The sequence below is a fragment of the Anopheles merus genome, chromosome 2L (genome assembly GCF_017562075.2).
Source record: "Anopheles merus strain MAF chromosome 2L, AmerM5.1, whole genome shotgun sequence".
NCBI lineage: Eukaryota > Metazoa > Arthropoda > Insecta > Diptera > Culicidae > Anopheles > Anopheles merus.
The window spans coordinates 19,557,508-20,700,626 of NC_054083.1; the positions used below are offsets into that span (position 1 = coordinate 19,557,508).

Below are 1,143,119 nucleotides of genomic sequence, written 5' to 3' on the forward strand. Positions count from 1 at the left end.
TTTTCGCAAAACCTTCTGCGATTTTCGCAAAAGCTCCTGCGATTTTCGCAAAAACTTCTACGATTTTCGCAAAAACTTCTGCGATTTTCGCAAAAACTTCTGCGATTTTCGCATAAATTTCTGCGATTTTCGCAAAAACTTTTGCGATTTTCGCAAAAACTTCTGCGATTTTCGCAAAAACCTGTGATTTTCACAAAAGTTTCGTCTGTGATTTCGCAAAAACTTCTGCGATTTTCGCAAAAACTTCTGCGATTTTCGCAAAAACTTCTGCGATTTTCGCAAACACTTCTGCGATTTTTGCAAAAACTTCGGCGATTTTCGCAAAAATGTCTGCGATTTTGCAAAAACTTCTGCGATGTTCGGTAAAACTTCTGCGATTTTCGCAAAAACTTCTGCGATTTTCGCAAAAAACTTCGGCGATTTTCGCAAAAACTTCGGCGATTTTCGCAAAAACTTCTGCGATTTTCGCAAACACTTCTGCGATGTTCGGAAAAACTTCTGCGATTTTCGCAAAAACCTGTGATTTTCACAAAAAGTTTCGTCTGTGATTTTCGCAAACACTTCTGCGATTTTCGCAAAAACTTCTGCGATTTTCGCAAAAACTTTCTGCGATTTTCGCAAAAACTTCTGCGATTTTCGCAAAAACTTCTGCGATTTTCGCAAAAATGTCTGCGATTTTCGCAAAAACTTCTGCGTTTTTCGCAAAAACTTCTGCGATTTTTGCAAAAACTCCTGTGATTTTCGCAAAAACTTCTGCGATTTTCGCAGAACCTTCTGCGATTTTCGCAGAAACTTCTGCGATTTTCGCAAAAACTTCTGCGATTTTCGCAAAAACTTCTGCGATTTTCGCAAAACTTCTGCGATTTTCGCAAAACCTTCTGCGATTTTCGCAAACACTTCTGCGATTTTCGCAAAAAACTTCGGCGATTTTCGTAAAAATGTCTGCGATGTTCGCAAAAACTTCTGCGATGTTCGGAAAACCTTCTGCGATGTTCGCAAAAACTTCTGCGATTTTCGCAAAAAGTTTCGTCTGCGATTTTCGCAAAAACTTTTGCGATTTTCGCAAAAACTTCTGCGATTTTCGCAAAAACTTCTGCGATTTTCGCAAAATCCTGTGATTTTCACAAAAAGTTTCGTCTGCGATTTTCGCAAAAACTTCTGCGATTTTCGCAAAAACTTCTTCGATTTTCGCAAAAATGTCTGCGATTTTCGCAAAAACTTCGGCGATTTTCGCAAAAACTTCTGCGATTTTCGCAAAAATGTCTGCGATTTTCGCAAAAACTTCTGCGTTTTTCGCACAAACTTCTGCGATTTTCGCAAAAACTCCTGTGATTTTCGCAAAAACTTCTGCGATTTTCGCAGAAACTTCTGCGATTTCGCAAAAACTTCTGCGATTTTCGCAAAAACTTCTGCGATTTTCGCAAAAACTTCTGCGATTTTCGCAAAACCTTCTGCGATTTTCGCAAACACTTCTGCGATTTTCGCAAAAACGTCGGCGATTTTCGTAAAAATGTCTGCGATTTTCGCAAAAACTTCTGCGATGTTCGGAAAAACTTCGGCGATTTTCGCAAAAACTTCTGCGATTTTCGCAAAAACTTCGGCGATTTTCGCAAAAACTTCGGCGATTTTCGCAAAAACTTCTGCGATTTTCGCAAAAACTTCTGCGATTTTCGCAAAAACTTCTGCAATTTTTGCAAAAACTTCTGCGATTTTCGCAAAAACTTCTGCGATTTTCGCAAAAATGTCTGCGATTTTCGCAACAAGTTCTGTGATTTTCGCAAAAACTTCTGCGATTTTCGCAAAAATGTCTGCGATTTTCGCAAAAATGTCTGCGATTTTCGCAAAAATGTCTGCGATTTTCGCAAAAACTTCTGCGATTTTCGCAAAAATGTCTGCGATTTTTGCAAAAACTTCTGCTATGTTCGGAAAAACTTCTGCGATTTTCGCAAAAACTTCTGCGATTTTCGCAAAAACTTCGGCGATTTTCGCAAAAACTTCGGCGATTTTCGCAAAAACTTCTGCGATTTTCGCAAACACTTCTGCGATGTTCGGAAAAACTTCTGCGATTTTCGCACAAACTTCTGCGATTTTCGCAAAAACTTCTGCGATTTTCGCAAAAATGTCTGCGATTTTCGCAACAAGTTCTGTGATTTTCGCATAAACTTCTGCGATTTTCGCAAAAATGTCTGCGATTTTCGCAAAAACTACTGCGATTTTCGCAATAATGTCTGCGATTTTCGCAAAAACTTCTGCGATTTTCGCAAAAACTTCTGCGATTTCCGCAAAAACTTCTGCGATTTTCGCAAAAACTTCTGCGATTTTCGCAAAAACTTCTGCGATTTTCGCAAAAACTTCTGCGATTTTCGCAAAACTTCTGCGATTTTCGCAAAAACTTCTGCGATTTTCGCAAAACCTTCTGCGATTTTCGCAAAAGCTCCTGCGATTTTCGCAAAAACTTCTACGATTTTCGCAAAAACTTCTGCGATTTTCGCAAAAACTTCTGCGATTTTCGCAAAAACTTCTGCGATTTTCGCAAAAACTTTTGCGATTTTCGCAAAAACTTCTGCGATTTTCGCAAAAACCTGTGATTTTCACAAAAAGTTTCGTCTGTGATTTTCGCAAAAACTTCTGCGATTTTCGCAATAACTTCTGCGATTTTCGCAAAAACTTCTGCGATTTTCGCAAAAACTTCTGCGATTTTCGCAAAAACTTCGGCGATTTTCGTAAAAATGTCTGCGATTTTCGCAAAAACTTCTGCGATGTTCGGTAAAACTTCTGCGATTTTCGCAAAAACTTCTGCGATTTTCGCAAAAACTTCGGCGATTTTCGCAAAAACTTCGGCGATTTTCGCAAAAACTTCTGCGATTTTCGCAAACACTTCTGCGATGTTCGGAAAAACTTCTGCGATTTTCGCAAAAACTTTTGCGATTTTCGCAAAAACTTCTGCGATTTTCGCAATAATGTCTGCGATTTTCGCAAAAACTTCTGCGAATTTCGCAAAAACTTCTGCGATTTCGCAAAAACTTCTGCGATTTTCGCAAAAATGTCTGCGATTTTCCCAAACACTTCTGCGATGTTCGCAAAAACTTCTGCGATATTCGCAAAAATGTCAGCGATTTTCGCAAAAACTTCTGCGATTTTCGCAAAAACTTCTGCGATTTTCGCTTAACTTCTGCGATTTTCGCAAAAACTTCTGCGATTTTCGCAAAAACTTCTGCGATTTTCGCAAAAACCCCTTTGATTTTCGCAAAAACTTCTGCAAATTTCGCAAAAACTTCTGCGATTTTCGCAAAAATGTCTGCGATTTTCGCAACAATGTGTGCGAATTTCGCAAAAACTTCTGCGATTTTTGCAAAAACTTCTGTGATTTTCGCAAAAACTCCTGTGATTTTCGCAAAAACTTCTGCGATTTTCGCAGAAACTTCTGCGATTTTCGCAAAAACTTCTGCGATTTTCGCAATAACTTCTGCGATTTTCGCAAAAACTTCTGCGATTTTCGCAAAACCTTCTTCGATTTTCGCAAACACTTCTACGATTTTCGCAAAAACTTCGGCGATTTTCGCAAAAATGTCTGCGATTTTTGCAAAAACTTCTGCGATGTTCGGAAAAACTTGGGCGATTTTCGCAAAAACTTCTGCGATTTTCGCAAAAACTTCGGCGATTTTCGCAAAAACTTCGGCGATTTTCGCAAAAACTTCTGCGATTTTCGCAAAAAACTTCTGCGATTTTCGCAAAAACTTCTGCAATTTTCGCAAAAACTTCTGCGATTTTCGCAAAAACTTCTGCGATTTTCGCAAAATGTCTGCGATTTTCGCAAAACTTCTGCGTTTTTCGCACAAACTTCTGCGATTTTTGCAAAAACCTGTGATTTTCGCAAAAACTTCTGCGATTTTCGCAGAAACTTCTGCGATTTTCGCAAAAACTTCTGCGATTTTCGCAATAACTTCTGCGATTTTCGCAAAAACTTCTGCGATTTTCGCAAAACCTTCTGCGATTTTCGCAAACACTTCTGCGATTTTCGCAAAAACTTCGGCGATTTTCGTAAAAATGTCTGCGATGTTCGCAAAAACTTCTGCGATGTTCGGAAAACCTTCTGCGATGTTCGCAAAAACTTCTGCGATTTTCGCAAAAAGTTTCGTCTGCGATTTTCGCAAAAACTTCTGCGATTTTCGCAAAAACTTCTGCGATTTTCGCAAAAACTTCTGCGATTTTCGCAAAAATGTCTGCGATTTTCGCAAAAACTTCTGCGATTTTCGCAAAAACTTCTGCGATTTTCGCAAAAATGTCTGCGATTTTCGCAAAAACTTCTGCGTTTTTCGCACAAACTTCTGCGATTTTCGCAAAAACTCCTGTGATTTTCGCAAAAACTTCTGCGATTTTCGCAGAAACTTCTGCGATTTTCGCAAAAACTTCTGCGATTTTCGCAATAACTTCTGCGATTTTCGCAAAAACTTCTGCGATTTTCGCAAAACCTTCTGCGATTTTCGCAAACACTTCTGCGATTTTCGCAAAAACTTCGGCGATTTTCGCAAAAATGTCTGCGATTTTCGCAAAAACTTCTGCGATGTTCGGAAAAACTTCGGCGATTTTCGCAAAAACTTCTGCGATTTTCGCAAAAACTTCTGCAATTTTCGCAAAAACTTCTGCGATTTTCGCAAAAACTTCTGCGATTTTCGCAAAAATGTCTGCGATTTTCGCAACAAGTTCTGTGATTTTCGCAAAAACTTCTGCGATTTTCGCAAAAATGTCTGCGATTTTCGCAAAAATGTCTGCGATTTTCACAAAAATGTCTGCGATTTTCGCAAAAACTTCGGCGATTTTCGTAAAAATGTCTGCGATTTTCGCAAAAACTTCTGCTATGTTCGGAAAAACTTCTGCGATTTTCGCAAAAACTTCTGCGATTTTTGCAAAAACTTCGGCGATTTTCGCAAAAACTTCGGCGATTTTCGCAAAAACTTCTGCGATTTTCGCAAAAACTTCTGCGATGTTCGGAAAAACTTCTGCGATTTTCGCAAAAACTTCTGCGATTTTCGCAAAAACTTCTGCGATTTTCGCAAAAATGTCTGCGATTTTCGCAACAAGTTCAGTGATTTTCGCATAAACTTCTGCGATTTTCGCAAAAATGTCTGCGATTTTCGCAAAAACTACTGCGATTTTCGCAATAATGTCTGCGATTTTCGCAAAAACTTCTGCGATTTTCGCAAAAACTTCTGCGATTTTCGCAAAAACTTCTGCGATTTTCGCAAAAACTTCTGCGATTTTCGCAAAAACTTCTGCGATTTCGCAAAACTTCTGCGATTTTCGCAAAAACTTCTGCGATTTTCGCAATAATGTCTGCGATTTTCGCAAAACCTTCTGCGATTTTCGCAAAAATGTCTGCGATTTTCGCAAAAACTACTGCGATTTTCGCAATAATGTCTGCGATTTTCGCAAAAACTTCTGCGATTTTCGCAAAAACTTCTGCGATTTTCGCAAAACTTCTGCGATTTTCGCAAAAAACTTCTGCGATTTTCGCAAAAACTTCTGCGATTTTCGCAAAAACTTCTGCGATTTTCGCAAAAACTTCTGCGATTTTCGCAATAATGTCTGCGATTTTCGCAAAACCTTCTGCGATTTTCGCAAAAACTTCTGCGATTTTCGCAAAAACTTCTGCGATTTTCGCAAAAACTTCGTCTGCGATTTTCGCAAAAACTTCTGCGATTTTCGCAAAAACTTCTTCGATTTTCGCAAAAATGTCTGCGATTTTCGCAAAAACTTCGGCGATTTTCGCAAAAACTTCTGCGATTTTCGCAAAAACTTCTGCGATTTTCGCAAAAAGTTTCGTCTGCGATTTTCGCAAAAACTTTTGCGATTTTCGCAAAAACTTCTGCGATTTTCGCAAAAACTTCTGCGATTTTTGCAAAAATGTCTGCGATTTTCGCAAAAACTTCTGCGATTTTCGCAAAAACTTCTGCGATTTTCGCAAAAATGTCAACGATTTTCGCAAAAATGTCTGCGATTTTCGCAGAAACTTCTGCGATTTTCGCAAAAACTTCTGCGATTCTCGCAAAAACTTCTGCGATTTTCGCAAAAACTTGTGCGATTTTCACAAAAACTTCTGCGATTTGCGCAAAAACTCCTGCGATTTTCGCAAAAACTCCTGCGATTTTCGCAAAACGTTTCTTCTGCGATTTTTGCAAAAAGTTTCTTCCGCGATTTTCGCAAAAAGATTCTTCCGCAATTTTCGCAAAAACTTCTGCGATTTTCGCAAAAACTTCTGCGATTTTCGCAAAAATGTCTGCGATTTTCGCAAAAACTTCTGCGATTTTCGCAAAAACTTTGGCGATTTTCGCAAAAACTTCTACGATTTTCGCAAATACTTCTGCGATTTTCTTAAAAATGTCTGCGATTTTCTCAAAAACTTCTGCGATTTTCGCAAAAACTTCTGCGATTTTCGCAAAAATGTCTGCGATTTTCGCAAAAACTTCGGCGATTTTCGCAAAACCTTCTGCGATGTTCGCAAAAATTTCTGCGATTTTCGCAAAAAGTTTCGTCTGCGATTTTCGCAAAAACTTCTGCGATTTTCGCAAACACTTCTGCGGTTTTTGAAAATAACTTCTGCGATTTTCGCACAAACTTCTGCGATTTTCGCAAAAACTTCTCGGATTTTCGCAAAAACTTATGCGATTGTCGCAAAAATGTCTGCGATTTTCGCAAAAACTTCTGCGATTTTCGCAAAAATGTCTGCGATTTTCGCAAAAATGTCTGCGATTTTCGCAAAACTTCTGCGATTTTCGCAAAAACTTATGCGATTGTCGCAAAAATGTCTGCGATTTTCGCAAAAACTTCTGCGATTTTCGCAAAAATGTCTGCGATTTTCACAAAAATGTCTGCGATTTTCGCAAAAACTTCTGCGATTTTCGCAAAAACTTCGGCGATTTTCGCAAAAACTTCGGCGATTTTCGCAAAAATGTCTGCGATTTTCGCAAAATTTTCTGCGTTTTTCTCAAAAACTTCTGCGTTTTTCGCAATAACTTCTGCGATTGTCGCAAAAACTTCTGCGATCTTCGCAAAAACTTCTGCGATTTTCGCAAAAACTTCTGCGATTTTTGAAAAAAGTTCTGCGATTTTCGCAAAAACTTCTGCGATTTTCGCAAAAACTTCTGCGATTTTCGCAAAAACTTCTGCGATTTTCGCAAAAACTTCTGTGATTTTCGCAAAAACTTCTGCGATTTTCGCAAAAACTTCTGTGATTTTCGCAAAAACTTCTGCGATTTTCGCAAAACCTTCTGCGATTTTCGCAAAAACTTCTGCGATTTTCGCAAAAAGTTTCGTCTGCGATTTTCGCAAAAACTTCTGCGATTTTCGCACAAACTTCTGCGATTTTTGAAAATAACTTCTGCGATTTTCGCACAAACTTCTGCGATTTTCGCAAAAATTCCTGCGATGTTCGGAAAAACTTCTGCGATTTTCGCAAAAACTTCTGCGATTGTCGCAAAAAGTTCTGCAACTGTTGCACAAACTTCTGCGATTGTCGCCAAAACTACTACGATTGTCGCAAAAACGTCTGCGGTTGTCGCAAAAACTTCGGCGATTGTCGCAAAATTTTTTGCCATGGTCGGAGAAAATCTGAATCTGTCTTACCATGGTCGGAATTGGTTTTATTTATACTTAAAATAGGTTTTGAGTTTTGGTTGTTTGGTTTGGGATGTGTTTATGTCGTAATTCAATGTTATTTTTATTTGTAACTATTCATAAATTGATTCATTTGTGTTAGGTGTTTGTCGATGTTTGTCTATGCTGCGGTTTTACTGTATTGCGAAAGAAGGTTTCAACTGCTGTTGCTAGAGAATGGATGTTTTCGTCGCTGAGCTTATAAGTTGCTATGCGTTCTCGGTTCACCTAGTTTGCTGCAGTAACGCCTGATTTGCGTGTTTTCAGTAAGTGTGTCACAATTGTTTTTATATGAACGGTGTGGCCTGAACTCTTCCGGTTGTGTTGTATAACCTGATTTGCTGAATGTGTTATAATGAATGTGTTGAAATAGTGTGATTTGGCTTTCTAAAGTGTGTTACAATTTGTGTATAACTAATACTGTGTATTATAATAAGTTCTGTATTTTAGATATGCTACACTAGACAATCGGGTCAACTCGCCGGTGCTTCTCTCTAAACTCAACTTCTATGTTCCGCCGAGATCGCTCTGAGCTAGATCGCTACATGACGTGGAGCAGCATCGCACACGTTTCGGCTCCTCTGATCCATCTCTTCATATGTGCCATGAGTTCAACGTTATCTGTGATCTATCGGATCCCGACATGTCCCGCGACTAGCTACTAAGTAATATCCATGCCGTGCGTCCTTCCACGTTCTAATTTTATTGACCAATTGACTGAATGTAAACGTTTACACGTATTTTGTGAATGTGTTGTAATGTTAAGTATTGTATTAAATTCTTCGAGGCGATCACGCGGTCCGTTGAATTTTGAATAACTTCTATTTGGCGTAACGTCCTACGCGGACATGCTGGGCTATCCGGGTTTTCAAGACTTAATTCACTACCACGCAACTGGTATGCCTTTGATTGAAGTTTGAACAAATGAACAAATAACATACACTGTGAGTCTTCTCATTCTACATGATACTTTTGATATCCTCTTTGTTACTGATCATCAGAATAACTAGGAAATGAACTTCTTCTTCATCTTCTTTGGCACAACAACGGTTGTCGGTCAAGGCCTGTGACTTATTGTTACCATAGCAGGATAGTCAGTCATACGTATGCGGCCACGGTCTATTCGTGGCTTGAAACCATGACGGACAAGTTGTTAAGTCGTACGAGTTGACGACTGTACCACCATGAATGGCTCATGAACAGAAAATGAACACACCATTGGAAATCCTTGAGGACAATATTATAAAAGATAATTTTCCGACGTCAATCAACGCACCTTTTGCCAAAAGCGTTGCACTTCATCATCCTCCAAACGTACAAAAACTAAATTAATTCCAATCATCATTTTACGCCTCAACATGCTTCACCAATTTCCCTTGGACGCTAACCAATAAAAACGTCCGCGTCATTCGGGACTAGCGCCACGATCCATGGATGCTAATTTTCTCAAATTATAAGTCCTGTCACTTTACCAATAGAGCATCAAGGGTGTCCTTATTTTCGTTGATATTTTAGCACCGAATGTTGAGGGTTAAAGATTCTTTCTTCAATAACTCACACTAACTTACTTCGTGGATATAGAAAACAAATATAGAAAATCTTACGCGCCCCGTGAAAAACGCGCCTATGCTGACCAACGGGCAACCGGGGAGCTACGATTTAATTAGCGATAATTTATGCATCCGCCCCGGTGATGTATGTAGCACGTTTTGGGCCTTTAATTAGGATATTAGGTGTGTCTAATGAAGATATCACTGCCAACGCGAGCAAGCAGCAACGAGACGGACATGATACTGTTCGACGATCGTCAGGTCGTCACCAACAATGCAAACCCGGTGTACCCTTAAGTGCGCGCGTAATTACTTCATTTCTGCGAATTTCACCCCTACCGGTGGAGTATCGCTGCGCTAGCATTTGGCATTGGCAAACGCGTCCTAATGGCAGCATACTGCGGTGCTGAAGGAACGATCGTTGCGTTTGTTTCGTAAAGACTTGATGATTTATGCGAATGGTATAAATTGTCAAACATCCTGTCCCATTACGCCGCTCGTTGCATCGCTGGGCAACGCGCTCGTTGCATATGCATCATCGTGCGCGCGAGCTACAAAAGCACTGGCTCACCATAAATTGTCACCCAGTTAATCAAATGATACTCCTCCTGCGTGGTTTGCCCACCTCCCTACCCATGGGGAAGGAGACTGCAATGGAAGGAGCCGAGAATGATTTCGTTAAAATATTTTCATAATTGCTTTAATGTGGGGCTGCACAGCGTACCGTTACTGTTTGGGTGGAATAAGTGGATAGTTTTTTATTGCTCCCACGTAGGGTGTGTTTATTTAAGTGATTTATTTTTTACTTCATTATCTGCCGACGGGATGCATTACTCAAAAATGTAAATTGAAGAAGGTATAAATGATAAAATTAAAGTTCTTCATCACATAGAAAATATGGCCATGACAACGTTTGCAGCTTAACTTTTTTTTTTCTTTTGAATAAGAAGTAGGTTTTTGATGAAAATAGTTTTCCTACTCAAGTTTAAAACACCATGATGGATAAATATTATGTTACAGTCAGCTAAGCCATGAACAGTTTCAGTTAGCGAGGAAAAATGAAATTATTGAACTCACTAATTACTAAATTCGAATCGTCATTGTACAACACAGATAATTATCTCAAAAATACATTACTACAACTACTACTACTACTACTACTAATACTAGATAACGTTTGCAACTGTTGAACTTGGTATCATGATAAGGCTTTTTTTATGTATAACCATGATTTTTTAAGCCGTTTGCCTTGAAACTATTAACTAAATGTTTTAAGGCTCAAATAATGTTTTCAACGTTTACAAAACTATTTCTAGTATTTAGAATTTTATTTAACTCGTAAAATTCCATTTGAATCATTTAGAATTTGATCTCACAATCTACATAATTTTCAAAATTTCGATTTAATAGCAATACTTTTCAATCAATTCAGAACCACATGCATGGCCTGAAATATTTTAATTAATGACTGCCCTTCCTCCATTCCCAATGCATCCTTATTATGCTTGAAGAGCTGGGATGATATTTTCATGCCCATTTTGTGGGCGCTCAGAAAGCTGCTAAAGAGTTCCGTTCCTCCAGTTTAGTTCCAGCTTGGTTTGAAGTCATCACTGTCTTTTTTTTTTGGTACCCGATTTATATTATTTTTTATGCTACATTTTTTCAGCAACCAAACCGAAATGATTGTGCCACATGTTGACAATCATGAAGCGATCGGGAAGAAATAGTTAGGAATGTAGCGCGGAGAAAATATGGATATGATTTCTTTGGAAACCGTACACCGGCTTCGGGGCATAGCAGAAACCTGCCAGCGACGGCAGTATCGCGAGAATGAGATAAATTATTAGAACAAAATGAAATCAACCAAATCCGGTGCAAAGTAGAGGCAACGAGCGGGAAAAAAGGGAAGGTGCAATGTAAAAAAGTGTAAATATACCTATTAGGAAGAGGACACTCACCCACAAGCGATGCGCAGTGCAGGTTCTAGCAGTGCGATCCAGTTACGACATACCGTGCCGGAGCAAGTCGCTAAAGCAACATAAATTATGCTCCAGCACACGATCAGTGCGCAATGTAGACACGCGGAGCATGGAATGCACGCGTTCGTGCGCGTCGTTACTGTTGATCATAATTATTCAACCTAACTCCATCGTTTTTCGTAGAATTTCGTCCTAATTAGAGCCTGAGTAGGTGATGATCGCTGATCTCAATTATATAATTGGTTCCACGTACAGCATGTGATGTAATATTGTTTTATTCTAGTCAGCACCGCCAGCGCGTTCTATTGCGGGGTAGAGCTGTCGCACAGCGTAATCATAATAAGCATAATTTATGTTGCGAGGTTCAATGCTGTGCAAAAAGCTAACGTGTAAATTATAGCCATGTGATGTCAGAATTTGCACTTTCTGAGGAAGTGAGGTTATTCAAAAAGGTTAAAAAAGTCATTTCAAAACTCAAGTCATGCATAAATTTCTGGGAGCCATCAAAGTTTAAAAATATACGTTACAGTATAAGTACAACATATAAGTAGAGTAAAGCTCCCAAAACTAAGAGCTACTAAAGAAAACGATAACAAAAGCATAAAAATAAAAAAGGTAATTAAAATAAACTTATAACTGAAATTAGTTTATACACTAAATAGTTCAAATCCTTTTCCTCTTGTTAACATAGACCTGCAACCATAAAAAGTCTGAGCCTTCTTAAACCTGGATTAAAACAGATAAATGTTACGATAAAAAAGTAAATGCAAAATTGAAACTTAAAAAGATCAAGAAAATATTGAGGCACACATTTTTCAACATGACAAATATAAATTAATCTATTAAAACTATTATTTTTAATTGTTCAGCTTCTTTATTTTATCTTAAATTGCGTTTATGTTTTACATTTAATTAAAAATCTGAATCCATCATAGTTTCGACGTATTTCGTATTCCTTCCATACCGCGGCGCCTAGATGACTGCTTGCTTAGCCCAGCTGCAGAATTTGGAACAAAAGAATATCCCAAGAAGCAGAAAAAAACAACATCGTTTCTTATGCTACCTCTTCCTCGTTTGCACGAAGGGTTACTGCTTTCCCAACAACGGGTCCGAAAACCACAAACATTGATCCTCATGTTTGTAATTAAACACCACCGACGGAACGATGACATATGAGCACTGTTTTTCTGGATACGGCCGAGTCCTCGATTCGAGTGGCTGGTCGCAATAAACGAACGCACGGTACAAGCGCAACCTAATTATGCAGGACGGCACGGTTCCAAAACGAAGGCGGTTCCAAACGAGCTTTACCGTAACATGGCGAAGGATTGTTGCAGATCACTTTCACGCCTTCGGCCGGAAAACTCTTGCTCCGGAGCTGTTCCTTTTTCTCCGAACACACCCCAATAAATCAGATCGATTAGTGTCGTGCTTGGCGGACGGTTGCCACTTAGTTTTTTGTAAATAATTTAATCCCTTCCGTAACGCATCATTTGGTGTTGGTACAAGGAGAAACATGCTTTTTGGTTTTTTTAATTATTTTAATACGTTCCACTTTTTTCTGCTCAATATAAGTTATAATTCGAAAAATCGTAGCAACACCATCTCGTATCATGTTCATGTTTTGAATTATGCTATGCCTTTACCTCGGAATATTTATAATTTCCTTCTAAACGTAATAGACTGATGAGCATTTATTTGTACCATTATGTCAATGAAGAGTACAAGTCACATTACGTTTTGTTAGTAGTGCCATCGTTCAAGCAGTCAACAGGTTCGTGAAAAGAAATGACCCTCACCACGTCCCTCACACTCCACTTTTCACCGTTATTAGGTTGAACTGACAAGATTTACGATAATAATAAATCAATTAGAAGTGTGGCTGAGCAATACGAAGAGAAACGGATGTAGCCACCAAAGCATCGTAAGTACAGTGTGTGCCATTTTAATAGAATGCGGGGAAACATTCAAGCAAAGTTTAATGTTGAATCAATTTTAGTTAGTTTCTTTATTAAAACCGTATCATATAACATAAATAAACAGACCAAGTAATAATAAAAATAATAATCATTGTTTGTTCTCAATTTTTTTAGTCTACTACAAGAACATCGCCACAAGTGTAAGTGTACAATGAAGCCGTTGTTGAAAATTTGTCGCTTAAAAAGGTTACATGATGGAAGTTTCAAGCGTATTTCAATTGCTGTAGATTAATACGCAAAATTTCTTTTCTTCGAAATGCTTTTTTCATTCAAATATAAATTTAGTCAATAGAATCACATAATAAAAATGTGCTAAACTATGCTGATGCCCAATTTGCGGTGTTGAACGAAAAACTGCTACGAGAAACATTTCGAAAAATATTTTTAAAATCTGTGTTAATCATACAACACCCACTGTTTCCTCGCAGCACACCGAAAAAAGAAAACCGAAGGAAAACTCCAAATAGCGGCACACATTACTCTTGGCGGCGCTACAACACGGCAGGCAAACAGACATTGCGGCAAAACATGCTTTCCGTTGTAACCGCTCATGTTCTCCAATTACACACTGGCGGGATACGTCGTGTATGCGTTTGGGATTTGAAAAATGACTCCGGCAGAGACAATGATGCACTATGCGCGGCAGTGTCAGTGTGTGCGGTACGTTGTGGTACATAAAATGAACCGTGCCGTGCCGATGGCTGGCAAGTTTGTTATATTTTGACGTTTATTTGACATGAATGATCGAACGATCGGAGGATGCGTTAAGTGTGCGTTTAGCAGATATATTTACTAAACATGGGGGAGAATAAATTTGCTAACCGAGAGGGTGGTTCACATGTTCATGATAATTATTACTATTCGTCAAGTGTCGATCAACAATATGCTATAATTAAAATATGTGATATTATCTAACTTCTTCTTCTTCTTCATTGGCACAACAACCGTTGTCAGTCAAGGCCTGCCTGTACCCACTAGTGAAGTGAGCTTGGCTTTTAGTGACTTATTGTTACCATAGCAGGATAGTCAATCCTACGTATGGAGACACGGTCTATTCGATGCTTGAACCCATGACGGACTTGTTGTTAAGTCGTACGAGTTGACGACTGTACCACCAGACCGGCGTTGATATCTAACGGACACTTAATAATTCGAATAAGGACATACAGATGATAGTTTCAAGAAGCTTTAAGACGAAGTAATATCGAAAAGAAGACACCTAGACGCTTTACAAAAACCAGAAACAATGAAAATGTCAACATCTGTACAAAATTCTTGCTTCCCTCACCCCAAATCTCTGATTGATTACAGTACAGAAGTATTCGAAACCATCCCATTAGCGATTATTACTCGTCGAGCCTCCTTCACCAAACAACACACGCTCATTAAAATAGCATCCAACGATCTCACATCTCACTGCTAAAATGCTGTTCGTTTCGTGCTTCCACAAAAATAAAGCTAACAATTTAAACGATCGTTCGCTTTCCCAGACGACGGACCCCAATCAAAAGGAAGCCCGGGCCGCGCTCTCCTTGCGCACATTGGGTGTTGGGCGCAGTGGCTCATCATAACCCACAAATGGCGCCAGATTGTTTTCGAAAAATTCAATGAACCGTACATTTCACACATTCCTCGCCAACGGTTAGGAACCTTTCTCGAGCGAGGATGGGGTGGAAGTGATCACGGTTGGAGCAGTGTTCGGAGAAAGATCTCAAGATCTCAGGGATGACTTTTGTCACACAGATGCCTTACAATGGATGTATATGTGTGTATGTGGCAGTGGGGTTTGTATTTGGGATTCGTTAATTACCTACTCAACAAATCATTGAACGTCAAAACGGCGCGGTCCTTTTGGCCCCGGGAGACATCTCGTTTGCGATGAAGCGTGCAGGTTTTGAATATTAAGCGAAACGGCGAAGAAAGAAAAAACACACACACAAAAAGTCAACACAAGCAGTTCAGTGTTTCTATAATTGGTCGTTGAGAGAATGGCAAAAAATGTATCTTAAAATGACAATACCACCGATCCTTGCACAGGTCCTCCTAAGCGCCCTGATGAGCTACAAATATTTCCATTAGTCCCTAATTTCAAGCGAACACATTTGTCATCGGCCCAGCGGATCGGAAGTAATGCTTCATTTGTGGCTGCGATGACATCACGCTGGTGACTGCTGTATCTGAGTTTGTTTTTTTTTTGTTTATCATGCTCTTGGCTTTTCTAATGATGATTTAAATGTGATTTAATTCTACGTGTCGGCTTGCTTTCGATTCGAAGAATTCCAAAAGTGTCACAAGAACAGATACATTGAGTTATGCATACATTCAAGCGAATGATCTCCAAAATTGTAATAATCAAGTGTTTGTTTGAACAACAAAACACGTAAAATGACTAATGTGCATAAATTTGCAAAGAAATCATTTAAATATTTTCCAAAATCTCAATCCAACTGTGATATTATGAAAACAAGAATGTGATATTATGAAGAAAAAAAAAAGAATGTGATATTATGAAAACAAAAGTTCAAAGAATCCACCCCAAAACATCCACAAACTTTGTTGTTAGCTCATTTAATTGATATGTTGCTGACAACAACGCTGTCATGTGTCAAAACACTACCATTTTACCAACAAATTAAACCCGTCCGTAATACTATCTGCGCCACTACCGATGCAACCCCATTCAAGCTTCAAGGTTCATTGACAAAGGCACCAGCTTCTCCACCCGAACAAAGAAAAAATAAACCCGTTCCCATTTTGTACAATACATGGAAAAGCGGGAAAGGCCGCTTCCCTCCCATCAAGACTCCCTTTCCAAAATAAGCCACTTAGCCAAAAGTCGACGAATGCAATCAATTATGCTCCAATTACCGAACAATTAACGCCTCTGGCCAAGTTGATGCTTTCCGGCGTTGATTAATGTGTGCCGTTTCGGTGTGTAGCAACGCTCGTCGACCAACGGAAAAGCAGTTGGCTGGGGTGGGGGAAAAGGTGTCCTCATCCCGAGCCAAATCGCGTCTTACCAAAAGGAAAAGCAGTCGTAACGATCGTTTGACGCGAAACTGCAAACACCGCAACATCGTCGGCTCGGCGGTCGACTGCAAGAACCATCCCTTCGAACCGATAGGCAGAACTTTGTTTGAGATTAAAAATAAATCTTGCGGTTAATTTATCTTCTCGCTTGCAGTCGGCAAGTCAGAGGCCCTCCACCCAATGCACCCTCGCGTATCGGTGTTTCGGAGACGACAGGAAATGTGGCGTACAGAAAAAAAGGCAAAAAGGCCGTACACCGAGTTATTGGGAAGGAAGAGCTACTTTCTTGAACAAACGTAGCCCTTTTTTTGTTTGCTCAGTGGCGTGGCGGAAAATTGTTGGAATAATTTGTCTTGCTTCGGTTTCCGAGTCGGCTGTTGGTTGCTGGTGGGTTAGACAATGACACTCGATCGTTCGGCAGGTTGTACTAATTTATGTTGCTGCGTGAACCTGTCTGTGACCATTTGCTAATTTGAAGGAATGCGGACGGCGTACGATGAACGGTACTGGCTGCACATCAACAACCTTTGCCGATGATTGAATTTGTGTTACAAATGCCTTTGGTTATGGTTCTCATTTTCATAATTTTTGTCCATCTTTTTATGGGTGGTTTTATGATTTTATTTTATAAAATTTATCTTACTGAAACCGTGAATTGTTAATCATTATAATAAATTGGACTAAAAATATTTTTTTTTAAATATCGTGAAGATATGAAACAAAAGCACAACACGTCATGAGAGAGACATAAAGAAGAAAATGAAATTGAAAATAAAAATACTGTAAAAATGAAAAAAAAAATTTATAAATGATACGGCCAACCAGGCCGTCTTTACGAGAAATTTAAAATAAAATAAAAAAGTTTTTTGATTATTTGATAAGAATGGATTGTAAAGGCCATAAACAAGTTGCGTTAAAATATTTTAATAACATAACATCACATACATAAAAAGAGCCATGAGCTATTTCAGAGTGCTTTTTAAATTAAATAGCATTCAAATATTGAAAGAAGCAAAGGGTAAGTTGATGCTCGCTCTTTGATCGCCCCTTTTTTATAAGTGCTTGTTGTTTAAAGCTAGTTTATTTATTTGTTGTTAATCTCCAAATCAACAGAATGTATCAAAATAAATACAATATTTTCACCGATTTATTGTTTGATTTTAGTATATAGTTTATTCATTTATTTTACCACTAACACCATCATTAAATTGTACCAAACCAGCAACACATGATATCAAAAGTTTAACTTTCTGTTAAATAGCGAGTTAAAGAAACCCATTAGTAGAAATGAATTCTTTTGCGGATTTCAATCATCAACTTCATAAGTGAGAAAGAATTCCCCCCAGGACATAATCATTGCTTAATTAGACACCAACTAAGAGTAACCCCCATTAACTTGTCCTGTTATGATCCGTGTGTTCGACTGTCCTATCCAGTCCCCCTGTCCCACGTTTCCCGAATAATGCCCCGTGTCGTGCAACGTACATTCCTGATGTCTGGCCTGATGATTCAATAAACAGATTTTACCAATTTATTCTCTTACCCCGTACCCAATGCGCCGTGACGTATCGAAGTAAATATCGCCGCAATAAAACCGAACAGATGAGATACTAACGACGAAATCATGCGTTGATAATGTGTGTCTGTGTCCCCGAGTGGGCCACACTTTTCCTCCGCGGAAAATGCGGAGGGAAATTATACGCTCTGAAACCTCCAGTCGTAACCGTGTAGGTACCGAATCTCATTGGAAAAATGTGTGCTCCTCCCGAGTTTTCTTTTGCCTTTCGTACTGTTCGAGAAATTTTCCCCGACCCAGCATCAACGCCGGATAATTAGGCGATGATTTATTGGTGTCGCTTGTACCAGTGAAACGGCGCAGCATCCAACTCGAAGGAAATGATCTTCATGCACGATCAATGGACACGCCCTCTTTCTTCCCGGGACGGAAAACGATGGTCAAAATGCAGTGGTTGTTAATCTATTTTTTTTTTAAGTTCTATTTTGTGTAGATCTGTGTTACATGACTACAAATCATTATTTATCTACATCAACTCTAACCACTTTTTGATATAAACCCCAACGTAAAGTATCTAAAACTGGAAAAATAATCTCAAAATTTACGTAATTTTTTTATGTTTTGTCAATCCTTGAAAAATACTTGACAAACCCTGACTCAAGGGAAAAAAAAATAAAACCAGAGACATACAGATGAGGGTTTCTCTTGTTTGCTTTTCCCTCTTAAATACGCAATCTCTTCAGGACCTTCTCAAACACGCGAACATCCTCGATCGTCACAGAGCGCAAGTGGAAATGCTCTACCATTTTCAAGACGAGTCCATCCCATCCATCGCACAGTCGATCGCGGAAAACTGGTCGAAACGGACGTTGGAGTGCGTTAGCGTGACATATTTAGCGATAGTTTGAAATGTTGTGATGCACTGTGAAACTCTCATATATTGGTGGATGTGTAGGAACTAACCTTTATGTGAAACCTTCATGTTGTGGTGAAAAATGAAACTTTAGTAAAGTATGATAATTATTTTAACCTATGAATGAATAACCTTCAATCAAGTGAAGCAAAAGGATTTGTGATAATTGAGTGCATAAAGTGCTACAACAATCACACCTAGTTTTATGAGTTAACCACTCATGTACTATGAACCATCCCGCCTTCGGTAAGCCGTTAGTGACATCAACCATTACTTCAACGATGGCATCCAGTGTAGTGAACTCTACGCCCTCCTCAATGCACCACGTAGATTCGGTAGCAAACAATCGAGTAAAAAACAGTTTCTCGATCGAACATCTGCTCGCTAAACCAGATCGATCGGGTACAGCATCGACTTCGTCCGCCGCATGCTATCGTGGGATGGATGATCGTGTCGCTAGCTCCTATCCCATCGCTCACCCTGCCCAACTGCACAACAGTATGGTTTATCAAACGTTAATGACTCGCAGTGCGTCGGCAGTTGAGTTTTTGGATGTGAATAAAAATGAAACGAGTGCTGTTCCGTTTGCCGCTGATCGCCCACCGTCGGAACGGGCAGCATCTTCTTCGCCCGAGTCAAGCTGCAATGAGGATACGATGGATAATTGTTCGGAGATCGCTTCCGAAGGAAGTGCTAGTGGTGAGTTTTATTAATTTGTTTAAAAACAGGTTGGGTGTATAGAAGATATCAATCTATACATTTTTCAATTAGATATTAACATAAGGTGTTAAGGTTATCGATGCTCCGATGATTAAAACGATTTTATTGTATTCGCTTTCAATCTAGAAATTTGTCGTCATAGCTAATGTAATGTCGACACGTATAATGTAGGAATTAGTTACGAATTATCATTCTGTATCGTCTACGTTTGGTGGCGTGTGAGGGAATTCCAGCTTGATTATTATGCAATCTAATCCTGCATAATCCTACAGTACATGTACTAGCAATGTACTGGTAAATTCTCGGGTTATTAACAACATGTTCATATTCTAATAGCGATATGTATAGTAGAAAAGATGTACAGTAGGAAGACCTATAATAACGGTCGGCAAAGTCCGCGTGCCAAATGCGACCCGTCACAACGTTCAATTCGGCCCGCGAAAGGATTAGGCTGATTTTGAAAGATGGGGGGAAATTATTGGTAAGCAAATTACTGAAGATCTCATAGTATGACATTTTACTCCATCTTACTCTTTCAACTTCAATAAAAATAAAATGAAATGATGGACCATCAGTTATCAGTTATCAATTTATCTGACATGGCGTTACTTATTCATAAAGCGCTTTGATGGTTACTAAATTCAGGTAGCTACTAATGTTTCAATAATTCAATGACCAATATTTTTTGCGGTGTGAAAAGATGAGCTAATCAAGAAGCGATATTGCTCTTGCCTTGTTATTTTTTACTGTTCACGTTTTTGCCCCTCTGTTGGCAATCCTTAAATGATCAAATATTACAATTAGTTTTAAAAATAGGTATTGCCAATGTTGAACCATGCTTGAATGAAATACAGAAATATAACATTATTATCAATCACATTGCTTGATATCATTGATCTTTTTTTTTTATGTTGTATTACGTACTAATGTAAGCGCAAAAATAAAACCGTATTCTCTTGGCCCGCGGCTTTTGATCATTTGCTAAATTGGCCCTGCATAGAACAACTACTGATGTTGTGAATAAACTGAAAATCTACTTCAGAATCCAGAAAACTAATCGGAAAAAAGGCCAAGCCATGAAAATGATGGTTTCGGTTTTGAAGGATAACCAATAGCTGTTCCATCTCACCGAATGTTGCTCTAAGGAATAATTATTTTCAGAACATTGTCGCGTATCACACAAAGGTCATGCTTGGTAGTCATAGCGCTGGAGAGTAAAAGATTCAGTTATAACTCATTGTTCACCTTCATTGTGAGACACAGTTCTTAAGCTTTTATTTAGAGGTTGCTTGCCTAATCTCGTATATGATCAAGCGGTATGCAACGACCAGTAAATCTAGTGTGACGAAAATTACCCTTGTAGTATTTATTCGTTTAGATGAGTTAAATGTTGCCAACGTTCGAAACAGACAGAGTTATTGAAGTACAGTTAGTAATAAAAACAAAAATAAAGTCATAAAAGATTTTTTGAATCGAGCTAACATCTTTTTAACAATTTCCTTAAATGTGACAACAACATTTGAGTGATTACATTTTAGTGAATAGTAATTTATTCCAATTATGCATTAGAATATTTAAACCCATAATTCTAAGATCTTTGATTCTATAAATTTTTGCTTGAATAAAAAGAAACATTTTCTAAAATAAAATAATAATTTCGTTAAATAACTAAAATAACGTGAAATTAAATTAAAGAATCGATGATATAATGCAATCGTAAAAAACTCAATTGTTTTCGATTAACTCTTGGTAGCTAACTGTTTTTTTTTCTCCATTAAATCGTATAAAAAGAGAATATTATTTGTACAAAAAAGTAAAGAAAATGAGCAATGAGCAGAAGAGATGTATGTTTGTATATTTTTGTATACGGTAGGAACGGACACAACAAACTTAAATCGCAATTCTTGTTTTCTCTCGCAGTTTTTGGATGTACAAACCTATTCAAAAAAAATTGTCACTTAGAATTTTTAGTCAAAAATATTCCTCCGCAAGAAAAATGTGACTATTTTTAGCTACGTCTTTAAATATTTCTCTCAATAACTTATCGCCTACGATCGTTTTTCCCCCATCCATTGACAACCATTCACGTGTACGAACTTCAGTCTCTTCTCCACCTTCCTATCGGCCAATCATCGATGCTAAAGCCAACGCATCGGCATCCGCCTTCTAACATGCAGCCCGAAAACTAACAAACCTGTCGTACTGCTCATCAATCATCGCCAGAGCAGCATTTAATCGTTTTCTAATTGCCTCCAAATACGCCACTTAATTGTCACCGAATGTCGATCAGCGGCTTTAACTGCCCGACGGTAAGGATGTGAGAAATGCCGTCGTCATGGACCGGGCCGAGTCGGTACGTTCGAACGTCGAATGGGTTTTTTTTTCTAACTTTACTTTACTGTGAACTAAAAATATCAACGCAGATATATGTTTTCGTAAACATGAAAAGTTTAAAAGTACGGCTAAAAATACAACTCATATTAGTGGTCACGAAACAGCTCACTAAACTCATACCTGTCATCGTTTAAAATTGTTGCTCATAACTAATTACAGCCATTTTTTCTGCGTGTTTTTTTATCTCTTTTGTAGGAGGACTGGCTGCTCACGATGATAGAAAGAAACGACCACGCACTGCATTTTCTGCGGCTCAGATCAAAGCATTGGAGACGGAGTTTGAGCGCGGCAAGTACCTATCCGTCGCCAAGCGTACCGCACTGGCCAAACAGCTACATCTAACCGAAACTCAAATCAAGATATGGTTCCAAAACCGACGCACCAAGTGGAAACGCAAATATACAGCGGACGTTGAGTCACTCGCCTCACACTACTACTCCCAGCTTGGCATTGGAAGTTTTGCCCGTCCGATGGTCGTTGGGGATCGGTTGTGGTTGTTCAGCCAAACACCGAACGGACCAACGCCCGTCCAATCACTCCTGCTTAATGGTCCACAGCCAGGAGCTGCTGGTGCATCTCATCCAGCACTCGGCATGCAACATCCCGCTGCCATCAGACCTTACCCGACTCTTTCCGGGCCCGTTCCCATGAACGCCGGTCCCAATTTCCCCACACGTCCAGGAATGCCACCGGGAGCGTACCTTTCCAGTATACCCTCGGCGGCAGCAGCTGGACCTGGCGGATTTCTACACAAAATTCCTTCAACATCGCCCCAAAGTCGAATGGCACAACCGCTTGGTTTGAGGCCACTGTCGTCGGGAGAACTCTTGGAAGGGGCCTACTACACTGCAGCTGGAATGCCCGGACCAAAATTTAATCCAAATGAGCTAATCAACGGAGGATTGCTGGCAACGGATGGTAACAGTTCGGGAATAGCCGATCTTGAGCGTGCTTTTGGCAATCCGAGCAATATGATCGAGAGTCTAGCAACGTCCAATCCAACTGAAGCATCGATCGCTGGTGGCGTGCGTACCGGCGGTAAGAAGGGTGCCGATTTGATGAACAACAACGAATGTGCCATTAAGGATGGATTGGCCTCCAGCGAGCAGGATTCGTCGAGTGAAATAGATTGTGAAGAGATTGAGGATGAAGCAATGATTTGACAAGTAGAGTTATTAGAATTATCACGGATAATTTGACCGTGCGAACTAGTGTACAAACACTAACGAAAGTGGTCTAACGAGCCTCGATAATAAAGCATAAAGGGTATTGTTTAAAAGCTGATCTAATCAACATCCAATTAAATGTGCAAAACTTGTTAAAACTCCACAGATTTTTTAAAATAAAGAACAAACTAATCAAACTGATATGAAAAAAATAGAAACGTTTCTATGTTTTAACAAAACTCTTATTATCTTATCCCAAAATCCGCAAGTTACCGTTTAGGATAAACATTGCCGAACCCTGCCTTGATCCACCATATTATTCTCGGGAAGAAAGTGGGCGTGTCTACTGACCGCAAGTGAAGATCATTTTCTCAGAGGATGGCGTGCTGTTTCAAGCAACAAGAGACATCAATAAATCACCGACCAATTAGTTAGTTGGTTGTTCCGTTGCTTGAAAAGGATTTTCCAAAATAATATCGTAAAACGCATAAAACATTGCAATTTTTATTAAAGAGAAGTAGTGCTCATTAAACTGACAATTGCGATCATTCCGAAATGCGATAAGATTTTGCAATTATTATCAATTATTATGCAATTATTGAAGATAAACAAACTGCGAAAAAAGAATGCACTCCATCCATTAATATAAAGTTTATAATATTTGTTTATCAAACATAAAGCAACAACGGCTTTAAACCATATTAAATATCACCTTCATATAAAACAAATGTTAAGTTTCGGTGCACAACTATCTAACTCCCGGAATACAGTAACACAAGAGCTGCGAAGTGCTGATTTATTTACAGAGTTTCACACAGTGTATGTGAGAGTTTATGCTGGCGTAAAGTGTGTACATTTATTTCACAGTGAGTACAGAGTTTCATACAAACGCTTTCCGTTCATTGTTTCTGTTTGCTTTTGGCTCTCCTATTCTCTTTCACGATTTCTTCCTTGCTAATGATTGTTACTATTTTTAGCAATTGTTGCTACACTGATTTATGTTTCGCTCCAATCGAGAGTACCATTTGACACGTACAGTTTCGGTGTTTGATTTCGACTTTTCTTTTTTCTACTATTTAAAAATGCTACCTTACGTCGTGTTTTGCTTATTTACATAGATCATACCATTGCGCTTAGTGTGGGTATCAATGAATGACATTGGAATCCTTTTGCTGCTGACGTACGATTTGTATGTCTCATTGTAAAGATTAGTTCTCTCTCTCTCTCTCTCTCTCTCTCTCTCTCTCTCTCTCTCTCTCTCTCTCTCTCTCTCTCTCTCTCTCTCTCTCTCTCTCTCTCTCTCTCTCTCTCTCTTTGAATTCTATTCCCCACTTTCAGAACATACAATTTCCCAGACACACTACACTGTTCGACAGGACTCCACTGTCCCTAGCCATCCTTTCAATTGTGATGCATTTTTTGCTATCATTTATTTATGTTGTAATTTTTAAAACGTTTCATTACCCAAAATTTCTAAAAGATGGAGCCAAAATGTATTGCTTTTAGGTTTTTTGTTGTTGTCTGGCTAACGGCTGAAACTGCATTCTGGCATTCTTCATGTCGGCTGTGTGGCAAGTGGAGTGGTTCCACACGCACGCATACACGCATCACATACATTCAAAACAAACACTCATTTGACTAGCTGCTGCAGCGCATAAGCAGTGCAGTGGGTGTGCTTTGTATGCACTTTTCTTAAATTCTAACTGTTCTCCTGGGCTTGCATCACAAATCAATGCTCTGTGAATCAGGTCGAGTATCAAAAAGTAGAAGACTTGTTGGTGTTACGCAACTTTGCAAGGAAAAAAGGAACGTACTGTAGATACGATAGCGATAGCAAGGAACTGTGTTGATAGTTGGTGATTGAGTTAGAAAAGAATAACGATACACTTAAACAGGCTGGTGACTGGTTGTTCAGTGGATAGTGCAGTAAGGGTAACGTAATTATTCTAGCATTTCACCTTTCTTCTAGATGTCTATAAAATCGTTTCACTGAAACAAAATATAAAAAATACAAAAAAATCCTAAATGCCCTAACATAAAATGTAATAGTAAGATGGTGATTGTTTCAATCACTTTGCCAGTTCATACAGCGGAATTGAGCGGATTTTTGCCTAGAGTGCGTAACACTAGCGATAAACTTAGCTATTTGCAGGTGTTCAACGCACGGGAATGATTAACACTTTTGCGTATGTGTGTGGATTGCAGTAAAGGCAAAACAATATCAAAACTATTGCAGGGAAGTGAGCAAATGGTGGTTGCTTTTGCTGTTGCATCACTCATACCACCACGTCAGCAATCGATGTGAATTTTGAAATCCATTTTTAAACGTCCCCTACAACATTTACGCTAAAACAAAAAAAAAAAAAAAAAAAAAGGCCACCACGACATCGTGCTGTGTTTCCTCTACCACGCGTGCGGTGTGTGTTGGTGTGTAAGAAAAGTCAGTTCTTCACGGAAGCGAACGCACGTGGAAACAGGTTGCGCAGCAAAACGATAACAATGCTGCGCTGCTAGATCAGGCTGGGCAGTGGAGCGCTCTGTTAACTCCAGGTGAGATCGTAACCCTTCCAGTTTGCACTCGGCGCCAGATACACCCGCTGGCCATTGTAGAAGAACGAAACTACGCCCCGGTAGGCCGTCCGCGGTACGCCGCTCTGTAAACCATTGCGAAATTCAATTGCTTGCGTCAGGTGGCTGGTACAAAGAAAAGACAGCAGGTCGCGCCGGTACTTACCTTAAAATCGTCCATCAGGCCGAGGTTTTTGGTGGCCCGTTTGTACTGCTCTTTGGTGTGGTACGCTATGCGAATCGGCTCACGCGTCATTACCATGCCACGCTTCAGTTCATCCAGCGTTACCACCGGACTCTGGTACACGGTTTTAAGGAACGCATCGTCGTATGCAGACTGGAGGAAGGAAAATGCGAGAGTGAAGAAATGGAGAAACAGATTAATTACACACACTGTTTGCTGAGTGACACAGAGTTATTTGAACGGCAACTCATTTTACCTTCACCAGATAGGAAAGGTTCGTTTTGGTAAAGCTAACAAACTCTTCGCTGAGCTTGATGAACTTTAGATGTTTATCAAAGAATAGACCACTGTAAATACAAAAAATACGTTAATTTCACACACTAATAACACCAAACCACCTAAACGCTGCAAACATACTTCGATACACCAATTTTGCCAAACGTTCTCGTCCGGGGCAGTTCCGGCCGTATGCAAGCCCGCTCCTTGCGTTGCTCCGGCTGACGAATCCAATCATCCCAGAATCTGTAAAAATGATTACAATTGATTACTGAGCGCCCATTATCGCAATCTGTCAGACAAAAGCAACTCACGCTTTCGGCCATTTCGGTTCCAGCTCGTCCCACAGATCTTTCGTCATCATCCATCCCAGCCCGGGGAAGAAATCGGACCGATAGAGCAGATCATGCGCGGTCGTATCAATTAATCCCTCCTTCCCATTGTCGTTCCACGCCGACACACACCACAGCGACTTGTCGCGTTTCAGTATCGGGTAGGTGCCGAGGAAGTACTCGTAAAAATCCGGCGCCACGCTCAGATCGTCCTCGACCAGTATCACCGAATCGAACCCTTGCCCGAAGACGGCCCGAAGCGCCCAGCCGTAGTGACGCGAGATTTTGTAGTACCCCTTGTACTTCTTCTCCTTCGGCGGCACGGGTATGTCCGACTGGTCCGGCTGCTGGATCAGCGTCACCTCGTCCCGGTACGAGAGGATGGTGTTGCGTGTCGCCTCATCGTCACAGTCCTGCGACACGATAATGGGAAACTGTTCCGCGCTCGGTCGATAGCGTATCAGATCGTCCAGACACTTGTTGACGGAGATACGGTTGCACGCGAACACGACCACCGGGATGACGGGGAAGGCCGGATCGTTGTTGAGATAGCGCTGCTGAAACTTGCTCAGCACCCGCTCCACCTCGGGCCGTCCGTCTTCTGCCTCGGGTATGGGGGCGAGCGGTGCCGGCACGCCCAATACATCTTTCCCATCCTCTTCCTCTGCCGGTGGTGCTTGTCGTGCTTTCGGCAGCTCCGCTTCCAGCACAGCCAGGCCGGGAGATTCTTGCGACGGTACAGCCGGGATCGGTTGCGCCGGAACGCTCGATACCTTGTCGGTCCGCCGCAGAATGTTCATAATGTCACGGTACAAATTCTGCCGGCTGTCGGCAAAGCTTTTCAGATTCTGCTCAAAGTCCTGCACCTTTTCCAGCATCAGCTTGTTGCTAGCGAAGGCGGGCCGGGGTCGCGAACCGTCCGTCCCCCGGACGGAGCGCATAAACGCGAGATAAGTCATCAACACCCAGATGACCAACACGCCGACCAGCAGGATCGTCTTACGTGGCCGCATGACGCTCGTTATCGCACTGCTGCTGCTGCTGCTGCTTCGCGAAAATTCAAATTATTCGCACCGAACGTGCGTGCCACTCGACAATAACACACGAGTGATCACTGCACAGGAACAATTCGACTGCACGCGAAAACAAACGCGAAACCTGCACTACATCCGGACGTGCGTGCCCGCCGCAGCTTTCCACACCACAACGCAACGCAGCGCGGAATTGTATTGTTATGCTATCACCACCACCGACCGGCACATGCAATTGTTCCCCTCTATGTTAGCACGGTTCGCGATAGCACTACACGCCGACTGCATGACCACCTTTGCGACGGGCCACTATCATCGCTACACATGTCCGCAACCTGCCATCGGAGCTCGGCATTAGCACAGCTCGGAACGAAACACTTTAGTACACGCACAATTACAAACACACACACGTACACGTACAATCAGTCCGCGAAACGAGGTGTTTCACACGGTGCGACCAAACCCCGTTTCCATTGCGCTTAATTCAATGATAAAATCGCGATTCCAAACGCTGTTTCAGCTGGGGGAAGTAATTTTCTCACAGATTATTTTCCCATTCCGGACCAATACGTGGTTTGTTTACGTTCTGTCAGATTGCGGTGACGTTTGCCACGAGCGAGCTCTGATGTAGGTGATCCATGTGGTAAAGGAGAATTTAACTTATACAGTCGATTCGAAACAAATCTTTTACATCAATTATGAAGACAAATTATCAGTTACAACAATTATCCAAAGCTTGTGGAGGAAACTGCATGATTCCAGATTAATTACAAGGGTGTAACTTAATGTTTTTAATAACTTTAATTTCAATTACGTTTTCCATGAGGATTCGATGAACTTCAAGGGTTAACGCAGCTGTCAGATGTTTGTTGTTAAACAATTCGGTCCGCGAAAAAGGTAAAAAAATATGCGAACAATTTCCCAGTTTTCCTATTGTTTTTCAAACCATTATCAATTTTGATGCAGACAGACAAACTATTTTCTAATAAATATGATGATATATTTCATATTTTATTGCACCCATAGTTTAGTTTTAATTTCTAACACAACATTTTACACAACATTTATCTCCTCCTCGTAAATGCTATCGCCCACAAATCGCTTCTCATACTCAATGCGGCTTCTTTCCCACTCTTTCGGGTGCGCTTTTTTCTTGTGCCCATGCAAGTTGGCGGACGAGTTGAACGTTTTCGGACAGTGCGGACATTTGTACAACGTGCTGCCTGTGTGTATCGTCATGTGCTCCTGCAAATAAAATGCCCAATTAAGTATCTGTCTACGTAAAACTCCACTTCTCGTAAAACTTAAACTTCTTGTTCCATTACCTCCAATGTGAATGCTCGTTTGAAAGCTTTGTAGCAAACGTTGCACTGGTAAGACTTTTGCATCTTGTGCACGAACAGTTTGTGGCTTTTCAGTGCCGTATGCGTGGGTGCGACCTTTCCACAGATCTCGCACACGTTTTGCATTCCGCTCGTTTTGTGTCGATTCAAGTGTTTTCTGAGGCTGCCCTTGTTTTTCAACCTGGAAAGTGACCAATTAAACAGATTTAGTTATTTTACATTTCAATTAACAACTGGCCCTGCTCGTATGCCTACCATCGTTTGCATATGTGGCATTCTACCCGCTCCGTTTCGTACGGATTGTGGCTATCTTTTTGGTGACGGCGCAACGCTTCCCCAGTTTTGTACCACTTTGGACAGGCGTCACACATAAATCCTGGCCCATGGACACGCTTTTTGTGCTGCTGTAGCCGCGTTTCTGATAAGTATCTATAAGAAAAGTAAATGGAAATCATAATTTTTTGTCAGGGAACACACTACATATGCTTACTATTTTTACTTACTCGTTTCCACATTCGGAACATGCGAATTGTAAGCCATTTTCAGCAACGTGCTGCTTTCGATGTCTATTTAGCAGATGCCGCTTGGGGTACACGCGATCACACTGGTCACATTTATAGCTCTCCGTCACTTCTGGCCCGTTAGGCGTCGCATCTTCAGACTCTTCGTGGTGCTCGAATTCGATCACATTGTTAAAGTTTGGTCCTGTTTCGATCTCATCACTTTGTTGGGGAGATTCTTTGGTATTCCGTTCGATTGTAAGAACGACACTTTCCCCACTGACTTCTTCCAAATTCAATTCTTCTGTTTCAATAACAACAGTTTCCGAGTCTGAATCATCTGGAAAGGATTCGTGAATTTCATCTGTTTCTGGGCTTTCCGTGTACGCACACGAATCTTCCGTTGGTAACGGTTCCAGTTTGCTTCCATCGTGTTGATTCTGTTCTTCTGCATGGTGTATTCTTTCTATTAGCTCGTAGAAGGTGTTGAATTCGTCCACCTGCTCCCAGCACGCACTGCATACGTACTTTTGCTGGATGTCCTCTGCAGTGAACCAGAAATGGCGACACAAAACCGAGATCACCTTCGGTTCCAGCTCGCTGCAAAGAGAGTTTGCGTGTTCCTGACTGCTTAAACACAGCAAACAAGGTACCGTTTCAAATAGTTCAATTTTTAAATCCATTCTTTCCACAACACCAGCAGCAAACAAATGTTTGTTTATTTTCACGCTGCTGAAGCGCCCAAATGTCAGGTTGTGACGGTTTTTGACGTTGACGACGAGCGAGGGTTTTTGATCAAATCTTCGTTCAAACGATAGCGTGGATGACATTGCTCTGGATCTTTTTTAGAAGATTTCAGCAAAATATTTGAAATTTGTGTTGTTAAATTAAATTTTAAATTTAAAAATAAGTTTTCATCACGTTAAATGACATGTTGAAACATGTTTATTTTTCCATACCCTTTTCCGTTTGTTAAGTCTGATTGTTTTTGAATTTTGTTTTTACTATCTCGGATTTTTTTTAGTATTTTATCTAAAATATATTTGTTATTGATAATATTGCTTAAGTTTTTCAGATGACATAATACAAAGTCCAAAAGGCCAGAAGAAGTAGAAGCCAGTCTCATGAACTGCAAAAAACCGTTCGTTTTAAAAACGTGTTGTCCAATAGGTTTGCAAAACGGTTCAAACGGTTCAAACGGTTCAGCCTTGCCTAAAGTTCTGTCTGCCCAAAAAAACAAAAATCTGGAGTCAAAGAACTTTACCCATGGCTCATGCACGTCCCACACATGCCTTTGGGATGACGAACGGTTCAGGTAGTGTAGTATGTAGCCCCATTCTAGGTACGATTACCATTCCGCCTTCAGATCATTTCAAACCCGAGACACACCACGATCGTTAGCGAAATGAATGTCTCTCGATTTTCGTTTGCGAATTTCTCCCCAAAAGTTGTATTATTTATAAGGAACTGGCGTAATCTCGGAAGGAGAGACGTGCAACGGAAAACAAAACCAAAGCGTAAAAACTTTGGCAACTCAGCAGAAGAACAAACACAGGAAAGGCACCCGCACTCAGGGTAAGACGCATGAAACAGGAATCGAACCGGAATGGATGGAAACATTAAAAAAAGGAAATGAAAAATAAATTCTACCACACGTCGGGGTGTGATGGTGCGGTTCACACAAACCACCGACCACCGAGCGGAACCCAATGCACAACCAAACAGAGCCAACATTGGTCGGGCAAATTGGCAAATGGTCGCTCAAGAATGCTCACCTAAGCTGGGGTTCTGATAATTTATGCTGACCACACTGGCAACGTGTTAGTATGAGCGTGAGTGAGGGGGGAATTTTTATGCAACAGGTAACGTTGCTTGAGCTTAAACAAACATTAATAATTATGGTGTATGTGTTATGTGTTAAAGGCATCCAGCTTTGGGTTTTCTTCGTAAAAGTATAGATGTCTTATTTCCAGGCTGAATTTTGTACCATGATAAATGACATAATTTTAATTCCTCTTCTGCCCCGGCAGCGCAATGACATCATCAACTTAGCGATCCTCACTGCTTCATGGGCCGTCGTGCTGAATTTGCCTTCTGGGATGTCACTGACGCCGAGCACGTACAAATTAATTCATTAATCATGCTTCCCTACCAACTAACAAAGCCAGCCTAAAGGGCCTACCGCAACTTCTTCCAAGCAAGAGCTGGCAGGCTGATGCTGATTTCCGTTTTGCTATTTCTCTGCCCATTTCAAGAACAGAGCAAGATTTTCGCGCAGATAAGCTAAGCACAATATTTGTTCGTTAGAATGAAAGACACACAAAAGGCATGGGTACGGCGTATGGTACAATTTAAATCATCCTAACCATCCTAAACTGAGATTTGGACGGTTTGATAGCATGCTCTTATGTGATGTGGATATGAAGCAATTCTTGGGATTATTCCAAAAAAACACTTTATTCTTACGCAAAAAAAAAAAACGCAACCGTTATACCGAGGTTAACTTCTCACTGACCTACACTTCGCGCACGTTAATTACTACTTCCCTGATCGCGCCGTCCGCATCTTCCTACAGCAGCATCCGCACGCGAGAAACGGAAAGAAGACGCTTGAACAAAACGCTCAGAACGAGAAAGAAAAAAAGAAGAAGAAGCATAATAATACACATACTTTTATCGTGCACAATTACGCCTAAATGAACTTGCTGCCTCCGAAAGTTCTCCCACATACCTAGAACACTGGGGGGATCAGGGACGGCTGATGCACCGTGACGTAAGCCGAGGGGCACGGTGCTACGGGGGCACACACGTGTACTCGCGCATGAGGCAGCTAGTAGTAACTGTGTTAATAGTGTACTCTTCACGGCCATACGCGAATGTAGGTCTTTCCGGTGTTTTCGGCTTTCCCGGGGGCCATCCCTTGCGTCGTGCAGTTTTCATGTGTGTGTGTGGGCATGTGAATATATATGTATGTTAACCGTTTAATGCATGTTCTAGCGGATCATCCGCGCGAGTGCGATGTAAGACGCAAGATTAAGACCCCGAACCGACCGGCTTCCCGCGTGAGCAACATGAGAAAAACCCATTTCGTCGGTGAACCTTGTTTAACCTACTGTTGTGTACTCTGACCCAGGTAGAGGTGTGCGAGGAGTGTGTTGCAGGGTAGAAGTTCTGGACTTTTTTTTCTAAACCATTCATTTTGCTCTCGTAACTGTCTCGTCCACAGAACGGTAAAGGGTGATTGCCGGGATGACACAGCTGAGTTGTTTGCCGGAGTCATGCACGCGGGGCCATTGCCGGACCTGTTCTAGTTGGTGATTTTATCTGAGCTTAAGGTAGAATGATATCTACTGCCTCATGCGCCAACGTATGTGGCGTACGGGCGGGGAGGGCTATTTGTTTTAGAGCCTCATGAAGTTTCACATTCGCTTCCCCTTCTAGACATGCTGGGGTTCTAAAACCTTGCCTACTGCAAGCCTAACTAACCATGAGAGTGTGCATCGAAGCGACTCCCCCATTACTCACTCAGTCGCGCACTCGCGATCTACCGGGCGGATGTTTCGTATCATTGCTGGGAAATGATGACTCTCTTTACCGATCGCTTGATAATCGTATACCATAATCAAATGAGATAAACTTGAGTGATTGCAAGTTGGGATGTGCAGTTCTAGCCGATCTTTAGCTCCTACAGTGGATTCTTCTTATGCCATTCAGATTCCACTTCGAAATAAATAATAAAATGTTCCGCGCAGCCCATCATACGACTTTCCATGCTGTCAGTGGTTGTCCTTGGTAGTCAACTAAAAAGTTATTTTATATGTTTTTTTTTCTTTCTCTATCTCCCTGCCCATATCGGTACTGTGTGTCCCCCAGTGTTGAAGATCGGAACTGGTTTTCTTCACCCTGCAAGCCAACAGTCCCCCCACAGTTTTGATGATCCGCTCGATCTCACCAAAAGGAGACAGCTGGCCATCGACGAGTCCAGCACTGTATCCTTCGGTGTCCCATTTTGTTCCTTCTCTCTTCTTCTCATTTTCCCCTTCTTCTTCTTCTTCTTATTACTGTCCGATCTCATCGACACACAGAAGTTAAGCTGCGATCTTCGACAGCAACCATAAATTGGTTCTTAAGCCCGCTCGCGCAAAACGCAGCGGCGAACGCGCAGTGCAGCAAAGTGTTCGATTTATTTGCCAACTCGCGTTCTCCAACTGTTGCCGCCTGCCTACATGAATACAACATTCGTCACTGGAACCTGTTGCAGAACAAACAAAACAACAACAACAACAACCAAAACAAGATATGTCCAAAAGTTCATCAACCCTCAAATGCTGCCAGTCGTAGGAGGAATGAGTCACATTGATAAAAAATATTATAATGTCTATATCGCTTTGAAATTACTTTTATACACTTTTTATATGCTTTCTAAGAGTTTTTGTGAACAGTACAAATTTGCTTAAATCTGCTATTTAAATAATTAATTAAAAAAATAATACAAACATTATCATCAATTGAACTAACTGCAAATTTAGATAAAATAAATCGAGAATTTAAAATCTTGGGTATTTATTTGGTTTATTTTCTCTATTGTTATTTTCAAAGAATAATCTCCAAAAAAACGATGCCCCGAAACGATCGTCTCAAAAAGACTACCAAAAACACCAAACAGATCCTTTATTATCGCGCTCCTGCCCAAAAAACTGCACGATCAAGTAGCCCTTGGGAAACGTTGTCTTGCTTGCTCACTCATCCCCCAGCGACACGACGACTTTCCAAAAACCACACCGTTCATGCTGGGCTGGCAACCGCACCGACCAGGGTGCGTGTATATTCCTCGCTTGCCGACGATCTCGTTTCGTTCTTGCTGGTCTTGCGCAGCCCCTCCGATCACGATCACGGCAAGTTCGGGCGCCCGAGCGCACACTACTACTTTGCGCCTTTGCGCGGTCGCACCAACCGCTCAGTACAGCTTGAGTCGTCGACGCTGAGAGGCCGCAGCGCGTTTCGTTTCCCGTCGAAAGGTTGTGTGCACCCGGGGGGTTTACTTCTCATAGATTTATGCTGGGAGAAAAGGGTGGTGGCGCTGGGGGTCTTTTGTGGTTTGCCGTCGTGGTGAAGGCGAAGATTGCGCTTATTGTATTTTCTGCTGCTGCTGCTGCTGCTACTATCATCGTTCGAGGCAGGGTGGAGGGTGGTGAACAGTCAGACGGTGGCGTTACTGTTAGGGGTTGCGATCTTCTCGCACCGTGTGAGTGTAGTGGTGTTATCACATTGTGTGCAACACAACAAAAAAAACAGAAGCGAAAATACGAGAACAAACATTGCGGTATGAACGAAACGCAACGATTGAAGGTCGGGGCGCGGATTTGCTTCTTTTATCCCGACGTTTGGCGTTGTTTGCTGCCGCGGTGGAGTTGAATTTATCAGTGCGAGCCACACGATCGCGATCTTAGGTGTCCCAGTGCGCTGGTGTGTCGTTTTCTTGCTGTGTTAGTTTGAAAGTGTGTTTCTCGGAGACGATTGTTTGCGATTGGCGTGAGTCTATGAGAAGCTTATTCTCATCACATCAGTCGCACATTATCGTAGCTGCGCGATTGTGTGTGTGTGTGTGCAATATTATTGATTGCACTTTGTTGCATACATGCATTTTTCATCGTTTCTAACACTGAAACACACAGTCACAACTGCTACATAACATGTGTTCAATAGTGTTCAATAGTAAACAGTGCAAATGAGTTGTTTTGACAATTTTCTACGCTGCCCAAGGGAGAGAGTAACAGACGAGCACGATAGAAGCTGAGAAATTGCATCAAATAACGCCTTTTTCACCCGCTTTCTTGATCGTGCTTCGCGCTGTTGCAGAGAGTTATTAGAAAGTTTTCCCTCGGGAAGAGCTGCAGCATCCCATTGTGGGGGTTGATTTCTCTTGCAACACAGTTTTACGACAAAGTTTACTGCAAAAACAGTGAACTAATGGTGGGTTTTGAATGATTTGTGTTTTTTAAAGTGAATTCTCCAATGCTTGTTGCTCTTGCGACTGCATTTTTATAGTGTTTTAAACTCATTTTTATACTAATTCATAATTATGCATGATTTATTTCACCACCGCACACGTAAGAGCTTTGCTTACCACATAAAAGGGAAGCAGCAGCAGCAGTAGATGCAAAAATTGCAGCATAAATGCAAATACAAATCCATAAACCGTGATCGCCACATAACAAGTTCCTTGCCCGTGTGTAACAGTGAAATATTTTCCCTATTTTCCAGCCCGTCGTCTCGCTTTTCGTCCAAAGCCCGTCCGCTAAGTGTGCGCAGTAGTAAGTGAGTGAACGTGAAGTAGGCAAAAAAAAACCCAAAATAATTGCCACCCCGAGGCCGCCCTCACCCCGGAGTGTGCTTAGCAGTGTTGCCCTTTCCTTCTAACTGCCCACGTCGTGTCGTGTCGTGGTGCTCGTTGTGTGCATTTGCAGTGTCTCAAAGCGTGTGGTTGTGTGTAACGCCGTATTGCATAACTCACTCACCGGCGTGCGCCCTAAAACCGAGCGCACCTTCGGCTAAAAAGGGTTCGTCGCCGACGCTGCCGCCGCTCGCACAAGCATTGAAATCGTTCGATCGAATTTGGATTTGCGCGATTTGTCCGTCAGTGATTGTGGTGGTGCTGGTTTGTGGTAGTTTTTTAAGTTGGCGTTATGGTAGTGTAGGTGCCCCACAGTGTCACATTTGACGTGATCTCGAGTGATCACCCATTCTATTCGTCTGTTGGCGTGCATTCGATTGTGCCCGTAGCCCAAATTTTGCAACGATTTTCGGTCCCAGACAGAGCTGGTGCGAGCTGGTTGCCAGAAGTGACAGAGTGGGAAGCAAACTGTACACCACAAAAGGCGCGACGATGAAGCTGAAGCTGCTGTACACGCTGGCCAGCATAGCGCTGCTGACCGTGGCCAGCTGTGAAGCGAAAGGTAAGCTGTGCAAAAATGAATTGTCTCTCGGTCGCTTGTCCGCGGTAAGAGAAGTGGTCAACCTTCGTCAAGCAATGAGTAAATGCCGCGCGTAGGAGTACCGAAGTAAAGGCTAATAAGTAATCCAGCGAGGGGCCGTTTATTTTAGTGCTCGTAAAGGTCGAGGACAACTGTAGTGCTGAAAGCGAAACATTACACACCCATTGTGAATTTCTCTCTCTCACGCGCTGACCGATATGCTAAAAATGTTTTGTACTTTGTGGCAATGAAGCTATCTTTTTCGCATATTAAGATATATCATTTTTCTTCAGTAATGGTTTAAGAACACTTTCAACCCCTATTTGCGCCACTCTATCACATTACGGGTTATTCAGATTTTAACAATTTGTCACCAGCTGCAAGAATTTACCTAGCATGCAAGGGCGCACATACCAGCAACCATTCTTCTCGCCCATTGACTCATTACCATACTTGAGCCAAAAATGGAAACTGGTTCGTTCAGTACACGCAGACAGGCGAACGCTCCAGCGACGTGGTTTTTATACCTTCCACAAACTGAAACGCTGTCTCCTGCAAATACCCCGTGATCTTTGGCAAGCAAAGGTTTGTGCGGAGATCAGCGCCGAGCTGGGCATAAATATTGACTCATTGCGCCACGCAAGCCCAAGCCATAAACAACATCGCAAACGTCACGTCCATGTACGGGGAGTCGTTTGTCCGTGAATGAAATTCGGAGTCCACCCAGCGGCCTAATCCGCACGAGCGCTCGAAAACGACCGTACACGCTCAGGCAGCTCGTGAACCGGTTCACCGCGGTGTGCGCGGAGTAAAGAGGCGAGGCAGTCGCGCAACGGCTGCTTAACGCGACAAACATTCGCCGCCACCGACGCAACGGACGATTTTCGGGGGAGGGAGCGACGGAAGGCTAAAAAGGTGTCTAGTGGAGATTAAACAAAGCTCGGCCCCGGAGAGATGGCGTCATCGTCACTTTGGTTAGCTCCGCTGCCGGTTAGAGGTCGAAATGATGGGCTGAAACTGCACTGCACCAACACTCACAACGGGCTCTCCAAAACCGGGAAGCGTGAAGTGGAGTCGCTTCATGCTTGTCGGTGGGGGCAGTACTTCGGTTTCTATTTGTTGTTGCTCAGTGTCAATTGCACACGCGCGCTGTTGCTGTTTGATGACGATCAACTGAACGGTCTGTGACATTGCCTGTGACATCATCCGACCGGAAATGCAAGCTCGTCCCGGATGCGAACGGTCCCTGTGCCGGCAGTTTTGTCTTTTGTCGGGATTTCTTCTTTTATCTGTTTGATTTCACCTCAATCGGGGAGTTGCCTCATCGATGCTCGATGCTGGGTGCTGTCACGTTGCGTTAGATACCGGTTAGATTGCAAATTTCCTTACTGGTTGAATTGGAAATCGGGTTTCTTTTTCCCCATTTGAGTGACTGGAAACTGTGACGCTTTTTATACATTTTTGGCTTCCTTTTTAGTATTGCAATTACACAATCAAAATATAAACCATGTTCAATGAATTAAATGATTTTATCTTTTATGTCATATCACTATAGTTGTGATATAAATTGTTTTGTTTCAAAAATGTTAAATATTATAACTGATGTTTGTATTACCAGATTATTACTATTAAATCTTTAAAAAATTATCCAAAATAAAATAAATTACAAAAGTCAATAACAGCCTAAAATGAAACTCCAAATACCAAATACAAACACGTAAAACAGCCATAAAATAGCACCGATGGACCCTTGAGCAATTTTCCACACATGCTTCTTCGCATTACGCATTTGCTGATCCATTTTCCTACTTACTCACGATGACCCACGGAAATGCACTCTTCAAATGCACTTGGAAAGTGTTCCCACTGCATTTGTCACAAATTCCACACCGCACGCAACCCACCGTGGCCATTCCAGAGCGTCATTCAATGCACCAGATACCAGCGCGGGCCCATCATCGCCCCAGACTGGCTTTGCGCAAAGGGCCAACGTACATCATCGCCTCGAAGGCTGATTTATGGCTTCTAGATTCCATATACGCTGCGGACACGTTCGAACCTCCCCGAAATGCTTCTATCACGGGGCTTGGCGTGGCTGGCTGTCCGAGGCCCCGTCGTCATCGTCGGCTGTGTGGTCGTCGCCGGATGCATAACCGCCATCGTCACGTACCGACGCATCACCGCACTGGAACGGAAATATGGCAGCATGATTTATACCGGCTGGCGCATTATCGCTTCCTTTTCGGTATTCGGCTTTCCGTCCGTTTAGAAAACGCATCTCGCTTCTTTTTTCATACTTCAGTTCATGCAATGCATGCACATACCATCACATCCATTCGCGCCCGTCCATCCATTAGGCGGAGAAGAACATTCTTGCTGCCGGTCGGTGCACACTGGCAAGGAGAGCTTGCCTTCTTTTTATGTTGCACCTCTTTCTTGGAAACAAAACTGCGGCGAACGAAAGGCGACACGCAGTTGAGAGTGAGTGATTTTCCCGTGTGCTTTAGATGCAATTCTGCTTCTAATTCTTTTTTTTTTTTTTTGATGACGTTTGTAAAGTAAAAGCGAATCTCTCATTAGGCTTCTGGCGTTTCCGTTGTTGCACATACGTGGTGTGGGAAGGTTGAGAATGTCTTTTTATTTTTTGCTTCTTTGTAAAATGCATCAAACCTCGACTTTGCGACCCGGACCCGGTGCTGTAATTATGGTTTCGAGAACCTGGCAAACAACCTGTCGATTGTGCCGCTGTCATCAACGACGGTGACACGATTGTGTGCTATGTTTTTGCTAATTATAATCCCTTGCCATGAACAGATCATCTGCAACACACTGCTCCCGGTGTAACACTGTATGTTTAAGCCGATGCTATTTGCTATTAACTTCCTCCTCTGTTCTTTTAATGGACACTTGGCTCGATGGTGCAAAAGGTGCTCTTCCTTTGAGAGATAACACGATGCTGATAGTATTGAATGCAGTGTAAAAACGTGTGACAGTGCGTTGTTTTCAAAGGAAGTAGTTATAGCTTGGCTCTGAAGTATCATTTTCACGCGTTTTTACTACTTATAGTCCAGAGCACCAACAAGTGGACAGAACGCGAATAAGATGTGACGATTCGTGGAAGCAAGTCATTTTGCCGAAGAACTTTCCCATTGGCATCTATTTTACGAAGTATTCTTTCAGGGAAACGAATAATTATGTCGGGATCATTTCTAGGTGATAATCACGATCTTTATGATCACTTGACACGATCAACTAGGGTTAGGTCAACGCTACACTTATATTAAATATACAAGAAACAGCGTTGTTTCCCGTCGCCTGCATAGAACACGAGCGAAGGGTTACTCGCTTGTTATACTGTTGAAGTCATTTATTTCCTTTCAGAGCAATCAAACAAAATTTCGTAGTTTTTCAGCTACACAAAGTATTTTACTTGTTTTTAGTAGTTAAGTTTAGTAGTTAATTTTTTTAATTAACAAAACTAAAAAAATCATTTTCCTTGCATATTTTCAAGTTCTACTACCAATTTAGGTGGTCACCGGGGTCTTGCGCCTCGCGTGATCTAGAGTGTAAAATTACAGCCTCGGTGTGTGGTGCTCGAGAAATGGACATAGCCAAAATAACGTCACTTATAGGCTTATTACTCTGGAGTGGAAGTGGATGTACTAGAGCTCCCCTACAACAACTTGCTCTTCCAAAATTGCGTGGAGGACTAAACCTTCACATTCCAGCCATAAAAGTTCCAGCACTGCTATGTAACCGATATATAACACACAGAGACAGCCTTTGCGTAAGCTCCGAGATAATTAACAACGTAAATGAAGCAAATGTCCCAAGCAGCTATCCATGCCTAAAAACTGTAAAAAAAATATATGATGACTATACCAATTGGATTGGATACCATAATAACGACAAAAAGTCTGACAAAAAGATAACAAAGTCTCTACCAAATCCCAAAGTAGGTTTGGAGACACCAGCAAGAAATTGGCGCAAGGTCTGGCATAACATAAGCAGTCGAAAGCTAAATTCCGAACAAAGATCATACCTATATCTACTGGTGAAAAATAAAATAAAAAATTGTGCCGATCTTTTTCGGCATCACCGCATTACATCACCAACATGCCCACACTGCCCAATGGATGAAACACTCAAACATAAGTTCTCGGTGTGTCACCGATCAAAACCAGCATGGGCATTTTTACAAAGACGTCTTAACGATATCAGTCCCAACAGACAACTATCCTTCGAAGATCTACACATTCCTGAGTTAAGTGGTTTAAGTGCAGCAACTTGTAGTGAAATACTTCGCATATTTTCAAACTATATCATCCACATGATTGGAAACAATGATCCTGTGATTGATTTAGATGTCCTTTCCTGTTGTCTGTTGTAAATAATGTTAAGTAAATAAACACATGTAATAAATATTTTTATAAAAAAAAATCACGTTTGTAAATAATTAGTTGCCTACTTCACTTCGCATCAAACTCCAGCATCAGTGAAAGTGATCACCAATAAAATTCCAATCAAAGGGTGAGGCTGGCTTCCGCAGCGTCGTATGGCTTCTGGCGTTTTGTCTAACCCACACCGCACCACAAAAACCAAACCTCGACACGGCTTCTGTACCTCACTTTCGCTAACGTTTTCCGGCACACCTTCCAAAGGGCGTTAGACCCCTGGTTCCTTTCTCTATTTCCTGCACTACTTTCACTGCAGCCTGAGGCAGCATCGAGCAAACATATCGGAAGACTCTTTCTTTCAGCTTCTCGTGTCATGATGTTAAGGGTTGTTTAAAAAAATCGCCTAGATGTGATCTGCTTGGAGACGGGAAACCGTACTATTCCTTGAAAGCTGCCGCGCTAATGAGCAATTTGAAAGGCTTCGGCAGAGGCTATTCATTTTCCCAAGTGCAGGCGCATACCAGCAGAACGGTACCAATTATTCTGTGCCTGTGTGTGAAGACTCACTTTTTGTTCAGTATCGAATGACATCACAAAAAACGAGCCGCGCACATCACACGGTACAAGGGTGGTGTGCTATCGCTCCAGCAAGCATACGGTTCCTTAGCTGCTTAGCACGAAATTAAGGCAGATGGTATGCGTCATGCAAAACTTTCTCCAGCAACACGAAGATGGTGACGCCGACAACACACACCAGCCCCGAGGTGCAATTGTTCACTTAGCGTTGGAGGTTGAAGGGGCACCAACGACGACGCTGACAGCGTTGAGCGTGAGTTTCTCGGGAATGGGCCGTGGTGCTAACGTGGTGCTTTATACGAAGTGATGACAGCCTCTAGGTGGGATTGGTTTGTCATCTAATGCAGAGTTGATTAGCGTGCAGCGGTCACGGTAATACGTTTTATGGTCAACTCGACCCTTGAAGTTACTAGCACACCAAGTGAGTGTCGGGATGAAAAAATCAACCATAAAGGGTCTTTGGTGTTAAACTCCCTGCGAGTACCCAATGGGAAACGAGTTTTGGAGTCACTCTTAATAACAATTTATCAACTAGATGTGGAACGGTATGTCCCCCTTTTACGCAGAAGAGTTTCAAGCTTTATCTGGCTAAAGCTACGCAAAGAGCACAACATGCGAGCAATCCGTAGAGCATTGTGTACAATTGCAGATACAGGCGCCATTTGTAACTGCATTCCATAGCGAATGGAATTTACAGTGACCTTCAATCCAAGCTTTGCCAAGAAAGGAAATGATACACAATAAATACTGCCCAAGGGATGTCTTTCCAGTTTTTGCATGTACCATCGATGGCTTAGCGTCTGTCTGCTTTCTTTATCCATCTTTTTCCGTTTTCGAGCTGCCAATGACGGTTCGACACCTAACAAGAACGGCACCCGGATGAGTAAACAATACTGACAGCTTCCTCCTTTTGTAAGACACCTTCTCGTGCCTGAAATCTCTTCTCTCTACACCGCTGCCTACAGCTTCGCTATATTAACGGATAATGTGGCTGCGATTAATGCACGCGGATCGGTGTCTGGCTCCATTCAACTGGAAGGACGTGACGTGGGCACTGTCAGAAGCAATTCATTTTTACCCTGCCTTTTGGGATGGGTGCGAAACGGAGCGGCGCAGGAAGATGAGCTCCCACACGGCTAGAACTGTTTGACCGGGGGCAGATCGACTTAAACGCTGCGTGTTTGGATAGAAGTGATGAACCCTGCAGGCGAGTCGACTGATCGACGTGGTGCAACGAGCAGTAGGATGGCTTTGGCTGTCATTACCTTCGATCCGTGGCTCAACCCAGACAAGCTAAGTGGCCTTGTGGGGTAAAAAAACCGTCGTACCTAGGACTCACCGTGTGTTGGTTGAATAGAAGCGTAGGAACCAGGGTTGGTCCGGGTTAGTATAGGCGTCAACAGCAAGCTTCCTTATACGCAAGTCGTTTGACGTTGGCTTTCTAAAAGTTGTCTCGCAGAAGTATCGTTTATTCGGTTTGATAAAATAACTGCCAGTATTTGTAGAATCAATTTCGAATTGTGTTGACTTTGCTCATTGGTTTCAGAAGAACAAAATAACCATGTTTTATTAAAAATTGTTCTTGTTACTTTCCACAAATTCCATACAATTTTTAACCTTTTTTTAACATCCCTGTTTGCAACCAAAGAATTGTTGATCCATTTTCCTACATTATTCAAAACACCTTTGCTCCATTCAGTTCAAACGTCTGTGAATTTCCTATGCAACACACTACAATGCTCATAAACCACAATTGTACCGAGAGCGTTACAAAACAACGCTTTGTCCCGCACGGAAAGTGCATCGGGCTTCGGGATCACAGCTGAAAATCACAGTCTAAAAGAAATACTGCAATCTGAAGCTCACCCGCCCTGGGATCGGGGATATTCACCGGCTATGGCGGGCGGTAATTATCGCGCATAACAATTCAATGCAGCCGATGGTTTCATAATGGCAATGGCAGCCTCTCTGCTTCCCAAGCACTTGCGGAAACCGACCACTGTACCGGCATGGCGTGGTAAAATTTGCCATCTCATGGGAATCAACGACCAATGGTGGCCACAATACCAGGGTTAAAAACCGCCAATGGACCTTACAGAAAGCGTTCGGGAGTATGGTACGAGCAGAATCTGATAAGCACCCCGGGCCAGAGGCGATCTACTTCCATTTTCCATTCGCTAAAGTGCGGGCGAAGGCGTTTCTGATGATGTCGAGGTTGAGACACATTAAAGCATCCTTTTATGGCTGGTTGAATTACAGCACAGTGAGGGTTGCAAATAAACTACAGATTCAACATTATTTAAAGATTTGCAGTTACTTTATTTCAATATAAAATACAGTGTTTCTTTATAACAATACCTCTTAAGCTAATAAAACAGTAGAGTGTTGATTCGTAATGAAGAATAGAAGTAGTTTTGAAACGAGAGCATAAACATTTATAAAATCAATTGTCTCTCTCAATACTCTTGGAATTTATACTACTGCCACAGCATCAATACACACTCCTACTGTAAGTGATGCACCCGTTCAGCAACATCAATGCGATCACGTTGAGTAATGATCGACATCAGCATCGCCTCATGATCATTACGATTTATCGCCATGCACAAGTTCTACCCGCTCCCATCACAGACGATCGTCCAGCACAGAGAAGAATGAGTAAAAGAACGCCAGCAAATAAACTCAACTGTGAGTAATGCACTTCTACGCTCTGCGGCCACCGAAGCTGACGGCTCTGTCCATCTATCCCATCGACAGGCGCGATGATTGAGCAGAAGAAATGTGTAAATTATCATCGTTCCGAGGGGAGCGCAGTTGGTGTGTGCAGTTTGATTTTACGATTAAAAATGTTCTACATCCCCATCGATCGGACGATACTGTGGACCGTTTACGGTCGGCCCTTGATCTGGCGGAAGAGTTTCGGTGAACCAGGAAGCAAGACACCTAAACACTTTGCACTTTTGATCATGAAGACCTGAACAGAGTTTAGCTTCACAACGAACCCCGTCCTGTCGCTGTTTTTCAGCACCGGTTCGTCTCCTTTCGTGCCTTCAAATTGGTTAACGCCCAAATTGACGGCTGCTGGCGTAGATTATCGACGACGGCAATAATGTTTCTGACATTCAGCCGTCCAACCATCGGCGCTCTGGCACGATCACATCAAAGGGAATCGAGCTTGTCGATCGCAGCTGTTGGCAGCGATCGTAATCGGCGTTTTGAAAGTTCATCTTCGCCTAGCCGGCTCACCCAAGAGCGAAACAATTTCGCTCGGATCATCGCTTGAATTTTGCGAAACTTAACAAAAGCATAACATTACCGCGCATCACCTTTTCGTGCGGTTTTGCATTATCGTAACGGTTTGATCGTACCTTCAAGAGGGGAGATGTTTGGACTTTGCAAATTGATAGCTTTCAACACCTGGAAATTGTGGTCGATGTCTCGGAGTCTTTAATAAACGAGACGATGGTTTTGGTCCGAAACAGTATCAAAGCATTGATCTCCTCTCCGTCCGTAGATAAATTCAACCTTACCTGGTTCCAAAACCGGAAATGCAAAATAATGCTGTTATCGCCTACCACAGCAATCTCTGGTCTGGGCTTTTAAAACAAGTTCCTTCCAGCATCGTGTGATATAAAAATAAAACACGCCAATCGTAAGACACCAGTGAGTGCAGAAATAAATCTTTTACGGCGACTGTGCTTGGCCTTCTCCTCTGTCCAGCAAATCGAGGAATGAAGATTGGCTACACATATTAGTTTAACATTTTGATTTTCTCACTCGAAGTGGCCTCCCGTCCAGTCCGTTCCGTGCGGTTCTCCGCTCGAATAAATTAATGCCAATCGCATGTTGCAGGTTTTGCACAAGGTGGCCTTCGACTTGGGTCCATTCGGAAGTTGGTGGCAAGCCGTGTACAAGCCGTGCCTGTCTCCATGCAGTTACAAAGTCTCGCCGGAGATTACCTTCAGGTTCTGTGCCCGCCAGCCGTAATGCGTCCTACGCTCACGGCTGCAAACGCGTTCTTGCTCGAACCTCGGATCGATGGCCGATTGTAAATTTCAATGAACGTTTGCATCGTTCAAGTCAAACCGATGTCACAGGGCAGCAAAGTTGCACAGGCCGAGCAACTGGTTTCTTCGCTTGCCAAGACGGCGGACAGCGTTCTGACGGGAATGGCCGTCGACTGTTTGATCGTTTGAGCGGGCGGTACTGCTTCTGCGCTTGGAAACGGTGGAGTTAGTTTTCATTAACTCATTTCCTAATTAGGAAACCGAACCGGGATTCACGAAGCGAAGGATTATCGCGATCTTACGTGGCAGGTGTACTATTAAAACATGCTTAATTGAAGCCACTGTTATCTAGTGCAGTGCGATCGGACGCAAGTCCACTGTTTGTAATTTACATTTATTTGCAGATTCGCTCGATTGCGCGATGCTCGATAGCGAGTGTGTTGGTTGTTAGAGTTTCCCGGGCGTAATTAATACCAGATATTTTTCATGCCTTCAGCTACTGGTCTTGGTGAAATTTAATAATTCAAATCTGATTTAAAATCCCAGTTCGAACTGTAAGTCTAATCTTTCATGAAATATGTGAATATTAATTAAAAATCAATATTTGATCTTGTATCAGATAAGGTGTTGTGCCCATTTCCTAAGGGGTTGTTTTAAACTGCTACCAGCTCTCGTCAGGGAAATGCCTAATTTATAGACATCTTTTAAGTATTGGTTGAAGAAACCCCCGTTTAGTTAAGCAAAATAGCTGTAGCAGGTCCAGGCAAAAAAAAACTAAAAAGCATAAAATTGATTGCTCCGAAATCTTAAGTAAACCGCTTCGATGAGAGCCGGTTACACCTATCGAAACGCCCCAAAACGGTTGGTTTCATTTTTTGCCACTGTTTGCCAAATTGATCGCCCACACTTCCGGATTTTTGTTTTGGAGAGGGGGGGGGCGGATTGAAATTGGGGTGATTGGTACAGGGCGGAGTACATAAAAGACGGCCAGTTCCTGTCGGAACGCGAATATCCTGGGGCGGGGCCCAGCAGCATGTACGCTTCATGTTCCAATTAATGCGATCTCTTTGCCGCTTTTCCGATCAAGAAGGGAATCAATTAGTTCTGCTAGCAGTAACGAGCTGCAGCCGGCTTATTGTTTTTGTGCATTGAATTTTGACCTAGTTACGGCATTTATGTTGGGGAAAAAAGTAGATGGTAGGAAATATTTCTGATTTTATTTCATGAAAAAAAGAATCAGGAAAATGGGAAAACCAAACGTAGTAATAAAAGGAAAATTTAAATGAGCAATATAATTGAGGGAAATCGAGAAACATATTCAATTATGCACCATTTAAAATATTCAATTTTAGAGCAAATAATATGTAAAACTATAACTAAACTAAATAACTAAAAAGATAAGTTATTGAACAAAAATTGAATAACAAAACCATAGGCTGAAAAACTTACATAGGATTACTTTTAAAAAGTAAATACAAAACTACACCAAAATTAGAGACAAATAAATTAAAAAAATAACCCATTATAATGAGGTACTGAGGTACATTTTCATTCAAGAAAATTAAAAAGAAGAAATGAAAAAGAAGAAAAAGAAGAAAGAAATTAAATTATATACGTATAAGGCAGACAAAACTCATAAGATTCTATTATTTTGAAATTTACTGAGTAAATACACAATTTACTTTAAAATAAACATTGAACTAATTTTGAAAAAGTAAGAACAGTAGAAACATTTCAACAAATTGAAGTAAAACACAAACAACGCCGAAACATACCCTCATAATGAGGTAGTGACAATGGCAATTGCAATCAACATTGTCAATGTTTGCCATAACGAAGAATGGAATGGAAAGAAAGGAACACCTTCCCTCAACATCTCGTATAACCTTGGCCAATAAAAAAAACTGCAACTCGAACTGGAAAGCTACAAAGCAAGAAAAGCAAAAACTCGCACTGAATGCCGTGAGGCAGTGAATTGGTGTGAAACTAATGCAACTACTAGGAGAGTCTCTCCCCTTGTCGGTCTGTCAGTAAATTTGGTCTATTTGGCAGTTGAGAGCTGAAGAGAGGGAGCAGCAAAAAGAAGGTAACCGGCACAATATGTTCCCCTTTCCAAATATCGTACCCACCCCACAGGTGCTTCGTCGACTTGGCGCACGGATGAAACTGAGAACGTTGATGCCACGAGCAGACACAGAACCCCAAAACGTCTTGGTGTGAAAATTCATTTCTCTCCCCCTCCACTCCACCACATCAAAACAAAACCGTAAAACCGTAAAGTGCTCCAAATAGTCATCCGACACGAGCGGCATCAGGCCACTGCCGGGTGCACTATAATTTTGATTCAATTAAAGCCGGTAACGTTTTTCCTAGTTTTCGGCACGTTTTTTCGAGGTCGTTTTCGGTGCTGCTTCGATGTTAGAGGAGTGGATTGGAGGAATCTTTCTACTCAAAATTAAACCAGTTCGCTTTCTTTTGGCGGGTGGCGAGCGATGATGCTGCCGTTGTGCGTGATTTTCCGCCATGCCACTGCCCAAAAACCGGCATGGAAGCAATTTAACTGATCGTCTCTAAGCGCAAATTCGCTTTGTTCAACGAGAGAAGCACATCAATCTCAATGCGCCGGAAGAGGAGGTCGTTGGTAGGACGTAAAATTTCCACACAAATTTTCCGCCCAGCTTTTGCTGCGGTACGGTGGATCGACGGTGCGGCTTTCGGTGTCAGCGTGGGCAGAAAAGAAAATTGGCACAAATTTTTGGCACACTCGGGAGGCGCCACGCATTTTCTAACCACTTTTTGAGCACTTCAAGTGAAGCCGATGGAGGGGTGCTATGGTGAGAAAAGGCCAAAATTTACTATGCAATAGGCCACTGACTGGGAAAGCCACCACATTCTATTGTCCGTGTTAACGTTTGCTTCAGATTGAGTCATCTACAATTCAATCTTCCATGCAGAAGACGGGTGGGAGTTTGATCTACAGAATGGTCCTTCGAGCCGGAATGGTATGCAAATTTGACGTCATTTTACGCACACAACACCGAAAGGTGCGACCATCGGGTGATTTATAGTGTTTTCTTTCCCCAAAAAATAGGAGAAAAAACGCAACCTACTTCACTTAAGCCACCTACCGAAAAGACGAGCTCTTCTTGAAAGTCACCCTTTTTAATGACGAAGCGTGCTTGCTTACCTGCACGTTGAAGGGGGATCGCAGTTGAAAAGGTGATCATCCGCCCTCAATTAAGGCAGCCGGTTTTCCATAAACCCTTTTCCGATTGTACGCTTCTTATCGTGTGATCGTTATCATCAATTAAATGGTAAAAAGAAAAGTCTTGTTTCACTGCTGCTGTTGCTCCTAAAAATCAAGCGCACGAACACAAATTAAGCTATCACAGGGTAGCACAGTGCCCCAGCGAACATACTGCGCCTCATCATCATCATCTTCGTCGTCGTCATAGTCGGTCTCGTACCAGAAGACCTAGAAACATACCCAATTCCATAACATCATTATTGCATTACGAAGCAGCAGAGCGATCCTCAAACGGTCCGCAATCTTCATTAGATACCGCAGCTCTAAATGGAAATCGTATGCCCCCATGGTTATGGCCCTATTCTTGTCGAACCACTTAATACGCGTGGTCTCTCTTTCGAGGGCCCTTGCAACGCTGCTATGTATGGAGAGCCCGGGCTCCTTTCTGCCCGGGTTTGATTGTGCCGATTGGACAGAGCTGTAGCAAAAAGGTTCACGCGGTAGCATCCGACCGGTTTGTCGGGGAGATGCGCCCATCGGGACATTCTTCGGTGGCTTGTCAATCCCTGCGGTCGTTCTTTGGACTCTTCTTCAGGGACCGGGGTGTTTGTTTCTCGTTTTGTTCCACCTTATGCACACACTTGCCGACAGATGCAGAAGCAAAAGGTTTGTCCCGTGTCTTTTATTCCCTATTGCAGATCTTCTCGTGCACACAATGGTACTCATTGGTGTGTGGTACGAGTGGGTTTAGTTGTTGCATTTTAAATAGAAAAATAAAACCAATGCGGTTGGGGGATAGAAATAAATACCTACCTCACCGCAGCCCTTCGTGTACGAGCCTATGCCAGCTCTACCGAAGATTGTGCAGATTATTGGCGATAATAATTGAACGATTTTATGCTCCGGTGAGTGGTTTTCTCTCGGGATTCCCCAGGGAAACTATGCTCGAGATAGAACGTAACAAATGAGTTTGTTGGCCTTGGGCTAAATAAAACAGGTTCTCTGAAGCGAAATACACGAAATTAGAGCTCAAACTAATACTTATCACTTGCCTAAAACAAATAAGAAACATCATTTCGTTTCAAAATCCCATCCCAACACCGTTTCGCTCCCGTGTTTTAAAAGATTAATGAAAACAACAGAAACACAATGGTACTCTCGGAAGCGCCCCCAAAGAATGTTGTCCGATAAACACAATGAATGGCCACAACCTTCCAAAATTGAGCAATCAATATACGATCAAACGGTTGTATAACTGTACAGTTTGCGTCCGTCAGAACCACCATCACCCAGACCCACCACTAAAGAAGCATCATAAATGATCGCGCTCATAATACGTTCAGTGTGCGCTCGCGCATGCACCTTACGCCTTCGCCGCTTGCGTCAGCAGTCCCGTTCCTGGATGCCCGATGGTCGATTATGTATTTTTATTATTGATAGTAATTTAATCAAATCATATCAAAGCAGGACCAGCAGTTGGCCGTGTGCACTCGTGGTGGTTTGCACCGTTAGTACCGCGGCACAACCGTACCATCGAATCCAAAAACCGTGGTGCTAATGAGTGCCTTTACAAAACGAACGCCCTGCTACAAACGGACGGGATATCTAGTGCCAGTGTCTGTTGGCTTTTCGTTTCATTCGAACAGAAACAATCATAATTCCTCAGCTCACACGGTGATGCTTGCCGCTCTGAGTGCGATTAAGGAGTAAAGCGAGACATGATTTATTTCGAATGATCGGTTGCACCTGTTGTGTTCCGATCGTACACACTTGCCACGTACAGAACTTGTACGCCTCATCCCCTCTTTGACCTAATGAGCATCATCCGGCTTGAAGAGGTTGCATACGGCCAGTCACGGTCAGAACTGTTAAATTGATTCTTAACATTTTATTGCTGTCAGTAGCTCCAGCGTAACACTAAAACCCCAACCGAAAGCGGAACGAAATGTGGTTCGATTTGTTGTTAGCTTCTTTTTTGCTCCACTTCTCCTATCGCTCTTCTAGCTTCCAACACTGAAATCTGAAGCCCATCCTATCCGCAGGTGCAATAATTACTTTAGAACATCGTCTAGAGCGTCTTTCATTCGAGAAGGTTGTTCTGGGCTTCTTTAGCTATTTAATGATTAGAAACGGACATCAGTAATAAGTCGACTGCAAGCCGCTAATTCCCGAAAGCCTTGTGAGGAACGGATGCTTGATCCAGGGACTATTTCGATGTCGGGTTTTATTGATCCTCAATCTGAAGACAAAGCATCATTAAAGTGTACCATACCCAAACAACACCCTCCAAACGTCTTCCACAATGTGCTTCTGGAGAATGGAAATAGATGATAATTAAATCAATCCAAACCACGGGCACGGGCGAAGATCGTCTCTCAACCTGTCATGTGCACCCTCAAAACCCTCTCCCATCGGTCAATACCTGCTTGATGAGCGACGAGACCCAACAATAACTAGTCTAATTGCAACGACCGAACCGAATGTCCAAATTCGGTAACTTCGTTATGTTTCAGAAGCGCTGATTTCGAAGGTACTACAAAGCGTACATACTTGCTACCAACGCTTCAGTGAAGCAATTTGTCGAGACTTTCCATTAGGCAGGCATTCAATTAGTTATCTGCGCCTGAAAGCTTTCTGCTGAAACAGACACAGCATTCAATAGAGAGAGAGAGCTTAAAAGCATCGTGTTTTTTTTTCCCTGAAGTCCCCAAACGACGCTAGCTCCAGCTTGGGATAGAATTCATAAGACACTGAACGGTACAATTCTGTGGTCCATCCTACAACTCCCCCTCCTAAATTCATCCAAATGGGTGCGTCAGACCAGCAAACAAAACTGTCCCGCACACATACCTGTTATCTGTCCAGCTGCAGACGGCTGCGGAAGAAGCGACGACAAAAGCTTGTTGGAATTTTATCTTACCAACGCACCACCGTGCCCAATGGCTGCTGCTACCACAAACCATCTCTACTCAATTACACCGCACCCGACACTAATGTATGCCTGAGAAAGTGAGAAAGGGGATGAGCCTAGCTTCCGGAACACTTGCCGCGGTGTCAAGGGACCCAAGAGCTCTCTAAAAGCCGGTAATGAGCCACTAGTAGTAAGTAACAAGCATCGGTGGAAAGTTGTCGCTTCTCAGCTTCCCAAGATGAATGCATCAGCCGACGTTGCCTCTATCTTCCTTCCCTGTTTGTCCAGATCCAGCTAGTCGGTTGTGTTTTGTGTCTTACTAAACGTCCAATGTGCTCAATGATTCTTTTGCTCCCTCTCGCCACTCCTCCTCGTTGTGGTGAGATACCAGAAATTCAATACCCATACAAGGCCAGACGGAGGCCCACCGCCAGCGAGACGCATTTAATCATCCACCTAGTAAGAAACGGCAGGAGCGTCGTTTATAACCAGTGCTAGCGATGTCTTGCAAAGGGGCAAGCAGCAGGCCGGCACCGATGTGCCGAGTGTCTATTGTTTCCAATTAGACGCTGGTTTCGCCTAAATATACACATCTTCTACCAGCTTCCTCTATTGCTGTTGCCGTTCTTTGGCTGCTATACCTTGCCCATTTCACTCACAGTCACAGTTTGTCCCCGATTTTTGTTTCTTTCGTTGTGTTCATCAGCAACAACCAACCTACCCAGCCACGGTGACCAACTTCGGGGTGGTTGTTTTATGGGAAAAGAATGAATTAATTACAATCCAACTTGTCCACCCCGTCCGGGGCCGTGTTGCATCGCTTCCTACAAAACGCCCTAGGCGCAGCGCCTGCAACCCTTTTGTGCCGTTCACTGCTAATGGCGCCGTGCCCGTGCCAGTAAGGCTGGCTAAATTTTCCACCCCGGTATTTGGGTCAGTGGGCAACAGAGGGAGAGAGAGAGACAGAAGGCAAGCAGACCGACGACGATTCGGTGTCCGCACGATCGATTACTCTTTGCTCCTGCTGGCAGGTTCTGCTGCGATTCTGAACGGTTCGGTGTGATGTAATGCCAATTGGCAAGAAACAATGGAACAATATCGGTAACAAACGGAAGGGTTGGGTGTAGCGATCCTTTCACCAACTTGTGGAAGCAATCGCGATCGTTTAATGAATCGAGCGCGACGATTAAGCACGATTTTCGTGAGTCAGATCATCGATTCGGTTGCCGTGTCCGTGTTACATTGTAGTGTAGTGATTTGGTGCGCTTTTGAGCTTAGTTCTCTGTGATTGATTAAGCTACAACACTGAAATTAAAGCATATTGGAGTATTATGGATTTAGAATAAAAAGCATAAATTAAAGCATCCCTTCACGAAAAAGGCATTCAACCAGACAGACTTAGCCATATCTCACCATTCCTCTTCCAGTAATGTCCAAGTCATCTACAACCGCATCCATTGCGCAACATCTTCATTGCGCCCGTTCGGTGTGCGAAATAAAAAGGAACCATTACAATCAAAAAGATAAACCCCCGAGCAAAACGCCGGTACCACCACCAGTTGCGTCTGATTTATGGCATTATCTTTCACTGCCTCTTCACTGCAACCGGGTACACAGGTCCGCGTTTCGTAACGTTTCATTTTCTAACCCTTCATCATTGTGCGGATATGACAGCGATCGCTTTGTAAGATCTCTGTGTCGACGCGACTAGATCGGTAGTGTTTTCCCAAGCCCCAGCTACCTTTTAATTCCCACGGGTTTGCGTACCGGAGTGACCAGTAGCACAGTGGTTTTAGTATCGCGTCTCGAAAAAAATCCAAGTAGAAAAAAGCCGAAACCTTCAAGTGTCGTTCCAATGCTGCGACACTCAGCTCTGCCAGCTGAGTTATCTGATTTTGTACAACAACTTTGAAGGTCCACGTCCACGAGGGAACGTGGCATGAATTTATGCAGCAATAAGGTGGGGTACTGGGTGACATTCGTTGGCAAGACATAGTGTTTTTTTTTTATGATGTATCCCCACCCTTCTTCTTTGTCTGTTTCTTCGTTTTATAATATGTATTAAAATAAAGAATGGCACGCAATCAAACAATGAGCAGGAAAGTTATCTGACCGTACTTTAATGCTGTCATAAAATCGCACTCTTGCGATTCGATAACACTGTACTATACGGTCTTATGGGGACGACATACTGTGTGTGTTATACATTTTTATGACACCCAGTTCGTTGTGTTAATTTTCTTTTTCGTTGCTATTTTTGCACCCTCGATCTCCCACCTCGCCAGCGTGTAACACGATACATGGCGCTCCATAATCAGCAAACGATCGGCAAACGAATGCGATAAAATTAAGTAATTCCACTAGAGCCCAGGAGCGTTATTAGCCAGGACGGGAAAAAACCGAGAAATAGACGAGTTCCCTGTGCACCGTCCCCGGGCACAGCTCTGTCACCATGACCGGACCAACGATGGGGAAGAAAAGGTTGTTCGAATTGAAACACAATTAAATTGACCGATTTCGTTCCAACAACGTCCGTTTGCGCGATACTGTATGTATAATTCATAACGTCCCCAGTACCAGACCCTGGTGGTATCATTGCACTGGGAATGGGTTCAGGTTCAGGTGCCCAATTGCTCCGGTACACTCTTCACCACAGAGCAACTTCTCTTCGCCGGTGAGATACGAGCGGCGATCTTGTTCGTTCGACGCGCGCAACTTTCATCGCGATTCGCGGCGAACGCAAGCACAACAACAACCCGGTAAGCAAATAAAACATATGAACCCATTACGACAACACGACAGCATGCGGACTATCGGTGTGTGTGTGTGAGTGTGTATTTTTTTTGTTTTATACCAAACAACCCGTTCAATTTGTGGACCAATTGAATGCTAATGAATTCGTGATCCCGGTTCCCGGTGCTGAATGGTACATTATTTTACCCTCTTCTTCGTCGTTCTCTTCTGTGGCGCAGGCGAAGGAATTGGATCGAGTATGCTGGGCTCGGAAAGGACTCGGCGTACTTTGTCTGAATGGTCCGTTTGTGGTATGGTTTGGCCGCAATTGAAGCTGGACGCCACATAAATTATATCAGAATCGGAATCATGCGTGTGTTGGGGAGAAATTAAATGGTATATTAAACCGATTCGTTGCAACATTATGGACAATAATGAAATCGAGCATGAAAGCAACGCTGAATAAAAATGTAATTGCGCGTTAAGTTAAAATAAAATTAATGATTACAGTATAACTTTATGCGAAAGTTTTGGAATATCATTAAAGAAACCTTAAATCAACTTAGAAATACATAGCACTTAAGAATCCTTCTCAAAAGCCACTTCAACCCCTTACTATTGTGTTGCTGTTTCTTAACTCTTCTCTGTGCCCCAACCACATGCTCATCCAACAACGGTCACCACTCAAAAGAGGCCATGCACGGCCCGGGCGGCCAATAGCTATGTATTTGCGTATTTTATGATTTATGTTTATTACCGATCGCGCGCCCCCACCCCAGGAATTGGCTGTCCTGCGGGTGGGCACGACCTCGCGCGAGTTCGCCCGTGGTTCCGCCCCGCGAGCAGAGCGATTTGCTCAAACCCCTCCGAGCATAATACATCACGGCGCTGCTGCTGCTGCTCCTGGGAGGGATGGCCAACGCCAAGTCCTATGATTTAAAATACAATGTTGCCAATACAACGTTCCACAGCCCGGGAAGCTTCTGAAGAAGTGCTTTCCAGGCAGCCAAAATAAGAATAAGCGTGCTGTCCTGTGTGGAGCTTATCTGTTACGGGGCGATCTCACCGACCTCTGTTTTAGGTCGTCGCTGCCACGGCACAAACATGAGCCATAATTTTTTGGAATGTGTCTTTCACACACAGCCACAGGCTCTCGAGTAAAGTTAGCATTTCCAATACGAAAACCGTGTCCTCCTAATCTTGCATAGCTGATAGCTCGAATTGTACGTCGCGCATTACCTCCGGCCAACCGGTCAATAAAAGCCGTTCAATATTTTGCATAACGCGTGTTGGTGTAGGGATCAATAAATTCGCCACCGAACAGTTTAACTGTACAGTCTCCGAGCTGTCTGCTTTTATGGGCCACCCCAACTGGCTTGCTGGGTTGTCCTGGAGGTGGAAAACACGAGACCGCGCGGGTGAGCCACTGATGATGCGTTCTGATAGATGCTCGAGCGTTAGTCACGGACTGTGGGATGCAGCAGAACGTATTGCCATGTGTCGAATCGGTCCACTCGTGTGGCTTTCTAATCTCAAAACTCCAACTGTAAGCTCTGTGGAAAAAAAACCGCATCATCTTCAGAACGACAAATTCACGCAAACATCCAGCATAACCTAACGGGAACACGACCATCTTCCCAGCCGCGTAATAGACCGATTCGTCACCAACATTAGCGAAACTCATTACACATTACCGCCACCAGATCGACCTTTTCCCGGGTCTAAAGACGGCTCAGTACAGCCCTGACCTCTGCCTTCCCTCTCCCTTCAATGGAGAGATCATCTTCCGCTTCATCCCTGCCATGTCCCGGTCCATACAGATAATGAGACGCGAACGCGGTGGATAGCTTAATTGCTGAATCGTGCATAAAAACTTCCCCTTATTGCATAATTGCTTATCATCAAACCCGCTCAACTCCTCGTCCAACCACCCACAGCCTACAATACACTTATATGATACACTTCGCTCCGTTCGCACAAACTTCACACATGTGACTTGTGGCAGGATGATCTATCATCCCGGAGGCCGGGCGCTGACTAATGTCTTCATTCGTTCTTGCGGAGTTTCCGGGCGTTCCGGGAGATTAATGTCTCTGCGCGGGAGAAGCAATTGTAACTCGGTGCCCTCTCATCCCACGACCGTTGTCCAAAGACCGTTGTGGGGCTAACTTTTTGTTTTGCTGCGCCACAGATAAACAAACACTAATCGCGTGAAAAGGTGAGAAAAAAAATGCATAATAATAGGGAAGCTCAGGGCAGTTCCTTTCGATCCTTTCCCGACTTGGCAGGAGTTTATGCTTCCACTTAAAGTTGCCAGCCCGTGTCGTGCGGTCTGCTTTAGAACCTCAAATGTGTTGGTGTGTGCACTCGTGTTTCGTCCATTCGTTACGCTATCGCGTGGTGCGGCGCAATGCATTCCTGCGCAGCTGTGCGGCTTGATGCGTGAACCCATCACGATCATGTTTTGCGCACCCGTCTCGTGCGAATTTATGAGCCGAACAAGCACTGCCTGGTGCGTCCAGTGGCGGAGAAAGAAACGATAAGACTGCGCAGCCCACGGGAAGCCAACACGCGTGTGTGTGTGTGTGTTTCTGCTCCTTGGTATGTCGTAGTTCCCGTTCGTGCCGCGATGTACGGGGCTACAAATCTGTACATGGCTCCGTTTGGCTGACAGTGTTGGGGCCAGGTGGTCAGCCACCTTCCTGCGTGCGAGTGTGAACTTACGCCGAGCGCAGGCACCAAGGTCCAGTGACCAACGCCCGGCCAGCACAAGCGTGCCGTCCGACGCATGTCGTCACGCCACGGTGCGCCACGTCGACCGTTCTACCCCGTCTACCGATGCTTCTCTTTTCGTTTTCATTATTTACAGACGATAAAATCTTGTAATTAGAACCGCGATCATGTGGGAAAGCGAAAGAGAGACACATATCGGTGGGTGGCAAGTGGGTAAGGTTTGGTCCGGTCCGGATTCTTGAACTAGAGGCTAGGGGCCCTCATGTGGAGACGAATGATTCCACGCTCGAGCTACAACATCGTTGCTGATGGGTGATGCGAATGAAGACGAGACTCGGGTTTCGTGTGGTCTTATGGTGGGCGCGGACAGTATGTAGGCACACAGGCGCAAGAACGTTGGCCCAACGTGGGGTGAGAAAAATGTTGCATTAAACCCGGCTGAGCCCGCCATTACCGGGGTCCGATGCTTTGCATTGTTGCTCTGTTTGGTGTTGCGGCGGGCCCGTTTTTGCCTTTTGCTACCTTATCACAATTGTCTATCGATTGCTGGCCATATGTTAGCTTCTTCCTTCCCTCCCTCAGTCCCTCCCGGTGGGTTGTTTGGGTTATTGCAATCAATTAAAAACGTATGAATTCTCACAACGCGCAACCACGGTTGCTGCTTGACGGTTGAATATGTTTTCCCTTCATTAGTGCTGAGTGCAGCATGTTTCCCGTATCGCTTTGTTTCTAATTGGTTCTTTTTTCTCCCATTTTTCTTTCATTGTAGGTGAGCAATTCGATTCCGATTGTGGTTTTGTTTTCGGTATTTACATCGGATCCAGTTGAGTTGAGTGGTGGCAGCATCATTGCAAACATCCAAGGAACCCAGCAAAACACATTTTCTATTCTTCAAGAACATCGCAGTAAGCGAACAATTAAAGCCCAGTCAACAAGTTCTATTCCTGCGAACAATTAAACCACAGTTAACAGGTTCTATTCTCCAAAAATGAACTTCTCTAGAATAAGATATCTTTTCCGCCGGTTCTTCACCTCCTTCGAACGAAACTATCCGACCCCGTACAAACTTCTTGCGGGCGAAAAGCGAACCGAGCTGCTGCTGCCCCGTGCACTGCTGCTAGCCCTGTACGGACTGCTCGTGGGCTTCCTCTTCTATCGGCTCGTGCTAGTAAACCTTGACCTTCCCGACACCGTCCGCTTCTACTTCGGCCTTACGGTGGCGGTCGCACTGGGTAAGCGTCAACAATTTCCATACAATAAAACGTCTCACCAACTGGGCGTTTTTTGCTTCTTTTCCTCCACTCGCAGCAGTCGGATGTAGCTTTTCGGCGCAAGCTCGCTGCGTCTGTGCGCTGTGTTGGGTAGGGTTTTTTGGCAAAGCGGGACGCAATCTGCTCAAAACACTTACACTCACCCTCATACTGACCGGTCCAATCGAAAATGCGACCCTGAACGGCCGGGAAGTGGTGCGCGTTCTAACCTGCTCCGCCGAGCTGGCCTTTAATTTGACGCTAACGCGCGTCGATCTGATGACGAAACCGTTTCAAAATGCACTGCTCCAGGGGCGCGATCGGCTGCCGGAGTTGAAGCAAGAGTTTTCCGCGATCGTTTCCATCGTCGAACCTATCGTGCGGGAGGTTGAGCATTCTGGCCGTGGTGGTGGTGGTGATGGAGGAGAAGACGGCTCAGACTCGCTCAGCAGTGAGGAGGAGACTGCGGACGGTGCGGGCATTGATGGGCCGATTCGTTCCGCAGCCGCTTATCAGCAGGCGTACGTGGCCAAGCTTAACGAGCGCTGCCTGGCCCAGCTAGCGACGGGCGTGGACCGGTGCAAGGCGGCGTTCGAGCGGTCGTACGACGAGTGTAGCGAAAGCTTGCCACCGCTCGTCAACACGCTGCTCTGCTGGCCGATGAAGCTGGATGTGGCCTGCAGCTCGGCCGAACTGTTCGGGGTTGGTGCCGTGTGCCGCATGGAGGACGTGCTGGATGAGGATTTCGGCGCAAACTATCGCCTGCTCAAGCAGACCGAACAGCAGCTGACGGGGGGAGTCGGTGGCATCGGGATCGATTATCAGGTGCCGGATTTGCGAAACCATTCCGGTTACATGTAAGTTCCTTTTTTGGGTCATTTTACATGTGGATGAATGCGTACAACCAGGCTCCAAATTTCACCCAGAACCATCAAGAAAGCGTCCAAACAGATGGGGGAAGAATTCAGCAAAAAGAAACACTTCCTCCGCTTGGTGAGCTACTTTGTGCGCAAAGTGTTTGCGTTCATCTTTCTCCGTGTGATATTCAGCTCGGTCCGATACCATAATGCGTACCTTTGGAGGATCACTTTCAACAACTTCTACATAACGGATCAGTTTCGAGCGCTCGACGCTCGCCGTGTGATGGAGAATGGCTTTCCGCTGCTCCCTTTGCGGGCGATCCAGCAATCGGAACTGATTGACACGGGGGCAGGCATTTGGAACAAGCTGGAACTGCGCCACATTGTTGGATCCTTCGCTACGCTGCTGTTTCATTGCCTTTCGACGACCGTTCTGCTGCTGATGGACGCACTGCTGTATGAAACGCTCGACATAGTGGCTCGCCATTCGCGCATTGAGTATCATCAGCAAGGATTCCATGGCGTTAACGTGACGGTGTGTCTTTGGAAAAGGTTTCAAGTGGATCAAAGATTTTTTTTTGGAACATGGTTTATCAGTTCTTCATCCCCAACCAGGTGACCGGTACGGGAGCCCTCGCCGAGCTGGTGCGCAACACTGCCGAAGGATTCCGCACAAACGAACGGTTAGATTTCCACGCCTCGAACGAAGCGTGCCTTCCGCGCCCAGTGCCATTGTCGGGCTGGACCGTCGCCGGCATTTATGGACTGTTCGCGCTGCTGGCCCTTCTCATAACGACCGAAGCGTACGTCCAGCGGGCTCGCCGTCTCATCTGCTCCTTTTTCTATCCTGGCCGCGAGCAGATGCGTACCGCTTACCTGTACAATCGTGTCCTGCGGCAGACGCGCACCCTGCAGGCGACCCTCCCCGGGCGCATCTTACAGTTAGCGGACAGTAGTGGCTCCTGCCGAGTGCTCCCGTTTTGTGACCGGCTCGCCTTGCATCATCCAAACTGGTTCGGCTGGACCCACACCGGTCGACGGTGTGCGGTGTGTCGGGGCGTCGGAGCACCGCAGGAGTGTCAGCGGCCGGACTGCTTCCTTCGCTACTGTGCCGGCTGCTGGCAGGACATCGATCGGCAGTGTGTGGTCTGCGGTGGCCAGCCTGCCGATTGCTCGAACTGTTGCAACCCGCTCGACAATCTGTTGACGGCCTGAAGCAGCGTACCAGACAGACATGACGTGCCGTGACATCCGCTGGCAAGTATTTGACAGCACCGTTACGCACACACACACACGCGCGCAATGTGCCCCTCAGGCCCGTCAAAGTTGGCCGGTACTTGCCACCGGTTGGCTCGTGGCTGGTCCCGTTTGGTCTTTTTGGATCCGGAAGCAATGTTCAAGCATGGAATCTTCCAGCGCGCACACACACAAACATACCGATGCGGTGTGTTGGAAACTCAACGCAGCGTAACGGGCACAGCGGAACGGGCGGGGAAGGGTTTCCCCTTGCCCAGGCGGGATCATGCTACAACACGGTCACTGACTGTGGACCGTGTTGGCCGTCGGCAGCATAATGAACACACACTTAAAATAATCATCCCGAACGAACGCAGCAGCCATACATATACACACACACACATTACATGATCGCGGGCACGGGCGCGCCCGAGCATGCGGGCTGCCTGGTTCGGTCAACTGACCGACTGCCAGGCAGCGGGAAAACAGATCGGGATCAGTAGCCCCGCGCACAATTCGGCCATTCGTAGTGTTGCGATATGATCGCCAGGCTGCTTGGGGAAACGATGATGGTACCCGGCCGGCTGCGCGGAGGGGGATCGTGATGGGCGGCTATGAAATGAGCATCATTACACAGTAGCTTGTTGCATTTCTTCTGGAGAAAGTTTCTTCTAGTTTGGTGCAAATTGTGAATCGTATGGTTGAAATATACAATTTCATTTATAACTAAATATTTAGTCTCTTTCAGTCGTTTTAACTTACAAAAAGAAGTAAATTTGTAAATAAGCTGTTTATCATATGTTTAGATCACATCCAATCACCAACTTCGTTGAATGTTTATTGTTTTGTATCCTTAGTTTAATTTTATTTATCGCATATAATGCCTTATCTTTTATGTATTAATTATCATCTGTTTAGATCAAATAATTTCATTTTCTTAACATGCAGTTACCATTTTATTGACAACGCGAACTTTATGTTTAGACGATCTCGTAGTACACTCGTCAACTCGTACGACTTAACAACATGTCCAACATGGGTTCAAGTCCCGAATTGACCGTTCCCCCATACGTATGTCTGATTATCTTGCTATGGGTAATCAATAAATGACTAAAAGCCAAGCCCAGTAGTAGTACAAGCAGGTCTTGGGCGACAACGGTTGTTGTGCTAAAGAAAAAGAAGAACTTTATGTTCAATAAAAAGGGTATTTTTCTAACATTTCTGTAGCTAACTTCAGAATATAGACGACAGGCATTGCAGGCTGCTTTTGTCGTGAAGTTAATAAGCGGGGACAGCGACCTTCCCTACCAGCTAGAAAAGCTGAATCTTTATGCTCTTTAAAGACATCTTAGGTCACTTGAGCTGCGAAGACCTACGTTCTTAAGATCTGCATATTCCTATAATGCGCATATGAACCAAACGATACAAAGCTTCAACAAATACCAAAGATTCTTTGACTTCAACATTAGTAAAACCCAGTTCAAAACCAATGGTCTCTCGTGTCCTCATTGATAACGTTGTAGCTAAGTTTCTAGATGAATTAAGGATTTATTATACAACTAAGTGTCTCAGCAAGTATATACAAGATACTAAATGACAAATAAACAAACAAATAAACAGCTTTTTGCAAATTACTTACTTACTTACTTATCCGGCACTACAACCGCTTTGCGGTCTTGGCCTGCCTCAGGAGTGTCCGAAACCGCTCACGGTCTCGCGCCTTCGTCTGCCAGTCCGTTATCCCGGCCTTAATGGCGGACGCCACCTTCATTTGGGCCTACCACGCCTCCTCTGTCCTTGTGGACGGCCTAAAAAGACTTTACGGGCTGGGTCGTCCGTTTCCATGCGTATAACATGGCCAGCCCACCGGAGCCTGGCGAGCTTTATACGGTGTACGACAGTGAGGTCGCCGTACATCTCGTATAGCTCGTCATTATAGCGGCTCCTCCATTGTCCTTCCACACATACGGGGCCAAGTATCCTTCTGAGCATCTTCCTCTCGAACGCGGCTAAGAGGGTTTCGTCAGATTTGGACAGTGTCCATGTCTCAGAGGCGTATGTGAGTACTGGTACTATATAGGTACTATATAGTCCCAGCTTCGTCCGTCGCGACAGGTTCTTTGAGGTAAACTGCTTTTTCAGGCTGTAGAATGACCGGTTGGCAGCCAGCATCCTTGCGCGCAACTCAGCTTCCATGCTGTTGTCGTTGCTGACCTTTGACCCAAGATAGGTGAATTGTGGGTAATTGCAATTGTGGTGTAATTTTGCAAATTAGATCTTTGAAATCATAACACTAACAGTTGTGAGTAATAAAATCCATGGATGTGATTGCTAGTCGTAAAATGAGATTAACGTTTCAATTTAGTATTGAATATTTAGACATGATTCAATATAGTAGTCTGTAAAGAAGCAAGAACTTGATATTTTAAACAACATATTTCAATTTACTAGCTTTTTTTGTCAACACCCTGTGAACTGTAAAAGTAAGATAAAAAAATCGTCAGTACAGGAAATAAAAGACTAGAATAACTAATAACAACAGAATACATAAAAAATAAATGGAAATATTAATCAATAGCATTTAATTATCGAAAGGGGAAACTCACGCAGTTCTTTAAGCCATAAATATTATAACAACTTTTTTGCTATTTTAGCTTTAAGTATTTAGCTATTTGGTCATTATTTTCGATTATTTTTTATGGCAGAAAAGTATGCAATTTGCTCCTTTTTTCTTCTGTTTTGTACTAATTTCAATTGTGTTGATTTTGTTTTATAAAACAACAATAGTTCAATCCCGCAACTATGAAATTAGACCAGTCTGACACGTTTTACATTGAGATAACTTTAGCACAAACACTCACTCCCTGGTGGTTTCATTAGGAGCTCGTAAATTGTCAAATTTATATATCACTGCTTCCCATCGCTTGTCATCGGAAGCAGAGGAAAAAAAGACCACCACACATTAAACACAGCCACAACAAACGCTTCATGAATCAACGAAAGCTACTGCGGTCGAAATGAGCTTTTTTCTGCAGCTCTAATTTTAATCCGGTGAGTCGGCGTTGCGTTGCTTCCCTCTACCTTCCCTCCGCATGACAGGAGCGTGTGCAACTTGCTCACACAATTTACGATCTTTTCATTGCTGCCACAACAATGCATAACTGGGTGCTTCCGACGCGCCCGACGAGCGTAAACGGCGGTCGGGCGGCGCATAGAAAGGTCATGGGCGCGCGTTTGGTGAAAGAACTTTCACGCTATGATAAATTTAAACCCACGGCAACTCACTCGGCAAAGTTATGTTGAAAAAATGTTAAATTATGTTAAAAGTGCACCGACATCCATGATGCCCAAATGTGTAGATGCGTCCGTTGAAGCAAACGCCCAACCTTTCGACGGGCGAGTTGAAGGTGTGAACGTGTCCTAACGCACAATCGCAGTCCCCAGCTCATCTCAGTAGGCCAGCAATGCTGTAGTAAGTGTGCGTGTGTGTGTATGTGCTGATGCATGCGGACCTACGATCGATCATACCCCGCACGAGATGATTGCATCGCGAAGAAGTAGTGAGAGAGACGAATGAGAAGGGAAAAGCCGTACAGACGAGCCTCAAATTAACATCGGCCGACTTTTTTGGTTGTTGTTGTTTATTTCCTCGCTGTGTGCGGCTGGTGCTGACGTTGGGTAATGCAAGGGTAAAGCACACCAGTGCAGCCCAGCCAAGGGCAAACTGAACGGGGCTGCAGCCTCCAACGCACCACTGACATGATGGGCTTAAAAATAAAATTCAATTGCTGCGCGTTCCGTTAGCTGTAAGAACTTCCCAGCCGGGGGAAAAATAACACAAGCGGGCCAGCACAACCGGAAGCTTCCAGACGGGACTGCTACCTTCGGGAGTGCCCTATCCCAGTCACTCTTCCTTCCATCCTCCCACGCAAGAACTAGGTTAGTGTGCAAGGAAATGATGCCTGCCTGCCGACGCAATTGCGGAAATCAATCAAAATCAAGTGCCCTAGCCCCAGAAATGATCGCCCGCCCAGATCGACCGGGAGATCACTTGTATCCACCCTCAACAGCTTTTAAAATGCGACCATTGCTGCAGGGTAAATTTGCATTGCACGCTTCCTCTTCTAGCTCGTGATGCAAGGGTGTCGGTTTTTGTGTGGTAAAATGTCGGTCCCGGGACATTTTCTCGCCCGTCGTGGAGGCACAAGCGGACAACAATAAATTTCCATTTAATAAATAATTCAACCCTAACGCTTGTATATGATGAAGCGGACGCTAAACCTTACCTTACTGGGCCATTGCACTCCAAATCGAAGAGACCGGTTGAGGACATGGCTTTAGCCACTCGCAGATCAAAGCTTCGATCAAATCACGATCGATCGCCTTCCCACCGACTATGCTCCCTGCTGCCTTCTGTCTCCCGCTGCTGCAGTTGACCGCAGTTACAGATGTGATCGAATCGGACAAATCTGCATGGCCCGGATGGCTGCAGGCTGTGGTTTTGGTGGACGCGAAACCACAACAGCATTATGCAAGCGTGGCGACGTAATTGCATCGTCGGTTATTTGCGGTGCATGAGCACACACACACACACATTCTGGCGCAAGGACTTCTAGCTTCGGTTATGGGAAGCGACCTAGTGTGCCGCCGGCATGTGGCTTGTGGCATAGATTAGTTTGCATATAGGCAATTTAAATGATTGCCCGCACTGTCGGTAACATTCCCGGTTTGGTTTTCCGGTTGGAAAACAAGAAAAAAAGGCAATGCAAAGATCATTCCCTAGTTTTTTGTTTCAAGTTCCTCTGCTAACCCTGCTGGATGAAATAGCAACGAGCGAACCGATCGAACCTGAATCGAGGCCCACCAGGTTCGTCGCCTATTACCGCGAGTCTTTTGAAATTGGAATTTACGCTGTGCAGCTATTCAACATTACAGCCGAATGCTGTTCGGCTTTTGTACCTTGAATGGAGAGAAGTGCGTGTTGTTCCTGTGCAACGTTCGCAGCCTTTAGGATATTTCCTCGTAAACATTTCATAAAACACACTTTATGTTGCGATGTCGAGCATTCGGTTGCTGCTCTGCAGCATTGTGGGGGGAGACATTTTTCCAATGTTGCAGTGAAGCATTGAGCAAAGCAGCAATTCAATAACATCGCTCCGTAAAATTGTGCACAATAATTTAATGTGACATTAAATTATGGGAGCTTCGATTTCGGTAGTAAATCGCAAAATCAATTAAGGAATACTGGGAACGAGTTACTGCTCGATCTGAAGGAGAAGATGGAGAATGGAGATGATCAACAATAATAGTGATTTAAATAAAATGAGCATGAAGCCGACTTAAGACAATTTAGGACAACGAGATAGTAGATTAGTAGCTCTATAAGAGTTCATTAAATGTATTTAAATATTTTAAAAACTGTACAATGTTTAAAAAATCATTGACTTTATGAGCGAATTCACAATTAGTAAAATGAATTCGTTTTATTTGTTGTGTAGAATCTATTTTTTTGTGTTGTTTTGTATTTGCTCTCTTTCATTGGTTTGCATTTTGCTGCAAATAAAACACAATCATAAACGATTGCAGCACGGCATTGCATCCAAATGTTAAATTACTTATAATTATTTGCACACCTAGCAGATTACAGCAGCATCCGCATCATGTCGCTTTTCCTGATGATGAATGTTGCAGGATAATGATAACGATTACCGGAGCGATAATAGCTTGGCTTCAGCGTAATAAGATAGCTTTCCAGCTTCGTGCTTTTGTGAATCGGAATGAAGTGCTAGAAAAGTCAACATACGCTCGTCCTCTCCCTCAATGAACATACCATTTTACTTCACCACGGTTCGCCAGTGAAAGCATTCCACTGTGAAGAGATTTGCTGCCAGTAAATACAAAACAGCAACCGTTCTAGCTTCACTGCAGCCAGCGTGCATCAGCCTTCCCATCGTACGACACCGTCCGGGCTGTGACCGTGAACTAAATAGATGAATGAGAAAACGATTATTCTTTTCCCCCGCCCAAGGATGCTCGCGGATGGCGCAGCGCGCAGAGCGAAAAAAGCACTGAAATGAATTGCGCCATTAGTAGCACTTTAAATTGCATTTACGCAGTTGCAAAACTTGAGATCGTGACATCTGGTAGACGAGCCCAGGAAAGTGAATCCGCGGACGGAACGAGGTTGCCGTGGCAGGCAATGCTGAGGTAAATTACTTTCGACGCGTCGCATCCAGCCGTGTAACCTTGACGGGGTCAGACAAAGACCCGGGACAGGCCAGAGCGTTGAACGAGAGCGTCTTGATGATTTTACGTGCGGTCTGTCTGCGGGGACAGGACATAAGACACGCACTAGCAAATGGTTGCAATCGCCCACCGTCTTCGGTCACTAATGACGTAATTGCGAATTCTCATTGGTTTCACTTAACAATCTCGTCGGTCGCGCTTGTGTCGTCGTGCGGTCGTGCAGGGAGCTTGAGAACCACTGTCCACAAAGGCTTCTTGCGGCGCTGTGGACCGTAACAATAATAGGAGCCACTATTCATTTCGTTGTTCTATTCTGTTGAAGTTCGAGCAGTGTGTGTGTTGGGGGAAGTATTTTATAAAAAATAAATTTATTCACTGTCAACAACGTGAGCGTAGGGGAAAAAGGCTTACAAAGCAAAGAATGTGCACAACCTACCAGCGTACAGGAAGTTGGATGACATTGAATTATTTCTTTCCGTAAACTGCTGTTATGTTTTAATGAGCACAGCAAAGGCAACGTTTTTCGGTGCCTAGATGATGGTCAGATGGTCTTCCTAGTAATTATTTTTTCCTATTTAGGAACAAGGTGATGTAATGGCATTATTTGGAAGTAACGAAGAGATGAGTTAAAAGACGTAACGTCACGTTTTAAAATTATGACTTATTTCGTATGGAACAGGCAGCTCATAAAGGACGATATAATTCCTGTCAAGGTCTTGTTACAAGATTGTTGAAGAGAATTTTTAAATTTACTTCAATCTTACAATGAACTGTAATTGTTTGGAATCTTTGGAAACTACCATGTCTTCATTTTGTTTGCAGTAATTGTTTTTATAACGGGCTCGTCTTTGTTGCAGCATGTTGTACTTCGGCTCTCGAGTAATCTTGAGAACGATATTTTCTTTCATGAGTCTATGATCATTTTCATTCTTCATTTCTCCAAGTCCATGATCATTTTCTTTCCTAACATGCTGGTTAACCAAACATTATCAACATTCTCTGCATGAAAACTACACAAAGCCACTGTAATGTTTCTCAATAAAAATAGTAAACTAATTAAATCAGACATACTTTCGAATCGTCTATGAAAAAAATCGGAGATCTTATAGTTGAAGATAGATTAAACGCTTTAATAAGCATTGCAAACAATTTCTTATGTTCAATAATGATGTTTTCACCATTTTAGGTGTTATTCCAAAAGCAAATAAATTATACCATTGGCGTACATTGTAGTGCTGCTATTTAATCGCTCTCTCCCCTGCAACACTGCCCAGCATTGAAGCAAACACAAGACAGTACTTCACACACTACCATAAGCCACTGGAAAATCGGGTAAAGCAAACAAAAAGCAACATTTTCCCCCCGACATTCGTTCGACCCTTTTAGCAGCATAAATCTAGCACAAATTGATCAGTAACACTCTTCGCAGACTGGCTTTGGCAAACAAAGCATTACAAAGATATGGAAGAAAAAAAAGAAGCTCACACTCGTCACACACATTTGCGCCATTTTCACACTCTCTAGTATGAATGTGTGCGCGTACTCGCTCGTGGACATAACTCCATCGTAAATCAAGTTCCGCCGTTTTGCCGTTGTTTTTTGTTTGCAGTTCCGCCGATGGACAAGCTCCATCTTCTAGCGGGACGGTTCTACTGCACGCGTACTGGGCTGTCCACACCCAAGAAACGAGGACATCTTCCTCCCCATTACGTCCACACGTTCTGCGCACACACACACACACATATTGACTCCCTTTTCCATTTGCGATTTCCATCAGCGACAACAACAAGCTCGTGAGAAGAAAGGGGAGTAGAGGAAAAACGCGCCAAGAAAGCAAACGCAATCGCTATGCGCTTTATCGTCCGTTCTGGCGTTAGGAACAGTTATCCGCGAGACCAAAACCGGCTCCCTCGCGCGCGCTCTTTCTCTCTTGAATAGGAGAAATAGGGCTCATTTTGTTTGGATGGCCAACGGTCAGCCCTACCGTGCCGCTGCGGTTGGGTTTGTGTGTGTCTATTCTACTTGCCCGCCGGCCCCGGCCCGGGTAGTTGTACCTGTTACGCAAGTCGCGGGACGCAAGCAAGTGCGCTCATTACGCGACACGACTGACCTAGTGATGAGTTTGCTTCAAGCAGGGCCGGGTAACAGCCGGGGATGAGAAGGGCTCGTTAGCTGATAGTGAGATGATAAAATTCCACACTGTGAAGCCATTCAATGGGCTCGGCCCGGAACAGGTACAGTAGAAAATAACAAGGATACAAAAACAAAATATAAAAAATACGATAGGCTCAAGTAAATGCTTATATACGTATGTTTTAATTTTAAATGTTGTATAAATGATACAAACATATTGTGCGCAGTCTTATTAGATTCCATAACGATACGATCTGAAATCCGCAACAAAGTACAAACTCAATTATGTGTTGAAATTCGTTTGTTTATCGCTTCAGTGCTTCCCTTTCATTATTTCATTCATTTATGTTCGTGTTGCTTATCCTATCATCAGAACGATCACTTTAATAAAGGTGCCAAATCGTTTCAAATACATTGATTGTCTAAATTAAATTGAACAAGATCATTCAATTACAACATTTTTTTTCATTATTAAAAGCAATACGATCTGCTCGTTTCAACAGAATAATACTGTTTTAGCATTTTTAAATGTTTAAGCAAATCCTTTTTTTTGCAAAATAAAATGAATTTGTGATGAAGTAATCATCTGATTTCTTCATATCTTCAGTACACTTATGAAAAGTCCTAGAACAGCAATACTCTTAACTAGACTCAACAATCTCTCTCGCACCCAATCTCTAGCAACATTGCCAGCAAAAAACCCTTTAGCCTCCTAGGCGCATCCGAACAGGAACATGTTCTACGCTCTTAACCCCACGAACGGGCCAGGCAATCATTCTTAAGCTCAAGGGCTCACTTCAAGACAAGAGTTTGTACATCGACATCAAGCCCTCTCGGATCCTTTCCCCGTCGAAAGCTTTCAGCATCATCGGTAGTAAGCCACTCATACGATCACAAAGCTAATAAAATACTTTCAACACCATTAACTCACACCCAACGGGACACTTAATCTTTTTACCTTTCCCACCTGCCCGCTCGCGCATGTTTAGAAGCAGTGGAAGATGTAGAGTATCAAGCGTAAACATAAACTACCATTTTGCAGCTGCACTCGTACCGTCAAGAACGTTAGCGCACACTCGACCCGGCCCGGATGCTAAGCAAACATCGGCCCGAATGACAAATGAAGAATCATGAAGCAGCCGGCGGGGCTGCACAGGCGCGTACATGTGGCCGCTTGTGAAATAAAATGAAATAGATTAGCAGCATCCATCCATCGACCCTGTGGCATGTATATGCAGATAGTCGGCACAGAACTACAAACTGTTCTGATTCTTCTATGGTTTTCTTTTGCCTTAGTTTGCTGTTTCTCTCTCTCTCTCTCTCTCTCTCTCTCTCTCTCTCTCTCTCTCTCTCTCTGTGCCATGGTCACAAACGGGCAGCCGATTGGTTCGATCGAAATAAATAGAGAGGTAAAACGTTACTTGTTTAATGAAGTTGTTAGTACCACCCAGGGGCCAGAAGGTTATCCCCCCCCTCTTTACGGAACGGTAAACGTTAAACGGAATACGAGAGCAATTGAACGTTCAGCCTGTTCCGCAGCATCTTCTGAGCACGCATTGCGAAAGTGATGCGTTTGTTGGATCCGTTAAGCAAATAAAACGTGATGAAGGGCCACAGGGCCCGACCAGTACTAAATAGAGTAAGGTTATAATTTTAAAATTATTTGCTATTGCTTCTAATCCCGGTTTTTGTCCGCACTATCCCGGTTTGCCTCTGTAAATGAGATTCTGAACATTCTTTACTCCACATATTTCGCACCTGGATTAGCAGTAATTACAGGCCGGTGGGCTGGCAAATGATCGGAAAGCGACCGTTTTCGTTTCGAAATAAAAGTAAACTAATGAGCCCGGTGAACTTATTATCGCCGCCGTCTGGGTCAACCGTTGTGGCACCGGTTCTGCAATTTAAACGGCAATGGCCACAAACGACAACCTGTCGAGAAATCGTGCCACCGGTTAAGCCATTATCTCATACTTTACGGCCACTAGTGGCCACAAGCATTTGCACTCCGATTATCGCGTCGCACAAAACGGTCGCCAGCTTAATCTACAGTTCCCCGGTAAGCTTACTCTCACCGCGTGTCGATCGATTCCGATTCCACGCCGTAGATTGGGGTTTGATGTTGCTTTTTATTATTGGCATGTCTGACAAGAACACACACACACACACATCGTCTGAGGTCTAATGCAAAAAAATAACATTCACGCGTGTACATTTCCGCCTCTGTTTACTGGTGCTGGCCGGGAGATCCGTCTCGGGGGCAGAAAAGCACGCTGCACGGTCCAACCGGCTTGCCAAGCAACAGGTTGCACAGCAAACGCGTCACGCGTAATAAAGTGGACGTAATTAAGCGACGATTTCGATGGGCACCGGTGTCTTGCGATACATTCGATAGAGGAAATAGTTAGCGTTTGTTCTTTTTTTATTCACCAGTGAAACGATTTTTTTTTATTGACGCTAATCCTAAACCTCTCTCTGTTTAAAACAACGCAGTTTTGTTCCTCTTACCACACTGCCAGCAAAATGCCAACTCGTTTTAAATAAGGGCACAAGCGACAACTTGAAGCAAAACCCGACCGGTAGGAAAGCAAAAGAATGCACTAGAACCTTGTAGCTCGTTAAAATGGTCGAAAGATCGCAAAAAACGGCCATCGCATAACGAAAGACTTCAACGCCCGTGGCAGTGGCGCGTGTGGCGTTTTAGTAAGCGACGAACCTCCAAGCGGGATGGCGCCTACCGTTTAACATTCTAGCGCGCGGCACAGACACGGTCGCGACTGACCTTTATTTTGCCGCTTGACTTTGGCGAGAACTTGGGCAGAATTGTACCGATAGAATAACACGCTTCCTACCTATAACGGTGCCATAAACGAGGTGGGTTTGGGCGAGCGACAGCAAAATAGCGATGGGCACTGAGAGGTTCTCGAGGGGCAAACTGTTGTCACGATTTTTGCTTTCCCTTTCGTTTATTTAATCTCCGGTCGTGGGGAATCCACGGTGTTATGCTAGTTAGCCCGGGCAGGCTAAAGGGTTCTCGCTACCGTTGGAAATGGAAAAGCTCATCAACGCAATAAAGAATTATTATGTCAGATGTAGTACAATTTAAAGCAGAAACCACTTTAATTGCTAAATATATGTTCTAAATGATGAAATGTTTTTATTTCTTTTTCAAATATATACTAAGAAAACCCCTTAAAATATCAACTTGATTAATTTTTAGCTGCACAAAATTTGCCTTCGCTAAAAGCTAAGGGAAAGAAAATCGCCCACCGCTCATCGTAATGTATCGAAGTCCTCCATCATCGCATAAATCCACTCGTCAACAGTTCGATCTACCGCACTCGCCGCCGCTCATAACCGATTGCAACGGCTAATTTGCGCACTTATTGTTAGCGGCAATGATGGTACAAAATTTCCACAAATTTGCCGCGTAATTCACGTTGACCGGTGTGGATTAATCTTAGCCTTGATGGGATGAAAAGACCGCCACAATGCAGGACAAAGCAATCTAAGGGACGCATGTACGTACGATCAGTACCCCTCCTCTCTGCCTTCCTTTTGGAGTTACTGGCAGAGCCAGTGTACTCACTAGGCTACCGCAAGCTTCCCCGTTCAGTACGGTTGCTGTACGGCTAGTGGCCGATTTCTGCCAACACCAATCGATGGTTTATGTCTTAACGCTATTATTCCTTCCTGCCCAGCCCGTCATCGGAGGTGATCGTCGTTACCGTCGCAGTCATCGTCGTCGCCACCGTCTCGGGTAATTAATTCCGATATAGCACACTGCATACCGCGGCGCACATCGAGCACGCGATTCGCAATCATCCAAAGGAAGGAAACGGAAAATTAAACGCTACTCACCGCACCGCAATCGATGTTTCGCGGTCGTTGTGGTGCGTGCTTGAGCTATATTAACTTTTTTTTCACACGCTTTTGCCACACGATTATGAAACGATGGAAGGGTATGAAAGGGTTTAGAAAGAGATTAATCAATGGTGTTAATCGGGCCAGCGATCATCATTAATGCAGTGTAGATTTAGTACTAGTCCGTTTTATTTAGTTTTTTATTCTAATTGAGTTGATTTATTTCACACTCAGGATCGAAGAATGGATTTATCGGTTTGTTATTATCATGCTGCATTCAGTGCACGTTTAATTGTCCGCTTAGAATAACTATAGGATCGTGCTTCTTCTCCTGCCAGGCAATGAAGATCGTTTCGATGCGCTTTTCTGTACCGCGCATCGTGATGGTTTAATAAATTATATCTTGTGTCACAGATTTACGAACGAGCTTGAAACGTGCTGCAAATTTTCAAACCGAATGCCACAAGAACAATGGTCCGCGGTGCTGATCCCCGCTGCAAATGATAATCTCCCCCGGATGGAAACAATGGAGCCTGCCCGGTCACGAAGACCAAAGTGCATACCATGCACCGTCGATTGCATAAAATATCTTATTCCAGCCAGTCTCTAAGCGCTACTATCAATAATCGTCCATTCGAAAGGAAATTGATTGATTATTCTGTGCCGGAATGGGAGAGGCTTCCCTTGCTCTCCCTCCCTATACACCCTCTATCCCTCAGTCTGATGTGAATTTTAGATGCTTTTCTTTTGTTTTTCAATTCTCAAATGTAGAATTTTTGCCGGTCGTTGGATCGGATTGAAAAAACAAAAGGAACAATTCGTGACGTAGATCGTTTAACTGAACTGTGATCTTTCATTGACTATCGAAATGTTTCTAGAAAGGAAGGTGCATGTTTGATTATGATTTGAATTGAAATCGATCGTTCACAATCACGAAATAATGCGCTTTAATTGCAAGTCTGTTGGCCTCAGTATATTTTTAATAATTTGTTTGGTTATTGAACAAAACTTTTTATAAATCCAATCTTTTATCGCAGACATCTTTTACAACAGAACTGTTAACAGAATGTTGAGTTAGACTTAAAACAAATTGTGCATGTGAGCATTATTATGTAAAAAAAAACTCTTGGCAAAATGTTGGATTCTACGACATGATTCACTGTGATGCATTTTTACTAAAGAAAAGTGAATTTAAATCCAAAAATTCAACATAACCGATGCCTAATCATAGAAATTGTGAAAACACTCGCATCATAACACTAAACAAGAGTTATTTATAATTCACTCGCCAAACCACTAATCAGCTGCCAATGATACCTGCTACCCAGTGGAGGTAACCATCTGCTGGCGTTCTTTCTATCCCGAAATTCTAGCACTCTGCTCTTTACCTCCAGCAATGATCCTGCGAATGATCGTTGCGAGCGAAATTCAACGTAACGATTCAATCGCAGCGAATTGAGGCACATAATGATGGGTTTCATTTCGGCCGATGGCCGACCAGAGATCACTGTACCATGATTTTGCAGTTATTACACCTGGACTGGGAATTCTTTACACACTGGAACGTGACGTACCGCTGTCTGCAAGTTAAAGGGCTTACGGCTGTCTGGTTCTGGAGGTTGCTGCCTGCCTCTTCCCGTCTGCACCACCGATGAGAAAACAATCACGTAACATCGAACATGGAAAGCAAGGAGCAATAACCTTTGCCACTGTGCAGCTAATCGTTGCCGCGTTGCCTGTGCGCAAGAAATATCAAACGAACGAAAGAACAAACAGTCTAAACGGTAACAAGCGGCGGCAACCGATGCACACACACGCAATGCAACGCCGAGAATGTGCAGGGGGGGGGGGGGGGGTGTACTGTTGCAGTCGTTCGCTTAAAATTGCCACTGCAATTGATGGAGAGAAAACAGGGGGATCATTTATTTTACAAAACAAAAGTGTGTGTTTTTTCCTGTGAGAAACAAGAGAAGACGATTACCCTTTTTGTTGAATTTTCTTGTTTTAACGCATAATTATTCTTGAGCCGTTATGCAGAGAAACAAATCATACCTTGGTGTTGTTTTAATTGTTTTCTGTAAGTCATATTGTTGAACACCGTTCAAATCAATAAAAAATAATCCCGGTTTCTTCTAGGAAATATTACAAATTTCTTTCTATTTTCATGGGCCCGATCAATGCCCACGATCGGTCAAATGATTCATAATCCAATCATACTTAAAGAAATGAATTCTCCATTTTTGCCATTACAGAGACCCCACAGCATGCTTTCATCGCGGAAAAGCAATAACATTTTATTCGCTTAAATTATAGCTTAAATTTCAGACAGACCCCACCGCTAATCATGGTGCTTGGTGACAGTAAAATATCACCTGTGGCATAACACCCCAACCGGGCGCACCATGGGTGGTAAATCGAACTGTTCATTTCCACCAACCCGCTGCCAAATGCGGCCCAAAGCACCCGTGCAAGCATTGCGTTCGCGAACGGACGTAAGAACCGTTAAAACGACACACGGAAACACTTCTCGCTCGCTCGAATCATGTTGTTCAATTTGTTCTGAACATCTTTCGCACCTTTTTCCACCCCGCCGTTGCTTGGGATAGCGATGCCGAACTTGGGTCGTGCCATTTGCAAACAAATCGCACCATCTCTCCGTTTCGTCGATCGTCGCCGGTGGATTCTTTTTTTTGTTCGAAAACAATTCTCCCATAACCGTTAAGGTGAAGAATCTCGCATCATCATCAACATCATCATGAACGTCACCTCGTGTAGCCGGTTGAAATCGTCCAACGAACGCGGCTCGCGATCGGGAAAAGGGTGTGTGCACCGGTCGGCTCTCACAGCTTACCCTCTAGACCCGCAATATTGGCTGCGTTCTAATGCAAAGCAGCAACGCGCGGACGGAACAGAATCGTTGTCGCATTTGGTGCCCGAACAGATTGGATTGACCCGGAAACGGGCGGGCGGGAGACCACACGATCGATGTGCACGAAGCTAATCACTTTCGACTTGAACGGTTTTATGGGCGATTGTTGTTTGGTTTGGAGCGTTTGGGTGTTCCGTTGCCAGTTTTTGCGACTGGCGGTGCTTTACGTCGGCGACCGGCAGTTGCTTTGTGTACTGGCGATGCACATAACTCGGCGGCTCCCGGATACGTTTGCGACGGCTACGATCCATTGCAGAATCGATGAATATTAATGGCCGAACTGATGTATGAAGTTGTAATGGTCCATAAATTGCGACTGTGTTGTAAGAGTGCTTTTAAGAAATTGGATGGCGATGAAGGCACGTTAAATTTTAGTATTTCGTTTTCAAATTAGTTTGACGGAAATAGATTTATTTCAGACACAACAATATCGATTTGTGTCCAAAACCAAATGTCCTAATCGAAAACTATGCTGATAAACATATTTTAAAACCACATGATTTAAAAAAATGACGTTTTTCGTCTGACTGTTTTTGTTAACACTAGAAATGGCATATGTAAACCAATTTATTACAGTTTATTCATTACTTAAGGCTACGATAAATGTACGAGCACATAAACTCCAATTCCCATCTGCCTTACGTTCCGACAAACTCCAATAATCGTTGATAACGGGCATTTCCCTTCCGTTCCGTTCTGTGCGCACACGGTTCTCGTTCGAACTGAGACAATTACCAACCACGCTGCAGATCAAAACAGAAATATTTTCATAATCACTCCCACACACACATTTCCACTCTGTATAGGCAAAATTCTACCGACGTCATTCACGAAGAATTTAATTCAACGTATTTCCAACCATTCATCCTCCCCCCCCCCCCCCGCCCCCCCCTTTAATCACGTTCTAAGCTTGTTTCGAAGCATAACCATTGGCAGAGAAAGTTCAACGTTTTCCCCTTGCTGGCATCACACGTCATACAGACAACAAAATCGCACAAACAGCTAAATAAATTCTTAAGCAAAACAAGCAAGCTGAAGGCACCAGCCACCTCCCACTCTCCAAGAACGAACTGCGCCTTTGGTCCGCCGGCTTAAGCCGATCTCTGCTGCCTGGGAAAATTCTCAGCAATTTCCATAGCGAGCATAAAACGGGCTCGGAAAGAAGCTTGACCAACTTGGCATAAAAAAAAAACCCCAAGCTCTGCAACGGCAACCAATGAAAACAAAACCATTAACAACCGTTTCTTCACTCTCTCTCTTCTTTAGTTTTACGATTATGGCATGCGTGTGTGTGTGTGAAAGTGTAGAAGGGAGTTTTTTTTATTTTTAAAATTTACCAGCTCTTTGTTTGACCCCTCCGCTATCAGTTAGCGGAAGAGCAGACTGATCGTATCAACCGTATCTCGTTGCAGATGAAGTGGAAATCATTTTCATTTTATTCACCCTTCTTGCAGCGCTCTAAAGAGTAAACAAAAGATGACCTTCTCGTCCTTCCCAAAGGAAACACCGGTACCCCGTAGGGGAGCATTTTGTTTAATTCGTACAACCGAAGGCGAATGCGAGGGAAACACATACTTCGACGACAAATAAAAACGAATACTATATCCCGCTCGCAACAAATGAGATGTTTTTTTCCACACGTCAAGCCATAATGCAAGATGTTTACCGTGACCAAAGGCGTCGTACGGGCGAGATCACAAAACCTATGTTTGACGCTGGCTGGATCGTTGGAAAAATCAACCACCTTCTCCACTATCCTCATGGTTTGGTCAATGACCAGCACCCATTTTGTCTCACCAGCATCACAAGGGATTCGCACATAAAGCTTCAATGCTGGCATTACACCTGGTCTGTTGCTCCACAGTCCGCAATACGGTTCGCCAGCAGCCAATTTTATTTCGCTCGATACGCAGCTGTTTGCAGGTTTGCAGGTGATCTGAAGCAACATTTTACTTCCTTCCCTGTTTGCATATTGGATGCTTGCGTATTGAAAGCGATGGAGGCAAAACAGTAATCGGAAAAGTAGAAAAAACTGCTCCACTCCACCCTTGACTGTGGCTGGGTGGATGATAAAGGCAAGCTAACCAATATCCGCACGATTGGATTGATTAGAGCGCAGACAAAGACGCGATGCCGTTGCGTACCATTATTCGCGCTCCGATGGGGGTAATTTTCAATTACAGACAAGCTAATAAAACCTCACCTAGCTGTAGAGGGAATTACTCTGCTCAGCTGTACTGATTTTCTTTTCCCCTTCGAAGAGCCTTTCATTTGCCAATGATATCTGGCTGGTATATGTGTGTGTTAATGCTTTCAGACAAAGCTCGAATAAAAAATCGGCGTTGAAATGCCTCACAAAATAGGCAAAGCGTGTGTGCAAAAATCCAACGATCGACGAAGCTTGGGACGGTGTAAGCCAGGAGGAAATTAACGTGTGAGGTTAGTGTAAGGAAATTTGGTTGTTTGTATCTGAGTTTAATTTTTTGCCCCTGGTTCTGAAAAGCGTTACCACCTTTGAACCGAACTAACCCGATCATTAAATGGGCGAGAGGTCCAATCTGTAAGTTCTGCAATTGATCAGCCCACTTAACCGATGCGATCGTGCCCATCCAGAGCAGATGTGTTTAAAAAAAAGCAAACAACAGTTTATCGTTGCTAACAACACCAGAAATTCAGTGTAAACAGGCAGCCGCAGGAATGGTCATTATATTATCTGCAATTAATATTCTAATCATGCACATTATAAATACTTCCAACGCGATCAAAATCACTTCGTCATGTCCGATCGGGAGCGCAACGCAGAGAAGGTAATTAGTTTTGCATGGGTTGGATCACCGCACGCCGGGCTGGAGGCGCTACAACACACACAGTGCCATGGTAGACAGCGTGCCATACTCGGTACGCATTGCATAAATTACACGCAATCCACGTCCGCGGGCTAAAGTGTGAGAAGATGCGTTAACGTGGATCTAGTGCGTTCATCTTATCATGCGCTTCATGTGTGTGTGAAACGAGTTGATTGATAAAGTTAGAGCCTCCCTTCGAAGCGTTCTGTTTTGCCGAAGGTCTACACGTTTCTGCCATCGCATAACACAGCACAGCACCAACTCGCACCAACTTATCGTTGGCCGATGGTACAGGGTCGGTTATGATGCACACAGCCCCTTGGCTCATTACTAGTCATGAGCCGATGCGTACCGTAATGACCGGTGTTAATGGTGTGTCGATGCCAGAGCATACCTTCAACGCCCATTAATTCTGCTGGGGCGCCCCATCAAGGGTTAATTTTGCATAATCATGGGATGGGAAAGAGAAGAAGATGCATACTGTTCCAAAAGAAACTGATTTCTCCCATCCAAAGGCGAGGGACAGCTAGTGTAGATTGGTTCAATTTTTGTTCGGCACTCACAGCTTTAAGCAGTGCAATTAATTATGGAAATTTTGCAACATTAATATGGAAGCTTCGGCTATAGAAAGATTCCATCAATCACAAATCCAGTAAAACACACTTGTGAGGTCGACTATAAAATCAGCGTTGGACTCAAAACCACGGACTGGAATTTTCCCATGTATACCACAATCCCATAACGTGCCCGAATCGAAGCTAACGAAACGATCGCGTCGAGGTCAGTGGCGCACGCTCGTTGGCCAGGTATGACCTTTTTTATTTTCTTTTTCCTGATCGACTAATCGGCACGGCGCACACCTCGCGTGCCCGCATGACCGCAGTAGGTTATGCGTTAGAGGTGAAATTGTTAACCGTTGCACGAGATCGATCGATTCGGCACACTCACATAAGCACCAGGTTTCTTCTGTTCAGTAAGCATTGTAAGCACTCGTTTACTGGTGTGCATTTGCATCAAAATAAATCTATTTTAAAGAAACTGTATCAAAAAACTTCAACAGCAAGCGACGAACCGGCAGTGCTTTTAAATCTTTAGTATTTATGTTTTTTTTTAATCAAGTTTAAACATTTATACAAAAATTTTATGTACTCAAAACTATCAAAACTTGTGTATTGTATGCAAACACTTTCTCTCAATTTTATACAAAAATTTTCCCAATCACGGTTAAAAACTCATCGAGCACGGTCGTACAAAGGGTATAGCCAATACGCAGCAGCTTTTCGATCATATCAATGACCTCACCACTCGCGACCGCCGTCATAGCTTACACCCCCCAAAATGCGCTAATCACCTTATCCCAGATTCGCTTTTCGGGTTTCATTTTCCACGGCGCCATACCAACACATATAGGCCACACGGTTGGTCCAGCAGCAGCCGCAGCAGCTCGATCGACCTGGTTAGCTTTGTAAATTATCTCCGATTAACGTGAACGTTGTTCCGATTGCGTTGACGGAGACGAGTCACCTGAGCGCTGACATTGCAGCAATGCCATGTTAATTCCCTTCCTGCTGACGCGCACGTTAATGCAGTTAGTGCTAATCGCAAATAAACGGCAGGAAATGGCCACTTCCGGGCAGTTTTTATTTTGTACGAATGCATCCCAAAATTTCACTTCCGAAGAATCACTTCATCTACTCTCTTTTGGAGGGTTAGATCTTGCCGAAGTAGCAGACAAAGACAAAGGTAACGTCTTTCAGTATTTCAGTGACCTCAAACATAAGCGCAGGGTAATGTGTACCTGCAGATTAGAAATGTTCACGATCGAACTAGACGCTAGACCACCCATTACCGGACACTGCAATTGCTAAAACAAAGGTGCTGCGCTACGTTTCGTCTCCGAAAGTAGTCCACGGTCGGAAACGGCACATTACCATCGCAGACTCGCACCCCGATTGATCGGCTAATCTTGGTCTGGTTTTGAATTGATCCGTCTGCGTGGAGTAGCAGAAACTGGCGAGTGTTTGTGCCGCAATTTCCCTATCACCACCGCAGAGGTCACACTCGATCGATTGCGCGGAAGAAAATGTATTGCAACTGTAGCAAACCATCGAACAAAGCGAAACCCCATGGAAAGAAAACTCATTAGTCAGCAAGGCGTTGGGACGGCGTAAGTTCATTCGATTAACGATTTGATTTACGAGATTACAAATTCTCTCAGCAAATGTGTGAGTGTGTATGTGGGAATAGAAGAAATGGAAACCCTAAACTGATAGGCAACAGCGGACCAGCGGACAGTGGAACTGAAAAGCTGGCAATGCGGGTGGTGATTCCCGATTATGAATCGCAACGGGAAATTAACTATTGTATCTGATTGAAAGTGTTTTTTCTTTCTTTTTTTGAGTGCCATAGTTACTATTAACGAATCCCACATCCAAAGTTCACTTTCCCATGGGGTTGAAAGAACAATTTAATGTTTTTGTATATGATTAGACTGCATATGATGTGAAGAACATTCTTCGAAGAAAAGTTTCTCATTAATTGCTGTTAGATACTTTCATCTTCAACTTTTTTTCGTACTTTTCTTACATTTAAAGAGAGAGTAAATTGTTTTTAGATTAAATTTATCATAATACTTTTTTTCAATTTATTTATAATAAAAATGTTTTCATTAATCATAGTTAAATAAGAAGTTATATAAAGAATGATAAAATATGCTTTTGCCCCACTCAAAGGCAAAATTTAAATACCTTTAAATCAAATTGAATTTTACGATCTCTTACGATAACTTAACGACGACTTATGGCTAAAAAAAAGTCAATTATTACACATAACGTAACAATTTCGTAAAGCTAATGTTTAGAAGAAATGATTTTCCAAAGTAAAAGGAGATATTATGTTGATGGCTGTTTCCGGCATCTAATCGTTTGAATAATGAATTAATAAATCAAACATGAATCATTATTTTAAAATCTCGCCAAGCAACTGAAAAAAGCGATGAAATAAACTGCCACACTAAAATAGCAATCTAACAAATACAAATAAAACCAATCAAGCGCTACAAAACACACGCAAGCATGCAATTACTTTCATTAAAGCTCCTTGTCAGCAACAGATCCACCCTAAAGTGCGCACATAATTACACTCCCCCTTTAATACCACATTATTAATTTCTCACATTAATCTGGCAGTACCGCCAAAGCAAGCAGAAGGCCGCCCCTTACCCTGCTGATGCCGGTAGAAATGTTTTGATCTTTATCTAAACGCCCCACCCTTTCTTTGATCACCATGATTGGTACGTTAGTCCAGTTGGAAGTGGTCCACCAGCAGCAGGAATGAGGCAGCAGCATCAGAAACATTCAACTGCCGCTTTGCATACCTCCCGTCGAGCTACACACGTTCCAGCCCCGATCGAATGGAATCAGAATTGAAGAATGAAAACGAATTAATTTCAATCCTAAATCCGTGTAAGGATCGTTCCCCGCCAGATGGATGGGGTTTTTGGAAAATTAATTTTATCTAATTGCCGCCTTTCCCTTTTTTCTCATACACACACAGACACGGTACCACCGACGCACCGGGCCCGATCAGACGGTTGTAACCTAAATTCCCAGTTCTTTTTTTTGGGTTGTGAAGAAATGATTTGTTTTAATTAAACCAAATCGTATCAGTGAGATCACTCGAGAAAAGAAGGGCACTACGACAATGCAATCTAAAGGTACAAAACACCAGAAGCATTGCCCCCGTTTCCCGTCGAAGAAGCGCGTACTTCTTTCGCGGCCAGAACATAATCTCACTTTTCATTAAGCACCTGTAGTGGGCCGTTCGTTACTGTCTGTCTGTTTTTGAACACGGCCAGTAGGTCCAGCATATCCGATCGGTAACCGGTCCGGTAGACTAACCAATTATCTACCTCAGTTGCAGATCGAATTTTCGAAAGGGCCGTTCCGAGCCGTTCCCAAAAAAACCGTCTGCCGTTTTTGTTCTGCTTTCACTGGCAAAACAATACCGACACCGGCAAGTGCACTTGCCCGACAACCTCGAGATTGATCTAATTTTGTTTTGCTCCCGCAAGCAATTACCGATCGATCGATCGATCGGGTGGTGGGATGGGAGACTGTGGACTAGAAAATAAAATTAAGAGAAAAGCGTTCGATTTTTCCCGCGCTCGTGTGCGGGTGCCCTGATTGCGTAAGTTGAGTTGGTGGTGGTCGTGGATCGAGGATGGCTTCGATGCGTGAGTCCGAGATGCAGCAGTAGCTCGGTTGGCCGGTGTAATCACCGCAGCCCGTAGATTCTGGGGCGTCTGGAGCATAGCGCACGCATCGTATGGCTCCATTTCTGGGACGGCAATGATTGAAGCGTACCGGATTACCGTTTATAGCGAAGCGGGATCAATTTTCCCATCTGGGGCATGTAATTGTTGTCCATAGCGTATTCCGCTGCAAGTAGCAAAGAGGGTGGAAAAGAGCGGTCCATTTTTGGGACATTGCCGGACAGGTTGTACTGAGAAGGGAATGCAGTTGCAGATCATCTGCAGTTGTGCATCGGGTCTGTTATCTGATATTGGTGGCTTAGAGAAACAACAGACTTTGAGGCAACTCATGATGTCGTTTGAAGATATATTCTATCATGATATTTGATGTACGATATGTAGCCACAGTTATAAACGGTTCTAACCAAACAACAAAAACATTTTTTGAGAAGATAATGGTATTTGTGTTTTTTTTTTTCAATAAATTAGAGAATTTTTGGTTTGAACAAAAAGATCACGCATTTAAATACTTAACTATCCTACTTAATCAATTGCCTGAGGTAGTCTGTCAATCATGAAGCACAATATTTAATTACCAAGTACCTCAGCTAACGGTAGCTAAAGACCATCGCACTAATGTGTTACATTTTTTCCCCGATTCTCCCCTCAATGGACAACCCAACACATTCTGAAAAGAAATTGTTATTTTGTGTCCATTTCGGTCCTTTCACTCAGCAGCAGCAAACAACAGCAAATTGTTTCTGGTAAGGTAATGATCGTACCCATCACATATCAGAACATCAAAAGCGCTTGCCCTCATTCCGCGCGCAATGATCGATCGATGCGGTGGCCCCGAAGAGGAATGTTTGGCGTGTCGTGGAAGGCACGCTGCGCGATGACCGATCGATTGTTGATAAGCAGCTTTCCTGAAAAGGACACGGACATGTTTCCCCCATCAACTCCTTTCGACATTAATGCAAAATCGAAACACACCATGAACGACAACAACGAAAAAAAAAATGCAATCTCTCGAACGAATCTGACCTTAAGTGTTGAAAAACCAAACCAAAAAAGGTGATTGGGGTTTCGAAAAATCAATAACACACGCTGGAGTTGAGCATTTTATTTTTGACTACTTTGGTTTGACTTAATTCATGTTTAGCTGAATAAACATCATTTTTCACAATGCACCTCTCTATAGAAGGATTTAAAATAGCTACACCGCTGATCTTCAAAATTCATCAATCATTTCGGGATCGTTATTGATCTCTATTAGAGCCTATTCATGGTTTCACCATGTCGGCATATCTTAGATCTTGGCGTTGTATCGATTTCAAACTCCCACACCGTGAATTGTAACTTATACAAAGTATCATCGCATCGGGCAGTCGAAGCTCTAAATCCTCCAAACCAACATGCCGATTTCCATTTCCCGCGATGAATGTAGATCACACAGCATCTGCACAGCATGACACACAGCCCTGCAGTAACGAAGCACACTATACATTGTGTTCCATACTATTTCGATTCTTACATCCCTCACACCGATGCGTTTCGTGCGCCACAAAGGGTGCATAAATCTTGTTGCTTGCACACATCTGAATCGTACAGTTTAGAGCTTACAAACGGGAGACGTCCGACTACATGGGCACGGGCGTCCCCGTCCTCTAATCACGCAAGCTTCACGGCAATAATAGGCGCCCTGGAACGACTTCCCATTAGCACCTGAACGGCGATAAATACGACCAGCTGCTTGTTGCTCTTTGGCGCAGCATCGAACAGATTCTAGGTTGTCTAACTGCACCGCGGCTAGATGATGATGATGCTGTGGCGTCCGGTGGTGGAAGCAAAGAACATAGAAAATCAAAGCGACGTTGTCATAATTATAAATCTCAACCAACTCTCTCAACACCGTTTACTGTTTACCAAACAACGTTTGTCCGTTTGCCCACTCTCTCGCTCTGTATCAATCGGTCGCTTCCTTTGCTACGTTTGTGCAGGAGAATGCAATTGACGCTAATAACGGGTGACATGACGACTCGCTAACTAATAAATAGACGAGCGGTAAATTATCCGGATCCGTAGGTTCGAGCGGCATTGTAGTTGTGAGATTTAAGCTACCCGTGCCAGCCAGTCGATAAAAGGAAAAGCAAATAGAATTATTAAGCAATCCAGTCTATTGGAAGGAATGTTAACGAAACAGTCATTCTGAGTGTGAGTTAAAATATTATCTTCTCATACATTCTTATCATATATTGTTCTGGAATGTATCGGAATTTATAGTAAACCCAAGAAACGAGCTAGAGCCAATTACTGTCCCTCCGTAGGTCCCTTCTCTCCCCTCCCAAAACCGGTCTGGGAGCGTAGAATCGTGACACGGAAGAATACACCCGATGCACGTTATGCAACCCCAAACCCCACTGTCCCCAGTAATTGGCCAAACGATCAATATCAGCAGTAGCTGTTTAGATTGATTGGCTGACTGGTTGATAAAATGATGATGTTCATGCGTGGCGCTCGTCTCATCGATGCAGTCCACTGGGTCTCGCCTAGCCCCGGGCGATCATGGGAAGAAAATGCCTTCCCCCCAGCTTCCGTTAGAGTGCACCTGTTAGTTTGCCTGCCACCACCTCCTCGACCAAAGAGTGTACAATTTACCCAACCCAAAATAACATTTGTTTTAATGGCCTGTACCTGTGTATGTTTTCCTTCTTCCTTCCGCCCCAGCCACCCACAAGGTAACGTGTGCCGACGAGACGATGCGGGTCGACGTTGCACTGCCGTCGGAGAACTTCTCCAGCGAGGCCGTCTATCTGGACGGTATGAAGGGCTATCCGGATCCGAAGTGTAAGCCCACCATACGGGAGAATCTGGCCGTGTTTGAGCTTTCGCTCACCAACATCTACGATTGCGGTGTGACACGGGTGATCAATCAAATTACGGTACGTACCCGTCGTGTGTGTGTTCCCGTCATTGAGCGCAATGCAAGGGTGGGTGTTTTGCAGATGCTAATCAACACGACGACTTTTGCTTAATTTTTCCTCCACAGGGGAAGAAAGTTTTCTATCATCGGATCATAGTCGAGACCGGGCCGGACACTGGCAAGGAGATCGTGAGCGTAAAGTGCATCACCACCGGGCCGAGCTACAATGTGACGCACGGTATCGTGAAGCGGGATGTGCTGCCCGCCGGCTTCCAGGAACCGGAGTAAGTGTTTAAGCTGTTTTTAATGTATTTTTTTACACCGTTTTACTATATCAACGTTCAATGTAAGGAGCCATCCATAAATAACGTTAGGATAAAAAATGAAGTTAGTTTGAAAATATTAGAGCAGCTATCGAATCATTCATGAGTTACGTGACGCAAAATTATACGCAACCGGTTGGACTCTCTCCTCTCGCAAGGTTGTAGCATGTAAGGATGGAAAAATCTCCCTCTACTCCTCTTCCCTTGTCGCCACTTCTTTGGCCATCTGTTAGTGTCCTGATGTAATCAGGATTGTTTATAAAGTATGCATATTATTTTGCTAGGACTTCAAAATGATCAAGATCCCTTTCGTTGCCGAGTTGTCGAATTCTCCAAAAACTCTACATACTAAATATGTTTAAATGTCTGAGAGTCAGTCAGACAACTGACGTTCCTGTAGATCGGTAGAATCAACAAGTGTTCCAAAACGGCACGATACAATTATAGAAATGTAGCAGAAATGTAACAGCTTGAATTTGACCTTTATTTTTTCGAAACATCCATTCAGAGACAGACTACTTTATAATTTAATGTTAAGAGTCTACTCATATGCCAAGATTTTCTTTAAACAAATTAGTAAAGATATTTAAATCACCACATGTCCATTATAAAATTCGAATGCACATGTATTGTAATAATTGGGTCCTTCTAACCAATTTTTTTCTCAACCAATCTGAATCTAGGGACCACTGCTCTGGGACAAGAAAACCTATGCTTGTAACGAGAGCAAACACATTGATTTATTTTTTTATGCACTAGTCCTGGTTACAGGGTTATGCAAGATAATTTGGCCCGGTTACAGGGATATGCAAGATAATTTCATGTAAATTTACAAGTATAGAATGCGCGCAAAGAATTTTTTTTAAAAGACATCGCCAAATCCTGGTGACTTTTAAAGAACAAATTATGAGAAACTTTATGATCCCATACTGATCCGGCGACTGGTCCCAAACGCATGTTGATTCTAGAATTTTACAGATCTCTTACTGATGAAAGAACTTACTCTAATCCCATCTCAATTGAGCTTGACTCTATACCGGTCCTGAAACTGCTGCCAAAGCCATACCGGCCCTGAAATTGATCCCCATCCCATACCAGAACTTACACTGAATCCATATCGGTTCTGGAACTTATCCTTACCCCGTACAGATTCTGTAACATTTACCTATTGTACTGTAACTGATCCCAAACACATACTGGTCATTGAACTGATTAAGATGTCATATCGATTCCGAAACAGATCATAACCCCATTTTAGGTCCTGATACTGATCTCTTTTTGATTCGGGTCCAAAAATAGTACCTACATCTGTCTCAGTCATGGAACTTTCCAATCCAGTGGTTTCCCTTTTTTGCATTGGGAGGTACCGCAGTATTATCGTCAATTCGGACACTTAATAACATACTCGTCCTGGGTTCAATCCTCGTAAGGACCGTCACCCTAAGCAAGTATTGATGATCCGGCTGCGTAGTACTGATCCGGCTTAACCGACCTATATTCCTATATAACTTTGAGGCTTCCTGAACTGTTTGTTGGACCACTTTCTGGAAAGCTTTCCTAACAAGTCATAGATTACATTCTTTAGCTATGTTTCAGCCAAAAAATAGACCCGTGTATAGAAGCAAGCATAGAAGTATAGTTTTAATAATGTTATTGTTACCTTAATTTATAAGAGATTAAAGCAATCGAAAGGCCGTATATAGGATTGAGCGACTAGTCTATATTAAACATTTTCCTATCGTCTCTTAAGAGCGACTGATGTTGCTGTCATTTTTTTATAGAGTTATTTGACTTCGTGGGTCTTTTGCCTTATTTAAGAGAGATAGACTTTAAATCTTCAAGTCTATAAGACAATGTAAGACAAAGAGTCATAATTAAACAATTATTCACCAGCTCAGGTCACCTAAAGGACAAATTATACTTTAATCACTGTTTGTGTGAAACCTATACCTAACCAAGAGATCACCAAGAACATGCCATGCTTTCATTTATAAACATTTACTGATCCTTGCAATTTCCCTCTCCATCTCTCCTCCTTCACTACAGAGATCTCGAAATAACGACCTCGATCACGGAGAATGCCCCCGAACCGTCGCTCGGTATTGCGATCCGCCAGGGCGACAAGCTGGTATCGGGCGACCTTAACGTTAGCCCCGGGGCTCACCTGCAGATGGAAATTTTCCTCGACAACCGTTCGGCACCAATTTACGGGCTCGGCGTCAACTACATGCTCGTCACAGACACCAAATACCAGGAGGAAACGATCATTTTCAACGGGTAAGCTGGGCCTTAACGCACCTTTGACACTATCCCGCTGACAGCCGAAGGTCATGCCAGTACTTTACCCGCCTAACCTTTTTCCACACTATTCTGCAGCTGCTCGGTTGATCCGTATCTGTTCGAAAACTTCAACACGGTCGACGGTGACCTGCTGGCGGCCAAGTTCCGCGCGTTCAAGTTCCCCGAGTCGACCTACGTCCAGTTCCGCGGCACCGTCAACGTGTGCGTCGATCGGTGCAAGGGTGTAATCTGCAGCAACGGTCAAACGGCGTTCGGACGGCGGAAGCGCGAGATCAGTGCTGCACCGGCCGACCCGAACAAGGTGTACGAAGTCACCATGACTACCTTCATCAAGGTGAACTACGACGAGAATGCAGATCAGAGTATGTTGTGGTGCAGCCGTTGGCGTGAATCCAGTACCTTATTTAAGCTCTCTTTCTTTCTCTCTCTTATTGCAACAGATACCGTGTCGGAGATTGATCAGAAAATTCGCCAGCTGAAGCTCACCAACCAGAAGCTTGCCCGCAACAGCCGTGCCGGCAACGTGTTCGAGAGCATCCACAATGTGCCGGCCCGGACGGCGGATGTGGAGCAGCCGGAAGCAACTACCCTGCCGGCGGACAACGAGAGCGCCAAGGTCGAGGAGACGATCGTGTTCCGCGAGGTTATCACCCGGCAGGAGGAGCAGGAGGACGTATCGTTCGAGAGCGCCAGCGGTAGTTCCCGGCGGACGGGCTGGCAACTGGGCGCCCTGCTTGCCGCACTCTGCACGATCGCACTCGAGATCATTCGCCATTGAAAGTCACGATTTCTCACGCGGTGAGCATGATCTCTCTCGCACACCGGAACCAAACAAGGCAAAAAAAAAGAAGAAAAGTAAAACAAATACGGACTGCCGTGCTCGGCGGGCTGAAGTGGACGAATCGGCGCGAACGACGCTATGTCACACTTCCATTTTGGCCATCGCCGACCGTGGACGGTCCTATGCATTCTGGTGAAACTGGAGACAACACTGGACGCACGGTGCTGTCTCACCGTACGGGGAGGGAATTATTAATTAAAACGTGAGGGTACAACAAGCTGTAAATATTCGATTCCTGTGTAGGCAGTGGCACCGTCGGTGAGAGAGTACACGAGAGCAAACACTGGGGTTCATTCATTTTTTTAGCAGCGGGTTTTCTTTTTTGTAATTTTACGCGACAGTTTACACTAATAGCACAAAATTGAACGCTGAACAAATTAGACACTAATTAACGCTTGACGAGATACTAATAGAAACGCGTGTGTACTGGGAGAATATTTCAGCGCGCGAAACGAAAAGAAAAATTCATTTTACTTGGGCAGTTTAAGAACACGTGAAACGAAAGCAATAGGATTAAAACATACGAAAGTAGCTGGTTGTGTTTGCGAAAAAAAATCAAACACGCAACACGATCGTGCTTTGGGATATAAAGCGTCTGTTCGATGCTGATCGGTATGAACTTGTCGGTAAAAGGTTGCGCTCACGCGTACACGCGCAGCTCTAGCCGCAGTAAGATAAGATAATGCTAGTCTAATTACTGTTTAATTGAGCGGACAAGAACTGACAGGGAAAACGGAAAGCGCCCAATAGGACAGAGGCGCCCAGCGAGCCGATGCGACGATATGGAGGCAATCGAGGCCACTAAAGCCTTCCGCCGCTACACTAACAGGGGGAGAGACAAAGAAATTGCTGATAGTAAAATCCTTAAATGGGACCATGAATCACCGAATCCGCAAATGTGAGGAATAAAATAAAGCATCATTAATAGCATTAACGACCGATAAACAATGTAAAAGGGTGGCCCCGTCGGTGGCCGCCACGCTAACGCCAGCAATAATTGTGAAAATTGTGCGAAAATCTAGGAAAATAAAGCTAACCGTAAAACTAAACTCGTGCTTGTTTATTTTATTTTATTTTTTATTAATGTTAATTTCTCAGCCACGTGAAATTATGATGTAAAAAGGAGCGAAGAGGGAATTGGAAGACGGGAAGGGATAGGTTGATATCGAACAGATCTGAGGCACAATAAAAAGACGAAATTGTTCTTAAAAATGACTCATTGCGAGCAAAACGTGTACGACATATAAATATGTCGAGACGAAAACAATAACGTAAGGTGCGACAAGGAGCATAAAAATGTACACGGGACAGAAGGTAGGGAGCATCGATCGTATGAAACAACTGGCCCGCCACGAAAGAAGCCTAAGCTACCGAGAGGTGGTGCTCCAACTTAGCTAGGCCTTGTAAAGCGCATCTATGCTCATACGAAGGTAGGGGAATAGAGTGATGACCCAGCGACCTACGAAATGCAATCCTTGTAAATCATTTCTAAATTCTCTCATTCCTTTGGACCACAGATACTTGGACAGGAGACCAGATGATATTCCAATACAGAACGGACCCAGCAATAATAAAGGGACTTAGGACAGAATGGATCGCGAATTTCAGTGATTATTGTTATATTTTTGTTTTCTTTCGAAGAACGCTAAGAAACGTTCACGCATTACTTCCTTTAAAAACGATGTGTTCGGAAAGTCCTAGTTTATTTATATTTACTCGTAAACGATTTGCTACCACTTTGTTTCACGACCTTGCTCAAGCGCGCGCCATATCTTTCTCTCCGATCGGCACTCACGCATCGTGCCGAGCGCGCCTTCGCTGACCTCCCGATAGATCGCACACACACTTCGATCTACGCCCGATGAGTGTCCTCGGTAGCGATCTACGGGACCATCAAGTTGGCCCATAACAATTATTATTATTTATTTTCATATTGTCAGACGCCCAAGGTTTCACAATAATATTTCTAACAAACTACGGAAAAATTAACTGTTAAGGATGGGGGATTGATGAAATACATAAGGACTCGAAAAGACGATAGCGAAAACTGGACAAGGGCACGTGGTAGTCGAACATATCATGAACTTGATTAAATGAGGCGCATGCTCTCAAAAACGAATCTTTCTGAGCAAAAGCAGAACGGCGGGAGGGGATGAAATTGGGAGATCTGTCGCGGAGACGACGAGAAGGAACGTAAAGTGTAATAGAGCTGAGGAGCAAGGGAGACCCGATATTGTTGGTAAGTAGGCTGGCGATGAAGTATAACTGCGCTTGTGAATGTCGGGATTTGATTTCCATCAAGCCCAACATACGACAGCGGAGAGAATACGAGGGCACAGGTGCATTATATCCGTGCAGAAATCTACGTATTGCGATACGCGTTCCTGTGCACTCTCTGCCTCTCTAGTCTCTGCATAGTGGTGCCTCCAGCCGGGGTCCACACAACACTAGCGAATTCCAACATAGTACAGTGCCTTCAGGCATAGCGGATCTCTCAGCTCAGAGGCTAGACAAGCAATGAGTTCTAGCATGAATGAGTCTGGTCGTGATGGTGTCATCGAGCCAAACATCAAGGTCCTTAATTGAAGACTCTCTTAATTTATTTATTTATTTATTTATTTCATACACAACCGACGGACCATCGTGTCTAATCGGCAATTATTATTATCTGAGAATTATTATCTGAGTTTGACCAAACAAGCAGTCCCATGTAATTTTTCTGATAGGACGACCAAAAGAGACAACACAACATTTAGGCGGACAAAGCACTAACCCATTAGACGAGCACCAAGTAGAAAAAATATTTAAAAGTGAAGTAATTTACAATCGGCACGATAGATATAACCAAGACATTTATTGGCCCTTATTGATGACATCGTCCTTATGCTCTTTGAAAGACAGATTCTGATCAAATAAGATTCTAAGATCCTTAGACAAAGCCACACAGGAGTATTACAGAGACTGTATACGTGAGATATACATGTAAAGGATTGGAAAAAAGATAACACATAAAAATTTTCGTTACACAGGACTAAGCCGTTAGAAGGACATCATGTAGAGAATTTACAGAGCCAGGATTGAAGGACAAGACAATCAGCTGTAGAGGATACAGGAAAAATAACTTTAACGTCGTTTTCATCTAGCAGAAAGTCGTTAACAGTGAGGATAGAAGTACAGTCATTGAGGAAGAGAATGAACAGTAAGGGACTAAGGAAACTGTCTTGTGGGACACCCTACGGACTAAGACAACATTCAGAGAAAGAGTCACAGACTTTAACTGCATAGAAACGTTGCTCAAGATAAGAGTTGAACCACGACAATATTGAACCACCGAAACCTAGTGTTTGCAGCTAAGCAACTAGTAGAGATAAAGATATATTGTCAGATGTCGCTTTGAAATCGGTGAAGACAGTATCCACTTGTTTTCCACGAGGTTATGATACAAACAAGACGACAAGCACATGAGAATGGAAGACGTTGAGCGATGAGGCATCAAGCCATATCCTAGGCCTATATCCTAGGGGACATTGCACTGAGATCGACAATCATCGAAAGTATAAATACTTTTACAAACGAAACCATTTACATATGCGTACATTTATTCATATCGAAAATTTTGTTAGACAAATTCGAACACACACCACATTAGTTAAAAATGCATTTTCTTTTTGTTTTTCCTCTCTTTCTCTTTCGCTGGTTCAGTGTACGACTGTCTTTCTCTTTCGTTAGATTAAGATCTAAACCAAAACTAAAAGCAAAACTCCCTTTTACATTAAGCTTTTAAAACGAGTACAAGATTTAAACTCTGCTCGTACGTAACTAATAATCCAGATCAACTTTACTGCAACACTGTTCCCTAAATAACGGTTTCGAGTAACGAAGAATTTCGAACAAACTGCAGAAATGAGAGAAAAATGCAGAGCCTATGAATGCAAGCATGTAGGTAATTCCTTTTCTTATATATTTATGATACATAAATGGGGCTAGGAATGGAGGAGAATCCTTTTACTGCTAAATGAAACCAACACATGCACTTCAATATGGCCCTCAAATACGAAAGCTCCTGAGCTTTGCTTTGTTCGGCCTGGGCGGCTCCTTACGCTCAGTTGCAGCTTTCCAACGTGCAAGTGCATTTCAGATACCTTCATATACGGTGCTGTCTCACAGGCATGTTGGTGCAATCGGTGCACACTCGGCTCTCTACCACACAGCTTACAATTAAATATTGTGTGGTGATAAAAAACAAAACCATAAAATGCATTCACTCAACTTGTTTTGCGCTCCTCGGAGATGTATGTTCCGGAATTGCAACGCGGCTCATCGCTACTTCTCTTTCACCTACCTTTAATCTATCTGTTTCTTTTTTTATTATTATTTCTAAAGGCGAGGATTGTGTGTTTGACAAGTAAATCCTCGTGCTGGGAAAATGTATCACCTCTCCCTCCGTTTCTTCTCCTTCACAATAGGAATTGTTACGATTGTTCAAAGTTCCTTGCGTAATACTTTTGCTCACTAAATGATGATTGATTACTGAGTCCGACGATTGTCTGCCGGTTGAAAAAAAAAGATGAAATTTCTGTATACAATGCTCCTCAGAGGAAGGTTACGGTAGTTACAGTAGTTCGAAAACTTCATTGTCCTATCTTTGCGCAATAACTCCACGCTGAATTACACCGAATGGCAATTGCAATGCCATTTATAGTTTGACGCGTTGTTCTTCTACGCGTCGGCAATCATTCCGCTTAGCTAGTAGCGATCGTACGACGACGCCCTGCCGTTGCCATTGCGGCTGCGACTGCGACTGCGGCTTCGACTACGACTGCGCCGGCGACGATCTCGATCTCGGTTGCTCTCCCGTCCACGATCCCGATCACGGTCTCCCCGGTCTCGGTCCCTTTCGCGCTCACGGTCACGATCGCGCTCGCGCTCGCGGCTCAGCGAACGGCCATTCTTCTGCTCGCGCCCATTCACCCGTCGGCTAGAGGCGACCGGGCTGCGGCTGGGCGGCGGCGAATGAGAAGCTTTACGCGCTACCGGAGGAAGCAAACGACGCCGGCTACCGCTTCCGCTGCGTCGCGGACTGCGCGAAATGCTGCGCCGGCCGGGCGACGACCCTCTGGTGCGAACGTCCCGCCGGCCACCCACGGGCGAGCGGCGCACCGGAGACCGCGAACGGGATCGGGACCGGCTGTGCGATCGGCGCCGGTCTGACAGACCCGCCGGCCGCCTGCTTCGTACCGGTGAGCGAGATTTCGATTTCGATCTGGAGCGCGATCGGCGCTCGCGTGGATAGCGCGTTGTCATGTGTCGATTGCCTAAACGGGTGGGACGAACGGGAAAGCCGTTAGCGTGTGTTGGTTCGACTGCGCGATTGAGTAGCTTACGTACCTCTGCCCTTGACTTTCATGCTTGCCAACTCGACCAGCTTTGGATTGATCACCTGCTTTGCCTCCTTCAGTACATCGATCAGATCGCGCGCTTTTGAGGCATTGTTCGGGGTGAAGAACGTGTAGGCTGTGCCAGTGTTATTGCACCGTCCCGTGCGCCCAATGCGATGAATGTAGTCCTCCGAGGTGGTCGGGAAGTCAAAGTTTATTACAAACTTTACGTCGTCTACGTCTGCACAGCATAAAACCGGCGGAAAGGGTGTATCGGTTAAATAGAAAAGGACGAAACAAAGGCTCATTAGTTGGACTGAGTAACGCACATAAAACAAAGCACAAAACAGCAAACAGCCAAACACGCAGTTAAACCCTATCGTTTTCATAAACACAAAAAAAAACAATGAAAGGGAAGGGGCTTTACGTTTCGCCAGTTTCTTTTTTTTGCGTTGCGTAAGGAAGGACTGTACTGCCGCGTCGATGAAGGAGTGTAGTTTAGGATTGTCGACGCGTGGAAAAGTGTAGATGTATGAGCAGAGACGAGATACTAACAAAAGAGAAACAAATACGTTCCTTTCGGGCTGCATGCCACCCGGCAAGGCAAACATAAACAAGGCTAACAGAAAATAATGATAGAGTTGTAATCTTCTTTTTTTTGCTTTTTGTTTTGTGGGACTCTTCTGAAGTGGTTTGAGGGATTTTGGGGAAAGACAAACCCCGGTCTGCTTGTTTTGTTTGCTAATGAACTTAACGGATCAACCTGGATCAATTGGACCACGCTCCGGCGGTTGCATCTAACATTCTCTCAAGCAATTTTCTCACTCGACTTTGTGTGCTGGTGGGCTGGATGCATCGCACACAGCGATGTGCCGGGCGAGGCAGAGCGGAGTAGCCAGCGAGCTCACGTGCTGCTGTTGCCGGCTACTGCTCCACCAACGCAGACGCCGCCTGCCACCGTCGCTGCCTTTGTGTCGCCGTGCTCGTCCGTCGGTGCCGTCGCCGCCGCAGCGACCTGCGAACGCCAACGCTCACCCGTTTCGATCGTTTCACCGAATGGTACGTGGTGACCGAAAAGGTGATTCCAACGACGGAAAAGACATGAAGAAATCTGCCTGGTTGGAGCGGGATCCCTGGCGTGGAGAACTGCCGCACCATTGGCCGAACTGTCGCCGCTACTACTCGCTGCTTGCGTGCGCTGCTCCTCACATTCCATTCCTGTGCGTTCCGCTAGTTTCCCACGATGTAAATGTGCTCATCCTTCGACGATTGATGCAGCTCGCACGCGGAACAGCGGCAGAAGAGACAACCCTGGCAGCGGGACGCAAGCCGTAGTAACTGATGTTGGACCTTGGCAGCTGTAGCAGTAGTAGCAGTAGCAGCAGCAGCGACAGTGCCAACAGCGACAGCGATTCAAGCCCGGAAAGACCAACCGAGCTCACCAATGACATCGACCAGCATGGACGCCAACGCAACTTGTTTGCCAAGCCGCCGGTCACAGCGCCCGCCGAGCATCGATTTGCTGTTGCCGGCCGGTCGGTCGATCGGTCAGTCAGGTCTCTCCTGGGTGGGGCTTCATCGCCGATTCATTGCACTCCGCTAGCACGTCACGCCGACGTGCCCACCATATCCCATGGGTCGCGGCTACACAATCCGGGCCACACACACACACACACGCATGGGAGGACGAGATGGGACGTGTGATGCGCGTACACGGATGCGTGTTCTCTGAATCCTTCCTTCCCAATGAGCCGGAAGTAGCGAGAGACGACACGATTCGGCACGATCGCATCAACAAACGCACCGGCCACGGGCGCGGGATGACCGATGACCGTCACCACACACCTGGCTAACCACCTTTGGCTTTGGTTGGCTATCCTTCTTCCCCTACCAAAAACCGCCAGCCTGTTCTGTGCTCCCGGGCGCTACGGCCGGGTACGGAACGGCCGAACGCTTCTCTTCAAGGCAGACGTGAGTGTGTGCCTCTGGAAGGATAGAAGGGGAGGCCGGGTTTTACTTGTTAGCTATCGTTTTTTTTAAGGTTATGCTTTCAGTACTCGGGAAGAGAAAAGAAGGGAGCAAATAAGTTGCACGAGATTTAAATAATCATAATTAAATGCATGATTTGGTTCGCAGAATATGTCAATTTCTGGATAGAATGTCACTATTCACTATTTTAACACGTCTGGTAATTTACATTAAGAAATTGCATTTTCCGATAGCAAAATTAAAATCTAGGACCTGTTATCCCTGACATTTGACTTACACTTTTTGATTGCACCTCACAGATAATTTTCCAAGATCATGCAATTAAATTTGAGTTATCTTCACGTGATTGAATGACCTCACTTAACTTGGTTTTAACCCTTAATATCACCTAATAACAACCTTTTGGCCACACGAATTCGCAATCACTGTATCAAAAGGGTTAAAATGAAACTACTCACCTAGACCACGTGCTGCCACATCGGTGGCAATCAAAATCGGCGTCCTTCCCGAACGGAATGCTGTAAAACAAATTCAACAAAATGAAATATTAAATTTTGTTCCTCTTATTACGCACTCCATACACCACCGTACAGTTTAATGTAGCATCACGCTCGTTCTGTGATTTGTCGCCATGGATACAGCGGGCTGGCCAACCGTCCCGCTTCACCTTGCGTGTAATATCATCAACGCGCTTCTTCGTCTCGATGAAGATGATCGTTTTGCACTCCTTCTCGGCCATTATCTCGCGCAGCAGTATGCTCAGCTTCGACTCCTTCTCGTACTCCTGGCAAACGTCGATTATCTGCAGGATGTTGTGGTTCGCCGCCAGCTTCAGCGATCCCACATTGATCTGCGCGTAGTCCTTCAGATAGTCCTTCACGAGCCGGGCCACGATGTCGGGCCACGTGGCCGACCACATCAACGTCTGCCGATCGGGACGGATCTGCTCAATGATGGTGCGTATCTGCGGCTCGAACCCCATGTCCAGCATACGATCCGCCTCGTCCAGCACCAGGTACGAGCAGCGGCGCAGGTTCGTCTGGTTGCTCGACAGAAAGTCAATCAGCCGGCCCGGCGTGGCGATCACGATTTCCACCCCGTACTCCAGATCGTCCTGCTGCTTGCGCTTCTTCCCACCGCCAAACAGGCAGGTGTTTTTGTACTTCAGCGCCCGCCCAAAGTCGTCCGCCACCTGTTTGATTTGCTGCGCTAGCTCGCGCGTTGGCGCAAGTATCAGCGCGATCGGTCCGTCGCCACGGCGAAGCCGCGGCTGCTGATCGATGTGTATCAGGGCGGGAATCAGGTAGGACAGTGTTTTACCCGAGCCCGTCTTCGCGATGCCGACCATATCCCGGCCGGACAGTGCAATCGGCCAGCCCTGGGCCTGGATCGGCGTGGGCGTGGTAAAGCCGGCGTACCGCAGCTCGTCAATGATTTCCGCAGGGAAACCGGACTCTTCGAAGGTAAAGATCGGGTCCGGGATGTCGTGGCCCTTGGTGGTGATTTCCTTCGATCGGCGCCATTCGGAGATCTCGCGCTCGGACCGCCGGTACGAAGCCTTGGAACGGTACGGTTCGCGCACGATCGGGTCCAGCTTCACCTGTGACCACTGGACGGGTCGGAGCGTTTGCAGTTTGCCGATTTCGTACCGGCTACCCGCCAGTCCACCACGGCCCCGGGGACTTCTACTTCGACTACGACGCCTGTCGGAGAGCGGAGAGGGAGGGGGAGGGGAAAAACGGGAAAGAATGAAACAATGAATGGTTCACTCAACCGACATCGATGATGACCTTGTGGCATCGGTGGTTCAAGGTGGGTAGGGTCGGGGGTTTTGCAAAATCTTGCACTCCCAGCAGAAGAAGCTTTACAAAAATGCAACACACACACACATATATGCGCGCATCCCGGATGAGGGGTCACAAGATGGCAAAGCAAAAGGTTACAACAATCTACCGTACCTTCCATTGCGGCTCATCCTTTCACGCTGCAAATGCTGCTGGGTTCCGCGTTCCGTTGCTGGTAGGGCGATGAAAGGTACCGAGGCACACACCCCCTTCGTACGCTGTAGGAACAAGTTTTACCGATGGAAAATCCCACAAAATTCCGAGACCGAAATTGTTGGCTTGATTTGCTTGTCTTCTTTTTCTGCTTTCCTTTTCACTTGACGTTTCAGCACAAATCTTGCACGAAATGTTGTGTGCTGCAGCAGCGCGCGTTTATACCACGGTGGCTGTTTCTTGCGGGTTGGAGAACGATTTTAGCGAAATCATTTTTTAGAAATTATATTTGTTTCCTGTTCAAGGCTGCAGCATTGTAGAAACAACTCTTAAAATTTCGCGGTGAAGATTTCAAAAGTATAAATGAAACATAAATAAATTTAATAAAATTATTGTTTGACATTTGTACCAAATCTTCATACGAACGGGTACGTCCAATCGCGAACAAAATGTGTATTTTTGTGATTTTAATAGTTTTGTTCTCATTATTTGAGAGTAAAAATATTAAATGCATTACAAAATACTCAAAATACGTCCTCAATGTATCGAAATATTAGCGATTTTTACAAAACTCTTTCGAGTATCATTTTCTAGCCGTCACATTGACACGGCCGAAAACGCATCATGGCGGTGCAGAACGCATCGTTTGGCTACCTGCCCTTCTTCGGCTACCTTCGGCACGCAGACGGTGGAATTTATTGGAGCTCGCAAAAACCCACAAGAGGCAGAAGCATCAGCACCACGAGAGCAGGAAAGCAAGAACACTGACCGCAGTAGAAAAAGGCTTTTTTCACGGGTACCGTCGCTACCTCTCTGCTTTTAGTTTGCCTGTGGCTGTTTAATTTTTCATCACCAAACACGGCACCGCTTATACTACCCGTGTTACGAGCGCGTGTATGTGCAGGGTGTTGTAAAGCGGCATCATCATCACCATCACCATCGTCTTCGCAGTGCAGGCGGCTCGCGGAAACACCAATTTTCCATTTCCATCGCTCTGTTCCGACGACACAGCGCGTTACGTTTTGTGTGCGGTGAAACGAACGGTGGAAAATGAAGTGAACGTAGTGGCAGCAGCAGTGTTCCCGTTTTCCCTTTACCCACCGTGTACGTCTACGAACACGCATTTCGGTCGTGCATTCACGGGGTGTGTGCGACGGGTGCAGCGCAGAAGAAGTCTCGATTTTGTACACCGCCCCTGCCCTACCTTCCCGTATCGTTCCGTAGTCGCGCGAGCCCAAGCGCGGGGCATGGGTTTGGTCGAGCGAAAGAAAATGTCGGCAAATCGTCATCCCGTCGTCATCGTTCACTGACGGTACCGCAAAGATACCTGGAGCGGGCCCTGGGAGCGGTGCGTCATTCGTCCATTCGTCGCTGCGTGCGTGTTGTGTGTGTGTGTGTGTGTGTTGATCCGCGGAGCATTGTGCTGCTCGGACAGGTCGCTCCCCTGCTTGCCGAGAGCCGTTGATTCCGTGTGGGATTTACGTACCGAAATAAGGGGGACGCGCGCGTGAGTGTGTGTGGTGCGCCAAGTGGTCTTCTTCCTGTTCCGTTCCAATCGTAACTCCACTTCCTCCTCACCTAGAGTCACACGGGCTTCTAGGCGGCGGTGTTGTTGTTGTCGTATTGCTTTGTTACATCGCAGTCACCGGAGAGAAAGCGGGGTACGATGGGGCGGATTGCCAGCTAGTGCAAAGTTGTGCTTCATCATTCCGTGTCACACACAGAAAGTAGCCGCTGCCGTGTGCTTAAGAGTGTGTGTGTGTGTGTGGGCCGTAGAATCGTGTGTGGGTCGTGTGTGTGGGCTGGACGGGTTGGCTTTTGGAGTGGTACACTGTGGCCGTATATTGAGATTTCGTGTGTGTTAGTTCCGTGTGTCTCTCGAGCAACAAAACAACGATCATCGAGTGTTGAAAGTGTGTGTGTGTGTGTGCGTGTGTGTGCGATTGTTTCAAGCATTTTACGATAGTGCTAGTGCGTGCCTGTGTGTGTGTGAGTGTGCACGTCCGATCACCAGGTGGGAGGCGAAGAATTCAGTGTGTTTTGCTAAAAAAATCGGCGAAGAAAGGAAAATAGGGAAAGAAGGAAAAAAAGCACAACAGCAACAAACGCACTCACACCACCAAAGGTCGTGTAAAACAAAGCAGTACACGGTGGAATGCAAAACGTCAGTCCACTGTGTGTAGCAATAGTAACAGCAACAAGCAGCAGCACGACATTGTTTGAAGTGTCCCACTCGGGTAGCGGAAACCCCTTGGCAAACGTGTAAATTCACACAGTGAAGGCATTTAAATACCCGTCTGAAGGCGCTTTCTTTCTTTGTGGTGTACTGCTGCGGGAGAATCGTAAAAAAACAACGGAAAGAGTGCTTCGCGGATTGTCACAGCGAGTCCGAGCGCAGCTGCCCAAGTCTACGTCGAAAGACGGGAAAACCCCCTTCGGTTTCCCTGTGTGCATCAGTGCGTGCGTGCGTGCGTGTGTGAGAGGGGGAAAACACGGTCATATTGTGATCATAATAGGTGACAGGAAAGTAAACGCGCGGCCACGATGAGCAGCGGCAACAGCACAACGAACAACGATGTTAGCAGCAGCGGGGGTGTAGGCGGCAGTGATGGAAGCAGCGGGAGCAGCATCGAAGCCGAATACAACGAAATCGTATCCCGGAGAGGTTGGCCAATGGTGTTCCAGGTAGGTCGGTCGGTTGGTTGATTTGGCTGCCTGCTTGCTTGGATGGTTTTGTTTTCTGTTTTCCGTTCCGAGCCTGATTGCTCGTTTCTTTGCTGGCGTACCTCTTGTTGCACTTTTTTTTTGTTTTACAGCCCGCCAGGAATGTGATTACCGAACACAAACATATATACCGGTACCGCGCGGCTTGGTGTAGGGGCGCAATTGGTCTTCGGGGTCTTTTTATTACATTTTTTTTCTTTACAGTTGCGCTTTACTTTATTTTTGGCTACCCCGTTTTTCTCCTACCAAGTGGTCGCGACTCCGCGAAGTTGTGTCGATCGGTTCCCGGAATGAGTGTAAATGAGAGTGTTGGCCCCGGTTGGCTTAGGTCATGTGCTCTGTGCGCTGTTCGCTGTTCTTCTCTCGTTAAGCTTCCTCGCTTGACGCAAAAAGCGGACGGGTGTGGTGGGCAAGCGAGCACGGGGGAAATTTACAAATTGTCTTTTCGCGGTACTCGAAAAATCGAGGTTTACGGAAAAGGGATGAACATAACAAAAATTAAAAAAAGAAAAGTTTCGCCTTCCCAGCTTCCGGTTTCGTGAGTGGGAAAGAATGTATGGCAATGATTTTGTGGTACGCAGAATATGCCCAATTTCGTGGAAATCTCTAGGGACTTTTATGCCATGATGTAAATTTGGCGCTCTGGCATCTCTCTATCCCTCTCTTTCCCTATCGCTTGCCGTTGTAGTAACTGTGGTTTTATTTCAAACGCTTCGCAGAAGGTGGTTTGTTATCATTAAGGTTGCCTACCCTCAATCTCACACCCCCATCCCGCTCCGCCCTACTCTTCTCTCGGAAAGAGCACGTACATTTACTACGGTTGGATTATGTTAAAATGAAGTGTCTTGTAGTTTGTGTTGCGATGTTTGTTAACAAATTTTGTTCGATGCAAACGATATGGGCGGGGCGGGGAATCACCCACTGCACCGAAATGTGGGCTAAATATGTTTTGCCAAGCTATGTTGGTAAATACATATTTAAACGAAAAATTTAAACAGACGTGTGTACACTGGCAGTGCATGAGTGTTACAGTAAATGCAACAGTAAAGTGCATGTTCCCAGAAAACATTGTTTTTTTTTTTTTAATACAGTCTGTTCCCAAGTTACACGGTTCTGGACACACGCGGATTCGAAGATACGCGGCTTTATAAATTTGACAGATTAAATGTCAAATCAGTACAATTTGCTTCAAGTTCGGTATATATTGCATTTTTGTTAGCAATTTGAAACCGCTTAAAAGCCAGAAATATTTGAATTTTCTACACGAATCTTATCAAATAAATGATGAAGTGTATAAAAGTACTAAACTAAATCAAAAACTCCGAGTAATCAATAGTATTTTAGTAAAAAACATGAAATTCGACTTACGCGGTTATTCGAGTTACGCGGATTTGTCGAAAACGCAGAAACCGCGTAACTCGGGAACAGACTGTACAACAATATCGTGATAACACGAAGTTTTTTTTTGTATCTTTTTTTATTGTGCTAGCGCAGCGGTCGTCAAAGGGGTTGAGGTAAACGGCCAAATTTAATAAATGAACGGGAGCTGCTGGCTAGGGAAAGACGGTTGCAATAAACCGTTTTTTTCCTAAAGTTTTATTATTTTAAAATTTTAGAAATATAATATTTAAATAAAGATACATTGCTTTATACCTCCTCGCAACAGTGTGATCAGTCAAAACTACAAAGCAAGAGATCATTGAACCAAACGCTCTTTGACATTCGTTGTAAAAAGTAACAGTAGACAATAAAGTCTTAAAAAGGAACAATCAGGGTTTTTTTAAATATTCGTTCCTGTTCTTAAATAATCCACTCATTGTCGTTTAGAAACAATGTTAAATGCTGGAATATACTGGAAATTTACCGTTTATTTTGGGCCATAATGATAATTAGTCTGTTAATTCATATTACAATAAACTAAGTTGGAAGAGTTCGAGACGGCATGCAATGTCAAACTGAAAGACGTTCAGTAATGTGTATAGACAAAATGAAACAGGACAAAATGAGCATGCGGGGTAAAGTGGACACTCTATATTTAAGCATTATTTCTCTGCAAAGATAAATTCCAGAGCTCAAAGTGTATTCATTAGAGTGTTCTATGAATAGCATTATAAATTTATATTTATATTAGCATTGTTATTTATAATACCATGTGCTTTGAACAACAAATAACCTAGAAAAAAACAAGATAAAATGTATTATAGAATTGATGTAATTTTTGCTACTTCGAAAGTAAGCTTAAAGCGTTGTAACAGATATGTGTCGAAGTTTTACATGATATATCTTTGAATATATGTTATTTCTATGCTATTTATGTGAAGAAAGCAAGGCAAATGAACGCGTATTTTAACTCATATAACAAAAAATACAACAATGCTTCACGTAGCGCAAAATGGGCCGTCACGTTTGGGGCTAAAATGACAGCTTTAGACATATGGCGCTTAGCGAGGCTATGTTGCAATTTAAATCCATAGATGTAAGAATAATGTAAGAATAACTGTGTTTTGAGGCGAATTCAAAGGAATATTTAGTAAACTGCTTAACATGCTCATTTTGCTCTGCTTTCTCATAAGAATAGCTTCTTCCCATCTTTCAAAATCAGGCAAATCCTGGTGACAAATTCTATAGCATGCCGGGTTTAATGTTGCGGCGGGACGGACTTTGTCGACCGCTGACCTAGAGAGCATACAAGCGCAACAACAGTCGTATATTTTAAATGTCCAAACAATGTGCGCCAGCAGTAATTTATCTGTTTCGGGGAAATCAGACAAGAGCGCTATAGTTGGAGGTTTTCTTGTAAATACCAAAACAAAAATAATACGTTAATTGCGGGTGTTAAACTTTAAAGGCTAACGAAGAAGTGGGACAACATGTTGTGTGATAATTTTGACAAATAAGGTCTTTTTGCAATCTTCTATGATACTGGATCGCTCTTTTGTTCTATTTTGTCACAAAATTTGGCATAATCTTGCTGTTGAGAGTCGTGAAAGTGTGCTGCAAGAGCGAACAAACAAATATTTTTTTTTTACAAACCCTCCGGCTGTAATGTAGGATCAAATCCTCTTCACTTACATATTCACTTACTTGCTATTTGTTGTTTATAACTTCAAAACTTGATGACACTCTAAAAGTACTGTGAACCTAAAACATACAGTGGTTTTCCAGGGTATTACAAATGCATTATTTTCAGTTAGTACACTACGAGTTGCATCATTTTCATTGTTTTTTTTACCGCTGTATTGCACAGTCAACCCATTGATCAGCAGTAAATGTGACCGTCGTGCCTCGGTTTCTTGTACGGGAACATTCAATAAGCAGCAAATAGCAAAATAGACATGCGATCGATCCAATAGCGACAAATGAAGTAATAGAAACGTAGAATTGCTCTATCCGGTACTTGTCGATTAGTCTGATGTGGGCCATTTTTTAGATTACTTGTCATCCTCCTTCAAGATGAATCATTTTCGCTTTCATCTTTTAGTCAGCACTTAAATTGTCTCTCTTCCGGGAATATTGTTTTTTCTCTCACTCTGTCCACTCATTTGCAACGCTTTCACATTTTGTGTTTTACGTTGCGTTTGCCGAACGAGATTTAACACTGTTTCTTCTAATGGACAAAGTTCAAGCTTTGACTAAATAAAAAAAAGATTAAATAAATAATAATAATAAATAAAAAATCGTAAGTGCTGTTTTTGGTGATCTTCTGAAATTTCGCTTCCCTTGTTGATCATACATCTGTTAGTATGTGATTTAGCGTACTTCCTGGCAACAATGTTTCCCTATTTTCCCTTCCAACGCAACAGCTACCCAATTCCTGTTACTGTCCAGGCGGCGTATCTACTCGTGCGATGCTTTTTTGTTGTCTTATATAATATATATAGCTTATGTAAGGTTTTCGCTTCCATGATATCGCTGGCGATAGAATTCCTGGGAAAAAGGACACACCCTAGCCTTGGTGGAGCCACCAATCTCCCGCAACGTGCTACATTCCGGTGTTAATCAGAGTTGGTGTATGTGTGTGTGGTGATGTTTTATCTTTCCTGCTAAAACATATTACGTTTCTTCTCCTCCACGATGAATGTGGAGTCAACGATCATTTAGTGATTTTTAATGCCTTCCCGGAACTGTTATCAGAGACGGTGTGTCGCCCCGGTTTTCGAATGTTTGTTACGTGTGTACCCCCATTCCTCTCGCACCCATTTTCCGTGCACTCTGCTACCCTTTCACCTTCACATTTTATACCCGGAGTGCAGTGTTAGTTGCATATACCCTACTCGATATTGATAACCTTTCGTCGGTGTCGATGGCAAGTGCAACCCAGTTTAGCACTCAGCTATTTGTACACAAACTCACACGCCTGTTTTTGCAGGGGGAAAAATCGATCCATCCGCGCATCGTCGTAGCACAAGCGCGTCTAATCGATTGCGAGAGCTTATTTCCAACGAGTTCTAGCAACGCCGGGGAAAACCATTGATCCATTTTGGGAAACGTATAAACAGCTAAAAAAACACACATTCATTGCTCCTGATTGCCAGGCCTCTGCATCGATTTTCGATACGCGTGTATCAATTTTCCTGGAATCACAGAACGGAATCACTTTTGGGAGGTTTAAATTTATCAGTTTGTCGCTATCCTCCTCCCCACCCTTCTTTCATCCCTGTCCATGAGGCGCGTGTGTGGACGACGTTTGCCAGTCGCCTTCGTCGTCGTTGTCTCTGTTATCCATTCGCTGGACGGCAGGCGAACACATAACATTCGGCTGTCATAAATCGATGCAGACGCTGCGTCTGGGGCGGTGACGGAGACGGCAGTTTCTCATTTACGAAGTGCACTTTTGTTCTTTACTTCAGCGGATCGACACAACGCCCCCCACCCTACGCATCCCTCCGAGTAATCTAGAGCACTAACCGCGGAGAATGCAGCAAATGAACTCTGACGGGCCTTTGTGTCTCTTCTGCGCGGTGCGGTGCTTCCCATTCTTCCTTAGTCATTGTTGCATACAACCCGCGCACATACACACAGACACTTTGGGCGCGTATCGATCGTGTGTTTGGGGGGGTGGAGCAAGGTTGGGATGTTTGTGTCGCGGTAGGAAGAAAGACGACGTATGTTCCCGATGATGTGTGTCCTTCACCTGCTTACTTTGTATTTACACTTCCACGAACTGCTGGCGGGTTGATCGCGCGCGCTGACAGGGTTTTGTTGTGTGTGTGTAATCTTGTTTAATTTGTATCAATATTTCGATCATTCCGCGTATCACGTGCAGAGAGATGGACGAGGGGGAGGGATGTTGTGTAACGGAAGGGATTAATTGCGAAAAAACGCATGACAAATATTTGCGTGTGTGTGTGTGTGTGTGTGTGTGTGTGTGTGTGTGTGTGTGTGTGTGTGTGTGTGTGTGTGTGTGTGTGTGTGTGTGTGTGTGTGTGTGTGTGTGTGTGTGTGTGTGTGTGTGTGTGTGTGTGTGTGTGTGTGTGTGTGTGTGTGTGTGTGTGTGTGTGTGTGTGTGTGTGTGTGTGTGTGTGTGTGTGTGTGTGTGTGTGTGTGTGTGTGTGTGTGTGTGTGTGTGTGTGTGTGTGTGTGTGTGTGTGTGTGTGTGTGTGGTGTGTGTGTGTGTGTGTGTGTGTGTGTGTGTGTGTGTGTGTGTGTGTGTGTGTGTGTGTGTGTGTGTGTGTGGTGTGTGTGTGTGTGTGTGTGTGTGTGTGTGTGTGTGTGTGTGTGTGTGTGTGTGTGTGTGTGTGTGTGTGTGTGTGTGTGTGTGTGTGTGTGTGTGTGTGTGTGTGTGTGTGTGTGTGTGTGTGTGTGTGTGTGTGTGTGTGTGTGTGTGTGTGTGTGTGTGTGTGTGTGTGTGTGTGTGTGTGTGTGTGTGTGTGTGTGTTCGTTTCAGGCAAATGGTACAGAGTGTTTCACGAAAAAAAACCCTAAATTTGGCGAGAACAAACAATATTGCTTGCCGCCATTGATATGATTTGTGAACGATGCTGAAACATTATAAGCTTCCTTTTTTGTAATAATAATATGCTGCTGTTTTAATCGTAGTTTTGCATAAAACACACAGTTAGCAGTGATGTGTCGAAACGGGTGGTTGCTCAATTTTAGGGGGAAAACATACCAAGGGGTAATAATAGGTCAGAACGGTGTTTTGATCGAAAAATTTGGTTATATTAATGTAAAATATGTGATTTAGCGTACTTTCTGGTAACAATGTTTGCAGTAAGCCAATTTCAAATTAATTGAGTTGGATGTAATATTTAGACAATCTTACGTTAAAGCTGTCTCATTTTGAAGTCGATACGTCTCATTTTGAAGTTATACGAAAATCAAATAAGAAAGTCAAGTTTCAAGCTTTTTCGTATTGAATTACAATAATAAGCTTTTTTAGACTTCTTGAGGTTTCAGACATCTACCTTCAGAAGATATTTATTGTTAAACTCACATGTTTAACTTTGCTGTGCTGCGTTTGCTTGAGTTTTTTTGCAACTTATTTTGGCAGTTTGAGTTATAGATACTTGTTCGCTTAAGTCTTTACTACTTGTTTATACGACGTGTTATTATGCTATTCAAGTCTGCTGGAGTAAATCGTATACTTACAAATATAATCGTTACAAAAGAAGAATAAATAAATAAATAGCTGTTCAATTCGTTAGCTGAATTCATTGCTCTGTATGATTGCATTTTTTGAACCATCATTCAATAAAAGCAAATCGCCCAAGGTTGAGCGTTCATTTTCACGGAATAAAACAAAGGTAAATACATACTTCGCTGTAAAACGAGGTTTAATAACACCAGCATATGTCTGCGTTCGGGCCTGCTACTTGCCACCGATAGGATTTACGCTCTCTGTTTCCCCTTGTTTCGCGCCCTGTTTCCTCCCCATTCCCGGGCGGGCGGTGTCTTCCCTTTTTTTCATGTGCACCTTCCGTCGGTGTGTGCGTGAGACAAAGTTCCCTGAAGCGCACAATTTCGAGGAAATAATTAAATTAGCAAGCAGAACGAAGCAGAGAAACGCAAAAATTGACTCACGCAGAGTCGTGTAAGGGGGTAGCTGCATGGGGGTGTTACAGGCTGAGCCGGGAAAGGGGATGTTTCAGCTTGCCCCAGTGTGAGCTCACTTCCGCCGCAAAGTGGCCACAGGCACACACCTTCAGTCCATCGGTTGAAGAATGCTGTGCCTCCATTCTTCCTCTCCCCATCTCCCCCCTCCATCCCATCCACCCATACCCACACTATACTTAGTGTCGTGGCGTGGTGCGGTGTGTGTATGATCGATGTTTAATGACCGTTTGGGAGTTGCTGCTGCTGCTGCCGTTGTTGTGAGCTGAAGAAGCCAGGGTGTGGGGCAGGTTCGTGGGCGATGGGACGTCGCAGGTTCTACTCCGAAGAAAGGTTGACGTGTAGATGTCAACAGCACACACACACACACACACACACACACACACACACACACACACACACACACACACACACCACACACACACACACACACACACACACACACACACACACACACACACACACACACACACACACCACACACACACACACACACACACACACACACACACACACACACACACACACACACACACACACACACACACCACACACACACACACACACACACACACACACACACACACAACACACACACACACACACACACACACACACACACACACACACACACATTGTATGACGTCGATGGTGTGTTGTACGCTGTTACCGAAATTGTGCGCTTTTTTCGCCTTTCCTTCTCCTTCTTCTGTGTTTATGCTTGTGATGAGCGATTTTCCACTTTGTTTACGTAATACATCAAGTGCGTTAACAACACAAACAGCGCTGTTTCGCTTTTTCAACCGACTAAGCATCCCTCCCATAGGCCATGTTCGCCCGGCTGATAATAGAACAGAAAGAATACAGAGAATACGTGGTTTTGACATGAAAATTATTAGATGTCGATTCGTGCGAATTTTTGAACATTATTTTCGCGACTGTATGTTGATGCTGCTGCTGCTGTTCTGCTGAACACGTAACAACACAGGCCGTTGCTTCCATCACTTTCCTGATCGTTTTTAATTTAATCCGTGTTTTATCTTCTGTGACTAGAAGCGTTTGATATTTGTTTCCTTGTGCATGCTTGACATCGATGCCACTATTTTACGATTTTATCCCGGAAAGTTACGCATAGAACATATAATCCCTCCAGTATGTTTGCGCACTTGATTGTTTGCATCTGCTGGCGTTAATTATTCAATCACAACCCAGCAGAGACAACACGACACACCGGCGTGTGGACGATGGAGATTAGTTTAACGTGTTTATCCCATAGGTGTTTACATTGCAGCCCGCTCCGACTGGAACCGCTGACGGAACGTGTAGTTTCATAATTTTCAGAAGAAAACTGTCCCCATCTCCTTGACGAACGGCATGCTCCTGCGAAGACCGGCAGTGCATGGCTCAGTGAGTCAGTGTTGTTTTCGCTTAAAAATTACCACGATGTGCGGTGTGGGACCTTCCTCGGAACGAGACTTTACAATCCTCGGCCCGGCTGATTTACTATAAAGTTATTCGAGTTATTTACTTCCTACGTCACAGCATGCGTCATTATACTTTTGCTGTACGTTAAATTGTATCAACATAGGAGATAAACCACCGGCGGTGGCATGTCTTTTGGTGGTGACCCTTGGCTGCTGCTAGTGGAATGGGCACGAACAACACGTGGGTAACATCCGGGGTTTTTGCCCAACTCGCTTTTCATTCCGTCCCGAGAGGTACTACATGTGGAGAATCAGAAATGTGGGAGCACAACACCTACGAATGTTTCTTCGATATCCATTTAAACTTTGCTTTCAATAAGTAAGAGTTGAATTATCGTTAAAACTTTCATCAATGATTTTCTGAAGGGACTTTGGAAAAAGCCTTTGTTGATAATTTGTGTTAATTAAAATCAGTAGGCAGAAATTCAAACAAGAGGGTTTTTTTAAACATTTCAATAAAAAAAAGCAATATCCCTGTGAGACATGAATATTTTAAACACGGATCATGCAGGCAGATAGTATAAAATTTAAAATTTAATTTGGTGGCTTTAACATTACAATTGGTATATTTTAATATATGAAACTCATTGGATGTAATTATACATGTTTTATATAAAAGCGTTCTGGGACCGCTTATATGCCTATGCCTGCTGTTTGATCTCTCTGTTCTTTCGAACGGCACCGAGTTGTTTCTGTTCGCAGATGACGACACGGCTATTGCATCAAAAGGTAGAATACCAGCAGAACTAAGGCGCGGTGCGCAACGATCTTGCAAGACTATCTTCAGAATAGAAGGTCCTAATTAGCAATACCAAGACACAAGCCAAGTCTCCTAACTTTAGAAGGTGAAATATCTGTGTCTCATCATTGATTACTAACTCCTACATCACCATCACACTAAGGAACTTTCAACACGAATAATAACACTACTGAAGAAATTTTATCCACTATAAACAAAATTGTTGTATATGAGCAGACTATCTTACAAGCGGCAACGTACGGAATTCCTGTGTGACAATGCAGTGCTTACCTAAAACGAATGAAATTGCTTTTTTGCTTTGCAACAAATTGCGAATTCCCCGCGCTGGATGAGAATATCGGCCTCAGCACCATTTTTCCGGGTGCCATGTTGGTGTCATTGGACACTCATTTCGCCGCCAAGGTGTTCATTTTACTGTGTTTTTTTTTTAAACTGTTATACCATGACACTCACAAACAAAATGTTATGCTAGAAAAAATCGATTGTTCCGCATTGTATGGGAATAAAATCCGCTACGCATTGAGCTGCAGAAATTATCGAACATATACAAAATATATAAATACTAAATACTGAACTCGATGGCAATCGAATTTTTGTAGGTGTATGAAACAAATAGCTATACTGTCAGATAACCGTAAGCGTCTATCGAATTTTGAGGTCGTATATGATACTCGAAGAATTATATAATGAAATTGATACTAAACCTCTAACTGAAATGTCTTAAAACCCAACAATCTGAGTTCCTTTTTCTACGGGTTCTTGTTGATGTAAATATTAGTATATAATTTATTTTTCGTTAGGTTAAGCTCGTTAGAGTTAGCAAAGGGGAAAAACTTTGCAATGTTTAAACCTAAAGGAAAAAGCTAAACTGCCTTCAGACAAATTTCAACTTGGCGATGAAAAGCGATGACGCCAAATCTCGCAATTTGCTCATGCCTCATGCTAATGTAAAATACTTATAATAAACTAAATAAAATGCAAATAAAATAATCTAGAGCGAAAGGCCATTGTAATAGCAATTGTGGGAAGATTATTGCGATTTTGATCCCACAGATGCTTTTACAAAATATTTCTATTATAAACATGTTTGCTTATTTGTTAGCAAACTATTCATTTTTTAAATGTGTCGTTATCTCGGATGATCTAATAAGTTTTTAGAAGATTGTGTTGAGATAGATTTTACTTGTTGCATGGCGTGTGGAATTTTATGAGTTTTTTTTAATTTATAATTTTACACCATTATCGTGTAGAAACCACATGCTAAGAAAGCATAATTAGAGTTATCTGAGACAGTAAAGTAGTTTGCTGAAATATCAGCTTGTTTGATCACTGAGAGATCGTAGTCCTCTTTGTATGTTCGTTATCTATTTCGATAAGCCTAATTTACTAAGAAAAAATACAAATTTCCCAGTGTTTACGCTTTACTGAAATTATTAATTACTACAGTGGTGTAAATTGCTTTCACACTTTGCCGACGAAATAGCTGAGAGCAGTGGAGAAGCATTAAGAAAATGTGAAAACCTTTTCCGCCTTTGCCCCATTTCCAGTACAGAAGCAGCGGTGATATGGTGATGATATAGCCACGTGAAAAAGGGGGGAGTAGAAATCAATTTCCTATCAAAAACACTCCCTTCCTCTTAGTTATCACTGTGCTTGAGTGTGCGATATGTGCAAACAAAAACTATTTTCAGGGACCGACCGCGTTGAAGCGTGCTGAACGAAAAAAAAAAATGTATAAAATGCATTCTTTTCCAGCAGCAGACCTTCCTTCCCTCCTTCCTTCTTTTCTGCTACTACCTCGTCTGAAGGTGGTTAGATTGTTTGCGCCAGTGCAGCGGCGAGGAAGTGCGAGCACACAAACTCCATTTCCGAAAAGTAGACCGGATATATGGGCGCGGAATCGGAATGCACAGACGCACCTGTTGCGGGTTGCAGAGCGTGTGTTGTTTATTTGGTTTTGAAATGCAACGTTTCATGAGCGGTTCTTTTTTTCTTAATCCATTTTTCCTGCTTAACTATCGTTGTTGTCGTTTCTGTGCACAGTACCGTTAGTAGTTTTGCACCGTGCGTTGGACGGGAAACGTTGGCCTCGTGATCGGGGCCCGGGGTTCGTCACCACGCTAAAATCCGTCCATTGCGGAAGTTTCGGGTTTAAATGGTACGCGTTGCGACGGCGGAGGGGTACGATTTCGCTGGCGATGCAACTATTACATCGTTTTGTTTTATTTATTTTGCCTTTACAAGGAAGTGGAAGGCAAAAATTCCTATCATCAGGGGGGATATACGGTGGAGCAGGCAGCATTGACAATGCTCGCTAAGGCCGAAATCGTGAAGACGGGGGAGCGTGTCCTTTGTAGAATTATGTGTGATTTGTTGGACCACAAGTTCACAAACAGAAAAATGCAATCATTTTGTATGGATGAAATACAGTTTCTAACTTGGCACAGAGTGCGGAAAGCGCCAAGGATGCGCACGCGGGTTTTACATTAATAAAATTTCAGCTTGATTTACGATTGTTTCTAAACGACAGTTCAATGTTATCGCAAAGTCAGAATGGATGAATTTTAATTTTTTGGAATTTTTGTCGTTAAAAATGAAGGTCGGCCCAATTATTGTGTTGAATCAATTGAAAATAATTAAAATCAAACCGAACAAAAACAAAGAGTCGATCTGTTGCTATTTTCATTCGGCATGTTTTCTGATACATCGACCGGCATGAACTTGACCGTAGAAAACGAAGATAATTAATTGGCTGGATGTATGAATCATTGGACTGCGACCGAGAAACCCATTCATGCTATTTATTTAGCAACTATAGGTAATCATTCAACCTATTTGCATTTCATTGCCAAAACCCAAACCATGTCTTTGACGAATTGGATGACTTACTAGCTATCAAAAATGTGTATTGACTCTGGCCCCCTTTTTGTTAATTATTCATTGGGACTGTGGGACAACCAACTGGGCGGAAATCTTGTACAAATAAATTCACCTGACATCATCCTTATTTGGTTGAATCGAAAGTTTCTATCAATGAAGTTATCAACTACCATGATGAGAGATTTAAATCTCTAATTGAAACTCTAAAGATTCTTAAACCTATACAGATTTATCTAGAAAGATTCATGAATCTCTAAACATTAATCAATCTTTAGAGATTTATGATTTACAAACCATTTAATTATCTCAGAATTATTTAGGAATCTCTGAAACTAATTTTTATATCATTTCATTTCAGCATATATAGGCATTCAAGATCTATTTAGTTTGATCAAGAAAGTCAGTCCTTGCTACAGAGGGACGGTCTATACGAGACTTGATCCCACCGCTGATTTGTTGTTAAGGTGTGCGAGATGGCGACTTTCCCATAGGAAAGTCCCAACAGATTTTAAGTACCTCTTGCATACATTTATGTATCGATTTATGCAACTAAAGAGATTCATGAAACCCTGTAACTGTTTCCATGAATTTCTAGTCTGTTCTCTAAAGATTCATGATTTTCATGGTGATCTTCAGACATTCAACAATCTTTAGAAAATCATGAATTATAAAATTAGAGGGAGATTTATTATTTCATTTCAAAAATTCATTTCTGATAACATGATCATGATCAATATCATGATTATGAATCAGAATTACTCATCTTGAGTACAAGTGTTTGAAATCAGGCTGGACCACTGTGCTGTACTATGGAAACCGTCCGTCCATATTAGTGATGGGAGTTGGGAATCGGACCTACCCGATTCCGATGCCGTGTTCGGAATCAGAATTGACTCCAGAATTTAATTTAGCTCCGGCATGAGAATCAGTTCTTGAATCAAAGTAACAAATTTCAGAAACAGAATTGATCGTTTTCAAGTAAATTAGGATTCTTTGCGGTTATCAATACGTTCGAGACAACGGATTTGGGGGAGCTATATCGAGGGATTAAATTGACGTGACACGGGCGTTGTGGGAATGGTGCGTTAGATGCCGAAACCGACTCCGATTTCGAAGCCGATTCTGATTTCGGAGCCTATACCGATTCCGAAGCCGATTTCGATTCCAGATTCTGTTTCTGATTTCGGAATAGATTCCAAAGCCAATTCCGATTCTGGAAACAATTCCGAATCCGATTCCGAAGCCGATCCCGGAAACTGATTCCGGACCAACTATACGGAATCGATTACAGAAACCTTCGGAGCTAACCGGAATCAATTCCGACGATAATCTCATTTTTCCCATCACTAGTCCATATGCATCTTCAACATAAAGATAGCTCAATCAAAAAATCTTAAACATGAAGCTCAGTATTAAACTCTAAATACTAGGAAGTAGAAGCTTTTTAAAAGTCCCCAAAAATGTTAGAGTGTATGAGGTGCATTAATCTTGAAAAAGTCGCATGACTATCAAAAAAATAGTAATTTCTTCAAATTATACATAATTTATTAAGATTGTTTTGGTATTTGGTCATTGTTCACTAGTGCTAACGATTCATTAGATGAGCTTAGTTTTAAATGTTTCTAAATTATGAATCTATTCTATTTAATCTTATTACTAAACATCGTTATGCAGTTTTGTCGATCCTTTGTGTTTGGTTTAAGTGTTGTTTCAAGAAGAAGCATATCGCTGATCTTGTCCACACTGCTGGATCCCTTATACACCTTAATTAAATATCATTTATTTTTATTTAAAAAAAACTCCAAAATAGAGTTATAGAATTGCTGCTCATCCGTAGCAATTACGCTTATTAACACCCCTTTAATTGAATGAATCCGTTTAATTGCTCTGTTTTTAAATTGTATTTTATTGGGTTTACAACATGCTACATACAGCTTCAACACCGATTTAACCCCCTTCGATGATTGAATTGTCTGCTTCGATGACTTTTGTACCATTTGCGACGGATCAGTTCCATTCCGCTGTTCGCATAATTCGCGGGAAATTGTTTTCGGGTAGGAAAAACGGATAAATGCAATAGCAAAACCCCATGCGGTTACCAATCGTGATCTGATAGATGAAGTTTGACATTTTTGCACCGCTTTCCGCGATTCCCAGACCACCTACTAGCCGCGCCAGCTTTCCACTTTTACTGCGTATGTGTTTGTTACCACAGACCCGGCGAAGCGAGGCAAAACTAAACTAATTAACCTGGCGCCAAGTTGTGAAATTCCTTTTCCACGGAATTTCCACAAATAATAACGTTCGTATCATTTAGGTATGGTTGGCGTTTTTTAACTCGTGCGCGGGCCCCTGAGTAGCTTGTTATTTAAAATGTGTATCATCACCATCGTTCACCACAATTGTCAAGTGTTGTGGCGAAGCTTTTGGTATCGAACAACACATCTCGTGTTCCAATCCAAATGTTTTTAATTTATAGTTTTTGTTTGTGTTGTTGGTGTTGCAGTTATAATTGAAAAGTCAAACAATTCGCTTCCCCTCTCTGGTCTAATGTTTTGAACCGCTGTGGTATTTGTATCTCATACTTGTTGGCGAATGCAACAAAATCGATAGATAATGATAGCAGCAAAACGATTCTTGGATTTTTTTGCCCTCAATTATATAATCCCAAATTCATAAGAATTCAGTCCCATTTGAACTGGTGCTTGGTGGTGCGCAAAGCGATGTTGGGTCAAATTGCAACCAAGTGCCCGATTTTTGCTCTTTTCGCAAAAAGCTAACTTTATTTACATTCCGCTCGTATCGATCTATCAATCGCTTGTGCACCATTTGACAGCTCCGTTATGTTTGTTCTATAATCATTTTTTTTTATTATATTTTTGTTTGTCTGTTGTTTGACATAACATCTATTTATTGCTGTATTTCTTTACAATCTCTTCCCCTACGATTGAAGGATATTCGCGAAAGGAGCGACATTCAGGCGCGGGCGAAAAAGTTTTCCACTGACGAGTCCAAAAAGCTGGAGAACCGGCGACTGAATCGATACCGGGACGTGCTACCGTACGATCATTCCCGAGTGGCCCTGAAGCGTGGCGAAGGCGACTACATCAATGCGAACCTGGTCAAGGTAGGTCTGGTGGGGAGCGGAACTGTTTGCCCTTACAAAACAACGTTCTATGTGGAACAACGTCTAATCGTTTGCTTATAATGCCCTTTCAGATGGAACGTGCTGGGCGAAAGTATATCCTATGCCAGGGACCGCTCCCGCACACGGTCGGGCACTTCTGGATGATGGTGTGGGAGCATGACTCGCGCGCCATCCTGATGTTGAACAAGCTGATCGAACAAACGACCGTCAAATGTCACCAGTACTGGCCGGCCAAGATCGGCGAGAAGCATCGACTCGAGCTGACGGGCGTTCAGCTATCGGTAGTTCATCTGAAGTGTGTGGAGTACAAGAACTTCTGCAAACGAACGTTTAGGTAAGGGCACATGCAGCCGTAGGCAGGAAAATAGGTTGGAAATGGAACAGTTTTGTTAATGTAAGGATTCGATCTTCATTCCAACAGACTGACTGACATGGAGTCGGGCAAGAGTCGCGAAGTGATACAGTTTCACTACACGACTTGGCCGGATTTCGGCATCCCGAGCTCGCCGGTAGCATTCCTGCAGTTTCTGAAGGAGGTGCGCGATTCGGGAACGCTCGACCGGCACGTTGGCCCACCGATTATCCACTGCAGTGCCGGCATCGGGCGTTCGGGAACGTTCTGTTTGGTGGACTGCTGTCTCGTGCTGGTAAGTGTCGGTTGGGTGTGCAGGATTACGGCAACACATTGATGTGACAGTATGCTAACGTACGGTTCCTCTCGATTGTGGTGTGTGCAGGTCGACAAGGAGGGGGAAGATCGAGTGTCCGTTCAAGATGTACTGCTTGAGTTGCGACAGTATCGTATGGGGCTGATTCAAACGCCGGATCAGTTGTACTTCTCGTACCAGGCCATCATCGAAGGCATGAAGCGCATGAATAACTCCGTAAGTACAGCGATGATCTACTCGCCTGGTTTGACTTGAACCATTTTGTTTAAATTATAATGGCATGCCGCAAATCTCGCTCGTCGACGTTCCTTTTCCCACAGTCGTTCGAGGAGTTTGAAGAGCTGACCGTTGTGGCCTCGTCCAGCCAGCAGAACAGCGACCAGGAGGATAACGAGGATACGCCACCGCCGCTGCCGCCACCGCGCACCCACTCGCTGACGTCCAAGCCGCTGCCGGTGATTCCGACGAGCGAGAGCGTCCACGAGGACTTCCTGCTCGGCGGCAGCAATGGCGGCGACCGCGACAAGGTGAACAATCTCGTCAATCTGGAAAAGAGCAAGCAATTTGAGATGGGTGACGAAAACCATCACCACCATCATCACAACAATCACCATCATAAGCGAAGCGACGGCAGCAACAACCACCACAACAACCATCATCACCATCCGTACAGTAATCGGCCGTTGCCGCCGATCGTGCGGGACAGCTCGCTGTACAAAGTGAACGAAATGGATAGCGATGGCGGCGGCGCTGGTAGTGGTGGCGTGGGCAGCAGTGGCAGCGACGGCAGCGACTCCAACGCGATGAGCAGCGAGGACGAGCTGATCGAGGAGAACGATAGCGACATCGGCGAGGAGGAGGAGGAGGAGGACGACGATGAGGCAGAGCTGGAGGAGAAGAACCGCGGCACCATTGGCCGAGACGTTCCGTCCGACAACAGTGATAATGTTAAAAGTTCGCTGCTGGATGAAAGTAGCAGCAGCACGACAACGGCTACGACGACGACGGCGACGGGAGGAGCCAGCAGCACCACCGCCAGCAGTGGAACGTCCACGGGCCTGTCCACCTCGACGTCGGTGTCCACCTCCTCGTCCACGACGGCCAGCGCGATCGGATCGAACAACTCGACGCTGGAGTCGAAGCGGGGCGACTCGAAAGCGGGTGAGGAAGCGTTCAACGCTAACTCGAGCCTTCCGCCGCTGCCGAACGGTGCGCTGGACGATGGTGACGATCCGATCTCCAGCCCGGAGCGCGAATTGTAAGTAAAACAACAACCGCCCTGATTCCTGCTATGTTTAATTCCATGCGGAATGCAAATCTTCACAAAATAACACACAACTAGTTGCGTGTGTAATTTTCTTGCTGAACAGCTGCTTCCTCTTACTCTACGGTTTTCTTCTGTACGTGACATAAAATGCGATGATTTTATTTTTCCTTCTCAACTCCCTTCCGCAGGTCGGAGGGCGCCGAACTGCGACGCCGCAAGCGCATCGAGCGCCAGTCAGCAATGGAGGAGAAAATACGCGAGATCAAGCGCAAGCGGAAAGAGGTGGAAAGCAAGGGATCGCCGAAAAAGCGCAGGTTATTACTGTTTTCCATTGCAGCAGGTGTTTGTTTCAGCGTTCTGTGCGTATATCTTTACACCAAGCAGATGTAAATGTGTGTTGTATCTTGGTGTGTCGAGTGTCGATGCAAACAATGCGTGAAGTGAATGTGTGGAACCCTCCCCCCAGGCTAGCATTAAGACACAGCATCGAGCGACAAGGAGACTTGAAGGGATCGTGAAGGGTGCAGAAATGCTGCAAGCAAAAGCGGACACATATGCACCGACTTAGGGCAAGGAAAAATCATTCCTACATGTTAGCAGGGAGGCAGAAGTAATCAAAATGACTAACGCAGTAAAACTCAACCCGCAACCCGTTAGCCCGCTAGCATATTTGGTGTTGATATAGAATGGGTGGATTGATTGCATACACGCATCTCAATGGCTCAATACGCTGTGCTGGATGGGGAACAGTTTTATAGTCTTTTTTTAATGTTCATTCGCTGTACCCAATCGCGATGAAAGTATGTTGCGGAGAATATGTTCGTATTGCTAATTACGAGCACATTGTGATTGTTTGTGCTGGTACTGAAATGCTGATGGTTTGTTTTTTTTTTTGTTTTTGTTGTCTCGTCCACACTTCGAACAGGCAGTGGAAATGTCTTTTTCACGAACGGCCAATATTTTCTATTTTCCCGAACGGCAAGCACGAAGATATCGCCTTGCTGGAGCTATGAAATGAAATGCTGCAAACTATTACAATTGAAAGAACAACGCGTACCGTGTGTGTGCGTTTGATCGTATGTCACGAAACAGCCACATGAAGCAACAGATGATGCTGAACACATCTAATACGCCAACGCGATTGTTAGCGTCGTTCTGTTTGCCACGTGAAGCAAGAATCTCTACTTGAAAAAATGCATCACCGTTTCGGTGAGGGTGGTGGTTAGTGGTATGCGAAGCATTTCGGTATTTATTGAAGGAAAGTAAGGAGTGCAAAAGCCCGCGACATCTGGTGACAAACGCACGCGGAGAGATCCCTGCTATAGATCACACATTGCCCGTAGTGTGACGAGTGGAAAAATCGATTGATTGTAAATGGTATTAAGGTTTAGTGAAGTAGTATATTATTTTCCTTCCCTTTTGCTTAGTTTAATTGTCGACTGTACTCACATGCTCCTGGTTCATCATTGCCGACCGTAACATGTTGTATCGATTCACATATTTTAATTCATTTGCCTGGTTATTTCACAAGAGTATCAAGCACCCAGGGGTCACTTCGCTCGGTGTCGTATGCAAAGTGATGAGGTACGCACTCGATGCATCGTGCAAGTGACGAAAAAAGCAGAGATGGACGACTGTCGATATAATGATGAGACGAATTTATAATTAGCCAAGCGAACGCGTTGAAACGTATTCACGCCTTCTTCACGCTATACTATGATATCATTTCATTGTACATGATTTCCACACAATAATATAAATAACACATCCCCCTTCTCTGCTGCTGCTGAGCGTAATGTAAGCGGACAAAAGAACTGGATAGAATGGAACGTCAGTGAGACTTTATTAAAGGAATTATTTTTATATGATCCTGTTTCGAGGGAGAGGGCGGACAGCGTTGCTAGAAGTGGTGGTGACCATCTTTCGTGTCCTGTTACAATGCGTTTCTAAGTAGAATTTTGTTATTGTTGTTTTGCATGCATGGGGGCAGTTGATAGTTTTGGCAATTGCTAGAGACGAACAGTTAGAACGTAACCCCGTCGTAATGCAGCGCAGTGTGCATTGTTGTGAGTGTGTGATTACATTAGCAAGTTTTGTGGTGCAAAGTTTCCCTTTCACTTTTGACAAGGAAAAGATAAATGGACACAATATTTAGAGACGACACACACACCAATTCGATTCGCGCTTTGTTTTGCAATTAACTTTAGTCTCTACACCGGGCATAGTTGGACAGAAATACCAGACTTAGGGTATGTGGTTTGATCCATGCACTAAAGGCACGAGTTGTTGCGTTGTGTTTTAATCTTACACTAAATTAATAATTGTTCAGCCCATGCTTAGATGTGCGATGTGTGAAGCGAACCTTACTCAAAAACATATTTGAAAGCGTGCGGCGGGATCGGCATTTGTGAACGATTGTCTGATGATAGTAGAGGATACGAGGGGAGGGTGCAGTTGTATCGAGTATACATATACATGATTACATACACTATATCGTCCATGTTTTTTAGACATATTGAATAGTTTATTTTTTATCCCTTTTCCTGTTTTCTAACAATAACCACCCCGTCTTTTTTATTAGTAGCGGATGAAAATTGTAGAAATGTTTTATAAAATCAGCCACACATACACACCCAGACGCGTATATATACGCGCGAAGAAAGCCAGACGGGGAAAGGTGAACGATAAGGATTTATGAAACATTTTTGCAGTAACAGAGAACAAAACGTAGGCGATCCACAGAAGAAAACATGGCAGTGAACGAGGAAAAGATATGCAAACCATCTAACAGTAATGGATTAGCGAATGGCAGTGAGAAAGTGCGAAAGTGGGACAAAAAACATACTAGGCAGTATACAGTAGAGATACGTGTCTATTATTTTTGTTTATCCTAGAGGAAAAATTGTATAAAAAAACATATATGGTGTAATGGTTGTTGCAGAGTTGTTGTTTTGTGTGCGTGTTGGGAGAAAGAAAGTTGCCATTTTTAGCGTTGAGCATGATATCATCCGTAGTAGGGAGAGGAGATTTGTGTGCATGTTATCGTTTCCGGTTTCAACTAGATCAAGAAGTGTTGGATCCATACTTCCCACCAAGAACGTACCCAATAATGGAGATACAAACAATATGAAAGGCTTAGGCAGACGTCCTCACAGTGCAATGTAAGCAACTACCCACTATCTCTCCCTCCGCCGCTAAGTCTTTAGCTGCGCCGAACGCCGTTATTGATGTTTTATGTTTCTTCTTTTTTCGTTTTAGAATGCCAACGCTCGAAATAACGAAATTTGCGAAACAATAATTGATCCAAGTCCATGCGCGCACGTGTTTGTAAGAGTTTGTGCTTTATACAGCTTTTTCTCTCTATCTCTCTCTCTCTCTCTTGCTCCATCAGTCGGTATTTTTGGTCGATATTGCGCATATTATTACATGCTAGATAGCGTTTGTTTGTTGGCTGCCTTTTACTCCAATTTGGCCAAACCATACACCATCCCCCTATCTGCTTAATAAATGCTCAACATGTGAGATTAACATTGATTGCATCGAATCGCTTCATTAAGCATATCGTAAAAAAAAGAACCTCTAGCACCTGGCTGGCTGGCTGGCTGGCGCGCACCGTTAATGATGATGGACGATGGAGAAGACAGACGGCTTTTGCTATTTTTCCAAGCAACCATTTTCAAAGTTCAACCGCCCTGAGAACGGCTATGGTGAGTGGTGATACGTTTTCCAATGCTGACACACCCACTACGACAGCAATACATACACACACAAACACAACTCCAGCAAAAATAACAACTTAATCAATACAATGCACTAAACGCTAGATGGATCTTAATTGGCAGCGAGAGGAGAGGGTAGATGTTAAGCAGATTTGTTTCTTTGATAAATGTTGCATAAAATACAAAACAGAAAAAAACAGTAAAAATTAACGACAGGAACAATACAAGAATGCAGTTTTTTTTTTTTGGCATCACAAATCCGACAACGATCACGCACCACAAGGAAGAGGGCTTCTTTTACGGCAGTAGAATACTTAAGCTATTTGCACTATGTACACAAGAATACAGAACACAGGTAGGCGCGTAGTAGAAATGTTGTGTAGAAGTAGTTATGGTACGTTTTCATATAAATGGTGGCCACTGTTTGAGTGTGTATGTAATTTATGTTACATGTTTTGTTATTGTTTGAACCGATCGATGTTGTGTAGCTGAAACACATTGTATGCGCTAGTTTGGATGGGCGGCAAGGTTTGAGTAGTGTTAAGCAGCAAGGGACAGGTTTGCGGGTCTGGTGTTGTAATGCTTGTGCTTGTTTAAGGGCATTCTTTGGCGCGTTGGTTGCAAAAACTCTCACACTGAAGCAAAGATACATGCACAGAACAGGAACATAACTATTTGCATGTGTCACATTCTATCTGTTATTTTGGTAGATCAATTTATGGATGTTTTTTCTGTTAATTTTTGCTCCATCAACATAATCAGTAACATTTTTCTTACTATTTTTCATTCCTATCGATTGCAGGAAACAAAAAGAAACAGATAAATGATATTTGGAAATTCCCTGGAAGGTATACTTTATTTGCCACATTTAAAAGACGGTCAGCTATACCCGACACAACAAAATACAGCACGCGCACGCGAGATGCACGGTACAACACTGTCATCTCGTCGTGGGGTGTGTTGGAACACCGCGAAGGAAAGTGCATTCAAAACAATTACTTCAACGTCGGCACATGGTGGACGATTCCTAACACTTGAGAAACGATGTTTCTTCAAGGATAAATCACGCCCGCTGGAAATATCGGATAAATCCGAACAAATATCACCACGTTAACACACACACATATACAACCGTATACACCTTAACAGAAAGCATACCTATGGAATGACGGGTGTACACCGAAGGCAAAAGACTGCTTTTAGCTACGGTAAACTAGAGTAAGTGGGGGATTTTTTTTTGCGGGTATGGGGTGGAATCGTAATAATTAGCCAAGCAAACACAAATGCATCCGAACGTGTCCGTACAATGTCCCAGGGCGTAAAGAATGTCAATTTTTGTGCAACTAAGGGGGGAAAAGATGCATAATCTACTACTATATGCGTAGTGTTTTGTTTGATTTTTGGACAATCTCGCACAATACATTTACAAAAAAACATGACAGTGTATCGAAAGTCGAAGAATGCGATCCTGTACATACAAACACCAAACTTGGGTGCAATAGTTGACACATTCACTGTACGTACTAGTACAAACCATTAAGTTTGGCTACAGTTCCACGCTGCATGCTTGGGGTTATATACTATTCACGATATTGGGTTATTTACTATGGTCGACAAATCATGATATTCGTACTGGGAATATCTCGTGCTGTGTGTGGAGTTTGCGTTAGTTTGCCGATATTTGTTTTGCCAAATTGTTATTACAATCAACAGTTACTCTACAGTACCTTTTGTGGTGTTTGTTAAGTCAGGTTCAGCTGATACGTGTGCGTTATATCAATCAATTTATCTTTGGTCAATTCGTAACAAAACTCTGACGACAAAGCTTTCAGTTGTGCATACTTATTGATGTGTTAAAGTTTGGGGTACCCAATATTTACGGGTACACTCACATACGCAAACATTTGTATAGGTTATTATCACTAGTGCTCACTATTAATTGCCAACATGTAACATGCAAACAATGCAAAAGTTCAAACATTGAAAACAAATCGTAATCAACAATAGACGCAATGGAATTGTATTTCCGTCGTGAGGGTGGTAGTAGGAATGGATCGGTAGTGTTGAGAAATCAACAATTGGCGGAACTCCGCCGAAAAGGAGCGTGAAGGTAGTAACGCGTTTATAAGATACGTACAACAACATTTATAATAAAACTATTGCTCATAAACTCGTGTGCTGATTATTGATGGCTACATAAACTCGATTAGCCGTTGATGTTGGTGAACCAACGGAACGTCCGGTTCAACGATCGTTTCGTTTCGTCGATCAACCTGCAATAACTGCTTTCCGAAATATTTGAATACGTTTACAGTGCTGCGTTCGGCGGTTGACGTTCCGCAGCACCACCAGAGTGACCAGAAATACCGATTTATCTGTATTCCTACCGATTTTTATATGCCTACCGATTCACAGATGACCGCCCTAAAACCACCGACAAACCGACGTGACACTGGTGTTACAAAAGTGTCCCACAGGAAAGTACTGTCATTTACCAGTGAGGCGAACACTTCTGTCAAAGTAAGCTCTGTTCACTGCTGCTTCGATGTAAACAATTTTTCTAAATACAAATTACGAAGGAAGCGTGAGGCAAGATTTTGTAAGAATTATTGGAAAAAACACCCAGGAAAATCATTTTATAAGTTTCTAAATCAATGCAAAAGATGTGAGAAGTACATAAAACAATACGCAATGGAATTTGCAAAGAAAAACAAAAAGGGGGTTTAGCAGTTTCTTCTCTGTGTCAGTGTAGTAAGCGAATCATTATAGAGATGGCGCTAGTGTTTAACGTATTTTCATTTGAAATAAGGAGACAACTTTTGAAGCTCATTTTGTTCGAAGTGTCACGTCGGTTTGTCGGTGCTAAAACTACTGATTTTCCATTTATCCAACCGAAAATCACAGATATTTGATTTTTCAGTCGTTTAAGCTTAATGCTTAATGATGCTGTTTCAAGGATCGCCCAAATAACCAAGATACCGAAAACGTCACCAATTTCTTGTATTACAAATCCAGTTCCATCAAACAAAGCCAAAACCCAATCAGTTTGGTGGGTTAAGCCACACGACCACATAAGCGGCCACTTCAATATTGTTGAAGTCAGTTTTTTATGCACGGGTAATTCATTCGCTCAACATGTTTCACCTGTGTTAAAATGTGATTTAATTATGCAAAGGAAGCAATCAAACGTGTGTGTTTCAATTGGTTTGTTGTGAAACATCCATGCCCCAAGTGCCACAAATCCACTAAACGACCACTAAACGGCTTCTAAACGACTCAAGTTCTCTACCTAAACGGAATATAGAAAGACTTCGTTTAGCAGACGCCAAACGACTCATGCATTCTAAAAATAGCAAAAAAGCTGGTGGCGCTATCTGTTGGTGGGATACCCCAACCAGTTGAGCTTCATCGCTTGGAGGAGAGCTTTCTCATTTCCTCTGTACTGTTGTATGGTTTCGCATTGCAGTTATGCATCGCTAGAACTAGAACGGCGATACGATTGTTTAAATACTAAACTCCAACGGAAACCACCAGCACTGAAGCAAGTGAGATTTGAGCAATGGTCATTGGTGTTGATACCCACGTATCTAACCACACGACCATTTATATAGATTTTTGCTCAGAAAGCTAGAAGGCTATATAGGTCATAATAAAATGCAACTTGTCGAAACACATTGCAAGAAAAGGATAGCAATATAATGATGAGTTGTAATACGCCATCTATTGATCAAACCAATGAAGCTGTGGAGCTTTCATTTTTTTCCTATGGATATTCAATTTTCCAGTCGTTTAAGCTTAATCTGTGGCGCTTGGGGCCCAAGTGCCACAAATCCACTAAACGACCACTAAACGGCTTCTAAACGACTCAAGTTCTCTACCTAAACGGAATATAGAAAGACTTCGTTTAGCAGACGGCAAACGACTCATTCATTCTAAAAATAGCAAAAAAGCTGGTGGCGCTCTCTGTTGGTGGGATACCCCAACCAGTTGAGCTTCATCGCTTGGAGGAGAGCTTTCTCATTTCCTCTGTACTGTTGTATGGTTTCGCATTGAAGTTATGCATCGCTAGAACTAGAACGGCGATACAATTGTTTAATTACTAAACTCCAATGGAAACCACCAGTACTGAAGCAAGTGAGAATTGAGTTATGGTCGTTGGTGTTGATACCCACGTATCTGACCACACGACCATTCACATAGATTTTTGCTCAGAAAGTTATAAGGCTATATAGGTCATTATAAGATGAAACTTGTCGAAACACATTGCAAGAAAAGGATAGCAATATAATGATGAGTTGTAATACGCCATCTATTGATCAAACCAATGAAGCTGTGGAGCTTTCATTTTTTTATATGGATATTCAATTTTCCAGTCGTTTAAGCTTAATCTGTGGCGCTTGGGTGTGTAATATGTGTATATGTGTGTTTGTTTACTTGCGAATGGACTCTTTCCCCAAATAGCCAGAATTGCTTAGTGATCACTAATTGGAAGAAATTATGAGCTGTTGGCTCAAAATTGACGAAGTACTAGATATTGAAGTTATTCAATGGATTTAGTTACGATTTTGTGCACGTTATTTGTTTATATTGCACATTAGCTGGTTGCTGTGAGGCTTTATCCGTCAGATATTTCGCCTGTCAAAAAGTTCATTTCGCTGTATACTTCACCTCATGTAGCCTCGCGGAGAGGAAAGTGAGAACAGGTGTAAGTTTCGAATTTTAACCTACCGAAAACTACCGATAAAATTTTGATGCGCCTACCGAAAACCGCCAAAATTATCTGGCCACACTGAGCACGATTGCCCAGATGACGTTAACGCAAACTGTCAGCGCTGATCCAAAACAAACTCCACAAATCAGCATCGGCTGCAGCAAGTTTGCGATTAAATTTTGCATTTACTTCTCTCGAAACGGGTCCGATTTTAGTCCGATAAAACGTAGACATAAACCATGTTCACCTTGTGGTCACTAGTGGAAGCATCGTTGCTGTTTCTGAACGCAGTGTGTGTCCTCAGCGAGGAACGATTTCTTTCCAAATGTAAGTACAAGGTGCATCATCATCCGACCGTGCGAGGAATACAACTATTCCGGCCAAACCGGTTCATTCGTTTCCTTTTTCGCTCCCTGCAGATGGCTGGGGTATGTCCGCGCAGGTGCAAGGATTTGGAGAGCCAGCCTCGACCAAAGCACAGATCCTGCTGCTCGTACGATCCATACGAACAGTGGCTAAGAGTAAGTGTAGTTCCGTAGCTTCCGTAGCAATGGAGCAAAACGCATTCATCTAATGGGCTAACGTTCTTCTTTGCGTTTATTTACAGTTCCATTAATATTTCTTAACATAGTAGCGATAATGTTTAAATTAATTCTTGGCTGACGAGGCTGCCGGAGTCGCGCCGTCCTTTTTTATGTTGCGTATTGCTGAATGAATAAATATATACCCACTAATGTGTAATCCCCATCAATCTACTGCTTGGCTTTCAGTGACTTAAACTTGTTCTCCAAGCGAATCGAGTACGAATCGAGCTGATATGCGGCCGCCTCCAGCTTGTCCACCGTTGACTCAATGTCATCAATCCTTTGCAGCAGGGGTTTCTACAAAAAATGTGGCACAGGGATTGAAAGAAATAATATATCAGCACTCGCTACTGTTCGATGCTGTTCAGTTGTCTACCCGCCCTTACCAAATCCTCGTACTTCTGGTTCAGTTCTGCGTTTTTCGCAGCGATCGATTGCGACATCTGCCGCATGTCCGCCACCTTGCCCATCATCGCTCGGTTCATGCTTTCAACCAGCTTGTAATCGTCCACCGTTGAGGCCAGCTCGTGCGTAATGTAGTCGCCCGTTTTCTGGAACATTTTTGTCGCCAAGCGGGACAGGTTCGGGTCGTGTGCATCGAACGGCTCGAAGCTGGAGGTTGACGTGGACAGCGTGGGCCCCTTCCGCGGCGAATCGGTAACGCCGTAATCCTCTTCCATGGTTTAGGTTGAAGGCGAAAGTGATGATGGGGGGATTGGGAGGAATATTTCACAGCACAGCACAGCACAAAAATCACGGAGACCACAAAACGACGATGGCCGACTGCGACTGTTTACCAGCGAAGAGGGTGTTGTTATTGTTTACATTCGTTGTTGGGAAGGAATCAACAGCGGTCATTTCGTTAGACATTTTGTTTGAGTAGTTTTATTTAAAAATTGTGAAATAATAAGTAAAATCAATATGTGACCATTCTAAGCATCTGCTTCTTAGACTAAAGAAGTATTGCAGAGCTATTTGCCCCAAAGATCGATAAAAAGTTAACTTCCAGTTGACAGTGAATGTGATCTAAAATGGGCTCGAACAGTTCAAATCGACCGTTAGATCTAAGTCATCAACTTAACCCTATTCCAAGCAACCGGCTACCCGGCTACCCGGGTTTGATTTTGATTGCTTATTTCTCTGATTGTAGGAATCCGATTGAATTGAAATTTGGACTATGTGTGTAATCCACAGCCATCATTCACTGAAAATTTTCGTTGATTTTTTTTGAGTAACCTGTTTTTTATAATAAAATTTTCCAATACCCCTATTCCAGGCAACCGGGCGACTTTGGAAGCATATACCTTTTAATTGCGCAATCCAATATCGATGCAACATTCTGATAAAAATTAAATAAACTAATGCAGTTTCTATAACTGTGCATAGATTGGTTCAATTCGCTACCGTTTTTTAGTTATAGCTTTTCAAAAGTGAAAGGATTTTTTTGGAAAAAAAATCACAAAATGTAAAAAAAATTTTTTTCAGTACTTTAAAAAATTTCACAGTAACATTGCTTTAGTAATTTTGAGAACTGTATGTTTCACGTCTTGTATAAATTTTTCAGAATTTTTCTATGAGCCATTTAAAATTAAAAGGAGTAACCATTTGAATAAAAACCGTTACATCACACCTGTCATAATAATTTTATAAAATGCACATCTGTAAAATGCACATGCAACATAATGCATTGTAAACATTTTTTTGAATTCTTGAATTTTGAATTGAATAGTCAAACATTCTCCATTCCTTACTAAGATTGCCTCGTTGCTTGCCAATATTGGCCAATATGGTGCTGAAATTTGATAATCAGCCATTAGTTATAAGTCAGTAGCGTTAGTCTAATAGGCAGTATTGATATGTAATGTACATTGAAAAACCCTTTGTGTAGAACAATCATTCAACAAACAAACAAAAAAGCTATGCTTGGTTTATAACGATTTTGTTTAAAAACGTGCCGGAATTTTTGTAACAGCATAGCCAACCAGTATTCTAATCAAATTGTAAAGACGAGGAAAGCGATTAAAAGAAGTGTCCAGAAAGCTTCAAAATGATATTTGGTATAAAACATAAATAGATAAACTTATTTTCCGTTAATTGATACAATAGCATTCTTACACGAAGCGAGCCAAATAAACTAATTTACAACTAGGCAAACAAACAGAAAACAAACAGGAATCAGCAGTGTGTGTGTGTGCGTGCAAAATTCCTCCCGGATAACCCAACCACATCGCGAGCGGCCGGATCGGAAAAGCTTTCGCTTGATGGAGCTTTTCCCTTCGGTTCAGGGCGAACATTTTACATGGCATTTTACGAAAACAACCTTCACTTCCCTTTCGAACACACAAACACACATACGTACTCGCGCTTACACTGTGTGCAGTATGCAGCTCGGTGTGTGCAGCATTCATTTGTCATCCTGCTCACGCGCACCAAGCCCGCCCCACCGGTGGCGATGGCTGGCTGGAAGGATACCGACCGTTTCGATGGGACGGTCACTATTTCCTGTTACACAGCTCTCCCCCTCCACCACTAGAGCAAACTGCAAGTGCAGTTCGGTCGGTCGTTCGGTGTTCTGTTGTCTCGGGTGCCCAACGAAACCCGCTCCAACTGTATCCACGTGCAGCGCCGGGATGGTTCGTCCCTTTCGTTTGCGCATCCTGGTCGGGGGTCGATGGTTCCATGCTCGCCTGCCTGGATGCTTCTTTTCCTCATGGTCATTCAGCCCATCGATGGAGAGGGAGTGGGTGCACCGGCGGGGATTATTGTGGGGCGGAAAACGCTGAAACATGGCATCGGGAAGCAAAGCTGAACATACATATATAAACGATGTGCAGTAAGCGCACCGCCAGTCAGTTATACTTTGTAATGCAGTGTTGCAACTAGTGCAGCCCCGTGCTGGCTGCACCGACTGGTTCGTGCAGGTCGTGCCTGCTGTTGGGCGTGTTGTGCTGTGTCTCTGTGTAACTGTGTATGTGTTTGCGAGAGCATCGCTTGCTGCGTTGCTGTGGTGTGTTCGTACATCAATTTTCAAACCACACGTCGGTATCGTGTATCTCACGGCTCAGGTAAGGCGGTTGGATTAATGGTCTGCGTTTAACTGCGCTCACCACGTGGGACGATGGCGATAAAAGTGCACCCGTCCGGGTTGATTTAAAACTGCGCCTTGCTGAGCTAATCCAGATACGAAGCAGGACGCAATACGTGAAAAGCTGTAAATAAGGAGTGGTTCCCAGTGCCAACGGTCACAACTGATTCAATTAACGGTGCAGTATCGCAAAGGGGTTTAAAAATTGATACTACTTTCCCAAAATGCCATCCAATCAGAACCTTGGCATGGCTTGGATTTGTTTTTTTTTGGTGGGAGAGTGGGAGGGACAGTTTTTCCATACGACCGAACACTGCTCGTGATGGGTCAATTGGATGAATTTAAAATTCATGAACCGTTTTGCCCGCTTGCAAGGGAGCATATTTCACACCCACGGGCTTGCTTCCCTTTCCTTTGCAGCCCGAACGCAGCCCCAAGTACCACGCGGGAATGGGTGGTTGGCTTTACAGTGCCTTGCCTTTGGGGACGCTGGCGATTTGCAATAAATTGTGGCACGGAGGGGAAAGAAGAAGAACACTACCCTAGTCTTTGGAGGCGGACATGTTCGCGTGCTGCAGTGCTTATTTTGCTACACGCACATACACAGAAACAAGGGCGTGCATTTGTGAAGTTTTGTGGCTGCTTCAGCGATCTGTAATGAACGGGAATAAATTTCAGGCGGAAGTTTACTTTTTAGCATCATTAGCTTTAGCCCGGGATGGACTTCGTTCGGGGTGGGTTTGCGTGTCCGTCCATCTAGCCCAGTCAATAGATGCTATCCTCCCGGGTGGCTATACGGGAAGAAGTTAATGAGCGCATCCGGATTTCATTAGATAGGGCTAATTTTCACCTATGTAAACTATTTACAGTAAAATTGTTTTGTGGTGTAAGATGGGCAGTTGTATGTGTAGAGTACAAAACACGTAGCTACTTTTTAATATTTTATTTATTTATTTTACCTCAACCTGTCTTTCGTCTAAACATGATTGATTGTTTTTAAACAAGCGAATTAGATAGTTTATCCTATATTTTAATGAATCTCAATAATCATATTAAAATCATTTTTTATAGACCTTTTTAAATCAAATCTAATACTTTAGACCTTTTCAATGACAGTATTTATGTATTAAAATTTATCTTTTAATATTTTTCACTAATCAAATTACTTCAACGTAAGAAAGTCTAGAAACCGGATGGATTGTCTTGTATGATGTATTCTCCATTAAACAATCGAAAATTGGCTTCAGTCTTGATCAGGGTTAAAACAAAAAGAAACAAAACAACATTTTTTGTTAATATGAGTATTTTGTAATAACTTAATTAGCATCAGACCAACATAAGATACATTGAAACTCATAAAGACTGTCAAATAGACCACGTTGGTCGTTACGCCAAAGAGGAGAGAATGAAAACAACAAGAAACCTCAATTAAGGAATGTTTTGTTTTAATCATTTATTTATTTATTTATTTATTTACTTATTTAATTGTTTATTACTAAGCGATGAATTTAGCTATTTTATAATTCAATCCTGGACATGAGACGAGGAATTATTGAATTTCTCAAGTAATATGTTATAATTAAATTTTACTCGCTAAATGTGTATTGTTGTAGGTGATATAAATCAAATATAAAAAAAAAATGGTACAATAGGTTCCTCATTGACCATATAGGGTTTTCCAAGTCAGTTTCGAATGTAAACATTGTTATTCACCGCGTACCGCGTGAGTTTGAAAGTTATTTGTGATGTGTTGAAAATCATGTGTAAGCTTGAACAGCTGTTGAAAAGAATCTTGGATGTGGTGAATACAGGGTTTTTTTTCAAGAAGCTTTCGAATGTGCACATAATTATTCACCGCATCCAAGATGTTTCTCAACAGCTGTCGAATGGTTTATTTGCTTCAAACACATGATTTTTAACACGCAAAAAAAACTGCAAAACTCAATCTATCTTGAGTCGTGTTGAAAATCATGATGAAGATATTAAAAATTATTATGGTGAAAATGAAATATCAGCGTGAAATATCACGCGGTGAATAACGATGTTTACATTCGAAAGTGACTTGTGACCCTGTGATTTAATGAAATGGTTATATACGAGTAAAAGTAATAATTAATAAGTTTTTGCAATTCTAATGAGCAGAACTTCACAATGCGCTAATGTTTAACAAAAAAGTCTCATGGAATTAAAAACAATAAATAAATAAATAAAAATATCAATACACTTAGTTCAAAACCATGTAATAATAATAATAAAATATATTTAATAACGAATAATTCTAAAGCTCTGGCCTCATCGGGTGTATTTTTTTCGCTCAAACCGTTCATCCCTATAATTTGGAACAAATAATATATATTTCGCATTTGAACAGCATCCCGCAAAGCAAGGTAAAAACCAAACACCAAAGCCCTTTCAACAAAAAATAAAGATACCTTCCACCACGAAACGCCAAAACCAAAGAACCGAAGGCTGGCTTTGCACTAATGATACATAAATTGAACGTCTATTGTCCGTTATTCTCTTTACTTTCACTGCACGCCATTAATTAACCTTTTTCTTCATCTTCATTCTTCTGGATGTTCTACTTCTTTGTTTTTCTTTTTGGCAGATTGCACGGCCGCCGGTTTAAATGATACTCACTCCCGAATGCGCCAACCTCCTGGGCACCCATACAAGCTTCCCCTTTCATCATACCATTTTTGAGCCCGCGTTAACGTGCTTTTCTGTGTGTGTGAGTGTGGTTGAATGCATCAGGAGCAAACAAAAAAAGTGTGTATGTGTGTGTGTGTATAAAATCCGCTAGCGTGGAGGAGCTTCCCTTGCGGATCCTTCCCACAGCCGGTTCCGGTTCCGCTACCGTTGCGACAATGTGACTGTGAAGTGGTGGTGGAAGAAAACGTCGTGCAAAAATGAAACGAAGAAAAAAATGCAAACAACCCCAACGCTGCCCGAGCAGGAAGTGACGGTGCCGTAGTGGTAAAGTTGTGTGCACCCTATCATCCACTAACAGTGTCTACTACTGCCACTACTTCTGCCGTGGCGGCTGCTGCTGCTGCTGCTACTGCATCTAACGATAAGTGGAACCTACCATGAGCGTCAAAATCGTTGCATGCGTTAAAGTTTTGCATAGAGCTGGACGTAAAGCTGAGGGACGCGTGCACGACTTTATGCCCTTCAATGTTGTGCAAGTATGTAGAGGTAGAAGCAAAAAAAAAAGAGGAACGAGCACATTCTGGCAAAGGTGGAATTTATTTGGGTACGTGTAAGAAGTGGTTTACTTTTTGGGGTGTAAGTTTGCTTAACGAAAACCTCCGGTGCAAATGGTGAAAGTATGCACCGAATGTAGAAATGTGTTCCCAGACAGTCGACCAGTACGGAACGTACTGCTTATCACTGATTTGCGGCAGGAAAAAGTAAAGCAAGAAGTGTATGTGTGTGTTTTTGTGAAGTTAAAGGTACGAACAAACTGATAAGACTCCCGCAAAGCACGAACGATCATGGGAGCGCTTGTGTGAAGCAATCCAAAAATGCACTACAGTTTTATCAAGCTTAAAGCAAAGTCTTTTAAAAGACCTTACCAATATCAGTGAAGAGTTTGTGTTGCGCTGTGAAAATCCAAACCCATCAGCTCCGTCGATCACCGTGCTGTTGCCTCACACCTTTCAAGTGACACACTCGAGACAACTGCTGCTGATGGGAGTCGTTCTTCACTGCAAAGAAACAACTCCGCAGGCAAGTGTGAGCCATCGGCAATGAGGAACATCTAGATAAAATCCCTTTGCCGGTAAATTAGTCACGTTCGTCCCGTGCGCTCGCACCCGCTTGCTCTCTCTCTCTCTCTCTCTGTATCCCACGCGCGATCCTCTCTCGCTTGCTAAGATGAGATACAGTGCAGCTACGAATGCGTTTCTTGCGTTTCAGAAGGATCTGCTGCGGGGTACGGGTGCCCATTATTAGCACGCCTTTAGCCGCACGTCGCCCGTGCACGCCATAGATCGTAGTATTAGAGCCCACTCGGTTTCGGTGGGTGTTAGCTGATTCGCCGGAGAGAGTTAACAATTTGGCCCCAGACGATGGGCGATGATGTCATATGCATCGACTCGGACGAGGATGAGGAAGCGGATGAGGTACCGGTTAGGACTAGGGAACCGATCGGAAACCGTGCGCATCGGTTTGCGGGTGCACGTGGTCGCACCGGCGGAAGACATCGATGGCAGCGACGCAAAGGTAAGTGTGTGTGGGTGTGTGTGTCATTATTCACGCTCTTAAGGCGTGCTTGAGGCTTGGAAACTGTGACACACTTGGTGGTGGATGGGACGTGAGTGTTGCAACAGGCCGGAAAATGGATGGAGGAAGTGATACGCATTACAGCACTTGGGTGTTTATGAAAAGTGAAGATTTTGTCTCGAAAATAATTGCTTTCAATTTGCACCGTGTGTTGAAAGTACAGCAAACGAGTACATTTGTACGAGGACAATAATTTTAAAAGCTTTTGCAAGGACACAACGGATGTTAAACATTATGTAATATTTTGTTTCGAACCATTTTCCAAAACATTTGTTTGTCTAACTTGAATAGCGCTAAAGGAGCTGCTAATAATTACTAAATAGATGTTGACACTTACTTTCGTGTTTTTACAACTCATTGAATCTTCACAATGGCGTCGTGTGCATGGACGATTACATCGATTGTTCGATTCATCTCCGTCCTCTTATGCAATGGCTTTTATCGAGTTTATTCCATTGTGAAGCGAAGAAAACAGCATGAGGCCATGATTATTCCGCTTGCTTTCTGGTTCTCCACTTCAAGGATAGCGTCTTTTGTTCTAACGTGAGCCATGTTTTCGCTGCAGAATCATGTTTTCGTTTCTCTTGCCCCTTTTCCATGTGCACAAAGAATGTAGAGATGCGAATAATTGTACCAAATGTTACGCATCATGCCATGGCAGTTTTTATTTCGATGCCAGGACGGTCGCTAAGTGACAATTAATACAGACGATTTCATTCAATCCGGTCCCGGTACCGAGTGAAATGCGTTCATGTTGAATGTGAAGTGAATCAAGCGTAATCAATCGGTGACCAATATCAATTAATTTAATTTAAATGTGATTGATGTTGCGATCAACGCATACGATCTACGCTCATATAATTTTATAATTAAATTAAAATAAATACATTACTTAACTTGCAAGCCGATGCAAAATTCAAAATGAAATATAAGAATTGTGTCAAGTCACTAAATTTTGGCTAAATACAGTGGAACCCTCGATCACGAGACTATTCCGTTCCAGTACACTCGTATATGCTAATAAAAATAATATATAGTTATCTGAAAATTTTAGTATCATTATCAATAATAATGAATAAAATACTAACAAAATGGGAAGTTACTTGTAGTTCACTATTTATTTGTCATTGTTTCAGTCTATCATTAAAAAACACGATTAAGATCCATTTCTGTGAGTGTGTACTGCTTTAAGAGTTAGTTCTATATTTACATTTTTTTGGATAATTTTATTATAATCAAATTTACAACACACTTGTACACCACATATGTAGTCATATGAAATTCCTACAAGTTGTAGCAATTGGCAGGGAAAACACTCACTTTCAGGAAAAATTGAATCCAGAGAAACGCACAAGATACACTCTGCCTCCCACAATTATGCGACACTTTTCTTTCTGGTAATAGTGTCATATTCAACTGTTGCTTAGAATCAAAGCTCTTATTTGCTTGAGCGATAATCAAAACCAAATAAATGCTCAATGTTTACCGATCGTGATCTTGATTTTGGCCCTGCCAGAAAAACGCACCAGGAACACAAATGATATTGCTCGTTATGAGAGGTATTAGGCGAGCATTTAGATTTACTTGTTATGCGAAAAACTCGTTATAAGGGGTACTCGTTATGAAGAGCTCCGCTATATGTATATGTATATGTAAATCATATCTAAACTAAAGATGTTAAGTAATGATTTATTAATAAATCTACTGTTAGTTTAGGTAACGAAACGAGTAAATGAAATGATAAAAACACAGTTACTGAGTAATTGTTTCGTTTTTTTTCTGGATAGATTTGAGTTTAAACATTTCTAGCTATATTGTTTGTCACCAAATAGTATGATATATTACCGACTGCATAGTGCAAGTTTATAAAAATCCTCTTATCTGCAGCAAATTTACTGTTATTTCAATTTAGTAGTGATAAATGTCCCACACATCAGCTATAAACAATGTAACACACACACAAACTCCCGCGAAGCAACTACTCTACTAACAATTTCCAGCTCGAATTCAATTTCATTCCAATACCCAACCTCTGCCACCTCAAGGGTTGAGCGCGCGAGAAGCGGGACGCGTTTTCAATCTCACCAATCATGTGTGGCCGTGCGCTGCTCTTCCCGCCTCGCCCCCATGCGTGCGACCTTCACACCAACGACTACCAACGGAGTTTTAGCGCACAGCGCGAGACACACCTTCACTGCACTGCGCCCGTACACACACACTCCGGCGATCCATCGCTGTCAGCTTGTACGCGATTATGTTTCGACGCCAGCGTGTCGCGATGGAGGCGCCACACACTTTAACCGAAGGCTTGCCACCCGATCACCCGCCTCGACCAGCTGATGCAACTTTAAACGACAATGGGAATTTCTTCGTTCTCTTTTTCCCTGCTCTACGGAGGAACCGTCTCTTCCCTTTCATACTATCTCTTCATCGCTATCTCTACCGTTCTATTTTCTGCACACGAAAAAAAGGGAAGCTGTCGTGGTGCTGTCACGCCACACGTTGTGTTCGGGTACGGCATGTCTTCCTGTCTGCTTACATAACCTCAAAGTATCAGCCATGTGGCAGCAGCAGCCGGAATTGGCGCTGCAGAGAGCTGTTCGCATCCTCCCAGACAGTCTCCTTCTCAGTCGGTTCCTGCCTCGGCGCTGCCCTGTCCCTAAGGGAAAGGCTTTTGTCAATTACAATTTCCTATGCTGCAGTTTGGGGAAAAAGAGGCAGGAAGCAGGAGCGTGGCGGGCAGAAAAGTTTGCTGGGTTTTCCGTGGCCCTGGGATTCCCCGCCCGAACGGGACAATCATCTTCTTGGGGAAGACGCTACAAATATTATGTTCCACTTGGGAATTCTAAAGACGGTCGCTTCCTGGATGGTGGCGGAGAATTCGGCTGCTGGCCGGGAGTTATGGCTCGATATTGCAAGTGTGGTTTTTGTTGTATCGCTAGACGGAGCGGGCTCACGTGTGTGTGTGAGTGTGTGATGGGGCATGCGTGGGGTATTAACTTTGAAGGTACGTGGGGTATTAACTATGCAGATGTCTTTGAAATCGTACACGGTTTCATCTAGGAATTTGTTCCTATTTATAGTGCTTGGTTTGAAGGCAGAGAAAAAAATGCTTTTTGTGTTTGAAGTTGAACAAGTAAAGGGTTTTTTAGTTCTGTTTTGATAAACGAAAAGTAAGTTTTACCCTCTTAAAAAATTACTTTGCTGTGCATATATTCAAACCTCAAAATGTTCAAATTTCCGTATTATTTCAATGTAATAAGTGCATTAGCCACTTGTAAAAACTGATTAGGTGTATTCTAAATATAAAATTTGAAAAAAATTGAATTCTGAAATAATACATTCAGTTCTATTGACGAAGTTTTATTTGAAGTAATCAATAACTACAATTTAAATCAACTAATTGTCTGTTGCATGCACGTGTAGCATATCTGCTATACAGAACTTATTACAATACACACTATCAGCTATAGACACATTGTAACACACTTCGGAAAGCCAAATCACACCATTGCGACACGTTCATTATAACACATCAGCAAATCAATCCACACCTTAGCAACACACCCAGACCATACCGTTCATAGAAAAAACAATTGAGACACATTTATCGAAAACAACCGAAACGCGCAACATAAGCAATTCAAGCGTTACTGCGGCAAAGTGGACAAACAGAGAACGCATAGCAACTTATTGCTAAAAGCGCAGTGTAGGCAAAGATCGACGAACGCACTCGTTCTTTGGCTAGAACAGTTGAAACTTTCCAGAACCTTCGTAAAATCACTAAAAACGCAGCATAGGCACATAATGATAGACACCTCACTCCAATAAAATGTATTAATTGTACTTCATATCAATAACCTTTAATTAGGACAAAAACACATTCCAAAACCAAATGTACGAAACCCATTGAGTATAAATAAAACCAATTCCGGCCCTGGCAGGTCAGATTCGTTCGGACTGCCAAGATAGGACGTTACACTTCCTAATACTTCGCCTTCCAACTTATTTCAAGAGTTTAGTTATGTCCCCCTACCCAAGGTAAGGCTTCTAAACTCCAACGTTTCCAGTAAGGGAAACCTCCTAAAGGTTTCTATGATCGCCTGGACGATCAAGTGCTGAAAAGTCCGTTCGATCGATGTATTATTCCACCTCGGCTCATGTCAGTAAAAACTGACCTACCGCGACGCTGTTCGATGTACAGTATGTACCGTACAGGCCACTATCACATTACACACGGCTGACATTTACATTTTTGTCAGAAATCTCTAGTAAATCGTACACTTTATCGTCAGTAAGAAGCTACACCGCTATATATTTGTCGATCTTTTTTGTTTAAGTTAATTATTTTAAATGAATATCTTTATCTTCTTAAGAATAAAACTTAAGTAAACAACCATATCCTTAAAATGGTTTCTTGGAAAAAAACCCTTGATTGCCGGTGAAGTATCATATAACATTTCGGTTTGTCTTTTGAAATTAGCATTGATTCATGAGCAAATCCCTATTATTACTCATTTTAAAATTCTTCAGAAAATACTGAATACCTTAATCGATAGACTTTTTATTGTATGATATCATCGCCTCATGTCATGTATTTGTCATACATGCGGATTATTAAAGGACGAAGTAAGAAGCGAGCGGATTAAGACGATGGAAACCTTGTAAAGTGCACATTATTGTAAATAAAAGTCCTAGCCTGTTCATCTTGAACTATACATTCTGGTCCCCTCGCCAACTCTACAACAGCCACATTTTTGTCTATCATTAGCACAGCCATTAGGCGCTTCCATCACCTGCCATTGCACAGGATGCTGAGAGGTGGGTCACCATTGCAAACAGGATCCACTGTTAGTGAATGTATGAATCTATTTTACAAAACTAAAAGGTGGCTGACCAGCCTAACAAAAAATAATATGGCTGTCTTGATTCAGATATCTTGGAAATACTCTGTTTCTTCCCCATCGATGAAACTCATAAGCAGTGCTGCAAAATGTCATTGTCAATGTTATGGTAATATTTTCGCAACCAATTCTTGGTCAATCACTTGGTCGCGACATTTACTGTTGGTGATCATCACGATAGTCATGGGAAATACTCGGTGGGTGCGAGTGGTCCCTAGTAACAATATGAGCATGAGCCTCACTTCTGATCATCACAGTTGTCTAGGTGAGCTGACTTGAACTTCGTTTCGGTCATGAAAGTTGTTGACTGAAACAGTGGCGTTTGGTAGCACTCGAAAAAAATCATAATTATGTTCAACTTATTAATCAGATTATCGCGTTGAACTCACTTTCATTGAGTATCAGCAAACATCAAACTATCACGGATATGTTCATTGTGGTGATCGTCACGTGATGCTCATAACATGTTGCAGTACTGCTCACAAGTACCATTTTGTGTAATAGACATAAGCTTGTTAAGCAAGCATAACCATTGTAGGCTAACACCATACGAGTAGCCATTTATACCATACTTTATAAAAGCAGGGATAAGCTGATAATACAGGATTTATTTATGGGTTCCCATCAATTTTTGGTAGGTTCCCATATTTTTTTGGTGCGTTCCCACGATTTTTTGGTCGTTTCCAAGAAGTTTTTGGTCCAATAGTATCGATATTCAATCGAAAAATACCAATAAATTATGGGAACGAAACAATAATCTATGGGATACGACCAAAAAATCGTGGGAACGCACCAAAAAATCATGGGAACTGATCAATAAATCATGGGAAACCCTGTAATGTATAAGCCAAATAAGCCGCCACGGATTCTTCTTCTTTGGCACAATAACCGCTGTCGGTCAAGGCCTGCCTGTACCCACTAGTGAAGTGAGCTTGGCTTTCAGTGACTTATTGTTACCATAGCAAGATAGTCAGTCCTACGTATGGGGGCACGGTCTATTCGGAGCTTGAACCCATGACGGGCATGTTGTTAAGTCGTACGAGTTGACGACTGTAGCACCAGACCGGCCGTCACGGATTATCCATCGTTATGTTTTATGCAGATTAGTAATATGTTGTATTTTTATGTCTTCAAAGCAACTCACCACGTGTGGCATCTTTTTAAATACGCTTCTGCAGCGATATGTAAAAGTAATGTGAAGAAAAATGTAATCATAGTTCAAATTCCAACGAAACAATAGTAAAATAAAGCCTTATTGCACTTAGTAAGTATTATTTAAACTGTTACTTATACCATTAAATACATATTTACTTTAAATATGTGTGATTAAAGGCTAATCATCCAATCCAACTCCTCTTTAAATGGAAAATGGTATCACAACTACCAAAACTGATGATGCAAACCAGTTCCGGGCAGCTTGTGGAAGAGAAATAATGCAATAAATTAAAATGCAGCAGAAACGTGCTCTAAAAAACGTTTTCGTTGGTAAAAGTCTGCACACTGGAGGGACAACAATCATGGATGTATTACGGCAAATGTTCTTCAACACCCGATTACACTTTATGAACCCTCTGACATTATTGATTATGCTTTGCACCAATTATTTATATAGTCCCAGTTTTTGTTTTTATTGTCTACACTGCACATTCATCCTTACACTGCCCTTCGTGCAGTGTTTGCCACTTTTTCCATGCTATATTTACTGCACTGGCATTTAACTCCGCCACCAATACTATAAAATACGACTACGTCGATTTGATGAGCAATAATTCTTCTGAGCCCAGCTCAAACCTACCCTTAGGTAGGGCCTGACTTCCGAACAAATACCTCTAGCAACAAAAAAGACGAGGTTAAAGCGTACACAAAGCAAAGAAAACTGCCCGCCGTGATACTCGTAGCTACAATAATCTTATCAATTGTGTACAGTGCTGGCCGGAGCGGTTTCCCCACACCCGATCCGCCCTCGGTAGAAATGTCATTGCCGGCGCGTCAGTCGAAGAAAATGCAATTGATTGTGAGCGACGCGGAAAGTTTTTATTCGTACCCATCGCTAAACCCCGTTCCCGGGCAGTTAGAGCCTGCCTCCACCATCCCCCCTCCCCCCACTCCCATCCTTCAGTAGAAAGTAGTGGCTGGTTGGGCGAATGTAGCGCAGGAAAGACGTCAGCGTCGGCCAATTGTGCACGGTCATGCAACATAAATCAGCATCAGCCCGGTACCTCGGGAAACTCGGCTGACGGGTGGAACCAGCCGTCAGTGATGGGACATACCGGATTGATGCTCCTGATTGTTCACTTGGTAACAGGAGGGGGAGGAAAGGGAAGGATTTTAGGACGCTTTTAGTCGTCGAAGCACTTTGTAGCGGCTAAGCCGGTCCGACGTGCGGGCAGTGGTGCTTGTTTTAATAGCCAGCTATCGTCCTCTAATGTGACTCAGCTTGTATTTGGAGAGTGTTAGTAAGTGAAAGAGACAGCAAGCGAGAGAACACCAACACCACCACAAACACCAAAAAAGCGTCGTAACGAGCGTCGCACTCAACTGTCATCCCGAGTGTAAATAGTGACGAATGGGGTTGAGGTTGATGAGTTGTATTTGATTTTCCCACCTCATCGTCATTAAGATAAATTTCCACCCCACTCTCCCTCCCCACCACACCGCTGTTCGGTGACTTCCGTAGGTAGGTAAATGCGAACCCCTTTTGCACCTTCTGCCAGTGCAAGGGGAGACAACAAAGAGACTTTTTGTGCGGTTTTTGGGGGAGTAGGAACGTGGTCTAGGGGACACATTCGTTCACTCAGCGCGAATCACTCTCGGATCATTGGTCTGCATTCTGGCGTGATAGGTATTTCCGGTGGCCCGATGGGCAATGATTGTGCACTTTCTTGGTGCACTTTTACGGTGCATTCCCGTCCTATTTTCCCTGCCCTTTTGCTCTCGTACGATGCTTATTTTGGTTTTGATCAATAGACTGATTGGAATGGAGGAAGGTAGCGTGAGGGTGGTGATGAGCATCCCTTTCCAAACTCCCGCGCATCCACACACAAACCTCCACTTTATTCACCCGTTTGTGACAGGCATGTCTTGTGAGGGGGTGATTTATGAACAAGTTTACGTTCAACCTAAAACATTATCTTGCCTCCCACCACCCTCTCCGAAATTGCTCCTCTACTCCCCTCCATGACCTCGCTTTGGTGTCCCCGGGATGGGGTGTCTTACCATTGTGACCTTCTTTCTGGACAATATCAAATATTAATGGCTTGTCGAATGCATTTTCTCCTGCACTATTTCTTGCTCTCTCGTGCTCTTGTTCGCTTTCTCACTCTCTTTTTTTCTCACGCTTTCTCTCTCTCTCTCTCTCTCTCTCTCCGTACACATTTTGTGGTGCAGTTTTGGAATAGTCAGCATTTTTGAACCGCAACACAAACGCCAGGAGAATGAACGCTTTCACGACCATCTTTTTTACTTCTTTTATTTTGTTGTGATGCCCTTTACTTTCCAATACAAAGCGGACCGAATCGATGCTAACGATCGTCACAGAACGGGGCGGACTAAAAACGGGAGTTGTTGTTTTTGTTGTTGTTGGTGTTGCAGTTGCACGCCTTTGACTGTGTGCTGCCAACCCAGCTCGCTGCAGAATTAATGTGTGATACAAATAAATCATGAAAGAGGGCAAGCAAGTTTCAATTTTTTATCATTCCATTTCCCAAAAAAACCCCAGCTCGTGTCCATATTCTAATGGCGTTACTTTTTTTTGGGAGACCTTTTTGTTGTTATTGTGCTTTCAACCAAAGTCTGCAGTTGAAGTCGGTCAGCGTCAGCTCGCATCATCGCCGACCGGTACAAAGTAATTGTGCATACGTTAATGGTGAAATCATTTATCAAACAGTCGTTTTTTCTTCCTGATCGCGTTTTTGAGGCAGAAATGGAAAGGGTAAAATTCAACAAACGGTAATTAAAGTAGAAAAAAAGGTAAATACGTAGCAATGAATGTGCTTCAAGAAACGCTTCACCGGGTTCGGTTTTGTTGGCGGTGGGTTTTGTTCATTTTTCATACGCTCAATGGCGGTGTGCATTTGGCTGCTGTTTGTCGCTCATCAGTGTAATTGCTGATGGCGAATCATGGCATTTATTCGTACTACTGGGTGGCTTTTGTGTGGTTTTCGGGTGCATTTACGGTATTTACGTAAAAAAAAGACAATCTATTGATGATTGCCGGTGCGTGTAAGGGCTAATGAAAACCTTCAATCACATCGACACGTCTGTAGTGAGCATTCATCAGCTGTGTAATGATTGTTTTCTTGTAGCTTTTTTCCAACAACAAGGAGGACACATTGGAGGATAAAATAATCTCAATATTGTTTATCAAAAGTCATCAAAGAGTACCGGTTACTTGGCAGAAAAATGCTTGTAATTTATTTTGTATTCTGGTATTTACAAATGCAAAGCAATTAGCCACTTAACACCAATAAACTCGATGATTTTTGATGATAAAATTGTAGTTATCAGTCTTGCCTTCTAAAACCAAAATAATTCGTTTAATTTTTCATAGAAACAACAGCATTTTTCTCTACAAGATAAACACTGAAGAATTGTTCATTGTTCTCACAAATGTGAAAACCACAAAACTATTGTGATCAAAAGTTAACCGTTTGTGCGTTTTTTCTAAATTTTACAAAAGTATGTGTCGGGAAACATTCGGGAATTTATTTTTCATACTTTACCCACTACAATAAGATGTGCATCTTAATCGATACTCATGAACCTGTGAAGTAGATCTCTGACTATTGTATTCAATAAACAGTTTTAAAGGCTATAAATACTGTGTAGAGTCAAAAGAAGAGGTAAAAAGACAACCTTTAAGCCGTATTATCTTATATCTCATAGAAAAGCAATGTAGAGAAAATAAGCAACCACTTTACCTTTTGCGCACCTTTTTTCATAAAATTATAATAATATTGAAATTCAAATACGTTTGTCAAATAGTAGGAATATTGAAATTTATGAAACAAAATACATTAAAAAATTCATAAGAATCGATGTTAAAAAAGGCTTAAAGCAATGTCAGATTGACATATCGGTATTGGAGTACAAAAAATCTATCCATGTCTACCGGTGCACGATATGGATGCAGTCTATGCAATTACCATGTAACACGAACGCGCCCATGTCGATAAAACTGTAAAATGCTAACGGTTAAAACTGCTGCGTTGCGTATGCTTCAAAATCAAATTTCAATAGTAAGCACTAACACACACACACAGCCGTCCTTTTGACAGCAAGCCAAAGCGGTTTACAAACAACAAAGGAACGGCATGAGAAAAGAAAACACTAAAAACCTGCACAAAATTGCAATCTCGCCTTACGCGAACTGAAGGGCAACCATGGCCCGTGCATGGTCATGCAAAAATGTCAATAGCGTTGTCGCTGTTTACTTATTGTTTTCTGTGCTCACGTGACACGTTTGGTTGAATAACGAAAAAAAAAAACCACCAATATTCCAGAGTGCCATGCGGAATACTGCAACAAATTCACAACAAGCCCTGGAAAAAGTCCCACCCCCACCCCTGTAAACTCTTCAACCGTATCTATATCCGTACCTGACCCGGTGCAATCAGTTTCCGGTTAAATAGTTAATAGGAGACGTCCTTTTTAATGTCCTTCTTTTTTGTCAACCATTCCCGGCTTATGTCGTACCCTCTCTATTTACTTCTCTCTCTCTCTCTATCTATCTCTCTCTCTCTCTCTCTCTCTTTCTCTCTCTTTTCCTCTTGCTATCTATTCCCTGTTGTTATACAAAGAGAACGTTGACAAACAAAACGGGCAAACGGCATAATGGCAGTAGGGTAGAATGACAGCAGAGCGAGATAAAAACGACCCTACAGCAGCAGTAGGTTAGCAGGGTGCTGCTGCGAGTCCATGGTTTTGGGGGTCGTTTTTGGGCAGGGGACAAGCAGAAATGAATGGGATCCAATGTCAGCTAAATAGTTTCCGGTTGCATCAAGAAATATTTGCTCCGTTGTATCGCTTTATCCCTGTGCGGTCGTGTCCGGGCACTTGACGCTTCTCTTTTCTCACCGAATCCCAGCGCTACACAATTACGTCTATCTAGACTTATCGTCGGTGCTGGTGTGCGCTATGTGTGTGTGTGTGTTTTTTGTGATATTTTACTCAGTGCTTTTCTCCCACTGGTTTTATGTATTAATTCTCTCTTATTATTCGCCTACGATTGCTCTGCCGCACCATAGCAAAACCCCAATCTTTGACACATTTCTCCAATCCTCCAGGATGGGAGACGATGGGAAATAATCGGCTTGCCGGTCACATTCCAGGAGATATTATTATTGTCCTAGAAGGGATCGTTAAATGCAGCCAGTCCTGCCAACCAGCTAGCCAGCCAACCAGCTCGTGTGAATCGGTAAACTGGAGAAAGGCATGTAACAGTGTACCGAGTGCATTAGCCGACGGACCGAGCGAAGATGTGGTGTGTCTTGCCGACTGGCAGGAAAATGTATACATACCAGAGCAACAGAAGGAGAAAACCGCGGTATTTCATTATCAGCCAGTGCATTTTCAATGTGAGGGCAATGTAGTTCGCTCGTGGAAAATGGCAGAACTATCGTCACCCAGCTGTTAATGCTGTGTCTTTTTTTTTTGCTTCTGCTTTTTCTGTTTACGTAATGCTGGATGATACAATTATCGTCACAGTAGAACATTGTTGACCTTGTCAGTTTATAATGTTCTAAGAGTATAGCAAAAAAGGCGTCAGCTGCGGTTACATGAGGAAGTTGTTGGAGCTATTGTGATTGTTTATTTAGATTTAACAATAAACATGACTTACTTATCAAGACGACCAATAAGTCAGTAGCGTCTTGCTTGCAAATGTTGTCTTACACGTTCACTCTAGCAGACAAATATTTTATTTTAAAATGTCTTCTTCAGCCTGTTGCTACGAGTGTAATAATCGATATTGTATAGCTTGATATACTTTTTTAGAACTGGCTTGTATTTGATGTTTATTGCACAATTTAAATACTAGTCTGTCCTTTCTGGTTTTTCTTTTCCTACTTACCATTTTCGATGGCGCCCTGTACTCGATCAGCTGATCATTTTTGACCAGAATTGAATCTGTTTAGCAATCACTGCCGAACTTTGTCCTAGTTAGTCCAATTTTTGATAATATAACTGTCTCGCATTTGAGGATATCGGTTTTTTCCTTATCTTACTACTGACGCCATCTGCTGTTTTAGTTACAATTCGAGCTATCGTATAGAGCTGGATGTTTTTGTAAATAAAGCCTGTCATAATGCACGAGGTCGTTATCGTGCCAACTGTTCTTTACCATTTTGCTACTGCAGACAGCTTATTTGTTTTTGCAATCACCACGATGGGCAATTTATGTAACAAATAGTATGTTGTTGGGAAGAGTTTAGTATTGATATTATAGAGAAATAGACCTTCGAAAGCCATCATATTATACTATTTCAGCAATCCCTTTTCCAAACGTTAACAATTAATGGGAATGATACAAGAAGCGATGTTAAAAACAGATCTTTCTGAAGATCGGCTCATTTCTTGTTGATACTAAAAGGTGATCTGGATCAATCATTCAATCATTCGTTCCCTGCTAAACCTATGAGTTAATGGCGACTCTGCAGTATGTTCTCTCTCTTTTTTATCCCACTGCTGTTCGTCCTTGAGGGGATGGCTGAGACGAAGCACGAGGCGAAGAGATGCAGCGCTCAACGTTTTAACTAGCGAACGAATAAGAAAGCCAGCTATTTTCGTCATTATCATCATCGTGTGAACTATACAATCGGTAAAGCTACCTCTACACGATAAGTGCAATATAGTCAAGGTGTCAAATTTGATATGAAATTGATACCTCGTACGAGTTCTTGGCTACATGGCTTAATAGATATGGGTGCCATGCAGCCATGCTTTCTCGTTTTGGTATGAATAACGTATATGTAAATTGATAAAAAATCAAAAAAATATGTATGTTCTGCTATCTGGGCAAGAATGGTGACCCGGAAATGATACCTTTCTCACTTCGCCCATTCGATCATTCGCCTATACTTCTCTCAGATAAGCGGTGAACCGAATATTTACAAAACTGATGCATGTTTCATACGCTCTCTTTACAGTTCCAGATCATTTGAACGGATCCAGGACTAATCACACATCTGTAGACTTGAGAGGTGGGGAATTGTATTTGCGAGTACCTGTACCTATGATATCTGCTAAAAATAGTACTAAGAAACACTGGAAAATGTTTTATCCTCTGCATAGCAGAGTTCCTTGAGACTAATGTCTAATCAAGTCATTGAAAGTCAATTACATAAATTAAATAGAAAAGTTTGAACGGATGGGTAGTGACCAGTCGTGCTTTTCAATCTTCGTCGTGGCAATCTTATAGGACCATACCAACACACGCTACGAATTTCTCAGTATTCTAAAGCCATGTGACATAGGATTGGGTGCACAAATGCATGAATAATACTAAGTTTTCTTCTTCTTCTTCTTTGGCACATCAACCGCTGTCGGTCAAGGCCTGCCTGTACCCGCTAGTGAAATGAGCTTGGCTTTCAGTGACTTATTGTTACCATAGCAGGATAGTCAATCCTACGTATGGGGGGTACGGTCTATTCGGGACTTGAACCCATGACGGGCATGTTGTTACGTCGTACGAGTTGACGACTGTTCCACCAGACCGGCCCAAGACTATGTACTTATTTTAAATCCTCTCAAAGCAAGTTATTGGCTCTTCAAGAAGAAGGTTATAAAGGAAAGTACTTACGCTCATTCAAGGATCATTTTGTCCGTTCAAGTAAAATATTTTAAAATTTTCGCCCTAAGTATCATATTAACATATCGTCCACATTGTCAATAAACGATACTTAGGCTTGCAGAACTGGTCTCTTATTTTACTGAATTCGAAGGCATAATGAATCTTCTGGAGAATAAAATCGTTATTTGAGTTTATTTAGAGCATTCCAAAACATCATAAAGCCACTTTTAAGCACAATGACTAAGAGTCACATCTTTCCATTCGACTCAGAGCATCTGATATATTTATCTGATAGGTTTTTTGAACGCACCACACATAAACCTAACTTGTCATTAGATGTAAATGAGAGCTTAGCCTACATTTCAAATGTTGAACTAAACAGTCCCGTGGGAAAACAAAACAAAACCCACATTTTCTTTTCCCCATTTTCTCTGCCTCGGTATTCAGTGGCCAGTGGCTGTGCTTAATGAGTGTCCAGAGCTCTTTACAAAACGATCAAAATGCCGCTAGCCTTGAAGTTCTTGAAGTGCCATCAAACTCCATCAAATGAATTTAACTTGACGCAAACCGGGCAGACAGAGATAACACGCTGCGCTTAGCAAACTGGGGAGAATAGCTATTTGTGTGCAATATTTGCCTTTCATTAAGCTCACACTGAGATCAACCAACGACACAACCAACCGACCCGTGCACAAGATGTAATGGGGTCGGGCTGAGGAGGAGAAGCACCAGCAGCTGCATGTTCATTTTTCAAGTGCAGACAATCCACTCGTGATGATAATCTGCTGGTCTCGAGGGGAGAGAGCAGAGGTGCACTTCCCCGGGCAAAGCGAGGCTTTGTGGCTTTCTGCTTGCACCTCGCCGGGAGATTCCGGTGGGTTTTGTGGTTCGGCTGGAACCGTTTTGCGGTTTGCTGAATGTCAACAGTCCGATGCGGCATTTATTCCGTCGCTTGAAAGGGAAGAGCACGAGAATGAAAAGGCCACACTCACCGAACCTGTCACCCCTTGCCACCTTACGATTCGTTTTCTAGCGTCATTGTGTGACTATAATTTCTGAGCCAGCTACCGGTACAATCGATCGATCGATGCACTGATACTGCACTTGCTTCCTTAAATGGTGCGTGGTTATCTCGTTTCACCAGTGTGTGAGCAGTGAAAACAAACAGAAGCGTACCAAAACTTTGTTCAATCACTCGACCGGTTATGGGGGAACATCTCAAGCTTAGGGCGAACATTCCAACGGTATTGCGGAAACACACAAAATTATTTTTATTCTTTTTGGGCACGAGCAGATAAAAGCATCAATTTAAACGGAATGCAATGGAATTTGAACAGAAGGCAATGATCGTTTTTGGCGGGACAACTGTGTAGCATAACAAGGTAAAAAAGGCACAAAAGTATAACGAAGTTTGGAAGGAGAAGGAAATATGAACGAACGAGCTAGCTTTTTCAGAAGGATTCAGAAGGAAAAGCTTCACCCGTATTGCTGAACGAGCTATTTAAATCTTGGTGAAGTGAACATTTTATTTTCTTCATGGAAATGGCCTCTATTTTAATATGGGCCATGAACTAAACTGGATTCATAAAGGTGTATTGGTGAAGATATTTGCCAAATATAAACCACCAGGCGTCTCCACCTACTTAAAAACAAAATATGCTCATTTTCTGATTTTGAAATTTTGTACAAGTGTATGCGATTTGCAGAAATAGTGAAAAATAGCTATTACTGAAAATATAATCATACAAAGAAACATAGCGTATTATTTGTATATCTGGCAGAGAATTATTTACAACATGAGTTGTACAATCAACCTCTTATTAATTACAACTATCCTTAACGCTAACCATTAGCTAAGGAAAGGCGAAATTTAATTAGTTATTTTGATTTACAGGTTACAAAAGGAAAGAAAAACTTAAATCAACATAAAGAACAATCGGGCTTCTTGAAGAACAATCACTTTGGCAAAGAAAAAATGTTAATGCAAAAAAGAGCTTTTTCGATGGTCACTTGGAATATACCCAAATATGTAAAATTGCTTAAGCAGCCAATTTTGGCAAGCTAAAGATCGCTGCTTTAATTCGCCTTTTGCAGTAGATAAACAGTATCAACGTTCCAGGTCCTTCTAAATATCGCCTAAGCATCTTCCTTATGCCTTGGAGCCGGGGATTATTTTTAATTGTGTTTTATTTTCAAGCAAGGCGTCATCATTGAAATGAACAACACAATTTTTGTTTGATTTATGTGCATGTTTAATTGTGAACTGTAATTGTTCATAACAGAATTTTAAATAATTTAAGGTTGAATCAAAATCACTTCAATTAATATTGCTACTTCAAATAACTAATCTAACTGGAACACATACCACGAGACGGCGTCTGTCTTTCACACTTTCACACACAAGAGTCATCTTGTACCGATGTCATACATTAAAAAGCTATAAAGTTCCACCAAGTTCGGTACACGTTCTTAACAAGCCTTAAAATTCCAACGTCAACTCTACAAATAGTACTAATAAGCCGCAAAGTTCCAAAAAGTACCGTGTGCTTGTTAAAAAGCTGTATTCTACCAAGGGCCGTTTCATCTCTTAATCGCGCAAATCATTTATGGAGGTCGAGCTAGCTATTTAGGATAGCTTAATAAATAAATATTTTCTTATTAAAACCATCACATTTAATTTAGACATAATATATCATCACAGCACGACAGCTGTTTGTTTAAATTTTTGTCAAATTTATGCCCTCTGATGAATTTTTTAACATTTTTGGAACAAATGAATTTTTTTTATAACTTATGATGTTACAAAACTCAAAAACAACGAAAACAATTTTTTCCATTTTACCAGTTTGGTTCAAATCAAAAGCCTTTTTTAATAACGAAGCGTTACTACTCGTGTATAACGACCCCCTTAATACGATTTACCGTTTTGGACCTAACCAGTGGACTTTAGACACGTTAAAATACAATAATTAAAGAACGATAGGACAATATCATGTTTTTAAGTCTACCAGAAATGTTTAGCATTGTTCAAAGTTTTAGTTTACTAATTTTTTATTTCTAAATGCATTTACGTAAATATTGAATTTTTTCTGAAATTTCATTCAAATTAATAACAATAGGAAGCTATGCAATTCGACAAGGTAAAATGATTCCACAAACATTAAAACAAAGTGTAAAATTGTTACTTCTCATAACCAAGAACCAAATACACAGAATAATGTGGTAGGCAATATAAAACCGGTACTACCATCACTACTTTGTTCCGGTTCTTGTATTGTACAACAACTTAATTTGCTATACCATTTCAAATATCAACTTATCTTATCCCTATTTATTAAATATGTATTGAATATCAAATTTATCTTGCCCTAAATAAGCTGTTCCTAAATCATAATTGCAGCCAAATTACTAACTTATATGTTAACTAAATTATACATTTTTGGCGCTAATTTCCCTTCACTTTTCCACAATTCAAGTAGCAAAATTACGTAGCCTCTAATGAGGCAAAATAATTGCTACCAAGCCTTCTGCAGCAGAAGAAGAAAGCAAAAAAAAGGTGATGTACGCTAATTTTGCAAATCATAGAAAATTACAATCGGTACGGTGTGCAAGTGATGATGATTTCCTACGGCCCCTCGTTCACCCCAGTTCAGACGACAGCCAACTACAGGGGTCGTTATGTTTCAATTGCGCACCGGCAGAAAAAAGCGCAAGCTACAAAGACCACTCGACAATGGCAACAGTGAGAGTATATTATTTCCCAGGTAATAGAAATGGCACCAGGCGGAAAAAGTCGAGATAAAAATGGCCCACGTCTTTTTTTCGAGTATTTTTTCCCCTTCTACTTTGCCTCGAGGCTTGCAGAGCCTGGACGGTGTAGCTTTCGTGTACGAGGAATTGGTTACCGTTCAGCCGCAAACTGGTACGAAACCGACCTTGCAGGTGTGCAAATAGCGATGCATCCATCGGACGCCACCGGAATGTTGTGGATTGGTCACGGTTCCTAGAATACGTTCTTCTGTATTCGCTTTTTCTCTTTGCGGTATTGCAGTAGGAAAACTGGAGTGGAGAAATTTCCAGGAAAAAGATGTTGCCGAGTGGAGGAGAATGTGAGATGTATAGAGAAATAATATGGTCTTTGAGCATTCATGTTAGGATGAAGGTGACGGTTGTAAAGAACTACAGAGGATTTCTAGAAGCATTAAAATGTGACTAACAGAACATTCAAAATGATTACTCAACAAACTACATAGAGTTAGTTACGTTGAACAGCTTCAACACAAAGCCATTAGCAAGTTGCAGCCAGTTTCAATTGTTTATTTTATCATCTTTACTGTGGCACAGTGTGCGAAATGGAAAAGCGCGAGTAAAACATGACTGATAAGGATAGAGGATAAAATCCTACCAATTTGCGATTTACCCGAGCTAAGAGCTTAAGCAGCTTATGTTGCTGATCCTCACACATTTTATCCTTTATTTATGTACAGGTCGCAACTGAAGGAATGAACAGCGTTTGAATGCAAAATAGCGAAAATATACAGTTGTTTGGCTAATCAAAACACAACGTAGCTTTCTGTCGTAACATGATTGATACTTAAGCAGCACCCTTCATCTCTAGAACTCTAAACAATTGCTCTCATATTTCCTGCTTTTTTAAATAACCATTACAGCCACTTTTGCTTCGCCTGCATTATTCATCCCCATTATTGTGTATTTCAAGCGATTCTGTCTAACACACCGCACCACACGTACACGCCCATGCATGTGGGCATTGTACTCACCATCATAATGTGTGTGATGGCACACGATGGCAAGGATCGCACGGAAAACAGTTTGATAAGCAGGTAGGAAGCAGGAGTAAGGGAGAGTAAAGGTGTGACCTTTTTATAAATTCCAATTGTGCGCCATTTGCATTTGCACTTGTCAACCATTGCTGTACATGCCAGGTGTCAGACTGTCACATTGTACACGCCCTCCCTTACCCCACATCCAGCACCTCTGTCCCAGACAATCACACCGAGCTGGCAGAGACCCAACACGGCACAGCAGAGAAGACAAAAAACAGGAAATATAAATCGAGAAGCAAGAGCGGGGGAAAAAAACGTTTCCATTTAATGGAAAGCTCGGGAAAGGGATTGATATACCGCACAAGTAGCATAGGCGGGAGTTGGAGGCATTAAACAGTGGGCAAGAGTGTAATGTGCATCTCGCTTATCGTGTTTCGATGCACTTCGATGCATCCTAATCTGATTCACTCGAGATAGTGTGCGTTACATTTAACTTTATCCTGCTGGCTCACGCAGTGCACAGAGCGGACGGACGGTGTCGGTCGGTCAGCTTTAATCGAACGATCGTTTGAAACAGTGAAACCAACCAACCACCCATCGCTATGTGCGCTAGGGCAATTTCAATATATTGCTGTATGCGAGGGTATCAACACTCTCGTGCGATAGCGCCGCGGACCGGCGACCGGAGTGTTGGCAAACAAGCCTGACTGCGTCCGTCTATAATATCGCGAGCGCTTCGCTAACGAGATTATAATAATTATAACAAATTCCACGCCAGCGTAAGCGGACGTCCATTGGCTGTACGATGGCGTATCCGCTTCGATCAAATCGAACGCAACCACGATGGCGAAGAGCGGCCACACAAAGGAAACACTTTCTAACGAGCGCTACAGAAACAGAAAAAAATCCCATCACCCTTGGAGTGCTTGAGTTTGTTTGCAAAGAAAAACGTGAAATGTTCCGCCACGATGGTCACGATGGCCGGTTTCGAAAAATGCAAGACACTTTAGCAAACGATCACCGATTGCTATCGCCACCCGGAAGTACAGGTACAGGTGAGCGATGAAGTTTGATTATCCGTCCTTTCTACCTACAGCTGGCTGCTTATTCAAGCGTGTAAAACCAAAATCTATTACCTCGTCTATTCTTCAGCGTCTCTAGAGTCGGTCTCTTCTTGTTTTGCAGAAAAAGTTACGCAGTCTCTGTTGTGGCATTGCGTTCTTCGCTCTTCACGTAAAACTTACACCCTCAATACGTTTAACGCGCGCCAACCAGTGGCAGTGTTGCGAAATTATTTCCGCTTCATTCGACTGGCTTTAGCCCACGGGTGGCGGAAGTTTTGTTAGCTAGCAAAAGAAAGTTGTTTCGCTTTTGCTGTAAGTTCACCCTTTCTTGGGCAACTAAAATTACGCGCTTTTGATACGCGAAAGGTGCGGAAAAGTATAGCGCAAACTAATTAACTGTTTCTTTGCTCACTCTTCACTGCTTTTTTCCGGTGAGATTTTGTGGCGGTTTGCATTTTTTAAATAAATCTGAACTCAATTATAAAATGAAAAACCCAAACTCTCTCGCCACACCAAACGCATTGTGGTCAGCCGCAGTCAATGCAGGTTTTTAATGAAATTGCATTTTTTACAACCACACGGGACACGGGTCGGCCAGTTTCGTGCCCAAACAAAACCGCCACTTTTGTGACCTGAAAAAGAAAAAAAATAACCCGTGGCATAAGTATGGTGGTTTCTGGTCCGCACGGCCTCGGTGCATGTGTTTTTTAATGTGTCTCGGATGTTCGACTTTGTGCTACACTGTTACAACAGCGACAACTCACTTGGCAGCGTTCGGTGGTTGCTGTGTATGTGGGAGATACGAACCTGTCCACAGCAAACCGCATCCTTGAGCATCTACTCCCAAGCGTGCGAGGGCGTCTCTTCGTACGCTCGTCACACGCCCTGACACGATTGCATCAACCGTAGCAAGGGGGGCTGAAGCTGGGGCCGTGTGCAGTGAGTGTTATTTATGATCCACGCTCACACCCGTCTACAGCCCGACTGCAGCAGCAGAACTGCTGATCGTAAAGTGTTGCGTTTGCACATATCCTTTCAAAGCCCCCCGAAGTAACGGACCAGGTCGCAATACCCGCCACCGTACGTGATAATAAATTTCGCCATCGCAAAGTTATGAGCTTCACGGTGAAATGACTTTGCCCGGTTTGTTCCCGCTACGGCTCTGGGAGCCGTTGCAGCATAACGATCTCCGGCATGTTGGGCTGGGCTGGGTGATGCATCACACAATTATCACGATGCTGCTACACCCCCTTCGGCTGGTATGCTGACTTTTGGTGCAATGCATCGAAATTAAGCTATTCCTAAACTCATTAGCATAATCATAATCATCATCGATCGTGGAAAGCACGTGCGTCGCCGTGAGTGACAGGTTTTTTAATCGATTTGCGCTCATATCGGAATCGGATGTTAGATGAAAGCTTTTGTGTGGGTTAATGTGAATGTTTCCAGTTTTAAAATTAGTTTATTTGTTAAAGTTTTGTATTGTGGTATTCGTAGGTATTTTAAGGTAAGAAGAGCGATGACACAATCACATCAATTAACAAATTTAGAAAATGTTTACATTAAGATTAAATTAATTTTTAAATCAACTTAGAGACTTTAGTTTAAAAAGAAAGAGGAAACATTTCATTTTAAAGCTCTTGTAGATAGACATTTTAACGCCAACGTTTTATGTAGGGGAAGACTCACTAGACATCAGTAGTTTAAAGATTAACGAAATAGTTGAATGGATTACGAAACCATCACATAATAAAGTATTCAGCAAACTACCGGGCTCTAATTCTAGGAATGTGCATGAGCATAGGACATCAGTACGATACGGATAAAACCGTACTGACAAATGGAGTACCAAGATAATTTTCTCTGAATGTTCTTAAGTCAAACGACTTCAAAGGTCAGTATGTGGAAGCAACTGCAAGGCTACTCTTGTGATACTTTCCAATGGCACAACATGAATCTTGCGACCAGAAAAGATGTACAAATATGGTAATTTAAATTTAAAGGAATAATTTAAAGTCTTTATGGGTGAAAACTTTAACTTGATAATTTAACTGGATCTTTAAAATGATGATAATTGATTTTGATTAATTATTAGGTCTAAAATGATTCCGGTTTAATGCCTTCCTAAAAGTTATAAGTTTGTCCGATTTATTTCAAAGTGAATTTGAAACCATTAGTACTTGTACTGAATTTCAATTTTATTTTGGCTGTGTGGTTTAAATAAAAAGATTGTGTTCAAACAAAACAAGTAACACTGGATAAATATCAGGGCATGGTGTACTACTACAGTTTTATAATTTACTTTTTTATACATTTACTGTAATGAAGTACATTTATTACTACCATAATATATTTATTACTATGTTAAACATACAAAATATTCAAATAATAATTAATATAAAACTACCAAAGGATTTACATATTTTTTGTTTGTAATTATCTAATTTTATTTACCTTTTCTAAGATTACAATTCATTTTTTATACTCCTAAATAAATTTCAATAAAATTAAAGTATTTAAACATAATTATAAGGAAACAATCTTTAACGTGCCCATTGAATATGTGATATTTATGAAATTCAGATTCAAGTACGTCCTTTGACGGAAATATGGGAATTAGACGAGTCGCCTGAGATAGTGTATCTTTTAGCAGGGTTGGGCTACAGTCAACATAGGTTGTATTAATAGTCAGACAGAGATGAAGCTTAGTGATATGTTTGCATATGTTGTGTGTTTGTGCGTCGACGAGTGGGTAAATTATTTTGTTAACATTTATTTATTATGTTCAGTCATAACCGCACACGTTTCGGTTTGTCATTAATATTTTAGAATCTAGATTAATAATTCGTCTAGCACAGTTCAGTGAGGGGAAATGAAGCAAAACATAATCGTTATGATTAAATGAGTGTTTAACGAACATATACCTAATTTAACGTCAATGTGATTATGAGGCCAACAGGTGAAAAACGTTGTTAAGTGTTGGCAGTTTTATGTGCTTACTTCATTTAAACGTAACTGTTGTTTTCAATAAACAAAACAACGGAGATAATACAAGAAAACATATATGTATTTCATTGTTGTATATTGTTTTTTTTTTGTATGATATTGATGATGCCGTTTTTTGAAGCGCAATACTTGACATGGATTTAATTACAATCCATCTTTTTAGTCAGTTGCACCATGATGCACGTTGTTAAACCGGACCAGTTTCTATAAAACCAATTTGTATCAGTTTATTCTCGCAACTACAGATCATGAACTCATCCGTTACTTAATACTTGAGCCTGTTCCATGTATTGGCATCTATCCTGTCCATGAATTGCAGACGCTTCGGGGCACAATCAGTTGATATGGGCTGTAATAAATACCCTACCTGGCTTTATTTCATTCGGCCCGTTCCCAAGGCAAATGGAGATAAATCAATAGTGGTTGTCGTGCATTTGCGATACGAACCTTTGGATACAAACAAAACCTCTTTCCGGTTCTTGCTATCTGCCCTCCTCCGCCATTCCCGGACAACGTGCGGAATGTTTTGTAGGAAATTAATATACCTTCGCCTTTGAGCCAGTGATGCACATTGCAGGCGACGAATGCAATTAAAATAATGAAGGTGCTGTGTTGCCTGTGATGCCCTTGCGGCAAGAAGGCGATTTTTGGATAGGATCGATAAAACATCTCAAGCGCCCTGAAAGCCGAACGAAGCGCCAATCGACTCCAGGGCCAGCGGGGAATCAAAGGCGTAATTCTAATTCTTGGTGTTTACAGAGGAAGATCAAAGTTGCATTTAATTTCACTAATGGCTAGCAAAGTATTTTGGAGCTTAATTTATGCGCCCCACTGCGTCTGCTTTCTTCAGACGACGTCATACGCGGCTAACATTGTCGTAAGAATCATTATTTCTGATCTAATGTTCACTGTAGCTGCCAGGGTGCGGTTCTTATTTATCGTATCGGTTTGAATACATTGCCCTTCAACCAAATCATATCTACCGCGAGGTGTTGCTATTCCATGCTTCTTCCACAACAGTGGACAGGCGCGTTGCCTTTTAGCTTGACGACGGTAAAACAAGACACCAAGCGAAAGATGTAAAGGGAAGATTTACCCGCTACAGCCTCACCTACTCAGCTCAGCTTAAACCATTTTGCTGCTCGAATGCACATTTCGCTGCGATAAACACTTCGGTGACGGTACCATAAACATGTTGACACGTTTCATTTGAAATTTAATTAACATTCGCTCTCAGACGGCGGAACATCCGGCATCTGGAGGCACGGGCATTTCGAAGCGATGAGTCCACCAAGTCGTTCGCCATTCTCATCATCTCGATTTTTACTATATCCCACCATTACTGCCCTTTCCCCGGCTGGTGTGACTATCATTCATGTTGCATGGGAAATGTTCACCTACATTTTCTCGACTTTTGACACATTTCATCCTGTTTATGCATAATTCTAGCTCTTTTTTTTTCTCTCTCGCTCTTTCACTTTGGTTGCACAATTCCGGCTTCCTGTCGGACTTCTTTTCATCCTGCTGACAGACTGCAGCAGGCGTGGATCCGTACGGGTTGTGTTTATTTCTTTTCACCATGGAAATATGTGTTCATCCCATCCGGCGGTTTCCGGTGCAATCAAAGGGTGCTTTGATGGTAACGCTGCAGAACTGTACATACAGACCGGCAGAAGGTCGGCTTTGCAAGGTTAGATAAAATTGGATATAGTTTTGTGTATTTTTTGTTTGCTATAGCTTATCTCTGACGCTTTGGATTGGATACTTTGAACTGTCTGATTGTACTCACAAAGCAAACGAGCTGGGGCGATGATTTAGGACAAAACTTGAGGGCTATGAACCGTACTGTACAGTGCACGATGCGCTTTGGTATTCAATCTACGTGGCATAGTTTTTGGAAAGTTGTTCCTTGCTGTATGAAATTATTTTCACTTTGACCAACACTTGTTAAAACAATAGTTTAACCTGTCTACACAATCTTGACAAGTGTGTGGAGTAGCTTTAAACATTTACAACAATTAAATCCTTGACTCCTTGCTATTGATCGAAATTACGAACAGATGGCTACCAGCAACAAAAGGCCAGCAGTGGCTATCGATTTTGAAAACCGATGTACCATGGCGTACCACACACTCTCAACTACAAGAGGTCTCAAAATGCACAAGTGCCAGCCTTCTCTTCTTCGATCGATCGAACGAAGTGGACCAACTTTGCTCAAAACTCTGCACTACAATCTACCCCTGGCTGCCTTGTCGTCTATCTCATCCACTGGTGAAGAGAGAGAGAGAGAGAGAGTGTCTTCGAGAAAGTTTTGGGGCGGAAAGTTGAAAGCAAACTTAAAATTCAACAAAGCGGCTCTTGAGGAAGTTAAATTTAAAGTAAGTCGAATCTCATCTCTGTTCCTTCTTCCGAGCTGATGCTGCAGTGCCATACAGATCCATCATCGCAGAGGTTAGTAGGGTGTGGCTTTTCTGCTCATTTGGATTTATTATCTGTAATGATAATGTAATTAGCTAGCTAAGGAGAAGTGTAATCTAAGACATTTGGTGGCATTTAGGTAAATGTCATTCAGGTAAATGACATATTCAGGGTTTGATTTTTTAAATGTTTATTCGTTTTGAAAATTCTTGTTACTGTCGCTCAATAAATTGATGGTACAGATGCATAGAATTTTCATATTAAGATAAGTTTGAACAGCTTTGTCCTTTTTGAGACAGTAGTGTTGTCATTACCTTTGTTGATTGAATTTATTTTGTGATTTACTCAAATCAAAATAGGTTTTTAAGTGTGTATTTGGGCATATTTTATATGAAAACAAGATAATACAGCATGATATACCCAAATAGCTGAATTAAAGCAGAATTTTGTATGATTTTTTTCCACTGCACATATTGTCATTTTTTGCACATAAATCTACGACCTAGCGAGCTGCCTTTCGTCAATTATCTAGAGTTTTCGCCAGGGTGGGCGATGATATCCATATAGCCATGTTTTAAGATCTACCTTCGATTTTTATCAACTCCTCAGTTTTCGCGACAAAAGTGTTGGAGTAGAGCGTTTGGGATGTTGAACCAGTTCGGGGACTAGGGTGTCCATATCGAAATTACGCCGAAATACGCCTAAAATGGTGGCATCATGTTTTGGCGTCAATGCTTGCCACTGCAAAGCCAGCAGACGCGATTTCTGCTTCCTGATATGTTTTTTCATGTATCCTAGGTTACTATTTCACTGTTTGGCCGGTTGCATCGACCTCTCGGCCAAGCTATCGCAGCAATGTAGCAATGTTGTCCCTCGGTCTTCATGTTCTGCTTTCTTTGGAACCTCAAGTCGCTCAGGGTCGTCAGGGCGATCAGGGCTGTTGTCGAATATATCTTTATATGCCCAAGATGTTTTAGATGTCGGAAGTATATACGACGTCCACCATCTGCCGCACGGCGTCAAATTTTATCTTCTGACTCATGAGATACAACTAATGAAATGGGCAATTAACGTTTCGTTTCTGTCGGTTAAGATAAACCCATGAAAAACGGGGAAAATGTCTATATTTTATGGAAACGTTAGTTATTTTTGGTTTTTATGACCATTACAGAAGTGACCTACGTTGCTCAAACAATCTAAATTATGACCACAAATGTGGTAGTTTTGCCTATTTTATCATAGGTCGATTATTAGAATTCAAACTATGGTGTTGTTTAACATTTGATTGAAATGTGAATCGTTGATCGGGAAGATTATCTATCAAATCAGCCACGCAAACAAACAAACAAACAAAATTTTCAATGAGATTATTTCAACAGAGTTTTATATTTGAATGAATTTATCTACAATACAGAAACTTTCCTTTTCCTTATTTTTAATGTACATCATTCAATAAATCCTTGAACTGATATACTTTTGATTATGTAAATATACGTGCATAAGTTACATCGTTTAATGATTTCTTTAAACCAATGACTAAACTTAACTATTTGTCTGCAGTGAGTTACCCTTACACTGATTACCATTTCTAAAAACTTTTTTTCAGATCGAATTACTAATCAGCTTACTCCATGTGACAATCTCATGCATAATGAAATATCAAGATCATTTCAAATCTGCCCACGACTACCCTTCAAATGTAGGGGCAAATTAATTCAAGCTTAGAAGCCGCATACTGGCTACCAAAGCAAAACAACAGCAGTATGGGATGAATTATGAATATTGTCTGGAATTATATTTGAAACCTTTTTTCCTGATAATATGACACCTAAAGGTTTCTTCCACTTTGTGGAATTCATCTGCAATTCAATAATGTTTTCAACAGTATGTTAGTTGCAAGCTGTTAGTTGACCAAGCAACGTCAATACAGCTGCTATGTGCTCTGTTTTTTAATTTGTCATAAATTTTGTCTTTCTCGTTTTTGCTCCAAAAACTCTGTCCTATGTCCGTTCCGTAACTCTTAGATACGAGCCAAATAACCGTGTCCGTCCTGCTACTGTCCATCGTTCTATCGATCACTTTATCTATCCATCGTTGGTCGTGACAGAATTGGGTTTTTGGGTGATAGTCGTTTACATCCGTGCGCACAGAAGCTACTTGAAATTCTATGGAAACTTCATTTTTTGCTTTACTCTTCCTGCAGCACGCAGCAGTCAGTGCAGCCAGTTGTTGGCGTGTGCATGTATGGCTAGATTGTGGTGCAAAAGCACATCTTTCGCTCGTTCGTTCGTTCGTTCGTACGCTTTCCAGAAAAAAAATCTTAAAAACACGTCCATCGGCTTATCGTGTGGGTAGATTATGTCTACGCTTCTATCGCATCTGTATCGTCTTGCAAAAATAGTAAAAATGGCTTCTTGACAAATAAATCAATCATTTTTCGTCCCGTGACAAAGCTTATTTGGTAGAGTGTGATGGGCCACGGCGAACAAACCTGCCAAACCAAAACCCCAAACAGGGCATCTGACAGGTCGGTTAGCAAACGACTGTCGCAGCAGCAACACCAACACCGGGAAATGACGTACCCATGTTTGAGGATAATATTAAAATTGCATCAATAGCTGTGTCGGTTTAAGCTTCAGCCTTTTCCCCCGTTGTTTTTCCACTCCAACCTTCAATAACTTCTCTTGACAGCTGTTCCCACGAAATGGACTGTAATGTCATATGTTTCGACCCGTTTCCATGTAACAACTTTGCCGCTGGTAAGGATTATATGCATCGAGTTGCGTTTGCAAACCGTTGCAACAGCGGGACTTTTTCTCCTCAATCCGGATAAAAACAGCACAACGAAAAGCTGTGCCTACACACGAACACCCGTCGACAGCATGAGTGGGGAGGGGCCGGTGGCGTACTTTATACGCCCTTTGCAGCGTTTCAGCCAAATAACCATGAGCTTAAAGAGAAAAAAAAGTTAAAATGGCCGTGTGGAGCTAAATTTAAACATAGCCTTTCCATGATAATTGCATCCAATTGGTCTCATTATTTTGTATTTTAGTCTGCACTCGAGCATGAAGTACTGTGTGTGGAAGTGTTTTTGAAAATAGATTTTCGACCCATCATTTTCACTGGTGAGCCCATATGAATATAATTCAATGGAAAAAAAATCCCCAATCATAGCAACGCTAATTGAACTCAATAAGGGGATATTAAGGGAATTATGGTGCTTTTTGTGTGAACACTGTGCACCCGGACAAAGTTTCGTGTGAAGCTTTTCATAGATACGAAAGGGTTACAACATGAATCACAACATGAATACAACCAATTTTGTAGTACAATTTTCAATGGAAACTTACGTTTCTTCTGAATTGATCGCTGCAATTCAAATGGCGTTATTATTTATGACCCAAGGAGACCCCACTTTATCTGTTTGGTGCGCGTTAAACCTTCCTATGGGAAGTCTATTAAATGCATCCCAAGAATCAGCCATAATTAATTGCCATTTTGATGTGTTTCATTAATTTTTATCTTCACATATAAACTTACTTGAACCGTAAGACCTTTTGCTTCGTGTCTTAACGCCCATCGAACGGTAATCCAAAAACTTACAACCATCAATCTTAAACTGGTAGTAATCGTTTCCGTGTCGCCTGTTCGTCCCAACCCCGTACAATGATGGCTGCTTTCGGTTCCTTCCCGAATCGCTGCAGCTCGGTGTTTTGTTGCCTACATACACACGCTTGTTGTTATATCTCCGTCGTTCATCACACATTTTCGAGCAACAATGAAATCAAATTTATTGCCGCCCATCAAAAGCATTCGCACACACACAGACACTTCAGTGCTATTCGATCACAATGCAGGCGACTGCAACGTAGAACGCTAAAGTACGTGAACACATGAGCAAATAGTACACATTAGGGAGAGAAAATCATCACTTCTTACCCATTCCTCTTTTTTGTGGTGCAAAGGTTGGGAAAAACGTGAGTGCAAACACCCGGAATGATGATCATAATCTGAAATTGGAAAATGCATTAGCACGATTCCGCTCTGCTGGAATAATGGCAAAAATAAGACACAGAAAAAAAGGGAAGGGAGAAAATCCGAAATCCCACACCACTACCCATCATTGTCGTCACTGCCATTCGACCCATTGGCGTCTTTCGTTGGCCGTGTTCGTTCCATCACCATCCTTCATTTCACTGTTCGACATCTGCGGGCAGCCAAAAGATGCTTTTTCGAGTCGAGTTCGGGACCCATTCCCGCGAGTGGCTCGGACGGAGTCCCAAGTTAGCTCGCTCCAACATCTCCAGAGCTTTGTTGTTTCGTCCTGCTCCGTGCCGTTCGTCAGTGTTTTGCTTGTATAGTTTATTTCCGACAAGCTTACCGGAACTGTGATTCAATTCCGGCGGTAAAGTACCAACAACAAAACAAGCGCATGGGTGAGGAAAAAACAGAAAAAGAAGGAATAAACGTTTGAATGATATGTTCTCCCTACTTGCCCGTGTGAATCCTGGTGCATCCTTCTTCACATTGTTATCACGGTCGATTTTGATTCTCCGTTTTCGACTGACATTTTCTGCTCTTCCGTTCCCCTGTTAGGACTGTTTGCAAACGTATCAAGTGTTGTTCCTTTTTGTCGTTTGACGAAAAACATTCTCCTTTGTCACCTTGGAAAATGCATTTCGTCCTTGTTTGGTTGTGTGTCTTGTTAGCAGTTTCGCTACAGAGCTTATCCTCATCATTTGTTGTTTTTCGTTGTTTTTGCTGTTGCGACAAAGTATTTATTCCCCACTCAGCGAGCTCAAAGCGGAACCCGTTATCTATCCGTCGTTTTTTAACTTCCTTCCATTTCTTTTATCAAACCTATGCTATTCGTCGTATCGTGCTTGACAGCAAAGGCAAAGCATTGCATGATTAACGATAAGCGAATGTAGCAATATGTACGATCGGTGTGCTTTACATTGTACATTTGTAGCAGCGAACACAAAACTGGCCATTCTTGCTGCACATATGCAGCGGCAAACGCTACCCGACACAACATACCGCAGAGTATGGTGTGGTTTTTTCGTTGATTTCATTACTGGTAACTTTCGAAGCTCACATTGGTGGAGCAGGATGATTTTACAAAATTAATGACTTTTCAACCATTCGTTTCCACGTATTTACTTCAGCATGAAGCTGGTGTGTGAATGGTAACGAATAAACTTCGAATGTGGATTTCATTGTATGTTCTCTCTTCTTTGTTGCTTATGATGCATCGAGTTTGTGTGCTTGTGTGCTCATTATAAGTCACTTACGTGCGCGGAAAAGGGAAATTGCAATTAATTATAATAATTGACTCTGGTCGATACTTGCATTATTTGTGTTGGTTTACTGTTATTCGTCGTAATTTAAACTTTTATTTGAAAACTTCACCAGATGAGTTGGTTAAAGGAAACACGAACAAATTAATTTATTTGCTTGCAGATTTCGTAACAATTCCGTTTTGCAAAAAGTAAAGAGTGTATTATGAAATATTTGAAAGTGGAAGTTTATTAAAACAATATTTATATTTTCTATGTCTGTTTAATGATTTAGGTTAAGTTTAGTCTTATTAATTTCTTAAATATTTTAAAATGATTTTGTATGTTCTCAAATATATCTATCAAAATATATACGAATAGATTAAAACCCTATACTGACTGGCTCGATCCAAAATAAACCGAAATAAATCAGAATCTCAAATTCAAGAGCTGTTTCAAATGAAACTACCTTAAAAGAAACGACAAGATCACAACATTACATCATTTTTCTCCCTCCATACTGGTGACATGCTTTCGGTTACTGCATTTTTTCGGCTCCCTCTACAATACCACCACCCGTACTTGAGCTTTCCGTTGGGTTCCATCATCATCGTTAATAACATTTTACGCCAGCACTGGCAACGACATTTTGCTCGCATGCACCATCCATCTTAGGGCATCGTTTTGGCTGCATGACCTGCGAGGGGATCGGGAATGGCGTTAAGCTTGCGGAAGGTTACAAATTAGCATCGTGCACATTGTCACAAACCAGTGACAAATGATAATTTCGCTTGACGTACGAATTTTCACCAACCATCATTGTGCTGCATTCATTCATTCGTTCATTTTCGGTTTCCACCAAAGTGCCTTTTAACAAAATCAATCCACAATGTCTTCAGCACGGACCCGCTTGCGGCGGAACTAACGACACCTTCCTCCCTTCCTTGCATTCACCGGTGAGTGGAGATGCTGAATACTAAAAGATTGTGAGTTAAACTAATTTTCAACGGTGTGCAACGGTCCGTTAAAAAGTAGCAAAATTGAAAATTGAGTTGAACGCTGTTACAAAAAGGTTGCATTGCGTCACCTTTGTGCAGCCAGCAGTTTGTCATCCGGCAACAGCAAATGTTTATGGAAATGCAAAGTTTGGGATCGTTTGTACGCGGAGCTGCAATTAAATGTGGAAGTATAATTGTGGAGTTCGCGTTGAATTTTTGTGCCTTTTTTCCACCATTCGTAGGTCGTGAAATAAAATAAAAATGGATGACAGACTTTTTTTTTAAACAGTAACAGTGTGCTGACGAATGTTTCTAAAGGAGAAGCGCAGTTTCGGGCGAGTTTAATGCTTGCAACCAGGATTGCCACTTCACTACCGATTGTTTGTGGTGCTGTGTAAGTGACAAAACTTTGCTCAATGGAACTGGCGGTGGTATTTCGTAATGAAGTTTGAATGTTGAGCCACCCGTAAGCGGAACGTTTTCACACTTTTCTTCTCATGCCGGACGCAATCATAATAATATGCTAATAATGTTGCTGGAGCTAGTAAAGCGTTTTTGCTAGAAGTGTTTGCTTGAGCATTACTTGAATCAGCATTTTTAACTTACTGTAGTTACGGTGAGGATTATTTTTCTTGAGAAAATATTTTTGTATTCATTACAGTTCCTTATAACGAGCCAAATTTACGGCTTTTAAAGTACACCTTTCATTGACAAGAACGTTTTATCTTCTTCAATTATGGAAACAATTCAAACATTTCACTTAAAATGAAATTCACTTCTACTCATTCGCAATTTAAAGTTTTCTTTTAAATCTGCGGAAAAACAAGCGTAGTTGGTCTATGATTGAAATAAATGACTTCTTCCTTTAATTTGCTTTAATGTTTGCATCAAAGCTTTAGTGAAATGTATGATTAAGGCGTTCGTTATTGACTAGAAAGATTATTTTAGAACAATGGTTATATTGAACAATTCACCTCAAAGAACCTGCCGCGACGGACGAAGCTGGGACTATATAGTACCTATATAGTTCCGGTACTCACATACGCCTCTGAGACAAGGACACTGTCCAAATCTGACGAAACTCTCTTAGCCGCGTCCGAGAGGAAAATGCTCAGAAGGATACTTGGCCCCGTATGTGTGGAAGGACAATGGAGGAGCCGCTATAATGACGAGCTATACGAGATGTACGGCGACCTCACTGTCGTACACCGTATAAAGCTCGCCAGGCTCCGGTGGGCTGGCCATGTTATACGCATGGAAACGGACGACCCAGCCCGTAAAGTCTTTTTAGGCATTCCATAATGACAGAGGAGGCGCGGTAGGCCCCAAATTGAGATGGCAAGATGGCGTGGAAGCGTCCGCCACTAAGGCCGGGATAACGGACTGGCAGATGAAGGCGCGAGACCGTGAGCGGTTTCGGACACTCCTGAGGCAGGCCAAGACCGCAAAGCGGTTGTAGCGGCGGATAAGTAAGTAAGTAAGGTTATATTGCTAATCACTATAATGATCATTTCATAATGAAACAATTATTTTTAGCGGAATCCTTTGCCTATTTTTAATAAACAGATGTTCTTTGCATATTTCAAGGGAATTAGACTTAGATTGGACTATTTAAACTTAATTTTTAATTTAATAAATTAAATTAAATTTATTTAATTTAAGTTTAATTTTTTACAGAAAAAAAGATGAAAAATGAAATACTACTTTTGTAATATTGACAGCTATGAAAAGGTTAATTTGTTTCAAAGCAGACTTTATATTCTTCTTCTTCTATTTGGCGTAAAGTCCTACGCGGATATGCCGGCCTATACAGGCTTTCGAGACTTAATTCATTACCACGCAGCCGGATAGTCAATCCTTGCTACGTGGGGACCGTCCTAGGCTCTAGGCCTAGGTTCTAGGTTTGAACCCATGACGGGCACCACGGGACTGCCCCAGACTTTATATTATATATATTTAAATATAGTCTTTCCCCGAGTTATGCAACAGTCGAGCGATTTTTTTTTATTTTGACAGTTCATGTGTTCAAATTTTCTCCAATAGTTGTCAAATGCAAAATAAATTACATTTTTGCTTAAAGTTTTAAATCGCTAAAAGGTCAGAATTATTCTATTTTTTAACACGAATTGTAACGAAACACGAATCATATATACAGTAAAGCGAATTTCGTAAAAAAAAAACAGTTTATTAACTAAACTTTGGCTGAAAATGTGAAAATGTCGATTTACGCGAAAATCCGAGTTACGCTGGAACGCATTCACCTCAATTCTCAAAAGAGAAAATACACTATGTTTCTGTTTAAAACGGCATCATTGACCCTTTTGTTGCAGAACTATAAACTCATGGTTATAATCAACCCTTCACTATCACGGTCGTTGAATGGCGGTACGTAAACAAGCAAAATATGAGTTCATTAATAAAGCACCCGTACGCGTACAATGCGCATACGACCATAATTCATGGTTGGAAACAATTCCTCCTGGGCTGTTAAATTCGATTTAGATCTTCGCAGCGCAAAAGCCCACTAGGGGGTCTCTTGTAATGTAACTTCAATTAATTTAATTAATGTGTAGCGCCTCCCAATTTAACAGGTAGGCGTATAGTGGATGCAGTTTATAGTATACCATTGTTCCATGATATATTAGCAAAGCGCTGCATTTAAATCAGGCATTGTATGCCATTATGTGCTTGTATGTGTGTGTGTGTGTTTGTGTGTTGATTTATAAAGCTTTTTCCAAAACATTGCACCCGTAGACCCGGTCCCACACAATAAGGGCACGATCGCACATGTCGACACACGTTGTAATAACATTCGATCGTAAAGTTGTAGGAAGAACGAAACAAAAATAATAAAAAATGGAGTCTATACTGACACGCAACATAACCAACGTACCCGATAATTATAACCAAACGGTGTGCAGGAAGATGCGAAACGCATGTTTCAAAAATGCTGCCGAGATGAGGTGATTGAAAATGGATCCCATACGTTCGCACTTTACCTCCCTGTTGTTGTTGACGTTGTTGAGCAGTATAAAATACGATCGATTTTAACGCAAGACATTGTGATGCATTCTATTAGCTATTGTTTCGCATCAGAAAAGGGTGATGTCGAGGAGCGAGAACATCGGAACGTAACGAATCTATCAACTGTATTTTACTATAACGAACCTTGCTTCGGGTACGAGCATCTCGACATACAAGCGCTCACCAACCACACATGCTTTTCAATATTGCTGCCATAGAAGCAAATTTATGGTAAACATATCTACCATCCCGCTTCCGTATAGATGTTTGCATGTACGGTTTGCAGGCAAAAAACAAAACCCTGTACGCAATGGTGTTTTTTGTTGTGTTTTACCAGTCGTTTGCTATACGATGGAACAACTATTCTCCTATCTGTACACCATGTGCGCATACGTTGGGTGAAAAGCTCGTTCTTGATGCGGTTCATTAATTTAAATATTTCTGCTACTGCTGCTCCCTCTCGGTAGGTCAGATGCACCATGGCAAAGCCACAGAAACAGCAATAATAATAGACGCACTGATTGTGGAGATTTGTGGAAGAAGGTAGATGATGTGTTCACATTAACCTAAAAAAATAAAACAGGGAGCTTTAAAGCTCATGAAAGAACGAATAGCTATTCAAGTGATTTATTACTTTAAATGTGATTAATTTAAACATCGAATAATCTATAATATAATAATATTCGTCGTTTGTGAAGTAACGAAAATACTCTGCACAACTTATGAATAGTTAGAACAGCACCATACGTAAAATTAAAGCAAATAATGTAGAAGAGACGCCATTAACATTATTCAGAAAATAAAAATAGTTCACATCTCGTTTAGTTATTTCTCAACCCTACCTAACACAGCAGAACACAAATGGGGTAAAAAGAACGAAAATACATAACAAATATCAATCGTAAATAAAATTGAAATTGGCTTGGGTAAAAATCCCCTTTTCCTCGCTACGCAGAAAGCTTGCTGCAATAATATTCAATATTTTTCCATCTCAGCTCCAATTCCCTGATGCATTCTTTTCACTCCCCTACGTACCCATTCTATTCTCTTCCCCCCCCCACCCCCAACACACACAAACACCATGCCAAACTGCACCGCAGTGCATCAAACTGCGGGATTATGTTAACTTTATTTTGAGATTTACGAATAAATGCTTTTTACCCGGAAGAAAGCAGAAAGTACGAGCCAAGATGTAAACGAACGAGGAGCATACTCTTGAGCCTGCTGAAAGCTGGGAAATATTCTTCGTACACCTCCAGCCAGTCCCTGGTCTGGCTTATCGTCTCGTACAACCAGTGCAACGAGTTGGCAAGCTGAGTTCGGACTGCACCGGTGCAACGAAACGCCTTCCCTTTCTCGGGGTGTGAAAATGGACAAAGTTTAAGACATGGGGTTATGTTTCTTCTTGCATGGTGGAGAGCATGAGCGTCTTTTGCTTCGGCAGGTGCTGCTAATTCGTACAGCAAACAATCCAACCGGGTAAGCTCACGTAGCTCAGCTTAGCTCTGTTACCACAACACATACATACACACTGCACATCATCATCATCATCATCATCTTACAACTACACGACCCAAACAAAAAAACCGAGTGGATAACCCGGCATGCTGTTGTCTTGTGAAGCGTCATGATTGGATGCAACGTGCCTTAAAATGAGCCAAGAACAAAACGGGGCCAAAATAGACGCTCATTGACAAAGGAGACTCGCCCTCGCCCTTGCGCTGGAGGTGCTGGAGTTACGCTGTCGAGATGCTGCGAAGCGATTGGATTAGATTTCCTACTTTGTGAGGTTTTAAATCAACCACACCAGCTCGGGATATAATTTATCCGTGAAGTATGGTCTCCCTGAAATAGTGATCACGCAGAGAGCAGGAGGGATAGAGTGTGTTAGGAATCAAAATTGAAAACAAACGGAGACTTTGGCTTACGTACACGAACGATTTTCGCTGAGTGTTGTTGGCAGACAGCTAGAAGGAAACAAAGGAAAGAGTTTAAGTGGCTTAGTATTTCAAACATATTTTCCATCGCGTTGGAGATAAGGAAAGTACGTTTACAAGTTTTTGGTGATTTTATTTCCCTTTACGTATGCTGTTCAAAGGTTTCGAACAGTCAGGGTCTCTTGAAATATGTGATAATATTTATTTGAGGCAAACATAGTAACGTTAACTTATGATAAGTAAAGCATGTTGAAAACAATGACGCTAAAAATATATGTGCTTTAATAAAATATAATAATGAAGATTATTTGAAGACATTTTAAAGACATTTTGACAAAGCAAGACATTTTAAATTTTGCTTTACATAAAGAGATTTTATGAAAGATATCAAAAATCAATTAGATAAAGAGCTAAATAAATAATATAATGTTACTATCTTTACACAAACCTAAATGAATGGAGTATAATTTAAGAATAATTGTAACGTTCTTCTTCTTCTTCTTTGGCACAACAACCGATGTCGGCCAAGGCCTGCCTGTACCCACTAGTGAAGTGAGCTTGTCTTTCAGTGACTTATTGTTACCATAGCAGGACAGTCAGTCGTACGTATGGGGGCACGGTCTATTCGGAACTTGAACCCATGACGGGCATGTTGTTAAGTCGTACGAGTTGACGACTGTACCACCAGACCGGCCCAATTGTAACGTTACCTTTAGCAAAACTCTAAAAATTAAAATAATACACAGTGCTAAAAAGACACTTTAAAGAATAATTCAATACCAGAGAGAAGGGATGCAATTACCATAAATTTTACACCTATTCCTTCATCGTTTCAAAATCGGGATGGTACGGGTTGTTACGAAACTTCAATCACCTCGAATACATATCAGCATGCCGTACCGTTTGATGCACTGTTGCATCAAAACCGTTCGTTTGGAAATTTAATACTTCTCACCAAGGTTCTAGGGCGCAAGTAAAACGCAAACAAACGAACGAAATCATTTACTTCTTTATGAAAAGCATTCAAACGTGTCTCAACCTGCTTTCCTGTTACCGTAGGGGAATCTTAGAGGAAATGGTTTTGTACGTTTGGCCACATCATGTCAGGAACGACATTTAAGTTAGAAATTGTTTGGTAAATGGATTTAATGTTAATAAAAATACTCACATTTACTCACACAGGTGCGAAGTGAAATAGTATATTTTTGCTTGCATAATTTCAAAAAGGGGGTTTGATAGCATCGTTGTGCGATGGTGAAGATTATTTCCATTTCCCTGCTCAAGGTGAATATTTGCTCGAGTTCATTATTGCATGGAATGAAATTGAAATCTCTGAACATACTACATGGTGTTGCTCAGCCGTAAACAAATCGTAATACTGAAACTGAGTATGCCTTCAAAGCAAACATTTGGCCGTGGGACTACATTCAGTGGTTTCAGTGATGCAGCAAACAAACACAAACCGAACGATACCCATAATGAACATAGTATAGTAATGATCTTCCAGCACAAAAGACTAGAGTAATGATGGGTCTAAGGAATTTTACACCCAAACGGTTCATTTGTAGCATATAGCATGGATACATTCATTTTGGTTATAATCCTATACTTGAATAGAAGACAACAGTGATTATGGAGAATGCAGAGCGGCTCGGTTGATCAAACATTAATTAACCGATTTGGATAGTATTCACCCGCCAGGTTGACATCTGGCAGGAATCTCACAACTCAATTTGCAACGATTTCATTAACGGCCTTACCCTTAACAAGCAAAATCTCCACCGCTGCTGTGTCACACAAGCGTTAATTCTTCGGCTTCATCGGTTTTTGGCAACGATCTAATGTCAAAAGTACAAACAGTACCAGCTGTAGGTAAGCTCATTAAAATCCACACCAGCAGCGATGGGCAAATCCCATGTAAAACGTACGGGCCCACAGCACTGGAGATAGTTCTCCTTAATGGTGGTGCCCTAGTAGTATTCATCAAATTGGATGCATCATAGCGATGATGCGTGAATGCATTATTTGTACCGCTAGGCAGTAGGGGTGCATTCGATACCGATCTCAAACCCCCTCGGGGAGTCCTCACTGTACTGTACGCTAATGTGTGTGTGTGGTTGAGTGAGTGTGTATCTAATGGCCACAACGCTCACCAGCAGAATCAGTGTACCGATGGGTTTTCTGCATGTAAACATCGGCCCGAGTCTGTGAAGCGGAAGGAGTCGGGTTTACGCATTGCTTGTTGCGGCATCGAAAGCTAGCTACGGTTGGTACTGCATTCCGTTGCACGCCTTGGGGGTGCGAACTGTCGGGGCCAGAGTTGACAGCTAGTTGGACGATTATGGCAGTACATGCCCACAGGGTGTCGTGTTTGGAAATATGTACTGCGTAACCCGCACGCCGCCTCTACCAACGACAACCGATGTCGATGTTTTGAATTCCGGCAGCGGCTGGCTGTTCGGAGTTCAGTGTAGTCAGTGCTCCAAGCCGTTGGAATATGGGGGCCTTCGGATATCTGCTGACGTTGCGTTTGTAGTTGTCACTTTGGCTTCTATGGCGGGTTCCCGGTTTCCCGTTTCCCTGTTGGTTGTGCGGTCAAAATTGCAATTCTTCCCCGGGAGAAAATAGTTCGTTTCATTATGAAAACCCTGCCAATATATCCGCTGGGTTGCGTCTTTGCTAGCTGTTCACTTTGAACTGACGCTAAGCGCCAGGTAACCTCGGCCAGGTCCGGGAAGTTTGATGCCAAGCAGTGCTAGCTGTGCTGGTAGAGCAAGATACCCAGTTACCTAATTAATTGAGATTTGCCTCTCATGTTTGATCTGTGCCAGCCGCTATCTGGTGGTTACATTTTTGCGTTAATGCAGCACTCCCAGAAAACAAGTGAAAGTTAGCACGAGTACGCATACATTCAGATAGATACAATGTGAAACAACTTCCCTATCATAGATGGACAACATCGTGAAGCATTAATGCAGGGCTACACATTTGAAGAGTTTTTTGTTTAGATTTTTTGTTTTTCAGGTATCAGCGAAAACTGTGAATAAAGGAGAAAATTTGATTCGATTTATTTTTAATATCATTATGTGTTATGTTCAATGTCAAACTCACATAAAGACCTGTTCAGATGGAATTCGTCCACTTACTTTTATTTACGTCGATGGTTCGTCGATTCTAAGCGCAAAACCTCCAGTTTTCTCAGCAACTATCCTATAATGGTCAAGAAGGAAGCTCACTGTCTGACATTTGTGGGATTTGAGCAATCTACAATACAATCTAGCAAAAGTTTTTACATGTATGTGGTTATGTTCAATTGTAATAGTTATTACAGAAAAAAAAACAGAATTAGTTTTAGAATTGGAATAGAATTAGAATTATAATGTTTAAAAAAAGTTGCACAATTACTAGGAAAGTCCAACATTGTCCGGGCACAGACTAATCATAACTTCTTTAAAGTTGAGGTTCTTGTTCAAAAATGTTATATTACCAAATCATGATTTAATCATGTCATGTTTTCAACAAATATAAATTCTATTTTTCTAAGAAATTTGCCAGCAAATTGAAGTAATGACAAATCATTGGTATGCAATGCCACAAAACACGTGATTACCAATGAAACAATAAACTAAATACAATAAACAAACTAAAAATTCTAAAGAATTCCTCTATGAACCGAAATACGGCTGGAACCCAAAGGCATGCCAAAGGTTTGTCAAAGTTCTCAGCCTCGTATCCAATAAAGGTCTGGGAGGAAACTCACTGTCCGACATTTGTGATATTTTTGCCATACGCTTTGCCGCCTCCGACCAAGGATCAGAGACAGATTTTGAAAGTGCTTGCGAGCGTACCAGCAGATGTTATGATCCTGAATCTTCCGTCTGTTGATGGCTTAAACCTTCGTTCGCTCCTGGGCCCGACGGGATCTCGCCATCTATTCTGAAGCGTTGCGCTGACTCTATGGCCCCCATTCTGGTCGCAATATTTCGCGAGTTCATAAGCCTGGGCGTCTATTCAACTTGCTAGAAAACTTCGTGGTTAGTTCTCATCCACAAAAAGGGCAACAAATCAAAATCAAATAACTATCGCGGTATTACATCGCTCTGCGTAAGCGCAATAGTATTTGAGTTATTGATATACGAGCCACTGCTTGCTGCAGGTACAAATTACCTCAGTTCATCACAACATGGGTTTGTGCAACCCAAGTGCTCGACTACCACGAACCTCGTCAAAATTGTTAGCCTCTGCCACAGAACCATCGATGCCGGCCTTCAGGTCGATGCCGTGTACACGGACATAAAGGCAGCCTTCGATAGTGTTCCACACTTGGCTTTGCTACTGACCAAGCTGCAGATTCTCGGAATACCGGAAAAGTTGTTGTCCTGAACGCGATCCTACCTCGCCGACCGATCTTACTTCGTGAAAATGGGACCACACACCTCGCGCCGTATCATCGTCTCCTCCGGGGTGCCGCAAGGAAGTAACCTTGGCCCGCTTCTCTTCGTGCTTTATCTGAACGACGCAACCCGGATGCTTCCTCCAGACAGCCACTTGATGTATGCGAATGATGCTAAAATATATCTACTGATTCGCATCAGATCAGATGCGTTTTCAGGCCATGTTGTGCACGTTCCAATCCTGGTGCTTCATAAATGGTTTGGAACTGTGTGTCGAGATTTGCGCGGTGATCACCTTCACGAAAGAGCGAGATCCCCTTCGATACGATTACGCACTAGCCAACTCCATACTTGAGCGTAAAAGCTGTGTCAGGGATATTTTAGTATTCTTTGATACAAAGTTGAGTTTCCATAGACCACTTCGTAACCAAGGGGATCCAGCTGTTAGGTCTGCTTAAGCAACTTACTTTATTTTACATAAACGATCCTATCTCTTGTCAGATGTTGTACTGTTCGTTGGTACGATCGGCAGTGAAGTACTCGTCTGTGGTATGGTGACCTTCGGCAGGACGTTCCCTACTACGATTGGAGTCTATTCAAAGCAAATTTACCCGCTTTGCCCTGCGGTCCTGGGGACTCCGAGGGGAAAACGACTGTCGCTGTACGTTACTAAGCTTATAGACGCTCAAACAACGCAACTGCAACCAGTGGCGGATTTAGGGTATCGGAGGCCCTAAGCGGTAAAAGAAGGTGAGGCCCCCTGTTGGTGACGAGCGAGGGGGTGGGGGGGGATATTGTATTTGGCTTTGTTTCAAACTCATCGTAATGGTTTGCTAGCGAGGGGGGGGGGGGGGTTATGATCCCTCGGCTACCCATAAAGTTAAATTATTTATTTATAAATTAATAATTTAATTCATTTATTTAGGTATTCAACACCTAATCCCTAACTTATTCCCCTAACATCTGTCTTAATTCAGTGCCGCCAAAATTGGAAATTAATAAAATATTCTATTTAAATGTGTTGGTCATAAAATTAAAATCAAAGTGATAAGACCATGTGTTGTAACCGTTGTAGGGTTCCGCCGAACTGTCAGCCAAGCGCATCGCGGATAGGACAAACATAGTTTAAATAGGGAACGAACTGCAGTCTCTGCCCCCTTTCTGTAAAACGAGTTCACCGGGAGAACAAGCCACATAACGCCTAAAATAAAAACTAATTTTTTGGCACCACGCCTAAGCCTAAAAAATTCGGTTATCTTTGTTAGTTTCTAACACCATGTATTTAATTGCCTTGTCATAGAGTAACGGCTCATTGTATCCATATAAGGTATGCCTGCTCTCACCAACAAGCAAGTTATGAGCGAAGAGGTCTCGAAGGCACGTAGATGTTGCTCTTCTCGAAGAAACAACGTCTAATTCGTTTTTTAGACGAATATTCTAGCAACAAATACACATTGATTTACCTTAAAACGGTGTTCGAGCGTCTATAGGCCAAGCAGAAGGCAACGCGAGCGATAACTTGACATGGCTGTAAGTCATCTGAATTGGTCGCATTATAAAGCAAGTCTTAAAAACTTTCGTTGTATTGCCTCTATAGTGTTGAGCATCGTAGTGCAATCCGGGAACCAAAGTACTGAGCAGTACATCACCCAGCACCACACAATACAAGTAAACAACGCAACAACAAGCAACGACATACTTAAGACTTAAGACATAACTACATCATCGGAATTGTCGAAAGATAATACCTAGCGGAGAGGAGATCAGGACCTGGGACGCGTGTGAACGTGGTACGGTTTGGAGTGTTTTGTATGTGTGCCCCATGGAGCAGTTTGCGAAGTGTGAAGTGCTTGGTGTATTGATTGTGAGCTCTACTGCTGTGTGATGTTTGATAGTACTTTTGCTTTTGCGAAAGCTGAACCCATGGGGAAGGGTATATGGCCCAAGGAGGGGGTTTACTGGGTAAGAATCCCATGTCAACACCCGTCCGACAACGGGAGTCTTTCGAAGATTTCCCCTCCTTGTAAAAAAAACACATACACACACGCACGCACACACACACACGCAAACACCCGCACACATGCACGCACACATGCAAATACGCGCGCACGCATCCACGAAAGCGTGCATGCGACCTCATTCAAAGCGCCGGGCGGGGTGGGGGATCGCGACATGATATAGCGCGTGGCCACGGAGGTGAAAAAATGTTGAAATTTTTTTCAACTTTGTCAAAATTGCTTGTCAACTGCAAAAAAGAGCTTTTCTCGTGGCCACACCAAAAACATACACAGGAATGACAAAAAGCTCCAACATCTGAATATCATCGAAAGTTTGTTGAAGAAGCACGAAATAGGTACATAAATCAATTAGAATCATGCATTGTAGCATTATTATCATAGCAATAGGTCACAACTGCGCAAAATAGCTGTTTGTTTACGCTTTTTCACGAACGTCAAATTTTGTCAACTTTTGTCAACTTTATTTCCTGGCTGCTATAGGTTGCAAAATTTTGACAAAAGCTCAAAAAAGTGACAAAAGCCCACGTTTTGAAAAATTTGTCAACATTTTGTCACTCTCATGGCCTTTCGCCTATAAAGTGAACAGTCACTTTCCCCGCGCTGTGTGTGTGCGTGTGTGTGTCGAGACCCGAAAACTCGAGACGGATTTCGGCACATTAAAAAAAAAAACATTTTATTGCCGCTATACACTGTGCTACATGATGCTTAGAAGGTCGTTGAAGCAACAAACAAGTTCAAATTAAAAATATTAGATTAGTGTTAGACGTTCTCCTTCGCTTGTTTGAAATAGGCTTCGTCACCCTCGATTGGCACGGGAATCGAATGGTCTCATCAGCAGCGGCACGAAATAAAATGAACTATCAATAGACCAATAACACTTTAAATCCCTAATCAGCTTCTCTCGCATCGTCTCAAGGTCACACACAAATTAATAAATGCTAACACCCATCAATAACAATGCATAACCGCAATGCACTTGTAAGAATCAACGCATACACCACACAGCTGGCAGCTGGCAGTGCAAGGCACGGCTGAAGCTCAAGTAAGGTAAGGCAGGGGGAAGGAAGAGGGAGAAGAAACGGACCATAAAATGGGCGCCAATATTTTTAAATTTTTCGACCGTTTTTGTTGCTCCGCCGGCTAAAATAGTACGTTCATTTCGCCAACAGAGCGCGCTAAACCTGCGCAGGCCTGCGCGGGAATCGCTGAAGTCCCTGAAGAAAATCTGCTACAAAACACCACACAATTAGCTTGATAGATAAAATCTGATGCTGCGTCCAATTTTTTTTTATTTCGTCGTACGACGAAATCATACGTCCGACGTTATCTATAAAATCCCATATAAAATTTTGACAGGCTTTCCGATAAAATCGCATCCGATGGAGCTCAGACACGGGCTTAAGCTTAGCTGCGCACTCTCAGTTCCGCTATCTGATATGAAATGTTACCTGGACGTAGATAGGACACGCCCACGACTTTTTTCGATGTTTGTTGACATCGTGAGTTTTTGACTGGCAGTGGGAGTTTTTAATGTGTACCTCCCTTACACCTTTCCTTCGCATTTATACACTGCCTCTTTTGGAAATAGCTTGATATTGAACTATGCTTAATGTTGATACACTCGAAATGATCACGATTTCTTATCAGGAACAAAAATTAAATTGATCGTTATGCGAGAATTTACTCGTTAAGAGGGTTATTGGTAGGGAATTTAGATTTGCACGTTACGCGAAAAACACACTATACGGGGTACTCGTTATGAAGGCTGTCACTGTATATACTAATTTGAATAATGCAACAAATGTAGCGATACTTACAAAGGCTTTTGACCCATTAAACGAAAGAATCCGTCAATCAAGATGGCAGGTAATATATGATACAACAGCACTCGTATCAAATTATGAATCCGAAGTTGTGTAATGCCACCACCAGGAGCCCAGATACATTTGTCCAGTGGAATCTCGTCCGATAAAGTTCGACCCATCTCTACGATCTGGGACATGGTTGAATTCCTCAGGTTTGAAATGCAGCAGTTGTAGATAGATAGTTGTCGATTTGGATCACTAGAAAACAAAATTGTTTTATAAATATAAAAGCTTTTACACATACACACACACACACCCACACACACACACACACACAAACATACAAACACACTTATATCTACATATATCTCATATATCATATATCTACATCTATATATATATATATATATATATATATATATATATATATATATATATATATATATATATATATAATATATATAAATATATATATATATATATATATATATATATATATATATATATATATATATATATATATATATATATATATATATACAGTGGCGGATTTAGGGTATCGGGGGCCCTAAGCGGTAAAAGAAGTTGAGGCCCCCTGTTGGTGTCGAGCGAGGGTGAGGGAGGGTATTACACTTGGCTTTGTTTTAAACTCAGCGTGACGGTTTGCTGCCGGGGGGGGGGGGGGGTGTTTGTTCCCTGAACTACTCGGATAGGTTATCAATTTATTTATTAATCAATAATTTAATTTATTAATTTATTATTATTAATTATTTAACACCTAATCCCTGACTTATTCCCCTAACATCTGCCTTAATCTGGTGTCGCCAAAATAGTAAATTAGTAAAATATTCTCTTTAAATGTTGGTCTTTGAATTAAATCAAAGTGATAGGACCGTGTATTGAATTGCCTTGACATAGCTAGTAACGGCTCATTGTATCCATATAAGGTATGTCTGCTCTCACCAACAAGCAAGTTATGAGAGCGAAGAGGTCTCGATGGCACGTAGATGTTGCTATTCTAGAATAAAAAAAGGTCTAATTCGTTTTTAGACGAATACTTTAGCAACAAATACACACTGTTTTACCTTAAAACGGTGTTTGAGCTTCTATAGGCCAAGCAGAAGGCAACGTGAGCGATAATTTGGTATGGTTCTAAGTCCTCCGAATTGGTCACCTTTTAAGGCAAGTCTTGTAAACTTCCGTTTTATTGCCTCTATTGTGTTAATCATCGTAGTAAAATTCGGAAACCAAAGAATTGAGCAATATTCCATGCACGAGCACACCAGTAAACAACGACTTAAGACATAAGACATCATTACATTCACGGAATTGTCTAGCATCTTGTATGCCTTGTTAACAGTGTTGTCAACGTGTAAATGGAAATTTAAACTAGAGTACAGTGTAAACTAGATCACAAACTTTTTGATGACGATCTAACACACTGCCTAACAACGAATAATTATACTTGATGTCTTTTTCAAGTCTAGGAAACGATATAATAAAAAAAATATCAAGCGATAGCTCTAGATCATTTTTAAACACCAAGTATGAGTCTCTTCGTCCATGAGGCCCCTATTGGGCACAGAAGTTTTCGATGAGGCTACTGTACACATTTTTGCATATGCTGGAATTACCATTCACGGGGCCCCTAAATTGACGGGGCCCCCCGCGGCCGCTCAGTCCGCGTACCGTTAAATCCGCCACTGACTGCAACGCACTCGACCACCGGGGCGACTCGCCGGCACTACTTTGTGGGCTTCTTGTTATGTGTCGTGAATTAAATGCTGTCTGTGATCATTACGAACCGCGTCCTCTATCGACTTGACATGACTGTATTAATTTAGGATATTAGAAATTAAGATTGCTTCAAAGGGGCCCCATGTGGTCTGTTGAGTTTTAGCAATAAATAACAAATCCGCACATCAATATTTTAGTTTTTTTTAAATATTTTTCCAATGAAATGTCAATAAAATCCCTTTCATTCTATGTCAAAATAATTTTTCTATGTTCTAGCTTCTGTACTAAGAGACCAGATTCTAAATGAAACGATCCGTAGTATAATTAAGCTGTAGAGATGAGGTGTCAAACCACATTTTAATTTTTTGTTTAATAAAGTTAGCGAATGTCAAGAAAGGTTATAAATACAGTTAAATTATTGCGTAAAATAAGGAATGAGCCCGAAATAATGGCCAACGATATGCTAATCTCAATGCAATAGTTTGCTTACTATTTAATTAGCTTGTTAACTGTTGTATAAAGATGAATTGTTTGACATATTAAATATAACGCACTGCGTTCAAGAAGAACATTAAATTATTACCAGTAGTTTCAGTGCATAACCATGAAATACTTTTCCCACCGTAATGAACATAAAAGCACTGCTAAATGCTTCACCTGCATGCATCTTTTCATGGAAAGCTTTCCACCATTTAACTCTCAGTCTTTATACCCACTAGAAAAACTGTTTGTTTGTTTGTTTGTTTAGCCACGAACTACTGGATAATTCACCGATCGTGCGATATAAGAACATTCCGTATAAACGAATCGAAAACGTCACGCACTCGCTTCCAATGCAAATGCAGTATGCTTGGGGAAACATTTTTCCGCTACTGCTAACCGGGGAACCATTTTGCATGAGCCATGAAGAAAAGCGAGAAGCCAAAAAAAACACTCACACTTTTTAAAGCACATCCGGTTCACGGCCACAAAACTACATTCACATTCAGCTCTTAACTTTATACTGCTAAAAAGTCCTTCATTTGGTTTCCGTCCATGAAGGTAAAATCCACAGTTTGTTCGTTACTTCCCGGAAGCATGCATGCATACATGCCTGCCTGCCTGCCTGCCTGCATGTCTGTTGGCATGCACGGGATTTCTCCTGCTTTTCGTACTCAATCGAAACGATTACGAAATCTAAAGCGATACACGCGACGGGTGTGTTTTAGCACGAGAGCAGTACTATCGCTGCTCGAGTGCACTGTGTGTGTGTATATTTTTTTTATCTTCTTTCTACAATGTTTAACATGCATTATTCTCCCATTTTCATGTATTCGCTGGCATGTTTCTCCGTTGCGGTACCCCGATATAGCGCAAAGAGGAAGAAAAAATGACTTCACTGCTTCGAGCACCAGCAACGGCAAAAACAGCAACGACACACCGCTGGGAAAGCTACTGTATGGACTGCGGTGGCTCAGCTCCGAGATGTACTTCGGTGAATGGGCGGGAAAATCGGGCCCAGATTTTCCCTTCCACGTGGTGGCGCAGCGCGTTCGATCACTCGTGGCAGAGTTTCAACGGTTCGCTGCCATGGGACTGCTTACGATGCCGGAACGCACCGAAGGATGGCGACAAGTGGTGAGATTTTTAGTGCTTCTTCGCACGGTGGGGCTCACCGAAGTGGCACCCAATGAGGATGTTGATCAAGGTTGCCACCATCGAGGGAACGATAATCAGCAGTCAATTGATGGTGTGGGTCGATCGCGAACCAACCACAAATCGAAGGTAAGTGCAAGCAAGAGCAAGGAAGTAACGATTGCTGGAGGGATTATAAGCAACTTGCTTGTGTGTCAAACCATGTTTTGCAACATATTGCGAAGTGTAGCGATGCGAAACGAACATTGATTTTAACAAACCTCAAAAGCTGCCGTTTGTTGCAGGTTATGTTTTATTTTGTCTTTTGCTCTCGGCGCTACAAAATTCAGGCAAAAGTTTTAATTAGTTGCCCCTGCATGTATACATGCTATCCGACTAACAGATCCGTAACAGTGTTCCGAGGAAAATGTGGAGTGAATGTGTGGCTTTTTTTGCGTGTGTATGTGTATGCTGGTTGACTTTCTCGTACAAGCTTATGTGCCTTTTAAACCGACACCACGTACGAGTGGAGTTCCATTAGGATAAATGAAATAGTTGTACATCGTTGGCGCGTAATCGTTTTAACATAGTACGATCAGTATGGGAGAGAATACTACTTACTGCTCGGTTCTGTTGTCGGCAGGAATGGATATTCACACTCGAAAGTGAGAAAACGAAGCACACACTGTGACTTTCTGGATAATCCTTGTACAAGGGATTGCTGTTTTTTTTTTTGTTGGGTTTCCGGTGCAGAGTACGGTGCACTTGAGGATAGTGCTGATGTATCATACATTTTCTATATTGTTAATTAAAATGAGAATGTGTGCTCAACTCTAATGCATTCAATACGTTCTGTGTGTAATGGAGAATTTTGCGGGGTGCCAGTAAAAGCTACATCTGCGTTGCTGGCACTCTTAGTGCTATGAGCTCATGAAGAATAGGGATTGTTCTGCTAAAAGTATTTTTATATCATTTTCATTTGAACAGGGTTATAATAATGCATTTCATTTTAATTGAGGACTTTGTTGTATTAGTTTCTACGCTTTTGAATAACACTCCGCTTATTACACTCCGGCTGTAATATTTTTCTTCTTTGGCACAACAACCGCTGTCGATCAAGACCTGCCAGTACAACTTGTGGTGTTAGGCTTTCAGTGACTTATTTATTACCATAGCAGGATAGACAGTCCTACGATTGGGGCATGGTCTATTCGAGGCTTGAGCCCATGACGGGTATATTGTTAAGTCGTACGAGTTGACGACTGTACCACCAGACCGGCCCAAATACTTCCGGCAGTAATACTAGCAATAATAAAAATCAACAAATTTATCAGTTTAAAATAGGGCTTCTTTCACCAAATTTTCAAATGTAAACGGGGTTTACTAATCATTCATATTTGTATGTAGAAACATACTTTTTGTGTATTTTCTTTGGGAAATATTTTCCCATTTTATTTTATTTTCCAATCCTTTCATTGCTAAAATTCAATTTAGCACAAAATATTCATTACAAGCCGCTATATACATATTTTTTATACTTATACTTCACTTATTTATTCCATTTCCGTTTAATTTAAGTTTTATTGGATGATATTCATATACTGTATAGCCCAACAATGAAATGTTTTCACCTTGGTTTAATACCTGTTCTTACGAAAAGTAACCCGGAAAGCATTCTTCAATTATGACGTTTCGCCGTTACCAACTTTAGGCAAAGGTCCTCTTTTTCATCAACTTGTTTAATCTCGTTCAATGGTCTGGACCAGCGGTCGGCAAAGTCCGGCCCGCGGGCCAAATGCGGCCCGCCGCAACATTCTATCCGGCCCACGAATGGTTTTGACTGATTTTGAAAGATGGGAAGAAACTATTCGTATACAACTTACTAAATATCTTTTGGAATAGCATTTTATTTATTTTATTTTGTTTTATTTTATTTTACATAACTGCTCAGACAGCATTGAATTCTTAACAGCATACCTATTAACTAGACTTATTAAATATTTGCTCGGAGGATGGATCGGAAGGATGGTAAGGAGAGGTGATGGTCAAACAGGTGTGCGCAGGAATTAAACAATCTCACAGCACGTAATAAAGGGTCATTTAAACCAACTGAAGTGCGTCGATTTGGAACAAATAAAGGAGCACGAGGGCGTAAGGAACGAATTGGAACATAGAAATGCAGGGATGAAAGAATGATATGTGAATCCACAGCATTAGATATGAGCGAGGCAACAAACATTATTTGGGAAATGTGACGGCGTTTCTCCAATGAGTCCAGACCCAACAGCTGGCATCTTTGCTCATAGTCCGGTAGGGTATTTGACGTGAAGCCGGGCATTTTGCTGACAATATACCGAGTAAATGATCTCTGCACTCTTTCTATGCGGTCAATCGATGTAAATGAGGTAGGACGCCAAACAACAACACAGTATTCCAAAATCGGTCTTACTAACGAACAATATAACGCTTTTAAACACAGAGGGTCGGTTATGCGGATTGAAAAACGTTTTATCATACCGATTGTTTTACGAGCCTTATTAACGGTAACGTCAATGTGATCGAGGAATGATAACCTGCTATCGAAAGTTACACCAAGATCTTTTACCGAGAGTACATGATTTATTGCTATACCCTCGAAGTTATAAGCAGTCGTAACGGGACAACGAACTCTTTCAACTTTCATTAAAGTACTATGGCATGGCAGGCCTTAACCGTCAACGGTTGTTGAGCCAAAAGAAGAAGAAGAAGACTATGGAATGACGGATCGTTCGGTATGTTTGAACTCATGATCAATATCCCCGTAACTTATACAAGAAAAAATACCTTTTTTCGGCTAGCTGTAGAAAAAAACTAGGAAAGACAATTTCTTTACATGTACATCAATTGGAAAGGTAATTATATAAGCTTATTTGCACAAATTTATCTCAGACTTTGCGAGTTGCCTTTCGTCAGTTATCCCGAATTTTCACCTTGATGGACGAAGGCATCCTAAGTTTTCTCGACAAAATTTTTAGAGAAAAGCTTTTCCATCATGTTGGTCCAGAAGAAATCGATGGAACACATGTGACGGATGTTGTACCAGTTTGCGGACTAAGGTGTCAATATCCAAATTCTGCTAAAATTAACCTAAAATAAAAGCAGTGAGTTTTGGCGTCATTGTTTGCCGCTGCGAAGCCAGAGGACCCGATTTTTGCTTCCTGATATATATGTTCATGTTTCTCAAGAACTATTTCACTGTTTAGCGGGTTGTATCGATCTCTCGGTCCAGATAACGCAGTAATGTAGACCCTTGTCCCTCTGTCTTCATTTTTTGCATCTTTTGGAACCTCAAAAATGAACCTGGGCTTTCTTTCGATGCTTTGATGGTTGCCTAATAGTGCCAAAATGTTGGCAACCAAAACGCCGTAACGTTCTTATGCGACGACAAACTGCTGTACTAAGTCAATTTAAGACGCTACGGGGTGTTATTTGTTGATCGCGCATGTTTCTAAGTTGGTTGGCTCCCTTTTTTGGCCATCATGGTTAGAGTTCGATTGATAGAGGTGTTAAGGTGAGGTGACTGATAGAGGTTTTCTATTGTCTCATGGGATACTACTATTCAAAGTGCAAATATCATGTTGTTAAAGCGGGTAAAGATAACCCTTTGATAAACCCATAAATTTGTCAATTTTCAACCGTCAACCGTTATGTAATTTTATCATTGTTTCAACACGTCAATAAGATTTTCGGAATGAAATAAATCGCATACGAAATTGTATATTCATGAGATACACTAAAGCCTGGTTACAATAATTTTATTTAAAGTTTTGCATGCGACTTTGCGATGGGGAGAGCATTTGACTTTCGCCAACGCAATACATGCAATACAATGTTTTAAATATAGTAAAATAGCTCCATACATTTTCACACGATATTTTTGTAATGTTGTTTTATTCGTTCTTCTTAATTTCACAAAAATCAATTGATTTCTCTTCAAACTATTTGAGCAATATTTTCGATCGTATTTGAAAGCAAAAGTGAACATTTAAAACCCCTGTTGATTTAACGAGAACGACGATCCACACTGTTGCTGTTTACGAGTTCAACAATTGTCAAAGTGCTTTATCATAAGGAATCAGTTATCAATCTATCTGACATGGCATGACTTGTCCATAAAGCCTTTTAATAATTACTGACTCTACGTTTGCTTCGATATTTTTTTTAGCCGTTACGACTTTTGTATCATCCCCGGAATATCTGCAATATTTTTTGCAGCGTGGAAGGATGGAGTCTTCAAGAAGCGATATTGATCCTTTTTTTTTTGTTATTTTTTGACTAATCACATTTTTGGCCATCTATTGCCGATTCTCAAATGATTAAAGATTACAATTAGCTTTTAAAGCAGGTATCATCAATTTTGAACCATGCTTAGATGATATAATTACAGAAAAACAACAATAATACCTAAGAGGTTTCTAAAAGTTTAAATTGTAATAATTTAAGCGCTGATAAAAAACCGCATTCTCCTGGCCCGCGGCACTTGATCATATACTTTATTTGGCCCTTTAACTCAAAAGTTTGCCGACCGCTGGTCTGGACGGTTCTGGGGTACAGTCCTCAGCTCAAATGACTTAACAACAGATCCGTCGTGAGTTTAGGCCTAGAATTGACCGTTACCCTGGAGTTTCTGTATAAGTCTCGAAAGCCCGTATAGGTCGACAAGAACAAGGTCGTAGGACGTTTGGTCAAGTAGAAAAAGCAGAAGAAGAAAAGAATCTTGTTGAATATCACGTCATTGAACTGCTTATTCAGTTATTATTTCATGGGATTGCATGAACTTTTATCGTGAGACTAATATTTCTCGAATTTCGAACATCATTAGACATATAAACAAGTCTGTATAACTATAGAAAGTATGATAATTACGGTAAATTGTGTTTACAAATTCAACTAGATTCAGTTTACAATTCATATCAACAAAGTATCCAATCGACGATTGTGTAACACATGTGAATAACTATTTATAAGAAGTAGAATTCTTCTTCTTCTATTTGGCCTAACGTCCTACGTGGACATGCCGGCCTATACAGGCTTTCGAGACTTAGTTCAATACCACGTAGCCAGATAGCCAGTCCTTACTACGGGAAAACAGTCTATTCCGGGCATGTTATTGAGTCGTTCAAGTTGACAACTGTAACACGGAACCACCCATAGTAGAATTCTATATAATGTAGATATAGCTTCAAAATTCAAACAGTGGGCCCTTTTCCCTTTTCAGATCGTTGGCTGAAATTTCAGATCATTAGATATTTGCATTGTATAGCACCTTTTGGACAGCTATCAAAATGTATATAAGATTTAGGTGGGATTATCTGAAGCTGAATATATTTAGAAGGTTGATTTTTATCGCTTCTGGTTCTGAATGAAGGTTTTAAGAGTGTTGTGTGTATTCGTCAAGCTACCAGAAAACCTGTTTAAGTTTTCACCCGTCTTGTCAAAAAGTGACTTTTATTATACATAACAGGCTATGAGGCCTGGTCTACCTGGTCTACATACAGTTTGATTCTAGATTCCACCACCTGATCTCTTTGATGCACTTTGAAATACATGAAAATACGCCCTTGTTTTGATTTTTTTTCGAGCAGGTACTCGAAGCTAATTCTAGCTTTGAGGGTGAAATAATCTAGGCTGAAAATCGCAAGCTATTTTCGTGTATGATTTTGTATGGAATTTTTACATGATTTGAGTCGCCAAAGGTCAAACTTCATGTAAAAAAGGCTGGCTAATATCGTGAAAGGTCCCAGTATTTTGAATTTCAGGTACTGCAAAATAGACCTTTTATAGAAATGTTGACTGTCTTCTCTCATTATTACTTCCTTCCACCTTCCAAAAACCATATAAAATTAGATGCCACACTTTTTTTGAGTGACTTGTTGTATAAACTTAATACTTAACTCATGAAAACCAGCTTTTTCACCCAGCAAATTCAGCCAAGCAATTACTGAAAACAAAAGTTCAACATGCCAAAACAAGTATAAAATGTCTGCAAATTCTGCAAAACTTTTGCACCCATACGGAATTCAATTATTTTCTTCAAAAACAAAGGACAATAAGACGACGAAAGCTCACCCTCTTTCGTACTACAAAGGAACGTGAGGATGCAATTTGTGAAATTTTCAACAGAAGATCAATAAGCACGGTATTGATACGGTAGCAGTTGCCGGCGGCAGACACTTGCCATTTGTTGAGCGAAATCCGGCGACGGTCTCAAACACGAATGCAACAAATGCTACCATTAGTTTGATTCGATGTGGGACCTCCCAGGCGCACACAGTGGACATCGTTTGGAAATCACACCGCCGTGAACAAATTGATTATATTTAATCCTCCCGCCCTGTTCCGTTTCAAGTTGGCAGCTTCAACAAAGCGACGGTGTGTCCCATCATACTGATGGTAGCACATTGAGCCAACTAAGCTTCGATGCACTTCCTACATTCGGTCGCTCGGTGTCTTGCGTTTCAGTAAACAGAGCAGCAAACTCCTTCGCAGCAAACGAGATCAATTACGCTTAATTGATTGTCATGAATTGGAGCTTAAAATTTTAATGATGCACAGGGAAGGAAGGTGAACCAGGGGGCAGGGCTGGGAGTTTGATGATGTGCTAGTTTGGGTAGCAAATTCCATTATCCTTCATCGGACAGCAAGGCACTGGTCAACACCTTTTCCATTAAGATGAGCAAGCAGGGAGGCGAGACTAAGGTGTGAATTTGGCATGCACAAAACTTGTCTATCATACGAAAACATAAGACAGAGCAGAGAGAGATAGAGGGCAGGATGTGATGCATCAAGAGAGTGGTGCATGGGGATAAGAAAACTATTTCTTTTTTCTACACATTTAATTTAAAAACATTGCAATCTCATCAATTGTTCGTCTTTTCCATCATCGCTTAATCTGGTTTGAGTGCTGTAGCGCAACAGCACAATAACATGCACTACCGAGAAGATGGAAAAGGTTTCCTTTGCCGGAAAAAGAAAATAAAAACAAACTCTTCATGCAACAATGGAGTCGAAGGAATGGAAATATTTCAATTAACCAGATTACGGGTACGGGTGAGCAGCTAGCAAAGGATTCGTGCACCGTAAACGCAAAAGCGAATTAAGCGCCAAAGCCTGAACACCGTGTGCGCGCTCCCTACACACTCCCGGGGCGGCGCTGGTGGTGTTAAGTAATAAACAAATTGCCTTCGTCCCGCATGCTCTTGCGTGCATGGACGCATGACAAACGGGAGCCAAACAGGTAGCACTTGGGAGGCAGAACTTGAAGAAATCCATTGTCCTGTGAATTGACAGCCGGCGTTGTTGAGACACTCAACCGTAGCCGGCAGCGCGTTGCCATCTTCCCCCGTTTTCATTTGCCAATGGAAAATGAATGCAAAACTTCTACCAACGAGGATGTGCTCGCTCGATGCTTCATAGCATTATCGTGTCTGTTTCCAATTATTTGTTCGTCTCAGTAGTTGCAACATTGCTATCGTCGTGCAGGCTCGATGTAGCTTGGATTGCCCGGGCGCAGCAGTTATAATTGATCTCTAAATCTTGTCGGGTTAAGGGAAAAACTGATCCCACCACAAGCATCTGAAACCGGAAAGTGGGTTGACAGTTTGGTAGAGTATCTGAGTATGAAAGGGTTTTAAGCTTATTTTTTTTTCTGGTCCCACCGTTACCGCCTCCCCGCTCCGAAAGGAGTCAAAAGTGTCCGTATGTTTGGTACGGACGGTTCCGGTAGTTTTCATTTACTTCTACAGCCCGGGCCGTCCCAGTCGACTGAGCTGGAAGGTAAAGTTTGTCGGTAACATGAGCCGAATGTGAAATGGAAGGAGATGGTGTCCCGCATCATAAGCTGCTTGCGAGCGCTAGTGTACGAGCGCACTCGATGCAAAGTGTACGCGGGGGGCTTTGTCGTACAAATGCTTCAATTCTGTTTGCAGTCTGCACTGATGCAAACGGAAACATATAGTCGCATACGATCTTACCCCGGTGCTTGGGTTTGTTCAGTTTTGAATGCAATGCATCTGCTACTGCACACTGTGCATCTGTAATGTTTTGCACCCGGGACGTACAGGAATCAAGCGCGATTTCTCGTTTTTTACGTCTCGCTTCGTTGAAACAAGTATGATTTATTCCTTTACGAACCGTTTTTTTTTGTATAGTGCTGAATACAACTATATTGCATTGATTACAAACAGACGAAACGAAAAAAAAATCCCGCGATCCAGAGACTGTTTTAACTGTGGCAAAATACATGCATTGTATTCATTTTCATTTCAATGGCATACATAATTTTTCATTTTAAATGAATGGTGTTAAAATTGGTATGAAATCATGTATCGAAATCGGATTGCCAGACACAACGGCCGCACAATGTTTGGTACTGTAATTAATAGTGGATGGATCTTTCCACTTGTACGCTTGTACTCCGTCGAAAAATGGGTGCTGAGGTAAATGGGTGTATAGGACGTATGCTACGAACTTGCTATTGCACATTGCAAACAATGTTTGCATGTATTTTGGATAAATTTCTAAACCCATCAGTATATTTACCGTAGAATTATCATAAAAATATCCTTTACAATAAATTGTTTTGCATTGTGTTTAACAATCCTAGAAATCGGTATGCGTTTGATAAATATTACAACATGTTACAGTATATCTGCAGGGATAGGTAGACAATGCGCGGGGTTCAGATCTGAATAGCGATTCACAGTGACTACATTTTATATGCATATTATTTACGACATGCAATTCCATGTACTCGGTTTTCAAAGTCGCTTTATAAATAAGTAAAAAAATATATCCAAAAATCTAACATTAAACGTTTCCTTTTTTGTTATTGAAATAAGACAACAACAAAAACTAAAAAATCATAATTTACGACGGAAATGATAAACACGGAAAAACGCATTTATAACTTAAAATATACACACTCCATTGGATACATTTCTTTCCCGTGATGTTGATGAAAGCCTATGATGACAGAAGGCAGTCGTGGGCCGACCAACCTTACTCAACCTCGTGCTCATATTTGTGTGACCAGCAAAATTTGTTGAATATTTGGCTTATAGAGCATCTTTGAGCATCTCGGCTTCATTCGTCTTTATAGATCAGCCAAAGAGAATGAAGAAAACTGTACATCTAACATCACGCTACTAGATGAAGAACACAGTAACTGTTGTATAATGTTAGCAAACCAGAACATATCTAAAAAACGATAATAATCATTTTAGAAGCAAAAAAAAAATCCCTGACATATATGGACAATGTAACTAAAAGTTCTCTGTATAATCCACACGTCTACACAATTATTTATGTCTGTTCGCGTAGTATTTTCAATTTAATCTAAAAGGATTAAGTATTTGATTCAATTTCGATTGACTCACTCACTATGGAATTTGTGTCGAGAAATTTTGTACGTACAGCATTTGTTAATCCTACAACATGCTACATTTCTTCCCAAACCGATAGAGAAAATATCCACCCAAGCGGTAAACATTCTGCACCCATTTTGCCGTCAAATAAATCCACTTCTTCGACAAACCGTCTCATGCTGAAGATGCAGGAACACAGATATACTCACTTAAGTGTGTAGTGCGCGTATAGCGTGTTCTAATTGCCATTTCCTCATCTAATTGCTTGGAGGGAACTGGCGGGCGCTTCGTACCACAGAAGCACCCCGATGCACCGATAGGCGTTCCTTCCCATAGCATGAATATATTACCCTCGACACACTCAGCAGCACACTTGAATTGTGAACCTGTGCCCTGACAACGACGCATCGTTGCATGAGTGCATGTGTTGCTCCTACTTGCACCTTGCATACCCTCGTTCTAGGACAAACGAAACTATTATGCTGCAATTAAATTGTTGATTTATCAACGCTGAGTATAATTTATTTCGTGCGCCACATTCTATATTTACTTCGAAAAACATGTGTACCTTGGCATAGATCAGCAAAGATAGAATTGCTGTTTGAATTTGCAAAATTACCCAACCACACCATGTGTGTCGTTCATTAGGTAAACAAATTACAACACACACTGCTTTCCTAACAATGTGTATTCGATAAATAATCGAAAGTGTTCAACAACACTTGCTAGCGGGCGAGTTAATTGGAAGAAAATGTGTTCATTCTTCATTTGTTGTGAAAACATCGGTACAGGGTACCGTGCGCACACGCGTAAACTTCCCTGATAGGCGGTTTGTTCCTAATGTAATCGATCGGAGAATGTCTACCCGTGGCCAAGTGTTCATAAGATTCAAACCAAACGACTGAGTCTGCTAATGAATTACAACCTTTTGCCATTTATCGAGCTTGTGAGAGGGGCTGTTACCTCCGAGGAAAACTCCTTATCACGATCCTAGGAGGCAGAGATAAAGGGATAGTGCCCTATAAGCGCCGTGACTGTAAAACTACCATCGCAATGAATCTCAAGTTGAAATGAAATTAAAAATTTATCGTCCATGTCGGCCATCTGAGCGAACGAAAGTGTGGAGTGCCTATATGTTTGGATACGATCCAAAAGGAGACGAAATAAAAAGAGACCGCCAAGCGACAAGTGTGTCCGCAAATGCTAGATTGGGCCGTTTGTGTGCATAAAATGTGGGTGAGTTTTCGCCCTCGAGCAATGCGGCGAAATCTTTCCAGCTATAGTCACGGATCTGGCCACTTTCAGGCGGGGTAGTAAGAGCATTGTGGACATTATTCCCGTAATTCAACATCCAATCTGACTACCGAGTCAAAGACCAAGACCGTCCGGCATGACCTAACCGAACCATATGTATAGGGTGGATGGAGCAGGGGGGTTTGGCTCAAAAATCGCAGCCTACGCGGAATGTACAGTTTGCCCCCTCCCCCAGCGGTACGTGTGGAACAGAATGTACGCAAATCCGGATTGTACGCGATGGTATGAAAATGAATAACTCAGACCGGTGGAATCATGACGCTGTGTGCGATCTATCTTCACACAAGGGCTTCTGTACGGCTTTGCTCACCGCTCACCGATGCGCCAGCACCCCCAAAGCTCAACCCCCGGCAATGGGAAAGCCCCCGTTCGTGGGGATAAAAGCGAATTAGAATATGCAAAATATGGACCCACCCAGGACCATACTAGCACGTATTCTATTCCACTTAGGCGAGCAGGCAGGCACCCGAGGCTGTTGCCGCGGTCGCGTTCTGTTCTGCTCTCTTCCGCGCGTAATTAGTGCTAGAACACAGACGACTTCTCGCTCTCGGCTCGGAACTTCCCAGAACCCGGAAGAGCGTAGAAATGTACAAAAAAAAAACGAACGAAGCAAAAACCATCACGTAAGAACTTCTACAACTTGCGGCTCTGCAGGGATAAATCATACCCCCGGTGGTACCGGGTGCATTCGGGCACCGGGTTGTACATTATTTCTTCCTCCTTGTTTTGCTGCAACCATGTCGCGCGGCAGGGCTGGTGGCTGCGTTAGGACTGGTGGTAGGCTTTTGTGGGTTTGCCGTTGGAAAAGTGGAAAAGCATTTTCGATGCACTGAACGTGTATCGGACCGCTGCTACACTGTTTGAGGATGGATGGGTGTGTATGTGTAAAAGGTGTAGTAGGTTATATCGATACGATACGATCGTATGCATGGGAACGGAGCGATGCATATATGCACTTACACGTTCGGTGGGCCGGGCAGGGCCGCCGTTTTGTGCCCGGTTCCACACACTCGTGTGAGTCTAAAATTAGTTTGACATACCATGAATCTTTGATCAGAAGTAGGCGGTGAATCAGAACCTTTGGTGAAGGTTGGTTGTGAATGTCACGAAATTTCTTCTGAACATTTTGTAATTTTAAAGCATACGCTATTTAATTTTCTGTAGACTTTTACACCGTTTTTGAGCCCAAGCAAACAATTTTAAGGTGCTTTTGAGCATTGTTCAACTGTAAGGAATCATTTGACGTCCAACCCATTGAAACCCCTTAGTAATAAATAGGACACTGAACTGAACGATGTGCGATCATTTTCCCTTCTACTTAATTATTGAGATAGAAACTACAAAGATATGTTTACAAAGATTACACTATCTGTGCCTTATTATGTCTAAAATTCTTTGCTGTCTTTATTGTTCTTACTCACAATGAACTTATGTAAGTAATGCATTCCTAGCTCATAACCATCCAATAAATAGGAGTACAAAAATATAGTTTATTAATAAAATAAACAGTCAACACCGATTGCATTACCGAGTGTGACAAATAAATCTAACATTCATTTATACAATAATATGTATCATGTACTGTATGCAGTGACGTATCCTTGGTTGAATACATTCAATCACTCGCTATTTATGGTTTGAGTTTGTACCAGATATTATGCCGATTACCCGTCAAAAAATGGGTATTTGCTAGTAATTAAAAGATCATTCAGAGCTAGTTTCCGTTCAGAGTTTCCGTTAAAACGTTCCTACGAAGGTTTAAATTAAATTATGAAGCAGTTCTTTCGCACCAAAATTCCATCAAACATACAAAGATGAACACATACTGTATCGTAACAACGGAAATCGAAAAGCGGGAAAAAGCATTGCTATATGTTACATAAAAGGAGTTTTCGTATGAGTTGATGCTTTCTTGGAAAATTGGCTCTACTTTTTGTAGCATGCACTCGTTTCTCGGTTGTACTTGGTGCAACGGTTACACGGTGGACCTCGATATTGTTGAAGTGTGAGATTTTGTACAATTATCGGAATCTCACCAATGCTTGCACGCTAGAAATATCTATCGTACAAAATACTTTTGTCACAAAAATATAAAGATACGTCCAATGGAAATAAACTGGTTACAATGTATAAGTGTGTAACATTATCGCAAGCGATTAAAATTTACTGTAATAGAATTTAGATTAAAATAATATAATACAAAGCATTAAAAAATGTTTACCTCAATGAAATTACTTCATTATGCTTTGAAAAATAAATTCAAATAACCAACATCTGGAATGTGAACGATTATATAGTAATTTATTATATGAATGATATAATAGGCATTTGGTGGCTGATATGCTGTATGGCTAAACAAAAATAAAAACCTATTTAAGAGTATTTGCATTGATTGAAATTATGTTCTTGTTTTTTTCTGTCTTATTTAAGCCAAAAGAATAGTACAAATAAACTAACATAAATATTTTTCACATTTCCGTATACAATCCAACGTTTTACGTGAGAAAAAAGGTGTACGATATAAAAAAAAGACTTACCATTCATTAAATCCTGTAAATACTTGAACTAAACTTGAAGGCGACCGCCCCTAGCGACCAGACTATCAATGTTCAATATTGTTTATGCAATCGTTTAAAAGTTTATCCCTCAATCGTTTTCAATATTGTGGAAAGGCATTATCTAAAGCACTTATTAAAATGACCCCCTATGTACACATCTAAATCCTCTTCATACTACTATCAGCTACCTAAATATTTTGTAGTTAGGCCAGCCATAGCAAAAAAATGTATAAATGTTGTGTCTGCAGACACAGAGACACATAAATATACAGTGTTGGACAGAATAAGTACAACTGGTTAAACGTTGCTGGGAAATATGGTGATATTAAGATTTGTTCTGTACCTTCAAACAGTATAAAAGAAGTTTAGTAGGTTATGTAGCCTTCAGAAATCAATATTTCCTATTTTTAATATAAAAAATCTTGCTTTCTTACATTTCATTTATTCGTCTAGCAACGGAATCGTACATCGCTTCATACTACTATCAGCTACCTAAATATTTTGTAGTTAGGCCAGCCATAGCAAAATATGTATAAATTATCTATGTGCAATGTTACAATACATTTTCAATCGAACTTTATTAGGCATGACAATAAATTAACCTTGTTTGATGACCTCAATTTCCAAACCACTCACCCCGTGTAACAGTTAGCTATCCTTAACAAATATTTATCTACATTGCGAAACGTTGCTAATTAACCTCTGGTATTTGATGCATGCAATCTTTCAGACAACCTTGACTCTGCATCTATCCAAAGCGTGCATTCATCTGAAAGCAGCATGCTATTTTCCTGGCGGCTGCCTAACGATGCAAGGATGCCACTTTTTTTCTGAGTGTTTACTGTTATGCACGCACATTAACATAATTATCATTTACACATTCTTCCGTCAAAGTTTACATTCACGGCACGAAATGCCAATTAAATTGGGCACCATCTCGCACGATTGTGTTTGCATGTGGTAATTAATGCTATGCTGTGATTACTTCATAAAGGGCATAAAGGCACGCGTGCCAATGAACGTATCGCGGTGACAATGGTAACGTTTTAATAGGGAATTGTATTATTTTTTAAAAGTAAAGCGTACATTCCTTAAAAATAGTATGTTTTAAGCGAAGCTGTCCAACCGCAACCTGCTTTGTTTGTTAGGTAGAGATGTACGAAACACATACAATACATGCTCTTTTTGTATGCAATATACCACTTATCTTCCCACTTATCCCGTCAACTTCACAACCTCACAAACTCGGTAATGCAATTAATAACCCCGTTCGCTAACGGAATGATAAATAATTTATAACAAAGGTTGCATACCCACGCCCCGATGCACTTCACTTGAGACGAGTGCAATAATAGCGACATATCAAGCTTGCATGAGAAATGGATACAAAATTATCCTGACAGGGAGATTGCTTAGCCTGCGGGCTTCCGGTAGCTCGGGATTTCCAGCTAGCAACTGTGAATGATACAGAAATCTCTGCCGTTAGTCGTTATCTATCATTTTACAAATTCTTGTCCCGACGCCTTCCGAGCTACCCTTTACCGGGGCTGAAAGTGGCGTTCCGAGCCTTGCGCAAGCAAGTGCACCATCATTAATCATAATTATTACATGCATTTACGGTTTTACTTATTTCCTTTCTGTTTCTTTGCACTCTTCTCCTTTTCTTTCCGGTTTTGCTTCGCGTGAAACGTTCGCTTCCAATTCGCCCCACCGCACCCGGTGTCGCCGTACGAATGCATCCGTGTGACGGATCTGCCCCGTACGCTTGGTATCGCGGAACGGGCTCACCACCACATCTTCCCTGTGTCATCTTCCCAGCCCGGCGTTCAGCAATCGGACCGCTTTGCTGCCTGTGATGGTGAAAAAGCGCGACAAACCCGTCGCTACCAGCTGACAGTGATCGATATACTGGCGGACTACATCCGGTTCCGGTGTGAATCGGTGACCGGCCTGCATCCGCCCGTCCAGCCGGCCACGCTGCTGCGGGAGTGTAACCGGATCGTGGGCAGCATGTTCGTAATCTTCGACGGTAGCATGGAGCTGATGGCGCTGACCCTACTGCGCCTGCCGCCGGACCGTCAGCACACACTGCTGCTCTATCCCGTGTTTGAGAACGTTCTTACTCAGGCCGGCACAGCCCCGGCCGACTACGACACCATACCTGGGTACGTCCGGATGCTGCTTTGCTACAAGCGCTGGAAGTCACTCGTGCACGGACGGGACGAAAAAGCTGCCATCGATGCACACGCCATCCGGCTGCTGCCCGGACGCTGTCCAACGGTTCGGCACACCTCCGACCTATGCTTCCTGCGCCTGCTGCCACCTGTACCGCCCGGTCAGCGGGGGGCCGAAACGCGGTAAGTTGTGCTCTCGCGTTGCGGTGCGGTGCGTTTGCGCTCCACCTGTCAGATCAATCAACTTCCAGACGGGAGTGGACACACCGGCTAACTGTTTCCTTCTCCCTCCGCAAAACGCTTCGTAGCTATCTGCTGGTCAACGATCTGTTCAATTTGGAGCACTGCATTGCACAGTTCCGACATCATCATCGTCGCACATCGGTGGGCGGACACACGGGCAGTCGGGACGAATCAACCGCAAAGCAGCAACGCGACAACGGCTCCAATCGTCAGCGGCATCTGGTAAGTGTGCTGGCCTGTGTCCGTTGATGATTGCGTTTGTGTGTGTGTGTCCATTTCAGCACGAGGGGTCCAAGCTGATGACATCATCAATCGATAAGTTAATCCTCTTCATCAAGGCTTTCAGTTCGCCGAGTGACATCTCGCCCGAGTGTGATGAGCGACTCGCACAACCTAAAAACGCGCCAATCGTAGCGTACCTGTCACTTTAGATTCTATCCGAGAGTTTCCGTTTTACTCCCGCGGGGAGAATGGATACAGACTGTTGATATGGGGAGTGTGTGTGTGTGTGTGTGTGAGAGAGAGAGAGAGAGAGGGAGAGAGAGAGAGAGAGAGAGAGAAAGGGATTTATAGTATGTGGATAAGCCGTAACCAAGCGCTCACGGCGTAATTCTTTCGAACGAGGGTGTTTATTTCCTACCCCATCGATTGCTTCAATCTTCTGCCGAGATACTATTGAAACGGTCTTTCTGGGACGGTCCATTCTGTCGCTGGTGCACATAAAACAAAGCAATTTCGAGGCTTGATGCGTTGACTATCAATCTACTTGATATGAGGTGCAACGTGGGAAGCTTTTAGTAAATACCCCCCCACCCGTTGGGATTGTACAGAGGCTCAGACACAGAGACACATAAATATACAGTGTTGGACAGAATAAGTACAACTGGTTAAATGTTGCTGGGAAATATGGTGATATTAATATTTGTTATTTACCTTCAAACAGTATAAAAGAAGTTAATTAGCTTGTCTAGCCTTCAAAAAACAATATTTATTATTTGTTCATAAAAAATCTTGCTTTCTTACATTTCATTTATTCGTCTAGCAACGGAATCGTACATCGTTCATCCGACATATCGTCCTTCTTTTTGACCAGACATGTTCAACTTAGAAATTTCATCCTTTTTAAATAAAAAGCAACATTCCTTAAATTCCATTAACTGTTATTTATTTTTAAATTATTTCACTTACCATTTATTGACTTTTGTTTTGATCAAACAATTCATTTCATTGAACTAATCCATTCATAGCCGTTCATCATCTATATCAAATATGTGAAGCAAACTTCAAATACAGAGATATTAACATAAACTTAATTAAATCTTACTTGTTTGTAAATCTAAACTTGAACTGTTTGTTAAAGTTCATTACCTATAAATTAATCTTATTGCCTATCAACATCATCACTAGTTTTTACGTGATAATTGTGATATTTACTTAGAGAAAATTTAAAATTTAGTTATTTGGGTAAGTAAAACAATAGAATAATATAAAAAGTAATTGAAAAAATAAAACTTTACCTATAAAGTTAAAGGCCCTCGGACCATTTGTTGCTAACATCACATTTCATAAAAGATCACAATGAAAGTACTATGTTCTTTTTTTTTCAAAAGAATAAAGGTCAGATCTACCACACGCAACTTAATTTGAAGAAATGTTTTCATTAATAATAAATAAGAATAATATTTAATCTTTCAAACGCAATTTTTTTTCCAAAAACCTTATTGGTTTTTAAATAAAATTATAGGATCAATTAATATATGCACCTGTTTTCCCAGCATTTACCCTTTGTACATTGATTTTGTCCAAAACTGTACAAGTACATCGTTATCAATGAACGAACTAACCTAGGTGTTGAGCTAGTTAGAACGATTGTTGCTTGTAATTTATGCGCACACAAACCGTGCTCCATATTGCTGTATATTTATTGCTTGGCGAATGTTTGGGCATAGTTCTAGCACAGATAGTTTATTTTTTAAAGCCTTTTTAAACATATCGCGATACATCTCTGTGCAGAGAAGAAAACTATCCCCGACTGCATCGAGCACAGTCGCTTGCGTAGGTGTCGGTGCATATACATACGCCACACGAACGGTGGCGAACAAATCGCGCAAACCATAAATAATGCACACACACGTCCGTACCCCGTTTGCTCCACATTTGCCAAACAAAAACAAAAAGTATATAATGCAGAGCAGCATAGAATGTTCATGTGAAACGATATTTCGTCCCAAAACAATGTGTTCAGCATACGGTTCCGAAACGGTGTACCAAATCGTATGATGCCGGGTACTTATGTCTCTATATTCTATCAACATTCGACTAGCTCTATCACTGCCGAACTAGCCATTAAAATAGCATGTAATGTCGAAACATTGAAGCCATGGAACATGAGTGTAAAATAGAATTCTATAGTCGGTGTTATGTAGAGAGGCGCACTGTTTTAATGACACCTTTATCCGAACGATTCAGTTTGCTCGTCTGGTTTGCGGGGCAAAAACTAATTATAGCAAACCTAAATGGAAATCATTAGAATCAATCACATAATTATTTTTTTAGTACATTTAACTAAACACCTATATTAACACAACCGATGTGTGTCCTTTGATCATATGGCGTCAATTAAAACTTATAACCTATTACCTATCAATTATAACATAAAAATCATATTTTGTCACACATTGTTCGGAAGATTGTGTTCGTTTTGCAACTAGCGTGACGCTCTGCGTGTAAACGGCTTTCCATTTTAATTAACTTCTGATTCAATTGTACTGCTGCAGGGCTTATGAGATTAATGCCATGCGTCAATTCGCTAATACCGCGCACCCACCCTTCATCTGGGAGTGAGGTGGTGCATTAAACGAGTTAAAAAAATCGCCGAAATTGATTTTACAAAGCCATTTGTTTCATTTTTCATCATTGTGTTTGGCCTTTGGCTTAGTGCTTCGGTTTCCTTCCGAACCGCATTGTCACAAACAATGTGCTGGTTGTGATTTTTCATTAAAATGGGAATTTACTTCCATCAGCCAGGCATGAAACTAGCTTCCAGCCAGATGTCCAAAATGGAATGGATGCTTATTTCTGAAATTAACTTTAAGCCTCAGCCACTGATGGAGAGACAAGTTTGCAAACAAATGAATATCTCTTCCAAATTGAGGGACATTATTTTAATTTTCAACGAAAAAAAAAACAACAAACACTCTTGACACAGAAACCATAAAATGGCGGTTTTTGTGTGCTAAATTGCCGTGAAAATAGCGTCCCATCCAAAGTAACGTCCATTAGCCGAAAGTTGTTCATTAAAAATTTAAACTCAAACCTGGTGGAACGTCATCATCATCGAACCTGGATGAGGGTCGATATGCTGCTGCTACTGCTGAATTTTCTGTGGTTTACTATTTCATTAAACAACGATTTCCAATTTGATAGCGCATCTCAACCCATTCGGCGGGCCAGTGATGGAAGAGGAAGCGACGTTGCAAATTAATTCAAATTCATGGGCTGCACGAATGGATGATGTTTGTAATATATTGCAATTAAATATTTTATCAATTATTGTAGTCCCCACCAACCCCAAACAGTATCCAGTATGGAGCCTAATATTGAGCTTCACTCCATGATGATGATGATACGCGAGTTTGTTTTTTTTTTTGTGTTGTTGCTTTATCGATCAAAATAGCTGAGGTTGATAATGTGCAGTGCTAATAGAGCGATTAGTTTAGCATCAAAAGTTGTTGTAGTTGCTGTTGCACTCGATAGCGTTCCTTTTGTGTCGGTATGCGAACAGCGGAACTGTTTCTCGCTTGATTGCTGATTGAATACCATTAGGCTAATCTTCCGCCCCAACTGATGGTACGACCGTTACCATCTACTATCGAACGAGTGCGTTATTTCCCGCAAACGCAACTAATTTCCGGACACTTGACATGTGGCGCAAAATTGAACGCTTGCAACACACAATGGCCTTTGATTGCAATGTAAGAGTGGAACGCAATCACAGCTTTGCCTTGCGGCATGAGCTAAACTCGTGCCAGTGCTTGTCATCGTGCCGCGCGTCCCGCGTGTGGTCATCAACTAATAATACAAACAAAATATGTAATGAAAGGTGTTTAAGCATGGTAAAGAACTACACTCCTGCGTTGCGATAGAAGGATTTGTATCGGCAAACATCCTTCAGCAGTACACGGAACGCAGTATTTGCCTTCGTGTGTTGCACGCCCATCGGTAGTATATCTTCTACTGCCCCTTGTTGTCCCCCCTCCTTACGTAAACCCGAAACATGCATATCCGCTTCAATCAACAGTTGCGTTGCAGCTGCACTTCATCAATCAAACCAGGTTTGGTGCGGTGTACTGTACGGTAGTGGTACGACACACCCAACACTTCTATCAACCAATCAACGCAATTGTGACACGAGTTGCGATTTGCGATACCAATGCGTAAGTAATTAGTTTGTTGAATAAGCGATGCAGCGTGTAGATTTGTACGATTTGAGTAGGGGATTGGTAGTTTGAAAATTAAAATGTTCTGAATGAGGTTTACTAGAAACGCTGGTTAATTTAGATAAGTTTAACGGGTTTTAGGAGAACAGCTTATTAATTATTAAAATTAGAATATGAGAATAGCTATGAACATGGATGTAAAAGTACGTTGCAATTTTAAAAGTTTTGTTTATTCCATACTGAAAAATTCCCGCAATTAGAAAATATGTCAACACCGTTACGTTTGTGTTCGCGTTAAATAATTACCGCTTCGCCGTTTCATAAGCCGTTCATAAGTTCGCGTTCGCGGGTTAAACTTGTAGGGCGCTGGACCGTGCGATGCTCTCGCCTGTCGGCGAAAAGCAATTAGCAAAGTTTACATTGACTCAAATCGACCCCAAAGCAAATCTATTAACAAACGAACGAACAAACTAGTCATACACACACATACACTATCATTAGACGACCCCTTCCAAAAGGACATTAAACACAACTTCAAAAAACCATTCGTACGGTCCAGTTATATGTCACGCAAATCGTTTTACACGGTAGAAGAAATGAAAGACGATAAAATATTTCAATTTTCCATACAACAGAACATTCAAACCAGTTGATAAAAAACGAAGCAAATTCATTATAAACCACAAAGTGATTATTGCCGGTCTTTGATTTGAAATTTTACCGTATTTTTTTTTAATTTACCGCTCAACGACGATTGGAACGGTTGTCAAAGTTTTTTTTTTCTCCTTTTTACGGTTTTCGTGCGTTTTTCATTAAACGATTGCATACCAAGCGGTGCAGTACAGACGCGGAAGAAAACAAACATCCGCAAAAGCAAAAGAAAAACAAACTGAAAGCAAATAAAAGAAATGCCAATAGCACAGCCATCTTCGTTTAACTCATGTTTTTGATGTTTCAATTAATTGCTTCGTTTGTTCCTTTCTCTTTCTCTCTCTGTCTTTAAATCCCTTTTCTCTTTCCCTCATTGTGTCCAATCATCAATTCGTACCTTTGCACATGGCTGAACGCTGTCCATCCGGTGTTCGGGGAAATGTTCCTGCTAACCTTGACGCCTGCCGGATGTGTAAAATCTGTGGATGGGCGTATGGGGGGAAATGCTGGCCCCTGTTTGCACTTCGGCTGTATATGCTTCTGCATCAACACACGCACCACCTCCCTAACCCGGTGGGGATGAAATTAATAAAAAGCAGCAATCGATGGAAATCAGAAGCAATTACATCAATGTGCCGCTGCTGGCCGAGCTGATCGAACGGAAGGGTCAGCTATGGGCTCGAGCCGACGCGGCATGGCTGCAGCAGGAAGCACACTCCATCATCGAGAGCTTGCGATTGATATTTCGCAACCGGGCAGAATTCATCCAACTGACGCTGCTTCGTGTGAAATGCAATCCGGCCGCCGGACCCTCCCTGCTTGGCCCCGTGTTCAAAGCATTTCTCGGCACAACAGCAGCAATGGCGACCGGCACATCAGCAACGACCTCCACCGGCCTGACCATTTATCGATCAAACGATGTGGAAACGTACGGTCGGCTGCTGCTTTGCTATGCCAAGTGGAAGTCACTGTACTGGCGGGAGGAGGGAGCGACCGTCGGCGAGCCCACCGAGTGGGCCGACATCGATGCAGTCGCCCTGACGCAACTGCCGTACGATTTTCCACGTGCCATTTGCCCGCGAGATGCACTGCTGCGACGCATCTTTCCCAGTGGGGCAAAGTGCAACAATGCCGCCAACAACGGTGCAGGTGTGGCGCCAGCCGATGCCAGCAAACGAAACAATGCTACGACCCGGTAAGTAAGCGCTGCCTCGCCCCTTTTTTCAGCCAGCAGGGCGATAGGAAGGAATCATTCCTATTGAATTCTGGGCTAGAAATTTTGTCCAAATCGAACGATAAGGAATCGAGAAGAGGAAGCAAGAGGAGGAAAGCTAATGAAGAAAGATTGTCATGTGTCGGTTTTCTCGTTCGACAGAACGTCGCATCGTTTGTTGGATAATCCAATGAGAACCGAGAAGCAGCAGAGACTTTTGGTCCTTTTTTCTTTCCTAGAATCGATAGCAAGTCCGGCAGCAAAAAAGCAGTTTCCTACCGCACACCGCAGCAGCAAGTAGCTCAGGGGAAGGCAGGGAAAGAAATTGAATTGAATCATGCCCCTTTTTTCTACTTTACTTCTTTTCCAAGCCATTTTCGCCTCGTTGCACCTTCCTTGGTGCATTTGTTACAGATTGATCATAAGACAGCAACTTTGAAACTAGCATAAAAAGGAAGCAATCGATAGGGCTCCCATTTCATGAGCGAATACCGTGGAATACTTTTTGTTTGATATGAGTCAATAAATTTAATCAACGAAGTACACAAAGTTAAATAATACTATTCGCAAAAGCAAATTTAATTCGTGCCACACGTTACCGAACAAGTAACAAAAAGGCCATCGAAGCACTTACCTAAAATAACACAGCAGAGCTTAATTTAAAATGCATTGTGTTAAAACACATTCACGATTAAAAGAGCATTAATTGAAAAAGGCAGCATATAGTGTGATAAAAGATACATAATCGGATCGTTATCGTTTCACGGGCAAACTTTCTCACTATTCTAACGTTAGGTCGGTGTAAATATTACCCCATTTTCTTTCTTCCCTTCCCTAATAGCACTCTCCTTCGAACACTTCCGAAGCGGTCTGATCTGCAGGAGCTATGCTTGAAATTCGCACAGGCGTACCGTTGCGACTCGGATGCATCGTTACCCGTGGAGGAAGCCTCTGTCCAAGAGCGGCAAGCAACGCACACACCAACAGTAAGTTTATCTCTTCTTGCACCCCACTCGGGATGGGTTAGGATTCCCGAAATGTTGCCAAATAGTTCCGCTGGGGTTTTAGGCGTTGGCGAAGTTTGCCAGCGCCACACCTCCTGCGCGCTGCCTGTGTTTTTGTGTATGGAAGAATGTAATTAGAAGCTAGATTTACCTCTTTGCTGAAGGACGACGGGCGTATGTTTCGGGAGCGGCATCAATGTTTTATACCACCCAACATTATCATCCATGTGTGGGGCACGTTGCAATACCCTGGTAATAGACTAGCAGCACACGCGGCAGAACACTCAACAGCTGGCATCGATTCTTTAGTGTGCGATCAAGTGACGTCGCCCGGGGACACGAGGCGAGCTTTGCACAACTATTCCGGTACACATTCTCTCCATAGGCTTTTCCCCAGGTGAAAGTGGATGGGCTTTGCTCGAACTTTTCCACTCAACCTGAGCTGATCTGAACGAGCGCACTGGAATGTTGATAGGCGCGTTGCAGTAGACCCGCATAGGTATTGATATCTGCCCACCTAAAACGAATAGAAGAGAGGAAAACCCATTTTACATGTACGTGAGCCACGTTTGGCAGTTTGTAGTTTTCCATTCTTTCGCAAGAAATGGTATTGCATGCCCCAAGGATATAAAAGTTGCAGATTTTGTTACTATTTTTAGCCGTACGTACAGTCGTTAAGCTTGCACATCGGTACAGTCACGTTCAGTTGTACAGTACGTCAGCTTGTAATTTGATTTGCTATCATTAATTAAGCAGTGTGTAGAATCGATATCGGGTTTTTGTAGAGAATCTTTAATTGAAGATTCGTTATTGATTTTTATAAGATCTCACTTTGGAACCGTTCAGAACAGCCAAAGGAATGTGAAGCATAAATCAGAAGGATTTTAGGATTTCTAAGCATTAGATATATGTTTTCAGCTAAAGTTAATACAGTTCTAGTTACAACTACTATTACAATGCATCATCACACGCCTAAGTAGCAATCGAACTCCTAAGTGGGTCAAATATAAAGGAGCCAGGTATTTGATAACCACATCAATTTTTTATTAAGAACATTCCATTCTTCTCAAAGTTTTAATAGAATTGAAAAAGTTCAAAAGAGATATTTTGGCACTATCTCACACGACTTTAAAACATTCCCCTCGTGGATTCAAGCATAGAATGGATCGTTTCTGGTAGTTCTGCGTGGTACTGGATAAGTTTCAAAAGCCTGTATGAGACGGCATTACCGCATAGGTCGTCACGCGAAATAGAAGAAGAAAAAGCAAACTTGTCTGTACATTTTTTATGTTTAAATATTTCAATATCTAAGTTAGGGCCTGGGCCGGTCTGGTGATACAGCCGGCCAACTTGTACGACTTAACAACATGCCCATCATGGGTTCATGCCCCGAATGGAACGTGCCCCCATACGTAGGACTGTCTATCCTCCTATCTGAGGACATACGTAGGACTGTCTATCCGAGCCCACTAGTGCTACAGGCAGGCCTCGATCGACAGCGGTTCTATGCCAAAGAATAAGAAGATGTTTGAGCCCAAAATGCATGTTTTGGGAAATTTTACAATTCGTTCAAGCGATATTATAGACAACTTCAAATTCTGCACATTATTTTTATCGTGTTCATATTGGTTAATTTGTTTCATATCCAGACTAGAACCTTACCTTTACTTATTTTTACATGATGACACGAACATCAATTTAATAAGTAACTGCCGGTAATAAATTTCGCCATGCATGTCACGACAAAAATATTTTCTCTCTTTCAGTGCACCATCGGTATTATTCCAAGCAATTTGCATCTCACTGTTAATTCCCAATGATCTGGATACTTGTCCTTTGTTCAAGAAGTTATTGACGTGAATCAGTTTTCACTTGGTTGTGAACTTGACAAACACTTCACAAAATTGGTCCGGAATTCGAAACATATTTTTTCATGTTTTAAAACACGTTCAGCCGAATAAAATTGCAATTGAATGCAATAAAAATAATATTTTACATAATGATGACTGGAAAACAACCATATTTGAATGTAACGAATGCCTTGATGGTCGTGCAGAAAAGGGGAGGGAGGGTCATTTAATAACGCAGAAGCAGATTGATTTAATGTAATTTAATTCGTAAGAGTACATTGAATGACAAGAGAATAAAAACCCCTCTGTCCGAATTTCCATCGTGCTGTCAATCTAGCGTCATTCTGCTTCGATGCTGTTCGCAATACCAGTCATAACGTCCGTTATAACGTAATTTGAATGAAAACAATCCAAGCTTTCGAGCAAACAAAGGAAATTTTCAACCATATCTCAAAGGAAAATGTTTCACTCAGTTGAAGCAGGTAATTTATTTACATTTTTATGGAGTTATAAGAGTGTTTTGTTTTGTTTTTTTTTATTCGGTAGGGACGGCTTTGCCGTATTGCTTAAAATTAGAGTACATATAAATTCAGTTTAATCTTTAATGCACGACTGTTGCGAGACATTTCCTTCTCGCAGCTTTAGGAGGGCACCATATCCCGGGTGTGCTCGGACGTTGCAGTCAAAATCCGATCCTTGTCCTTGTCGAGTGGTCCAATAAGAGGGGGCAGAGGTCGAGATCATATGCTTCGTCATTATCCTGTGGAAAAGAAATTTTCCAAGGCTTGCTCGAATTCTTCTGGTTCGTTCTTGTCCGTTGAAGTAGTCCGCTCTTGTCCGTGGGCATTGCAGGGGTCTTAATCCAATCCATATTCCAGGGCTCTTTGGGATGGTTAGTTTGCATCATTCTGCATTCTTGCCTCTGGTAGCAGAGTTGAGGTGCTTTGAGAACTCATGCGGAACTCTTTTTGAATAGTTTATCTTTACAAGGACTTCGTCCATGCAAAGACCTTCTGTCTCAAGCAGTAGCTGACTCAACATCCATACAAACCACGCTCATTCATTCATTCAGTCATACGTACAGTCATTCATCACAAGCAAACTAGCGATTTACAACATGTAGCACAAAGACAAACAGATGGAGTGGGAGTGGGATACATAACTCATTCAGCCAGCCATGCAAGAGCAAGCCGCACGACGATGATACATGACCGCACCCCGCTGCCAAAAACCGCGAAGATGCTACGAGGGAGCAAGTCCCTCCATAGCACCCCGCGATCCATGCCATCGGCGTGAGAGTGCATGACAACGACCAACGACCAACCAATACACAGCCAGCCACAATAGCTCTGTTATAGGAATATTACACAGTTAATCCGTTAGCCCTGCAGAACTCAAAGATGATCCTTAGAAGGCTCCAGTCTGACCCAGCTAGTATATCCCGGATGGGAACACCAGGAGATCTTCCCAGCTTTTCGACTGCATCCAACAAAGTGGGTCGTGCAGCCTCGTATTCCACGCAAGACCATAGAAGATGGTCTATGCCGTGAAATCCAAGGCCGCAGCCACATGCTTTTGTGTCGACCTGTCCTATACGCTGGAGATGTGCACCCAATGCGAAATGATTAGACCTAAGTCTAGACATCATTCGAATGAATGCACGCTCTCCAGAGATGTCGCGGAACCAAGGTTTCAAAGAAACTCTAGGAGAGATCGAGTACAGGAACCTCCCAAGTTCATCCGTGTCCCACAAGCCCTGCCAGCGTGCAATGCAGAAAGCTTGTGGGGCCCGTAAGAACTCGTGAGGGAGGATAGGTCTATCGTAAAAAGACCCTTCCGAAGCACCCTTCTTGGCCAAATGGTCTGCTTTCTCGTTTCCTAAGATGCCGCAATGAGCAGGCAACCATACCAGGGATATTCGAAACGATTTTTCAAACAGGGAGCTTAGGACTTTTAGAATTTCTTTTACAAAATAGTCTGGGCTCTTAATAGCCTTCACGGATTTTAATGCTTCAAGAGCACTTAGGCTGTCAGAAAAAATTACATACTGATCCGCAGGGTATGCACTTATCAACAGTAAGGCATAAAAGATTGCGGCGAGCTCCGCTACATAAACTGAGCATGGTTGGCGTAATTTAAAATATGCTTCGGTACACGTGTTATATACACCAAAACCAATGCCCTGCTCTGATGAGGATCCGTCAGTGTAAAAGTGGTTTACATTTGGTTGGCCATGTCTTTCCACAAAAATGTTGGGAATTGTCATCCAGCGAAGATTATCAGGGATAGTTTTAATTACCTCCCTCAACGAGGTATCTACACTTAAAATGGAACTGTAGGACTCTGGTAAGCTGGCACTACTAATGTTTTGAAAACTACTAGGGTGCACCTGTAGAGAAACAAAATCACGATCGACCTTCATGATTTTGCATTTAGAGCCTATCTCTTGCAGTGTTTTAAAGTTCTCGATTATCAAGGGATTTGATACTGTAGAGCGGACGAAAAGGCGAAGCGATAGTAGCTCAAAACGAAGCTTTAGCGGCATCACTCCGGACATCACTTCGAGTGACATGTTGTGAGTCGACTTAATGCTACCTAGTGCGATTCTAAGACAACGGTACTGAATCCTCTCAAGTCGGATTAGATGCGACTTGGCTGCCCAGTGGAAGCATATGCAACCATACTCCAAGACGGACAGTATCGTTGTCTTATATAGGTTAAGGACGTCTTTGGGATGTGCACCCCACCAGAGTCCGGTAATCGTTGTGAGAAAATTGATTCTTCTTGTACATTTCTGTACCAGATAGTCAATATGTGTCCTCCATACATTTTTGCTATCAAACCAAACCCCTAGGTATCGAAAAGATCTGGCAATGGATATCTTTTTACCATATAAAAAGATATCGACCTTTGGGTCGACCAAATTCAAGCGTCTATTACTCTCAGTGTTGTAAAAGAAAGAGAATATCAGCATTTCCGTTTTCTCTGGAAAACTCGATACCTAGGTTTGTGGCCCACACTTCTAAATTGTTAAGTGTGGTTTGCAAAGGACTTTGAAGGTCGGCGATGTTGTTGCTGGCGACTGATACAACACCGTCGTCCGCCAATTGCCTTAGGTTACAGCCAGGTGCAAGGCATGCATCAATATCGTTCACATAAAAATTATACAACAAGGGGCTCAAACAGGACCCTTGTGGTAGTCCATAGTAACTGACTCTCCGAATTTTCATGTGGCCATTGTCGAAATTCATTGCCTTTTCCGAAAGGAGGTTGAATAAGACGTTATTCAGTCTTGGGGTTAAGCCCGCAGATGATAACTTTTGACACAGAACATTGACTGATACTGAGTCAAAAGCCCCCTTGATGTCAAGAAATACAGATGCCATCATTTCTTTACGAGAATGAGCCATCTCGATTTCGGACACAAGCAGCGCCAAGCAATCGTTGGTACCCTTGCCTTTGCGAAAGCCAAATTGGGTACTTGACAAGAGGCCTTTGGATTCAAGCCAATTGTCCAGTCTAAAAAGAATCATTTTCTCAAATAGTTTTCGCAAGCAAGATAGCATTGCTATCGGTCGATATGAATTATAGTCTGATGCCGGTTTGCCAGGTTTCAACAAGGTGACTACTTTCACTTCTCTCCACTCCAACGGGACGGTGTTAAGCTCCAACATAATGTTGAAAAATCTCAACAGCCGTTTCCTCGCCAGATCTGGCAGATTATGGAGCAATTTGTTCCGAATCAGATCCAGTCCTGGAGACGAATTATTGCTGGAGTACAAAGCAAGCGATAGCTCAACCATTGTGAACGGTGAATCCATTTGCGGATCACTCCCATGAGCACTCTGTTGAAATGGAGGTGCTTGAGCGAAATCAGGGCAGACTTTTTGTGCAAATGGCTCTAGCCATGCCCCAGAAGCCCTTTCGCTCTCGTTTGTTGCTTTGCTGTTGCGCATCCTTTTCACCATGCTCTGAAGCTCCGTTAGCGAAGTGGAAGGCTTGAGGTTTTTGACATACCTCGGCCAGTATGACCTTTTTTTTGCTTTAAGCAAGTTTTTGCACCTACGCTCCAGGCCTCTATAATGGATGTATAGATCCATGGAACCGGTGTCTCTATACCTGGCAAAAGCCTTCCGCTTCGCTGAGAATGCCGCTTTACAATCCGCGTCCCACCAAGGAGTGGGTGGTCTTTTAAAAATCCTTGCCTGGGGGGGCGGCCTCGTTTGGGCACCGAGGGCGCACTCGTTTATCGCCATAACGAGATTTGTGTACTCCTCATTTACGGAGAAACTGGGTTCTACGCGGCTTAGCAAAGCGGTCATTTGGTCGCCGTATTTCGTCCAGTCGATGTTCCTCGTTAAGTCACAATTGACGGGGACTTGATCGACTGTGCGACTCCTCTTGATAATCGAGATCTTTATTGGCAGATGGTCGCTGCCAAGCGGGTCTTGGATTACCTTCCACATAGAATCCAGCCCTAAAGACGATGAACAAAGAGATGGGTCTATTGCGCTGGGTCGTGCCATAGGTGAGGGCACCCTAGTTGCTTCGCCAGAGTTTAAAATCGTCAAACTGTATGTGTCGCAGATATCCCTAATGATTGGTGCACGATTATCGTCATGCGTACAACCCCAATCTGATCCATGGGCGTTAAAGTCGCCCAGGATGAAAAACGGTTGTGGTAGTACCGTTACTGTTTCTGTTTCAAGTTACTGTTTCAAGATCCTTGTTGATCTTCTTTGGGTCCAGATTGGCTCCCGGTGGGATATAAATTGAAGCAATAGAAACGTCAAGATCCCCTAGTTTTGTCTGTATAGCGACGTATTCGATTCCCTCTGGTGTTGGGAGGGGTATTCTGTAGAAGCTGTGACTACTTCGAATACCAATTAACACTCCCCCACCACGCCTATCACTAGCTGGATCATGTCGATCTTGACGAATCATATTATATCCCGGGAAGGTAATATTTTTATCGGGTGAGAGCCAAGTTTCGCTTAGGGCAAATGCGTTACAATTGTGTTGCCCTATCAATACTTTAAAAGAGTCAATTTTTCCCAAAAAATACTTCTACAGTTCCATTGTAGTAAAGTGGTCATTGGAGGCATTAATCATCCAAGCGGACCATCATACTGAGACACGGCCATTTTGATAACCATTGCCTGACCATTCCTCTTAGGAAAGGAAATGCCAAAGGAATTAGCCCGGATAGGGATTCCGGGAGGGAAAGGGAGTATAGGAGGGATTGTAAGATTTCTGTCAGGCTTGGGAGGGATTGCCTGGAGAAGGATCTGGGTTCACTGGGGAAAGCCAGATTGATAGGATTGGGAGGGTTACGGGAAGGTGGACGAGTACGAACATCACGTGGGGGCATGGGACCCTGGGATTGGCGTTGGGTCGCATTAACGTGACGTCGAGGTGCCTTTTTAGGGGGAACAGTTTTGTTTTTCCGGATCCCTTTGATTGACACCCTCGGTGTAATCGATCTTTTCACTCCTGTTAGAGGGGCCAGATTGGGCAACGGTTCATTACCCTCAAGAAGTGAGAGTGTATCGAACGGATTCACTTCTGAGGTTTTCTTCAAAACATCGGCGAATGACCTCTTTGAATTATAAAGGACGGCTTTTTTATGCTCGGCCTGCGTTTTGCGGTACACTGAACAAGTAGACACTTCGTGCCATTCCTGTTTGCAATGAACGCACTTTTGGGTGTCAGCCTTGCATTCTGCCGTAGAATGCGGTCCTTTGCACTTACCGCACCTAACAGAGTTGGTACAGTAAGGCTCGGAATGTCCAATCTGGCTACATTTAGAACAGGTAGCCACCTTTGTAACAAAGGGTCGACGGATGGGTACCCGCAGACCCTCGAAGTACAGCGTGTTCGGCAGTACTGTACCCTCGAAAGTGATCCGGAGTGAGGAAGTCTCACGGAACACCTTCTTTCCGTCAACCATTTTCGAAGCGTACAGTTTTTTCACTTCGAGGACCTTGACACGAGGCGAGGATTGATAAAGGAATGCCCCTTGTCCGTATTGAAGGATATCCTCTAAGGGGTATTCAAAGTCATCTACCACACCGATGACTTCCACCAATCCACCGGGAATATAAACCCGGTAATCCTCCGTATAGTCCGGATCGGCCACAATTGCATTGGCCTGCACTCGGTCCTTTGCGGTACACGCAACTTCTTTGGATGCAGTCGGATGACGTCCAAAATACCCGGGTATTTTTTGTAGATCGATGCTGTGATCGATCTAACGTCAAGCGGCTTGGTACGAGGCATAAAAAAACATTATGTGCCCCGTTAAAAGAAGCATGATACGTTGTGGCCCTTGATTTTAAATTAGCTCTAGCAGAATCATCTCGCGATGTTGAAGCCAAAGGTTCATGTGAAACTTTTTTTTTGGCCATCTGCCCTGGGTCAGAACTTTTGCGCTTCACTGTAATGAAGCCTTCATCGGATTCATCCATGGGCTCCGCCTCCATGGGAGAGCCCTAGCCAACGAATTAACTGTATGGGGAACAAGGATAACAGGATAAGAGCGGAACACTTACCAAGCACGGGACAAATGAGAGGAGAGCCGTACGCACTTGTATCGTCGATGCGCTCAACTCTCTCTAACGGGTAACGCACAGACAATTAAACACACTACACACACTTAACACTGTACAACTTTTACGCACAGCAAGCACAGATCGCTTCACGTTCAACCCAGCGTACGCAAATCTTCGTGGTGTGTATGGTCGGGGTCAGTGGCTTGACTTTGGCCGTAATCATCCACCTGGAGCGCGTATCGATAACGTCCTATTCGCTTCGTGGTTGGCGACAGAATGATAAGAGTGTTTTGTATTTGGTTACAATAGTTGATTTCAATAACCAAGTCCCTATAATACGATGCCTGACACACGCCTCGCAAAAAAGATGTTTTACAGCGACCCTCCGTTGGGCATGAGGTGCAGGGGAGCACAGGAAGTACGTTGGCTAGATAGGTTGAAAAAAAGGATAGACTGCATTGATGAGAAGCTTCAGTCAGTGGTTCAGCATATTGGAATATTATTGTTGAACGATCCGCGGCACAACCACATGCCCTATTGCAAGCAGACCGACAAAATAGAGAAATAGAGCTCGAAAGAGAGAGAGAGAGAGAGAGAGAGAGAGATAGAGAGATAGAGAGAGAGAGAGAGATAGAGAGAGAGAGAGAGAGGGGGGGGGGGGGGAAAGCGAGACAGAGATAGAATGATAAAGATAGAGAGAGAGAGAGAGAGAGAGTGAGAGAGAGAAAGAGAGAGAGAGAATCAGATCAACTTATGTTGAATTGCAGATTTCGAATTCCTGTTAAGCAATCAACAAATTGTGTTACAAGTAACCGTGCCGACAAACCGCGTGCCCTTTATTATGGCATGCAGAATGTAAACAAACAAAAATGACAGGAGATAGTTTTAGACGTTTCGCGTGACAAGGTCGATCTTCGAATTTTCGAACATCTAAGAAAGGGCAACGTTCGCTGCCTAACGCGATGGCGCAACGGCCATCGCGGGTAAAAAAGGATAAATACACCGTGCGCAGGACATACGGTCTCTTCAAAAAGTTAGCGAACGATGGACCGCGTTTTTTAAAACTACTAAAATCTAAACTTGTCTTCTTATAATCGGTCGATCCGTTTTAAATAAAATAAAGATTTGTACGTTAGTGAAAACGGTCGTTAAATCTTGTTCGCCGCCGTCGAGGAGCCGACGGAGTTGCAGTTGTAACAAATTGGTTAAATGAATTGCAGTCACGTGTAAAGTGATTTTTCTATTTTACGTAACGACCTACGTGATCATGCCAGCTTATACAGGTTTTCGAGACTTATTTAGTAACACCCAGCTGAATGGTCAGTCGTTGTTACGGGGGGACGTTTCATAAGAGGTTTGAACCCATGACGGGCATGTTCTAAAGTCGTTTGAGTTGACGACTGTATCATGGGATGCGCCCCTGATTAAACATATTGATTAAAGTAATGGTAAAATAAAGTAATGTGTCTAAACATATTAATGTTAATGCCCGATTGCAACAGTATTCTATTGCGTTGTACGCTAATGTGAATGTTAACGCCATTTCTGCCCACAGAAAATTCAGTTATATCACATGGAACTGTATTATAAATATATAAAATCATTCGTATGATATTTGGAAAACGAGAACATAAATGTTAATAAGAGAAAACCATACAATGTGGTGTGGTGCAAAAATACACATCTACAGTTCGTCTTTAGGTGCATTTTACCGCAATCAATATTAATTTTACACTTTATTGCAACAGTACTTACGGTAAAATGTAGAAAATAAACATCGATAACTACTCTCATAACCAATCGAAAACTCTACACCGGCTAAGCATCCTTATATGTGCTGCGCAGTAAAAACACTAATTGCAAGTGCCTGGCATATAGCTGCTTACGTCCTAGTGCCAGTGATAATTAGAACAAGAGCATCGCATTGCACCAGCCGGCTGCACATGGCACCGCTCTGCGACAGCGGCCGTCACACTCGACCGTCATCGCCAGACACGAACCGTCAATAGCAAAACATTTACTGCACTCGATGCAGATCGACTGTTGACACGACACTTCACCTTCGTTCCGGTCGGCTGAGAATACTACGTGAGTCCCTAACATGCTACACCATCACTTAGAAAGCATAACCAATCCCCACAGCCCCTGCTTAGATAAGTGTCCTCATAGCGATTGTTAAAAACCAAGTACACTTATCGGTCGTCATGGCTACTATCCGGCAGTGAAGGGGTATGTTTTGGGAAGGGGTATGGAAGAGGGGGCCACCGAAACAATGAACGCTCTTTTCGCCTGCTTGATGTGGTCGCATCGACCATTCCGTTCCGGCTTCCGTGCGACCTTGCGCGTAATGTCGGTGTGTTGGACGGTTTTACGTGCACATCATTTGCTTCACTCTGTTTCCCTCCTCCTCTTGAACTGGGTGTTTTTATGGCACACTGCTGCGGCACACGTACGTACGGGTTGCGTCTTCTTCCGTCTCGCTACGCACATAAATATTCATGTGCCCATAAATGGTTCGCTGGGCCGCGACCGCGTCGCAAAACACACAAAAAAAAACCCGAGCAACTTTAAACTTTCCTGTCGCAGTTGCATTCCTTTTTAGTGTAATTCTAGTACTTTTTGTTTAATGGTGTTTTTTTACTCCTTCTTCACTCGCTACGACGCCGTTATGAGAGCAAAGAAGGTGAAAAGTGTCACTACAATTTGTTATGCATAGATGCGCGAGGTTGACCGTGGTTGCCACCCGCACGAGAGATGGAGAAGTTTATGCACGGGAAATTTATGACCAAACCCACCAACCGCACAGCCGACCACCGAATGTGAGCCAAGTGTTTTCCGCCGGTTTGGCATTAGTTTGAATGGTAAAGTTTAAAGTGAAATGAAAATAAAAACAAAACAAAATAAAACTACTTCAATCCAAAGAAACCGGAAAACCCCGAAAACGCCTACACTTGAAGTGAATTGGAAAGATTTTTCCTCTACCATTGGGCAAATAGTAAATTATGGCACAAATAAAGCAACCAAAAACATCACGTTTTTCACTTCAATGGCATTTTTTTGAATTGCTAGCCAGTAGTTGTGGTGGTAAGAACTTGTTTTGCCATAGTGGAAGCAAAGCTTCGTGACCAGATAAGCATAGCATAAGAAAGCGATAGCAATTTCAAGAAACACCAAAACTGAGGGAATACTTTTTCCGGGTTGAGAGATTTATCCTTTGCATAAAATCTGCAGCAGAAAGCATTATAATTGGGAAACTTTTTAAATAAGCCACCTGGGTTCGTGTGTCCTGCTAGGCTTTCTGTTTGATTTATGCGACCAAAAGAACAATTTATCAATAAATAAATTTAAACATTTTTAATTTCATTAATTTTAAATATTAAATTTAAGAATTTGAAGATTTTATATTACATTCAATCAGTTCTGTTCAGTTGCAAACTGATCAAAAATTATTTCAAGCAAACACATAAAATGCTCCTCACATTAGTCACCACTGGCCTGATTTTAGGGATTCTCGTGCCCGAATCGTGTTTTAACGACCATCCAATTCGTCGTGGAATATTTTTTGGAAAGTGTTCTGTACGTGTTTTCATTATATCCAAAATCGTAAAAAAAAACCCTGATACAAACAAGAAAGCAAACAATCTTCGTGCACTTTTCAGCCGTGATTTGAAACGAATTCCTTTACGCATGCACTTACTCGATATTTTCACGTTTTCATCTTTCTCTCGTTTTGTATCTTTTTTCTTCTTTTCCTCCCTGCCTTCCAGACAAGTTCAACCGCATACAAATCACCGTTCAGCAGCACGGAACGGTCACTTCGTCGGCACTTGAGTGCGGACGATATATCCGGTCAGCCTACCGGCCAAGCGGATCCGTGCCCGGCTGAATATCGATCGGAAATGAAACCGATTACTATTCCAGACAGCGACGATGCAGACGAAACGTCCACTGGCGGCAATACCAGCTCGCCGGTTAAAGAAATCGAGCACAATATAGCGGCACAAATTTTACTGCCTTCGCTACGGTCCGCCGCATGCACCGATACGTACACCGCAACTGGAATGGACCGACACTCGCCCAGCATAGCGCCGCCAGATCAGTTCGTTACGGATGCTGCAACACCCCCGCTGACAGTATGGCCAACGTTTGGGGAATGTTTCCTCAATACGCCTCCAGCGACACCACAACACGAACTGCCCCCGGAAGCGGGAGATGAGGAGCAGCAGCAGCAGCAACTCCACCATCATCGTCGAAGTGCGGCAGTCAAAAAGTCGTTTCCAAGTCCGAGCTGGACCCGACTAAAGGGAACAATCCGATCGGTAGGTCGCCGGAAGAAGCGTACAACTGTGACAGGCATCGTCAAACGTGCCCTGGTGAAGGTTTTCGCTCACGATGGATGGTGGAATTTTGCCGACATTCTAGCGGTAAAGATTCGCAGCCCAATCGGGATCATCCAACAGTGCTCATCAATAATGAACATCATTGGTACGGGGGAAGATGCTGTGAGAAACGTGGTCACAAATGACCGTGTGGAGGTTTTGTCGGCTGATGCTGCTGAGCCCTCGAGACTGGAGGTCGCGAGCCGACGATCGTCCAGCAAGGGGGACGATCGTTCGAAGGACGATGCCTTGCTATGCGAACTTATCGATTGTCTCGGTGCAGTTGATACAATGCCTTTCGAGTCAAAACAGGGTTACGTTGATTTTGCCATACTGCCCGACAATCTGGGACACGGTGCAGAACGCAGCCAGTGCGACGTGATGGACGACCAGGCGTCTCCATCGAGTTGCGGTTCGGGCTGCGGTGCCATGTCCCCGCTCTTCGCTGCTGATAGTGATAAATATGTATTGTTGTTCACAGAGCTAGGGCCCGTTTCCTGGCCAATTGTATAGCGTCCTATCCCCACAAACTAGGATAGGATAATAACGATTTGAATGCATCGTTGCGATACGCAGCCATTGTTATATTGTAAGCGGCTGGGCGTCTCCATCGCGGAGAGGTTCGCGCTCCTTGCCACCCTTCTCCACTACCCACGGATCGATAGGTGCTTCCCGGCCGTGACCTACAAACCCCAAGGCGGGCTGAACCTTCGATCCAATCAAAGCTCATCGACTTTCAAGGGCTGTTTGTGTCAATTTCGTCTTTTCAATGCCCACTGACCTCAACCGGTCGGTAATGTACAGATGCACGGAAAGCTGTGACACATCCGTCGAAGCAATTTAGATAAGAAAACGCGGTACGAACGATGGCCTGCCCAAGGTGCGTGTGTATGTGCCAGAGTGTACCAAGTTCGCCAGATTGTAGATGTTAAGAATGTTGCAAATGAAGAGCTAATACTCATGTTCAAATGTCCTTTCTTCACGCTTTTTTCAATTATCTTCAATGTTGTGTCCTGTATGTGTTTTTATGAGCGGCCTACTTACGATACGCCTCGATGTGTTTCAATGTTTGTGAACCAATTAACTCCTTTTCATGCCTTAGCTTAGTGTCACTTTACACTTTAAATATACAAATATAAATTCAATTGGAGAAGAGAAACATTTCACATAACTGAATATAATTAATCTTAGTGTATAACGTGTCTTACTTGAATTCAGTATACATTAAAAACTCATGCCTGTTGTGTTTATACTTAAGAACCAACCGAACACATTCATATGGTTTCGTATGTACTGTGTTTCAATGTGCTCTTAAGACAAGCTATGATCATTTTGTGTCGCATTAATGTTAATGGAAAATGGTTAGTTAAATGTTGAACATAGTTCCCGATAACCAGTTTTTATTCATTTTTGAGAAAATTCACATTTGCCTTCCGGTGCTATTTATTTTATTAAATATTGCATTACATTGCAATTGTCATTGCATGCACATAAAGAAGAATTGAATAATGATTATAGAACATTTTATTTATATTGTATTATCATTTCATTTTTTCCTCATAATTTTATTTTTAAGTTTAGACTTAGAGTAGGATAATCAAACATTAAATAGTATTTGGGACGATTCGAACGATTATGAGAAATATCTACAATGCATGCTGCCTAACAGGTTGGCTGATAAGTCCCCGGTCAAACAAAGAAAAATACATTTTTTTGTCAAAATTCGTTTTTATTATTCAACATAGTTCCCTTCAAGAGCGATACAACGATTATAACGACCTTCCAATTTGTTGATACCATTTTGGTAATACTCCTTCGATTTTGCCTCAAAATAGGCCTCAGTTTCGGCGACCACCTCTTCATTGCAGCCAATTTTTTTCCCTGCGAGCATCCTTTTGAGGTCTGAAAACCAACAAGAAAAAGTCGCTGGGGGCCAGATCTGGAGAAATCTGGTGGGTGGGGAAGCAATTCGAAGCCCAATTCATGAATTTTTGCCATCGTTCTCAATGACTTGTGGCACGGTGCGTTGTCTTGGTGGAACAACACTTTTTTCTTCTTCATATGGGGCCTTGACAAAAGTTGCTTGACAAAAGACGCTCTGTCTCACAAATTAATTGACATACAGACGTCAAATTTTGACACCAATCATTTGAAGGTTGGTACTATATAAAAATAATATGCATTTAATACTAGCGGCGCCATCTATGTGTCAGACCGGGGACTTATCAGCCAACCTGTTAGTAACAGGCAAATTCATTATCCTAGAACTGCTCATTAGAGTCACTTTTGTTTTATTCCCAATAATCAATTTCCTTTTTTGGTTATTATTTTTTTATTGATGATTCGTACGATGGAAAATTTAGTAGATTTTTATAATTGCAATGAAAAGATTTATCGTGAAAATTATGTACATATATCAGTAAGCAAGTATTGTTCTCGGGTCCAATATATTAATGCCTTTAAAAACGCATCAGTAGCTACGCGAATATAAACAAATTAAAAATTTTATTTATTTATTTATTTTTTCCTTTCTTATTTTTAGTAATTCATTCTGGATCTCACTACCTTTCAGAATGGCTAGTTTCATCCTAGTAATATGAAATATATTTCTAAACTTCTGGAGTCGCATTAATGCAACACGTTTGTTATCTTCTCACGTTATGTTCAAATTAGAAATAGTACATAGTTAGGACAGATCGTCATCAAATCTTTAGTCTTAAGATCTCAATCAACCACCATAAAAGAGCATATGTACTCTAGAAGACCACCATCATCACCAATCATGCCTTTGAGTCGTCACCTCCTAACTATCAGCATCATCATGACACCCGGTTGTTTCCTGTGTGCAATGGGCAGGAAGAAAGTTTGCGGTGTACTGGATGCACTACTTTTGCTGACTTTTCAACACATTCCTAACCTCAGGCACACAGGAGGAGCCCGTTGGTGGTTGCATAACGAATTTATCGGTTTCAGCGTGTTTTACGAGTTTCGGTTTCAATGGCCATTGTTGCCCACAGACAGCGAAACTGCTAGCTGGAAGCCAAAGCACTGTATCAGTACAATTGAGGGAAGAGAACCGAAGGCAAGAGAGGTTCAGCAGCAGGTCAGCGAGACGAGCGCTATCACTCTAGCCAACCGGACATCGCTGACCGGACGGCCGGTCTTTACTTACTTCGACTCAACCGCACTACAAATGAGAAAGAAAGAAAGAAAGAAAACACACTTTCACTCACACCCACAAAGTAAACAAGCAAACAAAAAGTGGCAAAGAAAACGATAAGAAATATTGAATGCAAAACGAGTGATTGGGGGTGATGGGAGAAGAGAACAGGAAGTACAGGTGAAATAATATCTAAGGCATACATTCTTAAACAAGGTGAAACCTACTAGGAGGGAGGTTATTGTAACAAGACTTGACAGTAGGCAATAGCAAAAACGATGAGAAACGAAAGCGCACAGCGCACACACTACCGTACCAAAGGTACACCCGGTGCATCGTTGTGCCCTCCCGGTATGATTTCATATAGCAATAGTAAATGACAGTTCCTGTGGCTAACAAACGTATGCCGATTAATGCAAACACACCCGACAGGCTTTGCTAGCAAACTATAGACAGTCCGTTCGTATAGCGCAAACCACAAACCATAGCACAAACACAGCAACCAACCTAACCCCTACAATCAACCAACCACTACTCTTCTACCAGCAATCAACACCGTGCATAACCACGAGCCAAAGTCGGAGCAGAAGCTAAGAAACGGCTAGCTAGTAGAATAAGAATTATTGTACATACTATGAAGTGAAGCACTCCTACGGTCCCTTCCCGTCTCCTTTTCGATGGTTTCACCACTATAGCTAACAGTGACACTGAGATTGTGCGTAGTGTAAGTATATTTGCCGACCCCCGCCCCTGGTACGTGGTATCACTGTTGTGGGGGCAAAAACAGAATTTCTGTACTTTTTTTCCTGCTATCAATCACTAACTGGTGCATAGTAATGCCATAATTCTAACGACCCGATAACCAAATAAAAGCGTATTTGCGTACATATTCATATTTGACGATTGATGTGAAAAACTGCTCGTTGTATGCGTTTTACTTTCGCTTTACACTGCTCAATGGATGAACATTTTTTCTTATATATCACATTGAAATTTGATTTTTTTTATGTAACTTTTGAATAAGAAAATGAATTGATTCCTTAAAACAACTAATGATTGTACATTTGGTATCTGTAATTAGCGGCTTTTATTTTCCCCTTTTGATTCAAAATTGAGTGTTCGTTTTTTGTAGAGAAACAGATATCACTTGCAGCTAATGAAGTATCTTGCTGGGAAACTATACTTCATACAAAAGGGCCTTCTAATTTAAAAGATTTCCTATTAGCTCTATTATCTAAACCAGGGGTCTCCAAAACATTTCAGTTTACGTTCCGGATTGCTTCGCAAATAACGTTGTTACTTGCAATTTTGACGTACCGTTAGCTTATGGAATAAACTTTTGATAAGAAAATATTAACTGAATCAAGTAAAGCTCTTCAGCTTAAACGAAGCTTAATTTCCATTTAAAAAAATACAACAATTAAAAAGGAAAGATTCTTGCGTTTTGTTTTCATCAATATTCAATAAGCCGTTATCTTTTAATTAATTTAAGAACAAATTAATAAAACAAATGAACATTTATTATGTTGTAGAAGTCTATAGTTATGGTTCAATTATGTTATTCATTAAAAGCCTTTCAATAACTTTGTTTTACAAAGCATAAATTGACTACTGTTATTTTAAATCCATTTCCTGGTACAAAGTGTGGTGGAAAACAAAAGGCTAATGCAATGGTCGCAATCTATATGTACATATACAAGTAAGTGTAATTTAACGAAACGAAACCGGAGACCAGCATTCATTCTTTTCGTCTTCTGCCAATGAATAGAAAATATCGTTCGTCTGTTCCATTTCACTACATCTGCTTATGCTTGTCGAGCTTCGACGACTCTTCAAAGCCATCGGATGGTTGAAGAACCCGACTATCCGGAAACACTTTACAGCATCTCCCGTTACATCCGAATCGCGGGAAGCTTGGGAGGAGTGAAAGAAGCTATGCGCACGCAAGGACGAAATTAATTTTCAGTTTGTTCATACCTTTTGTGCTTATACTCATAACATCAGGCGGGGCATGCACCATTCCATCATCCTTTCAGCGTTCAGCGCATCAGGCTTTGGACATTACTGGTGCTACGTGAACGGTGCAGCAAGAAGCCATCCAACGATATGCACGGAGTATAAAGTAAGGAAGGATGTAGAAACTATGATGTGAAGAGCAGATCAGCAATCAAATGGCCACTAACCTACTGCAAGAAGGATTCATTGGGGATGTAGGTAGCAATAAAGCTCAGTCTGCGTGAGTTTTCTTACAATAGATGGCGCTGGAAAGCTTTCCAACCTGGGAGCTTGGAATGTTTAATCACAAATTAAGTTACACTTTTCTTTGGCATTCTTGAAATTAATGAGATAAACGGGGCGGCAAGAAATGCGAGAGAAGGGAACTAGTCATAAAATGTTTGAATTCAATTTAATGAAATAATAACAGCTTTTATTATTTCCATTAACCAATAAAACAATATTCATGTCAATACGGCCTTTTTGGACCGTTCCTGCTGAATAAAAATAAAGCAATATCTATAAAAAATTCTAACATCTAATATTAAAAAAGTAACATAACATTGAAAGAATAAATAAAACAAAATTCAAACCCGTTAACAGCAATCAAATAAGAAAAGCTTCACATTCAACTAAAACGGTTAATGGATGAAACCTGTTGAAAGTCAATCGTAATGTAAACATTCGACTTTGCACTCTCTCCAAGGAGCTTTCTACTCTCAGCGATTACTTCATCTCTTGAAATGAAAATGGTGGCTAAGTAAAAGACAAAAAACATCCAAACGATGCTTACTATCACTGACACACTTACACATAACGCTCGATCCACAACTAAGTAATAAGTGCAACAATAAAACAGCTGTCAGCTTATCAAACACATACAAACACAGTCGGAAGCTTTCGGCCATATCTATCGCTTCGAACGCTCTCCCTCTAAAAGCACACGAAATTACACGCGCTCCCTCTCTACTTCTCTCTTTCTATCTCTGTTTCCGTTACAACACGAATACATTTGCAAGAGCGTGCAGTTTCGTCATTTTCTCCGCTTTGTGGTGTAGAAAGCTTCACACGAGCAGCGTTCGCAACCACACATCCTTCAGTCAGTCCTTAGCTTACGGCCGCTCGTGTCGGACGCGTACTCGTTAGCTTCTCGATATCCCAGTATCGTCTGCTCTCTTCACAGCTGTCAGCTTCCGGTGGGTCAATTAGCTGCGTTTGGGCTAGCAACGTTCCGCCACGTTCCCACCGCACGCGGAACGACCAATAAAGTTGTGTCAGTCGCCGTTTGCTGCCACCAGTGTTTTCAAGCCCACCAGCCTGCTTCGATTGGTTGAGTTGATTGATTGATGTGACGATTTAGTGAGTGAAGTGATTGCTGGTGCCTGTGATTTGTGTGCACTACGCACAAGCAATGGGTGCAATGTAAAACTGTAGTGCGTCATCGGGCGAGCTCCGTGCTTTTGCAGTGCTTTACAAAGTGTGTTTTGTAGCAGTTTAAACATGTGCTCGCAAAGTGTGGCAAACAGGAATGCAAACAATCAATGTGTGCAAACATAATGTGAGTTAATATTTCAACAAAATTATACATAAATTGAGTCTTTAGTGCAAAAAAACCGATTGCTATGGATGATTTTTAGCTCCATTTTTTGCGTCCTCACATTAAAGCTTCCGCACCACGAAGGAAACAGTCGCTACAGCAAGAATCCGGTGCGGTAAAGGTGGTTTCCTTTGTTATTGCCTAGCAAATAAATCAACGCCCTTTATTTAGCGGAGAAAGGTTGTAGCCCTGCTTGCGTCCACCAGCAATCTTGCCTACCCTGACACCGACGCAAACGATGCTCATCATTTGCATTTACAGCGTGTGCAGGAAACAACCGATTGCCGCCAGCCAGCCAAGCTTTGTAGGTCATTGAGCTTTAAGCTATTAATTTCCGCTTCGCCCACCCATCCACTGTCCACTTCGCATCCCTCCCCAGCTACAACGCAACGACGCAAATCACGCGCAACAGACTACTCCGCACGAGACTGACAGAGAAAGGAAGACAGCCGGACCTTTCCGGTTTGACCTTTACCTGCTCCCTGTAACGAGCTCACCCTTCTCCGTCCAAAAATCCTCGCCGACGAGGTTTTATTATGTGTTCCGTTTCGTATTTTCTCCGACCGGTTTGTGGTTTGTGGTGTGGTGTCGCGCCACGGTACAGCAAAGCACAAAGCGCTCGGCACGCGGCCAACAAGTGCTGGAGGCTTCGGTTCTACCGGTCCGGTTCGATTTCGCCGTGATGATAGTGCCGTGTTAACAAGTGCTCTCTGATCGATCTCTCGAACAAATTCAATTACGTGATGTGAAAATAATAAGCAACCGAGCCTTCGGTTATGAGATGAAGCACCGTGGACGCGTGATAGAAAGAGAGAGAGAGAGAGAGAGAGAGAGAGAGAGAGAGAGAGACGGATGTAGAGCGAGCGGGACAGAACAATTCATGCGTCTGGTTTGCGTTCTGTCGCAAGAAAAGTAGTTTTTGATGCGTGTGAGCTTAGAGTGCTCGGCGGGACATCACTAACACACACTAGCGGGGCTGACGGTACATCGTCTTGCAAAACACAGCTCCATCCGCTTGAAACCAAAGGATATTTAATAAAAAGAAAGAGAGAGAACGCGTGGGAGAAAGAGAGAGAGCGAAAGAGAGAGAAATAGAAATCGGCAGCAACAGGGCAGTGAGGATGCATTCGATACCATTACACCGACATTCGACCCCGTCTGGGGGGAAAAGGAAAAAAAAGGATAAACCACTCGATATTATTACTCCCCTTACCGCTCATCTTGTCCACCTCTTTTCACTTTCCCTTCGCCGCAGAACGTAGCAACAATAGCGCGGTCCGCGGTACGATGGTGTGCGTTTTCAATATTCTACACGCGTGTTGCTGTGTGAGTTGTCCGTGTTGCCCCACAGCAAGGAACGCAGGAACGCACGGTCGAAGGATTCTTTTCCGTCCCCAGGCACTAGCAAGGAAATGAAGATATTTGTCAGAAATGGAAATGAAAAAGAACGAAGAAGCAGAAGACCCACCAACAATAAATCGAATCGAATGACCAACGGATATGGATTGCATCGATTCCATGCATTCAGTTCAACCAGGAGGGTTCTGCACAATAAGTCGGTTTTAATACTGCCTTTAAATGAAAATACTGTTCCCGAGGAGCGGATACGTATTTTCATAGCAAATAAAACATAATTAAACCACACTCATTTCTGCATTATTGCTGCGTATCACGTCAACCAGCGAGTTCTTCGTGCAGGAAAAACCTCAAAAAGCTATCGTGTCAACGGAAACTGCACGTACCGCCAGCAGGCACGTGAGGGATGTTTATTTTTTTAGTCCTGGTTACCCTAACATACCAATTCGTGCTCAAATGCATATCACTTTTGCGTGACTGTTGAACGATTTGTTGAAAAGTAGCGAAACAAGGGAAATCATATGACACGTGACAACGTACGGCCGGGTACGATGCGGCAAGGAATGAAATTATTTATGATCGTTTAAGTTCGTCAAGCGTCGTTTATTGATGGGGAAGAATGACTTCGAGGATTGTGCACCACATGTTGTTCCGCGGGACTTTGATTGGTGCTTAGCTCATGAGTGTCCATAGAATTATAATGCGAATCTATATGGGATATATTTTGTATCATTTGACTAGATATGCAACATGACCCAATTTATGCATATTAAGCATCTTATAAAGCATTTCCATTATATCCATGTGAATCGTTGTTCATCCTTACAATTTAATGGATTATTTTAATTATAAAGATCCTTTGTACGCAAATTACTTCCATTTCAAGCGTTTAAAAGATTTTAAAATTCACAAAAATTATGATCCTTTGGTTTGAATTGTTATAACTACAATGCGTTTTTATTTGATATATAATTACGTATGCGTAACCCTGCATTCCGCGTAACCCTGTAACCGCATTCTACATCACCATCACCAACGACATCGGATTTGGGGATCGACATTCGGTTTTGATCGGTATAATAAAGAGGTTATCTCAAACTCACTCCGCTCGACTTGCAATTGGCGCAGCCGGTAGGATGAATTGTTAGAAAACAAACAGTGCTAGTAGGTGATTAATAAAGCTTACACAGTGTGTCCGGATTTGTGCCCCCTATTAGATAGAGGTACATTTTCATCTCCGTGTAACGTTTACAACACGGATGACTTGTGACAACGCCGTTTCCAACATTTCTACAAAATAGAACCAGCTTCTTTTCTCTATTAGAATAGCTGAGAATTGAGGTTAGGATTCAAGCGTGTCCGCACGCATCGCAGGTAAGCAAAATTTCGGTTTTAATCTCTTCGTGCTACGCACACATATGCGTGTATCGTAATAGAGAAAAAAAACTTTTGCTGCGTGCCTCGTGGTAGATACTATCAAATAGGTCTATCCGATTTCATAAACGAGTTGCTCTAGAGGCGCTTATTATTGAAAATAGAGACGCACTATTAAATAGACGTAGCTCTAATTAGTTTTATGTGGAGAAATCCGAATAATATCGCTTCCGATTCGGAACAAGAATCTGAATCCGTAGAATCTGGCGATCTCGCACACATTTCTATACCAATCGCGATCCCTTTAGAGAATTTGTGCATAAGTACAATGGAGCCTAGTGTTAGTGACCCGAATAACCCGCAGGGAAATAGTATGGGTGATACGGCTATAGAATCTTTGCAAAAGCAAATTTTGCAGCTGTCGACGGCACTAAATAATGTCGTTGCTTCACAGCAGCAAAGTGATGCAGCTAGAGTGATGCAAAACCGGTTAGAGCAAGCACAAACCCTTGAAGCGTTTTATCGCATACCGGATCCGATCAAAATTATTCCTAGTTTTGATGGAAATAAAAAACAATTGTTTTCTTGGATACAAACGGTTGAAAATGCACTGAATTTGTTTAAAGATCGTATTGATCCTCTTCTATACGAAGTTTATGTCGATGCAGTAAAAAATAAAATAATAGGAAAGGCAAGAGACATTATTAGCGCTGAGGGAAATCCACAAAACTTCGAAGAAGTAAAGAACATTCTGATAAAATCTCTAGGTGATCGGAAAGATTTGTCTTTCTATATGAGTAAACTATGGCTTAATAAAATGGGAAGTAGACGCATTTCGGAATACTACACCCATACTAAGGAACTTATACAAAAAGTCAAAGTTATTGCTAAACAAAATGAGAAGTACAAATACAGTTGGGACGCTATTAACGAATTTATCGACGAAACAAGCCTGGCTGCATTTGTCGCGGGACTAAACGATTCATTTTATGGTTATGTTCAAGCAGCTCAACTACTCGATCTGGAAAGCACGTATGCTTTTCTTTGCAAATTTGAATCTTTTCCCATGGAACATAAGCGCACTTATCGCCAACAGAGTTCAGGCAATAATGGGAATACAAACAGAGTGCAGGAAAGTTATAATAAAAATGGCACAAGATCATATGATTATAATAGCACCGACCCCTCACAACCTCAAACATCTAAATCATTTTTTCAAGTTCGTTCACCAAACGGCATGGATACATCGACTACTAAAACCAGGTTAACGATAAACAGAAATGAATTCAATAACAATGAAACATTTGACTGCAAACAAAACGACGAGGGCGAAAGCGATAAAATTTTGGTAAATTTTTGGGAGGCAAGTACAAAACATCCTCCAAAGTAGACTATCTTCCTTATATCCTGTGTGAGAATAGTGTTTCAAAAAAGGAAGTAAAATTGTTAATAGACTCAGGATCGAACAAAAATCTCATCAAGAAAGGAATCATCCCCTCCGTTGAATTTTGTGAAGAAACAATGATTAAAAATATAACGGGTGACTATTGTATCAAAACAAAAGGTACAATTAATCTACTTGGTCATCGATTACCTGATCAAACTTATTACGAAATGAACTTTCATAACTTTTTCGATGGTATTCTAGGGTCAGAATATTTAGCAATGACCGGTGGTGTTTTGAACTATAAAAACGAAACACTTACAATAGAAGAAACTTCCTTACCTTTTTTTAAATATATTCCCGCTCAAAAGCTATATAATCATATAGTAACAATAAACACGTTATCAGACGGTGATTGGTTTGTACCAAGCTACCAAGTCCTTTGCAAAAATGCTGTAATTCAACCCGGATTATACCACGCAAACAAGCAAAGAACTGTGTTTATCATTAGCCCATGCAGTTCATTGCCACTTAATGAAAAGGTATTTGGAATAAATGTTAACAATTTTGAAACGATTTCCCCCATACCGCTCCAAGATAACGAAAAACTAGACGAACTAGTAATTGAAAAACTTATTGCAACAGAACATCTTTCATTGCTAGAAAAAAAATATCTATTGAAAACAATTCTAGACAATCAACAAGTTCTGTTGAAAGAAAATGAAAGACTATCTTCAACCTCTATTATAAAGCATAAAATAATCACAAAAGATAATGAGCCTACATACACAAAATCATATAGGTTTCCAAACAGTTTCAAAACAGACGTTGAAAATCAAATTAAAGAAATGCTTGAAGATGGTATCATAACACATTCTAACAGTCCCTTTTCCTCACCAATCTGGGTTGTCCCCAAAAAAATAGATTCATCTGGAAAAAGAAGGGTTAGAGTAGTCATTGACTACCGCAAACTAAATGAGAAGACTATAAACGATAGATACCCTATCCCTCAAATAGAAGAGATCCTTGATAACTTAGGAAACTCAACGTATTTCTCAACTCTCGACCTTAAATCAGGATTCCACCAAATTCAGATGGATCCAGATTATCAGGAAAAAACTGCGTTTTCTACAAGTCAAGGGCATTTCGAGTTCACCAGAATGCCTTTTGGCCTGAAAAACGCTCCAGCAACATTTCAAAGGGCTATGAATCATATCTTGATCGGTTTAATTGGAACAATTTGCTTTGTATACATGGATGATATAATTGTTATTGGAAATAACTTAACATCTCATATTGATAACCTTAATACAGTGCTTAAACGTTTATCAGATTTCAATCTGAAAATCCAACTAAAAAAATGTAATTTTCTAAAGAGAGAAACTGAATTTTTGGGACATATAATTACCTCCGAAGGCGTTAAACCGAACCCAGATTTGATAAAGAAAATCGTTGATTGGAAAGTTCCGTCAACACAAAAAGAGTTGAAACAATTCCTTGGATTAACTGGGTATTACCGAAAGTTTATTCGAGACTACGCGGCAATATCCAAACCATTAACGAAATGTCTAAAGAAAGAAGCAATAGTCGATCATACAAATGATTCATACTTAAAATCATTCAATGATTTGAAAGCAATTATCTCATCAGATCAAGTTTTAGCTTATCCAAATTTTGAATTACCTTTTATTCTTACAACCGACGCAAGTAATCATGCGTTAGGTGCCGTTCTATCGCAAGTGCAAGAAAATCATGAAAGGCCAATCGCATTTGGAAGTAGAACACTGAACAAAACTGAAAGCAATTATTCAACCACCGAAAAAGAGGCTTTAGCGATAATTTGGGCGGTAAGAAAATACAAAGCATATTTGTATGGTAAAAAATTTACTCTCATTACCGATCACAAACCCTTAACGTTCATAAAGACCTCATTTAAAAATTCAAAAATATTAAACTGGAGACTCGAGCTAGAAGATTTCGATTATGACGTAAAATATAAGGAAGGCAAAGGAAACGTAGTAGCTGATGCTTTAAGCCGTTTTTCCGAAGTAAATATGAATGAAACAGATACTTCTTCAAACAACGAAAATAACATATCTAGAAATTTAATAGATAGCTGCTCTACTGTACACTCCGCTGATGATTCTGGCGATTACTTCGTTCATGTGACACATCGCCCAATAAACTATTACAAAAATCAAATCATATTCAAAATATCAGATAGGGAAGAAACCATAAATGAAATCCCTTTTCCGTATTTTCATAGAACAACAATAATAAAAAAAGAATTCAAATCTGATGATATTGTTAGCCTTATCAACAAAATTCACAACGGAAAACAAACAGCAATATACGCACCAACCGAACTATTGCAACTGATCCAAAATACTGTAAAAGAAAAATTTTCGATTAAAGGACACTTCATAATTACAACAAAAACAGTAGAAGACGTTCCAGATACAGATAGGCAAAATTTTCTAATATCAACTGAACACAATAGAGCCCATCGAGGAATTGCAGAAGTAGAGAATAAGCTACGACGTAATTATTTTTTTCCGGGAATGCAGAAATTCATAAAAAAATTTGTAAACAGTTGTGAGATCTGTATGACAGAAAAATACGAACGAAAGCCTTACCATATACAAATATCACCACGGCCAGTCACATGCAAACCATTAGATCGAGTACATATGGACATCTATATAACTAATAATTGCAGTTTCTTGTCTATTGTAGATTCATTTTCAAAACACCTCCAGATGTTCTACTTAAGAAACAAAAATATGGCTCAAGTTCAACAAAAACTCACCAAGTATTTTGCGCTTTATGGAATTCCCAAAGAAATAATAACGGATCATGAAACTACTTTTAGATCTGTACAACTGAGAAATTATCTATCTTCCTTAGGCGTCGTACTGAATTATGCGTCGTGCTCTGAGTCAAACGGACAAGTAGAAAAAACTCACAGCACCATAACAGAAATTTACAATTCCAACAAACATAAATACACTGGATGTGATACAAAATCCATGGTCAGGATATCAGTAGCATTATACAATGACTCGATACACTCATCTACAAAATTCACTCCAAACGAGCTGACATTTAACCAATCTAATGAGCGAAGTGAAGTTCAAATACTAGAAAATGCAAAAAAATTGTTTAAAGAAGCAAAACATAATTTAGATAAAGCTACGAAAAGACAAACATCTAGAAACGAAACTAAGATAAACCCTCCAAATATCGTTGAAAATCAAGACGTTTTTGTAATACCCAACATACGAACAAAAACCCAGGCAAGAGCAATCAAAACAAAAGCATGTCAAATAAAAGAACGAACTTTTGAAAATGTAAGAGGCATCAAAAGACATAAGGGAAAAATTAAACGAATTAAAACAAACTACGAATGAAATAACGAATAGTATTAGGTGATCCTCTAATATTTTTGTCAACAAAAATTTATGAAAAAGATAAATCAGTAAAAATCTTTCATTACTAAGTAAAATTAGTACCAACTGTTAAGGTCTTTGCTAAGATAGGAAATAAGTAGAAATAAGATCGAACTATTATAACGTATTTGAAAAAAAAAGAGAAAGAGAAAAACTTCTAATTGTGAATGCATGCAACGAGCCGAGGACGTCTCTTCTCTACCCCCCAGAGTAATTACGTATGCGTAACCCTGCATTCCGCGTAACCCTGTAACCGCATTCTACATCACCATCACCAACGACATCGGATTTGGGGATCGACATTCGGTTTTGATCGGTATAATAAAGAGGTTATCTCAAACTCACTCCGCTCGACTTGCAATTATATGGAAAACTATTGTAAAATTAAAGCATCTTAAAAACCCTTTTTTCATATATGAGCACAATGCTAAATGCTAATTTATTGATTTTGTTATAGTATACAACAAAATTAACAATTTCACAATTGATACATTTTTATATAAGTTAAGGAGATCACAATTGAGAGGTGGTATATCCTCATTTGAAAGGTACCAACTAACTTCTTCTTCTTCTTTGGCACAACAACCGTTGTCGGTCAAGGCCTGCCTGAACCACTAATGGGCTTGAGTATTAGTGACTTATTGATTACCACATCAAGATAGCCAGTCTTACGTATGGGAGCATGGGCTATTCGAGGCTTAAACCCATGACGGGCATGTTTTTAAGTCGTACGAGTTGACGACAGTACCACGAAACCGGCCCTAGAGGAGACAAACTAACTAGGGTGTGCTAAATTTATGTAAAAATATAGTCGTGTTACTTGAAAGGTAGATCAGAAGGAGATCCTAATGAAATCGTAGCCGGTTGAGTACCATTCCAAGTACTACCAAATCCAACACGAATTGGCGTTTGTTTACATATTTTCTAGACTGAAAATCTGAGGCTAGTGTTACGTATGGATTTTCAGAATGGAACCATAATTTCAGCTTCCAACTGTCCAACTCCATATAAAATAGTTGACTAGTATCATAAAACGCCCCAATCATAGAAAGATGTTAAAAATCAAAACACATTAACACTTTGTCCACCAGCCTGACGTCACAGCTTTTCGAATGAGCACGCAGCGCATGGTAAGAGAGTGATGTTCTGATGAGATTGGTTTTAAATGTAGAAAATGGTTTAAAATATATCATTAAACTGGAATCATGTTTTATCCATTTTTGCAAAAAAAACACGATACTACCAAAAGAAGGAAAAACATACATATGTTTATTTCGCTATAAAACCAGAAACCGTTTCTATTACACTCCGGGAAACAATTCAAATGAAACATTGTCTGATGATAATGATCATGATGATGTGTTTCACCGTATACCCTCGTATACGTCATATATTTACAATGATGAACGTGTTTTCATATGTTTATGATGATGAAAAATATCTAATAACTGATATTGTAATAACGAAATCATAATACAAGTATTAAAACTTCTCACCTAAAGTGGTTGCAATTGCGAATGAATCCATAAATGGCGGACGAATTTCGTTTAGGCGGTTCATTCCAATACTAAGAACGATGACGATAGTTTATTTAATGACTATGTTGTTTTATGTATTTCATTATAATTGCTGAGACGTCAGGATTTCGTTTATTTTTTCATACAACATTACAAAGTTTCCTGTTGTTTCATTGTCAAGAATTAAAATATACAAATAATAAACAACAATTATTAATTCAGATGCAAAATGTCGTTGAAAGATATTTACTCTTCCCCAAAGATGAGGTCGAACGGTTAACCAAACGCTTGTTTGTTTTTCTATAACATCACAATCATTAGTTGATTGTTCAAAGAACCACACAAAAATTTCAGTAGTAAATCATCGAAGTGCTTCGTTCCTATTTTTTCCCAGCAAACCTCACTAGTGACGGCTCGTTCCAATGATCTCAAATGTCATTCCAATCACCTTCGCTGGAACGCAACTCTAGAAAAGCCCTTCCCTTCGTCGTTCGCTTGCAATGCATTGACTAATTTCGCAGAAAATAAGTGAAACGAACGCTCACCCGAAACGTCAACAAACGTGCAAAAGTCTTCCGCTCGCATCATCTCCGTCGGCACGAAGCAGTGTAACATTTTAGCCTCGTGACTTCTTAGCCTCGTGGTGGTAGTGTGGTGGCGATGTTGCAAAGAGGTGCAGCGCGAAGAACCACTCGGGCGGTATTTGCGAAAGAAACATTATTCCACGACCAGCCACACAAAACCCACCACACGCAATGGCCAATGGTGGGCGAAGAAAATGGTATCATGTTATGGTGTATTAATTTCTCCGAAGCACGCAAAACCCCTTTACCTTTACCGTGCACTGGTGTACGGCTCGTGTAATGGGGCGGCGCACACCACGGAAGGAGACGAGCCATCGGAGGATGAGGTTTTATCGATTATTGTGTATCGACGAACCTGATGTTGTGCTTTATGGTCGAGTCCTGTGGGTGGGCGGGGTGCTTGCGAAAGAAAATTGCTTGACTCCATCCAGGTTGGACTTCTTTTCCTTCCTTCTGCGCCCGCAACGGGTGTGTATTTATCGACACTAAAAATAAACTCCTCTTTGTTTTGTGCGCAATTAAACGAACTGTAACATGTGTTTCGGTTACACGATCCTGGCGACCTTTAAATGAGGCAAATGGTGGATGAAAGCGGTCGATTTGCTGTCTGAGCTTCATCATTAGCCTTGTTAATAGAATATATAATTCTTCGAAAGGTACACACAATCAACCGCAATCAGCGAGCGCTTGTGAAGAGTGTGCAATGTAATTATTGAATTCTTTTGCCACCAAATTTATATATAGAATACCATGAACAGTATTGTAATCGAAATATCACACAGCGATAATGTAAAGCATCAGTAATACCACAAACGAAGAGTTACAAGCCACAAACACAGGCACAGCCAGCGCTCTTTGACGGGATATGAAGCGCTAGCAAATATTTGACAAAATTAAGCCATCAACCGTAATAGCTTAGAGCGCCACGAATCGTGCCTATTATCACATCCTACGCCATACAAACACGGCGCTTCTAAAACACAACACCCACTGACACACACACACAAACACAGCTCATCCCTCCATACGGGTTCATACGGAGCGTGAACAAATAAATTACTTACTATTGGGCTGCTTCACTCGTGAAAGGAAGCGAAATAGAAGTGGAAGCAGTTCCCAGTTCCGCTCCCGACCGGAAGGAACCATTCCCATTTCTCCTTGTTGTGCTTGTTTGCCGGATTTGGATGCGCCCGGCACTAGAAAGCCAGAAGCCATTGTGGTAGCAATAGCGGCACGTGGGGGTGGTTGCGGCCACTGTTGAATGGTTGAATGGCGTGGCGACAGCGGGCGAGGGGGGGGGGGAGGTCCGGTGGAGAGGTCGCTCGACAAAACCGGAAGGATATCCTGCTGCTTATGCTCGAGGTCATATTTTACGATTATTATCCCTGGCGGATGCCGGTTTTCGGTGCTGGGGCGTCGTCCTTCAACAAAAAGCCCACGCGCTTCGCCGTTTCGCCTTTGCGATGCTTTCGGCAGATTACCAGCTAAAGACGAACGATCGACTGCGCTGGGACACGGGCGTTAGGGACAATGTACGGTTTTGAGTGGTTTTTGGCGGTGTTTGTTGCTAACCGGTTCCAACCAGCTGTTGCTGGGTGTGTGCGTTTTGGGCGCTTTAAATTGTTTTGATATTAGAGCTTTTTTGCAATACCATATTAAAACCTCCAAAAACATAAAAGTTATATGATAAAGAAAAGAGGGTTTTGCTCAATAAAAATGAATTCATTTAAATTTACAATAAAACGATTATTTTCCCTTAATGGGGGCCTTCACGATTCTAGTTAGTTTTTTGTATGGAGTTTGACAGAACAACATATAAACATATAGTCCAGTTGAATATATAAACATATAATAGTTGAACATATAAACATATAATAGTTGAACATATAAACATATAAAGTGTATATAGTCCAGGTGGTCTCATAGCATTTTTTTATAACCAATTTTGAACATCACTTTTTGACAGAACGAGTGAAAACTTTTGCTCCAAAGAGCTTTCTGGAGGCTTGACGAATACTCAAAACACTCTTAAAATCTTCATTCAGAAGCAGAAGCGATAAAACTCAGCCTTCTAAATTCATACACCTTGGGATAAGCCCACCTGTATATTATACTCACTTAGATAGCTGCTCGAAAACTGCTATACAATGCAAACAGTTGACAGGCTGAAATTTCAGCCTACGAACTTCAAACGGAAAGGGCCCCAATATTAGTTATCTTAAATGATACGAACAGCTACAATCAACTTGCCCGATAATAATCCTACCGTGTAATAATAATCATCCGATAATAATCATATATTGCAATAAGAAAAGCAACCACGAATGGGATCCTTTAAGATATCAGTTTTTAAGGAGTTCGGACGGCTAAAATTGTATGAATTTTGTGCAGTATGAAAATTTGCTTTGTTGTTAGTCGCGAAAGACGGCCAAATATGTTTGTTTACTATCTTCTTTTTATTTAAATTGATCCTTAAACTTGCCAAAAGTATTTTTTTATTATTCTGTAGTAAAAACCTTAATGTAGGTTTCTATTTCAAAGATGAAAGTCTCAATCAACTCAATAATAAAACTGCTAAGATTTTCTATAGAAAACTGAACACTCAAAAACACGGTCTTCGAACAAAGCCGACAGACACTTCACGACTGGATCGAGTTGATATTGCTGGAGAATCAACAGTTTCCGTGGCAACAAACAACGCTCGAAAACAGCCAGTAAAGGACAAAGACATGTAACTGCATTCCAGTCGAGAGCATTGTAATAAACTTGCTGCCACCGTTTCGCGCCCTACAAGTGTTTACACCTGGCAGCATCGCCTCAATAGGGTGAAAGACGCCCGCAGAAACCTATTTTGATTCAAAGTTCCCCTGCATTGAACGAACCTTTTGTTCGTATTAATGAATGGGAAAGAAACAACCCCTCGCTAGCAAATAACAATCGGCTTAGCTAATTGTTTTCCAGCCGACGCTTAAATGCAAAGGCAAATGTTTGCCGGACTTTGTGTTTTCCGAGCCATCCTGGCCACGGGCAAGAACATTAATTTCTCGACTAATTCTTTTGTTCCGCCACTGGTGCAGTGGTGCTCGAGATACATAAAAAAATGTTGTTGCTTTATGTTCCGGCACCAAGCAACGTGTAAAAGAAAAGTTGCATATAATCATTGGTAGTGGTGAATGATTGCCAGGCTCGTGCTACAAAGACACCAATGAATTATGGCATCAAAATGGCAAGCCAATGTGGCAGGGATATGGTAGATAATTGATGTTTTTTTTTTAGGAAAGTGGCCACTCGTTCAGCATGTCATATATAATTCATCAACGATAAGAAAAAGTGTAACGAGGTCACCGTGAGTTGCCGAAATCAATTCTTTCCTTTGTCACTTTAAATGATTGATTTATGAAAATAAGTAATGAATTTCGAATATTAAGCGTTGCTTGTACTATGTTTTATAATGAAAAGTGCTTAAATCATTTTTAATTTAACAAAATCAACTCGAAATATGTTAATTTTTTTCATTGTACAACTTATTGTCAACATTCTATAATAAAGGTTAAATCCATTAAAGCCTTAAACTCTCTGAGGGAACACTTAAACTTCAGACTTATTTTTTTAAGACCATTAAATAGTTCCATAACCAAATGAAGTATGTTTTTATTGGTGCCTTGTTCGCATATGAATGACACACTCCCACGATGCATTATTGAATAGGAATGCATAATTGAACTTAATTGAACAGCGAACGAAATTATCGCTACCAACCATGTGTGCCTCAAGTTTAAAATAAAAAGGGTCTCATGTCACGTACGCCAGAAAACTGTGACATTTGCTTCATTGTGAATTACCACGTAGATAAATAAAAATTTGCACTGATACGTGTGATTGTTACGTTCCACCATGTACGCACTCCAATCAGCCTCGATTTCACGCCATCGGCAAAAGCCCGATGATGCTTCGATGGTTCGACATTCGCCTGGGACATTCCAGGCGATCTCGTTTCTGTAACCTATCCGACCACATCCCTTCGCGGTTTCCGTCAGCATTTCGATGTGCAAAAACTGACCTTTTGAACGGGCAGTGCATACCGTTGGCGTTTGATATGATTTAGTTGACCACCGTGGCCAATCGTCACAAAAGGGCCCGTACACACTCACGCACATCACAAATTGGACGCCACATCACCACGCACACGACTGTGCACAACCGGAAGGGACCGTGAAATTGTATCCTCCACTACACCCCAGGGTAAGGTAAGCAGGATGGAAAGCAAGGACCATATTTTTCATGACATTCTCTCGTACTGCTACGCGCGACTGCCTCCGTTGTGGATGGGAAATATGGCGATCATATCGTGTTGTTTGCACGTTATCCCCGGTAGCGCCAGCATTGGTCGTGTGGATTGTGCAGACGCAGACGAGTGTGAACAATTTTCATGCATCGTTGCAACACAGTGGATGTCACCGTTCGGGATGGCATTTGGGTTGCGCGCGGAATGAGTGCCTCGATTTTCAAATGGATGCCAGTGCAAAAAGCTCCGGGATATGGGGTGATATTTGATTTTGTTTTGTTTGCGATTCCCAAAATAACTCTCCACTCAGCAGTTGTATGGTCGATAGCCGGCGCCGGGGGTTGGTTTGCAGAAAAGCGACGAATTTAAATTCCACGAAACTGTCGTGAAGCTCCACATGCGCTGGAATACCTCACTGAATAACTCTTTAACGGGAAATGTGTGTTTTATAATACGACGTATGCTAGACGGAAAACGTCTTTTCACTGAAATTAAGCACCATTCTAGAGGAATGCGAACTGTTCTACATTATGTCGTCTTTCGGTAATTGTAAGCGCTATCAGTTTATTTGGAAGTAAACTTATATGAAAAATATGCAGATTTTTGCAGCATATAGAACGTAACATAATTTAACATAATTGAACCCTCGAAAACCTCCTTATTATTATTACTATTATTATTATTATTATTATTATTATTATTATTATTATTATTATTTATATTAATATTAATATTAACATTAACATTAACATTAACATTAACATTAATATTAATATTAATATTAATATTGGTATTAATATTAATATTATTATTATTATTATTATTATTATTATTATTATAATATCATTATTATTATTATTATTATTATTATTATTATTATTATTATTATTATATTATTATTATTATATCATTATTATTATTGTTAAAATTAAAATTATAATATATATATATATATATATATATAATATAATATAAAATTATTATTATTATTATTGTTTAGTAAAATTAATAATTTAACAATAATAACAATATAAATCACAATTATAATAGTAATAATAGTAATCAAAATAATTTTTATAATAATAAAATAACAATTTTCATTCTTCTTCTTCTATTTGGCGTAACGTCCTACGCGGACATGCCGGCCTATACAGGCCTTCGAGAATTAATTCATTACCACGTAGCCGGATAGTCAATCCTTGCTACAGGGGGATGGTCCATTCTAGGCTTGAACCCGTGACGGGCATGTTATTGAATCGTTCGAGTTGACGACTGTACAACGGGACCGCCCCAATTTTCATTATTTCATGTAAATGTTTTTTTTTTGTATTTTAATAATTCATATAAAATTTCATTCAACTAACAATATTTCGTATGGTGCATACAAAGGCTTAGAGAAATGCAGAACGAAACGTATATTTCCACAAAAAAAACCTTTTAAAAAACTTGACGTCCTACACACGGTATGTTCTTTTATGTTGGCGCGTTTTATGTAATTTTACGAACGGGGTTTTCAGCGCATAACGTTACAAACTCCATTACGCTTGAATCCCTTCGCTTAGGCGATATGGCGAGGTTGTAAACCTCAGATCGGTGTTCCCACATTCTCGCTAATAATCTATCCTTAACTATGCACGCATCATTTACCCGCAAAATCAACCATAACCTTCCATAAAAGGGTTCGCATCGTAAATAGCATAGCTTAGCAAGCATAACTTCCAGCTAACTAACCACTCGAACGATTTGCCATCTACCTCTGGGGAGTTCGTCATCATCAGTTCTACACGCAATACGCGTTCAATTAATGCACACGGGAAACCAAACCTTTTAGGAATGTTACCGAACTAGTTCGAAAACGTCCCTTGCGACAGGTTGAAGTAAGTATTTCGAACTATTACTCATTTTTCTAATAATGATGTCAATATAGCTAAAAAAAAGTGCGCCGCATAGTTCAACGACAATTATAGGCCACGTGATTTCGACCACGTTTTACGATACAAAACCATCCCCGGCAGGCGTTGTTGCGGAAAACTTGATGGTGTTGTAGTTTTCGTGCAGGTTGTTTTATTCCCTTCCACAATATCTTCTTGCACATTTACCCCAGTCTGAGCTAATATTGCAATCCCTGCGCCCAGGCAGTGCTGCGTGCAAAATTGATCGTAAAAATGCGATATTCGAATACAGCAGTAAAATCGTCCCGCAGCCGTAAAAAAAATCTCTCTCTACGGTGTTGAAATGTTTATTTATATTTATGTTTTTTAATGTCCAACCCGACCAACCAACTTCATACCAATGTGTGTATCGGTTTTCGTACACTGAAGATGCATTACGCACATACACACACTGTACACAACTACATCCGCGTTGCTTTGTGGTTGAATATCACTATAGGTAGGTCATGAAATACGTGACATATCTGGGGTGCCAGTGAAATGGCTATGAAACCAATAACAATCACATGAAATATTTCCATCTTCGTATGTGAAACAACAGATAAAGAGTTTACTTTTCATGTTAAAATGTAAGTTATTCAAAAGCATCATTGTATTTATTATTATTATTGGGGCCCTTCACGATTCTAGTCAGTTTTTTGTATGGAGTTTGACAGTTGGAGGCTGAAATCATGTAAACACTCCATACAAAACCACACAAAAAACTAGCCTGCAATTTTCAGTCTAGATTATTCTAGCCTCAAAGCTAGAATTAGATTCGGGTACCTGCTCGAAAACACAGTGTTGTTTATATTTACTCCAAGGTCCATCAAAGAGATGACGTGGTGGAATCTGGAATCAAAGTGTATGTAGTTCAAGTGGTCTCATAATATGTTTTTTAAAACCAAATTTGAATATCACTTTTTAACAGAATGGGTGAAAACTTTTGTTCAAACAAGCTTTCTTGAGACTTGACGAATACTCAAAACACTCTAAAAATCTTTATTCATAAGCAGAAGCGATAAAAATCAGCCTTCTAAATTCATACACCTTGGGATAAGCCCACCTGTATATTATACACACTTATATAGCTGCCCGAAAACTGCTATACAATGCAAACAGCTGACAGGCTGAAATTTCAGCCTACGAACTTACAACGGAAAGGGCCCCATTAATAGACAATTTAAGATATGAAAGAACGTCATAGTAATTATTATCAACTATTTCCTCGATTTATTCTTGGTGCTATACAATTATATGTGAATGGAATGTAAAAACCTATAAATACCACCACTCAATTAAAACTTTCAAAACACAACACATTTTCGCCTTCTCAACAAACCACAACGCAAACGCAATGATAAACTATTCATCGTCCCAATGGTTATTAATCTTTCAAATGAAGTAAATACCCTCAAAACATCTTGGCAAAAGCTACAGAAAACATCGCAGCCATTTAGCTGCGCGGCCCGAAACTATACGAATGAACGGACGGCGATGAAAGATAATTAAAAAATTTATCACACATCCCCGGCTGCTCCGGGTCAATTTGCCATCGAACCGCCGATCCGTTAATCAAGTTTATAATGATTGATGCCAAACTGGGCGAAAGAATGAAAGCAAAGTGGTTGATGATGCATCAACTGATTTTAATTAATTATTGTTTTGCTTCCATAATAGTAATTACGTAAATTAGTTTTGCGGCTCAACTTTCGTAAGCTTCCCGGGAGCTGGAGCCTTGTTTGGTTATTTATGCATTTCCTGTATTTAAGAATCAATTGCTTATGAATTTGAAATGGTTTCAAGTGGGTTAACTGTTGATAGTAATTCATGTATGATTAATTTTTAGCTTATAAATAATAATCAGGTTGATACTGAGAAACACCAATGTGAAAAACTATGCTCTTACTTCTAAGAGATTTCTTGAAGAGTCTTCCTTTCCAAAAGATTTTAATTTTGATTTGATATTGAAAAAGTCAGAAGAAGCAAAAAAAGTCAAACTTTTGTTCTGTGCATCACTGTGTACGGTTAAAACATTACAGTAGACAAAGTAGAGAAAAATTGTTGAAATTTAATAAGCGTTTTACAGTACGCAGTAGAAATAGCAATCACATGAGCATTCCTCTGGAAAATTCTACGAAAAGTTCAAAGTGATTCCAGCTAGCCTGTAAAATGCAGAAGTTTTTTTTTGTGGAATGCAAATGCTCTTCAGTCCATGAACAGATGTAATCATGATCAAAAGATAAACATTCTACACCTATGTAAGAGTGCTTTAACTCCTAGGCAATTCGTCATAAAAAACAAAACCATGCACATAAAGTAGTTTTCATCTTCAAAATTGTGATGATATGTTCCAACTTTTTTTTACATAACCAGGTCAATGATGCAGCTCAAAACCATGTTACTACTCCTTTTCCTATTTTAAGCGCAATGTAGCACTTAACTTAATAAATTTAAGTATTATTTTTAACTGCTGTTGTTTAATTTAGTATATTTAAATTAACTTTGGTATAAACACTCTGTCATCTATGAGTAATATGTTTTGAATCACAGAACTGTTTACCTCATTTCAACGCCTGATATGTCAAACAAATAAACTAGTTTAAATCGCAAAGCATACCAGAAGAATGTATTTATGTTACTTTGAATCAAATTTGATTACACTCTCTTTACAATTCTATGAAAAATAAAAACACGAAGCAACTTTATTGCATTCAAAACCACAAAAAGCTTTCATTTCGGAATAATCCCCAACACACCAAACGCAGCAGAAGAAAAAGGCAACTTTTTCGCTCTACGCTAACACAGGCGCACTGTCGTGTGAAATTGGGTACACACGCTCCACCCCTAGCCAAGAATTATTCATATAGATAACAAACATGGCTCGTATCCGGCCTTACACGGACAGACAGCGCTATCCTTCACTTTCATCCTAGCTGCAACCCGGACCCGGATGGAAGTCTATTTTTAATACATGAACCGGGTCGAAACCGCCAGTACGATCGAGCTGGTACGTCGGACCGATGCAATAATAATTCATTACAACGCGTTTGCTATTATTACTCCCTCTTTGTGGCACGTTACCCTGCCAGGTGATCGGAGACGATCCGAGTTTAGCGTCTCTACCCGCAAGGCAATAACCGGGCAGCCTTGTTTCACCGCCTTTTCTTACGCTTTAACCTCCTCCCGGTCCAAAATGGTGATTTGATACAGTTTGCGTATCTTCATCCTCACCACCAAAAGAAACCCACGCCGAACTTCGGTTTTTCATCGGCAGTCGTGGTATGGAAAATTTATGCCCCAAGAAAAACGGCCCATCGACCTAGCAGACCGGCGGAAGTGCACAAGAAAAATGGACTAAAAGCTGTGGTGGGGAATAGCAATATCTCGTTCTTTATCATACCGGTCAGAGCAGTGGAGCTTGCCTAACACTCGATTGTGTTCCGGTGAAACACCGCCCTTGTTATTGACAGTCTCAGTCAACCATCGTCCTCGTGAGCTTTTGCGTTTGCGAATTTGCAAAGGCGGAAGGCCCACTGAAACAACTCTTCGTCCTGGGAATCCGGACGATCCTTGGACGATGCAACAAACGCAATTCTTCCTTCGCCCTCTCCCTCCATCTCCGTGATAATCGAAAGCACCGGGAAAGCTAACGATGGCAAACAAGAATAATGCATAAAATATGCAAATCAAAGCACACGAGTTCACTACCTTCGCATTCGATGAGATTTTACAAGCTTCTGTTCGACGCCACAACAGCAGCAACGTAACTCGATGTTCGATGCTGATGGCTTTGTTTGCTCGTGATGGTGCAAGACCGATTTCCTTTTTCGGCACCGATTCGTGCGATGAAGGTAATCATTTTATATTAAAAACGGTCAAATAAGGTAAGAGAGACGGTATGTGGGTCTGAAAGCTCGATAGCTGAGATTATGTTCAATTCAATTACTCACAGGAGAGGAAAGGTTTTATCCAACCAAATTTCGGCTAATTTTATCAAATACCGATTCGGAATCATCGATCATTTTGGATGAACCTTTCCTATTTGAATTATTTATTTTGATGGACGATGTCTTTTACGCTGAAAAATCTTTTAAAATTAAATTGCAATATCTAATATTTATAGTATTGCAGTACTTATTCTCATCTATTACTATTACCCTTAAATCTTCATATATTTACTTCTCTTATTTAATTTCGATTTCTTTAAACAGTCATTTTGTTACGTTCAATCCCGGTCGTGCAAAAAGAAAACTGATTCTTTATAGTCAGGTGATCAATCCTGACTATTCCAGTGGAATGACCAGGACAAAATTGAAATCAACGAAATGTAGGTGAATTCCGCGTTGGGACCGACTTTCGGTGCAATTTATTGCTGCGGAAAAGGTACGTGACATGTTTTCTCGACAATGAAAGCTTAAAGTGGAACAAAAGTAATTCCTTTCCAGCACGTACCACGGGCCTTTACATCGAGGTCACACGTAACAGACATCGTACCCATTTTTGGAAGCTACTTGCCATGTACTTTTCCTGCTCTATTGTTCCACACCATGACGCTGAAAGGATAAATAATGTATTTTTTTTTTTTTGGATGTGAAAGTTACAATAGAAAAACATGATGCATTGCAATTTATTCCGTTATACAATTACAGGTATGTAGGTGAAATACCATATGAATAAAACCTCGAATCAAATCATTATTTAAGTCTGATCTTCTCACATAGGGGTCTCACAAACCCGCACGGCCCTCGCGAGCTTATAATGCGGCTCACGATGACTTTGGAAAAGTTAAAATAAATACTGTATTATTTTGACTTTTTTAACAAAAATTGTATTTTCCTTAGACAAAAATCAAGCTGTAGTAATACGAAGCTGTACAAGTCTCGTTAGTATTTTGTTATGAAAACGAGACTCAAACGTTCACTCATCAGTTAAAGATAGCGTCAAATAGCCCTCAACATAGTTATTTTTTAAACAATTCAGTTTACTTTTGAAAATAGCAATCGATGCACGAGCTTGGTGATATTGCACATAACAATGGATATTACGCTTGGTGATCAACGTATCAACGTTCAACGCAAGTGATTCTAGTTTATTTATCTACCATTGTCTAGGTCACAAAGTTTGCCCTGGTGCACAACAATAACATACAATGCTATTGCATGATATTTGAAGTAAAAATCATTGAACCATAATTCTCGTATCAGAACGATATTTCCACTTCACCAAGCAATCAATAAATTTCGGAGTGAAGACACGACTTTCTCTATGGGTTTCCAGCTATTTCTTTTATAATCTGTTTATTATCAGCAATTGATATCATGAATGTTTGTTTACGACATGGGAGCTGGCCTAAATCGCCAAAGCATTACATAATAAAAATGACGAAATTAATGATAAAATAGTTTGACTTTACGTAAAATTCAATTCCAAAAAGCATCTACTCTATATATCCATAAGAAACTTTACTATAGAGTGTGGAACGAAATTTGAATTTATTTTCAGAGAGCTTAACACAAAAATTAAATGAACGTTAAATACATTTATCGCACTATGCAAGCTGTGCCAAATTTCAATGTTCTATGTGCAATTTATCTTCTGTAGGACAAATAAGTAATATTTTGAACAACTAAATCTAACAACTTTGTACATAGTCAAGCCTTACAATCCTATACACTTAAAATTTAATTGACCACCCTTTTTGTAATATTATTCCCGATTACATTTAAGTAGATTGATGAAAAACAAATGTACTAAACGCACTGTATTCATTAAAACCATGCCAACTATGGAACAAAAAGCAGCAAACAAAAGCCTCCCTATGGTAGAGGAAACTAAAGCTGTATTAATTTACACTTTCCACAATGTTTATTAAGTTTGATACATCCCCAATTTCTGAGCCTGCTTCAAACAACATAAACGTAAACTTCCCTATGATTCTTCATATTTTATTGCTCCCTGTCGACAAACCATTAGTCTAAGTGCTTTTGTAGACAAAAGAGCATACATTCAGTCTACCTAATCACCCGCATACTCCAGACTCAGAATTCCTTCCTGAAGCATTCTCCTCCAGCGGTGTGTAAAAGTGTATACTCACCTCAATAATATTTCTATTTCCAGGCTCCCGTTATGTTATAGAAATGAATGAGAACGATATTTCTTTTCTTCCGCGTACAAATCGCATCCTCTTCAGCCGTAGCAAAAATGAAGACGAACTAAACTTCACTTCACCTGCGAAGAAAAAAAAAGTGTACATCCAGTCAGGATGAAGCGCGATTTATTGCTTCCCGCAAACACAGACAAGACGAAAGTACAGCGAATGACCACCGTTATTAATCGTAGATTACCCCGCGCGACGCAATCGTCTGAGCTTGACCACCTTTGCACCTTTACAAAGCACCTTTGTGTGTGTGTGTGTGTGTGTGGCAAGCAAGCAGGGTGAATAATGATAAACGCAAAATCTTCGCTTCCTAAAAAACGGTTCTTTGATGGTCTTTCCAATTCGTCGGAAACGTTTTATCAAAAGTGAAACCGGAGCCTTCGCGGTGGTCGGAAATGGGCTAACCTATATTTTTCTCGCCCTCGTGGATTATCCCCGCATGGCAAGACAAAGAAAAAAGTTTCACCTTTCAATGTCCGCACACGGTGGCAATGTCCAACAAGAGTATCACATTGCGCGGCATTCGTTGTTCGCGCTTGTTGTTTATTTGGAATGAAACGCAATGAAACATCAAACCCTGCGCGCCGGCGTTCATAATTCTTTGAAGTTAAAAAATACACAATTTGCATATCGTGAGTTTGAGCCAGCGAAGGGAAGGAAATTTATGCCACGGGAACTGTGGGGTGCGTAATATTAGCCGTTGGTAGATGCTAAAATGGGCCCTACGCGGCGTAATTGTTGGACTAATTTTTATAGCTGCAGTTAAAATGGCGATAAAACATAATGAAGGTATTTCTCGGTGATCGTTGAGGCTGTTTTACTCTCTTTGCAGAAATGGAACGTTTTCGTACCGTTGTTGTTGATAACATGTTAACTCTCGGTAAAATAAACTAGAACTAACTCCATGAGTCATTGGAACGAAACTATCCTACAGGAGTGACCAAATGATGGAACAACTTTAGCATACTTTACTCATTTTCGACAACGAATAATCCCACAGTCGTAGTTTTCTGTCCTCAAGCCAAAAGGTATGCCAAAACAATTTCCCCTTTCCCGGAACGGTGAACTGATTCTGGGGGAGTAAAAAGAAAAAAAATACAATACCACGGGTTTATCGGAATGAAATTTATGGCCATCACTTGGGGTTGGTTAGGTTGGAAAATGTGTTGCGAAGATTTATTACGGTATTCTGGTACTGTGTAACCGATTCTTCGTAACGTTGCGATTGGCCGTGCTACCTTTTCGCTCCGGACACGCTCACCCAATTGCAGCCCGAAAATAGCCTACACCAAGATGAATATGTGAAAATTATACCATCAAAAAGCACCACCCTGGAGCAAAACTTTCCTACCACGAGCCACACTGTTCGACCATGCGACCATTTACGAGCAAATGGTTTTTAAAGTTTGATAAATTCTTGGTACGAGAGATGTTCTTGTTTTGGCTCGTTCCTGCAAAAAGGGGCAAAATACGTATACGAGTCCTTGTCAATGCGAGCCTGTCCACTTGCACGGATGTGACGGACGTTGGAAGGAAATGTTGGAATGAATGGTTGGTTGTGGGGCTTTTTTTCTCTCCAATTTTGTCAGCACAACTTTTACCATTTGAAGTTGTACCTAGGAGGAAAGGGATTCAGGAAGGGGAGTAGTCCGTGAAAGTATGCACACATGGTGCACCTAATTACGATACACAGTGTGCTTTTTTTTGCTGGTTCATTTTTTAGGTCAGTAGTCGTTCGGTATGTGTTACACTGTAAAGGAAATGTTGAAGGTGATTCCTTTTAATCAGAGTTTTTGTTGGCAGTTTTTCAAGTATTAAATGATTAAAACGACCATCATACATTTTTATTCCATTTTAGATTTCTATTCAATGAACCCAACTATTTTGTATTGGCATTTACTTGCTATAAGATTGGCATGGTGTGCCGAGCAGGACCATAATATCGTAACGAATTAGGGTGGTCCCGTAGTTCATCAACTCGCACGACTTAACAGCATGCCCGGCGTGGGGTGGTGTGGATTCAATACTAGAATTAACCGTGCCCCATAGCAAGGACTGACTGTCCTGCTGCGTGGTACTGAATAAGTCTCGAAAGCCTGTACATGCCGGCATGACCGCGTAGGGACGATACGCCAAATAGAAGAAGAAGAAGAAGTAGAAGAAGGAGACCATAACGTATTCATGCCAAATTTGAACATTTCCCTCAAGCAAAAATGATATTCATACAGAAATGCTACATATTTGCCAAATGTGATGGAAATTATAAAAAAAACGAATTCGTGTCTATAAAACACACTTGGGCCCATTTGAGTATCCGGGTGAGATCGAGTCCCTATAAACCGGATCAAACGGCGATCCACTATAAAAAGTAAAAATAGTTAGAAACACAGTATTTCGAACAACTTTTCATCAACTGCTTTCCGAAAAGATTCGATGGAGACTGTTGGAAAATGTTTACTTCCCGTAAAAAATGTAAAAACTAATAATATGCCAAAAATTATAGTGGATTATAGTGGAAAATTTCCAGCTTAAAAAGTAAAAAAAAAAATTATATATACGATTTATTGGTAAAACCATCTTATTTTAAAAAGCTATGTTGAATTGAAAATTGTACGTTTAATTTCGATGGTAATGAGCAGCATTATAGACTTTTGCAAATTGCATCGTATTCGTACACCATTTTCACGAATTCATTTCCTTGGTTTTAGTCAATAAGTAAAGTTATTGCGTGTCCAATATACAAAGAAATTTTTTGCATGTAGTCAAATAAAGTTATAGTAATTGATATAGGAATAAGTTGCTGTAAGAAAATAAAATATATTTAAGGAATTCCTGGCCTAATTTTGATGCATACCTGTGGTGTTTAGTTTTAGCTTTGTTGTACCATGTGTAGAGCAAAATTATTTAAGGAAATTACGAAAATAATAATATTTACTATTGACTGAGTATAGACTATAATTTGCAAATTAGTTCGTAGCTAACACCAGTTAGGTCAAAAGTTTCGTATTTTACAAAAAAAAAAACTTCTATATGAAACAAAATTTTAGGTTTTATGTCCGATATTCGACCCGCAGTGTTCATGAGCATCTTCTATCCGGCCTTAGTCCGGCAGCTTAAAAGTCTGCCGACCCCTGATCTAGTGCATTTGCTTGTTTATTGGTTTTATGCTTTCCGAAGTTACTTGTAGCAACTACAGCAAGATGATGGCAAATATTAAAAATCATGATCTACATATAAAACAAAGACAATAAGGAAATATACCATCAAAACACAGATAAACAAGCTGAATAAGCAAACAAAAATTAAACTTTAGTCTTGACCGACTCAACGCAAATCAACGCAGCTGACAAGTCCAGTAAAAAAAGTGTACAAACGGTGTGCAAGTGTGCAAACGACCCGGCTAAGATTCGCACCATCAAAAAGCCATCGACTTGTGGGGCGCAATCTTTTCGTGCGCAATCGACTGCATAATGTAAGAAGTGTAAAAACGTTTCAGCTCCATTATTGTGTTCCCCGGGAACGATGACGCTATCGAAAATCAAACAACAGGGCCATAAGGGACCACAGGGGAGAATGCGGGCGGTTGGTTCACCGGAGTGGTAAAGCTGCTTTCGATCTGTGCCGCGGGGCGTAAAGATTGGGCCACAAAATTTCATAGCCAATCTATAGAAACCGAGCCATTGTGACTTTTGTCCAGCGCGTTACGTTTCGCTTCCCGGGGTTTGGACCGTCCCGGAATGTCGAAGTTGTCGTGCAAGTTGAACAAGGGGCCGAAGACCGCTAAAGCGCATAAAAGATTCAGATCGCTTCTGAAAATAGCAGGTCCAGGTCCAAGAGGATGGACGTCGTCGTGAGAAAGCAGTTAGAAATCACCAGTTGTACTCTGTTAGCAAGTCTCTGCTTGATTTGAAATGATTGCTTCGGAAAAGTGATTGTTTCGGAGAAAAGGTGCAAGATTTTCTCGATTAACAAAGTTTGTTAGTTTTTTTTTCGCGGAAAAACATTATCGGAAGCCTGTCCATCGTTCCGCGGCAGTCTGAAAATAGAAGACAGTACCATATAAAAATGAGTGTAAGCAACTATGGTACTTACAGTCCTTTCATTTAGAAGTTTCAGCAGTAGAATATGCCAAAGTAGCTTTCGTAAACGTCATAAATTTCAGCTTAAAAAGAGTGCATTAAACAATGCTTAATTAATTTCATCCGTTTTCTGTCTCTTTCATCTGGGCAAAGAAGTGCCGCTAGAAGTGCCGTTGATTATCGCTTCACGATCTTCCTGTCCGCTATTCCATTTCATGCAATAAATTCCAACACTTCCAAATGCTGGACGACGGCTGAAGTTCAAACGAGCCACCGAAACGGTTCACAACTCCTTCGCTGCGCTATCTTAATTGCTCTTGTTCCGCACCGACGGTCACCGAGACGCGCGGCTAAATTGTACTGTGTGCAACAACCAACAGAGAGAAAAAACGCCTTAAACCACGTGCTAAACAGCTCACCGACCGCAGCATACCACCCAAGTGTGCCGACAACGCGGACGGCAACAAATGAGGACATTTTGGTTGTGCTTTTCTCGCTTTTCGCGCATCACCGGTTTATGCTTACCGGGGTGCGATGTGCCGTTTCGTCTTACTGACTTTTCTTTGTTGGTTTTCGCAGTATTTGCCGCGGTGATACTGGCGGTGACCTCAATAAGGGTGATGTTCGCTTCGGTTGTAATGACCAAATTTAGATAACGGTTTGCTGTGCTTTTCGACTCGTCTGCACGCCCGGAAGGATCCATAACTTTAAAGCTTAAACGTGCAGATACTCCTGCGACGACAGGTTGCTTGTCCGCTCGGCACTTGCTATCAACAATTGTCGCTCTTGTCTTCCTGAACTTTGCCGTAGAAGGAGCGTTTTTAAGATGAGGGTTTATTGCATGTTGTATTATTTTACATTATGAAAATGTTGAATATGAATTAGAAATATACAAAACGAAAACAGAATTGAACTTGAGCAACAACTTGAATTTGGTCAAATGAATTTCGGTATAATAATGGTACAAAGCCTGTCTGGCTTATGGTAGACCACTCCATCTTAGATATCTTCGACATACTGGTTTACTGGTCAAAAATTGATTCACAAGGAGTTAAACATGATTTCATGATCTTCGCAACAATTATTTACAGTGTCGATTATTTACAATTATTTAGGGCCGGTCTGGTGGTACAGTCGTCAACTCGAACGACTTAACATCATGCCCGTCATGGGTTCAAGCCCCGAATAGACCGTGCTCCCATACGTAGGACTGACTATCCTGCTACGGCAACAAAAAGTCACTGAAAGCCAAGCCCACTTCACTAGTGGTTGACCGGCAGCGGTTGTTGTGCCACAAGAAAAAAAATAAGTGTAAGTTTTACACTGCTTAAGCAGTTTATAGTTCAAGATTTGGTACAGTTTCTTTTATGGAAAACACAAATTACAGGGTTTATAGGGGTATTTTGATTCTAGTGAGAACTGCAACTCATTTTGGATGCCTCGTCTATTGTCTTAAGTTGGTGATTAGTGGTGTTTAGTTGGTGACTTAAGTTGGCAAAGTCGTGTTCGCAACATTATACAACGAGTTGCTGATCAAAACCCACAACTCTAAGGATATTTTTTTAAAACGCTTCTTCATCATTTTGCAAAATCATTTTGCAGCTTTATCAGTTTATTCTGGATTTCATACACAGTTTTTGCACTGCCATTTTTTATTTCAACAACTGTGAAATATATTCACGAAAAGGGGCTGGCTGTGATATTTGGAGGAAATTTGAATAGGAAAATGTACACCTTTATCGCTGGTCGGTTTGCAACTGTATATTCGTTTGTCCTTTTTTTGTATATAATAATTCATGCAGTTCATGATTCATGCAGATCGAGCAGTTTCTAACGTCGAGTAGTTTATAACCTTATCTTAGTTTCCTAACGCTTTGTTTCATGTACAATTCAAATTAAAGTTCGAAAATAATTATTCAAATTCCAACAACAACCTTCTATAATATTCAGCTTCCGTAGATTATTGAATGAAATATATCTTTTCAATATTTTGTTTTAAAACACGAATAATCATGTTATGCCCATTGAACACAAACCCCCCCCCCCCCCCGGTTGAAAACCGCCGCTCTAGAGTCTAGACAATTCAAAAATATTAAATCCGTCATTTTAAATACGTAAAACCCAATTTCAACATTTCCAATTATGTATCAAATGTAGCTGCAAACAACCAATGGCCTTTTTGTTGATTAAAATAAGAAACATTTCAGTTTGTGTCAGTGGAAGTATTCATCAACCGAGATGCATTTTCCATACCTAATTGACAGTTGGTTGCCACTATGTTAGACCAATACGATTTTATAGAAACAATTTTGCGTTCCAAAATCGATTTTATTTTCGCGATCCGGAATAGAAAGAGTCACATAACATTAATTGTATTTAAAAAAAAACGTTTTACGCAGTTAAATACCAGCTAACCTGATCGAACCTACAACTAAGAGGCATTTTTTACAAATTTTAAGTTTCAAAAATAAATAGCATAGTTCGGTTATTTATAAATATATCTCCCAGAAGTAACCTCAGCCAACACACTCCTCTTCTGCTACGAACCCCCATTGCACACGCTAAACCCTGTTACGCAAAATTGAAGCGTTCCCCTCAACGCTATCATTAGTGCCGTTGTGAATTAATGATGTCAGGGAGTTCATTCGTCAACGTTCAAGCACACTGTTGCTTTGTACTCTTTGGAGAATAGTGATACAAAATTGGATGCCATTATCAAGCTGCTACCGTACTGCTGCACATCGTCGCAAATGATATGCATCGTCGTTTTTACTACCCGGTGTAGTACAAAGTTCTAGAGTGCAGAGAGCAAAACGCTTCATTAAAAGCAACCGCTCCCACCACTTCGATGGCGTTGGTCACACGCCTTTTCTAGTTGCTGCCTTGTTTTAAGGGGAGCAAAACAAAAATAGCAACAACGTAGATTGTAGGGCGTTGTCCCCGTTATCGGTGCGAGCGATATCATACTGTCGATTTTGTTACGCCCGATGGTGATGTCACTTGCACACACACTATTCATCAAACCCATGGACGCCTATAATGTTAGATAGCGAGGTGTGTAAACGATCCAACAACAACAACAACAACAACCAGCGCAACAAAAAACTAATAACAATCCCGTTAATAGCCTATCGTATGAATAAAACATTTCGTTTCGTTTCGAAGCGCCACACACCGTCCATCACTTCCGGAGGGCGTGTGATGGGAGAAATTGGGCACGGGACCGGATATCATCATCGAAATAAATTATGTTTTTACCTCACGCGTATGCAGTACCGTCGGGCGAGTGGCACTCCCTCCATCCTACGTTTCTTTCTAACAATAGCTAATCCGACATAAACATTCTAGTAACGTAAAACCATCATTGTTTCGATGGCAGCATCGGAAGTAAAATGCGCAACAGTGAAACAAGCGTTACAAAGGTGATTCGTTATTTCCTCGTTAGAAAACGTGTCCTTTTTCGCTGGACATGATGTTACAAAGATGAAAATAAGACATTTGTTCAATTATATTTTCTTTTTTAACAGCAGTTAAATATTTGAATATAAAATAAGATATGAAAAGGAACATTTTTCAAAAGTCAATTTTTGAAAGAAGAATAAAACATATTTTCGATTTAATATGTTGACGAGTGTCCGACAGGAGTTAGAGTCCTTCCAACTCCAATACGATATAATGTGGTATACTAGTTCTTTCAGTTTTTCAGCTCTGTTTTCTTTATGACATGTTTAATGTTTAAAAAAAATCGTTTCTTTTAAACATTCAGTCTCAATTGTTCGATTAACGGAGTGTGAAGTAAGTTATTCATAGTGGGTGTTTTTGGGAAGGTATCCGCGAAGTTGGCATGTAGCATGTGTATTAGTTTATTTTTGCTGGCGGCTCCCAAAGGTCGGAATCATATTTTTCCCTATTTTCACTCATTTTCTTATTTAAGACTTTCTGGAAATATCGGAAGCTATATATCGGAATACAACTTTCTTCACTTCATTGATGAGGGTACTCTTTAGTTAGGCTTCTGCAAAAATCTGCCCGATATCTTTAAAAATCACGAAAAGCCAAGCACCACAAAAAGGCGTGAATTGTATGATGTACCGATTGGAACTTGGACATCTCTTTTCCTTTAAACCCGCTGTCTTTATTTTAATTGTATTTCCATATATCTTACTTACTTACTTACTTATCCGGCGCTACAACCGCTTTGCGGACGCCTCCACGCCATCTTGCCACCTCAATTTGGGCCTAACACGCCTCCTCTGTCCTTGTGGACGGCATAAAAAGACTTTACGGGCTGGGTCGTCCGTTTCCATGCGTATAACATGGCCAGCCCACCGGAGCCTGGCGAGCTTTATACGCTGTACGACAGTGAGGTCGCCGTACATCTCGTATAGCTCGTCATTATAGCGGCTCCTCCATTGTCCTTCCACACATACGGGGCCAAGTATCCTTCTGAGCACCTTCCATGTCCATGTCTCAGAGGCGTATGTGAGTACTGGTACTATATAGGTACTATATAGTCCCAGCTTCGTCCGTCGCGACAGGTTCTTTGAGGTGAACTGCTTTTTCAGGCTGTAGAATGACCGGTTGGCAGCCAGCATCCTTGCGCGCAACTCAGTTTCCATGCTATTGTCGTTGCTGACCTTTGATCCCAGATAGGTGAATTGTGGCACGACTTCAAAAGTGCGTTCACCTATCTGCACGTCACGCCTACGTAGATTCTGATTATTTGTTGGCGGGCCCGCTGATGTTGCCACCATCAGTTTGGTCTTTGCCTCGTTTATCTGCAATCCGAGGTTCTCTGCCGCCTGCTCGATCCCTTGGTAGGCTTCTGCTACATAGGAGAGCCGCAGACCAATGATGTCTATATCATCAGCGTATGCCAGGATCTGGGTTGACTTATAGAAGATGGTTGCCGTAGTCTCCACCCTCGAGTCACGGATGGCTCTCTCTAGCGCCAGGTTGAATAAGAGACAAGCAAGCCCGTCCCCCTGGCGCAGACCTTTGGTGGTAGCAAAAGGTCCTGAGAGTTTTCCATCCACCCTCACCTGGCATGTGACGTTGGTCATAGTCATTCTAACTAGCCTTATCAGTTTGGCCGGGATTCCAAAAGAGCTCATAGCGTCATACAGTTTTACCCTGGCTATGCTATCGTGCTATGCGGCTGTGAAGTCAATGAAGAGATGGTATGTGTCGTGTCTGTATTCAGCCATCTTCTCCAAGATCTGCCGCATGGTGAAGATCTGATCAGTGGTAGATTTTCCGTTTCGGAATCCTCTTTGATAGTTTCCGACTATCTCTTCGACGTGCGGGGCAAGGCGATCCTGAAGGATCAGGGAGAATATTTTATAGGCGTTATTCAACACCGTAATACCCCTGTAGTTGTTGCAGTCCAACCTATCTCCCTTCTTGTATATGGGGTAGATGATGCCGAGATTCCAATCACAAGGCATCGATTCGCTATCCCACACCTCAGTAACAATTTGATGAATCTCGTTTTCTAGTCGTGCACCTCCATTCTTGACCAGTTCGGCTGCAATTCCGTCGGTTCCGGGTGCCTTGTTATTTTTCAGCCGACGGATAGCCTTTCGTGTTTCTTCTATGCTAGGTGGCAGTAGCATGACACTATCTGCTAGTGGCGCTTCTAGCTGTTCGCTAAACTGGTCATTGAGTAATTCATCAAAGTACTGAGCCCACCGCGAGAGGACCTCTGGCTGGTTACTGACCAGATCTCCATCCTTGTTGCGACAGCAGGTTACCTTAGGTACAACGTTGTTTCGGTGACCTGCTATCGCTTGGTAAAACTTTCGTGTCGGTCCGTACGCCTCTCTGGTTTGCTCGAGTTCCCGCATGTTTTGCTCTTCCAAAGCATGCTTCTTGGAGCGGTGAACTCGTTTCTCTTCGCGTCTGAGCCGTGGATATTCCTCTGCGCATGCCCGCGTTCTATGCCGTTGCTGCATTGCTCGGTATGGAGCATTCTTACGTTCGGTCACTTGTCTGCATTCATCGTCGAACCAGCCAGATTTGGTGTTGCCACGACGTGGTGGGAGTATATTTCTTGCACAGTTTATTATTTTTGTTTTTAGAGCGTTCCACCTCTCGCTCGTAGTTTCGTATCTGTCTTCTGGTAGTAGAGACTCTTCTAAAGCGGTTTTGAATTCCTGTTGGACAGTAATGTCCCTTAGAGAGTCCGTGTTGAGCCGAGGCTGCGTGTTTTCTCCGCCCCCATTGGCGCGGGGGCGGGCGATTCTACAACGTATCACTAAGCCAACCAAGTAGTGATCGGAATCGATATTGGCTCCTCGATATGTTCTGACATTTAACAGACTCGACTGTCGTCGGCGGCTTATTAACACGTGGTCGATCTGGTTGAAGGATTCTCCACCCGGGTGCGCCCATGTAATCTTGTGGATTTTTTTGCGCGCAAATTTGGTACTTCCTACAACCAGATTGTTCGCTGCGGCGAACTGGACCAATCTACTACCATTATCATTACTGTGCTCATGCAGAATGTGATAGCCAGTGTATTGGCGGTACATTGGCTCCCTACCGACTTTTGCGTTGAAGTCCCCCAGGATGATTATGAGGTCACGCCTGGGGCACGCATCTACGATTCTAGCGAGGCGGCCGTAAAAAAGGTCCTTCTCCTCTTCCTCTTTATCTTCGGTAGGGGCGTGAACGTTTATGATGCTTATATTAAAGAATTTGCCTCGCATGCGCAGGGTGCATAGCCTATCGTTTATAGCCTTGAAATCCATGATTGCGGGTTTCAACCGGGGACCTACGGCGAAACCCGTTCTGAGCACGCGGTGGCGGTCGTGGCAGCTGTAGTATATGTCGTAGCAATGCTTACCACGCCTGTTGTGCACACCGTTCCCTAGCCACCGAATCTCTTGTAAAGCTACGAGGTCCATGCTCAGTGTGGCTAGGGCATCATCAAGTTTTTTCAAGGCTCCGGCTTCGTTTAGAGTGCGTACGTTCCATGAGCCCATTTTCAGAGTAGTCCGGGGGCATTGCGTATGGTCGGTATCGGGATGTCCGTTTCGAAAACTTCTGTGGCTTTCCGTAGTCGTTGATTCATGGGACTGGGTGACTGGCCCCGCGCCCACGTGACCGTTTTTTTTAGCGTCGGGTTGCCCCCCCGACGTTCAGGCACCCAGTTTCCCGGGATACCCACCCCCCTCCTGGTTCGCCATGTGCCACCATCCGCCCGAGGGGTTGGGTCAAGCCCGTGTACCCAAGCTTGGATATGTGGTGACACATGTTACCACTCTGCACGACGAGCCTGTATTATCCCTCAATGGGGCTTCGGATCCCATCCCATTACAGAGCATATATGCAGAGCATTCCATATATCTTATTTATACTCAATTAAAGATGGTGGAGTATTTGTGATGAAAAGTTGTAAAAAAGGCTAGGAAAAAATGTAGATACGATTCTAGGTCAAAGAATAAGTCCTTAATTATTTTCGCTGAAAGCAATGCGGTGTAGTGATGGGTGATGGAAAAAAAAAACAAAAAAACAAAAACACAAAATATCTTAATGATATATTTTAGTATAAAAAGGTAGAATTTTATTCACCGCCTAACCCAGCCACCTACCCAGTCAACACCGCTCAACTGCGGCCCGAATATTTTCAAATCTAATCCGGCCCGCGACCCAAAACGGGTTTGACATCACTGGTTTAGATCATATTTAGTTATTGAAAACTCCATAAATTCATAAATTACGTAACACAAAAATGTCCCAAACTCACATCTTACCCCGGAAGGATGCAACGTAAATAACATTTATTTGCAAAATGTTCCTCTTCCTACATTTTTTAAAACTATACAATTTATCCTTCTAAAAAGTTCATCGCTCACTAAAAATGATAAAATTAATTTACTCATGCCTATGCCTAATGGATTGTATTTTTCCTACGAACTGGATTGTAAAATCTCGAACACTTTCTTACCCTTGCGCTGGTTAAAAGAGGATAGGTCCTTGACCGTCATCACACCAAATTTAACTCTCGCCTTTCGTGAAAAAAGGTTTCACTGCTTTCAGCACCTTCGAACCCGCCAACATTAAACAAATAGCTCCACCGTTACCACCGCATGTGTGAGGCTCTCTCTATATTTTTTTGCACAGTTTCGTTTTTCTAAACGAAGGCCAAGAATTATCCAAACGGCAAACGATTTTGTACCGTTTTTTTTCCATCCTCAACAAAATGGATACCAATGTGGTAGGATTACAGGTTGTGGCTATTTGGATTGGGATAGCAAAACTTAACCCCGACGCCTCAGCCCACCCATCCCATCCATCTATTTCGCCATCGATTCCTGACCCACTAAGTTGTACAGCGTCAAAAGAAACCCGTTGACGGCAAGTGCTCAATCATATCCCCCCCCCCCCGTCTTTGTCGTCAGTGGTGCCATCTTCTGGCAAGTCCCACCAAACGAGCGGACCCGAGATGCGTCCGTAAATGGGGTCGCTTATTACGATTACGCTTTGCGCTCACGATCCTCGTGCTGCGTCCGGTCTCGCACCGCTTAGCAGCAAAGCTCTTCCCAAACTCTGCTTTGCAACGATGTCTGTTTGTGTCGTTTTGACCGGGCGAGGGGATGATGTGGAGTGCGAGCGAGAAAATAATTAAATTCGCTCAACGATAAAGCACTCGATGCGTCTTATCGAGATGATGAGGGCCGGATGTCTGATCGGGAAATAAACCACCCCACCCGGAAGGCTTCCATGGATGAGCAGAACGAGGTTTGGCTCAATTTAGAATCGCCCGCTTCGATGGTGGTGCGAAAAAGAGGGGGAAAGATAGAGAGAGATCGAATTGAAACGGGCACGATAATGCATCAGCTCCATGGGAACTGCACCGGTTCGGCTGTGTTTGTTTGCCAATCCTTTAGGGAGCGTGGTTTAATCACACCCACCTGGAGTGGAGTGCCTACCACCCCACAAACAAGCCTGGGTATGCAAATTTAATGAAAAAACTTTTACTTACCAAGCCCATTCAACAGACCACCCATTAATGGAAACGAACAGACGAAAGAAATCAACGGAAAGCGCTTGAGTGCCACTCACCATGGAGACGCCTGGTGGTTTGTACTTCTTAGTGCAACGAAACACTCGCCCAGCCGCGCTCTGGGGCGTTAAAAACAAATAGAAATAGAATAGACGAGGAAAATACACACACACAGCCATAGAGAGCCTGATTCTTTCCAAACCAAATCTTCCCCCTCTCGCATACTTCAGTTCCGGTTGGATTAGAGGAAAACTTTTCCTATTTGCCCTTATCGCAAGCGCATGTTCTCGAGTGTCGATCAACCCACTTTTATCCGTACACTAATTGCACTCTAAAACCTTGGAAGCGCGACGAACGAAACAAACAAAAAACGCCACCTTCAGCCCGCAAAGTGCACACAAATGGAGAAAAATAATCACTCTAATTACCTTTCGAATGAGGTCATTTAGTGCCGGAAAAGGTTTTGCGGTAAATACGTTTTCCACACCAACAACGCAATCCCTATTCAAGGGTGTGTGTGCGTCCGTTTGCGTTTACTGCACATTTCGGTGCACTTCCGGTATTTTTATTAGTTATTTGAACGCGTTTCTGAGCTGAAATTAAAAGTTATCACCCATTCGCTATACCAACACAAAGCGTCTGATTTACGACGATACATCAACAACGCAATATTATTATCAAATACTGTTGAGCGTACCAAGCTTTGTATGAGAGAAGTAAACAGTCCACCACGTACGTACCAACTGCGCGCTCCACTTTTCGTAATACACATTTCCTGTTCGAAGTGTGTCGTCATGGGAGTTTCAGGAAGTTCGTAGAACAGCCCCCAAACTAAACGGGCGCACTCGCCTCGGGGCGTGCAAAACGTGATAAGATAAGAATTGAGGAATGATACACGCGAGAGCACTTACTTGCGTATGCCCAGCACGTCTAGCGGCTGCTGCTTGGAGCGCAACAAAAGAACAAACACACACCCAGCTATACACGTACATCGTTGGGGCAAAGTGTCGTGAAAATCAAACGCACAGTAGTTGGCACAGTGCAGTGCAGACAGACGGACACCATTAGCTGAAGAGCTGGTCGCAAACCACTCAGAACACGAAAGCCCGGGGCCCTCTGCTTCAAAACCAGATACTAAAAGTAATGGAAATGGTCAGTGTTAAAGCCAGCAGGAACGACCACCAGGGGAGAGGGGTACCACCGGATCAAATCGATACCCACGGCTTGAAAACTTATTAATTCATGTGTGTTTTGGAAGGATGGGCGAAAGGTCGGCGACGCGGATGGAATGCTGATGTTGTTTTAGTTTATTGTTTACTGCTTTCTTTACGTTTACCGATTTGTTCGTTGTTGTTAAACGCCATTTCTTGTTGCAAGATACGGGTTTGCATTACATTTTGTTTCCAATCACCACCATTAAGGAAAAAATCCACAAGACTTTGTTTGAACTAGCTTTTTTGGATTTTTTTGGATTTGACAGAATATTACATCTTTTGACAGTTTTAGCAATAGTAACTGCAAAAAGGTTGGTTGTTTTCTTGTAAAAAGGGCGTTTTTAATTCCACAACATCAATAGAAAAACTTAGTAAAAATAAAAACGTAATTTAAACGTTATAATTAAAAATGAGAAAATAATTTTGAATGTTCAATAGCAATATTTTAAACATCAATAATTCATTTTATTCTACAATTGGGTTAATAATACCAACTAATTAAATTCTTTTCTGATATTGTAATGAACTTTACCAGTTTAATTTTAATAATAAGTCAAGCAAGAAAACCATAATTTGTCTTTAGTTTTCCATCCAAGAAATGTGATTTGTTGCGTCCCTTTTTCAATACGCCATCTACGGCCGCGGGGCCATGTAGTTTCTGAACGCTCATTTTCTCAAGCACTCATGAGATCTTTTGAGAAACGTACGTTCTCAAAGTGTGTTAAATCGGCACAAGATCAGTTTAAGAATTTTTGAGAATCTTTGATAATATTGACGATGCATCGATTGGTTATCTGAAATATGAGCAATTGTGCTGTTCGCTTTTCGGAAATTACGTTGGAAATTGTTTTCAATGTTTATAATTGAAAAAGGTTTATAACACTTGCGATCAAAAACTCTAGAGATTCTATTTAAAGATCCAAATAAAGCTTGAGTGGCTTTATCTGTTTCTCAAAATGAGAAAAATTAACGACAACCGCGGGTTAGCGTCTGAGAACAAATTTGGAGTGATTGAGAGACTTAAATGAGTGCTTGAAATTTGTTTCTAGTATGATAAGGAAGTGATATAAGACAAATTAACTTGTACCTCATACATAAGAAATTTGTGTACAGTCTGAACTCATTGGTTGAACGTCGATTCCCTGCCAACTAATGAATATGTACTTTTTAGTGATTTTTGAGATTTTTTTTCAGATGCCGGGGTTTCCATACAAATGCATGATTTTTTATTGAATTGCCAGCCAACTATCGAGCGTTCTACAATTGAATTTTGACTGTTTTCACATTATTTTTAGCATTCAATGTGGTTCCTGAAAATAAATAGTTTATTATGATTAAAGGTACTATGTATCCATTGCATTTTTAATGTTTCATTCAGTTAAACATCAATATGGATGCTTATATGTGCAGCCAAACTAAACTATATGTCAAACTTTAACATTTTCCTACTACATAATAAACTTTCCACCAAAACAAAATGGCATAAAAATATAGAGAAAAAAACAATATTCCCGAGAGATCTTTGGTTGAACGGTTTCTAGACACAGGCATCACTTCCAAGCGATCCGAAGTAATTTCGTTCCTTCGGGGCAAAAATTCAATTGACACCTCACAAACAGACCCCGCCAACATATCCTGCCGCCAGTCCGGCCAGTCAACACACAGCACAAGCAATCATCTGCTGGTTCGGGCCAGAAATTCTTCTATCATCGTTGGAAGCAATCATCTCCCTCCTCAATGCCCACCCAACTTTCGCTCCTTAGTGATTTCCGTTTACACACACCCATCTTCCCATCGAGTATTCCATCCTGCCAAGCGTTATCATTCCTACACGGCTCAAAAGTATCGTAAGAATAAAATTAACTTACCATCAACTACTTCCGATGACGGCTAGTCATCATGTTTCCAAACACTCGCTCACACACACACAGCTTCACGGTGGCCTAATCGATCTAATAAGGTTTAAAATTATTCCCTCTTCCTCTACAGGACCTCCGTTGTGTTGGCCGTGGACAAGGCTGTCGATGTGAAATGCGGGAAAGCAGCAACACACTAACACGGTTAGTGTGACCCACACCCAGCACGAACAACAGAGCCCAGCGTGCTAGACAGGCGAAAGTGCTCAAGTAGAGCGTTTGAGCTTGAACCCAAACCCTCACATCGATAACAAGCGGTCAACGCGGTACGGAAAGCAAACAAAACAAGCAAAAGAAAAACAGGGGAAAAACAATCAAAAGATAAAGAAGAAAACACGTTCGCGCCGGACAAAAAAAACCACGATACCCACTCTTACCACCATGGACAACCTTACGGCCGAGCTGTCAAACTTTACCGCCGCCCCCACGGCGGACGGGTTCGTGGGGCCAGTGACAGCCGGGCAGCTGGCTGGCGCCGTCATGTCAACGCTGCTGGTGCAGCTCGTAACGGCAGCAACAAGTAGTTCCCGGACACCGACAACCTCCTTACCGCCACCCCTGCCCACTGCCGAGCAAGAGCGCGACCATTACTACGACCCAAAGCACACGACCGGACCCACGCCACCGCCGGCAGTGGGACTGAACGAGACCGAGCCTAATTTATGGTTCGTAACCTCGTTAGCTCTCTCTTCCCGATCTCAGCAGCAACAACAGCAGCAGCAACAGCAGCAGCAACAACAGCAGCAACAACATCATCAACAGCATCTGCACCACACGACGACGGGAAGTGGCAGCGGAAGCGACAGCAGCACCGGGCTGGGAGAGGTTTCCCCCGTCACACTTTCCACCGAATGGCCGCGTCTCGCTCGATTACTGCTGCTAGCCTGCCTATCCGTCGTCGGCAGTATCGGCAACGTTTTCATGATATCGTCCGTTATGATAGAAGACCATCTGAAGAAAGCAGGTGGGTATTTATGTGTGTGCGCGCGTGTTTGTTTGATTTCGCAAGGAGCGGATGGGGTTTGCGTTGCTCCTTGCCGCACCACCCACTCTCTAGCGCCCATTCACTAGTTGATCCCAGTCGGCCATGATTTTCAATTAGGTTATTACTTTTACTCCGATTACTTTGGCAAAATACGAAACGAGGAGGAGGTAAGCAACGAAACAGGAGCGAGAGCGTTTCGGATGTCATTTCGGATGAAACTGTCAGGGGCAACATGTCTTAGACTGGGCGGAAACCCGGGGACAACTTGTCTTTAGTGTGACAGTTTGGGAAAGTTAATTTTAGTGCTGCGAAGCACACGATCGAAGTTAAATCGTGCTTTACGCAGATGCTTTTACATTTGCCGGTGGTTTTCAGCAAAAGAAAGGGGACAGCCCGTGGATGTTGAGTGAGATTTTGTGAAATTCCACACCGAGGTCGTGCTATACAGACATAAGTAAATCATCAATATCAAATCATTTGAATAACGATTCCATTTTTCTGATTGATTCATGACATTCGTTTTAGTTCTGCTATGGGTACTACTACCAATCAATCACAGATAGTAGAGCCGCTTCTAGTGGCTACTAAAGTCCTACATTATGAAGATTTTATCTTCGTACAATACAGATTTCTAAGTCACCAGAACATGGTTGTAAAATCACGAATGGATTGAATAACATCATTGATTCAAAACCTTAAGCTTTAACAACATGGTACAACAACATGACTTTTTTGTAACATTGTGTATACTTTATAAGCAGATTTTAAAAAAATGTGTATACAGTGAACCCTCTCTTATTTGACACCTCTCCAATTTGAAAAACCTCTCTTATTTGAACATTTTGCACAGTACCTTGATTTCCAGTACATTTTTGTTTCTCTAACTTGGAAAACCTCTGAAATCTGTGTCACTCTTATTTGAGTATGGTGTTGCCATGGTTATTGAAAGATATATGCTCAAATTAGCGATTCTGTTCGCAGTTTCCTATAGCAACAGTTAAGGCTGCATACTAAATGCTCTGTCTCTTTCTTGTTTGTATGGACCTTTCATTCACTTTAAACCTCTGTAATTTGAAAATCCCTCTTATTAGACAGTCCCATCGCCTCTCAAATAAGAGAGGGTTCACTGTATTTGTAATCAATTTACAACACAAAATAGCTATTACGGATGGCTAACAGAACATTCAAGCTTCTTACCAGTCATTGTCAACAAAATATGGACCTCAATAACATATTTCTGGTACTAAATCTTCCCTTTTTGACTAACAGGCAATAATATTGTGTGCCATGTTTTCTTAGTTTCCGTAACTATGTGTCCCAAACATGATTAATCCATGTTGCAAAACAAGTAAGCAATGGAAAATTTGTTAAAATACTATGATTTTTATTCCGATTTTAAAAGCTTCGAAAGGACTAACGTGCGTCACTACATTAATACCTGTTTTTTCAGTTATTGCCTCCAATTTTCGCTTCAAAATCATCTATATTTAGCTGCAAGCCAATCGTTTTGTTTACACATTTTATAACTGTTTGCAAATAACTGAATTTATGTCATTTTTTTAGACTTTGAAATTCACTCAACGAATAAATTGAATAAACGAATGGAATTTGATATATTATCATTGTCGTGCAAATTTAGAAAATATCAGTAGAATTATTTAAATCACACCATGTGGGTTTGAGAAGACGGGGTTTATATTTATTACCAGAAGGATTACACATACTTACGAAACAAAATCATGTAATCCCTTTTATTAATTCATTAAAACTGCGTTGAGAACTAACGTACCAAAGGTGATTGAGTTGTACAAAATGAGCTCAAAACAACACTTGAAACCTTCTTGCTGCCAACCATTATTTGAGCAAAGGTAGAACCAAAAACTCGATCACGATTCTCAGAAAACACCACCCGCTAACCCAAATCCGAAGGCTTGCGTTTCAGTTTTTCTTCTGTAAAATGGCTCACATTACAAGAACCCGAACCCTTCCCCACCCAAACCACCTACAATCTTCTGCTGAACCCCACAGCTAAATGAAAAACATACACGGAAAGGACGTGATTTCTCTTCAAAGTTAAACTTGTTCCTAGTTCCCATAAGAAATAGTCTATTTGCTTGCCGTTTTTCCCCTTTCTTCTTTCACTATCTCTCTCGCTCTCTCTATTTATTTTTTTAACTACTAGCTCAGATGTCTTGTTCAACGCTTCTACCTTTTAGCAGTGTTTTTGCGCGATTTTCTTCTATTAAAAACTAGTTCTCTTTCCTGACCATTTCAGTATCTGTAGAGAGAGGCTCTAGAGCCTTCACTGCTTCACTGCTAGCAAACATTGTAGCCAAAGATTTGCCACCTCATGGGAAGCAGCAAAATTCTGTTGGGTCTGTTTGATTTTTCTTCGCTCTACCGAGTTCTAGCACCGATAGAAACCGTCAATTCACGTCCAGGGGACTAGGATTGACGTGTGTAGTAGAGAAAAAAAAACTGCTAAAAGTAGAGCAAACATAGTTCAAACAGTTGCTACTTTCTTTTTCCACTTTTTCTCTGTCACTTTTACAAAACATATCGATAAAAACATATTTTTTGCAGCATTTGTCAGTTTTATTTCTTTAGGAACAAATTGGTGATCTTCTAGAGCTCATTCAATATTGATTTTTAAATGAGAAAAGGTATTTTTTACCTCTTTCTTGCAAAGCTCCTTTGTAGGTATTTTTCATAGTCTGTCTTGTATTTTGACGCTTCTGCAATGCGATGCCATTTTCGTTTTCAGTTTAGCGTTTGATCGAATTGTAATGACACTTTAACGATGTCAAATAGTAGCAAATTAGAGTTAGACAAATTATATAAACTGTAGGCTTTTAGTATCCCATTTTTTTTACTAATTAACCTATTCAAATGTGATATACGGTTTTTACCTTTTAAATACTCAGCATTAAACAACAAGCCTCTTCTACTCAGTTTTACTAGTCACTACACTTTCTTCGGGCCTTTTTCATCCACTATCTTCCCCATCCCTTTGCGCGTTTTAGTTCTCTCTCTCTCTCTCTCTCTCTCTCTCTCTCTCTCTCTCTCTCTCTCTCTCTCTAGCTTTATAATCGCCCTTATCGATCCCACCCCAGTCGTAGCATACTTCTTACATATAGTTTGTGCCGTTGTTGGAGTGTTACTGTTTTTGCAACCGAATTACCAATACCTATTTTTGCAGGCAATGCATTCATAGTGAACATAGCGCTCGCAGATTTACTTATCACTAGTGTAGTGATGCCAGCGTCCACCATCGTCCTGCTGGCTGGCATCGACAATTCCGACACGGAAGTATGCAAATTTCACTGGTTCTTAGCTGCTTGCTCGTTTTTGGTTAGCATTTTGACCTTAGCCGTAAGTATTCATTGCATCTTGTATTACGATTTCAATCAAACCCTTCCGCTTTGCCGTGTGTCTGTGTGCTTTTGCTGTGCATTGCTGTACTTTACTATGTTTGCATGTTGTGTGCTATGCTTATTTGTGTCGTGGAGGCGATACAAGGCGGTGTTACAATTAATCCCCAGGTTTGTAGTTAGTAGTATGGCTTTTATGTGCGTTTATTTTTCCTATCGATTTTAAAGCTTTAAGATAGGTCATGAATTGCATAGAAAATCGTTGCGTGTGATAATCTTTTAAGTGCCAAAGCTCAATATTGAATGGTTTAATTGTCTTTCAATCGCTACACCGATACTATGAAGTGATAAACAAAAAGTAGGTTTAAAAGTAGGTTAAATAAGTAGAATCTTTTACTAATTAAAGAGTAGATAATCTTGTATCATTTAGTTAGTTAATTAGTTAGGAACCATTTCCTTCAATACTAGTAGCTGTATTTTGCAAGTGTTGTATCGAACCAAGTCAATATAATTAAAGAACAGACTGATATTTAATTTAAATCACATTAAAAAGTCTTTCTCGGTGAGGGTTCGATAAAAACTCATCTCAAAATTCACTCACAACCATGAATAGGCACTGTCCATAAATTATGTGATGCAAAAAATGATAGTTTAGCCACTTATCCCACTACTCCTCTATTAATTACGTTACAGTTCGCTTTTTCTGTCCTTCCACTGATTTTAAATTAATTTTTGATAAATAAAAAATCAAATATTTTAAAATTTGGAACGTTACAAATCTATAAATTAAATAATTAAATAAAATAAAAAGGACTAATTCTTCTTCTTCTTCTTTTGGCTCAACAACCGTTGCCGGTCAAGGCCTGCCTGTACCACACTACTTGTGGGTTTGGCTTTCAGTGACTAATTGATTTCCCCCCATAGCAGGATAGTCAGTCCTACGTATGGCGGCACGGTCCATTTGGGGCTTGAACCCATGACGGGCATGTTGTTAAGTCGTACGAGTTGACGACTGTACTACGAGACCGGCTTAAAAAGGACTAATTAATGTTTTCAAATCAACTTTCATCATCGCAACAATTGTAAAGGCCGGGGGACACTGTCCGTAAAAAATCAAATAAAATATTTAAATCTAAAAATAATATTTAATTAATAAATATTTAAATATTAAATATAAATTAAAATATTAATAAATATTCAAATAAAAGAAATCAAATATTTAAAAAATTGGACAACTTGAATAAATGTTATAAATCTGTAATATAAATACAGTGGACTATTTATTGTTTTCAAATTTCAAACAATTGTAAAGGCCGGGGGACTCTGTCCGTACTAGTGAAGGGAAAAAATAATCTCCGGAGGGATTCGAATCTTTGAATCCCAATCCTGGATAGGACTCGAATCTTTGAAGCCCAGTCCCAATGTCGTATAGCGTTTTATTCTAGTTTTTCCATCGTTTTTATCATGAAAATGGGTGCAATGCGTGAAGGACATCTACCTTTTACAAAACTTTTCTCGTGCGGATTATGTACAAAACATGGAAAATAACATATTTTCTGAAGCGGCTCCAAATTGTTTAGCAAAATGCTTCAATCAGCCGCCACCAGATGCGCTAGTGGAAATCGAAATTACACTGGCGAGTACTGACAGTGTCCCCCGGGCTTAATAATAAGAATATTTGGGTTGTGAGGAATATTTTAATGTCGTAACGTTACTTCATACTGTTTGGAAACCCATTCCATCCCGTATGTAACAAATCATAAAGTTTGAAGGTATTCCCCGTGTACTCCAACAAGTGTTACGTAAGATATGTATGGCCCCTTATAAAAAATTTAGCATTTAGTAGACTATTCAAGCATTAAAATAAAGCGTCATGCAATATACAGTAGTTAAATATTACATACACTCAATTGATGTTATAATTGATCTTTCGTTGGACCTGTAATAAAGCTTCCTGTTCTTGAATCATATTTTGTACAAACTTTTTTAGCGTGAGTTTAATCAACTATACAATCAAGAAGCAGTAGACCCTCCGTCACACACACAGCACGTAATTAGGCTAAATGTTGTAGCATATTGCATTCCCCGTGCGAACGCATACGTGCTTACTTTCGTCCGCCGGTCCCACACAATCCATTCTTCCAATGCAGTAGCGAAACTTTCCCTCTCAAGGTAACCGCCCGCTCCGAAAAGTAGGTTAGTAGCTCACAGTCAACGGGACAACCGGACCCCATAGCACAGCAGTAATAGTATTAGTAGTAATAGTAGTAGTTGTTGTAGTAGCTAACTATTAGATGGATCCATCAGCGCTCTAACGCGAGGGCGATGAAATCTACCATCCAGAAACGCCAAAGGCCAATGTGCTGCCAAAAAGCGGTGGCTCAAACAGGTAAGGGATAATTCATCAGCGTACCACCATAACCCACCCACCCGGTTCCGGTGAGCGAACAAACATGGGAAGCTCCGGAAGCGGAAGAAATGGCCGGAAGTGGCCGGCACAAAACCATGATTTGCTCTATATTTTCTTGTCTGTGTGTGCGTTTGTGTGTGCGTGTGTGTGTGCCTATCGATGTACGTTTTGCTTCCGTGTCCTTGAAACGGTACACCAACCACTGCCACCATCACCACCAACGGCCACTTCTTTGCCTGGCAATCAGGCAATAGCGCAATAAACTGAAGAAAATGCCAAAACTGATGTGTACATCTCACCCACTCTCTCTCTCTCATTCTCTCCCGATCTACTTGTGCACTGCACATTGTACGTGCCCTGCATTACCAATCACACACACACGAAACTAATGACTTCATTTTCCTCCATTCCGACCCCCTCCTACTTACCCACCATCCCAAAACTCCACAGATGATGGCGGTTGAGAACTATCTGCGCCTTTGCACGTTCCAGAACGAGCGCGGCTGGTTCAACAAAACCAACACGACGGCGATCCTGCTGCTGATCTGGGCGGTGGCCTGCATCGCGTCCGGCATGCAATTCGTGTACGACATCCGGTTCGACTACTGCAACTGGCGCGCCCGGCAGGCCAGCATCCCGCATGAGGCGGGCGTGGTCGGGCTGATCGTGCTGCTGCCGCTGCTGCTAACCTTCATCACGCACATCCGCATCATCGTGGACGTGAAGCGCACGATGGCGCTGCCCAACTTTAAGCCGAGCCTCGCCTACACCTGGGACCTGTCGCTGGCCCGCACCAACTTCTACAGCTTCCTCATCTTCGTCGTCTTTTGGCTGCCGTTCTGCGTCATCTTCGCGTACGGCACGGCCCGCCTCGTCTCGAACCGCGTCTTCTACACGACCGTCTGGATCGGGCTGTCCAAGTCCTGCTTTCACAACGTCATCTACTGTCTCACCAATCGGCACTTCCGCAGCGCCTACATCAGCCTGTTCAACTACTGCTGCTGCAAGACGACGGTGGCCGTCTCGCGGCGCCAGCGGGCGGACGGTGGCAACCGGCCGACGGCGGACGTGCGCGTCCACATCATACCCGGCTACAACATGTACTCGTACACCAGCCCGCAGCGCTCCGGCAACTGCCACGGCCACTGGGGCAAGAGGGACTGTCACGAGTTATGATCGGAAACGTAGCTAAATTAATCGAACCGTACCGCTGCTTCGGTCGGGGGCTGTGCGAGTTGCGCGGGTCGATTAATTTAAATGCAAGAGTGCGTGGAGGGGGGGAGACAGTCAGGTCAACGGCCCGGTTGTGGGTGGTTCGGGGGATTCCGATCGATTTGTTTCGACCGGTTCCAAGGCGAGAGAAGGAACGGCTCTTATCGGTCTTCAGTTTTAAGGGATTACAGTCGTGGCGGTTGCCTCGGAGGGCGTGCGAATGGCGTCAGCTGTTTGTATGGACATTGGCTGCGGTTGGTTTCTCAAAGAGCCCTCTCGAATGGAGAAATGGAGAACTAAAAACAGATCAGTAATTTGTGCTGGGTGGAGCTTTTAGTAAGGCGGTCCGGATTTTCCACACACACACACACACACCCTCTGCACCAGCAGCTGGTAGGTTCTCACGTGCTTTCTCACGTATGAAGCTATTATTATCCTTACTCTAGAGCGTGTTACGCCAACCGTGTCCCTTCATTAAGAGATTACACACCCCTTCTTTAGTTTTGTTCGGGCAGCCTGAGACGGTCGTGATGGTTCATTACATTTTAAAACGAAATTGATTTTGGTGTCGTTTTAGGCGATAATTATTTAAGTCCGGAGCGATTGGTTTGGGGCGAACAGCCACAAAAGAGATCGACGTGGATAACTCATCACGAAGACAGCAGGAGCCTAATAACTATTTCCCAATGCGTTTCTACTTTCATTCTTATCCTACAACACGCTTCGCTAAAGCACACCTTACTCTAACCGCGTACTAACACGGTTCACTTGTTCCTCTCTACCGTAATGTCCACGTAAAAACGCTTGCCAACAACACATAAATGGGGCTAACAAATCGATGTTTTTTTGTGTTACACTACCTGTCCGCATTGTGCTGTGTGTGGGGACGAATATGTACTCATTAAAAAATGAAACGACAAGCGCAATGAATGCTTATGCTAACAAACCAGAGGGGTTGAATTGTGTTGAAAAGAGGGACTCTGAAACAGTCGTACGATACGAGGGCACAATAAAGGAATGCAAATAGAAGCCAAATAGACACACTTATCATAATGCAAACTTGATTGTTCATGTCGTCGCCGCACGTATGCAGCAGAGGGATCGGCGATAAATGTTTCCCGACACTACCACTACCTACACTGCGTCCCCCGAAATTTCTTTGATTGGTCACCTTACTCATGAGAGTCTTACACTGTTTTCCGGCTCAGGTTTTCAATGTGAACAGCATTATTCAAAATTTGCAAGATGTTTTTGCAACAGCTGTCATTCTTTGTGACAGCTGGGCTTTTAAAAAAGGGTTTTGCGATTGTTGTGTACTGCCGTTCACATTAGAAACTGGAACCCGGCAAACAATGTATGGTATAAAATAAATAATTTCATTACCATCATAACATTTACCATAACATAACATACATAAATCATATTTTATTTTGCCATTCTCCGCTGACACCACACATTTCACGCGTGTACACATTTGAAATTTGTTGTGAAGAAATATAAGATAGATTAAATAAGAGTTAAACGCTTTTTTTGGGTAAATATAAAACTAAAATAACTTAAAAACTTAAAATGAATGATTACTTTCACTCGATCGCTAAACGATCATTTACGTGTATGATCTTATTTTAACTTACAGAGTGTCTGAATTAGTTGGAAATATTAGTCACTCATTTTTAAATACTTCCTAGGTATTAGTGGCTTTCTTTAATGGAAAAAAATGTTACATTTGATCCTAACATATTGCGAAAGCATAACATGCAGAATAAATTACCTGTGTGCTTTTTTGCATAAAGTATGCTCTCATTCTTTAATATGTTTTATATTAGAGTTGTATGACCATCGGTAGAGCTGTTGAGCTGTCTGAGGTCGGCAAAGAATCGTGGAATTGCTAATATTGAAATTGTTTCAAATTTATTACCTTCCAAGGGTATTCATAGTTTCAGATCTCTCTTCAGAGCTTCATGGAAATACGTTGCAGAAGTTTGTTTTACAAACACAAGAGGTTAAAAAAACAATGTCTAGTTTCAGTACTGTTTCATCATTCAGTAAATTTTACGGTCCGTAAGTTCTTCTTTAGGTTTCATCCTTTTTCTTGGAAAAGTTTGCCACCCCTGCGAGTTTCTAAGTATCAAATTGCTGGTTCATCAGAAATGTATGAAGTACCTATGCAATTCCGTGCGTAAATTACTTTTCTCATTTTTCTGCTCACTTATAAAAGACAGGATACATAATTTGCCACAAAAAAAAACAACTTGCTCGGTAATTATTATTTTTTATTCATTAAGTTCATAGCGCCAACGTTGACTTCAAAATGTTACAATATTTATTCGTTATGACATACTTCAAATAATACTTGTGGTAAACATTTTTAAAACACTACAACGAAACAGGACATGGAAAACTATTAATAGCACAGCCATCGCCATTCTGCTTTTTGTTGCATTAAGCGGCCACAAAGAAACTGGACGCAGTGTATCAATACAGCTACTACTCATACTACTACTACTACTGTTACTTCTACTATTACTACTGCTACTACTACTACTACTACTAATAAATGCCCGCCACCGTAGATTTGATGTTTAAATGTGACTGGACGTAACCAATTGAAGTGTATAGGGCGGTGTGAAGTGTGTAACTCACCCCCTACTAACTGTGAGCAAATCGCTTAAAACATGCCCTAACAATTTGATGTAATTCTAATTGAAACGTTTAAAGGCGTACAGGTTGAACTATATGCTCCGTGCGAATAAGTGAGTTAAACATATGGAAAGACCCATGTATACAATAAATTCTACCCCTTCTAATATCAACGCTGAGGTGTTCGTGTGGTACTGCATACCGGGGTGAAACTAGAAAGAGTAAAACAGATAACAATAATTTCTGGAAAAGTAAATGTACACGATAAACCCAAGAAAAACCAAAGACTTGCACGCACTGAAAAGCTGGAACATAGCAATCGACTAGTAGACCAACTAAACCGCAAAATATACTTAGGAGCACGTGAGTAGCTAGACGTGACAATGATAGGCACAATGATCGCGAAATAATTAAAAAGGCCAGCTGAGCATAGCTAACTATTTTAAAGGGTATATATACACACAGCCACACAGAACTGTTGCAATATAAAGCCGTTGGTTTTTTGTACATATACATACTATATACACTATACAACCATATAATGTATACACCCATATAAATTATACAGATATAGATGGAAGTATATAGAGCGCGGCCGAGTCCGATGTATCCTTGTTTGTAGAGCTAAAGCTAATACATAACCGATGTGATTGTTCAAATGAAAACCTAACAGATATTGACGTATTGACGTAAATTGATTGTGATGCAGGGCAAACCCCACCACAACTGAAACTTAAATATCAAACACTATCGGAACGGAGCGAAGAAACAGAGCACAAGAATAACACAAAAGCACGACTGATCCTCTTCTACTAGACATGCCCATGGGAGGAGGGGAAGCAAACGATTCTAATACAATATAGTGGCCCTGCAAAGAGAGTGAAAACTGGACAAATAGAACCAGTACGCCGTACGGCAGAATGGAAAACCAATACGACTCCAAGGGAACAATAGAAATGAACTTATGTTGAGACGACGTAGCGTACTGCGTAGATGGGAAACTGCAACTGTGCAGTTCAATAATGCAAGGCGTGCGCGCACACCCACTCACACGCGTATACACACGGTCTAAAGCGGCACGATGGTGGACAAACATTACTGCCTCCCTTTGGTTGCCCTTAAACCGTTCCTTCGTAGCCGTTCCGTTCCGCCGATGACTAACATGTATGCAAACAGTCAAAGTCATACGTTGTGAACCGCGGATTCGAACAGACACCCTTTTAATAATTTTATTTTTCCAACAGCCCTTCGTTTCCTTGCTCTCTTTTCGAAGACAATATTTCTTGTCTGTGTCCTTATCGATGTTCCAGAAATGAAAAATGCAACTTGCTCCTTGAACGATGGTGTCCCTCTGCGAAGTTTCTTCTGTTTTCCAACAATTAAAAAAATCGTCCACCATCGATTGCCGCCGGTCGGTTAGGTCGGAGGGAGTTAACGATACGGTGGGTGTTTTGTAACTGTGGTGTTCGGTGTACCGTGTCCGTGTCCGTGTTTTCTGCAGTTTTAAATTGCCTTTCTCGAATACACATGAATAGCTGTGATGATGATGATTATAACACGTTTACCTATAAATAACCGAAAGCTACTAGAGCGGGAACCGTATAATACAGAGGTGAAGGAAAACCGGCCAATATGTGGTTTATGTTAACCGTTAACGTCGCAAGTAGCTCGACGCACTCCAAAAATGGCTGCCAAGCCGCCAAAAACATGGCATGCACGTCCGACAGGAAAATGTTTCCTTCCCGGCCAAGGATTGAGGTAGTTAAAGGTAGGCTCTAAGTCTGTGAATGGAACAAATTTTAATTGGCTTGTTGATGGTAGGAACGGTTCCCGAAACTGGCCCCACAAATATACCGAAAGAGTGTGTGTTTGCGTGTCCGTGTGTATGTATGTTGGGGAAGTATGTGTGTAAAATGTATTTTAAATAGATTCACACTTCACAGCGGGAAAGAACATTAGAGAGAGAGCAGTGTGAATCAGCGCTGGGCTCGAGTGCCCGAACGAATAAAACTATCATCAATACAATACCTAGCTGTACGGAGCCTGCCATGTGCCACCGTCTCGTATCTTGTTAATCAAAAACAGAACAGAAAAAAACGATGTAATAAAAACCCGTTCCAAGCCGGACGATTACTGATGTATAAGGGAATGGTTTGCAGCAAAGCAAAGGCAGTGTTTCATTCATCCGAACTCTTTTCCGAATGGTTCGTTTCGAAAGCAGCACAGGTAAGTAATGGAACAGACGGATACGCTTCACGACATCCTTAGTTCCAAACTCCAGCATTCGTGGGAAAATCTATTTCCCTAACCAGGCGACGCATTAACATTAGGAAGTTCCAAACGCATCTGCAATGAAAGAGAAAATCAAATTGTATTCAATCAATTCGAAACCTTTTTTTATAATTCCAATCTAGTCGAGCATCCTCCTCTTTCGTTCAGTGCAAACTTTTCGTCATTCGTCCAAGGAGCAACCAACGCATCGTAATGCACGGGCTCAACTTTGAATCAAACCTTTTACTAAACGTCATCATTTTAAAAGGAGGGATGTTGGCGGCAATGCGGTAAAATACACCAATAATTACGAAATAATAGATGCTTACCTGTTCGTGTTTGCCGAAATGCAGGACGAAGCGACACAGCACCAAACGGGCGGGTAGACAATTTAAGCGTCAGGGCTGGTTTGAATGTGTCAGTGACACATGTGACAGCCACACAGTGGGTGCTGCTCTGGTTTTCGTATTTTATGTTTTCTTTTTCCCCATTTGTGCCCCTGTTCCACTTCTCAGCTCATTTTTTTCACATATGAATCCATTGGAAGCGTATATTAAGAAATACTCCTATTTCAAATGAATGATTGCCTCAAATTATTCCGATATTTTACGTAAATATTAATCTTGGTCGGAGCGGATTCCACGTTCCGAAACGTATTCCATCAGTTTGACACATCACTGAGTCGAGAATGTCTCCTTTGACAAGGTGAGGGCGTCGAAAACGCATGCTTGTTTGAAAAATTCATAATAAATTGATTGTTTTGCGGAATGCATCATAGTATTGGCTGAATTTCATCAGCCGAAAAGAAACCTTTTCAATTCGTCAAAAAATGTTCATGAAATTATAGCTCCGCAACGTCACACCGTCGCGTGCTGTCAAACCGCATCGCACCAACATGGCAGACGACGCAACGTCATGAATGGACCTCGCGCGCTTCACTCGGCTCTCGGCTGCGGGAGAAGAAGGTGCGCCCATCACTACCAAACAACACTCCGAAACGCAAGTGCTCTGATGCTGTCGAATCGCGCTCGTAGCTAAATTCATCGATTCCACAGGAAAAGGTAAAGGCAAGACTCCCGTTCTGTGGCGTTTGCCACCGCTTTTCCAAACAGTTCGTGTGCTCCGAAAAGTGTGCGCAACGTTTTTTCACAATCAGTGAAGCAAGAAAATCCCCCGGGCACGGTGTGTGTGTGTGTTTGGTTGGTGTTGACGACGCAATCGGGCATACGTGAACGCCATCGCGCCGCCATCAACACTCCCGAAGCAAAGCACATTTTTCCAGTCCCTCCCGTGTGTATGTGTGTTACGAAAGGGACGGTTTTCGTGGCCTGCCTTGCGAAATTGTGCCACCGGAAGGACGTCGCTGGAAAATTGTGCATTGTGGCAAGCAAGTTTTTTTTCTGTGTAGTGTCTTACTAAAGGATTGAAGAAAAGAATAGAATCTGCCTTTCTCCCCCCCGTTTGTGTGTGTGTGTGCTGCATCGTGATAGCTGTGTTCTCGTTTTTTCTTCGCCTCACGCCACACAGTGGATCACAGTGGGCAATGTTGTGCGAGTGTCTATGTGTGTGTGTAGAAGAAGTATTGTGTCATAGCGTATCGCGCCGTGTCTTGCATTCATTCTTCAAATTCCTTACTTTCCATTCCACACACCTACATGAACGTGTGAAGGCTTGCGCGAGAAGGATTTTTTTGTTCCGTGCGCCTGGGAGACAGAACGGTGCATTTTTCCACACCTCAAAAAAGCATACCCCCTTCAAACGTCACCACGGAGAGTAGGACAACGAAAGACAGGCGCGGCAAGACGTTGGACGGGCCAAGCGCACTGCCCTGTGGTGTGCTGTGGTGCGTGTGTTTGTGAGAGAAGATGCGTTGCGCTATTACAGACAGTTGGGTTGGTTTTGGTGGGTGAGAGGGTGTGGGCTCACACAGTAGCCAGCATGATAAGATGAGGTCGTCTTCCGTCTTGCATCTAGGTTGCCATGCCGTGGCTAGGAAAAGCGTAGGGGAGAAAACCCCTCAAACACACCCCGCGCGTTTTGGCGTACGCTGCGAGCTGCTGGCTGGCGTACGCAAACACCACAGCAGCTTGCGCATCTGGCGTTATGCAGCAGGCTCCCGTTTTTTCCCATGCTTCTTTTGTTTTTTCCCCTCAATGAGGTGGTGGTGTGTTGTGTTTTCGATGCAGCGCCGCCTCGAGAGACCAAAAAGAAAAGGAAGAAGACGGGAGGCGTGCTACTTATGTGTGGTTGTGTGCAGCTCGCAGTATACTTGCGCACTCTCTGTCTCTTTCCCACTCTTTGGCTCACCCTTTTTTATGGTGGCCGTTCACTACGCTCCCCTTGCCTTTGCTCGCAACAGCCAGCAGTTTTCCGTGGAAAGTTATGCAGAGTTGTAGTAGGTGGCCATGAAGCGGAGACCTCGCAACCTCGTGCTTCGAGTGTGGTTGTGTGTACGGGCGAATGGGTGCAACTCGCCACCACATGCTGCCCATCCGCTCTCGAACGACCATAAGATAAAGCGTGGTCAACACTTAACTCCCTCCTTCCCTTGTGTTCCATTGTGTGTGTGTGTGTGTGTTGGTGCGCTGGAATGTTCGCCTTTTTTTTAAGGCACTGGCCGTGCCACACTTTTGCAAACTTTATCAATTTATTTTGTTTCATACAATTGTACATTTTTAACCTTGTTTCCCTTTCTTTCCACCAATCCTTCATTCAGCAGTGTGCGTTTTTTTGTTTAGTGTCATATGTTATTTTCACCTCGTGTTGTAAGTGTGTGTGTAATTTATAAATCGTATCTGTTGTGTGTTAGTGTGTGTATCCGGCGTGGTGTGTAGCGCACAGTGTGGTCAGTATTTCTTTTTTGTTTTGTTACTTGTGGATTAAGGTGTGTTGTGGCGTGTCTGTCGGTCCCCTGTGTCCTGTGTGCCCCTGTGTGTGTGTCTGTGTTTGTGTTTGTGTGGAAAAAGAAGTGCTCGATACGCGCACGTACAAGCGAAATACTAAATGCACAATACAGATAATAGTGCACCTTGAATTTGCGTGAAAATCGTGCAAGATTCGTATGCTGCAAAAGTGCCTGCGTGTGTGAGAACGCCTACGGGAGGAAAGTGACCAAATCAGGAACGGACCACCGCTGCAGGATGGCTAGATCATAGGCGCGCAGAGGCAGCTGTTGCAACGCGGGGCTGCTGCGGCACAACGCAACGCGCATAGCGACACTACCAACGGAACTGTTCCAGGTGGAAAAGTATAATCCAACGGTATCGGTCCGCCGTTCGTTGGCTTCTGCCATCTCATCTGGGAACCCCCACCCAGCTGCCTCTTGCCTCATCCTCACTACGTCCCAGGAACGCGGGAAACAAGGAAGGCTGCGCGTCGCACCTAGAGTTTGTCCCCCAAGGTCGAGCGTGCTCGTGCGCGGGAAAGAGAGATAAAGAGTGAGAGAACGAGAGAAAGGAAGTGTCTGAATTCAGCTGTACGCCGCCGAGTGAACGGGTAAGGAATTGAGTTTTCTTTCAATCTGATTGTAACAGAGATGTTCAAATTGTAGCTTTTCTCTTACATTTTAGCCATTATTACGGTTGGGAATTTTCACACAAGGATTTGAAAGAATATACCTGCAGAACACAAAACTGTGAAGAACTCTTTGTTTCTGGGTTGTAAGGCACCCGTAAGTGGTCGTGCCCCCTGATACTGCTGGACTTATGTACCACGTATCATAGTTATGCTTTATCACCACATGTTTTAAGGTAATAATTGGATTTGATGGCAAAATATTGTGGAGTAGAGTTCCGTCGTGTGGGTTCAAATCTCATTTAGACCGCTGCCAATCGTGTAAACCGCACAGTCATCGGCTGCTAAGTGGCTAAAGTGGCACAAACAAGAGGGAAAAGACTTATCGCTGGTCAGAGAAGGTCACATGGAATACAGCGGTTGAAGATAATTTTTTTCCTTTAGGAGGGTTTGATGTAAATTGCATTTTTTACTGCAATTGGTGATCATGAGGGGGGAAACTGTAGACTGTGTTTCCACAAAAATGCCACATCAATGAAACCTAAAGCCCTTATTTCAATATTCAATTGATATTTGAAGCTTAATTGTGTGGAATATGGCAGCATTGATGAACAAAAAAGCAGCATGTAACCTTTTTTTTGGCAGCTAGTCACTCAAGCATTACATTACGAACAAAAAGCAAGCTAGATTTTTGACGATCTTATGGTAATATTTTCTCAAACAATTGATTCTAGTCCCTATTGAGAGCCTTTTTATCGATAAATAATCAATTAGATACAATTGCATGTGTAATGTATTTCATACGTAACATTTATCGTCATAGGTAGTTTGATTGATAAATATTTTGAATTAAATCGTCTGATAGTGAACGGATTCTCTTCATTTGCTAAAAACGACACAATGTTTTATGAATATACCATTATAACAATACCACAGTAACAGTATAAACAGCTGTTTGCTTCCCAAATGTTCAATCCTTTCGTATTCGGTTAAAGGTCATTACATGCCCCCGGTTGCCGTCACCAAACCGGAAAGGCAAACCGGAAATGCAAAGTAGCTCCCATGCATTTACGTACTTCAACGGGAAAGAAGAATTAACATGGCCGTGTGTGTGTGTGTTTCCTGGGCTGTCTATTTGTCTATGCATAGGCGGTTCGGCTGTGAGAAAGTCGTCCCGTCTTCGGCAACGTGTGACGTTATTCTTTGCCTCATTCTACCCACCTCCAGGAGACAGTAGCAACAGCTCCAGACCCATACCAATAGGAAAAAGAAAAAGAAAACAAACTTGTTTATTGAATGTGTTTTTATTCCCCCTTTCCACAGAAGGTCCTACCGCGACGTGTGCGCATCCGTTACTACTAGCTATCGGTCTGTCCCAGGAAAGGGAATCTCTCCTTCTTATTCTTAAATGGGAAAGTTGTAGTGTTCTTGTTGAGGTGTCTGTTTGTTGTTTTACGCTGTTCCCCTGCTCCTTCGAGTCGCTGTTTTTTTAAACGTCGGTTTTTATCCTCTCACGACTCGATTGGTTTTGTTGGTTCGACCGACACGATCAACCATCGACATCCTGTCCTGTTCGATTGAGGCTCTCTGCCTGTAAAATGCCACATACATCGTATACGTTCAACATTTACCGTGACATCCCATAAGGAGGATCAAAAAGGATCGTATAGGGAAAAGAAAAACGTACAAGCAAGCAGCCAGCTATATGAGTTGTCTCTTTGTGTTGTGTCGTTTGGGTATTTTGTGTTTTTTTTTCCTTTTTTTTGTGGGCAGTGGGACGTAAAACGTGTTTGGTGAGAGCGGGAAGAAGCTGATGGCGCACAGCACGGTGTTGGAGCTGCTTCCAGTCCACGGGAATATCCTACAGACCAATGAATGCGGATAGTTTTCTCGACAAATAGTAAAAAGAAACGACGAAGGAGCAGCATCAAAATTACATTTATTTTTCTTCATGTTTTTAGCAAACTCGATGGGAAGATGAAAAGAATTGATGGATGAAACGAGTCCGGAAAAAAAAGAAGGACGACAAACCGAGCACACACACTCACAATGACGAGATATCCTCATCCGTCTGAAGTCTATCTGTGATCTTCCTTCGGGGCATTGCGCCCTTACCTCCCGCAGATAACTGGATTTTGTGGGAGCGGATTTGGATATTTTGAATTACAAATCGATTGCTGATCGATTGTGTATTGTTTGTGGTGCGAAAATGCACTTCAAGGCAGTGGTTTTGTTTTTCGAATCTGGATAAAAGTCTGGGAATGACGTTTATAAAACAGTGAACAAAAGCAATATTGAGGATATTGTTATTATAAAAAAGAGATTAATTCCTTCATAAAGCTAATTTAGCATACAACATTTATTTGGAGCAATGAAGCACTTTGATGCAATTATTTGATGGAATTTACAACGCGTGTTTTTCTGCTGCGTATGTGTGCCGGGTTATTTGCACGGCTCAAATTTGCAATTGCACTTGCACGATCCACAGCACCTTCTCTTCCTCCTTCTGTATACCCACCAACCACCATCACCATGCGCTGCTGCTCTCGTCATTGTTTTCACTTATTTTATGACCCATCACGACGCGACGACTACGACGTGTACACATTATACGGGCAATTTCTTTTCCACGCATTATATGCGCCTTTATTTTGCAATTTATGTGCAATTTTTTATGCGCCTTTTTTTCCCTTTTTGCGTGTGCGTGTATATATCGATGTGTGTGTGGTGGTTGAAGGTGAAATGCACTTCTTGCGTGTTGTGTGCTTTTGTTCTTCTTTTTGAGTTTTTTCTTTAAACTCGGTGGCAATGTTTTCGTTTTGTTTTATTTTTTCGTAACTTGAACAGATAAACAGATTTGGTATCAAGCCTCCCTTTTCCTGCTCTCTTCTATCTTCTACTCTTTACTTTTTGTTTCGTTTGCGCAATACAATCAATAAACATTTTGGTCGTTTTTTTTTTTCTTCTTTTTTTCGGGGTTTTTTTTATAAGAATACATCAACCGCCAACTCGCACTGGATTTACGTGCATGTGCCCTGTCTGTGTGTGCCGCATTTTGAGCTTCAAGGGCTGATAGTGAAAACGTTTGCAATTGTGTATATATGTGTGTGTGTGTGTGTCTGCCCTTTTTCGTGTCAGCTTGAAGCATTAAACTGATGGGAAAATGATCAGAAATGAGGTTACATTCTACCTTCTTCTTTTTTTTTTTTACAAAAACGTACATCGGGGAAAGTATTTTGTCTGTGTTTATTTTTACGCTCCAACGAAACGTTCATTTTTTCTCTCGATAAATTGGACTCCTTCTTGCTACCGCATCCTTCATCATTGTGGAATCCTGGCGGGAAGCAAAAAAACAACCGGTGAAAGTTGTATATGTGTCTGTGTGTACGTAATTTGCCTTTAATTGTACGTGAGCAATAATTATCGGATAAAGTAAGCAAGCATTCACCAGCAAAAAAAAACGGAGATAGTTATTCTCATCAACAAGCTATTCGGTTTTCTTAAATACCTGTGTGGAATGTATTCAACACTTTTTTGTTTAATTTTTTTCCACGTTGGAAAAAACGGGAATATACACCTCAAGGTACCAGGGCTCTCTCCTGCTGATATCCGGATTCTCTATTTTGTGCTTCAAGCGTAGTGCTCCCGGGGATGTTGGTGTACATGGCGAACACACGAAGGTGGAGGTTTCCTGCCTTCATGTGTGTTAGTGTGCATAAAAACCGATCCGATCGACCCGATCTCTCCTCATCTGTACCTTTAGGCAACGCGCAAGATGCAGTTCTCGTTCGATGCTGATGAAACCTTCGTGGCCCCGCTGTGCTCAGCATCCTTTATTCTTTTTCCTTGGTCGTCTTTCATCAAGAAATCTCTACAGGCCATTTATTTTTGTCCCTTTTATCGCAAAAAATAGCGCCTGCCTGGTTGCATGGTAGTGTAGGGACTGCATAGGAATCCTTGACGCATCAATTGTAGTCCAACGGTACGTGTTTTGTTGAGAGCTGATTTCTTCTTCGAATTGGAAAGGAATCAATTGTGTTGTGAACAAGAAATGGCTGTAGGATTTTTAGAAAAAATGGAGTTGGTTAAAGTTTATTGAAATTATTCGCTATTTTGAAGAAGTAAACCCCTAGAACATAACGCGTTAGGAACATAGGAACATAGGACATAGGAACATTGTTCCTATGTTTTATATTTCTTAATATTTTTATGATTATGATTTATAAACATATAAGAAGGAAGTCATCAAACTTCGTAAAAGTGCAACGTTTTTTTTTTTCAAAAATCTTGATATCAGAAGGAATCTTTGACAATTTTAAGGACGAAGTGTGAGTTTATTCCTTTCCCGATAGTGGACAGCACTTCCTTTTTCAAAACGGCAATATTTTATTGTGTATCTTGATATGTTGCTCGGACTCGCGGTCTTTTCAACACATTACAGTTTCCTTCCCACTGCCATTAACAATTCCACTTTCGTTCTACGCCGCCGACCAGAGCCGTGATCTTCTTTACCCATTGCACAACACAACAAAATGCTTTCATCCTTACCGATTCCGACAAGGAAAAAGCTCAAAGACACACACCCGCACACAAGCACGCCTCCTGCCGGCAAGTGCTGTACAAATGCCTTTCAGCAGCAAACTGTTTCAATCCTCCGAATGGCTTCGGGTTTGCTGATTTAGTACGTTGCTGCTTCGGTCCCGTCCCTTGCACCTCGCCCGATCAATTGTAAGAAAAACGAGTGAGAAAAAGATATGGAGGATAGATTTTCATTTCCATTGGCCAGCTCTTTTACAACACATCCTGCTGAGTTTGTGTCTTTTCGGTGCGTTTTTGGAAGTTGGATGATGGCCTGAGTGGAGCAGTGGGAGACAGCACCTCCGCTTTGGCCGGTTTCAAGGCACTTCTGGGTTTCTTTTTCTTGTACGCTTCTTGCTGAGCTTTGCCATTTTCTTTCTCCCCGTTCGAGCGGTTTGCGCTCTAGCCGTCATCATGATGTAAAATTTTTGCTGCGCTTCACCAACTTTCATTCTTTCTCTAGGTTGGTGAAGAAGGAACGGGTGTGGCTGGTTTCGTCGTTCCTGTGCCGGCCTTCGCTGTACAGCGCTTTATAAATTGTCCAGATGTGTGCCAAGTAAATGCGTCCTTGTGTGTGTCATGTGTCTTTGACGACCGCCAGTGGCTAGAAAATGGATGGTAAAAAAAAATGGCCTCCCAGCATTCCAGAACTCTTTCTTGGACAATCAGATAGCTCTACTACAACGCTGTGGTATGGTCCTTGGCAACGGAGGGCCGTTTTGCCTTGTTTTTCTCACTCCCCAACCCGCATAAAGCTGTGAACGAACGATTTTCCACTTCGGCCTTTTCTTATTGCTATTTCCCGTTTTCTTTCTTTCGTAGACAAGCATTTCTCTTCTTGGCTGCGCTGCAGTAGTTGCATTGCTTTCAATGTTTCTATTTTATCTGAAAATGAAAACTTTGTCAATAGCCGGCACACAAACACACACACACAGACGATGGGCTGTTTTGATTCCTTTCATTATGTGGTGGGCTGGCTTCGTGTGCTCCCATAACTGGGCCATGTGGCCCATTCATGTTGTTGCAGCCCGCTGAAATAACTGTACCATTTATGCTTGTTTTTTTTCTTCTTTGTTTTTCATCCATTTCCAGATTGATGGTGTCCCGCAGTGTAACATCAAGTAGGTATATTTGTTTTAAAAGTAGTACATTTTACATTCAATAGTAGTGAGTGTTTAAAATAGTTGTAATTTATATATTTATTTTCATCAAACATTGTGAGTTTTGTTTTTGACCCTTTACATTTCCATGGTTTGAAATTATTGTCATTAACTCTTAAGCCGTAAGATACATAAAACCACAATAGAAAATGTTAGATAGCATTGGCCTACAGCAATAATAATTTCGTAATGGCGAAATGTAATTTGTGTAACAAATTAGTGCAATTTGTTTTGCAAAAACGCTACGCTTAGGCAAACGTTTGCAGGTCTAGAGTTATTATACCCCGACCTAAACAAACAAACCGGTAATGAAGATTCGCATCAACCGCAGGGTCTATTAATTTCTCAAATATGTTGTAAAACGATGATACTACTAGAGGGTTTTTGCTTCCTTCCTTTCAATGATTGTTTTGTTTGCTATGCAATGCAAGAAAATGTGACAGAATCAACGCAAAACAAAAACGGTCACCACCGTCACCGTGGGCGAACGAACAACATGTGCAACATGTGACACGCCACGTCGAGTCGAGAGAACGCCGCGATACATGTGGTGGGCCCCAAGGAGGCACCCTTTTTCTTTCTGTGTGCACCAATTAGTGGCTTACAATGCTGGCTAGTTAGTTTTATTGTGTGTGTTTGGGTGGGAAGCAGGGTGAGTGTTTGGGGTGGCCAAGTGGAGCACGGCCGGGGGGAGTTATGTTTGCCCTTTAGGCGTTGCCCGTCTTTCTCCTGCTGCTGTGCTTTGCATCCTCACCAGAAGCTGTTGTGGCGATTTGTTTTTATCGGTAGCGAGCGAATGCATTAGTGTGTCCTGCCCTTGTGGGTTTGGTATTTAATGTGATACCCGAGCGAGTGGTGTGTGGGTAACTGAGGAGAGAACGATGGTAAAAGGGGTTGGTGTGCGTTGTGGTTGCTGATGAGTATGTTTTGCCACAACGTTACTAGCAACTATCACACAGACACACCGCTCCGCATTGTGACGTTATCATAATCGATCTATCGATCAGCGCGCTCGCTGGTATCATTTGCAAAAACGAACGGAACAGTTTTTATGGTATAGTTTGCGCAACAAATAACTAGAATTTATTATACAACAATTGACACAATAATTGTTTCAAATTTAAAAACATACACAAACACTTTGTCATTATTTACAATAAGAAACATAAAGTCAATTCTTATACTTGGAATGGAGTCAAAGTTAAACTTTGTTCTACTTGAAAATGAAACTATTATTGCTAACGATAACGTTCTAAATTCTAAATTATCATGCAATTGTAACCAAATCGTTTAACAATCTCCTAATATTCGCCCGGTTCCATGGTGTCATGGTAAAGCTCTTGCTGTTGTATGTCAATGGTTGTAAGTTCAGATCTCAGCTGAACCCTGCAACAATGGCGCTCACTTACATTTATTTTCCTTATACAGCAACACCGCTATTTGTTTATATTTAAGTGTCCAAATATATTCCAACTCCCAAGACTCCCTAATTCCTAATGAGAAAAAATATTTTCGAGGATATTTTGAGTTGTTACTCAGAAAATTTGTCTTATGCATGTCGATGAATTATTATGAACATAATTATTAATGTCACACCCACTCATTAGTTTTGTTTTGGTTTGGTTTCATATTCATAAAAAATATATTAAATTGTGGGTTAAATGTTTCATTCCATATTGTTCGACGAAACATTTGAAACTTGGAAAAATAAATGCAGCTAACTCTCAAAGCTCCACACCGAGTCTCTTCCATCCAAAATCGCTCTCCACCGGCATAATCAACGTTGTTCGGGGTGTGCAATTATCCGTTCCTTACCCATCATCGTGCTCTGATCGTTTGGCAGCAATCGAAAGCTTTCAAAACTAAACTGAGAAAAGCTGCACCGAAAATTCGCAAATAAGAGCTTGGTCGTGATGTGGCGCGCGATATCCGAGGAATTTAGGCAAATCGGCGTTCTTTTTCGGTGGTGTATCCTTTTTTTTCTCGAGTGGCTGGTAAAATATTCTTCTGCATGTGGGAAGGCGTCTTGATGCTGTTGGTTGTCCCCCCGGATAGTGTACCATCTTCAGCGTTGTTGGAGGTGCGTGGGAAGATATTCTTAAGCCCTTTCGTCGAAATGATCGGATTCTCACCCTGGCTCGCTGTTTTATTGTGTTGTATGCCCTTGCACCTCGTTCTCTATTTCTCTCTTAATCCTACTGCCCAGTCCGTTGAAGTGTGAGGCCCGCCGATCCATCGCTGAACGAAGATCAATCTGCTATAACTTAAAAACTCCCACGACCTGTGTGACTTGGCGGGGACTTCCACCGATGGTACGGTGTGGAAGATTTCAAAGTTTTCTTCCTTTGGCTTTGCTTCACTCTTTGCGCCTGCAGAAAGATTCCGTCTTTGGTGAAGGTCTTGGTCGTCATATGGCTATGGTTGTGCACACCGGGACCCGTTCGTTAAAGCAACGAATTTCGTACCGATGCTCTTGATCTCGAGGCTGGACCGCGTGGGATCTTCGTGGAGACGCCAAATCATGTATCTCTCTACGGGTATGTGTGTGTGTCTGTATGGTGAAGAGCTCATTAAGAACACGTTATTTTGCAACGAGAGGGAAAAAATCTCCCACCATAAAATCACGTCGGCGGCGGGTACTGCCACGAGGTTCTTGCCACGCCGCGTCGACGCGTTTCCCTTTTGGGACGTTTGATTTTCGACTTCGTGACTTTCGGTTTCATAAAAGAAGGAAGTACCACACGGTGTCGCGTTTTTTTTCTTTTTTTGCTTCCTAACCCCACTCTTCTGCACTACACATTCATCTTGTTGCACATTTTGTAGCTCGTGTGTTTGTTCGCGCGCGCGCGCAGCCCCAGTAGCGAACAGCATCAAATTCCCAAGGGCAATCAATCGCGGAACGAAGGCGCTCTATGCTTCTTCATCCAAATGTTGCAGTGTGTGTGTGGTTGGCTAATCTATATGTGTTCGAGCAGTGGCGTGTGAATCGTTTGAAACTTTGTTCTTTTCGGAAAGGATTTGAAACATTCAAAAAACGGTGTCTGTCGGATTCTTAGATGTGAAGAACAGCAGCAGCAGCAACAGTAGGAAGAGAATAAGAGCTCGATCGGGACAGATCGCATTTCCCACGCCGTTCCCAAACAATCCCACGCCTCCAGGGGCACTCCCAAACGGCGGGTAGAGGAGATATGGTGAGAGGGCGAATTTTGGTGGATTTTGTTTTTGTTTTTGTTTTTTTTTTTTAGAAAGCTTTCGTTATGTGTGACCCTTTCAGTCGTACCCCCGTCAACAAGCTTCTGTTCGTTCGCCAGGGATGTAAGGCGATTAGTTTTCGGCCTACCGGGTGAAGAAGAATTTCGACAGAAACTAATCTCTTCGATCGGTAACTGAACAGGCGGAGATTAGCTTATACCGAGACTCCCTAAGTTGGTGGCGATGAGCTAGCCATTCGAAGATGAAAGCCGAAACTCTCGGCACCAATGATTGCTACCTATGTGTATGGGAAAGATGTCATCACATAAAGCAAACGGGTTTAGTGTTATTTATTTTAATTAAAAATTCAAACATTTCAAATATGTCGCCTCGAGCGCGAGATCGTAATCGGAGGGGGCGCGTTTTCCCACAGCACATTATCGCCTATCGTGGGCACGCAACACGCAAGATAAACGACACACGCCTCGCGACAAGTATGGGCTATCTTGCCTAGCTTTCATCGGCTCCTTCATAATAGTGCACCACCGTGTAAACACTTCGGGATGCGTATTAGAAACCCGATGGCCGACGAGCCTGTCCTTCTTCTCCCGCCTTTTATTGCATTCTTCTGCGGTATGCTGCAAGAGGATGAGGATGGTCATAGCCCGGGATGTGAAGAAAACGAGGAATTGAAACCTATCGATCGTGGAGGCTCATCGCTAGCTGTTACTTTTTTCCTGTTGTTGTATCCTCTATTTTCCCATCGGAATCATCTTCCTGCTGATCCCGTAAGGCGTTGAAAGGTTTCTTTCGGCTTTGCTCTGACCTCTAACTCCCATTAATGGAGCAGGTAAAGCCGAAGAAGATCAAAAACAGCGCGCGCAATCCGTCGTTCCCAGTCCCGCTTGGTGGCACGATATATTCACAGTTGTATCCTTTTTTCCACTCTGCTTTTCCCTATTCGCCCTGCGGAGAACAAAGGACTGAATATTTCACACGCACAGACACACATACCCACACACACACACACGGACACAGAGAGCATTGTGTGTAGTAATAGTAACGAAATTCCACATCAACCTGTCTTATGGCATCGTTTAAGTCCGCGGATGCATCTTCTTCTTCCGTGCCCTTCCTAGATCCAGACAATCGTCGACAGGAACGACGACCTTCTCAAGATCAGACGAAACCACCACTTCCCAGCAGCTTCTTATCGTCCCCTTCTCCTTTCGTTGTTGACCTTTCCCCGGGGGAGCGGGGGTTTTCCTTGAATGCGCGAAGCCTGTGGGAGATTCCGACTGTTTTCTATTGAATAACGCTCCCTCGTTCAGTTTAATAGCGTACAGAGCGCTATCGCGTTCTTCGTTCATTCTTGGTTTGGGATTCTTTTTAAAGCCACCTATACCACGCGCATCCAGACGTGGATCTTTGTGGCCACGTTTCTTACATCGCTTTGGTGTGGTGGACATGGTGGAGGTTATATTCTTGCTTCCCAACTCCAAATCCACAGCACTTCAAAGACACACCTCCAGGGCCTGAAGATCTAACCATTACATCTCTCTGTATGTCTCTGTGTGTGTTGTAAGAGTGTGTTTGTAGGATACACGCACCGAAGGGAGACGTACGTACCGAAAAGAAACCCGGAGAGTTCCCAGACGCAAACTTCCTCTACAACAGTCGTCGTCATCGTTGTCGGGTTGGCTTCCCGCAGTTTTTGATCGTTTCCTTCATTTCTGCTTCTCCTCTGTAAAGCTCTTCACAAGTTCACCGGTTTGCGCGGGTTTTGCCCTTCTTGCCTCTATGTTCACCCATTTCACACACCGCGTTTCGTGATCCCGTGATTCGTTTACGCTTGGTTTCTCTTGGGATTCATGCGTGTTACGGGTACGATCGTTAAAGATGGAATCCAGATCCAGCCAACCAGCCGGAGTAGAATATCAGGAGCAGGCACCGGGCAATGGCAAATGGAAGAAAACGTGAAAGAAATTCCACAACAGAACAAGCCTTGCTGTAAGTCGATCAACTCCCGGAGACAGAAGTGCGGGTGCGCGCTGACTTGCCGGACTTATATGGGTGAAGTTAGACGTCAGATTTTGTCTGTTTTTTATACCAATTGAAGTATGTAGAGGGAAAAAATGCTTTCAGCGGACGACGGCCATGCAGTTCACTGTCAACTCGCATACCACCGACGGAACCTGCCGAAACCATTTTCTCACAAGCATTCACAACCGCCTCTCGAAGCTGTGTGAAGTGATTGATGATCCTCTATCCAATAGAAAATGTCTGCAATGCGTTTGAGAGACCAAGAGTCGGAGAGATAGTGGTACAGAGACGTAAAGCAACTATAACCACTTCAACATAATTGTACCATTTGCGATCGACGTGTACCAAAAAGCATGCGAGATTCGTAGAGCCGTTGCCCAAACTTGGCAGCGAAAGAAAGCCATGGACGTTCCGGTGGGCGAACAGCGAACAATTGCGCTACAGTTTTACCATCACTCAGCTAAGGTCGCGTGATTTTATCACATATGTGTCCTTCGATGGGCAACCAGTTGTTTTGAAGCTAAAAGGGCTGTTGTTTTCTTCGAATGCATTCCCCTCCGAAGCTTATCGGATCCGCGAAGTCAACAAAAACACATTAAGGGGGTTACAAGCGTCATGAACCTGGGACACCTTAAAATCGTGATGAACATTCTGGAATATGGTCGTGGAATTCTGCTACGAACGCTATGGTGTGTCCAGGATGACTTCAATGCCATCACATGGCCAAAGGGTCTAAGGCCTGACGCTAGAACATCTTCCCTCCTAACTTGACCTACGGCAGCTCCTCCCCACTCCTTGCATTCTCCCCTTGCTTGCCAAAGTATGTACGAGGTAGAAGCGAGCGTGGGAATTCAACGATTATATATGCCCGTCGCGCGCCGTACGAATCATCAAGGAAGGTCAAACAATCGACTACTCATTAACCAACAAATGGCTATTTAAGTGTGCGTACATACATACCAGTGAGCAAGGGTAGGGAGTGCATAAAGGGATTCGATAAGGATTCAAAAGCAAGCAGGAATGTTTGTGTTAAGACTGTTTTCTTTATTTTTAAACTATGCATCTTGCAAATACTCTGTATGCTCTTCTTGTCAAACTTAAAATGTCATTTCATCGAGCGCAACGAATCGATCATACCTCTGCGATACGCGATCACAGTGCTTCGATTCGATTCGTCGATAACCATCAGCGCAAGATTTTTCAATGTTCCCAGACGCAAGGACACATTGCAAGCTTGGAAAAAGAACAGAAAAAAAACTCTACTCCATAACCTCTGTCATTACATCGTCGTCACCGTATCCGTCGGGCGGTTATAAATTAAGTTAATGATGCTCAAAAGGCAGCCAAAAGGGTATACCCAAAAAAACCCCGCCGAAGGTATATAATCATAAGTCGTCGCCCATCAGGGTTCGATCGAAAATATCAGATGAACGAGAAAACAGAGGGATGCGAACGCCACAGATAAGACACACAACGACCAGCTCCCGAGCGCAATCCTTCCTTTGCAGCCGACTGCTGCACAACTGTTGATGAGGGCCTTAAACGAAGGGTGTTTCTGTATTTTGTTTTACTGCTGGAGAATTTCTCACATGAATTATAGAGACACGTCCTCCGGAGACATGGGAGCGAAAACAGCAACAGTGTGTGGTGACATTGGATGGCGAAGAGAAATGGATCACAAGGCAAGAGGAAAGGGAGACATTTTTAGGGATTCGTAACGTAAATTCCTGTCCAGATTCCAGTTCCTTTTTTTCGTTTGCTTTTGGTTTGAAATGGTGGAGAATTAAATTGCTACCACAACATATGCTCCTCTATTATTACAGAAATCACAGTGATCATCGCACGATCATAATCGTTTCAGTGTGGCCAAAAACGAAACAGATATGATACGGGTTAGGCCTTGGGTTTATCGGGGTCTGATCATCGAACTCAGGCGGCCGAGACTAGAGTATATGATTTTGCTCCTCGCCAGCCTGTCTTCTGATCATATGGAGTTGGCTGAACTTCCGGTGCAACAAAACGCAAAGAAAATTACTGCCACGATGATGTTGCAGACAACAGAAAAGTGGTCCCTACAGCAAACAGGAAGCGGCGCCATATTGTGGTAGTGTGCGAGCTCGCGAGGACTGATTTAATTTGGTCTCGAATTTCTGAATGAGGCTACAACGATCTGTCTTTAATTTTTTTTTTTTAGGAAAAGAATTCTTCCGTTTTCTGGACACATCAGACACAGTGACACAGGATAATGAATGCTTTCTGGCAATAGTAATTATGTCTCATGCATATCGCGCAGATGATGCAGGTTGCTTTTGGGAACTCTTCGTTTTTTTTTTTAACTCCACCACAATCATCACTCAGGATGTGCATCAATTGATATTCTGGGAAAAGAAACTAAACTAAATTGATCATTAATTAAATACAATGGCCATAAATCGATCGATCAAATGAGGACGATTAAGTGCGCTAATGGGTGGTTTGTATTGGCAATCGGATTGTGTGTGTGTCTGTCGTTTTCTCATGCGGAATATGATTGATCGTTAGCTTTTATTAATTGAGGGAAAAATGGCTCTTTTCTCTCTGCTTCTGCTGCTTGCGAATGGATGGATAGCTCATCAACCGGCCCCGTTTCTCACGGTATTTTAAGCAACAAAAGCAACGTGGCTGTTGTGTAGAATGCGGCGCGAGAAGGAATGCTGATGCCTACAGAGACTAAACTCTCCGTGATCTTTGGACTGTGGACGATTACAGACAGTTTAACATCTTCCACCAAACAGATTATGACCATAGGTGCGTGCGTGTGTGTTTCTGTTTACGGGTCGACAAGGGTGTTTTCTATTGGCATCAATTTTTAAAGAGACGTTAAAACGGAAAATGCCAGTGTTGTAGAGTAGTGATGGGGCAAAGTGAAGAAAGAGAAGAGAGAAGAAAAAAAAACACTCAACAATAATAGCCATAAAATACGGGGCGAATGTAAGCATCGCTACGTTTGTGTGTAAGAATAATTTATTATTTTATAAGGTTCTTCTTTCACCCCTCCGCTCCACGTTGGCACGTATCTCCGCGTGTCTTCGCATCGTCTTATTATGGGTAGTTTCTTCTCCGCTTCCGTTCTGCTGCGCCCCGTGAGAAGGCGACGACTTCTCCGCGTTTGTGACCAGCCTTCATCCCCTATAAAGCTTTGGTTCTTCGGTCGGTTGGTTGGTCGGCTGTTGTTCACCCGGTTATCTCACGGTTCAATTCTGCGGCCAATCTCTCTGTGAGTGTGTGTATTTAAAAGAGAGAGAGAGAGAGTATGGGTAAATCACAGCAGACACACACACACGCACAACAAGCGCTCGATGGTGTTACTCTGTCTGGATGTTCTGCCCACGGGGTGTGTACCTTCTTCGCGATCTTGCGCGTCACTTCCCTCCGCACTATCTCGTCGATATATCGTCGATCGTTACATCTGTTACTTCTGGCTCTGCTCCCTTCTCCCGTGTGTCGCCTTTCGTTGGTCTGACATTCTGGACTCCCTCCTAACCTTCTTCCCCCAAAACCCTCCCCGCAGCAAGAATGTTTCTTTTTCTTCGTGTCTTTTTGTGTTCCTTTTCCTTCATCTCTCTCTCTGTGGCCGTCTGTTTTTGATTTTGATCGTGAGAAAAATATGGGTAACGTGAGATTTTTCCTCCAGCCCATCCAACCATACGCGCAAACCTTCTTCCGCAACAAACCCTGTTGCGCGTTGGTGGTGTGTTGCGATGTTTTCTTTGCTGCTCCTGCTGTTGCCTGACATTCTTTGGCCTTTTTTTTCCTGTTGCTGCAGCTTCTCCGCTTGCCAGCTCCTTCAAAATCCTGTTGAACGTTGAACTGTGTACGTGCGGGTAAGGGTATGCTATCGGTTCATTAGCAATGTGGTGGCGGTGGTGTGTATCGTTTGGTGAAAGAAAGGCACAAATAAAAGGCAAGATATTGCGACGCTTTGTTTGAAGATTTAAAATGTCCAGCAATCGTTTTGATTGCTCGGGGAAGGGTTTTTCTTGCCTTTCGTGTTCTAGTCGTCGAGCTTTTGTCGGTGGTGAAACGTAGAGGACGTGATCTGTTAACATGAAACCCGAAAAGGGCAATTCTTTACCTTGCTAAATGTTATTGCGGCGTGTTGGTGAGCCGATTGCATCGTTATATGTTGTGAAACGATTTGTTTTTATTGTATTATTCCTCTAACGTTTTATAAAAAAAACATCATCGGAACCACTTTAGGAGCCAATTTTCAAGATTTCTAGGGTTGAAAGCAAATTTTTCACAAACATTTTAGTAAAATTTGCTTTATTGTGCAGTTCAGTTTAGTCTGAAACATAATAACGAGCAATTTCTCCCAATGCTTGACAATGCTTCAAAATTACTCAAATTAAATTTTAAACTCAATCTCCAATTTGCACAACTTCATCAAACTTTCAATGGATTAAAGTCGATAAACTCATCGCGCCTTCAACACAGCGTGTCCTGAAGAGAGCATATCAATCCAGTATGCGAAAGTGTGAAAGGTTAGCGGCCTTAGCGTAAGGTCCAGCTGGTAGGGAAATTGAAGCCACGAAACCACCATATGCGTCACTTGAGCCACTGATTTGGCTTTACAGCAGTTTGCAGCTGATTCCATAAGCAAAATTGCCCCTGAGGGAGTAACGCTAATCCACCGCATACCCTAGATACTCCATTCAATCGCCAAAAATATGCACCTCTTGGTGCGGTTTACGCGTTGATGCCATTATCGGACCTTATTTCTTTAGAAACGAGCGCAGAGCTCACGTTACGGTAAACAATTTGATCGTCAAATTAATTGTGAGTCCATTGGGAGCTCCAAATTCATGGGATTTACAGGGTTTCTCAAGCCAGCTCAACATCGTAACACTCTTTTTCGAACACGTTAAACGATTGTCAACATCGTACATACAAATCGAATACGTAAACTCTTTTCGATTTGGTAACACTAGGTGGTTTTGAATGCGTAAAATCCCAACTCGAATCTGGAAAATTTATGTTGGCTGTCTTGTCACCCATTATACATTTTCCAGATTCGAGTTGGGATGTTATGCGTTCAAAACCTAGTGTTACCAAATCGAAAAGAGTTTACGGATTCGAATTGTATGTACGATGTTGACAATCGTTTAACGTGTTCGAAAAATAGTGTTTCGATGTTGAGCTGGCTTGAGAAACCCTGTAATATCGTTTGATTTCATTCCTGTGGGTCAACATGAATCCATTGGCTTATGCTGATTAACTGCTGCAGCAATTGACGCCATGAAGGTTACTTTTGGCCAGCCATACGACCAGGGCTACCTATTTCCACGCAAATATGTTTGAATTTAATACTGAATTCTTAACGCTGTAATGATGAATTGAGCTGAGCGTTGTAGGCCTTCTTCTCAAACCCGTAAAGTGCATTTCATCTACTTCAATGGCTATCCAGATGATCTGTGACACGTGAAGCTTGGATCAACTACGTGATTGTGAGTTCACAACTTTCAAAGATGAAATTGGATTGAAGATGAGCCGATGTGAAGTGTTGAGCCGATTGAAGAAACCTCTAAAAAATTGGATATGAATGTAATGTTTGTAAATAATATAACAAAATATTCTGTAACATTTTTCTTAATATTTTCTGTAGGCTTCTCACTATATTGATCCTTTTTCTTTAATGGTATGTTAACGAAAGTAATGAAAAAGCATTACTTATTCATATATTCCGCACTCCACATCTTAAAGTAGAATTTATTACCGCGCCTTATTGTCATACTTCAATACTACAAGATTTAGTGATATCTTTCAACGCCGTTATAATCGCGTAGTTCTTGTGGATTCTCTGCCAACCGCCAAAGAGAGAGAAGAAAAAGAAAGGGCAAGACTATACAATTTCTATTTCAATCCTACGAAGAAAAAAGTGGGTCTATAAGACGGTTAAAGCGCACGACGCCGCCCAATACATGCGTATTACCATTACCCACGTCCTAAGCCGATTATCCGCATTTGCATGATAAGCGCGGTAAAAAGGAAGCCGCTTTTCCTTCTGTATATGTGTTCATGCAGTTTTCCTACACCTGTGTGTGATTTCGAGCTTCTTTTTTGTTTCGTTCCCACCATTGTGTGTGTGCCGTTGTCGTTGTTGTTGTTGCCACTGAAATAGCGCCTGAGCTCTCCTGCTCGGGGGGAATGGAAATTCTAAAAAGGCATACCGCGCCTAACAGCTTTTTAATACACTCCTCACACAGGCGCGCAGCAACATTCACACACTGAAAGGCGAACAAAAATTAAACCGATGATGATGATGATCCACTTTGGCCGGGGTGCTAGTCCCTCGTGTCTTATCCCACCCACTCCTGTCTCTCTTTCTGTGCCGTCTTCATCCGCTGGATCTTACAGTTTCTCCATACCACGACAGACGGTTGTGTGTATGTTTGTGTTTGTTACACTCTTCTGCAGCACTTAAATCGACTGACCGGCAGATAAAAAAAACAACATTCATTGGCTTCGATTATGTTTCGTGCTGCGGTAAAAAAAGAAAAACAGGTGCCAATGTTGCCTGCCTGCCTGGTGGCGGCACCGCGGTCGAGAAGAGGATTCTGTGTGTGTGTGTGTGGTGTGGTGTGTGTGTGTGTGTGTGTGTGTGTGTGTGTGTGTGTGTGTGTGTGTGTGTGTGTGTGTGTGTGTGTGTGTGTGTGTGTGTGTGTGTGTGTGTGTGTGTGTGTGTGGTGTGTGTGTGTGTGTGTGTGTGTGTGTGTGTGTGTGTGTGTGTGTGTGTGTGTGTGTGGTGTGTGTGTGTGTGTGTGTGTGTGTGTGTGTGTGTGTGTGTGTGTGTGTGTGTGTGTGTGTGTGTGTGTGGTGTGTGTGTGGTGTGTGTGTGTGTGTGTGTGTGTGTGTGTGTGTGTGTGTGTGTGTGTGTGGTGTGTGTGTGTGTGTGTGTGTGTGTGTGTGTGTGTGTGTGTGTGTGTGTGTGTGTGTGTGTGTGTGTGTGTATTTACACAAGCCAATGACCCTTGTTCCGACATATTCGGTGCAATCTAGAATCGCGTTCATGGTGGCAGTTGCAATCCCGAACGGCGATTATGGAGGAAAAATCCATGCGCCAACCACGCCGAGTCCATGGCAAAAATAAAGAGAGAAAAAAACAAACGACTAGTACAATTCCCCTATTCTCTTCGTCGTAAATCATGTGCAAACCAAATGATGCCGTCGTACGCTTTTTTTGTTTGGTTTGTTTGTGTATTCTGGCCTATATGTGCACCTGGCCACACGAACGAGAACACTCTGATGCGCTCGCTAGCTAACCTGCCTGCTGGTCAATACCAAAAAAAAGAAGCTTTTTAAAACAAAAGCACACGGAAACATAAGGGACAAAATCCTGCAAGGAGCCCCGTGTGTTTTCCATGCACTACAGAGCAGTTCCTGTTCGAATCAGAGGACGAGAAGAAAAGGTTTGCTCTTCATGGCCATGGGATGTGCTCTACACCTATTATCCTCGGCTCAGACGTAGCCGCGGGAGACGTGGTTGCAAATTTTCCAAATTTTTTTTCTCCTTTCTTCACCAAGAGGAAGTCGCTCATTTGCAATGGAATAGTGTGTGGATATGGTAGGAACGAAAAAAAAAAAGATACCTGTGCAAAAGAAATTCCTTTACACATGTTGAACCCGAGCTCCGGCTTTCATTGGTCATCTCCGGGGGATTTTTTTGTTGTTTTGTCCTCCCGAAACCCCGTTGCACGCAGGGGTGGTGTAGGTAGGTGTATGCATGTGTGTAAAGCTTCGCAAATTTAAGGAATAAAGAAATTTCGAACAGGTGAAGGAAGGGGATGAAAGGAAGGGCATGTGCGTGGTTGGTTGGCGATGATGGTCCGGCCTCTTCACATCCGGTGCAATGTGGTGAACGATTCGTTCGCCTTTTCCGTTCTTCTCCCTCTTCCCTTTTTCCATCTCTTGCGGCGGGAATAAAGACAGCATCCACACACACACACACACACACACACACACACACACACACACACACCACACACACACACCACACACACACACACACACACACACACACACACACACACACACACACACACACACACACACACACACACACACACACACACACACACATTTCATCAGCTGTGCGTGCCGGGATGTTTCTGCAGCTGTCGGTCGGGTTGCTGCTGCTGTTGTTTGCCATCCGGTTTCGTTGGTTTTTAGCGAAAACCAGTGCCGTATGTATGTTCTATCCCTTTTATTCCTATATCCCCTCGCTGCACTACAATCAGCTGCGACATTTCACCAGACCAACAAACAAAAAAGAAAACTTTCCGCATACTGTTTTTTTTTTCTTTTGCATCGCCACCTTGCTTGCATGTCCTTTTTGCGCGAACCGAAGATAACCTCAAGCGCGCGCACCCTGTAAAACGTGCCGTTGCTGTTGCGCATTATTTTGATCGACTGGACCGGCGGGTGGATGCGGAATGGTGAAACCGCACGTTGTTACACCTTAACTTTACGAGCGATTCCTCCCCAATTGCTTGTATGGTGGAACATCAATGCACACGCATCGCTATCATTACCCCTTGACCGGTGTGGTGTGCGTTGCTGATACGCATTTGCCAGGATAATTACAGCTTTTACCTTTTACCTGCTGTTGCTGCCCGCTGGGGCTCTGAGACAAGTCGCGTTTTTGCATTTTGGCTTATTTTCCGGTTTGCCATGCAAATTTTGATACGCCGCCCGTATGATGAAGCACACACATGCAAAGCACCACCAAGTCTTCTGTATGGCCTGGAGGTTAAAATTAACTACCTCAGTTTATCTTCCAATAACTTTTCTGCGGTAATTTAATACAAAAATATAAATCAAAAGCTAAATTCAACGTTATCAGTCGGAATGCTGTCGGTGCAGTGTGTAGAAGAGACATTGCTTTTCCACACAAAATATTACACGATTTTTTGTTGTATTGCTATTAACAATTAAATTTGAAAGCGAACTTGATATACACGTACAATCTCTCTTACACAGATTCTCGTTCGTCTTTTCAACAGCCTTTAAAAAAATTAACAATTAATGACAAAATATAGTCGTAAGAAAACAACCAATGTTTGAAGCCAAACTTGATACAAAAAAATGACACAAACCCGAGGGATGTGAGGTTGCTTGGCAGGGCCTTTATCGCTCATAACTCATCAACCTTTGATTCGGTGTTTGATCATCGTGTGTATTAGTTTACGCTGTCTAGACAGATCGGCCATCGATATATTGCCCCCCCCCCCTTTCCCCCCCTTCCCCATTCGTTTGACATTAGAAACGAATTGGATCCGATCGGTTGTTCTTCATCCCGTTCGTTTTTTTTATTGCTTATAAGCGACATACGAGACTTGTTTGCGGTTGTTGTGGTTGCATTTTTGGGCTTCCCTTGAGAGATGATGTGTAAAAAAACTGTTAGTGTTGTTGTGCTGAATCAATAGTGTTGTGCTGCTTTGACTTGAAAGAAAGAAAAAACAAGAAAAACATCACCCAGCAGCACCAAACGGCAGCGATTGTGGTTTTATTTCGAACAAAAAAACAGGCCACCGCATGTCTCACAAGAATTTAAAACTCGTTTTTCTTGCTGATAATCAGCAGCGCACGCAGTACTGCAAACATAAAAAGTCCTTTTCATCGTTGCTCTCCTTGAGAGATGATTATGAACGGCATTAAAGAAAGAAATCGCTAGTTATTTCATTTGTATTTTTTTATTGTATTTTGCTTGTACTGCTTAAAGCTCTCGAATGCAAAATAAAAAAAATGGACTGAGGCGGTATTTACTGTGCACAATCACCATTCACTTGTCCTGCAAGATCATAAAATATGATCATTTTGATTGATACTTTGGTAAATGGCGAAGCGAACGCTTCTCATATGGCGCGGGCCGTTTGCGCATTTTATTGTGCTAACCAACGAGCAGCTAAACCAGTAACACTAAACCATCGGCCACAACAACACACATGCTGTGGCTAAATTGTGGATGAAGCGATTATGAAAAAAAAAATCCGTCTTAATAAACCGCGACACCGAAGGCTCACCATATTCGTCACAAGATCATAACGACCTTTGGCGCACTGCTTTTATGATTTGCGTTTGCAAACTACGCATTTAGCCCCGCCGCATTATTGGCTAGGGCAAAAGATGCGTGTGTGCGATATACGGCACGTCGCCACCAAAAACAACGTGGTCGTGTCGGGTCTTGCAACCGCGCCGCCGTTGCTGATGACGTCGTCGCCCATCGCTGCCGCCATGTATGCGACGCAGACACTAGCGGACCGCCGCGCATGAGTCAGTGCTTGTGTTTGTGCGATAGTGTGTTGCCCTTTTGGTTTTTTTGGTGTGTGCATATTGTTTTTTGTTTTTTCGTTAGTTTGAACATGTTTTTCCCTTCCACATGTGCGTATGTGCCACCCGTCTCGGCGGCCACTGCAGAGCAACCTGTTTGCTTACACTTATGATACTGGGCAGCCTTTTTCCGCCTTTCTTTTGACCTCCACGCGATCGGGCAGGTCGGGCGGGCAGGCGGGCGGGCAGGCAGGTAGGCGGGCAGGCGGGTAGGCGGGCAGGCAGCAAAAAAAAAACGAACCGAATCAGCCGTTTGCCATCCGCCGTGTGTGTTTGTGTGTGTGTATGTGTTCTGCGACGTTTGAGTTTAATTTTAGCAACTGTCTTTGCAACTGCTGCATCATCATCATCATCATCATCAAACTAACTCAGGGCGGTCCACCTCTTGCCGTGTGAATCCTGCTGCACACCCGGGTTTGATAGGCGCTGATGATGATGACGCGGCTGATGATGTTGCACATACTAGTCTAGTGCTGGTGGACAAATGCGCTGATGCTACCAAAAATTTTGTACTCAGAAGCCTCTAACAATTTCTAGCCCCAGCGAACACCATTTGAAGGGTACCTTTAGACACGTTCATGCATTTTAACCTCCTGATGAGGACCTGATGTTAGTTTGGGAATGGAAATGGGGCATAGGAATGGACTAAGCCATCCTTTATTATCAACATGCAATTGTACAGCTTCTGGCTATGCTCTTCTACTAGTGCATTATTACTGGTATACGTGTAGCATTCTGCCTGGAGTTGTGGCACAGCTAACACATTGGTTGGCCTCCATTTGCAACATGACACGTTTCTCGCCTTGTTATAATGGTAGTTGTCGTCATAAATTATGATTTATTTTAAATGTTTGCAAAAACAAGGACGAACTTCCTATGTCGAACCATCTCTACACTTATCGAACCCAGCGTTGTTTTACACAACGCGTACATAGTTTCAATAAAATGAATTAATGAAATACTGACTGCAAATTCCAACCCGCATTTTGTGTTGTTTCTTTCCGCAACTAGCCCTCTAATGAACCTTCTTTTTTGCTTGTTCCCTTTGTTCTTTCAGCTCATAGTACGCCAACCACCACACAGTGCATGCAAACGCGATACGTCGTCTTTGTCGCCGTGTCGAAGAATGGCAGAACAATGTACCGTCAGCATTGAAGCCAGCAAGCAGCAACAAGAGCAACCCGTTACAACTACCCTTGCCGCAGCCGCAGCCGCCGCCGCTAGCCATCCAGCCAGCCCGCAAAGTTGTATCAAATCGCCCACGTGCGCTGCTACAACCGGTGCGACAACGCATCACCACGAGGACGAGGATCGGGGTAGCGCACTACTCCACACGGTGGAGGAAGACGGCGGCGATAGCAACGATGGAAGCAGCACACCAAGGACAACGTGTGATCATCGTTCCACCAGTGGTGTGACACCACTGTCGCTGGCTGGAGATGCCGGTGGCAAAGATGGTGGCGCGAAGAAACCGTACTGGCTGTTCGCCTCCGCCGGCTGTGAGGAAGATCGAGCGGTGGAGCGCAGGCAACAGCATCATCACCAATTGCTGCGCATGGATAGCAATGGGAGCGACGATATCGATGGCAGCTTGCGACATGAACCCGAGCGGCAGCCGCTGGAGTGTCCCATCCTGCTCGAAACGCCCGCACTAGAGCGCGCGGAACTGAACGGCGATGAGGATGATGATGTTGGCGGGGGCGACGCGATGAGGCGGCAGGGCACTATCGACGGTATGATGAGCGAAAGTGGTAGGATCAGTGTCGTCGGTAAGCTGGCGATCATCAGCGACAAGCTGGCGGCGGTGAAACCAAAGCGCCTCAGCGATGAGTTCTTCTCCGCGGACGACGACAACGACGACGAGGAGGAGGACGACGTCGACGACGAGGAGACGAAATCGAACGGCGACCGGTTCGGGACCGATCGGCCGAACGCGATGGTGGATAGCGAGGCGCAGGCAAGCCTGAGCGAAATAAAAAATCTCAGCATCACCTGCTGCGGCAAGCGCAAGGAAGAGGGGCCGAAGGAGGAGGAGGGAGTGGTGTGCGAGCAGAATCGTCGATCCAGTTTGCATGCGTCCGGATCGAAGGTGGATTCCGCCGACCCGCTGTTGCCGGCGTGCCGTGACGCGCTGCTGCAGCAACCAAAGGCATCCGTTTTGCGTGCGGCTGAAAATACGATCGAAGACGACGACCCACTGGAGCAGGAAGGGCAGCAGCAGCAGCAGCAGCACGATGCGGCCGCCGCTGCCGTCGATGAAGACGAGGAGCTTCTACTGGACGATGTGCAATCGATGGACGCGATCGAACGACGCGATTTCGAGCAGGAGGGCGGCTTTTTGATAAGAAACAGATCACTGATATCTGGCGATAGACTGAATTTAGAATTTTTAAATAATACAAACGCCCGTCCCCCGTCGAACGAGCGTCGGCCCGCGGAGCAGCAACCCTCGTCGGCTGAGGGGTCGGGCGCGGGACTCACCGCAACCAGCGCGATCTGCACCAACGAACTCCTCCCCGCTGTCGAAGCGGCTGCTGCCCCCACGTCCGCGCAGCATACGACTACGCCGACGAGCAGCCGATATCAGCACAAGCATGATCCTCACCATCACCATCATAATCATCCGCAACATCATCACCATCATCACCACCACCAGGCTGGCAAAGCGCTCAACAGCAGCAACAGCAGCAGCAGTAGCAGCACCGGTAGCGATAGCTTTAGTAGTAGTTATAATAGTAGGGAAACCGAGAACAATAGTACAACCAAGTTCGCAGTTAATAAGCTTACGAGGAACCTCTCCGCTAGTCTAGCTAATTGCAACGATAAAAAGAGTGGCCAGCACCAGCAGCAGCTGGATGCCGTTGCCACCAGCACCGGATCCAGCTCCACGTCACCCATCGCGTCCTCATTTGCCACCTCCTCCGCTTCCTCCTCGTGCTCCTCGTCGAGCTACTCGCTGTACTCAGCGGCATCGGCGGCTGGTGTCGGAAACGGCACTGGCGACGACGATGAAACCGCTCCGGCAATGGTCACCGATGCAGCAGCTGCAACACCAGCCCTGTCGGAGGAATGCAAACCGGCCGCCGAGCTTGCCGAAGCCTTCCTGAACGCCAACTCCAACGACAGTGTATCGTCTGGCCGGTCACTGTTCGGTGTGCACGGTACGGAAGTGGAGGAAACCGCAATCACGGCGGTGGACGTGCACACGAAAGAGGAAGAGGAGGAGCACACCCATACGCATCACGACGATCCTTGTTGCTCCTCCACCTCCTCGACGGCGTCGTATTCGTCCTCCTCCTCACCGCTACCTTCGCAGACGGCGACGGCCCAGCACGCCGAGGACGTGTCGATGAGCATTTGCTCCTCCGCGGCACTGCCACCGACCGCTTCCCATTCGGCCAGCTCGTCCGTTTCATCCGCACACGACGAGTCCACCCTCGCTGCCGCTGCGCACAATGACGGTAAACCGCTGTGTGACGGGGAGGCAAATCAGGAGGACGAGCACGAGGCGGAAAGCACTCGCGCAATGCGTTCGTCATCGTCGCAACCTTCCAGCTGCTCGGGACGGAAACAGGACGAGGGTGGCAAACTTTCCTTCAGCTGTGCTTTCCCGAAGGACGACGCGCGAATGTCTCTGCCAGACGGCACCAAACAGCTCTCGTTGCTTCCGTCCACCTCCAGCAATGGCAGGGCGGACAGTGGTCAGCCGGACGAGCACGACGGTGCGTCGAAGAGTGGTCGGGCCAGCGGCACGGGACATCAATCTCAGCACTCGCAACATCACCATCGCCGACAGTTGCATCACCACCACCAGCATCAGCGGGCCAGTGGAGCCGGCGGCGACGGAACGGTCGACGTGTCCACCGGCTCCTCTTCCTCCTCTACGTCCCGCGCGGTTCAAGCGAACAGCGGTAGCGGCGGAACTGCGCCGGCCGGATCGGCAGTGGTCGCTAGTGCCGGGCCGGAAGTGGTGGTTGCTTCGTATCATCAGCAGCGCGACGCCAGCACCAACACGTCCAACTCGCCCGAACCGAGCGAGCCCGAGATCGACGAGGAGGACTGGGCCGACTGTGAGGAGGGCACGGACGAAGAGGTGTGCACCTGTCGGGATTACACCGACGAGGATGGTTTCGCGAGCAGCGAGGACGAGCTGCCGTCCCGCGATGTGGACCTTTCGAGCTACACGCACCTCGACACGATATCGGACGATCTGCTGCACGATGCGCAGACGCCACGGCTCCATCGGAAGCGCAAGCTGACGGAGAACCGGACGATACTGTACGGGGAGGCGGGCAGTCCGTCGGCGGAATCGCTAAACTACAGCAGCCGCAAACGGCTCGCGCTCGATGGGTCGAGCGCCTCCGCAACCGCTTCCTCTACTGCTGCGGGTAGTGCATCGCCGGGAGCGGCCGTAGCAGCTGGAACATCAGCTACGACGACATCGACGACGACGACGTCAGCTTCTGCTGTTACTACCACACCGTTGTCCAGTGGCGTTGTGGCCACAACGCCCCGATCTTCCCTGCGAAGTCCAATGAATGTAAGTAGAAATACATATTCAACCATGCTTGGTGCGTAAATTTCATATGCGGTTTGCTGTCATCTCCACAGATTGCAACAACGCCAACGTCATCCACACTGGGAGAGCGCAAGACACCAAGAACCATTATACCGACCAAAGATAATCCTCCTCCTGAGCTCTGTGAATGGTTGATGCAGTTCCAGGTAAGTGTTTCCGCTGCTCCGTCTTAGCGCACCCCTTGCATGGTGCTTAATTCGCGCCCATCTTTTCTACTCTTCCTGTTTAGCGATGGACGCACGTGGAGCGACTGCTAGCCGTCGACCGTTTGATCGAACACTGCGAACCGACGCAGGTACGGCACATGATGAAGGTGATCGAGCCCCAGTTCCAGCGCGACTTCATCTCGTTGCTGCCGAAGGAGCTGGCCCTGCAGGTGCTGTCGTACCTGGAGCCGAAGGATCTACTGAGGGCCGCCCAAACCTGCCGCAGCTGGCGCTTCCTGGCTGACGACAATCTGCTGTGGAAGGAAAAGTGCAAAGAGAGCGGCATCGGCATCGAACCGTCGACCGATCGGCCGAAGCGGGGCCGCACCGGCAACATGCCGCCGATATCGTCGCCTTGGAAGGCGGCCTACATGCGCCAGCACATCATCGAGATGAACTGGCGCTCGCGCCCCATCCGGACGGCGAAGGTGCTGAAGGGTCACGACGATCACGTCATCACATGCCTTCAATTCTGCGGCAACCGCATCGTGTCCGGGTCCGACGACAACACGCTCAAAGTTTGGTCCGCCATCACGGGGAAGGTAAGAGGGCAGTCGGGGGGAAAGCACTAGTGGATGCAGTGTTTGGGCGCATATTGATTCTTTTTTTTCCATTTTTCCACCATCACAGTGCCTTCGAACGCTCACTGGCCATACAGGAGGTGTTTGGTCATCGCAAATGTCGGGAAATATCATCATCTCCGGCAGTACCGATCGTACGCTGCGCGTGTGGAAGGCTGACACGGGACAATGCATGCACATACTCCACGGACACACGTCGACTGTGCGCTGTATGCATTTGCACGGCAACAAGTGAGTGTGGCAGCAGTGTTGGGCGAAACTAGAGGAACGTAGAGTAATCTAATAAATGTTTCTTTATTTATTATTGCAAACAGAGTCGTCAGCGGGTCGCGAGATGCCACGCTGCGCGTGTGGGATGTCAATTTGGGCACCTGTTTGCACATGCTGGTGGGCCATCTGGCCGCTGTACGGTGCGTGCAGTACGACGGCAAGCTGATCGTGTCCGGTGCGTACGACTACATGGTGAAGGTGTGGAACCCCGAGCGCCAGGAATGTCTGCACACGCTGCAGGGACACACCAACCGTGTCTACTCGCTGCAGGTAAGCACCAGCTATCGGTTGTGATTGTGCTTTTCCGATACTAATGCTTTTCTCTCGCTATCGTTCACAGTTTGACGGCATCCACGTCGTTTCCGGCTCGCTGGATACTTCGATACGCGTGTGGGACGCCGAGACTGGCTCGTGCAAGCATGCGCTGATGGGACACCAGAGCCTCACGTCGGGCATGGAGCTGCGGCAAAACATTCTCGTGTCGGGTAATGCTGACTCGACCGTGAAGGTTTGGGACATCATTACCGGCCAGTGTCTGCAGACTTTGTCAGGTAAAATGGTGCACTGCGTCGTCTCTGTCGAAATGAAAATGCTAATTTTGTTCTGTTAATTACCAGGACCCAACAAGCATCAATCTGCTGTCACCTGCCTGCAGTTTAACTCTCGCTTCGTCATTACCAGCTCCGACGATGGTACGGTGAAGCTGTGGGATGTAAAGACTGGTGAATTTATCCGCAATCTAGTGCTACTAGAATCGGGTGGTTCCGGTGGAGTCGTTTGGCGTATTCGGTAAGCATTAGAAACTTTCTAAAAACAGGAGAATTATTTCTCGGACTGGTTGAATTATTATTAAAACGATTGATTTTTTTCTTTCTTTTCCTTTTTTAGCGCAAATGATACGAAGCTGATCTGTGCCGTTGGCTCACGCAATGGCACGGAGGAAACCAAACTGATGGTACTCGATTTCGATGTAGAAGGTGCCTGCTTAAAATGCTCATAATTTTTAAGATGACTCCTACACTCTACACCGCCCCCGCCACCACCACCACCACACCACGGAGCTGCCGTGTCTGTCGCTGCTACCCCCCTCCCCGCTGATTAGCTTAGGCTCTTTTTACTCAGTTTCACACCGTTCCCTTCACTCGCAAAATGTACTCAGTCTTAGCCCCATTAGACACCCTCTCTCCCGTCTACATAACAACCCTCCTTCACGCGTGGCGAAGTAGTAGTATAACGTATTTAAGAGAAAAAAAAACCGAATTCACTGACCCGCCCAGCCCCTCCGGGTGGGTGGTTCCGACACAGTGAATTGTCGAAGGATAGGCTAGTAGGCATTCGATCTCTCTCTCTCTCTTCTGCGTGAGATTAATCGATAAGTGGATCAAAAACCGACCCTTTGGTAGTGGCTGAGCGGAGAGAGGAAGGATGGTGGTGTAGGATTCTGAAGAGACCGCTCTTTGCGGGTATGGTTTAACAATTGTATATTGTAGCGTATTGATTACAACCGTGGCCGCTGTTTAGAAGTGCAATTTGTTTTATCACATGTAAAGTGTTGACAACGGGGCACGACCAATTGAAATGAGCACAAAAAGTGGAACTTTTCGTTGATGAAAACATCCACACGCCAAGCGCACGCTTGTGCGGTGGGTCAGTGCAATTTGGAAAGGGTGAGATAACCGTTTTACCACGTGTTCGCTTCTCAAAGCAATGCGTTTATCCACCAATTCGTACTATTATCCTCCTTGGAGACAATTAGCTTTTATAAACGATTTTTAGTGTGTGCATACTTAAATCTCCTCGATGTTTTTATTTTCACTCTTTGTCGTGTGTTTTAGGTGGGTACACCCGCTGTGCCCGCTCTTTAAAGACTGCTGTTTTGTTTCGTTTGTTTTCTGGGGAGTTCCGTAGCAACTCAACAGATCATGATTGTTACTGTTTGTTAAACGCTTTTTTTTTGTATATTATCTGTTTGTTTTTGCATTTCTGTTTCTGTGTATGTTTCATCACAAAGTAACGGTGCGCTTGTTTGTTACCCGGGAAGGTACCGCCTCCCCCGGTGTTAATGTTTTTTTTCCAATTTAGGAAGAAAAAATTCTCTCGTTATTATTGTGTCTTCCTTTTGCTTACAGTTGTTTCCTTTACGATGAACGCAGATTGCTTTAAACCGTGGTAGAATTTCTCACAAAACCCCCCCAATATGCACTGGTGCTCTTGCGCACAACCCAACCGTACGACGACGAGCCCCGGGGCTGTTGCTGCGCTACGTTTCACGGTTTTTTTTAACTATAGGCTCGTCACGAGCATCCTTTCTCCATCCTCCTCCCAATGCGGCGCCTATCGTGGCTGGTTAGTTGATCCACCGTAAGGGACTGCTAGTAGGGAGAATTTACACACCAAACACAACACAAAGTACCCCCGAGCGGGATGAAGAAATTAACGAAGAAAAAAAAAACGGGAATTACACAACACTCATGATAGCAAAAACAACAACAACAACAACAACAATTCGTGGATAATGCTTTATTTTTACGTAACGTTAGTTTGTAGTGTAGTCAACAACAAAAACAAACAAAAAACAGGTTTAAAGAAGGCCCGCCTCTTACCCCCCCATTTGTGAGCGTGTTTGTTGAAGGCAATATGATAATATTAATAATAATAATAATAATAATAATAATAATAATAATAATAGCGAAAGGATTCGGGGTCGGGTTGAAAAAATGGCAAGGAGGAGGAGGAGGAGGAAGGTATTAAGGGAGAAGAAGTGCAAAAAGCACTCCAAACTGCACTGTCGCTACACACACACACACACACACACACACACACACACACACACACACACACACACACACACACACACACACACACACACACACACACGAATATATACCACACTCCCGGGCGCAGTCGGGAAACACGTGGAATTTGCGGGGACGTAATGGAAGAACGAAGGGAACGGAAACATTAATTCTAGTGCATAAGGACACGTGGTCAGATAGAGCGATATATTATAACCGAAACAAAAAAGATAGGAGTCCCCCGCCGCGCCCTCCCGACACCCTTTCCCGCCGACGGATTGGGTGGGTGGAAATGCAACAAAGAGAAGTAGAGAGAGGGAGAGAGGGAGATAAATTTAGAAAGTAATCTAATGTGAGCACGGAAACACACACGCAGATGGACACATGATACTAGTTATGTTTTCATTCTCTCTCCCTCTCTCGCTCTCGTTCTCGTCCCCTCTCTCTCTCTCTTTCTCTGTTTCCAACCAACAGGACTGCCAGGGCGCTATAGAACGATTGTTCTCCTAAGTGTTATTCCACTGTTTGTTCTATTGTCTATTATTTTTGGTTATCAGATTTGAATGTTTTTTCTGTGTATCTTTTATTTTCCTGTGTGTTTCTATTTAATGAAACGTGTTTTAAATGTAAAATTTTAGTTCAATTGTGAGAAACCTCGGAAAGAAAGAAAAAAATAGAAAAAGAGGAGGGATATACCTTTCTTTCAACCAACAACTGGTTTCTGTAGTGCGTTATTAGTGTCAAAGGGTATTTTTTCTGGTCTTTATGTGTTTTGTTTTACTTTTTTTATTCTGTTCTTATCCAATAAAAGAAGAGAGAGAGTAAGAAGGCGAGAGGGCTCGGATTTTAGGAAAGATTAGGGCGAGAATGTGCTTTAGTTTGCGTAGCCTAAAACCGAAACACGTATTCCAAGCCGCGCAACAACATCAACAACAAACAAACAAACAAAAAACTCAGAGCAAAACGGCAAAGAAGAAATTCAATAACACGCAACACAACAAAACCCATTAGCTAAAAATGTAATCGAAATGTGTGATTTGTTTTTTTGTTATTAAATGATTAGCTTCATGATGACTGATGTGTGATCCTCGTTGTATGCGAAATGCACCGGGAGCATTATTTCCCCCTTTAGAACAGTGCATTGCGCTACCGTTTTGTTATGCCGTGCTCGTTCGGCTGCATTTCGTTCTAATGCTTGCGCATGCTTGCATGCGTGCTCACACGCACACCAACAGCTGTCGAATAGCTGTCAAAAGAATAGCTGCAGCGTTTGTATGTAAACAAATGCGTTGCTCGTATTTGCGGCAGCACAAGTATTGGTGAGCAGCAGCGTGCTCTGCACCAAACCCAACACGCCCGACCCCGAGAACAGCTGTCTATGATGGGTTCTTCCTCCCTGTTATGAGGTTGTTTTTTTCTTCTTCTCTCAGTTAGCGTCGTCACTCGCTTGGCTTATCGCTAAAAATGTCGACCAGTCAATAATTACGCGTGTCAACCCGCGAACGCGTCGTGCGTATACGTATACGCCCGAACGGTGGCGCAAAGCAGCAGTTGTGTTGCGGCGGTGTTCCGGTGCGCTTTCCGCGTCCGACCGGGAAATTTAAAATCATCTCCCCGGACAAAATTTGTACCAATCATCAAGGTGTGTATGCGATCTAAAGGGTAAAGGGGACACAGCAAATGCATCGGGCCAATTTTTACCTCTGATTATTACGGTCCTCTGTGTGCCACAGCTTCCTTTTTTGTGTACGCCCGGCGTGTTCTATCGCCGCCCCAGCACAACAATCAGTACTGAAATTTTCCCCTCTATTTTTAGGTGTGCTACACCCCATAATAATAGCTGAATTTTCGAACCTCCTCGCTCGGTAGCGCAAACGATGGCATCGGTGTGAGGTAAAGGAAGGTGTGCAAACAGCCAGTTACGCGACGATACTTCATCGGTGCAAATCATCAAAAATCATCATCATCTGCAGGCGCATTAGCAGCGTGTCTCCTATTGCTTTCTCGTGTACCTTACTGAGCGTGTTTGAACACAATTGACGACCAAAATGGGCCTGCTGGACGAGAGTGGCATCCTGTACGTGATAGCGGACGTGCTGTCGATCGTCACCATCGCGTCCTGCCTGGTGTCGAAGGTGCCGCAGATACAAACTGTCCGCCAGCTGCAATCCGCCAAGGGGCTGAGCGTTAATGGGCTGCTAATGGAGCTGTGCAGCTACACCGTCACGATGCTGTACAACTACACGAACGGGTACGCCTTCCTTTCCTACCTGGAGTACCCGATACTGCTGGTGCAGGAGTACGTGCTCATCTACTACGTGCTGCAGTATGAGTCGCTGCTCGGCAAGCGCGCCTACCAGTGGGCTGCAGTCTATGTGGCGGTGTTTGTTGGCTTCGCTACCGCAATCATACCTTCCTCGCTGCTCATGATGCTAGTGGTAAGCAAGTGGATACAACTTGCTTCTGTCTCTAAAACCGGCTAATTGCGCTTTCCTCCTTTTCCGTTTGCAGCCATTTACCACACCGGTCGGGGCGACGAGTAAGGTAATGCAGCTGATCGCCATCCTCCGCTCGAAGGACTCCCAGTCGGTCAGCTTGATCACGTGGGGCATATCGGCGTTCACGAACTCAAGTAGGATGTCACGCCCTAGGCGTTTGATTCCCTCCGCAGCTAACATTGAAATGTTTAATTCTTCCTTTTCTCATTTCTGCAGCTCGCATCTACACGATCATGCTGGATTCGGGCGATAAAATGCTTCTCGCCAACTTTGGCATCTCGACCGTGCTCAGCAGCTCGGTGCTGCTGGCCGCGTGGTACTACAAAAAACCAAAGAAGGACTAACGCTCCTACCATCGGCGCACGACTACGCATCCCAATACTCTCTTCGCGCCGCGTGCATTGCCTTGAGAGCGCTTGTTCGCTTTCTTTTACTCAATTAACAACACCAACCAACCACCATCGCCACCCATTACGCTTAAACTTTAATGCACTTTTAAGTAGAAGTAGCACAAAACAGCCTGCTAGAAAATCGAGTTGTGCATTCTCTTTGCACATATGACCGATGTGGGACGTCGAACCTTTTGTTAATTAATTTTAATTAAAAAAACAGCTTACCGAACAAATCTTTTACCAATCGGACCGGAACCTACGTGTAGCAATTTACGAACAATTAAAAAAAACGAACAAAGAAACTAATAAAACATTATTTAAATCGCATTACTTTATGTTTTTTTTTAATTTTGAATCATTTTTCCCTCCTGCCGTGTGCCCTTCAAAAAAGGCTATCGGAAAGATTACATGGTACGGGTACGTGTGTGTGCGTGTGCTCAGTCCAAATTTCTTCAAAAGATAATCCAATTTCGGAGTCGCTCCCCTGCCTGCTGCCTCACCATGAGCGATAAATGAACGAGCCGTGCGCGAACGTTGTCAGCGGTCTGTTAATCTTTAAACGCCGACCGCGAATGACGGACACAAAAAGACAGTATGGATGCCCTTTCGACTGTACGTACGTACGAGCAGTTCCGGCAGGTAATTTCGTAGTTTAAAAGCATAATAAATAAACTACAATTAATAGTAACACGCCTATCTTGCTTTAGGATTTCCCACACTGGCTGCTGAATGTGCGCAATCCGGCGGAACTGTTCAACGCGCAACCGAGCTACGTCGTTAGTCAAGCTTTCTGCATCGTTGGTGGATTGCTGAGCCTAGCACACGCCTTACACCGGGGCGGCAGATGGCCCTTCCTGTGGATGGCCAGTGCGCTGACCGGGGTGCTGGTCGAAGGTTCCATGTACTTTTCGCCGTACGGTGAAACGATCTGGTTCAGCCCGACCGTGATTGATCTGTTTCATCAGCGAATACCGTTGTTCATTTTTTTCGTCTGTAAGTAATGGCCGGATCGGAAGTCCATAGTCCATGAAGTACATAGTTTAACTGTATTTCACTTCTTCTACCAGATCCCTTCTTCTACTATCAAGCGTTTTGGGCTGCTTCGAAGCTGCAGCTCAAGTGTCGCTGGTCGGAACATATCGCCGTCGGTCTGTTGGTAGTGCTGGCCGATTTGCCCTTCGACATGGTTAGCATCAAATTTCTCCACTGGACACTGCACGACACAGAGCAGCTGCTGAGCGAGCGCGTCTACTCCGCCCCGTGGACGCTGTTGCTGTTCTTTGCCGTGGCCAGCTTCGTCTTTTCCTATCTGTTTCACAACTTGCGCAGCTGGATGGATCGGTCAGTGGAGGCCCATCCGACGGATCGTCGTTGGGCTGTGGGGACAATCGGAGCGGAGCTAGTGGCAATGGTCGGGGCTGCCAGTGTTTCCCTTTCCGTTGGAACGGGTCTGTTCCTTGCGTTCAGCTATCCCCTGCACACCGTGCTTGGCATTCCCCATCGGATCATCGTGATCGGTGTGTTCTTGTGTGTGGCGACCGTTCTCTGGAAGTTTGATCGTAAAAGCAATCGCCGGATGCCAATGACGTAAGTGCGACAAGGAACTTGTCCTTGCGTTCGACCTATTTAAAGTTGAAGTTACTTGCTTTTCGGGTGGGTTTTTAGTCAATCTCTGCTGGATCACTCATTGAATGTCATCACAGTGGGACACTTTGTGCTATACTTTGTGCTAGCATTCGTCCTCAACCCAGAAGACACTGTTTCAAGCGGTAGACATCAACCGATTGGCGATTGTCGCCATACGACTGGTACCAACGCTCCTCCACTCTGTCTCGATACGTTCAGCAGGGCCTATTATGATTTCCACTGCATTTCGAAGCCACCGAACGTTGGCGCTTATTGGTACACGGTCTGTGGCACGCCGTACGAGTAAGTGGACAACACAAGCCGTCCTTTACAGCACCTTTCTATTTAAGTTGTCTTTTATTCCAGGAATCGAGCTGAATTTTTGTTCGCAATGGCAGTTATAACATTTATCGCCGCGCTCGTACATTGGACAATTCACTATGACTTTGATGTGCGGTTTAAAATCTACGACTTTGTCAAGCGAACTTCATCGGCCAAGAGTGGAAACAATAAAAAGGTTTTGTAACTTTCTTAACTGATGTAATAATACCAAAAAACATGTTTAAAATATTTGGTGCATTTTCGCTACAAACACACACGTGGGCTTTGCTTATTTTATATTTGCTTTATCCGTATCAGCTGACTGGATTTGGGCGACAAAAAGAGGGGGGGGGGGGAACACAAAATAAAACTTATAATTTATTGCACAAATAGAAAGTACAATGCTACAGCTATCAACACAGCCACTACTGGCGCTACGTAAACCGCCCATTGCGTTCCCTTTTCCTCCTGCTGCACCTGGTGTCGCTTCCGTTCGCGGTGCTTCCGCTTCCCAAACTTGCGCTCGTACTCCTCCAGCTCGCGCTGATTCTGCAACTCTTCCTGGGCCCGTGCTTCCTGCTCCTTGCGCTCCTGCTCTTCCTGCTTCTGGGCCCGGACGGCTTCACACTGCTGGTCGCAGTCGAGCGACGGTGTGGCGCGCGCCACCTTGCAGCTTACCTCCACCTTTCGCTGGCCACATTTGCACGCCACCTTTACCTTCTTTGAGCACTGCTCCGGATTCGGACAGCGCCCGGGATGGCAGATGGAGGTGCAGCGATGCCCACAAGGGAACTGTGGAGCGGAATGAAAGGAATTAGATTCTTGCCACCAGGCACCTGCATCGGGGTTGCTTACGTTTTTAATACACTTTTGACCACAGCTAAGAAACGACTCGCGCCGCCGTGCCAGCTCGGCCAACTCTTCCGGTTCCTTCCCCTCCATGCCGGTAGGGTAAAACTCGTGGCATTTGTAAAACACCTGCGTCAGGCCGCAGTAGCACTGTGACTTGATCGACACCAGGCACGGATCGCACGGCGGCTTGTGGCAGCGCAGCGCGCACGAGTGAACGCAACCCTCCGGCCGGGGCAACGTGCAGCCGGCCGAGCACGGCTCACAGCGCGAATCCTGCGTCGTGCTGGCCCGGTGCGTCACCTTGTGGCAAGCGAGCGGGCAGCGATGTACACCGCACTTCAGCAAACGGCCGCACTGCCGCCCGCAGGACGATGGTTTCGAGTTGGAGCAGGGCCAGTCGGCCGTTTCGTGACCGCCGAGACACATGACCGGCACCTTCACGGTGCATGCCGGATGGGGCAGCGTTTTCACCTCGACCGTCTCCTTCGGCACGTCCCACGGGCCGACGGGTTTGAAGTTTTTCTCCCGCGTCACCACCTGCACCGCATCGTGACACTTGGCCCGGCACGGATGCTCGCAGTTGGTCGTATCGTTCGGCTGGCCGCAGGGCAGCACACACACCGGACAGTCCCCGGGGTGGCAGGTGTGCGTGTTCGGATGGTGACACTTGGAGGCAGCCCGGCACGGTAGCTTGCACTTCGGTGCGTTTGCTTTCCTTTCCCGACCGCATGCCACCTCGGCCACGGTACCGCCACAGCTTCAGGAGGACGGGAGAATTAAAAGTGAATCGTTAATCTGTGGTAACGACACAATAACGGGATCACACTAACACTTACCGACACTTGATCGTGGATTTCTGATTGCAAGGATAGCACGGTCCCTGGTGGCAGAGCGAGCTGCACTTGTGCTTCCCGCACGGTAGCGTCTTCCCGCACACCCTATCACAGGGCGGACATTGGCCATCGCAACACTTCCGATTGCACTGGTGCTTGCCGCAGGTGCGCATCCGCTTGCAGCGACCCTCGCAGATCGCTTCCCGGTGACACACGATCGGTTTCTTGGTCGAGCCGCACCGACACACCTTCGGCACGAGCTCCAAACAGTTGCCGCACGCGCCCTGATGGCACCGTTCCGGGCAGAGATGCTGTCCGCAGGCAAGCACCTTCTCGCACGTATCACCGCACGTGCCGATGCGCTCCGAGCAGGAGGCTGCGCGAGTTTCCGTTTTGCCGCACGGACACGAGCGTGGCAGCCCTAGGGGACAGGGACCGCACGGTCCAGCATGACACACGCCCTCACAGTGATGTAACCCGCAGGGGAACGGTTTGTTGCACACGCTGTCACACTGCCAGCGCGATTCGTAACAGTTGACTTCTTTGGTTTGTGCGCCACATAGGCACGGCTGCTTGCTGCGGTTCTGGCACGGTGGACACTGGCCAGCGTCGTGACACTGGGCACCGCACTCGTGTATCCCACAGGCTAGTTTTCTTTTACACTGCAAAATAAGAACAATCGTTATAAAAACAGATTGTAAATGCGAATGATAACGCCACCACTTACCTTCCTTGCGCAAGTCCACGATTTCTGCGCACAGCGGATCGTTTTCACGGGCGAATTTCCGCAACGGCACGACACATTCACCGTCTGTGGACACGGCGGACACGGCCCCGGATGGCACAGGAGCCGGCAGGTGTGGCCGCAGGCCGGATTCAGCTGCTTCTCGCACGGCTCACCGCACGAGTGCGGAATCAGCCAGGGATGGGCGTTTGGTTCCCGCTCCTTGCCGCAGAAGCACTCGTAATGGCGCGGTATCGCCTCCGGCTCGTACTCCCGGCGACACTTCGGGCAGTCCCAGTGCACGTCGAGCGCCGGCTTCGGTATGTACTCCCCCCTGTTGTTGTAGTAACCCTCCTGCTGCTCGTGATTGATGCGCTTCATCGACATGCTATCATTAGCCCATCGCTGGATGCACATGAGGTGAAAGAACGTGTAGCACGCGGCGCAGGACCAGATCTGTAAAAATAGAAACGGAGCGACACAAATCAGTCGCAGCGTGCTGGAGAATGCACATTATACAATCACACCACCGTCTTGGCACCCCGGGGCGCGCATACCTACCCTGTCCGCACGTTTCACCGTCTCGATGCAGATCAGGCAGACGGCATTGCGCGATTCGAGCAGATGCTGCAAATACTCCTGCGTTTTGCCCACGTCCGCCTCGGCGCCGTGGTAGTTCTTCAGCACGTCTCCGAGAATGTTTCGCGTGGCCGCATCGTTTGAGGCTGCTGCACCCGCTTCTTGTCCGCTTGCGTTCTCGCCCTCCTCCTCCTCCTCACTCGACACGTACTCGGCCGCATACTTCCTGGCCGTTTCGGCGTGCTGCCGCTGTACCTGGATGAACTTTTCCTGTGACTTTTTCAACATGCTGGAGGGTAGCGGAATCTTGGAGCTGCTCATACCGGCCGGTTCCGATGTGGCCGCCGCCGCCGCCGCTGCACCGCCCTTGGAACCGTTTGCAGTGGATGGTTTTCGCGCCGGCTGTCGGTCGGATTCGGATTTCGTTTGCACCGGAATGTTCCACGCGTTTTGCTCTTTCGGAGCGACCCGGTTACGGTTGCGACTGGCCATTGTTGAACGGAAAGGTTACCGTATGTATATTTCTACCTGCAACGAGAGCGATGTGTGTGCGCGAGCGAGCAATGTTGGCTGTTTTTGTTGCCGGCGCCTACTGTAATGTTTTTACGTGGAGCAGGCAGGACGACTGGTTGTACTGACGTCTCGGGCGCTCCCGGTGAAAAAAGTATGCGAATCGCACGGCTATCGCAAATTGTGTCCATTTTTATTTCATTCGTTAATTCATTTATTTAACCTAATTATCAATCCGGTACAAACACACGAAAAAAAAAAATCCTTATATAAAATAAAATAGTAAAGAAAATGCGAGTCAGAAATTTTACGACATTCGAAGCTTGGGAATACGCGAACGGTTGGTTTGTTTGGCCGACGTGCTCAACTCCGCACTGCCCGTGTTTCCACCGCGCGCAATAAGCTTCTGTTCGTCGGCCACCATCACCATGCTCTGCTTGATCTGGCCAATCAGTGCCATCTTGCGGATGTTGTTCGGTACGGCTCCAATGTTGGTCACGCAGCCGAGCGGCGTACGATTGCCCGACTTAATACTGCCGCCGCTCGGCGTAAGCTTGCCCTTCTTCGGCGTTTGCTCGCCCCGATTCTCACTGTCCTGTATTTCCTGCTTTGGGGTGCGTTCCTGCCTTTCGACCGCCGCTTTCAGGTCGGTTGGAAGCGCTGCCAGATTTGCTACCTGCTGCTGATTGTTCGGCTCCTGCACAGCTTCCTCCTCTTCCTCTTCCTTCACCAGCACCATGGGTGTGCGGGCAACGGCAATACACGGCGAGCGGGGATCGCTACCTGCGAAGGGTGCAACCTCGGCGTCCTCGAATATCGTCACTTCTTTTTCGTCGACCGCAACTTCCACGAACGGTACCGACTCGTCGTATTCGATCTGAAGATTGCACATCTCCGGCAGTGGTGGGTCACAATCTTTGAACGACGCATCCTGCATGTCCTCCTCCGGGCCGCTGTGTAGCTCCTCGTACTCGAGCGACGACACGACGTTGGTCAAGCTGCAGTCTGCGCCCGTTTCCGGGTCCAGCACGATCGGCGTTCGGTTAAATGTGCTAGGCGAGCGGGGATCTATGATGGACTGGAAGCGCTTCGGCAGCAGATGACTGTACGGGGTGCGGAGGGTATGATCGGACGGTTCCGTAAGCGCTGGCGTTAGATCCTTTACTTTGGTAATCGAGCTCCGCGAAACTCCAGCTTGCTGAAAGGATAAATTGATATCGTTAGCCATTGTTGAAGGAAAATAAAATGAATGAAACTGCAATACAAACCTCCTGACTGATGGGGCTTCTGTTGATGTGCAGTGTAGGCGAGCGAGGATCCTGCTGGGTACCATTTTCCTGTTGCCTGATGCTTTCCACCGATGGGGAAACTTTGCTGTTTAACGCACCCATCCTGTTTTGATGGTAAAATACAATCTCAAACGTTGTAATCGGCAGCGAACGTATTGTTTTGTGGGACGACGGAATTGGTACGCTGCTGCGTTGTTTCGTTCGTTTGGATGTTTTGGCGGTTGCGTCGTTTGAAAATGTGACAATTGAAACATCGAAATGAACAGGTTGGGTCAACGCCATGTTTCGTTCAGTTTATGTTCGTTAAAATAATTTAAAAACACGTAATATTATGGCAAAATATGTATTTATACGTTTTGAAACTGTTAAATTATTTAATATGGATCTTATTGAGATTGAAACAGTTTTCCATGGCGAAAAAAGAAGAGCAAATATTCAACACCATCTCGTTTGGTATCTGCATGTCTGTGAACACCTTGGCAATTTGACACACGTCACCTTGACTTGCAAAAGAAAAACAACAACAAAAAGGCTACCAAAAAAACTAATTACATAAAAAAAACTACCAATACATGCTGTAGATTTTGCATTTCACGTTTCCTGTCCGCTCGACTCCGCTTCCACGACGGGGCTATGCTGTGTGATGCTGTGTTAGATAAGTGCTGGCCCCTCACGTTGGATATGTATAGATTGGTGATTAGACAACGATTTCGCGCAGTCTATCACCGAAGAAAGCTCGAATAGCTCTCCAAACACGCACTCGCGGGCCAGGAAGCGAATCCTTCGGCGACAAGGTAAACCAGCAGCAGTGTGGCGTAGTGGCGAATCATTGTCGCCTGCCGAACAAAACCCACCACACTATTACCGTGAGCATCCTGTCGCGCTGAGCGTGGAGCGAGAAAGTTGTTGTGCGCATACGTCCCCCTCCCCACGAACGGGTGGCAACTTGTTTTTTTTTTTTAATTTTGTCGCGGCTTCAGTGACGAAGCAACCAACAACATTCACTATCGCTAAACAGAGCATACGCGTGTGGACAACATGCCATTCCATAAGTACATTTTTACCCCGAGACTGCTGAAGGAGTACGATGGATCGCGGGTAAGTGCGCCCTCTGGGGGGACGAGCATTTTGTTGTCGTTGCACTTTCGTTTTCAACAATTTTCTGTTAAACTTTCTCTTCCATCTGATTGGTTTTGCGCACCAGGACAACTACGAGCCGGGAACGTTGGAGAAATATGGAGACCAGCTCCTGACAGCTGTTAGTTTGTTCGCCACCAAGCCTCGCTAAGTCGCAGCACGAACAGCACAAATTGGATAATGTTCCCTTTTTGATTCTTTCCTCTACCTCCCCCCCGCGCAAACAGTTAAATCTGATGTGGAGCTTCAGCTACTACACCTCCCCCATCCTGGTGTCGATCCTGTATCGGCGCGGTTACTTTGTCGCCGAATCGGTCGGCCCTTTTGCCAAGGTAACGACCGGCCTGGGACTGCTGGTGGCCATGTCGCTCTGTATGCGCGGTCTCGGCCGTTCGATGAACACGGTATACGTGCGGTTTGCGGAAACACTCGAGAATGCACGACGCAGTAGCGACCGGTGCGGGGCTCCGAAGGCGGCCCTCCGCCGCTACGACTTTGATTTCGAGCAGTGGCCCGTCGACTACACCGTAAAGGGTGGAAGGTACGTTTCCGGGGGTGGCGAGGTGCATTCTGAAGCCTACTTTGGATGGTAAACTCGTATGTTTGTTCGCTTTTCAGTCGCAAAACGGTTGCCCAGCGGAACAAGAACTTCTGGATCTCGTCGCTGCCGTGCCAGATTGCGGCGTACGTTGCCATTCATACGTTTGGCATTCGGATGATTTATCCCGGCTCGGTACGGCTGCTGCAAAGTTACGTCGGTATGTGCATTCGTTGCGTTTCAAGCAGTGCTGCTAAATGTCATGAGCATCACGAGATGTTCACCAACGAAAACAATGAAGAAATCCGTGGGAGCTTGATGGTCATTGGTGGTACTTAATCATAGCGGCCAACTCTCATAACTGAAACGAAGCTCAAATCACCCCTCGCAAACAACTGAGATGATCAGAGGTGAGACAGTTAGAACAGTTAGTGGTCCAATCACATGCTTGACATGACATTTTGTTTAGCACCCCACCCGGTGATAGTCACGACATTCTTGGAATATCAAACAGAGCGAGAAACCATGCTCATTCTGTTTCTTAGAACCACTCGAAGCACCGCATATCTCTCATGACTATCGTGATGATCATCGACTGAAAATGTCGCAACCAACTGACTGATCAAGAGTTGGTTTCTTAAAATGCCACCAAGTATGTGATGGTCGCAACAGCTGTTTGAGTCTCACCTCCGATCATCACAGTAGAGCTCGTGACTCTGACATTATTTTGTTTCTGCCGGAATAGGTCATGATTATGTCAGTTGACATTTAGCAGAACTGATAAAACAAAAGTCATGACATAGTGACTGACCAAACGTTGGTCGCAATAATGGTCACACCATTCGTTTTGAGTATCACCCCTGATTATCACAATTGAGTACGTAACACTGACATGGATTTGGTTTCAGTCAGATTTTTTTATAACATTGACTGTGACATTTTGCAGTACTGGTTTCAAGCACCAAACGGAATGTGCTTACATTGCTAGTTCTCTATTTCCCCCCTCCCCCATATAGAGCCCATGCTGATCGAAGGCCGCACGAAGCTGGTGACACAATGCAATGGGCAGCGGAACAAGGTAAAAACGGCGGACGGAAACGAAATCGACACGATCGTGGTGGACAACCGGAACAAGAGCGCAAATGGTAAAACGCTCGTCATCTGCTCGGAAGGCAATGCGAGCTTCTACGAGATTGGCATCATGTCGACGCCGCTAGATTTGAAGTATTCCGTGCTCGGCTGGAACCATCCCGGATTCGCCGGCAGTAGTGTAAGTTAGAGCGCAATGACCTTCCCGTGATGTTTACGAGAGATGCGGTAATTTCCGATTGCGTTTTTCAATTCCGTTACAGGGACGCCCGTACCCAGACCAGGATCAGAACGCGATCGACGCTGTGCTGCAGTTTGCTATCCGCGAGCTTGGCTTCAAGCCGGAAAACATCATCCTGTACGGTTGGAGCATCGGGGGCTACTCGACGCTGTATGCCGCCAGCCAGTACCCGGAGGTGAAGGGCGTCGTTCTGGATGCGACGTTCGACGATGTGCTGCAGCTAGCGTTGCCCCGCATGCCGGAACAGATCTCCAACATTGTCAAGATCGCCGTGCGGGATTATGTGAATCTGAACAACACAGAGCTGATCGTCCGCTACAATGGGCCGGTGTTGCTGATCAGACGCACGGAGGATGAAATTATTTGCTCAGAGTAAGTGGACGGAACGATCGAGCAAGCAAGGTTAGTATTGTATTAACAACAATGAATCTTGTTCTTCCTTTTTTGCCCACAGAGATGCCAACCTTGGTACAAATAGGGGAAATTTCCTGCTCATTAGTATGCTTAAGTATCGATTCCCAAACATTCTCAAGCCGGAACAGGAAACCTATGCGAAGGAACTGCTATCGAAACCGGTCGATTTCATCAAGGATGGTTCGTAGAATGGGATTTTCATCCAAATTTCACATTTTTAATAACAATTTTCCGTTTCTTCCTTTCCAGTACCGGAACAGTATTGCATGTCACTGCTCATGTCCTACCTTAACGACAACGGTAACAATGGAACGAGCCGGAGCTATCCGATCGAAATCGGTGCCGAATATACGACGGAGCAGCGCAACTCTATGGTCAAATTCTTGGTATGCCAAACCCACTTTTTCGTGCACGGAAAGAGCCGGTTATTGATTTTGGTTCCTATCTTCGTTCCACAGATTAAAAAGTACTTGGCAGACTTTAAATCGACCCACTGCACACCGCTGCCGGAAGAATTCTTCCAAACGCCGTGGGAAATTCCAACCGAAACAGACTACGTTTTTACATAAGGTGCGGAACACTTTCTGCTATTATTGTGGTTTTGGTCGGTTGAGGTAAGATGTGGCTGTTTTATTTCGTTTCGTGGGTGTGTGTGTTTGTTTCCTCTTCGTTTTCAGACAAAAGCAGTACAGTTTTCTGTATTTGGTGGGTTTTCTAGATATTACAATTGGTCAGCTTATCTATGCGCACCTTCACACCTCCCGTTTGTGGATGGCTTTCTTCTCTCGTGTTAAGAGTCTTTTTTGCCAAAATGACTTTAAACACTTTCTTAAAATGCGTGTAATGCTCTGTAACTGAATCAAACGTTCTCGATTCTGTCCCTGATTAGGGTAAAACTTTCCAGCACAGTTAGGTGAAAGTTGTCCAATATTTATAAACACAAATAAATAATATTTGCCGCAGAGAGATCGAACGGTGTGCAATCAGAGAAAGGCCGACATAACTCCCAATTTGTGGATTATTTTGCATTGCGCTTGCGAAGGGAGCTAGAAAGCCAAATATCTAAATGGCTACCACAAATGTACTAAAACAATTCCAGATATTTACCCCCGAGAAACTGAAAGGGAACTGATAAAAAGCGAGAGATTAGGCGGATGTAAAGGATGGGTTGAAAAGAAAGCTGCAACATTCTTATATGATATGATCTTCTCACTTACTGTTTGATGCATGGGAGTTTGGGACAGGTAGGAAGGCAAAACGAGGCAAGCATGACCTTTGCGCGTGTGTACCACCATCGCCCTTTAAAGGTAGATGGCAGTTTTCAACGACAAAACAAACAAAAAACCAAATAACCAGGATACTATTTTCCTGCGCCCAAACTAAGCAGTGAACAGATCTTAACTATATTTTACCCGGAGGGTATATAATTCTGGCTAAAATCGAAATACGGCTGGGGCTGGTGGATACAAAATAAAACCTCACATTGTAACGTATTTATATTGTAATCGGTATGAAAATGGTTTGTTGATTTGTTCCTCGTTTCTCGCTGCCAAAAACAGTGACTTTCAGCGTCCATCTTTACTGTTTTGTACATTAACACTATATGTACGGCGCTTTATTTAACTCCTTTATAGTAATATTTACGCACGAAATGTATAATCATTTACCGTTGGCCATCTTTTTGTCCTTCGCTCCCTTGGCGCCCTTTTTCACGCCTTTGAACGTTTTTTTCGCACCACGATCGTCACCCTCCCGCTTCCTAGCAAGTTCCTTCCTCGTCGGAAGCTTCTTGCTGCTAGCGCTTTTCTTTGCCGTCGCCAGCTTAAGCTTGCGCATCGCATCCCGCTCGGCCATAATTTTCTGCCGTTTTTCGATCTTCTCACGCTCCTGCTGCAGCTTCTCCTGTTTCTGTTCCTGCTTCAGCAACACCTTCGCCCGCTTGTCCACGTCGTCGCGGAAGATGTCGCCGTGCGGTATCAGCTTGTGCGTGTTCTTCGGCGTGTTCACCTGCTGGTCGACCTTCTTCTTCGTTCGCTGCAAATACTTCTCGCTGGCGGCCTTGCGCAGCATCTGCCTATGCTTGGCCGGGCTCTGGTAGTCCGCATTCTCCCAGATCGGATCGCCCCCGAACGAGCCGCTGAAGATTTTGATCGGATTCATCACGAACCGCGGTCCGATCTCGGTAAGGCCTCCGTCCTCCGACAGGATCTGGAAGTGCCGGTACCAGATCCGGTTGTCCAGGTAGGTGAAGGTGATCACACGATCGATGAACGGTTGGCTCTTGGGGTGGTGGTTCGGCACGCCGAAGATCTGCACCAGCAGCTCCTTGATCAGCACCAGGTGCGGCTGCTTGGTGAAGTCTTCGCTGAACGAGAGCAGCGGCCGCGAGCCGCGCAGACAGTTGCCGGTCAGCTTCATCTCGCCCATGGTGTGAATATTCTCGACGAGAAACTTCACCGACGGTCCGACACCCGCATTGGCCAGCCACATGTACAAGTCGCGCTTGCGGCGCCCCTCGAACAGCACCACCTTGTTACAGTGCTTCATCTCGCTCATCTCGTTCACCACCGACAGCGTCTTCCATCGTTCCATCTTCGGTTCGGCCCGGTGGTGCGGCATCAGCGTTCGCAGGTCACGCATCAGGTGCCGGTCGCGATGGTTGATACCGCGGGCACACAGCACCAGCACGCGCTGTTTGTTGGTCCATTTGCTCTGGAAATTGTCACACAATAATTCTACTGCTTCCACAAATCCTTCACAACGGTCACTTACCTTCTTCGGAATCGGTTCGTCGGAGATGCGCGTTTCCTTCAGCGGCACGGTACCTCTTTCATCCTCCGACTCGTCCGAATCCTTGTCCGACTTGGACTTCTGTTTGCCCTTCTGTTTCTTGCCCGGTTTGAACTTCTTTTTCAGATTTACCTTCTGCTTACCCTTGGCATCGTTTTTATCCGTTTGTAGTTGCTTCATTGTGTTTTATTGTACAGAAAACAAAAAAAATCGTGTGAACCGTTCGCGGTGGAATAGCACGCGGTTTTGTATGCCCACACGGTTCCCAGCCAGCACGGTTCGTGTTTTGACAGTTCTCCTACAAATGACAGCTCAAAACACACAGCACAGTGAACTGACAGCATGGAACAGTGCCTGACAAAACCAGTTTGAAGTGGCTTTTTAAATTAATGTTTTGTATTTTATTTCCACATTTACTTAAGTTGTATATGATAAATAAAGTGGAAAAGCACTCAAATAATATTAGTAAGCTTCTCAATGCTTCCCACCTTCGAAACAATATTATATTGAATGGCTTTTTTACAGGCATGATTCAATCATTGACCATCAATTTTATGTGGAATATTGCGTCGTATTTTTAAAAATACTTTTCCAGTGCTGCAAAACCTCATAAAATTGTACAGCCTCAAATTATTTACACAAATTGTCTTTTTGAAAACCACGACCGCATCCCGCCGTGCGAACAAATTGCTTCGATCCATCTGACAGTCCGGTCCGCTTTTGACGTCCGCTGTCTCTGTTCAATTTTTTTTGCCGTATTTTTTCTCTCTTCTGCTGCTTGCCCGAGAACGCCATTTTGCAAAGGCCGCGCGTACACTTTATGTTTGCGGGCGGAAATCTTGCTGGCAAAGTGTGAATCTAGCAAGCGACACAATCCGGAACCGCATTGGCCAAGGATGTGTTCACCTTAAGCGAAAGCAAGTGGGTGCCTCCAGTGCTCGGGTAAAGTTGGACCGCGTTCCTTCTCTCCCCCCCCCCATATATCCAACTACCAGCCGGGGTGGGTGGCAGTGCGTGGTGAGGAGAGGTGGTCGGCCCGGACGAGTACTGCCGCAGCCGCCGTTGCCGCCGCCGTCGCGAACGTTTTGCCGGGATCGGTCGAGTGAAAAAAGTGGAAAAAGGGTAACAAAGTGCTGAAAATCCGACCGGATTGCGTGTGTGACCGTGTGTGGGTTTAGGGTTGGTGAAAAGAGGGAAGGATTGTCCGGCTTCGGTCAGCGGAGGTTCTAACAGAGGCAGGGTAGACGTTTTCATCTTTGACGCAACTCAACAAACAGCCTCAGAATGATGTTCACTGTAAGTGTCCTTGTTTTTCCTTCTCGCACATCAACGCAGGAGCAGAACCCCAGCGCACGGGAAGGACGTGTACAGGCATTGTGCAATGTGTGTGCTCTAGTATGGCGCCTTCCTGTTTGTTGTCCCCTTTTAAAAACACGCACCTGTTTTGAAGGGAGGGGAGAGGGGGGGGGGGAGTGTTCTGTTACGAAACTTGTACAAGCATATTCTGTAGCGCGTTGGTCATTCTCCTTTTATTGCACCCTGTGTGGTGGCCTTTCCTTCTCTCCCCTCTCAAACTCTCTCTCTCTCTCTACATCTCTCTCTCACTCTCTCGTCTAGGGTACGAACCAGCAGCAGGATTCGCGGTTCTCGGACAAGGAGAAGAAGCTGCTGAAGCAGATGAAGTTCAGCGATAATCTCAACAAGCGGGTCGACATGTCCAAGGTGAAGCTGGACGTGCTGCGCCCCTGGATTAGCCAGAAAATCACCGACATGCTCAACATCGAGGACGACGTCATCGTGGAGTTTGTGTACAACCAGCTCGAGGAGGAGAAGTTCCCCTGCCCGAAGAAGATGCAGATCAATCTGACCGGGTTTCTGAACGGGAAAAATGCGCGCCTCTTCATGGAGGACCTGTGGTCGCTGCTGCTCTCCGCGCAGGACTCCGACACGGGCATTCCGGAGGAGTTCATACAGGCGAAAAAGGAGGAAATCTTGAAGCGCGAGGAAGAGGCCCGACTGCAGGAGGACGGTGGCCGGGGCCACCGCTCGAGAAGCCGTACCCGTGACAAGGACGACGGTGGTGGTGCGGGCAAAACAAAATCACTCAAAACTGCACCACGGCCCATGTACAAACCGGAACCGGAGGACTACATCGACGAGGAGGAAAAGATGATCGAGGAGTTCATCGAGGCGGACGTGCCGAAGGAGTCGAAGAAGGTGCTGCCGGCGGCTGTAGCACCGGCAGCGGCCGCCGCTGCTGCTGCCGTTGCCGCCGCCGCTGCCTCTGCCGGGGCGCTCGAGGACGCGGTGAAAAGTGAAAGCGCCACCAAGCCGGCGGCGGATGGGCTGGAGAGAAGTGCAAAGGACCATTCGGCTTCGCGACGCAAATCGACGGAACGTGGCAAATCCGGTGAGCGTAACAATGATTCGCGGGCGCGTAGAAAATCGCGCGATCGTTCGCGCTCACGCACGGACCGGCGGGCGTCGTCACGTGACCGCCGGGGATCGTCGCGCGAGCGCCGATCTTCTCGGGATCGACGGCGGTCACGATCGCCCCGTCGTTCGGTGGACCGTTCGCGTAAACGTTCGAGCCGATCGCCACGGGACAAGCGCGGTAATGACCGTGACCGGCGGCGTTCGCGAAGTGGCTCTGCTGCGCGGAAGGAAAACAAAAACGGTAAGCGTGCGTGTGTAAATCGGTTCTAAAATTTTGTTGATATGCTCCTAAAGCTCTATTGCAAGTGAATTGATTCGATCATAAATGCGTACAAAAAAAGGTTTATTTCGGCTAATTACGATCCTTCAATACTCTGAATATTTCAATAGGTAATGGCAATTCAGCCGCCCTGTCGAAGCTCCAATCCAAGCTGATGAACATGGCCGAGGGAAAGAAGTCCGAAGGTTCAAACAAGAAAAGTCCTAGTCGCTCGTCTGCCGAGTCGCGTTCGCGCAGCAGGTCCGGATCGGCAACGAAGGACGACAACCGCAAGAAGAGTGCTAGTCGTTCTCGATCCCCATCAAAGTCAAGGTACCGCTTGATGAAGCACACATGCACGATTCTTGGGTATTTTTTTCTTCTTAACCCCACCAAATCATCTTCATTCGCAGATCGAGAAAAGCGAAAAAGGGCCAGCAGGAGGGTGGTGGTGGCTCCCGATCTCACAGCTCGAACTCCAACTCGTCCGGTTCGTCGTCGTCGAGCGACAGCGGGGACGAGAAGAAATCGAAGAATGCAAAGGGCGGCGGCGGTACGGCCAGCGCAGCAGCTAAAAAGCGCAACGGACGCAACAGTCGCAGCCGCAGCCGAAGCCACAGCCGCAATCGGCGGGATACGTCGCGGAGCCGTTCGGGCAGCAGCCGGTCTTCGTCGTCTCGCGGCCGCAAGCCAGATGATTTCGAAATACAGAAGAAGGAAAACAGTATCCAAAAGAAGCGTCACTATCGCTCGAACAAAGATTCGTCCGACTCAGATGCGGATGGTAGCCGGAATGCGGCAGCGGCGTCCCGTCGCCGGCCGGGCGATGGCAACGGCGGAGGCGGTGGCGGCGGCCGATATGGTGGTCGTGGGGATAATCGAGATCGCGAGCGGAGATCGATTTCGCGCGGTCGTGGTCGCGATATGGGACCGGGCCGTGGCCGAGGTGGTGGTGGTCGGTCGAGATCACGGTCGAGAAATCGATCCCGGTCGCGGTCGCGCAACCGATCGCGCTCGCCCGGCAGACGACGGTCCCGATCGCCCGGTCGACCAGGTGGACGGGGCAATGGGCGGTAAGTTTTGGTTTATGGTTCGTTGGCTGCGCTAATTGGGCACTTTTATCATGGGAATCATTTTACAGGATTTTCCAGGAGTTCTCATAGCTGTGGGACACTTTATTGCCTTTTCTTATTGGAAGTGAACTTATGATGGAAATTGGACTCTATAGCACCCTGGTTGGACAAATCAAACAAATCAATTTCCAAGGAGCCTATTCGAAAAGGATGCCATAGCGTCCAATTTCCAACATATGAAGTTCACTTACTAAGAAAGAGTCAGGGAAGTGTCCCAGTAGACTATGAGAACCACTGAAAAATACTGTAATGCGTCATTATGTTAATTGTGGCTTAACAGCAATAGTTGTGAAGATTCTAATACAAGCGTTCATTGCATTCTACAGTGATGGTAATTACGGCCGTCGTCGCTCGCCACCATCAATGCGCCCGGGAGGCCCAGGCAGAGGCTCCGATCGGGATATTCGCGATCGTGACCGTGACCAGCGCGATCGTCCAAACTATCATCAGCAGCAACAGCAGCAGCAGCGATACTCCGGCGGGGCTGGACCTGGTCGCCGTGGTTCGTCCCGTGACCGGGACGGTGGTGGCAGAGGTCGCGATTCGTTCGGTTACTCCGGTCCCAACAACCCTAATAAGTGGCGCCGCTCCGATGAACCACAGCAACGGCAGCAGCGACAGCAGATGGGCCCGCCCGCATCGAACCGGTACGATGATCGTGAACGCAACCATCGAGAGGCTGGTGGCAACCGTTCGGCAGCAGGGCGGCGTAGCAACAGCATCGAGCCACCGCAGCAGGATCGGTTCCGAGGCAATCAAGGAGCGCGTGGCGGAGCTAGGAAAGCTTCCCAAAGCCCCGCTGAGTCGACTGGCAGTCGTCGTTCCGTGACGCGCATGTCTAATGCGCGAGATTCCACCGAAATGCTAGACGAGGGTGGAGCGCAATCAGAACGGCTACGCAATTCGTCCGATCGAGCTCGAGCGGATAAGCCACCGCCGGCTAGAGGCGAGAGCACCGAAAGAGAAGAGAAATCACGTGCACCGGCTGCTGCTGGTTCGGGTGGTTCCGGCGGTGCTCGTAAGCAGCCGGAAGCTATCGTGGTGATTTCCGATGATCGTCAATCGTCGGCGGCGACTCGTGAAGCTAACAAAGCGCAGGACGAGAGCCGCAAGCCGGCAAAATCAGCAACGAGCAATAACGTACGCACGGAACGGTCGGAGCGCGGCTACAGCAGCAGCCTTTCGCGAACTCCATCTCCCTTCCTGAAGCCACACGAGCGTGAAGCGGCCGCTGCCGCCGCAAACTCCGCCAGCACGGCCAGCTCGGCCGACCAGCGAAAGCAACAACAGCAACTACAGCAGCAACTCCAACAGCTGCAGCAGCAGCAGCAGAAGCTACAGCAGAAAGCAGCGAAGCCCACCAGCAGACACAAGAAGCGTGCCAGCTCGGACAGCGACGACGATGACGACAGTTCCGGTAGCGAAAGCGATGACTCACGCGACGACTCAAAGCAGCAGAAAAAGCTGCCAGCCCCATCAACCGGTCGGCGGGGCGCCGAAGACGACGACGAAGAAGCCAACAAGCAGGAAGGCGACAAGAAGGCTAAAAAGCGCAAGCAGAAGAGCAAGCAGGAGGCTAAAAAGCGCAGCAAGCGTCGCTCGTCTTCGTCCTCATCGTCGAGCAGTGAGGAGGAGGACGACGACGACGACGACGACGACGAAGACGACCGGGGCAAAGATAGCCGATCGTCCGGCGATGAAAGCACGGGAAAGCAACGAAAATCTCGCACGAAAGACCGGCGGGAACCAAAGAAAGTGGCCGGCAAGGGAGCGGCGGAAGCGGCGGATCATGATCGCCGTAGAAAGGAGGGCGGCGAACGTAAGACGAACCGCGACAGTACATCCTCTGTCGAGCAGCACGGCGGTAAAAGGCGGAAACACTCCACCTCGGAGAGTGGCCCGGCGGCAAGGGCAGCGACGACACACCCGGAAGACACAAAATCCGGCACAAAAGCGCTCCCTCAGCCGAGCGCAAACAGCAACAGTGTGTCCTCATCGTCCAAGGGCAAGGCGGTGAGTGGTAAGGTGGTGGCCCCGGGTGCGGCAGCGGACCAGCAGCAGCACCACAGTCGGGCCTCCTCCTCCTCGAGCGACGATTCGGACGACCGGGTCTCGGAGCGGCAGCGGAAGAAGGCGCGGCGCAAGGAAAAGAAACGCCAGCGCAACGCTTCGCCCGACGATGCGAGCGTTTCGTCCGGCAGCAAGCGGGACAAGAAACACAAGAAGAAGAAAAAGCACTCGAAGAAGAGTAAAAAGCATAAAAAAAGCAAGAAGAGCAGCAAGTCGAGCAGCAAGTATCAGCGCGACAGCTCGTCCTCCTCGTCGGACGAGGACGAGGCCAAATCGGTGGTGCGTACGAAGAAGAGCCTGCTCGCGATCGGTGCGAGCGGCGCAGGCGGCACGGTGATCAACGACGATCTGGAGAAGCAGCTGCGCGAGCGGGCCCTAAAGTCGATGAAAAAGCAGCAAAGCATCTCGGACTGAGCGCTGAGGGCAGGATCGTGAACGTTTAATTCATTGTATAGATAGGCTATAGGAGCGAGCTGTAGGGAGGGACAGATTTCATGCATCCGCCACGAAAAACATACCGTGATCTCTCCCGGAAGCGTTTTTCCTTTCTTTCTCCACAACCCCTTGTTTCGCCGGTGGATACAGTGGCGACGACGACGACAACATCGATTATCGCGCGTAAAGCGCGGCATTACGTAGTGGTGTGATCCTGACCGGAAATGGTGTGGAGGTACGATTTCGGCAATCGTATCGATTCTCTCTGCTACAGTGTACTACTTAGATCCTATACATATAGAGCGTAGGGGGGATGGGCAGCGACACTTTTCGCGTTGGGGTGGAATGTGTTTGTATGTGTGTGTTTTGTGTGTGGAATAGCACGTTTCACGAATGGTGCGCACCGTACTACGCCTACTAGAAGGTTCTACTTTACGTCAAGGAAACGATACAAAAAAATTATAAAAAGAAGAGCGATAAAAGGAGGGAGAGAGAGAGAGAGAGGGAGATCAGATGAATTGAAGTACCGTGATTGTGCAGTAGTGTGCTTGAAGGGTTTTAAAACAGCAAATTCTGGACAAACATTTGCTATTTAGTAGTATTGAAGCGCAGGACAGGGAGGGAGTGGAGTATTTTTTTATTAGTACAGTTTTAGAAACCCACGACGTGTAGGCTAGTCCTTAATTAACGTCAGTTAAATTTCCACGCCGATGGCGGGGGAGGGCCAACCTTTTCCAAACATGATGGTTGCCATGGCGACGGTGTTGTGCAGTGTATAGCAAAGTGTGTTTTCTCTTCGCGTTGTCGTCACTGCACATCCATTTCTTCTCTATAGCGCTCTCTCCCTTTCTATCTCCTTCCCACTCTACTTCTTCTTTATCTTTCGCTCGCTCCCTCTCGTCTGCGATCATTCTGTTTTCTTGCAATTTTAAACAACAAAATTCCAATACCCGAAAACGGAATTGCTTGGTGGTCTCTAGTGTGAGAATGTGTGCTAGTGTGTATGTGTGTGTGTGTGTGTGTGAGTGTGTTCATGTGTGTGTAATGATGAAAGGCAAAACAAGCAGTTTAAGATTTAAGTAACCAAATTAGAGTAAAAATTGCATAAGAAAAAGGGTTAATAAAAAAAACAAACAAATGATGAAAAACTTCAGCTCCCTTCACGTTTCTCCTTATCGTCGCTTGCGGTGAAATAATAAAAGCAAGGGTACAACAATAGCAATAGTTAGCACGCAACAACACCAGCCGTTCCGTAGGTCGACGAGAAGCGTACCTATCTATTACTCTTTCTACTTTCGAAGGAAATGTAATTGAATGCACCTTCAAAAACAATTATTTAATCTCTGTGGGGAATGAAAGGAAAAAAAGCGCACTCGAATGTGCTATTTAATAACAACAACTACACAAAACAGTATAAATTTGTTGATACTGAACCTACACATGTCGCAAAAAGTACCACGGAAAAAAAAACTCTTGTTCGTGCTAAGAAAAGGGAGCACGTAGCAAAAAGAGAGAAAGAGAGTGGCTGTTCGAAAGCGGGGGGAACAACATTAATATTGCAGACGTTGTAGAAACGCAATTCAACCAACCAAGCGAAACACAAATAAAGAATAATCATAGAAAATATTTCTATATCTGTAATCCTTTCAACGGAAAACTGTACCGTTCTGAAGTATTGTAAAATGGAAGTAATCGAAAGAAATGAATTGTCAAGATTACTAAGTTCAAAATCTAGTGGCCGGTTTGGAATTAGACGGTGGGACTTCAACCGAGCATCGGTGGTTCAGTGGTAGAATGCTCGCCTGCCACGCGGGCGGCCCGGGTTCGATTCCCGGCCGATGCATTGTGGAGTGCTTTTTTGTACTTTTACTTCCAAACCATGTTTTTTACATCGTTCTTTTTCATCCAAAGGCATGGTATCGCCCTCGAGAACACTACCATCGGCCGCCGTTAGCCAGGCACTGCAACAGCAGCAGCAGTGGGCCTGATCAATTCTAAATATGGCCAGCCGCTCGAAACGAGCTACATCGGCACGGGAATGGGTGGTGATGGTGGTGGCATTGCCGGGAGGACGATATCGGATACATTCAGCCGCCGAAAAACTGCCAGCCCCGGAGCAGCCCAGCGACGTGTCCGTGTTCTGCCCAAGTCCGTTCTTATCGCCGGCAGTTTCTGCCACCGCACCCGGGCGGCGATGACGATCTCTATTTGTACGGCGGGCTGCACGACAATCTGGTGCTGACCGACGATTACCGTGCCATGAGTCCACCGGCTGAGTACGCCGAACAGCAACAGCAGCAGCAGCAACATTCACATCAACACCAATCAAGCCATCACCAGCTGTCCCATCTTCCACACTCCCAAATGATGATGCAGCAGCAGCATCATTCACAACAGCCGGCAAAAATAATTAAACCCAAATACTGTCATCACATTCAACGCTTACATCCGCCAGCGCGCTTTAGTTAAATCGAGAAGAAATATTTATTTGTATTTACAAAAAATATACCTAATTCATCCTCGCACACGCACGCGAGAGTACTACACTCACCTATCGTCATACTCGCCGTGTCTTGCCCCTATCTCTAATAGTTGATGATAGTCGTCGTAAACACAATTAAACCCCACCAGTCGCTGCTGCTTGAAGATGATTTCCGGGACTAATAGCTCAACATAGAACCGTACTAGTTTTCCCATCCCTCACATTCCCTTTCACGCTATGCTTCCCGCGTTAGTGTCATTAATTAATTGCGAAAGTAATCGTGGAGAGCCTGCTGGACGGGGATAGTTCCTCATACAAAAAAGAGAGGTAGAAAAGCAATGTGTCAAATAATTTAAATCAGAAAAAATGCCTATTTTACGTTCATCCACCGTTCGCGGATGTGTCGAGTCGACAACAGCCAGTTCGCACGAGCAAACCTAATCTCTCACTCTCGATCTCAATCACATTGTTCATCATTCCAATCCCTAATGTGTTGTTGTGGTTGTTGTTGCTGTTGATTTCTGGTTCGTGGTCCAGCTCCATCGTATGCATTTCCATGCGTTGTGTCGTCATGAGGATGAACATCGTCGGCCTAAGGGATGAAGTTACCGCCCGCCTCCCTCGGTTTGTCGGTGGCGTACTTCGGTTTGCATACGCAGCCACTCTCCACCAGCACGTAGTCCTGGCCGGTGAGCGTTACCGGACCGAGGGGGATCACCAGGAACAGGTACGGTACGTACGTTTGTGTGCATTCACCGCGCACAACGTCACACTCGGAAGATCTGCAATGAAGAGATAGGCAAATTGGCAGCATTAATTTACATACTTTAAAAAGTCCTTTGGTGTGTAGACATTAATAAACCCAGACCGCCCCGAAGATGGCAAGTGAAATGACACACACACACAGGGGGACGACGCGTTAGCTACATACTAGGCCTAACTTTCTCCGTTCTCGTTCGCGCAGAAAGAGAAATGTCGGTCAAGTTTAAAGGCTAATGGTCGAACAAGACCGACCGAGCCGGATTAAATTCCATCGGAAGCGATATGTTAATAGGTATCGCACACAACCCAGACGTCTCTACAAACATAAAACAGTAACGACTGGAGAGAGATAGAGACAGAGAGAAGAGAAAAAAATCGCATACGCAAGTGAAAGAAAATGCGGGGCGAGTAAAAGTTTTAAACTTTCGCACTGGCGCGTCTCCTTTAGGGACACATTTCGTTCACCACTCAGGATCGAAAGCGGGAGAAAAATAAAATACCATTTGTGGAGTCCAATAACAGAGAAAACAGGAAAAACAAAGATTTTTAACGCCCGTTGTTGGTAGCAACCCGATAAGAAACGGAGCAGAAACCTAACGAAAAATAAGTCGAGAAAACCGCACCGCACAGGAGGAGAAGCGAGGAGCGCATTACTTTTAAATTCGTTTGTGCGCTCAAACAGGCGGAAAATGGCTCACGTCGCTGTTTGCATAAGTAATGGTCGCGCGCGCGCAAAAAAGGGGAAGTCACCGCGCGTGTATCATCAAAATCGTGCGCAATCGAGCGCTTTCGATCGATCACGTGGCACTCCAGCGGACAACGATGGTCGCATAGCAACGCTTTTGGCAGTGGTGTGTTGTTGGGAGAGCTTTTATTTATTGTTATGTTTATTGCAATGGTTAAAAAAATGAGCCCGATTTATGGTCGATCAGTTGAAAGAAAAAGGAGAAATTGTAATGTAGCGCACATGAAGTTGTGTTTGCTCGGATGTGATACGGGGAGTCCGTGATACTTACTCGCACACCTCGAAGACGACCTGCTGGAGCAGATCGGGGAACTTCTGCACGATCGTGACCGGCTGGCCGGAAGTTAAGCTAACGCCGTACATCGGTGCCGTGGTGTTGTAGCGGGTCTTGCAAAGGCGCGACGGCGTATCCCGGCACTGGCTGCTATCGAGCGAGCGACCTGGGGAGAAACATTAAACAAATTTATATTAGATTTTGAACGGCATTTTCGAGAGTAATGTAATTGCTAGTGGAAGGGTTGGATTTAGTGGTGGGAGCTCGGAATCGGACCTACTCGATTCCGATTCCGTGTTCGGAGTCAATTCCGGAGCCAATTCCAATGCTGGTATCGATTCCGGAATCAGAATCAGCTACGCAATCCGAATCGGCTCCAGAATCGTAATTGGCCTGGGAATAGCAATTGGCTCTGGTAATGGAATCAGAATTGGAATTAGCTCCAGAATGGCAAATAGTTCTTGAATTGAAATCAGAAGCTTCAGAAGCTAAATCATTCCCGGAATCTCCATGAGAATTGATCGTTTATAAGTAAATTTGGATTTTTCGTTGCTATTAATACGTAGCATCATTGAACCCAAACGCCTGTTCTCATGGAGATGATGAAACCGACTCCGATTTCGGATTCTGATTCCTGGGCCTATTCCGATTCCGGAGCCGAATCTGATACGAGAACCTGATTCCTAAACCAATTTCAGAGCCGATTCCGGAATCGATACCGGGAACAGATTCCGGACCTGCTATCCAGAATCGATTCCACAAGACATCGGAGCTAGCCATAATCGATTTTGACGAAAACATCATTTTTCCAATCACTAGTTGGAATGTTTCCTGGCACAAACGTTCTAGAAACACTGGACTGGTGGAGCCACTCTATTAAGTTTTATTTTCGGGTGCTTATAATGAGTTGATGAAAGAGGATACGGAAAGGGAGTGAGAAATCGTTGCGATCGGAATGCTAACGAGCATGGATGACATTGAAATTGGTACCCATAAACGGTTGGAGCTTGAAACGTTCCCGTTTTAGGACAGAGTTGAACGAATAGAACGAAACTGAAATGTGTTTTGTTTATATTATGTCTTATCTGAAATAGTTAAAAATGATATGTCATTATATAAAGCTGTTTGGAATGATTTTTGCCAATGCTTGAATACGGTTAAAAATAAGAGAATAACATCATACAAGAGAAGTTTAAGTAAGAAACTATGAAAATATTTTCAGTCAAAACTTGTAACAAAAGAATCCACATCACTCTTACAAGATTTTTACCCTTTAATGGTATTTGTTTTAACTCAATAATACTCCTACGCTGTGAAAAATGCACTATCCACACCAGTCAATACTTGCTCGAGACGGAACCGACAAACCTCTTTAAGCATTAGCATATTGTCGCATTAGCATCCTAACACGTTCGAGAGTGCGCTTTCCATCGTTGCATTAAACGCGCCCCATTCTAAGCGTCCGGCAAGTCCGCCCGCAATCACCCCTTCATCCCAAACATTGGCATCTGTGGCCGAGGGCCCAACCGAACGGGAGGAAGGCTTCAGTTACTGTTACTTCGGGGCAATGCTCGGATATCGTGGTGTAACGGTTTTCGGCCCGGCGTAAAGTGGCCCCGGACGCGACACCTGACAACTCTTGCGAACGTACGAATGATGATGATGGTGATTGGAAAAGATGCTGAAGCTGATGGCGATGGTGGTCTTGGACAGGACTGATGCATTCCAAATTTCCAGCCATGTCATCGAGCAAAACAAGTGGTACAAAAATACAACGACACACTCGTACTAAAAGCAAGCTCAGTGTGCTCAGTGTATTGCAACTTTGGCAGGAAGCGCAATTCTTTAGCAAACTGGGGAATCGTAAGGGGGAAAGCTTCTTCGCGTGATGCTTTGCCTGATGAAGCGTGAAATGAGCTGACACTTTCTTTCGCTAAGAACAGGTTGCTTTGGCAACGCAAAAAAAATGATGGCCAGGTTTACTACCGTGCTCGGAAGCAGTTATTGAATGTTCACGCTGTCCATTTTGTGAAGGCTTTGGCAAAAGTGTTGGAAGGTACATAGACATTTAATTTACACCACGAGTTCGTAAGTACGAATATAATGTAATGTGCAAATTTATGTTTTGCGACCGATGATCATGATTGCTTACGCTCATGTGTAATTCAAGTGGATCCAAATTACACACCACATCGCACAAAAATTGTACTGGGATAGAATAACCACACAACTAAACGTCTTGAACATTTTGCATTTTCTGACATATAGACATACAAGCTAATTTTTTATTGAGAATTAAAACAAAATTCATAAAGTACGTAAGGCCACCAGATGAAAATTAAATAAATTTATTCAATTCCTTTTTTTTATTTTATATTTTGGCTTTTAATTTTTTTGCCTTCGATTCATAATTGTAACTCTTTGATGTATTCATACCTTTACTTTACTAAGAACGTGTATGTTAGAAATTGCAGATCTAACATGAATGATTAGCAAGTTGTTCGTTTTCTAATTTACCGATTTGTCGCTCTACGTTATCTTATCCTACTCTTACTGTGCACATTAAATCAAAGACGCGTTTCTTTTAGAAAATATTGCACATACATCAATTACACAGAGCGTGCTTCACTTCATTGCAAAAATATTTCATCAGATGAGTGGGTTAATGATGAATGACTCGACAAAAAGCGTCCTTAAGGCATGACCGTACGACTGATGATTATGAATATCGAAAGCGGGTCACTCTTTAGCTTTACCGGTCAGATATTTCACCGGTCAAATAGTCCATTTTGTTGTATATTTCACTTCGTCTGGCCTTCCGGTGATGCTGCTTTAAATTTACGGATGGACTAGCAATTATTTTAAAGCAGTTGAACATTTCATATCAACACGTCCCCGCATATCCAAATTGCCAATACGATCATTATCCAACACCTTTCAAATGATCGCCTGAAGGAACTAACAAAAGCATATACATAAAAGCAAAAAAAAGCTACTTCTTGCTATGTATATGTATCAAACACTCTCAAAATTAACAAAGTCCAAAGATGGAATAAGTGGGACTTATGATGATAACACATCTAAAAAATATTATTTAAAAATGAGAATGTAATAAATAATATTCCATAACATTCCGACGCGATTTTATCTGAACTAATTGCCGATCTTTAGGATCGCCCAGATGGTCCAATATAAACCTGGTTAGATGGTCCTGGCCCTTTTAGCGCCATGCGTTGTTTGCTTCCCATCAAAATCCATCCATGCTTCTCATGCAATCCCACAATGGGTAAAAATAAGCCGACCATAACCTTTCCCACATGCTCCCATGCGCCAATGTCATTGCCAGGTGGCTGAGAAAATCAAAACCATATCTCTGCTGCGTACGAAAGCGTCGTATCTCGTGACTTGGTCCATTTTTGCAACAACCCACGACCGGTCACGACCGGGTCAGCGTCTTCCCAGGAAGCACGCGAGAGAAACAAAAAGCTCATTTTCACGACGGCCCGTTTGTGGAGTAGACGAAAACAAAAAAAGCGAAAATCGTAGCAGCACTGCAGTGTCACATCGCAGCGGAACCATTTCCATTTCCGACCGGCCCTGAACCTGAAACTTGTTGACACTTTCGACGCTCTCTCCGCACTCGCGCACTGTTGTTGGCCGTTTCTACGCAAAAGGGTAGCGTGCGCGCCAGTGCGCACGAAGACGCGAAAGGGATGGTTGTAAAACAACGGGAGGGAAACACATCGATTAGGGGCAAGAACTGTGAAAACGATTGTCCGTTAGTTTCGCTTTTTCCCAGACCCCCTCCCGTGGACCGCGTCGGCGGCGGTGGGAAGAAAGTGAAGTGTTTTCGCCATTTGCGCGGCCCAGTTCTCGCCTCGCGTTTGTGTTTGAAGTACGCGGGCGTGTGAGTTACGGATTTGTGCGCTTCCGGCTGTTAGCGATACCTTTCCTTTCTCTGCCTCATTTCCCCAAATTCATTTCGCTGTCCCTCCCTGTTTGGAGTGTTGTGGCGGCGCGATTTACTGATATGGCACCGGTTGGTGGTAGTCGCTTGGGAATCGGTCGGAAAAGTGGAACCGATCGTTCCTTCTTCGGCACCGTTTTTGCTTCATGTGTTTTGCTTTCAATTTTATTGGCCCGGTGGACAGCAGACGGCTTGCGAGCGTGAAATGCGTACAACTTCCAGCGCTCCGCGCCATGTGGTTTATGAGTGTGTTAGCCGCCGTGCGTAGTTAAGAAGCACTCGCGTCAATGATACACGGTACCTTTCGAAAATTGAATTGTTTTTTTTTGGCAAATGATTACATTTCCACGTGTGGCGCAAGTGGACGTGGAAAAAGAGCTCTCCCCCGAGCGAAACGAACTACTTTAATCGAAACCAGCGAAAATATAGTTTCACTACTTAGGCAGTCGTTTCGAGACTGGACGGAAAATGGATTGTTTACGTTTGTACGAGTTTTTGGCGAAACAGCAGCACTTCACTTAAAATCTTTTATCGAGAAGGTGAAGCTTCAGAAAGTTGTTAATATCATGTAAAGCGTGTTAATTATTTTTATTTTATCGAAATCTAAATTTAGTGTGATGTATAAAAACCAATATAAACCAGTATATATGGCCATAATTAAGTATGGCTTAAAAAAACTATTAGATGGATTCAACTAGGACTTCTATAACACGTACTACGCTTATCCTAATCTTGACTTTCTAAATAACGAAAAGTTCCTCGCTGTCTAGATTCAGTGTCAAGCATTTCTTCAAGCTAGCACACAAAAGTTGTAAATAGATACATGAACTGGAACTTCTTGATGATTAAGATAATGAAGATATTTTATACTTCAAAGAATAAAATCAACATCTTAAAATATTCGGTGTGTTATTCTACGGCAAATATCACAGAATTATATGACAACTACAATTCATGCCCAGGTCCAATAGTTCTTTAATAAAACTATCTTAAAGTTAGTGCATCAAATAACAAAGAATAATTAATTATTCAATTAATTATAAATTAAAAATTTACTCGTAATTAAACGGTTCTACATATTAAACGGTTATCCATTGCCGATGTCAAGATACAGGCGGTCCCCGAGGTACACGGCTAATCTCGTAACTCGAATTTCACGAAGTCGAATCTGTGATTTTCAGCCTAAATATCACTAATTTTCGTGTAATTTTGCAAGTTGGGGATGGTTTTAGACACTTAATCAATTATTTCATATGATTATGACTGAATTTAACAGTTTTAAGCCTTTGGAAATGGTTTTAAATATTCGATCTAAAGGTACATTATTTTGGCATTTGACAATCGATGTATTAAATCAGTACAATTTGCTCAAATAACTGTCAAATTAGGAAAACCGCGTATCTTCGTATCAGCGTATAACAGGTACCGTGTATCTCTGGGACTACCAGTATTTTTAAAAACAAGAGATCTTTTCTAAATTTATTCTATTACTATTTTTATACAGATTTTTGCTGTAAAATATCTTGATTTATTTTTCTTAATTAATTAAAAGTTTCGTTTTTGTTCACACTGGACGCCAGTTTTCGACAGAGTAGTTTAATAAATAGCTCCTAGTGACAGGGTTTAGCGAATCACCTTGCAGTATGTTGTGCACAATACCTTCCATTAGTATCAGATATCGATATTCAAAATCGGAGCGGAATCCTGGTACAGTCGCCAACTCAAACGACTAAACGTGCCCGTCGTGGGTTCAAGCCTCGAATAAACCTTCCTCCGGTAGCAAGGAATTGACTGTACGGCAGTGTGGTACTGACTAAGTCTCGAAAGCCTGTATAGGCCAGCATCATGTCCGCCAAGTATAAGAAGAACAAAATCCTATTCCTTCAGTATTATACACGATGCATTACAAAAATATTCGAATACAAGATTTTTGAGCATAGATAGAAGATGTTTTGAAATATTTATTGACTAGATATAGAATAAACAATAATGAGTGAGATTTATGGGGCATTTTTATTTCAAAAATGATAGATAAATAGTGTTGGAAAATATTTACATTCGCATTCGTCGATTACTACTCGCACACATTTATTCCGTTTGAGACAAGTGACAACCGATCCAAATTATCCGTATAATCGAAAAAAATGATTTCATATGGAAATACGTGTGCACTTAAGCAATACGGCCTTTTTCGACCATTCTGAATTCTAAATAAAAAAAGGATACCTGTACGACATTGTAGGACGTTTTTATTTCATTGACTGTTAGGGAGGTCCAAAACCATTTTTTTATTACCTTGCAATGACAATAGATGAATTTAAAATAGATTTATTTGAAAAAAAAACTGTTGTTCAGACTAGTGAAATTTCATTATATTTCCATAATTTAATTATTTTTATTCGTTCATTAAATAAGAAAACATATATACACATTCAAAATGCTCTGAAAGTTTTAAATGATATGACATTATATGAGAATGAACGAAGTAACAAAATTTGTGTCTTTCAATCTTTTTTTCAAATTCCATGGAATGGTGCTTTGACATTTATCATACTCAGAACAAGCATCACGACCATTACCATTAAAATTATTATCATTAAAATTACCATTAAAATTACTTTTTGATTCAGCTACTATCACATGAATTCTCATAATTTTACCGAATGTCTCAAATATTACAAAATCCAAGAAATAGCAAAAATAAAATTCCCTTTCGAATGCACCCAAAGATGTTTTACAGAGATATCTAATCTGAATAAAATCATACATTTTAACTAATACTTTAACTAATTAAAACAACCTTTCCTACAATGTTAAAATCAAAATCCATAATAGAATGAAATTGATTGTGAAAAGTCGATTACTCACTGTATCTCGTTCGGGCACTCTCGAGCGTGGCCGCCTCGTTCGCATCGCCGTACGCCTGCAGCAGGGCGCGCTGCGTCAGCTTCGGGTCCAGCGTCGGCAGCTGGCTCATGCGGCCGCGACGCGACGAACCGCCCGGCGTCCAGTTGGAAAACGTCCGCGCCACCAAACTGGCCGGGTACGGTGCATTGTTCGGCCCGAGACAGTTCGGGCTGTCGGTAAGCGCGTCGCCGGACAGATACTTCAGGCTGCCACTTGGAGAGCATTTCTCCACGCTCGATCCGGCGGCGGCCGGTCCGTCCGACCAGAGCGTGTGTGCCCGGGCGGAGGTGGAGCTGTAGGCAAACTGGGGTCCGTACGCGGGTAGCAACAAGAGGGTAATCAACTGTAAACGAGGGAAAAAGAAGCAAAAGCAATAGGGTTGGTTAATAACAACAAATGTCTGAACAGCCCTTATACATGCACACAGTGAAGAAAGATGTTCCCGTTTTACAAAAAAAAAGGTTACAGACCCTCGGAAAAGGTTCCCTCATTAATCCTTCAGGTGCACTCACGCAAATTACGCTAACAAATTGGGGGAGCCTCACCCTCACAGTAACATGCGCTAATTCACACGTGGTTAATTAAGCTCCATATTAGATGCCCCCTTCCCTTAAACAAATCCACCCCCGGGCGGAGAAGTGCATTCATCCCGAAACATAAAAATACTTCCCCAGTCCTCTAAACGAAACCGAACCGGAACTGCGTGCCAGACAGCCGTTTCGCTGGCGCGTTTTGCTGAGAGTCGGTGGCTCAGACGCGCCTAATATGTGGCCTAATATTTCGCCCAGCTGCACGCCAGTTACTCACTCTCAATGAAGTGGCGATGATGCTTGGGAAATTGGACCATGGGGCTTCAACAACAACCCTGCAAAAATGTTTCCCCCAATGTTTCCACCGGGCTTGGCTGCGGCTGTGGGGCCACTTCCGGCGCCCCGTTGTGTATGAAGGGCGCAAGCACCACGCATCGCAGCCTTTACGCACAACAGCCCCAACCCATTCCATTCGCTGCACGGCTGCGAAGATGAATCATTTGGGTCAGTATGGGAGTCCCGGCCGGTGGTAATCAACCATGAAAAGCCCTTACTCAATAGCGTCAACAGTGTGCTACACCATCACGGCACATAATGATGATGCCGCACACGGCTGATGCTGTGTGTGTGAGGAACGTGACCGATTCTCCTGTTTTCGAAGCGGCCACGCCGAAAGAGGGCACCATTTTGCTCAATTACCGAAACAATGCGGCAGAAATCCCCCCCCCCCTCTTTGGCTGGGCGTGGAATTGGGCAGAGAAAAACGATGGAAATTAGTAACCAATTCAACACCTTTTCCGCCCTGTTGATGGAACATGACGATGAGAGTATCTTATCCACTTTATTTCATCTATCATCATCGCTTTTGACAAAGCTGGTACAAAACACTTCTTCAAGCTGAAGCTTCCCTGGAATGTTCCCTCCCCACGGGTTGTGGTTGCCGGAGAACCCGTTTGATTTCGGGGAAGCAGAAATTAGGTTAAGAATCATCATCGTTGCGCTGCGTCCCACTAATTTGCCTCCCCTATTGTTCTGTTTGATAATGTGTTGCTTTATCTTTTCCATCAGTACGGGATTGGAGCAGTTCCATTTCCCTTCTTTACTCGCACCCGAGAATGCCGTAATAATTTGCACAACTGGTCTTCTTGCAGGAAATTTTGCGCAATTTTGGTAGCAGGCTTCCGCACATTAAATGTAGCGAGCATGGTATGGAGGGGTAGTGGGATGGATGCAAAATGCAAAACTCTTCACACCTGCCCCGAGGATCGCGTATCATTACAACTACTTAGGTGGAGTTTGGATAATGAAGCAGCTATCATTAATCAGTTCATTATTTGAGATAACAGTACATCCCACCTTTTGTTGGTCCATTTCAGTGCGGTACAGTTGTGGCGGGAGCGGATAATGAACGGAACTGCCAGCTTTTTGTGTGTGTGAGTTTTATTACGGGAAAGGCGTGAAATAATGGAACGATTGGAATATTTTACGAAAACAGCAAAATATAATGTTCAAATTCAAATTATGTTGTTTAATATCTCACACATATTTTAGAGCAAAACATTTACAGTCTGTTCCCGAGTTACGCAGATCTTGACTTACGCGGATTCGGAGGTACGCGGGTTTTCAAATTTGTCAAATGCAAAATGATTTGCTTTATTGGTAAAATTTTAAAGTCTCTTTAAAATAAGGAATATCAAAATGTTCTGCACGTATCGTATTAAGTAAATTATAAAGTGTATATAAATAATATATTTATTGCAAAATACCCATTAGGCACTTATGTTTTGGCTGAAAAATGTAAAACTCGACAATTCGGGATATTCGAGTTGCGCAGATGCCTCGGGAACTGCTGCTTTATTTTAGGGAAAATTTGAATTTGGTTTGCCGAACAAATTGGCTAGCTTTCTGATAACTGTGCTAAGTGGTGGATTGCCAAGCCAAAAATACAATAAAAAGGGTTTTGATTTTTCAAACTAAATTGACTTTAAAGATCCTAAATAAATAGTAGGTTGTCGGAATTTAAAAATGGGTTTAAAGAAAACTCGGGATGCCGTTTCTACTGTTGACTAATTATGCTACGATTTTTTTGTCATTTTGACATTGTTTCCCTCTGCTTACACTTTTTTCTGGCCATTTTTATTCTTCTTAGTGATTTAGAAGTGATTTTCTAAATGGTTTTGTTGTGCATTTTAAATATCTTTTTTTATTAACAAAAGAAAATATTCCTATCCTAATGTTTGGTGTTTAATTTAAAGATTTGTAATGTCTCTTTACATCATACCACTATACTATTTATAAATAATGTAATAATATTATTATAAAAGCGTTGTTTTCTGTAGCATTAGAAAAATAATCTAAAGAAAAATGAACAAAATATTTCAAAAAGTAAATAAAAAATTTGAATAATTGCTACAAAGAATAATCGTACAGGCCTACCTCACCCCAATGCAGTAAGCATCATATGTTTTACTTCGATCGTTACCCGTTTTCCACGACGCATTCGTTAGACTAATTTCTCCATTACGGCACATAATAGTTATATTTAGTCGTGTGTGTTCCCATACGAGTACATGGGCTTTACTAACTGCTTTATCCACAACAGCGGCTCAAGCGCAGGCAACAAACGATCATTATGCTGCCCTAACATATTGCCCTTAATTAGGCGATAAAACTGTCTCGGTCAAAACTAACGATCGAGAGTGCATTTTGTTTTGAGGGCAATGGAACTACTACGTTTGCCTTCCGTAGTCACAGCGAGCAAGTGTTGAGTGAGATTTTTCCGCTATAAATTCGAGCGCACACGTGCACGCAATACGATCATTTAAATTGCTTTTGCTTCGAGATCGTTGCCGCATGATCATGGGCTCTTGAATGCTGTATTCGTCACGTGTATGCTTTTTTTTCTCTTTTACTTTCTGGTATGATACTGCATGCGATAATAAACGTTTTTGATTGTGAAAATTTTAAATATCTTTTCTATCATTCATTATTTATGCTGTGAATTAATGCTTTAAAATTACACATGGGGCTCATATGTTTGATTTTGCGAGGGGTTTGCCAACGTTATTTGCAAATTATTTAGTGTTTTCATCAGCAGTGTTATCGTTTGATCTGTATAATGCTGTAGGAGATCAGATAGCATCTGCGGTAAGTGTCACATATACTGAATAATGGCCTCTTTTTATGAACATTTATCTATGTTTCTTCCCTATTCGTTTTCAACAACAGTACAATATCCATGCTATTTATAAGATCTTTACATTATGCATATTATGTTATGCAAGCGACATGTCGTAATGTTCCTTGTTATAAATAAAAGAGTTGTTGTGAATGTGGTAGGCAATGTTTTTTTTTACATCTTTATTGCTTTCAATTAATCTAACCACCATCATCGAACGGATGCTGTACGCTACAAACACCATTTTGAGTAGTGTTTTGTGGTATTCATATGTATACAATACACACTCAATAATTCCTGATTTAGCATTCCAACGAAGCTTGTTAAATTAGTAAAATAAGCTTAAAAGTCTGGTCTGATTTCAGATTCCGTTGTATGATTGCAAATATCTACAGAATACTTGCAAAATTTCACTATAGATATTTGAAACATTGTAACACGTGATTGAACTGTTCCATTACACGATTTGACGCCATATATTTAGATACTAAAAAGACTAACAGACGGATTCTATTTTTATAATCGAGTCCTCTCGACGTCGAGTTGATGAATCTTGTGTGTTCATTTGTATGGAAAAGTTCACGTTGGAGTTCATTTTCTCGACTCAAATGGAATCGAGTTCAGAATAGAATACGCCTGTAAGAATGTAATTTCCGATAACCCGAACTAACCAATGTGAACTGCACATGCAACCCCAGCTTTATAGTTTATGTCAAATCCAATGATAGAAACACGCAGTATAATTAATCATGTGTAAACTATGTTAGCAGCAGTGACTTGATTTTTACAGGTGAATGAGCTAATTTGCGAATATGTCTTGCCACTAAGTTTATTTTAACAAATCCACTGCAACTGTAACATCATTCCTTAATATTATAAGTAATTCTACCCCGATACTGCCCAAGACAAAAAAAAACTAAATTTATTCTGGTAGGCGCTTTATATTAAATCCACTTTGAGTGGGTAATAATGTTTTTTTATTGCTTAAAATTATTTAAAAGCCTGTTGAATCATCCTGTGTAGAAATTTTCATCGACATTCAACTCCTGGATCTTCTTTTCAGACAACGGTTAAGTTTAATTCTAATAATAAGGACTTTAACATAACTTTTTGATGGCTTATAAACTACGTGAGAATTTAGGTAATATTGCTTTTTCGGGACAACACTATCATATCTTTTAAAAATCAATATAACTTTAAGATAAGCCATTTGGTAGGCGATTGAGCTTCGAAAGATTCAACAACTCCTTCGCTAGCCATCTTTTTTTGTCATTTCTTTAGCACCCCTCCCCCTTTAGCAGCTTTGCCTTCTAGCAACATAATCTGACAGGGAGAAAACGTTTCCCCACAATCACCTATCGGTAATGGTTTCGGTATTTTGCCCTAGCACCTTTCGCTCCTGTATCCCTCCCTCTCCCATCAGCATATGGCGTGGCGTGTGGTGTGTGCCGGGCTAAACATCGTGTTCCAATTCCCAGCACGACTCGACGCCAGTGCCCCACACTTGCCATATGGCATCGGGCTCCGGTATGTCACCAATCCGCGTGCATCCTCTGCTCGCGTTCCCAAACAGCACAATAGGAATTGTACTGGCAAGTGCTTGCTGTCCCAGGGATAAGATGGATGGTGGGCCGGAAGGCAAGCAAAACTCTCCCGGGGGCAGCAAAACTGGTAGCATCGAAACACCAGCTTGCATCTCGTACTCGATCGATTTTCTCTTCCCAACCGTGTTTCACCGAGCAACGGGGCGATCGGGAAGTGTACGAGGATCGTCTTTCGGAAGGTAAGGAGGAGAGAAGAGTGTACAAACTGAGTGTCTACAACACGTTCATCTGTTGATTCCTTTATCCAAGCGATGATGGTTTTCAATTTCAATGGAAATTCTCCAACCCATACACACCGTCGGAAGACACAAAAACACACACACATACACCGTTTTCTCGCACCCCGCATGTGATTGGGTGGAAAATTTTGCCGCAGCCTCTTGGCACGATCGAGCATGACCTCGATTTCCCCACCCTCGTTCGCTCCCCGTGATTGCCTGCGGCAGCTGAGGGTGGCTATTAAGCTGTTTGCTGGCGAGTACAACAAAATCATAAGAAACAATCACAAGATTAACCTCGCGGCTGATTGTTCGGGCAAGTGTGTGTATTGCTGCGGCAGTGCCGATCGGGAAAACGTGTGCACCGTATGGCGAGAATCCTCCCGCGGTTGCACACCGTTGCATTCCGATTGTTTGTGGTAGGGGAGAGGTGTATGCAAATGTGCGCACGGGAGGATCTCGGTGTGACGCGCACGGTTGATTCTACAGCCGCCGGCTTCCGCAAACAAAAGGAACGGTTTGCAACTACCATTTTCCCTTCCCCCTTGCTCTCCTTCAACAACTTTCGACATCGACACGGCATCCCTTTGCGCCCGGTAATGATAGGAAAGAAAGTTGACACCGATCGATGGGAAATTGGGAAAGGCCCAAGCGAGTAGGCAAAAGATCGAGTGTAGCCGCCGCGGGTGGAATCTGCCGATCGAAAGAGAAAACAAGGGTTTGTAGCTTTTTTTTAAGTTTCTTTTCCACACGTCTCCCCGCACACAGAGTCCCTATTACGTTTCACCACATGCAATTTGCACGGCCGGCAGCGCCATATGCAGCTGAAAGGGAAATTAATATCCGCCGAACAACGTTTGGCCCTTTTGCTTTCCTTCGGGTTGATTGCTTCATTTGATAAGCACTAACGGGTTGATTGGTTTTGGGGAGCTTTCGCGCGAGGGAGGTTATTGCATGAACATTGTTTAGGTTTTTGGTTGCTTTTGTTTTCAATTAAATATTAGAAATTGAACGGTTATGGAACTCAACAAGCGTATAATGAGCAATTAGGGGTAATTTAAATAGTAAATCGTTATCGGTTATTGTGAGAGTAAGATTATTGTTTACTAAACACATTTCACTGCATTTTTAGGTCTAATAGAAACCTATATTTGTGAAATCACCAGTGGCTTGTGTAGTAAAATGTAATGAAGATTAATAGTGGTGATATCGCATCAAATACAAATATTGGAACTGATTGTAAAATACATTTGATGGGAAGAATTTAATATTATCTATATTTAAGAATCAAAAAAATGGAAAAAATCAAATCAAGTTAGCAAATGAAAACATATTTACATTGATTTTAACAAAAAGTCAGACCGTGTTGCTTTAGTTTTGAAATTGGAAAAGGAAATACGCCGTAGATATTAATTGATGGAACAAGATTCAGTTAAACTTCATATTAGTAACAAAAGAAAAAAGTTTGAAAATTAATTTAATATTTATGTTGATTTGTTTCAACAATCAGATCTAAATTTCGATGTAGCCTTCAAATGTCAGTATAAAAGTTAAAAAAATCAATATTTTCACTCAAATGTGCATCAATGCTTAAAAATTCAATACATGTACACATAACATTATAAATTAATTTCATATGCAGTTGAAAACACTTGTAGCCTAATACGGGTCAGTAATGTAATATTAATATGGTTCGTTAATGTACTGCAACGAGTTAACTAAACGTATTGTTGGAATTAAAAATTACCCAGAAAATATATTTAACACCGGCCAAAAATATTGCCTCTAGAATTATTTTTTTTTATATTAATGGTTCCAGCTACTCGGTTACGTCATTAAGTGGATTCTTTAAAAAACTCTTCATAAAGCATTTTTTTAACAACACGTTTCCGGAAGATGTTTGGAGATAATAACTGTGTTAAATGGTTGACGACTACACACCACATAAACAAAACGCATTAACAGATAGAAAGAGAGATAGAAAGATAGAGGCAGCAAATTTAAATCCATCCTCCTCAAACCTAAGCGACAAATAATAACCTAACGTGATTTAATACTAATGGCAACTAACAACTCATAAAGAATGGTTAGATTCCAGCACTACACGGCCATATTAAAAAAAAAACATATTTAAAGAAAAAGTCTATACACACCAAAGCCATTCTGCAAAATTCAAAAATGCTAACCAGTTTGCGAAATTCATCTTTTTGTCTCATAATGCATATGCATAGATTAACACGTCTGTCATTTACAATCCCCTGTTTTCAAGAAATTCCTGAACCTATATTAGGTTTTATTTGATTCCTGTTAAAAAAAATGCAGCTCCATTGGTAACTTCAAACCAATAGCAAATAGTAAAACTCATTTCAATTGCATCCATTGGTTTCACCATACACATAAGCTTAAAAACTCCGCAACAGATAAGTTCAAAGATATTTCATAATCCCCATTCATCCCTTTTCAAATCAATTACTCGAATCGAAGCGCCACGCCAGAACCGTGATCTAATTATTGCTCACGCCTACCAGAATTGGGTCAGCACTGCTGGGATGCTGGTTTATGATGGACGCACCTGTAAAACGATCCTTTCCACGATCCCCATCACTATAGGCTATGCTAATGAAGATGAACCGTTCTTTTGTTCCACTTCCTCTAAGCCGGGTAAATGATCTTAGCCAACCATCTGGATCTCGCCGTCCACTCACGCCTTTTCTAACACAATCGTAACACCACGGGGGGATCCATGTGGAGCTTATCTCACTCTAGAAGTCTCCGGCCGGCCTGCATATAGCCGCGTCAGCACAGCGGTAGCTTTCATTTCGACGTCCATATGTTTCATTCTTCGGGGGGAGGCTGTGCACAGGCGAGGAAAACGCACACACACAGACGGGCTCATGTCATGGCTTGACCCATTTTCTTACGGTTCCTCCTTCCCATCTTTGGAAGCTTTAGATTTTTTTTGTGTATGTTTCAACTCCGTCTCCGTCTCCGTTCCTGTGGTTCACATCTTACTGTCTCGCTCTCCAAAAAGGGTTAAACCGCGTGGATGTCGTAAAACTTTCCAAACCCACACGTCCTCCCCTGGAGGGTTGCGAACGGTGGTGGAAGGTGGGAGTAGCGAGAAAAGCAACAACAGCAACGCGAGCAAGAATGAATGGTGCGGGCGCGCGCGCGGGATGAAAATATCTCGGCTCCGATATTTGGGTCAGTGACAAAATCACCACTCTATCACTCCGGAGCATATTAAATCCGGATCTGTTGTGCAGGCTGCTGGCCGGTTGCTTTCACGCGCTAGAATGGATGCTGCTGGTGCGCATCCAGGGCATTCACAAATCGAGAGTCACACAATTTGGCCAACAAATGCGCGAAGCACGCCGTTTGTTTTGACGCACTGCCGTTGACATCTTCGAGCAGCGAGCAACACAGTTCGGAATCAAAAGACTGCTTTGTTCTAGTGCGAGGTGAAACTAAGCTGCTGAGATAAAGGAGGTCATTCTTGGGACCCGGTTGTACGAAATTTGTCCACATTTATGGGGTGGAGGGATAGTAGGAAAAGGAAAATACACCGGCGTACTGCAAAGCGTGTAAATTGCGCTTGCAAATGAACACATTTATTTTGCCACTGTTAAGTGTTTTGCTTCGCGCTTCACCAGCAACAGCAACCGGACGCAAAGAAAAACCAGTATCGTTCGCGTTCTCCCAGTTCTGCCGGTCGGTGCCAGCCGGACACTGTACGGCCCATTGCGCGCTGCAAAAGAGGAGATAAGTTTAACGGTACCGTCCCGAGGGTGCCGTGTTGGCTGTTTTCTACGGTAAATCCACTGGGAGGCTTCGGTTTCAGAGTCCTAAGAGGGCAATGCGTGTTTCCTTCTTTCTAGCCACCTCAACAACAAATTGTATAATTAAAATTAAATTACAGTAAGGAATATAACTAACTTAGCTAATTAACATTTAAACTGAATTAAAGGCACCAAAGTGTGTAGGAAGATTCAGATCGTGCTTTCCTTGTTCCTTCTCACGAAGTACTTATGCATTCTTGTCACAAATTTAAGACATGATAAACTGCCAAAGAAACAAGGGTCGCCATTAATCAATTTATGTATCGTAAAGCAAATGTTCCATCTCGAATCTGTTTTCTTACAAAACGAGACTGCCACTCCTTAACGGTAAGTTAAAAATCAATGTGCCACTGTGAAATGAAATAAATGGCAACGAGAAAGTCTAATCTGAAGATCGGCTTCAAATTCGTTAGAAGAAAGAAAAAACATCACAAAACACGCCACATTAAATTAAAATCACTTCAAAACTGGAACTCCTCCCAAAAAAAAGACCAAATCAAATTCTACAGAAACGTGACAAAATACGACGGTAAAGCAATTTAGATAACGGTATACTAAGACCTGCGCGCTACTATCTCGCGAACCAGCCGATCATGCGGCACAATAGATTATTTGGTGTCCAAACAGGTGATTCGCTAGTGTGTGTGGCTAAGATGGAAGCATAGACGTAAAGATAAAAAAAAACACACACACACACTAATTCTGCCACCCAATCCCAGTGTGACCCAAATTCCACCAGCTCCCGGTGCTAATTATTTACTTTACTTCACTCATTTTCGCCAGCTCGTCGTCAGCGATACAACACAAAAAAAAGAACAGTTGACGAACCGAACCGACAGAAACTCCCTCAGCACATCACTGGTTTTATGCAATTACATGCGTGCCTGTGTTGCGCGTTCGTTCCGAAAAGCAGCATATTAAGCGGCCCCAAACAGGCGAAACGCTGGCAAGCGCTGGTTAGATGAATTCCGACACGCGCACGGTACACGAAAGACTCGCGCGACGGTGGCAGCGACGAACCCAGTGTGCCGAAAAATAAATCAATCTTTTCGTAAAGCAAGGTGAATACATATAGGCTGCCCGAACTGATACTTCTCATCCATATCAATCTGTCGGCGAGCGTGTTCGCTCTTATCGTTTTGTCAATCTTTTTATTTTGTTTTTGCAGGTGGCATGATTTCTCATCATGTTGTGTTTTCAACTCACCGCGCTGGCTTCTTTTTTTTTTGGTTCCGTTTCGATTCGCAACCTTGAAACTTGCGATGGCACATGATGGTTGGTGATCGAGCACGCTCTCTCGCTTCAACGCGCCGGCCTCAGTTCCCACCCCGAGTAGAGCTGCCTGAACTTGACCGTGGCCAATCTTCAGCCTTGGTGGCTTGTGTCGAAGCCTTCCCATCTCCTTCCTCACTGTGTGTCGCTGTGTCGAAGTTCGCCCGTCCGAGGTGAGAGTTGATGCATCAACTGGGAGTGGAATTGTTTTATGTCTTTATGGACTGGTGCTACCTTTCCACGATTCCTCCTGCTTCCCCGTTTGCAGCATTTCACCTAGCAGCAAACGATCGAAATGAACGAGCCGGACGGTCGAGTCGATGGTAGTAGCATTTTGCGCAGATTAAGCGCGCGCGCATAGCAGCCAAAGCCGGACGATTGAAGCATTGAGAAAATAAAGTGATCTTTTAGGGTTAAATGCGCGCCACTGACTTGACTGGATCATGTGGCCATTGATTGTGGGGCTGTGCTACAAAACGCGGGGAACCATTTCATACAGAGGCGCGTCTTGTGTGTGTAGAAAGTTGGCCCGTCCAAACCGTGTGGTAAATGACCGTATAATGAAGGCAATAGCAAAACAGTATCACTTCATTTCGGGCGATCACCATTGTGAATGGGTTTGGCAGTTGCAAAACGGGTTCAACCTGAAGCCCATCACTATGTTAAGCCACAAATAAGGGTCATTTAATGTTAATTCATTTGTTTCATTCATTATCAATGTGGTAAGGTTCAAAGGGCGGTTTCATTTTTAGTTTCATTTTCAAAATTGCATTATTTATTTTGAATGACGATGATGGAGTAATAACTTCATTAAATATCTAACAAATAAACCACAGTCCACCCGTGAAAGCCACAATTGGACGAGCATAGCGAATACAGTACAAAAAGAGCTTCAGTTTTCTTGATCATGCAAATTACTAATTAATTTAAACTAATTAATTTATGCTACAGTTTTCACAACCTGCCACACACCTCGACGATGCGTCATAATTCTTCGCATGCCGAAGGTGTCGATTTGTGTGAAGTGTGGCTAATAAAGTTTTACTTTCGTTCCCTCACCACCTCCCACCGGTCCTTCCTTTTTCACATTCTGTTTGCCCTTGTCCCAATTCAATTTAGCACGGGAACACAAGAACCCAACCAAGAAAGCTTTCCCCATTCCTGCGCAGCTCGGGTCAATCGAAAGCAAAATGGCATTGCCTCATTGGGTATCTCATCGCTCGCCCAGGGCCCACCCTGGCTGCCTTAGCCAATCGATTATAAATGTTTAAAGCGTGCCAATTCCACCGATCGTACGGGAGGCGCCCGCGTCACATCCGTTCGCCTGGCCGTGCATATTTTGGCTTTCTTTTGTTGGCCATGCCAGGGTGAAATGGTAAACCGATACCACGTATCCATATCGGGAAGGAGTGGAACACCACCACCACCCGTTTGGCCGTTGTTTTGCGAAAGTGAACGCCCCGTCCAAAACAGGGTTTCGGCGCTGGCAACGCTGGATGGCCTACTTGCTAACCGGGTGTCATGTGCTTCGGAGTCGGTCGTGCTGCTGCTGCTGCAGTGGTGAAGTGAATTGTGTGAAGCTCCGACCCGGATCGTTCCTGCTGCAGTATATCACATACACACAGATACACACAAGGTCCGGGTACATTGCAATGCGAATGAAAGTGTTTGAGGATGACAAATGTGTCCCATATAAGGTTTAAAAGCTGGAAAACGACAATGCTTATGTTGCATTTGTTTATAAATCATATTATTATAAAAATAAAAGGTTGTGTTGGGGAGATTATAAAACGTAAAGAAAGACTATCCTTTAAGAAGAAATAAAGCAGCACAAAGAACACCTTAACTAACGCTAGGGACAGTGATTCAATAAAACATAAAACGGAAACGTAAAATCATCCTCAAGAAGGAACCGGCTAAACCGCAAAACCACAACCCGCACACCGAGCGACCGAGGGTGGGGTGCCAAGTGAACAAACCGTGTGCTGTGGGTTCTTTTTCTTGCCTTTCCTGGTTGCGTATCGTTTCGCTTTCCGCCACATTAACCTTTTAATGCCGGTTTCTTGCGCCTCCCGGGACCATTCTTTATTTTTTCACTTACAACTCGTAGCGAATCGTCAAGAACGCCGAACTCTGACGGCGGATATGCTTGAGAAGCAAGTGGAGAAAATACACCGACAAAAAAAGGATCGAAAATGAAATAGCTAACCATCGTTGCTGTTGTTTTTTTACACAACGAAATGGGGACGAAACCACTGACTGCTCCTGGCAATTGTAGCTTTGGGCCGGACTGTGGATTTGGTACCATCCACACACACACACACACACACACACACACACACACTTACAAAAGCCCCAGTAGAATCTGCAGAGCGTCGTTGGCTGTCAACGTCGTCGTCGCTATGTTCCGGGCTCGGCAATGATGGGATTTTATGTGAATTTTCTCATTATTACCCGCTATTATCCCTTTCCCCTTACTTTTTTAAACAGTCCAGAGCATGCAACTTAAGTGGTCGTCGGTATGATTTGGATTTGCGTGAAGGAATGGTAAGCATACGCGGCTGCAACAAGAATCGTACCGTTCTGTGCAAATCTAGTGCATTTTTCGAAGGTTGTCAGTGTACTTAAAAGCAATGCAAAAGTTTCTCAACAGCACAACTTACAGTTTACATCACAGCTTTTAACAGAAGGTCATTTATTTTTGACAAATGTTAAAACAAAGTCTATTTTAATGCTACATTAAAACGAATCAATATTTAAAGTTATCTGTACGTACATAGAAAAGTCCTGGAAATCATTACAACATGTATTCGAGCCAAAGCTAGCGCGATTTCTACGGCATCGATCATACTGGAATCGATGGAATGATTCTGTTCCAAGCTACAAACAAACTTGCGCGGACCAGTTGGCAATGTCTCGCGCGGAACGCGATCTTGAACTTGAACGGCGTCACAGCGCGCACAGACACCTCACCGAGATACCAGTTTGTCAACGAACCGCAGATACTGACGAAAACTACTTCACCATTCGTTTCCAGCAGCTTGCTGCGTTTCAGATATGAACGGACGCACAAGACGCAATGGTTTGGAGCGCATCCGCGATTGCAGCAAACCCTTTCCCGAAGAACAATTGCCGTTCTGTTGTTTGCCCTGCTCCGTGGTACAACAATTCACCATAAAGTTGGTGCTGCGGTGTTGATCCACGCCAAAACAGAAGAATGTAACGAGCAACTTTCCAGCCCTATCTGCATTGTGTGCCATCGTGTGCTAAGGGGTGAGCCAAGGGACTGGGTGCACGATACGGGATGCTTTTTGTATGCAAATCACAGCCCAGCAAATGCGCAGTGTCGTCGTGTTGCGTGTGTCAGATGGGGCACAATGTCATATTTTTTGGGGGGTCGCTGTGGTCCAACCCTTTATGTGTTTGTGTCGAAAGGTTGGCCCAAAGCAAATCAACCTTTGAAATGGTTAATCATGTCTCTGCAGGAACAATGGAATGGAGTGGTTTATGAAATTATGGGGTTTGCTATAACCAAAATCGGGAGAAAGTAGTATGTACCAGTCCGTTGAATGAGTGGAAGGAGAAGAAGTTCGGAAATTACAGTCACCCACCAGCATGATTTTGTTTCCAAAGTTGTACAATGAGACGCGTTTCAGATAAGAATTGTAGAAAAATATTTATCTTTAAAACAAAAGTAATGATGCTCAGCAATTTGGGCGCCCAATTTCTTTACATCATCATTCTTTCCCTGCACCAAACATATACTTTCAGTTTTAACAATTCAAACTCACTTCGTCAAGAGCCGATGAGACGAGGCTTCCCTCCATTGTTTGATGGGCGAAATTCGTACGTTTCTACTTTTTAAAATCACCAAGTACACTCGTCGTTCGGTTTCATTGCCCTTGCGCGTTGGGAAGCTGGCGAGTCCGCCCCCGGTGGCTGAAGTGGTGAAAATTCAAACTCGAGTTTTCGGCTCGGTTTTCCCTACTCAAAAAACCAACATGTTTGCCGAAGTTGATCCGGACAACATCATTATGACCACTCGCCAGTGCGGTCAAGCTCTCGCGGTGAAGGAGAAAGCTTCCGAACTGGTAAGACACTCAGAGGCATCGTCGTCGTTGGTTGAACGTCATGAATTGCCTGTTGAATCATCGTACCTGTTTCCTGCTAGCTGCTGGATGGTACTGCATTTTCGCTCATTTTGACTTTATATTTCTATAGGTGGAACGCAAAGCGGGGGTTATTTGCTTCCATTCCACAATGTTTGACACAGCCAACATCTTCAACATACCACAGAAATTCAAGCTTTTGATGATTCATTGCTTTTTGTTGCTAATTGACATAAAAACTAAGCAGTGATGTTTAACCATGAAGCTGCACAACCATACGGAACGAGCATGAATGGGCAAATGTAACGATCTACATTGGAACTTTTTCCACAAATTTTGTTTTTTCTTTATTTTTTTGGTAATGAACGGTGGTAAAAGAAAAAAAATGCTGCTTTCGAAGAACATTCCTTCATTAAAGCAAAACGAAAACGATTTACAGTTGATGAATTTTTTTATAGATAGCTTAAGCCCTTTTGTTACGATCCGCCTCTTAGTTCAATTGATATTATTCGATCCTTTGGACAAAGCCAGAACTGAATACAGCTAAATTTTTAACACTTATCATTTATCTGTTAAGCCAAAACTTTACCTCATCTCAAGATAATGGGATAAGTTTAAGATAAATTAGGCCACGAGCATTTTATAAAACATTTTAAAGAGAATCTTGAAAAGGTCAAATTATTAAAAATATGGTAAATTTTCTGGGATGAGATATTTAACGTTGAACAGACTAAATTGCAAAGCAATGTTTAAATATCAAACACAACGACTTGAAACTACAGCAATATAATATCGATGATTAACTGGAATGATCCCCTTACCAAGCAGATAAACGATTTCTGTTAATGCGTGCAAAGGTTACATTGAAATGATCAGTACTTCGGAAATAAATGATCGAGATGATTAGTACCAATCAGAACTGAAAGGCTTTTCCGAGTCAAAATTCCAATATCTACAAGATTTTTCATTGCTTGCGAGATGTTTTTCAACAGCTGTTTCAGTTCTTACACACGATTTTCACCACCTCTCAAGCTGGATTGAGTTTGGCAGTTCTTTGTGATGTGTTGAAAATCATGTGTTGGGACTGAAATTTTATTTCGATGCAAATACTCAATTTGACAGCTGTTGAAAAACATCTTGGAGGTGGTGAATAATGATGTGCACATTAGAAAGTGATTTGGAAAACTCCGTAAGAAGCACTTCAATTTGCAAATGAGTAAATTGAAATCGCTTCTAAATGATCCATTATTGAAACCTGCGAAGATCTTATTATACCAGCTGGGTAACCAATAGTAAGATCCTGCTAGTAAGGCGATCTATGGTGGATCAGAGCATATTAATGAAGGAGAAATATATTTTCAAATTGAATTAACGCATTTAAAAGCAAGAACTAACTTAATTTTGTAAACAGAGAAATCCAAAAATGAGTTGTACAAATGAGAAAGTTTCCTTGTGCTTGCACGCCGGTCAAAGTTGACCGATTCCATGAAACCCCAACCATGACCAGACCACCCTCTACCAACATCGTGTTCGCTATGCTTTCCAGCTGCTATGTTTTTTCATTACTCGACGGTGATCCCATTCGCTCGCACACCAACTCCTTCCAAAAGCTTCCAAAAAGTAAATGATGCTGTGAGTGCAACGGAAATACCATCAACAGTAACAACTTCAACAGCAAGAAAAAAAACATCCCCAAACATGAGCCGAGTGTGTGTGCGTGTATCATGAAGAGAAGCAGGATGGAAGCAACATTCTTCGCCGGCAGTGGACCGAACGCGAGAGATGGGAGTGGATGGTGAGGCAGATGAAACAAATTAACCCTCACCCGCAGACCATGTGGTCCGCGCTTATCGCCCTGCTGCTGCTGCTACTACTCTTCCGTACTTACTTGTGCCAAATAGCAAATCCACCGCTGTTCCATCCTGGTGTTGTTGCTGCTGTTGCTAATGCCGACCTGTTGATGCTGCTGCTGCTGCTGCTGTTACTCGCTTTTAAGACGCGTCTGCGGAAGCTGCCGGATGAAAACTAGCGCGAGATGGGCGAAGAAGGTGAGCTGGTGGATCGGGTGTGGTTTCTGCGTACAATTTCAGCAATACACATTGGCCAATTAAAGCCGGAGCAGGTTAACGTTCTCGCGCGCCCGCGCGCCTTGATCTTTCCTTCGCTCGCGCGCAAATACGCACACAGACACACACACACACACGTCTACTCGTTTGCCGCACACGCGCGCACACACACACGCACTTACACACAGATACACTCGGAACACGCGCACCAGCGGCCACCAAGGAGCTCTTCTCTCTCTCTCTCTCGGAAGGTGTGTACTGCAGCAAGATGCTTCGCCGTACAGACTCGGTGCCTTCGGCTTTTTTTTTGCTCGCTGCCCAGAGCAAACAACGCCGGGTCAACTACCCTTTCGGGCCGGGAAGGAAGCAGGAGTTTGCGTTTTAAGAATTCAGCACAGTCCGCGATGGTCAGATGCAAATCGGGGCGCGTAATGTTTTCCAATGGTTGCTGTGATTTCACTTTTTCACGCTGCCAAACGATACTGCGAAGAAACGGGCACACTGGGTGTTTAGCTATTAGCAGGTGGTCGAGAGGATACAGGGGAAGGTATCCGGATCGGGATCGTTTCACACACAGGTAGCACCAGTAACAAATACTAACACACTCACGAACACACACTCTTGCACATCTTTTTACACAGATCGCTACGTTGTGGAAAGAGAATCCTTGTTGGGAAAGGACTCTCAAAACTGTGCGCGACTGCTGTTGCTTCTTCAATACACCGCTTTAACGTGCAGAAAAGTACAGGTTCGCTTGTGCCTGAGGCTCGCCCTAGGTTTGTGTGCTAGGAATGCGACCAGTTTTCTGTCCCAGAAGGCCGGTGTAGCAAACGATTTGGTGTTGCGCAGAGGGGATTGTCCGATGGACGCGACAGGTATAACGAGAGTGCAAGGTGCACACAAGCTGTCGATTCACTGCGGACGGTTCTACCTGAGCACGGTGAGGTGTTTCCGGAGACGGGACGGTACAAGTCTTGAGCAAAAGCCGTCTGCACGAGACGACCGTCGGGAAAGAATTGAACGTTGGTTAAAGCGACGAACGCGAACTTGACGAGCGGGATGAATCGGGCGATTGAATGAACCATGCAGTGGAGTGCTATGCAGGGGTGTGCTGCTCAAGAATGCTCTCGCTTGGGGGGATTGATGATGAATTGCGCTCTTCACGCTGGAGTTGAATGTAATCCTCTCCCACCGCATTTCCTATCATCGTCGATGAAGAAAGTTCATCATGCGCGATTGTGCCGAAGATGGTCTCGCATGAACACTTGCGTTCATTCTGCCCCAAACGCAATGTCGACCGTCGACATAATCGTCAGATAACGCGCACTAACTGATCCATCTGTTGGACGAAGTGTTTCGGCAACAGTTTTGAAGAATTGTTAATTGCATTTTCGGTTTTAATTTTTTCATTGTATTTATTTTAAACATTTCCTATAGAGTGCGAAAGCTGTGTAAAGTAACTTAAGTACCGAAACATTTAATCGTTATATTTTACTCATCCTTGGTTGAAAATTGTCTTGATATTCGATCATGTAAGTGTAAATGATGTTAGTTATTTGCATTTATTGATAAAAACAATCTGAATGCTACTGAACAATAAATGACATAGAAAATAATATGATTTTCCACATAGACGTACATAATATGCTGCTTAACAGGCCAAACAATTGCTCTTAACTTAACAAGTGCACGGCAGCAACACCTGTTTCAAGTGATCTTGAAACGTACAACCTGCTATTAGTCTGGCAGCAGCGCTGTAGAAAGTGTTTCGGAAAGTCTATTTTCACAAAAGATGATTTATAAATTATAAATACCATACCAAAGTAACTAGCATTTTTTTTGTTTTATTCCTTTGTCCAGTAACAAAAGATAGTTCTCGGTGTAAATATGTTTAGTTTATTGTGTTAATTTATTTTGTTATATGAATACAATTGTTCTCAGAAGTCTTCAAATACTTCAAAAGTGTAATTTCTGTCAAAACATTCATTGTTCAATACAGCAATCACTGCTGTATAACGACACAAGTATAAAGGTTCCATAGACGTAATATAAAATTCTTGTGGTTATCAGTGTGTAGTGTGTGTAATATATATCCATTTAATAGAAATAAAAGGCGTACACATTTACTCTTGACATGGATGCTTACGAACTAGTGTATCCAAATATAGCGAACAATGTATCAATTAAATATTGACATCCTCAATATGCTTACGGTTATGACCTGCAACTAAACGCTAAATGAACGTTTACAAACGACGAATGTTACGCATATTGTTGACGGTACAGGATCGAAACTAAACGAGATACGATTGGACAGAAACCGACTCTCCCTTGAACTCTGCAGCGCAGTCGACGCTTCACAAAAGCTAATCAGCTTAAGAAAAGAGTAACTACATACTGCAATATTATAATAACATTCCTAACGCACTGTAGTATCCTTCTAGTCCTGGAACTTGATAGAATTAACTGATTTATCGATAAGACCACCGAGATATCCAGATCGCTTCTTTTTCGTCTTCTCGTGGCGGAACGATTTGCCTTTCGTGAACTTTAAAATCCTGTTCGCCCGTTCACCGTATGCGCCTTCAGCATTGCGCTGTAAATTAAAAAAGAACAGCGTTTGATTAGATATAAATTAAATGCTGTTTGCAAAGTCCCTAAACCAACGTTACATAGCATCTACATACATAAGGGTAGGAGAAAATATACAATTTGCGATCATCGTTCATCTTTTGCCCTGCCTTTGCTTCTGCTGCAGCAGTTCCGTTGGCTTTAGCGCGAAGCAAAGCACACATTTAAGCTTTTTGGCAAAATTATGCTTCTGACAGTCCGGACAGTTCCAATCGCCCGGCATCATCGGAAACTTGATCGTTTTGATTCGCTTCGGCCCACTGCCACTGCCGTCGTCGTACTCAATAGTGGTGGTCGATTGTTTGGCACAAAAGCAAACATCAAACTCTTCCTTGTTGGTCGCGTTACACAAGGTGCACGTCCACCTGCCCGTCCGCTCGTTCATGTTGCGGGCCGTAACGTACGGTGCGACCGAGTCGCACACTTTGCACTTATCGTTTTCAAGATCCTTCACCTCGTTCTGCTCGTAACATTCCTTGCACTTCCAGGTGGTGCGAGCCACCTTGCAGCTGGGACATATTCGGCGAACGGCAAAGTTAATGGCGGAACACCCGGTACACTTCCACTGGCCCCGGCGCTCGTTTGGCTTTTTGTCGTCGGCGGCAGCGTTTGTTTCAGCATTCTGCTCAACCTTAGGCGGATTGATGCTTTCCGGCTTTTGTGTTAGTATAGATGTGAGGAGAGGAAAATCGCATTAAGTGATCACTTGTCTGCCAGCGAACTTCACGTGACAACGGAATGGAGAGCGTGAAGATATCATAAGCTACAATTTCCCGCATTCCGTGCCTCTTTGTGGGGGGGTTTCGATCGCACAATGTGATCATATGTCATATTTTTTCACGCACTCGTACGATTAAAAGAGCAGAACATATTAAATATTCACTAACTCCAACATATCTACAACTGAAACACATCCGGCCACAAAGGAATGATGATCGATCGCAAATTATGATTATTCCATGCCTCCATTTGATGCACGCTTTTACTACTACTGACTACATCTCAGCATGGGTCAATTACGTACCTTTGCTTCGTAAGAATTATCCATCAGCCGCTCGTCAATCTGTATCTCCTCTGGCTTGATGCGTCGGAATCGATTGATCTCCTTGCTGCCGCCGCTTTGCGATTTGCGTCCGCTGCCGAAACCACTGCTGGCGCTACCATTTTGATTCGCAAAAGTCTTCTTATTTGGCGGTGTATCGTACTGGAAAGGTGAAGCATCATAGTTGAAAAGGGCAATTAAAGGGAACATTAATTAGAGGATTACATTACTACCTCAGCATAAAAGCTGGTGTTTAACAGAACTTACCTCCTGCTTGCTATTCTGTTCGTCGTGATTGTCGCTAGCCCTCACAAAATTGCTGTAAGGATTAGGCGGTTTCTTCGCTGGCGGATCTGCGGCCTGCTGTTGTTTATCTAGCTTTCGTTTCTGTCCCGCCTGGCTCGCCGACTGTTGGGACTTTTCCGCCGGTTTATCATCATCATCATCTTCATCGTCTGAATCGGAATCTGAGGACGATGATTCTTTCTTTGCTGGTTTTGCAGTAGGTTTCGGCGTGGATGTGCTTACAACAGCAGGCTTCTTTGCTGCCGGCCTTGCATTTTCGTCCTCCGAACTGTCTGAATCATCGGATGATTCTGCTTTTCTTTTAGCAGCAGCAACGCCATTCGTCGGTGCTACAGCTGAATTTTTCACTGTTGTTTCTTCCTCGGAAGAATCTTCTTCACTGCTCGATTCCTCCTGCTGTTTCTTAGCGGGTGCTGCCGCTTTCGGTGTGGCTGCCTGGGCAGGCTTCTTCACTGCTGTTGGCTTTGATTCTTCCTCAGAGCTATCATCAGAACTATCGTCCGACGAGTCGGCCTTCTTTGCTCCTCCAGCTGGGGTTGCGGGCGCCTTTGCTGGGGTCTTGTTAGCAGGAGCCGCTGCTTTCGGTGTTCCCGCTTGTGCTGGCTTCTTAGCAGTTGATTCTTCCTCCGAACTATCGTCCGAGCTATCGTCCGAAGACTCTGCTGCTTTCTTTGCCGCCGCAGCTGGTGTTGCCGTCTTTGCTGGCGTTTTAACAGCGGCTGCTGCCTTGGCAGGTGTTTTAACAGCAGCAGCAACGGGTTTCTTGGTGGTCTCTTCTTCAGAGGAAGAATCTTCACTGCTGGAGTCTTCCTGCTGCTTCTTAGTTGCTGCTGGAGTAGCCGCCTTAGCAGGTGCTGCTGCTTTAGGTGTGGCGGCTAGAGCTGTTTTTTTGGCCGCTGGTTTTGCTTCCTCTTCAGAGCTATCGTCAGAGCTATCGTCTGAAGACTCCGATGCCTTCTTTACCGCAGCAGCTGGTGTCGCTGCTTTCGCTGGTGTCTTCACCACCGCTGGTTTTGGAGTAGCAGCAACGGCTGATTTGTTGGCTGCCGGCTTGGATTCTTCTTCAGAACTATCGTCAGAGCTATCATCTGAAGACTCCGCTGCCTTCTTTGCCGCTGCAGCTGGAGTAGCTGCCTTCGCTGGTGCCTTAACAGCAGCCGCGGCTTTTGGAGTGGCAGCGACTGCTGACTTCTTTGCTGCTGGCTTGGAATCTTCGTCAGAGCTATCGTCAGAGCTATCTTCCGAAGATTCTGCCGCCTTCTTTGCAGCAGCAGCTGGTGTGGATGCCTTGGCTGGTGTCTTAGCGGCAGCGGCTGCTTGTGCAGGCTTCTTTGCTGCCGGCTTGGATTCCTCCTCAGAGCTATCATCAGAGCTATCTTCCGAAGATTCTGCCGCCTTCTTTGCAGCAGCAGCTGGTGTGGATGCCTTGGCTGGTGTCTTAGCGGCAGCGGCTGCTTGTGCAGGCTTCTTTGCTGCCGGCTTGGATTCCTCTTCAGAGCTATCATCAGAGCTATCGTCCGAAGATTCTGCCGCCTTCTTTGCAGCAGCAGCTGGTGTGACTGCCTTGGCTGGTGTCTTAGCGGCAGCGGCCGTTTGTGCTGGCTTCTTTGCTGCCGGCTTGGATTCCTCTTCAGAGCTATCATCAGAGCTATCGTCCGAAGATTCTGCCGCCTTCTTTGCAGCAGCAGCTGGTGTGGCTGCCTTGGCTGGTGTCTTAGCAGCAGCCGCTGCTTTTGGAGTAGCCGCTTGTGTTGGCTTCTTTGCTGCCGGCTTGGATTCCTCCTCAGAACTATCGTCAGAGCTATCGTCCGAAGACTCTGCCGCCTTCTTGGCAGCAGCAGCTGGTGTGGCTGCCTTTGCAGGGGTTTTGATCGGCGTCTTCGCTGCCTGTTTTGGTGCGGGTTTGCTTTCCTCCTCAGAACTGTCATCCTCGCTAGAGTCACTTTCGTCCATTTTCTTTCCATTTCCATTCGCAGTAGGTTTACCATTGGTAATTGGTTTTCCATTAGCCTGAAAAAAGTTAAAAAAGAAGCATTGTTTTATAATTGTTGTTCGAATAATGGAATCTGTGAACGATTTAGTCGGCGCATGAATATTTTGTGCGATTTGGAAATTTTTTGAAACACGCAGACCTTCAAACCTTTCGTTTTCTTTAATCACCAGTAGTAAAGATTATGAACGAAAACAGTAGTGCGTGAAAGCGAGAAATCCTTAGAAGTTTTATAGAACCTTACCATCGGCGATGTTTATGACGTGTTTCTTTGAACGAAAATATAAACTCAATTTCATAATTATTCTACGCATCCGATTAGACAATATTTGCTACGGATGATTAGTTCGTTTGGTACTTGTAGCAGCCTGTATAATTGAATTAATCCCAATAACTTGCATAAAGAGTTGGGGCTTGTAATCAATAAAGAAAAATATTCCATCTCGCGGCAAATAATTGTAACTTCCAGGTAAATAAATGGGAGTGCCAAAAAGGAAATTTGGTCAGAATAGGATGCATAATTCTCCTATACTAAACCGTGTAGATTAGGCTCAGAACATCCATTATCCGTTTTTGGAAGCTGAAGTATCGTTGATAAAATAATAATAACGTGTTTTTTTGTGTTTTGTTATTGGGACGATGGTTTATTTGTACGACAAAATAAGAAAAATACAATGCCAACATCAAGGCAAACACACGAATCATGCCCTAGCACCTAGGTTAAGTTCGTATCATTTCCTTTAGTTGTTTCTAATATTAAACAGTGAAACTATGTATTGTTGCTCGATACACGTATTATACCTCCGATGCTAGGTTCATTCGATAAATTACATCTATCGAACAGAGGACCACTCATTCAGCTGTTTAGATTTGATTTTGAACGTTGCCTAATCCTGATTTAAATGCAACACAAATGATACCCTTCCTTTTGTCTGCCATTTGTGAAAACTGTCCTCTGTATACTTAGAGACTATATTGGTTTGAAAAAGAGAACTGTGAATTGAGAAATATCGAAAAATAACGATATTTGCATTGAATCGTAGGTTTGCCTCACTTAAAACGAATAATATAAGCTATCTGTGTTTTGCCTTATTCTGTGAAGATGATTAGAAGCTAGTTGCATTACTCATCACCAAACATCATCTTTTTGTTTGGTGGCGGCGCTCCGTCAAAACTCCGATTGCCGTTAAAGCTTCCCCGGCCTCTACGACCACCACCACCCTGACCGCCACGACCGCCACGGAAGCCACCGCCGCCACGGCCGCCACCAAAGCCGCCGCCTCCACGTCCACCGGCACCACCGCGGAAGCCACCGCCGCCACGACCACCACGACCGCCTTCACCGCCCCCTCGGCCACCGCCTTCACCAAAACTCCTTCTGTTTCCGCCACGGCCCCCTCCACGACCACCACCACCGCCGCCTCCACCATTCGGGTTGTCAGTTTGACACTTGAAACAACTCCAGCGGGACGGGAAGTTATCGAACTGGCAGTTCGGGCAGCTCCAGGTATCCGGTTCGTTCGGGTTTTCCTGCGAGCATTTGAAACAGTTGCGGCGTGTTCGGAAGTTGTTCGCGCCGCAAGCTTCGCATTCCCAATCGCCGGGCTTGGCTTCATACGGTTTCTTCTCCCCGTACTGGTCGTTGTTGTTACCACCCTGCTGCTTGTTGTAGCCACCGCCGCTATTGCCGTTGCGATTGTCAAAGCCGCCAAAGGACTTTCGATTGTCATTCTGCATGCGCCATCAGATCAGAAAGAGAGCGATCATCGCGGCCAATGAAAATAAAGAAGGAAGAAATAGAGAAAATATTAACACTCCGCACACTCTCGCTCCTCAGGTAAATAAAACTGCATCTAGCATGTAGGATGTACAATTCAAACAGGCTGATAAAAAGGTCGATGGTAAGATTAGCAGGTTTCAATACGGTCACTTCGGTCCCGTTAACGAACACACATAACAGCGTAACAAACTTTAAAAAGAAACTGTGTCCTCTAACTGAACAGCTGCAGCAGAGTTGCTGTAAACTCTGACACTCTTAGAGGTGGGTGAAAGTGAGTGCATTTTTCTCTATTTCTATCATTCTCCAATGGCAAAGCAATGACCTTTTCGCACGGCAACACAGCATGTGAAGATACATAGATATGTGTTTAAGTGTCTTCAATAGGTGCGGCTATTAGACTTTCAAAGCAACGTTACCGACTGACTAAATGTTGTAACACTTGAAATTTACACTTCCACACAGGAGCACAACAGTGACAAAAAAAAACCTATGAATATTTTTTCGGTTGGTACAAATACGTACGTTCAAGAAAGCAGCAATCGCACTACTGATTTATGATCCGACACACGAATAAAAAAAAATGCCATCCAACTTACAAACTTTCAACTAACATAAAAAGAAACATAAAAGAAAGATTTGCCTACCTTTTGGTCCTTCTGCTGATGCTTGGCGGCGTTGTTTGCTTTCTGCAACACTGGCTTGGGCGTTTCTTCTTCCTCTTCCTCCTCATCGTCATCCTCATCATCGTCGTCCTCATCCTCCTCTTCCTCTTCTTGTGCCTTGCGCTTCTGACCAGCTTGCTGTGCCGCGGGCTTTTGCTGCTGGGGCTTCGGTGCGGCCTCCTCCTCGTCCGAATCATCCTCATCCTCATCGTCGTCCTCATCTTCCGACTCTTCCTCCTGCTGAGGTTTCTTTACCACCGGAGTCACCTTTGCCGGAGTGGCCTTAGCTGCCGGTTTGGCCGCCGGCTTCTCATCCTCCTCCTCCTCATCGCTGTCCTCTTCCTCATCATCATCGTCGGAGTCTTCCTCCTCATCGTCATCTTCCTCCGGCTGGGGCTTTTTGGCGGCAGCACCATTTGTAGCAGCCTTACCGTTAACCGCTGCCTTGCCGTTGGTGGCCGGCTTTTTCATTGACGCAGGGGTTTCTTCCTCATCCTCTTCCTCGTCCGAATCTTCCTCCTCGTCCGAGTCGGATGCCTCAGCGTTCTGTTGACTGTTTAGCACGAGCTTCTTTTTTGTCGACTGGTAGTGTTTGACGATTTCGTCGAGCTTAGGCGCTCCCTTCGGCAGTACGGGCTGTGTTAGAGTAGTGGGGGAGAGGTACACGAGAGAACAGAACATTAGTCTTGGGTCGTCACATTTGTAAGGTTATGTTGTCACGTGGAAGATACACACAGGTACAAATATGTTTGAAATCGTTGCCATAAACGGGTGATAATATGGAGACAATAGTCAATCCCAAAACAAGGCACGATTCCAATGATGGTTTAGTCTCGGAGTGTTATTAAGTCCATGGAGAGAAAAACATAACCTCCAAGAACACCTGAAACTACTCCAGAATCCGGAAGCTTTTTCCGCATAATTCAACCTCATCATCATCGTTGTTCAAGGTCTATGCCACCACGCGGTATACGATACCAATGCCCATACAGGCAGGGGGTGGGCTAGACACGCGCGTGTGGAGCAGGAAGCCCGGAACCGCATGGTAGCCGGACCAACACGAGGCGTCTAATACACACATACACACACAGCATGCGCTACGGGGGGAATGGGTTTCTCCTCAAAATGCCTCAAATTAAACATGTTGCCAGTAGGAAACCGTACTTAACCGATTAAATATCAGTAGCATAGCTCATTTCATTGAAGTAAATCGAACAAATGGGAGAAAATCGGTGTTTTTTGCGCTAATTGATACAACTGCGTCACACACTTGCTACAAACACGTGGGAGCCGCGCGCCGGGTGGTGGCAGTCGAACACATTGTTGAGGGAAAAAAATCCATCACTAACCTCACTCAGCACTAGGGAACACTTTAAATAACAATATTTACTTACCGACTGGAACTTTTTCTGGAACACAGCCGCGAAAGTTTTGTCTTTTTTCGATAGATGCTCGTACACCAGTGCATCGAGGACAGAATCAGCGAGGGCAGCCATTTTGAACGGAGGAAGAAACACTGGCAGCACCTCACTCCAAGATGTCTGCTGAGGGAATGAGAGCTGAATTTGGCCGAGCATGCGGAACCTTGACAGCGCTTGTTTATTTTTTTTCTATTTCTTGCTCCAAGAAAAACATGTGCTCGGGCTGTCATGTACCACCAGTGTGGCCAGATTATTTTGGCAGTTTTCGGTAGGCGCATCAAAATTTTATCGGTAGTTTTCGGTAGGTTAAAACTCGAAACTTAACGCGAGTTAAAAGAAGTGGAAGCAAAAGAAGTGTTAAGCGGGATGGGGGGGGGAGGGGTTACTAATGCGCATGATGAAAGTTCCATTTCAAAAGAATATGCATCCTTTACCTGGGATATGGATTAGATTTGGTTCACCGGTTACACAAATGAAGGTCTTTCTGAAGTGTTGATCTGAAAATTGTACTAGGAATTCTAAGCCAAAGAAGGAGTAAGATGCACATTTTCTTCTTAATGGTGGCAACCCAAGCGCCACAGATTAAGCTTAAACGACTGGAAAATTGAATATCTGTGATTTTCGGAAGGATAAATGAAAAATCGGTAGTTTTAGGGCGGTCATCTGTGAATCGGTAGCATACCCAAATAGCCAGAATTGCTTAAGCAGCTCATTTTGGCACGCTAAAGATCGCTGCTCTAATTCGCCTTTTGCAGTAGATAAACAGCATCAAAGTTCTATGTGGGTCTTTCAAACAGCGCCTAAGCAGCTTCCTTATGCCACGATGCCAGGGATTATTTTTCTTTGTGTTTTATTTTCAAGCAAGCGTCATCGATGAAATAAACAACAAGATTTGTTTTGTTTAAACACATGTGTATATTTTTAAATTTTTTGTATTGATGAATTACACAAAATTTCACACAATTTACTGATAATTCACAATCACTTCACTCAATATTCATTCTTCAATTAACGAATCTAACTTGTGCAGCAGCAATGAGATTATTGCCGGCGTCCGTCTTTGACACTTTGACAAGAGCCATCTCGTACCGATGTCATGCATTAAAAAACTATAAAGTTCCACCAAGTTCGGTACGCTTTCTTAACAAGCCTTCAAGTTCCACCATGAACCCTACACATAGTGCTAATCAGCCACAAAGTTCCAAAAAGTACGATGTGCCTGTTAAAAAGCTCCATAGTTCCGCAAAGTACCGTCTATCTCTTAATCAGCCACAAAGTACGACATCGGAACGATTTTTCGTTAAACAGCCCTAAATCAGCTATAAAGTACGAGCTGGCTATTTGGGTACAGTCTGTTCCCGAGTTACGCGGTTTCTACGTTCCCGGCGAATCCGCGTAACTCGAATTTCACATTTTTTGAATAAAATACAATTCATTAATCGGAGTTTTTTTATTTTATTTAGTACTTTTATACACTTTATCATTTATTTGATATGATTTGTGCGAAAAGTTCTAATATTTCTGTCTTTTAAGCGGTTTCAATTTGTTAGCAAAAATGCAATTCATACCGAACTTGAAGCAAATTGTACTGATTTGACATTTGATCTGTCAAATTTAGAAAACCGCGTATCTCCGAACCCGCGTAAGTCGAGAACCGCGTAACTCGGGAACAGACTATATAAAAAATCGGTAGGAATACAGATAAATCGGTATTTCTGGTCACTCTGTGTACCACGTTGGGCATTTGACAGCCAAATGGGCGCGAGTGGTGAATTTGGTGTGTGTTGAGAACAATTTGATTTTTTTCCGTTGGAACATTTGGTTCGAGATATTTGCAAAAGTTTTAGTGTGTTTTTATGTACTTACGGAATTAGTGATCGTACTGAAAAAACTGCACAAGAACTACGAAAACGAATGTAATATAAGAATGAATAAATTAAGGAGTGAAATTGGAATTTGAGGAACAGAACGGCTGAAACAGATTTTAAACGGGAAAAATCTTTATCAATATTTGTTTAAATTCTTTCTTTTAGATTAAGAAAGATTTTACCCTTGGTGCATTCTATTTTTTTCTAGAAATTTAAAATAAATCACAAACTTTTCAATGTCAATGTCTTGACTTTTTTTTCAGACCAATAGAAATAAATTTTCCGTGCAATTTACCACCTTGCTAGAATGCTCTCGATTCTTATGTACATATACATACATTTCAGTGAAATAAATATACAAATTTTTGTACTGATTGTATGCTGCGTGCCTTTTCATGAAGATTTCTTCTGGTTCAATCAACATTATTTCTCCACACACAGATCGGCTGCTGGATTGTAGGTCACTGTAAATCGTTGCTTGACGTTCGCAAACGAAAACAGCGGGAACGGAAACGTCAAAATATCCAAGCGACGCAAAACAATCCAGCAGTGCGTGTGTTGTTATCCATGGGCTGCCGTGATTGTTGCGTTAAAAATTATTTATTTCACTTGTACTGTTCAGTGTTTAAGTGTTTCCAGTGAGTCGTGCTTTCCGTGTCCAATGTAAGTAATCCACCGGTTTCGTCCCGTACCCGCATCCACTTCCGTTTCACAATCATCTGCAACCTTGCTGCAATCCACTTCGTTTACGACCGTTTTTTTCTCTCTTCTAGATGCATTTAAATATCCGAGGGACGAAGCATCCCATCCGCCCGGGAATCACCGTGATTGGTTCGGAAAAAAATGCACGCTACAACACAATTCTGCTGCAAGATGGGGTAAGCAACTTGTTTTCTGTTTATTATGTTTTAGCCATTGTGACCATGAGAGGGGATTCAATGCATAGTGGTGCGGTCATTAAAATCCAGAATGCCCCAGAACGGTTCGTCGCTAATGAAGTCGGCCGTAACGATGGTGCTGTTAGGGTGGTCCACTTGCAGATAGCTTAGCCGGGTCGGGTCTTCCTGTGCTGGTAGCAACAGTTCGCCGAATCGCGGTTGCTGTCCGTAAGCAAACGATTCGTACAGATCGATAAACTTAGAGGCCATGCTGAGCTCTTGCGCCGTATAGGGATGGCCGTCGCGCAGGCTGCTGGGGAAGATTAGCAAAATGTCCTCGCCGTGCGGCACCCCTACATACTGGTCCGATCCGGCAAGCGCTTCCGACAGACCGTACGTTGCTTTGTATTGGTCGAGGTAGAAGTAGACGGGAACGTGTGGTTGCATCATTTTTGCCATTTCCGTGACGCCAGCGAAGAACAGCCGATTTGACACGAGCTGTAAAGGAAGCCGAGGGGATTAATTCTAATGCTCTCTTCCAGTCTGTGCTTTGTGCAACTTACTCTCACAAATTGAGGAAACACTCGTTCGTTCAGCTCGTTCGCTCCCAGATAGCGTTCCCTGATCACCTGGGACAGTGCGTCCCGGAGTTGCCCATCACGGACCGCGTACTTGTAGTCCAGGATGCTTGGCAGCACCTCGTTCCAGTGATCGTTGATGTGGCGTAGGTAGCTTGCGTTGCTTAAAAACTCCGCCGCCGGATACAGACCCTCCGCCTCGGTGACCGAAAGAAGCAGCGGAACCTTTGCCACCCTTCCCGTGCGTGTCAGATCGCGCGGATGTTCCGAAAGGAAAGGTACGGGATTGTATTTGCCGCGCTGCTCCACCACAACGCCCAGCGGCGAGTAGGGATTGTACAGGAAGTCTTGCAATTTCGGCACCTGGCGCACTATCACCTCTGCCGGCAGCTGGCGCAAGCATTGCAGCAGCTCCTTACTGGTGCTGCTCGCATCCACGGGACAGCCAGCACCGGTCGCGATAAGTTTCGCTTTTTCCGCCGCCCGTTCAACCATAACCCACGGATTCAGGGCGGACCCGCTGTGACCGACGGCACGTTGGAACAGCCCGCGTGACAGTGGAGACAGGTAGTGCAAATGGACACTGGCCGAACCGGCCGAAAAGCCCGACAGCGTAACGTGCGACGCATCACCACCAAAGTATTTGATGTTTTTCTGCACCCACTGCAGAGCGGTCACCTGATCTTTGAGCCCGTAGTTGCCCGCGATCACGTCGTCCTCCGTGCTGAGGAAGCCGAGCGGTCCGAGCCGATAGTTCACTGTGACTAGTATGAGTGGCCGCGTGAGTAGAAAGTCCGGCTGAAAATATCCACCGCCACCGTACATAAAGGCGCCTCCGTGCAGATGGACGATCGTCGGCATCGGCACGTCCGGCGAAAGGTTCGGCGTGTACACATTCAGAAAGAGGCAGTCCTCGGCACCGTCCAGTTTGTCGTCGCCCGGCTTGAGGTGGGACCACTGCAGACAGATTGGCCCCACCTGGGACGTGTTGCGCGGCTCATTCCACCGTTCGTCGATCAGCTCGGAGGGAGCGAACCGTCTGTTTCCGATTGGTGCTTTCGCGTACGGTATGCCTTCGAATGCGTAGTGTGCCCCCCGGTGCTGGCCTATGATGGGGCCATTTCTAATCGTCACTTTCACGTCCACAAAAGCGGACGCGAGCCCGAGAACGGTGAAAAGTAGGGTTAGTACTACCGCACAGTATGACACGCGCCACATGATCGTTTGCCGGACACTCAATGATCGCAGAGCTTCGGTTGCAGTTAGAATTGATGTGCGGTCAAGAAATCTGGGGTCTAAATAGGGTATGGAAAATTATCACAACTAGCACACGCGTCATGTGCTGCAATGGTGTGTGTGTATTTGTGTTTTTGCTTGATAAGACAATCCTCTTTATTTAGCTGTCTCTTTAAGCCACGCCGTGGCACCGCGTTTGGGCGTTATCTTCTAATGCGAGAGCGATTGGTCATGGCCATTTTCTTAAGGCAGGGTGATGATGCTGGTGTGTTCACAGCTCCGTGTGGGCCGGACGCTGCACCACTTTCCTCGGCGGTTCATCGTTAAAGTCCAGCGTGTCCCAGAATTGTTCGTCGCTTACACCGTACCTGGTCTTGGCAGTGGCGCAGCCGTCACACGCTGCATCCTTCACCTCCATGTACCGTAGCTGGCCGGTAATGTTCTGCACCGGAAGCAGATAGTTGCCATACTTGGGCTCCTGTCCCTGGGAGAATGTGTCGTAAGGTTGACGAAGCTAGCAACCACACGCAGCTCGCCTTTGGTCAGAGGATGATTGTCGCGCATCCGGGTGGGAAAGCTAAGCAACACGTCTTCACCGTGCGCCACGCCATAGTTTACGTCCTCCGTGCCTGACATCAGCTCCCCGATGCCGTACACCGTTTTGTAGTTGAAATAGTAGAAGTAGACGGGGATGTGAGGCTGAAGAAGTTTTGCCGTTTTTGTGACGCCGGCAAAAAATAAACGGTTCGAAAGGATCTGCAAGAATATGGAAAAGGAAATGGTTTTATCCGTTTTTCGCTTGCTTGGTTGTTAAGATCTTACCGACACAAAGTCCCGGAAATTATCAATCGATAGTTTACGATCGTTCCCGAAGTAGTGTTCGCTGATCGCGTTCGATAGCTCGGCGCGCCTCTTATCATCCGGCACAGCACTTTTGTAGTCCAAAATGCTTGGTAGCAGATCGTGCCAGCGCGCATCAATGTCCGCAAGATAGTCCAGGTTGCTTACAAACTCCGCCCCGGGGTACAAACCTTCCCCCTGCGTAACGGACAGTATCAGTGGCACTTTGGTGAGCTTTCCCTTGCGCGACAAAACTGCCGGATGGTCCGCCAGAAACGGTCGCCGGTTCACTTTGCTCTGCTTCTCCACGACCACACCGAGCGGTGAGAACGGATTGTACAGGTAATCGAGCAGAAACGGCACCTGCCGCACAATATCCTCCGCGGGCCGGTCGCGCAAACACTCCACCATGGCCTGGCTGCTCGACAGCCGGTCCTCCGGGCAACCAACACTACGCGCAATTTGCTTCGCCTTACGGGCCGAATCCTCGGCCATCACCCAGGGATTAAGGGCGGTACCGCTGTGGGCAATCCCGTTCTGGAACAGGCCCCGCGACATTGGCGACAGGTAGTGAAGGTGAACGCTAGCACCGCCGGCCGAAAACCCAACCAGCGTGATCCGTTCCGGGTCGCCCCCAAAGTGGTGGATGTTTTTTCGTACCCATTGGAGGGCTGCTACCTGGTCCTTGAGCCCGAAATTACCCGGCACGATGTCGTCCTCGGTGCTGAGAAAACCGAGCGGACCGAGACGGTAGTTGAACGTGACCATGATCTTGGGCTTGCGCAGCACATGGTTGGGCGAGAACAGTCCACCACCGCCGAACATGAACGCACCGCCGTGGATGTAAAACAGCGTCGACAAACCGGTTTGTCGCTGACCCCCGTCCAGCGAGGTAGTGTAAATGTTCATGTATAGACAGTCTTCCGCACCGAACAGCTTATCCTTTCCGGGGATGGTATGGCTCCATTGCAGGCAGTACGGACCAATGGTGGTTGCGTTTCGGGGCTCGCTCCACCTTTCATCGTTTAGCTCGGGCGCAGCAAAGCGTCGTTCACCGGTGGGAGGTTTCGCGTAAGGAATGCCCTCGAACGCATAATAATCTCCCCGTTTCTCACCAACGATTGGGCCATTTTCGGTGTGCACTACTGGCGGTTGTTCGGTGGCAGCGGCTAACGTTCTGCTGCAAAACAAAGTCACAGCCAATGCTAATTGCCAGCTGTTGAATTTCCGATGCTGGACCATCATCATCCGCTCCGTTGATGTTGGATGTGTATGTGTTGGATGTACCAGGGTAATCTTATCAAGCTGTGCTCTGGCTGTGCAATAACAGTAATGATGCCACGGTGTGCTAACGTGTAGCTCGATGCCGACATATGAACTGGACGTTCAGGTAGCCGGTCCATTCCTTTTTGTGCCTGCATTCTACTTTTGGTCATTTGTTAAGTACACACGATGTGCGTGCAGCAGGTAGGAGCGCTACATTGCTTTAATCTTATCTGGGAGTGTTCGTGTGAGTCCGGATTCGCTGATGCTGTTCGTATCGGTATATGTGCGAGTTATATTTGCCGGTAGATTAAGCTAAAATAACCCTGGTTGTGGGTAACAGGTATTAAAGGCCATAAGGTTTCAAGTCAACGGTACGTAGAGGATAACGTCCCACTTTTCTCTAATTCTGACGCTCCCTCTATTCATCGTCTAATTGTTGTTTGTCCATAAACTTTTATTACATTTTATTCTGGAGCATTTTACACTGAACGCAGAGAACGATGGCTTATGAGTAATCTCTACAGCTCTGTATGTGTGGGGGCCGGTGATGCATAAGGACCGTCGTTAAAATCAAGCGTTCCCCAGTACGGCTCATCACTTACGCCCTCGGCACGCACGGTTTTACTTTGCGGATAGTTAAGCTCCAAAAACACCAGCTTATTGGTCGAATCTTGCAACGGCAATTCGTACGCTCCAAACCGTGGTTGATCGCCTTTGGCAAAGTGTTCGTACATGGTGACGAATCGATCAACCACCAGCATCTCCTCTTCAGTGAATGGTATCTCCTCTCTTAAGACGCTGGGGAATATTAGCAACACATCATCGCCATGTGCAACGCCCAGCAGACCCGGTTCGTCCCGATGTGATAAAGCCTCCCCAACGCCAAATTTGCTTTTGTACAGATCGTAATACACGTACACATTAGTGAAGGGATGCATGAGCTTTGCTGACTCTGTAACACCGGCGAAGTAGAGCCGATTGGAAATTATCTGCAATTGGACGGATATTAATTGTAGATAATTTTAAAAGAATTGAGGTAACTTTTTTGTGCTACTTACTCGTACCAGTGTCTTGAAATTTTCTAACGACAATCGTTCGTTGTGGCCAAAGTAATGCTTTCGAATCGCTTCCGATAGACGATCACGTGCTTTGGGGTCAGGTACTGACGTTTTGTAATCGAGAATGCTTGGCACTAGCTCGTCCCATCGGGAATCAATCTCTTGGAGATATTTGGGATCGCTAATAAACTCTGCGCCTGGGTATAGGCCTTCTGCTTCGGTAACTGATAGAATGAGCGGCACTTTGGCAATGTTTCCGCTGCTCATTAAAGATCGAGGCGTTTCCTGCAGGAAGGGGTGAGGATTAAGTGGTCCTTCCTTCTCCACAACAGCACCAAACGGCGAGAAGGGATTGTAGAGGTAGTCAAGAAACTGGGGCACTTGTCGTACGATGTCCTCTGCCGGCTGTTTCCTCAGACAGTCCAGTAGAGCTTGAGTTTTTCGAGTGGGACAACCAAGCACTGCACCAATTCTAATGGCTTTCTCTACTGATCGCTCCATCATTACCCAAGGGCTAAGGGCGGATCCGCTATGTCCAATGCCTGATGTGAACAATCCTCGCGAAAGTGGAGACAGGTAATGGAGATGTACGCTGGCAGATCCAGCCGAATATCCAACTATGGTAACCGTTTCGGGATCACCACCGAACGATTCAATGTTCTCTCTAATCCATTGCAAAGCAATCACCTGATCCTTGAGTCCAAAGTTCCCGGGAATGACATCGTCCTCGGTGCTAAGAAACCCGAGCGGCCCCAGACGGTAGTTGAAAGTGACCAAAATCATATGCCGACGCATGATGTGATCCGGTTCGTAAAAATTGCCCGTACCGAACATTAAAGCCCCACCGTGTATGAACGCGATCGTGGGCAGTCGGGCCGTTGGGTCATTCGATCTGGTGTACACGTTCAAGAACAGGCAATCCTCTGTTCCTTCCAGCTTATTTTCGCCCGGATTGAGATGATTCCACTGCAGGCAAACCGGTCCTCGCGCGGTAGCGTTTCGTGGTTCGGTCCATCGATCATCGTTCAGCTCCGAGGCGGCGAACCGTAACTTACCCAGCGGAGGCTTAGCGTATGGAATGCCTTCGAATGCAAAGTAATCTCCACGCCGTTTACCAGCTATCGGTCCATTCTTGAGGTGCACTATCGTAGCGGTGGTACTTGCATCGATAGTAATGGAGACGATAGCCAAACACAATGCAGCAAATAATCTGCTCGTCCCCATTGGTAATGGAGAAAGTTGGCGCTACTTAGCGCTGGGTGTAGAGTTCGTTTTCTATGTGTTGCAGCTATTTACTCGTCAATAGCTGCCGAGCGACTATCTCATGCGCTAGCCGTTAGCGGCTAAGTTAGCTAACGGCTCACCTTATAGGCTCTGAATATAAATACGATTGGACGCGGAAGGGAGAGCAGCAGCATGATGATTGCGTTCTCTTATCGCAACCATTGACTATGGGCATGGAAAACTGTGTGAATAAGAGTACAACCGACCGTTGATGTACGAACATGATAAGTGATTTGGTGTGAGGTTGTACCAAGCACAAAGATCGGCTGTGAGTAGCAGGGATGAGAAAAATCGTTTATTGCTAACAAGTAATGCTGAAATGCATATGCAACGCGGTGCATAGTTAAAAATGATGAGACGAAAGACTTTTTTTGTGGTATTGATCATATTTTCGATCTTTCAATATTTATGTTTGTTATTGCATTATCACGTTATCTTAATACTACACTAAGTCACTGTTATGCCTAGAAGTGTTCTTAACACAGCAACACGTATATCATTCTTCTATTCCTGGATTTGAATTGCAAATCCTTTCATACGGTGCATCGTTAAAATCGAGACTGTTCCAAAACTCTTCATCATTTAATCCCCTGGCACGAATCACTACACTTTGTGGATAATTCAGCTTCAAGTACGAAATCTTATCGCGATCATCCTGCAGAGGGAGTGTATGGGTCCCAAATCGAGGAGCAGCTCCTTTGGCGAACTGTTTGTACATGGCTACGAACCGATTGATCACTATCCTCTCTTCTTTGGTGTATGGTAAATGCTCTCGAGCAATGCTATGAAATACCAGATCGACATCCTCACCATGGGACACTCCAAGGTGTGTCGTAACTGCGCCTTTTGATAACTTCTCACCGATACCGTATTTGATTTTGAAATAATCCACATAGACATACACCTTGGTGTGGGGCTGCATTAGTTTGATCGATTCCGTAACGCCGGCGAAATAGAGTCGATTAGATATGATCTGTTTGTGAAGAATAAGAAAAAAACACATTTTTTATAAAATCTTCATATGGATTTTTTCCTGATAAGATATATTCTTCTAAGAATAGAGAAAACTCGATAATGTAGAACATAAATGAGATGTTCCCAATATGTAGAAAAGAGTTGATTCAGCGAGAGTTTTGACATGTCTGTAAGCGAGAATTGTATAGGTGCTATTTCCATCAATTCCGTTAAGTGTATATGATCGAGAAAGAAAACGTCGTTGTACAGGCTTCATTTCTTTGATATTATTATTAAGTAAACATGATATATCCTGACAAGTTTATAACACATTTACATACCAAAATTGTTTTAACTTCTAAAAAAAAGTTAAATAAATGAGCTCAATTTTGTCTTAAATTCCTTTTAGTTCAATTAGGGATATTTCAGTGGATTAAATATATTCTATTTCAGCAAATAGCAATTATGAAGGAAAATGATCCTTTTAGTTTAAAGTTAACAATCGAAGAACGTCGATAAGCAAACATGTTTATCCTCTTCCTTGCGTTATCTCTTCTCTACATTTCACTGTAGTATAGTACATGAGGACTTACTTGTATCAGTACATTGAAATTACTCAACGATAAACGATCGTCGTCTTGGAAGTAACGATTGCGAATCGTTTCAGATAGATGATCACGTGTCTTCAGATCGCCTACTGCCGTTTTATAGTCCAGAATGCTTGGCATAAGCTCATTCCATCTGGTATCTATTTCCTGTATGTATTTATGGTCGCTGATGAACTCTGCTCCTGGGTAAAGACCTTCTGCTTGAGTAACCGATAGAATGAGCGGTGCTTTGGCCACATTTCCGCTGCTCATTAATGATCGAGGGGTTTCTTTTAAAAAAGGGTGCGGATTAAGCAATCCTTCCCTCTCAACGACAGCACCGAACGGCGAGAAGGGATTGTAGAGGTAGTCAAGAAACTGAGACACTTGTCGTACGATATCCTCTGCCGGAACCTTTCGTAGACACTCCAGAAGCGTTTGTGATGTTCTTATGGGACAGCCAAGTGCACTGCCAATTTGTTTTGCTTTTTCCGTTGATTTTTCTGCCATTGTCCAAGGGTTAAGCGCAGATCCACTGTGCCCAATGCCGGATGTAAATAATCCTCTCGAAAGTGGAGACAGGTAATGGAGATGTACGCTGGCAGATCCAGCCGAATATCCAATTATGGTAACCGTTTCGGGATCACCGCCGAACGATTCGATGTTCTCTCTAATCCACTGCAAAGCGATCACCTGATCCTTGAATCCAAAGTTCCCGGGAATGACATCGTCCTCGGTGCTAAGAAATCCGAGTGGCCCCAGGCGATAGTTGAAGGTGACCAAAACTATGTGTCGTTTTACGATATGGTCTGGTTTACTTTTGCTTCCGGCTCCAAACATAAATGCGCCTCCATGTATGAACGCGATCGTGGGCAGTCGGGCGGTTGGCTCAATCGATGTTGTGTAAACGTTTAGGAACAGGCAATCTTCAGCACCTTTTAACTTATCTTTGGTCTTATTGAAATGAGCCCATTGTAGACAGATTGATCCAGGCTGGGTAGTGCTCCGTGGTTCGGTCCACCGATCATCGTTCAGCTCCGAGGCGGCGAACCGTAACTTACCCAGCGGAGGTTTAGCGTATGGAATACCTTCAAATGCATAGTAATCTCCACGCCGTTCGCCAGCTATCGGTCCATTCTGTATGTTCACTACTATTGCACTATCATGACCAACGACAAAAGGAGTGAAAAAACATAGAATTACCAAACAAATCCACCGAAATGATACTATTGGAACTTCCATAATAAAGAATGTACATGGATTTTTATTTTAAATGCTTGCGCTTCACTTTTACAACTGAGGAATGAGTAAAAACTGCACATTACATTGCACATTTCAGTTGAAGCAATTTGTTTACTATGCATAGGTTGTCAAACAAACGGCTGATGTGTAATGATTTGTTATACTTGATCGTAATCAAACGCCTCAAGTACGCTAGCGGATTGGTGCTCTGTTTATATGGGTACGGTAGTAATTTGTTAAAATTATCGAAGAATTCAGGTTGTTGGCTGTATAGAGTTGAATAGTTTGAACATTATAAGTGGTAATAATTTGATTTCAGTTTAATTCAATAAATTTATTCAACACCTTTAATATTTTTATATTGTTTCCATTGTTGTTTTGCAGAGTATTTGCCCCAAGCATGCCAGCATTCGCTTCGATGTAGCTTCAAACAAAGTGGAAATTCTGGACCTTTGCTCGGAACGCGGGGTAACTGTTGATCAGAAACCCATTGCACCAGTAAATTGGATCGAAATCACCGCACAAAATAAATTGCAACTTGGCAGCGTGCTTGTTGGCGTTGAAAGCGAGAATAGCAAAAATGATGACGCTTCATTTCTACATGGCGAAGATGAAGAGGACATCATTGATTGCAGTCTGGAGGTAGGTTACATATGGTGGGCAGTACCAACTAGTGATGGGCAATACGGCTCCGAAGCCGGAGCCGGCTACACAACGTTGGAGCGGAGCCGTCGGAGCGGAGCCGGCTCCGGGAAAAAGTCGGAGCCGGCTCCGGAGCCGTTAGTCCGGAGCCGGCTCCGGAGCCGTTGGTGCGCTCCGAAACGCCCATCACTAGTACCAACACGATATGTGTTATTAACCGTAGGTGTTTGTAAAAATCCCTTTTTAGGAAACACAACCGCTTCAAGGCAGTCGAAAAATTTCCCCCACTGCTGTCATCTTAGGCACTTCCGGCAAACCATCATCATCAACGGTTATTGAAACGAAGGCTACTGTGCACAGACCCGCATCATCCTCATCGATCGACGATGGGCGAACGAATCGCCTGAGTAGTTTTCTGGTACCGGAGACCCAACAGCTAGAAGAAAGCAGATTATGCGAAGTGCCGGATAAAACGGTCGTTCCCGCTGTTGGTGGTGGTGGTCCGCCAGCAAACGAACTGGACGATGACGATGATTCGTTTTTCATTCCGGAAACGCAACAACCGGAAGATGAGCTGGACCGCATGTCCGAGATCATTGAACCGATCCTTCCATCTGCAACGGAAGCGCCCGTTGAGCGGACTGCGGCCGAGGAGGAATATTTCCAAATGACGGCCAATGACGATGACAACAGCAATGACGCGATGTTCAACAATAAGTACGTTCAGGAGTCCCAGAACTTGATGCAAAACTTCGATGAATCGTACAAGCACGATGTTGTCGGGCCGAGAACTTCCATAGTGCCGGAGCGTTCTGTTGATTCCATATCGTTCCAGGAGCACCGTAACACAACGATGGACATGAGTGCTATGGTGTGGAATGAGAGCAAAAAAGAATCGGAAAAGGCAGCTAAATCCGTCGGTGACAAGGTGGTGACTATGCCCATTGCCAGTAGCGTACCTGACAAAGTGGATGATAGATCCGTTACGCCGGAACTAAATTTTGATGACGATGCCCTGAAAACGGTGGAAACTCGGTCCTCCGTCACGCCGGACATACAGTTCAAGGATGGTCCTGAAGCCACCCGTTCAGCCGAAACGCCGGAGTTGGGCTTTGACGAACCAGAAAATGAAGAAATTTCGCTCAACCAAGAGGGTTGCTTCAAACTGCCGAACGATGTATCGACCGAATCGGTGAAGGAGGCGAATGTTTCGCGCGTGGAAAACATTTATGAAATGGAAACGCAACCGTTCAGGGTTGAGGACGCTTATGACCTGTTGACACAGCCTCTACACCTACTGCCTTCAGTCAAGTCTGGTTCTGCTGGATCACACAATAGAACATCAAACCAAAAGGAGCAGAAACGGGAATTGGAGCCGTACGATCTGCAGACGCAACCGTTGATATTGGAAAGGAAACCATCGATTGTGAAGTCAATGAGTTTAACTGCTCGCAGCAAAAGCAAGCAATCGCCCGAGATTGACTACGCCAACATGCCAACACAGCCTGAAACACCACCGGAGTTCGCCTCTAACTCGAACTGTTCATCGTATGGCACTCGCCGATTCGCAGAAAAGGCTGCCAAATTGTTGACCTTTTTCGGCACTGCAAAGCATTCCCCGGCAGGCAAGTCGAAGAATGCAGCAGCTAAAAGTCCCACTCCCGGCATTGACTATGCAGACCTGCCAACACAGCCTGAAACGCCGCCAGAACCAGTGCTTCGTTCTGATATAATTGATCGCATGCCATCGTCAACGTCGGCCATTCAAATAGATGACGATGATCTGCTAACACAGCCACTAAGCCCACCGAAAGCAATGCTGGACACTCCTGCAATGGATAGAGATTGTGACCGAATGGTTAAAACATCTGCATCACGCAATCCGTACAATTTGGACACGGAACCTTTGAGCATTTCGCCTTATGGGGAAAAAGAAAAGTTGGAGAAGAAAAAGTTATTTGTGAAGCTGGAGGACATACAAAAATCTCGCCGAATCTCGAAACCGTATGAAAATCCATATTTCATGAGTACCCAACCTATGCCGAAAGCAGCGGCCGAAAATGCGTACGATATTGACACGCAACTACTCCCAGAGAACGTCACACTGCCGGAGGGCGAAGTCTCGCAATTTAATCCTCAAATCAACAGTACCACCGTGCAGCAGCAGCGGGGAAAGCTGAGCATACAACAGCAGCAGCAGCAGGCTCTGGAAATATCGCCGTCAACGTCAAACAAGGAAAATCACACGGCCGATACAGATCGCACTACTGATGACTCTTCGGGAACGGATGACGAGTTTGGCCTGTCCGAGACCATTCCGATCGGTACACTTTTCAACCGCAAACCGGCCAACGTTGCAACAGCCGCAAGGGAGCTACCGGTGAAGAGTAAGTTTAAAGTACCGCTGTCAAGAACGGAAACGGCGGCGACACCCAAAGCAAAGCTGCACCGCAAGCGTCACTCTGTGGAGATGTCCGAATTTCTCACACCGGAACATCCAGGGGTGTACCTACCGAAGGTGGAATGTATTCGCTCCGTGTCGGATAGAATAGCGACGTCATCGTCACTCGCCGGCAAGAGTAAGCCAGCGTACCACTTTAACGACAGCAGCAGCAGCAGCAGCGAGGACGAGAGTGTTCGAAATGTGTTCAAGAAAACGAACGTCAGCGTGGTGTTGGAGAAAGAGCTGGAAAAGGTGCGGGTGGATGGGGTGTTGAAAAAGGAGGAGGAGCGCACCGCTCGACAGTTACAAATCCGATCGGACGATAATCAATCGGAAACAAGCGAATCAAAGGCGTTGGGCGAATGCTCGGATAAAAAACCAGCTTTCACCAGTGTGCAGCAGCGAACCGAGGTGCAGGTGAAGGAGCATGATGCAGAACCATCGGAAAGAAAATTGAGCCGACGTAGGGAAATGGAAAAGGCAAAGTCTTCTGAGGTGGAAAAGAAATCCAGCCGAACGGCCGGCAAAAGGGAAGAAGAAAAAGAGGCGAAGGTAAAGGGAAAAGATGCTGAATTTGTGGAAAGAACATCATCAAGCCGGCGTAGAGAGATGGAAAAAGACAAATGTGTTGAAGGGGAAACCAAATCCAAAAGAACAACCGGCAGAAAAGAGGAAAAACAATACCGCCACAAAAAATCGGAGATACAGTCGACCATTTTGGAGAACGATCGCCAGGAACGAAGACCGGTTTCTTCTGGAAAGGAGAAAGAGAAAGAACTGAAGGAAAAAAAATCTAGCCGACGTAGGGAAGAGGAAAAAGAAAAGGATTCCGAAATTGCCAAGAAAGCCAAACGAACTACTACTACCGACAAAAAGGAGCACAAAGATGACAACAAAAAGTCCCGCCAATCGGAAAAATTGGGCGAAAGGTCGGACACTCGAGCGTCTGCCGAACGTGCCAAACCGTCCGATGATGATCGTGTGCGTGTTTCGACGCGCATTCGCCATAAAACGTACAAAATGAAACTGCTGGAAGAATCGGTGGATTATCAGTTGGAAGCGGAGGATGCAGCTGCTACCACTGATGCACGCTCTACCCGAACCACCCGCAAGCGCAAGGACCAAACATCTACCGAGCGGGAAGAACCGATCGCTAGAATAAGTGAATCGAAGCGACCGAAATCTGGCCATCATCAGCATTCCTCGTCCTCCTCCTCCACGGTTGCACCGGAGGTGGGCAGAAGGGACCGTCTGCGAAGTACGGCGAGCGACACCAGGAAGAAGGTAGTGGAAACCGCTGCTCATTTGGATGTGGGACACGGTGTTACGTCGGGTGGGGCAAGTTGTGGTGATGGCCTGTTGGGGAATGTCAGTGTCACTAGCAGTACGGCCAGTGATGATTCAGCAGTGGCGGGACGATCCATCCGACCGCGGCTAATATTCACGAGAATGAGCCCCGAGCCCTATCGAAAGTGTATAGCCCGTGCGGGTATGTAAAGCTCACGCAGGAGTGCGCACTCCAGTAGCTTACTTTCTTTATTTAATCATGAATACCCATTTGCACGTTATTTTATATTATTGCTCGCTCATTTTTATTATAGTTGTTATTTTGATAATCTTCATCTCTCAGCTAACCATCGGTATTTAATCTAAAACTAGTCCTTGTATCGATAGTTATAACTTTTGTTCCATTGTTATTACCTACACTTACAAGAATGCCATCAAAATTATTTAACATTGCTTGCCACATTTTAAAATGGGGAAAGGGCTGCTTTTCGTGATCAGTTTATAATTAAGATTGCCTTCATTATTATGCTTTTTCCATCTGCATGAGCTGGAAGGATTGATATTGTGTGTGGTGTGTGTGTGTGTGTGTCTGTGGGTGTGAAACCATATTGATAATACCGTTTCTATTGGCAGGGGGTAAACTAGTGGACATACCGGAGCTGGCAACCATCCTGGTGACTGATCGAATCATTCGCACGTACAAGTTCTTGTGCGCGGTGGCCAAAGGCATCCCCATCGTTGGTCAGTCATACCTGGATGCGTTGCAGCGTTCCGAGGCGAACGAGCAGATCAATCCATGGGACCACATACTTTCCGATCCGGATACGGAAATGCGCTACAAATTTCGTCTTCGCGATACGCTGCTGAAGGCACGGAAGCATAAGCTGTTTGAAGACTATACCGTGTTTGTTACAGCCAGCACAAAACCACCACCCTCGGAACTGTTTCGTAAGTGTAAACGGACGGCACACGTTTGAAACGATAATTTGGCTTATCGTAAATGACCCTGTAAAAGATCTTACCCCAAATTACATTTTCTTAATTGCAGTAATACTTACGTGCGCCGGGGCAAAAGCATCGAAACATTGCAACCAACCATCAGTAGCTGGAGGTAAAGCGTTCGTCATCTCCGATCCTGCCGACGCTGCGTCCTGGGCACGGTACAGGGAACGGTTACCCGGCATCGAAATAGTGTCAGCGGAAGGTTTCATGCTCTCGATAATGCAGCATTCGAAAAATTTCCAAAAACACCATCTAATGTAGGAAGTCGAAAGGTATCTACCATTTTACAGAGCAATGAAATGTATGTATAAGATTGAACTATCGCTGTTTTCGAGGATATGTGAATGTGAATACTTAGGCTTGGTTGTTTTTTTTTTTTGTTCAAGCGTAAATTTTAGTATCCAAGTTTTGTCTGTTACATCGTAGTGTTGCAATAATTGAACCTAGCCTCAGTGAGGCCCACGGCAACAACATGTTAGTAGATGGTGTTGCGAAAAATATTATTTAAAACAGGAAACAGCTCCGAATTATGTTAAATATGCTATGATATGTTATATGCTAAACTGAGCCAGTGAAATTAATGTCTTTTTGAATCGAATTTATGTAGTGTTTTGTTCCTATTTTACCTTGTTCATTTAGAGAAAATAAAATGCATTATCCGGTCCACATTAAACAGCGTATCTCGGGGGCAGCCTGTACTTCTATCATTCAACCTTAATCTATAAACCCATTTACCCAGTCCAGATCATTTGACAGTTGCGGTTGGTTTGTTGACGTAGGAACGCGCACATGTTGTAAATTGTACCTTTTGCAAAAGAGAACGGTGCCGTGAACAACATGGAGTACATTAATAATGCTTCGACCGGAGCAATTTCGTCCGGTTCCGGAGCGGTGAACAAAATCCTGTGCTGCGAATGTGGCGTCCCGATCGAGCCGAATGCCTCGAACATGTGCGTACCGTGCCTTCGGTCGCACGTCGACATCACGGAAAACATTCCGAAGCAGGCGGTGATATTCTTCTGCCGGAACTGCGAGCGCTACCTGAACCCACCGAACGAATGGGTCCAGTGCACGCTAGAATCGAAGGAACTGCTCAGTCTCTGTCTGAAGCGCCTACAGGGGCTGCGGCAGGTGAAGCTGGTCGATGCGGGCTTCGTTTGGACGGAGCCCCATTCGAAGCGCATCAAGGTGAAGCTGACCGTGCACGGGGAGGTGATGAGCGATGTCGTTCTGCAGCAGGTGTTTGTCGTTGAGTTTACGGTCAACAATCAGATGTGCGACGATTGCCACCGTACGGAGGCGAAGGACTTTTGGCGCTGTATGGTGCAGGTCCGCCAGAAGGCGGTCAACCGGAAAACGCTGTTCTACCTCGAGCAGATGATACTGAAGCACAAGGCGCACGAGAACACGCTCGGCATCAAGCCAAACACGGGCGGGTTGGACTTTTTCTACGCAACAGATGCGCACGCCAGGAAGATGGTCGATTTTCTGCAAGCCGTGCTGCCGGTGAAGGTGACCAACTCGAAGAAGCTGATTTCGCACGACATCCACAGCAATTCGTACAATTACAAGTACTCGTACGCTATCGACGTGGTGCCCGTGTCGAAGGGCAGTTTGGTGTGCTTGAGCAAGCGACTAACGCAGCAGCTGGGTCACATTGCACCGGTTTGCTTGGTTTCTAAGGTGGCCAATTCAATTCACCTGATCGATCCACAGACGGCACAGAGTAAGTGGAACGTTTTGGAAGGAAGGTGGTGGGTAGTTGTGCAGCATTTCATATTCATTTTCCTACTTTCAGTGGCGGAAGTACAGAACATGGCGTTCTGGAAGAGTCCGTTCGAAGCGATCTGCAATCCAAAGCAGATGGTCGAGTTCGTCGTGATGGACGTGGAGATCATTCGGGAAAATCAGCGGAAAACCTTCCCGGGTCAGGGCCCGGTATCGCACCGTCACACGCTGGCCGACGTTTGGGTGGTGAAATCTTCGGAGCTGGGCATCAACGATAATACCATCCACGTGAAGTCCCATTTGGGGAATCTGCTCAAACCGGGCGATTACGTGCTGGGGTACGATTTGCGCGAAGCGAACGTAAATAATGCCGATTACGAGAAGCTGAATGCGGACACGGTGCCGGATGTGCTGCTGATCAAGAAGTCGTACGATAAGACCGTGCGTAAGCAGTCGCGTAACTGGAAGCTGAAGCATCTGAACGAGGACATTGTGGTCGATACGGACATCGAGAACGAGTACAATGAGTTCCTAGAGGATTTGGAGGAGGATCCGGAACTGCGACAAAATGTGAACATCTTCAAGGACAAGAACAAGCAGCAGATACCGGTCGATACGAACGATATGGACGATCCGTCCGTACCGCGCATCACGCTCGAGGAGATGCTGGACGATCTGGTGCTGGAAGACGAGGAGATGGGCGATGCGTCATGAGTGGGCTGGTCGGTGCATTTGTTTTGCATTCAATATACAAATAAATGTTAATTCAACCACTATTTCACTATACGCCACTGTGTTGTGTGTGTGTTTTGTTGTTTATTGGGTTTTGTCTGGCCTTCTTTCCTTTAAGGACTACGTACTTCTTATTTAAACAAACAAATATTATTTATGTTCAGTGTATTGCTCACTCTCTCTCTCTCTCTCTATCTCTGCTGTGAACTGGTAGGAATATGGTTAGCCACTTCCTACGAAATGCAACGATATGACGACTGGGAACAAACATGCAGTTCGAAAACGAGAATTAGCAGCACGTGTTCAGCTGCCCGTTACCAGTGGGAGAACTTAAAAGCAGGGAAGGGCGGTAGCCGCACGTAGACTTGGAAAGCAAAGACGAGATATAAAGGCGCATCTCGACTACGAAACACTTATTGTTCATTGTTCTACTTGCAAGATGGGAGTTCTATTAGCCAATTTGCATTGTCCAATTCGAGGATCTAGTGAATATAGAACACGGTTGTTATCTATCTGCCATTTGCTCTATGCGTCGCTATCTGGCTTTCATCGGAATCCGAAAACAAAACTAAAAAAACCCCTATCCCTGGAGTAGCAAACAAGCGAAAGTAAAGCATATATACGGCACTAAAACACTAAACACTGGTTTGTTGGATGCTGCTACTCTGTGATTTCCGCTTATCGCGCTGCTGCCATCGGTGGCAATGCCGGCATGCCACCGGGGGCACCACCACCACCGCCAACGGCTGAGCCTGGTCCCAGCAGGACCTGCTTCTGTTGTGACTTTTGCATCTCCTCCATCTGGGCGCGCTCGACCTCAAACACGACCGGGGCCAGCATGACCATCGAGCTGGTGAAGAAAATCCACGACACATTGCACGTAAGCGAGTACAGGCCCTTGACGCTTCGCACGGTCAGGTCGGTGACGGCGCCGGAAAACTGGCGCACTGGTTCCGGGAACATCTCCGTCAAACCCCACAGCCGTTCACCCAGGGATTCATCTGGTTCCTGTTGAGAGAGAGAGAGGGAAAAAACAAAAACGTTTCAACGAAAGGTCATGGACGAAAAAAAAACGAGAGTAAGATGTTTTGTTTATCACACTGATTGGTTTGTGCGTGTTGATTTGGTTTTTTTCGGTCATTCTCAGTGGGTCTGAACTGTCACACTTACGTCATCGTAATCGTTTGCGCTAGTGGTGCGTGCCACTGTCTTTGAGGGTTGCGGCGGGGTGGATGCGGAGGGCCGGGTAGAAGAGGAAGGTCCTGACGGTGCGGCAGCCGGTGCTGGAGCGGCCGCTGAGGATGAGGAAGCCGGTGCGGCTGGTGCTACCTCCGGTGCGGCGGCCGGTTTCACGGGCTCGGCTGGTTTAGGTGCTTCTTCCGGCTGGGAAAGAACAAAACATGAATTAAAACATCGTTGCGCAACGCAGTGGAGTTGGCTTTATGTTGCTTCCGCTAGCCAGTTGCTATCATCATGCAACGATGCTGCTAGATTGCAATTAATTTCTCCACAGCAATCATGTTTTGTGCTACGTTTCAAACACCAAGAAAGAACATCATTGCACAAGAAGGTCAACCTAGAATGCCTCGCGCACACACACACACACAGTTACATATGGATAATACATACCGTCGAAGGTTTGCGTTCCGGTGTTTCATCCTTGCTGCCGGTGGCCGACTCCATGCCGCTATCCTTATCAGTAGAAATTTCGTCCTCTTCAAGTTTTTCCACCAGCACCACCTCCGGGTCGGAATCCATTCGGACTGTCGGGGGCAGCTGGGAGAAGGAGTCAAGTGGGCAGTGTCGGACCGCGAGGTTCGTTGCACCCTTTTGTCGCTGGTCACTGAGATGCGGCACACAGCTTTACACAATGCTAAAAAAACACGTATCGTAGTTACAAGGTGCCGTTAAACACTTTACAACAAGCTTTTCTTCGTTCTAGTGCTGTACGGCCGTGGGCAAGGAAAAACACATGCACCCTCGTTTTGCGGATAGTTTGTCAGAATCGGCCCCGATCGATAACAGCACCAATGACGTCTTGCACAACCACGAGTACTCTCAAACGATCAACTGGATGACAAAATGGAACAACGCTGACAGCACGTTTTTTTGCTGACAGCTCGTGTGCGGTGCCGTGTTTGTTTTGCTTTGGATTCTCCACGAATCGGACGGGTTTGCACCAACGCACGACGAAATAGCTGTGATAAAATGGCTCTAGCACGCAACTTATTGCGGTTAGTTTGGCGAAGCAATGTGCTCCAACTAGCTACACCAGCACAAACACGGACAACATACTGCTTGGCCAGCTTGGGATGGAATTCTAGTTCACGAAATTGTGAGTTTCGCGCTTATTGCATCATCATGCACAAACTTCGTTTGCTTACACTTAAAAGTACCCGTGTGCTTTCTTTCAGCGTTTTGCACTAATGTTACAGCACTTGAAGCTCAACAGAGTGGCCCAAATGAAGAGGTGGGTAGGATACAGCCACGCAAAATGAACCTCATATATACGTGCAAGGTGTGCAACCATCGGAACATGCACATGATATCCAAGCAAGCGTACGAGAAAGGTGTCGTGATAGTGACGTGCGATGGATGCAGCAATCATCATCTGATTGCAGACAACCTGAACTGGTTTACCGACCTGAATGGGAAGCGCAATATTGAAGAGATACTGGCCGAGAAGGGTGAAAAGGTTATGAAAATATTTGAAAAGTAGTAGGGTAGAATTTCCTGTTGTAAATAAATTTCTTCCGGATTCTGTTATAATTGCGCTAATACTGCGTGTATTGAAGTTTGGTGTCGGAAACGGAATGATCCAGATGGATATTATAGTTATATCACCATTCTAGCAGTTAACCGAACGAGTGTTCGGTTTGATACAGGAACGATGAAGCTGGGTTTCTGAATTCGCTAACGGTAAGTCTTAAAAAATATATGTGTTTAATTAGTAGTACGGGTACGTACGTGGCGGTCCCGTGGTACAGTCACCAACTCGTACGACTCAATAACATGCCCGTCATGGGTTCAAACCTAGAATGGGCCATCTTCCCGTAACAAGGATTGACATATTATCCGACTGTGTGGTAGTGAATTAAGTCTCGAAAGCCTGTGTTGGCCGGTGGTATATCCGCGTAGGACGTTACGCCAAGTAGAAGAACTTGGGATAGTCTACAGCCTCTAGGAAGAAGTAGGCTTTAGACAACGGATAATTTCTAATGATGCACGGTTTATTATTAAATTAGTAAAGAAATATCATATTTCGTGTGCGGTTTGAACGATACCATTCTTTCAGCCACAGCGAACACGGTATTGTATTCAAATGTGAACCAGGACTGTTATGGGTTCCTCATCAGTTCCTATACCGGTACGAGTTCTTGATTAATTTCAGGACAGGTGGGGTTCAACAAGAGATAGGGTTGGTTTCGGGATTTGTTCCAGTACTGATATGCAGTTTCAGTTGCAGGACTTGTATGGGTTTCTAATAATCTTTTCTTGATGTGCCCCTTGAATTTTAGTAGCACCTGGTAATTGCGTCGTCTTAGCAAAAAAATAAATAAATAAATCATTATATTATATTATATTACGTAGCCCCATAAGCAGGACATATTAACTTCTTCTTCTTCAAAACCGTTGTCGGTCAAGGCGTGCCTATACCATTAGTGGGCTTGGCATCCAGCGTCTTATTGATTGTCAGTCAGACTTAGCAGAATTGTCAGTCCTACGTATTGGGGTACGGTCCATTCGGGTCTTATTACATATTAACCTGTTAATTGAAATTTGGTGGAAATTTACAAACTGACTGTTGTTCTATCCTATACGTGAAAAGATGTCCAGCATTATCCGGAGTCGTTCGGATTCGTCCGGAATCGCCCGGAATCGTTTGGAGTCGAAGTCATCCGGATTCGCCCGGAGACGTTGGACGTCGGAGTCATCCGGAGTCGTCGGGAGTCGTTCGGAATCGTTTGGAGGCGTCGGAGTTGATGATGATTGTCCGGAGTCGTCCGGCATCAGTTGGAGACTCAGTTGTCCGCAGTCGGCTGGAGAATGACTTCGACTCCGGCCGACTCCGGACGACTCCGGTCGACTCCGTACGACTTCAACTACGAACGACCGATTTATTGGTTGGTTGGATCAATTTTTGGTGGGTTCCCATATTTTTTTGGTCCATTACCACGATTTTTTGGCCGTTTCCCAGAATTTTTTGGTCCAATTGTATTGATATACAAACGGAAAATACCAATAAATTATGGAAACGAACCAAAAATTTATGGGATACGATAAAAAAATCGAGGGAACGCACCAAAAAATCATGGCAACTGCCCAATAAATCGTGGGAAATCCTGTATTACATTCGCAATCCCAATCGCATTCGCAATCAGAATCCCAATTGCAGTCAGAATCACAATCCTAAACACAATCCTAATTAGAATCACAATACCAATCTAATCTAAGAATCCCAATTAGAATCCCAATTGAATCCCATACGAAACGAAATGGAATCTTTCTAGGGATTGAATCTTCGAATCTTCGAATCTTCTGAATTCGGATGCTCGGATTTCTCCGGACGATTTTAGATAATAAAATATGTTTACAGACGAGATTTGATACATGTCCACTCATGTCAAAGTCAATATTTTCTTCCACTGGACTCATTATTAAATCGTTTTGACTTCTACCTGAGAATTCCTTGATTTATTTCATCCAAAAACATTTAAAAAGAGTGGTGAATATGATATCTTACCTTATTGTTACGCGTAATCTTGGGGAAAACTGTTTAACGGGAATTTGGAGATTTGCTAGGATCGAAAATGAACTGTGAAGAGATGAGCTTCGGCTGTGGAGAAATGAACTTCGGCTGTGCAGAAATGATCTTCGGCTGTGTAGAGATGAACTTTAGAGATTAAAGATTGAATCCTACGAAATAATTTAGTAGCAATAAAGAACTCATCGAAATAAGAGCTATCGAAACACTTATGATATAAGAAAAATCAATCTACAGTTCTATTAGCTAACAAATGTAACACAGGAGACGTACGTCTTTCTTTCCATATCATGAATCTGAATTCACTCACGATGGTTTGAAAACAACTTGTATGTTTATTTATCTCTTATTCACCCTCCTTTCACCCAACTGCAACCGAATAACAAATGAATGCGAACGTTAATAATCGTTCCCCTATTATGTGTCGTTCTGCAATTAAATTCTCTTTGTTTGCACGTCACAATATTTGCTGACAGTAGTACGAGCGTATGCATAAAAGCAGTACTGAGTGTGTTGTATCGGTCGGTTTAATATAATCTTTTGATTTATGATGTTTATTGTTTTATTAAAAACTAACTTTTTCCTTTTAATTTGTGCACACATTCTGTGCGCAGTTTCACTTTTAAATAGATACGGTAGTCTTATTATGTGTGTGCTTTCATTTCTTTTTTTTTTTAATCACAAGGGAAAGAAACATGTGGAAACACAAAAAGTATGTGTTCGATTTCTTTTTTCCCTTTTTTATGTTTGTTTAACACACTTTAAATTTTTGAATCATGTTTTCAGAGTAGCTCTGTGCTGATGTTCTCATTCCGCGTACACATTTAACGCGGTGTCCTTCCTATACATTTTCTCGGTAAAATCAGGAAAACGTCATCCCAACGTATATAAAATATGGATTATTATATTTTAAAATCAGTACACACGTTTAGTTATTTATTGTATGTTTTCTTTATCAATTAAACGGTCAACCGTTTCTTCGGCGTTGATCTTTCTACCTTCCCGTCGTCGTCTGCGTACAAGCGTAACAACATCTTCCTATTTTTGTTGCACTCAGCTACTCGTTTAGTTACTTCCTGATATGAATGATACAAGAAAATGCTTCGCTAATGAAAACGGAAAGCAAAAGAAAAACCAAATCATTACCCCATGCTAACCTAAGCAACATCAACATCTGTGTTTCATTCTTTCCGTTACACGGCGTTTACGTATCAAAAACAATTAAATTATGTACCACATTAAGCGAGTAATACTCATACTCAATGCGTAATGCAAACATTTTGTTGCGCTTTTGTGTAAATTTTTTTAATATGCAACTTTCTGTTGATTATTTTTTTCATGTTTTACTGAAAAGGCCACAATATATCATTTTCCTTTTTTTGTTCGAGTTACATTTTTGCCTGTGTTAATGTTTTTTTGGCATGAGTGTTTCATTTATTGGACTTGTGCGGGGATCGTCGAAGAAAGCTTATTTGTTTCGTTTGGATACTTTTGGATTGGGTTGGAACATTTGGTTTTTACTGCTGGGGGTTGTTAAAACGATGCATGTCAAGAAAAAGTTGTGGAGATTTTTTTTTTGAAAATAATGTGTGGGAATTACCATGATCATTCATTATTTTTCTCATTTGAAATCATTTAGAGGAATTATAATCAAAAACATTAACAAAATAGACAATGGATTTGCAAGACGAATTAGTAGTAAGGGATGAAAAATTAACAAACCGAAAATCTATAAGGTATTTATGTTATTTTTTTTTTAAATCGTCCGAAAAATGTGTGTTGGTTTGGAAGCAGTTTAAATTCAGTTTATGAATTTATGCTATTATACATAGCATTGGAGACTGTAAGCATCGAGCCATACTAGTTTGAAATTAGTTACAAAAAATGTTTGAAAAAATGTGAAAAATATTTCACATTCTTGCTTGAAAATGGGACGTCAACGTTATTTTATCGTTTTCATGGCCCAGTGTATGAAGAAGAAGTAGAACTTTTGCAGGATAACAAAAAGTAAGGTACCTTCCATTACTATACCGGTACAACTACAGGCTAAACACGTTCGATAGGGTATGCATAACTATATGGATCAAAGAGCCATTATTAGCTAATAGTTATCTCTTGTTGTCTTAGTGTAGGGTTAGCAATAGGATGCTTATTTGAATGCTGTCGCATTATGTATTTTCCCCTCTTCTGCTTGCTTTTAAACCAACTGTTTACCATCGATAGCTAGAAACTGGGTTTCGTTTGTAATTAGTTGTTGCATTGTTTATGGTGGTAGATTATGTATATATCGCATATTAGACGTTCAATATAAGCACAACGGAAGAATAGTCATTACCCCAGCTAGCGACGAAAGAGTAGACCCAACTCCCCATCTCCCGTAAGTAGTAGAGTAGTATGTAACAAGTTTAACATTTTTTATGTGGTTTTATCACGCAGCTCCATGTTTCAATAATACGTATCGCTTAGCGTAAAACACCGTTGTATTGAACAATAATTTATTACGTCGCCTAGCCTCACATCTTGTTTGGTAATTTATTTTTTTATTGATTTGCGTGTTTCCTCCTGCTCGCTCCTGGCTGCTTGCTAGCCTTAGCGAGATGACAAAAAATACCTCCAAAAATAGCTAATAGTGTGTATGCCCTTTCTTTTTGTTTGCTGTGTTTAAATTCTGTCAATTGATATCGTCTTTGCTTTTCTTTTAATAATTTCAGATTTCACGCAATCTATTTACGCTGTTACGGGGATTTTATCGTTAAATATATGGGCGTCGTTTACATCAAACAGTTGGTTCGGAGAGGAGGGTTTTGTATCCGGCAAACGTAGAATTGTAAGGTGGGACGTTTAACTCGAGATATAATCTAAAAAAGCAAGTGGGGGAGGTGCACGTTGGAAAGCTAAAACAACGTCAATCCTAGTTTTACAACGGGCCTACACTTAAACCGTTTGGTAGACAAAGCGAAGCGCGTCAGCCAATTCACTTTGGTGGTGCGTTTTAGATCGTTGGTGTTTAACTTTGAAGACCGTTCTGTTTTCTCACTAGCTTATTAGCTCTACCAATTTACGCGGATAATGACTTATGATTCGCCACACCAATTCAGCTACATTGTGGGTTGGGGTGGTGCAGCTAACTGATTTGTTTACAGCTCGGTAGGATTTTGCCTTCAATTCAAGTATTTTCGAGTGGTGGGGAGGGGGCGGAGGGGTAGTGTTTTTACTTCATTGTGAGAGCCTAAATCGCGTTGGGATTATCGAGGCAGCCTCACTCACCCTTCAAAGGATTAATGGCTGACCGGGAAGGAACAATGCACATGAATGTGTGTGTGAGAGAGAGACAGCTTAGTTGCAATCATTCGTGCCATTTGTTTGGGATGATCCATAAAGTTGTAGGTTGCTCCTTTTGCTGCTCGGGAAAATTGTTTCGTACGGGGCTCGGTTTCAAAAATGGGCCTCGGTTTCAAAATTCGCCTTTAAAAATCGTTCTAAAAATAACGCCCCACATTGTGTTTCATCGTGGGGCTTTACAGTACCATAATGTATTACCATTCACTTTGCTTATTGTGCACGTTTCATAGCGATCTTTGTCGCAAAGAAAGCAGCTCGCAAAGTTTGTCTGCTGTTTAAAAATGTCAACATTGAGCCTGCGTGTTATGTTCCCCTCCGCTCACTGGTGTAAAAATCAGTCACATGACTTTATTTTGTTCTCCAATCCGTAGGCGATTGCAAGCATTACATTCCTGTTGAATCCTTTTTCAGCTCACTTATTTTTGTTTTGAAACATCATCCAGCTTGCCGTGTGTATATGTCCGCGTTCATCTTTTCCCCATTCGAAAGCAAAATCATTGTTTTTCTTTGATGTTTTGCTTTGCAAATGGTGTAATGATGAGTTTGGTTATGCGATGCATTTTATCGCGTTTACTCATCTTCGCATTGCATTTTTTAAACATTAAGTAAGAAACAGCCGCATTAACATTAACACTCTAAATTGTTGTTCTGGTTGATTTGTGATTTTTACCTCTTCCTACATGTCTCGGGCATCGTGTGTAGCATTTTATGACGTAGATTTTTAGGGCCAGTGCATATGTCCACTTCTTGTTTGCAAATTAGATTAATTTCCAAAACATCTCTTAACATTTTTTAACATCATAACAAACGAAGTATGAGACGAATACACCATTATTATTCATCTAATTGCTATACACTTAAAGGTAGACATGTGGTAGAAATAGATGAAGATGAATTGTATGAACGTAAAATGAAACCAAACGAAACCGTGATGCGTAATTGTGCGTGTCTTTCCTTCCTATACACAGCAATTTTAATTGTAAGCATCATTTCTAGCCCCAGTACATGTTGTTGTTTCCTTTTGCTTTTGCAAATCGCTTCCCTTTCCCTTTTTACCTGTATACACATTTAGTTGCTACCACAAATGGCGATCGCGCGCCCTACGCCAACGTGCACCGAAAAAAAAGCAGTATACTGATACATTCTTATCGCAAAACGGTTTTTTCCTTAACACGTATGTATAGCGTTATAGTCTAGAAAACATAACAATTATGGCGCTATTTGCCCAAGACACACATACACACATACAGAGAGACACTTCGTTCAACAAATGAGAACAGAAGCAGCTTGTTTGTTTGTCTTGTAAAAAAATATCAACGACAACGACGAATCGACTCGGGCGGTGAGCCCTTTTTATTTCCTATTCACAATATGCGCAGCCCATCTCTACAACGGCCTCGGGCGCCTTAAACTGGCTGAATATTTTGTAGCGTTAAACGTAGATGCTTTTCCCACCTTGTGTTCGGGTTTGAGTTTGTTTTAAACCGTAGTTTTGAATAGTTTTAAGTTTTTGTTTGTTTGTTGTTTATCTTTCTTCTATGATTCTCCTTCGATCATCACACACTGCAGCACACCACACTCTGTTTCGTTCACTCATTCATTCATCACGCATTCATACACTGACCAACAACCACCAACACTACAAGGACGTCTCTTGGGTCTCAAATTTCCCTACCACCTTTCGCTCCCTCTCTCAATTCCTGTACAGACTGCTGCTCTTCCCAGCATTTCACGGACCAGCATGCATGCAACGGTCCCTTTTTGCTGCCTCTGTTGCCTTTACTGCCGCTGCTGCCGCTGATGCTGCAAGCTCTTCCTTAAAATTGCTTAAACTTACGCCTAGTTGCATTTTTTTCCAAGCATCAAGCACTTTAAATAGCGGTGGTGATATTTTTGTTCACATAACACGCCAACAGGCCGACGAGCGCACTGCGTGTATCAAGTTTCAATAGAAGGAATACTACTTTAAAGCATCTGCTTTGCTGCAATATCGGAGTATACTTTTGCATGGGTAATTACAAACATTAGCGGTAAAGATATTTTGATGGCGCTTTTCAGAAAGTGTAACCGTGCTATCCACACGCACGCATTCGTTTATGAGTTTGTTTTTAGTGTTTTGTTTTACTTTATTTCTTATTGTAGTATATAGTTCTGTGCGTAACACTGCTACGGGTAAAGACAACAATCAAACCAACTTAAACACGTCAAAAATTAAACCGTAAAACTTAGAAAGCTGATACTACCCGGGGCAATTAAGGAGATATTTGCAGCTCTAAACACTGATAACGACAAATGGATGCTAATTAATGTTATTACATTGGTTTTTTCTTCTTTTTGCTCTACTTATCGCTGCGATTTGGTTTGTCTTTTTCGCTACAAATGGCTTCTTTGCCTAGACGGTGATTGCAAGCTATCTTAAGGAAAAGCCTTTTCTTTTACGTTTTACCGAAATTGTCCGAAAGCATTTCAATCGAGAACAGACTGACTACAAAAGAAAAAAACATTTCCTTTTCAACATCGGATACAAACACTTTACCATTGTTGGTTCACTAATCAGTCAAATTGTTTTAATTTTATGTTCAATATTTTGATATAATAAAAAGAAAACTTATTTACGATTGCTTCCTATTATAGTTCAAATTCGCTTCTTCACATTTCGAGAAGATGTTTTCTACAACAAGAACCAAAAAAGTCTAAAAAAGCTCCAAAACAGCGAAACCATCTGTCAGATGAAAAGAAGATTTTAATTAAAGCATTAGTTTGGTAGTCAATTCACGAAGGAGCCGTGCTGTAGAGATGTATTAGCCGGGGTTGCCTGTACCGCAAAGCATAGGGTTGCCGGCGGCGAGTGGCTTGCTTGACGATGGATCGGGGCTGGTGGAAACCTTCGTCCTGAGCACGCGTTTTACAGCAGCAATCGGGCAAACTCTGTGGAGCAAAAGAAAGAAATGAAAAAAAAACACGGGAGTTCCCGACACGGTACAGAGTGAAAAGAAAAGCAAAATAAAACACCAGACACATATTTGTGCACGTTAGAAAACGATGTTGTAGCAGGGGGATTGCAAGTGGATCGAATTACCGCTGCCATTACTGTCCATCGCATATCAGGGGGTATGAGTGGGATAAAAACAGAAAAAAGATTGAGGAAAACTGGGAAAATAAAGGAACGGGAAATGGTGGGCGGCTCCCAGTCATTCTGGGAATATTTGTATCAAAAATTGAAACCTATCCACTGGCAACAGTAAAACAGGACCAACACCAGGAGCCCCCCCCCCCCGAACTATCATTTTGGTATGAGCGTTGTTGTTTACGGCACAAATTAAGTTGCTGCTCTATCGTATCGGTTCGTAATCTCGTCGTCATAGTGGTATAATTGTGGTGTGGAAGCGAGGAGCTTTCGTGTTTGATTTTTCATCCAGACAACTGAATGACAAACAACTGCCGGCAACTGGAAATCCAATTTTGGAGATCCCAGAAAATCATCGCCAGGCTTTTTTTTGGGATCCACCGATGTTGTATTTGAGCGGAATGTGTACGCGTTGATGTACTGCAAAGTAGAGCAGATATAGACAGAGTTTTTTACACCAGGGGTAATCGTTTGCTAACGCTTTAATATATGGTGTAATTTTATTCTCGCAACTTTTGAAATTGATTATTTATGTGCTTCATACTTATCATGTGTTCTACAGTCTAATCACAACCTTCCTGCCGCTTCCCCGTGCTGTGACAGGGAGGACGGATATTTCTATCCGAGAGGGTTCCTGTATTCTTATGTGCGCACAACTAAGTCTCCACTTTCAGCTGTTGAATTCTTCCATTTACTACAAAATCATTAATACTTCCATTTGCTTAAGACACTAACCTTGCACCGTGCGTGTATTATTTGTTTAATTAGAAGCTCCTAAGGGCGCTAGAGAAATGTACATCCTAGTTTAACAGTTTAACAGTAAACGAGCGAGTTTTGTCGCTGACGGTGTGTACTGCGTATTTGTGTGTTTGAGAGGGTATACTTGGAAATAAAGTGGACGTGTGTGATGCCATAGCTGCTCGCCTGTATCCTTTATTTCGCTACGTATGTTGACTTGATTTAGGTGTTTTTCTACTTTTCTGCTTGATGTAAGATATCTATACACGCTCATGAACATAGAAACGCACACACACACACACACACACGCATAATCTGTGAACACGGTGCAAAAGAAACGGGGAAACTAGATGTGCCTCATTTCTTCGGAGGTTGCACCAGCGCATCGAAATTGTTAAGGAAAAAGTTTTGAAAGTCTGCAAAAAAGAGGAAAAGAAAAGAGAAAACAGTTCGGTGTGCGGTCTTTCCATGGAGGGTAGGTGAATGGTTGAACAACACACGCACACACACAAACCCGCGCTAAGACCCAATGGACACTGGCGCATACACTGGATGAGTTGGTTGAGCTGCATTACGCACGCAAGATGCATGGCAGTTCCGGGTACGTGGAGCACGCAACAACAAAGAAAACTCAGGCTATTATGTACAGATCAGTGAACACCATCACCACAAATGCTGCAACAGATATGATGAGCGAGAGCATAATTTGTGAATGGTATGCGCATAATGGGCGAAAACTGTGCTTTGGTTATTTTAAATAAAGGCTTTTAAATCAAGAGGCTGCCAAGATGCAGCTGCACGAGCGAGCGTTTAATGCTTTACTGTTTGACATAGACACACACACACACACACGCACACACACAAAACGTGGAACATAGAAACAAACATTCGATCTTAACCAGTTGTAAACGGTAGACTTGTTTAATTTTGTACAAGCCTCTTTAATGTGTAGATTGTCGGTGAATAAATATGCGTTCAAGAAAATGTTATTCTTTTTTTTATTTATTTTTAAAGTATCTTCTAAAGTTTCACACGTATAGACATATTGCTTTCAGTTGCTTAAGTTTGATTTATATGTTATGTTTTTGTTATTTTTTGTAACAAATTTGGGTGCTTTTCATCTACATGTGTCGCTCATTTTACTGTGTAAGCATTTAAGGGCATTTTAACAACACATAAATGTAAGTTTTTGAGAAATCCTCTTCACCTTGCAATATGACGTGTTCAGACATACTTGCAATATGCAATTAAGTTTGTTTACAAAGCTAAGTAATTTAAAAAATCGATAGAAATTTCGGTGATATTCGTGAAATTATATTACAGTGCTTTTAGACCCTCCTGACGGATCAATAACGAAATAAAAGTGTTAGTGATTGAGTAGGTATCTTGAAAGCAATAAAATTAAAAGTGCATTCAATTTATACACACAAAATTTAAATGGTGAAAATAAAAATCTGAAATCTCTGTTGGTTAAAAATATGCTTGGTCGGCTAAAAACAATGCTGTGTTAAATCTGAATCTGTTTACTGCGCAGAGTGCAAGTTAAGTTGCACTTCTTTATTTTCTCGTTTCATGTCTTGTTATCATCTTATAATGGCAGAATTGCCTAATAAAATATGGTACAGACAAGCTTGTACTAACTTTTTTTATTACAGCTCTTCAAAATGGTTAAGACGAATGCTTCATTCCCATTATGAATAAAAGAAGGACCACAGTTTCCTGAATAATTCAGCTCCTGTACTACCCTCAACTTATTGCATTGTGTGGTTTTATCTTCGCTCGCTATAAATCGTTCGTTTCTCGTTCTCGTGCCCACGTTTAACAACAGCTGCGCAACAAACGCGATCCGCTTTCGGATGCGCTGTTCGCTTTAATGGTTTAATTGGATGGCTATTAATTTTAGTGCATAATAAACTTCACACCCTTCGCACCAAAAGCCCCAAAATGAGCCTTTCTGGTCGGTTTCGGGCGAGTGTTAAGCGACCGGCGACCTCAGCCATACCCACAACTGCGGTTACGGTAGCGTGGCTGAGCCGCAGTATGATGCGGATGTTCGAACCGTCAGGATTGTCAGGCCGTTGAGTTTAATTAAATTAACACCATCTTTCTCTCGCTCGCTTATCCCTATCGATGCCTTTTTCCACGTGGAAGCGACAAAGGAAAGGACAAAAGCACACTACGGACAAAATTTACGCTTAATTCCTAACGACAGTTTGGTTTCAAGGCCAAGGTAGCCAACGGAGGCATTCAAATATTCTTTGCCCATGGGGTGGAAGATCGGGGGGCGTGGGGGAGGACGCACTGACCGCAACATATAATCCACCGTAACCACCGTGTGTTGTTCCCAGTTGGGTCGGGTTGAAAGGTCACTGATTTAGTGACTGGTAGTCTGGTGGAGCGATAATGAACACATTAACTATGGCGGCAAAGCAATTTACTGCCGTAACATGCTGACTCAGCCTGAATTCCAATTGCCGTATAATGGTGGCGACTGGGAAGGGTGTTACTGGCTGAGGTCGATCGGGTTGGATTCTAGTTTACTAGCCATCAACAGGGACGAGTCTATTTGGTCGAATCGGACGAGTCCCGGTTACAATGAAATCAGTGTTTGTATGATGTGAAATAAAATAGACTTAGGGGATGGTAGGTAAAGACGGACACGTTAAGGGAAATGGTAAAAATCTAGGGATATATAAGTGCAACGACCATGAAAATGTGCACACATTATCTTACACTCATGTTTTATCAGAAAATGTGTTGAAACTTGTAAGTTTCCTTCGATTTTTGCGTTTTTTTTCATAAATGAAAACCATGATTTTTTTTCGTGCAGTTTTGAAATGTCCGGGTAAGACGGACACCTGATATGGGACCACGACCCCAGTATTTTTTGAGGGACTTGTTAACAGTTTAATCCATTTTCCACCATGTCAAAATTCAACATTTGATATTTGTAATCTCATAGAATTTTTCATGTATTCCTGAACAATGTCGTATGAATGCCTCATCTTTTTATTGCTTAAAGTTGTCCAAGTCGTGACAAGATATTGGATTTCGTGAAGCGCCTCATCAGCGTCGAGCGAGTAATAGCATAACGAATGGTTACTATTTTGACCGGTGTTTCATTTCTCGCTCATTTCAATACTTTCTCTAGTTGCTGATTGGTTTATAGCTTCGGAATACCCTTATTTAAGGTATTTGAAGAAATCTATTCATCACCAGTTGATATAAGAAGTAAAATAAATCAATAAATTCGGTGTCCATCTTTCCCTACGACAAAGTGTCCGTCTTTCCCGGTTTGGCGTCAGGATGTTTAAACCATCAGAAAACATGATTTTTTAATTCTTTCATTCTCGTTCTTTAGACAGTTTTTTCATTAATGATCATGACAACTCATTCATGAAATAAAACTTCCGGAAATATAAACAATACAAGTTGTAGAGCTTAAGATCTGTAGTAGTCAAATTAGATCCACAAGGGTGCATACGATTGAAAATTTATTTTGTTCGTGGATTTAAACAAATTTGCATATATTATGGCAAAAATGTTCTCAAATGTGTTGTTTAACTTTAAGTTAGGATGCTTCATTATTGATTTTTTCGAAAATTGCTTTACTCATGCATTTATGAAAAGTGTCCATCTTACACGCAGTGTCCGTCTTTACCTACCTTCCCCTACGACATAGAATGGCTCCGGGGGAAATGTTCTTCATATGGTAGTACAATCTCAACTTGTGTATGCACTTATGTGTTTATGTTTTATGTTTATGTGTTTATGTTTATGTGTTTATGTACATACTGATCCAAGAATAACGGCTTGTTCTTGTGTATCTTATTTGATTACTAACATAACCTTCCCTGTTTCGCTTAGTCTCAAGAATCCAATTTAATCAAACGCTCTATTACATTATCACACTTTTCGGTTAATTTGCTGTCACTCGTTTGAAAACTCTCATGCATTTCACCAGGCATTATTGCTTCTCTGTTCTTCATTCATGTTGTATAAATTACAAGTGCATTCGTTTTTCCCTTAATGCCAAACAGTGGTTATTAAAATACACAATCAAAGACCATTCACGATTATCGGAAGAAACCTGCAAGCGTACCACAAGTGAAATCCTCTCCCATGCACTTGCTATACTAACAACACTTCACAGAAAAAGGGCTGTACAGGCTATGTGAGGCAGGTGTACTTTAGCTTCCCAAGGATGCTTCCGTTTTTGCTACCAATGTAGGATGGATGGATGGAATTGAGAAGGCAAAAAGGGTCGTAGGAATGAGGAAAAGACGGGACATTTTGGTGGCTGCGAATATGCTTCCCCAGGCAATGGCAATGGTACAGATGAGCGGTACATTATGGAACGGCATTTTACTTTGTAAACCCCATACCTCAACTACGGGCACACCTTCTTACCTTCGTAGTTGATTCGACCGTCCTTATCGGCATCGGCAAGCTCGAGCATCTCGTTCAGCTGGTATTCGGTCACATTCTCGCCGATCATGTCCATGGCGGATTTCAGTTCGTCTCTCGTGATGTACCCGTTGCCGTCTCGATCGAACACCCTGCAGAATAGGGCGGGAAAGGAGGAAAGTATTAACTGCATCTTGCAAGCTTCTGTTGTGCCGGGGTTTTCAAGAGCACTTTAGAAGTGAATAGTTATTTGCATAGAATCGGTGGTGAAAATCCGGAGTAGTGATCAAAAATATGATTAACTTGATTGTTATGGTTATGACGAAATAAATAATGATTTGAAATTATTCATTTCAATATGGAAACAATTACTCAAAAACTCTTAAAAATTTATACATATTAATATTATACTACTGATAATTGGTTAGATAATTGGGAAAGATCAAAGCAAAATCCAATAAGGTTTAGAAAAAGACTTTAATGATGAATGATGAATAGAACATATGCAAACAGCTTGCAGAACAAAATATATTTCCAGTTCAAGTCTTGTTCAGTTTGAAATGCTCTTAAATTTATAAATGCGATGCATTTGTTGGTTCTTGGGATGCATTATTACGACATCACCTTTTTTAAAAAAATAATCCGACGCATGTTTACGTTTCATTAGTGATGAAAAAAAGTACCTACCAATGTTACTACTAAATATTTTGTTGAAAATTTGATCAAAAAAAACTATGTTATTAAACTAGTTACTGGACTTTTTTTTAGTTCAGTTTGTGTATAACTTTTGAATATGTTTGTTTCTAGACCGCACAAAATATGTTGTATTTTGCGTTGTTTCGAATACTCATTATTAATATAATTTCTATCATTATTATTATTACTACGGTTATTAATATTATTCTTTTGTTTCTATTATTATTCTCGTTAATAATAATAATAATAATAATAATAATAATAATAATAATAATAATAATAATAATAATAATAATAATAATAATAATAATAATAATAATAATAATAATAATAATAATATAATAATAATAATAATAATAATAATAATAATAATAATAATAATAATAATAATAATAATAATAATAATAATAATAATAATAATAATAATAATAATAATAATAATAATAATAATAATAATAATAATAATAATAATAATAATAATAATAATAATAATAATAATAATAATAATAATAATAATAATAATAATAATAATAATAATAATAATAATAATAATAATAATAATAATAATAATAATAATAGTAATAATAATAATAGTAATAATAATAATAGTAATAATAATAATAGTAACAGTAATATTTTATTATATGCTATACGAAGGACTTATCAACCAATTACAAAAAATAAGTTTAATTCTTTTCTGAGTATACAACATAAAAAATATCCAAAGATATCAATAAAACAAGAAACACTGATTAAAAAAGGTCAATTTGACTTCCACAAAACTTTGAAAATGTCAGATATGCCCATTTGACTTTGATCAAATTATGAATAGAACACTCTTATTGCTTGGGGCTCTATGTGCGTGCAGCAAATGAATTAAATTAATTACAACGAAATTATGAAAATCGGTACTACTAAGAAGGGCTTCCAACCACCCAAGCGACACCTTACTACCTAGCTGTATTTAGTTTAGCTCAAGCAGAAATTAATATACACCTTACTTCAGCCTGCTGCTTATCTTCAACTAAAGCTAATTTCTTTTTGTACGCATCACTGTAATGGTAACTGTGGGGCGGTTGGAAGTGTCTCTTCTGCTCCGCTTAGCATATAAGCCGCTTTGGGCAGCCAAAAGACTACCCAGACAAATTCATATAAAAAAACGTGAGAAGAGACGTTGTAGAAAGAAGCTTACCGAAACGCTGCCACCAGATCCTGCGTTAAATCGTCGTCGGCTGCCTGGGCGGGATTATTGCTGCTGCTACTGCTGCTGCTGGTGTTGCTGTCGTCTTTTAGGGCCTGTATTCTCGCCACCCACTGGAGGAACTCTGTTTCGTCTATCAGTCCACTGCCTGTGGTGGAAAACAGCGCGTGGGAAAGAAAAAAAAAAGGAAAAACAACCGGAACCGGCATGAGAAAATGGCATTAAAAAATTGTGAATAAGAAAAAAAATACCAAGGGGCAAGGTAAACGACGAGTAGATTAGCTGGGATTGAAGTTGAAAATTGTTTGTGTTGATTTTTCTCTCTTTCTCTCTTTCACTTTTATTATACCAAAAACACACCATGCCTCATAACACGGACTGGCGTGCCGGGCAGCATTTCCTGTAGTAGACCCCTGCATGCATTAACAACCCCCACGCGACCGATCGAGGGTGCAAAATAAAATGAAAAACGGTAACGACTCACGCACACACACATACACACACACAGAAATGGGGTGAGAGAAAAAAATGAACCGTAATAATATAAAGCCCTGTCCGGGCAAATTGTATGCTGCTTCATTAGGCAGGGTTTGTTTCGTTTGAAGTTAAAGCACCAGAGCTTTGATTCGAGCTTTTCGCGTAGGTGGTGTGGTGGTTTGGGTCATTGTGTCCTTTCTGCTTGTGCGGTAAGATGCCCTTTTAAGGCGTCCGCTCGTGTGGCGATGGCTGTGCACAAAGAAAACACAAGAAAGCTTTGAAGCATTGTCCCCCTATAACGTAGCGTAAAGCTTGAATATTAATATAAAAATTATTTCTCTCGCAGTAAAAAGGGAAAGCCAACCCGTTTCATAAACAGTCCAAAACGGCGGCACCTCCTGTGTATCGGTGCTCTGAAACTGCGTGCAACACCGTATCTTGCCAACAAAAGGCAGCTGGATAATTTCGAAACTTTGCCCAAAAGTTAATTCAACCCATCTCGTCATCGTTAGGTGTTGAAATTCTGCTCGTGGGATGTGTTTTTATTTTGTTTGGTTTTTGTTGCTCGAAAGAGGGTGCAAAACAAAAGCAGCACGACAAGTTTTCCAGGAATCATGCAAACGACCACCCAAAACCCTGGAATGAAAAGTAATTGTAATAACGCTTTAATGCCGGGCGTAATAAAACGCAGCCCTAGCTACTGATACGCGCTCGTCGGGAGGTAATTAAAACGACAATTTCATCAAGCGCTAGGCTACCCCCTTCCAAAGGCTAACCGCGAAACTATGGGCATTGAAATGGTTCACCCTTCTCCCGCTACGACAACGATTCTATCGTTCGGAGGCAGAGGACAAAGTTGGTTCCCCCTTTTGCCCCGAAACCGACCGCTGCAGCTTTGGTAGCTTTAAAGCCACCAACTTTTCAATGTTTTATCGATAACGGGAGGGAAGAAGGAATGGTACGGGCACGGCAGAACAGAAACTTTTCACGAAGTGAGTGAAACAGTAAAAAAAAGGATCCGTCCGATATGGCTAATGTCTCAGTTGGCATTTCACTTTGCGTGGGCGTGTTTGCGGACCGTTTCAGTTCCGGCTGGCTGGAAGAAAAACTTGGGAAACTTTTCTTCAACTCCCCCCCCCCCTCTCATATTCGGTCCCGTTGGTCGAGCGACGGCCGTTTTCCGTGCGAATCGTGCAGCCAAAGTAATGCTTGCTAAAGAAAAGCGCACGAAAAACGTTACTCAATCAATTCGGGCTGGGTGCCGAACTGAAACCAGCTGGAGCAGCTGTCCGGGCCAGAAAAGCGCTCCGTATCTTTCTCCGTGTTTGAGCAAAGGATCTAACTGTCGTTGATTTAATTCCTAGGATCAACAGTTGAATGCCTCTTTGCAAATTTTGCTTTGCGCCCAAGGTTTTCCTCGCGTTTCCCGTTTTTTTGGGATCCAGTTAAAACTTTTGAGTTTCAGGGACGTGAAAACAAACAACCGTAGCTTCATCCCACCCTTCCGTTCATAAAAAAGGTGGGCTTAGCTTTTGAGGGTCAAATATGTTTAATGACTTCCGTTCCTAAAGCCTGTGTCCCAATTAGTATTGATGGTGCTTCAGTGGACGTGCTTTATGTTTGAAGGTTCGCTGGTGTGCCATTTATGTTACCTTTATTCTAATATGCTGAAGGAGGCCAATAAAAATTGTTAAACGATAAATTTGGTATTAAATTTCTATACTATCTAAGCGCTAAATATGCCCCTTATAGCATGATTGACATGCTACCGTGGTTTTGTCATACCACCCAAATAGCGTCGTGTCGTGAAATCAAAATCGATGGCTTTATATGATATTCGGAAACAAGTCCATACCAAAAGCATTGGCGAATATTTTAACGCAAAGTGTGGGCGCGTGAAAATGTTTGCATTTAATTTAATTTGGCCATTTTTTTACGCTTTACGGTGTGAAATTGTCACGGTATGTCTATACGCTCGGTTGGTTTTATATAGTTTTTAGACGGGTTTATTAAATTTTTAAACATTTTCCGGTTTTGAGATTAAACCAAACCAGAGTCTTTACAGAACATGTGTTGATTTTATTTTTGAATGCAGAATATAAAAATAAAGTTTTTGAATGATGTTTTTTGAAGTTCATAATTACACGTAAGCAAGAAATTTTAATTTAAAATTATATTAAAAAGTGCAATAAGTCCAATGCTGCATTGTTGTTGCACAAATTCAAAACAAGCTTAAGTAACTCTTCACCATTGTTAAGTTTTCTAAAACTAAATTTGATTAATTCATCCAACAGGATTAAATTAGTCAGCATTTGTGGATGTCTCATTGTGCCTTAGAACCTCAGTTTTGGCCATGATTAAGAAAAACCATCACCTTGGAACTCAAAACATATTAATGGGACCCTTTCCGTTGTAAGTTCGTAGGCTGAAATTTCAGCCTGCCAGCTGTTTGCATTGTACAGCAGTTTCCGAGCAGCTATCTAAGTGAGTATAATATACAGGTGGGCTTATCCCAAGGTGTATGAATTTAGAAGGCTGATTTTTATCGCTTCTGCTTATGAATAAAGATTTTTAGAGTGTTTTGAGTATTCGTCAAGCCTCAAGAAAGCTTGTTTGAACAAAAGTTTTCACCCATCCTGTCAAAAAGTGATATTAAAATTTGGTTTTAAAAAACATACTATGAGACCACCTGGACTACATACACTTTGATTCTAGTTCCCCCCACGTGATCTCTTGAATGCACCTTGGGGTAAATGTAAACAACACCGTGTTTTCGAGCAGTTACTCGAATCTAATTCTAGCTTTGAGGCTAGACTAATCTAGACTGAAAATTGCAGGCTAGTTTTTTGTATGGTTTTGTATGTAGTGTTTACATGATTTCAGCCTTCAACTGTCAAACTCCATACATAAAACTGACTAGAATCGTGAAGGGCCCCAATAGCAGTAGCAAATTTGTATTAAAATATTATGTTTCGCAATCTTAAACCTAAGACATTTTATTAATCTTTACAATAAATCAAATTCAACAATAATATTAAAATGGTTATGTTTATGAAGAAACCATTTTGTTTTTACTTTAAATAGGGTGTGTCGCACATTGTTCTTCGATTATTGTTAGTAGGTTTATTCTGAATTAGCCGAAATCATGTTTAAGAAACAGTTGTTAAACATACCAATTGGATTTGCCTCGCCGCGTTTGTTTATCAACTAAATTAATTTGACCGTTCCTCTTGAATAAAACAAAAAATTAATTTGTTTGCACTTGTTGAAGTGCATGCAGAAAATCTTCTTTTGAAACCGAAATGAGCGAAGCAATCAATGGAAATGAGTTTTCCAAAACCGAGCTTCCCCTGTTTGTAACAAAATACTGCCAAAAACGGTCCTATTTCATTGGCACATAACGCAGCAGACTCTTGAAGCGAAAAAGGTAGCCGTAGAGGCTGCTCATTCCAACAGGCATAACCTTCACTTCATTTGCTTTGTTGGCAGATTTGGCTGCAGCCGGTACACATTTGTACGATTCAGTTGGATTGTATTTCCTGTCGGAATCCAAACCAATCGATCGTTTTGCCAATACTGGACCGGTGAATTCCGCATGCGACTGTCCAAGAGTCTAACGAAAACTCGCTTTTACCTTTCTACCACCCATAGGGTACCACGCAAGCTAGACACAAAATCTCATCCAATCTGGTTGGCTAGCGCGTACGATTGCAAAAAAGAGTAAGAAAGATAAAATCGAACAGATTACATTCACCTGATTGGTTTTTATTTGTTTCGTGATTGAAAACAAATCTCCCCCAAAAGGCTATCCCGGATCAATTTGGCCCGTGTAAGACCAAGAGGCCTACCTTTCTTAATACCACCAATAATTGTATTTGGCTGTTGGGTAGCAAAACTTTACTCCTGCTCTCGACGATTAATACCGTACATCACTTGGCCTGTACGCATGCCGTTGTCTGCTCCGACGAGGACAAGAGGCACGCGACGAATGAATAGGCGTTAACATTTAGCAATTAGTGGCGATTGATTCGACTGTAACGTGTTACCAATCAGGACAATCTGTTTGCTGTTGCTTTCTGTTATTCGATCGGTTTCCCATTAATTTGGTCTTTACTTGGGGCGAGAGCGCGGCCGGGCTCGTGGCACAAGGAGAAAGGTACTACACACGCAGACTCAGGCTCATTAGGTCGGCAAAGCTCGTTAGCATTACACAAGTTGGCCGGGGTTGTTATTGTATTGGGCTGCATGGAGTGCCGAAAATTGGAGCCAAATTAAGCTGCAATCAACTCGGGACGCATTTTGTCATTGGGAGGAAACATTTTGTGTCTTGCCATGCTTTTTAAATAGGTTTTACAAATTAGTCCGCGCCAATTGACGTTGATCAGTTAATGAGCAATGCAGTGGAACTTCGCAATCCATATTATTTATGCAAAAAATAATGTTTCGAAAGCCGTAGTACATTTGGTGGCATTTGAAAGCAGGCTGTTTATTTCCATTGTGTTTAGGTTGGCAAATGACATTTTATTTGCGACTTCTCTAAGTCAAGTATAACAAACGCTTGCTTTCCTAATTAGCAATCTCTATTTTTTTTTAATTTGGTGTATTATGTAAATGAACACTCAAGTCCTAGCTAAAATGGATGTTCAATCAAACTCCGTTTAAACTTTATACTTAATATTTTATCTCATTTTTATGTTCTTTATTGTGCTTTTTTACTGTTCAATAATTTGTTTCACTTATTACACTTATTGTATTGTATGCCAAATAGCGGACTTCGGATCTAAAGCTACTCATTGGCTTCAGCGTAGTTTTGAATGAGTATATTATTTTAGATCGACTTAGGTACAGCCTAAAAAGATTCAATTCATCTGGTCTGGGGACGATCTGTTGCGTTTATTTGTGCAGGATCTTTCGGGGCCTTTTTAGAGAAATGATTTTCATCTTGGTGAAAATTCAGTGCACTGGCATTTCAAACATAAAGAATGAAATATTTCAATGTTAACAACAACATGCACTAACCATAACTTCATAAAACATCGTATGGAAAAGAGAAAGGAGCGTGAAAATCGTTCTTGAACTTTCTGGCCAAAGGTATATTTTCTTTTTCTTATATTTACTACATCTATATTACACTGTTAGGCCGGTCTCGTAGTACAGTCGTCAACTCGTGCGACTTAACAACATGCCCGTCATGGGTTCAATCCCCAAATGGACCGTGCCGCCATACGTAGGACTGACTATCCTGCTATGGGGGGAAATCAATTAGTCACTGAAAGCCAAACCCACAAGTGGTGCAGGCAGGCCTTGACCGACAACGGTTGTTGAGCCAAAGAAGAAGAAGAGGAGATATTACACTGTTATATTATGTATTGCTTATTTTCTTGGACTACGATACTTTATAATGATATGAAGTAAAATAGCATAATACATCTTTCTGACGATGGTCTCCTTGACGCTTCGTATACTTTTCACGAGTTCGTACTTATTTCGATATTATGTTTCTATTTAACACGAAACACGATGATAATCCACTAGTCACCATCTTTGATCTTTTACATGTATTCTAGCGTCTATGATTACAACCATCGTGAGTGGCCAATTTGAAAGCAAAAAAGGCAACCATTTTTTATTTATCACACCATGTTACGCTGTCGACTTTGTAAAAGTTTTTAACGAATTCATGGTTCCTTTGGGGAACACACCCCGTGCTAACATTTTCCACCCTTGTGCTGCCCTCTTCAATCCCGCACACTGACACTGCGTGTTCATTTTTAAACGCACTGAACCCCTTTTTATTTTTTTGTTTGTTTAAACATATTCTCCTAGCGCGTGTAGTTGATTGCCGCGCTTTTATTATTCCCTCTGCACTATACACACTACAGGCTTTGTTGGGCCGCTTGCACAATAGCTCGGTCGATTGTGCTCTATTGTTCAGGAAAGCGCAGGTTATTCGCGAGTTGTTTGGTTCATCATTTTTCAGCCATTACGCCGAGTGCAATTGAGTCACGGCGTGGAGGGATGTGGCCACGGGATAAAAAGCTTTTACCGGAAGGAGGCGTGGAATAGGAATGAGTTAACAAAAATATGGCTGATTGAAGCGAAAAGCTAACATGTTGAACGCAGCAACACAGCGGACGGCTCTATCGATCGTAGCTTTATGGCGCGCGAGGGGCAATAAATCTTTGATGTTAAATTTATGATTGTTTTCCTTTGGCTGTGCCACCCCGAGATGAATTGAAAATCCGCTTTTTATGGGGCGGCATGTTTGGTGGTGGTGGCAAACCGGGAGTGAGAGCAGAAACCTCGGGGGAGAAGAAAAGTACACAAAACAGTGTTTCATCCCGTGGGGCAAAATTGGCTGTGCTGGCTGGGTGTCGGTATTGTGGCTCGTTTCATTGGACACACGGTTCCAAGATGTGTATGCGGATGTGTGTGGGTGTGTGTGTATATGCTAACATTCCAACAAAAGCTCTGTTTCGCAGTACGGTGCACGAGCGGAGAAGAAAAGCTATGCATAAATTTCCAACTGCCAAGACTATCCCGACCCAGTGCGTGCTGCATGTTTGGCAGTAGTGGTAGTAGCCGAAATGGATCCACCAATCGATTAGCCTGTTGTGTGTGGTGTTGCGTTGTGGCATGAGCTGAAGGAGCTTACGGTTTGAATCACAGTCGGAAATAAATTCAAATTAAATTGCAATTCTCGAGCAAACGAGCGATTAACTGGACTGAATAAGTGGTTGTTTCGTATAATTTATCGCTCTCCGAAGGGCAGAAGAAGCGTCTGTTTCAATTGTGTGGAAGTAACTGAAAGGATGGTATGGTTTTTCCCCCGTTTTGCATACAAAAAGTAATCGAATACAGCATGTTTTTCTTCCAATCAAAGAGAAGGAAACTGTTTTGTTTGTTTGAGTTGAAAGGATTTAAGGTTCCATTGACTGTATGAGACCACAAGCTGGTACGCTGCACGTGCAAGAAGAACGATCGAACAGCAAGGAAGAAAGATCGATTTGCTACGCCTTTCCAGCTACATCATTTACATTTGCGTGAACTGCGGCGTGAAATGATTGATGATTTCTGGAAGAAATCTGCTTTTCTTGTACCGGCTTTTTAGAAAAAAACGAATCAGATTTAAAGTGATCATTTTGCCTCCTATTCAGGCACGATGCTGCGCCGCCATTTACCGTTTTCAGTGTCGTCAGCCTCCCGAAAAGCAGCTTGCAGCAGTCGCTTGAAAAGCCTGTTTTATGTGGAACTTTATTTGCAAACAAAAATACAGGTTCCGGTTAATGTTTGCTCCGTCGCTAAACCGTTCCCAGTTTATTTGTCCTCTTTTTTGGTTTCTTTCACGTCCTTTTTATATTATCGATGTGCAATGGGCATCATCCCCTGTGCACATTCCAGGATTGTAGAAAGCTCGCCAAAGAATGCTTGGTAATCACATTTCTCCATCAAACAGAATCGTTTTCGGTCATATGGTAAAGCGAGACCGTCCCGAAAAGGAGTCGCTCGTACAGACGGCAGATATAAACATTTTCGTTGACCCGTCTACACTCACACATAGATAGACACCACGCGTACAGTCGATCCCCATTTTGCTGATGAAATAGACCATTTGATGGGGCCTATTTATTTGATGGGACTGCCATCATCAAGCCGAAGAACGATGAGATTTTGCTATGTGTGTGTGTACGTCTTTGGAGATTGTTTTTGGAAGGAAAGCGATGTAGAGATGAACCTAAAGACAGACAATAAAGGAATCGCAGGCAGCAGCAACTGTAACCAATATTTTACTTTCACACACCGTACGAAAACGGCAAGAGTATGGGTCAGAATTTTACAAAGCAAAAGGGACATGATTGGAGAGACGATAGACATGGTAGTGGTAGTGTTTTTGATGTAGTTGACCTGTTTCTTTGCTTTTTTCGCTAGCGTGTTGGATCACGTTTCTTAATCGAGTAAAAAATTGGAATGTGACCCTTTGGGCATTGGGTTGAATTTCAACGCTTGTTGGGCGATGCTCGTACGTGGCAAAAATCATTCATTCCACTTGTGAATAGCATTTGATACAAGTGTTGCAAATTAAAATAATCTGTTTTACAAGAGTAGGTTCGGTTCGGATTGCATGAGGAAAGCTTCGGCTATCGATGCTGGCACAGAGCGGACAAGAAAGGTCCCAACAATGGAGACGCCTGGTTGTTTGTGGAAAAGCGTAATTAAGTTTTTTATTTTACTTGAAAATGAACATATAGCTTACTGTAAACAGACCTAACTGGTGTTTTTTTACGAATTATGTAAAAATATAAAAAATGTAAAGTCACTTATGATGAAAATGTTATAATGAAAATGTAAAATGTAATAATAATAATAATAATAATAATAATAATAATAATAATAATAATAATAATAATAATAATAATAAAAGTAATAAACATAAAAATATTTTTTTAATAATATTATTAATTATAATAAATAAAATAATAATAATAGAAATAATAAAAATAATAATAATAATAATAATAATAATAATAATAATAATAATAAAGATAATAATAATAATAATAATAATAATAACAATGATGATGATAATAATAATAATAATAAATAATAATAATAATAATAATAATAATAATAATAATAATGATGATGATGATGATGATGATGATAATAATAATAATAATAATAATAATCATAATAAAAATAATAATAATAATGATAATAATAATAATAATAATAATAATAATAATAATAAAAATAATAATAAAATGATAATGATAATAATAATAATAATAATCATAATAATAATAATAATTATAATCATAATAAAAATAATAATAATAATAATAATAATAATAATAATAATAATAATCATAATAATAATAATAATAATAATAATAATAATAATAATAATAATAATAATATAATAATAATAATAATAATAATAATAATAACAATAATAATAATAATAATCATAATAAAAATAATCATAATAATAATAATATAATAAAAATAACAAATATGTTCATCTGTTGGCCACAAACCTATAAAAATAATTAATCTAAGGTTGATTGCTGTATGTTACAGAATCTCAAATGATGCAGCTTACTCATAACCTCATAATCTAACACCCGTAATGCGCAATTCATTGTAGCTTCAGGCAAAACGTGGGAGCATGTAACATCCTTACCCTAATCGCTCCCTAACGCAGGCACAGGGAGCGAACATTAACCTTGAAGAATTTTCATCAATCTATCCTACCTGCATGATAGGAAAAAATGTGCAGAATGTCTGAAACCCTCCCTCGAGATAAAACCAGAACCGAGATGCCTGCCGGGCAGCACAGCCACGGAAACAGGATACTCTAATGTATTCATACCGCCATGCGGCGTTTTCCCCCGAGAACATCAAGCCACGCGGTTTGCACCCATTAAGCAGGATGAGCCATTGTGTGCAAATATTTATCCTCCCGGGCATAAAGAAAAATATTGCAAACCACGACAAAATACCTTCCTTCCAGTCGGTAGGAATTTTCATCGCTTCAATCTAACGCTGCTCGAATCAATTTTGCCAATCTTCTTGTCCTCCACCACGTCCCGAGTCACTTACCATGGTTAAACATCTTCATGGCGGATATGCAGAGCCCGGATTGGGCTGCAAGCTTCACGGGAGCACCGTGTGCCATCTTGCGTAATGCTGGGGACGCATTTTTTCTCCCAATCACGAACCCAGCCACGTAGCGCGCGCTCGCCAATAAATGCAATATTTTACGAGCGTATTTGCTGTGACAAGGATTGGTACTTCTTGGAAAACGAATGTGACGGTGATTGGGCGAAACCGGGAATCGTCACGTTGCTACAGACGATACGTTTCCTCTTTCGCTTTCGCGAGCTGCTCGTTGTCTTGTGGTTCGCGCCACAGCGGTGGCCTTCACAAGGGACTGAGACACACACACATACGGGCAGGGTCATCCAAGATCTCATTTATCATGCTTTGCGAGGAAATATTGTGCCGGCGACAGTTGCGCGAAGCTAGCGGAGGGCTGGCTTTTTTTCTGCTTCGCTGCCTTTACGGTACCTTGCACCCACAAACTACCTCCCGCTAGCTCTTTTGGTGGCGTATTAAGACGATTGGATTTCGATGATTAGATGAATGTCTTGCAAAAAGATCCTTCGTGTTAAGGCAGCATAGCATCGCAGAAGCTTTTAATGCACGATTTCAGTATACTTTAAGCGGGGACGTTTTTGTGTGCTTTAGTTACTGCAGGAAGATGCCATGTTCAAGATACGACGCTCGGTAGTTTTTGTCACGCTACTGGTATTGGCGCATGCAGTAAATGTAAAGAAGGCTAGAGACAGGCAGAGTGTGGTGGTCTTTCGTATCGATCCAAAGTGTCTGCTGACCTTCAGCGAATGGGAATGGTGCTGGAGGTTGAAGAAGCAGACGATGTCTATTAGACAAGACACAAGGTGTGGTAAGCTTGTTTCCTATTTGTTTTGCCACGATGGTCTCAGGAATCTTGCTCAGAAGCAGTTTCGCTAAGAAGCTTAAGCTTTATGTGGTACTGCTTAAGGAAAAGGTTAACAGGAATATAAGGCAGAGCTATTTGAAAGTGTTTCATACTCGATGTACGTTCTTAGCTTCATTTCCAGTGTTATGTGTTTTAAAAACATGAACTATTTTTAAGTTTATATATTTTTCTTTGATTGACTATGTCACTATGTTTATAATTCGATACAGTCAATGATTCAGAATTGATTTTAGTCGATGGAACTAGTATAAAACAATGCCCATGACACAATCGAAAAAAATGGCAGTAATATTCATTATGATTAATTTGCTCATGATTATTTATGATATTCATGAGTATGCAATTCATACGTCAGATAGAATCTTGTTCATTTTGTTGATGCAAATTGCAACAAAGTATAATAAAGTTGGTGTGGTACAACTTCTCGAATTTCATCAGTTTACTGCTGGAGCTTTTTAACGAGATTTGACAAGGCAGTAGCTTTAGGATTCTTGATTGCTATACGGTATTTCTTCTTGGTTGGAAAAACAGTACACTCTGTTTACATTATGCATATAACCTAAAAATACTGTCCTCTACTGTATTCCAAAACATTGCATTGACCAAAACAGCTAGTTACAATTATATAATATAATTTTCGAATTCCAAAGAAAATATGGCTGGTACATTTAGCAAACAGTTTGCAAAGATGATCAATTTGGTCGCTTCTAAATGGGACGCGAGCCTGAATGCTCAATTGAAGCCAATCTCAAAGGCCGTTGCTAAGTGTTCAGGATGAATCAACCTTTCGTTTCCAATTCTTATAAGTTTCGACCCACAACTCACTCGTAAATCGTAATGGCAAACAGTGGGGCGGTTCGTATGCACGTGCATCACTTATACTCCCACCAGCTGCTTGATGTGTAATCCCTAATCATGTTCATTAGAAACAGAGAAATGGATTAGCTCAAGGTTCGTAGTAGTAGTCATAATCCCGCCTCCGATAGAAAATCGGAATCCAGGATGGAGATGTGCAGAGATGTGCTCGGCCGTCGGGTAAAACCACAAAAGAGCACACATCTTTTGCGTAAGAGCTTTTATAGGAAGCTCTCGTGCACGTACGGTTAGACTTCCCACTTTGGACGCTAGATAAACCGAACGGATAAATCCCGCAAACAGTATGCGCAGAGAATGGATGCTTTGAGTGTTAAAGCTCCTGCTGTGTGCTGCTGATGCTGACTGTTGCATTCCAATGCTCGTTTGTTCCACTGAAGTGGATGCAGCGTTCGCTAGATAGAAAGTGAGCACACATGCTTGTTAGTATTACTACTAATGGGGAAGTGTGTTGCCAGTAGGATAATGATTGCAAAACCGCAGTGGATAGAAACATCTATCACAACATTTGAAACGAAAAAGCACAAGAGCAGTGGCATTTGTAAAGAGCGATAATTCTGTTTCATTTCTATATTTATTTATTTATTGAAAGTGGCATTGTTTGTTTCATGGCACATAAATAGATCTAAAAAGAGTTTTTTTTTTCATCTTAAATCTATTTCAAATAGCAATTCACCCACATTACCAGGAAAGAACTTCTCAGTACACCGTTTACGGTAGAACTTCCGGCTGCTTGGTTTGCAAATGTATTGATTTTAATGAAAAGACTTCCACCGAACCGTGTTTTGAATGACATTCCCGGAGAAAGCATTTCGTGCGATTGGCAGTGGCTAATGGTAAATCCGACCGATATGGAAGGGCGCCAACCACCACCGTCCACATGGAAGGTGCACAGGTTTTTGGCAACCGAACCGGATGTGCTGCTCATGTCTGAAGATTATTGACTGCGACGGAGTTGACTGTCTGCCAAGACACAGTAAGGAATGCCACTTTGGAGATCGAATAAAATCTTTTACCTTTCCGTTCGGGGTTTTTTTGTTTTGTTTTTTTTTTATCAAGTCGTCAAGGTGACTCGAACCACACGGGGAACCTCACTTACCAATCGCGACGCAGCGAGGCTAAGTGAGCTAAGAAGGGTGGTGGAATAATAGTGCCGATAGTTTACCACCACGGTGACGACACAAGGGCAGACGGATTATAAGTGCGTCGTACTTTGCGAAAAACGGGAAAATGCTATTATCGATCTAAATGTGACCCGCGCTCGTTGGGTTGGGTTTAATGGCTTGAGCTAGACTATCTTCCCCTCCCACACGCAGCGCACCGTAAATAGGGAATTGATAGCAAGACACATTACCGCAGTACGACGCGCTCCTGCGAAGGAAGCGCTCTGTCCTTGAGCGGTAAATTCCAAACGGACAGAAAATTCTCATTTTCTTCAACCACGCCACCCCTTCGCCGTTGCCTGGGGGTGTGGGTGTCAGCCCGTCTACCGCGTTCGTTCCATTTCATGCCAAGTCCGATAAAGTCTGCCCAGTCTCGAAGCTATTGCCGAGGCAATGGCAAGTGTTCTGCACGTGACCTGCCGCTGCGAGCTGGCAAACTCGATTGTACTCGCCGTTCCGTTCGCTTTTCCGTTTCCGCCCGGATGGCATTCGCTTTGTGTGCGTGTGCGCGCGCGATTGTGTTTGTGCTTGTCCGATTTTCCCTCGATAAGGAACGCCGAAATAGTCTTTCGCTCGATTACTCTGGGAAATTATGTTCCTAAGAAATGGTTCCAAGAGTTCGAGTCGGGATCGCCCCTGCTTCGCCGCAAGGAAAAGCTTAAACTTCCATTGTTCTGACTGTTTTAGGGGAAGGAGTGGTGAAGAGTGAAGTGAGTTTTATCAAAGAATGAGTTTGAACAAAGTTCATACAGTGATCGGCAGTATATAAATGGGCGAGATGCTTTTTTAAACCCCATTAGCATAATGGACGGGCAAATCCAGTCGTTGTAACTGTTCATATTCTGAGCATATTTGGCAGGGATGTATTAGTTTGATTTGCAACTATCTATTTATTCAAGAGCTTGAAATACTAGCACAAAACCAGTAATGTTGTTGGAACATTAAAACGTAAATATAAAATGGTTTCTTACTGTGTTAAATTTTGTTTTTTAACTATCAATCGGTATTCTTAACATGGAGTCAGAGATATTTTTTTACAAAATGAAAAGATCTTTAAATGTATAGCATCTTAGGAATTCAAATAATTTTATAGCATAATAAATTCTATACTATCTACCACCTACCTGTCCGACTGGCCTCCCGGAGCAGATCGTCGATCAGCTCATCCCGTACGTGGATGCCGAGGTTTCGCAGCATGAACTGCAGCTCTTCTGGTGTCACGTGCCCATCCTGGTCACGGTCGAGCAGGTCAAATGCTGTTCGCAGATCTGCAGAAAAGAAAAACAACGCATGAGCAAGATTATTACAACCAACAGCCAAACAAGGACAACGTAGAATGAGGAAATCTAATGCCGACAAATGTCATCACCAGGTACAGGTAACGATTTGGTAATTCGGTGTGTAGTACTTGTTTCCATGTTTTTATTTTTTGTTCACTCTTCAGTAGACGTGTTCTTCGCCTGCGCTTCGGTGCTCTAATGCTCACGACGCCAAATGGGTTTGCCATTAGCAAACATATTGGTACGATCTGGCGATGATACCTGCGCTCAGAATGTCGGCTTTGTGTGAGACGGTGGAAAATTGCAATGACACGAACTCAGCAAAAAGATGTGCTGATGAAATTAAAGATTCATCGATCGGGCGGAACACGAAAGCAAACGGATCTGGAACTTTGGGTTTGTTTATCGAGTTACTAAAGTCGCAAAAAGGGGAACGAATAGACGAAAATTGTGGTTGAAAGTTGGAAGTTCGTAGAATTGAAAACGACCAGCATCTCTCAGTACTCATCCTAACAGTGTGTGTGAGTGCGGGGAGCTCTTGTGGGTTTTAGGGTGGCGAGCAGATTTCTTAATCCACAAAACTCAACGAGTGGCTCTGGGTAGGGATTTCAGCTTTCCTGCGAAAAACTTTTCCATTCTGCTGTTCAATAGTCAGCGTATCGGATGCCGTCGTGCCTTTTACATGCAAATACAAGCACGCCAGCTTCTCGGTAGTGGGAAAGTGATTCCGTGAATACTGCCGACATTCGTTCCCCATTAGCATAAGAATGGGAGTTTTTGGAGAGAAGTTAACTATTGCGCGTCGTCCCCGTTTCTGTGGAGCAAACTTTAATACGCCAATGCCGTATTCGGTGCCAAAATCTTAGACAAACAGCTAATGCACACAGAAACCGTGCTGTAATGGAATGCTATCCCCTTCTCGCTGCTTTGCATAATCAATTCTTCAACGATGCGCATTCACAGTAACACTCCAATGGTTTTATAATAATTTAATATTGTGGGAAATGTTGCCGGCAAAAATGTGTATTCCATACCTTGTTTATAAAAGAGTATTAAAAAAATGGAATTCCTTTTTTGAAGATACACCCCAATTTAACTACGCTCTCCCAAATCGCACTGTGTGCACCTTTTATGCTACACACACTGTACAGTGTTCTAGCAAAGCTGTAACGAAGGACGTTTTATAGCGCCCAAGGGAAAGTTTAAAGATCGCTTAGCGCATTCGCCATTTACATAAGCCCTTCTCTGCTACATCGACGTGAAACGACCGATAAGCGGCACCGTACGACACCGAGGCGAAATTTGTGTCTGGGACCTACCAACGCGAAACCTTTTGCTCCCTTGCCACTGTTCAGTTGGCCGTGCTCGTTCAGTGTTTTGGCTGGTTTGGAATTCGAGTAGAAGGGAGGATTGTTGACGTTCATCGAAAAAGTAACTTTTGGAAAAGATACTGAAGTAGAGCGAAACACTTCCAACGATCATCGACAGAGTCAGGCACGGTTAAAAAAATATTAAGAATTGATAAAACATTAGTTGAAATTGAATTTCAATGTGTTAACTATTTAGGATTCTTAAAAATTCTTAATCGTTGAAAGAATATTCTTGGAGGAATACAATTAAGTCATTAAAATATTATTCAAACTCAAGACAACTTCAATATTTATTCAAATTGTTAGCTCCAAAACAAACATGAGAGTTTTTATTTTTTTTTTTTCAAATTGTTTCTCCATCTACTTTGGTATTCTCAACAAACGCAATATGTACAGTGAGACAGTTTTTCCCTTTGGTCTCACCATGTTCTCCAACAAAACCACGCAAAGGCGGACTTGCTCCAATCCAAACAACGCGCTATTGATTAATAGTTGCCAATTAGTGTACTTCGGGACAATAAACGAACATTATATACAGTATCCGAGCGGGGCCGGGGAAAAAGTGACCGCGCAATGTGAAGCCTGGAACACATTTGCGCCAAACAAATCGTACACTGGCTGCTGGTTGCAATGTGTGCTCTCGTGGCCATTGCGCGTGAACGTGGGTGTAAATGAATGGTTTTCCTTTGCTGTTCGCCTCCAAATCAACCCACAACTGGATCGGGTACGGGTAGTGAAGTTATATAAACAAGCCGTTTCTTCAAAGTCACATTGATTTATGCCATAACTTTTGGGCTAGCATAAAGAAAAAACAAGAAAGTAGACCACATTCAGCTCGAAAAAACACAAAAGACAAAAGCAGCATGAAAACGGAAAGGTTAGTTTATTGCTAATTCCAGAAGCAAGAGCTTAGCAATGTGGCTGCGCCGTTCCTTTGTACTGTTGCTTCTCGAACGGGCAAAAGGAACATTATGACACTCGTACGTTATTCTCTTCATAATTAACGATAACAGGGGAAGGAGGAGTGTAGTAGGGTCCGGCCTTTCCTTTGCAAGTTAAGCCGATGATTAATGCATCGTATGCATGCAGCTGCATCGGTACGAAGGTCAGGGCAGATCTTTATTTTTAGTTGCATGTGAACATCTTTGCGACTCGCAGTATTGCGCCCCTGCATGGCCGCTACAACCGAGGTGAACCGAGAGCACAAAAAGTTTATTGAATTTCCTTTTGCTGGTTCTGGTGAGATGAAAATTAAATCAATCAATCACGTATCGGGAAATGAAGGTCGCTGTAGCTGGAGGTGTGGCCAGAGATGCCAGTCGGTCGGTAGTGACAGCCGGCATCGATCCACCCGAGCGTATCGGTTGCGTGTGTTTGTCGTTAGATATTAGCGTCGGTGTAGGAGCTATCGGTGCAGAAAGATGCGACTCTGCGACATGCTGACATTCCACGCAATCGAATAAAAACATCCAGTAGCTATGTTAATCAGAGCCGCTCTTAATCAACTGCAATCAATCAATTCGTAGCGTAGCGTCGAATCGAATTGTCAGATATCCGGGGATATACAGGTATGCGTTGTGCGCGTTTGCGCTAAAGAAAGTGATTTGCGTTGGGTAGAATATTCGCTTTGTGGTTTTATATTACGTTGAATAAATGTATTCGTCGAATGATAGTGTGGCAGTTTCAGATTTCTGTGTGGATACTTCGTCAGAATAATCGAAGATTGGACTTTGTCTTTGATTGAGTTAATGATTGATTACTTAGTTATTGAGGATAAACAAGCTTTGAAAGTTCAGTAAAACTTTGAAGGAAACATTTTAATTTATTATTGCTAAACATTGTTTTTGGTCATGATTTGTTAAGACTTCTTACTTTAGAATGAGAATATTTGTATCAAAAATATTGTATGAAATAATATAAGCAGTATCTTTAGTATTTATTGCAACATTTCAATCGAAGATATTGCACGAATTTATATCATTTTTAAACCAAACTGTTTCATTATTCAATGGCTCACACAATAATGTACGTACGAGGTGTACGTTATTCATTCGCCGAGAACATGTCATAAGAAAACTTTCCCAACTTGATGAAGAAATGTGTTTCATGTCACGCACCAAACAAGATGACACTTACTTATCCATTACAGACAGCCGGAAGTAGCCGGAAAGAGAGAGAGAGAAAAAGAGCTAGAGAGAGCGAGAGAGAGAGAGAGAGAGAGATAGAGAGAGAAAGAACGAGAGAGAAAGAGAGAGAGAGAAAGAGAGGGAGAGAGAGAGAAAGAGAGGGAGAGGGAGAAAGAGAGAGAGAGAGAGAAAGAGAGAGAGAGAGAGAAAGAGAGAGAGAGAGAGAGAAAGAGAGAGCGAGAGAGAGAGAAAGAGCGAGAGCGAAATCGAGAGCGAGATCGAGAGTATTTTTTTCATTTAACTTTTCTGATCCAACTTTTTACATTGCCCATCCCTCGTCCGATAATTATGTCTCAACGTGCTTTGACAGGTTTTGCCGGAAGGCAAGCGGGGGGGGGGGGGGAGGGGGTAGGGCTGCCACAAGAATGTGTGGTAAACTTCAGTCCCACCACCAGTGTCGCCAGTCGCCGCACGGATACGGATGAGAAAATGTTTTATAAGCTCACGGATCGGTTAGCACACAACGGGCAAAGATAAAAGAAAAGTGTTTCGAAAGCGGAACATAATACGGGAAGTAATAAAAAAGCTTGGCACAGGATAAGAGAAAATGGTGTGTGTGTCTGTGTGTGTTAAAAAATAAACACAGCGACCAGTGTTCGGGGTGGGACAGAGCAAAGAAGAAAGTGGATTGATGCATGAACGCGTGAACTGACGACTTTGTCCCACTGTTCGACTTGGTAGAAAAAGTGATTTAAAATCTCATTCAAAATTCTCATCAACTGTCAAAACAGCGGAAACAACTCGTTCTCTCTCACACCGTCTGTTGGTCTCGTCGATGATGGGTATGGTGGAGGGTTTTTTTTTAAAGCAAAAAAATCAATCTGATCTTTTACAAAGTGGATAGTCTTTAGAAAATTGTAAAAGGACTTTAGTTGTCCACATATTTGTATGTGAATGTGATGAAACATTCCTGCAATCATCTCTCGCGATAGATACGAGGAAATGCAGCAGCTTTAAAAATGCCTGGCATTGAACGGCAATATTTGATCGTCTGTAGATAATATCAGCGTTCGCAGAATTGTGATTACAGATAAAAGCTTGATTTAAATGTTCCTTGTTGATTTATCCACAATCTAGGGCCGTGTGGAATTTCCATCAAACTTAAGTAAAATATTGAGCTTTAGCAGCGTTTCCGGGAAAACTCATTGCAGCGCTGTAGCACTTTGTGGGTTATAATAGTGGTCTATGATTAGGAGTGAACTGAAGCTGCTCGCGATTGCGGAGGACCTTCCTTCATTTAAATTTTCTCCGAAAACGGTTGGACGTTGTAAACGTTTGAAAGACAATTTCGGTTGTTGACATTTATCATTTTGGCTCCCTTTTCTGCAGCGGTCCGAGCGTTGGTGTCAATATTGAAACAGCTTTAAATTAAACCGTTCCCCAGCAAACGAACGTCAAATTTAATTTGGTTGGTTTGAAATTAAATTTTCATCCTCCGGTCTGTTTGGTGGAAATAAGCGGTGGATCGGAATAGTGGCAAGAGCTTCATTCAGCTTGATTTCGAAAACCTTTTCCACATACCGCTCCCGGAGGCTAGTGGAGCAGCAAATGGTAACGCTGGCGCTCTGCTAACAGCACCGGATTTTAATTGTCAACAGACCTTGCGACCCTCGAAGGACCTCGTTTGGGGGTTGGGAATGTCGCCAATTAGTAGCAGTGTGCCGCTCAACATCCTGGTTCCTTCCGGGAATCGTTGAGAAGTTCCTCTTGGTTGGTAACTAACTAGCGCTTTGCAGACCCTTGATATATGCCCTTGGTTGCAGCGCACCGACCGAAAAGTGCACCATGTGCAATTTTAATAATTAAATGCAAACAAAACGTCGACCTGGAGCAGTTCAGTGGAACTCGTCAGCCCGAAGAGATAGGGCACTCGGTGCAGTTGTCTTTCGAAACTGTGCGTTAAATGTGCAGATTGACGTGTCCTTGTTTCGGGGACCTCACTGCGAAGTGGGGAATGTTTTGCTGATGCTGCATTAGCCGTTGTTTGCATAAAACAGTTTCATGGAATGTTTCAACACAATTCTTTTTGTAGCTAGCATTTTGCGGCGAAGTTGTTGTATAAGAAATACATTTCACGCTAATAAACAAAATGCGTACAAAGCGATTTGAGTTTGAAGAAATGCTCGTCCTTCTAGTCCGCGTACGGAAGAGCCATCATTTGCTACTGATTTGTGGTGTTTTTTTGCGTAGGTATCCTGGTTACGATTTAATGTTTGATTTTTCCATCACCCGCGTACGGTGTAATGGAGCGATTTTGAAGGAGGTATGTAGAGAAAAAATAACGTACATTTTCCCAAACACGACTTGAAGCTAACACGATGTTTCGCCTCATTTCAATGCTCAGCGAAGGATAAAAGGAAGTCAAAGGATCGTGTAACGAGGTGGAACCGAAAAAGCAAACACCAAAAAAGCGCTGGATTGATGTTTAAAATGGAATAAAATATTTTATTTCGCCTTGTTTCATGTCCTGTGTTACATGTGATGAGAACGTGTAAAGCTATCTGTTTGATTAAGATGCGGGTTGGGGCGGTTTTGGGTTGAGAAGAGCTGGGAAAGGAACTTCATATTACTGGCATCATCTATTTAATGGTAGAATCATCTATGATGGATTTAAACTTCCCTTACAGCAAAAAAAGACAAAAGTGTTTGTGTTTCAATAAAAGTGGACTGTTTCGAAAATTGTATTGATTCACACAAGACAGATATCCCTAATTATCTGCAATAACGCTACCAACGATATGTGTGCTACTTATTATACACACACTATCTGTTTTCTTTTTTCATGTGACCTCATTCGCCTTAGTAATACCACAATAGCTGGAATGGTTATTGGGTTTGATCTTTCCTAAGAACCATCAAGACCACAACACCACCAAGGAGAGACCATCCATCACACCAAGACCAGTGAATTCTATCATGACATCGGATTGGACACACCTGACTTACTCAGACCTTTTTATTGCAAAAAAATCCAGCCCACCATTAAGCAGTTTCTCAGATTGTCAATGAAAACTTTGAAATGTCTGCGTACAACTAACCTTTACAAAAAACTATGTAAACCAGATAAACCTTTTCAATAAAATCAACGTATAGCTGTAAGTAAACCGAGACTGCACGGTATAAGGTAAATGGAAGCCACAATTGGCTTACAAAGAAGAATGTTAGATTTTAATATTAGAATTAATATATTGATTAAAATAGGCGAATGAGGCCAATCGGCTCAAAGTCCATAAAAAATGGTTACAAATAACCAGGCGTCTCCATTAACAAATTCGGATGAATAGTGTTGGAAACGATGAAAAACAGAAGAGTATTTTTATCCATTCATTATGACTGTGATATATTTTGAAAGGCTAGAAATACACTTTATTCAATTAAAACATCAGCGTCAAATTTAGATCGTACATTGTCAATGCACAGTACAAACTCATTTATTTTTATATGCAGTTGTTTCAATAAAATGTTAATTTTCGTGTGTAATTTGAAACCAAACCTTCCAAAGCCAGAAAGATCCTCTAGCCAGCTAGCTTGACAATCGATCGGGGGAGCGAAGCATTTCAATTAAACTGTCAAATTTCAAACGCAACACGCTAAGTGTTTTCTTACCAGCTGGGTGCAATTTTGTGAAAGGTAAAAAAAGAAAAACGAAACACAGAACCCCGTGACAACTCAAACAAATGATGTTTTTGGGGAATAGTCGCACACAAAAAAAAAACCCAACAGCTGGACACGCACAAACATTTGACATCGGAAGCTACCAAATGCTGTCCCGAAACGCGATTCTATGCCGTTCCATCCCAGGAAATGTTTCACCAAGGACAGATGCCGATTGTACGGACACGATCAATCGTGCCCCAGTGTCACCGCGTAGTTTTTCTTTAAATTTTTGACAGCCGATAAATTGTCCTCCTTCCTTCGTCTTTCTCTTCGTCCTCAAAACCAAACGTGGAGTGTATTGCACCAAACGCCACGCAATGCCGTCCTATTGAGATATCTTAAGAAATGGTTTGATGCGAGCGACTACCGTTAGTGTGGGATCAGGGTGACCTTCGCACGAGACACTTTCTAGACGGTGGGCGCTCTGCGGTCAACCATCCCGCTGACCGACATGAGAAATCGTATCCATTTGTTACGGGAAAGAGTTTGTTTCGTTGCCCAGCAGCGAAGTTGTCTAGCACAAAGTGTGATAAATAATGTTGTACGAATATACAGAGCCAAGAGATTAAGCTTATGTTGTGTAGTTCCGGTAGAATGTTTGTTGAAAAATGGCTACAAAATGGTGAACATGGCCATTGAATGCAGTGTGGGAGGGTGTTTCGGTGTTTCGGACACACGAATCAAATGCTTGAAGTGGTTCGTTATTAAAATGGCCCGACTATTGTGACGTACTTTAATGTTTGTTTTGTTAGGAAATAATTTTCTCCAAATTTTCCAAATCTTGTGCTTATTATAAGCTTAACTACTTACTTTGTTTCGTGGTATCATATACGATCAGAAAATCTTTTTCATAAGAGAATTTTAATAAAAAAACAGTTTCAGAATTTTGAGTGACATTAAACGCCGGTGCACCACTCCATCACGCTTGTCAATTCGAAATGCGACACTGAAAACCACCGGACGCAAACACAGCCTCCACAGCCAGAAACCCACAAGCCACAGTCGCACATTCTCATGCCATATTGCCCCCGTCTCCTCCTCATGCAATTGTACTTCATAATTTCGCTTGCATCATTGTAGCAAAATGAAATCGAATGCCAGCCAAGAGCTACGCCAACATTATTTCTCACTGTCACACTGGAATGCTTTGCCGGCGGGGGAGAAATTGTGTTCGGATACACTCGCTGTACGGTGCTTTAAGGGAAAGAAGCAAGCAAAAAAAGAAAAAAACGTGCGGCCGCTTGTCCACTGACCGGTTGCAAATTATAAATATATCGTCTTTGGCATGGGAGAGAGAGCTAACCACCACCGCATTCCGGGCCAGATTTTCCCCGCTGCCAACTTTATTTGCGTTTTCGGCTTCCTTTTACCACTGCCGCACCCTTCCATGAAACCTAGCCCGCACGGTATCTGAGCCAAACTGTCTGCAGGGTGTCTCAACCGCTGAAGTGTTGTGCGCGGTGAGTTGGCGGAAAGCGCTTGCCTTGGGACCCTCGCGGCGTGATATGCAACAGCAAGCAAAACGTGATTGGTGTTTTATTTTGTTTGGTGTGCTTGCGAAGGTAACACTTCCCTTTTGCTTTGCCCGGTGTGTGCTGGTCGTAATTTTTGTGTGTTTTCCATCCCACTCAGTGTCTTAAAAATCACGCCTGATTTATTCTTTACTTTTGGTTTTTAATGTATGTGCGAGCGTTGAAAATTAATCACCTTCAACGTGCGGGACGTGTCCTGCGGAAATGGTTTTCCATTTGCATCCACTACCATCTCGTTACTCCCACGCACCACGACTCGGCGAAGAAAACGGAAATGTCCTCCGGAGAGTTGTGTGTGGCTGTGTGTTGATCGCAATCAAAAATTTCTCAAAACAACAACCCACAACGTGCTAAAATCGGTGGCTGGTGGCAGGAGAGAAAAAAAAAATACATAAATGAAACATTGGATTTCACCGCAACTGTACTGCGAACGGAAGTTTACTTTGGGGGGAAATGGTTTTAGGTGAGTTGGAAAATATTGTGCACCACGTGATACGCGCGAGAAACCTTGCCAGTGTCCTTCGACCGTACACACTCGTCGGACCGCCCACACACGATCCCGGTGTGTACTTCCTGGCCGCATTTATTCGCAGAACATAATTTATAATCTCCCACTGTGTGTGCGTGTGTGTGCCGGTGTTGTTGTAGCATGGTTCTCATTAAGCAAACGGTGCGACATTTTATCGCCCTGGAGGTCGCCCCCATGGTCGTGGTTGGTCGCTATGGACGAAGGAAAAATGTAATCGAGTCGGAACTGTGGTACCTGCCAGAGTGAAGGACTAGCAAAATGTAACACCACTGGTTGGAAGTCCATGGAAACAAGGGTATGTTGGATTCTGATACGGAGTTGCGATACGATGTCCACTTGCAAAAAACAGCAAAATCGGGGTGTGCGTTGAAAAGACCCCGAGACAAAGTTATCCCGCACAGCTACCGCACTGAACGAGCTCGACGGAAATGGAATCGGCGTTTCCGTGGCTAATTAAAAGACCTGCAGACTAAACGCACAAAAATCATTCCGCTATTTTGCAGCGGTGGAATGACAGAAAAAAACCACATAACCGCATGAAGCACTCCACTAGCTGTTCAAATTCAACCAATTTTCTCTGGCCACTGTTTGATGTTTGTTTGATAAATATCGGCCACATCATAGAACGCACACTTGTGCTATTATAACACACCAGTTCATTATAGCTTCAACAATTGCGGATGGCGGGATGGCGATTGCGGGCACACGTACACAATCGGAGTGTGGTCGGGTGGCAGCAGAACGTGAATTAGCTACGATTGAGCTCACGATTGCGCAATAAATTAAGGACTTATAATTGCATTTTTGGAGCAGCTTCAGCAACGGCATCGTTGATTGGGAGTAGGTCGAGTACGATACTGCAGATATGCATTGCAAATGTGAAAAGTTGTTTTCCATTTAATGTGCATTATGAGGTCGGATGTGAGCGTGTACAAAGATTGGGTTGATATTGAGGATTTTGAGGATGGGCTGTATTAATGTTGAAAGGTGCAATCGTTGTAGATGGTTTATTAAACAAACTACAAGATCAATTAAAGATGCTTGCTAATAATTATAGAATGTGAAATTGTGTAAACATGAATTTGTTATTTAAATCGATGATTTGCGTATTTGTATCTGTTGACCCAATCAAATAATTGCACGAATCATTAATATGGAAGAAAAACAGTTCTCGCTGAAGTCGTTTTTGCAGCTTGTTAAAACAGTAAGGGGAAGTATTTGTTATGAAAGTAATTCCAACAAAACACAAAACAACTATATTTGCCTCTTATTTGGCGCTACAACCGTTGTCGTTGTCGACTTGCCTTGAGCCACTTAAAATAAGAATATTGTTAAGTATACGGATACATCGTTGAGATCATTGCTCACGTTTCAGAATGAGACAATACTGTCGTTAACCGAAACTGAAAGGTACAATTGAACTAAATAAAAACCTACAAATTGATGCTACATTGTCCGCATTAATTTGTACAAAAATTGTTTAGACATTTCTAAAGGTTCACGATGATTTGACGTACTGTTGTTGAGGCTACATCAGGCAGTGACATAGATATACTGTTCCGTTTAACTACCACCGCGCCCGTTGCGTTTCGCACTATTTATCTCAATTACTATCACTGGAGGGCACAATTTATGCAACTAATTTCTTCTACCGAGAGCGGCCAATCAACTCTCCTCTTGGCTGGAGGTCCTTCTCAGTCTCCTAACCCTCCCTCTCACCACTCACTTCGCCACCAAGGCCTCGCTTGGATGGAATGTAATTTATTTCGATTATAATTTATCATCTTTATTGATCCTGTCACCGGCAAACCGCCCACCCGACACGCTAATTTGTCGGTCTCGGTGGGTTCCATTTACCGCCCCGTCGCATACAAAGACCACTTCATACGGTGGGAGAGCGAACTATTTCTGAAGACGACACATTTCTCATGCGATAAAAGCATTCCGGCAAGGACTACATGGGCCGCCACCGCGTTCCTGTCGTACGGGGAACCAAACACCTCAAAAGCAGAACATTTGACTTTGGGAACATAATGCGGTGCGCCTTTGTGTACGAATGAAAGTTCCAACGATACACTCAGGCGCGATTGGGTAGGCGGAGCTTTTAACGATGGCGTAACGATAACGAGGGCGTTTTTCAGTATGTATGACTTTAAACCTTCAGATACATCGAGAGATAGTAAGTATCGCATTATTGAACCATTTTGCAACAGCTAACAATGTGAATGCTCGGAGAGCCGGTCTCATGGTACAGTCGTCAACTCGTACGACTTAACAACATGCCCGTCATGGGTTCAAGCCCCAAATAGACCGTGCCGCCATACGTAGGACTGACTATCCTGCTATGGGGGGAAATCAATAAGTCACTGAAAGCCAACCCCAAAAGTGTGTTGGCAGGCCTTGACCGGCATCGGTTGTTGAGCCAAAGAAGAAGAACGATAACGAGACGCAGGAGAAAAACAAAATCGACCCTTCCCCCTGTGCTGAACAGAACCGGATTACTGCAATGGATGATTGCCTCGTTGCGCTGTACAGATGGAAGTAAAACTTTTTTCCCTTTGTTCATTCAAGCACTAAGCACTCTCTGCATAAGGACAAGCAGCAGCCTGCCCACTCACACACCCAGATGGAGGCGCTTCTCCATTCCTAAATGAGCAAATCGGGACACGCTGGACGACTCGATTCACCATTCGTGCATGCATAGTTCGGTCCCGTTGGTTCGGTAAGTGGCAAAGCTGAAAAGCTACCGCTTTTCGCCGGCCACTTGAACCCGGTTTCCCGTCCGGGACGCGGCTTAGTGTCGGCGGAAAGACCATCGGCAGCGTTGAAAATCGATCGGTCAAAGGTCGTGTGGCGCGGAAGGATGAGCGAGCGAGAGGATCAAAGAGCTGGAGAGAGGGTTTGAGGGGAGTTATTTGGATGCACAAGTGCTCGGAACATGGTGCTGTTATTGTTGCTTTTGTTGTTATGCTCATTGCTGCTGTTCTTTTCGACCGCATGCATCGTCTTCGGTGAAAGGTCAGTCATACGCTGGGCTATGATTTAGGCGTAATAGGGCAACCGATTTTATGCTCGTGCTCGCGAATGGAGGATCACGGTATACAGACGGACACAGTGTTGCACACTTGGCACACCGTAAAGAGCCCACTCGTTGCCGTTCCCGTACCTGTTTTGTTCGGGACTTCCGGAATAGAAGATTGGGCCAAAACACTGACCGAAACAGTTTCTGTTGGCGCTGGTTGCGCAAACCTTTCCACCCCTTTATGCTGGAGTGTAGTTGGTCGGTTGAGTACATTTATGACTCAATCTGACCGTGCCAAACGTGCGCTCTATGGTTTGATGGTAACTACAGGGAGCAATTACTTAGTAGGGGGGTTGGTAGGGTTTTCGTGGAAAATAGGTGCTAAAGCTTTGCATGTTGTAAACATATTTTATTCAAAGAAAACTATATCCTCTGACATCCGATACCATAAATCATTATCTGGAGCTGATCATCGATGCTATGAATCATAATCAGCGATATAACAGCTCATTATTATTTATAATGTATAGCTACAAACGATTAACTCGTCAACTCGAACGACTTAACAAGATGCCCGTCATGGGTTCAAGCCCCCGAACGGACCGTGTAGGACCGTGTACATAGGATTGACTATCCTGCTACGGTAACAAAAAGTCACTGTGCCAATCCCACTTCTCACTAGTGGGTACAGGCAGGCATTGCCCGGCAGCGGTTGTTGTGCCAAAAGAAAAATAATAGCTACAGGCGATAGTTTTATATTCAAAAGAAATTAACCTATCGAGTTTTTATGCAAAAAATGCTTAATCATGAAAAATCTATTGCGATTCTATATATCTTGCTTAAATATTCTATTTACTTGTTAATGCTATTTCAATACTTTTTGCTATCGTACTGTTTTCATATGTGTTTTTATTTATTTCGATACAAACCTTTTAGTTAAAGTGACAATTTTAAACAAAATATAACTGATATCTTGGGTCATCTACTTTATGCGATTTAATTGCGATGTTTTTTAGCGCCTTCTACGAATAACAGCAATATTAAGCTGCTTAGTGCAAACAATTGCTTAGACGACTGCCTTCAGTGTTTGAATATCAGCCAATTTAATTGTTAAATGTTATGCTAATATATGCTACAAATAATCATAATAATAATAAAAACAAACTCAGCAAACCTCATCCATCCCACCGAGGATCCAAAACTCATAGGTTTGATAAGCAAAATATTGTTGCATTGAAAGCCACAACAGCACACACCGCAAAGACAGAAAACATTTACTCGATGCCCTTTTTTCTAGCTCGAGCATGGGAATTATTCTTTCCAACACTTTGCCACTCATCCACACAACATCGTGGTAGGAGTGAACATTGCTACCGCTGCCGGTGGTACCTCTAGTGCCATGCAAAACCCTCCAAGTCCCGGAAACGTGACAAAATGGAAAAGCGTCGTATTGTCTAGCGTCAATTGATTTGATGTTTGCCACGAGGCTCAACGTTAGGTGCCACTTCTTCCCAGCACACGCTCACCGCTGGGAGAGGATATATCAATACCGATAGTGCGATATTGCACCGTACCGTACCGGCTTCCGGCAAAGCAATGCAATTCATATAACACCCACCTTCTCCCTTATGGATGCGGTGAACTGGAGGTACTGCTGAACTTCCAACAACCAAGGGAACCGTTTTTCAATCGAACTGATGCACTTTTTTGAGCACCAAACTGCAGACGGATGCACGTGTCTCGCGGGGGTGTAGTTATTGGAATGTTTGCCATAAAGTGGAGCGAATGGAGAGGAAACACATTTTACTCACTGAAGGTATGGATATGCGGAGGAGAGGAGATCTATCAGGAATGTGATAAATTAAAATGCACTCATTCCTCTCTTCGAATATTCTACTCAACGAAAGCTTTTTGAATTAGAGTTGCATAACTGTGATGTTTCATAACTGCAATTCAGATTCTGACGAAGTAAAATGAGCTGTAAAGCTGCTTTAAAAGTGTTCCACAAGTCACAATTAAGCAGTCCGCTTAATGCACCTCGGTCTAGCATCGGTAAAGTGATAAAGTAAATTTGTGCAAGCACCATTAATCAAATCAAGCTCTTGTAAACATGCAGCTTGCTGCACTTTCGCCACTCCGACTCAAAGCGTTGGAATGTGTCTGTAGAATGAATCGTTTGCAGTCGTTTGCTTCGGACGAAATTTATTACCACTGCAGCCACACAAAGCTCGACGCAGTGCCATAAATCGTTGTATTCTAACCAACCGGACGATAGATGATTACTTGGGCAAGCAATGGGCGTCGCAAATGTAAAGAGCCGTCAAGATTAGGTGGTTGAAGGGAAGCATATTACGAGCAAATTATCTTCCTCGCTTTTAATGTCATGCCTTTCCTGTAATTTCTTTTCATTTGCAATGAGGAAAGACAAGAAAAAAATGTGCAATACAATAATACTCTTTTTCGTTTCAAACTTTTTTGTTGCGTTTTAACACTTGCCATCTCCCAGATTGTAATGATTGCTGTTCTGGAAATGGCTTTTTTTTATAAGAAAAAATACCCGCATTGTACCGATGGTCTTTTCCACTGTTCCTTACCATTGCCATTTCTTATTCCTTATCTCGTGCCGTCAAAGTTTAAACTTCCCTGCCTGGTACTGTAAAGCAAGGAACAAAAGATTCAAAAGTTTTTTCCCCTTGCTACGAGTCATACCATACTAAAACAGATCAAACCCATCGTGCAAACGGAAAGCACATCCGCTCGTGGACCTCCGACAGCATGGGAAAGTATTTCCTTCTGGATACCGAGAAGATATTATTATCATGTTCATTTCGTACACAAAACACTTCGCGACTGACTCAACAGGGACTGGACGAACGAACCGGACAGCCGGTTGGAGATGGACGAAAAGAAGAGGCTGCTACACAAACAGCACCCGAGCAGCTGCGCAAACGCCCTGTCTGGACAGAAGTTATATAAAATTGTTTCATATCCACCGCTGCACTGGAAGTTAAGAGACGAACGATGTTAAGGTACCGATTGCTGCACTGCATCGGAAGTGAACAGAGCACGCAAGTTTGTCCGAGGAACCTAGCATATATTTTGAAGTAAGTTCTTGGCCTCGCGAGATAATGCTCGTCTCGTTGTAGCTAATGGAAAGTTGGAGGAGAAATATCTTGAGCGCGTCTGTTCGCTTCCTGTTTTTGGCGTATCCCGCCGAAGGACAACCAAACATCGTGAGCGCGTGTATATGTATTAGTGGTTTCTTTGTACATTATTGATGGTTTTTTGAAGTTTTGCCTCGGTGTAGTTTATTTGGCCGGAGCAGCGCAAACTTTGCCGTTCACCAAATTTGATGGTCGTGGGAAATCATTTAAGCCGAAACCATTTCGGTTCGGTTGGTTTTAATTTTGCTTAATACCGGACCATGCCGTTGTTTGGGCTATCAGTTTTCGACCAACAATGGTTTCCCAAAGAGATCGGGTACTGAAGATGGTAGTAAAGTTTTGTGCCTGTGCTGAATTGAATCAGAATACGGTTCAGCGAAGCGGGGGTATATGTGAGAAGAAACCTTGATTTTGAATGTAATTTGCGTGGTGTGTGGCCTTCGAATTGAGGTTCTTTTGTAAGAGGGCGATGTGACAGGTCCATGTAATCAAGCACTTCGTTCCTCTCTCTTCTCCCGGCCACACCAACGGCAAATATGAAAATCAAATTAATATTCTCCCCCACGCTACGCAACGATTTCGTTGTAACAGACGCGTACCGCGATTCGGGATCGTAAGTGACTCGAGGCGACAACCCGAGGAGACCAGAGAAACCTGAAACATAACAAAAACAGCGAGACAACAAGCTTCGGTTTCAAATTGTACTGAAACACGCAAACCGACACGTTTCGTTCCTGCGGCATAGCCGTCAAACCGTCGTTAAGGCGTACGATGTGCCTGTGTGCAAGGTGTTCCGGCACTACGGGATGACTCCTGCTGCGTTCTCTCACCGCAGGCACCGAACGAGTTTGATACGGCCAACCCTTTATGGTACCACATTAAAAGGTAATTTATGCGCCAGATTGCGTTTTGCCCCGTGGCTAAGGTGGCGATGGTCATGAAAAGGATATTAGCTGGTCGGTTTCTTTGATGTGTCGTCTCCTGGTGGGAACAGTGCGTTGAGGACAAGAAGGGCAAAGTAGTACGAACAAACGATAAGGAGATGTTCTTCACAAAATAGTGTGATCGTTTCTTTCAATCATTTTGAAAAACGATAAGCTCTTTTTTATTCAAGAGGAACGGTCCAAAAACGCCGTATTTCTTAAGTTGATAAACTCTTCTAACAATACAAAAAATGAAATAATCAATTACATAATTAATTAGCATTGCAGATAGCGGTTGAAATGAATTGAACATTTATTAAAGCAACAAGGTGTAAAAAAAAGGTTATTGTAAATCATTATCTACAATTTTTTACCAGCACCAACATAACCTTCCCCTTCTCTAAATAAAAATCAATTAAACGAAAATGTTATATATTTGGCAGTATGTTACCAGTATGTTTTTAGTCTTGAATACATCAATATTTGGATATTATTGAGCTTTTTGTTTCAGCTTCTGAACCATCTTTTTATCGCCAACTCCTATCGCAATACAAATTTCTTAGAGTAACGCGAATAATGCACTTCGGCGACATTTGCGTAACTCAGATTTTTGCGTAAGTCAAATATCATGTTTTCAACCAAAATCTAGTTTAATATTCATCTTTTTCTATAAGGGAGTAAGGACGGCCCAATAGTTGATAAATAGTTATTTTCGAATACATGTATGCACCTCATTAGTTATTTTATTCAATTGGTGTAGATTAACGTATTATTCGGTTGTGTATGTCTTTTTAGCGTTGTCAAACATTTGGCAATAATGCAATGTATTTTCATTTAAGAATTGCTGGAGAAATTTGTACCGATTTGACATACGAACTGTCAAAATTGCTAATTCGCGTGACTCGCGAAAAGACTGTAATTCAATCACTGGTAACACTGCCAATAATAAAATGTTTTTAATATTGTTACCGCATACATAGGGAATCGTTACACCCGGGTAGTAGCCTTTCGATTACTTTTAACCGTGCATCCAGCCATATTGAGGCAATTTGACGCCTTGAAGCGTGAAAAAGTAGCCAAAATCAACATGGGTGACACATTACACGCCTAAATGTATGTAACCAGCCGTTATCCTGTATGGTAATACGATATAATACCAAAATTATCACGCGCCGACACATGGCGTGATCAAATTCGTCGAGAACCACATTGTTTTGTATCGACTTAACATCGAGTGTCATCGATTGGTTGCACGGTGAGATGTTACATTCGATGACAAACAAAGATAGTCTGGTGCATCAAAGATAGTGGGTATCCACAAAGATAATACTAGAAAAATCAAGGAGTGTTGGTATAGAAATGGATAAAGAAAAAGAAAGAGGTTTAACAAATGATGAGACAATGGATCTAACAGGTTCTTTAAATTATTGATTCGAATTCATAAAAAGCAACAGCTTACATTAAGGGTAAGCATGAAGTCAAAATCTATACCTCCGAAAATACCAAACTAGAATACGCAACTAACATGATGGCTTTCCAATCGCTTGTAATAAAATCACACATAACTGAACATGACTGAACTGAACTGAACATAATAATTCATACTGAGGATAATTACACACGGGGGGTCGTTACACGCTAAAGTACGGTTTTTTATGTTATTGAATATCGTGAAAACTCTTGGGATTCATTACAAAAAACTCTTTAAACCCGTAAAATGTCAAATTAATAGAGCGTTGGTCAATGGTTGGTTGCGAGCAATGAAAAAGCTACCTTACACTAGATTTTCCTTTCAGTCAGATTTTTTATTCAATTTAAACGATATTTTAATACAGGTTATATGTGCTATTATAATTTCGTTTATCAATATGTAATAACAGACCGTAATTGAACATCATACTGTGAAAGATACATATTCATTGAATACATTCCATCGTAACCCCTTTCACAGTCAATTTGATCCTTTTCGAACCTAAGGCGCGTCATATCTTCGTTACCGAACACTGCGGTGGCGTAGGAAATCGGCTTACATTACGCAATCCAATCTAAAGTACGTCCAAATGCATCTCAACTTTATGGTGCTCCATGGCTAGAGTAACAGCGCAATGCGAGAGGGAGATAGTAATAAAGCTTTATCCTATCCAGCAACGATGTGATGGTACCGTCATGCTCTAGCACAAAAGGAAGGTATAAATTTCCCTTCCCATAAAAGTTACACCCATGATCTAGTTTTACAATCTACCGTGGTGTGTTACGGGGAGAGTAAAAGAAGAGCACCTACAAAAAATACTTCTAGAAACAAAACAGCTTTTCAACACTTTTTGCAAACACTAGCAAAAGTCGGCTACACGCGCTAGATCGAAAGTGTGAAAGAGGACCATTTTCACACCTTCACCTTTTTTTCTATTTGGATGAACGGGCGTGTGTGTGATGCACAGGTTCCCGGACCCCTCTCGTTCACTGACACGAAATGATCTCATCCATCAACGCACAGCGCAACACCGGTTGGCAACACCGTCGCCGCCCGTTGTCGCTGTGGGAGCAGCGCTACCTTCCGGTGCAAACATTCACCGTTCGCGTGCGTTCGGTACGGGACCGGGCGCATGGAGAGTTTTGTTATTTTTCCACCATTTCACTTCAATTATTTCCTCCAAAATCAACACCATCCAACCTAGCAGCGCGCAGCAAAAAAAAAACAAAAACGTGGCAAAGAGGTCGGTAGCAAAATAGCGGCGGACACACGCGCTTACCTCGGATCTCCGAAAGGTTGATGAAGTTTTGACTCATTGTGTTCACGTTTCCACTACCAGCGGTGCACAGACGAAGACGAATTCACAGCGAGCAACAGGGAGGTTAGTTTGCCAGTGAGTTACGCGCTGTTGCCGTCTGCTCGTGGGGTCTGCTCACGCAACCAACTGCTGGCCTGGGCTCACGTGAGCTCGCGTTTGTATTGGGGTTTGTTGGATGCGCACGGCGAGGGAGCGAACCTTACGCGTCCTCCTACCGAGCCCAACCTCGGAAGGAAGCAGATGAAGATGGCGCGAGACTTTTGGGGTGCTCGGGTTAAGATAGGCCTTACGCGGGAAGCACTTGACACTTTTGCACCAGCACTTGGAACCGGAACAGGAACGGATGGACAGGAAGATATGGTGTGTGCGGGTGCCGGTATGGAAGGGATAAACAACACTTTTTAAACCTTTTTCACTCTCTCTATGTGCACACACATACACTCGCACTGGCTCGCACGTACAGAGACGGCCTAGCCACGTTCACTGTTACGACGAATAGCCGCGGACGATGCGAAGGGATGCCGATGAATGGACGAAAGCAGCAGCATCCTCGAAAGCACGAGGACAGAGAAGGGGCTAAACGTGGAGGAAGAAGACACGGAGTGCTACAACAATCGCACAATTTCACTGATCAGTCGATGTTGTGGGGGAGGAGTGACATGGAAAGGGAAGGGAGAGAGAGAGAGTTCGATGGCTTTCAAAGGGACAATCGCTGGCTTTGTAGTGTTTGCTAACGCACTGTCTCTTTTACTCATTTACATTTGCCCTCGCGGGTGGCATTATAGAGACGAAAGGACATGATTAAGAGGAACAGAGACAGATGAGAGGGAGAGGGGATTAGGGAATAAAATGGTGAAAAATTGAGTGTTTCTGAGGAAACCATCGCAGAATGTAAGTAGAGTGTAAACAAGTGTAGCTCAACAGTTCGGCCCGAGCAGAGTGTTTTTGGAGATTGAAGTTCCTTGTGCTACTGTTTACACCGGCTCAAGTGTTTTCTAAATCTTAAGTGTTTGTTCACCCTTTTTAACTTCGAATAAACACTTGCTATCTGTGCTCGTTTTGTTAAGTCAACCGAAAACATAAATATTTGATAGAATTGGGAGACTAAGGTGATTGAAAAAGTCATTATTATCCTACTTATTCGCCTTCATTGCACCACATTTTCTTTGGCACGGCGACGAACGATAGAAGCGGGGTGGAAAAAAGGCAAATACAATAATAAATCAATGACAGCTGGAAGCTGTTTTCGTTTTGCTCGATAAGCTCAATAAACAAACACAAAACGAACTTCAATCGAAAACCATCACTCACACACACACGCGCGCGCGCTGGCTTAACTGACTGACATACACATCGCACGAGCTACAGGACGCTATCGAATTCTCGGTCTCGATTTCACATTTTTCCATTTCACCGTTCACCAACCTCTGCCCCACATTCGTTCACAAAGGCACGGAACGGTTCCCTTTTGGCCTTAAAACCCCACTCACCCAACCTGAAAAAAACAGTCCTGAATATAGGGGGCCGCACGCACGCACCGATGCTGCTCGCGGGAGTTTGTTTTTGTTTTGGCTCGAACGCCTCCGTAACACAACAACGTGCCGTCACCGTGATGTCCTGGAACGTTTCACGTGCCACGTCGCCGTGAGACGGGACGATAAGGAAAGGGAGAGGGAAGCACGATAAGGCAAGCCTGTTTTCAACCACGTGGCCTCTCGCTGAGTTTGCTGCTCGCTTTTGTGGTTGAAAATTCGTCTGTATCGCTCGAGCATGGTTGTGTGTGTGTGGGGTGGGTGGTTTTGTTTCTTTGGTAGACTGAGAGGCATTTTTGGCAACGCAGCAATGTTTAAATTCTCCGAATGGTTGGTTTTTGTTTCTGGCACAAAACCCTTCACACGAACATATTGCGTAGTCACTTGAACACTTGAAGCGAAGCGGTCTAGGGAACGTCTCTTTCTTCCATCTCTGCTCTGCACACTACTTCATCGAAATTGCACACAGCTGGTACGGAAGTATGACAGCTTCCCGTTTCGTGCGATTATCCAACGAGTGTACGATTACGCGTCACGTGTATGCGTTTCAGTGTTCGGTTTCCAACACAGTAAGCACACTGAAAACCACTCCAACCAATTTCTATGTATTTTTGCCTTTGTGTGTGTGTTTCGGGACTATTGGTAGCGAAAATTAGTCGACTTGCTTTCGAGCCTTACATATGCACAACACTACTATTCCGTGAACCGGGCTTTGGTGGGTATCGGGTGACCTACATTTGACAAGATCTAGAGAAAAACTGACGCACCGTTCGGGTTTGCGAGGTCGCCACACCGTCGGAGTTGCATTCCGATGCGAAAAATCTCTCGCGGAAAACCGCCCTAACACGCTCGCCTACACTCTCCCAGACCCGCTATGAGTTGCTCTCGTGAAAAACCCGAACCCGCTCAACTTTGGCACGCTTCTCACAAAATCGACAAGTTTTCCCGTCTTGGAAAACGAACCACTAAGCTGTTGGGTCCTTTAAGGGGGTTAAATCTCTCCCGCGAATCGTTTGGTGGAGACAAATAAATAGAGAGTGGTTCGTGGAAAGAGCATTGCACGAAGCAATGAGAGACAGAGAGGAGAGAGAGAGAGAGAGAGAGAGAGAGAGAGAGAGAGAGAGAGAGAAAGAAAAAAATTGCTCCAGTAGTAAAATATGATGTACCGTTGCTTACGATTGTAGAAAAAATACTGACAAGCCAGAAGTTGTATAAGGAGAAGCAGCAAGGGAACGAATGTGAAATAAGAAAAGGATAACTGAACTGTGCATCGAGAAAACTCTGCTTTAAAGCAGAGCAGAAAGAGAGGCAGGTACATGGATAAGAGGTTTTTATAGCAAACATACCAACAAACACATACGCAAAAAAGTGGAAACCAATAACTAACTCTTGGAAGCAAAACATGAATAATGCGTACAAGCGTTGTTTGGCGTGAGCGATGCGCAAAAGGTTTCTTCTAGGTCGTTGGGTTTTGGGGCGAGGTATACTCCTTGGATTGTCAGCATCAGACGCTTCCTCGCTCGCCCACTTTCCACTTGTTCGGAGGACGGAAATATTCCGTATAGTTTCCTAAGGCAATGGTGCGAGCAGCTAATGTGTTCATTTGCTACAGCAGCTTTGGGGTGGTGTAGAATCACTTTTTAATATCGTCGTATATGCGCATTTAAAAACGAGACAAACGCTGGACATTAAATTCGTTTGATGATTTACGGGCTATAGCCTTTTGCAATTAACAGCTGCTTAATTTTGCACTCTCGGAAATAATTAAAGTAAGAATAGGTTTTTAGTGGGTAGTTTAGGTAGTTTAGTTTTCTAATGTCGCTTTGAAGAAATCTCGAGACTAAGCTGAGAATGTTTCGTTTTTTTGCATTTCATAAAAACTATCTGGTATTTTTAGAACTCCAAACATGCTTCAATATCTTTCCCGAGACAGACAGTGTTGTGAATTATATCATGGTAGAGTTTACGCTGCAGTTGTTGATCATTCTTATAAAAGTTTAGAATTGTTTCAGTTTCAGTTCTCTTTGTCCACGTGATCCTCTGTCAATTGAAACACGTCATGCCCTTTATACTTTCAATGATCCTCTTCTATCCTGTTTCAGGTTGTTTAACCACTTTTATTATCTCTTTGATTTCGAATCTTCTCTCAACTCTTTCCTTAACCGTCTTCTTTTATCTAATTTTCTTTGATTCTTCTTCTTAGTTTTCTTTTAATCTCTTTTTCCTTAAGATTATGATAGTCTCTTCGCTCTACCTGTGTATTTTTTTTGCTAGGTCAGAACTAGTTTAGTTAGGCTTAGTATTTCATGAATGATTTTGTTTATTTTTTAGTTATTGCTAAAAATTAGTTTTAAGTCTGTATTATTTTGCCATGATGGCGGATATTGAATTTCATAAATGAAATGAAATGAAAACTGCTGATATAAAAATTTGTTTTTAGTGGAGATGATTTTAAATTCATAGGTTCATAAGATTTAGTAAATTTAAAGTTGATAAGATTTTAAAGAATTTTTTTCTTGTTTTAAATTTGTCGAGATTTTTGCACAGCATTTGCTAATTATTTAATTTTTTTGTGGGATTTTACTGTATTTTACTTTGATGCGGAATAAAATAAGTATACAGAAAGACACATAAAAAATAATTCAACATTCAATAAAGCAAGCGTGGTGTACACGTCGCACAATTAAACGTTAAACGTTCTGTGTTTTCCAGAGTGCCATATTGCAGGCAATCGCAACTGATGTTCGTGTTCGTCCTCAAACATGCGATTGAAGAAAGCAAAAACCTACATACAAAATTGGGCCATTCACCGAGCCGTCACGCAAGGCGCTGCCATGTTTTCGATATCGTTCGTTCGCTTACTCTTTCTCTGCCTTTCTCACCCACACACAGGCACACACACACACAATCCCTTGAATAGTGTTTCATTAAAGGCTAATCGCGTTGTTCAACACCGGGCATAAGAGTTACCTAAATTGTCGTATACGAGCACCGGGAGCAATTGGGGAAGAACAGCCCCAACAACCCTTATCCTAAACCGGTTCTTCCCACCTTTATGAATAAATAAAGCGACTATTATGTTATGCTCCGTTTTTCTTCCACTTTAACAACAAACTTCCTCTCCTTCGCATCCCGCCCCGCGCCAGCAAAGATTGGAGCACAAAAAAGTGCAAAAAAGCAAAAGAAAAGCAGAACAGGGCCAGACAAATCGTCATGTGCTGGTTAAAGACACCGTGTGAAAGGGAAAAGAAGAAAACGAAATCTTGCAGACAAAAACACAGCATGAAACATCAAGCCCACAGGAACAAAGGAACTCACGATAAAGCGTCGGTGGGAAAATGCATTTTTCGTAACGGAGTTTCCCGGGAGCAAAGCGTCACGTTGGCGGGAAACGGGGCGCTGCATGTGTGAGTGAACCGATTTAACCGGCAAGCGCCAAACAGAAACATCCACGTGAAGGCCCTCGAGGTGTGTGTGTGTGTGTGTGTGTGTGTGTGTGTGTGTGTGTGTGTGTGTGTGTGTGTGTGTGTGTTTGCAACACTTTCTACCGTGAGACAGGGGTACGGTAGAGCTTTCTCAGCCGTGGGAAATGGTAAAAAGCTGTCAGGTGGAAGAAGAAACCATGGGCAAACCGGGGGCCGCCGACCAACAAACGCTGTTGACAACGGTTTGGCACTGAACGGATGCCGGTCGCATTTTCACACATCCTTACCGAGAAAGGTCGCTCGGCAAAGAGAAAGGGATACACATCGTACGCGTCATTGTAGATGTGTGGTTGTACGTGTTTGCAAGTGGCCGTAACAAAATAGCAACTGTCTGTCTGCAGGGGCTGTATTTTCCATTTGTCTGAGTTAGCTTTCAGTGTGGTGTGGGCAGGTATTGCGTTGCTAATCCCTTTAAATGAGCAACGACGTAAAAGCGTTAGCTATGAATCGAACCAGGGATTCCTCATTGTTCCCGACGAAAGGAAAGGACGAAACGGAAGCAAAAGTTTTCCGTAACCAACCAACCTGTTCGGATACAGAAAAGGGTACCTTCAATCAATTAAGAGAAATGGCAAACAATGTATCACTTACAGAAATTATCCGTTAATCGTTACCTCAGCGCCGTATGCATGGAATTATACCCCTCCACTACACTGACAGGAATCGTTACTTACCTAGAAAGGAAAAAGGGAAAGCGAATCAGTATTATTTTGCTGAAAAGGGTCACACGACGAAACATTTAATGCGATGGTTGGGAGGTGCCGGTTGCAAATGATCCTTTCCTAAGTGCATTGTCATGTTCTTTGGTTGGGATGCGAATTTAAAGCTCGGTCCGATAAGTGCGGACGGGTTTGATTGAAGAAGGACGCGCATTTGTCGTATTGGTAAAAGTAATAAAAGTCATTAAGCCATTTTTAAGTAATATTTGTGTCGACCTATTTTCTTTAGCGTAATGTCTGCAGTGCTACGTAACGCGTTAGCATCTTGTTTTTTTCATTCAAATTTGTTACGAGACACTAGGCGCCTCCATCGTAAAATGTGTATCGCGGTTTGGCCGTGGCCGGGCAAAACTCATGTTTGAGTTCCACAGCATCAAACAACACGCCCAACCAGGGTTTACATCGTTTCACTCAAGATAATCAAATAAGGGAAGTGTGCATTATTTCTCGAAACATAAAATATTATTTGTTGCTCGTCGCCCCAAAAGCCATCACCGGCAGGCAGCGGGACGTTTGAATGTGTCGTTTTTATTCTTTTTTTTACCCCAACCTCTACCAATACTCTTGTCATGGCACATTTCGGCACACAAAGCACCATCACGGATGGGTATGTACACCCAGGCAAACGAGCTCTGCTGCTGATGGTTGGCTCGTTGCCAATCCCAAAGACATGCGGCGAAAGATCAGCTCGCTCTAAAAACCCGCTCCGCTCGCCTTGTGCTTCTTGCCGGTTTGCCGGTGTTTGCCTTTTTTTCTCCATCCTGGCAAGGGTCTCCTCCTGAATGCAGTCGAATTCGGTTGCTTTCCCGTTTCTTCCGCACCTACCCACTTTGCGCGACGGTTGTGGTAAAAATTATTGTCAACAGCTGTGCGTTCGACTTAATGCTGTTTGCTCTGACAATCGGTCATTCGACAAATGGGCGACTCGGTGAAGTGGAACCGTTCCCTCCCTTTTCTTTGCTTGTTTGTTTGGTTTTTTTGCAGGGAAAAGTGTGTGCAAGGTTGTAAGTGGTGAGGGTTGTTCTATCGTTTTTTTCTGTCGTTGTTGCTGTGACATTCACCAGGATGAGAATATTTTGTTGCTCACATCCGACACACCGTGGAAGGTGTGCTCGAACGTTCGAAATGGAATTTTGATTACCAGAGAGCTATAAAACCAACTCGCGGTGTGAGAATGGTCTTGTTGTAGAATGTGTCACATTGAATTTGTATATTCCATTGCCCGTTTTCAGATGAACACAGTGTTGCGTTTGCCAGCGCCAGTCCGTGTGCATCAGCCGCGGCTAACGGATATGGAACAGAATACAATCATGCAAAACGGAAAGTTTTCCGCTCGTTTCCAAATTGTATCGTTCACCGTAAAATAACAAGCACGTAAAGTTTTCCTCTACCGATGTAGCTAACATATAGCAAAAGTAAACTAAAGTGAGTTCAACAAAAATCAATTATAAATCACAAGTCTGTTATTCTTCCACTTCAGCACGCACGGACATGAACGCTGGCCAACTTTTACCAAAAAAAAAAAAATAACAGGTAAAATAAATTCCCTCAGCGTGCCACAATGTGTAACAATAAACAAAAGGGGCAATCGTTTACGGCTCGCACGAATCGTGTCCAGCTCACGCACCACTGACCGATGATTGATCGGGCAATCGGGGTGAACTATGTGTCGTTACTATTCGTTCCTCGCTTTGGACCGTGTATGACTGAGGGCGGGTAAATGAAGGCCGGCTTTTTCCACCGTATGTATTCTGAGTATTACGCACGACGAGTACGAGGATTGATGCTAATTGCGTGGTGGCACCGTGGCCTTCAGTGGGTTTGTGCAGTACCACACGAAAACAGCGTCGTTAGCTTGTACTGTACATTTCCTTTCCAGTTCGTAATAATACCATAAGGTGCTGATTTATGGGGCGAGCAATAAGTTATCAAAGCGTAGTGCATGTCTATAATGTTCTTGTTTTTATTATTGTGCATAGAAACGAGTGAAACCGGTTGATTGATTAGATCACTTGATCACGGCCTTTTTTGCACGAAAACAAATGGATCAAGTAATGTTTTGGTAGTAATAGCTTGACGAACGGCTTACAACAGAAAGAGTATACAACAAACTTTAAATAACGTGTGTCTAACAGTTGAGACGGGCTGTGGTTACAGGTACAATTAAATATCACAGTATTTTTTGCCATTCAGAAATTCGCTCTCGATTTAATTGCGATTATATTATGTTTGCTTATTATGCTGGTTTGTAGATGTTTATCTAGTTACATTTTTTACCAATTAAAGAAAATGCATTGATTTGAAACTGTCAAAAACGTTTTATTCTGATACAGAAAAGGTCTATTAATCTTCGTTAATTGCCCCCTTCTGACGTGCTCATATAACATATAAAAGGACCAACAAATCAGTTTTTCCTGTTAAATAAACAACCGTCTTCTTATTTATTATAATCGTATTTTTGAGTAAACGTCGCTGTCTACAACTTGATCGCACTTCTGCTGTTGTGGTTGTTAACAGTATTAATCAAATTAATGATATGATTTACTAGAATTGAATGGTTTTACTACATCATAAACAAAATCTTTTTTCAATATTTTTTTAAATAGTATAAATGTGTTAGGATCCGTTTTGTTTTGTTTTGTTTGCCAAATTTTGTCAACCGATACTGTGCTGATCGGTGCAGTAGTAACCAAAATTGGATAGCGATGTCTATTCAGAAAGACGATTATACCAAACAAGATGATAAGAGAAGACTGGTACACCCTGTAAATAAGTCACAAAATTATAATAATGGAGGAAAAATTGATCGATCTTACAAACTGTATTAAGACAAAGTTTGTTATCACTTCCTTCCATTGTTTGGTTGTTTAATTAATTGAATCAATGATTCATTAGATTTATATGGTGGCCTTTCGGTACACATATCAATACAATAGTCGGTTCATTGATATTTCTTGTTCTACTATTCATACCAACATACCAATTCATTGTTAAGCCACAATTTCACGAGACTGACCCTTCTAAAAAAATAATAGCTAATTTGAATCATAATTTCTGCCGAATGTTTTTATTCTTCAGTTATGTTCAATTTGACAATCAAATCAATCAAATTGTTGTTAACAGGTACCTTTTTAATTTAATTAAAAATAAACATGACGTCTTCTAAGTATCATGTTTTTAATACTATGTAAAATCATTCTTTAAACTCTTCAAATACTGTTCAGGTGATACACTTGTCGTTTCGCTTTTTACGCACTAAAGCGAGCTTAATAGCCCTTGAGTGTGGCACTGGTGTCGCGTGCGCTCTGCACAGTTTTAATTTACTCACACGAAAAAGCCGACCAAAACAAAAAACGACGCAAAACCCCACCATCATAAAAGGTAATCCTCGCCCAAAGCCTCTCGAGCGTTACCGTTAACGTACACTAGTGATGGTAATAAATGATTACGCCGATTATCATTATTGCTATTGTGATTGCCGGGCCGGGATCCTTCGTGACTGGGTCGCATAAGTCCGGCCTGGTGGGGCAAAAGCGTGCGTTGGAATGTAGGGCCCGAGCGCAAGCAGTGGTGGCCGGAGGTGCGAAACATAAAAACGTGAAGGATTGACAAAGTCCTGGGTCAGCAATCACAACTACACCCGGTACCAAAGGGGAACCCCAAAGCCCACAACCGTTCGGCTTCTCGCTGTGGCTTTGCCACCTTTCTGCGTTCCCTTTTCCTTCGCAACCCGACACAATCACACTCACACACACACACACAGATACATTCACACGCTCGTAATGGTCCGTCGCCATGTTTGGTCACCGGTGCTGTCGCATCATAAATTATTCATAGCGACCAAAGCTCAACAAACAGCGCAAAGTGCTGACACGCTCCTCACTTGTCTCCCTTCCCGCTTGTTTTTCCGGTGACCGGTGGATGGATTGCACCAAACAAACGGAAATTGTGTTTGTACCTGCGTGTGTCTGTGTGTGTGTGTTTTTGTGTCCACTACAGTTCCGTTACACCGGCACCGGTTGAAAGGCTCCCGGTGGTCCGGCGGCTCCGATGGAAGGACACGAATTTTCCGGCTTTCCGGATCGGTTTCGTGACCAGTTGCAGCAACTCTATGGGGTGGTCAAAGGTTGTGTTTTTTTGCCTCACGTTTGTGACCACCACCACCACGACATTAACGTGCAGGACCGGATGGATGACCGAAACAAAAAAGGAAAAAAACGGCTGCCTAAATTCATCAACCAGCAGCCCTACACCGTTAATGTGGAACGACAGGGCGGTCGGGCTGGCTGGCTGGGGCATGAATTATTAAATCGGTATTTCGGAGAAATCACAGAAATTAGCTTCCCTGCCACCCGTTCCAGCGAACATCCCCTTTGTGTAACCGCTACCGTGTGGGGTAGGTTGGTAAGTACGCGAAGGCATTAGCAAAGGCATGATAATTCGGCTGCGTGCGATTAGGAAATAATTCCCCACTCTGGGGCGGGACCGAAACAAAGTTTGCCTTCTCACCTCGAGCGTGTCAAGCTTTTAGCACGTCCGTGAAGCGCTGGGAGACGCATTTTTATTCCAAAAGTATGCGTTTGCCGGTCGTGATTATCGGGTTTATTATTTCTTGCGGCGAGCGCCGGAGGTTAGAGAAAGTTTGGTTCTGTTTTCTGTTTGTGTGGGTGTGTGTTTTTTTGTGTGGAAAAAGGTTGATGGAGCGAAAAGAGAGTACGAGTGAAACGATTGCCTTGTTTTACTATCAACAGTCAGCACCAACAATGTGCTTTTCGCAAGATTTAGTCAATTGGAGGAAGATCACGTATTCGAAGGACGGATTTGACTAATTGAGTGCTGTTAATATTCTATCTAACATTTTTTGTAAGCACGTTTGTCCTTTTCGTGCTCATGAGCCCTATTCCACAAACACAAAACGATTACAGAAGCGAGAGTTTTGAGAAATAAACGTTAATTAGGTAATAAATGTATGTTTTACGTTATGCTTAGGTTGTATCGAAGGTATTACAGTTTAAAGACATTTGACATGTTTATATTAATTCGTACACCATAGTCGTAGTGTCTTTAAATAAAATGTTGATGTTTTGGCCATTTTTTCACACAATACAATCCACCAAATAGTAGTACTCTGAACAAAAAATCAGATAGCGGAAACAAAATCCATGCCAGCGTCACGTACTTAATTGTGATAATCAGAGGTGATGCTCAAACAGTTGGTGTGGCCAATACATGCTTGGTGACATTTTAGCAACAAACGCGTGATCAGTCACTTTGTGCTGATTTATTTTTACTGTTATCAGTTCTGCAAAATGTCACTGACATAGTCCAATTCCGACTAAAACAAAATAATGTCAGCGTCACGAGTTCTACTGTCATAATCAGCGATAAGACTGAAACGAATGGTGCGACCATCTCATGCTTGGTGACATTTTGAGAAACCACTTCTTGATCAGTCAGTTGGTCGCGACATTTTCTGTCGGTGATCATCAAGATAGTCACGGGAGATATGCGGTTCGTGCTAGTGGTCCCAAGCAACAAAATGAGCATGCTTTCTCGCTCAAATTCTTCATCATTCTACTCAACAGACGAGCGAACAGAGCGAGATAGCATGCACATTTTGTTGCTTGGGGCCATTCGTCAAGTATGTTGCAAGAATGTCGTTCCTTTGAAAGCGATAAACGGGTTTGGTTTACGTTTTAAAATTTGGGTAATTTTTAATAATTTAATAAACAGAAGATAAGCTCAAATACCGATAAGCTTTTATGACAATGGATGGTCTGACTATGCACATAGAAATGCGTGAAGTTGACAATCTCTTCAAAACTCTGATATTCGTAATTGACGGAAAAGTACTATAGAGCTTCCTATTCTTTTAGCCGGTAATGCATAGCAAAATAATCAATGCTTCATATTTGAGAAGTTACTACACAGGAAAAGAACATGAGAATTAATCCACATACGACAGTGCATCTGCCATTTTCACAACATATTGCTAACGCATCAGATGCCAGAAAAAGTGTAGAAGAACATTGACCATTCAAGTGGTTGCAGAATAAAACGATTTTTATTTCTACCATTTGCAATATCTTCAAAGTACGATGCAATCACAAAAAAAAAATCACACAATACTTGAAATATTTAGATTATACAAGTAAGTTGAATAATAAATGGTTAGCTCATGATCGATGGTCGTCAGATCGATGTAAATTTTAATTATGGTTTTTCAAACTTGTTGATGAATTTGGATTGAAATAAATTCAAACAATATATTATAAGCAAAGAAAAGGTGTGATTATTCACAGTTCATCAGTGCGAATCTAAAATTACAGTGGCAAATAAACAGTGATTGCAATAGAAATTGAAATTCAAACCACACTCAACCCCTATTTGCAATGTGCACACATGACTAAGCCGAAACAACAACGATAAGCCACGGCCCGATACTGTACTCCGGTTTTAATTGATTAGCGTGGCTAATGAAGTGGCCGCCGATGGAATGAAAACACAATTGATTGTCGATTATCAATAGCAATCAAGTCGCTTATCACAGTCGCCTTAGACAGTGCCGGAGCAGCGCTCTGCTTGTGTGGGTTGCGCTATGTATCTCTCTCTCTCGGCACGAGGCCCCGCAGTACAACCAGCGTGTGCTCTTACTTGGTGGTGCTTACAAGAACAACAACAAAAAAGATGCCAAACAAACCCTCCCCTTCGCCCGTACAGTGCGGTACGAAGTCCAGCAATTCGGGTCTTTGGTAGATATCTTATCGCATTCTACCGACACTATTTGCTGATGGAGGGCAGGGCGTCATCTTTATAGCGCCACAGTCGATTGCCATCATTTGCTGGATGGTGTATGTCACCTGTTTTCTCGCCGTTTGCGGTACAAGCAGAAACACGTATATTGGCCGTACGGGGAAGGCACGGCGTAATGATGATGATGCAGAGAACGTCGGTGAGAGTGGGCCATGGGGTATTTCGTTTTTGTTTTTGTACGAATCTTCACCCTTGTCTTGCTGTCACACTACAAGTTATGCAGACTGTCCTGGCTGAATAACGACGTAGCGCGTGTGACGGTGGGCGCTTTTCGAGCGCGTCGGTCTATCGTTGTGGGTGACTTCCGGTCGAAGGTCATGGTCTCGCGCTCAGAGGATGTCGGTCTTTTCGGTCTGCTTTCTTTAGTTTTTGGTTTTTTCGTTGCTCGTTCGTTTGCGTCCCCGTCGCTCCGGATCGAAGTTTCGAAGTGACAAAGTGCCCAATCGGTCAGGCGCGTCCTGTACGAAGCATGTCGGTGTCATGTTGCAACAGACACACACGCACCCACCCACGGTCGGGCTATGGATAATACATGATACACAAGGGAAGGCACAGTAGCGCTTTAGCGAAGCTAGAGGAAGGATGATCACTCACAGAACTTTTCGTCTTTTTTCTTCATCTTCTTGACGACGCGCCGGACCTTTACGATGCGCCGGATGACCTTCTTTTTCGGCTGGCTCGCTTCGGCTGTCGGTTGCGCTCCAGCAGTGCTGCTGTTGGTACTGTTGCTTTCACTACTATTACCACCACCACCACCACTACTAACACATCCGGTCGGGGGCACTCGCGGCGGTAAACCTATTTCGATCTGCGCATCCGCCCGTGGCGGCGTTCCTTCACGTGCCGCGCGCGGTGTCAGGAAATTACTGTCCACACTGTGCTCCTTGCCGCTCAAGTTGACTTCGGCAGGTAACGACGACGACGACGACGACAAAGACGATGGCGACGTCTCTATCGCTCCCAACAGCTGCACCGAGTGGCTGTCAGCGACCTCTACCCGCTGCTCCATGCTGCTAGCACTTGCCATTTTACCCTCAGCGCCCATCCTCGGCGGCCCACTACTCATATCTTGCCTGCCCCACCTGGCTCTACCACCTCTGGCTCGTCCGGCAGTCTGGCCCTCGGGGAACGAGTATGCTGTACACTCGAGCGCGGGGAATGGGTCCCGCTGAGATCTTTGTCAGGGGTTTCCTTATCTGGTTGATTAATATGATTTCGCTGTACCGGAGTGAGGCGACAGGGCGGAAAAACAAGCGAAATCAAAAGAACCCCAAACCAACCTGGCAGTATGGGGATGGGAGGAGATGCGCCCGGGAGTTGTTTGCGTGTGTTGCAGCAGTGCCGTGCTCGACCTTCAGCTCGTCGTTGGAGACAGCATCACCAAGGACCGTGAAATCACCCACCAGAGTGCTCTCTATCGCATGCCACGACAAATCTCGTAACACGACGGGGCAAACTGTGCTGACAAACGATATGTGTAGTGCGGTGTATCTGTGAGTTTGTGTAGATAGAAGATATCGAAACTATCTTCTCGGTCCTGCAAGTGTGTAGGGGCACTTTATGACTTCATCTTTTGCTACTCGCATCACATTTGCTTACAGTCTACGGTCTGCCCGAGGCTCTCTTATCAAGCAGCTAGGTTGAGTAGATTGGACGAATCTGGTGGCAGATAAGGCAACGGGGGGGAGGAACAAGATACACGAAAAAGAAACTATCCTTCACGCATCGATCGAAGCTAGTTTGCTGTTTGAGGTACACGCTTATTTCAGGGGCAGTTATTTCGACAACACTATCCTGTAACGCTTTAAAGGCAATAAACGCTGGCAAAACCCACACACACAAGACACACTGGAAATGTTAACGTTCGGTCGTATTTTGAACGCTTATCAATTAATCGCAGCCACGAACGAGCTTCACAAAACTAACCTGCCAAGGAGAGAGAGAGAGAGAGAGAGAGAGAGAGGATAAAGGGAGAAAGAGACAAGCAAAGGAATCGGAAGTAAGGAATCGAGCATATCAAGAAAAGATAGGGGCCAAAGGGCAGTGGAAATGGTTTGCGGGTGACGGTGACGATGCTTTGACAAACTGAAACCTTGGCAAGATGCGTTGATGTGTGTGTGTGTGTGTGTTAGTGTGAGTGTGTTAGTGTGAGTGTGCGGCTTGAAAATCGGTTGATAATTATTATTTTACCTTGGCATGATACAAAGAGCGACACGCATACACACATAGACGCTAACACGAAGCTAACGCCAGGCGGGAGCGATTGATCTGACTACAGTCAGTTTGTTTATATGGTTCGTTGGCGTGAGAGGAACAACCCACGATCGATGCCGCTGCATGCTACGAAACCGTTTGATGTTCGTTACAAAGCCACGGTGGGGACCTTTGACATTTGAACTCAGCTATCGGAACGTTTTTGTGGGAGGGGGGGGGGGGGGGGATTTACCATTGTACGGTGTTTGGGAGGGAACAGATTAAACTCGCTGCTGCATGCTTAGTGAACTTTTGAAGCAATTTATTTTTTATTATGTGAACAAATGCATTCATTTTGGGTTGCAGTAGCAGTAGCTCGACGTTCTTTGTCGTGTAATTATCAATTATTATCGTTAACTTGGAGAACTATAATAGGGGATATCAACGTCGCTATGAACGTTTCTCGTCACCTTAAAGCTACTGCATGTTGATCTGCTTTTTACATTAGATAGAAGTGCTACAGTATTAGATATATTAGGCCCAAATGTTACTAATTCACAAGACACAAGACACAAAAGGTTATATGACCTGTTGCCGGAGAAGTAAGTAAGTAAGTATATGACCTGTTGAGACAGTTTTTTTAAAATAAGTCTTTGTTTTATAAACATTCAATCATAATCGGAATGTAACTATTTCAAAATTTTCATAAATATTTTTTTATAAAAGCAGGTTGTTTAACGATAAAGAAAAGATTTGGATCAGCCGACCCTGTGATATTGCATTAAAATTCATTAAATTTTAGCATCTATTTTTTCCTTCTGTAATTTACAGTTTTTGTTATTTATATTACAATTTGTGCGGACTTTTCTTGTTTCATTGCTTTTGTTTAAAAAATAAGTAGAAATGCTTGCACCAGAGCTTTATACAGCATTACAAAAAAGTTGCTTTTAAACTTGTGCATTCAAATCAGTTGATTATAAAGTTGAAACAATAATGAAAAAAAAAAAGAAAACTTGGTGAGATGAAGCAAAATAGGAGAAAAAAAGTTCTTTTTATTATCTTGGTTATTATAATACTCTCTCTCCCTTGGAAAACTAAACATGTACACTTTAACGAACTCTTTGCCCTGAATGCAGAAAAGCAAATGCAAATCATGGCTTACCTCGCCGGCTTTTCATACTCAATAGCACAAGGAACAATACGAATATTGACCGGAAATGAAAGAATCCTTATCCCCTCCCTGGATCGGACAGTAATGAACTTTTCCTTCTGCATTGTTTATGCAGCTTGTTTAAAAAATACTGCAGAAAAACTCGAACAGCCAGCTGAGCTCCTTTCTTTCATTTGGCATGCTTTACGAACAAAGCCTGCCTTCTTTGGCACGATGCGCTGCTTCGCATTACTGTACGAGCCTGTGGTGTGTTCAGAAACGTTCATTAGTGGCGCACAATTGTACAGCAGCCGCTGTGGAAATATCAATCGCGCAATACATGACACAAAGCAATAAATCGACCGGCTCTTTGAAGAGCTGCAGCATTGTCGAGCAATAAATGTTTTGTCCTATCTTTCAACACAATCATTAAGCTGACGGGGCTACGCAAACGAACATGATTAATACTCGTTCCTGCGTTCTCTCACACCGCTTGAATGGCCCTCAGCGCAAAGTGGCGCGAATACCCAGCTAATAACAGCTACGATAGAAAATGGTAGGCAAAGAAAAATGCATACCTCTTCGGCCGGTTGCTATCTCCATCACTCGACCAATGGCCAGCGGCAGCTTATAAATATCAAATCAAATCAGCTCCCATAAATCACCCTGATAAATGGTACGCAGCGGCCCGAAAGCCCCCGATGGCTGGAGTAACTCCCGAAGGGCTGTTTGTGTATGGGTGTGTCCGGACCGGAAGCATGGTGCCAACGCGTACTTCAGCATTACCCTGCGGACATACGCTCATCGGTAGTGATGAGTGATTTTTTGCTCGGTCTCTCGTCGTTCTGAGTCTTCCAAGTATTTTTGGGGCTCCACTTTCCTTGCTTCTGTATGGTTGCTGGTGTGGTATCTCACAGATCCGGCAGGACAACAACGAATATGGAAAAGAAGACTCGCACAAAAAAGGACAACTGCCACTGCCACACCATCCTTGCAAATGGACAGACGGATTCTTGCTAGCAATAGTATCTATCTGGGATGGTTTGTTCGAAGGAATGAAGGAGGAAGAAGCTGTGATGGGCTAAGAAGGTTTATGTTACCATACAAATATGGTGCCGGGAGCAAATCACGATAAATGTCTGTGATGGGCTTACTCTTTGTTATTGTAGTGTCAATAATAGTCTCCTCTAGTCTGGAATGCACTTTGGTGTGTAACGATTCTCTACGAGTGTGTGAAAAGTGTTGAGTTCATGATGGTAAAGAACATTAGCTAGCAGCCTTAAAGAAGCTTGAACAAAATGACACATTTTTCGGGAAGATGTAGTACGGATGACGCTTAAGAATGTCCAATTATTTGTACCACAATTAAATTGTTTTTCATTACATTCCAGCAGAATAGTTTCTTGCACATTTACTGGTCAGGCTTGTTTCCTTTTATTTTTCATTTAACTGATTCATTTTTAGTTCATGCACGTTTTTCGCTTTGTCGCACATTGTGCCTCAGCCACTTCCAATGGCTACACATTGTCAACGAAAGTCAATAACGGAAGCTTTCGTCCATAAAACTCAACATAACTGAATTTCCGTAATGGCTATCAATAAACGGACCCATTTTGCCGAACGGTTGCCCGAAATGCCAGTTCAATGCCTTTTTTTGCTTCTTGCTGCAGGCTTTCGCAAACGACAGTGCAGGGGACTCTGGTGCACATTACATGCGCCAACCGAACACGTGATTACATTACCGAAGCGGCAAAGGGGGATGCGAATGGCGTCGAGAGCCCATCGAAAAAGTTGAAGTTGCTAGAGGCCAGACTCTCCTTACAAGTGCCATCCCTGCAGCAGAGCCAACACCTCGGGGCTTCTGCTCGTGACCCATGTGGACGCTGCGCAAATACTGGGGCAAAGCATCGTAAAAAGGTCAGGAGCAATCATGCTTCGCACTGGATGTGGTTATCGCGAAGAGGGCAATGTACATACACGTAACTTTCTTCGTAATAACGCTGTTTGTTTGGTTGTACCACACACACGCACACCCATATCCACACACGCTCTTGTTGTGTGCTTTGTTGGCGAGTTTTGGAACTAGTCTTAACCTAGCCTGCACGTTGCTGTATAAATCAAACGTAAAGCGACCGTGTAGAAGTGTGCTGTGAACAGGATTGAATTGTATACCACTGAATCGAGTCGCCTGGTTCATGCAGGCGAGGGTTTGACCTTGATGCTGCTGGTGTTGGTTGACCTGTCGGCGGGAGATTATCGGTTTTACGACCATTTCACGAGTCTCTGGGGTGTTTTCCAATTTTCTGCTGCCATGATCGTTTGCGTTCGGTGCCTGTTGCTCGCACTTCATCATCATTCTGGCGCCGGTACAACACGGCACGAGCTGTATGTACGTGACGCTTCCGTTGTAGCAGCTTAAGCTGTAACGATCTTGGCTCCAAGAACCTGTCATTTTTACGAGAGTACGTGCTTGAGTGTACGTAGAGTATGAAACTGTGATTAGAGAAGAAAATACTCAGCTCTCGGCGATCGGTAATCATATGTTTTGCAAATGCGTTCCAAACTAGCAAACGAGCGGGTTTAAATTGTATGATTTTGAACAAATTCCAAACAATTGGAACGATTGGAGAGCACTGGACAGCAACAACGATATCTGAAATAATGTAAAAAAACGGGTTCATTGATCGTCATTTTGCTTCTATAGCTGTCTTTCATTGCCTCATGACCCTCTACTTATAGTTTTACCAGTCTTTAGTTTCGTATTGTTATAAAATATGACGTTGTTAGGGTAGGCCCGGACCAAGGCCCCGAAACTAGAACGACTTCAAAGATTACAATTTGCGTAGCATTTAGTCGGTATATATTATTATTATTGATAATAAGGCTTGTGTGACCATTTTATTGTGGATTCGCAACTTAGAAATACATTAAATACGCCAAATACGCCTTTGGCTTTTGTGGCAAACATTTTGATATAAATTATCGCCTCTTCAGATTTGTTCGTGCCTCTTCAGATTTAGTACTAACATACGAGCTAGAAGGGCAAATCAAAGGTCTAATTGTTTGTCGTTCACGTCTTGATATTTTAGTCTATCCTATGTATAGTTTAATTTTAATCACTCCAATGAAGTTAGCAAATTAAAGCAAAGTCTGTTTTATCGACATGATAGATACATTACTTAATAAAAGTATATTATGATTTCACAGTAACTTGAGATACTTAGATGACCATCTTCTTCTTCTTCTTCTTCTATTTGGCGTAACGTCCTACGCGGACATGCCGGCCTATACAGGCATTCGTGACTTAATTCATTACCACGTAGCCGGATAGTCAACACGTAGCTTGATAGTCAATCAATTAGATGACCATCTAATCATCATAATAATCATTGCTAGCCTTATCAGAAATATTATAATAAATTAAATGAATAAATAGGAACATTACATAGTTAATGCAAGAATTGATACAAGTGCTTCATAGCACACCAATGTCTTCTAGCCAATGGAATATGCTTATTATTTTTCTCCATTTAAAGCTATAACATTGATTAATTATGAGCTGTCCTCATTATTTGAAGATGATTATACACACCTGAAACCTATACAAAATACAATATACGTACAACTACACTGTGGACGAGAATTTATCATTAGTACCACTGAACTTGATGAATGGATTCATGTATATGGCTATAGACCAACTATAATAATGCACAGAAGTATTGGATCATCGTCTAACTACCATAAGGTTAACGATTGTAATGTAACACATCCAGTTTCGTCCTTTCACTGTCGCTATCTCTGCGAGTATGGCCCGCAAAAAAGAGGAAAGTTCGTACCAAAACTAACTTTTATTTGATACTAGAATCGTTTTGGTAATAGCGATACCGTTTCTATTCTCATAGCACACTTCCGAACAAATTCTGCCACTAATGGAGCTAATGGTATCGATCTAGATACAGTTTCCGAAACATCATCATTAATCCAGACCGGAAATCGTTAGTTTCGCATCTACTGCATGAATAAATTAAATGTCTTATCTTAGAGTCTATCACGTCTAAGCACTTTAATGTAGTGTTTCTGTAATTCTAGCAAGGTCAGACCCCATAGACCACATATTGAGCCGTGTACTAATGGGATATTGCAGTTGTGGCTTAATTTGTTGTTCAAAATTGGTTGTTTGAGAATATATTATTTTAAAGGTAAAGGGATTATTTGTGTAAAGGTTCCATTCGTGGTACACAACGTGGGCGAAAAAAATTAGATACCATTGCAAGGAAATGAGCTAAGCACTTCCTCGACTCTACACTACACGATCGAGACTAGACTGATTGAAAGCAATTATCACATTACAGCGAAATTAATTCATTGCCAGCCCGAGAATTAAACCGCCGTGCCACAATATTCCACGGTTCAGCGAGTGAGCGGCACCGAGATCAGTGCGCCATAACTCACGCCATCCGCCATAAACGCGAGGTAATGAATTTTGAGCGCAATTTTCATCACACTTCAACGCCGAAATTTACATAGAAATGGCGCTGTCACTGTCACAGCACGCTGGCAGGATTATCAATTATGCAAACCCACGCCGGCAGGCAGGCCAGAACGGCACACGGCACTTTCACCACACAATCGTTCCGGTTGACACTTCACCTTTCGGCTCGCGGGCGGAAGTGAGTGTATTGGTGATATTTAATTTTTCCCAAACAAATCGTGCAGCAATAAAGCGATGGCGTCGTTACAAGACTGCCGGATCGAACGCCGTGTAAGGAAACGCTAATGCTAATTAATCAGGCTTCGTGATTCGGGCAAGCTTGTCCCGTGTCACACAGCAAACGGCAATCGGTAACTGCTAATGTTTGATATTCTTCACCTGGTTTTCTTCACCTGTCCGTGCCTGTCCACACTGTTTTCCGCCTCGTTGACGGTGCGAGGGCCATTGACCGTGAAAATGAATGTGCAAATAGACACACACCACACCCAAAAACCTACCCAAATCGCGTCCCAAGTGCACGAGATATGAGAAGCTGAGAGCATGTTGTTGTAATTGCCAAAAACTACACGACAGTGGCGATGGAGCTGGGGAAAACTACTTGCAACCCATCCGGAACATTGGCCGGATAAAGTGCAATCCATTTTGTCAAATGGTAACAAGCATGTTACGCTCAAGGTGGTGCGGCTTTTAGGTGCTTTTCCGTCACGTGATCGAGGTTGGGTAGAGTTTTGCACGTTCTTGTACAGATAGAATTCATAATTTCCTATTTGTTATTTGTGGTTTTGGTAAGTGGGACGGATATTGTTGCCAAATCGTAGAGCAGAGAATACAAGTCTTGCTATGCCTAAGCAAATGTTGGTGGAAATGAGCTGTGCATGTTTGGTTCTGTTCTGTTCGTGTTAATGAGGCATAGGTTTTGGTTTTGTACAACGCTGCTCCTAACTAGACGGATCAGTTTTCGCAAGGTTTTGTTGTTTCATATTGGTAACCTACAACCCGCGCGGGAAATAACCTTGACCTCCGTGAGATGTCCGTGCTGACTGTCTGTCCAACCAAAATAACAAGATTGATTGACAGCAACGTTTGAAAAGCTGTACTTCATCGGTCAGATTTGAACAAACTGATACGAATAGCTGACATTCTCTGACCACAGAGGTCAAGGCAGGTGTTGGTCGGGTGTAGCGACCGACTTGTGTAGTTGTCCTCAGACCTTTGCATTGTCCTCACAACAGTTACTGCTGTCCTTCTTTTGCCAATCTTAGGCATGGTTTTGTTCCAACTGTTTGAATGTTTTGGATGACATGGATTTTAGGACACCTTGTAGTATAAGTATGAAACCTCCAGTTAATGGTTTAGAAAATGATCTCAAAAGGCCTTATTAGACGGAGGAAAATACTGTCATTCGATTTTGGAATCTATCCTTCGAACAGGTTTCCCGAGTAGATTTTTTCTGTCAACGTCGATAGAGCGAATTGAAATTCCTGATCATGATGTACAAAAACAACAAAAATGGGAAACAACGAATAATTCTTTTGGATAAAGCCAAGAAAATCAATAAATTATATAATAAATGTGAAAGGTGACAGAACAATTCTCTTGCCTTATTACACGTACGAAAAGCATTTTTGTGGCAAAGTCTTAGTTTAAATATGCCAAAACAGATGAATGCCAATCGAGAAATTTCCTCCGTCTAATAATGCCTCAATCAATCAGGACGCAATAAACAGGATTATTCATAACATTTGCAAAATAAACAATGCAACACAATTTTGCACCTTTACTAAAGAGAAAAAAATTAGAAAACCCTTTAAGATAAATAAAAATTATCAATAAATAGAGAATTTTTGGTGGCCGGGCCACGTCCCAACGACGTGCTACATGAAGTATAACGTGATCAAATGCTCGACTTGATATAAGAAAATTGCTTTATGAAGATAAAATAATAGTTCTTCTTATTCTTATTTGGCGCAACAACCGCTGTCGGTCAAGGCCTGCCTATATCACTAGTGGGCTCGGCTTTAAGTGACTTTTTTATTACCAAATCAACCACCAACTTTAAACTATATTGTGTATTTTTTCATTAAAAGAACGAACATAAAATTAGCTTACACTATTGGGTTCTTTTTATGTGCGATTGCATGGGAGTGTATGAAAAAATCTATACAATGACGATCACAACGATTAACCACACACGAACGACCTTTGTCGCGCGATAATAGTAGCACAATGATTGTAATCATGATGATAATGATGATGATGATGGCGATGGCGACACTGATATAATGATGATGAGATGTGCATGAGCATTACCCGGCCAATGTCTCGCCGATGGGATGACATCGACAAAACCATTAGCACGAAATGCGCTCACGCTAGATGACATTCGACTCTACACGTGCGCGGACACGGCCGAACGAGGGTTGAAATCGATCCAATCGGAATCGGTTTCCGTTTTCATTGCACTTACCCTTGATTTCCTCCTCGGTGAAAGTTTTCCCTTTGGCAACCGAGCTCTGGGTGAAGGAGAAAGATAATGTGAATTTGTGTGTATGAGAGAGAGAGAGAGAGAGAGAGAGAGAAAGAAAAAAAATAATAGAAGAAATCAGTTGCAAGGTAGCAGCAAGGGAAGCGAAGTAAATCCATCCTTCAACTACATTGTAGTTGGGTTTAAGGTGATGACTCCTTGAGAAGAAGCACGTTGACTACTTACTTTGCGCCGTCCTATCAGTGCAGCTCCCAGCATCTGTGCAAGTGGAGGAACACAAGAATACGATATACAAGTTAAAATGTAGTTCATAGTTAACGGTTGCTTTTGCAGAGCGAAGCAATAGCGCGACAAAAAATAACGCAGCATTGTTGTAATATAAAACTCCTGTTCGAGCAGTACAATCTTTTACTCTTTCGCTTTTTCATGCTTCGTTTGCTTCCCTTTGAAAATGTTTCAGTTTTGGAGCGTAAACACTTCTCTTTTAGATCTGGAGACCAGTTTCGTTCAATTACCGCACCGATTTTAATGCAATTCAGCCACGAGCGAAGTGACGCCACGGCACGCTCGCTTAATCGTATTTCATTCTTAACTGACATGATTGCGATATATGTGTGTGGCCGGAAAGTGAAGAAAAGCAGCGCACGGTAATTAGTTTACAAAGTTTACTGCACTGGCTTGGCCGGGCTGTTGCGGTTTGTTGTGCACCATCGGTGGTGATGACAACAGATTCACAGGGGGTAAAAAAGCGATGGAGACGCCTGGTGCCGCTCATGATTCATACGGCGGCCATTGCCATTTCTGGTTTGTTTCCGGTGTTTTCCGCCCCGGCAGCGAGCGAGAGTGAAAGCAAGATAAGTGGTAAAATGTTGGTGAAACCAACAGAATGAGGTTGAAGGTGGAAAGGGGGAGGTTATTTACGGCTTCCTTGAACTTAGCGTACTTATGCAATTAACCTTCCTGTTGCGGCTTCCAGCCTGCTTCTGCTGGTAGCGAAATCAACCTCTCCCCTAAGCCTACCCCATAAAAGGGTGGCGCATTTGTCTGCATTTGAAATTGCATTTGAAATTCATTTTTACAACAGCAGAATGAATTCTGCTGCCCCGAAGCAGCGCACTCGCGTCTGCATCTTGGCATTTTTTTCTCTGCATCAACTTTTCTGTGGCCGGTTTACTAGCTTTTATCGTGCAACGAAAAATCGAACCCTTCCCTGGTTGTTGAAGCAATAAAAAACGAGCATTGCGAAAAACGGTGACGGAAGGGAAGTTGGAGAACGAAGACTGTTCCCGGAAAGAAGACTTGAGCAAAAGTCGTTGCCACGTTCGCCGAACGATTCGAGCGTCGAGGGCACGTGATTGCTGCCGGCAGAACATAATTGCACCATTGATGATGGGTGTTGCCTTTGCCGCTTGTACGAAGAGTTTAGGGACGCATTTGGCGTTCGCTTCGTAGAAGATAAGCAAAACGAGAGTGGTAAATTTAATCGCAAAGAAGCTCGTTGTGAAAACGTACGAACTTTAACCGTTCGAATGATTGCCCGGTGGGTGATTTAACTTTTATGGCATCAGCGCTATCTGCTATCGCTGATGCATGTCCATTGTCTTGATTTGAATGCTAATCAAATTCAGTTTCTTGCCAATTTTAAACAACTTAACATCCCTTCAGCGATTAAAACACGCATTTTCAACGATCAGCTTCTTCCCTTGCCGTGTGGGTAAAGCGTTTCATTTTCACATTCCATCGTGTGTGCATAAGTTGATAAAAATAACTCAAACCACGGTACATTATTTGTTGAATCACAGTAAAATATGACCGCCCAACGGTGCTACGCTCACCTTTGCTGCGTCTTCTATCTCACTAAAATCACTCATGATTTCAAGCGGGCTACAAGCACGGGTAAGAATGGGACAGAAAGTGGAGCACCTAATTCACTACCGATTCGCTAATTAACACTTCGCGAAAAATCGAAATCGAGAAAACAAAACACAACGCGCTCAAAATCACTGCTTCTGAAAAGGATGAATTCCCGAGATAATTAATGATACAGGAAGGTACAGAACACTTTTTTGCCGTGGGAACGATCGCAAACCAATTATACTCGTCTCGGGAGGTATTATTGGCAAGCCACGATGGACGAAAGGGCAAACAAAACAAATAGCAATCAGAAGCGCGATCACACAAGGCGTACGATCGCCCGATCAAGCCCGCGCGAAAGATGACACTGGTTTGTGACACGGGGCCCAGCCCACGCCACCGCCCATTCGACACAGTGCGGTGCATTCGGTTGCATTCGTCGTCGCATCCCCAACCCGCACGCGAAGCGTACCCGTTGCCCGGTCGAACTATTCGGATCGAATGGAAAACAGATTCATAACGATGCTGCTTGCCTCGAAGATCGTTCTCGTTGCAAAAGGGGTTCGTGGTGAGGCGGGGCAAGTGGAACGAGCAGGCTGACACGGTATCGTAGCGAAGCGTTACAGTACAGTTGGCCGATGAGCGCGATGTACCGGCACCTCACAATTCACAAGATTGTGTGGTTTTGGTCCTCACTGTGTAGCCCTCGCGCCCCAAAAATAGCAGAACCGTTGAAGCGCAAAGAAGAAAGGGTCGCAAAGTCGGGGAGCCAAGGTGTCCACCCCCATGAGGGAGGCAGGTGGAGAGTAGAAGCGATCAGCGGTGTGATGCCTCACCGGTCCGAAATGAAAACGAAACGAACGAAGGAACAGGACAGTGCTGTCACTTGTTACTGTGTAGAGATTCAAGCAGTTGTTTTAAAGCATAATACAGTGGTGAACATAATATTTGTTGTTTGGTTATAGATATTAATAAATACGGAAACAAAACAATGATGTCAAACAGTTTTAATAATAAACTTGGTTCATCATGTTGTTAAGTTAATAAGTGTACATTTGATGGTTCATCATCAACAACAAAATACTTATGAATATTAAAAAGCCATAATGTATCATGCAAATTATTTATAAGTCATCTACGATTACAAGGTTTATAATCCAGTGTTTGTAATAATGGCGAAATTACCTTACCGATTAAGATTTGTATGGATTTTTTCAGAATATTTAAACAACATGTTTTACACCGGACATGCTCATATCGTTAATAAATTAAAGGGATATTTTTTTATCATGCTGGAATATTCACCATGAAAGGTACAAAATAAAATTAGGACCAGTTGGACTTTTGATCTTTTTTATATTGTTATTTATATAACAATTATTTTACACACATAATGAACATCGGCTAAAATATACATTAAAGCAAAATAACGTGGAGCTGTTCCCAATGTTCACAAATAAGTGATTCTATTTTATCTAAGCTGTCTGTTTTAAATATATTTTAATTTTAAAAAAATATGTAATTAAATATAAAGCAATAAAATAATTCCAGGTTTTCTGAATTATGAGAAAAAGTTGCACATAACTCAATCGTTATACATACGTTAACAAAGCTTAATTCAAATATATGAGAAGTCCAGAAAAAAAGTCCACTACACCTACACCTTGTTACATCTCATGCAACACATTGCGGCACTGGAATTTAGCTGCACTTTTTATGAACGTTACGTCTTTTATGGATGTTTATTTTATTTTTAGTATTACCAGCAACACAAAGTACTTCTCGAGCAAAGAATTCCATAATTATCATCATTCCATAAATACGCGGATCTCTGATATATTTTCTGTAGGTAGTACTTGTAATAGTAGGCATTAATTGTTCCATTATTTCAAGAAGTTTCAATATTTAACCAGTTTTAAGTTTTTATATTTAACCAGGAAAAAAAAATTTCAATTATTTGTTTTTATTTTTTGTAAGAATTACCCAGGCCAACTAGCCGTTTCTATTTCAATAATTTTATGATTTATACTTTTTTTGTGAAATAATGAGTGACATATTTTAACTGGTATTAAGTCCTGATTTGTATCTTTAAAAATAATAAGCATAGTCTATGTAAATAACGGTGTAAAAAAGTCAACTACCCACTAATCCTAAGGCATCCGAAAAATCGCTACACTCCTCATTTGCAGCGAAACCGGTGGTCAAACCCTCCACAGCTGACGATAGTTTATTTTTGCAGCGCGCTCTTAGGAAACCGCAACATGGTGGCAAATGCTGCAACCGCGCACTCTCATCGATGCATCAACCCGTTGCGCCAGCTGCAGGACGCGGCGGCGACGGCGGCACACAAAAACCCCGAAGCCGATCAAGTTCGAGGAAGTGAAGCTCAAAGGCGCACATCTTGACTGGCACACGGGTTGGCACAACCTCGACAGCCGACTGCTTGCCGTTGTGCCGCGCATATACTTAAACTAATCGCACACTAACGTACCGGATTGAGAGTGCGAGAGCGAGAGCGTTGGCGGGATGCAAAGGAGTAAACTATGCTGCTAATAATAGTAGGTCGCGGATAACTTTAGCCCTCGTTAGCTACCGTTTTGCGGCCCCACCGAGCGCGCTTTCTGCCCTCCCGCTGCACGTCGCGTCAGGTTGTTATTGTTTACAGCTGATCGCGAGCTCGCGAACAAACGAACGGCTGCTTGTTGTGTATACCAGCTTCCCTTTCAGATTTAGTGGCAACCTTTACACATGCTGCAATGTTATTTTTTCTCTTTCTTCTTTTTACGCTTCTCAAGTTCCGTTCCTTTTTTCCGTCCTCTCTGTACACTCTTGCTGTGTTTTGTTTCGCAGCGCGCAGCAGAGAAACAATTCCTCGTGATGCGACACAAATTCCTTTCTTTGTTGACTTCCCGTTGGGTTTTGATCAATAAAACCTGCTATCAGGTTACGAGGTAACCGGGGATGAAACAGTGTAGGGATGAATCATGTGATTAAATCGGCCAACATTTGCGCATTGGTTCAACGGGGTATAAATCCTTCTCTAATTACGCGTGGAGAAAACAATGTTTCAAAATAATCAATACATTAAAAGCAATCCTCTTTACGATCTGCTATCGTTATGCAAATTCTAAAGCTTCCCTCCTCGCTGGCCTCTGATGACGAAACGGAGCATGAAAATTCCACTCATCTCACATCGCAGACAAGCACACAAACACTCACACAGCCACATTATTAAACTGCCAGGTGTGCAGCTGTTCGGCATTAGCCAAAAGGGCAAAATTATAAATCTCATCAATAAGACCGATCCGTGACAGAATCAGTGGGGGGTGTAGAAATGGAGACTAGCCGTAACGCGGCAGCAGGCACGGCAACTCAGACCGGCTGCTCAGACAGTACAAGATCGATCGGAGTCCCCCGAGAGACACTCAGCGTGTGCTGTGCTGTTCACTTTAATGTTATAGTAAAAATGAAAACAAATAACAACAACAAAATCCTTCACGAAACACCATTGGCTATAACAACTCTACCTTAATTTGGCTGTAGAATCCACTCATTCGAAATCGAATGTGTAGCAATGCGGGTGGGTACTGATCGCGGGATGTTAAGACAGAAAGCAATGCAGTAGCAGCAGCACGCTCGTCCCGTTCGCTCGCATTAACGCACCAATGCACTTTGCTTCACTTTGTCAGGCGGTTGTTAACATCAAGAATAATAGACTTCAAAGTCTAACTTTGCACAACTAATTCAGCTTTGGGTTATTTTCTTCGCTTTATTCAGTTTTTGTTTCTTACTCTCTTGATATCACTCGATCACTCTGCTGCCACGCAAACACCTGGCTGGCCGTTAAACTGTCGTCTAAACTTGCATAAAAAAACAACTGTCACATCAAACTAATTAGTATGCGCACGCGGTCTGCATCCGTTCATCCCGTTAACGGCGTCGACACCTTCCCAACCGGGTAGACACGCTCTAAACTCTATTCCATTCAAAACAGCCGTCCCATTCGATCGTAAACACACGGCCTAGAGAAAAACTGCTTTTCAAACTGGCAATGATACAGAACTGATCACCCCAAACATGCGCACACACACACACACACCTGCACAAATTATGCTGTTTCGTTGTCAATCGCGCAGAGGGAACAACCGACCACCGTACGATTCAAGGCTTTCCGTAGTACTGTCCCGCCTGGCGCAGCTACCCTTAGCGAGCCTTCAACGTGACGCTTTGAGCGGCAACGGTTTTCCTTACCCTTAGCGCCTGCTACACACGCATAGGAATCTTTCCTCACCGCTCGACCGTTTAGCTAGTCACAGTGCAACACGAATCGTACGTGAAATTTCACCCCACCCCGAAGCAGAAACGCTCCCTTGCGCGATCGGTGATGGCGCGCTTTAATCCACCTGGGTTGGTCGGTTGGGATTTATTTTTCGACTTTTACCACGAGGTTATCTTTCGCCTTGAATGCTGTGTTACACACACACACAAACACTAAACCCGATGTCGCACAGTGTCGTCGATCGCCTCCACATCATTCACCGCTTGAGTTCGTGATCGCACAGTGATCGCATTGGCACAGAAACGTGAAAAAAATATATTTATATGGCACACGGCTTGTGACACGCGGTTTACGCACCGAATCACGGCTGTGGCGGAACAAACAAACAGCGGTTGCGACTGATTTGCGTATCGCTCGTCGGTACACTGAACGCGCCCGATTTTACCAATATCCCCGTTTTCCGAGGGTCAAAAGTTCATGCGGGATGCGGAGCCGGATTTCCCTTTGACCGGGGGTTTTTAACGCAGGGGCGGGGGCTTTTCCCGTGGGATGCTGGGACGGCACGCATACCAACTCACTGCTGAACGGTGCCTTTCCGGCGTGTAGTACGTAATCTGCTGTATGCCTCGTGGCGATGGTCCGAGGCCCTCCTAACCTGTTTCCCCGTTTCCTGCTTTCGCTGCCCTTTTTGCCCATGCGTTTTTGCTGACCTTCTAAGAATAGCCCACAAAAAATTGAGCGCACGATAGGTTTTGGTTTACGCTTCCTTCAAAGAGCGCTTTTTTGCGTTTGTTGGGGCCCGCCAGGCATGGCATCGGCGGCACGTTTGTCACTCAAATTCGGCGTTCTCGATGTACAGGTGGGATCGTGTGTAAATGTGCGTTTGAGTATGCAGGTGGTTGTGTGCGTGTGGAAGATTGAGTGAAATTAGCATGCCCTCCGCCAGGTTGTGTGCGTGCGCGTTCGGGATCGTTACTGGGCGACAACTTACTGTCGCACAAAAAGACAGCAGGCAACAGTAAACTGAAGCGAAAAATTTACTTTAAACCATTTGAATTATGTCTGTAAAGGAAATTTGAAGTCGAACTAACGTATCTAATTTTCTAAAAAAAATTAAAAAGCTTAACACTCTTAATGTTGCAGAATTTATTGTGTTTTGAAATATTTTCCCATCAATCCTTGTTTCTGCATTAAATTTAATTTAATGCCTTGACATTTGAAGTCCCATTCAAGATCAATATTTTGTTTGGTTAAATTTATTTGTTGCTTACATATTGTTTAAAATACATAATTCAAATGCATAGTTCTTTTTTAGAATTGTTTTTCTGATAATACACAAAAACCCAATAGGTATACTGTTTTGCATTTGGTCTAATTTAAATGCTCCCCAAACCATCATGCTCTGTGTATGCGTGCTGGGTTGTTCAGTTTTTTATGAATGTTTGTTTTAATGTCGTTGCTACAAAAATTCGTCAAAAGGTGACGGTCACTTCATCGTTTAACCGGTAAACGGTAATTTCCGTCCGCGTGCGCTGGTTCAAAACAAGAATAACAAATGTTGACAGTCGGCAAGAAAATCCAAACACTGCAAGGTGACAACCACTATCGGCGGATCATGAACGGATAGGAGGAAGCTGGAGGAGAATTTTCTCGCACATTTTTCATCCCAGGATAGTCAACAGTTTAGTGACTCATGCAAGAGGATTGTTTTTTTATCTTATTCGTTACAGGATTTAATTTTATATGCTTTACTGAGTTGTGCATACAACATTTAGATATGTATTGTTATTTTCATTAAATTGAACACATTTGCTTGCTCGTTTGAAAACTTATGCCTTTAAAATGTATTTATTCGAGTAGTTTAAATTGCGACATTTTTCAAGTTGAAAGTAACAATGCACAACAACTAATAAAATAGATAAATAATTAAAAATTAAATAAGTAAATAAATAAGGTAAAACTTGGGTAAAAATCTTGGTAAGATGACTAATACTAACATTTAAATATTTTACAAGCAATATATTGTAGGAAAACTTAACGCCGTCTCCCTTGATTTAAAAAAATATTGCAAACTCCAAATCCAATGCACCTTACCGGGCAACTAGACATAGCGAGACAATTTCACGCCGTGAAATGTAAAAAAGGCTAAAATCAACATGGCTGTCATCCACACATGGCGTAAAAATATTTCCCGTGAAACGGATAGTTTTTGTGCGGAATTCTCATCGAATATGATTGAATGATCATCAATTTTGGTTTCACATTTCACGGTACGTCGCCATTCTACCGAATGTCTGGTTGTACGGTTATGAATGTCGCCATAATGACCCAGTTTGTGACCTCACTGTTGTGAAGTGATCTTCACATCGCTTCCTTTGAATACTTTGACCACATATTGGCTCAAAGATTCCATAAGGGTGCTACCACGATCCTAGACGATCCATAGACCACGATCTGTAGAATTTTCGGCCACAGAATACAAGACGCCTATTATTACCACTTCTAAGGCATTTGAGCTTTGTATTTATCCATGTGTTGTTTATAAATGTAGTTCTGTCATAAATATAACTCAGCCTAGTTCTTATCTAAAAAGATTGTTTTTTTAGTAAAACTCAACTCTCATCTTTCTATGAGGTATGCTTGCACTTCGGGTGTTTCCCAAGGTAGCGTGCTGAGTCCGTTATTGTTTGCCCTTTTGATCAATGATATTTATAATGTTTTACCTCCAGATGGCCATCTTCTATATATGGATGACATCATTTTATTTCCTCTGTTTCTTCGTCTACTGATAGTGAAAGACTTAAACTATACTTAAACTCCTTCGTCGAATGGTGTTCTGCAAATTTGATGTGCCTTTGTCCCGATAAATTTACCATTATTTTCATTATTATTTTCAGTTCCATCTCACTTTCATTGTCCACATTATTTTGAGTAGAAGCTTCTCAATGTCTCGTGTTACGTCTATTCGTGACCTTGGGGTTAAACTTCAAGCAACGGTTGTAGGATATAATAACCAAAGCATATAAACCCCTGGAATTCATGCGCAGGTTTTCATCTGAGTTTAGAGATCTTTGCTGTTTAAGAACTCTTTTCTGCAGTCTAGTTCGTCCAGTTTTGAAACATGCTAGTATTGTATGGAGTCCTTCTAGTATTGAGGGATGCACTAGATTAGAAAATTTTCAAAGGCACTTCACCAGGGTTGCATTTTCGTTTCGTGCATTTTTCCATACGATCAAGATCAGACGCCGGATCCATACGATCTATCCTTCCGGACGCCAATTGTAAAAACTGAGCAATCCGCATTCAAATTTCATGTGCTCTCGTAACTCAGTTCGCTATCCTAACTACCCAGCTGGTCATCCAACTTATCCATGCCATCGTCTAATCAGGCCAGCCGGTCTTCAAACCGGCCAGCCGGTCAGCAAACATCGTCGGATTGAACAGCGGATTAACACCGAGGTTAGCCAGGATTCTCGGTGACCACAGTTTCAATTAAGACAAAAAACCAGATTAGCACAATTCAATCGGGGAAAAACACTTTTCATTACATCCCATATTTATTAACATCCTCTCTATATTTTCTTGCTTCACTTGTTATTTTGTGTACTGCAAATGTAGAGTGCTTTTATGAGTGTTGTTTCGTAGAATTTTGATTTTAAATGTGGGTTGTTTGGTTTTGTTTTGATTATAATATTAGTGGTTAGGTTTGAGTGAGGTTAGGTTAAGTTAGGCTAGATGTAGGTTGATTTTGATAATAAAGTATAATCGTATACTTTATATCGTAATCTGTACAGGTTTGAAAAAGCTTTAATTATAATCCTGTTTTATAAGAAAAGATCTCAAAAGTATTCAGTAGCTTTTTTCAATTTGTGGATAATTATTATTTATCATTAAAATATACCCAGCAGAGCAGCACGGTTAAAAAGCATTTGTATTCAACCCCCAAAATAAGTCTAATTGCAGCCATTTGCAGGCAATATACAAGTTATCATGTGCTTTTAGGTTATCTTCTACATAATCACACACAAGCTCATATCTTGTCACACAAAAGCTCAAGAATAGGCATTAATTAAGCGTTATTGCTAAAGCAGCCATTTGATTCGAAAAAAAAAGTCCAATGCATAAAGTCGCAAAAATGGCAAGCAGCGCTACGCCATCACACAACACAACATATTACTTCATCAGGTTCTCTGCTGCTTCCTGGCTGCGCCGTACTGAATGATAATGTTTTGCACTTTGCTCGTGCAAAGTTCACCAAAGCAAACGAAAAACACAAATCTCGGCAGCACCCGATACACACGCACGAACACTTTTGCTACCGACTTTCCTTAGCCGTTAATCCCGTCCGATCAACGATCAAGAGTACGATCTTGCTCAGAAAGTAGCACGAACACTAGCGTCACGATCACGGTACGACTCCCGCGACACGGCGAACAATAGTGAACGCATCCTGCCGAACGGGTGCTCCCGAAACCGCGCAATTGCTGGCCGAAAAGTTCAACCCGAGGGATGGTACAATTGCACCGACCAGCAGCAGCAGCAGCAGCAGTACCCCCCCCCCCCCCCCCTCCAACTTCCTTCGTGATCGCAACCCGCATGTTCCAATGGGTGACGGGTGGTTTGCTATTGAACCATCCATTCGTCCCTACTCCCCGGCACGGTGCAGAACCGTTTGAAGTGTTTGATGGTCACGGTACCGTGGGGTTTTTCGCGCGAAAAAAGCCCTTTTTCCTACCGCTAATCAGTTCGCGTGCTGGCAGACAGATGTCGACAGCACCCCGCACAGAGGGTGAGAAGGAAAGCGTGCAGAACGGGCAGAAGAACGGACCCGCCGTTTAAACATGAACGTGGTTGACACATTCAAAATGCCGCTATTTTTTACGCCGCCGCTCAACATCTCTGACAAAAGCAGACGACGGTGGCAGACGGTGGGAGATGCAAACGGGCGTTAGTGTTTGTACTTGAGGCTTTTCAGTAACAGTGACAGCAATGCAACTCACAGGGGACAGGGGAAAAGGGGAGTGGATGTTGATGTATTCTAACCGCCGCGGAGGTGACGAAGCTCGTGACAAAATGGCAGCGTCACCGAACGGTTGCCGGTGTCCTTTCGGTTTGTGTGTCTGAATGGTTTTTTTGTCATATAAAAACAGACACACAAAAACAAATAACCAAACCCCTCCACACGATAGCTCACACACACATAGCTCAGGCCAGACAAACGGCAATACGATCGCATTATTGAGGTGACAAGAATAAGCAGGGAAACAAATTTGTCTTTTCGCCATCATTACCCACAACGCGCCAATGTCGGTCAGCGCGTCGGTCGGAATGTCGATCGTGGTCGATCAACAACGAAATAAAAAAAAACTCGCTCTCTCGCTCTTTGCATAGTAACATCACTTTTGCATGTATCGGAAAACAAAAGTGGCGCCTTGGGCGGTCCTGCACGGAAGAAAGAGCACGAAAGCGAAAAGCAAAGCAGACTAGATGCGCGCATTGCCAAAAGATGTTTAGTGTGTGTATGTGTGCTTTGTTGGCGACTTTTGAGCAGAAGACAAGCAGGCGTTCGTTGTCGCCACGGAAATTGATCGATCTTAGTCTTGATCGGCGCCAACAAAAGCGACACGATTGGCAGGATCAATGAAAGTGCAACGGTTTGGTTCACTTTCAGTGCAGCCTTTTTAAACACTTCCTAGCATTCGCTGCCAAACCGACGGTATACCAGAAAGGACACGCATGTCATCGATTTGTTTAGTCGCTTAATTAAGATGTAAGCATAATCTACAGCGCTGCGTTAGTGTGAATTATTGCAGGTGCATTTTTTATTCATTTTTTACAGCGACTTTGAATTGCTAACACTTTTGCGTTTCTAAAAGTTCTGCTACGCTCTGAAGGAGAGAATCTTTTAAATGATGTTTCTTTCCTACCTTTTTTGTTCGGTAATACATGTGATAAAATAAAACATTGTGTAATAAGTTGTAAGATGAACGCAATATGTTTCAAGTGCATTCTTATTAATCATCATTAGTCGTACGTGCAAATGAGCAATTCAACTAATCTTATTTTTTGTCTCAACAGTATTAGTTGGTCAAATTAAACCACCTATGAACTAGGTTTACTGATTTAACTAGCTAGAACTAATTCGAATTCTACCCTAAAGCAAGATAATCGATTCTACGAATTATTCAAATTCATACGTGGTTTGAAACATGTTGTCCGGTTATAAGCATTGACAAGTGTACACATGTCCTCATGGGAAGAGAATGCGTGTCCGTCAACTGTGACAAAGCGAACTAAGGGACTATCAATTAATTGCGTAACAAAATGTGTTATCAAAAAAGCCCTGTCATGATAGTTCTTTTTGTTAATCAAACATATGAAATAGAAAAAAGTTTGCCCCCGAACGCCCTCCGCGTTCAAGGAGTTTCAACGAAAAAGTGAGTTGCATCCAGCGTAACATTTCGTTACATAAGAAGTGGGTGTCACATTATCATTTTTGGTGGTACGTTATTTCTGGATGATCCATGTTTTACTCAATTTGTGCAACACCCTTAGACCTCAATTTAATTGTAGTGTCATATATGAAGAAACGTATGAACAATATGGCAGGTGACATGTTAACGTTCTCGGCCTGTCCAAAATTCACGACATTGAACCGAAGTCATACAACAATCGAAAAAAAATCCGAGACTTCACAATATTGGAGATTCTGTTCGGCTTTACTCAAAGCCAACCGTAAACGTGGGCAGGACCGTTAATGTGTCACCTGCCTATCATCCCTGGCGACATCCTTCCTTTTGATAATCCATTACTTTTTGTCTGATGCCTTTATATCTAATTGGCTTGCAACACATTCAGAATTGATTAACATGCCAATTTTATTGCTAGTTCTTAGATTCCTCACGTTTATAGATTCTTCTTCTGTAACATTCGTGCCTTTCAATTTTCGTAAAGATCCATCGGATATCGGTTTGTTGGTTGTCATTGTGTTTAAGCACTGTAATAGAATGTTAAGCTTGATAAACTGTTCAGGTGTTGTTTATTTTGTTGGGAATTGGTCCATGTACGCAGATCATTAACATCAATTTTATAGTGTTTATATCTATGAGATATAAACGTAACGTTAACGAAAGGTATTCTAAAAAAACATCTTTAAACCCAATGCGTAAAATATGCAATATTGGCACATATGTACATTTTTCATTGAATACAAGTTTTATCTTCGATTAGAAAATACCAAAACGTAAATCACAAACTCCTCCAATCTCCAATCCACTGTTCGCATTCTTTTTGCTACATATCTTATGGTCGGCAGATGAATAATTTCCTCCCACAAGGCGTCTTCTTTCCAAACGCAGTAAAATGGCACACATGGCATTCATAAATAATTAATTACACTACCCTCTCAGATTCTTTCTCAGCTTAGCGTTGCTATTTTGCCTTCTATGAAATTTGAAAAAAAAAAAATCCTCTGTTCCTCCTCAAACCATGCCATCTTTTTTACCAAATGGTTCATCTAAGCTTTCAACAGACCGTAAATGAGACGCTCCTCCCCCAACTTTTATTCCGCTCCATGCAGGCGAACAGATTACGTTTATATTTGTTTCCCCCGGCGGGCAATTCAAGGGTATAGATCATTAGATCGTGGAGAACGGAACAACCAAATGATACTGTTTAGAACAGCAAAGTACGGAAACATGTCGTCCAGCAGCTCTGCTTCTTTCAGTGCAACTCTCCTCTTCGACATCCCGCTAGGAGCTAGTGTCGTCGTAAACAAATGTCTTTCCGATTGAACGATGAACAAATTTCCTCTCTCTCTCTCTCTCTCTCTCCCTCTCTCTCTCTCCTCTCTCTCTCTCTCTCTCTCTCTCTCTCTCTCTCTCTCTCTCTCTCTCTCTCTCTCAAGGTTGACGATCCATGGCCACGATCTGCTACTGGCGATGGAGCTCGAGGGATTCTACCCGAGCAACCGATCGGGTGACTGTACCAACTACTGCTTCATGGCAAACTGACCACCGTGTCTCTTGTGATCGGGCAGAAACGGTACGCCGGTTGGTTGGTGTATGTGTGCGGAGCGGTCGTAGATCATTGAGCAAACTGAAGATCGTCCATTCGACTCAAACAGGTCCGGATTCGGAGTGGACTAATCCATCGTGGCGAGGAAAGAAGTTTTGAAATGGTTGGCAATCTGCAGAAAAGGGAGATAAAGAGAGAGAAAGAGTGAGAGTGTGTGTGTGTGTGTTCGTGCAAGGGCAGCAGTGAAGATGCCAGGGAGAAAAGGGTTTATTGCCTCCCTGACCGTTTGAAACTATTTTTAGTTCGTCATCGGCTTGAGACACGATTGCAGCGTGTTTATTTTTGGTTGCCGATGAGATGCGCGCGGCATGTGCAAAGTAAAGGAAAAGCAGTTTGAGATGTTTTTCTTTCTCCCTTTTTTTTTTTTTTTTTTTTTTTGTTAAACTGACCGGATCAGATTAAAGCGACCAACGGCTGTGTAAACGTGGCTGCGTATGAATGAAGGGGATGTTTTTTTCACTTCGTTTAAAAATTGAGTCAAAATGAAGAAATAGCACGTGCAATCAGCTGATCGCTTAGGGTGTAATGTATTGTTGCAACAGAGTCTCGATTGTTTGTATGAATTGGTTTTTAAATATTTCTGTTGGAAGTGGTAATCTAAGAACGATCACGTCCGGAGGTCAGTGCAATAATAAAAACTCATGAGAGGCTCTATCTCCTCCTAAAATCTCGTATTTGTAGGGTTTATTACCCTAATGAATGATTGAACAACAGGGCACAAATAGTAAAGCTACATAAGTGATCTGTTAAATGAAAACAAGACTATAACTTATTATGGTATTGTTTATCATAATGGAAAGCTGGACTGGCGTCGTACGAAACATATTATTTCGTGACGTTTTTATTATGCTTTATGTTGTTTTTTGTTTTTTGCAATTTGAATCCGAATGCTGTAAGACATTTTTCATTTTTGTCTCTCATTTCGATTTAATGGGCCTTATAATGTGTACCAAGCAATGGTAACTTTCGTGCTGATCATTCCGATCGTTTCGCTCATTTATTCTTTTCCAATTACACTTTGATCGTTCTGAAGAATACGACCCAACATAACCCGGTTCTAAATTTTGAACCTAGTACCGATCGTTCCATTCCGAGAAACGAAATTATCCTAGCTGGTTCGCACCGGAACGTGCATCACTTATTGAATAAACAGTGTTTTTAAATTATTATAACCAATCTTGTTTTCAATTCCCATTGTGCTATTTAACAGACTATCAAACGTTTCTGAAGGGATGTGACGGATGTTTTGGAGGAAATGAAAACAACTTATTGTTTTTCGGTTGATATCCCTTCCAATATATATGAATCAATTTTTAATTAACAGATAATTAAAAAAAAAACAATAAACTAGTCGAAACATTCCGATTTTAATAATTAACAGCACCACTGAAATGTCAATCCTTGTCCGTTGCGAAACTCACTGTACGCGGCTCGTTTGTTTGTAAACATAGCAGCAATATTGAATCATCCTTCGTTCCTTTAATCACATTTCTTCATTTCTTCGAATCGCTGAACAATTTAATTCGTAAACTTTCCTTTCAAATGAATTGGAACCTGCTATTAGTGCTAAAGCATGTAATCTTGTGTTGTGTTTGTGTGATCGGTGATAAACTGGGTGAATCCGCGCAGAAGCCGGCTCTTCTGCGAGCCTGCATTGACAATGCCACGCACGCCTTTATCGGGTGCATAGTCGCAGAGCTGGTCCTTTTCAACTTCAAACATCAACTTACGCGACACGAGTACTGCTGGCTGCTTTTCGTGGCAACGATTATTTCATCATGCATTGATTTAGATCATTTTATAGAAGCAAAGTCATTCAGACTGCAGGTAGAGAGCGCTTTTATGATTGCTTATATTTAAAAAAAAACCGCCAAGTAACTTTCATTCATTTTTAGGATGCTACCAATCTCGACCGAAGACCATTTCTTCACAATTCAGCTATATGTGTAGTAATATTTATCTTATTTATCCTTATGAAGCGCGCTAGCAATCAATTGCGTATGTTGATTGCAATGACTTTCGTTGCATTTAGCACGCATCATTTACGTGATGCGACAAGGCGTGGAATATGGTTTAAATTGCCTTTTCAGGACAGCAGCAGTCCGGCAGTTCCTTATGTACTGTACATTGCGTATGTTAATATCATTCCAAGTGTGATCGTTTATCTGTTGCAAACAACGGGCGGCAGCACTGTGCCAAAAATGAAGTTAGTCGAGGTGGTGTAGATTAAGTTGGGAGAATACAATGTGATTGGAAATAGATAATTAATTTTAAATAAATCAATTTTGATATTCTATAGATGTCGTAGGCTTAATTTGTTTTTATATAATAATTTCAAAAATATCAAAATCCAGATTATTGCACATTAAAATTAATTTAGAATCTAAGCTGTGTAAAAATAATACGCTTCATGTGAGTCGCCTGTATTGCGCAAATCATCATTGATGTAGTATTTTCACTGGGAAGAGAGCATTGAAGACTTTTTCTAATTTTGATGGCATCCGTCGTGGAAAATTCCATGGAATGCAGAAACATACATTACAGTGGTCCTTAAGTGCTGAAATTCACCATCTTTTTATTCCAAAAATACAAAAAAACGCAATTTTTTATATTTTGTTCCACAATTCGCGGTTTTTTGAGAACTATGGGACAAAGTAGGATGACAACTGGTCAAAAATGATCTCCATCGAGACACTGCTGTCATTTCCAGCAATCTTTGGCTTATTTACCTGTCAATAAAACATAACTCATCAAAGCAGAAAACGGAGAACAAAAAACGGAAAAACATCACGATTGTGCAAGGAAATCCCTCTCTTCCGAGTGCTTTTTGTCGATATCTGTGTCTTGTGTTTCGTCAAAGTTACTGAACAGTTGACGCAACCAAAGGAAGTGAAACGGCACACGGTACGATTGCCATTTCTTGAGCGCGAACCAACACTACCCACCACAACGAAACAAACAAACACACATCACAATGGCGATAATCGAAAGCATTCGCCAGGCGTACTGGTTCGAAGTGCTTCCCCGGAGAACGATCCTTGCGACGGTGGTAGCAGCACTGCTGGTAAGTGTGACTCATCCTCACCCCATGGCACTAATTTGATTAAACGCAATATACAAATCCAATGCATTCCTGCCCCCTGGGACAGTTCTTCTCCGGATGGTGGATCATCATCGACACGGCATCGGTGTACCCGAAATCGTTCAACTTTTCCTACTACATCTGCGGTATCCTAGGGACGATCAGCTTCATCATGGTGAATGCTGTAACGAACGAAATGGTGAGCAGAGAGAAGGAGGGGCAGCACACAAGAGAGTGTTTTCCAGTACTAATAATCTCGTTCGTTGTGTAGCTTCACGGCGCTCCCAATTACACGGGCGGTATCATGGGCGGTAGAGGCATCAAGGTGTTTCTCTTCACCGGATTCGTGCTCGGCTTCACCTCGATCATCGCCACCATCTGGATTATGATTGCCGAGTTTACCGTGAACGAGTCGCGAACCGACAAGTACCCGGGGTACGCTCTGCTCATGCACAACGTGTTCATCTTCCTAGCCACCCTGATCTACAAGTTTGGTCCCCCGACGGAGAGCGATTATTTGGGCAATTTCTAAGATGGTCAGTCTGATGAATTGACCGCCCATCGTGCCGGATACATCCACGAATCATCCGAAACCATCAACGACGCTGGGTAAACCGTACTTTAAATAGGTGTCCTTACACCATCCACGCTTCAAATTCCTCCCCCCCATTAGTCGCGGTGATTTTTTATTGTGATTCCCGTACAGCGCGCTGGCTGGGCTGCGATAGTTCCACCCTCGGTGAGGCAGTTGCGTCGCTTCTCACATATACACACACACTCATGCGATGTCGAAAGAGGAAGTAACGTTTTGATTATTTGAAAAAAAAAACCATTTTCTTGATAAGTAAATCCTCACATCCTCGAATGTCTTATCGGTCGGTAAGGAGAGTGATCGTACAAACACGAGTGTGCTGCTGCTGCTACCGTCGATTTGAACGATCATCGATCCCTTCTTGCCTTTCGAAAACTGACTGGAGTTGCTGTCCTAGAGAATCGAAAATTTGAAGAAACGAAATGAAAAAAAAAAAACTTGCGCAGCTTCTGTATGTAAAAAAGGCAAAATATCGCTCCCCCTTATAAACCATGAACTAACCTACCACGAACAAGTAAGTGTAAACACAATAAACAAGTATCATTTATTTATATATATATACTCAAATTTGTTCACTTCTGTCAGATTTTTCACTCTTCTTTTTAACAATTTCAAACTTCAACGAAAGTAACGTTAGCAAACAACCGGAAGCCAATTGGGAAGCAGAATGAATTTGGAATTTGTTGGTGTCATGGAGGGCAAACAAAACAACAGGGGAGGGGGGAGAACCAAGTCTGCCACCTCAATGTACACCCCGAGCTGAAAGTTTCTACTTTTGCAGTATCCTTTTTTTCCATCATCTTTTTACGAACGCCCACCATCGCCCCCGATCGGACAGTTGGCTTCGTTCTGTAGGCACCATTTCGGTTGAATGCTGTTGGCCGCAATGCCCTCCTCGATTAGCCGCTCGCGGTGAAGGAGCATGCGCGCCTCGGCCATCTGCCAGCCGGCCCGCGGATTGCTCCACAGCCGCTCGGCGTGTGCGCTCAGCCGGGGCCACAGACGGTTGTCCAGCGTGTGCGTGTCGGACTGCTCCGTCCAGAGGGCGGCCTCGCCGCCCAGTATCTGCTGCGCGTACGGGCCACCGATCGCCATCAGATCGTTGTTGTACACCTTCTGCCAGCCGATGTACGGTGCGCACCAGTTGCTACCGTCCGTCACCCAGCCGGCAAAGCCACAGTCCAGGTAGAGCGCGTCGTAGTTGGACATGATCAGCCGGTAGCCTTTCTGCAGCAGATTGGCCACCTTGCTGTCGTTACCCGTCGTCCACACCTGCACGATGTACCGGTCCTTGTCCAGGTACTGCTCGAGGTAGGGTGACTCGGTCAGCTTGCTCGTCCACATCACGATCGGGCGCGGCTTACCACCGCCCGGCCCCTCCGCCACCGGGAGCGTTTTGTCCAGCCGGCGCAGGGCCTCGGTTTGGAAGTAGTTCCACAGCTTCATGAAGTCGCCCTCCTGCAGGCCCCATTCCTGCTCGCCCATCCAGCGCTGGATGCTGCCTGTTGCGTTCCAGCACCGCACCGACACCTCGTCCCCGCCCATGTGGAACAGGTCCGACCGGTTGAACATGGCGTTCATCTCCCGGTACACGTCCTCCAGGATGTCGTACACCGCGTCCTTGGTCGGATCGAGCTGACCGCACGGTGGCTCCACGCAGTAGTTCTCCCACGGCTGGTAGTTAAAGCAGGCCGTCACGCCCAGCTTCTCCCAGCCCTCGCCGACGTGGGCCGGTGCATCCAGCTCGGGCACGATGCGGATGCCGCGCTCGAGCGCGTACTGCACCAGCCGCTGGACGTCGTCCGCCGTGTACACGTCCCGCCGGCTGTACGCCCCGTAGGTGTGCAGGGTGGGGCGCGATTTGACCACCAGCGGGAAGCTCTGCGAATCCGTGATGTGCCAGTGGAACACGTTCAGCTTCACCATCGCCATGCCGTCGATCGTGCGGCGCAGCGACTCGAGATCGATGAAGTTGCGCGACGTGTCCAGGGCGAGGCCGCGGTGCGGGAAGGCCGGTGCATCGGACACCCGTGCCCGGGCTACCATCTGCAGCTCGTTCCGGATGTCGTCGTACAGTACCAGCTGGGACAGCGTTTCCAGCCCGTGCCGGGCACCGAAGAACGTTTTCGCCTCGATCGTTGCCTGCAGCTCGTCCTTGCTAGAGCCGGCCCCCACGGTAAGGGAGTAACTTTCGTCGGTTTCGTAGTTAAGCGCGAGCGAGCCATCCGTAACATTCAGCTTGATGCGCACCGCCTTGCCGCCGGGTTTGAGCGCCGCGCCCTGGGCACGCTTTTTCAGCTGGCTGCGGAAGCGGTCCCTGTTCGCTTCCCACAGACCGACGAGCTGGGACAGCTTTTCGTCCCACTGGAACCACACCTGGTCGGGGTCGATATGGGCCAGCTCGTTCTCCACCGCCAGCTGCCCGGTTGGCTGTGGCCAGAGGAGGCCCGCTCCTTCGCCGCAGAACAGCCGACATGCCGGCAGGCTGATGGCGTTCGCCGCCGGGTATGATTCCTCCGAGATGGCCGTTTTGACGCAGCGATCGTTCTTGCACTGGTAGCCCCACACGGCTTCGCTGGAAGTAGAAATCAAGGGAAAAAACCGAGGTAAAGAAAGTGAATTTAAAAGCCATTTGCAAAACGGTCGCCATCTTCGAGGCACCTCTTTCGTAAATTGTCGGCTTTTGGCAATGCGATACCAACGGCCACAATGATGGCGACCGCCGTTAGCAGTGAACCCATCAAAAAGCATTTCTGTGTAAAATTCATATCACAAACAGGAGTGAAAAAGCAAGGCAACAATCACTGATAGCTGTTCAACACTGTCAGGCTTTTGCCTGAAGTGCTCGAGGATGGAGACCATGTACGTTCGGTTTATAATTCTTTTAATTGCATTATACAGTCGAACGTTGCTGTTGCGGTGGAAGAAAGAGGACAACTTACCCCTCCGAGTGGACTCCGATTCCAGTGCAAACAAATAGAGCAAATAATGCCGTCACAAGATATTGTACTTCAGCCATCATGCAGTCGCAGCTTCGAAGACTGCTGGAGATAATCGAACAGCTGAAATTAAAAATAGATAAGATCGTATAGATGTGTTAGTTGGATTGTGGTCGATATATTGAAGCGATTGAAGGGGAACTCTAATTTGCATTTGCTAATTTCTTCCGCATAGTTCCGCACCCCACTTCTTGCCCTACCTTGATAGTTTGTAAAAAGGCGGTACTATACTACAACAAACTTTCACTTCTTGCCCGTTCACTCCCCCTCTCTATGTGTTGTTTGGTGCAATTGGAAAGACTCGTTGGTGCCTTGGTGGTTAACGAACCTTAATCGGTGTACTGTGTGTGCGTCCCGTGGCACCTACGAGGGTCACCAACTTCCGACGGTTCGCTGATCGCGAATGATGTGGGAGTCAATTCGGGGAACTGATTTTTATTGGAACCGTCTTCTTGTTACCGCCGGTCTTCGCATTCTTACCCGGATCTGCTGGCCGGTTTTCGGTAGGCACCCACTTTGCCTTTCCTTCGCACCCGATTACGTACCGTCAGAGCAGGTAAACCCGTAGACGACCAAAAAAACCGGTTCTGGATGGGTTGATGGGTTGATTCGGGCAATGTCCTGATTATTTCATCTTCTGCACCATCCCCCACTTGTGTGGCGAGTTGGATGGTTCTATACACTACTTGAAATTTGTGTTTGTGTTTTTTTTCTTCCCTTGGATAGGGACGCAGGGACGGAACTGTGGAAAAAAACGGAACCACAAAGGGTAAACAACGCCAGCTGCTGGGCCGTGTGCTCGCGCAATGCAGTGATTTTGTGATGGAAGGCACGGCATCAAGGCAAACAATGAGTTTGTTTATGAAGGTTACACGAGAGAATGGCAAATACAAGAGAGGGAGAGGGAGAAAGCGATATAAAATCTGAGAATTTGGACACAGAAAGCGTTCAAAACTAGGGGTTTACTAAAAAACCTAAATGTTGTGTTTTTGCAAGACACCAGAAAGATAGTTTCTACTGAATAGTGTAAGTAACATTTCAAACGCAATTTCAAAAATTAAAAATAATCGTTATTTCTCTGCTTTGCGAGAATTTGCGAGAGCAAAATCCAAAGAGAGCGATTTGCTTGCTGAGAGAGAGAGAGATAGCGAGAGAGAGAAAGAGAGAGAGAGAGAGAGCACGCGCCAGCTGTCATATTTTGACAGCAGAAGTTTTGTGCTTTGTTTACGTCTGCATTTGCCACTGGTGCTGCAGCGTTCGGATTGAAATTTTATCATAATCAACGAATTAAAAGTGTGATACATTCCTGAACCATCCGTAATTCTGTATTCCAAAGACAAACGCACCGCCTCACGATGGATCCCGCCCTGTTGCGCGAACGAGAGGCCTTCAAACGGCGGGCGATGGCAACGCCAACGTAAGTTTCGGTGCTTTGTTTGTGCTACGGTGGCAAGCAATGGTTCTTCCCGAAGGCTCGTTTTTTATCCTTTTTCCGTTATCCAACATGATTTCAGCGTTGAGAAGAAGGCAAAAACGGAAAGCTCGTTTGCCGCACCGAAGGATATCAAGAAGCCAAGGCCCGCCAGTGCCGCACCGAAGATCGATGCCACCAAGTATGGAAGGGTGCTGTGGAAGGGTAGTGGGACGATTCGATGAATACGTTTTTGGCTAATGATTGTGGTTTTTCCTTCCTTCAAGTTACAAAACTATGTCTGGTAGCTCCCAGTATCGCTTCGGTGTGCTGGCAAAGATCGTGAAGCACATGCGCACCCGTCATCAGGAAGGCGATGATCATCCGCTAACGCTGGACGAAATCCTGGACGAGACCAACCAGCTCGATATCGGATCGTCGGTGAAAACGGTACGTGAGGGGTTGAGTTTCTGCCCGTAAACAAAACATTATACAATTTCCCTTATTTATTGTACGTACCTCTTTTGCGTTCAAACAGTGGCTCCAAGGGGAAGCGTTGCGAAACAATCCAAAGATCGAAGTGACGCCCGATGGCCGGTTTCTGTTCAAGTCGGTGTTTAAAATCAAAGACGGCAAAAGCTTGATGCGCCTGCTGAAGCAGCACGATCTCAAGGGGCTGGGCGGGGTGCTGCTAGACGATGTGCAGGAATCGCTGCCGCACTGTGATAAGGTGCTGAAAAATCGAGCATCGGAAATCATTTTCATTACGCGCCCGAACGATAAGAAGAAGATCTTGTTCTACAACGACCGGACGGCCAACTTCCAGGTGGACGAGGATTTCCAGAAGTTGTGGCGCGCGGTAACGGTGGACGCCATGGACGATGCGAAGATCGACGAGTACCTGGAGAAGCAGGGCATCCGGTCGATGCAGGACCATGGGCCGAAGAAGCCGCTGCTGCCGAAGCGTAAGAAGCTGGCCAACAAGAAGCGCCAGTTCAAGAAGCCGCGCGACAACGAACATTTGGCCGACGTGCTGGAGACGTACGAGGACAACACGCTGACGCAGTCGAACGCGGTGCAGGAAATCAAGCAAAACAATTGATGAGCAGGGGATGGGTTACCTTTTTTTATAAACTAGATAAATGTATTGTGAATTTAATGACAGAAATGAAATACAAACAATTATAATGAAATATGAACTCAAAATGGCCTTTATGATACCGTGAAGAGATATGTAAAATAGCTTAGTTTCGTCAGAATGGCCCTAACAGGCCGCAATTGATTTACATGATCTGTATTCTTCTTCTTCTTCTTCTTCTTCTTCGTTGGCACAATAACGGTTGTCGGTCAAGGTCTGGGGCTGTACCACTAGTGGGCTTGGCTATCAGTGACTTATTATGCTTCGTATGAGGGACACGGGCCATTCGGGTCTTGTAACCCATGATCGGCATGTTGTTAGGTCGTATGAGTTGATGACTTTATCACGGGACCGGTCCATGATCTGTTTTGCAATGGAAATAACAAAACAATTGCGAACACCATACTTCATGTGTTGTATTACACAAGCACAAGGCAATTTAGTCTCACTCAATTGTACATCTAAAAAACGTTACAAAAAAAAAACTATAAGTACAATGCGTACACGGGATGCACTTATTTAGCACACGCCCATTACGTGCACTAGCTAAAACCTGTTCCCACATCGCACACTCGCTACTACTACGCGTTACTGTTTGTCCTTGGCGGCATGTACGAGTATGTACATCAGTACCGCATACAGTACCCGCCGGTCGCAGGTCAACAACAAATCAAGCATGGCAGTTTCAAGGGAAGGCTGATATATTTCTAGTCCACCGATTCACCACATTAATACAATTAAAAAAAAATCAGTAACACATATGCACTTTGAAGATCAACCACTTAATCAGTTAATCAACGTCCAACTTTCGGAAGCTGCCGATCATTCCCTCATCGCCGCCCGGCTTGGTTTGACTTTTCACCAGTAAACAACACTTTTCGTCCACCTTCATATCGTCCAGCGCTAGGATGATGTTTCGGCAACGGTCGAACGATTCTCTCATCTGGCGCTTCAAGTCTATCGGCTCTTGCTTCCCACCGTAGTACTCCTTTGGCAGCAGGGACAGCAGGTTGCAATTGCCAGCAAATTCATCCATCGATCGGTAACACTGGATCAGAGACAGCGGGGTTTGAAGAAATGAAATATTAAAACTTAATTTGAAAAATAACGACACCCTTTACCTTTAGCCGACTGCGCAGCTTCTCACTGCAGCAGCTCATGATCCACTCGCCGACGGCTGCGCCAAACAGTGGCAAATTCACCACGTGCACCTCCTTCACGCGCAGCGGAAGCGCCTTCGTTACGCAGTCGATGTAGTTCTTAATTTCCGTCAGTGACCACTGGGCGAATGCACGCATCGGCACATTGGTTTCGTCAAACACACACACCAGGCCGGCAATTTGGTTCAGCTCGTCGTGGCAAATGGTCTCAAACACCATCGTGAAGAACCGGATCTGATCCGTCACTTCAAACCGATCGATGTCCAGGTTGGCGTAGCGCACCAGATACACCGCACGGCCCAGCTCATCGCGCCCAAGCGGCACCACAAACTCGCTGTCGATCATGACCTGCACCCACGGTTCGGCCGTGTCCAGCTTGCTGTACCAGGCGGGGAACCGCTGGCGCGATACGAGATACCGCTCGAGCGTTTCGCACGCCGCCAGGTGGGAAAACTTGCGCACACGCAGAAAGCGCAACAGAAAGCTGGCATCGGTGCGGCACGTGTGGATGGCGGGATTCTTCGCAATCCAATCGCGCATCTGCTCCAGCGCCTGTTCGACGATGGCCGGTTCTTCGCGCAGCTCATCGGCCGCAATTTGGCGATGCAGTGCCGAGTCGGCCGGTTGATATAGGTCGTACTTTTCCGGACACTTTTCTACACACGGTGCACCGAGCGGTACGGTCGTCATGTTGCGTCCGTTTTACACAGTGCGACCAATCGCTGGGAATGACGACGAGATACTGATGCGAGCGAGCTTTAGCAGGGTACATTGGGGAGTGAGTGAGTTTGAGTAGTTTATACGGCCGCGCGTATGGCCGTACAAACTATGTACGCATCGGCTGTAGACGGAGACGCTGGCCTTCATTACACACCGTTGGAGGCTGTAGATAGCGGCGGGTAACCACGCACCGAAGTAGGCAATCTGAGAAGGGAGTTTTAATTCACACCAATCTATGTGTACAATAAAGACGGCAATCTGATTTATATTGCTTGTATAGATAGATGTGTGATGTAGAAACATTTTCCGGAGCTTAAGATTTTATTTGAATTTAGTTGTTATTAAAATCTTGGAATAATACTGATCATTCAACCCAATCGATCGCCAAAAGATAACAGAACAGACAACTCTGTCGCCATCGAATGTCCCAACTGGTCAGAATTAGGTCTGCTGTCTAGAACCACCGAAAGATTACTATCTTCGTTTAGAGAAATCTTAGTTATCTATAGCACCTTTTTGTCGGTTTTGTTCATAAAATAGAACCGAACAGATTTTGTCTGATTCCAAAAGGGTCTATATCTGAGAAGTTCCTGTGAGGATCGTATAAAGAACTGAATGTCCGGTTACGTGTAGAACAGCGTAGTCAACCAGTCAGAAATCATTTGGCAAGCCTCAATTTAGGGGCAAGCGGTAGGTGGTAGAGGAAGCGTTACATTTGGAGCGGAGCTTTTAATAGTCTTCGTTCAAGTAAGATCCATAGCAATAATAGGGGATTTTTCAAAGTTAGAAATGTATGTCTTTAATGGAATATACAAGTTTATTTTGGCAATTTTAATCTACAATAATTTGCAATTAGAAACGGACGAACTCATCCGTGTTGGCGGTCGTCTGGAAAAATCGAACACTGCGTCCAAGCATGTGCTGATAGTGCCTGTAGGTCATCCGTTGACCAGTTTTTTGCTGTTGGATCATGCCGGTCCCTGATCTAGCTAGGGATGCTGATGTTGAGTATACGGTCGTCAATCAAACTGCATAATCGGCTTTCCAACAAGTGGGTCAAAAGATGTGGCTCAAATTCTGAAATGCAGTTTTAATCGAATGACTAATGCGAGATATCCCCATAAATCCCCATTTTATAAATTGATGAATTCATTTTTTATTATTCTCCAAAACTTGTTTTAAAACATGCAACCATTCCTTAAAACACCTCTAATTCATGGTTAAACGTTTAAACATGGCACCGGCTGCAATCTCATCCGGCGTAGTGCCCTCAAAGTTCCACCGCGACGAATAGTAATCCAAATCGATCTCCATCTGATCCAGCCCGAGCACCACCTCACGCTGATCCTCCATACGTTTCCACAGAGCCCGATTTGCCAGCTCCAGATCGACCGTTCCGCCGTACAATGCAGGCTTTAAGGGAGCTTCAAAATACTTTTCCATCTCAGCTGCCGTTGAAAAGCACTGTGTGAAAAGCACATGATATTTGGAGTGAGAGCTGGAAAAAGCCCGTTAAGTTTGCAATAAACGAAATCGTTAAATACTTACGCTTATTTTTTCCCGCATCTTCGGGTTCGCGAACGACAGAAACGTATCGATAACGGAGCTACCATACTTTGGCAGACCCGCCGAATGAATGTCCGCATACCGGACGGGGTACGTGTGGCTGTACGCATCCATCATGATCTTCAAATCGGTCGTACTCCACTTCTCAAAGTTGGCCACCGTGCTGCCCTCAAAGTCGATCAGAACGTGGCATCCGCCAACCTGGAACTCCTCGCACTCGAGCATCGTCTCCATGACCAGCGCCATAAAGCGTGCATCCTGTGCGGGGCTGTGCTTTTCACCATCGAAGCGACTGAAGCGCGAAAATCCCACCATCCGTCCCGCAGCGTCCCAGCCGAGCAACGTGAACGTACCGCTGTGGAAAATTTCCTTCATGGTCGATTCAGTGCAGTCAAGATTTTTGAACCAACTTGGATACAGCTCGCGAACGGTAAGATAGCGCTCCAGCGCCTCACACGCCATCGGTACGGAGAACTGACGGAAGCGAAGGAATCGGAGCAAGAACTTGGCATCCGTGCGACATTTGAAGATGTAAGGGTTTTCCGCGATCCAGTGGCGCATCTCGGTAAGAGCTTTCTCACGTACGCAATCATCTTCTCGGAGTTCCTCTTTGGCCAGCTCACGGTACAGAGCTGGCAGAGTGAACTTGTACTCGTCGTACTCCTTGGGGCTTTTGTTAACCGAGTAAGGCGCGTGAGATGGGGCCATTTTTGAGGATCGATTTTGAAAACACTTCACCAAGGTGCCAAGGTGTGAACGATACTGGTCGTGTATGGGATGCAACCGTTTGGAGGTAAGCTCCCGAATGGTTTGGATTTGTGGTGGAAATAATTATCACTTTTGTTGTATGATGCCGTTTGACCTCAAAATGAGATAATTGCAAGTGAGATCAGTGTACAGCTTATCAATTGCGAATTTTCATCAAATCCTGCATTCTTATAGATTCAAGTTTTTTTTTTAATTCAATTTGTCTTATTTTTATTGGTGTATAAAAATTTTTGAAAATACATTTGGTAGCATAGTTTCTAATGGTCTACGCGTCTTTTGGTTTCCTGCTCTTTAGAGTGTTTACTCATTGATTTGGCAGTAGCCTTTCTAAGGTTTGTGAGGTATTTTCAGTGATTCTGAATTTTAGCTTTTAGCTATTTGAACGCAGGGGAAGCCCTCATTTTATAGATTCAAGTAGGGCTGTAATATGTAGAATGTTTAATCGAATGTCATTGTACAAAGGAGAAAATAAATAAATCGACATAATTTAAAAAAAAATAAAAAACCGGCTTGAAATGACAAGCTTACACTCATTGACTCAGACAACCCATCAATATTATCGAGGTCAACGATATCCATAAAAATCTGAGGACTTTCTGAGAACAATCAGGCTAGAAAAATAAGAAATTTTAACACTCCATTCATGAAAATGAAAAGAAGAAATATTTTTTCAAAATCTTTGCCAGTTGGGAGTCAAAGGTTGTCCGTGCTTGTAGGTATAGAACGCATTTAACAATTAATTCACCGTTCGTCAATTACAGCCGGAACTATTCTAAACGGAAAATACAATACTATATACAGCGGAAAAAATCTAAAAATTTACCCAAATCTTGGGTATACTTCCTATTAGCTTGGCCTTGCTTCCTATTGATCTACGCCAGATCTGAATAAAACATCTGAAGGGATAACATGTACCAAGAATTGTTAATTTTCTGATTAATAAAATACATGAAGATTAATGAAATAATACATTTATTTCTTTTAAATAAAATGCTTCTTCAAAAACATTCCTCGAAGTGAGACACCTAATAATTCAGAACATTTTTATTTATTAATTCCTATCGAAAGCGTTGTCATGTTTAATTTCTCAATTTCGAATATAAACTTTACCTCTGAAGCACCTCAGAAGAATACTATTGACATTGTACATCGGGATACAAACAGTTACAATGCTTCGGAAATTGTCTCATTTGATGTTCAATTGTTCCAACATAGCTCCTGCAGTTGCCGCCTCAGGCAAAACTTCCTCCGCATCCCAAACCGACGTATAATGGTCCACATCAATCGCCATGCCATCGAGCCCGAGCACGATCTCTCGCTGCTCTTCGATGCGCTTGCGGAACGAACGGTTGAGCTCCTCGAAGTCTACCGTGCCACCGTAAGTGGTCGGTTTGCAGACAGGCTCTAATCGTTTCTCAAGCTCCTCGATCGTTGGATAGCACTGAAAGATAATAATACCAGCAAAGTGTTAACAAACAGCGATCAAAAAAATCAACCACCCGGTACTCTTCGTCGCTTACGTTGATCTTTTCTCGCAGCTTTGGGTTAGCGAACGAAAGAAACGTCTCAATAATTGGTACGGCCTGCTTCGGTAGCTTTGCTCCGTGAATTTCACCATACCGCAAAGGGTACGAGCGGCTGAACACGTCCATCATGATCTTCAGCTCGCTCGTGCTCCACTTGTCAAAGTGTCCGACGGTGCAGCCCCGATAGTCGACAAACACCTGACAGCCACCGATCTGGAACTCTTCCCACTCGAGCACCGTCTCCAGTATCAGTGCCATGTACCGAGCGTCCTGCGACGGGCTATGCTTTTCGATGTTGAACCGACCGAATCGAATAAGGAACGCCGCCCGGCCCGCACTGTCCTGGCCGATGTAGGTGAATGGTTCGTAGTCTAATATTTCCTGCATGATGGGATCGTTACAGTCCAGCTTCTTGAACCAGCCCGGGTACAGCTCGCGAACGGTTAGATAGCGCTCCAGCGCCTCACACGCCATCGGTACGGAGAACTGACGGAAGCGCAGGAATCGGAGCAAGAACTTGGCATCCGTGCGGCACTTAAAAATGTAAGGGTTTTCCGCAATCCAGTGGCGCATCTCGGTGAGGGCCTTTTCACGCACGACATCATCTTCCCGGAGCTCCTCTTTGGCTACTTCACGGTACAGTGCTGGAAGAGTAAACTTGTACTCGTCATACTCCTTGGGACACTTGTCCACTGCAAAGGGAAGTTGATTAGCTGCCATGGCTTCGGGACAAGTGAACACGTTGGCGGTAGAAGTGAAACTGTTAAATTATTCGAACAAGCGAAAGACAAATCGATGTGGTTTATGGTAGCTTTTGCAGGTTTTGAAACATTGGACATTGGAAGAAAGAGAAAACGCCAAATTATCAATAAGGAGATAAAGTAAACAAACAAAATGTTTGTGTGTTTGTTTATGCGATAATGTAGTTTCATTATGGGTAACGGAATCCGGGAGCATCAAACAGCATTATCAGTACCGAAAGGCAAAGAAACTGCAGGAACAATGCAGGGCTACCAAAATCATATGTTTCTTGTTAATTCTACTGCGCGTGTATTTATGTTCTTATCACACAACGCCGCACATTGATAAGTCATAAACACCTTCAACAACTTTTTGTGCATGATAGCAGCAGCCAAAATATGGACCAAAAAATGCACCTATGCATTGATAAGCAAGACTGTTGACCCTTGCCAAATGCAACTCCAATCTGCCGTGTTGCGTCTGTAATCGCAGCTCCCGGTCATTGGGTCAAGTTGTTTCGCGAATGTGTGAGATTTTGGTTTAGTTTGAAACTTAATGTAATAACAGGTAACGTAGGCGCCTTGGTTCAGTTTCGTTTCGGACAGCAGAGGAATTACATCGCACCCACAAGAAACACCAGAAACGGTACATCAACATGTCGAAGTTTGCGGCCTATCCGGTGGACAAGAACGTGAAGTCGTACGACGAGTACAAGTTTACGCTGCCGGAGGTGTACCGCGAGCTGGCGAAGGACGAACTCCGCGAGGATGATGTGGTGCGTACCAAAGCGCTGGCGGAGATGCGCCAGTGGATCGTGAACAATCCACACATCCGCAAGTGCCGTATGGATTCGAAGTTCTTGCTGCGTTTCCTGCGCTTCCGCCAGTTCTCCGTACCGATGGCGTGTGAGGCGCTGGAGCAATACCTGACGATGCGCGAGATGTATCCGAGCTGGTTCAAGAACCTGGACACGAGCAACGACAAGATGAAGGAACTGTTCAACTGTGGTGCGACCTCGATCATGGGCCAGGACAGCAATGGCCGTACGGTGGTGTTCTTCCGCATCGCTCGCTTTGTGCCGGAGATGTTCGAACCGCCGGTCGGTGGCATTTTCATTGCACTGCTGATCGAAGCGATGCTCGAGTGGGAAGAGGTTCAGATCGGTGGTTTGCAGGTGATGGTGGACTACACCGACATGGATCTGAAGCTGTTCGAGAAGTGGGGCTCGTCGGAGTTGAAGCTCATCATGGAAGCGTATACGCGCTGGTACCCGATGCGCTACAACGATACGCACGCGGCCAAGCTGCCCAAGAAGGCGCTGCCAGTGATTGAGAAGATTCTGTCCTTCACCAATCCGAAGATTCGGGAGCGCATTAACGTAAGGAAACACGGAGTGAAAATGGTGATAAAAGACGTACGTTCAGAGATGGTAAAAACATATTTTTCTTTTAACAGTGCTACGCTAACGTCTCCGAGATGGAGAAGCACTTCGAACCATCGATGGCACCGAAGGGCTACGGTGGCAACGTAGATCTGGACGGGGAGCTTAATCCGGCAATGTGGAAACGCATTGAGCAGCAGCGAGATGTCATCCTGGGACTGGATCGCATGGAGATCGATTACGATTACTATGCACCGATCTGGGACCAGCAGAACGCGGGCCTGCTCGGTGAGACCCCATCTGCTTGAGGGAGAATAGCTTGCGCAAGAATAAAACGCTAACATTCTATTATTTTTTGGATTTGTTGTTGTTGCTGTTTGATATCATATTTTGAGATTTTTACATAGAGTAACTATTAGTAACGTGTGGATGCGATCGGTAGTCCGTTCACACGCACATCGTCTGTATCTTGATAAGCTGTAATTGCTTCATTCTCTAACACCATAGCATTAGGAGCTGCTTTACGTGAGCAGTACCTTCATTAAATTCTAATTATTGTCACGTCACTACACACTCTTGTGTCACTACACTTGTGATGAAAAGGGAAGAAATTGTTAGAGAAATAATTCGCTTTTACATGGATAAATTTTACTAAATCACAGAACAAAAGACAATTCATACTTTACTTACTTACTTATCGGGCGCTACAACAGCTTTGTGGTCTTGGTCTGCCTCAAGAGTGTCCAAAACCACTCATAGTCTCGACTGCCAAAAAGATCAAATCATATTTATCTAAAATCTTCGAATCGTTTCACCCCATAATTGAAGAACAAACTAAACAAACGGAAGTCTTATTATGTTTGGCTAAATTTTTATTATTTTCATGGCTTTTCAATTGATACCCTGAATCCGCCGCTCTTTACTGGCATACTTGTGGAGCGCTTTGTGGCATGACGTTGATTTTGAATTTTGAAATTACACAGTGGCGGATTTAGGGTATCGGGGGCCTTAGGCCGTAAGATGATTTGAGGCCCCCTGTAGATGGTGAGCGGGGTTAGGAGATTCAACAGTTTACAATACTAGTAGGTGTTGTTAGTTTTCAACTGAAACCATAATATTTCCCAAGATCCTAGTGAAAGATCGTCAACCACCACGCCGGTCTGGTGGTACAATCGTCAATTCGTACGACTTTACAACTCGCCCGTCATGGGTTCAAGCCCCGAATATACCGCGCCCGTACGTAGGACTGACTATCCTACTATGGTAGCAATAAGTCACTGAAAGCCAAGCCCACTTCACTAGTGGGTACAGTCAAGCCTTGACCGACAACGGTTGTTGTGCCAAAGAAGAAGAAGAAAAAATGAAAGATAGTGAAAATTGTTTCCATATCAAGATTAGATCAGTTTTCCAAAATATCATGATTTGTTAGGTTTGCGAAGTTATTGAAAATAGGAAAAAATAACTAGTAGAGACATTTGTACCAGCAACCATTGTGTATTTTGAATGAATCAGGAAATATGCTGTGTTGTTTAACTCGACAATTATACACTAGGTTAGTAGCCTCTAAAAATCATAAAAATCACGTTAACACTTAATTCACCAATGCTCAAGTATCATAATCGTTCACCAAGTATACTTTATGATAGACATTTAATCCACATCAAGCTTTCTAAAGGTTCCCATCGCTCCACTATCTATTTCGTTCTCGGGCGCTTCGTGGTGTTTCCAGAGTGAAGTATAATTCGTCGTATCAATATCCATTTCATCCAACGCCAGCAGCACCTGCCGTCTGTCCTCTAAATGATCCTGGAACCGTTGATTGAACTCCTGCAAATCACAGACACCGCCCCACTCCTTGGGTAAAAGTGTCGATTCGCATCGCTTTGCCATTTCCTCGACGCTGTTGTGACACTGAAATAAAATGCACGATTATTTTCAATCACTTGGCTGTACGTTTCATAACACTCACTGTGATGCGATCCTTTAACTTTGGGCTAGCGAACGTCAGCAGCAAGTTTAGTAACGAAACAGCAAACTTAGGAAACTTGGCACCATGCACCTCACGGATCCGTATCGGGTACGAGCGGTTGATCGCATCCATAAACACCTTCATGTCCGAAACGCCCCAAATGCCGTAGTGCTTTAACACTGAGCCAGTATAATCGATCAGCACCCGAAAGCCACCGATCTGTAGCTCTTCACACTCGAGCAGGGTCTCGATCAGCAGCACCGTAAAGCGACCTTCCTGCAGTGAGCTAAACTTGTCCACATTGAAACGGGCAAACCGGAAGAGGATCACCGTCCTGCCCTCGGCATCTTGGCCGAGCTTCGTAAACACACCGTCCTGAAGCATTTCTCGCATTGCGGGATCATTGCAATCAAGATTCTTAAACCACTGCGGAAAGGTCTCACGCATCGCAAGGTATCGCTCCAGCGCCTCACACGCCATCGGTACGGAGTACTTTCGGAAGCGCAAAAAGCGCAACAGAAACGACGCATCCGTTCGGCACTTGCGTATGTACGGATGTTTGGCAATCCACTCCCTCATCTGCGTCAACGATTGCTCCCGAATCTCGTCGTCCTCGCGGAGCTCATCCTTTGCTAGTTTGCGGTACAGGTCGGGCAGGGTAAACTCATACTGATCGTAACTTTGCGGGCACTTCTCAACCGAGTAGAGCTTTTCCATCGTGACAAAACAGGCTGCTTTACTATATCGTAGCTCGATCGATACTGAAACGAAGCTCAGCATCATCTATCGTGATCGTTGAAATCTCTTGGGAACCAGTTGTTCACGCGATAATTACACTCAATGCTTACTACCAACCAACGCACGTGTTAGTAACGCATGTAAGCGAGCAGTAGGTATACCAGTAGGTATTATAATGCTCTGTACTGTATTTGCTTCATGCAAATGAGTGCATGTAGTAGTGAGTGTACCAATAGTGACAGATCAAGGAGAACAATAATGGATGAGAGTTTGTAGTGAGTTCATTCTGTTAGTAACTAATTTAGTGTTTATTGACACTGATCGTAAGGCTACTATGGCTCTGTGAGTAACCTGTGGTAACTAACCTGTTGTGGATAAAAATCCCAATAAGTCATATATAATTGGACCTAATCAATAGACTAAGACAGACAGCATAGAAGTACCCACAACTTCCAAAGACCATGATCTGGGAATAAGTAAAGTTTATTCCCTTGGTGCTTCGATATCACTCGTTCTACAGAATGTTCGATGCATGTCTGTATTTATCCGCTAATCGCAAAAAATAGTAAAATTTCCTCTCTATCTCAATGTTCATTATAATTGACTAATTAATTGTGTTGCTAGTGCGACCAGAGCCACTCGCATGAAGGTACTTCGTCTTGGTCGCATTGATCATCAATGCAATTCTTGCTGTTGTGCATTTTTGTCAAATGTAATTCTTATCATTTTCCACAGTCTCATTTATCTTCATCAACTGTTAGAAAAGATTTGCATACTTCAATTTCAAACAAATAAACAAAAGTTTTAGCACAAAAATACGAATGGATTTATTATAACTCTATCCCATTTCTTGTGATCTTACAACCTACAATCTTTACCCTTGTATTCGGACAACTAATCCACATTCAGCTTTCGGAAGCTGCCGGCCACACCGCCCTCGACCTCATTTTCCACCAAGTTCGTTTGGCTCCACAGCGAAGAGTAGTGTGCTACATCGATATCCATATCATCCAGCGCCAGTATCACGTTCCGACGATCCTCGAGATGTTTCAAAAATTTGCGCCCCATCTCCTCCGTATCCAGCTCACCGCCGTACGACTGTGGCAGAAGCGAAGGTTCGAACTTTCCCTTCATCTCCAGCACCGTATTGTGACACTGTAAAGGTAGAAAGAAACCCAAGGCAAGCAACCACAGCAAGTTAGAACAGGCCCTTTCACACACCCGCCAAACGCACCACCAACACATTCACTTACAACTATTCGTTCCTTCAATTTGGGACTGGCGAACGTTAGCAGCAGGTTCAGAATCGAAACAGCAAACTTGGGAAACTTGGCACCATTAATCTCGCGGAACCGTATAGGGTACGAGCGGTTGATCGCATCCATGAAGATCTTCATGTCGGAGACGCCCCACATACCGTAGTGCTTCATGACGGTGTCGGTGAAGTCTAGCATCACCCGGAAGCCACCGATCTGTAGCTCTTCCCACTCGAGCAGTGACTCAATCAGCAGCGCCACCAGCCGGCCCTGCTCCAGCGGTCCGAACTTGTCCACGTTCAGCAGCTTCACGCGGAACAGGATCACCATTCGGCCCTCCGAATCTTGTCCCAGCTTCGTGCACACACCGTCCTCGAACAGCTCTCGCATTGCCGGATCGTTGCAGTCCAGCTTCTTAAACCACGTAGGAAACGTTTCGCGCATCGCAAGGTATCGCTCCAGCGCCTCACACGCCATCGGTACGGAGTACTTTCGGAAGCGCAAAAAGCGCAACAGAAACGACGCATCCGTACGGCACTTGCGAATATACGGATGTTTGGCAATCCACTCCCGCATCTGCGTCAACGATTGCTCCCGAATCTCGTCATCCTCACGGAGCTCATCCTTTGCCATCTTGCGGTACAGGTCGGGCAGGGTAAACTCATACTGATCGTACGTTTGGGGACGTTTCTCGACGGAATAGTTGTTGGAGCTCGCCGGGGGAGACATCTTTAACTGCCGAGCTTTATCGCGATGTAGCTGCGTTGCTGTCCAACTGGACACTAACAGTGGCGTTCTTTCCAACACAGTGCGTTACAGCATCTCTCGCTAAACGTAGGTTTCAATGTCATTAAACTGTCCTGTTCTATCGCCTACGGCAAAAAATTACTCATCTTGCACCGTGCGAGTGAGCGGGTTAGCACGAAAACCGAAACACCACCACCTTCGTACGGCTCCATACACGTTATTAGATTACGATGATCATGACGATACAGGCGGGTAGAACGCCAGAACCTCACACAACCATGGACTTTGAGGGCTGAGAGACTGATCAATGCTATTGCATGAGTAAGGCATCCCCCGGCCGATCTGCCCCGGGCGTACAGGGACGGCGGCGCTATCGGGTTGTCTAGGCCAAGCCGACGCGACACTGACATTGTGGTTGCGGGTGCGATGGTTGCACACTACACACGCTAACTCAAGGGGAAGCGTTTAATCGATCGAGCGCAAGATAATTGTCGGCTGCAATGGGATCGTGTGCGTCCGGCGTGCGTACCAACGTGCATTCCCACACGCTATCGACCGATGTAACCTGCTGTAACGTTCGGATGACCTGAACTAATTGCTCTCGGTGGGTTTAGAATATTATATCTGGATCAAAGAGCGCTGTATTGGAGAGAACGAAGGAGAGAGAGTATAAGAGCGGGTTATTTTGTCTGATGTTTGGAGTAGGAACAGCAACACAACAATTGCCGCAGGAAAAGGTAAGAAAATTTTGTTAATTATTCGGTATATTTCGTTAGATGATAGGTTAAAATAAATGAGAGTAGAAAAAACACACGCACACTTGAGTTGCCGGCTGTGTACTCAGGTGTCGGCGCGATCAGCATCACTCTCGCTGGAAGATGCAGGCAGTTAGAGCAGTGTTTCTTAAAGTGATCGTCGGTGAGTGGAAAGACGCAACCCATCTACCAGAGGTATTTTTACTCTTTTCTACCTTTCTCTTACTGACCTTTAAAAATGCTTGGATCACACATCACCCATTTCAATGATGTTTTTTTACGTTTTTGTCTACATCATTTTACGCACCATGTTTTTCGTGAAGCGATGCATTCGTTTTATATTGTAACAATCTTCCGACATTTGTGTGTACATTAAAACATTACGAAGAAAGTTGCAGGACGCAACAGTTAGTTTTAATAAAAAGTGTTTTAACACGATTTTAGGGGTTATCCATAAACTACGTATGTTGCTATACGGTGGTGGTAAGTTTTATCGAGGGATGTTTTTAATCAATCTGAGCCTAATAGATTTAAAAAATGTGAAAATTACACTAATTAGTAATCCGATCATAAAACTAATCTTCTATTTTCACAACAATGCAAAAATTGCATACAAAGAATGGGTTTTAAATGAATTATGGCATAAGATCGCAAAGTAAACTAGCACTCTTTCGTTAATCTTAAATAATGAAAAGCTACTACCAAGTTTAAGCTCTTTAATTATAATTGAACCATGTTCCATCGGATTAAATATTGAACATTGTTTTATTGAACATTGTGTGGTGCACTTTTTATTTGATAGCATATTACATATTCAGATTCGTGTCTCAAAAGCGGTGTAAATCACACAAAATACACACAAAGTGATTGGGATGTTCCATACTGTAGTATAATTACTTAGTAAAAACGTCTATTATACCATATAGCTTTCGCTATTCCAACTTAAACGACAGCAAAATGCCTCAGGTTAATCAACTATCCCACGATGACCTAACCAACATATCTATCCCATCCAACAGGTAATCAATGGGTACATGCACACGTACCCTACATGCGCAGATACGATCAAATACATGTAGCATTGTGAGTTTGTGTTTGTGATGATTCTAGATACATCATCACCTTTGAATAATTAATTTATCAGTAGTACCGGAATAGTACCGCGTGTACTAACACACGATACCTTATGTAATCCAATTATCTTTCAATCTCAGCAGCTCAGTTCTCTGTTGTGTATGAGTAGAGTATTTACGTAGCTATGAAGCATCGAATCCGTTAGATTAATCAATCTCCATCCCAAACTCCACATCCCCTTCATCCGACTGACGCCAAAGATGAGCGTACGGTTCCACCTCGATTTCCATCCGATCGAGTAGCAGCAGCGTGTCCCGTTTGTCCGCCAACCGTCGCTTTAAGTTGTCCGTGATCTCTTCCGGGCACGACTTGCCACCGTACTCCACCGGCAGCAGGTCCTGGTCGACACACTTCAGCACCTCATCCATGCTGGCGTGGAACTGAAATGACACGAATTTAGTTAAACTTGATCATTTACTTCAATTCCCCCAAATCCATGTTCGTGTCCATCCGGTCTACTCACGAAAATACGCTTGCGCAGCTCTTCGGCGGCAAAGCTCAGTACCAGATTGCCCAGCGCCTGGCCGATGCGGGGCAGCCGCACAATGTGCACCTCTTTCACCCGCACCGGCAGCGCGTGCACGAGACAGTCCATGAAGTTCCGGATGTCGGACAGCTTGAAGCAGACAAAGTGTCCCATGGTGGCACCGTCGCAGTCAATGATCGCCACACCACCCGCAATCTGCAGCTCCACATCGTCAAAGAACGCCTCGAACAGCATGTGCTGCAGCCGGCCGAGATGGTAGCAGTTGAAGCGGGCCACATCGTAGCAGCGAACTTTCACCAAAGCCACCATGCGGCCGGACCGGTCCAGCCCGAGCGGCAGGCAGCCGCGCACGTTCTCCACCAGCTCGCGCATGTACCGATCGGATGGGTCGAGATTTTCGTACCAAATGCGAAACAGCTGGCGCATAGTGAGATAGCGCACGAGCGTGGTTTGTGCGGCCTGCACATCGTACGCACGGGCACGCAGAAATCGCAACAGAAACAGCGCGTCCGTGCGACATCTGCGTATGTGGGGGTGGGTGGCGATCCATTCGCGCAGCAGGCGCAGTGACTCCACGCGTCGTACGTCCGTTTCGCCCAGCTCCTGGAGGGCGATCGTACGGTGCGACTCCGGCGGACTGATGTCGTTTGCCTCGTACCGGGAAGGACACTTGTCCACGGACAGTGCCGTAGCGGTGACGCCCGAACCAGAAGCCATCGTCGATCGGTGGTGGCCAGTGGGAAACTGAACGAGCTGGCAGTGCCCAACGGTGCATTGGCGCTACTAGCACGCTGCACGCTTCGCTGCAAACGCGCTTTCACTTTCTAATGCATTGCAACGACGATTGCACCAATGCAGCAGCGGTTAAGTGCAAATACAGAGGCCGTGGTTGGGTGAGTTTTTGCTTAGCTTGAGCCCCCTCTATTTTTGCGCAAAGGTGAGGCGCCAACGCGATGCTTTTGAGTGTGTGTGTGTGTGTGTATGCGCGCGTGAGTTTGTACTTGAACTCGCATTGTGTACGATGCGCTTTGGAACCGGTTCACGCAGCAAACAAGCAACATCGGTGACATAGACCCTGAAGTCTAACAACCATCATTCTCTCGAGTCCATCCAACAGTTTATCAAATGCGATTAAATGATACCCTTCTTCTAGCTATGCGATGAACTCGGACGACTATTTTATAGCTTTGTTTGAGGAAGAGTTTTTTTTTTTTGCGTTGTGCGTCCCACCATTTCGCTCTTTAAGTTGAAGGTCATTCTTGGAACGAATAATTGCGTTTGGATTTGTTTGAAGATAAACTAGCTTCGGGGGGAATTTGTTTTTTCGTGGTTGTTTTATAGTTTTAGGTTTAGCTTTTGGATGTGTGGAATCGCAAGAAGCACATCAACACATTGCCTCGACATTGGCAAGTAAGGGTTTAGTGCCAGTCGTTGAAACAAAATGATATAATACTGTACATAATACTGTGGAACAGTTGGATTAACGGAACAACACGCTTAATCACCGTTTCGCGTTTTAATTTGTATGTACTTTAAATTGGATTTTGTCATTTGCGATAACTGGGTTCTTATAATAATTTCTCTTTATTCGATGATGTATCTGTGATTAAAGCTATTCAAAGTTAGAACTTAGTATTTCATCTTTTTATGCAGAACAGTTTGCCAAACTGTTGCTAGTGTGCTACTTTTTCTCCAATAAATTGATATGTCTTAAATGTTTGTTTCATAAGATAAAACAAATGGAGGAAACTTCGAAATAATATGAATAATCTAACAAAAAAGTTATGATGCGCTTTTTATAGCTCTCTGTACAAGGTTATATAAGGTTATACAAGAAGATCTCCATTATGCTGATCCTGATCCTAAACCTTATTCCCTCATCGTTCTAAAACCAAATATAGACAAAAGCTAAGAAATACAAATGTCTTTAAATGTTCAAATAGGAAAATAAATAAATAAAAAGAGACATAAATAAGATAAGATAGAAAGATAATTAAATTTCTTAATGGACAAATATAATTTCTTCCGAACCCTTACCCGTGTTAGTCACGTTGTGACATTGGTATTCTTGAATTAAACAAATGACCTGCGTAAGCAAATGACCGTTAAACAATGGTAAAACAATCATACAATATATTAGAAGAATTACATTTGACCCAACGAATCGTGTTAAATGGATACAATGTACAGGCCGGGGGACTTTGCCCGTACTCGCTAGTGTAATTTCGATTTTCACTAGCGCATTTGCCGGTGGCTGGTCATCGAGGGAATGGTAATGACGGATCTCAAAATTAAATAGTATTTTCATCGTTTTTTTTTTATTCAAAAGTGGCTGAAATACTTGTAAAACATATTCATCTATGAATTACAAACCTTTTCCAGTCCAGTTTATGTAAAAACATGTGAAAATAACATATTTTTCGAAGCGGCTCCAAATTGTCTGGCAAAATGCTTCGGTCAGCCGCCGCCAGATGCGCTAGTGCAAATCGAAATTACACTAGCGGGTACAGACGATGTCCTCCGTACCTTTACAGCCTTAATATAGCTAAGATTTAAAATTTTAAATAATATTTTACTCCTAGTCATTACTCTACAAAAAATGAGTTACATTAGTCAAAATATACAATGTGGACAAAGTACAGCAATAGAAGTTCTGATACAATGTTGATAAAGACGAGATGATTGATTGTCTAATTACCTGAAATAAAATACACGTTTTGCTATAAGAAGGGAGAAATAGAAAGAAAGAAAGCACCATAGAACCGCGAAATCTTTTTTTTACAAATTGTACATCTTTTATTCACTTATTGCGTAAATGTCTTATAAACCTTATCAGCCTAACAGTCCTATCACTTCGTAAAAAGTTTTCGTTAAAAATTATCATGTGTTTACTTATCTTGGACCATCCCTGCCAGTAAATCTAACTCTCTTAAGCTATAAACCGTACGCCTAATATTGCAACATTTCCCAGCACTTGTTTGCCACTCGAAGGCAAACTACTACCATAAGATACATTAGCTTACTTACTAGCACCACCTTTTCAGCATTTTTAAAAATCAAACAGTATGTAAACATGTAAACTAAAGATTATGATTTAAATAAATCGAAACTGAACGTAAAACTATTCACTTTAGAAAATAAATAAAAATATAAAACTACTGTTGATACAAATGAAATTAAGATAAAAGAGAAATGTAATCTTATCTTCAGTACGGCGGAAGCAGTACTGTAACCTCACTCGACTCGAGCGGCAGCAGCCTGCACCAGCGCAGATACGCAAAATTAAATCCAAATCAGACTAGAACATTCTCGTCCTGTTCATAAAATGTCGTCAAACATCTATGCACTAAAAGGTTACAACACACTCTCACACACACAGACACACACACACACACACTTACAATATACTATACAAACGGCACTTATGCTAATCGACAGCCAGGAATATTACTTAGAGGTCGTTTCGTTCTGACGGACACGGGCGATCCGAAATGCATAACGATCGTTCGCTCAGCCCTCCCTCCGCCCTATAAACTATTGCTTTGGATTGTAGCTGTGTTTTTGAAATAGTTTGCAGCGTGTGCAAACTGAAATTCTTATCCTCTAGTGCAAAAGGAACCTTAAGCGAAAGTCTTAACGATGAAAGGGTGGCTTGCAATAAAGCGCATAACTAAGCATAACAATAGTATACCAGTGGCTTAAGCTAATCATAAAATGGCGCGGATGTAAAAAAGGGTTACGATCGTGCGTGTCTATAACATCTAAATAAATAATTCTTCTCTAGCCCCGCGCGGCTATCTCTCGATCGTAAACCGACGGAAAATTGCTGGCGAGATTGCGGTGAGAAGAACAAAACAGGAAATACTTAGTTTCACAGGAGATCAACACGAAGCAACGGAGTACGATCACTGGGACCACCGTTACGTTACGCAATCACGGCATAGCTTTCTGCGTGATATTCGGTGCTGTTACTGCTACTGCTGCTGCTATTACTGGAAGTGGGTCGCGATCCATCCAGTGCATATCCACCTGGTGAACCTGCAATGCGTATGACGCTGATACGATTGCTCTGGGGAGTGGGTTCACGCGAGACGCTCCCATTCAGGGGAGTCGTACCATTGGCTGCCGCCAACATACGAGCAGTTCGCTTACAATTGTCTTCAACTACTTCCCTGATCTTGGCTCGTAACACATCTTTAAACGGAACATTCGCGGGGTAGTTGTATCGATTATCAGACGCTTGTTGCCCGGACTGTAGCGCATTAGTTCCGCTACTCTCCGCTACTCCGTTACAGCGCTCTTCACTACCTGCCGGAGCGGTCCTTTCCGAACTTCTGGTGGGTTTAGCGCGCCGTACACTGCTGCGCCCGGTGCCGGTTGTTGGTTTGCGTACCTTTACCGGTTTGTCATTCTTCAGGCAGGATGAATCCTCGTGCTTGCAGAGGTAAGATTTCAGTGCGAACGATTTACCGCACCGTCCGCACTGGTACGGTTTGGTGTTGGAGTGCGTTTGGACATGCGCCCGGAGGTTCGATTTGTCCGCGAACGCTTTGCTGCAGACGCTGCACTTGAACGGTTTCTCGCCGGTATGCGTACGGATGTGACCCTGCAGCAGCCAGGGACGGGAGAAGCGCTTATCGCAGGTCGGACACTTGCTGCCCTGGTCGTGAGTACGCACGTGCATCGAGTAGGCCGGCATGGAGACGTACACCTTGGAGCAGTATGGACATCGACGGGCTTTCTGATCTTCCAGGGAGCTGTAGAAGAGAGAGAAAAGTTAGCCATGGAACATCTTCACCAATGAGACACAGTACAACCTACCGATGCGTCTGTCGATGCCTGGCCAGATTGGAGGACGTCGAGTAGCGCTTGTTACACTCCGGACACACATGGACGTCCTCCGGACGTGATGTCGTCGTCTCCTCGCCAATCTTCATCGCCTGATCGTCTGCACCCGAATGCTCCGAATCGTTGCTGGTGTCCTGTGATCCTTCCGGATCACTACTGCCCGGGCGTACCGATTCGGCCAACTCTTCAACCTGCATCAACACCGCATCCTGTGATGTTGCTTCACTGTGCGTGCCGCCTTCACTACTGCCACTGCTGCTTCTGCACGACACCGTACGAATTTTGCGCGATTTTTTCCGGTCAAACACTTTGTGCGAATAGCCCTGCACCGCATCCTGCGATTCCTCCGACGACGAGGAGCCGCAGAATGCGACCTGCTGGCCGTTGCCGAAGCAACTGACTGCTGATTCCGGGCCGAGCTCAGGACACTCTATTATAGTGTAGAGCTGTATCTCCTTATCTCTCTCCTTCGGGCATTCCTTATCATGGCCGACATCAACCGTACCGAGCGGGATATCTTCCACACGTCTTATCGTCGTCGGTGCGTAATAGATCAGTCCCGACGAGCGTTCGTTATCGGCTACGCTCAGTAGCAGCGGTGATGACACATGTGTTGCTATTTGCTGCTGCTCTACCTGAACTGGTCGTACTATGTAGACGGGCTCTTCTACTTGATGTTGCGGCTGCTGCTGTTGCTGTTGCTGTACGAACGGACCAGCAGGGCTTACCGGACCGTGGATTATTTCCCACTTTTTGGTCCATTTCTTTTTGGCTGGCACCGCCATCAGTTCATCTTCGGCTGCAGATAGCGTGTGCAAATCCATTGCCAGTGGTTCGCTCGCTGAAAAGAGATGCTGCTTCGTGACGTAGCCTTTATCTTGTATCTCCTCCAGAATGATCGTTTGGTCCGGTTCGGTACGGCGCAAAGTGTGATAAGAGGTGGGTACGGGAGAAAATTCAACCATTGTTGTCATTTTGCTCGATGAGTCACAGTGGCGTAGTGGTGAGCTGTATTTTATGGGACTGTACAGTTTAGCTGTGGCATGAGCCAGATAGTCCGTTTCGTAGGGTGAGTGTGGACTGGCGGTGTTTAGCTTCCCTGCTGCCAGCGATACGTCGGCCAGCTGGGTGAGATTGTACAGCTCTTCGGGTACGTTGTTTGGCCGTTGTTCCTGCACCATCGTGAGTGGGTCTTGAGCTGTAAAAAAATAAAGAAACAAAAAACTCTAATGAGTACATCGGAGTCCAATAATTGTCTTTTTGAGTCAAATTTAAACCCTTGCTTTTTTAGTCCAATAATTGTCTTTTTAAGACAAAGTTAAACTTTGGAATCAATCCACGTCTGACCTGGAAGGAACCAATATGAATATTCATTTCGACTCTCTATTTTAGATTCTTTCAATATTTTATTTTAGATTAGTTAGTTCAAATTTTCAGCTAGTTTGAGTTAAACTAAATCAGCACGAAAGAAGGATAACATAAAGTAGGAAGTAAGCGAGAGAAATCATTTAAGAATATACAAAGGGGGATGGGATGTAAAAATTGAATATTTTTAAACATTAGAAAGTACATTATAGTATTGAAAAAAAATCATATATCTCGCATAGTTCATAGTTCCATACTTCCAATAAAATCTAAAATATTAGAGCCCAAAACGAATACATTGCTTCTAAACTAAAAAAAAATCATTTTGCCCTGTTTCTCCAAATTCTTCAGCTGTTCGATACCGGAAACATACATGGGGAACTAAATTGAACAGTTTTTTGTTTCAGTTTTTCTCATCTGATTAAGCCTAACTTGTTGTTTTTTTGGTTGTCTAGAAAAATAAAATTATGAACTGCAATTTATGACACTGCGAGTGGTACGCTTCCGAATACAGCAGAAACAACAACAGCGTGATCGTAACCGCGTCTAGTGGTTTCCGATTTTCCGGCGTACAGCTCTGATTTACGATATTACGAAGAGGAGGGATGTTTAAAATTAGCCTTCTGCCTGTGTACGGCGTATCCCACCACCGTTCCTTTATTGTTTCCTTGTTGAAGCATTTTTTGTTAATGATTTTTTCTTCAAACCTCTACGAAACAACCACCGTCCAGGGGAAAAAATCTGAAACCACTTAAAAGAACATTTACAAGCCATTTGGTCGTTGCTGAGCCCCCGCGATCTCAATTCGAATCATCTTGGAATTGTTGGATGTTTTACGCTGTTTCATTCTCTCTCTTCTCAAAAAAAGTAGTTGTGCCAAATGTCTCTTCTTTTATGAATCCCATCAAACTTCCTTATTTAAATGGCTCATCATCTCAACATTCATCTCACCGGTGCATGTACTACATAAGCGTTCAAAATCCCTGTACAATGAACAAGATGAACACCCGCACAAGTCATGTTCTCGGGCTTTAAACGCGTTTGTTTGTTTTGAAACGTAGACCATTGATCCCCAACTAACAACAACCGTGTAGGACAAACGGTCCCAAATGACCTGCGCACTTGGACCATACCATTCACTAACACTTAGCGCGAAAGAAAACCCGTTTCCATTGCACGCTTTCTACGCCATCGAAGAAGGAAAAACAGCTATTTCAAGTTTTGTTTTCATTCTACTGTTCGCTTGATCGCACAGACACACTCAAACCTCTCACGTGCAGACCCAATTTTATGAAAACCCCCATTTTCATCAATCAGTCTTGCTGCTCCCGTGTTTTTCTTTCTAACTTTAAGCAGCAAAGTGTTTGACCTCACGAACTACACTACCAATCAGCCGCCTTCAGGGCTGACAGAACGCATCGACCGCATCGTGTTCTGCGTATCGTAACTGTCAAAGGTGATTTAAAAAGTGCAGTGCCGCCCCTCGACAGGCATTTAAATAATTTTGATTTATCACATCATCCATAATGATCATTCTCGCACCGACCGGCTAGCGCATAAACACGGCGGAAGGTTGCCCAAACACACCAACACACACACACACACACACGAAGAAATCGAAGCGCAGAACCGTTAAGATCCTTCTTCCTGCCATCCAGATCAATAAATGAGTGCAAGATGATCGGGATCGTGGTCTGGTTAGTGTGGATTCACGGGGCGACCAATTTATTTGTGATCGTAGACGATTATAGCTTAATTAACCTGCAACACCGCCTCCTTTAAATGCTGGGTGAGGAGAAGGTTTTGCTAGGTGTGAAACCGTGCACCGTTTCCAGCCGATTCCCTTCTCAAACGGGCTGCATCGGCGGGGGACCGAGTCGCTTGACCGCTTGACCGATCAAGGTGACAGGTAACCGAGGGAGGGAAACCAGCTGACCGGGAAGGTTGGAAAGGCACGGAAAAGGAAACCTGCCACTGACGACGCTCTTGGAACGGGTCCAAAACGGTTTGTAAACAGTTCGGCGTCGTTCGTCGATCCGACGTTCCCCTTTCTCTCCAGCCAAGGAATCGAAGTATAAAGCGTTCTTTATCCTTATGAATCGTTCAATGGCTCCCCCAGTCGGCAGTATCGTATTTACTCCCTTCCGTAGAAAACGTAGAAACGTTCCGTTGAAGGTTCAACAAACAGGTAACGCTGGTGATGCGCGTCTCCACCACAAAAGGCAGGAAGCGTTTGCACGCGTCCGAATCCACTCCGATCCGCGTCCGCGAGGTAAAAATACTAAGCCTCCACGCGAATGACGCATTTACCGAACCGGCCTCTCCCTATCACTCTCGGTCCCTTGCTCCCCCGCACTCCTCCCATCACTTCCCCTCATGAAAGCGCAAATCTGAAGTAAACATCAACGTGCGAATGGAAAACCGGTGCTGCCAAAAAAACCGCGAACGTATGCCGGCTGCGTCCACACACTCGTGGCCCATGTGAAGCAGCAGGTTGTTTCACCTTTTCAGCTGGCCAGTCGCGAGCTAGCGTCTCACGCCAAAGATCCCCTTTCCTCTCTCTTTCTCTCATTCTCTCAGTGCCAATGTGCCAAGTGCTGATGAGCCCGCGCATTAGATCATCCACTTGTTGAAGTTTATTTTCTCCCGCATGCACACTTCCTTGTTCCTGCGATCGTAAAGAGCAGGTTGATTATTTTTTAAACTTTTTAAGCTATTGAGTAGCCGAAAAAGAGGTAGTTGGTTGTTCTTTTTCTTCCTTTGCTCCCACACGGTCGATCAGTTTACGGTCGAGTTTTTCGCGTTCGATGATGATTGATCGCAGTGAAATTAAATACAGATCGTTGTATTTCGTTTAGTTTTTGGAAGCTTTACCTCATTCCCCCTCCCCCTCACTCCTGAGTGATTCGAGAGTAGTTTGATCGATGGCGATGAAATTGCTAATCGAGACGATCGATCAGCTGTTTCCGAATCGGAATGGAACGGAAAAAGTTATCGGGACGCCCCGGGAAGTAAAATTTGACCAATGCGTCATTTTGTTTCACGCTGACTGTGCACGAGCAGCTGTAAGTTGATATGACGCGTTGAATGTCGTGCTTTTTTTGTTCGGTGGCGTGCGAACCGCAATAAATAGATATTTATATTTAAAAATTGAAGGAGAACGAAACCCTTTTTCCCTTCGACCGTTGACGCCAATTCGTTGCGTTGGACGCAACATTAAAGTAGATGGTTTTTGGTGATGGTGACGACTGCCTCGTAATTTTTGAGAATATTTTGTTGGCGGTATGTTAAAAGATAAATAAATCGACAAGGGATAGCACAGCATAAAAAATACTCTAATTCAAGGGAGATTAATAAAGTATAATGAAGGCATCTGAAGGATTCAGGCTAACCTTTGTTTTATATTACTACCACATCTGACTCATAGATGGCGCTTATGAGAAATACACTTTTCGTCAGTTAATACCATGTCCTTATAGTTTCTTTCTTTTCATTTCGTATTACCAGAATATGAACCTTTTATCAGTAAAATTTGGTTTGATTTTTTGTTTTTCAATCTCACATACGTATTGACACTCAAACGAACTGCAATTAGTATTAATCTTTCGTGACAGAGAATGAGAAAATATTTCACAATTTGGAAGATTTCCTTTTTTTATAGTCGGAAAAGGCTAGACTTTAAAGCCAGTTAAAATTATATTAAGAATCCTTTCATATAACCTCCTAACTTCATGATTCTACCATTTTAACAACAGTTGTAGCAAGTTATATCTGTCAATTATACAAAGGATTTTCTTCGTTTCCAACATATCTCCGTTAAGGGACGAGGCCTCGAAACTACGGCCCGCGAGCATGTAATGAGACCCGCGATGCTTTGTATAATTGTAATTTTAAAATAAATAAAATAAAACTGTAGCAATTTGATACATTCAGTTAGTTTTTTTCTAAATAGAAAGAAGATTTGAACTTGCACTCATTTCAAAGGTAACGTCAAAATGGCCCTCAACAACGATATTTGGGAAGCAATGCGGTCCGCGAACTGAATAGTTTGAATATCATTTGGTAACAAATTTTCATATTCGTCTAATAAAAATCCTTCTAACAGTTTTACATTAGCACGTAGAATGAACAACTTATTATGACTTTAAATAGCCAGTTACAATTTAGTACAGTGCCAGTGTGAAACATTTATTCTGATAAATCGTTGAGTGGACTATAATCGTTGGGCCAGTCTGGTGGTACAGTCGTCAACTCGTACGACTTAACAACATGCCCGTCATGGGTTCAAGCCCCGAATAGATCGTGCCCCCATACGTAGGACTGACTATCCTGCTATGGTAACAATAAGTCACTGAAAGCCAAGATCACTTCACTGGTGCGTACAGGCCGGCCTTGACCGTCAGCGGTTGTTGTGCCAATGAAGAAGAAGAAGAGGACTATAATCGTAAGCCAATGTCTCACCTTTTGACACTTACTACCTTTATAACAATGTGTACAGCTAAAAAAACAATTGTCATCGGTAAAGGAAGGGCTTCTCCGACAACGGTTGTTGCGACAATTAAGAAGAATTTGAGGTATGGATGATAGTTGATCTTATTTTGTTTTCTTTATAAACTTTGAGATCGATACAAAAATGCTTTATTCCATACTTGAACTCAAAATACCATTCAATACAGTCCAGCTAGATTGCGCTACGCCATTGCGCTGCAGCTGTGCACTTTATCCTCTTCAGCTTAAACCATGATCAGCTGGATCTATTGTCCAACTTGAACTTAGTAGACGATCGCTCGAGAAAAGACGTACCCCCTAGTGGTGTCGTTGATCCACTTTCGGAAGTGGCCGCTGAGTGCATTCCAGCCCATCGAACATACTGTGGAGGAAAATATTTAACTTTTTTTTTCTCCCTCAAAACCAACACCAGCGCCAACTAACCAAGCTGTCGGAAGATGGGTCGAACGTACCATCGAAGCGTAGCGGTAGTGGTCATACAGTGGATTAAGTGCTTACGTCCATATCGCATCCGGGCTGGAAGAGATGCCGTACGGACAGTACGGCCGGGTCGGTAGTGAACCGCAATTTACTATTTTTAGTACAACCAGGCCCGTCTTCTGACACGGCCGTCAATACACGTTCGATATTATTTCAAGCGAGCGGCACACCAACCAACCACCGGGTGCACGGAGAAATCATCTTCACCGGGCAACCCCTCCCTCCCTAAAAAGCAATCACCTTGGACCATAAATGTTCAACCCCTTCGGGCAAACACCTTGATTGTGCTTGATCGGATTGTAGTACGCATAGTGGGTAACGCAATTTGCTGTCCTGCAAGTGCGTTAAAATTCGCATTTGAAAAGGGCATCCGTACGTGAGATAGAGCGAGTAGCTAGATGATTTTACGACGCAGTTCGAAACGGAGGATTTTATAACAAGTTAATGTTTTATGTAGTGTGTCTGTGGTCGACATGGATGTAGTAGGGCTCATACAATAAGAATGTCAATCAAACTAGGTTAGATTTACCCTATCGGGAATAAACAGACGCTACAAATCCTGTTACCTAATGAAAGTTAAATTAATCATTTGCTTTCTTTTAATCGTTAGCAGAAAGACAAAAGGCTTCTGGATAAATGCCTTCTTTTAAAAACAATTTAAAACATCATGCTGCTAGTTTTTTTTTTTTTTAAATAACAAAAATATATTAAAACGATCATGAAACGATCTTGTAAAAAAGACCTAAAATAACATAAAGATTCATAACATAATACATAATTCAATCATAAATCTTGCAGTTAAACAAAAACACGAATAAAATGTATTTTAAAATGAAAAATTTAAAATTTACATGAATTTAAAAAATGTACGATCAAATGGTCTTTGTATAGGACTTATTATTGAACTTTACAATATTTATTACATATCTATGCATTTAGCTGTATTACAAAATTAGCAATGTTCAAAGTGTTAAATACTTTGTGTCTCAAATTTCTCCCTGACATGGTTGAATCAATGTTAATGAAACCCAAGGAAGATATATGGAATGCGAATGTTAGTTTTATTATGCCAATATACAATATACAATATACAATACAATATATTTGACGTGCTGTGTAAATAAATTTAATTTTGAGAAACACTATGTAAATCCATATGAAAAATTGTTTAAAACTAATTATCTCACAACCGACGGAGTTTGAATAAAAACTATCTTAAAGACTGTCTACTTAAAAATACTTAAGAGACCAAAATACACTCGTACATTGACACCGACACCAATTGGAAACCACCGAAATGCGATCGCCCTCACAGCACGCGAAAATGCGTAACTCAATAGCCCATTAAGTCACCTGGCCATTCGACACAGGGCAAATGAGCAAATGCATGCAGCAGTGCCGACAAGGAACTGCCCACCCACCCGCCCACCGTCGGGGGTATGCTTGTCAGATGTCAACTAATTTGTTGAAATGAAAAGTATTCTCCTCCGCACTAACTCCGCATCCACCCTGTCACAGGTATGCATAACCACCGCGGCCGAACGCCGCCGAGCTGCCTGCCCACACTTACCGCTTTTTCCGACTACCATCCAAACCGCCGTCGCCGTTGCAGGAACACACGTAACGTATTTGTATACCGGTACCACGGAAAACCAAACATAAAAAAACACTCGGACGATCGTTAGAAAGAAACACCGGTACAGGTCCGTTCACCCGTGCCAAGACGGGGTCTCCAAATTTTACACCGTGTTGTGTACCTTTTTCTTTATCCTGTTTTTCCTTCTTTACGCTTGGTTTTCACTAAAGTACGTACGAAAAATCACACACACAACCACATCCAGCACTGCAGGGAAAGGGCACCGAACGGTTGAGGTGTTTGCCTATTGAAAACGATCGTTTGACTTTTGCGCGAAATAATTCAGGTAGTGTGAGTTTATGAAACGGTCATCCTCTATTTATCTCTGTCATCTTAACGAAGGTGGATCAGATGACCGGGAGAGAATTTATAAGCAAACCGTTCATCGAAGGAGGTTTCAGCGGGTTTGATTGATCGGCTGATGCGTTCTAGTGTCTACAGGGAAATAGTTTATCACACGCTGAGCACAAACTTTTCACCAACAATTCTTGCTTATGATTTGCAAAAAAGGTTTTAATTTTTTTTTATTTAAAAAATCCCTTTAAAATTATTGAACAACTTCACTGCCTTTACAAAATGTATAAAACCCTTTCACTTGCACAACTCCAACACACACACAATCGCGTCACGAATTTTCCGAGCACCAGTGTTGCGCGTCCGCTTTCCAGTGTTCCAGCGTTTGCCAGGCGCTCACCGCCAGAACCAGACAGAGACTGAACGGTGGACCGTCTCCGGGAGTCGTCGATCGTCTTCTGACGCCCGGCACCGCACTATCGCCGTAGCTTCGTAGCCGTCGCAGCGAAGGATTGCGCAGGATCCTACTTGGGGATGTAAATAACACGCGAACGCGACACGACACTGCGCATAAGTGAAAAATCTCGCTTTTCTCAGCGGGAAGATGATCGCGATCGTACCAGCGTACGAAGAGAAAATCAGTTCGGGCTCGGGAAAGAAAAATAGGGGAGAGCGAGCGAGAGAACGTGCGCGCTAGCGTGCGGTGCGTTGTGTGCCATATGATCTCGCGAGAACTGCGCGCCACAACAGACACAAACTCAAACATACACACGTAGTGTGCATTATGTACTGTACAACCCCTTTTGCTGATGCATTCTCCTGCAGCTGCATATCGAAGCGATCGGGAGCGGTGCCTGGCAGCGGGAAGATGCGCTCCGTGTGGCCCCGCGTGGCGTACGGCGAGCGCGCGAAAGGAATAAGGAAACTGAAGCAAAATAAACAAATTCTAACTCATGTAAACAGAGGCCGCGGGAAAAGCCGGCGGTCGGTTTCGCGAAAGGCAAGGGTGCAATGCGGGGTTATTCGGTTATTCGATCGCTTTACTGAGGATGTGGCCGTCCTAGGGAGAGACGATTCGATGAATGAAAAGGGTTAAAGAAATTCATTTTATTTAGGCTTTTTTTTAATCTCTTGTACAGCATTTTAAAAAAATAAATGTATTTATGTAGTTTATAATGTCCATTAATTCAATTTAATTCAATCCATCCCTTTTTTATCCTACTTACGCCAATTTTCTAAACTCATTATAAAAGTATAAACATTTTTTCTGGCTTTACGAATGCACAATGAAGAGGAAAGCGTCAAAGATCACATCGTTTTAACACGTGCAAAGAGCGCGACCACACGAGACAGTAGCATAAAGCAAAGAGCATAAACACACACGAAGCCGCAGCACACAAAAAAAAACGCAGAAAACTGCGGCGCGATCGCTTGCTCCTGCTGCGAGCGCGTGCGCCACATAGCGCGGATGGTCTCGTGCAGTGACTACATACATACTTATGCCGATATGCTCAAGTTAACCAGAAAAAAAAGAGAGTCAACAACAAAACGTGCAAAGAGCCACAGCATAGTTAGAATATGAGCAAGAAGAAGAAATGAAAAACAAGAGCAAAAAACCGCTTCCATTTGGCCTTTTTATTCTTTTTGTAAGCTGTGCTTGGGTGTTGCCAAAATGGACAGATGTGTTGTGCTTGCGATCTTTTGTCGGTGTGCGATCTGTACAAGTATTATTTGCGAACTATTTTCTTTCTTTAAGTGACTTGTATAAATCTGAGTAGTATTAAAACTTTTATGAAGATTATGTAGAATGTTGAATTAGCTGATTATTGAACTATATTAAACTATATTGACATACTACATTTCATACAGTCTCTTTTAATGGCAGCAAGACAAGTGGTGATCGTTAATTGTAGTGCCCATTATAACCACAACCAAATCCTCAAACTAGCAAGCACGGGGATGATTCACCGGCCCAATTCTAAGCATCGCGATCATCCTTTCCGTAACGAAATTGCGATCGCGTGACGGCTGGGAAAGAACGCCACATTTCGCAACGCTGAGCGTAGATTTCGCTGACCGATCTCAACTTTCCGCGAAAAGCATCACGTCGGGGGCCATATGGCCAGCCGCGCACCGGGCACGATGACTGGGCGTCCACTTTTGCGGAAAAATCTCTTCCCAGCCTAAAAACAAAAAGATGGCACCGATGAAACGTAAATGTTTGTGAGAGGATCCAAAAAAACAAGAAAATAACAAAAAATAAAGCAGTGTAGACCGGAAGAAAGTTGACGAATGAGCATCTACAATTTTGCAATGGAGAAAACAAACACATCCAGACAGAGCATGGCAATGAGCGAAACACCACTGACCACCGGGCCGCGATGATCTATGAAGGGAAGCGCGGCAAAGCCAACGACCAAACCGATCACACTCTATTCGCCGAAAATGTGCGAGCCGAAATCAAATAAACAAGCGACAGCTACCGTGCTTTTCCTTTTTTTCCGGCGGGTTTGTTGTCGCTTTAGGTGGGAAATTTTCCGCGGTCAGCAACACGTTGCCACGCAAACGCGCTTGAACTTGATCGATCGTGTCGGAAGCGCGAGAGAGGAGGGAAAAAATGTTAAAAAATGGAACGGAGGACCCCGAACACGCGCGGGAGACTTTTTAAAATCCTTCCTGTCACGCTGTCCCGCGGCGACCAAATCCATCACTCATAGAGCGTAGTGGTACGCGGCAAATGTATGCTAAAATACACCCAGGAAATGTCATACGATCACCCACCGCGCGTGGTGGTGGTGGGTTTTTTTGCGGCTAAAATAAATTAGGTAAAAATTGAAAAACAACCAACTTGAAAAGCGCAGACCGCGTGAGACAGACAGTTGCCAGCGTTACGCGTTTTGCGCCGGCCTTTTGTTGTCCCCAAGCCAGGCCGCTCAGCCTCACCATCCCATCCTGTCAGTTGGATGGAAGGGGGGAAGTTTTGCTTCTCTTATAAATAAATCAAAACCCATTTGTGTGAGCGGCTCGTTTTTTTTTCTTTTTTCATTCGATCCGCCCGTGTGGTGTGTGTGTGTGTGTGTGTGTGTGTGCGGATGAAGAAACGTATGCAGCAGCCCTCCCGCGGTTACATCTTGCTGCCTTAAGATGATTAGAAGAGTCAACAAGTGCGTCGGCCCTGTGGGACGAGCGGATTCGGGCGTGGATGGAACATGCTGGTGGTGAAGGAACACAAACACACGTCAACATATCAATGCGTCAGAGGAGACGCAAACGGGTAAGCAGAGAGAAAAAAAACGGCAGCGAAAAAGATGAAGGATAATCGACCACCGCTTGGATGCGAGCGGTTACACGCTACGTGCGCTGTGGGCCACCGCGAAGAGCGGCATCATATGTTCACGAGCGCCCAAAACAGCACTTTCGACGCAACGAGTGACGGGCTGGGAGAGGAAGGAGCAGGAAACAGGGGTCTAACGATGGGGATTTTTTGGCAAACGGAACGGTAGCACCTGTTACTAGCTCGCCACTATACAACTACTACAAACCAGTCTGCTGCTGCTACTGACGTCGATCGATCGTGCTTCCACCCTCTCGGCTCCGTTCCGGGGTTGTTTCTGTGTGTGTCAGCAATCCAGCTGCAACACTTTCCACCGCCTTTCCTGCTGTGTTTCGAATCTGAGTTGAGGGATAGAAGTTTCTATAAAAAAAACACACACACACACAACACAACAACCACCCGCTTGGGTATTCGGATTCGGACCAAAATATTCTCTTGACCGCGAAAACCGACCGGCATGCGTTCTTCGGCCAGTTTCGGAATGTTATGCCTCGTTTTGTGTTGCACTCACCGCCATGGTCATCGCGTCAGAGAATGGTCAGTTTGGGGCCAGCGGGGCAGGGATGGTGCACAGAAATGCAGCTCACAGTTTTTTTTAACGCGGCAGTTGCACACGATCACGATCACAGCCAACCAGCCAGCCAGCTTGCCAACGAGCCAGCCAGCCAGTTGGTCGACAATTTTTGATTCGCAGGAGCTGCAAATTTGGCGCTGTATCGGGAAAAGTGGGAGGGAGGGGGCCGGTCTGGCGATTTTATGACTGATTTATGGGCGGCCATAAAACGCGCTCGATTAAGTGCAGAACGGGTCTTCCCCTCCCGGGTGTGTGCGGGTTTGTTGGCGTTGGGCACACTATTTCAGGGATGACCAGATTGGCGTGTGTGTGTGTTTTGATGGCGATCATGATGATGATGATGATGATATTTGGGTTTTGAGCGATCGACCGCTACACTGGTACACTGGTATGGTGTGTGCGCCACTTCCGTCAACAGCCGGTACCAGGTGGTTTGAACAGTTTTGGGGGATTTGCAAAGTGGTCGATCGATATCCTTTTTTTTTTGTTCTTTTACACGATTGGTGGCCGGTTGTAAAGCAAAGCCGATGATTGACGAACAACAAAGAGCTACATTGTACGTTTGCTTCATTTTTTGTTAGCCCTCACGCTACGAATTACGCGCGCCTGTGTAATGCACCCGCCGTTAATTCGGCCAGCCGATCGTAAACAACGGACGCCGGGGAGCCGGGTGCAATAATAAACGATTTTTCACTCATCGTGCTCGTAATACGAGCTGGTGTGGTATTGAATGGTAGATTTTGCCCTCTTCGTGCCGTTTCTTCGCGTTCGGTTGGGCGCCATCTGAAAAGCATAATTTAAAGCGAATCTGAAACAGCGTTACCTCTAATCGGGCGGATTTGGATCGTAGCCAGCGTGTTACGTCGCATAACAGGAATGTGGGACGGGTTGGCAATTGGGTGATTACGGAGTGATTAAAGCGACAGAAAGAAGTATTTGTGTCAAAGATGTACCTTATCCTGCGTATAAAAATAGACGAATTGACAAGAAATAACTCCGAGATAGGAGCATTTGGTTTGTTTGTTGTTTGTTGTATTTTTTTAATTTGTAATACAGTGTGTAACACAACTGTACGAGAATAGGTTTTAAAATACAATGGAACACCTTATAACGAGTTTAATCCGTTCCAATGATTCACTTGTTATGCGAGAAACTCGTTATACGGGAGGCTCTTCTTCATACACTGTGTATGAAAAGTGAAATAATTAGACCCAGGTCAAGAAAAATGCAGGTCTATAGGGATTGTATGCATTACAACCATACGGAACATCTTCAAGCGGCAACAGTAATCCATTGATCGATTCTTAGTGCCGAATTTTTTGCCTTCATGAGCAAGGATATCAAGAATGCATGCAAGAACACACTAATCAATGCACCTCACACTTGTCACCTCACACGCTTCTTTGGGAGGTACCCAAAATCCACGTCCTGCCCACTTCCACGGCCGAAGAGAGCTTCAAATATTGTCAAATAAGAAGGAAAGAAATGGAGCAATTAAACTGAAGACACTACCTCACTCACTCCATACGTCGATAAGCGCAGCAAAACTCTTAGCTCCGGTATCTGATCTGAAAAGAGTTACCTGTACGTGGAGTGAACGAAACCACGGCCCACCCCGGCTTTTTTCGATTTTTGTATGACTTTGTGAGTTTTTTGCTGGCTTGTACCTGCTTCTTTTGGAAAATAGCTTGATATTTAACGAAACTCAGTATTGCAATTCTCGAAATGACGATTTCGATTTGTTATCGGGAACAAAAATGAAATTGCTTGTTATGTGAGATTTTACTCGTTAAGAGGAGTATTCGTAGAGCATTTAGATTCGCTCGTTATGCGAAAAATTGTAAGGGGTACTCGTTATGAGGGGTAATACAAAAAGCAAACAAATTGTACAATAAAATAATGTAGTACAGTTACTTCACTTCTTCTTATCCGGCACTACAACCGCTTTGCGGTCTTGGCCTGCCTCAGGAGTGTCCAAAACCGCACACGGTATCGCGTCTTCGTCTGCCAGTCCGTTATCCCGGCCTTAATGGTGGACGTTACTTTACTAGTGGCCCCAAAAACATATTTGGTTCAATTTTAACATTTAACGGTTCAACATTCCTCTGAATCCTCCAAAAGGAGAACTGAATACTCGGTTAAGACAGATTAATAATGCAAGTTGATTAACAGATTAATCAACTTTAAATCAAGTATATTCTCGTTCTGTATATACTTGATTGAAAGAATTTGTTGCTAGCTACATTAATTAGTAATAATAATCCTGATTAAAAAATATGCACCTAATTATAAAACAAGACACACAAGTTTTTTTTTACATTGCTGCAAACAGACAACATACAAAATATATTCATGAGGCGATTTTTGTTTAAATGGTTGTACAATAAACAAGTTTGATACATTTTAAACATTTGCTCGTTAAAACCAAATTATTTAAAGCTTTGTTAAATACACACGGTATGTATGCAAATATTTAATACAAATATCGTACAAGATTTTTAATTAAGAACACACGAATGTACGCTTTATGCACGCTGCTCAATTTGACATCATTCGCAATGAAGCTGAGGGTTACAAAATCCCTCGGGAAACCACATGTTTTGTCTGGGACTGGGGAGTGATTCACTGCCAAAACGGCAAAATTGGTTCAGCCAAACAAGCGCTGCCGTGCCCTATCCTCTATTCTCCACCCAGTCTTTTGACACATTACACGGAATGCAAAGAAACAAAAAAAGAAAGACTGAACGATTTTCACATTTTGATCGTCGTGATTCCCAGCCACTTGCAAAATATTGATCGTACGAAAAAAAAGTAAGGTCGAAAGGCAGCCGTGATGCGTAACTTTATTCCACAGCATAACCACCGATCTTGGGTTCGCTTTCACCACTCTTTTCGGCAGCTGCCGTTTTTGCTTGCTTGTACGGAGTAATATTCCCTGGAGCAACCAGCTGTGGCCATAATAATGGCAACCGTCTGCGCCGCGAAGCTTACGTGCCGATCTGCACCCAACTCAACAAAGGACACTAAATCATGCTCAGTTTGCAATCGTGGCACGCACCCAGAAGCCATCACGGATCCCGCACCCGCAAGTGTCGGTTTACATCGAGCGCGAGATCATTTAACCAAAACACACACACTGCTGCCCCTCCTCGGACCAGCGATCGCTTGATCGACGACAGGTGGATTTGTTGGCGTGAAGCAGAGAAAAAACGGCTTCCTGTCGATGCCTCCCAAGGGAGAAATGTAGCGTGGAGTGGAGCTAAAAGAACAAAGAAAAACGTTCCGCCACCGACGACGACGACGGCAGCAGCGATGTCACAACTTCCGTTCGGGTCCAAATTTTTACTGCCCAATCGGCGTTCCACTTTCAATCATGGGGACCACATCTGCGTGTCTACCCGCGTGTTTTCATCGCCCAGTGACGGTGTGTGGAAAATCTCTTTGTTCCATGCGCAAATTGGTTATGCTTTTTTCGTTTTTCTTTACCAAACGCGTTGGATGATGTTGCCCGAACGGAGCGGAAAAAATGGACACAAAAATGCAAACCGAAGATGAAAAATTGTGCCGTAGGATCGAGAAAGTAAAACACGAACATGAAAAATGCGGAGAAAAGTGGGACACAACATTTTCCGCCAGATGTTGTGATCGTATTGAGCGCCGGTGTGGTCCTGTCTTGACCGGGCTGGATTCACTTTACGAAGAGAGAATTTACATTCCGCTTGATTGCGTTTGCGAGTAGACAAACAGGAAGGAAACACTCACGAAGCAGTCAACAAGCGAAGAAAGAACCTGCATCGCTAAGGAGGGACACAAACAACAACCATGGTGGTGAAAAATAAATGAAACGCTTATCTTTGTGAAGGAACCGAGTGGGTATTAATTGGTCAGCTTGTACGTGAAGTACTGGGCGCACACATCGATTATTGAGAACGTATTGGAATATTTATTATTACAAGTTTTCAGTGCTTCTGATACATTCCACTCACTTTCTGAGTTATGTGTGTTTCAATTGATACATTCATGCCTTATTTGTGATTTGTCAGGATATGCGATTGTCTCACAAAGAGCTCAAAAAGGGTATGATTAGAACAGTTTAAATAAAACTATGTACAACCGTTACCAGTTTTCTGTTTTAAATTCATATTAGACTTTTTTTTGAGAGTTATTTTTAGTCAAAAATACAAATTTTGTTTTCTTTCAAGAAATTAAAAATAATTATTATTTTGGTTTACATTCTTGAGTCACAATTTCATTCTATTTCTATACTTAAACTTCGAGGCAATTCAACGCTACAAACAAATACAAAAAATATACACAAATATAAGTTCTGGGGCGGTCCGTGGTACAGTTGTCAACTCGAACAACTCAATAACATGTCCGTCATGGGTTCAAGCCCAGAATCGTAGCAAGGATTGACTATCCGGCTGCGTGGTAATGAATTAAGTCTCGAAAGCCTGTATAGGCCGGCATGTCCGCGTAGGACGTTACGCCAAATAGAAGAAGATAAGTTCTGTGTAGGCTTAAGTGTAGCTATCCGATAGCTGAAAAATAACAAGGTACCGGAACCGACGGAATAGCAGCTGAAATGGTCAAAAATGGAGGCTTACGACTAGAAAGCGAAATTCATCAAATTGCTACCGAGGTGTGAGATAGCGAATCGAAGCCTTGTGATTGAAATCTCGGCATCATCTACCCCATATACAAGAAGGGAGATAAGTTGGACTACAACAACTACAGGGCTATTACGGTGTTGAATACCGCCTATAAAATATTCTCCCTGATCCTTCAGGATCGCCTTGTCCTGCACGTCGAAGAGATAATCGGAATCTATCAAAGACGATTCCGAAACGGAAAATCAACCTCTGACCAGATCTTCACCATGCGACAGATCTTGGAGAAGATGGCTGAATACAGACACGACACATACCATCTTTTCATTGACTTCAAAGCCGCATAGCACGATAGCATAGCCAGGGGTGGTTTTGCTACCACCAAAGGTCTGCGCCAGGGGGACGGGCTTGCCTGTCTCCTATTCAACCTGGCGCTAGAGAGGGCCATCCGCGACTCGAGGATGGAGACTACGGGAACCATATTCTATAAGTCAACCCAAATCCTGGCATACGCTGATGATATAGACATCATTGGCCTGCGGCTCTCCTATGTAGCAGAAGACTACCAGGGGATCGAGCAAGCGGCAGAGAACCTTGGATTGCAGATAAACGAGGCAAAGAACAAACATGGTGGCAACATCAGTGGATCTACCAATAAATAATCCAAACCTACGTAGGCGTGACGTACAGATAGATGAACTCCCTTTTGAAGTCGTCACAATATTCATCTATCTCGGTTTAAGGGTCAGCAACGACAATAGCATGGATGAGTTGCGCACAAAGACGCTGGCTGCCAACCAGGCATTCTACAGCCTGAAAAATCAGTTTACCTCTGAGACATGCAAACTATCCAAATCTGAAGCAACCCTCCAGGCCGCGTTCGAGAGGAAGATGCTCAGAAGGATACTTGGCCCCGTATGTGTGGAAGGACAATGGAGGAGCCACTATAATGATGAGCTCTACGAGATGTACGGCGACCTCACTGTCGTACAGCGTATCTAGCTCGCCAGGCTCTGGTGGGCTGGCCATGTTATACGCATGGAAACGGACGACCCAGCCCGTAAAGTCTTTTTAGGCCGTCCACAAGGATAGAGGAGGCGTGGTAGGTGGTAGGAAGGTGGCAAGATGGCGTGGAGGCGTCCGCTATTAAGGCCGGAATAACGGACTGGCAGTTCAACATTAAGTTCAAACTATGGAGTATTATGGAGTCGCAATATGGCAATGCACTACAGGCATACAATTTAATTTGCAATTGCACTTTTTGTTATTAAAATATCATCTAAAAATATATATAAATAAAGCCCACCGAAAGCAATTCGACATGAATGAAATGTCTCCGAATGCTTTCGTCATAGTATCTTCCTCTAACAAAATTAGTACCTAAATACATTAGGATACTCACACATTGTCAACATAACAACACATCCCTCCACACACATACATTCACAATCACTTTCCTGCTCAGTGGCGCGTTAAACGGTGGGCGGACTGGGCGGCCGCCAGGGGCCCCGGCGATCTAGGGGGCCCCGTCATTGTGGATGTTCGACTTCGTATCGATTCTACCCCCCCCCCCCCCCCCCTCTGGATGGGACTTTTACCATCTATTTCAAAAAGACTCATTTTTAATTAATGCATTTTTCCCATCGCTTCACTCACTGTATTTTGTCAAGGGCCCGAACCGAAATACCGGGGCCCCATACTACTCAAAGCAGCACATTAAATGTTCTAAGAAATCTGCCAATACTTGCATCACAGTCGCAAGCGAAGAACGCTGCGACATGCGCGCACAGCTCAAATCAATACCTCATCATCGTTGTCGCAAAGTATTGGACAGAGCGAGAAACCGTTAATTTTTGCTGGTGTGGGTGGCCTGTGCACGAGCACCCAAACCCAAAACCACGCAGAGCAACTTGCTGCTAAAATGGAATGCACAGAACGCTGCGCTTAACTACCACCGAAAACCCGTTACACAACACAAGCATACAACACACCCAAACAAAAATTTAAAGGCCCCGAAACACAATATCAATACACCGACTCGTAGCCGGTAAAATTAGCAGGAAAAATTGACTAACATCAAGCAAGCAACGGTGCTCCAGTGGGTAGAGGTTTCATTCGAGAAACGATTCCATCGATATCGATGTGTGCGCTTTTCAATTTGGCTGGGATGAAACGTGCCTGCGCTTGTCTGGGGCCCCCATACTTGTTTTGCAGATGTGTGCCGAAAACAGACAGCTGTTTTCACGCGAAAAATGGTATTCACATCTCAAGCCTGAGATCGTGGAGCGTGCCTGCTTTTAACGAAAAACCTTAAATTTTCACGCGGGGTCCTACTCAACTTTTGTGGTCAACTGACAAATAGGGGAAATCGGGAAGGGGTGGTATTCATATGTCCAAAAAGGAACTCGAAAAAGGAACATAGTTGTATTTACATACAACTTTTTGCGTGAAGACAAAATAAAAAACCGTTACAGCTATACTGAAGCCAAAACTCAAAGGTGGTTTACGGGGCCTCAACGATTATGTGGACTCTTCGATGAAGGGGTCCCGTCGGTAAGGGCCCCGTCGGTAAGGAGGCCCCATCAATAAGGGTCCCCGTCTATTAGGGGCCCCATCAATAAGGGGCCCCGTCCATTTGGTGTCTTGGTGTGGATGGTCCGTGCTCGAGCTCACCAAAAAAACGCGGAGACACTTGCTGCTAAAATCCAATGCACGGAACACAGAACAGCGCTGCGTTTAACCACAAAGAAACCCCGTTGAAACAGCCACAATCACAAATCATACACAGACAAAAATTTAAAGGCCCCTAAACAAAATTTCAATACACCGGCTCGTAGCCGGAGAAATTCGCAGGAAAAATTGACACCAAGCTCGCGTTGCTTTAAAAAGTCTAGGAAGATCGTTTGGTCAACGGTCCTTCAGTGGGTTGAGGTCTCATTCGAGAAATGGTTAAATCGATGTAATTGTGTGCACTCTTGGCTGGGATGAACCGTCTTGTTCTTGTATACGGGGCCCCTGCTATCGCTTTGCGATTTTGTGTCGAAAGCAGACAGCTGTTTCACACGAAAAATGGTATTCACATTCCTGGCCTGGGATAGTGGATTGTGTCTTTTAATGCAAAAACTAAAATTTTCATTCTTGGCCCTAATCGAACACATCAAGTTTGTGGACCGAAGAGAAGGGGAAATGGGAAAGGTTTCAGTTAGAAGGAAGGGGGGAAGGGTATAAAAATACTCAAGGAACCTATGGACCATGTTCATTTATATATGGTTTTTATCGACTATTTCAATTTTTGCGAATACAACAAGACCAAAAACCGTTACAGATGCATCTACATCCAGCCATAATACGAAGAACAATCTCCATTGCCTCGGCCATTTGGGGGCCCCGTTGATGATTCGGTCGATTGAGGGGCCCCTTCCATTTGATGTTGTCAACCTAATATATCCCCATTTTTCCCCCGGGGGTTATGTTTACAATCAGATTTACTATTACTACCAGACCTATCAGAAGCATATTTATTTTACTTATCAGAAGCATTTTACTATCAGAAGCAGAAAACATTTGCCTTTTTAACATGTGCAATATTTTTGTTTACCATGTGCACCTTAGTTGGAAGCGTAGAACGCTGCGATACATGCCCAGAGCTCAACACAATATCATTTCATCATCGATGGCCCAAAGCGTTGGATCAAATGCATTGAACGCTACGCGCGAGTTGGGTAAAGCGAAATCCGTTACAAGAGATGCCTCACACAAACTACATGCACATACGACATTAAAAGGCTCCGAAACCGATCTCAACACAACGGTTCGTAGCCGTAGAAATAAGCAAGAAAAATTGGCTGACACCAAGCACGCTCTTTTTATCTGTTGAGGTTTCATTCAAGAATCGATTCCGATGTCGATGTGTGCGTTTTTTAATTTGGCCTGTGTGTATGTTATCACGCAAAAACTAAGAACTCGTGCCCCGGCTAACCTTTGGGGCCCCAGTTAAAATTGTGGACTGGACGAAGTGATGGTAGAAAGGCAAGCTGTTGAAGGGTTTGGGTCAAATTTGGAAGGGTCGACGGAAAGGAAATATCGATATGAATGATCGCGTAAAATTTGAACTAATTAAGCTGTCGGCAAAGTCCGGCCCGCCACAATATAAAGTCAGGCCCGAGAAAATATTTGTGCGATTTTGAAAGATAGGAAGATCCTATTCATTAAAAATTAACTGAACATATTTTAATATGACAATTCATATCGTTGAACTATTCCAAATTTGATCACCATAACATGGATTGTCGGACCAATCAATATGGTCAAATTTGAGGAGAAATTAGAAAATAGAAACGAATAATTCCATAAAAACCTAACTGTTGATTTTACGAGAACAATGGTTACACTCTATTGCTTTTTAAGGATGCAACGATTTTCTTGGAGCTTTTTTTTAAAGAGCACTATCAATTCGTCTGACCTGGCCTTACTTGTCCGTGGCCTCATAATAGTACTGAACGATTGTACGTTTGTCTCGATATTTTTCAGCTGTTAACTATTTTGTACCATCTCCAGATATATCCTAGAAAACAATTTGAAACATGGAAGGAAGGGTACGTTAAGAAGCGATATTGCGATTTTGCTTTATTGTTTTGAGCTTTTTATGACTTTTGCACACTATGCTGCAGACTCTTAATTGAAGAATCTTTACAATCAATTTTAGTTATTGTAATTTAATAAAATGAATTTAAAACTTGCTTGGATGATATAATAATCTAAGAAAACCAATAACCAATCGCATTGTTTAATAACATAAATATCATATCATTTTGTGTATTAACTGTAATAATATAATAATGTATGTGTAAAACAAATGCATTCTCCTGGCCCTCACCGCTCGATCATTTAGAAAGCAGCTGATCTAAAGCAGTGGTCTCCAACCTGTGGTCCGTGGATTACTTGAGACAAACATACTGCAATACAAGGTATTTCCAGTTACTTTCGAATGAAAATATTGTTTTTCCAGCGTGCAAGAAGTTATCGCTTTGACCGATTGAAAATGAAGTGGCCGTAATTCGAAGACAGACGGTACTTCAGTATTCATTGTAAAGGTAAACCAACGTAAAAGCAAAATATTGTTTTCATGTTATGCTCACGATGACGATTTTAAATCAAATCGTCCGTATTATGAAACACGAGCTGGAAATTGTAAAGTAGGAAAGAAAATATCGTTTAGAACCATCGTTCTTGTCCATAAAAGACAAACGTAACTAGCTTAGCGAAAACGATAACTTTCCGACCTTTAACTTCTATTGAGTATAGATAAAACCAACAACAACGATCATGGCAGGTCAGATTTGTTCGGATTGTCAGGATAGGACTAAGCCCATCCATCATCTATCGACTTCTCATTTAAGGAGTTTACTTATGTCCTCCTACCCAAGGTAAGCCCTCTAAACTCCAACGTCCTACAGGTTTTTATGATCGCCTAGACCAGGGGTCTCCAAACTTTTCAGTTCGCGGGCCACATTTCTTCGTAAATATCGTTGTTGAGGGCCATTTACGCGTTACTTTTGGTAATGAGAACGTTTAAAACTTGTTTTGACAAGAAAATACTTAATAAATGTTTTAAAGTTCTGCATTTTTCTTTTATAGTAACTTGATTCTTGTCTTGGTTTAGTAAAAATTTTAAAAAATGATGGAAACTGTCAAACATATATGATATTTACATTATCCTTTACAACATCATCACGGGCCGCATTATAGGCTCTCGAGGGCCGTAGTTTGGAAACCCCTGGCCTAGACGATCAAGTGTCGAAAGTCCGCTTCGAAACAGTATCCACAGTACCCAAAATTTTAACATACCACAAAGCCTTTCTGATATTAATGATTGTTAAGTCATTACTATCGATTGAAAATTGGCGAAAAAAGTATTAAAATTGGGGTTTTTAATGATGCGCGGGTGGCAGTCCATTCTGCTTATGTTCATCTCTGTTTCATAAAGTTTTATACAGATGTGAATTGTATTTTGTCGAAAGAAGTTTGTTGATTTGGTATAATGGGTATTTGGCCGAATACGCACCTAAAATTTATCGGGGTGTCTGTAAGCGGTTACCAAATCAAATTTTTGTTCATCACGAGCAAGTGGGCTTCGCAGTATGTTTTCCTTTGAAGCTCAGACGTGTCGTTTTGGTAGAATAAATAGCTGCATTTTCAGTAATTTGTTTTACTGATATTCAGTACCATGTATTACTTAATAGCTTTCAGTAAAAAATGTAACTGCAGCAAACTTATACAATTTGCAGTGTATGATTCGTACACCAAACCCCCCCCCCCCCGCGATGGATTTGGTGAAGGGGCCCCGTCTACCATAACGCCTAGGGCCTCGGAGAGGCTTGACCCGCCACTGTTCCTGCTCATACTTCCGGGCACAATGTGGCCGCCGCGTCGCGCCACCATACACGCGAAGAGGACGACGCGCGGACCGGGTTTATAAATCATTCCCCAATTCCTTTCTGTTTTCGACCCGCTCACGGCACGCCTGTATCACAAGCAATGAGAAGCAAAGAGAACAAAACACAAAAACCACGCACCCACACGCGGATGCGCACGCGACCTGCACCACCGTTCGCTGTTTGCCGCTCGCTCGTGTGCGAGCGCGCGCGCGCCTCACGCCAAAACAGCAGCCGCAGCAGACTCTCCCCGTGCTCGGCTTTTCGGCTTGTTTTACATTTTAATTCTTTGTTTTGAGTGCGACACATCACCACCGGGCTCGTGAGATGAGAAGCGCGCGAAGCAAATCACAACAAAACGTAAATCATTCGCCGTTAAAAGCGAGCGGGGGGAGGCGGAGGTTGCTGTAATGGCCGGAAGGAAATTACTGTCATGTCCAGTGTAACGAATGGATTGCAGGTTTTATGATGAAAAGAGAAATTTACTGTATTTACGCGAGCAATGTGACATTGAATTCCTTTTTGCCGTACCGTGGCGGATCGTGACGGAATGGGACGATCATCGGCAGTAGATTATTCTTTTTGAAATCAGGTTCAACGCGATCTTTATCGTAAAGATGACAAATTAGTAGGGCAAGGGAGTACCATGTGCTCATTAGAGCTTTAAATTATTGAAATGTTCTTCTGATCAATATCATTTTTAAATATCATTTTTTAATGGCATGACAAGATGTCCTACTGAAGCAAACGTAATCGTCATCGCACGATGCAACGGTTCAGTCTGCTCGCCTGCAAAAATCAATCATAAACGAACGTCGAATCGTTCAAATCGTTCAGACAAACACTCCGCCATTATTGCCTCGCCCAGTTGGACAGTGTCAAAAAACGGGGTTGCAGTCAGCGAACGTCTGTCAGTCAAACCGAACACTAAATAGCCCACTAAATAAAGCTATCAACAAAACCCGGCCGGCATGCACCGGCATGAACGGGACTTTGCCGATTTGCAACAAAATTCCACCAACTATGTTAACTATCCGCACCACCACCGGAATGGGGCGATGGAACGCATTTTTGCTGGGCGACTTACGGCAAAGAGCTACACGATATACAGCGAAGCATCAGCGGCCGGTGCCGTGACCAGGAGCGGCGTCGCTTCGGTTCAATGAACTTCAGCGTGGTGCAGTGTTACACCGTGTATACACAGGAGAGACTGACTGACTGACTGACAACCGACTGAGCCGGGGGTAGGCTTTGATGCCGGAGCCGCGGACGGGATGGACTCCACAGGTCCACCGAAATGGGTGTACCCTTACCCACCCGGGACGCCGTGCGCGGTTGGTGAGCGATATTTTTAGAACCCACCGTGTACGTGTGCAGCAGCACACCGTGCCACGAAGGGGCGCAAAAGGTTACCGCCGAGGGTTTCCACCGTGTTCCAATGAACCGTAATAGTGCGTGCGCGTTGCGTAAGTACCCGCGCCGCCGCCATCTATGCTGGATCTATGCGCTTGCAACTACCACTAGCGTTCGATGCTGGCAACGTATTGCGTTGAGTGCAGCGCTCGCGCCCCAGGAGCGATCGGGCGTGCAACGATGGTGAGCTATTTCCAAGCGAAAAGGGGAACGTTCTCGGAACGAGTCTGGAAACGGGACACGTGCTCCATACGCTTAAGAAACAACCACTCCACTATTGAGTTTTGAGCCCAACCAAAGCCAAAGTTTGCTTCGTCAAATTACAAAAAAGGAAACAACAGAAGCAATTGCAATTCGATCAGTTGCGCATTGACCCTTTTGGCCCCGTGGAAATCAACATTCCTGCCATGAAACGTGGCAATCCAATGCAAACCACGTTCGTGTTCCTACCATCGTCGCCATCGAAGATGTCCTCCGTGTAGTCGGCACTGGCACTGCACACCGTCTCTGTTCTAAAACGGGGCTCGTGTGTAAACCCTTTCGAACGCCTGTGACCTAAGCCAGGCATGCACCAGGTTCGGTGTAAGTTTGCCGCTAATGAACTGGAGATTAAAATAAGAGAAGACCTGCGATGATATGGAAATGCGGGCAACGATCAACAAACCATAGATCAAGCAAGCGTCGGTGCAGGTTCATTGCACCGCGGTTGCTACGTAACCGCTTTCGTTTTTTTTTTTTGTGGCGCACTAGTGGTGAGAACCGGTTGGAGACGACATGGAGAAGCCATACGGCTCGTGCACGTGCTGTGGTGGTGTCTGGCCCATCGGTTGCTGCTTATCCCTGCGTGGAGTGGTTTTTGTTTAGATTACAACCTTCCAGGCATACGGCATTCGGATCGGATCGGGCAGGAATCTAGCTGAACATCCCACCGAACGCACTCATCCATCTTGCTGCTCCGCCAGGTCCTACAAAGAAACTCCAAACAAATGGATCCATCCAGACTGGAGAAAAACAGCAACCGGTCGGAGTCGGATTTTCCTCCCTTCATCCAGGCCACTTGGGAGTTGGGTCGGAGTCGGTGTCAGTTCTGTTCGATGCCAATGGCCTCCGGATAGTTGAACGGCGACCAAAAATAGTGATCCAGTTGTGAGGGAAATCGTACGAGAGGCCGTGTGGCGCAGTTCCCGGAAGCACAAAAGCGGTGGTGGAAACGAATTATTGAACGCCACAGTAAGAACAGTAGATCGGGAACGGATGTCGATCGTGGCACGTGCTCGGGCAGCCACCTTAAAACCGTGTCCCACCAAGCGCACACGCGTTGTCCAAATATAGACTTCAGAACACGTCCCACCCCGAATGCCTGGATCGTCGAAGAGGCCTGGGACGTCACCGTGGAATCGATAGTTCCAGATCGTGGTAGGCTCCGGCAGTACTGGCAATGTCTCGGGGTAGTGTGCAGCAAGGTCAAAAACCTGCACACACGCCACAAAACTAGTAAACTGCTCTCCCCTCTCTCTCTCTCCAATTTTCTGAAGACGACCCCCGTACGTTCCATACCTTCAATCAACGTCGACGGTGTACACTTTCGCTTAGAACGAAAACAGGGGGAAGCAGTTTTGGCAGGCGTCGTCACCGTCGTACCGGTGGTACTTATTTTTAGTTCCCGTCCAACCGGCACCGCTTCATATTTTATACCTTTCACCGGGTGTACTGTACGGCGCCGTGTGATTCTCCCTCTCTCGAGTGTACCGGGGACACATACATACGCGCGGGGAGACACCGTAACTTTCACTATCGATCATGGCGGAAACATCATGCATGGAGTCACTGAACCGCCGCAAAACTGGCTGTGCGCCATGCTCGGGCGGGACACAGTGGCCCTGCTTTTATGGGTACATTTGCCCGAAAGGAGCGCCACTGTCTACGTACCGGGAACAGAGAACAGATGAGCCCAGGCCTAGGCACGAGACAGCTCGCTGTGTGTCCCATGCCCCGGCCAATACACTCCAGCGGGGGCTGGGTCCGATCCGTGAACAGCTGCCGACAGCCTCCGCCGCGATCGTTGTTCATCGATCGTGACTCCAAGGGTAGAGCGCGGCTGGCATGCCTCCGTAGTGGTTTGCCCTGCGTGGAAAGCATGGAAAACGGTGGCCAGAAAGTGGTACCGAAACCAAGTCCCCTTGTTGGGTTCCCTTCTTTGTTACACTGTTTGCAGTATCCGGTAGGCGCTAAAAATAAGCGTCCACAAAGCGACACCGGTGCAGCATTCCAAGTTACTCCTCGGAAGGGGTGACCGTGAGTGCGGTGTAGACGCATCGTTTAGCATTTTATAAAGCAATTATTTTGTAGACATTTTATTGCATTTTAATTCAACCGATCCTCCCCGAGCAACAGATCGTAAACCGTAGGGACAGATCGGGCGTTTTTCTGCAAACACACGGACTAACAAGGCACTGCTCGCTCGTGGATCCGTTCATTCGCAGTGCGCACGTCAATTTATCAAGCAGTTAGGCAGGCAGAGTGTGGCGCTGCACTCCAGCACTGGGGTAGGGACACCGGGGCAGCAGCGAATCGTTTACATTGTCGCTTGTTTGCTAGCAAAACAAGCCATAAAGTAGCGGCGGACGTCGGCCGTCGATGAAAGGCAACACTTGTAAAGCCGTCCATTAGCGTGCGGCGTGCATCCAGGAAACAGCTCGTATTACTCGAACGCCTGTTTTTCACCGCCACCGACCACTACCCGTGAGATGACCTCCGCGCTTGATCTGGTGCGCCCCTGGTACGCCCGGGTACGGGACATCTCATTAAAAATTGTTGACATATTGAAAAATCTTGTCATCGACCGGGAACCGGAGATCAATCACACCAACACCCGTGCGGGCCCGAGCAAGGATGCGGAAAATTACATTTTCTGTGTGCGTTTTTACCCCCACTCGGAAGGTGTTTTGGAACGAGGATTGCCTGTTGGTGCTGCCGACAAGCGTTTGACGTGCCGTTGACGAAAGGATAAATGAAAACTGCGAGCAACGTTTTTCACAATGAAAACGGGGCATGGGATTTCATTAGATCGCCATTAACTTTGTTGCAGCGCTGCAAACAGAAAGGAAATTCCCTAACCAGCTCGCTGTCGATCGAAGCAAAGGTGGTTGTTTTAACTGCTGGGACGTGCCTGGGATGGTGGAATGAGCATTCTGTACGGTGCAACGTGAAAGCAATTTGTTTGAACCGATTTTCCCTCCCCTCGGTACAAATATGAGGAGAAAATAGGGGTACGCAACCAACACAGGCACACCGTACACAGTTGTCATCAATCATAACCAACCTCACGATCATTCTGACTTTTCCAACTAACTCCTTCGTTGTTTTTTTTTTTTTGTTTTTGTTTGCCTTCCCGCGTGCTGGTTAATTCCGTCAATGGATCTGTTCCCGTTCACCGTTTGTTAAGTGCCCGGGGAAAAAGGTTATGGTTTTCCATCCGCCACCGAGACACCCGTTAGCGGAATGACGAATTCCATGCGCTCGCGCTTAACCCTTTCGGAAGCATTTCCTCGTTCGCTGATGCACCAGCTCTCACCAGATGCGCGAACGATGCGCACCGACATTGTTGCGGTTCGGGCAATCGTGTGCAGTGGTGGAAGCGTTGAACTTCGGGATGGGAAAACAGACTTTTGTTTAGTGCATACATCTTTCGCGGTAATTCCACGGTCAGCGAACGGTCAGACGGTCAAATGGGACTGAGAACAAGCCGGTTTGGACAGTTTCCATCACACAGAATGGGCTTAGAAGTTTTTACATTCTTAACAAAATAACCATTCGAAAAAGTCGATCCTTTTACTGTGGCTTAAATCATGGAATGTTCATGGAAAATTTAAATCCTGTTGATACACACAGTATGCTGATGCTAAGTGTGGCATGCTTAAAAGGAAAAACTCAATCGATCTTGATCTTCAGCGAATGAAATTAAAAAAAAAAACGTCTTCATAACTCTACAATATTCTTTAAAAATATCTTTGAAAACTCATCAGACAGCACTTCCGTTTTCACAGGATGTAAATAGATGATACGTGAAATTGAACATATGGGGTGTCTGTTTTTGTTTTTCGTTAGTTTTATATATTAATTTATGAGGTGTTTTAAACATAAATTAAAAGAAATTAAGATTACGCATAGTTAAGAAAAATGTCCAGCCAAATCTCACGCAATCAATTACCTTCTTCTTCTTCTTTGGCACAACAACCGCTGTCGGTCAAGGCCTGCCAGTACCCACTAATGAAGTGAGCTTGGCTTTCAGTGACTTTTGTTACCATAGCAGAATAGTCAGTCCTACGTGTGGAGGCACGGTCTATTCGGGACTTGAACCCATGACGGGCATGTTGTTAAGTCGTGCAAGTTGACGACTGTACCACCAGACCGGCCCAATCAATTACCACATTTACTTAAATTCATCATCAGTTTGTTACAATCGTATTCCACTCTTGGTTTGCTGCAGAAGTGTCCAAAAGCTGTGCGTTCACATTATTCTGTAACTTTTTGCACATCTGAGATTGCTGCATATCGTAAAGCTGTAGCGGATTGACCTTCCACTCAGACAGAGCTAAAAATCCTCTAAAGCATTTTGTTCCGGATGCTGCTAATATGACTTTTTTTTTTAAATTATAGTATTTGGAAAATAGATAACAAGATAATATATAAAACAAAATGTTGAGACGCTACATTCCTAGATTATTTTTACGTTTTTAGATTTTGTAATTAATTTTGATTGTTTAACCGTTTAAACATGATTTCAAACTCGTTTTCTTGATTTCTATGCTGATCGTTTTGGGTGTGTAAGTTACGAGACGACGATGGTTACCATTGCTTTATTCAACACCAAACTCAATCTGATCTGCCTACATATTCTGTACATCTCAGTAAACGAAATGAGAGACGATCGCTACTATCCTCATGCGGTAACTCATATATTTATTTATTTATTTATTTATTTATTTATTTATTTATTTATTTATTTATTTATTTAGTGAAATATTTGCATGGCCTTCGCAGAGGCCTAAGTAACTAAAACTAGCTATCCTAACACTATGTGCGACTTAACGATCCAACATTAATTGGGGACAAGAGTGTTAAATAAAGCCAATAGGTGATTTTTACACGTATCGATCGAAATATTATAGTCAGAGTATGAATAAGACGAGTTAAAACTGCGGAACATATACAACAAAGGTTCGTTATAGCTATATAGTCGCCTCTTACGGTCGATACTTAAATGTTCATAGTGTCTAAGAATCCTAATTGGAGTATTTATACATAATCATGCTAACAGATCTGGAGCGTCGATGTTGTGTGTTAGCATTTTTGCAACAAATGCACTCTGAGCAACCATACGGCGATATTTGAGAGATTGAATACCTAATATCAAGCACCGTGTACGGTAAGGAGCATCGGAACATGGTGTGTTAACTAGGATTCGGCGGGTGGACTTTTTTTGGACGGATTCTAGTTTCTTAATACAGATCAACGAGTAGGGACACCATAAAACAGAACAACACTCCTGTACTGACCGGACAAATAACAAGTACAGTAACTTAAATCAATTAATACCCTTTATAGTTTTAGAATGGCATTGATGATATAGATGAGATTTCCATGACTTGTATATGACCATGTGAATTCTTCTGTGTGTTTACCGATACCACCATTTGCACGTACATTATTATTTCTAAACAGCAATATTTAGAATAATATTGTTTTGTTTTGAAAATATTTCCACGTTTTTTAAACCAGCGTTGAGGTAATAGGTCAGACTTATCATATTTTATCATCGTCAATATAGCTTCAGTATCCAGAGGTCCGAATGGAAATCGAACCCCCACGGCTTTGTAGGAGCTGCGCCTATCTAACAAACTATTCACTAATCTCAGACCGACATTACGATCACGCTAGTGAAAGTCTACGAAACTTACTATTATAATGAAACTTACTTTTACTTCCTGTCCTGACACTATCGAGCCAATTCTGAGATTTTCGGATCCCTCGCATGTAGGAGAAGCTAGTCAATCAAACGGTCTTAACATAAATTCTTCTTTTTCTAGATGGCTTGAGGTTCGCGCGTCCTCCGCGGACATGCCGGCCTGAATAGGCCTTCGAGAATTATTGAGTACCACGCTGCCGAATAGTCAGCCTTTGCTACGGGGAGACGATTCATTCTAGGCTTGAGCCCATGACGGGTATGTTATTTTAGTAGCAACACGTTGTAAATTCCAATCTTTATACATTCGTATCATTATTGAGCGATGATATAAACCAAACCACCGTGATATGATTTAGGATAACTCTTTAAGTCGTTCTCCATGGCCAGGATGCACCGTGATGAATCATCAACCCGATCAACAAACGCATCAACTTCTAATTAGGTGTTATTTATGGAATTGCAAAAGACAGACACGGTCACAGCGGCTCGTTCTTTTTAATTTCGAAGAATTCGAATACATGTTCCGCTACCCACTCAATGCCCTTTACCGTAGAATCCTCCGGTCTTGGTAGACGTCGACACAAAAAAAACACCCCACTCGGCAGACTTCCTTGATTGTGTTTTCGTCTTCCTAGCTTTCCTGGACCACTGGGTGTGCCTCTCGGCATGCCGTATTTTTTGAACATTTTCGGCAAAACACTAAAATTAGAAGCCGTTTCAATAGGAGCATCGTCCCCATGGCGGAAAAGAACGTGGTGGGACGTTATTCTAAAATTCCAGTCCCAACACTGATCCGTCGGAGCCAGACACTACGGGACTACGGTGGTAGCATCATCATCAGCATCAACAGCAACCACCCCAAACAGAGGTCCCGACAATGTGACCAATAAAGACAGGGCAAAGAATAGATCACCTTGAAGCGTCACCCAGTGGCACGGGAAAGTGTGTATGTGTGGGATTGGAAATTCAACAACCGCGCGAGGACGCCGCTGAAGTCTGTGTCTTCGACGACCTCCCCCGGTCACGAGCAGGGGCAGAACATTTTGAAGGCCAACGGGAAGATAAATCCGTAGCACCATAACACCGGGCTCTGCTGCGTGGTCTGGTTCTGGGATCGCATCAACGCATCGCGGTGCTGCTGTGTGTCATCGCGAGGGCGCATCTGGAAAGCGGTTCCCATTATGAGAAGTGTGCTGCTGGTGCATCGTTGGCGGAATGGAGATCGGCATGAGATTTCGCGTTTTTCTGCAGCACTGTTTCACGCAACACTGCTCGGTTACACAATGCGATCGCTGTGGGACGCATACACACGCCCAGGAGGTCCTCCGAGTCTATTTTGCAGTCACAAGACTCGCTAGCTGAAGTGGTATAAATGGAGCAGTCACTTGTTGGAACGAGTGGATGGATATAACGTCACAATCGCACACACGCGGGTAGAGCACTCGCCCTCCCACTTATGATGCGTAATAATAGGAAGATCGTGGGCCATCCAAAATCTTCTACACTTAACACAGAAGCAGCACATGGGTCGGTGAGGATTACAAACAGTCAATCATCTTCTGCAGCTATCTGAGCACAATTCCAGAGCAAAATATCCCGCAAAAAAAGAACTCAAAAGCAATCCAGAAGGCAGTAAAAAGTTATCAGCGACGCCTTTCGCTTAACCTCAACTCTCGAATAAATCATTCGCCTGCCCATTCCAGATGACATTGACAGATGGCGCTGTTTGTTTCCCTCTCTCTCGCCTCATCTTGGGAAAACGATCACGGCATCCAGCCGGTCCCGGGCATCTTGCGCATACGCTTGGGCCAGACTAACGAAGCGCGCCGCCATTTTCACGGATCAATTCATCGAATCGCGCCACCGCGTGGTGGTCATGGGCCTGGGAACAGTGCAAGTATTTTGGCAGAATTTCGCACCAGAAAAGGTGAGAAAAAGGCAACGAAAAATAAACCAAACTGTACTAAACCACCCGAACGCGAATCCGACGTAAGTGTGCGGAATGTGTTGCGGTCGGTGTGAACGAAAAGTTTGCCCCAGACTGACGACGTGCGTGCTGACTTGCTAATGGTACGAATCGGGTACGATCAGTCAGCCTATAGGGTCTGGATGTTGCTCCTCTCGATGTGGTTCTGCGATGAACGTTTTACATAGAGCAACGCTGACTCAGAACCTAACAGAGTGCCGAAACTAAGCAAAAGAACAACTTCCAACTATCGAAAATCAAGAGGGGGATATGAAAAACTGTTTAATAGATAATCTAGCGGGAAGCTGCGGAGGCACAAACAAATTCCAGGAATAACAGCTGTTTCAAATTGTCGCGTGCCAAACGAAACCACCGAAAAGTCGCAGCACCAAACGCAGATTCCATGCCAGATCCTCATCATCCCCTGTTTTCTGTTCCGATGCACTTTATGTCGCGTTGTGACATGTGTTCTGGCATTGTCTCCATGCTTCCACCGCCCCGCGTCCAAAAAATGGAAGTAATATAATTTGAAATGAGTGCACTGTGGTTCTTTTATTTGTGTAAGGATGGCTATAAACTTACCAACACTTGTTCTTCTGCTGCCATCGTGACAAAGATGTGTCACATGGTTTTAATGCACCATAAGCTACATTCGTCAATCAAGCCTCTTTTTACAGCAAGTTTTAATATCTTCGCTTTTATTACACACTTCTCAACGCCACTTGATAGGGAATCAAAATAAAGGAAAAGGTCGTAAAATTGCATCGCCATCAAACGACATAAATAGAGTGCTAGAGCGCGAACAAGGCTAATGATAGATAATAAGTGCAGCGATCATGCTGGATCTCTGGAAAACAAGCTTCAAGTTCCTTCAAATCTACTTGACTGGCGCTAGCTGGCAGTGATGAACCTTTCGCCAAAACGTCACCCAAATCATCCAAACGTCAGCGTCCCGGTGAGACAACCTTCACACCGATCCTTCAAAACCCGATGGCAGCAAACTACACTGCCGTGCGTAAATCAATCTAGTTCGCCGTATCTAGTTCTACGAAATTTTCCAGCACCGTGTGTGGCCCACGCCGCGCTGCACTTACTAATTTGAAGAAAGTGGTAAGTAACTGCCACCCAGTGCATGCAACTTGCATCTACGATCCGTCACACGGCGTCATCAACCTGCCACCCCATGTGACCTTTACCGTCAACTGACAGTTGGCCAAAATGGTTCAAAATTAGCGTCTCGACCCCTCCAAACGGTACGCCCCCTTACGGTACGCGGTTAGTAGTTTGGGTCCTTTAAATTATCGTTTTATAGCATGCAAACGACCTCTTCATTGCCACCGTTTGGTAGTGTTTCGGTTGGGACCAGCGGGCAGAAGCAGCAACGCACCAGCGTGCAGCAGCCGATGATCATTAGGCGTGGCATGCATAAATCAAAGCGTCACCCGAGCGCAATCCAAAACGCTCCCGTGGCAGCCCCTTTTAATGGTGAGAAGCGAAGGTGGCCGCGAAGGTGAAAGGATGCATTTACATTGCAAATTTTGATCGGCGAAGTTTAACGGAGGCCTGAGAATTATTGCCCTGCCGTGCGTTATTACTCACAGGGAATCATCGGTATGATTCATGAAAGGAATGTGTTTAATTATGGTTGACCAGCGGGCGACCTCGTATGCAGCTACATAGATCAATGGCATCCTTTTGATGCATGCCTATATTTGCTTGGTGGTGTGGAGTTGATTTTTGATGAAGAGATTTTTGAGTTTGACGTTCTTAAGTTGGTTTTTCAAAAGAAATTTTAAAAGGAGGACCGCTGGGGAGCTATTAAGGACTCATCAAGCGTCTTTTTTTTGGGCGTTTTTATTCTCCACTTCCACAAAGACCTTGAAAACACGGTCTTTTCTGGCTACTGTCACCTTAATCATATAAACTGAACATACTTTAACAGCAATAATTCGTAAAAACATTGCTTTGCGGATTTGTTCCAACATCTACTCCTTATACTGCCATTAAAAACATCTGTAAATGCACTTTATTGCATTTTGCAGCTGCTCGACCTCTGACCCTTATCGCTAAAGCAACGCTACCACACAAAACTGCATAGCTCACCAGATGTTTTGCATACTCCTTGCAAAACTTAAAAAAAGAAGAAGTTGTGGTTGTAGTTTCTTTCCACTTCCTTTGGAAGCGTTTTGGTGGGGTGATTTTTTGTGGCTTCAATCTACCCGTTCGGTCTCCGTTTTGCACCGACCATTCTTTGTCACATTTGTTTAGTCAGCGTTGCATACAGCCAGCCATAGTTGCCGTCTGCTTTACCCGCTCCATCGATCGATCTAAGACACATGAGAGCGAAAAAGAAAAAGCAAAACAAGGATCATCCACACATCCAGTTGGGGACATGAAGCGATGTTTCTGCGTGCCGTTGAAAATTGCGTCTTTTTTACCCCCTTGCGTACTCGCAGCGCAGTCAGAACACGTGTTCTCGTGTTCTGTTAGCGTAGCTCTGTTTCAAACGCAGGGCATGATGCGCTTAAAGGGAATTAGTGTGCGACGAACGAGCGAACCGGTTCGGTAGTAGTCCTGTTTTAGCCAAAGCCTATGCCACCGTTGAGATTGTGTGCAGTGCAGGTATAAAATAAGATTGGCAACGCGCAAATGCTATGTAGAGAATAATTAACTATTCGCGTGACAGCTGCACTATCCGCGGCGGGCGAATATCATCTCACCTCACCCTGTTTGGCCCGCTGTCAAACATAAATAGTATATTGCGTCAAGGTGGAACGATTGTAGTGTTCGGTAGAAAGTCCGGGGGAAATGTGCCCTTTCTTTGGTGCTGGGTAGCCATTACGCAGGGAAAGCAATTTGTGAATGATTCATTAGAAACCACCGCTTATGCTGGAATAGCGAGTGAGTTTTTTATGTTTTATTTAATGATTTTATTTATATATACTAAATGAATTATAATAATGATAAATCATATCATAAAATGATAAATTGTGACTCTCATTAACATTGAGTTATATCAATGTATGTACATTATATACGTTGTTAATTTGTACATCGGTATAAATAGGATATTTATATTATATAATTTTACATCGCTCATCATAATACAGCTGACGGTACATTTTTAAGGACATACCAGCTTTATCTTGAAGTACTGGAAGAAATCTACACCTTGGGAAATAACGACCAAAACCCAAATCAGAATTATTAGATTTTTTTTATTGTGATAAAACAAATGCATGCACTTAGTTGCCTTTAACACAGATAAACAATTACCTGCTAGTTAAGAGAAAATAAACTGAAGGAAAGGTTTTTTTTCTTCTTCATCTTATGGGCTTTATTATACCTTATGGCAAACAATGGCAGCGTCTCCATTTTACGACTGTTAAGGTGCAATGACATGTGTTTTAAACCAAAAAGCCGACAGCAGCATATCCTTGCTGCCCGAAAAGGATCACAAATGAGGTCACACGTGCGCGGCTAGACAGTTTTGTGCACATGTGTGGCATATGCTGTCAACGGCACTGCTTCAGAACAAAGAACAACGGTAGAACGAAATGCCCAAACATTGCCTGCGTTTAACGCATGGGAGGGCCACACTCGTAACATGTGCCATTCTTATCTGTACGGATAACAGAAAAAAGTGTGCTATCTTCAAAAGAGTTATCCTGGGGAATGATCCTTCCGCTGTTGTGGTGACAAACATATGCAACGTATGGTACTACGATTAGAAATTATGGAACGTCTCTTTGACTTTCACAGCATAGAAAGGCACGAGATGTATTCGCTTCTAGGGACATTTATCGTACCTTTCTAAAGCCGTATGGTTTCCTTTTAACCCTTTTTCTGCTTCTTCCGCTAGCCACCTTTTCCGTAAACAAGACGTTGTACGGTGGTACGTTCAACCCGACACTAAACCGTCCCCAGCTCCAGACGTCTGCTTAGGATGTTTTAGCATAAACATGCACGGCTTGCATACAGACACTCACTTTCCTCTCGCACGTACGCTCACACACCAGCGCCCTTTTACCCTCCGTTTGTCCGACCAGAGTCGAAAGATAACTAGACACCCTCCGGGGAAGAAAATTCATTATTCCCCCAGTACGCGTGTAAGTGTTTAAAAGTCACCCCAGAGATGGTTATTGACTGATCCTTGCGCAGATCGTTACAGCATGCGATCTGATGTCGCTTGCAAACGAAAAAAAAATCCAACAATTTATTTACTCAACACACAGCCTACAAGTAGTGCGTCCTGCCGGAACAAGGAGTCTGCTCGCTGGAAAATGGGGGAAAAAAGATTAATTGTGCCACGCGAGAAACGTACCGAACGGAAGCCCATCGTGGTTGACTGGCGTGCGGGAGATGATGGATTCCAACGCTGCTGTTGGCTTTGTTGATGGAAAAGATCCGGAAAATGAAATGCGAAGGGAAGGTTTTGGTAGCTCTCGAACAGTAGCGCGTTCTGATTTTCTTGCTTTTTTCGTACTTGGGGTGCACAATTTATTTTTAAAACATGAAAGCTGACGAAACGATAAGATAAACGTAAAGACATGAGATTCAAAAAGCATGAACAGCTCATTATTTTCTTTAAAAAATGTAAGCTGGTGCTGGATTAATTGATGATTTTTCTACAACTGATTTGCAAAATGTCTAATTTATAAAATGAGTGAAAGAATGTTCTCTAATGTTGCTTATATTTTAGAATAAACCATAAAATTTCCATGTATACAAAAGCTTTATAAGGTCTGTTTCGTAAATTGGAGACAAAAACAATCCCTACAATGTATGTGGCACTGAAAATTTCAATTACACCATACGCACATCTGGTTGTGATCATACGAACAAGGAAGATCGTAATGAAGAAAATTATCCCACATTTTCCCATTTTTTCCATTTCCCATTCTGTCGGCCACTTCCTATCGGCGCGTGCCAATCCTTCCCCATAAAGTCATGCCTTCAAGGCAATTCCATTTCACAGCACATCAAATCCAGCACATGCACTTGTTGAAGTGTTGGTTGCAGATTGGCACATGTGGCAAAATCCTCCAGAAAGGCTAACTCCCAAAAACTTCGGTACCTCTTGTTTGCTTCCTTTCTGTTCCCTTTTTGGGTTATCCTTTTTGGTCGTAAAAGACAGTAAAAACCCAGCGAACCAGAACTGGTGACACCGCGACGAAAAGAAGTCATTCTATACGTGTGTGTGTGTGTATGTGTGTATGTGTTTATGTATGTGTTCGATTTCCGCTTCTGGTGACGTTTTATGACCACAGCGATTTGATTTCGAAGGAGGGCCACACGGTTCCGCTACAGGTTAGTGAACTTCGCCGCTTTATTTTTCCGTATTTTTCGTTGCTTTTTTTAGTTTTGTCTTGTCCTTACTCTTCTTCTTTTTCTTCCGTGTTAGATGTGTCTGTCCATATGACCAATACACATTGCTTCATCTTGAAAAGTGGTTGCTTCCGTTTTGGTGCTCAAGTTTCATCTTTCTTTTTTTTGTACGGTACCGAACTCCACGGGTGAGTTTGTTGCACCCGTAGGAATAGCCGGGTGGAAAAAGGCACCGATCAGTCGTCGACACCATAGTGCAGTGGTGGGTTTGTAAAATTTGTTTGTTTTCAAATTCAAGTCCTCGGAAACACGGGTCTGTTTTTTACTGGCTCGTATTGAAGTAGGATAAACTAGCAGCACCGGATTTGCTCCCTCGGTGGCATTTCATGCTAACAATCGGGTGATTCTTGTTAGGTGGTTATGGATTTGATGCGTCTGATTGGAAAAAACGTGCAATTTCGTTTCCCTTTGCTCTGAACAAGTAGCAGAAGCTCTTAATGGAGATTATTTTTAGAGCTATTTAACGGAGGGAGTCTTACCTTCTTGAAACTAACTGATTCAGTAGAGTATAGCAGTTTGTGTAAGGTTTAGCTGTTTGTAATCTATATGCGTATTTTATTTAAGCTCAATTTAAAGTAAATCTCAAACTTAAAAATACTCGTCTTCAAAACTCTGAAATTAGGGGCAAAATGTGTTTTAAATGCATAATGATCACTAAATTTTTGCTATCCCTTTTTCCTAGCTGATCGAAAACTGTTAAATCTCCAACAAAAATCAATCAAAAAGGCATCCCGCAGAGTGCATTCCCCTTTCGAGCATTAAAATCACATCAATGTTCTCAAAACATATGCAGCATTAGCCGGAAGCTGTGGTGCCATCTAGGCGCGCCACATTTCGATAAGAAAACACTGCCCGGAAAATGTGCTTCGGAAACCCTTTCGATCGTAATATCGTCCACTTTCCCCGACCGTTTCTCTTCTCTCTCTCTCTCTCTCTCTCTCTCTCTCTCTCTCTCTCTCTCTCTTTCTGTCTCTCTCACCTGCACTTTAAGCAGTGCACGAGTTATTGCTGAAGAACGAATCTTCATTACAGACGTTTTATTGCATTTCCTGAAATAGATGCTCGATGATTCGATAAAACAAACTCAATTTCCAATTCCCATTGTATGCAGGAAGGATTAGATGCGGGTAATATTTTAAATTATGGTCATAGGAGTTATTGTTTGGGACATTTTATTAAATTTCTAAAACTAAATTCAATTTAAATATGAAGTGAAAGCAAAACTTTAGTTCACAATACTTGAACCATATTCCAAGTACGACCCTCTGACGTTGAAATGCCCATCTTCAACAGTCTATTGCACCCCGACAAGGCGTCGCCAGTGAATTATTGAAATCCTCATTTTATGTAAACGTTCACTTCCGCTGTGGCAATAATCTCCGCCAGGCAAAACAATAAAAGAAACGACACAGTATGTGCCGCAGCACGGCGTATTCACTGCCACTGCACAACATATGCAAAGCGTGCGCTATGCAGAATCACGGAGCATAAGTATAGCAAAGTAAAGGCAAGGATTGGATTAATAGTTCGTCATCTAGATGCACGATCTAATGCAATAAGATGGTGCATCCGATCCGATTCATCTGATTGACTATTATAATCTAGTGGTATTAATGATTTAAAAAAAAATGTTTTATTAACTTACTTACCTCAGTTAGCAAGTTTTAGGATTTTTAGTTTATTGATATTTTCACAATGTTCACATAAAATATGATTTATTGCTCTTTAAACATAATTTGGAAGGTTCCATCCATCAACATACTATAAAAGATGTTAGAAAGAAATCTCAAAAAACATTCCAATCTCAATGATTTTCCTTTTGATATCACATAACTCAAAATGATTACGATCTCCATGATTTAAATAAACCCGTGTGTGTAATTCATCTCATCTTCTCCGCAGAATAGCTATTTTCAGTCATACCCAACCCTTTACTTATCCACTCAATAGATTCTTGATGAAAGTTTAACCCCGCTGACAAAGCGCTGTAGCACAGCTCCCTATTAGCTTCGAAATGCGCAATGCACAGTTCACGATCGGTTAAGCAATGCGACACGCACTCAGCGCAAAAATCGTTACGCACTTCCTCTGCACTGCGTACGTGCTAAATATGGTCCTACCGACCGTCGAGATCGGCACCAGCAGCTGCAGCAACTCCAAAACAAGTCGCCACTCTTCTATCGGAAGCCATCGGGATCAGCCAAACGTCGTCAACCCGTACGCGAGGGCACGCGTCGTTGTCCTTGATCGTGCAATGGTGCGTCTGAGCGAACGCCCAGATTGCCAGACCAAGTGTCATCCCCGTTTGTGGAGCAATCGTGCGCTGCAGCACCGAAATGCATTGCTCATTAAAAAGGGTTAATAATAAACTGCCACCACTGTTGCTGCTGCTGCTGCTCAGTTTGCTGAAGATTGTAGAAATCGACAGAACCAACTGCAAACGGCTGGAGTGAGCAGCGATGTGACAAAGACAAAGCGAACCCGGGACGGCAAAGGGACTCGGCGGTGTGTCCTGTGTTGCCACGACTCTGCAACGCTCTACCCTTTCCTCTTCCTCGTGAACATCATTTGCTAACACTAAAATCCGCTTACATAGTTTAGTTCGCTCGTGTGTGCGCGCTTTTGCGGTATTATAGGAGAAAGGGATACCACTGGTGCCTTTCTGGCGGTTATGCGAACGCTACATCCGCCCATCCGGATCCTCTTAAGAAGTCGTACATCTAATACCATGGCTCATGTATTACAATGTGGCCTTTTTGTGCAGCAGCCGCATATTTATCGGCTCCAACAGTGTAGCGCTGCCCGTGCTGCTGCTGCCCTTTTGCCTGGCAATGAGCCCCGTCTACTGACACCGATTAACGGGTCCTCCTGCCTTTTTACCGGGTACCACCACCTTAGGTAGATCAAGTGCACCCAAAATAGTAGGTTCTTCCATTACCGAAGTACCATACAAATGAGGCCGTGCTGTGCAGCATAATTTACCCAACGTCAACATCAAGTGGAAATACAGGGGGTTAAAATTAAATTCGCCAACATCAAAAACCATGTCCCGCATTCGCATTGTTACGGTTGAAGTGCAACTGTTTGCAGACACAAGCAGCACACTGCATTTGGCTTGACTAGGTTTCGGTTTGTTTGATTCCACCACTCTCTTGCCTTTGGCCAGTGGGCGAATGTTCACTATTCTTAGTTTGCAACTCTCTCCCTCACTGCGGCTAGCGCAACGGTTTTACCATATTTTGCGAAAACTAACAGGTTCCTTTTTGTTCGAGTTGGGTCGCCTTGCCTAGGCACCACTGTGGAGACCTAGTGTTTCTGACACAATTTCGATTTCGGGGCCAAGTTTGTGTGGTCGCACTTTTGTGTATCTTTAGATATGTGGCGTGGTTGCGTGCATTCCTGATGTGTATGAGGCTATTATTTTGGTTGAGCAAAGTAGCCTCACACTTAATAAGCACTATTTAACTATTTAGCAAACATTTTTTTTTCTTCCTCCAAGCTGGCATTGCTAAGATTAGTAATAGGTGTAGACTTTATAATCTCGGAAAGGATCAAATTAATATGTAGTTGTATTGTAGTTGAAGCTGTACTTGAAACTATCCAGGAACAGTCCAATTATTCCGGTTCCCATTGAACTCCTTTTCTTTCCAGATACTCATCTATGTTTCACTATTTCACATACACTTATTATTCACCCTCAAGATTATTGTTCCGATTATTCACCCTCCATTGATTGTTCCGACTACAATAAGCCTAATTAATTGTATCGTTCTTGATATTTTTATCTTTCTCGAAATATGATCTTGTTTGATGTTTGATCTCATTTAAACTTTTTTTCAAAGTTGATTGTTTGATGTTAGCCGGTCTCGTGATACATACAGTCGTCAACTCGTGAGACTTGACAACATGCCCGTTATGGGTTCAATCCCCGAATAGACCGTCCCGCCATACGTAGGACTGACAGTCCTGCTATGGGGGGTAATCCAAAAGTCACTGAAAGCCAAGCCCACAAGTGGTTCAGGCAGGCCTTGACCGACAACGGTTGTTGAGCATTAAGAAGAAGAAGAAGAAGATTGTTTTATGTACATTATTCGAAACCTCTTATTGAGTTTTTTGGTGGACGTTGCTTATTCAATGTTCAAAGATGCTTGCAAAAATATTCCAGTTCAAGCATTCTTGTTAGAAGTTTCATTCGAAAAAGGAATTACGTTTAAAGTATGATCTTTTACAACGATCCTCTAATACACAAACAAGATTGGTTTGCAGTAGTACTATGTTTTTGAAGTATTATGATCTTCATCATGCTTCAAGGATTCTGGCTGAGGTATCGAAAATTAGTACATTGACCAAAAAAACTGACCAAAGCTGGTCTGATCTGCTTTAATAATTGGGAAAGAACTGGGAAAGAAGCTGAATTTAGGTAAAAAAAAAAAACAAAACATCATTTAGCGCAAAACCTGTAATCGATATAGGCCTTCCTTAGTTAGGTCTTTCTATGACTAACTGGTTCATTCATAGGAAGATAGTTGAATCTGAATAGGTGGAGGCTTAATTCATTGGAGGTTTTATCAGATGATCAAGAACTACGCAAAATAACCGGGGCCCCAAAGTTACGAATGAGAGCAAGGAAACCCTATACACGCATTCAAGTAAAATTTATAACAAATCAACATAGCTTTTGAACCCACACATAAAGGCATAGTATTCGACATGAAACCTACATTCACTGACTTAATTTTGTAGAATCTAGGAACGCTCATTAAAATATTCATAAATACATTACTAAGCTGCTTATTTATTTACTAATCCGGCGCTTCAATAACATCACGGTCTTGGCGTGTTTCAGAACTGTTCGAAACTGCTCTTAGCTCGCGTTGTCGTTAGCCAACCAAACTGTTCTAGTGAATGGCATACAAGAATTTTACAGGATGGGTCGTCCGGTTCCAAGCGCATTACATGGAAGCCAAGCCTAGCCTATCGAACTCTGGTGACCTTGAAGCTCGTAGCAACTCTTTCTTTGTCCTATCACAAATTTGGGACTCCAAAAATCCTTCTGAGTATCTTGCTCTTGAGTCCTATGGCTCAGAGGCAAATGAGAGTGTCGGTACTCTAAAGTTATTCTTCTTATTATTATTATACGTCTTTGGCACAACAACCAGGGTCAGTACCGGCCTGCCTGAACCACTAGCGTGTTTGGCTTTCAGTGACTTATTGATTTACCCATAGTAGGATAGTCAATCCTACGTATGGTGGCACGGCCAATTCGGAGCTTGAACCCATGAAGGTCATGTTGTTAAGTCGTTGGATTTGACGATTGTACCACCAGAATGTGTATTCTGCACGAGAATGGTAAATCTATCATATATATTACGGTGTTGAATACCACCTATAAAATATTTTCCCTGATCCTTCAGGATCGTCTTGTCCCGCACGTCGAAGAGATAGTCGGAAACTATCAAAGAGGATTCCGGAACGGAAAATCAACCACTGATCAGATCTTCACCATGCGACAGATCTTGGAGAAGATGGCTGAATACGGACACGACACATACCATCTCTTCATTGACTTCAAAGCCGCATATGATAGCATAGCCAGGGTAAAACTGTATGACGCTTTGAGCTCTTTTGGAATCCCGGCCAAACTGATAAGGCTAGTTAGAATGACTATGACCAACGTCACATGCCAGGTGAGGGTGGATGGAAAACTCTCAGGACCTTTTGCTACCACCAAAGGTCTGCGTCAGGGGGACGGGCTTGCTAGTCTCTTATTCAACCTGGCGCTAGAGAGGGCCATCCGCGACTCGAGGATGGAGACTACGGGAACCATCTTCTATAAGTCAACCCAGATCCTGGCATACGCTGATGATATAGACATCATTGGCCTGCGGCTCTCCTATGTAGCAGAAGACTACCAAGGGATCGAGCAAGCGGCAGAGAACCTCGGATTGCAGATAAACGAGGCAAAGAACAAACTGATGGTGGCAACATCAGCGGGCCTACCAACAAATAATCAGAATCTACGCAGGCGTGACGTGCTGACAGGTGAAGGCACTTTTGAAGTCGTCCCACAATTCACCTATCTTGGGTCAAAGGTCAGCAACGACAATAGCATAGAAGCTGAGTTGCGCGCAAGGATGCTGGCTGCCAAAATTCTACATCGGTACATTCTACAGCCTGAAAAAGCAGTTCACCTCAAATAACCTGTCGCGACGGACGAAGCTGGGACCTATATAGTACTAGTACTCACATACGCCTCTGAGACATGGACACTGGCCAAATCTGACGAAACCCTCCTAGCCGCGTTCGAGAGGAAGATGCTCAGAAGGATACTTGGCCCCGTATGTGTGGAAGGACAATGGAGGAGCCGCTATAATGACGAGCTATACGAGATGTACGGCGACCTCACTGTCGTACAGCGTATAAAGCTCGCCAGGCTCCGGTGGGCTGGCCATGTTATACGCATGGAATCGGACGACCCAGCCCGTAAAGTCTTTTTAGGCCGTCCAAAAGGACAGAGGAGGCGTGATAGGCCCAAATTGAGGTGGCAAGATGGCGTGGAGGCGTCCGCCATTAAGGCCGGGATAACGGACTGGCAGACGAAGGCGCGAAACTGTGAGCGGTTTCGGACACTCCTGAGGCAGGCCAAGACCGCAAAGCGGTTGTAGCGCCGGATAAGTAAGTAAGTAAGTAATAAAAGTGTGTACAATAGTGTCATCGAGAGTGTCCCCATGGTCGATAGGGTCCCCATAGACGAAGGGGGCTCATAAACTATAGGGGCTCGTAGTTGAGGCAGAAAGCCTTAGTTGATCCAAAGCCAAGTGCAGAAATCCCCCTCTTCCCCACCTCTCAACACCTGCAGGGGGCCTCCAATACTTTTAAATCTTAGTAGTGATGGGTAAATTCGACAGAAATCCGGAATCGGTTCCGAAAAACTTGAAAATGACATGAAAATCAGAACGGGCCTCGGAAGGCACGCGCAACACTCGAAGCACAGAACCGACAGAAGTTGATCGAAGCCGTCTGGCGCCGCTAGCCAAGAAGCTAGAGAAGGCGATGAGCTGTCATAGATAGAGATTTCACCGATGGAATCGTTGAAGCTGTCGTAACCGCCGAAACCATCCGTATGGTTCCAACGGCTCCAAGCATTCCTGAGTAGCAATGCTCGAAAGTGGTTTAGAGTCCGTGGGTGCTATTCGAAGAACCTTAAAATGTTTTCTCAGAGTTTCAATTACGACTATTATTAAAAATGAAACGCCCAGCTAAATTAGTTATTAGTTTTGTTAGGTGAAGTAAACACAATAGTCAAGCTACACCTGTACGCGTTCGATTGTTGTTGAGCAAGGTTGGCGAACCTCTTGAAGACATTGCTACAAGGTTATTTCAGAATACGGGGACTTTTCGTCAAAATCGTCAATTCTTGAAAGCAATTTCGTTTTTCAGTTTTAAAACTGTTCTTTTGATTTTAAATTAAACATTTGCCAAGAACGCGTCTCACCGCAATGTACACAAACCCGGACATTAGTATCAGTCGATTCCTGCAGATGGCACTCTGCTCACTGCTGTCATTACATCCCCAATCTGTCATGCCGTGAATAAAACGAAAACAGGTTTCGCGATTCTTTGCAAGCACGGAAAAAAGTGAAAATTAATTGTTCGAAAACTCACGTAAAAATCGTCGCTACTGGCCAGCAAACAGTGCGAACCGCGGTGCCAAATGTAGCCGAAGCGAGTGAACGGTGAAAGAAATCGCGGTCCGTACGCAGCTACCCGCACGAGACGGATCTTTGTGCACAGGGGCTTGCATCGAACTACTGTAAACAAACCCCGCCATCAAAACACACACGAAAGGCGGTCACGTTTTAGTTTTCCGGGACGGGAGGTTTTTCCTACTGCCAGAAATTTTCCTTTTTGGGAATCTTTTCCGTTGGGTGTGTGTGTGGTGTGCGTGATAAGAATTTCTCGACTTTCATTGCCCGTACCGAGTGAGTGGGCAGTTCCAGCAAGCTGCCAAAATGGCTGGCCACAGCTTGAATGATGACAAAGTGCGTACCGCCGACGTCATGGTGGATCGCAGCCTGCTGTTCGAGCGGATGTCGCTGTCCGAGCCAGTGAAGCAGGCGCTCGCCCGCAACAACTTTGTCCATCCATCTCCGATACAGGCGCGAGCCATTCCACTGGCGCGGTGTGATTTCGGTATGGAAAATCAATAATGTACCTCTACCACCTGCATAGATGGTAAACATTATTATTTCTCTTTTTAGATCTATTGGTGCAGGCAAAGTCCGGCACGGGCAAAACACTCGTCTTCGCCATCACGATCGTCGAGAGCCACGATCCGGAGATCGCCTTTCCGCAATCACTGACCATTGTGCCGACGCGGGAAATCGCGGTGCAGGTCGAATCTGTGCTAAACCGGATCGGGGCCGAGCTTGGCAATTTTAAGGCCCGCTCCTTTATCGGCGGCATGGAGATCAGCGTCGATCGTAAGAACTTGCAGAACTGCTCGGCGGTGGTCGGTACGCCCGGCCGGATACTGCATCTCATCAAGAGCAACGTGCTGAACACGTCCTACATCCGGACGCTCGTGATGGACGAGGCGGACACACTGCTGCAGCCGAGCATGCGCGGCGACATCGACAAGATTGTGGGCGCCCTGTCCGACAAGCGGCAGACGATCGTGTGCAGCGCCACGTTTTACAACAACCGCGACCGGGAGCTGCTGCGGTACATGAACGCCAAGTTTATAGGCGTCACGCCCAAGCGGGAGGTACCGCTGCTGTTCGGCATCAAGCAGTTTGTGCGCGAGCTGCCGGCCGAACCGGACAACGTGAAGGACCTGATGGCGAAGGTGGGCGTGCTGAACGAGATCTTCCAGCAGATCAACTTCGCGCAGTGCGTGGTGTTTGCGAACACGATCTCCAAGGCGGAAACGTACTGCACGTACCTCAAGAAGGCGGGCTGGCCGGCGGAGGTCATTAACGGCGGCATGGAGCAGCGGTTCCGGCTGAAGGCGATCGAGGACTTCCGCTCGTTCCGGGCGCGCGTACTGATCGCCACCAATCTGATCGCGCGCGGCATCGACGTGGAGAACGTCAACCTGGTGATCAATGCGGACGTGCCGAAGGACAACGCCACCTACCTGCACCGGATAGGGCGGGCCGGCCGGTTCGGCACGAAGGGCATCGCGATAACGCTCGTGTCGGGCGTAAAGGACATGGAGCGGTACCGGCGCATCCTGCACGATATCGGCGGGAACGAGATGTTCGTACTTAAGCTGCCCCAGGGCAACCTGGAGGACGTGTGGCAGTTCGAGCGGTACGGGGACCGGTATGAGAAGCTGTTCGCCTCGCAGATGGTGCAGGAGATCCGCGATAAGGACGTGGACCAGCTGTTCCTGAAGGCGATGAAGATGCTGGGCAAGCAGCTGGGCAATGGGGGCGAACCGTCGCGAAGCAATAACAACGAAGAGCAAAAGCTGGACGACAGTTTGGAGAAGTCAACGTCGGATGAGGAGACGGTGGTGGAGTTGGATGCACCGAACGGCACGACAAGCCAGCCAGCGGGCGAGGCAGCCGCCCCAGCGGTCAAAGGAAAGACCACGAACGGGCATGCGACGGAGCTGAATGGAAATGTGTCGCCCGGCAAACCGGAAGAGACGGGCGCTCATGCGTCGTCCACCGTGGCCATGGATGGGCTGTCGATGTCGATGGAAAAGCTAAGTCTCGAGCGAGGTGGCGCTCTACAAGCGAACGGTGAGCGGGGCGGCAAAACGAAGCGGCTCGACTCGCTGAACGGCAATCAAAAGAAGGCGGATGGCAAGGACCGAAACAGCTTACTGCTGGAGGAGCAGGATGGTGTGGAAAACAACGACGACGACGATGACGATGATGAGGAGGATGATAATGATTCACCAAAACCGGGACCATCGAAGAATGGTGCTAAAGGTGCGGCCGGTACGATCCGGGGCAGCCTTTCGACTCCCGTGCCCGATATGGACGGGCCTCCGGTGCTGCTGGTAGCGGGCGACACCATTACAACCATCATCACCCGCAACGGGGGCAACGAATCGGATCTCGAGAGCAGCTCCTCCCTCAGCACGAACGTGACGGAGAAGGTGGAGGTTGGATCGGACTTTAACGCCCAGCTGTCCCGGCTGAGCCAAATCCCGGATCCGCGCTTCCGGCAGATCGGTTCGGTCGACTGTTCCGACATCGACCACAGCTCGGACAGTGAGGCGAACGGGGGCGACTGCCCACCGTTCGAGGCGAACAACGACGCGCTGTTCGCGAAGATCATGGAGCAGAAGGAGCTGGGCGTGGAGCATCCGGAGCATCAGGTGCAGCTGCATTCGATCGACGGCTGCAGCCTGGAGGTGCACGACGATACGGTCAGCGATCGGGGCCTGACGCGCAAGTGCTCCGTGCCGGACGTCGTCCCGTGCGGCATCTCGCTCGACTCCTCCCGGCTGCACGGCGGCAACCGGGGCCCGCTGGCGGAGGAGATCGGCGAGCACGGCGAGGAGGGCGAAGAGATCGAGCTCAACTCAAACACGTGCGGCTCGAACCGGGGCTCGCTGTTTGAGGAGGAGGACGTGGAGGACGTGATACAGGCGAACCTGCCGAACCGGATCCGGTTCCAGCAGCAGGACTCGCTCGAGGTGAACTCGAACACGGTCGGCTCGAACGTCGGCTCGACGCCGGAACCGCCCGAGATGCTGGACCAGCAGTCGCTGCCCAACATCAATCCGATCGAGGCCGACCCGATCGGGCCGATCGGGCCGCAGTGTGCCGCCCACGACGTGGACGACATGATGGACGACGCGAGCTCGTACTCGTCGTACGACAGTGACGCCTCCAACTCGTCTTTCTTCGACGATGTCGACCGCGTGTCGGTTGCGTCGGCTAAATCGACCCCCAAAGAGAACGACGCACTGGCGGCGGCCGTCGCCGACCCGTTGATGGTGGTGGCCGCTGCTGCTGCTGGCGGTGGTGGTGCTATCGCTGCGCCGTCCGGCAGCCTGGAGCAAATCGGTGCCGTCACCTCGAACTCGGTGTCGGTGGCCGCTTCGCCCCATCTCTTTGCCGTGCCCAGCATCCCGACACCGCCCCTCCTGGTGGCCGGGGGTGTTATTCCGCCCGCAGCCACAAACCCCGTCGTCGTTGGGGGCAATCCTCCCACGGCCGTACCACCGCTCATCATGGACGAGGAGCGTTCGCCCCGATCGCCCGCGTTCATGTCGCGCATGGAGAATCTGCTTCCACCCTTCCATCCAGCGATGGCATCGCCGGCAGCGGCAGCCGGCCCTTCCGTCAGTCTGCCGCAGCAGATGCGTGGAGGCGATGCGCATGCGACCGCCCTCTACCACCGGACGTACGCCCTGTGGAGCAATCAGTACTGGAACCAGCTGACGCAGATCAACGACTACGTTCGGTTTGCGGCTTACGCACGGCGCAACGCGTACCGAAGCCCTTAGGCGGTCATAAGTCGTGAGTCGTCTACCAACCCAGTCCTACACCAAACCAAAACAGCCCAGTGAATATTTGGTTCACCACATAGATCCCTGCAACTGAAAAAGGCAAAATGCACACCACCACCACCCCTACTACATCCCGCACATTCTTAGCCAGTAAGAGAGCGACAGCAAAACTTATACACCACGTGAAATGGCAAATGAAATTTGTGATCTGAATGTTAGAAAAAGGAGAAGACGAAGAAAAAGTTATTGCGTTACATAAAATACTAACTCAGCAACTACAAACACACGTAAACGTATAACACACAGCACATGCTGCCCGTGCTCGTGCATAATAATATTATTATATATAATAATAGAATTAGTGAGAACATAATTAATATTATGGATTGGTGAGTTGCGAAAAAAGAAAACACAAATACACACACACACACACACACACACACACACACACACACACACACACACACACACACACACACACACACACACACACACACACACACACACAAATTATCGAGAGTTGTAACCAATTAATATCTAACTAACACTTAAAAAATGCGTAAAAGCGGGTGGCTCCTTTCGGGGTCGTTAAGTGTTCGCTACTTGTTGTACTCGCCCATCGCCAATTAGGACTAGTGATAGGTTCCAGGTTCTGCCTAATTCGCGGTAAGAGAAATAGAAGCGAGAGAGAGAGAAAGAGTAGCACGTTGAACGCAAAGAAATCGAAAGGATCTTTCGTCTAGGACTGAAAAACGTTGACGCCGGTAATTATTAGGATGAAGGCCGGCATCGTAGGGTAAAAACGGGAAGCGCAAGGAGACAGCAAGATAGCTAGTAGGGTGAAATGCTGGAAGGAAACGATAAACCGATCGCGCGCTTTTGCTTTTTTTAACACAATAACAATTCCAATGGCGTTAGCAGTTGAAAAAAGGAAAAACGTTAGAAGCAAGTAAGCGCGTGTGTGTCTGTGTGCTGCCAGTTAGTGAGTGGATACGAGTGGAAAGCTTCAAAAGCTGTCGTCTGGTGGTGTTTTTACTCCACGCTCCCGCGCTGCCCTGGACATTGCACGCGTAAACATATTACACACATCAATTGGGAGCTTGCTTTGGAGGTGGCGTGAAGGTACGGTTTTTTTAACCTATTTTTTTGTTTGTTTTGATTGTTTTTCTTTTATATGTATGAACTCAATGTAAAGGAACATTAACCGCGTATCGTATTGAATACAACTAAGTGCTGAAAAATAAACCAATGTGTAACTAGTTCCAACGCAAAGAGCGCAATGCTGCACAATGAGGTGATTTCTTTTCCGGAAAATGAGTGGGAACGATTGCTTTGCTGGAATTAAAAGTATTGTATATTTTTGTGGTCCTATTCTAGCTGCACAGCTGCAACGGGGTTTGCCGAATTTCGTAGATTATTGGTTTATAATATTTAATCATTAATTATTGCTCGTAAATACTATCTCCTGCTCCGTTGTGGCTAGTAGAATATCTGCACTATATAATATATCCTACGAGTAAACCTGGAATACGCACGCGAGTAATCGGTATGTAGCAATTTTTCTGCACGAGGTGAGTTTCCAAAAGAGTTTAAAAAATGTGGAGCCTTCCATCACGCCGTTTTTTGTTTTTACCCGATCGTTGTATTACCATGTACTTTGAAAATCCCCCTTGCGGAGCCCGAACGCTCGAACGAATGTTATAAAGTTTGACTAGAATGGTCGCTGCGCGATCGCGCAACGAATAAATATGTGATTCCAAAAACTGGGCTATACATTCAATTGACATACACGTCTACGGTTACACTTATCTAGCTGAAGGAAAAGAGCGCTGGCGACCCGTGCGGGTCTGGAGGCCCATCGCTCCGTACATTTGGCTCCAAAATTTAAGGTAAATTGGTTGAATTCAATTGCATGTTGTTTGGTTTTTTCGATACTAAGTTTTGGCATAATTTTGATTCGATAGTTTTCTTTTTAGCTAATTAATTAATACGATTCGGAACGATTTAGAAGAGTACGCAAAAATGAGTATACGCCTAGACAGTCCTAAACGTCCTAAACAGTGTGTCCAGCCCTGAATAAGTACATTTTAAATCGCTTAACAGTTGAAAGAATGTGATAAAAATGTATCCTTAGTAAAAAAAGAATGCACCAAAAATACGGTTTACCAAGTGGTTGTGTAAAAGTAGACAAATATTCTACTTTCTGTCCAACGACTAAACGATATTAAATACATCATCGCGCAAATCATCGGTACTAACGGTTTGCGTTCTGCTTGCGCTGACCAGAACGCATTGCACGTGTTGCCCATGTTTGTCTTATTGCCCTTCAACGGATATAGCAATTCGTGTTTGTCGATCTTAGTAGCCATTAGAGCAGCTTGCGGCTCTCTTCATCTTCCACGCCGACCAGCTCCTTGCGCAACGTTTTGCAGTCTTCGATTATAAAACTGAAAAAAAAGAAATTACTCTTTCAAAACAAGCACACACAACGTTGAAATGATGCATTCACTTACCTATAGAACAGTATTGTGAGTGGTGCCGTTACCAAATGCCATATCGAGTGAGCATCGAACGTCCACAGGATCGGTGGGAAGTCGTTTATTTCCAGCAGCAAGGACGATGTCGCCAGCACGATAAAGGTAAAGCACTTCCAGACGTAGCGGCGCTTCTTGCGCTGCAGAAAGCACCATAAAATCCAACCGAGAGCACCACTCATACCTGCGCACGAGAGACCGGGAAAGGACATAAAAAAAAAACTCAACCGAACGGAAAGCAAGCCACGCAAATGCACACAACTTACCCGTCACAATGTTCGCCTTCATGTTGTACGAATAGTCGAACCGGCCAACGCTAAGGTAGGAAAAGTGATTGACGAAGAACAGTACGCACAGGCAGCTGAACGCGCCGCGCACCACGATGGACGAGCGGTGTATCATGCGCATCACCATGCAGTGGAACGAGGCCAGCACCATCGAGTAGGCGAACGTGTAGTCGAGCAGCTCGGTCACGGGAAAATCGCGCGTGTGGAAAAACGCGGACCAAATCCACGCGTTCAGACAGATGTAGGAAAAGGCTCGCCACGTGCCGTACATGGGGCTGTCGGTGCGTACCTCTCGCCTGAACCGCTGCAGCATCTTGTAGTGCGTCGCGAAGTTGGCCACCGAGAACAGGACCGAGGCCGGTTCCTGCATGCCGAGGAACCGCACAAATGGCCACTGGAGAATAGAAAGAAGAAGCAGAGAGGTATTTTGAATCGGTACTAAAGTATTGAAATGCTCGCGGCTACTTTTCCGTAAAACTGTGGCGTCGTCCAGTTGCGGTTGTGAAAGGCGGCCGTTGTCCGCCACATGCAGTCGTAGCCGCACTCATCGTAGCAGGTCCACAGCAGCAGTTTATTGATCGGATCGTGCTTCCACTGTAGCTCCTTCTTGTACGATACGCCAGCTAGCAATAAAAAAAAGCCCAGTACAATCAAACAGACCATCCAATAGTCGGTCTCCCAGGTCTCGTACTTACACTGCGTGCAGTTGTCGAGCGTGCAGAACTTTAGGCAGTTTTGGTAAAACTGGCTCCGGTCTCCGCCGGACGCAAAAATGAGGCGAAAGAAATAAATTAGCAGCACAATTAGCACAAGCGCCACTACCCGGTACCGTATCATGGCTCGGTGATGCTGGCAAACAACAACAACTGGAGCGATTGGCAGAAAAGCAGCAACCCTCAACCGAAATGCACACAGTCGCGAGCCGTAACCCAAAACGCGCACGAGAGCACATAAATCACAGCACGTTCATGGCTAGCAAAACGATTACGCAGCAAGCACAAGCATTGGCGTTTATTTTCGTTGCTGCATAAAACGCAAACCGGAACGTCATCCGCGCGGATGGAGGAAAAACGGAATCAAAACAAAACCCACAACAGCGCACAGCGGGCGACGATCTCGGACGTGATGGGATTTCTGTTTACGTAGAAAAGTTGTGAAATTAAATAGATAGAAAAGAAGGACAAATTACAGCAAGCGTTATGTTGTAAAATATGTATTTAACAAAAAAAGCACTAAATTAATTTAATTAAACAAAACTAATGTCTTCAATGTCGGCAACCACAGCTGTCAAACACGCTCGATCGACTGTCAACCTGTGTCAACCTGCACGTCGCATGATGCAACCTGCCCCAACCAGCAGAATCAGAAGTCGCAGTCACTTTTTCTCGTCCGAGTGTGTTTTTGCTGGCCCAGACCCCGAAAACCTTTAACAAAGAGATAAACACGGCCGTATTGCAGGCAAAAGTGTGGAAAATTGATTATTCTCCCCCTTTCTCTCTCTCGATTGAATTGCCTTCCCTCGTAGTTTTGCCTTCGCCCGAGTTTCGTCGCCGCTAGTCTGTACGATATTTTGCATCCGAGTGTGTTATGCGTGTGTTTTCCACAGTGCCACGGCCAAGTACGCAGTGAAACGCTCTAGTCACAACACGGGAGTGATCTGTCTCACTCCACTACAGGAGTGTGTGTGTGTGTGTGGTGTGAAGAAGCAACATAAAAGCGAACGGGGAAGGTCGTGTGTGATAACAGATTTCGTGAAATCCACGTAATTGCTAAAGTACATCGTACACAGCGAGCCCTACCAGCAGCAGCAGCAGCAGCAGCAGCACCATCATCATCATCATCCTTCATCGCCCACACGTCCGCGACCAATCTTCTACGTTAAAATGTCGTACGCTTACTTGTTCAAATACATCATCATAGGAGACACAGGTAAGACGCACGGAAGAAAGGATGGAGCAAAGTACATGGTCAAGAAAGACACTTCCGTATTTGTTTGCTCGGAAAACATACGGTAGCAGCCCGGTCGCTTTTCCGGAGCCCGTCAAATGGGCTGGTGGTGGTGGGCTTCATCCGCCTTCGCAGCTTTTCCAACAGGAAGAAGGGCTGGTTTTGGGTGTGATTTAATTTGCAATTGCGTAGGCGATGGAGCTGCGTGTGTGTGTGTGTGTGCGCGCGGGTGTATGTGAACACCAACACAGCTACGCAGCAGATGCGGACGCGAGGGACACACATAGGAGGAAGCAAGGAACACAAGGGGTGGTGTGATGGCTGAATGAAAAAGGATGATTAAACATGATTTTCCTTTTCGTACGGGAGTGATGTGAGCACAACCCGCATCTTGGTTACACACACACACAAACGCACAGGGACACGTAAGGGAGGATGAAACCCAACCACACACAGGCGTCACGACCAACACGCCACCCCATGTGTCTGGAGGTAGCAGCAAGAGGAGGAGGAAAGCAGCGGCGGCAAAGAACAAAATCGATAATTTTTCGTCATCAACCCCACAATTGGCCTGTTTATCACACACACACACACACACCCGGAATAGAAGCCCAGGAAGAATATAGAGAAGGAAATCGACTGGTGTGTTTGTGTGTGTATGTGTGCGAGCTGTCGAACGAAAAGAAGCATTTTCCCTTTCCCGGATCCACCATATGGGAGAGCTTCGCCTGCGAGCCAGATCGAGTTTCCTTTCGCTGCGGTTGATTGCACTCGGAATGCATGGATGCACGATCGTTCTAGGTGGGAGGAGATGACGAAAAGAATGCTCACAATACACCGAGAAAAGAATTGTTTATAATTTGCACCACCACTACCACTTGCGGCGCGCGCTGGTTGTTCACGGGTGGTGGTGGGCTGTAAAACCGGGTCAGACGGACACTACTTGCCTGGGCGCGCGTTGTTTCTTTGTTCGGGCATGGCGCTTCCACCGCGTATGTCAGCCGTGTTGAAAAGTAATAACGCACGAACCACCCGCTCAATTGCTGTCCAATGTCCCTGAGCCCAAAAATTGGCCCCGCTTGCAGCAAGAGCACACCCTCTCGTCAAGCTTTCTTACTAGGGGCGCCTTCCACTGTGTCCCGCATGCAATACATGAAATCACCGTGGCGTTTTCACATAGCAACCACTCGATGCGCAATATTGGTGTTCGGCGGCGCTTCCAAGTGGCCACACTGCTGCACAAAACAGAGCGGGTGGAAATGTGTGTGCTGTCTTATTGCATGGCGATGGATTAAAAAGAAAGTAAAAAATAGCGATGGAAAAAGAAAAAACGAACGAATAAAATACGATAAAAGAAAACTGTCTCCCTCCCTCATCAACCCGCTCGCAAGCATAACGGAGGGCGGGGGCACCACGCTCAATAATGCCTTTAATGTTGCATTTGTTTATGTTTTTGCCCGGAAGCATGAATCATATATGGGGTGGTTCAATCAAGTGTAGTGGTGTAGTGCAACTTGCCAATGCATTTTACACTGTGCACTGTTGTTGGTGTTTCTTTCTTTCGAATTATTTTTTATTCGTGCAGAGTCGGGTTCACGGCAGCAAACGCTAAAATGATAAATATTGATAGAAAGAAAAGAGAAAATGCTTGAGGCGCTGTGTGACTCACGTTCGGATGAAGCTTTATTGAGCAAAGATAGGTTTCTTTACACCGTAATCGCTTTTAGCGGTTGAATCTCATTTTGTGTCTAAAGTGGATCCGTTTATTATTCAATGAATAATTTCCCATGTAGTTTATTTTTTAACTAAAATTATTATTAAACACACTTTTGATGAGAAAATAAAAGAAAAATGATTAATATTTTTTTAAATTATTTATAATTTATTTGTTTATTTAATTCACCAGACGTTTGCATAGAAAATCGAAAATATTAAATGCATTTTATTGATTTTATTATCAAAAAGTAATTCATTTTTTGAATTGAACAACTTCAAAGGACATGACTCAATGTAGAGTATTTAATTTTGCTTTTTTTACTTACTTGGAAATAAATTAAATTATGTATGAAAGTAATACGTAAATTAGCTCTCACAATTGTTCACATATAAGTAGTCTTGCCACACGCTCCTAATTAACCACTAAAAGTGGAATCTAAGAAATATGTAAGGCATTAAAACATTTATTTAAGTTTGAACATGTTCATCTTAATACCAAAATGATAAAGTTGAGTTTTTCCCTACGACACTTTGAACAATTCGACGATACCGAAAGACTAACACACTCCATTTTCTGTTCTGTTCCCTCAGGTGTGGGCAAGTCCTGCCTGCTGCTGCAGTTTACCGACAAACGCTTCCAGCCGGTGCACGATTTGACGATCGGCGTCGAGTTCGGGGCACGCATGATCACCATCGACGGCAAGCAGATCAAGCTACAGATCTGGGACACGGCCGGCCAGGAAGCGTTCCGGTCGATCACCCGCTCGTACTACCGTGGGGCGGCCGGCGCCCTGCTCGTGTACGACATTACGCGCCGCGAAACGTTCAACCATCTGACCACCTGGCTGGAGGACGCCCGGCAACACTCGAACTCGAATATGGTCATTATGCTGATCGGAAATAAGAGGTAAAAATGAGCGTTTTACGATGCTGGAGTGTGTACTTGAAAGTGAATCGTATTTTTTTTTTTGTTATTTAATTTTCCAGTGATCTTGATTCACGCCGCGAAGTGAAGAAGGAAGAAGGCGAAGCGTTCGCGCGCGAGCACGGGCTGGTGTTTATGGAAACGTCCGCCCGTACGGCGGCCAACGTCGAGGAAGCGTTCATCAACACGGCGAAGGAGATCTACGAAAAGATTCAGGAGGGCGTGTTTGATATCAATAATGAGGTATGTGTTGCTTTGTTGCTCTTTCCCAGCTCCCTGTGCAGAAGTATTTCCTAACATTCCTTTTTTTGCCCTTTCAAATCACTCGCCACAGGCTAACGGCATCAAGATTGGCCAGCAGCACTCCCCGACGAGCCCATCGCTGGGCAGCGGCAACAGCCCGGGCGGACCGGCCAGCAGTGGTTGCTGCTAAGCGTCGTGCCGCCAGCCACCGACGATCATGATGTGCAATGCCGTGCCCGACGACGGTCCGCCGCTGGGCCGAAGCTGGGATGAAATTAAGTAAATTGGTCTAACAACTGGGATTGGAACAAAATGGCAAGCGAGCGAGCGAGCGAAATACAGGGGCGGGCGGAGGTTTGCGTGCACTCTGTAGCGTTTCACCCTTCTTCGGTCGAATCTACTCCTTTTTCGGCCAGACTGTGCTGAATCAGCGAATGCGGGTCACCGAAGGGATGATCGCTATAGAGCAGCTACACAACCGAAGGCGATCAACGGGAGAGAAACAGGAAGAGATATGGAATAAACAAAGTTGGGGCTGCATTTCCTTTCCCCTTCCCTCTATTACATTAGCTATTGCAAAAACAAACAAACAGTAAAGTAAACTAAAAACCAACTACAGTCAAACGGTATCAAGCGAAAAAGTGTACAAAAGCGTCCCTTAAATACGCTTTTCTCATTTCAAACAGATCATCGAGATCCTCGAAAGGGTGATCTCTGTGGTCGCCCAGGCAAGGCAAGAATCGTAGAGGGGAAAGAGAATGGCAGGAAAAGAAAACCCGAGAGCGGAAAAGACGCAAACACTAAAAGAAAACTTCTGAGCCCAAAACAAACCAAAACCAATTCCAATCTTTTGTGATGGGGAATATGTGTGTAAGTGTATGTGTACGTGAGAAACAACAAAAAAAAAACAAACTAACCAATGGTGGAGAGCATGGAAAGCGTAACCGAAATAAAAAGTAAGAAAACTGAAACAATAAAAAGAAGAGAAAAAAGACAAAACCCAACCAGAGCAAGTAAAAGACACAAAAAAAAGAAAGAGGGAGAAAACGCGGACGGTAGCACATCATGGGAAACATCATTCCGTGTGGAAACAACAAAAGCTTCCAGCAGATGGGGACGATTTCGATTTGTTTTTTTTTGTATTTGTTGGCATCCTGTAGAAAGAGGAAGGATCGCTTAGCCCCTGGCAAACCATCGCTGGACGGGGCGGGAAACGAAACGACGCACGCGGTGGTGTACTAGGTGGGTGGATGGCGGCTGTAAAGTAAATTATAAACGTAAATTTTTACTCTCTTTAACACTGATCACTATTTCTACACACCCAAAGAGATACATACAATTTCACACACACAAACACTAACATTCGACGGTCAGTGATGATCAACTTCACGCCGCCCATGGGGACGTTGTGTCCGTACGGGAATGTAGTGCCGATTAAAAGCCGGAAAACAGCTGCTAATTGCGTTTCTGCCAGCGTCGCTGCGCATTTGCGTGCGTATGAGCCTTATTCGGTGCATCGGCCAGAGTACTGCCGATCGCTTCGTTTTATTTACCATCGCCACACGGATCACCAACTGCTTGACTGTTTCGTACGGCCTCTGCCTGAGCCTTTGCTTTTGCCAAATGTTTTTCATTTCACGATCACGCAAATTGAATAATGATAATGCCATGAAAAAAGTATTTGTACGCTGCTACTCCTTGCGTGTCCATTGGTTTGGCCTGTGGCGTATGCAAACCCGCTTCCTTTCGTACAATCTCAGAACGTGACTGTAACAGGACGCTCCAAATAGGAGAAGGAAAGGAGTAAAGTCATCCGTTTCAATAAAACCTCAATCAGATATAGCTAAACAAAGTTAATTAAGTACAACAATTGCTGCACTTGCATGAATATTGCCAATTAGAGGGGCATTAGTTACGCCTTCCACTACTACAAACAAAAATCGCTCCTTTTTCAATCGAATTGCCCAAACCTGTTACAATTAATTTATAAATATTATTATTATATAGTTCATCCTTTTAAATGGTGCACCCTTCGGCACCGGCACCATGTTTGCGTATGGCTGCTTACGCCGCAGACAAAATATGTAACGCTAACCTACCCTCTCCTACTTCTATTGCTTGCAATTGAACGATACAATACGATTAAAAACACACAACCGGACACATTGAAAACATACATAATACCCGTTATAAACAAAATAGTACTAATGTTAAATTCAAAACAAAAGATTGCAAGCTAAATACCACCATTTCTCAACCAAAAAAAAAGCAAACGTCAATGCATTGGCAGCAAACGGTAAATCACATCATACAGAAAAGATAAAGAGGATGGTAAATTACAACAATCGGCTGATGATTGTAAAGAAGAAGTAAAAAAAACATAAAAAGGGACACGAAACTACAGGGTAAAGCAAGCTCGTGCCCCGTTCGTAAACCGGCCGGTCGAGACCTTACCTGCAATGTGGTGTAGTAACGTAAAGCTAATAAACAGAAATAAAGATAACAAAACAATTTAAAAAGAAACTCACACACAATAGCAACTGGAAATGAAATTGAATATTGATTTTTTTTCTCTATTTTTCGGAAACAGTGGAAGGCGAATCAGTAAGCAAAAAATAGAAAAAACTAACGAATGAAAAGGTGATTGGGGGATTGGGAAATTTTATTCTAACTAGCAAAAATTAAAAAAAGTACATCTTACACGTAAGTACGGATGCTAAAAACTAAGAACGATCCTACCACACTCTACTATCCCCTCCCTAACACCACACTTCTATCACGCTCCGGGGCACGGAAGATTTTACTAAAATGTTTCCTAAACTGTTTCCTAAGTTACCTAAATTCCTATACGCGTTTATATACGTAGAGAGAGAGAGAGAGAGAGAGTGGGGGTGATGAAGGGAGTGAAAGAAATGATAAAAAAGAACCTACTGTCCCTACAAAGTACTTTTGTAATCACAAGAGCCCTGTGTTTGCTTTCCTTTAAGTGCGTTCGTAACTAATACGTAACTAATAAAACCTTAATTGGCGGATTTGCCTCAACACTACGTAAAGTACACTACGCACACACTCTGTGCAGTTAAATATATGTTCGCTTACATCCCTTTTTCGAAAAGGTGTCCTTCTACTACTGGCAGCCTGATGATGATGGGGTGGTCCCTGGTGAAGGGGGGGAAGTGGGATAGTTTTTTTGTTCAAATGTTCTAAGCGCCGAAGAAAAGCTCCTCCAAGATCACGTACTCCTACTTAGAGTGGGATGCAAAGAATCGTTCTAACTACACGTTTAAACCGGCGCATTGCAGGTGCGTTGGGTTTGCGCGTAAAAGCGCGAAAGCATGGCCTAATAACATTCCATCTCGTCCAATTCTTTCTTCCTACCAAATTGCATATTTGTCTTATCGATAACACATTACAGCACGACCCAAAGGGAGAATAGTGTCTTAAGTTTCCTTCTCCTTTGATTCCCCTGTTCCGTTTCTACTCGACTTATCCTCCTATCACGATTCATTCATGCTCTTTTGTTCTCTTCCCTCATTTCAGGGCATCATTTCACCGTTCGATAAGGCAGCATCTTCGATTGACGTTCGTTTGAACTACGGAAAGCGTGTTGTAGCTTACTTCTTACTTCCTTTTTCTAAGCTAGATATGGAAATTTTTCTCTAATGACGTCAAAAGCCGAACACAAAAAAAAACGAGTAAACACCTTTTTTGACTACGAATACTTCAAACACATCGTTTGCATGGCAAAACTGTATGCTCTGAGGTAGGTGATGTCCTTTGCGTTAGTTTTGAGGAGTCGATAGGTACTGGGAAATGGTTGTTTCCCCCTAGTGAGGTTGAATTAGAAATTCCTAACCGGTAAGGCTTGCTGTGAACACACGTGATATGAAAGGAAAAGCTATCATTGCTATCGCATAGAACCTCCAACAAACAAAAAACACCGACAGACACACACCGGCTTGTTGAATATAAGTACAAAAGGCACCACAGTTACGCACAGCCCCTCTGTCTACCTAGCAACCGGCCTTAGGCCGTGACCGTTGAGCTAAGGGCTTCACTTTCCTTCTCGCCATCGTCCTGCTCCTCCTCGTTGTCGGCTGTCTGTTCCAGCGAACCGATCAGCCAAGCACACACGCCGGACAGGAAGATGAAGAAGCCGGCCGCATAGAACGAATCGTCCCATCGGTTCGTAACGTCGTACAGGAAGCCGGCAATCGGAGGTCCGATCAAGCTGCCAATGCCCTGCACCAACAGCACCAGACCGTAGGCGACGGTAAAATCGTCCAAGCTGACCAACCGCACCATTATGATCGGCGTGAAGGAGAACGTGCTGGCGAAGGTAAAGCCGAAGATGATGCACAGGACCACCATGGCCGGGTAGCTCCAGATGAGCCACGGCATGACGAAGATCGATGCACCGCAAACTGCAAAATGCAGACACGCAACAAGGTTATTTTGAGTTGCTTCTTGTGGGAGGGAAGCACTGATCGCGAAATCGCGATCGACTTACATGCCAAACAGACGCCGTACGTTTTGCCGACATCGACCCAGGGCTGATCGCCAAGCCAGCCGAGCCCGACCATGCCGATCGTGTTGGTGATGCCGATCAGCGAAATTAGGTTCGCACCATCCTGCTCGCTGTACTTGTAGTTCAGCACGTACTCGGGGATGTAGAAATACGGAATGATGTACCTTAAATGAGAAGAAATCGTTAATGCTTTTGACGCCATTTAGAGGGTAGGCAAAGGCGTTGAATTTCCACTTACCAAACGAATAGCAGCAACGTCGAGATGGACAGCATGCCGAAGCGGAACTCGAAAAAGAGCGAAAAGTCGAAAATCGATTTCAGCGTATCGATGAAACTTCCATACCATGGCTTAACAAAGATAAGAGAATAGGACAAAAAAAACATTAAAAGTTTGAAAAATTTAACAAACAAGAACAAAATCTGTGCTAAAATTCCTATGCTAATGCTATTTTGCCCATATACTGCCAGATATGGTTCGTCGACCTGCGGAATCAGTTACTGGGTCAGAAGAGAAACTGCATCGGTTCCAATACCGAAAGAGGTTCACGTTTTGTATCGGATCCGGAACAGGTCCAGGTACAGTTTCAGGACTGGAATAAAATCGAGATCAGGTCTAGTACCGGATTGGGTTTTGGAATCTGTTCCAGAACCGATTAGTTCCAGGTACAGTTCCAGGGTTGGAATCAAATCGGAAGTTGTTCCAGGGAAGGAAAAGGTTCAGTATTAGTTCCAGGACCGGGTGGGATTCAATATCAGCTCCAGGAGCGATATGGATTCGTGATGAGTTCCAAGACCTCCAGAGCCAAATGGAGTAAAAAAAAACTAGACATTTCTTATGTCCCTTACTTCTTGAAAAAAGTAGGAAATAGAAGAATTATTTTTCACAGGATTTTTGTTTGTAAATAAGCAAGTACACACAATCGATCCTTTTTTCAGTTTTGTTTTCATGTCTTTTGTTTTAGACTCTTTTAACCCTATTCCAGGCAACTGGCTACCCTGGTAGCCAAATCGGTTTTGATTGCTCATTTCTCGGATTCTAAGAATTCGATTAACTTGAAATTTAGAATACGTGTGTAAACCACAGCCTTCTCTTGAATTTTTCGTAGCTTTTTTTTGGAGTATAGTTTACCTGTTTTTTAGAATTAATTTTTGCAATACCCTTATTGCAGACAACCGGGGAACCCAGGTAGCTAGCGACTTTGGAGGCTTACAACAACTTTGGAATGCGTAATCCAATATCGATGCAATATTCTGAAGAAAATTAAATAAACTAATGAAGTTTCTATAACTGTGCATGTCCAATGCGCAATGGTTCATTTTGCTACCATTTTTAGGCGATAGATTATTAAAGTTGACAGGATTAAAAAAAAAATTACAAAACGTAAAAAGCATTTTTTTTTTAACACTTTACAACATTTTCACATCAAAATGGATCTAATAGCTTTGAGAACTGTACATTGCACGTCTAACATATTTTTTCAGGTTTTTTCTATGAACTATAAAAAAGATACAGGGTTTTCCAAATCACTTTTGAATGTGAACATTGTTTTTCACCGCATGCAAAATGTTATTCCACAGCATTCTGACATTCCTTTTCCATCAAAATAATTGCATGCATTTGATGCAGTAAAGAACAATGTTTACATTCGAAACAGACTTGGAAAACCCTGTAAAGAAGTTTCGATTTGAATAAAAACCGTTACAACACACCTGTCATCATAATTTTATAAAATGCGCAATTGGTACAAATGCAAAAACTTCATAAAATGGTATCTATTGGTTAGTTGTGTTGATTAAACATTGTAAAGAGACTGAATTTAAACATTGCGTGTGAATGCAATTTGATGTTGGTGTCTTTCTACCAGCAAGGGTCATAACGGTAATGGTTTTTATTCAAATTTAAATTCCTTTATCCTTTTAATTGTTAGTAGAAAAATTCTGAAAAATCTATGTGAGACATGTACTATACAGTTCTCAAAGCTAATAGCTATAACTTAAATATGGTAGCGAATTGAAACAATTTATGAACAGTTATAGAAACGGCATTAGTTTATTTAATTTTCTTCAGAATATTGCATCGATATTGGATCACGTATTCAACAGTTATAAGCCTTTGGTAGCCAGCGCCAAGTAACCCGTTTGCCTTGAATATGACGTTTTTGTTTTGTTTTTTTTTTTTTTTTGGTTGCCAGTGACTGGGTTAAAGTGTTTGGTTCTAAATCGAAGATAAAATTAAATGGATTTAACGTGCAATTTGAAAAAAAAATAATCAACTCCTTCTTCGACAGTTAAAAACATAAAATATAGCCACGTGACCTCGATTACTAATGGAGACGCATGGTTGCTTTGCACACGAAGCACGTGTTTGCGCAATTAGCGACTGAATTGCATTTGAATACATCAGCATCCGCAAACGGACAACGTTACGCACGATCAGTTGTCACTTTATCTGCTCTAGAGCAAGACTCGATCAACCGTTTCCTTTGTCTGATTCTTCATTATAACGAACGTGCTAATTACCCTTTTGACCTGCCGCAGAACCACTTCAATGCCAACGTGGCGCTAAAAAAACAAAACAACGCAACGACTATTAACGAGCGCGCAAACTCACCTCATCTTGCTCCTTGGCGATCGTTGTCATCGAGTTGCGATAGATGTTCGGACAGGAGGACGCCTTCAACCGGTACCGGTGCGTGTTGAGCAGCGCACCGCGATAGTGGATCGAGTTCCGGTGCAGCCGCATGTCCTTGTAAAAGTTCGAGTACCGCATCGAATGCTGCCGGCCGAGCGACGTTTGCTTCTTCAGACCGCCGCCCCGTGGCGCCACCGCCCGCTGGTGCAACCATTTGGTTTGCTTCGGCACCACGAGCGTCACGTTGGTGTCGACGTTCGGGTTGAAGATTTCATTTTCGTACACCACATCGAGCGAGTTGCCCCGGAAGCTGCGACATTTCTCCGTCCGGCTACCGTCACCAATACTAGCACCACCGCCAACGCCACCACCGCTTGCCGCATCACCGTGCGGTGACGGTACGACCAGCGAGCCGGCCAGTGCGACCTCATCCAACGACCACGTGCTGCCGCCCGCCTTTACGTGCAGCTCCTGTGCCCGCTTCTCGCTCAGATAGCCGTCCTCCAGCGAGGCCACGCTGAGCGTCTTGAGCGACGCGTGAATCCCAAGACTAACGCCATCCGGGTGGTGCTCGTGCTCCTCTTCGTCGGACAGCTTCTCGTACGAGTTGAGCGTTTCCGTGCTGGCGAGCCGTGCCTTCGCTTGGGCCAAACGGCCGCTACGCTTGAACGCCTCCTTCGTGAGCACGTTATGGCGCAGAGATCGATTGCTGGCGTGCAAATTACCTCCCCCAGCACGTGGGCCACCACCACCGGCACCGTGCTGTTCCTGCTCGCTGAAGAACGTTGGCAGTGCGACCTCGCTCGAGTACTTCTTCGTCATCGCCGGGTCCTCGGGCGGTATCGCCTGGTTCGCCTCGGTGTTCACGTTCGTCACGAGCGTGTCCAGCACGTGCTCCTTCGGGATGCCCGTCTCGATCAGCTTCTTGATCTCGTCCAGGTACACGCTCGAGTTCGAGAACGTCTGGATGCTCTGAGCCCTGCTCTCCAGCCGGCTTTCCTCGATCATCCACTCGGGGTCGCGCATCAGCGCACCCATCGCCACCATGTTAAACAGCGTGCCCGCCAGTATGAGCGTCGTTCCGCGCCAGCCAAAGTTGTTAATCAACCACTGGGTCAGCGGTGCGTACACGAACGTACCGATGCCCGTGCCGGACGCCCCGATACCGGTCGCAAAGGTGCGCCGCTTGTCGAACCAGAAGGCCACGCACACGACCACCGTCACGTAGCCGAAGCCGAGACCCACCCCGGACAGGATGCCGAATGTAAAGTACAGCTGCTCGACCGACTGGCAGATGGAGGCGAGCACGAAGCCCATCCCACCGATGAACCCACCGAGCATGGTCATCTTGCGGCAGCCGTACCGATCCACCAGATTCGACATGATGGGCCCCGACAGGAGCGGTACCGCGATAAAGAGCGACCCGATCCAGGCCGTTTTCGACTTGGACTCGCCGAAGTAGTCGAGCAGCTCGGTGTAGATCAGCCCGAACGAGAACGACACGCCGTCCATGATGAGCGAGATCATGAAGGAGGAAAACACGATCACCCAACCGTACCCGCCGTCCGGGATTTTCGGCGGTTTCTTCTTGTACCCGGCCTCGTGGTACGAGGACAGGATCGAGTCCGCCTCCGACAGCTCGGAAATCAGTCGAATGCGGCGCGTGCCATCACCACCATCGCCACCACCATCGGCAGCGGGATCACCACCGACGCCCGGCACCTTCAGCTGGGCCATGCTCAGGTTTTTGCCATAATTGCCCCCGCGTCCCGGCGGTGAACCGGGCGGCCCGAGGTCCGTATCGAGCACGGTGCTGAACGTTACCTCGTTCGTGTTGAGCAGGTTGGTCTTGATCGCTTCGAGCTCATCGCGCCCGATGCGGCCGGGCGAGTGGCGGTTGTTGTTACGCCGATCCTCCTGCTCCTCTGTGAACGGTTTCACCCGCTCCGGCGTGACCGACTTTTCCGACGGATCGGTAACGCGTATTTCGAGCACCATCGTATTCGAGCTGGCTTCGACGCACGGTCCCAAGTGGTTGCGATTTGCTGCTGTGTGGCCAGACGAAATCGTTCATTCAGCACACACACACACACAGACACACGGACACTCTAAGACACACTTAATTTAAATGCTTTTCCGTACGCGCTTTAGTGGCAGTGTTGTACAAACGGTCGAAAGGTGTCGATCACCGTGCTCGACCACTACTAAACGGCGCGACCGAACAGCTGTCCCGAAAGGCGGGTCAAGGTGCCACTGCTACTAACACCTGTCTGCTCCTTCTTCTCTTCCTCTTCCCACTTCGGTACGATCGACGCAAACGAAACTGGCCACGTACTGGCGTCGTCGCCGATAGAACGGATGTTACTACGGATATTCTTGTTGGCGCTGGCACAAATAGCACGAGCACGAAGCAGCTTCACGCTGGTGTGAGTATTCCGGCTCAATTTACTGTCTCTACTACCACTACTACTGCTACTACTACTACAATTATTGCTTCTCTTATTTAACCTGCTGCTACTGCTGGCGGCGGTGGTGGTGATGGCGATGGTGGCGAAGGCGATGTCGGTGCGGCGAATGGTCGTTATTCCGGGCGTCCGGGGGTCCTGCGGTCTTCCCGTCGATCTGAGCCGCGGGTCCTTGGGCAGATAGCGCAGACAGTGGGTGGCGGATTCGGTGGCGGACGCGTATTCCCGATCACAATGCATAAGTGTTGCTAGCAGTGCGTGTAACTGGCCGCGGCGTCTAGCGTTGCTCGTTGCTTCCCGTGCCGCCGGGTGCGTTTTCATCAAGCCGGACAATTCGGTGGCTCTACGGGGTGGTACGGACACACACACAACTACGAGTACGATTGGTCGTACTCCGCTTTGCTCCTTTCAACGCGGTGCTGGTAACTCCCCCTTTTTGCGTAAGGTGGGAAGAAGCTACACACGGCGTGTCGTGTCGTGTCAGGCTTCTGCAACGCAAGCTGCAAAGCCGGACCACATTTTGCAAACAGAAGCTTTGGTTGTATCTTTGCACGTTAGCCCGCGAATGTCAGGGTGATGGGCGAGTTCACTTCCCTCGAGCTGCTGCTGGTGCTGCTGTTGCTCCCTTTCTTTACGCTACGTTGTCTTGGTGCGATCTACTTGCGATCTTTCCCGCATACACAGAAAAAAAAACACTCTCACTCAAATTTTATTTGTGCACTTCTTTTTGCAAACCGGACACAAACAATACACACAAGCACACACGCTTTGGTCCGCACGTGAATGAACGGGCTAAGGGAATCGGAGGAACGGAACACCTTGTTTGTTGTGCACGCGGCGGGACGCCGAACGCCTCGGTTTGGCAGTATCTGAAAGTATAAATATAGAAACAAGCATACGGATTAGATGGTGCTTTAATGAAGTCTACCGGGAAAAAAACAAAATTTGCGTCCACACAAACACACACACACGAGAAATGAAGTGAGTTCTTTAGTAACCTTCAGCAGGAAAGGCGTCTGAAGATGGAGCGGGAATGTTGGAATGATATATTACACAGGCCGTAAAGCAATTGGCATCTCATATTCAAGGAAGGAGGAATGTAAATTAAACGACGTTGTCACTTTGACGGGGAGAGCGAACGGCCTTCACCTTACCCTTGAACCTGAAGGGAGGAAGACTTCAAAGAGATGTTGTGAACTGAACGAAAATTGAAAACAAAAATCGTTTTTTCCCCCTTAAATCCAGCTCATTCACAGCGGCATTTCAATTTGCCCGATTTTGCAGAGGAAAAACAATATTTCAACACGTTACATAAATCTCGCCATAGACGTCACTAGACTCTGCTGCCCGAAAACAAAGTGGCCACTTGCCAACCAGTACACTTGCTACTAAATTCCACAAATCCGCACAGATTGTCAATTGCGATTATTTCCTAAATATTATTACCGAATGTAACAAAAAACCCTTGAAACACCGCCCTTTACTAAGATTCGGTTCCGGCCGGTCTCGGATGGTTGTGTCATCGCCGGCGCAGTGACGTCTTTGCTGATGACGATGATGCGCCACCCAGTCCAAGGACATGGTGAATGTTTTTCAGCAGAATAGGTCGAAGACCGAGAGCCGTACCGCGGACATCATCCATGATGGAAAGATGGGGACGAGGAGAAGGGGATCGGAAATCAAATGGACCATTCTGGCACACTGGCGTCAACCGGACGAGACACCATTCGACCGGTGCGTGCAAAGTTAGTAGAAATTGGGCCACTTGGGTGGTGTGAACTATATTGGATGGGTGTACTGGGAGTGGTTTCTTATGCTGTATTATGGAATTGTAATGCAGAATTAAACAAGCTATGTATTGGTAGGATGATTTACTGAAATAATAAACAGATAGTGAACAACTCAATGGAGCAAATTATGTTCAATAAAGCTGTTTATTTAAAGACTGAGACCAGTCATCTCAAGCTCCATAATAAAATGCAAATCAAACTGATGCCCTGGTCAGTTTCTAATGTTATCATCATTATTCAACACAATTTCATCATTATTCAACACTCGATCCATGTTTTTCAACAGCTGTCATATAATTGTGACAGGCGTGTTGTTGGAAAACATCTTGCAAGAGTTGAATAATGCTGGTTAAATTCAAAACTGATGCGGAAAACAATGACCAATGTTAAGCTACACCAGACCTGAATTACATTAAAGTCTTCTTAATGTTGTATACAGTAAAAACATTGAAAATGCAAATCCAAAGTCAAAGCATTTAAAGTTATCCTTATCTTTTCCAATAAAGATGTTAACGTCTAACCATTCCCTTAAGAAAGTTGTCAAGAACCCTCGCTTTTGGTTATTTTTAAGCCCGAGAAGACTTAAATAATCGAATAAAATACACTTTTGAGACGTTTTGGGCTATATTTTGGAATCTTATTCTTCTTCTTCTTGTCAAAAGAACCTACTTTTCTAGGCTCAATTGTATCACTTCTCCGAAATCTATTATATCTTAGATATGTGGGGAAGGTCAGGGTGGAAATTCAGACTTGTTCAACCTTTTAAAGTTCCACAGAGAGTTGGATTTTCGCCCTTTTTGTGGTTTTGTTTTTGGAGTATTGTGAATACTGTTGTAGGAACATCGTTAGCTCTTGCGTTAAGTACACAAGAGATGTGATTTCCAATGCTCCAAACATACTACGCGAGAGACCTACCCTAATAGCATACAAGACTCTGTAGCAACCGTTAGCAAAGACAAACTAAATAATTCCATCGCAAAAGCTGCTATGGATATAGCAGCAAAAGAGAGCCCCATTTCTCTCCCAATGGGAACGTGCGGTCACTACCACCATGGTGCCTTATCACGAAACGCAACGCTGCGCCTTACAGGTGAAACGAATCAACATAATCTCACTAATCCTTTTCTTAGTGTTTCATTTCGAGAAAAATCGGACACAAACACACATCCATCCACAAAATGATAAATAAAGGGATAAGATAGCACACGATTACACCAAAAGGTGTCCGAAATTCTCACTCACAATTTACGGGTGGCGCGACATGCTGTGGGGTTTTCATGGTAAATGAGATTGTCTTATCGGATCATCCCGATTTAAGATACCTGCAGGGAATGATAAGTCACTGGCCTGCTGGTTTGTATTCAACTAACCTACGTTTACTGTAGTACTGACGAAGATTTATAGTATTTTCTCACAACTTAAGCACACACACACGGTATAGCGTTTTGTTCTTCATTCTACTCACAACACAAGCAACTGACACTTTCCCTGAACGGATGCCGATGCAGTCTGACTTTACTGCTGACGGCGTTGTAAACCATAACGCTTCGTCAGCCAGTCCACATGGGCATCGCACTTTCACTCCACATCGTACCACGCTCAGACAACAACTGGATGGACGATACGGCGGGCGTTCCTCAGTGCCGCGCGGTATGAGAGATTCATTGAATCGTTCCTTCCATTCCCATCGCTCCCATCAACCCATTCCCCTGTGTCGTACACCGGCGCTGGGTTCTTATCATCTCTCGTAAAGCGATGTCCCTCCCCGGTAACCTCTGTGACCACTAACACCACCACCACCTCTCCAATGCAATTATTCAGCCAAATGAGGCTGAGTCAACAGTCTCAAACGTGCGCCAAACCCTTCCCCGCCGTTCCTGAATCTGAAAAACGGAATTATCAGTCCCGATTACATCCCAGATCCAGGGGCCAGGCGACGATCAAGCAACTGCCAAATTGTCAATGAAAGTGTCATCGAGCATTAGCCAGATGACACACACATAAAAGGCTTGGAATGTAATATCGGTTGATTGTTTGCCAGTTCGATCATAGAAAAGAGCAATCGAACTGGGTTAGAAACAGTCCAATTGCTCTCATTGCACATCCGAAGATGGATGGGTTTTTTTTATTGTGGAAGGATTGTTTCCAAGATTCAGCAATTTCAAGATAACTCAATTCCACGGGTAAAGCGACTCCGCCCAAAAGCACACAGCAAACATTTATTTTTCCTTTTGGTTTATTATGTGCTTTACATCACAATCTCACATTAGCTTTGTAATGCATACTTTATCACAGGTCTCGTAGTAATCCTTTCCACAAACAACGTGCCAGATGTTGGAAGAACTTTGAGAACAATTACATACAGACCAGTAACAACACATACGTGCCCTGGAAGGTCAGCAAATAACCAATCAAGCGACAATTGTAATCTTTTATCACCATACATTAGAATGCCACGTTGTCACGCGCTATCTATCCATCAATTGGCCGTACGTGGTTGACGGGCGTACTTGGTGGGAATGCACTTTTTAACGTGCAATATCCGTTCGGATGGAGCTTACACTATCGTCATGTAATGTGCACTCTCTCTCTCTCTCTCTCTCTCTCTCTCTCTCTCTCTCTCTCTCTCTCTCTCTTTTGTGTGCTGAGAGTAGTGCAAACAAAGATTGTGCACTAGTGAATTGCCGACATTTGCAAACCCGTGGCAGGTCGATAAGCGTCAAGGTTTTAACAAATTGCAACCATCTGCGGTATTCGGTAATAGCGTTCGTTCACAGGAAACTATTTGTGGACGTTTTTATGGGCGAAACGATTGTGAGGATTGCGTAACGGTTGTTCAAACAGCTGAAGTGCAAAAGACCGATGGAAGAGTAGTGTAGTATTTGAAAACAATCGCCGGAACGATAAATACACAATTTGTATGTAATATAATTCAAAGAGAAATGATTGGATTCTAATATTCAAAGTGTATATAATGATGAGACAATATTGATTTTCAGAAATCAGGTTTTCAAAATGGCATTGCAATGTAATAGCGAAGCAATATTTACTATTACACCGAATGAACGACGAAACCACAACGGATTTCTAAATGATACTAGATCAATTTCCCTATAAATGAGCGAAGAGAAATTCGTCCAGAATCTACGAGGATCCTGCTCCCATGTGTTTGGACAGGCTCTAATGTCGGATTAGTAATAATTTGTGCTAAAAAAAGGAATTTTTCAAAAATACAAAGAAAAGATACGGTCTTGTCCCGTAAATCTTTACAATAATGGACTGTACATAATGTAAAAAAAAAACATAAACGTCAAGAATCTGTATTTTACGATACTAAAATAAGCGTATCCGACCTCAGCATGACCCTGCTACTAATGAGCTTAAATACCTGTGATCCTGCGTCTATACGAGGGATTCAAAACCCAAACACTACAGTATGTTGAATACACCATCTCTTCGTTACAAAGTATTCCCATCTTCTGATCTTGCACGAAAGATTAAAGTACTTCTCCTTAGAACATGCCCTACAAACTAAGATTCAACGTCTACATCCACTTCCCGCCACCGTGTGAGAGATAAAGGGAGAGATCGTCAGATATATGGGTCTCAGACCCTCCCGTGTTCCCGGCACACATATCAATTTAAATAAATTCACCCAATGGCCATGCAGTGTCCACCCGAAACTTCTAACCATCAACCGCAGTATCTCATCACAACAGGGCGCATGTCGCCACCACGCGCTCTCCCTCCCTCTGTCTCTCACATACACGTCCCACCATTTCAGTTTGCACCGGTTTGGTCCAGTTCCAGCCCGGGATGGACCGGGGTAAATGTGCCCTGGTCTGGGCCGATTGCCACCAAACGCAAGAGCCGCTCGTATCAATCGCTTTCGCGTCGACGAACGTTACACTTCTTGCGCACGGGCGTCGGTTGGTCGCGCATGGTCGGGCACTTTTATTTTCCATCCCGCGGGAACTGATTTGTCCGCCATGACTCTCATTTTTTTTCGCTGTCCCACCATCAAATGCATTCTATTTCTAGCCATAACAAATCTTGACGCACACGCAAAGGGGGCACGTTCCACGGTCCATCCTTCAAAAGTGAGCGAAAGTAATGCGCATTTCGTTTAATAGGTAACCACAGAGAATGGGTCCCAATTGGACACGCGGATCGTTTCCAGAAGATTGAGCTTGCAGTTAATGAATGGACGAAGGCACGGCGCCTTCAATTGTGAGGCATTAAGGGGTTGCCCGCACAATGGGGATGCAAAATGTATCTAAATTAAGCAGCGTGTTGCATATCGATCAATTGGTGTGGATGCAATTTTGTGCGCATGCTTTAAACGGTCCATCTATTCCAGCAGGACTGGCGAACGAGTAGTAATCAAGCCGCGAAACCGAGTGTTTATTGTGATTGCTACATAGTGCTGGCAAGCAAAATAGTTTGGTGTTGGTGATTATATAGCATCTATTGCAATTAAACCAATAACAACAGCTTTCTAGCGTCAGTTTACAACAATGATGTAAGAATAACTGCATTTCCGACAACTTGGAATTTCAGGTTAACCTTTGGATCATTCTTTTAGTTGTGCATTTTCCTCGAAAATCCAGAACGTTAGAAATTCCAGTCTCGCTCACTTCCATCTGGACAAGGCGTTCATCCAATTAACGGTCACCACACGATACCAGCTTTGCCGGCACGTTACATAAAGCGTCATGCTTAACAATTCCACACAATTCGTCTGCCGCTAGGCTAGCTGTACCACCTGGAAGGAACAGTTCCACAAGAAATCCGCCTATATCGAGTTTCGTTTCCGGACAGCGAAAAACTCCGTAGCAGTTGCGTGTTCTTGCTTTCCATATGTATAATAAGGTTCCTGTGCTCCTTCGCCGAAAGTGAAATATTATGCTAATTCGGGAATGCATTTCCCTAGCACTATTAAATAATAAAATGCTATGCATCATGCATCTCACGGATGGAGCGAAATAAAGGTTTTCCAAGGAGCAAACATGCTCTATGCACTAGACCTCTGCTAACTAATATGCAGCAAGGGGGCAAACTAATTTCCCTATGTGTGCAAGTAGGTTACCTGTCCAACCAGAACATCAACGGTGTTGCAAAACCCATTGCGTTTCGCACGATCATTCCAAAGTGTGGCTTTTTAGAAGCCTTCACGATACGTTAGAATAACTGCTAGAGCTGTATGGGGATTAGTGGCACGCTATCGGCATTAGGCCACGCAATTTAAACGCACCACGATTGCCCACGATTGCTGGGAGGCATTTCAAAGGTCAGCAATATTGATGCCCGAGTGCAGTTTAATTTGCCAAGATATGCGAAGCACGACGGGGGAAAGCAGTGTCATAAACGCAAAACCCCACACACAAACGCGAGACGGCGGCGATAAGCTTATCTTGGTGACGCAAGTGGTACGTGGTTGGTACTTTATGGACCGTAGGGAAGAGTCATCATCGATGGTTACGTTCGCTATTTCTCCTCCTCCTCCTACATCTAGTCTAGACGATTATGATGTAGGAGGAAATCGATTGATTACCGAAAGAGGTTCATTTCTTTCTTAAGTTGCAAATTTCTCGAACAAAGTATGATCTTGTTTTTATCGTGAAAACGAATTGAATCACTGAACACTCCTTTTCAAATCAATCATTAACTCCATACATCAACGAGCTTCATTAAAATAAGATTAATCATAATCACAATTGTCAACCGAGTTCCGGTTTGAAACAACCCTTGTGATGGAAACACACGCTATAACGTTCCCATGGATGTGTTCTACTTAATTGATATTTAATTCAAGGTCCCTGTAAGGGCACAACGCATCAACTTCATCATAAACTAATTAATCGTTCTAATAAAACACAACCCGTTGTTCTTGCACAATGTAACGTCGGCTCGATTGATACTCTCTGCCACAAAACGGTACCCGTTTCATCCGACTCATGCCGCGGAGCGCCATTTCAAATCTAATCACATGTTTTACAGGGAAGCAGCAACAAAACAAAAACCCGAAAAGAAATATACATTACCACGAGCTGCACAGGCGAGTAAATTATTGCGCCAATTTATCTCTTCACTATCTGCGCCGCTTATATCACCGCGATTAGCTGCTACTACTACGCAATATTTTCACAGTACCCGGCCCGCCCGGTCATTGCCATAAATCGTCCTCTAGGATGGCTGGTGTGGGGCTGTGGTTGCGAATTTTTTGCCCGTTGCCCGCTGATCACAGGAATGTCTGGCAAGGGATTGATTGCGGGCATACTTTTATTATCAATACCCCGTTCCTTTATTTCATCCCTAAACCCCATTTCCGAGGAAGCGGGTGCAATAAATAGCAAAAGCGTGTGTGGAAGAGCGTATTGTTTTTCTTTCTTTTTTTTTTGGGCGGGATCGTCCTCGACTGCAACATTAAAAGAAAAAAATTGCCCTGGTACGATCACATTTGACCGGTACTGCCACACACAGATGGACGAGGTCGAAAGTGAGCAAAAAATAAATAACGGAACTGAATTAGACAGCAAAAACAGAGGCACGCAAATTAGAAGGCCGACCGATAGAGTAAAACGGTAAGACAGTTCGATTTCCCCTGGACTGGTCGACCGCAGCGTGATCGCTTGGAGCGTGTGAGGGCCTTGTGTCTTTATCAGAGGACCACGTGCAAACCAGGAATTGATAAAAAAGGGTCGCAGGTAGCATCATCACTTCTCGGTGTCATTTTATAACATCGGTGCGGGCATCGTTATACTGTTATCGCGGTGTACATTCCCTTTCACTTTCGATGAGTAATGAAAGAAATATTTTCGATCAATTCAATGGAATTGATGGATTAACAAGGCATACTCAATGAACTGCAATGACGCACGCCATGGAGAAGATGATTAAGTTTGATCCGACGATCGATATTCTCCATTCTTTCCAGACTTGTTCATTACCACGCAGCCGGATAGCAGTGTTTGCAACGGGGATATGGTCCATTCGGGGCTTGAACCCCCGACAGGCATGTCATTCCAGCTGCCGACTGTACCACGGGACAGCCCCTATTTGTCTTGTGTTTCGATTATTTATCGTTTACGTTTAAATACTGCAAAAGATAGAATCAAAGTACAGTGAAATCTCCCTAAGGTAAATCTTGAAGGGACCGTCAGGTTAGAGAGATATTCATGTTTGACAAAAACGAAAGAAGTTGTTCCTATTAAGTTTCCAAGAAACCACCGAAAATACCTGGCATCTTTGGACCAATATTTTTATGAACTGTCGTTCAAAAATCTATCTTAGAGAATTTCGGCTGCCAAATCGCATATGTACCTTATAGAATGTTCACCTTAGAGAGATCTTCATCTTTAAGAGACATAACATGTATGTAAAATGACGGGACCTTCAAAATATTCATCTTAAAGAAACAATTCATCTTGTAGAGACTATATCTTAGAGAGATTTCACTGTATTACAATTATTATCGCAACTTCAACTCCAATAGATAGGAAGCGATTTAGGCCTTCTTCATGTAAAGCACAATTACTGCAGTTGTTCTGTTTCATTGCTTTTATCATTGATCTTTTGCTCGATGATGATTGGTAGCCCTAATTGGTAAGCCTAATTGGTGATCAGCCCTTCCTATGAAGGACGTTATGGATGAACATTGATTTAATGTAGACCTGTCAGAGAAGTTGATAAAGATATTCACTATACCTTCAGGCTGACACTATCTGAAGTATTTCTCCAGGAAGCTCGACTAAACATACTAATATACTTTAAATTACCGTTGAGCTAGTTAGGGCAACACTGTACCTTTGTATGGAAATACAAAATAGATATGTATATCCTTTTCAGGAAATGAGAAATCAGTATTCCTTGATCATTATAGATGTAATCATTTTGTTACATCTTTACAAGCATCGGTCAGTATTTAAAGGAAAGTAGCATTATTCCACTATTACATTGGACGATTTCCATGTCCGATCAACCAAAGGTAACAAAAAGTTTTTTGAACAGTAATTGATGGGGAGGGGAGTTATCGTAGTACAATCGGCAACTTGTACGACTTGATAACATGCTCGTCAAGGGCCCAAGCCTCATATGGACCGTTCCCTCGTAGGAAGGACTGATTATACGGATGCATGATACTGAATAAGTCTCGAAAGCCTGTATAGGCCGGGATGTCCGCGTCGTAGGCATTATGCCAAATAGAAGAAGAAGAAACTGATGTTTTGAGCAAGTACACTAGTGCTGATCTCTCTAGAGCGCTCTCCGACTCTTGTTACTTCGATTCTGACTCCAAAAACGGAACCATCAATTCCGCCGAGGATAGCAGTTCGAAAAGAGTCGTAGTCGTCCCGAGACAGAATCATCCGGCGTCGGTCGTAATCATCCGAAGTCCGGTCGATACTGACTCCAGACGACTCTTACTCTTACTTACAGACGATTTTTCTCAACTTTACTAGTACACACACAGGAATCAGTCACGAAAGTTGACAACGGTCATGATTTTTACCCATATTCTGTTTCAATGGATTTAACAGGTTAATCAATACGACTTTCAATGAAATAGAAAAGATTATTATAAAAAAAATACAGCAAAGATATTTTGATATCTTCAAAAAGGTTGTAGCCAATAGAAACAGTTAATGTTTACGCAACTGATAACATGTACATGTAATAGATCCAACAAATACGGAACATCTTAAATCTAATCTATTCGACTGCTCAATAAATTAGTAATCATAAATATTCACTGATTCCACACTCTATTCAATTTGATGGACGCTACCATTTAAATTACGCCAGATTAATTCCTGGCATTCGCTACATCCATTTCAGCACATTTCTATTCATCATATTCAGCAAACGAACCCCAATGTTGGCGCCAAGCTTCGCTGAAGAACTGGTTTTTGTGATATTTTTGTGCCTCATTCGCATGCCCATAAACCATTCGGAACGTTCGCGATTTCGGTCGATAACGCGATGCAAAAAAACAGTGCCCACCTCTAATTCAATTCCTCAAGCGTGCCGAAATCCTAAAAACTTCCAACAAATTGCTGTCGCTCCTCCAAAGCCTTCAAAACGCGCGTGTCTCCATTGCATCACACAAAAGGCGCGTGTTTTGAATGGATCGTAGAAGAAGTGAGACAACAACAAAAAAAGCCGCCACAAACTAAAGCCCCAAACATCGCATTACTATCTGAGCCATGGAGTGCCCCCGGGGGTGAGCTTAGAACGCGAGGTTTTCGCTGTGTTATGCAAGCTGGCAGAATGGTGAAACGAAAAAAATAAAACATCAGCCAGTGCTTTGCCTTCCGTTGCGAAGTGTGCTAACGCTGGCGTATCAACGACCGATGATGGAAGGAGATTGGGAAGTGAATTGTAGAATCGTAATGAAACGTGTTTGGTTCTTTTCCTCCCCCTTTGCTACCCGAGTCAATACCGGAGCGCTGACAAAGAGTCTCGTTCCAACGTGGTTGTCATGAAGATCATGACGATCATGACGCGATACGTTCTCATCTGGCCACAATGTCATTATCAATGTCTAATCTCGCACGGCCGTCCGCTACTGGGAAGGTTTAGTATACGGACCAAAGAAACAAAAATCAATTAAAACGCGTATTAAAGCCTTCCTAAACGAAACTTTTGCCAAGGGAGGTAGTTTTTTTTGCACCCGTTACAACCGGTTAGTAGTGGAACTAACTTAAAGATTCAAGATTCAGTCTTCAATCGGTCCTGCCCTAGGGTAGCGGCACACTCAATTGAATGTTTACATTGCGTTTATTAATTTTAATAAACAGTCCAACATCCAACGGCACTTGTTCATATTCCAATGAACGAGGCAATTTGTAAGGCACAAGAAGAAAAAGGAAAGAATTTATAAATGAAGAGATACGAGGCTGTAAATAAAGCCACACTTGGTTTACAATAAAAAATGCTGTGAAGCGATTTTCACTGTTTGTGCAATGGTTTATTTTGTGATGGGAATTATTCTCTTTTTAATATCTTCATTGACTGTAAATCTTTAATTTTCTTTACGATACAAACAGCGTACACAGTAATAATAATATTAATAATCACAAAAGTAACAGGGTGCCGCTTTTATAAAAATGAAATAGTTTCAAATCTGGAAAAAAGTCTTCAGTAAGAGAAATAATATTTAAGATAATGAGAATTTATTTGATTTGATCGTATGAAATACTTTTGCTTACTTTAACCCTCATTAGTTACATCTTATTTTATTATACTAAAAATGGATTATTCAATATTTTAATCAAAAAATAATAATTATTAAATAAGATTATTTATATCTTGCAACTGATTCTAATTGATTTTACTAACATTGTGCAGCTCTTATATTGTTTTGAAATATAGTTTGATTAATTATATTGATCATTGATCATTGATCAGTCCATAAACTATTGTGTTTACAGTAGTCATGGGAAAAATGATTCTTTTTAAAGATCAGGTGCGGTCCAGTTCGCTCAGTGGAATGAACTGAACGCGTGCGGTGATTCTTTCGCACGCCTGAGGTGCGGTACGTTTTTAAATATCGATTATATGCTGCAAAAATATCCAAACGATTTATTTTATTTTTTTTATAAAGTTACATTTACAAACATAGAAAGTTGTTTTAATGCTCATGTAAACTTTAAATTTATCACGATTTGTTTTATTTCCTTATATCATTATTCATTTTGTGTTCTACTCGTTTAAAGTATTTTTTATAAAAATGTAACTTTATCGCCGTTCAAAACAACGGATTCATAACCCTCATTCAATTAATCGTACCGTTTAATAAACTGTGGTTAACTATAGTCCATGAGGAGAATCTTCTTCATAAATTCAGAGCCGACATCGGGTGCTTCAAACTTATGGAAAATTACCTGCAGTTTCGGTCTGATGAAAAAAAACTACTAGAGCGAGAGTGTATTGCTATTTTGCGGAACGGGAAAGAAGACATGGATAACAGAAGCTTTCTCGTTCTATTTAACACACTATCAGATCGAAAAAGCATGCTGATTTTCTGAGTAGGAGAATGAACTCCGCACCGCGTGCGGTGGTTTGTTGCACACTTTCATGATCGGTATGGAGAGTTTCCGCACGGAGAACCAATACCGCACCGCTAGCGTGCGGAGATGTATCGCACACATTCATAGTCGGCGCGGAGAACGTCCGCACAAAGAATCATTACCGCACCGCTAGCGTGCGGAGATGTATCGCACACATTCATAGTCGGCGCGGAGAACGTCCGCACAAAGAATCATTACCGCACCGCTAGCGTGCGGAGATGTATCGCACACATTCATAGTCGGCGCGGAGAACGTCCGCACGGAGAATCAATACCGCACCGCTAGCGTGCGGAGATGTATCGCACACTTTCATAGTCGATAGGGAGAGCATCCGCACGGAGAATCAATACCGCACCGCTAGCGTGCGGAAGAATCATTTCCATTTATCTGGCGGTGCGGTACTCGTTCACTCAGTGTAAAGATTGGAATGAATCATTCAGTTCTGATTCATTTTGCCCATGTCTAGTTTACAGAATTAAAACCAATACCTGTTTGTTGATCAAAATGTTTTTCTTATCGAATTAAATAACGTTTTGAGAGTTAGGACTAAACTACTCGTTTATACACACAAAGTGGCAAAATCGTAAAGCTTTCATAAATTTATATAAAAAAATAATACTATGAAATAGAATTACAATTGAAAATCAACAGTTTTTTACAGTATTCACTAAATAACTTGTTGATAGCTAAGACCAACAGCACATTAAGATAAATAAACATAAGTAAAATATGTTTGCATTGATCATACTATAAGAAAGTAATTATTGTAATGAATGAAATTACGATAGTAATTTAGTAAAAGCAAATTAGTAAAACTAAATAATAGTAATTTTAAAAAAATTTAAGACGTATACCATTCCTAACATGATAGATTTAGGAAAGAGTTATAAAAAACTTTATACAATAAACCAAATAAAATACACACCTTTTAACAATGGTTTCAAATCTTAATCCTAAATCTAAAACTTTTCACACTTTAGGAATGTACGAAAAAGCGAGCTACGAAATGTATCTAAAAAACGGCACTGGTTTCAAACTTGGCTGCAGAAAACGGTTCCATCTGCACATACCGGCGTTATACAGCAAAAACTCGAAACACCCCCTTCACCACGCACGCTAGAGTTCAGCCCGAGGGTGTGTAATGCGTTTATGCTTGCGTGCGAGTGTGTGTGTGTACGGGTATGCGGCAGTGGAAATTTCCATCCATCGTTTTGTCTCTGCACTGCGTTTCGCTGCCGGTCAACCCGCTGCTGCTTCTGCTAGTGGTGATGGTGGTGGTGGTGATGGTATTGAATGCACAAGAGAAGCTATTTTATCTTCCCCGGGATTTTTTTTTCTGCTACAGTGTTTGTTTTTTTTTTTTTGTTTCACTTCAAATCGTGCCTTGAGTAGCGAAGTAAGGGGCAGTTCTGCCTAGTGAAGCACGGAAGCACGCAGAAGCTAAAAAAACCATAGCAACGGTGAGGATTTTTTGTTTTAGAATCCCGCGAGAAACGAACATAAATATAACAGGGAATTTGAATGAAGTGAAACAAGCCAACGGGAACAGAGGTGGTAGGGGATCGTTCTTTTGATAATTTTAATTGCGTTGCACACAGCATTGACGTACTGACCGATCCGTGCCCACCAAGCATAATGATCGCAAACCGGCCAGAGCGAGATGAATGAACAACAAAGACCGGCACAGACAGTGAAGGGGAAATAGCGGAACACGAGACGGGAAGGCAGGCTGGCAGGCAGGCAGACATGCTGTCAGTTTGAACAGCTGATAAGTTGCAACACGATCGATGCAATGCTTTCCCCCTTGTCCACCGCACTGCCTTGCCTTCCCTTTAATGACAGTTCTACAGTCACCGGCAAGATTTACATCGCCAGCCCAAAAATACAACACACACAGACACGGGAACGCGGGAGAGAAAGAGAGTCGGAAGAACGGTTTATCTTTGTAGGTCAAAAACGCACTTCGCGCACAAACTCACACACAGACAAGTAGGCAGTGAAAAGAAAGAGCTGCGAAAAGACCTTGAAGTCCTGGTCGGAAGTGTGCCCGGTGAAGGACATTGCGTAAGGGCACGAGGGCCATCTTTGCGGGGAGTTTACCGATTAAGAATGGGTAACAAAGACGCCACTGTGTGTGTGTGCCCTTCCGTATGACACACACACGCCTAGTTCCTTCCACAAACCACTGCAAACGACCTTTACTAGCAAAAGGGCCTTCGCCTTCCCTTTGCCCTATTTTCACACCGTGCATGACCTTACGCACTTTTGCCTTCCGCTGCAGGTGCTTTACACTGCCTAAATTCACGTTTGCTTTTCTATAGAACCCTGTTCTCGTCCCCTGGGTGGGACCTCATTTTCCCCGTCCACGCGGTACACACTGTCACTTTCCGTTAGAAGAAGGTAGGCTGGCAGGCAAAGGGGGGAATGGTCGTGGCGTGGGGAAGAATATTTTTGTTTCTTCGTTTTCTGTTCGCTTCCTTCGATTCGCGAAAAAAAAGTGACAGGTTGGCTGCTACAAGATTGCACAAGAGCACGCGCAGGAAGGGGTAACTTTACTGTTCTCTGTCTCTCTATCTCTCTCTCTTATTATATCTCTCCCTCTCACTGTTTCTATGCCGTACGCATGGGACATTCACGCGGTATCACGAAATACGCACGCACGGTTGCAGACACACGCACACACAGACAGCGAAGGCAAGTGGTAGTAAGCGTGCGCACCGGGTGCTAAAGATACGCTGATACTGTTCATGTGCTTCGTGGATGTGTGGCGTGTTGCTGGGTTTATTTAGTACATTTAAATACTACCTCACTCACCTGTGTATGCTCGGAATGGAACGATCAATGGTCAAATTATTTGCTGAGCGATGTCGGGCTGCAACAAACGCGAAACTAAGCTGCACTACACACGCACTCGGATAAGAATGACGAATATCTTCCTGCCTCTGCCTTTATAGTACACACTCTGGCACACTAGACGGTTTTGCGGCGGAGAGCAGAGTAAACGGTCGGCCTCTCGGGCATACACACAAACACTCACTGCTGGCGCAGGTAACGGAGAGCGGAGAGTAACAGCAAAAGGGAGAAAGTAAGTCAGCCAGAGTCCACAAGCGACCGTCGCCGGCAACGAACGCAATACGAATACAAACAATATGAAACAACGGCGCGTCCTAAAGGTCCGCACGGTTCTGTTGCGCGATGCTACTATTAGGTTGGCCCAAAAGTGTACGCAGCAATCAAACGGACGCGAAGAACCGTTGCAAATCAATTGCATTTCGTTAGGATTTGTATACACTTTCTTTATATCCAGTCCCTAGTCATACTTGGTTATTTGATAGAAAGATATACTGTAATCAATATAAAGTGTGTTAATATTTTCCCGGTTAATATTTAAACCCGGTTTTCAGTAAATGTGGCGTTCGGTCGGCCCAGGAAAAAACCAAAGGGGTGTTCAGATCTCAAAAGAGATCGGGCGATATCAACTAAAAAGCAATAATATGCACCACTAGGTGGATTATTGGCGATACTTTTTGCAACTTGAATGTAAACTTTTGGATTTTTTTTATTTTTTAAATCTAGAAGGATTGCTTGAGCCGGTCTCATGGTACAGTTGTCAACTCGTACGAGTTAACAACATATCCGTCATGGGTTCAAGTCCTAAATAGACCGTGCCGCCATACGTAGGACTGACTATCCTGCTATGGGGGGAAATCAATAAGTCACTGAAAGCCAACCCCACAAGTGGGTTGGTAGGCCTTGACCGGCATCGGTTGTTGAGCCAAAGAAGAAGAAGAAGAAGAAGGATTGCTTAAGTACATATAATTATAATTATTATAATATTTTCTCATTGCATGTCCGTTTTTTGTAATTCAATAATTGTTTATTACAAATATCATCACGCAGGAATTAAATCAATGCACATTTTATTCAACCCAATCGAGTGAAGCTGTTTGATGAAAAGTGTTCATTTTGATTATTTTATTATCGTATCTCGTTGATACTGGATTTGAAGGTATGTTAGTATATTTATTTTTTCATTATTTTGTATTGCTCTGTTATGAACACATGTGAACACATTTCTCGATAAGAACATGTGTTCAAAAACGTATTCTTTTACAAATTACTTTAATCATTAACAAATTTTCCCAATATATGTTTATTCGTCTAGCGCAATATTTGCGCTTATTGTGGTGAACTTTTCTTTTTACTTCATCGGTTCCATCAGCTGATTCTCCTGACGTCATCATTCTCAATGCGAGCAACACCGATTGTCATGTTGCATGCACGCTGGCAAAGTTTTAAGCAACATTGCTACCGTTGGGTGCTTGTGTGAGTGAGTTTTCTTTTTAGCATGGAATGCAGTGAGATATTTAAAAATATGCAATTCTTATGTTGGCGAATAATTTCTCTACTTTTTTTGAATATACATTTAGCAATAAATGATCTGCAATGCTGCGAGTCGTTTTTGATTCTAGATGCAAGAGAAATGAAACGCTCTATTAATGGTCCAAAAATATCCACACTCCAGATATGGAACGTTCTCGAAGGGTTGTGCGGAAGCGTTACACGGTAGCTACGTTGCATCCACAGAGTAACGCTTACGAAAGACAGGGCTCGCTTTCCCTTCTGCTCAATTTCGAAAAATAAATAAATAAATAAAATATGACTAGGGTAAGTGTACCAATTGTGGCTATAGCACCATTTATGGCTATCTTCTTCTTCTTCTTCTTTGGCACAACAACCGCTGTCGGTCAAGGCCTGCCTGTACCCACTAATGAAGTGAGCTTGGCTTTCAGTGACTTTTTATTACCATAGCAGGATAGTCAGTCCTACGTATTATGGCTATAACGAACACTATTTTCGATCTAAAACAGCCTATTTGCATTCTAAAACCACGGAAGGATTTTTCATTTAATTTATGAACATTTTAACACATTTGTACTTATTTAGTTTCATGTTTGTCACTTCCGTTTGTTAAATATCACCCTTTTAAAATGTGTTGCCAAGATTTTTGGTATCTTTTACCATATTGCTAAGAGCAGCACTGTAGGATATTAGCGATTTTCAAGCACCTAACCATAATTTTATCTCAAAATCATCATTTTGGGGCAAAATATTAGTTATTTAACGACTACACATCAAAAGCTACCAACATTTCATCGAAAATATGCCTTTTTCCTGTACGTCCATAATTGGTACAACTAAACTTCGATGTACCAAATATAGCAGTATGCTATGGATGCTTTGTTGACAATTGTCGTTTTGGTCGTAGCGCGTAGTTTACAAGTGAACAACTCGGGTTTCTCGTTGTTATTTTCACAATCTAAAGTTTTATTATGTGGTTTAAGCATCATTTATTTGTAAAGAGTTCTAATCAGTAATCAGTGGAATAATCAGTGGAATGTAATCGAATCAGCTTATCATCAAACCAAATAATGCAGTCTTGAATGACTTTCGTACTAAGAACTGAAATCTGAAGCCGCTCGTGTCGCTTTATTGCCAAATGCGCTCTTGTTTTTCCCTGATCAAGAGTTAGTGCAAGTCTTGACCGGATTTATCTTGGCCAGAATATAGTTGAATTATGGCTATGGCCTGATCTGTGCTATTCTTCGTATCGCGCTGAAACGGTAGCTGGCTTCGGTATAGCTTCCAGGTGATATGAAGGATTGTCAGGTGTGTGTCCAAGCACGGTGTCATCAGAAAGGTGTACGAAAGTAATTTTTTAGGATTAGCCTCATCAATTGTGCGATAAATTGAGCGTGGATATGAATACAACCAGTGATAGAAAACGGATGTTTTAAAATATTAATTTTACGTATTTAATGGTGGTTACATATTTATATTGGTGCAGTGAACTTATTATTACTTGATTTCAGTTAAAACAATGTCACAAAGTAATTTTTGGTGGAAATATCCACGAGTTTTAGAATATAGCCACAATTGGTACAGCTATGGCGAATTGCTAGGAACACTATATTCATAATTGGTACCTTAAGATGCAATTTTGAATTGAAATTTTCTAGTATTTTGATAAACACTGAGTGAAAATAAAAAATACCCTCGTGTTTTACACATTGTAGGCTATATAAAAACATAAAGAAGTTTGAAATTTTACCCAATACTTATTTTTACAGACGTAAAATCGATATCTTGATGACATATTATAGCCATAATTGGTACACTTACCCTATTTGAATACACTTCATGCCAGCAACCGTTTTTACATTACAATTGTGAAACATGAGAGTTTTATGTAGGATAAAACTAATTATAATTTATTCGAACATTTTTTACATCGCTTGTTGTGTTTTCTATAAATATTCGCAATTTGAAATAATCATCCTCTCGAACGTAAAGACAGAAATCGAGGAAACCTGTAAAGATAAACGATAATACTCTTGACCGAAACCATTTTGAAAGCTTGTATTTAATAACATTGTTGATTAATACCAATTTACGAACATCTCATATAACAAAGACAGTTCAAGCGTAACGATTGCGTCCAAGTTCTTGCATTTGTAATCTTACTTGCTTGCAAGTAGAATTCCAATTTATCGGAATTTGCCTTTCTCTCAGTGCTATGGTCGAGAGCACACGGCTCGAAAAAAACACCATAACGAAAAAATAGACCGATGAAAAAAAGCGCTTGTCAGTGTCAACAACTGAGGATCGCTAACCACAAATTGGGCGTGAAAATTTGGATAATTTCCCTCAAATTTATATTGCGTTGTTAGTTGGCGCGGTAGATCAGAGAAAATAGCAAGTTGGTGGTCGACCGAAAAAATTAGCGAAACGAAACGTTACATTTCATTTCGTTCATATTTTTAAGTTTTCAAAGCATCTCACACGAGCCTAGATAATTAGTCTAGTATATCCACTCCACCCACCGATAAGTCTGATGTTTATGATATGTTCTCTTTACCGCGGTATCTGTCTTTAACATTCCCATACATTATCATTACCCTAATCAATGCTATTGTTGAATATGCATTTCAATTGAAACGATTACAGTATTTAGACAAATTTCAATTTCAGTACCAATGCGGATAGGTTAGAAAATATGTACCTAAGTAATATGGATGATTATCAGCAGATGTAAATAAAGTCAGCTTGTATGATAGATCCTATGTTGCATTTGCTTGAAATATGATGTCGCTATCGTGTTACTTTTCCATCTTTTTCCAACAATATGCTTTTATCCTACATTGTAACGATATTTTAGAAAACATATATTTTACATAAATTTTAAACATGGCGCTTTAAGACAAGGAAACTGAGCATATCAAGTGAAAGTTTGACACATATTGTTGTGACAACAGCGTTTGTTATGGTTTTGGGGAACACCACAAATGTAGAGAGGAAACTGTTGTAGAGTTCCACTGCTCGACAGGAGAAAACTCCATCGCGATTGAATCGCGATGGCGGGAGGGTGAGAGGATAAAAGGGCCGGAGGACGGACTCCCGGCCTCTTTTCGCGCCAGTTACTCGGAGAATAAACTAATTTTGTGATTTTTCGCCGTTAGAAATATCTACTTAATTTTCTTTGAGTACCTTTTCGCAACATTTCACAAAATTAGTTCTTCACAGTGATAAATATACAAACTTTGGATTCGTTCACCACACTGAAACGTATATAAATCTTCAACCGAAGTAATACGAACAAACGCGCGGAATAACTCGTAAATCTTTCAGTTGAAAGTATAGTGAAGACGCCGCGAACGTGCAGTGACGAGTAATCGTTTGTAGTATTCCGAAGTTACGCGCGCGATACGATCGTATATAAATCTCGCCACCGGGAGTAGTGCGAATCCGCGAGTGACACAAACCGTGAAGGAACGTTGTTTCGTTGCGATGATGAACGAAAGAGCAGTACAGGACGCAAGCTGTGTGGTGGTGGAGACGCAGCAGCAGCTAGGTGAAACGTCCAGCATCTCCCCGGAGAGGCGCGTGAGCGTCGTGGAAGATGCTGCAAACAAAGACGAGTCAGCCTCGCAGCCCGCGGGACTACCCCGCGACCTGGAGGTGAGGAGGAAGCGGCTTGAGATCCGCAGGAAACAGTTTGAGCTCGAGAAGGTTCAGAAGGAGCTCGAACTGGAACTATGTGAACTGGAACTCGAGGAAGAGATTTCAGATCGAGGCAGCCATGTAAGCGATTTTGTGCGGAAAACAGAAGTCTGGATGCAAAAGACGAATGATATTGGAACAAACTTGATGGTTCATCACGATGGCGAATGCATCGGTCATTCACCTTCGACCACAGTGAAACATAACTCGGCAACAACGGGCGCTACGCAGTTAGCCGCTGAAGCAACACCAACGTCATCACGAGAGGAATGCACGATGGCGGACGCAAGCCGGTGTCATCAACCATCGTCCCCAGCAATGTCCAGCTTCCCCCCGGATTACGACCGGACCTTGGCAGAAGACCAAGCCGCTGCCATGGAACGGGAATATGCACAGTGGAGACGCGCGGTGGAAGACTCCATCAAAACGCACCGTACCAAGCACTTTGGCCAGCCAAACCAGGTTGGCGCGATGGCGATGGCGGCACCATACGGCGTCAACTCGACGTTGAAGCCGACACCCGCGAATCAAAATGCCGTAATGGGGAACCTTTTGACGCCAAGTCAAAAGGCCGCGCGGGATAGCACACCCAAGGAGCTCCCTGTGTTCTCAGGGTCTGTGGAGCAGTGGCCGCTGTTCATAGCCGTTTATGAACGATCCACCAAGGCTTGTGGTTTCACTGATGACGAAAATCTCATCCGACTCCAGCAGGCGCTACGTGGACCTGCATTAGAGTCCGTGGATCACGTGCTTCTACTCCCGGACGGTCTAAAGGAAGTTTTAGACATTCTGCGGACAGAGTATGGTCGTCCCGACCTGATAGTGGACAACCTCGTCGATAAGGTGAGAAGGTTACCACCAGTCAGAGCCGAAAGGCTTGATACCTTGGCGAACTTTGGCAAGGCAGTACGCAAGTTGTGCGCCACAATAAAAGCGTCCGGTCTAGAAGATTATAATTGCAATGTTGCGTTGCTTAAGGAGTTAGTTGCAAAATTACCGGCCGAGAGACGCCTGGAATGGGCACGCTATAAGGTGAAGTTACCGAGGAAGACCATAGAAGAATTCGGCAAGTGGTTTACTGAAATTGCGGTGGCCGCGAGTACCGAGGTTAACCCGTTCGAAAAATACACGCAACACACCGAAACGACGCGATCACAACCGGCGCGCCGACCACTTACTAACCACCACCACCTAAACGTTCACCGTACCACTACATGTGCGCTTTGCCACGATACATGTCGCACACTCGTAGATTGCGCAAGGTTTCACGAGCTAACGATCCAGGAACGTCGAGTTTATATTAACGAACATCGTCGGTGCCATATATGTCTCGGAACACACCGAGGTCCGTGTTTCGTCCGATCTCCTTGCGGCATGGACGGATGCCAGGCGAAACACCACCAACTGCTTCACGTTGAATGTGACACTACACAACGCAGCGGCAGCACACAACACGCACTGAACACTCACGTTAGCACTAAACCGAATTCACTCTTTCGTTACATACCTATCACAATATACGGCGGGAAGAAGGATGTCAACACTTACGCCTTCTTAGACGAAGGCTCCTCGGCGACGTTTATTGATCGAAGGTTGATCGACGAACTTGGCATTGAGGGCATTCCACATCCATTGTGCCTGAAAAGGACTGGTGACACTACACGCGAGGAGGCCAATTCGTTAATGGTGTCGCTGCGGGTATCAGGTGTCTACAGGGGAGCTCCAACATACGATCTTCAAAAGGTGCACACAGTGAATGAGTTATCACTTCCAGCACAAACGCTACCGCTCGAGGAACTGGCCCAGAAATACTCACACCTAAGGGGCCTGCCGATAGCTTCTTATGTTGGAGTGAAGCCACGAATCCTGATTGGTATGGACAATATCCACCTGGGAAAACCGTCACGGTGCGCTGAAGGGAGCTTTGACGAACCAATCGCCGCAAAGACGAGACTTGGATGGACTGTGTTTGGTCCATGTGCTACACCGACAACCGTAAGTAGAACCACGTACAATAACTTCCACTTATGTATCTGTAATGAGAATGGGGGGGAAAGCATTAACACAGCGTTGAAGGAATATTTTTCGTTGGATTCTATGGGAATCAATACTCCCCGTAAACTGCTTTCCAAGGAAGAGGAGAGAGCAATTACTATGCTCAGTTCTGATACACGGTTATTACACGGTCGGTACGAAACAGGATTGTTGTGGAAGTACGACAACGTACGCCTCCCCTGTAATCGAGAAATGGCTCTCCGTCGTCATGCGTGCCTGAAAAGAAGGATGAGTAAGGATCCAGTGTTAGAGACTGCGATAAATGCCAAAATGCGAGAGTACATCGAGAAGGGATACATTCGGCTGATGCAGGAACGAGAACTAGCAGAGAGAAGGGAAAGGGACTGGTATTTGCCAATTTTCCCCGTCTACAATCCGAACAAGCCCGGTAAACTGAGGATGGTGTTCGACGCTGCGGCGCAGGTACACGGAGCAAGCTTGAACACATTTTTGCTAACTGGACCAGATCAGTTAACTAGTTTGGTACAAGTGCTGTACAGATTTCGCGAGTTTCGCACTGCCGTGACTGGCGACATCCGTGAGATGTTTTTCCAGGTGCGCATGAAGCCTGTCGATCAACGAAGCCAGCTGATCTTTTGGGATGATGGTAATAAATCGGACGGAGGTCCTAGCGTTTACGCCGTGTCAGTTATGACTTTTGGGGCCGCTTGCTCACCATCTAGCGCTCAATTTGTTAAAAACCTCAACGCGGAGAGGTTTGCCCAGCGATTCCCACGCGCAGTAGAGTGCATCAAACACGAGCACTATGTGGATGATATGTTGGCGAGCGTAGAAACAGTCGAAGAGGCTGTCACATTGGCAGAAAACGTACGCTTTATACATGCGCAGGGCGGATTCGAAATCCGAAATTGGTTATCCAACTCTAAGGAAGTTGTACAAAAGATGCGTTGGGGAGCTAATGACGAACTGTCCATCGACATGAGTCGCGACAAAGGGACCGAAAAAGTATTGGGTATGTGGTGGAATACCTCGGATGATACGTTTACATTCCGAATAACTCCACGCATAGATAAGAAGCTGTTAACATTAGAAAGACTACCATCAAAGCGTGAAGTTTTGAGCACGCTGATGATGATCTACGATCCTTTGGGGCTCATTGGCCACTTTCTGATGTTCCTCAAGATTCTACTACAGGACTTATGGAGATCCGGTACGACTTGGGATAGCCCTGTCGATGGCGAATCAGGGAAGAAATGGAAGAAGTGGGTTGGACTATTGCCCGAACTAGAAAAAATTGTCATCAGACGATGTTACAGAGGTATTACATCAGTCAATACAACAAACGTGCAGTTGCATGTCTTCAGTGACGCGAGTCAATATGGAATGGCTGTGGTGGTGTACTTACGGTACGAGGAAAACAGCGTCGTAGAATGTGCGATTGTAGGTTCCAAGACAAGGGTTGCTCCACTGAAGTTACTATCTATACCACGTTTAGAACTCCAAGCGGCAGTGATAGGAGCCCGGTTCGCAGATCACATAATGAAAGCGCATCGCCTAAAAATAACAAAAAGGATTTTTTGGACGGATTCACGCAACGTTGTGAGCTGGATTCGCTCGGATCATAGACGATATAGTGCCTTCGTCGCATTTCGAGTGAGCGAATTAGTGGAAACAACGAACGTAGATGAATGGCGCTGGCTCTCCACCAAGGTCAACGTTGCCGACGACGGAACCAAATGGCAAGGGAATCCTGACTTGTGTTCATCCAGCAGGTGGTTCCGCGGTCCTGAGTTCCTGTGGGAGTCAGAAGATAAGTGGCCGATTAACCCTGTCGACCCAGGCGAAACCTTGGAAGAATTTCGCCACAGTTTAATGCATCAAGTTGCAGATGCCACCGTAGTTGATTTCGCGCGATTCTCGCGATGGAAGAGATTGTTAAGGACGGTGGGTTACGTTCATCGTTTCATCGGGAACATGCGAAGGCATGTTCAACAGTTAGCGAAGATCGATGGTCCATTGACACAACAGGAATTGTTGGATTCCGAGCAGTCGCTGCTCATCTGGACTCAGGCCGATGGATTTTCATCGGACATTAAGCGGCTCAAGAGTGATGCACAGCAAAATCATCCGTGGAAGAAGCCAATTGCTCGCGACAGCGTGTTGTACAAATTATCACCTATGATAGACAAAAAGGGGATATTGAGGGTGTGTGGGCGGTTAACTGAAAGTTCTTTTGTAGAAGCATCATTGGCAAAACCGGCGATCTTACCGAGACGACATCACGTAACCGACCTAATCATCAGGGACTTCCATGAACGGTACTGCCATCGAAGCCACAGAACGGTGATAAACCAACTGCGTATTCGTTACTACGTACCAAAGCTGCTGATGGAATTTAACCGGGTTCGACGTGGCTGTCAGCACTGCAAGGTGAAGAATGCTTTACCAAACCCGCCGCTGATGGGCAACATTCCTCGCCAGAGATTAGCCGTATCTCAAAGGGCTTTCACACATACAGGACTGGACTATTTCGGACCGATACTTGTGGTAGTGGGACGACGCTCGGAAAAGCGCTGGGGAGCGCTGTTCACCTGTCTCACGACTCGTGCGATACACATCGAACTGGCCCATTCGCTAACTACTGCTTCTTGTATCCTAGCAATCCGTCGATTCATCGCTAGAAGAGGCTCACCGCGAGAAATTGTTAGTGACAGGGGCACTAACTTCATTGGGGCCGCACGAGAGCTCAACGCTGCCCTGAAGGAAGTAGATGAAGCTACACTGCAGTCGAGATTCAGCTCATCCGAGCTGAAGTGGAGCTTCAATCCGCCGGCCGCACCGCACTTTGGTGGATGTTGGGAGCGCCTGGTACAATCAGTAAAGAAGATTTTATGTAATTTTAATTTACCACGTTTACCGACAGATGAAATACTGCTCACCACGATGACGGAGATTGAGATGATGGTAAACTCCCGGCCGCTGACCTACATACCGCTCGATGAGGACCTGGACTTTCCCATAACCCCAAACCACCTACTGCTAGGCAGCTCAGACGGAAGAAAAACTACGGCGTTCTTCGATGACTCCCCGGCATCGATTAAATCGTCTTGGAGCGCCACACAAGGGAATGCGGACTTGTTCTGGAAGAGGTGGATCGCGGATTATCTTCCTACACTTACCCGCAGATCGAAATGGTTTCATCCGGCACCGCGCATCAAGGTAGACGATGTTGTAGTGATCGTGGACGGAAATTTGCCGAGGAACAGTTGGCCGATGGGGAGAGTTTTAAGCGTAATTTGTGCAAGGGATGGGCAAGTAAGAAGAGCGACAGTGCAGACGGTAAACGGGATTTTAGAGCGTCCGGCGACCAAAATTGCGGTTCTAGATGTAGGCGAAAAGGTTAAGTCAAGTGATGAGGCTAGCAAAGAACAACAAGGGAGACCGCATGGGATTAATGACAGCAGTGGAGAACAGAGCGAGCAGAAACAAACGTCATAGGAGTGTAGCACCCAGGGGCGCTAAACTGATGGGGAGAATGTTGTGACAACAGCGTTTGTTATGGTTTTGGGGAACACCACAAATGTAGAGAGGAAACTGTTGTAGAGTTCCACTGCTCGACAGGAGAAAACTCCATCGCGATTGAATCGCGATGGCGGGAGGGTGAGAGGATAAAAGGGCCGGAGGACGGACTCCCGGCCTCTTTTCGCGCCAGTTACTCGGAGAATAAACTAATTTTGTGATTTTTCGCCGTTAGAAATATCTACTTAATTTTCTTTGAGTACCTTTTCGCAACACATATATTAACACGTATCTATCACATATCTAGCTTATTTCCGGTAACTATTTGTTTTTATTTACAACGCTTTTTTATCATACAAAAACAGTAATATCTATCTCGTCCTATTCTTACTCATACTGCTTCAGGTCCTCCTCATACCTCTCCCAAACGCTCTCCCATTCCGTTGCATTCGTCCCATGCGACAATCCAAGAAGATGGTTCAAATCAAGCCTTCCAATATTGTGCTTCTGAGATACGCAAAGGATCATCTCGTTGTTCTCTATCAATGGCACAGATTGTTCCTTTGATTGGTCGACGGGGGCATCACACACATCATTTTGTTGATTCTCATTTCCCTTGTTTATGGAATCAAGCTCGGATGCAATAATATCCGCCAACGAGATGGGCAACAAGTCATCTGAGACATGTTCTTGCACATAAGGATTAAAGCGAATCTTCTTCGTCCTGTTCTTTTTCAGAGCACAGGTTTGGACCTTCATGGCAGAGTTTAGATGGGACGTTGAAAAATTGCATGAAAGGTTCACAGGCGCTTGATCAGGAGCATTGCTGGTGTTTGATCCTACTTCATCCAATGGCTCAGTCGATGGCAATTGCGATGCTGGATTGCATGATAGGTCCGCTGGCGTCTGATCGTTGGTTTGATTTTCAGAAACGGTTGATGAAATACGTGGTTCAGAAAATGGTGTTTGATCTACTGTCAAAGCAGGTGTCTGATCGTGATTATTCTCAACACTTGGTGGACTAGCTGCACTTGACTGCCCATGACATGGCGCTTGTACCACCGATGAAGGTGTACAGAAGATATCCGCAGACATCTGATCTTGCGACTGATCGTCGATGACATTTGGTGAAGCCGCTGGAGTATTTGGGCCAAAAGCTGACGAGGAATGACTGGATATTTTGGAAGATGGTCGCTGTTGAGGTTCATGCTCAGGATCTTTAGATGAAACAAGAGGCTCGCCAGAAGGTAATTGCTCCGAATTGCTTGCTAGAATAGCTGACGATTGCTCCGACGTTGTATGATTTGGAGATGGATGAATAGTTTCCTTATCGTTAGATCGATCCTCAAGAGTGCATAACGAAAGAGCTTCAGATGGAGGCTGCGTAGATGACAATTTATTCACCATTGAATGTACTGGAATTGCCGCCTCAAAACACTGCGATGGCTCTGCTGCTAAAGGATTACAGGGAACAGTAACATCATGAGTTTGGTTCTCACTAACCACTGATAAAGGAGATGGAGGTGGAGTCCCAACCACCGTTGACGATATTTTCTGATGCTGATTTACTTCTTGTCCCAATCTCAGTTCTTCAACACACTTTATGTATAAACTCTGATCTTCAGTGATGCTTGATAAAGGAGTTGTAACCCCTGGGACAGATGATACTCGTTGCTGGTTTTCGCCACACAGTTCTTCAACACACTTTGCGTACAGTCGCTGATCCTCAGTGATTGGAGGAGGAGTTGGCAATACAGCCGGTACCACTGCAGCTGAAGCTACTTGCTGCCGTTGATTCAACTGTTGCTGTAACTCTTGGTTTTGAATCAAGTTGGTGTATATAAACTGCCACATCTTGTTGATCTCCATGAGCCTGTTTGGCATTGGCGCTTGTGCAACCAAACCATGTTCTGAGGAGTTCTCCATCTTGAATCGTACTTCAACTGTAGTAGACTAGTTCACTTCACGAATCACGAGCAAGGAATGGAGCACTTAAGATGGTTCTGACGAGCAGGCTGGTATCGTTATGATGAACACTTTTTCCTTACGTAAGGCTTATATATCCATTGGATGCACAAAATGATGCATGACAAATTACCTGATTACCTCTAGTTACGCACAAGTTACACATATCACGTACAACACTGGTACAAAAGTTTAATACAGGTACATTAGGTACACATTGCATAGGTACTATAACATATGTTATGTAGAGGTATAACAAAACATGTTTTTTTACAACCACCTTTATAACAAACACCTTTTGATTTAACAATACAAGGAACGAGCAGGGGATAGACTTCATGGATAACGAAGCAGAAAATAATTCTACACGAGATACAGCGTCACCGTTCAGTTGGAAAGCTGAGTAGGAAGTGTTTATTCAAAACTATAAATTTCTCTATGTACCATACTTTATATGTGACCATGTGTATATGTGTGTACGGCGACCTCGCTGTCTTGCAGCGTAATAAGCTCGCCAGGCTCCGGTGGGCTGGCCATGTTATACGCATGGAAACGGACGACCCAGCCCGTAAAGTCTTTTTAGGCGGTCCACAAGGACAGAGGAGGCATGGTACGCCTAAATTGAGGTGGCAAGATGGCGTGGAGGCGTCCGCCATTGAGGCCGGGATAACGGACTGGCAGACGAAGGCGCGAGACCGTGAGCGGTTTCGGATGCTCCTGAGGCAGGCCAAGACCGCAAATCAATTGTAGCGCCGGATAAGTAAGTAAGTAAGTGTATATGTGTTTAACGCCTTCCTCGTATGACAGACATTCCAACCATAAAAACATCTCAAACGTAAAATAAATAACCCAAACGATCATACGGTACGCGTTAAGTGGATACGAAACCGAGGCGAGATAACTATTATGCATACAGTAAAAGTTGAAAGTCGCTCTTTGCTATCTAAATGACGGCCCATTATCATTTGTATATTTCATATAACTTTAAACATACGATCTGTGATTTACTCTACGTTTATTAAAATTGGCTCTTTTGGTCGCAAAGTTTGGCGATCCATGGACTAGAAAGATCACGGATATGAAATATTTTTCGGCGAAAGTACGATCCATACAGATCGTAAAACACAAAGTTAATTCGAATGCTTTTCGTCATCATTATCCAAGGGATCTTGAAATTCATTTCGAAATTGAAGAATTATATTTTGTAATACCTCTAAATAACATACATTATGTTGACAGTTTTTTTGTTTGTTGCTTTCATTAGTTTGCACTCCATCGAAGACGCTACTTTCCGCTCCAATCGAAAAGATCAACGATCTAGCTGACCAATTTACTACGGCATTGATGTGCCGTAGTAATAAACATTGTGTACATGAGCTAGAGGGTTCCCATATGATGGTTGATTCATTTCGAAATAAAGTATCTAAATGAACTTGTGAGACTAGTACAGATTCTAAAGGCACTGGATATACCATAACTACCAAGACACTGGCTATGTGTGTCGTAACTCGCGCATAATGATTCGCAAAATCAATTTCCCATATTCACCTCCATTTTCTAACATCACCAATGACAAAAAAAAGAGACACACGAATACAAAGACAAAATCTAGAATTGCTTTATTTTAAATTTCAACTATATTTATTTCATTATATTCAATGATGTAGTAACGGAACTTTAAGCCGGTCTCGTAGTACAGTCGTCAACTCGTACGACTTAACAACATGCCCGTCATGGGTTCAAGCCCCAAATGGACCGTGCCGCCATACGTAGGACTGACTATCCTGCTATGGGGGGAAATCAATTAGTCACTGAAAGCCAAACCCACAAGTAGTGTGGTACAGGCAGGCCTTGACCGGCAACGGTTGTTGAGCCAAAAGAAGAAGAAGAAGTAACGGAACACCGAGTTATTTTTTTACGTCCTATTTTTCCATTTCATGCTGAAGCGTGTCTAAACCCTTCTTGAAACAACTGCTCGCGTTCTCCCATTCAGCAGCCAGGTCCCTTCGTGGCAATCCAAGAAGATAACACAGCTCCGTCGCGTACACTCGCTTCTGTGCTACAAACATCTTCTGAGATTGATTCTGTTCAGCTGCCTCGTCGTGTTCTGTCTTCAGCAAAGAGTGCAACGCTCGCTCCTTCGCCCTACTAACACGCGCTGCATAAGCGATTTTATCTCGTCGTTCCTTTTCTTCTGGCGTGTAATCCGTCGTTGGCTGTACTTGTCGGGCCATGCTCTCGTGGTACATCAAATCTACTTCCACCGAGTCCTTTACCGATACTGCCGATAAGTGACGTGGCCGACGGCTCATTTGGTACGGATCAAAGCGGATCTTCCTCGCAGCACTAAGTTTTGCAGATGTCTGACGTTGCTGTTTCACTGGTTTTGGCTCAGATGGTGTGGCAGATGACGGGGCTGCCATAGAATAATTAAGTGCCACTCCACCATAAGTGAGATCAACAGGACCCTGATCCTCAGTCCGATCTTCAGCGATGCTCGATGAAGGGGACGGTGGCGGTGTCACAGCTACTGTTGATATTTCTTGTTGTTGTATCAGTTGCTGTTCCAAAAGCAGTTCTTGAAGACGGGTCTCGTATATCAACTGAAACATCCTGCTCAGCTCCAAAAGACAGCTTGGCGATGTTGCCTGTTCGATCAGAGTTTGTTCGGAGATGTTTTCCATCTTTATGTTTGCTCCACAAATCACGATATGAACACGTTGATGTTGCGTATGAGCTGGTTGAAATCGTTGTGATGAAAGCTTAGTCGTTGCGTGGAACTTATAAAGCCCAAAGTGGCATTCGACATTCCTTACCTTGGCGAAATTCACATATCCTGGTATCCTGGTATGAAATTACCTATGCTAATTTACCTGTAGTACCACCAAATGCACGCAAACAAAAATAGCTCAAACTTTACCCTGTTGATGGCGGATCATGTTGAATTCGGGTAAAACGTGTGGAGGGAGTGCAAGCATTGTAGCATTTGTGCTTCAAACTGTAGGTACTTATTTCTGCAATGGATTAACATAAGCATAAAAAACATGCAAAATGATGCTGATCTTTCTAATACATTAACATCCAACATTACACATCATTTGTATCAAAATAAAATTACGAGAACGCAAAATTTGACACTCAGTTTACAATTTTTAGTTTAGTTTTAGCATCTCAAACGAGCCTAGATAATTAGTCCAGGCGACCATCCACTCCACCCACCGATAAGTCTGATTTTTATGATATGTTCTCTTTACCGCGGTATCTGTCTTTAACATTCCCATACATTATCATTACCCTAATCAATGCTTTTGTTGAATATGCATTTCAATTGAAACGATTACAGTATTTAGACAAATTTCAATTTCAGTACCAATGCGGATAGGTTAGAAAATATGTACCTAAGTAATGTGGATGATTATCAGCAGATGTAAATAAAGTCAGCTTGTATGATAGATCCTATGTTGCATTTGCTTGAAATATGATGTCGCTATCGTGTTACTTTTCCATCTTTTTCCAACAATATGCTTTTATCCTACATTGTAACGATATTTTAGAAAACATATATTTTACATAAATTTTAAACATGGCGCTTTAAGACAAGGAAACTGAGCATATCAAGTGAAAGTTTGACACATATATTAACACATATCTATCACATATCTAGCTTATTTCCGGTAACTATTTGTTTTTATTTACAACGCTTTTTTATCATACAAAAACAGTAATATCTATCTCGTCCTATTCTTACTCATACTGCTTCAGGTCCTCCTCATACCTCTCCCAAACGCTCTCCCATTCCGTTGCATTCGTCCCATGCGACAATCCAAGAAGATGGTTCAAATCAAGCCTTCCAATATTGTGCTTCTGAGATACGCAAAGGATCATCTCGTTGTTCTCTATCAATGGCACAGATTGTTCCTTTGATTGGTCGACGGGGGCATCACACACATCATTTTGTTGATTCTCATTTCCCTTGTTTATGGAATCAAGCTCGGATTGCATGAAAGGTTCACAGGTGCTTGATCAGGAGCATTGCTGGTGTTTGATCCTACTTCATCCAATGGCTCAGTCGATGGCAATTGCGATGCTGGATTGCATGATAGGTCCGCTGGCGTCTGATCGTTGGTTTGATTTTCAGAAACGGTTGATGAAATACGTGGTTCAGAAAATGGTGTTTGATCTACTGTCAAAGCAGGTGTCTGATCGTGATTATTCTCAACACTTGGTGGACTAGCTGCACTTGACTGCCCATGACATGGCGCTTGTACCACCGATGAAGGTGTACAGAAGATATCCGCAGACATCTGATCTTGCGACTGATCGTCGATGACATTTGGTGAAGCCGCTGGAGTATTTGGGCCAAAAGCTGACGAGGAATGACTGGATATATTGGAAGATGGTCGCTGTTGAGGTTCATGCTCAGGATCTTTAGATGAAACAAGAGGCTCGCCAGAAGGTAATTGCTCCGAATTGCTTGCTAGAATAGCTGGCGATTGCTCCGACGTTGTATGATTTGGAGATGGATGAATAGTTTCCTTATCGTTAGATCGATCCTCAAGAGTGCATAACGAAAGAGCTTCAGATGGAGGCTGCGTAGATGACAATTTATTCACCATTGAATGTACTGGAATTGCCGCCTCAAAACACTGCGATGGCTCTGCTGCTAAAGGATTACAGGGCACAGTAACATCATGAGTTTGGTTCTCACTAACCACTGATAAAGGAGATGGAGGTGGAGTCCCAACCACCGTTGACGATATTTTCTGATGCTGATTTACTTCTTGTCCCAATCTCAGTTCTTCAACACACTTTATGTATAAACTCTGATCTTCAGTGATGCTTGATAAAGGAGTTGTAACCCCTGGGACAGATGATACTCGTTGCTGGTTTTCGCCACACAGTTCTTCAACACACTTTGCGTACAGTCGCTGATCCTCAGTGATTGGAGGAGGAGTTGGCAATACAGCCGGTACCACTGCAGCTGAAGCTACTTGCTGCCGTTGATTCAACTGTTGCTGTAACTCTTGGTTTTGAATCAAGTTGGTGTATATAAACTGCCACATCTTGTTGATCTCCATGAGCCTGTTTGGCATTGGCGCTTGTGCAACCAAACCATGTTCTGAGGAGTTCTCCATCTTGAATCGTACTTCAACTGTAGTAGACTAGTTCACTTCACGAATCACGAGCAAGGAATGGAGCACTTAAGATGGTTCTGACGAGCAGGCTGGTATCGTTATGATGAACACTTTTTCCTTACGTAAGGCTTATATATCCATTGGATGCACAAAATGATGCATGACAAATTACCTGATTACCTCTAGTTACGCACAAGTTACACATATCACGTACAACACTGGTACAAAAGTTTAATACAGGTACATTAGGTACACATTGCATAGGTACTATAACATATGTTATGTAGAGGTATAACAAAACATGTTTTTTTACAACCACCTTTATAACAAACACCTTTTGATTTAACAATACAAGGAACGAGCAGGGGATAGACTTCATGGATAACGAAGCAGAAAATAATTCTACACGAGATACAGCGTCACCGTTCAGTTGGAAAGCTGAGTAGGAAGTGTTTATTCAAAACTATAAATTTCTCTATGTACCATACTTTATATGTGACCATGTGTATATGTGTGTACGGCGACCTCGCTGTCTTGCAGCGTAATAAGCTCGCCAGGCTCCGGTGGGCTGGCCATGTTATACGCATGGAAACGGACGACCCAGCCCGTAAAGTCTTTTTAGGCGGTCCACAAGGACAGAGGAGGCATGGTAGGCCTAAATTGAGGTGGCAAGATGGCGTGGAGGCATCCGCCATTGAGGCCGGGATAACGGACTGGCAGACGAAGGCGCGAGACCGTGAGCGGTTTCGGATGCTCCTGAGGCAGGCCAAGACCGCAAATCAATTGTAGCGCCGGATAAGTAAGTAAGTAAGTGTATATGTGTTTAACGCCTTCCTCGTATGACAGACATTCCAACCATAAAAACATCTCAAACGTAAAATAAATAACCCAAACGATCATAACGTACGCGTTAAGTGGATACGAAACCGAGGCGAGATAACTATTATGCATACAGTAAAAGTTGAAAGTCGCTCTTTGCTATCTAAATGACGGCCCATTATCATTTGTATATTTCATATAACTTTAAACATACGATCTGCGATTTACTCTTCTTCTTCTTCTTCATTGGCTCAACAACCGATGCCGGTCTAGGCCTGCCAACCCACTTGTGGGGTTGGCTTTCAGTGACTTATTGATTTCCCCCCATAGCAGGATAGTCAGTCCTACGTATGGCGGCACGGTCTATTTGGGGCTTGAACCCATGACGGGCATGTTATTAAGTCGTACGATTTGACGACTGTACCATGAGACCGGCTCACAGCGATTTACTCTACGTTTATTAAAATTGGCTCTTTTGGTCGCAAAGTTTGGCGATCCATGGACTAGAAAGATCACGGATATGAAATATTTTTCGGCGAAAGTACGATCCATACAGATCGTAAAACACAAAGTTAATTCGAATGCTTTTCGTCATCATTATCCAAGGGATCTGAAAAATAATTTCGAAATTGAAGAATTATATTTTGTAATACCTCTAAATAACATACATTATGTTGACAGTTTTTTGTTTGTTGCTTTCATTAGTTTGCACTCCATCGAAGACGCTACTTTCCACTCCAATCGAAAAGATCAACGATCTAGCTGACCAATTTACTACGGCATTGATGTGCCGTAGTAATAAACATTGTGTACAAGAGCTAGAGGGTTCCCATATGATGGTTGATTCATTTCGAAATAAAGTATCTAAATGAACTTGTGAGACTAGTACAGATTCTAAAGGCACTGGATATACCATAACTACCAAGACACTGGCTATGTGTGTCGTAACTCGCGCATAATGATTCGCAAAATCAATTTCCCATATTCACCTCCATTTTCTAACATCACCAATGACAAAAAAAAGAGACACACGAAAAAAGAGACAAAATCTAGAATTGCTTTATTTTAAATTTCAACTATATTTATTTCATTATATTCAATGATGTAGTAACGGAACACCTAGTAATATTTTTTTACGTCCTATTTTTCCATTTCATGCTGAAGCGTGTCTAAACCCTTCTTGAAACAACTGCTCGCGTTCTCCCATTCAGCAGCCAGGTCCCTTCGTGGCAATCCAAGAAGATAACACAGCTCCGTCGCGTACACTCGCTTCTGTGCTACAAACATCTTCTGAGATTGATTCTGTTCAGCTGCCTCGTCGTGTTCTGTCTTCAGCAAAGAGTGCAACGCTCGCTCCTTCGCCCTACTAACACGCGCTGCATAAGCGATTTTATCTCGTCGTTCCTTTTCTTCTGGCGTGTAATCCGTCGTTGGCTGTACTTGTCGGGCCATGCTCTCGTGGTACATCAAATCTACTTCCACCGAGTCCTTTACCGATACTGCCGATAAGTGACGTGGCCGACGGCTCATTTGGTACGGATCAAAGCGGATCTTCCTCGCAGCACTAAGTTTTGCAGATGTCTGACGTTGCTGTTTCACTGGTTTTGGCTCAGATGGTGTGGCAGATGACGGGGCTGCCATAGAATAATTAAGTGCCACTCCACCATAAGTGAGATCAACAGGACCCTGATCCTCAGTCCGATCTTCAGCGATGCTCGATGAAGGGGACGGTGGCGGTGTCACAGCTACTGTTGATATTTCTTGTTGTTGTATCAGTTGCTGTTCCAAAAGCAGTTCTTGAAGACGGGTCTCGTATATCAACTGAAACATCCTGCTCAGCTCCAAAAGACGGCTTGGCGATGTTGCCTGTTCGATCAGAGTTTGTTCGGAGATGTTTTCCATCTTTCTGTTTGCTCCACAAATCACGATATGAACACGTTGATGTTGCGTATGAGCTGGTTGAAATCGTTGTGATGAAAGCTTAGTCGTTGCGTGGAACTTATAAAGCCCAAAGTGGCATTCGACATTCCTTACCTTGGCGAAATTCACATATCCTGGTATCCTGGTATGAAATTACCTATGCTAATTTACCTGTAGTACCACCAAATGCACGCAAACAAAAACAGCTCAAACTTTACCCTGTTGATGGCGGATCATGTTGAATTCGGGTAAAACGTGTGGAGGGAGTGCAAGCATTTTAGCATTTGTGCTTCAAACTGTAGGTACTTATTTCTGCAATGGATTAACATAAGCATAAAAAAACATGCAAAATGATGCTGATCTTTCTAATACATTAACATCCAACATTACACATCATTTGCATCAAAATAAAATTACGAGAACACAAAATTTGACACTCAGTTTACAATTTTTAGTTTAGTTTTAGCATCTCAAACGAGCCTAGATAATTAGTCCAGGCGACCATCCACTCCACCCACCGATAAGTCTGATTTTTATGATATGTTCTCTTTACCGCGGTATCTGTCTTTAACATTCCCATACATTATCATTACCCTAATCAATGCTTTTGTTGAATATGCATTTCAATTGAAACGATTACAGTATTTAGACAAATTTCAATTTCAGTACCAATGCGGATAGGTTAGAAAATATGTACCTAAGTAATGTGGATGATTATCAGCAGATGTAAATAAAGTCAGCTTGTATGATAGATCCTATGTTGCATTTGCTTGAAATATGATGTCGCTATCGTGTTACTTTTCCATCTTTTTCCAACAATATGCTTTTATCCTACATTGTAACGATATTTTAGAAAACATATATTTTACATAAATTTTAAACATGGCGCTTTAAGACAAGGAAACTGAGCATATCAAGTGAAAGTTTGACACATATATTAACACATATCTATCACATATCTAGCTTATTTCCGGTAACTATTTGTTTTTATTTACAACGCTTTTTCATCATACAAAAACAGTAATATCTATCTCGTCCTATTCTTACTCATACTGCTTCAGGTCCTCCTCATACCTCTCCCAAACGCTCTCCCATTCCGTTGCATTCGTCCCATGCGACAATCCAAGAAGATGGTTCAAATCAAGCCTTCCAATATTGTGCTTCTGAGATACGCAAAGGATCATCTCGTTGTTCTCTATCAATGGCACAGATTGTTCCTTTGATTGGTCGACGGGGGCATCACACACATCATTTTGTTGATTCTCATTTCCCTTGTTTATGGAATCAAGCTCGGATGCAATAATATCCGCCAACGAGATGGGCAACAAGTCATCTGAGACATGTTCTTGCACATAAGGATTAAAGCGAATCTTCTTCGTCCTGTTCTTTTTCAGAGCACAGGTTTGGACCTTCATGGCAGAGTTTAGATGGGACGTTGAAAAATTGCATGAAAGGTTCACAGGCGCTTGATCAGGAGCATTGCTGGTGTTTGATCCTACTTCATCCAATGGCTCAGTCGATGGCAATTGCGATGCTGGATTGCATGATAGGTCCGCTGGCGTCTGATCGTTGGTTTGATTTTCAGAAACGGTTGATGAAATACGTGGTTCAGAAAATGGTGTTTGATCTACTGTCAAAGCAGGTGTCTGATCGTGATTATTCTCAACACTTGGTGGACTAGCTGCACTTGACTGCCCATGACATGGCGCTTGTACCACCGATGAAGGTGTACAGAAGATATCCGCAGACATCTGATCTTGCGACTGATCGTCGATGACATTTGGTGAAGCCGCTGGAGTATTTGGGCCAAAAGCTGACGAGGAATGACTGGATATATTGGAAGATGGTCGCTGTTGAGGTTCATGCTCAGGATCTTTAGATGAAACAAGAGGCTCGCCAGAAGGTAATTGCTCCGAATTGCTTGCTAGAATAGCTGGCGATTGCTCCGACGTTGTATGATTTGGAGATGGATGAATAGTTTCCTTATCGTTAGATCGATCCTCAAGAGTGCATAACGAAAGAGCTTCAGATGGAGGCTGCGTAGATGACAATTTATTCACCATTGAATGTACTGGAATTGCCGCCTCAAAACACTGCGATGGCTCTGCTGCTAAAGGATTACAGGGCACAGTAACATCATGAGTTTGGTTCTCACTAACCACTGATAAAGGAGATGGAGGTGGAGTCCCAACCACCGTTGACGATATTTTCTGATGCTGATTTACTTCTTGTCCCAATCTCAGTTCTTCAACACACTTTATGTATAAACTCTGATCTTCAGTGATGCTTGATAAAGGAGTTGTAACCCCTGGGACAGATGATACTCGTTGCTGGTTTTCGCCACACAGTTCTTCAACACACTTTGCGTACAGTCGCTGATCCTCAGTGATTGGAGGAGGAGTTGGCAATACAGCCGGTACCACTGCAGCTGAAGCTACTTGCTGCCGTTGATTCAACTGTTGCTGTAACTCTTGGTTTTGAATCAAGTTGGTGTATATAAACTGCCACATCTTGTTGATCTCCATGAGCCTGTTTGGCATTGGCGCTTGTGCAACCAAACCATGTTCTGAGGAGTTCTCCATCTTGAATCGTACTTCAACTGTAGTAGACTAGTTCACTTCACGAATCACGAGCAAGGAATGGAGCACTTAAGATGGTTCTGACGAGCAGGCTGGTATCGTTATGATGAAAACTTTTTCCTTACGTAAGGCTTATATATCCATTGAATGCACAAAATGATGCATGACAAATTACCTGATTACCTCTAGTTACGCACAAGTTACACATATCACGTACAACACTGGTACAAAAGTTTAATACAGGTACATTAGGTACACATTGCATAGGTACTATAACATATGTTATGTAGAGGTATAACAAAACATGTTTTTTTACAACCACCTTTATAACAAACACCTTTTGATTTAACAATACAAGGAACGAGCAGGGGATAGACTTCATGGATAACGAAGCAGAAAATAATTCTACACGAGATACAGCGTCACCGTTCAGTTGGAAAGCTGAGTAGGAAGTGTTTATTCAAAACAGAAAATTTCTTTATGTACCATACTTTTTATGTGGCATCGGTTCGGAGAGATTTTCCCACAGTTGTATGTTTCGTTTGTCCTTTTTGCTCACGCATTCTCTTACGATAGTAAGGGACAATCGTTGCATATGCTTTACTCTCGGTATTTTATCTCCTATTCCACAAGTGGTTTGCGTTAGAACTTTTAGACCTTTGCCGGGTATGTAAATTCTAATGCTTCATTTAAGGTATTTGTTTTGCTGGTCCTATATGTTTGTCAACCAGTTGTTGTTAGTTTCACTAGACTTGTATTATTTTCTTTGCATCCCTTTTCAGGGGTGCTCTGCGCATGAACCTGATCCTTTCAAATTATTTATTACCCTGAGTCAGTGTTGCATGATTTGAAACAGATATATTTTCTGCACCTTTTCTTTCTTGCTTGTGTCGTTTTGTTTAGGAAGATTGTATCTTGTCAGTCGGAGTGTACGATTTTTGATACTTGATCTTTCCGTTGAGTTAGTCTCAGTTAGTTTGTATGTACAATTTGTAATTTATTTTCCGTATCATGACAGGTTGCGTTCACTCTTCAGATTTCATTAGTTTTGATACGATTTGGATACACCTCGGACATTTGCATTTCACAAAAATCTTATTATAATGGAAAATCACGTTTGTGTTATTTATTTATTTTTTTTTCTTGAAACAAACATCAACTTAACACAAATTCATGAAATTCATTGTCATTCAAGTTTATTAGTCTATATGGAACTCGTGAAAAAAAAAATGTCTTCGGATTTTGCGATACCAAAACCAACAGCCGGTAAATATTCAACGCTATACAACAACAATTTCAACAACACAATAAAACATATACAAGCCGGAATCGAAAGATTGATTAGTTTATTCAAACTGTTTTTTTACTAGATTGTGGATTGGAATAAATAACAGATATTTTTAAATATTTTATTTTTAATATTTTAGGTGTGGTGCAGTCGTCAACTCGTACGACTTAACAACTCGCCTGTCATGGGTTCAAGCCCCGAATAGACAGTGTCCCCATACGTAGGACTGACGTTCCTGCTATGGTAACAATAAGTCACTGAAAGCCAAGCTCACTTCACTAGTGGGTACAGGACAGGCAGGCCTTGACCGACAGCGGTTGTTGTGCCAAATAAGAAGAAGAAGAACATTTTTAAATTAATATCGCAACAACTCAGCAAAATAAGGATAATAAAATGAGTTAGGTAGGATCAAAAATAGAACAATTTAAAAAAACAAACTTTTGTCAATCCTAGGCACGAAATAATGACCGATTCAAACGAAAAATTCGTTTCGTCCGAGTGAGTGATCGTGGTTCAATAAAATAACATCCCTTGAAATATCAAATTTCAAACCTAAATAAGTACTCAATGAAATGCCATCCTCTCATGACAGTCATTCCAACCATAAAAACATCTCAAACGTAAAATAAATATTCCAAACCTTAATAACGTACGCGTTAAGTGGATACGAAACCGAGGCGAGATAACTATGCATACAGTAAAAGTTGAAAGTCGCTCTTTGCTATCTAAATGGCGGCCCATTGTCATTTGTATATTTCATCTAACTTTAAACATACGATCTACAATTTACTCTACGTTTATTAAAATTGGCTCTTTTGGTCGCAAAGTTTGGCGATCCATGGACTAGAAAGATCACGGATATGAAATATTTTTCGGCGAAAGTACGATCCATACAGATCGTAAAACACAAAGTTAATTCGAATGCTTTTCGTCATCATTATCCAAGGGATCTTGAAATTCATTTCGAAATTGAAGAATTATATTTTGTAATACCTCTAAATAACATACATTATGTTAACAGTTTTTTGTTTGTTGCTTTCATTAGTTTGCACTCCATCGAAGACGCTACTTTCCACTCCAATCGAAAAGATCAACGATCTAGCTGACCAATTTACTACGGCATTGATGTGCCGTAGTAATAAACATTGTGTACACGAGCTAGAGGGTTCCCATATGATGGTTGATTCATTTCGAAATAAAGTATCTAAATGAACTTGTGAGACTAGTACAGATTCTAAAGGCACTGGATATACCATAACTACCAAGACACTGGCTATGTGTGTCGTAACTCGCGCATAATGATTCGCAAAATCTATTTCCCATATTCACCTCCATTTTCTAACATCACCAATGACAAAAAAAAAGAGACACACGAATACAAAGACAAAATCTAGAATTGCTTTATTTTAAATTTCAACTATATTTATTTCATTATATTCAATGATGTAGTAACGGAACACCTAGTAATATTTTTTAACGTCCTATGTTTCCATTTCATGCTGAAGCGTGTCTAAACCCTTCTTGAAACAACTGCTCGCGTTCTCCCATTCAGCAGCCAGGTCCCTTCGTGGCAATCCAAGAAGATAACACAGCTCCGTCGCGTACACTCGCTTCTGTGCTACAAACATCTTCTGAGATTGATTCTGTTCAGCTGCCTCGTCGTGTTCTGTCTTCAGCAAAGAGTGCAACGCTCGCTCCTTCGCCCTACTAACACGCGCTGCATAAGCGATTTTATCTCGTCGTTCCTTTTCTTCTTGCGTGTAATCCGTCGTTGGCTGTACTTGTCGGGCCATGCTCTCGTGGTACATCAAATCTACTTCCACCGAGTCCTTTACCGATACTGCCGATAAGTGACGTGGCCGACGGCTCATTTGGTACGGATCAAAGCGGATCTTCCTCGCAGCACTAAGTTTTGCAGATGTCTGACGTTGCTGTTTCACTGGTTTTGGCTCAGATGGTGTGGCAGATGACGGGGCTGCCATAGAATAATTAAGTGCCACTCCACCATAAGTGAGATCAACAGGACCCTGATAGTGAGTCCGATCTTCAGCGATGCTCGATGAAGGGGACGGTGGCGGAGTCACAGCTACTGTTGATATTTCTTGTTGTTGTATCAGCTGCTGTTCCAAAAGCAGTTCTTGAAGACGGGTCTCGTATATCAACTGAAACATCCTGCTCAGCTCCAAAAGACGGCTTGGTGATGTTGCCTGTTCGATCAGAGTTTGTTCGGAGATGTTTTCCATATTTCTGTTTGCTCCACAAATCACGATATGAACACGTTGATGTTGCGTATGAGCTGGTTGAAATCGTTGTGATGAAAGCTTAGTCGTTGCGTGGAACTTATAAAGCCCAAAGTGGCATTCGACATTCCTTACCTTGGCGAAATTCACATATCCTGGTATCCTGGTATGAAATCACCTATGCTAATTTACCTGTAGTACCACCAAATGCACGCAAACAAAAACAGCTCAAACTTTACCCTGTTGATGGCGGATCATGTTGAATTCGGGTAAAACGTGTGCAGGGAGTGCAAGCATTTATAATCGTAGCATTTAAAATGGCAGAAGATGTCCCGTTGATAAAATTAAAGCTTAAATAAAAATAAAATTAAGTACATCAAAACACACATAACCGATAAAACCACAGCTAGAATAGAAAAAATACTATCTAGATCCAATTTATAGAAGAAAACTTTCTTAATTCAATCTTAACATGAACTTGTTAAATTTTACGTACAAAGCTGAACATAATGGAATGAACTAAAATTGTGAGATTGAGAGTAACCGTACGGAGAGTAATGTTTCGCAACCGTTTAGTTTTTTTTATAAAAAAAGATTAAGTGTTTCGCGCTCCAAAGCTAAAGCGATTTTTATTTGTTAGTCACTGTAATGAGCGATGCCATTGCGATTGTATCAAAGAAATTGCATGCACAATTCTGGTTGCTTACAAGTTACAATATTTCAAATTGGTAACCAAAATGAGATACAAATTAGAAAAATATAATCAGAGAGAAAATGTACCAATATAAGTAGAAGTATAATACTTCTCTAGCAACGTAGATAAGGCACGATGAAATACCGTTAAAAAGAACATATTTACAAACTAAAACGCTTTGCTAAAGCGACTTTTATTTGTCGGTCACTGTAAGATTCCATTGCGATTGTATCAAAGAAATTGCATGCACAATTCTGGTTGGTTACAAGTTGCAATATTTCAAATTGGCAACCAACAGTGAGATTCAAATGTGAAAAATACAATCAGCGAGAAAATAAGTACCGAAATAAGTAGAAGTATTATATTTTTCTTGCGAAAAATTATATACAATCTGGTTTTTATTTATTCCAACAGCAACAGTCCTCTAATTTTATATAGTATTGTAAAGTATAAAGATTCCATTCCATTGCATAACGGCTCCTTGTTTGTCAATTATAGCCGTTTCACATAAGATTGGTTAGAATTTGTTAGGCATTGTGTCATGTGTTTAAATAGAAACGTTTTTTTTTTTGGTATTTTTATCCATAGCATCATAATAAATACAATAAACAAAAGGAAACATATTTCAGTAGTTGTGCAAGTATAACACCAATTCAATAAAGAAATTAAATTAATTTAATTAAGAAATAAAGAATCTGATAGATTTTGATTATGTTCACAAAACTAAGTCTTGTAAACTTATTTGACATAGATATATGCTCCAACGCCGGTACATGGCGTCTAAGTGATGGATTGTATGAAAAGTAAACGGTACTCACTATATAATGCATTCGCTTTTTACCAAACAAAGCCATGTATACTTCCATTACCAAGAAAAAATGCAAGAATTGGTTAAAGTTCTAATATTTTTGTTCCTTTCAAACAAAACACAACAGCATTTAAATTATATTCAGCCTTTGAATGGTTCCTGGATTAGCACCACCTTGGGAAAAGCTAAACTATAATATTAATTTTAAAACTATGTTGTCATTTGAGTCATGATTGTGTTACGAAAAAAACGAATAATTATCTTTTTTTATTAATGTAACAGTGATGAAGTTTTATTTAAATTATGAATTTAAATGTGATTACTCCTTCAAGAATGTAGCAAACATAATCGAAATTTGCCAATATTTATGTAATATTTATATTAAGCTTCTTTCTTAATGCATATTATCCATCCTCATGATCCTTCCTTCCTTTCATCCTCCCCTCCAGAAATAGTTAAGTATATTCCATCCTACGAAAGTAATGGAGAATTATCACCTCATTCTTGTACTTTTACTTGCACATTACTCTCACCATTGCTCCCTTGCTCCAAACATGCACCCACACACATACACACACAGAAACAAGTAATAAAATCAACCAGCACGCACGTTTTACGCGAAGCAGGCAGCATTAATCCGTGCCCAGGCTCGTACGCCAGCTGCGCGCAAAGCAAAACAGCCTCCAGACCTGCCAGAGATTAAACCGTCGCTCACTCTCGGGCGCTCTCCCGCAACCGAGTCTGCCCTTTCCGCCTTCCATCCCCGCGGTACCGCCTACCCGCACAGCGAGCCCAAAAACCCTGAGCCCCGGATCAGATCATCCCTCCGATCGCGCTCGCTCCGATCCCTCCGATCACCATCAGGCCCCCGCCAGGTGTGCGCGTTCCATTCCACCGACGGCCAGAGAGAAGCCCACTCGATCTCTGTCTCTCTAGCACCACCGCAACACGGGCGGAGAAGCAAAGCCCACGGAATTCTCCTCCAACCATCGCAAGGGCCCGGTGCGCTCTCTCGCCGGTGTAATTCCGGTGCTGCCCCAAACCGGTTCCCACGCACTGCGCGCGGGCTCTCGTCTCTCTTTCTCTCTGTTGTGGTCTTGGTACCCGAGCCACCCGAGCGAAAAAATGAGAGAGACAGTGAGAAAGCATGCCGTCTTGCGCGTCTAACTAGATTCCAGCCGGGGGTAAAAGCTTTCAAAACCGACGAGCAAAACCCCACCGTGTACACCGTCGTGTTCGCGTTTGACCATCTGTCACTTTTCCGGAGCCCAGATTCCGGAGCGTACGCGTCCCCGGGAGACTTTTGCAGAGCAGCCTACCAGTGCCACCGCCGTGATTGCCAACGTTCCGGGATCGCCCGGTCCGGCCCAAACCTTCGCATCCCTCGTGCGCGAATACGCGAAGCGTCCGTGCGCATATGCGCAGAACACCACCGACCTGTGTGCCGCCCCGCGTGTTGTGCGTTAAGTGCTGCAAACTGTATGTACCACCACCACCACCGCTCCACCCCGAAAAAAAACCTCCCGCCCTGTGCACTCCATCTACGCTCGCACGCTCACGCGGTGAACCATTTGCGCGTGTATCCGCAAAGCGACATTTCTCCTAGACCGTTCCAGCGAAGCGGATGTGTGTGGCGTCGCGGTGTGTCCGTTGTGTTGTGTGTTTTTTGTTTGTTTTTTTGTGTGTGTCCAGTGCTCGTGAAGTTGTTCCCATTCTTTTCCACGTGCTCGGCCGCCCTCCAACATCCGAAAACCCTTCCTCTTGGGCGCGCGCCTTCCTTTGCGCCAACCGGAAACAGAGTCACATTGTTTCAGTGCTGATTCCGTTCGATTGGAATTCAAATCAAGCACGGAGTCCGACTCTTTGAGTGTCTGTGCGTGTGTCTATATGTGTCTGTGTGTGTGTGTATAAGTGACCCTCAAGTGGTGTTCCGGTCAGAACGCGGGTTTGCGTGTAATCTCAGTTCCCAACACAGTCCCTAACACAGAAAGCTGCCCATCCTACCCCGAAAAAGATATCGACCGAAGGTTCCAAGTGCCCGTCTAACGCGTGTCTAAGTGTGTCTGTGCGTCTGTTGTGTCTTTACGGCTAAGGGTGAGCAACATTCTCGAGCATTTATCGCGCCGGTTCCGCCCAATAGTTCCAGCAACCCGTACACGTACACCTTTTCCGAAGATTCACCTGTCCCGTGTGGTCCGAGTGTTCTTTTTTACATTCGTGAGCTTGTGTGTGTGCGTGTGTGCCTTGCAGCACCAAAAGTTCCAACGGGATTCGGGCATACGCGGACTATCCCGGGGCAACAACATCATGCTGGCCCTATCGCACAGCGGCGATGATCTGGCCAAGTCGCTTGGTGCGCTGACGATCTCGCGCACGCCGCGCGATCAGTTTTCCGACAAGGTAAGTGTTGGGCAGGGATTTTCGATCGTATTAGCGATCGCATCACCCATTTGGGGTGTGTTTTGGTATTGTTGTTACAGTACAATTTTGCTCAGTCAAATAAAAACAAAGGCTCTCCTCTGGTCTCCTATCAGCAAAACCGTCAGCCGCACGCAGGCTAATGAACACATCATCTCACTCAATTGTGATTGATGCGTGACGTTGGGTGTCATCACTTTGTTTGCTGTCCGAATGATCTCATAAAACACATTTGCAAGAGATGTAATGGAGGGGGGAAAGGTCGGGTTCGGGGGAGGGTCATTATCGCCCTAGTTGATGAAGTGAGCGTTCGCCAATTAATCGGTGCTGCTGCTGCTGTACGGAATTCTGTCAACATGGCGCGCGCCACACTTTACGATGCCACCCTCCTCCCACCCCGATAATGAACAGGGCCGCGGGGCGTTTGTAAACAACAACAAAGCCCACCCACACACGCCAGGCAAAAAGCAGAAGAAGATGCTTACACCGTCCTGCGGGAGGGGTGGCAATTAGCACGATCACTGTATGCACCGTCGCACCGGGTTTAATTTTTCTATTTGGGTTAGTTAAATCTTAAGCGCGACCCGGTTTTATTAGAAATGCGCACGCGGTTCCGGATCGTTTGCCGGCATGGGCCCACGCGGCCGCAGTCCCTTATCGTGCCGCGGATCGTGGTGCGGAAGGCCGCGCGGGGCAACCGGTTAGTAATTGGAATGCAGCCGACGATCGTCGCTTCTTTTGGCCGTTTTGTTATGCGCTTGAAGTGCCCCGCACGTGCCCTGCGGATTCTGTTTTTGGGCAGACTGGACTGATTTATTTCATGCACCACCGAACAGTGTGTTAAATATTAAAAACCATTCCCCCGAGTGTCTCCCTCTCCCTCCCGTGCATAATAAAACGGCTCAATCGAACAGAGAGCCGGGGGGGGGGGGAGGGTCTAGAACTTTGTATGCACAAATGACGTCATTCGCTGTCTCCATTGACTGGGGAAGTTGATGTGGTGGCAGACGTTGGTTTCTTCTTTTACGTGCTTTTTTTCTTCTTCTTCACAACAATCTGCTTAACTCACTCGGTGACATTCTTCTACCGCGACACGACAAAGGCGCAAGCATGGCGCACCACCATCCTTCCCCGACAGGGACGTCCACCAGATTCAAAACATAACCACTGCTTCCGGAACGGGTGGGGCGGCACAAACGGCAAATAAAAAAAAAGCGCGATGATGGCATTCGGCCACACATTTCACACAATGTTGTCACCGGCATTGGCATTGCTTTCTGCAATCATTTATCAGCTGAACCAACCTCTCCTGTACGCTGCGCGACACATTTGGCGGCGACCCAATCAATCCCATTTGATCGACGCACGATCGGAAGGCACTTCGGTGTCGCTGATGTTATCTACCCCCTAGAGCCCAGGGCTTCGGGTTTGGGAATTGATGTGACGAAGACAGTAAAAATGTGGATCTGCACAGGACAGTGAAAAAAAACCACACAAAACAAACAAACACGAGGGTGGAAGTACAACAGCAAATGAACTTCTAATTGAAGAAATAATTACCTGCCAATGAAATGTTCGAGGCTGCCTGACACGTTGTGCTATATTTTCGTTTCTTATCGTCTATCTTTCGCTGTCAATCATTATTACGGTTCGGTTGGTGAGATAACGTTTTCCTTTTATCAGGCCTCGCGCTGTTTTGGTATATTTGGTTGTGTGTTTTTCGTGTGTTTGGATTGTGTGCTTCAAACTACAAACATCACATTACAAACACAAGTAGACTTGTGCCGATTGCGAATAAGCGAGAGCGAGAGGTGGTATTGTTTTTTAAATACTTAAAAAAAAACAATTAAAATCTAATTTTTTGGTCTTCGAGAAACATGGGTTTGGATGAAAAATCATAATATTATGTTATGCCTACAAAATAATCCTAATATAGTAGCAGATATTTCAGCAAGTGTCATATTCCTAAGCGCATATCAATATCGGTTAACACATTTCCATTGTCAAGCTTTTGCTGCATAAATCAGTTGCATAGGGAAAGCCGACCAAATACTCCGAAGAAAATTCTACAAGAGCATATGGAAATATTCTAGGTTAGGAAATTTACGCAACTTGGACTACAACTATTCGCCATTTCACGAATAAGTGTTTTCTTATGAATTTACAGGGTTTTTATATGACATTATGTAGTTGGAATAATTAAGCTTAAAAAAATAGCGTAATATATTACTTGTTATGATTATCAGTAGATTATGATTATGATTCAAAACATAATATAAAGTCTTGTATCAATTTCGTCTAAAATGAAAAAAAACTGAATGCTTTATACTTTGTTGGAGTAGATTGAAAACAGAGATGAGATTTAGAGCAATAACTATCCAACATGTCTGCTGGAAACGACCAGCATTTTGAATCTTTCGAACGATTTTAAAGAGCATTGAGAAATGAAATAATCCTGAATAACGGAAAAAGATGATTTTAGTATGGGAATCAAAACAAAGATAGAGATTAGAATACATCATTTGAATCTGTTCTGATGCACGCTTGTAGGAGTTTAGTTGAACTTTTGTTCGTTCATTCAATATAGACCATCAGTGGCTAATGAAGGGTTGTATGATTATTACTACAACTGAAGAAGAAGAAAAAGATATACATTTCGATACCAACCAACATGATAATCGATTCCCTAACTATCGTATAAATGTAAACATCTTTTTGAATAGTTATACTATACACCACATGGATGATTGTTGAAAATGTGATAAATGCAATATTCTTTAGTTTGATAAATAACAGTGTAAAGACAGTTATTTACAATGAACAGTGAAGATAAATAACAGCGATGAGAAAGTTGCAACATTCATTAGATCTCTTAATTTCATCTTCACTTTCACTATGCCGGACCGGTACGTAACTACGAACGAGTGATGGAGTTATTACAATTGATAGGTGTAATCGGAATCGGTATAATTGGTTTGACTTACCTTATGTTGGCTTTGCTGAGTGGTATTTGGATCCAGTTTAAATGCAGCTATTTAAAAATGCATTTAAAAAAGGGATAGCTATAAAAAGGCTTGAAAAAACATCAAAAGTCTTTTGATTCCTTCTTTCTTAGTACGAGTAATGATTACCCAAGAATTGAAACTAGACAAAATTATCAAGCATTTATAAAATTTTATTAAATTCAACGTTCCCGCAAGTTTTCAATGGACGCATCTTCAAGCCTCGAACATAACGTAACCAAAGCGTTACATTTCGGATTAGATCATCCGCTCTCGCTAAATGGGAGAATGAACGTGGCGCTATATAAATTCATTGTCCGGAAACGCAGCCACACCAATTAATGCATTTTTATTGCGCTTTAACTACTGGGTGACATCATTTTCACGATCGTGTAAAATTACCAAAAAAATTGACAATGATTCATCCCTACCCATTCCGCAAAAGATCGCCTCTTTCCTACACGGTATCGATGTTATTCATGTTCGACCGTTACATATGCTTTAAATAATTGCACCAGATAATGAACCGAACACGGTGCAAATCTCGACCCAGAGTTCCTCCAATCTGGAGGCACAGATCAAATGCCACAAGGTGCACACAATGTCCCCACCACCCATTTCCTGTTGCTTCTTGTGCAAGTGTTGAAGCCACGTACGGAAAGCGAAACGTATATTGTCATCGAAGACTTCGGCTACGGCAAAAGTCACGGAGGACAACCATCTCGTCCACCGCTACCGAGGGTGCACATGCACGCACACACACTTGTTTCCATGCACTTAACAAATGGCACCATAACCGGCACCGAAGGTTGTGCAGACGATGAACGATGCTGACACATGGCTGCAGAGTTCTGGTGCCACAGCATCGGAAGAACCCTCCGCGTCGACGACTTGCCCGCGGTCTGACGTGTGACATTGAGCGGCCCCGCCGGTGGGGCGGAAGAAAGATGGAGCCAGAAGTTGAAACGTACAATCTCGTTGCAACTGATAGTGCGCGCGCGATACACACGGGGTCGTCGATGCCGTGTCGCCGTCCCGGGACAATCCCACCGGGTCCCGTTTATAATGGAGCAATATTAACCATATATGTAACAACAATTCAATAGGGCGAATGGGCTAATTAATTATGATACACTCTTTTTTGTTTGTTTGTTCGCTGCTGCTGATGATGCTGCCCTCTTTGTACAGTGCGGGACACAGTCATCGTCCACAGGTTATTGCAATTTAACCGCATGGAAGCATTGTGAATCACACACACACATACGAGCGCGTGAGTTCGAATGAATAAACATCGCGTTTCAGCGCCATAAAAGGAAGATCGTAAATAGTTCAATGCGAGAAAATTTACGTTCGGTGGCAGGTTTCATTCCGTTGTGGGAACGGGAAGGTATTTTGAGTCTGTGTTTTTTTCGCTTCATGCTTTGTTTCAAAAGATTTGCCATGGTTTGTGTACGTTCGGTAGAGGCTCGCAAAAGAGTTGCTCTTTTGTTTGGCATTTTACAACAATGTGTAAAAGGAAATTATTTGCTCAAGCTGCTAAACGTTTTAAAAATTAATCTTAACTATTAGAAATAATATGCTTGGCTATTTGTTAATGCAGACATTTAATCGCAAGAGCGTATAGTATTTCAGTTTAAAAAACCTTATTTGTACTAGCAGATTTGTACTAGCATGTGTAGAAACGGACGATACATATTAAGACTACTCATGCAGCTAAATCTGTCCTCTAGGCGGTGCAAAAACACGTTCATAACAATGCAATTTTGCTGATATTGCATGACTCACCCGAGAAAGGGGAATGGCTTTAAAAGATTAACCACAAAGAGATGATGTTGGGTTGTCGTAAAAGTAAAGATTTTTCTCGACAATATCGAGTAAAATTAATGAAAACTTTTGCTAAGGGCGCGGGATTCTTTCCAGGATAAATAGATTCAAGCGTTATTTGCCTTTTTTTTTCAAATAAATTATTTGCCTTTTTTAATAATATTGTTCAAATTTGTGACGAAAAATTGAAAAATAAAAGATTCCATATACTGTTCGTTATTGAAACAAGTTTCAAGTTCAATAGTAATTTTAAGAGTAGTGCAGTTTTATACAACTTTTTTTGGATGATTGCATATTTATAAGAACTGTGTACATCTACAAAACAGAACGACTTTATAGACAGGATTATAATTCTCATTTATTGAACTTTCCCACTGAGATAGTTTCATATCTTAAAGATAATTTTCTCCTTTTTATGAATAGTATTAAGAGAAAATTCTTGTTTAATCAGACAAGATTAATTGTTCCAAATTAATAGATCCCTTAACTTTTTAAAAATCGTAAAGTACTTAAACATTTTTTTACATACATTGTTACGTAAGTTGATAATTTCGCTGTATTGTATTCGATAAACATTATTTTATACGTACAATCAAAATTCTAATCAGCCAAAAATAGGTATATTGATCGCAATGTTCGCAAAATCGCAAAATATTGTTCATATAACCTATTAGTTTCGCTATATTATCATAGTCATAGTTTAAAGAACTTTGTGTATAAAAGACAGGCAGGAAAATTATCCCTTAGATAGAGTTTGATCATTTTCTCACATCATCATTTATGTTTAGAAAATTGTTCTTCAGTTTGGTGTTATAAAAAAACCTCGATGCAATTTAAGCATGAACCAAGTCTTCGTTTCTTCCTGCAAGACTCAATCAATGCACAAACTTTGTTTTCAATCCCAAAAATCTAAATAAAGCCTCAAACAAGTGACGAAGCAAGTAAAGTCTAATTCATTTTCATTTACAATCAAATTATTATATCCCAATCAATATGCAATTTCGTCATAACTATATCGATAACCTAACGAAACGGCATTCCACACTGACAGAAAACGGTGGCTGGCTGCTGATGGCAGCAGCAAGCTGTCGGATCGGGATGCAGAAATAAAATATAAAAAGAGCCTGTAGTTATGTTTTGTGTTAATTCTTGGAAAACGTGCACAACCCGCCAGCGAAGGGGAAACCGGTGCAAACGCCACGCCAGTGTGCACCGTTGCACATGCAAAAATGCAAAAACTCAATCGCCGCCGCTCGAGAGGAAAACAATCGTCAGCAACAAAACTGCACGAAAGCGATAAGCGGATGGTGTATCTAGCTGCCGGCAGTAGCAACATTGTTTCTGCGATCGTTTCTTTAACGTTTAATGCTCTTTCCCTATGGGTTTACATTCCCCTCGAGCCCTCCCTCCCTGCCATATGGAAAGTATACGGTCTGGTAAGTTAGGATCAATTGTATGCGAACTCTCGCAGCGTCGATCGATCGAACTCTTGCGCGTCTGGCACAAATCTGACCAGTCATTCATTCACACTCTTCCACCCTACCGACACACACACCCTTTTCCCTACTTCACGATCGATTTTCACGAGTGCACCACCACCAACGGCAAGCGCACGACGAAAAACCAAGTAAAAAGAAAAGCCCCGAAAACGCACAAAACACAATCAAAACCGGAGGGAAAACAAATGAAGCTCTCAAAAAGGGAACTGAATGAAGGCGGCGCCGGGCTCGTTGCTTTCTCCTCCGTCCGGTGGCCTCGAAGGGTAAAATTGACGATAATTTTCGAATTAATGCATCGTTTCCGTTGCACCAAACCACCGAATGCCAACGTGGCCACCACCACCACCACTCGGGATCAAATTAAAGCGAGATGCTGCTGGCCAGGAATTCCAGGGTAGGGATTGAGGATAAGCTCAATTTACCGAAAAACGCCCTGAGAAACCTTGAAGCGAGATTGAAGAGGCTGAGTGAGTTACATTTCCGGCATGCCCGGGAAATTGTGTATGTTTCTGGCCGGCCTGCAAACGCGATGCATAAGATACACAAAAGCAGCATGCTTTGAAGATTTGAAAGGCCACCTAGACTGTTTTATCCAGTCAAAATAAATAGTAACGATCGATACACTGTAAGATATTGCGCAATAAACTGACCGTGCAAAAACACATGCTCATCCGGAAGGCTAAACGGTGACGCGTTCAATGACGCTATTCGGGCTGCATCCGGAAGATATCGATCGGCCAACTAGCCAGACCACACGTGACACTCGAACGCGAACCAAGCGTGTTAATGCCGGGTGCAGTATCCGATAAATGATGCAGGTGAACATGCACTAAAACAACGTGAAACAAGTGCCAGATGGAAGTGTTGCAAGCGCTAGCGACTGTCTGGTAGAAGGAGCAGGGTTTTTGGAAACACAAACAGGCCTATAAACAGCAGAATGCATTATTTCCCAACCACGGGCAATAATGTTGTTTGTTGACACGAATTCACACCAGTTTGTAACAGTTTGTCTCGTGCAATATGTAGAGCAGTGTGCAGATGCTCCACAAGCGGATGATCTCCGCTAGGGCACAAACTATGTTCTTAAAACACTCCAACACACCCATTAGACTAGCAATGCGCAGGAAATGTGGGTATGAAATATAGGCATCATAACTGTCTGTGAACGCTTTCCTTGCGCTGTTAATGTCACATGTTTTACAAGTTAATCACGTGGTGAAACTATGCCACTTTTCGTCTTGTGTCCTTCAAGAGATCGCAGTACAGTACGTCCCTCCTCCTTGCGTACACCAACCAGTAGGACTGGAGAATTGTGCCAGATTACTTCGTCCCGAAAGTGCACGAACGACGATGCCATCTGGTTCTCATCCAAACGTGCTCGTTTTGCATTGGCACGGTGCATTGGGAACGCACCATCATCATCATCACACCGTTGCGCACCTTCCACACGTACAAAGACGAAGTGCAACGATAAGTAATAAGAAGTAAAAGGGCGCTTCATAATGGCAACCGAATGTATGCATCGGTCGGGTCTGTCTGTAGGGCAACGGGTGTCTGCACTACATTCCGGATGGGCACTGAGTGGGAAATGCAGCAAACAAAACAAAACAAAACAAAAAAACCTCCAACGAGGTGATAAGCAGTGTAAAGAGCGAGCAGGCAGACACAAAATAAGGCCATTGCGCAGAAAAGGGAGGAAGAAAACAGAACGCCCTGAGGGCATCGATGTCTGACAGGTAGCGACCCTGTGGCACGTCAGACACGCGAAGGTCGTTTACACCCGGCGCCACCCCACCGAACACATCCAGCTTCCGATCCTTGAGCCACTTTATAAGCGGTTCGTTACCTTTGCTCCTGGGTCGGGCGGAAGGGGCCACACGGTCCGGGGGTGTGGGGTATGGGTGGTAGCCGCTATAGGTTCTTCGGTTTTGTGCTCAAAAGAAAACAGTCAAAACGTATGACGCATTTGTGGTGCCAGCAAGTGTGATGTTACAGTGCGTTACATGCTTAATGTAGCGATGTTAAATCGAGCTTTAAAATTGCCGCAAAATCACGAAAAATATTTAAAGCATAAATAAAAAAAGACCTTTACATAAGAGGCTGAATTTTAGTCCGATAAAAAACTTTTGAGGAAATAAGAGAAATTAACATTTTTATTATACCCAACGCCTATGATTAATGATAATAGTCGAATCATTCCATTTATACAAGACATGCCGACCCATTGGTTGGAAAATGTGTCGGGGATTCAGCTACAAAGCTGATTGTAATATAAAAAATTGGTCTGCACTTGGGTAGGGAGACACTCCCAGCTAATGAATAAAAACGTGTAGTCTCATGTACTGTCTAATTCAATCTGTCGTTTATTTAACCAAATCGATTCTTATATACTAACATGTTTGATGGTGTTGAAACGTGTCCGTACACGTGATTTAAATGTATTGGTGCCGATGCGTGCCGAAAATATTGTGCTTTTTTGGAAATCTATGCAATAGACTTTTTATGTTCCTTATGTTTCCAAACGCTGCGCTATGTGTATGCTTATGCTTCAATCTGAGGCATTTCTAGATTGATCCTAAACGCACTTGAGGTTTTATGATCTCCTCGCTTTGGGTTGGTAACTGAAAGGATTCATTGTCTGGTGCATATGCACGTTTTTGTCCTGCATGCATTTTTCTCCTAACTTTTTTCCACACGCCGTACTCACCAACTCTAAAATAATTTGTATTACCCTACGCCTGTCCGTGTTGCTTACGTTTATCGTTGGACCGTTAAAATATACATATATATGTATATGTTTATTTAGGCCAGTGATCTTTTTCTCCTAAGCCGGTCTCATGGTACAGTCGTCAACTCGTACGACTATACAACATGCCCGTCATGGGTTCAAGCCCCAAATAGACCGTGCCGCCATACGTAGGACTGACTATCCTGCTATGGGGGGAAAATCAATAAGTCACTGAAAGCCAACCCCACAAGTGTGTTGGCAGGCCTTGACCGGCATCGGTTGTTGAGCCAAAGAAGAAGAAGAAGATCTTTTTCTCCTACGATAAGTTACAGTTTTGTCCTATATTTGCATTTGCTGCATTTTTGAGTTATGTTTCGAATGGGGTTTTATTACTATGTTCTAACCTGATGTGTCAAAGATTTAACTATTTGAAATGGGATAGTTTCCAGATTGTTCTGTGATTCTTTAATTTTGTATAGCAGACATGCTACATGATGATTGAGGATGTAAGCAGCCATTTAGTTTCCCTTTATTATAGATTCATAATTATATATTATTTCCTTATTTTAATTTTACAAAACAACCTCCATTGGTTCCATATTACTTTATCTTTGTTCTGGGTTTCAGTACGAGTGACTGTTTTAATATCTATCCTAATGTTCTGAACTGCCTGTGTCTTAAACTAATCTTACATTAATTCATATTCAATTCCTGGAATCTGATTGTTCCGCAACGACCCTGTTAGTTACGTTCCCATTTTCAAAAGGAATATTCTGAACTGAGTCCCATAATATGAACTGTATCATATTCGTAAACAATCGCAATTGTGTAAATGATTGTATATATCGGAATGGTCGTAATACATTTAAACATACGGAACGGATAAAAAAAAGGAGCAGACCGGAAAGATCAGGATGGATAGAAACGGATCGAAACAGTCAAAACGGACTGGAACAATTGTAAAAAGTGTTGGGTAAATCTGAATCAGATTAATGAATCTGAATAAATCTTTGAAAAGATTCAATGAATAAGAATCTCGGATGTAAAAAATCATGAATATCGAAAGACTCATAAATCTCACAAGATTCATGAATTACAATTCATCTCCAAAGATTCTCAAATCTCATGGGATTCATGAATCTCAGGGGATTCATACATCTCGAAAGATTCATATAACTTGAGCTTCTCATTACTCTTCTTCTTGGCGTAGTAACCTAGGTGGTCATGCCAGCCTATACAGGCTAACGAGACTTCTTGGTAAGTACCACGCAGTCGGATAGTTTGTTTTTTTTTTTACGGAGAGACGGTGCATGCAGGCTTGAACCCACGACGGTCTTATTTTAGATAGGATCGCGCTGTTGTGAAAATCATACATCTCTAAAGATTAATGAATCCTTGGATATATTTGAATTTCAATGAATTTATAAATATTTTGGATTTATGAATCTTTGAAGATTTATTTATCTTTCGAGATTCGTGAATCCTTGGAGATTCATGAATCTTTGAAGAGTCCATTCGAGATTCGATTCATCCATCACTGAAGATTCATAAGATTGAATCTCAACAAAAGATTCATGAAACCCAACACTAATTGTAACGGATGCACTAAGCTGCTCTTGGAACGATCACGAACGATCGGAATTATCATAAATTCGTTCACACTATCCTTCTGATTTTTCATCCGGAATTAAACGACGCTACCTATTGGAAATCTCCGTCCCAGTTCCAACAATTAGCTTTGTCCATCGAGGGTGCCATTCCCGCGACATCACATGATTAAAATTAAAATTCTGACCTGATCAATGTTGACTTAATCCTTATCGATCACAGCCCAGATTATCGATCACAGCTCAAATTACATGTTTAACCAGTTGTTATTATAGCAAGAACACACTACGATTGTAGTAGTTCGTAAAACAGCTAAAATTGAAATTGAAATGATAAGGACAACGTGTTACTCATGTTTGTGTAAGCCTTTTGTATGACTGATCATCAAAAAAACATATTAAAAGTCGATAACATGTCTCTTCAGACTGGTAGATAACTTTACAGATTACACCCGACGGGGAATATTCCTTGCAGAAAACGAATTTAATAAACAAAACAAAATCTCAGACTGTTACCTTTACACCAACCATCACTGTATAGCCATGACATCGACGGACCCAAGTGTGGGTGTACGTACGCTTTGAAAGTACGCCTCCCGCACCTAGCATGATTCAAAGTTCAATTTTATAGCTCACGTCACTCCACTCCGAGGGCCTTCGCATCAGCATCTCCAGCAGCTGGCTATTTATATTCAACGCCTCCATCTGATGGCTCACCGTCTTTCAAGAAAGGCCCCCAAAAGAAAGCCTTCCGTCTTCCCCACCAGGTACACAAACACGCAAATACTCAGGGATTCACATGCAAACTGGTGTAATTAGTGGAGACGAAACTGCCAGCGAAAAGATACCAGGGCCAGAGGAAGAAAGAAATAGGGGACGAGATGAGAGTTTGGATACCCAATTAAAGCCAAACAGGCGGGGGCCAACACGTTGGAGAGCAGGTTTTTCGCCCGGTACGAAGCGGACGTTCGCTGGGCATTCCCCGCAGATCTTCGTATGATCGGCGGACAAACGGAGAGGTGAAGGTGGTGTTCGCTTCTTCCTTCTTTGCTCTACCTGTAATGTAATTTAAGGAACGATGACCTCATCGCCGTGTGTAGCATGAAGCGACTAGAATCGACCGCTTGTAGCGACCACAAGCGACATCCCCTGTAGTCGCTACATTCATCGGACTTGCTGTTCGACAGAGCATGCGCCTCCTAAAACCCGCCAACCGATGTTTAGAACCGCGCGCATCACACCGAAAAGCAAACGAAACCGCACACCAAACTGGTTCCACCGTTCTTTGCTTCGTGTCTCTTTTTTTCTATTGAGGCCAGCCAGAAGATACTCCCAACGAGCAATCCCCACACACCGCCCGGGGCCTAATCAAACTTCAAACCGTGATGCAAACGGTTGATTCGCGAACTGTCCGATGAAAGTGTTACGGACGGCCGGGTTGGCTGGTGCCAGCTCGGAAATGGGCGAATGGGTTTCATTATTATGTCTGCCTGTTTTTTTCCGGGGAGGGGGCCTTGTTTGCAATCATCGTTAAGAGCGCACCGTAATCGAGCAACGGGCAATTAATCTCGCTCGCTCGATCATCTTAATACCTTCTACGCCACACAATGGTGCTTTCCGGCGTCGCAGCGGATCAACCAGATCACTATCGGGCTATGGTAAGCCTTTCACCAAGATTTATTTGTGTGAAAACCGCATTTTCGTGTCGATGTGTACCAGAGCAATATGTTTGGTATCTGTTCACACTCACCCAGTCATAGTTGGGCGATAGGAAAGTAGATGAAAACATGCTTGTTTTTGATATGTTTGTTGATAAGAAAAAGCTTTTGCCAACATTGTATTATTGTTTAAAATATTATAGCTCATCAGCAACCAGGTTTTGAGCAGCAACAGAGGCAATAGCTAACTCAACCCGTCCATTAAATGCTGCTTTCAATCAACCTGCACTGCACAACAATCCAATCTGTGAGCTTGTCTTCCTCCCAGAAGATTCACGAAGAAACACACGGAACAAGAATTTGAAATAAACTTGTGCAGGCAATGTGCAAATGCTCACCACACTTTAGCGCATTCGCCATCACCCCACGACCGTCCACCCTGGATGACCTCAAATGCAAATGATGGGATGCGTTTTGTCTGCGTACCCTCGTCCTCGCCAGTCCGACAAAACCAGCCTCCTGAACCACCGCTACATGCAAGATGCACTGTTTTTAGTAAAAACATACAATCGTTTCGATAAACATCCGTGCATCCTCCTCTCGCCGTAACAAAATGGGGTTGGCCGGCAGTGAGGCTTTGCCGACTCATGGGGGGTAGCAATTGGGACGGGGAAAAACCTGTCCCAGGGTCGAGACACAACACCGATGGAAATCAATCAGCCGGTCGTTCATCGCTCTGGTGCGATTTAGCAATGGTCCGTCGACTCTTCGCCCGCTAATTTGCCACGGTTTGACCGCAATGTGGTATTGAAAATCGGGTACGTTGTCAAGCGGGGACAGTTTCACCCGATCAGCAGCCCGATTTATCGCACATTACGAGTTCCGTTCGGGTTCCGGGATACAGAACCTAAAATTAAAAGATAATCTGCAAAAGCTGCTCGTTGCGGGACACAACTGCATGAGATCATACCGGAACAGTAAACCGGCCCTGCTTCATCCCCTCGTTCTTTTAAAAAACACACACACACACCGACACGGAACTTTTGTAAAGAATTGACCGACTCCCAGCCGCTATTGGTGCCGTTTTTGTAGGTTGCAGCAAACGGGAGGGAATGCGCAGAAAAGCTCCAATACGCCGGCAAAGTGTGCTCCCACACACTTGCACAGCCCACGCCTCGGGCGGGGAGGGGGGACCATCGATCGGAGCAGGCGACCACACTCTTTCCCGAAGTGTCTCTCTTACTCTCCAAAGTATGTGTGTGTAGAGAGTTATTTCGCCCAAAAAGGTTTTCCTACCTAATCCGGACCCCGCGGGCGCGCGCACACCGATCGCTCACCGGAGAGCGTAGTGCGGGAGGGACACACACCACGCTCTAAAGCACTCGACGGGTGTAGAGCCACGCGTAGGCGCAGACCAACCCCCCTCCTCCGTGGGGCGTGTGTACCCCGGGGGAGCGCGGAAGGTCGCGCGTTCGATCAGCGGCCGAGATTTCGAATCCCGCAACGGCAGTCGCTAGTTTGCATCTCGACCGGCGTGTGGTTCGCGTGTGTAAGTCGTCGCGCTGGCGTTTCGTTGTTTCGAACGTGTGAAATCCGGCTCACTCACGGTAACGGCACACGTGAGCCGTAATCCCTCCACCATCGCCCATCACCACCACCGTCATTTCCGTGGTGGCCGCATTACCGGAAGTGGTGTGCGCCCATCGGCACATCGATTCTGTTTTCACACCCTTCTCAGAGACAGTGTGAGTGAGAGAGAGTAGCGTCAGGCATGTAATGCAGGAGAAGCTTCGCGACCCAACGGCTGCATCTGGCGAGTGTGTGATAAATCTCTTCCAGCGTGTGTGATAAATCAATTTCAATTGCCCGTCTTGGTGGAAGGTGTACTACAGTCCCGTGAGCGAAGGAGAGGTCTTGAGATTTGGGAGCATACTGCCGAGGTGGCAGCAAACCAGTTAGCGCTGGTGACTTGGCGCTAGTATTAGCCGGCAGATACCGGCCGGTTCACGGTTGCACAGGTCGTCGCCGCAGGTCGTCGTCTGCGCGGTGATCAACATCATCAACACAGGCAAACAGGTTTGCAGCATCCCATAAGTGTGTGGCGTGTGCTGTTGCTGGTGGTGCGTTCAAGCTTGGCTTTTTGGGTGTTTGGGTGCTTATTGCCGACACCGTACCGAAGATCCATAGTGTAAAGATTTGTAATGAGGTACCACACATTGGGAGTTTTGCAATCGTTTCAAGCACGAGCGTGCTTGTCCTAGAAAAAATGGAAAAAGTGTAATTAATAGTTTTGCACTCTTTACATTTCATTGAGTTCTTACGTGCGATTCGAATACCTGTTCTGTGGAGGAGTTGTTACCAAGCTAGTTCAGTTGCCGATTACCTCGTCACAGGGAACAATGCCCTTCATAATAAACCGACGCACGTGAAATTTGCATTGCAAAATGCATTGATCTCCATTTGCGCCAACCGTCCTTCCAAACGGCCCACGCGGGTTGAAGCGTTTTGGATATGCTTCCAGCAGTTCAAACCTCCACCTAGTTCAGGCGACGAACATTCAGCATTGCCTGGCAGTCTCTCCCGTACATCTCAAGTCTTCGCCTTCCTTCTAGTGCGTGTGTTACACTTTCGGTGCAGCATTTTGTAGCGTTTGCTCGTGTGTGTTTCAATTTTTGCCAATTTTGTGATTCACCTTTCAAGGCCTCCCAGCACAGTGATGTCCTTTCTGCGATCGTTTCGTACGAATTTGATACTCAGTACTGCTCCACCGTCAGCCCCAGCAGCACCGAACGATCGAGGCACAATGCGCACCAGCGGTTCGTCCTCCTCGCGGGGCCCGACCGGGACCGGGGCAGGCCGCAAAAACTCGGCGACAACGAGCCGCACCATCGCGGAAGAACCCGAACAGCGCCCGCTCAATGGTGGCCGGCGCAGCAGCAGCCACAGCGTGCAGAGTCGCAGCGGAACGACGACGAAACAACACCACCAGGACCGCTCGTCGGACCGGTACGGGAAGGAAAATCCGGCCCCGATCGTTGTCTATCTCGAGAAGCAGCCAGGCGGCGATGGGAAAAGCCGTCAGCCGGCCAGCATCCTGCGCACGCACACGTTCACGCGCCATGACGAGGAGGAGCCGGAGCGGGTGCGGCACGCGATCACCCGCAGCGACACGTTCACGATCAACGAAACGAACGACGAGCCGATCAATACCGGCACGTACACCCGACCAAGCAGTAAGAAAATCGGTGCTCCTGGTTATAATTCCAATGCTAACACACCCCTTGCGGTTTTTTACAGAAACGGTCCCGCCACCACCCGCGACGGACGTGTTCGAGCCGCTGTATGCGAAGAACATTTCCCTCAGCTCGCAGGAAAAACTCCCTACGGTGGTGGATTCGCGCACCTATCGGCGCAAAAAGTCGCTCAAATCCTCCAAACCCGTCCAGAAGGTGGAAAGCTTCATCAAGCGGTTCGAGCGGACGCTGTTCCACAAGGGCAGCGGCAACGCGGGCGACTCAAAGCGCCAATCGCGCAAAGGGTCGACCGCGTCGGAGGCGTCGATCCCCGCCGGACCGCGCTTCCGCGACGTCGGCATCAACTGCAAGCTGGACGAGGAGGAAAAGTTTCGGGCGAAGCTGGAGGCGATCAAACAGTCGCGACAAAGCTCGCGCGACTCGCTGGTCGGCCAGCGGGAACGCAGCTTGTCGCCGAGCAAGACGCGCTACCCCGCCAACGGCGCCGGCACGTACGATCGTCGCTCTTCGCCGTCCCGGTCGGCGGGCGTTATGGTGCAGCCGCTGAAGGAGGACAGGCACGGCTACGGCAGTGGCAGGGATAGTGTGACGCCGCCGTTCGTTGCGGCGGGACTTCCGGGCAGCCGATCGACCCTATACCATCGTCCGACGGAGAGTAGCATCCTGAAGAGCAAGCAGAAGGAAATAGAGATGGGTTACAGTGTGGTGCACAAGCGGCAGACGGCCGGGCTTTCCCTGCCCACACCCACCGAGCAGCGGGGAGCGCCCGATCGGGGTAAAGCACTCGCGGAAGGGTCGTGGCGAACTGGGCGTGAATCGGTCGAGCAGCAGCAGCAGGAAGGGCACAGGGAGCGCCATAACGCCCGCTACTCCACCTCCCGTCGCGACACGTACCAAACGCTCAAGGACGAGTACGAGGAGCGGCAGCTGCAGCAGGCCCAGTCGGTCACCAAACCGATCGGCATTGCTAGTCCACGGATGAGCGCGGTACGGCCAACGCACCCGTCCTCCTCCGACGGTGGTCCACCGTCGCCCCTGTTCGCCGTGCGCAGGAAGGATTCACAGCCCGAGCTGCCGAAATACACGTTCGGGGCGGATCTACAGCAGCGGCGAAGCCGATTCCAGCAGTTCCAGAAATCGTTCAAAAAGATGGACGACAGCGCGTCGGAAGTTTCCGTCCAGCAGAGTTTCTTCGTGCCGATTTAGAGGGATTGGATTGGTTCTTCTTTTACCACCTTCCCGGGGTTTCATTCCAACACCTAAGCGCTTGTTTGCTTTTACTGTATGTGTGTGTGTGTGTTTGACTGTGCAGTACATAACAACTACTACCTTTAAGGCAGGGTGCAACCAGAATGCACAAAAGCATCATTATTCACATGACAATAAAACGACATTTTGCAAAGCAAGCCATGGTGTACTTTACTACATTTTCCTCCCAACTGTGTGGCATCGAAGAGTTAGAAATTTGAAGAAGCAACGGGACAACAACTGAATCTGTTTCTACATTAAAAATACATTTTTTGTTTATTTTTTTCGCATTCAAAAAGCAACGTTTATTTTTTACGTGGTTGAGTTCAAAGTTCGCTTAATAATCTGGAAATTCGAATCTTTAAAAAAGCATCCAACGAAAGTGCGATTGTTTTTCAAATTCTATTCCCTCTCGGAAGTCCTATAATGAACCGTAAACTGTACCATCTCTTGTTTTCGTCACATCCGTAACGCATAAACGGAAGCTAAGGGTAAGATTCGTCCGAAGTATCGCTCGAAACGGCAAATTTGAAACGTGAAAAAATCTGAAATTCCACCAGACCATCGAGCGAAAGTTAGAACCACTTTCTCACAACTTCTTCAATCTGATATTCAAAGCAAACAAAGTTCCCTATTCAGCCTCATGGTGGTCTCTCACGGCTTGGGCAAGTGGACCGTTTTCTTCCCGTTTCTTCACATCTGCTTCGCATAAACAGAGCCCTTGGTCCTTGAGAACGGATCGAATTCTCTACTACGCTCTACACTTCCTTCTCTCTCTATCTCTCTTAAGCAAGAACAAATGCACAAACGCGTTTGTGTGTCATGGTATGGCACGAAAAACAGGGCCACTCACAGGGCTTATAACATAAACATAACGAATCACCCCTTAAACCGGCTTCGTCGACACGTTTTTGATGCGTGAAACAAAACCGAGATTGTTCTCGCCATCTCTAAATACAGCACATAATTGCGTAAATCAAGTAACCACATCCGTTGTCTCGTTTCAGGGCGTCATCATTACGGAGATCTTCGACGGAGCCGAATGCGACGATTGTCCGGATCGGTGTCCGGGGTTTACGGCCCACGCCTGGAGGTAAGTGATGGTGCTGCTGGGGCTTCGGTGGCTGGAGGTGGTGGTTCGGGGCCACCCACCCATTTCCGGGAGCTTTCTTTCGTCCACCCGTTGCGGTCAGCCCGTTACGATGCGGTTGCTTCCGCTGTCCGGCGGAGTGGCCCTTTTCCGGTTGGTGATCATGGTGCCGGTGCGGTAGGTACTTGTTTTTCAGCTCCATCGTTGGCACCTGGTAGGCGCCGCCGGCCTTTATACGGTGGTGCAACACCTTCCTGCCTCGCTTGCGTTTCTGGCAAATGCGCATAATGTGTCCCTCGCTGCGGCACAGAAGCACATGCGCGTGGTATACCGGCAACTATCCGCCCGGTGGTCCGTCTCCCCGCAGGCCTCACAGCTTTTCGCCGGCTGTCTGGTGGGGCAGCTCTTGCTCGCTACCACTTGCGGTGGGTTCACTTGCGAAGTGGTAATTCCCTGCCCAAAAGCAGTTCCACCGTGCCATCCCGCCGTCGGGAGATGGTGTTGGGGCCGGTTCGGATCCACCCACTGGAACGCTTCCGCGTCCCAGGGCAGTTGGCTGTCGTATTCGCTGTTGAAGCTGCTACTACTACCGGTCGATTTGGTCCGCTTCTTGCTTCGGCAGCACAGCAAATTCCCCATCGCTTTCGACGTCTAAGCACAGCAACGAACGATCACGAAATGAAAAGACGCCACACTTTGGTGACAAAATACTGAGAAATTGGTTCTGAACGCTTGCCGGTCTCTGCTGTTCGTCGCGCACGCCGGCTACGATTGTTCTTTGAACGGAGCTGTCAACTCACCACCACATACACACACCATACGCTTTCCACTCAACAGGTCCTTACCACACCATTTACCCACCATCACCACCACTATAAGTGCATTTGTTTACATTCACGTACACGTTCCTAAATCGAGCTATAGACTGCATCCCTGCCGGGTTGGGGGTCGCAAAATGTGTTTATATTAATCGAAACAATTGCCAAGACGCTTTAATTGCGCCTAGTGTTGCTTTTGTGTTGATTTTCTCTTAACCGAACCGGGCACATCCGAACGATGTGGCCCTCCCTACGGCAGTGGAAGCACAACCGTTTCGCGTATCGGCAACGATCGACCGAATGATCCGCTTCGCCACACGCAGTACAGCCGCCCTGGGTACGGTAGAACGCATGAGGCTTTTGTGGGCCGCGAGCCGTGCGCGACCGGCTCGAATTGCTGCTGGAAAAAAGGTTACCCATCGTGCATCGACTATTCGCTTGTAAGCACACACTGAAACTGGGGGCAGCCAGAATGGTAGCAGAAACTTTGGACTCTATTCCATCGTACCGGTTCCGGCTTAAACTTATACATGCGCAGACACAAAGCGATAAGGTATAAAACCACCTCTATTGCAATGTTGATACTTGCGGCGAGCCTAGCTCTATTGCAAATGATGAAACCGGTCGTTACATTTGCACCGCAAATCAGGTGATCGAGATAAGGGTTCATGACTCATTCGCATCGTACCACGTACTATACTAGAACGTGTGCAATTTGTTGTATGGATTTTGCGTTGTAGTGTGCTGCATTTTGTATAAATCAGGATTTTTCTTGCTAATACGTGCGGCTCGTCGGAAGTGGTTACTTCCAGCTTTGAGGTTAGTATCGAAATCCATGTAACAAACATGCTTGCTCGTTCTGACAGATTGGAATTGTAATGCGAGAAAGCGAGAAGGCATGATTGTTTTTGTTGGATCAGCGTTACACTATTTGCGCTCCGCGCGTAAGTGTGCGTGATCGCTGTCTTTCATTCCAGTGTTTCTTAAGCATTTGATGGGTTGGGGGAAAGAGTAATTTAGCTGTTGAAAATTTACATGAATAATTATTCATAACATTACCATGTAGTCCTTAAATGTGAAATGCGTAGTACCTCTTATACGCGAACTTGTAGGGAAGCTATATTAATTTAGCTCAGCTCTATGTTAGCAATTAGCTATACAGTAGAACCTCTCATAACGAGTTTTTCTAAGAGCAAATCCAAACACTCAACAAATACCTCCCAGTTGACTCCAAAAGCCGTTTACACCTTGTAGTTATACAAGATCGGGTAGTTGGTGAATCTTTGTTAATGTGTATGTAACGTGCATCGTCATATCTGCGAATCGTCGCAACTCGAGTGGGTCGTAACTCGGGGAACGCCTGTACAGTCTGAACTCACTGGTTGAACTTCGATTCTCTACCGAAGTAAGTAGTAATTTAGAACTATTGAATATGTGCTTTTTAGTTGGCACGTTTTTCCGTACAGAAAAATTTCAAAAAATTATTGGCATGTCATGAGATTGTTTTGATTTTTTCAGGCTTTTACATTCAAACGCATACTTTTTATTTGAACTGTCAGCCAACTATCGAGATTTCAACTAAAAAGCGTTCAACTATTGAATTCTGACTGTATTATGCAGTCATTTTTCAGATTTTCATCTGCATATATGCTCTCTCTATTAGCACATTATGTTTTCCTGGAATCAATTATTTCACTTTTCGTGGAAATTATATGCAAGAGAGTCCCCTGCATAACGAGTAACTGGAACGGATTAATTTCGCAATGCGTGGTTCCACTTCACTAGACATAAATAACTTTATTTTGGCTTAAACCATGAAATTAAACTTAAATCAAAATTATATATGTGTAGTTTCTTCTCGGGCCACATTAATATCGTATCTCGGCAAACAAACTGTTGAGAGTAGGAGTGCAACATAGTTGTTATTGGTACATTTCATTATATCACGAATGTTAGAATTAGAAACAAAAAATGGAAAGAGCACTACCGGCACAAGTATATAATCGTAAACATGTAACTTATTCATTCATGCTGAGATATTTTGTGTTGTGAAACAATTCTAACGAAAATGAAAATGATAAACGAACATGTGCGAAAAACTCGCATGGATTGAACTCGTTATGCGAAGGTCTCCTGTACAAGAACATCATATCGCATAAAGAACTATAATTATATCTAGTTAAACTTCTGTGCCATTAGCAAGAAACACGATGTGATTGATATTTTGGATAACAACCAGTAACTGGATAAAATAGTTTTCTCAACAAGAAATATTCTCCCTTAGTGTGATTTTGATTCAAATTAAACCAAATTGTAATATTTTTATTACAGTTTTTAAAAGCAATATTCACAAAAAGTTGTTTGAGAAGCACTGTATTTCAAACAAAGTGGAGGCGCATTTTGCTTAGCCAGCATACAAACGCGCCCAACATATCCACTCTCACAGTACAGTTCGAATCACGCAGCAGAGCAGACGCTAGAAAGTGCATAATCTTCAATCGCTACGATGGGTCTTGGAAACTCAAAATCCGAAAACAATCCAATTCGCCACGGAAAGGGGAACAATGTTGGTCACAATCATTACGGAAACCAGCCCAAGAACGTGGCCAAGAGTGGAGTAAACCATCGTTATGTTTATGTAAACTCGCACCAACCCGTATCGGATTGGCCAACCAGCGTCGTCCGTCCTCCGAGACAGTTGCAGCATGCTGGAAAACAACAGCAACATCAACACCGGCAACCGGAACATCGCCAGCAGCAGCAGCAGCAGCAGCATTCCAAGAAAGTGGTGGTTGAGCGGAACAAACCGCAATCGAAGCGTGAATGTAATGTTTGTGGGCACGAGGGCCACGCCAGTGCACGTTGTAATCATCGGAATCAAACATGCAACATATGTGGCCAGGTTGGACATTTAGCCTCGGTGTGTACGCAAAAAACACACCATCCGAATAGTATCTACAAGCCAAGAACGGCGGGAGGAAACCGACCGCAGCGCTATAATCAATATTAGGTAAGTTGGGTTGTTAGATTGTTAAAGATATAATTAGTAATTAATTGTGTTGTGTTCTGTTTTAGGACCATCATCACCACACCAAATGCTCAGTCACCTGTGATTTCAAATCATCGGTTATTCTGTAGGGGTTAAGTAAAACGGTATTGACAACGATTCAGTATGAAACCCCTCCAGCTGAGAGGAATTTACAGCGGGGAGTGCAACGTGTTTAAAAATCTTCACGGGAATTGGTCGAATTACTTTACGTTAAACTTTTGTCGTATTATTTACAACGTTGTTTGTATCGTTTCATCGTAATGTTTACCTTTTATGTGTAATTCCAAGCCAATGCAATTTAAGAAACACACTCTTATCATTGCTGTCGAACTGCTATACCGCTACCTATTTATCGTCAGGGAATGCTTGAAAATCTGAGATAATAAGACACATTTTCTGTGCGATTCATTAGGGCTGTATGAAGTGATCAGGTCAGAGGGACTGACAAAGAGCGGTAGCATTCTAGGTTTGTAGTTCTCTGTTGCAGAAATAATTGCATGCTGTTGTTGTTTCGATTAACAGTTATCAGTTATTTTTTTCAAGAGTTTCGAAAAAGCATAGGAAGAATATAATATTTTATGCTAAACGGTTAGCTTATAATAAGGACGTAATATATAACATACTAAGATTCCACAAAAATCTCAAAATCTAATATCGAGAAGATCGATTGAGGATCATTTCGAGAGGCGAGCAATTTGGTATGTTGAACAGCTATTGTTCACGCTTCATAAAATCCCATACCGTTTGGTGATTGTTACGTGCCATGAATGATATTTAAGATTTTCATTCTTGTTTTCTAGCCAACATAAGTAAAGATTATGATAAAAATTTAACTTAAAATACTGGTATTCAATTTTTTGTTTTATAATCAAAGTAAGCCTTATTTATAGATCCAATGGTATCGGTTTGTTGTTTGAGGATCCGTAATCAATGCAATCGTGTTACGAGGAATTGTAATTTTTCATCATTCAATAGCACCAGTAATAGCAGAGTTGGTGAATTATTCCTGTCTGGTACACCAATAGCTGTCAGTATATGCCTGACATAGCCAACGGGGTCTGCCTATCAGTGAATTGGTTGGATTACTCACAGCAGGAATACCAGACATGCAATAATTATGTAATCTCAAATACGACAGCAGCTATTGCAAACCCGAAGCTATGCGTTCTTAGTTGTTCAAATAGAAATTCGATGGGACGCATTCTAAACGCCAGTGCGCTTTTGATATGGCTTTCCTAGCCCAAAAAATAGTGGAATCGATTCTTATCACAAGAATACTACACGTATTATTATTTATCAGCTGCCCATATTATCAAAATACGCTTGTGTAAAGGTTTGTGCGTTAAGTGCAAATGCTTACGTAGTACAATATTTTGCATTGCATGACTTAATGAAATGAATTATTTTTTTCTGATAAAACCTATAAAGCAAATAGGTTTCTATCTAATCACTGGGTTTGGTAGGTGGTTGTTTGTTTGTTGTTATCCCTTTTTGTAGTATTTGCTCCGTATACAATAATCGACGGAGTGGAAGATGGTGTTAGAGTGAATAAGAGCCAACATCATATTGTAAAAAGGAGGATTTTCGTTGTTTGCGGTTTTTCTCCCGAGGAGTATTACTTCCTTGCACTAATTTCATTCTCTTCTCTTCTTTTGGCTCAACAACCGATGCCGGTCAAGGCCTGCCAACCCACTTGTGGGGTTGGCTTTCAGTGACTTATTGATTTCCCCCCATAGCAGGATAGTCAGTCCTACGTATGGCGGCACGGTCTATTTGGGGCTTGAACCCATGACGGGCATGTTGTTAAGTCGTACGAGTTGACGACTGTACCATGAGACCGGCTTACTAATTTCATTATTTCCTTATGATACAATTTCCTTTATGTCTGGCCGTCTTTTCTAAAAAATAAATGCACTACAATCCTATGGAGATGCCTATCGAATACAACATTATACAACTATTCGCTAAAAATCTTTCCTAAGATGTTGCAAGTAATGCTTTCTTTTGCGTTATTCAAATTCACTAAATCTACTTGCCGAATAAGTTTAACACAATTTCAATCAACATCTTATTATAAACCCGCAACAAAGCTACATAAAATCTATCTATAAGTATCCTGTTATTTCGGTTTGTATAATGAATTAGTGCATTTGGGTCTAAAGTAGTGGTGAGAGCTCAGAATCGGACCAACCCGAATCCGGTTCCGTGTTTGAAATCAAATCAGGATTGACTTCAAAAATGGAATTAGCTCCGGATTGAGAATCAGTTCTTGAATTGAAATAAGAAGTTTTAGAAGCGAAATCAGTCCGAAAATCTCCATGATAATGAATCGTTTACAAGTGAATTTTGATTCTTTGCGGCTATCAAAACGTAGCATCATTGGACCCAAACCCCTATTATTATGGGTATGCCAAAACCGACTCCTTTTCGAAGCCGATTCTGATTTCGGAGCCAATTCCGATTCCGGAGTCGATTTCGATTCCGGAACCTATTCCGGAAAAGATTCCGATTCAGGAAAATGATTCCGGACCTACTATACGAAATCGATTCCAGAAAGCTTCGGAGCTAGCTGGAATCTATTCCGACGAAAACTTCATTTTTCCCATCACTAGTCTAAAGTCTACGTGCGTCATTACGCTGCAGCGTAGTTTATAAATTTCACCTCTATATTCACCACTTGCCCCATTGCCGATTGGTAGTGTGGTGATGATGCGATGACAAATTGTTATATGGGAATTTTCTGGTTACACTACAGCGGGAACTTATTTTATTAATGTTATTTTACCACTATAAACGATTTCCAATTACGTAACTGCTTAGATTACACCTCCATCTGCCGCTCGGTAGGCAATTCACTGTTAAACTCAATATTAAATGGCATAATGTGTTAGTATTAACTTGTTTAACCATCGTTGAAATCTTTCATTTAAGCATTTGGATATTGAGGCCTTTGTGCCTTCTCTTTCACTTTCCATGTAAGCACCTGTGTATTTTTGCTACTTTAAAATTAACAAGATAGAAGAAGTAAACTGGAAGTGTAATTAAAATGTAATTAGCAGAAGGTTGATCTGATTTGCTGCCGAAATAAGACAACCATCTTAATAGAATTACGTCAGCGGATGATTGTGTACACCGCGAAGAGCGAAAAAAGGCGGAAGAAAATGGTATTGTAAAAAAAGAGTGGTGGTCGGACATTAGCGCAGTGCTGCTCGATTGGTGGACTAACGATTTTTTTTATTGCCCTGCTGCAAGGCTGCACGTGTGTGCGCGATCACGTTTGCGCCATCTCACCAACACACCAGTACCCCGTAGCAATCCGTAGTTCTGTTTTGGTTTTTGAATTCGTCGTCGATGGTAAAGGCACGGTGGACTATGCATGGGACGAAATTGGACAGAAAATTAATTAGAAATTAATTTAAAAAATCTTTAACCAACTTCAGTATTCTGCTTTGTTGTTGGACTAGGAACGCTTTTTGTGATGGTCAGTAAAATAAAATGAGTATTATTGAAATGTTAGCGACTCATGAAGTAAACCTCTTCCCATCACCATCATCCCAGGCACCACATTTTGGACAATGCGTAAGCATAGTTACGTACACAGTGAGCTCCACGGTCTTTGCACATTTGCACACACCACACACACACACACACACACTCGTAACCCTTTCCCCCGCCACCTTTGATCGTAATTGCTTCTCGCTCGCGTGTGTGATTTTGTCGCCGCCGGAGCAACAACAGTTCCACAAATCCGTCCAGTCCGTCCCGTTCGCGTGCTTGCGTAGCTGTCGAATTTCACGACTGTTGGTACAATTCCGTCCACATTTTTGACTACAAAATTGCATCTCTATCTGTGCTGTGTGTTTGTACAAGTTTGTTGCACTTTGTTGGATCGATACGCTGCGATCAATCGGTGTTGAAGAGTCACGAAAGAGAAGCAGCAGAAATTGTGTCGTAAAGTTAGACGTAATACAAAGAAATCGATTGTGTTTTTGTCTCCTCTCCCTGTGTGGATTGCGTTTACGTATTGGGCCGTGGCTCCAAACCGGCAAAGTGATCGTGTGCCTTAGCTTCATCGCGTTCTGTGTAAGCTGTTCGATCTTCAGCATAAATCGTGAGGAGGAAGAAGAAAAGAAAAAAGCATAAAAAAGGTCATCCATGGCGTACCAAACCATCTCGATTACATAAAGTGCCCAGGCACGCATTCGAGCACACAGTGCATTTGTCTTGCCTTGGCTCTGTGGAGTGACATTTTGAAGAAGGTGTTTTTTTGTGCGGTGCGGTTGTGTTGTTTCGTTGTTTTTTTTTTCTCTCTCGCTCTCTACGCTGTCCGTCACGCGTTTGGCCATGTGTTCTCGGAACAAACTGGTGCCCGTTTAGGCACAAAACCGTCGATACATCGTCCGTGCCTGTGTGTGCCTGCCCGTCGTTATCGCACACATTTTCGGTACCTCTTCGCGGGTAAAGGCAAACCGACACCGTTGTGCCTGTGTGTGTGTGTGCGTATTTACTGTGCGCTTACTGCTACGGTAGTGTAGGTGTGTTTCAGTGTGTATTGTTGTATGGGTAGACATTGTATGTTGGTACCACTTTGCAGTGCGTGTGCTGCATCGCAAAGAAGAGCAGCAGACAAACAAACCTCACATACCCGCGCGAGTGTCATCCGTTCCACTTGAATTGTGAAGTGCCTTCCATCATCAAGTTTCATTCGTCGTTGACCAGCACGCCCTTCAACAGCGGCTCCTACCGAACAAACCGATACGCGCCTCATACCACGTCGCCTCCTCCGTCCTCGATTGTGGGAGTTTTGTTTACGTTTTAACGCGCCTGTGTGTGTGTGTGTGTTCAAATCGCGTTACCGTATCGACTGATAAGCTGCTCCAGTGGGAATCAAGAAATGCGTCTACCGAACGAACAGAAGTCGGTGGCTGCGTCGTCGGACTTTGCCCGTGGTGGCAGCCTTTTTCGGAGTCTTCGATCGCGTCTGTCGGACGCCGTCAGCGGTGCAGCACCACAACCGGCGAGAGTATCTGCGGGTCCGGCCGTGCCCGAACGTGAAGGGCCAGCGGGCGGCGGCGGCAGCGGCGGCTCTGCGATGGATGCAAACGGGGACGCCGTGGGACGGCAGGGAACGATCGAGGTGCAGCCGGTGATGATCCGCAAAACGCCGAAATTTCCATCCCGCGAGCGCCATCTAGCGATACGGCGCAAGAATCGCGTGCCACCGGCGGAGATGGTCGAGCTGGCCGCTTCCTGTCCCGGCTCGCCGCTGTCCGTCACGAGCGGTCGGCGTCTTAGCAAGTAAGCGAGCGTAAAGCGTAATCCCGTTGATCTCATCCTAATTACAGACAGACTGCCCAAGAGAGAGAGAGAGAGAGAGAGGGACCGAGGAAGGGCCAATAAAAAATGGATTAAAGCTCACTGGCTCACTGCCACTAGTTTGGAGAGAAAAGCTCCTTCAACAAGGCAGCCACCACCGAGGGTCACCGATTTTGTGGCTCTTCTCGTTTAAATATAAGCTACATAGACTTTAAGATATTTCACTGTACTGATTTCGTGCTACAGGATGCGAGCAAATACTATTTTCCTACATGCAATAAATCGAATGCATTTACAAGACTAATTAGGTGCAATTAATGACAAAAATTTTTATGTTGAATTCCGTTTCTCTGTGGTTATTATTTTCTTTACTTTCATAATGGCTTTGGTCGTGGTACAATCATCAACTCGAACGACTCAATAACATGCCAGTCATGGGTTCAAGCCTAGAATGGACCGTCCTCCCGTAGAAATGATTGACTATCCGGCTCCGTGGTAATGGTAATGGTTGGTTTGGTTGGTTTGTTGAAAGACGAATCTACTTGTAACTTTGGGACACGTGTTAAAGGGTTCATTGTACCAGTGCTTTCCTACCTTTTTAGGATCATGGACCACTCGTGTTTGAAGCAACATTAAGGTTATCTGTAAAGTTATCTCGACAAGAAGTTGTCTTAAAGACAAGACTCGTTGTTTACATTGCAACTATCTATTTTTTTGTACTGCTCATTGCTGCAATTGGGTTTGATAGCTATTTATTATTGCGCTATAACCAAGTTATTCGGATGTGTAAAGATACTGACCAGCGAATGAAAACCTTGAAAAATTAAAGAGTAATGTTTTTACTTCCAAAATTAGTCGTCAAATTAGAGTCGTCTTGTTTTGCCTTACGTATGCGAATGAGCATCACCGTATTTTATTTTCTTATTTTCACTTAACGCTGTTTGTTGATTTTATTAAAAATGTTCATCTGGTTTACATGTGGTTTTGGTTACAGTTCTTTATGAAGGTATGACGGGGACGTTATTTAATTGGGGTCTCCATTATTACCCGAATGTGTTCAAGATTTCCTGTACTGTACATAATATTTATAAAAAAGGGTTTCTCCTTGTCTCTCAAATGCATTACACACAATTTTAACTGTACGATTGGTTTTTTTGTGATGCTGCGATTAGTTACCGACAACATAAGGTTACTTTAAAAGTATCATTTCTGTCTGCGCCCGAATGTTTAAGGTACAGATCCATGCAAATGTAAATGTGGTCCGTCATGCTATGCGGTATGCCTATTTTGTATTTTTTCCAATGGTCCGTTCTCGGTTTTTTTGAGCGGTTTTCTATATATCTTCATGCTTCACCTTATATGTTTATATATTAACATCTTTTGCGTTTCTAAAACGTTCCTAAACACACTTGTGATTTTATGACCTCTGTGTCTTGCGTTGGTTATCTAACAGGATTCAATTTTCCATATGCATTTTGCCTATTGCTTCTTGCATTTCGCAGTGTATAGGTGGTCCCCGAGATACACGGTTAATCGGGATCGGAAACGATCGCAAAATACTACGTATCTCCAATTTCCGCGTAAGACGAATTTCCAGCCAAAATATTACTAATGTTCGTGTAATTTTGCCTGAAGTGATAGGTTTTAGTTAATAAATTTATTGTTTGATATAATGCTGACTGTGAATTACAATTGAAAACCTTCGTGAAAGAGTTATAAAATTAGACTAAAAAAAAAAAATATTTTGCATGATATAATTGATGTGTCAAATCGGTAGAATTTGCTCAAAGTACTGTAAAATTTATAAAAACGCGTATCTTGAAATCCGCGTACTAGGCGGGAAACCGCGTACCCTCGGGGACTATCTATATTTCTTATTTTGTCTACAGACCTACGCTACCATTTTTTATTATTACCCTACGCTTACCGGGCCGTTCCAAAAAATTGCTTGTTTCTTTAGAATGCTTTAGTGCATTTATCAGTTATATTTTAAACGGGCTTTTTTATTACTAAGGGGTTTCTAACCGGATGTGTCAAACTCGATATATGCTCAACGTTACTTTTAACTATTTGTTCTGTGAAAGGTGATGATTCTATGATAACAAAATTTTGCATAACAGAAATGCTACACTAGGAATTTAAAAGGCTTCCAATTGGTTGTATATCTGTCTGGGTTCTGTATAACAGATATACTTCAAAAGTACCACCTACTATTCATTTTGTGGCGATTCTGCTAGTCAGGTTGTAATTTAAAATTTTGATTACAATATTTAAAAAACTCTTTGTGATGCATGTTCCACAAACATGTTTTTTTCGAAGTTATGTTAATGCTGCGTTATATTTTACGCTTCACATTTGTCACATACATAATTGACACTCAAACCACTTTAACAATATCCTTCTTCTATGAAGCGTACACATGATCAGTTGCAATGTCCCTTGCGAAGGTGTTGAAGGGAGTAAATAAAATAAATAAAAACGGCAGCTAACGAAAGTACTTGTGGGTAAGGGAGCACGATAGTTTAAGGAAGGAGTCGTTGGCCAATCCGTGTACGCAAGCCCTTACTTTTGCTGTGTGTTTGTTTGTCGGTTGATGGCTTCTTCGTCAGCATTTCCGTCCAGCAAAACGAGTCATGATAATCATAATCATAACCATGACTCGTCTTCTTCCCACTTCGGGTAGGGGGGGTTTTCTTTTTTTCGCTTTTTTCCCCATGTACCTACAGCGCCGTTTGTTACCCTCTTAGGGTTTGCTATTTTCGATCGGTACGGGGTTTTCCCCCGAAGGATAAGCCATAAAATGTCGATGCACATTTACTCGCTCCTGTGTGTGGTACCCGAGGCGTAACTGCTTTGCTAAATCCCACCCCCACTAGTGTAACATTAGGACAAGGACATGGCCAACCAGACTGGGTGTTGTCTTGGAGGGATGCTACGTTTATAAGGGTAGAATACGCATAGAAGAGGATAAAAAAACGGGGTAAGGAGACGTAAATGGCAAAAGAGTTGGTACAATGGAACGGGTGACACGATGCGTCACACAATGTGTCGAAGTGTAATCGTTTGTGCAGACGAAGAAAGTTCCTAAGGACGATTAATGCCTCCGAAGAGCTCTCTTGCTCACTGTGTATCTCGTTTGGGACTGCAACTTAACGCAGCAAAGGCGCGCAACATAGTGTGTATCGCGTAAGCGCATCGAGCCCGTGGTTCTGTTTTTTTTCGCGAAAAGAAATGTGCCCTTCTTTTCGTGCGAAGAAGCTAGCATGGAGGGAACTGTGCAAAGCTCATAAAATTTATGACCGGAACAAAGGCCGATAAAACGATGGTAACTGTTCTACCGATTGCGCGAAGAACGGGAACCGTTCATGTGCGTTCTTGCAAAGCATGTTTGCAGTGTAAAAATAATCTCAGCGATAGATGAAGAAATTGCAAACATCACCAACCTACGGCCATAACCTTCAAACAGGACGAGCAGGAACCAAAGGCCGCCGTCGCTGCCTCCAACGGGTGTGCTATATGATCCGTGATGAGGCATGGAAAAGGATGTGCAAAATGAGGAGTGCTGCAGCACCGAACCGAAGCTCGGGCCATATATACGCCCATCAAACTCATCCATTAGCGTTATGGACTTGCATCATTTCCTGGCTGGGGCAGGCAGGCCTTCGACAGCCCAGCACACGATAAGAAGGAGCGCCAGGATATAGATAGATTTGATGAGCGACCTTACCTTTCGCCGTGCGCCTCTTCGCCGTCATCGTCCTGCGTTCGCACTTTCACACCCATACGGATGCGTTCTACCATGACGGGGATTTTCTTTTTCCACACGTTAAAATTGACTTTCAGATAAGCTGTTGTCAAGTGGGAAAGCTTCGGCAAGGTTTTGCCAACGAATGCAAAGAAGAAAGCTGGACAGAGAAAGAGAGGAAGATTACACCTCCCCAGCCTACAAACACTTTTGCTAAGCGGGGCACGATCGAAAAGGACATTCTCTGGGGTGGCGAGAACAGTTCCCGGTTTGCGTTTGGAGTAACGCGGACAGAAAGGGGAAGAAACGGGTGAAATTAATCCATTTTACGTGCGTCATCCGGGACGCAGCCAGCCAGCCTGTTGATGGATGACTCAAAAACAAACCTTGGGCGATAAAATTCTACCATCATGGCTGGCATTTTGTAAAAGGTCGTAAAACTGGCTGCGTATCACTCGGTGTGGCTGGCGGCCTGCTGGTGGTGTCGTCCTGCTTGAGCAGGATGGTAGCATAAATTAAAACTCTGACACACACCACACACTTGGGGTGGGCTTGATTAATCGAGCCAAGGGGGTGTGGCTTTCCCGTTGTTTTTTTTTTGCTTATGGTCGAAATAGTTTTCCGATGGATTAATTAAGCTCATTGCGACATAGTTTCGGAATAACTACTGCTCAATTAAACCTGTCGAAGTGGAAAATTTGTTTCGGATAAACTTAAAAGTTTCGATTGTGGATTGGTTGTGAGGAAGAGTTTACATTTCTAATCAAGCTTTCCCATTTCATGGTTCATCTCTGTTTGGTGTTTTGCGTATAATGAACCAAATAGTGTACTTGTTCAACTGTAATGCAAACCAGGATTTTCTGGAAAGAGTGTTAATAATTGTACCAATCATGGTTTGCTTTCGCGATTTTACTCAATGATGTGTGAGGGTTTAAAATTTTTCTAAAGAAATAGATATGCATGAACAGGAAAACGACATGATTAATACAAAATGAAGTAATTATGCAACAAAGAAATCTGTTTAATTTTTATCACATACTTCCTTCATCATCAGTTTACAGACTCAATCCTTATTTATCTCTAATTTGATTTGATTCCTTCATATTTTGCTTAAAATGATCATGTGCATGTCAAAATAAACATTTTCAATGTGTTTTTATAACATCCACAGAAACTCTCTGAAGGGGAGCGGTGGGATCAAACACCATTTGGTTTGAAAATGTCTAAATAATCATTCTTGCACTAAAGCGACTTAAACAAGTTGGGTAAAAATTATGCTCAATTTGTTGATATTGGTATTTTTGATATTGGGGACGGACTTTTGTCTAATTTAACATTAAATTCTTATATCTGATCTTAAAATTAGTCTTAGTTTACTAGATGATTAGTGTGATACGAATTCGGTGTAAAGATGTTCAAACATGCGTTCTACAGCAACTTAGATACTTTGTTGCGCGGGGCTGATACATGAAAATGACGGGGCAATATGGACACTCATTATACCAGCATTTCAAGACATTTAAAGTTAATTCTAAACTTTGAACTGTGTCACGAATCATGTCTGTTTTATACTAAACTAAATAATTTATTGAATAATTTATCAAATTATATGATACATTAAACTTAGCTACAATATGTTCTTATAGGGGCTTTCAGGGATTTCTATAGGAGAAGGTAGGGAAAGACGAAAGTGTTAAGAAAAATGTTAAAAATCTAGGGATGTATAAATACAACGACCCTGGAAATATGCAAACCTTATAACTTATTATTTCAGAAATTGTGTTGCAACTTCTAAGATTTTTTATCGTTATTATATTTTTTTCGAAAATTACTTAAGGAAATTACTCCGCGCAAACTCCGCGACCCCAGCATTTTTGAGGGACTTGTTAATAAGTAAAGCCATGTTTTCCACCATATCAAAATTCACCTTTTCGATATTTGTAATTCGATAGAATCTCTGATCTATTCCTGATCGATGTCATATCAATGCCTTTTCCTTTTATTGATTAAAGTTGTCCAAGTCGTGACAAGATATTGGATTTCGTAAAGTGTTCCTCAGCATCGAGCGAGAACCTGCATAAACACTGACTGCTTACCCTTATTTGAGGCATTTAATAAGATCTTAATACCTTTTTAAGGCATTTGATAAGATCTGTTCATTGCCAATTGATATAACAAGCAAAATAAATCATCAAATTCTGTGTCCCAAAACAAGATTTTTATTGTTTTTATTCTCTTTTTTTCGCCAATTTTTTGCTTAATAATCACAGCAACTCAGTGATGTAATAAAACTTCCGAAAATATAAACAATACAAGTTTTAAAGCTTAAGATCCGCAGTACTCAAATAAGATCACAAGGGATCGCAGGAATTAAATTTTGTTTTGTTGGTGAATTTAATTTAGCTTGTGCATATGTTTTGTCAAAAATGTTTTCAAATATAGTATTTACTAGAAGTGTCCATCTTACCCGCAGTGTCCGTCTTTACCTACCTTCCCCTATTGGCTCACTTTTTTAATTCTTTCCCACGACCTTTCCCACGAAATAATTTACCTAAAAGGAAGAGGATTGTATAAGCTCTTCACTAGTACCAAAAATATCCACCCATACCCATACCGCCCTCTGATGCCATACATGTTTGTACGTTGCTTCTATATGAGCAGCCATCGTTTGCCCATTTCGAGTCCCAGTTGGTCGCTTCTACAATAATCGAACATTCCTGTGGATCTCGCAGAATCAACAGACTGTGAAAGATGTTCTTGACGACACTGGAATAACTCAGCAGTTCTGTAGCAATTTGAGATACCACGAAGTTTGCAAATATCATACGAACATGTGCTATTTTAAACGTTTGAGACATTAATGGATTATTTTGGTCTTATTTTGGATATCATTGAAGCATGCAATGTTAATACGTTTCTCCAGTCTAATAATAATAGTTCAGTAATGATACTTACGATACATTGCATCAAGTCTCCAATTAGCCATATTAGGATCTCTTTCAAACTGAATAAACAACTCCGAAGATAAAAGAGTCCCATGATCGCAATTGATAAAGATTTCCAACTTTCCAACTTAATTACGTGAAGCGATATAAATCCTTATACTAAAACAACTTTTAAAATAAACTAAACCGTTCTTGATGATTTTTAAGTTGTTACTAAAATATTTCTCTTATATTACGGTATGTCATGAACCTCACTAATTTCATTTTTATCTTTTTTTCTATTTTTAGGTAAGTCTGAGGTGTTTCTATGACAGGCTGACACCATCGATAACAGTCATCGTGGATAAAAAGTTTCGCCCCGAGCCGTTGGGCTGAACCTCCTCACACCGACACACTGACGACCGAATGTAATCCGATCTTAATCATTAAACGGCACGCTTTATATGAACAGGCTGAAGCGAATCGAGCGAAGAAGTAAAAGGATATAAATATTTGATTTGGCAAGGTGTGTTGTGTGCCGCCGTTGTATGTCACCTGGTGAGGGGTCGGTTCCGTTGTGCTGTGATGGCAAAAGAGTTGCCCCACCGTCTCGGGTAAATGACGAGCCTCGCGGATGCTCCTCCATCGTTCGGTTTATGAGGGTTTTATGAGTCAAATCAAACGTTTACCCAAGGCTGTGTCTCGATTAATCGCCCTTCGTTCCGTGAGCGGCGCTTCGCGGGTAACGCGTGTGGTAGAGATAACCAATTTTCCTACCATCAAACATCTGTCATTGCTTTGTTGAAAGGACGCATGGGATGGTGGGTGGTAGATGCATATGGGTCCATGTACGGTACCGCAAAGGAAGGTGGTCCAACGAATGATCGTGGTTGTGTAATGGAGGCGTTTTACACTGCAAAGCGCTTCGTGGCTAACCATTCCATACTTGTGCGAGCGCTGGGAAGGTCGTTTGGATCGGTTGGGCTTTTATCGCAAGAACGCAGACTGTGTCTACCGTCTTGAGCACGTCGCGTTGCACCGAAAAGAGCGTACAGCGAGGCACATTTTTTTGCCGCACTTAATTGCTTTAATGAGAAATGATCAGCGGAGGGGCAAAGCATGCCCATGCATTGACATGCTATGTTAGCAGGCACGATTGTGCCTGTGACTGTTATTGCCAGCGTTGACACGTGACGCCGAGCCTATTAGTTAGGACCATTAGCTGCACATTTCGAACGGTGCGTCCGTGCGTGCTTGCGTGGGGTCGCCGTCGTGTATCAATTCGGCGGGTAGTGTACATGATTTGTGATGAGAAAAATGAGCATCACGCTGCTGCTGCTGCTGCACCTTCTGGGGCGGCAGTTTCAATCGGGTGGAAAATTAATCGTCCCCCTTAAAATGGGATGGGATATCGCTGTGGTGAGAAAAATTGGGAGAGAGCGAGTGGTCGAGCGGTCCGATTTGCCATGCGGTTGTTCGGGTTTTGCCCGAACACTCTCACCGGGCGAGGGAAAAGTTTTCTATCTTTTATAGATAGCTCGCAGGTATTCGTTTTCGCGCCTTCCTGCTGGTTGTGCGAGAGGTAAATACCATTCTTTTCTTAATCTGACTAATGGTAATTAATTGATCGTTTGAAAATTTCGGTATAACTTTCATCAATAAATGTATTATTTTTATATATCTTTATTGGATTTTTATCTTTATCTTTATAGAAATGTACAATCGATATTTCATAAAAAAATAGCAATGACGCATATTTTATGATAAGAAATTATAGCAAATACTTTTAAAATGTATAACATTTAACAGACTCTAAATTTGTGAGGTAAAAGTGACAAAAGCACTAAACATAATCGGTATGTTTTTTCAACTCATACCAGTTTTATTTAATCGTTAGTATATTAGTATACGGAATGACGTGTTAATAATTTAACCCAAAAGATATACATAAATTACAAACTTTGGGTATAAAATAGCGAATATCGCTCTCGAGACAACATGTTTACCAAATATGAGCTAACAATATCGGTTGGTGGGGGGGGGGGGGGGGGTACAGTCGTCAAATCGAACGACTCGATAACATGCCCGTCATGAGTTCAAGCCTAGAATGGATCGTCACAAGGATTTGACTTGACTGACTATCCGGCGTGGTATGTATTAGTGTCGAAAACCTGTATAGGCGTCGGCATGTTCACCTAGGACGTTACGCCGAATAGAAGAAGACCAAACAATGTTACTAAACATCACTCGAATAAGATCATTAATAACTCGTGCTTGATCGGCATTTGTTCTGCCAAACATTGAGCACTTTACTGTAATCAGTTGGAATTAGTGTAAGAGCCCCTGTATGAGGAAATACATACTTTTGATGATAAGCCGTATAATTTACTTATCTTACTTAATATTACGCCAATGTCTAAGCAATTTCTAAGTATTTTTTTTGAAGAATGCAAAGGCTTTTTTGTTTTATTTAAACTTTTCTTAGCCAGTTATCTGTATAATTTTCAAATTTTCGTTATGAAAAATGTTGTATAAAAGCCTAGAAATAGCTTAGAAATTCATATGCAAACGTACGCTTACAAAGCTTACTGTTGTTGACATAACACTTTAATTTTAGAACGCCCCGCACTACTGCACTTTATCATCCTACCTTCCACAACAGTTGGCAAACTTTGGCCGCGAATTCCTAGCGATAAAGAGCGATAAGAAAACTGTGACGGAACGGGTGGGGTGTAATGTCGATGATTATTAAGACCGCGGTCGGGTTTTGGGGCATTGCATATCGTTCGGAAGGTGTTAATTGCCCGATGGTGTCATCCCGCTTCTTCGCGCTTCAGGTCTGAAGTGTACTTGCTACCTTAAGAGAACCCGTTAGAGAGCGTTGCGTTGCAAAACGATAGGAGGAGAGCATATGATGTAAAGAACGTTCTCTCGGGTATCTTGTTTTTTGGGAAAGCGGATGATTTAACGGATGTTTCGTGAATTTTGCCGGCAATTTTTTCTTCATGTCTTTGCTGCTTCCTCGGAGACGACCACGTTGTTTGTGTGGTTTTGCGTAGCTCGTGCTATCATGCCTGCTGGTAACTGCCGCGAGAGAGCGAGCATGGCACAGCTGTCCGCGCGAGAGTTAGAAGAGAGTGTCGCAAAGTGTGCGGATTTCCCACTCTCCCTCCCCCCTTCGTTCGCGTGGTGTTAGCCCCACAGTAGCAGTAGCGCACCCGAGCACGAACCCGAGATAGGGTTGCCACCGCCGGGACGGTTAGCCGTGGCGCGCACTACACTCGCTCATTAGTCGTCGCACGAACGGCGCACCAACTTGTGGCCACGCGTGTGTTCCGGGCGTTACTAGCTGAGTGTCAGCCAAACGAAACCGATCGCCGTGTGCGTTGTGCGTTCGCGCGCGCGATCTAAAAGTGGACGCGACTATATTGCCCGGCCACCTAGGAGGTAGAGCGCCCGGCTGCTGCTCCCGGTGTGTTGCACTTCGAGGGGTCGGTGTGTTTATCGTACGCGCAGTGCTCATCGTCAGTGGCCAAGATTGGTCGCGGGAGGACCCCCTGTGTTATCTTTTCCGCGTGTGCGACAGTTTTCAAGGCGATATTTTGTTGTGTGTTCGGTGAGGCAGTGAAGAGGTTGATGGTGTGTGGTTTAAGGTTAAACAGCAAGGGATAAATCGCGACGGTAAAGCAAACATTATGCACATCATAACGATGCTCGGCTTTGAGCATTCTTTGAGTGGTCGTCGCGTGCGTTCATCGTTCTCTTTCGCGAAATCATTTGCCCGCAAAATCTGTGCTTTGAAAGCAAATTTTCACACAATTTCCCACATGTGCTAATATCGTTATACTTTGTGTGCGTATATGCTGGATGTTGGTGCGTGTGAGTGTGGCGTGTTTAGGTCTAGGAAACAAATCGAAAAAAGAAGCATGGGAACCACGTGCTGTGCTGCAAGTCGCGATCATTCGCGTGTCAGTTGCACTTGATCGTGCCCGCGTCACTGTATGCGTTTGCCTAGCGTGCGTGTCTCTGTCCTCTGTATGTGTGTGTGTTTTAGGAAGTGTTGTGGCACAATTTTGCGTGTGAGAAACAAAGCGTAATCATGGTTTTCTGCTCGGCCAGCGGGTGTGTCACGTCGGGGGGAACATGACGCCAAAGACGCCAAGGGCGCAATGATAGCGGGAAGAAACATTTGTTTATCATACACACAGACGAATGTGCGAGGGGTTTGGTGGTGTAGATTGCATTAAAGTATAATTGTTATGGATTTTGTTTCTGCTTTATCGAGGGTGTTTTTTTTCTGAGAAAGCATACATACTGCTCGTATGTTCGTAAAGCTTTTTTTTGTAAATTGAACGAACCGCTCCGATGCAGCTGCATCGTTTGTCCGTGAAGATTTAAGATGTTTGAGTATGATTGTTTGACAATATGAGACTCTGGTCTTAAATGAATTGCGAAGTAGAATGTTATGCATAATGGGTATTCAAAGCGATCAATTTTTAATATCTTTGCCGATCGAGTCTTTCTCTCTCTCATCGGCACAGGATTGCTTCATCGATGCCGTCATTCCTGTGGCGCGTTGTTTCGCTTCCGTTCTGTACAGAGAGTGTCTGTCCCATACCAGGACAAGTCCGCCGTGATTCAGCCACTCGACATCTCTGATCCGATTTGTCGTTGCACCGTCGTTTCCCCAGTTTTACCTCCCTTACCCTGTGCATTATTGGACGCACTTTGTGTGCCGTGTCGAAGTTTATTAGATACTGGCGTCAAATTGAATCACTAATCACGGGCACGATTCTCTAAGCGGGCTCCCGCTCCGTGGACGGCATCGCACTTGCCCAAGGTATGTGTGTGTTTTAATCAATTAAATCCCTTGTACTACCACCACCTGTACCAACCGTCTCGTTGGGTGTCCGGTCCGGTATGGAAGTGGCTGAGTGTGGTGCACCGCATTCGGCTATGCGCCGGAGTTGCACATAAAGGTAGTACATGCAGAGGTGACATACTCCTCCTTCTCCTTCTGTTGTCAACTTTACTACCATCACCATCACTTTAGCAAGGTGTTTCGCAATGACACAACATCTACACACGCGGGGCGGCATGTCGCGAGAAGCCGAGACACCGTTTCTTCCTCCTACACTGCTTCTTTTTTTTCTTAAAGAGTTTGTGTACATGTGTGTGTGTTTGTGAGTAGGTGATAAATGCTGAACTAATTTTCCGTTCCGCGGTTGGTCGCGCGTACAAGCGGCCCTGTCCCTACACCGCCCGCGCTCTGTGTTTACGTTCGCGCTTTAACGATATACCCCGTGTTTCTGTGTGTTTGTATGGTTGGAAGGGGGAAAGGGTAACCTTACGATCGCGTTGGGAAAGTGGTCGGCAATGTCGCTGCATTGTATCGGTGTCTCTCGGTGCGTTTGTTATGTTTTTTTTTTCTTTAATTTTTTTCATACAAAATTGTGTTGGCCCTCACGGCGACACAATCGTCATGTCTCTTGTGAAGTGTGATGGCGCTGATTTCGACTACCCCGGTACTGCCCCGCGTCCGTAGTTGACCTCCGTCCAAACCACGAGATTGTTGTTGCTGCAGTTGATGATGACAATCGGAGCAACATTTTGAGGGTTTGTTTGTACCCGTGTTAGTGCGTCGTTTAGTGTAAGGGGGGAAAGAATGGTACAGTAAAAAGTAAAAGCGGTTGGAAAGCAATTCGGCACAAGCACCTGTCAACTGACACCCGCTGTTGGTGGTGCAATCGAGTATTAGTAGTATATTATTTTCATTTGAAGAACTGCTCAGAATATTTAAGTCATTTTAGAGCCAGATGGTGAAATGGATGGGTGTTGAACAGTGGTATAGGATAAGGTTGGGTCCGATGGACTCAGATTATGAATGTAAGGTTTAAGAAAATCTACTCACAAAACACAAATTTATGTTGATGATCCTTATTTTAAAATTTAAAATGAAAGCAATAAGCAATTCAAGCGCAGCAGGGCCAGACACAAGGGACTAATATTGTTTTACCACTTTGACTTTGATTTATTAATTTACATAAATAAAAATAAAGAAAATTAATGCATGTTATGCTATTACAAAATGAGATCGATTGATATAGTTTAAATGTATGGAATGACTTAATGACTTTTTTGGCGATGAATCTCATTAATTGTTGGACACTTTTCCATGGATTGATTATCATAGTATTGAGCAATAAGATTCATTACCTCCTCATCTGTCCATGGTGCTTAAAAAGGTTCACATTTATGGTTTAAAACATTGGGTGAATTTGTCAGTTAATTATTTAATCCTATCTGAGCACTTACAGAATAAGTTCAATAGATGCGAAGGATTTCATCTATTCATTGGGAGATTTTTTCACACTATTTCAAGTTCAAGTTCAAAATGAAAAATAATAATCAAATTGACAACCAAAAATAAAACCCATAATGAAATAATGTTCATTTAAACAAATGCTTTCGTTGTTCGTTGTTGATATATTTGCGGCAGCGTTTGTGCAAACAATATCTTTTTAGGCTAGCTTTTTGAATTCCTCGAAGCTAAATTTTTATAGGTATTGTGTACTTTTCTCATCTCCATCGTCCTTGGTCAAGGTCAAAGATCAAAGCTATGAATGAGTAATGAGTAGGATCTTTTTTTTTCCAACCGACGATGAGTTCACCATAGTGGTTCTTCTAGTGTCTTTCTTACTTACCGAGACGAGTGCATGATGAATCGATTGTTTAGTTACTTGGTTAAACAGATGACGAAAAATAGGTCATTGTGTGGAGATAAAAAAAAATAAACAAAACATTCCTTAACCATCTTTGTAAAATACGCCCAATCTCTGCCATACTTCGTTAATCAAGACAAATATAGAAACAGCTTTTAAGATGCTAGCTTTTATCACCATCGTAACCAAGTATGTATGTAGTATTATTCATACAATTCAGATTCGCTACCAAAATTGTGCTGTGAATAATAATGTTATCTTCAAATTATTCATCCCCAAAGGCAAATTTCCGGCGCAGTAGATGAGAGAGAGCGAAAAGAAACCCCAGCCAGAATGCAAACATTTACTCTAGCATATCACTTTACGGCCCTCTTTTTAACCAAGACAAAGGCATAACTCTGGGCGAATGCCAACCGTTTATCAGAACTTTTGTTTCCCCATTTTCTTTGTAAAATGCAGCAACGCATTGCAATTTTATCTTCCCAGCAGCAGCGTCTGTGCTGATCGCTCGCCTCGGCTAGGGGTCCCCACACTAGCAACAACAATTGGCCGACCGGAGTTTGATTTACTCGCGTTCCCTCGCGAACCTCGCGTGATCGGGGGCCGACTAATTAGTGAGACGGGTTTTTATCGAGAAACGAAGAAATGCAAGCTACTGCCTGCTGCCCGCACGATGCTCGTAAAGACGGGCCGTATTTGCCTGTTTGTTCGTGTTCCGTGTTCGGTTGGTTCATTACATCAACTTTTTGGCTACCGAATCGATGCACTCGTTGTTTTTGATGACGCTGGACGAGGTAAACAATCCAGACTGTGCGGTATCGTAAACAGCGCCGTGGAATCGGAAAGGGAATGATTTTAATTTATTTTATTACTCACTAACGGGTAGGAGTAGCGGTTTCCGATGCTATCATTTGCATGAGCCTACCGATCATGTGCTTCCGAATTGATCGCAACAAGGGAAATGGAAGAAAACTGATCGTATTCTTTTCATTTATTACAAAATCTTGATTTAACTGTTCTGTTATTACAATGTATCTGATGAGAAAGCATCTTAAGAAACAACAATCACTGGCAATTCATTATCTTACTCCTTTATGTACCCAATTTTTCAAATACAAATCAATAGAATTATTCATTCTATTTGTATTATCACTTTATACGCGTGGAATTGCCTTACTTTCTAAATTATTTTCCAATGTTTTTGGATCCGTTCTAGAAGCACAACCATTTCATTGATTTATTTATTCACCCGCATGCTTATTTATCCATTTCATTATATTGACTGTTCCATCCTTCCTCTGTCAGCACGTGTCTGGCGATGGAGGCGCCTAGTTAAAATAGATTATTTACATCCTCTGTTTTGAGAAGGTTTCATTGTTTTCACAAAATAATGAAGAAAAGCACGTTCTTTAGTTTTTGACGTGGGTCAATAAGTGATTGACATTTTCATCGGGAGTCAACGTTCAATGAAATATTACACCGTTTTTTTTGTACAGCAATTTTTTAAATGTAAAAAAAATCCTTATGAAAAGTTTGGTTATTACAAGTCAATAACAAATCAATTAAAAATGATTGATGATAAGGTTCCCCCCAATGGAAAAAGATGCATCTGACTTCATGTTACTCTCCTAACGAGAGCTACAGAACAAAAAGAAACTCGATGAAAAATATAAATAATTAACTTTCTGGCTTTTTATACGGAAGCTTCTGGATAGGTTTTGCCGCAAGATGTGTGGTTGAAAATTTCAAACCCGAAAACAGTGCGGAATTGGGGCGGAAAATTGTTTACGCCGGCTTGCTTGGAAGGGAAAACCGATCGTCATGGATCAACAGCAAAACACACGGTGGTGGTGATGGTTCAACGAGAAACAGATGGTATAATATAGAGAACCACCTTACCTTTTCCGGGGAAACCGGGGCAAGCAAGTAGTGTGGGGTCTGGGACACGCAGATAAAGTCATTTTTTTTTTTCAAGGCAAGTGGACACATCAATCCACAGGTTTGTGTAGCGTGGGACGTGCGCGTTTACTTTATCATGCGTACAGGAGCGGACCAACACCAACGCCACGTGTGGTCGTTGTGCCTCACGTGCGTACGATTCCCTGATCCCCGCATACAGCAATTTCTAAGTGCGGTTTGTGCAATATTTGTATCATCACAGGACGTTTACGTTGGCGCAGCTTACCCCGAATGCCGTTGAAAGATTAAGCGAGAGAGCGTTCGACGAGAGAGAAATGCTTTCCCGCGCGCACGTTTTATCGCCCTTCTCCTGCTCTGCGCTTTGCGGGGCGGGCAATAATGTTGTAGTTTTTGCTGGTCCGGTCTCAAAACTGACCTCAACGTTCGTCGAGACAAAATAAGCGTTTGTTTTTACTGTGCCTAGTGCCAAGTTTTTTTTTTATCACCGAATTAACCCGCATAAAGCTAAAATGGATTTTTCGGACTCGTCGAGAAAGCGCGAATGCATTAAACTAAGAGCTGTGGTAGAGGTGGTGGAACCTTTTTTGCTGCAGCTTGGGCGCAGGAACAACAATATTTTCCCTTCATTTTCTATGTTTCTTTGGTAAGAAGGACTGTTTACAAAGCGGCACAAAGTCGTGTCGCTAGCCAATTTTGCAATCAACTCTCGTTTGGCTTTACGCGAAACGGCGACCGATCGATTGCGTTTTGCTTGGCGATCCTCTAGTTTCGTCGCCAGTGTTTGTTTTTGTTTTTGATGTAATAGTGGCCGTCCAACATTTAGTTTAGCTGACCGAAATGCTAACAAACATTGACGGATGCAGCTAGCGCGCTCTACATTTTCAGTTTTGGGACGCGTTTTTAACGATGCAAAACGACGAGGGTCGTTGGCTGCTGATCGGACGTTCGTTCTGCTGGTGGAATGTTTGCTTCTGAACAATTTCAATTTAAAAATAACTCCATTTTGTGTTAATAAATCTTCCCATTTGTTTTCGGTGTCCATCCTCTCTACTCTGAGCAGCATTGGTCGTGTGCTTTGTACGAAGGAAAGTGTTATATTTTCACTCATCACTGCCCTCTGTGCGCTACCTCTATCCCCGATTCTGTCCCGTCCTCGCGTACTCGGACGATCTTCTCGGACCTAGGACATCACACTGACGGCAACTATCTTTCTACGTACGCGTGTTGTCACAACACACAAGCCAGGGGTTGATCACTTTTACGCTTCCTAATCATCCCGAGATTGTTCTGTCTCACATATCGCGGCGGCGGTGTTTTTAATTTAACCTAGCGTATGTAAAATATTCACTCTCTCTGCTTGACGACTCACGTGTTGATCTCCAACACGTCGTGTGTCATGTGTTTGTGTGGCGCCATACTGTTCGGTCTGGCACTTGCGCTTAAGCTCGTTAGAATTTGTCAACATTTTTAGGGCCGATTGAGGCGTGTAATTTGGTTTATTTTCTTTCCACTTCCCCCTCGCTTTGGTGCTGAGCCGGTATGAGATTATGAGCTCTGTGCTACATTTGCGGACGAAAATCGACCGCACCGTACCGTGACATTTGCTGGGCGGTTGTGTGTTGATGGTGGCGGATGAGGCACGCGCGCGCGCTGTGTGTTTAGAGTGTGATCGGAAATGGTCAATCGTTATCCGGTTGTTTAGGGTTGTAAATTAATGGTGAAAATATCTCGAACATCAAGAGTGTGTGCGCGTGTGTTTTTTTTAAATAGAACTGTAGCCTGAGCCGTTACTGGCGGCTTGTCGGAAGCGGTTTGTCATGCTTTAATCATCGAGTTTTGCTTGAATCCAGGGTAATCGGCGGGTCGGTTACACTCAGTCTATCTAGAAGCTGTACACATTTGACTCAGGACGAATAAATAAATAAATAAAATAAATAAATTATATTGCATAATATGCAGGATTGCAGTTACTAGAATTGGAACTAAGATACTTCAATAGGTCATGAAAATTATTTTCCGTTTTTATGTATTTTCAGATTGTTTGTATTTTTGTGTGATGTATTTTTTATGTCTACGTGCATGCTTATATTTTTTTTCACTTATTTTCTATTTGTTTGTTAACTCTTTTACGATCATAAGATTTCTAAGACATCTGGCATTTTTAGCCAAAACAATACTATTGTGGATATGCTACGAATAAGGTGATTTACTTTGTATCCATTCAGAGATAGATTTACCATCCTGGAGATATGTTTTACTTTAACATAATGTTCGGTTTGGTGGTTTGGTGGTACAGTCGTCAACTCGAACGACCTAACAACATGCCCGTCATGGGTTCAAGCCCCGAATAGACCGGTAATTTTTAAATTACCCAGAATATATTCCAAATTATGTTGTGCGTGCTAATTTAATATTAGGTTAGAGCTTAATGCGCTCTAAGTATAGATGATATTTATTGTTCATTCTAATCCGCTTTAGAACACTACACCACAAACTGCACTTAAATTTGATTTACTCAGTGTACGTGAACGCACACGACCATCTGTATCGAGACTCGATCGAGAAGATCTCGCGTGCGGAGAATACTACTACTACTCTGCTTGTTGGTGGTGATGTTGTCGTTCGCACAAAATTGGCTCGATGACAGCTGACAGTGGAACTTAGCGCTGGCTTTACTGCCACACACCAGCACCCCCACACGCTCCATGCACTCCAAATGTTGCACTGCTGGTGCTAACAAACTCTCACACACACGCTTATTCTACCATGTGTCAGGTGTTGTGTATGTGCTCTACTAGCTCACTCTTCCGGCGAGACTGTTGCGAAATCCCGGCCCGGGGCAACGCATCTTGATCGCCGTCCAATGCTCTGACCTTGCCGCACACACCGAACGCTTGGATCGAACGGCGTGACGTCACGTAGCATAGCGAGTGCTCGCCACACGTTGTCCACACCGTCGCCACCGTAACCAGAACGCGGGCGGCGATTCCACACGTCACGGGTGCAAAATTAGAACTCATCTCCTCACATCAGCAAGATTGGCGATGACCCGGTGGGGTACGATACGATTATGTAGCGAAAGGGACACACCGTATTAATCATGGAAAGAGATGTGTCTGTGTGTGTGAGTGTGTGATGTTGTTTAAAAATTGTCTCCCCTCGGTTGTTATTTTTCAAATTAAATTGATGTTTCTTTCTCCCGTCAGCGTCGGTGCGAAAATAGATTTATAATTCCTCATTTTTTTGGAGTCGCTCTTTTTGTGTTTTTCCACAGCGCATTTTCTAACTTCCTCGTCCGTCGTAGAACAAAATTCACATCGATCATTTGCGATCGCTTACGCTTTTATGTGCGGTTCGTGTCGATCGTATCCATGGTGAATGTTTTACAGATATAGCCATGGTTTGCTGTAGATCGCGAGCAAGAGGAAAGCTACACGCAAAAATCATGATGAATTTCCCTCCTTCGCTTCAAAGAGGAAAGCAAATGTAAACAAGACAAGTGTTTGTTTGGTTATGAGAAGAAAACTAAATTTGCAAAAATATTTACAACGCTTTGTTATAGTGAAGTTTCAAGCACATAAACCAAATAAGAATGTTTTATTTTTTAAATTTGTGTAATAACATCTTTAACCATTTCACAGTATTATTCCAGCATTTTTATTATATTTCTTTAATAAATTCTCACTCAAATTCGTAATACATTTAATTCTTCTTGGCATAACATAACATTAATTATTCGTTGAGAAAATTAACCTTTCACTTGTGCAATATCCTCATTTAACCAATCTAACTCGGTCCAAAACTCATCGAGCGAATCCAAATCGTCCTCATCGTCGTCGTCATCGGTTTCACAATAGCTTTCATCAAATATGAAAAAGCTCGCTACTACATCCGGATAAGCCGCTCGTTTTTTACGCTTGATTCTATTACCAAGCGATATAGAACTTATTTTGGGATCACTGCAGATAAGTGCTTCCACAAACGCATCCTTCAAAGCATCTTGCTCCGAAGTTGTTCTTGCACAGAGCTCCCTATCTGATGGGAAATAGTTATGCTCGATCTCACCAGGCTTCTTGCCAACATAGCCTAAACGCACAGGTGAGCGTACTATCAGTTGACCGGCGTGTGCTAAGGCTTTGTGCACTGGTGCCGGAACTCGGGACCAGCTGTAGAGTTCCAGATATTTGCGATAGGTGTCGCTGGAGTACTGTTGAACCTTTGCGGGGTGCAGCGGATGACGACTATTTATTGCGATGAGAATGTTTCTGAAGCGTTCGATAAGATCTTGGTCGATGTTGAGCGTGGTACTTGCAAGAGCGGGATCGGCAAACACTCGTCGACTGATGTATCCCATTGTATTTGTGCTGGAGGAAGGTCTAGCATCTCCTACTCTTACGCCAAACGCTTCGTAGAGACGCTGTTGCACCGTTTTCATTCTTTCGTTAAATGTGGTTCGTTGCTCTTCCGGGACTTGCCATTCTTTGAAGTCCATTCTATATGACAGTTGTAGCAGCAGCTCGAAAAATGTTACCCAACAATAGATGGGTGAAATACTATACACCAACGGTTCCTCTTGCCCAATAAAACCCGATGCCAGGATTGAAGCGTCCATCATTTCTGATGGGGTTGCGCAGCAAATCAGACAGCAAATGGTCGACGAATTATCCAGCATGTATGATAAAACTTTACCTTCGATCATGCTTAAAACAAATTCAAACTCCACATCGACTGCTTTATTATCCTCCAAAACAATGTGCAATGGTTTTAGGTTGGAAATTTGTTCATCAACACTGTGTTTGGTTTGAAGAACTAATGCCTTTGATGGCTTCGCTAGCAGCATTGTAATTGGTCTACAAAACCGATAACTCTGCGGAGTAACGTTGAGCCAAAAAATGTGATGTGACGCATCTTTCAGGTGAAGTTGAATTGGGGCTAACACACTGATCAAAACGTCAGTACCATGGCCCGATGTGGCATCTATGCCGTAGGTGAAAACACATCGTAATTTGAGTACGTTCAACTGCTTCTCCGTTAAAAAATCCCTTAACACCTTCTTCTGCATCTCCAATATTCTTCGCACCGTATACTCAACCAGACATAGCATTTCCATTTTCACTGCACACTCTGTAGTCACATTTTTTTCAAGAAACGGCACACATAAAGCTTCTGCTCTTCTGATGGCATTAAACGATGGAAAGCGGGAAGGCACAAGGCTGCTCATTGATTTGTACTGGGCTTCGGTCAGACCCAGGTCTATGTAGAATGCCAGTACTTCCTCATCAGTCAGCATATCAGAATTATCCGTTGATATGACAAGATCGCCTGGTGATTGTAGCAACAAGCTGATCTGTTTCATGGTGTTATATACTTTGAGCCGATATGCTTCACGATGAGCGATTCGTGTAGGTGATGTTCTTTCGTTCGCCGACTCTTCTGAATGCTCCATAAACCGTATTTTCATTCGTTCAGTAAGCTCACTGGACTGTTCGTAGTCAGCTGCACCACAGGACAGTAACTGGGTCGGGAATTTGGAGGCCAACCATTCTGCATTATTTGCTTCGAAAGTGGCTCGGACGCGATTACACTGATCCCATTGTAGTTTTGCACGTAAGTAGATGCTTTCCACTTCGGAACGCGCAGCCTTGATGTCTAGCTCCCGGTTCCGAGCCTTCGTATCAACATAAGCTAACGCTTTGTTTACGTTAGTAGTTTGGGAATCGCCAAAGCTAAATTGGTCCACAATCTTTCGCACTTGTAATGCAACCATGTTGCTCACTCGATTGTAGTGTATCGTGTGATTTAAGAAAGTAAATTTGCTTTATCCGCTGATCACTTTTTTCCGCGTCCTTCCCGTGTTATGTTTTCCTTCGTTCGGTCGCCACTCGGTTTCAGTTTGACGTTTCCCAAATTACCAAGTGTTGTGTATCTGACGTTTAGTTCGTTAAGTTTGTGGAATTCGTTAAGTTTTAAATTTGCCGTTATTTTAAAAATAATCCTAGCTCTCCGTTAAATGATTTGAACGTATTGAAAATCGTTGTTAAAGCTGTTAGCACTGCGGTATTCGGTATATTTTAAATTACAAAATTACTTTATAAGGTAAATTGAAATAATAAACATGATGGTATAAACATGATAGTTTTGGTGTTTGCTAGTGTCTATCTAGTAAGCTGCTAGTGTTAATGGAATTGGAAAGTGAATTGGCAATGAAATTGGATTGGGTACATTTTTTATGCTTGAAATATTAGGATTTATGTGATCATTTTAAATTTCCAGAACTTAATTATCTTTATGATAATTTTAATCATTGAAATACCTTTGATGGCTTCCACAATGCATTGCAAACTTTAAATTTAAGATTAACTTTTAAGGAAGACTTTAAAGTTGTAAAGAGCGTTTCCTGATTGCTTCACATATCCATTTTGTCTGCAGTTGTTTATCAAAAAGCGAACAATTGTATGATAAACCGGATTTTAGAATGGATTTATAAAAAATAATCATGAACTATTAAAAAATAAGTGTTTTTATTCCTGGAAAATGTACATTCCGTACGAGTGTTGAGTTCCGACTGTATTCAATAGTTGGTGTGCAGTCGAAGTTCAACTGGATTTATAATGTACTTCAGTTACTATTTCAGATTGAATCTCGCAGAAATCTGGTAAAAAAACGTTGACAACTTCTATCTTATTCAATTGAGGTTAAATATTGAATATTTGTTTGGCACCCATCCAACTTTAAATAATCTTTACGATTCTAAGCACTACAAAATACTTCGAATATTAGTTTTAGGTATCACAAATCGCACACTATTCCTACAACTTTTTCATTTAAGCAGATTCAAAATGTATTTCATCACGATGAGTAAATGAAAAAAGTGATGCATTCGGCCCTTAAGTGCCTTGTGTGTAGCAAAAGAATCATGCATTTTCACTCCAATCACCACCGTCATGTAACGCAAATGCCGAACGTTCTTACAGTTCTGATCAAATAATGTCCAGGTATAACCCTTAAATATTGTTCCTAACGATTGCTAGCACGTGACAGCTTCAGCTAATGCGGAACTTAGGACAGACTGGACCGGTTGTTGTCAGCAAACTATGTTGTCAGCAAACCACCCTTCCATTTGCCCAATCAATACGGCCACACGGCCGGAGAATCGGCCGCACAACAGCATATACCTCACTAATCTACCAAATGGCAATGACATTCGGCCTGAATTTGGTTCGATCGGTGGGGTTCGTTGCCGTTCTGCAATGGCGATTTTTGGTTTGGTTTGGTCTCACACACTGCCTCCCAATTCCCCATTTGCCGCACTTCCGATACAGATCAATTTTAGGGTTGGACGGGCTAGTTAAGGAAATGAGCCAAACCTTATCCCCGCGGTCGTTCGTTGTCGAAGCTTGTTAAGGAGTTGGAAAAAAGGAAGACAAACAATATCGAGTCACCATCGAGCCCTGTTGAAAGAGGTTGATTTAATTAAATTTATGAACTATCAACGCCTAACGAACACAATCGCTAAACACAGACACTCGTACCATCGTGTTGTCCTTCTTGGGACGTTTTGTTTTCTTTCCTTGCCATTCTTCTGTAGAAAAGAAACTACTATGAGTAGGAAAGTGAACACGGGGAAAATGTAACAAAAAAAAAAAAAAAAACGCAAGCCAGAAACACTCTCGAAGGAAGTGTGCGGCATTACCTTCCAGTGGGGTGATAATTGACAGTATCCATTGATGGTAATCGGGGTGACAGTGGCTTTCCCTTTTTCACGAACGTACATGGAGCAACTGCTTCGAAAGGGAATGGAGCTGAAACGATCAAGTCAACCATCACCCACCGACTGGTGGTAGTTGGCCACACACAGCGCAATGCTACTGCTTCTACCAGCGAGTGTCCACTGAGGGCGGACTAACGAGGACCCTGTTATTGAACCGTAGATAAAAGGGCGTAATAACTTCTTATCGTCCGTATCCGCCACGGCTTTCGGGACTGGATGGGTGCAGGGATGGCTATTTTTATAAATCTCAACCACCACCTCCGCCAGCAGCAGCAAACGGAGGAAAACGACCGAAAAGAAGAAGCGCCACGCGAAGTGTCTGAGCGCGCCATTCACAACTGCCTCTGGTACGTTTGGGGGGCAGGAGTACGTGGTAGACTTTTATGACGTTTTGGTGTCTATTTTTGGAAGAAATATCTAAATCAACCGAACGACGCTGGCTTGATGGGGGAGGACAGCGTGATGCTATTTAGACGCTACCGGGATTTGTTTTCCACTATGAAATTCTGGGTACGTTTCGTTTGAGGGTGGTAGGGTGTGTATGATAAACTATGGATGGGGTGTAGGGTGTGTATGATAAACTATGGCGGAAAATATGATACTCTCATTCACATTCCGGGCAACGATAACAGGAAGCAGTTGCGTAAAATAACTTCCACCGCGCAGCCACGCAAAACGTGCGCAACGGAGTTTGCGTTGAGTGATTTGGAACTGGACCACAGCACATGGGAAAATAAATAAAACCGTCTAATTCATACCCCATTTGCTCTCGCAACTTCAAATCAAAAATCGCAGCCGCCGCAGCCGGGTTTTGGCGGTTTTGGCGCACGTGATATTTTATTTCTGTTTTTATATATGCGCGCGCGTGTGTACCGTCGTCCTTTGCACGATCGCGCCCACTACCACCACGGCTAATGAGCACCTGTTCGTGGCGAAAGATTTACATGGGAAAAGGAAAAATCGAATAAAAAAAACACCTTTGCTTTTTCCGCTTCCCCAAAACCCCAAAAAGAAAAAAAAATAATTGAAAAAGATCAAACATCGTTGCGTTGAGTTTTTTGAGGCATCGGGAAAGCAAAACCTTGCCCATTGTTTACGTTCGACGAAGGCAAAAACGTCCTTCCGCTTGCTTCCGCTGGCCGAGTTACGAACCATTGTACCCTTCTCCTTATGCCTCTCTTTTCGTGGAAATGAGGTGAAAAAAGAAAAATCGTGTTCCTAGGGTGCAAAAGAAAAATCACCTCAGTTTGATACAGAACCGCAAACGGGTTGTGGGGTGGCCACTGTTTGTCTTGCCATTAGCGCGGGGACACCGACCGATCGATCATATGCGGTTTGACGATGGCTATGATGAAGGAAAACCCCACCCGACTACGGGACGGTCTAGGGTTGGATGGAAAATGGCGCAAAGGAATTGGGGGGACTGTGTTGGGGGTTTTTCCCTCCCTTTTCTTTCGAGAAGATTGTGGTGTGTGTGTGTGTGTGTGTGTGTGTGTGTGTGTGTGTTTGTGTGTGTGTTTGTGTGTGTGATCGAGGCGGAAAATATTTCTCAACCCGTCCAAAAACAAATTCCGTGCCATTTTTCTTGCAAACGCTTCTTCTCCCTCACACACTACGCTTTTGCTGATGGTTGGTTGTGTTGCTCTGTTGATCGTTCACACGTTTTGATGGTTGATTTTTGTTTTCTGTTTTGTATCTTGCATTTTCATTTCGCAGAAGCGTGGCGCTATTCGCAAAAAAAAATTTAAGCATATTTTTCCGTTTTGTTTTGTTAAAATTTTCACACTTTTCGTAAGTGGGTGCTGCTAGTTGTTTTGTTGCGCCTTAGTTTATTTTTTTCGCAAAAGTGAGAACTGAGCGCTAATCATCGTGTTTCTGCGGGCTTTACGGAATGTGTGTTTGCTTGATGTTTAGCGTGATGTGAAATGTAGGTTAGAATTGATTCATTTTTTTTTTGCAAGTATCATACACAAACATAATTACAATAATTTTAAATTTTTCATAACTTATTTCAAGGAAATAATAGCGAAAGCAGTTGATGTACCACACTATAAGCATATTTTAAATAAACTTAAAACAACCTAACAAAAATAGCAACCACTAGCACAAACGTCACAGCAAATGACTGATAAACAACACACGAGCGCGCTCGGTTGAATCGATTCCTCGAACGATTAAAACGATCGCCAGATATTTATGACGATAATATACCAGCCGACGGTGAAACATCCCGCTGATGTCGGTGATGACGGTGATGATGATGATGGTTTTCCTAATTTTCATAAATTCTCCAACCTTCAAAATGAGTTGCACCTGTTTGGCCCATTCGATTCGACACACCCATGTGTTGTGTGTGTGTTTTTCGTGTGTGTGTGTCTGTGTTTCCACTGTAGGGGGGAGTATGATCACAAGAGCGCAACCATACGACCACCTACCAGGTAGTAGGAATATGTTTCCAAGGGCTAAGGAAAATGAATGAAAAATTAATCGTGCCATAGAAACAGTGGCCGAGGCTCCCACGGCACATCCGGAAAATGTGTTTCCCTGCCAGCGTCCCTGTTACGATTTCGCACGGCAAATGGTTTCATTCTGACGCACGCGCGACCGACCACTCTTCCACTTCCAGGTGAAGCACACACAGAGACACAGATACCACTGCAACTGATATTCTGAAATGTGTGATACACCTTTTCACAAGAATTTATAGGCTAAAGGTTATCTTACGTTTTCCAGGTTAAAAAAGTGGAAAAGAACGTATGGCCCGTGTGGGTTGATGTTAATCCGGTGCTAATGGACCATGAGCGATGAATCCAATCAATAACTATCATCGAAACACAGTGTCAAAACAAACCAACAAACAAACAAATGAAACACACCGGAGAATGTAGTGTGCGTGTGTGTGTGAGTGTAGTACAAGTGATCGTTTGATCGCAAGTTCGAAAAACCGGCGTAATTGCTGTGGGGTCCGTACGATCGACCGGAAGCAGTTGATCGGTGCAGTGTTATACCGACGGAAAAAAAGCGGGAAATAGAAAAAACCACACACAAAAAGCAGCACGATGCTAGACCTGCAGCGACACGCGGACTGTCCACTGTGGGACGCCCTGGCCAGCCCGGTCGTGCCGTGGCCGGGGATGCGGTACGCCTGTGTGAAGGTCCTGCACGCCTACTGCAAAGTGTTCAACAAGCAGGAACTCTACAATCTGATCGTAAGGTAAAGCGGGGCGCGCGGCAGCCTTAAAATGGGGGGATAATTAACCGTAAAACGCGTCTGCAGAAATTGCACATAAACCGAGCATAAATAAAATAAACCCCTCTCTTTGTTGAATGATGTCAATGTTTAGAAATCGTTTAATTGACATCATTTCTGTGGAGCGTTGTATGCTTTATTATCATTTTTTGCGCCGTAAGCATGAAAGCAACACCATTAATTTAGGTTGACAAACACATATACATCGTTGCACAAACAATTGACTTCAGTTTTTCAATGTCTCTCCCATTAGAACAGTATAAAACAGAGCGTTTTCCATTGCAAAAAAAACACACACACGACGGCCGTAATAAATCTTCCTCTCCCATTTCGATAGTGACTTCATTCCATCGTGGCGAACGCCGATAAAATAAATGTTTATTATGTTTCAACTCTTGCTTGCTTGCCAATAAGCTCGGCCACAAACACACAAGCACAGGCACAAAGCCACAAGCCCTCGGCTGGCTGTTGGATGATCTAAGCACTTAAAGTGTCAATATTACTGATGTGATGATGTTTACATTAGATAATTATAGCTGCACTAACCGTGATGAGTATATACGTAGGAGTTAGTGTACAAAAGGGAAGAAAAAAACGATGAAAAAGAAAGAGGGCTTCAGGATTGTTTTTCGTTAAATAAGGACCCATTTATTTTAAATTTGGAATTGGATCGATTTTTTCAACAGTATGAGAGGATTTGAATCAAGACGAATCGTATTGAAATTATGCCAAATCAATTAAAAAAAAAGAATAATTCTCAACACACACATTGCTTCATTCCATTTCACTTAGTTCAAACGAACATTTCTCAACGGGGTTGTCTATGTGTGGAGCTTGTCATTGAACTTGACTTTTCCGACCCGCCTGAGTCGTCGGACGCGTTACGATGTGTGGCAGGTCCACTTGATTGTTGTGATGAATGGCATATTTTTAACCTTTCTGCTGATCCGCTCGTACGGGTATCGTACGGCTAACGCGAGAAGCTGTCCCAGACTCTGGTCTGCTTGTCAGAACTGGTAATACAAGACGCCGCCGTCGTATGTCTCTTTCGATTTTGAGAAGAAAAGGTTGGCTCTCGTTTGGTTGGCTGAAAATTAGCACAACGCTAACGATATGATGTCGAGTGTGTGTATGTGTGTGTGTGAAGCAAGCGTATTCTGACAAGTATTCACAAATTAACAAGCTCATTAGCTGCGCTCGGTTTAACCGGACCGGAATTCAAACTTAAGTAGTTGTGATCGAGCAAATTGGTAGGTTTGTCGTCATGGAAAAGAAGTAATTTAAATTACGTATTTTTTTAAATATTTTTCTTGCTCGAGTCTTACTAACGTATATCAAAGGCGCTGCATTGACGTCTGCAACGTTGAATAATTTGCAACAAAGTGACAACAACACGTTCATAACAAATAATCCAACTCGTTTGTTCTCACACTCGTCAGCACCCAAACACGACTGCATTCGTCAACCGTTGCCTCCATGATGACCGTCTCATGGATCGGAAGTGAAAACTGCTGCCCCCCACCAACACGGCCCGATGCATTAACCCTTCTCACTCCCTTGTTTACCTCCGTCCCACCATCATCATCCATCGCAAACGATCTCCATTACGGGGCTAATTCAATTAAATTTTATGATCCCCCACAGAGAGCGAATGAGCGTCGAATGGACCGTAACTCTGGTGCTGCGGTCTTGTTTATATGGTATCCGCCGGTATCCGAGCCGGTCGGTCGGTCGGTCGGTTGAGAGCAGCCGCAGCAGCAATCTCAGCACGCCTAATGAGCTGTGTATGGTACCGCAACCACATACTCTCTCTCTCTCTTAGTAAAATCATACCGTAGAGACCCGTGGACACAACCACCGAATGGTCCGCTCGAGTGGAACCACCACCGCCATATGTGTGTCTGTGTGGCTCATCGCTCAGCTGTGTCGCGGTGAGCTGCTTCTCTCGTGTCGGGTTCGTGTTCTATCGCTCGGTATCGCTTCTTCTCAGCCGTTGTTTTGCTTAACCGGGGACCGCGGTGGAGTCGCATGGTGTCTCAGTATGGCAGGGTTTCTTCCACACAGCGCAGCAAACAAGAGCACGTGCTGCCGAGCGCGCGCGCAAACACGACACTGCTGCCATCTGGCGGACGCTAGTGACCGTTACTAATGCAATGTTTTTTGTTGTTATTTCATTTTCATTTTGCCGTGCTCTACAGGAAAACGTGCCAGGAGTGCAAATGCCCGCGGGAAACGCACGCCGTCTACCACGAACAGTTGACCACGGTGAGGGAACGGCTCGGCTTCAAGCATGACACCAACACGTCCCGGGTGGATCCGCGCCAGATGGGCTACACCTGGGTACCGCCCGGCATTCTAACGTCGGCCAAGGTAACGGAACACACCGCCACTCTGCAGGATGACGAATGAAACGGACTGATGTTGTTATTTTTTTCTTTTTTCGTCTTCAATTTTTAGATACAAAGATACTTTGATGTGATACCACCGGAGAAGGTGCCCAAGATAGGCACGCAAGGTGAGCGGTTCCGCGACAAGCAGCTGGTGTACCAGCTGCCAAAGCAGGATCTTGCGCTCGACTACTGCAAGCACGTGGAGGAACAGCATCGTGGCTCATACGAAGATTTCGTGGCGGCCAGAAATGAGATCGCGCTCGATATTGGTAGGTTGGATTGAGCAAGTTGGTAGAAAATAGTAGAAAAAAGGTTTTAAAGTTTAAACGTATTGATCAAGTATTAATTTGAAATTACAAATTAACTTAGGAGATGCTAGAGTAGGTAAAGGGTAGAATGATGGAACACTTTAGAGAGCATATATTATCAATTTTTCTAACGAATTCATTAAAATGATTAATTAACTGTCTAAAACCATACAAGAAAATGTAAGTTACCCGTCTATAACGTGTGGAAAATCACTTGAAGGCTCATCTTGTCTTGTTGATTAGTATTTCGTTTGTATTTTCATTCGATTAGACATATTTCATTTTTATTTAGAAAGAATGGTCCTTGTAGGTAGTATTGGTCGATCTATTTTCATTAATCCATTATATCCATAATCGCTAAAATTAGAATAGGAATGATGAGTGGAAAAAATTGTGATATATAAAGAGTAGTAGAGTAGGAAGTCAGATTATTTTTAAGAAAATAATTTAGTATTAAAATGATGAACTAAATCAGCAAATCAAAATTATCAATATTGAGTGATAGCCACATTGTTTTTCGTTGTAGGCTATGTCAAGGACACGCCGCTGGCGACGAAATGCACCGGTTGCAGCGACACGCTCAACCAGGGCGAGATGGCTGTGACGGCACCGAAGTTCCGGGAGCAAACGCTCTGGCATCCGCGCTGCTTCAAGTGCACGACCTGTGATGAGTTGCTGGTCGATCTGACCTACTGCGTGCACGACGACCAGATCTACTGCGAGCGACACTATGCGGAAATGCTGAAGCCACGCTGCAGTGCCTGTGACGAGGTAGGTGCACCGCTTCCTACCTTTCCATCGGGCTGTGCCTACAACATGTTACCGCAATATTGCAATCAAAGCGTATTCGCTTCATTATCATTATCCGGAAGAGGGTTAACTTGTTTCGGGATTTTATCCTAGTTCCAGCTCTTTTCTAATGGCCACGATAAAACAAGGGCAATAATTGGGGAAGATGGGGAGGTACGTCTCTGTGTGGAAAGTTTCGGTGACATAACTTTTTAATTGATCTTTCGCACTAGCGAGATTTGATGAGGGGATGGGAAATAGGAAACCACCCGCGTACGATACCACACGCCGCGTGCAGCGCAGTGATTTATCGAAACGCTGCATTAGCTTTCTCCGCTTCGTTCCGTGTTCGAGCAACTGCTGGATTGGAGCCGAAGCGTACCGTGTGTGTATAAGCTAAACGTTCCGCATCCGTCGTTGTCGTCAGTCGTGGTGGTGTGACAGTTTATATTGCTTGTAAGCTGGACACTGTTTGTCCAGTCAGCAGTACCTGTGAAGGCAGGATGGCAAAGGGGGACAGACAAACATAAACACTAACGCGCCACAGTGTGTGGTGTATGTTCGATCATACGATACATTGCCAATAAAATCGAGCAATGTGCCAATATTTGATTTATACGGAGACGGGGTCGTCGCCGCTTGTGGTTGCCCGTTGGAATATGGTGCTGCTTCTTGCACGGTTGGTGTGGTTCGATGAGCGGCGTAACGTTTCTGTAATTGCAATATGAAAATAACGGATGGGACGTGTGCGTGCAGCCCCCCATGGTGGGACCACTTTTCCGAATGACTCAATCGGCGCTATAAGATTGTTTACGAACAACGACATAAATTCTGATACTTTATGGATCTCTTTACAGAGAGTCGTTTATGTATCTCTCTGTGCGTGCTTTCGTTTAATATCGTTTTATATCTTTTCATCGAAAGCATACAGTAAAGTGTGTAAAATATTGTTCTTTATGTATTTTCCCCTTCTAATGAAGTGTTTAAATCGACCCAATTGTTACAAGGAAAGAAGAGAAATTAGATAACAAAAATGTCCGTCCTGCTCCGGTGCAAGCTGAGGTGAAAGTAACCTCCGGGCTAAACGGATCATTGAAACAGTTTCTCCCTTGCCTGGGAGCGAAATCGGGGCCAGTGTTTATTAACATAATTGTTTGTCTGTCCTTTCTGTCGGACGGACGCCGCAAGATTCGCCTCGGAAGCGGAAACGAAACGTTGGGCTCATCGTTATATTACCATTACCACTGTCGATAAACCCCCTCGGAAGCAAGGAAATCCTAAAACCGCTCCTTCTCCGCACGACGCGCTGGTCGCACATTTCATTTTCACACCTCACTAACTTCCCGACCCATTGCTGCCGGATATGGACTGCTGTGTGTGTGTTATTTTTCCTTGTCCGGTCCATTATCCCTATTGGGGTCGCGGCAGCCACACCCGGCCCCCTTTTGCATGGCACGTGTTGTGTGTGCGCGAGGGCGGAAAAAAGGCGCGCTCATATTTATGGCACACCACGAATGCCACGAATGTTGCACAAAGTTGCTCTGACCGCGACATCCAAGATCAAACGGGGGCCAGCCCTGTTAGGGTTCTGCGTTCGGGTTGCAGGCTAGAACAGGCTAACGGCATTTAAAGGCACTCCTCCCGGAGCACGCGTCACGAGAAGCATCATAACCATAAAGTAGGGAAGAAAAGGCGTACCGGGAGGAGTGGCAAAATTGTAGCATAAATTGACACAAATAGGGCAATGGGCAACGAAGTCCGTTGAAGGGTGAGGTCGCGTCACGGGACAATATGTAGATTGATAGAAGGGATGAGGATTTAAGTATCATTTGCACCTTCTTCCCACCTTGATCGTTCAAGGCGGCGCAGTTATCAACAAATGATGTTTCTACCGACGTAGATAAATTTATAAGATTGTTTGAATTAATTTAAAACACTTCTTTCTATTTATAGTAACGCAACTGAACCATGTTAGAGATTATTGAATGTATTATTCAACAACGAACTAACCTCGATTTTTCAATTGCATTTGGGGAATAGTTTTTCCACCCCGCCTGTTTCTGCTTGTTATTACATCGCGCTGGGATCGAACCCTGTGCGATGTGTTGAATGCGTGCCAGGACGACGACGGTCAGTTGCATCAGTGTCGGCCAGCAAACGGTTGGACTGCGAACGCGGCAGTTACAGCGCACTTCTTCGCGACCCGGTGGGCCAGTTGATGACGACTTTTAACATTTCTCTCCAATTCGAAGAGCTGGCAGTTATGGTGGGACAGTGCGGATAAAAATAATTTAGCAACAAACGGAGAAAAAAAATTCGCCTCTAAAAATGATTGCGTGCACAGCTAGATGCTCTTTACTAATTGGCACTCTGTACGGGCTGTCCTGTTTTGGCAGGGGTACTGTTATGTTTCTGTTACATAAAAAAGACACTTCAACATAGTGCAAAATATACCAGCAAGATATTTTAACCAGCAAGATAGGAACAAAAAAAAAACACACACACACAATTTATTCGTAACGTCTAAATTTAATCAGTTTAATAACTGTTTTGTCGCAAACAGTTCCGCACGGACTGCAAAGTCCGTTCTGAGTCGTTAACAACGCTAACGGTTTGCCAACGTAAATGAAGGGACAATTGCTGTTACGGTGGTCTTTAATCACTACAGAGTAGAAGGCGTACACTAAGTAACTTTAATGTCGTACCAGTCCCTCCTGGGCTTGTGTGTCTTGTTTGATGTTAACTTTAACTACGCCAAATGGATCGTGCACCGGTTTCAGTGCGAAACGTTAGAATTCATCTGGCAAATGTTGACATTTCATTGGGCCATTTCAGAGAGCGAGACCGGGGGTGTGCGCACTTGACCCAAACAATCATAAACCCACGGTGGGGCACGGCTGCCGTCGGCTTTGGATGATGGATTAGTTATGCTTCGGTTGCCGGTCCATCTTCATCGCGTAGTTGAAGTCGAGCGGAGAACACGCCGAGAGAGGAGCAATATCGCGCTAGTGGTTTGTGAGAGAGTGAGTTTGTGAGCTTCAGAAGCGCTGCGTGTTAGTGTGTTCAGCTTCTCCAACAGTGAGACGACGTTGTACCGCCCGAACACCGCGCTCTCTCTTTCTTCTCATTCGAAGCGGCGTGGATGAGGCGTGGTGGTGAGTCGATTGCCGGAAAGTTCACTCCTCGGTCTCGAACGGAACGGACCGATCCGTCTCAGTGTGTACTAAGGGAACTTTGCGATACTAAAAAAACAACACACGCAAAGACATTGGCAGCGGAAGTGTATTATCCTCACGTGTGTGCGGCGCGCAGTACCTTTACCGAGAGAACGCGCTATAACGTGGTCAGCGTTCGCCGATTCGATTTTGACGGCGGTTCCCCAATCCGGACTGGTGTTGGGTGAGTTTCATTTCCCGCTTTCGTACGCCTTTTTCCCGTTTTTCTCAAAATGAGCAAAATTTCGCGCGAGCGTGTATGCGCAACCACAACCCCTCTCCATCCGGCTGGCACCAGTGGGCTGTAACGGGCGCTACGGGCGCTTCGAGGCGAGTCTGTTTGTTTTATTTCCTCGTGTGCCGCGTGTTTGTGCGGATCGGAGCCGGTAGCCTGCGTTCGGCCGTGCGTAAGCAGTGTCCTTTTGCAGCATTTGTCGGAAGGCCAGCAGCGTCGTGTGGTGTGTGCTCGATGCTTTTTTTCTTCCCGCCCCCAGGCATATAGGGTGGGCAATGATAGTGGGGCAAGTGTGCTGCATTGTTGACGTGCTAAATTGGTCCACTTTGCAGGCAGGGGCCCACCTGAAAGCGCTGTGACAGGTGTGAGCGGTGACACCCGTGACGGTGACGTTACGCAGTGTGTGATACAGAATCGTGCTAATTTTCAACGGTTTTTGTGTGATTAACGGTGCTCGATAGCTTTTGCCACTTGTTTGTGACAGTTTTAATGGTGAAGACAGTTGTGATTTGCGCATCGTGTTGTACGATTTTTGTTTTGCAATAATTAAATTTCTTTTGATCATATCGTGCTGATTGCTAATGCAGTGACTAACACTTCAACTTGCTTTAGTGAATACGGTGCATCAATTGTAACACCACAGCAACGTACCGACGTACCACAGTGTGACAGGTGTCAACGATGTGTTGCGTAAGCCAGCGCAGCATCCGATTGCAGATGGTAAAGCTCTTCCGCGCAACGCTCCATTTAGCTTACGCCATCGGCAATGAGTGTAGCAAATGAACGTTCCCCAAAGAATCCGCAAAAGGGTTTAACAACACGCGCGCAACAACGCTGCTGTCGCCATCTGGACACGGAGGGGTTGCGTTCAACGAGTGCAGCAGCAGCAGCTCCCTCAGTGCGCAATTAAAACCACACGCACTATTTTGGTAATTAATTTCACAACGCACCCGTTTCACGTGCGTTAGATCGCGCGTTAGACCTCGGAAAGGGAAAAAGCCTAAAGCGGTAGCGAAACCAAATACGGCTAACCACCAAAACTGAAACCCCGCGTTGGTTGCACCCAAGTACGCAGCAGCAGTACGTAGCCGCGCACCGATCGTGCGGCTAGCAAACCTGTTTCATTTCTTCATCTGTTTGTTACCCCGCCAGGCGACGACGGCGCTATAGTGAGAGCAGTGGTGAACGGCCCCACTGAACACAAAACAGATCGAAACTTATCTCGAGATCGATACGACGACGGCTTGATATCGGGTGCGTAATTGACACGCAGGCGGCGACCGTTTCAACTTCCCTTCTTTCCATCGAAAAGCGGGTGACAAGTGCGTCAAGGAACGTTTTTTTCTCTCTTGATTGAAGTCTGCGTTTAGAAATCGACCCCTCCTCCACCTACTCCAGAAACGATCGCATTCAATCGGGTGTGCGTGTGTGTGGCTTAGCTTCCCCAGACTTGAACCCCAGACCAACAGAACCAAAAACGAAAATTGGCGGCTCCGCGGAGGTTTAAAATCTCAAAGCACATTACAAGGTAAATCCATGTCCACTAGTCTTCGCCATTCGATAGAGCTGCAGTTGTGTGTAGGTACAGCACCGGGCTCTGGTTCGATGAGAGATCGAACGATTTGGATCACACGGATAGGCAAGACGCATAAGGCGTCCAGCTAATAGGAACATTTGAATGGTTATGTCTTGTTTTGGTTCACCTTGGGATTGATGCAAGGGTTTACGGAGAGTTGGAGAGTGATTTGAGATGTTTCGATGCTGATAGCCAAATATTTATGTTTATTTGGATACATGTTAGTGCAGTGGGGTGAACATTGAAATTTGGTTCGTGTTGCATGTTGAAATGATGTCGTTTCTTTTTTGGATGTCAATGCACTGCAACAAACCATTCGCTGATGAACCAGATGATTTTTTATTTAGGTAGCAGGCTAATTAATCATTTTTATTGTCATGTCAAAATATTTTTTCAAGCGTAATTAATAATGTAATTGACATTTGTGGCGGCCTTTTTCATGTTTTTTTTTATTTATTTTAAAATGTTCAGCCGTTGCATTTTTGAAATTAAGACTTGGACCAATGTTTCTCAGTAGATTGGGTAGAATATTCGTGCCGCGGTTAGCTGTGCATTTACATTAATAATACACTTAAGTAATTGTTATGAAATGCTTTTTGGTACGACAATGTAAATAAAAAAAATTAATTCGATGTTGGTTGCTATACACTATTTTTAACATTTTAGCATTATAAACCAACGATTAAATATATCGTTATAAATAAATAGTCTACACACACAAAAACTATTCGATTTTTTTGAAACATGTCTAATTTAGCCAAGGACAGAAACGTCCTATGTTACTAGTAATAAATATTGTTGGGTATTGTATATGTTGTATTCGTTTAACCGTAGAGTTGGCGACCAAATTTACAGACGTAAGTTGGCTACCAGCATACCCGGGTATTTCACACGTTTTAACGCAAAAAATACGATTTTCATGTGTTAACAATGCTTTCTATCTTTTAATGCCGTAATCAAGTAATGCCGTCCATGTAATATCTTTCATTTCATTTATGTATTAGATTTTTTTTTCATTTTATGATAAAACTAACGGTGTATTTAAATTTTTAAATGGCTTGAATTTGACTCTAAAATATGCACAATACGAAAAGAAGAAGAAGAGAAACGTCATTCTTCATACAAAATACAATGTATGGAATACCCGGGTATGCAGGTTGCCAACTTACGTAGAAAAGTTTAAAATTAATCAATATAAAATGCTTACAGGTTGTTTAAAGTTACGATTTGTGCACCAAAAAATTGAAAATTAAAAGTTGGGAGGCTACGGAAAATTTCAGGTCAATGAAAGCAATGAATCAAAAGTAATGGCAGTTTAAAGTTGAAAAAAATACCAGCTATCCGGTTGCCAACTTAAAGGTTAACCTACTTTAAACAGCCAATATTGGGGCCCTTCACGATTCTAGTCAGCTTTTTGTATGGAGTTTGACAGTTGGAGGCTGAAATCATGTAAACACTCCATACAAAACCACACACAAAACTAGCCTGCAATATACAGTCTAGATTATTCTAGCCGCAAAGCTAGAATTAGATTCGAGTACCTGCTCGAAAAATGGCAAAACAAGGTGGTGTTTACATTTATCCCAAGGTGCATTAAAGAGATCAGGTGATGGAATATATAATCAAAGTGTATGTAGTCGAGCTGGTCTAATAGCATGTTTTATAACCAAATTTGAATATCACTTTTTGACAGAACGGGTGAAAACTTTTGCTCAAACAAGCTTTTTGAAGGCTTGACAAATACACAAAACACTCTTAATATCTTCATTCAGAAACAGAAGCGATAAAAATCAGCCTTTTAAATTCAAAGACCTTGGGATAAGCCCACCTGCATATACTACCCACTTAGATAGCTGCTCGAAAACTGCTATACAATGCAAACATGCTGAAATTTCAGCCTGCGAACTTAAAACGGAAAGGGCTCCATTTACAGTTTTCTATCCTTTACGTACTATTAATACAACTAGATCCTTTTTTCCCAAGCCGGTCTCATGGTACAGTTGTCAACTCGTACGAGTTAACAACATATCCGTCATGGGTTCAAGTCCTAAATAGACCGTGCCGCCATACGTAGGACTGACTGTCCAGCTATGGGGGGTTATCCAAAAGTCACTGAAAACCAAGCCCACAAGTGGTACAGGCAGATGCCAGGCCTTGACCGAGAATGGTTGTTGAGCCTAAAGAAGAAGAAAATCGTTTTTTATTGGCTCTAATCCTATTGGGTATGATCCTGAAGACTTAGTATAACAGTTCTACTTTACTACTCCTATTAGTATTTTGTTGAATGTGAGAAAAAAAGAAATTGTATCAATATTGTTTAAAGTAGAAGTAACTTTTAGAGGAATACAAAATGATTAATTTATTGGTTGATACATGCAAATTTTAAAAGCCTAGAAGTTAAGCCGCGAGCGCATGGTCTGAGAGACGTGAACGCCAGTTGCCTATATTCAGGCGTATTAAACGCGGTTGAGTGAATTTGGTTTGATTGTTTATTTTTATAGAGACTTTGAGCTGAATGGCCTCATTCGACTTTTTAAATCCGTTGATTAATTCTAAACCTTAAAATCTAACATTCTTCTTAGCAAGCCATTTGTGGCTTGTAAATACCTTATAGCGGGTAGTCTCGGTTACTTACTTAAAGTAATTATCGGTACAAAAGCAATTATCTGTTCATTTTATTGAAACTGTGGTTACGAAGGAATTTTTACAGTTTCTCGCTGGCAATCGCTGTCTGGTGAGAGGATGGTGCCGATGTTGTGGTCCAAATTGCAGGTGGTCAAGTGAATGACTTTTTCTTAAAACAAACAAACTGTTTCAAGCCAATTTACTGATTATGTAGAAACCGATAGCAGACAAACGAGGAAACGGTTTATTCATTGTTCAAACCATAAAGGTCATACCGTTCATCATTGCCGCTCAATATTAAAAAGCATTAAACCGCCAACCGGGCAATTTGCAGCACAAGCCCATCTGTGCAAGACCCCACCACGTGCCGGGAAGCTTCTGGCCGTAACACGTTCCAGCGATCGTGGCGAAGGAGTGTGCACAAGTCGCGTTTAGATGCAATTAGTTTAATTAAAAAGCCACCTGCTCCACAGACGACTACACTCCGCCGGCCGAAGCGCTTCTATCGGGACATCGGGCCCCCGACCCCAAGCTGGGGACTACTGGTGGATGGTCTTGAAACTCCATCGCCGTGTGCAGTGTTTGCCCTTTTCTCAAAGAATGCTTCTTCGTCCGTCTTCTTCGATTGTGTTCTGTCATCAAGGACGTTCTCAGCAAAACCTTATCAACGTGAAAAAGGAAGCACGAGGATGGTATTTAGATAAGGCTCATTCTTGCACCACCACCATCGCCTTCCTTTTCTTGCTCCAGCTCATGCCACTACACTCTCGGATCGCCGATATTCTCTGCCCCGAACTGAGCAACGAAGAATTGTAACCAATGAGCTGGCTGGTATGGAAAACGCTGCCAAATATCGCTACTCCTTATCCATAACCGCTTCACCCGAGTTGTTTCCCCCACAGCGTCCGCTGGTGGTAATGCTCAATGACATTTAAATGTCATCGAGCCTTCGAAGAGTCGTCGTGCTCGGGTTAAGGATGTATTTTTGGCTTCCGTCTGCAAATCATCCACTGGTCACATCCAATGGGGGCTTTGTTTTTTGTTTCTACGCTGAAGGGCTTCCACCGTACCGTTATTGTCCGCCAGTTTCCGGACATTTCGGCCCTGTTTCCATGGGTTCCATGGTCTATAAATCCATAAGACCGAAACTGTGTTTCATTTGGGCTGCTATATAGGGCTGTCTGTAGGGGAGGAATAAAGTATGTTAGTTGCCAAAAACGAATTGGGTGAAAATTGTTCACCAGAGTCTGTCTGTGTGTGTGTGTGTGTGTGTGTGTGTGTGTTTCTACCATCCCTCGCGCCAGATCATGGGCATGCATCGGGTAATTTGAAAGGATAAGCCAATGCATACATTTGTGAGATTGGTCATCGAATTTTTTTTTCTGTCAGAGCTAACGCGAAGCAGACTGTTTTATGCGAGAGGACAGGGACACGGACAGTGGGAGTGTGTCGTAAAATTGTCTTCCCACTCGAAATGATGGCGGGCCGCGTTTAGCGCTCGAAACCGAGGCAGCAAAACTCTGTTCCTCGTTGGAGCTCGTGTGTGTGTGCTTCTTACTACTGCCAAGAGGAAGAAACAAGGAAGTGCTCGTTCTTGCCCACTCTTTTCAACTGGAGAGCCATACACTGGGTGGAGGTTCTCAGAGCCAGGGTGGCCATATGTGTTTGCCCCATTTCCTCATCACACTCCCGGGAGGCCCAAGGCGATACCATTTCGCAAATGAAACGCTTCTGCACGATATAAAATCCAGTCCTTCCAGCAGCTCGTCAGCAGCCAGACAAGCTCAGACGGCCATAAGTCATCCAAGTAAGACAGATGCCGTTTCGTGTTGAGCTTAAGCCATGACGTTCTTGCCACATTTCTGTTCTACTTCCGGGGAAAGTTCACTAACACAGTACAATGGACTTTTGTTGTTTTGGGAATGGATTTGTTTTTTTTTAAAGTTAGTTAGACACTGAATAATTTTTTAACACATTTCTGATTGAGATAAATTAAAATAGAATATAAATAATGACGATTATAATTCTTACTAAAAAAGCATATAATTTTGCACATTTGAGTGACCTTCTACTCGGTGTCAGTTTTCAAACAAAACTCGTTCATTGTGTGCGTGTGTGAGGGTCCTCATGTCCAGGCTACTACCTGGACTAGTAACTGCAGCAGCGCTGTTACCTTTCTCCCGGTGGGAAGTTCCAGGAAGCAATGTTTGCACTGGAGAAACACACTCGGAAACGGGACAAATATCCGGAAGGAATAAACATTCATAATGCAAACGGGATGACATGATGCCTGCTTTGGTGTTAGTTTTTGTTTGTGGAAAGCGAACTGGCAACAAATTGTAGTTCGCTCTTTGATCGCTTTGTGTGAGTGTAACTCATTAAATGGATACTTCTTTAATTAAAAGTTGCAAAACACTAAGGCATGCCTTTTGCGAACGATTGGTTTTCCTTGTGGTGGCAAAAGCTCATGCAAAAGAGGTAGTAAATGTATTGTTGTACACGGGAAATCCGTGTTGTGAGCTTTTAGGAAACTTTCGATACAATTAACATGCTTGTACGAACAATTGTGAAAGCAGAAGTTAAACTAACAGTTTCCCGACCGTGCCAAGACGGCTTCGGTCATCACTTGCCTGGGGTGGTGGTGATGCCATTGTCCTTTAGCGTTGAGTACAGCTTAATTCTGTTCAACTTGCCGAGAGATAGCGTGTTATTATCATAATGAAGATTGAGTGAAATGGTCCAGAACAAAGCTCATCTGCCGGTTGGTTTTCTGTTCCGTTTGCTTGTGCCTGCCCCCAGCCTCTGTTTCTTCCGTGCTCGTGCTGCCAGCGCAACCACCGAAGCTCGAAAGGATTTAATTTAATTTAATAACAGCTGAACTTTAGCCAGCTCGAAATCTCATTGCGTATCGCTCCCCCATCTCGGTTTTTCTCCAACCTCCGTTCCCATTTTCAAGCGTTTCTTCTTCATTTTCTTCGCTCATATTGCCCCAAACGCGGATGCCGGTGCCGCGACATTTGTGTAGGAACGTAGGGCAGAAAGAAAATGGCACAAGAGTTTTGTGCCGAGGGCAGCCCGATGATGATATTGCAACCATCATATCATCACCATCGTTTTCTCTCGCTACCGACCCGATTCTCTGGTTGGAAATGTTCCGTCGTGTCAGCAATTGTTTCCGCGTTTCCTACTTTGTGTGCTAAGTGTGTATGTGTGTGCATGTGTGCTTGCTCTGCTACATATGTCGCGGTTTTGCTGGTTTGGCAAGCGCACGTCGCTCAATCGTTTGAATGGAGGCGCCCGGTACGTCATGAAATTCGGCGGGAGAAGGGTGTTGGGGGGGACTGTAAGGGAAAGGTTGGATTATGCAGCCAAGAATGGATCGTGCATTGTGCAAGGACAGGAGGATGTGCTCAATTTTTAAACGACATCACCTTCCGTGTCTCCTGCGCTGTGTCTCCAACCAGCGTTTTTACGAGATCATCGCCCATTATCATCTATCATCGTTTGATTGACTGACGAACGCGTTTGCTGCTTTTTTTGTGTGCTGTTGTTGCTGTGCCTCGCCTCTCCGGTTCGCCGAAACATTGTAGGTTTAGTGCCAGCTTCGAAGGTCATATGTCAGACAGCCACTGGAGGGGTAGAGGGCAGACGGGATGGCAATAAAGAAGCTAAACAAGCGGCAAGGAAAAGAAGCCAAACCGACCGTGTTCAACCGAGAAAACCGGTATAAATGCAGCCAATTCATGGTCAGCCACTCTCGCTCGACAAGCCCACCGACCGGTTGCCTCCAACGGGGAAGGAAGGGTAGGGAACGATGAGACCACCGCCGAGCCACCCAGTCTCGGGCATCAATAAATTTCCCATCAAAAGCATCGACTAAGTAGACGAACGTGGAGTCACCACCCACCGTTTTTACGAGGCAATGAATGTGCTGTGGTGGTGTGGGGGGTGGTGTTACGGCAATGATGATGGCATTCCATATTGGGATGAATGAATTTCCATTGCTCCTTTGGTGTGGGATTGAATAGATGGTAGAAGGGAGAGTTACCGTAAACAGCTGCTCAGTTAAAGCTGCTTCAAAGCTTCCGTTCACGCTATTTCTCTTCGGTGGTCAGTGGCGCCATCTGTGGGAATACAAACTAAACGGTAGCAGAAATGGCGCTTCAAAGCGCAACGACGTTACCTTTACGAATTCAAACGTAGTGAACACTTTTTTCTGTACTTAGGTTGTTTCATATATTTTTTTTCAATATTGTCATAATATGTTGTATAATTTGTTTAACTATTTGATACTTAATGAAAAAAATACTTTTTGGACACTAAGTTGCACATTCAACTGCTGAACTATAAACATGTAAAATCTTAATACCAATAATTAAACAATTTTTTAGTCCTTGGATGAATGCGAGGAATTACTTTAATTTAACTTACATTTGATGATACAACACATGGCTTAATTAGTGCGAAAGCTGCGTAGGTGTAGGTGACCTTCTATCATCCCATTTCTTCAAGCCAAACGTAAGACTTTGATGGGCGGAAGTAAATTAGTGCATAAGTAATTAGTTTTGCCGATTTCCAACCGACCGGAAACCCTTCCCAACGGTTTGATTTCTAATTACACTACACTCGTAACACAGCCATAGCAATATTTGGCATACTGAAGGGGTGGAAAGTGACGAATCAACTAACCTCCACCACCATGCTGTTGACGCTTATGACAGGATGGCATTCGGCCACGAGCCAGTGCTGTGTGTCGGGGGATGCTTCGTACTGCAAAAGGGCAACACCCGGCATGAGGGTGCGGTCAGGTTCTAGGGTAGGGCGTGAAGGTCGAATCCCGATCCCGCCGCGCTTGGAATTGCTGGCAAAAGGGGGAAGGAAAAGGATTTTCTGCTGTCAATCTGAATGCACACCGTGCAGGCCTGCTTTCCGTGTGACGCATCGAAGCATTCGACAGGCGTGTTTTATTTATACTCAAAAAATACCTTCGCGCTCACTCCGACGAGGGCTCTTTTGTCGTCTCACTCTCTTTAGAACTATTTCAACTATCGCGTTAGTACGGGCTCACGCCGTAAAAACCGAGATGCAAACAAACCGGGATGCGCGTTTCGATGCAAATAAAACGCAACTAAACGCCGTTGACGCAATAGAGACTCACGCGTCAGTCGCTCTCTCTCTCTCTCTCTCTCTCTCTCTCTCTCTCTCTCTCTCTCTCTCTCTCTCTCTCTCTCTCTCTCTCTCTCTCTCTCTCTGTGTGTTTTTTGTAGGTTTATTTCGGTGCAGCTTCCTGGCAAAGAGCAAAGGGCAAGGGGCGATTGCTTCGCAATTGCCGCGTGTCGTCTGCAGCTTTACGTCGTCGCGATCGTTTTATAAACCGTGCAATATGGTTCGTCCCCTGCTACTATTCTACACATGCCGGTGTAGTGTTGATAAAATTGTATGCGCTTTAAAAGGCCAAGATTTATGAGAGCGCTCCGAACAAATGGTCAGCACAGTTGTTTGTGTACGCAAAGGGAGGGAATACAACTGTTTACGTGCAGCCGCCGCCGCCGCGGCAACAATCGAGAAGAGATTAAGCCAACAATGTCAACAATCGTGTGCATTCAATTAACTTGTATTTTGCGCCCATATTTTCCTCTTTTCCACCTTGATGAATGGGCCGTAATAAATGTCACAAGGAGCAGCTCGCTTCGGGGAAAACTGTTCGCCCTACATTGCCTATGATTGATTGTAAGCGTAATAATTCGTCGCAGGTTGCGCGACGAAGCGCTTAGGGGAAAGCGGAGCAAAATGGACCTATTAAGGAGTTTGGTCTGTAAGTTACAGGGTTTTCCAGGAGTTCTCATAGTTGTGGGACACTTTATTGACTCCTTCTTACGGGAAATAAACATAATGTTATGGGAATTGGACTCTATAGTATCCTTGTTGGACCAATCTAATAGGAATTTCCAAGGTGCCAAAAAGGGTACCATAGATAAATTCCAATTTTCATCAAATGTTCACTTCCCATAAGATAGTCAAGGAAATGTCCCACAACTATGAGAATCCCTGGCAAACCCTGTATTGGTTAAATCCCTTTACACTGTTATTTTGACGACAATCGTTATTTCAGTATCTTATTCATGAAAAACAACTTCAAAAGTCGTGAAAATGTATTGGGCGGGGCAAAATGGTCTTGCAATGGGGCAAAATAGTCTTGCACGAACATCAAAAAACATCAAAACAAAGGGGCAAAATTGACCTCATCATCGGACTTCAGGCTTTGGTTTAAGCTCTGGTATCTTGGCAGAATTGTGAGAGTAGAGATTTCAGTTTAGTATTAAAGTATTTTTTCTTGCCGATATAGTATACATAAAGCACAGTTTTATTTATGTAAAGCTAATATATTGTAGCGACCTTAGCTTATACTACAGCCTCATCATGTTGCTCCTGTCAAAACATTCCAACCATTTTGCCCCAAGCTGGAATGACCATTTTGCCCCAAGAGAAACATTTTATAAACTTTAACATCAAATACATAACATTAGATTTAAATGGATACTTTTCCCCCGTAAACCCCGTAGATAAACATGATGTGCCTGGATACACATTATTTTTGTTTCCTCGGATTATATATTCAATTTTTACGAAAGCTTATTTTCAATACGGTGAAAATTACATCGTTTTGAGAAAAAAATGTATTTGCTAATTTATTCACTTATTTTTAAATTTTACGTTATGGCTTAAAACATTGTATTTGATGTTTTTCAATCATTTGAAGTCATTATAAACGCGCTAATTTGCCAATAATGCCCGTGATTAATTTGCCCCAGGTTCCCCTAAATCAAGCCGTCATCGATAAAATTTAGCATCAAATTGTGTGCTGTACAACGCCGCAACTCCGCATCCGTGCAAACCTTTGTACCTGCTAAAATGCATTCGCTTTACATAGTCCCCCTGGGTGCGGTGGCTACAAATCGGCTGTAAAAATATCACTCCCCCTCATCACACTGTGACGCTGTGCTTTATTTAGCTGTTTTTTGCACGCTTCCTAATGAGCTGGTTTCCTACCTGTGTAACAAACGGGCCACCACAAGCAGCGATACTATTTCCAATCGACGTTACGACCGCCACCAAACCGCTTGTTTACAATTGCACTGGGTGAACTAGGCGAGGATAAGTGGGTGACAAATAATTGCCCGCGATCAATTCGGGCCAAACTCGTGGCCCGCAACGATCGCGTTGACACATCCAATTAAAGAGAAAGTGTTCTGCCCCATCATCCACCCATTGAGCCATTGATTTGACGGAAGGGGGGGGGGGGGGGGCGCGTACGCGATTCCTTTTGTCAAATCGTGATCGGGTTCGTGATCGGTACGCCTGTCAATAAGCGGCAAAAGCGATTGGGAGTGCCGTTTCGGTTCTGCCTGCCAGTCGCATTCGGCAATTAAACCTCGAAACGCCGTTCGATCGATCGCTCTAGTGTCACACGTCTCCTTAGGGGCATTGTCCGTGTCCGCGATAGACTTTTTTTATTTTCTCCATTGCGCGTTGTTTAATTGAGCTGGGAAAAGGCGGCCAGTTTGTGGGGCGGAGGGAGTTTAGAATGTTTCGCCCTGCGCGGGGGTCATTGCAGTGAAACTAGGCGAGAGTGTGTGTGCGTGCGTGTGTGCGACCTTAACTCTATTGCTCACGGTGTGCGGATCGTCGGGGTTGTGTAACCAACGAGTGTGCTTGTTGCGTAATCAAATTTGGTGAAAAACGACCCTCCCCTTCGTCCCTAGTTTTCCCTTAACGATTTTAAAACGCTTAACGCTTGAGAAGGGAGAAAAAAGAAAAATAAAGTACAACCATGGGTGTGATGCTGTCGGTTCTAGTGGCTGGAGTCGGTGCGATGGATCTCATCTACTGTCTGGCGTACATGTCGGGCAGTGAGCAGCCCTCGAACGCGATCGAGGATGTGCCCGACAAGCAGCAACACGAGCAGCAGCACGAGCAGCAGCAGCCTGACGCCAAGGTCGAGCAGCTCGAGCAGTACAAGGAAACGGTACGGCAGCAGATCAAAGCGGCACCACCGCGGAGCACGGTCGAGGGTGTGACGTACGCGCAGGATGGCGTACCGTACAAGGACGGCTACCGGCTGGAGCCGAGCGTCGAAGGGGCCGCCCAGCTGGACGTGCTGATCGAGAAGCTGCGCATACTGGAGCGCCAGAGCCAGGAGAAGGAGCAGCAGCTGGAGCAGATGAGCGTGCAGATGAGCGAGCTGGAGCGAAGTACGGCCGAGCAGAGCCTGATCATCGAGGAGCTGCGGTCGCGCTCGACCAGCCGCGCGCACAGTGTGGAACCGTTGGGAGCGTACCGCAACAATCTGTCGCCTGCCGATGCCGTGCCGCAAATTGTACTAAACGAACCACACGACAGTGGTGGTGGTGGCGCGGACGAGCCACGCCCAAGCTCGAGCAAGTTCCGGCCGATACGGCGCGACGACGGGTTGCGTCGGTCGGTGAAGCGTCGCTCGGTCACGTCCGTCACCTCGCTCGAGGACAGGACGGACGAGCTGGAGCGGCTGAGCCAGCTGGAGGACGAGGAGTGCGCCCGAATGGACGACTACATCCCGATCGTGTACAGCCGGGACGATCTGCAGGACCCGATGAACCGTCGGCACAACATCAGTCCGATCCCGGAGAGCTGCCATCACCACGAGGACGACGAGCGGCAGTGGGTGCCGGAACGTTCGCCCGAGCCAACGCTGGCGGCGAACACTACCCGTCCCTGGGGCGACATCAAGCTGGACGAGATGAAGGAGAAGGCCGTCCTGCGCCCGTCCCGCTCGATGTCGATCGAGGAGGAGGAGCTGGAGCCGCCGGCCGCTGCCGTGGCCGTGGCTCAGCAGCTGCACGTGAGCGAATCGGCTCCCTCGAACCTGAGCTCGCATTCCAACTCACCCGACCGGGAGGAGCGGCGCGGTTCGGGCCGAGTTGAGCCGATGCTACGCCGCACCACGAAGGAAGCCGATCTGACGAGCTTGTTGCTGGAGCAGCAGCAGCAGCAGCAGGGAGGTGGAGGAGCGTCCCAGAGTCAGGCAAGTAGTAGTAGCCGTCCTCCGTGGACGACCGAAATCATTGTGCCGGAGGACGACGCGGTGGTGGACGACTATGACTCCGATGGCGGCGGGGGCACTGCGACAGCCACCCGCCGTCGTCCCATCCCCCAGTTCATGCAATCCAAATCCCCCTCGCCGTATGCGGACGGTGCGAGCGTCCACGGGCACGAGCGGCCGCCGCTCGCCGACATCTCGAACCGGCTGGTGCCGCTCGTACCACCGCCCTACCCTTCCCGTCCCCGCTCCCCGACACCGTATGACGAGCCGGCCGGCTCCTCCCGCGAATCAACTCCCAGCAGCGGCTCCTCCTCTTCCTCCTCCAATTCCTCCTCCTCCTTCCATCGCGCTTCCCTGGAAAAGATCTCGAATGGTTTCGTTTCACGCGCTCGCTCCATCTCACCGCATCGGGCGGCCGGCCAGGAGGGGCGCCGGTCCGTCTCATCCTCTCGCTCACCATCACCGACGCGCGCTGTGAGTACCGGTCGGCGGGGGCACGATGCGTCACTGGACGACGACGTGCCACCAGCAGATCCCATGTGGCGGCGGCGGCGGCCGGTGCAGATTGTTCTAAAACTCGTTTATCTCGAATTCTAGGGAGATCTCCGACTCGGCAGCAGCAACGCGCCGTCGGCTCGTGCAGTCACTCCGGCGGATGGCAACGACGATGCTGGTGGTGTTGGTGCCGGTCGGCTGCTTTCCCCGCTGGCCGCCGCGCTCGTGGATGCGGATGCGGGCGCGGAAGGCGACACCGAGGGCGAGAACGGTGAGCAGCAGTTGCTGTCGGTGGCGCCGAGACGGCGGGGCTCCGGACGGTCCAAAGCGTCGGCGTCGCCGGGTTCGTCGCCTGTGCCACCCGGGCGCAGGTACAAGGAGCGCAAGCGGGTCGCCCGCAGCCTCACACCGATCGACTACGATCAGACGTTCATGGACAGCTTCACCGAGCAGCACCTGTCGGTGACGCCGTCCGAGCTGGAGGACTACATCAACAGCATGGACGCGATCAGCTTTGAGCCGCCGCCGCTCGTGAAGCCGGCCTATCTCTATCCCGCCGCGCTGCCCAGCCTCGTGCTGACGGACGAGCAAGGGACCGATGCGCAGTTTCACGACGAAATGTCCGCCAAATCGTTCTACGGCCAAAGCTACGCGCACGAGGGCGTCACGCTGAACCATCGCGTCAGCTACTGCGAGTGGATCAAAAAGTTCCCCGACAACCAGACGAGCCACCTGGCGCTGGAGGACTTTGACAGCGACGACGAGGAGGTGGAACAGATTTGCCGCCAGGCGGTGGAGGTGGAGGCCCTCTTTCCGACCGCTCTGCCCAAGTCGGCCGGCAACACACCGCAACCTTCGAAGCCCTTGACACCGGCCACAGCGACAGAACCGGCGCAACCAGGCGATGAACGCAACGAGTTTCCCGTGCATCGGACGCCGGCCTACGCTACGCCCTCGCCGGTGTCGCTCGTTTCGGACCTTTCGGATCTTTCATCCCCATCCTCGCAACCTCCCTCACCCTCTCTCTCGCTGGCCACCCAACCCTCCCCGACCGTGTCCTCTTCCCTCGCGCTCGGTTCACCGCTGCTCAATAGCTACCACAATCACAACGTATCCGAGCACCATTTTACACCGATTCCCTCCGATTCGCACGACACGCACGACAGTAGCTCACCGCTTTCCTCCTCACTACACTCGCCGCAGTCGCCGGCAGTACCACCATCACCACCACAGCACCACACTACTGCTGCACCGCTACGGCCGAGCCTCACCGTGCCGGTCGTACCGTCCCGGACGCCGTCGGTCTCACCGCTGCCGCTGGACGCATCGCCCGAGGAGCTGGTGTTCGAGATCGGCCATCTCGATGGGCTGATATTCGAGGCGAAGAGCCGCGAACCGACGCCGTCCCGTGCGCCGAGCCGCAACGAACCGCTCCTCCGCCCGGACGAGCTGGCGTTCGACATTGGCAACATGGGGGGCCTTATTTTGGGACCGCCGAGTCGCAGCGTCTCGCCCGCGCTACCCACCCCGCACCCATCGATAGAGTCGTCGGGCGGCGGTGGCGCTTCCTTATCGCCGCTCTCGTGGGAGTCAGCGGCAGGCAGTGCGGCGGCACACAACGAACACACGAAACAGCCACAGTAACGAATAACGATGAAACACAAGGATGATACACAAACACACACACTTACATCGGTAACGGGACCGGAAAAACCCCAAAACAACACACCTTCTTGTTGGAGAAAACGAGATAACGAAAAACGCAACAAATTTCCTTAAAGAACCCAACAATCGCCGAGCCAGAAAACACTTGTTGCACAAAACCCACCCGCTTCCCCCTCGATCGAGCATTCGGGTTGTTTTTTTGGCTTGTAGTTGTTGGTTGTGTGTACTTCTTTTCTTTTTTTGTACAATAAAATTGAACTATCACGAAAGAAAGAACGCCCCTTTCGAAACTAACCCGAGTTGCAGTTGCAGTTTTACTAAAAGGTGTGCAAACGCAATGCTACAGCGATAAGTATGGCAATCGAAATGCTGTGTGTTTGTGTGTGTGCTTTTAATGTGTGAGTGTGTTGTGTTAATGTGTTTAACTTTTTACTATATCTTCTGGCCACGACACCACGTTGTTGACAATTTAATTAACGAATCGTCCTGAGAGAATTGCACCGCACTAGACCGCTAGAAAACATTTGGGATGCGAGCCAAACATTTAACGCTTCATCAGCACAGCAGATCAACCGTGGTGAGGTGTCTGTCCGTCCTGTCGTTCGATCCACAAATAGACACACACCCGTGGCACGGTGGTAATGTGGTTTGAAGGGATTTTGGTAGGAATTAGGCGGGCTGGGGTGGTTGTAATGAGTTTTTGTGCGGTGGTTTGCATCTACAGCGCGGCAGCAGATTTGTTGTTTGGTAGCTAGTAAGTCAGGTTTAGGTCGTGTGTTTGAGCGTGGGTAGGGTAGGGCATCAGATAACGAGAGAAAGGTGAAAGATTTTGCAACAATTATTGCAGCGCCGGTTGTTTTGCAGAACGGTTTTGAACGTGAGTTCATTGTTGACGAGTGACGCGGTGGTGATTTATGCAGTCGTCAAAATGGTTGGACAGGATTGTTGGTAGCAGCTTTTGTTACAATTTAACTGCGCGAATTCTATGCAGGCAAAGGATGCTATAGTAGAGATGTCCACGGTGGATTTGGGTCATAATGATGGAAAAACTATTACAAACACTATTTAGATGTTATTTTAAAGTATGACACATCTCAAAAGAATGTTTGGTTCATTGTTCTTGTTACAACACTCGGACTCTTTCTTCTTTTACACATTGTCCGGAGAATACTGAAGTTAACCCTGTGTATGGGGTGGGCCTTTTTCATGTATGATAGGAAACCTCAAATGGGCAATTTGGTAGGTTGTTTTGATGCGACGGCTTTGCCACTAGACCACTCCCACGACAGGACATTGGTCTGAGACTATTATCGATGTCGATCTATTAATTGGTCTATAATTGGATCGATCAATTATTGGGATGAACGATACCAAAGAGTTACAGGGTTGTCTAGCCAGCTCAACATCATATGCAAGCAATTCGATCCCGTAAAATACATTTCAACAATAAAAATGGAAACTCGAATGATCTGTCATTGGTTGCTCGGTATACACTCGACGTTAATTTGACAATGTTGAATAGGAATTTTACTGTTTTGAAATGAAGTTTACAATGTTGAGCTGGCTAGACAACCCTGTAACTCTTTGGTATCGTTCATCCCAATAATTGGTTGACCCAAACGCTGTAAAAGAAACATTTAGAAGGATTTATTTAAAGCAATTTGATGTAGAAGGATTTATTCTCAGCGGATTGAACATATACAAGAGATTCGAATGCTTCATTCCAGTGCTGTAAACGGGAAAGTTTTATTTGTTTGTACTCATATAAGTACAATGCCGGTCTCATGGTACAGTCGTCAACTTGTACGACTTAACAACATGCCCGTCATGGGTTCAAGCCCCAAATAGACCGTGCCGCCATACGTAGGACTGACTATCCTGCTATGGGGGGAAATCAATAAGTCACTGAAAGCCAACCCCACAAGTGGGTTGGCAGGCCTTGACCGGCATCGGTTGTTGAGCCAAACAAGAAGAAGAAGAAGAAGTACTCAACGTACATTTTACGTACATTATATTTTTAGAACACCAAAACTGTGTCAATAAGTTGCATACAAATGAGACGGTCATTGTTTGGATTTCGAAGAGATGACAGATTGGTGACCAACACTATGGAATATGTCTATGAAAAATTAGAATAGAGTTTAATTGATTACAGCGACAAAACTTTATTGCAGCTTACTTAAAAATGAAGTGGCTTAAACATGTTTAAATTAAAGACAAGAGATAGTACATGAGAGCTGGATCTTAGAAAGTTAACTCTAGTTAAACTTTAGTTTTATGTATGATCGAACAAATGTGAAAATTCTGAAAGGGATGTTTCCGATGATATACACAGTGCTGCAAAATGTCATGAGCATCCCGCAACGATCATCACCGAAAACAATGAACATATCCGTGGTAGTTTGATGTTCATTGCTGATACTCAATAAAAGTGCGTCATGACCAGTGCTGCAAAATGTCACGAGTATCACGAGATTTTCACCAACGAAAACAATTAACATATCCGTGGTAGAATGATGCTCATTGCTGATAGTCAATAAAAGTGTGTCATGACATGCTGAACACGACATGCGAATTCTTCAGTCCAACGCGATACTCTGACTGTCAAGCTTAGCCTAATGCCGGCGCACGCATTATCATGATTTTTTTCTGGCTGTGAACAGTGCTGCCAAATGCCACTGTTTCAATCATCAACACTCATGACTAAAACGAAGCTCAAATCAGATCACGTACACCACTGAGATGATCAGTGACTATACTCAAACAGTTGTTGGATCAATCACATGCTTGGTGACATTTAGTTTAGCATCCAACTTTTGATCACTCACTTGGTCACGACATTGTTGTCGGCGATAATCGCGACATTCTTGAAATACACTTGGCGCGTGGGCTCTAACAACAAAATGAGCATACTTTCTCCCTCTAGCTGTTTCGATTATCTGTCGGGTCAAACAGAGCGAGAAAACATGCTCATTTTGTTTCTTGGAACCACTCGCACGCGCATATCTCCCGTGACCATCGCGATGATCACCGACTGAAAATGTCGCGACCAAGTGATTGAACACAAGCTGGTTGCACACAATGTCACCAAGCATGCGATGGTCGCACCAACTGTTTGAGGCTCGCCTCTGATGTTCGCAGTAGAGCTCGTGACGCTGAGATGATTTTGTTTCAGCCAGAATTTGTCATGACTATGTCAGTGACATTTTGCAAAATTGATCACAGCAAAAAAAAAGTCGTGATATAGTGACTGACCAAGCGATGGTCGCAAACATGTCATGAGCATGTATTAGTCACAGCAATCGTTCTGAGTATCACCTCTGATTATCACAATTGAGTACGTGACGCTGATATGGATTTTGTTTCAGTCATATTTTTTTATGACATTGATAGTGACATTTTGCAGCACTGGTCATGACATGCCGAACGCGACATGCGAATGCTTGAGTTAAATCTGATACTCTGACTGACAAGCTGAGCTTAATGTCGGCGCAAGTATAATTATGATTTTTTTTCTGGTTGTGAACAGTGCTGCCAAATGCCTCTGTTGCAGTCACCAACACTCATCACTGAAACGAAGCTCAAATCAGCACAGGTACACAACTGAGATGATCAGAGGTAAGATTCAAAAAGTTTGTAAGCCTGCCTGATGACATTTTGTTTGGCAACCAATTCTTTGTCACTCACATGGTCACGACATTTTCTGTCGATGATAATCACGATATTCATGGAATATACTTGGCGTGTGGTCCCAAGCAACAAAATGAGAATTCTTTCTCGCTTTCTCTGCTTTGATTGTCTGTCGGGTCAAACGGAGCATGATCTACATGATCATGATCATGATCTATCTGCTCGAGTCTCATCTCTGATCATCACCGTAGAGATCGTGATGATGATATGATTTTGTTTCAGCCGTAATTTGTCATGCCTATGTCAGTGACATTTTGCGGAACTGAGCGCAGTAACTCTGTTAATCACAATTGAGTACGTGTCACTGACATGGATTTTGTTTCTGTCTGATTTTTCTATGACATGACATTTTGCAATGAATATACATAAGTTTGAGACACGTACGCGTACAAGTGGACGATCGTATTTAGTTTTGGAGAGTTTGTTGTCTGAATGCAGTCTGGAAGGTCACAGCGAGATTGGGATTGGGAGATAACTGGTCATTTCCATATACATTAGGTTCTGCTGCTTCTGAAGGTAGTGCCTTGGAGCCGGTGTTGGTATCAGTGGAACTGGCCATATCCATGTCGCAGTTGTGTCGTGATGTATTTGATCGAGTTAGGCCCGTTTTTATGGAACTACGTTGGTCGTCTTGGGTGTGTGTATGACTCCGATGAGCGTGTAGATTCTTTCGAATTGCGTCCGATGCCACTACTTGCTCGTATTTTTTTAATTTATTCAAAAACTACGTTAAAGCAATATTATCGCAAAGATACTTCCGTCCTTCTCAAACCTTTGTTGTGGAAAGAGGTGGAACGTATTTTAAAGATTAAAAAAGAGATAAAATCGACATTCATTTCTGCAATATGCAGTATAGACGTTGTACAGATTTTATGAATATCTTCTTAAAACCGAACACATTTTTCATGTTGATTTTGAGGTGATCATATCTAATCCAGTTTTCAAAAAAGAAATCAAATTGTTGTGTATACTTTAAGTTCTATAGTCAATAAAAAAACATATAAATGACGATAATACTTTTTGGACGTGGTCCTGTTCTTTGCACCTTTTGATTAAGTGTTTCCTATCTCATAGACGACGGAAGTTTACTGCTCATTGAAGCCAAACTCCATTCATGAAAGACTTTTTTATGTATCTTATACAATAACATATATGTTCGATAGTAAATTTCCTTAGATGTGCCAAAACTTGAATAAATATTTCGCCCTTTACCAACGTCGATGTCGTACTCTTTACTGCGCCTACTCTTTTGGCTTCACATCGGGACCACATCTGTGGTATGACCGTGGAATTTCGCGTAATTTTAAACTGTCCATCACACCTCAACCTGCATCTGTTCGATAGGAATTTGGCCAAAACGCACCACGAACAGCTGTGAAATGGAAGCTGCCCGGGGTGTTGGAAGACGTTTCGGTACTTTTTTTCACTGTATGTGTTTGCGTTCGGTTTGATAATTGGCAAACGCCACGCCACGAACTCGTCACTGCGGCGTGTAGCGGCGTATATGTTACAAATTCCACAAAACAAATAAAACAGATACACCTTCACCTACAAAATCATGGCCCCTCCTTTCTTCCCTCCGGAGCAAAATGCGTTCGTTTTAATGTATAAATAAACGGTGAATCATCTTCAACAATCTCTACCTGTGGAAACGACCGTGCCCCCGCGTAGTGGGCGAAAGTTAATTGATCTATAAATCAAACACCAAACACTGCGCTACTGCATTTGTGAGCTGTACAATGTTTCTAACGGTGATGTAGTGAATAAATTCCATGCTTTATACGTGTTTCTCGCTGCATTACTGTTGCAACAGTACATAGACGGATGCACAAATTTACCTATTTTAGTGGAGTCGCTGGCTAGTGGCTAGCAACACTCGAACCCAACGATCATCGCCGGGCTGGCGAACATTCGCACCAAATTCAAATGTCACCGGAAGTAGCAGAGCATGGAAAATAACTTAACGCCATAATTGCAGTGCACAACGGTGTGGCTGTGTCACACTGGGGGAAATGTGAGAGGAAGGGAAGGGTGTTTTTCATTACTTAATGTCCACTTGTGGCAAAAGGTGAATAAAAATAGCGTTCCACCACACCATATGATGCGCCTAACACACGCTCGAGTCTCACTAATAAATCTAAATATAACCACATGACGGTCACATGACGGTGGACACGAACCGGCTGGAAAAATGAATTTTCCACCCTATCCACGTCGTAGCGTTTAAGAAGAATCTTTTCCTCGATCGAACTGATTCCCATTATCTTGGTTGGAGGAACAAAACACCGATGTATTGTAGCAACACATCAATCGGTCCATGATAAACCCCCATTGCGCATCGTAAATCAGGTCCGCTCTCCACAGTCGGTGCAAAATCAGTCGGCCCACGCCAAAAACATACGTAATCTGTGGAATTTCCATCAATTTGTTGCTGAATGGCTGCTCTACGGCTAATGAGCGACCAATGGGCAGGGAGGGATGGAACATTAGCGTCGGAGGGTTTTGAATCCAAAGGAAAAATAGTGATTCTCATCTCCTTTCATCCCTCCTCAACCGTCGTGTGTGACGATCTCTGTGAGTCTGCGGAAAGAGTCAAGTGGGCGAGGACGACGTCACGCTCTTTTTGGGGGTGTTTTTTCTGTCTCTTTCCCATCACTAATAATCACTTGGCTGCCAAATAGCCAATGGACGGTGGGGAATTGGTTTCAGTTGGCCTTTCGAGTCGATCGGATGGATGGAGAATGTAAAATATTAAATTTAAAGATTCCATCGCGGCTACACCCTGCTGCCCTGCGAGAGTTCACCCATTGTACGGGTGTGGAAGTTAAGGCAGGGGTTGTGCGTGGCCAGGTCGGTTCGCTCAGAGTCGCGCACGCCACCACCGATTTATTCGATTTCGGTTTGGTCCGCGGTGTGTGTGTGTGTTCACGTTTGCTTCCATTTCTTTTTCGAGCATTTCAGTTGGGCAAATGTTTTGTCGCGTACGCAGATGGCAGAATGTTCATCAATTTTGCACGGGAAAATGTGGAGGAAAGTTACATGAGGGACGTGTCCGGAGAAAAAAGATTGTGGTGCTGCGACTGCTGAAATCGTGCCGGGTGCATAAGTTGTGCGCGCGCCAGCACACGATACGATCACCTAGGCGGGCTGGGCGAACGATTACCAAACGGTGCGCGGCGCCCGGTGCACTTTTGTTGGTTTGGGTTTGTGGAACGCGGCCATGTGGCGGCGCGTACCATTTTGCGCGCTCTGTCCGGGGGTGGCGAAGGCAGCGTTATCCATCCATCGCGAAAACCTTCTCGGTGAAAAATAAAACGGACAACGCGGAGGCCTCCCACCCACCAACCTGGGGCGTGAGTGTATTCGGGTTAAGAATTTAGTTGATTTATTGTTTCGGAAATGTGCCGCACAGAGAAGGCCCCATCCTGGGATGGGATGAAATGGTAGGCATGGCTGACCCTTACACACCCACCACATTCCCTTGCCCTTTTCGGGGTGAAGGAAACGCATCGTCGGTTGGATTTCGGCGTAAACAGGTCATTGGATATGTGTGTTATGCTTTTCTTCGTTTCGTTTCGTTTGCTTTGTTGCTGTGCACGGTACAACACCTTCACTGCCAAGCTCGGTGGCATTTACCACTACTACTACTACTACTACTGCTACTACTAGGCCAGCTATTACCTCATTTTACCATCCCCCTACAGTGAGCTCTGACTCTAGTGCCGCGTTTAAATGTTTGGAAAAGCGAAATTGCCGACCTTTAGGTTACAATAAACTGATTTTCGGTACGCGGATCTTGGGGAAGAGGGTACGTTGGAGTCCTGTGGCGAACAGTCGGCTGCTTGTTTAAATGAAAATGCATTTTTTTTTGGGGATGGCGCAACCATGGGCATGGGAAATTAAAATGCAGTTGTAAACAAGCTGCCTGCTTAATTAGTTTTTGCTGTTTACAACCGGGCTGGATTGGTAGAAAATAAAATGTAAATGAAGTTCGACAAGGTTCAGTCCAGTTATTTTGAATTTTCGGAATAATATTGCGTAAAATGGAAAGTTAGTTTATATGTTAAATCGTTAAATAATCTTTTGAATTGACAAACAAAAGCTAATAACCATTTTCTTGTAGATTAATTTTCCACTGTACGTAGTGAAGACAATCGACGATTTGTTTTTGACGTACGCTACCGACTGTAAGATTCATATGAACCCACTTGACAGTCAGTTCGCAGATGAGGCCAGGTGGTCTATTCGTTAGATGCAATGGCTTCTACAAGACTTATTGTGTTCGATTCCCATTCCGGACCTGATCGATTTTCGGAATTAGGTATTTTAATGAGTCTCGAAAGCGCTAGTATGCACTAGTGATGGGAAAAATTAAGTTTTTGTCGGAATCGATTCTGGCTAGCTCCGCAGTTTTCTGGAACCGATTCCGGATAGTAGGTCCGGAATCAGTCTCCGTAATCTATCCCGAAATCGGCTTTGGAATCGGAATCGATTTCGTAATTGATTCCGGAATCGGCTCCGGAATCAAAATCTGTTCCGGAATCGACTCCGGAATTGGAATCAGTTCCGGGATCGAAATCAGCTCTCGAATCGAAATTGGCTCCTAAATTAGAAACGGCATCCAAACGGAGTCAGTTTCGGCATCGCCACTGGACCGGTGTTTGGGTCCAATCATACTACGTATTGATAACCAGCATCGGAATCGGCTCCGGAATTGATTCCGAACACGGAATCGGGTAGGTCCGATTCCGATCTCCCACCACTAGTATGCACACGCAGATTGGTATTCTTCACGTCCACTTTCACTTTATTGCGTCAAAGAAGAAGAAGAACAAGACTCGGCGTGATAATAATTAATTCCTGATACATATGGTAGTATACTCGGTATGCTGTGGTATCTGTAAAAATTAAATGATTCCAAGATAAACCCAATTAAGAGATTAAAAAAAAGTCTGTTGTTTGTCTTATTGCTTGATATCTCTAGACCTGGTCGAACATTTATCAAAATAATGACGAAGAATCACATGTTATTGCTGCCTCTAAAATTGATTTTTTGTAATGCAGAACATTCTTGAACTCATTCTTGTAATCCCTTAAGAAGAACGTGGCAAGCAAGACGTTGTACCTGATAAACAAGACTCTGCCATATCAAACATGCTTGTGCGAGTAAATACACTACACAGGTGTTGATTTTTTTTTCAATTTTACAAAATTCGAAAACAACAAAATCAGTTCTGTTAAATTTGTTTTTCTTTTGGTATTTTTTGAGCAAGTATAATTTTAGAGTTTTTGAGGCCTAAGCGGTTCCTTTTTTATGAATTTGAATCACCATTTTAAAGGACCAATTGAGATCAATTGTTTCAACCTACTTTCTTTTACCTTATGCGTTTCCTTGGCAACACTGATTGCTTCTTCTAGTATTATCTGTGGATACCCATACACCAGACTTTATTTGTTTGTAATCGAATGCTGTTGCGTCCAGCAACAAAGCGCTTTCTTTCGCGAATTTAAAGTTGAAACATCAGTTTTCTTAATTCACTTAAACTGTATTAAAAAAATCACTGAACTTTCTTCTCTTGGCGCGATGGTAGAAAGAGGTCGATTTTCGTCTTCGTGCCCGTTTTAAAACTTCACGCAAACCCGATTGCGGTCATTCGACTTAATTTGCGCAATTTCATCCATTCCTACTCTCTCTATTTCGCCCGTGTTTGCTTCGCCTGTGCTACCTGTCTCTCTCTCTCACTTCACCACAATGCAGCTGTCAAACTAGAACCGCTGTTGGTAAACAACAAATGCCTTAGGTGAAATCTAATAATTCCGGGAATCCGATACACATTAGAATAGGCCTTGTTATACAGGCCCTCCTTGTGATACCGTTTTCTAACCAATGGCATTTGTATTTGATCGTGTTATAGAGGAGCACGATCATAATAATTTGAATCAAAACATTTGAAAACAAGTATATGTGACAAAAAGAAGCTATAATTCATCCAAAAAGTATGATGTGCCTTTTGATCGGGTTGATTATTGCATGATTTGTTGAACAAACTAACCTCTAGTTTCGCGCTGTTTCATCCATCATGGTCTCTCGCTTTGAAATTGACACCAGTATATCTTCGAACGAGAACGCTGTCAAGTGACATATGCTAATGTTTATGGTTTTTATTTTCTCTTTCACAGGTAAGCCACTTATAGACAACATCATATCCCATCATCAGGTGACGAAACCGACCACATGAACCGACCGCAAAGGTAACAAACCAACTACCATAGCGCTTGACCAGTTGCCCAACTAATTTTCCTTCTCCTGCGGGGAGGTGCTGAAACCACGGCGTTCGCGTGTATCGCGACATTCGACCCACATCTGTCAACGCGCTTCCGTCAAATCTATTTCCGATACACCCACCCACCCACAAGCAGAATGGGTGGCTCGCACACAAAAAGAGAGTGCGCTTATTGTTCCACTACCACTACTATGGAGACATTAGATGTTATTTTCTACGCCGTGAAGTTGTTTCGCCCTGTGCCGGCCAACAGTAGGGTTTTGGGCCGTCCAGCTTTACTAACAAGCTGCAAAGCAACAATCTTTCCACTAAACCTGCACTTCATATTGCGTGTTTAGTGAATTTGTTGCGACTTCAAATTTTATCATCTTTTAAGAGACGTCTTTTTGCACCCTCGACAAACGACAAGCAGCACGAAAGCCACCCCAGCCACAAGTGTCCATTGATTTATGGTCGCTCGTAAAAACGTGTACCACCTTTCCTTTCCGCTGAACCGGCTGCTTCCATTGATTGGAGCGCGGCATCTATTCTAAAAGGAAAATGATGGGAAAAACATAACAGCAAAGTTGTGGGTCTGTGTGTAGCCAGAAGATCATAAAATTCGTATCTTCACTTCGATTGGATTTGTCTGTGCGCCTGCCGAATGACTTTTCAGTGTTTTTTTATTTTACCCCTGCCTGCCGCGGGTCTTTGTCTACCGACCGATTCGTTGAGTTTATTTTTATTTGGCTTAAAATCCTTCGAATCCGCAAAACCGCCACACAAACAAAAACGCGGAGGTACTTCCGCCGCAGAAAAAGAAGAAAAAAAAATAGAGAAATGTAACGATTCCGCCGTCGTTTGAATGAAAATCGAATGCGCTCGTTCTCGGGGCACAACCGGATAGGATAATATTTATGCCACGGGGCTTGGTTTATGAGCTCTTCTCGGGGAAGCAAATTATTTATTTATCTATCCGCGTGTTTCATCACTGCAAACACATCTCCTCTGTTGCCTTATTGCGCGAGCAGTCAGTGTTGTTGATTGCCATCGATAAATTATCTGCCATTTGGGATTAACATTTTTCTCGCTTTTGCGCGAATGACAAATTTGAGGAGTGGTAATTAAACAAAGAACATGCAGACACCACAGGGTGGTATAATTAAGAATGATTACTGATAGGTGTTGCTGGCATGTTCACGTCTGGTCATTATTTAATCAGTAGCGTCGATCGTGGCGATGGGCTGATAAAGGCGACTGCAATGTCAACACAAAATCAGATCGAGGAGCCAATCGATTTTGATCTATGATTCAATAGCTCTTGTCCGTCAGTCTGATCCAAGTGAGTCAGTGTCTTATTTTGGCGTGCGATGTCGCCTCCAATGTCGTCAACTCGTGAGGGAATCAGTCGGATACTTTTTTTTTCTATATGCGTCCAATTTCTGTTTTTATGTCCCTCCGTCATCAATGCTAAGGTGACGTGTGAAAATTTATCAATTTCTCTTCGAGAAACAGACATGAATCAGAGACACGCCACCGCACGCTTTTCCTGCGATGGATACACGCGTAGTTTGCTTTTTTATTCTTCCATTTGTAACAAACCTCTTGTTTTTTTTCTCATCGTTTCTCCCAATGAAGACGACGTGTGAAGTCGTTTCGACGGTGTAACGAGCGCAAAAGTGACCTTAACCGTTAACGGTGGTTTGTAAAAACAACAACAACCATCTTCTCCACCACCACCACCATCACAGTCGCCTGTTGTGTGATCGAACCTACTCCTGTTTACGGACCTTCTTCGCGCTCGTAATCGCAAGAAACAAACAGTGGTAGCGTGTTGTCGAATTTTCGCGTCCCATGACGTTAAAGTCACTGAGTGGGAAGAAGTTTTTGTGTTTTGGTCCACTTGTGCGTTTTGTTTTTCCTGTTATTTTGCTTGATATCAATCGCGGAAAATAGGCAACCGATATAACGGTGACGATCGTTGGTGATCGTTTTTATGGTTTTTTTTGGGTACATACAAATGTATTTTTGTTTCGCCAAACTGATTGTCTGAAGCCTCATGATGCAGAAAACGCCACAACCCGGACGTGGTTCGACTCTATGACGTATAGTTACATTAAGAGAATGATCTATTTGAGGGAAATGAGGATGAAGCATTAAAAAGTGACTAAACATTAATTGGTTTTTCTAGTAACTACTTCGCGATTTATTGCCGTACGCCGAGATTATTGTTATGGTGTAAGTGCCATTACTTTATTACGACTACGATTGATGTGTAAAGAACAAAAGTAAAATTATAAATTTTTGCACAAGATGAAAAAAAAAAATAAGTTCCCAGATGATTAGTATAAAAATTGAGGATATATTTCCACCGAAGATTTAAGATATGTTTTTCCCATGTGACAGGACAGGAGTTAGAAAATGTTTGAAATCCGACTTGATTGCTTGTTGAACAACATATACAGTAGTCGTTTTGATTGTAATTCTTAAATTAATTTTAATGTTGCTTAAATGTATAGGATTTCCTGGTGTTGAATGTGTTGTTTATTGATATTTTGAGTTGCGCGAATGATTCTGGTATTGTTATAAGAAGACTATACGCCAAAATTAATACATCTAACACACGTAAGGCTTTGTTCTTCCTCATAAGATGTACAATTGATAGCGTTTGTTACCCTAAGGTTCACAAGGATAAATTTGTCATTTTACGATGACTCTTTGAAGTAAAAAACATCATGCACGTTATAAAAATACATACAACGTATTAGTTACCGTAAGGACTGCCTAGCCTCGCCTCAAACCTTCAAAGATTCGCACAGTTCTTGACATTAGAAATCTGGTCGACACGTTTCCGAACCATTTCCGAGTGCAAACACTTGCTTTCCTTGCAAACACACCAGCCGCCGTCCGGTAGGATTTACGCCTAAACCTCTCACGTTGCAAAGAATTCGTACAGATGACAAAACATCGACAACACGCCGCGCGTCTCGAGCAATGATGACGGCGTGAGATTGCACTTGAAAAATGATGCCAAATCACCGGCAACTGGCAGCCGGCATCCATCAGTGTACCATCAACCCACAGGGAGTTTCATTACACCCAGGGTGTGTTGTAGTAGTGGTTCTTTGCTTCCATTGCGTGCTCCATCACCCACACTCCCGGCACTACACCCTATAGCCGACATGTTTTCACCGTCCATTTTAGGACGCGTATCTCTAATTATTGAAAAATGGTAAAACATGTCGACACGTTACAAGCTGGTTTATATTTTTGCACGGCGCTGCCCGGAAGGCACGCCACCAGTAGTGTGGTGCTGCTTGCAGGCAAAAGTGCAGAGGGAAGTACACAGAGCTTACCACAACTGAGTACACTCGTACACGCTGCGCCCTCTTAGCACACGGTTGGCCGAGGCAACAACCACACCGAACCGACCGCTTAGCACTCCAAGGGCACCAGACACGCGCGAACAGGTGGGCGACATCGCAAAGGCCACCACCGTTTTTGACCTTAGCAGTGTTTGGGGGAGAGATTTGGCAAAACGCTGTTCTAGGTTGATCTTTCTGCACGATCTGCTGAAATTTGATGGTTCATTTCGTGACTGTTTAGTGAAAGGTTTTTTGTTCAGATGGTTTAATGAACACGATTACTGTGTATGCTGGATGGAATATATTCCTACAAGCTTTATACTCTTTAGACAGGATAATTGCGATTTGATTGCACTCATGCAATTTTGTTTTGATCTGGTGTGGTAAAGAAATAGACATACTACTTGCTGTTTGAGTTTTTCTTTCTGATATATACTTAGATGTTGTTAATGTATCTTGGATTGACTTATTTTCCTATATTAGCTCGTGGGTCAGACATTTAGATTTATGATTACGTTTTGAGAGTCAGTGATGGAGCTACCTAGTAGTCAATGAACCAATGCACCAACTTCTAGAAGGCTCTCACGTTTCTGGATTCACTTTTGGATCTGTTTCTTTCGTGGCAAGTACTTGACTGTATGGATTGAGGTAAAATAGATGATCTACTAAGTTCGTTTAAAAGATGCAGCAATGTTCGTGTAGATTTTAATAGTCAGTTGAAAAGAATGTAAAATCTTAAAAGTGCTTTTTGGAACTAGCATTTCAGAGTATTTTTAACAATTTTGATGCACCGAGAATAATATTAATTTAGATATATTTTCTTTATTCCTGTTGTATTCATTAATAAATTTGAATGTGATACGATATGAAATGTGCATGATGATTCAACATTTCTTCTATTTGGCGTAACGTCCTACACGGACATGCCGGCCTATACAGACTTTCGAGACTTAATTCATTACCACACAGCGCGAATAGTCACAAATCCCTTGCTACGAGGGCACGGTACATTCTAGGCTCAAACCCATGACGGGCATGTTATTGAGTCGTACGAGTTGACGACTGTACCATGTGACCCCCCAGTGACGTGACGCCGTGTATTTGACAAATACAGTTAAACAACAGTAATGAATGCGCAGTTTTCAGATCTTGAAGCACTATAGGTTCTTTCATTTGTCATCTAGTTTCCTGCTATGTTCCTCATATTTCCTTTTGTGCCATGCTAGTAATTGAAAATATGTTCCTTTTTATCACTTTTAATGTATTTTTTACTTGTCTCTTGAATAATGGGAATAAATATTAGTTTTACTAGCGCTTAATTTGAATGTATAACTGCATCGCACATCACTTGATAACTTTATAACTAAAGCCTCTCTTAATTATACATAATATTATATAATATTAATAACATTTATTCCACTTCACTAACATTTAATCGATGTTCATTGCACTTTTTTTGTAGATACTTGTATGGTAACTATATCTGTTAATATTGTTGCGTATTGCAATATCCTTTCGTTTGCTCTATATTTTGATGTGTATTTTGTGGTCAAATTAAAGGAAAGATTGTAGGAAATGTTATCTTGCTCATCACATCCACAAATCCTGTTTGAGTGACCCAATTGATTAGCCACGTCCTAAAGGTAACATTGCGCAAAACCAACCAAACATTCTTATCCCATCACGCATGTTGTTAAATCTTGTTTAAGTAATCACTGCATAGGATGGGTTATTGTAATTGAAATATTATTTCTGACACTCCCATTCCATTTCCGTGCTAACCCACCAACCACCACATCAAAGAACAAACTGCGCCTGCCGGATGCTGTCAAACGTCCGTTACCAACACCACATGATAAGCGGTCGTTAAACTCCTTGTGTGAGCCGCGTTACGCCCGCTACGCCGTATAATTATGCCAGAAACTTTTTATTTACAAAGCAAATACCCCCAGTCATACTCCGCCAGGCCACATTTAAAATATCAAGTGTATGCCACACGCTCCTGCTTTCTGTAGCTCCCTCTGCGCTAGGAAAAACAAGGGATAATCATCGAACACATGACCACCGGCCCGCGTCCGTATGTGCACGGGTTGCTGGCTGGCGCGTTGAAGGAAAAATCACTTCACAGTTTTGTTGTCAAGATTTGCTTTTCTGCTGCGGCGTTTATACTTTCCACTGGCCGCGCATTCCTCACTTCCTGTGCACACATTACGGGCCAATTGTTTCTTTGACCTCTTGTCTCTCAGCGACCCCCAAAAAAACCATTGTCCCGAGCGGTCCGCCGCCACTCCGCCCTACACAGCGTACAGTCCGTCGGGTTTTTAGGGGGAGAGCGCCAACGAATGGCCTACTAAAGAAAACTGGCGGCCGGGAATATCCCGGGTGGCGCGACGTATGAGTTTGCGTGTGTGTGTTTGTGGTGGGACGGCCAGTCGATGAACGTTCTGAACGGGGTAAACGGGATTTTGTTCGGGTCGTGTGCAGTCACGAAATTACTGCCACCGGCTGACGAAAGCCTCCTGTGCGCTTCCTCGCGACGATCCCCGCGCAAATGCGATTGCTTTCCTTTGCCGCGCTCCAACAGAGCGTTCGAGCGAGAAAGGGATGTGAATTTTCATTCATGAAACAGAGTTGTGGGTACAGCTTGCTGATAGTATGCGCGAGAGAACGCACGTGAGTGACTGCGCAACAGAATCATAATTTTGATAGTAACGGGCGCGTAAAACCGTTAAACGGCGCGTGCCACGTGAGTGTTCCGTTGCGTTTGGCGGCCTAAAAATATCGCGCAACGGGGTGCGTTTGAGCGGGCGCGAACCAGCCGCCCATTACCCCTCTTGCGCCTGGCCCTGTGGGAGCGTCTCCCGGGCGTTTTGTTTTGGCTCCCGTTCGTGCGTTTCGTTCGGCTCGCGTGATCGAGAGACTGTTTTTCCGGCATGGGAGGTTTTTTTTTCCACGCACGCACAAATTTAGCTGCGGGTTGTTGCGCGCTGATCCGCAGGAAGGATGCTGTTGTTGTTGTTGAACCGTTCTGAGTCATGTTGTTTTTCGGGTGGGGAGTTTTGTGTTTATTGACGGGGAAAAGGTGTTTGGAAAATTTGAAGTATTTTTACCGTGTTTGCTACAGATTTTACGCATTAAAATGCAAACAAAACTGGAATAAACAGTGGCTACTTTTAGGCAAATTTCTTGTACACCTCTGTGCACATGATTGCTTCTAGAAATGTTGCACAAAAAATGCGGAATGTTTTAAAATACTTAACTAACAATGTAGTGACTTGAACCGTATTTGTATGAAATAATATCAAATTTGGTATAAAATTAAAGTAAATTACAACAATTTCATTCTAAAGCATAAGTTACTAATACAACCACTATCAAACCAACAATGTATTGGATGGATGGAATGGATCTGTCTAAATCACGCACAAAAGTACTTTGTCTCTCTTCGACATAGTCGCTCCCATTCCTGCTGGAACTCCGAGGCATTGGATGCTTCATGGTACAGCTTCATGCCGATCGTGTGCCGACCATAGCAAAGAGGAAAATGCGCATCTGCGCAAACTCTTCCCAAAAATCCCTCAAAAGCGCCACCTCCAATCTGCTTCTCTCCGTTTATTCGGGAAGTCCGTTAAACGGAAAAGTGAGCACCAAATCGAGTACACTCACCAGCCTAACGTCGATTTATTGACGGCGGGAAATCTACCAGGTTGGGGGAAAGGTGTAAAAGGATCACATCTTCCTTCTTTGCCCGTTCGGTAAAACGTGTGCAAAAATCTAACGAAGTACGATTGGAAAAAGGCAGCGTACTCGCTCTGGTGGCCGCTTTTCTATCCACTTCTAACGGACGAACTCTCAGACAGGTGTGCGGCAGTGGCGAGAGAGGGCTGTATAGAGTGAACTGAGGGCAGCCGTTTTCCTCGCGCACACTTTTATGAGTGTGTGTGTGTGTGTGTGGAGGGTGGAGTGTTCGGGTGCAACGAAACGGGTGGTGTTTGGTGGGATCGAACCGCGGGAGAGAACCCGTTTGTGCTGCACCCCAGCGAAGGCAGTCTGGCGTGAGCAGAACACGCACGGTTCACACAGTCCGCAACCAGCTTAGCTTAAACATAGTAACGAAAAGTTCTTCTCGTGGAGAGAACAAAAAAGTGCCTTTTACTTTGCCTGCCTATCAGCTGCCCTTCCGTTTCTTAGTGGGAAATTGAAACGAAAAAGAGACAAATCGCGCGTGTCGCTATTCAGAAATCTGAGGAAGTGATTTTTCTTCCGTGCTCCAGTGTGTGTGCGTGTTTAGAACTTAGAATTTTCTACCCGACAAAACTCTTCTCCTTCGCACAATGGCCGACGTTGATGTAATGCGTTCGCAGACGGTCGAGGTGAAGAAGACGCGCAAAGTGAAAAAGACGACCACCACCAAGCGCCGCGAGTCGTCCGATCAGACCGGCGAGGTGACCATCACCGAGATGGAGCAGTCCGAGTTCATCAACCAGAACCAGAACGCGCTGGAGGACAAGCAGGGGTAACGAAAGGGCACACCGTGCACAAGCGGTCACGGTGGACGGAACACACTCTACCCCACGGTGTGGTCGATCGCTGGAAATCATACGTGGACATCATCACACAACGCCCCACATCAACGGACACACACGTCCTTGTTTGAACTGTGGAGGTCATTTCATCAGGAATCCTGGGCATCCTGAGGAATCGGCGTATCCCTTATAAAGCGAGCGCGTGAGAGATGTTAATCGGATTACTTCGCCCAAACCCTCGCTGGAGTATCGATTTGCGGTTCTCCTCCATGTTTTTTTTGCAGTCTTTCACACGATCACTCGATCGCGCTCTCGGGCGTTAATGACTAAATTAGGCGCACCCGAGCGGGCTCGTAAAGTAAAATCGTTGACATGAGTTATGAGTTTGAGCACACGATCGTTGGCCGGTCGATCGTACGCTAGGAGCCGGCGGGAGGATACTGTTTGACCTCATCGAAGGTGCGATTACATTGCGGACACGGGTTTTCACTTCATGTCTTGTGTCGGCAAAGGAATGTTGAAGAGATGCGCTTGAGCGATAAAATATAAATTTTCTCCATTTTAATGCCCCATTGCGTCCATCTTTGCCGGGCCAAGGTTGATGGATAAACGAATAAATTGTTGCAAAAATATGAACATTTACCTTCGCTTAAAGGCAAGTTTACCGTGTCCCGACTTCTTCCTGCTTGATGGGTGGGTTCTTTATCGGTTTATGGTGCAATTGTTTGTGTCAAGAGCGATTAGTGACGATTGACGTTAGTTGGTTCACATTTTTTATAACAAAAGTTGTTGTTGCAATGTGAATAGAACAGAAAGCCATAAAAATGTACTTCAATTAATCAACCGATCATTTCAATCATCTTATTTTTGCAACGTACTATTTTTGGCTTCATTCGGTACGATCATGCGATCGAACGTGCATGGTAGCAAACCGAGCACACCGGAACCCATATTTTCCGCTTCAAATTATGGATGCCAAATGTTTTCGCTTATGCTTCCCAATGTCTTCGTTGTGGTAGTGGCATAAAAAATGAGGCAAGCGTGAAAATGTGCCTGACCGACGTTAAGTGATGGCAACGGCAAAGTAGCTCATTTCACACCATCGTATGGTGGTGTTTATGTATTCTTTTTACGTATGTCTTTCCCACCTCTTATGCAAAGTGCAAGATGAAAATCGAAAACTTCCTCTTCCCCTCATCGGCGGCCCGTCTGTGCAAAGTGTGAAGAGCCGGGTTTCGGTTGAAACCAGATTGGATTGGAGGAACCAAAATTTTGCACCAAGTGGGGATTTTTTTGTGATGGCGCTGCCAAAAATAAGCAATATTAACGTGTGAACTACTCCTCCATCCATTGCTGTGCCTCTCGAACCGGTGATGATGCATTTTAACCGAATTCACCGCTCAGTTACAAAGAAAACCGACCGGAATGGAACGAAAAATGTGTGTACGTGCTCTGTATTCGGCTGCATACTGCACGTTCGTCTCCTGTGCCGCATCATCCGTCAAGCGGCGGGGGCTGTGGTTTGCGCTCTCTCGCTCGCTGTGCAGTGCGATGTTGCTCCCGCACAACGTGCGGCAAACGTGAAATGGAAAACGTTTCTAACTGCCCGCGCCCATGGTCTCGGGGCGGCCCATATTGGCGGTTTTGCACTCGGCCCGCACACATGACCGAATTTTGGGTTGCGCACCATCCGACCATTTCCCACTCCAACGGCGGTTGGGCCATGATGGTGCTATTTTTAGTGATCGCTCGCCATGGTTTCCCCGCAATCGATGTGTGTATGTGTGTGTGTTTGAAGAAACTGCATAGGTCGTGGGTGTCGGCGGTGGTCGGAGGTAGCGAGCGGTGTACAGATTCTGGGAGATTCAAAACAAATCGCCAACCGACCGAGTAGCTTAAATGTCTTATGCTGCCCGTTTGGGGTGAGTTCTAGTAGAAGGTGTGGGGAGGGAAGTTGATGTTTGGAATGTTTGGCTGTGGGCGAATGTGATTGGTGATGATTCCAGCGACCGTAACCCGGCTAGATATTGTTCCGTCCCACGTCTTTCGTTATCCCTGCTCTAATTGAAAGGTACACATGATGCAATTTATGATTGCAGATAACAAAAGAGGGGTTTCCTTTTCTTGTCACACTAATCTAATCTTGAAATGTTATGTTATAGATAACATAGATATCACTAATATAATACTTCGTCTTTAATCAGTTTTGATTCTTGATTCATATTGCATATGCCTCAGGTTCTTTAGTTATTGATCAATTGCTTAAATGTATTCGTCAATTTCAGGATATTTTTTTAGGATTTTAATGTATTTGCTACTTCTGTGTCAATTGATTTTAATTGTTGATTTATTTTATGAAGATTCTCTGAGGTAAACCTAGTGACGAAAGCATCCTCAAGGAGTGCGATACTTACTGTATCTCGCTGTATCTACAGGTCTAAAGTAATGTAAACTGAAAACAGCTATCAAGGATCAAAGATACTATGATATATTGCAAGGAAGAATAAGGCTGGCTTCAAGGGACCTACAACTTTAAGAGATTTTCATCTTCTAGCTAGTGCAGATTAGTGAGACTTCAATGTTTTAATGCATCGAACAGTTTTAATAACGTTACAAACATTAGTAATAAACGACGAACACAAATTATAAATTAAAACATCTGTTACTCACCTCTACCAAATGCTGCAAATTCTAACTCGAATCTGCTTTACCCCACGCAGCTTATTTTCAGTGGCGAGTACACCAAAGCTATGTCGAAGGACTGGCATTCGGGCCATTTCTGCTGCTGGCAGTGCGACGAAAGCCTCACCGGCCAACGGTACGTGCTGCGAGACGAGCACCCGTACTGCATCAAGTGCTACGAGAACGTGTTCGCCAACGTGTGTGAGGAGTGCAACAAGACGATCGGTATCGATTCGAAGGTAAGGCTACAAATTCCTACACACAATCTACTGCAACTACGCGAGCGCCTCCGCTCTACGAAACTGACCCTTCACTCACATATCTTTCCCCGTCGTGTCTTCATTCTCTCCCGGTCCTAGGATCTCTCGTACAAGGATAAGCACTGGCACGAGGCGTGCTTCCTGTGCAACAAATGCCGCATCTCGCTGGTGGACAAACAGTTCGGTTCGAAGGCGGACAAGATCTACTGCGGTAACTGCTACGATGCCCAGTTTGCTTCGCGCTGCGATGGCTGCGGTGAAATCTTCCGTGCAGGTAGGATTGATGTTACCCTTTGCAGGATTTTGATTCCAATATATCCTTACAAATAAGCTCAGATGACAGGCTGTTTCAGGCTGTCAATGTTTTCAACGATCTGGAGTTGTTGACGATGATAGAACTAATGAGACGTTCTATAAAAACCAGACTTTAACAGATGAGAAGACGAGCGGCCGCTAATTGCTGGCGATCGATCGCCTCTAATCGAAACCCCGAAAAGCCATCTGGTTTTTCTGTCGGCTTAGTGTGTCTGTGCTGATTGGTGGAGCGAACCAGAGCGAACCAGAAAGTTTATTTATATTAGAGGTCACGTACATGAAAAATACGACGGCGTATCAGATTCGATCGGCTCAAGAGGAGGGATTAAATGGATTGAATTGTTTCATTTGAGCTATGTGACGTGTTGCTCGTCCTCCCAGCGTTGGTGGTCGTGCTGATGTTCGATACTCTCCTGCACACTAAACGAAGAATTCAGATTCGTCCGGGTGCGGTGAGCTGTGCGTCATCATTATGAAGCAAATCAAGTCAAGTACTACTTCGTTCGTTCGTTCGTACACGCTTTTTATGTGGCCGAAATAATAAATTATCAGCACAGAAAGCGGATGACATAACGAGTATGGTTAAAAAAACGACAACCCGTCTACACATTCTCATCTTGTAAGCTGCGATGATGAATCGAGCACATTTGAGGAGAGTTGTCATCAAGCGCAAAACATGCGCCCGCGAAATACGACGCTGTTTCACACGGACAAGTGCGACACTCGTGTGTGTGTATGGAGAAGGACTTTTTCAGCTTTGCTTGTTGGTGTGTTTTTTTGTGTCTCAATGTCGCTCTGGTTTTGAAACTCAATCCCACCGGCCAGACGAACACAAAGCGCCAAACCTCCAGCTTCTCTCCAGCTTCAGCCCGGCCAAGGAACTACGGGCAAGGTCCGGCGACCGTCGGCGAACAATTAAATTCAATTGGACCGAACAAATCCCGTCCGGGGGTCGCGTTCTGCTGCTGGCCGGCCGCGGATGATGCTATTTCGTTTCGTGTGACCTACAAAAATACACTACTCACATACTACTTTCCGACAACGCTTGGCAATGTCGTGATGGTCTCATCTTTCATCGCCAGCTTGCTCCAGAACGTCTGGACATATGCTGCTGACCTAAGCAGTCTGTGATGTGCGCCCTGGGCCCACAGGCAAACAATATCGCGACATGTCTTTGCATGGCGTCATCAATTTGTAAGCAGCTTTTGTTTCGTGTGTTTGAGTTATTGCACCGAATCCTTTGCTTTCCAGTACCTTAAGTCTTGAGACCAAGACTCCCCCGGTAAGGTTCGTTGCAGAGTGGTCATAAATTAGTCAAATAAAGAGATCACACCTTTCGCAACAATAAAACTGCTACTACTCTCCTATCCTTGACGGGCAAGGGGGAGAGATCGTGCACGACAACGCACTATAAGAGGGTGCCAATAATCGACGGCACAATCTCTCGGGAACATCCATTATTGCTTCGGTGGAGGTACAAGGTAAAGACACCCGCGGAAGAGAGACCTCTCGTGCCGTGCGCTGCAGCTTATAATTGAGACGATGCTGCTGCCCTCGAACCACCGGGCGTAGGCGTTCCTGTGTTCCCATTGTGAGCTCTCCGGAACACACTACTGCGCGTCTGGATATTACCATGTCCCTGTGAGAAACCAACTTTCACTGTTTTTGGCACTGACTTGCACCAAGATTCTGCCGTCGTTGTCGCAGACAGTTTGGGGGACAATTTTCATCACGTTTTATGACTTCTTCAAGAAACGCAGAAACAATGGACATTGGTCGTGAGGTCCGTAACTCGCTGGGTGGTCAATGACGGCATCTTTGTGGCGTGTTATCACCCGTGTCGCCTGAGACAATCGAACTTTATTGCCCACATCAGTTTGTCGTGTTGTCAGAAATGGTCCGGTAGGGTAATAATGTTTTCCTTTACGCTGCGACCCCCAGTTCACATGCCAGCACGCAAATTATTACACCCCAGCGGTAATTTCAACGTTCAGTTTCAATGAAGTTGACCGGTTTATTGGAGTCCGGTGCCTCATTGCGGATACAAGTGGAATAGTGTGTCCAATTTTGCATACAAAACTACAAATTTGTAGATGGCGAGCTCTGGTACTAATCGGGTGATCCGCCGCCTGCGACCAATACGACGCTCATTGACCTTCAGTGTTCCAAAGAACTGTTTCGTGTCGAAGAGAGCAGTCCTTTTGTTCGCAAAAGCATAGTCCCATTTCCTAATGGGTCGCGAAAACGATCAACAATCATCGAGAGAGCGCCAAACGATCGTCAACGCGCTCCAGAATGCGACATCTATGGGCAGTTTCAGGCATCGTAAAAACTTGATACACTTCCCAACCCCCGGTTCGCCTTAAGCGGCCGTCCTCGAGCGATCTTGACACTCGCTTAACAAAACCAAAAAAAAAACGCTGGTGGGCGTTTCCCATCTTGCGTTGCGAGATCAGCATTAGAGGACCGATCGTGGAGGCAGTAAATATGCGAAGAAGCGAACGCAAGACGCGTTGCGTTGTGATACGTTTGTGTCTTTTGGTTCTAAATTCGATTTGTCATTCGAATTCATCTGTTCGTGCGCCGACCCCCTTCTGGAAACTGTCAAACGGAGGAACGAACACCTTACGCTTTAAAAGCCAGCTGGTGGGTGTTTTTTTTTAAATGTTGTGGTCAGGGGTTTCGAGCAAGTAGCGAACACAGATCACCTCCCGTCTCATGACGGGGATCTGTGCTTTGTTTGGGAAATGTTTGTTTTATGCGCTGCTGTGGTGAAGATCGCGGTATACCACACCCCGTTGTTGCGTAGGGGTGGGATGTGCGCCGAGATCACGTTTTCTGCCTGATGCGCAAGAAAAGCGGAAGCAAATCGCGTGTCATGAGCGTGACGAATGAATCATACGGCAGAGAATGAAAAGAACTGCTCCCCATTCCATTGGCAGATGCTACTTTACGGATAGTCGAACCAGTTATAGGGAGAGGTTAACCAGGGGGGAAGGTTTGCCCTTCCCACGTCGAAAAGATTCGCGATACGGGAGATGTAAACTGCTCGTCTGAAGGAAACTGATACGACGCACGCATCGTCTACGTCAGTTCCATCCATCACACACATGTGCGGGCGGGTTGTCTCTCAGGCAAGCGCAATAACCCTTTGAGGTCTTAGAATGCTGCAATGGCAGAACGGGTGGAGAAATCTAAGCCACAGACAGTCAGACAGAAGAAAAGGCAGATTGATGCGTTTGCTGCGGTAGTGAACTCTGTGCCTGCGTCTATGCTGAACCTTCTCCTCTCGCACAAGTGGTGGGACGTGAGTGCATATTATTTGCATTCACAAATGCATCAGATGCACTTTTGTTTGCCTCTTGGGTGTTGGCAAACCTTGACAGGCTTTGACTTTAATGCACGCTTATTTCCTCAACCTAATCAAGCGCTGTTTGTTGTTTGTTTGAGCGTCTTTACTACTGCTTACCAAGACCACCGAGTGGGCTAGAATCAAACAGTTTGTTTCCTCGTTGGAATGGGTGGAACAATCATCCCCGAAGAGACACACACCGCAAATCGATTCTTGTGACAGTTGTTATTTGCCAAACAGACGCGGGGGGTTTTCAACCATCGATTTCGATTTGATTGGTTTTATTTATAGCTTGGCATTTTTGTCTTCATTTTGTTTGTGACGAAGAGAACCGATAAAACAAACCTGACACATCTAACGTTTAATAGGTTGGAGCAATTATACGCCCCGACCCGTCATCATATTCGCTCGATTTGTGATGCATTTTAAAAGGAGGGTAAACATCCAAACCGGGCCGGAAATTGATCGTTATTTTGACAACGCTAATTATGGATGCGAAGATCGGTGAGACCACCACCACTGCTAGCTAACTTTGTGCTGGAAAATTTGTGAAGGAACTGACTTTTGTCGATTGTTTTCCTGGTCTGAATGTCACATCAAATGCCTAACTCACTTCACGATCTTTTTTTGACTAATTTTCGTTTGAAATATGTGTGAAAAAGAAGGTTCAATGGTGTGGGCAGAGGTATCACTGTGGTATCGTTTTACAGCCCTTTTTAGTAACCCTTTGCCATATTGAAATGGCTTTCAGCTGTGTTCTATGTGTGTGGGCATATAGATCACCTTTGCTGAAAGAATTATGCTTTAAACGTGCTTTAAGGTCATCGGTACGTAAAATAAACAAAACACAAAGATTCTGTTTTGCGCACAACACACTCCCTTTTGGACTTATCCCATCCGCGGAGACTTGAAAAAGGTAATTCCCTTTTCCGAGCATTGTTGGTGCTGGATAGAGGTCTTGTGAGATCGCACGTGGGGAGAATGGACCGCTGTCAATGCCAGACAATGGTGATTTTCCATCTCTGGACGACCCAAGACCCTAGAGAGCTTGATAAATTGCTTTCCAAAGAGCCGTGATCGCTACCGCTGATTGTTATTTCATCGAAGACTTTAAAAAGATCGACAATACGCTACCAGTGACACTGGTTGATTCTAGTAACCTTTTCTGTTTGTTGTCTTGTGCGCTTTTTTCTTTACGAAAGAAATCGCTTTGATTCTCTTCACACCTCATTTTATGCTAAACGTGTCAGTATGTTGCCGCTTTGTCGAATCCTTCATTAAATGCCCACTTGGTGGTTGGAATAAAAAGACGGCGATGCCTCCAGGGGTGTGATGTCTAGCTCAGGGGAGGTTTTTATTATCTCTTGCCTACGTGAGACCACCATCGCGCTTTAATCCGTAGCACACAAACACGTAAGTGGTTAACTTTGAGCCCAGCACTGATGTTGTGGGTTTGTGGGACACTTTTTTGTGTTTCGTCGTTGCTGTGTGTTACTTAATATTAACTTCCTTCTTCCCACACTGACGTCGCAGACTGTGTCGCACGTAGCTGTTGACGACGGCATCGTTCTGTCTGGTGCGGCTTATCTGTGGCTATTCCCTCTTTCTTGGCTGAATCAGGCTGACTGATAAGCAGCGGAAACCTCCTGCGGACATGCAAATGTATGTCATTGCTTGCGATTTGGAGTTTCAAGCCCAGCAGATACGTTTATCGATTCCCAAGGGGAAACACTTTTTCACACACGCTTCTATTCATACTTTGTTTTTGCTGCGCCTCTGTGTGTCATAAATTCCAGCAGTAGCAGGACCTACCGTAAGGGAAAACAAAGTGTTTCCCTGTCGCCACCGCGTGAGGGAAATTGTTTCTGCATTACGCGGGCGCGAGCGCTTGACACGCGAGGCCACTTTGTGCTTGCAGCGGCGATAGAATGTTTGCATGTCGGAATCAATTTCGGCAAGTGATTTCCTATTTTATGGCAGTTTTTTCTCTGGAGTTGTTTTGTTGAAACGATGCATATGGGGAGTATCGTTTTCTTCTTCTTTCTATTCAACGACTGAAACGAAGCAAAGCTCTTTATTTCATATTCTCCCCACGAACAAATATTATGATGGATGGGATTCGCAGTCCCCACAAAAACGAGCGCAAAACGACACAAGCACTGATCCATTCCAAAAAGGCAACCACTACTACTGAAAGGAAATAAATTTGTAAAAATTGTGTCTCAATGCCACAGCAACGGTCTGAAGAAAGACTGATTAAATCCCATCGTCCCTCCCCGCACACGCTAGAACACAGTTTGGAGTGAAGAAAGAAAGGGTAGAACCTTGCCCTCCCTCTCTACAACAAACCTACCGACCCACCGGAGAGTTGTGAATACCTCAACCAGACACTGACACTAAGATGACGACAACCGTGCGCCGTCTACGAGACTTTGACTTTGGCACACTCTCCGTCCGAGAGAAGACAAAAGCCGCAAAAGCCGCATGGAAGGAAGGCTGGCTCGCCCTGACTCACCCACCACCGTCTCATTGGAGTCGCCTCCCACAGTTGTTGTCACCCCGTCCGGCGTTCCCTTTTCCGATCTCGCGAGGCCCGATCGAGGGGTGGACTACTCACGCAATAAGTACTACTACCGCCGGTTCGTGGCTTGCACTCAGTTATGAATGAACGGTTGACCAGTGCACATCGGAGCACTCGAGAGCGAGTCGATCGGAACCCACGATTTTTGTAGTTGTTGTTACGTGTGCGTATGTGCGTGAGGTGTCTTTGTGTGTGTGGTGTGATAACAACAAAAAGTGTGGTATTTTGGAAACAAAAGCAAATACGCACCAAAACGACTAAATTGAGCTGTTTAGTGCTTTTATTTTCGTCAAAAGTTTAAAAAAGTGTGTTTGTGTTGGCAACCAAAGTGTCCTAAAGCAATTGCAAACCAAAAAATAAAATGGCCATGGATATCCTGTCGTCCGACTTTGACTCCCGGCTGCGGCTGAAGACGAAAACGATCGGCGGCGAGCGGATCAAGCGGGCGAAGGACAACAACGAGGACATTGCGATCCTGAGCATGTTTCTCCCGGGTGCGACGGCCGCCAAGGAGCAGGAAAAGTTTCGCTGTCACCTCGGCATGGACTGCCGGGTCGGCGACTGTCGCGATACGACCCCAGGTACATCTCTTCTCTCCCTTCCTTCGTGGGGCGTCGTCGTTGTTGTTAAAACGAAACTAACATGTTAAGTGTGTGCGCGCGCGCGATGCTTGAGTTGGCGATTATCACACCCGCGGTTGCGGGCAGCCGTGGCTGTGTACGTTCCGCTTCCGTTCCCATCCACTTCCATGTACGGTCAAAAAAGGTAAACAGGCTCATCTCGGCTCGGCTTGGGGACGATAAAAGTGAGCTGTTCAGCCGGTATGTGTGTGTGCCCATTTAGGTACAATTAGCGGGGCGAGTGCGATAATTGCCGCCAAAGCGATTGTGCCAAAGCCTGCACCACACTCCACGCCTTGTCACTCGATGACGACGACGACGCAGTCGGTCTTGTGCGAGGTGCGAAAAAGCTGCTTAACGTGCATATATTGCAATGCAGAGGGGCATACACGCCAAAGCAAACGCTTAGAGAGAACGCTAGAGAACTAGTGTGTGTTGTGTATGGTTGGAACTATCCAAGGGCTTGCCGTTTGATCGATAGACAGGGTTAATGTCGCCATTAAAGCGTGCAATCGAGACACACAGCGTTGTGGGGACAAGGGAGACGAGGGCTCCCTTTGAGACGAGAGAGAGGAAGAGCAGTCCGAATGTAGAAGAGAGGTCCTTTTTGTGGACAAGAGTGGATTCCTCCGCGACGTTGTTTCCTCTTCAAAGTGAAGTGTGGTTTCTTTATTGCCCCAAGTTGACACAACACTGCAGTGTATGGTGGTGTGTGATTGAACTTTTCTCGAACTTGGTTTATTGCCTGCAGGAAGAAAAAGCAAAGATCGATTACATTTAACTTTAATGTACACGTTACTGTGATATAAAAAAGAGCAAATACGGTGTAGATTTAAAGGTAAAATGTATCATTTATTAGACCTTATTCGATGCTTTATGTGTGTTAAAACTGTTTAATTTGCTAATTAAGGCAGTAATCATGCTGTTTATTTTTTTAAATCTTTTTGTTGATCTAGCTGTGGCTGGAAGCATAATTTGATCTATAAAAGCTTAAAGTCGTTAGTCGTTAGTCGAACTAGTGATCTACGGTATGAAATATCGATCGTTTAGGATTGTACCAAGAAGTATCTCGTGGTGATACAAGTAATAGATTTATATAAGCTCCTTTGTCTTGAACCCTAATAATCTTATTGATTTGCATTTTAATCTTATTTTTTTATGATTAAGCAGCGATGGCAAACCGTATTGCTTTTTTAATTTTTATGTTAGTGTCATTGCTATATAATTTTATTTATTTATTTAAAGATAAATAAATAACTCAAAAAATCTCCCTGCAAACGACCAATACGTTGCTGAAATTCCTATAGATTTCTATTCAAAGAAAGCCCTTCAGACTTTTCTGATTCACCTTTTTCTTTTAAAATCGGGGTTTGGACCACTTTTCGTGATCTCATCACTCCACCGATCGTCAGACGCACGTCGGCTGCGCTACATTGCGATCTCGAGTGCACTTCTTCTGCACTTCATCACAGGGTCAAGTACCACGCTCTTGGCGCTTACCTCACTGCCACTTGCCTGGTCTACCACAGGCCTGGTAAGAAAAATAAATCATACATTTTTTTTACAAATCTCCTCTTCCTTTACCATGCTTCTTGAGGGGGCAGACATTTCGCTAAATTTATGCAAAATTCCAAACGGCACGCCACTACTCTTGGTGTGACGGTCTGCGTGCGTGTTTGCAGCCCGGGGGTTGTTCTGTTTGCTTTCCAGCTCGGTACAAAATGAAACACGCCTTACCCCTTCCCGCATCGCGTAATCGTCATCCCTCGAAAGCGACGAAGCGGAGAATTCGATTTTGGGGGGTGATGGATTTTTTATTTTTATTTTTTGTTTCACCTGTTGGGATTTATTATTTTTCTGTGAAGCATTTCGATTTATCCAATAGTTTCCTGTGTAGGTGCAGAGAGCGCGGAGCGATTCCGCGCGATAAACGTGTATGGCGATCGCAAAAATTGTTACCTAGTCAGAAGTCAGTTCGGCGGGGCCACCGTACGCGTGTGGGAGCCATTCCGGGGTCATCGTGCGTCGGGGCTTCGTATTGTGGCAGTAGGTTTGAGATGGAGATTTATAGCCAGCAGTGGTGCAGGCAATAAAACGTTCGACCGAAGATCGAAATGCAAATAGAGCGGAGAGTGGAGGCTTTCTGTAGCTTTTTTGTGTGCTGGCAGTTTTTTGCTGGCAAATTGACATTGCGGTTGCGGGAGATTCCGAATGTCAATCAGGAGTATCACCGGCTGAAGGACAAGCAGTAGATGGGGTGGAGTAAATAAAATTCGATATTTATACTGTCATCGGGGAAGTTTGAAGCTGGTTCCATTTCAATCGACTTAATTTAAAATTGATGATCTTGCATGGATTGGAGTGTATAAATTGTAATTAATATTCCAAAAGGAATAATTAAGTCAAGTGCTACTATCTATAACGAAACCAGTTACATTGTAAATGTGATAAAATATAGTTTCATCGCCTTCCAAAAGTCTCTTGCCAGCATATTCCGAACACGTCATGAGATGAGGAACTAATAAAATCAGTGAACATATGTGTGTTCATGCAGATCAGCTTCTGAAGTAGCGTTGGTGTTGATCTCATGTTTCTTAAAATCATTTAGATGGAGATTTGACTTTCCCGTTCCACTACACATTTGAGCCGAGACATATTTTGGCCGTTAATGCGTGTGTGTCCGGAGCACATCGATTGTGTTAATGAGCTAATTTAATGGCACGCGTGATGAAATGAAACCCAATATTTATTAACCTCCGTTCGGTTGAAAATTTATTACAATTTTGAGATCTCATTTCGATTGTATCGATGTGTATCGATTAGCCAGCTAACGCGATCGAAACAGCGATCGAAACACATAATCGTTCGATTGTAAGCTGGAATAGCTCTCATTAGAATGGAATGTGCTACACAACGCCAGGGCATCTCCCACATCTCTCAGTGACGGCCGGATGCTAATGGATGCACATTTATCACAAACCCGACTCGAATAGGGAGTCGGATGCTAATTCCGGTGTGTGCGCCCACACACGCCCAACAACCAACAGGAAAGCGAACACAAGGAAGGAATGGGCGTGTAGCTGCTATATCAATTAGTTTTTTTCAAAACCTTCCTCCACCTTCGGGGGTTTTTTTTAATAACAAATCATTTACCACAAAACGATCGTCGAGAGAGAGATTTGTTTATCGCTTGCGCCATTCTCTGCTAAGGTGTCGTTTAAATATTTACACACAAAAGGCAACATAATGCTTTGCCCGAGTGGATCTGCGAAAGAAGACTAATGGTGATCGGTATTGTGTGTGTTTCTGTTCTCCAGACGCTTGCGATCCTCCCAGTCTCTATCTCTCTATTTCACCAATTCAATATATTGAGCATTGTTTGGCCTCGTTTGGCCTTTAAATATTCCTCCTACGCACGGTTTTAGGACCTCTCACAGACAAGTCCCCCAACACACGTCGACCTCCTTGTGCGCTCGGCCGGCAACAACATTATAATTTATTACCATCCTTTTGCGCACCTAGACGGTTCGCAGCTGGCACTTCCTGCTGTTGAGCTAAAAAAGAATAATGTACGGATACGAAAAATTAACGACTTACGTTTAACAACTTGATTCAACTTGGCTCACATACGCGCACACTTGCGCCTGCGAGCGAAACATCTTGTTAAACATCCTCACGGTAGAGATAAAAACGCCGCCAGCATCACCCCGCTAGGTCGGTGTTTTTGGAGGGTACGCGTTGATTGATGGGAGCACGCGTATAAATCAACGCTTAAACAGGCGACAAACTCGCCTACACCATGTTGTGGGGAGGGTGGCGATGTGACGGAAACAAGCGGGTCCCTCTGGGCGGCTCGTTCGATTGAATATGCAATAAGTGCCTAATTAATCTTCAAGCGGAGCGGAGATCAATAATAAGCCGAACGGGGGGAGCAGGAAAACAAATCAGCAGCAACAACCTTGCGAATGCGTTGCTGGAGCTTTGGCGAACTTTGCACAAGGGTACAGAGGAGCACAGAGAAGACTTATGACTTACAAAATAGCTTTTACAGTAAAAAATAGAATTTAAAGTGTCGTTTTAGGAATCAAACGCTGCTAAATTAACAAAACAATTCGAGTATGTTTAATAAAAGGGGAATATAACAGTAGAGTGATCACTTCATCAGCAAAGGCAACTGATGAGGCCGTCAATCTGACTGGAGAGGGCAGGTTATTTATTGACACACAATTATGACGACGGAACCAATTCTCCCTAGGGAAAGGATCGATTTATTTTGCGCCAGCTTCCCGCGCCATTCATTCATTTAACATCGATTGGCCTTCGTTACCCCGATCCGTGGAGCGTGTGTAACAACGAACACATATTACCGGTTTTCCCCGGAGTAGAGTTAGTAAGCACCAGCTTTCGCCCCCACACACACACATACATTGCTCCGCCACTGGATTTTACTTTCGACCGTAAAAGGCACGGTGGTTGTCGCTTTCCCGCTGCGCCGCGCGATCGCACCGCCGCGACACAAATGGACATGAGCAGCGCCCCCGTACGCGTACAATTGCCGGGCTGTGGGGAGGCAAGGGAACCATGGAAAAGGCGGGATAACAACCCTCGCTCAGGCAACAGCGGCCCTAAACCGCCCACGATCAGCCACTTGCCTGCCAAGAGGCAAAACTCGTATGCGTGTGTGTCAGTTCAATCGAAAGCCAAAAACGATCGCGAAGAACCGCTCTGAACAAACAACGAATCGATCATACTGTTTGCAGCCTTGTCTGTGCAACCATCCCCCCAGCACACGGCGCAAATTTATTTCGGAGAAGATCCTCCCGCCTGCATACATACATGCGATCGTGATGGGCAAAACGGAAGCGCGCACCAGCGGCGCTAACCCGGCATCTTTACGCTCCTTTAAAGGAATGGAACGTGTGTGTAGGTGGAGGATGGTGAGGGGAAACGCGAAGATGAATCATAATAAAGCGTCACCCGCTGGGCCAGGGCCAGCTGTATTGCCAGGGGAAGTTCCCTTTTTTGGGGGCAGCATTTTATTTTAGCTTCCCATTCTGTGGAGGAATTCCGAGCGACCTTTTGACACTGTTTACGCTCCAATGTGGGGTGGTGTAATTCGCAGCAACGTTACCTACCCCACTGGTAGAGTGTTTGTTTACGTCCCACAAAACTACACACACAGCTATAAACAGCGTCCCATCCCTCTATAAGAGATTCATGGAGGCGCCCAGAACGATAAGCCGTGTGGACTGCGCAACACTATTGACACTACTCAGAACAGCGCGCATCGAACAGGATGGTCCCCAGGGATGGCGCGTGATAACGGCTTGGCTTAATGCGATGGACCCGTGTACAACACGTGCCGCCGCTGTTGCCTTGTTGAAACCATTGAACTTCAGCGATCAAAGCGCGCCACATGTGCGGGTGTTTGCTTTGGATTGATTTGGCTGAAGTATTTATTTGCGCATGGTGGTGTCGGATGAAGCACCACGAACTTTGTTTGACGCATGTGGCAGAGGTGTGGCGAACGAGGATCAACACACGTAAAAGCGGAGGGAGTGTTTGGGGATGAGTGGCGATACTAAGCAAAGAAGGGAGAGCACCTCGACAAGATGATTAAAATGTGTTATTTATTTTCTGACTGAATATTATTAATCATGGATTTATTTACTGTGGATTGGTGGGTGAGTCTTCTGGAACGTTATTGGAAACGGATTCTTAAGCTAACTACAACTGTAGAGCTATTCAATGTTTTTTTATTGTAAATTGAGTTACCTCCAAAAAGCTGAAATGGTCCGACCAGGATATGGTTTTTGAATCATTTTTGGTAAATTCATAAAAAATAGAAAAAGGATATAGACGACAGCCTCTTCTCAATATCAGTTATTTGCTTACGTTTGCATTGTACATGATGCTAAACTACCAGCGATAATGAAATTTCTCAACTGTTCCTTATTTCGTGCGTATACACATTAAGAATCCTGCCAAAATGGTATGATGTCATCTTCGTCGGACTTACGGTGGCAATCACCATGATGTGACCAGTTGTGACTATGTTTTGTGACACCAAAATATTGGAGCAGTATATAAGACTACAAAGTAGCGATTACTACCATCGAATGCTTTAAGGTGCTGATAAGCTTCCGCTCAGATCGGACAGAACTTAACAGATGCTTCCGGAAAACAAATGTACCTCCGAAATTATCTACGAAAGCCCTAATCAGCCACAAAGAGAGATGTCGAAGGATGTTGCAGCGCTTTGGCTGTGCAGTGAGCTCTGCTTGGCTCTATGCGCTGTAAACTTAATGCTATTAACGAACTCCACGAGATCTGGCACACATTATCTGGAGTCGTTTAGAATCGTCCGAAGTCATCCGTCAGTTTTTTCGGAATCTTACGGAGTCTTTCGGAGTCTTTCGGAGTCTTTCGGAGTCTTTCGGAGTCTTTCGGAGTCTTTCGGAGTCTTTCGGAGTAGTCTTGAGTCGTCTTGAGTCGTCTTGAGTCGGCTGGAGTCGTCTGCAGTCGTCTGCAGTCGTCTGCAGTCGTCTGGAGTCGTCTGAAGTCGTCTGAAGTCGTCTGGAGTCATCTGGAGTCATCCGGAGTCGTTCGGAGTCATTCGGAGTCGTTCAGAGTCTTTCAGAGTCTTTCAGAGTAGTGCAGAGCCGTTCCGAGACGATCGTAGTCGTTTGGAATCGTTGGAGTCGAAGTCATTAGTCCGGATGACTCCGGATTACTTCGGATGACTCCGGATGACTCTGGATGACTCCGGATAACTCCGGACGACTCCGGACGACTCCAGACGACTCCTGACAACTCCTGACGACTCGTGACGACTCAAGACGACTCAAGACGACTCAAGACGACTCAAGACGACTCAAGACGACTCAAGATGACTCAAGACGACTCAAGATAACTCAAAACGACTCAAGATGACTCAAAACGACTCAAGACGACTCCGAAAGATTCCGAAAGATTCCAAAAAACGCCAAAAGTTTTCGAAAGATTCCGACAAACTTAAAAAACACCGTAGGACCCGGACGACTCGGGAGGACTCAGGACGACTCGAAAGGACTCCGGACGACTCGGAAGGACCCCGAGTGACTCCGGACGACTCCGGACGACTCCGGACGATTCCAGACGACTCCGGACGATTCCAGACGACTCCGGATGACTCAGTCTCCGGGTGGAACTATTTTTTAACTATCGGATTTTGGATTGGTTCGGCAGTTGGAGTTGGACTATCAATAGCCGGAACCGTATCAGAGTAGTGGATGCGGTCCAAAGAGCACATGGCTTAAGTGAACACTACAATGCATAAAAAGTTACTGAAACTGGTCTCAGTTTTCAACGGACAATGAATACGTTTGAAGAATATTCTCAGCAATAAAAAAATTTTAAAGCAAAATCGCCAAAATACATTCAACGCAGGTAGTTTTTGAAATATAATACACTTTTTTGTAACATAAGAAATTGTGTTTTTATACCGTGCTGATCCTAAAGAGATGAAGCAAGCAATTCATAATAACGAGATCGTTAGAAAAGTCTGATTTAACCGTTTAATAATTTTTTTTATTTGTTTATAAATCATACTTTCTTTACAAATCATTGTGTTGTTGTAATTGTTCAAATATTAACCCATTTTTACCTTCTTTTTTGCTCCTATCTATTTCCCCAGGCACGAAGAAGATGGAGTACAAAACGAGACAGTGGCACGAGAAGTGCTTCTGCTGCTGCGTGTGCAAGACCGCCATCGGCACCAAGTCGTTCATCCCGCGCGAGCAGGAGATCTACTGTGCCGGCTGCTACGAGGAAAAGTACGCCACCCGGTGCATTAAGTGCAAGAAGGTAAGTTAGCCAGCTACTAGGCTAGAAGGCGACATGCGATGAGTGCGCTACTAAACTTTAATGCTGGATTGTTTCCCCCTTTTCCCATTCGCATCAGATCATCACAAGCGGCGGTGTAACGTACAAGAACGAACCGTGGCATCGCGAGTGCTTCACGTGCACGCACTGCCAGGTGTCGCTGGCCGGCCAGCGTTTTACGAGCCGCGACGAGAAACCGTACTGTGCGGAATGTTTCGGCGAGCTGTTCGCGAAGAGATGCACCTCCTGTACCAAGCCCATCACCGGTGCGTAACGATTGTTTTGCGCCCGCTCTTTTGTTTTGTCGGCAAACAGCTAACGTTCGTCTCTGTTTCTCTCGCAGGCATTGGCGGTACGCGCTTCATCTCGTTCGAGGATCGCCACTGGCACAACGATTGCTTCATCTGCGCCATGTGCAAAACGTCACTGGTCGGGCGCGGTTTCATCACCGACGAGCAGGACGTCATCTGTCCGGAGTGCGCCAAGCAGAAGCTGATGTAAACAGTCGGACAGTGCGCCGCCATAAAACAAAAAGCAAAATTCAACTCCCAATGTCATGACCATCATCATCATCACACTCTGAAGAAAAGGAGAAGATGGAGAAGGTTCCCAGGAGGATCACGTTACATGCGCACACGAGAAAGGAAAATAATAGTCCACTAGCGCGTGTTACAACGACCGTCGTCATCTCCGTTACTCCATTCTTCAACAACGATCATCATCATCATCGCCATTCATCATCAACTCCTACCCCACACGTCAACGTCATTCACGTCGATCGTTTAAATTATTTATCACAACGGCCCTCCCGTCACCATCCTTTCATGCGCTCTGCGCACGTTTTAGGCGTACCGTTTTGTTCGTTTTTATTTTATTTTGTGTCTCTTGAATTGTATGACGTTCCGTTCCCGTTTTCGTCCCCTGTTTCTAGTTGCGCCGTACGCAGGCGATATAAGTATTGAAATGTTATTTAATAGAGTCACCATGATACACGATTGCGCTTTATATATATAGAGAGAGAGTTCTTTTCGGATTTTTATTCTACCATTCTTTAGCCAGGTCCTTTGTTTTTGCTGCTGCGTTTGAATCACTCTATACTTGTTAAAAGCTCCTTTAGCGCTGCTTGCCGTGCGTAGTAAGATAGACAGCGATGATGAATGTAGTTAGCGAAACTGGAAGAATGATTAAATTATGAAAGAAAGAAAGAGTTCTGTGTCTCTGCGTGTATGTGTGTGTTTGTGTGGAGGAGTGGATTTTCTAATGAGTCGAGCTATGGGATGGAAGGACGCGAACGAAAGACCATACGCACACACACACACACCTGCAAGCACACAGCGCGAGCATTGTTGTTAGTAGCGTAGCGAACGGCCTATATTCACTGAAGATGCCTTTTTAACTATTCAAATAATAATAATCCTTACGTAAGAAAAAAAAAACCCGATGCGTTCGCACACGATAATGCAAGGAAAGAGGAAAGTCCATCAGAAAAGTCCGATCGTGTTTGTATTGCGTGTGTTGGAACACAAATAGTGCTATGTTTTTTTGTGTTTTTATTACATTTCATTTGCGTTCGTTACAGGAGAAGCAGTGTTGTGCAATGCAAGCAAATTAATGTTTTTAGAACATGTTAAGGTAGAAGAAGAAGACGGAGCACGATCACGATCCTTTCGCCCTCTAAAAGAGCATATCGCGTTTAGTCATTGTTATCGCAGCGATCGCAGCGGGGAGATGAAGTTGCAATTCACACAAACGCACCTTCCGCCTTTACCCCCCCCTAACCCCCTTCTTTCCCCCACTTCAACTCAAATGTTACCGCTTGTAAGGGCGTCAAAGGCGTTACTTGTGTGTATTATTTATTGTATTGAGATTGCCCGTTGTGTGTTGGTCCGAAAGTCTGAAGAAAAATATCAACAAACAATTAACAAAAACATAGAACGCACAGAAAGAGAGGGAGAGAGAAGAAAGAAAGACCGCGTGTGTCCTTTCCCGCATTATATAACGAGAGGTAGGATTTGTAAATTTGATAGAAAGGAAGAAATTGTGAAGGATATAGCAAACAAAACAAAAAAACTGGGACACAAATCATCTCACACACGCAGGCAGAACGTCGGGACGGGCGATTGCAATTAAAACTAACTTTATACACACAGACACACTACTACGGGTGATGTTCCCGCCCTTTCTGGAGATCAGATCTTAGCTGTGCGCCCAACTACACCACCACGTGCCCACGTTGCATCCTTTTTTTTAATTATTTATTTTCGTTAACCAACCAATGTGATGGGAAAGAAAGAGAGCGAAAGTGCAGCCATCCTTTTCCCAACGCGGTGCAGGCCAGCTACATCGAAAGAAGATCGAAATCAAAACACTAAAGTTAAAGCTAATAAAAAAAACCTTTGAACAAAATATATATAAACGACTACTGAAACAACAACAACAACAAAAAAAAACGAATAAAACAATTTGCAAAAAAACAGCGTCCGTTTTCTTCTGCTCCTTTTTCCTGCACACGCCTTTAAAAAGAAACTGTTAAATGCATTCTCTTGAAACATTATCTCGTTTCCAACAAACTTTACTCCTCCTAAAGTAACGAACCAACGCAGAAATTGCACGCCGTGGTCCGGTTTGTGTTGTTAACCATTACTAAAATACGCGTTTAATACCTAAGTAAGTGATAAGGCTTTATAACAAACAAAATAATGAGATATGGAAATATTTATATACATATATACAAATGGATGAATGTATACAAGCTTACCAAACGCCCCACACAGCCGTACACACATAAGAATGCTAAAAATATGGAAAAGTTAATTATTGTTCTTTTGAGTTGCATTGTAATCTTCTTTTGAGTTGGTTCATTTCACTATTTATTCATGAAAATGCTTTTAACTCGTAAAATGATAACTATTTTTATTTTGAAAAAAATAAGCAAGAAAAACTTATAGTAACAAAAAGTTCTCCTAATAAATTCTCTTGATCTATTGTTTTTCAACTAAATCAAACCAGTGCAAACAAGGAACAGAAGCTAATCGAGAGTGGTATGTGCGTGTGTGTTTGTGGTGATAATGGTGGAAGATGTAAATGCTGAATAGATAACAAAAAAAAAAAAACACACACACACAACATGCAGAACAAAACACAATCTGTGGCCTTTCTGTATATTAATAGCGAGAATAGTAATAGAGTTACAATAAATACTGTGCTGTACATTGGAAAAATAATCCATGTAATGCTGGCTTAATTAAGAAGAATGTGTACGTGTGTGTGTGTATGTTGTGCATTTTAAAATTGTTTCATTTGTTTTATGTAATAAAAAAAAGATAATATTTGCCAGAACAATTGTTTCTTTGTTTTTTGAAAGAAACTAGCTAATTTGGAAAGGTTACAGAGCTGCGCAAATCAATTTCAAAGATCTTCTTTAATTTTAAGAGTACGCCAAAATTAATTTGCTCGAGACTCAATTGAAATGAGAGACTTATGACGCCCCTTAAGATACCTAGATTTAAAACTAAATCCATACTGGTCCAGAAACCAATACATTATATATTCTGGTTCAAGAACTGCACATGACCTAATGCCGATCCTGAATCTGAAGCTCAATCTGTACTGGTCCTGGAACCAATCATGAATCCATACTGGTCTTGTAAACCATATCTACCCTGTAACCGATCATGAACCCAAACCGAGCCTGCAACTGATCATGAACCCATACTGCTCCTCGAACCTATCATGAACCGAAACTGGTCCTGGAACCAAACATGAAACCATATCTACCCTGTAACTGATCATGAGCCCATACCGAGTCTAGAGCTGATCATGAACCCATTTCGGGCCTGTAACCAATCATGAACCCATACCAAGCCTGGAACTGATCATGAAACCATCGGCCGTATCGGGGTGGTCGTTCGTCGAAGAACGTTCATCGCTCTTGAGTGGACAGGGTTGTACCACTAGATTGGGCAGAACAAAACCTAGACGGTTTTCTAATTTTTGATCATAGAGGGCTATGAAACGAGTGAAAATGAGCGTCGTGACGAACGTTCCCGGGAACGAACGAGCTCTCCGATACGGCCGCATATCTACCCTGTAACCGATCATGAACCCATACCAAGCCTGGAACTCATCATGAACCCATACCGATCCTGGAACTGATCATGAACCCATTCCGGGCCTGTAACTAATCATGAACCCATACCGGTCCTGGAACTGATCCAGGATGAAACCATATCTACCCTGTAACCGATCACGTCAGGCATTACAAGCTACTTTTGTCGCGAAGTTTATCAACGGGGACATAGACTCTCCCTACCTGCTAGAAAAGCTGAATCTGTATGCTCCTGAACGACCTCTCAGGATACGTGAGCTGTTAAGACCTACGTTCTCAAGATCTGCACATTCCTACAATGCGCCTACTAATCAAATGATACATAGCTTCAACAAATACCAAAGATTCTTCGACTTCAATATTAGTATAGCTCAGTTTAAAACCAATTGTCTCTCGTTTCCTTATTGATAGCGCTGTAGCTAAGTTTGTAGATGAATTAAAGATGTATTATATAAGTAAGTGTCCCAGCAAATCTATGCAAGATACTAAATGACAAATAAACAAACAAATAAACAAATGATCCCATACCGAGCCTGGAACTAATCATGAACCAATAATGATCCAGAAACAGCTCTATGCATATTCTCAATCCATATTCTTTCGATGTATTCATTCAGCCGTACCGGCGAACTCGTTCGACGAGTAACATTCGTCGCTCATGAGTGGACAGGGTTGTAGCACTAGGTTGGGCAGTACAAAATCTATACGGTTTTCTAATTTTTGATCTAGCGGGTTATGAAGTGAGTGAAAATGAGCGTCGCGGCGAACGTTCCCAGGAACGAACGAGTTCACCGGTACGGCTGAATGTATTTACTTCTTATTCGTTTACTTACCACTGGAAGAAATCTCCAACAGATTACTTTATGCGGACAGGTAAAATATTCCTTCCAATGTGCAATTTGGTCAGAATGGAGTCCGATCCTGCGGCTACGCAGTGATAGCCGTTGCACTCGATCGCTACACATACTCCTGAATGTAGTTGATCGGGATCTGCTAACTGCATGATTGACCTGGACTTTTTGAACCAAATTATGGCTGAAAAGATAATTGGTTGTTTCTTTTAGGTGATCGTGATCGTAAAAAAGATTACCAGCGTTTGATATAGTGAAAAAAAAAATACACAAAAACACGTCCAAGAGATAAATGGTGAATATTTTATTTGTTAATTTAGGTTTGGTTTCCTTTTTCTTCTGTTTTTTTTGTTTTGCTTGTTACGAGAACCGTACACGGAATAACGTGAAGGGGAAAACGGAAAGGGGGGAAGAAGGGGCCCTTCGATGCCTGGTCGGGCTGGTTCCGTCCCGTCCCGAGGGTTGTGTGAGAGTTTAGAATCTATAATATACGTGCACGCGTACATACTCTAAAACGACCGAATGGCCACACACGCGCACACACACACTCTATCCCTGTGTCCCTGTGGTGGTCTTAAGTGTGGAGGGTGGTAGTGGGGGACACTAGTTTTATGATTACCACCGATCGATCCTTTTTGCTGTTTTTGCGTCTTCAATGCGGGAAAAATATATCTGTACCGGTTTTGTTGTTGTATGAAAGCGGTACACATAAACGAATGATACAAAACTTGCACGATCTTTACACGGGGTTAAGAGCATTAGACCTTAATAGATTATTACAAGCATCATTAGCGGTAGTCAAGAGGGGAGGGAAGGATATGGGTTAACTTTGCCTTATACAAGAATTTTGGGTTTGGGTATAAAAAAAATACATAAATTAACGCAGTTTTCAAAAAAATACAGTTTGTTAAAAAATCCTATTGTTCTTAGCGCTCTTTAGTCTACTAGAGGATTGCGATTTGCACATAACTGCAGCTGCGTAGTAACTGTTCTCACGGCCTACTATTACGCAAAAGTGTCTGTCTGCAAGCACGGCGTAGTACAAAATGTTAGTAGGAAAGTAGAAGGCCTGAATGTATACAATAAATTAAATAAGCTTGCTCATATCAGCAAATATACACACACACACAAAGGTGAGCCACCACACAAACACACACAAAAGAAAAGCAAAGCTGCGGTCTACTAACCCTCCTTCTTTTTTGTCCCTAACCTTACCACGCTTCCTGTGCATTGGAAAGTCTTGAGGGGCGCGCATTAAACGTAAATATTACTTTACAATATTATATTTATAAGATCTGTCGGCTATTATATACCAACTGCTCCTACCCATATATGCGCTTTACTTTACGCTTTACGCCGAAAAGAAGAGGGAGCGGTTACGCGTAGTTTATGTGTCTGTTTTATGTATATATCTATATATGTATATGCTGTGTGGCTGTCAGAGATAGGACAATCAGAGCACACACTAACCGTATCTCTGAAATCCTCTAAAATACCCTCGACAACTCCCGATACCTCAACCTTTTTCTACACGTTCGAAATGAGAACGGTACACGAAACAAAAAGAAAAGAGAAAAAAAAACAAACCCGTTAACGCGTTCCTAATGTGTCCCGGGAACGAATCATCACCTTGCAACAAGGCAGGGGGAGGATGGGGCCAAGGTGACTGATAACGGAGTGGTCAAAACATTGTAGCGTTGCAGGAATAAATGTGGGTGTGCATGTGTGGGAGGAAAAGGAGAGAGATAGAGAGAGAAAGAGAGTGTGTGTGTGTGCGAGAGACACGTAGAAGGCTATTAAAACTGGAACCCATCCATCGGCACCGACTGGTCCGCGTTGAACTGAAACTGATTGTTGTCCGTGCTCGGTGCCACCGCCAGATCCTCGTCGTCGTTGCTAAAGTACTTTTGGATTATACTAAATGCCTTCTCGTAAATATCATTGTTCTGGTGCGATTGTAAGAATTCTAGCTTGTCGAGACCTAGAGCGGGCAAAGTTGGAGGAAAGCAAACGCATCATCAAATGTGGTATCGTACACTAAACGACGGTTAAAAGCTCCGAGCCGTCGAGCAGTTCCACCTACCGTAGCATTCCTCTATCATTACGGCGTACGGGTTCGGTTTGGTTCGCTGCTCGTCGCCCACCTTCAGAATGTTTTCCAGCCCGTTTAGCGCCACGGTAACTATTTTCGGGTCCATCACGGTCAGCAGCTCGCACATGGGCGGTATGCAGCCAGCATCCACCTGTTGGGCAAGTGGGAAAATGTACAATTACGTATGTGTCCATCCATCTGCCCCTCTCTGCTCGAATCATCTGCTCGACACCTACCAAATACTTGATCTGCTGCACCGTGCCACCACTCGTCGCATTGGTGATGGCCCAGGCCGCCTCTTTCCGTGTTTTGAAGTCGGCCTTCTGCAGCAGATCGATGATGCTCGGGAAAATGTTGGCATCGATCGCGGCCTGGATCTGGTTCCGGTTGCCGGCCGCAATGTTCGAGATGGTCCAGCACGCCTCCTTGCGGACCGCCTCCTTGGTCGAGCTGAGCAGCTGCAGGATCGAGGGTAAGGCATTGCAGTTCAGGATCAGCTGCGTCTGGGTGTCGTTGCCGGTGACGATATTGCCCACGGCACGCAGCGCCGCCGACACTACGTTGTTGTGGCTATGGCTGCAAGGTGGAGGTGGGGTTTGGCAACGATAAAAAATGCAAGCAGATTAGTGTGCATGATTGAGATACGATAGCTGCTTTGGCAATAATTGTTATCACTCGATAATACGATTCATTTACGGCTGATTCAACGAAAATAAAAGCTTTATCCTTCTAGGAGACACAATTCCATATCTTACAGTCGTCGCCGATAAAAGTTACCGGCAAGACACGCAATTATACATCTAGGACACTAACTTTTAACTTCGTTTCGGTCAATTTTCGGTTCGAAGGTTTCAATTTTTGCACTATAAGTCAATTGCTACAAATCAAATTTTGTTACTTTTTCATCTTTTTTTTTACATTTCACTGGAGTTTGGCTAAGTTGGCACACATTTGATTGCCTAATTAAATTTTAAATTTAAAATAACGATAAATTACATAATTATTGTAATGCCAACATGTTCTACCTATCATAAATCTGCTCAAATGCGTTGTGAATTTATCACGTATTCTACAAAAGTATCAAATTGTTGACTTACAGACACACAAATGGCAAATATGTATGCACTCGGTCAAAATTGGTGCCTTAAAGCCAAAATTGAGCGGCAACAACAGTAATGAAAACAAAAATCTCTTAACAACACTTACGAAAGAAGCTCGATCAAGCGCCGGCAGCAGCCCGCATCGATAACGGCCTGGATGTTGTCGTTCGAACCGTCGGACAGATAGCTGACCGCCCAGACGGCATCGCCCAGCACCTCCACATCGTTGTGGAACATGAGCTGGGACAGAATGGGAAGGCATTTTTCGACCTTGGAGAAATCGGGCGGCGGGTTCTTACCCCGGCACATGTTCGACAGGGCCCACACCGCGTTACGCGTTAGCGTTAGCCGACGCGAGGTACTCAAAACGCTGGAGGTGAAAAAGGAAACAAAACAAAAAAAAACAAATTCAAAAGTGTCAATTAACCTCGTTAACGGCACGGAGGACCTTTTCGAGGGAGGGTCGAGAATACTAACTGTAGCAGCGGTTCCAGCACATCATGATCCAGCACGCAATCCCGACACTCCGGCGAATCGCCGGCAATATTACCCAGCGCCCAGATCGCCTGTTCCTGCACGTCCTCGTGGGGGCTTTTCATAAGATCGACAAAAATTGGCACGGCACCGGCCGCTATCACCACGCTCGTTTGCTCTGACGTTCCGGAAGCGATGTTCGTTAGTGCCCAGGCAGCTTCAAACTGAACCAAAGCATTCGAAGAAAGAAGTGTGTAAAGAGGCAATGGCAACGGAAACACTCGCCTTCCCCGTCCCTGCGCTTACCTGTAGGGTGGAGTTTTCCGAGTTGCCCAAAAATTGCACCAACCGCGGTACGATGTTGTGCTTGATCACCATATCGATGGGCGGGTTGGGCTCTTTGGACAGCAACCGGCGGAACTTCTGTGTGGCGACCAGCTGCTCCTCGATGTTCTCGCTGTACAGTGCCTGGATGACGGCCGGCTGTATGAGCGACCGGTTGTCGGTCGATGTTGTCTCGTCCTGCAAAATTGCGCATCACAGCGTAGAGACAAAACAGGCCAGTGATAGCAGGACAAGCGACAGATATGATGCGCAACCACCTACCGAAAGAATTGCATCCTGTTCGAGCTCATCGGCCACGTTGACGTTGCGTCGCTTAATCAGCTGTTGTTCGCGCTTTTGCTTTCGCAGCTGAATGCCTTCCTCCTCCCGCCGGCGCCGCATTTCTGTCGAGTCCAGGCCCACATTTTTGTACCGATGCCGATGCGTTGCGTTGGACATTTCCTAGTTGGTAGAAAGAGAGATTGAGAACAAATCTATCACCGTAACGATTACAGTGGACACGGTTTGCGCTTGTTAATTGCTGCTACGAAATCTGAGATTTTCGCCCCGTCCTATCCGCTTCGGCCCCGACCAACGAGCTGCGCCTTATTGATTTGAAAAAGTTCGAACTATCGAGCCAGTACGGTGGCCGAATGACACAACACACCGTCACCGACCATGCAATGCACGGCGAGAAACACACACATACACACACATACATGCAGCTCTGGCTAGCACGGGCTAGCACGGGGTGTCTTGCGACAGCGGACACGGGATGACGGCGGTGCGTGCACACGGGCGGGCAGCAGCAGCTGAGCGATTCTCGAGCTGCTGCAGATGCATTTTTTGCAAAGGCCCATATTTAGTGCGCCAGCACGGAGGACGTGGTGGGATGAAAGGAAGGGGGGCACAGCGAGTGACATTAGTAAATCTTGTCTTTCTTTTTTTTTTTGCTCGCGCCTTCTCGTCCTTTCTCTCAACACTTGCCAACCACCCTGCTGCTGCTGCTGCTGCTGCTACGAGGCCTACGTACAAATCGTCTTGTGCACACGGATCGCTCTAGCTTGGCATTTGTTTCGCTGTTGCTTTACCTACTGCACGATGCTGGACGATTCGGAATCGATGTACGGCAAATAGGCACCGAGAGCGAAACACTACAGGATGTTTTGTGGCTGCAGAAACTTACTTTTGTGGCAAATTTAGCGAAGGAAATCTGGAAATTTTACACCACGACTTTCACGTTCATCAGCAACTGTCAGACGGTCTGCCAAACTCGGGCGATTGACGTTTGTTTGCTGGTGCACACTGGGATGCGATGCGGGTCGTTGGCGAACGATAGGTTGCCATGCCACCGAGGTCCGTTGGCCTCGCGGATACGTTTTGTTGAATGCTAAAATCACCGTTTAAATCGATTTCAATGTGCTTATCAGTCGATTGTTTGTTTCTGTTTTCAAAATTGAGACCGTTTTTTTATGACATATTCAAATTGTAAACAAAAAATAACGTGAAACCCACATTGAAGAGCATGTGCCAAATCATTCTTCTGTAGTTTATTGAGTGAAAATAAGAACTTATTCATGAACTTATTTATGAAATAAACAATAAACTTATTCTTAATGTTAGTTAAATTTTTATTTTATTTTATCATTTTTGCTATACCTACTCCCGAGTAGAAGCTTCCCTAAAGCTCGTGCACCGATCGCTGTCAAACCGGCTGTCAAACGAAGGTGAAAGTTTTGGTCGGCAAATTGCATAGCGCACACGCTCGCTTCTGTTATTGTTGTATTTTTGATGAATTTTTAACAGAAAAACCACCTCAAAAAGCACTCCAACAATCTCCACCGCATCACACAGAATCTGTAGCAATGAGTTTCAAGTATGAGTGTGCCGATTTCTCGCAGTTTCAGGTAAATCAAGCACACCGTGGTTTGCCGACGCACGGAAAGCACACCGCACGGTTGCTTAGATTGTGTAATCTTTCCCGGCCATTCCCGGCACAGGCTTGGTGCATGTTTTTACCGTTCCTCTTTGCGCCACTCGTTTACAGGAGCAACTGAAAAAGATGCGCGATCTGGATGACAAAATCATCTACGCACTGAACACAACCATACCGACGGAATCGTTCAAAGGTCAGGTCGATGCTGAAGCAAAGTGTCGCGACCTGCACGGACAGCTAGAATCGGGCTACAGCCACCGGCAGGAAGCGATCAAGAAGTGTATCGTCGTGTGTGCCGACACGGTCAAGACGCTCAAGGACAAGCGGGAGGAAAACAAGGACGACGTTGCACTGAACAAGCAGTTCAAAACGGAACAGCGAAAGGTTAGTGGGTGTGCATTACGGAACGTTGTGAAAAAAGGAAGTATTCTTATGGCCATTTCATTTTCAGCTACGATTGCTGCAATCCGAGCTGAGTGTGGAGGACATTATTCGGGAACGAACGCAGAAAACGTTCCGCGAACGTTGTAGGCTATTTTTCCGTTTCGATTCGCTATAAAGCAGCGCGTCGGAGAGAGAGAGAGGTTCTAGAAGGCTCTACGGCAATATCACTACGAATGCAGTGGTGGTGCATTGCTGACGCACTCGAGTCCGAAGCGCACCAGCAAAGAAGCAGCAGCATTTATACGTGAGTGGCGCATTTAATGGTAAATGGTTGAGGAAAAAAGGGGCGAGATTTTCTGGCACTTGTGATCACAGCAGGTGTTTTACAAAGATTTTAAGAAGCTTCACAGTTTTGCAATCCGATCGTGAGGAACGTCCGCTTTGGTGAGCGAACAGGTTATCCGCAATCACATCAAACATGTTATATAATGTTGTTTATTGTAGTAAAGCGTAATAGCTGTCGAAACATTTTGGCCTATCTGGTTGGCGTTCACTTATTCGTTGTAAAGCAACGATTCTGGAAAGAAGCATCTGTTCCCATTCCCGTTCCAATCAGCTTCTGTCAGGTCTCATTCTCATTGAGATTCATTCCATACAACTCCTGGTTGATCGCATACAACATTTGTATAGTTGCACACAACTGTCCTATAAAAAGTATGAAATTGTTACGTATTGCATGCAATGTTTACGGAAACGCATGTAAATTTGAAATCGGTGCATGGCGGTATATGGGCCGTATTGCAATTCAGTGCACGTGGAAGGTTTCTCTCTCACTCTTTCTTGCTGGCCTGCTTACGATAGAACACGTCGGTGTGACATGGTCCGGTCAACAACAATTCTGCAGGATGCTCGGTCCCTGGCTGCAGTTTCCCATCTATGTAAACACCCGATCTCCGACAAGTCTCGCTTCACCTGATCCAGCCATCGAGATCGCTGTCGAACACCTTCTTGGTGGGACATGAGTCTGGCATCCTCATAACATGCCCCAGCCATCGTATCCTGCCAGCCTTCGCCACCGTCAATGCACGGTTCGCTGTACAGCTCAGCAAGCTCGGACGAATCAATGTGCGATATATCTAACATTTCGTGCGGGCTTGAAGCCTTCTGGATCTCAGCAGTCTGTGAAGCCCATAACATGCACGATTCCCCTGCACAATGCGTCTCCAGATTTCGTTGCTGATGCCGTTGCTCGAAGTAACGATTGTCCCGAGATAGCAGAACTCCTTTACCACCTCGAGGTTGTCTCCGTCAAATAATACACTGCTTCCCAGATGGTCTGAATCTCCGGCAATCAGGTACTTCGTCTTTGTCGCATTGATTCTCAATCCAACTATTGCTGCTTCGCGTTTGAGTCGGGTGTATGTCTCACACACCTTCGATGTTGTCCTGCCGTTGATGTCGATGTCATCCGCGAAGGAAAGAAATTAGAGAGACCGGTAGAGGATCGTGCTACGGATTTAGGAAGATATGACGTACTAACCGAGCATGCAATCCATAGTTTCTCAGTGATTCGTTTGCAGTCTTTCACTTTTAAGCTTACTTACTTTTCCGGTGCCAAATCCGGTTATGGCCTAGTGCAGTTGTGTGCGTAATTCCTACCAATTCCCAACCTTACTGCACGTTGCGTCTATGTCATGTTGCCACTTCAAATTCAATCCTTGTGGACAACGTGACAATCACAAGAACGTTACAGGCTACATCTTCTAGTGCTATGCGTATGTTATGGACCGGATGCCGTGCGTGCTTGATCCGCTGTACGATAGATAGACCAGTTCATAGAGCTGTTGTTGTAGTAGACCAAGCATTTGTTCTGAGAATGTTCCACTCGAGCCTGACTAAGAGGGTTTCGTCATATTTGCACAGAGTACATTTCTCAGGGGCCTATGCAACTACTGCAAATATGGTGCATGTACAATCTTTCTTTCCACCATAATGAAAGCTCGTTGAGGTGAAATGCTCATCAGAATTTGTAAGTAGCCTATGGTAATCCGTTCGCAATGTTGTCATTTTCTCGTTTTCCTTCCAGTTTATTCATTTCCAATTACAAATATAAAATCTTGTGCGCACATTTGGTATAATCTTATCACATATTCAATCAAATAATGTCTAGCAGATTGTAGATTTTGATTTTTTTTTAATTAAATACCGCTCACTGGTCGGCTCATACGAGGCAAACTGACTAGTATTAGGCCAGACTTGGGTCAATTTTCATCTGGGCTATCCCCATACACGCTATAAAGGATATCTTGCTATTGTGCCAATTTTATTTATATTACATTGAATAGACTTATTGCATCACGTGACTCGATCGTCAACTCTGCTGCTGCTACAGTCGATATACATTAGGCTTTTGTTCTGCTGGCTCAAATTTAGAACCCAACACAAATGGAACATTTGACCATATCCGTAACTGATTTGAATAAACGGGTTTAATCCTTGTCCCTTGTCTTTCTAAGAGCTTAAAAAAGCCTAGTTTCGGTTCGTTTTAGAGGTTTTATGTACAAAACACACATCAGAAACACAAGTTTACACAATTGTATATAATTTGTTTTTACATGCACTGTTTTTATTTATTTTATTTTATTTTTTTCAAAACAGCATAACAAGCCAATTGCTTATGGTTCTTGTTCTGTATTTTTTTTTTCTTTGGCTCAACAACCGATGCCGGTCAAGGCCTGCCAACACACTTGTGGGGTTGGCTTTCAGTGACTTATTGATTTCCCCCCATAGCAGGATAGTCAGTCCTACGTATGGCGGCACGGTCTATTAGGGGCTTGAACCCATGACGGGCATGTTGTTAAGTCGTACGAGTTGACGACTGTACCATGAGACCGGCTTGTTCTGTATTAGTTTTATTTATTCGATGTATGATTTTAAATATTTATTCCACTCACATCTCTCACAGTATCGTTTGATTACGGGTTTTGCTATTTCACTGTACACCCCCAGCACACCTTGCATTGCTCAAATACACACACACACACAAACACACTGAAACGCCGTCCCGCGTAAAGCGATCTTGCTCGGTAGCAATCGTTAACGTGAGTCCATCGATGAGTATCAGTCAATTATTAACTTCGGTATGCTAGCTTTATGACGTTTAAAATACACTCATACAGCTAGATAACCAAAGAGAACATTGACGAAGAGAACATAGAAGAGGGGGAGCATTGATAGGATAGGGACGACGACTTCCCATCATCTTCCCGTTGGCGTGATTTTTTGCTCCAACGATGTTGGGACAGTACGGGCAGCAGACGCACAACGATGATCACACTGACAACTTACCCATAGCCATTCCATGCCGTTCGAACGTGTGTGCGTGTATGCCCGCAGGCCACCCCTGAAGGGTGCCAATTTGTATCAATATTGACATTTCAATTTATCGACAAGCTGCAACGAACTTTACCTTTCCAGCTGGTAGCGATTTATGCGATGGGTTCGTTATTCGTCATTGCCGCTTTTCTAAAACTATTCCAAATCTCATCGCATCCTTTGCGAGATCTGTACGATGGTGATGATGCCGCTGGATGAACACTGAGATCATGCTAGCACAAATTAGTCGACAAGTGTTAATGGTGGTACCGGTTTTTCGCATCCGCCTCTCCGAGAGTGCTTCTGGCGAACGCGCAAAAACGCGTGCTGCGGACACGTTGCCAAAACCGTTTCCATCTCAAACCGTGCGACGCCAACGACGACAACGACAACGACGGCTACACTTACAACAGTACAACTGACCGTGTGTTGTTACGTTGCTTACAGGAGACTCGATAGATATTGAACGGTCGGTCGGTCGGTCGGTCTCTCTCTCCGCCGCTTGTTGTTATCGCCTCGACAGCACACACCGATCCGCGCCGTACGTTGTTGTCTAATCAATATTCTCCCTTTGCCGCCGCCACCGCCATCCGCCGTCGCTCCTGTTTACTGATACGATCGTTTGATTACGCTCGCGCCGCACGACATTGCCGTACATACATACCGTACCTCATCGACTACAAAAACAAACTTGTCAAGCTGATAAAAACCAAGCCCTCCACGTGCTCAATACCGGCCGCTGTCACCGTGTGGCATGCTGCCGTGCGCATCACCTGGTGGGCCCTCCTACTACGGCATGGTATTGCTTCCTTCGGTGTGTGTGTGTGTGTGTGTGTGTGTGTGTGTGTGTGTGTGTGTGTGTGTGTGTGTGTGTGTGTTTGTGTCTTCGATAAAGCATAAAAATATGCTGCATTATCGACGGGCGCGGCCATCTAACCGGAACAAGAACCGGAACTGCACTGGAAGCAATTGAAGGTTTAACGTGAAAGCCACACAAACACACATATCGATCCCAAATTCGAATCGAGTAAAATCGTTGTGATCTAAAATAGGCAAAAAGGAAAGATTAAACACCACTTAAAATCGTTATCTAAACGATTCTATTCTAATTTCATGTTTCCATGTGATTGTCACTTAATGCAATGCAGCAGCAGGGTAGATGCGACCGAAGGATGGCGAATATCTAATGGATCAGAAAGATCACCCAAAGGGGGAGTTGGTGAGCAACACAACGAACGAGAAAAAAAAAAAAACAAACTCGTTCTTCCTTTTGCGGAGACACACGAATAAATTACACCAACAGAACGCGCGAAACATCCGGGATGATGTGGGAACGGAATGACATACAAGCAACCCTTGAGTGCCCCACTCCTTGCGTGTGTGTGGGTGTGTGTTCGCTTGTGAGGAGGTAAATCACGAAGATGTAATGAGCTTTGCGGTTACTTCGTAAATTTTACTTCGAACTGCGACACAGACACACATGGTTGCGTTTTGTTTACGCATACGCAGCGAATCGCTCAGAGAGCGAAAAAAAACGGACACCGGAACCACACACCTGTAAAGAAAAATTGAGTTGGTTTAGTTAATAGTTTTGCTTTGCCACTGAATTCTATAGAGTATTTTTCTATTTGCACGTAAAAAAGCCACACACACACGCTGTGTTACTGAAAGCGATCGCGCGCAGCTGGATCGTTTTCCTATCCGATTCCTTCCGTTTCTTTGTTCCCCGGGAGCCACTGGCCAACACACTTCCCACACTATGCCGATGAGATGATCGCGTCTTACTTCCGCGTTTGTGCACATGAACCAGTAAGCATCTCACACATCGATCGCTGCACACAACAAAAAAATCAATCGAAACGGCATGAAGTGTTTCTAATGCGTTCATCTCTTCGCAGGGGTCAAATCTGGACGCGGTTTTTTTTTTTTTGTTAATTTTCAATTCTGCTTGCCACTACTATTCCGCACTCCAAGCACGCCTTTCAAAACCGATACGCGCACTCACACGTGGAGCTAGAGCGGTGGCGTGAGAACCCTCCATCTACCAAACACACACATAAACCCCACTGGCGGCGACGATGATGGTTCGCATTTGATGGCATCAACAACGGTTCCTCTTTTGCTGCCGAAAATTAAAAGGTTAGCCCTGCAGGGGAGGGCTTCTAAATAGCTCACGGAATTCCATTCCGCCATGTGTAGTATATACTTTCACAAAACGAAATGTAATTACTAACCACCACCACCACCGCCACACACCTGATCACCGGCCGATGTGTAATTCCGTGTCGGTGTGTCTTGTGGGAAAGATGTCGCGAGAACATGGGATGGGAAGCGAATGGTTGACTGCTTTTTAATTGACTAGTTTCTCAACTAGCCCTCTCTCCACCCCGATCATGCAAGAACAGGGTTTGTTGATGGATGTGGCATGTGGTTGGATAAAAATGCTGAGCCATTTGTCACCTTTTTCTCGAGGAACCGGATTTTTTTTTTGCGTATGGCGCCTCACCGTACACCGTCACTTGCCATGATCGGCGTTACAAAGTGGCAAAAGTTCAACTGCACGCACGCGACGCAGCACAAACTTGTCCTTGCCTTGCAGGGCCGGATTTAATCAAACGCAAATATGGTTACGCCGAGACACTGGCATCCGTGTCACACGCAGGAACTGCCGGACGACGGCGCACGTTTTATGAGTCAGCGGGTTACGCGGGCCGGTTCCAGCGTGGTATGGAGCTACAAAAATGGCCACGACACGATCATAAGGATGATGATGATGATGTTCCGGGAAGATCCCAACGAACCACTGCCTGAGCAATTAAGATTCAACAGCTGTCGTCATCGTTTACACAGAATGCGCCACCATTCCAAGGCGGTCAGTACACACCACTTGTTGGGAAGTTGGCGCTGTTGGGATATATGTTACCGGCAGGAGTGAGGGTTTGCTACATGAATCACTTACAGGCTTTTGGGATGCGTGATTGCCGGAGTGATGAATTCACACGTCGTCGCTATAAAAGCGCAACCCTCCGTAATGCTTACACAGCGGAGCGGTGTGCTTCACACGTGCTCGAGCAATAGAGCCTATTTCCAAGATATTTCGTAAGGCAACGCAACTCTCCCATTCATAAACTAAAAAAAAATCCCTCAAAGCGAAAGGTTTTTACCGTAGCCTAGACTAAACAACCTCCTGCCCGCCAAACTCTCCATGATTGGTGATCACGTGGTGAGCTGTCTCGTCTCGCCACCCAGTGACACGACCGTCACCGACTGTGAGCGTATGATTGATCGAATGGACTTGAAATTTCGCGGCCTGCTGCACGATTTGCTGTCCGAACCGACGCTACTGTGTCTCTGCCGATGGTCTGTCCTTCGGTCGGACCCCTGTCGCTGCTGGCATAGCCCACGCGCACAAGACTACCGGCTCAAGAACGTTGGCACCCCCAGTTTTCCGTGGGCGATGCGATCGAACAAACATGCCGCTCCAAAGCTCCCCCAATAGATCGTGTACACTGGCCCCGTAGTTGTTCATTCCTGCAAATCACCGTCCGTTCGTGGCAGGGCACGCTTACGTATGCAGATCACAAGAGTCTTACCAGTACGGATCGGTGACTCCTCCGTCCTGCTATCCTCCTCCTATCTGAGTGGTTAAATCGTGTGTCCAGCACGGGGTAGAACCTAAAACTCTCAATGTTCTGCCGTTCACTTAAAGCGTGAGTTTGCGGGGCGTGCTGTTCGCCAAACCCACTCACGAGAAGTTAAAGATGGGGAGTGGGAGATATATTTATGACCACCTGGTCTCGTTTACAACACTGCCAGGTTCACCTCAAGTTCAATGGACATTGGACTCGTACGTATGGGGTTGGTACACGCTTGCTAGATTTCTTCATCCTCTAAACGGCACGGAGAACACTTTGGTAATAACATCACTAACGAGTTCAACTCGAACACCACACCCTGCTCAGAGAACCAGTGTGAAGGTCTAGGGAGAAGGTGTATTAAGCTCCTTTGCTTTATGTTATTACTTTGAAGGATCTTTTAAGACGCCTTTGGTAGCTTATTATTCGGTGTGACGGAACTAATGCATCACACGCTAACGTCAGTAAAATCCTGAACTTCTTGCACACACTTCTCACGGTATAAACGTACATCTGCCTCATTGTGTCCTGTGATAAGATCCGAGACAGAAAACACTAAAAGCAAATCTGTCAGATCATCGTAACAAATCAATCAAATAACGGCCGTTGTCTAGACATCCTTTGCTTGCTCACCCACACACGTGGGAACGAGATCCAAAAGTCACTCCCTGGGTTAAGAGACCCTATCGAGTGGTGCAAGCAACGCACACAAGGACCCCTGGAAGGGCGTTGGCGCAGTTGAAACTGCCACTGCGCACTGGTTCTGAACAGTCATCGTCATCGGGCTGCAGACATTTAATCCCTTTTAAGAGGCATCCTGACGCTCGTTTAAAGCTAAAGTAACAAAAACGAAGAATGGCTGCCGTAATGTTGGGTTTAGGCAGGTACCGACTGTAAAATAAACCCCTGCAGAATCTATCCCGCTTAGGTCGGTTGAAGGTTGGAATTCCAGGAAATTCTCTCCCCTGGAAACTGTACCTGTAGAAGCAAATCAAAACTGACTTGTGCAGAAGGTTGAGATACACACAGTAGAAGTTGGCAGGTACACACACTATCCCTCGCTCCGTACGAGCTGAGGGTGATCTTGATCGTAGAGGGATAGGGAGCCAGGTTTAACGATCACGACTCTGGGCAAGATTTAATGATGTGTCTACCTCGAAGTTTACCTGCTACCTGCTGTTTCGTTTGGACGTATTTTTTATACCGGAGCAACCCACAAAGTTAATTTTCGGTCATTTCCCACTCCATCCCCAGGCCGTGGGTAAGGTGGTTTCCTTCTCTCAAGGATTTGAAGAAGAAAAAAAAATAAAGCAAGAAAACTGGGAACAAAATCACGCACTGCGCTGTCTCCGTTTATCTTCCTTTCTGTTGTGCTTTCTCAGCGCAAAATGGTTGCTTTACCCTTTTCGAACATTCCACTAGAACATGAGAAACTACACCTTTTTATTCAGAGCTTAAGAAATCCTTGAAAAAAGGTGCCAGTGGTTTTAGGGGAAAAGTCTTGTGTCTGCTTGTGTTTGTCTACTGGTGTGTTTTTTTCTCTTCCTCTTTTCGTATCTTCCCTACGCCGACATATATCCCAGACACAGAGCAGCAGCAGCAGCAGCAGCACATCCTGTTGCACTTTTGTGTTTTCTGGGAACGGTGAAGCCATCTTTTTCTTTTCGATCCTCTAGCGTATTCCGTTTTTTTCGTTTGCCCTTTCGGAGCTATTTGTTTGCCCTCCCTTACTCGGTTACTCACTGTCCCTCTTTTTACGCATTACATTCCATTCACGCAGTGTACCGGTGCGTGAGTACAGGTGAAAAGCGCAGGAGGCGAAAGAGAGCTCATTTTTCATGCGACCCCACGGGTTTGGCCGATCCGGTTGTTGCATATGTGCTGCTGCTGCTGCACCGAAATCGGGAATTGGGTAGGAGGACACATTCTGCATTGTTCTGCATACGCCTGCGGTTGGCAGTAGACGGTTACGACCACCGCCCCACCAACGCCGGGACGTTTATTCTTCAGCACCGGAGCGAGGTCGATGATGCCGCCGGCCGGGAATCATGACTGCTCAGGTTTCACTCAACTCATAAAAGATGTATGGAGGGCCGTCTCGCATCCACAATGAGGAATCGTAATCGCTAGCCGGGAATCGTAATCGAGACCCGCCAAAAACCCCGCACTGAACACGCCAGCCTTACACACACACACACTTTACATCCAAACCACCACCTTCGGGCACGTCCCAAGCGGAGAGGGCACACATTATGCATTCCGGATGAGGACGGATGGCGCGAGATTTTATTCCACTTTAATATTTTGCATTACGCAAACAACGGCTGAGGGAGGGGAGGGAAACCAATGGGCGCGCATGGCGTAACCATATGCCCGGAATCGTTCCCAGACGAACCTCCCCGCTGCCGGCGTTGATTCTTTTCCACCAATATGTTAAAGCACCTGGGTTGCCCAGTGTATCGGTACGCACCACGATCGGAATACTAAAAACCACAAAAATCGATCCCCGATCCCTGTGATCACGCCATACTACGGCAACAATCACCAAAAAAAAGGGTACACCAGCATGGTACGATGCAGCTGGGAGGAGCGAGGGGAGTCAAGGTATCCTTCAAAATTCGTCCGCCAAAAGGCACCCATTTTCATCAATCATTCCGATCGAGAGCCTGTCGAACGGCCTTTCGCTGGCGGTGGTTTGCCCTCACACCGTACATCTCCTCTCTCGGTCTTTCTAATGTACGATCAAATTTACGAAAAAACCGAAATGTTGATCACACTAAGGTTGGGTTTGCGGGGTGGGAAAGTGAACTCCGTAGCATTAAAAAAAACCAGCTCGATCACCACACAGCCTTGCTTCTTCTTCTTCTGTGTCTATCGATTATTATGCGTCGCTCTTTTCATGTCCCGACTTGCCGGACAATTACCAATTAGGCGGGCTTAATAAAGACCTTGCAGCAAGAGGCCCTCGGTTGGACGCATTATGTACTAGCGCGGAGGAGGCTCGATTGATTTGGTCGAAAAAATGGGCACCACCGCATCCTTGAGCTGAATTTTTCACTTCTTGCGCAAAGAGGTGGCGAGTTGGTTGAGCTGATTGGTATAAAATTCGGGCTAACGCTTGAAGTTGAAGTCCCATTTTCAGCCTTTAATTGTAAGTATGAAGTTTAGCTTCAAATTTCCATACATTTTAACGACCTTAGCATACCAACGATCGATTTTCGAAGCAAATGCTACGTTAAATTACGTGTAAAAGCCCCAAAAATGATGCAATTTTGTATCGTTCTTGTCGGGAAAAAAAGGCATGACGGACGCTTCAAGACCACCTCAAAATGCGGCACCTTTGCTTTGGCCTTGCTATCTCGTCTTCATGTTTCATGCTATTGACACTATCGAGCGTTCGATTTCGTGTTTTAAAGAATCTAAGCGACATCATTTTCCTGTACCCCGGTGAGGGGCATTTCCCGCTGATAAAAGCGCCTTCTTTTAGCGAGTGTACATGTACCGCTCTTCGTGTTCTTATCGACGGCTCGCCCAGTGCCCCTACATCCGTCCTCAATCGAACCAACAGAAAGTTACTTGTGAACGTTTCCTGCTGTCTTGCCCGCTGCTGTCGCCTTTGTCGGAGGACTTGGCCGTGGACGCTTCCACCCCAAAATTGAGCAACTTCAATGCCGTTTGTAACAACATTTTTGGCCCGATCAACCCACACCAGCACGCAGATGCACGCCTACACGACTACTTACACACCTACAAAGAAAAGCAGAATACCAAAAAAATCCAAAAATGCCCATACTCACCTTCGTTTCGCTAATGGAGGATGGTTGTACGCCTTCGCGCCACGCTGGCCGTTGCGTCTTGTCTTGTGGCCGTGCGATTTTCCCCCCCTCTTGCGATGGTGGTCTCTTTCCCCAAAAAAAAAAAAAAACTGTTCGAAGCGGTCGAGTGAAGTTCGAGTGTGGAACTCACATTTTTGTTACCAGCTTCCGCTTCAATACCCTGCCACCTTGCACACACCTGGTACGCTTGACCGGTGTGTTTTTCCCGTAGCATTTTGTGTGTGAAGGTTGGTTACGGATGAAGAAGTGGGGAAATCAACATTTTTTCGATGCTTGTGCGGTGTTTCGCTCGGTGATCGCACCGTTGAGGGAGGGATCCGCTGAGAGGATAGAGCCCCGGGGCGGGTAAGATAGAGCAAATAGATTTAAGGTAACGAAAAGAACGAATTCAACCCGTTCAAGATGATACTTAGCTAGCGTTAGCCCTCTTCTCTTTAGCCTCTCGCTATCTCTCTAGCCTGCTCACTCCTATACCCGAAACTCACCGCTGACCTAGCCTTTTGACCATCTCTAATGACGTAGTCTGCAGGCAGCGTTGAGAGCTGGTGCCTCCGTGTTGTGCCTCATTATTGTTTTACCTCAAACTCCTCATCTCCTCCTTAAACCACCAACACGCGCGATCTGAGCAAGATCCATCTCCATGTTTTTTGTTTCCCACTTCCTCAAAATTCTCCAAAAAAAGAAGCTAAAACAACAGGTGATGATGGTAATGGTGGTGCACTTGCGTGTAAGTGTTGCGAGGAGCGATGTTCCGGAAAGGGAGGGCAAACGAAGCGATCGGAAATGGCGCGATAATACTTAGGACAAACAGGCAGACTCACCCAGCTCACCACAAACATAAAAAACGCGTTGAAAATGGCCGCAAAAAGAGAAGATCGTGTAAGTCTTCTAAACATCGCCGCATCGTGGTGGTGATGGTGCTGCTGCTGGTACTACTCCTGGTGCTGATCGTTCTAATTTACACGTTTTCGCTTCACTACTTCCCGCTGTAGATGCCTGATAGGTGTTTCTAGTCTCTTTTCTCTTCTTCTATTTGCTAGAACAATCTAATACTACCTCGCCCGAGAAAAACACACTTCATTTGTTCCTAGACGCCGATGTCTCCTCAAACGCCCTAACAACCTTACGGCTAAATGATACTATTTCGTCACTTTTTATTACAAACGCTTTCTGCCGGATCAACACACCTTTTTCATGTCCGTTCCACGTGCTGCTAGTGTCTTATTATGGGTGACGTGATTTGACGGCGTACGTTCACTAATACTGATTCGCTGGTTGTTGTTTTTACCAAAGCGCGCACAAATTCTACCCAAAACGACTCGAAGTTCTTGTACTGTTGAGGCAGAGCACACTAAACGGCTTCGTGCAGGGCTTCTATCACACCACCGATCGTCCCTTTCGTTCCAGGGACGCCACAAACTAACTCTAGGACTGAGACACTGTGGTTCGCTCTGGTTCGGCGATCGGACCAGCGCGACCAAGAAGCCGGTCACACTTGCGCACCATACCACAGCCAACAGCAAACTGACTCACACCGGAGCGGATCCGGCCGATCGGAGCCGCCAAGCGAGTGTGTGCCGTCGACTCGGGGCCGAACCACGCGTGCGGTTACCTTCGCCTTCGCCGTCCATCCCTTCCTGCGGTTGCGACCGGTTCACCGGGGCTCACCTGTGCCGGTGTGTTGGTGTGTACGCATTCCACCGCACAAATGGCACGCACACAGGCATGGCAGCACGGACATGGATAGACTGTGCGCGCTGTGGCCACATAGCGTGGTCGTTTCGTGTCGATCGCTCCCTTCCCACCGCACGGCGATAGTGGTGTGCTTCTCCTCACCGCTTCTCCACGTCCCGTGCACCCTCCTAGATCGCTCTGACCACTCTCCATCACCACGACCACCACCACGAAGGACAAAAGCGGGACCGAAAAGAAGCCGAACGCAAACACGTTTGAAAACGTACAAGACCTTCCAAAAATTCCAATACGGAATGAGCAAGCAGAATCCGGCCAGCCCTTGGCCGCTGTTGGCAGAACACCGCATCAAAGATCGAACTTTTTTGAAGTTTTTTTTTTGTAAATTGCTATGCATATCCACACACACACAACGGTGATCGACCAAAAAAACCTGACCGACCACATACCACGGTGATCACCTCTGCTTTGTAGGGGGAAAAATCCTGTTTTGTTTTCACGGCTCACCCAGAGCAACCGAGGCTCGATCACCCTTCTTGCTCGATGCCCCCGTACACTTAGATCATCATAAATTTTCAAAGCTCGTTTGCCGGGAGCGTGTGTGTGTGTATGTTTTTTTTATTATTTAGTTCTGCCATCCAACACATCTTTGCCACGACTCTCGCTCAGTGTTCCACTCCAATTGCTACGGTGTGGAGAGCTTTTGCGCGGGTTGTTGTTGGCGCGCTTTTGTCCAAAATTTTGCACATATTTTCTTCTTTTTTTGGTTTGTTCGTTATGATCGTAAGAAGGTTTTGGAAGACATCTCGGTACCGTGCTACGCACGAACATTACACACGATCACGCAGGCTGCGTATTGCGCTTGAGGGTGTGTGCGTGTAGAGCGAAATAGATGAAGCTGTGCCCCCGGAGGCAATAGATTTTTTTTTTTGGTTAATTTAGTTCCTAGGGGGGTTTCTCCCCCCCAATTTCTCGTTTCGTTGGCGCTTCGGTTCACGTTTCTCTACTTGTAAATGCCAATCCGCGCTTTTGTTTCGCTGGTAATTGGAGCCAGGTGCCAAACCCTTGTGGTAACGTTTTGCAATGCGTCCCAAAAAAACCCTCACACACATACGCAGAGATATTCCACCTCACAACCACTCCTGCTTCTCTAGCGCCGCCGCGGTGTTGGTGGTGGTGATGGTGGGATTGGGATTCAGCCGGATCGTATCTCGCTGAGGGGAACCGGTTCGAAAGACAGCATCCACAGCAGAAACATCACGCAGCAGCCGAAACACTCCTTTTCGGGGAGGAAGAGAATAAAATTCAAAACTTTTTTCGTAAAAACAAAAAATAACACACGTCGATGTAAATTAAACGACTTTTGGGATGCTTGTTTTTAGCTGTTTTTGTTTTCTTCCACTTTTTATCTGGCTGTTGCTGTTGGTTGGTTGGTCGTGAAGATAACCGGTTACTGGCGGTGGAAGGGTTTGGGTATATTGATACGTTCGATTGTGTTGCCGTTGTAGCTGGAGTGCTTCAAGAAAATCAAATTCAAGCACCAGCCAGCCAACGTTTTTTGATCTTCCCTTCGTGTGGGTTACCTTCTTGTACGGGGTTTGTTTGTGGTATGGACGTGTTGGACGGCAGCTATAAACGGACAGTGCAGATTCAACCACTTGATGACGCTCGGGCATAACATCGTTTGCGATCGTGGCCGGCACTGACGACTAACGTCATTTTTAAATTTAACGTATAATAAATGCACGCTGCTGATTGCGTTCGTTTTACGAGAAGTTGATTAGTTTGAACACAGCTTCCTTCGAACGTCATCAAAAACGGCTTTAAATTTATATGTTGTTTTGAGCATATTGTATTAAGAGGTTATTTCAGGCATGACATTTTCGATGCATTCTATTCCGTCATTCGTAAAAAGTTAATAAAATCAACCCTTACAGGGGGCTTCAGTTGATGTGCTACAGTTGGACATCCTTCTTGGGCGCTACCTGGGATGAAGTGGTACAGCATCGGACAGAAAGAAAGAGAATTTTTTCCTGGAGATTGTTATTTCGACAAAATAGCACATATAGCTTATCAGACACTTTCCCAAACTCGATCGAAGAGGAACGATAGTTGCAATTGTCCAGATATAACGGTTACTTAAATTTATTTCATCAGTATCTGCTCAGTAATGCGTACAATATGGCAAAATATTCTAAAAACTTCAAAGGAAAGCATCATTTAATGTGTTTGGCTGTATGTGTCATGTTTTTATGATGGTACGTGTGTGTATGTGTGTGGTACTGCAGGTACATCGTTCACGTTCCTTTGCGTATAAAAAGCAGACCCTTGCCGCGCACGGTATTAGTTTTTCACAAACGTTTGAACCGGTGAGTTGAACAATGCAGAAGCAAGCAATTTTCGGTTCAATGGGTCGTGGAAAACATTGTACAGCATATCAGCGCTTTATCATTAAGATAATGGCAGCTGCTGGAATAAAGTGGGGTGAAATCCAGCAGAAGATCTGAATACTCTTATAGAGAATTTCGATATAATTTCGAATTTCGATATTATAGAGAGATTCGATACTAAAACGCATGCAAAACATCACTAAACACAGAAGCATGAAACTCAAATATTGAGTGGCCTGCATTTTTGAATAAGGGGCCATTGCTCGAAAGGGCGGTGATCTCGCCTAATTAAAATTAAAAAAAAAGAATTACAAATCATATGAAAATAAACTACTAACAAAATCCACGATAACAAACGAACGAATCATACGATTCTATCTTCACCAATGACATGAGAGGAACAGAGCTTATACCCCGAACGTACCCGAAAGGTATGCATGCTTCACTCATCAGGATCTAAAGGCAAGGACAAGGCAAAAGAGACACATAAAAGTTTCCTCACGGCTACAATGTCTTTTTGATGCGTTGTCTATGCGTCTGTCTCGGTCGGTATCACAGCGGCATACGGCAGGTAAGCGGTACAAATGCTGCTACCTGATACGCACACATATTTATCGAACACAACTATTCGGTTCGGCTCGGTAAACTTTACGAGGACGTCGGAACAAAAGAGCGCAGACTTTTTCATGATTTTGTATGACTTCGGCTGTTTTGGACCGTGCGTGTAGGCGCTGACTATGAGAACAGGTGTACCGTGCAGTTAAAAAGTTCCTAATTTCTTCTATAAGAGATTATGACAGCTTGTGACAAGGAGTTCAAAAAGTATGTCAACCGTACTAGAACCGTGGAGAACCCCTGTACATTGCAGTTGTCTTGAAGATCATAGTTATCAGTGACGTATCAGCTTCGGCTAGAAGTCCTCAATAGTTCCTGGACCGACTTAAATCTATCTATATATAGATTCTAGCGAGACATCACGCTCACCCATACTCATTGCAACATTAAATACAACGGTACTCACTGAAGAATGAATCCTGAGCCTTATTCTAGTAGTGAGTTCTGAAATATTTAAGTTCTGCAACACTGAAATAGTAAGCCATCGTTTACAGTAAACCGACAACAGTTCCTCGAAGTCCTCCACTGTCATTCTGAGTTCGCTATCCTTGCGATAACTTCAGTTATTTTTGAAACTGTAATTCAATCCGAGATGTCAGTACATGTTCTGTATAGCGCTGGGATCAATAGTTGCTATTACTATACTTGCTTACTATGCTTACTTTAAAGCTTTAAAGCTTAATAATTATTCTTTTTTGGAGTCTATGCGATCTATGCGGTCGTGCTGGTCTTCTTCCTTCATAGACTTCTTGAATATTCTAGACAAGTTACCTAGACTTTGTGAGTACAACGTATCCGAATAATCTTTGAGTCAGTTACGAACGGTCCAAATCGGAATCATTCTAGAAATCAGAGTTACATATACTAAACAGAGGCGGTCCCATGGTACATTCGTCAACTCGAACAACTCAATAACACGTCTGTCATGGGTTCAAGCCCAAAATGGACCGTCCCCCCGTAGCAAGGATTGACTATCCGGCTGCGTGGTAATGAATTCAGTCTCGAAAGCCTTATAGGCGTGTCCGCGTAGGACGTTACGCCAAATAGAAGAAGATATACCAAACAAGTCAGCCCGTGTTCAGAGCCCTCACGTATCTGAGATGAAGATAGAGTGTAATACTCATGCACTAAACACGGCACTTTGATGACTCACCATAATAAATCCAAAGCCCTAGTACTTCGATCAAATAGATCAAACAAAAAATCAAGTCTTGCAGACTATTGTTACAGTCAAGACTATTCTTGCATAGCCATTCCAATACCAGTCCATCTTGATTGCTAGCGGACAAATAATAAACGACAGAACAGACAGATGCCAAAAGCGTATATAGTGCTCAATCTGCGCACGCGATTTCAAAATTGTCCTGCAACGCCCTACCAACGAGCTCCAATAAAAGACGCAACGATAAACTGCTTCATTAGGCAAATAATCGCACATCCTGTTACAGAAAATGCCATTTATCACTGTACGCGGGTTCCTCCCGCGGGTTTCCAAAGGGACACACCACGCAAAACTGTAAACATGGCACGCAGCCAACCATTCGGCGGATACTGTCCTCATTAGATAAGCCTTGGGCATTCACATCCTAGCTCAAGCTCATTCGCCCCAATGCGCCACTATATATGGGGTCACTCTAACGCGATCATTCTCTCGCTCGAGAGTGTTTATAGAGCGATGCTGCACCGGACGGGGTGAACTCTAACGTGCATAAATTATCCCACTGCAAGGCGTCCCCCGATCGAGTGTCATTTTACGATCGACCGACTCCATTACGGGAATGAGCACGTGTAACCGAATGCTCCGGTCTGTCTTGGTGGCTTTCTTGAGAATTTAATCACACCGCTGCCCGCCCGGGCTCGTCGTATCGGGCTCGTCTATCTTGACCCGGTCTCCCCGGGCGTCGTCTGCATTGGGCGGAATTGGGATTTATGCTTGCCGGGGTATGGGTAAGGGTGCACTAAACGCAAAGCATCGGACGGACCGTGTTCCTGTTCGTGGACAATTGTACAGGGCATGTACAAATGCAACTCGTAAGCTAACACGCTCCGTGCACCGTTTGTAACACACGCCATCTGTGTAGAGCTGTTCTGGCGGGGTGAAAAATCTATGAACATAACCAGAGTGTAAGTAGTGCTATACTTGCGCTGGAGTCGACTCCAGAGAGCTTCGGTTACAAACAAATGACGCTCATCCAGAGTAATGTCGTTCGTATGGTTCAATTGAATAGGTCTCTGCGTCTGCTATTCCATTAGTTGTCGCTTGTTTGAGGGAAATGGGTTACAAATGTTCATTCGTAAGGTTTATTTCTCCCATAAACTTTGCTGCTGCTAAATAATGAGGGCAGTTTTGAATGCCTCACTACATGATCTTTAACGATATCAGTGAGCATTAAAGGTAAAGTTATGGTTTGTTTTTTCTTCCTTCAATTTTTTATCCGTTGTGAAGATGCAACAGCATCGTCGCATAATTCGAAGCAAAGTGTTCGTTTCCAAAGTTGGATGGAAAACTGGATACAGTTTTATTTCGAAAGAATATTCTGGGAGATGACTGTTTTTTGGGTTGTCGTACTAAGCATCTCTCTAGAAGCAAGCACAAGAGAACACGAAAGCAACGAACAGGGAAAACACATAATCATACTAATCGTCAACAATCATTATTAAATGAAAATAACCAATGGAAACGAAACGAAAGAAGGAACAAAATAATGATAATTCGATTCCAACTCCTTGCTGCCCTGCCCTGTGACCCCCTACCTGGCCCTACTTTCCTACAAGCACACAGCACACACGGATCCCAGTATCCCGTTACCCAAACTCCCCATTTTGGTTCTACTCCGTCACCTTTCCACATACTGCCCTGCCGCGGGTCGCGGCCAATGTTCTTTGCCAATAGCCGTGCACCATTGGAACGACCGTGCAGCATCACGGTCAGGGCCAAACCCGTGGCCTTTGGACGGAATGCTGATGAGGGAGGGAAGAGTAGGGAGATGGCAGGGAGGGGGGCTCATACACAGATACATACACACGCTGGTTTCATTATATAATTTATCATCATCCGCACCCCGTCGCGCACGGAGGGAACGAGTTGCTGGAGTTGCCGGTGAAGGAGCGGACTGTACGCCGCCGCCTCCCTCTCACAGCACGACGCGAAGACGCGGGGACCATTTTCGACCCGCGAGAGGCATACCGCCGGAGGCTATAATGGTGTCCATCCTGGCACTGGGAGGGAGACCCCGTCCGAGCTGGCCAAATAAATGAGGAAAGTTTCACCCCAACAAGGAGAAGCTTGCGGGACAAGTTTAGTTCATTCGTTCGAAGGGAGACGCAACGGGTGGGGTTGGGGGGTTCGAACATTAAACGTGTTTCGGGGGTTGTATACCGACAGAAATTTTTATTCGCGAATCCGGTTGTAATCGAATATTAATACTTTCCGCCTGTTTTGGAAATCGGTTCAGCTGGACCGAAAATCGTGAGACCGTTCTGATTTTAGCGCGAGGTGCAGTTTCCCCCCGAATATCCGTTGGTACATCATAATTTGTGCAGGGAAACTCTAGCAGATCACTATAACTAAAGTAACGATTAATCGAGGTAGGAAGGTAGTCATTGGTAATGAGATGTAAAATTCAACATTGTGAAATAAAAACATAATTCGAAGATCATCTCCTATTGTTCCGGAAAACATGAGTTCTGCATATCAATATTGGAGCTTTTAGAATCTGTTAAACATCATCACTCAGATATCAAAACTAAATTGAATTTTATAAACTTTTATAATGCTGGTTTTCTTTTCATCAAAATGGTTGCTACAGTCTGAACTATTTATACAGTTTGCCAAGAAAGGTTTAAATGTGACAAGTTACAGAAAGAGAAAAACATCTTATAGTTCTTTGTTTTTAGATTTTGGTTGTCCTTGTTTGACAATTTTATGATGTTACGTTGAGGTAGAATATTCAAGTTATTAATAATTTATACATGCAATGATATAACTAAGTCACCTCAATTCGATGAAGAGTTAACTTTTTTTTTCAATAATTCATGTAGTAACAAACCTCAGAAACGTAAGACTGCTCTAACATGGTCGAAGAACAGATATGAGCTGTAGTTGAAATACAAAAAAACGCAGCCATTTTCCAACTTTAAGCTTTACTCGGTTGTGTTTCCTACCATTCGAATGTTTAGACTTTCTTTATAAGGGTTGTAAATATTTATTGGATGAAGGCAATCCCCGGGACGGTAGAACTTTTAACGGCCGATCACGAAATGAATCGGGAAGGTAGCATTCCGTAAGCCCGTGACATCTCTACAGCTTATGGCTCGAGAGGCTGAACGATCTCTCCGCAGAGGACAAGACAAACATCCCATCCGAACGAATCTTCTTTCTACCACCGGCTGTGTGTGCAGTGTGTAGTGGACGAGAAACAGGTTAGGGCGGTGGGCAGCGGTGTATAAGGAAAATAAAATAAAAACCCCCGGGTCAGCCATAAACCGCCGGCACCGGCGAGAGACTTTGAAAAACCCTTCACAAAAGGCCAAAAATAACACGTCGACTTCGGCTTCGATGGTGGTGGTGCAAGCGACGAAACGATGTGGTGCCACCGAGATGCGCACGGAGGAGACAGACACCCGTTGGGAAGCTGCGGATGTGAAGAGCTGTTGTTTTCTTCCTCGACGCTTCGCGGTAGCACTGCGCGACCCGATGACCCGTTCCCAATGATGAGGCTCCCGCGCTTCTCGTGCTGTTGGTACTGAAATTCGGCCTTTTTTCTTTATTTGTTACGTGTTTTTTTTTTGTTTTGCCCGCCATGCACCATTTTGCCAGAATGTTGCTGCAATGAATGTCCTGCCAATCCGGGTTGTACGATTGTCGGTTCGATAAAATATGTACGGCACAAATTTACAATTTTCGAATTTTTCGCTTACACGAAATGGAATCACACTTTTTCCTACTTCCTGCCATTTACATTTCTCAACCTGGGAAGCGTGCTGTTGTTGTTGGTGGCGGTGCTTCCTTCCCAAAGATGCAAGATATGCACCATCATGCGTTGCCGAAAACAAAACACCACCCGAAACTCGCCCGGGCAAAACAGAGACACGCGAAAGAATAACAGCAAGACAACTTAGGGTATATATATTTTTCCCTTTTCCTGGCTTTTAGCAAAAACATGAACATCCTTTTAGTGCGGGCTACATAATGCCAAAAATAAACGAAACGCAGAAAAGAGGAAAGCGAATGCACGCCGAAAGCACGTCGCCGTCCAGCTTGGGAAAGGATAACAGTGCATCAGCACCTCCCCTAATCACCCATCTCCTCTTCCTTTTACCTTCGATGCAGTTGTGCCCATGGCAACGCGAATGCATGGCTCGGCACTGCATCACGATCCGTACCCCGTGATGCGCAAAAACGAGGAAAGACCTCGCAAAAGAGAACTGCGCAAAGATTTTCATTTCGGACAATTCGGTACGTTCGGTCGCGGCATTGCGTTTTGAAGGAGAATAAATTTTCCACCACCACATTATCCCCTCCTGCCTCATTGTTCAATGTCTTTGGTCCTTGTTTTTTTGTGCGTGTGTTTCTTCCTCAGCTTCGATTGTCATGTCCGTTATCTCTGCACGGCAACAACAGAGCACTCATGCTAAGGATGGGATGATTTTTGGAAAAGCAATTCGGGTGGACTTGTTTTGCGTTTGCTTTTGCTGCTTTTTGCCATCACCAAGGATGGGCCCGGTTTCCTTTGCCATTTTCGTACCGGGAAAACATCCGAGCGTGTCGAATTTGCTGCAATCAGAAAATGGGAGGCGAGGTTCCCGATATTGGCGGAGTATGAATTTATGAATTCATACAACTTTGCTTTCCTGCCTTGTGTAAGGCCTTTTTTTTGGGGGGGGGGCAGTGTGCAAGAAAGAAACAGACGTGTATAAATTATGCTTATCTTTGTGATAGCGCTTTTACAAATGGCTTGAAATATTCGGGCACTTTTGAGCTGTTTCATACTTTCCTAATTGGATACTATACTTTCTTAATTGGATTTTTGCACCTTGTTATTGAGCTTATATTCGAATTTTAAAATAAGCCCGTGGAATAATTTACAAGCCTATCATATATTTTTGGATAAACATATACTTCTTAACGTTCAATTTGTTACCGAAATAAATAATGACACCAACCAAAATGAACCCAGAAACTAGATATAAAATCAAAACAAGAGATGTTGAAGATGATAAAATAACAACAGGTTCATTAATAAAGACGGCTTTTGATACAAAACTAGGATACATGAATAAAGACAGAATAAGGCATAGAAAAACAAATCATTAACCACGTTAGAGAAGGAAATAGACTTAGTGGTTAATGTGTGCATGATTTTTACATCTGGACACATCTGCCTCAACAATAAACGATTTTGGATGCACCTAAGAATTCAATTTGATTCTGCTTTGCCTAGCACTTTAAACGAGCATATGCCAATCAAACTGTTTGTACAAACGTAAAGCATTCACAGGCCATTTTTTTGGTATCTTCAAGTGAACAAATGTATAATTTTGGATTGATATTTCATAAATGTCTTTAAATTAGCGAAAAGACAAATGTGACTCGTTATTTGTATATTGTTAGCAATGTGATGTGAGTGATATTTAGCTACTTTTTCTTCCACTAGGCGAGAAGTCCTACGCGGACATGCCGACCAATACAGGCTTTCGAGACTTATTCAATACCACATAGCCAGATAATCAGTCCTTGCTAACCGGAGGAAGTCTATTCTAAACTTGAACTCACGACGGGCATGTTATTAAGCCGGGCCAGTGCACGACTGTACCACGGGATCTAAATACCCTTTTATTTTCTCAGTTATCGCAATAGAGTTTTATGTGAATTAAAATAGAATAAAACATGGTACACCTACAAAATAAGTAATAATATTATTTCTATAAATATATTATAAAATGAATCAAAATGAACGAGGTAAATCGTACAAAATAGTGATAAACATCGAACATGTAAAAGCATTAAAATCCCATAAATGGAACCAACCAGCAAGAAGTATGAGAACAAATCAACCGACAAGTAAAATCGATTTTTAATGTCCTCAAGCCCTCCCTGATAACTGGTTTGATAACGTTGATAATGGATGCATCAGTACAAAGTCGAATCAGAAGAAAGCGTTTCCTTCCAGCAGAAACCAGAAAACTGCTCACCACCACAGCGCCATGTACTTTGGGCGAGATAAAGTTTATTGTGCGTAATAAATCATACACACGTACACACAAACACATTCATAACAAAAAGGGAGTGGAAGTTTTATAAACCTTCGTGAGATTAAACGAAAACAAAAGTATTCTTCCCCTGCACAAAAGGGGGCAACGCAACGATCGAGCCGCGAACCACCCTAATCAAGTCTTTTATTAGGAACGATCAATTCTTGCCGTAATTGCTCTTTCAGCATTTTATCAAACATCGTCGTCCCCTGCTGTAGTTGCTGGGGGTGAGATTTCCTTTTCAATTTACATCTTAAAATGGGAAGGTATTCGTAACAGACACCATCAGCAACAATAACAACAACAACAACTCCAACAACAAAACCACACCAGCTAACGGAAAACGCAACGTGGGACGAGAACGAGCACCACAAACACTGCAGGGACAGGAAAAAGATAATTCCCCCTAAAACCATTCTGACAGCTTTTTGACACAGTCGTTACCATAATCGTTTCGATTTCCTTACGTGCTTTTTAAAACCGCTCCCATCTCGAATCCGAACCTTTCCGAAGGGGAGGGGGCGCAATCAAAGCAGGTAGAGGGCAGCAAACGAAGAAAGAGAGCCGGAGACAAAAATCATAAATAAATGGTCCATCCGTTCACTGTATGATCACCGGGTTCGATCGCGATCGATCGAACTCCTTTGTGACCAGTTGTCTAGGTGGAGTTGAATGAACTGTTACATATTTTTCCCTCGAAAGGTAACCCATTGTCTTTTCGGTTGGTGTCTTGGAACAGGTTCCCATTTCCCGACCTTCCTTCTTATCCTCCCACGTACAAGAGCGCAGGATGCCACCTTCGCAAAGTGGTAGAGCAGAGCGAGAGAAGCGTTGATCGGCTTTCCCGACTGATCAGAAGTTTTGAAAGTCATTTTTCTTGTGTTTTCGGTCGCCTCGGGCTTGAACTGCGATACGAACTATATTTTTTTAAAGGTGTCAGCAGGTTCGATTTGCAGACACGATGGGAAGGGACAGCATCTAAAGGAGAGGAAATTATGCCCCCACAAAAAAAGAGTTTTTGTGCGCACACCCATGAACACTCCATTAAATTGAACGCGATCAGAGGGTTTTTTTCTGAGTGTGTTTGCATTTAGTATCTTATTTCCATTCTTTTCACGTTTCGCTTCCAACAGTCAGCAGTCTTATCGGTTCGCTCTTTAACCTTTACCAGCTACGCAGCACTGCCGCGTACTAACCGCGCGCGAAGGCAAAATTGAAAGACTTCAACCAGCGTCCAAACAACGAACCCGGTCCGAAAAGAAATGAATTTCGTTGCGCATTTGCATGGAATTTGGTGGGTTAAGATTTTTGCATTTCTGTTGCATTCTCTGCTTATCGCCGGTTAGCCGTTCCATTGAATTTTTCAAACGTTTCTTTTGCTTTCACAAAGTTCGCTCTTTTGCTTTATTCTCGTCTTATCTGCCGCACAGTTTGATATAGGTAACGTGTGTGATTTTTCATTTTTTTATATATCATCGACTTAATTGCGCTGTGCAGTTTTCTACGCATCAGAAAGAATTTTTGCGGCTCCTTCTATGGTATTGGTTTTTTTAAGCTTGTTAAATTAAATCTACCATTTATGTTCATATTCAATGTGGATAAAAAATACAACATGCCAATAAAAATCACCATTTTGAGTGCTAAACAGATCACTTAGCCATGGTACATGTGGAGCGAAATCAAAAAGCTGTTAGAAGCTTGCACAAAACCGAATCCAATTCAATCGCTACGAAAAAAAACCTCTTCTTGTGGAACGCCATCGCGCAAAGGAAATGGGATCTATTTTTATCCCATCACTTTGACAGATTTATCATACCTTGATCTTCACCTTCCCATTAGCTCACCAATCGTACGCTTACAGCCTTTGCGTGATTCCTTTTGTACGGGGGAGCCAGTGCTGCTCTGCCCGTTTGGGGTTTGTTTGGCGTGTGCAGTTTGACTGCGCCGATTGGTCCATTTCGCATTAGAGGTAGAAGAGTCCGCGACGGGCCCCGTCGAAGCTCTGGTGGCATTCGGCATTTTGGGGTGGTTGCTCTTAATGAATGATGCTCATTTCTTGCGCATTCTTTCCAGCACGCCCGTTGATCATTCGCGATCGTGGAGGGCTTCAGCGTTGTGCGAAAGGAGCAAGCACAGACGCTGCTTACTCATCATAACGTTGCCCCTTGCTGCCGTCGTGCCCGATACCGCTACCATGCTTTTTTTTTGTTTCTCTTTCTCTTTATATGGATGCTGCTTTTCGCATCATTGTAGTTATGCGCCTTTATGCCGACGCAAATTCATCTAATGGCATGGAATTTTTACCTACCCCCTTTGCAACTATACTTCAGCACAGCACCACTACCATCACGCTATGACGATCATTCTCACCTTGGAGTACTGGACGCGTTGTTGTTGCTTTTTTATTCGCTTTCTTATTCGCATCAACATTGAAATGAGGCTCGTGTAGGGCGCAAAAGCAAGCAAAGAGAACGAAAAAAAAACCCAAACAACAAGCAACTTCATTCAGTTTGCGAATGGAGCGCACCCATTTGGCTCAATGTTCTCGTTACAGCATTTTTCCCCCGTACTACCGGATCGTTTCTATTTTGTTTTTGCTCAGACAAGACATCCTTGCGCGTTAGTTTGTTCTCGTTTTCCGTCCACTCATCATCATCTCGAGAGTGAGAGAGGGAGAGGGAGCATTATTTCTTTGCTTGTTCTGCCGCGGACAACCGCAAACATTCATCAATGTGTTTACTGGCGGGAGCTCCGTAAATCTGAACAGTGAATCTTTTCCCGCCGCTCTACTGGTGGTGCTTCGTGTGCATCGTCAAAATTCACGACTCATTGGGCAGGCAACGTTTTCAGTAATGTGCTCGATTATGTTCGTTTTGATGGCCGCTTTGCAGCCATCCATAAAGCGCGTTACGAGCCGTTCGGCGAAGCAAAGATCCTTCAGATGATGGAGCGCTTCTAGCACTAGACGCGCGGCGAGTTAGCTGCGGGCTTAAGTGATCACATTCGTAGAAAAGCGTTATTTCACGGGGGCTAATAAATATAAATGCTAATTTTTGGTGCGCTCATGCACTATAATTGGTCGTAAAACATAGCCCTGGAAACGCGTGTGGCTTTTAGTACATGAGCTTGCAAGGCTTTAGTAAATCGTTTGAAAATTGAACATAGAAAACTCTTCTGAAGCTTCGCTTCAGCAACACACAACTATTTGCTTGATAATTGAAGATTTTTTTTTCTTTTCTCAAGAATGTCAGAAAGACTCATTCCATGCTGCAGGACAAAAAGGGCAACGCAATAGCGGTCGTTGCAATAGTCGCGTCTTAAACAATTCTATTGATTTTTATCAATTTCCATTCCCTTCAACGCCGTTCGTTAATGTTCCTTTGGGCAGCAGGCGACGAACCAGCACCAAAGGGGAAAATGGAAGGGCAAAGCAACACCACCACAAAGGGCAATTGAGCACAAATTGAGCACCATTAAGTGGCGGAACGACCACGTCGCATCTTCGCATCACACCCGATCCCGATGCCCAAAACACAGGGATTGACACAGGTTCCCGGCGAGACGAGCCAGGCTCTGCGATAGCAAAAAGTGCCCTCCATTTGGGCAACAATGTTGTTTTGCGAGACACCTTCTCGGGTACTTCATCATACCATTTGCGATCCGATTGTGTCTTCCGAGTGTGTTTGTGCTCTCCACTTTGCGGCAGAATCCTTTTTCCATTGAGTGGGCTTTTGAGGGCAGACGCGCCGGCGTACATCGGGCAACAGTGCATTGCAGTAATGTTAAAACACGTACATTATGACGTATTTACACACACACACACACACTTTAAGGAGAGAGGGAAACAATGACAAAAACGAAGAGGAAAAAACAAAATCATCTCCCAAATGTACAAAAATAACGAATCAATGGAAAATGTCAGGGAAAAAACAACGACATAAACAGTCTTTGCAGCTTCCTCAAGAAGATGGAGTCTGTGTCGAGGCTGATGGCGTTTACTCCATTGCGCTGGAATTTTGTCGTCTTTGTAAAACACACGCACACACATCGCCATCTTCTTCATTTCACTTCGTGTGCCTTAGCCCCGAATGTGGCATACACTTGACCTTTTTTCATTCTCTTATTGCTTTGCCCCAAAACGTCATCTCTAGTGTGTGTGTGTGTTTTTTTTTTTGCAACAGCTAACGAAACCGCGGTACACTGGAACGTACAAAGATGCCTAAAAGTCATCCAGAGAAGAAGAAAAGAAGAGGAGGCGAAGAAAAAGAAGGTTCGCAAAAGAATTTCGCCACACAAACAACAGGCAACGGCGGCCAAAAGTGTCCATTTCTAGAGACGTGTGGAATTTATGGAGGGCTTGCGAGAGAGGTGGGGAGCTGATGAGAGTTGAAAAGCTGAAACTTGCCTCCCTCAGTGCCTGGAAACTGGAAATGACATGCCAAAAAAAGTCTGTAGGCATTCACCACACACAAAACCCACTCCACCGCCTTGGGGGAAGACTTGGAGGAGGAAGACCGTCGAAACACGGCTTCTCAGGATCAATGACCGATCTTTGGTGTGCTGTTTTTTTTTTTTTTGTTTTCGAAAGCACTCTTTTACTCGTACTGTGTTTTGGTCTCGCTCTCCCGAACATCAGCTCCCCCCAAAATGCAAAGCGTTGTTCGGGAGGGATGCTGTCAGGAAACGTCAAGCGTAAACAAAACCTCACAAACGAAAGAAAAAAAAGCTCCTAAACAGAGCAACCATTGCGGTTAAGGTGCTTCATGCAGAAAGCCTGCTGAAACGAGAAAGACAGAAAAAAGACAAGCAGGAAAGGGATATATTTTTGCACAAACTGCTCTCCCCCTACGATGTACGGTGTAGGATTTTTTGACAGTCAAACTTGCCAAAAGAAGAACCAAGCAAAGCGCAACTACCGAATCGCCCAACGGTTTAGTAGTCTACGCAACACACAGTAAAGCCGCAGTGCAAAACCGCAAACGCTCTTGATGCATCGAGACAGCAGCCGCAACAGCGAAGAGAAGAGTTTTGCAAAACCAGAAAAAGCGAACCCGGAATGGTACAGCAAAGAAATGGTACAAAAATTAAGCCCAAACTGTCACTGCACGTCATTCGGGGGCGAGTTGGCCTTTTGCTTCGCATTTTAACTTAAGGTTGAAACTGTCATTTTCAATATAGATAAAACAAAGCGCGCGCGCTCGTGATCGACTTCAATGATGGCAACGACGACGAAACTGTGCGCCACTGAGTGCCGGATGTTCGCATTAAGCATGTTGGACTATATAGAAATTATATTGATTATCGTAAACTTTATGGCGCCATTTCGAACCGAAAGATCTTGTAATTGGTGTGCGTATTTAACGGGGAGATCGCTTTTTGAAGCACTTCCGCATGAGTGCATGATGGTGGAGACACCTGGTGATTGACATCGCAATTAATAATAATGCCTTTTCGAGCGTTTCGGCACAGAAGATATAGAAGGCGCTTGTATTTAAGATGTTTTGTTTTTGTTACAAAAATAAGAAAAAGAACAAGAAAACAACCAAAAATTTATCCTAGATCACGCTCTCGGGGTGGACCAATCGACGCAAAGGTTGACGTAATTCAATCCCCCCATTAGATCACCACGCGTTCTAATCCGTCAACGCAAACCTGTTGAAAGGCGGTTTGACGAAAGACGTTACCCACCAAGAAGATAGAGACCAAATAAAAAAAGACGAATTTTGTTTTGGATCGTGTGTCCACTGACGATGACGATTTAAAAAAAATGTCTGCTTCGAACAGCTCCAACCACACACACATGCAAGAGAGCCCGGTAAACGACTTGTGGGCGTTCGGATTCTTGCGTCGCTTGAATGTCAACAAGATCGATCGATGGAAGTTCGAACGAATGAGGGAGGGAACAGAACGATTTCTCGTACGGCAGCAGCAGCATTAAGTAGCGAAACCTACCCGGCCACGGCCAAAAGAAAAAAAAAACACTGCTTTAACGACCATGGTGTGCCTCGAACGCTTCTGGGGCCACCGAGCCGGGCGTGTTAGCTCACTAATGACTGGGTGCATTTGGGGTTTTTATTTCAGTTAGCTGCTCCGAAGACCAACATTAACCGTACCTGGGAGTACAACACTGCCCGCAGGCCGTTTCCTGCAGCGAGCGGGAAGAACCCATGCGCGTTGGCGCCTCCCTTGGCGAAGAAAGGCGCGCATTAAAATGAACACAGCCTTTAAATGTTACAACAACAACAAAAAAACAACTAAAAGTTCGTTTAATGGTACCACCGGCGTTGAGGATCACAAGAAAAAGGTAACCTCACAGTCATCTAATAGGTGGAAGCTTTTTTGCATGTAACCCTACTGGGGTGTGCTTTTTGCGGCTGTTTGTCCGTCACTGTACAGTTGACTCCTTTTCTCAACAAACGAGATAATGTTTGGCGCAATAGCAAAGCGTGGTTCCAATCTCTTTTCAATTGGGCGTCAGCATGTCCATGTCCGTATGTCCAACACTTCGTTAATAGGTGGTTAATAAGCAGAAGAAGCAAATCTCACCGCATAACACATTCAAAGCAGGCAAAAAATCTGACAACCCTTCCGATTCGCGCGAAAACCTGCTTCACCCGCGTATAACCAGTTCGGCATTTGTGGTTTAATTAATGCAAATTTCGCATGCTTCATCTAGACGCATTTATTTATTTGCTTCGAGAAAAGGTGTATTTATTTTTTGTCACACATTTTTTTCCTCGTTAAATTTTCTGCCCAGACGGTCGATGCAGAAACAGGTTCAGAAATGTGTGCCTTGATTGGTGCGCTTTCGAGCCTGCTGGCGAGATTTAAGTGTGAATTCGTGATACAATCACGCAAATCACGCTGCAGTGTGTTGCAATTAGAACCCAAAAATCCCGAAATTGAATGGCTGCCAGCGGAAATAATAATAATTACCATCAATTTTACTCTCTTTAAACGGGTTTGTTCAATAACAATTTGCAATCAAGATAACACATCAAATTGTCTTTTTAAAACTGGGTAAACATAATCATAATTTAACGTGGATCCTTGAAAAAAAAAAAAAAGGTTCCCTCCAGTAGTTAATCCCGCTCAAAAACGCCTGAATGTTTCAATTTAATGCCAAGTAAGCTCGGTTCAAGGCGAACCACTAGGGCAAAATTGTGGTTTGTCGCTCGTTACGCCATATTAACGGGGACGGTCGTTGACATCTTTGGCTCGCTTAATGCACGTCCTCCTCCCGGTGGTTTGGTCCCTGCGGGCAAACATGGTTTATGCATTCATGATCAGGCAAGCGCTGCCCACGGGGCCACGTATCCCTGGGTGGGAAGATTTGTGGCTTAACAAATTGGCAATGAAACAGTGTTGTGCTGGTTTTGGCTTGTTGCTGCTCAAGGAATATTATTTTGTGTTAATCGAAGAAAAACTTGTCGTGGAGATTGTGGCTTTTGCTTTCTTATGTTATGATATTTCAAACCATTTACAGCAAATATCCGATAGAAGCGTACTCGATAAAAGCGTATTTTTTGCTTGCTGTTTCTCGATTTTTTTGAATTTTTGTCTGTGATAAAAAAATAACATATATCAATAATTTATCTTGGTAAAATTAACGTAAATAAGTTTTTACGTAAGAATGTGTATCACTCTGTTCACTCACAGATCGATTGCAACTCAGTTTCTATATACGTCTGCAAAACTCAAAAATAGTATTTGTGGAATTCCGTTTTTGGGAAATGTCCTAAAATACTTTTTCAGCGGGCCTTTTCATTGTTTGTAAAACTTGTTCAAGTTTCGCAAAGAACATACTTCTAGCAAAATATTTGATGTTTTATGATGCACATTTTGCTGCAAAGAAATATCTGCAAAATATTGTTATTTTTAGGTTTTAACTCTTACTTAAATTGCCCTTATAATATAAGATTCAAGCCTGTTAGCTTCATCAGTATAATACATGCTTTATCGCTATTTTGCTCAGAAAACGCAAAATTATATTTAGGGGAAAGCGGGACAAAATGGGCACCTTCTATTTAAGCATTATTTCACTACAAAGAACACCACATGTACGTTTTATAACCCTTTGATAACAAATAACTAAGAAAAACGCAAAATAAGATTAAGTAGCATATTGATGTAATTTATGCCACTTATAAAATAAGCTTAAACCCAAGGTCTGTTGGTATACTAGGTCACATATTGGCCCGTTTGACAGCTACCATCTTGGATCTTGGATTTTGACAGCATGAAGTCCACTTGTACATGTATTGGTGATTTTGTTCACGCTTCGATCGTTCAAAACGGATGGAACGCATGGCGATTGATACTTTATTCCAGTTATTATTATTGCACATTAACAAATATTGCAGCCAAATTAACCTACACACAACTTCTCCCGGTTTCACGAGTTCGGGAATGATGCCGTCCTTTCACCACAGTTCCAGCATCCGGCAGTTTTAACCATGTGTTAGGCCTCTATCATCCCTAGTAAGCGCTGACAATATCAAACGTCATGGCAGCACCGCACCTCTCGTGCGGATTGTACGATTTAACCAGCAACGAAACCACCCGTAACAGAATTAGCTCCATGGGAGTGAGGACGGTGCGCTGAACAGCATCATTCACGTGGTTGACCATCGTAAAAGCAGCTTGCGGGTGGCATGGTTGTGGCCTATTCCACAGTACGCCATCGCATCCAGTTTGCGTGATAATAACACATTTTCGACGGCAGCGGTGGGCAGCGCGATAAGTATTGGTGTGAGCCTGCTAAACCACAAACAAACAAAATCTCACCAGGTTTAGAAAATATACATTTCTTACCATGTTTAGAATCTGCACATCATCACTATCATTGCACACATACAACCACAGCCCTCGTATGGATACGCCGACTTCCGGACGTCAGTTTTCTTAGGTGATTCTTCTTCGGCTTAGCTGTGAAAATGGGGTTAATATGTGATATGGTATATCAACACACCTTGGCTTAAACCATTGTCACAGGGATGCTTGGAAGTTTTACATGGAATATTTTTTAAAGATATTATATTTTTATGCAATTTGTCTGAAGAAAGCAAGGCAATTGGATACGTATTTTTACTAATTATTTACTAATTATTTTTACTAATTATTATAATAATTATATATATTTACTAATATAACAAAAAATACCAAAATGATTCACGTGGGGCAAAATGCTAAAAATCGTGGGGTAAAAGCTGTTTCAATTTTGATAACATATTTTTGGAATAATTTTAAGGGCTTTCCTGAACAGCAAAACAAAAGATTGGAAGAGAATACATTTCACGAATCGTGCGCAAAGGCATAGACCATTACCTAAGCGCAGTTGTTGTGGCCCATATTGCCCCCGTGTTTTGATGTCTCACGTTTTGTTTACCCAAGCCCATATTGCCCCAGGGCTATGCCCATTTTGCCCCGCGTGTCAAAATAGCTTCTCGTAAAACATCAACTTTTATTTTACACTTTTTAATGTGTTCAAGTTATTTTCGGGATATGTGGCAATTTTAATCCATAGATAAATGGTGGAAGCATGTAATGATGGAAGAATAATTTGTGTTTTGTGGCATATGCAAAAGAATATTCAGTAAACTGATTAACGTGCCCATTTTGCCCTGCTTTTCCCTACTCGTATGTCTGTCACCAAGTTACAAGGGTAATGCATTGAATGTGTTGAGTGAGACTGTAAATAGAAATAGAACAAAAAGGACCAGATCCAACAAAAAAAGGGCTATGTAAAACCCTGCAAATATAAATACCTGGTAAACAAGCATCTGCCGGAAGGTACACAATTGCTCGCATTTGAAGACGGCCTATTCTCTCACGACACACCGTTGGACCCCTTTTTTAATCAGTTGTTCTCGTTAAGATGCAATTAGAGGTACAGTAGGTGACCGCTTACTGGATGTGTTTTACTGGAGTTTTTTAACTAGAAGTTCGCTAACTGGAGTAATATTTAGTTGAAAAACTCATAAATGTCAAAACATGAAATATCCGGAATCTTATGAAGAGAAATTCATAGCAAATGTGCATTTTACTACTGGTAAATCTGTGAAGATGTAAACAAAAGCAATACAAAGAAAAAAAAATGAAAATTTAATTTATTGTGAGAACTTTTTAAAATAATAAAACATTTAAAAATAATTTTACTTCATCGTAGCTTATCTTCATTTATTCGAAAATTATAATATTTTTAACTTGATGCGTAAATCTTTCAATTTAAGCAAAATCTCACACCTGCATTTTCACGCTACCTCTAACCGCTGCTTAAGCCGTGCCACACGAATCGCTACCAAAGAATTCGCTCGTATACCTACTGCCTACCATGGTAGGTTTACATAATGCTCTAAAAACACCCCTTTTAGCGAGCAAAATCTTGCAGATCATTTCGGTTCCCGAAGCCTGTGCAGGTAAGGAAACAGTCTTCCCCGTAGAACAAGGATCAAGCTCGCTGTACCCTTTGAACGTTCTTTCTCATATAACGAGCGGCATCGTCGGATCACAACTCAGTTTGCTGTTGTTCGGTGTAGAATACGGGAATAAGCGTATTGTTGGCAACATCCATTAATCGAAACCTCATATTAAAAAGCTTGTAAAAACGGAATCAGCAAAAGATTTTCCATTCGTTTGTTTGAGTGTGGCAAACGTCTTCCCGCAGAGAAAGGACTCAACCCCTTTTCAACGTTCAATCTGAAATAGCAGCAGCATATTCAGAACACAATTCAGTTTGCCGTTGTTTGCCGCAAAACAGGCAAACAAGCGGAAAGTCGTAAATCAAACTCGTTTCACCTATATGATAAGCTGCTAGTCCAAACGAGATCCGAAGGAGACGTGTGCATCGTGAGTTTGTGGTGCTGTGAAGTGCTGGGCTAACACAATTTCTAAAACAAGTTTTGTGTTTCCTCGCCAAGTGCAAGTTTGAATAGTGAAGCATGACGAATATCGAAGGTATCAAGCGCAAAAGAGTTAAAATACCTATTCAACTGAAGCAACAAATCATCGAAAATCGGGAGAAAGGTGTAAAAGTGTCGAAACTGGCGCAGATGTACAACCGCTCAACGTCGACTATATGCAGTATTCTGAAAGAAAAAAATATGCTGAAAACTCTAACCGCTTCGAAGGGATTGTCGCGCCGATCTGAGAAGCGTGCGGACGTGTTGAACGAAGTAGAACGGTTGCTTCTTATTTGGATCAATCAACAGCGATCGAAAACGGGGCATCTTACGCAGAACGTAATTTGCGAGGAGGCGAAACGGATTTACAAAGACATCTTGGAACGTACACCGTCAACAGCAACGCGTCCCAAGTCCGTGTTTAAAGCAAGCAATGGTTGGTTCCAGAGATTTAAGCAAAGAACCGAAATAGACAGCATTATTCGGCGGCCTAAACTCGGCCGCCCCTTCAAGCACAAAGTAGCGAACACTGTCCATCAAAAAAAGGCCAGCAAGCAGCGAAAACGAAAAACCCCAACACCTGTAGCATCGCAGCAGCTACCCAACGGTGCCAATTTCATTCAGGTAGATGCTAGGAGTGGCTGTGAGCAAAACTTTCACACAACATCCCCACGGACTAAGCCGGGACCATTTATCCGAGCGCCAGAACCTGATACCAGTGACAGTGATGAACCATCAATGGAAAATTCACGCGCCGTACTAAAGGTAAAGATACAGAACACTATAGAGGAGATAAAAGAGGATATTTCTAGTGCAGAAGAATGCTCAACTCCTCCATCACATGTTGACATCAGGGAGGTGTTGAAAGCATGGCACATGGTTTCCTCGTTCGTTAGTGAACACCATCCATACGAATCGGTGGCAGAGCAGGTGAATGATATTTACGAATCAGTTGCAATTGCTCATTTTCGGCAAGAACTTGCACAACGGCGGAATCCAACGACCATTGATCATTTTATAAAGAAAATAAATTAATTACACTAAGCGTGAAATAATAAACTGAAGAGTTCGTTTTTCATTATTAATTTTGACGGTATTTATTAGATGGTATTTTAAACTAGTTTTTTTTAAACTAGGGGGTTTGAAGTGTTAATAATATTTTAACTATAATTCAAATACTCTCATTTCTACGTTTAGTACGGTTTAGAGGTAGCGTTGGAGTAACAATGGTGTCTTTGTTATATTTACTGAGTTTTATATATGAATTAAAGGAGATTAAGCATATTTAACGAATTTAAGTTTCCCATTTTCTACAGTAGTTTTCGTGTTATTGGGGGTTAACGATATTAACCAGCTTTTATGTATGGGGTTTGACACTTGGCGGCTAAAATTATGTCAACAGTGCCAATAAAACGTCAGATTTCCTGCTATCATCATTTCAACCCAAAAAAAAAAATGTAAACAAATTCGGATTTGTCGCAGGTCCGATCAGGTCAGCTGATGATTGATTAATTTTATAATAATAATAATTATTATTATTTATTTATTTTTTTTGCTAACGCATAAACATTTTGTCAAGAAAGGGTTAAAACTGCTTGAGTCAATGTTTTTAAATTTATTAAAAATAGTATATCCATTTCAAACCGGGCAGAAACAAAACAGAACAGAAAAGAGCTACTTAAAACAGCAAAAAAATAAAACAACAAATATACGATTTTAAAATGCATTTTTGTTTGCATCCAAATGGTGATATCCAATATGGTGGAATATAACTATCAAATGGATAAAACCTGGATGATGAATATTGTTCCACTGACATATTAACGGAGGGCTATTGACGGAATTTTAAATTGAAGAGTATGGGGAAGTTTCATTTGATAGTAACCATAATAACTCAGCAAGGTTTTAACGAAATGCAATCTAGAGATCTAATCGCCTCTCGGTTTAAAACAATCCAGAGATTTGAGTTATTTTTTCACTTTTAGGCCGAAAATACACGGACCGGAATTTCGCGGCCAAGGAATTCCGTCTGCTGAAAAATGTTTGGAAACAGTAATTGCCGTTGACAGTTTGTATATGGGTTTGACAGCATGCGGAATTCCGCGGCCGCGCAATTCCGGTATGTATAGGTTTCGCCCTTACATTACCTTTTTTTCTTCAATCAGCGATGAACAGTAGGATGAAAGGAAAACTTAGGATATAAAAAAGGATGTTTGTCTATTTATTTATATAAAAAAGCTACAGGTTTTATTTCTAATATTTTAAATCAAACATCAAAAGAGATCCCCAAAGGACAAAATCCAGAAATGCGGTTTTACTGTCTTATTACCTCTATTTCAACCTTAAGATAGCGCATATCGACTTGCGCTGTGATTAAAAAGATGTATTTTGCCTCTCTCTCTTTTCATATCACAGTGTCTCTAAAATAGCTCGAACTCGAATCTCGAACCTGAACCACCTCCCATACTTGAATAACCTAATAGAAAACTTATCGATCGAGTTCATTGAGCTTGATCTGCATACAATTTTGACAGTTCGACACGTTCTCTGCTGACAGTTTGACTTCCAAATAAGGAAATCGTTGCTACAATTTTCGATCAGGTGGGGCCTCTATCCGCTATTAGTTTTATCTGCATGTTTTTAATTAAATAATTCCTTTTAACGATCGTTCTTCGGCCGTGCCTTACATCCTTTCAAATAAAAGGACCAAGCAAACTCTGTCTACAAATCCACGCCGAACCGTTTCGCGTGCGAGAGTTTCTCACCATAAAACGTAGGAATCCAGTAAAACAAAACAATCCCCCAACCGGTACCGTTCGAAGGCACGTACTCTACCCGGTACCGCAGCAATTACTGGCGTGTGAAGAGTTGTCAACGATAAGTTAATTAACATTCAACCGTGAAGCATTCAACCGATTGCTGCACCCGAACTCTTCTATATCAAGTGCACAGGCAGGCGGGTGACAAGAATTTACTAAGAACGGATAGCTCTAAGCTCCACCGCACTGTATCTCTGTGCGTACCTTTCTTTCCCTCGGTGGAAACGGCGAAGAAATGGCGACACGAAGGAGTCCACGGGCAGGTGGAAGGAAAAGCACACAACAATCGCAATCACGTGAGCGGTATTTTAAATTTTAATCAACTGCATCGACCACGGCCACAATTTACGATGGTCGTGCTAAAATTTATGTGTACCAGAGAAAAAGGCCAAACAACATTTGCTCAGTACAACATTGGATCAGCCCGGCGAGTTTGCGGTACCGACGAGAAGATGGCGATGCGCGTTGCACTTCCCTCTTCATCGTCCCAGTTTTGCCGGCAGGGAGTGGAGAAAACATTTTTATTTTCCAATCGTAGAGTGCTAAGAGTGCGTTAGTCACGCACATGGTCGAGCTGTTTGCCCCGATTTGACAAACACTGCACCGACACGGAAACTGAACCGGAGGTGTATGTAGGACGACGATGGTGGTGTGTGCGTTTAAATCTTTATTATTCGTTTACTTTTACGATCAATAAACTGGGAAGATTAAATTAATTTGTCTTTTTCGCTGATTGCCTTTAAAGATAAATTGTTTATGAATTTGTAAACAAATCGGTACGCAATCGGCAAGGTGCTAATTCCTGAATTCAAGGTACCGTGAGTAAGGTGCATTGTCCATTATACTTTCAATTTCTTAAATAAGTTTAACTGGAGATTTTGTTTTGCATATGTATTAATATACATAATATTAATATATTAATCGCTCAAATTGAATAATTGGCTCAGAATGCTACTGTCCTGAATTTTAATAAAGGTACAGATCTGCAAACACTATCTTAATCTTATCTCCTGTTACTCTATCCATAAAACTGCCTCCTCATACATATTCTAGTGTATTTTTTGCTCTTTGTTTAGCTTGCATTAAATGTGTCGAATAAAAAAATCATGCTGGCATATTATTTTAATAAAAAGAGCGTCAATTCTTGCAAGGAAAATAAAATACTACCATTCAACAACAGAATGCAAACAAATTTGCTGTAGTGCGAAATTGATTGCACGAAACTAAACGCGCCAATGTTAATTGAACATTGGCCCGGCCAAATGTTAATTGAACGTTGCAAAATGGAATGCGCAACACCAAAACAAAAGCGCTCAACTCCCCCCGGGCAAACAACTTCATTCCGCAATCGGGGCCCCGCAACACAGAGCCACTTCAGGGCATTAAATTGGGACCAAATCGGCCCAATCGCCTGACATTGACCGCGCTCCATATATGGCGCAGCGTTTCAGGCAGAATTTACATACAATCCCCTTCGTCCCGCAGTAAGAAGGATCGCGCAGAAGAGTTGTTAAACAGCGCAGACGCACGCACACACACAGCAAGCAATAGGAGAGAGGAAAAAAGAACACACACACAGACTCCAACAGCCGCACTCTACGTAAAGGCTCAGATATCTGCAGATAAGTTCCGCATTTTCCGCCATCTACTCTACCTACCTACCTCGCCGAGATGGTATTCTCCTTTTGCAGCTCTTTTCCATCGCCTCTTCCCGCTCATTACACCTTTTAATTTTTGCTACATTCCGGGCCCTAGCCGTTGCCAGTTGCGCGCACAGATGTTGCGTTCAATTAATCTCTGCCTCTGGCCACGGTTTCGGCGGCCTCCGTAACGCACTTTAATGTACGCACGAACGCGCTTGCTTTGCGCTACCGACGCATTGCGCCAGCGGATCGCGCCTATAAACGCCATCGTTAACGCGCAATCACACGCGTGTGTGTGATCGTGTGTTTGATGCTGTCCATTGGCTAGCTTCTTCAACGCTAGACCTTGGATCTGCGAGCGAGCGAACGAGCTGTGGGTTTTCTTCCTGCCAGCTTTCAAGCTAGCCAGCAGCGTCCATGGTCAAGGCGACTATAACCAACCCGCATCCCACCTACCTTCCCCACTCCCAGGATAGGCGATGTGCGCGTTTGGCGCGCACGTTTTATTCGTGGTCCTAGAACGCGCTGCTAAGATGCTAGAGCAGCCAGCATCTCCGGACCATTGGAACCGCTGGAGACGCTCTCGCCCGTAGATTGCCTCGAGGGGTAGATAATAAAACGAAAATAATCGTACACATAATGAACAAATCGTTAACCTTTTCATCAACGCCTACGATCGGTGGGGTGCTTTCGGTGCGGATTTTACGCCGTTTTGATGCTCCCAGAGAGGAGGAGGATGCTGTTCATCGCGTCGTTCGAGTCATTCTGGCCGCGGGCGATCCTAGTTTCTGTCGTTGATTCAATTCTTGCCTACGCACACACTCATACAAAAATGTTGATTCCCTTTTGTCTGACCCCTCGAGGCGGTGGGATGAGGATGACACACAAAGACTAACACGGGGATGGATTGTGGTTGGAAGCTAGAAACTGGCCAGCCGAAACGCGTGGGGTCACACTAGTTTCCTCCCCCGGGGTCATACGTTAAGTGTGGCGTGATGGATGCTGCAGACAGGGAAAGATGTGATTTTAAGAAAGAGAGAAACAACCAAGACGGATAAGTGTTTGTGCAAATTGGTTAAGTTATAGTTGTCATGTTCTGGTTTACCGTTGGCTTCTCAGAATGATCTTTTATGATGAAATTTATGTATTTAAAAGATGTGCAAACAGATGTTCTGAGTAAATAGTCATTTTTAAGCTACTCTGTTATCAATATTTTTAGTTCATTTAATTCCTTTAAATTGATATTCATTTACTTTACCATCTCCCCAACATCTTGTACTACAACTTTATTCCAATTGTGGAGTGATTCTTGTCGGCAACAAAATGCTAGCCGAGCAAAAGAAAACGACGAACGACGTTCGGTACAACGATTTCACAGACATTCTCATCTAGTGGTATTGCAGGAAAACGGAAAATGATTAATGCCCGCCCGCACGTAGAAGCTCCCCACCTACCGGGGCCATTATTATCTCTCGGCAGACGGGACCAAAGCTCGAAGCCCAAACCTCTACGACCAAAACGCCGATCGGTGTTCTTGCAAGAGCAGGTTCTATGAACGGGCAAGCAGGATTGACGCCCAGTTCAAACCCGCAACCCCCCGAAACTATGGCGCAACGAGCGGGAATGCCGCTGTGGAATGTGAAGAGGCACACTCCCTAACTCTCGAGACGTGTCTTGAGTGGATCAACGGGACGTCTTTCTGTTGCGGCACGGAACTCGATGGCGATGAGATGACGGTTTCGTGATCGGTGCCGTTCCTAGGAATGTTCCCTTTCTTTCTCTCTCTCCCTAATTCTACTGCTAGGTGTGCTAGGTAGTGAGCGAGTAACAGGAAGAGACGGATTGAACGTGAAAAGAATGGCATAGAAGCGAACGAAAGCTGGTGTAGGAGGTACTGGAATGTTTCTTCAAAACACCGGGATACACCGGGAGACACCAAAACCGAGGTCTTATACACTGTTCTGTGTAGCCTTTATTTATAACCCTTACCGCCACACGGAGTCACAGAAAGCGTCAAGTTAGGAGATCATATGTGCTGGTCTCCTACACACATTGGCCCCGGGCATTGGGAGTCTCGGGCATTCATTTTATAACGGCTGTCAAAAAGGGCCAACGGGTTCGAAAAGTCACCGAAACGCTCCCGTTACACCCGACACACGGGGGAGCTAAATTCGATTGGCAGATTGGAACGGATTGTTAGTTGCGCTCATCAACCGTTTCGGGTGGTGGTATAGATTCAGTGTGTCGTACGCATGGGTGGATCGAATTACGAATTACGATACGGATTAGCCGGTTCGCGATCGATTGCGGATTTATTATCCTTATTGCACGATTCACATGCACGAGGGAACGATGATTCGATTTTTTTAGAAAAGTTTACAGTACACCATGCTGTGTACAATTTATTCACGGGTCACCGAAAACCCGTGAACAAATTTTGCTTCGCACGATACATTGTAAACCTGGATTATAATTTTACCATGTTTTGGAAAGTACTTTTAATCTCTAAAGCTTCTATGAAAGTATGACACTTTAATTTCACTTTAGCTTTTACGATGAACCAAATGAAGTCAACAATAAATAAGCCTTTTCTTTATAATTTATCTGAAATCTTTATCTTCTTCGGTTTTCTGTAATTTAAGTTGTAAAATATGTCACCAATCTCTGAAAAATATACAAGTTTCAGCCACTTTCCCAAACTCAATCGAATTCGGGAACGATGGTAGCGATTGTGAACATGACATAAAATGGTGGTTTCCTTGGATGTTTTTTGAACATTTCGCCATATTGTACGCATAGCTGAGCTGAATACTCATGAAATAAATTCAAGCAGCTGTTGTATCTAGGCAACGGCAACTATTTTTCCTCTTCGATCGAGTTTTGGGAGAGTGGCTGTTAATCATAAAAATGACAGCTTGCATATTTTATTTTGATTTTTTAGATTTATTTTCCTTTCCATTTAGTTTACACCTAAAAATATGTATTTAAATCCACTTGCACCTAATCATATCAAGCTAAGACAGGAATAATCCTTTCTAGTGCAATTTTATACAGGAAAACTCTGGGTAAAAAGGGCACTCTTTATTTAAATATTGTTCCACATTTAAGATAAACTCAGAATATTTTCTGATACAACACTCCAATTAATATGTTGTATCAAATAAGTTTTAAACCCCATTAAAATAGCAATCGAAAAAATATGAAATTAAAATAAGCTGTTGAGAGATGTTATTTTTACCAGTTTAAACGTTAAGCCTCGGTTACAGCTCCAGTGAAATCGTTCACTTTTACGCGTAGTCTAAATCGACCTTTAATTGTGGAGCGTGGCTGTTTTTTATGTATGTGTACAAATTTAAAAATATGGTAGCTCTTTACGATTTGCACAAAGAAAGTAGAAAAAATTATGCATTTGTTTTATAATATAGCCAAACATATTACAATCGACAAACTCCGTAACTTTGCCGCTAGTGATTGTGTGCCAGTGGAAATATGTGTATGTGTAAAAAGAGCTTTAATTTTGGAATGATATTTTAAAACAATATTACGGAGAATTGCAGAACAGTCGATCAAAAGAAGAGAAGAAAAACACATTTACGTTGTCGTGTCACGTTTTATTGCTATTAAAAAACCTAATACAAAATATAAATAAACATATATTTTGCTCCATATTGTTCATTCATAGATGAACAATACATACTAATGCTAATAGCAAAGATGTTATGCCTGGTAGTAAATTCAAAATATATTGTTTAAACTGCTCAACGTGCCCATAGTACCCCAAATTCCCTTGGCCCTTTAACATATAATGCTATTTATTGGCCAAATTTCTCGCTTGTTCCCTTATGTACATTCATATTTCGCTTTTCTCTCCTTTCATATTTCATGTTAAAATATTCGAAGTGCGGGACAGCTATTCGAATGTGTTCCTAATACATTCAATTTCTTCGTATTTATTCAATGACACATGAAACGACTCATTCCAAGCACTTCCGGGGCTCAGCGCAGTTCAACAGTTCTACTCGCACACAAACTACCAAAACTTCCCCAAACATGCAAGCTGTTACTCCTATCAAAGCCCGCAAAAGAAAGCGTTTGCCAAAAAACCCCAAAAACGACAACGGCAATCAAAGAATGTACACGAATGAGCGGTAGCGTCGTGAAGTGGATCAGGATCCTTCTGCCCCTTTGGCTTTCAGGTATGGCAGTTTTGGCGGGGAAGCGCCCCAAAATCGTTTATCTGAAGAAGTGAAACATAATAAATAACACACATTAGCTGCTCGCATCCGGTTGGCAGGAAGATGGGGGATTTTTTCCCTCCTATCTTGTTGCCGTTTCTTCTACACCTTATGATACCGGTTTTCAGCATCACCACCGATCGACCGACCGACTGTGTGTACCATTCGAGCTGCCCTTTGGCAAACGACGCGCAGTGCCCAAAAAATGAGCCCGAGCGTTTCAAAATGGCGGACAAGTTTAAATTTTTGCTGCATGAAAGTGGATCCGCGAAACTGTGCGGGGTCGGTCAGCGGCGATAGTGAAACATGATAGCATTTCTTCTGGCTTTCCTTCCCCCTACGGCATTCCTCTCTTTTTCTGTGTGCTACCATCAGCTCGCTACCGTGGAAAGTGCCGAGAACGTGCAGAATGCAGTCGAAATGGGAGCTGGAAGTTGAAAGTTTTTAATTTCCCTGGTGTGTACATGAACAGCAGTGCCTACCCCAAAATAATCGTTCGCCCTCCCAAAAATAATCTCCAACGTACCGGTTCGCTCGAAAATACGATCACGACAGCGTGGGATTGACGTTGCTAGCTGCTTGCTTGCTGTGGGGTTCGCTTAGCAACAGGCAACTCGAGTCAACATCGGTTGCTGCGAGTGCAGCAACGTGTTGGAGCCTTTTGGTCGCCTTTGTCATCGAGTTCGTTTTTGGAACAGTTTTTTTCGTCTTGGGTCTTTTTTTTGGACAAGAAAGAGAAAAATAATTCCACTCCTTTTTCCCAATACCGGTTCCATCGCTTCGGTTATCGGTGAATTAATGCCACGATGCGCCGGTTTCTTGCATGTTCCATGCGATGGAATCGCTCGGCCCGGCGGAACAATTCTGTTTAACTGTCAATTTATTTTGCTGGATGCTGTCCTTAAACTTGAACCAACGTATCGGTCTGAATGTAAATTAAATCTCGCTTCAAAACATATAAAAAACACGTTGATGCCGAAACCGAAAACGTCACTCGAACGAATGCGTCGAGAGCGAAAGACTTCAATGCCGCCCGGGAGTATGAACGTTTATGCACTTTTTGCAGCGACGAACCCTACAATGCAGCTTACCGCGGCTAAAGTTTTTGATGGTGATCAAAACCAGCGAATCGTTTTCCTTAAAAAGTAATAATATGAAATTTACATTTCAGATCAATTTCATCTTTAAATTTTTTACCTTGCACCTTGCATTGATTTTGAGTGTTTCGGTTGGCTTGTTTGGGACTTGAGATATACTGGAGCAAATTGGGAAACAGGCAAAAATTTCATGACAATAAAGCTCTTTCAATTCACGCTGTTCGCTGTAATGTGAATAAAAAATATCACATTTTGTAGCTCATCCGGCCATCTTGGAGGTGAGAAAAAGGTAAAATTATTATCCCAATATATGGCTGAAATAAGGTGAAACTATAAAATAAACGTTACAGCGGAATAAACGTTCAGCGGAAGAACTAACTCAAAACCAAAGCTCCACACATCTGAGCGCGCTGATACGTTGAGCATTCTCCCAAAACATTTTGCACAAGCCCATAAAGAGAAATCAAAAATTTGAACAGCAACAAAAAACAAGGAATCGACGAGCCGGCCGGCTTATAAAATTATAATTTCCTCATCACACCGTCCCGTGAAAACGTGTTCGAGCAGCGTGCGTTCCACTAGATGAAATCTTGCCCCGCGCGTTCCAGACATGGACGTTCCCGGAAGGGGTTAAGTGTATGAAGCAGGACAAACAATCGCACGTTTATGCATACAGACACATACACACGCACGCACACACTCAAAAACAATCGGTCTTTTTTGTTTGCTTTTGCACTCTCACGCAAGCATTGAACGGGTCGGGCAAAAGCGAAGAACACGAATGGTGAACGGGAATGTCCAATCTTAACATCCGATAACTAAGTGAAGAAGACAACCAGTTTCGGGGAAGAAGTTTAGCCAAAGGAACACGTTCCAAAATATACAATGATGTTGTTTGCTGGAGCGTCATCGAAGGTAAGGAGGAAAGAGGGTGGGAGGTGGGGAGGAAAGAGAATTGATACCGGTGCCCCAATGTTAAAGCTTTCCGGAACTTGATCGCATACTAATGATCAGTGAGGCTGGCTCCACTTTCGCAAACCTGAGTCCCGATCTGTGTATCCTTGTTTACCAAACTGAAATTATGATCAAGTTCGGTTTGGTTTGGTTTGGACGTGGACACGAAAAAGTAATATAATTCATGCCGGTTATTTATAGCATGCGTACATTTGTGTTTGGGTTATTTTTAATAGTTCTTTTATATGTTTAAAGCTGTAAAATAAAAGTGAATAAAATCAAAATCCATAAAATTTTGATCGAGTATGGCTTAGGGTTGTGCATCCAACAAATTATTCAACAAACAGCTAACAGGCGATGTAAAATAACGAGTTTTAACAAAAGACTTCAATGCTTCGAGCGTTTTTAATGAAATAACAAGCGATGAACCTACTGAAATTATGATATTTGTATAATAATTCTATATAATGAGTAAAATATGGTAAAACTATCTCTTAGGCCAGCATCAAATGTGATCTACAATACTACTTCGAATTACTTCGTTTTATTTGTGTATCCATGAAACGAACAACCCTTCTTGCACCAGCAAAAGAAATACCTAAACTGAAAGTATTGAAATGAAATTTCGTTTGAATTCCCCTGAAAGCCCGAGCATACACTCTCGACGATAGTTTTTTTTATATTTTATGAGCACACATCCGAACCACTCGAGGTAGAATAAGAACATCCAACCCGCCGATCTGATGGAACAACACGTACGTGGATGATGTTATGATTGGAACGCTTGCCGCACGCAGCATCTACTCTACTGAAAGCTGCGTGTCTGAGCGTGGGCATCGGTGCGAGTGGTTGTAGACTGTGTTGTGGGTTGGTCTGCCTGAAGTGCTTGTTCGATTGTCGTAGGCATCATCGACCGCATCACCGTCATTATCATCATCGTCATTGCCAGCAACGTAAGCGGGTTTCAGCCCAACATCCCTTATCCCAAGTAGTAACGTACGCCTTGGGTTGCGAGATCGCATGCGAGCAGTGCGGAGATGCTGGCAAGCGTAAGAAATCAAGAAAAACGTTGCTTGTAGACCACGCATCGTATTGCTGTTTTGCTAAAGCGTTATGTGCTTCATATTTGTCGTTTTTTGTTGCAGAGTTTTTCGTTTGATTTTTATCATATTTTACACGTATCATAAATTCATTTTTTGAATATGATTTAGGTTCGACGCTTATTATTGCTTTTAACTTCTATGAAGCGTTGAAGTCCTTTGATAGAAGTATCTGTCTTACATGTTTCGTTTTATAAACTATCAAATTATTATTATTTCAAATTGGATTTATAAAAGATTTTTTTCGCAGGTCTCGTGTGATCCTAAAATAAAAAATATAACTATATTTTTCAAAATCTAAAATAATGATCTTTACTCATATACATTACGTAACGTGCCGTATTTAGAGTGAGTTAGATTGGTTTGGCAGTTGCCTAATAAAATGGTTGCCACAAAGTCAAAACAAAGCTACATCACAATTTAATGCTACATACAACAAACTTAAGACATCATCAATCCTCAAAACTCGCCATAAATGTGACGCAAACCCCTGCACTAGCATGCATCACAGCCAAAGATGAAAGGGGCAGGGCGGGAAAAGTTAATGATAGAACAACCAGTCCCCGTTGGGCAGACTTTGCACAGCGCAACGTACGGTGCCGTGCGGGAGGACGGCGATCCTCGCGGGACTTCTCCACAGCGCCCGCCACAAGATCACTTTAGTGCGTTGTTCAGCCTGTTTCGTCTTCAACTCTTGTCGTCGTGCCCACCCCTTACACGCCTGCTGCAACGTAAACAGTGCGTCCAGAAGAAGACGAAGGCGACGGCGACGGTCAGTGGTCAGGACCTTCAGCAGCGTTGTTGCAGAAGGGAACAATCTCATCCACCGTGTCGGTTTCGGTACCGCGATCGTGCCGCCAGCGGAGCCAGAACACCATGCACAAAATGGCCACCGAGTCCAACGATGTTTAAGCCTTTTGGGAGATTACACCCTTTTGTTGTCTTTTGAAGGTGCTCATGTATGTATGTGTGTGCGTTTGTGTGTGCTGGGCTGAGGCAACATCGTTCTCGAACATAGTGGGATGATGGCGATGGTGATGATGCTGGGAGTGCCTGCTTGTCTTCTTGCAACCGATTCTTGCACCACCAGGTATCCTTTTCCCTTTCTGCTCCGGATGGTGTCTCTTCGAGGTTGCGTTTGTTTCTCTTTCCCTCTTTCACTTTAATGAGCTTACAGCACCCTTGCATCGCGGTGCTGTCCGTCGTGTTTGCTGCCCGTTCTTGACTTAAGTTGTGTGGAAGTTCTTTCGAGCATATTCTTGGTAGGCAGTTTACTCTTCCTCTAACCGCTTCTCCGCTTTGTCTCGCCCTCATAGTAACACTGTTGTTTCATAAAAACCTGTTTCTATACTTTTACATTCAAAAGTCAGTCAATTTATTGTACAAAATCCCTACCGGGGCAAACCCGGTACACCCTTTCCTTTGCGATCGGTCCTTGTTTCGTTCGCTGCGCACAATTCGTTTCGTTTTCGATCAGTTGCTCAGTTGCTTCTTTCAGGCATCCTTCTTTTCCATTTGTTTGCGCAACGCAACGCAATGCAATGCGCACGGAAAATGAGCAGCGTTCGGGCGAGCATCGGCGGCACACACACTGTTCTACCGCAGCGTACTTCGTCTGCAGACTCTCTATATTGAAGAATGATTTTGTAGCTGCCTTTGGAGGACGCAACAGCACAATAACGAACCATTCGAGCCACCAGTTATCGGACAGGCGAATCTTGGAAAAAGGCAACATTAAAAAAGGCACACATCATGAAAGTTAAACTCGTGTACATTTTATGCTGTTGTTTTGTTTTGGAAGGTTTTGTTCGCATTGCATTACAACGTTATCTAACTGATATCCAAAACCAAAACACTAAAATCGTAACAATTTTTTTAATCCGTACTTACACCAGCATCGAGATGTCTTTTGCTAAATGTGTGCAGCATGAGCTTTGCAGTTTATAATTAATGTTATTCCTTTAATAATTAATTTTATAATTAGACACATTTCTTTCAAGAAGAAAAGAATGTTTACTGAAAGTACACCTAACAAATTGCATCAATATCTTTGTACGGCTCAACCATTAATTAACACCGCTTAATTTATTAGTATGCCAATTTTTCATTCCTTATAAAATTGCAGCAATTCCATGCCGTTGCACAACGTTTTCACACCTTTTTGCAAGAAGAAGAAAGAACAAAAAAAAAACACACTCAAACAGTTGCTCAACTGCAGGATAAAGCTTCCTGCAAAAGGTCCCGCACGCATAAATCGCACCGCCTGACAGCTCAAGGTTTTGCCTCTTGGGCACGATACGCGGTTGCGTAAAATGCATCTCCCTCCCCTGGGAAGCTTAATGGATTCGTGCATTCGGCAGTGGAGCAGAGGACAGGACGGGAGAACGTGCAAAATCTCCCCTAGGCGGGGACACCAAAAACATATCTTCTTTCGCATGCAACGCGTACAACAAAGTACGATGCGGTGTGAGTCAGTCTGCAGGCGACGATAAGATTTATTTCGTATCTAGACCACCACCACCACCGTGGGGCACAATTGCCTAGCGATGAGTTATTGCCAGCATCCCCGTGAATCCCTGCCCTTCCCTCGCACACACACACACACACACACACACACACACACACACACACACCAGTCTGGAAGAAAACGAAAGCAACGCTGGCTCGGTGGATTATCTCGCTGCGACATCAAGGACATCGCGTCGACCCGCCTCGCGTAATCCTTTGGCGCGCTGCAGGAAAAGGTTGTGCGTCGATCGTGTACGGGGAAGATCGTTTGACCAACCCGAGGTCTCGTCCCGAGGCTTGCGGAACGCCCTTGCCTTGTTTAATGGCCGCAGTAATTATTTATAGATATGCTTAATGAAATTAATGAAACAATTTCCCCCCTGGTCTAGTGTGTTGAGTGGTGATGGTGGTTGTCTTGCGGTTGTTTCGCGTCTCCCGTCCCAGCTCTGCTCGCTTCGCCGTGGTTCACTTCGGATTGGAACCTTGCTTGTCGTGTCGAACAGGCAATAAAAAAGGGAAACCAATGACGAACAGATAATGGGTAGAGGTGGTTAATCTGCACACGAGGCATTGAAATGGAAGTACGGCAAAGAAGTGCATCATCGGTCACCTTTAGCACGGTGGTGGAGCAATGAAAACGAAACTTGGGCCGCTGGGCTACCAACAGCAACAACAACGACATCCCATTGCGATCGGATCGGAGGGTTCATCGCTTGCAAATATATTGCAACCCGTCTGCCGTTGAAGTCGTTTGTTCTGCAAAAGCTCTCAGAGCGGAGCATAAAGCGCTTGTTCGTGCCAGTATTGACGGACCACACCGCCGTGTGTCCTGTTGCATCTTTACAATGATTCTTGTTCTTTTTCCCTGTTGATAGTGTGTTTTTTTGTTATTTCCTGGTCGTCTTTTTCTCCATATCTACTTGTCACTTTTGCGCAAATGAAACGTAACCGCTTGTTCGCGGGCTTGCTTGCTTGCTTAGCGTGATTGTTTGGCTCCACGTTGGGAACCATGCGGGACGCACGATTACGGTGCGCCATTCGATTGCACCATCACCACCACTTTGCCTCTCCGGAGGCCACCAGGATTTGTGTCACGCTCTATGAAATGGCAATCAAGGAGATTTGCATGATTTTTTTTTTTTGTTTGTATGCGCTGCACAAACCCTTAGCAACCAACCACCTCAAGTTACCATAACGACCATATGCAACTGCGCGAGGAGATGCCGCAGCAGCGAAGAAGTTTCGTTGTCTCAGGCTGCGTTTTTGTTCCTGTTTGCCATTGTGTCGGCAGGATCCTCCCCTGCTCGATCGCCGCATTTGCATACTGGTGCGACGACAGTGAAAGGACACGGATCAATGGTGGATGGTGGTGAAGTGGTGGGATGGGATTTAAGTAAACAAGCACAAATCCTCTCGTGTCTCGAAACACAAAGGCGACTGCGAGCATTGCGGAAGGGGGGAAATAGGCTTCGATTAAGGGGACAGCGAAATGGCAGTGGAGGAGTGTTTTATTTTCATTTTCTTTTGATTTATTCCTTCACATTAGTGGCGTGCAGGGTTGTTGCTCGTTTCAACCCTCCGCCATTCATTGCAAAAAAAAAAGGTAGAAAAGGGAGATCGCAATCCTTTGGCCACTGAAAAACGAACAACCGTCGAATTGTTTGAGCTCGAATTCAATTTATTTCCATGCTTTGGGGGCCACCGGGAATTCATTACTGTTCGCATATTAATTGTCAGATTTGGGCTCCGCTAGGAGCGGTTTTGCATGTAATTAATTTTATACGGTAAGAGATAAGATTACGCTTTGAATTTGGTACGATCACGTAATATCATGCCCCTAGTTTAGTTATAACGAAGAAGCACTATATACACATACACTCTGCCAAATCGGTACAAAATTGTGGTACTGAATCTAAACTCTACGAAACACGCGTTCAACTCAATACATTGTTCGCTGTATAATCACTTCCTTGGAACCCTTCAACCGGTCCTCTATTTATGCAATTATGGCACACTGTTTCGCCAATTAAAACAAAGCTTGTTTAAATTTTACTGCTTTTCATGTCCCATCTCCATTCGGTAGCGGGAAAAACTCATCACCATAAAAAAACATCCTCCCCGAAGGCTGTTACTGTAAAATGCGGCTTAAAATTGCATTCTTTGCCCAAAGTTGCGGCACCGTAAATCTCTTCCTCTCGGCCGCCGCGTCCATTAACCGAATGATTTACAGCTACCTCAGGGTTGCAAGCGTAAACTATTTTGCACACCGGACCGGACGTCTTTACTGCGCCTCGAGTCCTGAAGCCGCTCTGTTAATCACCAGGACATCGGACCGCCGCTTTCGGGACGTTTTAATCTTTTATGATCAGACGAAACGATTTTTATTATTGCCAAACGCAGACGAAAACCACAAACTATTGGAAACTCCCTCTCGCATTGGACGAAGGTTCATCATCATTCTCTCGTTAAACAGTTCCCTGGTAGAAGAGTGATTCCTTCGATGCAACATTAGCAGCGGAAGAAGGAACCAGTTTGTGTTTGTTCACACCAATCAAACCTAACTGATCAACGGGCGCAAGCGGTTTGCGCCAAACGTTTTAGCTCTGGTAGTAAATATACGCCCGTAAAACAGGCTCACACAAGACCAAAATACTTATGCTTTGGGAGAACGGAGGATGGAAAATTAAAAATGCACGACCACTGAGGACAGGTCTTTTAATTACCCTTCGCTTATTATACCATGAAAACTTGAAATTCCTTAAAACTTACTTTTTACTTTACTTTTTGTTATTTTTCTTCGGCTTTATTTACCCACCCATGACACAGTGAATATTTAATTATTTTCCATATCCCTTATAGGATCTGTGGCGCCTTTTGGCTATCAGCGCATCCTATTACGCGACGGTTTTCGGTGGAATTTATTTATGGCACAAAACGGTCGAGACATGGCTCCAGCGAGTAGGCTCCAGGGCTTCAACTAAATGGAGATATAAAATCCTTGGTAAAAAAAGGTACAATTTTGCAGAGGCTTGCAATAAAGAACCGATCCTTTTTGGGTTCGCACTGTTTTCTTGCGGTGGGAATATGCACGTTCCCCTTTTCCATACTCATTTATCCTTATAACCCATCATAAACTACTTCAGCGAAGCCGTTACACTCGATTCGTTCGCCGGGTTGATGGATGATCCTTAGTGTGACCCGATCGGTTATGGTGACGATGGCTATCGTTGGATTTATTTACAATCGCAATCCAACTTCCATCTTGGGCTAAAATGAAGGATTGCAAACGAAATTGGACGTATTTTGCTTACTTTTTATTGTGCCACTTGGTAAAGATTGTAGTAAGTTTATAGTTTATTAAATGATCATAAGGCGTAACGGTTTTCGAAATTGATCAATTATATTTCTTGGTATGTTTTTGTAAAATATCTAAATATAAAACACCCGTTTTGTCATATTTACATTTCAATTTAAAAGAGCACAAAATAACAAAACTGTAATGAGCGTCATCAGCATTCCATCGCGGACACTAAATGAAGCAACAACAAAAAATCGCATTGAAAGCTTGCGAATCGTGCGATGATCGTAAACGCTGCTAATTATCTTCGCATAATTACTTGTCAAACCATCATGCTATATTTATTTAAAAAATGATCGCTCTAAGCGCTTCCTGGCCACCCATACGTTCGCCGCCTCGCTCTTGTGCAGTGAAAGTGACTGCCCCGATCTGCCCGTCGTCGTCTTACTGAATGTGCGTCACGATTCGTCAAAATGACAACATCATACCTCGCTCTCGTACTGCCCCGTGAAGAACTAATCGCTCATTAAATTAATTGCATGCCGAGTTTACACTCCTCATCTAAACCGCTCGAATATGCTTCAAACACAAGATTGATACCACCCTTTGCAGAGCGCAAATTCAAGTTCCACTCATTTTCGAATTAGTAGCTCACTCCCGAGGACTCATCAACGTCACGCAGATTGCATACGGAGGCGCTGCAACGATTCGCCCCGTCAGTGGCCTCCATGTACGGTGGAATCACTCGTTGAAAAGACACTCACTCGGTCATTCGGTCATAATTGCGCGGATTTTTCCACCGAATGGGCTTTTGTAGTACCTCCCCCCAACACTCGTGTAATTGTGCCGCTACCACCGCCAAATGGTGGCAGATATTTACACATTTTGTCTGCCAAAACGCCTGTCTGTCTATCATGTCAGAGAAGAGACCCTCCGGTTAGGTGGCTCATTGAATTGAAGAAACGGTTCCAACGGTCGAATATTTGGCCTCGTGCAATAAGTGTGTGTCTGGTACCGTTGATCGTTAATTAAACATTTACCAATAGCTCTTAGCTAGTTGTAAACGTACAGTTTTGGTGCTAAGGGATAAAAGAGGTGAGAAGTAATCTATTTTTGGCCTTCATTAAAGTTGCCAAATAGTCAATAGTTAAGCTGTCAGTGAAAGTGTGATCTCTTTCAAACCCATTTTCTCAAAAATTCGAAAATAATCAAAAATTCAATGAAATTTTAATAGAGTCCTTTGTTTTTTTTTATATCAATGTTCAATAAAAAATTGTTTCTATTACTTTAATTTTCAATTATTTTAATTAAATGATACATATTTAAATTAGATTTTTTATAACTGTTACTGTAAATAACTAGTTATTTGCCAGTTCTTTGAAAAAAATCGACAAGTGATTGTCAAATTTGAGTCATTGGAGCCTTTCACGATACTAGCCAAGATTTTTATATGGAGTTTGACAGTTGGCGGCAATCATGTCAACACTCCATACAAAACTACACACAAAACTAGCCTGCGATTTTCTGCCTAGATTATTTCAGCCTCAAAGCTAGAATTAGATTCGAGTACCTGCTCGAAAAAATGGCAAAACAAGGTCGTTTTTTCATTCATCCCAAGATGTGGTGTGAGGTGGTGGTATGTAGAATCAAAGTGTAAGTGTAAGTGAATCAAAATCAGATGGTCTCGTCCCATATAGTTTGACAACTAATTTCTGAATAAAACAAATAGCGTTAACATAGCGAACCATCCCTATGGAAATTCATTTCACCCATTCTGTCAAAAGGAGCTTTTTTGCTTCCGAAATTAGTTGTCAATTTGTATAGCACGAGACCACCTGGTCTAAATACATTTTGTAGCTTACAATTAGCAGTATTTCACATGTTTGAAGAACTTTTAGTGAATAGAATGGAGATTTGTTAAGTGTTTTGTATATTCGTCAAGTTACCAGAAAGCCTGTTCGAGTAAAAGTTTTCTCCCGTCATGTCAAAAAGTGACGTTCAAATTTGGTTATAAAAAATCGGCTATGCCCGCCACATGAGGAGAAATGATGAAATGTTGAAATTAACGAAATACTTAACATTGAACTTCTTTAATGGATTTAGTTACGATTTTGTGCACGTTATTTGTTTACTTCGCACATCACCTTGCTGCTGTGATGCGTTATCTGACAGATCACCTCATGTGGTCGCGAGGTGAGACATCCTGGTCTACATACACTTGGGCAATTTATATGCAGTGATTGCCAGATGTCTCCTACAATATCACCCAGAAGAAATATCAGCAGAAGCGATAAAAATCTACCTTCTAAATACATACACCTTGGGATAAGCCCACCTGTATATTATACCCACTTTGATAGCTACTCGAAAACTGCTATACAATACCAAAAAGCTGAAAGGCGGAAATTTCAGCCTTAAAAGGGAAAAGGGCCCATTGAATTCGGAAGCTATAACGAACAAATGATTTTCTTCAATCGAATATATTTTTACACAGTTAACAAAACTTAAAAATATGCACGGGGTTGTAAAATATTACAACTGTTCTCAGTTTCCTTTGAATCGTATTTTAGTTGCTTTTCATGAGCATGACTTTCATGAGTGTGCAAGTATGTTTGGATGTTTTCCAGCTACGATTGTTGTATCGCTTATGATTTATGAAGCTTATTTACTACTGTACTAGGCCTTATGATATTATTGTTTGTAATTAATTCCAGAAATCTTGTTTGGAATCTGAATCACATTGTATAAAGGAATCGGAATCGATTCCAGAATCTACAATGTGCACATGTGATTCAATACCAGGTAACTCAGATTCCGCACGCACTCACTACTAATTTTGATCCATATCATCGTCACGACAATAATGGATGATGTATCAGAACAAGTCGATATAGAATTGTTCAACTGGTAGTGAATTTAAATTACAAACTGCCATGCAGGAGGCCGCCTATTGACACTGGCCACTAAAATAAGACATGATAAGGCTATTTAAGCTCAAAAATTGGATTTATGAAAATAATCATTTAAAAAATTATATTAATACTAAACACAGTTAAACACAAGAAGCGCTTACTAATCTGATTTCATCGACCCAAAGTTTAATTTATCTAATTGACTGCGCAACATGTTCCCAACACAGCAAAACTCAATGACCCATCAATAACGAAACTCGCTTCCAATGGGGAACTGGAAATCCCAAAAAAAAACACCCCGATTGGGATAACATTTCTCTCAATCTTGGACACTGAACTGAAAACGTGCAAAAAAAAACCTTGCCCACACAGACATAAATAAACGTCCCGGCGCCATACGGTTGACCACCTTCCTTTTGTCAGGTTCCCTCAGGCCAACGGGAGGTCTGGCTGGCCCCGCAGCGACGAGATTACATCCATCACATACGCTACTCCATCCCCAATCCAACCCCTGCAAACGAGACGAATGTAAAAAACCCCACCCCATCAAATGAAAAACGAAACAAGAAAACTGGACTATGACTAATGCCCTCGTGGTGGGCGACTTTCAAATCGATTCTTCTGGCCCTCCCCGCCTTCGACGTGCATTTGGTGCGCGCGAGAGTGAAAGAGGGAGAAAGGTCTTTTATCCAAATTTTTCTTTTATGCGACATCATTGCGACATCATCGAAGCATGCCAAGAAGCATTAAAGAGATAGAGCAAGAGAGAACGAGAAGGCGAGAAAGCTTCATCTTAAGCAGACCAAGACAGTAAGCACGGTAACTAGATGGGCTTAAGAAACGCGATCGAAGCGTTGTGGATTGACTTTTTTTGGATTAAACTTAAACTGCAAGGAGACCGAAAGCCGCGCGCGTTGTCATGTGGAGGGGGTAACGCATGTGTATAAATCACCACGCTGGACAAAGCACGCAAAAGGAGAAGGGACAATTCGATCAGGGCAGCCAGCATCATCGGGGCCCTGTCGTCTCGGAAGGTTCGAAGGCACCCCGGCGATCCAACGCTCCGAATGATCGATCGATCCGTCGGGCTTCGGGTGGGCTGGTGGAACACAACCACAGCCCAGACTAAAGGTGGCAAAGGTAAATCCTTACCCTTCTTTTCTTCCACTTTCTCCTTCTTCTCAGGGGGGCATGAAATGGTATCAATCGTGCAAAGGATACACGTTCCGTAACCGGTGCGTGTGCAACCAACAGTGAGAGGGAAGAGCCAAAGGTTATCGATGGATGTTGGCACGAAGTGAAATTTGCAACGGTCAACCCAAAGCGAGCGCACAAGACAAGCAATATAACTTTTGGGACCCCACTTGCGCCTTCCCTACTGGTCTCGGTGATGCATTTTCTTCCATCGGGAGCATTTCCATATATTCGTCTTACTCCCCTGCTCCTGCGTACCACACAAAAAACACGTACACACGCAATAATTGATTGGAAAGGGTGGGGAAATCTGAGCGAAGCAAAGAACCGTTTGGCCCAAAGAGGTGAAACTGGCGGCCATACATATCTTAACCGAAATTCGACCCAAGAAAGAGACCTGGAGAGTGGTTGTACGAAGTGAGGGAGGCAGAGCATTTCTGTGTAACAGACAACGACAAGGGTGGAAAGTCGTGCTTTCGATTAAAGCACCATTACAGGGGCTATTGGACAAAGGAAAGGAATACGCAAGCAGGGAAGGAGCTTTCTGATTGGGTTTTTCCTCTTCTCGGCGGCTTTATCTTCACAACGGTTTGTGCGAGATGTGGTGGTGCCGCCTGCCTCCTCCAAAAGGGAAGGGAAGGGAGATGGTGCCAAATGTGTGAGTGGAGTGTGGATTCAAAGGTTGTAATTAACTGCACGGAGTCGAGTCGTACCGAACATGTTGACAAAATTGACCATTGACCGGTGTCCGGGGACAGTGTGACGTGTTGAAAGACGTGTTGTGTGTATGTGTGTTTGTGTGTGTGAGTATGTGTAACACAGAAAGAATAAGATTCTCACAATGGTGCCCAAACCATTTGTGGGACCAGGACCATAGTCCGGTAGCATTCTCATGACAGATCGATATCGCGGCGCTCCCCATCCATTTGTCAATGTCGTTTCGAGGTTCGCTTATTCGTTTGCTTATCGTTACATCACAATTTAGTATCGTTTCCCCCGTATCCTTGAGCGCATTTCAAGCGTTAATCAAATGTACATCCAATTTCAAAGCTTTTGGAGTTTATTTTACCACCTTCTTTGGTGGCTTAGTCACAAAATGTTAAATTTAGCTGGCTCAGTTTGTTCTTGTTTTTTGGGTAAACGATTGAAATGGATCCTAAAGGTTATATAAGTTGAAATATTGTTTTAAAATTTAAATAAATTAAGTAATTTGGCCGGTTTTTTGGTACAGTCGTCCACTCAAACGACTTAACAGCATGCACGTCATGTATTCTTCAAAGACCCGAATACACCCGACAACAAAGGAAATAAAAAAAATGTAAATTGAGGAAAATAAGCAATAAAGCCTGAAGGCAATTCTTGCAGAATGAAAGTAAATAAATTCAATTAAAAAATAAGGTATATAAATTCTACTAAATAATTAGACAAATCAAACAAATAATTTCAAATCATATTGGAATTGGCCACACATATACAAAACCTACAAGAATGTAGTCATTGCAGTACAATTATATAAAATAATTTATAAATTAATAAATACTAACCAGTTACTTAATTGTTTGACAAGTGTCGGTCGTTGGGTTGAATATTTAAACTAGCGAAACGTAAAAGTTTAAGCCAAAAATAACCAGTTTTTCGGATTATTTTTTTATAACAAGAAACTATTTTGAAAAGCAGCTAACATATGACTTGTAAATCGTGAATTTCTCAATATTTTTTAAATTTAAACGAATTAAACATGTCCTCAGATGAAAATTTCGCAGAAGCCAAGTTTCTCTACGCTCATGCCCTGAAGTTCACTGATAGCGCAATAGAGTAAGTAGTTTCCCTTTTGAACGATTTGCTATTAATTTAGAGCTTAATTAGGAAATGATGATAAAGAATCGTGCAATTAAATATTGGAATATCGCTTATCGAATCGGTAGCCAATATATAATCAATCAATAATGAGATGCCTTTTTAACAACAAACACTTTCCATCGTACGTCGCTGTGCGGTTACTAAACTTGAAGAATAAAAAGCCAGTTTACTTAAAAATTTCAAAATTCTCTGCAAAGCTCGTGCACCTCCCTTTCGTTAGGACAGCTCTTGCCGTTTGTTGCCGCTGGTACGAAAACTTGGAAGCGCAAAGGTTTAAGCAGACCTGTTTTTTTTTTAGAATTGCCCTCACGGAGTACCATACCATAAAACTTTTTCACTAATTCCTACCATATCCGGAAGTCGTAAACTTCATCTGCTCGCTTCAGCATCAGAAGCTACGGCACGGCAGCATCTTACTCCGGTACTGGGTTATAGCCAAGCGGCAGCCAAAGAGCAGCATTTTGGTGCCGATTTTTATCGCTCATATCGCTACCCTACCGTTCATCTGGTACGGTGGCAACAATCTCCACTCCATCCCCCCTCATTTTATGTCATTTCGATGATACCGGAATAGTGGTGTGTGTCGGTTGTGTATTTTCGTTGTCGATGTTAATCCGACTCGAATACTCAATACTCGTGCCCCGGATGGGACGAAGGACAGGCAAGATACACCGTGTGTTTTTTTTTAATCCGAGCTTTGGTGCTTCATACACTCACATGCATCACACCACGTCGGTGTTCGGTTTGTGGTGATGTTTCTCTTTTTGTTGCTTCCACGGAGCTGGTCTTGTTGCCATTAAGGAAAAGAAACTCCTCCTAGCAAAAGATGTGTGTTTCTTTCCGTAAATGGTTTATCTTATCGTTTCGCGGAGCAACTAATGACACCCGGGCGGGCCAGATGGGAAGGCCAGCCCGATCCGGTGTGCTTAGCGACATCAGTAAGAAGAAAACTATCAGCAAACTTCGATCGATTAGCAGGATATTGTGTGTTCGTTATCTGTAGTTTCATTTCGGCGTCGGATTCGAAGAAGCGAACAGTATGATTGCCTATTTATTTTACATAAATTTAAAGAACGATCTTCTGGGGACACTATCATTGTCCATTCTCTATTAAACGATTATAAGCTTCACTTTCTTTGCGTGGGCAAGTTGTGGGATTCCCACAGGAATGAGAAATGCATCGAAAAAGGTCCCACAGTTTCATCAACAATTCCCAGGAAGTGATATTCTTAACTTGGAAAATATTCTCGAACATAAACAAACGAACAGGCACTAGGGGGGTTGGGAAAATTGATGACAAAATTTGATTGATTGACAAAAATTGATGGACAAAATTGATTTGACGTGGGCAGCAAATTACATCATATTTTATAGCATTTAATGTATGCACCCCTGTGTGAGGTTCAAACCTGCCCAATCCACGTGCAAACGGAGATGTGATTTTTAAATTTAAAATTCTCCCTCATTTGACATTTTGAGTTAGCATGCGATTGAAATCGAATTGCATAAAACTCGTAAAGTTGCACGCCATGTTCAATCGTCCAATTGTGTGCAATATTGACGCTTGTATGCGAATATAACGATCTCCAGGCAGTTCCCCAGAACGTTGTTTCATCTGCAACCGATCCTCGATTTTAATTTACAGTTCTTTACATTGAATTCCACTTCAACGACCATTCCACTTTACTTGTAAATTGTAGCAGACTGTTTATTTTCCTGTTCGTTTTTTTCTCGTTCGTTTTGTTGTATACGGGTGATAGAAAGAAAAATTTACACTACACTTTACACAGCAGAGTAACATTGGAAAACTCAAAACACATGAATAGGATAGTGAACGCTCACAAATGCTCGATTGTTTTTTATACATAAGCTAGATAGGTTTACTTAATCGAACGTACTTCTTCTGCTTCCCCAGACAGTTCAAATGCATCTAACAAAAAAAACAACCCACTTAAGTAGATGAATGAATCGCAGACAACATATGCTTGTGGGAGTTTTCTTTTCTAAACATTGTGTTAACTTTACGCGCCCCCTATCCCCAGCGGTATTAGATCGAATACAGGAAATGGTGGAAGATGGATACTATTTGACCTGAAAGAATGTATTGTATTTTGTTTTGTTTTTGTTTTGCCCATCAAACAGTTCGTTTTCATTGATCAGAACGTGATACCTATGCCAAACACCCCAGCCCATCAGCAGTTTAATTTCACAACACTCAAAACAACACCGAAATAGGTGATCTCTCTTCATAGCTAAAGCAGCACTCTCTCGTGTAAAAAAGCAAAAAAACGAGACACAACCATTGACAGTAAAAACACATCAAAATTTACCAGATGGCTTAAGATTACTTTTTTATAACAACTAAAACCTCATCTTAAGTCAACACACACACAAGGCACAAATCATCGGGGAGCGAGCATATTGGAAACAATAAAACATATTCACTCACATTGGAAACAAATGTGCCCTTTTTCTATGCTGTGGTGCGTAAAACAAAACAAAATAATCCGTTTCACACAGTACAAAACACACTACTACAGGAGCTGGAAGAGAGAGAGAGAGGATGATGGACAGTGTACGAACGGTGGTATTTTTGGCTGCCAGGGGTTTCTCGTTTACACGTTGCGTTTCGACTGTCGCTGATTGATCTTAGCCGCTCAAACAAAAGTCTATTCCCGTTTTTTTGTCGCGATCGCAACGATCGATAAGTTATTTTGCTATCTAATAAAACTTTTTCGCCTGTGCCTCTCGGCTATCCCTGCAACAGAGAGAAGAAGTTTAGCATTACAAGCCGTGGCCTTCGAGCGCTGTGAGTACATTTCGTGATCGCTTACCTATACATACTGTAACCTAGCATCACGAGCAGCTGCACCACTGTTGCCACCAGGAATGCCGTCAAGCTGAGACAGTTCTGCGTCGGACACTGTACCGATCCTTGCGCCTGCGGTACGGCACCGTGCGTTTGTAGCCTGCAAAGCAAACGATTGCGTTTAGTGGTGACAATTTGCACCCCAAAACCATACCGAAATATAACCATCATCATGCTCACCTTTGGGCAACACCCGCCACACCTTGCCGGACCTGGTTCATGCCGTCGCGCATCTCGTTCATCAAGCTTTGCACATCGTACCCGCCCGCCTGCACCTGTGCCGTTGGTGCCCGTGCCTGATTGCTCAGGATACTGTCCGTTCGTGCGTGCACCTCACCAATGATCGATCGGATTTCGCGCACCGTTTGCACCATTACGTTCTGATTTTGCAGCAGCGCGTCCACCTCGTGCCGCATGATCGAACTGCCACCGGCCGCACCACCACCAACGGCAATTTGTGGCGGAGGTGCCCCACCGGCCGCTCCACCCGCCTGGGCCGAGACCGACAGCAAACCGAGCGTGCGCTCCTGGCGCCCAATCACCTCGTCCAGCTTGGAGCTGAGCGTACGCAGCTGTTCGAACGTGTTGGTCTGCGCTTCCCAGATTTGGCGCAGCTCGCGCTCGTTAAAGTCCTCGAACAGGCTGTCCAGGTCGTCCTTCTGCTCGTCCGGATGCTCCTTGCGGTACTCTTCTTTCTGTAGCTCGAGCTTCTTCTGGTAGTCCTGGTACTCTTGCGTGAGCTTGGCCGCATCCTCGCCCGGCGCCGGTTCCTCCTTGAACTGGCCGGGGATGTGGAGCGAGGTGGTGAGGAAGTGGAACACGTCGTGATCGTCCGCCAGGCCACCGGTCGCCGCCGAAAGGCCAAAGTAGCCCGTCTTCGGTAGCACCACATTCTCCGCCCGGAAGCACATCTCGTAGTTTTGATCGTTGTTGGTCATGCCGTTGTGGAACAGGACGGTCAGAATGTTGTTGTAGTATTCGATCTTTGCGCGTGTTGGGAAGGGTTTGTTTCGGAAATCGCGCAAACATCCAGACAGGAGCTGAGTCGAGCCATCACTAGAAAAGGGAAAGAAAATGGAAAGCATAAGATGGTGTGTAATAATTAGAAGACTAATTAAAAACGCATTTCGCAGCACCATTTGAGCGTCTGGCGCACAGGAAAGCAAAAAAACCGCAATAAATGCGCGTAAGCAAATAGAAAATAGCTTTGCGTCAGCGAAACAACTACTGCCAATGCGTGAGTGTGTTTACATTAGCTTTCATTAAAAAAAAGTGCTGACTGCAGCATTACACGGTCTCGCCATCAAGCCACCATTAAACTAAACGCAACCAACAGGTGTTCAGGTTTCGAAATCAATGGCCAAATACTTACTTTTGATGGTCAAACTGCCGCGTGCCGTCGTTTAGCACGGCCGAAATGTAGGGATTGTTGTGTTTATTGTCGTTATCGAACGAGTCGAAGAAGATGCCCAAACCGACCCACTGGTCAGACGAACCGAACACATCGCCTAGATAGCTTCCCTTCTCAGCGGTGTACCAGAAGGCCTAAAAAACATGTGAATAGGATGAAAGAAATTAGTTTAATCCATTCGAAACCAGTGTGTTGGCTGCTGCACATACCAAACCATCAGCACCGATTCGGCCACGGCCGGACACTCGGAACACGATCTCGACTTCCCACCAGTCAAAGTTAGTCTTCTGCTTCGTCCAAATGGCTCCCTTCTGGCTGCGCAGGGACGGTGCAATGCGCACGTTTTCCGAGCTGGCAATTGCATCTGAAAAACAGACGGAATGGATGGAACCATTAACAACAATTATAATTTCACGCAGCGGCTTTTCTTTTTTTGGCAGACAGTCTCTCATAACCGAAGGACACTTTCACTACTTGAACTTTGGTCTAAACCGGTTTTTTTTACTAATCGATGCATTTGGCGAGTGGGACCATAAAATCATAATACACTTTCCCTCGCGACTTTCATCTCGTTCATTTGCGGCCAAAGGAACATTCTACAGGAAGTTCCAGGCCGGGAGTTTTGCTGCCCCCCTCCGCAAAATCCACCGCAAACCGGAACGGTGATCCGCGTTTACGTTGTTGTTGGTTCCTCCAAAAATCCTCTGACGTGTAACTGTTGGCGCTGCCATGCTAGAGCCGTCTCGCTCTCTCTCGCGCGCCTTCACAGCACGGGGTGGGTTACTTTTCGGTCGGCTGCCTGCCGAAACAATACTTCGCATCCGTCTCTTTCCAGCTCCAGGTGCTGCTATGGAGAGGGGGGGTTGCGGAAAGATACTTACGTCCGCCGTACTCCCAGAACGGGACCGTGCCATCTTTCTGCGCCAGGTACGGAGGTTTGAAGGAGTATTTGTACTCGAATCGCCGGTGCACCAGTCCCGCGTCGCCACTCACTCGTTCCAGGTTGGTGCCAAGGGCCACCAGCAGCCCTATCAACAGCACAGAGGCCGCGGATCCGCTACACGTCAACCCTTTGGGAAACATTTTCGGAAAGTGTTTCGGCAGGGGGAGCGCGTAGAAAAATGTAAACGTTTCAATGCTGAGCTGTCAGTTTTGTTATCTTTTGCGCAGAGTTTGACGTCTGTCAACTGCGGGCAGATAGTGGTTGGTCTTGTGGGAATTTGACCATAGTCCTAAGATGATACCATTTTTATCAATAAATTTCATTTAATGTTTTGTGTTGCATACAGAAAAATGTACTTTTAAAATTAGGTAAATTAATTGCTACAGTTACTTGTTCTTTTAACACACCTGCGTCGTTTGTCCAAGCCGCCGAAGTGATTAGGCTGTGCTCTATCTATCTACAGTCTGAACTCACTGGTTGAACTTCGATTCCCTGCCAACTATTGAATATGTGCTTTTTATTTTGCACGTTTTTCCATACAAAAAATATCTGAAATTTTTCTCAGCATGCCATGAGGTTTTTGTGAAATCGGTAAAAACTGGTTTTCCCATACAAACGCATGCTTTTATAATTGAACTGTCAGCCAACTATCGAGCGTTCAACTAAAAAGCATGCCAACTAAAAAGCGTTCAACTATTGAATTCTGACTGTAGTACGATGGCGATTAGATTTTAGCCGTATTTTTCTACGAACAAGTCAATAACGGTTGACAGTACAGTGGAATGCAGTTTATCCGGGCTCATCGGGATCCGACCTTGCCTGAAGAATGCGAAGTCCCCAGTTACGAGTCCCCAGTTCCAAGTTCCAAGTTCCGAGTTCCGAGTTCCCAGTTCCAAGTTCCTAATTCCCCAGTTCAAAATTCCGAGTTCCGAGTTCCCGATTTCCGAGTTCAGAGTTCCAAATTCCCCAGTTCCCAGTTCCGAGTTCCGAGTTCCCAGTTCTAAGCTGCCGAGTTCCGAGTTCAGAGTTCCTAATTCCCCAATTTCCAGTTTCTAGTTCCGAGTTCCGAGTTCCCAGTTCCCAGTTTCGAGTTCTGAGTTTCCAGTTCCGAGTTCCGAGTTTCCAGTTCCGAGTTCCCAGTTCCGAGTTCCGAGTTCCCAGTTCCAAGTTCCGAGTTCCCAGTTCCGAGTTCCTAATTTCCAGTTTCCAGTTCCCAGTTCCAAGTTCCGTGTTCTGAGTTCCGAGTTCCCAGTTCTGAGTTCCCAGTTGCGAGTTCCTAATTCCCCAGTTCCCAATTCCGAGTTCCGAGTTCCGAGTTTCGAGTTCCGAGTTCCGAGTTCCGAGTTTCGAGTTCCGAGATCCGAGTTCCCCAGTTCCCAGTTCCCAGTTCCGAGTTCCTAATTCCCCAGTTCCCAGTTCCGAGTTCCTAGTTCTCCTACCTTCCTTCCGAGCTGTTTCTCCTCTCTTTCCTTCTGTCTTCCATCTTCGAGCACAGTCGGTGCTCACAAAAAAAATCCAAGTAATTCGAACAGTTAATGTGTTATTTTTTATTCTCTTAAGTATACACACACACACGTCAGTTGATGATGGTATCACTTACACAAGTCACCACAGTCGTTAGAAAGATTCTATTTTCTTTTTAGCATACTTACCGCACTATGCACAACACATATCCAAATAGAGTTCAAATTCGTACTGGAAAAAGAATGCCGAGCATTCTCAGTGCAGTATGAGAGTCAAACCACGTAAATGACACTATGGGTTACTTATGGACAGGACAGTACTGATAACGTACTCTGATCCGGACAGCCGAACAAAAGGACACACGTGGCGAACAACGTAAACGCGGATCACCGTTCCGGTTTGCGGAGGATTTTGCGGAGGGGGGCAGTAAAACTCCCGGGCTGGAACTTCCTGTAGAATGTTCCTTTGGCCGCAAATGAACGAGATGAAAGTCGCGAGGGAAAGTGTATTATGATTTTATGATCCCACTCGCCAAATGCACCGATTAGTAAAAAAAAAACCGGTTTAGACCAAAGTTCAAGTAGTGAAAGTGTCCTTCGGTTATGAGAGACTGTCTGCCAAAAAAAGAAAAGCCGCTGCGTGAAATTATAATTGTTGTTAATGGTTCCATCCATTCCGTTTGTTATTGTTATTCTTTTGTATTTTAATTTATCCGTTATCTACACACAATATGGCTAACCACGATGAAATAATTTAGTAATTGTATAGCAGATTTTACATCTAACTCGACTTCTTCACATCTTTCGAATCGCCCGCGCAGGTACCCCGCTTGAGCATTACCATCGTGCAGTTTTTCATTGAAGCCTTTGCGCCCGTGCTGGAAGCCGGTTTCACCGGTTCAGGTAATGACTGAGTCTCGCGGGAAGCTCTGATCGTTTCCTCCAAAGCCAAAAGTCCCTTATCGATGATCCGATCCAGCTGGTAGTACTGTTTATGTGCGAAGAAATCTTTCACCGCAACCACACAGCATGCCACTTGCTTCATCACGAATCCCAGCTTCTGCTTCAGGTGATATTCATTGGCCATGAACTGCGCTCGCTGAGTGGCAACGTTCAGCTGTACCCAGGCTTGGGACGTCGCCCGGCCAAGCGTTGAGTTGGCCAGGTTTAGCTGGGGCGATATTCCCGATTGGACGCTTTCGAGCACCTGCTTGTAGAGCCACTTCTTCTCGGGCGGGGGCGCCGGTCGTAAGCAGTACCCTTTGCTGCTTAGCGGTCTCGGGACGCGGTTCAGTCTCACCGCGGTGGTCTGGGCAGCAGCGATGGCTGTATCGCCCAGTAATCTTGACATTTTGTAACAATTTTGGGCTACCAATTTGGATCGAACGAGTTTCGCAAACTGATCGCGCGTACTAAACGATGGCAAAGGTTACTACGATGTTGATCTGTTTTCGGTGCACTTTCATACAAACATGTATTAAATTGAATCCACTTTATTGTTCAGCATAGTTGCGGTTGTAACACCATCATTTTCAGTTTATTGTTATTGCCTTCTACATTGTTTTCAAAAGCGTAAGAATGAAAAAAAAAACAAATGGAAAAACCTAACGTTGCAAAAAGTAAAACAAATGTAAACACTAAAGACTACCAAAATTTGTTATTCTACTTAAGAGCTATATGTTGAAGAATAAGTGTTGTTGGTTATTGGATGCTGTTTCCCTTCTCTCTATGACTCACTGAATTATTAGATAGGTTCTCCAGAAGTGCTCAAAACTGATAGCAAAATAAAACGCAGCAGAAACTAAAACAAGCTGTCCCCCCCAAAAAAAACGCCCTTAAATTCGCCAAAAAACTGCCTTTTGCTGGTCGAAACGATAAATTGCATCGACCATAGATAGCGAAAACAATACCGGAACTATGAAATTGGCCACCTTTGTAGAGTTTGTAGTAAGACGACGATGTTATGTACAGATGAAGCAAAAACGCTTGAACTAATCCTATTGTTGAATTGTTGTGTTGCTGTGTTGGAGACATTAATCATGAATTAGTTGCTATTGTTGGTTGTTCTTCAACCCTAAGATACTCCTTGCCTGACTAAACCAAAAAACAACCTATTAAAGTACCTTCTAAGTACCATTTTCATACTGCGTATAAAAGGATTACAGCTTACAGGACAATCGTAATATGTGATCTCTCTTTTAGGATTTTTTCCGAGGATTACCGCGCTCAAAAGTGTATTTAAAATGCCACAATCTGAAAAAGGTATTTGTAACGCTTTCCGAACAATATTAAAAATATTTTAAAAAAACCCTTACTCAAATACCGGCAGAGACAGATGAAAAGCGCAAAAAGGAAACTTACTACTCAAAACTAATCGACATCCCAATAGGGAAATTATTTCACAATTCACACACAAACACACACACGGGATCGGTCGCGCCATTTTGGATTGTGTTTGTGAATTGTTTGTTGTAAGATTACCGTTCATTATAATTTCGCTTGTGTGTAACATGCATTAAGGGTTGTTGTAATACTTTTGTTGTTGGTTGTGTATTATCTATATCTCTGAGAGCCTGCGGAAAAGCATTAGGTGTATTGTTTTGTTTTGTTGTTGTTTTGTGTGTTAGAAAACCTGCCACGCTACTATACTATTTGAAAGGAAAAGTATGAAAATTCCTACCGGAAACGTTCGACGAGTGCATCCGGTGCAGCATGGATTTGTTTGTAACAAATGCCACCATCACCGGAACCACACGTTTGTGTGATAAAGTCGCACGCGAAACACGCACTAGAGCAGTCGGTGATGATATAGTACTGTACAAAGGATCGTCCCACTTCTACACTGGCTACACACTGTTAGCTAGTGGATAAGTTTTCCCATTTTCCCTAGTTTTCATGGGATTCAGTTCCAGTTTTGCTCGTGTTTTAACTTATTTGGTTACAGAGATACCGAATGCTTCTACTACGGTTTGTTTTTTTTTATCGCAACGATCACATTATGCTTACGCCTAAAGAAGAAGCTTCCCATCCTACCGATTCACCTATTACTGTGTAAACGGGTTTTCCCTCATCATATTTTCCTCAGATTGTTACTTTCGTTTTGAGTTTGTTTCTGCTTTTTTACGGTGTGCAGAGAGAGAGAGAGAGATAGTGCGCGCGTGCTGCGTGTGTAGCATGTGATTTTGCTTCTTCCATGTTGCCTTTTGCCAATATCTTAACTGTACAGGTCCTCTAGACGGTTAGTAGGAGTGTCTATGCGAGTGTAGGATGAAAACTGGCTAGTAAAGTTTTGCCGAAAGAACTTCCTGCCTGCGTGCTATGTATACTATCAGTGGACACCACCAATGAAATCAAAACCCCAGTGGTACGCTTGTTTTTTGTTGTAGAGCACGCGAAAAAGACGCTTTGCGTCGAGGAACTAACTGATCGTGAAACGCTAGCAGAAAGAAGTAGTTACTGTTTGGCGTCTGCCGGCGCAGGGCGCCTTCTGCACAGCAATCTCAATCGACAAATATCAGCATCAAATCGTGCTCGTACATCGCTATTACCATCATGATGCTGAAGCCAAGCGTTAGTCCCAGGAACTGCAGCACAAATTCGGACGTTTTGCACCGTTCTTCCGCACCGTGGGATGATGTAAGCTCGGGAATCTAGGGGACAGTAGAACAAACACGTATGTTATGCGTATACTTTACTAAACCCACATCCAAACCCAGCATTACGTACCATATCAACTAGCGCAATGTACAGAAACATGCCAGCGGCTACGGCAAATACCCAGGACGATGCTTCCGGCTGGTGGCCCACGATAATACCCAACACCATACCAAGCAGGCTGAGCAGCGAGGAGAGCAGATTGTAGTAGACGGCCTCCCGCGCCGACATGCCCGCCTTCAGCAGCACCGCAAAGTCCCCGAGCTCGTGGGGCAGCTCGTGGCAAAACACGGCAATCGCGGTCGAGAAGCCGCCGGCAATGTTGTTCGCGAACGCTGCCCCGATCGTCATGCCGTCGGTGAAGTTGTGCAGTCCGTCGCCCATCACCACCATCCAGGCGACGGCCGACAGTGACCCGGGCGGCGAGTGCACGTGTCCGTGCGTGTGCGAATGGCCGTGGTGTTTGGTTTCGTGCTCGCGCAGGATGATGGTATAGTTCTCCGGGCGCAGTTTCCCGCTCGCCGGCTCCGAAGACTTGCTGCCCTGGCGACCACCAGCACCACCACCAGCAGCAGCACCTGTTTGATGGTGATTGTTCAGCTGCTCGCTCTCGATCGATCCCTCTTCCAGGTTGGTGGACACCGTGTTGTTATCGTTCGCTTCCTGTGCCGCGTGCTGGTGCGCATGGTGATTGTTCAGCCCGGCGTACTCGGAACCGTGGTCCGCGTTGAGTTCGCCGTTGTGATGATGGTTGGCACACTTGGCCAGCGCACTGTTGTGGTTTTCGTTCGTGCCCGAGCCCGTGTTGTGCTCGTGATGGTCGTCCTTCGTGTCCATCGCGATCTCGTCGTAACAGTACGGGTAGGAGCTGTACTTGTGCTTGCACTGCTTCTCGCCCGCACTAGCCGCGTGCAGCGAGGTCGATTCCGGATCCCGCATCACACGCACCCGCGACGGCGGCTTGTCCTTTTTCTGGCGCGTTTTGCACCACTCCGCGATCACGGTGAGGAACCGCTCCATGAAGTAGAAGAACACGATGCCGAGCACCGCCGCCAGTCCCTTGTACATCATCGCATCGTGCGCAGCCTTGGCGTTGCGCAGCGAGGACAGCATCGCATGCGGTAGGAGATGCAGCAGGGCATCGCCACACAGCGTGCCGATCGCGAGCGCCACCAGGAACTGCAGCACGTGGTGGTAGAAATGCTTATCCATGCACGGTATCACTGCCACGCCGAGCAGCCCGCACAAGCTCACGCCCAGTATCGTGAGGAACGAGTAGATCCAGACGGCCGCCTCGGACCCACCGTCGCCGTGATGGTGATGATGATGATGATGATGATGGTGATGGTGAGGATCGTTCTGGTCCAGCAGACTGCTCACCAGCAGCGGCGGAATGCTGTCCTCATCGAAGCAGCCGGACCGTTCCAGCGGCACTGTCGATAGCAGATGGCCCAGCAGCATCGGACACACGCTGTAAAGATCGCGATCGCCAAGCATCACGCTAGACTCAACCCGTGGGAGGATTGTGGTGCTGTTGTCACTACTCGCATTCATTTGCTTTTCCTCGGGCACTAGCACTCTTACGAGCAGTGGATCTTCGGTACTACTACTGCTGTTGTTGCTAGTGTTATAATTACTGCTATCACTGTTAGCGCTGCTGTTACTAATGCTAGTGTTTTGTATCTTATCATTCGTTAAAATAAGCTTTGCTCCTGATTTCTGATTTACATTGTCACCCCCATCGACGGTCGTACTGTCGGTCGGTTTACTGCTGCTGCCTTCTTTTTCCGCCTCGTTACTACTTGTATCACTTTTAGCTGCATCCTCCCATTCCTGGGACCGTATCTTCGGTGGTGTAACGCGCCGTAGAAAATCATTGCTGCTAATGCACTGCAAAAATCAAATGGCAAATAGTACACAATATTTAGCTATTTTCGCTTGGAATGAATTAACTCACATACGGGAACAGAACTTACCTTTAGAGAATCTACCTGCTGGGGCGTTGTTTCGGTTGCGTCCGATCCACTTCCGTCAATCGGTGCTGCGACTCCCGTTTGCACCAGCCGAATCATACCCAGCTGACGCACCATCCGCTCGAACCCTTGCACATCCATCGTCATCGATGCCGGATCACCGTATTCGGTGAAAATTTTCCTCATCGCCTGCTCCATCTTTCCCTTCATCAGTCGGTCGAACTCCGTCGGCGTTTCGCCAACACCTTCCGTGTGCACATTCTCCTCCTCATCCTCCTCCTCCTCCTCGTGATGGTGGTGAGCATGGCGCCTCACTATCCGATGTACTGCGTCGTATGCAGCCACCACCGGTTCGTACTGCTGCTGATCGAGCAACGATCGCACGTTGCGTAACGTCCCCCGAGGGCCGGGCACGAGCTTCTCAGTACCATCGTCGGAGAAATGTTGCTTGCAGGGCAGATGATCCGCACAGAGCAGACAGACGACGCACACTGCCATCAAGTGACGGGCCATCGTGCTCCGTAAATTGACTGTCCAGCTGGTCCTACGCTCTTTACGTACTTTCTCTGGGCTGGTTTTACTGTTATCCCCTTATACTAGAATAAAATTATTTTTGGGACCTTGGACCACTCCGCGTACACAAAAACACACACACACTCAAACTACTTAGAACGACGTTTTGAATCGCAATGTAGTTCTCTCTTCGCAGAAATGTTGATGCACCACCCGCTGTGCACTAAATCTGTGATCTCCGAAACACTCCACTCCGTACCCTCCGAACACTGCTGCTGCCGGGAGCTTTCAATTCCATTTATTGTCCTTAGAATACGCCTCAAAACTGTGAACAATCGGGAAAAAAACATAATTGGTACACACGCAATAAAATATAAATGTTTTCATTACAGCAAACGATAACATCCAACAATTCAATATCAACTGGTGACCTGCGGAAACAGTACGAATCACAATATCCTGCCCTTTTATGGCTACGATCAACAACGTCCGAGTGAACCGACTTCGTTGGATGATCGATATCTTGCTCTGGTATACAAATGAAACCAATTAATAATGACGAACACACCATTCCACCCCACGCAATGTAGTGATCAAAGAGACCCAGCGCCTATAAAGCAATCGATACACGAATAAACCATTGTTGAATAAGTAATGTAATGACAAATTTTGTTTGCAGTCACACTAAAGATACACTCCTCCACTCCTCGACACACAAACTAATGTAAGAAAAATCAAAGATTTTTCGAACACAAAAATTCGCTGTCCCTCTGGATATGATGCTAATTAAATGAGGTTTTCCTTGTACAAGTACACAATAATTTGTCCATCCACTTCGAGTACCATCCTCGGAGAGCTCCAGCAACACACTAGAAACCGACGTAGACCCCCCGCACTGGAATATGATGGCCGATGATGTTGGGGTCGGTCCTTTGTGTGCATGCTATCTTCGCATGGTGGTCGGAAAGAAAGGGGATCGCCTTTATTTTTGGACCTCACCTCTCCGACGCGTTACATGCAACAACTCAATAACCTTGACAGTGAGAAGGGAAAGAAGAAACCGCGCTGTTGGGAGCCTTTCTCAACGAAAGGATATCGCAGTTCCTGCAACCCTTGGGAAGGAGCTCGGTGTTGCGTGTTGAAAATGAAACAACCTGAGTGAAAGAGGGATATCTGTATGTTATGTGTGGGTGGATGTGGTGGTGAACGGATTAGTAAGGAAGGGGGGTTGGAGAAATTTGTTTGATCAAACTTGCTCAAACTGTTGTTTATCGTCGTGAACCACCACACACACGCACACACTCATCGTAAACGCGGGACCACCACAGCACGTTGTTGTAAATCCATGCTGGAGACGACATAACGGCGGCTATGTAATGCGAAATTATTGGCAGTTTGACCCTGAAGGGCGACCGGTTGAGAGGGAAATAGCATTTGTTTGGCGAAATGCCGTAATTGCTTCGCTTAATTTCGTACTTTTCGATACGCCAAAAGGCTGATTTGGTGATTTTATGGCTATGCCTGTCATGGGTGTCGAACACTGCAGAGCAAACGGTAATATTCAATTTAATAAAAATTTGGTTTGGTTTTTGGCTTCTTCATATAATTATTTCATTTATCTAATCGCAGAAAAAATGCTTTAAAAAAACATGCAAAATTTTAATTCAAGGTTTTTTTAAATCAAATGTTTTGTTAAAAGCTGTTGAAATACAAAAAAATTGCAGCTGTCAAAAAACAGTTCATTTTAGCACTACCATCCAACTCCTTATTTTTTGTCCATTACCTACATGTTTTTTTTTTGTCAACTATGTAATTATTAAAACATTAAAAAATCCAAAGCAAGTTGCAACTCTTCTGAAATTATGAATTTCAATATAATTAACTATATAAATAAATGATGTCACCCTATTCCCTATCTCCTTGCACTTCCTGTGCGCAAACTCAATCCACTTCAAATTCCACTCACTGGAACGCTATTTTATGCCACCGCCCCAGACTTACACTCACACCCAGCACTGTACCGCGTTCTACTGCGCTAACGCCGGCCGTTGCCGTCCGTTTTTATAATGGAAACACAGCTCAAGAACGAATGCCTAAAGCGGCAAAAGGCACGAGAAACGCAGCCGTTGCAACAACAATATAAAGAACTAACGAAACGGACGGGAGAATCCACGCACACACACACTCACACAGGCAATTGGGAACGAGAAGCTAAAACTGGCACTGCAAGCAAATTCTTGGCCGTTTAACGACGAGAAGCAGTCCCACCGAGCCATCCGCTCAACTCGAACGGTTTGCTGTTAACGCTACTTCTTTTTCTTAGAATCGGATGTTTCGCTGAGGTACATACAAAAAATACCGCGCCGTTTTGCCATTCCTGACGCACATCAGACACGCAGCTATGCGACTCTCCTTGTGCGTCGGCTCAAAATTTTGACCAATCAGCGCAATCCAACTGGCACACCGTGCACAGACAACAGTGAAGGACGGAAAAGAGGAACAAATAACACGAACACACGAACACGCATACACATAGTGGGAACGAGCAAATGCTGTGCCCAACGGACTGATTAAAAAAAGGGGCAATGAACACACAACGCCGCTAAAACAAAAAGCGAATGGCCGTTTTTTCGTGTGTGTGTGTGTGTGATGATGAGGAGCTTCTTCATTTTGGAGATGATGATTTTAGAGGTTTTTGTCACGTGTTCAAAATCAAATCCCAACAACCGGTGCGAACGCGAAAAAGGGCACCGTCGTTTCGTGGAAGAAAAGGTATTTTGAACAATATTTTGAAATATATTTCATTGTTTTATAATCTAGAGTTTTTTAAAATTAACATCAAACATTTGTCCTTCGCGCTCTCCAGAGTGATCATGTGATGATGCTCTCGGCCAGAGCTTTAAATGAGCTTTAAATCAAGGAGCCGCCCTTCGACTAAGCTTCCCACGCAAACAAAAAACATTTCATACATTAAAAAACAACTCGGAAGCGACACAGAAACGAAATAAAAAGAAAGAAATAATCTAACGAATATTATTCATTTACTTTGGACATGTTTATATGCTGATTCCTCTACCTCTTCTTGCACGGGTCTACCTCTTCTTGCAAACAAATTCGAATCTCAAGCCAGAATTGCCTCAAACGGCAATGTAAGAGCGGAAACGCATGTTAGTTAGGGTTAGGTTAAATCTTTCGGTTTCAAAATAATTATACAAAAAAAAATTCGTGAGTTGTAATTTGAGCAAAACAATCAAAAAAAAAAGTTGCCAAATTCCAAAGAACTCCATAAGATTTAAAATCACAGCAGGGGAGCGACCAGAACAGGAAACCATGCTGCGCAACATTTTATTTCCTTTTAAGCCCTACATTATCATTCCCAAAATGGCACATTCTTATTCTCAAAGCCTCGGAACTGATTGAATAAAGGGTCGAGAAGATTAGAATTTACACCTTGTGAGGAGGGACCAACAACTTGCGTAGGTACACATTTCGTAATAAAAAAATATAAATACCTCAATCAGAAACACATTTCATGAGTGTATAATAAACCAAAGCACGAAATTATTCCTTGCCATGCCTCCGCTTGTGCGTGCATTGGGTTACACGTTTGTGTGTGTGTTTTATCATTTTAATGTACAATCAACAACCGCAGGAACAGAGGAACGCAAAACGTTTACTACGCGCAACACGCTACCTCATTCCGTGCCGTAGCGCCAATTAACAAACATTAATCCTGATTTCGTGCATGATTTATTGACTGCACGACGTTAGTTGCAGAAGGTCGCCAACGATAAGGCGGTTCGCCCCACCCGAAAACCCCAATCAATTATGGCAAGCACAAGCACAGAAGGTAAAGGAAGGCTAAATAAAGCAACTCCTCGTATCAATATGACGACAAACGATAACAGCATAAGATTTCGGCGGGGAGACGACACATCGCTTAGTGAATTGCTCGAAATTTACTTCAACGCACACAGACACACGCATATGTTGATGAGTCGGGAAAGATACTGCAACAGCACCGAGTGTGTGTCCTTATTACGACGCTATTATTTATGCAATCCTTGTCGGGCGTTGTGCAATTCCAAAGCCACCAGTCCGTCGCTACACATAACGCATCACACACCCTGATGATTACGTTTTCGGTGCCGCATTGCTGACTGTGCAAATCATTAAACGTTCGAGACTGACTGCTGACTCATACGCACCATCGAATGTGCGTCTGTTAGTTGTTTCTAAGCAATTTGTTACAGAACCACTCAATTGAGGGTACCATCAGCCAGTTGTACGGCGGCGCGCAGTTTGGTTGACGGAACCGAGCCGCGAACACAAGCGATCGAGCCCGCTCGGATGGGCTGCCGGCTTTGAAACCGGATGACGCATTGAAAGTAGCACATGCCGATACGCGTAAAAGGCGCAACATGCGTCATATGTACCGTCACTTTCTACATGCGCTGGGCCGAAGAATGTAGGCCTCCGTGCCCCGTCGTTTGCAATTGATAACAAACTTGTACGAGTGTGTCGTCGCACTTACGGCGGCTGTGTATGTGTTATCGGATGGGCAAAATAAAAACAAACACACTATACTTTACACCACTGACAGCAAATACTACCACTCACGAGTCCACTACAAACCAAACTACCCTAAAGGGCGGATAAAGTGAGGTGTATGCCACTAAGCAACGATGCACCCAAACCCATCGCAAACATGCAGACGGGAAATGAAGGGGCCCCATGGGGCTGTACGACGCGCCACGTTGAAAAGGTGCACCCAACCGTGACCGTGGGCCGGGTGTGGGTGGTGAATTCGCCAAACACTACTTCACTCCACCAGGCTTCAAACACAATCAGTACAATTGGCGTGGTGGCGCAAGGGTAGGACGCGACGGCACCACACAACGTGGCGCTTTAATTCATCTATCACATAACTACATTAGCGCTGGGACAATTTGCTCCCCTACCACTTGGATTAAGAACGGCCGGCAGTGACACGTGTCACCACCACCATCCAACCATCTAAATGCAATCTGTAAAGCGTGATCCCCGCAATCTTCTGCGCCCCGTTTACCACCACTCCCTTTCACACATTGGTTTCGTTTAATTTGTTATTCCGCGAAAAATGAGCCGTTGTTTCGCGTTCAATTTCGCACCAACACGCAACGGTTCCCCCTGCACTTATCTGGCGCGTCTAATGTCCGATTTCGAGTATAGCAAATGTGTTCAAAGCCCCTCCCCCCAACCACAGCAATTGACCGATCGATGGCCTTGCACGGTAACTTGAATCCATTCTGAAAACACGCACGTGCCTAAAAAAGGAGATCTACATGTGCGCGCGCGCCTCAAAACTCTATTCTAATGACGCACGGGCGGACAGCTTTTAATATAAGGTCAGGGGGGGGGGGGGGGTCCGGTTGATCCGAGACTACCTGAACTGGGTGGGAAATTTTGGGATCAGCGACATTTTAAGGCATAGGATCCGATGGTTGCCGCAGTGCTGAGGTAGTTACAGTTATAGATGGAGCGGCCCTCATGTTCGGACACGCGCAAGCAATGTAGATCCCTGGCATGTAGCGCGGTGCCTTGCACGGAGGACCCTTTTCTCGGCTCCCTTTCCATCAATTCATGCAAATTTGGTCTGGTACGAGATATCCAATGATGTATATATATTGCCCGCCCAGTGGTATAGATGGCAATAGATCTGGAAATTGAACACAATTTAGCAACTGAATAGACAACTGATAGATGACTTACTTCCAACAATCTTACCATTTGCCCGTCCAGTTCTTTTTTTTTGCGCTATCCGTTGGCAATTAACTAGCCGCCGGTTCACAAGATCACGTGACAATATTGCCATATTAAAGAAAAGCAATCAAACGTTCCCCCAATGCTTTGTCCCGTATCGGCATGTTCGTGGATGAATGACTGAAACCCTCGTAACAATTAGCAGCAATTAGCATACGGGTGAAATAACATGACCCAACATAGTCCAACCACATGATGGCGGCTTCGCTTCTTTTTGGAAGCGTCCGACAAATGGGCTGCCGAACCTCAATGGGCTGCCGAAAGCTTTGGTCTCGGTCACTGACACTGTTGACCGGTGTGTGTCTGAGACTGGGCAGAAACGAGCGCCAAGGACGTCCATGAGCTAGACACAGTCCAATCAGGTCCATCGTGTCCGGTGGGTCCGAATTCGGACTCCAGCCACACCACCCTGTCTGCTTAATTGATATCAACAAGTCTTAATTCAAACGCGTGCAATCGGCGTGCCCTATAGTAGACCGTTCCGTGTATCTGCTGCAAAGGTCCGGGAGCTCGGGCGCCAGTCGGACGACACGACAAAACGACTATTTCCGTCGGCGCATATAATGTGCCTGTTGCGATAACGGAGAGACAAGGTGGACGGTGTGTGAGTGTGCTGGTGTGCCATCAATTCAATGGATAGCGCGATGGGAAGAGTGGGTTCCAATCTCACAGCCAATCTTTCTCCCGCTCCAATACGGTACACGGATGATAAGGGACAATGGTGTGCTGGGACGCTTTCGGGAAATTCGGTACACCGGATGTAACCGGATTTATTTCCACCCGACTGAAACAGCTGCTCCATCCAGCCTTATCTTCGGGCCCGTATTGCTGTGATGTTGTCGTTCCTTCCCGCTTGTCGTCTTACTGTCACGCAATGTTACTCGGTGCTTACGGCAAGATCTGTAACGATCCGTTCCTTTCCTTTTCATGGCTTGCTGCTGCGTCTGCACATCAGGTTTTCATCGGATTTTCCTTCGCCATAGGGATTTTGGTTGGCGAGCGTGCAGCTGGCTTGACACATGTGCGATACTGTGTTGATATGGGTTTTAACCGCGAGAGCAAGGGTTGCTTCCCCGGGTACATTTTCCTGTGTACCACACCGCCATCGGAAAAATTGTCCTGTGTGCGACGTTCCAACCAAATTTCACAAATGTTTCTTTGTTGGTGTGTGTGTGTGTATGTGTGTGTGTGTGTTCAATTGTTTGATCGATTTCAACGATTCCGCAGGTTCATGATACAGGTGAGCGCTATAATTTTGTAGGCCATTCCCTTCCGCAACGCAGCCCCATCCTGCTTCACCCATAATTTGCATTCGGCGCGTCCCGGGCAATGACGGGGCGAAATAAAAACGGAAATATTAGTGCTAGAAACAGGAAAAAAATAAACTAGAGCAAGATAGATAGAGAAATAAACAGCATAATTTCAACCTCAACACACTCTTATCAGCTATCAGCTGCTGAACCGTAAACAAAATAAGACGAAACAAACGCAAGATACAGATAGGAGATAGGACAAATGGTTGGTGGGGGAGAAAAGGGCAAACGGTGCAACATTATGCCACCGATGGCACGTGCTTCCGCCCTATCGCCTCCCTCTCGAGCCCTTCATGTCTGTGCCCGTGCGTGGTGCAATATTTGTTTGGCACATGAACTTGAAAAAAAGCGCGTAACGGGAGTCCTGAGGGGTGGAAGTGACAGGGAGGCGATAAAAAAATAATGTCCTAGTCCTTAATTTGACCATGAAAATCAATAAATAAACAAGTCAACATATTTATTATATCTCGATTGGGCGTCGTCAGGCGAAGGGATAAACAAAGCGTGAAGTGGGGATGTTTACCACTGTCCCATAGCAAGTTGTTGTGACGTATATTAACGATCATGTGTACGAGACCACCTATCCGGGTATGTTTTGAATCTTCATTCAAAAATAACTTTGGATTTGGAACTTTGAAACTTTGGAACACATTTTAAAAATGCCTCAGAAAGGAGCTTTCTACCGATGTGCCAAAAATAAAAATGTTTTAAATATTGTTTTAATCATTTAAGTTTACATACCCGTCACATGTCAAGTTTACATACCCCTCAGGCTATACATTTTCTTTGGAAGAAAGATTATTGTTGTGATGAAAACTGTATATTTTTTCAATTTCTTATTAGATTTGCATGAAATCTGGCGTGTAGGTGCATAATATTGTTAGTCAAAATATCAGTGCAAAATTTGAATTTTAAAAATACTATCAATATTTTTTTTTTCTATAGAAAATGTTTTACAACTTCAACGGCAGCCGACTATGCTATAACTTTGAAGTAAATGTTTGTCTTTTTCTAATTTTGACATACGTTTCTTTTAAAAGTTAAATTTTCAGATAACTGTTATCGCTTGTCGTAATGAACATAGTAATTAATACAACATAAAATGCGTATATAATTATACATTATATCACATATCACGTAGCCAGATAGCCAGATACGTAGTATCACGTAGCAAGATAGTCAGTGCTTGCTACGGAGGGAAGGCGCCATTCTAGGCTTGAACCCATGACAGGCATGTAATTGAGTCGTTCGAGTTGACGACTGTACCCAATATTTATATATACCGCACAATAAATATAATTATATGGATAGTTTTACATAAATTTAATTTATATTGATATAAACGTAATAAAAGTAAGCAACTTTTCAAAGAAATGTTTGAGAGAAACGTACCTAAAAAAAGAAAATATCATAAACATTCTCTCCAAATTTTCCACTGATATGTTAGAAAACATTATTATGAACCTAAATTATCGGTTACATGCAAATCGAACAAGAAATTCAAAAGACGGTTTTAACCACGGAAAACATCGTTCTTCCATACAAGATATATGGCCTACCCTGGTAGGCGGTTGTAGACCTACGTAGAGTGTTTGGTCGTACAGATGATGGTTAAGGACGTTTAGCGCAAAGAACACATCTAGTATATTTGCGCCATTAATGAAAATAATATTACAAAACATATATACATTCGTACACTGTACCAGAGTATTGGATAAGCAGTGTATTAAGCGCCCCGAATAAATGTATTTATATTTGCATCTACTTTCTCTTACGACCAGCACAAGTTGTGGGTTTATATCTGATTAAAACCGGTCGTTAAAGGAAAATAAAAAGCGTTGACCTTAAGATCCAGTTGTATGATCAACAATCAACCATTGAGTCAAAGCTCGAATCAGACGACTTAATGTTACTGTGGCGCCCACGTAGAGCATTTTTTAAATTTCAACAAGAAAATTACTATTATTAACCACATTAATTCCTCAACATAAAAATCCTTTCCTTGCGGATGAATGTCCGGTTGGCGAACAAAACTGTCATATTCGTTTATGACCAATCTATCAGCGAAGAAGGTGTGTGTATGTGGGTACATTCCGCAGCCCACACATGAGAGTGCTGGTGCAGTCGGTTCTGTCCTTTTAATGCGAATTTAAGCGGTACCAGCAGACAACCCACCACCATCACGAAGGTTGAATGTATTTCGTGCACGCAGATTGGAAAGAGCTCAAGGTAATCATCACTATCCACCACCATCACGACCACCCCATCACCATACCCTGCTGATAGGCACCAACCACAAGAGACATTTGGCCGCAATGCTTGTCCCATCCCCTCTATCAAACCCATCAACCCATCATTCATCCGCACGTCCTGGCCATCCGCCGTGACAAGTTTAAAACCGATGCGTATCGATGCGCGTGTTGGGTACGCGCGAACGTGTATGCGGAATGACTGCAAATGCTCTCCACCCAAATATGGTTCGGAATAATGAGTCTTTTTTTGTTTTCACTGTAAACCACAGCAGTGTGTAATTCAATCAGCGTGACACTTGCGATGCAAATTCAACAGGTAACATGCGTTTTTTCGTATTAGTTGTTTGTAAGCTTTCCCCTTAGCCGACTTATCGATTACAAGGTTCGCATGGTTGACCTTTGTTCGTTTGAACGCCTGTGGGACTAGGATAACAAAGTGGTTCGATCGTCTAGAGAAAAAATTAAAATTAAAATAATATAATTTAGAAGCAAATAGACAGCGTTTGGCTGCCTGTTTATGACCTCCACACTCGCAAAAGGCGAACCATGTACTGTAATTTATAAAGCGCTCTAGTCTCATTCACCAGAACGAACATCAAACTCTATTTAAATATATTTTAAGAATTGGCTAATGAATACCTTTTTTCTAGTTTGTGGCAAAAAATAAATGTATAAATAATACTTATAAACTGATGTTCCGATGTATAACCAAGAATTTGATAATTACACACTATTTCCTTCGAACCCAATGCCCATACCAAGGTGCCGAAGACCAAAATTTACCGAAAACAACCGGATGGACATTTCCTGTCCCTGATCAATTAACGTTTCAAGTGTCTATTTTCGATCCATTTCGCATCAGCCAAAGTCTGATCGATTTAAAGGATCAATACGTTGGCCGACGTGCATGTAAAAGAAGTAAGAATTACAATTACAATTACAATTTTTAAAAATAGATCGAAAAGGAGGACTTTTATTCATAAGTATAATTAAATTTGACTTTTGCAATGGGTAATGCATTTTTTATATTTAAAAAAAATCGAAGATTTCAGCATTTCAGCATAACACACTAGGATAAATAAAGCTTCTTTGCCTTTAAATACGGTAGAAGTATCTGTTATAGTAATAATAGAGCGTGGTGGGCAACGATGCTGCCAACCCCGCGCAACTTTTACTAATAACACCGGAAGCTTCCTATTAGCCCCTTTTTGTACTAAAACTTTATCAACCGTAACAAAACGACGCTCTCCGCACACTGTTGTTGAGGGGGCAAAGCGGAAACAACTGCAGCCACCACCTGTGCACGCGGCCACTTCCTTCGCCAAGAGGGAGAGAAACAGTGAGAGAGAAAATGCAACAGCGGGAGCTACTACTACCTAGCATGGAGTGGATAATTTATGGATGCAATTACCCCGACCGAGCAGAGTTTATGCAATTTTTGCTACACGCAGGATGCTTTCCCTGGAAGCGATTTTCTTATTGGTTCATCATGAACGTGTTGTTCCTTGTGTGAAGTACAGGACATTATTAATGTGCCAATATCGAATGATTAAATTATGCAAATGCACCAAAAATCCAGGTCCATCCTAGCAAGCGAGTGTGTGTGTGCGTGCGTGAAGAATCATCGTTTCTGATCCCGACGATCAGTGGAGGATCGAAGTAACAGGCAGAAGGGCAGCATCGAAAATAGAGTGACACGAATTCGGCACGAACCACACATAAACACACACACAGGCACGCAACACACATTCGAAATTCCAACGCACTAGCATAGAACAGAGCACGTTGCGGAGGGAAGGTTTTCGGAAAATACACACAGCAGCAACACACAAATATAACTTTTTTAGCGGGGGTGGTGGGTGGGTTATTTTCTTCGCTCTCGCGCACTAAAAAAAAACTATCGTCTACCATCAAGCTAGCAGGCAGATGATTGAATTTAGAAAAATTATCCTCAATTCAATCCTATGGAAAAGCTCAAAAATGATGAAGAGATGATGATGTTTGTTCATTACTTTTCCAGCCAACTATGCACCACACCGCTAGTTTGGCTTGATTTGATAGTTTTTGCTTTTGCTGACACATTTTTTCACATCATTCGCCTTTTTTACTGATTGGCTGTGTTCAAGCTCCAATTGGAACTGACCTTATTTAATGCAAACAATAATCTTTTCAATTAAACTTCCTCAGAGCCGCTTGACCACTTAATGATGATGGATCACCGGTTTTGTCGCGCTTAACAAAAAAGAAAACGATGCAAAAACTAAAAACTTTCCCACGCAAAAGCCACGGGCCGCGCATGAAAGCAAAAGTTGCAGCCATTTTTAGTGCTGATACCGTCCAATATGGATCCCGGTGGTGCTGAATTCCCTCTACACCCCGCATGGGATTGTAGTGGCCGTGTCCTAGTGCTTCTTCTTGCTTTCACTTTCACGTTGGGCTGGCGCGGTGAAACCGACAAATCAATCACAAATTATTACTTCACTTGTTCACACAGCTGTCGCGTCGGCGGTACATTTTCCCGCACAGCACGCACAATTCTGACCGCCCGGTGAAATTATGCACTTTTGCACCAGTCAGCGGCGGTACTTTACACACACACACACGCACCGCCGTATCCGTACCTCGGAACATGGGCAGTGCGGTTAGTGGTGCGCTATTCTGCGTTCGCGCCCTTTCTCCCAATCTTGCGTCACTTGAGGTGCAATTCTTCTTACATCCACGCACACTAGACAAAATAAAGCATCAACGCGACAGAAGAAAATGCAGACCGTGCACAGACGAGACGATGCATACACGCACACGCGTATGCACAAACACACATACACGAACACATACACAATGCATTACACTTGGTGCGCGTTCTTGCGCGGTTTTCGCTGGCAAATGAAGACACAGCGGCCAAAGCGCCGCAGCGCACGGTAGTGAAGCGAAATTACACTTTTAAACATTGCCCGTTTGCAAACGCGCTGAATGCCCGAGGAAGCACCAAGAGCGACACAGACTCCATTTTTACCCGACGGAAAACAACGTGGTTTGCTCCATCTTTACTAATGCGCTCTACTCACTGCTGCCGCCGCTGCTGACTGTGTGCGGTGGTACCGCTACAACACGCTGCCGAAAATGACTCACACGTACGCAATTTTTGGACAGCGAAGGGCTAGAATACTTTAGGCATACGGTCGAGCAACAGACAACCACACTGCCGCTCCACATTTAACACGTCATTTTCTTATCGGAGTTTTTTTTTTGTACGACACACACCAGCAGCACCGGGGACACGGGCAACACCACGAGGCCACACACCGCCGTACCAGAGCGCTAGCGCGTGAAGGTGCGAAAGGATGTGAGCGCGATAGAAGTCGAGGGTGACCGGGGCGAAGGTGTATGAAAAAAATGACGGGCCAAAGCGATTTAGCGCCACACGATCTGCGGATGATGCTTACTTGCACTTTTGTTTCACGCGCACACGAACTTCTTCTTCCGCTTGCGGCCAGCCACCTGCGCGAAATGTGTTTTCTGCAGCGGCAACAATATTTACATCCCACTCCGCGGCCGCAAAACCAATTGTTCACCGTTCGATTACGATTACGTGTGTGTGCGTGTGTGAGTGAGCTGCTCGCGAAGGTAGGGAGACGTTTGACAGCCGCTGTCATTGTCCGGTGAAAATTCGGCACAAATCCATCTGTTTTCTAACTCCAGTGAAAATGCTCTTGTAATTTAACTTCGAACGATCGAATGAAAATTTCAGTTAACATTTCATAAACATCTAGAACATTTTCTGACAAAACTTTTTATTATTCTCACGAATAAATAAAACACATGAAGCGACTTGCTCGGTAAAACCCGAATTAAAGAAAATCAGGTTCACTTGCGCTACTCCTTCATAGATGGCGCAATTGTGTAACTTTGAGCGGGCCAAAATAGCTGCCTCTCACTCTATTTGTTTCCTTCTTGCTCAGCTTCTTCCTACATGTTGTGATTTGAAATGCAATGGCTCAAGGCGGCCAACATACATCGTTCTCACTTTTGTTTCTACTGTCTTTTTCTCGCTCATTGATAATTAAGTGTACTCCAATGTAAACGTAAATATCTGCTCATACACGATTACATTGCAAAAGACCGCTTTACAAAATGAGGTGACCAAAAAGAAAAGCAAATAAGATGACGCGGAGTTTTGGGACGCTACGTGTGATGAAGATGACTGGCAGTTGCGAATGTAATTGTAAATGTAAAGAAAGGAAACGGTCGTTTTTAATTAGCTGCGATATTTTTGTTGGTTGGGGAATTTGTGGGATGTATTTTCTGGCATCACTGCGGTTTGGCAGTTAGTAATCGGAAGGGTGAACAAAGCTTCACTATCGCATGCAATTCGCTACAACTCATTCATTCTTCCTTGTTTTTCTTTTTGCGATAAAACAGAACATGAGATCGAAAAATGGGAAGGGGGTTGGGGGGAATTATGAAATCATGTTCCACAACGCATCACAAAAATTACTTATATCGTACAATGTTTATTAAAGATTTTCTTACAATGCCTTCGTCCATTCTTATGGCGGGAGTCATTCCTATCTTTTTAACAATTGCACCATGTTTGTACGATATCAGTCAACAAGAGATAAAACACTCATTGGAGTTTTATTATTCTTGCCCGACCACCGACAAGAATGCAAAAACTCTTGTGTAAAAAGAAGATCCCCCTTTTGTGTCGCATACCTTTACTTCCGCTATGTCAACAGTTAACCGGCATAATCTTTCGCAACTTGCCAGTAAAATGCCACTGCATTTTACTTTAGTACTCTACACCTTAAACTTCATTTAACAGAAAGTTCACGTTGAACTTCCATAACAGAGTGACTTTATTTTTACTCAACATTATCATGTGCTTAGAGTACCTTGCTTAATAAATCCCATATCTTTGCATATTCTTCATATGAAACATCAAATGCGCACTCATATCGACCAAATATTGCTGTACATGCTACGCTGAAAGCATCGTCGATCATTTCGGCGGTTTCTTCGTTTGCACCATAGCAACGCCAATGCGATTGTTCCGTCCCGATCCGCGCACGTTCGCGCCTACAAACATCACCACCAGCAACCCGTTCAGCGATAGTGCAGTGTGCAGCTCGTCCACCCAGCCGTCGATCGATTTCGCGAGCGCTTGTTTATTGTCCGGCTGCACCACCGCTGTCGGCTGTCCCCCCTTCGCTCCCGCGCCGTCCGCGGCGTTTGGCAGCCGGACGTAAGCGAGATTAAAATCATACTGCAGACAATTGCTCGCCGTCTGGCGGATCGTTTCCGTCGGTGATGACGTTTTGCGGAACGATAGCCACTGCTGTTCAGCTGAGGCCGCTTTCCCTATCGTGCCCCCGAAGTACTGCTCGAACGTGCGCAGCTCCTCCTTGGCGTTCGTGACGATAAACGATCGTTTGTTGCGTTTTTTAGCGTGCGAAAACAAGGTCGTCGTGATCTGTGACTGCTGCGAAGCACCCGTCAGGGACAGTTCGCTCGACTCGTCCGGCTGCGCGATACCGTTCCGGCCCGTCCCGGACCGGAAACTGTGGTACATGCGGCGATCCTCGAGCCACTGGTCACCAAAGTAGATGCTGTTGGCCAGCTTCAGCTGCACCAGCTCCAAACTGGCCGCACAATCTTCGATCGAATCGTGCCCACCGGTGCTGCACTGAATTTCCTGGTCGAGGAATTTCTTCGTCAATATCTTCAGCTTCTGCTTGTGCATTGGATTGCCGGTCACGTTGTAGATGATGCTCGTATCGATCACGTACGGGTGCAGCAGCTGCATCGCCAGCAGATCACTGTTGAGCGAGTGGCCCACCAGTATCGCGTCCGGCGGCAGCAGTTCCCGCAGCTCGCGCTGAACATCGGCCAGCGTGGTGCGAACGTCGCGCAGCATCGAGGCGGTAATGCCGGAGAATTTGGTACGGTAGTCGATGATCTTTTCGCGCGGCTTCACAAGCTTGTTGTAGATGACCTTTTGCTGTTCGTCCACGATGGATACGCGCGTCAGCACCGACTTGCCGCCAATTGCGCCACACATCTCACAATCGATACCGAACATGGGCGACCGCGGATTGACCGGTTTGTACGAATCGCTCGTAGTTACGTAGTGTTTGTACTTGTTTTCCAGTGTACCTGGCGGTAAGGAAAGAGAAAAGAATGGGACATTATCATCATGCCAACGAGACGATGCAGCTCAGGTCGGCGACAACCTACCGGCCAAGGGCATGGGGTAACCTTCGTTGATCATCTGTATCGGCGACAGCAGCAGCAGGGTGCGCGGAAATTTGTCACTCTCCGGCAGATCGACATCACTGCTGGGCGATTGCTGACGCGATCCAATGTTCCGGAAGACGCTCTTGCGCACCAGCATCTGGTCTTTGCACATCCGCATGGCCGCCTCGAGCGAACCGTACTCCGCGACCAGCACGTCCTTGTGCGTATCGCTCAGCGGCACACAGGCCACCTCCTCCAGTATTTTAGTGCTCGGGAATACTACCTGTAGCGTTAGCTGGGGCCCAAAGATGGTGTCCGCACAGTTCGGCATGTGCTCCCGGTAGGTGACGTAATCTTCGCACGAGAATCCCTCCACGATCAGTACGGTCGTGTGCGTGAGCTTCGTGTTCTTATCGATCGATACCCAGCGCGGTGCCATGGGCGAATCCGTGCGCAACAGCGTGTGCATCAGCAGGGCCTGAATGTCGTCCAGGAGCAGTGGAATGCGATCCTCCTTTTTCTCGTTCCGATCGAGCAGCGCATTCTGCCCGATTGGCTTTAGCAGGACGCGCGGCACGTAGCGCATGCTTTTCTTCTGGTTGACGTACGCCTTGAGGGCGCGGTACTCGGTATCGTTGTTGAGTGGGCCCGTCGCTTCTGCTGCTTTATCTGCCGCGCTAGCAAGTGTTTTGCACTTGACCGCTGTTGCAGCGTTATCGTTCTCCGCAGCTGCACCGTTACTACTACACTCTTCCCGTCGCCGTTTCGCACTGACGGTAGGCGCTTCCTCCTCGTCACCGATGGCGTACGCAGTATGATTGTTGGCCAAAATTTGCTTCAACCGATTGTCGGCACCGTTCCGCAGCTTGTTGTTGTTCGATTCTGACGTGAGCTGATCACTGTTGCCTTCGTCGTCGTCGTCGTCGTCGACGTCACCAGCAATGTTCGGCTGTGTGGCTCTACTGCTGTTTCTACTGCTTCCGATGCCGTCCTGCTCGTTGAGCATCATCAGCGCGGACAGTCCGAGGAGTTTACGTTTTTTGCGCTCTCGACGCAACTCTTTTTTGGTTTTTAATGCTATCCTGCCAACGCCATCGCCAAGACTGTCGCCATCACCAGCGGCGGTAGAGGGATTACTGAGCTGAGCTTGTTTCAGCCCGTCGCTGCCGCTTTGTTCGACAGCACACTCTACCCCCGGCTGCAACATTGGACGCGACGGCTACCCTGCGATGCTGGAAGAGTGCGAATCGTCGCGGGGTGTGGAAGGAAGGAGAGGAAAAATAACAATCCATAGCCCATCGAAGATGGTGTTTTGTGCTGAGGCAAGCGAATGTGCATGATGAATCACGATATCGCGCGCGCCTGCTGCAGCAGCAGCAGCAGTCACGCGCGCGTATCCATACATGCGCTCGTATTTTTTTTTCTGTGTACACTTACCTCGTGTGCGCGATCGCTGGTGGGTTTTAGTAAGGACCGAGGGGAATGGTCGAAAAGGGTTAACCGGAAACGAAACGCGCGTCGCTGGACGGTCAGTGTTTATTCGATCGTTGAGATATATTGCTGGCGCAGCAAAATCTCGACAGAGCGTGCTTGTGTAGGTGTTTTTTTACTTCTCTGTGTAGTATTGGCACAATCTCACATCGACTTCACCATCCAGAGTGTTGCGGTATTGCGGTTGTTTTTTTCCTACGAACAAAAACATGCTGCCCGAGCACATTGACAGATTGACGTTTGCGGACGGCCTTGAACGCGTTGGCTATGGTAGCGGGTTTCAGAGTTGGGTTGGTGTTAACGTGCATTTTTTGTTTGTCTTCGGAAAAAGAAGACAAAATGTGTTTTAAAATATTTCTAAACCAACACAAATATCTGCAATAGCAAAATTTGTTAGAATTAAAGCTGCTTTTCAGGAAAACATACCATGAAACGAATTCAAACACGTCCAAACACGTCCAGCGTTGCGTTCGGCCCAAGCACGGCTAGCTGATGGGTCGCGAACGGTTTGACGTTTAAACGATTTTGAAGACAACGTCTGTGTTTGGCTGGAGCATCGTCTCGAGCCGTTTTCCTCCAAAGCACAACAACGTTTCGGCAACAACAACGCGCGAGGATACGAGCAAATCCAACAACGAACGATCACAATCGGGTGCATGTTGTTACAAAATGGATCAAATAGCGGACACAACCAAGATGTTGACAGCGTACAAAATAATTAACCAGCAGCTAGCTAGTGAAAATCAAAAGAAACGGCAAGAGTTGAGGCTGCACGAAGTGCGCTTTAATTACACCAACGAAATGCTGCTTCGTGAGCGTCAGGAGAATAAAACGCTCCGGGATATGGTACGAAAGCTCAAGGATCAGATGCAGCTGGTCACGAAGGTGGTGCTGTCGGTGCAGGAACAAACCAGCATCGTATTCGAGCGCATCAACCGCCCCCACGAGGAGGCCGAACGGTTGATGAAGGAGTACACGCCACGGGCGCACCGGGTGTACGAACAACGCCGGCTCGAAATTCCACCGTACGTAGACGAAGATTCCATTCCGGAAGGGAATGAATCCAACGAAGAGGCGATCGAGAAGGGCGAGGAAGACGCGACAAACATAGCAGAGGCAGAGGCTAGCGTAAAGCAACAGGAGAAAAGCGGTGCTATCGGTGGTGGTGACACTCCAGACGAAACCTGCACATCCATTCTTTCCCGCGAAAGTCGGTCGAGTGGGGGTGGTTTGGTGCAGGTGGTCGCTAGTCCGCTTGTTCAAAGATTGAAGCGAGCCTCGAAAAACGCCAGCTTTGATGAATCGTTCGAATCGATCGACCGAGAACGGGCGTTTAAGCTGTCCCGCAGCAGCCAAAACAGCCGGCGACAGATATATGCCAACATACAGGACAACATAACCGATTTGCAGTCTATTGGTGCCGCAAGCCAGATGGATGTGGATGGTAAATGTTGTTTTTCATCCCTCTTTCATTGTCGAAAGAAAATCGCTTACTTGTTTTTTTTTCTTCAATTTTAGAACAACTGAGTGACACAATGCGGAATCTTTCCCCGTTGGCGGTCGATAAGGATGAGGATGAAAGAATGCTGTCCGATAAGGATGAGGAGGAGGGAATGCCGTCTGCACTTCTAACTGAAAGCGCCCGTCAAGGGAAGTCTCCGCCGGCGCTGCTCAAAAAAGCGGTCAGTGAATCCGTGCTGTCGAAAAGGCATCCTACCCGAACGAACACTGAGCAAGACGACCACTCCAAGGACAGCAATGTAAGCAGCCAGGAGGAGGCAGAGGAGGAACTGACGGTCTTCAATCCGGCCGAATTTGGCGCTAGCTGCAGCACACCAGTAGCGAAGAATTCGGCCATCGAACCAACGAACATGGCTGACCCACCGCTCGCGCTACGTGGTGGGCGCGGACGTGGACGCACACGCGGTCGAGGGCGGGGACGACCCTCAAAGGCCATCAGTGAACCCGATCTACTTACGGCGATGAATCCGGTCGTGATTTTGCAACCACTTACCGAGCACAACGTAAAGGCGCTCGAGCGGCAGCAACCAGCGCGTCGCGCGAAACCAACCGGTACGATGAAGGAGCATGACTGCAGCGGCTGGAGCAATGCATACGATGGCTCGTCGATGGGTGATCCGTACTCGTCGACCGAGAACATGTCCGTCCTGTCGACTGATTCGAGCCGTCCGCGACGAAGGGCAGCACCGAAATCGTTGCGCGAACCAACGCTCCATGCCAAATTAAGACGACCTTAGGGACTTGCTACTTTGCTACTTCACACCTACGAAATTTACGATTATTATTATAATTACTATTACTATTATTATTATTAGCCTCCTGTTCCTCCCAGTAGCCGTGTTTGACGGTTTTTTCCTTATATCTCAAATAGGTTAATTAATTGCATTGTTTCATTTACTTGAGTTGTTTGTTAGTGATTAGCATTTTTAACATTTGACACATAGACTGAACGATTGCCTGAAGGAGAAAGGAACACGCATGTTGCGAACCTTTGGTGGACGGAAAACAGCATCCCACGGCCGTATTATGATGAATAAAAGGAAACCGAAATATTGTGAAATTGAGCTTGTTTTTTTTTTTTGGTTTAAAATACCCCATTTATTATTTCATGCTATCGACAAAAGAAAAGATTCTATCAATCACTAGAAAAGGTTATCCTCCCTGCACAACGTTGTTACCAGCGCTTTTTGCTACACTCGCTAAAACGGAAGGTGTTTTTTGTATGTATTCTTTGTAACGCTACGATAAGCTTGTTATAGCAACAAAAAAGAAAAAAAGTCCTTAACAGGACCCTAAACAAGAGATTAATAGGAAAAACGTAACATGCATAGAAAAAGTAAACATATCAACTGAATTGGGATAGGGTTTAAAATCGTTAAAATTCCATCTAAACGATTTATGAGTTTTTAAAACTATCATTCCATCATATAAGGGCGCGTAGCGCATAACATTTACCATCTGCTTGTATCTTTTTGGTTCGATTTTCTTCTTTTTTTATCAAATCACATTTACTTTCACTTTTAGCTACTACATACCCACTCTCTTTCGTTTCACGCCACATATCTCACAGGTACGGTGTGTGTGGGTTGTTTGAGGCGTCCTGTTGTGGGGATCTTTTCACACACCAAAGCTAATTTCGATTAATAACACACCTTTTTAGAAAAGATTTCCATTAAATGATTTCATAGCATTATGCAGAAACAAAATAACGTACAACACTATTTTCCTAACACATGATTGTGTGTGTGTGTGTGTGTGAGTGTGTGTGTGTGTGTGTGTGTGTGTGTGTGTGTGTGTGTGTGTGTGTGTGTTGTGTGTGTGTGTGTGTGTGTGTGTGTGTGTGTGTGTTTGTGTGTTTGTGTAAGTGTGTGTGTGTGAGTGAGTTTGCTCGCAAATAAACTATCTTTCTCTTTCAGCTTTTATCTATTTCTTAGCTCAAAATTCAATTATTAAAATCTGCATGATTGCATTAAGCATAACACATCGGAGGGAGTTTCTAAAATAACGATTCCCTTTCGCCCTCTTTGAATAGAAACCATTGCCAGGTTTTGTCTGTCGAGCGCGAACATAAATAGTAATAGCTTTAAAGATGTTGGGGTCCTGGATTTTCTTGTTGTTGCTTAAGAAAACTGTAGGGCTTGCGCGATACAATTTATTTTGTTTAACGTGACAATTGCGACGAGTGAATTACACGTGAACTGTATTGGTCGGCGGTCGAAAGATAAGAGAGCGACAATCGGCGCATCCGATCGCTCGCAAGCTCGAGGACCACGATCGGCGCATCCGATCGCTCCTATTCGTGTCCTATCCTTCGTGTCCTATCCTTCGTATCCTATACTTCGTGTCCTATACTTCGTATTACATCGCTACCTACCTACACTAACTTAATCTTACCACAGTGTGACGCTCGAAAGTGGTGAATTCGGAAAAGCAGCCAGGAGCGCAACACCACCAGTGGTGCCGAACACCACACGATCCCCCTCCAGTGACGTAGTCACGCTTTTATATCTGCCGTCAAACGCTTATTGCGGACTCGGCGGTCTTATTCTTAGCGAAAATGAACATGTTTTTTCGTTACGGGGGACTTTTCCAGAGGTTTGGTTCGCTCAAGCAGAAGCGGAATTTGAGCTTTCAAAAATTTCACGGGAGCGCACGCAATACACATATTTGATCGCTGCAATGTCCAAGGAAGTATTAGCTAAGGTGCTGGACATTGTGAAAAGTCCTGACCCGGTAAAACCATACTCTCACTTAAAGGGAGAAATTTTAAAACGGTTGACAAGTAGTGAGGAAACACGATTGTCAAAATTGTTATATCATGTTGAGATAGGAGATAGAACTCCATCAGATTTCTATCGATACATGCTACAGATAGCTGGGGATTCTACCGATCTTTCCGTAACTCTTGTGAGGAAATTGTGGAAGTCAAGACTGCCTAAATCGATTGAGGTAGCCTTAGTTGCAGTTGATACAAAAGATCACGCTGAGCAATTGCGGATAGCAGACAGGTTATGGGAATGCACACAATCTAGTGGACTATCCGAAGTGAATACTCGTGCTAGAGTTACATGCGATTCAGCGTCTGATGAAATCCGGCGTGAAATAAGCGAACTACGCGACATGATCAAGAAGATGTCAAATCTTTCCCAACGACAACATCGTGATCATAGACGCAGCTTCTCTAGAGAACGAAGAAATTTCCAAAGTCCATCTCGTGATAGGAAACCATTTTGTTGGTATCATTACAGATACGGTAACGGAGCAACCAAGTGTGTTAAGCCCTGTAATTTTTCCACAACACGAGTCAAACACTCAGAGGAAGAAAAAAACTAAGAAGCTCACGGGAGTTGGCGGATCTCCCTAGAGCATATAGTACTTCTCCTCGTTTGTTCGTAAATGATATGATGACATCATTTACCTTTTTAGTGGACACAGGGGCTGATGTATCCGTCATTCCATTTCATTTAGCTGGTAAAGCTCATAAACCTACAGACTTAGTTTTGCAAGCAGCCAACGGAAGTACCATAGTGACGTATGGCACAAAGCTGATTCAAGTAAGTTTAGGTTTCAAAAGAGTTTTTACCCATATTTTTATCATAGCATCCGTAAATCGTCCTATAATAGGAGCGGATTTTTTATACAAAACCGGAATACTAGTGGATATCAAAGGGCGTAAGCTAATTGATTCGACCACTAATTTAGCGATCATAGGATCATTGGCACTTGTGGATACTCCTTCCCCTAAACATTTTGTACTTGAAGCAGGAGACTTCGGACGAGTTCTACACCAGTTTCCATCTTTGGTAGAACCACCGGACTACAGAAAGCCAGTATGTCATAATGTGTTTCATTATATTGAAACCAAAGGCCCTTTGCCTTTTGCGAAGCCACGTCGCCTTGACCCGCAAAAGCGAAAAATCGCGCATGTGGAATTTCAGCACCTACACTAACTTAATCTTACCACAGTGTGACGCTCGAAAGTGGTGAATTCGGAAAAGCAGCCAGGAGCGCAACACCACCAGTGGTGCCGAACACCACAAAACTATGCCGGCAACATAGTTAGAGGCATCTTTAGCTGTAACGAATGATAAACGTATGGCTCTAGTATAGAGAGGGGAATAATATATGTTCGCTGCCTGCACAGAGTATCAAACAATTTGCCTAACGATATAGAATGCAACATACTACACAGCGGCACATCATATAGAATAGCATTTTCTAATCGAACAAGTGTGATATAATGGATACAACGCGTTTGTTTTCTATTGTTTGATAACACATCACGCTCACTCACTTCACCACACTCACTAAGAGCGTGGTGCGGATGGGTGAAGTGAGCATATTCTTGTGAGCTATCGTAAAAGCTGCCAATAATACCGAGAGGAGGAGGATGCCTTACGTGCTGTGAGATATACCACCACCTCACAGCATAGAATGGCACTTTTGTGAGTTTATGTAGGAGCTTGCACAATTGCGTACAGAGTGTCGGGCAAACTGCTGCCTCGCTGGCATTCTCTAAGTCTTTTCCCATTGCCAAAATAATGCTGTTGGTTTCGATGACGAGTCCTGCTGTATCCGGTTTTCCTCTCTCGCTTGCATTAGCTTGCGTCGTTTTACGATAACAAATTTAAATAAAAGCTACAACATAACCATCTTGCTATCATCTCTCTCTTGCTCTCTCCTCATAGGACAGTGCAATTACATAGTGCAATTCAACATTAATTATAGTCAGTGGCGTTCTCTCCACTGTCGCTATTACTTAGTAACGTAAACGTTTGAGAAGCCTGCCTCATTATTGATCTTATCTTCTTATAACATTGCGCAACTTACACGCTAACTAACGGCTAACGAACTATACGCGGTTATTTCACACTTTACCAACGAATCACGAACGAACGAATGTACGTACATATGGTAGGATATGATTTACATCCAAAACAGTGGACAAGAGCAGTGAAATGAGAACGTTAACAAAAACAAAACAAAACAAAAATAGAAAAATTGTAATGTAATATACGGATAAACCTTCTAAGCGTGTGTCATGTCGATCGGTTTCCCGTTTTGCGCAGGTTTTGCGCGTCCTTTTTTTTCGCGTGTCGGAGATTTCGTTTCGCAGAGGAAAAAGCTCAAAGCTATGTTCCGGTTATACTAGAGGTGACTGCAACTACGCATATGCCGCTGTAGGATACGGGGGAGGATTCACACAAGGAGTTGTGAGTGTTTTTGGGGTGTATCGGTCTTTGGCCGGTGGGTCAGTCGTATTCGCACACAGCACGAATTGAACGGGAAGAGGGGACCTATCGACTTGCACGCTCTGTTTCTGCAAACAAATCAACAAATTGTATACTTGCCCTGCCCCGCCAAAGGAAAGCGGATCAACTCATCCCTTTTACATTCCATTATATTACCTCCCATCACACTTCCCGTGTTCGTCGCACGGCCCGTCCACCTACAGGCAGCAGCGCTAGTCAAAGATGCAGGCAAACACGGAGCAGCAGTTCAGCAGCAGCCGGTTGCAGCAACCCTTCTTCGGGCCGTCCCGCGCCCGTTCGGCTTCCTCGGCCGCCTTGCGCATCTTCTTCGGATAGTTGCGCGGCTGGCTGCGGGCACTGAGCGGCACCGGCAGCAGCGGGAAGTCGGGCCGGGGCGCACGGAACCGGGCGACCAGTGCCTGCTGCTCCGGGGTGAGATTCGAGGCCGATCGGCGCATTCCGCTGGTCAGGATGTCGCCGACGAGCTGTGATTCGGCCGGATCGAGCAGCTCGATGCGTTCGCGGGCGGCATCGAACTCGCGCCGCGTCATGGTGAGGTAGCGCGGCGCGTAACAGAGTGCCCCGAGCGCACGCCGCCGGTTCTCGGTCGTCGGGTCGACGTGCTTGCGCTTGCAGTCCTCCAGGCTCCAGCGGGAGAGCAGATCCACCAGCACCGTCTCGGAGGACAGCTGCAGCGCGTCCCGCTTCACGATCATTTCCAGCTCGGGGAAGCGCAGCGTCAGCATAGCCTCCTGCCCGAACACCTCCTCCGCGTGCATGTCGATCAGCTGCAGGCAGTTGGCGAGCAGGGCGGCAAAGTATTCTTCCGGCGTGAGCGGACCACTGTGGCCGGCGGTACCCTTTTGGGCCCGGGGACAGCGAGAGCGCCGTTTCGGCTCTTTCGGTGGGGCTTTCGGGGTGGCGATCGAGTTGTAGAACCAGAGCGCGCGGTACACTTCCAGCACATGGTCGACGTGCAGGTTGTTATCGAGCTCCTTCACGCAGTGGATCTCCAGCTGCCGGCACTGGTAGCGGGTGGCCAGCTCGAGCATCTCGAGCGTGTGTGTCGGGGAGTCGAATTTGATGAACTTGGTTTCGAGATAACTGTGCAACAAAGGAAAAAAAACAAAAACGTACTCAGGTTATTAGATATCATGGGGTGAAAAATCCGCACGAAAAGCTTCGATCTATCATACTCTCTTTTGCGTCTTCTTCCCGTCAAACGTCGCTATGGGTGCATCTTGTAATCGGCTCGCACGTTTGCACTGTTGCACGTTTTAGCGCCGGTATAACACTTATTGATAACGCACCGAACCTTCCCATATAACTATGCCGAAGTGACTCACTCACGGTCAGCTCAGCTCACCAACACACAAGACTACACAAGGCTGTACAGAACCTCCAGCGCGTAAGCCAAGCTAAAACAACGAATAAACATCGAAAGCTAGTTCACCGCGACTAGCAAGATAAGATTGATATTGATCGGAAGGAACTCGCAATTTCTTGTTGTTTCACAACCGTGTACGGACACAAGTGTAAAATGTTTCTGTATTCCTGGGTGCACTAATTTATGGCGATTGCGTGGACACATCGACAGAGAGACGCATCTGGCAATATTGGCGCACATGTCTAATTTATGCACGTGGTGGTTCAAAACCAAAACATTCCGCCGTTTAGTGGTCGGCACTTTTGAAAATCCATGCATTGCATTATAACGTTCTTTTCAATTTTCTTGCAATATCCTACACTAACCTTCCGCAACGGGCAGCGTCACACACTTCAGCTCCCTTCTCTAATCAGTAGCCCTCTCCACTCACTTACCGTACAAATGTTACGAAATTGTCACGATCGACGCCGCGCACAACGTGCTTGCTGTCGCCGGCACCGCCCCCGGTCAGCATCTGCGCCAGCCCGGTGTTCGAGTCAAGGATGGCTTTCCGATCCGCCCGCACCGCATAGTTTTCCTTGTTGCCGAGCACCAGAAACTCCACTAACTGGTCATCGTTGGCCGGCGCATCTAGCGGTGGAGCCGTCGGCAGTGGCCCGTTCAGTGGCCGGTCTCCTCCTCCGTTCGCTTCGCTGTGGTTGTTAAACGGCTGCACCATGGTTACGGCCTACTGCTGTTGTTCGTGGTGATATTCTGTCTGAGGGTTCACACTCTGGTTGGAAGTGTTTATGTGGTTGGTCTCTTCCAGGTTTCAATAACTGCACAGAACTTGGTGGGACACGCCAAAGCGGACACAAGGGCACACTACATTCCTGCAGCGAACGGGAGGGCAGCAGTGTGATTCAGCAGCAGCGTGTCTCTGGTGCGTTGCCCTTTCTGCACGGCAGTGCGCTCGCTAGTGAACTGAGATTCGCTCGTGCCAGCCCGTCCTCGGCTGTAAAGGGTTCGTAACGCGAACGGGTGACGGCACTCGATGTGTTTGGGTGTCGCACGTTACACGTTACGATGTGTACGACGTGTGTGAATTATATCCGCTGAAAGCCTGTGTAGAAAGAGGAAGAAAAAACCAGGCAAATTAATTCAATGATACCGCAGCCATGGGTGTGTTCCTGAGTGTGTGAGCGAGAGATTGAGATAAAGATTACATCAAGACGGCAGCTAACGGTCGAGAGGGAGGGGTGGTACGTAAAAGGGAGGACCGCACACGACCCCACTGATAAGCCAATTCTTTGATTGCGTATCGGTAAACCGCCCGGTAGGAGAGATACTGTTCGAACGGGGTGTTTTGGTTGGGAGGATTGTTTGGACGCCTGCATCACTTTCTGCTGCTCTGCACACTGTGGCGTTACACCTTGTGGTGCATTTTTTATGCCACAGATTGCTTCCTTTTCTTCGTATTTTTAACCGATATTACGTTCAATCGCCTTCGTGCGCGCTTTAGATGATGACTAATACATTCTATTTATATACAAACACCACACTAGAGCTTACAACCTCTGTCAAGTGGACACAGTCCCGTATATGGGGCGTACTTTTTTGTCGTTCTGTAAGTGTTGTAACGCAGCGAAAGGTAATCATCATCACGTGACTCTTCCACGTTGGGAGAAATGCTTGGGAAACCTTATCAGGCCACACTCCTAAACATCGCTACCAACGGAAATCGATTTTTGGATGATCTATAAAACTATCAAGGACGGTTGTTTGTGTTTGATAACAAATAATAAAATAAAGGTTTCATTGATGACTAGTGCTCTCACTGATGAGGTTGTTTTTAGATAGGTTGGTATTGGGCGATTAAGGCGAAACACGCAAAACGGATGAATCACTGTAGGAATGCACTTCGATGGGATGATGATGACATTACTATCATCGATTGGGAGGTTTTCTGAGGAAGGTTCTCAACATGAAGAGTTCTTGGTAAACCGAATGGAATTGAATTTTCCGTAGAATACAGATAATTTAGAATGAAAAAATTACCTATTCTTACACCGAATTTTGAACGCTCTACCATCGTCCCCGTATCGATTCAACGCCCTCGCTTCATTTGTACAACGATAACCCAAAACCGAAGACTCCTCTCCATGCCACTCCTACCACTTCCCCACGGCGGCGGCCACTTCAGAGCGGCCAAATTAAAAGCACGTCCACCAATTTAAACAGCTCTTTGCCGTCCACACCAAGCAACCACCACCCACACCTTCCCGACTCGGTCTGTAACGGGGTTTGTCCTACGATTTTGATTAACTTCTTATCGTTATGCAAATTGGCAGTAAGCAAGAGCGAAGGGAGAGCCGCACCGGCCACAACACCATTGACAAAGGCGCGCAAAAGCAATATACGGAGGCTTTCGACGTGCACACAGGGTGTGTTTGGCTGTTTGTCGCCTCTGTTTGTGTACTCCGGTGCCGTTTTTCCGGGCTGCCAGCCAGATGGTGGTAATTAAAGACCTTCCCCCTCATGGGGGCCATCTCGAGAAGTAGGGAGGGTATCTCGCCCATGACGGGCGTAGCGTCACGCGCGTAACTGCGGGCGAGATTTGGAGACATTGGTCACCCGACTTTAAGCGCACATATGATCAACGGTCGGCAGCATCGATGTGTGAGAACAGATTGCGCGCATATTTTTGGGACATCTTGTTCTGAGGTTGGGACAGGTTGAGAGCTGCGGGATGATAACTTACAAAGAAGAACTGTGAGGCGCGTTAGAATAAGGGATGATGGTGATGAGGCTTTCTTCCTCAAAACCATTTGGCTCCGTCAGTGCGAGTCTTTCTTCTCAACAACGCGTAACGCGTTACATTGATAAGGGAAGCTTAGGTGCATAAAACTCTGGGGTGTCGGTCAACATTTCCTTATCTGCGTAATTGATCGAAACTCTCATTATTTTGCGCCAGAGGTAGTAACACGATGGTGAAACACGATCGCAAAAGTTTGACATTGTTGTTAGTCTTTTTTATTTATATAATAGAGTTTGTTAAGCTTAACTAACCTTACTAGCTTAGGTCGGTCTTGTCGTTCAGTCGTCAACTCGCACGACTTAACAACCCGAAATAAACGTGCCCATACGTAGAACCTTAAATATCCTGCTACTGGTAATCGATAAGTCATTGAAAGCCAAGCATCACTAGTGGGTAACCGACTAGTGGGTGCAGGCCTTGACCGACAACAGTTGTTGTGCCAAAGAAGAAGAAGCTTAACTAAGCCCCACACACTGCACGACTCTTTATTGAATGATTATTCAAGATTGAATTTTGTACAACTTGGCAGGGGTTTGGGATGTAGTAAAATTGAGTTGTAGTATGTTGGAAACGTGATCATCGCGTGATCATGCCCCCGTTTTCAGGGAACTTTCAGGGAATAAGTTTTCAATGTTTAGTTTGGCAAAAAGGAAAAGACATTTGATTAATCTGATTATTCATTTTCTACCTGATGGGATTTGAACTTGAATTGTGCGAAAAATGCAAATCATACCAACCATGCAAGTTCAGAATCGTAAGCATCGTATTCGTTCGTATCAAAAAGAGTTAACCGCTTAACAACGATATACAAAGAGTGAATGTTCAATTAGCAAATTAGTTTAAATCTAGATCTCGAAACATACAATAAGCGTTCATACATCAATATACTACTTCTGTTAAAAAAGTCCTAAACTAATGGTAAGCCTTATGATAATTTGAGTCCATGTGGTATTGGTACACAATTTATCGTACTAAACTTATCACCACTCCTTCCCAATTAGAGTTTTGCACTAGACTAGCACGTAAGAATGGATCTTTTCATTTAAAAAAGCCCTTCGTATCGTATTAACGTATGATTGATTTAAACCGATATTGAAGTGTACCTAACCCTGGGTTTTCAAATCAATTGAACCCTAAATGCTACCGAGCGTGTGTGTATAAGCAAATCTGTAAGGTTTCCCACACGCTACACAGCCGAAGAAATCGGCTCTCGCGGATGGCTGGCTTACACTGTTTTATTGCCCGCATTATTTTACACGCCAATTTACAACCGTCAACACTTTTCGGTAGTCGATTACGGACTGTTTATCAGCATACCAGGTACAGTGCCATTTCAGTGCAGTAATCCATCTATTTATAACCGATTGTAAAGCCGGGTTTTGGGCTAACGTTTTGAACGAATTAATGTGTACTACACTATCCGGTGTAATTCAATTGTCGATAGGCGGGAATGAAATGGCAATAATAAGCAGCTGGGTGATAAGGGAAACGTTGGTTGTAACACGAATTAGATGGACGGTAACGCAATGTATAGTTTTCTTCCTTCCAATCAACGTTCGCACATATATTACGTAGACAATCTTTTGCCTCTTTGATAGGTCCGAGATGATGACACAGTCCCCCTGATAGTAGAGGATTATAGTGGATGAAAACATTATAGTGTACCATCTTTGCAATCGATTTCTCGACCATAAGAGACATTCTTAGGGAACGAGGAAGCTTTCCCCACTTCGAGTGCAGAAACGTGCACAAAACATGATTTCATCTCATCCAACGCAAACCAAAATCTCATGTAAGCAGTGTAAAACCTTTCCAGGCACGTACACATTACTCACTACAACACACAACGTGTTACAGAGTACGAATGAAGTGAATTTTAACAACATTTGAACGCCGTTAAATTGCACAAAATTCAATGTGAAGTGATTGCATTTCTTTGTTTGTTTCATATTGCTATTTATTGGCAATCCTATAATCCAAAACAAAACAGTGAAAAATCTCCGATGCGTGCTAACAGAGTTGGCAAACGGGTAAAGATTTTGCTTTCGATTCCTTTCTTGACCCCGGGGTCGCTTGCTTGGGCGAGAGGCGTGCAATGTTAGTAGTTTGATGCGAGCAAACGGCCCTAAAATAAACAGCAGTAGCAGCATATCACTGTGTCATATGTGTGAGGAGGTCGTAAATTATGATGCAAACCGGTTAACACTTACCAGCAGCAGCAGCAGCAACCACCAGACGCATTGACCAAGAATCGGTCGGTGTGAAGAGGAGTGAAAAAGAGGGAAAAACAATTCAAATGCGTTGTTATTTGCTGCCTCAGAAGTTGCCACTGTAGTGCTGCCGTTTTACGGTTTATAGAGTTTTAATGATTCAACTTAGCAAATGTGTCGGGCAATCATTATATAGACACGCTTCCGCTAACGAATTGTGGGTGATTTTATAGCTACTGTCAGTGGGGGTGACTCTAATCTACATGATACATAGTGCCATTAGCATGGGGTGAATATTCCGTTGATATGAACTCGTTACAATCTCAGCTCGTTTTACTGAACTTCCATGTAAGAAGGTTTCTTAAGCTATGAGTCATCGATCGCGAAGCGATCACGTCGATGTCTCATAGACAGTGATTGTTACGGAGAAGCAAAAAAGCACTGAACGCAACTGAACTGGACCTAAATACTGTAAAACGGTTAGAACTTCCTCGCACTGTAGAGGCAAGTATCGCACATTGTGCCAAACCCATTTCACATTCTTCGTTCCCTCGCTTCTTACAAACACTGATTCTAGCCAAAGATGCCAAAGGAAAACAAGGCAACAGACCTTCACCTGCTCGATCTGTGTGTATTTGTTTATGTTTGTTTTCACTCTTTAAAGCTAACCATTTTTAACAAATTGTCAACAAACATACCTTCTTACGATCGCCACCTACACAACGCACTGTACCGTCCCACAATTCCCTCGTGCAAGTCATGTGGTTTTGTTGCTTGTCTTCACTGACTGTGTGTGTGTGTGTTTATACACATCACAAGTCTAACTCAAGTTCACCTGCTATCTAAATAAAGATCAAACAACGCTCCACAAAAACCATACAAAAGGCCAACCAACTGTTATACAATAATGCACCACAGAGCGTCACCACAGCTCACACACACTTCCGGTTTGATTTTGTCTATATTTGGCAGTTGCCAATAGAACCACCATTTTTGGGGAGTTGTGGAATTTGAAGAATGTCTTACGGGTTACAAAATCACAGCTGTTCCACACTTTTGTGGCTGTGTTCTTAATGTGTTCTAATTAGTTTCAAGTGAGGTTAAGTATAGCGATGTGCTCTGTGGAGCGCACCCACGATTCCGATCCGACTTTGGCTATTGTTAGTCCGAATACGACTCTTTCAAAATCCGAACCGCTAGTTCTGCGCGGAGTCAGAATCGTCAGGAGTCGCCCGCAGTCGTCTGGAGATGGAGTCATTCGGAGTCGTCTAAAGTCGATCGGAGTCAACTGGGAACGGAGTTAGTCGGAGTCAACAGGAGCCGTCCGGTGCAATGTACCCGGTGTGATCAGTCGAAGGCCGATTCCGGCCGACTCCGGACTAGTCCAATCGATTCCGACTCCGAACAACTTCGGACGACTCCGAACGATTACGAACGACTCCAGACGACTAAGGATAACTCCGAATACCAACGATTCCTGAAAACTCTGAACAACTGCACACGACTCCAGACGATTCCGGATGACTCCGGTCGATTCGGGAAGATTCCGAACGACTCCGGATAATGCTAGGCGGACCTGCCTTGTGAAATCGGTTCCGAAATTATCGATGACTCCGGATTTTTGCATTCAAAGGGTTTATGTAAATGATGAACTCATTTACAATACATTTCAAAATAAATCTTTTAGATAAATATCTTTAGATGCCTGTTATTATGAGTCTGAAAACTTCATTCAGTCTTAACACACAAAAATAATTCACACGATGATCTACTGCCAGACATTTCAATCCCTTTCAATCCCCCCCTATCGCAATTCTTAACCTGTTTTCTCTCAACACTCAACACAGCACTAGTAGCAGCAGCTTGTTCGCTTTTAAATATTGATGCATCCTTTGCCATCCAAACAAAAATGCTGGTACTCCAAAGGGGAAAATAGGAAAATTGCAGCCCGCATGTATTTGGAGGAAGTCACTGCTTGGGTCCCATCCAATGTGTCAGTTGGCACAATATTCTCCCTTTGCCAGCTATCATCGTGTCGTATGTAGCAAACTCTTACTTTCTGCAGCAGCAAGCAAAGAATCCAAACTCCCCTTCCCTGGGGATACATTAATTGTGCCATAGGTCCATCAAATTGATGGGACACACAAAAACCGAGCAGTTTGCCAAGTTTGGGTGGGTCGTGGACTTCCAAATTAAATGGCATTCCTCCTCCCTTCCCCTCCGTTCGAATGTGATTCATGCTTGTGGCGGTTTTATTATGGTGCTCCGCAGCTGCTCCCGGGTTGTTAAATTCGAGTGCAACACTCCCAGCATGCCATTAGAATGCCGTCACGAAAGTGTCTTTGTGTGTGTGTTGTGTGTGCATTTGTTTCTTTACGCCGTACACTGGGGCGCAGAACAGTTCTGGGCCGTGCGTGCGTGTTGTCGCGACTGCAGCACAAACTTCACGCAGGTGCATTCAGTGGAGCAGCCGACCACGGCAGAGCACATTCATTCCACAACGGTGGGTAGGTACTAGGGAAGGTGCTAAGTAGCGCCAATTGTGTTAACAAGATGCGCAACGGCTTCGCGGATCGATTGAGCGCGGGTGCTGGACCTCGTCGGCGGCGCGCATTATCGACGCAGCCGTCAAAGGGCCTTTGGGCACAACAGAGGGTTTGCTTCCGGTTTTGTGACGAGCATGAAAACAGTGTTCCATTATGAGTGAGATGAAATATTATTCATTTTGCCGCCTTGAACAGAGAGAGGCAAGTTAAAAATAAATTCAATATTTGGTTTGACTTGTTTCAGTTGACGAAGAAGTCGGCTGAAGCTGGCTGAAGTTGGAAATAGATTTCAAATGACCTACATAAAGCAGTAGAAAAATCAATCAGGTTTAATTGGACATAGACCCATAGAGGTATTGAAAAACAATTCCACACATGGAAAGAACGTTGCACTGTCCAATCTTCATGCATACTTCGCGTTCAAACACTTGTTAGGTTCACGCTCCAGTGCTCATCGATTAGCATCGGTGGTGTGTTTACGATGTATTGTGGGTGCACCGGTGCAAGTTCAATATCATGGCCTCTGCCAGTATTGAAGGATTTGGCAACCGTTTGGTTAGGTAGAAACGGAGGAACACAAGTGTTTAGAACCGAGACGGAATAAAGCACACACACACACACACACCAAGGGCAGACGGCTCGAATCGCCAGGCAGCGTGTGCTTCAAGAAGCTACCACCAAACAACCGGTGATGTCCTCTTCCGACACGCTGTCTGACGCTAAACGCTTCCGCCCGCCGGAAGTGCAGCGGTGTTGCAGAAACCCAGGTCGAATTTGACGACAGGAAATTAGAACAAGTCATTCTTGTACAGTTGTTATTGTTCATTTTTCACGGCTCGTATACTCATCAAAAGGACCGTCTAACCAAATCAGCACAGGATTAGTTGGAGAGATCTCTTTGTCGGATTTCCGATTCGTTTTCCTGATATGGTTCAAATGCACTCTACCGAGAAGGCATTATATTTCCTTTTAATCCTGGCCTGTCTGTCTTGAAAACAAGGTCTCAGAAAAGGAGAAACTCCAGATGTTTGCTGTATGCACTTGCGCTATTATGCACCATCGCCCTTCTAATGTACAGTCCGCGCGCCAAAGTGACCTTCGACTGCCGTAGCATATTTAAATATGATTGAGCGTAATACTAAGGGCAATTAAAATAATAACAAGGAAATCCCCTCACTGCTATTTCTGCTGCTGCTGCTGCTGCCCCACAGTTCAACCGATGGTTCAATTTGCCGTGTGCGCCTCATTGGTTTTGCGCTTTGAGTGCGCGCAGACCTGCAGTTGCGCGCCGCTCGTCTGGACGGCTCATCATCCATGATCCGTGTTCCTCCGTGAGTCCGTGTGGAAATGTGTCTAAAAATACTGCCGTTTTGTGTCAAGGTAAGGGCCCCACCGCAAGCTACCGCGCGTCTTCGTTCTGAGCCTGGAAAAATGTGCATAGTGCATAGATGATACACTGTGCACTGTGTTGTCTTGGCGTTAGTTCGGGCGATAGTGCGGCACAGACATGCAAATGTTTTAGTTTGGGCTCGAATGTTTTGTTTTGCTACGGTAAAACCCGGGTGCAGCGAACGAATAAGATTATTTTTGTTGATTGCTTTCCGACCTGCTGCTGAACGGCTAGGCCGCATGACTCATGGTAGATTGCGTGAGGCGTCGTGCAGGATGAAATCGATTCACGGCATTGCACATTCGGCAATGGTGCTATTAATTGCAGCGTTTAGGCATGATTTAAAATATTGTAGATATTCAGTAGCATTCAAAGCGTCCTGTTTCGTTCAATGTTGGATCAAATTCAAAAAGGAGTTATATTTCACATCATTTCAACCAAAACCTACAACGACACACGAGAAGTTCCAAACAAAGTATTTTCAACGTGTTCGTGTGCATGGGGTTTGGGGGCACAATATAAATGTTCGTGATCTGGCCGGACACATGGCTTACATATGCCTGGCCGCCAAATCAGATTTAAACCAACAACATCACGATTATATGTTGCACCAACAAAAAAAAAAACATACTCAAACACCGTCAATCGATATTTTGGTAATAATCTGAATTACGTCTTAGGTTGCTTACACTTCCTCGCGACCGGATGTGGTTCCTACACATCTGGTGGCACGTGTGCCAAATTCTTTTCACCCTTTTTAGTGTTTACATTTTCGGCTTTGTAATTTAGTATTTGTTAATGCGATTCATATTACCCGCTCTCCTCATCGGTCCAAGAGCAAAAATAAAAGCCACAAAAGGCAAGAAAAAAAAACACCATAAACACGTATTATGATCGTTAATACTCCGCCAATAAGACATTGGCAAAATAACAATGTGGCTGGCAAATTTTTGCTCCAATTCGTCTTTCGCGCGTGTCCACGTCGTACAACCGACACAACACACGGACGTACGCACAAATTCTTCGACCACAGCACACACATGCTGCTATAAATAAATACTAGTGGCACAATCCAGCGGACGGTTCGATGCTATCATTCATGTTTGTGCAATTAATACCCCCAACATATGCGCGGAAAGTCCAGATTCAAAATTAACTGCTTAAATATTCAGGCAGCTGCTTTGCTTGATCAATCTATCTATTATTTTCTAAATACTGTATCACTGATGATCTTTTGACTTGACCTGGGGTACATAGTGCCGTTGATTAAAATCAGATCTTCAAATTGTACATACATTTCTCGGCAAGTCTGCAGGTCGTATTTTAATCAAAAAATAACTATGAACGGGGACAAAATGCACCAAGTGGATCAGGATAAAATCCACCAGTTTGTAAGCAAGCTAGAATGACGTTTTGTGACGTTTTAATAATTTAAAACTTAGATGCTGACTAATAAAAACCTTAATTTCTTCAGTTTAATTTTCTTCTATTTGGCGTAACGTCCTACGCGGACATGCTGGCTTATAAGGCTTTCGAGACTTAATTCATTATCACGGAGCCGGATAATCAATCCTTGCTACGGTTTAATTTTATTAAAATCAAATAGCAGGAAACATTTCGTCTTTTTAGTTCATTTTCTATATTTTGATGCATATTGCCTCAATTTTGTACTGTGTTGTGCCTTTTTTCTTTGGTACGTTTTGCCTCTTTTCTATGGTTCATTTTATCCCAGCATTAAGCTAACAATTTTTTTGTAAAATCGAATATTTCAGAGTATGATTCCGTATTGCTTCGAATTACGGACACTTAAGGCATTTTTGCATTTAAAGTTTTCTTATTAATCCAATTTTCATCGGTAAAACCTCTTTATAACTTACTTTACGGAAGCAAACATTCTACATTTTAGAAACAAAAAAATATTTCCAATAATTTTACTGAAAACATTGCAAAAAATCACAAAACTGCTACGTTATTTTGATTCATATTCCGGTTTGGGGGTGGTGGTTTTATCATATACTACTCGCAGATGCATAAAACCGAAGAACTGCTACCCGAATTAACGATCTTTCCCGTACCATATTTGTTCAATGCATCAAAAATTTGCCACCTACATATTAAAATATCGTTGTTTTCTTAACATTATCACTGTCTAAAAAGATATGCTGATTAAGCAATTATTCACAATTTACTTCGGCTGTCTGGAATTAAAAACAAAATAAAACATCTTGCTTCAAATTCTGGACAGAATTAAATATGTGTTTTAATGGAATTTAGAGCACAATATGTTAAAACACTGTTATCTTCACGTTGATAACTACTTTCACAATGGATTCCAAGGAATTTCAATGCACGGGGACGCGATTGATAGGAATTATCAAAGAACTACCATTGGTGTCCGTTTGAAACAAAACCGCAAAGAATGCCTCAGGTCACTCAGGAAACTGATCGACAGAGAATATCTATTTACTGTGGCATCAGGGTCTACTTGGCGTCAGACACATTTTTAATTGATTCTAGTACATCATAGTAATTATTTAAAATTTAAAAGCGATATGTCCAAGGACTGAATATGAAGACATTAAAAAAAACATGCCGAATGACTTGAAATTGATTCATAACGGTAACTTAATGATTTTTTTATTGCAAAAATGCCAAAAGTTGTATGCCAGATTACTACATTGCAGCTTAAAGATTTAATTCATAAAATTAAAATTAATTCATGAATTAATTAATTAATTAAAAAGTAATTGTTGATTAAATGAAATTAATTCATAAAGTCATCAATTACTAGTACTTTTCAATGCAAATTATATGTTTTCCTCAAAGCATCACAACATGTACCACACTACCCTAGTTACTACCTATTTCCTATTAATTTTATTCATATTGTCGAAATAGATAAACGTTGAACAAATGACAACTTTTGAACTATAATTCTTTGGGATTATAGGTTTCCGGTTCTCAGGACAAAAACCTTAAACAACCTTAGCGATCAATAAACAAAAATAATAATGCACCACAAAAACAGTGCACAAAAAAAATAGTGATCTCGTACCTAGCCGAATTGTATTTTTAGTTTTGAAACCCAATTGCCAGTCTGAATGCCACTGCATGGTTCTTTAAGTTTTAACAAGGGTAACAAATATGGTTCCACTGTCCCATCTATGCATCGATTGAAGCAAACCGATCTTCCGCTTTCGTCACCATTGCTTCATTACACCGCTGCCATGGTGATTGATCTAAAAGCATAAGAACGCACGGATTACTACACGTGTGTGGGGCATGTTTTTACGACATATACACCAGGGGCGGGAGGTCACTTGTCTCAACCTGCCTTCACCGACACACAAACGGACTTCTTGTTTGTTGTGAAAACCGTCTCAACGCACTGCCGTGACTGTCGGGACTCGTTAAAAATCGTTCAAAACCGTGTGTCAAAAACGCACCACTTGATTTCCTTAGCCATTGAGAAAAAGAGTCATCAGAACCACCCTGAAACGTTTTCCTTTTTCCCCGTTTCGACACATTCAAAGACGGGTGGTAGCCGCAGGCCGCCGGCATAATAAAATCTGCATTCCACGTTCACGTTTTGTCGTACGGCCAACGCCGCGCGGCAAGAGCGTCCTGTGTGTGCGTTAAGAAAACACTAACCCCCCGCTCGCTCCCTCGTAGACTTCGGGAGCCAGTCGCACCCGAAAAAAACGAGTCCGCCGTTAGACCGCAACACCAACAAGGAACAAGGTGGTCGGTCCGGTCCGTGCCGGTGTGTGTGTTGCCGGTTGCACTTTTCCCTATTGCAACGCTTTTGGGTTGAGGTAGGCGAAAAGCGGTCGATTAGTTCGCACTCTCCCTCTCTCTCTCATAACAACTCATATGTACGCACCAGGGTGCAGCCAAAAGAAGCTGGTGACTGAGCGTGGGGTGGTTGAGGTATGTTTAGAATTTTTACATTTTCATGCGTCGGCGTGCTGCGGAGCATAGCCAATCCTCACCAATACACATTAGCGTGTCGCCGTTCGGGTTAGCCACCCTTCCCTGCCGCTGGGGAGGTGTGACCTACTTTAGTAGCCTTTGGCGTATCCAAGTCCGCGCATCCTCCCGACATCCTCGGGGCATCGGGGAATGGAGATGGAGAAAAACGACCATCGTGAAGCACCACACACCAGCAGAGCTCTATCCGAGGAATGACAGCTCAATGTTGTTTACTGAGAAGAACGGAAAATTCCCTGAAGTGGAGAGTGAGAAGGCACGACGGGTTTTTTTTGCGTACGTGAACCGAACGGGCGCCGCAAAGTGCGTTAGTGTGTGTATGTATGGGGCTGCATGTAATGGAAAAAATCGATTTTTCTTTACAACGATTAAAGGATACTCCATCACGTACGGGCGACGGTGTTGGAAAAAGCCCACAAACGGTAATTGAATTTAGTTGCACGGAACGACGGCTAGAGAAAATCTTAACGTACCTGCAGGGAAAGGACACCACCTACTTTAGTAAGCCGTCCCGCGTGCTTGTCCGCGTAACCCACCAGGGAGCCGTCGATGACCTTTCCAAAAGTCGTTTTCCGCCGTGTCACATGAAATACACCAAACTATCACACCGAATAACAAAACAATGAAACAGTCTACCACACAACAATGGCGTACGGGCGATTTCCACAAAACAATGACTCCCTTCAGACGGCAGGTACACTTGCGACGATGGCAAACAGAGCACAACAACAGTACGGACGCAACTGTCGTTCGTTCTCGGCTGCTGCTGCTGCTGCGGACTTCCGTTGTCGAGGAGGAGAACCGAGCGACTGAGCAGGTTTTGACAGCTGATCCGACCGTTGGCCGTTCCCGGACATGCGCATCTCCTGGCGAAAGGGATCCGTCGTGCTTTCCACCCACACCAACTTCCTCGCCGGAAGGGAAGGAAGATCACTTCTACTTGTTAGCACAGGGAATCGGATCGGTTCTTCCTCTGCAGGTGGTCGGCCACAACACTCCTTTGCTTCACACCACGGGGGACTGTGTTCACTCTGTGTGTTGCTATTCGGAAAGCTATGGTTACTGCGATGCAACGGAGAGCACACCCGGACCGGACACGTTATTACTTCTTCACCACCTACCATGAAATGAAGAAGCATCTGCGTACAACAATTGGGATCGACGTGCGGGTTGCTGACTTTGAATGGATGGATCGTACACAGTTGTGCGCGGTTGACAGAAAAGGACCGCAATACTGTGTGACTCCGCTTAAAGCGCGGGAGAAAGAGCGAGAGAAAAGAACGAGATCGAAAATGGTCGGATCATGAGAGAGAGAGAGAGAAAGAAAGAGAGATCTTACGAATATTCGTGCGCGCTTAAGCGTGGTCAAAGCATTTGCGAGAGCGTGTACAGCCGCACTGAGAGATTCTCTTTCTCGTTCTCTCTAGTGGAGTGAGCGGCATGGTTGTCTTTTGCTATCCTTTTCTATTCTCTGAACAACAAATGGTTCTGGTTGCGCTAGTGCATCACATTGTATTTGCTCGTTGATAATGCAAACATTTGTTTGATGGTGACTGATTTTGAGTGCTTTTTAGACAACAGCTTTTGTAAAAACGTGTAAAAATCGTCCAACCCAAGACTACAGTTGGGGACATCCATGTTTCCTCATTCCAATTCCAATGACCTACTCCTGAAAATAATGAATAATGGAAAATTGCTTTTTTCCATGTCAGGTGGAGGTGCATGGTGGTTCACGTCAACGTTGAACTGAAATAAATTTAATTTTACATAATTGTATGAAATTATATGTAAATAAAACTTATTTTTTCGATTCCTAACCTCTTACGAAGATGTGACTTACATTATCTTGCCGATCAATGAATGATTCTGTTTTCTCTTTGATAACTGATATCCCAGATTGCTTTTGAAAACTATTTAAGGTTTTTTTGTTCCGATTTCCTACTTTTTTACTTAATTATATCATATAAGCTACTATAGAAAAGTTGAAAAACATTACCCACATTTTTCATGTTTTTTGTTCGCCTTTTTATTGTTTTATTTTCACATACACTTAATTCTAGAGCTGGTTAATTAACTTACAACTAAACTAAAAATCACACCACATCCTCAATCCAATCAATCAATTTCTGTTTGTTCTTCAGCATCTTCCTCATTAGATTCCTCTTCATTTTCTTCCATCAAATGATCCAGCTGTAATGCTGCCCCTTTGCCAGCCTGCTTCGCACCGCCAGCCTTTCGCTGGTTCGATGTCCGCTTGGCCCTTTTCGGATCTCTCTGTCCCACGACGTACTCAGGCATGAGCACACGCCGACCGTTAAACTGTGGCCTATCTTCGACGGGCGTTTCAACCGGTTCATCCGCCTGCTCCAGCTGGGTCCGCAAGTGTGCGGATCGGTTAAAGCGCACCACCGACCTGCAAAACTCCGCCCGGGGCTGCTGGTTTGCCCCATCATCCACCCCATCAGCGTGGGCTGCTTCCCGCTGGTCCTCCATCTGTTTGAGAAAGGAAAAGGCGGCAGCCGTGTTGCTCCGATCGGACGTATCCACATCCTCCAGCGTGTACTTGGTCCATTTGTGCGGGTTACGCTTCGAGGAAAAACGAACGGGACGATCCCAAAGGGTATCAACGGTTTCCAGGTGGTGGCGGAAGATTAGGCGGATTGGAACATCGCGCGCTGTTTCGTTACCTTATAGTCCGGCAGGTTGGAACGCTTCAGGCACCGGCCGATCGGTGCGTTCGGTCGCTTGAAGATGCTCTCCCGGCCCTGGTAGCGGTCCACTCGGATCGGTTTGGTGCGCGATTGCGACATGCGGTCGAGGCTGTAGTCCGTTTCGTTCACATTTTGGTGCAGAATCGAATCGGTCCCGATGCTCTGTTCGGCTGACTCGAGTGATGAAAACAGGAGGCTCTTTTTCTCTTGAAAACTCATGATTTTTGCACGGAATTTCGTGGAGCGGAGGCGAATTGTTTATGTTTTGCTTTTAGTGCGAGCTTTGTGTGTGGCTTTTGACATTGGTGACAGTGAAGCAAAAAGGAAAAAGTTGCTGCATGGGAAGGATTTTAAAATTTTATAAAGACATAGATCGAAAAGTGACTAAATAATTTAATAGAATATTGATTATTAAACATCATCGTAGAAGAACATATTTTTCTGTAAAAATAGCGGCATTAAAACCTCTTAAAATGTGTATTCTTCTCTCTCTTTTTCACTATGTCGATGTGCTGCATGGGACTCTGAACCACACAACTGCCCATGCGGCAACAACAAATGCCGCAACTGTCAGGACGGGAGCAATCAGGAGAAAAATAGTTGCAGGAGGTAAGTTTCAGTGCGGAAAATATTTGTTTCCATTACGGTATTTGCTTCTGTTTAAGCGATTATATTTGTTTCATTCAATCATAAACGATGCGTGTAACAAAAGCCGCTCTTATCGGAACTGTGTGTTGTGTGGAGCAATGTGTTTTGGCGTTTAGTTGAAGTGTCTGACCGAAACCTCGTTGCCCGGCGTGATTCCGTGTGTAGCTTATCGTGCGCTATCTGAACCAGTTTCCCGTGCTCTACCATCGATGTGTGTTGAGGCCAACTTAATAGCAATTCATGAATCACGCAGCGTAGTTTGTTTTCCGTTCATGAGATCATAAAGAAAGGTTCCATTTCCTTATTCCAATTCGCACGAGCGCGCCTTGTATGAATCTGTGCATGCGTGCGGGTGTGTGCGTGTGTTGTGCTTTTTGACGTTTGTCGACTGTGCTGTCATCTCACAGAGGCACGATCGGCAACAAAAACTCCGTGCTTCCACATCAGACCAGGCAGGAGCTGCACCGTGGAGCGAACGCACTTTTAACAACGCATTTTGTTTTCAAAATAATACTCACTGTCCTCGCTCTAAGCTTTACTATTTGTTTGCCCTCCGAGCATGTGCCTGCGTAAAGTGTGATAGATTCAATATTTAGCTAATCGTACTGCTACATATCGTTAAGCGAAAAGAGGCTGACTTTCTCCCCCTTTCTGGCAATGCAATCATCATGAATGTGCAGGATGGTATAAATGCTGCATTTTCAGTGCTCGTTTCGGTGCTCATAGTGATAGTGCTAGTTTGTTTAGGTTTGTGAACTATTCTCTCCCCCGCCCATCCGTACACTGTAGCCTCACCGTTTTGTTATCAACAGTCCTTTGTTAACCGTTCATTTTTCATTGCTTTCTTTGCTCCTTTTCTGCAGGTTGGTATCTAGTGTGGAAGCTGTTTCTCTCCCGCTTCAAGCTGGTCCGCGAGCTGCTCGGCATTGCCCAATCGAACGAACATTCGCCAGTGCACAGCGCCACGGGCAGGGATTACTCAACGGCAGCGGGCAGTAGCGGTGTGGTCGGCAGTGGTAGCAGCATAATCGGCGGCAGCATAAACGCCGATAATCGGTCCCGTGCCCGGAAGGTGCGAAGAGATTAGCCGAGAGAAGCACGCAACACAACCACGACCGTTCCGTAACGCAAACGCGCGCGCGCACACACACACACAGAAACGGCTTCGAGATGAATATCCGCTGCGCCAAGCCCGAAGATCTGATGAACATGCAGCACTGCAATCTGCTGTGCCTGCCGGAAAACTATCAGATGAAGTACTACTTCTACCACGGGCTGACGTGGCCCCAGGTCAGCTACGTGGCGGAGGACGACAAGGGCAACATCGTGGGGTACGTGCTGGCCAAGATGGAGGAGCCGGAACCGGGCGAGGAAAGCACACACGGCCACATTACGTCGCTGGCGGTGAAGCGGTCCTACCGGCGGCTCGGCCTCGCCCAGAAGCTTATGAACCAGGCGTCCAAAGCGATGGTGGAGTGCTTCAACGCGCAGTACGTCTCGCTGCACGTCCGCAAATCGAACCGGGCGGCGCTGAATCTGTACACCAACTCGCTCGGCTTTAAGATACTGGAGATTGAGCCGAAGTACTACGCGGACGGTGAGGATGCGTACTCGATGCGGCGCGATCTTTCCGAGCTGGTGAACAACAGCGACCGGCCGCCGGCGGAACGGAACGAACTGAACGACGTCGGGGGCGACGAGCGGATAATAACGAACCGTCAGAAGGGACCGGTCGTGCTGCCGCATCATGGCGATGGGCACGCGGGACACGATGGACACTGCTGCTAGCCGGAGCGGTCGTGGGAGCTGGGGCGCGAACGAGCCGTAATCGAATCGAGGAAGGTTAGAACACGAAGAACAATGAAATTTGTGACGGAAAAAGGTACTTTTTTCCATTCTTAAACTTAAATTCGTGCCTTTTTCGGTGTGGAAAGGAAAGAAACAAACGCAGAGTCGCTTTTCATTCGGATCGCCTTTGAGTCGATGTGTAATTTATTGTGAATAATTTACTGTTATTTGAATACTTTTTTCCTCCGATGCATTTCGAATACCATTCTGCCTCCCCCTCCTCCTCCTCCGTCTTCAAGCGTCCCTTCAACTCTTCTCCACAACGGATCGCTGTGGGTTTATTTCTAGAAATGTGTGTGCCTTGAGCCTGATTCGTTGGTTCCGATTTGTTTTTGACTATTCGTTTCGTGAAATGTTTTGGTATGAGAAGCGGATTTATTCGTTTTTTTTACTTTTATTTATTGCGAATTGGATACTCAAAATGCACATTTACTATTCGCGCACACATCCTAAAAAAGCGCTGTGTTTTATGATCGCAATTTTGATTCCAATCGAATGATCATGATGGGAGAGATAAACGGACAAAAAGTACGCTCGTATGAGGGAATAGGAAAACACAAAACAAACAAAAATACATTCATTCATTCTTAATTGTAATGATTCTCTTATGGTTTTACGGTTAGAGGACACATGACAATACTACTGTTGCGAATTCGCTTTCTTGGCCGACAATACACACACGCACACACAGACATGGTAGAGGAGAGATTGGTGGGACTTTATAGGGAGGAGGAATTTCGACATTTTAATACGTAGTACTGCTTTAGGGAGGGGGATATTCATTTGAATTTAGTTTGGTTGATTTTAAGTAAGTAGTAGCTTCTTTGATGCGCTTGCGGGCAGATTCATCAAACGTCTTCCAGTCGTGCGATTGGTTTGGTTTTGGAGCTCATTTTCGGTTGAGCATTTTTGTCTTTCAATTCCAGTTAAAGGATACGATATTGAGAACATATTCAAAACAGAAGCCTGTTATTTGTGTGTGTGTGTTTTTTTGTGTGTACATAGAACCTAAATTGAGAAACGAAATCGAACCTATTTACCTTAGACAACACAAACTAAAATGTACAATATTTACAACGCAAGTAAATTACAACCTCCACTTTCACACACCCACAGTGGACGAAGAAGGATGGCATTTGTTGTAAAACGCAATGGTTTATGAAAGGATTCTCCCCATGTGTGAGCGGGGAAAGTGCCCCACTGCTACACACATACAGTCTAGGGGGAGTGCTTGTGGGGGTGTTTTCTGGTTCGTTTTTTGGCATTTTCGTTCGTTACTACTACTACTACTAGCAGGAGCTGTGTCTGCAGTTTTCTCTACACTTTTCCGAGAAAAAAAGCGCTTCCCCTCAAACGCTTTCCTGCCGTTCGTGAAATCAAGCAACTCAAAAAGTAAAGAGAATTGTGAGATCTACTGGCTCTTTCCTACTCCTCTCTACGTTCGGCCCCCCCACATCGCTCTCTCACTAAGGAACGCAATTCTTCTCTTCCTTTCCCTTCCCCGTCTACTGCTGCACTGCCTCGAGCATGGCAATCTTCAGATCGCTCGCCAGATGCGAAATGTCCACCACCGAGTCGACCATCTCCTGCACCGCGGTAACGCTCGGGAAGTTCTGTGCCGCCTTCTTCGTCTTGGCCACGCACGTCTTGAGCGCCTCGGACAGCGCATCGGCACACGAGAGGACGCGCGTCTTGATGCACTCCCGCGACACGTTCCGGTGCACAATGTCGCCGATGTTGACGAGATTGTGCGCGCTCAGCACGACGAACTTGCCGTAGGCGAGGAAAAACTTGGGCGGCTGGTTGTGCTCGACCGTCTGCAGGAAGGCGTCGATCGCTTGCGTCAGGTAGCCCATGTGCGTCACCGTCTGGGAGGCGTAGTACACCAGCACCGACTTGTCGTTCGGATCGAGCGCCACGTCCGGCCGCTCGGACACGCTGGCGGCGGCCGCGTCGGCCGCATTGCGCACCACGTTTTCGAAGTTTTTCTTCAGATCATTCGGCAGTGCGTCCCGAATTTCGGCGTTCGAGCGCGCGGACGCCTCCTTCGACTCGAGGCTGACGTAGTCGTAGTCTTCGGGCCATTCGCCACCGCTGCCGCCGGTAGATGGTTTCCCGCCGGTGCCGGTCGGCGTTTGGGGTGTGGTCGGCACCGAGGACTGGGGCGTGGAGGTGGACCGCTTGAAGAGCAGCGTCGCGTTGCCCTGGATGAAGGAGGCGGTCTGGCGCACGTCCTCGGTGAGCGTCTGGGCGCAGGCGATCAGCTGATCGAGACTGTCCGGGGGCAGCTGCTGCTGCAGCTTCTGCGTCGCTTCCGGGCGCTGAAGCGTTACCAGGGTCCAGCCCTGGGCGTCCAGGTTTTGTGACGCTTCGTGCACGAGTTTGTCCGCGTCGCGCAGCGCCTTCACGAGTGGTTTCAGCTTCTGTGCCAAGCCTGCCGGAGGGGTGATTTCAATTGGAAATAGTTAAGTTTTTTTCAGTGGGAAATTTGGAAGAACAGTAAATGAGAGTCCTTACCTTTGTCTTCTGCTTTGGACGCGTTGCCTAGCGCACCGTCGCCAAACTCGGCCAGATCGTGCAGTGCCGTTCGCAGCCGCACCGCCGCCAGCTTGAGGTCCATCAGTATTGGATCAAGCTTTTCTTTTACCCTCCAGTTAGGGGACACGAATGAAAGTAACCTGTGTGCAAAGGCAAAACGAGAAACCGAATTTAAAAACACTGCACGCTTCGTTTGAAAGTAAAATGCGCCTAAATGTACGCACTACCAGTACACGCTTCGCCGGTTAATGCGCCTCAATGTATGCAATTGGGTGTTCCCCTTACCTAGTGACGGCCGTTGTGGCCTCGTTTTGTAGTCTCGCGAGCGTTTCCAGCGCGGAGGACAGTTCCAGCGGCAGTTCCTTCGGGGTGGCCGGCGCTGTCTGCTGTTGGTGTAGCTTCGCCGACACATAGCCCGGTCCGCCGCCATGCGACGGTGGCACATCGTACGTCGACATGCTGCTGAACGACGACATCGACATCGAATGGTGGCTGGCAGTGAAGCTGGGCGTACCGGGCGGTGCTGCCCCTGATTGTGGCCCTGGCGTGGCCGGCGGTGGCGGTGTCGATCGCACCGAGACAGGGTTACGCCGCGGCACATCGTAGTCGGGCATGTTGGCCAGCGAGGAACGGTTGGACGAGGACAGACTGAAGCTGTCCGACGTCAGCAGCGACGAGTTGGAGCTGCTCGGTGTCAGGTGCTGCTGCTGGGAGAGCAGCGGCCGCGGTACGTCGTACGATTCCTCCATCCGGTAGCCGCCCGTGGCAAGGTGCGGGTGGTGGTGGTGATACTGCTGATGCAGCTGGTGGTGGTACCCGGCCGGGTGCGGATGCGGGAAGCTTAGCGAGGACGACGGCGACGACAGCGCGGATGGCGAGACGGGATAGTGCAGGTGCGCGGCCAGCGGGTGTCCCGGACCGTACGGCGGGTGGGACGTCGGGGTACGGGATGCCCAGGAGGTGCGGTGATGGGGATGGTGCGGATCGTACCCGGCTCCCGGTGTGGTCGGCGCTCCGATCGGTACGGCTGGCTTCGGGACGTCGTACGTATCGAGCGCGTCGGCCGAATGGTGCTGCTGCTGATGATGGAACGCGTTGGAGGATGCGCGGACCGATGACGGGGGCAGCAGATCATACAGATACACGTCGCCACATTTCTGCGGTGTGAGAACCTGCGCGGTGGAAAAGAAGGACGGAAAGCGAGGGTTTAGCCAACGATTATCGTGACGATAAAAAAGAAGGAAAAACGAAAGCGAACAGAAACTTTTGCGCGAAAGAAGAACGCGCGCGCGCGCACGTGGACTGCTGTTGTGGACGGTTGGCTGCTTGGTTTGATATTCAATTGTTTGCTAGTTGCAGCAAGCTGTATCGTGGTGAGGCTCACGTTTCTTGCCGGCACTAAATGGGGAGGAGAGAGCCCTTTTTGGCAATTTTGAAGCGACCAATTCAATGGTTGATTGGATAATAACAGCTCGGCTCCTTCCTTTTAGCCTCTTGAGACTGAAAAGTGCCATATTAACGTAACATTCAACCGTTCAACGCGGCCCTAAAGTGAAGCTGTTACTCAATTTCGTACGAGTGGCAAGAAGAGGATCGTGTTTTGATATCAAATGTTGGATGAAAAATTCATCGTTTCAGACTGTCTGTTTTCTGTCGTCGGAATGCCCCATTCCTTCACCGGATTTTGTTTGGTGCCGCGCTCAATACATGCGCACTTACACTCACACACAGACAGACTTTGACACAGGAGACATAATGGCAAAAAAGGAATCAATCATTTCACTCCATTCATCGCCATTTGTTGCTGCTAGACAATCGGAACTTCTGCACAATACTTACTCTATTGTTTTCTCCTGAAACTAACCTCGTTTCCCACAAAAAGGCAACTTGGTCCCGCGGTTGTAGTGCAAACGTAAATAGAAACAAGTACCTATCGCAAATGCTTTGGTTTGGCAAGTAAAAATGACTTTCTTCGCACGATTTCCTGCCACTCTGCTTCCGGGAAAGGTTACTACACTAATGCGAACACGACGCGTCTTTTACACACCACCGTGTCTGTGCGTGTATACCAAGAGTAGAGTGTGTGTTATCGTCCGGCAGAGGAGGAGGTTTCCCTTTTTCATCCTCAACCGTATCTCATGTCTCTTTTGCGCTTGGCTAAGCAATACGGTGTGTAGAATTGTCTTTCGTCCTTGTTCCTAGCAGGCGGGAAGAAAAAGGGCGAGAGTAGAGGGAAAACTCCTTGGATACGGGAAAATGTCGCGCGTCTGCGCACACGTGCACGATGGTGTGCGATGTTTTACTGCTCTGTCCGTTGGCGATGTTTAGGAAGTTAAGTTGTTTTAAGGTTACTATTTAATTTCAAAGTTAACTGTGCGTTTTTTTACAGATCTTGTTAAATAAATTTTTAATTTATTTTGTGATTAAATGTAAGCAAATAAGCAAGTTTCACAAATGATAACAAATTCGATGAAAATACTACCTCGAATTTTGTGGTGCCATCTATACGCGAATAACGTAAACTAATGATTTTCAAACGCAAAAAAGGAAACGTTTGAAAGAATCCTCCAAATTGCACCAAAATAACTAATTTCACTCAAAATTAGAAACGTTTACTCGTGAATGAATAAAAAAATCATTAACTCTATCGTCTGCAAGGCCCGTACTATTAAAACGATTCATTTAATCATGCTGCTTATCCACCCAGTCTTACTAGCAGATGGTGCGCGCATATGATAGAGAACCTCATCCTCAACAAACGATAAGGATAATTGTTTTACATTGCACAAATGTTTTTATTATGTTTGCCTTCTCCTCCAGCGTTCGTGTGTCTCTCCGAAAGGATAATGTCGCACACAAACACACAATGCGTTATTCATGGAACGGAGGGTAAAAATGCTGAAACCGTTTGCAGCTGCAGTTACGTCCCAAGTATTCTTGTCTGCAACACATACACAGAGTATTTTCTATGCTTTCTAAAAAAAAAGAAAGTATTTCTTAGCGACACTTTGGTGTCCCTGTAACGCTTAGAGTCGTTCTCGTCGGCTCGTATCTCATTTTCGTCTGGTTGCAGTCTAGCCACTCGAAAAGCGATTCTTTTTTTTTCCACTTTCGCTTTACATTCCGTTCTAGATCTTTTACACTTTTCTCTCTGCACCGATGGCATGGCGGCATAGCATGGCATAATGTTGTTGCGCCATCGTGCCGCATTATCGAGACGGTGCTGCCCCGTCGGACGTGAAAAGGACACGTGTCCTTTCTGGGTGTTACGCCCCATTTGCCCTTGCGATGTGAGTGGGGATGGGGAGAGAACACTTTGCAAGCACTTCAAGCTCACGCCTGGCCCACCACCACCCAGAAAAGTGCTAGTTGCGAAGGCTTTGCTTTTTTGCTCAGTTTGTTTGTGCATCGCTGGCTGCAGGATCCGTGTTTCGAAAGTGCATCAGACGGCTGCTAGTGGCGTGTGTGATGCAAGTGACAAATAAAAGAGTTAAGCGAGCGATGCGATACCGGGACGATGGGAAATAGTATCACTTTTCATGTGAGTTTATTTTTCCCCCTGTGATGACAGTGATGATAAAACGTACGGAGGACGACGGGCTTTACTTAATTTATTAAGTTCTTTCGCAATTTCTGAATAGAAAAAGGAACAGACTTCAACAGGCACACATGGGTGAAATTTATCAGATGAAAGCAATCATTTTTTTAAGCATGAAAAATAAAACGAGTTAAGAACAACTTATAACATTACAAGGAATTCAAAATAATAATGAACCTATGCAAAATATTAGTGCCAAAAGACGAGGAATAACATGAAATGTTAAATAAAACAGAAAGAGAATCAATCTAGCATATATAGAGAAATAAAAACAAATAAAAAAGGACATTAGCAAAGAAAAGAAGAGCAAAAAATGGCACAAAACAAATAAAACATAGAAAGCTAAGAAAACGAAGCAAAACCATCACTAAGAAGAAAATCATGATTGAATATTGTTCACAGTGCTAAGACTCGATGAAGCCCACACACGAAATAGACACGACCACCGCACAGCGCCATTCATTATAGCTATCAGAAAATGAACTCAAATGAAGCTCCGTGTGTCCGCGGAGTGTTCCCGATGGGGTTGATTTATTTCGCCATTAAATTTCTGCCCCACCGCCGGGTCTGTTGCTTTCGCTGCTAAATCTTTCGTAAACAGACTCAGTAACAACAGATCGATTTACGGCAGGATGGGGCAGGAAGGCACTACGATGTTACGATGACGTCGGCGACGACTACTACTACTACTACTATCGCATCGCTTTGCTACCACCGACAAACGAACTAATGCTCGATCCATTGACGATAGCTTTTACGACGCGGAACTGTACGGACGGATTAGAAGAGCGGTTTCGTATAGTGTGTAGTTGCGTTTATACAGGGAGGTTGCTTTCCGGTCTGATGTATGCTTTACGAAACACACACGTACAGGAGAAAACGGTAGCTACGCAACTGGGATAGCTGGCCAGTAGTAGTGTGCCCATGATATGGGAGGAAAAAATCGCCCGAACATACTAACTGAAGCAGATTTTTCTCTTCCAATTCAATTCACTGCTCTGCTCTGTTCGACTAGGATGCACGATTTGCTGTCCAATGTTTATGCCAGTGCTGTTTTATGCTTTCCTTATTTTTATGTCCCCGGTTGGTCGTCAACGGGTTCGTTCCCTGCTGGACTTTACCGTTGATTTATATTTTCGTAGCCTTTTATATATTTTTTTTCGACTGCTTTTGGTTTTTTATGATAAAAATCATCTGAATTGCCTACCATGCGCGTTGCAAGGTAGCGAGAATTTGTTGGCATTTTGACGTGTGCTTTTTTAAACCTTTTTATGATACGTTAGTAACATGACTCAAAAACTGTCAGAAACATTGCATATCACTCAGGCGTATATAACGAATTTCGGTAAAATACCATATCTCCGACCAAAAGTCGCATTTTTTTTGTTTCGCTGAGTTTAAAAACGGTGCTTTTGGTTTAAAAATCAGCAAATGCTATGTTTTGTGCGAAAAAAATTGAGACAGAATTAAGTGTTAAGAGTAACGCCTAAAGGGTATGCAATTTGCGCAACCAAACCACTTTATTAACCTTCGTGGTCTAATTACACTGTTCATTGCAAGACGTAATATGTGCAATCAATGCACAAATAAGTATATTCTCGATCATTCCCCTTGCATGTTATTGCAAAACATGTAGTGTACAGCATTCAACAAAGAAAAGCCAGTATATCCCAGCATACCTTATCCTCTGCCTTTTCGCTATACCGACTAACATACTCCACATACCCCCGGGGGGACTTTAAATCGATGGCGGGAAGCGTTTTGGGCGAAGTTGTTTAGGGTTAAAGGACTACCGCCTTCTGTGTGGATTCATGTTTGTCCATAAGGCCCATCCATTTCGAATCTCCCATAATCCCCCTTCCCAATGCCTCCCCCTTACCCGTTCAATAAACACGACGAGCTGAAGGAGTACGACGCAATTTCCATTGAAATGTTTCCAAGCGCGCGCGGGCAACAGCGAAAAGGGGTATCAACATCAAATCGAGCGATTCTCCTGGGGATATCCGGAGCAGAGCGGTGGTGTGCAGATGCGTGCACGAGTGGCGCCGTATCATTATAATTTCATTATTACATCGTGCTAAGGATTCATCACAGGCAGCACCGAGAGTGCCTAAGGAGGAGGAGGAGCAGTAGTGTGTAATGTGTTCCGGTTGTTTTCCTTTGTTCGCGACGGGCAAAAAAAGGGGTACGTTGGGAAATTCGTTTCACCTAAAAATGGAAGAAAGGGGCTCTCCGAGGATTGTGCAATGGAAATTCCTTTTTCAATTTGCAGAAAAAGTGAGCTGCTGAATAACTTACGTTGCGCGAGAAAATTGTGCAGCTGTGTGCGATTCGGAGGATTGTCAGATTCCCGTGACCATAGCGGTCCGTTTGAACCAAAGAGTTAGAATCTGTGTAAATGAGGACCACTTTACAGTAGGAGCCTTCCTATAGACATTCTAATCTTTGAAGGAAAATCTTCAAAAATACTATTTCAATTTTATGGTGAACTGCTATAACTACAATTTCAATTTAAAAGTGAAGTTGTGCAAGATTCTACATCATCTTATTCTTCTGAAAATGTACAATGCATCTACATTTTTTATCAACCGACGCATTGGGGTAAGGTTAATCAAACTCAATTTTTCAATCTAACGCAAGCAATGCAATCATCAATGTAATGAGCAACGTAAGGAAGAAAAAAAGCTACTAGTGCGCATCATCAATCAGAAGAATCATGCAATCGATCCGAATGTAATCGGTTTTCGAACATTGGCTGAACGCGGTGGTGATTGTGTGTTCAGACTTTGCTACACCACATCTTTCTAAAGGGGAATTTGTCAATTTGATTACATCCACCTCAGAAGGATGGACGAAAAAATTGAAAACTCTCCGGGAAAAGTGTAACGCAAGCGAGCAAACACACTTCCTTAAAGAGCCACATGATGATGTTCCATAAATTAGGTAACGAACTGCAGCAAGCTGCCACTTGATATCTCATCTGTCGAAGTTCCCATTTGAGTATTATTTTTTGTGCATTTTATTTCCCACCAAAAGAAAGTTCATTTCAAAATGAAAGTGCAGTTGCTAATGCGCCAGATTAAAAATATCCAAATATTTGAAGCAAACGCGATATAAACTCGTTTAGTTTAGAGGACATAATAGAGACAAACCAAACCAAACCAAACAAAAACCAAACAAATCATCCATTTGTGGCACATCAAATATTCAACGTAGTGGAAAAGAAATAGCTTAAATCTTGCATATTTTCTCATGGTTCGTAGTATCAGAGAAAATGGGATTTTTACCTTTTTTTCCTCTCCCAAAAATCGCTTCAGTTTAAACCGGTTCGTTGTTATCCGACACTCGGCGCCGAAATAAATCACGTTTCGCGGTGCAATTTCGTATGCAGCAGTAGCAGCATATCTTACGTACTGTGCCATTTTTATTGCAAAACAACAGCACCGAAAAACAAATGCAAAGCGCGCCAGATAGGAAAACTGATACCGCAACAACAATGTGTGTGTTGTGCATTTATTTTGCGGAAAACGATAGAGCTAAGGATGTACCATACATTCTCTGCTAGAAATAAAAGCAAAGCATCCCGTATGCGAAACGATCTTGGATTATGTGTTTTCCCTGTTTTGGAAGATATTATGATTTACTGTTCCAATGTTGCTGTGGTTAGAAAACTGAACGATATTAAATACGACATCAAATATTCAATTCACGACACTGACCGTGTCCCATTCGACAGCAATTTGGACGCCAATTTTTCCTTCCAATTCCGAGTGTTTTTAATTGGCTCACTTGAAGCGAAGCGAATAGCGCAACTCACACACACGGAAACGATCTAGTTGGAGCTAATAAACGTATAAAAGTTTGTCAATTTTCTCCCCTTTACACTTGCTAAACTGCATAAACTGCACCAGCAACCAGCTGCAAACAATCTTCCGCTGCGCGTACTATTTCATTCTTTTTCTCCATCAACCCGGGGATGGGATTAATACTTTAGAGTATCATTTCATTTCCTCCGGTGTACGATTAAACAGCTTCCTTTATCACCACCGTCTGCTCAAAGTTGGACGTTTTAAGGCATTGCCGGCAACACTCCACCTCGACCATCAAGCTTCTTCGAAAACATCTTTCAGGAAATGAAGAAAAGTTCCACCATTCTGCCAAATTCTCCAACCAAGTTCAACGATACCTGGATGAGGTCCTCAAACCCTATACGCCATGGGGCGAAGGTGTATAGAGAAATTCCAACGTGAGTAGTTTTTCGTCAGCTTCTTTCCATCCCCTACAACTACAACTCCTGTCCTGTCGTACACATGGCGCGAAACAAATGATTGCACTTTTCGCGCAAAGAAACTCATCCTTCCCCTGTGCGCGACGTCGTGTCTTGCCGGGGAGGACGGAATAAGAGGTGAAATAGCTGGTAGAATTATTTTGCTCGTTAGTAGAATAATAAACATTCTTTCTTCCTAGGGTGGGGAAAGACAAAAAATATGTAGTGATGGTATGGGGAGAGTGCCAACAGCGAGAGAGATTCTTGTTTGTACTGAACTGGAGAAAGTATACGAGAAGCTTGCAATGTACGCTTCATTGGCAATGGTTAGAGCTGAAGGTGTACATAGAGGATTGTTATTCCTTTTGCCCATTGTGATATAGCCTTAGAGTAGAGATGTTTCAAAACTAGAAAACGTTCGTTCTAAACTCAGCTTGAGTTGGAGCAATTCCAATGAACAAGAAGCCTCCAACTTAAGTTTCCATTCTTCCTTCGCAAGAACACGTTCAACGAGATGAACGAACGAAAAAGGACATTCACTTCTGTCTCAAAGCATAAGAGATGAAGTTTTGCTTCCTTATCAATGGATGCAAGCAAAACGCCGTCTGGAATGTTTGCAACTTTTCCTCTTCCTTAACGAAACTGGCCAAACTGAAACTGGTGCTCGGTTCGGATTGGCTCCTCTTTATGGCTTTTCCTTCAAAGAATGTCCCATCGGATAATGCTTCTAATGGATGTTTATAGCCACTTTGAGGTTTAAGTGTGAACCAAAAATCAAACACACGTAGAAGCAAAGGGTTTACCCCCGTTGAAAGTACATATCTATAAAAGAAATGCCTTTTTAAGTAGGAAGACAACACAAATCGTTCGATATCGAAATCGCCAATTCTGTTTAACTGAAAGTGTCCAACTTGTCACCGACAGGCATTTGGAACATCGTTTGACTATTGTTTTAGAAAAAAAACCAAACAGAAAGAACACTTATTTTTAAGGACGAGGACACAAAATAAGTGAAGAAAAAAGGGAAAGTCTCAACACAAAAATCGATACGAGAACCCCTCCTAGTAAGCAACTTTTACTGTTATCTTCAAATTGATTCTCGATTCTTGGGGCCGTGCAGCATGTCTCCTCTCCCTTCCAACATATGCTGATATCGATGGGCTAAAATTTACATAAAATGAATTTTCTTTTCTGCAGTAAAAATTGAGGGTAAGATAGCGGTGAAAGAGGTCACGTATTGATTCCATATGGTGGAGAGTTTCTTCTTCAAATCAACTTCCCTCCCCTTTTGGCAGATCTGCAGATGACGGATGATATTAAAAGGAGAAATTCCTGTCCGCCATTCCAGTCCGGCCGCAAAACAGTTGCGCACCGCAAAACGAATGTTTAACGAACCGATAGTATCAACGATGTGGCAGAAACTAACCTCTTCCGATTGGATAAGAAACTACACGAGAGGAAAAGTCACAAGTCATCTTTTGGTGGTGGTTCCCTTCCGAGGGAGATACAGGCTTTTATAATAAAATTGCTAATGCTACTCAAGAATGTTCTGCCGCCGTAAATTCACGTCCATTTGTTGTCCACAGAAGAATTATGCCAAACCACCAGCCAAATCGGAAAGGTAGCCACAAAAATCAATTTAAACCAAATTTGTAACATCAATTGAAATGCCTGCAAGACAAGTGCCGCACAAATCGTTCGCCGAAGGAAAGGGCCTCCATATCAAGATAAATTGCAAAACGGCACCACCAAACATGACAGTGAATACCACCGCTGGTGCACATGTGAAGGATAGCGAATGCCACCGCCAAAAATTTGACAACGAATTGGTGCTTTCAATTATTTGCCGGATGCTGGATAAAACTAAACCCCCTCCTCCTGCAAATTGCACTACAATTTTTACCTAAAACGTACAACATAATGCCATTGGCAAATTCCACGCTTGCCCAGGAATGTGTCAGTGTTTGTGGTAAGAGTTAGTACGTACGTAAGTTTAAGCATATTTTTAGCCACAGTGCAGCATCAACCACAGCATGACGTCCCCTTCTTCACGGGGCCATCTTATCAATAGAATTGCATTCCATCGAAACGAACAGAAAGATCGATCGAACTGTACTCGTTTAACATTCCAACGGAATCGGAACGAGGCAGAAAGAGAGACTGAGAAAAGAAAACAAACGGTCTTAGAGATGATGCCCGGCTAGGGCCCAGGATGGATTCTTCATACCCAAAAGTGGCCAGTGCCAGCAACAATCGAACGATACCAAAACTGCCACTGTGTGTGATGTGGCCTGCGTAGGACGCAGGACGTATGGACAGCAGTGAGATCAAATTCTTTCCTCCGCCTTCCAAGCAAGTTCTTCCCTTTTTAGGGTTTACCAGTCCGAAGGGACCCAATTCCTCCAAACGTGACCCAAGGCACTCAAGTTCTCCGTTAGCAGGAAGGCGACGGGAGGAAGGGGGATTTGTGTTATTTTTAGCAACAATTCCCCTGTGCAGCTGACCGACCATGAAGAACTAAAAAGCTGCAAAAAAAGGAGCCCCGGATGCCCAAGATGGGGTTAAGAAGTTTCACCCAAAGTCGGGTTGAACATCACCTTCACGAATCAACCCGAGTTTCGTCGTTCCCTCCAGCGCGCGCGGTTTAGCATACCGAGGAGCGGAGGGCACGATTTTCATGGTCTTTTGCAGTGCGCATTTAGTGTTGGGGAGGTGTATTGCATTGCAACTGGTGGCTGCAAAGCTGGTGCAAAGAAGACATTACCACCGTACGTCGGCCGATTGAAGTCGGTGGGACAATAATGTCCACCGATGCTATCCGAGCCGGGGGAGAAAGAAGCCGGGTTTGCCAAGCTGCAACTGCACACGGGGAGGTCGGGTTTAGTTTCTCGTTCCCAATTCGTCATGTATTCATCCTTCACACGAATGGCCATAGCGGTTGGCTTCTGGATGCTGCTGCCGGCGGCCCGTTTTGACCAAAATGGGGGGAAAAAGTGGACACGTCGGTGGAATATATCCTCCACTGAACGGGGGAGATGGGTTCTTGCGACGGGAAAGGGTACTGGAAAGGGAAGGAAAACAACCAGCTACACTGCTGACCGAAGAAGGAAAAGCTCGTTTATTCCGTACACGTTTCCACGTAAGCGCTTTCAAAGTAGGGTCTCCATTTTGGGGGGGCCTAGCAATGGATACGGTGCGCGCCTGGACTGGTGTAGCTCGTGTAGCTCTTACCAGTGTTGAGTGAGGGAGAGGCCACTAACACTCAAGTTGAAAGACGGCGGTGTAATTCCTAAAATAAATCTTTGTGACATTATGCTTTCTTATGCCGAACTCGGCAAACTCGGGGAGAGCGGACGGCGAGGTGAGACCAGACGAGAAGAAGCCTAGATAGATGTGTACCGGCCGGTGTGCTGTCGGTCCAGTAATGGTCTACTGGTGTTGGCAGTCCCGCATACTGAAATATGGACAAATGGAACTTCCTTGTTGAAGGTTTTTTTGCTTTTGCTGCTGCACGTGCTTAAGGTTTCCTTTCTTGGGATGGAAATAACATCATTGACGGAATTTTCACTGAATATCCGGTACTGGAGCATGGTGTATGCCGATGTACAAAAGCCAAAATCTTTGAAGATATAGTAGACTTTACGAATATGTGTTGGAACATTCGTTACACCATTTGCGACTTTAAACTCAATGTGTCATTGTGATATGATATTCGTTCAATCTAATGTAATGGAATGTGTGTGTGAGTAACGCATCAAACGTAGCGGTAGTTTTAGACTACCTGTCCATCACAAGATCATATGACGGGTTCAAAACAAAACGAACGATCGCTTCAGTAGAAAACCCATTTCTGCCATATCAGGACGTACCGTCCGGGATAGGATCTTTACACTCTCTTTGATAAAGAAACCATTTATCAACCAGCGATCTGTCCGAGACATGCCGGAGACATCCCGTACAGCAGCAACCGTACAGCAACAATACCCAGCAAAGCAAAGCTAAAAAAAAGTCCTCATCCATCCCTATTCCCACGATTTGGACATAAGAATGTGAAACCAGAAATGGCCAAACGGCAGGCAAGTGCAAACGTGAAACGTGCCCTACACCGTATCACCAACGTGCGATACATCAGCGGCATGTGTCATGCTGCCGCCATTCGCGGACATCGAGTTCGAGACCATGGTTGACCAACCGTGCCTTATACGGGACACTGTACTTGCACACAGAGCTGAGCGAGCGGGATCCGTTTCGCCATATTCCCGCCATGACGCTTCCACGCGACGTTACCCCATTCCTTGCCCACGGTACTACATTATCTGCAGAAAGTAAGTGCATCTAACGGATTTCCACCGCTCAATTAAGCAGTTTGGTGTGCACACACAAGTGCATCAGGTTCAACGACTCGAGATGATTCTAAAGTGAATCATTGCGAAAGAAAAGAATTCATGAGTAGCAGAAACTGTAAGCCTTTCTTTCATTTTCCGTCGAGAGGGTGCTGTCCACTGGTGAGCTCTTAATTACATCCTTCACTGTCAACGGTCGTACTACCGTCTACCGTCCGACGCGCTGTGGGTGGTAACTTAAGAGATGTTTCTCGCCAAAAAAAGGGCTCCCTCCTCAAGCAAGTTGCTTACTTTTTACATCCACAAGGACGGATGCATGCCGTGTGGAGTACCTAGCTCTAGGAACGATACACTCCTTGCAGTGCCACTGCACTTAGTACTAGGATGCGAATGCTCGCTTGCTTCTTAGTTGGTTTGGCTGCAAAAGATAAGCAGAGACGTATACAACATGTACGTAAAACAAACACTCTCTTGACTGTTCAGTGTGCTTAGAGGGTACGGACACTACGTAGCAGTTTCACTGGGCTTGTAGAAAAACTGGAAAGCTTCCTTAACCGTCGCAAATGTCGCTTTTTAAAGCGATGCTCAGAAAACGTACTGCGTAGTGCATACCTTCCAGGGGTAATTGTTGGAAAGAGGTGTTAAATGGTCGCCGGTTGCGCATCGTTAGGACAAACAGAGGATAAAAAGGATAGAAACAGTATACTGGTACCAGGTAGGATTCTGTGAGTAAAGACTTCCAAGCTCCAGGAAGATGGATGCTTAAAAGTTACACCTTGAAAACAATTGTTGAACGTTCATACCTTGCGTTCTTTCTCATATTTTAGATCACAAAGAAAACATAACATAGCATAAGAATGATTTCCTCCCCAAGAACTCAAGAGCTTTCTTGGCATTCCTTCACAAACTTGTCCATATGCTACGAACTCTCCATTCCTGCCAACTGATGCGTTGAAAAAATAGAATTGAAAAGGACATTCGACCACACTGAAACCGAAGCGCACAGAAGCACTGTGGTGTTAAAACCCGTCCATATGTGTGGGCGTGTGTGTGTTAGATGCTTTTTGTCATTGCTAAGTCTGGTACGTGACAAAATGTGAAAATGAGCTTTGCCTAACTGCCCCGGAGGCAAACAGGACACCCGGCAGTGGCAATCTGCAAAACGGCATGCAGACATGTAAAACTCTGACCGAGCATATCGCCGCATGTATGCCCACGAACGAGACCAGCTGGCGCTAGATCGGAGGGAACCGTACGCCGAATGTGAATATGGCTACATGTTGTAACTGAATTTTAATTGCTTTTGATGATGGCAAAAACTAAAACCGGGATGCTGTACTACACATCAGCTCCGGGATGGTCGTTAGGAGTTTGCCGATCGGTTCTTTTGGGGCCTTCGAGCACTAGATCGAGCTGGTGTCGGTTAAAATGGACACTTTTTTATGACCGGAGGCAGAATAGGCAGAATAGTTCAGACTATCTTTTGGGGTGGCGATTTAGTCCCCAATAGTAATTACAGGCCCGCTAGCCAAATGTTCCTCGTTTTTGGGCGGTGGTTTAGATGAGCATGGTTTTATGGGGATGGAAAAACCACACAAAACCATTTAACCATAGGCCATATTTAATGGCCACAAATGGGAAATCGAAGCTTCGTTTAAACTAACTATTAAAGCGAACAATAGCAGGGTACAGGAATAGGTGACAATAACAATTGCTATGCTAGATGATATCTCCAATGCGGTCTCTTTTCATGGTAACAAACATCCAAACTGATCATCGTTACAGAAATGGAACCCCGTAGAGATATTCATTGAAGATTGTATGCAACAAGAAATTGAAAGTAAATTTGGGCGTGAAGGTGGCATCTTCATGAGTCTATCTATGCGCGTTAAAAGGATACGGTGAGCGCCAAACCACGTAAATACCTGACACTCAGTGGTAATTTCTTTTTACATCAAAATTCATGATTTCATTTCCGAATTGCATCGTCAACGAAATATAGCCTCTCTTTTGCCTTTTTTTTTGCTTCCCTTCCCCTGTAGCAGATTCAAGAAGATTACGCTCCTTTTAGAACGACATTTTGCTAAATCAAATTCTCATTACCGTTACTGTCATCGCTGCGTTCCCTTCTTTTGCTAGTCAGTTGCCGTCCTACACACACCAAAAAAGCAACATAGCTGAAACATCTAGCGTGCTAGAGAGCATGATCGAATTTAGATGACACATCACACAACGCTCACAGACTAGACGATACTGCTGTAAAGCATCTGCTCGGAGGGTTACATGGGGGACACGCTTAAGTGTACTTTCCTTTTCCCGCTTGAAGATGTCCCCTCGCAGTTGAGCTGACTGGAGATGGAAGCAGAGCAGCCCACTCATGGCTCCAGCTGTCATCCTCCCAGATTGCTGTTTTTGCTTTCAGCAGACCGAGATAAATAGATGGATTTATGATGGGATTTGTACAAACACAACCTCAGCGCCGCTTCATGGGATGAAGAGTAAACTGTTCGCTCCCTTGAGAAAAACAGTGGAATGGGCGATGGAACCCAGAGCATATATTCCATCACGTTTCCATCAGCCTGTACGCACCAACAAGGACTTGCCCCGAAAACCGGCGTCTAGTGATTCTGCGACGCTTCGGGGGATTGCCGGCCCACTTGTCACTACTGGGTCCCATATCCCGGCAATGTCTCATATCCATGCAAGACTGCCACAAATAAAATCTATCCTTATTCGTTAACGTTATCGAATGGGGTGGAACAGTGCGGTTAAATGTCGCCCGGCCGAATAGAGGGCGGGCTGCACGCAGCCATCGAGCGGAGCCGACACAAACCGGGGGTGATTTTTCCGAGTCGAAAACGGGGTCTGGCTGGAGCGAATTCCAAACCGAATTTCGTTACGCGACAACGGACAGGAAGACTGCGCCTGTATACACATAAAAAACTGTTACCACTGACAGAATCATAACAACATCAACAGATCCGAACGCTCCGTTTCATCCGGACGTCCCCACCTTCGGTGCGTGTTTTATTGACACACCAGTGGCAGGGAGGTGGGGAAGGGGGTTGAGGCCAGAATAACTGACAACAGCAGTCACGAACCGCACGGGTGGCGGCGACGGCGGCAGAGCTCAGAGCTAAGGATGACCTAAATATGATGTGCCGCGGATAGGAAGGATTGAACGCTAGGGATACTACAACAAATGCGGTCCCTTCGCGACCGACGACCGAAAAAAGGGTCGTCCTGCGTTTGCCAGGGGATGAAGCTCACTTCCGGCCGCAGTCCGACGACGACTAAGTCGAGGCAAAATAAATTTAAATGCATGAACAAGCACAAAGCCTAACAGTTCCCTGGAGGGTTATCAACTTCCCTCAGAGCTTCGTTCTAGTATTTTTTTTTCTTTTTCCTCGCAGTTCGAGAAGTGGCTTTAGGCAACAACAAAAAACGCCGCTCAAATTTCGTTTATCGAAGTTGAATACTTAATAGCGGTCGCAGTGGAGTCGCAAGGAGTGGCAAGAGCCGCCAATATTCTGCCACCAAAAAGCTGCGGGTGCTTATCAATATTCGCTCAAAAATTGATTCGCATGTTTGTTTTGATTAATTATTTACAACGAATCTGTGCCGGTGTTTGCACTGTCATTGGGAAAAGAGAGCACACACACACACAACGCCGGCGGCACCAGTACCGGGCGTTGCAGCGGACTGCCTTATTTTGGAACCATTTGAACCGGGCGCAACCTAGAACCGATTAAATATTGACATAAGGACTCTCTGTACAAGCAGTTTGACAGCTGAAACACGTGTCCAAATCCGGCGTGTACCCTCGTTTCATGCTTAAAACCGCCATCGTAAAAAAAAGAAATCACTTCGCCCGGAAATTGAATGTCCAATCGATAGCGAAAGGTGTTATAATGCAATGATTGGAAAAGTGGCAAATAATGCCCAACCACACACACACACATATAGACGTCAGCACCCAAATAAAAGCAATCGAATTTTGGCCATTCAGTGTTGAAGTTGCTGGTGCAAATAAACTGCAAATAGATGCAGATCCAGTGAAGCTGCAGCATCGATCGTAAATAATACATAAATACGAATACGATTCCATCAACCAGTGTACCTCCAATTCCAGCAAACACTGCAGAGACAGAAACAAAGGAAGATCTCCGTCTCAGCAGGACGCGGGACATATCGGCGTCGACGACATTTCAACATCAATTGCTGTGACTCCCCTCCCCATTTCCAGCGACAATAGCTAAGTTGACTCTATTTGCATACACTTATCAGTCTTTTCTCTGTCTCTCTGCAACCAGGAAAAGGGCACTAAAATTGAAATCGAAAAAAACGAAAGATGTTATTTTATGAAAAATGCATCACTAAGAGCAAAAAGGGAGAGAGCAAACTGGCTAACATGATGGCAAACAGATACTTCGTAGACGTCGAAAAGAATGCAATGTGTCTATGGTGAGAGGTGTCTCACGAGTCTTTGGCAAACTCATCGTCAGGTACTGGGGTAGTGGTCGGTCCGTGCAGCGTTACTGGACTTAGCCAGTGCTTTGTGCTGTCTTTTTTTGTCCTGGCAAACCTGGTGGCCCTAGATGCAGGGACGAAAAAGTCATCGAACTGTCGCAGAGCACCACAGCCAGTCAGCTTTAAGTGAATCTGTACAGGACTGTGCGCATCGATCGCACCGAGAGTTGACACTTTAAATGCATTCATCTACCACCCTTGTGTGTTGGTCGATGTCGAATTCGAAACTGATTGATTTTTGCTTCGTGCAGCCTCGGCCGGTTCACCCATTTCGAGGCTCGCTGCTTGCGAAATAATATAAAGCGCTATTCCACGGATAAACCCCCAGAATGCCACAGCCCTGTGACGGCTGTGTGAGAGGTGTGCATTATGCAAATTTAATGCATGCCGACCGAAATGGGTTCGCTGGGCGCGCTGCTACTGCTCCCGTCTGGGTTGACCGAAATGTGCGAGCAAAGTTTTGCAACACTGTCGCGCGGCGTGCGGTTTGATGCCGCCAACGCAAATGCCCAACTGGAACTGCTGGAATTGTGGAAGTTTCCCTCGGGAGCCATTGCCGGAGCAGTTTTTCTTTTCAGCCCCACCTAATACACACGCGGAATTGAATCGATGATTGGCAACCGGCCACATTCGGTATCATTTGGCGTCACGTTGCTGCGCCGCGTCCCTACCCTACTCGGCAGATGCAATTGGTAGCAATTTACGTTTCTAGCTACGCTTTGCGAGTGTTGAAACATGCAAAGAATAAATTGATTCTACTTCGGCCTGGCCACAGTACTTTCGAGGAGGCAGGTTCCACAAAATATTGAGCGATTCTTTCCCACTTTTCCGAACTTCAGCATACATTTTAATTCTGTGCATGGATAATACACTTGTTCCAGCGGGAACATCTCTCCACGGATCAATTTACTTTGCCTTTTTTCTACATTTTTCTTCCAAAACGAATTCGGGACCTGCTTCCGTGGTCGTATTCTCTGAGATACATACCTTAAAAGATACAAAAAAGCGAATGAAAAAGGTTAAATAAATCCAATCAAATCGATCACGAAATATACGAAAGTATGCGTGTGTGAATAAGAGAAACGAACCCAATTCGATTTGTACCGTTTTATTTCACTGTTGTAGCACGCCTAGTAGCGAAAGCTAAATGGATATCGTATTCCCCCAAAATGGACCATTTTATCCGGCGAACAATAAAACACATCCCCAGCAGCGACGGTTGCGGAATCAATAATCAACACGAGCGAAAAGAAAAAGGACCGCGCCGTTGTTTGGGGATCTCAAAAGCTGGCAAAGAAACGTGCATGTTATCTTGAGGAAAGCTCCTTTACTTTTCTACGCAACAAAAAAGGGTTTCCCTGTCGCTTGTTAACAGACCCTCGGTCAATGAAGAATGATGTATATTTTTGTGTTAAAAAGCTAAAGTAATTCGGGTGGATTTTGAAACGATTTATAACAATATAAAATTGCTTACATGGACTTAGAGACATGTCCGGAGGATGCCGGCCACGGTGCAAACCATCCGACTCATCTTTGTTTTTGAAACGGAGCGCTTGCTGATCATATAGGAACTTCCAAAGGAAGGACACGAATAGAGTAAAGATGGTACGCAGTTCTCCATGAAGATGCTTGCCGGGAGCGCTCTATTTCTCAAGAGGTTTAAATGCTCATAACGCGCTAAGCTCGGGAGAATTTACACACCGAAACGATTTGTCAGCTGAAATTGGTGAGCTTGTTCTACTATCCAGCCAGTATGTTCGTTCGAGCACGTACGTTACGAGCATTATGTGCTGCATTTTGGCAGAAAAGCAAAGCGATTACATGCTATCACAAGGGAGTTGGTGCACAGATTGCGTGGAACAACATTGAGAGATATAATATAAAGAGGAAATTAAAACGGATTTCTTTACCCATCGAATAAATCGATCAATTTCGAAACCAGGGATTCAAACCTGATAGAAAATGAGAGTAATTGGAATAATAAATCATTGTGACAGAGAGAAAATTGCGCTGTATTTCTGTCGTGACTACTGGTAATTACAATGCTGCTAAAACGCATCAAACCACGTGTAAGATTCGCTTAATACAACCCTCTAACAGCATGTAGTTGACACCAACAGACCCACAGACATCGGATAACGAACGGGCGTCTTGTTTCGTTGGGTGCGATTAAATGTAATCCTGCCAAGCGTTGTGTCTGATGGAGCATCTCCGAGTGCTTCGGGTGCTCGAGGTGAGGCAAAAAACGGTGTGTATCACTAGCAAATCCCTAGCAATATCCCATACTGTTTTTAGCATGTCAGTAGTGACCCGTCCCGGGTGACGAGTGAGTAGTATGTGACGAGAAATAAATTGCAACAGCCGAGTACTGTATGGACATTCGTGGCAGCAGTGTTGTAAAGTCGGCACCACCGCAACACGTTATGTTAAAACGGGGACTAATTGGAGTTTGGATGTAGGGGAAAGTATAGATAGGCCCAGCTGGAAGCCTTGTTAGTCGACGACCGGCGACCAAACCGACCTGGTGTTAACCTGAAAGGTTTACTACCTGTGGTCCAGAAGTCGCTTGCTCTGTGCGTTTATCGGGACAAACGAGGCGCTTGAACACGGCCACTGATGTGCGAAAAGTTGCAATTTATTTATTCCCTAGCCCTGTCAGCTTGGACCCAGCTCTTCCATTCACCCTCTTTGCATGGACCAAGCCGATGAAGCGTAACACGACCCTTCCTTTTTTTTAGTTCGCGTTCAACTATTCCCCGCGAGCTTGGGAGACGATTTAATTTGATTAAGATTTATTTCGCGTATGACGTGTGCCGGGGGGACGAGCGAGCGAGCTGTTTTGCATTTCCCCGTTTGTGTCGCGAAGAGAAAACGCTCTGTATCGTCGAACGCCAGCATGTGGTAAAAGTCTGGTACGCTCATAAAACGGGGCTAATTTGCAGCCCACATCCGTCCGGGAAATCCCGCTCCGCGGGCAGCAAGCAGTAGTCTAGTCTGGTTTGGTCACGGCAGTGACGGACAGTGATGCGGTGCAAGCACAAGAATATGATCGATTTGCCGAGTGTCTAGTCAGGCAAACGAGATTATGAGGGTAGTTTCCGGACGTTAAACGAGGGCATAAGTGTCGTTCCAGCGTACACAAAGTAAACCAGTGCCACTTTCGATGCTTTTTAAAATGTCACAAAGAAACCGAACAATCTGCTGGCTCCTGAGCGGCGTGTAATATTGTTATTGCTCGGTATCGCAGGAATAGGATACAGGAAGGGGAAAGAAATGGAAGTATGATAACACAAAAACAAAATGGATAATTTATTCCACCAAAGCGTTAAGTAATCAGCGGTCCAGAAAAGGAAAAACAAAACCCCAGACCTCATCTCATTCTGCGGGAGGGACACAAAAAAAGCCATACTTCCAAGAAATCGACCAGGATCTGTTTTCCTTTCTTGTGGCCCATTTTCCACGGTTCCTTGCGCTCTAATTTAACTAAGTAAAAAAAAAAATATTCAAAAAAAAGCAGGACAAAACAGCTTCTACTGAAATGGAAATTTATTTATGCCCACCGATCCTTAGCACAAAACGCATTGGGGAAGCGAAAATAATTTGAAAGCTTTACCCGCGCTACTGCCTACATTACGGGTAAGTGAAGTTTACCAACAATCAATGTAATAAAGTTATGGAAAGATGTGAGCAAGAGCGAGGCCGTAGAAACTCATCATCAAATCGACTGAAGTCAATGTCAATCCGATCAAATTGTGCGTTCATTTGTGTAGGCTTTCGACTTTTCGGGGGAACAACTTTTTGCTCCCTTCTGTCGTTGGGTTCTTCGCCGTTGGGACGTTCGTGGTTTGTTTTTCATCGGTCATTAAGTTTCGTATCAAGACAGTAAACGACGAGCGGGGGTTAGGTCGATAATATGTTTGTTAAGATTCTGTTGGTTAAGCAATTGCAGCGTACTTCTTGCGTTAATACAGGAACGTTGAGATGCCAATCAATCGTATAAAAGGTATTGATCGTTGTTTTCTTACTGTGTCGGGTTTTGATGAGAATTCGCATAATCCACTTAATTCGTTTTATGAAATTAATTCAAATCGAATGGAATTAAACATTATCATACACAACAAGAAACTAATTCCATCAGCAACTATCAATTAACAGAGCTATAAACTAGGATCTACAGTGACAAAGTCAATTGAAATAAATACAGCGCTTTCGTAACGCCAATTGGAGCATGGCACCGCCGCCATGCCAGACGACGACTACCAGACCCAATAAAAATTAATTTCGTTCGTATTTGTATCACATTACCGATAAGTTACCGGTTTTTTTTAGTTTTGTTTTGGATCACGCCAGCCAATGCCAATGGAATTGAAAATGTCAAACCTTCCTGTGCTGGATCAGCCTAGCCACGACGACTGATAGTGAAGTTTGTTTACGATCGTTCGTAATGTGGTTTGAAGCTTTTGGCTGAAGGCGCCTATCAGCGAGGTGGGGGGTTCGGCGGTTTTATCAATAATTTGAGTCTTTAAAATTATTATGCCATTTTTGGATAAGCATCCAATAAGCTCACCGATTGGATTGTTGTTTTCCCCCACAGCTAATTGCCGAGGATCGGGACGCAAGTCTCTCGGTGGGTGCGTTCCAATGTTTGTTATTTAACCTTGTGGAAATACAAAAATTGGGACACATCCACACAGGGTGGTATGAGGTGTGTGTCTTTGGATTTGATCCAGTTAATGAATGATATGTTGCGGCTCGTTAAAACTTTACCTCGAAAACAATCCATTCCGTTTTATTTCGAGCCCGCCAACTCTCAGTTGGCCAATTGATGGATAAGATACGGAGAGCCTCTCCCGGGGAAGGCCGCGTAAGGCGATCCGATCAAGGGCGGAACAAAAGGAGCAACAATAAAACTTAAGCCGATTACACATTAACCACCGTAATCTTTTCTTTTTTGAGATACTCGTTTTTTGTAGTAGGTTTTTTTCGCCCAATATAACCTTGGCTGGTTTGTTGAAGTCATGATGCTGCTGTAAGGGAGCTTTGCAAGGCGCCAGGTGCTTTAGCTCCGATTTATTGCGCGTTCTCTGCGCGTGTCGGATGAGAAATTCGAACCAATGCACTTTGATTTGCTGTTGCTGCTGCTGCTACTGTTACCGGAACCGTGGACAGTTAATTGCCACCCAAAAGAAGCAATAAACTCCTCTCACACATGCACTTAATGTGTTGTTACCCTTGATATTTGCACGTCTGCACGGGATCTGTACGGTAACCGACTTATGCAGAGGTGCGCCGCCGAGACAAGGCTGCCCGACAAACAAAGACATCAGCTTTGGGTCAGTGGTGGTTTGTGTTTAATTAACTTTACCAACGGGAAAGGTGAGTAAACGCAACCGGAACTTTACAACATGGCCAATTCTTCACAATAAATCTTCGCCCAATGTATGACAAAGCCACATTGTGGCGATCTTTGTGCAAAAATATATTAATACCTTGAAGTTCCACCACCCATCTGTTCATAAATCGTTCGCCCAGTGTGGTCAAGGTGCAATAAACAGTGTGCAGAGCTCATTAACTGCTTTACACTACATTATAAAATCTTAGCAGCTTCAACCGTTAGGACACAGTCCAAAGTTTCTTTAACAAAAAAAAATTGCGAATGACTTAACGAAAAGAGTAGACGGCCATTATACAATAGCTGCAATAAAGCAAAATCTCTAACAATGATTTGGGACTCTCCTACCGATAGCGCGCAAAAAAGTTTGCGTGCCATTCTCTGCTGCTGTTCTGTTCCAGTCTTTCATGTACACTTCCTGTCTGCAGCGGCAGTCAGCGATGGTTCACACTTACAGGAGCCATTCCCCCGTTGGGTAACTTCTGACCGTATCCCGGTGGGAGTAGGGTGCGAAATTTGCATAATGCTCGAAATAAATTCTCTTGATTTTAGATTGAAATTTATGATTTGAAAGTTGCCTCGAGGCGGAAGGTGAATGCCGGACAAGAGCGCAAGCTAGATAGCAGACGTAACGCATATTCGCAGCACGCCGATCCGCATCAATAATGAGTACCAAAGTGTGAAACATTAAACAAGAACGAACGTAACGATGGAAAGAAATTCATCCAATTCGGTGGGTTCGATTTTTATGGCATTTTTCTACTCTCCGATCGAACTCCGATCAGAGCTGTCACTCAGCCGAGGGAAGCTGTTACGATGCCCGGCTTTATCTAGCGACTTAAGTAGGGCACAGGCTCTTCTTGTGACGGGTAGTGGAGAAATCAAGAAGCTACTCCTAGCGTCAGTATGACCAAGACGAAGACAGAAACAAACGCCCATTCGGGGGGAGTTCGAGATGTCGTTCAATTTTTACGACGCCACCAAATCAATAAAACAGTGTTGCGCTTACTGCTGCTGCTGCCCGCGGTTGTTGGGTGTAGGATTTCGCGGACAGGGAGATTCACCGCCGATCGTAAAAAAGCAAGCTACGCCCTCTAATGTTTTATTGCTTGTCGGCTGTTCGGGCTGCCGTTGATTGGAAATACATTTAGACTTTGTAGCACTCAACTAGGGAGTGTTGTTTTTGATAGGGTCGAACTGCTACCTTGAACGGTTTACAACATTTCTCTGCCCTACGCATTGAGTTTCGATCAAACAGTGTGCGGATTTGAAGCACAAAAACAAACTCAACGCAATCATTCATTTCACTTACAACCTGCACGGATTCTATGATCAACGTTCAAGAATGTTAAGGTCACAACTGAGGGGCAAATGGACATGTACAAAAGGCATGACACTTTTTTCTGCGAGTCATAAACTGGTCACAGTGCAACTACACAACTCCAAACCCTGGCGGGAATTAAAAGAGTAATGGACATTCGAACCACACTGTGCGTAGGAACTGTGGGACAAGTGTGGCTGCTGCCGTTTGCGCCGTCGATATCTTAAAGGAGATAAATTAGGATTTCAGCCGATTTGCATAAGTGGCAGGCCGGTACGTGGGACAAATGGAATGACATTAAACCGGAGCCTGGAAACTGGAACTGAGCGCGTCCGAACGGTGTTAAACGGTTCGTTTCGAGGTGGAGAGCAGATTAAACACCGTGCAAGGCATTCTTGGAAAGCAGGCGACTAAGTTGTTTTTAGTTTGTAAGTACCATATGGTAACACCAATGGAATAGATCTTGCCGCCCATACAGAGTGAGGTAGGAGACTATTTCGACAGATTGTAGTTACCTAAATCTGAGGCACACTTGCTACACTCGAAAGCGTGGGCATTTGTAATGGATCTCTATTAAAGGGAGATTGCCACTAATTTTCCCGTACACCTGGCACCAAACTGGCTTCATTTGGAATGGTGGACTTCAACTTCAGTCGCGGAGTGGGTCCTGAAGTACCACTTGCTTTTGGCGATTTCTTGACAGGTTGACCGAAGCAGAATCGATCGACTACCGCAATACACAGTTACGGCGGTTAGGTTGGGTTGGGTTTCTGGTCCACCATGCAAACAGGGGGCTATAACGGGCCGCAAAGTGGGCCCAACAAGACTTCTTGAACGAAAACCTCACCTACTCTTTACCCACACACACACACACACACACACAAACCAAGTGGACGCATATCACGGAAAGGTGTGTAAAATGCGAACGAGTTCGATGTCGATCATGCCAGGGAGAGAGTGTGGTCGGTCGCTAACGTTCGCACCTAACGCAAAACCAAACATGCGATGGAGTCTTCACGTCGTCTCCCGGGCGTCCGACATTATTTGCATTCGACCCACATGTTGGCAAAACCCGTGGCATCTTAAAACCGGACCAATTCTAATGACATCTTGGCGCTACGCTGCGGAAAGTAGTACATTCTCCTCCTTTTTGTGCCGTTGTTTGCCTTTTCTGTGGGTTTGCAAAGGTACATACAACGAGTGGTTGGACGTCGACCACAAGAAGTTCGCTGCGCTAGTGGCCCACTAAAACGGGCTTGGTGCTGCAGCCGGTTTTGCGTAGGGGGTAAAGGGTTTCATTCAGTGTGCCAGCCACCAACAAGCTTCGCAGCATGAATGAAAATCGTAGGAAAAATGAGTGGGTTGCACACGCAAAACCTACACCTTTTGAGGTTTTCATCAATTATCGGGTGTAATGTTCCGTAGTCTACTACCCACAGGTGTGCCAGAGCAGATACATTTTTCATTCATTTGATTTTATCGAGTAGTAAAGATGGTGGCGAAGTTAAGAATATCTGCATGAGTCTGCCATTTGACAGTAAGTGACACAACCACCAGAGCGCTCAATATGCTCAATATATATACTCCAGCAATTCTGCATCGTCATTAGAAATCTCCATACATTCAAAACAACTGCCACTCCACGATAGTTTCTTGGATTTGCACCATCACTTTCTATCGCAGAAACCTTTTGCCAATTCCAGCCAATTAAACGATGACTTCCAAGAAGTCGATCATGGAACCACCGTATGAAGCGATACATAAATTCAACACACAACAGTAACACGACATTCACGAGTCCTCCTCCTCCCGTTTGGCCGACATGACTCTTCGCGCCATCTTTGCCACACTGCATGCCGGCCGAGTTCTTCATATTTCTTCATTGACCTGCGCCATTACGCTGATCGTTTTGCAATTGCAGCGCACATTTGCATCGTATGCACTTGGTGGTGATTTTAGCTGGAGCATCGTTTCGAGGTGGCAAACGGCAGCATCGTTAACCATCGTCACCAATCAATTCCAGTAGCAGCGCGGAACATGAATCGGAACGTTTTAATAGGCCTCGGGTGTTGGGAAGGGAAGGTGTGAAGTTGCAATCGTGCCACTGGTTCACAGCTCTCCGGTGGTCGTCGCTGAGTTGTTTTCTTGCCATTTCTCGTAGATATTAATATTAATGGTAGCTGTTTGGTAATTATGGCAGCATAAAATCTGGATGGTGTGGCCGTAACGTGGCGGTGGTGGTTGTGGCAATTTGTACCGCCCGTTGTCGTAGATGAAGCGAACGAACGAACAGGCAAGGTGTTGCACGGAAATTAACGTTCAATCTCTGGAGGAACCTGCTGTAATGATCGTCTCATTGCTGAACGGAAAAGGCGTCGTTTCCGAAAGCTCTACACCATTTGCTGTGCGCACGTTGCTGCAATCCCCAATTTGGCTTGTTCACAGAATCTGTGCCGAAGATGGAGGTTTGGGGGTAATTGTATGATTGCAGATTGTTCAAAATTTATGAATATTCTTGCACACCAAAAGAAGAACACAAGCACCATTCTGGTGAAGGCGAAGCAAGACGCGCCCACTGGTTATTACAAACTCAGGGCGTTGTTTTAATTTTAAGAAAATCTCCAAGATCCTTGGGGAAAAGTGACTTCCCGAGACCAACGAACAACACCAAAGATCATGCGACCGAATGGTGCAGCAGGCGCGTATCGCGCGGAAATGGAAAACATTTTTACCGAACACCGCCCCCCTCCCCGAAAACCGGATGGAGATAATTAAAATCCTGCCAGCCGGAAAACACGCAAGAGAACATTTTGGCACCGTTCTTGCCATCCACTGGAAAAAAGGTGGACCGAAGTATGAGAGGGAGATGACTTAGGGCACGATAAAAAGGACAATGTGGCGGGTGTTTGCGGGTTATTACGTTTCGTTCGAATGGATTTATGTGCGTTACGAGAGTTAAATCATTACGAAGTTTGCAGCAGCGTCTTTTGGTTTACCTTTCTATTGGAGGGTTTGACTTTTTGAAGCACACTGGTTTTAATGGGTAAGCACTAGAGCGAGTGCACGTTCTTTAACGAGTGCTGGTGGAGCCGGGGACAGCCAACATAGAGAAAGAGTATACATAATTAATGAAAAGCAATTTGAATTATTTGCGCAGTTACAAAGTTTGGAAGGGAAGTGGCCAATTTGTCTAACGGTGGGCTGTGAGGCTTCAGCAGTGGCGAAATCGTGGGTTTGGCTACGGTTTGATTAATTACTGAGTGATTTCTCTTAACAAACATCAATTTAAGCAGGCACGGCAGTCGATGGAGACTCGTCTGTCTTTTGATCCTGCAAATATTTCACAATAATGGTATCCTAAAAGATGTATGTAAGTTCGGACTTTTAATAGAGATTGGAAAATGATAATAGCCGTTTTAAGGTACGCTCCAGGGGTGTCGAAATGGTTAACTTTATAGGCAGTAGGAATACGACAACGATGAATAATAGTAGAATCCCTATAGGACAGCGATCTTATTAGAATTGTAAAATGGGTTAGTATAAGGAAACATCGAGATATGCAAAATGAATTAAACAGTAGCAAGGTTCACAGGAGTTTCAGATCAATAGAATTGAACATGTGAGAGAAAATAAAGATTACATCAATATCCAATGACAAGAAAATTATACTAATGTGGATACAAACCATTAAAATAAATTTTAGAAAGGAAAATTATTCATCAGAAGAGAAAGAACATTTCCCTTTTTCTATACTGTACGATTATGTTTCCGCTTCTCCGTAGATTAGCAAACGTACATTCTAACACGAACCATTCTAACACATTCCGCGTTCCATCGATGCATCCATAAACACCAAAGCTGTTTCCCCATCTATTTTTGCAGACCATAATAACGTTGTGTTTGACAATGGTTTACCAACAACACAAGCGCGACAGTCACAGAAGAACGACTGAAAAAAGGAAAAACCAACCAACTTGTGTGTTACTGTCGCGAAAAAATGTTAAACACTGGCATTTCCGTTTGTTTCCCGCAAGTGCACCTCACCACTTCCGTTGGGCGTATGCCCGGATGAGCATGATGGTAATGCGCAAAAAAGGGCATTTCAAACAAGCGCGCGGCCGGAGATTGGGGATTGTGTTTGTAACACGTTTCAAGTGCTTAGACATACCAACGGAAGGAAGGCCACGACCCAGACCGAGGTAAGGGGTAAAAAATATTGCGTGAAAAACGTGCCTTTTAGACAAAGCTCTCTGGCAGTGGCAGATCCGGTGCCAAGCCGTTGCAGGAGGAGATGGGCTACGCCACAAACCGATAAGCTACCGAAAAGGCTTGTATTTTGCCGAGTAAAAGTATTCGAGCAAATCACTTGCTAATATCATTTGAAGGAAACAAACAAAGAGAGATGCTTTTTTCTTTGGTTAGCTTTTACCATGAAACTGAGATGCCTGTTTAAAGTCGCACAAGCTCAAGTGCTTTAAGAGTACGATGTTGAGCATCCGCAGGCAACGGAAGCTGGAATGTGCGTCTTGAAGGCACTTTGAAGGCAAATACACTTTCAATACCATGGAAAGCTTCACAATCAGATTCTGTTCGGGTGTAATCCAATTTTCTTCCCTCTCTTCGTATGTTCTTTGCTTCTGCTGAACGCTCCATTACACGTGCGTGACACCGATAAATGAGACTGGAGCTTTTTTGCCTTTCTTTTGCCTACCTTTCGGGCGCAAAAACCGGAAGCACTAAAAAGCATACGTAACGCACCATGCGAATGGACCAGGAATGACAAATGTAAAGGTACGTACACCGGGAGCGAAGATTAAACATTTCGTTTACTTACGATCATTTCCGTGTCCTGCCGTGCGCGTACGGGGAAGAAGGAATGCGCCATCTTCTACGTTCCCGGGGGCGCCATCTCGCGGAAAGCGAACGAGGTACCGTGTGAAGCGTGCGGAGAGAAACGTGGTCAGAGGTGAACCATAGCAAACAACACCAGCAACCAACACCTTCGGCAATTGGTGCAAACGGAAGTGTACGGTGGCGAAACAGCGGAAATGATAAATCTCTGCCTGCCCGCTCCCACAGCATTCCCGATGGAGCCACCTCCTACATAATTCGTATACGGAGACCCACCGGAAAAAGGGCGTGAAAATACCGTTTTCCCCAAAAAAGCTGGAACACAACTTGCTGAGCGAACAACGGGCAGCCTGCCTCGAAAAAGAATGCTAAATTAAGGCCATCAAACAACCTCGCAGAGCACAAGCCCGAACCTCAAAACAAACACCTTGATACAGTGGCACAGGGATAGCTGTGGCAAACAGTAGTCAGAGAGAAAGGACTGGAACGTATTCCTTTCATTTGCCTGGTTTCTTGGTGCGATTGCTATTTTTAGGAGCAGTGGTTCCCGGTTTCCGTGCCCTATCTCCTGCTGAATTCTTTATTAAATGAGTTCAATCTAAGGAAATGATTACTTTGGCTTCTACGTTACTGGAAAGGGCTGGGGGGATGGTTGGGATGTTGGTAATCCTTGGCGGAAGTGAAAGGTTAGATAAACCCGTCATTGGTCAGGGAACGGGGATCTTGGGTTTACTGCCTGACTGACAGCAGGCAGGATTTTAAATAAAGGATTCCGCATCGGAAGGGTTTATTCAGGGGTAATACATCACTTGATAGGATCTATCATTAAATAATGGGATGAAAAAAGCAGTTCTACTTTTTAGAATTCGAACCTTTTGAAGTGCAAACTGGTAACAATAATATTTCGGTAACGATTCCAAAATAATGATTCGAGAAAGATTTTCTTCAAGGTTTAACAAAAAGTATTAGGAATAAAACCCCGGAGGACAAAAAAAAACAACCCACCACTAACAACGGAACGCAATGAAAAGTCACGTACTTCCCATCGCCACACCAAACCGCCATTGATCCTGTCGAACGTCTTTACGACTTCCTATTGGTTTCGAGTTTACGACAAAATAAAACGGCACGAACGGTTCCGAACGATCCCTGGACAGGGTGAGTTGGGAATAGAAATGGAAGGAAAATTTCGGTCAAACTTGGTGCTCTTCCAGGCAGCGTTCCAAGGTGCCGGGGTATAGAAGAACAGCAGCCGCCGCAGAAAAGGTCATATAAAATAAATTGCTCCACAATGGTGATAGCATCGACGCGTGTTAGAACAATACGAATGGCAAAAGCTTCACAGCTGCCATTTTTGTCCATAACGATACCCCGTTGGCAGGAGTTTTATGTGTTTCACATAAAACCGTCCACTCATCACTACGCAGGCATGCGGCGGCAGGGGTTTTGAGCCATTGCGGTTGGCAGCAAATATGACAGCTGTCACTGGCAAGGCACAGCAAAGGTCGTCCACTTAGCACCACTATCATATATCGGCTCGTCATGATTGGAGAATATTTTATTTTCCCAGAATATGAACGGATTCCGGCCCGCCGGATACAAAAGTTCTGCTAATTCCATGTCCCTGAGTATCATCCCGAGCTTTCGTGTTTATCTGGCATCAAAGAAAGGGACACAGTTGTCATTGAGCAGATATGATTTTGGAAACGAATTTATGAGACTTTTAAACCCGATAAAAATTTGTCCCCTCCGAAGGGTCAGTTTGGGCGTGTCAAGAAACAAAAAAAGCACAATATCTTGAAGTATGTATAGGAGGAAAACGATCAGCAAGGGTGCGTATATACGTTGACCTACACGAAACTGCACATTTCGGACAATGCAATAAATCTTGAAGTTCAGCTCCGACCTACGACATCGCATCTAAGGCGAAGCAGGGCATGACTGCAGCTACTGTACCCGAGGGTGTGACCAACAGCAATACTGACGAAGTGAACCTTTGGTGAAATATATCTTTCGAAAGGCGCGTCTGCCTTCCGGGACGATTTGGTCCAAAGTTTGCAGAGTCTACACACAACTCGAGAATAGTTCTACAGTCAGAACTAAAATGTAGGCTAACCTTAACAAGGCATCCATGGCACAATAAAACTGTCCCTGTCCGGGAAGAGTATTGCAATATCCTCTGCAACCAGCATCATCTACGCAATGCGCAATTTATGTGTTCGCTGCATCAACCATCATGTTGTTTTCTCTTACCTGTCGAAATGAATAGACCCGCGCTAAAGGCACAAAACAATACTCGACAATAGAAAACAACTCTTGAAGCGCACACGTGTGTCCTTAATGAAACATGGTTGCTCAGGTACGCCATTGTCCGCTCTGTGACTTCTTCCATTACTGTCAACGGAGCAACCGGGGTCTGCGTATCTTTATTTTCTCCCCGCTTAGCCGCTACCAACAAATACACCTGGAAGGTGGTAGGCCACAGCACACGGCGACGGGGAAGTAAACGTTATAACGAGGCTAGAAAATCGGTCACCTGGTTGTCGCAATCGCGCAAACGATTGCGCGGTAAATAAACAAGCGAACCAAACTTCTTGACCTGGCCAGACAATGGCGCAGAGATAGCCGAACGGCTGCGCTCATACAGCCAGCGCAGAGGAGAGTTGGGCTTTGTTGTTCAAGTACACTTCAACCTTCTCCGGTGTCGACTCGGGAGGTGGTTGTGGTGCTGCTGTTTTTGTTTTATCTTTCCTTTCGCGCCCTGTCCAAGTTCTTCACCAAAGGGTCGTTGAATTCTTGCTGCTGCCCTCGGCGGAAAGTGAAAGTTTTCCAGCCGTTCTGTGTCCTTCCCTTCCACAACGGAACCTTCCCACAAGCGTGCTAGTAGGCGCAATTGGGACCGAGGCCACGGATGTGCTGTCGTTTACAACCCGTTAATGTACACCATCAGCAGTAGAACTTTTACAAATAACACTCCCCCCTTCCTACATATTTGGCGACCGGTCGGGTTGTGTTTGTGTTGTCGCATCTGACGGTGGCAGGTGCAGCCGCCTACCGAACAAATAACAAAACAAAAACCCCATTTTAACACCTACACCCGGTGCTACTTGCACCTCTCGGGGGCAAGGGTAGCATCTTCCAATCGGAAACTTTATCTTCTCGCCGCCATCTCGGCATACTTTTCAGTGGATACGAAGAAGAAGCATTGCCAAAAAGCTTCGCTGTGTCCTCCAATCGTCCTTGAATGTATGGAGCCGACAGCCCCCAAATGGGGGACATTTTTCGATTCTGATGTCCCGGGTACCGGGCGGAAGCTGTTCGAGGTCTGATTTATGCTTATTGATTTCCGCACAACTCGTTCAACCGCATCGAAGGAAAGAAAGCCATACCATGGCGGCCAGCGGAAGCGGTCCCACCATTCCATGATGATTGAGAACTGAACGAGCGTGATAAAATCGAACACGCACCGAAACGGCTTCTTTCCAATTTCTTTGTGAGGTGCTTCTTGCGCGTGGAGCTATTTTCCTGGTCCAACTGGAACTGGAAGTTAATTTTCCGAAAATCCTAGCACTACCGTAAAAAAGGACCTAAAACGGGAGCTGGAAGCGATAAATTGTAAAAAAGTACGTCTGATTTGTGGCAGACTTACTCACCCCCACGACCCACCACTCTCATGTTGATACTTTGAAGCTGTAAAAGCTCCGCCGCCTAGGAGATGAGTACAAATTTTGTACTGTCAGAACACCAAGGGCAAGGAGTAAGATATGGTTGAAGTTGTTCAAAAGCTGAAAACTTTTTGCATAAACCACTCACTGATGGCTTAAATTATGCGTTACTGTTTACGGAAGTTATCGGGGCGACGTAGCAAAGCAAGCAGTACATGTTTACATTGACAAGAAAATACTGCCGTTGTAAGTCGAAAGCCTTGATACCAAGAAAATAGCATTCGAGCCAAAATTTAATTTCATTTTACACCCGCTTTTATGCGAAAAATTATAAACAACAAAAAGCTTTTCCACCACATTAAGGGCAACTTTACGGCCGTGATGACTCGGACGATGGGTGGCGTCTACGCAAAATGTCTTATTTCTATTCAAATATGCGCTATCGTCGGGCAGAGCAAATGTCACCAAAACAATTTAATTTCCAGGATTCCTGCTTGGCAGATTGGGAGATTTGGATTGGGAGACACGCTGACATGATTCTGTTCCTTCCCGGTTAGCATTTGCAACGGTCCAAAGAGTCATTCCAATGCGTAAGGAATACTGCCACTAGCACGCACATTCATCCATCCGCAGTGTGACGCGGGTAGATTAACGTCAAACCACGAACTACGGATTAAGATTGTTATCTATGGCTTTGTATTCTACCAGCAGTCCCTGACTGCTAGCTTCAAATTCCTTTGCTAGGAACAGAACTACGAAGAATGCGAAGAACATTGTGCTGGTGGTGCTGGTCGATTTCAATGTCCAAACCCGGTCAAGATCCAACCGAGTCCGTGATTCGGCATCTGTAACCACGAAATCCTTCCCGGATCACTTAAGTCCTAATTACTGCGACAAATCCTGCTGCCGGACGTCATCCATTTCCCAGCGGCTTCAAGCGTCGTGCGGCACGATACAGAATCGAATGGAACCTTTCTCTCACTCTAGATGCATGCGGTGTTTACAAAAAAAAGAACCTACCTTGTTGGGCATGATGTGCCACGATCGCCGCTTGCCCTGCCGCTGGCTGCCTGCGCTGGTACTGCTGCACAGTGACGTATTTTCGTAGATTTCGCTCGGTATCGGACTGTTCAGATTGGTGGTCGAATCAATCGTTGGGCAGGGCGATGAGGCGGGCGATAGCGTGAAGCAGCCCGAATCGTGTGATTGAATAATTTTTAATCTGTTGCCGGGGCAGATACCCTGCAAAAACGGAAGCGAGAATGGGAAACATTTTGCATTAGTTTGTTGCAGAATAATCCATCGAGCTAGTTTGTAGTGTATCAGCGAAAAGGGATAAAAAACTATAATTAAATTGAGCCAAAAACGCAAACAACACACCACTGCGCGACGTTCAATTTAAGCCGCCGGATAACGTCGGAGTGCAAGTGCAAAACAAATAAGCTTCTTTTGCCCCAGAATGCTGCGACGCGTAGGACAATATTTGTTCCGAGCGGAAGTATGCAAAAAAAGAAGCAGACGTTGCCGCTGGAATCGAAATAGAAAATCCATTTCACCATAATCAGATAAACCCTCGAGAACAAACCTCCACTGCGGGCGGGTATCTACTATTCGCCGGTATTTGTTTGGCTAAGCAATCGTGTACAGCAGCGGCGAAGCGTACAACCCGAAACGAGATGCATTTGATGGTTCCAATGTGTGTGTGTTTGGGTGTACTGTGTGCGATGCGACTAGTATAACTTTCAGGCGCACCAACAGTTTGCCGATGGGAGATTTAGGATCTTCAAATAAAAATGTTCCGAAATGCTGTTGCGTGGGGAGAATTTTGTGGATCCCTTTTTCAAACCACTTTACCCGTAAATGGAAAACAAGCAGTTGCGAAAGGATGTCTGCGAGGGGGAAAAACAATCAATCGCCATGTAATCCCTGCCCGAGCTGTGCTGTGATACTGCAGCAGCCAAGGCAAGGTGGTTTAAGCGGACATGGTCGCTAAACTCAAATCGATACGGATCGGAAGTGGATTGATGTTGAGCTACGAGCTACGAAATTTGTAAACAAAAAAAAAACCCCGACAACTAAACCAACCAGTTTGAGGATAGACGGTTTGCATTTGAAAAAAAAACCAACGGATTCGGCCATTGTCACTGGCCATCGATTTCTTCTGTCGTCAATGGAACGGAACTCGGCATTCCGGTGCGGCGGCATCGTCCAGAACGTTTCCGCATGATGAGGCGCAAAAAAAGTTAGATTGTTTTTCTTTTGTGTGATGAGTTTTTGCACTCGCAACGCGTAAAGGGGGCTGTTGGGGGGCCAAGAAATCTTGATAGCTTTTCCGGATTTTCTCTGGGACTCGGGAGTTGGAGGCACCGAGCGGAATAGGATATCGTGTCATCCGGTTGGTGAGCAAGGAGTTCCGGAGTTGGTTAGCGTGATCCATTTTCCATCGCGCAAATGGAATCAAGCTCTGAGGCGTCTGTGGCGTCTCTGGCTTGGCTGCGTGGGGGTTATTGTTTTGCACTTTGAGTGGCATTGTTAGTTTTTTTGCTTTTTTGCTTTCCCCAATGATGCTGAATCTATAGGTGTAATCAATGTCATTCAGGGCGACATGGCACGGCTGGGCGTACTTTTTCTCCCTAAGGAGGATTGTTCTTTTTTTCGTTCTCTTTCTCTTCCTACACATCCATCAATAGCATCAAGATATTGAAAGCAGTGTTGAGATGAAAGGAAAAGGAGAGACAGCTATGATATACTTCCACTTCTCCGTGGCACTTCAGGTGTGAATTGGGGCATTCCAGGAAACGTTGGCACTTCCTTTTGAATTTTTGGTAAGATGAGATCTGACTAGGCTTTTCTCGAAATGAACAAATGATTCAGGTTGAGGAAGCGATTTCCAGAACCAAAACGAATGAGAATCATGTTTAGAAAATAATAAGATATTTTTTAAACTTCATCTTTCCCATAAAAGGCAACCTTATTCAAAGTTGCAAAAGCTCAACTACACAAGGTCATGCAGAAACAATATTTTATTACCTTTTCGCACACAAAGCACCCTCAATTTGTGCAAAATTTATGCGTAAGCACAATTCCAGCTGAAAGCACACGAAGAGCAAAGAAATGACACTGCTTCAAAATTGATTCTTACGCACGGTGCCTTCCCGAGGGCTTCCCACTTGGGGTGGAGTGCCGCAGCAGAAGTACACGATTTTGCAAGAAAAACTTTTAGAATTGAGTTTACATGTTACTTACGCTTTTTACACGGTAGCTTAGTGATGCCAAAGTTTTGCCGAACAACAAGCCGAACAGCAAATATGGCAATGTGTTTGATAAAACAGGAGCAACGAGAGAACGCACATGGAAGCGAAAAAACTTGCCACAACTTTCCAATTTATTGGAAAGGAAATTGAATTCGAATTCGTGTTCGAGATGGCATGGGTAGTGAAATGTTAACATTTTCCCTCCCATTTATCAACAACGGGCTCGCACCTTACCACTGCTGTCATAATGCGTTTGATTGAGTTGAACAATATATTGCAATAAACCAGAAGCAAAAAAGGGGAGAATGTAATTCAATTTGGCCATGGTGCAGTACGACTCTGGGTTCCATTTTTGAGCTCCTATTCCGATTGGTAGTGACTTAGCTTTCATTTATATTTTTAATTTATGGTCAATCATTTCCATTTTCAAAAAAAGTTGATTGATTGAAACTGTTGATGCTGATTGATTTTTTGATGGCGTAATCAAATATAACTCGTGTCAAATCAACTGTCGATGAATCTTCAGCTTAATTCAAAGTGTTGATTGACGTGAGCAATATGATGATTGTAGTAACATGAGTTTGCTTTCAATGTATTAAATTTCAAAACCATCAATTCCTCCACATTATCAAACGAACCAGGCATCACTAGTCTTTTGTAATATTGTTAACACCCAGCAGCCAGGAATTGCGTTTAATTTTCCTCTCCTTAAACACATTTTTCCTTTATAGCACGATTGCGCTCCCCATTCGCAACGAAACCGAACAATTGACTTACAATTTAGTACAAGAGCGTGTGGAAGAGTGGGTGGAATTATCTAGTGGAAAATAAACAACCCCTAAACTGACGGCTCTATGGGCAGGAAAAATCGTACAGAACGAAGAGCAAGAAAAAAAACACACATACATGAATACAAATTTGCGCGCTTTATATCCTGCCGAAGTAATCATCAGGGGAATGGAACGAGGAACATGTAGCAGAAGCATAGCAGCCTCGCTTACCAGCGTTCGCGGTGTACCATAAATAGATCCTTTTCTCTTCCATTTCAACGGCTAACACACCAGAAAACATATTGGTGGAGGTACATGTGTGTTTGTACATGTGAGAAAACCACATCCAACCATCTTTGCAGATCGAAAAGATCGTCTTACCACAACTCGGCGAAAGGAGAAAGATATACAGCAACTTCCAGGTTGAAAACAAATTCTGTGAAACCGTTGAAATATGCCACACATCAAAAAGAAAGAGCAGAAGGGAAAAAACTAAGGTTCGACAAGGGGGATTCCACCCCGCTGATAAGAGTGCGTCAAGATCCTTAGCGAGATATCGACGGGAGGTTTCTCGTCCGTTGAATGACAGAGCTAGATTGAATCCTCACGCTGTCTTCCATGCGGTTTATGAGAGACACAGTTCCTTACTGTAGGCAACAAACATGTAAGATTCACACATCCATGCACACACACACTCTTGGGCTTCAACGTCACTTCTTAAAAGGCAGCTAATGTTGTATCTTGTGTTTTATTCCGTTGTCCCGGTTGAGCCACGCGCAATGATGAACGATGTACACGCATGTGAGAATTCCCAAGCTTCTTGGTCCTTCCCTGGAAGGCGGGAGCTCAGCCAGATAAGAATTGGGAAGGAAACGGGCCCAGGAATTCGATACTGCCCGACACACGGGCAAGCATAGAGCAGGTAGAATCCTTCCAACAGCATACACAGAAGGCTACAGAGAGGCGGGACGAAAGCGAAAAACAATCAACACAATTTGTTTGCCGACTGTTGGACCAGTCTTCGTATGAGCATCTGATACGATTGAAGGGGGAAGAATCGTTGATATATCGGTACCATCCCTCACTCTTCCATCGACCGTTCATTGCCCGTTCCGGCTGTTCCGACCCAACCCGGGAACGGATGGAAAGATGCGGGTTTTCGGTGTTTGGACCAAATATTTGAGGAAAGGACACCGCAGGGCAGAAGGAGTGATAGAGAGATACGAAATCGTCCCAAAAGCGAAGTCAATCGCAAAAAGGCAATTGACTGCAAAGCTGTACACGATTACGCTCTCGTCTCCAGAGGGCCTCTGCTTGCGAAGGGCACTGAAACACTGAGCGTGTCAGCAGAAATGATGCCAGAGGGATGGTAATACAAACAACCGAAGCAAGCTGCAGTCTGCAAGAGATCGAGCATATAGACGACGGTTAATAGCCAATAGAATCACCATACAGATGGGATTCTATTAGACGAGATGAGCCCTCAAATGGCAGCTGCCTTTGCAGAAGGATGAAGTGGCAACACAACTGCTGTTGCTGCTGCTGCTGTGACGAATGTGGAGCGTTGAGTGTCTCTTCCGAAAGAGAAACATCGAAACAGATCGATGTACTTGTGTAGTCAATAAACCTTCAATGGTTTTAGGAGTTGTACACTGGAGGACACAACCTAAACATTCGAAACTGTTATTGTACATAGTTTTCGAGATGGAAACATGTATAACCCAAGATGAAATGTACTAAAAAAATTTTTTTATTAAAAAATCCTGCAAAACAAATTCTTTTAAATCAACCTTTTCCAAGAATAATCTATTCAGTAGGCAATCTTGTAAAAATGCTCTCGACTGCAACAATTCAAATGCATTAACAGCCAAAAAATCCCATTTGATCTTCCTGAAAAAAGGGAAAAGCACACGGCCACTTTGGGTGGCAGCAACATGCATCCGGCACGTAAAAAGCAATTATTGAAAATTCGTACCGACCGGGTGGCCAAAAACTCCTATAAGGGTAATTGGCGGCCAAGCGTGGAACGGGTGTGTGTGTGTGTGTGTGAGTCTGGGCCACACACTCTTTGCACGCCAATATGCACCGAAATTGCACCGTTTAATGGATTTATGAAGCACCCAAAACACACCACTGTAAAGCACTTTGGCATTATTGCATTTTAAGCGTTTTCAGGATTTTCCGTTTTCCCCTACCCCTCTCCTTCGTCTTCTCTTGTTGCAATTTTTTGTTGCTGTGCACAATTGTACAAAATGTGTAGCCGTGTTTTTTTTGTTGTTGTTATTGTGACCCATTGTCCCCACACAACACCGTTGTTGAAAAGGGAAAGAATTTGGAGAGGAATAAAATAAAAAGGAACAGCCACAAAAGTCTTATTCTCCTTTTTGCTTTGTTTTCCCTCCCTGTACGATGTACAAAATTAAATTGGTAGGCTTAATTCGTTTCACTAAGAGCATACGCATGTTTCCACTCATATATTTGGTTGTAAGTCCTGCGCGCTGCAAAAGTGCATCGTTCATTATCGAAATGGTTTTTGCTGCTTGTGTTTAACGGTTTTTTTTTCCTGGTTTGGGTTTTGCTTTGGGGAATATAATGCTCGAAGTGAACTATGCTGTTAAATCGATTCCCCTCGGCGGCAACGCCATGTTTCTGTTGATGAAGCTTGATTAATTTTGTTTGACATTCATTGGATACACTCTGCTCGAAATCCCGAGCGAGACAAATGAAAACATTAATCCCACGGGGAAGGGAGAACTAGACTAGCAAACATGTTCGGGGAAAGGCTTAATGGAAGAAAAACGACGGTTATTCAATACAACCCAAAAACCAAACGTGAAATTTTGTGCTCGTTGGTAATAAAAATAATCGCAAAATACCACTGAGCAGTGAGCGTTCCGGGGGGTTTCACAACGGGCTGGGAGTGTAATATATTGTAATCTCGTAACTGAATTACTGCGTGCCGCAAATTTACAACACTATCATCTTTGTCCACTGCATGAACAACTTCAACGGTGACCATTGCCCGAGAAGAATTCATTGCTTGAGGGGGCATTGATAAATTATTCATGCTGCACCAGCCGGAAGAGAAACTCTCGCCAGCAGCTTGAGTAATTGCACTTTGCTCATACTCATGCTCCACTTGTTTTGGGGCTGGGATGGTCAATTTCGGTGAGTGCACTACTCTTTTCTGTGTGTGGATTGCAATGGGTCTTTTTGGTAAAAGTGTAAAGTGGTAATTTACATCCATAGGACGCCTTTTAGCAGTTGTGTCACACAGGATGGGACGCACGGAGAAGAAGTTTTCTGTCTGCTGAAGTAAATAACAAATTAACCACAAAAACTTGGCCGAACGAGAAAAGACGCCTTGCCGGAGGGCAGCCACAGACTGCATAAGTTTCCACTCACAGCTTAATCAACAGATGCAATCTTGGTCCGAAGGATAGAGAACTTTTCAATGCATTTCAAAGCCCTGAATTGAAACCCGTATTTTCAAGGAAAGTGATTAATATAGCTATTGAATTTTATTTTCATCAGGCTTTTTACGGCTTTTTTACGCGCTGACGAAAGACGTCACTTTCCTTATTGAGGTTAATGCCTTCGAAAATGCGTCCCTCTCCAAGAAACTAATCAACGATGATGGATTCTCTCGCCAAACAACAATACTTGAATAGTTTATTGATTCGCTTTTCCCGACATACATCGGCTTTTCCCGTTATAAAGTCCCTTCAAATGTACCTTCCTTCCCATTCCAAACATTTTCGAGATACCCTAAATGGATTTTAAATTAAATGAACAGTCATATAAGCGCGGTAATCAATCTATCAAACCGTCCGATGCAAAACGGGGCTAATCCGTCGACAGAAATGCAGCAGGTGTCCCCTTCGTGTGGTTGTGCCGCATAAAGTGTAGTGAAGAAGCGACGATCTATACCTTTTAATCAAAAGGGCCATTTAGCTTTCCAAAATGACGACAACAAACTAATAAATCGCAAGCCGAAACATTAATTTTCGACCCGAAGCCGTTTAGTTTGAGATTAGTGACAGATCGGACAACGAACGGAGCGCTGCTGATGGAGTTATTTGTCGCTTGAAGGTACGTGTTGATGCCAAACAACGGTGACGGCAACAAAAAACGCATACACTTTTCCCCATCTTGGAGACATAATTTTAAGCGCTAAATTATTATAGAAATCCCTTGAGGGAAGTTTCGTTCCAGGGAGTCGTTAGATAAATCTGGCTAATTTATGTGTCGTTTTTACCCGTCTTTATCGCTTGAATGGTTCGTCGACTTAAGAAGGGCAGCAAAATATGGCCGCTGGATGTGTCTGCAGAGAGCGCGCAATACTTGCAAGCGTACTTAGGGTAGATCCTTTTCCGCGCACTTATCTTAAAAGTGGTCTAGCAAAAAAGCATCGCAACCTCTTTTGCAACCAATCTCAACAAACAAACAACCTAAATGCACTACCCCACAAGAAGGTTGACATTAAGAGTGATATCTTCGTCAATAAATTGAATAAGTAAAGAGTCACCGACAACACCGAAACCGGCTAACTACTTGTTGATACAGATAGCTGACTGAGTTGAATGTGTGTGTGTAGTGGTACCCAATATCCCGACGCAGTGTTTTGTCAGTACGTGAGCAATCCTCGCGGAACTTCGCGTCAAAATTGCCAATTAGCGTTGGAAGCAAAATTGCCGTAACGCAACTCTCCCCGGGGCGAAAGCCGTTCAGATTCTGAATCGAAGAAGAAGTCCCTAACGAAGAAGTCGTTGAATGGGAAAGGAGGGAAAGTTGGAGCAACTCTTCAACGCCGGAGGTCGATTGGTTGTCAATAAACGCCGAGCAGCAAACCCGGGACAAGAAATTGGAGAACTTGTGTAGACTCGTCCGACAATTCATATAAATCGCGTCAACAACATAATCTCTCCATTGCTATCACACAAACACTTGCCCCTACCACTTGTGACCAATCGAACTGGGTCCGGTGCTATCCGATGACTCAAGTGGATGCGATAAATCGATCAGAGAGCACTCCACACTGCGGGTGGGTTGTTGGGTGGATCATTCCTCGTCCGGCCGTGGCGATTGGTGTCGAAGTGGTTTAAATTGCAATGAATATACACATACGAGCAGTACTATCATCGAGAGTGGCTTGGAATTTGTTGCTTTGTTGCACGAATGGCCATCTCTTGTTGTGGGGATTGTTGGTATGGGCCGAGCCTGCAGCCATTGAGACTTTGGTTTATCGCAATTGCTTTATACAGTTGTTGAGTAATACAGATTGATTGAAATGAGCTTTCAATAGGCCAGTGAGAGAGAAGATTTGCTGGATGCGTAAGATCTCCGAGGTTTTCTTTTTACATTCACATGACGAGCACAGTAAAAACCTCATTGCTCGAAGTACACAACACCTCAACAATTTACATATCGTTAATAGTAGCAAGTCTTATAAATTACATGTCACACTCGTCTAATGTCGACGTGTTCTTACCATAGCGCTTGCTACTGCGGCAGCATCTACAAAACCCCATTTCAAACGGACCGAGAGTGCGACACCATGGCAACATATGCTTGTAAATGTCACTTGCGCTGTCATATTAATGTCCAAAATCTTGTTCCACACAAAGAGCTCGCACACAAATCGCTAAACAACTCGTTAAGTCATGCTGCAAAATGGTTGCTTTTGCTGACAGTGCTGAATGCGGAGGGGTGGCCTTTTGGTCGTTGGCAGCCAAAAGGAAATATTGTGATGGAATGCAGGAAGAAATCAATGCCTGTTCGAGAACCTGATCTGATACGTAGAAGACCATACCAATAAAAAAAAAACCCAGAAGTTTCTTCTGACATCGAAGAAAGATGTCTGCTGTTACATGCGAATGGTTTGAATGATATGGATGTTTGAATACAGGGGATCGCGTATTATTGTTGAGGGAAGAGTATTTTCATTGAACATTGCTTTTTTCGGGCGCCCTCAGATCAGGGACTTTGCTTTCCAAATTTGTAGACACTTGTCAATTGTCACTTTTATAAGGATGTCAATCCTGTTCCTGACACCCGTATCACAAAGTCGTATTCGTTACACCATGGGGGCTGCTAACCTCATTCCCAAAACGATGGAAGATTCCTCTCCAGGTCACTCCAGAAATTCTTGTAAACATATGCAAAGAGAGAATCAAAACTACACGACCGAAAAAATGGCCAATCATTTTTTTAACCACGTCTTTGCTGTCGAACATTTAGCGAAGAGTGACGGAAAATCAAATCATCGATCCAAACCGGTTCGCTGTCAAATTAACCAGTGAAGAGGAAAGAGAGCAAATGAAAACAAAAACATGGTGTGAGCTTTTTAGCTCAAATCACGTCAAAGTGTGCAGATAAAAAAAGAAGCGGAAATCACCCGGCGAGTTCGCACACAACGTACCAAAAGTGCTCAAGAGAACGTGTTTTTGCTTTTATTTTTTCGGAGCTTTTGATGATACGAAATTGGACTCAACATTTGACAGCCCCCAAACGTGGTTGAATCATAAAAAAAACATCGCGAAAACACAACACACGAAGTGGTGGAGTTGACCGACACGTAAAGAAACCCGGAAAGCGAGATCATAATCCAAAAGTTGACGTTGAACCCAACCGGTTCTTTGCAATTGACCGAAAGAGCCATGGAGAAAGACGCTTCCTTTCCCAGGCCATCGTTTGTTTGCTTCCCAATCACGGCGCTGTGTGTTTGCCGGTGGTTCGGCGGAAGCTTTCCACTTGGTTGGAAAAATGGACAGCGGCGGGACGCGCTGTTTGATATGTTAATTATACGAGAGTCGTGATTTTTGCACGATCCACTCCCTTGGAGAAGCGTTCCTGTGTTTGGGTGGGGAGGGGATGCTACCGTCGCGTATGTTATGTCTCCTTGTGCAGCACACAGCGAAGAATTGAGTGACGTGCAATGACGACGTGCAAGGGAAGCAGCAACACGCCTCGGAATGTACAGTGCTGCGTGTAATAATAATGATGCGATGATAGGAAGCGCCGACAAAAAAAATGGGAGAATACAAACTTGTAATGAAAATCGCCACACGTATGCTTAATGGACAAAAAGGAATTATTTAAACGGAACGCTAACACGTGGATGTGCTTCGAAAGTTAAGAAACTTAAAATTCATCCGAAAAAATCGTAATTCGTTACAAAATGGCAAAAGCATGCAATAATGGGCCAACGGGCATTGAATAAACAAATAAGGAAGATCATGAATAAATTGAAATAAAAAAAAAACGCATAAGCAAAGAAAAAGCTAGAAACATGGAAATTATACACGCTAAATTATAAATTAAAGGAAATTGAAAGAGAACCAAATAAGAAACCAGAGACAGCATAACAGGCTATAACACATAGAATAATACAAAAAGAAAAAGACAATGAAAATAGAGCAAAATAAAAACAGAAAATAGAAGCTTTATCAGCGCTCCTATTCGTTTTGTTCTATTTTTATTCCCACATTCGTATACTCGATGCGTATTTCCCAATCAGAATGCCGTATTGATTGCAACATTATCACGTGCACCTCACCAAAGGCCAACGTCGATGTGGCGCCGCGTTTGTGCCGGATTCCAGCGCCAGTCTGCCAGCCTTGTGGAGCAAAGTCCATCAATCAACTAAAGAACCAGAAGCAGAAGCAGGGGGATCGATCTGAGTGAGCTCGCCGGAGCCACCTGATCAATGGAGCGTTAATCGGATGCTTTCGAGGAAAAAAAAAACTTCAGCCCAGAATCAGCTTCCCAACAGTGTCCGTACCACAAGGCTGGTTGAGAGGCTAAGAGCAAGAACATGATGAGAAATAATCGTCGCCCTTTTTCTTCTTCATCCTGCTGCTCCCCTGTGCTTGCAACAACAACACCAGCGGCGTCTTTATCAACGGTTATTATTACCGACCAATTGGAAAACAGTTCTCCGAGGAAGGGCCGTCGCGGGGCAACTGGCGTAACTGATTAAAAGTTGAGGTTAATCGCCTCCTCCTCGATGTGGTTCTCCTCAAAATCGAAAGAAACAGTGATAGAAGAGTCCGCGGCTACCCTAGGAAATTCCGAACGTTTCCACATACCAGAGCTACTGAAGAACCCTTTTCTCTTGCATCTGACAGTTTAATATCGCACCGCCGACCACCGATTTTAATCAAATTGTATAATGCTGTCCCCGGTAGCAATCCGGGTTAGGATGAGCGAGCGGGGATTAATTGAATTTCCGTTTGATAGGCACAAATGGGGCGAGATTGTAGCCAACGAAAGAGATGGCCACTGGATGCCCGATAGCAAAGGATAGCCCGCGCTGGCAGATGCTTTTAAGGTTTCTTTCTGAAGCTTTTCCCAGGACATCTAGCTAGCTCCAACCAGCCACAGGGCGGGAGGGAAGGAAACCCCGTTCGGACGATCACCACAACGGACCCAGACGCCAGACAGGCCATTTAGACTTGATTGGATTCGTTTTGCACTTTCACACTTTCACGCTGTCAGTTTTTGAGACGCGTCTGTGACCGCAGGACAGGCATTAAGCAAAGCAAAGGTGCAGGGATGGAAAGAATTCCTGCTGGAGTAAAGCCAGATACCAGAAGTTTTGGGAACACATACTGTTTTTTGGGGAGGAACAGAGAGTGGAAAAAATGGCTAACAGCTACAGTTTCCACTGCAGCATAACACACAGCATGCTGCTGAGCAACCCAGAGAGCTTACTCCAGGACAGGAATTTTTAAGAACCTTTTACGGCGTGGTACATTCTCTTACGTCTGCCACACTAACAGAAACCAAAGATAATTAATGGAAACGACGTCAAGCGGATTTAGAGCAGCGAAACCTTCCAGCGAATATTTTCCAACACTAGCAAAAGGGAATACACACTCTTTCCAGCTTAAAGAAGTAACCACAGCCACGTATTATGAATATTACAATGTAATCGTATACGGCATTTACGAGCGCCTAAAATGCTACCCGTCGTTAGGGATAAAATTCTAACCAGCATCGTATCCACTTTCTACGCAGCTCAAAACAACCTTCAAAGAAGTTTCACAACACTTCTTAGCTAAAGGTGCGTGCGTGGTACGCCTCATCGTGCAAGATATTTAACGGCGGGTGGTTACGTTTATTGCCGTCAGTTATTTGCCCAAGTGCTGTTGACGTTAATTTAACAACCTAAAATCTACCGCAAAGAGCCTACCTGCCACATCGAAGATTAGGTTACCGTCATTCAGATAGGCCTTTCCAGCAGTATAAACTTTTCGCAGATTAAAGACGACACATCTCCATGTTCTACTCCAGCACTGATTAATGAGCATAGTAATTCACAGTTTACTACTATCGCATCTAAAGTCGCATACAAGTTCCTAGTAAATAGTCATGAATCAGTACCCCTACACACACAAATATTGTGTCGTTTACGCTTACGTACTCATTGAGAAGTGATCGTCTACTCGTGTCAATGAACCGGAGACACAGAGGAAACGACGCGTGTAGGTCGATATTTATTGGTGATAAATTTCCAGTTGCTACGAAGGTGTAGTGTCATGCGTATACTCGCGCTAAGCTCCCAAGCTCATTCATAGAATTTTGATACCCTTCTTGAGCACCTGGGCCGTTAACAGTTCGCAAAGGTGTCTGGCCTTTCAATATCACGTGGGTGAAACATAACCACATGATTAAAAAGAAAAAGCAACCTGAACCCACTAAGTAACGCAGACTGTTGCATCAGTAAAGGAAGGCAATAGTGGAAGCACTGCAACTGATCAATGAACGCCTACATGGCTTCGTCTGGCAATCCGGCGTAGGCAGTGTTTTGCAACTCATTTTTTGCATACTGTCGTTGGTTGCTCCTTCTTTGCAATGCGGCTTCGGCGAAATGCACGAGGAGGGTCCACGGTTAGGAGGGAAATAATTGATTGCATTACTGTTTCCACCTTTCGTTGACAGCTGGCGGCTGGGTAGCGAGGGAGTCATCGTACTATGAATGAATTAATTCAGATTAAAATAGGACGAAGAATATATAATAATAACGTCCGCAAATAATGCACTCTTTTCCTGGGTAATGAGCACAATTTGGTGGGATATTAAACAAGCCACAGCCCAGGGGAAAACCACACCAACCAAAACCATGCAGGCAGTCCATAATACGTGGTTGAGGTAAAATAATAACTCCATCAACCGTACGCCCACATCGGGATTCGTTAACAAATAGTAAATACACACGAATCATTTCCATCTGAATGGAACGTGCTTATTAATTACTGTACGTTGTAAAAAAAATTTATGAGACAGGGGAATAAACCCGCAGTACAAACTCTACAACCACAACCATCAGCTATGGATTGAATTGTAATATCAGCTTCACTCCTGGGCTTTGGAGGTTACCAGTAATCTGAAACTAAATCAAAATTCACACCACAAAAACTTTTCAATCACATGCCTTCCCCTCTCGTCCCTTTGTGGTTAACTTTTTGTCGATTGTGGTCGATCAGTTTATTTCCCTTTAGGGACATGTTCCCACTCTTTTTCAACGGAAGCACTTCTGTCGCGTTTATTTCTCTCGGTTGACATATCCATCTGCTTCTGGAATCAAATTGAACCAAATATTCATAATAAAGCAAAATTTGATTCCTCAAATCGAATTAGGCGTGGTAGCCGGGGAAGCAAGGGAAGAAGGTAAAAAACCTAGTAAAAAATGACGACGTAACGCCATCACGTGTTTTTGCTCCAGTTGTTAATATCCACCTTCTCCCGCCTTTTGTTGTGCAGCTGTCAGCAGCTACCCCTGTGCCGAGCGAGACGCGCTGGCGTCTAGAGGTTAGGATGATTGAATGTGCCATGCTGGCTGGCTGATTCAGCTTCCAATTTTACGCTGCCGATGCAGCGCGGCTGATAGGATGCATAACGGATATCTATGCTTCAGTGCGCCACCAGCAGCAGCTGGTACGGTACTGAGTGCTCGCGCGCGGAGCCGCAGGTCTGCTATGCCCTCGAGTGAGTGTATCAGCTATCGGGATTGGTTTCGGTAGCATGCATGACGTCCTACCCCGGCCGACACGTGCCATTCGTGTTGTGTGTATGCGCCGTCGAAAGAGAGAACGCAAGAGGAGATTTCATCGCACGAGAACAGTCAGCTGCCAGCATGCTGCGTTTGTTCATCTGCACTGGCTTGGAGAGGAGGTTGCAGTGGTACGGTTGGACAGACTCAACGAGATGGTAGATGGTAGATGGTAGGTAGATGCTGCTGACTTTACGGTCACCCGTCGGTATCGCCATTGCCTGGTTGGTGATGGTTGGTTATGCGAGATTGATCTTGCACAGAAGACGTTCGCTATTTTCTTTTTTTCTATATCTCTCTGCCGGGATCTGCTGTATCGGATGTCGTCGACAGGATGTCCGAAACGCTATCGCTACCAGACAACGGAACGTGGTGCAGATAAAGAAAGGAAAGCTTTCAGTGTGTCTCCTATTGCTTTCAAACACGATTTATGCAAAACGTATACTTTGCTGCTCGGATAGCAGGGTGGGTAGTTAGAAATGTAGTGGAAAAGTAAATGGAATGTTACACAACGAAACGGTTCAATCGCGAAGCAATCGAAGGGAAGTTCAAATTTTCAACATGTACCAACAGGCCGCCCAACGTCCACAAACAAACTGGTTGCCGCGCGTATCGCATGACCTGAGGTAATGAAAATGTTTTCTATTAAAATCACCCGCTAATGATAGTAATAACGATTTAAAGGCGAGACACGGAGAGATTAAAAGGAAGTCTGGCAGCTTAACCCAAGCAAGACGTTGGCTTGGAAGGTGGCAGTAATAACTGTAGGACGTTCAACCATAGACCAAAAGGGGCGTGTGTTACTCCAGCAGAGAAACTCGGTGCAATGCGATCTACGCTGCACTTCTGTCTGGTCATCCGCTCACTTCAACTAACTCCTTGTTGTCTGCCCTCTCTACGTGCTGTGCTATTTTACACCTTATCTAGCCTTTCTAGCTTGGATCTGCTACCGGAAGCTTCGAAGCAGAAAAGAAAATCGTATGTGCTTTCCTTTCGCAATGCCTTTCAGACAAAGCAAAGCTGCTCTCTTTTTTTTCATCAGCGGTCTGTGTAACGAGAATTCGCTAGAGATGCTAGGTGATGCTGATGTAATGTAGCCTTAGGAAGTAGCTTGACGCACAGGTTAGCGCACGTATCTCGATTCCTTGCTGTCATGGCACTAATCCCTCCGTCGTTCGAGCGTTACGAATCGTGCAGAAACATTTCAATTACCAGTGCTAGATTCTACTTTTCCATCTGACAATTTGTCAGACACACAGACAGACAGACGGACGGAGGGATGGCTTCGAAAAACTCAGTGTGGATTAAATAAGCTACCTTTTAGTTCTCAACTTAGAGAAAACTGGACGCAGAAAACAGTACAAAGTGTGAGCATTGTTGAAGATTCAATGGATAAAATAACTATTAATAGTACGTACAATGAAAAAAAGATCAGCAAAACAATTAAAACTTATTTTCTTTCACTTAAATGATACAAACATTTACCATAATCCCATGGTACCGATAATGAAGTAATGTGTTTGCCAAAAAAATGAAAATAGATAGCTCACAGTAATGTGTCATTATCCCAATATTAAAAAGGGTGTAATAACAAACTTCTTGCAGCTTGCAGACCCATTTTCCGTTGGGACACAGGTAAGGCAATTTAATGGTGTTTTAAAACCGCTTAGACCTTTTGTTTGCCCGTGCCAACCGATTACAAACCGAAAGCACAATAAAAGGTGGAGTTTTTACATTATGAAATGCCAAACCCCTTTTTTCCCGGTGGAAGATGGAAACATTGAACCGGAGAAAACAAAACATATAATCTCTCTCGAAGCACACACATACACACAAACTGTACAGTCAATAGACAGCGCTTCTCAATGGCAAACAAACAAATAACCTCAACCCGATAAGATCTTCATTTTGACAAACATGGGACAAACCAATCGATTGGTAATCCCAGTTTCCTCCCAGTCACACCTTCTCGGATCGCATGGGATAAGCTAACAATGGAGAACGGACCAGAGATTGGAAAGACCAGAGTCGAGTTCAAACCGTCTGCATGTTCCGGAATGCCGGAAACAGGGTACGGCAAATATTTACGGGCCAACCCTTGCGGCGTTGACGGAAACCGCTTTCAGTGCTACTAAATGAGGCAGAATAGAAAAGGAGATGGTTGAGTTTAAAGAATAGGAGAAAAGGACGACTTTAAAGGAAAAAAAGGAATACAAGTTGGAAAATACTAACAGTGAGGTTAAATACGAGAGATAGCGGACAGTTTTATCAACATAGCAGAAGAAGGATAGAATGCTACCGAAAAACGGAAGCTAGGCAAACGGGTCGCTAATCAGATTGTAAACAAGATCAATGTGTAAGGTCGTTCTTATTGGTCCAGCATATAAAAGAGCATAGATAAGGATCAAACAAGGAGAAGAGTAAAAAAGTGATGAACGCCCGTTCTTACAGTACTAGCCATTAAGGTCCTAGAACCATTAAATTAAGAAAAAGATCTTCAAAAAGGGTTTAAAGCCCATCTCGGTAGCTTTCTAACAACGCTGCTCCTAACTCTTGCAGTAAGCTCACGAACTACAAGGTTTATGATTTTTATTATCTATCGCGCAAGCTATGCAAATGAAATATGTAAACAAACCCGCAACACAGATAAACCCTACAGGAATATAAACTACCAAAGAAATGGAATTAATTCAACGGGAAAAACTTGTTGCCGTATCTTGTTGTAACAGCGAAAGGATAATATCACTACCAGTAAATTAACAGTGTGCTCTCTCTTCACGGAGCACCCTTCATAACTTGCCCGGCCGGGCCGAAGGACCTTGGGGCCACTGTGAAAGAAAATTATGAATAATTCTTAACCGTACCCTGTACAACGATGGCGCTGCAGGATGTAGACCTAGGCTATTGTGCGGTTGCGGATAAAGACAACAAGCCCCAAAACCGCTGTGGAAGCGATAACGTTCCGACTTTAATCAACTGTGCAGGATAAAATTATCTGCCAGGGATTTGCGACGGAGACTCGGGGTTCCGAGATCCCGAGACGCTATAAAGATGTCACGGAAGGTACCGGGGACGCTGTATGCAGCGGTTCCAGCATTACAAACTTAGCAATAGACAGCAAATGTTCTTCAGAACATTGTGTATTTCTCGTCTCATCCTTCCTTCATTACCTTTCCCTGGAACCGGTGGCAGGTTTTGGGCGTCTTTCGATGTCGTCTCTAGACCTAACCAGAAGCTCACGCTCGTATACTTCAATTAGATTTAATTTCGTCCCAAAACTGACACGCGTTGTCTCCGGCACCGGTTTGGCATGCCATCACGCCCGTTCATCCTCAGGGAATCCGGGATGGCAGCGAGCTGCTACGCTTCCTTCATTTGCACCGTGCATTTCTTGCGCATAAGCGAAGTTTCTTGTACACACGTACGGGAGAAGCATTCCCGTTGGGAACGCTTCCCTGCCATTGATCATCATTTGAAGCACACACACAGCATCATCAGGTCGGAAGTGTGTTTATGCTGAGACATCGGACTAGACGTAGAATGGGGTTGAGAGGGGATGGGATCATCACGCCATGAAAGTCTGGCGCCATCGATACCCCGCGCGCTTCGAGCAGGACTTGTTGGACACAAAAGACCAACGTTTGGGTATCTGCATAGAGAGATACCGTGTGGCGAAAAGGGACGTTTGGAATGAAGAGTAAAAATTCCAAAGGAACACCAACACTGGCACTCTGAGCGCGGAGTGTGCGAAGAGGTCGGGAAAAAACCAACACCAAACGTTCCTGGGGAAGTCGCATTTAAACCAAACCATGCTTTTAGCTAACGGCTGGAAAGGAAACCCGTTCAACGATCGTACGTGTTTTTTCGACACAATGAAATTCAAATTTAATGATAGGGTTTCGAAACCCATCACAAGTACGGTTCCGAATCTATGGTTGGGTCGTCTAGTGTGTGTGTGTTTTTTTTTTTTGCTTCTTCAGTGGAGCACTTTTTGCCAGTGGTCAACTGAAGCTACGTATGGCTGTGACTGCGCACACGCCAGCAGCCGGGTGAGCAAACCCCTAATAATCCCTCGTTTTCCGGCTAGTTCTCGCACGTTGCTAGAAAAATGGAGGCCGTCCGTGTGTTTGCATCCGAATGAATGATGCTGGAATTAATTTCATTTGAAAGCCAATCTCATAAATGTCTGAAAATTGAACCAACCTCAGGTATGTATCTACCAAGCGTACTCTGCTCCTCTTTACTCTTCCAGCCGGTTTTGGCTGCACCGAGCTTGAAGCGTTGTTGATTTTTGTGTTCCATAAAATAATACAAACACACGCACGCTCATACACACACAAGCACCTTTATAAAGAGCACACGATGGAAAGGAGGCAGTCACAAGCATATTTTGCGGCAGCTGTGAAGGGATGCGACATCCTGCCATATCGTTCTGGTAAAACGAGGGGGAGGTTCCTTTATTGCTGCTTTTACTCCGGTCGCAAGCATCCTTTGGTTTGCATGCCTTTGCCGGTAACGTTAAGCATAAAAGTAAATGTTTGTTTTAAGCTTTTCCAATACAGCTTCAGTCAGAGTTTCAGCTCAACAGAACGCTCCTAAGCAGCACGTCCTTGCCATTAGGAACGGTGTGCTGCGTAGGGATATTCCAGCCTTCAATCGTGGACGATGGATATAAATTTTGTTAATGAAAGTTAAATATTGTCACATTATTTCTAACTCGATCAAACGAAACAGATTGTCGATTGAAATTAGAGCGAAGATTTTCCCAACACCAATTTGAAGTAGCAGCTGTGCGCATTATTGCATTTAAACGTTTAACTCGATTTACAACTTGTACAATACATTTTGATGCAAAAGTCAAACAATAAATAAAGACATTACTGATTCGTACTTTAACACACACACTGTGCAAATTCTCTCGAAACATAAACGTATCTCATCTCAACCGATGGCTAACCAAGTATTCATTTACTCGTCTACCATGCACCATGCAATGAAAAGATGTTTCAATTATGAACAAAACAATCAACTACGCCACCCACCACATCTCTACTTTGCACAACCCGAAATCAACCCAACCGGTCGTTACTGGTTATGTTTGAAGTGTTTACCGAGGAGGTCTCTTTGTGCTACGGAGTACGGGATCCGTACGATCCAGGGTTCGACGACATAAAGGAATCCCTGCGGGAGAATCATTTTTGGTCTCTTTTCAATAAAAAATCAACATTCTGGAAACCTTTCAAAGCAAACAAATGTCATTAAAGTAATGTCTAAATATCGTATAGAATAATACACAGTGTACACATACACACATTCAGCAAACGTGTTCGAGTGTCGCTCTTGTTTTGCATTGCCTTTGGAATAATTAAACGGCAAGCAAGGATGACGGAGTACGTCAGATGTACGAAATTGTAATTGCTGAGAGGGATGAGATTGCTTGAGAAATGGATACCCAACAAAGACTACCAGTTTTCTATTTTTAACATACACTTGAAGCCACTACCACCACTTCAGGCTCCTTCTTACAAGTTTCCACAGTGCTTCAGTTCGGAAGATCGAAGCCCTCCCGTTCTCGGAAATCAATTTCTCAAACGAACTCGTTTTTCACAACATCTCCCTGAAGTACGAGCAATGAGCAAACGAACTCGATACTAAGTACGCAATTCAATTAACTTTTGATCTTTCTCCAGATTTAGGCTCCGTGTCCGTTTGATGATTGAAATGCCACTCGAAGCCTATACAGTGCTAGCCATCCGGGTCGTACCGCTCTTCAACGAATCGTTTGAAGCGAACCATCAAACAATGTGCCTGATTTCAATCCTAACTCCCAAGGTTCATTAACGACTGTTATGCAGCTCCCGGGAGTCATGTCATGAGTCCGAGACACTACTGCTTTGGTGTCGAGGAAAAATACAACCAAAACACTGTTTTACTCAAAAGGTGTGTACACGACGCAGCGTTAGGCCTACCAACTAATTGAGTTATCCTCGCTGCAAACTTTTCTGCCCTCTGGCAGACGTTATGGGTAGCATAGGCCGCAGTCATCCCCAACCACCCAACCGATGTCTCACTCTCTCTCGATCTTTGCCACTCGAAGTGGTCTAAGCGCCGGTGAAGCATAACGGTTGAGTTGGCCCTAGCTTAAGCCTACCATTAGCTTCGGGTTCCTTCTCTGTTCCCGTCATTAATCATACGCTGAATAATTAAACAAGTCGTAGCACAGGCGGCGGCGGCGGCATCAACCTAGCCATTCCTAGGCTTCTTTCACCACGAATAGCGAGTGAAATGGCTGCGTTGCCGCGCATATCAACAGGCTGTGCACAGAGGAGAGAGCAAAGGTCAGCAACGGAGAAGCTTAGTTAGCAATCTCGGCCTGTTCGAGCCTTCGACGGCTGCCTTCCAATAAAAAGCAACCAACTCTCTCAGTCGTAAATTATTCCACACCACAAAAAAGAAGGTTCGGCGAAGGCTCTCCGAAAAACTTCACGGTGGAAAGTGTACCGCTACGGCTACGGCGCGGTGTGGCTTCTTCATTTGAATATCCCAGCACATTGCTCAGAACTTGTAGCTTCTGCCAGTCCGTCGGCATTCGGAGGAGCATGATTCGGGGCACTACTATACATGCAAACCTTCTGTAACAGTGCCCGTTTGTTGCACTGCGACGTAAGTTTTCGTAGGTTTCCTCTGGGATTAATTTCGTTGGGAACCGAAACAGGTGAATTTTCCGTTTACGTTTACGATGGCTGCAGGAATTTGAGCGTCCTTCCCCCAAACATGCAGCTGCAACCGTAACCTACGCTCACCTACACGCAGGCAGGCAAAGATGGGCCATAAAATCCAATTCTCACCTGACGACCCCTTAGCTGGCACAGCCACCATCCTTTCAGTCCGTTGGTGTCCGTTTCGATGACGGTCAGTATTTCGCCTTTGCGGAACGCCAGCTCGTCCGTGCTTTCGGCAATGTTGTCGAACGTTGCCTTGGCCAGCAGTTTCTGAAACGAGGAGAAGATTTGCGAGAAATCCAAATTAGATGCATGTTATCGGTATGGGAGCGGCTGTGGTAGAGGAGTGAGTAGTGCAATCGTTTGGGCGTGATTGGTCTCGACGGAACCGTACGTTGTGTGAGATGTCATCCAGGTCCGTAAGGCAGAAAAAGGTAATCAATCCTAATACGTTCTAACATGTGCCCGAAGCTGTGAAGATGGTCGTTTGTTCTTGCTTTTGGCTATTTTTGGTAACGCTGGGAAATGAATTAATCCCCAGAGTGGATAACAGTAGCTCTGCCGAGTAAATAAGTGAGTATGCAAGAGGAATGTTCTAATTGCTTTCACTGTGTGCTATGGTTACTCAAACCTCATTGAAGGACATCTTTATGACAAGAACCATTTCCGTTACGACAGAACCACTTTTCTCCAACGGGCAAAATACTTTCTTCCAGTTTTTAGAACAATGAACAATGTCTACACAAACAAAGCCTGCAAAGTGTAGAGATTTATGGTTAAAGATTGGGTGTCTGGCTCAAACTCAAAACCTTCTGCAGCGCATTTAGGGAGCACCCCCGAAGGGATGCCAGTGAAAGATTTAAGAAAATAAACAAAAACCCGACATTCGCTCATTCCCCACTCTTCTCGTTCCCAACGAAAGTCACTTTGAAATCAAAGCGAAACGTGCAAGAAACACAGGAGCGTTGGGAAATGGCAATCGAACTGGATGTAATGCGACACCGGTTCGAAGGAAAAAGGCAGCACCAGGGGTGGGCCGCTGCCGAAGAAAGGTTTCCTCTGCAGCACATGCCGCCTTTTAAATGAAATGACATAAAACGAGGTCACCTAGATACATGTCTGCTGTGTTGTTGTTGGTGCTGGTGCTGTTTCCGTGCCATTAGTGATGATCAGTTTTCAATTAGTCTAATGATATTTTTGATTTTCGAGTCAGCCAGCAGCTTCCAAGGTATGCTGTGGTGAGGCTAGGAGTGAAATATTAGAGATGTCTACGAGCATTTAAAGAGTGCTTCCTCTTCCAGATTCTTTAAAACATGAATCAAGTTCGGTGCCATCGTAACTCTCTAAACCAAACATTGGAAAATGGTCAATCTTAATCAAAGAACTCACTCGCTCAACCAACTCAAATTTGTATCAATATCAGGAACAACCCTTCCAAACATGGCCGACGTTTCAATTTACACTAAACGGATTATTTATCTACCCGTCGACGGACATATTTCCTTACATTCAACGACATCCGCCAAACGGAGGGGGGATTGCTCGTGGGTTGAAATGCAAAGCTAAAAGATGAACGTAATTCCATCACCACTATGCACTCCCTCCTCCTGCTTCCGTATCTATTCGCGAAGTCTAAAATCCCGATGAAGCGATCGGCGGCAGTAGCATCAAGCTCCACACAACGTCGCTGCCTTCTTTCTTGGCTTTCCTTTTCATTCACGGCGCAGTTGCAATTTATGGACATCGTTTCCGAAATCGGCGCAACTAATCGACACTTGATTTTCATCTTACTTGCCCCGTGCCGCGAGACACCACTGCCCTCCTCCCTGTCACAGCCGTCACTTGTTGTCTGCATATTCGCCTGTCGCCTGTTTCCGCCAGCATCCGAGCGTGGTTTTGCACAAAATGGCCTGTGTGCTGTTTCTTCGCTCAGCCGAACACCACGCAATCGCAATCTGGTACCGCAACCGAAATTGGAGCTAATGCTGGAATTGCCAGTGTCTCTCTGTATGTGTTTGCTGCAGACCAAACGATCGGAAGAGAAATCAAGCGGACATTCCGCACATCCGGACGACGAACGGGCCCGCGCAGGGAAAATGGCAAAAATTGGGTTTAAGCTGTTCAACAGATGCCTAACGGAGATGTGATGCAGAGCGCATGATACACATGAAGCTGGGTGATGCTGGGTGATAATGATGATGATGATGATTGCTCAACGCGCAAAACTACTCCAATGGATCTCTTTCTCTACCACCAGAAGCCGAATTAGTGATCTTATCTCATCTGCTTCGAAGCGGCCATAACCATTGCAAGTTGTTAACGGGATGGAGTTTTTTTTTTATATTTTGGTTTTGGTTTTGGTGTGTGGTTAACAACTTTAAACTGCTGTCTCGTTGTCTCATCAGCGGGGGATTGTTTTTTTCTCCCTTCTTTGTGATTTGTAATCACGCTTACAAACAATCAAGCTAAGCGGCTTGTTTGCGCGACAAAGTGCCTTTGTCGGTGATTTATGTTTTCCGTTTTGAGTTTTCAGTTTGAAAGTTAGTTCCGACAGTTGTTAACGCAACGTTTTGCAAACGATTGCAAAGTGCATTAGCGACAAGACACGCGGATAGCAGAATGAATTATATGATCCGCACATTTTTTAGAAGTTGCGTTTAATGCAGAATTTAAATATGTGCAGCATAGTGATTATTGTTAACACACAAGAAACGTTTCAAACGTGTAGGATGACACTTATAAATTATCATTACAATGTAACAACTTTTCACCACAAAAAAACTAACTAGAACAAAGCGTCAGAACATGATTTATAATCTTCATTTTGTTGGCACCTTCCTGAACCCGCTCAGCGCTACATACAGACGCTTCCGAAAACTTTGTGGACATGGTATGAAAGTTCAGCACAAAAATTACTGATGCAACTTAAAAAAGACGTAGTAGTAGTAGTAGTAGTAGTAATATGCTTACCAAATAAACCGCGCTTCCAGAATCGTGTAAAAACAAAAAGAAAAGAGGAAGAAGCGAGAAAGCCAAAATACAATTCCTATTAGCGCGAGTGCAAGCATTAAAACTATCCTGTGCTTTCCAGCTTGTTTATGATGGCTCGAAACGCTTTTCCCACGTACCATCCATTTGGCTGTGTGGATGGTGGGCAAACCACCATACAAACCACACAAAAAAGTACAAACAGACGAATAATAAAGGGAGAACAGATCCTCAAAAAAGAAGAGCTAATGTTTGCCGTCCATTTGAATAAACGCGAGCCCGCAGTTAACGATGCATAAAAAACTATTTAATGAAAATGAGATTATTAAACATAGGTGGGAAAGAAACAAAAGGAAAATGGAATCATTTGGTTGGATGATTTGAGCACTGGCGTAATAGCATAAAAAAGGCAACAAACAGCAAACAAGCAAACGGGAGCATAATTTTAAACGATTTATGAGTAAAATCAAAACAGTGATAAAAAATCACAACAAATGTAGTAAAGGTAAAACCTAAATTGTTAACTGAGCCGGCTAACAATGCGATGATGCAAAAAAAAGTTCAACCAAAGCTATGAGGAAATAAAAATAATCTGGATCAACTTAAGTGGAAATAATTAGCCGATTCAGTGAGGCAAATGTATGCGAGTGTGAAGCGCGAGGACCGAAGGCACAATGTTAATGGGCGGTGTTGGTGTGGAAAAAATGTTTACCACCCATCAATAACACGCCCGCTCGTGCAGGTTGCGGTGGGTAAAGGGTGCATCGATTGCAATTCCCAGAATGGGGAAGTGCAGTCGATGCAATTTTTTTGCTCCCACGACTCTTCCACCTCTCCACAGGTGCTAATAGAACTATTACGAACTAACACGAGGCTCACGGGGAAGGTTTCATATTAATTAACTGTATCAGGAAGGGAGCCACATGGGTGGTTGGTGGCAGTAGATGAGGAACAAATCGAATGGATTTATAAATAAAACGCCAATGGCCTCATTAGCATATAATTAACTGGATGTAACCTGTGGTCCGTTACCCATCCCATCCAGCAAATTCAACCCAGTTTGGGCGGCAGCTCACAAAGGTGAGTAACACCACCAGGTTGATTGGTGTTTGACGTTTGATTTTATGCAACAACACAAAAAACGGCTTCAACACAAGCGTCATGAACACATTGGTCAGTTGACCGCTTAGATCGACCGTTGACCTTTTCACGCCGGAGAAGGCGTGAGGCAAAAAAGTGAAGGTAAGTGAGGTAGGATTTTACGTACGGTAAGACAATACTCAACCCGTTCGTCGATCCGTTCGATTGCTGGGGATGTTAGGAATCTTGCGACGAAATCATTCAAGAGGACTTTCGACTACTTTCACTCATATTGATTTTGTATAAGAAATGGAGTTTTTTTTATCTGCCTACTGAATGCAAATTGAATTAAACAGAGCGCTTAAAATTATTCAGCTACTAAATGAACTGTTTGATATTAATTTTTATTTGCTGTTTCCTAGAATGGTTTAAAAAGTACGGGTCAAGTAATTTATTAAAGTCAATAGAAATTCGAATAGAATATCTATTTCGGTGGTATACTTAAGTTAATTGTTGTAGAAATAATTTTAAAGCTTTTTTGCAAACAGTCACTAAGACACAACTCCTCAAGACTCTCAGCTCAATTTCAATTCCATTTAAGTTTCTCAACCCTTTCAGCAAACATTACAGTTCCATTTTCCTCTTTCATTTTACCCATTTTCCACATCCAATCGTGCTCGTGAGCACTAATCGGCTGACCACATAAATAATAAAACCGATTCGTACGGGCTACACAAATCCTGGGCCCGTATTGCACGCATTCTTCTGCTAATTAATTCTATCTCTTTCAGAGGCTACCACAGCAAGCGTCCCCGGTCAGCTCAACGTGCACAACATAAGTAATGACTTAATCGATTACTGCCGTCGGATCATTCCTTGCTAGCCAGCATTCCAACGGTCCGAATCACGACTGGCCTCAACTGGCCGCAAAGCACAGCTAAACAATGCTCGTGACTTTGGTACCTTGTTTCTGCTCTCTTTCTCTCCGATCTTGCTGCAGGCACAGCAAATTTGGGACCTCGATGGCAATTCTCACCCAATGCATACGCTAAAATAGCATACCAATAGCCCGTTGAGCAACAGAACATCTCCGACCGCATACGTTTTTGTGTTAATAATGAAATACGATGATTATGCGGCGATTGAATTACATTATTTATCGACCGATTAGATAAATTATAATTTGGTGAGACAATTGCCGCGCGCGCGTGTGTGCTGTGTCTGCCGGTTGCCCTTTGTTGTTGGGAGCGAGAAGCTTTCCAATGGAACCCCTAATCACAACGCTATGCTTGCGGTGCAGTGTTATAAATTCTTCCGAGTTGACTTCAAACAGTCAAAGATAAATCGAGAGAAAAAATGGCTGTGTTGTGACTTAATCCAGCACCAGATAGACGCTAAGAAGATTTAGTTGGTGTGTGCATCCGCAACGCATAGACACAAACATCGGGATGAAAAGCACGGTGGAAGAAGATTCCATTAAGCTGGTCTTCTACAAACGAAAACACCCGTGAATTGATCTGATTCTTCGGAAATAAAATTGAATTATTTATGCAGAAAGACTGATCATATCAAAAAGCTAAACAAAGCCAATAAAGAGCATGTTTAACAAAACTCACTTAAACTTGGGTTCCAAAAGAGAGCTCTGTGAGAAAAACCAAAATGGATTTCAACCTCCCAGCGACCATCAGGGAGGTAGTCGTCCCAAATAAGCAGTGTCCAGGCAAACGGAAAACCATGATATTATGGTCTCCTCAAAACAACAGGTATAGGATCCAAAACAGTGGGTCCGCCAGACTGCGTCTAATGCTCCAAAGCTATCGCCCGAAAATCTGACACTAAAATGGGTACAAGCACCTTTAGTCCATCTTCCGCCCCAGGGTTTGTCGTACAGATTTTCTGGTTGGGACATCAGGTGAAATAGACTCGTGTTTTTTCACATGTCAGAATGTCATTAAGCTTCACCGGTGCGTGCGCGTGTCTGCTGCGGACAGCTCGTTTCCCAATACGATCACACGAAATGTATTCCATTTCAATCTCGCCCCTTCTCGTCTGAATCGATTTAGTGCCGGGGGATACACGTCTCGTAATTGGCATTGCTCTCTTTCTCTATCTCCAGCGGCATTCGACACGTTCTATAACTCCTAACACACCACCTACACTGCCACAGAAATCAGATCATCAACTTCCAGGATTTCGATTCCAGGAACAGGGAGATGCCCCCACTCCAAGGGCGGAGCGGAAGCCCTTGAACTACTGCCGCTTATTCACAACCATCCCTTACCGATGATTGGTAAACTCGGCGATGGAAATACAGAGCGTCCCCGTGGTGTCGGTTCGTGTTTAGAATATTCAATGAAGTCACAACAAAGCCCATCACCGTTGCCCCAGGGTTGGTCATTGTTTTTCAAACACGGGTGGTATACCTCGGATGACCGTTCGATAAACACACCGAACGGTGTGTTCGCGTACGATGACGAGCATCATATACTTCATGGTGATGCTTCCCCATATACTCCCCATCGGGAACATCGCTGCGGGCACTGAGCGGAGGTTCCTGAGGGCACAGAGACACACACACAGTTGAACGGAAGGCGGCACTCAAAGTAAACATAACTGTTGATTGATTTATCCAATTCCTTCTGCACATTGGAAAGGAAATGTGTCTGTCCAGGGAGATCCCGCGTCCCTTATCGAGGGTGTTCAAGAGAACGCCCGCAATTTCCGCAGGAGGCGTCAGGAACGCAAGACTAAACATTTTCGCTTACGATGGCTTAAATCGATTCCCAAAGTAGCGCGTTCCAATGCATCCCAGTGGCTCACCCTTCCCGGTCTCGAAACAATATAAACATCAGCCACTTCCTGGCACGTGAAGACGGGCCTGGTTCCCCCCTACTTCCTCAGCATGTCTGTCTGCTCTTGAAACAAGGGTAGAGAGATATTGGCGAAATAGCGTAGCATAAAATTGCACACTTAATTACTTTGTTGCGGGGCACGGCTGCACTTCCTGTTGGTATTGGGTCGTGTCGGTGTGTGTGTGTGCGCGTTTGGCTGACTTTATCGAGTAAGGGCGGGCCTGCCTACTTGACAGGCTTTGATCACACATAAAGCATCGAAGAAACTGACCCTCCTTTACACATTGTGCTCTCGGGAAATTGGATCGTACAGGAGGCGTACTGCGTTGAAGGGTCAAATTGTGTCTAATTTGTAATTTCCTGCTTTGATGTTCAAAGGCAGCGCATCGTCAATACCGCAACATGCAGCGACCATGTAGTGGTGCATGCGGAACTGGTAGAAAGAATGGCAACAGAATGCTCCTCTCCTGTTTCAGAAAATGAGACGTTACGGAGAGGCAAAACAGATAATGCCATTTTGCTCATTTTACGCACGATTGCAGAGTGGTTCATCAAAGAGTAACATTTTTTTGTATTGGTTGTTAATATTAGAGCAAAAGCAATTTTAGGGAGAAATTTAAACACCATATGTTGTTTTACATGTTGTACTGCTGCAATATGTTTTAACCAGATATTGATGAAAAAAAAAACAATCGCCTATCGCAAGCTCGTGTTTCAACATACTACCAACGGAGCCCCCCCCCCCTCCCCCCTTTACACTCTGTGTCACATTCCATTGCAACCTATTTTTCCCTTATCACGAGGTTTGATAAAATAAAACCTACGAGTTGTGGAAAACACTCAAATACAACTAACACATACACACACTGTACCTATCTATGGAGCAGGGCGTTAGGTGTGGTGGTTTTTTGTAGTGTGCGTTTCGCACCCGATAAGATAAGCCGTTGAACAAACAACGTTGCCAACGCAGCACAACAAGAGCCAGCGGTATTTGAAAGTCGATCTAGGTTACGATGGTGTGTCATTTTCGAGCCAGTTCTACATTTACACTCTCCATAAAAGTGGGAAGAAGATGCATATCAAAGCGAGTTTTATAAATTGCAAATACAGAAAATTATGTTAATATGCTAACGGAAAAGTATAAAAAGTAATATTGGTATATATATTTAAACAGTTAGTACGAAGAAAGAGGTTTTAAATGAATCCCATATAAATCGCTTGATTATTCATCGATGAATCAATATAAATTATACCAACACAATGTACACAAATTCAACCTCTCCATTAACAATTCATAATGCCCTTTTTCGACTTGCATCAAGATTGCCTACGCTTCGATCGAGATAAACCCACCGTAAGACGGTTATTACACAGATCTTTCAAACAACCGAGATCCCATCGAAACGACCCAGAGCACGTAAATGGCAAACGATATGTAAACACAAATCGGTCATCTGTCAACCGTGCGAATGGGCGGGTGTCCGTTTCACTTCGAGGCGCAAAATCCTCAGAAGGTACGGCCACACTTGACATCACGGGGCTACGACAACATGGCAACATCTTTCTTCTCACCCGCGATCGGTAACACGCGATCGATTTCACCGCGCTTGCCGGAGGCGGATCATTGGACGCAAAACGTCAACGCAGACTTGACCTGTCGTTGGAGGTTTGCAGGTTCGCTGTTTCTTTGCATCCGCCCAGTGCTGCTGTTGCATTTTGTACCTGTTGTTGCAGCCACACACACTCTCTCTCTAGTAAGACAACACCTCTCCGTTAGCATGACCTTGGTATGTGTTGTGTCGGCTTTGGGAATAGAGTAAAGGTGCCTACATCGGGTTTAGTCGGAGACGGGAACTACTCTCCAGCCACATGGTAACAGTTGCATGCTAACACGGGTGCGGCATTGTTGTACGCGACAAACGAGATGGTTATTCTTTGCAGTGTATTTGAAAACCGTCCCCTTGCTTCTTTCCATACAACAAAGAATTTGTTCGTTTCGAAAAGTTACCAGTACGTAGCAGTAAAGAAAACGAGACGCTAAAACCACCGATCGTTATACCAAACTTTCAAGCGTTTGCCTAAAGACTTTACTGAGCGAACCATATTGCAAAAATAAAAGCAGGAACAAAAAAGAGTCTGAACCCAACAACCGAACGGTTTGTTTTTCGAAGCTTTCGCGTACGTTGCACCATTCCGCCGAAGTTTATGTGGCGTTGGCCATTTCAATGCCACGGTGAATGTGATACGAAAAAAAACCCATCGCCAAAAGAAACGAAGCAAAAGCTTCAACGCGTAAAAACCCCCAACTCACGATCGGTAGGCGAAAAATTTGCACAACCGAAGAGAAACAAATAATTTGCCTTTCGACTTCGAACGGTGGAGAGGATCATGGTTTGCCTGTTGCTCATTCGATCATAAAACTCATATTGCCGTAATTCGTTTGGAGATGAAGACGTGAAGAAATATTAAGTCGACCTGCCAGGTCGAAGCAACGTGTCGAATAAAGCAGTGACTGTGTGTGCTTGGCACCATTTGCAAGTTCAAGTACCCCGCAAGATCACACAAAAACTACCATCGAAAAATGGAATACAGTCATAAAGAAAAGTTGGCAAGAACACCACTCACAGAAACTACTTTCTGATCCAATCGCAAGAACTGGGAGGAATCGGTAATCCTCTCGGAAGCTGTCGCTACCGCTTGGGTTAGAGGTTGAAAGCAAACTCTCGGATGATATACTTGAACAATTATGTGTAACGTAACGTTTTGTTTGGTACAGTCTGACATTTATTAACTCTGCTATGGATGCCGAGAGTGCATAACCGTCCACCAGGTACTTTTCCCTGCTAAAACTCAACAAGATCCGGGTGATTGTTCAGAAGGAAAGAATTCACAAATAAGAAATCCTCAAAGTCGTTCCCAACGGGAACCGGACTTGCTATACGTATAGATCGTGAGTCAGTGCTTTTTTGCAACTCTTCAACCGTTCGATGAGTTATAGCGGCCGCTGTGGTCGGAGCGAAGTGGCGAGGAATGAAATAAACCACGATAAACTTTACCTCTTATGATGGTTGTATCCGTAAGCCCTTTTCTGCTGACGAATGAACGAGGCAAGTGGTCTTGTTCTTGTTCTCGATTGGTAAACCAGCCATTGAATTAGCATCAAAATTCACCACCAAACCAATATGTAAAATTGCTAGCGTATGGAATGGCTTTAAACGTCCTGCAGCGTGCACAACAATGCACAATGCAACATTTGTCACGGTACTGAACGAAAACCATACAGGCGTTAGTTTTCGCATGTCCATTTTCAGTTCATAAATGTTTCAGTACCAGGGTGCCCGTGTAGGGGAAATTAGCGACAGAAACACATGTAACAATGCAGTTTTCTGTCCCGAAAAAGGCAATCCAAATGAATGAAAAATTATGTTTCCGAACGGTCCACACGGAGGGAAGCAATAAACATCGGCCAATTTCCTCTAGAGTGAGCATGCAGCTTGCGTAAAGTTTGCATTGTCCTTGCAACATGTTTGGCTGGGGCATGGGTTTCGGTAAAAAGAAGAAGATGAGTTATGTTCATAAATTGAATGCAAAACCTACAGACACATTTCAAACGATCGCTAAAAAGACATGCGTGGCTTACGATATGCTGAATTTGCAGTCTTGAACTCTGCTCAGCCGTGCTTGAACACCAACTGCTTAGAATATAAAGCTACGATTTCAGAAACATAAACAAACTAACACTGCAAATCGTGCTGAGCTCTACACTTGTGTCTGTGTGAGAAGCCAAAATAGTCAGTTCAGCAAATAATGGCAACAGTCTTGAGCATTGAAAATTGTTGATACGTATACGTGACTGATGCGCAAAGTTGCAATACAACTCCAGAAATAGAAGCGCACTGGATAACTGCATATGTGAGTAAGAAAGGAAATCGGATTTTATTAAGTCTTTGAAGAAGAATGCTTTTTTGGAAAACATCTTGAGCTCCAAAACTATACCGACTATCGTACAAGATAATTTAATTTAACGGAAATTAATCAAAGACCTTCGTTATTTCTTACATTTGACTAGGTTTGGTTATCATTGCTTTCACAAGTTTTTCTTTCGTTAAAAAGTTAACTCACTTGTTCATTATCAAAATAATCGTTCGATCGCCATGCTTGCGACGAATTATAAACTCTCGAACACAACTGTGAACATTTTAAAACTGCCCGATTTGCTACTTTCAGACTTGTACAGCCGATAACTTCCAGCCCGTGTGCCAAACCGCCAAATGCCCGATTCCGGATGTAACATCAGACACTGTTGCAACTGTGTTGAGCCCGATGTTACCGATTGGGTGGCACCGGCTTGCACCAATTCACCTTCGAGGTCGTTAGGGCGCCGGGGATGGAAGATAATCAGCTTGTACAGATGCTCGTGCAGTCATGCAGGTTGCGGAAAGCATATGCCGCACATTCGAAACCACACGAGACCGAAATCTTTACCAACTCCGATAAGTTAGCCACAGTCCGCAGCACCCGGTTATGTACCCCGCTTGCTCGCCAGACCACGGAAACCCGTTACCACGAAAACCTTTCCACTACGCTTATTCGTCGGCAGCGCACCGGAAAAGGTGGTTGAACTCCGGAGCGCCACCTTGAAGCGTGCCATTTTTGCCGGCTAGTTTTCCCTTTGCCATCTTGCAAAGTGGTATCACTTCTGGCGCACCGGGGAGGGAAAGTTTTCGGAACACCGGGCTATACGTTTCCGTGTCGATGGAGCTAATATTGCGACAAAAGCGAGGTAAGCGTCCGCCCAGGGAAGCTGCACACGGGGCGCGTCAGGGTGGACGTTGGTCGTTGTTTCAAAGAAATCTTTCCACTTGGCTGGGTTTTCTTTGGCCAAACGGACAAGTTTGTCCTGCGCTCTCTGGCTTGGATCCGTTCCAGACGAGTGGATCGTAAAGATGGAATCACTACTACTAAGATGGGGTAGGAAGTGTTAAAATTTGTCTACAATTCACAACCTTCCATGAAGTGCATCAGAGACAGGGGTTGACATTTGAGGCAATGACGTCGGTTTTGAACTTTACCTAACCACTATCCAAGCAATTTTTAAAGAAAACTATATCCAGATTCATTGCGGTTAGTTTCCAAATTTGAAATAACAGGAATATCGGTGGTTTAAACATTGTTTGCACCATCAACTCATTTAAAACAAATATTTCATCCTCTGTTTCAGGTACCCCATTTAGTATCTATCCTCATTCCCTGACGACCATCGTTCTTGCGGGGTGGCACAATTGAGGCAATCGATTATTTGCGCACCAAACCACTATCCGCCATCTTCCCGTGGCAACATTAAGTTGCATATCACATGCTCTTGCTTCCAACCTCGCTTTGCATCTTTTGTGCCGCCACAAAAGTCATCAATTGCTGGACGATAAAAGCTGTCATACCTGTCAGAACTATGCAGCAGCCTCTACTGATGGAAACTCATCGCTGGGGAAACATTTTAATGAGCGTCTATTGCCCACTGTGGCCACATCATCCGGGTCGACCGAGGTGCGGTGTACCGGTTCGTTAGCCATTATTGCTTCCTACACTGTCGTATCTGCCCCGCTGATAACAACTGCACCTCACCCTTTTGAGAGTTCCCATATCTCGGGGAATCCTTTGCAACCACCACGAGTGGTTCGATCGATATGTTTGCATTTCGTTTAATAACTCCGTGCTTTCGCCATCACCGCTCTCTATCTCTACGATGAGACGAGAACTTCAATAGTCAACAGACACAGAATATCAATCCATAAGAGGCCATTTTGAAAAGCACTAAATCCAACACCTCCGCTCGGTATCGAACTCATAAGTTTGATGCTTCATTGAAGCTGATGAACACTATTAATGATACACAATCGGGGAGCGAATCTCGATACTCACTGGAAACCATCAGTGGGATGGCAGCACTTAATGAGCTTTCATGGAATGCTTAAAATAGAATTTCTTTTAAGTTCCCCCAAACGGTGACACAACACCGTAAATGATTCGTCAGTCAAGAGGACTGTGTAGTAACTTCCCTGGCAACACAACAAACCTTGAGCGTACTTCAAAATCAGTAAATGTGTTGCGCATCACGTAGGCATTACACTTCAATCTTTTCCACAGGTTTCACACGTTTTGGGACATGCCATACTTGAGGCCACGTCATATCATGTAATATTACATTTAACCGTCGCCAATCTGTCTGCCCTTTATCGAAACACTACCAACAGGGAGTGTGAAGTTGGCGAACCCATTTATTTGAGATACTGGTTCGTGTACCGGGAGTGTACCGAACCTTTTGTCGACGGGCTTGATAATTGATTCCCCTCCAAAAAATGCGTACCAAGATAAGAGAACGTACTCGTTTTCGTACAACGACAGGTTCATAACGCTGCAGAGTAACATCTAGCGACCTTGCGCTAACAGGCGCAGTCTGTTACAATCGAGCCCAATGACGCCATTCCACCATCTTGTTAGCACCATCGAGGGAGGGTGAGAATGATAGTGTTTGCATATTTTGCTTGCTAATTTTCCCACAATTTACCGCACTCCGAAAAATACCAAGTAAACCTACAGTAGAATCTTCCCGATCGTACGAGATGTTGACTATAACGTAGAGAACTTTTCCAATCTTGTAAGAGATCCAACTTCAATAGACCTCGCACCAATCTTCCAGTAGAATAGTTCCATATTGGTTAATTCCAAACATTTTATTGTTGTTATTACAGACACCTACGGTGCACTTGGCCAACGATTTGGTTAACGAGCGGGGAAACCCCCATAGTACTTCAACGGTTTTCGCGTGACCGGCAAACTCTGCACTAATGAGACAAATGGCAGAGTCGTGGCAGGTGGTGGAAGGTGCTAAATGATTACCATCTGGCCAAAAGTAGGTATGTTGGGCAATGGGCAGTTGGGGAGTTGCTGATTTAATAGCATTGACCGACCGCTGGCCTTTGAGAGGCAAGTTTAAAAAGCTTCGAAGGTGGACAAAAAACACAACCACATAATCTCCACAACAACAACAGCACCCTACAGCCAAACTTGCTGACACTGAAGTGAACGAATTTCTTCCATTTATGGGCAAGCGGCAAGTGCCTCTGCACGGTGGGTGCTGACCCAGGCTGGAATTAAACGCTCGTAGAATTGCCTGGCGCGCGGAGAAGGCGGCTGTGACGGTCAAGCATGAACATGCATTTATGCGCAAAACGATCGAACAGGTCGGGGTCGGTGAACAGCCCCCACGCCGCAGAAGACGACTAAGCAGAGCTTCCGGATTATGCTGACCACCGCTGGCTGCTGGCCATATGTGACTGCTGTGTGTGGTGATCGATAAAAACGGGTTCTTCACGGGAGGATGCTGCTGTACACTGGAAGCAATGTGTGGACGGGGAAAACGGTAAACCCTTTCTGCGAGGTGGCTTTGTTTTTGCTGACGCTTTTCCAGTAGCACTTTTTTTACGTGGCGGTCGCCGCTTAAACCTTGAAACAAGCGCTCAGCCTTTCAGGTTGGAGGATATGTTTTGCTTTTTTATGTGCCAGCAAGTATACACACGGAGGTCTCGTACAAGCTATGGAGATAGTGTGTGTGCGCGCTGCGGTCCAGAAGGTAGATAATGAAATGAGGTAGAATTCGATGTGGATACGGTACGTGAATCATTGCGGACTTGTGTGGTGAGTGTCGATGTACCGACCTTACCTTACTAACCCACCATCTTCCTCCGATGGCTATCAAACAGTACAACAATTTTATTTTACAATTGGCAAGGCGTGAACCGCTCGATGCTTTGCCAGATAAATATCTGACTAATAGCTACTCAATCTGTGGAGAGTATTGCTTGCCATAGTTGGATAGGGTTTAAGAAACAGGGTAAATTATTTCCTACCAAGCTACAACAATTGGACGTGGACTGATGTAATGGGATTTTATGGAAATGTGCAAAAACGACATACCATTGGGATGCTTTTTTATTGCTTTACAGTTCAATGATAATTTTATTCTGCTGGTGAATGCGAAATCGTCGGAAGGAAATCGACGATAATTAGAAACTTTTCCGCTATCGCGTTCTATCATGCTTTTTTAATCATTTAATTGAAATTATTTCGTCCCTCCCTTTCTCGATACTCATCCTGAGCCGGTTCCTCCATCAGCAAGGGAATTATTTATAGAAGAAGAAAGAAAAAAAAAGTTTAATCTTCTGCAATGCAGACTCCGGTGCTATTTGCCAAGACCGAGAAATTATCGTCCCGGTGATCATTAGTGGTCGGGTGTTTATTACATTGCCTCCGTGCCTCCCAGCATGTTGAGAACATATCTCGTTGCTACACACAACACTCAGGGAGTTCTTTAGCGTTAGTGTGGATCTCTTATCATCAACACTGCTCTGGTCGCTCAGGTAAGTGAATGTCAAGGCAGCAAAACGCTGCTTGTTTAACTGCTAAGCAAGAAGCGACAACGGCGAGCAGTGCTAGGCAACAGCACACGACGACAACATGCGCACAGCCTCATTTATCATACTCATCATTATCTGCGTCAAAAGCCTTGCAGAAGGTAAAAAAAACATCAACAACCTGTCTGTTTGGCGTACAAAAGGGAAGCATTTTTTTGCAAACAAACAAAATGATTCCCTTATCTACCTGTGTATATTGAAGTCTTTTTTGGATGATGCAAAATATTAAAATTAAAAGATCAGCGACCCTTACAAAACAAAAAACCTCCAAACACATCAACTTGAGCGAAAGCTATGTATGGACTTTGCAAGGTTTCATACTAAAAGATTGTCAACCGTCGACTCCATCTTGTCGGTGCTGTATCGTAATGTTTCGTAATCAATCATGCCAACAACACGCAACAGCCGTGTCAATCTGGTGGTTCGCAAAATAAAAACTGCAAAGAAATTTCAGATCAAAGGTTAATCGTGAAGCCTACGGCGCTTTAAAGTGTCGCAAGCGAATGGAAAGAAGTGAAGATATATTATTGGTGCTCTGTAACGTCAAATTTGAAATCGTTTTGTGCAATAAAATGTTTCACACTCAACGGAACTTCTAATTCGCTGATGGTTCTCTCTTTGATCAAACAAAATTGTTCGGTTTTTGAGTAATATTTTTAATAACATCTTTATAAACGATTTCAACGCAGGAAATGTATATCTCATAGTAATAGTCGTGTCTTGTGAGACTATTCCCCGGGACTTCAAAAAACTTGGAACACCATTTACCCACCCTCATTGCCTTACAATTATACTCGGCCACAATGCAAAACGTTCAAGTTCAGCTCACACATCCCTCTTGCACTTATACAGCCTCTTAGCTTGTTGCGCAATGCATTCAATGAAAACTGTTGCCCTCCTCTGGTGTAATGCTGAGGTTTCTCCCTATTTCCCGAAAGAGGGAAACCTTACCCTTGCGTCAGTCGGTGTGTGTCTGTGTTTGGTCAGAATGTTAGCAAGTGCACTTTCTACACATCCCAGGGCATCACCAACACCCGCTCTTTCTTTCACCACCCTTGCTCTACATCTGGATCGTCAGGTGTTAGTTTATAATTTCATGCCAACTTTAGCTGAGCAAATAACAGCTCCGGTTAGTAAGGGAGGGTGGGTGTTCGTCACTCTACTCTTTCGCCGGACGAAAGACGACAACGTCCACGCTGGACAACGTTCGTGAGGATGGTGCCGGAGTTGATGACAGTGATGATGATGACGACAGTGATGATGATGATGGGTGCTAAACTAACCTTTGCCGGCTTCGGCTCGTCGTAGTCATACTCAACCAGATGCATGCTGCTGCTCCGGCTACTGCTGCGCGTGGAAGGTGTGTGCGGTGACACCGGTGCCGATTGTTGCAGATACATCTTGGCTTTGAATGCTGCTGCTTTTCTTGACACCGTGTAATGTGTAATGTGTATGGCAAATCTGGAGATTCTGGCCGTTCAGTCAGACAACTGTCACTGGGAGAGGAGGATTGCAGATGTGTTGCAGATTTTGTAGTCTGCCGTTGAGGAGCTCTTTTTTCTTCCCGTCTTTTTATGTGCGCCACTGCAGGCTACCGCAAGGCGCCTCAAACACTACTTCACCTTCACCTTTCGAAGCTACTCTCGTTTATTTCATGCTCTTCATCCAACACGGACACGGCCACGACTTACAAGCACACACGGCGGTGGGTAATTAAACGGTAAATCTAATTATCGGTAGCATTATTCACAAACTCCGAGAGCGAGCAAGGGGGGAGTTTCACGAACACACGCAAAGCCGTCGAACACACTACATATCAGCCCCAACTTCGGCAGCGTGCTCCCCTGATTCACGTCAATGAGGGCAAAGTTGCACCGCGCACAGCGACCCTTTAAAATTAGCATAGGCTTTTGCATTCGCACACATAGAAAGACGTCTCGCAGGCTACAGGCTCGTCTAGGTAGGTATTGTAACGGCGAGCAACACCTTCACTTTGATCGGCAGAACGGCCACACTCAAACTCAGCCACACACACACGTACAGTCGGGCGGCACAGGCGGTTTTGATCAGGCAAAGATAATTTAATTTTCACTCGGCAACGAAAAAAGCTTTTCGAGATAAATCTTTCAAAAGTGGCACGCAGCTTTTAGGCTCACAAATCACTCAAAACGGCCAATCTAATCTATTCGTTTTCACCAATACTATTAATCATTTTTCGTTTTTTAGCTTTCGAAGTACGGAACGACACACGTGAGCATTTGGGATTTTTGTCCCAGTTTCAAGACTTTTCATTCACTTTTAATTATTTTTTGTCACAAAAATCACACATGAAAGTGACTTTCACTAATTAAAAATTGTGTAAAAAATTGATAATTTTGGCTTTTTTTTCTATTTTAAACAACTCGAATTTCACGCCCGAACATTCACAATACAAACTTGCTAAGTAAATATTTGCTGGGTATGAATATATTTTTGCACTTGTACACGAGGACATACAACTTCAATGTAGCCCACGCCCGCCTCCTTCGTCTACTGTCGCCCGTGCGGCATTATTCTTTTTCTTCAAGAAACAGCACTAATCTACACACGTCGCGAAACGGCATTCTTCACTAAGCGGAGTTTAAGCCCAAAATTTCATCACCCGATAAAAAATGCCGCATTTGACACAACCGAACCCGATCCGATACTTAAATCCCTCACGCAAACCTCCAGCAACCCGCCTGCCTGGTTGACGCACCACCGTGTGTATTAATCACATTTGCCTAAACAAATTCCACAAACACACTCTCCGAGAACACACCACTTGCGGATGGGCAAAAGCACGCAAATCGGGACGCAAACAACGGCCGCGCTCGAAGCGTCAAACGGTTTTGTGCAGCACGCTAAAAGCCTCGTCGACCCTTTTTGGCGATGATGAACACACTCCCGGGGAAACGTGCCGACGAGCGTGCGTCCGCTTGCTTCTTATGCTACGCAACGAATGAGCGAATGAACGGCACGCCGGAGCCTGCGAACCGCTCAAGCCGGCTTGAACGGTGAGCCCGAGAGCGGGGAGAATATCAAATGCATACTAAACATGCTGCTGCTGTTGTGAGAGAGCGTTCGAGCAGTTTTATGCATGATTCGAGCAGAGTTCATGCATGCGGCAGGCCATCGGTGGTTGTTCATTCCGCTTGCTCATCGTACGCTATTCCGTGAGCTGTGTTAAAAAGCCGGTTTTGCGGGGTGGGGGACAACAAACAATTTGGAGTTTTGGTGGCTTTGCCCCGTTTGCCTGCCCGCGCCGTGAAGGTCGTTGCCAAGACGCCGGAATGACGCGAACTCGCGAAATCCCGTGTGAATGTTTGTGCGGTGCCGACAGAATTGCATCACCAGAAGCACTATGTGCATGAGTGTGTGTATTTTTGTCGAACGAATTACCTTTTGCTTGGCCTTATCAATATACTTATAATTCTTTGCGCACGATAACGTGTATGACAGACCCTTCCATTCGTTTTTGTGAGTTTTTTTCTTATTGCGGACATATATACGTTACCACGTGAAGTGGCTTTACCGCAGGCATGAATGCACTCACTACCTTCCTTTTTCCAACGCCAAAGCCGAGCGGGTTCTTCATAACGAGCGACACAAAAATTAAGGCCGCGTCAACACTGGCCAATTTGCTGGCAGGCTGGCAGATAATGCAAAAGAATGGCGAACGGTGCTGCAGTGTTTGTTTTCGTTCCGGCGTTCGTTGCCATCCTGACGACTTGTCTTTCTTTCCCACAACGCATACACATACATACACGCAGTCTCCGGTGAGTTTTGCATGCTGAAAATTATGCTAATTTTTATGACCCATCCCCGAAGGATAGCACTCAACACGAACTTCTACAGCGGACGGAGGTGTTTGAGGCGAACCTTCCGGAAGGTTATTTTACCTGCTACGGGGGTTAGTGAAGAAACAAGACGTAACACGAAAAATGACAAGATTTGGCATCCTGCTCACAATTGAGATGGAAACGATGGGCACTGTTTGTCTTTCCGTTTGCCGTGGTTTGTATTTTATGATTTCACTTCATGTGTGATTACAATTTTAAAGTAAATCAATGGCGACGAACCCTGTTATATATGACTTTGTTCACAAGTCTTTTATCAATGGTAACTTTACAGTCAAAATTTTACAAGGAAACATTTCATGGCCCTTGACGAAAGAAACTTTTCTCTCCCTTTCCCTCACGCTGAGTTAGTGGACCGTCCCCCTAAGTGGAAGGAAAGCTTCCCGATGCACTTCCGCCCGGAACACCATTGTGTGGATAAGGGTGTGCGTGCCAGATTTGCACCAAAGTTTTCAATTATGAGGGACAAACTTTTCGAGTGCTTTGCCCGCTATGGTCATAAACCCATAAATCCACACACCTTGGACCCCTGCAGAGCCACGAGAGAAAGAGAGGTTAGTTGGTCAAATAGTCAAATCAGGAAATGGTATATAGCGACACAACTTCGTAAACATAACCCACAGTATCGAGGAAAGGGAAATGAAAATGGGAACCAAATTTGTCGTCAAGTTTGATGGTCATAAGCAGTATGTTCGGTGTGTTGGATTTGGACGTTATATTTGTCGATTTGGAGTGCGTAAAACGTTTTGAACCGATTTGAAAATGAAGTTTCTATGCTGAAGTACTTACTTGACCTGTATTCAGTACGACCGCAAGTGCAGTTGTAAGGGGGTTAAACAGAAACATTCAAAAAAGAAACAAAAGAACAAACACTTCAACAATATGTAACAAAACATGTACATGTCATTCAGTGTTTATGGAGGAATTTATCACCAATTTGTATGCATGCACAATGAATGATACCAAATGCAAATATTGTTACTGTAAATGGATGTGTAGGATGACGCTTCGTTTATTTAGAATTTTATAAACGAAGTTTGTCTAAAATGAGGGTTGCTTCGTCTTAATAACAAAATTAACTTACACAAACTTTACACTACGGATATCTCTGCTAAGGACTAAGAATAACAACAAGCAGTATATAAAGAGGAAATGAAAATTGAAGATAACAAGTTAATCAATTTTTAAATAGAATATTTAGTACACTCAAATGATCTTCACAACAGCATAGGGACCATGAATACTCATTAACAGTAGGTAGTTATGCAATTATTTCTACTTTCCACCTGTTGCTGGAACAGCAATGCAACTGTTTGATATTTTTTTCTTTTGAATAAAAAGACTTATTCAGTTTTTCTTCTGCCTTATAAAGGCCAGGACGATCAGAAATTATTCATTTGAATCACAAAGAATGCACAGCCGTAAACAAAAACGACCTTTCGAGGGTTATACATCATTCTTTTGCAATACTTTTTCTCGTGCGAATAATTACACCTCTAATTAACGAGGACAAAAACAACCATTTTACGCTTTTACAAGCACCCATTTATTTAACAAGAATCAAAGAACCGCAATTAGATGACTAATTCCACTACATATTAATTATATGCTTGAGCAACACCACTTACGAAATGTGTATTGAACATAATAAAAGGAGCCATGTCGCGACAATTTCAATTTCCATCTACGATCAAATATCTTGCTTTTGCTTCATTTGCATCGCAAATCAAAGTGCAATAGCACAAAATTCCTCCGGTCAAACAGCCCTTCACACTTCCCCGCCACAAAGGCGAACCATAAACATTTGTACACATCTTCCTGCATCCATCTCAACAAAACGAGTGCAATTGCTTGATTTATTGCTGTCGCTATTTCTGCATCCCAACAACGCACAACTGTGCGCCCGGGTCGCGCACAAAACAATTAAGCGCCCGAAGCGCATCGTGAACGTGAGAAGGTTTCGCTTTGTTTCCAGTGAAGTGTGCAGGGAACATGAAAATGCACAAGCGGAGCCTTTGGAACGCATCAGATTGCACCGACGCAACTGCGCGAGAAGGAGACTGAGGTTGGTTGAGGGAGCGAAAATAAAACGCACTACTAGATTCCCTCTTTTTTTGTATGACTTTCCACGCCGTGTTTCCTGTGCCGATTGGCCATGCACAGAATGGACGCATATCGGAACGAGCGAAATGTACCCCCCCGAAGATTTGTGCATTCTGATTAACACGGATGAATTATGCGATCGTGTCAGTTTACGCACGTTCCACTGGTAACATCGAGGATGTGCACGAGGCAGTTTGGTGAGTTTGTTTCTTTCAGTGCGAGCAACAGTTTGAATGGAAGAATTTAAAGTAAGAAAAAACAAACACACACACATACACAAACATTTCGATTCGAAAGAGAACTCAGAACGAGATTATCGAGGAAGGAACACAGCTTCATCATCTACCGAACTCCGGAGCACGGGCTTGTTTCGGCAAAGTGTAGAATAAAGTGTTTACACGCCACGTTCAAAACACATTTGTTTGAACACTTTAGTTTATTGGCGAGATGGCGAAATATTCCCGGAAAACATTTGTTTTATGTAGCTTAGTTGCAATGTAACAAGAATGTTCCTTTCTCTTCGCAGGAAACGGCAACTGTGCGCAAAACTGCTACCCGTTTCTTTACAAGAGCAAATAAAAACACATACAGGGAAGCAAGTGGAACCAAATATGCAAGGAGAAAGTAAAAATCTCTGTAAAAACATTTGAAAACAAAAAACACAAAAGACCACGATGAAGGGAGAAAATATGAACATGAAAACAATAAAAATATGAACCGAACCAGTTCTTACATTAAAAGTATGAGATTGGTTCTTTGGATAGTGTTAAAAAAAAATAATGAAAAATTGAAATAGATGAAAATATGACTTCCTTCGGTTTCCATTCCTATTTGAGAATTTGTTTTACTTTGGCAATATTAATGCATGTTTATTATGTGAAAACTTCAATCCTTCAACAGCAGCGGATAGGAAATAAAGTAAATAGTTAGAGATACTGTTGCCATCGGAATAAAACAAAGACTGAGGATAAAGGCAACAATCGAATACATAAAATACGAGAACAATCCTGTTTCAAAAAGTTGTGTGTACAAGGAAGTATAAGAACCAAACCTATCATGAAGTAATTTAGAAGAAACGGAAAACTTTTCTGCTTACTTTTGGTTTCGGTTCAATTCGCTTGGTTTACCACATCTGGTATTAATTTCATCGAGTTTTTCTGCTTCCATTGCAGTTATAATACTGCTGCAATAACAGTTTAACACTAACTTGGAAACTAATGTCTAAAAAAATGTCTATTTTGTTAAACAATTTTGAAGCACTCATTACGTTTCCACCACCAATAATTTACAAAGCATCTTTAACATTAAACTACACTTCTTCTGAACAAACAATTCATCATGACGAATCTTCCGAGAAATCATTGCGGCATTGGCGTTTGAACCGACACCCGGTTTGCTTACACAACTGCAAACATTTTGTCCGAGGTCGGGGTCGTGCGAGTGAGACGCCATAACTTTCCGAAAAGGCAAAGGTTTAAATTTACATACCATACCGTTTCTAAGAAAAATAACAACAAGTTCGAAAGTGATCCTAATTTGCTAACAAAAGAGTAACATTTACATAAGGCTAATTACGTTACAAGCTATCCTTTGTGGGTATAAAAAAGAGATTCAGTTAAAGCAAGAGAAAAGCAGTTCAATAATTGCCGAAGATGCTAACGCGGTGAACAGATTAATACGAGAGGGAAATTAATATACCTTTCCTTCTAAAGCACTTTTACATTTCGCTTAAAAAAATTTTTTTTTCCACCGATCGCTATGCTTAACCCATTTTTTGTAAGCTCATTAGCGGCGGGGGGGTTCGGATGTGGAAGCATTTCATTTTCCTACCCTTAAACCTAATCTGCTTGAGGCATCACCAGCGTAGCCTTTTCATCCTACTAATCTCGGTGGTTAGGGGAGAGGTGATTCCTCCACTGTCCACTTTGTTACATTTTGTCTTACAAGCCGGCCATCTATCTCATTGGGCTGGAGAGGTCGCTGTAGGGCACACACACACACACACACACACTCAGACATACATACCAGGAACTAGGTGTTACAAAACCTTTTTACTTTTTCTTTCACTTTACACACGAAGAGCATAATAAAAGGAGCGGAGCAATGGAAGAGATTTGGAAATTGAAAACTGAGGGCGACTAGTGTGTGGTTGCACATGTTACATGATCACATTATGACGATTCACGATGAACCGATATAGGAGTAGTAAGGTTATAAAACCATTTCAAAATCTGTCAAATGTCACCGAAAGTTCAAATGATAAAAGAACATGAAATATTAACTGATACCGAAGACTTCCATCTACCATTCCGCGAATAGTAGATTCAAATTCAATCTAAACAGGATTTCTTGCAAAGATCTTGACATTGCCTGGTTGTCTGGTAGAATAAGGATTCAGGAAATTTACTTCAAAAAGACTGATTTTGTAATACATAAGAACTTGTATTAAAGTAAAGAATTTGAGGAGCTCTCAACACTTCATCATTTGTACCATGTTAACATTCTTCTCGAAGTTGTATAATTCCATTAGGCTACAAGGCGACAACCCCAACTATTATCTTAAAACACACGAAAGTGTGTCCAAAGGTAGCGTACACTTTTGTCCAATCAAAGTCCCACTTATGTTGATCTAACTAAAGTGAGTTCGTACTTCCTCCGCAGGTTTGTACGAGCCAACGTGCCCTTTTTGGTTATTGTGGATTGATTGTAAACCACGAAGCACGAAACATGGGACGGAAGAAAGAAAGCAATCGAAAAACCGCAGAGAGTAAAACCACGTCATCCATCTTTCGAGCGGCGGCCGTATGGTGTTTGAGCTGAGGCGCTGCTGCTGCCCGCTAACCGAACAAGTTGCTGCCGCTGATGCTGCTGCTGCAGAAGCACAGTAACGTAACCTAATTGTAGTTTGCTGATGAATTGCACTAATGATATACCTCTACACACACACACACACACACATACATGACTTTCACACGTCTGCGCTCGACGGCGATTGGAGTTGGTCGTTGGTTTTATTTTGTACCCCAGCACAAAATCACTCCTCAGCAAGAACTTCACCATCACACGCTACAAACTTGATGCAATTACACTTTCTTCACGTGGTGCATTTCTTTACGATGGCTGAGAAGACTACATCCCCTATTAAGAAAAGGGATTGGTTGTGGAGTAGAAGAGCTGATGGTGGCGCCCGTTGGAGTGACTTGCTTTGAAAGAATGCATTGTGTCTTTACGGATGTGTTGGCCAGTGACTTCAGAATACAGATTTTCCCCTTTCTCAATATGGCAACATCATGAACGGTGCCACAATTTGTCCTCTAACCGCAACACTTCGACCCATTCTTCCTTCTGCTCCTTGGTTGGTTTGGTTCACCAGGAAGTTTCATTTAAGTTTCGCTACCCACCGAGCGTGCCCCACAAAGCCCATATTTCCAAAACGGTCTCACACTTAAAAAACCGCAACCGATCCGGGATATCTTCAGCAAATGTGGAGCAAGGAAAAACAAACAAAAAACTGGCCCCACCACACCGTTCTGTACTGCAAGGAAGAAAAAAACGGCAAACGACATAAAAAAACAACAACTCCGGCTGGATATTCTTAACAGTGATTGATTACTTTCCGACTTACGGTCGTTCTGGAAGCTGAAGCCAAAGTCCGTTACGCGGACATTAAACTGACATTAGAAACTGGACTACGAAGCGTGACGAGAAGTGAACGATTCCCCGGCCACCGACTTATGCGTTGTTGCCTTTTTCCACCCATGTCTTTTTTTTTTTTTTTTTGCTTGATCGGATTTGCAACCACATCGGGGCTGGGCTCATAGCCACAATTAGAAATCGGTCAAAATGGAACAATCATGTCGTCCTGCAGTGAACAAACCAGGAACCGAAGGGAGGCAAGATTAACTTTTCTACAGGGCGGCAACAACGCGCTGAAAGCCATGATTGAAAACGTACACTGTGTAACGCAAAAAATAATAATAATGGACCACTTTAAGCAAGCGCCAAAGTTGTGCTAAACACTTTGGTTCGGGTTTTTATAACCCAAAACACGGCGAGTTCTTATGGAGCGCCAAGCTCAACCCATGAAGCAGCAGTGTGCAGAATGTGCACAAGCATCGACCGAAGCGAACGAATGCACTCCTTCCTCAAGGGATTTTGGTTTCTTTCCTCCGGCAAATCGTTTAGCACGTTAAATGATCGATGAGTTTCAATTTAATGGACGTGTGTGTGTGTATGCACGTTGCATGTATAGTTTCCGTGCGTTGTTCTCCTTTACGATGCACCTTACACAATGTTGTTCTTCCAATGTTGCTATATTTTTAATTTCAGGGTGAAGAACAGATCCTACACGATTGATTAGGTTATACATTTTAAAGTTCTAAAAACCAACCAAGAAACGGATGGTGTTACTGAAACCATGCATCAATAGTGAATCTTGCAACGGGGAAGCTTCAAAAGTGCTTTTATAAATCATTCCCTCGAATCGAGATTGATGTTAGTGATATGATGATGAGGATTTAAATGAATAAACATGTCTCACAAAAATCCCTCCAAGGACGAACCGATGAACCGAGATTGAAAGGCAATAATTAAAACCGATATGGGATTAAATATGGTTCCACCACACCGCATAATGATTGATCGATTCAACAACTTTTTTTTATGAAAAAAGTGCAAACTTAATTGGCATTGGTTGGGAATTAAGAAACTGAAGAAAAGTACGTCTTGTATCCACATAAACCGATTAAAGCAAGCTTCAGCTTCAATTAAATAAAATAGCATAAAACGCGGGACAAAATTACTGATACACATTGGCAAAAATAGGACTAGGTGAACCACTAGCTATCAATCCATCAAAAGGTCCCGTAAAGCCGTTGGTCAATAAGCAAGGTGAAGGTGCATTTTCGTTTGATTGAACCGAAAGTATTTTAAAACCAATTGCTTGATCTTGAAATGTACACTTCAAAACAAGGCGTGAAGAAGTGACATTTAGTTTCTTTTATTTAAAAATAATCTGCATGAAGCCACAAAAACTCCAAGCTACATAAATTACATTCGTCTTGAACGATCGATGCACAAATGCCCTTAGGCTACGATCTCGCTGGAACCGCCTTTTGGGAGCTTAGTCATTAATGTTGCAGCGGAATAAGAAAAAAATGGAAGGGATTTTACCGTAAACCCTCCAAATGAAACGAGCAAAAGCACATTGATAATCAACGAAAACTTTGCAGTGCAGTCGAATTTTATCCATTTACAATGGGCAGTCCACAATAATTCGAGATGAAATCGAAGTGATGTTGCCCCTTAATTGAGGTTCTCGCACTTGAAAAATCGGGAATTATGTGGATGTTTTTGGCTGGGCATACTATACAATATCTTGATATATTTTCTCTTTAAATGCGATAATTTAAAAAATACATAAAGGACGATACATTTCATGTTCAAAAGGTCGATTAGTTAACCACACATTAAGTACGTCCTACCAAAAGCTAATACTTTTAATTTTTACGGCCAAAATGCCGACGGAAATAAACAGCGATAACTATCCCGTTTCCCGTAATATCCGACATCCGGCGATAACACCAACTCTTCCAACGCTTGTTCTGAACTCTTTATACCTTTCTCACCTCACCAGCTTGTCGCTACAAGAACTTCCAGTTTTCTTTTCAACAACGACGCTGGCCTAACAACTTCTCGGCCTAAAATTAAAAAAAAAGTCCTTCGAGCCGGATTGGTTAGCTGAACTAGCAACCGAGAGCAAGTCATTTTGCCGGATGGAATAAAGCAACAAGATAAAATTGATGTTTTTTATACGGGGATGTAAAGCGAAAAGGTTGCAACACAGGTAAGTATAAGAAGTACAGTGTCAATAATGAAGAATTGTCAAGCAAGCAAACAAAACGAAACAGTAAAACCCAATGTCTCGGTAGCACCAGACCGGTTCACTTTTTCCCCACGGTCATATTGTTGTTTACACTCTTCTCGCTTTCATCTTTCGAGAGCGATAGGGGATGAAGGAGAAGGAGTTGGTGGTGTGTGCACACATTTTGCATGGTCACATTTTTCCATTTCCCATTACCATTCGTCGTCTTGGGGAGCAGTTGCCCATCTCCGGTCGCTGATAATTGTCGACTTACGAGCGAGCGTTTTTGCTGGCGACTTCCGTTCGACTTTCTGGAGCACGCACGGTAGACCGCTGTGGTCTTCAAAAACACGAACCTAGCCTTACCCGATGCAGATTGGAGGTGTATGAGTTCGATTCTGTATACACCGTTTTTGGTCCTCAACCTACAAGCCTCTTTCTCTCTGTAAGAGTATGCTCGACCACACTGCAACAAAAGGCGTAAAATGGTGCGCGCATGCCAAAGAATCAACAAGTTCGCTCGAAATGGATAGCTTAAGACCGTAAGACCTCCTTATGCCAGCGCCAGGGATTGTGTTGTTGTGTGCTAGCGAAAACGGCACAAGTACACAACACACCCGGCGCTGCCACACCGTTCCCGAGCGAATCGACAAACGGAAAAGGTCAACTTCGAGCCGGAGTACTATCAACAGCCACGACCGATCGCCAAATACAGCCGAGAACGAGTGCATGGGAGTGTAAACGATAAGACGCTTGCGCTTGAAGGTGACCCTATAATTAAATGCACGCAAAATTTACATTTCATTCTATCCACAAGCGAAGCACGGATTAAAGTCAAAAATGGAAGGTTGAAAGTTACTTGCATTCAGAGCAAACGGAAAGGAATTGAGGGTTTGCCAATTTGGCGCTATATTTGAAGTGAATTATAAGGACTTTTCCTTAGCTTTTTGAGCTTTATTAATGAGTAGTTCTATTTCTGGGGAAAACCAAAAAAAACTAATTCATTTGTTGGAGCAAATCCCAAATCCAATAGAATGATTATTATATTCTGGAACGGAAGTATGTTGCCCAACCTATTAAACCGGTTATATTGTTCTCTTTTAAGCTACGATACTATAGGCCCTGGGTCTGTACCATTCCCTAGACTAATGAATGGTTGAAGATCAATAATAATCTTAGGTCCAGGATACTTAATTATAGCCAACCTGAAATAAAACTAAAGACATTATGCCACTTATCTGAAATATGTTCCTAGAAGCTGTATAAAAAAAAATTCCTTTGCTAACAACCTCCTGAACATATCAATCGTTAAACAACTCACTAAATCAATTCCCTTTACAAAAAATAACTCCATTCTACTCAACTCTATACTTCGAAGTTGGCTAGACACACGACGGCGCTCTCCAATTCACGCCATTCAGCTAATGAAGTTATCAACCGATACTTCAGATAGTGCGGCCACACGTCCAAATTCCAAAACCTCCGCTAACTCAAAAAGCTTGCCGATACTATTACAGCTCACCGTAACGAACTGTGCTTTATAATTAAGACAATGTTGATGATGATGATTATCGCTCATACACAATAGACGGATCGCCGACAGGCAGACACTTGAAAGCGAACGAATGACACAGCAACATAATTAATAAGGAATTAAAAGACTACGATTTGTTCAACCGTCCATGGGTTTGATTCACTACATTTAGACTTATGTTTTGATGGGCGAGCTTGAAAGGCACCTTCCTTCCTAGATACTGTTTTTAATAGGAACCATTCGTATGGAAATGGAGCCAAGTGAACACTGTGGACTGCCGGACTGCTGTAGTCGGTAGATTACACCGCTTCTATTAAAACAAAACCCGGAATGTTTGACTTCGAAGAGCATGTGGAACGGGTGGGCACACTTTAGCTGTACAAATGTTATCTTTAGTCTTATGCGTGATTGAGCAGAATCATGTGTGTGTGTCCACTGTTTGCGCCAAGAGTGCTACATTAAGCCCAATGTTCAACGTTAACTCCAATCCGCATCAAAAAGGCGTAGGAGGACAACCATTGGCTACTGTACCGTCCGACACCGAGAGACGCCGCACATTGTTCGTGAGAAGGACACCAGAGACGCCAATATACACGTACGTTGAACTGGTAGGTGCACTGAGAATAGCCACCGTGTTACTTTCGGACATTCATGCATGCTGCCATTTCCCCACCCATGACACGTATCGCGCCACCCGTCCGTCGGCTTCGTCGTCGTCATCCGTATCTTGTCCCGTATCTCTCCGTAATAATTGGTTTGCTTTTAGTGAAGCATTTTAATGACCGCGCGCAACAACAAACAACGCTATCCATTGAGCTAATCTACCGTTGAGCCGACGACAGACGGCTGGAGTAGTCGTGCGTCCCCCAGACGGCCCAGAACCATGGCTCCACGCAAGATCTGAAGAACTCAAAGTGACGAAGGCATCGTGTACACATCGCTACCCCAGCCCACGCGTCGGAAGAAAGGCGGGCTTTATTCTTGGCCGAATGCCGACGCATTTCGTGTTGAAGTAGCAATAACACTAATTGATTCGTTCCATCTTTGGAGAGATTCCGCGCCCGCCATATCTTGAGGTGGGACATACTCAGGTTGGAGGAGATTGGGGATAGCGATCCGTCACACGTAATAAATTCACCAGATGAGCAGATGAATTGTTTTTGGGAGAGCCTCAACGACGTCCTCAAAATTACTCAATACACAAGTAGAACACCTACTGGATTGGGAGGCATCGAGCAAGGCATTTTAAAGCGAAATAAAATACCTTGATGTACGCATTCAACAGCTGCGCACGTATTCTAGATGGTGTTTGTGTTTTTTGGAACTGTAATAACTAAAAAATCTTCAATATTCTTTTCATACTGAAGTTTCCAACAGCGGGGATGATATCACGCACGTCACCGACTGAAAGTATGTGACAAGAAATTTAATTAATCAATTAGACCTGTTAGTGGCCAAGACACGCAAACTCACGCACGTACTGAAGCGGGGGACGTGATGAGATTGCTGTGGTGAGTTGAAAAAAAAAATCAGGACCCAACAATTCTCACCGTACAAATAACGGACCATAGCCTTTCGACGTACTAGCTGCTTTTGGTGATTTCGGACAGTTTTGGAGAGCCCAGTCGTTTTCTTGGAACAGTTCATGTTTTTGTGTGGACCTTTATCCAATTTGCGATACGAAATCCCTTTAATAGAATCTGATCAATTCAGAGATAGCACGGCTCTCACTCTGGGCAACTTCGGACGCACATTGCAAATGGGTTGGGTCTTTGTCCGAACCTGCCAACATATTCACAACAGATCGCAATCTAAACTGTCACTCACACAGGGGTTTCACAAACGGATTGCTTACAGTTCATTCGAACAACAAATCGTCGTGCGCCAAGCAGCAGCAGCAGCAGCAGCAGTGGTAAAGCCCTTCTAATTCATCGGTAACGAAATGTCTTACTTCACTTGGGTGGTAAACAATCGCGCACAATACTGATTTATTATAGACAGGCATTGATTCGCAATGACCACCCCGAATGGCTTTGATTGAAATATTGGATAAAACCCTAGCAGCACACGATCATACGAAAAAAGGCGTAAGAATTTGCGAACACTCCCAAACATTCGTCTCTAATGCCCCGTTGTATGACTGTGGCGTTTTGGTTGTATGGTTTTGCGTGCTAGATCACACAAATAACCCGATAGCACGTAAGGAAATGGTTAACATTCCGTGCACATACTCGACCCTGCTCAAGGTGTGAAGATGGCATTAAATGCGACGCACGAGCTTCCCTTCGATACCTCTGTTTACGTTCAATTGCACTGATTTCAGAAGAAAAAAAGTAAAAATAGTAACAAAAAGTTTAGGCTTAGAATCTAATAAAAAAAAGAAACATAAAGATAACCAACATAATAAGGAAATTGCTTTAAACTTTGATACGGCACGCCACAATTCTACCAGGAAGCCCTTCTTTAAGCCTTAGAATTGTAATCAGACAGCACTACGAAAAACGAGTGAACTCAAACCAAACGCAAAAAAGTGGCAGATACTTCGTTTTTGCGCCAACAAACAAGCATGGTACTCGCGCAATTGATTTTAATTAAATTAATTAATTCAATTTTCCTCCCACTTCCAGTGTTGGTTTGGCTGTTTTGCATTTTATTTTGCTCGAACTAGCCGACACGAAGAAGCTCTCAGAGCAGCACCATTGCAAGAGAACCACGACAAAGTGGTACCGCGTTTCGGTAAACCAATCTCGGTGGGCATCGCGTTTACGCTGACGGACGATGTGCACCGCGACGTGGGGATACAGGGCTGTGAACTTGAAAAAGCTTCTTCTGCATCACTAGTGCAAGAGCAATTCAATTTCGTGCGCCACAGCATGTCACGAAATTGCACTGCTAGTAAAATGTTATAAAGGACCCATGAAGTGCAGGCGGCAGCCGATAGAGTACACGTTTTCTCCATCGAACAGCCCATATTCAGCACACTTTGTACAAAATGCGGGCAGTGCATCTGGCCGGAAGAATTAAATGGTTTAGGTTGTAATTGCATATTTTTAAGTTCGAGCCTCGCAGTGTGCGAACGGAATGTCTCAAATAAGCCAGTTGTCTGCATTTTCCACAGTACCGTAGTGTTTTATTGCCCTAAAGTACTCATTTAAATAGTCATCATGGTCTGTTAAATACTTGGTTCCTGTGACCAGCATAATCGGGGCACGTGAACATTACTTGGCAGAATTTAAATTGAATTCACTGCCGGAGCACCCTAAGCGCAGAAGTTACAAGATTTATACCACGTTTTAATAGCCAAACCATAAACTCATGTAGTTTATTCAAATTGTGGTTTTTCGGGAATTTTTTATTTGTTCACTTTAAACACGATGTTGATAGAGTAAATTCGTTTAAATTTTGGCGCATTTGGAACATCAGTTTTACAATTGCATAACTACTGGAAACATATAATGTTTCATGCTCTTATTATTACATCAATAATTGTAATCGACAACGATATCATTCGTTACTTGCTTTTTAACTTGAATCAACAACGTCATTTCTTCTAAAGTCAACAAAAAATAACGTAACGTCAAACGGACCGAACCGCTCAAAACAGGATTAACAATAATCTTGATAGTGATCGTTAATGCGCCCGGAAAGACACACAACAAGCGAGGACGGACGATTCATCCGAATTGAAGCAAACTACATTTGACACAAATTGTCCCAATCGTAAGAGTTGTCTTGTCTTTCGGGTCGACTGATGTATACGAATCGTTTGCCCAAAAGGACACACAGCCAAATCATGGTAAAAACGGGGGGAAAACGTCAAATCTTCAACAAATTGCACCCACAAATGGGTACATAAAAATTCTGAAAATATTTTTTTCTCTCTGCTACTTTTTATGGAAACTTTTACGTCCAAATTCTTTCCCCATCAAACCGAACTCAAGATTGCTTATCTTAGGAGTATGATAAAGAGCGTCCTATCTTCATCTGTCGTATTCTTTACGTCTGTCTCTTTTCCAGCGTAGCAAGTTGAAGCCATTTTTCAGCAACGCAAAAAACAGTCATCCCTTTAGTAACATTAGACATTTTACTGTTTTTACTGTCATGTCCACGTCCTATCCTTGCTCACCAAACTTGCGGCCTGACTTCTTTCATCTCCGGTCAGCAGAAGAATTATCTTGTTATGTTGTTGTATTGTTTTTATGTTGTACCTTTTAAACGTTTTGTGGTGAACCTCAAAGTACAATTTTGCTACATTCAAAACCACAATCCATTATCCACAATTGTTGTCTACAAAGGAACACTCAAATAACCTTAATCCTAGTTTTGTCTCAAATAATGATGAAAAAACCATTGAACAATTTTGATCCCATTTTTTCTTATTAGCAAAAATCGTGTTTTCATTTAATTGATATATGTTTAAAATGTTCATAATAATTGTGAATCATTAACAGGTAATTTTTAGAATAAGTTTGCATAAACCATTAAACATAAATATGAACATTTACTGTTAATTTGCAGACTAAGTTACCACCAAAAATACATAACATATGCGATGTGTTGTATTATGTTGTCAACATTTTTATATAAATAAGTTTCTGTCATATTTCAAATCCCTTCCATTCTAAGGTTTCAAGGATACATTTAAAGGTCAGTGATGCAGCTGTATTTTTCCGATCGTAATTTTTTTACCATAAAACCTCAAGTCGTTTTAGATTTTCAGCTGGTCCCACGGGGGGGCTCATAAAACCCTTGAAACCTTTTTGAAAAATTCACATTGAAAAACACATTGAAAACATTTTTCACACCACCATAATCATAAACCGTAGACTACAGCCAATGGGCCACACTATAGGAACTGAGGCACGACGACTTCATGCATTTATTTTTTATTATTTAATTTCCCTTCCCATGCACCACATATCAAGAGGGCCTAGGCTTTTTTTTTGATAATTTTCAAACTCCAGTCACGTGTCAATCGTCACAAACAGACACACGTAGGGTTTTCCGCGGTTACTTTTCCCTGCAGTGCCCGTAAGGTATATCCTTTTTTCAAACACACACACAAATAGTCCCAACCAACAGACATAGAACGGGAGAGGAGCCTATCTTCTGTTTTCAATTGATCTTACACTTCTCCTCAATACTAACAGCAAACGTATGTAGGGAAGAAAGAAAAAAAGCCACGGGGGCATTTTAAATTGAAAAGTCATCATTGGCAGCAGTATGTTTGTGTGTGTGTGTGTATGTTTGTGGCAATGCTGCACTGAAGTTGAGAGAACGGCCGATCGCACAAATATGCCCCTAAGGGTGTACGGTGATGATTACCCAGTGGACTTAATCAAATGGTCGCACTTCCCAAAATGACCCCACGACGGCATCCACCGCGGCAGTCATTTCCTTTAAAAAAACGCTCAGGTTTTGGCTAATTTAGAAAAATTGGTATTCCACCCAGGGAAAAGCAATTCATTCCCGCTACTGCTGGTACTGTTCCGCCGAGTGCCGCCGTGAGTTGGCATCTGCCATCGCATTCGAATGATGATATAATTTTATCCGAAGGTTCTCCTACCAGCCAGACGAATCGGGTTAAAGCGTGATGAGGGCGGCCAAGTGGGTGTGAAAAAATCGGGGAAATGATGCGGGTCGTTTGAATTTATCTACAGCAACCCTCTCTCTGTCCCTAACTTTCCTTCCACTGCTCCGGCGGACGGTGGAAAATGTTTGTGCCGGGTTTTGTGCGTGTTGACGAGGTGCTGGCGAAGAATAAAAAGTGGAATCATAAACACTATCGCAGCACGTGACCGGGCGCGTGAATGTGCAACAATTGTGTGGACGCGCGTGTTGATGATGAATAGATTCAGCCGAATGTTGGCATCTGTTACCAGCTGAAGATAGGCTCGGCTTATGAAAAACTAGTTTGAGAAACAAGAGTGACAGAAAACCCAAGGTTGTAGTTTGCAGATTAAAGCAGAAATGTCTTGGATATATTTTCAACACTTTCCTTGGGTATTACAGCAAAAAACAAGAGCGAGAATAAATATTTGAAGTTATTTAGAATTTATCAACTTTCACACATAACGATTCCGAAAAAAGGAACCCATACTTACCACCTTACACCCCCAACACAGCACATCCTTTTTTAACATCTTTAGCATCCTTCCATCACACCCCCCCGGTTCGCTTTAACCATCACCGGGCAAACACAAAAAAAAACACATACACGTTTCCGACATTCGCCCTTGAAGCGAGAAAATCCCAACAGCTACGTGGCACCAAGCAAACAAAACATGTTGTTCACATGTGCAGAATGCAAATCTGACCCTTTACCATGGTACCGCGCGAACAACCCAGCCCTTGCTTGTTCGTTGAGGTCCTATTTCAAACAGGGTAATGCCGACACAACAACGAAGATCGGACGGAACGGTGTATTACCAAAAATGGGAACCAAAAATCAGAAGAAGCAACGACAACGTAAAGACGCCGTAAAACACGAGATGTGTCCAAGGGATTTCGAGCGCTCGAGGAATTCGGTCGAAAGGGACGCCGGTCGAAATAAATCTCCACACGTCGCTGCTTTGTGGCGTTTATTCCGTTGTTTCCTCTCTACCTCCCCGAACAGAAACCTAAACGTGTATGGATCATTGAAGTAGTCGAAATGGTTTCCAAGGAGGAAGAGCAACAAAAAAATCGATTCACTTGCCAGTATAAAAAAAGACAGAATAACAAGCGATTTAAACAAAAACATGTCATCTGTCAAGTTTTTTCATCCTTCTGATGGTACCACTTCATAGTGGCAGGCCCTATTGTTTTATGGGTAGTTGATTGAGGAGGAATCCCAACATTTAGTATGATTTCTTTGTGCCTCTGAACAGGGATCGGGCTGGTTTTGGGAGGGAGCTAATGTGCTTTTAACCTCCTCTGTCCTGACCATTAAAAACAGTAATACCATTTTAGGTGTTGTGCAGGAATATATTTACGAGCGCACTATAAAGCAAAGAGCGAGCCAGACACAGCCAGCCAGTCTTAGTCAGACACAGGGAAGACGGTTAGGTAGCGATCGAATGAATGATCAAAGCAACGCAAAAACTAGGCCAACTGCAACCTGCGATCGTTTTCTTGTGCATTTAAATGGAACGTAAGTGTCTGTAAGAATCAGATATGCAGGTTTATGGTTCATTGGACAGCTTCGTGATACGATGATTCGTTTGATTCAGCAAGAAAAGTCTAAAAGCCCACTTGTTTTGAGGAAACTATCAATGTAAGAACATAGAATTGTAAGTTGATATTTACGGTTGTTGTATCTTTTGCCTTGTAGGACGTCACCCTCTTTCTGATAAAGAACTAGAGAATTGAAAAAAGCGTGTTCCTCCTTGCTTAAAATCCGAAAAGAATAATTTCCTTTTCATCATCCGTAATATAAGCATTCCGATGCGCTCGAAAGCGCTTCGCAGCAAGAAAATTACATTTGCTACCCCCAGTCGCACCTTACTCTCGATAAATGAGATTTTATCCCTGGTTTCCACAAACAACAGCAACCATGGCGTGATTAGCGATTATAGCTGTCACGGAACCTGAGATGAGAGAGATCCTGCCGTCCCTCCGCTTTGTACGCGCTTGAACCACGCACAATCACATTCCCCTCGCAGGGGCCCACCTTCTTTGCTGTATTAGCAATGGACAGCGTAATAGGCCTGCCGCTTAGACATTCTCAAGGATTTCGCAGGTCTCGTTCGTCACGCCATTATTCATCGGCAAGAAACTGGCTGTGGACGGGAGAGGGGGGGGCAGGCCAATCTCTCTCGCCCAAGAATGCAATCCAATGTGATGAATATTTATCGCCAGTATGACCAGCAGAAGCCGTTGTCTGTCAGAGCACTGGACATGGCTTTACACAACAATATCACCTTTCATCCGGTTCGATTAGAATGGATATCAACGGTTCTTTTTGTTGTTGCAACTGCTGCCTACTGCCACGCAGGCGCCATCTCTCGGAACAAAATCCAAGCTCATCAATCATACCTAATTTCCCCGAGACAAGAGTGTCCGTGGATAACCAGGGCTTTAAAATGGAGTGTCTCTCTTGGCACCTTCTGCACAAAACTTCTCCAAAATATATTTACAAATCCAATGTTTGACTTTCCGTACAAAATGGATAGTTTTGTTTACTTTTGTACGTGCTCAGAGTACAGGTGTGGATAGATGTTGAACAGAACAGAACTCGACTGAACCTATACAAACGACAGCGCCATCTAGGTGAGTTATACTATTCATACTAGCATATCAACTCGTCCAACACGTTGTGAGCAACGCATTCCCTTTTAAAGGTCTGTAACACGTTTAACCTTTGCTACCAAGCAGCCCGTATACACTATTACCATGTGCACCGTTCTCGGTGCCTAATCGCCGCCAAGCCTAGCGTCAAACGACCGTTTCAGTTCCTTTCCCAGAATAGGTTCTGTAACATCAACAACCTGGAAACACTTCATTTTTATGTTTACGCCGTCGCCACCCTCGTAGCTGCCTGGTTTTCGTTGCCATCCTCATCGATGGCCCTTTACCGAACAAGGGCCAAGGGTCCGGAGAATTCGATGAGATTTTTATGACGCTCTACACGAAAACGGCTGTGACCACCAACAACTGTTAAACGAGTTTTTGTTCCTTAACGCAATGAGTGTGAGTGCTTTATTTTTCTTTTTTTGGTGCACAATGTATTCAAATGTTCAACCTACAAAACTTCGCTTCACAGACTAAGCATCTTGTGTCTTTAAGCGTAACCATAACAGCGGAAACTGTGGACGGTCTTTACCGTCGGTTCCGGAACTTCAATGAAGCGATTTTTACTAAATGAGGCACAGCTTATCCGGCATATCTACCAAAAACTTTTTGTTTCCTTCATTTGGTGTGCGTGATGGATCATTGGGTTTTTTCGGGAGGGGTTTCCAAAAGGTATCCTCCATTCACTAGACGGCGTGCTAATCGACACTGTCGCCGTAATGTGAGAACGTTGAATGTGCATACAGTTTTACTGTGACTAATCTTCCTACCCCTAAGTCCAACCCCTTTTACGCGCTCTGCATGCTAAGCTTAACCGCTGCAAGCAGGTCAGCATTCATAATGCTTGGTTACAAATCACAACCCAATGACCCAAATTGCGGCAACCTTCATATCCCACAACTTGCGAATAAGCGAACGGACGGACATGCCTTATCGACGGGAGTTTCGCACATCTGGCGTGCCACTGCCAAGGTGCAAGGCTTTGTGAGAAGCCTGCCAATAAAGAGAAACAGGGCCACCGGGATACCGAAGGTACATGGTCAACAGGGCCAACTTCCCGACCCTTTTTCTCCCGGGGAGATTAAGCGTAATCCTGTGGCCAACCGTTTCTGGCAGAGCAATCGAGCAAGGCAGAGGGGAGCAAAAAATTAAATAAAACACAGCCCAGGAAACACCTTACCTAGACAAATTTTCTGCCCATTCGTCTTCTTCGTGCTTTTGACCTTCCTAAACCCCTCCCCACAGGAACTGAAAGAGGACGCACGTACAGATGAGGCGTGTTGGTTGGTTCAAGACAAATGTTACTCCATTTTATGGCTTGCCGGAGCACACAGAGCACGAAATCTTATAGCTGCAGTGTTTTTTTTCTCTCAAACATCCTCACATGAGTAAAGTTCGACTGGTTCGACATAACCTCACTGACTGTTACCTAGCACCGACGACCACAATAACTACCACCGGCGCCGCGGCCCTCTTCTCGATGTTGATGATGCTTGATGTATTTCGCTGTTTGCTTGGATGGGTTTCGCTGCATAAATCATCTGCAGAACGGACCTCCAGCAGAAGGAGTACCCAAGCATCCCCAAAGCGCTATTTCCATTCCGAAAATCCCCAGTTCTTATTTTCCATCCCTATCGTTTTTGCTGCAGAACAATCTCTCGTCAAATAATCTGTAAGCGCGCTTCCGACTCTAGACGAGTATATTCCGAAAGAAAAACTAACAAAAGGATTGGAATAGGAAATTGAGCATATCGTGCTGCCGCTCCCTGCCTAATGCGTTGTTACCCTTTCGTTTGGAGCATGCTCCATGAAGATTTAAGTGAATTTTGCGCAATAAACCATACAATGAGGATGGAGCAAACTATTTACTACCACATCGACCAGAGGGAAGATTTCACACGATTTTGAAATGAAAAGGCAAACTTTCGACAGAAAACGGTTAGAAAGTTCGGTTTCAAAACTTTCTAAAAAGAAAAAACACTCACGAACAACGTACAAATCGAACGGATCCGTAGTGTGGAACTATTGCATCAGCACGTCTCATATGGCAAGTAGCCCTTCAAAATGGTGCACCCATTTCACTTGATGCGAGTAGTGATAAACACGAACTAACATCTTCAGAGGTTCGCTCGGTTAGTACTTGAACGCCACACCCGCCGAACCCTTGTCCTTGTGGCAGTTCAACAAGTTCTCCGAGCAAGTGTAACGCCACTTTTCTTCGTCCTTCGAATGGTCAAGTGTGTATTTCTTGCGGCTCTGCATTACACGGACACATGGATACACATAATACCACTCTGTCCCTAGGTGTCAGATTCGGATGCGACGCAACACGACTCGTGCATTCTGAACAAAAAGGTCTCAAAAGTGTAGCTGGAAAATTTATTACTAGTATCGTTTCTTAGCGGCTGTTATGACCAAAAAGGAGAACCTCTCCATTTTCAGAAATAAACCGTAAATTGTTATGCAAAAGAAAACAATGTTTCACAGAAGGACTTGTGCCTGTTGGTTGTTTACCAAATCCTTTTTAAGGTTAGAAATCACAGAGCACTTTAAAGAAGTGCACAGGCTATTGTAGCCATCATGTATTGTATATATTCGACTGAAATGAAGAGCACTTCTTGCTGTTATTTCTACAATAAAATCCTTATTTCGTATTCTTGAGAGTTTAGAAGGGCTTTATGGATTTATTTCACTATTATAGTTAGTATATGTCATTATCATTTTATCAACAATTTAAGTGTATTCCTTTTAACTACGTTAAGCGTCTTTTTTGTAAAAAAAATCATTGAATTGATTTTGAATTACCAATCCAATGTAATAACAAACTCCATCAATCGCTCATATAAATTAACTTAAATATCTCCAAATATTAATCACCCAAAACGAACCTTTTAAAGGCTACAACCATCTGCCTTCAACGACAACCCTTCGAATTTACATAATTTCTACCCAATCCCTGCTTCTTTTTACCATCCCGTAACCTTCTAAGTGACTTTAAATACCAATAATGTAGCAATTTCAAAACTCCCAAATGGACTTATCATATTAAAACCTCCCTCAGAACACAAGAGCAACTAAAACTCGGATCAATTGTGCTGGAACACACAAATGCCAGCAAAGCTATACCGTGAAATGAAGGGTAAAAGTTTAAAGCTTTTAAAGAATGAAACAAAAAAAACGCAAAAAGGTCCATTTATTAAATGGTGTAGGGAAACGAAATGAGCTTGGCAAAGCAAATGCTCCACTCTTAATGATGATAGGGAAAAAGGCTCGCCCATGGAATGGAAAACTGTCGTCCGCGTTCCGATGGCTCCGGGCTTTTTTCCGGGTGTTAATTAATAATTCATCACCAGTACACTTCTCTAATTTTCGCATGCAACGCACGAGGCACGACGGAAGCCCTGACCAGCAGCCAGAAGAACACGAATGTAGTTTCAGTCGTTACCGGAAGTGCTTTGGTGGGTCAGTGATATACGTACAAAAGAGAGCATTGACAATCCCTTTCGGCTGGCGTGACATTAGGCAGTATAATCGCTAGGTAGTGTCATCCTGCCGAGTTAACGAAACTGCTGCTGTCAGCTCCTTTTTTTCCTCCCCGTCACCAGGACACCGTAAAAACAATGGTCCCCATGCGTGTGTATGTGTTTTTTGCGATCCTCATCCAAGGATTGTGTTTATACGACTTTCGGGAGCTGTTTTGGCAAAAGCTGCGTGCTGGACAAACAGGCACCACTAACTTCCGATTAAACGCAACAACCTAATGCGAAGCAAAAGCAAGAGTGGCAGCGCACGAGAAATGAATGAATGTTTCCCCCACTCGGCTGAACGCGGTCGCAGCTTTATGGCCACTTTGCGGTTGTTCGACCATTGCGCACGTGAATTGCTTGCGTACCGCCGTATGGCACCGCACGTGACATAGGCAGGAAAAAGTATACACGTAGCAAGGAAAAACATCGCCATTAACATCGAGAGTGCGAAGGAAGGTCGCCCAGCCGAACTGCCCGAAAATTGCACGAGAAATTAAGCACGTGCACTTTTGTGACTGTATCCACTTCTTGTTCCTTACAATTACCAAAACACACACCCAAACAACGCTCGTTTTATTGGTAATTTTGGGTCCAGTGGCTCTAGTGCGAAAGTATGCCCGCGAAAACAAACGACCAAACGACATCTGCTGTGACGTGATTATCGCTTTTAATGCGTCCAGCGCCCTCGAAAGGGGTTCGCCGAGGGTTCGGCGAAAATTACACTCAGCTTAACACTAACCCTTGCTAGTGGCCACTTGAGTTTGGTGTGTTTCGCTGTACCGCCCCGAAACATTTGCTTTAGTTCCAATGTCCACCAGTGTCCTAGTTGATCGATTTAATCCTTTAACCCTCTTTAAGGAACAAGTTTCGCGCGAGCGAAGACTAGTTTCACTACAAAGTTGGGTAAGACAGCATCTAGAATGATAAACTTTTTTGTCCAAAAACTTGCAAGGCTCAGGTACGAGATGAAACCGAACACCGCCGTGTGAAACAAGCGTGGGGGGCAGAGGGGCAAAATGGACACGATAAGCAGTTTACTGAATTTTTCTTTGAATTTGCCACAAAACACAATTTCTCTTACATTATTATATGCATCCACTATTTGCCACAATCTATGGATTAAAATTGCCACATAGCCTGAAAATAACTTTAAACACATGAAACAATTGTAAAATAAAAGCTGATGTTTTATGTGATGCTATTTTGTCACGCGGGGCAAAATGGGCATATGTAAAGAAAACGTGAAACGTCAAAACACTGGGGCAATATGGGCCACAACAACTGCGCTTAAGTATAGACCATTGCTTGAGCGCATGTTTCGTGAAACGTATTCTCTTCCTATGTTTTGTTTTGCTGTTCAATAAAAGCCCTTTAAATTCTTCCAAAACATTATTATTTAAATTACAAACTGTTAAACAATTCAATCTACAAAATCGAATCTTTTGACGCTGTGCTTGTTACCATTACTAATGTGGGGACAAAGACAACACCATAGCCACACCAAGCGCCATACGTCAAAAGCATCTGCCCATTTGGCGCGAAGCGTAACTGCACATTTTGCCCCCCGTTAAGCATTTTTGTATTTTTGTTATATTAGTAACAATATGCATTCAATTGCCTTGCTTTTTTCAGACAAATTGTAAAGAAATATCATATCTTTAAAAATATACCATATTAAACTTCCACGCAACCCTGGAACACTGCTTCAAGCTTATTTTCGAAGTGGCATTACATCAATTACATCAATATGCTACTACACTTACATGCTAAAACCTACATGGCGATCATAGAATACTCCAATTGATACATTTTGAACATTGTAATGTAACTTTGCTGTGAAATAATGCTTATATAGAGTGTGCCCATTTTGCCCCACATGGTCATTTTGTTCCGTTTACCCCTACATAATTCCTTCCCTACCTTGAGGACGAGCTGCCCGTTTCATTTAGCAAATTATCAACACTGTATATACAACAAATGGCACCGTCAAAATGGCCGCGGGAAAGGAGCAATCTCACTCTCACTCTACCACGCTTCTGCGCTTCCGGTCATGCTTAATGGTGGTAATTTCGCAAAACTTATTCTACACCAGACAAATAAACCGCTTGCGCTTCACTGTTCCGCATGTACGGACCGTTTATCATTTGCTAGATGATTTTAAGCTCCATTTTCAGTGAAGAAGCAATGAGGAATAATTCAAAATGAGCGTGGGGACAACGCAAGTGCCCGAAGGGAAACTTAAGCAATCAATCGGAAATGGAGCGGTTGTCTGTTGACAATGGTTGAGTGTCGGCGGGCTTTTGCTAAAGGGTTCGAGAAATTGTTCGTTTGTTATCAATTTGCCAGTCAGCCAGTCAAACCAAGCAAACGAGTGCCATCGTCAAGTGTTGTGCTTAACTTTGTCTATGAAAGTTGAGTAGCAGTTTAACAAAAGGATGGCAGTTCGATCGATGACTTAGGGCATGACATACTATACAAACACTTGATAAACAAATGAAACGGTAGAGACGGTAGGCAGTAAAGAAGTCACTGTACTAATAATAATTAAAGCATAGTCTACATGGCATTCTGTTCAATCCTTGTATAATTTGTACTTACGAAGTAATCTTTCGCAGAGGGCGTGACTAGAGACCACCATTAACATTTTAGAATAAGTCCTAGATTGATTCTATACACTTTTTACTTTTTATATAGGTTAAAGAAATAAATAAAAAAATAAATAAATAAATAAATAAAATCCGACTACTTATGAGCAACACTGTATAATATTGACTTATAAATATTATAAAATTCTTTTTGACTTATAAAAAAGATTACATACTTTTAGCTTCATTGTCATTAAGTGTCAAAATGTATTATGTTTCTAATCTACAATAGTCTTAATATGCATATTTCACATACATTTGTGTGAATCAAAGCAAAAATTCGTTTCAGGAAACGTGTTCCCATGATAGTACCGGAATGAAATGATTCTAGCATAAATACCTCCTCCTACAAACTATGCACCAAAGACACTTCCCTTCTAGCAAGACAGACATTGTGATAGGAAAGTTTAAAATTCCCAGAACGAAAGGCAAAATGCAGGTAGGTGACGAAGAATGTTGCAAAATACCATTCCGCACAGTAGAACAAAAGCAATCATGTGCAAAAAGGAGACGACCAAGAGGTATTTCATTATGAAGCATATAGTGCTGCTGCAATACAAAATCATGTCCTGTCTGGCTATGCAGGAATTTATTTAAATTTGTACTCCTTCTGGGCGGCTTCCGAGCGACGGGGTCCTTTGTGCAATTAAAGCATTAAAATGGATGATTTCCTATCCTGTTTAGTGAGTGTATGCAGATATAAGCAGTAATTAAATGTTCATTCATATATCTATTTATTAAACATAGTTTGAATATCGTTGACCTACATAGAAAATGGTATCATTTTTGCAACGTAAATGAGCAGGAATGAAATTGCCTGATTGGCACAGCTTCCCCGATCGATATCGAAAGAAACAGCGCATTGCAGTAACAATCTCTATGCAAATTATAGTGAAATTGTACTGCACACGACGCCATATTCGCAGTCACAAGGGGACGTACATTGATCGTACATAATTAATTGGGGTCATGCAAATAGAAAGCAACAAGCATTTGCCAAACCTTAAAATTCAGCTGAAAAAATGGAAAATTCAAAGGTATAAGTTCTAAACGACCTAGCCTTGTTGCTACTGACAATAAAATGGGCAAACTCACTACCTAGAAATAAACATCCAAATATCACGCCGGAGATCGATCGCGGGAGGAAACAATAAAATTTATATTTCCTTTTTTTTCTAATCCACCACACTAAACCTTCATGAACCGTATCCGTGGAAAAGTGTGTACCAATGTCGGAACCATTCATCATCCACCAAAGTTGCTGCGTTGTCAACCGAGTCTCAGCCATTTTCCTCTGCTGCCCACGATCCTCTATCTTTTTCCACCACCAACCACACCCGTTTCGCTATCATCTACAACGCGCCCGAAGAGGCCAATGTGCTTCGCGATTTAGCACTTGGATTTGGCGGAGCATTTTCTTTGCTTTTCCGAAAATAAAATCCCTTACCTTTTTCGGACCACATCACATCACATTGCTGTTGTGCACAACAAAACTGCTACACGTACACCCGGTTGGCCCGCTTCGCGTACAAATCATGGTCGCGTAAAAGCAGCATAAACGCGAACCGATAATTTACGCTTATGGATTTTCGTTGTCCCTTCTTTTTTTAGATGGGAAGTGATTAAACTGTAAGTAGCTGATTTACGATCAGTCGGGCCCGGGCAAACGACTTGATCGACGAGCTTTTTCTTCTTCTTTTTCGTTGCTATTGGAAGCACCGAAATGATGGAGTTTCACTTACGAGACAAATAAAAATGCTCTCCATGGCAACGTATCGATAACAGCCGAGAAGAGGAGTTTGTGGGTTTCGTTCGCCCGGAGGGCCAGACTTGTCCGAAAACAAACCCTTCACGTGCGTGGTCGTCAAGGAGAGCATCATAAACCCACGGTGAATTAAGGAAAATTATTACCATTTCGAAAGGGACACTTCGAAAGGGAGTAGCCCGCAGGGCCTAAGGTAATCATCATCACACAATAGTGAAATATTGGCCCCGTGATGATGATCTACAGCAGCAGAACAGATATAATATTGACACAAGACAGTGCGAAATTTTGGCAAAGGAATTAGGTCATAATCCAACAATCCAACAATCTCAGTTTGAATATTTTTTGATAAATAAATCCAACTAACTAATACATCCAACAGTTCATATTATCGCCGGTAGTATCGATTAAAACCTACTTTGCAGTAAATGATTCATCACCAAAGCATGTCCCATCACGCTTGTCACTTCCAGCGCCTTTTTGCCCTACAAGCTCGTTCATGAATGCACAACTGTTGTGTGCGAGTGGCCTGACGGAGGGCAACCGGATGGCGCCTTCTTTCTTCCAATCGCCAACTGCCGCCCTTAGAACCGTCCGTACGTAGCTTAAACGGCATAAAAACCGGCCACTGACGGCAGCTAATTCGCGGAAATTATGCACTTCCCCCCGGGTGAGGAGGCCCATCTGCGTGCCAGTTTCCAAAACGATGACTCACCACCTCAATCGTGGCAGCTGGAACGGCCTCTTCCCCCCACGGCTACCATTTGCGACACTTTCGGAAGGTGTGTTGCTGCGCGCTCCCAGTTCTTATTTACACTAATTGATACGATAAGCATCATGTGAGTGTTGAGAAGTCGATACCCTTTTCTGGGCGCACCCCGCCCTCATAAGTACGGCAATCGTTTCTTGCAAGCAAACATTCTATTACAGTGTGTATGTGTGCCCTTCTTGTGCCAGGACAAACAGACCTCCCCTCGTACGAAAGTATGCCACGAGCCGTCACACAGCTGAAGGTTAACGTTTGGCCTGCGGGCTTTGACAGACAGTTCATTGGCCACTGGCGCTAACCAGAAGATCGATTCGAGGTAGGTTTGCTCCCTCTTCCTCTCTATATTTACCTTTCAATAGCAAAACGCTTTAAATCATTATAATTGCTGATTGCTTTTTAAAAACAATCGCTCTCGGTTTAATGTACCCAAGCAGTCTACCATCTAGCGCGTAACGTAACCTATCAAATCTACTATCCTCGTATTCTCTTCAGGCTTACCTTCTCGGGTTAGCAGCTACTTAGCCCTGCGATATCGCAGCACATATCCACACACACAGACACTCGTACACTGCCCTCCAGCTTCACGAACTACCACAAAACACCTCTATTTGTACCATAAATGGACATTTTCCCTTACGGCGATACGTCAAATCGACGTCATCATTCGTTCGGTCGATCTGGTGCTTGCACATAGACGGCGGGCGCCACTGTCGTCGCACGCTGGACGACGTTCGTTGTATTCAAGTAGGCTGGATAATTAATTTCAAATGCCGTTCGTTGTGTGTGCAACCACAGGCAACCGCACCGTCTACTACTTCGCACAGAGCGACAAGATTGAACGAAGGCAACACTGGTGTGTATGCTGCTGGTGCCAGGCGAATCTCCCACCCGGTCAGTGGGTTAGGAAGCGCCAGTAACATAAACCTTCCCTACTTAGCGGCTACTACTACTACTAATACTATTCCGAGCGTCAGATTGAGCAATAACCATTCCTATTCCTGGCGAAACTGCGAACGAATCATGAATAAAATTCCTTCATTCGTCGGTCCTTTCCTGTCACTGCTTTTCAACGATGCACGACTACCCCCTCGCTCGCCCCTTGCCTTCTGGATCAACGAGCTAGCGCCACGCTAAATACTGTTACGGTTGGTAGGTAGGAGAGCGCATCTAAAGGCACGTCTTAAATTGCATACCAGGCCATAAACATCAACGCTTCTTTTCCAGGTCAACCTTCGCGAAACCCGTGTGTCGAGTTTGTTCGTGTGCAAAATACACGGCCGCGGCCACTTTCGGCGCTGTACACCTGGAACGTGATCTTCAGCGATTATGCCAGAAATAGGTTTCCGATGAAACGATTAGCACACATGACACCGTGTGGACGTTGGCAGCGATTTTTCGGAGGGGTTTTGGGATAAGTGTCCATGGTCAATTGGTGTGAGAAAATTACAGTAAGGATAATCTTTCCCCCACATGAAGTCCCTTTTTTGCCTAGCTTTATCAGAGCACACGCCCAATGGTAAAGCATTCTCCTCTCGAGCTCCCGTAGAAAACTTTCCTAATCTGTGAGAAACTAGCCTAAGGTATAGAGCACACAAACCTCAATACATTATTGTCGCATGGGAATAGGCGATTCGTGACCGGAAATCTGAACCACTTTTACCCATTGGCAGCCATCCAATTCGTTTAGTCGGGACTTTGCTCACTTCTTCAGCATCAGCAAAACCAACGAGGAAGCTTCCTTCACCCTCAGGTAGATATCAAAGGGAAGCAAACGCAACATGAGACGATCAGTTAACTGACCCCCGGCCGATATCCCATAGCCGTAATAATCTCATCTTGGCGAGATGGCTATCGTTGGAGCAGGTAGGACCGTATCATTGCGCCCCCGAAACGGTAGTAACGATCATCGATTGACTCGGTACGTTACGTTTGTTTCGTCTTCCAAACACTGGTCTTAGCTCGGCAATAAATCAATGAATCAGGATCGGAACCATCATTACGTCAACCCCTCAATTACGCTATTTTCTCTGTATTCCCTCGCCGCTGACCACTTGGCGCCCCACCTAATCACTAGACTATAGATTTAACCAAACGGTAATCTCGAACCATTTCAACCAGAACAAATACCTGTCGCATTTAGTTGGTCTTCGTTGTTTTTCTCTTACTTCTTTACCGCCGGGTGTTGACCGGGAAAAAGGACTATCATAAATTATGGAGATGCACACACAGAACCCGATCTTTCCTATCCTTTGTTGCATGTTTTGAAACCTTTGAGCCGCTCTGCAGGATTCGACGGGCTTTTCTTTTTCTTACCCCTGGCAAGGTCTTATTCAATCACTCCCGAAAAGTATTCCAAAACAACTGGGGGAACAACATTTGGGGCCAATAAACAGACACACAAATACGGTCTGCCCATTTCGGGGGAGGGGGGCATCATACAAAATTCAAACCCCCTTTGACTAAAGCCCCAAGAAGGGTAGACCGGTAAGAAAAACAGAAATGCCCTCAACGCCCGCCTGAGGAAGGAATCGAAAGCGCACAAGACACACAGCAACATCGGGACACGCGGGATTGTTGATACTTTATTTTCATCATCGCCCGCCCTGCACGTCCCGGCAGAGTATTGACCCGGCGGCCGGTCGGTTTGAAAGATTAATGGGACGAGGTTATGGGAAAATTAAAGGGCACCATACCAAAGAGATGGTAACTCGTCCTTGCGCGTAGCAATGATCCTTAAAGCTAGTTTATCGAAAAACTGCACTACAGTATCCCGATTCGGGGGAATTTCTAGCGTCTATAATTTATCGACAGTAGCCGACCTTCGTTATTTGTCATGTAGAATAATGTTGGCAGTCATTTCTTGTTCCTTTCCAATAAATTGAAGCTGATTGAGGTTTGGAACGGGGAAACTAGGCAGCAAATTAACTTATTTATCTATGTGAGGATAGATTTTTAATAGGGCCTTTCAACAGTTCCAGTTCCATGAGCAAAGTGAATATGTTTGCAATAGTATTGATTGTTGATTTTCTTAGTTGATTCCTGATAATGTAAGAATATTAGTGTTTAGTGGTAAATTCAAAAGAGTGTTGATTCAATTGCTGAACATGCCCACATCGCCCCCCCCCCCTTCCCCCCTACACATGGTTTGAGTATTTTTTGAACCTCGGAAACTTTCAACTAAACACTTTAAGACAAATCGAATACGTCCTAGAGACAGTTACTAATTCTTATTCTCCGCTTCCAAACATATCACTATTGTAATTAATTCAAGAAAGCTAATCCTTTCGTTTTCACTGCAATTGCTCTTGCCCACTGGCACGACTTCCAACTGCCACTCATCATTAACCACCAGCAACCATGAGATCATCACCTCTACTGCTGCACAGCACTTACATTGTGTCATCAATTTTCCACAACCCGCCCGATGTTACATCGAATCATTAGCAAATGTCACTTTCTCGATCACTTGATCGAAACGCCTTGCTTTGCGGTTGATTTGCATGAAGAAACAGCAGCAGCTACAACACCCTGATGTCGCGTCGAGATTGTGGGACATCCTCGCCATATGTGCAAAACCAAACAAATCACACACAACAACCATCGATCATGTTCGATCGGTGCCAATTATGCAAAGTTGGTAACCGGCAAGGCACCCAGCCAGCCACCCAGCACAATGTGTAATCTGCATTCAATGAACTCGCAACACACATCACATTTGCATACGCCGCATTTTTCAAATACACCTTCAACACTTCTGTGCAGAGTCTTTCCAGTGAAGTTTCGCCCTAAATGGTGTTAAAAAGATGCAGTGCCGGCGCCGCCAATTCCACACGAAGATCGTTCTCGCCCAGACAGGCATCGAGCGCTGGGCACACCAAAGGAAAGGAAAGAAATCGTCGACTTATCTTGTACCACTTGGCAGCAGCATCTTGTGCCGGTGCAAATTCCCCATAAGAACTCGATCACACTAAATCATCTCCTTCTCTTACGATCAATCGCCAGCAATTTGGAAGCTACCGCGCGAGACTGCACCAAACGTGGCTCGGTGGATTCCAAGGCAAAAAAAAAAACACTTGCAGTCTTAGAACGTGTAACCACCGCATACACCGTTTCTGCAGAACCTGTTCCAGGAGAACCCGTTTCCCCCTCAGCGGTGTTCAGTGATCGTCGATCGTTAAGGAAGCTGACGTAGCCTTTGCTCGTACTTTTGCAAATCACCCACCGGAGCAGGAGCGTTGCAGCGTTTAGTTATTTCTGGGCTCTGATCTCATCTCATACTTGCAAGCTTGGGCAGAGCGCGCGTGCCTCTTGTGCGCGCAATCAGCTGTATTGCATCTATCGCACCTTTTCGCGCAGTTACAGTGCGGGTCGAAAAAGTTCAACACATTATAAAGCTTAAACATGATGGAAAGAAGGGTTGCGAGAATAAAAAATGAGTTTAAATGATCTGTTTTCCTACTCACATACCACCCCACAGGTTAATCGTATGAGTACGTTGAAAATTGTTCCTTGATTCATTTATCTTACCTCGCCGAGCAGTAGAAGTGTGGGCGATCCACTCTTTTGTCCGTTTATCCTTTCCCAAGGACAATTACAGCCTATTTTAAACCCCTGAACAGACCACCCTTTCCCAGGACCGAGCCGGATGTCGTTGAACGGCGATTGCCGTCATCATATTTCAACTCACAGACACTTGACAAGACAGACCGGTCGTACGACGCAAATCAATATGATCAGTCAACTCGCCAGAGGGCTATGGCATCACGACCACGTTGACCAGCAACATCTTGGCGTTGCCAGTGGGAAGGACATGGGTCTGTGATGAAAGTATATTACCTTCATCACGCCCTCTTCCCAACAATCGGCTTCAGCTTCTTCACACGCTGGGCTGCTCTTTTTCAGACTCTCTTGGCAGGTTCCGAGGCAAGGATACTACTACCACTGAAAACGGCGCGTAATTGGAAATAATTGTATGGTATTAAACATCGCAAAATTACCATTTTCAAGCGAAACCTTTCGGCGCATCACAGCCCCATCTCCTCGCGGACCAACGGTCTATTATCCAACACACTCGAGAGCTCGTCTTCGTTGCTTTGGGTAATCGGTTCATTTAATGCTGGCTCGAAGGCTCAGCCGGCCAGACAACAACAGTCGGTAGAAGATGAGCTCACCCCCTAAAAGAACTACCGTACTTGAGAATCAAAACAGTGAAACTATAGCCACACGCTACAGGGTTTTTGGCGGAAGGCGCTGAACAGGACGTGGAAGTATCTTCTTCCAGAGCTGAATAACCTACGGCGAGAAGAAAGTACGCATAAATGAAAGTTACGACTTACAACTGCACCACACCTTTTTATGCGCGGTGCTTCTTGCTTTCGTTCAGTGGTGCAGGTTCGTGCAGGCCAAGGCATTCCCGCTTTTACGACATCAATTTTTCTTCACTTGCGCATTAAAATTGGATGCTTCCTTTGCTGGAAGTTTACGGCAGACAGAGACAGAGCGAACGAGAGCGTGAGAGAGTATCAGTAACAGGTTCAATAATATTTGATTGTTTTGTTTTCGTTTCCTTGTTGCGATCATTCTGGTGCTGTCGTTTTGGAGTTGGTTTATTTTTATTGGTCGTTTTTATCGAGCTCTTCGAGGTAATTTGTTTGCGCGAGAAAAACAACTAACGTCTACATCAGGAAAGTGTTCGGTAGGAGTTTGTGAAATAGTGAAGCTGACATTGAGAAGATACTGAAGAGGCTTAGTTGAAGGAGGATTTCTTGTAATTGGTTTAACGATAGGAATTGACTGGCGACAAATTCAATATCCGGTGCAAAAGAAAAGACAAATTTGAACATCGAAAATCCTTTATACGCTACGAAATGACATTCATAGCATGCAATAGCCAAGACTGAACGGACAAACACACCTCACGAATGTTACTCTCAACCGAAACGGGCTTTTATTACGACATCCCATCGCCAGCGGACCAACCTAGCCACTGGGGATACGTTCATTAGATGGAGCTAATTTTAGGCTCATTAGCACCCGCCGTCTTCAACTCGGCAAGACCAAAAATAATCAAAAGAATCGGTCGAGCGCGAGAGACGAACACACACAAAAATGTACCACAAAGCCTAGAAGTTCGGAGAGCGATGCTAATGGTAAACAGAATTTCTAGAAAACAGACCACCATCAGATCGATCTTATCCGTAAATGGGATGGTGCCCCCAAGGGTCTACAGTCCAAGCACGGAAGCTGCAGGCACAGCTTTCGCTTGAATAGGAGCATGATAATCTGTTTGTTCAACAAACGGCGAAAGACAGCACGAAAAGGATGGGACAAAATGGAACACAGTTGACCCCAAGCGTTCGTCAACAGCTTGGGTAGCGACACTTGTTAGCTGCTGTAGGTGGACACAACCCGTTCTAAGGCGTCGTTGTCGTAGAAGATGACCAAAGTGATACATAGATAATCAAACAAATCAACAAATCCGGCAGGTGTTATCCGCCTTTCAGGAGCTCTCAGCCCAAGGTGTGCCAAGTAATGAACAAGAAGAGTCTTTGCTTTTCATTTGTGTTTTAGTACAATTTTAGTACACAAGGGCAAGGTAAAAGAAATTCCAATGGAGTTTTGAATTATTCTCATTCATTATTCACCTGATGAACAGAAATAAGTCTACAAGAAACCCGGCACCAATTCTATACAGCTCAACCGTTTCAAGAGGGTTAAAGGTGGGCATTAAAGTGCTCACCCTCGCTGACCTAAAACCAAATCCCAACCCCAAGCCCAAACTGTTTACTGCTCTACGGAGGGAATGGAAATACGCTTTACAATCCGCAACAGAAAGCATAAGCCCGGGTGCAATCATGTTATATGCTGAGGAAGATGAATAATGTAAAACATTCATTCACGTTCCTTTAGATCTACAGCTAGTCATAACGTCATTCTTCCAAGCATTTTTTTTCGCTTTTTGTTCCAGTATATATTCTTTTGCACATTTTACAATCATTTGAAAGAATCCTCCCCATTCCTTTGCACAACAATTCCTGCAAGCGATCGGTGAGCAGAGAAGCAGATAATGAGTCGTGGGGAAGCGGACGGAGCACTCACGTCGGCAAAAAAAAACTGGAACAACGATTCTTACTACCAGAAGCAATCGAAACGTCGGTATACATTCGTTCGGTTGGGTTGGGTGTAAGAATGAAAGACTTTTGTAGAAGAGATCTTTTAAATGAAAATAAGGGGGCGGTTTTAATTAGCCGTTTTGGTTAATTAGAAAAGCACGGCGAGCGATTGCGATATGCACGTAAGACAGGGCACTAGGATACGAAGGGATTTTAATATCAGTTCCACAACCGACAAGGTGGGAAGAACAGAAACATTTGCTAAATGAATTCCTCATTCCACTAATCACAATTCTTAATTTGCCGGAACACTGCTGGAAAGCGTTGGTGAGCTAATTTTGGGTATTGAGAACGATTCACATTTAATCGATGACATAATTTAGTGATATCGCTATTTACTGTCGTTCAAAATTAGTGCTCTCCGGGATATATTTGAAATTGAGAAGTAAAAAATTCACCTTTAGTTCAGGTTCTTAAAATTCAAAGCAAACATTACCACCATAGAGATAGCAAGGCGTTTAGAAAGGGCAGGACATTTCTCGTCTCGCTCAACTAACCTCACTTCTAAACCAGCGAACAGTGTCCAAGAGCGTCCAGACAACTCCTTGTGATGCTATTTGAAATTCCATTTCCCTATAGCCTTTCCTATTACCAGAAATGCGCGTCACGATGTGTCTTCCATGCACAGCTACGAGAGAAGACGCCATATACAGGCCAAGAAGAGCGTCCAGCGCCAACCGCCACAAGAAAAGAAACCTCACCAAGCCCCGTTCCGGTTGGGCGGAACTTTCCAAGTTCGAATGGACACTAACGAACCGTCAGCGAAACGGAACCCGCAGGCGGCACCGTGCAGGAAAAAAAACTTCTCACTTCCTTCGCTAGAACACACGCCGACTCCGGTAGGCGGAGAGGCGGTACACGTGGAGAAGAAATAATACAGACACGTGGAGCCGTGGATAATGGTGTCGACGATGGTGCGCGATGGAAATTGGATGATTAGAGCATTCCAGATGTCCAAAAACTTAACCCTTCTTCGCGTGCATGTCGGAAGACATACGGCTAGCACGGCCAGTTTCTGTGCAAGGTTAAAGGGCACCACGAACCGGCGACCAGGTAAGAAAGTTCACTGCATCCCAATGGAAGCCAACCACCAGCCCGGAGAAGATGCAATGGGTCAACATCATGCATCGCAGATGACCTCCGCTCTTGGTTTTTTGGGACGGCGGTAAAAGCGATAGCAATCAAACAACTATTGGAGGTCGCCTAGCGACACGGATCACCCATGCGAGGGGGTTATGTGAGCACGATCCAATCCGACCCGGGGTTCGTCGAGTTGCCATCTTATCGATCGAATGCGATATCACTCGAAGCGAATCGTTGCTCAAATCATTCAACACTCTCACGACCACATTCTGAACTCTATTTTCATCCGTCCCGTCTACTAAAACGTCACAACAAACACAACGCCAGCCACAAAGTTCGAGACATTCCACTTCTAACAGGAGATGTTGACCGCCGATGTTGGACGACGCTTATCTTTTCTTTCTACACTTTCTATTGTGCGCCAACCAACTTGTCCGGTGAGTCCCAGCTCGCCAGACGATAGACCGCCTTCCCTTTTTTCCTCGATCGAACTGGAGAAGTTAACGAGCTGCAATAACAATAGAACGAGAACAAGTTGTAGACAACACGATATGCTTCGCTTTCGTTCCACCCTTTTCGCGGGACTCTTTTCCTTTTGTCTAGTCTAGTGAGGGCCACGCGACCGTTTCTTATGTTTGGCCGTTTATTTTTATCGCTCTAGAGGTATCCGGGGAAAAAGTGGAAACCATTGGCTTCTGTTTTGGAGATGTCTTGAAGTACCTTCCCCGGTGGTGGTGGTTATCACTCAGAATTTAATTAAAAGCAACTGCAATATAAAATAGAAGCGAAGATGATTGATGATATTGATAACAATAACGTTCAGTTGAGGGTTAGAAAAACTAATTAGAACGACCGTCGAGCAATGGACGTGCTTGAAGAATGTAAGCTTTCTCTATAAACGATTGAAACACCTTTCATTCAATTAAACTGTTATAGAATATTATTGGAAACCAATAAATACACCTCAATACAATACTTGTATTCTACGTCCTCTACACAAAACCTTACCATGAAGTCCCCCAAAAACATCAATCACAAACGACAAAACCCACGCCGATCGCTTTACCCCGACACACACACACGCCGTAAACATGTGGTCACAATTAGAATTACCGTCATGCTTTTGATGTTCGCGCCAAACATGCATGCATGCATAATAATAAACACATAAGCTGAGAACAGAACGAAAAAAGTAATACGCGGTGTCAACCTACCGCACACACAGGCGCAACATGTGGCGGCATAAGAGAGAAAGAGAGAGAGTGCGAGACGCACCGCGGCCCTCAAAACGGCGGAAGAAAAGCCCTAAAGGATGTAAACAACATTCCATTCTTGTACCGACAATAAGCGGTTTTCTGGGAAATGCACCAATATTTTGAGCCTCTAACTTTAGGCGGCTCGTTTCGTATTCCCTCGTTTCGCCCGAAAAGCAAAACAGTCGAGCCCAGATTAAAAGGGGAATGGAGGAAATGGGCGCTTTGGAAGGAATGGCAGCGCTGCGTTGGCAATCTTGGCGCGAGTTCAATCGTGCCGCACAATTTCCATTCGGGGCCCGTAACTCACCACACGCTGAAAAGGGAAAGGGAAAATATTGAGAGAGAAAAAACTGTCACTTGATGCTTTATAATGCGGAGAATGGATCATCTTTTTCATTCGTTAGTGGTCATATTTACGGGTGTCATATAGCCATAATCCTGTGGTAATTAAATTGAAATAAGCTTACAAGTGGGACACACACGTTGACTCGATCGTCGACCCCATATCCACCGCCCCATTCGTATTGATCGTTTAATCGATCGTTTGCTCTTTCTTTCACTTTCGTATTGTTATTCTAATTTTAACATAAATTCTGGACTTATAGCTGTCGTGCGCTAGCGCATCGAGCCAGATGATTAAGCCCACGCATTTTCACGGTTAAAATGTCACACGTGTGTCACAAATCAACCAAAGAAACGCTCTCCAACAGAGAAAACGGTGAAAATGAGAAAATGACCTTGAACAAAGTGGATGTCCAAAAGTTATAATAAAAAAATATGACAGTGAACGGGTAATATATGACACATGAGGGTCTTAAAGGGTCAACAATTGTCCTCACAACAAAACCAGCCATAAATTTCTAGAACGACTTGGTAAGAAACGGTTAGCAATCGAATCGAAAGAACATCCTGAGTGGTTAACAGTCTGCAATTTATACATTTTGGACACTAAAAATACTTTTTGTCGAATACAACCTAACTGAGGGTTAATAGATTCAACAGTAATGCTCCACACAGGCAAAAGACAAATAGAAATTCGATAAAGATAAGGATTCCAATACAAGCCGTTGTAACTTTCTCAGAAAAAAAAGCAAAATTCAAACACGCTAGGAATGCTTACACACACTCCACCAGCTTGGAGCATGTGTACATATAGCTCCAATGACCCTCCAATGTGACTCTGCACACTTTATGAGCAAAGTTTGGGCGTCTCGACAGGGGCAGCGCAAACATGGAAAGCCATAAAACACCTTTCCCGAAGGAGCTGGTAAGGGTTCCGCTCCAGGGAAACGGTTGTTCACTTTCTCCACAAACTTTACCGAAACTGTGGTGTTGCGCGTATGGGGAAACACCGGCCCCGTAAGTACTCCACACAGACGACGACACTGGACACAAGTGCATTACCGCTGCTACATAAGCTGCGCTGCATCAACAAGTTGGTGAATTACATGTGTTCAACCGTCTGGACGCCGGTCCGCCCGGGGGGTATGACTCTTCATTGTTTGCAGACGGTGAAGGGGAGCTTATAAGGAGTCTTCCCTCGCTTGGTGCTTCATTTCGTTCGGTTTGCATTTTACTTTTTTTTCCAGCGTAAAGTATTCCTTAGGTGTGGTCGGTCTAAAATGCGTGAAAGAAAAAAACGAGACGTTGAAAATCGTTTCAATATCAAAGCAAATATGTTACGTTTTTTTTTAAAGAGTTCAAACCCAACCAAAACGTCTCACCGACATGTGTCAATATTTGGTGACAGCGATACAATCCAACCGGCTAGCAGTTCCATTTTCCTAATGGACAGTGAACCCAATCGAGACACCTTCCCACTTGCCACGCACCGGGAAAGGTGTACGGCACGTCGCCATCGGTGGCTAAAGGTGCGATAATGCTTGTCCAAATCGGTACACGTTCGACTGTCAATCGCTTCTCTTCGATAGCAGGTTTAGGGAGTTTTATTTTTTCATCATCATCGTCGTCGTCGTCGCGCAGTCAGCAGTTGACCAGGACAACTTCACCTCGGAATCATCTAAGCTGGGAGAGTGTTACAGGTGCGATTGCTGGGGTGGGTGCGACGAAGACAACTAAAAGCAAACAGCCACAAACACGTGTTTTACCAAATGCTAAACCAAAGTGTGATTCTTTCTCGTCAAAGAAAAAATGAAGAAAGAAACACCCAAGGCACACGGGCACGGATCAAACGAAACCCCGGTGTGCCCCGGCAACACCGGAGGCAAAAGAGAAGTCAAAAGATGCAGTCGAAGAGGGAAAAGTGCAGCAAGGTAAAAGACCTCACGCTCGAGAGCTATTGGTATTAGTCACAGCACCGTCACAAGTGAGGACCTTATCTTGCCACAGTGGAACACGCCAAGTTGATCTGCTTTTTTATTTACTTTTTACGCTGGCTTTTTTGTTGTAAACTCTGGGTAAACAAATCGTGTGAAACGAATCTTGAAATATGACGGTTCGATATTTTGTTTTCGATTTCAATAATTGGGTTTCGCTTGGTTTGAGTTGTTGGCTCTTTTGAACTGCTTGATTAAGGTTTTTTTTTTGTAAACGAATAGGAATATTGAAACATAAATAATGATACCATATGAAAATTTTACATACAAAACTGTATCATCAAACCGAATTATCAGTGTGTGTAATAATCTCTTTCATAGTTGCCGGTTAAGAGTCATTAAATATGATCCTCTCTGATACTGTTCCTTCGTAACCTGATCAGCATTATCACACAAGACTTCCTTCGACAAATTGTCGCCCCTCTTGGACATTTATCATCCACCATTTTCTGGAAAAGATTCTCCACAATCAAGAAAAATTGTGCTCCAGTCACACGATAAGGCACTCTGGCTTGAAAGCCAAAGGAGATTAATACCCTCGCCCATTGATAAGACTACTGTCACTCCGAACTGGTCTTTTACGGACGGATTAGACCCGTACAGTGCTCGAGGGAAAAGCGAGCCAACCGAAATAAAAAAAAAAGTGGATTACTTCAGTACCGCTTTCCACAAGCGCTAGAGATACAAGAAACTTGTTATTATGATGATACCGGGCGCTTCTCGGTGCGGCAGCCCAACACAAACGGCGCGCCATTGCATAGATTGCCAGATTATCCGATGAGACACGACGGGTCCGTGAGATAAAAACGGACGCCTTCGCCTTTGCGCACACCTTGCTACGTTCTTGTCACCTGACCGGTGGAGAGACTTGGTAAGATACCTTGGTGCACCTTTCGGGGTGGTTTAATCCTTGATTACATAGTACGGCTACCACTACTACCTATACATCGGTAGGACGAGCACACATAAAAGCCACTCATCGTTAGTTACTTCCTCCGAACGCACAAAAGCCGGAAGTCATCCTCCGGTGCGACGCTGCGTGTAAACTGGTAAACCCTTAAAGCTTGCGGAAAAATGTGACGGAACGGCAAAGGGAACGCCACTCGATATTACTTTAATGGTTTCCATACCGCCGCATTCCATTCCAACGCCACCAGCAGGTCCGTTGCCACGAGAGGAGACATTTCATATTCCGTAGCGCCATACGCTCCCGTGCGCTATGTGCTCTCTCTCTCTCTCTCTCCGAAAAGTAAACCATGCTTGATAATCCAACTCACCCTCATACTTAATTCAAGCCCAAAAACCAAGCACGGAAGGAAAGGGCGGCGTAGGGTTGATTCGGAAAATAACCGGCAACGGAACTAACTTTCCACTATATGGCCGGGGTTATTCACACAGCATCATACTCATGATACTTCGCTTCGCTTTTGCCAACTGCAACCGAAAAGCAATTTTCCCAAGCTTTTTCCCAGGCGCTCCGTGGTGGGTAGGAAGTGTTCTTTCTCCTGTAGTACTTTACTTTTCGCCGCAATATGGCAGTTCACTGGTGGTGCAAAAGCAGGGAACCGGTCGTGTTCTAACAGACTTTTTGCTGTATGATTTCCACACCGACAGACACACAACTACACCCCCGGTGTTCGGTTCGGTGCTCTGTTTCGACCTCGGTTTTGCACAGATCGATTTTCTTTTCGACAAAACGGTAAAAGGGAACACCCAACCCACTTCCGGGGACTATTGTGGGGTATTTGGCCGATTTTTGTTTTGGGGCGGAGCCGCCGAGTGGGATGCTGATGGGTCCAAAGAGGATACGCTTTAAACTGTTGCACGAACTCTGCACTTTCTAGCTCCGCTAAAAGAATATCAGAATTCGGTTTCAATCAAAAGATGGAAAAAAGGAGCTTTTTAAAGCTCTCCATGTAGGTTTAGCAGAAGGAAAATCAATCTCAGAGAGGAGGAGATGAGACGTGTTCGTTACTTACCTGTTCCTTTGCCACGCCGGCAGACTGTTGCGTGTCCGGTAGCTGCTGAAGTTCCGTCATTTCGGACGCACCATCATCGTCATCCTCCTCATCCGCTGCAGCCGCCGGTTCCTCTTCGCCAGCTTCCTGCTCGGGAACTGTTTCGAGAACGGGTGAGCAACGGTCCGGCACTGCACCGGGAACAAGATCCGGCTTCTTCTGCATCTCTTCCTCACAGGCACCTTCAACCTCATCGTCATCGTCGTCATCCTCTCCCATCGCGAGCAAATGATCCAGCGAAGGGCGTACCGGAAACACGCTGCCGGTTAGCGATGCGGCGGGCTGATCCATTTCGGGGGTGGAAATTGGCCAGCAATGTATGTGTATCACTCGCGTTAACGCAACACCGTTCAATTTCGTGGCCTACTTCGTATTCACACCGTTCAACAGATGATTACATAATTGAGTAAATTCACACCAAATTCGTACGTACACGCTACACAGTCGACGGGAGAGAAGAACATGGACGCCAAAATAGCGCCCGAACACACCGTACTACAAACGGACACCCGAATCCCGACACGCACACACACACACTCACTCACTCATACGCACTAAACCGACCGAACGTAAAGAGTATTCCCTGGCCACAACGCACCGAGAAGAACAGGAACAGTACAGCCTGCGGCCCTAGGCCCTGCCCTATCCCACGCGAACAAGAAATCAATTGCACCTGTTCCCTGCTGGGGAGTATTTTGGCAGCGATTTCCATCGACCCACACACATACCCAGCGATACAATAATGCCTGCCTGGTCCGGTACAAATCTATCGATAACACACAGAACCGCCCGAGCCTCGCGAGAAAGGACCGTGAAAACTGTCGTCGTGGTTCCGAATGAAAATGCGTGCCTGTACGAACACACACACGCGCACAAACAGCCTGTTTGTGTAGAACCAAAGCCCTTCTGCAGCCTTCCCCTCTCCCCCTTCCCGCTTAAAAAGGGCAAACTCGGAACAACACTGCACACCGATTGGAACTTCTTGCCAGACTCCGGCGGTACGCTAGGATGAGAACGAACCAGCAGCCAACCCAGCAGTACAGTATGCCGAGAAAGGCCACCAGTGCTCGGAACACTCGCACACACACACACAAGTGTGTCGTTGTCGTTCGGGTTTCGGAAAATGCTGCTTTCGCTTCGCCCGTGTGATGGGTTACGTTCTACACCATGCAAAAGTTGAAAGCAAAGCAAAAAGGGATTCCAAACTCAGACACTGTGTGTTCCGGCTGGGTGTTTTTTTTTTTGCAAGCGGGTGGAAAATCACAACACCAATTCCGTCCGGCCGAAAGCCGGTAATGGCGGAAAAGTTAGTCACACGCGCACTGCCCCTATCGCTACTGGATCTGGCCAGGAATATGACGCCCTAGGACACACAGCGAACGGCGTGACATAAACAATTGGAACGCCGCACTCCGTCTGCCCCCAGTCTGGTCTGTCGGACCCGTCTTTCCCCTGGTGTGCCCCTGAGCGGAACTCGAGAAACTAAACGAATTACACATACCACCGATGGCACCAGCAGCAAACAATTCTGCAGCACCGCAAAAACGGTTTCATTTGTCTGCCGACCGGAGCACAACGAGGAAAAGCGTATTCACAAAAGCGCACCCGGAATGCTCGGTGTCACGAGATAACAAAGAGATCCTGTCCCACCTCAGCGTTATCCTTGCCAGAGCGGGAGGCCAAAGCATGGCACAACAGTGGAGTAGGTCGTCATATCGCGCTCGCTCTCTGTCTCTATCTCTCTCGAGCTCTCCGTTGATTACCGGTTCTCGCTTGTTCGTCATCATCCTCGTCGTCGTCGTCGTCGTCGTCTGGATGTGGTGTGCACACCGGAGCGTTCGGGTAATTTCGTTCGCATTTCCCTGCAAACCACCGCAGCATCCATTTTCCATTTGGGAATTCATTTTCATTCATTCGCTTCACAGAGCTGCAAGTGGAAAACTTTACATGTTAGCAGTGGGGTTTTGCTTGGGCCGATGTGTTCAGCTTAGTTTAGCTTTCCCCCAAATCGTCTGGTCGCGTTGCCCATGACGTCAATGCTGGCCCCAGGGTACGGCGATGCATAACAGGTGGTTTGGGCAATGGGGGATGGAAGGGGAAACAAGCGGTCGGTCTCGTGCCGGCTGCAGAATACGCAATCAGTTTCATCGTAAGCCGAACAGGACCTTCGTGTGTAGGTACCGTTTGGAAGTACAGGTGCCGGTAAAACGTCAGCGCATGAACTGGCCAGCGCTCGGATAAACGTGGGACGAAAATGATGCCGGGTTCATTTCGTAGTTCTAGCGTTGGCGGTATTTTTCGTAGAACATCCATTTTCCTAGTGGTTCACTGTAGTGATGGGTAAAGATGGGAAAACATCTGGTGTCGACTCCGATCTGAGTCCGAAAATCTCGAAATCGACTCCAGAAGGTAGGTAACGACTGCCGAATAGACTGGTAATATACGAATCTGGACTGATTGCAGTCGACTCTGACTCCGGATGACTCCGACTCTGGACGACTCCAGACGACTCCGGACGACTCCGGACAACTCCGGATGACACCGGATGAATCCGGATGCCTCCGGACGACTCTGGACGACTCCGGGTGACTCTGGACGACTCCAGACGACTCCGGGCGACTTCGGACGACACTAAATGGTTCTGGACGACTCGGACTCCGGAGGACACTAAATGGTTTTGCAAGATTCCGGTTGGCTCCAGAAGGCTCCGGATAATGATAAAATTACCATTAACCTCCGAATAACCATTATATAGACCCATCTGGTGCCGTCCGGAGCCGGCCAGAACCGTTTATAGTCGTCCGGAGTCAAACACGGAATTCTATTTACTAAGTGCACGCGCAAAGCAAAATACAAAAAATGAACTGAACAAAATAAAATGCTAGCCGGGCACTAACCGACTCTAGGTCTTCTACTTCCTCTTCTTCTTCTTATTTGGCGTAACGACCTACCCGATCGTACAGCCCTATACAGGCTTTCGAGATTTATTACTACCACGCATCCGGATAATCAGTCAGTCCTTGCTAAGGAGTCCATGGCAGGCATGTTATTGAGTCGTACAAGCGGACGATTGTGTCCAAGGGATCTCTCCCCGGGTGGAGCTAGTGGTTTCGATTTTGCCGGAGTTGGAATTTACAATATCTGGAGTAGGATCGATGCCGTGGGGCGCTCCAGAAACCACATCACTAATACACTGCGTTACAGGCACGATGTATCAAATTCCTACGAGATTCAGTAACGTAAACTATTCCAAATATATTTCATCCAAACCGCACCGCTCCGACACAAGCAGATCCATACAAAGTGAACAATTATTTCCCGTTTCCAGCAGACAATCCTGACAGTACAGCCCGGGACATTCGGGGCGCGAACATCGAATGTGTGGATCGTCGCGCTCATTCAACGCATCGCCACACAGAATACATCGCACGGTTTCGCCCCGTCCAAGTACCATCCGACAGATCCAGTATCGGTTCGTCTTCGCCCGTACCACATCGATCCAGCTTACCGCTTCTTGTTGCTTCCGTTCCCTACTGGTTCCAGCGATTTGCAGCCGCAGCATCTTAAGCAAACTCTCTCGCTTTAGCAAAATATCACCATAAAGCCAGATTGCCCGGGCACGTGCCCTCGCGGGATAGTAACGTCGCATTACGAGCTGTCTTACGCGCAGTCCGTACGGTTCGAGAAAGGCAAAGCACCAGCAGAGCGCCAACAATGCTACAATCTGTCCGTAACGGGCAAAACGAGGTGTGGACGCGTTCGGGATACATTCAGCAGGATCGATGGCCGTTCCGTTAACGATCGGTTCAAAGGAACGCACAATATCGCGCAGCGTGTCTGCTAGTATACCCTCTCCACTTACTCCTACCGACAGAGGTGTTATCGTACCGGAGCTGGAGGATCGTTCCGTAGTATTTGTGGATCCTTCGGTCAGAAAATGCTTTATAAGCGTCAGCAGCCAGTAGAGTGAGTAATCGGCAGCTAGCTGACCAAACACCTGTACGCTAGAGATCAGCAAAAATGTTAATGATTTCGCTATCCGAAACCGTTCCTTCCACGTCAAATGGAACGAAGTTAGCGGAACATAGCGAGAAGCTTCCTTTCGTGTTAGCGGGAAAACTGTTTCCACCTTCAGTTCCATTCTTCGTTTTTCAATTAGATAAAAGTCTTCGGTAAGGAAATGGTTATCAAAGTGATCTCTCTTCAAGTATCGCTTCCAGTAACGAATTGCTCTGCACCGGGATGAGAAGGAATGCTTAGAAAATATCTATTTTCCCGCTCTAGAAGGCAGGTGCACACTCTCACCTTAAAACAATGCATATAAAAAAGCCACTAGTGACCATTCCCAGCACGTTGAATGTCCTTCTGAGCGGTAAGGTTCGGTTCGCTATTTCCTGCCTTATATCGGCACTGACTTCCGCCAGCGTTTTGGACACGTTGGTTTTAAAATCAAACGTATGATCATATTCCACCTTCACTCGGAACAGCTCTTCCAAATTATTCATCAGCCTTTTAATGCCTTTCCAATGGCAGTAAAGGGCAATGAATCAAATGAATATTCCACCAACAACGCAATTCCTCCGCTGCCTGCACTTACCTTGTTCAATTTCCTCCACAACAGCGTCACTTATGAAATCGATCAGCTCACAGAAATAGTCCACCATCTTCGCACCGTAGCAGACCGTCTTGGCAACCTGTGTCACTTCGCACAGAAAGTCCATGGCTCCCATCTCCTCCTTGCATCCATCGATTGCCTGGTCCAGCGCGTGAAGGCACCGTTCGGAAGGTGTTCCCAGCTTATCGTTACACACGGAAACGATATCCCGCAGCCATTCGTATGCTTTTTTGATCGAATGCACTGAAGGGATCAGAGTGGACAAGAAGTGACCTTTTTGCCACAAACCATCTGGGTGGAAAAAATACTCACAAATCCTTTTCACCAGCTTCAGCATTTCCATCATGATGCGCTGCACCTTCATGAACGATCGCTCGACCGTTTTCAGCAGCTCGTCGATGATCTTTTTCATCGCCAAAAAGGGAACCTTTAGCGCACTGATCGTGTCCCGTATGGCCGCTTTTAGCTGTTCCTGAGAGCAGCTCAACGTTTCCCCCAGCACCTCCACGTTTACCATCGTGTTTGCCGTCGGTCCAGTGATGGTAAGCAGAAATATGTATCCTATCAACACTGCTCGACCTCGTTTGCTTAGAAACTGTGGAACCAGTAGCATCGTGACGCAACGGGCGCCTTTACTCTGTTTAAGCAACACTAGCCCGACTGCGAAGGATGCTGCAAGCAAAAGCCAGTGCAATGCCGGACGGAACGCGAGCGGACCCAGAAGCAGCACGTTCACAATCACCGTTTGTATGGCGGCAAGGGTGATGATTTCAACTGTTCGCCAGGCCATTTTCGTTATCTCTAACCGGAAATGGACCACATTGCCAGCTGGTTCCGCAAACACACGATAAACACCAACTGCTGTGGTCCTAGCACTGAACTGAACCTACGCGAAGGTACACGTAGCCCGTGCGCTCTTGATCGAACTTCCCAACCCTACCCGGTAAACAGCGCCCAACTGTCACTCAGCTCCCGTCGGTGTACAAAAGCAAACCAAAAACAAACTTAGCATCTTTTATCCCAACAATTCCAACCAGCTTCTGTTTCCTTTCGCCATCGCACCGCAATCTGTGCCCCGTCCGGTTTTCCTTCTCGGAATAGCCGAGCTATGCAATTGCATTGAAAGTTTGCGCAAAGTGCACGCGGTATGCAGCAACGGGACGCGTTCTAGTGCACAGAGGTTAGTAAAGCAGCACATCAATCGGACCACAGTATGGAGGTGGACACGATACAGAAACCAGCGCTGGCAGTTGAACCGCCGGATGCCAACTTTGACCCAAACCTGACGCCGGAAACCGGCGAACAGTACCTGCAGAAGGTGATGTACGAGCGGGGCAAATGTCCGGTGGTGGTGGTGGCCGAGAAACCGCAGCCTAGCCGCCAGCAGAAAGCACTCTCCGGGCTGGCCGCCGTTCCAACGGTAGGTGCCGTTGTCGCGGACGTAAATGCTAAACCATTGCGCAACGATGCATAACGCTGTTCCTTTTTCTGTTTTAAAATTTTAGGACGACGTTAAAAACGTGGCCCACCGTGCCCTGATACCGACCCGCGAGTGGGAAACGATGCAGAATCAAAAGTTTTCCGAACTGCGGGACACCATCACCGCGTACCGCAGCAGCGCCCAGTACGAGGAAAACCTGCAGCGAACGCACGTCTATCTCAATTTCGACGATCGGAAACACCTGCACGAATACTGTGCCAACAACCTGCCGTACGTGAGCATTCTGCTCAGCATACCGCAGCGGAATTTGGAGATTTTGCTCGAGTATCTGCACGAGTGGCTGCAGGATTCGGACCAGGCGTCGTCCTCCAGCAGCTTGCAGCAGCTCGACGAACCGTCCGATCCGGAGCTGTGCGACACGGTTGCAGCGGTGACACCGTCCACGTCGGGCAAGGAGCTGTTGCAGCGCGGCGATGGCTACCGCCGGGATTGGATACCGCAGTGGATTTACGCCATACTCGCCTGTCTGATCAAACCGCTCGAGCCGTACATTCACAGCGTGCTGCGGGACATTGCCAAAACGTGCATCACGCTGCGCAACGAGCTGAAACAGGAGGACGAGGCGAAGGTACTACCGCTCAATCTACTGATCAGCATCATTTCGAAGCACTTTAATCAATCCGATCTGAGCGATAACATTGCCTGAGCGGGTCGGGAATTGGGGGAAGCACTCTGAAATGTCCTTTCACTCCGAGTGTCCGGAAGATGCTTCGTGATTGTTTTTTTATTACTTTTATTCCTATACATTATCGAATATTTAGCGAGCCTTAAATGAAGGGATTTGTATCCAATAATTAACGAAAAATCGTTTATTTCTTCTCCCAGACGATGTATCACATGGTCGGAGAAGGGTCAAGACGTAGATATTGTTCCGATGGTACATTTTATCCTTAGAGACAACTCTACATCCACAAAATATGTCATCATCCTCCCATGGAATGAAAAAACACAACAAAAGTTTCGTTTGTTAACTTAAATAGGGAGAAGGGGGCATTGGTGTGTATGGTGGTGGTGTTTTTTTGTTGTTGTTTTCTTTTATTATTGTCCTTACAAATTAAGTTCCTGATCCTTATAGTACAGTATCGGGGTGTCGAGCTCCGCCCGCAGGCACTTTGTAAGCGCTGCCAGCACCATCTCCTGTATCATCTCCACCTGCCCGGCCGGTGTGTAGTCATCTTCGCTCGATCGCGACACCGTTATGACGACCGGCGGGCACGGCACCTTCTCCAGGAAGCGCTCCAGCTGGCCGACCATCGTTTCGATCTCCTCCCGGCTCGACTCGTGGTGTGGCAGATCGGTCACGTCGCACGTGCACCCGGCATCGTATATCATCGACCAGTCGATCTCCTCCTCCTTGTACTCGCGCTTCAGCGTCCGCACCAGGACCGTCACCTTCTCGAGCAGCCCCGCGTACTCCTCGCTGATCTCCTGCTGGTAGTCCACCAGGAAGTGCTTCAGGTTGCCCACCTCCTCCAGGTACAGGAAGATCGACTCGAGAAACTCCAGCTTCTCCTCCCGGTCGCGCGCCACGCGCTGCAGCTTGGCGAGATCGTTCTCCGCGTCGTCGGCCAGCTCGGGCGAGACGAAGATGTCCTTCAGCTTCTCGTACAGCTGCACCCGGTCGTAGATCTTCAGGAAGGGATTGTGTGTGCTGAAGTAGTCCAGATCGATATCGAGGATGTAGCCCTGCGCCAGGTCCGTGTCCTCCGCCACCGGGTACTCCTCGACCGAGCACACCTCCAGCTGGAGGCGCTTGCGGTTCTCCAGCTTGTCCTCCGGCTGGTAGCAACCCTCCGACACGAAGTACTCCAGCGTCGAGTCCGTCCGGATCGAGCCCTCGAACTCGCCCACGTGGAACGCGTACTTGCCCTTCGGGATCTGCTCCGACCACGGCGGCTTAATCCACACGATGCGCTCCACGTGCCCGGCGAACACGGTCGGCATCAGCCAGTTCTCGATGCTGATGCTGTCCAGCAGGTCGTCCTTGTTGAACACGTAGTTGGCGGGCATGTGCTTCGGGATGCACATGTCCGGGTGCGAGTCAAAGTGCACGATCCGGTTGCCCTGCAGTGGTAAATGCTTCGAGCCGAGGCAGCGGTAAAGGAACGTGAGCACTTCGTGATGGTCCTCCACCACAAAGATCGGTACTTTGTCGAACGTTCTGCTCGTCGGCGGAACACCTTTGGAAGATGACGATGACGATGATGATGATGATGATGATGAGGAGGAGGAAGAGGACGTCACGCGATCTGCGGTCGCTTTGCCGTTGGCGCTGTCCTTCGATTCCTCCGACCCGCTCTGCTGCGGTGTGTCACTCTTTTCCCCCGCGCCGGATTCGGTTGGCATTTGGCTGGTCGCTGGTGCGGAGGTTGCTTTTGTTTGTGTTTCTTCCACCTTCTCCCCGTCGCATTCCGTCGACTTCCCCCGCTCGATAGAGTCATCCACACTCGGGGGAGCTTCCATCGCGGTTGGTTGTGTATTCAATCGTACAGAGTATAATCCGTAAAGAAAATAAATCCACTTCACAACACCGCCACTGCGCCGCACACTCCGGGATCAAGGTAACCCGTTACCAGCAGCCAGACATACAGACGCACACACACACACGCACGTACACGCACACACTCGGGGAAAGAGGGCCCACTGCTGCTGGCTGCCAATCAATTTTCACTCATTAGCCCCTGCTCGAGCGAGCGCGAGCGGATACTGCTACTACCCGGGGACAATCGCGCCGTCCACCAGGGCGTCCTGTATCGGTGCGCGTCCGTCCGCTGGCCGACGATTCCTTTCCGGGGTGGGCGTACCGTAGTCCGGGGTGCGGTGTGTGTGTGTGTGTGTGTAGAAAATAGTCACGAAACTTATGCGCGCTGGAGCTGCTCCACACAACTTGCGCTTGCTTCTTTTCGGGGCCCTACGCACGATGACGGTTCATTACGACACCCTTCTCAAAATATACGCGCTCTCAACAACTACTAACAAACACACGTTACCAGCAGTGTCGAACGCGGGAATCGATTCGCATATATTGGCATTAACACGTGTACAAACGCAAGACACTTCGTGCGCAATATTTTATAACGATAAACTAACTCATATTGTACGCATCAAGCAACACCAAAACCGAGAACGAAACAACATTTGTGCGTAATTATGCACGCAACCCCCAAAAGCTCCATTGATTCGACACCTCCGGCTTTACGCACACATACGCATTAAATTTTTGACTGAAGCGAGTTTATACCACCGAGCTAGCGGTTCTGCGTAGCCATTCGTTCTTCGAAATAAAATCAAAACGTTGTATTTTTGCATCCAAAAAGTCAATCTCGTAGTATTTAATTATTTTGTAAGTTATTCATATGCCATAGTTATAGAAATATTCATGCAAAATCGATCTTTTTACGAAATTTAACTCCTTTTACCCATATTGGATGCGCCTTTTTTGTAACCTACTGTTCGTTTGTTTTCATTCTGCAACAGTGACAGTTCTACGTTGCTTTCGAAACAATAACAAACCCACAATACGTACTGTTCATGGCGATGGAAATCCCACCGGCCGAAGATATCGCCCTAGAAGAAGATGCCGTTCTGCGAGAAAAAATATACCACGAGGCAGCGGCACAGTTTGAGAAAAAGTTCCAGTTTCAGCCACTGCCAGCAAACACTCCACTTCCTCCACTAGACACACTGTACAGTGGACCGCCGTACACGGTGCCTGCCCTAGAGGAACAGAAACGCCGTCTGAACGAGGTTAAAAATCGGCTGAACGATTTCGAAATCAGCGACTGGCACCAGCACACCCGAAAGCGATCGTCACTGCTGCCGATACTGAACGAACTGCGGTACCGCATCAGGGCCGAGTTTGTAACGCAAGCGTTTGCCAAGCTGTACGAGTGTGTGTCAGCCTACGAGCTGATCGACGGGCAGCAGCAGGAGCTGTACAGTGTGCACCTGTGTGAAGCGCCGGGAGCATTCGTTACCGGGCTGAATCACTACATCCGGCTGCACTGTGCACCGCGCACCAAATGGACCTGGTTCGCCTGTACGCTCAACCCGCACTACGAGGGCAACTGTCCGGGCAACATGATACCGGACGATCGGTTCATCCTGCACACGCTCGGCTCGTGGTGTTTCGGAGCGGACGGTACGGGCGACATTATGGTGCCGGAAAATCGCGACGCCATTATCAAACGAAGCCAACGTTTCCCAATGGTACGATTCGTCCCACCGCTGCCTTGCCTATAAATAAACATTCACTAAGTTGTCTTTTTTTTCTGTCACGCTACAGGTACATCTCGTCACAGCGGATGGATCGATCGACTGCTTGAACGTACCGGAAGAGCAGGAAGAACGGGTCGCCAAACTGCACCTGGCCGAAGCCGTCCTTGCCCTCAGTGTGCTTAGCCCCGGGCAACACTTTGTGCTGAAAATGTTCACCCTGTTCGAGCATTCGAGCGTTAGCTTGCTATTCCTGCTAAATCACTGCTTCGACGAGCTGCACGTGTTTAAACCCTGCACCTCGAAGCCGGGCAACTCAGAGGTGTACATCGTGGCGAAGCACTTCCGCCAGCCGAACGGTATCGAGCAGTATCTCGACCAAATCTACACCAACCTGCAGGACGAAGCGAGGGCAATTTTTAATCGAACCACCATACCGGACACGTTTCTAGAGCAGCTGCGTACCTGCACCACCCAGTTCGTCCAATGGCAGACGGACGTTATCGAAAGCAATATCCGGTTCTATCGTACGAGCGATCCTCTCGAGGACCAACGGCTCGCCCTATTTAAGCAAACCATTTTGGAGATATTTTTCACCCAGTATCACATCACCCCAATACGCAACAACCACCGGATCGTGCACCGGGCCAAGGTGTCCGAAGGGCTCAACATCAATCAGAAAGAATCGCGCGGTACATTCAATGAACGTACGCAACTTGCTGCTGCCGCTGATGCAAGCGTGACCGAAACGCTTCGTTCACTTTGCGATCGGTTAGATCATCTCACTCTTACGCGGCAGCTGTTTCAACCGCAAGCCACCCTTAACGATCCACTCCAGGAAGGGGACCCAGACAATGGGTTTGCTCCCGTACAGCACCGGCTGTTCTTCGCCATCGGGAAACCGATCGAACGGGTGAAAAGCTCCAAATTTGCCCTCATTACCTGTATCCGTCTGCTGAACGATACGGTCGATCTGGTGCGAAGGGTAGTAAAAAAACAGGAAATTCCTTTTCCCCAGGGCGACCCCATCACGGTGGCCGGTAATACTGTCACTATTTGTATCGCATCGTACCCTTCGATTGCAGACAACATTGCCCAGCACGAAAAGCAACTCTTTCGCACGATCGTCCACACCGTGCTCGAGCTCATAGGGCAAAACTACGTCGACAACCTGCCAGTGGCAGCGTACGATCCCATCGAGCTTGTGGTGCAAAACTGGCTCCCCCTAACGCAGGTTAGCGTGGGTTTGCTGTATCTCTTAAAGCAGTGCGTGTTTGAGGAAGTTGAACAATCGTCCCCAACCCGGATCGTCTTTCGAAGGCTGCGAAAAAGTGCCCTCACCAGTCTGGTCGGCATGCACGATGCGGTACTGAAAGCCTACACGAGAGCTTCCAGTTTGCCCGGTCCGGCGAAATCTGTACTGGCGATCGTTCCAATCAAGGCGCTACTGTGTGGCAGTTTTCAGTACGCCCTGCTTAACTACAACAATGCACTCTGTCTGTTTTACTGTGCACGATTGTTGGAGGAGCTTCAGCGTCATCTTAACGTAGACTAGGCCAATAGGTAGCGATTTTTTTTATAAAACTTGTAAACAAAACTATTTATTTCTCTTCAAGCTGAAAGTATAAAGTTGAATTAATTATCCATACATCCGGGATACATCATATTAATAATCCACGCAAGGAAGTCAGAAACTCGGTTGCATTTAAGGAAATCAAATAATAAGTATAATTATTTTTCAACAGTTTAAAGTTATTATGCAACAAATGTTTAGTCAAAATGGTGTCCGATTAGGTCCAAAAACATTAAAAAAGGTGTATCGCAAGCTGTGATTGCTTCTCGATCATGGATAAAATCGTGTTATCTATGTTTCATGTACTGACGTTATTTTATGATTACCAATAGTGTAGGTTGTCTCGCGTACTCCAATTTTTCATCCAATTCATAGTTACTTACAATAAACTTTTACCCACAAACCCGTTGCGAGCATTTTCCGTCTATTACTTACTTACTAACTTATTCGGCGCCACTTCCGCTATGCGGTCTTGGCCTGCCTCAGGAGTGTTCGAAACCGCTCACGGTCACGCGCCTTCGTCTGCCAGTCCGTTATCCCGGCCTTAATGGCGGACGCCTCCACGCCATCTTGCCACCTCAGTTTGAGCCTACCACGCCTTCTCTGTCCTTGTGGACTGCCTAAAAAGACTTTACGGGCTGGGTGGTCCGTTTCCGTGCGTACAACATGGCCAGCCCACCGGAACCTGGCGAGTTTGGTAAGCTGCATATAGCTCGTCATTATAGCGGCTCCTCCATTGTCCTTCCACAAATACGGGGCCAAGTATCCTTCTGAGCATCTTCCTTTCGAACGCGGCTAAGAAGGTTTCGTCAGATTTGGACAGTGTCCATGTCTCAGAGGCGTATGTGAGTACCGGTACTATATAGATACTATATAGTCCCAGCAACGTCCGTCGCGACAGATTCATTGAGGTGAACTGATTTTTCAGGCTGTAGAATGACCGGTTGGCAGCCACCATCCTTGCGCGCAACTCAGCTTCAATGCTGTTGTCTTTGCTGACCTTTGACCCAAGATAGGTGAATTGTTAGACGACTTCAAAAGTTCGTTCACCTATCTGCACGTCACGCCTACGTAGATTCTGATTATTTATTGGTAGGCCCGCTGATGTTGCCATCATCAGTTTGGTCTTTGCCTCGTTTATCTGCAATCCGAGGCTCTCTGCCGCCTGCTCGATCCCTTGGTAGGCTTCTGCTACATAGGAGAGCCGCGGACCAATTATGTCTATATCATCAGCATATGCCAGGATCTGGGTTGTCTTATAGAAGATGGTTCCCGTAGTTTCCACACTCGAGTCCCCCGGATGGCCCTCTCTAGCGAAAAGTTAAGTAGGAGACAGGCAAGCTCATCCCCCTGGCGCAGACCCTTGTGGTAGCAAAAGGTCGTGAGAGTTTTCCATCCACTCTCACCTGGCAAGTGATGTTGGTCATAGTCATTCTAACTAGCCTTATCAGTTTGGCCGGGATTCCAAATGAGTTCATAGCGTCGTACAGTTTTACCCTGGCTATTCTATCATATGCGGCTTTGAAATCAATGAAGAGATGTCGTGTCTGTATTCAGCAATCTTCTGCAATATCTGTCGCGTGGTGAAGATCTGGTCAAAAGTTGATTTTCCGTTTCGGAATCCTCTTTGATAGTTTCCGACTATCTCTTCGACGTGCGGGACAAGACGATCCTGAAGAATCAGGGAGAATATTTTATAGGCGGTATTCAACACCGTAATACCCCTGTAGTTGTTGCAGTCCAACCTATCTCTCTTCTTGTGTATGGGGTAAATGGTGCCGAAATTCCAATCAAAAGGCATCGATTCGCTATCCCACACCGCTGTAAAAATTTGACGAATCTCGTTTTCTTGTCGTGCACCTCCATTCTCGACCAGTTCAGCTGAGATTCCGTCGGATCCGGGTGCCTAGTTATTTTTTAGCCTTTTGTTATGCTTCTATGATTGGTGACAGTAGCAGTAGACACTATCTTCTAGAGGAGACTCTAGTTGTTCGCTAAACTGGTCGTTGAGTAATTCTTCAAAGTACTGAGCCTACCGCGAGAGGACCTCTGGCTGGTTACTAACCAGAACTCCATCCTTGTTGCGACAGCAGGTTACCTTAGGTGTAACGTTGTTTCGGTGACCTGCTCGCTTGGTAAAACTTTCGTGTAAAACTTTCGAACGTATCTTTGATTTGCTTCGAGTTGCTCTTCCCATGCGTGTTTCTTGGAGCGGTGAACTCGTTTCTCTTCGCGTCTGAGCCGTGTGTATTCCTCTTCCTATGCCATTGCTGCATTGCTCGGTATGCATAATTCTTACGTTCGATCACTTGTCTGCATTCTTCGTCGAACGAGCCAGATTTAGTGTTCCCACGACGTGGTGGGAGCCCGTATATTCCCTACATCTTTTAAAATTGTTTGTTTGCTTGCTGGAATTAATTATCAAGCAGCAATCATACAAGGCGATGGAATGTACAAGTGTAACTTGTCGTAAAGAGTACATAAATTCCAATAACAAATAGCTCCAAATCAACCCACCGACTGTCCAACACCAACGCCTATTTTCCCTCCATACCTGCTCCACACCTCCGAACACAGAAGGAAGAGATTTGATACCAGCAAAGAGACACAATGCTTGTAGTGGTGATACCAAGAGACAGTAAGCAATAGCAGCACCGTTACCGTAATGATTGGCAGCCGATGGCTCCCGTACATGGTCTGCTCGGTTGTCGCGTTCGATCTTATCGCCGACATCCGACGACCTTTAGTCACCACCATCACCTCCTACCAGGACATCTTCTTCTTCCCATCCCCCCCTCCCCCCACCACCCTCTCTCGCAATGGTTTCCACCTATCAGTGGAGTGGAAAAATTCACAAACAACTACTCACAATATAAATGATATTAGCTTCCACCGAAACGACGTCAGTCTGTTGAAGATAATTTTTGACTACGGAGCTTCTTCTCCGATTGCCTGGTGCTTTAGTGAAAAAGTGTAACTCTTGTTTTTGGTAAAATTTTGCACAACGATGCGTACGAGAGCGCAACTGGTGACACTGTTTGGTGCGATCGCAGTACTGCTGCTAGTATCCACCGACATGACGTTTGCTAATCCACTTTCTCCCAGTAAGTTATAGTTATATCTTGCGATGTTTGTTTAGTGTCAGAAATTACTTTATTTCATTTTTATACTGAAATTATTCCTTAACCTTCACGCCCTTCCCGCCCATACAGACTCGCCCGCCGAACAACCGTACATGCAGCCCTTCCAGATGGCTTCCGCTCCGCTCGTTGCGCAGTCCCGTAGCGCCATGGTGCAGACGCTTACCTGTACGAATCCTACCTGCTCGGCGCAGTGCCGCGGACGTGGCTACCGCCGAGGATCGTGCACCATCGGCCGCTGCTTCTGTTCCTACGTGTAGTACGGGTGACCGCGTAACGCGCAAAACAACTTCCCGGCGTGCTGCAACGCGGTTGCTGAGATCTGTAAGCTTAGATTAGATAGTGTGGAAGACGAAGCTGATAATATCAGCTACATTCGGTGGAAAAGTTTCCTAATAAATGGTGGTACAGGTTCGTACATTTGCCGCTGACTATCGCGGCCGCCCTGGGCATCTTGAATGCGTAACACAGTATCCGGTGGCGCATAATTAATGGCGTGTGGTGTCTAGAAGACGCGTGACGTTTCAGCAATTGGGTAATTTGGGGCATAATTATACAGTGAAAATGTAATAAAGGGCTTTCAAAGTATATGAACTGAGTTGAAAAGATGTGCTTATTAGTTATATTAATGCAGTAGAATGTGATATGGCTCGAAGGAGAACTGGAAAACTTGATCGTTTAATAGCTCGATCTACTCGTAATCTCTCTGATTACATTAAAGATGATGAATTGTTAGAGGATGAACTTTCTACTGCACCTCGCGATGTTTTGTGTTCTTGTTCCCTAAATTGTACTGTCGAAAATATTGCAACCGCCATATTGTCCTAAAAACCTTCTTATTCTCCTGGCCCATATGGTATACCTGCAATCATCCTTAAAAAGTGCACTAACGCTCTTGCTCCCATAATGACATTCATTTTCAACCTCTCCTTTCAACATGAATGTTTCCCTGCTGTATAGAAAACAGGATGGCTACGTCCTATTTTAAAAAAAGGCAGTAAATCTGAAGTAAGCAACTATCGTAGTATTTCCCTACTTCCCGCTAGTGGCAAGGCATTTGAAATCATCGTTTATTCTGAGCTTTTGTTTTTATCGAAACAGTACATAACGTTTAATCAGCATGGATTTATGCCAAAACGTTCCACTACCTCTAGCCTTATGTCGTTCATAGCCAAATTGTTCCTGTATTTGGATACAGGTTACCAAGTTGATACAGTGTATACAGATATCAAATCTGCTTTTGATAGAGTATCTCATAAACTACTGTTGATGAAGCGCTCTAAATTAGGCATATCTACGTCTTTCGTTCAGTGGATTGGGTCTTACCTCTCTAACAGAAATCTTCATGTTAAGTACGGATCGTCCTTTTCTTTACCGTGTTCCAACTCCTCTGGTGTCCCTCAAGGAAGTGTACTAAGTCCCCTCTTGTTTCTGTTATTCATAAATGACATTAGTTTTATTCTCCCATCTCCTAACCACCTTCTATATGCAGATGACATTAAAGTATTTGTTCCAGTGATGCAAGAGGATGATTGCAGCGCACTCCAATCTCTCCTTAACTCCCTCTCTTCCTGGTGTGCGTCAAACTTCTTAGAGCTCTGTCCTAGTAAATGTAGCGTCATCTCGTTTTATGTTCTTAATAACACTGTTATCGACAGAGTGTCATGTGTTCGCGATTTAGGTGTTATGTTAGACGAAAGGCCATCATTCGATAGTCATCTTGAATTGGTCATCGGAAAAGCTTATTCAAACCTTGGCCTTATTTTTCGCATGACTTCGGGCTTCACCTTTTTGAGGTGCCTTAAGGCATTGTATAGTTCCCTAGTGCGCCCTGTTTATTGAGTATGCTTATGTTGTCTTCTGTACTAACAGGGCAGGTTGAAATAACAAACTCGAAGGCGTGCAAAAGCGCTTCACTAGGTGCTTATATCGTCGCCTCTTTGGAAATTGTACCACCACATTACCGTCATACAGTGATCGTTGAACATTATTCAATCTTGATACCCTCGAATCTACACGAACTAAAGTATTGTGTGTCATTTATCCAGACTTGCTTTCCCAACTTAGTTGGCATGTTCCTTCCAGCTGTTTAAGAAATCGGACTGCTCTTGCAATACCTTTCCGCAATACAGCTTTTGGCACTAACGACCCGTGAGTAATTTGTTTACGTCAATTCAATGAACATTACCGTGGTTTTAATTTCTAAACTATGTTGCGGCATTTTATTATTCATTTTAATTATGTCTCTCTTTTTTCTATTTTTTTTTTTTTTTTAAACATATTCTTCTTATCCAGGTGCTTATTTTCCTTTCATTATGGATTTCCATGCTGTTACATACTTTTCTATTTCCTCTTAGTTTAGTTTAGTTCCAATTATTTTAGTACCAATTTAGGGCCAGCTAGGTTTTAAGCAATGTATGTTCCACCCCAGAGGCAGACATATTGAAAGTAATAAATGAAATGAAATAAGCTTATAATATTTTTTGTTTGTTCAGAAGATGGGACGTCCCAGCCGTATTGTCGTAAAGCTTATGTACATTAATTAGAAATTAGAACATGAATTAGAAATAAATAACACAAAACACAGGTAAGTGTTTTTTTTTTGTAATAACAGCAAAATTTAAAATAAAAGGTTTAACAATTTCATAAAAAAGACTGTATAAAGAAAATTCATAAATTCAACATAAATTTCAACTAAAAGGCAAACTCTTTAACTAACTTACGTTATACAGTACAATCCAACACACTAATCAACGAAATAACAAGAACAAGTTCTACAATTTGGACATACCCATACAGTTGGATGTTCAAAAACAACTCCAAAAATTGATCAATCAAACCACGAATTGACCCAATGGAGACAGTAATTAATTAACCACGGTTCAAGGTCTTCAAGGTCTTTCAAAGCATCCCCATTGCCACTTCTCGCTTCGGATGGGGCAGGAAGCAGCAGCACGAAACAATTAACACCTTCATTTAAGAATGATCATTCTACCGGACCCGTTTGATGCGATCATACCTGTTAGCGAGTCGCACCACTACAGCAAAGGAGAGTGTTTGGAAAAGCAAACACTCGGATACTAGTAACAAAGAATGAAGCCAATTTACTGATTCGGAAATCCACCAAACAATCATTTCACTCCAATACGTACTGTTCCGCGAGGCCTAATCGTCGTCAAAGACAATGCGCCTCCATTGTGCTAGCACACGTCTATAGCACACTCCCTTTGGCGTTCAAGTGCTCTCGGCAGACATACACACATACACACACCCGTCTATTTAATCCACGAATGCAGACAAGGATGGGGAAATGGAAGCTTGTTTGAAATTGATCCCTTATTTGGCTTCGTAATCACATTAACCCCTGCGGCGGACGGAGCGGCGTATGTAGAGCGGGGTTTTTGTCTTTCTCAACATCCGAATGCAAAAAAGCCGGCTCGATTTCCGCTCCGGCGTGATTATCATCCCAGCAGGCCCCGATAATCCGTCAAACGTGGATTTTAAGTGTTTTTTCCCCCCATTACTGTACAAAATAAAACAACCAACCTTCCGAGAAAAGAGTTCACCCCTATGATGATGGTTCGGATGAAATGTTTTACAGTAAAACTGAAATTAAATTCAACCGCACATTTGCAGCACGGGAACAGAGCCGATCGCCCTTCGTGCGAGTTGCAATTTTACTCCTTTTTTGTAAAAAGAGCGATAGAGAGAGAAAGAGTGAGACATTGCACACACCAGCAAAGAGAGTGAGCGCAGCGTGAGCAAAAGCCCTCCAGACGAAATCGCACGATCGAAGCACGGAACCCGACGGGCGACGGACACGAACACATGCCACGCACACGCGGCAGCACGCTCTTCCACAAAACAAAACAAGAAAAAAGCACGCCCAGTCCCGTAACGTTTTATCACGCGCGAATTTTATCAGTCGCCGTTTGTAGCGCGTCGCGTTCGGACTGTTCGATCACGTTCGCAACACCATCGCAGGGATTGTGTGTGCGTGTGTGTGTGTGTGTTTTTGTGTGTCAGTGGCCTACGTAGATTACAAAGTGTTGGATGAACCCAAACAGTGTTGTTGGTGCGAGAAATCTCCAAAATGGCGAACGAACGATTTGGACATATATAAGTGCCAACGAAAACACACCTTCAACAACACCAGCTAAGAATAGCCACAGTCCCTGACAAAACAAATAACTGATCAGCTGGTTTTATCGGCTGCTGCAAAATATACAGTGTCACAAGAACCCAAAAACCTACCACTGGCGTTGCGGCAAAACTAGGGACTTTAAACAGACACAAAGTGATACTGATGTGTGATGTGTGTTTTCAAAAATATCTAAAATAGTGAGTTACAAAAAAAGGAACAGGGAAACCCCATCCTAAAATTAAACCGAAAGCATACCGTCGCGATGGCAACCACCCGACGTCATCGGACTCCACCTGACAGCTTATCAACTTCTGCCCGGTTCGTGTTGAGCTCAGCACTATCGCACGTACGGATTACCACCAGAGGCAGCAGCATCTTCAGCAGCCGCAACCGTCGGCTCGCCCTAGTTCCTGCGGCGGTTGTTGTTGTTTTGTAAGTATAATTTTAATCCCAAATAAATTCCTCCGCTCTCCCACCCGTTCCACGTTTCTTCGTACATGTACCATCGTGTATCATCTTCACATCGTCTGCTGTTCATCTCCCTGGAGCGGGGCACAAACAAAAAACCGGTTGAGCGTTCAAACCGTACGCAGCACATGTGATTCATGCTGTTGGAATAAATGCACATGGACACGAACCCCATCCACCCACCCATCCGACCCCCGAAGGACGTCGAAGGGAGGAAGTACATCGGGTTGGTTTGGTCAGAAGATTGAGTTAGTTAGTTTCTCTCGGTGCATCCCGAGGCTCGGTTTATCCATGTCAGGGACACTGACTCTCTTCCCAGACTCGAAAGCAAGAAATCTTGCGTATCAGTTACCATACGGACTGGTTTACAGGCATACGTCACGCAGCCAGTCTGCAGCTGCAGTCATCTACTTGATAGTTGTTGAAAGTAGCAGTTAGTGCGTATCTCTACCGCACGGGAGTATTTTTGGAGGCTCTAATTATCGCTCCACAAATGTAACCTGTCGGGTCGGGGGGAAGAATCGCAACGGAATCCCCGCCCTTCCATTAGCAGCATCCCTGAGAGGGGGGCTAGATATAGTAATGTAAACATGGCTCGCCACACACGCGGAGGTGTTGTTTGTTGTTAGCGTAGATGGAAGGATTTTTCTGGACTGTGTGCTTTTTTTGGACGAGATAAAGAGCCCAAAAACCACGTAGAAGGCCGTTTTAAAGTAGAACACACGCTCTGTCTCTCTGATGTACGGTTACACGCAAAAGAACATACATGTTCTCTTTAAATACATATCTTGAGAAACTTCTTCTTGAGATGAAATTGAGGATGGCACGATGAAAATGACGAAATTTGTTGAGCCTTTCCATACAATTCTCAAACGGATATCTCCACTGTTCACTATCTTGAGTTACTTACTGTTCTACGATGTGCAAGGGTTGATCTGTTGCTATGACACTACCGGTGACTAGATTGGACGGTAACACAATTATCTCACGCGAAGAGAATGGAAGGTTGTCGCCGTGACAGTATGGATGGATTATTTAATTTAGCAATTTTCACCTATTCCCTGTAATAAACGTGTTTTAAATCTTGTCTCTAATGCACGGTTTCAAGCCGGTCTCGTGGTATAGTCGTCAACTCGTACAACTTATAACAACATGCCCTTCATGGGCTCAAGCCCCAAATGGAACGTGCCGCCATACGTAGGACTGACTATCCTGCAATAAGTCACTGAAAGCCTTCCGTTTATAACCGCTTCAAAATTCATCTAGCCACAATTTCACCCACTTCAGCTACATTACAACCTCTTCCGTACATCCCTCACAAGACGAAACCTTTGAAATCATCCCACCTATTTTTCTGACGAAGAACGTCCCATCGTTTCGTACACGCCTCCGTGGGCTGATATCAATCCATCCAACAGCTTCCGCCTAAGGTTCCGATCTAAATTACTAATTTCCAAACAAACAAAAACATGTCGAACGGGTAAATGTTTACCGAACCGGTCTGTAAATACGTAGTCCGAGCAATGAAATGGAATAAGCAAGCAATCCAAAGGGCAAAACGGACGGCAACGAAAACTCCTCCGATGGACTGATTTATATTTTGATTTTGTGTAAATAACATCCTGATTGTGTTTCCTTGGTGATCCGATCCCTCGATAATGACTTCAAAAGGAGCATCATCTTCAAGGATGTGGTTCAATCGCAAGGAGTGGTGAAATTGGTGGAGTCAAATCAAGAGATTTGAAATGATGTGGAACTTCAATAAATGTTTCCAGAAATACCGAGTCTTCTAAAGTTCAAACTTATATTGTTGCAAAGCTTTCCCATTTGAAACGACTTCCAATCGACTTCGATTTTGCAACACCCCGTGACGCAACTGTCAGTGATTATCTTTTTTTGTTTTTTCAAAGGTACAACAATTTACCTAGCAAATTAATAAACTCCAACGCAGTCCTATCCGCTTCCCCAAACGTCCCGTCTTCGTACTTCTTCCTATTGGTCGTACTTTTCCATCCGTTTCGGTGACATTTGCAGGTAAGCATTCCTTCTCTCATAAAAGCACTTCGAACAACGCGTGGGCCGAGGCCAAGTAAGCACAGTTGAAAAGTTTTCAACGGTTTTGCCAGCGCACCCAAGATACATCCTCGCAGTGTCCTTCGCGATGTTCGCAGCTTCCCTGGCCAACAGATTTCGATGTGCTGTAAACTTTATCCCAGCGAGAACCACCGTTCCGCCATCCATTCAATGTGACGGAATTTCACGGTGAGTGAGGCAACACCGTTACAAACTTTCAGCCCCGGCACCGGCGTTTTGGCTGGCATTTTGAACCCGAACCCCCGCATAAATTTGAGCATGAAACTGACGAAACTCAAACCTGGACTATTGTTGAAAAGTTTCCACGTGCTTTCTAGCCCGTATCTTCTTTTCGCGGGTCCGCATGATCCTCAACTTCTCCCAATGCTTTCCTTTCTTTGCTCCTCCTTACTGAACCGGCCGAGGTACTGGGATATCTGTCGAAGGGTATTTGAAAAGTTAATCACTTCCCACCGGTACATGGGTACGGTGATGCTCTGGTGTAATCCGTGTGCTTGATATGTTGCGCGGAGGGGAGAGAGGTGGGGGACAAACCTTATAACATGTTTGCAGCAGTAGCTCTCAGCTCGCTTTGGTATGTACTGTATGGCTAAGGCACACATTCGCCCTGGGAAGGTTTGCACAAACCTTTGCCTTCATTCTGGAGATTCCTGCTACTGGTGGAATGGTAAAATACACATACCATATCTACCTACACATTCGCAAATAGGAATGGGGATAGATATTGCACGATCTTTAGTGCGCGCTGGAAGGATAACACGATGGAACATGTAGAAATGCTTCCCAAGGGTAACATCGTAAAGGGCTTATCTTACAAGGAAGTACAATAAGCGGAAGCATATTTTCGATAACAAGCACTTTTCCAAAAATTGTACCGAAAAAAGGGGAGTTTTTTGGAATTAAGGAACAATTTGCAAGCTCGTTATCGCATTCATGTTCTTTTCTTCCTAGAGTTTTTTTTTCTTTTTTCGGTTGATCCCATTCACATTCACCCTACCGATGTTCATGTTCTTGGAAATATTTTGAAAAATTTGGAAATTTGGACGATTCATTCTCAACCACCAGTTCCCGGACACGGATATGATGAGATAATATGTTTCTTACACACTATTTATTATAGATAGCGTTCAATGATTATTACAAAATCTGATTAATTTTTGCAGTCTTATTTCTAAAACATTTTGTTCAACAACCGGTTTGCTGAACGATCTATTGGAAGACCATTCCGACATGATGAAGGTCAGAACCGTGTGACCTGATGTAGCATCCATGTCTAGACATCACTCAACGTAGTACAATGGGGAATCATTTTTCTCTTGGAAAGGGATCAATTTACACAACCATTCCACATGAACACAAACTTCTCCTACACTCTTTACAACCAAAAAGGGACGGAATTACGGTGTGTAAAATGGACCCTACCTTTGCAGGTGCTCAAAAAAGGCAAAATGATACGTCTTTTTTATTGTAGTTTTGGGGAAAATCAAATAACTGAAAAACAAAACAATTTTACAACCATTTTATGAAGAAGTTTGTATCACTTTCGATGGGAAAGATTTAAAAAGCTAAAAGCTTTTACCGTTTCGTTGCCGAATTCCGTTGGGCCCAATTAGGGGGTGGCGTCCGAAGAATTACGCAAAAATCCCCCTCTAAAACAAACATTTTACAATTACGTAGAACCCATTATGGAGCATTGATTGAGAGCGAGAAAAAAGCGAAATTTTGAACGATCGACAACTTGCAAAAAAAACAGCCGTGAACTGAACGCGAATCCTAACAAAAGTCACGCGCTCCACCTTCCGCGGGACTGTTACCAACCTCGGTGGGTGGATGGGAGTTGTTCCGGGGAACTGTATTTTAATTCTTTTCCTTTTTTACTGGTAGTGTTGTTGTTGTTGTTATACTATTGTTTTTTACTGTTGTTGCATAATCCACCACCACGAAAGCTTGTCGGTCTTTCCGATGAATTGTGTGTGTGTGTTTACGTTCGTTATCGGGCGGCTTTTATCGTACGCCGTAGAATATTCTCCAAAAACTGGACTGGAGATGGATTTTTTTAAGTTATGCAAGGTTACCAAGTAGAGCTGATGTTTTTTTTTGTTTTTGTAGACAGACAAACGCAAGGAGACGTCTTTGAATGATCGGAACACAATTGTGTGTTTAGTTTTTTGCTTGCAGATATGGAATTTTGGATTCTTTTTTTGTTGCAATTCCTCCATTACCACGTTTCAAGTGAGGGGATTTTTTCTGTCCCTTTTTCTGGCGCTAAACGCACGTTTAAAATTAATGATATTATTCGTTCAACCCACGTGGGATACGCTCCCCCATCCCGGTCAATCGCCGGGGTACGGGGAATTGTAATTCGTTTTTCTGGTGCAGAAACGCACCAAAAAAAGTGTCTCAGAATGAAACAACAACAACGAAAAAAGAACCCAACGTTCACAAAAAACAGCAATCAAAGGTTTTATTGTAGTTTTTTTTTTTTTTGTTTTGTTATTTAAAAATATAATTCCCACCCGCAACCTGTTTGAAGAACGAACGACGACGAAACGCCCTCTGAGCGGAAACAATAGCTCAAAGGCATTGTTTTTTTTTCTTCTACTCAGGAAATGCACCTGTGTTTTGTACTTTTTGCCCTCTGCCAATGTTTGATATGGGTATTTGAATACACAGCAAATAATAAATTGGGATGAGTATACATTCGAGCACGCAATTCTTCGGACGTTTTATTTAAAGAGCGTTAATAAGGCTTAACGAGGTGTAAAAAAGGTGAAAAACCGTATAATTACTTTTAAAAAATACATAATTTTCTAACTTTTTGTTTATGATAAATAAAGTGAAACAATGGATGTGGCTAGGTTAGAGCTTTCCAAACTTGGTCACAATAATTATAAAATAATTTTTTTAAGGGCCATTTTCCCTTTAGCTAGCGGGTGAACGTTAAAATCTCGTCAATGTTATAAATTAATTATTTTTATGTTTAAAAAATTAATTGCATGCCACTTTATAAACTGTACTGAAGTCCACAGTTTGGAAACCGATTGACGCGTAGGCTCCTACAATTGATTGATGCTGTCCGATGGATTCCCAACCGGACCGTCCTCTCTGTACCGAGTGCTATTATTAGTGGTACTAATATGTCTCTGTAAAGCCTGTATAGGGGCCAGCATGACCGAGTAGGCCAATATTGGCATGCTACACGGTTAATTTGGTTTGAAATGAAGACTCCGACTTTAGGTGACCGCCACTGTATCAAAAGGGGATTTTTGTTTTGTGATAGTAAAACATTCTAAACACGAATTGTGTGTCAACACGTACTATTAAAAAACCCAGAACAATTTAATCTTCACACGACCTCTTTCCACTAGCTGACGAAAAATAGACGAAAAAAGTAATAAAGTTACCGTTTTGTGGTACCTTCTCCACCTGTATTGCTATGCTAAACTATCGCCATTTCCCATGTCCCCGTGTCGCCTCATGCATTCATCACGCCACCTTGCCTAGTCCCAACACTTCATAAAAGCACGGTTTATTTCTTTTCCATCGTCTATGCTTTGCGCCATCATCATCATCATCCCCGCGTGCGTGTTACTCGAATTCATTGAACACAATTGGCTACATTACGCGAACACACATCCCCCGGGGCCGGGGGCGAATGAGCGCGTTCGACTGCCACTTAACATTCATTGAAAGACAAAACCACACCACCCCACCCCATTATCGCTCCCAATTTCTCACCGTTTGTTTTATCCCACAGAACGCTGCTCACCATCCCGCCCTTTACTAACGCACAGCTCCCGCTCAGCCTGCAGAATCTCGTCGTAGAGAACGTTGCCATCGAGGAGTGTGCCAGCCCGGCCCGGTCAGCCACCCACTCCTCGCAGCCACACGCCCCACACTCCTCATCCTCTTCATCGAGCAATACGGCCAACCTTCACAGCAACCGTCCAGCATGCGTGTTTACGCCGCCGAACCGAACCGTCTGCTACCGGGGGTTCGAAACGAAACGCTTCCAGGCGGGCGGTCGGTTCAACCTTACCCGCCGGCTGGTGCTGTGCGATTGGCCACTGAAATCGTTCGATCCGCTCGTGCTCGCCCGGCTAGTGCCGCGGATCGAACGGCTCGCCATCACCGGCCGTCTACTACAGCGGTTGGCGCACGATTTCCCGCCCCTGCCGTACCTGCGCATGGTCAACATAACCGGCACACGGTTGAACCACACCGGGGTGAACGCGTTCTACGAGCTCGAGCGGCTGCAGGTGCTGAACCTACGGGGGAACGAGCTGGAACAGATACAACCGTACCGCTTCCGGAGCGGCCACGTGGAGGTCTATCTGCAGGGTGAGCACTGTGGGCACTGTTTGCACACTGGGTTAATAACCAATTCGAGCAACTACATGAAAGTGACGATTGCAACGCGGCTCTCGAAAATTACAGCAACGCCTTTGTTTGCTCGAACATTTTAATTAAAAAACGTCACGCTGTACCACTCACTGCAACGATATCTACTAACCGGATACTACTCCCTTTGCACTCTTTGTAGGTAATTTGTGGAACTGTACCAACGACATGATCTGGTTGCTGAAAGAACAGTCGCGCCAGTACGTCGACAAACCGACGCTGGTGTGCAAGGACTGGAAGTACACCGGCCGGCCCGTCCTTACCGCCATGGAGTACAAGCGGGTCGTGCGGGAGAGTTGCCTGCACGAAGAGATCTGGAACTGCAGCTGCCACGTGTCCTACCTGCGGCTCAGCGACAACGGCCTATCCTTCCATCCGATGATCATGGTGAACTGTAGCGACCGCGGCTTCTACCAGCTGCCCCAGTACCTGCCCGGCAACACGACCGTGCTGCATATGGCGCGCAACAAGCTCCAGTCGGTGGACAGTTTGACGACGAACGAACACTACCAGAGCGTGCAGGACATCTATCTGGACGAGAACCGGATCACCTCGATCGACATCCTCGAGGACACGATATGGTTGGACAACTTCCGCATCCTCAGTCTGCGGGGCAACCGGATGAATCGGGTAAGTCGATCGCCGTTGCTATGCGTTTACACGCCTTACGCTCTAACTCTCTCTCCCTCTCCCTTCTCTCTCTACGCCGGATACACAGATACGCGTGTACAGTGTGGAGCACGCGATAGAGCGCAATCCGGGCGTGGGGAAGGTGTACCTGTCGAACAATCCGTGGCGGTGCGGGTGTCGCTTTGCGATCCGGTTTCAGCGCTTTCTGCGCAAGCACGAATCGCTCGTGGCCGACTCGCGCAACATTACCTGCTACTTTATCAACGACGACGACGGTCGGAAGCAGTATTTGCCCGTGCTGACGGTCACGCCGAACGATATCTGCCGACCGTCGGAGCACAATACGGCCGCGTTTTACAACACGCTCAGCATCATCTTCGCGACGTTGATCATACTGATATTCACCAAGCTGGCGTACGATTACTATCACTACCGAAAGTATGGGAAGCTGCCTTGGTTAATTATGAAGATGCCCTGACCGGTGGCGTTGTAAGTACCGGTGGCGGCGAAACGGGCACACAGTACTTAATGGGTGGATTTAGGCAGTAACAAAAAAAAACTCAAAGAATGATTGTGATAGTTTTAAAAACCGATCCAAAGGTGTTATACATCTCGAAAAACGAAAAAAAAATACGCGCATTATACACACACACACACACACACACACACACACACACACACACACACACACACACACACACACACACACACACACACACACACACACACACACACACACACCACACACACACACACACACACACACACACACCACACACACACACACACACACACACACACACACACACACACACACACACACACACACACACACACACACACACACACACACAGATAAAACTGTAAAAAAATAATCAGGGACACTACCATGGGGAAACGGGCGCACTGGCACACTCTAGCAATAATTAACTAACAAACTGGGAATATATACGTGTAACGAAACTTTCGAATAAAAATTGTTTTTTTATTATTTGCTGCTGGTGGCCAGTCTTGGGTGGGGAGAGGGTCGTTTCTTTTAGATACTTCCCACCGCCACCGAAAACTGTTTGCGGGCTATCTTCCTGCTAAAGTGTTTCATCCTTTCTACCGATCGCTCTTCCCTTCCGCTGTGCAATTGCAGAGGGAAGAAAAGAGCCGCACAATCATTAGCGTAAAAATGCACCGAAAATAAATATCGGATAAAGGGAGATCAACACTCACGAACACGTACATCTTAATCCGCCTGGTGCGCCTGGTGCGGATGGCTGGATTCCTACAGTCCCGCCAGGGCCGCCACCCGTCCCATACACTTGTGCATGTTCGGGTTGACGTCCTTCGCAACCGTGCGCTGCACCTGCTTGACTGCGCTGGTGAACGCAATGTCGCACAGGGACAGGTCCGCACCGCCGAAACCGGCCGCCTTGCCCAGCTTAGCGCCGAGCGTACGCAGGATCTGTTGGCGCTGCTTCACGTTCTGCTTGTTGAGCAGCAGATAGCACGCGTCCAGGATGGAGTCCACCTCGTCCACGTTGTCCTGCTGTTCGTAGTTGAACTCGCTCGGGCCGCAGCGGGACAGGTAGCGAAGGATGTTCACCTCACCGCAGATTGGCACGTACGACGTGGGGGACGTAATCATTTCCGTGTACGCTCCAACTGGAGGGGACAGAGAAAAGACAATTAAAATTTGAAAAAAATGCTTCAATTTGTTACTGTACCGATGAAAGTACGCACCATTCTTCCAAATTAACGTCACCTTGATACGGGGCAGGTTCGCTGCAGCCGTTCTGCTGGCCGTGACAGCGTTCTGGAAGGCGAGCGCTTCCTCGCTTAGCTTCGGTACGGTCGAGTGGGTAAAACATTCCACCAGCAGGTTGAGCCTATCCTTCCACAGATTCTTCAGCGCCAACAAACTGTACGGAACGTACTCGGGACTAGCATTGACCACGAAATCTTGCAAGCAGGTGAGCTGTGTGAGACAGAAACAGAAAGAGTATATGACTCGAGAGTAGCAAACGCTTTGCACCGACCATGACCTACATTGATTGGTTCTGCCTTGAGCTGAGCCTTCGATTTGAGCGGTGTCGACGGTTGGACGGCCGGTGGGGCATTTGCGTTCAGCTTCAGTTCGGTGCGCATGGCCATAATTTCCTTCTTCAGCTCTGCCAGCTGCTTCAGGACCCGCTGCTGTCGTTCTGCCAACATTCTTAGCTCGTCGTTTTCGGCCTGAAATGAATACACAGAGAGCGAGCAAGCACAAACATGGTAAAAATAACTGCATCGAGCTGGCATTAGAGAAAGGAAGGGAAGGAAGAACATGATGGGAGAATGCAACCGCTCTCTACACGTAGGTAAAACGGGGTTGGATGTGTTGGCAACTGAACCTTTTGAAGCAAGTTATCAATTTCGATCGACATCGGATCGACGGGTCCGGCCGCGGCCAGTCCGGTCGCACTGTCGGCACTGAACGCTTTCGGATCGTGCGAATACGCGCAGACCGGCTTCAGGGTGTACATGCAGGTAGGCAGCTCGCAGACCACGTCTTGGTTCATCACCGGCTTCAGGCGGTACATTTTGCTACACGTTTGCCGGATGTTGGGACGGTGTTACAGTGATGGATTTTGAACGAAACTATTCCCTATACACGCACGCACACACGTCTCCAAACAATTACCATAGCACGCAGCCGAGTGGAAATAGTGGAGCAGGCAGCTATTGCTGTGCGGAAAATTGCTTTTCTTTTCCGGGATTAGTTTTTCATACTTTTCACTTCACACGCGCGTGCTGCTGATGCAAACCGTACGCCAAATGTCAACAGCTGACAGCGCGTCCAACGTCAGTGGTGTCAAACCCGAGATCAGCTGTTTCGTTAAGTTTGGTTGATTTTCTTTTTGAGCCAATTTTTTTATGGAAAATAATGATCACTACACCTGGTGCTGTGAATATTATTTAATATAATAAATTTTAGTTAAATCTGCATTATTTTACTTAAAATAAAAAGATTAAAAAACTTTCCACAAATGTTATTCATTACCTTCGTCAACTTTCTCTTCCCTTCAACAACTGTCAACGGTTTGTGTTGTTTGCTGCCTTCGTACGTAAACAAATGTATCGTTCGCAGCAACATTCGTCACGCTTTTACGACCCGCCACGCATATTTTATCTGATAAGCGTAGCTGTTGCAGAATAGAACAGTGGCAAATGCTTGCGTTACATTATCATTATCGTTTTCGTTAACCATTGTGCAAATCATCCCGCCGCTAGGTGTTGCCTCAATTGGGACACAAGGCGTTTGCTTGGCAGCATGTTGCGGAAAGTATTACCTACCTCAAGCGCGGTGAAAGTTGCCCGCAAATGTGTGTTCAGGAATGCCAGCACGGCGGCACCGATACGGCCACGGATCTGTATCGTAGGTGCTGGACCGGCTGGTTTCTACACTGCCCAGTACATCCTCAAACATTTGGATAACTCCGACATTGACATCGTGGAGAAGCTGCCGGTTCCGTTCGGATTGGTGAGGTAAGCACCGGTAAAGGAGTGTTTTTGAAAGCAGTTCGACGGTAGTAATGTTTGTTTGTGTTTCACTTTTTAGATTTGGCGTTGCACCCGACCATCCCGAGGTGAAGAATGTCATCAATACGTTTACCAAAACGGCCGAGAACCCGCGTGTTCGCTTTCTTGGAAATCTTTGCTTGGGGAAGGATTTCACCCTAGAAGAGCTGCGAGAGCAATATCATGCTGTTTTGCTTGTAAGAATTCATCGGTTTTTATCAAATCATCAAAGGAGAGTTTAATTGAATTTGAAACACCCTATTCCAGACGTATGGTGCGGAGCAGGACAATACGCTGAAAATTCCGAACGAAAATTTGCAGAACGTACTCTCCGCCCGAGAGTTTGTCGCCTGGTACAATGGACTGCCCGGGTTTGAGAATCTTAATCCCGACCTTAGCGGAAAATCTTTGACCCTGCTGGGTCAGGGAAATGTTGCCGTCGACGTCGCACGTATCGTTTTGTCCAGTGTGGACGATTTGAAGGTAATTTCTGCCCGGACTTCACAAAATAGCATTTAAAATTAACGAAAATTTGTTGCCCCCCAAGAAAACGGATATTACTGAATACGCGCTCGAAACACTGTCGCGTAGTCGCATCGACACGGTGCATCTCGTTGGCCGAAGGGGACCATTGCAGGCAGCGTTCACTATCAAAGAGCTGCGAGAAATGCTGAAGCTTTCCAGCTGCACAACAAGATGGAGAGCCGACGATTTTGACCGTAAGTTACATCGTTTAATCGGGCACCAAAACGCTTTAAAAATAGCATAAATATTAATCTTCATCACAACTCTTGTCCCACTAACAGATGTGGAAGAAAGCATACCAAATCTACCTCGCCCGAGAAAACGTATCACTGAGCTGATGGTGAAAAGTTTAGCAGAACAGGCACCGAACAATGTCCCACCCGCTGGACGATGCTTTCAGCCAATCTTCTTCCGTTCGCCAGTCAACTTTGTTGGCAGCGGGAAGGTGGAAGCCGTCGAGTACGTCGTCAACAGGCTGGCGGACGGCAGAGCCGTCCCGACGGAACAGCGCGAAACGATCGCCACCGATCTCGTGTGCCGCAGTATCGGCTACCGAGCCGTAAGTGTCGACAATCATATCAACTTTGATGCAAGGAAGGGTTGCGTTAACAATGCTGGAGGTATGAGTTCAAAACGAGCTTTCAGTGCCGCAAATTTTAACCAAATTAAAACACATTCTCTCTCTAGGTCGTGTATTGAAACGAAATCTCACCGGAAGCGATCAAACGATCGATGACATTGAGGACAAGTACGAGACGGGCCTGTACGCGTCCGGCTGGCTCGCAACCGGTCCGACCGGTGTCATCTTAACGACCATGAACAATTCGTTCGGTGTGGCCGATCTGGTGTGTCGTGATTTCAACAGCAACACCATACGGCTCAACGGTTCCCGGCCAGGGTTGGATCTTGCCGGCCGACTGTATGTGAGCTGGCGCGGATGGAAAGCGATCGACAGTGAGGAAGTTAGGCTGGGGCAGGCGAAAGGAAAACCGCGGGAAAAACTCACCCGCATCGAAACCATGCTGCAGATTGCATCCAATGCAAGCGATTAAGTTCTGTGAGAACGGCGCAACCAAGTTGTTATCGCTAGTTTAGTACCTGTGCGTTCGTGTATGCTGCCTAGTTTGTGTTGTAGTAACGTTGTTTCTTTTTTATTGCGTTGTATTTAAAATTTTACTTTCGGGAGTGGATCGTTTAATCGCATTAAGTTAACCAGAAAATAGAAGCTTCAATCACGGAATCACGGTCTGGTGTAGATGTGTTTGTCCTTCCTATCACACAGCAGCACGGCAGGGTCGTTCACTCTCAGCACCGTTTGAGAGCCTTTTTCGCATCCTTGCTATCGTTGCCGAAGGTTTTCCCAAACCTGAAAACGGGAATCCAAAACCATTAGCACACAATTAGCACAGCACGCCTTCCTTGGCCTTTTCGCAGCAACTGCCCCGCCACTGCACTCACCTAAACATAGCCCCAGGCACGTGCCCCTGATAGTTGGGCAGAAGGCCGATCGTTTTGTGATAGATTTCGTTCACCTTCGCCGACGGTTGGGACGTTCCGGCGCCGGCCAGCGTTATCGGTTCCCAGTCGGTGCTGCGCCGATGGTTGTAGCTGTTGGTAAAATCACAGAGCGCTTTCGAGCTGATCGGTACGTTCGATTCACCGAACCGTGGCCAAAGGAACGGTTTGTGGCCGGTGTATCCTACAGAAAGAAAGAACACGCATGAAAACAGTGCACAACACACACACACACACTTCACGCTCTGAAACAAACTAGTAGCATAAGACATCTTTTCCCCCTCCCAGGATGCGTATCCCACAGCAGTTCGAAAGGCGCGCCGCGTATCCGATGTAGCCGATAAGAAGTGTGGCTTTAAAATGCCATCATATGCAATCGGCTCCCTCTCTAGCCTCGGCCACTGTGCCACCAAAAACAAAACAGCAGCGCGAAACTGTCATTTCTATCGATCAAACATTCTGAACGATAGAGCCTTGCCTTTTCGGGTTCGGGAAACGCAGCAGCAGCAGCAGCGTAAAGTGCTAAACTAGGCCAATGCTAATCAACGGCCCTTTTCCTTCAGTCGCGTCGCGGGAAACTGGTTGAAAGTGAAACCGAAAACGTCAATCAACGGCATGTGCAATATAGGGGGGCTAGCTAGCAAAAAAGGCACAATATTGCACTGCGTCCTAAAAGGTTGAAGTCTGATGGAGTGGGAAGCTTTACTCAGCAATTGAACCGAGACCCTGAAGGAAAGATGATGCTCGTCTGCCTACCCTTGGAACGCGCACAGGGCCGTTACTAGTTGCCTTGTGTCTTTGAAGTGCAAAGTTCTTTCAAACTGTCTGGCTAATAACGATTGCAGTCCTTTATTAGCAGCTCCGTAGTGCTAAGAAGTTCTTCCACAGCTCCGTTTTTTTTTTTGTCACGTGGTATTCAAAATTCAAAAACGTTTTATTAGTACGATCTAGTCCACGACAAAACTCTAAATAATTGACAACTACACAAAACCGACCACACCAAAACACTATGCACGTGTCTACCACAATCTATACCATTAAATCGATAAGCTTGGGAGAATGGTTACCCGTAAGCGATCGAAGCCCGCCCGTGGTCCCCGATTCCCCGTTTGCTATGCCCCGGTGGATGCGTTACCTAGCTTGAGCCACTTTTCCGGATGCTCGTTCGGCAGCGCCAACGGTGGTGTGTCGCGGGAGAAGTAAGGCAGACCGGGCAGCGGGGGCAAGTTTTCCATCGGCACCTCCTTTACCACACTGAGCGCATCGGGGCGCACCAATCGGAGAGGAATCTCGTAATCATTTAATCGAAGCTGAAAGAGATGAAGAAAGAGAAAGCAACAAGAAAAGAACAACCAAATCATGTGCCAATGCTGTACTGGAAAAGTGGTAAAAGTAAACAATAAATAAACTCACTCACCATCCGTTCGCCCAAGCTTCCCTTGGAGATGGTCGAGATCGGTTGCGCGACACGGTGGCGCAATCGCTTCAGCTGTGCCCTGGTGCGCTGACAGTCGCGCTCAAACTCGGACAGCCCTTCGGTGGTGGTGACGGCGTACCGCTTGCCGAACTTGTCCTTCGTGCGCGGTATGTAGCCCTCGTACCCGGGCATGGGGGTGAAGCGATAGATCGTGTCCCGCTGATCGTCATCCTCCCGGCGCCGATCGTCATCATCCAGCTGGGTGGCGACTGGTTGTCGTTCAATCTGCAGGAATGTTGTTGAGAGCAAATTATTAGGCAAAACCTCTCCATCGTCTTTTTTTGCGGCGAAATGACCAGATCATACCGAATACTCGTCGTTGGTACGATCGGAAAGGATCAGCTTCTCCGAGTGGGCTACCGTCGGGTCAATCAACAGCCGGTGCGTTAGAGCGGAGTACGTGTTTCCGATGCGATACATGTACTGTGGACAGTACCCTGTGTAGCTGTAAGAATGGGGATTTTTGAATAAAATATTACTGTTATTTATTGCCCCTTTCAATGGAGACGCCCAGTGGTGCTGCGTGATAGTTTCCTTTTTCTTATTTGAAAAAAGTGATGGAGACGCCTGGTAGCTTTCTCCAAAGAGCCTTTTTATTCTAGCTCATACATTATGCCACCCCAATGCGATTGTATGAAATAAATTTATGATATTTTTAGCCACATTCGTGCCCATAAAACTACTGTTCTATGTATAAAAAGTGCAAAAATGGCATGTCTGCATACGAAACGGCGTCGTATATCTTTCGCTACTAACCTATAAACTGCTCTCCGACCTATCGATTATTGCGCTTTTCCCCACCAACTACAGCTGAGTGAGTTCTCACCGAGGTTTAAGGTGAAATGGCCCTACAAACCCATAACAATTCATTGCCAAACAGTAATTCACACCATCGTACGAGCCCCTACAGAAAAGGCTCCATTCTTTCGAGCTGGGAGGGAAGAACTGATACAAAAATTGCGGTTCAATAAATATCCTACCACCCGGCACCAAAAACCGCAACGAAAAGCGCTGTCTTGTCCTGCAAAACAACTCGAGGTCTAGCTCATTTGCGCATAGCGTGTCATAGTTATGGCACGATGGCATGGCAAAATCACACCCCACCTGCTAGCGTGGGAAACACATTCTGCGTGAGTGTTAGCCCTAGCGCGGCCACGGTGCCGGTTGCGTTTGAATTGGTCGATTGAAAAGAGGTAAGAGGGGGGAAGAAAATAATACTTTACGATGAACTTGGCACCAAAGTGGCAGAGCGAAACCGTTTAACACCTCGTCCAAACGGAGGGGGAGACGAAACGAACAATGACAAACCGTGACAATGACGGTGATGTTTGTGTGAGGCAGTACCAATCCAAGTGGGGAAATATCATAATTATACTTTATTAACTTTATATGCATATTAATGGTAAATAATTCTATGTTTGTTCTACCAATGTTGTGTTAATTTTATTTTATAGTTTCCCGTTAGACTAAATCAGAGGATTCCAAACTTTTTAGCCATTTCTAAGGGTCATTTTGACGTTACATTTAACTGATGGGTACACGTTTAAATCTCATTTTTATTTCTAAAGAAATAACTAAATGAATAACTTGTATTATTGAAGTATGATTTTCGTCCAAGAAAAGTAAAAATAAAAATTGTGATTAAAATAATTATAAAATAATTATTTATACCTTTAAAAATCATGTTGAGCCGTAGTTTGAAGACCCCTGACTTATATTATTGAATTTGTTATTATGTAAATATTAAAAAAAAAATTACTCACCCTGGCACAAAGTGTGGCTGTGGGGTTGAAACGCGTCCTATATTTGGGAGCGACATCCTTCCAACAATTTAAAAAAGCTGCAACAGAAAATAAACCGATCCAATTTCCGGTCGTTTGCTGTCGTAATGAAACCGAAACAAGAGAAATAAAATGCAATTAAAAGTTTTTTTTTTCCTTCCTTACTGCATTCCAATATGGAGAACAATACAAAAAAGCGCAGTTCCTGTTGCCAATCCACTTTAATTAGGTCGTTAAACAACATCTTCGCACAGTTTGATGGCTGCAAACGGAAATTGCCGGTAACTTACCGGTGGCGAAACTTCCGACGTACTTTCAGGCAGCTCACCCCGTTTACAATTACGGAAATGACTTTAAATTATGTGCAACTCAAACAGCGGAAATGCACCGTCGTGGTCTGAACTGTACCACCACCAACGAAACTGAAACAATAATCACCAAAACAGCACACAGAAATTTTGGAACCGCTTTAAAGCACTCGGAAGCACAGTCCGTACAATTTATCCGATCGAAAAAGTGTGCCCAGGCTCACTACAACACTGCAACCTTCACACTGCTGTGCTGCAACCGATGTGTACTGCCGCTGGGCCGGCGCCTGCTACGACCACCCTACACGATCGAGCCGAATCGAACGTAAGCTCTGTGTCCCAAAAATGCGGCAATACCGGTCGAACCCTAGCGCACAACTGTTGGACATGGTAGGCCATGGAATGCTCGATTGCTTCGTGTCTGTGGACGGGCACCAACAGTACCGCCACTGGTTTGCCCTTTTCCGCGAGCGCAGCTAATTTTTCCCCCGTCGGGAAAGGTTTGCCACTTGGTGTTTTTTTTTTTTGTTGTTTTCTTTCAGCTGTGCTCATGCTGAACCCCCAGAAGCCGCTCCGTGGCCCGTTGTTTGAACGTAACGACTTGTTTAGCATGGTGAAGCGCGCACTTCAAGTACCCATGTTGGAAGGGTATTCCGTTTTGCGAGTGAAAAGGACATGGTGTGTACCGAAAAGCATGGTGTACCGAGGGAGAAAACTCGAACGCATATGCTGACTAATAAAATCATCCGCTTTATGTTTCAGGGCAATTCTTACGAAGGTAAGGACACGAACCTTCCTTACTGTATTAAGTGTTTTTTTTTTGTGCTTTCTTCTTACCAGACATGTTTTTCCCGGAGCTTTCAAATACACTGCTACTCCTAGTGCCTGCAGTATTTAATGTATCAAATCTTTTCCACTTTTTTTCAATTCTCCACAGCAGAAAGGCCTATTTCGTTTGATACGATCGTTATCTTCGACCCCGAAACCGGCTGGTGTCTTAATACAAAGCCTAATTCCTCTCCTTCTTTCTCTCTTTTCATTCGACGGCAATAACAAAACCGATCACAACCATCAGCTGACCATGCTGCAAAGAAATACTATGGCCTTTTTGGCCTCAAACCGACCCTAACGCGAGACAGCAGTGTGTGTGTGTGCAGCACCGACAGCAGGTACAGCAAGAAGAGCGCCCACCAGCTGCAGCGAAAGGACGCGCGCCGGGTTCATAAATTGTCAATCACCAACCTGTGCAAGCTTGTCTACCTTCGCGAAAAGCTCCTGGTACGAGGCGCATGATTTATCGATCTACCATCAAGTGCTCTCGACCCTTAATCAATTTGCAAACCGAGCGAGAGTGGAGGCACTTGCTCCTTCCCCTTTTTGCAGCCATTAAGTAGAGCCAAGGAAAATACTGCCTTAGAAAGGGACTCTCCGGTGGGGGTTTAATGTTTTTGTTTTGGTTTTTTTAATGCTCAACTGGCATGCACTCTGGCTGACTGTGAGCACGTTGGCAGAGGACCTTTTGCACAGCACTGTAATCTTCATCGCCGCTATTAACTACGATTGCCGATTGCGATCGTCAATTATGTTTTGTTACGCGTGCGATTATTCAAAAAGTTTCAAACTGTAATTTCGCATGGTGCGCGATCACCTTAAACTAGAAAAGGAATACGCTACGTGTAAAAGCGGAATAAACATGCGTCACAAACACTAACACACGGCACTCACGCGTACGTACACTTATGTAATAATTATCCTCGGAAAGGATACACTAACACCCTAAAAAATGTATGGGCTTCCGGGGGTATAAAAGGGACTACACTTCGAATAAAGAACCATTCGGATTTTGCAACTCTAAGAAACTTCGGCTTTTTTAATTTGCATATTCGGATCAGAAAGAAATCTCTCATCCCTCTTCACCCCCTTCTGCGGCATAGGCTCCTCAAATTACTTGAGAGAGCAACTAGCGGGAAGGTTGATTACTGGTGTCGAACGGTTGAGAAGATCGCTGTTACCCGAGCGGGTTTGACTAACAAGGCCGCATCCTTCGCGTGGCCCACAGATCCGTTCGCCGTCGTAACATTTGGTGGCTCCAGAGAGGAATCTTCCTCACATTTGCTTTGTAGAGAGATTTGCCCGTTGGATGCAAGCTTCCGCAAATTCTCTAGCCCTCCACATTCTCACCGTGGAGAATTTGCTTCGCTCCTAGACGAACCTATCCTCGCTCCAGAGGAAGCACTCACACTAGGAGGAAGACAGCATCGCTTCCGATAGGATTGCTTCCGCTCTCCATCTACGCTTGTGCACTCACGTATACGGCTCCACTTACACGTGTACAGCTCCAGCGAGCTGCGTATGCGATAGCGTGAGAGAGCACTAAGAGAGAGCTCTAAGGGAGAGCCCTTGCGCACCGTTGAACCAGTGCGACATCGCACACCCATACCACTAATTAAGAATCCGTGCACCATACACGCACACGAATCCGATTAGCTACGTCATGACTACCAAGAGAAATCTTACCCCGTTCGTGGATAACGACAATGGTAGCTGTCGCTTATGCAGCCGGGATGATGATCCCAATATGGTCCAATGCGACGAATGCGATCGCTGGTTCCATATGGCATGTGCCAAACTGAGCCGGTTGCCTAAAGCGGACGAACCATTCTTGTGCATTAAATGCACAAAGGATTATGCAAAAATTAAGGCTCCAACGCCGACGGGCTCTGGCCAAGACACGGCTATTGCAGCCCTTATCGAAGCGTTGAAGGGTAGTAGCATTGACACTAATACCTATTTAAAACGAACGACACTAAACCAGCTTCCTCCGTTCGATGGCAAGGCAGGAGAATGGCCCAAGTTTAAGCGCGCGTTCGATGAAAGCACAGAAGAAGCAAAATTTTCCAACGTCGAAAATATGAACCGTCTCCAGCATGCGCTCAAAGGGGAAGCCGAGAAACATGTTCGCCGACTATTCTTAGAACCGGCAAACGTTCCCGAAATAATCTCCAAATTGGAGGAACAATTCGGTAGAGCGGACCTTGTGTACGATGAACACCTAAAAGACGTGCTAAAAATCAAAATTGATAATCAGCACAAGATTCCTGAACTATCCGACGCGATTCAGGATATGATTACCAACCTCAAAGCAATAAACAAAGCTGCATACTTGCAAGACCATCGGTTGGTAAACGAATTGGCTTGCAAATTACCCACTGATCGACATATAAAATGGATCGAGTACAAAGCATCCAGCATAAAGCCGGGCGAGCTTCCATCGCTAGAAGACTTTGGAAAATGGTTGCTCCCTCAAGCAAAAGTCTTGAAGGAATTGCCAAAGCGGGCGGAACGCGCAAAACAATTATTGAATGTACACCAGCCTCCAGCAAGAACCACCGAAGGGCCGCGTAGAAACCATCGCTTCACTAACGCACGCAACGCACACGGCTCAGCCACTAACACAAATACTGCTCGACCATTTACACACACTGCATCACGACAATGGAACCAAACTTTTTCTTGCCCGTGTTGTCACGGAAGCCACGCACTATACCGATGTGATATATTTAAACGGAGACCGGCACAAGAACGCGTAGAAATCGCACATAGAGGAGAACAATGCTTCGCCTGCCTATCCGGTAATGATCACCGCGCACGAAACTGTAGAGCAGCAAGAGAATGCGGCATACAAGGGTGCAAGGAAATGCACCATCAATTGCTACACTTACCTGTCGCATCCAATACAAACTATCACCAGGCACAGCAAAACATATTCTATCAAATTGTGCCAATTGTTCTGCGAAACGGAGACAAAACGCAGGCCACATTTGCATTTCTAGACGCAGGATCGTCGGTAACATTGATCGAGGAGAAGATTGCAAATGAGCTTCAATTAGAAGGACCGATCGATCCCCTCACGATGACATGGACACAGAATTTGTCCATCCGAGAGGACGAGAGCAAGAGAGTAAGCTGCCTCGTAAGAGGAGAAAAGGAGAAGAGAGAGCATCTCCTAGAGAAGATGAGAACCGTAAAAACGCTCCAGCTCCCGAGCCAATCCATCGACTGCGGTGATCTCGCAGAGAAATATCCTCATCTGAGAGGAATCGAAGTAGGCGAATATAAGAGAGCGAAGCCAACCGTTCTAATTGGCCTTAACCATAGTCATCTACTAATACCATTAGGACGAAAAATGGGCCGAAGTGATGAGCCAATGGCGATTAAGACGAAGTTGGGATGGGTTATCTTCGGGATGGACACCAAACTTCGCGAAGCCTCCGAACATTTTCTGATGATCCACTACGATTGCCGATTGCGATCGTCAATTATGTTTTGTTACGCGTGCGATTATTCAAAAAGTTTCAAACTGTAATTTCGCATGGTGCGCGATCACCTTAAACTAGAAAAGGAATACGCTACGTGTAAAAGCGGAATAAACATGCGTCACAAACACTAACACACGGCACTCACGCGTACGTACACTTATGTAATAATTATCCTCGGAAAGGATACACTAACACCCTAAAAAATGTATGGGCTTCCGGGGGTATAAAAGGGACTACACTTCGAATAAAGAACCATTCGGATTTTGCAACTCTAAGAAACTTCGGCTTTTTTAATTTGCATATTCGGATCAGAAAGAAATCTCTCATCCCTCTTCACCCCCTTCTGCTTTGTAGAGAGATTTGCCCGTTGGATGCAAGCTTCCGCAAATTCTCTAGCCCTCCACATTCTCACCGTGGAGAATTTGCTTCGCTCCTAGACGAACCTATCCTCGCTCCAGAGGAAGCACTCACACTAGGAGGAAGACAGCATCGCTTCCGATAGGATTGCTTCCGCTCTCCATCTACGCTTGTGCACTCACGTATACGGCTCCACTTACACGTGTACAGCTCCAGCGAGCTGCGTATGCGATAGCGTGAGAGAGCACTAAGAGAGAGCTCTAAGGGAGAGCCCTTGCGCACCGTTGAACCAGTGCGACATCGCACACCCATACCACTAATTAAGAATCCGTGCACCATACACGCACACGAATCCGATTAGCTACGTCATGACTACCAAGAGAAATCTTACCCCGTTCGTGGATAACGACAATGGTAGCTGTCGCTTATGCAGCCGGGATGATGATCCCAATATGGTCCAATGCGACGAATGCGATCGCTGGTTCCATATGGCATGTGCCAAACTGAGCCGGTTGCCTAAAGCGGACGAACCATTCTTGTGCATTAAATGCACAAAGGATTATGCAAAAATTAAGGCTCCAACGCCGACGGGCTCTGGCCAAGACACGGCTATTGCAGCCCTTATCGAAGCGTTGAAGGGTAGTAGCATTGACACTAATACCTATTTAAAACGAACGACACTAAACCAGCTTCCTCCGTTCGATGGCAAGGCAGGAGAATGGCCCAAGTTTAAGCGCGCGTTCGATGAAAGCACAGAAGAAGCAAAATTTTCCAACGTCGAAAATATGAACCGTCTCCAGCATGCGCTCAAAGGGGAAGCCGAGAAACATGTTCGCCGACTATTCTTAGAACCGGCAAACGTTCCCGAAATAATCTCCAAATTGGAGGAACAATTCGGTAGAGCGGACCTTGTGTACGATGAACACCTAAAAGACGTGCTAAAAATCAAAATTGATAATCAGCACAAGATTCCTGAACTATCCGACGCGATTCAGGATATGATTACCAACCTCAAAGCAATAAACAAAGCTGCATACTTGCAAGACCATCGGTTGGTAAACGAATTGGCTTGCAAATTACCCACTGATCGACATATAAAATGGATCGAGTACAAAGCATCCAGCATAAAGCCGGGCGAGCTTCCATCGCTAGAAGACTTTGGAAAATGGTTGCTCCCTCAAGCAAAAGTCTTGAAGGAATTGCCAAAGCGGGCGGAACGCGCAAAACAATTATTGAATGTACACCAGCCTCCAGCAAGAACCACCGAAGGGCCGCGTAGAAACCATCGCTTCACTAACGCACGCAACGCACACGGCTCAGCCACTAACACAAATACTGCTCGACCATTTACACACACTGCATCACGACAATGGAACCAAACTTTTTCTTGCCCGTGTTGTCACGGAAGCCACGCACTATACCGATGTGATATATTTAAACGGAGACCGGCACAAGAACGCGTAGAAATCGCACATAGAGGAGAACAATGCTTCGCCTGCCTATCCGGTAATGATCACCGCGCACGAAACTGTAGAGCAGCAAGAGAATGCGGCATACAAGGGTGCAAGGAAATGCACCATCAATTGCTACACTTACCTGTCGCATCCAATACAAACTATCACCAGGCACAGCAAAACATATTCTATCAAATTGTGCCAATTGTTCTGCGAAACGGAGACAAAACGCAGGCCACATTTGCATTTCTAGACGCAGGATCGTCGGTAACATTGATCGAGGAGAAGATTGCAAATGAGCTTCAATTAGAAGGACCGATCGATCCCCTCACGATGACATGGACACAGAATTTGTCCATCCGAGAGGACGAGAGCAAGAGAGTAAGCTGCCTCGTAAGAGGAGAAAAGGAGAAGAGAGAGCATCTCCTAGAGAAGATGAGAACCGTAAAAACGCTCCAGCTCCCGAGCCAATCCATCGACTGCGGTGATCTCGCAGAGAAATATCCTCATCTGAGAGGAATCGAAGTAGGCGAATATAAGAGAGCGAAGCCAACCGTTCTAATTGGCCTTAACCATAGTCATCTACTAATACCATTAGGACGAAAAATGGGCCGAAGTGATGAGCCAATGGCGATTAAGACGAAGTTGGGATGGGTTATCTTCGGGATGGACACCAAACTTCGCGAAGCCTCCGAACATTTTCTGATGATCCACTACGAGGAAAATGCCATGAATAGCATGATGCGAAGCTACTTCAGTACCGAAGACTTTGGAGTGAAACCAGTAGCAACAATAAAGTCGAGCGAGATGGAACGTGCCGAGAAAATCATTGCCAACACCCTGGTGAAATCACAGGGACGTTACGAGATAGGTCTATTATGGAAGACCGACGAAGTGAAGTTTCCGGACAGCTACCAAGCTGCTTTACGACGTCTAGAGAGTCAGGAAAAGCAGTTGAAAAGGAACCCTGAAATGCAGACTTGGTTGTGTGAAACCTTCAAGGAGTACGAGAAGAAGGGATATGTAAGAAAGCTCTCACGGGAAGAAGCAGCACTGCACGGGCCGCGTACCTTTTATTTGCCGCACTTCGTGGTCGTGAATAAAAACAAGCCGGTGCTTAAACCGAGGCTAGTGTTCGACGCTGCCGCAAGGGTTAAGGACGTTTCCTTAAACTCCCAGCTCCTCACTGGACCTGACGAAGTGCCGTCACTGTTCGGCATACTGTTGAGATTCCGTGAAGGGAATATCTGCGTTAGTGGAGACATCAAGGAGATGTTCCACCAAGTGAAAATAAGGAAGGAGGACCAGGACGCACAGCGCATACTGTGGCGTGAAGGAAACGCAGCTCGGCGGCCGGATACGTATGTCATGCAGGTCATGACGTTTGGTGCAACGTGCTCGCCATCATGTGCTCAAGCGGTAAAAAATCGAAACGCCGAAGAGCATCAACTTACTCACCCGCTGGCCCTTAGACCCATCACTCGTCAGCATTATGTGGACGACTACTGGGACAGCTTTTTCTCGCTGGAAGAAGCTATCGAAACGGTGGAACAGGTGAGAAAGGTTCACGCGATGGGTGGATTCCTCATAAGGAATTTTGTGTCGAATAATTCAAAGTTGAGACAAACAATACCGGAAGAACATCAACTCCACCAAAGTCTAGTGGACATCAAGGAAAAAAACCAATGCGTCGAAAAAATATTGGGTGTGCAGTGGAATACGCAGCTGGACACGTTTGGTTATAGAGTGAATATAGCAAGAGCTCGCACCGATGTCGGCGGAGAACTACCCACCAAACGAGAGGTGTTGAGTTTCGTCATGTGTATATATGATCCCCTCGGTCTCATCAGCCACCTTACAATTCAAGGGAGGATTATCATGCAAGCTGTCCACATAGCCGTTGAGGACTGGGACGCAAAGATTCCCGACAATCTCGCAGCAAAGTGGCATGAATGGACGACAACCATCAGTGAAGCAAAGGATCTAGCCATTCCTAGACCAATCACCGCGGCAGGAAATGCGCCGATCGATATCCACACCTTTGTGGACGCATCCCTAGATGCATTTGCAGCATGCGTGTACGCAAGAAGCTGCTTTAAAGGGTGCTATGTCGTGAGGCTTGTCGCTGCCAAGGCTCGAGTGGCTCCAATCCATGCACTAACGATTCCAAAGCTCGAGTTGCAAGCCGCCATTTTGGGAGCGAGGCTCACCGAAACCGTTGCAAAAGAGCTCAGACTGCCAATCCACCGCACCACGTTCTGGACTGATTCACGAACAGTATTGTCGTGGATCAATAGCGAGCATCGGAAATTCAAACAATTTGTGGCGCACCGAGTAAGCGAAATTTTGGACACGAGCAGCGCCAGCCAATGGAGGTGGGTCCCTTCAAAGGAAAATCCAGCCGATGCCGCCACCAAGGTAACCAACGCAAGCATGTGGTTTAATGGTCCAGCATTTCTATTATCAAAAGAGTGTGATTGGCCCGAGCAGCAGCCTGTCTCAGACACAGAGGAGGAGAAGCGTGTCGCCGCAAATCTAGTGCTTCACCATCACGAGACAGTGGTTCCCGAGCTAAATTATTCAACATGGGACCGCCTGCTTCGCCATCACACATTTTTAAAGAAATTTGTGGATTTTTTGAAAGACCGGAAGGCGTTCAACAAGATGATTGGACGCGAGGACGTAGAACACGCCAAATACGCCTTGTTACGCAAGGCGCAATGGGAAGGGTTCCCGGATGAAATGGAGGCCCTAACGAGGGGGCAGGAAATATCCAGCAAGAGCAGTATCAAAACATTGTTGCCTTATTTAGATCAGCACAATCTCCTGAGGTCGCGAAGCCGTTTAGAGAACGCAACGGCGCTACCAAAAAGCGCGCGCTCACCAATACTTCTGCCGCAAAAACCGCGCATCGTGAAGCTTCTCGTGCGGAACTACCACGAGAAGTATCATCATCAGGCCGACAATGTCGTAATCGGTACCTTGCGACAAACCTACTGGATCGTGCAGCTGCGGAACGTTTTGAAAGCTGTTAAAGGTTGCTGCCAGAGATGTATCCTCAACACCGCTACCCCGCAAACCCCTTTGATGGCACCCCTGCCATCTTTCAGGACACACCCTCACAATCCGCCATTCCTACACTCGGGAGTGGATTATTTTGGGCCCCTCGACGTTACCGTGAAGCGGTCCATCGAGAAACGATGGGGGGCAATATTCACTTGCATGAGCACGCGGGCCGTACACATCGAACTGGCCGAGAAGTTGGACGTCGATAGCTTCTTAATATGCCTGAAGAATTTCACGAACCGACGAGGCAAGATCACCCACTTATACAGCGACAACGGGACCAACTTCATAGGCGCGGATAGGCTGATGAAGAAGTTGGTGGAAGAGATCGGAGAGAGAATGGGAAGAGAAGCCGCCCTGAGACACCAGATTGAATGGAAATTCAATCCGCCGTCCGCTCCCCACTTCGGAGGATCGTGGGAGCGGCTTATTCAAATAGTGAAGAAAGCGCTACACCACATGGCGACTGAGTGGAAGACGCGACACCCCTACCCGGAAACGTTGCGAGCGGCGTTAATAGAGATAGAGGCTATGATCAATTCGCGGCCATTGACGCACATACCATTGTCTAACGAGGAAGACGAGGTTCTAACGCCGTTCCACTTCCTTATTGGACGAGGCGTTGAGAGCCTGCCGCCGGACAGTCTGGACACATCCTATGTATCCAGGCAGCAGTTTAAAGTGGCCCAGCATAACGCCAAGGTTTTCTGGGATCGCTGGAAGAAGGAGTATCTGCCTACACTCATCAAGCGGAACAAGTGGACCAACAAGGCAGAACCAGTGAAGGTGGGCGATGTAGTGGTGCTCACGAACGACAACGCACCCGCGGGACAATGGCTGAAGGGCAAGGTGCTGGAAGTGCACCCAGCTGCGGATGGGCAAGTTCGCGTCGTGTCCGTGAAGACGGCTACCGGAATCCTGAAGCGACCGGCCGTCAAGGTAGCAGTAGTGGACGTGAAGCCCAAGGAGCATCTACTCGTCGTGAAGCAACCGCCATCCAAGACGACCAAGCGGGTGCTGGAAGATGACGTGACTTTGAGGGAGGCCCCGTCAACCAAGCGGATCATCACAGCTGGCGACTGGATAACCAGATTGCTTGCGGACAATTCAGATCGCGAATGAAGAATCGTCACCCGTCTTTTTTTTCTTTTTGGGTAATTGACCGCGGTAAATTACGAGGAGGAGGATGTTACGCGTGCGATTATTCAAAAAGTTTCAAACTGTAATTTCGCATGGTGCGCGATCACCTTAAACTAGAAAAGGAATACGCTACGTGTAAAAGCGGAATAAACATGCGTCACAAACACTAACACACGGCACTCACGCGTACGTACACTTATGTAATAATTATCCTCGGAAAGGATACACTAACACCCTAAAAAATGTATGGGCTTCCGGGGGTATAAAAGGGACTACACTTCGAATAAAGAACCATTCGGATTTTGCAACTCTAAGAAACTTCGGCTTTTTTAATTTGCATATTCGGATCAGAAAGAAATCTCTCATCCCTCTTCACCCCCTTCTGCGGCATAGGCTCCTCAAATTACTTGAGAGAGCAACTAGCGGGAAGGTTGATTACTGGTGTCGAACGGTTGAGAAGATCGCTGTTACCCGAGCGGGTTTGACTAACAAGGCCGCATCCTTCGCGTGGCCCACAGATCCGTTCGCCGTCGTAACATGTTTCAATTGGCGGTCAATTTATTTGAACTTCAAGACTGATAGAAGTACAAAAGAGGCTCAATCTAGTGTCGGAATTACATTCGAAAATGCCTTTTTTGTAGTTTCAATTTCTCTTACCTTGTCTAGGGGCGATATGGAACGTCCTTGAACGTAGCTGACATTTGATAATTAAAAATTGTATTATTTATAGAATAATATATAAACACATTTCTGCTTCTGCTACCTATCCCCAACGACTAGGACATTGTGAAACTTTCCAAGGTCGGCATAACCATCTCTCAATCGCGGCTTTTCAGTAGATTGTGCCCTGTGTACAATGTGACAAACAAAATGTAATGAACAGAGATAACAAAACCAAACGATCGATCGGAGGTTAAACTGGAGCTTCCGAGGTGGAAAAACAAATCGAATAATTTGTTTCACAAACACACAGTCCCCATTTCTGGTCCGGGGTAGCTGGGGTTTGAAGTCGTGTGGGACTCATTACACGCTCTGACGTGCGTAGCTACATGGTACGATGGAAGTTTTTTGTAGGCTTTAATACATCTGAACTTTTCTGAGTCCAGTTTTAGGCATTATCTCGCAAAATTAGTGCCAAATGCAATTAAATACAAAACGGCCCAGTAAATTCCCAACATTCTGAGTAATCATCTACAAATAACCCTAACGTGCTAATTAGTACCAACATGGTCACATACGGATCGGCCCTATGAATGGATTGCATTTCTTCGCTTCTCGTCAAACTCTTAAAACCGATGACTAAATGTTGATACATGAAGATCAATTGCATCGCGGCGGAAGTCGCCGGCTGAATTCCAGCGAACCCCCACATTCGGGTGACAAATCAGGAAACTAAATGAATCACGCAATAATCCTACGGTGGGCAGAGCAGACTAACCAAGAGGTGTGAATCGGAAGATCAGTAGCGATCAAATAAATACAGCGATCATGCCTACCGTCCGGTGTCAGTGTTTCAACAGTCTCGGAAAGCGACGGAGGGTTGTGTCGTGCAAGCTAAAGTAGAACTATCTCGAGAACCAGTTTCGTGATTTGCAGCAACTTGTGTTAGTGTACAATTAGCGTTAAATTAAACGTGATCGTTCGCCATGTCTCAGAAAATTATTGTGAGTGGAGTTGGCTTGCTTCCTGTTCCGGACCGTGCTTGGTTCTACTGAAATGGAAATTTTCTTTTCTCACCACAGATCAGCCTCTTGGTGTGTGCTGTCGCCGTACCCGTCGTAGTTTACAGTGCACCCAACCGAAACACAGCGGAAGTTGCAGCACATCGGACTGAAGAAGATGTTTTGGCGGTTACGAATCTACCCTCTTTCACTGTGAGACCTTCGAACGAACTCGAGCATAACGAAGGATATGAGCAAGAGAATGCACCTTCATCGCGAACGAAACGAGCCATCATCTTCCGGCCTCTGTTCGTCTATCGACAGCAGGAAATTAAGAAGCAGAAGCTGAGAGAGATGCGTGAACAACAGCAACAGCAACCACAGAGACAACAGTCAGCGGCCTCTGCCGCTTGCCAACAGCAGCAGCAACACCAACAAGCATCCAGAAAGCCTGTCCGGTATTATGCACAATACTATCCGTACCAGCGGTTGTAGAGGGGAAAAACCCCCAGCTCGATACTGTTTCAACGGCACATTTGACCATATGCGAAAATCATGACTGAACGAGAATCTCATTATCATACACGTATCAAAAGCGCCAAACGTTCCATGGATGTGAGATGAGGATTGCTGTTTGCGTGTTATTGCGAATGCAATCTGCCGTTTTGTAATTTATTTATTCAATAAAAAAATCGTTTCATTTTTTATTCCTCTGCAGTTGATTATTAAATGGATGAAAATTCTACAGAATGGTTTGCAACTGCAATCGACCACGAGGTCGACGGTTGGTTGTAAATTTTGACTTGTATGCTTCTATACTCATATACAATAGTCGCTGAGTTAAAATTCTCAAAATTCTATCACATATTAATTTTAAACAATTTTAAGCAATTTTAAGTAAATGTAATCCAACAAGCAACGACACATTCAAATAAGCGAAACGAATCATCTACCACTGTGCAACACCCTATCGAACCGGTTCTATTTTTTACCGCTTCTCACGCCTTTACCGGTTCGATATACTGTGGCATTGAACATGAACACAATGTCAACAAACGTCTGACAGCTCTCTTTCTGCACCGTGTTTTGTTGCGTGATTTCTGCCCTGCACACCCGCTAAATTCTACAACTTTTTTTTCGGCATTTTCACTAAAAGTAAGCGGCGAAAGCATTTGCAAGGACTGGAGGAAAAATGCTTTCCCGAGCGTGTAGACTTGTGTCTAGGAATTCCTTGCATGGAAGGGTTGTTTGTGTACGGGTAAGCTGGAAGCCAAAAAAAAAAACAAACCCCATCCCTTCGAAGCCGGCCATTTGAACCCTTGATAATGTGCCTTTGCAACTACTTTGCAGGAAGTAGCAGCAGCACCAACCAGTGCCCACCGAGCGCGAGATTACCACATTGCCTCGGGACATGCGACAGCCATCCGGCTAAACGCAAGATTCTCCCCCGTCAAACCCATCACGGCTACAGTGTTGATGCGAAATCTCAGCACAGCCGATGGCGACAAAAGTGCGCTGCTGGAAACGATCCCGGAACCGCCCGCGATTCCACAGGCTGGCGCACCGGAGATTGCCGACATTGTGGCCGGTGCCGAGCCCGCCTTTTCCACGCTCGGGCTGGGCGGCTGGACACCGGTCGGCATTGTGCAAAACTGCATGGAATTCCTGCACATCGGGCTCGACCTGCCGTGGTGGGGCTGCATCGCGATCGGTACGGTCTGCGTGCGAACGCTGCTGTTCCCGCTCGTCATTGCGTCGCAGCGCAATGCGGCCAAGATGAACAACTACATGCCACAGCTGCAGGTGCTGCAGATGAAGATGACCGAAGCGCGGCAGGCGGGCAATGCGATCGATTCCGCCCGCTACGGCCAGGAGATGGTGCTGTTCATGAAGGAGAAAAACCTGAACCCGCTCAAGAACATGCTCGTACCGCTGGCCCAGGCGCCGATCTTCATTTCCTTCTTTATGGGTTTGCGCGAGATGGCCAACACGCCGGTCGAGTCGATGCGCGACGGAGGGCTGTTTTGGTTCACGGATTTGACGATCTGCGACCAGTTCTATGCGCTACCGATCATCACCAGCTTGACGCTGTTCGCTACGATCGAGCTCGGTACGGACAGTGCCCGAATGTCGGCCGCCAATATGCAAACGGCCAAGTACATTCTGCGCGCACTGCCGCTGTTCATCTTCCCGTTCACGATCAATTTCCCCGGCGCCATTCTGTGCTACTGGGCGTGCAGTAACTTCTTCTCGCTGGTGCAGGTCGGCTTCCTGCGGATACCGAAGGTGCGCGACTTCTTCAAGATCGATCGTATCGTTACGCACAAACCGGAAACGCTGCCCATCAAGAAGAAGGGCTTTACCGACGGTATTAAGGAATGTAAGTGTCCGCATTTGGACTATGAACAGTGTATTTATCGACTTACCCTTTTACTTTTGTTTTGCAGCCTGGACCAACATGAAAATTAGCCGAGAGTTGGAGGAGCGAGCACGCATCGATGAGATTCGTTTCCAGAAGGCCGGCAAGGGACCGCTGGTGAAAACGTTCAAATACGATCCGACGGCACCTCGAACGGGCACTTCCAGCGCGGTTAATGCGAAAAAGCGGTAATGCCCACGGTCGAATAACTTCACACAGTGTAAAACCAAACCACTCCTACAGTAGCTGCATGCAGTAATGCAATAAAAACATCCAACTCCTTGGAGGAAAAGGGCCCGCGGTTCGGTTTATTTCAACGGCGTTCCAATACACTGATTGATAACCTCCATCAGGTGCGTGTTTTCCAGTGCGGCCGCCACACGTTCCTTGTCGGTCAGCTGCTTGTTCACCGCGTGCTCGGATGCGTGCGTGCCGGGGTTGATCTCTACCGACACCTTGAAGCGCGGAGGCAGCGCCCGGAGAAGTTTCACCCGTATCGAGAGACCGATCAGCGTTGCCATGCTGCAGTGTGGGATGGTCGGTGTGAACAGGATGTTGACGATGTTCTTCTCATTATCCACCGTGATGAGACTCTGCTCCAGGACGTGCAGTTCTTCCAGCGTGAGAGGATGTTCCGGATCGTTGATGTTGCGGATTATGTCTAAAGAAGGAAAATCCAAGCAGATGAGCATAACGTAAGCAAATGGAAGCAAGGGTCACCGTCGCCTGCTTACTTACCGAAGATTTCCCGCTCATCGAACGGATCCACCACATCCTCGTCCTCGTCCTCTTTCGTGAGCTTTCGATCCTCACTCTTTTTGTACACATTTGGATTTACATTCTCCAGCTCGGTCATTCTTGTTATATTTACAGTGCAGTTTCTGCCTGTCCCGAGTAAATTTGCCGATATTTACTGCGCTATTGTTTTTCTTCCCGATTCAGCGAACCGGTTCGGAACCGGTTGATGTTTTGCTTTGCCTGCCGCAAACTGCCAAATCTGACAGCTCGACAGCCGGCTGTCAAACGGCACGACTCGACGCAAATGAACTGTGGCAATCAAATCCGCAATTCATCGTACAATTTGTGGTGCGGAGCAAAAGCAAAAGGTGTTATTTTACCGTGTTTTGATTCACAGTTCGCTCCGTTTGTGTGCGCAGCCTAGTACCAATTACTGCCAGTGGAAACAATGTCGTCCCGTTACGATCGCGCCATCACCGTCTTCTCCCCGGACGGCCATCTGCTCCAGGTGGAGTATGCCCAGGAAGCGGTCCGCAAGGGCTCGACCGCAATCGGTGTGCGCGGTAAGGATGTTGTGGTGCTCGGCGTGGAGAAGAAATCGGTCGCCAAACTGCAGGAGGAGCGCACCGTGCGAAAGATCTGCCTGCTGGACCATCACGTCGTGATGGCGTTCGCGGGCCTGACGGCCGACGCGCGCGTCCTGATCAACCGGGCCCAGGTACAGTGCCAGTCCCACAAACTGTCGGAGGAGGATCCGGTCACACTGGAGTACATTACCCGCTACATCGCCGAGCTGAAGCAGAAGCACACGCAAAGCAACGGCCGCCGCCCGTTCGGCATCTCCTGCCTGATCGGTGGCTTCGATTACGACGGTGTGCCGCATCTGTACAAAACCGAACCGTCCGGCGTGTACTGCGAGTGGAAGGCGAACGCTACCGGCCGGTCGGCCAAGACGGTGCGCGAGTTCCTGGAGGAGCACTACTCGCCGGCCGCCGTCAGCACGGAGGAGGGCACGATCACGCTGGCGATCCGGGCACTGCTCGAGGTGGTACAGTCCGGCCAGAAGAGTCTCGAGGTGGCGGTGATGAGACGCGACGAGCCGATGAAGATGCTGGACGCACAAACGATCGAGGAGTACGTGAAAAAGATCGAGTTGGCGAAGGAGGAGGAGGCGGAGAAGAAGAAGGCAAAGAAGTGATCGGGCCACGGCGGGCGTGTGGCGTCGTGTTTTTCTTACAACACTCTGCACTGTCATGTTTTCTTACGTCTAATTTCAAGAGAGGACTGCTGGATGGAGAAGGGATATCAAGTCGGATGGCGGTGGTTGATATAAAATATTGCATTATAATCACTGAATACACTTGATGAAAATGGATCGTTTCGGAGGATAATTGTTTCTTTCGCGTGTCTGTCGTAGTGCCGAGAATGAACGGGGGAAACCAAGCTTCCGAAACCAAGCTGAACACTGTGTCGATCTGATGTAGGAGACAGTCATTGTCCATCCCATCGGTTATATTGAAAGATTCCAAGACAATCACTCAGAATCCGTCGATTAACGTTACTTTTCTCTTCGCTGTTTTAGGACAATTTCAAAAGGGAGGATTTGCATCAACGTTTCACGGTCCTGTCTTAAATATTTTTGAATGTTTATTTAATTTTACGTACAAAATCATCTTTATTAACTTAAAAGTATGCAAATGTCTCATATACTTCATCAGTCCAGTGTATAAATGCATCGTAACTGAACGCTCTACCCGGGCACATCGTAAAATCGTCATTTAAATTAGCTCATCAGTACATTAAAGCCTCTCTAGCCCCATACATTCGGCACAAATAGCTTTTTCTTCCTTGGACGTCGGGTCGTGGTCGGTTCCGGTGTACTTTCCACCGGCTGAGGAGAGTCTTGCCGTCTAAAAATGAAACCATTTGTTTAATGCTTTCCCTTCTTTGTGTCGGCAACCCATTTAAAAGTACCTTTTGCTGGTGTAATATTGTGCACCATCATGCCGATCCTTCCATTGCGCGGCACCACTTCCGGTAGGATAGTAGTATCTGTTGTAGTAGTTGTTCCACTTCCATTGCAGGTAAGGATCGTTCCAGCTGTTTCTCCTCGATCCCACCGACCGACGATCTTCATACCCAGGCACACCGTAATAGTTAGGATGGCCACTGTAAACTACTACATTCTGTGACTCGGCAGCAGCTGGCGAAGAGAAGGCACTCGGTTGCTCATAGTAACCGTAACTGTTTGCCGCGGGGCTGTATGAAGAAGGAGAAGAAAGTTTAAATCGAGCACTTTCTAAAACGCGCAATCAAAGGTAGCCGTTTCTATCTCGCACTCGAGTGTAAACACACACACACACACATACCGTATCAATGAATTCGAAGCGTAGTAATAGCCAGGTTGATGAAAGAATGGTTCCGGCACTGCTAGACACAATCGCCACTGGAAAGTGACCCAGCACAGCACGGTAAGCACTAACGGTCCCGCGCTCAACCCACGATATCTCCACTCGGACGCCATGTTCTAAACTGTCCCTGAAACGCACCAGCTGCACCTAGTTTTAATCGTTTTCTATTCCACTCCGCAATGTGCAGCACAGTTGAGTGCCCGTTGAGCTCGGTTCTTATACTGGGCAGGGGCAGGTAGGGGGGGTTAGGGGTTTTATAGCAGATGTTGTTGGAACTCATTAGCACCTACCGGAGCAGGAAACGAGCAGCAACTCCCGGCAGGAACGGGGTGCTAACTATTCCGAACCGAACGAGGAACGAAGAGACGTGAGCGCAAAAACATCTGGTTACTCATAATGCAAGGTTGAGAATTGGACGGTGCATTGCATTTCTATAGAGACATCGGTTAGAAGGAAGCCGATTGAATCCCAGAAGAACTCGACCCCCTTTAATGTGTAAAAGAGAAGCAGGAACAGAGTCGAACGGAACTCAATCCGGGCAAAGAAAGAAACTCCAGAAAACACACCAGAGAAAGCGAACGTGTGGACCTTTCTCCTCCCGGTGTCGATCTCATTTCACACCCGTATCTCCGCACCCGTTGACCTAAAACTGGATGATGAACTTGAACAGTGTGGCAGAGTAACGGGGGCCACTAATTTACAACACTCTGTGAGACAGAAGTTACAATTGCTCCACAACGATTGTGTATTCGTGGCTATTTTGGTAGCAATTCATCAAGCACAACTGTGAGCAAAAATATCTGGCTCAGCAAAGCGCTCCTCAGAAGAATGAAGCGATTGCTCCTCCATCTGGTCCGCATGCTAAACCGTACAATTAACAGGTGGAGCATTCAGAACTCCGAATTCTAATTTGCCCATGTTTGGCAGCAGCAGCAGCAGCAGAACAGACCATCCAAAAACTCATATATGGTAAGAAAAGATGCAAACTCATTTTTATTAGCACATCCGAACTAATCAATACATACTAAATACATCGCGTATATTAGGCGCAGTTATGTTTGTCTCTATAGCTCACCTCAAAATCTCTTCTCATTGTGTATATTTTGTACGTAAGTATAAATAGCAACCTGTTTCAGCATTTTTTCCCTAATTAACAAACATTTATCACAACATTAATTACCTCCCCGGTCGGAAGCAGAGTTCGAATCCGTGAGAGCCCATCGGTGCTGGATGGCGCGGTTCGATGGTTTTGCTTCCATTGCACGCATGGAGCGCAACACAGTGATGGAGAGCATGTAAGTAAATGCAATACTGCAAAACATTGCAATTGCTGCATCATGCAAATCTACTACACGGTAGGATATTGGGGATAACTTTGATAAGCATCATCATACGTATCATAATCGTTGACAAAGTTGTACGGCGCTATGGTGGTGGTGGTGCGATGTTTCTGCCTTTTAATCTGTTGCTGACGGTACACGAACAGGGGGCGGAAGATTATTTCACGCTTGCTTCGACTGTTGGGCGCAGCAGCAGCAGCAGCGAGTGCATTAAACGAGCGCAGCAAGGAATCATCGCCCACGTGTTCTTGCGCCAATGGAAGCACGTGCAGCGGGACGTCGTCGCCTGCTACGATTGGTGCACTTTCCACACCTGCATGCATGGTGCACAGTAACAGGCCAAGGCAGATCACGACCGCTGATGATACCTGCTGTGATCAGAAAGAAATAAAGAAAATGTCACGATTATTTTCTGTTTTATTCACTTCTTAAGCAACTACTAACCATTTGATTGGACTTCATGTTCGTTACGTTGCGCGTATCACTGTTATGTTAAACTCAAAAATCAACCCAACCGTTCTGTTCTTAACGCGCAGTCACGATTAGCTCTGTCCGTCCGCTCGCAAGATTCACCTGCCTCAAACTGATGCCCGAACTGAAACAAAGTAATGTAATTTATACTACGCGTTGAGCGATCGGAAGAAGTCGCCTTCACCAAAAGAAGATTGCCAATTAACACTATCAGAGGTTTGGCGAGGGAAGGCTGGATCAGAGATGCTCGATCAACTAAATCCGGCAAATGTTGGGCGGGCCCCGAATCGGCCGTTGGAGAGTTGTACGTAATTTTTGATTTTACAATCATCGCCAGTGAATTGAGTCAGCGACCATCCAGGTTTTTTTTAAGACATGATGATTCATTATACTCACTATATTTAGCCGTCTAAATTAAGACTAGAGTGAGGGAAGCCTCGTGATACAAGCAACAGCAGTCCTATTTCGAAACTTTGGAAAGTTAATGATGAATGATATGAAATTACAAGATTGTTAGGTAAAATTGCCTGCGTAAGTTGTGTAGAGAACATACTAAAAGATCAAAAACGATGTACGCAACCAAACCTGTTTGTAATTATCATGGACACAGTCCTTGAAAGCCATAAGAATCAAGAGTTTTGGACGTGCTTCTATGTCACTCTCTAAAAATAAAGCTTCCACATAAGGGCCATGTGGAAAGGGTGTCGCCGACTGTTCCACGCTTCCCTTTCGATTACCCTTATAGATGACTAAATAATGTTTACCCTGTTTAACTGTTTAACACATTCCACCTGACTGTCGAAAACGTAATGATCAAACAACAGTCACCGCTCCGTCCCCGGATCAGTTGGAGACAAGAAAGTATGGTGAACAAAAGGAATCATGATACAATCACATGTTGCGGCATCTGAACAGCGTGTCAGTGGAATAGTGAAACAGCTTCATAATTTACAGAACAATCCTTTCTTTCCTTAGTTAGTTTTACATTCTTCGAAATACGCTTTCGAATGCGAATGCGCTTGACATGTTTTACCAATAAATAGTAGCTCTATTTGTTGTTTCCATTTTTGTCTCCACCGTTTAGAGGATGTACAGCATTCGTGCACAGTTTTCGTTTGGTTTTGTATTGCGTTTGCTTCGTTTGCTCCCCGTTTAGTGTTGGCTAGCCGCCCAAGAAGCCGTACGTGTGCAGTACAGTAGCGGCAATGACAACAGCACTATAACACGATCCTTACAAACTAACTACTACATGCGCAATTAGCATACATCGACAGTAAAGTTAAGCTGCAGAATGCAAGCATTTCGTTTCTAGTGATTGCACCTTTCTTCCCCCCCCCCTTTTTTTTACCACTCTCATTTATATTAGTTAAATTGGAAATTTTTTAAAGGATTTTGTTTTGATTCAGCTGTTCATTCCCATCATGAAATAATTAGTAGCCGCTGTATGATTCATCCCTAACTCTTTCGCTGTCTCTCTCGCTATCTCTCTCTCTCTGATTAGTTTACTCTTTGTTAATATATCTTTCTAATATCTCTTCTTCCCCTTCCAAGGTTTATCCCACTCACTAATACATTCTCTTTTGAAGGTATAAAAAATAGTTACGTTTCTTGGTTTACTAGCTCTTGCAAGATGATTTGAGATGATTTACCTGGTTTACCACTCACTGTGTGAAGCTGCATATTTTGTTGTAAATAAGTGTTGGAGAAGAATAATTCTTGCCGTTTCTTTCCGTTTTTTTCAACGAGTTATAAAGCATCGCATCGATTTCGGGATCGCCTTTTAGTATTTATTGCCGACAGGTAGCGAATTTGTAATGCGTTTTTCCTCCTCACTTTGGTGCTCTTTTGTTTCAGGGATGTGATGCTTAAGCTTTTTTTTCTTCGCTTCATTCATTTCGTAGCATTTCGTTCTTTTACTTTCGCTTGGTGTACGCTGCCGTGATGTTGTGTGTTGAATAAATTTGTGTGGTAATTTCGTTTCTTGTTCATTTTCATGAAACGCGCGTCTCTGCTAACTGCGCAATTAGGGTTTTAGATGCTTTCTCACAGTCTCTTTCTACGCTTACTCACGGGGTGTGCCGCCGCCGGAGGAACTATCTTCACTGATCCCATATTTGCTTGCTTTCCTTTCTTTTCCTCCAAATCTATGTAGTTTTTCTTTTTTTTTTGTCAATCATCTGCGACAGTATGCGATAGTGTGTTTGAACCGTTCAAGCAACCGAAACAAAACCCTAACAGTATGATGATGACTGGGCAGTTTTGTGTTTCATCATCTGAATCATCTGATTTCTCGATTTGCAAACTTTATAGTTTAATTATTTTTTAATTTCATAGCTCTCTCTCTCTCTCTCTCTCTCTCTCTCTCTCTCTCTCTCTCTCTCGCGCTCTCGCCTGCCGCAGCAAATCAAGTGTAATGAGTGCGCTTTCTTTTGCACTCGGCTCGGACGTTTGCTTTAAATTAATTTCTCTTCATTTATTTCACATTTTCGATCCGGCGATTTAGATGTTGTAGAGTATGCACTACTCTCGTTCGTATAAATAAAAACTCATAAATATCTCTATCTCCTATCGCGCGTTTGCTGCTTCTCTGCCCTTCCCATTCGGCTTTGTTTCTATAGTTGTACCCACATCATAGTTCACGTCACTACTTAAAATCTACAATTAGTTGCATTAAGGCTAGCTGAATTTTGTGTTCACTTGTGTAATATGTTTCACCAATCCAATATCTAATAAGTTCTTGTCACTGTGTTCATGCTATGTTTATGTTTTAATGTTTTCGATTGTGTGTGTGTGTGTGTGTGTGTGTGTGTATGTGTGTGTTCATTTTTGTTTGTTTTGCCATTGCTCGGTTTACCTTTTCTTAGTTCTTTTCGGCTTCATTATCGCTAATGACTCTCTCAGTGTTTCTTCCCACAAAAACCCCTAAACCAACATGCATGCCGCAAGAAACAATTAACAGCCCTCATTCTACCTCGTTACAGCGCTTACATAAATGCATTAGAATTCAGCTGCCGTGGCGACAGTGTCGACACACAATCCAATATTCGCGATTCTAGGCCAATTTCACAAGCTACAAGCGCATGAAAATTGTTTCTCCTCCTTCTTTTCTTTCCTTTCTCCACCGGTACACACGGAGGGCAAATTCAATTGCGCATCGCAACAAGAACAATAATGTGGATTAAATATGTACGCATTTTTGTTTTTTGTTTTTCTTTTTGTTCCATTCCGCAAGCAAACCGTATTTCGGTTATAAATTAAGAAAGAAGCCCTAAAATTGTACGCTCGGCAATCGTCAAAGCTAAAAGTAAACTGTCTAAACTTTCAAAGCATACGTGCTGCAAGTTTAAGGAAAGATGCTACCCTACGTTAGCACCCCGTAACGCAACTAAATAGGAAAGGCTAGAAGATTTGAATCATAGTAGTTGTTATAGTAGTATAATAATAATATTAATAATGTGTGACGACGAAGCTGTGTGTACTCAAAGCCAACGTCCACATTAAACGATGAAGAAGAAAAACAAAACAAAACAAAACAAAATAACACAAAACACTTTCAAGAGACGGACGCACTCTCGCGGGCGCTTACGTTGGTACAATAGCATTAGCAGCACGGTGTTTTGGTTTGATTTTTCCGATGCGTGTTTTTTTTTCTTTCTTGTTTGCTTATTTGTTTTGCCCGGCAAGGAAGCTAAAGTGTTCGTAGTTGGTCGCATTGGACCGCGTTCGTTGATGGCCAAAGACCCAGCTCAGTTTGTGGTGGTGTTTGTATCTTTTCCTTCCTTAGAAAAGCCGAGCACGCCGTTTCATGTCGTTGCGTTTCCACTGGGGCATACGGTAAAACTCGGGCCGTGTGCATTGCAAGATGGCTTCAAACTCAACATCCGATAGGTGACGCTGTAAGCAAATGGGCGTAAAAGTGTTTAGTAGCTTGCCGTGCCTGGAGAAAACCAAAACTTCTTAGCATATACCTCTAGATTACATCTATCGACATCAGACGGCAATCGGTAGTTGGTGATAAGCAGTAGATGGTAGGGATAGATCTTGGCCGGCTCGTGCACCAGCATCGAGTGGGCCATGTTGGGCAAGCTGCGACGAGTTGGTTGCTGCGGGTAGTGATAGGAAAGCGCACCGGAGTACGTACTGGAGGCGGGAAGCTCTGCGCCCAGTGCACGACGGTCGCCTTCGGTTATGGAATCGCCGGAAACTGGAAGGTGAAAAGAGAAAGGGGAAGCCATTTTTAGTATTTTCGTTGGCTGGCGTGTGTAGGTCGACGGGTTTATGTTTTACGGACACAACAATTATGTTATAGAGGAAAGGCTACACAAACAGGCAATATATACGTACTGTCGCTTTTGCCGCAGCTAAACTCCGTACTGTGGGTCTTATCTCCGAGTCCGCTGAATGAGAAATCCTGCAATGATGGTAGCAAAACACTGTATTAACACAAATCCCGCGTAGGAGACGAAATGGAAAGGGTGTGACATAGACATATTAAAAGAAACGACACCATACACGAACACAAACCAACCACAACATGCACTAGCACTAAACATTGATAATAATAATAAAAAAAACACAATTATGAAAGCGCAATACATGTGTTGTTAGTGTTGCTAATGCCGTCTACTAAAGCATAACAGCAGTGATTGTTAAAAGAGGGAATGAAAAGTATATAAACAAAACAAAAACAAGTAAAAAGCAAACGCATCCCTAAACAGCTATGGTTCTAAGGTACAGAGAGAACGTAGAAGACGTAAGGATGCACTCAAAAAAACACTTGGCCCCATAAAAGCAAAAATCTCTTAGCAGGTTTTGGCAACAGGGGGAAAGGACATCATTAACAGTAACATGAGAGAGAAAGTGCAGGTACACGATCATGCACACATGGACTTTGTTAGTGAATGGTGAATGGCAATCCAACGCATTGCTTAAAACATACTTTAATGAACAAAAAACAAGCCAATGGGGAAGAAAAACTCGTAAGCCAATTACGTATAGATGGTAGATAAAATTTGGAAAAATATATCAAAGATTTAGTAATCAATTTTATTTAAAAAAAATTCATAATAAGATAAAACCTAGAAGAAAAAAATGAATAGTTTCAAGAAAAAACCAAAAAAAGATAGTTGAACATGAAAACATGGTGTAACAAGTAGTGAGTAAAATGGAATAAAGTCGGTGAAAAACGAAACGAAACCCAACAAAAAACACGTAAAATGTAGCTACAATAAAAGCCAGCTTACAGGAACACCGTGAGCAGAACCGGACGTAGCGGAACTGAAGGTATGCGAACGAGGGGCCAAGCCGTAACCCGGTTTAGGTACTTGTCGTAAGGAACTCACCACTGCCGGTGTATGATTATTTTTTTAATGATTCGATGCAGGTGTTGCAGTGTGTGTGTGTGTGTGTGTGTGTGTGTGTGTGTGTGTGTGTGTGTGTTTGAGGAGTAGTGTTGATTAAATTAGTTGTTAGTAGTCGTTAGTGAACAACAACAGTACATGTTATGTTGGCGCGATGTAGTGTTTGTTAGAGTTATGTGGTTTAGTCAATGGCAGAAGGTAAGCAATAGTAGATGGACGACACACACACACACGACGACGACGACGATGAGGTTGTTAGGCGATGGTTAAGCCAGTCGTTGTTGCGTCGGTATTTGACAACCACAATATTATACACCCAATAGAAGCATTTCAGCACCATCACCACCAGATGAAAGGAGATGAAATTTCATGGTTCGTTCGTCCGCCAACACAGGGCCAATGAGCCAAATCAGCAGTACGTTTATTGCATGGCACACAGGGGGAGTGGGTGGTGTGTGGCGTGGAGGTGAGGAGGTGAGTATGATGAAAGAAGAGAAAGAGAAAGAAGAAAAGAGAGAACAATCACATGAGAATGGCGTTGCGGTTAGAGACGGAAACAGGTACTCTTCCCCGTTCTGCTGGTACACGATTCAATTGTTAGTTACTTATGCCATGTTCTAGCATTTAATGCACACTTTTTAAATCAGTTACCACACCACAACCTGAAAACAACGATTTCCGGCGATGTCGATTTGTCCATTCGTGCCGTAGTACACACTTAGTAGACCAATCATGACCGAAAAGCACATTCAAAAACACACACAAACAGACACACACCCGGGTTAGATGTTATCCTAATAATACGAGCAGCATTTCCTATTTTAATAAGGTTAGAGGACAGGTGTACACACATACGCGTCCAAAACATAAACCAAAAGAACCGATTAGTGATAGGAAGAGCGATACAAGGACAGAAATGCAGAGAAAACACAAAAGGACATTATTAGGATTGCGCCGTATTGTTAAGCAGGGGCCGCCGAACCACCCAAAACAATTATCATCCATCGTTCATTCACGTAGTAAATGGGATGTTGAAAAGAGAGAGAGAGAGAGAGAGACAGGGAGAGAGAGAGAGCGAGAGAAAAAACAGAAACAAAACAAACAAAACGTAGGGAGAGACTTACGGAGCTGTAACCGTTTCTTAGCGACGGTGGCAGTGTGGACGTTTTGAATCCATATCCCGGCTTCGGAGGTGACCTGTACGAATGGATGGCTAATGGAATGGATGGAAAGGCAGGTAGTGGTTGTGGGGGCGGGCGGGCGTTAAGGTGGTGAGCCAGGTGAAATTGGTGCGTGAAACCAAAACGCAGTCAAAAGAAAGATAAAAATAAAGGCGAAGGAAATCCAGTAAAGGATATGATGAGGGAAAGAAGAAGAAAACACAGTTTTTTTTTTTAAATCAAACAAAATAAAGTATAAATACAAAAAAAAACAATATCACACTCGCACATACAAAACAATTAAAACAAATACAGTACAACAGAGTGTCGCTCGAAGGGACGTGAATGTGTGTGTGTGCGTGTAAATAGGAGAAATAATACATCATTCAGCACAAACGATACAAGGAAGAGAGAACAACACTCAAAACACACTCCATTTTCCACCCGCAGTTCCTAACAATGTTCCTCTCTTTGGTAGGTTAATGTGTAATGTATAAACAAAAGGTAACCACCTTATCGCACTATTATCACACAGTATTTTGTCTGTCTGTACGGGATTAACGGGTCAATATTACAATAGCAGCAAGGCGTATCGCATCCTGCGCACTCGGCTGATGCAGAGTGTTCAAGTAAACCTTGTTGCCATCAACACTTTCCAGGATTATTGGATGCGCTACCACACACACACACAGTCACACAAACTTATCCAGCACCTGCACCCAACGTGTGCTGCACATTATGTACTTCGTCCTGCCGCTCATGTACATCTCACCAGTCCCCCGACCGTTTTGCTTACCGTTGTAGCTGGTCGCGTTACCGATGGCACGACCAACCGATCCACGGTAGCTGGTGGAACGGTCAAACTCATCCTCGTAGAACGGTTTCTGGTGGTCCAGGTTGCGCGACGGCGACGCACCGACCGGCGATTCGTAGCGCATCCGGTACATCGGCTCCTTCGAGGCGGACGGCGTACGGGACGCGTTGCGCGGGTCGAGATTTTCCTGCTTCCAGTGCTCGTACCGCTTCTTCTCCTGCAGATCCTTCAGTATGACCGTGCCCATGCCGGACGATTTCAGCTTGCGCAGCTCCTCCTCCTCCTTCGTGTGGCGTCTGTCGTAAAAAAACCGTGACCAGCAATTAGCACCACTCACACACACCTCTTCCCACCAAACACACCCACACACACTCACTTTTCTGTAACGTTTTCCTTGTTGTTCGCATGGTCGACCTCGTCGTCGGACTCAGGTACACCCTTGTACGAGTCGGAATAGCGGCGCCGACGCTCCGGATCCGTGTACGGGTAAGGCGGGGCCGGGAAGTCGTCCCGTTCGATCTTTGGTTTCTCGCCCGGCGGCGGCTTCTTGGCCGCCGGATAGTGGCTCAGCTCGATCGGCTCCTCGTTGTTCATGCCCGGGCTTTTGGGGCGCGGCGTCTCCGACCGGATACTGTCCACCAGCACCTTCATCGCGCTGCGGCTGCGCGAGTGTGACCGTGAGCCGGAAGCGGACCGCGTACCGATGCTGCTGGCCGTGCCGCCGCCCATCGACGAGTAGTGCTGCACCGGCCGATGGAAGTGGGGCGACACCGGCGCCCTATCGTACGGCTCAATCGGGCGCCGCAGATAACCGGGCTCCTCGGTCAGGTAGCTGTAGGTGTAGATACGGGCGATATCCTCGTAGCCTTGGTTTTTGTATTCTCTTAATATTAAGCCCGGGCTTGTGGTGCGATGGTACTTTTTTTTTGTTTTAAAGAGAGATAAAAATACATCAATTACATAAACAATGTTGCAAATTCGCCCACACGAAAACGCCCACGCGTAGCGCCATTTTAGCACGGACGGTACAGTTTGCTATTGGTAAAGCATTGAGCTATACGTAACAGCCAAGGCAGTGTGTATTAGTTACATTTACACTTAAACTAAGGGCGTTAAAACAATAACCATAAACCACCGACACGCGTGCCAATATATGAGTAAACTAACCTTTCTATGCGTGTAGGGACTATAAACTGAACCATTAACGCTCGGCGTTTGTGAACGATACGTAAACTGAAAAGAGCGATACGAAAGAAAAGAAGAAGAAAGAAGGAAACACAAGAAAAGGAGAGAAAAAAGAAAAGAAAAGAAAAGAAAAGAAGAAAGAAGAACAAAGAAAAGAAAGAGAGACGAAAAGAAGCAAAAAGGTGCAAAAATAATAAAAAAAAACAATAAGTTGCAACATTTAAACACACTCAATTAAATTGCTACATCTCAAGCTAACGTGAGTAATAAGAAATACATATGGAGCATACAATTACAAGAATTTGAAAAAAAAAAACATTGAGAAATATTTTATCTGAAGTTTGATGATAGCTTTTTTTAAATTAAAACAAAATCATCCATTGCGGGACCAAAGTGGTCCTCGTTTCTCTATGTTTGATTAGACACAATTGCAGCACGATAAGTTTTGCTAGCTGAGCGTAGTAGTAATACGATTACACAAAGAAAGCACATCTCGTCGCCACGTGTACCCTCTTCCCCCTCCTCTTCGCTTACCTGTATTTCGCTCATACCGCTCGTGCTGGTACGATCGAACTCCGTCTCCGTGTTGAACCCGTTCGTATCGACACCGTTCAGTATGCCGGCCTCGGACGACGGGCCAGGGCCGCAACGCGGATGCCAGATGGCGCCGCCCTGCAGATACATCTCCTCCCCGTCGCCGAACGGATCGCCACACTTGGTACAGCGGGCGCAAGTCGGATGGAAGTGATGATTATCACCTGCCTGCAGCACCTTGCCGCTGATGTACCGGTTGCAGTGCGCACACTTCACGCCGAACGACTTCTGGAAGTCTTTCTCGCAGTACGGCACACCGTCCTTGCCCATGTACTCCCCGTTCAGCGTAGTGCCGCACGCGTTACATCTACAACATCGAGATGGAGAGAGGGGGGAGAAAGATCCGTTAGAAGTTAATTCGTAGGAATAGACCCAGGCGACCTCCTCCGTACACTTACTTGAAGCACCAAATGTGCCACTGCCGATCGAGGGCAATCAGTGCCTGGCCCTCCTTCAGCTGCTGCTGGCAGCCTGCACAATCGTTCGGGTCCGGCTGCTTGCCACCGTTCTGCAGCAGCTGCTGCTGCTTCTTCACCGTCTCCTGATGGTGCTGCAGGGTGGCCGCCTTCGTCGGGCTCGAGGTGATCTCCTTAATAGTGCGCTGCTCCTGCTTCTGCTCGATCGCCCGGCTCTTGGGAGACACGGTGGCCGAACCGGTGCCCTGCACCACCCCTGCAGCAGCACCGACCGTCGGTGATCCGGTTGCGGTTGCTCCTCCGCCGCCGCCCACCCCACTGCCCGGTGGACACTTTACGCAGCTTTCGCACAGGACCTCCTTGCCGGTGTTGGTAACCTTTTGGAAAATCGTTTTATCCCACGAGACCGGGCGGGATAAAATGTGGTCACAAACACGCACACAAATTAACACCAAAACAACACGACACATTAAGTATCCTTGGCATTGCGAAAAACAGCTCCCGGGTAACACACAACACGATCAAAGGGGGCAGATGATATTCTTATCACATGCGTTTTTTTTTTTTGATTTTAAAAAGTGCTGTTTTTGTGATAAAAACTTCTTCTTCTCTTTCAGTGCCTTTACCCTTTTATCGTGTTGGAATCAGAGACGAAGTTTCTGGACATGCCCTTACACAAGCATGACAGCGCACATCGTCCCATCACCGGGGGCATGTGTCATCCATCCACCCCGCTTACCTTGCTGCCCGATTTGAACGGCTGTTTGCATTTGCTGCAGGTGAAGCACTTCTGATGATATGTGTTGCCCATCGTGGACACGACCTCGCCCTCCACGTACTGGCTGCAAGCGGCACACTTTGTCCCGTACAGCTTCTGGTAGTCGAGTGTGCAGTAGTAGGCGCCATCCTTCGAGAAGAAGCCACCGGTGGCCAGCGACTTGTTGCACTTGGTGCACTGGAAGCAGGTCTTGTGGAAGTAGCGATCGGAAACGCGCAGCACCTCGCCCGAGCACTTTTTCTGACACTTGCTGCACTGGATTTTGCTTTTCCCTGCAAAAGATGAAAGTGCGAACGAGTGCGTGATTAGTGGAAGTGTTCTACTACTTGTAAAGATATATTTTGATGTGTTTAAAATAAAAAAAGTGTCCCAATATATCACTATCGCTAGGTTAAAAATAAACACGTGTAATGATTACTAGCGTCTTTCGGCTCTGTGAATAGTTTACAGAATTGCCTTACTTGTTTGTACACCTGGGGACTCATTCCCAATCCCCTCCCCATTCGACAGTGTTAATGAAGCGATTACGAGGAAATGGAATCAATCATGATTAGAACTCCCATTAATAGTGCAATCTACACGCGATACACGTGGAACTACTATTACGGTCCCAGCAGTTAGCAGCCGTAAAAGGTCTGCCAATCGACATTACAGAGAAAAACGGGTACGACACATGCACCATAGCGAGGCACATGCGGAGTCAATACACGGCACAGTCGCGCGCGTACTGCAAACAAACATAAAAATTGATGTAATCTATCGACCATCAAACGGGTTGTTCCGCCAAAACCACACAGATGCCTCTAAGGCTCGTCTATAAACTCGTCCTACCGCGAGGGTTATCTACACTTTGAACTGCCCCTTATCATCTGCATCGGAATGCGCACACACAAAAAAACGGATCAGAAATATTGGCTGATTCACGATCGCCACGATGGCAAAAGGAAACATGTACTTCATTACCAATTTCAAACACGAGTCAACGTTTAGGCGAGAAATTTATGATGTCACATTCTGAACACGTCTCGAGGTAGCAGCAGCAGCTTCTCTTATTAATTGGCAGGAAGGAATCAGCGAACAATTAGTGGCCCACCGCTCGCCATACTTCAAAATCAAGATCGTTATCGTGCACAGCTCCGCCAGAGCTAAGTTTAGACAGCCAATTTAAACTGGAATTATGTAACTCCACTTCCATGACTGCTCTCTTCTCTTGGGAGGTCGCACAATGCCGAAGATCTTCGCGACATCTTGGCCGTAATGACATATGTTTTCCATTACTTTGGTAACTTCTTCCGCTCTTAGCAGGCGCGATGATGATGTTCGTGTTACACGTCCGGGTCCGGGCTCAATGTCAGCCTGTCAACTGCAAATGCAAACGACGATAATCATCATAATCGATTATACCCATCCCTCTGACAGTCACCAACAGTTTCTAACAGAGAATGGGGCAAAAACAGTATGTTGAGAAGATGTGTGTAATTCCGCAACCCTTTATTGCTGTTCTCAAGTTCAACCGAACCCAACCTCTGCCATCACAACAGCCTGGAACTCTCTAGAGCAGAACCGAATGGGGCGAGGAGAGTATGTCATAGTCATATGTGCTTGTTAGAATCGTTGGACATTCCTTCGCCAGATCTCTCACCTAACCTATAAACCTTTCTGCACACACGCATACACACACAGATCACCGTGTGCTGGTAATGTGTAACAATTTAGCACACAATTACCACTCCAACTCACACCCGCCCGCTGTTGCATGACCCATCAATTGTGGAAAGTGTCTGACAAACATGAATTTAAACTGGATGTCGTACGTCGTCTTTTACATGCGGTACAACACACAGTCAACCATAGTCAGAGTCGATATCTTCTTCGATAAACTTCACTCGCTGTGTTGGTCACTGCTGGTGGACATTGGCGGAATCAGATAGCAAGCCGGCGAACGATAAGGAGCAAGCGGCTCGGAGCTTCGTCAGCGCTTGATAACATTGCGCTCAAAATATACCATGCGTCAAATTGTACACCTTTTGGGCGATACAATACCATCCCGTCCCCGTACATCTTCTATCCTTCTACATCGCTCTGACGATGACAAATGATACAGAGAATATACATTGTGAGGAGTGAAGATAAGAAAGCAAACAAGCTTCCCGGCAGTCGGACACCGGAGTAGTTTTCATTCCTCCAGCCGTTCGCACCAACGTCATTTCGCAGAGAAATGTCTTGGGAGTTGGCACAGGCCCTCATTATTTGTTATCACCTGTGCTGTTAGGTGCTCCAACACTTTCTGGTTACAAACCGTCAGGCGTGTGTGTGTAAGTGTGTATGCGCGCGTGTTTGTCCAATCAGTGTTAGTCAGAGGGAACAATCAAAGGTTCATGGCCCATTAGCTAACACACACGGTGGAGGATGGTGTGGGTCGGGAGATGGAAGAAAACGCGAAAAAGGGCGGGACATTTTCTTCACGTGTTCGCTCACTACTGAAATCATCATTTTGTGTCTACCGGGCGTGAGGGCGACAGAGCGGGAACAGAGAGGTAAAGCGCCGAGACCATTATGCCCTTGCCCGAGTGATGTGTCCGATGGGCAAGGTCTCAGCTGTGTGCTCTAGGCTTGCTGCTGACAACAGAGCGCGATATGGGTGAGAATAGTGGTAGGTGTCGTACTACCACCAACAGCCCACAGCCATTGAACGCCAATTGACCTTCAAGGTGACGGTACTCTAATGGATTCCAAAAGCAACTACAAGCCGGCAACGAGCCCTGATAACGAAAAATGGGTGATTGCTACACAGCTGCTGAATTTATTGTTAATGATGGCCACACATCTAGAGATTTCTATGAAAGTGTTGGAATTTAAGGTTTTTAATTTCTTTAATGGATCAAAGCATCAATCGGATTGATTGAGATAGTTCCAGAATTTATGCCACAACTGCAGGCAAACATACTTCCAAGATCCGTCTGACAGGCAAGGACATTGGAGAGGAGTTTATTAGGTACAGTACATATAAAAAAGCTTCTTGTCACGCCATTACATAAATCCACAGCTAATTCGAGCTCCCGAAACCCACTTGACATTCCAATGCAGGCCAAACTGACGCTTGGACCCTGCCCTTCTCCTGTTCCGGCACACCTCAACAACACGCTATAAAACATCCATCCAACAACCAAACCGACAGACATGCAACCGTAACGAACCATTTCTCGTGCTTCAAGCAGCAATAAATAGCACGATGACCGCAAGAGGAACAAGAAAGCAGCACTCAAGGCGACTCTGCTCTCTCTCTCTCTGTTTTCTGTCCCCGTCCTGTTGTGGAAAACTGACAACCAACTAAAAAAAAAACGCTCCGAGCGCTGCCGGAAAACTATTTCCACTGGGCAACTGTATGTCTCCCCGGTAACTTCCCGGCGCAGCCACGACACACGACGAGTTTGACTTTCGTCTATTTTTGGCTATATCAGACACACACGCCGTCATCCAAAACACAGACGGAAGCCAGCCGCGAAAATCCAAACAGGAACTTTAAACGCACGACAACTGCTGCAGCTTGTGCGCCGGGAAGGAAAGTTGTGTTCCGAAGGCGAAGGCGGAAATGTGAGGCCAAGCGACATCAAGAGATTGCGACACATCGATCCGATGAACGAAATATACCCACCGGACGAGGAATATACCGGGGCCAGCAGTAGGAACGAAGCGCATGTTCGGTTTGATTGGTTTTACTTTCATTTTGAGTGTATAATTTGAGGGCCAATCAAAAATTCTTCTGTCTTAAATAGTCGCTTACACTGCTTGGAAGAAACGGCATAAATTTTCCCGAATTATTTTGGAATACACTTCAGAGATAATACCATAAACAAAAGGCTGCCATAAAGTCCTGAACTCGTATTATTCGCATCAAACAAAGCATCAGCTTGCACTTTACCCTGAGTTGATCCTATCTAAAACGTTAACCCTGGTAACTGGCGCTAAAAATGTGCCACAGCACGATTGCCAAACCAAATCAGCAGGCGCCAAACGTTGACCTTTGTCCACTATGTAACCTGACAGCCAAATTTTGATTCACTTGTACATCGACCCGATCGAGGACCGATCGATGGACTTTATTCTACAAAATGTATCGCCAAGTAAAATAAAACACACTTTGGCCGTTCGAAAGGACTTTGTACAACGATCGTTCTGTAGATCACTGACATGAGATTTATGTAAGAAGGTAAAACGTGTGCTGAAATGGTACAAAATGTAATACAAACATAGTTCTTGCGATGTTGATAGAGGAACTTTTGATTAAAACGAAAATAATTGCATATTTGTAAAACATATTTTAATTATGTTCTTTGTCGATAAGTTCCCAGTCCCCTCCAAAAGAAAAACGACACCAATCAATATAGCTGATCGTAAACGATAACACCAATATAACCACAAACACCTTACGTTGCGCCTAACCGCAAAACCGTGAGTTTAAAATGCTCTATCTACACTAGGACACTCTTATAAGCGCATGTAAGTGCAAAAGGTACATTACTGGTAACATGTCCGGCACATATCGAGTTGCACAATGCCGCGATACGTACCGCGAATTCCGTAAGATCAATGCAGGACATGGATATGAGTATGGACATATTGAATGGTGCTGTCAATTTACATTAGACTGAAGATAAAACATGTAAACCACTATAACCCATTAGCATTTCGTAAAGACGTAAAGACTTAAAGACTCTGTGTCATTTATTTCGTTTGCATTCATTGGCGGTGCAGCGAGGCGTTGAACGGTGGCATCCGATGCAAGAAGGGCGTCCGGGTAACCTTTGCCACAGTAGCCACAGCACTGCCTGCATCAGGCTTGTCAGTCGGCATGTTGGAAAATCCGTTCTGTGGCAATGAGTATCCAACTTTCGGACCACCGTTGCTGGGCGGCGGTGGTGGAGCAAGCCGCGCTCTAACGCCCGTCACGGCCGGGATAAGCTCCGACGAATCTTCGTCCGACTCGTCTTCGGAATCGTAATCGTCCGCACTGTTGACCATGGAAGACGAGTCGGAGGAAGTGGTGGTGGTGGAGGATGCATTTCTGAATCCAGGGGCGTACGCGATCGGGGATTCGTTCGGGAAGCCCGCAGTTTCCGGTGGCGCTTCCCAACTTTCCATCTTGCCACCATTGGCGGTGTTGTCTGTTCCTTGCGATGGCGTTTCAAACGCGGAATAAGCTATGGTATCGCCGGCCATATCGTCCTGCCCTCCGACATGCTGTACAGAGCCCGACGCAATACACACCACCAGCAGTAACAGGGCGAGATATGGTGCTGTCATCTTTGCTGCTGTACGAACTCAGCTTACGGTTCCCGTTCACTGTCACTCCCGAGTAAAGATTCCCTCGCAAAGGGTAAATTTGTTTTGTCGTTGCCACATGGAATTGTGGTGGGTTTTTATACAATTTGGATATTCGGAAAGTACCCAAAAGAATTAAAATGCAATTTGCCAGTTAGTGGACGTTTTCCGCTCCCAATAATCCGACGCAATTGAGACGAGCGTGCTGGGGAGTACACAGAATGCTTAAATTGTTTATCGCATTAGAAGCGCATCATTACTACGCAATTTGCGAGCCAATTTAAGCGGTGACTAATCTAGGTTGGTGAGTAATCGGAAGCACAATCGCCAAATTCCAAAATATGAACACCTCCATCCATCTATTACTTCATGTCCCAAGTGTGTGGGAAATTCAATCATGAGCCACAGTTTAAAATAAATCAAAGTAATTTGACAACATTTTACACGTAATTCTACCGCACTATTTCTGCGCTATTTTGATCGCACGGAAACCGCTGGGACACAAGCACAATCAGGTCATCAACACTCGAAACGTGCTACGCTTGGGAATTTGGGAAGAAAACAACCAAAGCACGACACTGATTTTCAACAACAATTCGCAACGATTAACCTCACGGCTGAACTGCGAACAGAATTCGTTTCGTACCGCGTTCGAGGTAGGTCGAAAAGTCGTGCACGAACCAGAGTGTAGATTGAAATCTTGTCTAGCATCCAGCATCGACTGAGAGAGAACCTGGAACAGTCGTGCGATGATCTTTGGTGGTAAAGGAGAAAAGACGAGTGAAATTAATCGCACATCCAGGAACAATTTGAATCGTTTTTGCCAATTTATTGCGCAGAGTAGAAGGCGAGAGATCACTTGCACGGGAAGCCACGGGTTGCATATTGCTCTGCTGGTAAGTGTGACTTATCATAACAAATGGCTTTCCTTAATCAATATTCTCCCAGTGTATTGCATCGTAGCTTTTTACAACATAAATGGCTAACGAAAATGTTCGATAAGAAACCGAGTATGCAATCGATGCCCGGTGTCGTGATCTGGTTTTGCTCAAGCAGAGATGATCCTTCCACTGCCACCATAAATCACCTCTTTTGGGGCAGGGTCTTTGGTTCAAGGAATATCTGGCTGGGTTGAAAATGTTTTGGTTTTGGAAAACACTCCATAATCTGCTCGCCCCCTCCTTATCTTTTTCTCTTCCGAACGTCAACACACTAGCTCTTCGTCACGCACTGACGTAGTTTGGGCGTCGGCAGCAAGACACCAGAGAGAGCATGATGTGTGTAGGGTGGTGGTGGATGCCTACCCATTTCTTCTCATGTATCTCTACACCCCAGTGAAGTAACCAGCTCTTAACCACGTTTATTTATTTGACCTTTGGGAGAGGTCTTCCAAACACTTAACCCGCAAACCACCATTCCGGCACCAAAGCATCCACAAGCACACACACACACAGCACCATGCACTCGTAGAGTACCCACAGGCTAACATGATCTAATCGATCACGAATGCATTGAAACGTTGGCCTCCGGAGAGGGTGACACACCGCCCCCAAAGAACGGTTTGTCGACGCCTCTGCGCCGAAATGTAAAGCATAATGTTCGACCGAGACAAATGTCAACCACGATCTCGCAAATGACACCACCGCCAGAAGACGCCGTTGTGTAGGTCTCCTCTGAGGTGACGTGGAGGCGAGAAGCAACAACAGCAAAATGCACAACCAAACCGCAAAACCATAAGCCACACAAATAGGGGCGGGATATGTGTGTGTGTATGTGTATATATTTTGCGGCATTCGGCACTCGGCAGAGACAGAAGACGGGCCCAGCTGGGTGACACGACGGAAATGGACGCTAAAAATGCTATCCAAAGAGTAAACATACAAAATGCTCTGTAGCATCACAAAAGGGTTGTAACGGAGGGGGAAGAGCGCAGTAGGGACGCACAACCACGGGGACGGTTTACGAATTTCATTATCATATAATCAAGTGGGTGCTGCTTTGCGCCTGTTGTTTTGTTGCCCAGGCTAGCCAACCGGCTAAAACGCTCGTTGTTGGAGATTTAGCTATGCTTTTCCATTGCTCTTTGCTTGCTGTGAGATTTGCGGGTTTGGATTATTGAAATCGCGCTTCACGCGCCGGAAGGACCGATGATCATTATGATGATGATGATGATGACGACGACGACGATGATGATGGAAGGCAGACACTCTGGCAACAAATTCAATTCCACAGCAGACGGAGCGTTAGAACGGTGAAACGTGTTCCTCATCCAGTTTAGCTACTTCATTCCTTCATTAAACACTACGAAGAAGGAGGAGTGGGACATGGTAGAAACCCGCAAGCGAGATAATGATTTAAAAAAACAATGAGCATTTGTTTAGGATTGAACCATCCCTAAAGCATTCTCATGTACATCTTGTACGTGCTGTGTACAATGCTTACAGAGAAATCCCAACGATACTTTAGGCCGGTGACATTTCCTGTCCAATATTTCATTTTGCTTGCGTTGTCGAAAGCCAATTCCATTCTAATTTATTTACGACCAGAAAATCTCCAAAAGGTTCAATTAAACTGTTGAAAGAATTACATCAACAAGCATCAGTAGCAGCTTTGACAAATCGTAACAATCTTCAAGTGAACATGTTAACTGAATAAGAATTCTTCTTCTTCTTTGGCTCAACAACCGATGCTGGTCAAGGCCTGCCAACACACTTGTGGGGTTGGCTTTTCAGTGACTTATTGATTTCCCCCCATAGCAGGATAGTCAGTCCTACATATGGCGGCACGGTCTATTTGGGGCTTGAACCCATGACGGGCATGTTGTTAAGTCGTACGAGTTGACGACTGTACCATGAGACCGGCTAAGAATTAACTGTCCTATATTTTGATGAATGTGTAATGTTGGCACGATATTGATCTCGTGCGGGATTTGACAGGCAGATGTTTATAAATATGAGCTATCACGAAAACAGTTGGAATAGATAGACGTTAACACTTCAGATGGCGCTACAATCGAATAGAGAAGGACAAAAACACTCTCAAAATGAGAAAACTCGTTAATATGATTTTAGGGCCAATCAGCAATAAGTTCGGCTAAGGTCGTTAGGCAGGGCTCAACACTGATCAGCTATTGAACAAAAAAACAGCATCGAAGCAGTAGCAAAAGTAATTCTAAAGAAGAAATACTAATGTTTAACATGTGCGGCAAAATAAAGTCCAAATAAGCTAGTTCAAAAACAGTTTACACAGCACTTCAACAACAGGCGTAAAAACATGTACTTTTTAGTTTGAATTAACAAACAACGAAAAATAGAGTGATTATTTTACCCGCAAATAACCAATCTATCGCGAGACAGCACAATAGAGCCGTGAGCAAATAATTGATATCGCACAACGCAAGCCTTGAGTTCGAGTCTAATCAGCAATGAATTTCTTGTAACGTTAATGACTTTTGCAAAGCACTACATGCACTTAATGGTTGTATGTTAGCAAATTAGATCCTCTATTTCCTCCTCGTCGTCTTTTCTTCCTTCTCCTCATGTTGCTCAGTATCCAGCGAAATCTTTCATTCCAGCAGAAGCTCCAACCATCTTTTCTCAACCAATCTAATCAAACTCAGAGCCCATTTTACACTAAACTTTCCGACAAATTGTGTGTGAGGCTAGGAATGAGGAGATAGATAGATAGATAGAAAAAAAGACCTAACCGGCTTTTACTTTACAGTAACCGATCAGCCGATGGGGCGATTGCTGCGCTGTGATTGTCAAGTGATTACGCTGCTACTTCGTGATGGCATTTGCTGTGAAGTGCACAGGAAAATCAAAGGGGAAAGCACACACCATCCAACACCGCCACCCCAAACCCAGCAAAAAGGAGCGACAGGCTACGGTGGTGGTGTACAGCTTTTTTTAATTCGTGCCCAAACGACATAAGACATGGAGCTGAAAACAAGAGGAGACGACAAGACATTGGAACCATTGGTTGGTGGCGTATGCTACGCTGCCTCGCTACTCTCAACCGCAGATGGATAAACCGATAAGCAAAAGCATCGAATCGAGAGGTAGGTGGTTCCAGTGCCGGAGACACGGGACAACCCGAACCGTCGTTCCGTTTGTGTGTATGTCGTGATGGAATGTTCGAGCTTATCACCCCTAGTAAGTAACTTGTACTAGAGCCAGCCTGAGTGTGTGTGCTTGTGTATGCTTGAGTACATAATCTTTCCAGACCGTCGCGCATAACTCACGACCGAACCAACACTGTGCGCCGTGTGTTTCCTGCTGTGCCGCGCCGCTATGTGACCAGAAATGGAGCGCAGGGTGATTCCATTTTTTTTATTTCGGTTTTTGCATCGATTCTTCAAGAATACACACACCCCACCGGTTACGGTGGCCTGCCGCAATCAGTGAAAGATAAGGAAAACCATCATTGCGTGACCTTTGATCGTCGATAGAGCCATTTATCCGTGTGTGCAAGAAAGCGTTCCACCAACGGAATATGTGTTTCATTTTTATGAAATATTGCTTCTCGAGCTTAAAATAATCAGACTGGAGCGATTTTTGGAGCGATAGGTGTCCACCGAACCCGTAAAACGAAGTTAATATATGCCATTAAAAAATATATCACAACACTCTTTTCTTCCTGTCTGCACGCGACTTTCATTTTTCCGTCTTCCCAAAAAAGGCGATATAGCTACAAAACGCACAACGTTAACGCGCAGCGACAGAAGGCACAACATAAGCCCACTGAGCTTACAATGGCCAATTTTGGACGCGCGAATCGTGGATTTCATTTAATTACCCCTTGCTTAATCGTTCCGTTCGTGCCCCCAAACAGTTGATGTGTGTATGTGTGTCCCGTTTGGTTTTATCCCCAGCTTTATGTCACTTCAAGCATGGCCAAAACATCATCCTCCCCGCAGAAACCACGACATGTGAAATCAAATTAAAAAAAAAAACGTTAAAATAAGGCAGCCGTAAAGCAATGATGACCGCTGCAGCGACTCGCCAATGGTCGTTAAAATGTGCGAACCATTGCTTTAAAGGCATCAAAATCGGACGGCGGCTGTAGCTTAGCTGTGGTGTGACAACCGTACATGCAATTAATTTCATTTAGTTTTAATGTAACGAAATTGGGCTTGACGATTGTTGATGGTGGTTTTCAATTCAACGCGGGACCGAAATCGTTTTGCTGGTAGTATTTGTTATCTTACATCATATCTGTTCGCTAAAAAGACGCCATTCCAACAGCCGACTGCAACTGTATATCTATTGCAACGGTGTTGGCACCGCAGCGGTTCTGTCGAGAGAATGCAACTTCCAGATAACGGATCCATCCATCTGATCAAATATTGTTGCACACATTGTTGTTCGTATGCACCCTCCTTCCCTAACTTGGTCACGGTGGACGTCAGCAGCGGTGTAGTAAAAAAGCCATAAAAAAGGCACGACATGAGGATGCATTTTCTGATCAAACTGCACACGGAGAAGCGATTCTTGGACGATAAGAACATGAGACGCTTGATGAAGCGAGCGAAACGACTAGAAGCTGAATTGCACAACACGTCGCCCAGGTATGGGTGTGAAAAAAATACATTATTACTGTATTTACACTTGTTTGTATTGTCAAATAAATAAGGAATTTTAATATGTTTAACCTGCTTCCCGCAAACAAATAGCAGAAATAATGCGAATGTATGTCCGAATCGTCTCAATATTTATGCTCACACGACATACGCGTAACACAGCCCTATGTACCGATGTTTACATGGTTTTGAAACCATCGTTCGAGCGGAACACAAACAATTTCGTCCAGTTTTTTAATCCTCCTGATAACACGAAAACATTTTGAGGCCGTACAAACGGACAGCAGACCCGCGGCGCACGGACGACAAACATCGACCTACATTATAATGGTCCGATTGTAACAGGGGGAAAGAAAACAAACTCAGGCAATAATCTTTTGCGACCAGGCCCGCAAACCGAGAACCCTGCAAAACGGGCCAGGACTGTGCCCAAAATCGAAAATGAAAATACCCATAAAGTCCGACTGCCCTCGGCACTGTCCTCGGTATTCAATTTCCTCCGTCCTCCTTTTAGCACTTAGCGGGTAGCATAAGACCGATGTTGTCGCAGATTGCGTCATCGGTGTACCACGATGACTACACAGGACGGCACCATCAGCCCCGTTAAAATAAGCGAGAGAGAAGAACACACATGCCACAAACAGTTGACACGACGTTCGTAATGTTGCCTGCTTGCTGTGTCGCCTGTTGAACATTCTTCCGGATTCAGTTTCAGTTTCAGCAGTCTCAACATTTCTCCTGGCGTTGGCGAGGAGACCAAGAACGGTGGGACGAGGGAGCCAACAAAAAACATATATAACGCACCGGAACGAAAACTGATCGTGCACGATACGCCGGCGCCATGTCGGGCCCAGAGTAAGGGGTTGAGGGATGAAAACTGTACCGCAAATAAGCCGGCAAAGAACACCACTCACACACAACACTAACCCATTTCCGTCCGGCAATTATTTCTCATTTTACTGCCCCACCTTCACGCGACGACGACGGAAAGGCGCAAAACACCGAAAAGGATCGCGGCGCAAACCATCGCAAACGAGTCTCCGGTCGCGTTCCTCTTTTGCTTGCCGATTGGAGAAGGAATAGCTTTTTCTATTTATCTTACTCGCGTCGCTTTTACTAACCACTTCCACACGTCACGCGTGTGTGTGTGTGTTTGCTCAAATTGGCGATCGTAAACGAGTGTCAGAACGCAGATGCACAAGAGCCACAGGCACAGCGCAATATTGAGCAACAAGATTCAGATTGAAAGACGAGCTAAGGACGAGAGCATTGTGGGGTAAAGGGTAATGAAATATGTTTGAATGAGTCACGGCGTGCCGGGGCGATTCGTTGATCGACGGTAGACGAGGGTTTATAAATTAACATTCTCCGCTGGTTCCGCAACAACAACAACCAAAAAAACGGAAACGACAAACGCGCAAGATGAACAAATCTATTTTTAGAAACCAATTCAAACGGCATCATTATCGCTGGACTGGGTCGGCAAAATGGAATGTTAACGCGATTGCATGACAGCGTTTTGAAGCGAATGGAGCATTCGGAGCGATTCAATATGCTTAACCGGTGCCTAAGGGGCTGTGGTAGTTTCTTCTAAAATATTTTAGCATTAATATTCACCATTTTTTTGTTTTGGTTTTGAGCAGCTCCTTCGCACAACTGCATGCAGATATAAAGTTGCTACTTTATTTATTGATTGTCGTTGTAACATGTCACCCTCAACTAACCCCCGGCAGGCCAACACAGGGGCACACAGTAGGCCACAGTATGCGAAATACTTATCGCCTTGAAGCACTAATTAGCAAAACGGATCAGTCAGTCACACGGGCCATTCACCACACCACCCACCTACCACCCAGTGGCGATCACCGTTTGTTCGCCACCCGCACACCGTTTGTTTAGTGTGTATCAACCAACAGCACGAAGCACAATTCGCGACCAATCACCTCCCTCTTCCTCACACCCCCTCTCTATCTCTCTCTCGCTCCAGTTGTCGATCGAATGGTGTCACGTACTGCTACTTTAGCGTTGTTTCGGTGCTTTTACCTGTTGTATTATTAGCACTTGGTTAACACACCGACGGTGCCGCTCGGAATTTGTAAAGGAATGGAACTGTATATGGAGCGGCAAAGATGTAGGACACGTACACTTTCCAACAACTTATTACACATAATGTTACAACATCTTTGAGAAGACGTGCATTATTTGCTTAAAAATTATGTATATTTGTCTGGCTGAAATGTGTAACATTTTAAACATTGTTAAGTTTTCGATGTTCAGGCTTCTCTCAAAAAAAAAAGAAACAAACAAAAAATAAATGATGAATAAAACAACAAAAGTAATAACATTTATTTCAAACAGCTGACCAACATAAAAAACACCAAAAACACACAGGGAAATTTCCATTCCTCATGGCTAGTGATGAGTAAAGTTGGCAAAAATCTGGAGTCGACTCCGATCCAACTCCGATGATTTCGGAACCGAATCCGGAAGGTAGGTTCGTCCAGAACATTATTAACATTATCCAGAATCGTTCGAAATCGTCTGAAGCAGTCCGGGATCGCCCGGAGTCGCCCGGAGTCGTCCGGAGTCGGCCAGAGTCGTCCGGAATCGCCCGAAGTCCTTCGGAGTTGTCCAAAGTCGTCCAAAGTAGTCCGAAGTCGTCCGGAGTCGGCCGGAGTGGGCCTTTGAAACAATGGCATGAATACGAAGTTCAAGAGCAAAAAGAAACACAAAATAAAAACGTAATGTAATGCCTGATCACTAGCACCGGACGGCTCCAAATGACTCCGACTGATTCCGTCCGACTCCGGACGACTCCGACTCCGGGCAACTTCGACTCCGGGCGACTCCGGATAACTCGGGACAACACCGGACAACTCCGAACGACGCCGGATGACTCCGGACGACCCCGAACAACACCGGACGACTCCGAACGACTCTGAACGACGAGGGGAACTAGTGGTTACCATTTTTCCGGAGTCGGAATCGTACTAACAGTAGTCAGAGTCGAATCGGAGTCGTAGGTACGCTCCAGAGAGCACATCGCTACTCATGGCTTTACGATTGTGTGTGAAACGCTCAACAACAATCAGTTGACTCGACAAAATTAGTTGACATAAAGGGTTATTTGTGTTTGAAATTCCTTATAGACTATCTCATGTTCGTTAAAGTTTCTGTTTTTTTTTTTGTTCAAGTAAAGAATTCCCCAAAATAATGCACAACAAATGTTGTTGATCAACGAAAAAGAGCAACGATTCATGCCCTCTACCCGCATGCTCTATTTGTAAAACACTTCACTTCATTCGATGATGACACTGGAAGTGAAGCAAAAAAGAACTATTAAAAAAACATTCCAGCGCGTATGCCACACACGAGCCACGTCATGCGTTTCTTGCCAAACCCCACCAACGAGACGCGATGGCATTTCAAAACAATCGAAAATTTTCATCCGAACTCGCGTTTGTCAATATGTGCTCCTTCAAAACCTCTACACAGAAGGCGTTCAGCACAGCACGAGGGTGTGTGCTCACGCGTTGCCCCTGAAAAATTAACGCAAACACGAACAATATTCCACAACAACACATCCAAGCGAACCACCCGTCAATCAGCCCCCTACTATTGGGGGGGGGAGAGTCGTCTTCGTGGGGCAATCGAAACCACGCACGCAAACAACATTCCAACCCCGCTAGTGTCCGCTCTAGTAGTGCTTGTGTGCGTGGACTGCTCATCCCGGCAAGTGTGCGACGCGCGCACCACACGTCGATCGGGCTTGCCACACTTGACACGGGCGCTGAAAGCACATGTGTGTGCCGTCGCGAAACACGCGGTTGATGGGGGCCAAAGCGCCACCGTGATCGAATTTTTCCCACCCGGCATACCTTTGGCTTACCAAAGGTTTCGAAACACATCCTTCTCAAATTGAATTTTCCGCTCTCGATTCTCGTAGCTCACGAAAACAAGGAAGTAGCAGCATCCCACCAAATTGCCACCATGATTCAAATTTTCACACTTGCAAGGTTGGCGCTTGGTAGTAGTGTGGTGGTGTGGTGGTGACGACGAGAGGATTGGGTTTTCTTTTCACGCTCTCCTGGAGCGGCATTCCGGAGCGAATTTCATCTCGCCAGCTAAATTGGAACCGATCGCCACACGCCACGTCGTTGGATGGCGTTGAAATATACGAAATTCCATTCCCCAATTTGGAGCATTCCGAAACAAAGAATACGCGGGGGGACGACAATACAGAAAGGGTGTTGTGTGAGAGGAGCAATTAGTCATCCAACAGGCACACAGTCAATGTATCCAAACTCTGTGGCTACACGTTTTGGAATAATTATACCTACACACAGCGCCCAAAAAAACAAGAACATAAACAAAGAGAAAAGAGGAAGGAAATTGCCGTCCGCTTCCCAGTGATGACAACACATTGTCATCGATCCGTGAAAATCACCCACAAACAATCACGTTGTGTTCCAGCCGCAGGAGAAGAGGAGGAGGACTTCATTCCCATCTAGCTTCCCACTTGCTGCGACCCGATTCATGACACGATCGTTCGTCTCTCCCCCAAACCCCCTTCATTTATTTATGTCTTATTTAACCAACGCTCTGCTCAATGGAGATAATGAAGGTTGCACCACAGCAGAAGCAGCAGCAGCCCCGCCACAACTATTAGGTGGGGGAGAAATAAAAACTCCAGAGCGCACATAAAACGGGTTGACTTCATCTAATTTACGATGCAATAACAGTGCGTTCACTGTGCATTCCCGCCTCTCTCCCGTATACAGCACTGGGAGCAGAAGAAGGTGGCAAGTTGCGGAATTGATTGGACACATTTTGACAGAAGGGGAGGGGAGCAAATTAGGGAAAGGCAGCGCTGTGTTCTGGTTCACTTCGCTCGACCGATGGCACGAGTGCGCGGTTTTCCATTGTTCCTTTGGGGAGGGATGATGAATCGAATTCCCCTGCAACTGGCGGGAGTCACTAACCAAACACGCGGTAGAACCTTAATCGATGCATCTGGTGACAACTAGTGATGGGTAAGATTGGCACAAAATCCGGAGTCGACTACGAGCCGATTCCGATTATTTCGGAACCAACTTCGGAAGGTAGGTCCGCCCAGTAAAATCCGGAGTCGTTCGAAATCGCCTGGAGCCGTTCGTATCGCCTGGAGTCGCCCGGAGTCGCCCGCAGTCGCCCGGAGTCGCCCGGAGTCATCCGGAGTCGTCTAGATTAGCCCAGAGTCGTCCGGAGTCGTCCAGAGCCGTCCGAAATCGGCCGGAGTCGGCCTTCGAAATAAAGGCCTGTATACGAAGTACACGCGCAAACTGAAAGACAAAACAACACAACAAATGAAATGCCTGATCACAAGCACATTGCACCGACTCCGAATGACTCCGACCGGTCGACTCTGGACAACTCAGAACAACTGGTCAAACGACTCCAGAGGACTCCGGACGACTCCCGACAACTCCGACTTCGGGCGTTTCCGGACATCTCCAGACAACTCCGGACGACTCCGGACGACTCTGGACGACTCCGACTTCAGACAGAACTAGAAACAATAGTCGGTGTCGGATCGGAGTAGTCGATGCGCTCCAGAGAGCACATCACTAGTCACAACCCTGGTACACACACGTCTCAAATGGGTTGGCATACAAAAAAAAGGCAAATGCGATCAAGCGCATCGTGCTCCCCCAATGCTCGCCACTATCCGCACCAAGCCTGGTGGCGGATAACCTTTCGCCCTTTTCTCTTGCCTCCGCAAACAACGCTATTGGCTGCTGTGGTGACATTTTATGGCACAAATCCGTGTCGTTCGGGTGGTATGGCGTCATCTTTGGCAGCGTTTAATTCGATATTACGCTGCGGAGAGGGAATAACAAACGAGACAAATAATAAAATCAAAACCCTTATCGCGATCATAAATCGAAACGTTGTCCTTAGGTCAGAATGCGGCGATCCAAAGAGAGAGAGAAAATGTGAAAAATTGCATCTAAAAGAAGCTTAATCGTATACTTCACCATTGTTTTAGTCTCGCTTGGTGTCATATGAGGTAGATATTGCAAATTAAAACCTTTTCTGTGGGATTAAGAATATGTTTATGGCCACCGGTTTCTATCATTATTTATGCATCTTTTTATTCACGAATAGAAATAGTGAAATCTTGCAAAATGGTATTATGGTGATGCTGCTCTACAGTTAACAACTGTACTATAAAAACCCAAACAAAGTCGTTAATGAAGCTAAAATCTCTAGCTCCCCAAAACATTGCAATCTCCGCAAAAAGGCAGCAAAACCTGCCCGATTGCATTTTATTATTGTTTTGTCTTGGGCAACCCGACCGGGCAGCGCTTTTAATGTCGAACCACCAGATCCCGTCGTTTTGCTCCCCTTTTTCTGCCTTTTTTCGCGAGCCATTTAAACCATGCGATTGTGTTTTTCTTTCTTTCTTGTTTTCATTCTGTTCGCGATTCTTCCACACACATACACACTGTGCTGCTTGTGTCCGCAACACAGCAAGTGATGTAACCAAATCCAAATATTACTCCCTCCGCAATGACATCATCGTATGCGCCCCCTTATAAGTGTATGCGCGTTGTTGCCGGCACTCCACACACACACACACACACGGTCGGTTTCGATTATCTCACCGTCCAATGCCACCACAACACCAGCGGCCACATGCCCCGCAGTCGTCCCAGCCCTATTACTATCAGCGCCAAACCTTTCAAATGCATACTGGCTGGGAGCTGACACATCGAAACGCAAAAGCGAGAATGAACGAAGCAGGTCTCTTGATCGACTCGAGGGGAAGCAGCAGAAACTGTAGTACAAACGAGCTGAGTTCTTCGTGCTGTCATGCCGTCATCAGGTGTCCTTGTTTCGCTCTACACACCATTTCAGTCTCGTCTACGTTTTTGACTATTTTTGCGATAAGAACAAACAGTAACAACAGCAATTTTGCCCATCACCCGTATACCTTTTTTCGCACTGCGGAGGCACTATCTGTCAGTCAGCAATCTGTCAATGACAGTTGCCAGTGTTTGGGTGCGATCGTTTAGGAAGCTTACCATCGGCTAGTGCGGCAAAACGCATCGATCTATCATCAAAAAAGATGGGAACAACGTGCGGAAGGGGGAAAAGGTAGTCGAAAACACACAGAAACATGACGAAGCTGACCGACTGACCAACTCAAGCGGCTTTGAATGGGAAATACGACGTCCTCCGCTCTGGGACGTCCGATCGCCCAAATCACTGAGCAACAATGACATTTCCATTCTGTTCCTTTTTCTCTGCGCTATTTGTCATTATGGTTTTTTCTGTCTGTTGATGCGTTTTTGCTTTTTAAAAAAAGCTTGGTTTCTATTTCGCATTGTGTGCGAGAGCTTATTTGCATACGCGCTTGGTAGCTTCGTCACGCAGCGAGATAGGGCACCAGATACTAAGCAACCAGGTCTTTTTTTGCTTGTTTCCGTGTATGCGTGTCAACTTGTTTCGTTGACCGGAGATACCCACTTTAACGCTCATTGAGTAAGTGTATTAGTTTAGAAAAAAAACAACAAGGTGGATTTTTGTCTGTTGGCCTAGTTTCGCTTTTTTCGCTTGCATTTTCAGGTCTACAATGAAAGTATTTTTTACAATAACGGAATCTAATATACATCCCGCTGAAGCCCACCATGTGCAGGTGAGCTACACATACTTTAAACCTTCCTCGATCAGGCTGAACAGAGATCAGGTCGTTCGGTGCACACAAACAACAATGATTCTTTCCCTTGATAATCTTCCTCTTTCATGAGCGCGTATGACGTGTGTTGGTGTACGCTACAGCTACATGGGGCGGATGATGACCTCCAAGGGCATCTCTGTCAACACCGTTTCAACAACCCTCGCATTGCCCCAACTCGAAACTTCTTTAAACCCAAAACTGATATCGAAAACAAGGACAACAGTTTGTAATAATAGTTTCTGCGGTAACATATTGAGAAATTGTTTCCAGTAAAGCTAATATGTGCACACACTGCGCAAACTATCATGCACAAACTATCGCCGGTTACGATCAACTACCGATCATCACCCTACCGGGGCGACGTAACATTAACAGCCGGTTTGTGTGTGTCCGTGTCTCATTTGCGTGCTCTTATCACCTTGACCGTTCAACACAAGTCAGCCAGCCAGGTTGGGTTGTTGGTCTGATGAAAGGCAAAACCTTTCGATCCATGTTGCATGAGCATCGAGGTTCAACTCCATTCACTTGTCTCGCCACGGTTTCCCTTTCACCCGCCGGTAGAAGGAAGACCTTTGGCCTGGTGTTATGACAGCCGGTTTCTCGACCACTGACACTGAAATGAAGCAGCCCTACAAGCGTACACACCACCATTGGATGTTGCAGTCCAAGAACAGGTGTTGTGGAATGTATTTCAACTTAAGATTCCTTCCGATATACATGATAGGTTCGACCGTAGGCTTTACCAACATAGGTCAAACTTTATTTGGATGAGCATTAACGTCTTACAACGCGTGCAACGCGAAACTTATGCAATTTGCATTGCTCAGCGCGCTTGATTGCAAAAGTTTATGAAAATTGCTGTACCGAAGGGTGCTTACGTACGATAAGCTAAAAACCTTGGCGAATTTGGTGAACAAAAGAGACGAAACCTGGCAAAACGAAACGTACAAACTAGTTCTCTAGGCAAATTCAAAGTTGCATGTTACACGCATCGAGTTGGTCCAAGGTATAGATAAAACTGATTGCTATTTCAAGGAAATCTGAGCTATTATGACTTAACTCTAATTGAAGAATTGTTGAATTACAGAACATTGGACATTGCAGAACTAGACCATGGAGACCTTTGGAGGCTCGAAAGGGAACTCGCTAAGTACTTTCCAGCAAGATCCTAACATCTTTTGAATATCCAGAGCTTTCTGGAGCTTCTAGCTTGAGTTATAAACAGGATTATTACTATTGTGATCATTTCAATAGAATGACATCGAACATCTTAATTGCCAGCCATCGATCCATAGTACCTTAATTTGGCAATAAAACAACTTTGAGCCTCAAATGCATCTCCAGGGACAGAAGATCATCTTTTCGACACTGCAGACACGCGCACCTAACAACAACAAACATCAACAATCAAACCAAACGAAGCAATCAGTTTGATTGATATCCCACCCTGGGGGAAAACTTCCAAACTCCTACACCCTACAGCAAACCAAACGACCCAAAATAGGAGAAATAATTGCAGGTGCAACGTGCTCTCAAGCTCCGAGGCTGTTTTTTTTTTTGCATGGCAATTACAATAGCTTTATTTTTGCACAGCCCCAACAAACAAACAACCCCATAATTTAACCCCATCTCTCGCCAATCATTAGCAACGGCAATGGTAGCAGAAACGGCCCAAGAGAAATGGCCTCAATGTAATCCTCCCACCGCCCAGCACACCGAGCGATGGGCAATTGTTTTCTTTCCGGCCATAAAGAGGGGAGAGAAAGAGAACAAAATTTGTCTTGTTACCAGGTCGACACCGGAAGCACACAGAAGAGGGTAAGCGTGTTTACGTTTTTCTTCACTTCAAATATCACCATCCGCCTGTCGCCATCAAGAAGACGAATGAATTGTTAGCAAAAGGAACCACAGAAAACTGCACAGAAAAAGTGATCTTCACACACTATTAAAGTCACAACAAACTCTCCAGAGCAACGCCATTGCTTCGAATTCTTACAGGAAATGCGGCAAAGCATAACGTTAACTACAAATACAGTGGGTGAAATCCCTTGTTTTGGGAGATTGGATTGAGGAAAAGCGGCCGCATGAAGTAGCGACCCTCTTGCGCGTACTTAAACGGGAGTCATACCGACCCCGCTCTCCAAGACGACTTTTTTGTCCCCTTCCCAACTCGACGTTTTCAATCGTCAGGCACAAAAATAGGAATTCGTTGGTCTAGCACACACACACGCACTGCCCTCACAAGCGGTCAAATTCCACTCTCCCGAAGCATAGAGCGTCCGGTTAACGAGCGTCAATTAAAGGCAGATCCGGCCACAACCAAACCAACCAACCAAAAAGCAAGCAGCAAAAACGCAGTCAAAATTCGTCTGCAGTCCGAGCGAGCGGTTCCAACGGGAAAGCGGAGTGGAAATTCCAACCCCCAAACGAGAAAAGTGTTGCAACACAGCTTGCCCGCCACTCCGTCCGGTGTCCAGCCCCCGGTAAGTGGTGCCGCCTGTGTGGAAAGTGGACTAAGAATGGGTTTGCAAGTCGGTCACAGAGGTCGCTTTTTCGGGCAGCCCGAAAGGCAGGCGATGCAAGCGAAAAGTTCATCAATTTTAGAAGCTCTTCCCACCACCCCTCGTAACCTCAGTGGCAAACCGACCCGACCAAAGGTTCATGTGCGTACGGTGAGGATTGGAGGAGTTTTATCCCTTTGCTGTGGGCATCGGAGATTGTGCCCGGCGCCTATACACGGCTGGTCACACACATAGGTGCTTTTGTGCACACAATCACACACACACTTTGACGATGGTGGCAAAAGTACGCGGTCAGAGGGAACACGTAGAGAGAAATTGGTTTTTAGGTCTAATTTCGTTTCGCCGGCGTCATAAGGGAAAAGGCCAAATGAATCTTTCTACTTTATGCACGCCCGTGTGTATGTGTGTGTGTGTGTGTGTGTCTGTGCATTAAAGCTACGATGAGAGTACATCGAGGTGAGTGATGGGCTTTTCTTTCACCTCCTTTGCGCATTATATTACACCCAGTGCAAGATGTTAACCCTTCGATGCGATGCGCCGCTCGAGAAACGTTTTATTATTGCTTTAGATGTATTTTCCTATCTTGTGGTTACTTAGTTAGCAGCGATCGTTAATCAACAAAGATGCAAAACATTTTTAAAGTAATTAATACAAACGTACAGATATGAAATAACCACAAATCCCTGCCACACTGAAGGGTTGTAGAAGAGCATTTTACATTTTTTATATACCTCTCGATTAAGTGCCCTTTCGGACGATCACCCGCACGATCGAGACGAGTTTATCTGCTCAGCTATCACATAAAATGAAGAAAAATGACTTGTGTGCAGGGGAAAAGAATGGTTAAAGCCCACCCTAAACACGGCCACACGGGGAGTTGTCGAGAGGGCTGCGTTCAGCGATCACGATCACCGGTGGCATACAATGTGTACTCTGTACCACCCAACAAAGCAAACCTTCGCCAATCGGCGGTGAGGTGAGAAAGTCGACAAGATCACTGCCATTCGAGTGCAATTATCACATTGTAACGGGGAAGAAAACATGACTTTCGCCACGAGAAGCAATTTTTCCTTCGCTACCCCTTTTGAAAAACTTTCCATCATGGACATGGGCTTCCATCTTTGTTGCTTCGCAGACTACTGAGCTTCCCGGGTACACAAAAAAACCCTTAAAATAGATCTTAAGATGAAAAGAAAAAAAACCCTTCGAAGGCACAAAGGTCCATCGCGTTACGATCAAATCGCATTCGAACTGCACCGAATTCAACAACAAAAGTGCGTGAAATCGCTTTTTGTCGCGTCTTTACGACAAGCTACTCTAACTGTAACACAACAAAAAAGAAACAACACAACTCACAATTAAGGGGTTTTTAAATAAAACAACAACGGTTTGGTGAAAAATGCTATGTTTGAAGAGAAAAAGGCGGGGGAAGTGGATTGTAAAAAGACACCCACAATTTTATGGATTGTAATAAAAATGAAAAACACAACATACACACACAAACACACACTCGCACATAAAGCAACGTCAGCAGCGCGAGACAGAGCGAGAAATTAGGGGCAAAACTTCATCAATCAACTTCACCGTGCTGACGCGTTGCTTGTACCATTTTTTGTGTGTGTATGTGTAATGAACACCAAAGGGCCGCGGGGGGTATAAGGGTGTGGAAGGGTGGCTTTGTTTTGCACCTGAAAAGATGGGAGCGACGCGGCTGGTGGGTGAAGGTGTCGTCCCGGATCGTGTTTTTTTTTGCTCACCCTCCGCGGAATAAATGTTTGTATTTTTATGCTCTAGTTGTTGACGTTTAATGGGAGCAGCAGCGGGGAGTGTGGAGAACTGCATCGTTTGGGTCGGCGCATGTGTGTTCACCAGTTTACCATTAAGCCTGTAATAAAGCAATTGAAGCACATTTGCATGGATTTGCACAAAGATGATACGATGGGGCGGATGGGTTGAGGGTCTTTTTGGAGGTGATTTCCCTAAATTTCCTTTTAAGTAACTGTACTGTATTTAGTTAGTAACCCGATACTGGGGAAAAATTAGGTCAGCTCGTTGTGGCATTGTGTGTGTGTGCGTCTTTTCACAGCAAATTTGAAGCGATCGTACGTAAACAAAGTGTTTTTTAATGATGGAAAAGCATTACTCATATATTTTAATATTATTTTTCGAGCATGTTTCAACCATCATCAGCTCGTTAATAATTGAATGCATTAGATGTCATTAATTTACAAAGCATAATGACTCATAATCATCCAGGAGAAAGTGATACCGTTACACCAAACAATCGTTGACCTTACTCTTCAACAAAAAACATATTACGTTCGAAAAATGCTCCAAATAGACTTTACTAATCAAAAAAGGACACGCCCTACGCTGCATTAGTTTGGAGGAAGCCAATCGCCTGAAAAAAGGCTTTCCCCGATCTAATTCGTACGGCAACGAAATCAGACAGCACAAAAAAACGAGACCCGTAAAAGAACACGATGGGAGCAGCCGCACACTTGCTTTGGCCCCGTTTTTAACTAATTGAATCTCCATTATGTAGTCAACGGCATGTAGCGCGAGAGCCCCAGCGGCACATCCACCACAACTACAACTTACCCAGCGCACAGCTAAACACTTTCAAAGGGCTAATGAACCTTTCGCCCCTGCAGCCGGTGGCGGGAGAAGGGCGCAGCCAAAAGGGCCGATGCATCTTCCTATCTTTCCCGCTTTATCGCCGTCTCTATCGCCTTCCAGCTGTGCTCCAGTTTATACGCAGCCACGCACACACACACACATGCCGATTGTTTATTGCCAGTGTCTTCGAAGGGGGTTGGCTTGGGAGTTTCGAGGCAAATGCCGGCACGGATCGCTCCATCAAAACGGAACACCGGTCAAACCGGTGCCGGCGGGTGCCCTTTCTGAGGTTGGAGCTTTTCTTCGCCGCACTGCCAAGACAGATTGCCATTTCCTGTGTGCGTGTGCCACCAGCACCGTAGCAGGCCATTGAGGATGATGATGACGAGAGCTGGGAGAAAGGACTGCGCCACCACTCGTTTTCCCCCCCATGCAAGAAGCGCACACATTCCTCGTTACGAAGGAAACGGTGCCGAAGATGAAAATTTGCCATGAGAAAATTGCATCATCGAAAATGTCGCTCGCCGCGTTTGGTCCCCGCACCGGCACCTTCCGCCATGTGCAACCGCACACCACCGCACAGATTGTTATGGCTTGTGACAAGCTTGTCGCCAGCTTGATGCTTCCCCTACTCCTCCTTCTCAGCCCCTGTGTGTCTCAAAATGCAATGCAAACGGTGGAATGTGTGCGCGGCACGATCTATCACATCATCGTCTATTTTCGATGCTCACACGATGATCACGGACCAAAGACGACGACGGCGGTGGTGGCTGCCAAGGGGGATGCCACGGGCGGAGCTGTGTGACGATGGTTTTTGGCTGTGTTTGTGTTTCGGCTAAACACGCTAAATCTATCCGCGTCCGTTCCCTTTTTCCCGATCAATCTTCCCTTATGATCCCGTGGTTGGTTTCACCCGCCGTCACTCATGTGTGCATGTGCCGGGCGTGATTTGAACATTGAACCCCAGTTGCCGCCATGTCGCTAACTCTCAAGTGCTTCCGACAAAGGAAACAACAACTCCCCTACCCCTTGCCGACAGGGATGATAGTGTTTTTCGACAATTTTCTCGAATCTTTCGGTGTCCAAACACACTCACACACTGCGAGACATGGCAGATTCGCAAATCGTGTGACGTCAATTTCAAGGCCTTCACGTCACCTCACCGGAGAGTTGGTAGTGCGTGCATCAGTGTGTAGCCACAACATCCTCTCTCTCTCCCTCTCTCTATCTCTCTCCCCGTGAATAAAACGACTCCAAACCTGCTAGATGGGAAGTAATCGGTTCCATCCTGTAGTTGTCTCGTCATCTCGTCAAGTGTTTGAGTTTGTGCTGCCTCTCCCCCTGTCTGTCCGTGTCTTCCGTGCTCTGTGGACTGTTGAAAATCCCAGCTTCAATAAAGCTGTGGACGGTCACAGCTGCGTGTGTATATGTGCTCGAATTTGCAGGGTGGTCTGATGCGGTTGCAAACTTTTGTAAGTAGTAATCTGGCAAACTCTTCATTAAGTCTCATCGCCCGACACGTGATTCAAACACGTAACAGGTAGAATATATGATAGGTTTAGCAACTGGTGGTAAGCACTGGTTTTCTAGAAGAATAATTAAAACAAGATCGAAACTGAAGCCTCAGGGGGACTCTTCTGGGGATTCTTTATCCAACATGTCTCAATTTCAACACACCCAGCATAATATTAGTAAGACCTTAACGACCCGAACAGTATCCAATGAGTGGATAAGATACCCTTATCACTTCAAAGCCAAGAGCAAAACAACCTTTATCGCTATCGTCTACTCTGTATCTAAATCTATATTCATAATGGATTCTTTTAGTAAAACTAACTGTGCAAGATTAATATTTCATCAATTATCACAACTACAAAATGGGGTATACCTTCTTGCAGAAGAGTCTTCAGTATTAAAAGATAAACAATACTTGGGAATTACTGCTGGGCTCGTGGTACAGTTGCCAACTCGAACGTCTTAACAATATGCCCGTCGTGGGTTCAAGCCCCGAATGAACCGTGCCCTCACTACGTAGGTCTTTGACTATCCCTGCTACGGGTAAATCAAAAAGTCACTGAGAGCCAAGCAGGCAGGTGCTTTGAAACCGACATCGGTTGTTTTAATAAAGAAGATGAACTGTCCCAGATCAATGTTACATCAACTTTGGTGGACCATTTCGACAACCACAAAATCAAGAATTGCTTGCTAAAGCCGAGTCTTCAATATTGCAAGATAAAGAACTCTTGGGAATTACTATTTTAGTTACGATTCAGATAAAAGGTATTGACTGAGAATTGCCTACAGTTAGGATAGGTCAACTGACTGTACCTAACACAGTCTAACACAGTGACTGTTATGTACAGTCTTTCCCCGAGTTACGCGGCACTAGAATTACGCGAATTCGAGTTACGCGAATTTGTATTATTGACAGTTCAGATGTCAAGTCGGTACAATTTTCTCCATCCATTGTTAAAAGAAAAATAATTTGCACTTTTTCCAAAAGCTTTAAATTACTAATAGCCAAATTTTCTTCACAAATTGCATTTAATAAGTAAGAAATTACATAAATAAAATAAATTCAATCAAAAAATCATTATTAATCAAGTATATTTTTACTGTAAAACGTGATATTCGACATATGCGAAAATCCTAGTTACGCGAATGTCTCCGGAACGCATTATTCGCGCAACTCGGGGAAAGACTGTATGTATTATAACGTCCCAATGGATACCATCCACCCAATCAAGTCCTTAGCATGACAGTGTGCGGCCTAATAGTTTATCTAACTACATAGACATTCCAGGCGTGGTACGATCATTAGGATTACAAAGGTTTTTTTTTTAAGTCTCTTTATAAACTACAGACTCTTCTAGATGTTTAATAAGCTAATAAATTATAATACTAAAGACACTTAGAGCCTCTCGAGACGCCCAAGAATTGGCAAACAGTTTCATAATAACTCGAATGACAACACACAATTCGTTGCTGCTTCAATTACATAAATGAGTTTCGCTTTGGAATTAGCTTCCATTCCGGTCAGCTGGAATGTCCAACTCGATAACACAAACCACCGTTAATAACATTAAAGTTCAGTGTCCCAATCGGCCATGGTGTCGATGAAGCATTACCAACCATCGACATAAAGCTCATAAATGAATCAAAAGAAAGTGCAACCAAAGCTAGAGAGCCCGAAATGGGTTGCTGGAAAGAAAACGACCGAGAATGGAGTTTTCGTCTCGCTCAACACTTCCCCCCCGCCTCAGCAACCGCATCGTACAGACATCCGGCAGCAACTTCTTCTTCCACCGATCATTCTCACTCCACGCCATTCCGCACTATTCACATTCGGCACGTCCATCCGGTTTTTGGAAAAATCGATACAACCAACCCAACTCCAGCAGTAGTCGGCGCAGCCCGAGAAGGGTTCCAGCCAGTCTCGGGGTCTCTCCCGGCGTAATGTTCCTCGCCTGCCCGGCGTCGGCAGACTCACCCTTCCGCCTTATGTTACAACACCGTCGACGATTAAATCCATCCATCACGGCAGAATGGTAGTCGGTGGGCTCGATTTGTTTCGGCCCTTTAGGCAGCAACTCCAACAACAACAACAACGTCGGATTCTCTCCGCTCAGTTAGTTGAGAGCTGCTCGCAGGGAGCAGCAATCAACCGTGTTCTATAAACGACCTTAGTGTGTGTTTGTGCACCGGGGTAGATTTTCCCGTTTTTCACACACACACACACCAACACACGAAAGGAACGGTATACAGATTTTCCAGATTCCGCCACGAAACGCCGGCAACGACGTCCGACCCCCGAAGGAGGGCTTGGAAAGGGAACGGGGCCTGTATCGTTGGCATCGGTGCGAATGGGGAAAAATATTTTCACATCGAGCAAAAAAGGAACCCCCTCCCCTCTGCTCTCTTACAGCCCCGAAGAGACGAGAGCAGCCAGCAGCCAACAGCAGCAGCGAGCGCGTCCGCACGCACTATTTATAATTAGAAAACCCCGTGCTGGCGAGGAATTGCCGGAGGACTACGCCCCAAAATAAAACGCCGCCTTTATAGAACGGTGCTACTGCTACAGGCCAGAAGAAATGTTGGAAAATGAGAAGGGAGGAGGATATTATTTCGCCCTTTTTTTAGGGTGCGTTCTTCTCTGGGGCGATGATGCTTGCACCGTGCGCACCGGAGAAGCGATCGGAATTTCGGAAGACACTCTCGCACCCGGCGAAAGATGCAACGCTCGTGGCGGCCGGTGCAACTTCACAGACTGGTGCTGTATCTGCCTCCGGGAGATTGGTAAATAATTTCGTCCGCGGCATTTTTCACCACCTCCCCTTTTCTTGTGTTATTTTTTTTGCATTTTTGAAGTCGTCCTTTTGCGCTGTACGGCACGTGCACGGTAGCAGGCAAGTGTTCCCTCTCCGTATGGGGTTTTGATGGTGTGTGTGTGTGTGTGAACAATTTTCCACGGGGACGGAATTTTGTTTTCACCTCGAATCGGTCTCTCCGTTCCATTTCTTCTACGTCGTTTTCTCATTTGCGGAGAAGCATTCCAAGCAGAGACCTATCTATTGACCTTTTCCTTTGACATTTTAAAAAGGGTTCGATGTCCCAACGGGATGAAGAAAAATATATCTAAAACATTAAAACAAACACAGTTGAATACATTTCTTCTCCATAAAGAACCATTTTCCATGGACAATTCCAAAATGGATGAATGTTTTTCTCCATGCCACTCGATTGAAAGACATCCTTCATGTTAGGAACATTTTCACGCATTTTCCCTGCACGATGATTTTCACCACCACACAAACACACACCCATATCATCGAACGCTATCCATGTTGAAGAAACCATCACGCCTCGGTGTCATGATGTGTGTGTGTGTGTGTGCTTGTGTTTTTCATGCCATTTCATTTCCCCGCACGGCATCGATACGGTGTGCAAAGGTTTCAGTATCCTTCGAATGACCGTTTTTCCGATATGCCCCGTCGGTGACATTTTCCTCCGCCACACCACGATCCCTTGTCGCTTTTCTTAGGCAGCTCTATACAACACACACACAAAAAACACGCACACAACGCCCCATTCAGTTTGACAGTCGCGGGCGCAGCATTTTCCTTGCATTTTATTTCTCTGATTTTCACCCCCACCCAAAAATCCAGCAATAGCCCACCCCAGCAGCTTACACAGAGACACACAAACACCAATATAGTCACTTACCCATTTTTCGGTTCGTATTTCCTTCTATTCCCTTTTTGCTGCTGCTGCTGCTGCTCTAGACTTTCCGGAGTTGCTGCCGCTGTTATTGTTGCTGTTGTTGTACCGTTTTCACCGCTTTTCGTGGATGGGTGTATAGGGGTAGCTTTTACCCTCACTTTGCACCCTTTGCCGAAACGAGCCGGAAAACGGGAGGTTCTTTGCTGCACTCTCCGGCCGGGGTGAGATATTACTGCTGGTACACTGCCCCGTGCGGTTGCTTCGATTAACACCTCGATTTTTTTGTTTTCACTCTTCCACTTCGTTCTCTGGTGGTTTTTCGACCAACAATTTCGACTTTGAACCTTTTCGATGCCTGCCTATTGAAAGGGGGGAAGGAAGAAACGAATTTACTCTTTGCACAGAATCTCACTCATACACACACACACACACACACTACTCGCTTTTCCAACACGCAATGAAAAGCAAAACACTTCCGCTCAGCAAAAGAAACTCAGCGTTTTGAGAGGAAGAAGGATGACTTTTACGGCGCGAGACGCACTTGCAATTGGTGTGTTTGAAAGAAAATATAAAAACCCGGAAAGCACTTGTGTGCGTACTTTTACTTTTTGGCGACACGGCGTTTTCTTGCCCCTGTTCTTTCGATCACGCTTCCAAATGCGCCGAGGGGAGAGGGTTTCCTTTCAATTCAGCGGACACGCGAAAAAGGCACACACCAAGTGAGGAACATCTTTTGCGGGTAGCCTCTCTCTTTCTCACTTTCTCTATCTCTCTCTTTCTACTTTGCGCACACCAATTGTCGGCGCATCCCGTACAGACACACACACACGCACGTACACTTCTTTACGCAATTGCCGCAGCACCGCATCAACGAGGAACCCTCTACACACACACACAGACACACACCAGCACACCCGCTTGCTTGTAGGAAAAGTGGGAAAAGCTGGCAAATTTTCTTCTCCCTATCCCGTTGTGGTGCAAAAGGCTTGTTTTACTCGCTGACAAAAATGAAAGTTTGCTTGATGAAATCGAATTTAAATCGCGAAACAGTTGACGCCAATTTCGGAAGGTTCGACAGTGCCGCAAACACACGCACGCCCGCTTGGGGATAGTGTTTTTTGCTGTTTAACGGATTTCGCGGAAAATTAAGCCACCGTTCCAGTGTAGCGAGAGCCTCCCTGACACTGCCCAACGCGCGTATTGGATGAATGAACTGCCGCCACCCACATCAGCGAGCACGGTTATTCACAATTACCGATAAATACACACGAGCACGGAGTGGCTGCTATCGTGGCTAGAATTCGTCACAATTACCCCAACGAAAAGAGCACACTAAAGACCGACACCGAGAAGACGTTTTTTTTTCGCTTCAACTTTGCTGGCTGCGCTCACCACTTGCCGTGTTACCGCCTGCTACGTACCACACGCAAAACACTTCTGTTGACTTCGACGGGCCGCACCGAACTGCCAGCAGTACTTGGCTGACGATACACTATGGGGATTTGGGGGTGGAGAGCGGGAAGAAAGTGTAAATAGTAATTTTTGTCCGAACAATAGCACCGAAACTGAAAGTTATTTATACGATTTTAAAGCAAGTACTGAGATGAGCCTTATCAACTGGAGTTGAATGATGTATGTGTGTTATTTTAGCGTAAAAATAATAATTGTTTTTCCGCAATTCTATAGGACTGTCTGTAGCCTACCAATCCGATGACATTCGCAAACAAGACGAACATCGATTTTTCGGAATTTAGAACAACATGTGTTGAATGTCTGACATTTTTAGTTTAAAAACTTATTTATGGAATATTTTTGATTCAGAATGTTTCAAAACTCGTTATTAATTATTTGCATAATTATAGAACAATTTTCATCCCTAAATTTACCTGCAAAAGTGTTGAACCAAATGCAAGACAATTCTCAACCTTTTTAGTACACCACATATTTGCTTGAAAATTGTTCACAGCTGTGAGTTTGCTTGATTCGTGCTAAAACACCGCTTCCGCCTAAACGTCAACGCTTTGCTGTCTTTTCGCGTCTTGGAACTGGAATCGAAGTCCACAGCAGGTCTTTCCGATCTTGTCAGCCGACACAAGAGGTGAGTTTCTCTCGTCCGCTCGTGGTGCAAACTAGTAAAATGGCAACGAAATCACTCTTGCCCAAGTCCTTACAAACCGCAAGTGGAAGCTGATGGTTAAGACCGAAACACATCTTAGAAACAGATAACTGTAAGCGCTTGGAACTTGAGTGATTTTTGCTGATAGATTGTTAGCATTTTACTGCATCGCGCTACACGTGGAGCCGCTTCATGCGCCATCTTTGATGAAGGCGTTGAGTTGTAGAAACAGCGGCGACACACGCGTGGAGTTTGTGATATGAAGTGAACTAATGTGCTGTTCTTTTGTTGGTTGAATTTTGCAGAAGCTTGAAATAATCATGGCATCGTCCCATCTGAACTGGTTGATCGTGCGCGATCACAACGCGTTCCTGCTGAAGCGGAGGGACATCCGGAAGCCGTTCAGCACGGTAAGTGGTCTCGGACTGGCTGTACATATTTTAAGCGGAAACATCTACACGCGGGAAGTAGGGAACCAAGTAACTCCCATATCGGCATTGTGCTGCTGCTCCGCGTGGTTGTCCTCCAAACATGATGAACATTTTTCCACCAAGATCGCTGAACAATTGTGATGCGAGTTAATTTTTGCTACTTCTGATGTTTTGTTGAGAGACTTCCACGTTTCAACCTCGCCAACGGTTGCGGTGCTGGTGGTTGATAGCGTACACGCGGAGCACATTGCGCGTGGAGAATGTTTCCACTTAGAACCGGATACACGAGGTTAATAAGATGTTAATATAGATTCTCATTCTCACCAGAACCACCCAACTTCTTTGTAGGAGCCCGGAAACCTGACCAACTTGAGCTCGTTCCGATACAGTGGGCTGGTCCACCACAAGACCATCACGATTACGCCGGCTGAGAAGAAGGGCGTCAACTTCGTGTACAATCGCAAGAAGGTCTTGGTAAGTTAGCAATCCTGTCAAGCCAGGAAGAAGCACATGTTTTGCATGGTTCATGGGAATGGTTGTTTTACATGAGGAAAAGTGTCTACCGAAGAATATGACGACTACGTCCACTACCCGAAACTGATAAAATTACATTCCTAATGGACTTGCCTTCCACAAGCAACCCGAACTAGGGCAAATAGTTCATCAAATAACTAACGAAAGCTCTATTTTCTTACTCGCCCTTTTCACAGAACAAGCCAGCCAAGGCGCCAGTCAAGGTCACGCTGAAGCAGGGACCGCGTCGTACGCTGAAGAAGATTGCCAACATGATGAAGGCCAACCGGTACCGTGCGGATCTGCGCGGAGCCGCCCTTCGCCGTGCCAGCGCCATCCTTCGCTCGCAGCGCCCCACCAAGACCCGAAAGGGTAAGGCTGGAGCTGCGCCGGCAGCAGCCACCACTGCTGCCGCCGGTACCGCCGCGGCTGCCGCTCCCAAGAAGGCCGAGTAAGCGTCTTTTTGAGAGGGGAAGGAGGTTGATTCTTGCTCTCTGAGAGGGTGAGAGAAGACCTGCACGTGGATGGGAAGGTATTCGAAGCGGGAAAAGGATATAAAATAATAAAACCTTAAATCCTATTTGGCAACTTTTCGTACTTTTGTTAGATTTGAGATGTTTGAGAAATATACTAAGATAGAAAAAGATCGCGTTTACAAGTATTGGACGGGTTCAAAGCACGCGGGATTGAATATTTTCGGGAACGGCATAGTGCGTGTAATAGCTGCCACTCGTCGAAATGCGGTTTACCTCGCGAATCGCATGCGTCTTGTTGCTTTCTTTTTCTTGTCTTTTCTAATCTTTTCCCTTCTTGCAGCCTTTCTACATTTTCATCAAACGTACTTGCTGAGTTTATCAATTTGGTTCGAAACATAAATCAATATAACGACCTTTCCTTGCAAAACTTAGGTCTTAATGCAGTAAAGCTTGTCGATCACAGAACAAAGGCAAATTAAGGCGAATGAAGTCCTTAAGCGGGGAGAATGTACGAAGGATTCTGTAGCAAGTTCTCTTGTGAGCGAGAAGTGAGTTCCTCTTCTTGGTGCCCTACATAACCACTTTGTTAGCGAAGTTGTTCAATGCTCCTCTGCCACTGCATCACATTTTAAAGTTCTTCAGTCCCCCTGTAAGAAAATGATTAAACAGACCCCTCCATTATGGCTGCAGTTTGTGGCTATTTTAAAATTAGTGTCAAATAGTAATTTATTTATAGCTTATTGGTTCTTATATTAATGATTCCGTCTTCTTTGTTTGTAAATATTTAAGCGACGTTTTAATCCTATCGTTGGCTCGTGTCACGGGGACGATACGGTATGCCACGGTTTTTCATCTCCCTGATGATGCTGTTGGGTAGTCGTCCCGAGACGGAAATCGCATAGATGCCCTTTGTGAAACGACCTACAATTAATTGCAATGTAATTAATTCACCTTATTCCGCGTTTCTCACCCCCGCATACATACTTATTCTTTGCCATTTGCAAACCCAGCTATCATCCGGACTCATGACCGCGATCATTCTGCACCAAAACGAGTCGGAGGAGGAAAAGCAAAACAAAGCCGAGTGAATTACAGTACCAAAACCGACTGTGTAGTCCTTTCTTACCCATCGAAATTGTTGCTGGTGCAATCGTACACCTGTTCGCGGTTGTTTTTCATCCGCAGAAAGTCCTCGCAGTTATCGCAGCCGTCCGTTTCGAACTGATCGAATGACTGGAAAGAGCAAAGTGGGAAGAGCAAGTAAAGAATGCGGCTTGTCCGGTGGGAATATGCTGCACTTCCGCACTTACCTTGATCATGGAACACACCAGACATGCTCGCAAAGCGCGCAGATCTTTTGGAATTGCTTCGAAAGCCATTATTTGCGCCGGGGAAGCTATATAACTCGAAGAAAATCCAATATTGATGCACCTCCGCGTCGGTCCCGTTTTGTTCACGAAACAATTGTTTATGTTGACGTTTGCGCCGTTGACGTTCGGCCCGTTGACACATTCGCTGTGGGCTCGAGCTGTCAACGCAGCAAGCTTTTTCCCCGGACGCCGGGCAGAACCAGAAAATAAACAACGCTCCGCAATCTCGCAGCATCCAACCATGATCGACATCAGTCGCTGCTACTACACGACGATACACTCGCAAACACTATCGACCGATGGCCGGTTCCTGTTTTGTGGAAGCAATTTCGGGGAAATATTTTTGTACAGGTAAGGGCTGCGTTTGCGTTTGCTGCCGCGTCGTTGCTGCACCTCACAACCGTCTCACTCCCGTTTTTGCGGACGCTTTCTCATTTCAGTGTGGAACGAATAACTTCCTGCAATGCGGCGGATTCGCCCCCGCTGGAAGTGGAGCAACTGCCCACCGTTCCCCTGCAGACGCTCTCGGTTACGGACCGCTGTCCCATCTACAGCCTGTCGTTCCACAAGGACTTCCTGATCGTGGGATTGAACGGGGAGATATGCGGTTTCCAGTGGTCGAGCAAAGCCGGCACGATTGGCAAGAAGGCTTGGACGGTAAAGCTGCCAGCCCCACCCGAGAGCGCGGACATGAGCGAAGTCAACTACATGTGGCTGAACGCAAAGGACGACATGCTGTACGCCGGGTGTGGTGATAATGTGCTGTACGGAGTGTCCCTGGAGGACGGGAAAGTTTGCCGAGAGTTCCATGGCCACACGGACTACATTCACTGCGTCAGTGGATGGTAAGCCAAGGCCAACAAATGAAGTGCATCTTACGGTATCGATTCTAATCCTGCATTCTTCCGTTTTTAGTGTGGGCAAGCTGGCAACTGCTTCCGAGGATGGGTCCGTGCTGCTGTGGGACAGCCGGCAGAAAACGTCGTACGCCAAGATTGAACCCCACACCAAGCCAGCGCTACAGCGGTCCGAGTTTGGCCGTTGGCAGGGCACGGTAGCCATGACCGAGGACTGGCTGGTGTGTGGCGGTGGTCCGCGGTTCTCCCTCTGGCATCTGCGATCGCTCGACTGTACGGCCGATTTCGATTTCCCCGATCGCGTGCACGTGTCCGGGTTCGTGGACGATCTTATCTACGCCGGTGGTGACTGCCGGAAGTTCTACCAGTACAACTTTAACGGTGATGTGACGGCCGAAATACCCACCTCCGGCTCGTCCGTCTACAGTGTAGCGCTACAGACGGAACCGTACCGATTCTTGTCGATTGCCGGCGCCTCCGCACAGATCGATGTGTGCACCAACTTTTCCTATCGTGATATCATTCTTAACACGTACGTGAAACGGTAAGGGACCAGCGCTTTTTTGGGGTTTAGCATCAATCCTTTTATTCCTGAAACTGACGCAAAATGTACAAAACGCAAACATGTGGAGCAAAACTAAATAAACTCGATCGGGAGGGTGTCCGCGCACCCCAATACCAATACATTAGCGTTTTCGGTTTGATTCATCGAGAAGGGAACGGAGTAGGGGTGGATGAAGATGGGTAGTATTATCCTCTATTTACAGCGACGCGTGGCAAGCAGGTAATAATGGTGTGCTTTACGTACGGGGCACGAATTTTGCCATCTTAACTCATATCCATGTAGCGAGAGTTGTTGGTCGGTCTGGGACGCACGATCAGCTTGCCCGTTTCGTCGCAGGACATGTTAAACTCGGCCAGTACGTTCCTCGTGCGTGATGTGATGATCTGCGGCGCAATCACCAGCTTATGGATACCGAACATGAACAGAACCACTGCAAAAGAAAAGAGGAATGTTTGAGGACAGTTCATTGAGTTTACAGCGACTCCGGCCGCAAAAAGCAACACCAATTTACACAGGAAGAGGGTTGAAATGGTAAAAATGCCATGGTTCAGCAGCGAATCCACCAGCGGCACGACGGAGGTCCGCGGGTCCGTTAGCCAGTAAAATGCGCTGACGCAGGTCACTAACGCGGTGACACCGAGCAGCACTGGAACGAGAAGAGCGAGCAAATCGTAGTGTATTAGATCGGTCGTTCCGGCTCCCACGGTAAGCAGCCACTTACACCTCCATCGTAGGGTCGGCGGCTGCAGACAGGCAATCACTTCCGTCAGCCGTCGTTCAAATGCTTTCAGGTCTGCAAAATGTTCGAAAACAGAGTCTAAGCAACGTAGAATCAAAGCTGCACCGACACCCACAACTCGCACTCACCCTCACACGTTTCCGACGGGGACATTTTGGAGCGATTGCGACGACCAATTGTGAATTAGGATTAGGAATACCTTTTGGGATAAATACACTTACTCTGCCCGGGCTGGAACGCTGACTAAGCACTGGGCATATTTGGTGCGCGTAGGATTCACCTTTTTCTCGAACAGTTTTCTGCGGGGCCGCAGTGTTGATGTTTGACGCGAAATGATATGCGCGAAGGCAGGAAGAAGAAGAAAAAAATAAATACACTTTGACAGCGAGAAGCTTTTCGGCCTTCTTCTTCTGGCCCAGCAATCCAAAATACGATGAGTGACGAGCGAATTGTGCCGATGAAACAGAGTTTTTTTTATTATTTTATATCAATTTGCCTTTTAAAATGCGCCGCCGTTTTCCGAGATCAATTTATATTGATTATTGTTTGATTTACCTCGTGGATCACACACCGCGGAGCTACTTTGACATTTGCAAAATGTCAACACTCCGTTCTGCAGAGAACTGTCAAATGAGCAGAACCAGCAAAAAAAAATCAAATTCTCTTTGCATTTGTGTTATCAAGGGCTACGATTACGATACAGCAACAAAGTTCTGCCTCATTTAATTTATTGCATTCTCGCCATGTTCGGTTATTGAACGAGGGAAAAAAAAAACTTTCTCAACAAACCTTGCTGCCGCTGCTGTGCACCTTTCAAACCCGAAAATTAATAAAATGTACACGCTGTGCAAGCTACTGATTGCGCTGTGCTGTGAGTATGCACGGGGGAAAAAAACAAAATCGATTCCTTCGATCACTGACGCAATTTTAATTAAATTATGTCCACTCCGCGCAGGTTTCACAACGCTAGCCCACAGTTCCCGGGTGCTCGAGCTCAGCGATCGGTTTCTGGACGTCCGGAACGAGGGCCAATGGTTCGTGATGTTCTATGCGCCCTGGTGCGCTCACTGCAAAAAGCTCGAGCCGGTGTGGGCGCTCGTCGCCCAGGCGCTGTACAACACGAACATCCGGGTCGGCCGGGTTGACTGCACACGCTTTACTGCCGTGGCGCAGCACTTTAAGGTCAACGCTTATCCGACGATTATTTTGTACGTACCGTTTGTTCCGGGCTCTGCCCCGGCGGATGGGCGAGCCACACCCAAACGCGCTGTGAAAAGAAGTTGTTTGCATACTTTTTCCTCTTTGCTTTGCAGCGTTAAAGGACCGTACGATTATGTGTACAACGGAGAGCGTTCGAAGGAGGAGCTGATCCATTTCGTGAACCGCATGTCCGGCCCACCGGTGCAGCTGGTAACGCGTGCGGACAGTATCGACATCCTCAAGTCGAACAATCCAATCTTTTTCACGTACGTCGGCAAGCAGTCGGGATTGCTGTGGGACGTGTTTTACAGTGCGGCCGAGTCGTACCAGGCGCACGGTTACTTCTACGCCACCTCGGTCGAAATAGCGAAGCGGCACTTTGACGTGGACACGGTCCCGGCGGCGCTGGTGTACAAGGAGCGCAGCCACTACTACTTCCCCTACTCGGACAACTTCGAGCGGATTGAGCCGGCGCATCTGAACGACACGCTGTTCCGCTGGGTGAACGAGGAGCGGTTCGCCACCTTCCCGAAGGTGACGCGCAGCAACATTCACCATCTGGTTCAGACGCAAAAGTATCTCGTGCTGGCGGTGGTGGAGGAGAACAAGCTTAGCGAGATAGCGGCCCACGAGCAGGAGTTCCGCGACATGGTGGAGATCTTCGTGCACAAGAACAAGCACAAGTACCACGGGCGGTTCCAGTTCGGCTGGGTCGGTACGCCCGAGCTGGCCCGCTCGATCGCGATGGACAGCCTGCCGACGCCCCATCTGCTGGTGCTGAACGCGTCGACCAACGAGCATCACATCCCCGAGGATGATCCGCTCCAGCTGACGCCGGAAGCGATCGAGATCTTCCTCGACAGCATCCACAACCAGACGGCGCCCACGTTCGGTGGCAACTCGCTGCCGGTGCGCATCTACCGTGCCTGGTTCGAGGCCAAAACGTCCCTGTACGAAATGTGGATCGGCAATCCGGTGCTCACGACCGTGCTGTTCGGGCTGCCGCTCGGCTTCCTGTCGCTCATCATGTACTCGATCTGCTGTGCGGACATTCTCGACGCCGAGGAGGAGGACGAAGGGGCCGACCAGCGGCACGAGAAGAAGGAGTAAGGCGGTCAGGCGCACTGTCAGGTGGTGTAAGTGCGGCTGGCCCATTGAAATCCATGACAGTTTGAAACTCGGCGAGGGGGAAGGCCCACTTCCACACTACTACTTCTAGTCATACCACTTGGTTTGTCTTCAAACTGTAACGATGTGTCCATTCCGGCGAGGCCCGTTGGGGTTTGGCGGCCAGATGCTCCGAGGCCGAGGCCAACGACTTACCACACTTTACATAAGGTACAATGTATTAGGATCATTTTAGACAATTTTTAACTCCCGGCAGCTATCTGTCACTTCCACCACTCCGGCCGCGCACACGGCTCCGGAGGGCGGTTTCGTACGTGTTTATGTGTGCGTGTGTGTGTGTATGTATCTGATGTATGTTTAGAATGTTCTCAGTTTTAGGCAGTGGCAATGGAGCCGGAAGAGAATCCTCTTAATTTTTACCCAAAAAGCGTATTGCCGTTATTGCGTTTATTCGGTGTGGAGATGCTTGATGACACGGCGGGAGGGGAAAAGGGAGATAATAGATAATATCTGTGAGGTCTGACTGCTTCCGCCTCTGCGCCGTGCGGGTTTAGAGCGGTTTAGAAGGCAAAGCGTGCAACGGACTGGACGCTGTACGAAGGAAACCAGAATCCAGCTCCACCTTAAATGCCGTAATCGTCATCGTCATCGTCCGAGTCCAGTGCCGCCCGCCTTCGGTCGAACTTGACGGTTGAGTTGCTGCGCGGCATCTGCTGGTTGAGGCTCTCGAGCAGCTTCACCAGGCTGGCGTCGTCCAGCTTGTCGCCGATCTGGCGCGTCTGTGCCATGCGGATGATCATGCCCTCCACCATCTGGGCCTTCTCCGGTTTGCTGAGCTTGAGCGTGTTCAGCCGTGCCCGTGCGTCCTGATCGAGCAGCTGCACCAGCATCGCGTTCTTCATCTCCTCCTGCGCCTGCCGCTGTTCCTGCATCGCCTTCTGCTGGTCCGGATTGCCGCCCTGTCGGTGGGAACGAGTTACATGGAGTTACATTATTTCGTGTCGCATCGCTTTTCTTTCACAACAATTATTCGTGTTGCTACTAAAACACTACTAAATATAGCCACAATACGTCGCAGATTGGATGTATCCAAACCCGTGGATGGATTAGTCATTTCGGACCACACAACACATGGCCGTGTGGGGGAAAGCTCGGTAGGCGTACCTGCATTTGCTGCATCCGCTGCTGGCGGATCGCTTCCAGCTCCGGGTCATCCATTGTTGTGCTGTGTTATATCTTTGCTATTGCTCGCCGCCTGAAAAATGGTCCAATATCACACGATCATGCAAAACGACGGAGGTTAGCTGCTGGACACCAAACAAATCTTTTTCTTTTTTTTTTCGCCCGAGTCCTCTATTGCGCCGGGTTTGACATTCGTTCGGCGAGGGCAACACAGGGTGGTTCGTTCATGTATTAAAGAGAGAGAGAGAGAGAGAGAGAGAGAGAGAGAGAGAGAGAGAGAGAGAGAGAGAGAGAGAGAGAGAGAGAACAAGTTGGAAAAATTGAAAAAATATAATAGCAATCAAATTTATACAAGAAATGCGCTTAGTTAAATTTTATTAAATAAATAATTCCCTAGCTTTTGGAAGTAAAATAACAAAGTCGGTGTCTTACCCCATCAGTCACTGCTCGCTATGGCCACGCTAAGGTACCTGTGGTCTCACCTGCTCGTCGCTCAGTTCACTCCGAGCTTTCCTGGAATTCATTCCGTTTCGGCGGGGCTGTGTGCGAGTTCAGTTCTCTCGCATCTCCCGTCGTCGGTGTTTGTGCCGTCCGTCCGGTCCGTGGGGGATTAGCGCTATCCTAGCCCAAGAAAGAAAGAAAGAAAGAAAAAAGCATCGCTTCCCCAACGCTGTTTGTTTTGTAGTGTAAGTAACCCGTCCGTACCTGTCCCGTGTAAAGTGTTCCGTAATCTCGCAACCCAGTTGAGTGAAATATGAATGAAAGCGTCAATTTCCGAAACAGCCACCAAGCTATCAGCAGCATAGACCGTTGCGGCGAGTCGTGTTGAATGTGGGGCACGGCAACCCCATGCAAGGGGGCAGTGAAAGGGGAAGAAAAATAATAATAATACAACGTATGCATGCAGCCGATCCACCGCATACCAAGAGCCGCGCGCGTTCACTGTCCGCTGGAGTGGTGTGAGTGAAAACGTGTAGTGTGTGGTCCCCCCTACTCGCCTACTGCGCCCAACCCCATCCGCCGTCGTTTTATCCATTTGTTGGTGGGTGTTTTTTTTGCACGCGGCATCCAAGCAACAACTCCCCCCCCCCGTTGCTCCGTTTGCATTTTGCTCGCGTGTTCAGTGTGTGCGTGTTTCTGTTGTTTTGTGTAGTGGTCGACGTCGTCGTCATCGTTCCCGTGGAATCGGCCTCCCATTCCCCCCCCCCCCCCTGCACGTAAGAAGAAGAAAAGTCAAGGGGAGCCCGTTCAGGTGCGTCACCCTCGCGGTGTGTACGGTTTTGCTTGTAAAGGTGTGGTGTCCGAGTTTTGTGTGTGTGCGGTGTGTGACTAACCCCAAAATTTAGGCCCCCAAACAACCGCAACAAAAAAACGGGAAGAAAGCTCATGTTGGGGAGATCGCAAGTGAGGCGGATAAAAAAAAAATAACAAATGGAGAAATAGCTTCACTCTCAACGTGTGTGTGTGCACTTGTGTGTTAGTGTGTAGTTCTTTTCACCGTTTGTTCTGCGGCGTGGCGTTTGTGTGTTGGTACGGTGGAGAATGGCCGGGGAAAGCAATTGAGAAGCCGTAAAAAGAAAAAGTAAACATAAACCATCCGCGCATCATCCCCCAGGTGAGCGCGTGCGTGTATGTGCTGTTGTGTGTATGTGAGCCTGTTGAACGTCTTCTTTTTGCCGCTGCTGCTGCTGCATCGGGAAATACAAAAGGTAGGGCAAGCTTCTTCTTTTCCCACTGTAGTTTGCGGAAGGTGGAGAAAATGGGCAGAGGAAGCTGCAGAGTGCTTCACTTCTGTTGCTGCAAGTTGTGCAAACATCACACGCCTGTGCCTACTGCGGTTGTGAGTGTGTTTTGTTTAGTATAAAACCGTGCTAGTGGTCCGAATGCGCGCTGCCCAAGGCATTCCACGAGGGCCTTGGGAAGAAATTGGGCAACATAGAGGTTAGCAACCCGGAAAGAACACACCTGTACAATAACAACGGGTGGAAAATGTGCTCACGTTGCTACCCCTCACGTTGAACGAGAGCGCGTTTTGGATCGAACGGAAGAGAGAGAGAGAGAGGGAGACGCGAGAAAACAGTGGGGGAAAATATGAATTCCAAAACTCGTGTCCAGTCGGCGCGACGTGGTCAGCGAGACGGCGGAAATCAACCGGTTGCTCTGGGGCGTAGTTGTTTTGCGCGTAATCCCCCCTCCTTCCATACCGGTGTGCGCATGATAATTCTGGAACGAGGGAGGAAGGAAGAGAAACAAGGGTGTGTTGGGCTGGGCTGGGTGGCTAACAACAAGTTTTGTTTTCCCTGCTGGCGAGACAAATGCTTCCAGCCAACGTCGCTTCCCCAGCACCTTCCCAGCACAAGGGCATCCAGAGTCGGACGTGTGTGTGTGTGTGTGTGCTTGTGTGATTCCACCGGAATCAAGGTTGATGATATGAGGAGGACTTGTTTCTCGTTTTATTTTTCGGCGCTTTCCCTTCCGTCCCGCTTTGTGTCGACGTTTGCGCGTAGGAGAGCTTGTATTATGCAAATCGCTTTCGCTGTGCGCGCGCGCCCAACGGCTCTGGAAGGAATGCGCGCTGGGCTGGGCTGCGTACCACATCGCCACGCAACAGCAAAGGAAACCGGTATCGCGCGCGAGCTGAGCCAACGCTGGGGCGACTGCGCGTAGTTGAGCTGTCAATTTGCTGAGCTTTGTTTCTTCTTTCTCCAGTAGGCCCAACACCAACACTGGCGCGATCGTCCAGCCTAATGTTTCGCCGTCTGCGCGGGACTGTTTCTATTGTGGAACAGAGGCGGAAGATGTGGCGTGGCTGCGATGGATTAAGAAGCGCTCTACAGGTTTCCTGAGGGACTACGGAACTTCTAATCCAAATTAATGTGCACATGGTTGTTGATGTTCGAGTTTACACAGTTGCATGCGCGCGGGTAGGCGATATCATCGTGGCCCCCACATCTATGTCCACACATGCCACCACCGGTCACCGGTTGGGCGCAAACGTTTGCACAAAGGTTTGCTCTGTGCTCTCGGTCACGCTTTGACTTGCGATTGTCGGGATCGCATGGATCGATCATCAAAACTTGGGTGTACTTCGTTGGTTGGCTTAAAATATAAGCATGATTTTAATATACTTAATAGTGTCATAGGGGCAACAGTGCCCACAAGGGGTTTTTTCATTAAAACTTTAGTTTAACGTCCAAACGAGTACACCGATGGTTTTCTTACAATGAATAGATATACTGTGCCGAATTTCATATGCATTCATATGCATCATCGAGCAGAAAACTATACCTTTTCAACCATGTCAAATAGACTCTCAAAACAAAGAGAAACGAAGGGTCGAGAGAGAGAGAGAAAGAGTACAAAGATTACTCAAGACATACAGTAGTACCACACACGTGAACAAGTGCAAATATATATAAAAAAAAGCCTATTATATTCAGATTACCGCCTTATCCTACACGGGTGATTCGATTCTCTTGCTCCATTGTTCAAAAAATGACGTCTTTTTTAACCATTTTTAAAACGCTTTAAACACTGTTTTTTTTAAAATGCATACTCCAAGATTCCGCTAGTAGAAAAGAAGAAGCAATTTTTGATTATTTGAATACATCAGAACATAGTTGAAATTCCTTGTAACGTTGTTTTTTCGGTTAGGGTGGTTTAAACTTAAATAAAACTATGTGTTTGTGTACCGTTATGATCCAAATCACGGACAGCTTCAAACTCCGGACACTCGTCATGATTTTAATTTATTCATATTCAGATCCTGGGCATACCGCTTTTTAATTTGCCTAATTGCCATGATGTACTTGAATTAATTAAAATATGTGTCCTCAGCTCATATTAGGCCCTTTTGCCACGATTAATAAATATTTTCTGGCTGTCAGTTAACCGCCGGAGGCATTCTTAGCAGTTTTGCTAAGTGTAATATCTTCGATAACTCCTATTAATCTGGTTCAGATGCATTGAAGTACATCGGAATCTGTCGTAGAATTAGTTATCAGTGTGAATGCCACAATTTTTTAACATATTGTGCTATAAATTTCATTAAAACACGTTTAATTAATACTGTCCGGAATTCGATGCAAGATTTTTTCATCTTGTTTTTAATTCCGGGCAGCTGAGGCAAATTGCGATTAATTGCATACAAATATAGTTTTAGACAGCGACCAAGACAGCGATAACAAGAACAAACATTCAACGATAATAACAAAACAACGATATTTGAAGATATATGTGTGTCTAATGCCTTGATGGCCGTACGGAGAAGATCGTTGAATCGCGCAGCAGTCATCAGTAAGACCATGTTGACAGTAAGACCGTCGTACTGTCGGTCTAGGAGGACACCGACACACAGAATACGCCCCTAAAAAGAAGTTGAAAACTAAAAAAAGTGTGGTGTGTATGTGAATGTGAAGATTCACTAAATTCAAACGAAATATTGAAGCTGTCTAACGAAATCAAAAGGTCGTTGAAAGGAACTATGAATCAAAATATCGTGGCAGTTTCATGATTTTTTGCAATGTTTCGTATCATTGGAAATATTTATTTTTACTCAAATTTAGAAGGTTTGCATATTAGTAAAGGGAGTTAAACAGAGATATGGCCGATTACAATTAAATCAGAAAGAAATTATTACTTTTCAAACATGTCTTAAGTGTCCGTAATTCGAAGCAATACGGTATCTAATTCATAAAATGTAATATAATATAATCTTGGATCGTGATCATTGAAGATATTGACGAACTATTTTGAAATATATTGACGTTCAACCAGTGCACAGCATAAGGGATTTTCACAGTTTTCCCATTTGTTGTATTTATTTTTTTCCTTAACACTGCTCACTTTTTTGAACAACCTGTGTGCGGTGGCATTGGTTTAGCTTGTGAGAAGCACGAAGATAAGTAAATAAAAATACAATCTCCACCACCAAACAACGAAATGAAACTTTTGATTTCTATCTACTGACGTTAGCAAACATTTTCACGCGAGCCATTTTCGCAGTGGACCGCCCCCCTGCTCCCTCCCTGCCTCCCATACTTTTCGTCCAGTTGTACGTGGCAACGTGGTCTTACCTCTTCACCCTGCCGCGTACGGCGGTTCGCCAGTGAGGGATGCAATTGTTCTTTCTTTGCTGTATCTTCCCTCCCTTTTGCATACTAATGACTGTGTGAATCAAAAGTTTCACTGCCATGAGGCGGGGCACAAGCGGAAGGGTTGGTGCGTTTTCTATAAGATTTAGCTAGCAAAAAAACCCTCAAAGCTCCTGCATTCGTAGGAAAACCCCTTATCTACTTGTTTGCGCTGTGTTAAGAAGAAACTGTTTACTACGTACTTAAAATGTATTTCTCTATTAAACCAGTAAAGAAACGCTGATGGGGGACCCCGCCATCGGCCTACAACTCGTTCGCATACTACGCTTTTTGTTTGTTGCAACTGCATCGTTTTGTTTAATGAATTCACCAACACGCCGCCGCAATGCCGATCGAGCTCTGTGGTGTGTGCCCCGGCCGGGATGATTCACCCCTTTCCTTCTTAACGCGTTGGTCACGGACACGAACTGCGCATACGTTTCCAGCTAGCCAGCTTGGTTGGCGTGTGAGACGTTTAAAAGTGAATGGATACAACCCCCCCCCCCCCTTCCGCCACTGCAAATCGGTGGTCACAGGTGGAAGTGCGTTTCCATGGTCACATTCCAATGTGCACCTCCTCCTCGTGGGACGTGCGGTAAACCATCCGGCAGAAAGAGCACCCGATGGGGGGCCATAGCCTGTCCAAGCGTCGTGTGCGTGATGGATGGATGCCAAATAATTTAATTCGTGTCTTCTCTCTATTACTTGTTTGATCAATCGAGGGAATAAATGTGCAGTGGTGGTGATGTATCATCGTCCGTTGCAGGAGGTTCATTTTCCCCGTTTCACAGCAAATGGTTTTTTTTTTAATATGGAAATAGTGAACTATATTTCCTATGCGAAAAACTAGACTTAGTGGAGCTTACAGATTAGATTTGTACTAGCAATCTGCGGTATTTAAGACCGTACGCTTGGCATGGGACTGTAAGACATAGGATTGGTGCTCCAATCAAGGACGAGTTTGTACCACGTTTGAACCAAAACAAAAATTGTGACGAAACTACTGAATAAAAATTCATAAACAAAGGTGAAGTAGATAGACACAAATTTTTGCTACATTATTGCTTTTACATTTTGAAAATTAAATGCTTTTTACAAAAGTTATAACCGTTTTCCAAAAACGCTTCCATGTACCAAATTTTGTGTTATGTGTTCCAAATGTTGTGCTAGCTGTGAACTAATAATTTGCTAGTCCATAAACTGTGCTAGAATTGTGTTATCAAACAAAATAAATTTCCAACACTAAGGTGAATGTTTCAAGGAATGTACAATTACAAAATTCGATAACTAGATGCTGAAAATCAATTAAATTTAGTATTTTAAAGATAATGTTCAGAATGCCAATTTTAGATGATTTTCCATGCGAAATAACACAACTGGTTTTTGCTATCTGACGGCAAAACTTTTAGGTATGGAACTAGCAGAATAATTGGTACATGACCGCTTTTCTTGCACCAATTCTTGTGCTATTTTTCAACTCGATAATATAATTATTTAATATTATTACTATTATTAGAATCCAATTTGAATCCACCACCACACCATAAACATCAACATATCGATAAAAGAACACAAATGTCACAATACACCTTACATACAAAAACAGATACGAGCTAAAAACAAATGACTCCGGATAGTCGAAGCTTATAATAGAGAAAGTAAGCCTCTGAGTTTGGAAAATACGACCTAAGTCTGATAGAACTAGTAGGAGGATAAATCCTTTCTCGCCAAAGAAGAAGAAGAATATTATTACACAATCAAAAACTGTGCGGTTTCAGTGTTAATGAATCATAATCGAATTTTTTACATCATTCTGTTGCTCTAGTGTACGTATAAATTGAAAGTTAATAGCACTAGCACAACAATTGGTACACCTACTCCTACGTCAAAAAAGCAGCGTTAATTTACACTTGTCACATGACATAACAAATGTTAAATTAAATTTGTTTGCGGTTTATGTAATTTTGTACATTTGCATGTGACCTCTTGCTCTCTCTCTCTATCTCTCTTTACTGAAGTAGTAGACTTACGTCAATGTATGTACGCACAGATGTAGACCACGATCGTACGCCATTGTACGATGTAACATTATGATTCGATCAATTAACATACTCCACCCGCGTTCATAGAAAGCAACACCAAACATCTACTACTATAGACAAAGCACTTTTTCTGCCACATTTCTCACCCTGTTGTGTTAGGTGAGCCGACTTCGAGTAGGGTTTATTAGATGCACCGGTTTGTGTGGGGGACGTTGTGGGGAAGATCTCGCCATCGCACATTCGGTGCACCTCATTCAGATCAGTTGCAAAGAAGCCCTTCCCATCGTCTTCTCCATTGTTACAAGATACGCTGATGAGACTGATAGGGTGGTGGTATCGATGAATACTGATGACCTTCTCGGGTGTTGGGCAGGGCGTGTGCAACGGTGCACAGCAACTGTGTGGCGTCGTGGAACTAAATCTTATCGGCGGAGAGTAATATTTAATATCATCTCGTGCTTGAATTCTATAGAACCCTCACTGCCCCCTTCCCACCAATGCCGTAAGTAGGTCCGTGAGAAGTGTGCAGTGCGTTTGTGCTAAACACTTCCAGCTCAAGCGAAACGCGCACCAAGGCCGCCACGCAAAAGCATAGCCGGCTTTCACACACAACGGTCTGTGCGTTAGCGCCCCCTCCGGTGGTGAGGCTGCGGTGCAACGGAAGTGAAAACTTGTGGTAAGAGAAGGGGGTTACTATCGGCCAACGATCGACTAGCCGCTAGCCGTCACATGGGATGGACGCCGGATAGCAATTACTGCTGTTGATGGGGCTCACGTTGCACCCTTCAAATGCACCTTTCGGGGTTTGGGGAGTGAAACTTTAGGAGTGTCGGCAATGATGCTCCCCATTCTCGCGCTCTCCTTCCAACGATTAGAGACAAAACATCTCTTTTTAGTTTTGCTTTTTTCCGCAACAGGGTTGAGAAAAGCCTTTCTGCTAAACAGGTTTTATGGCTCATTTTTGTGCAAAATAAATGGTTCTATTTTTTTGTTGTTGTGGGTATTTGATTACATTTCTGCTTTTTTTTTCAATTTCCCACCATTATCTGCCCAGGCGAACTCTAGTTTTGATCCAGTCCGTCAATATTAATTGCCTCTTGGCATTGGCCGAGCTTTTTGCAGTCGGCAATCTGTGGAGATATTCAAAGGAAAGTTTACCATGGGAAATTGCTTTCCCAAATGGTTTGGTAGTAAAGCTCAATCGGCTACAGGGCACAGGGCAGCTAAGAAGATCGAGTAGCAAAAGCAAACTCGAGCTGGACGAAACTAGGCTCATTCGGTTCTTTTTCATATACATGGACATTACTTTATTACATCTTCAAAATTATTTGGCAGTCTAGGACGATCATTATTTCGACGGGTACGACGTTCTTTTTGAAGAAAGATCTGGTCATACGGTTTACGTTCATATTTGTATTGGAGGAGATGAACGACCCTGGCGTATTAGGTCGTTCTTCATCCTTTATATGAACAACTCTGTACAGTATGATTTATAAAGAACCAATGAACGTAGATTAGATGAACGTAGGTCGTTCGTTCTTTATAATTAACTGAATGAATCGTACGATTGTGGTTATTGGGGAACACCTCCAGAACAATACACGAATTCAATACCAGTCATTCCTGTTAAATTGAGCCTTTAGAGGCTCCAAAATTTAACTGTAAATAGATAATTTTGTTTGAGTTAACTTGAGTAACTGTTTGTACCAGTATTACTCAGATTGATCAAAATATCTTAATGAATGGAATTAAAAAAATATATACCTATACGGATTTGGATAATATTCATGGAGTCTTCGAAATTGGCATGTATTTTGAGGTATAAATAACTCTGTTAATACATGGTTTTCGGTGTCACATCATTATTCACATTCATTATTCCAAGATGTTTTTGAACAGCTGTCAAATTGTGTATTTTCATCATAATAAAATTTCAGTTCTTCTACATGATTTTTAACACATCACAAAGATCTGTCAAACTCAATCCAGCTTGAAATGTGTTGAAAATCATGTGGAAGAACTGAAATTTTATTATGATGCAAATACACAATTTGACAGCTATTGAAAAACATCTTGGATCCGGTGAAAAATTATGTGCACATTCGAAAATGACTTGGAAAACCACGTAAATAACGTTAGCGTTTTCTTGAAATTTAAAAAAATAATAATAATATTGCAGACTTTTTATATGCTATTTTAATTGAACATAATAGATGTCATAAATATTCAGATTAAATATTTAGACAAATATTTCTTTTGATTAAATATCATGCGAAAATAGTTTGATTTAGACTAGAGTGAAACATTGTTCATTAACAAACAAAATGTGATGCCTTAGAGACAAAAAATGTATGTATGTATTCTGCGTGTTTAGAGTCTGCTAGGAGATTGCATAGAACAGAATTCATCCAATTCAATTTGTGAAGTTTTGTGATCTTGTTTCCAAAGCATGTTATCGATTTCTATCTAGTTTTTTTTTTTTCACAATCTTTCAACGTTTCTCGAAACACGTTTCCAAATATATGATATTTAGAAATATCGCTTCCTCTGGTTTAGGTAAATGTGTAGCGTCTTTTCCGCATAAAACCATATATTCCTGTTGATAACGCGATCTTCTCCCCCAACACTTGTGCAATGAATTTAGACGCTCGATTGCTTGCTCATCTGGAGCGCTGTGGGCCACTTGTGTCCATGTTTGACGTAAAACGATCATAACGGACCATCACGAGCGGGAAGGGAAGCAGAGGGTGTCGAAACAGTTACGATGAAACTCCAACAAAGTGTAGCAATTGCGCTGCATGCGTGATTTACCCCCTTTTCCGGGCCTTCCTTTTGAATATTTCCCATTCTCTCCAGCGCACACTACTGTTAATGAGCGTATGATGGGGTGCAGGAAAGTTAAGAACTCATGCGAGGCGGCAACCGACTTGTCATCACATCTTCCGTAGATTGTGTGTGTGTATGTCTGCGGGCTGTGGAAAATGTGGATCACTACTTGGCGTTCCTTTACACATGCTAATTCTCAGCGCTAAGCGCGCTGTATTCCACCGAGCAGCTGGGACTGAAACAGTTTATTTTCGGGAATTTCCTTTTGTACATCCCTGCTCCAACCACCCCTTTTAGCCAACGGAAGGCGTAAAAGTTGGCCGACAATTCATGACGCTTTATGGTTGATTAGTTTCCGCTCACGGGGTTTTAACGGCTCAGTTCCCTTTGGGGGGCTGGCTGGTTGCTCGCTGGTGGTATGTACACAGAGCCAAGAGCCGCTCTCGGATGGGCAAATAAACGTCCAAAACTGGAGTGGACCAAACTTCGCACACATCTAGCAAATCCAGCGAATTGTGGGTTGAATTGCGATGGAAAGGGGCAAGCCACAAATATCCCGTTGATCGATCGTCCATCTGTTCGTGGCGGTTTGAGGCGATGCTGATGATGGCACCTCTCTCAGAAGCTTCGCAGCGAATTACGAAATCGATCAACTGGGGGAGGGCATTCAAACACACACACACATTCTTTTGACCCACATGGTGGAACCGCGCCGGTGAATTCCTTGCGTGCATTACTGTGGTTTGTGTCATCATGTTAGGCCGTCATGGTTGACCGGTTGCGATGTGTGTGTGAGTATGGCGAGGGGTGAGGAGGGGTAGATGGGGATAGAGAAGGTAGGATAGTGTTCTAATAAATTCTATTACAGAACGCGATCGATGACACGCGGTCATTGTGTTGCTGATGCTTCTCGGTTTGGGTGTTTGTATGAGTTCTCGGTGAATATTTAATAATATTTAATCTTATATGTTATATAAGAGCTTTATAACATAGCCAACATGTTTAATTATAGCTAAACGTAACATTTGTTAGCCAAACATAATTATTGCTAAACACAACATTTAACATTTAAAAATGTTATTAGTTTTAATCGCCTTTAGTCACTTGTAAAGTAAAATATCTTTGCTCAAATTTGGCATATTTAAACTCAGAACAAAAACAAAATCACCACACAAATTAAAAATAAGTAACGAAATATAAGAACAATACTAACGGAGATTATATTTTAAATAATTTCGAAGCTGGTTCATTGAGTGAATTATAAGAATTGATTTTATTTGTAATCCGATCAATTATGCAGAAGACTGTGGAACGAAGTGGACTAAAAAAAATCTGAAGTTCTTTCATGAGAGTTTAAACTCAGACCACGAAGGAAGCTGCTTAAATAACGTATTGGAATTTGGATTTCACATATGGATGAGGATACGATTTGCCTATGCTGGCTCAAGAAATCTTTTTTATCATTTCTGAAACTAGTTTTCATGACATAAGTCAAGATCATGTAGTTCCTTTTGACTAACGTTAATGATTAATAGTTTATCTAATATGAGCAACATTTTATCCAACATGGACTTTAAGATTCGTTAAGAAATGTATACTTTCCGGCCACATCTGTTGCAGGATCATACATGTGTCAAGACAGTTTTCCGATAAGAGGAAAAAGGACTTGTCCAGATAGCAGCAAATTCGGAGAATATGTGAGGAGTCCGACGTTAAGGTACTGTCACTGTATTATATCGGTCTCATGTAAATTCACTTCCAGCTGCGCCGTGAGTTTGTGATATCAAATTCATCAATTCTGATATCACTTAATATAAAATCATTATCACACATGCAGTGCCTATAAATTGTAGATCAATATATTACAAAACACGTTATAATAGATAACTTTTTGAAACACCATACTCTCAATTATACAGACGGATAGGGGGAACCAGTAGCGATGTGGGTCAGTTTTTATCGACCAGAATCGAATCGAAACTAGATCAAATTGCATAATGCAACAGATTGCTGACGCCGAAGAAGACACGTAGGGCTTGGCTTTGGTTTGAAAGGTCGTCCAAAAGGGGTGGGAGAATTTTCACGAAATGTGATAGGGGACTTATGAGTTCCGAGCAGGCCGTGATTGATAAATTGATTTAACCATCTGAACTTTCTGAATTTCCTTTCGGACGGTGTGGTGCTTCGAAGCGTAAACCCTTGGCTGTTAAGAAGAGGACGCTCAAACGAAGAGTTTTACATTATTGTTCAGGTATTAATTTGATAATACCAAATTCAGCATGTGACTAACATTTTAGTTTGAAAAAAAACCAACAAACAAGCCCTCACAATGTATTTCAGTATCTAATGGGAAATGGTACAACCTTCCTTCAAACCCTTGATATCGATTGACTGTGACCCATATACTAAGCTGAAGCCACTACCCTTCCGTAACAAAAAAAAAAGCAATCAAACACAATCCAGCATTACTGTACCTTACGCTCTTGCCGCTTGAAGGTATCCAATTAGTCTCGCATGAGATTAACTAATACTGTGGACCACCTCTCTGTATACACCTCGTACACACAATGTGAGTGTGCAATGCACTAAAGAAAATTACTCCGCATCATACGATATTCAAATGAGATGACCATCGCCGTCCGGACTTCCTGCTGTGTCTCCAGGTCTCTCCATCCCCCCCCCTCTCTCAGTCTCTCTCTCTCTCTCTCTCTCTCTCTCTCTCTCTCTCTCTCTCTCTCTCCCTCTCTCTCTTAGCGTTTGCAATTGCGTCGTTGAAAATCCCACTCGGGAACTTCTACTTAGCCGTCATTTTGAATCACGCAACTGCATTCAGTTATTCCCTCTGTGTATGTGTGTGTGTGCTTTGAATGGCTTTGTATGCATTTTCCTAGTGAGTGTTCTAATGGAATTGGCCCGGGCTGAACACAGTTGAAGCACACAGTGAAGCAACTGCAACGTCATAAAGAACCAAACAACAATGTGGTGTGATGTTGTTGGTGGCGGCCTGTATAGGGTATTGCAAAAAGGTGGAATTGTTCTTTTATTGTTTCGTTCAACTTCAACACATTCTTCCAAACCGGCACAATAGCAATCCGGAACAAAGTTCTATAATCTGTGAGGGACTGTGCGTAACAGGTGTTGAAGGGGCGAATTCGGCGGGTACTTTCGGAGGGCTCCCCGGTACTAATATATTCCTTGCGTAGAAATGGAGAGGGCGAGAGAAAGAGACGGAACACGTCGTGAGTCGGTTCGAAAAAGTGCGCCGCAAGATTTACGCAATACGTGTGCGTTTTCATTTCCATCAATTAGCATAATTATTTCGCAGTACATTCTAATGGGGGTGAAATGTATTTATCGCTAGGAGTAATTGGCTGTTGGAAGTAAGATGTCATTCTTTCATTAGCAGACCGTTGGGAGCTATTTTATTATTTGATTTAACCACTTTACGAAATGCTTGGTTTTGTTATGCTTTTTGCCCTTAAAGAAAAGCAGAAGAAAAATGGACCGAACTTTGTTCGACCGTTTCGAAAGACAAAAAGAAGGTGGCATAAGTTTAAGGTTAGTTTGGTTTTAAATTTCGGTTCATATTTCCATTCTTCTTCAAATGCACGAGAGAATGCTGTGGTGGTGGTCTATCTGCAACCAAATGAAGATATAAAAAACGCCATCCCAAATGTAGCAATCTACCACCACCACTACCCTGAAGGGCGCGTAATTGTACACCCCACTTGCACAATCGTCAAAGCATCGAAAGATCAACTGGTGTTAAGCTGTGGTGCTTTGTAGCAAACGGCGACGAGCTCGTTCTGGAGAAAAGAAGAAACGTGAGCAAAAATAACATCCGGTACCGTTTAATGGTTCGGTCGCAACAAGGTTGTTGTTCGCCATATAGTGTGTCAATGCCAGAACTCTGGGAGAAACAGAGAGGGTGCAACGCCGCGTCTGCCAAGAAGTGGTAGAATATGCACTATCGTGTAACACTACCACCAAGGGCAAACCAAGGGATGGGGTGGGATTAATTTCGTTATTGAAGAAATCACCTTTTTGTGCTATGAATGTGAAGGTACCGTCAGAAGAAGTGTGTGACGGACGCCGACAATCATCACCAGCAGCACGTGGGCGTTCATATGACGCCATTTGTCTCTGGGCTGACCATGTTGACATGATGTCGCACCGGTCTTGTAAATGTGTCCCGGTTTGGGGACAATGGTTCAAGAAAAGGGTCACTACGTTACAGCGTAACCACATCGACCGACGTCGCCCTCGTTATCATAATTACGGTGATGTGTGATCACTGTATGGTCGTTGTTGAGTTTAGGGTGGTGGTGTTGTTTAGGTCCCGCGAGGGTGATGAGTTCAGGAAAATAAGCAACCTGCCCATTTGGTCGTTTATTTATTGTCCAATCAGCCGAGCCAACACACATTTGCTCATGTGTCATATGCTTGAGATATGGAACGTGTTCTCGCCAGCAGCTGGGCTAGGTGAGGAAATATATTTATGCAAATAGTTAGCTCGTTGGTGTAACAACAGGTGGTTTTGCTATTTGCTATGCTGCGTTGTTGTGTGGTTATGTCAGAAGCATTCCGATTGAAACGAGTTAGAGATCGATTGACATTTAAACGATCAATACGATGATTCTCTTGCGTGCACTCTCACGCAGGCAGCATTGCCAGTTGTGGATTGTACTAATAGAGGCACGACTCAGAAAAAGACTGCATTTCAGCGAGCAATTTAATTGACACTTTGCGAGATCAACTGGAGGAGGATGAATTTGTAATCCTTTTCGTATTGTAGCATTAAATTCGATTTAGACTCTAACATGTTCAGTAAGAACTTTCAGTTCAAGTTAATTATTAAAAGTTTAATAGTTAATTTAATTAGATTAAAAGTTTATTTTGACTGTTGTTTTTAAATTTGCCGTTTCAAATGACAAACAATAAACTCTTTATGTTGCAGTTCTGCTGTTGTCATTGCTTTTGTTATTTCATATAGTGATTCCCTCAATTCAAAATAAGTATGTAAGCATGAATTTGATTTATTACAAAAAAAAACACAATAAACAAGGAAACGTTAAATGTTTAAAATTTAAGAATAGAATAGGATTTAAAATGATTTTATGATTAAATGATTTAACTTATCTACCAGTTTTGATTGACAGAGTGCTCGATTTTGGATAATAAGAATGAGTTCTTTTTTACTCTTATCATATTAACTTTTACATAATTGAAATTGGAAGTCTCTCTCTCTCTCTCTCTCTCTTTCTTGTTGGGCTGCTTACGAAAGATCACATGGTCCGCGTCGAGCGTCGTGACACGGCCCAGTCAACAATCATTCTCCAGCATGCTCGGTCCCTGGCTGTAGCCTCCCATCCATGTAGACACTCGATCTATGACAGGTCTCACTTCACCTGATCCAGCCATCAAGTTCGCTGTGCTCTCCTGCGCCTTATGCCGAACTGGGGATCGCTGTCGAACGCCTTCTTGGTCGGGCATGAGTCCGGTCTCATGACATGCCCCAGCCATCGTATCATGCCAGCCTTCGCCACTGTCAGGATGCTCGGTTCGCCGTACAGTTCAGCAAACTCGGATGGTCCAGGACTCGTGTCCATAGAAGATCACCGGGCGAATCAATGTGCGATATATCTCACATCTCGTGCGAACTCGAAGTCTTCTAGTTTTCAGCAGTCGGTGAATGGTAATATTGATGCAATCCAACTCTTACTGCTTTGCGTTTGATTCGGGTGTACGCCTCACACGTCGCTGTTGTCCTGCTGATGAGTCAATGTCGCCCGCGAAGTCAAGAAATTAAAGAGACAGGAAGAGGATCGTGCAATCGATGTCGTTGTCTAGCTCTTTGAGATTCGAACGATTCCGACATCAAATTAGACTCTGTCACTTTACACTGCACCCTTTAATGGTGGACTATGACAGCCGGGTGAACTCAGGGAAGTGATACCGCTACAAGATTTTCCATAACTCATTCCGATCTATGGTGTCGATGTCGTTGAAGTCCATGAATAGGTGGTGCGTTGAGATCTGGCACTCCTGGAGGATCTGTCGAACAGTTAAAAAATGGTCGATGGTGGATTTGCCTCCGACAAGCTTGGTCGCTGCCGTAATTTTTTGTAACACGGGCCACAGGATCTTTTAGCTCATCAAACCCATATTATGACCTCAAAGGATACACAATCATAATTGTTTGTCGTCGAATTAAAGTGTTTTGGTTAACGTTGGCTTAAAAATAACAGACAAAGTATGATAACCATACATCTTTGAAACCAAATCGATGATCAGAAAGATTATCTGACGAATGGTAATAAAGTTTGAAGTCTGGCTTGAGAACTGGCGAAGATATATGCAAAAAACTGCGAAATTTGGGTGTACATTCAAATGATCCATTCCAAATATGGTGCGAATATATGGGAATATAAACGTTCTATAAACAGATGTAGAATTTTTCAACTTCACACACAACATACCCTGCAACGTGAAAAAATATTGGTTAATTTAAGATTATTAGCGTTTATATGTATGTAGGAGCTCATAAATGTTTAGTATGTTACCCTCATCGTGTTTTCAATCACCGATGCAACCTTATTTTAGTGCTTCTCTAAACGCTCGTTAATTGAAACGATCGTAACACGTTGCATTAATCCGTCAGCTCCGACACAAACCTCCCCACGCTAGCAGCGTTCTCAAGAAACAACCCCTGTTTTAGAATACAATGTGCCATTGAAAGCCGCAGCGCTCTATTAGCGACCCACCAAAACTCACTCAACATGCAAACGAAGTGGTGATGGTGGTGGATAGGTTTGTATCGCTGTTTGTTATTCCAGTCTGACTCCCTGCAATCCAATCACGGCTCTTTGCTCTCGATGCAATCTTTGGAATTGGAATTTTAATTACTTTCCCAAACCGCCCATCCATCACACGCGGGAAACGAACGAAGGGGAAACATGCGGTCGCCGGAGGAACTGATCGGTGTGTCATACCGAACAGGAATAAGCTTCACTGTCGCGTGTGTGATCTCCAACACTTTGTCCAGCAGCAGAGTTGTTTGTCTCTGGCTCTACGCTTTCTCCCTCTCTCTCTCTCTCTCTCTCTCTCTCTCTCTCTCTCTCTCACTCTTTCTCTCTCTCTCTCTCTCTCTCTCTCTATCCGGTTTGTAAGACGAACTGATAGAAGGGAAGAGGCACGCGCCTTTAATCGTTTAGCTCATCAGCACAGTCAACATCATGCGGGGGGCGAAAGAAAACTTGTCTTTCAGTGAACCCGTTAATTGATTTGTTTCTATTTCTGTTGTTTTTACTTTTCAGCACCGTTTCGTCGCGTCGCAGCATTCAGTTCCAGTTCGAGCGATTAGTTCTCCAAAGAAAAACCGGTCAACAATTCCGTCCTGTTATCGACGTCAGGGAACCTGGGACAGCTGTAATTAGTGCTCGTCCCTCTCGGCTGGCGGTTCCTGTGTCTGGCTGGTGTACCTTTTCACCTTGACAAATCACACCGGACAAGCAGGAAAACCATCCGCCAATAGTCAGCGGAGGGGCTAGAGGCGCGGAGTGCGCGGCCGTTTGCCGCAAGAAGCGAGGCGACGAACAACGCGGGGAAAGGATCAACTCGCAGCGCGCGAGATGCGACAGCATTCGCGTGAACAGCTAGCAGCGGCCCGTTACCACCAACACCACCAGCGACAGCAGCAGCAGCAGCGACATGGCGGGAATTAAGCCGAACGTTTACGCCGTGATAGTGACCTCGGTGGGATTCCTCTGTCTGGTCATCAGTGCGACAGCCGTCGGCGTGCCGGTATGGGCGTACTACGAGGGCCGTGGAATAGGTCAGTCGAAGAGAGAAAGAAGGAGAGTGGTGTACGGTACTAATGCTTTATTATGTTTGCTCTTTTCTTCTCGCCTTTCTGCAGAGGATCGTGGCTATTTCGGTCCCTGGCAAAAGTGCCAGGTGCTCAGCTATCGGGAACGGTGCGGTGATATTGGACGCTTCAAACCGGACGGTAAGAACGTGCGGCCCCTCGACTACGTAAAGTGAAAGTGACGCACGAGAGGGAAAGAGAGGAGCATTAGACACTGAAAGATGCGGAGAATACATGAACATGAAGCTTTATTTTACCGTAGGGAACATACGTACCATCATGTTTTTGTTTGTAAACGATTTAATTGAATGGGCAACAGATTGCTCCAGCAGTTAATGAGGAAAGGCGTACAGCGAAACGATCTCTCGCTAAACGAACCCAACCACCGAGCCCGGATGGGTGAACGCCGTTATCAGCCGGTGGGCCCATTTCGGTTGATCGCGCGGCACCATGTGGCCCGCATCGCGCACCAACACTTCCACCAGCCCGAATGCCAGCTTAAAGTAGGCGGCAATTTCCCCGTCAAACTCGAGTGTGCCGCGCGCCACGCTGCGATAGTAGTTGGCCCCGTCGAACTGCAGCATTTGCAGATAGTTGACCATCATTGGGTACGCGCAGATAATGTCGAGCTGGCCGTTGTAGAACATGATGCGATAGTGCTGCAGCAGCTCCGCTATCCACGGCGCGACGCTCTCGAACACGTCCTGCTCCAGGTACCGTTCGACCAGGTTCGTTTCGTCCAGATCGTGAAACGGCTGATCGCCGACGTGCAGAGCGCGTCTCGTTTCGTCGAGATTTAGAAACGCAACCAGCGGCACCGCATCGGACGGGTCCTCGGCCGTGTGCAGATAGTTGTAGTACGTCTCGAAGCCGCTCACGTTGCGGAAGAACGAACCACCGCCGTTCGCATCGCCATCGAGCAGATCGTCCATGATCTCGAACGCGCAGCGATAGTTGCCCTTGGCAATACAGGCCGCAACCGCTTGCTCGTCCTGCTCGAACCGTTCCAGCGCATTGCCGTCGATCAGTCCTAGCTGGTACAGGTACTCGCCGTAGTTGAGCTGATTGACCGGATCGCTGTACCCGTTGCCGATCGCCATACCGGCCAGCTTCACCCAGGGGTTCGATGAGTTGCCATTTTTCTGATGAATCGTGTAGCCCAGCGCGGGAACATACTTGCCCGCGTACGATTCGCCGGTAATGTAGAACGGACGGGTTTGCAGGTCGGGGAAAAGCTTCAAAAACTGCACCACAGCCGAGTACAGCTCTTCGCCGATCTGCACCTGGTTGCGGGCGTACCCGGCCTCACTGTCGGTGAAGCTAAAGCCCGTCCCAACCGGATTGTCGATGTACAGCAGATTATGGTTTTCGTACCAGGAGTGCGGTCGCTCTTCCGCCTGCAGGTCGGCCGTGATACGGAACGGGCCATTCTCCTCGAACAGCCCGAACAGGGACGAAGCGCCCGGACCGCCTTGCAGCCAGAGCACGAGCGGTGCCGTGGTGCGGTTCGCTTTCGCCGGGAAGTACCAGAAGTAGAGGTTGGAATTGAAGCGCTTGTCCACGGTGAGAAAGCCGGCATACGATTCGAACCCACGGATGCGGCTGTGCTCGACCCGTGCCGCTTTTTGACCTTCCGCGATGCGTCCCTGCTCGATGTACGGTGTCAGCAGCAGCGGCTCACCATTGTTGCCTTTGTTTGATGAAGATGCAAATCGTGCTGTTGCATTACAGGGCCAAAGTTTTTCGTAAGGATTGATGAACAATCCGCTGGTGGATACAATGAGCAAGCTTAGCAGAAGAAACAGGTGTCCTTTTTGGGCCATTCTAGCTGAAAAATGCTACTTTTACTGACAATATGCGATGCACTGTCTACAAGCCACTGACACAGACTGATACTTATCGGACAAAGCGAACGATCATCAAATTATGGTTGGTGGTAGTTGTGTCGGTTCAGTCGACGAGACAGGCTGAACTCTGATTTGTTTACGGGAACAGCGCTAACAAGACGGTGCGATGTTTTATTGATGTGTTACTGTGAATGTGCTGGTGAATTGGTTCCTGGTGCACTTTGTTGATGAACTTACAGGGGTTTTCTGGCGAAGTGTACTTTTAGTACACTCTTCTGTACTTTTTTCTTTAATAGAAATTTGGAACCTACTAGCTTTAAGTTTCTGGACTCTTAGGAGTAGTATACACACCACTCATGTCCGAATGTTCTTGATTCTAGTACTTGATTCTATCTTCACCATTAACGTTCACCGAATGCTCTACACGTAAAACTAAAGCAAAGGATACGGCATAAGAGACACGGGATACTGTAATTTACGGGCGAAACCCTATTCTCGGCTGTGTTTCGAGGTTGGACGCCGGAACACTATGGAACAAATTGGCTAATGATATTGAACGGCTTTGGCTGGTTTCGGCTGTTTTGGTTCTACCATGTGATCGCGGCCTTTCACACACACCACACCATTTAATTGGAAATTAGACGTTCCAATAAGGATGAAATCGTATCCGCATCCACTTCCTAACAATCAAATCATCACTTCCCGTGCGACAGAGTCCAGAAAGTGTCCCAAAAATATCAGAACCCCTTAAAAACCCTGTGTAAGAATTGATATCAAAAGTTCATGACGTGGAATTTTGTATACCGTATTTTAGCGGTTATAACGAATTGAATTATTCAATATTTATGAAAACAGTCTTTCTTCCACTTTACAAAATTCAAAAACAACTTTGTTCATGTTACCAATTTTATTCAGATTTTTGTTTCGTCTTTCTAGTACAAGCGAATACAAGGCTTACAGCTTATCTTTGTATTACCGAGTTTACCTTTAGTTTTTGATCTCATGAGTAGCTGTTTTTTTATGAATTTGAATGATCAGTTTAAAGAACCAGTTAATTAATTATTTATTCAGCATCCAAATTTATTTCTTTTTGCTTATGCATTTCCTTGGCCACACTCCTTGCTTTTACTTCTGTGGATATCCATGCACCAGACTATCGTTGTATGTAATCAAAAGCAATGTCTCAAAGGCAATCAAAAAGTTGCTTCCAGTTGTATAAAGCGAAGAAAGAAATTTATCCTGATTAGCCATGTATGAACTACAAAGTTAGTCAATTATGTTGTTCATGCTCTAGCCCAGTCTCTGATATACCTGTACAATCATCCATCTAATAAGTTTAAAGATAATAGAAAATGATAACTCTCCAAATATCGAATATCAATCATGCAGCTAATTTAGTAGAGCAATATTGAACCAAAACTTCTTCCATACGTCTTTCGTCACATCTCTATCAGCCGTCGTGTTCGTGAGCGGACTGCTGGCGGTCGGCGGATGCGCCCTATTCGGCATCTTCTGTATCCTGAGCATCATCCAGATAGCGATGATATCGTCCCGCGATCGCGTCTGCATGAGCTACAAAGCACTCGTCCTGCTCAAGCTGGTCGCCACCATACTGGCGGCCGGTCTGTCGATAGCGGCCGCCATCCTGTTCGCGCTGCAGACCGATGACTACGCCCGCGGCTACCAGATCACCCGGGGGATCTCCTTCTATCTGCAAATTCTTGTCACCGCGCTGTCGCTTGCCCTGCTTGCGCTGGCCGCGTACGATCGCATCCTGACGAACCGGCCCGATGGTGATCCGACGATGCTGTCGAACGCTACCGCTAATGGACGAGGAGGAGCAGGGGCTCGCACCGGGTCAACGTACAACAATCCCGGCTTTCGAGAAACATCACACAATCCAAATGGTAAGTGGGGAGAGAAGGCAAATGAAATCAAAACAATTTCACACACCTCTTACTACCTCCCTACAGGCATTGCAGTGACGGATTCATCCGGACGGCCGTACTCCTCCGGCATGAACGGTAGCATGCAGTCGGTCAACACCACCGTCACGACCGTCTCGAACGGTTCGACGATCGGGTCCGGGTCGGTGACGAGGACGCCGCTACGATCGAGCCTTAAGAAGCCCCGCCCGCCCAACTCGACCACGGACGGGTTGGGTATCCGCAATCCGGGCTACTCCGGCGGCAATCAGTCGCCACGGATGCAGCGCAACGGTAGCGTTAAGAAGGTGCGCATTCAAACGCACAGCACAGATGTTTAGTGAATGGCAAATTAGTGGGTAAAGATTGTCAATCGTCGAACACGAATAGAGAGAAAGTGAGAGAGAGAGAGCGCGCGCGGGTGAAGACACACACGCACACACGCCCAATCGCTCTCGGGTCGCTCTTTTCGCGCATTTTTTCAAACATTCCGTCCAATTGGAAACCATAAGCGTCCAGCTGTAGTAAGCTTACAGAGAAAAACAAGGTACTGATTTGTAAATAATAGTATTTATGCGCAAAACTGTCGCTGTCGTTATGCCGGCGTGTGCTATCTTCTGAAACGCGGAACAATCCATATTAGCGATAATCGATAATCGGCAGCAACAAATCAATCAATTGGTATCGGCAGCAGCACTATCAAATCGAATTTAAGAGTAAGAGTTTATAAGAGAGAGCGAGAGTGCAAGAATCGTTAGTGTGTCGACAGTCAGAGGCACACGTGTAGTGCACTATTTTCTTGCTTTCCTATCTTAAATTGTGTGGCAGACCGTTCCACTCACATCAGGACCAAGTAACACAATGGATGCCTTACTTAGGTTGTTCTTATTGGAATGTGAAAGTATTTTAGCAAAGCTCGTTATTTCATATTAGAAATAGGTTAATCACCGCGTAATCTCACGTCCCCATTTTTCTCCACTTCTTGTTTGTGTGAAAAATGTTTGCACCCGCTGTTTCGTAGTATCAATGATAGTGTAAAGTATTGGATCCCATTTACCGTCCATGATGTTTGTAAGGATCGATACCCGCTAAGCGTGAGAGTACTAGAGAGTACTCTAATTGTGGTACCGGCGCACTTTTCTCACACGCGCAGCAGCCTTACGTTGGGCCATTTGTTTTAATTCACTAGCTGGTAAGCGTAGTTTTTAACTTTTCTCTTTAAACACACTACACACATATCCTGAGCGTAACAATTATTGTGGTCTTCCAAGTTTATAAGCGTTAATGTAGTATCATCGTTAGAAGCAAACAACACACGTTCCATTACCAACTTGGCAATACATTCCGTCCCGATGGAGAAGAGTATTCTTGTTAAATTAGTTAGCATAGTTTTTATTCTCTGTTTCCTGTGTACTCACGTTGTTATACACTGTCGTTGTTCTCGATGTTTGGTAGAAGAATTTTGAATCAGTTTAACATTTTTAACAACACCGTCCACTATGTTTTAATGTTAATGGTTTAGGTGTGAGACACCGGTTGCGAGACTGTGCTTTCGCATCGGATCTTATGTCTTAGCCAGGTGTGTACTGTATTCGCTTGTCTTAAGAGCAATAGTTTGCAGCTAACTACGATTCGCTGCTATCGTGAGATGTGGTGGACAGTGGAAAGGATAAAAAAAATACTGATCTAGCAAAATATTAAAATAAAAGACAATGGCAAACACTGGTCAAGAAACAGGCGAAAAGTCGGTAGCAGCAGCACATAGTAATGGTATGTGAAAACGTATCTCACTGCACAAAGTACGAATCCTTGACATAAAATACTTCCTTTTATAGGTTTTCTCTAGAAAGAACATCAGATGTGTAAGTGTGTCTAGCAATGAAGCACAGCTTTTGTTTTCTTTTAAATCGAAGTTAATAGAAACACACTGTTTATTTGTAATTATCTCTAGCATGCAATGTCAGAAAAGGCAATAACAAACAAGAAAAGGACCACGTGGAAGACAGTAGTGCGTTACTGTGATTCATTCAAAATGATCATTCCAAAATCTGTTTTTTTACTCTTCTATTCGGTCTAAGTAAGCTTTTCTCTCGTATTTCCGTTGTGTCGATTTTTCAGTTGGTTTAAACCGTACCGTGGTGTGTTAGGGCGTATGAAAAAGGAAAGTAGTAAAAACTAAGCGAAAATCTGTAATAAAATTGAAAGCAAAAGATCACAACTAGCTACTCGTAGTAAAGGCCGAGGGGAATCCCCAAAGTTACAATCCAAAAGATGCTGCTTTACTTTGATTGATGAAAGAAATGTTCAACCGCAACGTGATGCAACGTGACAACAGCGGAAGCAGAACTCGGAATAGTATGTCACACGAAGCGTCGCATTGTGCACGGTCCTTTCCCGTGATTTGATGCGGTGGGTGGATGTTGTACTAGCGCTCTTGCTTTGCCCAAGCACTACGAACATCTTGGCAAACTCCGGTCCGGGTTCGTGGTACCGTACAAGGAACGCATGCCGCGTCATTCCTGCTCTTGTTACGCCAAAGGCACGGTGAGTAAATCGTTTATTGCAATTTAAGAGTTCCAGTAATTCCCTCTCTTCCTCGCCTGTAAGGCGGTCCACCTCCACAGAGGTGTTGTTTCCAGGAACTTTAAAAATGGAAAGAGGGGCAAGGTTGGCAGAAGCTTTTTTGAAACTATAGTTGCCAGAAGCCTTGAAGTGAAACTATAGTTCGAAGGAATGATTGAAATACAAAACATTTAACTTACCCTCATAAGATCGCTATAAAATGATGACATGCCATGACAACCTTTAAATGAAAATAGAACCGGAAGAGTTTATTGTTCTGTGTAGTGGTGGAAGTTCATTACCCTTTTATTTTTCAAGTTCAATTCCTTTTTAAAACGTTCAAAAGTTAGATGAATGTAAAAAAAACCTGTTTTTTTCGCCGACACAGCATCGTGAATCTACCCCTCCGACAATGTTCCCATTGGACGTTGCTCATACTACATCCGTTCCGATGTCAACTCCGGATGCTTGAGCTTATAGTGTGTGGACAAGGTTGCCCTTTTCTTGTAAATAGCCGGGCACAACGTACAGATGAAAAAACTCGGGAAGTGTGTTATGTAGTGCCTGTTAGTAAGTCTGACCAGTTGGTTGCAAATCTTGCACCGGCTGTGGGTATCTGATACCTGCTCAAACGCTTGATTCATTTGTGCGCGCACGCTATGCTTTCCCAGAACAGTAGTCATTGAAATCGGGGCAAAGTCATATCCGACGGACACTTGTCTGTTCCTCATTCCAAACAACGTATTTTTCGCCTGTGTGGATGAGACTACCGTATGGCTTGCGCGGCGGTATGCGATCGGCGGAATGCGAATCTGTTGCTCCGATGGTACAGGCCTTTCGAACGTTCGCGAGCTGGAAGGATTGGAAACGCTCGTTTCATTTCGTCCTATAACGAAGTTTGGTGGAAGCACAGTCGAGTTGGTGGTAACGGGCTCATCTGGTAACTGAATGCTTTCGCCCTGGTGCATGGTTTCAATGTTTCTAGAAAGATCAACAAAGAAGTTGACGTCTCCTGGGTTGAGTTGTGGAGACGTTTGAGCTTGATTCGAGGTCCCTGGTTGTTTGGTCGGATCTTCAGGACTATTTTGCAATGTTGTTTGATCTTGGTCGGAAGTCCCTGGTCGTTCGATGCTCTCCAGAAAACGAGTTGTATCCGTTGGAAGGTCATTTCCGACGTACAATTCCATTTCTTCTGTAGCAAAAATCGTTCCTTCCTCGGGAGTGGAAGCTATCTCCCCGCTTTGGTCAACTTGATGCTGCAAATCCTCCACACCGATATAACAATTCTCCTGATCATCCATACTATCCTCTAAGTGTCCATCTACTTCCGTGATGTTTCCGTAGCGTTGAATTACAACGTCTGGTACTACATGAAGAGTTTTGTGTGCATTATCTACAATGTTGCATTCTGGCGTGGGGTAGTTGCCGTTTGTTTCAAGCAACTCGCTTATCGATATCTGGACCGAGTCCTCGTCACCGCTCAAATTCCCCATGATATACTCCGAACGTTTCACAAAGTGCATGTACTTCACTCCGAGCAACCTACGAACCTGGAAGCTCTGCGCCTTCAAGATGAAGTCAGGCAAATCATTCTTGGGCAAGGTTAGCTCGCCATGGTATATAAATTTAACCATGTTTCGCATATCATTTACCTCCACGTTGGGCAAGTGCACGATGGGGTGGGGATGCGGATTTTGGACGAACATATCCTCAAAGTAAGAACTCCCGGCAGATAGAATAATCTGGTGTGCCTTGACATTTCCTCCACTGCACACCAGGGTTACATCGCACAATTTTTCTTGCGCAAGCAATTTCGGCAACACGGCTGTTAAGCCGGTGTTGTTTTGTGGTCCACAAATTATTGTATGTAGTTCGGCCATTTTGATTGTTTTCTTAGCACTGTATCAGCAATGTGCAAACACGGTCGGGCAAGTTAACATAAAACCAGCGTGAATTCGACTGCAATCTTTCCTGTACGGAGGATTGGACTTGGCCGACAAGAATATGACAAGCTGATATCCGGTAGAGAGAGTTACATTAGACATACAGCGCCCTCTGTGTGGTAAATTATTTGGCGCTGCAAAATTGAATGCCGTTTGCTTGAAAACAAGAAAATAAAATCCTTTTTGGATGTGTTAAATTGTGTAATTTGAGTTACAAAAATACACAAAAAAAAACAATAATTAGATCATGCTGCAGAAAAGGAGTACTTTTGTAGCAACGATTTCTTTCATTCTGATGAAACAAAAATATTTTTTTTCTATTTAGATTCTTTCATCCTGCTCCGTTTTTCTAGCTGATTCAATTGGTCAGAGAATTCCTGGTGGACAAAAAAAGAGATAGTAAACATTTATATACAAAATTAAAGCCCAACGGAATACGGAATGAAGAGCTGAGGCTCACTTGAAATGTTTCAATTTCATCCCTGCTCAATCGTTCATTTCGTGCCGTTTCTTTTGATGCTGTCTTTCTTTTCCTGCTCTTTCCGCCGCAGCGAAAACAGGAGAGTCCTATCATAATTGTATTTGCTATCGTCTTCCAAGTTTATATCAGTTAAACTTTCTAAGTTGTTACGGCTTTGAGTAAAATATACGTATGCTCGCTTCAAAATACGGACAACTGTGAATGTGATCATTTGCGGCTAATCACAAATATGTCATGGCCTATTGAGAACATACCGTATCGAAAACGCGTATCAGTTGTTCAATTCGAATTGTGTCATGAAATGTTTCAGTTTTTTTTTTTCAATAATACTACCGTCAAAATCGTCAAAATGAACCGAACGAGCCGATCTGTGATGTTGCATGGGCCCGTTGCAGTTGACAGTTTATTTTTAGTACAGCATTGACGCAGTAGCATTTAGCACACAACAGCAGAAACAAATAGAACGCCAGCACTACACGAAGCTTAAAATCGTTCAAATTGCGAGAAAAATGTTCCGTTCACTGTTGGCACCTTTTAACAAATGCTGCTTCGGAAGCTCGGAGGATGCCGCCGAAGATGAGCCACAGGCGCATGATGATTTGACTCAAGCGGTACCAGCGTAAGTGCAGTTGCCGGCAATGGTGTCTCCTAAAATGGCTGTGTGTGTTGTGTGATGATTGCTTTTCTTGTTTCAGAATCATTCAAGTCGATGAAATCACACCTTCCAGACCGAAACGCATGCGGGAAGATGAAGGGGACAATTTGAGCGTAGCTGGTTGCGTCGAAATGCGCAATTGGCACAAAGATCAAAAACAGGAATCTCCCATTGCGCAACATGCTGCCGTTCCGGAAGGCCAATCTATTCACAAGAAACTCAAACCGTCGGAAGAATTCGAAATGGTGGAAATGCAGCCTGGCAAAGTAGCGACGTTGGCGACCGAGAACATCTCGACGTCGGCGACGGTTGCGCAGGATGCCAATGCGGAAGAGTGAAGGCGTTTCGGCTTCAATCAACACAAGAAAACATTGATTTTGGGAAATGGTTACACCATTTATTAACATTTTAGAACTGCATTCATCTGCGATGATAAATTCGTTGTCATTCCTCAAAGGAAACATACTATGAAATAAACTATGACCTTGCACTAAAATCGCTATACAGCCGTCTCGATGGTGGATGGAGTGTCGCTGGATGCTGAATTTTTCCATGAAATAGTCTTCAGGCATTTGGACTTATCTCGTTCCTGCGCTTCCCGTGCGATGGTTGGATGTGAAGCGTTGACTGGATTTTCCGGCCGAGGATTGCTATCCTTCGTTGACGCGAGAGACGGTAAGGAAGCAACTCGGCGGACCTTTTTCGGTGAACCGGCGGTTGAGGTGGCACAGCACGTCGCATCACCTGTTACCAGTCGGGGACAATGAAATGGCATCGAATGAACCTCAATCGGGCAGGTCCGGTTATTGTTGGCCGAAGCTATTAGGCTGCCGGACATGAGCGCAGTATCGTCGTGAGGTGATAGTGTACGCTGTTCCAGCTCAAGCAGATATTTCAATCGACGACGCTGATGAATTGTCTGGTGTTTGTTGTACAGGCCATGTTCTGGAAGAGGAAAAAAGATTCATTATTGTCGTTATCCCCGAACACTACGGTAACGCGCTTTCATTACCTTTGAGCAATTTTTTCAACATTGTTTGTTCCCCTTCTTCGCTTATATTTCGTTCCGACAAGAAATTTGTAAATTGGCGCCTGGGTAAGCTGCAAAAACGAAACAAACATTCTTAATCCTTGCCTTTTCCGGTTGGATTTTAGCGTAGAACGGTGTGGCGATCTTACCTGTTGTGACGTGCTTCGGGTGTCCAATTTCGGTATCCGGTGAACGAAAACTCAGCAGACGCTGCCCTGTCCGGTCGTGCACAATGGCTCCACGAGAAGTTATTGCACTTTGCCCGCTGCTTAGCTAACCAGCTCTCGAGTCGGGAGAACATTTCTTCTATCGTCCTTGCCACTTTCGGTGTTGCTTGTTGAAGGGAAATCGATCGAATGAGCTCCTTGCGATCGTACGAGCACCTGCACGACACCGTTTTAAGCGAGCGATTATCATTCCTGTACATTCCTGTTTGCCGCTTCAAAACAATGCTTGATCGTGCGTCGAACAAATTGCCTACATTGAGGCGCCGGCAACATTTCGCTCCCACTGTGCAGTGTGGCGCGAAATTAAGCCATTTACGCCTGAATGTAGGCATGTGAGAAGGTTTTTTGTTTAGAGCGCGAACGGGCAAAATCAAGTTCGTATTTCAAAGAAACGAACTGTCGAACCATTCATAAACAAATCGAAATTTTGCGCATTTTCTCTGTCTCCTCTATTGGATTTTTTTTCGCTAAAAGCTGCCAAGGAAATGTTTTCTCGATTCCGGAGCTGGTTTGCCAAGCAGCGGAACAGGTGCAACAATTGCGCCCGGTGCTATTATGCATCAGCACGGTCGGAATGCACAGGATCGGCCGAATTTACTGACGCAGTAAACTGGACTCCCGGAACACGTCAACACAGGTTCGCAAAAACAATCCCCCCGCTATCCTCGGCGATTGCATTGTGTAGATAATCAAATACATTTGTGTTACCAATGACTACCTTCCAGCCTACCCAGACCGCTGTTTAGCAGCTTCTGGTCCGAGCGAAACATAAACGAAGCAGTGGAGCAAGCATTTTTGAAACAGTTCCTCAAGGGTTGGTATAGCCTCATCGATCGCATTCAGTTCTTTCGGAGGGGAAGATCAGTTTTCATTTCTTTCCCTTCCCGTAAATACACTTCCAGAGCATGGGCTGTACAATAAGCATCAAACCATTGAGCAGCGTCGACGGTTGAAGCAACTACTCGAACTAGAGCAGCGCACATTACTGTTGTACAGCGAGCAGTACAATGCACGACCGGTTGATGATGAGGTTATGTCCGGGGTGCACTCACTGCAGCTAACCACGCAAAGCAACACCACAAGTCGGACCTGTTCGGTTGAGCTTCATTCGATGCCATTCCCCAGCCCCGATCCGACACCCGACACTGGTTTGAGCTCCGTTGGGTCACGTCGATTCTCCTCCTTGCCGGCGCTTGCATTGGGTGCGATGGATCTTCCGCCGGATGAAGTCACAGCTTCGCATCCAACCGTCGCGCAGGAAGTGCAGGCAACGAAACGATGGGAACGAATTCTTGTGTGGAAAATGGTCGTCCAGGGCGATGCTCCGCCATACTTAGAGACGGAGGTTTAAGCGACAGGGAGCCGGTTCGGTTGGGAAAAGGAATGAAAATATCTCGATTTAAGTGAAACATTGTTGCGGCTTTGCAAAAACGTATCCGTATGGGCGTTAAACTACTGTGAAACAATAATCAAAATCATGTACTGAACAGAAAATCGCATCTCCCATCCATTCATTCTTACATCATATGCATACGGAGAAAGGGAAGTTCAATGTTCATTATCAAATGCCCTGTCCCGTAGTTGTCGGCGATAAAGTATTATTAAACGGCTCGCCTACAAAGACAAACCTGATAGCAATTATCTTTCCAAGTCAAAACATAAACCTGCCCCAGAGCCTCGGCCCCTCGATGCCCCAGCGTGTGGCATGTCGATATTCAGTAAGCGGAGTGCGCGATCTCTATTATTTACAGCAACGTTGTAGTTACATTTACCGCCTCCCCCAGGCCGGTTACGAGACATGGAGAACCTAGAACCTCTCGGGGCCAGTTCGCACCAGCATCATCTTAATCATCACCGTCATCACGGCTAGTTGATGGTGTGTGTGTGTGTGTCCAGGGCATCGTAAGGCACCGACGCGATCGACCAGTCATGACCATAACTCGGAACAACAAGGCCGTGCTCTTGTCCCACAGTCGGAACGATTCACCCGCAACCTTCGCCCCACTGATGATCGGCAAGGGTAAGCACACAATGCGTGTGTGTTGTTGCAGTTGCATGGGAGTGTGCGAAACAGGCGCCGGATAAAGCTAGATAACGATGAAAATGGCACGAGAAGGCAAAACGTGCGTGACTTCGGAAGGCGTTAGACTGGCTAAGGAATTGATGATAATGGGGCTTTTGTGTGTGTGAGTGTGTGTGTGTTTCGGTATGTGTCCGCGCGTTATAGAGTCGGGTTGCCGTTACGATTCGCCTTCCAGTTCGCAGTTCATCAGCAAGCTTCGTACGCTGTTGTTCGTTCGTTCGTTGTTGGCGCGCGTCGTTATTGCTCGGTAACACCCTCTCCCCATCCGTCTACAGAGCCATGGCCTCCTATCTGGAGGATTTAGTCGACTATTTCCTCAGCAGCTCGGCGCTCGTAACCTACTGGAACTACATCTTCCCCGTGCTGGTGGGTCTGTATCTGGCGATCTCCCTGTACGACAAGCATCGGTACGGACGGAACAAGAAGCTGAGAATTACGGAACCGGCGGCAACAGAGAAGAATGGCAGCAAGCTGGACGGTATCGAGTATGTTGGAGGTGAGTATGCGATGTGTCTTTGGTTGGTGCCCGAAATGACTCATCTCTCCCTTTCATGCGACACAGATCTGGAACATGCTGACTACGACCCACTGCCTGCACTGGAGGAAAAACCACACATCCCGTACGCCGGTGCAACGGTCACACTAGCCCAGGACCCATTAGAGGCAGCCGAAAGGTTCTACGCCATCGCCAACAATCGGCGCAGTGTGCGCAAGTTTAGCTCCCGCCCGGTGGACGTGGCCATCGTGGAGCGGTGCATCCGGGCGGCCGGTACAGCGCCAAGCGGTGCCCACACCGAACCGTGGACCTTCTGTCTCGTGTCCGACCCTTCGATCAAGGCGAGTGTGCGCGAGATCATCGAGGCCGAGGAGTTCGTCAACTACACGCAGCGAATGGCCAAACAGTGGGTGACCGATCTGCGGCCCATTCGTACGAACCACGTGAAGGAGTACCTGACCGAGGCGCCCCATCTGGTGCTGGTGTTCAAGCAGACGTACGGCTACAAGGTGGATGGGGACGCCACGGCCAAAAAGCAGCACTACTACAACGAAATATCGACCTCGATCGCGACCGGCATGCTGCTGTGCGCGTTCCAGTGTGCCGGGTTGAGCTCGCTCGTTACCACGCCGCTCAACTGTGGCCCTGCCCTGCGCACCCTGCTCGAGCGGCCACCGAACGAGAAGCTGCTGGTGCTGCTGCCCGTCGGCTACCCGGCGGACGACTGTACCGTGCCGGATCTGCAGCGGAAACCGCTGGAAGACATCCTGGTGCGCTATTGACGATGAAAGCCGGCAAGCGCTCTCTTTCTCTCTTTCTTCCTGCTGGAAGCGGTTGTTAATGAAATGGAAAGCGATAGGGAGGTGCACTGGTGCACGACGGACCGAATGCACAGACTGGAGAAGGTGATAAAGCTGGATAACAGCGTGCGATAATAGCTGCTGTGCTAATATCCGCTGGATTAGTGGGCAGTGCCGCGGCTAGCAATAAACAAAAACCAGCTGCAATCTCCCGTCCAAGATAGATAGCAAGCGATTTTGTGGTCAGTTTGAAGATAAAGTTTTATTTTGTGTATAAATAAAATCAATTTACTCGTAGTAACACGCATGTCGACGAACACTTACGAAGGAAGTAACAAAAAGTAAAAACAAAAAAAGATTCCCAGTGTGCGACCGTGACAGGACTCGAACCTGCAATCTTCGGATCCGAAGTCCGACGCCTTCTCCATTAGGCCACACGGCCCCGCTGACAGCCCAGCGCTTATTTACAAACACATTCTCTTCAACCCTTTCGCACCGTACGAGCCTATCTTCAGGCGTGTTTCTTGGCTGCGCGAGCCATCCATGGGCGCACTTGGGTTGATACACACGCACTGCGCGCCTAACATTCCACTTTTCTAAGCACATTTGTACATTACGTTTCAGGTCAATGTACTTAGACTACACACACACACACACTCACACGCCGTATTACCGATTTGTAAATACTGTCGCACAGTACACCCCACACTACACCCACCTTCAGGACTTTGTTTACGAGGATCGTTCACAAATTATCCACCCAAAAAACAATCGATGTCCACCGTGTAGAGGGTGCATGTGACTTCCGGAAAAGTTAACTCCAACTCCCGGACACCCGCTTAACTCTTTTACCTTCGCGATCTGCTCTTACTACTACCCTCCCCCTTCGACTGTTCCTTGGCGCGTTTTTTGCTGGGCTCCCCTTCGTCTTCGTCGTTATCGTCGTTATCATCGTCCTGGAGCAGCTCGTTCAGATTGATACCGACAAGCTTGTCCGCCTTGGCTTGCGCCTGTGTGATGAACAGCTCCTTCAGAAATTTCAGCTCCTTCTTCTGGTTGTCAATTTTGTCTTCCAGCAGCTGGTTCTTGAGCCGCAAATCGTTCACACGCTGCTGCGTCTCTTCTGTCTTCATTTTAGACTTTACCCGGCTGCGCTTGACGGCCTGGGGGGAACGGGAACGGGCAAGAACATTCGGATCGTGAGGACTCCCGTTTCCAGGGTGATGCAATTTCGGTGCCACTTTACCTGATTGTTACGGTCCCGCTTGCGACGATACTCATCGTCTTCCTCGTCGGTGGTGGACTTTCTTTTCGGTGGCATTCTGTAGCGTACACTGTGGCGGATGCGTTCACTGCTGATTAGCGCCAATTGCACCAAGCCAAATTGTAAGGGGTAAACAAAATATAATGCACAACTTGCGCTGCGACGATTGCGCGGCCACCACTTTGACAGAGCTGCGATATTGATAAACAAACAAGTGTTCGCGCGTGAAGGACGAAGGTTCCGGGCGGTTGGTGTGTGGGAATACAGCGGAAAAATTAGCCAATTGAAGAGCTACACTCTCAATTAAACGAAAAAGCATGTTCATTTATCTTAGTTGTGTGAAATATTGGCAACTTTATAGGAGTTTTTAGTTTAATTTACATTAAAACATGAATCCACGAACCTCCGAAGTTAGCCCTTCACTAGGCACCCATCATCAGCGAAATTTGACAGCCTCCCTCGAGCCAACTGTCAATGACGACAGCCCCGTGCGCACATGTTCGTTCAAAGTAAACAGTTCACAGTTTTTGTATCGTCCACAGCACGATGGCGATCGGCGGAGGAAAGTTTAAAAAGAAAAGCGACAAAAAGCGCTACTTTGAGCAGCAGGCGGACGAATCAGCAACACCAGAGCCACAGCCGAGTGAAGTGCCAGCCCGTCCGGCCAAAATCGTCTTCGACGACGAAGGTGAGCAACGCGTGGTGCCGATTGATTACACGGCTGGCGAAACCGGCACATCATCGCGTGCTACCGGTGCGAGGCGCAAGAAGGCACATGCGGACGGTGAAGATGACGACCACGAGGGTGACGATGATGAGGAGGAGGACCAGCTGACCAGGTTGTGGTACAACAACTTCGAACCATACAATCTGGTCGGCGAGATGGTGGACATGAAGGATGCGGAATTGGCGGAGCTGCGCAACATCTGCAAGGTGGCATTCGAGGCCGAGTGCCGGGCCCGCAAGCGGTACGATCCGTCCGATGCAAAGTGGCTGCTGAGCGCGCTGGAAAAGGGTACGCTGCGGGACAGGGCCAACGCAGGGGCGCTGCTGGTGCAGACGAACCCGTTCTGCCATCTGCACGCGCTCGACACGCTGGTCGGCATGGTGAAACCGTCGAACAAGGGCTTCCTGGACGTGGTCGAGGTGCTGACCGAGCTGATGCTGAAATCGTTGATGCCCACCCATCGCAAGCTGATCACGCTGCCGATGCGCGGTACGGACTGGAAGAACGTGCAGAAGCTGCAAACGCTGGAGAAGCCCATCCGGGACCAGATTTACGCCCACTGGCACTTTGAGGACCAGCTGCGCGAGCACTACTTCGCGTTCGTCACCAATCTGTCCACCATCCTGCACACCGGCCAGGAGCCGGCCAAGCTGAAGGTGATCGGCTATGTGGCGAAGCTGTTCAGCAACGTGCCGGAGCTGGAGCGGCTGCTGCTGACGGCGCTGGTCAACAAGCTGGGCGATCCGTTGCGCCCGGTCGCGTCAAAGGTGCTGTACCACCTGCAGCAGATCGTGCGGCGCCACAGCGCGATGGCACTCATAATTACGGGCGAGGTGGAGAAGCTGCTGTTCCGCAACAATGTCGCCCCGATGGCGCAGTACTATTCGCTCTCGTTTCTCGCCGCGATAGGTTCGTTCGGCGACTTTCCGACCTGCCAGAAGATGATCAACATTTGCTTCTCGTACTTTAAAATTCTCACCGAAAAGGGTGAAATCAACTCGCGCACAATGCAGTCCATCCTGACCTGTCTGCGGAAAGCGATCGCGAACGTAAAGCGGGATGTCGATCTGGCGGAGGTGGTCGAACCGGGGCTGCTGGACGTTATGTACCGGATGATCCATCTGGCGGACTTTCCGATCGGTTGCCAGGGACTGTCGCTGCTGCTGGAAATTACCGAGCGCAAGGGGTACGAGCAGGACCGGTTCTATAATGCGCTGTACAGGAAGCTGCTCGATCCGGAGCTCGCGTCCATCGGGCCGCGCATAACGAACGTGTTCTTTTACATACTTCACCGGGCGATGCAGAACGATCCCATCCCGGAGCGGGCGCAAGCATTCGTGAAGCGGCTGCTGCAGGTTGCGTTCTACTTTCCGGCCGCGCGGCTTTGCGGTGCGCTGATCGTGGTCAGCAAGGTGCTGCGCAAGCGCAAGGTTTTGCTGAAGGACGGACAAACGCCTCCGGACGTCGATGCGCTCGAGGAGGTTGCTGTGGAAGAGCCGAAGGAAGATTTAGACGACCTGGAGGAGGACGTCGAGGGGAAGCAGGACGTAAGCAAACAAGCCGAGAACAAGGCACATCGTGCGCCAACGCGTTACGATGCGTTCAGACGGGCGTCGGAGTTTGCGGGCGCCCAGTACACGCTCCGGTACGAGCTGGTACGATATCGGTCACACTTCCATCCCACGGTGCGAAAGTTCGCCGAGAGCATTCTTGCGAGTAAGTATGGAGCAGGCTCCGTTGCTATGCAACGAGTTCGCAATGTGCATGGATGGTAATGGTGGTCAATGTATCTCTCTCCCTTCCAGATTCAGCTCTGACGTACTACGGCGATCCGCTGCAGGACTTTTCGCTCGGCCGCTTCCTGGACCGGTTTGCGTTTAAAAATCCGAAAAAGCCCAAAACAGTGAAGGACGAGAATGGGGAGGAACGACTGCGCCCGCAGATTCCCGGAGTGGCCATGCGGAAGAGCGACTATGCACCGGTCGGATTCCGTGCCCTGCCAGTCAACTCACTCACCAAGGATAAGTGTGCCGAGGACGATGAGTTCATTCTCAAGTAAGTGTTTCGAGATGAGTGCTCTGACGGTACGGTGATCACGTATTCCGCTCTTCTTTTGCTTGCTAGGTTTCTGGAGCAGAAGCGACTTCGCCTCCAGCGTGCCCAAGAGCGCAAAAAGGCCAAGGGCGGGGATGATGAAGACGAGGATTCGGACGTGGATTCGCTTAACGACGATGAGTTCGATGCCTACCTGGACCAGCTCGGTGTGCCGGGCGGCACGGGCCAAGATGCCGATATGGACGGTGGGAACGAGGTTGACTTCATGCAGGAGCTCGAACAGGAGCTGGCCAAGGAACGCAAGGGTAAGCATTCGGCAGGAAAAAAGTCTGGCAAGAACGACGAGGACGATGAAGATGGGCTGGACGATTGGGACTTTGTGGACGATGAGGACGATGACGATGGTGCAGAGGGCGATGATGATTCGGATGACGATCGTCCACGAAAGATTCGTCGCGATGGTGATGTGCGTGAGGATGATGGCGAGTTTAGCGACGGGGGCAGCATATCACTCGAGGAAGATGAGGATGAAGATTTCGATATGGCCGACTTGGATGATGATAATGATAATGATGATATTGGGTCGGATGATGACGCGGTCGACGAGCCGATGCCGAAGAAACGCAAGAAGCTGTCCGCTAAGTCGACGGGCATGGTGAGCCAGCGTGAGTTCGCGCGCAAGCTGAAGACGTCCGATGTGAACTCGCTGTTCGCGGCAGCCGATGACTTTTCCGAGCTGCTGGAAGGCAACGTTGATCCGTTGGGTAGGGATGGACGCGGTGCCGACAAGAAGAAGGGTGGCGGTGGAATGATGAAAAAGGCAAGCAAACGACAGTTTGAGGCGCACGGTACGGAGGCCGAGGTTTTCAATCAGGATGCGTCGTCGATGAAACAGCTTGCCTGGGAAGCGTCACGGTTTAGTGATCATAGACGAGGCGGCGGAAAGCGTTTCGGTGGCCGAGGTGGAGGAGCTGGTAGGACAAATTTCCAGAAGCGCGGCGGCGGTGGTGGACGGGGTAGAGGAGGTGGTAAGAAGTTTGTTGGAGGTGGCCGGGGAGGTGGAAGGCCCATGGGACGGAAGTAGGGGTCAAGCTGTAGGAGAAATCATATTGAAAGTAAGTTAGAGTGAAGCGGTTGTAACTGATCTATAAATGTGTCATTTAAAGGAAGAATAGCGATGTAATATGCGTATATAAATGAAAGAAGGGAAAAAGGATGGCAAACGAACCATAGCTGAAATGAGGGCTTCATTAACGTCGGTAAAGAGTTGACTGGCCAAACTGAAAAAAAAGATTTCTTTGCATCGGCCGGGAATCGAACCCGGGCCGCCCGCGTGGCAGGCGAGCATTCTACCACTGAACCACCGATGCTTGTGTAGGAAGGGGAGTTGATACCCTTCAAATATCTCATACGGAAGACCAAATAACCAGAAAATGGAGCATTGGGTGCCGTATTAGTACAAATACGGTTTTCAGTGCAGGGTTACTAATTGGTATACTAACTCTGTTTTAAAAATACTACTTTTCTAGGGATATGTTTTTGCTGCAGAAAAATACCAAGAATAATGAGTTTATTTAAACAAATAATCGAAATAATTATTATAAATGAGATTTGTTTCAGCTTGAGGTCTACCAAGAATCATCAGTAAACCTTTTAGTGTTTTATGTAATGTCATCCGTTCTGCATGAATTATTGAAATCTAAAATGCATCATAATATAACATTTTAAAGAAAAAACGCAACGCAAATGGTATTATTTTGATTCATTAATATATTTCATCATTACTTTTTGATTTATTGATTCATGCCTATTATAAAGAAAGGATTTTTGTTGTTGTTTGTATTCTTTTTTCTTCTTCAAGTATTTGTCGATCTTCGTTTCTACGCAGAAATCATTCTCTCATCCTTTCACACGTGCCTTCACCCACGTTCACACCCGTTTTACGTACACACCTGTCCCCTTGCCTTCTACCGGTCTCTGTCTGCCCGTATTATTTCATTGTCGTGTTTTGATTTCATATCATTAACGCCCCTTTTTATATGTAATCTGCTACACAACTCAAATCCCGCTTGTTTCGAATGTATTTGTGTGTGTGTGTTTTTTTATGTTTGTTTTAATATCTTGTTTCTTCTTTCATTTTAAAGACTTCCGTTACAGTGCGGTGCATTAATGTTTTTACTAGTAACATTGTTTTTGTTTCTGCTCTGACTACTAGTCCGACTATAGGTGTTGTGTTGGTTTTTCTTTCAGGGGTAGGGAAGAGTCTGGAAAAGAACTGGAAAGAGCGTAGTAGATCTTACTGTGTGTTTCTTACATTTTTTCCTCCACTCATCACTTTCCTTGTCTTATGCGTTTGTATTGTTTGGACCGGCTTAAGTAAACCGCATCCTGTTTTCGCTTGTTTACGTAGTATGAAATTAAATGTGTTTTTGTTTGTTTGTTGTTGCGTTGATTATATTGCTACGCTGTGTATTCGCTGAGTATGTAGCTATTGTTTAGGGTTTGATTGAAATATTATTGTATAGGTTTTTTTTGTTTCGTTACGTGACGGTTTAATTATTTTTAGCTTTTAAGTATTTTGAGTGTAAGTGAAGTGTTTTTGACGAGTTTTGTTGTTTTGCTGTTTGTTCATGGCTGTTACAAGAACGAGTATTAGTAGTAGTAGTTGGTAGAATGTCTATTTTTAATGTGAGTGTATTTAATTGGTTTGATTTACGTGTTTTGTTTTTTGTTTTTTGTTTCGACTATTTCATCGACATTAGTAACTGGTTGGCTTATTCCATGCACTTGTACACGCGCATTTCCATTATTCCTTTCGTTTTCCGATGCGTCCATTATGTCGTGTGTAAATCGATCTTTTGATTATGATTATTACTATTACTATTATTATGAGAAGTTCTATAACAGTTTTAATTGAGTGTCGTTTTGCATGTTATTTTAATATATGGTTAATCGCGTTTGATTTTGCCTTTTCGCTTCCTTCCCGCTTACTTCCCTTTCAGTATCAGTAGTGTTCTATTCTAATATTTCGCTACGGAACTTTGCTGACGACTTCGGCGTCGATCGCTTTTTCGTCTTATCGGGACTACTTTTTCTTTTCTCTCTTTCGCTGTCTCTCTCTCTCTCTCTCTCTCTCTCTCTCTCTCTCTCTCTCTCTCTCTCTCTATTACAGTAGTGGTGTAAAAACCGTGTGATTAGTTTGCAGTATTCGAGCTTGAATTGTATATGCGTTTTGATTCACTTCAGCGGTATTCGGTATGGCGTTTGAAAAGGGGGGCGAAAGGAAAAACGCTTTGTTTCCACAAATGGAAAAGAAAAAACGGATACCAAACAAGGGAGGAACAAATATACGCTACGCTATGCTTTCTTTGCGCTAAAATCACTAGCTTCTAGTAGCTGGGTGTTTCTGCTGCTGTGTTTTTGATATCAGAAACAGGGGTACAGTTGGGATGGGTTGGAACGCTGTATGATCGTGGGTCGTGGGATCTGATTATCAGAAATCTGATGTGATTTGCTATATGTGACCGTCATCTAAAGATACGCGCGTATTGTACTACTTTTTCTATTTGATCGCTTTTTGTTTCGCAATTTTTTTGATTAGTTCTCGCTTATTCCGCTCCACGTCGCCTCAATCGGTTTCGGATTTGTTCAAGTAGTTCAATTTCCTTCCACAGTGTTTGCTTCAATTGGGTTTTGTTCCTTTCAGCATACGATCATCTAACACTACAGGTGTATCTCGCCTCATGACTTAAGAATCTAACATTAGACTAGAAAATATTATATACGATCGCGCTTGCTTATAATCAATTCGTATGAATCCTTGCACCTAGAGTCACTCGAGGGGGAGAGAATTCGGGATAACGCACTGCCCGAAGTGTAATCTGCCTGCAAAACTAACGCTTGATTGAAAAGTGGTACGGTACTACATTCATTTACTTTATTTGTTTTGCATTTGCTCTGGTTCGTTTCCGTGTTCCGCTCCTGTTCGAAGCGAAACTTTGAAAGCTTCGCGAGCTTTTACTGATGGATGTGGATCTCGTCTTATCATGATCTAGATTACAAACCGGCCTACTGCGTTCCTACTGGAATAGATTAGAGGAAAAGTAACGTTCTAAGGCGGATAGCATGATGTTGAACGTACAGGAGGGCGTGCGCCATGAGACGGCTAGAGAAGGTAGGAAAAGAATATTCCCTTTCCTTGTTTAGCTACATCTGAACAGGGTGGCGATCATCACTGTCAGGGAACGGGGAGGCGAAGTAAGAGAGAAAATATCTCGATTCGTTATAAAACATCCTCTTCCTTTAAGTGTAACTATATTTGCTAGAGATAGAAATAGAGATCGATTTTTGTTGTTTAAAGTGATTTGTTATCTCCTCTCGCTGCTAGATGTGCTGTTTCGTGTGTAGGGTGTATTTGTAAAATTGAAAAAGTCGCGTAATATAAGTAAGTGGTGACACAAATTGACGACCGAAGAACCCTACAAAGCTGTAGGCTTGTTTCCCCATCCCCTTCGTGTGTGTGCGTGAGTCGCGTGTGTACTAAGATACTACGCATAGCTACCATAAACGGGTTGTTGATTGATCCCACCAGTTTTGCTCCACGAACCATGAATTTTAAGCGATTGAATCCGAAATGTTTAAACCTCCGCAATGTTTTCACACTAACGAACACCGATACAAACACGCAACACATACACACACACACACACACGCACACACGCAACACATCGATAGAGTGTCATGGCAGCTGGTGAGATTGTAAGTAGTTGTCGTGCTTAACTTTTCCCAACCCTTTTGCTCCACAACTGCAATCGGAGTGTTTCGCTTTTCCTTTACCTTCGGTACAGTCATTAATTATTGTTCGTTTCATTCCTTGCTTTACATCCCTGCAAACCCTGCATTGTCCACAAACCCGATCGCTTCGCTTCGTATTCAATCAGGCCGTCCGGTTAGTATATGTGATCGATCGATCAACTCTACTGTGACCTACTCGTTCTCTACTTATCAAACGCATTCTACATTAACCGCTAAAAAAGACTTTTTACGTCGTCGTAGTAGTTAGTAGCCGTCATACGCTAGCCTCGTTTACACATCTACATCAATTATTCTAGTAGCGAGTCCTCGTATTGGCAGTCTTCCACCATCTCGTCGGTCCATCTGTAGCATACACATCTGAAGTCCTTCTCTGTTTTTTCGTCTTATTTTCGAACGAGAAGAGGACAAGGATCAAGCGTTTGCCTCAGCTAAGTACACAAACTCACGTGAACTGATAGCCACCTTGTTGTACGTGTTAAGTAAATGTCCTCCACCTCACTCATTTCACACCCCTCTGTCCAATGCTTCGTCTTTCTTTGGCTTGGTCGGATCTCGCGAGAACCCTCCTCCTGCTTCCCTTTCAGCGTCTCTCACAGCCGCATCAATGCCGGCGCCGGCCATAACCGGCACGCTCGGTCGGCGGGGACCACCGGGGCGGGGTCCGCCTCCGGTGTCGACGGCCCTAGGCCAGCTGCATCTTCTTGCAGTTGCACAGCCACTTGATGATGCGCGCGTTACGCTCGATGATCGACGGCGGTTCGCTGGTGCGGTAGAGTGGAGCCGGACCCGCCCCACCTAGCAGTGGCACTCCTCCATCCGCCTGTCCACCGACGCCCGACTGTCCGACGGCTCCAACGGCACCGACCAACAGCTGCGAGGCGGGCGCAGCTCCACCCGCTCCCGGCCCGTTGGCCGTTTCCGTACTGTCCGGTAGTTTTGTCGAATCGATGGTCGACACGTCCGAGAAGAAGACGGCGCTGGATTCGTCGGAATCAGCGCCACCGCCACTGCCACCACCAACCGGTGTACCACCACCACCAGTAGAGCAATCGTCCGAAAGGCGATGGATGTCCGAGGACGCCGAATTGTGATGGTGTGCGGTGCTGTGGTGATGGTACGAGCCGGACGATCGGCGCTGCAGCGAACCCCCCTTCGGCGCGATGTACCGATCGTAGGTTTCCTCGTCCAGTCCGAGCCGGTCGAAGAACCGCTCCAGCTGGGTGAGGCTGTCCGAGCGCGAGCGCTGCTGCTTCTCGAGCTGCTGCTCCCGGTCCCGCTCGCGGTCCCGTTCTCGATCACGCTCGCGGTCACGATCGGCACGTCGCTCACGATGGTGGTCCCGCACATCGGCCGCCGCGACCGGCAGCAGGGTAGTTCGCTCGGGCTGCGAACGGTTCCAGTAACGATCGCTGATATCGCTCTTGGAGCGCAAGATTGGACGACGATCGTCGTCCACCATGGGTCCACCAGCGACCGCACCGGCACTGGCACTCGAACCCGGTCCACCACCGCCCGGTCCGCACCGGCCACCAGACGACGGTGACGGGTTGCTGACGGCCGACTGGCGTCCGCTGCGATTCTTGAAGCGCAAGCACTTCTGCCGCTTGAACGTACCGAGTGGTGGGCTGAGATCGAGCTGGGCCTGCTCCGGGGGCGAGAGTGGGGACACGGGCGATAGCGGGGACATGGGCGGGTTCTTGTAGTACTTCCTGCCACGCTCGTCGTAATACTTGGCGTGCTGGCTTTTCGACAGCTGCTGCTGATGGTGTTGCTGTTGCTGTTGATGCTGTTGCTGCTGCTGCTGCTGCTGCTGCTGCTGTTGAAGTTGATGCTGCTTCTCGCTGTAGCCGTCCTGGAACGCTTCCGGCACCTCCGGTGTGGTGAAATTAAGCAGACAGTCCGCCTCCTCTCGGATCTTCGCCCGACACTCGATGCAGTCGTAGCGCAGTGGAGGAATGCCGTACGCGTAGTACGAGTTGCCGCTGTGCTGGGTCGAGGAGCCACTGTCCCGCCGATAGTCGCCGAGCATCATCATCGAGTCTTGCCGGTCCCCTTGCGATGACAGCGTGTGCTGCTGCGAATGGTGCTGCTGCTGGTAGTGCTGTTGTTGTGAATGATGCTGCTGCTGCTGCATCATCATTTGGGAGTGTGGAAGATGGGACAGCTGGTGATGGCTTGATTGGTGCTGCTGTGAATGTTGTTGCTGTTGCTGCTGTTGCTGCTGCTGCTGCTGCTTGCAGCACGGTTCGCTGTGGTGCGTGTAGTGACCCGAGGAACCGCCCGAATCACGGTTGAAGGAGCTGCCGGAACGGTTCGACCGATTGCCTCGGCTGCAGCAGCTGAGCGCCTCCGAGTGTGGCGAATGGCGGCTGCTCTGTGAGTGCAGGTCCGGCAGCGACTTGTGGCTGTTGATGTTGTACGATTGCGTTGGGGAGTAGTCCGACTCGTCGGTCGGATGATGCCCGGAGCCCGCTACCACGGCCTGCGAGTGCGAGTACGATCGTTGGTAGTTGTAGCGGCTGCACGAAAAAAAGATCGTTTGTTAGAAGCATTCAAAGCAAAATTATAATGCTCAAGCTTACCTGTGGCCGCCTCCCATCGAATGTTTACCCTCAGGGGAACCACCGTGCTGCTGCTGTTGTTGCTGCTGTTGCTGCTGCTCGGCGTACTCAGCCGGTGGACTGATGGCACGGTAATCATCGGTCAGCACCAGACTGTCGTGCAGCCCGCCGTACAGATAGAGATCGTCATCGCCGCCCGGGTGCGGTGGCAGGGACTGCGGCGATAAGAACGCACTTGGGAAGAACACGGACACGTCGCTCGGCTGCTCCGGGTGGACGGTCAGCTGCTGCTGGTAGTTTTTCGGCGGCTGAATGTAGCCGATATCGTCCAGGCTGCCACCACCACCACCCCCTCCTACCATTCCCGTGCCGATGTAGCTCGTTTCGAGCGGTTGGCCGTATTTAGAATTGATCAGGCCCACGTCGCCGACCGGGGGCATTATTGTCTCTTTGCTGTCGGCCGCGTTGAGCAGCTTGCGCAGCTTGGTCTGCAGCAGGTCGGAGCCGGAGGAAGCACTTCTTCGGTTGGTTGATCGTTGCTGTTGCTGTTGCTGCTGCTGTTGCACCTGCTGCTGCAGTGCCTGGCTAACGGCGGACGATGGTAATGTTCTCGAGGGTGATACCATGTCTGTGGATGAAAGAGAGCGACGTAAAGTGCAGGGTTAAGTAAAAGTATAAAAAACACCCTCACTGCATCGGCCGGGAATCGAACCCGGGCCGCCCGCGTGGCAGGCGAGCATTCTACCACTGAACCACCGATGCTCGGTTGAAGGGGGGAGATCTAAATCGGATTCGGCGACTAGAGTTTAAACATAGCAATCTTGTTGTTGGCTTGCATGTTTGGCTTTGGATCAATCGTATTTGGAAATAGATTAATAGAGGGATCAAGAACAGATTACATATGTATGAAGATAACTTCTCGCTATCTTCAAATTACAGTCGATGAAATCGTATTTTAATCTTGGTTTTTTACACTCCGTCTAGTATCCGTTGAAACATACTAACATTTTTCGTCAATTGAAATATAGTGGAACGGAGTTTATCAGGGATCTTTTAATTCGGTTGTGTGTTTATCCGTGCTGCTTGGAATTAATTGTACAACATAACCTTGATATCTATAACCAAAACTACACCTTTACTCCAATAGCCACCTACCCAGGTAAGTCAAACATTTTATATTTTATACTATTTGTGAAAAGGTTTTTTAAACTCAATGATTTTATGCTATCAATAATTATTTTTTTGTTATAAATGTATGGTTTATGATTTGAGAAGTAAATTTGACATAGGAAAACTTTTTGAATATAAATCATAAATATAAATAAAATAATTGCTAATGATATCTTCACAACATGTATGACACAACATGTAAATCTCAGATATTTTCTTCAACAAATATGCAGATCATCAAACCTAACGGGATTTTCATTTTTTGTGACTTGAAATAAATATGCAAATAAGTGTAAAATAAACCACATGCATTTATCCGACTATGCGGTTAAAGACATTAAACGCTCTATTTTGTTTCTAAAACAAAAAATATTACATACATGTTTGCAATAAAAAATTGTTTAAAAAAGGAGCACAATATTAGGATATCACAGAAAATACCAATAGTCATATTTGATAACAGATGGCATAAACAAAAATAAATTTCGAATGAAATGTAACCATTAGTAATAGTTGGCAAGAAATTTGGATGAATAAAGAGTTGTAGTATTTGAGTTAGATCCTTTGAATTGAGACGTCAGACAGTCTGTATGGTTTGTAAAGCCTTTTTCATCAGCTGTTTCCGTGGTGTAGTGGTTATCACATCCGCCTAACACGCGGAAGGCCCCCGGTTCGATCCCGGGCGGAAACAGAGAAAACTTTTTTATATTAGGTAAGCATCTTTGTTCATAGTATCGTCTACCTTGCCAGACCCAGAGAGAAAGACTCCCGTAGGGAGGAGATTCTGCGTCATCGCTATTCAATGGAAGTAGTATACTTACACGATCCGCTGAGTGTGCCCGTACTGCCGCACTGTGCACCGTCACTCCTACTCTGCTGCGAGCCACCTCCTCCACCTCCACTACTTCCACCACTACCACCACCGCTTCCACTACCACCACTCGAACGCTTGTTCAGCAACTGCTGCTGACGATCGAGCACGGTTTCCGATTTGACGTAGAACGGTTTGCTTTCTGCCAGCAGCTCGACCGCTGACTTTCTTTTCGAGCTGCGTAGCTGATGGTAGCTGCTGAGTGTTTGCGCATGTTGCGGCGGCAGCGATACCGACTGTGAGTGGTGATGGTGATAGTAGGCCGGTTGCGATTGCTGCTGCACGGATGACTGTTGCTGCTGCTGCGAGGAGATGGCAGTCGTGGCGGTAGAAAGGTACGAGGTGGGTGGTGTGATGATCTGCGACGGTGGCGACACGGACGACAGCGTGTGATGAGAGGAATGGTGACCTGGTGGCGGTGGCAGTGAGTGATGCTGGCCGGCGTTCGATGACTGCGTGTGGTACGGCGAGTGTTGGGATAGCAGATGACCCTAAAAGTGGTCGAAAGGATGGTGGAAAGTGGTGAGTATTTGTCATGGGTAGCCAAGGAGGCTAAGCGGCATGGGTTCTTCTTTCTTTACCTGATGGTGACGACTGCTATGCCGCGGACTGTTTCCATACACTACAGCTGCCATGATTGGTACGATCGATCGCTTACTGCCACTCTGTTGACTACTATTTTGGCTTTCTCGCACACTTTAATGAACAATTCAATTTTTTAAGGATCACGATATCTGTCTCTTAGCGCTAGAGTTGAAATGGGTGACAAAAAGTTATACTTGAGTGCATTGTATAACAACCGTCACTTTATTAACAATTCCGAATGCGAGTATTTCGATGATACTACAGCTTTTCCAGAGAATTCTGTAATTAAAAAGAAAAAAAAATGTTAGTATATTTTTACAGAGATACAAAGCACTATATGTTTAACATTACTATTTCATTACACTCCATTTTTTCTCAATAAACCCGCATTAAATTATTCATCTAATAATTATTATTATACAACACATGGGCAGTACATCAACAACAAAATAGATAGCTTCATTGCATCGGCCGGGAATCGAACCCGGGCCGCCCGCGTGGCAGGCGAGCATTCTACCACTGAACCACCGATGCTTCGTGCAAGATCGACGCTTATCAAGCAACGGCCGGTATGAGCGGTGTTTCAAACAAAACCTCCCTACATGGTATGTTATGGATTGATGCTAACCGAAGCTTATCTTTCCCACCCAACTCACATTTCTTGCCTTAATAAACGATTAAGCTAATCAGCTGCTTTCTTTTACCGCCCAAAGAGCTTGCGGTATAGCGCTTCAGAGAGACAAAAACACTTCCACCCGATACACCGATTGACAGCAAACTGACAAAACTTCCGCCTGTGCTAAGTAAGATCGACACCTCGAGTGTACTAAAAAACAGGCCCCCGAACAGGCCATAGACGCCAGAACGTTTTTTTTTTGTGTGATGTTGTGGGTTATTTCGGTTATTTTTGGATCGCCCCTAACCGTACACAATTTATGCAAACCACCAACCAGCACGCTTCGTTCGACAGTCTTCGTTTTCCCTCCCAACCCACCCTGTATCCCATGGCGTTTCGAGCTGGAGACGGAGACGTTCATCACTAGCAACACCACCTGGAACACATTATAGACGCAATCCTTTTGACGGAGGGGCATGCGCGGGTTGCATGTGGCAAACGGTTGGCAACAAGAACAAGGCGCGTCCCAAGCAACGTGTACGCGCTGATTTCTTACCACGGATCGTACGATACTTTTGGCGTGTGCCAATTGGTGGTGTGTCTCTTCGGTGTGGTGGTACGCATGGTCGTGTTGCTGAAAATATATAACATCGTCAGCAGATTGCCACTAAACATGGGCAAGCATGAACAAATAAAATAAAAAAAAACTCCGGCCGCATCCATAACGAAGGGGGAGGTGTGTATATATGTTTCCTGTTGGATTGTTTTTCGGCGAACACAGTTTAAAAACCTTTAGTAGACAGCTTTTTGTGTTGCTACCGAAAAGACAAAAATGTAATGATCCACCTGACCAGCATGGAAAAGCCCGTTCTTTTGGCACGTTTTCGGTGGGACGGAAACCACACTGCTACTCCTCCACCTTTTTCGTGTGGGGTTTGGTGGGTGTGGCGACACTTTTCGCGTGCCGTATCAGCACCATGGGCGGCAAGTGCCGGTTCCCGGACGTCATGGATCAATTTTCGGAAAGCGCGAATGGAAAATTTCGTCCACGCTTGCGGGGGTCAGCTTTTTTGTGTTGCTCTTTGCTATTGTTGTTGAAAATATAACATTGCACAGTAAAACGCACGACTAGCTGGTGTGAATTGATTGTTTAAATAATAAAAAAGTGGTCCATTGCATCGGATGATCCAAAAACGTCTACTGGGGTCTGGTAGTGGTGGATATGAATCGTACGATCGTTTTGAATCGTGTCATCGTTTTGATGGTAGCTGTCACAATCCTCAAAAAAAAAGTGAAATAATTTTACCACTGGCAAATTGTGACGAGGTCGTAAAAAAAAGGTTTGAATGTCCCGCACATCGCTTCAACTGGACTGGACTATAAAGTGTTCAAAAGAGGGGCGAAACTAACCTTGAAAATTAAACGTTGAATCAAATTTAGTGAAACATTCATCAAAAGATTGCTGTTTTATGTGGCAGGCTTTGTTTCTTTAAAACACAAAATTAAAATAATGTAAATTATGAGACGGCATGCAGATGATCTAAGTGAAGTCAAAATATTGTGATTAAAATATAAATACAGACTTCAAGCAGCAAGTTCAGTGCGAACGATCTGCTCTGCCTGGTATAATTTCTGTGAGATAATGTTCGTGTGACGTTTGCCCGTACTACTTAGAGTGTGACTTCTCTAGATGCGTTGGGTTTGCAGATCAAACGATCATCGCGCAATGAATGGTTGGGTGCGCACCCCGACGTAGCCGGTTGGCACAAATTATCCACCCGTGAAGCCGACGCTCCGTTCGCTATGACCAATTCGTCCGCCTCAAGTCATTGTTTTTGGCGCCAATCTGTATGGTACCGGCCACGATTACGACATCGGAATTCTGCAACTTTTGCAACCGATTCTTTCTAGCCTTGCGCAGCGGGCAACTCCAACTTGTGTACCACTGTCTTTAAAAAGCCATTTAATTGTTAGCGATGGATCGGTTTCATATCCAATCGCAATGTAAAAGTGCAGCTGTCTCTTCCGGTAACTGAATTGGGTTTGCGCAAATTTTTACACAATCCCGGATGTATGCGACGCGGTAGAATGACAGTACAGCAGGGGACAAGAAAAATGGAAACGCAACGAGAAGGCAGCATCAGAAGAAGTATGTCACCTGGGGAAACGGTACGGTGCTTCGCGATGCTGAACCTCCTACCAATGCGTACACACGCAACGCCATGTTCGATATGATCGTTGACCTGCTGCGCGTCTTGTAAACAAACCAACAACGGAGGAGGTTGTGTCGTTTAGTGTTCGCGCCGATGAGCAACAACAAATAGAGACGGAGAACTCAGTTCAGTTCAGTTATCCGGCACTACAACCGCTTTGCGGTCTTGGCCTGCCTCAGGAGTGTCCGAAACCGCTCACGGTCTCGCGCCTTCGTCTGCCAGTCCGTTATCCCGGCCTTAATGGCGGACGCCTCCACGCCATCTTGCCACCTCAATTTGGGCCTACCACGCCTCCTCTGTCCTTGTGGACGGCCTAAAAAGACTTTACGGGCTGGGTCGTCCGTTTCCATGCGTATAACATGGCCAGCCCACCGGAGCCTGGCGAGCTTTATACGCTGTACGACAGTGAGGTCGCCGTACATCTCGTATAGCTCGTCATTATAGCGGCTCCTCCATTGTCCTTCCACACATACGGGGCCAAGTATCCTTCTGAGCATCTTCCTCTCGAACGCGGCTAAGAGGGTTTCGTCAGATTTGGACAGTGTCCATGTCTCAGAGGCGTATGTGAGTACTGGTACTATATAGGTACTATATAGTCCCAGCTTCGTCCGTCGCGACAGGTTCTTTGAGGTAAACTGCTTTTTCAGGCTGTAGAATGACCGGTTGGCAGCCAGCATCCTTGCGCGCAACTCAGCTTCCATGCTGTTGTCGTTGCTGACCTTTGACCCAAGATAGGTGAATTGTGGGACGACTTCAAAAGTGCGTTCACCTATCTGTACGTCACACCTACGTAGATTCGGATTATTTATTGGTAGGTCCGCTGATGTTGCCACCATCAGTTTGGTCTTTGCCTCGTTTATCTGCAATCCGAGGCTCTCTGCCGCCTGCTCAATCCCTTGGTAGGCTTCTGCTACATAGGAGAGCCGCAGACCAATGATGTCTATATCATCAGCGTATGCCAGAGACGGAGAACTGCCGATAGAAAAACAATGAAAAAATAGCTGCCAATGCTCAGCTTACAGTATAGCAGTGGGCAGTATGTTGACATTGTTGAGTGTGACAATATTGCATTTAGAGAGACTATATGGTAGCGTGTAACAGGCCCAAAGATAGCAAAGAATTCTGTACGGTTTGATGATCGTCAGTGCGTGACGTGGAGTTTTGTTGTCACTCGTTGCGGTTCAGCACGTGCCCATTAGCTGATGCTGCTCTCGTCAACTGATCTGTCCGGTGCGGCACCATTTCCCATTTGTATTCTACTGCAGATTCGTAGGTTTTTTTTTTGTAAAAAGCTTTTGATGAAGGAAGTGTTAGAGCGACACAGTTAGATGACAATGGTGGCGGTACGAAAAGTCCAACTTCCGGAAGTACAGTGCTGATTTGCAGTGAGCAAAACCACACTACGGTACACTGAACTTGACCGCAAATCGAGGTCGTAGCATAGACTACTGAAAATGTTTATTGGGAGAGCTACGGGCCATTCTAAAAGTGAAAAGCATACATTGTCCGTAGAATGTTTTCGCCATTAGCATTATAATTTAGCATAGTTGTTCTAGGTTAGGATGTCATCCATTTCTATAGTTTGATGTCATGGGGCCGTGTCGCTTTCTCTGCCCATAAATTGGTATTGGAGAGCATTTTGGAAGCAGGCCTCATTACGCTGGACTTTTAGGTTCCGGAGACAGGTGGAATAGTCTGGTTTCATTAGATACTTTCCAGTTCATAAAGAGGTGTCCCGGAGATGGAGGAGCATCGACACGACGAGAATGCAGTGGCAGATGCAGCATACAGAATGAGTTACAGTTACAGAATGCGAGAGCACCGTTGTACCGTCGCATGCAGTATGTGACATGGACCGGGCTGGCAAGAACAAAAACTGCTACTAAATATCTCACGATGTGTCTGCAATGATAGCCATGTGTACACACGGTTCGTCGTGCCACTGCTAGAATGGGCCCGTGGAAACCAGGTGGTGACACAACTTCCTGCCCTTTCGCCCAGAAGCTGAACAGGAAGGAACAACATTCATTGCCCTTCTTCATACTACTATGCTACCCCACCCTGATGACACACCAAACCCGGAACAAGGGCCACGATGCTACGGGGTGTGTGCCTGGTCCCGAGCAAACGTCTTGCCTGGGCCGGTAGGTTCATTAAATTTTAAGTTATTGAACGACGAGGAACAAACAAAAAATCGAGTCATCGAACCGGGATTGGGAACGAGAATGCTACTCTGTGCGCCGTCGCTACGCTGCTACTTCAGCAGATTCAGCTTCAGCAGACACAAGCCGGTGTCGCACTTACAGGACCCGGGCACCCGGGGAAAATGGATGGGAAACGCGTAAATGTGTCTACGTGTCATGAATTATTAATCGATTCACTTGTCTTCGTTCACCCACATTTGGGCAACGCTGTGTTTGGGTTCTTGCTATGGTTGCTGGAACCGGCTTTGGGTGGCTTGGGTTTTTGCTGCTCATTTATGCACTAGCTGGCAGGGGTGAGCAAGCTTTTTTGAGTAGGTAGAGCTTTTATTAAAATATATATAACAAAATAATTCTGAAATTCAAGAAGACTCCAACTCATAATGTGTTAATGGATACACTCTGAAAATAGCTTCTTGATATAATTCTTGATTTAATTCAAAAATCTTTTGTAAGATAAAATGCAATTTAAATATGATTTGTCGATCACTGTACAAGTCCGCTAGTCTCGTTGAAGCAATTCCCAGCAACCAATGCAAAAAGAAAGGCACGGAAAAAAGGGATGGAGACGGTGTCCCAAACAGGAACTAAAGAGGCCCGTTCCACCCATTCTTAGCTAAATTTGGTACGAAACCGATACGATGATGGTCAACGCCGGGAAGGAAATGCGATCGAATCGGTAGTAGTAAACAATAAATTTAATAACGGTTCCAAAGCATGGACAAATTGGCTAACCGGAATTCTGAGGTCAATGAATAATCGAAACAAATGCGGAAGAGGAGCAGTGAGCCAAAAAGGTCAGTTTGACGCACGATTCTGGGTGGTCTGGTGTATCATGTCCCAAGGTAAGGTGTGGCCAAAAATAGTGTCCTATTTTATCGTAACCAAGTATCTTGCTCCAACAAATGCCGAAGATGTCCATGCATTCCCTATCAGGTATGGTGAAAGAGAGCTAATGAACTGTACATAGCAGAGAGGAGCTGTACGGTACGCAAGCGTCAATCAGTTGCACCCACCAGTGCTGCTGGTGTAGGTCGTGACTTGGGAAATTATACAGATGGTGTCAATTTTATGCCCCTATCCTCTGACAGATATACGACGTGTCGGGAGAGCTCAAGCAAGAAATGTGAGGTGCTGTGAGGTGCAATTATATTCTTCCGTTTATCTTTCTCTCGACGAGTAAGTTTATGAGTCTGTTGGTAGACGTCTAATGCATAACACGCTTAAAAGAATGGAGCAACACAGCCTTGAAGAACGCCAGCGTTAGCCTAAACAGTCACACTGGATGCTAGGGAAGTTGAAAGTAGAACGGACCACGGCTACGGCGATTAGTATACACATTTGGTTGCTATCAAGAATTAGGTCACAGTCAATGCATAGACTCTACACACGGCATACACACTAGGAAGCGAGGAAAAACCATTGCGCGTCCCTGGGCAGCCTTTTTCCAGTGCGGTCTGGTCTTTTTACGGGTACGGTATAGGTTCCAAATAAAAAAAGGAACGAAACTATAATTTTGACACGTTCGTCACGTTCCACCACTTCTTTCGCTTCCGCGCTTGCGTGCGATGGAACGGTCTGGAGAAATGGTACGACTGCACGCCCCACGGCGAATGGAGGACGGCGACTCTTCCTTGCCGATGCGTTTATGGTGTGTTACGCTAACACGTGTGAAGTAAATTTGTATACGCGAGCTCAGTCATCATATGCCGCCAAAAGACGTATGCCGAACGCAACGCCATGTCGCGGTTGTCGTGCCGAGTTGAGTGAGGTTAATTTTGTGGCGCTGGGGTTTTACCCCCTTTCCGAGGACCTGATATTAATTTCTTCAATTTATTTATGGTTTGTTAAATTGAATATTGTGGTTGTGGGTAAGTGCCACGATCGTGCTGTTGCCTTTCTTCAATAAAACAGCACTACAAGGTTTTGTTTTCTATCAAGACATTCTGTTTGCAATTTATTGTACGATGCCAATGACGCCATCAATCAAAGACTCTGTGGTTTTTGTTACATCTTGCTTCCGAGATGGCAAATTCTCCGTGCAAAATTTGTTCCCTTCTAGAAGCTCTACTCCATCGATTCTGTTTCTCAACAATGTTGAACAAATTTATTTAACACCAGTAAAAACCACTAAACTGCCCCCTTGCCACGAGCACAGCGAGTCCACAATCGGTGTGGCAGTATGTTTGCGCTGTTTGCTTTTACTGACGGCGGCAAAAAGAAATGCCGCCACCAAGAAAGCCACTAGCCTCACCGCTGCTAAACCTAGCAACACATTAACTCTATTTGTTTTGCTCATTTCCGATTCGATTGATTTATTTACTAAATCATTACCGGTGTAAGCCGGCGTATGTAGCTACCGAGTACGAGCAGCCATTTTCGAAGTTGCTCCTCTAGCCTGTCCTATTGTGGGACGAATAGTAGAGCATCGAACGTAGTAGAACAAATAGAGAGAAAGAACCGCAATCGTTTGAACTTAATGACACCTCGATAGTTACGGCAGCAAGCCAAACAGTCGGTGAAGCCGATAGCCGACACGAGAACCTTCTTCAGAAGACGCACGGTTGCGCATCCACATTTGTATGCTACCTTTTACATCGAAACTCATTCGTCTTGGGTAGTACACTCAGTAGGTGAGGTAAAATATAATCATCTTGCGGCACCCTGCTTCAATCTAGAGATTGTGATGCTAATTTGAGGGGGTTTGTCCGTAAAAGTAAATCCGATCGAACGCTTCCAATACTTTGTGGACCTCTTTTTGCTGCACCTTTGGAAGTCTTGCATGGAGCAACAATTTGCAACCGATCACTTAATAACAACTGTTAATTCATGGTCACGAATGTACTTCTCCCTTCTGCCTGAGAAGCTACAGAGCCCATCGCTCCCATGCCGGTATGAAACTAACGGACACACACACACACAGTGCTGCAAAATGTCATGAGTATGACGAGATTTTCACCAACGAAAACAATGAACATATCCGTGGTAGCTTGATGCTCATTGATGATAGTCAATAAAAGTGCGTCATGACATGCTGAACAAGACATGTGAATTCTTGAGTCCAACGCAATACTCTGACTGACAAGCTTAGCATAATGCCCGCATAAGCATAATAATGACTATTGCTGGCTGTGTACAGTGCTACCAAATATCACTGTTTCAGTCACCAACGCTCATGACTGAAACGAAGCTCAAGTCGACTCACGTACACAAGTGCGATGATCAGGCGCAAGATGAACATAGTCGTTGTGACGTGTGACCAGATTGGTGACATTGCAGCAAGCACCTCTTGGTCGGTCACTTTGACGTGACTTTGTTTGTCTGTGATCAATTTCGAAATGTCACTGATGCTATCACCAGCACTCGTGATTGAAATGAAATTCATTTCGGTTCACGTACACATGTGCGATGATCAGAGGTAAGACGCACATGGTCGTTGTGGCGTCTGATCTGATTGGTGATATTTTGGTAACCAACTCCTGGTCAATCAGTTTGTCGTGATTTTTTGGTATTTTATTATTGCGATAGACTTAGATCATACGTGGCGCGGGCGAGATGTGTTTTATTAACCATGTGCATATGATTAGAAGCAGTAATCGGTTCTGCTAACTGGTCAAATGATCCCGCATCCTACATATATTGCCAGACTCAGTTTGCTGATCCAAACGTTTATGTATGAACTCTCGTAAGCAGTGCACATGCAAGGATTACCGCTTCATAATGTATTTATTAATTACTCTAGAAAAACTCTTTAGACCCACAAACAGCCGGCACCAGAATTTGAGGCAATTTGGAAGAAGGGAAGGAAGAGTCAGTACGACTTTGACTAAGTTTCTTGTCCAGATGACCAATTTTACGTTGTTCGATGGTAAGGGGAATCCTATGTTAATGTTGATCTCCGGAGGCGGATACACAGGCTGTTGTTGGTGGCAGTGGATAGACGCTAAGTGTCAGCATGCCGTGCCCGTTAGAAAATCCGTACCCGTGTGCGGTGTCAATTGCGCCAAAGGTCGATTATGAAAGGTGCTGGAATTTGGTGGCTTTGTCTAGAATTAGTGCTTTCGGATATGAAAATAATAAAACCAGGATATAAAACAAAAACTATCTACCTTTTCATCCATCTACAAAACCTCTTTTTATATTTGCACTATGGAGAAACTAACAAATTACACGCCTCGTATGCTAAGAATATCACCGATTCGATTAAAATTATTACACTAACAACACAGTGAATGAGGAGGTGCCGCTGAAGTGACTTCACATCCGAGGAGCTCTGCTTGATCGTTTTCCAGCCGAAATCGAACGCCGACGCAAGTACTGGAAAACTGCCTACTTTATCTTTTTGAGTCGACCGGATTCTTAGGCCGGTTCCTTGGCCAGACACTTTACTTCGTTTTGCCAAAATTCTCGATCGGGCCGACCATGTAAAAGGCAATCTCTGTCAGTTGGTCGAGTTTGCCGTTCATGAGCATGGTGTAAACCTTGATAATGTTCTCTTTGTTCACCAGCTTGTCGGCATAGCATAGAATATTTTTTTACTCGTATAACCTTTGTGTACATCAGTGTACTGAAAACAGCTAATTATTTTTTTCGTGTTTTTACCAAAAAAGATTATTTAAACAGTTGAAACTACTTTCTTAACACTTGTAAATATTTTAATGAAACAAATATGCATTCGCTAAATTTATTAAATTGTCTTTTTTTTGGTAAAAACGCGAAAAGGATAATTGGGTGTTTCTAATACACTGATGTACACAAAGGTTATACGTGTAAAAAAATATTCGACCGCATGTCCTCGGCGCGGAACAGTGTGTTCGAGAAATGTGCCGCAGATTCAGCATTGCATCCGATGAATTCAGGTATCATCAACGTTTTCAAGCATTGTACCGCATTCTTGGCATTGGCTAAAACAGATTCGGGAAGGGGTCCCGCGGTCTTGAGATAAAGTGTGAAACCCTGTAATATTAACATTTCAAGAGGCATATCAAGCGGAAAACGATTTGGTTTGTTATTCGAAGCTAGGAGATAAAATTGCAAACGGTTCGTGTTTCATACCATTTAACATATCAGCATGTCGAAGCACACGTAGAATGGTATCGAAGTAACGGCTTCATATTTTGGAACCATGCACCATCGTTGGATGCTGGTGTCATACTTAGCACTCATACTTAATTCATGGTAAGTTTTGCTTCTTTCTTTGCTCATGAACGGCAAACTCGACCAACTGACAGAGATTGCCTTTTACATGGTCGGCCCGATCGAGAATTTTGGCAAAACGAAGTAAAGTGTCTGGCCAAGGAACCGGCCTAAGAATCCGGTCGACTCAAAAAGATAAAGTAGGCAGTTTTCCAGTACTTGCGTCGGCGTTCGATTTCGGCTGGAAAACGATCAAGCAGAGCTCCTCGGATGTGAAGTCACTTCAGCGGCACCTCCTCATTCACTGTGTTGTTAGTGTAATAATTTTAATCGAATCGGTGATATTCTTAGCATACGAGGCGTGTAATTTGTTAGTTTCTCCATAGTGCAAATATAAAAGATGTTTTGTAGATGGATGAAAAGGTAGATAGTTTTTGTTTTATATCCTGGTTTTATTATTTTCATATCCGAAAGCACTAATTCTAGACAAAGCCACCAAATTCCAGCACCTTTCATAATCGACCTTTGGCGCAATTGACACCGCACACGGGTACGGATTTTCTAACGGGCACGGCATGCTGACACTTAGCGTCTATCCACTGCCACCAACAACAGCCTGTGTATTCGCCTCCGGAGATCAACATTAACATAGGATTCCCCTTACCATCGAACAACGTAAAATTGGTCATCTGGACAAGAAACTTAGGCAATGTCCGCTAAAAGTCGTACTGACTCTTCCTTCCCTTCTTCCAAATTGCCTCAAATTCCGGTGCCGGCTGTTTGTGGGTCTAAAGAGTTTTTCTAGAGTAATTAATAAATACATTATGAAGCGGTAATCCTTGCATGTGCACTGCTTACGAGAGTTCATACATAAACGTTTGGATCAGCAAACTGAGTCTGGCAATATATGTAGGATGCGGGATCATTTGACCAGTTAGCAGAACCGATTACTGCTTCTAATCATATGCACATGGTTAATAAAACACATCTCGCCCGCGCCACGTATGATCTAAGTCTATCGCGATAATAAAATACCAAAAAATCACGACAAACTGATTGACCAGGAGTTGGTTACCAAAATATCACCAATCAGATCAGACGCCACAACGACCATGTGCGTCTTACCTCTGATCATCGCACATGTGTACGTGAACCGAAATGAATTTCATTTCAATCACGAGTGCTGGTGATAGCATCAGTGACATTTCGAAATTGATCACAGACAAACAAAGTCACGTCAAAGTGACCGACCAAGAGGTGCTTGCTGCAATGTCACCAATCTGGTCACACGTCACAACGACTATGTTCATCTTGCGCCTGATCATCGCACTTGTGTACGTGAGTCGACTTGAGCTTCGTTTCAGTCATGAGCGTTGGTGACTGAAACAGTGATATTTTACAGTGCTGCTCCTGGTCCAGAAAATTTCATAAAAAAGTGATTGACTAAAGTTAATTCCCAAATTGTCACCAATCATATCACTCGTTACAACCACTTGAGAATTTCACCTGTGATAATCGCATTTGAGTACGTGACGCTGACAAGGTTTTTGTTTCACTCAGTTTTTTGTGTGATATTGATGGTGACATTTTGCAGCACTGCACACACAACCTGGGACCACACCCGCAGTGTGAGCAGGAAGTAAGCGAGGACATGGTCCAACTACAACGACTTGCTGTAGATAGTAGCATCAGGGTGTGTGGAGGGTTTTTTTTGAAATGTTTACTGCCATTGCATTACTTCCCACTTCCATAATCGGTCATCCCGGGCAGACTGGCTGTCTATGCTGCCCTATCCAACCCTCCCGGAGTCTTCCATTCATCCCACACGTCATCCAACCCATCATCCGTCATGAGGTTTCGAGATGGGGCAGCACACTGCATCCTCCAGCACTGTAACTGTATAATCCTTTCTTTCCGGTCTTTCGCGAACATTGCCCTCACTGGCCGGGGCGTGCAGTTTGTTTTTATTTCACGCTTTGTACGCCGTGTCCATCATCCGTGCCTTCTGTCGTAAGAGATAAAGGTCGGATGATGGTTGGACCGACAACAAAAAAATGCGTTCTTTCCACAGCATGCGCCATAATTGCTGCCCACGACCTTTCGACCATCGACACTACACACATACGAATTGAAGAGAACGAAGAGAAAAATCAAATGACATCGAGTAAAACTAAAATGAGTTGTCTCCCTACGCCTGAGGAGGATATTAATTTGCGCACCAGTGTCCGTTCGTTGTTTGCATGAATCCGAGTTCTTTACGTGTTCTGCTGTAGCAGGAGTAAATTTTGCAAACAATTATGACCACCAGATGGTTGGCAGACAACATCATCATCACCATTATCGTCGTCGGTTGTCACTTAGTAGCATCATGCCCATAAAAGGGTTGTGAGACGACAAACTGTTGTAAAAGGAAGTAGACAAGAATGCGGACCAAAGAGAGTGAATTGTATGCTCGCCCGAAGGAAGGTATCGGAAGCGAGATTGTCAATAATTGATATTAACTTCCCTTAGCAGTAACATCATCGACAGCTTCAATAAAGAACAATTTAATGGAAACTTTATGATAAGCAATTAATCCATTTCCAATAATCGTATGAAACCCGCCACCAGCTTTCGAGCGTGGTTCTTTCTACTGGGCGAAGAATTTAGACCAACTAATCGTACCCTCCAACGACAGAGCGATAAATCATTCGCTCAAAATACACATGCTTCAGCTGCCGCAGAGTAAATAGCGCTCCAGTGCGCTGAAATGAATTCCAGAAGGGCACACACACTGAAGGGTGCCCGAAACCTTGCCACCTCGGAAAACAAAAACACGAACTCCAGCGGGGCCGTTCAGGGACTGCCAGCACAAAGGCAAGGGCCTGGTCTTGGACAGCTGTGCTAGTTTTATTTAATCCAATGATCTTATTTCACAACTGGACCAACAGTTCGGTATGTGGCATTGTGGATTGGTTTAGAACAACAATTTCCATCGCAGATTCCTTTCGATGTCTTCTAGCCAAGCAGACAATGTCTAATGGGCTTCTGTTGAAAGTTATAGTTTGAAGCGACCGTAAACTTTCTTCGAGACATTGACCTCCACACAATGCATGAATACATCCTCACGGACGGGCTCATATGAGTTGGTCGAAGACCTTTAGAACCTTCTTCTTTTTTTGCTAACTCAACAAAACAAATAAAAGACACCCCTCAGCGACAAGAACTCGTGAAACAGCGGACGGGATGGGGTAGTTCAAGTCATCAGATATGAATAACTTTGGCCTTCTTTCTTGGTGTTGTATGTTTGGGTGCCCCAGCCGGGGACACTCACCTTCAAGTGCGTTGGTGTGTTTGTCCACCGAGCTGGTCGGAGTGTTCGGTAAGAGGCCGGACGGATGAAGATCTTTGAAAAGGCCGACAATCAAGCAGAAATCAAACAGGCTAACAGAAATAGCTAATCCCCATTAGCTGTGCAGGATCACGCTTGCTGAGCGCTGCATCAACGTCATTGCCTTTTTCGGTCTGCAGCAGATACGTGGGAGTTAATGTTAATGAAATAAATGTTGTGAGTTCTTTGTCGAGCAAAAACAAAACAAAACAGAGTAGTAATCGGAAAATCTAATACTTCGTCGCATTGAAGGTAGTCGTCGAGCTGGAGCATTGCTTGAATAGACGTAGAATTGGAAAGTTGTATTCGGGCATAGGAACGATCGGCAAACCATGTGGAGGAGATCCATGGACATCATCAGCATTGAGCTTTACAGCAAGCTCTCAGCTCTTTGTGTGTACGCTAATGCTCAACTGTTGTTTGTGTGTCGTTTGTCCGTTTTTCGTCCGTATGTAGCCTTATGGTTCCATTAGTCCAGCGGCATGAGCGCGGTGTGACACCTTGGAACACATTATTGCGGTGAGAGCCTCCACCGGTCCCCACAGCCATTGATGAATGATGTCTGCACCACCATAGGTGCGTTTGATTCGTCGCAGGACGTGTACACGAAAGCGGTGGGAGTGCTGTATTCAAGGTTTATTTTGAAAAAGGTACAAAATGGGTTGAGCAGAATTTGGGTAAACCAACACTTTTGTGGAGTTGAGTTTGACGTTAAGATGTTGTTTGAAAATAAAATAGATTTCGGTAAGCTTTTTAGCAGATTAATACGCCATAAAATCAATGACCTATGTGGCTAAGTAGTCGACGAGCATTGTAAAGTTTAAAAAAAATCATAAGTTCAGAAGTACAAACATTACGACGACTCTTGGCAAAACGATGCAACGTACTAAGCAAGCGAAATAAATTACTTTCCACCCTCGAACGCCAACAACACATAACAACATGATCGTTTACGGTTTCCCTCGTCCTCTCTTCTAGCCCGCTGTAGTGGGTAAATGGAGAGAAGAAAGTCTACCACCAAAAAGACGCAATCCCGGATCCCTCTTCTTGAGCCACCGGCACGCAAACACGCAAAACAAGCCGTGCTCTGCCAAATGGGCGAAACACTCGGGTGCTTGCGTATATGCCCCGTTGGCGCTGACGGTGTGTGCGCTGTGGAGAACGTGATCACACACCGTGGTCACATCTAGGCGGCGTGGCGGGCTCAACAGAAACAGGTTTAGCAGCCTCCTACGGTGGCGTGTGGTGCTGCTGTCATATACAGGACAGAACAGGTCGATGTCGAGTTCGAGTTTGGGGACTATCTTCCCGGATCCCACTCGGAGGCCTGTTTGAGCGTGAGCTCGACAGTGTTTGTTGGGGTTTACTTTGAAGGTGTTTTCACAGGGTCTTTTGCTACGGAAAATAAAGCAACATCTATTTGAAATGCAACGTTTAGTTATATGATGATTACTTTAATGTTCGTTAAGAATATTCGAGATCGAAGATGACCTAATGAAGCGTAATAGAAATGTCCAAAGTTCTTACGATTTTGCGACACGCGACGAACCCTGCAATTGCTTTCTGGGTACGCTGCTGTGTAGGTTGGAGCCTCCCAGCCCCGGGACGCGATCGGGGCCGATCCGGTTCCTGCAGCCCTAAACTCTAACCCCCGTTAGTCTGTCGCAACGCTGGCAGCTGGCGATCGAATCCCCCATAAACTGCCACTGATTATTATTACCTGCTAACAGTGTGCTACGATCGTACTTGATCTGGGGCTGGACCCGCTGTTGGCACAGACATGATGCCCGACTGCGTCATCTGTTGGTCTGCCGGACACAAACACACAAACACAAGTATAGATGACGTGCAGTGGTCCGTTCATTCATTAAAAGAAAACGAAGACGCCGACACCGCAACGAATGCACACACCATCGCCGAAGCGAAGTTCCCGGAGGAGAGCTTACGGTCCGAATTAGCGGATCGAGAAAGGAAAACATGCCCTCGTACTGTGCCCCCACCGTTCGCGTCCCAGTGCGTTCTTTTGAACCTCTTCCGAATCGTTGCGGCGTAGTGGTGGTCAGTGCAAACACGGTCGACGGTGCGGTGCAGCCTATTAGAAGAGATTGGTTTCTTTCTCCCCCTGGCGGTTGACTAGAGCCGCCCAAGACGGCGTTAGCCTCCCCCCAGCGAACGAAACGATGCCTCGATCAATGGTTTCTCGTTTCGTATGACTGATTTTAGTTGCGCCGGGTTTAGTTTTGTGCCGGAAGGATGACGTTGACTGGTGGTGGCTTTTGTGTGGTTAGATCGGTACCGGAGGAGTGGACGAGCGCCTTACGGGCCGGTAAGCCGTGTCCGTGCACGGTGCGTTAGCTGGAAGCTATTTGTGGAAAAGGGTTTTGTTTGGGGATAGAGTTGGCTGAAATTGTGATCAAATATTTGCTGTATAGTTTGGTGTACTTGGCGTTTGAAAGAAAGTATGGAACATAACCTAGCTTTAATGTCGCTGTAGTATTATGCTTTTTTCGTGTATTTAGGGACATTAGCTGAATTCAAAACCTTAAATTGGAGGTTGTAACCGTAATGTAGTTTAATCTCACTTTTTAATCGTTACTACAAATTGAAACCTCAATGAGCTACGGTGCGTGTTTCGTGTCATTTCGGCTTTCCTTTCATCATTTCCGCTGATCATCATCGTCTACTAAAAGCCCACACAAGTACATACGCCAATGCAGTAAACCTTCGTTTCACCGTGATACCGTTTTCCTGCTTACAAGGGTAAAAGTATCATCACAACCCCCACTTGTAGCTGACCAACAGGAGCAGCACCTCTTCTGATTATGATCATGGTGCAGGTTTTATGGGCGGCGATGTACATGATAGGTTAGGTTGCTTTCATCTCAATTTTTTTTATGATGCACTTACTGCGTACATGCCGTGAGAAGCAAACCCAATACTCCTCTGAATTATCTTAGGTGACAGGAAGAAAAAGAAGAATAATATCTTCAAAAAAACGTCGAAAAAGAACACCCACCGAAAGTGCTGTGTTTAAAGCTACTTTCTGCTCTACGCGTAGTGGCCAGTTCACCAGACCAACTCTCTTCTCTCGGGGCCATTATGAGAGATTGGCTAGGGACCTGAAAGAGCATCGCAATAGCAGCAACAACGAAAAAAAGACATAAAACTAATGTCTGGATCAGTATCTATCGAAACCGGAGCACCGGAGTTGGTTGCCAAAAGAAATGAGGTCCACCACATTGCCTTCTGTTACGTTACCCTTCTCCGCCCACACGCGGACGCAAAATTGAAACTTTCACTACTCTTCGTTTACTCTTCGTGTGATCGGCTGCTGTTGCGGCGACTGCCAGCTAATCTTCATAACTTTAAAGTGTGTGAAAGAGTGGCGGAGCATTTGTAATCTTCTTGCATTCTTCCGCGCGACAAACATGGGAATAGGGCACTCGCGCACGTTACTTTGATCGATCGACGCAACATTTCAGTAGATCGAGAGAAAGCATTACACCATTTCAATGCGTCCAGCACTGCTGCCATGCGGGTCAAACACGCTGACTGTGAGTTTATGGCGTAAGCATTTTTTTGCACTCCCCGGGGTAAGTGAGTTTTTGCTTTCGAAGCGTTCTGAGTACTCCGGGCAGATTGCAATGTTGCAAAAGCGGGAATATTCCTCCATCGTCAGCAGGTGCGGTTACGTGTGTCGTTACCGATGGACGGGTTTGTGCTCTGCAGTGTGAATCCCTATCAGCGGGATCGACCACCGTAGAGGGCACCCCGGGTCGGCACAGGGTAACGAGGCACAACCCTTGCGCGCGCGCTCGCACGTAATGGGAGCAAAGTTAACGGCCAGGCTTTTGCGTTCGCACCATCGCACAATGATTATTTACATCATTATCGGGCCGCATCTTCGGAGGAGGGGAAGGCATGTGATGCAAAATTTCTCTCCCTGCTCAGGCACAAACAAAACAAGCGACAGGCGTAATCATCATAATCCCGAGCTGCCATAATCAGCATCGACCCGTGTCAGCGGCCAAGTCAGCGAGATGCACAACTGGAGGTCGGTGTTTGCTGGCAGGCACATGCACACACACCCATACCGGAGGTTGGGCTGTAATTGTTGATAATTTTTGTAATTGTTTCACAACGAGTGCTGATTTTGGCCGAAAATTGGTTCGTAAATTGCTGCAAACTGATAAGATTATTGCGCAAGGAATCAATTTTGGGTTCTATTATACGATGAATCAATCTAATGATCATGGCACTGGGGAGAGGCGTTCCATGGCCCGGTGGTTAACGTTAAAGGATGTAATTTTAATAGAGCACTGGTGGGCGTGAATTCAATACTTGCAACGGCAGCTTCATACAAATTTTCCGTTTAAAGTTAGTTTAAAAGACATAGAAAATAGACAAAGAAAAAAAAACAAAGCAGAGTATCATACTATATAGACTCAGATAGAGGATCATATCATCGCCGGCATGTGCTGCCGTGAGGAAAGTGAAATTTTGCCCATACACTCTGAGTTCAGTGGCCGATACCGAGAGTACGGTATCGCATGCAGTAAATAGCCATGCAAAAAAGCAAATCATTTTTCCAACAGTTTTACACGCAAATCTCTCGAAATCTGAGCAAAGGCGGCATTTGAAAAGCTTGAACACAATGAATTTTGTGATTGCAAAAAAAGCATGAATACGGCAATCGTTCAATCAGCCCAGGCAGTGTGCTCATATCATCTTCACCTTCAAGATGACAAGCGATAGCGCACAGCCCAAGGAAAGGATACACAACACGGCGGCTGATGTGAGCGGGCTCAATACGGTAGTGGCCACATGAAGAAGATGCTGAAGGTGTTGCGGTGGAAATGAAATTTACCGAAAAAGAAAGTGAACGTGCCCCCGCGTAAGCATAACTCAGCTTATGGTGTAGAAGGAAGGGAAACGAGGGGTAAAGCGCACGCACGCGCGACCATGTACCCCTCATTGGTTATGTAAAACATTAAATTGAAGTAAAACACCGCCCCGGACGCAATCGGACGAACTCGGTCCCACCACCAACATTCTCTCCCCTCCTTACCCCGGAGCTCGTCTCTTATGCATCGATTGATTTCGAATTGATCGATTTTGATCGATTTCGATAGTGGATCATCGGCATCGGCTGGCGGAACTGAGCAGAGATCAACGGAGAAGGGGCACCGAGTAAGCGTAGGTGTAGCCGGAGGACCCAATGACGTGCAATGGCACACGCACAAAGCAGCGGCACGCGAACGTTGGACGGATGGAGAGGTGGCAGCATGTGAAAATGAGTGAAAAATTACCGTTCGTGGTGGAGTGTTGTTTTGGGAGTTTTTCATTCCGTTTTGTGCGACTCCCGCCGGCGTTGGGCGGTAAGATTTGTGGGTGAACTTTCAATTAAAGCTGAATTATTAGGGAGACTAGCACCTTGATGGGTGGATAGGTAAGGGTGAGGTTGGAGTAGCGGCTGGGGATTTATGGGTAGGGAGCTGATAAGGAACTGCGTGGACTTTGTGGAGGTCATAAAATTCCTGCATAAAATAGGTAAAGACGTCCAAGGAAAGTGTGCTCATGAAATCTTGAAAATGTAGTATTGTGAGATCTGAATAAATACCGACATTGAAATATTCAAAGCGTACTCCGTTCGTCAGTATCACCATTTCCGATCTAAACCATTGGTATAGGGAATATGTTAAAAATGTCGTAAATATTGTTAATGGAGTTTAGCTAAACATTTGCAACGGCTGATGGCGTTATAGATGTGCTAATATACATTTACAATATACATTCTGATAAAGTATGAAAAATTATTGATCGTGATCTAGACTCACTTCGTAGAGTTCATTCTGGGAAATTGAATGTGGCGTAAATTCGCTTTTCAGAACATTAAAATCACTGACAAGCCATGCTTCTTACAGCTTCTTACCAATTGTGTAACAGTATGTTCTTTTGTGTTATTACATTAAGAGCTTCCTACATTGACATAACCAGCAATTTGCGGCTAAACGGAATGTTTCTTGCTCCCCGTTTTAAGTGTTACGAAATGCGGGAAGATTAAAATCATCACTCGCAACACTCGTAACTAGCATGATTATGTCTTAAACTAAAAAAAAACAATAACTTACACACACCATGGGATGCAAACGACCTTTCCGTTAACGAGTTCGATCAACCCCGTATGCCGGCTGATCGTGTCGCTCTCGAGCAGGGAATCTGCTCTACTCTGCAGATCTAATCAACCAGAACAGAACGTTCAGTCACGATTTGAACCTTCGCCAAAGTGAGCTCCGATTGACTGCAAACCGAACCAATTCCAACTGGTGTATGCGAGCTAAACCATCGACTCCTAAAACCCACCCACCGTACTGCCGGCTAGTTGGATGTTGTAATCATATCTGGCTGGGGGGAATGATGTTTTGCGAAGTAAAAGGTATCCAATCGTTTTGGGATCTATTAAATCGTACATTTAACGCCCGCTATGCGCGGAACGTTAGGACACACAACCACATTAAAGTTGAGAGTGCCAACTCCAAACCCTGCAATAAGGCAAAGATTAATTGCTGGACTTTTGGGGGGTAAGTGTTTTCATCACGCAAATCGGTGATCTCCATGGTGTCGGAATTTTGCACTTTGGACTTTTGTTGCGCTTTAGCGTTCATCAACACTTCACACGTACACTTTGCGCCCAATAAAGACAATCCATTAGACGCAATTA

At 44.1% G+C, this 1,143,119-nt stretch overlaps 88 protein-coding genes, 2 long non-coding RNA genes, 6 other non-coding genes and 1 pseudogene across 170 annotated transcripts in view; 46 read left to right on the top strand and 51 right to left on the bottom strand.

The window, feature by feature from the left end:
• The first annotated feature begins 18,479 nt into the window (after positions 1–18,479).
• LOC121593136 (homeobox protein MSH-B) lies at positions 18,480–23,083 on the top strand. Its single transcript, XM_041915232.1, has 2 exons — positions 18,480–19,319; positions 21,930–23,083. Exons 1-2 carry the CDS (start codon positions 18,848–18,850, stop codon positions 22,895–22,897), a joined length of 1,440 nt encoding a protein of 479 aa, XP_041771166.1. The 5' UTR covers positions 18,480–18,847; the 3' UTR covers positions 22,898–23,083.
• Positions 23,084–25,155: 2,072 nt separating this feature from the next.
• Positions 25,156–29,856, bottom strand: LOC121593727. The gene is made up of 10 exons (XM_041916374.1): positions 29,138–29,856; positions 28,890–29,063; positions 28,617–28,815; positions 28,387–28,536; positions 27,792–27,811; positions 26,243–27,307; positions 26,070–26,174; positions 25,909–25,999; positions 25,635–25,805; positions 25,156–25,554 (listed from the first exon to the last, which is right to left on the bottom strand). Exons 1-10 carry the CDS (start codon positions 29,815–29,817, stop codon positions 25,441–25,443), a joined length of 2,769 nt encoding a protein of 922 aa, XP_041772308.1. The 5' UTR covers positions 29,818–29,856; the 3' UTR covers positions 25,156–25,440.
• Positions 29,857–34,046: 4,190 nt separating this feature from the next.
• LOC121593116 lies at positions 34,047–89,261 on the top strand. Of its 2 annotated transcripts, none has more exons than XM_041915209.1 (7): positions 34,047–34,151; positions 35,398–36,089; positions 85,055–85,269; positions 85,377–85,534; positions 87,620–87,850; positions 87,950–88,236; positions 88,315–89,261. In XM_041915209.1, the coding sequence occupies exons 2-7, from the start codon at positions 36,020–36,022 to the stop codon at positions 88,650–88,652; spliced, it is 1,299 nt and encodes a 432-aa protein (XP_041771143.1). In that variant the 5' UTR covers positions 34,047–34,151; positions 35,398–36,019; the 3' UTR covers positions 88,653–89,261. The 2 variants fall into 2 exon arrangements, with proteins under 2 accessions (XP_041771143.1, XP_041771144.1); XM_041915210.1 differs by lacking the exon at positions 34,047–34,151 and adding an exon at positions 34,573–34,665.
• Positions 57,504–60,763, top strand: LOC121593115 (protein sneaky-like). Its single transcript, XM_041915208.1, has 4 exons — positions 57,504–57,943; positions 58,020–58,818; positions 58,888–59,356; positions 59,437–60,763. Exons 1-4 carry the CDS (start codon positions 57,700–57,702, stop codon positions 60,034–60,036), a joined length of 2,112 nt encoding a protein of 703 aa, XP_041771142.1. The 5' UTR covers positions 57,504–57,699; the 3' UTR covers positions 60,037–60,763.
• A 3,810-nt stretch (positions 89,262–93,071) lies between the features above and the next one.
• LOC121594626 (probable ATP-dependent RNA helicase DDX5) lies at positions 93,072–98,257 on the bottom strand. Its single transcript, XM_041918110.1, has 5 exons — positions 98,041–98,257; positions 96,674–97,785; positions 96,541–96,600; positions 94,104–94,334; positions 93,072–94,030 (listed from the first exon to the last, which is right to left on the bottom strand). The coding sequence occupies exons 1-5, from the start codon at positions 98,055–98,057 to the stop codon at positions 93,462–93,464; spliced, it is 1,989 nt and encodes a 662-aa protein (XP_041774044.1). The 5' UTR covers positions 98,058–98,257; the 3' UTR covers positions 93,072–93,461.
• Positions 98,258–98,729: 472 nt separating this feature from the next.
• LOC121594625 (tyrosine-protein phosphatase non-receptor type 61F) lies at positions 98,730–123,197 on the top strand. 2 transcript variants are annotated; one of them, XM_041918109.1, is made up of 8 exons: positions 98,730–100,764; positions 115,934–116,107; positions 116,200–116,462; positions 116,550–116,775; positions 116,866–117,012; positions 117,117–118,054; positions 118,252–118,377; positions 122,585–123,197. In XM_041918109.1, the coding sequence occupies exons 1-8, from the start codon at positions 100,624–100,626 to the stop codon at positions 122,607–122,609; spliced, it is 2,040 nt and encodes a 679-aa protein (XP_041774043.1). In that variant the 5' UTR covers positions 98,730–100,623; the 3' UTR covers positions 122,610–123,197. The 2 variants fall into 2 exon arrangements, with proteins under 2 accessions (XP_041774043.1, XP_041774042.1); XM_041918108.1 differs by lacking the exon at positions 122,585–123,197 and having other exon boundaries at positions 118,252–118,537.
• A 3,382-nt stretch (positions 123,198–126,579) lies between these two features.
• Positions 126,580–127,248, top strand: LOC121592592 (immediate early response 3-interacting protein 1). The gene is made up of 3 exons (XM_041914189.1): positions 126,580–126,820; positions 126,913–127,014; positions 127,101–127,248. The coding sequence occupies exons 1-3, from the start codon at positions 126,733–126,735 to the stop codon at positions 127,154–127,156; spliced, it is 246 nt and encodes an 81-aa protein (XP_041770123.1). The 5' UTR covers positions 126,580–126,732; the 3' UTR covers positions 127,157–127,248.
• LOC121592591 (biogenesis of lysosome-related organelles complex 1 subunit 2) lies at positions 127,073–127,932 on the bottom strand. The gene is made up of 2 exons (XM_041914188.1): positions 127,464–127,932; positions 127,073–127,374 (listed from the first exon to the last, which is right to left on the bottom strand). The coding sequence occupies exons 1-2, from the start codon at positions 127,755–127,757 to the stop codon at positions 127,246–127,248; spliced, it is 423 nt and encodes a 140-aa protein (XP_041770122.1). The 5' UTR covers positions 127,758–127,932; the 3' UTR covers positions 127,073–127,245.
• A 2,019-nt stretch (positions 127,933–129,951) lies between these two features.
• LOC121591837 lies at positions 129,952–222,060 on the top strand. Of its 2 annotated transcripts, none has more exons than XM_041912861.1 (8): positions 129,952–130,142; positions 132,771–134,389; positions 181,960–182,372; positions 197,317–197,855; positions 197,981–198,137; positions 203,602–204,200; positions 205,060–205,204; positions 217,391–222,060. In XM_041912861.1, exons 2-8 carry the CDS (start codon positions 134,236–134,238, stop codon positions 218,513–218,515), a joined length of 3,132 nt encoding a protein of 1,043 aa, XP_041768795.1. In that variant the 5' UTR covers positions 129,952–130,142; positions 132,771–134,235; the 3' UTR covers positions 218,516–222,060. The 2 variants fall into 2 exon arrangements, with proteins under 2 accessions (XP_041768795.1, XP_041768797.1); XM_041912863.1 differs by having other exon boundaries at positions 203,605–204,200.
• A 2,219-nt stretch (positions 222,061–224,279) lies between these two features.
• Positions 224,280–275,768, top strand: LOC121591838 (melatonin receptor type 1B-like). Of its 2 annotated transcripts, none has more exons than XM_041912864.1 (4): positions 224,280–224,715; positions 263,087–263,977; positions 267,198–267,370; positions 270,230–275,768. In XM_041912864.1, the coding sequence occupies exons 2-4, from the start codon at positions 263,395–263,397 to the stop codon at positions 270,953–270,955; spliced, it is 1,482 nt and encodes a 493-aa protein (XP_041768798.1). In that variant the 5' UTR covers positions 224,280–224,715; positions 263,087–263,394; the 3' UTR covers positions 270,956–275,768. The 2 variants fall into 2 exon arrangements, with proteins under 2 accessions (XP_041768798.1, XP_041768799.1); XM_041912865.1 differs by lacking the exon at positions 224,280–224,715 and adding an exon at positions 262,836–262,944.
• A 1,058-nt stretch (positions 275,769–276,826) lies between these two features.
• LOC121594390 (F-box/WD repeat-containing protein 7) lies at positions 276,827–308,833 on the top strand. 5 transcript variants are annotated; one of them, XM_041917587.1, is made up of 11 exons: positions 276,827–276,963; positions 278,619–279,397; positions 285,086–285,114; positions 301,814–305,296; positions 305,368–305,481; positions 305,565–306,083; positions 306,172–306,353; positions 306,437–306,662; positions 306,733–306,943; positions 307,010–307,181; positions 307,281–308,833. In XM_041917587.1, the coding sequence occupies exons 4-11, from the start codon at positions 301,883–301,885 to the stop codon at positions 307,390–307,392; spliced, it is 4,950 nt and encodes a 1,649-aa protein (XP_041773521.1). In that variant the 5' UTR covers positions 276,827–276,963; positions 278,619–279,397; positions 285,086–285,114; positions 301,814–301,882; the 3' UTR covers positions 307,393–308,833. The 5 variants fall into 5 exon arrangements, with proteins under 5 accessions (XP_041773521.1, XP_041773522.1, XP_041773523.1 ...); XM_041917588.1 differs by having other exon boundaries at positions 278,622–279,397; XM_041917589.1 differs by having other exon boundaries at positions 278,919–279,397.
• Positions 308,834–310,575: 1,742 nt separating this feature from the next.
• On the top strand, positions 310,576–312,390 carry LOC121594394 (solute carrier family 66 member 3). Its single transcript, XM_041917595.1, has 4 exons — positions 310,576–310,829; positions 311,004–311,625; positions 311,699–311,819; positions 311,902–312,390. The coding sequence occupies exons 2-4, from the start codon at positions 311,236–311,238 to the stop codon at positions 312,027–312,029; spliced, it is 639 nt and encodes a 212-aa protein (XP_041773529.1). The 5' UTR covers positions 310,576–310,829; positions 311,004–311,235; the 3' UTR covers positions 312,030–312,390.
• A 177-nt stretch (positions 312,391–312,567) lies between these two features.
• LOC121594393 lies at positions 312,568–314,299 on the top strand. Its single transcript, XM_041917594.1, has 5 exons — positions 312,568–312,716; positions 312,785–313,070; positions 313,145–313,664; positions 313,743–314,006; positions 314,070–314,299. Exons 1-5 carry the CDS (start codon positions 312,672–312,674, stop codon positions 314,227–314,229), a joined length of 1,275 nt encoding a protein of 424 aa, XP_041773528.1. The 5' UTR covers positions 312,568–312,671; the 3' UTR covers positions 314,230–314,299.
• A 90-nt stretch (positions 314,300–314,389) lies between these two features.
• LOC121594392 (NF-X1-type zinc finger protein NFXL1) lies at positions 314,390–317,625 on the bottom strand. Its single transcript, XM_041917592.1, has 5 exons — positions 316,995–317,625; positions 316,437–316,889; positions 315,713–316,371; positions 314,880–315,633; positions 314,390–314,816 (listed from the first exon to the last, which is right to left on the bottom strand). Exons 1-5 carry the CDS (start codon positions 317,502–317,504, stop codon positions 314,403–314,405), a joined length of 2,790 nt encoding a protein of 929 aa, XP_041773526.1. The 5' UTR covers positions 317,505–317,625; the 3' UTR covers positions 314,390–314,402.
• A 102-nt stretch (positions 317,626–317,727) lies between these two features.
• On the bottom strand, positions 317,728–319,041 carry LOC121592519. The gene is made up of 2 exons (XM_041914023.1): positions 318,791–319,041; positions 317,728–318,720 (listed from the first exon to the last, which is right to left on the bottom strand). Exons 1-2 carry the CDS (start codon positions 318,911–318,913, stop codon positions 317,830–317,832), a joined length of 1,014 nt encoding a protein of 337 aa, XP_041769957.1. The 5' UTR covers positions 318,914–319,041; the 3' UTR covers positions 317,728–317,829.
• Positions 319,042–319,327: 286 nt separating this feature from the next.
• Positions 319,328–323,708, top strand: LOC121592914 (phosphatidylserine lipase ABHD16A). Its single transcript, XM_041914824.1, has 9 exons — positions 319,328–319,909; positions 320,016–320,069; positions 320,176–320,489; positions 320,567–320,706; positions 321,503–321,756; positions 321,839–322,188; positions 322,271–322,410; positions 322,480–322,616; positions 322,689–323,708. The coding sequence occupies exons 1-9, from the start codon at positions 319,850–319,852 to the stop codon at positions 322,797–322,799; spliced, it is 1,560 nt and encodes a 519-aa protein (XP_041770758.1). The 5' UTR covers positions 319,328–319,849; the 3' UTR covers positions 322,800–323,708.
• A 24-nt stretch (positions 323,709–323,732) lies between these two features.
• On the bottom strand, positions 323,733–325,319 carry LOC121592915 (ribosome biogenesis protein BRX1 homolog). Its single transcript, XM_041914825.1, has 2 exons — positions 325,003–325,319; positions 323,733–324,942 (listed from the first exon to the last, which is right to left on the bottom strand). Exons 1-2 carry the CDS (start codon positions 325,198–325,200, stop codon positions 323,890–323,892), a joined length of 1,251 nt encoding a protein of 416 aa, XP_041770759.1. The 5' UTR covers positions 325,201–325,319; the 3' UTR covers positions 323,733–323,889.
• Positions 325,320–325,738: 419 nt separating this feature from the next.
• On the top strand, positions 325,739–332,447 carry LOC121592161 (serine/arginine repetitive matrix protein 1). The gene is made up of 5 exons (XM_041913535.1): positions 325,739–326,316; positions 326,638–327,697; positions 327,847–328,048; positions 328,129–328,788; positions 329,175–332,447. The coding sequence occupies exons 1-5, from the start codon at positions 326,305–326,307 to the stop codon at positions 331,330–331,332; spliced, it is 4,092 nt and encodes a 1,363-aa protein (XP_041769469.1). The 5' UTR covers positions 325,739–326,304; the 3' UTR covers positions 331,333–332,447.
• Positions 332,448–333,125: 678 nt separating this feature from the next.
• On the top strand, positions 333,126–333,196 carry Trnag-gcc. The gene has a single exon. It is a non-coding gene; the product is annotated as a tRNA-Gly (tRNA).
• Positions 333,197–333,819: 623 nt separating this feature from the next.
• Positions 333,820–360,409, bottom strand: LOC121592652. Its single transcript, XM_041914288.1, has 4 exons — positions 359,129–360,409; positions 342,452–342,833; positions 335,614–335,782; positions 333,820–334,617 (listed from the first exon to the last, which is right to left on the bottom strand). Exons 1-4 carry the CDS (start codon positions 359,159–359,161, stop codon positions 334,428–334,430), a joined length of 774 nt encoding a protein of 257 aa, XP_041770222.1. The 5' UTR covers positions 359,162–360,409; the 3' UTR covers positions 333,820–334,427.
• Positions 360,410–361,179: 770 nt separating this feature from the next.
• LOC121592646 (nucleolar and coiled-body phosphoprotein 1-like) lies at positions 361,180–369,289 on the bottom strand. 2 transcript variants are annotated; one of them, XM_041914281.1, is made up of 6 exons: positions 369,112–369,289; positions 367,700–368,353; positions 363,247–365,295; positions 362,962–363,141; positions 361,994–362,592; positions 361,828–361,902 (listed from the first exon to the last, which is right to left on the bottom strand). In XM_041914281.1, the coding sequence occupies exons 1-5, from the start codon at positions 369,211–369,213 to the stop codon at positions 362,032–362,034; spliced, it is 3,546 nt and encodes a 1,181-aa protein (XP_041770215.1). In that variant the 5' UTR covers positions 369,214–369,289; the 3' UTR covers positions 361,828–361,902; positions 361,994–362,031. The 2 variants fall into 2 exon arrangements, with proteins under 2 accessions (XP_041770216.1, XP_041770215.1); XM_041914282.1 differs by lacking the exon at positions 361,994–362,592 and having other exon boundaries at positions 361,180–361,902; positions 369,112–369,288.
• Positions 369,290–371,534: 2,245 nt separating this feature from the next.
• On the top strand, positions 371,535–386,901 carry LOC121592644 (mediator of DNA damage checkpoint protein 1-like). 2 transcript variants are annotated; one of them, XM_041914279.1, is made up of 6 exons: positions 371,535–371,669; positions 371,780–371,884; positions 381,314–381,571; positions 381,819–385,503; positions 385,935–386,249; positions 386,350–386,901. In XM_041914279.1, the coding sequence occupies exons 2-6, from the start codon at positions 371,780–371,782 to the stop codon at positions 386,562–386,564; spliced, it is 4,578 nt and encodes a 1,525-aa protein (XP_041770213.1). In that variant the 5' UTR covers positions 371,535–371,669; the 3' UTR covers positions 386,565–386,901. The 2 variants fall into 2 exon arrangements, with proteins under 2 accessions (XP_041770213.1, XP_041770214.1); XM_041914280.1 differs by lacking the exon at positions 386,350–386,901 and having other exon boundaries at positions 381,819–385,298; positions 385,935–386,035.
• LOC121592650 (venom carboxylesterase-6-like) lies at positions 371,881–373,727 on the bottom strand. The gene is made up of 2 exons (XM_041914286.1): positions 372,448–373,727; positions 371,881–372,382 (listed from the first exon to the last, which is right to left on the bottom strand). Exons 1-2 carry the CDS (start codon positions 373,678–373,680, stop codon positions 371,942–371,944), a joined length of 1,674 nt encoding a protein of 557 aa, XP_041770220.1. The 5' UTR covers positions 373,681–373,727; the 3' UTR covers positions 371,881–371,941.
• Positions 373,824–376,049, bottom strand: LOC121592647 (annotated as a pseudogene).
• Positions 376,241–378,190, bottom strand: LOC121592649 (venom carboxylesterase-6-like). The gene is made up of 2 exons (XM_041914285.1): positions 376,863–378,190; positions 376,241–376,793 (listed from the first exon to the last, which is right to left on the bottom strand). Exons 1-2 carry the CDS (start codon positions 378,084–378,086, stop codon positions 376,323–376,325), a joined length of 1,695 nt encoding a protein of 564 aa, XP_041770219.1. The 5' UTR covers positions 378,087–378,190; the 3' UTR covers positions 376,241–376,322.
• On the bottom strand, positions 378,459–380,965 carry LOC121592648 (venom carboxylesterase-6-like). Its single transcript, XM_041914284.1, has 2 exons — positions 379,694–380,965; positions 378,459–379,119 (listed from the first exon to the last, which is right to left on the bottom strand). The coding sequence occupies exons 1-2, from the start codon at positions 380,927–380,929 to the stop codon at positions 378,643–378,645; spliced, it is 1,713 nt and encodes a 570-aa protein (XP_041770218.1). The 5' UTR covers positions 380,930–380,965; the 3' UTR covers positions 378,459–378,642.
• A 151-nt stretch (positions 386,902–387,052) lies between the features above and the next one.
• Positions 387,053–388,817, top strand: LOC121592651 (60S ribosomal export protein NMD3). Its single transcript, XM_041914287.1, has 2 exons — positions 387,053–388,029; positions 388,102–388,817. The coding sequence occupies exons 1-2, from the start codon at positions 387,141–387,143 to the stop codon at positions 388,743–388,745; spliced, it is 1,533 nt and encodes a 510-aa protein (XP_041770221.1). The 5' UTR covers positions 387,053–387,140; the 3' UTR covers positions 388,746–388,817.
• Positions 388,818–388,827: 10 nt separating this feature from the next.
• On the bottom strand, positions 388,828–390,764 carry LOC121592653 (mitochondrial import receptor subunit TOM22 homolog). The gene is made up of 3 exons (XM_041914289.1): positions 390,393–390,764; positions 389,934–390,146; positions 388,828–389,771 (listed from the first exon to the last, which is right to left on the bottom strand). The coding sequence occupies exons 1-3, from the start codon at positions 390,519–390,521 to the stop codon at positions 389,442–389,444; spliced, it is 672 nt and encodes a 223-aa protein (XP_041770223.1). The 5' UTR covers positions 390,522–390,764; the 3' UTR covers positions 388,828–389,441.
• Positions 390,765–390,865: 101 nt separating this feature from the next.
• Positions 390,866–391,541, top strand: LOC121592654 (DNL-type zinc finger protein-like). Its single transcript, XM_041914291.1, has 2 exons — positions 390,866–391,098; positions 391,178–391,541. The coding sequence occupies exons 1-2, from the start codon at positions 390,972–390,974 to the stop codon at positions 391,480–391,482; spliced, it is 432 nt and encodes a 143-aa protein (XP_041770225.1). The 5' UTR covers positions 390,866–390,971; the 3' UTR covers positions 391,483–391,541.
• Positions 391,542–393,843: 2,302 nt separating this feature from the next.
• On the bottom strand, positions 393,844–473,946 carry LOC121593977 (calcium-binding protein E63-1). 13 transcript variants are annotated; one of them, XM_041916805.1, is made up of 8 exons: positions 469,355–469,493; positions 468,783–469,110; positions 463,627–463,659; positions 463,384–463,429; positions 421,202–421,345; positions 407,031–407,187; positions 405,146–405,294; positions 400,462–401,151 (listed from the first exon to the last, which is right to left on the bottom strand). In XM_041916805.1, exons 2-8 carry the CDS (start codon positions 468,807–468,809, stop codon positions 401,093–401,095), a joined length of 615 nt encoding a protein of 204 aa, XP_041772739.1. In that variant the 5' UTR covers positions 468,810–469,110; positions 469,355–469,493; the 3' UTR covers positions 400,462–401,092. The 13 variants fall into 13 exon arrangements, with proteins under 13 accessions (XP_041772732.1, XP_041772739.1, XP_041772738.1 ...); XM_041916804.1 differs by having other exon boundaries at positions 468,783–469,132; XM_041916802.1 differs by having other exon boundaries at positions 468,783–469,277.
• Positions 473,947–478,921: 4,975 nt separating this feature from the next.
• LOC121593980 (transmembrane protein 267) lies at positions 478,922–479,926 on the top strand. The gene is made up of 2 exons (XM_041916812.1): positions 478,922–479,437; positions 479,506–479,926. The coding sequence occupies exons 1-2, from the start codon at positions 479,153–479,155 to the stop codon at positions 479,833–479,835; spliced, it is 615 nt and encodes a 204-aa protein (XP_041772746.1). The 5' UTR covers positions 478,922–479,152; the 3' UTR covers positions 479,836–479,926.
• A 395-nt stretch (positions 479,927–480,321) lies between these two features.
• LOC121593982 (transmembrane protein 50A) lies at positions 480,322–481,839 on the top strand. Its single transcript, XM_041916813.1, has 3 exons — positions 480,322–480,674; positions 480,760–480,891; positions 480,964–481,839. The coding sequence occupies exons 1-3, from the start codon at positions 480,585–480,587 to the stop codon at positions 481,222–481,224; spliced, it is 483 nt and encodes a 160-aa protein (XP_041772747.1). The 5' UTR covers positions 480,322–480,584; the 3' UTR covers positions 481,225–481,839.
• LOC121593975 (chitooligosaccharidolytic beta-N-acetylglucosaminidase) lies at positions 481,806–485,283 on the bottom strand. Of its 3 annotated transcripts, none has more exons than XM_041916793.1 (3): positions 484,829–485,283; positions 484,227–484,346; positions 481,806–483,859 (listed from the first exon to the last, which is right to left on the bottom strand). In XM_041916793.1, the coding sequence occupies exons 2-3, from the start codon at positions 484,304–484,306 to the stop codon at positions 482,089–482,091; spliced, it is 1,851 nt and encodes a 616-aa protein (XP_041772727.1). In that variant the 5' UTR covers positions 484,307–484,346; positions 484,829–485,283; the 3' UTR covers positions 481,806–482,088. The 3 variants fall into 3 exon arrangements, with proteins under 3 accessions (XP_041772727.1, XP_041772728.1, XP_041772729.1); XM_041916794.1 differs by lacking the exon at positions 484,829–485,283 and adding an exon at positions 484,612–484,822; XM_041916795.1 differs by lacking the exon at positions 484,829–485,283 and adding an exon at positions 484,484–484,605.
• Positions 485,284–485,467: 184 nt separating this feature from the next.
• On the top strand, positions 485,468–486,893 carry LOC121593979 (general transcription factor IIE subunit 2). Its single transcript, XM_041916811.1, has 4 exons — positions 485,468–485,700; positions 485,798–485,896; positions 485,982–486,144; positions 486,233–486,893. The coding sequence occupies exons 1-4, from the start codon at positions 485,639–485,641 to the stop codon at positions 486,794–486,796; spliced, it is 888 nt and encodes a 295-aa protein (XP_041772745.1). The 5' UTR covers positions 485,468–485,638; the 3' UTR covers positions 486,797–486,893.
• Positions 486,793–488,756, bottom strand: LOC121593976 (clavesin-2-like). 2 transcript variants are annotated; one of them, XR_006004875.1, is made up of 3 exons: positions 487,954–488,756; positions 487,282–487,880; positions 486,793–487,195 (listed from the first exon to the last, which is right to left on the bottom strand). XR_006004875.1 is itself a non-coding variant. In XM_041916796.1 (2 exons), exons 1-2 carry the CDS (start codon positions 488,680–488,682, stop codon positions 487,623–487,625), a joined length of 987 nt encoding a protein of 328 aa, XP_041772730.1. In that variant the 5' UTR covers positions 488,683–488,756; the 3' UTR covers positions 486,793–487,622. The 2 variants fall into 2 exon arrangements, 1 of the variants encoding a protein (XP_041772730.1); XM_041916796.1 differs by having other exon boundaries at positions 486,793–487,880.
• A 766-nt stretch (positions 488,757–489,522) lies between these two features.
• LOC121593519 (retinaldehyde-binding protein 1-like) lies at positions 489,523–491,027 on the bottom strand. Its single transcript, XM_041915906.1, has 2 exons — positions 490,261–491,027; positions 489,523–490,176 (listed from the first exon to the last, which is right to left on the bottom strand). The coding sequence occupies exons 1-2, from the start codon at positions 490,984–490,986 to the stop codon at positions 489,922–489,924; spliced, it is 981 nt and encodes a 326-aa protein (XP_041771840.1). The 5' UTR covers positions 490,987–491,027; the 3' UTR covers positions 489,523–489,921.
• Positions 491,028–492,078: 1,051 nt separating this feature from the next.
• LOC121593325 (alpha-tocopherol transfer protein-like) lies at positions 492,079–493,326 on the bottom strand. The gene is made up of 2 exons (XM_041915582.1): positions 492,567–493,326; positions 492,079–492,487 (listed from the first exon to the last, which is right to left on the bottom strand). Exons 1-2 carry the CDS (start codon positions 493,290–493,292, stop codon positions 492,233–492,235), a joined length of 981 nt encoding a protein of 326 aa, XP_041771516.1. The 5' UTR covers positions 493,293–493,326; the 3' UTR covers positions 492,079–492,232.
• Positions 493,327–493,899: 573 nt separating this feature from the next.
• On the top strand, positions 493,900–495,045 carry LOC121593331 (retinaldehyde-binding protein 1-like). Its single transcript, XM_041915588.1, has 2 exons — positions 493,900–494,691; positions 494,769–495,045. Exons 1-2 carry the CDS (start codon positions 493,969–493,971, stop codon positions 495,000–495,002), a joined length of 957 nt encoding a protein of 318 aa, XP_041771522.1. The 5' UTR covers positions 493,900–493,968; the 3' UTR covers positions 495,003–495,045.
• Positions 495,046–495,988: 943 nt separating this feature from the next.
• On the bottom strand, positions 495,989–497,409 carry LOC121593360 (retinaldehyde-binding protein 1-like). Its single transcript, XM_041915631.1, has 2 exons — positions 496,664–497,409; positions 495,989–496,605 (listed from the first exon to the last, which is right to left on the bottom strand). Exons 1-2 carry the CDS (start codon positions 497,378–497,380, stop codon positions 496,345–496,347), a joined length of 978 nt encoding a protein of 325 aa, XP_041771565.1. The 5' UTR covers positions 497,381–497,409; the 3' UTR covers positions 495,989–496,344.
• Positions 497,410–498,178: 769 nt separating this feature from the next.
• Positions 498,179–499,974, bottom strand: LOC121592537 (clavesin-2-like). The gene is made up of 2 exons (XM_041914067.1): positions 498,655–499,974; positions 498,179–498,556 (listed from the first exon to the last, which is right to left on the bottom strand). Exons 1-2 carry the CDS (start codon positions 499,384–499,386, stop codon positions 498,296–498,298), a joined length of 993 nt encoding a protein of 330 aa, XP_041770001.1. The 5' UTR covers positions 499,387–499,974; the 3' UTR covers positions 498,179–498,295.
• Positions 499,975–500,927: 953 nt separating this feature from the next.
• Positions 500,928–503,141, bottom strand: LOC121593104 (retinaldehyde-binding protein 1-like). The gene is made up of 2 exons (XM_041915176.1): positions 501,757–503,141; positions 500,928–501,673 (listed from the first exon to the last, which is right to left on the bottom strand). The coding sequence occupies exons 1-2, from the start codon at positions 502,495–502,497 to the stop codon at positions 501,440–501,442; spliced, it is 975 nt and encodes a 324-aa protein (XP_041771110.1). The 5' UTR covers positions 502,498–503,141; the 3' UTR covers positions 500,928–501,439.
• A 1,426-nt stretch (positions 503,142–504,567) lies between these two features.
• Positions 504,568–515,394, bottom strand: LOC121594083 (zinc finger protein 148-like). The gene is made up of 3 exons (XM_041917011.1): positions 514,553–515,394; positions 506,602–507,826; positions 504,568–506,537 (listed from the first exon to the last, which is right to left on the bottom strand). Exons 1-3 carry the CDS (start codon positions 514,569–514,571, stop codon positions 505,706–505,708), a joined length of 2,076 nt encoding a protein of 691 aa, XP_041772945.1. The 5' UTR covers positions 514,572–515,394; the 3' UTR covers positions 504,568–505,705.
• A 36,777-nt stretch (positions 515,395–552,171) lies between these two features.
• Positions 552,172–557,345, top strand: LOC121593546 (probable ATP-dependent RNA helicase DDX20). The gene is made up of 2 exons (XM_041916003.1): positions 552,172–552,792; positions 552,861–557,345. Exons 1-2 carry the CDS (start codon positions 552,612–552,614, stop codon positions 556,070–556,072), a joined length of 3,393 nt encoding a protein of 1,130 aa, XP_041771937.1. The 5' UTR covers positions 552,172–552,611; the 3' UTR covers positions 556,073–557,345.
• Positions 557,346–558,044: 699 nt separating this feature from the next.
• LOC121593549 (post-GPI attachment to proteins factor 3) lies at positions 558,045–560,022 on the bottom strand. Its single transcript, XM_041916010.1, has 5 exons — positions 559,592–560,022; positions 559,362–559,519; positions 558,876–559,290; positions 558,589–558,793; positions 558,045–558,522 (listed from the first exon to the last, which is right to left on the bottom strand). The coding sequence occupies exons 1-5, from the start codon at positions 559,731–559,733 to the stop codon at positions 558,444–558,446; spliced, it is 999 nt and encodes a 332-aa protein (XP_041771944.1). The 5' UTR covers positions 559,734–560,022; the 3' UTR covers positions 558,045–558,443.
• A 214-nt stretch (positions 560,023–560,236) lies between these two features.
• Positions 560,237–565,985, top strand: LOC121593550 (ras-related protein Rab-2A). The gene is made up of 4 exons (XM_041916011.1): positions 560,237–560,825; positions 563,151–563,466; positions 563,547–563,727; positions 563,819–565,985. The coding sequence occupies exons 1-4, from the start codon at positions 560,780–560,782 to the stop codon at positions 563,915–563,917; spliced, it is 642 nt and encodes a 213-aa protein (XP_041771945.1). The 5' UTR covers positions 560,237–560,779; the 3' UTR covers positions 563,918–565,985.
• Positions 565,986–566,368: 383 nt separating this feature from the next.
• Positions 566,369–589,356, bottom strand: LOC121593547. 4 transcript variants are annotated; one of them, XM_041916006.1, is made up of 6 exons: positions 589,026–589,356; positions 587,282–587,651; positions 570,867–574,221; positions 568,494–568,603; positions 568,238–568,419; positions 566,369–568,151 (listed from the first exon to the last, which is right to left on the bottom strand). In XM_041916006.1, exons 3-6 carry the CDS (start codon positions 572,883–572,885, stop codon positions 567,754–567,756), a joined length of 2,709 nt encoding a protein of 902 aa, XP_041771940.1. In that variant the 5' UTR covers positions 572,886–574,221; positions 587,282–587,651; positions 589,026–589,356; the 3' UTR covers positions 566,369–567,753. The 4 variants fall into 4 exon arrangements, with proteins under 4 accessions (XP_041771940.1, XP_041771938.1, XP_041771942.1 ...); XM_041916004.1 differs by lacking the exon at positions 587,282–587,651; XM_041916008.1 differs by lacking the exons at positions 587,282–587,651; positions 589,026–589,356 and adding an exon at positions 587,137–587,252.
• A 3,972-nt stretch (positions 589,357–593,328) lies between these two features.
• On the top strand, positions 593,329–599,272 carry LOC121593548. The gene is made up of 2 exons (XM_041916009.1): positions 593,329–596,267; positions 599,212–599,272. The coding sequence occupies exons 1-2, from the start codon at positions 594,060–594,062 to the stop codon at positions 599,233–599,235; spliced, it is 2,232 nt and encodes a 743-aa protein (XP_041771943.1). The 5' UTR covers positions 593,329–594,059; the 3' UTR covers positions 599,236–599,272.
• A 19,289-nt stretch (positions 599,273–618,561) lies between these two features.
• On the top strand, positions 618,562–732,417 carry LOC121593112 (four and a half LIM domains protein 2). 14 transcript variants are annotated; one of them, XM_041915197.1, is made up of 10 exons: positions 618,562–619,655; positions 637,501–637,586; positions 675,297–675,468; positions 675,556–675,757; positions 676,323–676,567; positions 716,040–716,240; positions 716,361–716,535; positions 730,805–730,974; positions 731,072–731,258; positions 731,336–732,417. In XM_041915197.1, the coding sequence occupies exons 1-10, from the start codon at positions 619,563–619,565 to the stop codon at positions 731,491–731,493; spliced, it is 1,689 nt and encodes a 562-aa protein (XP_041771131.1). In that variant the 5' UTR covers positions 618,562–619,562; the 3' UTR covers positions 731,494–732,417. The 14 variants fall into 14 exon arrangements, with proteins under 14 accessions (XP_041771131.1, XP_041771134.1, XP_041771130.1 ...); XM_041915204.1 differs by lacking the exons at positions 618,562–619,655; positions 637,501–637,586 and adding exons at positions 656,721–657,116; positions 672,582–673,062; XM_041915205.1 differs by lacking the exons at positions 618,562–619,655; positions 637,501–637,586 and adding exons at positions 656,721–657,051; positions 672,582–673,062.
• On the bottom strand, positions 633,568–634,777 carry LOC121593114. Its single transcript, XR_006004730.1, has 2 exons — positions 634,328–634,777; positions 633,568–634,248 (listed from the first exon to the last, which is right to left on the bottom strand). It is a non-coding gene; the product is annotated as an uncharacterized LOC121593114 (long non-coding RNA).
• A 3,823-nt stretch (positions 732,418–736,240) lies between the features above and the next one.
• Positions 736,241–741,221, bottom strand: LOC121593189 (importin subunit alpha-7). 3 transcript variants are annotated; one of them, XM_041915352.1, is made up of 8 exons: positions 741,128–741,221; positions 740,224–740,403; positions 739,924–740,139; positions 739,621–739,841; positions 739,250–739,513; positions 738,280–738,619; positions 738,035–738,194; positions 736,241–737,932 (listed from the first exon to the last, which is right to left on the bottom strand). In XM_041915352.1, the coding sequence occupies exons 2-8, from the start codon at positions 740,398–740,400 to the stop codon at positions 737,748–737,750; spliced, it is 1,563 nt and encodes a 520-aa protein (XP_041771286.1). In that variant the 5' UTR covers positions 740,401–740,403; positions 741,128–741,221; the 3' UTR covers positions 736,241–737,747. The 3 variants fall into 3 exon arrangements, with proteins under 3 accessions (XP_041771286.1, XP_041771287.1, XP_041771288.1); XM_041915353.1 differs by lacking the exon at positions 741,128–741,221 and adding an exon at positions 741,033–741,121; XM_041915354.1 differs by lacking the exon at positions 741,128–741,221 and adding an exon at positions 740,473–740,627.
• A 426-nt stretch (positions 741,222–741,647) lies between these two features.
• On the top strand, positions 741,648–742,799 carry LOC121592567 (protein MIX23). Its single transcript, XM_041914147.1, has 3 exons — positions 741,648–741,848; positions 741,989–742,261; positions 742,329–742,799. Exons 1-3 carry the CDS (start codon positions 741,807–741,809, stop codon positions 742,434–742,436), a joined length of 423 nt encoding a protein of 140 aa, XP_041770081.1. The 5' UTR covers positions 741,648–741,806; the 3' UTR covers positions 742,437–742,799.
• Positions 742,800–801,261: 58,462 nt separating this feature from the next.
• Positions 801,262–805,006, bottom strand: LOC121591684 (protein ERGIC-53). The gene is made up of 6 exons (XM_041912468.1): positions 804,741–805,006; positions 804,069–804,223; positions 803,821–803,993; positions 802,629–803,504; positions 802,414–802,548; positions 801,262–802,337 (listed from the first exon to the last, which is right to left on the bottom strand). Exons 1-6 carry the CDS (start codon positions 804,940–804,942, stop codon positions 802,301–802,303), a joined length of 1,578 nt encoding a protein of 525 aa, XP_041768402.1. The 5' UTR covers positions 804,943–805,006; the 3' UTR covers positions 801,262–802,300.
• A 2,736-nt stretch (positions 805,007–807,742) lies between these two features.
• On the bottom strand, positions 807,743–825,385 carry LOC121591683 (zinc transporter foi). 6 transcript variants are annotated; one of them, XM_041912461.1, is made up of 4 exons: positions 825,216–825,385; positions 811,896–812,730; positions 809,992–811,809; positions 807,743–809,915 (listed from the first exon to the last, which is right to left on the bottom strand). In XM_041912461.1, the coding sequence occupies exons 2-4, from the start codon at positions 812,403–812,405 to the stop codon at positions 809,766–809,768; spliced, it is 2,478 nt and encodes an 825-aa protein (XP_041768395.1). In that variant the 5' UTR covers positions 812,406–812,730; positions 825,216–825,385; the 3' UTR covers positions 807,743–809,765. The 6 variants fall into 6 exon arrangements, with proteins under 6 accessions (XP_041768395.1, XP_041768396.1, XP_041768399.1 ...); XM_041912462.1 differs by lacking the exon at positions 825,216–825,385 and adding an exon at positions 824,838–825,013; XM_041912465.1 differs by lacking the exon at positions 825,216–825,385 and adding an exon at positions 824,786–824,839.
• A 1,197-nt stretch (positions 825,386–826,582) lies between these two features.
• Positions 826,583–829,683, bottom strand: LOC121591756 (uncharacterized exonuclease C637.09). Its single transcript, XM_041912664.1, has 3 exons — positions 829,444–829,683; positions 828,007–829,238; positions 826,583–827,925 (listed from the first exon to the last, which is right to left on the bottom strand). The coding sequence occupies exons 2-3, from the start codon at positions 829,211–829,213 to the stop codon at positions 826,772–826,774; spliced, it is 2,361 nt and encodes a 786-aa protein (XP_041768598.1). The 5' UTR covers positions 829,214–829,238; positions 829,444–829,683; the 3' UTR covers positions 826,583–826,771.
• Positions 829,684–829,696: 13 nt separating this feature from the next.
• LOC121591757 lies at positions 829,697–832,081 on the top strand. The gene is made up of 2 exons (XM_041912665.1): positions 829,697–830,941; positions 831,016–832,081. Exons 1-2 carry the CDS (start codon positions 830,167–830,169, stop codon positions 831,753–831,755), a joined length of 1,515 nt encoding a protein of 504 aa, XP_041768599.1. The 5' UTR covers positions 829,697–830,166; the 3' UTR covers positions 831,756–832,081.
• Positions 832,082–836,109: 4,028 nt separating this feature from the next.
• On the bottom strand, positions 836,110–851,729 carry LOC121591758 (BTB/POZ domain-containing protein 2). 2 transcript variants are annotated; one of them, XM_041912667.1, is made up of 3 exons: positions 851,127–851,729; positions 838,092–838,759; positions 836,110–837,374 (listed from the first exon to the last, which is right to left on the bottom strand). In XM_041912667.1, exons 2-3 carry the CDS (start codon positions 838,373–838,375, stop codon positions 836,483–836,485), a joined length of 1,176 nt encoding a protein of 391 aa, XP_041768601.1. In that variant the 5' UTR covers positions 838,376–838,759; positions 851,127–851,729; the 3' UTR covers positions 836,110–836,482. The 2 variants fall into 2 exon arrangements, with proteins under 2 accessions (XP_041768601.1, XP_041768600.1); XM_041912666.1 differs by having other exon boundaries at positions 851,064–851,728.
• An 862-nt stretch (positions 851,730–852,591) lies between these two features.
• LOC121591595 lies at positions 852,592–853,589 on the bottom strand. The gene is made up of 2 exons (XM_041912302.1): positions 853,278–853,589; positions 852,592–853,176 (listed from the first exon to the last, which is right to left on the bottom strand). The coding sequence occupies exons 1-2, from the start codon at positions 853,518–853,520 to the stop codon at positions 852,706–852,708; spliced, it is 714 nt and encodes a 237-aa protein (XP_041768236.1). The 5' UTR covers positions 853,521–853,589; the 3' UTR covers positions 852,592–852,705.
• A 339-nt stretch (positions 853,590–853,928) lies between these two features.
• On the top strand, positions 853,929–855,036 carry LOC121591597 (small integral membrane protein 13). The gene is made up of 2 exons (XM_041912304.1): positions 853,929–854,696; positions 854,813–855,036. Exons 1-2 carry the CDS (start codon positions 854,618–854,620, stop codon positions 855,034–855,036), a joined length of 303 nt encoding a protein of 100 aa, XP_041768238.1. The 5' UTR covers positions 853,929–854,617.
• Positions 855,037–855,119: 83 nt separating this feature from the next.
• LOC121591596 (N-alpha-acetyltransferase daf-31) lies at positions 855,120–855,852 on the top strand. Its single transcript, XM_041912303.1, has one exon. It carries the CDS (start codon positions 855,120–855,122, stop codon positions 855,735–855,737), a length of 618 nt encoding a protein of 205 aa, XP_041768237.1. The 3' UTR covers positions 855,738–855,852.
• Positions 855,853–856,743: 891 nt separating this feature from the next.
• Positions 856,744–973,328, bottom strand: LOC121591594 (breast cancer anti-estrogen resistance protein 1). 2 transcript variants are annotated; one of them, XM_041912300.1, is made up of 7 exons: positions 973,217–973,328; positions 971,677–972,078; positions 912,231–912,374; positions 891,323–891,544; positions 858,621–859,507; positions 858,315–858,475; positions 856,744–858,231 (listed from the first exon to the last, which is right to left on the bottom strand). In XM_041912300.1, the coding sequence occupies exons 2-7, from the start codon at positions 972,004–972,006 to the stop codon at positions 857,303–857,305; spliced, it is 2,673 nt and encodes an 890-aa protein (XP_041768234.1). In that variant the 5' UTR covers positions 972,007–972,078; positions 973,217–973,328; the 3' UTR covers positions 856,744–857,302. The 2 variants fall into 2 exon arrangements, with proteins under 2 accessions (XP_041768234.1, XP_041768235.1); XM_041912301.1 differs by lacking the exons at positions 971,677–972,078; positions 973,217–973,328 and adding an exon at positions 928,779–930,486.
• A 1,617-nt stretch (positions 973,329–974,945) lies between these two features.
• On the bottom strand, positions 974,946–977,366 carry LOC121592563 (DC-STAMP domain-containing protein 2). Its single transcript, XM_041914143.1, has 4 exons — positions 976,643–977,366; positions 976,313–976,573; positions 976,021–976,234; positions 974,946–975,947 (listed from the first exon to the last, which is right to left on the bottom strand). The coding sequence occupies exons 1-4, from the start codon at positions 977,118–977,120 to the stop codon at positions 974,960–974,962; spliced, it is 1,941 nt and encodes a 646-aa protein (XP_041770077.1). The 5' UTR covers positions 977,121–977,366; the 3' UTR covers positions 974,946–974,959.
• LOC121592565 (protein Gemin2) lies at positions 977,297–978,625 on the top strand. Its single transcript, XM_041914145.1, has 2 exons — positions 977,297–977,750; positions 977,836–978,625. The coding sequence occupies exons 1-2, from the start codon at positions 977,544–977,546 to the stop codon at positions 978,475–978,477; spliced, it is 849 nt and encodes a 282-aa protein (XP_041770079.1). The 5' UTR covers positions 977,297–977,543; the 3' UTR covers positions 978,478–978,625.
• Positions 978,626–978,780: 155 nt separating this feature from the next.
• LOC121592564 (UPF0489 protein C5orf22 homolog) lies at positions 978,781–980,891 on the bottom strand. The gene has a single exon (XM_041914144.1). The coding sequence runs from the start codon at positions 980,292–980,294 to the stop codon at positions 978,879–978,881; it is 1,416 nt and encodes a 471-aa protein (XP_041770078.1). The 5' UTR covers positions 980,295–980,891; the 3' UTR covers positions 978,781–978,878.
• Positions 980,892–981,085: 194 nt separating this feature from the next.
• On the top strand, positions 981,086–984,027 carry LOC121592562 (cap-specific mRNA (nucleoside-2'-O-)-methyltransferase 2). The gene is made up of 3 exons (XM_041914142.1): positions 981,086–981,174; positions 981,309–982,040; positions 982,117–984,027. The coding sequence occupies exons 2-3, from the start codon at positions 981,363–981,365 to the stop codon at positions 983,599–983,601; spliced, it is 2,163 nt and encodes a 720-aa protein (XP_041770076.1). The 5' UTR covers positions 981,086–981,174; positions 981,309–981,362; the 3' UTR covers positions 983,602–984,027.
• Positions 984,028–986,502: 2,475 nt separating this feature from the next.
• LOC121593103 lies at positions 986,503–987,347 on the top strand. The gene is made up of 2 exons (XM_041915175.1): positions 986,503–986,723; positions 986,832–987,347. Exons 1-2 carry the CDS (start codon positions 986,627–986,629, stop codon positions 987,017–987,019), a joined length of 285 nt encoding a protein of 94 aa, XP_041771109.1. The 5' UTR covers positions 986,503–986,626; the 3' UTR covers positions 987,020–987,347.
• Positions 987,348–990,636: 3,289 nt separating this feature from the next.
• Positions 990,637–999,177, top strand: LOC121593102 (protein singed wings 2). Of its 2 annotated transcripts, none has more exons than XM_041915173.1 (4): positions 990,637–991,335; positions 997,223–997,806; positions 998,009–998,496; positions 998,585–999,177. In XM_041915173.1, exons 1-4 carry the CDS (start codon positions 991,166–991,168, stop codon positions 998,972–998,974), a joined length of 1,632 nt encoding a protein of 543 aa, XP_041771107.1. In that variant the 5' UTR covers positions 990,637–991,165; the 3' UTR covers positions 998,975–999,177. The 2 variants fall into 2 exon arrangements, with proteins under 2 accessions (XP_041771107.1, XP_041771108.1); XM_041915174.1 differs by lacking the exon at positions 990,637–991,335 and adding an exon at positions 993,434–993,633.
• A 283-nt stretch (positions 999,178–999,460) lies between these two features.
• LOC121592386 (probable aminoacyl tRNA synthase complex-interacting multifunctional protein 2) lies at positions 999,461–1,001,322 on the bottom strand. Of its 2 annotated transcripts, none has more exons than XM_041913792.1 (4): positions 1,001,168–1,001,322; positions 1,000,534–1,000,719; positions 1,000,228–1,000,462; positions 999,461–1,000,149 (listed from the first exon to the last, which is right to left on the bottom strand). In XM_041913792.1, exons 1-4 carry the CDS (start codon positions 1,001,168–1,001,170, stop codon positions 999,770–999,772), a joined length of 804 nt encoding a protein of 267 aa, XP_041769726.1. In that variant the 5' UTR covers positions 1,001,171–1,001,322; the 3' UTR covers positions 999,461–999,769. The 2 variants fall into 2 exon arrangements, with proteins under 2 accessions (XP_041769726.1, XP_041769725.1); XM_041913791.1 differs by having other exon boundaries at positions 1,000,878–1,001,322.
• A 242-nt stretch (positions 1,001,323–1,001,564) lies between these two features.
• On the top strand, positions 1,001,565–1,003,813 carry LOC121592385 (NADPH:adrenodoxin oxidoreductase, mitochondrial). Its single transcript, XM_041913790.1, has 6 exons — positions 1,001,565–1,002,012; positions 1,002,086–1,002,242; positions 1,002,313–1,002,528; positions 1,002,593–1,002,764; positions 1,002,852–1,003,190; positions 1,003,258–1,003,813. The coding sequence occupies exons 1-6, from the start codon at positions 1,001,798–1,001,800 to the stop codon at positions 1,003,620–1,003,622; spliced, it is 1,464 nt and encodes a 487-aa protein (XP_041769724.1). The 5' UTR covers positions 1,001,565–1,001,797; the 3' UTR covers positions 1,003,623–1,003,813.
• On the bottom strand, positions 1,003,702–1,007,959 carry LOC121592387 (UPF0605 protein CG18335-like). The gene is made up of 7 exons (XM_041913793.1): positions 1,007,634–1,007,959; positions 1,007,326–1,007,442; positions 1,005,869–1,006,007; positions 1,005,503–1,005,787; positions 1,005,221–1,005,395; positions 1,004,029–1,004,269; positions 1,003,702–1,003,936 (listed from the first exon to the last, which is right to left on the bottom strand). The coding sequence occupies exons 2-7, from the start codon at positions 1,007,379–1,007,381 to the stop codon at positions 1,003,876–1,003,878; spliced, it is 957 nt and encodes a 318-aa protein (XP_041769727.1). The 5' UTR covers positions 1,007,382–1,007,442; positions 1,007,634–1,007,959; the 3' UTR covers positions 1,003,702–1,003,875.
• Positions 1,007,960–1,008,083: 124 nt separating this feature from the next.
• On the top strand, positions 1,008,084–1,019,216 carry LOC121592389. 2 transcript variants are annotated; one of them, XM_041913797.1, is made up of 4 exons: positions 1,008,084–1,008,329; positions 1,008,414–1,008,429; positions 1,008,727–1,008,929; positions 1,018,768–1,019,216. In XM_041913797.1, the coding sequence occupies exons 1-4, from the start codon at positions 1,008,327–1,008,329 to the stop codon at positions 1,018,861–1,018,863; spliced, it is 318 nt and encodes a 105-aa protein (XP_041769731.1). In that variant the 5' UTR covers positions 1,008,084–1,008,326; the 3' UTR covers positions 1,018,864–1,019,216. The 2 variants fall into 2 exon arrangements, with proteins under 2 accessions (XP_041769731.1, XP_041769729.1); XM_041913795.1 differs by having other exon boundaries at positions 1,008,084–1,008,429; positions 1,018,768–1,018,964.
• Positions 1,019,217–1,019,484: 268 nt separating this feature from the next.
• Positions 1,019,485–1,020,355, top strand: LOC121592388 (probable serine/threonine-protein kinase fhkB). The gene is made up of 2 exons (XM_041913794.1): positions 1,019,485–1,019,651; positions 1,019,730–1,020,355. Exons 1-2 carry the CDS (start codon positions 1,019,634–1,019,636, stop codon positions 1,020,141–1,020,143), a joined length of 432 nt encoding a protein of 143 aa, XP_041769728.1. The 5' UTR covers positions 1,019,485–1,019,633; the 3' UTR covers positions 1,020,144–1,020,355.
• A 345-nt stretch (positions 1,020,356–1,020,700) lies between these two features.
• Positions 1,020,701–1,022,363, top strand: LOC121593060 (mitochondrial inner membrane protein OXA1L). Its single transcript, XM_041915098.1, has 3 exons — positions 1,020,701–1,020,906; positions 1,020,999–1,022,028; positions 1,022,096–1,022,363. The coding sequence occupies exons 1-3, from the start codon at positions 1,020,841–1,020,843 to the stop codon at positions 1,022,257–1,022,259; spliced, it is 1,260 nt and encodes a 419-aa protein (XP_041771032.1). The 5' UTR covers positions 1,020,701–1,020,840; the 3' UTR covers positions 1,022,260–1,022,363.
• On the bottom strand, positions 1,022,349–1,023,015 carry LOC121593063 (MIP18 family protein galla-2). The gene is made up of 2 exons (XM_041915103.1): positions 1,022,806–1,023,015; positions 1,022,349–1,022,728 (listed from the first exon to the last, which is right to left on the bottom strand). The coding sequence occupies exons 1-2, from the start codon at positions 1,022,921–1,022,923 to the stop codon at positions 1,022,376–1,022,378; spliced, it is 471 nt and encodes a 156-aa protein (XP_041771037.1). The 5' UTR covers positions 1,022,924–1,023,015; the 3' UTR covers positions 1,022,349–1,022,375.
• An 88-nt stretch (positions 1,023,016–1,023,103) lies between these two features.
• Positions 1,023,104–1,024,180, top strand: LOC121593061 (proteasome subunit alpha type-7-1). The gene has a single exon (XM_041915101.1). The coding sequence runs from the start codon at positions 1,023,254–1,023,256 to the stop codon at positions 1,024,001–1,024,003; it is 750 nt and encodes a 249-aa protein (XP_041771035.1). The 5' UTR covers positions 1,023,104–1,023,253; the 3' UTR covers positions 1,024,004–1,024,180.
• A 227-nt stretch (positions 1,024,181–1,024,407) lies between these two features.
• On the bottom strand, positions 1,024,408–1,025,381 carry LOC121593062. Its single transcript, XM_041915102.1, has 3 exons — positions 1,025,175–1,025,381; positions 1,024,780–1,025,064; positions 1,024,408–1,024,715 (listed from the first exon to the last, which is right to left on the bottom strand). The coding sequence occupies exons 1-3, from the start codon at positions 1,025,327–1,025,329 to the stop codon at positions 1,024,616–1,024,618; spliced, it is 540 nt and encodes a 179-aa protein (XP_041771036.1). The 5' UTR covers positions 1,025,330–1,025,381; the 3' UTR covers positions 1,024,408–1,024,615.
• A 3,407-nt stretch (positions 1,025,382–1,028,788) lies between these two features.
• On the bottom strand, positions 1,028,789–1,067,840 carry LOC121594800 (actin-binding LIM protein 2). 17 transcript variants are annotated; one of them, XM_041918493.1, is made up of 12 exons: positions 1,067,743–1,067,840; positions 1,066,325–1,066,680; positions 1,037,296–1,037,606; positions 1,036,539–1,036,933; positions 1,036,081–1,036,447; positions 1,035,529–1,035,594; positions 1,034,738–1,035,279; positions 1,034,344–1,034,657; positions 1,032,271–1,032,371; positions 1,031,372–1,031,438; positions 1,030,996–1,031,231; positions 1,028,789–1,030,921 (listed from the first exon to the last, which is right to left on the bottom strand). In XM_041918493.1, exons 2-12 carry the CDS (start codon positions 1,066,326–1,066,328, stop codon positions 1,030,808–1,030,810), a joined length of 2,517 nt encoding a protein of 838 aa, XP_041774427.1. In that variant the 5' UTR covers positions 1,066,329–1,066,680; positions 1,067,743–1,067,840; the 3' UTR covers positions 1,028,789–1,030,807. The 17 variants fall into 17 exon arrangements, with proteins under 17 accessions (XP_041774427.1, XP_041774421.1, XP_041774426.1 ...); XM_041918487.1 differs by having other exon boundaries at positions 1,067,714–1,067,817; XM_041918492.1 differs by having other exon boundaries at positions 1,066,325–1,066,676; positions 1,067,636–1,067,787.
• Positions 1,043,461–1,046,993, top strand: LOC121594817. Its single transcript, XR_006005040.1, has 3 exons — positions 1,043,461–1,043,552; positions 1,046,380–1,046,810; positions 1,046,881–1,046,993. It is a non-coding gene; the product is annotated as an uncharacterized LOC121594817 (long non-coding RNA).
• Positions 1,067,841–1,068,309: 469 nt separating the features above from the next.
• LOC121594811 (60S ribosomal protein L28) lies at positions 1,068,310–1,069,961 on the top strand. The gene is made up of 4 exons (XM_041918512.1): positions 1,068,310–1,068,419; positions 1,068,743–1,068,847; positions 1,069,217–1,069,342; positions 1,069,579–1,069,961. The coding sequence occupies exons 2-4, from the start codon at positions 1,068,758–1,068,760 to the stop codon at positions 1,069,834–1,069,836; spliced, it is 474 nt and encodes a 157-aa protein (XP_041774446.1). The 5' UTR covers positions 1,068,310–1,068,419; positions 1,068,743–1,068,757; the 3' UTR covers positions 1,069,837–1,069,961.
• A 604-nt stretch (positions 1,069,962–1,070,565) lies between these two features.
• On the bottom strand, positions 1,070,566–1,071,338 carry LOC121594816 (transcription elongation factor SPT4). The gene is made up of 4 exons (XM_041918517.1): positions 1,071,168–1,071,338; positions 1,070,984–1,071,090; positions 1,070,842–1,070,897; positions 1,070,566–1,070,778 (listed from the first exon to the last, which is right to left on the bottom strand). Exons 1-4 carry the CDS (start codon positions 1,071,234–1,071,236, stop codon positions 1,070,660–1,070,662), a joined length of 351 nt encoding a protein of 116 aa, XP_041774451.1. The 5' UTR covers positions 1,071,237–1,071,338; the 3' UTR covers positions 1,070,566–1,070,659.
• Positions 1,071,339–1,071,375: 37 nt separating this feature from the next.
• LOC121594806 (THO complex subunit 6) lies at positions 1,071,376–1,072,766 on the top strand. Its single transcript, XM_041918506.1, has 3 exons — positions 1,071,376–1,071,578; positions 1,071,668–1,072,072; positions 1,072,143–1,072,766. Exons 1-3 carry the CDS (start codon positions 1,071,469–1,071,471, stop codon positions 1,072,630–1,072,632), a joined length of 1,005 nt encoding a protein of 334 aa, XP_041774440.1. The 5' UTR covers positions 1,071,376–1,071,468; the 3' UTR covers positions 1,072,633–1,072,766.
• Positions 1,072,658–1,074,022, bottom strand: LOC121594813 (nuclear envelope phosphatase-regulatory subunit 1 homolog). Its single transcript, XM_041918514.1, has 5 exons — positions 1,073,944–1,074,022; positions 1,073,517–1,073,687; positions 1,073,371–1,073,442; positions 1,073,161–1,073,295; positions 1,072,658–1,073,079 (listed from the first exon to the last, which is right to left on the bottom strand). Exons 2-5 carry the CDS (start codon positions 1,073,539–1,073,541, stop codon positions 1,072,913–1,072,915), a joined length of 399 nt encoding a protein of 132 aa, XP_041774448.1. The 5' UTR covers positions 1,073,542–1,073,687; positions 1,073,944–1,074,022; the 3' UTR covers positions 1,072,658–1,072,912.
• Positions 1,074,023–1,074,032: 10 nt separating this feature from the next.
• On the top strand, positions 1,074,033–1,076,138 carry LOC121594805 (protein disulfide-isomerase TMX3). The gene is made up of 3 exons (XM_041918505.1): positions 1,074,033–1,074,259; positions 1,074,344–1,074,596; positions 1,074,702–1,076,138. The coding sequence occupies exons 1-3, from the start codon at positions 1,074,223–1,074,225 to the stop codon at positions 1,075,696–1,075,698; spliced, it is 1,287 nt and encodes a 428-aa protein (XP_041774439.1). The 5' UTR covers positions 1,074,033–1,074,222; the 3' UTR covers positions 1,075,699–1,076,138.
• Positions 1,076,126–1,077,069, bottom strand: LOC121594814 (programmed cell death protein 5). Its single transcript, XM_041918515.1, has 2 exons — positions 1,076,881–1,077,069; positions 1,076,126–1,076,675 (listed from the first exon to the last, which is right to left on the bottom strand). The coding sequence occupies exons 1-2, from the start codon at positions 1,076,932–1,076,934 to the stop codon at positions 1,076,340–1,076,342; spliced, it is 390 nt and encodes a 129-aa protein (XP_041774449.1). The 5' UTR covers positions 1,076,935–1,077,069; the 3' UTR covers positions 1,076,126–1,076,339.
• Positions 1,077,070–1,077,405: 336 nt separating this feature from the next.
• On the top strand, positions 1,077,406–1,100,697 carry LOC121594807. 2 transcript variants are annotated; one of them, XM_041918508.1, is made up of 6 exons: positions 1,077,406–1,078,607; positions 1,092,183–1,092,593; positions 1,094,215–1,094,732; positions 1,094,817–1,094,906; positions 1,098,067–1,098,519; positions 1,098,586–1,100,697. In XM_041918508.1, the coding sequence occupies exons 3-6, from the start codon at positions 1,094,609–1,094,611 to the stop codon at positions 1,098,876–1,098,878; spliced, it is 960 nt and encodes a 319-aa protein (XP_041774442.1). In that variant the 5' UTR covers positions 1,077,406–1,078,607; positions 1,092,183–1,092,593; positions 1,094,215–1,094,608; the 3' UTR covers positions 1,098,879–1,100,697. The 2 variants fall into 2 exon arrangements, with proteins under 2 accessions (XP_041774442.1, XP_041774441.1); XM_041918507.1 differs by lacking the exon at positions 1,092,183–1,092,593.
• Positions 1,094,887–1,096,665, bottom strand: LOC121594803 (vitellogenic carboxypeptidase-like). The gene is made up of 2 exons (XM_041918503.1): positions 1,095,041–1,096,665; positions 1,094,887–1,094,979 (listed from the first exon to the last, which is right to left on the bottom strand). Exon 1 carries the CDS (start codon positions 1,096,586–1,096,588, stop codon positions 1,095,134–1,095,136), a length of 1,455 nt encoding a protein of 484 aa, XP_041774437.1. The 5' UTR covers positions 1,096,589–1,096,665; the 3' UTR covers positions 1,094,887–1,094,979; positions 1,095,041–1,095,133.
• Positions 1,100,698–1,101,349: 652 nt separating the features above from the next.
• LOC121594804 lies at positions 1,101,350–1,103,730 on the bottom strand. The gene is made up of 2 exons (XM_041918504.1): positions 1,103,503–1,103,730; positions 1,101,350–1,103,419 (listed from the first exon to the last, which is right to left on the bottom strand). Exon 2 carries the CDS (start codon positions 1,102,977–1,102,979, stop codon positions 1,101,537–1,101,539), a length of 1,443 nt encoding a protein of 480 aa, XP_041774438.1. The 5' UTR covers positions 1,102,980–1,103,419; positions 1,103,503–1,103,730; the 3' UTR covers positions 1,101,350–1,101,536.
• A 164-nt stretch (positions 1,103,731–1,103,894) lies between these two features.
• On the top strand, positions 1,103,895–1,104,516 carry LOC121594812. Its single transcript, XM_041918513.1, has 2 exons — positions 1,103,895–1,104,142; positions 1,104,219–1,104,516. Exons 1-2 carry the CDS (start codon positions 1,104,033–1,104,035, stop codon positions 1,104,514–1,104,516), a joined length of 408 nt encoding a protein of 135 aa, XP_041774447.1. The 5' UTR covers positions 1,103,895–1,104,032.
• Positions 1,104,517–1,104,675: 159 nt separating this feature from the next.
• Positions 1,104,676–1,105,862, bottom strand: LOC121594809. The gene is made up of 3 exons (XM_041918509.1): positions 1,105,358–1,105,862; positions 1,105,191–1,105,279; positions 1,104,676–1,105,123 (listed from the first exon to the last, which is right to left on the bottom strand). Exons 1-3 carry the CDS (start codon positions 1,105,765–1,105,767, stop codon positions 1,104,678–1,104,680), a joined length of 945 nt encoding a protein of 314 aa, XP_041774443.1. The 5' UTR covers positions 1,105,768–1,105,862; the 3' UTR covers positions 1,104,676–1,104,677.
• Positions 1,105,815–1,109,121, top strand: LOC121594810 (iodotyrosine deiodinase 1). The gene is made up of 4 exons (XM_041918510.1): positions 1,105,815–1,106,072; positions 1,106,161–1,106,249; positions 1,106,338–1,108,014; positions 1,108,081–1,109,121. The coding sequence occupies exons 3-4, from the start codon at positions 1,107,798–1,107,800 to the stop codon at positions 1,108,794–1,108,796; spliced, it is 933 nt and encodes a 310-aa protein (XP_041774444.1). The 5' UTR covers positions 1,105,815–1,106,072; positions 1,106,161–1,106,249; positions 1,106,338–1,107,797; the 3' UTR covers positions 1,108,797–1,109,121.
• On the bottom strand, positions 1,109,110–1,110,293 carry LOC121594815 (CCAAT/enhancer-binding protein gamma). The gene is made up of 2 exons (XM_041918516.1): positions 1,110,061–1,110,293; positions 1,109,110–1,109,977 (listed from the first exon to the last, which is right to left on the bottom strand). Exons 1-2 carry the CDS (start codon positions 1,110,133–1,110,135, stop codon positions 1,109,663–1,109,665), a joined length of 390 nt encoding a protein of 129 aa, XP_041774450.1. The 5' UTR covers positions 1,110,136–1,110,293; the 3' UTR covers positions 1,109,110–1,109,662.
• Positions 1,109,184–1,109,256, bottom strand: Trnar-ucg. The gene has a single exon. It is a non-coding gene; the product is annotated as a tRNA-Arg (tRNA).
• A 264-nt stretch (positions 1,110,294–1,110,557) lies between the features above and the next one.
• LOC121594798 (CCAAT/enhancer-binding protein zeta) lies at positions 1,110,558–1,114,511 on the top strand. The gene is made up of 3 exons (XM_041918478.1): positions 1,110,558–1,112,521; positions 1,112,611–1,112,860; positions 1,112,930–1,114,511. Exons 1-3 carry the CDS (start codon positions 1,110,625–1,110,627, stop codon positions 1,113,942–1,113,944), a joined length of 3,162 nt encoding a protein of 1,053 aa, XP_041774412.1. The 5' UTR covers positions 1,110,558–1,110,624; the 3' UTR covers positions 1,113,945–1,114,511.
• On the bottom strand, positions 1,114,160–1,114,230 carry Trnag-gcc. The gene has a single exon. It is a non-coding gene; the product is annotated as a tRNA-Gly (tRNA).
• Positions 1,114,512–1,115,211: 700 nt separating the features above from the next.
• LOC121594799 (probable serine/threonine-protein kinase yakA) overlaps positions 1,115,212–1,143,119 on the bottom strand; it is a 63,837-nt gene continuing 35,929 nt past the window's right edge. For 4 of the 5 annotated variants that reach the window (XM_041918484.1, XM_041918481.1, XM_041918483.1 and 1 more), the window contains 4 exons: positions 1,122,859–1,123,141; positions 1,122,228–1,122,768; positions 1,120,258–1,120,864; positions 1,115,212–1,120,194 (listed from right to left, as the gene is read on the bottom strand). In XM_041918484.1, the coding sequence (XP_041774418.1) occupies positions 1,118,358–1,120,194; positions 1,120,258–1,120,864; positions 1,122,228–1,122,768; positions 1,122,859–1,122,912 (3,039 nt within the window). In that variant the 5' untranslated portion in view covers positions 1,122,913–1,123,141 and the 3' untranslated portion in view covers positions 1,115,212–1,118,357. Of the gene's footprint in view, positions 1,120,195–1,120,257; positions 1,120,865–1,122,227; positions 1,122,769–1,122,858; positions 1,123,142–1,123,518; positions 1,123,592–1,143,119 lie in introns of those variants that run through there. The other variant, XM_041918485.1, reaches the window with a different exon arrangement.
• Positions 1,120,928–1,120,998, bottom strand: Trnag-gcc. Its single transcript has one exon. It is a non-coding gene; the product is annotated as a tRNA-Gly (tRNA).
• Trnav-aac lies at positions 1,122,025–1,122,097 on the top strand. The gene has a single exon. It is a non-coding gene; the product is annotated as a tRNA-Val (tRNA).
• Trnag-gcc lies at positions 1,123,326–1,123,396 on the bottom strand. The gene has a single exon. It is a non-coding gene; the product is annotated as a tRNA-Gly (tRNA).

Coding starts and splice junctions, on each gene's coding strand:
- LOC121593976 (XM_041916796.1), bottom strand. CDS start 488,682: ATGACGACCGTACCGCTCGGTGCACCGTGTGTAGAAAAGTGTCCGGAA. Junction 487,881..487,953: donor AGCTGCGCAGTCGGCTAAAG/GTAAAGGGTGTC, acceptor TCTCTGATCCAG/TGTTACCGATCGATGGATGA.
- LOC121594810 (XM_041918510.1), top strand. CDS start 1,107,798: ATGGCCTCCTATCTGGAGGATTTAGTCGACTATTTCCTCAGCAGCTCG. Junction 1,108,015..1,108,080: donor CGGTATCGAGTATGTTGGAG/GTGAGTATGCGA, acceptor CATGCGACACAG/ATCTGGAACATGCTGACTAC.
- LOC121592565 (XM_041914145.1), top strand. CDS start 977,544: ATGGAGGTGGACACGATACAGAAACCAGCGCTGGCAGTTGAACCGCCG. Junction 977,751..977,835: donor GGCTGGCCGCCGTTCCAACG/GTAGGTGCCGTT, acceptor TTAAAATTTTAG/GACGACGTTAAAAACGTGGC.
- LOC121594800 (XM_041918493.1), bottom strand. Junction 1,036,934..1,037,295: donor CGTTCAAATCGGGCAGCAAG/GTAAGCGGGGTG, acceptor ATTTTCCAAAAG/GTTACCAACACCGGCAAGGA. Junction 1,030,922..1,030,995: donor TCGATAGATGTAATCTAGAG/GTATATGCTAAG, acceptor ATTTGCTTACAG/CGTCACCTATCGGATGTTGA.
- LOC121594626 (XM_041918110.1), bottom strand. Junction 96,601..96,673: donor GCGTGATGCTACATTAAACT/GTACGGTGGTGT, acceptor TTTGTTTTACAG/CATTCCGTTCGGGAAGGACG. Junction 94,031..94,103: donor CATGAAAGTCAAGGGCAGAG/GTACGTAAGCTA, acceptor CCACCCGTTTAG/GCAATCGACACATGACAACG.
- LOC121592650 (XM_041914286.1), bottom strand. CDS start 373,680: ATGTGGCGCGTGTCATACTGTGCGGTAGTACTAACCCTACTTTTCACC. Junction 372,383..372,447: donor TGTTTCCTCAATTTGTGAGA/GTAAGTTGCACA, acceptor CTTCCTTTACAG/CTCGTGTCAAATCGGCTGTT.
- LOC121594803 (XM_041918503.1), bottom strand. CDS start 1,096,588: ATGGCCCAAAAAGGACACCTGTTTCTTCTGCTAAGCTTGCTCATTGTA.
- LOC121591756 (XM_041912664.1), bottom strand. CDS start 829,213: ATGTTGCAGCCGGGGGTAGAGTGTGCTGTCGAACAAAGCGGCAGCGAC. Junction 827,926..828,006: donor TTACCCCATGCCCTTGGCCG/GTAGGTTGTCGC, acceptor CCTTACCGCCAG/GTACACTGGAAAACAAGTAC.
- LOC121593102 (XM_041915173.1), top strand. CDS start 991,166: ATGGCAACCACCCGACGTCATCGGACTCCACCTGACAGCTTATCAACT. Junction 991,336..997,222: donor GCGGCGGTTGTTGTTGTTTT/GTAAGTATAATT, acceptor TTTATCCCACAG/AACGCTGCTCACCATCCCGC. Junction 997,807..998,008: donor CGTGGAGGTCTATCTGCAGG/GTGAGCACTGTG, acceptor CACTCTTTGTAG/GTAATTTGTGGAACTGTACC.
- LOC121594816 (XM_041918517.1), bottom strand. CDS start 1,071,236: ATGGCTTTCGAAGCAATTCCAAAAGATCTGCGCGCTTTGCGAGCATGT. Junction 1,071,091..1,071,167: donor TGGTGTGTTCCATGATCAAG/GTAAGTGCGGAA, acceptor TGCTCTTTCCAG/TCATTCGATCAGTTCGAAAC. Junction 1,070,779..1,070,841: donor TTGCAAATGGCAAAGAATAA/GTATGTATGCGG, acceptor AATTAATTGTAG/GTCGTTTCACAAAGGGCATC.
- LOC121591838 (XM_041912864.1), top strand. CDS start 263,395: ATGGACAACCTTACGGCCGAGCTGTCAAACTTTACCGCCGCCCCCACG. Junction 263,978..267,197: donor AGACCATCTGAAGAAAGCAG/GTGGGTATTTAT, acceptor CTATTTTTGCAG/GCAATGCATTCATAGTGAAC. Junction 267,371..270,229: donor TTAGCATTTTGACCTTAGCC/GTAAGTATTCAT, acceptor AAAACTCCACAG/ATGATGGCGGTTGAGAACTA.
- LOC121593547 (XM_041916004.1), bottom strand. CDS start 572,885: ATGGTGCTCGAAATACGCGTTACCGATCCGTCGGAAAAGTCGGTCACG. Junction 568,604..570,866: donor TCGCCAAGGAGCAAGATGAG/GTGAGTTTGCGC, acceptor ATCTTTGTTAAG/CCATGGTATGGAAGTTTCAT. Junction 568,152..568,237: donor GTACGGCGTCTGTTTGGCAT/GTAAGTCGATCG, acceptor TGCATTTTGCAG/TTTGCGGTGCATCGATCTTC.
- LOC121593980 (XM_041916812.1), top strand. CDS start 479,153: ATGAATTGGAACCTGCTATTAGTGCTAAAGCATGTAATCTTGTGTTGT. Junction 479,438..479,505: donor CAAAGTCATTCAGACTGCAG/GTAGAGAGCGCT, acceptor ATTCATTTTTAG/GATGCTACCAATCTCGACCG.
- LOC121593550 (XM_041916011.1), top strand. CDS start 560,780: ATGTCGTACGCTTACTTGTTCAAATACATCATCATAGGAGACACAG. Junction 560,826..563,150: donor CATCATCATAGGAGACACAG/GTAAGACGCACG, acceptor CTGTTCCCTCAG/GTGTGGGCAAGTCCTGCCTG. Junction 563,467..563,546: donor ATGCTGATCGGAAATAAGAG/GTAAAAATGAGC, acceptor TTAATTTTCCAG/TGATCTTGATTCACGCCGCG.
- LOC121593060 (XM_041915098.1), top strand. CDS start 1,020,841: ATGCTTTCCCGAGCGTGTAGACTTGTGTCTAGGAATTCCTTGCATGGA. Junction 1,020,907..1,020,998: donor GAAGGGTTGTTTGTGTACGG/GTAAGCTGGAAG, acceptor ACTACTTTGCAG/GAAGTAGCAGCAGCACCAAC. Junction 1,022,029..1,022,095: donor TACCGACGGTATTAAGGAAT/GTAAGTGTCCGC, acceptor TTTGTTTTGCAG/CCTGGACCAACATGAAAATT.
- LOC121592385 (XM_041913790.1), top strand. CDS start 1,001,798: ATGTTGCGGAAAGTATTACCTACCTCAAGCGCGGTGAAAGTTGCCCGC. Junction 1,002,013..1,002,085: donor GTTCCGTTCGGATTGGTGAG/GTAAGCACCGGT, acceptor TTCACTTTTTAG/ATTTGGCGTTGCACCCGACC. Junction 1,002,765..1,002,851: donor GAGAGCCGACGATTTTGACC/GTAAGTTACATC, acceptor TCCCACTAACAG/ATGTGGAAGAAAGCATACCA.
- LOC121593136 (XM_041915232.1), top strand. CDS start 18,848: ATGAACCATCCCGCCTTCGGTAAGCCGTTAGTGACATCAACCATTACT. Junction 19,320..21,929: donor TTCCGAAGGAAGTGCTAGTG/GTGAGTTTTATT, acceptor TCTCTTTTGTAG/GAGGACTGGCTGCTCACGAT.
- LOC121593103 (XM_041915175.1), top strand. CDS start 986,627: ATGCGTACGAGAGCGCAACTGGTGACACTGTTTGGTGCGATCGCAGTA. Junction 986,724..986,831: donor TGCTAATCCACTTTCTCCCA/GTAAGTTATAGT, acceptor CCGCCCATACAG/ACTCGCCCGCCGAACAACCG.
- LOC121594392 (XM_041917592.1), bottom strand. CDS start 317,504: ATGGCCAGTCGCAACCGTAACCGGGTCGCTCCGAAAGAGCAAAACGCG. Junction 316,890..316,994: donor CGGTGAAACGTGCGGACAGG/GTAGGTATGCGC, acceptor CTATTTTTACAG/ATCTGGTCCTGCGCCGCGTG. Junction 315,634..315,712: donor AAATCCACGATCAAGTGTCG/GTAAGTGTTAGT, acceptor GTCCTCCTGAAG/CTGTGGCGGTACCGTGGCCG.
- LOC121593975 (XM_041916793.1), bottom strand. CDS start 484,306: ATGATGGCTGAAGTACAATATCTTGTGACGGCATTATTTGCTCTATTT. Junction 483,860..484,226: donor ATCGGAGTCCACTCGGAGGG/GTAAGTTGTCCT, acceptor TTCTACTTCCAG/CGAAGCCGTGTGGGGCTACC.
- LOC121592389 (XM_041913795.1), top strand. CDS start 1,008,327: ATGGTGTGTACCGAAAAGCATGGTGTACCGAGGGAGAAAACTCGAACG. Junction 1,008,430..1,008,726: donor TCAGGGCAATTCTTACGAAG/GTAAGGACACGA, acceptor CACAACCATCAG/CTGACCATGCTGCAAAGAAA. Junction 1,008,930..1,018,767: donor ACCTTCGCGAAAAGCTCCTG/GTACGAGGCGCA, acceptor CCCAACGACTAG/GACATTGTGAAACTTTCCAA.
- LOC121594814 (XM_041918515.1), bottom strand. CDS start 1,076,934: ATGGATGACCCGGAGCTGGAAGCGATCCGCCAGCAGCGGATGCAGCAA. Junction 1,076,676..1,076,880: donor AGCGGATGCAGCAAATGCAG/GTACGCCTACCG, acceptor TCCCACCGACAG/GGCGGCAATCCGGACCAGCA.
- LOC121593115 (XM_041915208.1), top strand. CDS start 57,700: ATGAACTTCTCTAGAATAAGATATCTTTTCCGCCGGTTCTTCACCTCC. Junction 58,819..58,887: donor CGAAACCATTCCGGTTACAT/GTAAGTTCCTTT, acceptor AATTTCACCCAG/AACCATCAAGAAAGCGTCCA. Junction 59,357..59,436: donor TCCATGGCGTTAACGTGACG/GTGTGTCTTTGG, acceptor ATCCCCAACCAG/GTGACCGGTACGGGAGCCCT.
- LOC121594813 (XM_041918514.1), bottom strand. CDS start 1,073,541: ATGTCCCCGTCGGAAACGTGTGAGG. Junction 1,073,296..1,073,370: donor GCCGACCCTACGATGGAGGT/GTAAGTGGCTGC, acceptor TTCTCGTTCCAG/TGCTGCTCGGTGTCACCGCG. Junction 1,073,080..1,073,160: donor CATTTCAACCCTCTTCCTGT/GTAAATTGGTGT, acceptor TTTCTTTTGCAG/TGGTTCTGTTCATGTTCGGT.
- LOC121592591 (XM_041914188.1), bottom strand. CDS start 127,757: ATGGAAGAGGATTACGGCGTTACCGATTCGCCGCGGAAGGGGCCCACG. Junction 127,375..127,463: donor ACCAGAAGTACGAGGATTTG/GTAAGGGCGGGT, acceptor CATTTTTTGTAG/AAACCCCTGCTGCAAAGGAT.
- LOC121594625 (XM_041918108.1), top strand. CDS start 100,624: ATGAGCAGCGGCAACAGCACAACGAACAACGATGTTAGCAGCAGCGGG. Junction 116,108..116,199: donor TCAATGCGAACCTGGTCAAG/GTAGGTCTGGTG, acceptor ATGCCCTTTCAG/ATGGAACGTGCTGGGCGAAA. Junction 118,055..118,251: donor TCCAGCCCGGAGCGCGAATT/GTAAGTAAAACA, acceptor TCCCTTCCGCAG/GTCGGAGGGCGCCGAACTGC.
- LOC121593360 (XM_041915631.1), bottom strand. CDS start 497,380: ATGGAAAAGCTCTACTCGGTTGAGAAGTGCCCGCAAAGTTACGATCAG. Junction 496,606..496,663: donor AGTTAAAGGATCGCATCACA/GTGAGTGTTATG, acceptor ATTTTATTTCAG/TGTCACAACAGCGTCGAGGA.
- LOC121594812 (XM_041918513.1), top strand. CDS start 1,104,033: ATGTTCCGTTCACTGTTGGCACCTTTTAACAAATGCTGCTTCGGAAGC. Junction 1,104,143..1,104,218: donor TTGACTCAAGCGGTACCAGC/GTAAGTGCAGTT, acceptor TTCTTGTTTCAG/AATCATTCAAGTCGATGAAA.
- LOC121594809 (XM_041918509.1), bottom strand. CDS start 1,105,767: ATGCCTACATTCAGGCGTAAATGGCTTAATTTCGCGCCACACTGCACA. Junction 1,105,280..1,105,357: donor CCCGAAGCACGTCACAACAG/GTAAGATCGCCA, acceptor TCGTTTTTGCAG/CTTACCCAGGCGCCAATTTA. Junction 1,105,124..1,105,190: donor GTTGAAAAAATTGCTCAAAG/GTAATGAAAGCG, acceptor TTCCTCTTCCAG/AACATGGCCTGTACAACAAA.
- LOC121591757 (XM_041912665.1), top strand. CDS start 830,167: ATGGATCAAATAGCGGACACAACCAAGATGTTGACAGCGTACAAAATA. Junction 830,942..831,015: donor AAGCCAGATGGATGTGGATG/GTAAATGTTGTT, acceptor CTTCAATTTTAG/AACAACTGAGTGACACAATG.
- LOC121593979 (XM_041916811.1), top strand. CDS start 485,639: ATGGATCCCGCCCTGTTGCGCGAACGAGAGGCCTTCAAACGGCGGGCG. Junction 485,701..485,797: donor CGGGCGATGGCAACGCCAAC/GTAAGTTTCGGT, acceptor ACATGATTTCAG/CGTTGAGAAGAAGGCAAAAA. Junction 486,145..486,232: donor TCGGATCGTCGGTGAAAACG/GTACGTGAGGGG, acceptor GCGTTCAAACAG/TGGCTCCAAGGGGAAGCGTT.
- LOC121594806 (XM_041918506.1), top strand. CDS start 1,071,469: ATGATCGACATCAGTCGCTGCTACTACACGACGATACACTCGCAAACA. Junction 1,071,579..1,071,667: donor GGGGAAATATTTTTGTACAG/GTAAGGGCTGCG, acceptor TTCTCATTTCAG/TGTGGAACGAATAACTTCCT. Junction 1,072,073..1,072,142: donor ATTCACTGCGTCAGTGGATG/GTAAGCCAAGGC, acceptor TTCCGTTTTTAG/TGTGGGCAAGCTGGCAACTG.
- LOC121592654 (XM_041914291.1), top strand. CDS start 390,972: ATGGCTCTAGCACGCAACTTATTGCGGTTAGTTTGGCGAAGCAATGTG. Junction 391,099..391,177: donor GAATTCTAGTTCACGAAATT/GTGAGTTTCGCG, acceptor GCTTTCTTTCAG/CGTTTTGCACTAATGTTACA.
- LOC121593189 (XM_041915352.1), bottom strand. CDS start 740,400: ATGTCCAACGCAACGCATCGGCATCGGTACAAAAATGTGGGCCTGGAC. Junction 739,514..739,620: donor GTGCTGGAACCGCTGCTACA/GTTAGTATTCTC, acceptor TTTCACCTCCAG/CGTTTTGAGTACCTCGCGTC. Junction 738,620..739,249: donor CGCTTGATCGAGCTTCTTTC/GTAAGTGTTGTT, acceptor TCCACCTTGCAG/CCATAGCCACAACAACGTAG.
- LOC121594390 (XM_041917587.1), top strand. CDS start 301,883: ATGGCAGAACAATGTACCGTCAGCATTGAAGCCAGCAAGCAGCAACAA. Junction 306,354..306,436: donor ATGCATTTGCACGGCAACAA/GTGAGTGTGGCA, acceptor TATTGCAAACAG/AGTCGTCAGCGGGTCGCGAG. Junction 307,182..307,280: donor GGAGTCGTTTGGCGTATTCG/GTAAGCATTAGA, acceptor TTCCTTTTTTAG/CGCAAATGATACGAAGCTGA.
- LOC121593325 (XM_041915582.1), bottom strand. CDS start 493,292: ATGGCAGCTAATCAACTTCCCTTTGCAGTGGACAAGTGTCCCAAGGAG. Junction 492,488..492,566: donor AGCTGCGAGAAAAGATCAAC/GTAAGCGACGAA, acceptor ATTATCTTTCAG/TGCTATCCAACGATCGAGGA.
- LOC121592563 (XM_041914143.1), bottom strand. CDS start 977,120: ATGGCCTGGCGAACAGTTGAAATCATCACCCTTGCCGCCATACAAACG. Junction 976,235..976,312: donor TGTGGAGGAAATTGAACAAG/GTAAGTGCAGGC, acceptor GCCATTGGAAAG/GCATTAAAAGGCTGATGAAT. Junction 975,948..976,020: donor TTTATATGCATTGTTTTAAG/GTGAGAGTGTGC, acceptor ATCCCGGTGCAG/AGCAATTCGTTACTGGAAGC.
- LOC121592648 (XM_041914284.1), bottom strand. CDS start 380,929: ATGGAAGTTCCAATAGTATCATTTCGGTGGATTTGTTTGGTAATTCTA. Junction 379,120..379,693: donor ATTTCAATGTACTGATACAA/GTAAGTCCTCAT, acceptor CTTCACAAACAG/ATCATATCTAATCGACTCTA.
- LOC121594805 (XM_041918505.1), top strand. CDS start 1,074,223: ATGTACACGCTGTGCAAGCTACTGATTGCGCTGTGCT. Junction 1,074,260..1,074,343: donor GCTACTGATTGCGCTGTGCT/GTGAGTATGCAC, acceptor CACTCCGCGCAG/GTTTCACAACGCTAGCCCAC. Junction 1,074,597..1,074,701: donor GCTTATCCGACGATTATTTT/GTACGTACCGTT, acceptor TTTGCTTTGCAG/CGTTAAAGGACCGTACGATT.
- LOC121593104 (XM_041915176.1), bottom strand. CDS start 502,497: ATGGCTTCTGGTTCGGGCGTCACCGCTACGGCACTGTCCGTGGACAAG. Junction 501,674..501,756: donor AGCTGCGCAAGCGTATTTTC/GTGAGTAGACCG, acceptor GTGTCATTTCAG/TTCCACGCCAGCATGGATGA.
- LOC121592567 (XM_041914147.1), top strand. CDS start 741,807: ATGAGTTTCAAGTATGAGTGTGCCGATTTCTCGCAGTTTCAG. Junction 741,849..741,988: donor CCGATTTCTCGCAGTTTCAG/GTAAATCAAGCA, acceptor ACTCGTTTACAG/GAGCAACTGAAAAAGATGCG. Junction 742,262..742,328: donor TCAAAACGGAACAGCGAAAG/GTTAGTGGGTGT, acceptor TTTCATTTTCAG/CTACGATTGCTGCAATCCGA.
- LOC121594083 (XM_041917011.1), bottom strand. Junction 506,538..506,601: donor AGGCATCGACAGACGCATCG/GTAGGTTGTACT, acceptor TCTCTTCTACAG/CTCCCTGGAAGATCAGAAAG.
- LOC121592519 (XM_041914023.1), bottom strand. CDS start 318,913: ATGGGTGCGTTAAACAGCAAAGTTTCCCCATCGGTGGAAAGCATCAGG. Junction 318,721..318,790: donor GAAGCCCCATCAGTCAGGAG/GTTTGTATTGCA, acceptor TTATCCTTTCAG/CAAGCTGGAGTTTCGCGGAG.
- LOC121592649 (XM_041914285.1), bottom strand. CDS start 378,086: ATGGGGACGAGCAGATTATTTGCTGCATTGTGTTTGGCTATCGTCTCC. Junction 376,794..376,862: donor ATTTCAAGACACTGGTACGA/GTAAGTAGCACA, acceptor GTCCAATTGCAG/ATAATTTCCAATCGGCTCTA.
- LOC121591837 (XM_041912861.1), top strand. CDS start 134,236: ATGGGCGATGATGTCATATGCATCGACTCGGACGAGGATGAGGAAGCG. Junction 134,390..181,959: donor TCGATGGCAGCGACGCAAAG/GTAAGTGTGTGT, acceptor ACCCCGATATAG/CGCAAAGAGGAAGAAAAAAT. Junction 204,201..205,059: donor CGAAACAATGCTACGACCCG/GTAAGTAAGCGC, acceptor CTTCCCTAATAG/CACTCTCCTTCGAACACTTC.
- LOC121591683 (XM_041912461.1), bottom strand. CDS start 812,405: ATGGCCCGTCACTTGATGGCAGTGTGCGTCGTCTGTCTGCTCTGTGCG. Junction 811,810..811,895: donor AGCAGGTAGATTCTCTAAAG/GTAAGTTCTGTT, acceptor TGATTTTTGCAG/TGCATTAGCAGCAATGATTT. Junction 809,916..809,991: donor ACATTGCGCTAGTTGATATG/GTACGTAATGCT, acceptor ACTGTCCCCTAG/ATTCCCGAGCTTACATCATC.
- LOC121593061 (XM_041915101.1), top strand. CDS start 1,023,254: ATGTCGTCCCGTTACGATCGCGCCATCACCGTCTTCTCCCCGGACGGC.
- LOC121591596 (XM_041912303.1), top strand. CDS start 855,120: ATGAATATCCGCTGCGCCAAGCCCGAAGATCTGATGAACATGCAGCAC.
- LOC121593063 (XM_041915103.1), bottom strand. CDS start 1,022,923: ATGACCGAGCTGGAGAATGTAAATCCAAATGTGTACAAAAAGAGTGAG. Junction 1,022,729..1,022,805: donor CGATGAGCGGGAAATCTTCG/GTAAGTAAGCAG, acceptor TTCCTTCTTTAG/ACATAATCCGCAACATCAAC.
- LOC121592915 (XM_041914825.1), bottom strand. CDS start 325,200: ATGAAGCAACTACAAACGGATAAAAACGATGCCAAGGGTAAGCAGAAG. Junction 324,943..325,002: donor ACGAACCGATTCCGAAGAAG/GTAAGTGACCGT, acceptor GACAATTTCCAG/AGCAAATGGACCAACAAACA.
- LOC121594807 (XM_041918508.1), top strand. CDS start 1,094,609: ATGGCGGGAATTAAGCCGAACGTTTACGCCGTGATAGTGACCTCGGTG. Junction 1,094,733..1,094,816: donor CTACGAGGGCCGTGGAATAG/GTCAGTCGAAGA, acceptor GCCTTTCTGCAG/AGGATCGTGGCTATTTCGGT. Junction 1,098,520..1,098,585: donor AACATCACACAATCCAAATG/GTAAGTGGGGAG, acceptor ACCTCCCTACAG/GCATTGCAGTGACGGATTCA.
- LOC121592652 (XM_041914288.1), bottom strand. CDS start 359,161: ATGGAACAGCGGTGGATTTGCTATTTGGCACAA. Junction 335,783..342,451: donor GAGTGCCCGAACGAGATACA/GTGAGTAATCGA, acceptor GTTTCTCCCCAG/GTCGCTCGCTCGATAGCAGC. Junction 334,618..335,613: donor GTCGTCTTCGAGGTGTGCGA/GTAAGTATCACG, acceptor TCTTCATTGCAG/ATCTTCCGAGTGTGACGTTG.
- LOC121592651 (XM_041914287.1), top strand. CDS start 387,141: ATGGAGTACATTAATAATGCTTCGACCGGAGCAATTTCGTCCGGTTCC. Junction 388,030..388,101: donor CGATCCACAGACGGCACAGA/GTAAGTGGAACG, acceptor TCCTACTTTCAG/TGGCGGAAGTACAGAACATG.
- LOC121592161 (XM_041913535.1), top strand. Junction 327,698..327,846: donor GCGGAAGGAAAACAAAAACG/GTAAGCGTGCGT, acceptor ATATTTCAATAG/GTAATGGCAATTCAGCCGCC. Junction 328,789..329,174: donor GGTGGACGGGGCAATGGGCG/GTAAGTTTTGGT, acceptor TGCATTCTACAG/TGATGGTAATTACGGCCGTC.
- LOC121593727 (XM_041916374.1), bottom strand. CDS start 29,817: ATGGATTTAAAAATTGAACTATTTGAAACGGTACCTTGTTTGCTGTGT. Junction 27,812..28,386: donor TTGAGTATGAGAAGCGATTT/GTGGGCGATAGC, acceptor TACTTCCCCCAG/CTGAAACAGCGTTTGGAATC. Junction 25,806..25,908: donor ACCTTTCCTATCTGGTGAAG/GTAAAATGAGTT, acceptor TCCTTCCTCCAG/TCTGCATACGACGATGCGTT.
- LOC121592914 (XM_041914824.1), top strand. CDS start 319,850: ATGCCATTCCATAAGTACATTTTTACCCCGAGACTGCTGAAGGAGTAC. Junction 320,707..321,502: donor GCTGCTGCAAAGTTACGTCG/GTATGTGCATTC, acceptor TCCCCCATATAG/AGCCCATGCTGATCGAAGGC. Junction 322,411..322,479: donor GGTCGATTTCATCAAGGATG/GTTCGTAGAATG, acceptor CTTCCTTTCCAG/TACCGGAACAGTATTGCATG.
- LOC121591684 (XM_041912468.1), bottom strand. CDS start 804,942: ATGTTTCCCAAAGGGTTGACGTGTAGCGGATCCGCGGCCTCTGTGCTG. Junction 802,549..802,628: donor GTGGCGGGTGTTGCCCAAAG/GTGAGCATGATG, acceptor TTTGCTTTGCAG/GCTACAAACGCACGGTGCCG. Junction 802,338..802,413: donor CTAGGTTACAGTATGTATAG/GTAAGCGATCAC, acceptor TCTCTGTTGCAG/GGATAGCCGAGAGGCACAGG.
- LOC121592387 (XM_041913793.1), bottom strand. CDS start 1,007,381: ATGTCGCTCCCAAATATAGGACGCGTTTCAACCCCACAGCCACACTTT. Junction 1,006,008..1,007,325: donor CAGCCACACTTTGTGCCAGG/GTGAGTAATTTT, acceptor CCATTCTTACAG/CTACACAGGGTACTGTCCAC. Junction 1,004,270..1,005,220: donor GGAAAAGTGGCTCAAGCTAG/GTAACGCATCCA, acceptor TTCTTTCTGTAG/GATACACCGGCCACAAACCG.
- LOC121592537 (XM_041914067.1), bottom strand. CDS start 499,386: ATGTCTCCCCCGGCGAGCTCCAACAACTATTCCGTCGAGAAACGTCCC. Junction 498,557..498,654: donor AATTGAAGGAACGAATAGTT/GTAAGTGAATGT, acceptor CTACCTTTACAG/TGTCACAATACGGTGCTGGA.
- LOC121594393 (XM_041917594.1), top strand. CDS start 312,672: ATGGATGCCCTTTCGACTGTACGTACGTACGAGCAGTTCCGGCAG. Junction 312,717..312,784: donor CGTACGAGCAGTTCCGGCAG/GTAATTTCGTAG, acceptor ATCTTGCTTTAG/GATTTCCCACACTGGCTGCT. Junction 314,007..314,069: donor GTCTGTGGCACGCCGTACGA/GTAAGTGGACAA, acceptor CTTTTATTCCAG/GAATCGAGCTGAATTTTTGT.
- LOC121594394 (XM_041917595.1), top strand. CDS start 311,236: ATGGGCCTGCTGGACGAGAGTGGCATCCTGTACGTGATAGCGGACGTG. Junction 311,626..311,698: donor CGCTGCTCATGATGCTAGTG/GTAAGCAAGTGG, acceptor TTCCGTTTGCAG/CCATTTACCACACCGGTCGG. Junction 311,820..311,901: donor ATCGGCGTTCACGAACTCAA/GTAGGATGTCAC, acceptor TCATTTCTGCAG/CTCGCATCTACACGATCATG.
- LOC121593977 (XM_041916797.1), bottom strand. CDS start 454,144: ATGAGTAGTGGGCCGCCGAGGATGGGCGCTGAGGGTAAAATGGCAAGT. Junction 405,295..407,030: donor GATCTGGTGGCAGCGTTTCG/GTAAGCTTCTTT, acceptor CCTATTCTGCAG/GGTGTTCGATCGAGACGGCA. Junction 401,152..405,145: donor CGGTCGAATCAACTACGAAG/GTAAGAAGGTGT, acceptor TCTTTTTTGCAG/ACTTTCAAAACTTTTTCCTT.
- LOC121593548 (XM_041916009.1), top strand. CDS start 594,060: ATGATGAACGAAAGAGCAGTACAGGACGCAAGCTGTGTGGTGGTGGAG. Junction 596,268..599,211: donor CATGTGCTACACCGACAACC/GTAAGTAGAACC, acceptor GTTTACCGACAG/ATGAAATACTGCTCACCACG.
- LOC121593546 (XM_041916003.1), top strand. CDS start 552,612: ATGGCTGGCCACAGCTTGAATGATGACAAAGTGCGTACCGCCGACGTC. Junction 552,793..552,860: donor ACTGGCGCGGTGTGATTTCG/GTATGGAAAATC, acceptor TTCTCTTTTTAG/ATCTATTGGTGCAGGCAAAG.
- LOC121592644 (XM_041914279.1), top strand. CDS start 371,780: ATGCATTTAAATATCCGAGGGACGAAGCATCCCATCCGCCCGGGAATC. Junction 381,572..381,818: donor TCATTGATTGCAGTCTGGAG/GTAGGTTACATA, acceptor ATCCCTTTTTAG/GAAACACAACCGCTTCAAGG. Junction 385,504..385,934: donor AAAGTGTATAGCCCGTGCGG/GTATGTAAAGCT, acceptor TTCTATTGGCAG/GGGGTAAACTAGTGGACATA.
- LOC121593062 (XM_041915102.1), bottom strand. CDS start 1,025,329: ATGGCGTCCGAGTGGAGATATCGTGGGTTGAGCGCGGGACCGTTAGTG. Junction 1,025,065..1,025,174: donor GCTTCGAATTCATTGATACG/GTATGTGTGTGT, acceptor TTCTTCATACAG/CCCCGCGGCAAACAGTTACG. Junction 1,024,716..1,024,779: donor CAATATTACACCAGCAAAAG/GTACTTTTAAAT, acceptor TTTCATTTTTAG/ACGGCAAGACTCTCCTCAGC.
- LOC121591594 (XM_041912300.1), bottom strand. CDS start 972,006: ATGGATCAGCCCGCCGCATCGCTAACCGGCAGCGTGTTTCCGGTACGC. Junction 912,375..971,676: donor CCGGCGTGGCAAAGGAACAG/GTAAGTAACGAA, acceptor TCCTCGTTTCAG/AAACTGCTGGCCAAGGCAAC. Junction 859,508..891,322: donor GGCACATCATGCCCAACAAG/GTAGGTTCTTTT, acceptor TCCACCGCGCAG/GTTCTCACACCGCAGAAATG.
- LOC121591758 (XM_041912667.1), bottom strand. CDS start 838,375: ATGGTGCAGCCGTTTAACAACCACAGCGAAGCGAACGGAGGAGGAGAC. Junction 837,375..838,091: donor AATTTCGTAACATTTGTACG/GTAAGTGAGTGG, acceptor TTTGTTGCACAG/TTATCTCGAAACCAAGTTCA.
- LOC121593982 (XM_041916813.1), top strand. CDS start 480,585: ATGGCGATAATCGAAAGCATTCGCCAGGCGTACTGGTTCGAAGTGCTT. Junction 480,675..480,759: donor CGGTGGTAGCAGCACTGCTG/GTAAGTGTGACT, acceptor CCCCTGGGACAG/TTCTTCTCCGGATGGTGGAT. Junction 480,892..480,963: donor ATGCTGTAACGAACGAAATG/GTGAGCAGAGAG, acceptor TTCGTTGTGTAG/CTTCACGGCGCTCCCAATTA.
- LOC121592564 (XM_041914144.1), bottom strand. CDS start 980,294: ATGGAAGCTCCCCCGAGTGTGGATGACTCTATCGAGCGGGGGAAGTCG.
- LOC121591595 (XM_041912302.1), bottom strand. CDS start 853,520: ATGAGTTTTCAAGAGAAAAAGAGCCTCCTGTTTTCATCACTCGAGTCA. Junction 853,177..853,277: donor CCAACCTGCCGGACTATAAG/GTAACGAAACAG, acceptor TTTTCCTCGAAG/CGTAACCCGCACAAATGGAC.
- LOC121594804 (XM_041918504.1), bottom strand. CDS start 1,102,979: ATGGCCGAACTACATACAATAATTTGTGGACCACAAAACAACACCGGC.
- LOC121592646 (XM_041914281.1), bottom strand. CDS start 369,213: ATGGCTGCCCTCGCTGATTCTGTCCTCGATGCACTGGTGTACGAGCAT. Junction 368,354..369,111: donor TCCAGAAAAAGTTCCAGTCG/GTAAGTAAATAT, acceptor ACTCTAACACAG/CCCGTACTGCCGAAGGGAGC. Junction 362,593..362,961: donor ATAATTCTTACGAAGCAAAG/GTACGTAATTGA, acceptor CTAACACAAAAG/CCGGAAAGCATCAATCCGCC.
- LOC121593112 (XM_041915193.1), top strand. CDS start 692,068: ATGGGTGTGATGCTGTCGGTTCTAGTGGCTGGAGTCGGTGCGATGGAT. Junction 693,298..693,912: donor GAGGAGCGTCCCAGAGTCAG/GCAAGTAGTAGT, acceptor CTCGAATTCTAG/GGAGATCTCCGACTCGGCAG.
- LOC121594798 (XM_041918478.1), top strand. CDS start 1,110,625: ATGGCGATCGGCGGAGGAAAGTTTAAAAAGAAAAGCGACAAAAAGCGC. Junction 1,112,522..1,112,610: donor CGCCGAGAGCATTCTTGCGA/GTAAGTATGGAG, acceptor TCTCCCTTCCAG/ATTCAGCTCTGACGTACTAC. Junction 1,112,861..1,112,929: donor GACGATGAGTTCATTCTCAA/GTAAGTGTTTCG, acceptor TTTGCTTGCTAG/GTTTCTGGAGCAGAAGCGAC.
- LOC121594815 (XM_041918516.1), bottom strand. CDS start 1,110,135: ATGCCACCGAAAAGAAAGTCCACCACCGACGAGGAAGACGATGAGTAT. Junction 1,109,978..1,110,060: donor AGCGGGACCGTAACAATCAG/GTAAAGTGGCAC, acceptor CGTTCCCCCCAG/GCCGTCAAGCGCAGCCGGGT.
- LOC121593116 (XM_041915209.1), top strand. CDS start 36,020: ATGAAGCTGAAGCTGCTGTACACGCTGGCCAGCATAGCGCTGCTGACC. Junction 85,270..85,376: donor GGGTGATCAATCAAATTACG/GTACGTACCCGT, acceptor TTTCCTCCACAG/GGGAAGAAAGTTTTCTATCA. Junction 85,535..87,619: donor GCCGGCTTCCAGGAACCGGA/GTAAGTGTTTAA, acceptor CCTTCACTACAG/AGATCTCGAAATAACGACCT.
- LOC121592592 (XM_041914189.1), top strand. CDS start 126,733: ATGTTCACCTTGTGGTCACTAGTGGAAGCATCGTTGCTGTTTCTGAAC. Junction 126,821..126,912: donor GGAACGATTTCTTTCCAAAT/GTAAGTACAAGG, acceptor CGCTCCCTGCAG/ATGGCTGGGGTATGTCCGCG. Junction 127,015..127,100: donor CATACGAACAGTGGCTAAGA/GTAAGTGTAGTT, acceptor GTTTATTTACAG/TTCCATTAATATTTCTTAAC.
- LOC121592386 (XM_041913791.1), bottom strand. CDS start 1,001,066: ATGTACCGCCTGAAGCCGGTGATGAACCAAGACGTGGTCTGCGAGCTG. Junction 1,000,463..1,000,533: donor TCAAGGCAGAACCAATCAAT/GTAGGTCATGGT, acceptor TGTCTCACACAG/CTCACCTGCTTGCAAGATTT. Junction 1,000,150..1,000,227: donor GACGTTAATTTGGAAGAATG/GTGCGTACTTTC, acceptor TGTCCCCTCCAG/TTGGAGCGTACACGGAAATG.
- LOC121593519 (XM_041915906.1), bottom strand. CDS start 490,986: ATGGCCCCATCTCACGCGCCTTACTCGGTTAACAAAAGCCCCAAGGAG. Junction 490,177..490,260: donor AGATGCGGGAAAAAATAAGC/GTAAGTATTTAA, acceptor CTTTTCACACAG/TGCTTTTCAACGGCAGCTGA.
- LOC121594811 (XM_041918512.1), top strand. CDS start 1,068,758: ATGGCATCGTCCCATCTGAACTGGTTGATCGTGCGCGATCACAACGCG. Junction 1,068,848..1,069,216: donor TCCGGAAGCCGTTCAGCACG/GTAAGTGGTCTC, acceptor ACTTCTTTGTAG/GAGCCCGGAAACCTGACCAA. Junction 1,069,343..1,069,578: donor ACAATCGCAAGAAGGTCTTG/GTAAGTTAGCAA, acceptor CCCTTTTCACAG/AACAAGCCAGCCAAGGCGCC.
- LOC121591597 (XM_041912304.1), top strand. CDS start 854,618: ATGAATGTGCAGGATGGTATAAATGCTGCATTTTCAGTGCTCGTTTCG. Junction 854,697..854,812: donor GATAGTGCTAGTTTGTTTAG/GTTTGTGAACTA, acceptor CCTTTTCTGCAG/GTTGGTATCTAGTGTGGAAG.
- LOC121592653 (XM_041914289.1), bottom strand. CDS start 390,521: ATGGATTCCGACCCGGAGGTGGTGCTGGTGGAAAAACTTGAAGAGGAC. Junction 390,147..390,392: donor CGGAACGCAAACCTTCGACG/GTATGTATTATC, acceptor GTTCTTTCCCAG/CCGGAAGAAGCACCTAAACC. Junction 389,772..389,933: donor GCGCAAACGATTACGATGAC/GTAAGTGTGACA, acceptor CTCTCTCAACAG/GAACCAGATGAATCCCTGGG.
- LOC121593331 (XM_041915588.1), top strand. CDS start 493,969: ATGTCGAAGTTTGCGGCCTATCCGGTGGACAAGAACGTGAAGTCGTAC. Junction 494,692..494,768: donor AGATTCGGGAGCGCATTAAC/GTAAGGAAACAC, acceptor TTCTTTTAACAG/TGCTACGCTAACGTCTCCGA.
- LOC121593549 (XM_041916010.1), bottom strand. CDS start 559,733: ATGATACGGTACCGGGTAGTGGCGCTTGTGCTAATTGTGCTGCTAATT. Junction 559,291..559,361: donor CGCCACAGTTTTACGGAAAA/GTAGCCGCGAGC, acceptor TCTATTCTCCAG/TGGCCATTTGTGCGGTTCCT. Junction 558,794..558,875: donor GAAGGCGAACATTGTGACGG/GTAAGTTGTGTG, acceptor TCTCGTGCGCAG/GTATGAGTGGTGCTCTCGGT.
- LOC121592562 (XM_041914142.1), top strand. CDS start 981,363: ATGGCGATGGAAATCCCACCGGCCGAAGATATCGCCCTAGAAGAAGAT. Junction 982,041..982,116: donor GAAGCCAACGTTTCCCAATG/GTACGATTCGTC, acceptor GTCACGCTACAG/GTACATCTCGTCACAGCGGA.